The sequence below is a fragment of the Salvelinus namaycush genome, chromosome 23, assembly GCF_016432855.1.
Source record: "Salvelinus namaycush isolate Seneca chromosome 23, SaNama_1.0, whole genome shotgun sequence".
In the NCBI taxonomy this organism is placed as follows: Eukaryota; Metazoa; Chordata; class Actinopteri; order Salmoniformes; family Salmonidae; genus Salvelinus; species Salvelinus namaycush.
In genome coordinates, this window is record NC_052329.1 from 32,500,970 (window position 1) to 33,654,402 (window position 1,153,433).

The 1,153,433-nt window shown below is 42.0% G+C and overlaps 11 protein-coding genes and 2 pseudogenes across 15 annotated transcripts; 7 read left to right on the forward strand and 6 right to left on the reverse strand.

Annotated features, from left to right (window-relative positions):
• Positions 1–4,024: 4,024 nt before the first annotated feature.
• Positions 4,025–22,321, reverse strand: LOC120018647 (beta-secretase 1-like). The gene is made up of 9 exons (XM_038961846.1): positions 22,016–22,321; positions 17,397–17,485; positions 16,901–17,117; positions 16,485–16,622; positions 14,591–14,725; positions 14,163–14,264; positions 13,653–13,802; positions 12,990–13,161; positions 4,025–4,269 (listed from the first exon to the last, which is right to left on the reverse strand). The coding sequence occupies exons 1-9, from the start codon at positions 22,319–22,321 to the stop codon at positions 4,025–4,027; spliced, it is 1,554 nt and encodes a 517-aa protein (XP_038817774.1).
• An 826-nt stretch (positions 22,322–23,147) lies between these two features.
• On the reverse strand, positions 23,148–28,898 carry LOC120018797 (T-box transcription factor TBX1). The gene is made up of 8 exons (XM_038962009.1): positions 28,353–28,898; positions 28,078–28,252; positions 27,841–27,942; positions 27,331–27,502; positions 26,960–27,115; positions 24,349–24,416; positions 23,758–23,876; positions 23,148–23,573 (listed from the first exon to the last, which is right to left on the reverse strand). Exons 1-8 carry the CDS (start codon positions 28,357–28,359, stop codon positions 23,419–23,421), a joined length of 954 nt encoding a protein of 317 aa, XP_038817937.1. The 5' UTR covers positions 28,360–28,898; the 3' UTR covers positions 23,148–23,418.
• Positions 28,899–30,546: 1,648 nt separating this feature from the next.
• Positions 30,547–33,242, reverse strand: LOC120018335 (apolipoprotein A-I-1). The gene is made up of 4 exons (XM_038961473.1): positions 33,162–33,242; positions 32,280–32,331; positions 31,935–32,079; positions 30,547–31,483 (listed from the first exon to the last, which is right to left on the reverse strand). Exons 2-4 carry the CDS (start codon positions 32,320–32,322, stop codon positions 30,883–30,885), a joined length of 789 nt encoding a protein of 262 aa, XP_038817401.1. The 5' UTR covers positions 32,323–32,331; positions 33,162–33,242; the 3' UTR covers positions 30,547–30,882.
• A 17,709-nt stretch (positions 33,243–50,951) lies between these two features.
• On the forward strand, positions 50,952–72,498 carry LOC120018648 (centrosomal protein of 164 kDa-like). The gene is made up of 31 exons (XM_038961847.1): positions 50,952–51,112; positions 52,504–52,593; positions 52,873–52,984; positions 53,625–53,856; positions 54,290–55,183; positions 55,402–55,545; positions 55,679–55,795; positions 57,370–57,447; positions 57,728–57,832; positions 58,639–60,944; positions 61,156–61,346; positions 61,453–61,643; positions 62,141–62,197; positions 62,307–62,384; positions 62,652–62,725; positions 62,964–63,404; positions 63,609–63,740; positions 64,090–64,273; positions 64,486–64,569; positions 64,792–65,211; positions 65,301–65,384; positions 65,532–65,600; positions 65,674–65,933; positions 68,532–68,690; positions 68,816–69,008; positions 69,192–69,299; positions 70,202–70,316; positions 70,549–70,848; positions 70,999–71,071; positions 71,174–71,296; positions 71,394–72,498. Exons 2-31 carry the CDS (start codon positions 52,509–52,511, stop codon positions 71,488–71,490), a joined length of 7,506 nt encoding a protein of 2,501 aa, XP_038817775.1. The 5' UTR covers positions 50,952–51,112; positions 52,504–52,508; the 3' UTR covers positions 71,491–72,498.
• Positions 72,499–72,563: 65 nt separating this feature from the next.
• Positions 72,564–94,450, reverse strand: LOC120018336 (SID1 transmembrane family member 2-like). Of its 2 annotated transcripts, XM_038961474.1 has the most exons (25): positions 93,728–94,449; positions 93,224–93,348; positions 90,478–90,642; positions 90,078–90,123; positions 89,498–89,599; positions 86,870–86,953; positions 86,547–86,712; positions 86,267–86,360; positions 86,096–86,154; positions 85,089–85,136; positions 84,610–84,684; positions 83,808–83,926; positions 83,595–83,668; positions 82,843–82,909; positions 82,588–82,661; positions 82,364–82,487; positions 78,888–79,005; positions 78,499–78,635; positions 77,252–77,360; positions 76,910–76,986; positions 76,273–76,319; positions 75,575–75,680; positions 73,882–73,992; positions 73,379–73,492; positions 72,564–73,182 (listed from the first exon to the last, which is right to left on the reverse strand). In XM_038961474.1, exons 1-25 carry the CDS (start codon positions 93,947–93,949, stop codon positions 73,120–73,122), a joined length of 2,526 nt encoding a protein of 841 aa, XP_038817402.1. In that variant the 5' UTR covers positions 93,950–94,449; the 3' UTR covers positions 72,564–73,119. The 2 variants fall into 2 exon arrangements, with proteins under 2 accessions (XP_038817402.1, XP_038817403.1); XM_038961475.1 differs by lacking the exon at positions 86,096–86,154 and having other exon boundaries at positions 86,238–86,360; positions 93,728–94,450.
• A 15,728-nt stretch (positions 94,451–110,178) lies between these two features.
• On the forward strand, positions 110,179–163,366 carry LOC120018337 (serine/threonine-protein kinase SIK3 homolog). Of its 4 annotated transcripts, none has more exons than XM_038961476.1 (25): positions 110,179–110,474; positions 127,637–127,753; positions 127,973–128,036; positions 128,316–128,477; positions 128,608–128,732; positions 129,066–129,189; positions 129,314–129,432; positions 129,572–129,682; positions 129,942–130,076; positions 133,470–133,547; positions 134,232–134,341; positions 134,461–134,617; positions 134,701–134,850; positions 143,320–143,393; positions 143,883–144,017; positions 145,096–145,237; positions 155,677–155,805; positions 156,095–156,153; positions 156,382–156,485; positions 156,667–156,964; positions 158,328–159,028; positions 159,209–159,375; positions 159,664–159,793; positions 160,360–160,486; positions 161,055–163,366. In XM_038961476.1, exons 1-24 carry the CDS (start codon positions 110,190–110,192, stop codon positions 160,479–160,481), a joined length of 3,798 nt encoding a protein of 1,265 aa, XP_038817404.1. In that variant the 5' UTR covers positions 110,179–110,189; the 3' UTR covers positions 160,482–160,486; positions 161,055–163,366. The 4 variants fall into 4 exon arrangements, with proteins under 4 accessions (XP_038817404.1, XP_038817405.1, XP_038817406.1 ...); XM_038961477.1 differs by having other exon boundaries at positions 155,686–155,805; XM_038961478.1 differs by lacking the exon at positions 143,883–144,017.
• A 2,425-nt stretch (positions 163,367–165,791) lies between these two features.
• Positions 165,792–168,078, forward strand: LOC120018649 (annotated as a pseudogene).
• A 17,609-nt stretch (positions 168,079–185,687) lies between these two features.
• LOC120018650 lies at positions 185,688–189,350 on the forward strand (annotated as a pseudogene).
• A 680-nt stretch (positions 189,351–190,030) lies between these two features.
• LOC120018799 (T-cell surface glycoprotein CD3 epsilon chain-like) lies at positions 190,031–194,200 on the reverse strand. The gene is made up of 5 exons (XM_038962011.1): positions 193,868–194,200; positions 192,718–192,909; positions 192,345–192,482; positions 192,022–192,077; positions 190,031–191,453 (listed from the first exon to the last, which is right to left on the reverse strand). The coding sequence occupies exons 1-5, from the start codon at positions 193,935–193,937 to the stop codon at positions 191,397–191,399; spliced, it is 513 nt and encodes a 170-aa protein (XP_038817939.1). The 5' UTR covers positions 193,938–194,200; the 3' UTR covers positions 190,031–191,396.
• Positions 194,201–196,711: 2,511 nt separating this feature from the next.
• LOC120018339 (myelin protein zero-like protein 2) lies at positions 196,712–217,985 on the forward strand. The gene is made up of 4 exons (XM_038961480.1): positions 196,712–196,900; positions 215,161–215,330; positions 215,640–215,850; positions 216,217–217,985. The coding sequence occupies exons 1-4, from the start codon at positions 196,846–196,848 to the stop codon at positions 216,387–216,389; spliced, it is 609 nt and encodes a 202-aa protein (XP_038817408.1). The 5' UTR covers positions 196,712–196,845; the 3' UTR covers positions 216,390–217,985.
• Positions 217,986–225,745: 7,760 nt separating this feature from the next.
• LOC120018340 (myelin protein zero-like protein 3) lies at positions 225,746–237,962 on the forward strand. Its single transcript, XM_038961481.1, has 6 exons — positions 225,746–225,961; positions 229,542–229,708; positions 231,620–231,833; positions 232,469–232,625; positions 233,010–233,079; positions 237,216–237,962. Exons 1-6 carry the CDS (start codon positions 225,892–225,894, stop codon positions 237,294–237,296), a joined length of 759 nt encoding a protein of 252 aa, XP_038817409.1. The 5' UTR covers positions 225,746–225,891; the 3' UTR covers positions 237,297–237,962.
• Positions 237,963–241,634: 3,672 nt separating this feature from the next.
• Positions 241,635–249,616, forward strand: LOC120018651 (neuromodulin-like). The gene is made up of 3 exons (XM_038961848.1): positions 241,635–241,721; positions 245,473–246,091; positions 248,797–249,616. The coding sequence occupies exons 1-3, from the start codon at positions 241,635–241,637 to the stop codon at positions 248,877–248,879; spliced, it is 789 nt and encodes a 262-aa protein (XP_038817776.1). The 3' UTR covers positions 248,880–249,616.
• A 1,380-nt stretch (positions 249,617–250,996) lies between these two features.
• On the reverse strand, positions 250,997–727,577 carry LOC120018341 (limbic system-associated membrane protein-like). Its single transcript, XM_038961482.1, has 8 exons — positions 727,382–727,577; positions 403,377–403,455; positions 296,487–296,719; positions 274,743–274,868; positions 266,095–266,226; positions 265,801–265,921; positions 254,164–254,312; positions 250,997–253,796 (listed from the first exon to the last, which is right to left on the reverse strand). Exons 1-8 carry the CDS (start codon positions 727,443–727,445, stop codon positions 253,699–253,701), a joined length of 1,002 nt encoding a protein of 333 aa, XP_038817410.1. The 5' UTR covers positions 727,446–727,577; the 3' UTR covers positions 250,997–253,698.
• Between the last annotated feature and the right edge of the window lie 425,856 nt (positions 727,578–1,153,433).

A 1,153,433-nucleotide genomic window follows, 5' to 3' on the forward strand; every position in this document is an offset into this window, starting at 1 on the left:
CAGGATTAGAGGACTCAATGAAATCACCACAAAGTACCATTACCCTCTCCCGTTGGTGCCGGCAGCTATAGAACAGCTCCTCGGGGCCCGGTTCTTTACCAAACTGGACCTGCGGAGTGCATACAATCTCATCTGCATCCAGGAGAAGGATGAATGGAAGACTGCGTTCAGCACGATGTCTGGTCACTACGAGTACTTGGTGTTGCCATTTGGTTTAGCAATGCTCCGTCAGTGTTCTAGGCATTCGTTAACAAGGTGTTCAGGGACCTGCTCGGACGCCAGGTGGTCGTGTATATCGATGACATCCTGGTCTACTCGGCTACCCTGGAGGATCACATCACTCACGTCCGAGCAGTCCTGGAACGCCTCCTGGCTAACCACCTGTTCGTCAAGACTGAGAAGCGCCAATTTCATCAGAAGGTGGTCTCCTTAGGCTACCAAATCAGCCTGCAGGGATTGAGGATGGACGACATGAAGGTAGATGTGGTCAGATCACGGCCAGTCCCAACCACCATAAAGGGGTTACAACGGTTTTTGGGGTTTGCCAAGTTCTACCGCTGTTTCATCAGGAACTTCAGCTCCGTCGCCGCCCCTCACCTCAAGGGTGGTCCCCGTAGGTTGGTGTGGAGTCCAGCAGCCTACGGGGCCTTCCATCTACTCAAGGGACATTTCACATCCGCCCCATTGCTCAAACACCCAGATCCCACTATCTCCTTAGTGGTGGAGGTGGACGCTTCAGAGGTGAGCGTGGGGGCAGTTCTCTCAACGACAGGGTAATCCACATAAATTGTATCCTTGTGCATATTACTCTAAGAAACTGTCCCCTGCAGAGAGGAATTAGGATGTTGGTGATCGAGAGCTCCTGGCGGTGAAGTTGGCATTAGAGGAGTGGAGACACTGGCTGGAGGGCGCCAAGGAAACATTCGTCATCCTCACCAACCTATAATCCCATTCTCCCGAGTCGTAGCCCCTGTGGGCTGGGACGTAGATATGGACATTTGCCAGGCTCTGGAGAGGGAGCCCGCACCCACTAACTGTCCTCCCGAGCTCATCTATGTTCCCACAGGGATAAGGGATCGGCTGCTGACCTGGGCGCACACAGCTGTCGTTGGACATCCAGGTATTTCCCAGTGTGTGTTCTGGGTTTTCAGCTGACCCTGGCTCTGTGGACGCCGGGCCAGACTGACGCTCCTGCGGTTGATGAGTGGTTCAGGCTCGCAGAAGTGTGGAGCGACTCTCACGTGAGACTCCAGCGCTTCAAAAGGAGCAGGCAGACTGCCACTGCAGTGAGACTCCTGTGTACCACCCTGGGGATCGTGTCTGGCTTTCTACCAGGAACCTCCCATGCCGCCTGCCCTGCAAGAAGCTGATAGTGACATTATAGGTCCAGATGTCTGTATCCCACTCATCAGGGAAGGGGAATTCATGTCATGACACAGATTCAATTATATTTGTTACTTTATTTATTGGTGGTCAGTGCTGTGTCAGGTGTGTCTATTTATTTACAGCAGGTCTATGAAATAAGAATCTGTCTGTAATTGAGAAATTTTACAATTGTGTTAATTTACATAAAATCATCACAAAACGATTTATATTCAAGCACACCATGGGGATAGTGCAGTTGACTGGGGCACATGAATGTGTGTTACTGTCCGGGTCTGTGCCGGTGAGTTTTTGTATGTGAGCTGTTAAGGGGTTGGCTGAGATCAAGCTGTTTGGAGGTTTTGAAGACCTCTGTATGTGTGGGAGAATGATTGTGTGTGTCCGTGCGTCTCTTTCTGTGTGAATTGGTACATTCACTAGCAGTGAGGTACCAACTTACTCAAGAGCCATATAAAAGTGTCATATCTGATATTAACTGTATTAATTACATAATCTAAGCTTTTTAATGTACACCAAGTAACATGGCTTCACCATAAATTTCACTGCATCTGATATTTGAGTGCTAATTTTACACTCTTGAAAAGTTCACCCAATTAGCACTTATGATTAGCGTTGCTTAGCTGGTGCTGTTGATGTAAAATCAAATATATTCAATCAGGTCCATCCTTAAATTCTAGATCACCTCGTGTATATGTGATCGATAAACACACAGTACCAGTCAAGTTTGGACACACCTGATTCAAGAGTTTTTCAGAATTTTTAGTATTTTCTACATTCTATAATAGTGAAGACATCAAAACTATGAAATAACACATGGAATTATGTAGTAACAAAAAAAGTCTTAAATCAAAGTATATTTTATATTTGAGACTCTTAAAGTAGCCACCCTTTGCCTTGACAGCTTTGTACACTCTTGGCACGCTCCGGTAGTCACCTGGAATGCATTTCAATTAACAGGTGTGCCTTGTTAAAAGTTTGTGGAATTTATTTCCTTAATGTGTTTGAGCCAATCAGTTGTGTTGTAACAATGTAGGGTTGGTATACAGAAGATAGCCCTATTTGGTAAAAGACCAAGTCCATATAATGACAAGAACAGCTCAAATAAGCAAAGAGAAACGACAGTCCATCATTACTTTAAGACATGACGGTCAGTCAATCCGGAAAATTTCAAGAACTTTGAAAGTTTCTTCAAGTGCAGTCGCAAAAACCATCAAACGCTATGTTGAAACTGGCTCTCATGAGGACCGCCACAGGAAAGAAAGACCCAGAGTTACCTCTGCTGCAGAAGATAAGTTCATTAGAGTTACCAGCCTCAGAAATTGCAGCCCAAATAAATGCTTCACAGAGTTCAAGTAACAGACACATCTCAGAGGAGACTGCGTGAATCAGGCCTTCATGATCTAAATGCTGCAAAGAAACCACTACTAAAGGACATCAATAAGAGGAAGAGACTTGCTTGGGTCAAAAAACACGTGCAATGGACATTAGACCGGTGGAAATCTGTCCTTTGGTCTGATGAGTGCAAATTTCAGATTTTTGGTTCCAGCAGGCGTGTCTTTGTGAGACGCGGAGTAGGTGAACGGATGATCTCTGCATGTGTGGTTCCCACCATGAAGCATGGAGGAGGAGGTGTGATGGTGTGGGGGTGCTTTGCTGGTGACACTGTCTGTGATTTATTTAGAATTCAAGTCACACTTAACCAGCATGGCTACCACAGCATTCTGCAGCGATATGCCATCCCATCTGGTTTGCGCTTAGTGGGACTATCATTTGTTTTTCAACAGGACAATGACCCAACACACCTCCAGGCTGTGTAAGGGCTATTTGACCAAGAAGGAGAGCGATGGAGTGCTGCATCAGATGACCTGGCCTCCACAATCACCTGACCTCATCCCAATTGAGATGGTTTGGGATGAGTTGGACCGCAGAGTAAAGGAAAAGCAGCCAACAAGTGCTCAGCATATGTGGGAACTCCTTCAAGACTGTTGGAAAATCATTTCAGGTGAAGCTGGTTGAGAGAATGCCAAGAGTGTGCAAAGCTGTAATGAAGGCAAAGGTTGGCTAATTTGAAGAATTTAAAATATAAATTATATTTTGATTTGTTTAATACTTTTTTGGTTACTACATGATTCCATATGTGTTATTTCATTGTTTTGATGTCTTCACTATTATTCTACAATGTAGAAAATATAAAAAATAAAGAAAAACCCTTGAATGTGTAGGTGTGTCCAAACTTTTGACTGGTGCTATACATACATACATACATACATACATACATACATACATACATACATACATACATACACATACACCTCATACAATCAGGAACACTCACACACATCTATAAATACTGTATATTTATATCATGCCCTTCTATCAATAAAGTCATCCACTGAATCCAGGAAGCCATTTACCCCAGCTTGCTGGTATATCCACCTTTGATGAATCCAAAGTAAGTGGCCATTGGCTTGTTTGGTCATTGTGCTACCCTCCCAAGCCACAACCAACACCATCCTACATGTTAATCTGTTTCTGCATTACTCAATGAGGCTGATGCGTTCTCAACAACAATTAGAAAAGCCTCCATCTCCATTCCTGGTAGGCTTGCCTCTCCTGTGTACTGTATTTCCATGCCTTTCTATCATTTGAGGAGTGAGATATTATCAGCGAAGTCCCCAGCTCCAGGTGGGCGGAGGCAGCGGGAGAAGCGCCACTGGCACAGCATGAGGCACAGTGGCAGCATGAAGAGGGCACAGATGCCCGCCATGATGTAGGCAATGGTCATCAGGGTGGACTCGTCCGTCTGCGGGATGTTGTAGCCGCAGTCCTCCAGATCCACGCCGTGGAACGGCCCCTCGACGGAGGCCGTACGGAACTCATCGTGCACTGTGGCATAGAAATACACATAGATCAGCAACATACAGGCACACACACACATAAATCCATCTTTAATCTGTCTCCACTTCATCTACACTGATTGAAGTGGATTTAACAAGTGACATCAATAAGGGACCATAGCTTTCATCTGGATTCACCTGGTCAGTCTGTCATAGAAAGAGCAGGTGTTCATAATGTTTTGTTCACTCAGTGTATATGTACTGAACAAAAATACAAACGCAACATGTAAAGTGTTGGACCCATGTTTCATGCGCTGAAATAAAAGATCCCAGAAATTTTCCATACGCACAAAAGCTTATTTCTCTCCAATTTTGTGCACAAATTTGTTTACATCGCTGTTAGTGAGAATTTCTCCTTTTCCAAGATAGTCCATCCACCTGACAGGTGTGGGATATCAAGAAGCTGATTAAACAGCATGATCATTACACAGGTGCACTTGTGCTGGGGACAATAAAAGGCCACTAAAATGTGCGGTTTTGTCACACAACACAATGACATAGATGTCTCAAGTTTTGAGGGAGCATGTAATTGGCATGCTGACTGCAGGAATGTCCACCAGAGATGTTGCTAGATCATTTAATGTTCATTTCTCTACCATAAGCCGCCTCCAATGTCGTTTAAGAGAATTTGGCAGTATGTTCAACTGGCCTCACAACCAGCGGTGGAAAAAGTACCCAATTTTCATACTTAAGTAAAAGTAAAGATACCTTAAAAGAAAATTACTCAAGTAAAAGTGAAAGTCACCCAGTAAAATAATACTTGAGTAGCAGCCTAAAAGTATTTGGTTTTATATGTACTTAAGTATCAAAAGTAAAAGTATAAATAATTTAAAATGTCTTATATTCAGCAAACCAGACGACACAATTTATTATTAAAAAAATATATATATGGATAGCCAGGGGCACAGTTCAACACTCAGACGTAATTTACAAACAAAGCATTTATGTTTAGTGAGTCTGCCAGGTCAGAGGCAGAAGGGATGACCAGGGATGTTCTCTTGATAAGTGTGTGAATTAGACCATATTCCTGTCCTGCTAAACATTCAAAATGTAACGAGTACTTTTTGGTGTCTTTAGGAATATAGTAAAGTAAAAGTAAAAATTGTAAAAAATATAAATAGTAAAGTAAAGTACAGATACCCCAAAAAACAACTTAAGTAGTACTTAAAAGTATATTTACTTAAGTACTTTACACCACTGCTCACAACCGCAGACTAGGACAGCCCAAGACCTGTAACTAGGACAGCCCAGGACCTCCACCTCCGGCTTCTTCACCTGCGGGATCGTCTGAGACCAGCCACCTGGACAGCTGATGAAACTGAGGAGTATTTCTGTCTGTAATAAAGCCCTTTCGTGGGGAAAAACCCATTCTGATTGGCTGGTCCTGGCTCCCCAGTGGGTGGGCAGGGGTGCAGCCATGGGTGGGCCTGGGAGGGCATAATAAAGTCCATGGCTGCGCCCCTGCCCAGTCATGTGAAATCCATAGATTAGGGCCTAATGAATTTATTTAAATTGACTGATTTCCTCATATCAAATCAAATTTTATTTGTCACATGCGCTGAATACGGTGAAATGATTACTTATAAGCCCTAAACCAACAATGCAATTTTAAGAAAAATAAGAGTTAAGAAAATATTTACTAAATAAACTAAAGTAAAAAAATAAAAGAGCAACAATAAAGTAACTATAACGAGGCTACATACAGAGGCTATATAGGACTAGGATGGCTGGAGTCTTTGGCAATTTTTAGGGCCTTCCAATGACACCGCCTGGTATTGAAGTCCTGGATGGTTGGAAGCTTGGCCCCAGTGATGTACTGGGCCGTACGCACTACCCTTTGTAGCGCCTTGCGGTTGGAGGCCGAGCAGTTGCCATACCTGGCGTTGATGCAACCAGTCAGGATGCTCTCGATGGTGCAGCTGTAGAACTTGTTGAGGATCTGAGGACCCATGCAAATCTTGGGGTGGGCCTAAGATTTCTGGGACTACGGGACGGTAGTCATTTAGGCAGGTTACCTTCACATTCTTGGGCACAGGGACCATTGTGGTCTGCTTGAAACATGTAGGTATTACAGACTCGGTCAATGACAGGTGGAAAACGTCAGTGAAGACACTTGCCAGTTGGTCAGTGCATGCTCGGAGTACACATCCTGGTTATCCTTCTGGACCTGGGGCCTTGTGAAGGTTGACCTGTTTAAAGGTCTTACTCACATCGGCTATGGAGAGCGTGATCACACAGTCGTCCAGAACAGCTGGTGCTCTCATGCATGCTTCAGTGTTGCTTGCCTCGAAGCACGCATAGAAGTCATTTAGCTCATCTGGTAGGCTTGTGTCACTAGGCAGCTTGTGGCTGGGCTTCCCTTTGTAGTCTGTAATAGTTTGTAAGCCCTGCTACATACATCCGACGAACATCGGAGCCGGTGTAGTAGGATTCAATCTTAATCCTGTATTGACGCTTTTCCTGTTGAAAAGCAGGAAAAGCTTTTCAACAGGCTCTATCCTCCTGATTCCTGCTTACAAGCAAAAATTGAGGCAATGAAGCATCAGTGACTCGGTCTATAAAAAAGTGGTCAGATGAAGCAGAATCTAAACTACAGGACTGTTTTGCTATCACAGACTGGAACATGTTCCGGGATTCTTCCGGTGGCATTGAGGAGTACACCACATGAATTGAGGTAAAATGGATTTAAGTTCCCCTACATTAAAATCCCTGGCAACTAGGAGCTATAACAGTAAAATCATTGAAATTGTTGCATGTTGCGTTTATATTTTGTCAGTAAAAATCCAAATAACTTCACAGATCTTAATTGTGAAGGGTTTAAACACTGTTTCCCATGCTAAACAATTAATGAACATGCACCTGTGGAACAGTCATTAAAAATATATATATATATTTCACCTTTATTTAACCAGGTAAGCTAGTTGAGAACAAGTTCTCATTTACAACTGCGACCTGGCCAAGATAAAGCAAAGCAGTGCGACAGAAACAACAACACAGAGTTACATGGAATAAACAAGCGTCTATATACAGTGTGAAAGTCTATATACAGTGTGAAAGTCTATATACAGTGTGAAAGTCTATATACATTGTGTGCAAATGGCATGAGGAGGTATGGCAATAAATAGGCCATAGTAGCAAAGTAAATACAATTTAGCAGATTAACACTGGAGTGATAGATGAGCAGATGATGATGAGCAGATTATGGTGTGTAAGTAGTGATATTGGTGTGCAAAAGAGCAGTCAAGCAAATAAAAACAGGAATATGGGGATGAGGTAGGTATATTGGGTGGGCAATTTACAGATGGACTATGTACAGCTGCACCGATCGGTTAGCTGCTCAGATAGCTGATGTTTAAAGTTAGTAAGGGAAATGTAAGTCTCCAGCTTCAGCGATTTTTGCAATTCGTTCCAGTCACTGGCAGCAGAGAACTGGAAGGAAAGGCGGCTAAAGGAGGTGTTGGCTTTGGGGATAACCAGTGAGATATACCTGCTGGAGGGCGTGCTACGGGTGGGTGTTGTTATCATGACCAGTGAGCTGAGATAAGGCGGAGCTTTACCTAGCATAGACATGTAGATGACCTGGAGCCAGTGGGTCTGGCGACGAATATGGAGCGAGGGCCAGCCGACTAGAGCATACAGGTCGAGTGGTGGGTGGTATAAGGCGCTTTGGTAACAAAACGGATGGTACTGTGATAGACTGCATCCAATTTGCTGAGTAGAGTATTGGAAGCTATTTTGTAGATGACATCGCCGAAGTCGAGGATCGGTAGGTTAGTCAGTTTTACTTGGGTAAGTTTGGCGGCGTGAGTGAAGGAGGCTTTGTTGCGAAATAGAAAGACGATCCTAGATTTGATTTTGGATTGGAGATGTTTGATATGAGTCTGGAAGGAGAGTTTACAGTCTAGCCAGACACCTAGGTAATTGTAGTTGTCCACGTATTCTAGGTCAGAACCGTCCAGAGTAGTGATGCTAGTCGGGCGGGCAGGTGCGGGCAGCGAACGGTTGAAAAGCATGCATTTGGTTTTGCTAGCGTTTAAGAGCAGTTGGAGGCCACGGAAGGAGTGTTGTATGGCATTGATGCTCGTTTGGAGGTTTGTTAACACAGTGTCCAAAGAAGGACCAGATGTATACAGAATGGTGTCGTCTGCGTAGAGGTGGATCAGGGAATCACCCGCAGCAAGAGCGACAACGTTGATATATACAGAGAAGAGTTGGCCCGAGAATTTAACCCTGTGGTACCCCCCTAGAGACTGCCAGAGGTCCGGACAACAGGCCCTCCGATTTTACACACTGAACTCTATCTGCAAAGTAGTTGGTGAACCAGAAGAGGCAGTCATTTGAGAAACCAAGGCTATTGAGTCTGCCAATAAGAATACGGTGATTGACATAGTCGAAAGCCTTGGCAGGGTCGATGAAGACGGCTGCACAGTACTGTCTTTTATCGATGGCGGTTATGATATAATTTAGTACCTTGAGTGTGGCTGAGGTGCACCCGTGACCAGCTCGGAAACGGGATTGCACAGCGGAGAAGGTACGGTGGGATTCGAAATGGTCAGTGATCTGTTTATTAACTTTGCTCGTTAAGACACTAACAGCTTACAGACGGTAGGCAATTAAGGTCACAGTTATGAAAACTTGGGACACTAAAGAGGCCTTTCTACTGACTCTGAAAAACACCAAAAGAAAGATGCCCAGGGTCCCTGCTCATCTGCATGAGGACTGCAGATGTGGCCAGGGCAATAAATTGCAGCGTCTGTACTGTGAGACGCCTAAGACAGCGCTACAGGGAGACAGGGCGGACAGCTGATCGTCCTCGCAGTGGCAGACCACGTGTAACAACACCTGCACAGGATCAGTAGATCCGAACATCACACCTGCGGGACAGGTAAAGGATGGCAACAACAACTGCCCAAGTTACACCAAGAACGCACAATCCCTCCATCAGTGCTCAGACTGTCCGGCATAGGCTGAGAGAGGCTGGACTGAGGGCTTGTAGGCCTGTTGTAAGGCAGGTCCTCACCAGACATCACCGGCAACAACGTCGCCTATGGGCACAAACCCACCGTCGCTGGACCAGACAGGACGGGCAAAAAGTGCTCTTCACTGACGAGTCGCGGAATTTGTCTCACCAGGGGTGATGGTCGGATTCGCGTTTATCGTCAAAGGAATGAGCGTTACACTGAGGCCTGTACTCAGGAGCGGGATCGATTTGTAGGTGGAGGGCCCGTCATGGTTTGGGGCGGTGTGTCACAGCATCATCGGACTGAGTTTGTTGTCATTGCAGGCAATCTCAACGCTGTGCATTACAGGGAAGACATCCTCCTCCCTCATGTGGTACCCTTCCTGCAGGCTCATCCTGACATGACCATCCAGCATGACAATGCCACCAGCCATACTGCTCGTTCTGTGCGTGATTTCCTGCAAGACAGGAATGTCAGTGTTCTGCCATGGCCAGCGAAGAGCCCGGGAACTTGCAACTGCCTTGGTGGAAGAGTGGGGTAACATCTCACAACAAGAACTGGCAAATCTGGTGCAGTCCATGAGGAGGAGATACACTGCAGTACTTAATGCAGCTGGTGGCCACACTAGATACTGACTGTTACTTTTGATTTTGACCCCCCCTTTGTTCAGGGACACATTATTCCATTTCTGTTAGTCACATGTCTTCAGTTTATGTCTCAGTTGTTGAATCTTGTTATGTTCATATAAATATTTACACATGTTAAGTTTGCTGAAAATCAAAGCAGTTGACAGTGAGAGGACGTTTCTTTTTTTGCTGAGTTTATATATATATATATACATACTACCGTTCAAAAGTTTGATGTCACTTAGAAATGTCCTTGTTTTTGAAAGAAAAACAATTTTTTTGTCTATTAAAATGACATGAAATTGATCAGAAATACAGTGTAGACATTGTTAATGTTGTAAATGACTATTGTAGCTGGAAACTGATTATTTTTATGGAATATCAACATAGGCGTACAGAGGCCCATTATTATTAACCATTGTGCTAGCTAATCCATGTTTATCATTTTAAAAGGCTAATTGATCATTAGAAAACCCTTTGCAATAATGTTAGCACAGCTAAAAACTGTTGTTCTGATTAAAGAAGCAATAAAACGGGCCTTCTTTAGACTAGTTGAATATCTGGAGCATAAGCATTTGTGGGTTAGATTACAGGCTCAAAATGGCCAGAAACAAATAATATTTTTCTGAAACTCATCAGTCTATTCTTGTTCTCAGAAATGAAGGCTATTCCATGCGAGAAATTACCAAGAAAATGAAGATTTCGTACAACACTGTGTACTACTCCCTTCACAGATCAGTGCAAACTGGCTCTAACCATTATAGAAAGAGGAGTGGGAGGCCCCGGTGCACAACTGAGCAAGAGGACAAGTACATTAGTGTGTCTAGTTTGAGAAACAGACGCCTCACAAGTCCTCAACTGGCAGCTTCATTAAATAGTACAGCAAAACACCAGTCTCAACGTCAACAGTGAAGAGGCGACTCCGGGATGCTGGCCTTCTAAGCAGAGTTCCTCTGTCCAGTGTCTGTGTTATTTTGCCCATCTTAATCTTTTCTATATATTGGCCAGTCTGAGATATTGCTTTTTCTTTGCAACTCTGCCTAGAAGGCCAACATCTTGGAGTCACCTCTTCACAGTTGACGTTGAGACTGGTGTTTTGCAGGTACTATTTAATGAAGCTGCCAGTTGTGGACTTGTGAGGCGTCTGTTTCTCAAACTAGACACTCTAATGTGCTTGTCCTCTTGCTCAGTTGTGAATCGGGGTCTCCCACTCCTCTTTCTATTCTGGTTAGGGCCAGTTTGCGCTGTTCTGTGAAAGGAGTAGCACACAGCGTTGTACGAGATCTTCAGTTTCTTGATTGTTGCTGATAATGGGCCTCTGTACGCCTATGTGGATATTCCATAAAAAATCTGCCATTTCCAGCTACAATAGTCATTTACAACATTAACAATGTCTCCACTGTATTTCTGATCAATTTGATGTTATTTTAATGGACAAAAACAAGGACATTTTTAAGTGGCCCCAAACTTTTGAACGGTAGTGTATATACACTGCTCAAAAAAATAAAGGGAACACTTAAACAACACAATGTAACTCCAAGTCAATCACACCTCTGTGAAATCAAACTGTCCACTTAGGAAGCAACACTGATTGACAATACATTTCACATGCTGTTGTACAAATGGAATAGACAAAAGGTGGAAATTATAGGCAATTAGCAAGACACCCCCAATAAAGGAGTGATTCTGCAGGTGATGGCCACAGACCACTTCTCAGTTCCTATGCTTCCTGGCTGATGTTTTGGTCACTTTTGAATGCTGGCGGTGCTCTCACTCTAGTGGTAGCATGAGACGGAGTCTACAACCCACAAGTGGCTCAGGTAGTGCAGTTCATCCAGGATGGCACATCAATGCGAGCTGTGGCAAGAAGGTTTGCTGTGTCTGTCAGCGTAGTGTCCAGAGCATGGAGGCGCTACCAGGAGACAGGCCAGTACATCAGGAGACGTGGAGGAGGCCGTAGGAGGGCAACAACCCAGCAGCAGGACCGCTACCTCCGCCTTTGAGCAGGAGGAGCACTGCCAGAGCCCTGCAAAATGACCTCCAGCAGGCCACAAATGTGTATGTGTCTGCTCAAACCGTCAGAAACAGACTCCATGAGGGTGGTATGAGGGCCCGACGTCCACAGGTGGGGGTTGTGCTTACAGCCCAACACCGTGCAGGACGTTTGGCATTTGCCAGAGAACACCAAGATTGGCAAATTCGCCACTGGCGCCCTGTGCTCTTCACAGATGAAAGCAGGTTCACACTGAGCACATGAGCACATGTGACAGACGTGACAGAGTCTGGAGACGCCGTGGAGAACGTTCTGCTGCCTGCAACATCCTCCAGCATGACCGGTTTGGCGGTGGGTCAGTCATGGTGTGGGGTGGCATTTCTTTGTGGGGCCGCACAGCCCTCCATGTGCTCGCCAGAGGTAGCCTGACTGCCATTAGGTACCGAGATGAGATCCTCAGAGCCCTTGTGAGACCATATGCTGACACATGCAGATTTGTGGCCTGCTGGAGGTCATTTTGCAGGGCTCTGGCAGTGCTCCTCCTGCTCAAAGGCGTAGGTAGCGGTCCTGCTGCTGGGTTGTTGCCCTCCTACGGCCTCCTCCACGTCTCCTGATGTACTGGCCTGTCTCCTGGTAGCGCCTCCATGCTCTGGACACTACGCTGACAGACACAGCAAACCTTCTTGCCACAGCTCGCATTGATGTGCTATCCTGGATGAGCTGCACTACCTGAGCCACTTGTGTGGGTTGTAGACTCCGTCTCATGCTACCACTAGAGTGAGAGCACCGCCAGCATTCAAAAGTGACCAAAACATCAGCCAGGAAGCATAGGAACTGAGAAGTGGTCTGTGGTCACCACCTGCAGAATCACTCCTTTATTGGGGGTGTCTTGCTAATTGCCTATAATTTCCACCTTTTGTCTATTCCATTTGCACAACAGCATGTGAAATTTATTGTCAATCAGTGTTGCTTCCTAAGTGGACAGTTTGATTTCACAGAAGTGTGATTGACTTGGAGTTACATTGTGTTGTTTAAGTGTTCCCTTTATTTTTTGAGCAGTGTATATATGTATATATATATATCTCATCTCCCCCTCTCCCTCCTTCTCATACTCTCCATCCTCCCTCACCATGGCAGGTGCTGACTGCAAATCCGATGCGTTTCCTCTGGCGGTCGAACACCACATAGAAGCCCTCCATGATGACGGCGCCCATGACGGTGCCCGTGCTGGACTGGGACACGGCAAACTTATAGCAGTCCTCCTGGGCCGAGGCCACGTCCTCCACGGGTCGCAGGTACTGCTGCAGGGGGCACAAAGAAACAGCGGACATCAGTCAGTAGAGAACACCTACAATGTATGTTAAGTATAAACCAGGAGAAATACAGCAATAGGCTAATAAACTCACAGCACTGTTTTGTGCCCGTCTATGCAGTTTGGGTTTGGTGTAAGCATGAATTAACCAGTCCATGCATGAGTGAGGAATTTACCCATTACTTTCATATTATTATACAAGCATATTATCAATGTTAACTGTTGCTAGTCGAAGGTTCAAAGCCAGCGCTGGCTGCCTCTACTGTCCCAATACAAGCTGCTCTCCACTTCTATCTAATTTCCATTGAAACAGTGATTCTATTAATCCCCACTATCTCACAGGAATAACATACATCAAATACTCTCTGACGTTCTCAACACATCTAAATTGAATGAACAGTGAAAGGAGTTTAAGAGAGGATCATCACTAGCTCATTGAATTGATGAATTGAAGGTAAGTACACAGACAGACACTGTTACCTGTGGGAGAATGGAGATGCGGAAGGACTGGTTGCGGTTCTCACTCATTAGGTAGAGCGAGATGACAGGGAAAATGTGCCACGGGGTGGTGCCAGCCTGCCAGCACACCAGCTGCTCCCCCAACCAGAACCCAGAGGGAAACTGCTCTGTCTGACAGGGAGACATGGGGTTTGTGTATGTTTGTGCACGTGTGTGTGTGTGTGTGTGTGTGTGTGTGTGTGTGTGTGTGTGTGTGTGTGTGTGTGTGTGTGTGTGTGTGTGTGTGTGTGTGTGTGTGTGTGTGTGTGTGTGTGTGTTTGTGGGAGAGAGGGATAGAAAGAATATTTAGCAATTGCAGAAACTAGAAACTAGAGAAAGTTGATAGCCATGAAAGTATTACAGACATTAGACCTGAGAAAGGGGATATCACATGACACTAGCTGAAACTGGCAGCTAGAAAGATGAGAAAGAACAAAACAACAGAGAGGGGGAGTGAGAGAGAGAGGAGAAAAGGTATGAGGAGGGACTCACAGACGAGGCTGCCTCGATGGCCTTCACGGCTGCCTGGAACACTTTACGAGGGAGCCGGAGGTTAGTGGTGCCACTGTCCACAATGCTCTTATCATAGTTGTACTGATAGAACCACAAGCCAAGAGAGGAAACAAATTGTCATTCTTTATTCACTGTCACTTACCGCACCAGTATTAGTGATAAAAGGTAAACAGACAGATATTCATAGTTAACTAAAGAGAAAAAGAGAAGGGACCTCTCATACTTAAAATGTACGCACACTTGCCTATACGTCGTTTTGGATAAAAGCATCTACTAAATGGCATATATTATATTATTATATTAAAGAGAAAAATTGAATGAAATAGAGAGGAAAATGTTGATTAAAGGATCATCAGAAAAACACAGATTATAAAAAATGTTATCAGCAAAACCGTTAGCTCCAGTACCTCCTTGCAATCCATGTTGAGATCCTGACCATTGACCTCAATGCGCACAATGATAACCTCATAATACCACTCCCGGCGGATTGGGGTGTACCACAGGTCCCCAACATAGAGAGAAGAATCCACTCCACCAATGATCTAAGAAAACGGCAATCAGATAGTGTCATAGGATGGGTCCAAACTCTCAACACACTTTCCATCTCATATTGCCTTTGCAATACAGATTATAACTAAACAATACCGACATACCTACTTGGCACATACCATCTCTATATAAACTCAGCAAAAAAAAAGAAATGTCCTCTCACTGTCAACTGCGTTTATTTTCAGCAAACTTAACATGTGTAAATATTTGTATGAACATAACAAGATTCAACAACTGAGACATAAACTGAACAAGTTCCACAGACATGTGACTAACAGAAATGGAATAATGTGTCACTGAACAAAGGGGGGGTCAAAATCAAAAGTAACAGTCAGTATCTGGTGTGGTCACCAGCTGCATTAAGTACTGCAGTGCATTTCCTCCTCATGGACTGCACCAGATTTGCCAGTTCTTACTGTGAGATGTTACCCCACTCTTCCACCAAGGCACCTGCAAGTTCCCGGACATTTCTGGGGGGAATGCACTAGCCCTCACCCTCCGATCAAACAGGTTCCAGATGTGAATGGAATTGAGATCCGGGCTCTTCGCTGGCCATGTCAGAACACTGACATTCCTGTCTTGCAGGAAATCACGCACAGAACGAGCAGTATGGCTGGTGGCATTGTCATGCTGGAGGGTCATGTCAGGATGAGCCTGCAGGAAGGGTACCACATGAGGGAGGAGGATGTCTTCCCTGTAACGCACAGCTTTGAGATTGCCTGGAATGACAACAAACTCAGTCTGATGATGCTGTGACACACCACCCCAGACCTTGACGGACCCTCCACCTCCAAATCGATCCCGCTCCAGAGTACAGGCCTCGGTGTAACGCTCATTCCTTTGACGATAAACGCGAATCCGACCATCACCCCTGGTGAGACAAAACCGCGACTCACGTCAGTGAAGAGCACTTTTTACAGTCCTGTCTGGTCCAGCGAGGGTGGGTTTGTGCCCATAGGCGACGTTGTTGCCGGTGATGTCTGGTGAGGACTTGCCTTACAACAGGCCTGCAAGCTCTCAGTCCAGCCTCTCTCAGCCTATGCCAGACAGTCTGAGCACTGATGGAGGGATTGTGCGTTCCTGGTGTAACTCGGGCAGTTGTTGTTGCCATCCTGTACCTGTCACGCTGTTGTGATTTTCGATGTACCAATCCTGTGCAGATGCTGTTACACGTAGTCTACCACTGTGAGGACGATCAGCTGTCTGTCCTGTCTCCCTGTAGCGCTGTCTTAGGCATCTCACAGTACGGACATTGCAATTTATTGCCCTGGCCACATCTGCAGTCCTCATGCCTCCTTGCAGCATGCCTAAGGCACGTTCATACAGATGAGCAGGGACCCTGGGCATCTTTCTTTTGGTGTTTTTCAGAGTCAGTAGAAAGGCCTCTTTAGTGTCCTAAGTTTTCATAACTGTGACCACAGTTGCCTACCGTCTGTAAGCTGTTAGTGTCTTAACGACCGTTCCACAGGTGCATGTTCATTAATTGTTTACGGTTCATTGAACAAGCATGGGAAACAGTGTTTAAACCCTTTACAATGAAGATCTGTGAAGTTATTTGGATTTTTACGAAATATCTTTGAAAGACAGGGTCCTGAAAAAGGTGACGTTTCTTTTTTTGCTGAGTTTATAACCCTCTTGGTTACACTAACACAACACACCGCTTCTGTGTATTTCCCTAAAACAGAAAATGTGTCTGTGCCTTTTCCTATCTACTGTATGTCTATTTCTCTTGTTCTATCTCTCTCATCTCACCATGCTGCCACCCACGGTGGCACTGCCCAGGCTGTAGTTCTGGGTGAACCCTGCGCCACACATCTGCAGGGAGAACAGGTTGGGCACGGGGGTCTGGCGCACCAGCGAGTCAAAGAAAGGCTCCAGCGTCTCATCAGGCTAAACAGAAAGGGGGGGTGGGGGTTAAAGGATTTAAAGATGGGAAAAGGATAACTACATTTTAGCCATCTTGTTGACAACAAGCCTAAACTGATATTGTATCTCCACAAATCCATCCCTGTGCATTTCCACATTACTGAATAGTGCTGTCTCTCACCAGTGACCCTCTAGCTGATCACTCTCACCCTCCCTTTCCATCTCCCTCTTCCCCCCTCTCACCCATGTGTTTTCTACCCAGACCATTTCCCTTTCCCTCCTTCTCTCTCCCCTCCTCTCACCCGGGCAATTTCGGCGTAGGCCAAGCCCAGGATGCCCTCCCAGTTGGATCCGTTGATGAAGAAGCGGTCCGACTGGGTAATGGCAGCGATGTTGGCACGAAGCGAGGCGTTGGGGCCGTGCGGCACAGACACCAGGTCAGTGCCCAGCTCGCCCTCCCAGCGGCCCTGGGTGTAGGGTACGTAGACACTGCGCCCAAGGTCGCGGTAGGAGTTAGACCTATGAACAGCAGCGGAGAAAAGAGGCTTACTATACAAGCCCACCAAGGGAAGTATGTGCAGAGTCATTTAAAAGGGAGAGATCCCACTGAGGTTCACTCTTCAATGGGATTCATATTTAATATTATATTTAAAGGGATAGTTTACTCAAAGAACATATTTTAGTATTTTGCCCATCAGGCCACTGTTGATAGGGTCCCAAAGCATTGCGCATGTCAGCAGTAAAGTTTTCAAGAAAGAGCACTTTCAGTGTATTGTAATACTATCCCGCGGTACTCACAGTGAGCGATGGTAGTATCTGCAGAGGAAAGGGTGAGCAGCTGCCCCGACTGCAAAGTTACTGCTGCCTGTGTCCACCAGAATATTCAACTGATTCCCAAACACACAAACACAACATAGTTGTCATTATTATGAAACCATATTACATATTCACTGGACATTTTTCCAATGCTAGGCCTATATTTTGTGACAGGTATTCCGTAGGTATATGTGGTGTATGTAGGTGTGTGTGTGTGTGCGTTTTTGAGTCTTCCAGTGTTAAAGGACAGAATACATTGAAATACACTGATGATAAGGACATTATCTCGGTTACCTTGGAGACAACCATGCCTATTCATAAAATGATTCCCTGCACCTGCTGCTGAAAGCACTTCTTCATTTCAGCCATTTGGAGTCACTTTCTCTCTCCCTCACCTCCTGGCATTACGGTACTGGCAGTTGCTATGTATTTGTTTCTTTTGCTCCAAATGTCCTTCTCTTTTCCTTTCCCTCTGCATCCAACCCCTAGGCTGTTCTCGGATTGCCCTCTCTCTCTCTCTGTCTCCCACCTTCCCTCTCCTTTCAGTGTGAGTATCACATTTTGCGCAGTCAGTCAATCAGACTGGCAGTCATGTTGTCTCTCTGGTGACCAGCAGGAACCTGATCAATAATAGATCTGCTCCAGAAATATCCAGGGATGCATCCTCAACTGGCACCATATTCCCTATATAGTGCACTACTTTTGACCAGAGCCCAAGTAATGCACTATGTAGGGGATAGGGTGCCATTTGGGACATAGCCTAGGAAAGTTATTCTTCTCAGTGGCAGAGCCAAGAGCCTGAAGGACTGTGTGCATGGAAGAACCACCAGCCTGCCTTAGTCTCTCACCCGGTCTCACACACACTCTCCACACAAATGCCACATGCGCACACACACTCCCACTAACAGAAACATGTCACTTGAGATACACTCATCACATGCACCCTGCTGTTCCATAACATATCCATGTCATCTTCTAACCCTCTATCACAGAAGTGTTAATTGGGTATGGCAGTCGCCCTACCCTAAAACACAAACAATTTAAAATAGGCTATTAAAATAATTTTAATCCCGATTAGAAGGCAAATGCAGTTTTCCGGAACTAGCTGGCTAACTTTAGGACCATGCAGACACCTGGGAGCAGGAGGGAAGGCTGTTTGTATGGGTGGCTGGCTGGCTTTATGGAGAGAGCATCACGCAGCTGCAGGGAACAGCGCCACTTTTCTCAAAACAGTGCAGAGGTACAGATGGATGTAGTGGATGGCTTTGGCTAGTCAACTGCTGTTTGACTTGACATGAAACTAAACTAGAGTTTTAATCGCGGTGCTGAGCTAGTGAGTAGCAGCTAATTCTTGTATGACGTGTTTGTAGCACAGGAGGTTGGTGGCACCTTAATTGTGGAGAACGGGCTCGTGGTAATGGCTTCAGCGGAATTGGTGGAATGGCATCGAATACATCCAACACGTTTCCATGTGTTTGATGCCATTCCATTTGCTCCATTCCAGCCATTAAAATGAGCCGTCCTCCCCTCAGCAGCCTCCACTGGTTTCTAGAATGTTCAGTCCCCTATTGACTGAGGTGAATGAAGCTACAGCAACAAGGTGATAATGTCTGGAGTCATGTCAGCTTGTTTTTGCTGTGCTCCAAATGCATTTTAGAATTTGTACATTTTGTAGAAATACAACAAATGAGCTTCAGTTTTCTTAACATTGCTTGGAGGAGCATGTCCCTTTACCATCCATTCCCTAGGTTTACAGTAGCTGAAATTATGTTCTACAATGTACACACATCACATCAAAACACTAAGCCATTCAAACACAGATACATTGCAATGAATTGTGGGGGAAACCCAAATCAAATGTAAATTAAAGAGGGTTACTAGGGAGATTGTGCATAACAGTCTGTGTGGATCCATTTGCATGTTCTATGATATTGAAATAAATAAAGAATCACCTTAGCATTATGAGGTAGTACTGTAAAGAGTGATTTAACTTTAACCTGCATAAACTCTCCCTCAGTCAGCCTCTTGGCCCACTCTCTTCCCTTTCTCTCCATGATTGTAGTGTAGCGGGTGTATTTTGGTGAGGAATACGCTGACGGCTCACAATTGATTTGTCCTGCCCGCATCCTGCTTCCCTTCAGACACACCACCCGAGACGCCTGGCCCGCGACTGCATCCTGACACACACACACACACACACACTTCACTCTTGCTACGACCCTTCTACACTTCCTCTAGCTGGCAGAAGCCTAGAATCCCTGTTGCAAACCTCATCTATTACTTTAGGGGCTGTCTGTATGAAGCATCTCAGAGGAGTGCTGATTTCGGATCAGTTGAGCCTTTTAGATCATGAATAAGATTACTGGGGGGACCTGATCCTAGATCAGCACTTCTACTCTGTGATGATTGATACATACAGCCCCCGGTTTACATCTTGAAGTTGATTTAACAGTCACACATTTGAGTCTTATAAACTCAGCAAAAAAAGAAACGTCCTCTCACTGTCAACTGTATTTCTTTTCAGCAAACTTAACATGTGTAAATATTTGTATGAACATAACTAGATTCAACAACTGAGACATAAACTGAACAAGTTCCACAGACATGTGACTAACAGAAATTGAATAATGTGTTCCTGAACAAAGGGGGGGTCAAAATCAAAAGTAACAGTCAGTATCTGGTGTGGTCACCAGCTGCATTAAGTACTGCAGTGCATCTCCTCCTCATGGATTGTGAGATGTACCCCGCTCTTCCACCAAGGCACCTGCAAGTTCCCGGACAGGTCCCAGACCTCCGATCCAACAGGTCCCAGACGTGCTCAATGGGTTTGAGATCCGGGCTCTTCGCTGGCCATGGCAGAACACTGACATTCCTGTCTTGCAGGAAATCACGCGCAGAACGAGCAGTATGGCTGGTGGCATTGTCATGCTGGAGGGTCATGTCAGGATGAGCCTGCAGGAAGGGTACCATATGAGGGAGGAGGATGTCTTCCCTGTAATGCACAGCGTTGAGATTGCCTGCAATGACAATAAGCTCAGTCCGATGATGCTGTGACACACCGCCCCAGACCATGACGGACCCTCCACCTCCAAATCGATCCCGCTCCAGAGTACAGGCCTCGGTGTAACGCTCATTCCTTTGACGATAAACGCAAATCCGACCATCACCCCTGGTGAGACAAAACCGCGACTCACGTCAGTGAAGAGCACTTTTTACAGTCCTGTCTGGTCCAGCGAGGGTGGGTTTGTGCCCATAGGTGACGTTGTTGCCGGTGATGTCTGGTGAGGACCTGCCTTACAACAGGCCTACAAGCTCTCAGTCCAGCCTCTCTCAGCCTATTGCAGACAGTCTGAGCACTGATGGAGGGATTGTGCGTTCCTGGTGTAACTCATGCAGTTGTTGTTGCCATTCTGTCCCGCAGGTGTGATGTTCGGATGTACCGATCCTGTGCAGGTGTTGTTACACGTTGTCTGCCACTGCGAGGACGATCAGCTGTACATCCTGTCTCCCTGTAGCGCTGTCTTAGGCGTCTCACAGTACGGACATTGCAATTTATTGCCCTGGCCACAATTGCAGTCCTCATGCAGATGAGCAGGGACTCTGGGCATCTTTCTTTTGGTGTTTTTCAGAGTCAGTAGAAAGGCCTCTTTAGTGTCCCAAGTTTTCATAACTGTGACCTTAATTCCCTACCGTTTGTAAGCTGTTAGTGTCTTAATGACCGTTCCACAGGTGCATGTTCATTAATTGTTTATGGTTCGTTGAACAAGCATGGGAAACAGTGTTTAAACCCTTTACAATGAAGATCTGTGAAGTTATTTGGATTTTTACGAATTATCTTTGAAAGACAGGGTCCTGAAAAAGGGGACGTTTCTTTTCTTGCTGAGTTTAGTAGTCTATACAGTAGGCCTTTGTGGCAAATTGTTTGGTTTGTATTACTGTAACAAAGCAGTATGTTAATAGATTCCTTTTGAGTGTATTTTAGTGTGTCGTATAAATAGTTATTAATACTGGATTCATCTCTATGGCTGTATTTGTATCAATGTCTCTAAATGTTAGTGAGTGGATGGAGGCCAGTGATGGTTTATCCTCCTAGTGGCATAATGTCCTAGGCAGGGCATAACATTGGCTCTGTCACACAGTAATCCCTGTGGTGTGCCAGTCTGTACCCTGCAGCTGCTTAGCTGCTTAGCAGCTTACCCCTCCCCTCTCTCTCTCTCTGCAGAATTAAAGGCTTCATTCTCTCCTTCTCTCACATGCAAGCACACAGGCACAGACACACACATTTATTCTTGTTCTTCTCCTTTTTCACTGTCTGTCATTTTAAAGGCCAGGTTACCAAGGTTTACGAAGGCCAGTGTTTCTTCATTCTGGTCCTGGGGACCCAAAGAGGTGTACATGTTTTTTCCCTACTACTCATCACCTGATTCCACTAATCAAAAGTTTGATAGGGTAGGTTTGACGTGCCACAATGCAGAGGATATAGGGCACAGGTGCGCAAAACGTCATACAGGGTCAACGGAATGGGCGTCTCAATAAGAGAGAGAGAGAGACAGAGAGAGAGCGAGAGAGAGAGCGAGAGAGTCAGTCAGTCAGTCAGTCACCTTCTGTGGCGGTGAACCCACTGCCATCTCCACGTAGTAGCCCTGTCCAGATTTCCCACGGAGGTTGTCGATCATGTCCACGAAATTAATGCCCCTGACCCCTCTGCGCCTTCGCGCAGCCCTCCAGGAGCGCTGCGGGGCTACGGGCGGGGGTTGGGTTTCGGAGAGAGGGCCCTGCCGCAGTGGGAAGTGGATAGTCAGTGGGCCAGAGGTGTTCAGTGGGCCGGGGGTTGGTTCAACTTCAGCCTCGTTGGTGCCGAAGCTGACACCCACAAACAGGCCGAAAATCGTCCATAAAAATACCATCCAGCGAGGACAAAGTGCCTCCATTTTGAAATGTTATTTTAGGCTTTATATTTTAGGACACTTAATTTGCGAGCTCGACCGTCTCCTTTCGGTTTGGCATCATTAGAAATGCTGCAGAATTGTTGTTTATAGCACCAAGATCAAACGCTGATGCTGCAAAACAATTGACAGTTGCAGCCATAATGCAATAATGTTGACATCTTTATTGAAATACAGCGGAGATCTGTCCCTGTGCAGATGCTGTCGTATCGAGCGCTTTGCTGCCGCGACCATATACCTTGTCCACACCTTATAAGAAAAATAACAATAATTTACAAAATCTTAGATAAACGATAGAAATTTCCATGTGCCAATAATCTATAGTTGTCGACAAAACAATCCAATTCAGTATAATAAAATCAACAACTGCGCAAATAGGCCGATAATAAAAGAAAACAGAGAACGCCTGAATTAGAGATTGTCCAAAAAAGTCTGTAGTCCCAATATCAACAATCTAGAGGCTCGTTACCCGTCCGATCATCGTTCTGTCACACGACCAAAAGTCCCCGTCAAATAGACCAACATGATCCGCATCACTCTTCTGTGCATTCTCTCCGCTACCTTCCCGCATTCGCCCGCCTCCTCCATCAATCCTGCATCATCTTGTAACTGAGCGGAGCATCTCCTTGCAAGCGCAACCTCAGTTGGGAAATAGGAGCGCACAGGGCATTGTGGGTATAGTAGTTTTTCTACTTAATCATTGGCATAACAGAAAAAATTGCCTTTAATAAAAATAGCTTATAATAAATCATAAAGCAAAGGAGCAAATTATTTTAAATAGGTCTTTATTGACATCATTTGAATAACAATATTTTCCACTTTAAACAATTAATCCCCCTATATTGCCTTGTGTGTTTTGTGTAAAAAATAATATCTAAAATCACCAGCCCAAGATGAAACAATCAAAGAAAATAGGCTAAATGATTGAGCTCATAATAGAACATTTTCACTTGGTTCCTTTGAGAAATAATGAAGAGAGATATTCACATATTGAAGGAGAATGTGGGCTACTGTAGGAAGATCTTTAGTAATGGAACTATGTAAGAAATTCCCTCCTCTCATCCCAGGTTCAGTCTCTCTGAAATACCTGGACATTCCCAGAGAGTGGGAAGGGGGATGAAAGTCAAGGGTGGAAAAATATTATTCTCCACATCCTTTCTCTCACTGGTACAGCTGATGTCTTCCCTGCAGTGGTGGCCTAGTTCACAATGCGCTGTTGATAGAGAGACAATGTTTTAATCCTCTAATCCTACAAAGGAAGAAACCAAGAGCACCTATGTAAAATATAATTTCTCTGACCAAGATTAGTTCACATTGTGGAGTGACAGTGATGTATTAAGGGCTGTATATTGCCTTAAAAAAGCTCAGTATTTCATTCCTGGGTCTCAGTCGCTCACTTGATAGACTCTTTAGGTTCTGTGCTCGCTGCTCTCCCGACATACTGCCAGGCTCATGGCTGCCCTCCGGTGGCTGCCAGGTGGGCAGAGAGTGACGCAGGGGCCTGGCACTGCCCACCCTGAACACACAACAACACACAGTCACATTACAATCAAAGGACAGTTAGAATTACAACAGGTTAAAAACAGGTTACCACCATTAGTCACCTTTTATCCTATCATTGTACGCTTGGCTTTAATAACCAACGTCTTACTTTATCAAGCCTAATTGAGTGTCTGCTGTGTTGTCATATGTAGAGGCCAGAGTCAAAGTTCAGGTATCATATTGCGATTGATCCTTAACCCGAATATCAGGTGATAAGAGAGAGAGAAATAAGGATGTACAATGGTGCAGTTATTATTTAATTGAGCGTTTTCATGGAACAATCTAGATTTGATATTAATTGTAGGAGGGAAACCCCCTGAATCCAACAATCAGTCCTCAATGTCTGTATATGGTTGTTGTCCTTTGACTTTTATGTTCAATGTATCACCAAAACCATTCTGAAATTTTAGACACTAACGAACAAAGAACATGTTTATTTATTTTACCAGGCGTCAGGATCAGTAGTTCGGAAGCCCTTGGCAAACGGGTTACTGGCTATCTTCAACTGGGTGATCTGAGAGAGAGAGAGATTTGTGATTTGAACAGGATCCCTCGCCAATTGCGACAGCTAGTCTTACTGGAGTATGACACATAATGAAAAAGATATTATAGACAAAAGACTTTAAAATGTACATACATTTAAAAACATTAAAATGTAGTGTGCGTGTGTGTGTGTGTATCTATCAGTTACACAAACATTTCAGCACATACACACAAAAAGTAGGTCACATGGGAGGCAGTCGTTTTGCCGAGAGGTGTTTCTTTATTCGCTTTTTGAAACCAGGTTTGCTGTTCACTTGAGCAATATGAGATGGGAGGGAGTTCCATGCAATCATGGCTCTTTATAATACTGTACGTTTCCTTGAATTTGTTCTGGACCTGGGGACTGTGAAAAGACCCCTGGTGGCATGTCTGGTGGGGTAAGTTTGTGTGTCAGTGTTGTATATAAGTTGACTATGAAAACAGTTTGGAATTTCCAATACATTATTTCTTATAAAAACTTGAAGTGATGCAGTCAGTCTTTCCTCAACTCTTAGCCAAAAGAGACTGGCATGCATAGTATTGATATTAGCCCTCTGATTACAATGAAGAGCAAAACGTGCCGCTCTGTTCTGGACCAGCTGCAGCTTAACAAGATCCTTCTTTGCGGCACTTGACCATATGACTGGACAATAATCAAGATAAGATTAAACTAGAGTCTGCAGGAGTGTGGAGTGTGGTCTCCAAAAATCTGAGCATCTCTTTACCACGGACAGACACTCCCCATCTTTACAACCATTGAATCAATCTAAGGTAACAAACACTAAGTAATTTAGTCTACTCAATTTGCTAAACAGCCATGCCATTCAGATTCAGCTGAGGTTTAGAGCAGGGAATGATATACATGTACCAAATAGAATGCTCTTAGTTTTGGAGATGTTCAGGACCAGTTTATTACTGGCCACCCATTCTAAAACTGACTGTAACTCTTTGTTTAGGATTGCAGTGATTTCACTAGCTGGGGTTGCTGACACGTACAGGAGGAATCATCAGCATACATGGTAACACAGGCTTTGTTTAATGCCAGTGGCAGGTCATTTTACATTTTACAACACTGTTTAACATTAGAGAAGCTTCCATTAAAGAAAACCCACTGTGTTCTGTTAGATAGCTCTGAATCCATGATATGCTGAAAGTCTGTTGTTAATTTGTTTACAGAGAAATAGCATTGTATTTGGTCAAACACAGTTTTTTCCTACAGTTTGCTAAGAGCTGGCAGCAAGCTGATAGGTTGGCTGTTAGAACCAGTAAAGGTACATTCTTTGGTAGCGGAATGACTTTGGCTTCCCTCCAGGCCTGAGGACAAACACTTTCCGCTAGGCTCAGATTAAATATATGACAGATAGGAGGTTTGACATTATTGATTGATAGCAATCATTTTCCCACCTCTCCCTCACAAACTTTACCAAATACAAACGTATAATGCTTTTCATTCATTATTAATTTTTTATGCATGAATACAATGTCTTACTGTTTGTTGTTGGCATTTCCTGCCTACGTTTGCCCACTTCACCAATTAAGTAATCAGTAAAGTAATTGGCAACATCAAAATGGTTTTGTGATGAATAAGGCATCTGATTAGATGAAAGATGGAGTTGAATTTGTCTTTCTGCCCATAATTTCATTTTAAATAATGTGATCATCTTTACATCATTGATCTTGGCGTCATAATACAGTTTCTTCTTCTTTTTGTTAAGTTTAGTCATATCATTTCTCAATTTGCAGTAAGTTAGCCAGACTTATTAGCCACTCCTTTTGCCCCATCTCTTTCAACCTTACAGTTTTTAAATTCCTCGTCAATCCATGAAGCCTTAACAGTTCTAACAGTTTCTTAACAAGTGGATGTTTATCAATAATTGTAAGGAGCAATTTCAGAAATTCATCAAGTGCAGTGTCTGGATGCTCCTTATTTATCACATCAGACCAACAAATATTTTTAACATCATCCACATAAGAGTCAGCTAAATCTTTTGTATGATCTCTTACACAATATTTTAGGCCCAGTTTTTGGAACTGTGGCTTTCCTGGATATAGCCACTGTATTGTGATCACTGCATCCAATGGGTACAGATACAGCTTTAGAACAAAGTTCTACAGTATTAGTAAAAATGTGGATGATATAGTTCCTGTTGTGTTTGTAAACAACCTGGTAAATTGATTAATAACCTGAACCAGATTACAGGCACTGGTTACAGTGAGAATCTTCCCATTGAGTGGACAGACAGCTTGATGAAAGTCTGTCAATATTCAGGTCCCCATGAAAGTAGACCTCTCTGTTTACATCACATACTCTATCAAGCATTCACATTATTTCTAAGGCTACATATATTAATATGGGGTATTTTTTGCCCTTTCCTAGGTAGAGAGCAAGAGAGAGAGAGAGAGAACATTATCTGTCATCAATATCAAGGCAGTATGTAGGGTGAATCTCCAATAGACATAATTCATACAAGACTGGACTATTTTGTCTCTGCAACGTCATAGGAAGTGACAGTTATAACATAGTCATTACATTACCCTGTGGTTCTGGTAGGCAGTGACGGCTATGAAGCGTGTTTCAGGGAAGGAGAAAGTGCAGAAGTTGCGGTGGGCATGAAGCTGGCTATCCCGCCGTGGGTCCACATACACCACATGGAATCGAGGCTGGTAACGATGCATGGAGTTCAAGATCATCTGGGTGTTTGACAAACAATCACAATGCACATTACATCCACACACAGGTACAAAGACTCAGAAATACAAAGAATGTATAAAGAACACAAGCAAGTACTGATTGTAAAGATGTGTGTGTGTGCATGCATGTGTGTCTGTGTCTGGACTGGTCGGTGTGTGTGTCTGCGTCTGGACTGGTCGGTGTGTGTGTGTGTATGTGTGTGTGCTTGTCTTACATGTCCATTGTCATCCAGCAGGTTGTTGGTCAGTTTGAGTGCGTCGAAGGAGACCATCTGTTTCATCCACTGGGACCCTCTGGCGGGGGAGTCTGGGTGGAAGTGCATCCTCCCCGGGGCCGCCACGTCGGCCCGGCCTGCCACCAGCCACGAGGAGCTGTGGAACGCATATCTAAATACAGGAGAGCAAAGATATTATATTCATTGGTTGCAAGTTGTGTCACTCCACTATTGAAAGTTCTGTTACATCAGGCTGAAAGTTCTACTCAATACATTCTCAATTGGCGCTGATTAAGATTTTGTGGATTATCTGGTACATATTATGTAGTACAATCAAGAAGAGGCTGCCAGGGTATGTACTGTACATCATAACCACAATATACCGTATGATGATTCCACACAAACACTATTATGTGTAGATCTAGTGTATGTCTCTTATGCTGGCAGAGTGTGGGTAAAACCACAGAGCCTATAAATCACATTTTATGTAACTCTATGGAGAAAACTCACCTGTATCTCTTGTCATCCACAGGGATGAAGTCCATGAGCAGCACATACTCCACTGCAGGGTCCATCCCTGAGATACTCACCTGGAAGGTAGGGAACATCCTCCTACAAGGACCATGCATGACTCAGCAGCAACACAGTGATATGTGATTAGTTCAACCACAGTGAGTGTGTGTGTTTATGTGTGTGTGTGTGTGTTTACGTGTGTGTGTGTGTCCATTTGTGTTAGCATGCTCCTACCTCCCAGCCTTGGTGACGATCATCTCTGTGCCCAGCTGGTCAAACTGTTGCCACAGCGTGTGCATCTCCAGCTGAACTGTGACCCCCGTGACCTGGGGGGCTTTGGCACAGGTGGCCCCACCAGCTTCTGCACAGCAGGGCAGCGTGAGGGCACACCTGTGAGACAGCTGGGGAACTGGAGAGGAGAGGAGGAAAAAACACATGAAAAATGGGATTTCACAAGAAAAGTCAGGTAGGAACCATGAATTCAAACTAATGCAGTGAAGCTCCAGTACCATCCATACTGTTTGTGTTACAGTCAGAATCTCCAGTGGTGGGAAATGCTTCAGATTTCTCCACGTTCAATTTCCATCAATTGGTCTTCTGTTCCACTGTTCACTGACCAGTCTGATGTCCAGTTTAGAGTAGAACTTTGACCACATCAAATCCCCTGCTTTAGTCTCAGACCGTTAGCTGTCCTTGGAGAAGCAGAGTGTCTGTGTGGTTGAGGGTACCACTGACTGGGTCTGGGACACAGAGGACTGGAACACCAAGCAGGCTTTATACAGGCTGGGACACTCAAGGGACCCTCGATCCCACCTCATCCATTACACTGTAATAAAGCAACTGACATGCAATATTAACATACTCACACACACAAGGACACACACACACACACACACACTGAGAGGGGTAAAACACACACTCTGCACATATACATAGATACATGCACATGAGATGTGACAGAGGAGGAATGAAAACATTTACTACTGCTTTCAGACAATTCTTTACAGTTTTATACCATAATAGGATGCACAATGTGTTATTTTCAGTGAGATGCACTTCACTTTTTAGAAGTAGGTCATTAATTACACTAGATGTCCTCCGTTATTGAGTGAGGACAGACATCCGACAGAGAGCCGCTGCTGCTATTGATAAAAAAGAAATCTCTTCAACACCATGCTAATTGCAATCTTCAACTCTAATCTAAAGTTGCCTTGAGATGTTCACCAAAAGAGCTTCACCGTGTCTCGTCTGGGAAGAGTTCTTATACGTGCTGTATCCATAGGAATAATATAATAACAACATCTGCCATTTAAAAGATGCTTTTATCCAAAGCAACTTACAGTCATGCGCGTATATATTTTTCGTATGGGCGGCCTGGGGAATCGAACTCAGTCATTAACAACAACAAAAAGAACCGTTAAGACAAACCATGAAAACAATAAGAGAATCACGTTGCAAAACACATTTAAAAACAAACCAAAACCAAATAGCAGTGGATACAAGTTTATAGTCCAGTTAGTATAGGTTTATTATCAAAACTATTACAACTCAGCAGTAGATAGCAGCAGATATTATTTGATAATACTGTTGGTGCGGATAACAGCACCCACAATCCTGATGTTAGAAGCACCATACTCTACCCACTCAGCCGTTAAAGGCCCAGTCCTACCCTCTTGCTTATTATCAAGGATTGTTACATGTGAGGGCACAGAAGTTGGCATTGGTGGAAGAAGTCTACTCTATAAAGAACCAACTTATGTTTAGATGGCATGACTGATAAACAACCGTAGAATTCAAGTATCAACTCAAGAAGTTTTGTTTTTTTCTCCACAGTCATACCCCCTCCCAATGCTCCAGTGTGTGTGTGTGTGTGTGTGTGTGTGTGTGTGTGTGTGTGTGTGTGTGTGTGTGTGTGTGTGTGTGTGTGTGTGTGTGTGTGTGTGTGTGTGTGTGTGTGTGTGTGTCTGTGTGTGTGTGTGTGTGTCTGTGTGTGTGTGTGTGTGTGTGTGTGTGTGTGTGTGTGTGTGTGTGTGTGTGTGTGTGTGTGTGCGTGTGTGTGTGTGTGTGTGTGTGTGTGTGTGTGTGTGTGTGTGTGTGTGTGTGTGTGTGTGTGTGTGTGTACGTACTCTGTGATGGGAGGGTGTTGATGGGGCTCAGCCTGAGAGGTGCTGAGTAGCTCCCCATCCATCTAACACCGTCTCTAATGAAACTCTACGGGTCACAGCCTGCCAACACACTGACACCTCCTCCTTATTAACCCATTCATCAACCTTCTATGGCCATTAACACTACGACTCATATGAACTCCCATGATCTCCATAAATGGTCGCTGGTTTTCAGAGAAAATTATTAGAAAAGTCCATTTGTTAAAAAAATCTCATTTTCAGACGAACCATTCTTTTAAACCAATGTGAATACTGTTACAGTGACATGATACCCGTGTAAGAGACGTTCGTTCATTTCATTGCATGCTTAAGAAGTGATAATAGTAATCACTTCATTTTGATCATGTTGCGATCATAGAAAATTGAAAAATCATAGAACGCATATCGTTTTAGAACACAGAAGTGTGTGATACGAGACGTTCATACATAAACCCAACATGGCTATTTTGTCACAGAGCGCCATGTTAGTTGTGAGAGCCACATGTAAAAGCTTATTCTAAACAATACAATACAAAGAAGTCAAACTCAGAGAATGAAATAGTATGAAACAGTATGGTGTTTATTGAGCTGTTTTGAAGCACACAGCTATCTTGAACAAGCAGCAACACTAGAATATTCACACTTGATGTTCATAGTACAGTCAAAATTGTGCACAAAGGCCCTGAACACAACTCAAAACTGAATGTATGCAATAGTGCGTTAGTGTCTGCGCTTGCGTGTGCTTGAGCGCATATGGTGGTGCGTTAGAGAGAGCAAGAGTCCTGCCATGTCGCTGCAGAGGAAGTGCATCAGTTTGGCATTGGCGTGGTACGTATGGTGTGTGAGTCAGTGTGAGTGAGACGGGAAGGGAGAGAGGGTCCGGCTGAGAGTGTGTTTATGCCTTCATGGCCTGGCTGATGGTCTCGTAGAAAGCCAGGAACTTTTGCTTGGCCTGCTCGGCGGCGGGGCCCACCTGGCCCTTGAAGTCCTCAGACAGGGGAGCCAACTTCTCACGCACCTCTCCAACAGCCTTGAGCATCTGCTCCTTGTACTCCTCAGCGTAGGGGGCGGCCAGGGTCCTCAGCTCCTCCAGACGCTCGGTCAGCTTGGCACGGACAATCTCCACAATGGGCATGAGCTTGGTCTTGGTCTCCTCCACGTTGGCGGCCACCTTGACGCGCATCTCCTCCACAACGGGCTCAATCTTGGCCCTGAAAGCCTCCATCTCGGTGTGGTGCAGTTCGATGTGCTCCTTGATCAGGGGCTCCAGCCTCTTGCGGTACTCATCTATGTGCTTGTCCAGGACTTCCTTAAGCTCGGCGCGCTTGGGCTCCAGCTGAGAGCGCAGCTCCTCCACGTCCTTCATGACCTCAGCGCGCACGGCGGCGGTGGCGTCAGTCAACTGGGTGCCGAAGGCCTCGCTATAGGGGGCCAGGGACTGGGAGGTGGCATCAGCATACTGCTGGAGGTTCTCAAGGCTCTGGGTCAGCTGCATCCTGAGAGGAACACCAAGAAGAGGAGGGGGAGAGAGAGAGAGAGAGAGAGAGAGAGAGAGAGAGAGAGAGAGAGAGAGAGAGAGAGACAGAGAGAAAGAGAGGGAGGAAGGGAGGAAGGGGGGGAGGGAGGGAGGGAGGGAGGGAGGGAGGGAGGGAGGGAGGGAGGGAGGGAGGGAGGGAGGGAGGGAGGGAGGGAGGGAGGGAGGGAGGGAGGGAGGGAGGGAGGTATTGGTTTAGTTATCTGTGGAGGTTGGGCACCATTGAATTGAACCTTTTACATTTGAATGGAGTGAGTGAGTGAGTGAGTGAGTGAGTGAGTGAGTGAGTGAGTGAGTGAGTGAGTGAGTGAGTGAGTGAGTGAGTGAGTGAGTGAGTGAGTGAGTGAGTGAGTGAGTGAGTGAGTGAAGAGGGAGCGAGAAGATAGAGAAGACTAAATGAAACATGTCCTTACTTGTAATCTTTGTACTCTGTGTCATCCAGAAGGTCGATGGACCTCTGTGCGGTCAACTTCACCTGAGCTATGTACATGCTCAAGGCTGCCTTCACATGCTCCAGCTGAGAGGGAGCATCAGCCTGCATAGGAAAAGCCTGGGTACCTGGGAGAGGAGAGAGAGGGGGAGAGGGTCAGGCATTGGTTGGGAAACAGTGGTGAATGGCCCAGCACTTTAAAAGAATTGAGTAAGATTTCATTTTGAATTGTTCAATATACCAGAGCATGGTACACACACACGATGCATTAAAATGTCATTACTACATTATCCATTTGGCGGCACTATGACAAGGCTGGGATACTAACCTGCGGCCAGCAGGATGGTTAGTGCGAGAGCCAGGAATTTCATGATGGAGGTCTGAGAGGAAAAAAGAGAACGGATGGTGAGCAATGAGCCCGACAAGAATTCCAATATTCGCAATTGAAACGGTAAACCATGGGAAGTCAAGATTGAATGGTTAAAAAGAAATTTAGAGCTAACAATATTTGAACAGTGCAACAAATTACTAATTGCAAAACACTCTAAATCAAACTTTAAATGTCACCAAAACCAAACAAGCCAATAATTCAAAGTCATTCTCCAGTGATTTGGAGAATCACATGGAGCAAACCCACAAAGACACGCAACTTCAGGCTGCCCTCAATCAGTTCACCCCATGCCATATGTCAGCCTATTAAAAGGACCTCTGGTCAGATTACACAGAGCTGGATAGAGTTATACCGTTCCTACAAAGAGATTAACCCTCAACTCCTACCACCTAATCCCCAATCCCTGCACTAAGACAGACACATCGCTGGATCACTGTGGCCCGGACCGAGGTTACACTTCCACAGTTGCTGAGAGTAATTCCAGATGAATTTAAAGCTATTGGCATAGGAAGAAAATGAGCGACATCTTTTTTTCTAGGACATTTAATAACATTATTTCTCCATTGTTCCCCTCCATTTCTCTAGTAAATTATAGTAAACTGTCTGAAAGAAGTATTGCTAAAGTGATAACTGCTGCCTAATCTATTTGTAACAGTTCATATCAAAGTGGTAATAAGCATTCAAAATAAGAGACAAAAAAAGTTTCCTGAAAAATTCTAGTCTGCATTTCCCTCTCCTAGTTCCTCAGTCCTCTGCGTATGCAGACCAAGTCCTTGGCCTCTAGGCGCAGCTCTTAGCTCTCCCAGTCTGTTCTCTTACCTGGTGGGTGATTGGTCGTTATGAGACTGGGGAACAGGAGAGCCAGCTCTGTTTTTTTATAGGGCTGGAGCAGCAGGAGGGGGGAGAGGTGTGAGAGGTTGTGTGCCTCCGTGGAGGTGGACCTCACCCCCACACCGTCTCACAGGGAGGAGCCGGGTACAATGGTCACCTGCTGAGTGCATTCAAGGGGAGTCAGCAAAGTGAAATGCTGTGGACACACACTCCCACGCTAGTGTACGCGCACACGCACACACACACTCGTATACACACATACTTGTCTGTGTGTGCATTATCTTGGATAATCAAATGTTCTTGTGTCTTTCTAAATGGCTATCTATTCTAATTGGCATATGGTTTAATTTTCAGGTAAATAATTACAATCTCCACTCTGGCTGTGCTCCCAATTCCACATTCAACTCAATCACCTTGTGTGATGGTAAAACTTTCACACACAATACAACCACCATGTGCTCCATGATTGCTTGGGACATTTGGCCTCCAGGACAATGGCCATTCTTGCCTGGTCTTGCTGGTCTACCTGAGCTGCTATCTCCTGTGGCATTACTGTGAGACATGAAAGGGCCAGTCATACTGAGCAGGAGCCAGGGAGACGGGCCAGACAGCATGGGAGAGAGAGGTGACAGGAGCACCCTGAGGATGCGTTTGCATCTTGATGCTACCAAAGAACATTCACCATTCAAGGAGGAACATCTGTACCCTACGATGTAACTCTAATGATGAGATAGATGTTCTTCTTCTTTGTGTCATACCGTGTTCAACCGCGTTGGAACTTGCCTAGCCATCTTGTCTTTATTTGTATTTTATTGAACCTTTATTTAACTAGGCAAGCCAGTTAAGAACAAATTCTTATTTACAATAATGGTCTACCCCGGCCAAACTGTGTGCCACCCTGTGGGACTCCCAATCACGGCCGGATGTGATACAGCCTGGATGTCTCAAGAGGACCATAATGGAAATAAGTCCCAGACTTTATTGTGATATTGAGACTTTAATGGCTTTTTCAAGTTTTATGTGTGCTGTTTTTTTAACTAAACTTAACTAGTCTCAAGCTATCTTGCTCATTTGTTCACTGCATTGTTCACTAAAAAGAGAATGGATTATACATTATTGGAGGGATTAGGGTTACCAAATGAGGGACACATGAGATTTGTCCCTGATTCAACAATGAAATGGAGCAAAAAGAAACATACTTATATATAATACGATTTTAAAGAGATACGTGAGAATTGTCTAGTTTTAAATGCTTAAAGGTTTAAAATACTGCATTATCACTATTGGTTGCCTCCATGGTTTGATTTGTGGAGACCTACAGTACGTCAGAGTGTATATGTATCGCTTTCTTCCTTTCTTTTAGGTACCAGTTATTTAAATCTGGTAGAACTTTGGCAACCCTGTCAAAGAGAAGAGAGTTAGTTGAATGCAATCAACCTGATAACATTCTGCTATCAATTCTGACTCCTTCTCTTGTGTGGTGGCTGTTGCGTTGGAGCCTGTGTGGGGGTGGGACAGCGTTTGCTGGCTTGATTGAGATCACTGATAAGACACACAGAGAGGGCATCAGGTCCAGGGCCATAAACCCCAGTGTCATAGAGTATGTTGTAATTTCTATTGGAACACGGTGTTTCTGTATCACTCCATTAAAAGTGTTGCCAGTTGTGTGTGTGTGTGTGTGTGTGTGTGTGGGTGGGTGTGTGTGTGTGAGAGAGAGAGAGAGAGAGAGAGAGAGAGAGAGAGAGAGAGAGAGAGAGAGAGAGAGAGAGAGAGAGAGAGAGAGAGAGAGAGAGAGAGAGAGAAAGAGTGTGTGTGTGTGTGCTGCATGTTCCATGGTGATTAATAGGTTAAAGGTTCAGTGTTGAGCTGTAACTTGTTCCGTCATCTACGGACTTTGTCACTATGGCTTCATGTCAATCGGAGGAATTGGAATTTCCTTGGGATAGAGGATTGAGTGTGTCATCATAGTGTTTGTGTGTCATCAGATATCCATTCATATATTGTAAGCAAACTTGTATATGGCCTCGTTATTGTTTTTATTGTGTTACTATTTCCTTTTTACTTAGAAAACATTTGTCTTACTTTTTTAACTCTGTATTGTTGGGAATGGACTCATAAGTAAGCATTTCACTGTAAAGTCTACACCTGTTGTATTCTGCAAATGTAACCAATACATTTGGTGACAGGTAGCCTAGTGGTTAGAGCGTTGTGCCTGTAACCAAAAGGTTGCTGGATCGAATTCTCTAGCTGACAAGGTAAAAATCTGTTGTTCTGCCCCTGAACAAGGCAGTTAACCCACTGCTCCCCGGTTGGCTGTCATTGTAAATAAACATTTGTTCTTAACTGACTTGCCTAGTTAAATGAAGGTTAAATAAAATTAAAACATTTTCAGTTGATTTGAACTTCAAGTTTTCCACCCTGGATTAGTGAGCTCCATAGAACTTGTTCATTTATTAGTGGGACAACCATGCAGATCCCTGGGCTTGAGTTCTAGCTGAAATTTGAGCGTTCTGTGGTATGAAAACAGTTCATGAAGAATATGAATTCTAAAACATTTTGACTAGCGTTGTATACAGTGCATTCGGAAAGTATTCAAACCCCAAGACTTTTTCCACATTTTGTTACGTTACAGCCTAATTCTAAAATCTATTAAATAAATAAAAAACCTCATCATCAATCTACACACAATACCCCATAATGACAAAGTGAAAGCAGTTTTTTTTCATCGCTAATTTATAAAAATTTTAAAACAGAAATATCTTATTTACATAAGTATTCAGACACTTTGCTATGAGACTTGAAATTAAGCTCAGGTGCATCCTGTTTCCATTGATCATCCTTGAGATGTTTCTAAAACTTTTAATTTAATTGATTGGACATGATTTGGAAAGGCACACTCCTGTCTATATAAGGTCCCACAGTTGACAATGCATGTCAGAGCAAAAACCAAGCCATGAGGTTGAAGGATTTGTCCGTAGACCTCCGAGACAGGATTGTGTCGAGGCACAGATCTGGGGAAGGGTACCAAAAAATGTCTACAACTTTGAAGGTCCCCAAGAACACAGTGGACTCCATCATACTTAAATAGAAGAAATTTGGAACCAGCAAGACTCTTCCTAGAGCTGGCCGCCCGGCCAAACTGAGCAATCGGGGGAGAAGGGCCTTGGTCAGAGAGGTGACCATGAACCCGATGGTCACTCTGACAGAGCTCCAGAGTTCCTCTGTGGAGCTGGTTGTCTTTCTGGAAGGTTCTTCCATCTCTGCAGCACTCCACCAATCAGGCCTTTATGGTGGCCAGACGGAAGCCATTCCTCAGTAAAAGGCACGACAGTCCGCTTGGAGTTTGTCAAAAGGCCCCTAAAGGACCCTCAGACCATGAGAAACAAGATTCTCTGGTCTGATGAAACCAAGATTGAACTCTTTGGCCTGAATGCCAAGCGTCACGTCTGGAAGAAACCTGGCACAATCCCTACGGTGAAGCATGAAAACCTGCTCCAGGGCGCTCAGGACCTCAGACTGGGGTGAAGGTTCACCTTCCAACAGGACAATGACCCTAATCACACAGACAAGACAACGCAGGAGTGGCTTCGGGACAAGTCTCTGAATGTCTTTGAGTGGCCCAGCCAGAGCCCGGACTTGAACCCGATCGAACATCTCTGGAGAGACCTGAAAATAGCTGTGCAGCGACGAACTACATCTAACCTGACAGCTTGAGAGGATCTACAGAAAAGAATGGAAGAAACTCCCCAAACACAGATGTGCCAAGCTTGTAGCATCATACCCAAGAAGAATCGAGGCTGTAATCACTGCCAAAGGTGCTTCAACAAAGTAATGAGTAAAGGGTCTGAATACTTATGTAAATGTGATATTTCCGTTTTTTCTTTTTAATAAATGTGCAAACATTTCTACATCTGTTTTTTGCTTTGTCATTATGGGCTATTGTGTATAAATGATGAGGGAAAAAAACTATTTAATCAATTTTAGAATGAGGATGTAACGTAATGTGGAAAAAGTCAAGGGCTCTGAATACTTTCCGAATGCTCTGTATATACTTCTCAGATGAATACACCAAGATTGATAGTAATTTGTTGAATGCCAAATCAGTGTGCTAAGGAAAGATATTTAATCCATATCTCTCTTTTCTCAGAATGGTCAATTATGTAAAACAGGAGAAATGTGCTGGAATGCACTTTGTCTAGACTAGAGCAGTCAGCAACTGTATATTATAATGACACAACTGAGGGTTACATTGGGTAGCTAACATTACAGTTCCAATAGGTGGCTGCTATCTGGAAAGGTCCAGAGCAGTCTTGCACATGTGTGCAATGCACTGTAAATTAGTTCAGTGTTGCTATTTAGGAATTAAGTATAATTAATAATACAATACCACTGGGAAAAAACAGGTTGAATCGATGTGGAAAACTGATTAGATTTGTCAAAAGTCATCAACATAAGGGCATTTCTGCCTTATTTCACCCAACACTTAACCTAAATCCAATGAATATTGTTTTGTTGATTTCTCATTGAATACACGTTAGTTGACAACTCAACCAAATGTAAATCAAAACTAGACGTTGAACTGACTGACGTCTGTGCCCAGTGGGATGTCATCCCACTATCTCCCTCAAAACAATTCAAAGCTTGATAGAGAGATGGCGACTACAGCACAGCTTCTCATGCAACATGCAATGTATTTCAACCAGGGCTGTCAAATTATAAAAAGATTAATTGAGTTAATCGCTGGATTTGCTGTGATTCATCATGATTAATCGCAAATTCAGAATTTGCTCAAATTGAACTGTAATTTATGATTTTTTTATACAAAAAGCATTACAAGAATATTGACGTCTTGATTTTGTCCAAAGTAACGCTTATAAAAATGAGGTACATTTTACAAAGTATAATTTCTTTAACCTCAATGTCAACTTGTTTTGACATCACCTTGTTCTGATTGTTTTAGCTGTATAGATGTACTTTGGATATTTTCAGTGTATTTTGAACGCTTTCAGACAATCACAATAAAAAAATAGTTTTGCACTAAAATGAACTAGAGTTATTTGATTAACTCTGACAGCCCTAATTTCAACACATTGTAATTGTTGAGTTGCATGGAATTACACTTCCTTTGACAATCGTGGCTCTCAGCACCCATTGTGCCCCCCAAAATCAGTGAGATGACTTTCTTCTGCATGTAATGGCTCATATCACACTCTGTATCAGACAGCTCCTGTGGTGTATTTGAATGTGTTTCCTTCCCAACCTCTGTATTGTTATTCTACTGAACATCTATTCTTTCTCAGCCTATTCAGATGCCCTATTTCCTGTTCGCATTTCTTATTTTTTTATGCATATTTTCAAACTCACTCCCCCGTGTCCTCTTTTACCCCCACCTCTCCCTCGTTTAATTTATTCATACTGGATCACTCCCCCCTGTTGGTCACTGAAACCCCATTGAGCTTTATGAGTGGTTGAAGACAGAGTGGCTGATGGGGCCTGTCTCCTGTCTTGTCACTTGACACCTGCATGACGCCACCTAGGAAACTGGGCCTTGGACTGTTTAACCATTTGTTACCTGATATGAGATGAAATAAAATAGGAAATAACAATATTAGTATCAAAATCTTCCCACTGCCCAAAAACTGGTTGAATCAACGTTGTTTGCATATAATTTCAACCCAAAAAATCTATTGATGATGACATTGATTCAATGTGGGAAACTGATTGGATTTGCAGAGTCATCAATGTAAGGGAATTTCATCTTTTTTTCACCCAATGTTTAACCTAAATCAAATGTCATGGTGACATTTTTTGTTGATTTCACATTGAATTCAAATTAGCTGACAACATAACTAAATGTATATAAAAAATAGACATTGAGCTGACTTCTGTGCCCAGTGGGATCCTTAGTAGCATATACAAACCCAACCGTTTATAACCTCAGCCTATACAAACCTAACCGTTTAGAACCTCAGCCTATACAAACCTAACCGTTTAGAACATCAGCCTATACAAACCAAACCGTTTATAACCTCAGCCTATACAAACCTAACCGTTTATAACCTCAGCCTATACAAACCTAACCGTTTATAACCTCAGCCTATACAAACCTAACCGTTTAGAACCTCAGCCTATACAAACCCAACCGTTTATAACCTCAGCCTATACAAACCTAACCGTTTATAACCTCAGCCTATACAAACCTAACCGTTTAGAACCTCAGCCTATACAAACCTAACCGTTTAGAACCTCAGCCTATACAAACCTAAACGTTTAGAACCTCAGCCTATACAAACCTAACCGTTTATAACCTCAGCCTATACAAACCTAACCGTTTAGAACCTCAGCCTATACAAACCTAACCGTTTATAACCTCAGCCTATACAAACCTAACCCTTTAGAATCTCAGCATATACAAACCTAACCGTTTATAACCTCAGCCTATACAAACCTAACCCTTTAGAATCTCAGCATATACAAACCTAACCGTTTATAACCTCAGCCTATACAAACCTAACCGTTTATAACCTCAGCCTATACAAACCTAACCCCTAGAATCTCAGCCTATACAAACCTAACCGTTTAGAACCTCAGCCTATACAAACCTAAACGTTTATAACCTCAGCCTATACAAACCTAACCGTTTATAACCTCAGCCTATACAAACCTAACCGTTTATAACCTCAGCCTATACAAACCTAACTGTTTATAACCTCAGCCTATACAAACCTAACCGTTTATAACCTCAGCCTATACAAACCTAACCGTTTATAACCTCAGCCTATACAAACCTAACCGTTTATAACCTCAGCCTATACAAACCTAAACGTTTATAACCTCAGCCTATACAAACCTAACCCCTAGAATCTCAGCCTATACAAACCTAACCCTTTAGAATCTCTTGCAATAACTACGAATAGCTGAGACATTCCTTTCATCATCACTCCGTCAGAAGTACAAGTATTGCATGGTCATATGTCAGTGATGTATCTTTTTTATACATTTAGCTTTATAAGACTAACCCATCACACCTCTTTTTTAAATCCATTCACGTAACACACATCTTATGCTGCTTCATATGCCTATGGACAACAATGCAAACTAAACTGGCTTTGTATTAGATGTAAGATGGAGACGGTGGGTAGGGTGAACATCTTCCCACTCGACTTGACTTTTTTAATGTCTATTTTTGCATGAATTATTACTTTTGTTTGCTCCTGTATTTCTACTGAGCTCATTTAGTTTTTTATTGCGATTTTTTACTATTTCTTATTGTTGTCGCATTATCGAGCGGGAACCTGCAAGTAAGCGTTTCATTGGACTGTGTGTATGCTACAGTATGTGTATCCTGTGCGTACAACAAATCAACTTTGAACTTGTACTAGTGGTCTGCAGAAGCCCACAGTCAGTTCACTATCCTAGGGCACTGAGCTGGCTTTAGCTGAGCACAAGGACCAACCTTTTATTGGCATTGATGGTAGACTATCACAGCAAATGTTCTACTCTGTATAAGCTGTGCGGCCCAGATAAACAAGACATGGATGTTCATTGAATGAGCGTTATCTTAACAACCTTTGAAACTGCTATCATTGCACCACATTTATCCTGACAGAGGTTGCCGTCGAGATTACAGGGCCATAACGACTTTATCTAAGTAACCTCTGCATTTACTGCCACAATTATTCAGCTAGGTAATTTATGATAGCAGGCTTAGAACAAGATAGTAGAATATAATTATTACATTCTATTAGAAGTGACATCTGTAAGAGCAACTATAAGCACAGTGACAAATGACAGCGTAACACTGTCAGGGGTATTTCCACTGTCGTACTACAGCACATGGGGTAAAATTGCCATATGCTATAAATATTTAGTTAGCCAATCACCACTTCATCAGATGTTGGCCTGAGTTCGAAGGTCAAGTTGTTTGATCTGCTCCATCCAGCTGTCCCTGTGATTGAGCATTGCTCAGAACCAGCAGGGAAGGTTTTCCCACTAAACTGAACATATGGCTGAATGGTGACCCCCTCCCTCACTTTTTACTGATTGATCTTCACTGTGACAAGTAGCATTTCAACCACACATCTGTTGGAGACCAGGTGACGTCTTCGACTTCAGAAGAGATTTGAATTCCCCTTTTCCCTATAAGTTTATCAACATGTAGAGATAACAGAAGCAAAGCAACAGAAGTTGTATCCACCCTGCACTTGAATAACCTCTTGAATGGTAGGATCCCCACTGGGAACAGAAGTCAGTTCAACATCTAGTTTTGATTTACATTTAGTTGAGTTGTCAACTAATGTGAAGTTAACGTGAAATAAACAAAAAAAGTCACCATGTCATTGAATTTGGGTTAAAAGTTGGGTGAAAGAAAAGACAAAATTCCCATACGTTGGTGATCAATCAGTTTTCCACTTTGATTTAACGTCATCACATTGAATTTTTGGGTTGAAATGACGTGGAAATAACGTTGATTCAACCAGTTTTTGCCCAGATGGGCGTTGGCGATAAGGAGACTTTAGGATGAGATACGGTCACATACAGTGCCTTGCAAAAGTATTCATCCCCCTTGGTGTTTTTCCTATTTTGTTGCATTACAACCTGTAATTTAAATAGATTTTTATTTGGATTTCATGTAACGGACATACACAAAATAGTCCAAATTGGTGAAGTGAAATTATTATTTTTTTTTTTTAAATTAAAAACATAAAAGTGGTGCGTGCATATGTATTCCCCCCTTTGCTATGAAGCCCCTAAATAAGATCTGGTGCAACCAATTACCTTCAGAAGTCACATAATTAGCTAAATAAAGTCCACCTGTGTGCAATCTAAGTGTCACATGATCTCAGTATATATACACCTGTTCTGAAAGGCCTCAGAGTCTGCAACACCACCAAGGAAGCGGCACCATGAAGACCCAAGGAGCTCTCCAAACAGGTCAGGGACAAAGTTCTTGAGGAGTACAAATCAGGGTTGGGTTATAAAAAAATATCAGAAACATTGAACATCCCACGGAGCACCATTAAATCCATTATTAAAAAATGGAAAGAATATGGCACCACAACAAACCTGCCGAGAGGTAAATGTGACTTGTACAGACATGTAGTACCAGGATAGTTCCAATCACTAGGTTTCATCTGACGAAGGAATCTGATTAACTAAAACCTGTAACCGTTTAAAACTCAACTAAAACTCACAGACCAGGCAAGGAGGGTATTTATCAGAGAGGCAACAAAGAGACAAAAATAACCCTGAAGGAGCTGCAAAGCTCCATAGCGGAGAGTGGAGTATTTGTCCATAGGACCACTTTAAGCCGTACACTCCACAGAACTGGGCTTTATAGAAGAGTGGCAAGATATAAGCTATTGCTTAAAGAAAAAAATAAGCAAACACTTTTGGTGTTCGCCAAAACGCATGTGGGAGACTCCTCAAACATATGGAAGAAAGTACTCTGGTCAGATGAGACTAAAATTTAGCTTTTTGGCAATCAAGGAAAACGCTATGTCTGGCGCAAACCCAGCACCTCTCATCACCCCAAGAATACCATCCCCACAGTGAAGCATGGTGGTGGTAGCATCATGCTGTGGGGATGTTTTTCATCGGCAGGGACTGGGAAACTGGTCAGAATTTGAAGTGTAAATAATGTAAATAAGGACACGACCAGAGCAACCTCGGTTCCAACGACTCACAGTGGAGTTTTCTGTATCTTCAACTGATATCTTCTTTGTGTGGAAGTTATGGTTGTGAGTCAGTGGGTCCAACTATTGTCTCCTTCAGATGCCGTTCAACAACACAAAATCACCCTTCTTGCTATTTTTTTTAAACCTTTCTTTACAACCTTTCTCTTGCACTGGTTCTATGCACACTCACTAGACTCTACCCACACGTACTACACTGACACTCCAACATACACACGCAACACACACATACATCGAGACACTTTCACACTCTTCACATAAGCTGCTGCTGCTACCCTGATTTTTAAAATGTATTTTACCAGGCAAGTCAGTTAAGAACAAACTCTTATTTTCAATGACGGCCAAGGAACAGTGGGTTAACTGTCTGTTCAAGGGCAGATTGACAGATTGTACCTTGTCAGCTAGGAGATTCGAACTTGCAAACTTTCCGTTACTAGTCCAACGCTCCAACCACTAGGCTACCTGCCGCCCCGTGATTGCCTAATCACTTTTACCCATATCTACATATACATACTGTATTACCTCAATGACCTCAACTACCACATACCCCTCCACATTGACTCAGTACTGGTACTCCTTGTATATAGCCTCGTTCTTTTAATTTTGTGTTACTATTTCCTTTTTTGTGTGCAAATAATTGTCTTACTTTTTAACTCTGCATTGTTGGGAATGGGCTCGTAAGTAAGCATTTCACTGTAAAGTCTACACCTGTTATATTTGGCGCGTGACCCATACATTCACTGTAAAGTCTACACCTGTTATATTTGGCACGTGACCCATACATTCACTGTAAAGTCTACACCTGTTATATTTGGCACGTGACCCATACATTCACTGTAAAGTCTACACCTGTTATATTTGGCACGTGACCCATACATTCACTGTAAAGTCTACACCTGTTATATTTGGCACGTGACCCATACATTCACTGTAAAGTCTACACCTGTTATATTTGGCACGTGACCCATACATTCACTGTAAAGTCTACACCTGTTATATTTGGCACGTGACCCATACATTTGATTTGAATTTACGCATTACTTTTTTAAATCAATCTGATTTTTTAAATTCCTTGATGTCTGAGTACTCGAGATGCAAGAACTCAAATTTATAAGCAAGAGATGCTGTTTATTTAGCTGTGCAGATGTTGTTATTTAAGTTCCAAGGCCCGTGTTTGTGTACTAGTGCCTATCACTGCCGGGAATTAGGGGGCATTCACCTGGGACCTCGGCCAAACCACCTACACAATACTTAGTACAGAAAATAAAGATAAAGCATTGCCCAATTCAGGGGCCAAAATACAGCAATGCAAAATTCATATACTGTTAAAAACAATGTTGCTATCTAGAACCTTAGGAGAATCCTTTGAAGAACCCTTTTGGGTTCCATGTAGAACCCTTTTTTTACAGAGGGTTCTACAAGGAACCCAAAATGGTTCTACTATGGGGAATGCTGAAGAACCCTTTGGGGACCTTTTTTTTCTAAGAGTGTAGATGCCACCTCTCCATTTTGGAAACAATTCGGCAAACTTTGCCACAGATCTTACACAACCGTGACATTGACCATCAGTCATTGACTTTAAGATTTGGCCGATACTAGATCAGGGATATGCTGAAAATACCAGTGGAGGGTTAACATTAACGCAAATTTTTTCTTTCCAGGCATTAAACAAATAAACATCTACCACACAAACTGAACCAGTCATGCCAACTGGGTGTGAGGCTTTCATTCCACCAGAGTGATCTAGGCTATTTCAAGATCTTTATCTATTTCTCATAGCAACAGAGGACTGCAAAGTCAAGAATTCAATTACTGTGTAGATTAGGCTACTGTGTAGATAACATCTCACGTTCATGTTCATGGAGGACATGTTCAAAGACAGCTACATAATCATAATATTTCTGAAAATGTGATTGGCATTCATGCCTAAATTCTCTGCTGTCTTGACATACAATGTCACGCTGGTATAAAGGATTTGGAGACAGGCGCAGGAATACACAATGTTTTTTTTTAATCCACCCAAAACAAACACGTATACAAAAACACTGGGCTGTACCCAAACAAAAGAGGAGGGTAAACCTTGTTGAACGACACGGGACGATACCCGTAATACACAATATATAAAGCTTGCAGCATAACAGTTGCACCAACGCATAGGTGCTCACACCACCAACGGACATGGGAACAATAACCGACAGAGGGAACAGAGGGCACATATATAACATACTGATCAGGGGAAATGGGAAGCAGGTGTGTGTAATCAGACAAGACAGTCCGGGGTTGATGATAATGAATCCCGTTCAGTGAAGCCTAGAAAGCCGGTGACGTAGACCTCTGGAACTGGTGAACAGAATGAGCAGCGGTACTGGGGGGATCCGTGACAAACAAGGCCTATAAACGATTAGCTCATTGATTTGTCTTCTGTAATTTTAGGAGGGTCTCACGTCAGAAATGGCCGGTGGGTGTTTTTTTTTGCAGAGAAACTAGGCAATGACGGAAAGTGATGATGACACACTGGAGCATCTTTCAGATTTTCATTAGGAGCAAAGCCAATGAAAAGTCACTGCTCAGCGGCGAAAGCAGAGGATTTCTCTGATTGATTTGCTGCCACCTTATGGAAAATGCATGTGTTGCATTAGGGGCCAAACATACTGAATGTAGCAAAACCCTGCAAAATAAAAACTACACAGACCAACATACATTTCAAGCTTGTCCATGCTGGTCTATGGTGGTCAACGCTGGTCAGTGCTGGTCTGATGCTGGTCAAGTTGGTTGGAACAACATTGCCTAGTTTAGTTGATTTATTTTATTTTTACAGGTACAGTGCACATTAATCAACGTTTCAGTAAAAGTGGCAGTTTTAGCCAGCCGGCTAATTTTCAACCACAGTCCCTGGGCAGGTTATTAAAAACAATTACAATATAGACAATCATTGAGCAGTGAGCACACGCAGACAAGCAAGACATAGCATAAAGACAGAGCAACATAGGACAAGCAAGACATAGCATACAGACAGAGCAACATAGGACAAGCAAGACATAGCATACAGACAGAGCAACATAGGACAAGCAAGACATAGCATACAGACAGAGCAACATAGGACAAGCAAGACATAGCATACAGACAGAGCAACATAGGACAAGCAAGACATAGCATACAGACAGAGCAACATAGGACAAGCAAGACGTAGCATACAGACAGAGAAACATAGAACAAAAAGCAGCAAGACAAAATTCATAAAAGCAGCAAAGTGTTTCCACACCTCACAAGCTACAGACAACAGACAACATGGAAAGCGGCAATACACAGCTAGGGATTATGTTCACAAATCTGATTGACCTTTAGCCATGTCTTCATGCATTTTGTGAAAGTGTGATATGTGGTGCAGTTATGTGTGTCTGATGGCAGTGTATTCCAGACATGGGAAGCTCTCACAGAGAAAGGGGATTTACTAAAGGTGCTTTTCCTTAAGGGAACTATACAGTCACCTCTCATCGCAGACCTTGTGGATCTGCTGCCATATGTTTGGGTTTTCTGTTTAACAAAAATACTGAGTCGAGGGGGAGCCAGGCCATTTAGGATCTTGAATACAAGACATGCGTCGGTGTATTGCACAAGATTTTCCCAACTCAGGAGCTCATGCTTTCTGAGGATGTAACAGTGATGATGGCTATTGGGCTTCCCTATCAAGCACTTTGAGAGCCTGTTTGTAGACAGACTGAATAGGTTTTAATGTTGTACAGCAAGCTTGGGCCCAACTAGTCAAGCAGTATGTTAAGTGGGGGAGTATCATAGATTTGAAGTACAGTTTTGCTACCTCTGTAGTCAAACAGCCTAGCTGGTCAAGCTGGTCTTAACTGGTCAAGCATATGCTGGTCTACGCTGTTTTTTTCAGTAGATATTGTGACAATGTTTTTGAAATCAAAAGATACTTTAAAACTATAGTATTGTTATTATTGAAAAGGAAGCCCCAATTCATGGATTCAGAAAAGACAAACCAATCTATAGTGTTGCAATGCAGAATATACTGTAACTACAGTAAAAAAAAAAGGCGTAATTTTGGTGACAAATTAATGGAGGCTAAACTGAGTGCATATACTTTTTGGTTGCTGTCAATAACATCACTTTGCGCACTACAAAGCAGGATGCATTCGTCAAGGAACCACTTCATTGAGAAGACGTTTTATGACAACTGTTTGACACCTCCTCATACTGGAAGGCTCCTATTGTTGTTGCACTGTTGTTGATGTCATGTGGAAGTGGCACTGCAATAATGTATTAATTGCATGCAAATTAGAGTCTTCAATTATAACTAATTTGACCTGTGTTTAAGAGAGAAACACTGCCACTACCTCACTCTCTAACCAAGGTGCATGAATTGAACTAACACTTGGATAAAGGTTGGGTTTTACAGAAAGAAAAAATACATTTTCGAATGGCCTACTAGGGGCTCAGGGACCAATCACAGTGGTAATACAAAACCCCCTGATGTGATTGGTTACATTGCAGAAATCCGACCAATCATTTGTTACATGGACTGACCAATAGATTGTGGTTACATGTATTTATCTAAGTTTATTCATGTTTTATTACATTTTCTGCCAAATGCATTCATGTTTCCAATGAGAATGTGGAAATATGAAAGCACTAGCATATTACACTATGAGATTACCTGCTAATGGGATTATACTGTACTAGCTAATAAATTACAGTACTGTAAATAATTTGAGGGGCAGTGATTAGGTCCAATGAGAGGTGTCCTCTGCATCACTGTTGTCCAATCTACTTGTACTGCGATATTTCTGAGTGGTAGGCGGGTGCTACGTGGTTGAAATGGAGTGGAGTGATAGGTTTGTGGTGATTGTACGGAGATTGTAACAGCCGGTTAAATGGTGTCCCTTGACAAGGCAAGAACAAGATGTATGTCAGGAGAAGTGCAGTATTATCATAAGGAGAGTTATACTTGGAATACGGAGGAGGAATGGAGGGAAAAAAAGAGGTAGATGAGGTCTAAGAGAGAGAGAGGGAGGAAGAGGGTGAGCTTGAGTCGGTTAAAAATGGTGGAAAAAAGGGAGATGGTTTGTTAAAGAACAATGGTAGAAAGTGTAAGCAGAGTGAGTTGAAGACAGGTGGAGAAATGGAAGTGAATGAGGGCGAAGTATCGGAGGTGGTAGGTGTGGTGAAGTTCTCAAAGCCCAAGGCTTGCCCTGAGGGTCAGGATAAAGATGAGTCTGTGACAGTAGGAGTGAAGTTTTTGGAAAAAGTGGACCCTTGCCTTTTGGCTGATCCATTTGAGGTTTCAGGGTGCGTGAAAACAGAGTTGGGTGCTGTGGAATCGCTGAGGGTAACCAGAAGTGGTCTTGTGATAATTGTATGTGTTTCTGCTGGTCAGAAGGAGCAGGCACTCCGTGTTAAACGAACAGGGGCAAGACGTGAATTGTTTTGCTCTCAAGAAAAGGGCGCCGTTGAAAGGAGTGATTACTGGGGTAGCGGTAAATGTGAATGCTGACCAACTGAAGGGGAAGACTCCCGGTGTTTGTGATGCTCGTCGTTTGGTGCGACGCAGACAGGGTGACGTGACTGGAGAAACAGAAGAGTCATTGTCTGTTCTTTTGAGTTTTGATGTTGAGTCTGCCCGACAAAGTGATGTTAGGATATATAAGTTAACCTGTACAAGCTTTTGTGCCAACTACATTACATTGGTACAGGTGTCAAGCTTATGGGCATGTGGCAGCAGTGTGTAGGAGGGAGGTTCCTAGGTTAGAGAAGTGTGCAGAAGGGCATGAGACAAAGGAATGTGTAGCACTGGGGAAAGTAATGGTACAGTATGTGTTAATTCTAGGGGTGAAAAATTAAAGGAGAGCCGCACACTCTAGGAGCTCAGATGCAGTAATTTAATAACCTAATATTGGTTTAGTACAGCATGTCTGTCGAAATGTTGGATATTAAGTTATTAAATTACTGCATCTGAGCTCCTAGAGTGTGCGGCTCTCCTTTAATTTTTCAAGTGTTCAATTCCGCTAGCCAGCACCTCGCCTAAATAGGTGTGCGTTTCTTTCGCCTCTAGATTAATTGTAGGGGTGCCCATGGGGATGGGGATCAGAAATGCTCGGTGCGAGAGAGGCAGGTTGAGGTTTCCAGGGTTAGAGTAGTGCAGAAGTTGTCATATGTGAGGCAGGGAAGAAAGTAGAGGAAGATGGGTCAAGGGGGAGGGATCGTGAGAGAAGTGGTGTGAGTAGCAGATCTGTACCAGTACAGAGGGATAAACCATCAAGTGATATATGTTTCAGTAAGATTGGCTTTTTGGCATTTATAGTAATGGTTATCAACTGTACTGCAGGGATGGAATGTAAGTCGCAAAAAATAGATGTTATGGTGGCAGCTGCAGAGAGGTATTTGGGCATGTGAGACTTTAAAAAATGTTTTTTATTTAACTAGGCAAGTCAGTTAAGAACAAATTCTTATTTACAATGACGGCCTACTCCGGCCAAACCCAGACGCCCTACGGGACTCCCAATCACAGGCGGTTGTGATACAGCCTGGATTCGAACCAGAGTGTCTGTAGTGACACCTCAAACACTGAGATGCAGTGCCTTAGACTGCTGCTCCACTCGGGACATCAAAATAATTACAGGGTGTGTTAAGTGGTGGTGTTCCATCCTTTCAGGCTGTTGGCCTGAAGTAGGACTAAATATGGTATTTATTAATACTTTTTGTGAGTGTAGTGTTAGATGGTAAGGTATTTGTTGAATATATATATATATTTAGCAAAGTATAATGGAGTTGAACAAAAGGAACACCTATGTGAGAATACTATTCATTGACTACAGCTCAGCGTTCAACACCATAGTGCCCTCAAAGCTCATGACTAAGCTAAGGACTCATCACTAACCCTGGGACTAAACACCTCCCTCTGCAACTGGATCCTGTACTTCCTGACGGGCCACCCCCAGGTGGTAAGGGGAGGTAACAACACATCCACCACGCCGATCCTCAACAGGGGGGCCCCTCAGGGGTGCGTGCTCAGTGCCCTCCTGTACTCCCTGTTCACTCATGACTACCTACAAGGCCAGGCACGACTCCAACACCATCATTAAGTTTGCTGATGACACAACAGTGGTAGTAGGCCTGATCACCGACAACGATGAGACAGCCTATAGGGAGGAGGTCAGAGACCTGACTGTGTGGTGCAAGGACAACAACCTCTCCCTCAATGTGATCAAGACAAAGGAGATGATTGTTGACTACAGGAAAAGGATGACCGAGCACGCCCCCATTCTCATCGACAGGGCTGTCGTGGAGCAGGTTGAGAGCTTCAAGTTCCTTGGCGTCCACATCACCAACAAACTAACATGGTCCAAGCACACCAAGACAGTCGTGAAGAGGGCACGACAAAGCCTATTCCCCCTCAGGAGACTGAAATGATTTAGCATGGGTCCTCAGATCCTCATAAGGTTTTACGGCTGCATCATCGAGAGCATCCTGATGGGTTGCATCACTGCCTGGTATGGCAACTGTTTGGCCTCCGACCGCAAGCCACTACAGAGGGTAGTGCGTACGGCCCAGTACATCTCCGGAGCCAAGCTTCCTGCCATCCGGGACCTCTATACCAGGCGGTGTCAGAGGAAGGCCCTAAAATTTGTCAACGACCACCACCCTAGTCATAGACTGTTCTCTCTGCTACCACATGGCAAGTGGTACCGGAGCGCCATGTCTAGGTCCAAGAAGCTTCTAAACAGCTTCTATCCTCAAGCAATAAGACTCCTGAACAGCTAATCAAATGGATACCCAGACTATTTGCATTGCCCCCCCCCACCCCCCACCCCACTATGTTATTATCTACACATACTCACTTTAATAACTCTTGTAAGTTTGTAAGTAAACATTTCACTTTAAGGTTTACACCTGTTGTATATTCGGCGCATGTGACAAATACAATTTGATTTGATACTCCAGTGTAGTAGGTAGCGGTAATGCAACATATGTTGACTGCCAACCGCCGTTAATCCTAATTGAAGAAGAAGAAGAAGAAGTCTACGTGGTTGCTAGGGGTGTTAGAACCGGAAACTGAATAAAGCGTCCCTGGAAGCTCCATCAGCGGATTCTGTTTTGATATGTTGTGGTTGTTTATGTAGCAGACCCAGTGCAACTATTATACTAATTTGTAAGGGAAAATGTCGATTATAATCGCACTTGATTGATCTTACCCTTACTGGGACAGGGGAAGAACTTGTAGTTAGAAAGGTAAATCGTATACTTTTTTTGTCCAAGTTTAAGTTTCTAGCTAGCTAATATGCTAACGATAGCTAACTACAGTAACGTTAGCTAGCTAACGTTTTCCTCTGAGATGACACCATCCTGCCTTGATCTGTCAGGGAATTTAACGTTAGCCAGCTATCTAGCTAGTTATTCTAATTTAAACGGCCAAAGAGCTAATGTAGCTAACTAGCTCGTTAGGTAGCTAAACTGACGTTAGCCAACTACATTAACGTACTAGCTAGCTAAAAAGCAAAGTTAAAACTACTATACTGTAGTTTTAACTCGCTAAGTTAGCTAATTAATGTTAACTCCCGCTACCTCGTTTAGTTTTATATTGAAAAGGTTTCCCCTTTTAACTGTGGTAAAGGGTTCTTCATTCTGACTAGATACACTTAGCTAGCTAGCCAACTACTATAGCTAACGTTACGTGGATAGAGTTTGCAAAACCCAATAATAGCATAGACCTATATAGGCACTGGTGTAAAGTACTTACATTTTGTTTTAAATATATATATATTTATTGATATTTAAAAAAAAAAAACTTATTTTACCAAGTAAGTTGACTGAGAACACATTCTCATGTACAGCAACGACCTGGGGAATAGTTACAGTGGAGAGGGGGTGTGATTAGGTGGCCAGATTGGGAATTTAGCCAGGACACCGGTGTTAACACCCCTACGCTTACGATAAGTGCCATGGGATCTTTAGTGACCACATAGAGTCAGGACACCCGTTTCAACGTCCCATCCGAAAAACGGCACCCTACACAGGGCAATGTCCCCAATCACCTCCCTGGGGCATTGGGATATTTATTTTAGACCAGAGGAAATGGTGCCTCCTACTGGCCCTCCAACTACTTAAGTAGTTTTTTGGGTAATCTGTACTTTACTATTTATATTTTTGACAACTTTTACTTCACTACATTCCTAAAGAATGCTTAGCATGACTGGAAAATGGCCAAATTCACGCACTTATTAAGATCCCATGTCACCCATACTGCCTCTGATCTGGCGGACTCATTAAACACAAATGCTTCATTTGTAAATGAGCTACAGGTAGTTAGATTTGGGTATGTCATTTTAGGCGAAAATTGAAAAAAAGGCTCCAATCCTTAAGAGTATATTTAAAACCAAATACCTTTATACTTTTACTCAAGTAGTTTTTTACTGGGTGACTTTCACTTTTACTTGAGTCATTTTCTATTAAGGTATCTTTCTTTACTTTTACTCAAGTTCCACCACTGCCCATAGGACTGTACACACATAGAGGTCCCATATGGGATTTGGTTTGTAGTGATGCATGTGCTACTTGCAAATGCAATTCAACCTAGCTAAAATGTTCAAATGGCATCTACAACATGACTATTTCCCCCTTAGTAACCATGACAGCAGCTGCTGCTCTACAGATTGGAGACCAGCTGATCCTGGAAGAGGACTACGATGAGAACTATATCCCCTCTCAACAAGGTAGAGAGGAATGATACAGAAGGGGCAGTATGGCTCCCTTTATAGTTGACAGATCAGTAGACTGTACACTGCATTTCTGAAACAGAACTACACCAGCATGGTGCAAATTATTGTAGTGGGCATCAAACACATAGGCACGTCTCAAAACCAAGCAATGCTCTGTTTTACATAGACATCCTGTGCTTCATGACACATTCACTAACTTATTTTGGTTGTGTGAGAAGTCATGCAATGTTAGCTGGATATTTTCCTCACTGCTTTCTTTCCCTCCCCTGTCAGAGATCCACGAGTACGCACGAGAGATTGGCATTGATCCCAATCAGGAGCCGGAGCTCCTATGGCTGGCCAGGGAGGGCATTGTTGCCCCACTGCCTCCCGAATGGAAACCCTGGTAAGCAGGCAGGCGTCTGCCACTATACCAGAAATGGAGTCTGAACCTGGTGGCGTCGGTCGGTAACATCCACTCAAGTGAATTTTAAACCGAACACAAGTATTCTCACCTGTGTGGTGAATTTGTGTGTGGATGGTCAACATATTTGTAGAGGGGGGATGCTTTTTGTGCTACCCCAATTAATTGCAGTAAAACAGTACTTTTTATTTTATTTTTAACAGTACTTTTTTGATGGTGATTCATTAAGCAAAAATAACACAGATTTGGTCATACTGACTAGTCACAATCTCACCTTTCTCTTGCATGGATCAGTTGTGTCTTGGTCGGGGTCTCGATTCACAGTCTTTTTTTACTGTGATCTGAGTTTGAAGACACCTGACATTGACTCCATCTCTGGCCCCTAGCAGTGTATCAACAGTGGTAGACTGCCCAGTATTCCCAGACACCATATACACCTACAATCTACCTGTCAAAGGAAAACCTCTTACTCTCTAGATCTTTCCTAGCCGGCCTAGTTCAGGAAGTGGTTTCTCAAATCCCACCTATTAGTCCCACTGTTATTTTAACGTTCACTGGTCTCTTCTCCCTTCTCTGGGTTCTGAGGTGCTGAAGTGACCCCCTCCTCTCCCTCCTCTCGCAGTCAGGACGTGTCGGGGGATGTGTACTACTTCAACTTCTCCTCGGGCCAGTCCACCTGGGACCACCCGTGTGACGAGCAATACCGCAGCCTGGTAAAACAGGAGCGCGAACGAGCTGGCACCCAGCCCCACGGGCCCCCCACCACCGCCACTAAGAAGGAGAAGAAGAAGAAAAAAGACAAGAAGGAGCCAAAGAAGAAGGCGAAAGACCAAGAGCTCCTGAAGCCACCAGGAGTGAGTGGGTGTTGTTATGTTCTGAAATACACCAAGCGCATGAAGTGAGTCACAGATGTCTCAGAACTCTGCAGTGCTGTTGTGTGTAGATGTATTGGTCTGGAAATAACTTCAACTCTAAATAATGTCAAAGAAGCATGGCTATTCCACATAGTCAATGAGGCGTAGCAGAAAATACTGTAAATAGTAGAAAGGGAACAAAGTACAAAGATGAGGCCTTTAGAGTGGCTTGGCTGAACCAATACATTATTATATTATTGTCTTGGTCATCAACACGACAGTCACATACTCATGCTTGGTTGCTTCATGGCCCTGAGTTGCTAGGTGATAGAGTTATACCGATTTATATGGATTGTCATAGTGATAATAGAGTTGTAAACAAGTAATTGTCCTAAGTCATTCTCCATTTCCTATGTGTATCCTTTCTTAACAGTTTGTAAACAAAGGGGAAAGTTCTGTATTGAAGGAGAGCCAGACAGAAACATGGAAGGCCACTCTCGGATTACAGGGACCCTCTGCACCCACCCAGTCCCCTCTCTCCCCCCTGAACGCCCTCTCTAATACAGCACCCCCCAGCTTGGCTCCACTATCCCACCTGTCCACCCTCCCTCCTCTCACCTGGGCTGTATCTCCTCTCTCCCCACTGGGTGGGTCTGTCCGCTGCAGTAAGGCCCTAGCGGACGCCCAAGAGATCCTTGGCCTTTCTCCTGGCTTCTCCAGAGCTTTCTCTGACCCAGTCCCAGAGACTCAGCCTCCACCTACCTCCTCACACTCTCCCAACACCCCTGGGAGGGGGTTCGAACTGACTTGGGGGCTAGCGCCATACGATGAGGAATGGGACAGGGCAGTGGGGTTTGGCCTAGGGCCCACTGATGACACACAGAGCCAAGCTGATGCAGTTAGTCATGGTAGTATCGAGGGGGGAGCAGAGGGCTTTGTCACTGAGGAGGTGGTGGAATGGAGGGAGGCAGCAGAAGAGGGCAGGGAGAGCAGTAGTGATTTCAGTGACAAGGTGGTCTGTTTGGAAGTGGAGGTAGAGGAAGGAAAGGCTATTGAACCCCAATTGCCTTCATGTGGTCATTCTACACCTGTGGCAGTGATGACCGAAACATATGAGGGAAGAGAAAGCCAAGCCAAGCAGAAGGGAAAGTTCATCCCAGGAGTTCACTTACTTGATGCCAGGGACAGTGAGCAGGGCCTCATTACCTACCTGGCCCCTCTCTGTCTCTCCCCGGGGCCCATGTCCCCCTACCTCTCAGCCAAGAGACAGGGGATGGGAGAGAGCATGGCTGATCCCGCAGGGCAGGGCAGTGCAGGGAGTCGGCAGGTAGGACCACAGATTACAGACAGGTAATAGTAAAACAGGCTCAGAGCGTAAAGGAACTGTTGTAGTCATAGGAGAAGGATTGGTAGAAGCAGGTGAATGATGGGAGCAGTATACCAAATTTGACTCCGTGATCCTTGAATATCATGATGATTACTATGAACCTGACCACTCTCTATACAACAGATTTGTTCACGTGTGTCTCTCTCTGTCTCTCTCAGCCGTTGAGCTTGGCCCTTGGGCCTCTGCAGGCCCCATTGGGGAGCCTGGGGAGCCTTGCTCCTCTACGGGGTCTTGATGGCACAGCCTTAAGGGGGTCCCTGGGCAGCTCTGGAGGGCTGGAGTCCCTGAAGAGTCCGCTTGGGGTAAGAGCTTTCACCTTGACGAAAAATAATGATAGTTATGTACTGTATTACCTTTATGTTTATAGTGTGCTGTTCAGAGTCCTTAACCTTTTAGCTATCTCTCTCCACTTCCTCCCTCCCTCCCTCCCCCAAGGGTCCTCTCTCAAGCCTGGGGTCCAGCCTACTGGGAGGGCGACAGGAGGAGCGCGTGTCTTTCTCTCTGCCTGGGTTTGAGGATGATGAGGGTAACATCTCAGAGGATGAGCAGCTGGTACGTCTTTCAACTGGCAATGTGCATACCAGCCCGTTCAGGGCACTGTGAAGCAGAATGTTTGGAGAACAAAAGTGTTTCATTTGTGGAGTATACAGTGCCTTGCAAAAGTATTCATCCCCCTTGGCGTTTTTCCTATTTTGTTGCATTACAACCTGTAATTTAATTTCATGTAATGGACATACACAAAATAGTCCAAATTGGTGAAGTGAAATGAAAAATATTACTTGATAATTATTATTATTTTAAATAAATAAATATGGAAAAGTGGTGGGTGCATATGTATTCACCCCCTTTGCTATGAAGCCCCTAAATAAGATCTGGTGCAACCAATTACCTTTAGAAGTTACATAATCAGTTAAATAAAGTCCACATGTGTGTAATCTAAGTGTCACATGATCTCAGTATATATACACATGTTCTGAAAGGCCCCAGAGTCTGCAACACCACCAAGCAAGCGGCACCATGTAGACCAAGGAGCTCTCCAAACAGGTCAGGGACAAAGTTGTGGAGAAGTACAGATCAGGGTTGGGTTATAAAAAAATATCCAAAACATTGAACATCCCACGGAGCACCATTAAATCCATTATTCAAAAATGGAAAGAATATGGCAACACAACAAACCTGCCAAGAGAGGGCCGCCCACCAAAACTCACGGACCAGGCAATGAGGGCATTTGTCAGAGAGGCAACAAAGAGACCAAAGATAACCCTGAAGGAGCTGCAAAGCTCCACAGCGGAGATTGGAGTATCTGTCCACACTCCACAGAGCTGGGCTTTACGGAAGAGTGGCCAGAAATAAGCCATTGCTTAAAGAAAAAAATAAGCAAACACATTTGGTGTTCGCCAAAAGGTTTGTGGGAGACTCCCCAAACATATGGAAGAAGGTACTCTGGATGTTTTTCATCGTCAGGGATTGGGAAACTGGACAGAATTTAAGGAATGATGGATGGCGCTAATTAAAGGGAAATTCTTGAGGGAAACCTGTTTCAGTCTTCCAGAGATTTGATACTGGGACGGAGGTTCACCTTCCAGCAGGACAATGACCCTAAGGATACTGATAAAGCAACACTCGAGTGGTTTAAGGGGAAACATTTAAATGTCTTGGAATGGCCTAGTCAAAGCCCAGACCTCAGTCCAATTGAGAATCTGTGGTATGACTTAAAGATTGCAGGACACCAGCGGAACCCATCAAACTGGAGCAGTTTTACCTAGAAGAATGGGCAATAATCCCAGTGGCTAGATGTGCCAAGCCTATAGAGACATACCCCAAGAGACTTGCAGCTGTAATTGCTGCAAAAGGTGGCTCTTCAAAGTATTGACTTTGGGGGGGTGAATAGTTATGCACGCTGAAGTTTTCTGTTTTTTTGTATTATTTCTTGTTTGTTTCACAAGAAAAAATATTTTGCATCTTAAAAGTGGTAGGCATGTTGTATAAATCAAATGATACAACCCCCCCAAAAAATACATTTTAATTCCAGGTTGTAAGGCAACAAAATAGGAAAAATGCCAAGGGGGGTGAATACTTTTGCAAGTCACTGTAAGTTAGATGTATGACTGTGGTGCTGTTTGCAGAGTCCTCTTGGCTCGGCCAGACTGTTACAGAACTTGCACCTGGACTTGGATGCGTTGGGAGGAGGGCTGCAGTATGAGGTACACCACCTTCTTCACCATGCACAACAACACAGCACAAGAACATCAAATAGGGGTCATTCCACACTTATAACAGAACACACACCATGCTCAGAACGTTACATAGCGCACCTACCACTCACCTTCAACTGTGAACCATTTCACTGAAAATGTCTATTTTATAGCATAACCCCCTTAGGACTTTTCACCTACTTTCAACTCCATCAGTGATACCAGTGCAGACAAGCCCGTGTCATTATTACATTAGAAAACCTCTCTGTGTGTGTTGTGTGGCTAACAGGACAGCGAGGCCAGTGGAGTGGCCCCACCAGAGGAGAGGACAGAAGCAGAGCTACGGGACCTGGCCCTGTCTGGGGAGCACAGCCCTGAGCCCCCCCCTCAACAGGTAACACCAACACTACTGATGTGGCTCAATCTATTACGTCTCTCGCTGTCTCTTTCTCTCTTTTCGTCCCACTGTCAATCCTGTGGTGTATGTCCGTTGTAGGACTTTCTAGCAGTTTAAACTACACACTTAGATATATTGAACCGTCTCAAACTCATGACTATGCTATCAGATCACAAGATGCAGACCTAGACAGAACTGCTCTTGTGTACTAGATTGATTGCCTTGAACCAAAACCAACACTTGAGGGATGGAAAGTGTAAGCTATCATTGGGAAACGATGTAGGCCTGTTCATTCATTGAGACATAACATCTTTGTCATTTATCAACTCTCATAAGTGTGTGGGTGTGTGACTCTAAACACGTGTTTCGGTTCTTGTCTCGATCTCTTCCTGGTTGTGTAGCTGCTGTGTCAGTGGGAGCTGTGCTATGGTCACGGCTGCCACTGTTTCTTTCTGTTGGTCCTCTTGTCCTCATACTGTCACTGTTATTGCTTTGCCGTCTGAGTCGTTCATTTGATCACCCCTCCCCTTTGGTCTTAGGTCTTTCTGTGTATGTGTGTCTTTAACTGTGTACTTCCTCTGATTTTGTCACACTTCTCTGTGTTGTTTGTTGTTGTTGAGATGACTGTTCTCTTTCGATTACCTCTACCTACGGAATGCGTGAGTGGTTTGCATGCTGCTCAGGTCCCTGTGTCTTCTCCTTGTCACAATATTTTGTCCCCCCCTACTTTCTTTTTGTGTTTGTCTATGCACGCCTTCCCTCTCTTTCTCTCCGGGTGCCACCATCCTCCTCTTCCAACCAAGGACTCCCTTCGTGGACGCCACCTCCCCTCCTGCCCACCATGCGGAGGCAGCAGGGACTGCAGTAGTGCTGAGGTCTGCCCCCCTACCCCAGACCCCCAGCATGCTAAAACTAGAGACAGTGGAGAGGAGGAGGAGGAAGATTATGAGGAGGGGTGGGGAGAGGACGGAGATAGTGTGGTTGAGGAGGAAGGAGGTGAAGAGGAGAACCAGGGAGAAGAGGGACAAGCGAGTGAGAAGAAGAAAGGAGAGGAGGAGGAGGAGGGCAAGGACGTTGAGGCTGAGGTCAGTGAGGAGGTAGAGTGTGTAGAAAAGTTGGAGGAGGGAGAGGAGCAAAGTGATGAGGTCATAAAGAGGTGTGTAAAAAGTGAGGAAGGGAAGGAAGAGGGGACTGGTGACGTAGTTGAGAAAAGTGTGGAAAATGTCAATAAAAAGGAGGAAGAACAAGGAAGTGATGAAAAGATGGAGAGACATCTTGGAGAGCAAGAAGAGAGGGATGAGGTAGTAGAGAAATGTGTTAATGTGTTAAATGAAGAACTTGATAAACAGGTAGAGGAAAGAAATGAGCTGGTTGAGAGCTGTGTTAAAAGTGAGGGAGAACAAAAAGCAGAAGAGAGTGATGAGGGAGTTGACAGACGCAATACAAGTGAGGAAGAAGGAGAGGAAAAAGAGGGGGAACAGGAGGAAGAGAGTGATGAGGTAGTAGAGAGATATAAGGGGGAACAGGAGGAAGAGAGTGATGAGGTAGTAGAGAGATATATGAAAGAGATGGAAGGAGGCGATGAAGAGGAAAGTGAGATAGTGGGGGAGAGATATTTGAAAAGCAAGCATGTGGAAAGGAAGGAAGAGACTGTCAGAGACAGTGTAGAGGAGAAGAAAGAGAAGGGAGATGAGGATAGTGATGAAGTGTTTGAGAGGTGGTTGAAAGAGGAGGAAGGCAAAGAGGAGGCTGAGGAGGGTGAGAGGGAGGTGGTAGAGAGGTGTGTGAAAAGTGAAGAAGAGGTGGACGAGGAGGGTGAGAGTGAGGTGGTAGAGAGGTGTGTGAAAAGTGAGGAAGATGTGGAAGAGGAGGGTGAGAGTGAGGTGGTAGAGAGCTGTGTGAAAAGTGAGGAAGAGGGTAAAGAGGACAGTGAGAGTGAGGTGTTGGAGAGGTGTGTGAAAAGCGAGGAAGTGGAGGAGGGTAAAGATGAACCTGAGGAGCTGGAGAGTGAGGAGGCGGTAGAGAGGTGTGTGAAAAGCGAGGAAGTGGAGGAGGGTAAAGATGAACCTGAGGAGCTGGAGAGTGAGGAGGCGGTACAGAGGTGTGTGAAAAGAGAGGAAGTGGAGGAGGGTAAAGATGAACCTGAGGAGCTGGAGAGTGAGGAGGCGGTAGAGAGGTGTGTGAAAAGCGAGGAAGTGGAGGAGGGTAAAGATGAACCTGAGGAGCTGGAGAGTGAGGAGGCGGTAGAGAGGTGTGTGAAAAGCGAGGAAGTGGAGGAGGGTAAAGATGAACCTGAGGAGCTGGAGAGTGAGGAGGCGGTACAGAGGTGTGTGAAAAGAGAGGAAGTGGAGGAGGGTAAAGATGAACCTGAGGAGCTGGAGAGTGAGGAGGCGGTAGAGAGGTGTGTGAAAAGCGAGGAAGTGGAGGAGGGTAAAGATGAACCTGAGGAGCTGGAGAGTGAGGAGGCGGTAGAGAGGTGTGTGAAAAGCGAGGAAGTGGAGGAGGGTAAAGATGAACCTGAGGAGCTGGAGAGTGAGGAGGCGGTAGAGAGGTGTGTGAAAAGCGAGGAAGTGGAGGAGGGTAAAGATGCACCTGAGGAGCTGGAGAGTGAGGAGGCAGTAGAGAGGTGTGTGAAAAGCGAGGAAGTGGAGGAAAGTGACAAGGTCTTCGAGAGATGCTTGCTGAGTGAGAAACGAGCTAGTGAAGGAGTGGAGAGCAGTGAGGAGGAGGTGGAGGGGTGCGTCAAAAGCGAACGAAAGGAAAAGGAAGGAGATAAACTTGAAGAAGACAGCGATGAGGTGGTGGAAGAAGTGCAAGCCTCACCGAAACCTAAAACATCCACAAGCTCAGACGAAGTAATCGAGAGATTTGAACCACAAACGGTTCAAGTTCGGTCACTGGGGCTGAAAAAGAAGATAGCGGACCTTAAACGAAGTGACAACATGGAGGTGTATGTGGGGAAGAAGAAGAATGTGCCCAAACAAAGCCCTCTACCAGCAGAGGTAGGGGTTTGGTGTGCTTTGACCATGTCGTGGCCCCTGCCCTGTGTGCTCCCCCTCTGCATGCACCTCCGCCCCTCTCTCAGCCAAAGGAGACACCGATCCACTCCCTGAGGGGCTGTGTCTGTCCCAAGTCCCAACCCTGGTGAATCCAGCCCCCCATGGTCTCCCTCGCACATCACATTGGTGTCTTTGGTCTTTACACACATTTTTTCCAGTCCAGTCAACCTCCAGCCGTTGGGCTTCTAACACTTCAGCCCCTGAGGACTGGAATAGTCTGGCCCCCTGTTGCCAGTTTTGCCTCCATCCCTCTTCCTCCAGAGCTGAGCACTGCAGCCCCATCCTGTCAGCCAGCCCCAAAGGCAGGCCCATCCTCTTCTCCAGCCCCAAAGGCAGCCCTATCCTCTCAGACAAACCTCTAGGCAGCCCTGTCCTCTCAGACAAACCTCTAGGCAGCCCCATCCTCTCAGTCAGCCCCAAAGGCAGCCCTATCGTCTCAAACAGCCCCCTATGTAGCCCCATCCTCTAAGTCTACCACCAAGGCACTCATCCTTTCATCCAGCCCCCAAGGCACCCCCACCCTCTCAGATAGCCCCCAAGGCACCCCTACCCTCTCAGATAGCCCCCAAGGCACCACCACCCTTTCAGATGGCATCCCCACCCTCTCAGACAGCCCCCAAGGCACCCCCACCCTCTCAGACAGCCCCCAAGGCACCCCCACCCTCTCAGACAGCCCCCAAGGCACCCCCACCCTTTCAGACAGCCCCCAAGGCACCCCCACCCTTTCAGACAGCCCCCAAGGCAGCCCTGTCCTCTCATTCCAAACTTGCAGTACTGTAGCCTTTGTTTCTCTGTCTCTACTACCTGCTTGACCAGCCATGTGTTTGCGTGGTATGGGAATTTTGTCTAACTCTTTGCCTCTTGTCTGCCAAAGCTTTGCTCATCAAGCCATGGGATGTCTGCTCTGTGCTGTTGACTAGTGTTTTGTCCCTTTGCTGCTGTACTTGCTTTGCCCTACTACGAGAGCCTTCATAGTTGCTGTGTGTCCTCCTGTGTGACTGGGTGTGTATTGTTGAGAATGGCAGCATACATCCATGTTGTCTGTCTGTCTGTCTGTCTGTCTGTCTGTCTGTCTGTCTGTCTGTCTGTCTGTCTGTCTGTCTGTCTGTCTGTCTGTCTGTCTGTCTGTCTGTCTGTCTGTCTGTCTGTCTGTCTGTCTGTCTGTCTGTCTGTCTGTATGTACAGTGTTGAGGTGATACGGTGGCACTATGCTTCCTGTCAGTGACTGAGTGTGTGTTTACATCAGCAGTCCGAGGCCAGCGAGCACATGGAGGTGGCATCATCCTCCACCAAGGACCTCAGGGTACTTTTTATGGCTTGACAACATGCTTTATAATGTAACATTTAAACAGATATTATCAAGGGGTGTGTTTAGTAAAGACTAACAGTGTTGTGTTCCATTTTCCCTTTAGTCTGGTTTTGGCTCCAAGTTGTCAGAGAACGTCCTGGACCTGAAGGATCTCTCCCCTGCTCTTAGTCCACTCTTGCAGGTACCACACTCTCTCCTCCTCTCCTCCTCTTCCTCTCCTTTTTCTCCCTCGCTCGCCCCTCTTCACCCTGGCTCTCTTCACCTCCTTCCTCTTCAGCTACAGTCTCTCCTTCCTCACTCGGATGTTCTCAGTCACGGTGGTTCTCTGTAGAGTCTGTAGGCACAGTTTGTACCATTTTTTTATTTTGAGAGTAACACTCACATCATGCCACATAGAGTTAGATGTTAGCATTTGCTATTCATCTAAAAAAGTATATATTTTCCACAGGAAAAAGAGGGCAAAGTGAAAGTCTGTGCGGCAGAGGAGAAGGAACGGAGGAAGAGGGCAGAAGCTGCAGAGAGGTTGGCAGACAAGACTTTCTGATTCTGATAAATGCCCATACTTCAGTGGAATGTCCTCTCTGAATTTGAAACACATTGTGATACAAGCCTATTGTCACTGTCACTGGTGCAGTAGTATGTCTCTCGCAGATCTGCAGTCTAGACCTGAGCCAAATCATTTATCTGACTTCCCTCCCTCCCTCCCTCCCTCCCTCCCTCCCTCCCTCCCCTCTCTCTCTCCCGGCCCCCACTCCTGCAGGCGTCTTCAAGCTGCAGGCAGGGAGGATCCAGCAATGGAGGACAGGCACCCCAGCCAGTCCAGTGAATCCCAACAGGACACAGGGTCCTCCCATTCTGAGCCGGAGCCCCGGCCGCGGGCCGAGGGGGTCAGCACCAGCGCCAGCCTAGGGGTGCCGGGGGTTCAGGGGGTCAAGCGGCCTGACACCACCAGAGGCCGCCTGGTTAGGAGCCCCCACGCCCACTACAAGGAGGAAGCCCCCAGACAGGGGGAGGGCAGCAGAAGGGCCCAGGAGGAGGAGAGGGACAAGGAGAGGAGGGAGACTGAGAGGGAGATGGAGGAGGAGAAGGAGCGTGCGCTGCGGGAGAGGCAGGAGAAGGTGCGCCTACTTCAGGAGGAGCTGAGGCGGGAGGAGGAAGAGGAGGAACAGAGGCTGAAGGAGGAGAGCGAGGAGAGGGTCAGGTAGGCATCTAAGCAGCAGGCCACGGAGTGGTCAACCTCCCTCAATCTCCACTAATGTCCACTTTTATAGTAGTATTTGTGAGCTGTGATGCTCCCTGTGATTGTGAGAGGATATGACTCAGTGTTGACGCTTAGGGCTGTGTGACAGTGCTGGTTATCTCACCCGCTGCTGTGTGTGTGTTCTGGTCCTGACCGGTCTTCCAGGAGCCTGAGGGAGAGGCTCCAGAGTAAGGGGAGGGAAGAGGAGAGCAGGCTGAGTGTGGAGTCTGAAAGCAGGCTACTGGAGCTGAGGGAGATGGCCCGGAGGGAGAGAGAGAACCAGCAACGCAACGTCAGGTGACTCATCTCATCTCTCTCTACAATTCATCCATCTGCTTAAGCACACACACACACAAACACACACACACACACACACACACACACACACTTATTCGCATGACAGCAATCGCCCTGGAGTGCTCCAGTGACCCTTAGATCACATGCCCAGCGACCATAGCCGTATTAATATGACACTACTTCACATAACTTTTCTGTGCTAAGGCAATACTATTCTCACTACACATACAGTAGGTATACCATACCGCTTGGCCACTGGAGAAAAACAAGACAAAAAAAATATTTGAGCTAGAAATGATTGTGTGTGCGTGCTTGCTACGTTCGCGTGTGTGTGTGTTGTTTTTATCAGGGAGGAGGGCGAGGCGATGCTAAGGCAGCTGTGTGCCACCCTGGAGGCGGAGCGAGAGAGGATAGAGGCCCAGAGGAGGCGGGACCTAGAGCGACTGAGGGAGGAGTCAGAGGAGGAGCTACATGCGGAGAAGCGGAGACTGCTTGGGGAGCGGGAGGAGCAACTCGACTCCCTCAAACAGGAGGTGGGGGAAGGGGAGGGGGAGGTGGGAGAGTGGTGATGGGGATCGGAGAAGGGAGGGGTGGAGGTATAGGAGAGGGGCCTTCCAATACACATGTGTACTGTCTGGACTCATGTGTTTGGGTTTTTGTTTGGGGAATACGTGGAGGGAGTCTAGGATAGTGTGGTGTGTGTGTCACACAGATGATGGTTGAAGACAGTGTGTTGTTGTCTTAGGGGAGAAGCAGTGCCAGTGAGAGGCGGAGGGAGTCGAAGAGCCCTCGTAGCCCAGAGCAGCATCTAGCAGAGTACCAAAAAGAGGTGATAGAGCACACACACACACACACACACACACACACACACACACACACACACACACACACACACACACACACACACACTACTTCCCACCTTTGGTACACAAAACCTTAGCCCCTCTTCTCACTGACTGCATATACACATATTACCATAACAGTATGTCAGTCTAAACCCTATAGAGTGTTGTGGCATTATGTATCCCTCCCACTCACTGTCTTGGTCCAGTTGGGAGACGTGCTCCAGGAAGTGAGGGAGGAAGTGCAGCGTGACCACGGCAGGAAGCTGGAGCAGCTCAAAGACGACCACCGCAGAGAACTCAACTCAATCAGAGACAATCATCTGGACCAGGTGAGACACAGTTCAAAGGTCACAGCTTCTTGTAACAGGCCTGCTGCTAACTCATTATCTATTTGTGTGTGTGCGTGTGTCTGTGCGTCTGTGTGTGTGCGTCTGTGTCTGTGCGTCTGTGCGTCTGGATGTGTGTGTGTGTTTGTCCTCCAGGAGGCTGTCCAAAGGGAGCAGTTGCTGTGTGCCCTGCAGGAGGAGAGAGATCGCCTGCTGGCCACCCACAGCGCCCAGCTGGAGAGACTCCGTACACAGCTAGACTCCCAGCTCTCCAAGACCCGCCAGACACACACGCGCAAGGTGAGGACAGAGAGACACACACGTGCGGCACGAACACACACACACACACACACCGTGTATCATCTCCAAACACCTATGTCATCCCTTAGGAGGTAGAGATTCAGGAGCTGGGGGACAAGCTGGAGCTGAGGGCCAGAGAACTGAAGACCCAGGAGGCAATACTGAAGACCCAGGTAGCCAATCAATCACTGTTGCACTGATATGTGTATTCATGACTACCTGGGAGACGTAGGGATGGCCTAGGCTATGGAATGGAATGAACTGTATGTGTGTGGTTGGGCACTGTTGATTAAAGGACATACACGTTTGGCACTTTTCAGGCAGCGAATTTGAAGAAGAGGCGGCAGCAGCTTGGGGAGGAAGAGGATGAGATAGACAGAGGAATAGAGGTGAGGATTCATCATCATCGTCATCACCTCTGTCTTCGTCATGCTGTAGATTTTAAGCCTGTGATGTTTTCAGGCTCTGCCTGGAGTCATGCAGGAGAGAGATGGACTGCGAGAGGATCTGGAGAGGGTGGAAGGACAGAGGGACAGGGCGAGGCAGGAGGCGGAGAGAACGAGGGAGGAGAGGACCAAAGTGAGAGACGAGTTGGAGAGAATTAGGGAGGAGAGGGACAAAGCGAAGGAGGAGAGCAGGAGGATGAAGGAGGAGCGGGACCGGCTGGAGAGCAAGGTGGAGCTGCTGCAGGAGCGCTGTGATCGGCTGTGCCGCAGAGTCAGGTACACACACACACACACACCTGGCCTGTTAGTTGGGGTCAACCTCCGTTCACTCCTGTTTTATTGTCAACTTGCAGCTGACAGTAGCATGTCTTTCAGACTTATTGGGAGACTTCATGTCTAGCTTGCCAGACTACTGAGCTCTTTGTCAAGCGGTTGATCTAGTCATCAAATCAAACTGTGTTAGTCACATGCACCGAATACAACATGTGTAGACCTTTCAGTGAAATGCTTACTTCCAAGCCCCTAACCAACAATGTAGTTCAAAAAATATGAATAAGAATAAGAAATAAAAGGAACAAGTAATTACAGAGCAGCAGTAAAATAACAATAGAGAGACTATAAACAGGTGGTACCGGTACAGAGTCAATGTTTGGGGGCTCCGGGTAATTGAGGTAATATGTACATGTAGGTAGAGTTATTAAAGTGAGTATGCATAGATAATAACAGAGAGTAGCAGCGGTGTAAAAGAGGGGGTGGGGGGGGCAATGCAAATAGACTGGGTAGCCATTTGATTAGATGTTCAGGAGTCTTATGGCTTGGGGGTAGAAGCTGTTTAGAAGCCTCTTGGACCTAGACTTGGCGCTCCGGTACTGCTTGCTGTGTGGTAGCAGAGAGAACAGTCTATGACTAGGGTGGCTGGAGTCTCTGACACTTTTTAGGGCCTTCCTCTGACACCGCCTGGTATAAAGGTCCTGGATGGCAGGAAGCTTGGCCCCAGTGATGTACTGGTCTGTACGCACCACCCTCTGTAGTGCCTTGCGGTCGGAGGCCGAGCAGTTGCCATACCAGGCAGTGATGGAACCAGTCAGGATGCTCTCGATGGTGCAGCTGTTAAACCTTTTGAGGATCTGAGGACCCATGACAAATCTTTTCAGTCTCCTGGGGGGGAATAGGTTTTTGTTGTGCCCTCTTCACAAGTGTCTTAGTGTGTTTGGACCATGTTAGTTTGTTGTTGATGTGGACGGTGTTGGAGTCGTGCCTGGCCATGCAGTCATGAGTGAACAGGGAGTACAGGAGGGGACTGAGCTTGTCCTGCGTTGCATATAATCAATGTGGTGCCTGTTAATTTATCATCGAATCACAGCCTACTTCACCAAACAGGGGATGATTTAACAAAAGCACAATCGTTGCACGAATGTACCTAACCATCAACATCAATGCCTTTCATAAAATCAATACACAGAAGTATATATTTTTAAACCTGCATATTTAGTTAAAAGAAATTCATGTTAGCAGGCAATATTAGCTAGGGAAATTGTGTCATTTCTCTTGCGTTCATTGCACACAGAGTCAGGGTATATGCAACAGTTTGGGCCGACTGGCTCGTTGCGAACAAATTTGCCAGAATTTTGTGTCATTATGATATAACATTGAAGGTTGTGCAGTGTAACAGCAATATTTAGACTTAGGGATACCACCCGTTCGATAAAATACAGAGCGGTTCCGTATTTCACTGAAAGAATAAACGTTTTGTTTTCAAAATGATAGTTTCCGGATTTGACCATATTAATGACCAAAGGCTCGTATTTCTGTGTTTATTATAATTAAGTCTATGATTTGATATTTGATAGAGCAGTCTGACTGAGCGGTGGTAGGCAGCAGCAGGCTCGTAAGCATTCATTCACACTTTACTGTGTTTGCCAGCAGCTCTTAGCGATGCTTGACACACAGCTCTGTTTATCAAGCCTATCAACTCCTGAGATTAGGCTGGCAATACTATAGTGCCTATTAGAACATCCAATAGTCAAAGGTCTATGAAATACAAATGGTATAGAGAGAAATAGTCCTATAATAACTACAACCTAAAACTTCTTAACTGGGAATATTGAAGAACTGGGAATATTGAACCACCAGCTTTCATATGTTCTGAGCAAGGAACTTAAACGTTAGCTTTTTTACATGGCACATATTGCACTTTTACTTTCTTCTCCAACACTGTGTTTTTGCATTATTTAAACCAAATTGAGCATGTTTCATTATTTATTTGAGACAAAATAGATTTTATTAATGTATTATATTAACTTAAAATAAAAGTGTTCATTCAGTATTGTTGTAATTGTCATTATTACAAATATATATATATATATATATATATATATATATAAATATATATATATATATATATATATATATAAATATAAATTGTCCGATTAATTGGTATTGTCTTTTTTTGGTCCTCCAATAATCTGTATCGGCGTTGAAAAATCATAATCGGTTGACCTCTAGTCCCAGGGTCCTTAGCTTATTGATTAGCTTTGAGGGCACTATGGTGTTGAACGCTGAGCTGTAGTCAATGAATAGCATTCTTACAAAGGTGTTCCTTTTGTCCAGATGGGAAAGGGCAGTGTGGAGTGCAATAGAGATTGCATCATCTGTGGATCTGTTAGGGCAGTATGCAAATTGGAGTGGGTCTAGGGTTTCTGGGATAATGGTGTTGATGTGAGCCATGACCAGCCTTTCAAAGCACTTCATGGCTACAGACGTGATTGCTACGAGTCGGTAGTCATTTAGGCAGGTCACCTTAGTCATACTAATGGTTCAATGTTATTCCAATGCCAGTACTATTTCAGTTACTAACATATGATTTTATTGCAGTGATCTGGAGCAGAGTGAGATCAAGAGGCCTACTACTAGACTGGACAGAACAAAAGAGGAGAGGAAGGAGGAGAAGAATAGCGAGGCACCGCCCTCTACTGCTGGACGGGAGAAAGTGCTGCATGTGGAAGATCTGAAAGAACCTCCTGTCTTAGACGAGTATGTGTGTGTGTGTGTGTGTGTGCGTGTGTGTGTGTGAGAGCATGCATGTTGCACCCTTCTATCCTGACTAACTTCTATGTGTGTGTGTGTGTGCCTGTGTGTCTCTCTCTTCCCTCTCCCAGCTTGCGTCAGTATATCTCCTCTGAGGGGCTGTCCCTGCAGAAAGCCCGGCGCTTCCTGGAGAGGGAGAGTGGTCGTCTGAGTGAGAGACAGGCAGTGCTGCAGGCAGCTCAGGCCCAGTCCAGCTCCTCTCAGTACCCCAACACCACCAGCCACGCCCAGGCCACACAGGAGATGTACAGGAACCTGCAGCAGGTACGTGTAAGTGTGACTCCCTTCCTTATCCCTTATAGACTCCTACACTCGGCCCTAGTGCCCTTGTGTTGAACATTCATGAAGTGAGAGAGTATGCATGACCTCCGTATGTAACTGTCCCTGGATCATCTTTCTCTCTCTCTTTCCCCCACTCTGTCTCTCATTTCCTCTTCTCTTCCTCAGGAGGCCAGTGACGTGGAGGAGTTGAGGGTGACTGTGCAGAGGGGGAACTCGCTGCTACGCAGGAAGGAGGAGCGACTGCAACAGCTAGAGAGCTCCGTAGCTGAAGAGGTGCTGTTGTACTACACCATAACACGTTTATATACCACATATCCTGCCCCCTGTACACCACTTGTACTACATACCATGCCAATAATGTTAGACATACTGGAATAGCTAATAAACACACTATACACTGAGTGGACAAAACATTGAGAACACCTGCTCTTTCCATGACATAGACTGACCAAGTGAATCCAGGTGAAAGCTATGATCCCTTATTGATGTCACTTGTTAAATCCACTTCAATCAGTGTAGATGAAGGGGAGGAGACAGGTTAAAGAAGGATTTTTAAGCCTTTAGACAATTGAGACATGGATTGTGTATGTGTGCCATTCACGGGGTTGCTGGGCAAGACAAATATTTAGGTGCTTTTGAACAGGGTGTGGTAGTAGGGGCCGGGCGCACTGGTTTGAGTGTGCCAAGAACTGCAACGCTGCTGGATTTTTCACACTCAACAATTTCCTGTGTGTATCAAGAATGGTCCACCACCCAAAGGACATCCCGCCAACTTGACAGAACTGTGCGAAGCCCTGGAGTCAACATGGGCCAGCATCCCTGTGGAACGTTTTCAGCACCTTGTAGAATCCATGCCCTGACGAATTGAGGCTATTCTGAGGGCTATTAGGAAGGTGTTCCTAATGTTTTGTAACACTCACTGTATGTATGCTTTTACATTTTTTCGTAACATTTTGGTCATTTAGCAGACACTCCTATCCAGAGAAACTTAGTCAGTGCATTCAACTTAAGGTAGTTAGGTAAGACAATCGCAAACCACAGTCATTGTAAGTAAAACTTTCCTCAATTAAGCAATGATCAGTGAAATCAATGATAGTAAGAGAAAACAAGTGTTAGAGTTAGAGGCAAGTACAAAAGTATGGAATTCGTTTTTTCTCTTGCTTTATCTTGCCCAGGTCTCCCCTCATCACTACTATGATGACCAGGACAGACTGGCGACTGATAGGAAGGTGGCCTTCGATGTGACTGAATCAGATATGAGCAGCGTCAGCAATGGCCTGGATGGCCCCGGTGAGAGAGACAGACATACTGGAATATTCATAGCAGGCCTGTACTCCTCCTCTGCCAAATTATTATCATACTCTCTCTCCCTCTTTATCATTCCTCCTTTTTTCCCCCTTTCACCCACTCCTTCCTCTCTTTCACACCTCATCCCTTGTTCTTCATGTTTTCTGACATTGCCTCCCTTTCTCTCTTGCGCTGTCTCTCCCTCTGTCTTTCCTTCTCTATCTCTCCTCTCCAGGTGAGGAGCCCACAGTGCCAGCTAAGGTGCAGCACTTAGCCGAGTCGCTCCAGCACATCTCTGGCCAGCTCAGCACAGTCCTGGGGGCCCTGGGCTCCCTGACCCAACGCCAGACCCCTTACCAGCCTCTCCCCCTACCCCTGCCCCTCTCCCAGCCACGAACCCCCACCTCAATGCCTCTTTCACAGCTCTCCATGCCTCTGTCTGGGCCCTCCTGGGCGTGGGCTCCTCACAGCACCTCCATCCAGCCACGGGGTTCTGAGGACCTGCTCAACAGCCGCTGGGCCAAGCTCTTCCCTGGTACATCTCAGCCAAAGAGATTCAATATCATATATGTTATATTAAATATGTGTTCTATTTAATTATGTGGTCTGAAGAACTCTGTTCAGGGTGAGTTGTTAGTTTATTGGTTTAACAAGACTTCACTTCTCTTTGTCCCTTCTTCCATAGGGGCTCCTATTGAGTCCATAGCCACCAGTTCCTTGAGGACACATGCGCTTTATTCAGGGTACAGTCCTGCAAGGTAAATTTGAAAATTATTTGTTATAACCGTCACTCATCCCTTTCACAGTAGTCTGTCTTGTTGAAGGAAGGTACTAAAGAAATGTGTGTTTGTGTGTGTTAGTGAGCAGGCTCGTAATCTGTCCTCCATGCAGCCTAAGGCAGTGGAGATGGATGGCCAGAGGCTACAGGGTCTGATCGACGGCAACAAGAGATGGCTGGAGACACGCAGGAAAGATCCCAGTGTGTATCCTTCTGTAAAAATGCTCACACATTACCACATTGCACAACTTATAATGGAGCTTGGTTCAGTCTTGTAAATGTCCTTAACAGGTTTTCATCAGACCTCTGTTCACGCGTTATCGGACCCCCCCAACTATGAGTGGACTGGTCCAGCTGAGCCTGGATGACAACAACCAGATTAAAGTGTACCATTACTAAAGGGGGGTGGGTGAAGTTACATACGGCGCAAGGATCAACACAAGCAGATATAGATGTACTGTTACTGAAAAAGGGCTAAGGACAGGGGTGGGTTTTTAAAATGAACTTTGAGTAATGCAGGGATCCCTCTAGCTCTGGTCCAGGGAGTTATTAGAGGAACCCCCTTGACTATGTGTGAACCAAAGGAACACCCTGGACCAGAGCTAGGATTCCTCTACAACCAGATTTACATATCAGACTACTGTAAGAAATATTTTTAAGACGTCTGTCCTCTGGTGAACTCCGCTTTAGCTGTGATTGTGTTACAGAAGAGTGAGCGGACACGGGACTGTTTCAGTGGACTCTGTCATTTTATTCCATTGGCATGCAAGGGTGAATAGCTTGGGAGTATGGAGACAATAGTCCCGTAGTCAACAAATCAGTTTGTTTCCCAATTTTTTGGCCTCTAGCTATTTAAATGTTTCAAAAGCAGATTGCATAGTTGTTACATATACAGTAGGTGCTTCACTTTATTAGGAGAGACATCTTGAGGTTGGAGTGAGATACTGTTGATAGCTGACATAAGCCTCATAACTGATGTGATAAGTGACTAAAGATCATTGTCATGGTATCAGGTTGTATAAGAGACATATCACTCATTCCGCTGTATGAGAAGTTCAAGCCATACCATAACCACTACAAGAGCAAGACAATGACTTGAGGGATTCACAGTCTATGAAATTCTGGTAAGAGGGACTCTTCCAGTGTGTTTTACTGTGCAGCTAGACGTGTAATGTTTACCATATTTTTTTATAAGAAACATTTTAATAAAATGTAAAGTGGTGTATATTCATAATGCCAATGTCAAACATTCATTAAAAAGTAATCACCAGGGTTGTGTTCATTGGGACACCCAACAGAATGTGTTGTGACTTTTTGCAACTAAAATTTCTTGGACAAGTTCAGGTTGTCAGTTACCTTCCGTTTCGGTGCCTAATGAACACAACCCAGTTCTGGATTTCCTCTTCATCCTGCTTGTCAGTTATTTAAAATGTAAAACCTAGAGACAGATTGTACTAATGCTAAGACTACACCTTTATCATCGTGGACACAAACTTTATTCAGTAGTCACATAGTCCCAAGTTCTTATCCTACAGTGCAAATTTTCCTCACCAGCTAAGGACGTAGTTAGTAATTAAAATACAATCGTTGATATCTCTCTGGGACAGATCCATCCAGTATCAGACAGCCATAGAAATACAAACCACGCACATGATCAGAACATTAAAGGCCACAGACAGACTGGACATAGAGTGTTCTCACTCTCCCCCACACAATCATATATACACAGGCGCACACACACTATACACGTTTAAATGCAATAAGAAAACACAACGACCACAGTAATATTGGATGGCAGTAAGGAGAAATGTCAGCATGTACTGGTGAACAAGACTCATTGATTGGCACGCCAAGTGTCCATACAGATTCCAACTCTGGGGAGGGTGCACCGTCCTTTCCCAGCTCTTTGATTGGTTGAGATGCCCAGCCCGCCTGCAGTCAGGGAGACATGCCATTGGGTGTCTCAGTTGCCACTGTGTCACTACTGGCCAGCAAGAAACGTTAAGGCAGAGCCAGAGAGTTGCTTTTTCAGAAGACGAAAATCTTGTCTCTCTGGACGTCGTCCAAGTCATCATCCATGGTGAGGAGAACCTGGCAGAGAACGCAGAGGAATCAGTCACTCTGAGTATGTATGGGTCAGGAATGGGAGGTCTTCATCAAAGCTCAGCCACATATGATCTATTGCTGAATGACGTGGGCAGTAACCATGTCCACGGTGTGAAATCTGTGTATTCCCCTCCAATTTATAATACTATGAAATGAGTGTCGCGTGCACACACACACTCACCAGGAAGGAACCAAACATGGCAATGGAGGACAGGAAGTGCCAGATGTCGTGGTCGTCGAAGAAGGAGAGCACGATGCAATCACGGTTGTGTTCCCGGGACTCGGCAGGGGTTTTCTACGGCAGGGGGAGAGGGGACGTGAGAATGTTGGGGTTATGTGACCATGACATGTGGTGTGAGAGCATATGATGTTTTCAATGTGGTACTACAGATACCATGAATCCCATTGGGGCAGGAGTTCCCAAACCTCTCGTCGGAGACCCCTAGAACTTTCACTATTTTGTTGTAGACCTGAACTAGCATACCTGAATCAACTTACCTACACAGACAAGGGCTTGATGACTAGTTGAATCAGGTGTATTAGCTCTGGAACAGTTTGAATACATGTAATGGCTGAGGGTCCCCCGAGGAGAGGTCTGAAAACATCCTGCCATGGGGGTGTGTAAGGCTGACGTGTGGTGGAAGCCACTGATCTGTAAGGTCATTGTGTGTGTGTTGTGCTGACCTGCCAGGTACTGAGGCCCTGGAAGAAGAAGAAGAGAGCGAAGCCCCACACCACGGCCGTGAAGAGGATACACAACATGGCCATGCACTGGATCCTCTCACCACTGCGGAGCTACACACACACACATTCACAGAAACACAACATCATCTGTGATTGTATACGCGGAACATGTTCTACATCGTTTCACGTGTCCGATGTGCACTTTCTATATCCAAAACTGTTAAAATATGGCAACAATCAAACAAAGCACATTTGGTAGAATGTTTGAATTTAGAATGTCTGTTGCTAAGAGTTAAAGTCATTCATGATTTGAAATCCTTCTTTCATTCCCATGGTGATTCTAAATCATAAGAATACATTGACATTTTAATATGATGATATCACAATTGAATAGAGCAACTGTTGTGAATTTAGAATGTTCGGTTGTTAGGTGCCAATGTTGATTTGGAACTCAGTTTTGGTGGCAACAACCTCAATACTAGAAGTGTGACTTGCTCCTGCTTTCGAAAGACTGATCCATTTCTCAATAATGAGCGACTACATCCAGCGACTTGTCCAGGGTGGGGTGTACCATGGATGGCATCATGGACAGCACAGGTGGAGGCGGGCAGCCTGGGTCTGTGGGAGTACGAGCAGTACTGGACAAACCAGCTCAGACACATGGCCATGTTCCTTGAGAACAGCCAGCACCTGCCTGAGCAGGAGGAGAGCAGCCTGTTCGACTTGTACAGGGAGGTGAGGTTTTATCTTTTACAGAGTGACAGTGAGAGAGACCCTGAACATCATACACCATGAGAGGACTAAGGCTTTGGTGTGGGAGGAGTGACAAGCAGTGGCTCTTTGATGAGGAGATGGAGGAAATTGGAAGCTATTCTGAGAGTGTTGGAACTGCAGAGAAGGGCTTCTTGTCTGCCTCCGAATCACACGGATTGACAGATCTTTATTTTGTAGTGGGTTTAAAATACGATTTATTATCTATTTTTTAACCATTAGCCTACAATTTCCGCACCCCCACGAAAATAGAATTAACATAATCTGTTTAAGATAGAGATATCGGTTTTTTGCATGGGCTGCGTCTCAATCCACTGCATCTGCCAATATCACGCTTCCACATCTGCGGTGAAAGGTGGCAGAGCTAGAGCGGTGTTAGTCAGACCATTTGACATCCCAAAAATCGGTCTTCTCACAAAAAAGTATGTGGTGTCCGAACGTATTATGACTACTCTATAGACGAAACTCTCACAAACACAATGGTGTTCTCCGTTTTGCTCTAGGGTGCCCACAAGCCTCACAAGACGGCCTGAAGGTCCCTGGTACCAGTTAAAAAACAATAATGGAGGTACATACAGTATCGGGATAGTTTAGTGCCTAAAATATGGGGATAAATACATGCCTTTTAAAAAAAATAGTTTCCTGATCTTACTTATATCTCTCAGATATAGGGACAGACACTTCAGAACAAACTTCTATTTAGATTTTTTGGGGGACTATCCGTGGTCTTAAAGTTCAAAATGAAATAGCTAAATGATTCTTGGTATGACCATCTTAAAACAATTCCATATGTTAGCTTAGACTCCCTCCCCCAGCTTAGACAGGGTTTAGACTCTAGAGGGTTAATGACTTAAAATATATTGTTGCATGTCTTTTTTGAGTGAGAATTGTCTATGGAAAGTGAATAAACACACACACACACCTTCATGATGATGTAGAAGGCAAAGTAGAGTAGCAGGTTGCAGATGGCGATGGCCAGCAGGTAAGAGGCAAAGTCATTGGGTGTCTTTAATAGCCCATAGGCAGCCCTGGACAGACCAAACAACAACCACACAATGTTTGTCAGTGATGAGTTGTCTACTCTCCACCCATGGTTGTGGTTGAGTAATGACTATTCTACAGACTAAATGGATACCTTGCCTCATCAGGCTGAGTGGGTCGCAATAAATCCCATTGACAGAAAGGGACTTACATTAATCACTTAAAGTAGGTGTGAAAGACCTTTGGTAAAGAATATATATTTTTAAACACTGCATGATGATGTCAAACAAGGTACAGATCTGCCATCTTAATTTGACCCCGTTTCTCACAGCAGGAAAAAAATCCTGTAGCAACAGGAAATGTGAATTATTACGTGGATTATATTAAATGGACATTTTTGTAGGGGTTGATACATTTTTCGTTAGGGCAAATCAAGTCTGATATTTAAAAATGGAAATGACAAACTTTAAAGCCTTTTTAAACCCTAATACACTACAATTAGCATTTCATGCTGCGCAGGAAAATTCTCTGCGACAACAGAGTGATCAAATTAAGATATCAGATATCACATATATAGAACACTGCAGTAAGGGCAGTCCAGTCTGAATAAGATAGTGAGTGAATGAAGGAAATACTCACAGAGACCAGTTCACTATGTTTCCCATCACTAGCAGAACCATTCGGTCCTAACAGAGAGAGAGAAACATTTACTTGTGGATTTATGAATCTTTCGCGACATTAGAGTGAGTCTCCATACAGTATGTGTATGTATAGTCTACCAATGACTGTATATATGAATGGACATCGATCACGTGACACCATTCATTTCTGTGAAGACTCAATCGCGTATTGAAGCCAAATGAAGGCTGTTAAGATGGCGTCTCATGGAGACATAAAATACGCAATTTGAGCTTTATGAAGTGATATTGCAGCCTAGCTCAGTACTGCCACCTAAAAATTGAGTAAATCAAGTGGAAGGCCGACCGTGGTACTGCAGGCTGCCATTAGCAACTAAATTATCCTTATAACTTCTTATGTGTGCGATTAAATAATTGGTTCAAGGACATACTGTACATCGGGTGTATTAGAAGCAATTATTGGTACCGTGATTGCCTTCTAAACATTTATTTATTTTATTTACACAAAGATTGCTATTTTTCCATTCACTATAATGGGGGACCCTGTTTATGCAAACAATGCCTGCAGTACCGCGGTCAGCCTTGAACCTTTGTGGTTTCAATAAGTGGGCAGTAGTTCTCCCCTGATGTATACTCACAATATACATGGGGCCACTGCACTGGCGGATACAGTCAGTGTAGATCACATACACAATCCTGCGCAGGATGCCAGAATCTGAAACACAGACAAGTAGAATAGACTGACACCTGTCCATAGCCCCTGTAACATTACAAGGTAAAAGCTAACCCTGACCCCAGGCCTGTTCCTAGCCCTTACTCCTAGGTTTCTTCCTTCTAGGTTGTTTTTCCTAGCTACTGTGCTTCTGCATTGCTTGCTCTTGGGGTTTTGGGTTGGTATCTGTAAAGGACTTTGTGACAACTTTCAATGTAAAAAAAAAAGGGCTTTTAAAAATAACAAATGTGATTGATTGACTCCTTACCCAGTCTCCAGCGACCCATGTAGTAGAGCTGGGTGCTGAGCAGCATGGTGGCCAGGATGTGGAGGACAGAGAAGACGATCCAGAACACCATGTTGCCCTTCCCAAACACCTGGACACAACACGCACAGGTAGACACACACACACAGGTAGACACACAGACACACAGGTAGACACACACCCATCAGGATACATCAGGAATTTTACACTTGCTGAATGATGATTCTATGGGTAGGTTGCACCAACATGGTTTAAATTAATCTAGGATTAGAGCTAATCTAGGTTTTGTAAATCTAGGTTTATAATTAAATCAGAGATGTGTTGTACCACTTAATTTATCTGGATCAGTAAATCTATGATTAACAGTTTTAAACTATGATTAGTGACATGTTACACTAATATATGAGGTATTTCGTGAGTTGAAACGAAGTAGCTAGCCTACTTGTCAAATGAGACCACAAAGTTGCTGTTCCTTGATAAAATAATAACAATGTGACGTTAGAACTACTGCAACTCCATCGTGAAAGGTTCTCATGGTTTGGCTGATTTGAAATAAAATCTGTTATTTGCCAGTACTAGACAGAAAATGTATTAGTTAGCTAACGTTAGCTACTGTAACTAGCTAGTTTATAAACCAAGCTAGCTAGCATACAATATTATTTATTATTGCCATTACTTAACGTTATTTAGCCATTTATTATTTGTCCGCTAGCCAACTGATCATGGCACGTCAAAGATGATCTAATTTCTCCGCTTATGAAAAAAATAAAGTTGTCGGGGCTGATGGAGGAATTTAGTAACGTACTGGAGGATAAAAAGACATACAACACGAATGTCAAAAAGAAGGAAGACACCTGGGCCATTTCATGCGACAAATGCTACTTCACTACAACGTTACCGTTGCAGTTTAGAATTCATCTCCAATCGAAATGGGTTTTTTAATTAATTGAACAACAGACTTATAATTAATCTAGGTTTAAAGTGAAAACTAAACTTAGATTAGAGGAAGGATTTAATTTAACTAGGATTAATTTAAAACTAGGTTTAAAATTGGGTGCAACAAGATTAATAGATAAACCTTGATTTAGCCCAGTTTAAGAGTTAATCCATGTTGGTGCAACCCACCCTATAGGTTGTGTACGTCAGTCTACTGCTGGGTGTTTGTTGTGTTTCTGTCTTGGTCTCTGTGTGGTGAGTGGTGTGTGATGAGTGGTGTGTAGTGAGTGGTGAGTATGTCCCTAGTCACTCACCACTCCTAGCACAGAGAAGAAGATGACAGCAGCCAGACAGGCGTAGGCAGTGTAAGCGCTGGCATTGATATCTGGGTGTCTCTTCTGGTACAGTTTTAACACACACAGCCCAGCGATCATATACATGAAGGAGGTGTCTGACCGACAGGGAGATTGAGGAGGAAAGGGTGACATTAATGACATTTCTTACAGTACAGAATATCTTCCAGTACAGTTATTGGGAAGTAGCCAGAGTCCCAGATCTGTTTGTGCCGTCCTGCAGTCACAGCAATGCAGTTGGCATGACAATATGAACCGATCTGGGACTGATTGAGAAATCCATCTATTGAGGCTCTGTGTTACAGTATCTTCATTATCTCCCAATTAGCCAACCATGACATTAGTCTCACCGAACTGGAAGTTGGTGTAGTTGGGGCAAACGTGGTAGCAGGCACTCAGCAGCCCCTCCATCATCAGAGCTGTGCCCATGGCGTAGAACAGCCCAAAGTGCTTAGGGATGCCACACTCCTGGAGACCGGCAGAGAGGGAGAGACAGAGGCTCAAAATTCTATAAATAAATTGTCACTAGCTAGGTTCCCATCCAATTGGCGACAGATTTTCATGCAAATATTCAAAAATGTTCATGCAAATATTCAATATGCGCATTTTCCCACCAGAGATCAGTTTCCATCAAATTGACTTGTTGTGGATATAAAAGGCTTTTCTATGATAATGTAGTGAAAAGAGAAAAATATTCACATCCAATGTTCATGCCTCTAGAGGTTATTTAAGTAGGTGTGTTTCAACGTGGTGTATGACCTGACAAAGATCCAACTCGGATCGAAAGGTTGTCTTTATTGAGTGTCTGATTAACTCACCCTCGGAGCATACCAGAGATCTGGACATTCTTTATTGAGCGTCTGATTAACTCACCCTAGGAGCATACCAGAGATCTGGACATTCTTTATTGAGCGTCTGATTAACTCACCCTAGGAGCATACCAGAGTTCTGGACATTCTTTATTGAGCGTCTGATTAACTCACCCTAGGAGCATACCAGAGTTCTGGACATTCTTTATTGAGCGTCTGATTAACTCACCCTAGGAGCATACCAGAGATCTGGACATTCTTTATTGAGCGTCTGATTAACTCACCCTAGGAGCATACCAGAGTTCTGGACATTCTTTTTTTCTTTGATAATGTAGTACACATAAAAATAACTTTTGCGGTTAAATTCCCATGTTAGGAATAAAAAAATACAAGTTAAAATGACTTTCTATTGCATTTTCAACCCTACTGATGGTTTTGTCACAAAAAATGTTTGCATTATATAGCGAATGTGCCCACTCCGGTCTTGGCACGAGTGCTGTAGCCAACACCTTGCAGATACAGTGCGGGCATAACCTACATGAGATTTTGTGGACAAAAGAGTGATCATTTGTATTTGTCAAATGGCAGCCACGCATCGATCATCATGTCACCAGAATAAGATATTTATTGGAAAGGAGCCTCAAGCTCATCACCGTGCACTTTCACTACCCTGTGAAGTTCATAACTTATTTAACCCGTAGCCTAATAAACCACATGCTTTCCTTAATCATAGTGGGAGGAGCACACAAGATATCATTGCATGACTCCAAGTTTACTTCGATATGATGTGAACTTCTACCGCAATTTTTCCCGCATAATTAATTTTACCTACACAAAATTACCACAAAATTCACCTTATCTAGTGTATTTACAGTTGAAGTCGGAAGTTTACATACACCTTAGCCAAATACATTTAAGCTCAGTTTCACAATTCCTGACATTTAATCTGAGTAAAAATTCCCTGTCTTAGGTCAGTTAGGATCACCACTTTATTTTAAGAATGTGAAATGTCAGAATAATAGTAGAGAGAATGATTTATTTCAGCTTTTATTTCTTTCATCACATTCCCAGTTGGTCAGAAGTTTACATACACAATTATTATTTGGTAGCATTGCCTTTAAATAGTTTAACCTGGGTCAAACGTTTCGGGTAGCCTTTCACAAGCTTCCCACAATAAGTTGGGTGAATTTTGACCCATTCCTCCTGACAGAGCTGGTGTAACTGAGTCAGGTTTGTATAGGCCTCCTTGCTCGCACACGCTTTTTCAGTTCTGCCCACAGATTTTCTATAGGATTGAGGTCAGGGCTTTATGATGGCCACTCCAATACCTTGACTTTGTTGTCCTTAAGCCATTTTGCCACAACTTTGGAAGTATGCTTGGGGTCATTGTCCATTTGGAAGACCCATTTGCGACCAAGCTTTAACTTCCTGACTGATGTCTTGAGATGTTGCTTCCATATATCCACACAATTTTCCTACCTCATGATGCCATCTATTTTGTGAAGTGCACCTGTCCCTCCTGCAGCAAAGCACCCCCACAACATGATGCTTCCACCCTCGTACTTCACGGTTGGGATAGTGTTCTTCGGCTTGCAAGCCTCCCCCTTTCTCCTCCAAACATAATGATGGTCATTATGGCCAAACAGTTCTATTTTTGTTTCATCAGACCAGAGGACATTTCTCCATAAAGTACGATCTTTGTCCCCATGTGCAGTTGCAAACCGTAGTCTGGCTTTTTTTATGGCGTTTTTGGAGCACTGGCTTCTTCCTTGCTTAGCGGCCTTTCAGGTTATGTCGATATATGACTTGTTTAACTGTGGATATAGATACTTTGGTACCCGTTTCCTCCAGCATCTTCAATAGGTCCTTTGCTGTTGTTCTGGGATTGATTTGCACTTTTCGCACCAAAGTCCGTTCATCTCTAGGAGACAGAACGCGTCTCCTTCCTGAGCGGTATGACGGCTGCGTGGTCCCATGGTGTTTATACTTACGTACTATTTTTTGTACAGATGAACGTGGTACCTTCAGGCGTTTGGAAATTGCTCCCAAGGATGATCAGACTGAGGTCTTGGCTGATTTCTGTAGATTTTCCCATGATGTCAAGCAAAGAGGCACTGAGTTTGAAGGTAGGCCTTGAAATACATCCACAGGTACACCTCCAATTGACTCAAATTATGTCAATTAGACTATCAGAAGCTCCTAAAGCCATGCCATCATTTTAATGGAATTTTCCAAGCTGGTTGAAGGCACAGTCAACTTAGTGTATGTAAACTTCTGACCCACTGGAATTGTGATACAGTGAATTATAAATCAAGTAATCTGTCTGTAAACAATTGTTGGAAAAATTACTTGTGTCATGCACAAAGCAGATGTCCTAACCGACTTGCCAAAACTATAGTTTGTTAACAAGAAATTTGTGGAGTTGTTGAAAGACAATGTTTTAATAAATCCAACCTAAGTGTATGTAAACTTCCGATTTCAACTGTAGTTTTGTCGACGTTTGGAAAGTTTGACAAATTTTCAGTTTACATCAGGCATGTCATGAAATGTTTTCTACCACATGTACTTAAGTTTGGATGGAAACCTGCTTACTGGTACAGAACGTTCCTTAGTGTATAGTAAATATCATTTTGGACAAAACCCTCACGTCAACATCATGGGTGGTGATATGAATTCCATACATGGAAATACCAATATGAGCATTTCATGTTGTTTATCCCACTGATATAATACCCTATCTGTACCAGGGGTTGGTTTAGAGGTTGTGTTGCCACCCCTGGAACACATATTGCCCCTGGAGGTAGCGGTTCGATCCCCCAGTTCCGCCACTCACACTCTGCACTTCATCCCCGTCATCTTTCTACACATCACATACTCTAATCTACACCTGTCAATAAAAAAAACCTAGGATTATTGCCACCATAGGTGTGTTCTACGCCCTCCCTGTCATCCAAAAAAACTAAATATCCCCCCAAAATATGTAAAAACAAAAGCACCATCTCAGTTTGATCTCTCACCAGTGCGTTGAGGTCGTTGCGGTCCAACGCTCTGCTGTGGATGATGTCTCTCTGCAGCACGATGAGCAAGAAGAGGAGGCCCAGCATCACGTAACCAAGGTTACTCAGTATGTTGTTGAAGGCACTGCACACCAGAGGGTAGAGAATGGATGTCATGAATGATACAAGTCATACATTACATGCACAGCCATAGGTGTTTCCCCTTATCACACACACACACACACCTCAGATTCCCCAGGGGGTGTGCACACAGGAAGTTGTAGTAGCAGATGTCCTGATTTCCTGTCACGTTGACAACCTGGAGGAGAGAGGAACATGTCAACAACAGCACACTACCCACCCACCCACCACGTGTGGATTCTAGTCATATCTACTCACTCGAAGCCAATTCCTTTACACACTACAAATGCACTCGTTATAATTCTGTAATAATGTAGTAAATCCGCAGTTGGAGTGTGAGTGAGGGTAGCACACAGTACCGTTTGATAAGTGATGACCAGCTGGATGACAGGGAGGGCGTAGAACACACCTATGGTGGCAATATTCCTGAGGAGAGGAACACTGACATTAACTGCCATGACACTGACAGTTGTATGATTACTGTACAATCAGACTGATTTTTTTATTTTATTTATCCGTTATTTTACCAGGTAAGTTGACTGAGAACACGTTCTCATTTACAGCAACGACCTGGGGAATAGTTACAGGGGAGAGGAGGGGGATGACTTAGCCAATCGTAAACTGGGGATTATTAGGTGACCGTGATGGTTTGAGGGCCAGATTGGGAATTTAGCCAGGACACCGGGGTTAACACCCCTACTCTTACGATAAGTGCCATGGGATCTTTAATGACCTCAGAGAGTCAGGACACCCATTTAACGTCCCATCCGAAAGACGGCACCCTACACAGGGCAGTGTCAATCACTGCCCTGGGGCATTGGGATATTTTTTAGACCAGAGGAAAGAGTGCCTCCTACTGGCCCTCCAACACCACTTCCAGCAGCATCTGGTCTCCCATCCAGGGACTGACCAGGACCAACCCTGCTTAGCTTCAGAAGCAAGCCAGCAGTGGTATGCAGGGTGGTATGCTGCAAAACAAACCTACACCCTATCCAAAGAAGCAATTGTTATCATGCATTTGACTAAAGTACTGCTAGAGTGGAGGGTGCCATAGGGTTATAGCCCACAGCATTGGTGTACAGATTTTAAGGCAACTCTCCGTCCCACTCACCAGAAATAGATCTGGTACTTTTTACTCAGAACCCTCTTGTCCTTGCGAGCGAGGTCCGACACACACAGGTACTTCTGCAAAAGGACAAGCGACCACATGAGTTTCAAAGGGAGGCAAAAACTAAATAAAAACAACAGAGAATAAGGATAATATTGAGTGATGCACAGGGGAGGAGAGGTAGAGGGGGAGGGATGGAGGACGGATGGGCCAGACCTTGGTACGGACGATGTTCTTGTCCGAGTCGATGTCGGCCAACGTGTCATAGTCATCCTCCTCTATTGAGCTCAGAGACTCCTGTCGACTACGACCCGCTACGCTCTCCAACGAACGCTCTGAGAGGAGGAGACAGAGAGAACAGTAACTACCTTTACAGTATGTCAGTGACTGAGGGTTATATTTCTCGATTTGATCGTTTTTGTTGGTTTTACAGCTTGGATTTGTTTTTATATGATTTGGGACGTATTCAATAGATTGGTGGTTCTGGCCAATGACGCATTCCTGATAATCACAAAATGTATAATTGAAATTGTTCTCGACATTCCATCATTATCTCTGCGTACAGTCAAACATGATTGTTGACCACGTGATCGTTTTGGTCTCCGTCTGTGGTCACCAGAGCATTAAATTACATCAAAAGGCAGATAGATCTTGAACACATTCCGAATTGATTGACATGGTGCTGATTTATACAGTGAAGCGATGCGATTGGCTGGCTGATTAAGGCAGTGAGTGTCACCAATGCAGATGGCTACGTGGTGGATGGCAGTTAGGAATGGTCTGCGTTTCAAAGTCTCCTGTCCTGATAAACAAACACAGATAAACCAATAAGAAACAAGAGCACTCTGCAGCCCTCCAATCAAGAGCCAGTTTGGTGGTGAAATGCTGTGCAACATTACTTGAAGACAGATTTTGTGCCATGTGGACCCCATTGTGTGTATTTGCACATCTGTGTGTGTACAGTATTAGAGTGTATGTGTGTAATTATGCGTCTGTATTTGGTCATCTTGCTCCATACCCATGTATCCGTAGTTGGTATCTGATGCTATGCTGTCTGTGATGGCCTCTGAGCTCAACGTGCTGGCGTTGTCCGCTGTAGAAACAATAGCAGAGAGAAACAACATTAAAAAGAGTGCTTGAAGTGGTGTAAGTATTCACTTTGGCTGTGTCCCAATTCTCTCTCCTTCCTCCCAAAGTGTTCACTTCCCTTCACTGATTTAACGGAAATGACTGGTAAAAGAAATATGGTGAAAAGTGCAACTAGTCCATGACTCCCCCAATCCAATGCTTTTAGAATTGTGGGAAGTAGTGAAGGAGTGCACATTCACGAGGAGACTCATGTGCAGAAACAAGTCAATGAGACACACGACAGAACTGGAACATTGAAAACCCTGTCTTACCCAGTTAGCTACATTGGTTGTCAATATTTAACTCAAAACCTTTCAAACATCGTCACACTTGTAATGTAAATGAGCACACACACACACACACACTCACCAAAGGAGCCATATTCATAGGGGGAGACTGGAGTCACACCTGGCTTTCCTGTGGTAACAGGTAGAGATAATGTCACAAACACACACCAAACACATGCCACCATAGCAGTTAGTAGTCTACACACAACCACAGCATCTAGATGAATGGTTAGTCAGAGAGGACACACCATGCCCTGTGGGTTCAGAGACAATGTTGAAAGTGAGGCAAGGGTTAATGCACGGGTGCTAATCAGTACCCTAGGGTGTGAGTCCAATGGGAGAAAAATAAGTCCATTTCAGTCAAACTCCCATTGGAACCAAACCACAGTAACCATAATATCATCCAATGCATGGCCATGGGCATGGTTGAATCATATTAGTCATCCCCCACCATGACAAGTGTTTGTGACTGGACAATGCTGTGAAGTCAGCCAACTCAGGAAGTAAACTGAAATTCCAATTCAATAATTGAAAAAGTGGGTTCTATTTTCAATGACTCCTCAATAAAGCTGCGAAGGAGAAAACATTTATTTCAAATGTTTTCCCATATTTTCAATTGAAATCACTTCCTGATTTCAAATTGACACCCAACCGTGGTGAAGGTCATTCATTAGACATGCATGTTGATGATTCCTCATCCACCCAGATCATACTGGTGATAATGACTGTGAGATGGGTGTAACTATTTATATAGCGTGCACGAAGGGTAATAAGTAGTGTGACATTGTGAGAGAAGCTCAGACACAGGCAATATCTCACTACTCCAACTCCATTCTTACCCAGTAGAGAGGCTGAGCCAAAGAGTAGCATGGGGAGAAAGCATGAGGAGAAAGCGAGACAAATTCAACACACAAAGACATAGAAAACCTAGAGAAATAGATCAGTATTCCTTCATCCGATGCGGCAACTGTTAATGGTTCGCATCCATCTTAAACTCGTTTTAAATCTTAAATACACAGTTCTTCACTGTACACCTCTCTGGAAAAAAAATACAACGGAGTGTGCCGTTGTAGTGGGTTGCTGGGATACCTGTCTCCGCAGGCGACATGTCCGCTGGGTTCAGAAGCCCCTCCCTCCTCCTGTGCATCCTGACCAGAGAAAAGACCCAGAGAGAGAGAGACACTTGAGTTCCAAAGCTTCTATATGACAGTGTATGAAATAATGTACTTACTGTATACGACAGTGAAGCGATCGACAGACCTCTTGTTCTCCACACAGGCCACCAGGAAGGTGAGCAGGTAGAAGGAGAGGAAGATGCCCAGGCAGAACAGCATGCCCATCACGTACACATCCGCTGAGACGGAGAGAGGGGGTGTAGAGAGAGGGGAAAGAGGGAGAGGAGGGATAAAGGAAGGAGAGAGGAAGAGATGTTAGAGAGAAACAGAGAGAAATAGAAAGGGAAAGAGAGAGAGACATGAACACTTCTCTCTGCTACATTGGGAATGATGTACTGTTTGGCCCGCCTGGCTGAGTGACTCACAGCTGATGGCGGGCGAGACGACCACGTCCAGAGTTTTACTGCGGTTGCCGGCATCAATGAGTTCATCTGGACGGAGGGGGTAAAAGCGCAGGGGACCCCCACATGCCTCGTCCTCCGTCTTCACCACCACCACCACATAGAAACTGTTACTGGGGAAGTCCTTCCTCTGAGAGCCACGAGAGAAAAGGGGAGAGGGGGAACGAGAGAGAGAGAGAGTAGATTAAATGGTTGCCCATTGTGGCAAGTGAGTTGTAAACATGTATTTATTGATCAATTACCTGATCTCTCTAGTGTGCGTGTGTGTGTGTGTGTGTGTATTTTACCTGGACAGTGATGGCAGCTGTCTTGGTCATGGTTTGATACATTCCAATGAAGGCGACGTTGTTATCCAAGTCATACACTGGGCACTGATAAGGTAGAACACAGCATTTAGCAATCAGAGAGGAACGAGTGTCTGTCTGTCTGTATGTGTGTGTGTGTGTGTGTGTGTGTCTGCCTGTCTGTCTGAGCAAAGAACAGGTGCAACCACGGCTAATGTGGTTTCCACGGCAACAGGCACCTCTGCACTCCCCATCAAGTGTGTGGAATGGAGATTTCTATATTGGCCTACATTTCAGGGACACCCCCAATGTGAGCTATTACACACCAGACAGAGCTTTACATAGCGTTTTAGTAACACCTCTCTTTCACAGCTTTAAGCTGCTTTAGGGTAAATCCTGTGCATTTCCCAAGTTCATTCACAGCTGTCTAGTGGTTGCTGGGGTACTCAGAATGAACTCAACACTGCCCTTGTGTGGTGAATCGGACGCTAGCCATTGGAGACAGGCTGAGGGAACCACAGTTCAGTGATGTCATGTGAGGTCAGTGGATGCAGGTAGATGTAACGTCATGGCCGTATTCATTAGGGTACACCATAGCAAAACGTTTTGCAACAGAAAACGTACTGTTTATTTTAGCGTTTCTGAACAGTCCCTCCCCGTTTCAGTTTGCTTAATTCCGATTGGTGTCTAACAGAGTTGTGGACTCGAAGTCACATGACTTGAGACTATATAAAGTAAAATAACTTGAGACTTGACTTGGAGCCTCAAGACTCGGGACTCAACTTTGACTTGAGACTGACTTGTCTGTCACTCATTTTGTGGAAGAGAGTCTACGTCGATTATTCCACATGCAGGCAGAGACAGTACCCGCAGCATCGCCCTTGCAAAAAACCCTGCCTCAGATTGGCTAGTGAAACGCACACTCGGCACTCTGACTGGATCAGTAAACTGTCAATCAACACAGGTTGGGTGAGCTAGCAAACATATTGCTGATTTGCTGTACAAGCTATATGATCGGGTGCAGCGCAAACATCAAACTGTAAATAAATAAATCTGCAGCTCCAAAAATTGTTCGGTGATCAAGAATATGAACTGTTTATATTGCAAGCTAATCAGTAATGGGGCAACAATTACTAGCATAAGCCTACAGGTCTTTAGGTATGGAACAATTGCTTTAACTTATGAAGTTTGCATTTGGAATTTGTTGTTAAAATTAACTATTACTGTGGCGAAGACGCACCATAGGCGCGGCTCTTCACTTACGCTCTCCAAACTCACGCCAATGGAGAGTGCTTTTTTCCCCCATTATTGAAATGTTTCCTCTGGCTTTCACACGTCTAAATGCATCGGCCCAACAATAATTGCTAGCGTTTCATCATTAAATCCCCGTACCGTTTATTACAACACGTAGACATTTTTTCATGTTTATTTATTTTCATTTATAATTTAACCTTTATTTAACTAGGCAAGTCAGTTAAGAACAAATTCTTATTTACTTATAATGACGGCCTATGTTTGATAGGACTACGATACATTTTCATTTAGCCAACCATTTCTTACCCTCAGCGGAGTGATGTTAATTTAAGTCAATGTATGGTTTCCTTGGTTCATATTTTCCCGGTTATGTCGGAGTTCCGTATCTGTGTCCTATGGCCTCGTTCAAAACAACTGGGAACTCGGAACTCTCCGACTTCAGTGCGTTCAAGACAATTGGGAACTCGGGCCTCTTTCACTGACATCATGATTTGACCTCAGATTTTTTTGAGTTCCCAGTTGTCTTGAAAGCACCATTATTCTCTGTCATTCTGGTTGTGCCTAATAGGAGCGTGCAGGCCTCATAAAATAGGCTTTGGAGTCAGAACGTTGAATAAGATCAAATGACTGTTCCATGTATGCATGGTGTTGAAATATCATTAATTCTGAGTAAGAGGAATGTAGTAATGTGGAAATGGATGTGAAAATTGCCTTTTACATTGTAGAACCAGTTTATTGGTTGTAATTGCCAATTGGGTAATTGTATGGTCCTGGGGGCCAAGTGCTTATATTATTTATGCAGGCCTACCTGTGAGCTCCTGTTAGACAGAATTTACTTGGTTTCTCAAGGGGTACAGTCTTGCCCTCTACCTGTGTCCATTCAGATTGTATCAGGCTTAACCTGTCCTGAGGCTATTTCTTTTGGACTATTGCCCATGTATATTTGGTCAATCTACTTGTATATTTTGTATGATATGGCACTTTCACCACAGGATCACCAAGACCTGTAAATAAATGTACACTCTGAACACGTCAACCTGCCTTGCCTTCTGATGATGGCATGCCCTCACGACTGCTACAAGGTCTCTATTTTGCAATGACATGGGATAATTAAAACGTGTCGTAGACTAAATAATGAAAATGGCTGTCTGGTAGCCTCAATAAATATACACATATTTGTAGCTGAACAAGTCGTTGCATGTATAGATTTTTTTTTACTTGACTTGAAAATGTATGACTTGACTTGCTCTTAGAACGCACAACTTGGACTTGACCTGTTCTACTTGGGACTCGACTTGAGACTCGGACCTTGTGACTTGCTTGTGACTTGGTCCCACCTCTGGTGCCTAATGAACAGGTTTGGTCAAGTTAGTTTACCTGGATGTCCTGGATGGACATGACAGAGCACGGGAAGGTCATCTCAGAGTTGACCTTGACGATGGCCGTGTCCACTCCGTCAGGGAACACATATTTGAAGTACTGAGAGAGAAAAACAGAGTTAGAGTAAAAAAAGGATCACATATTTATTGGAACTAAGTCCTAAATCAGTGGAGTGAAAGAAATATTAAAAAAAAAAAAAAAATTCAAGCAATCTTCCTAACAATACTATTCTATTATGTTGATAGATCTACCGTTTTGAAAGGGCAAATCTTGCGTCGAATACAAATGCACAACATGTGCACACACAAAATGTATGACGTAACAATATACATTTTCTCCCGTCTCTTTCTCTCCATCTCTTTCACGCAACAGCTCAACAGATCAGGCACACACATTTGTTCTTTAATATCAATCCCCTTCTTGGCCCTGGCCTTTACACATAGGCACAGTAAAGAGGTAGTACCCAACCGTCTTCTCCACCCTCTCATGGTCACGTGCAGTATAAGGGTTTCACGGGAAATATGCTATGTGCGTATGTACGCACGTGTGCATCGGTGTGAGTGGCTATGTTTCTTACCTGGGGTTGGGATGGTGAGGCAGTGAAGCTGAACTTTTTGTCTGTACTGTAATGAAGAAGACAAGAAACACTCAACAAATACAACAGCCATATTAGCCAGTCAGGTCACATATAGAGTAGAGATGGCGTACTGTATGAGTGATGCTGCTACACAGGGTGTGTCTTGGCTTGCTGTAGAAATAGGCAGTCACGATTGTGTGTATGCAAAAAGGCCGCATTCAATGCAAATTAGACAAGCTCTACACAGTTGCATAATAGTGATATAAAATATGATGACTCAGAGTATTGAATACGTACTGCTGTGGGAGGCTGTGTAAGGCATGTAGCTCTACAACCAGATATCATGTATTCGCTCGGCTAACTAGCATGAAGGTAATGATCCCTGATGAAGATGACTCACTGCAGGGTGAAGCTGTCCACGCGGCTGATCCTCAGCTGGTAGTGGGTGCCCAAGCTGGACAGGGTGGACACGTCCACAAAGAAGTACTGGGTCTCGATGAGGGTGCGGGTGGGGGGCTGGCAAAGCGTTCGGCCCACATGGGCATAGGGGTACTTCCTCTGGTACCTGTGGCGGGGGGGGGGGGGGGAGAGAGATATCACTTCTCCACTCATTTTCATTGAGGTCTTTTATAAGGGAGACCTGGCCAAGAGGGTAGCTCAATATACAAATCATGATCACATACTTGGGCTCATAGAACAGAAAAGGCCTGTATTAGAACAGGATGATAAGAATAACCACTGCTAAAAAAGGGACTGAATTGGCCTGTTGAATTGTGTCAACTACAGTCCCACAAAAAACGGTGTTAATGACAGAAAAACCAACAACTTCCCAAAACACAACGACTTAGCTAGTACTGTAATTCTGGCTAGTGTCTATGGGAAATTAGGCCTATGCTTTATGTTTATGTGGAAGTGAAAGCTCAAGGTTCAATGATGACTCACTCTCAACTAGATGGCTTTACCACCTGACACAGGTGTTCTGGTATTGCGCAAGTCCGTGGATTATGTTACGCCATGAAAGACAGGCTACTGTGTTATTCCCCAAACACGGTCCTCGCGACCCCAAAGGGATACATTTTACGTTTAAAAACAAAAACAAAACGTGCACCACTTGAGGTCCAGAGGACCGAGTTTGGAAAAACCCTGGGCTACTGTATAATAGAACAAATGATACACTGATCCAACAGGTAGGTTCTGCATGCAGGCTAAACACTTAGACCCAGGCTATATCATATAATAATTAGGGAATGCTTATATAGTCCTGTTTGACTGTATGTACAAGTGGGTAACCTGTACAGGTGTGAAGTAGAAAAGTTTTTTTTTTTGCATATCCCACTGAGACACTCACGGAGAGTGGGGTCACGGCTAGGGATCAGCCATTATTGACGGCAACTCTGGAGCAATTAGGGCTAATTGCCTTGCTCAAGGGAAGAATGGCAGATTTTACCTTGTCGGCTCGGGGATTCAAACAGCAACGTTTCGGTTACTGGCCGAAACAGGATTTGCGGTTGTCTTTTCATGTCTTATTGCCCTGCCACCACTCCCTTCAGTTAACCCATTCAGTACTTCTACTGCACATCTCTCTGTACTGTTTATAATACAGTGAGCTCCAAAAGTTTAGGGACAGTGACACTTTTTTTGTTTTGGCTCAGTACTCCAGCAATGTGGAAATTATACATTGACTATGAGGTTAAAGTGCAGACTGTCAGCTTTAATTGTAGGGTATTTTCATCCATATTGGGTGAACAGTTTAGAAATTAAGGCACTTTTTGTACATAGTCTCCCCATTTGAGGGGACCAAAAGTATTGGTACAAATTCACTAATGTATTAAAGTAGTCAAAAGTTTAGTATTTGGTGCCATATTCCTAGCATACAATGATTACATCAAGCTTGTGACTCTACAAACTTGTTGGATGCATTTGCGGTTTGTGTTGGTTGTGTTTCAGATTATTTTCTGCCCAATAGAAATTAATGTTAATAATGTACTGTGTTATTTGAGTCACTTTTAAGAATATAATATGTTTTTAAACACTTCTACATTAATGTGAATGCGACTATGATTACAGATTAACCTGAATGAATCGTGAATACTGATGAGTGCGACACACAAATACCATACTCCCAAGACATGATAACCTCTCATCATTATAATAACAGGGGAGGTTAGCATTTTTTTGGGGGGGGGTGATATTTGTGCATCTGTAACTTTCTCACTCATCATTATTCACAATTCATTCAAGATTATCCGTAATCATGGTATCAGCCACACTAATGTAGTGTTTAGAAACATATTATATTCTTATTTACAATAAAACTGACTTGAAAATGACACAATACATTATTTACCATTCATTTCTATTGGCCACAAAATAATCTGAAACCAAAACAAACCGCAAATGCATTCAACAAGTTTATAGAGTCACAAGCTGGATGTGATCATTGCGTGCTAGGAAAATGGGAACAAATACTAAACTTTTGACTACTTTAATAGACATAAGTGAATTTATCTCAATACTTAAAAAGGGGGGATGTACAACAAGTGCTGTCATTTTTCTAAACGGTTCACCTGATATGGATGAAAATACACTCAAATGAAAGCTGACAGTCTGAACTTCATGTATCATTTCAAATCCAAAGTGCTGGAGTACAGAGCCAAAACAAACAAAAAATGTGTCACTGTCCCAATACTTTTGGAGCTCATTGTATCTTCACCCGTGACCAAGCCAATATCTAGCCTACATAATGAAGAGAAACACAGCAAAAACAGACCCAAGGAGAAACAAAACCTCTACAACATCTAGACTACACAACTTCAGTTGTTTTCTTTGACTGAACAATTTAATACCAAAGCATAACCACGTATCACGCTTCCCTTCCACTCTAGATGAATATGGCCAGCTGTATATTGACATAATAAAATGTGGTGACATAATACAGGGACAGGACCAGGATGTGCCAGGGTTGCGTTCAGTAGGGCACAACGTTGTAGATAGAAATGTCCTGTATAGAGCCGACTTGAGTCCTTATTCTGCATGTCAACGATGCATGTTTGTTCTACATAACACATGGCTTCTGTCTGAACGTTCCACGACATTGTGTCCTACTGAACGCGCCCCCAGGTGTGCCAGTAGGGTAGGCTACTCACAGTCCACGCAGTATGAGGGGGACCTGGAAGGACAGCACGGCCTGCTTCTGTCTAACCACAAACAGGATGGGACTGCTCTCTGCCCCCTCCGACAGTATGTCCACAGTCACACGGACCCCCTCCGTCTGCCAGGGCAGGGAGAGAGAGAGGGGGAGAGGGTTAGAGAAACTCACAGAATCTAAGTAAAACGACATACAGTACATACATACGCACACACCCATCACAAGCATAAACCTGCACACTCAGGTTTTGTATTGATCACTTTTTGCAATCCTATTTTACCATAAAACCAAATGAGGCTACTCATAGCAAGACAGTTGTTCGGTGTTCTTCAATCCTAGTACTGGGGACGGAATGCGCACGTTTAATTCCAGCCCAGTACGAACATGATTAGTTGAAACAGGTGTGTTAGCAATAGGCAGCAACAAACACCATAATTGGGGGTCTGTGCAAAAGCAGGTTCGAAGAACAAAGTGGGATTTGTGACCTGAACTATGTACTCACCTTGTTTCGGGAGACGGTGTGATTGAAGGCGTAGATGGTTTGGTTGTCACTCGTAACTGTATCGTTGTAGGTAACGTCAAACTCTGCATCCTTTTGGACCACCGTTTTAGTTTCTGCCCGTGCGCACCGCAAGTGGGTCACACATAACAACAACAGGGCCACATAACCAAGCTGGAACAAGACTAAAACGGGACCAAATTTACAACAGCTCCTCAAAACCATTTCCTTGCGATTTGTCAACAATAGCTGTGCTAGCGATCAAAACGACCTAAATGCACTTACTGACACGTTGGATGATAATAATAGCAATGAATGGCAAACCTACCTAGCTAACTAGACTAGAGAGCTCAGTTGTAATGTATCATTCACAACAACAGGACAGTTGATAGCGAACGACTAGCTAGTGAGATAATCTAGCCAGCTAGCTACATTTGCTTGCTAATGATTAATGTATTACATTCACACCGCTCCTCCTGTTTCACCATCACCAGCTGGCAAGCTAACCACTCCTCCGTACTGCGACGTAAACTAACGTTAGCTATACGACAACAACACAGCTACTACTCACTAGCTAGATCGCGAATGATGTAATATCCGCGGTTTTTACAGCTAGTGTCATCCGCATTTTATCATTTAGGTTGACATATGCCTGTATAGTGTTGATCATATCAAGTATCGTAAAGTGAACGTTGTTTGCATCTGTTGAATCCACTGACCACGTTCGAGGGGTTAAATCGGTGTCACCCACTCCCTCCCTTCGCACGCAGAAAACAAACCAAGAACGGCGTAATGAGGTCATTCTTTACGGCCCAAATATAGAAATATAATGCATATTTATTTATTTCTTATTTAACCTTTATTTAACCAGGTAGGCCAGTTGAGAACAAGTTCTCAATTACAACTGCGACCTGGCCAAGATAAAGCAAAGCAGTTCGACACATACTGTAGTATGATCTAAAATAAGGACGCGCGACAACGTGGTTCTAGCTCCAGCCTGTTTATTAACCTAACCCTCGCATGTCATACATAGGTACGGACACCCCCATGGGACATCATACTACACATACAACAACACATAGTTACACATGAAATAAACAAACATACAGTCAATAATACAGTAGGAAAAAAAGTATATATACAGTGTGTGCAAATGAGGTAAGGCAATAAAATAGGCCATAGTGGCTAGGTAATTACGATATAGCAATTAAACACTGGAGTGATTAGATGTGCAGAAGATGAATGTGCAAGTAGAGATACTGGGGTACAAAGGAGCAAAATAAATAAATACAGTATGGGGATGAGGTAGTTGGATGGGCTATTTACAGATGGGCTATGTACAGGTACAATGATCTGTGAGCTGCTCAGACAGCTGGTGCTTGAAGTTAGTGAGGGAGATAAGAGTCTCCAGCTTCAGCAATTTTTGCAGTTTGTTCCAGTCATTGGCAGCAGAGAACTGGAAGGAAAGGCGGCCAAAGGAGGAATTGTCTTTGGGAGTGACCGAAATTGGCTTTGGGGGTGACCAGTGACATATACCTGCTGGAGCGCGTGCTGCAGGTGGGTGCTGCTATGGTGACCAGTGAACTGAGATAAGGCAGGACTTTACCTAGCAAATATTTGTAGATGACCTGGAGCCAGTGGGTTTGGCGACAAGTATGAAGCGAGGGCCAGCCAACGAGAGTGTACAGATCGTAGTATATGGGGCTTTGGTGACAAAACGGATGGCACTGTGATAGACTGCATCCAATTTGTTGAGTAGAGTGTTGGAGGCGATTTTATAAATGACATCGCCGAAGTCGAGGATTGGTAGGATAGTCAGTTTTACGAGGGTATGTTTGGCAGCATGAGTGAAGGATGCTTTGTTGCGAAATAGGAAGCTGATTCTAGATTTAATTTTGGATTGGAGATGCTTAATGTGGGTCTGGAAGGAGAGTTTACAGTCTAACCAGACACCTAGGTATTTGTAGTTGTCCACATATTCTAGGTCAGAACCGTCCAGAGTAGTGATGCTGGACGGGCGGGCAGGTGCGGGCAGCGATCGGTTGAAGAGCATGCATTTAGTTTTACTTGCATTTAAGAGCAGTTGGAGGCCACGGAAGGAGAGTTGTATGGCATTGAAGCTCGTCTGGAGGTTAGTTAGCACAGTGTCCAAAGAAGGGCCAGAAGTATACAGAATGGTGTCGTCTGCGTAGAGGTGGATTAGAGAATCACCAGCAGCAAGAGCGACATCATTGATGTATACAGAGAAGAGAGTCGGCCCGAGAATTGAACCCTGTGGCACCTCCATAGAGACTGCCAGAGGTCCGGACAACAGGCCCTCCGATTTGACACACTGCACTCTATCAGAGAAGTAGTTGGTGAACCAGTCAGTAATTTGAGAAACCAAGGCTGTTGAGTCTGCCGATAAGAATGTGGTGATTGACAGAGTCGAAAGCCTTGGCCAGGTCGATGAATACGGCTGTACAGTATTGTTTCTTATCGATTGCAGTTATGATATCGTTTAGGACCTTGAGCATGGCTGAGGTGCACCCATGACCAGCTCGGAAGTCAGGAGAAGGTACGTGGGATTCGAAATGGTCGGTGATCTGTTTGTTAACTTGGCTTTCGAAGACCTTAGAAAGGCAGGGTAGGATAGATATTGGTCTGTAGCTGTTTGGGTCGAGAATGTCTCCCCCTTTGAAGAGGGGGATGACCGCGGCAGCTTTCCAATCTTTGGAGATCTCAGACGATACGAAAGAGAGGTTGGCTAGTAATAGGGGTTGCAACAATTTCGGCAGATAATTTTAGAAAGAGAGGATCCAGATTGTCTAGCCTGGCTGATTTGTAGGGGTCCAGATTTTGCAGCTCTTTAAGAACATCAGCTATCTGGATTTGGGTGAAGGCGAAATGGGGGAGGCTTGGGTGAGTTGCTGTGGGGGGTGTAGGGCAGTTGACCGGGGTAGGGGTAGCCAGGTGGAAAGCATGGCCACCCGTAGAGAAATGCTTATTGAAATTCTCAATTATCGTGGATTTATCGGCGGTGACAGTGTTTTCTAGTCTCAGTGCAGTGGGCAGCTGGGAGGAGGTGCTCTTATTCTCCATGGACTTTACAGTGTCCCAGAACTTTTTTGAGTTTGTGCTACAGGATGCAAATTTCTGTTTGAAAAAGCTAGGCTTAGCTTTCCTAACTGCCTGTTTATATTGGTTCCTAACTTCCCTGAAAAGTTGCATATCACAGGGGCTATTTGATGCTAATGCAGTACGCCACAGGATGTTTTTGTGCTGGTCAAGGGCAGTCAGGTCTGGAGTGAACCAAGGGCTATATCTGTTCCTGGTTCTACATTTTTTGAATGGGGTATGCTTATTTATGATGTTGAGGAAGGCACTTTTAAAGAATAACCAGGCATCCTCTACTGATGGGATGAGGTCAATATCCTTCCAGGATACCCGGGCCAGGTCGATTAGAAAGGCCTGCTCGCTGAAGTGTTTCAGGGTGTCACGCCCTGACCTTAGAGAGCCTGTTTATTTCTCTATTTGGTTAGGTCAGGGTGTGATTTGGGTGAGCATTCTAGTTTTCTATTTCTTTGTTGGCCGGGTATGGTTCCCAATCAGAGGCAGCTGTCTATCGTTGTCTCTAATTGGGAATCATACTTAGGCAGTCTGTTTTCCACCTGAGTTTGTGGGATCTTGTTTTTGCACAGTAGCTGTTTAGCCCTGCAGAACATTACGTTCGTTGATCTTTTGTTGTTTTTGGTGTTCATTCTAAAATAAATTAAGATGTATACTTTCCATGCTGCGCTTTGGTCTCATTTCAATGACGGACGTAACAGAAGATCCCACCACCAAGTGACCAAGCAGCGTGCCCAGGAGTGGAGGACAACCTGGACCTGGGAGGAGGTATTGGAGGGGAACAAGACCCTGCCATGGAAGCAGGCGGAGGCAGCGAGAGAGGAACTGCGACGAGACCAGGAATATAGGACTCGACGCAAGCACGAGAAGCAGACCCCACATTTTTTGGGGGGGCACACGGAGTGGTCGTCGGAGCCGAGGGGTGAACCAGAGCCAGTCAGGGAGTCGAGTGAGGAGCTCGACGCAAGATTCCGGAGAGAGGTGCTGGCGTTGAGAGCGCTGCAGAGCGGGCGTGCTGAAGAGCGTGACACCAGTCCGGTGCCATGTGCACCGGTTTCACACATCTGGCCTTCGGTGCGCCTCCCCAGTCTGGTGCGTCCTGTGTCTCCTCCGCACTCGCCCTGTGGTGTGTGTCACCGTTCAGGCACCATGTTATGCGCTTCTACGCGCCGTGTCTCCAGTGCGCCTTCACAGCCCAGTGCGTCCTGTGCCAGCGCCCCGCACTTGCCGGGCTAAAGTGAGCATCCAGCCAGGACGGGATGTGCCAGCTCTATGCTTCAGACCTCCAGTGCGCCTCCACAGTCCAGTACGTCCAATGCCTCCTCCACACACTCGCCCAGAGGTGCGTGTCATCAGTCCGGTGCCACCTGTACCGGTCCCACGCATCAGGCCTCCAGTGCACCTCCACAGTCCAGTACGTCCTGTGCCTCCTCCCCACACTTGCCCTGAGGTGCGTGTCATTAGCCCGGTGCCACCTGTACCGGTCCCACAAATCAGGCCTCCAGTGCGCCTCCACAGTCCAGAGCTTCCGGCGACAATACCCAGTACGGAGCTTCCGGCGACAGATCCCAGTCCGGAGCTTCCGGCGACAGATCCCAGTCCGGAGCTTCCGGCGACAGTTCCCAGTCCGGAGCTTCCGGCGACAGTTCCCAGTCCGGAGCTTCCGGCGACAGTTCCCAGTCCGGAGCTTCCGGCGACAGTTCCCAGTCCGGAGCTTCCGGCGACAGTTCCCAGTCCGGAGCTTCCGGCGACAGTTCCCAGTCCGGAGCTTCCGGCGACAGTTCCGAGTCCGGAGCCTCCGGCGACGTTTCACAGTCCGGAACCTCCGGAGGCGGTCCACAGTCCGGAACCTCCTGAGGCGATCCACGGCACGAAGCCTCCAGTGACGATCCACAGCCCGAAGCCTCCAGTAAAGATCCAAAGTCCAGAGCTTCCAGCGACGGTCTGCACTCCAGAGCCTCCAGCGACGGTCTACGGTCCAGAGCCTCCGGCGACGAGCTACGGCCCGGAGTACAGCTACTGTGTTTTTGCACAGTAGCTGTATAGCCCTGCAGAACTTTACATTTGTTGATCTTTTGTTGTTTTTGGTGTTCATTCTAAAATAAATTAAGATGTATACTTTCCACGCTGCGCTTTGGTCTTATTCTGACGACGGACGTAACACAGGGAGCGTTTGACAGGGATGAGGGGCGGTCATTTTACCGCAAACCCATTACAGATGCAGGCAATGAGGCATCGATCACTGTGATCTTTGTTGAAGACAGCAGGGGTGTATTTGGAGGTCAAGTTGGTTAGGATGATATCTATGAGGGTGCCCGTGTTTACAGATTTGGGGTTGTACCTGGTAGGTTCATTGATAATTTGTGTGAGATTTAGGGCATCAAGCTTAGATTGTAGGATGGCCGGGGTGTTAAGCATGTCCCAGTTTAGGTCACCTAGCAGCACGAGCTCTGAAGATAGATGGGGGGCTATCAATTCACATATGGTGTCCAGGGCACAGCTGGGGGCAGAGGGTGGTCTATAGCAAGCGGCAACGGTGAGAGACTTGTTTCTGGAAAGGTGGATTTTTAGAAGTAGAAGCTCGAATTGTTTAGGCACAGACCTGGATAGTATGACAGAACTCTGCAGGCTATCTCTGCAGTAGGTTGGCACTCCGCCCCCTTTGGCAGTTCTATCTTGTCGGAAAATGTTATAGTTAGGGATGGAAATTTCAGGGTTTTTGGTTGTCTTCCTAAATTAGGATTCAGACACGGCTAGGACATCCGGGTTGGCAGAGTGTGCTAAGGCAGTGAATAAAACAAACTTGGGGAGGAGGCTTCTAATGTTAACATGCATGAAACCAAGGCTTTTACGATTACAGAAGTCAAAAAATGAGAGCGCCTGGGGAATGGGAGTGGAGCTAGGCACTGCTGGGCCTGGATTAACCTCTACATCACCAGAGGAACAGAGGAGGAGTAGGATAAGGGTACGGCTAAAGGCTATAAGAACTGGTCGTCTAGTACGTTCGGTACAGAGAGTAAAAGGAGCAGGTTTCTGGGCGCGATACAATAGATTCAAGGCATAATGTACAGACAAAGGTATGGTAGGATGTGAATACAGTGGAGGTAAACCTAGGCATAGAGTGACGATGAGAGAGATATTGTCTCGAGAAACATAATTTAAGCCAGGTGATGTCACTGCATGTGTGGGAGGTGGAACTGAAGGGATAGCTAAGGCATATTGAGCAGGGCTAGAGGCTTCACAGTGAAATAAGACAATAATCACTAACCAGAACAGCAATGGACAAGGCATATTGACATTAGGGAGAGGCATGCGTAGCCGAGTGATCATAGGGGTCCAGTGAGTAGTTAAGCTGGCTGGAGACACGGCGATTTAGACAGCTAGCGGGCCGGGGCTAGCAAGCTAGCAGAAGGGCCTTAGAGTTACGTTGCGACAGAAGAAGTCTGTTGTAGCCTCCTCGTGCAGATCCGTCTGCAGACCAGCCGTGATGGATTAGTAGGGTTCCGTGTAGTAAAGGTGCCCAGTCCAATTGGCAAAATAGGTATAGCTAACAGTTAACAGTCCGATATGCTCTAGACAGCTAGCGGGCCGCGGCTAGCAAATGGGTATTCAGGGGATGTCGCGACGGAGGGGCCTGTTGCAAAAAGAACCCTTGGGCAGATTACATCGGTAGTCCAGTCGTGATGAATTAGCTGGGCTTCGTGTAGTAAAAGAGGTGAGGCCAATTGGCAAAATAGATATTGTAGCCCAAGGAGTGGCTGATGGACATATGTGGAGAATGAGGGCTGCAGTAGATATCTCAGATGGGGGGAGTGAGGCCTATGAGGTTTTTATAAATAAGCATCAACCAGTGGGTCTTGCGACGGGTATACAGAGATGACCAGTTTACAGAGGGGTATAGAGTGCAGTGATGTGTCCTATAAGGAGCATTGGTGGCAAATCTGATGGCCAAATGGTAAAGAACATCTAGCCGCTCGAGAGCACCCTTACCTGCCGATATATAAATGATGTCTCCGTAATCTAGCATGGTGATGGTCATCTGAATCAGGGTTAGTTTGGCAGCTGGGGTGAAAGAGGAGCGATTACGATAGAGGAAACCAAGTCTAGATTTAACTCTAGCCTGCAGCTTTGATATGTGCTGAGAGAAGGACAGTGCACTGTCTAGCAGTGAGGTGACTACCTCAAGCTCAAAACCCTCAGAGGTAGTAATAATACCTGTGGGAAGAGGGGCATTCTTCTTACCAAACCGCATGACCTTTATTTTGGAGGTGTTCAGAACAAGGTTAAGAGTAGAGAAAGCTTGTTTGACACTAAGAAAGCTTTGTTGTAGAGCATTTAGGCTTGGCGATGATAGGGGCAGCAACCTTAAAGAAGAAAGGGTCTAAACCATCTGACCCAGATGGTTTTTTGGGGTCAAGTTTAAGGAGCTCCTTTAGCACCTTGGACTCAGTGACTGCCCAAAGGGAGAAACTTTGTAGCGGGGCAGGGGAAAAAGAGGGAGAAGCATCAGGGATAGTCGCATTAGAATGGTAGGAGATGAGGAAATGTTGGACGGGCAAGGAGGCATGGCTGAGTCAAATAGGAATCCTGACTTAATGAAGTGGTGATTAAAGAGCTCAGCCATGTGCTTCTTGTCAGTAAAAAACACATCATCAACATTAAGGGACATGGGCAGCTGTGAGGAGGAGGTTTTATTCTTCAGGTCTTTAACCGTTTTCCAGAACTTCCTGGGGTTAGACACACAGAGAGAGAACTGCTCCTTAAAGTAACTATCTTTGGCCTTCCGGATAGCCTGAGTGTGCTTATTTCTCATTTGCCTGAACGATAACCAGTCAGCCTGAGTATGCGTGTGCCGAGCCTTTCGCCAAGTGCAATTCTTGAGGTGGAGTAACTCTGCAAGATCACGGTAATACCAGGGGCTGAACCTGTTTTTAATTCTCATTTTCTTTATGGGAGCGTGTTTGTTAACAATACCACTGAAAATATCAAAAACGAAGGTCCAAGCTTCTTCGACAGAGGGGATCAACCTGATTCTATACCATTTTACAGAGGCCAGTTCATGAAGGAAGGCTTGCTCATTCAAATTTTTTAGCAAGCGTCTATGACAAATCAGGACAGGTCGTTTCACTGAGCAGCCATTACGAACACAGGCTGTAAAACAGTGATCACTAAGGTCATTACAGAAAACATCGAGACTGATACCTATCAGGACTATTTGTGAGGATAACATCGAGGAGAGTAGCCTTTGGAGTCATACCTTGTGGGATTGGTGATAATCTGATAAAGATTTAGGGAGTCCCATTGCTTTAGGACTTGGTCAGGTGGTTTAAGCGTGTCCCAGTTTAGGTCACCTAGCAGGACAAATTCAGACTTAGTGTAAGGGGCCAGGAGAGAGCTTAGGGCAGGTAGGGTACAGGCCGGTGCTGATGGAGGACGATAGCACCCAGCAACAGTCAACAAAGAGCTATTTGAAAGTTTAAAACCAGCAAATCAAATTGTTTGGGGACAGACTTGGTAGAGACAACCGAGCACTGAAGGTGATCCTTGGTAAAGATTGCCACTCCCCCACCTTTGGAAGATCTGTCTTGCCAAAAAAGCTTATAACCATAAAGGATAACATCAGTATTCAAAACCCTCTTCCTTAACCATGTCTCAGTAATGACCAACACATCTGGATTGCTTTATGAACCCACATTTTCAATTTATCCATTTTAGTGAGGCAGATATCAGAGCACAAGACAGAATTGGGGCTAGCAACAGTAGATGTGCCAGGGAGTACATCCACATTTCCAGATATCATCAACAGTAATACAATCAAGGCACTGCGTAGTACAGGGAGAGCTCTGCAGTGCCGATGTATAACATCTGAATGTGCATCAGATGGCAACAAGATCATATTGTACAACAATTTCATCAGGTAACATGAATACAAAGCCGGCGAGAGGTGGTTAGAATAGGATGGGAGGCCAAAAGTCTGTGCAACCAATAGAGAGTCAGAGTCCTGAGTGTGGGAACAAACAGTCTATCCCACAGTGGGGTAAAGAAAGTTTGTAGTCAACAAAGTATACAGTAGTCATGAGGCAAATAGCAAAATAGCAAGATGCACAAGAAAAAATAAATATGTGGGGCTAGCCATTGTAAGTTCAGAGTCACTCGCCCCAACAGTGCATGTGTGCTGGAGGTGAGCGAAAGCTCAGGAGAGAGGGGTGAGTGTGGTGGAGGTACCTGTACCAGACAGGGGGAGACAGGCCAGGGCAGACGGTGAACAGATCGCCAGGTGGAATCCAAGCAGCAGTGCAGCAGGCAATGGGAGTAGGTGTGTGTCACACCCACTTGGAAGAAGCTTTTATTTCTGAAGGCAGATTTCTTGTTGAAAATGCCAGTGAATGGTCTTTGAACAGCAGGAGCGGGCTTCAGGGGACGCTTCAAAGACTCCTGACACTTGTTGGGCCAAAAGCCCTTTTACTTCACACCTTAGTGCTAATTGAATTTGTATCTGGTCTGGCCTTTCAAGCCTGGGAGCTCAGTTCCAGGTTGGAATGGTGTCCTTAGGTCTCTGCTATTTGTTTGCTAGAGCACCCTCTGTATAGCTTGGAAAAAGAAAACATTGGAAGCAGTAATCTCTCTGGTTAATTTTGGTCAAATTTAGGTTGTAGGTTTGGAGTTTTGATCTGGAGCATATAACCTAATGTACTCCAGTAAATTCTGACATAAGGAATAGATACAACATTCCTTTGAAATAAAGCACATATTAGATATAATATTGTTCTGAGGGCGTAAGGAGAAACACATTTTTCCTACTACTACTGGAGAGTCAACTGGACAAAGCGAAAGTATCTCAAGAAAGTGAGATTTGACTGGGTACACATGCGTGTTGCAGATGGAATACATCAAAGACTATAGCGAGCTCTAGGGGCGCGTTCGTAAATTCACTCTGGCTATCTACTCCGATTTCAGAGCGCTCTCGTCTGAGTGAATAACTGATGAATTTACAAACTCTCAACACCCGTTGAATTTGGCCGCTGTCTATTAACATCAGCAAAAAAGCTTAATTAAATCATTGCCAGCAGCACAGTTACAGTCACCTCTCTGGATAACAATGAAAACAGCCAAACCAGCTCTGCTAGGGCAAGTAAAATGGTGTTCTCTCATTTGTTTGGCAGTAGCTAGCAAGCTAGCTAACGTTAGCCAGTTACTTGAGCGTTCTCTGGCACTCCAGAGTGAATTTACGAACGCACCCATAGGTGTCACAAGAGATGAACAATTGTCATAATGAAAAACAACCCTTCTGCATTCGAACGTTGACTTTGTCAATTCTGTCTGTTGTGAAAAGGTATGGTTATTATCACACAAATACCTGCTTGCTAACAAGGTCAAAGAGGTCTCTTTCAGAATTATACATAAGTATTTTTCTGCGAATCATTACCTGAATTTATTTTTACATTAACTGCAGTTTTTTTGTGTTGAGCATCAAGAAACATTTTTGCATTTATTTTGGCATTGTCTACATGTTAAACAGATTATGGCAAGATATTTGTAGATTTATAATTGATAATATTCTTGATTAATTTGGTTAATTATGGGAGCATGTGCTGCTCAGTTTCCTTAACTATAATAAGGATAAAGAAAAACAATTTTACCTCTGACATTTAATTTTGCTAAAGGAAAATGTTTATATTCATAAATATAAATTCACTAATAAAAAAACTCTTCCTTGTTTTCTGTAAGGAGTTTGAGACCATTCTACATTCTTCGAATGAGAAAGCTGTAAAAACAGTCAATATGTGTGTGTCTTTAAAGGCCTTTGTATAATCTGTAGTTTGTTGTACCCCCTAGCATATAGCATATATGCTGTTCTTGTTTGTTTGTATATTTCCTGTAGGTATACTGGTGTTTTGTGCAAAAAATTATTATAAAAAAAATAGAATTCATAAAACCAGAAAGTTTATCAGAACACTGTCAGAGATTTCTTGGCATAAAAAATGCACCCATTTCCAGAATATTATGATTGCTAAATACTGCACAATTTAAACACTTCCCCCCCAAACATCTGTAAATATTGAACCATAAAGTGTTCCTTCCTGTGTACTTAAGCTAAAATGTTTATTCTATTCTACTGAGCCATTTACTTTATGTTCGTATTCGTATTCTTAACTTATTTTTTTTCTTATTGTTGTTGCATTGTCGAGAAGGAAAGTGTATCCTGTAGGCCTACATACGACTTGTAAAACTTAAAACTATAGGGATAATTTATATAATACATGATCCATAGCAAATGGGACAGGGGAGAGAAAATACATATATTTTATGGCTGCCTTGTTCTGTGGTTGCCATGGCACCGAGAGGCAGAGCGCTCTGCAAATATTGTAAATATAGGGTGCGTTTGTAAATTCACTCTGAAGTGACAGAGTGCACGCTGGGCGTTCGTAAATTCAGAGTGTTGTCAGATTGTCCGTTGGTAAATTCAGAGCGTTGCCAGATTGTCTATTGGTAAACTCAGAGTGTTTCACTCTCGGAGCGTTCAGAGCGCCCGCTGGACGCTCTGGCCGATGAGTAGGGTTGATCCGAACGTTCTGACCACACAATGGCAGTCAAGCACCCAAGCTAACTGGCTAATGTTGGCTAGCTTGCTAGCTACTGCCAGACACAAATGAGAGAACATCTCACTCTGACCATTTTACTCACCCTAGCAGAGCTGGTTAGGCTGTTTTCATGTTATCCAGAGCACTGGTGACTGTAACTGTGCTGTTGGCAACAATTTATATACTCTTTTTGCCGACACCGGCCATATATCCACTTGTGTTGAGTGTTTGTAAATTCATCAGTTATTCCGCGCTCTGGCACACAGATGAGAGTGCTCTGAAATCGGAGTAGATGGCCAGAGATAATTTACGAAGGCGCCCATAGTCAATATAGTAAATATTTTATTGTTTTTAAGTGTTTTTAAAGCATAAAAAAAATAATGCATTACTATTGATTTTTATTTTGTATTTTATTGCATTTGTATATTTGTATTTAAAAAATTTAATCAACATTTTGGGGTTTAATAACTTGTTAATAGACTAACTGAAATAACTGGTGGTGACCAATTGCAGGACTGATTATGGCAAGCAAGTCAGTTTATTTGGCTTGGCTAGCTAGGTTGCTATGATTTGAGTGATACCGCAACACCAGATCAACAGCATCGTCTTTTTGGCCCCCTGCCCCAGTTCCTAGAGGGAAGTGGACTGTTGTGTGATGGGATGCAGAAGCTTGCTTCGTAGGGGGCTTTTCTGAAACACTGCTGAGGTGTGGTGGTCTTATACTGGTGCTGCTACAGTCTCCGAAGCATCACCAAGGTGGGTGCTACATTTCAGTAGTGAACGATCCAGCCTACCTACAAAGGAGGAGCTGTGACTATCGAAGACGACAAGCTGCCCGATGAAGAGCTCTAGGACCTGTCTGTCAGATGTCTCTAACTCCCTGCCTTGCTGAACCATCTATGTTCCCTCCTCTCAAGATACTACCCTTCTGAACTTCCTATCATCTAAAGCTGTGGAAGACTGTCACCCAAGAACTGCCATATTTCTAAATCTGTTTTATGACATTTTTTATTTATTTATTGAACATAAATGTATTATTATTATTGATGAAAACATGACCTAGTGGCACAGATTACTGTTGTATTTGAGAAGGGCGTTCCCTCACCCTTTTTTGCCTATTCAAGTCAAAGGCCATAGACCGGTGCACCGCTGCTCAGGTTAATAGAACTCCCTCAATGGGAGTGGTAGAGAATACGTTCAGGGAAATGTGATGACGCGAAAGCGTAAGAATGATGCTGTTAATATCAGAGATTTGTATACAAATAGAGTATACACCTTCGTTTGAGGTGTACATACCTACATCTCCTGATTGCTAACCATGTAATCTTATTTATAGGTCTTCCTGCTCTCTTGAGAACCTTGATGATCTCGAAATGGAGTCAGTCGGTAGTGTTGAGCGCTCTGAAGTTGAGCCAGTCCAGGATGTAGTGGACCTACCTGCGGCGAGAGATATGGTAGAGTCTTCCAACATTTGCCCTGAGAGTCCTACCTGAGATGATTTTGAACTGGTAGGAGTGACATTTTTGGAAAGAGTGGATTCCTGCTTTTTGACCGACCCATATGCTGTGTCAATCTGGGTAAAGGACAAACTGGGAATGGTTACATCTGTGAATGCTTCGAGAATTATCTGCCTCCCTGAGGAAGTGGGTGCTTCGAGTCACATGGCTCGAGGGTTAACCTGTGGTGTGCTTTGCTTTCCGGAGCATGGCGCTGCTTAAAGGGGTGATCAGGTAGCGTTGAGTGTAGAAGTGGATCAAATGAAAAGGAATATTCCTAGTGTTTGTGACGCCCAGCGTTTGGCGAGACGTAGACCCAGTCTCAATGGCGAGACTGAGAATACCATCTCTGTTTTTTTAACACAGAGTTTCTACCTGATAAGGTCACGTTAAGCCCTCACAGAATAGCAAATATAACCTATGTTCCGAACCCGCTTCTGTGCTTTAGGTGCCAAAGATTCAGACATGATGCAGCAGTGTGTAGAAGGGAGATCCCACGATGTGAGAAATGTGCAGGAGGGCATAGTCAGAGGGAGTGTACAGTTGGGATAGAGAAAGCACTGTGTGTCAACTGTGGTGGTGCCCATGCAGCTGGGGTTCCGAAGTGCCCTGTGAGAGAGAGAAAGGTTGAGATTGACTGAGTTCGAGTGGGGCAGAAAGTTTCCTATGCTAAGGTAGTGAAGAGAGTAGAGGATAACCCAAGGGTCAGTGAGTCAACTGGGATGCCCCCAGTGAGTAGGCCTGAAGAGACAGAGCCAGAGAGGATGAGTTTTGGTAAGGTTGGATTTCTTGCTTTTATAGCCATGGTGATCAAATTCACTGCACTGATGGAGTGGAAATCACAGAAGCTAGATGTGGTAGTTGCAGCAGCAGAGAAATATTTGGGTGTGAGAGATTTTAGTGCAGAAGAGGTTCTGGGAGTTTTGAGAGAAGGAGTTCCATCCTCACAGGCAGACACCCTGGTGTAGGATCGTTTAGGGCCAAGTAGTGGGATGCGGTGGTGGGTTTTTATGAGTTAGATGTTGGTGCAATTTAAGTTTTTCCCATTCCCCTATTTTCTGTGTGACCAAAATACGCAACACAGCGTGTAGTCTGCCGGAAAGCCACACGAAGAAGAAGAGAGTACATTCAGTCAATGTCTTGTTTGCCTCTCCACTAACCATCCCAGGGGGACTATAGAAACTATTATTTCAACCATAATGCAACTCACATTCATTCAATTTAGATTTATAGACCTATTCTGTGTCCAGGGTAAATCATTCGAACTTACTCATTCACACTATCACAGGAACAAGAAAAGTCACAGGTCCTTCATATTATTCCCATAATCCTGGAACTAATCCTGTAATTATTGGAACTCTGTTCATGCAACACATGACTGAAGCCTGTTTACACAGGCCTTTCCTGAAAGAAATGAAGCCTTGCCTGGATGCAGGAGGGATGCATGTTCAAATCACATGCTTCGTAAAGAATTGATGTAGACTAACAGTGAAATGCTTACATAAGGGTCCTTTTCCAAAAATGCATAATTAAAGATGAAGATGAAAAAAATACAAATAAAAAATAGAAATAGTGATACGAGGAATAAATACACAGTGAATAACAAATAGCAATAACGAGTAAAATTAACATGGCTATATACAGGGAATATTTAGTATTTTATTAGGATCCCCATTAGCTGTTGCAAAAGCAGCAGTTACTATACTATAGCCTACATATCAATACATACCAACAAACTATCGAGATCAAATAGGGGAGAGGCGTTGTGCCATTTATCTGGTTTTTTAAAACCAGGTTTGCTGTTTATTTGAGCAATATGAGATGGAATGGAGTTCCATGCAATAATGGCTCTATATAATACTGGACACTTTCTTGAATTTGTTCTGGATTTGGAGACTGTAATAAGACCCCTGGTGGCTTGTCTAGTGGGGTAAGTGTGTGTGTCAAAAGTGTGTGTAAGTTGACTATGCAAACAATTTGGGATTTTCAATACATTAATGTTTCTTATAAAAAGAAGAAGTGATGCAGTCAGTCTCTCCTCAACTCTTAGCCAAGAGAGACTGGCATGCATAGTATTTATATCAGCCCTCTGATTACAGTGAAGAGCAAGACGTGAAACTGAGCCTAACCCTAACCTCCTTAACCCTTAGACATAACCCTAACCATAAATTAACCAATTCTGAAATTCAACATTGGATTTCTGGTCAGTCACATCCCCTTAGTTTTTCCAGAGAGAAATAGTTTAATTAATAGATAATAACAGTGAAGTAGTGCTGTGTATCTTTGGCAATTTCTCATCTGTTATAATTCATCAGAAAAAAATATGTTTGCATTCTTTCTTTCGTTCTTTTTCTTCTTCTTTCTCAACTCTTATAGTTGCTGCCTCTATAGTTTAACCATCAAAGTAGGAAGTAGCCTAGGTGTCCAATTGCCATCAAATTCTTATTCTTCTAATTCTTATTATACAACTTGATTTAGTCGTGTGCAAGGAAAAATTGTATAATATTGATAAAGGAAATGGATACATTTAGATTCAGAAAAGGGAATGGCCCTTGTGTGATCTACCATATAAGGTTATGCACAGTTGACAGTGCATGTCAGAGCAACAATCAGCCATGAGGTCGAAGGGATTGTCCATAGAGCTCCGAGACAGGATTCGGTCTTCAACGAGGTTGAAAGTATATTCAGTATATTGAGTTCGTTCCCGTGTTTATTTTCTCTCAAGCGGGATTGGACGCCTCGCCATATATTTGACACCCCTGCTGTAGACGATGGATGAGGCATGACATCAAATCAAGTTAAATTGTATTTTTCACATGCGCCGAATACTAAGGTGTAGACTTTACAGTGAAATGTTTGCTTACGAGCCCTTCCCAACAATGCAGAGTTATAGGCCGCCAGGTGTAAACTAATAGAACAGAGCATAATAACTGCAGGCAATAAAGTATAAAGTATTTTCAGTGTCCATTAGAATGAGTTGAAGTCGAGAGGTTGAATCCATCCAACCATGTGATGTTACACTCGACAGACGTGTGAAACTGCACCGCTGTCTTCCCGGTTAGAAACATACACAGATTTGTACTAGTGCATAATGCGCAGTTCTGTCGCCAAGACAACCGTTTCTGTGGATGAAGTCATTGTTACGCTGATAGTTGCTATAGTTACAACCTAGAGAGGGCGCTGCGGAGGGGCTATGTACGTAATATGACGCAGGGTGGGGGCGTGCTCGCGATGCGCGCTGCGCAAGGCTGGTTGTTGTTCCCGCAGAGAGGCGAGAAGATGGCGGCCGTGTCAAGCGGAGGTGCAGCTGGGTCCGCTGCGGCCGGGATTACGCACTCTACCCGACCGGCCCACGCAGGCATGGGCGCCCAGAACCGACCACAGCCATCCTCTGGGATCAGCCACTCCAATCGACCGGCCGCGGGGTGCATCACCAACCCTGGCCACCCCTCGTCCGGCAGGCCCCCCCTAGCCCGAGTGGGCTACTACGAAATCGAGCGGACCATCGGCAAGGGAAATTTCGCCGTTGTTAAATTAGCAACACACATCATCACCAAAGCAAAGGTAGGATGGTTAATACAAGGCTTTTGTAGGGGATCAATTCCAGGTTGTCAACGATTTGTACTAATTTGACTGTTATCGCTGTCACTCTCATCCAGGCTGAAGATTGGGCCTTCGGGCTGAGAGCGAGTAACGTTACAACGGCTAGACCGCTTTTGGTCGCAGTGCGGGGGTGTAAACATGGGGTATCATAAGCAATCATTCGCCTTGTAGTTTTTCACATGATAGAACCAGTTATCATGTAACAAGGGCAGCGGGGGTGACTTGTCTACGAAGATGAGGGTACCGCTGGGATGAAAGAGAGGAGAGGGGCGCTTCGAGCGTGGACTGCGTTCGTTAACTAACCAGCTATTTTGGGCATTATGTATTAACTAGGTAGAATCACAAGCATCATGTCATCAGTAGTTTACGCGTATCATTTGCAAGCAACTAGATATATATTTGTGATATTTTGAAGTGAATGCGCCTTTGGCAAGCTAGTTAAGTTGGCTTGGTAGTTAACTAAAATAACAAACCTGCTTGACAGGCAGTAAACATATAACTGGCTGGCCATATCTCATCCCTAAAAATGTGTTCACTAACAACGTAGTGAACGATCATGTTTTTCATTTTCTCATGGTGTATTTATTTGATTTAGTGGTTTATTCAAGGGGTGGTATTTTAGTTTTTGAGTATAGAGTATAGGCAGAGGCTATGGGAAAATTTGCAGCCTCAGATATGTCATAGCTTATTGATATCCCTTTGAGTGTGCTTATGCTGTTGCATAGTGTGGGCGTCTGTAGGCAGATGCATTGCTGGTGGATAGTCACTGTCCGCTTGACACTTGTTTTTCAATATTGCAACAAAAAAACAATCAAGGCTGTATCAACTTTTACCTACATATCATTTCTCATCCTTATAGTTGAGAGACCTTAGCATGAACAGTAAACTACATTTTTATCCACATTTTGCCTTTACACAAATTACCATTCCATTTTATTTTCCCAGGTATCTTATTGAGAAGCGGTTGCCTCTCTGATTCAGAGGGGTTGGGTTAAATGCGGAAGACACCTTTCAGTTGAATGCATTCAGTTGTACAACTGACTAGGTATCCCCCTTTCCCTTTCAATGTTTTTCTCTCAATAACGACTTGGGTGGGCAAGGAGTAGAGCAGGCCAATTGATAGCCTACCCACTCTGGCCATACTTTTAAGCCTGTGCCAGTGCCACTAAGCTGACATATCTCCTAGTAATAAGACTGTGGATCTGCAACACGCTCATGGAATCGAACTGAGGCCAGTCATCAGAGAGGGATAAACAGAAGGCTACCTGTAAGGACATCACGATTGTAATGTGTGTGTAGAAGACCGAGAACACTTGACTACTTCTATGTGTGTTGTGTGAGGGAGGCTGACTATTCTGATAGATTAACTCACATGGTGACATGGAACATATTCAAAAACACATTAGGCTGTAGCCTAAGCAGCTTAAACTAATCTACAGAACTTGTGAAAATGTATTTATAGGGAACCACATATTAGTGCTTCAAAGTTACTTAACGATTCATTGATAAAACACTGACCACTAAAAACTACAATCTCTCCATTATTAGGCCACGTTTTTTGTTGAGTGATACTTTTGCAAAGGGGGACTCCACACAGGCCCTGATATTTTGCGTTCTACTGGATTGGTAGAATGGATTGCATTAGTGCAATTTGAAAATGACCCTTTCTAGGCAGAGGTCATTGTGATAATTTACATTTGATTTCTCTCATTTTATAAATGTATAATTAAATAGGCCATGCTGAATCACAGGGGCAGGTCAACACATGAATGGATATTTTTCCTGGTTGATGTACATTGGGTTGTTATTTTACCTGACATGCATATGGTTGTCTTTTTAGCTGGTTCTTTGTAGAACTTTGACCCGGAGTTGTACAAAATTGGGTGTTACTCTACTCCAACGATTAAGGAAAACCTAGTTTGTTTTTACTTCGTTATCTTTAATTCATCTCTCCTCGTTTGTCTTTCAAGCTCCCACATGGGTTTGTATTTTCCTCATATCCAATAAGGAGGGGACTTTCAGCTTGTGGAGTGTCTCAAATAGAACCAAGTTCTATTTTAGCGCTTGGCTGCGCAGACGCTCATTCACGAGCGTGAATGATGTGGGTGAAATGATTGAATAACATGTATGTGTACATTTATTTTGTGGCCAGTGTGGTTTCTGTGTAATGTTTAGAGGAAGTAGCTGGTCCAAGTATGATTGTTTTGGGTTTGTCATTAAATGTACCACCACCCAAAACCTTTTTTTCCCCCCTATTTTTTTATCCCTCCAATTGCATCTTATGAAGCATGACATGCTTCAGGTTCACCTGGTTTGAATGTACAATTTAAATGGGACTAGGTAATGTAAAAAAAAAAAAAAAAATGCTTTAACATATGAAACCAGTGCCTTCTCACCAACTCAAAATTATAAACACTGATATTTTTGGTCATGTTTATGAAATTCAAAGTAAACAAAAAAAGTTGCCTCTTCTAGCTACATCAACAAAATGTCTTCTGAATTCAAACAGTAGCCTATCTATTAATATTGCTCACGTGTATTGACATGACACCCTCCCTAGCAATCAGTTAGCTGACGTAGAAGTGAGCAAATTCAGTATATTTGGACAGATCTTCGCACTGCACACCTTTTCCACCAGCATTAGTCATGCCTAATCACTGGTGTGAAAGACAGGAGCTATAGCTCAATGCTTCGGTCCGCAAAGCCAGTCCGGGAGAAGGGGTTTGTGGAGCCGTGGTGTTAGACTGAGCCAAGCGTCACAGCTATGGAAGAGGGACTGTCTTAGAGCCGTTAGGGCAGACCTGACAGGCTCGGGACTAGGATCAACAACAAAACACACACCTGAATAAAAAAGTGTTTCTAAACCGAAATGTGTCTGCCAGCTGACTAGCTCCCTCCTCCTTATCAGAAGACGGGGCACCTCCTCTTGGCTCCACTACAGTCAGACAGGTATGGCTAAAGAAGGCAGCCGGCGTGCTCTGGCTTGTCTGCGGTGCATCGCGCCGTCTCATGTTACACTGCATCTATCCAGACTACTTCTTCCCCTACCGCCGCCTCCTCAGCTTAGATTTGCATCGAGGAGGAGGAGGAGCAGCAGCCGCGATGGCCAGGCAATGTTAGATAACGTGCTTAATGCACGTGTCGTGCCGTGATTTCATTTGCATTAATAATTTGACAATTGTGGTGTTGCTGCTTGACCTACCTTCATGTCCCATAGTTATCGGGTTATGTACAGAGAGAATCTGATTCTGTACGCCCATCTTCTCATGTTCTAGTTGGTGCGTTCAGTACTAGCCCTAGTGGAATCTGTCCTAGGTCTAACTCATGTCATTTTTAAAATCCAAAACCAGTCGTTTTTGACAGGCAATTTCATACTACTTACAGTGCATTCGGAAAGTATTCAGACCCCTTGACTTTTTCTACATTTTGTTGCGTTACAGCCTTATTCTAAAATGGATCAACAACAACAACATCAATCTACAAACAATACCCCATAATGACAAAGGAAAAACAGGTTTTTAGAAATTTGGCATATCTATTAAAAATAAAAAACATATTTTAAATAAAGTATAATTATTCAGACCCTTTGCTATGAGACTCGAAATTGAGTTCATGTGCATCCTGTTTCTGTTGATCATCCTTGATGTTTCTACAACTTGATACCTGTGGTAAATTCAATTGATTGGACATGATTTGGAAAGGCACACACCTGACGATATAAGGTCAGACAGTTGACAGTGGATGTCAGAGCAAATACCAAGCCATGAGGTTGAAGAAATTGTCCGTAGAGCTCCGAGACAAGATTGTGTCGAGGCACAGATCTGGGGAAGGGTACCAAAAACTGTCTGCAGCATTGAAGATCCCCAAGAACACAGTGGCCTTCATCATTCTTAAATGGTTGAAGTTTGGAACCACCAAGACTCTTCCTAGAGCTGGCTGCCCGGCCAAACGGAGCATTTGGGGGAGAAGGGCCTTGGTCACTCTGACAGAGAGCCTTCCAGAAGGATAACCATCTCTGCAGCACTCTACCAATCACACCTTTATGGTAGCGTGGCCAGGCGGAAGCCACTCTTCAGTAAAAGGCACATGACAGCCCGCTTGGAGTTTGCCAAAAGGCACCTAAAGACTCAGACCATGAGAAACATTTTTCAGTGGCAGGGACTGGGAGACTAGCTGACTGGGGCAAAGGTTCACCTTCCAACAGGACACACAGCTAAGACAACATTTTGGCTTCGGGACAAGTCTCTGAATGTCCTTGAGTGGCCCAGCTAGAGCCCGGACTTGAACACGATCTCTGGAAAGACCTGAAAATAGCTGTGCAGCGATGCTCCCCTGACAGCTTGAGAGGATCTACAGAGAAGAATGGGGGAAACTTGCCAAATACAGGTGTTAATTTTTTAGAATTTAACCTTTTATTTAACTAGGCAAGTTAGTTAAGAACAAATTCTTATTTACAATGACGGCCTAGGAACAGTGTGTTAACTGCCTTCTTCAGGGACAGAACGACATATTTTTACCATGTCAGCTCGAGGATTCGATCTAGCAACCTTTAGGTTACTGGCACAATGCTCTAACCACTAGGCTACCTGCCGCCCCAACTTGTAGCGTCATACCCAAGAAGACTCGGCTATAATCGCTGCCATTGCAGCTTCAACAAATTACTGAGTAAAGGGTCTGAATTCTTATGTGATATTTCAGTTTCTTTATACAAACCCGTTTTTGCTTTGTCATAATGGGCTATTGTGTGTAGATTGATGAGGGAAAAAATCTATTTAATCCATTTTAGAATAAGGTGGTAACGTAACAAAGTTGAAAAAGTCAAGGGGTCTGAATCCTTTAGTGTATCTATAGTGTGTAGCTATATGACGTCATATCTGTTTAGGCTGTTTGGTAGTAGCTTAGCTAGATTATGGTGAATAAATATCCTCACTCATATACAGTAGACCAGCCATACTCAACTGGCGGTCCAGACCCAGAACGGGGTTAATACGTACCACTGGTCCAGAGTAAAACTAGGTCAGCTTTCGACCCCTGGTATCATATAAACACACATAAGACATGGATTTTTTTTTTTGAATTGCAGGAAATTTGTTTAAAACAGAAAAAATATTTTGCCCATGCAAAATGTGTAGAATTGTGGGAAATTAGCTTTAAAACCGCAACATTTTCTCTCCGCCAACAACAGAGCTGTAAACAGTTTGGGGTCACGTGTTACGAGGTGGGGGTTTGTTAGTACGCCAATAATTGACGATATCCATCCGAGGCTTTGCCACCTAGGTCTGATACCGTTGTCCAAATTCACCCCCTTTTACCACAGAAAGGATCCTCAGTAAGCATCCCCATAATGGAGACTTTCACCTACATTCAGGTCTTACTGACTGTATGGTCTGGGTCCATGCCTTACAACACTGTATCAGCTATATTTAGCCCCTTGACAAATAGCCCCACGGCATCGCCTGCCTGCGTGTGCCAGTCCGGCCAGTCCCCCCTCGAGAATCAGTTGGCAACGTCGACGACATGATGCGTCTTTCACAGAGACTTACACATTGGAGTCACTTAACTTTAGTGAGTTATCAACGTCAGGTGCCCCGGGAACAGTAATTTCATTGGAATCTTGTTGGTATCCATAGAGACGTTGGCCATGTGTTGGTGGGAGATGGAGGACTACGGAGACCTGACCCCTCCATGTATGGAGCTCAGCTGCTGCAAGGGGACCACAGTCATTGGTTGATATCAAGATCCAACGCAAACTCTGTCTACAGAAACACTGTTCTCATTGGTTTGCAAGTGGAGGTGGCCCATATTATCAGATGGAGGTTTTAGGTTATGTGGGTGGTTTAGTCAGATGGAGGTTTTAGTTTATGTGTGTGGTTTAGCCACATAACTGTGGACATTAAAGCAATAAGGCACTAGAGACTGTGGTATTGTGAATAGGCTATATCATGATGATACACACGACTGGATCACGAACTCAGCCAATCAGCATCCAGGACTGGAACGACCCATGTTTATTATCCTCTGTGTTGTATCTGTTGGTGTTTTATGCCTCTTTACTCATCCCGGTTTTGTTTGTTTGCTTTGGTTTTAGACAGACTGCGTCTTCTTGATTTTCCCCATTGTCCATTTAGGGTATTGGCTGCCTCATTGATGAATGAGACCTATTCACGGTTAAAATAGCACATGCACTCCTGATCAGCACGTACATGAATAGGCCAATAATTTGGTACACACACTCGCTCTACAGTACAGACACATACAGGAACATCTGAACGTAGACTTATGACTTAGCTGAGTCACCCACATACATGCGAGAGACACACACACACACACACAGAACACAGTCTTTCGCTCTCCCTGGAGGAGTGTGTAAAGCCTGTGGCTCCGCTGTGTGGTTGATGGGCAGGGAGACCGTTTTGTTGTTAGCTAGCACGGGGTGGCAGGTAGCCTAGTGGTTAGAGCAACCGAAAGGTTGCTGGATCGAATCCCCGAGCTGACAAGATAAAAATCTGTCGTTCTGCCCTGAACAAGGCAGTTTAACCCACTGTTCCCCTGTAGGCCGTCATTGTAAATAAGAATTTGGTCTCAACTGACTTGCCTAGTTAAATACAGGTTAAACAATTAATAATAATAATAACGATACCACAGCCACCACACTGCCACCCCCCCAGGTCATAGTCTGAGTCTCTTATTACTGGTAACCTTGCAGCGTTGAACTTTCACCCTGTGTGGTGACCGTCTCCAGATGATGAGAACGTTGAGCAGCAGGGGTGAAGACCTCCCAAATGCAGCGGTGCGTAGTGTTGCCGCTGAAAGGAACACGCAAAGAAAACCAACAACATGGGTTGAATAAAAAAGATGCAGACTTATTTGTGTGATCTTGGGATGCTCACTGCACACGTTAACCTCCACATAAGGGAGCTTGATTGGAGTAGAAGGTCAACCCTCTACAACAGGGAACCCAGCGGGCTAAGCTGATAGAGATGACGTTGTGGTTGTGATGATGATGATGTTATTTCGACCATCTTTAACTGGTGGAGATGTGAATGTTTTTGATGTCAGTGTTGGCAAGTGTTCACCCCCCCCCCCTCCCCATACTAGAACAATGTCACACTGATCATCTCTTGCTCATGCACAGCAGAATACAGGCATGTGCATGCTACACGGTCACTCACATGCACGTGCTTGTTAGCACTCTGTGCACCCAAACCAACCCTATCCACAATCCCACTCATGCTGACTCATACTGACTGTCATATGTTTAGATGCACTGTGTGTGTGTGTGTGTCTTGGGGGGGGGGGGGGTCTTGGTCTAGTCTCTTCTCAGATGAGGACACAGCCCTGGTCTCTGTTGGTTAGCATTGCTCCTGAGCCAAGTGGCTTTGGGCCGGACTGACTGAGGCAGTAAAGATTCAACTTTGACTATTCTCATTGCAGACGGCTGAGATGGTGTCTTTATGGCTGTGTCTTTTTAAAACGCTCTCACCTGTTAGACTACTTACTGGTATCCCACGTGATATTGTTAGAGGTTAGGCTAAATCCACACATGACACCATCACCAATGCGTTCCATTTGGTTTGTGTTAAACTCCTTGTTTTGTTCTTAACTTTTATTAGACATTTTGATCCATCATTTTTATTCCATCTTCGATCTCCAGATTGCGTTTTTGGTTTTTCATATTTGCCTCTCTTGAGCTCTCTGCAGTAATACGCTGTTATATAAAACATAAAAGGAATTTCATGACGGCAAAGTCATAAAACTTGAAAAGTCCTCTTGTCCGCATTCCTTTGATGTAATTGTCAGCAGCACAGTCGTGTTGTTTAGAGTGCCTTGCCCCAAATAATCTCAGTTTACTGGTCTGCTTGTGTTGGAGGCCTATCTATCTCTCCTGTTCATTTTGTAGGCCTCTTGCCACTTGTCTTTTCCTGGTTGCTAAGTCTCAGCAGTGGCGGGGTGCTATGGTTAGGTCAACAGTCGTGTGATCGCGGGGGCTATATGACACTTCAGCTTAACTGACTCTCTGTATCCATATCTTTCAATGGAAAATTCCAAAGTAATGCAGGCCAGACACGTCACCCCTCCAAGTAGATTACTGTAACTATAACTGTATATGTCAAGAACCAGCCAGTAGTTCCAACTACAACTGGCCATTTGAATTGCGTGTGTGAGGAAATGAGTTGTGCTAGTCATTCGGATAGCTTGTCCAAACTCCTCTGTGTGCTCAGCTTATCGGGCTTGCCAAATGATGTTCTATCAAACATGATGCTGGCACCAGCTTTTATAGGCCAGCATAGCACTCTCTCCCAGTTTTGATTTCGCACCCAATTTCCTTATTTTGAGACCATTTGCATGGAAAGGGACTTGATGTTCCCAAAGAATTTGAGTTTGTGGCGTGAAACCGGGAGTGTGAACTCACAATGCCTCATGACCTTACTCCCTCATTTGGGACTTTCTGTTTTTACTGTATAATACGTTGTGTGTTTTTCAAATGTGTCCTTGCTCCAGATGTTGGCCATCGTACCCACGATGCGGGGGGGGGGGGGGAGTTTACATCAACACAGCTGGATGACTGCCAGAGCAATAATAGCCCAATGAAGCTTAAAATACCACAGAGATGGACATGCACACAGCCCTACTGAGAAAGATGGACCCACCACACCACACACACACACACACACAGGGTTCAATGCTAGAACACCATGTGCCTGGCTCTTCCTTTTCCTGTCCGCTAGCCGGAAATGGGCCGCAGCTTGCTTTCATATGGCCCCATTCTATTATCTCGGCCAAGAACAGAGAGGGGGAAGAGTAGCTTCAGAAATAACTAGTATTCCCAGAAGGCGAAGCCAGCTAACAAGGATGTTTAGGCACGTGTAAGAGCAGGTTTTTGTCTCATTCTCAACAGATCACCCCATTACACTGTTAGGCTAATTTATTCATTAGCCTAAAACCTGACGTCGAGCTGACACGTCACAGTTGTTGGTAAAAGAAAGCACTGCCAGAATTGGTTAGATCAGCATGGTGTCAAACTCAATCCCTGGAGGGTCGCGAGTTTTCGCACCTCCCTTGTACTTGATTAATCAATTAAGGTAATTGATTAGTTAGGAACCCCTCACCTGGTTGTCTAGGTCTTAATTAGACACGAAAGGAAATAACAAAACCAAGCAAACACAGTGCCTTCAGAAAGTATTCACACCCCTTGACTTATTCCACATGTTGTGTTACAGCCTGAATTCAAAATGGATTAAAAAAAAATATTCTCAGCCATCTACTCATAATACCCTATAATGACAAAGTGAAAACATGTTTTTAGAATTTCTTACTAATTTATTGAAAATGAAATACAGAAATATCTAATTTACATAAGTATTCACACTAGAGGTCGACCGATTTTATGATTTTTCAACTCCGATACCGATTATTGGAGGACCAAATTTTTTAAATTTATTTGTAATGACAATTACAACAATAGTGAATGAACAATGAACACTTTTATTTTAAGTTAATATAATACATAAATAAAATCAATTTAGTCTCAAATAAATAATGAACATGTTCAGTTTGGTTTAAATAATGCAAAAACAAAGTGTTGGAGAAGAAAGTAAAAGTGCAATATGTGCCATGTAAAAAAAGCTAACGTTTAAGTTCCTTGCTCAGAACATGAGAACATATGAAAGCTGGTGGTTCCTTTTAACATGAGTCTTCAATATTCCCAGTTAAGAAGTTTTAGGTTGTTGTTATTATAGGACTATTTCTCTCTATACCATTTGTATTTCATATACCTTTGACTATTGGATGTTCTAATAGGTACTTTAGTATTGCCAGCCTAATCTCGGGAGTTGATAGGCTTGAAGTCATAAACAGCGCTGTGCTTCAAGCATTGCGAAAAGCTGCTGGCAAACGGAGGAGAGTGCGGTTTGAATGAATGCTTACGAGCCTGCTGCTGCCTACCACCGCTCAGTCAGACTGCTCTATCAAATCATAGACTTAATTATAATATAATAAACACAGAAATACGAGCCTTGGGACATTAATATGGTAAAATCCGGAAACGGTCATTTCAAAAACAAAACATTAATTCTTTCAGTGAAATACGGAACCGTTCCGTATTTTATCGAAACAGGTGGAAACCCTAAGTCTAACTATTGCTGTTACATTGCAGAACCTTCAATGTTATGTCATAATTATGTAAAATTCTGGCAAATTAATCACGGTCTTTGTTAGGAAGAAATGGTCTTCACACAGTTCGCAACGAGCCAGGCGACCCAAACTGCTACATATACCCTGACTCTGCTTACACTGAACGCAACGAGCCAGGCGGCCCAAACTGCTGCATATACCCAGACTCTGCTTACACTGAACGCAAGAGAAGTGACACAATTTCAGGCAACGCATTGATTATATGCAACGCAGGACAAGCTAGTTAAACTAGTAATATCATCAACCATGTGTAGTTAACTAGTGATTATGTTAAGATTGATTGTTTTTTTATAAGATAAGTTTAATGCTAGCTAGCAACTTACCATTGCTCCTTGCTGCCTGCACTCGCGTAACTAGGGGTGGGCAGCCTGCCACGCAGTCTCCTCGTGGATTGCAATATAATCGACTATAATCGGCGTCCAAAAATGCTGATTACCGATTGTTATGAGAACTTCAAATCGGCCCTAATTAATCGGTCGACATCTAATTCACACCCCGTTGGCATCAATTATAGCTGTGAGTCTTTCTGGGTAAGTCTAACAGCTTTGCACACCTGGAATGTACAATATTTGCCTGTTATTCTTTTCAAAATTCTTCAAGCTCTGTCAAGTTGATTGTTGATCATTCATAGACAACCGTTTTCAAGTCTTGTCATAGATTCCATGGCACCGGAGGAGATGGCTGCTGTTTTTCTATTGTGTGTTTTTTATTTTATTTTTTATTTTAACTTATTTTGTACATAATGTTTTTTTCGGTCATCTCTTATGACCGAAAAGTGCTTCTGAATATAAGGACAGCGATTACTCAGCTCGTACTGGACAAAGATTTTCTTTAACGAGTCGGACGCGAAGGATTTACTTCAGACACCCAACAAGGCCCAAATCCCAGTCATTCGCATGAAGAAGAGACCGAGATATCAGGGACGTAGGTCGGGGTGCCTTGTAAGTATCCGACGGCGTGTGTGTAATCCCTCTCTACCATCAGTCCTATTAGCCAACGTGAAATCATTGGATAACAAATTGGATGAGCTACGATCAAGATTTTTTTTAAATGGTACCCGCAAAACACCAGTCTCAACAAACAGTGAAGATGTGACTCCGGGATGCTGGCCTTCTAGGCAGGATTCCTCTGTCCAGTGTCTGTGTTCTTTTCCCCATCTTAATATTTTATTTTTATTGGCCAGTCTGAGAGATGGCTATTTTCTTCGCAACTCTGCCTAGAAGGCCAACATCTTGAAGTCACCTCTTCACTGTTGACGTTGAGACTCGTGTTTTGCGGGTACTATTTAATGAAGCTGCCAGTTGAGGTCTTGTGGGGCGTCTGTTTCTCAAACTAGACACTAATGTGCTTGTCCTCTTGCTCAGTTGTGCAAGGGGGCCTCCCACTCCTCTTTCTATTCTGGTTAGAGCCAGTTTGTGCTGTTCTGTGAAGGGAGTAGTACACAGCATTGTACGAGATCTTCAGTTTCTTATTAATTTCTCCCATGGAATAGCCTTCATTTCTGAGAACAAGAATAGACTGACGAGTTTCAGAGGAAAGTTATTTGTTTCTGGCCATTTTAAGCCTGTAATCGAACCCACAAATGCTGACGCAGATACTCAACTAGTCTAAAGAAGGCCAGTTTTATTGCTTCTTTAAACAGAACAACAGTTTTCAGCTGTGCTAACATACTTACAAAAGGGTTTTCTAATGATCAATTAGCCTTTTTAAAATGATAAACTTGGATTAGCTAACACAACGTGCCATTGGAACACAGGAGTGATGGTTGCTGATAATGGGCCTCTGTAAGCCTATGTAGATATTCCATAAAGAATCTGCCGTTTCCAGCTACAATAGTCATTTACAACATTAACAATGTCGACACTGTATTTCTGATTAATTTGATGTTATTTTAATGGACAAAAAAAAGAGCTTTTCTGTGTGTGTGTGTATTATATGTGTGTGTGTGTATGTATGTATGTGTGTAATATATATATATATATATATTACAGTTGAAGTCAGAAGTTTACATACACCTTAGCCAAATACATTTAAACTCAGTTTTTCACAATTCCTGACATTTAATCCAAGTAAAACTTCCCTGTCTTATGTCAGTTAGGATCACCACTTTATTTTAAGAATGTGAAATGTCAGAATAATATTAGAGAATGATTTATTTCAGCTTTTATTTCTTTCATCGCATTCCCAGTGGGTCAGAAGTTTACATACACTCAATTAGTATTTTTTAGTATTGCCTTGAAATTGTTTAACTTGGGTCAAATGTTTCGGGTAGCCTTCCACAAGCTTCCCACAATAAGTAAGGTGAATGTTGGCCCATTCCTCGTGACAGAGCTGGTGTAACTGAGTTAGGCTTGTAGGCCTCCTTGCTCACACACGCTTTTTCATTTCTGCCCACAAATTTTCTATAGGATTGAGGTCAGAGCTTTGTGATGGCCACTCCAATACCTTGACTTTGTTGTCCTTAAGCCATTTTGCCACAACTTTGGAAGTATGCTTGGGGTCATTGTCCATTTGGAAGACCCATTTGCGACCAAGATTTAACTTCCTGACTGATGTCTTGAGATGTTTCTTCAATATATCCACATAATTTTCCTGCCTCATGATGCCGTCTATTTTGTGAAGTGCGCCAATCCCTCCTGCAGCAAAGCACCCCCACAACATGATGCTGCCACCCCTGTGCTTCCCGGTTGGGATGGTGTTCTTCAGGTTGCAAGCCTCCCGCTTTTTCCATCCAAACATAACGATGGCCATTATGGCCAAACAGTTCTACTTTTGTTTCATCTGACCAGAGGGCATTTCTCCAAAAAGTATGATCTTTGTCCCCATGTGCAGCTGCAAACTGCAGTCTGGCTTTTTTATGGTGGTTTCGGCCTTTCAGGTTATGTCGATATAGGACTCGTTTTACTGTGGATATAGATACTTTTGTACCTGTTTCCTCCAACATCTTCACAAGGTCCTTTGCTGTTGTTCTGGGATTGATTTGCACTTTTAGCACCAAAGTATGTTCATCTCTAGGAGACAAAACGCGTCTCCTTCCTGAGCGGTATGACGGCTGCATGGTCCCATGGTGTTTATACGTGCATACTATTGTTTGAACAGATGAACGTGGTACCTTCAGGCATTTGGAAATTGCTCCCAAGGATGAACCAGACTTATGGAGGTCTACAATTGTTTTTCTGAATTCTTGGCTGATTTCTTTAGATTTTCCCATGATGTCAAGCAAAGAAGCACTGTTTTTGAAGGTAGACCTTGAAATACATCCACGGGTTCACCTCCAATTGACTCAAATGATGTCAATTAGCCTATCAGAAGCTTCTAAAGCCATGACATAATTTTCTGGATTTTTCCAAGCTGTTTAAAGGCATAGTCAACTTAGTGTATGTAAACTTCTGACCCACTGGAATTGTGATACAGTGAAATAATCTGTCTGTAAACAATTGTTGGAAAAATTACTTGTGTCATGCACAAAGTAGATCTCCTAACGGACTTGCCAAAACTATAGTTTGTGTAAACTTCCGACTTCAACTGTATGTATATATGTGTTCTTTTTTTACCTCCATTTATTTTAGTAAATACTTCATTTTTTCCCTTCTTAAATCTGCATTGTTGGTTAATGGCTTGCAAGTAAGTATTTCACTGTAAGGTCTACCTACACCTGTTGTATTCAGCGCATGTGACAAATTTTATTTGATTTTCATGCTGATTTAAGTCAAAACTGTAACTCGGCCACTCAGGAACATTCACTGTCTTCTTGGTAAGCAACTCCAGTGTAGATTTGTCCTTGTGTTTAAAGTTATTGTCCTGCTGAAAGGTGAATTAATCTACCAGTGTCTGGTTGAAAGCAGACTGAACCAGGGTTTCCTCTGATTTTGCCTGTGCTTAGCTCCATTCTGTTAATTTTTTTTATCCTGAAAAACTCCACAGTCCTTAATGATTACAAGCATATCCATAACATGGTGCAGCTACCACTACGCTTGTAAATAGGGAGTGGTACTCCGTAATGTGTTATATTGAATTTGCCCCAAACATTACACTTTATATTCAGGACAAAAAATGTATTGCTTTGCCACATTTTTTGCAGTATTACTTTTTTTGGTAAGATTATTATATATATTTTTGCAATACAAAGCATACACATACAAACAACAACCATACAGCACACAAACATCCACAACAACCCCTGCCCAGAACCACCTGCTCACACCACCATCTCCAGCGCCATTATCACTCTCTGCCACATGACCTCAAACTGCACCATTTTGTTTCTGTCTGTAGCCCATGCACCTTCAACATTTAGATAATAAAGCATTTGACCTTTTCATTGTGTTAATGATGGAGAATTTGTTGATTTCCATTTTTTTAAGTACACGTTTTTTCAAGATGATTGACGAGAAGTATTGTCCAACCCATAGGGTATCTCACTGCACCCTCATATGCCATGTCTTGAAATATGCAGAAAGACGGATTAGAAGTACTTTTACATTGTAATACTTCTGACAGACAATTTTGTTACGCCGCCCATAATTGTATGATTTTATAGCATTCCAAGAAGCTATGGGTTATCAGTGTTGCCATGTTCTCGGTTGTCAGTGTTGCCATGTTCTCGGTTTTCCAGACGACAAATTGGGATACTTTGAAAACGATGTGTTGGGTTTTTGGGCTACATCTAAATTGCACCATTGCCACCAATGTATTTCTCTTAGAAATATATATATTTCACCGTGACCTGCTGCTGCTGCAGACTATCAGGCTGTGAGTGAGTGAGTGGTGGAGAGGAGGGCCGGAGCGGTGTGTGTGTGCGTTGAGAGAGTGCTGCAGCTGAGTCACGTAGACAGAGCAGCAAGCGCACACGTCGTGACAACTTTTTTACCAGTTGCAGGTAGGCTATTTGGATTGGTCATAATGGAGACACCCTTTTTCCATAAAACATATTAACGCGGTAGAACTTATGTAACGGCTACAAAGCATTGGAAAACGATTTTATGCGCACAAGCTCTTTTAGATCAGTACGCTCACTGTTAGTTTGTTAGTTGTCATTGTTAGTTTTGACTCTGCCGTTGTGCTGTATAATTTGTGAATTTTGTCTCTTGTCTAAATCATTTCAATTCTGTCATGGAAATACATTTATTACCAATTAATTTACGGTTTCTATGTCTTTAGTTTTCCATGTAGCCCAATTTATCTGTGAATTCTGAAAAGCTATCCAAATATTGTTCCATAGGGTTGTTTTAGTTTTTTTAGGGACTGATATTGGTTCTTGTAGAATTCGTTACATTTTGTTCCATATTGTTATGTTTTTAACTATAAAGTTGTTCTTAGCTTTGTCCTTAAAATTAGACACTTAAAAGCGCATGCTCATCTTCAATATGTACCCATTGTTCTTCTTTAGTGTATTTAACTATATGTTGCAAGTAAAATCCCTGGGTGGCAAGTTGATACAATTCCAAGTCTGGAAGGTTAAAACCAGACTCAGGAACATGTAAAACTTGTGTTTTTATTCTATGACATTTATTTGTCCATATAAAGTCTGTTTTTACTGAGTATACTTTTTAAAAGAATGTCTTCGGTGGGGTAATTGGTAGTGCCTTGTTAAAAACAGGATGAATGTTTTGGAATATTTTTGTTCAGTACAGGGTTCCTTCTTTTCACACTGTCAGTTAGGTTCGTATTGTGGAGTAACTACAATGTTGATCCATCCTCAGTTTCCTCCTATCACAGCCATTAAACTCAAACCGTTTTGAAGTCACCATTGACCTCATGGTGAAATCCCTGAGCGGTTTCCTCTCCGGCAACAAAGTTGATATACCATCCATGTAATTAATTAACTTCACCATGCTCAAAGGGATATTCAATGTCTGAAGAAAAAAAACAATTTTACCCTTCTTTACAAGGCATTGGAAAACCTCCCTGGTCTTTGTGGTTGAATTTGTGTTTGAAATTCACTGCACGAATGAGGGCCTTACATATAATTGTGTGTGTGGGGTACAGAGATGAGGTAGTCATTTAAAAATCATGTTAAACACTATTATTGCACACACAGTGAGTTCATGCAACTTATTAAGTGACTTGTAAAGAAAATGTTTACTCCTGAACTTATTTAGGCTTGTCATAACAAAGGGGTTGAATACTTATCAACTCTATGCATTTCAGCTTTTCATTTATAATTAATTTAGAAAAATATAATTCCACTTTGATGTTATGGGCTATTTAGTTCAATTTAAATTCAGGCTGTAACACGACAAAATGTGGAAAAAGTCAAGGGGGGTGTGAATACTTTCTGAAGGCACTGTAGCGCTTAAGGAATTGAGTTTTGCACCCCTGGATTATATACATTGACTTGGTATTTTAGTGGCGTTATGTAAATTATCCCCCGCGCTAAGGTCACTGACATCTGAGGCATTGTCTCTCTATGCCTGGTTAGCTGCCGGTTTCAGCTTGGTTGTAGGAGCGTGTCCTCTTTGGGACTTTGACGAGCGCTAAGCTATTTATAAAACCCATGTATTATGTATTATATGATGAACCTATTAGGCTAATTCTTAGGATCCTGGCTTTTGCGGATGGTGTGAGTTGGGTAGGAATCTTGGCTTTCTATGTCCCAGTCTTGGTGTCCAAGTGGTTCTTTATCTAAGCCAAAGGAAGTAACTCAATGTTCATATCTGACAATCTGTCTGAGTTCCAAATGGCACCCTTTTACCAAGACAGTGCACTACCTTTGACTAGAGTCCCTTGAGCCCTGAACAAAATGAGTGGAGTAAATAGGGAATAGGGTGCCACTTTGTCCATGATCAGTGCTCTGACTTTGACCTCCTGTTGTCGAGTATGGTCACTCGTTGATGAATCATTTCGCTCAAATGGTTTTGGTTCGCTTGAAATGGTTCAATGAATATCTTGTCCTACCCCCACTCCATTGGCTTTCTGTCTCTGTTCAGGTGGCCATCAAAATAGTGGACAAGACCCAGCTGGACGATGAAAACCTGAAGAAGATCTTCAGGGAGGTGCAGATCATGAAGATGCTGAGGCACCCCCACATCATTCGTCTCTACCAGGTCAGTAGATCCACAGCTCCGGGGTGGAGTGTGCAGATCTAGGCTCAGCATCCCCTCACCCTCCCCCAACCACAACCTTTACCATTTGTATGGAGAAAGCAAATCTGACCCAAGATCAGTGTCTATCACCGGATCCACACCGCTGATGCCTTGTGTTTAGTAATGTTGACTGCAGCGGTTATATTGTCAATGCAAATGTCTGTCTGTCTCTGTCATCAGGTGATGGAGAATGAGAAGATGATCTACCTAGTAACAGAGTATGCCAGTGGCGGGGAGATTTTCGGTAAGTTTCTGTCTCTTTTGTAGTGAGCTAGTGTCTTTTTTGTATGCTCACTAGTCACATTTGACCTCTCGACCTGCGTCCAATTGTATGGCTTTGCTACCTATGTCAATGGCTCTGACTAGTGACTATCTGTTTCTCTGTGATCCTGGGTTTGACGTTGTCATTGGTTCAATGTTGATTTGTGAAGTGGTGGAGCTCAAGAAATGCAAAGCAAACCTCCTCCTGTGAAAGGAAAATGAACTGAATTTGAACTTTGACCTCTGACGTGTCTGTGTTCAGACCACCTGGTGGCGCACGGCAGGATGGCGGAGAAGGACGCGCGGCGGAAGTTCAAGCAGATCGTGGCGGCCGTCCACTTCTGTCACTGCCGCAACATCGTCCACCGAGACCTGAAGGCCGAAAACCTGCTCCTGGACCACAACCTCAACATCAAGATTGCAGGTATAGTACAGTGTGTTTGTGCGAGTGTGTGTAGTTTTTCCACTGGATTTTTACGAGTGACCAGGTTGATTTTCGCTGACTTTTTGCCCCCTTTTTCTGTACTTCCCTGCTCCTCCTCTGTCTGTATTAGACTTTGGCTTCAGTAACCTGTTCTCCCGAGGCCAGCTGCTAAAGACCTGGTGTGGGAGTCCTCCCTATGCTGCCCCAGAGCTCTTCGAAGGGAAGGAGTATGACGGACCCAAAGTGGATATCTGGGTCAGTGACCTAGTCTTATCAATCCTAGTTTCTATAAGAAACAACCACCGCTATTCCTCATAGCCTATAGTGGACCATGGCTACGTCCTAGCTCTCCACCCTTTTTTCAACGTGTGCATTTGTCTTGCATACTTCCCGGCATGGATTTAACAACGGTGGACATCCCCTCCAGCCAATACTTACACCCCAATCCAGTGCTTTCAAATCAATGACAGGGGAGTGTGCATGTGCCCACTTTTGAGAAAGGGTGGAGAATCTCACCTATGAGGATTACTTCTCATCCTTCTTTTCCCCCCTGTCTTTCACTCTCCCTCTCTCTCTCTCTCTCTGTAGAGTTTGGGTGTGGTGCTGTATGTTCTGGTGTGCGGTGCCTTGCCTTTTGACGGCAGCACCCTCCAGAACCTGAGGGCCCGGGTGCTGAGTGGGAAGTTCCGCATCCCCTTCTTCATGTCCACAGGTGAGACCTGATGCCAGTACTAATACCTTGCAAGTTGAAACAATGGCATCTTCTACGGGGTCTAACTGGCTGCTTTGAAGTGTGTCACTAGCATCAGTGTTGCTTTGACCTTGTGTTCTGACAGACTGTGAGTACCTGATCCGACACATGCTGGTGCTGGAGCCCAGTAGACGCCTCTCCATGGAGCAGATCTGTAAGAACAAGTGGATGAAGCAGGGAGACCCCGACCCAGAGTTTGAGAGGGTGAGTTCCCAAACTCTGGTTCCATCGAGCTGCTTTTGGATGATCTGACAAGACATCTCTGGACTCAATGAAGAATGGACCCAACGTTTTAATGGATTTTCTCTCCCTGTCTCTCTCACTCATTCTCTCTCTTTCTCAGTTGATCGTGGAATGTGAGCAGGTGAAGTCTGAGCGGGAGACAGAGCTCATTAACGAGCAGGTGCTGATGGCCATGTCTGAGATGGGACTGGACCGCGAGCGCACGCTCCAGGTGGGACCAACACACACACACACACACACACACACACACACACACACACACACACACACACACACACACACACACACACACACACACACACACACACACACACACACACACACACACACACACACACACACACACACACACACACACACACACATTAGACACATTGTTACAGTAGACAAACGCTGTAGTGCATATGAAATGCCATTGGCTTATGTCTGTCTTGGCTGACCGGCTCTCTTGTTTCACCCTGTCTCTCCAGTCTCTGCACACTGATGCGTACGATCACTACAGCGCCATCTACAGCCTGCTCTCTGACCGCCTGAAGAAACACAAGACCCTGCGCATGTCCCCGCCCACACCCCGCCCCATTGTCTACCCTCTCAACGCTGTACAGGTAACCTTTGCCCCTCAGATCTACAGATTCTAAGGAATCTGATTGGTTACTAAGATTATATGAAACAGACACCATATCATGGTTAAATTAGGTTTCTTTTTTGTGGGGGGGGGGGGTTAGAAATATATAGTGTGTGGAGCAAACTGGCCTAATATATAGTTTACTTAATAAAAATACAAAATAAATAAATGGTAATTTCCCTTCTCCACTTTGCATCGGCTCACTCTCGCGCCTTGCTCCAGTATCCTCTGCCAGTCACTACTTTCCCTCAGATGCCAACGTACGTCAGTGAATGATGAAGCCTTCAAGAGAGGAATTGCAATGTCTCGTTGCAGCCAAGGACCCATCACTGACATTATATAGCGATGTTTTAACTAAGTTGGATTGTTGTCTTTGACGACGAACGAACTGAGTAGACGGCTTGAAGAAACAAAATGCTGCGGTTTAATTAAATACTAACCCGGAGAGTGGGACAAGCGGCATAGCTGCTCTACTACCAACAGCGTTACCAGTCAAGCCCAATTGTTTATATATTTAACTAAAACCGTGCCGTCTGAGGTGAAGAGTAGGATTGCCGATAGGGTGGCAGATCTGTGCGCAAAAGACATCCGGCCATTTAATCTCGTTTGGGGCAAGGGTTTCAAAATCGTGGCCCAAAGTCCAGATCTATGAATTCATCCAACTCTGGGTAAGTAGAAGGGCTGCCTTCATTGCCAAAACCTCGTAATGTGGTTGTTTTTATCAGCTGTGTGTGCAGGCAACTGTCTCGTGAGTGCTGAGCAACAGCCAAAACGTAGCGGTTGCTATGGCTACTCACACACAGAGCGGCGGGGGGACAGACAAGCAGCTAACGGAGGAAGTTATTTCTTATTTCTGCACTTAAAAATGAGGACGGGACTGGAGTGATTTTTATCAGGACGGGACAGGAAAGTTCCGGGGTTATAGAACTGTTGTGGGATCAGAACAGTATAGGGAAAAAATTGACAAGACTGGACAGGAATTAATTTTCACTCCCTTGTCAACCTTTAAAAGACAGAAGCAAACTACTAAGTACACTGAATTCAGAGCTCACACTTGTTTAATCTATGTGAGAGATTAGTGCCTTTTAGTATTTTAGTGATTAGTACTTTACTGTCACTCCAAGATTTTGAGGGTATTTAAAAATATATATATTTGTAGTCAAAAATGTTTGATGTAGGCCATTCTGACATTTTGCATGGCAATATGCAATGATTTTGTCCAATTTAGAGCGAAAATGCACTGACAATGGGAAAAGTTTTGACACATGGCTTGATTGAACCATATTATGTGGTGATTGGTTGAAAATGCAAGGCCTCTTTTTGTACTAGTTTTATGCTAAAATACTGTGATGATTTGACTGTTTTATGTGGAAATAGTGCAGTGATTGGTCAAATTTGCAAGCCCTCTCATAATATGCGGGCAATTGATGAATAAAAAATTATATAAAAATGGAATCCTGGAGGGACTAACTTTAGTACTTTAGTGGTCCTCTGTAGATCAGTTGGTAGAGCATGACACTTGAAACACCAGGATAGTAGATTCAATTCCTGGGTCCACCCCTATATAAAATGTATGAAAGCATGCAAGTATTCACACCCCTTGACTTTTCCCACATTTTACTGTGTTACAAAGTGGGATTAAAATTGATTTAATTGACATAATTTTTTGTCAACAATTTACACAAAATACTCGGTCAAAGTGGAAGGAAATTATACAATGTGTAAAAAATAAATAAGAAAAACATAAATAATAAAATGCTAGTATATCTTGATTAGATATGTATTCAAAACCCTGAGTTAGAATCACCTTAAGCAGCGATGACAGCTGTGAGTCTTTCTGGGAAAGTCACTAAAAGCTTTCCACACCTGAATAGTGAATATTGCTGAATATTATATATATTTTTTTAATTCTTCAAGCTCTGTCAAATTGGTTGTTGATCATTACTAGACAACCATTTTCAGGTCTTGCCATAACCATTTGCCATAACTCGGCCACATTCACTGTCTTCTTGGTAAAAAACTCCAGTGTATATTTGGCCTTGTGTTTTAGGTTATTGTGCTGCTGAAAGGGGAATTCATCTCTCAGTGTCTGGTGGAAAGCAGACTGAACCAGTTTGTCCTCTAGGATTTTGCCTGTGCTTAGTTTCATTCGGTTTCTTTTTTATCCTGAAAAACTCCCCAGTCCTTATCGATTACAAGCAAATCCACAATATGAAGCGGCCACCACTATGCCTGAAAATATGTGGAGTGGTACTCACTAATATGTTTGGGACAAATCTAATACAACACTTTGTATTCAGGACAAAAAGTGAATTGCTTTGCCACATTTTTTGCAGTATTACTTTAGTGCCTTGTTGCAAACAGGATACATGTTTTGGAATATTTGTATTCTGTACAGGCTTCCTTCTTGTCACTCTTGTCAATTAGGTTAGTATTGTGGAATAACTACAATGTTGTTGATCCATATTCAGTTTCCTCCTATCACAGCCATTAAACTCAGTTACTGTTTTAAAGTCTTCATTGGCCTCATGGTAAAATCCCTGAGCGGTTTCCTACCTCTCCAACAACTGAGTTGGGAAGGATGTCTGTATCTTTAGTGACTGGGTGTATTGATACACCATTTTAAAGTGTAATTAATAGCTTTACCATGCTCACAGGGATATCCCATGTCTGCCAATAAGTGCCCTTTGCGTATCATTGGAAAACCACCATGGTCTTTGTGGTTGAATTTGTGTTTGAAATTCACTGCTGGACTGAGGGACCTTACAGATAATTATATATGTGGGGTACAGAGATGAGGTATTCATTCAAAGATAATGTTTAACACTATCATTGCACACAGAGTGAGTCCTTGCAACTTATTATGTGACTTGTTAAGCACATTTTTACTCCTGAACTTATTTAGGCTTGTCATAACAAAGGGGTTGAATACTTATTGACTCAATGCATTTTGTCTTTTCATTTTTTATTAATTTGTTCAAATGTCACTTTGACATTATAGGGTCGGCCAGTGGCAAGAAATCTCAATGTAATACATCTTTAATTCAGACTGTAACACAACAAAATTTGGAAAAAGTCAAGAGGTGCAAATACATTCTGAAGGCCCTGTGTGTGGCTTTGGATAAAAGCGTCTGCTAATTGGCATGTTATATATTATAGTAAAAAGGCAAGTTTTGAAGGAAGGATGCCTGTGAGTGACAATCATTTCCATCTGTTTTGTTGAGGTGAACTGAGTGACCCACATCCACTTAGCAGCAGGCCAGAGCAGATTGCGAGCCAATCAGTGTAATCCTTGAGTGACCTCACCTGTGTGTGTCTTTTTGTGTGTGTGTGTGTGTGTGTGCGTGCGTGCATGCATGTCTTTTTCCTGCAGACGGATCAGCAGGGTAATCCTGTTAGCATGAATGTCCCTCACGTCCAGCTGATCAACCCAGAGAACCAGATCGTTGAGGTTAGTGAGTCTAACCACATCCATTACACAATCCTGCAATGCAGCTGCTCTAGTGACACTGACATGGTGGCCTGTTTGCTATGATTGCTTTAAGCTTAGCCTCCTAGCACACTTCTTTTAGGTCCAATGCCATTCTGGGTAACAATTAAGTACCTCACTGTGATTGTTTTCAATTAAAATAGCTTAAAGCGATCATAGCTTTTTTAGCAAAGAGAAAATAGCTTTTTTAGCAAAGCAATTTCTCAAGCAAGAATTTTGCTTGGACTGTGGTCTGATTGGGGATTGGAAAACTAGCTATTGGCAGAGAAGTTTGGAGCTCTTTTTCTGATTGGTCTTTTAACCAATTTACCAGGCAGGCCAGGACTCTATCCCACCAAAACAATGAAATTTCACTTACACTTAAAGGGCATTATCATAATTTTCACAATTTCACAGTATTATTCCAATCTCATAGTGTGGAAATATATAAAACTGCACTGGGACTTTTTAAGTAGGAATTTGGGAACATTGTATCTAGGCTGCACAGCAATTGTTTTGTAAGATCCTACACTAATATATCCCTGTGATTCATATATATCCAACTCTGAATTACTCAGATACACAGGCATACACATACCACATACACAAATGTAGAAACAAATGCATTTTTACACATACAGATATTGTTTGTCGTTTGCTGTGTAGCCGGACGGAAACATGGCCCTGGACAGTGATGACGCAGAGGAGCCGTCTCCAGAGGCAATGGCTCGATACCTGTCCATGAGGCGTCACACTGTGGGCGTCCCAGACCCCAGGTACTGTATACACCTTGTCTGTCCGTCCGTTTGTCTTTCGTCTCTGTCTTGCCGTCTGTGTGTGTGCTTGCTTGCTTGCTTGCTTGCATCTCCTTACTGACTGTGTTCTTCTCTATCAGGACGGAGATGCAGGAGGATCTGCAGAAGCTGCCCCCTGGGTTCCCCCGTGTGGCCCCACAGCCCCCCTTCCCCATGCCCCCCACCATGGGCCACATGCACACACTGATGCCCACCCAGAACCCACACCTGCAGCCCACACAGCAGCTGGAATACAAGGTGAGGGATCGGAAGGGATGTGTGTTTGGTATGACAGAGTATAGTTATAGTCCTGACACCTCTCCCTCTCTCTGTCCCTCCAGGAGCAGTCCCTGCTGCAGCCCCCCACCCTGCAGCTGCTGAATGGCATGGGACCCCTGGGCCGTAGGGCCTCGGACGGCGGGGCCAACATCCAGCTGCACGCCCAGCTACTGAAGAGGCCACGTGGACAGTCCCCTCTGGTCGCCAACCCTGTGAGTCCCTTCCCCTCCCCCCACCCCCCAATGTGTGTTTGTGTTTAAGAGCCAGAACTGGATTCAAATATATGTGTATTTGATTATTTGTTATTTAATACTTATTTTCCATGTATAATGTAAATATAAATAAATAATATATCCGGAATCAACTATTTACAGTACCAGTCATAAGTTTGGACACACCTACTCATTCCAGGGTTTTTCTTTATTTTTGCTATTTTCTGTATTGTAGAATAATAGTGAAGACATCAAAACTATGAAATAACACATATGGAATCATGTACTAACCAAAGAAGTGTTATAACAATTCAAAATATATGTTATATTTTAGATTCTTCAAAGTAACCACCCTTTGCCTTGATGACAGCTTTGCACACTCTTGGCATTCTCTCATCCAGCCTCAATCTACCTCAATCATGAGGTAGTCACCTGGAATGCATTTCAATTAACTGTGTTAATTAATTTGTGGATTTTCTTTCCTTCTTAATGTGTTTGAGCCAATCAGTTGTGTTGTGACAAGGTAGGGGTGGTATATAGAAGAGAGACCTATTTGATAAAAGACCAAGTCCATATTATGGCAAGAACAGCTCAAATAAGCAAAGAGAAACGACAGTCCATCATTACTTTAAGACATGAAGGTCTGTCAATGCGGAACATTTCAAGAACTTTGAAAGTTTCTTCAAGTGCAGTCGCAATAACCATCAAGCGCTGTGATGAAACTGGCTCTCACCAGGACCGCCACCGAAAAGTAAGACCCAGAGTTACCTATGCTGCAGTGGATAAGTTCATTAGAGTTACCAGCCTCAGAAATTGCAGCCCAAGTAAATGCTTCACAGAGTTCAAGTAACAGACACATCTCAACATCAACTGTTCAAAGGAGACTGTGTGAATCAGGCCTTCATGGTCGAATTGCTGCGAAGAAACAACTACTAAAGGACTCCAATAAGAAGAGACTTCTGCCAAGAAACACGAGCAATGGACATTAGACCTGTGGAAATCTGTGCTTTGGTCTGATGAGTCCAAATGTGAGATTTTTGGTTACAACTGCAATGCCTTTGTGAGAAGGAGAGTAGGTGAATGGATGATCACCGCATTGTGTGGTTCCCACCGTGAAGCATCAAGGAGGTGGTGTGATGGTGTTGGGGTACTTGTTGGTGACACTGTCAGTGATTTTATTTAGAATTCAAGGCACACTTAACCAGCATAGCTACCACAGAATTCTGCAGCGATACGCCATCCCATCTGGTTTGCACTTAGTTGGACTATCATTTGTTTTTCACACAGGACAATGACCCAACACACCTCCAGGCTGTGTAAGGGCTATTTGACCAAGAAGGAGAGTGATGGAGTGCTGCATCAGATGACCTGGCCTCCACAATCAATGAAATGTATTTATAAAGCCCTTCTTGCGTCAGCTGATGTCACAAAGTGCTGTACAGAACCCATCCTAAAACCACAAACAGCAAGCAATGCAGGTGTAGAAGTACGGTGTCTAGGAAAAACTCCCTAGAGAGGCCAAGGCCAAGGAAGAAATCTAGAGAGGAACCAGGCTATGACGGGTGGCCAGTCCTCTTCTGGCTGTGCCGGGTGGAGATTATAACAGAACATGGCCAAGATGTTCAAATGTTCATAGATGACCAGCAGGGTCAAATAATAATAATCACAGTGGATGTCGAGGGTGCAACAGGTCAGCACCTCAGGAGTAAATGTCAGTTGTCAGCCGATCATTCAGAATATCTCTACCGCACCTGCTGTCTCTAGAGAGTTGAAAACAGCAGGTCTGGGACAAGGTAGCACGTCTGGTGAACAGGTCAGTGTTCCATAGCTGCAGGCAGAACAGTTCAAACTGGAGCAGCAGCACGACCAGGTGGACTGGGGACAGCAAGGAGTCATCAGACCAGGTAGTCCTGAGGCATGGTCGTAGGGCTCAGGTCCTCAGAGAGAGAGAGCATACTTAAATTCACACAGGACACCGGATAAGACAGGACAAATACTCCAGATATAACAGACTGACCCACAAACTATTGCAGCATAAATACTGGAGGCTGAGACAGGAGGGGTCGGGAGACACTGTGGCCCCGTCCGACGATCCCCCGGACAGGGCCTAACAGGCAGGATATAACCCCACCCACTTTGCCAAAGCACAGCCCCCATACCACTAGAGGGATATCTTCAACCACCAACTTACTATCCTGAGACAAGGCCGAGTATAGCCCACGAAGATCTCCCCACGGCACGAACTCGAGGGGGGGGCGCCAACCCGGACAGGAAGATCACGTCAGTGACTCAACCCACTCAAGTGACGCACCCCTCCTAGGGACGGCATGGAAGGGCACCAGTAAGCCAGTGACTCAGCCCCTGTAATAGGGTTTGAGGCAGAGAATCCCAGTGGAGAGAGGGAACCGGCCAGGCAGAGACAGCAAGGGCGGTTCGTTGCTCCAGTGCCTTTCCGTTCACCTTCACACTCCTGAGCCAGACTAGACTCAATAATCGGACCTACTGAAGAGATGAGTCTTCAATAAGGACTTTGAGGTCGAGACCGAGTCTGCGTCTCTCACATGGATAGGCAGACCATAAAAATGGAGCTCTATAGGAGAAAGCCCTGCCTCCAGCTGTTTGCTTAGAAATTGTAGGGACAGTAAGGAGGCCTGCGTCTTGTGACCGTAGCGTACGCGTAGGTATGTACGGCAGGACCAAATCGGAAAGGTTGGTAGGAGCAAGCCCATGTAATGCTTTGTAGGTTAGCAGTAAAACCTTAATCAGCCCTAGCCTTAACAGGAAGCCAGTGTAGAGAGGCTAGCACTGGAATAATATGATCAAATTCTTTGGTTCTAGTCAAGATTCTAGCAGCCGTGTTTATCACTAATTGAAGTTTTTTTAGTGCTTTATCCGGGTAGCCGGAAAGTAGAGCATTGCAGTAGTCTAACCTAGAAGTGACAAAAGCACAGATACGTTTTTCTGCATTTTTGGAAAAAGTTAATGATTTTTGCAATGTTACGTAGATGGAAAAAGAGTAACGCCGAGGTCCTTCACAGTTCTATTTGAGACAACTGTACAACCATCAAGATTAATTGTCAGATTCAACAGAAGATCACTTTGTTTCTTGGGACCTAGAACAAGCATCTCTGTTTTGTCCAAGTTTAAAAGTAGAACATTTGCCGCCATCCACTTCCTTATGTCTGAAACACAAGCTTCCAGGGAGGGAAATTTTGGTGCTTCACCATGTTTCATCAATCTACAGCTGTGTGTCGTTTGTATTAGAGGTCGACCGATTAATTGGAATGGCCGATTAATTAGGGCCGATTTTCAAGTTTTCATGACAATCGGAAATCGGTCATTTTGGACGCCTTTATTTAACTAGGCAAGTCAGTTAAGAACAAATTCTTATTTTCAATGACGGCCTAGGAACGGTGGGTTAACTGCCTTGTTCAGGGGCAGAACGACATATTTTTACCTTGTCAGCTCAGGGATTCAATCTTGCAACCTTACGGTTAAACTAGTCCAACGCTCTAACCACCTGCCTCACGAGGAGCCCGCCTTTTACGCGAATGCAGTAAGAAGCCAAGGTAAGTTGCTAGCTAGCATTAAACTTATCTTATAAAAAAACAATCAATCAATCATAATCACTAGTTATAACTACACATGGTTGATGATATTACTAGTTTATCTAGCGTGTCCTGCGTTGCATATAATCGATGCAGTGCGCATTCGCGAAAAAGGACTGTCGTTGCTCCAACATGTACCTAACCATAAACATCAATGCCTTTCTTAAAATCAATACACAGAAGTATATATTTTTAAACCTGCATATTTAGCTAAAAGAAATCCAGGTTAGCAGGCAATATTAACCAGGTGAAATTGTCACTTCTCTTGCGTTCATTGCACGCAGAGTCAGGGTATATGCAACAGTTTGGGCCGCCTGGCTCATTGCGAACTAATTTGCCAGAATTTTACGTAATTATGACATAACATTGAAGGTTGTGCAATGTAACAGAAATAGTTAGACTTATGGATGCCACCCGTTAGATAAAATACGGAACGGTTCCGTATTTCACTGAAAGAATAAATGTGTTGTTTTCGAGATGATAGTTTCCGGATTCGACCATATTAATGACCTAAGGCTCGTATTTCTGTGTTATTATGTTATAATTAAGTCTATGATTTGATAGAGCAGTCTGACTGAGCGATGGTAGGCACCAGCAGGCTCGTAAGCATTCATTCAAACAGCACTTTCGTGCATTTTGCCAGCAGCTCTTCGCAATGCTTCAAGCATTGCGCTGTTTATGACTTCAAGCCTATCAACTCCCGAGATTAGGCTGGTGTAACCGATGTGAAATGGCTAGCTAGTTAGCGGGGTGCGCGCTAATAGCGTTTCAAACATCACTCGCTCTGAGACTTGGAGTAGTTGTTCCCCTTGCTCTGCATGGGTAACGCTGCTTCGAGGGTGGCTGTTGTTGATGTGTTCCTGGTTCGAGCCCAGGTAGCGGCGAGGAGAGGGATGGAAGCTATACTGTTACACTGGCAATACTAAAGTGCCTATAAGAACATCCAATAGTCAAAGGTATATGAAATACAAATGGTATAGAGAGAAATAGTCCTATAATTTCTATAATAACTACAACCTAAAACTTCTTACCTGGGAATATTGAAGACTCATGTTAAAAGGAACCACCAGCTTTCATATGTTCTCATGTTCTGAGCAAGGAACTTAAACGTTAGCTTTCTTACATGGCACATATTGCACTTTTACTTTCTTCTCCAACACTTTGTTTTTGCATTATTCAAACCAAATTGAACATGTTTCATTATTTATTTGAGGCTAAATTTATTTAATGATGTATTATATTAAGTTAAAATAAGTGTTCATTCAGTATTGTTGTAATTGTCATTATTACAAATAAATAAATAAAATCGTCCGATTAATCGGTATCAGCTTTTTTGGTCCTCCAATAATCGGTATCGGCGTTGAAAAATCATAATCGGTCGACCTCTAGTTCGTATAGCAGTGAAAGTTAACATTATGTTTTCGAATGACATCCCCAAGAGGTAAAATATATAGTGAAAACAATAGTGGTCCTAAAACGGAGCCTTGAGGAACACCGAAATGTAAGTTGATTTGTCAGAGGACAAACCATCCACAGAGACAAACTGATATCTTTCCGACAGATAAGATCTGAACCAGGCCAGAACTTGTCCGTGCAGACCAATTTTGTGTTTCCAATCTCTCCAAAAGAATGTGGTGATCGATGGTATCAAAAGCAGCACTGAGGTCTAGGAGCACGAGGACAGATGCAGAGCCTCAGCAGAGCCTGAAGCCATTAAAAGGTCATTTACCACCTTCACAAGTATGGTCTCAGTGCTATGATGGGGTCTAAAACCAGACTGGACCGTTTTGTATACATTGTTTGTCTTCAGGAAGGCAGTGAGAATGCTGCACAACAGCTTTTTCTAACATTTTTGAGAGGAATGGGAGAAATAACTCAAATAACTTGAAATAACTCAATTAAATAGTAGCTTTGCTTAACCTAGCCATAGCTCAAAATGACAGTAACAGGGTAGTACTCCAACGGTTACTCTGTGCCAAGTCTGCCATTTTAACCCACTAGAGAGGAGGCAAGAGTGGGGTCTTCTGTTGGGTGTAAGCTTGCTTGAATAAAACAATTCGATTTTTAGTTTATTATATTTTCTGGGTCAAGGTTTGGCTTTTTCAAGAGAGGCTTTATTACTGCCACTTTTAGTGAGTTTGGTACACATCCGGTGGATAGGGAGCCGTTTATTATGTTCAACATAGGAGGGCCAAGCACAGGAAGCAGCTCTTTCAGTAGTTTAGTTGGAATAGGGTCCAGTATGCAGCTTGAAGGTTTAGAGGCCATGATTATTTTCATCAATGTGTCAAGAGATGTTTAGCATTAAAAAACTTGAGTGTCTCCCTTGAGAGACTCAGGACAACTGAGCTTTGGAGAAATACGCAGATTTAAAGAGGAGTCCGTAATTTGCTTTCAAATGATCATGATCTTTTCATCAAAGAAGTTCATGAATTTATCACTGCTGAAGTGAAAGCCATCCTCTCTTGGGGAATGCTGCTTTTTAGTTAGCTTTGCGACAGTATCAAAAATACATTTTGGATTGTTCTTATTTTCCTCAATTAAGTTGGAAAAATAGGTTGATTGAGCAGCAGTGAGGGCTCTTCGATTCTGCACGGTACTGTCTTTCCAAGCTAATCGGAAGACTTCCAGTTTGGTGTAGCGCCATTTCGTTCCAATTTTCTGGAAGCTTGCTTCAGGGCTCGGGTATTTTCTGTATACCAGGGAGCTAGATTCTTATGACAAATGTTTTTTGTTTTTAGGAGTGCGACTGCATCTAGGGTGTTACGCAAGGTTAAATTGAGTTCCTCAGTTAGGTGGTTAACTTAATGTTGGTCTCTGACGTCCTTGGGTTGGTGGAGGGAGTCTGGAAGGGCATCTAGGAATCTTTGGGTTGTCCGAGAATTTATAGCACGGCTTTTGATGATCTTTGGTTGAGGTCTGAGCAGATTATTTGTTGCGATTGCAAGCGTAATAAAATGGTCGTCCGGTAGTCCAGGATTATGAGAAAAAACATTAAGATCCACAACATTTATTCCACAGCACAAAACTTGGTCCAGAGTATGACTATGGCAGTGAGTAGGTCCGGAGACATGTTGGACAAAACCCACTGAGTCGATGATGGCTCCGAAAGCCATTTGGAGTGGGTCTGTGGACTTTTCCATGTGAATATTAAAGTCACCAAAAATTTGAATATTATCTGCCATGACTACAAGATCCGGTAGGAATTCAGGGAACTCAGTGAGGAACGCTGTATACGGGCCCAGGAGGCCTGTAAACAGTAGCTATAAAAAGTGATTGATTAGGCTGCGTAGATTTCATGACTAGAAGCTCAAAAGACGAAAACAGTCGTTTTTTAAATATAAATGGAAATTTGCTATCGTAAATGTTAGCAACACCTCCGCCTTTGCGGGATGTGCAGGCAATATGGTCACTAGTGTAACCAGGAGGAGAGGCCTCATTTAACACAGTAAATTCATCAGGCTTAAGCCATGTTTCAGTCAGGCCAATCACATCAAGATTGTGATCAGTGATTAGTTCATTGACTATAACTGACTTTGAAGTGAGGGATCTAACATTAAGTAGCCCTATTTTGAGATGTGAGATATCACAATCTCTTTCAATAATGACAGGAATGGAGGTCTTTATTCCAGTGAGATTGCTAAAACGAACACTGCCATGTTTAATTTTGCCCAACCTAGATTGAGGCACAGACACAGTCTCAATGGGGATAGCTGAGCTGACTCCACTAAGCTGGCAGGCTGCTGCCTGGTCTGCACCCTATATCATTGTGGAGCTAGTGGAGTTAGAGCCCTGTCTATGTTGGTAGATAAGATGAGAGCACCCCTCCAGCTAGGGTGAAGTCCGTCACTCCTCAGCAGGCCAGGCTTGGTCCTGTTTGTGGGTGAGTCCCAGAAAGCGGGCCAATTATCTACAATTTCTATCTTTTGGGAGGGGCAGAAAACTGTTTTCAACCAGCGATTGAGTTGTGAGACTCTGCTGTAGAGCTCATCACTCCCCCTAACTGGGAGGGGGTCAGAGACAATTACAATCACCTGACCTCACCCCAATATAGATGGTTTGGGATGAGTTGGACCGCAGAGTGAAGGAAAAGCAGCCAGTAGGTGTTCAGCATATGTGGGAACTCCTTCAAGACTGTTGGAAAATCATTCCAGGTGGAGCTGGTTGAGAGAATGCCATGAGTGTGCAAAGCTGTCATCAATGCAAAGGGTGGCTAATTTTAAGAATATAAAATATATTTTGATTTGTTTAACACTTTTTTGCTTACTACATGATTCTGTATGTGTTATTTCATAGTTTTGATGTCTTCACTATTATCCTACAATGTAGAAAATAGTAAAAATAAAGAAAAACTCTTGAATGACTAGGTGTGTCCAAATGTTTGACTGGTGCTGTACATTGGAAGTTTTTATGTATTTTCAAATTTCCTATTAAATAGTTATTTACAAATCCATTATTTCAAATACTTGGTTCAAATGCATGGGAGTATTTATTTGTTTTTACACTGTGTTTGAGTATTTTTAAATACATGCTAGTACTTTCCCAGTGTATTTCCAAATACATTCCAATATTCAACTACTTATTTTTTATTTGAAAAAACATCAAAATATGTTCTTCCAAATGTCTTTGAAGGTAATTGAAATACCCTAAATAGTATTTGAACGTTAAGAGCATAGTTTTTTTTTTTTTTTTTGTCTACTATGCTATGTTCTCTGTCAGTGCCAATGTACCTACTCTGTCTACTGAGTTGAGTGGTTTTATACATCTCCCACCTGTTTTCAGAGTTTCACTGTCCAACATTGTTTTTCCTCATCATGTTCTCTCCATCTCCTCCCGTTCACTCTGTCCCTCCCTCTCGCAGCACCCCATCCCGGCTGTGGCTCCGGTGGATGAGGAGGGTTCTGATGGGGAACCCGACCAGGAGGCGGTGCAGAGGTAAGCCTGGGAGGGGCACAGGGACCGGGGGGCTTTGAGGCGTGACTGTAGAAGCGCTAGTGTTCCTGGGTTACTGGGAGTCGAGGTGCAAGTAGGCTGCAGCACTGCTTTCTGCCACCGGGGGACCGGGCCACTTGTTCCGGTGTCTTCTTTCCCCCCTCTCCATCACGCAACTGGCTTTCATTAGGCAATCAATCAACTCTTCTCCAACTTCTACCAAATCTACCTCTCTAAATATCCTCTTAAAATATGTCTATCTCTCTCATTTCAAATTATGCCGCCAAATTATCTCGCCACGGCTTCGCTTACACTAAGCTTGCTCAAACAATCCAATCCTCAAATTGGAACGGGGGGTTGTGGGAATTATCTGATATGTGATTCGTCCTGCCTGAAGGAAGGGGAGGGTGGTTTTGCCCCTTCCCCACGCAAGGGCCAATGAGGACAGAGAGCTGACCAGTGCTGCTTCCTGTCTCCCTCCCCGCGGCCCAGGTACTTGGCGAACCGCTCCAAGCGGCACACGACGCACGCGCTCATGAGCACAGCGCACGGCGCTGAGCCACTGGCAGACTCGCAGAGGCCCCAGGGCTCCCGGCAGAGGGGGTGGGCCCCGGAGCAGCACTGCCGGTGAGGGGCCCCACACTGAGGCTGACAGACACCCCAGGCCAGGGGGGGCATGCATGGGCCCCAACACACAGGGACAGTAATAGAGATATGGACACAAGCACTAAGATGCACAGACACACATGCACCCCCTTCACTATGCATGGGCCCCAGCATTCAGGGAGGCAGGGATAGGGGCACGGGAATTTTTAGAGACATTCACCGAGACAAATATTCTCACTTTATAATGAGCTGAAAGTCCACACTGGGGGGGTATGCATGGTCCCCAGCCAGCACACAGGAGCAGGGACACCAGTGCACCGTGCAGGTTACACTATCACAGTCACCAGCTTGGAGCATACGACATCAGGACTTCTAGTGATCCAGGGGTAGGCTAGGTAACAGAACAGTTATCAGAGCCTTGCACCGGGCTCTGAGATCTCCTCCTGAGCTGCAGGTCAGCCATTGGACAGTCTGTGTTGTGGAGAAGCTGCCGTCTCATTGGATGAGGTCTGTCTGTATCAAGCGTCTCAGAGTAGGAGTGCTGATCAAGGATCAGCTCCCCATCTCATTCATTGTGATCTAAACGGCAAAACTGATCTTAAATCAGCACTCTTACTCTGGGACGCTTGATACATACGGCCGGCCGCTGGTCTTCTGATACTGATTGAACAGTATCAGAAGCTAGCTAGCTATTCTCGATATAGAAAAAAATAAGATGTTTTGGTTTTTTGACTGCAGCTGAAGGACGCTTAGATGTTACAGCCAGATATGGGTTTCTCCAAATGATCCTGTCGATCAGGTCTACGTTTGGATTGGGTATGATGACACAGTGGTGCATTCCTGCTGTGGATCCTGTGTTCACGGCTCTAGGATCAGCTCTGTGTTTACAGTGACATTCTGATGCAGAGAGACCAGAGTAGCTTATGTAAATGTTTTTTAAATTTTTCCATCTGTGTATGACTGTGTGTCTGTGTGCGACTTCACCTCTGTATCCATTTCTGCGACTTCACCTGTGTATTCATTTCTATCTATATCTGGCTCCTGTCTATGCGTCTGGATCTGTGTGTCTGTATGTGTGCGGCTCTGTGCACCTCCCCAGGTCCAGCTACAAGGACTGTAACACCCTGCACTTGCCCATGGAGCGTTTCTCCCCCGTGAGGCGCTTCTCCGATGGGGCCACCACCATCCAGGCCTTTAAGGCCCACCTGGAGAACAGCAGCCTCATCAGGCAGCTCAAACAGGTACTGTACATCCCCAGCTGGCTCTGTACACCCTCACCTGGTGTTGTAAACCTACACCTAGGGCTGTTACGGTGACCGTATGTATTACCGCAGTCAAATTCCACATGACCGTTTAGTTAAGGTAACTAGGCTTGTTGCACAACATTTCTATAGGCTATGCAACTGTATTTTGAAATATTGCGATATGCCTGGCTTGGCTTCTCTACTTTTCGCAACTCAACAATAATCTGCCCAAATTGCACGCGCTGCATTTCCTTCTGACTGTAGGCAAAACTGTTTTAAACAATCCACAACTTTTTTTTAAAGAAGCAAAATTTCCTCTGTTGCCAAATCACTGTTTAGTAGCCTATTTAGAATGATGTTATTTCTTTCTGTATAGACAGGAATAGGCTAATTTGGCAATATAATTGTGGCAATTTAATTAAATTTACTAGCTTTATGGAAGCACTGCCTATGCTAGCATATTAAAAATGTAACTGCATGTAACCTCCATTCGCTATTCGAGTGCAGGCTACGGATGACAAGTTTTCTTTTTGTGGGCTATTCTAAGTCAAAAATAATTCTACACACTCGCTGGCACGAAAATAGGCATGAATGATCAGTTCCCAAAGAAAATTGCAGCGTGGCGCAAAGTTCTATACCCACACTTCAAGGAGAATTGATTTAAAAGGGAAACGTGTAGCTCTTGTAGTCGATAAACTGTATTGATTACCAAATGTTCCAAGACACGAAGACGGTAATTCTAAATATTACAAAGTTCCCATAGAGGAGTCGAATAATGGAACACCCAATACTATCCATGGTAGGGATTGTAATCACAAAATATATCAAATATATCGGAAAACAATAAAATACAACAATTGATAAAGAAATAAACCACAACTACACTATACCATTCAAGATGGTAGGGAATGTTGTAAATAATTAGTATTCGACTTTCTATTTATAGTATTTTATAAATAGATAAGACAGCATTAGACAAAAGGATAATTAGCTAAATAATACATCTCCAAATAGAAGGAACTGGAACACAAAAGTACTCAAAACAGAGGACATAGAAGGCACAGTATGTGGGTATGTCCAGGTGTATTGTGATGGAAGGGGGGGTGTGTGTTTTTGTGTTTGGGAAAAGTGTGTTAAGTGAGTGAAAAAGGGAAATGGTTGCAAATCCCAGAGCCCATGTGTGTCTGCGAGCAGGGGTTGTGAGAGAGAGCTTTCAATCTTGTGCAGATATGGGATATACTTTTTAAAACAAATTATAAATCTAGGTTATTGATTTGTTGGCCTATCATGATGAGACGGTCCCCAACCCTATATTCTAGACACCCACCTGTGCGACCCATACACTAAGGAGAAGTCCTTATCTGTTGCTTGGGCCTACTGTAACTAGCCTATACGCATCCAAAAGAGGAAGATGAATGCGGTCGGAGACCCACTAAAGCAGCACCGCCCCTGGTCTCTGATGGGTGAGCATAATATACAAAGAATTTCTCCATCAGCTAGGACTTGACATTGGTTAATCAAATGTCCCCATTTTTGCATGCCTTCTCAAACAGCTACAACTGTATTTGCATTTGCACATCAAGTCCTTTCTTGAGTTGGGCTCGAGGATGGAGCAACTGGAACAACATCTGAGCTTGTGGTGGTGTTTGTGGAGGAAAGGGTGGAAAAGTGGAGAACAATTGGAGGTTAACTTAATAGCAATGCAAATATCATGGTACAGCTATATGGACACTCTCACTATGGTGCTTTTTAATGGTAAGTTTACAAACATATATTATGATACAAGTTGCAATTCAATTTATCTCATTATGGTAAATTGTGAAATAAGTATAGCCAATTATAATTGTAATGTCTTAGCAGATAATAAGAAAAGACTATCAGTATTTACCTGGATAAAAGAAAAGGAATATAATATCTATTAACAGGAAACTCATTCAACAATTTGGTCAGGGGGATATATTTCTTCCATGGGCAAAGAAACTCAAAAGGGTTGATGATCTTAATAAACATTCATTTTGATATGAATCTGCAAATTGTACAAACAGATCCTCAAGGTAGATGGGTGATTTTAAATATGTTATTGGACCATAAACAGATTTGTCTCATTAATATATACGGTCCAAATAATGGTGATCCATGCTTCTTTGAAAATATATATAATAATTTATCAAACCTACAAGCAATACAATGGTGGTAAATTATAAACTGGATCTTAAAGGAAATCGCACTACAAACTATCACCCTCATGCACTTAAGGAAATCACCAATGTCATTGATATATTGGAACTAGTGGAAATATGGAGGCTTAAATATCCTGACCTAGTGAGATATACATGGCGGAGGCTCAATCAAGCTAGTCATCTTGACTACTTTCTTATGTCATTCTCGCTGGCACCCAAAGTTTTTAAAAAGTGTTGAGAGGGGACAGAATGCAGTCGGACCATCAAATCATTTTCATATACATTACTCGTACAGAATTCCCACGTGGGCGAGAATATTGGAAATTGAATCAAAGCCTATTGAATGATAACTTGTTTTTTTAGCTAAGACAGAATAATTTAGAACTGACTTTTTCAGACATAACATAGGTATAGCAGGTCCCCTTATTGTATGGGACACTTTTAAATGTGCCTTTAGAGGCCATGCAATTCAGTACTCATCTCTAAAACAAAGCAATTTAGGTAAAAAGAGCCCATTATAACAAAGGAAGTATGACTAACAATACAGATAGATAGCAATAATAACTGTAACATAGAGGCACAGAATAAGTGAGAGGAAAAACAAAAAGAAATGGAAGAACTTATTCAAGAAAAATCGAGTGTAATATATTATAAAAATAAAGCGACCTGGATGTAATATTGGAAAAATGCACCAAATAATTTAAAATCTTCAACATAGAAATGCTACCAAAAATAATTTACTGAAACTTCACCTAACAATATTTTGAGAGGAAGCAAAGTTCTTTTAAAGTATGTTTTCTTTTGTCTCCTCCGTCTCCACTAACCTAAGTTAATTGTATGTATTTTTTTTCTATGAATAATGTAAAATTAACAGCTGTACCGAAAGGCTCATGTGAAGGCCAAATTACAGAGGAGGAACCTTTTGATGCAATTAAAGCCTTTAAGTCTGGGAAAACTCCAGGGCAGAATGGCACACCAGTGGAGGTGTACCAAACCTTTTTTGATATACTCAGAGGACCATTATTAGCATGTTTTTTAACCACTCCTATAAAAATAGTAGATTATCAGATACTCAACAAGAAAGTCTGATTTTCCTTATTACTGAAACAGAATCCAAGTGGTAAGTATAAAGATCCAGTCCGTTTAAAAAATGTGAGTTTCCTTACACTTCCGTGTTGTGATGCAAAAATTCTAGCATTGTGCATAGAAGTAAAATGTATTGTCGGACATTATTAATCCTAATCAGACAGGTGATTTACATGGACTTTACATGAACATTGGATATATAATTACTAGAAACAATAAAACACTATGAAAAATCTGGGAAACCAGGCCTGGTATTTATAGCTGCCTTTGAAAAGGCTTTTGATGAAGTACGATTGGAATTTACAGTGCATTTGGAAAGTATTCAGACCCCTTTATTTTTTCCACATTTTCTTACGTTAGTTTTTTTTTACTTTATCAACCTACACACAATACCCCATAATGACAAATCAAAAACAGGGTTTTAATATTTTTGTAATTTTATTGAAAACTGAAATATCATATTTACATAAGTATTCAGACACTTTACTCAGTACTTTGTTGAAGCACCTTTGGCAGCGATTACAGCCTCAAGTCTTCTTGTGTATGACGCTACAAGCTTGGCACACTTGTATTTGGGGTGTTTCGCCCTTTCTCTGCAGATCCTCTCAAGCTCTGTCAGGTTGGATTGGCTGCACAGCTATTTTCAGGTTTCTCCAAAGATGTTAGATCATGTTCAAGTCTGGGCTCTGGCTGGGCCACTCAAGGACATTGAGACTTGAGTGGCAAAACACCAGTCTCAATGTCAACTGTGAAGAGGCGACTCCGGGATGCTGGCCTTCTATGCAGAGTTCCTCTGTCCAGTGTCTGTGTTCTTTTGCCCATCTTAATCTTTTATTTTGATTGGCCTGTCTGAGATATGGCTTTTTCTTTGCAACTCTGCCTAGAAGGCCAGCATCCCGGAGTCGTATCTTCACTGTTGACGTTGGGACTGGTGTTTTGCGGGTACTATTTAATGAAGCTGCCAGTTGAGAACTTGTGAGGCGTCTGTTTCTCAAACTAGACACACTAATGTACTTGTCCTCTTGCTCAGTTGTGCACCGGGGCTATTCTGGTTAGGGCCAGTTTGTGCTGTTCTGTGAAGGGAGTAGTACACACCGTTGTACGAGATCTTCAGTTTCTTGTCAATTTCTCGCATAGAGTAGCCTTCATTTCTCAGAACAAGAATAGACTGACAAGTTTCCAAAGAAAATATTTGTTTCTAGCCATTTTGAGCCTGTAATCAAACCCACAAATGCTTATGCACCAGATACTCAACCAGTCTAAAGGACAGTTTTATTGCTTCTTTAAACAGACAACAGTTTTCAGCTGTGCTAACATACTTGCAAAATAGTTTTATAATGATCAATTAGCCTTGTAAAATGATAAACTTGGATTAACTAACACAAATGATAAACTTGGATTAGCTAACACGACGTGCCATTGGAACATAGGAGTGATGGTTGCTGATAATGGGCCTCTGTACGCCTATGTAGATATTCCTTTAAGAATCTGCCGTTTCCAGCTACAATAGTCATTTTCAACATTAACAATGTCTACACTGTATTTCAGATCTATGTTATTTTAATGGACAAGAAAATGTGGTTTATTTCAAAAACAAGGACATTTCTGAGTGGCCCCAAACTTTTGAACGATAGTGTGTTTAGGGGATACAACCATCCCAGCTCTGCAGATTTTGCAGTGAAGAGACAGGATCATTTGTTTTGGTACTGTCCATATGTAGCTTGTTTTTGGTCGCAGGTCCAGGAATGGCTGAAGAATTGCACATTTACCTGGAGCTAACTGTGCAGATAGCACTACTGGGTGATTTGAAAAGTCATAGTCAATATATAAATTATATAATAATACTTTTGGCAAAAATGTTTATCTTTAATTTACAGTTGGTCAAACTATGAGAATAGAAATGTTCAGGACTTTTGTGAAACAGCACAGTATAAAAATATATGGCAAACTGAAATCCAATATATTAGTAGGCTATATGTAAAGACCAGATTACATTGAGTAGTCTGATGGGTGAGAATATTGTCAAGTGCTTGTCAAATTGTGAATGAGCGACTGATGAAGTGTGTGCAGCCTGCACAAGAAACTGCGGAAACTGCGTTTCATGTGACTTAAAACAAAATGTGTCGCATTATGCAGCCCTAGAATGTGTTAAAAATCAGAACATATAGCCTAATGTTTGTATCACACCTAAAGTGGATTTATTGTGATGGTGTAGGCTATATTAAATGGATTTATTAGACTTGTAGATGTTCCAAAGGTGTGCATCAGTGGCTTATAGGCTATGCGTGGAAGCCAGGAGATGCTAAACATGTTTGTTAATTACGGTCAATTCCCTGAGACCGACAGTTTACTTACATGACAATCACTGGCTGACAAAATGTCATGAGCGCCACAACCCTACCCCCACCTGGTTTATACGCCCAAAGCTAGTACTATAAACCCCCACCTGGTTCTATACACCCCCATTTAATGTGTTTTTCTTTCACGATAGACTAGTCCTGATTTACCTCTACCTGCAGCTCCTAACCGTAGTCCTGCCTTACCTGCTCCAATGTATCTACCTGCTGCTCCTAAGCATGCATGCATCCTACATCGGTGCCCGTACTGCCCACAACCCCTGGGGCGCAAGTGTGAATGCCACACAAGCCTCCCTTGACGTCATCCACTCACTTTCCATGTACTTCCTCTTAGTTTGTTTTCCTACACAGTGAAAAGACAGACGTGCTGGGTTAGATTTAGATACTGAGCCTCTTTTAGACTACATACATTCAGTGTAGAGTCAGTGTGAACATCTCCACCTGGTATTGTACTGGTGTTTAATGCCTGGCCCCTGACGTCCTCTATCGTCATACCAAACAGTCTGGCCTCACTGGAAAGTCGTTTATTAATGCATTCAGGGAAAAGAGCGGGTCTTACCGTGATTCAATTAATGCCTTTGTCACAATACAACCACTTGCATACGCACACAGCTAGATAGCTTTCCAAGTGCTCTACTTGTACCCCTGGAAGTTTTAGGTGGTGTGAAACGCATGGACTGGCTCTTAATTGAGATCCCATCGATTTAAATGCCTCTTAATTCTCATTCTGTCACATCTGTGCTGGTCCTTATTTACCCTTCCCACCTGATCCTGCTGGTCTTGCCTTACAATGGAACAGGTAGGTACGGGGTATAACCAGTGTAGAGAGAGGGTGCAGACACTAAAACGCAAGTTGGTTCTTGTTTAGTCTGTATACTTAAAGATCCCTCTCTCCCATCCATCTTTTTGTCCAGGAACCATACCATTTTAGTTTTCCCAGAAACCAGACATTTTTAATTTTCTGCTTTTCATTCAATATTTTTCCATGTAAAGAACAAGTCATCGATGCACTTTTCCGGCTTCATTTTTCCATCTATTTTGTCAATTTTTTTTCTCCTACATTTTCTCACCTGCACAACTCCGGGGCTGGCTGAACTATATTGAAATATGTAAAGACAAACGTGTATTTTTTTGCATTGATCTGCGGTCTACAATACTTATTTGGGTAAGCACTGGAGTTCCTAAGCATTGTCCTGCCTTGCCCCGTACGCTTCTGTTTCATTTTATCTTCCTTCTGCACCTAAGTGTGCAGGCAGCAGCCTACAGAAATGTCCATGCTGTAGAAGTGTGAACATGTTTCCATTGATCTCATCCACTTACTCCCACTTAACCTTCAATTAGTTGGATTCCATACACATTTTAAGGACTGATTGTGCAGCGTTGGATTGGGACACTGAATTGCTTTAGCCATAGTCACTATGTCATACAGTACCAGTCAAAAGTTTAGACACACCTAGTCATTCAAGGGTTTTTCTTTATTTTTACTATTTTCTACATTGTGGAATAATAGTGAAGACATCACAACTATTAAATAACACATATTGAATCATGTAGTAACCAAAAAGTGTTAAAATCCAAATATATTTAAGATTCTTCAAAGTAGCCACCCTTGTCCTTGATGACAGCTTTGTACACTCTTGGCATTCTCTCAACCAACTTCACCTGGAATGCTTTTCCAACAGTCTTGAAGGAGTTCCCAGATATGCTGAGCACTTGTTGGCTGCTTTTCCTTCACTTTGCGGTCCAACTCATCCCAAACCATCTTAATTGGGTTGAGGTCATGTGATTGTGGAGGCCAGGTCATCTGATTAAGTACTCCATCACTCTCCTTCTTCGTCAAATAGCCCTTACACAGCCTGGAGGTGTATTGGATCATTGTCCTGTTGAAAAACAAATGATAGTCCCACTAAGCGCAAACCAGATGGGATGGCATATCGCTGCAGAATGCTGTGGTAGCCATGCTGGTTAAGTGTGACTTGAATTCTAAATAAATCACAGACAGTGTCACCAGCAAAGCACCCCCACACCATCACACCTCCATGCTTTACGGTGTGAACCACATATGCAGAGATCATACGTTCACCTACTCTGCGTCTCACAAAGACACGGCGTTTGGAACCAAAAATCTCTAATTTGGACTCATCAGACCAAAGGACAGATTTCCACCGGTCTAATGTCCATTGCTCGTTTCTTGGCCCAAGCAAGTCTCTTCTTATTGGTGTCCTTTTAGTAGTGTTTTTTGCAGCAATTCGACCATGAAGGCCTGATTCTCCTCTGAACAGTTGATGTTGAGATGTGTCTGTTACTTGAACTCTGTGAAGCATTTATTTGGGCTGCAAACTGAGATGATGCAGTTTTATATAATGAACTTATCCACTGCAGCAGAGGTAACTTTGGGTCTTCCTTTCTTGTGGCGGTCCTAATGAGAGCCAGTTTCATCATAGTGCTTGATGGTTTTTGCAACTGCACTTGAAGAAACTTTCGAAGTTCTTGAAATGTTCCGCATTGACTGACCTTCATGTCTTAAAGTAATGATGGACTGTCATTTCTCTTTGCTTATTTGAGCTGTTCTTTCCATAATATGGTCTTGGTATTTTACCAAATAGGGCTATTTTCTGTATACCACCCCTACCTTGTCACAACACAACTGATTGTCTCAAACGCATTAAGAAGGAAAGTAATTCCACAAATTAACTTTTAAGAAGGCACACCTGTTAATTGAAATGCATTCCAGTTGACTACCTCATGAAGCTAGTTGAGAGAATGCTAAGACAGTACAAAGCTGTCAAGGCAAAGGGTGGCTGCTTTGAAGAATCTCAATTATAAAATAGATTTTGATTTGTTTAACAGTTTTTGGGTTATTACATGATTCCATACATGTTATTTCAAAGTTGTAATGTCTTCACTATTATTCTACAATGTATAAAATAGTAAAAATAAAGAAAAACCCTGGAATGAGTATGTGTGTCCGAACTTTTGACTGGTACTGTAGATCCAAGTTGGTGCACCGTGGGGGGTATCAAGAGGTTAGAGGTCCCTGGCCAGGGTAGGATGGTTATAGAGGGTTTAAAGGCAGGTTGAAGGGGATATTGGGATTGGCCTAGGGTGCTGATGTAACTAGAGTGGTAATTAGGGGTAATCCCATAGACTCAAGTTTCAATGGTGACGTGGTCGGAGTAAACACGAGGCTGCTGGGTCACGGGGGTGAGTCAAACCAAAACAAGCTGCAGTTGATGTTGACGGCACCTCTGCCCTCGGTCAGAGCTAGAGTTATCTCAGCACCCAAAACCACATCAGCTATCTTTGTGCCAGATCTGTTTGTGCTATCATGTCAACTCTTTGTCATGCCAAAAGGATAGGCCAAGCAGATCTGGGACCAGGCTAGATATCAGCTAATCGATTTAACAGTTTAATATCAAGGCTGTGATGAGAGGTGGCGGAGGGATCTCCAAGGTCATTGTAACAGTGCACAACAAAGCAATAGCGAAAATGAAACATTTGACAATACAGGACCGGTCTGTATTATGGCGTCAACAGCGATTTTAGAAGTGTAAGGATGGACAACATGCCTTATATACAAACCTTATGGACTCTGAAATGTATTCAATTAAATTCAAAAAGCTTTATTGTCCATCAAATGTACATAAGAAGGAAATGGTCTTTTGACATCAAATCTTATTTGCCACATGCGACAAATACAACGGGTGTAGACCTTACCGTAAAATGCTTACTTACAGGCCCTTAACTCTTATTTTTCGTAATACTGCATTGTTGGTTAAGAAAATATTTACTAAATAAACTAAAGTAAAAGAGCAACAATAAAATAACAGTAACGAGGCTATATACAGGGGGTACCGGTACCAAGTCAATTGTGTGGGTGTACAGATTAGTCGAGGTAATATGTAAAGTTGAAGTCGGAAGTTTACATACACCTTAGCCAAATACGTTTAAACTCAGTTTTTCACAATCCCTGACATTTAATCCTAGTAAAAATTCCCTGTCTTAGGTCAGTTAGGATCACCACTTCATTTTAAGAATGTGAAATGTCAGAATAATAGTAGAGAGAATGATTTATTTCAGTTTTTATTTCTTTCATCACATTCACAGTGAGTCAGAAGTTTACATACACTCAATTAGTATTTGGTAGCATTGCCTTTTTAAATTGATTCACTTGGGTCAAACGTTTTGGGTAGCTTTCCACAAGCTTCCCACAATAAGTTGGGTGAATTTGGCCCATTCCTCCAGACAGAGCTGGTGTAACTGAGTCAGGTTTGTAGGCCTCTGCTCGCACACTCTTTTTCAGTTCTGCCCACAAATGTTCTATAGGATCGAGGTCAGGGCTTTGTGATGGCCACTCCAATACCTTGACTTTGTTGTCCTTAAGCCAAACTATAGTTTAATTAACAAGAAATTTGTGGAGGAGTTGAAAAACGAGTTTTAATGACTCCAACCTAAGTGCATGTAAACTTCCGACTTCAACTGTACATGTAGGTAGGGGTAAAGTGACTATGCATAGATAATAAACAGTGAGTACCAGCAGCATAAACAGGGGGGTTCAATGCAAGTAGTCCGGGTCGCCATTTGATTAGCTGGTCAGCTGTCCTATGGCTTGGGGGTAGAAGCTGTTGAGAAGCCTTTTGGATCTAGACTTGGACTGATTTGAGTCTCGTTTATCGTTGCATTCTATTATCATTGGATGGGGGTATTCTGAGTGAAAGTGACAGCAAATAATGCTATTCCTTATATTTCGGGTGCCACTGTCTTTCTTTGTGTGGTCTCTAACGACAATATGTTTGTGTGTTTGTGCGCGTATGTGTACCAGGAGTGTGAGCAGCTGCAGAAGATGTACGCTAACCCCCAGGACGAGAGGCTGCTTGAGCATACACAACAACAGCATTTCCTGTACCAGCAGGAGCAGCAGATTCTACACCAGCAGATACAGGTCAATGTGACACACACTGACAGACATGGACACACACACACACACACACACAGAGAGAACGACACGCACACTGCATGGTTTGTATCAGCGGGAGCAGCGTTTTCTACACTAGCAGATGCAAGTCACTATGACCCTAGCCTAGACATTTCTGTCCCCATCTCTTCTCTCTCTGAAAGACACTCGCATACCATGAAATGCAGGTCGATGTGACACAAATACAGTAAACACATGCCATGATGTGTTCCTAAATAGTTTTTCCATTATCTGTATCTTTCTCCACCTTCTGCAGGCCCTGTCTTTGGGACACGGAGAGTGCCAGCCCAGTCACCTTACCCACCAGCTCCAGAGGTGAGAACACCACACACACAACAACTCTGAGCGAGAGACTAATGATAATCATTGGTGACTAAAAACAAGCGTTTATTTTTAGACACATAGGTTCAAAATAACACACTCAATGGCAATAGTCTGCTAAACACATGTAATGTAGCTCAGAGAAGCCAGGCCAGGCTTTTGTGGCGCTCTATTCATTTGAAGTGTTATTTACATCCCTGTCTGTTCTCTCCCTTCCCTCAGGTTGCGTATCCAGCAATCCAGCCCACCGCCTACACATCCCAGCAACCACTTGTTCAGACAGCCCAATCAGAGTCCCCCTCCAACAGCGATGATGCAGGGCCATGGTAAGTTCTAACTCCACCCCTTAGCCTTACTTGTCTTTCTTTATTGGACTAAAGGACGGAATGATCTGTCAATATGACTAAATTGTTAATGATCCCTTATTAGGACAAAGTGATGGTTGAAATAACCCGTTTGTAGGTACAGTAGCTCTCTGACTGACTGATCTTTCCCTCCTTCCCACAGGTGTGCCATCAGCGGTTCAGTACCAGCACGGCCCCGCCCTCTATCAGCCCTCCAGCGGGAGTCCTCCCCCTTGCGGCCTGCGCCCCGTCACCCTGCCTCCCCAGCAGCAGCAGCCCTGCTCCTCCTCCCGTGGCGGGGGTGTACCCATGCCCCAGCAGCAGGTGACTATCCAGGTGCAGGAGGTAGAGCTGGGAGGGGGCGGGGCCCAACAGCGCCAGCAGCATGCCTTCCTTTCCACGCCGTGCGCCCACCGGGTCCTGGGGAAGCAGCTGAGTGCAGACAACGCCGAGACCCACAGGTGATCCTCACACCACTGCTCACTTTGCGCCTGACCCACCCGGCATGCCTTCTTCCCTTTGCACATCTTTTTCTGCCAGCACTTTTCTTCAACTTTCATGTTCTTCAATTCTGTGTCTTGGACTTTCTCGCATGTCCTCACTCTGTGAATTCTTCGATTTCATTTTCCCCCCACCTTTATATTTTTTGTTTTCATAATGTTCAGTTATTGTAGATTTCAGTCTCTCATACCTCAGTCAACCCTAGGAAGTCATGTTCCTGAAGCCAAAAACTCACTCATAGTATAGTTTTATAAACCGTGTTGCCCGTGGCACCCTATTCCCTATATGGTGAACTACTTTAGACCATGTGCCCTGATCAAAGTACTCTATATAACAGGGGTGTCAAACATATGGGCCCGTCAGCCCATTCAATCCGGCCCTTTTGAAAACAATCTAGACAGTCAGGGATCATAGAAAATCCCATAAGCGATGGATAGATGCTTATGTTATGTTTTGCACATTTTGACTGTGAGGAAATATAACCAACGTTAGGTGTGGCCCTCGGGACCTCGGAAGACTGAATGCGACCCGCGGGGTAAATTCTTTGGACACCCCTGCTATTCAGGGACACACAGTCTTACACCTGATAGTTAGTGGATTTCAGACAAATCCTTGTGGGTTTTTACATTGAGAAATACCGTTGTTACTAAAGTTTATTGATAACCCAAAACAACGTACTGAAGAAGAAGAAGACGACGTCACCACTGAATCCTCCACTGAGATTGGCTGACTAAAATGGACGTAGGTGGTGGGATGACTGCTAACGGTAGTAGTGTCACCATACTGTAGGAGCTAGCTCTTCACCATACTGTAGGAGCTAGCTCTGCACCTACCAGTCTGTGTTGTATTTAGCCAAGCTTGGCAGTTACCTCGTCCTTTGATTTTCTTGTCATTTCCTCTGGAAAAGCAACAACATTTGTGTGTATTTGACTGCTTGCACACCCCTCAGTGGACTTGTGACCTTTAAAACCGTAAAGGTTTCTGTGCTGATTTTGACCCATAATAGCGGGTCATAGTGCTGTAGTTAAGTGTAGAAGAACATGTAGAACTGTATTGTCATTGTATCACGTAGACATATTTGTGTTTTGTGACACTCCTCTCACACTGTTCATAAATAACTCCTTTCAGTTTTATACTACTAATAATAACTGTCATGTATTTCTTGTATACTTCCTTAATCCAGAATACTATCTCAATGGTGTATTCGTTTTTTTCCTCGAAGAACTCTCTCAGTATTTGTTAGAGTTTGTGTTGGATGGTACATTTGGTTGCAAGTGGCATTAGCTGACTTCTCCCTCTCTTCCCTGGTCCCTCACTCCCCAGTCGCAGCCTCGGACGGTTCAACACATACGACCAGGCCGCCTTCAACAACCCCCATCTGTTCAATGAGGGGTCTCGGGCCTCTGGGGTGGTGGGGGGCTACAACCCCTACCTCCAGGGGACCTCCCTTAAGGTGCCAGGGATGGAGGGCTACCAGGGTGGGGTGGTCGGTGGGGCCGGAGGCGGGGGCTATGGGAGCCCCTCTGCCCTGCAGCAGGCTCTCCTCTCCCCCACCCCCCTGGAGTACCGGCCCCAGCAGCATGTCACCCCCACCCTACAGGGTCTCCTCTCCCCCCGCCACTCTCTGACGGGCCACGCCGACCCCCGCCTGCCCCCCCAGGACCTGGCCTCCTTACTGAAGAGGCAGAGCCCTCGACCGGCACCCCCCACGCCCCCCAATGTGCCCCAGGACTACGGTGAGATGCTGCTGCGCCAGCTTGGCCAAGGGGAGTCTCTGGAGCCGGGGAGCCCCTACCAACACCTCCTCCAGATCAGGCCCCTAGACGTCCAGCCCCCCAGCCTACCCCACTCTGAGAGCATGGAGGAGGATGACCTGCCACCCGGCTACCATGAGGGCCTCCTGGCCAAGGCCCAAGGCTGTGGGGACGGCCATGACCTGCTGGGCCCCCCCCGGGGAGGGACGCCCCCCTACAACTCCCCCACACACAGACACGGCTACATCAGAAGCACCACCACAACCAGAGGTAATGGTCAAGCAGACTCAACCACAGACGTAGAACCTAGTCATTCTATTTCTGTAGCTTTCACGTCACTGTATGCTAATATTCACATGCATTTTACACGCTCTCCTGCTTCGGTCGCACAAACTACAGTCTACATTGTTAACTTCAGTAATCCCTCGCTCCTTCTCTCCCCCCTTCCAGACAATGAGCATGTGGACTGCAGGACCCAGGAGCAGCAGGTTATGGAGCAGGGCGTGCCTGACCATAACGGAGTGGGCTACTCCACCAGGGGCCCCCAGGGGGACGGCTATCGGCCCCGGGGCCAGCTACAGCGCCACCACACCATCCAGACCAGCGACGACGCCTATGTGAGTTTCTCACGGTGCCATAATGTGCTCTGTTTGGGACCATAGAAATAGAATGTACAGAATTTCTCAGCCTCTTATGTAGATCTCAAAGGATTAGATAGTTTCAATGGATAGGTCTTAGTTTACCTAGCCTATCAGAGTGCACGATGCACTGTGTTGCTCATACCTATCCTTTCAGATCTGTATGGCATGCCTAGGGGTAGGGACTATGGGTTGATTTGGAATAGAACATTGTGTGTCTGTGTGCGTGCGTTTATGTACTTAACGTGTCTTTCTGCACCGCTTCAGGACCAGGCCGAGCCCATGACTGGGATGAGCCTATTGGCTGGCAAGGCTCTGAGCTCCGCCCGCATGTCTGACATCCTCAGCCAATCACCTCTGACAGGAAGCCAGCAGCTCCACCAGCGGGAAGAGTCGGGTCAGTGTCATGTACACATACACACACCAAATGGTTTCAAGTGAGTGAAACATGGCAGACTCAGTCTGGTTTAAGTAAAATGTGAACTCTTGAAAATAATTTCTATCACATGACTAATGTATAATATATGCCATTTTAGCAGATGCTTTTATCCAAAACAACTTACAGTAGTGCGTGCATACATTTTCAATTGGTGGTCTCAAAGGGAATCAAACCCAGAATCCTAGCGTTTTAAATATATATTTTATTGTGAAATACACTGGAGAGGTGCAGTCAAATGTGTTGTTTTACAGGGTCAGCCATAGTAATACGCCGACCCTGGAGCAAATTAGGGTTAAGTGCCTTGCTTAAGGGCACACTGACAGATTTTCACCTTGACGGCTCGGGTATTCGAACCAGCAACCTTTTGGTTATTGACCCAGCGTCCTAACCGCTAGGCTACCTGCCGCCCAACTGAGCCTCGGAGGATCATGCACATGCCCTCACAATACCCACCAAATACCTGCCTTGAACATGGAGGAGTTCTTCATTCTGATAGGCTGTGTCTGTGTGTTTTCTCCTGGCAGTATGTGACGTGGAGGGAGAGCTCCACGCTGGAGCCTGCTACCCGTCGTCCTGCACCAGCAACATCCTTCATAGCTACAAACCCCCAGACCTGCAGTACAGCATGGAGCAGGCTGGGGTCTAGCACGGGTACGCACATGCACTTCGCTTACGTCCCAAATGGTGCCATTTTCCCTGTGTAGTGCACTACTTTTGACCAGGGCCTTTGACCAGCAGTGCACTATATAGGGAATAGGGAGCCATTTTGGACCAACCTTACAGTATGACTCTGTTGCGCTACACTCCGTCTACAGTGAGTGAATGTCTTTAGCCAGACTCATGTCAATGATTGTCCATACTGTTTCCACTGTTTGTTAATGCTGTTCTTAGATCAGCTGTCAGTTAGTTAAACCTTAATTTAGCCAGGCAGGTTATTTTTGGCATGATTCTCATTCACAGTACTGACTTTGTTGGTCAAGAGGTGAACATGATAAAGCACAGTACTTGAACTGTTAGTGGGTGAATCTCAATAGTATTACCTTGGTTCCTCACCTCCTCTTCCACCGCCTTCTCTAAGTGCACTGGAGGAGAAGGACCGTGGGGAGGAACCTCAGATCTGGTCTATCAATGTGTTTTGAGATGAGGGCAAGATGAGGGAAAGACAATTGGGATTCACCCCTAGTGTTAACTCTGTCACTCTGTGTTCTTTCTCTCCTAGGAGCGTGTCCTGTGTATAAAGGTCCACATCAGCCACCTGTGTTGAGCAGCATCACGCCAAACCGCCATTGTCTGTCTGGAGGGGGCACTCTCTGTCAGTCCTGGGGGAGGGCAGGCTGTCTGCAGGCTGCAGTCCGGGGTGGGTGGGAGGGGATTGGCTGGGTGAGGGGAGTGGGTCCAATGCCAGCATTCTGTTCTGCACAGCCATCTAGCAAGCATTGCCATCATTGGCTCTCTCCATTTCTGCTCTTCCATCCGATTGGATAGATTGGGCTCTGCCACCCCCATTCACTTCTTCCTTCCTACCCCCTTGTGGTCCCCCTCCCCCAACTGTTGCCATAGCAACGTACTCATGCGCCTCAATGTCCCAGGCAGTCATACAGGCAAAACATATAGATCACATAAACATACACGTGCAAACACTCAGCCACAAACCCAAAGTATTCACACCAAGTCTGTGCGTGGGGATTCCTGTGAGGTTCTGTCCGCTCCTCCCTCTCCCCTCCACTGTATTCCGGTGGACCATTCCGGAGCGGGCTGTGATCTCGGATCCTATGAGGCTCTCTGTCAGAATGACCCATTACGTTGGGCTTGCGGGGATAGGTTTGGTTCAGGCTCAGGGGTGCTAAAAAAACTAACAATGGAGCTCAGTGACATCGAGGATCGCACAGCACAACCAGCTCTCATTTCTTTATTTTATTTTCCTGTTCTATCGTTCTTTTTCTTAATTGTTTTTCAAATTAATTTTTACGGCTAATGTTCATCTAGAAGTTATGGTCATTATTGTTACTATTATTGTTATTACTGTTTACTGTAAAATAAGTTTTATTGTTATTATGATTATAATGACAATTGTTATTAAAGGAAAAAAAAATGTTCTGTGTTGCAAGGAGGACAACATTTTAGTTTTGATTACTTATGTAATTCTGCACTTTTAGTTCAATGCTATCTTTTATTCTTCTCCCTGTTTACCCTCTCATACTGCCTGTTCCTTTTCTCACTCCCTTGTTCTCTCGTTTTATGCCCTTCTCCTCCCCCCCGTTTTTCATTCCATCCTTCCTCCCTCTTTTTCCACTCCCCATCGCTCCGCTGCCCCCTCTTGTGACAGTGTGGCATTGTGGGTAGTTTTAACTGACATTCTTCCCCTTCCTCCTCTGTACATTGACACCATGTATAGATTGTAATTTCTGTATCACATTTTTGGGGGGAGGTGTCGGGGAGGCATTTTTATATTGTTAATGTTATTTGTATTTTTGGATGTCTTCAGATGTCATATTTCTTTTATTTTTTTATTTTGGGGGTAATATTGAGATTTTTAGCCAAAAGAGTACAGGGAGAAGTCTCCTTCATTGTCATAAAAAAAAAAATAATCGTATTGTTTTATTATTGAGACACTTGAAGAGGAAAGTGATTATTTGTGTTACTTTTTATCATTTCAATCATTGATGCCGTTGTCATTGTTATCGTTCTCTGCTTTTTAGGGGTAGATTTAGCAGGCAAGGGGTTGTAGGGTGGTTCGGTGCTGGGAGTGCAGTAATTGAAATGGAGGGGAACTGTAATATAGCTGACATATCATCCCCATCATCATCGTAAGACATTTAGAGGTGGACATAGAAAGACCCCTTCTCCCCTCGCTCCCCCAATCTGCAGTGGTACCCTCCGTCTCTGACCTCGTCGCCACCTTATTGGCTGACACACAATGGACATTGCCTCTCCCGACTCTGGCCCCGCTACGGCCACATCCAAGGAGGAGACTACTACTCTGCACATGTGCTGCCCCCCTTTTCTATCCCTTTCTCGCTCTCTCATTCCCTCCCTTCGTCACATGATCAGCAAGTGAGACCTTCTCCAGCCCCAATACTAGAATCAGTCCTCCACCTCTTCAGAAGGAGAGAAATGATGAACTGACCATAAACTGAGCGTTCTCGAGTTTTGACCCCAACGCAGTATGTACAGTTCAGATAGTGAGCGTAGGGGTTGGGAGAATGATCCGCCCCCCTATCCTCCCCCTTGTCCGCAAGGACTCCCAGTGCATCATGGTCCAGCGAGGGACTGTGTGTGTGTTGCTGATGAGTGACCACCTCCTCGTTTTCTTCTTCCTTATCTGTTTCTGTCTGACTTCCCTCTCATCGTCTGTAAACCAGCTCTCTGCTCGGCACCTGTATCCTATGTTCTCTTTTTCTATCCTTTCATTTTTAAAATTTTATTTTTAGTACAAAAATACTAAAGTGCAACAATGATGATTAAATAGAATTCCAACCAAACTGAGATGAATTAAATAAATATATATAAATAAATAATTTAAAAAGACAATGTGTTTGGGTGATGTTCGATACATTTAGGGAATATGTATACCACCTGTGTGGAAAGTTTGCTTGTGTTAATGCTTGTCTTTTGCCAGTCTGAATTTCATACTGATTGACTCGATACAAAAGATAGAAGTTATTGCAATGCAGTTGCTTGTAGTTGAGGAGCAGACTTAATGATGGTCAAACATGTACACCGACAGCAAACATCTTTATGCACTATAACAGGGTTGCGTTCTATTCCAGTTCAATAAAGTCAATTCAGAAAGTTAACAGGAATTCCCACTGGAATTGGAATTTCAGTTACCTTCCTCAATTGACTGAATTTACTAATGATCAACCCTGCCATATACTCCAGATTTGACAGTATGTGATACATGGGGCCTAAACCTGAAATCCTCCTGGGTAAGAAGAATAACTCCACTAGTTGTATTTGTCAGATTTAAGGAAAGGACCTCTTTGCCACTGACACAGGAGCACTGTAGGGATGAATGGGGATCATTGTGTAAGCTATTGATCTACATCCCTCTACCTCGGTGCTGCAGTGCTCTGTGATCATCTTCTTTGGTCTGTCTGTAGAGCTGCACTGCAGTTGCTTTTCAGGCAACGGTAGCTGAGCACAGATCTATGGGAGCCCTGTATGTAATAGGAGAGTGGCAGGCAGGGATGCTGCGATTGGAAGATGGACAAGAATGATGGATGAATTTAGTCCCTGTGCCTTAATAGACTGACACCTTGCCCCCTCATCACTCTCCTTCCAGCCATCTCTCCCTTTTTCTCTCTCCCACCTTGGAATACATGGTCAGTGGCTCATTAAATGACGGATGCATTGCGTAGCTTGTCCCGTTTTCCTCTCGCTCCCCCTCTCCTCTTTCCTCATCCCTTCTCGTTATGTGTGGCGACAGCATGACTGCCTGCGTCAGCCACTAAATGCTGCTTGCTGCAGTCGGAGGATCATGTGTGTGTGTGTAGTTGAGTGAGCCGGGGGTGGGGGGGGGGGGCTGCCTATCGTCTCCTCTGCTACCCTACCCAGCATGCATGGAGGACCGACAGGCTGAATCATCCCACCACCTTCTGCCGATTGTGCCAAGGTAACACTAACGTGTGTTTGTGTGTGAGAGAGAAAAATAAAGAATGGGGGAAGAAAGATTAGGACTGGTATGTGTTGTGTTTGTTGGTGTATCTGAGTTTGAAAGACAGTGCTGTGTGCATTGCTGTGTATGTGTTTGGGTGTGTGTGTCTTGAGACACTGCATGCATCCCTGCACTGCAGATTGAGTGTGTTGTGCAGAGTCTAGCCCACTCTTGTCCATTACTCCCTTCAATCCATCGTGCCTGTGCTTGTTACAAGCTTCCACTCCTCTATTTACTAGACTGATTGCACCAATGTTTATTTGGGAAATACTATCCTCATGCCGTCAGCTTTATATGTTGATGTCATGCTTAACTTCCTGTTTTAGTGGAAGGCACTGACACACTGATCATGTGACTATGATCATCTGTGATTAATGGTATCAGGCGTTTTGTCATTTCTGGTGCCTTTTCACACATTCATTTGCATATGTGTGGTGTGAAATGACTGACTTCTGTAAACAGGCCTGTGTTTTTAATCTACTGATAGAGACCTACTCAGATAGCATTTACACTGCAGCTCCTCACAAATCAAATTTAGACAGCCAGCAAATGATTGAATAATTTGGATTCAGGGTCTATTTGTGATGAGAATAATCAAACCTTACTCTACCTCTCCTCGTCACTGTTCATTGTGTCTTTATATGCCTATGGTCCTATGTGGCTCAGTTGGGAGAGCATGGCACTTGCAATGACAGTGTTGTGGGTTCGATTCCCACAGGTGACCAAAAACGAAAAAAGTATGGAAATGTATGATCTCACTACTGTACGTTGCTCTGGATAAGAGTGTCTGCTAAATTACTAAAATGTAAAAATAAATTGAAATGCACTTTGGCTATTTCTGTGTCTTTCATAGACTGTTGTATCCTCTCTGATCGGCTGTTCCTGTGTCTTTTTTAATGGATTGTCCAGGAAGCTACTGCTCCTCTGTTGACATTCTGTTCACATTAGTTATTTATCTGTCTCAACTTGTGTTCACCACATTCTCTTTGTCTCTCGTAGGGATCTATCCTCTTTATCCCTGTGTTTTTACTGTCTTTGTTTCAGTTTCTTTCCTCCTGTCAGTGTTTTCTTGTCTTTCTTTCTAGGGCTAATGTAATTCTTACATGTCAGTGTTCGCTCTCTCGCACTCTCTCTCCCTGTCTTGTTTCTGTCTGTTTGTCCACCTCTGTTTTCCTTGTCATTCTCTTGTCTGTGTAATCCCTCTATTCAGTCACTGGAGAGCAATCCCTCTCTGTCTGTCTGTCTGTCTTTGTCTCTGTCTGTCATAGTAGCTGGGTGTTGGTGGTCCTGTGGACGAGCATGGAGTGTCTGTATCTGATGCAGGGGCCAGGCACCACTGTCCTGCTGCTACACACTTTGGCCTGGGCATGGACAGGTCAGTAACAAGACTGGATCATGGAAAATATACCACCACACAGTACTCAGTACTTTATGAGTTACAATATATTGATAAAGGATAAAGATTCTCACGAGAAACAGATGAAAGTACATTTAAATGGACACTGGGTTTCAAGTGCACATATTTTGAACATATAAACTTCTCTATACATCCAGGTGCGATCGAACATGATCCCAAGATTGATGGACGGCATCAAGCTGCACTAACACTGAAAGAGAATGTTACCCACAAGTTCAACTGCCAGTCAGAGGGTTGGAATCCTAATGCCCCGCCCCTGCTGACGTGGTATCTCAACGGGTAGCGACAGAGACAGCCGATAGACAAACAGACACCTGGGCGCCTGGTGGTAACATCAGTGGAGGAGGCTGGGCTGCTGAAATCGGACTCCAAGCACAACAGCACCTTCTCTCGGAGAGCCAGGAAGTGGGATACAGAGCTGGTGTGTGCTGCATCCAGCCCTCACAGTGAAGAGAGCTACAATGCCACCGTCACCCTCAATGTGCAGTGTCAGGAGGCTTGTTGAATGATCTACTGATGTTTTGTGGTGTGGGGAATGTGTTTATATGGTTACATCTTGTGGCTGTTAAGGTTTCATAACCAAATACAGTATTAACCCCAGTCCTTCTGCCTACTCAGATCTTATCATTGGTCCCAGTGCTCATATCAATATCCAATATGATCCCACCACTGTAGGTTATTTAAAGCCAGTAGTATATTGAACTGATGTGATGCTCAGTTTCCCTCTATTTGTTATGTTCCCATGCTGGGCATCCTGGCAGGGGGCGCTGTGGGCTTCATTACCCTTCTCATCCTCAGCCTTCTGGTGCTCTGCCTTCTGCACAAGGGCAAGGGCAAGGCCATCATCGGTGAGACAGGGGAGCAAGGAGGGTGGGAGGAACTGTTGTATTTTGATGATACAATGAATGAGGTGCTTTCAGTCTCTGAAGAATGTCTGTGCCTGTTCTTTTTCAGATGAGCCAGTTGAGATTATAATGGCGAAAAAATGGTAACATACATTATTTGGCTAATTTATCTGTTTGTGTCAGCATAGGTGTGGGTCTAAATGTGTCTTTCTTTGAATATGAAAAAAAGGGTAAAGTGGGAGGGAGTATGAAAATGTATGCACTCACCACTACTGTAAGTTGCTCTGGATAAGAGCGTCTGGTAAAATTACTAAAATGTAATACCCACATATTGTATTCAATGGTATATATTTATGCATGAGCATGCTCCTCTGTTTGTATTTACAGTACAGTATATAAGGCAAGTGTCTGTATAATAATATACTTTACATGTATGTATATGTATTCACTAAGAAACAAACGGAAGCAAACAGGCCAAAACGGGGAGGGGCATACCTGAACTTATCCAATAAGTGACTGATTTTCATTGCTTTAGTTTGCGACGGTGTGCACTAATGAATACACCCCATGATTCTTGTTTCAGTATCGAATTACCTACTATGAAGGTAGACAAGATATACCTACCCAGAGAGAACATGTCTCTCTAACTTCCAACATGCAACTCAATGACCTCAGCACCCTGCGTAAAGGTAAGACACTACGGCTGAGAGACAGATACCTCATTAGAACCGAGGTAGAAGTCTCATCAATGGTGCAAAGCATATTACAGAACAGGAAACAGGAAACAGAGTGGCCATGGTGGTGCCCTGGGCACTGGCACCTGTCCCGGTGATCGTCTCCATGACTCCGTCCCATCTGTTATTCTACTTCCTCATCACGATGTCTCTCTGTAGCACGAGAGGCCGCCAAACACCACCTTGGGGAGAAGATGAGCGAGGAAGAGGAGGATCTGTCTGCTGCCTATGCTGCTTGGGGTAAGACAGGGTTCAGAGGTTTAGGGTTGGCTTACCTGTTGAATGGAAATTATTTGGCCCACTTCACACTAATGTAATGTTACATATTTTCAGGCTGTTACAAAGGGTGTTAATAAGTTTATATATTAGTGTGTGTGTGTGTGTGTGTGTGTGTGTGTGTGTGTGTGTGTGTGTGTGTGTGTGTGTGTGTGTGTGTAACTATTGTTTGTGTGTATATAACGTGCACCACATATGTCCGTACATTGTTATAAAGTTTGTTGTTGACACCCCCTCCAGGCTTTGCCCGGTACTCCATGTTGGGCTCCATCTATAAGGTGAACAGCAAGAGCAGTGATGAGATCTGGCTCTGACTACTATGCCACAGTCCCACCACTGGGTGGTCAAACCACAGTTCAACCGGCCAATAGAAACCTGTGAACGACTGCCTGTCAGCCAATCCCATCTTCGAAAAGGAGCAAGAGATGCTGAGATGATTACAGGCGTAGACCAGCAAGAGAAACCGATCAGGAAGATACGATAGGTAGCGATCTCACTCTGAGGTTATCCAGATGAACCTGTTACAGCAGGTAATCACATTCCAACTTGATTCAGTGAAAATCAGAAACTCAGAATATCATGTCCTATGTTAATTGGTTGGTGTATTTCAAGCTGACTGGTATAAATCTGTAGCCTGGTCCTATATCTGTTTGTGCTGTCTCTCTGTTTGGTGTGACAGTATGTCATGAACAGATCTGGGACCAGGATAATAACTCTGATTGCCATGAACTGAATCATCAAAAGATGCAGTTGTAGAATCAAGGTAATGCATTTAGATGGCTCTAAACACCTAAACTAATACTCAGTGTAGGAAGTATACTGTACCAGTGTGTTAGATGGCTCTAAACACCTAAACTAATACTCAGTGTAGGAAGTATACTGTACCAGTGTGTTAGATGGCTCTAAACACCTAAACTAATACTCAGTGTAGGAAGTATACTGTACCAGTGTTTTAAATGGCTCTAAACACCTAAACTAATGCTCAGTGTAGGAAGTATACTGTACCAGTGTTTTAAATGGCTCTAAACACCTAAACTGATGCTCAGTGTAGGAAGTATACTGTACCAGTGTTTTAAATGGCTCTAAACACCTAAACTAATACTCAGTGTAGGAAGTATACTGTACCAGTGTTTTAGATGGCTCTAAACACCTAAACTAATACTCAGTGTAGGAAGTATACTGTACCAGTGTTTTAAATGGCTCTAAACATCTAAACTGATGCTCAGTGTAGGAAGTATACTGTACCAGTGTGTTAGATGGCTCTAAACACCTAAACTAATACTCAGTGTAGGAAGTATACTGTACCAGTGTTTTAAATGGCTCTAAACACCTAAACTAATGCTCAGTGTAGGAAGTATACTGTACCAGTGTGTTAGATGGCTCTAAACACCTAAACTAATACTCAGTGTAGGAAGTATACTGTACCAGTGTTTTAAATGGCTCTAAACACCTAAACTAATGCTCAGTGTAGGAAGTATACTGTACCAGTGTGTTAGATGGCTCTAAACACCTAAACTAATACTCAGTGTAGGAAGTATACTGTACCAGTGTTTTAAATGGCTCTAAACACCTAAACTAATACTCAGTGTAGGAAGTATACTGTACCAGTGTTTTAAATGGCTCTAAACACCTAAACTGATGCTCAGTGTAGGAAGTATACTGTACCAGTGTTTTAAATGGCTCTAAACACCTAAACTAATACTCAGTGTAGGAAGTATACTGTACCAGTGTTTTAGATGGCTCTAAACACCTAAACTAATACTCAGTGTAGGAAGTATACTGTACCAGTGTTTTAAATGGCTCTAAACATCTAAACTGATGCTCAGTGTAGGAAGTATACTGTACCAGTGTGTTAGATGGCTCTAAACACCTAAACTAATACTCAGTGTAGGAAGTATACTCTACCAGTGTTTTAAATGGCTCTAAACACCTAAACTAATACTCAGTGTAGGAAGTATACTGTACCAGTGTTTTAAATGGCTCTAAACACCTAAACTAATACTCAGTGTAGGAAGTATACTGTACCAGTGTTTTAAATGGCTCTAAACACCTAAACTAATACTCAGTGTAGGAAGTATACTGTACCAGTGTTTTAGATGGCTCTAAACACCTAAACTAATGCTCAGTGTAGGAAGTATACTGTACCAGTGTTTTAGATGGCTCTAAACACCTACACTGATGCTCAGTGTAGGAAGTATACTGTACCAGTGTTTTAGATGGCTCTAAACACCTAAACTGATGTTCAGTGTGGGATGTATACTGTACCAGTGTTTTAGATGGCTCTAAACACCTAAACTGATGTTCAGTGTGGGAAGTATACTGTACCAGTGTTTTAAATGGCTCTAAACACCTAAACTAATGCTCAGTGTGGGATGTATACTGTACCAGTGTTTTAAATGGCTCTAAACACCTAAACTAATACTCAGTGTAGGAAGTATACTGTACCAGTGTTTTAGATGGCTCTAAACACCTAAACTAATACTCAGTGTAGGAAGTATACTGTACCAGTGTTTTAAATGGCTCTAAACACCTAAATTAATGCTCAGTGTAGGAAGTATACTGTACCAGTGTTTTAGATGGCTCTAAACACCTAAACTAATGCTCAGTGTGGGAAGTGTACTGTACCAGTGTTTTAGATGGTTTACACTGACTGACAATTACCACATCTCTGGTCCTGAATGTCTCTAAAACTAAGAGCTTTGTATTTGGTACAAATCCTTCCTTGCTATACCTCAGCTGAATCTGGTAATGAATGGTGTGGCTGTTGAACAAGTTGAGGAGAATAAATTACTTGGCGTTACCTTAGACTGTTAACTGTCATGGTCAAAACATATAGATTCAAATGGTTGTAAAGATGGGGAGAGGTCTGTCAGTAATAAAGATATGCTCTGTTTTTTTGACTCCACACTCCAAAAAGCAAGTTCTGCAGGCTCTAGTTTTGTCTTATCTTGATTATTGTCCAGTCGTGTGGTCGAGTGCTGCAAGGAAAGACCTCGTTAAGCTGCAGTTGGCCCAGAACAGAGCAGCACGTCTTGCTCTTCACTGTAATCAGAGGGCTGATATAAATACTACGCATGCCAGTCTCTCTTGGTTAAGAGTTGAGGAGAGACTGACTGCATCACTACTTCTTTTTTATAAGAAACAATGTGTTGTGTGTCAGAGCTCTGACACGTACACTTACCCACCAGACATGCCACCAGGGGTCTTTTCACAGTCCCCAAATCCAGAACAAATTCAAGAAAGCGTACAGTATTATACAGAGCCCTTGTTGCATGGAACTTCCTTCCATCTCATATTGCTCAAATAAACAGCAAACATGGTTTCAAAAAACAGATAAAGCAACACCTCACGGCACAACGTCTCTCCCCTATTTGACCTAGATAGTTTGTGTGTATGCATTGATATGTAGGCTATGTGTGCCTTTAAATTGTTTTGATGTCGTTCTGTCCTTGAGCTGTTCTTGTCTATTGATGTTTTTTCTGTATTATGTCATTCTGTACTATGTTTCATGTTTTGTGTGGATCCCAGGAAGAGTAGCTGCTGCTTTTGCAACAGCTAATGGGGATCCTAATAACATACCAAATACCAAATCTCCATATACTGCAGTCTGTTGATCACATACCATAACCATGAACTCCTGTTGGATTACGGAATGCTTCATGTTCTTTGTATATCATAAGAATGTCCAAGACAATTTATGTGAACTGATATTTTTCTATGGATATATACATAAACAATAGATATTTCTCTAAAAGTATATAACGTGTACCTGTATATTTGTATTTATATGTATATGTGTATAAAATACATCTAATAAAGATTAATATGACTATGGATTTGACTATGGACAGTCAATTCTGCTTTTGTTTTTATTTAACCAGCAGGGGGCACTTATCTTACCCTGTCAAATACCCTAGTTGGAGACTAAAGGAACCAACTGTCTATTGATTTACACATAACGGTCTGTCTTCTTGTCATATTAATGCTGTCATAGGTCAGCTGTGCTTTGCAGGTCAGGACTGGGCATCATCGGGGGACAGTTGGGACAGTGCAGGGCTGGCCTTCACTGGTTCTGCTGTAATGGAGCCCAGGCTAGTGTTCACCCATATCAGTGTGCTGAGCCAGTGGGAGGAAATGCAGCCTTAGTCTAATGGAAATTGTGATGACATTCGCATATGACAATTATATCTCAGATTGTGTTCATTTGACACTGATGGTAGGGAAGTGATGCTATCCTATCTTTTATGGTTCTGACACTGCTGTCTGGGTATATGTGATTGTGTGTAATAAGACTGGCCAAAATCAACATTTTGTAAACCGCAATTCTTATAAGAAAAGTGTTTTCTGTCTTACCTGTGGTTAGTGCATTGTTATTTGTGTCGAACATAGTGGTGGTAGTGTTTGAGGCATCGGGGTAGTAGTGTTTGAGGCATTGTGTCTTAGTGCCTGGGTGAGAGTGTAACTGTGTTCCAGGTGCCAGTTGTAGGTTATAGGGTGTTGTGGTCTACCGTTGCCAAGCAGGAAGCTGTTGTCTCTTTGTCTTCCTCACATGGCTCCTCTGCATTCTGCAGAGCAGTAGGGATTTTAGGTTTTCAACAGAATCATTGGGACATAACTTATCTGTGATCATGATCATGTTTTACTACATTGTAAAATCATACTACATACTAAAACCACTACTCTTAAATTATTTTTTGCAATTTACTGTAGGCCCATATGTAATTCTTCTTACCCTTAGTATTAAACATATGGTATTAAACATGTGGACATTGTTGTTTCAAAAGTGATAGTACTTGCCAAAGCAGCATGTTGAAGTTGATCTGTTGCCTCACCCATAACTCAACCCGGTCTCAAGTTACTGAGGTACTAAATGGGGACAGATACAGCTCTGATGTTAATGGAAGATAATAATACACACCTCCTCCTCATAGACATAGAGACAGACAGACCCCATGAGAAGGTGACATTTTGAAGACTTTTTGAAAACCGACAAGGAAAGGGTAAGTTTTAGGTTTTTGATCCCCTATTCTAAAGACCCTTTTATTTGTTTTACATTTTTTAAACAGTTTTGGTGGGGTAGATCGGGTTTAATATTGCAGATAGATTGTAGCTTCCATCAATGCAATTGTCTGCATCACTTCCAATCCCCCATATATTTTTTTGCAAATATATATACACACATGTGTATATGTATATATGTATGTATATGTATAGATATGTATATGTATATCTATATGTGTATGTATATATATGTGTGTGTGTTTGTATATATATATATATACACACACACACACATACATATATATATAAATATATACATATACAGTTGAAGTCGGAAGATTACATACACTTAGATTGGAGTCATTAACTCGTTTTTCAACTCCTCCACAAATTTCTTGTTAACAAACTATAGTTTTGGCAAGTCGGTTAGGACATCTACTGTGCATGACACAAGTCATTTTTCCAACAATTGTTCCAACAATTATTTCACTTATAATTCACTGTATCACAATTCCAGTGGGTCAGAAGTTTACATACACTAAGTTGACTGTGCCTTTAAACAGCTTGGACAATTCCAGAAAATGATTTCATGGCTTTAGAGGCTTCTGATAGGCTAATTGACATCATTTGAGTCAATTGGAGGTGTACCTGTGGATCTATTTCAAGGCCTACCTTCAAACTCAGTGCCTCTTTGCTTGACATCATGGGAAAATCAAAAGAAATCCGACAAGACCTCAGAAAAGAAAGTGGAGACCTCCACAAGTCTGGTTCATCCTTGGGAGCAATTTCCAAACGCCTGAAGGTACCACGTTCATCTGTACAAACAATAGTACGCAAGTATAAACACCATGGGACCACGCAGCCATCATACCTCTCATGAAGGAGATGATTTCTGTCTCCTAGAGATGAACGTACTTCGGTGGGAAAAGTGCAAATCAATCCCAGAACAACAGCAAAGGACCTTGTGAAGATGCTGGAGGAAATGGGTACAAAAGTATCTATATCCACAGTAAAACGAGTCCTATATCGACATAACCTGAAAGGCCACTCAGCAAGGAAGAAGCGACTGCTCCAAAACCGCCATAAAAAAGCCAGACTACGGTTTGCAACTGCACATGGGGACAAAGATCATACTTTTTGGAGAAATGTCCTCTGGTCTGATGAAACAAAAATAGAACTGTTTGGCCATAATGACCATCGTTATGTTTGGAGGAAAAAGGTTGAGGCTTGCAAGCCGAAGAACACCATCCCAACCGTGAAGCACGGGGGTAGCAGCATAATGTTGTGGGGGTGCTTTGCTGCAGGAGAGACTGGTGCACTTCACAAAATTGAAGCAACATCTCAAGACATCAGTCAGGATGTTAAAGCTTGGTCGCAAATGGGTCTTCCAAATGGACAATGACCCCAAGTATACTTCCAAAGTTGTGGCAAAATGGCTTAAGGACAACAAAGTCAAGGTATTGGAGTGGCCATCACAAAGCCCTGACCTCAATCCTATAGAACATTTGTGAGCAGAACTTAAAAAGTGTGTGCGAGCAAGGAGGCCTACAAACCTGACTCCAGGTCTGTCAGGAGGACTGGGCCAAAATTCACCGAACTTATTGTGGGAAGCTTGTGGAAGGCTACCCGAAACATTTGACCCAAGTTAAACAATTTAAAAGCAATGCTACCAAATACTAATTGAGTGTATGTCAACTTCTGACCCACTGGGAATGTGATGAAAGAAATAAAAGCTGAAATAGGTCATTCTCTCTACTACTATTCTGACATTTCACATTCTTAAAATAAAGTGGTGATCCTAACTGACCTAAAACAGGGAATTTTTACTCTGATTAAATTTCAGGAATTGTGAAAAATGTAGGCTTTTTATTTTGGCTAAGGTGTATGTAAACTTCCGACAACTGTACATATATTTTTTTACATATATTTTCCTTTATTACTTTCTAAGCCTACCATTCCTCTCCTAATTGGCGTAAACTAGTGAACAACAACGCTTAGGCCTCTACTTACAGATTATATATACTACAGTATATACATTTTATGGACACAGTTCATTTTACAATTGTTCTATTTTGTTTGTTTTTACTCTGTCCTTCCTCTACCTCTCCCATTATTTCTAATGTCCATCCGGTTTGAATTATATTTGCTGTATCTTTCAAACTGTGCTATTTCACAAAAGTTCTTAACCTATTTATGTTTTACGGACACAGTGTGTTTTACATGAGTTATCTTGTTATTAGTTGCTATTAGTCCCAAACTTCAGCTCCATTCAACCCTTCCCATCTATCTCTTAACACCATCCATATTGGATTTCTATTTGCCATATATTTATCATCTGTCCTGTGATGTTTCACAAAAGTTCTGAACATTTCTATTCTCATTGTTTCTACAGATTGTACATTTAATTTTTTGTTTTTGCTAAAAGTATTATTATATTATTGGTCGATTGACTATGACATTTCAGATCACCCAGTAGTGCTATCTGCAGGGTTAGCTCAAGGTAAATATAGCAATTCTTCAGCCATTGCTGGACCTGTGACCAAAAACAAGCTATATATGGGACAGTACCAAAACAAATTATCTAATGATTCTGTCTCTTCGCAGCAAAATCTGCAGAGCTGGGATGGCTGCTGTATCCCCCATATATATAACATTCTATTGGTTGCAAGAATTTTGTATAATAATTTAAATTGAACAATTCTAAGTTTTGAATCTGGCGTCGTTTTCCGTATCAGTTCATAAACCATGTGCCATGGAATCGGTACGTCAAAAATCTCTTCCCAACTATTTTGCGATCTATATGGCACAGGTGTCATAAAAAAAAAAATCTGGTATACTTTTTTTTATCTATCACAATTTTCTTTAACCAATTATGGTCTTTAATGCAGGGCCGACAGACAAGTTTTTGCGGTAATGCTGCAATTAGTTGGTTGCAATTTTGGGTAGTGTAGACATTTCCATATGTTTTTGTTAGCTGCATGTGTGACAACTCCACCTGTCCTATTTATGATATCATTTACGAAGATTATACCTTCTTTTTTTAAATAAAAAACTTTTTTTTTTTTTATCAATTAGTATATTTGAGTTTAACCACAATATTTGTTGTATTATTTGTTCTGTCTTTTCCGGTGGATTAAATTGAAATTGATAGAGACAGTTAACAAGTTTTCATCACTGACATGAGAAAGATTTATTTACAATTGAAAAGGTTTGTAGGAGACAATAAAATAACGATAAATCAATATATTTGTGTGAAGGTGTTATTTCTTGTAACATTTCAGGCCTCAATTCAGTAAAGATCTATGTATTTTTTTGTTTTACTATTATACAAAATTGAAGTTTGAGTCGAATGGCTGTCTAGGGACAGAAAATTGTGTCTTTCTAGTTTTTTTTTATGGACATAGGGGCTCTTTAGGTTGGACCACCTATAACGGCAGTGTATGAAATGATACATCCGTTTTATTTTCCCCAGAAGAATCAAGAGAATAGTAAATAGAATGAAGGGGACCATACTCTTGGCTCATCTGTTGTTGATTTGGACCATGACTGCTAAGTTTTGGGGTAGCTATGGAAAAAATAGACAGACTGCATAGAAAATTTCACAAAAATAATTCAACACCAGTTTTTTCTGATTATTTCTGACTAGATTAATCAGCTGGATGACATTAAAAACTACCATATCACCGATGTCAAGGTCAGAATTGCTTTCTGATCTATTTACTGTGACCTCAACTGATGCTGTCCCCCATTCTTTTAACAGTACCTGTAAATTCAGACTCAGGTAAGTTGCCAGACTAGTTCAATTCCTTATTTAATCTAACTATGAATTCTGGGGCATTATCTGGACATTCTGTAGATCAGGTTTTCTCCCAACTCTCCTAATTTAATTTAGTATTCAAAACTATCTCACTAAAACCCACCATAATTATTGGCACCCTTGATAGAGATGAGTAAAAAGACTATAACATAAATAATACTAAATCTGAGCTATAATGTATGCAAATAAAATGTGGAAGTATTTATACTGTAATGACCCGGCTGGGTCATTAAAGAGGAAAGAGACGGACTCTAGGTGTGCAGGTCAGAACACAGGTTTATTCCTAAACTGGGCTATTGTTCAGGCCACAGCCCACGCCGCTAAATGCCGAACGTACAAAATTATACCATGTCGAGTTAAGGGTCACTCTCATAGGAACAGATCAAGGCCCCGAACAGAAGAGAGAGAGATGAGACAGTAATCCCTATTTATGCATTTCCAAATCCCGCGGGATTACCCATCATACCCCCCCAACCTTTTCATCTGTCCTGACATATTTAACCCCTGCTAGTAGCCATGAGAACCATAACACACCCACAAACACAGAACACAATACCGGGTCGTTACATAGCCCCCCCCTTTCTAAACCCTAGCCCCTAGGGTTACACAACAAAATCCTTAAAACGACCCGGAGGTCGCATCAGTCTCTTGGGCCTCCCCGTGACTCTCACCGGTGAACCCCCAGAACACTCCTCTGCCCCAATGTCATTTCCAGCGCCCTCCGAAGAAGCAGCCCCCTCCCCAGGCTCAGGTTGCGCTAGAGTCTCCTCGTTAGACTGTTCCCGTGGGCTCACATCAGAGACCTCACTCCCATTCCCTACCGTTTTCCTCCCTCTGTAGGGTGCCAATCGATCCCGGTGGACCACCACCTTCCTGCTCCGTGGAGGGACCTCCACCCGGTACGTCACCTCCCCCACTCTCTCTATCACCAGACACGGCCCCACCCATGCACTGTCCAGCTTTGGGCACCGCCCCTTCTTGCACGTGGGGTTGTGAAGCCACACACATTCTCCCGCTCCAAAGTGCCTCCCCCTAGCGCGCGAGTCGTAGTGGCGCTTTTGGCGCACCCCTGCGTTCTCGAGTTGCTCTCTTGCGAAGGTGTGAGCCGCTTCTAACCGGTTCTGCAGACGACACACATAGTTCGGGCCAGGCAAAACCCTGTCGTCATTATCAGGAGGGTGGCCAAACGTCAGTTCGGCTGGGGTGCGCAACTCACGACCTAACATTAGTAGTGCTGGGGAGCACGCAGTCGATTCTTGAACAGCCGACCTACACGCCATAAGAATAAACGGTAAGTGGGTGTCCCAATCTCTCTGGTGTTTTGAGGTAACGATGGCCAGCTGCTGTGCTAATGTTCTGTTAAATCTTTCCACCAGCCCATCACTCTGGGGGTGAAGCGGAGTAGTGCGCGTCTTCTCCTTGCCTAACCGTCTACACAACTCTGAGAACACCCGTGACTCGAAGTTTCTCCCCTGGTCGCTGTGAATAGACTGTGGCACCCCAAATCGACTGATTATTCCCCCCACCAACGCATCAGCTACTGTCCCCGCCTCCTGGTCTGGGAGAGCGTAAGCCTCCGGCCACTTGGTGAAGTAGTCCATAGCGGTTAGAATCCACCTGTTACCGCTGTCTGTGGTTGGAAACGGCCCTACTATGTCTACCCCCAGTCTCTCCATGGGCTCCCCTACTGGGAATTGTTGTAGGAGGGCGTGTGACTGACCTGGAGGTCCTTTTTTAGCAGCACACTCGTCGCACTGCCTACAAAAGTCCTCAACATCCCTCCTGTGCCTGGCCCAATAGAAGCCTTTACGCACGCGCTTTAACGTTTTGGAGACCCCAAAATGCCCTGCGCCTACTCCCCCATGAAGCTGCTGTAACACGCTCCCCTGCAGCCTTTTGGGCACCACTACCTGCCACGTAATTTCTCCAGTCGCTGGCTTTTTCCACCCCCTCTGGAGCACTCCCTCAGCCACTCTAAGGACTGTGAATTTAGCCCACAGTCCTTTGGTGACTGGTGATAGAGGGGCTACTTCCCCCCACGGCGGTCGTCTTCTCTCTTCCACCCACCGCAGCACAGGACGCAGCTCTGCGTCCTCCTCCTGGCGACGCCTCCACTCCCCAACGTCCACAGCCTCAAGCTCCCGGCTCTCTGTCACACTCAGCTGACTCACCGTGGCGGTGACTCCTTCCTCCCTGCACAGTTCTCTCTCTCGCTCCACCCGTTTGGCGCAGTACCCACAGCCATCCTCAGCACACGGGCGGCGGGACAAGGCGTCTGCATTGCTGTGGCGAAGGCCGGCTCTGTGCTCCACCTGGAAGTCGTAGGGTTGCAGCTCCTCCAGCCAGCGGGCAATCTGACCCTCTGGCTCCTTGAAGGAGAGAAGCCACTGCAGGGCGGAGTGATCCGTCCGGACCACAAACGGCAGGCCCCCCAGGTAGTACTTGAAATGACGTACTGCTGCCACGACAGCCAACAGCTCTCTCCTTGTCACGCAGTAGCGTTTTTCAGCCTTATCAAAAGTTCTGCTGTAATAAGCTACTACGTGTTCCCCATCAGGACCACGCTGAGCCAGCACAGCCCCCAAACCCTCATTGCTTGCGTCGGTGTCCAGGATGAATGGACGGTTCGGGTCTGGTGAGGCCAGGACAGGGGCCTCCATCAGGGCACGTTTGAGGCCCTCAAACGCCCGCTGGTGCTCTTCGGTCCACTGAAAAACAGTGTCCTCCTTGAGAAGGTGGTTCAAAGGAGCCGCTACCCCCGCAAACCCCTTCACAAACCTACGATAGTAGGATGCCAGCCCCAGGAAGCTCTTAACCTCTTTTTTCCCCCCTGGAACTGGCCACCCCCTCACAGCCTCTACTTTGTCTGGCATCGTGCTGATGCCCTCACCACCCAGCTGATGCCCCAGGAACGGCACCTCCCTTTGCATGAAATGGCACTTTCCCGGATTTAATTTTAGCCCCGCCCCCGAGATCCTCTCCAACACTCGCCTAATTGCCCCCAGTGCCCCCTCAAACGATGTGCCGTGCACCAATATGTCGTCTAGGTACACAACACACTCGTCTCTCGGAACCCCCGCCAGCACTCTGTCCATGAGCCTCTCAAAGGTGGCAGGAGCATTACAGAGCCCGAAGCACAGCACCTTGAACTGCCAATGGCCCCTATCTGTGGAGAAGGCCGTTTTTTCACGTGCCCCTGGCGAGAGGGGCACCTGCCAGTAGCCACTGCGCAGATCAAGGGAGGAGAACCACGAGGACCCTCTCACGTTGTCTAGCGACTCATCAATCCTCGGTAGGGGATAAGAGTCTTTAGTGGTGACAGAATTTAGGCCCCTGTAGTCAACACAAAACCTAAGTTTACCCCCTTTCTTAGGCACCATGACGACCGGCGCGGACCATGGGCTATCTGATGGCTCAATGAAATCAGCCCGCAACATGTCAACAATAGCTGTGTCTGCTGCTTCCCTCCTGGCAAGGGGAATACGACGGGGCCGAATTTTAATGGGTCTGGCGTCCCCAGTGTCTATTTCGTGCTGAACTAGGTGCGTTTGTCCTACCTCATCTTCCCCCCAAGCGAAGCTATCTTTAAAGTCCAACAGCAGCTGCTTTAACTGTCTCTGTTGTCTCTCATCCAGACCCTGACAGTTCTTCAGCCACACAGCCTCGACGGCGTCGATAGCTTCCTCCTTCCCCCCGTCGGGCTGATGGGATGAAGGAGCCAGTGTGTTTTGGGCTACTGGGCTGCCTGTGCTTGCACCATGATGGGGAGTGAAGACCGTCGCCGCCGGAGACAGCTGCTGGGATGGCACAACGACCAAGGGAGCAGCCGGGATGACCGGTGGAGTTTCTGCAAGCTTGGAGGAAGACGGAGGGACAGCCCTGCCCCCTGCTGGCCCTCCCGAAGGCGACATTCCCACTGTGGGCCCCCCCGACAGCCTCAAAGTGCCCGACGCTAAGTCCAACTGAGCCCCACAGTTTTTCAAAAAGTCCATTCCCAGTATACAGGGGTCCTGCACCGCTGCTACCCACACCGGACACCCCACAGTTCTCCCCCCCACAGTCACAGATAGCTGACACTTCCCTAACATGGGGGCTAGCTCCCCCGTGACAGTCCGTAGCTGGACAAGGGTCGGCTCCACCCGCACCCCAACAGGTAGTATGTCTGGTCTCACCAGGGTTACTGTAGAGCCCGTGTCGACCAGGGCCAAACATTCCACCCCCTCTACCTTGACGATGACATTGCAGAAGTCCCCAACGGTGGTACGTCCCACCACAACTACCGGACTAGGAAACACGGCGGCAGCTACACCCTGGGGGAGCAGGTCCCCACCCTCTTGTCTGCGCTGCTGGGTACCTCTTTTGCTTACAGTGGGTTCGGGGGCGGGGGGGGTGGGCCCGCGCTGCCCCCTGCGCGAGAACCCGCTGTCGTTTCCCTGGTGACGGGAGAATCTGCCACACTCCCGCTGAATGTGGCCAGGCTGGCCACAACCCCAGCAGACAATAGGAGTTGAGCTGACACTGCGACGTTGCCTGGAGCCCCTCTCCATGACAAGCGAAGCAGTCTTGACTAGCCCGCCCAACTCGTCAACCCACTCTGGTTTCGTGACCCCTGGCACCCCAGCCACCGCTGCTCTCACCTCTGGTTGACTGGCGACTTCCACTCTCACTCCCTCACCCCAGATCAGCTCCCTCTTCCTGGCTATCTCCACTGCAGCCCGCAGAGATGGTGGGTCCGCCATCTGAACATGCTTACCCAGTTCGGTGGAAGAGAGCGCTCTAATAAAACTGTCCCGTGCCAGCTCGTCTTGCACCCCAATCGGCATAGTTGCATAAGCCCGCCTGGTCAGGCTCAGAATACCACTTGCCAACGCCTTTAATGATTCCCCCTGAAGTCTCTTTTTGTTACTCAGTTCAATCCGCAGCATGTTGGGCTGCGCGTCGCTGCCGAAACGGCCCCCCAATGCCTCCACTAGCGCACCGTAGTCGCCCCTCTCGTCCGGGGCTAGCGTTAACAGGCATTCCGACGCCTCCTCTGCCAGGCTCAGGGCAAGCTGTAACGCTTTCGTCTCGTCAGACCACCTCCCGGCTCTAGCCAACAACTCGAATTGAGTGAAAAAAACTTCCCATTTACCTTGTCCATTGAACTTTGGTAGTTTAGCCGCTACCGTGGCTAATGGCAATAGGCCGCTGCCATCTCTGTTTACACAAGCAGGCCCAGCCATTTCCGCACCCGGTGACGTCGATATCCCCGTCGCCGTGACGTCTGCTCTCGAGCGGTGTGAAGGAAAACCCGCCAGTTCTGCCATCTTGCTGACTGACAATTTAACTCCCGCCATGTGGCTCTCCAGCCCTTCTACGGCAGTCGCCGCCTGACCCTCCCGACCGGGTACCCCCGAGCCAACAACGGACACTTTGTCCGACTCTTCCTTAATTTTCCGCCTCGCCCCAAGCATCATGACCGTAGATGCGAGTCACGCTAAAGCCAACCCGGCCTATACTGAACAGCTAACTCGCCTAGTCTCGATCCCGTAGATCGAAAGCACTTCTGACACCAATGTAATGACCCGGCTGGGTCATTAAAGAGGAAAGAGACGGACTCTAGGTGTGCAGGTCAGAACACAGGTTTATTCCTAAACTGGGCTATTGTTCAGGCCACAGCCCACGCCGCTAAATGCCGAACGTACACAATTATACCATGTCGAGTTAAGGGTCACTCTCATAGGAACAGATCAAGGCCCCGAACAGAAGAGAGAGAGATGAGACAGTAATCCCTATTTATGCATTTCCAAATCCCGCGGGATTACCCATCATACCCCCCCAACCTTTCCATCTGTCCTGACATATTTAACCCCTGCTAGTAGCCATGAGAACCATAACACACCCACAAACACAGAACACAATACCGGGTCTTTACAATACTAATACATTTGCTCGGAATTTTTTTTCTTTTTTTCGTCATCTGACCATAGCAACGTCTGGACTTTGATAAATGGCATTGGCATTTGGATTGGAACCAGTGCAATGGTCAGATGACATGAAAACAAGCTCTTTGGCCACGCACACCAGTGGTGGGTTTGCTGTTGAAAAACAGAAGCATACTTGTAAATATGGTGGTGGATCTTTGATGTTATGAGGCTATTTTGCTTCCACTGGTCCTGGGGCCCTTGTTAAGGTCAACAGCATCATGAACTTTACCAAGTACCAGGACATTTGTGCCAAAAACCTGGTTGCCTCTGCCAGGATGCTGACACTTGGCCGCAAGTGGATCTTCCAGCAAGACAATAACACCAAGCACATATCAAAATCTACAAAGAAATGGTTAATTGATTACAAAATCAACATTTTGTAATCATCAGGCTCTGAACTTGAACCCTGTTGAAAACCTGTGGTTTGAATTGGAGAGGGCAGTCATAAGAGCAGATGAATGATATCAAGGATATGGAAAGAGTCTGTATGGAGGAATGGTCTAAGATAAAACATTTTAAAAAAGAGAAGAGAAAATAATATAAATAAAATAATAATAATATAAATAAAATAATATCATGAATAAATACACAATGAGTAATGATAACTTGGCTATATACATGGGGGTACGAGGTAATTGAGGTAGATAAGTACATATAGGTAAGGATTAAGTGACTAGGCAACAGGATGGATAATAAACAGTAACAGCAGCGCATGTGATGAGTCAAAAGACTTAGCGCAAAAAGGGTCAATGCAGATAGTCTAGGTAGCTATTGGTTAACTACAATACACTACATTATACTGAACAAAAATATAAATGCAACATGGAACAATTTCAAAGATTCAGAGTTACAATTCATATAAGGACATTCGTCGATTGAAATAAATTCATTAGGCCCTAATCTATGGATTTCATATGTTTGGGAATACAGATATGCATCTGTTGATCACAGGGGTGTGGATCAGAAAACCAGTCCGTATCTGGTGTGACCACCATTTGTCTCAAGCAGTGCGACACATCTCCTTCGCATAGAGTTGATCAGGCTGTTGATTGTGGTCTGTAGAATGTTGTCCCACTCCTCTTCAATGGCTGTGCGAAGTTGCTGGATATTGGTGGGAACTGGAACACGCTGTCGTACATGTCGATCCAGAGCATCCCAAACATGTTCAATGGGTGACATGTCTGGTGAGTATGCAGGCCACGGAACAATTGGGACATTTTCAGCTTCCAGGAATTGTCTACAGATCCTTGCGACGTGGGGCCGTGCATTATGATGCTGAAACATGAGGTGATGGCGGCAGATGAATACCATGACAATGGGCCTCAGGATCTCGTGATGGTATCTCTGTGCATTCAAATTGCCATTGACAAAATGCAATTGTGTTCGTTGACCAAGCTTACGCCTGCCCATACCATAATCCCCCCGCCACCATGGGGCACTCTGTTCACAACATTGACATCAGCAAAACGCTCACTCACACGACGCCATACACATGGTCTGCGGTTGTGAGGCCGGTTCGACGTACTGCCAAATTCTCTAAAACAACGTTGGAGGTGGCTTATGGTAGAGAACATCTGGCAACAGCTCTGGTGGACATTCCTGCAGTCAGTATGCCAATTGCTCGCTCCCTCAAAACTTGAGACATCTGTGGAATTGTGTTATGTGACAAACTGCACATTTTGGCTTTGCCTTTTATTGTCCTCAGCGCAAGGTGCACCTGGGTAATGATCATACTGTTGAATCAGCTTCTTGATATGCCACACCTGTTAGGTGGATGGGTTATATCGGCAAAGGAGAAATGCTCATTAACAGGGATGGAAACTAATTTGTACACAAAATTTTGAGAGAAATATGCTTTTTGTGTGAATGGAACATTTCATTTATCTTTTATTTCAGCTCATGAAACATGGGACCAACACTTTACATGTTTCTTTTATATTTTTGTTCAGTGTATTTAGAGGTCTTATGGCTTGGGGGTAAAAACTGTTCAGGATCCTGTTGCTTCCAGACTTGGTGCATCGGTACCGCTTGCAGTGCAGTAGCAGAGAGAACAGTCTATGACTTGGGTGGCTGGAGTCTTGGAGAATTTTTGGGGCCTTCCTCTGACACCACCTGCTATAGAGGTCCTTGAAGCCCCCTCCTGCTGTTCAGAGACTGGCATTTTCTACAAGAAATCTGCCTCCAGAAATAAAAGCTTCTCCCAAGTGGGTGTGACACCTACTCCCGTTGCCTGCTGCAGTGCTGCTTGGATTCCACCTGGCGATCTGTTCACCATCTGCCCTGGTTGTCTCCCCCTGTCTGGTACGGGCGCTAGATGTGTATCTAGTTAAATAGAAACTACAGTGGCAATGTCATTTATTGTAGCTGGGGATTTTCTCTCTATTTGTTACACAGACTTTTGGCCTCCCATCCTATTCTAACCACCTCTCGCCGGCTTTGTATTCATGTTACCTGATGAAATTGCTGTACAATATGATCTTGTTGCCATCTGATGCACATTCAGATGTCATAAATCAGCACTGCAGAGCTGTCCCTGTCCTCTGCCTTGATTGTATTACTGTTGATGATATCTGGAAATGTGCATGTACACCCTGGCCCATCTATTGTTGCAAGCCCCAATTCTGACTTGTGCTCTGATATCTGCTTCACTGATTTCTGCTCTCGAAAAAAAAGCCTGGGTTTTCTGCGTGTTAACACTAGAAGCTTATTACCTAAAATGGATCAATTGAAAGTGTGGGTTCACAGCTCCAATCCAGATGTGTTGGTCATTACTGAGACGTGGTTAAGGAAAAGTGTTTTGAATACTGATGTTAACCTTTATGGTTATAACCTTTTTCGGCAAGACAGATCTTCTTAAAAAGGTGAGGGAGACGCAATCTTTACCAAGGATCACCTTCAGTGCCTGGTTTATCTCCACCAAGTCTGTCCCTGAACAATTTGATTTGATGGTTTTAAGTATTAAACTTTCAAATAGCTCTTTGTTGACTGTTGCTGGATGCTATCGTCCTCCATCAGCACCGGTCTGTACCCTACCTGCCCTAAGCTCTCTCCTGGCCCCTTACACTAAGTCTGAATTTGTCCTGCTAGGTGACCTAAACTGGGACATGCTTATTAAACCGGATGACCAAGTCCTAAAGCAATGGGACTCCGTAAATCTTTATCAGATTATTACCAATCCCACAAGGTATGACTCCAAACACCCAGAAAAGGCTAATCTTCTTGATGTTATCCTCACAAATAATCATGATAGGTATCAGTCTGGTGTTTTCTGTAATGACCTTAGTGATCACTTTTTTACAGCCTGTGTTCGTAATGGCTGCTCAGTGAAATTACTTGTCCTGATTTGTTATAGACGCTTGCTAAACAACTTTAATGAGCAAGCCTTCCTTCATGAACTGGCCTCTGTAAAATGGTATAGAATCAGGTTGATCCCCTCTGTCGAAGACACTTGGACCTTCGTTTTTGATATTTTCAGTGGTGTGGTTAACAAACACGCCCCCATAAAGAAAATGAGAATTAAAAACAGGTTCAGCCCCTGGTTCGACATTGATCTTGCAGAGTTACTCCACCTCAAGAATTGCATTTGGTGATTGGCTCAGCACACGCATAGTCAGGCTGACTGGCTCTTGTTCAGGCAAATGAGAAATAAGTGCACTCAGGCTATCTGGAAGGCCAAAGTTAGTTACTTTAAGGAGAAGTTTTCTCTCTGTGGGTAAAACCCCAAGAAGTTCTGAAAAACGGTTAAAGACCTGGAGAATAAACCCTCCTCCTCACAGCTGCCCATGTCCCTTAAAGTTGATGATGTGGTTGTTACTGACAAGAAGCACATGGCTGAGCTCTTTAATCACCACTTTATTAAGTCAGGATTCCTATTTGACTCAGCCATGCCTCCTTGCCCGTCCAACATAAAACCCTCGTATGCCTCACTCCCAGTAATGTTTGTACCATATTGTATGCTGCTACCATGTTGTTGTCATGTTGTGTTGCTACCATGTTGTCTTAGGTCTCTCTTTATGTAGTGTTGTCTCTCTTGTCGGGATGTGTGTTTTGTTTTATATTTATATTTATATGTTTAAAAAAAAAATCCCAGCCCCGTCCCCGCAGGAGGCCTTTTGCCTTTTGGTAGACTGTCATTGTAAATAAGAATTTCTTCTTTAACTGACTTACCTAGTTAAATTAAGGTTAATTAAAATGAAGTCAATTCTTGCTGACTTTGAGGGAGAGGTTGTTGTCCTGGCACCACACTGCCAGGTCTCTGATCTCGCAACGTGTTCTCCAGTCTCATAAAGCATTTTAGAAAAAGGCTACTTGTTATTACTTGTTAAACAAAATCTCTTTCTCTGAGAAATTGTATTAGTATAACATAGTTTTAAAAAATTGAGCACACAATATAGCTCAGTATTTGTATTATTTATTTTATTCAGACTTTTTTGCTGATCTTTATCAAGGGTGCCAATAATTATGGACCATGGACTATGTCTGCCTAGAGTATGTGCATTTGCTTAAATAACAGAAACAGAGCATGAGGGGAAAGTTGATCGAGAGAAAAATTAATACCCTGAAAGTGTTTATCAATCTATTTTATCAAATGCTGTTTTTTCTATATCTTTAGTTCAGCTGAAAATAATCGTGGCAGTATTCTCGGACAAGATCACACTATCACGTGTTGATGGTTTCACTTTCAGCCCTAATAATGAAACTACTCATAGATTGGATTACAAGGATGAGAACACAGGGGAGTTTGTATGCAAGAAAGACGGAGGGGAAGATCGCAAAATCTATGTGAAATGCCGGAGTAAGTACAGTACTGCCGCTTCCCTCAATGTACAATGATATGGCACAAGAATATAAGAAGTCAATATTTGTTTGTGTGTATGCCATTATAATACACGTCATTATAATGTACATGTGTGTATGGGATTGTGCGTGCGACTGAGTGCGTGCTTGCGTGTATCGTGTGTATGTGTGGCGTGTTTGTGTGTGTTCCCAGCCTGTGATAAATCCATTAAGCTGGATACAGCTACGGCTGTAGGGATGGTTGTGGGAGCCCTGGTGTCCACTGCCTGATTGGAGTAGCTGTTTACTGCATCGCCTCACAGCCCAAAGCAACACTAACCGCCGGCAACAAAAAGTGAGTGCCCAGACAAAAGAGAAAAAACATAGGAGTATGTCACTTGAATTTGAATGGTACCTGACGAGCCCCTACCCACTTTGTTTTCTTTGTATATTGTGCATTGAATTTTGAATACTCAGAAGTGAACACTTCTGATTGAGCTATTCTTAAAAATGAAATGTTTTACAGTAAACACACAAAAATAATACACATGAAGACCATAATCAATAATGTAAAGCAATATTTAATTTCTCTCTTTCATCCCTAGCACCTAGCAAAATGGGTCTCATCCACAATGAGGCCAGTGTCAACAAAATAACTTGTAAACAAAACAACTTGTCCACAATGAGGTCAGTGTAAACAAAATAACTTGTCCACAATGAGGTCAGTGTAAACAAAACAACTTGTCCACAATGAGGTCAGTGTAAACAAAAGTTATAAGTTATAGCCATCGATTGATCCATTTGTGTCTGACGGTCTGTCTCTTTTCTTTCTTTTTTTCTTTCTTTCTTACGGACAGATCTGAATAAAGCACTCTGCCGGAAAGCAGATGAAGAGAATAATAAAATGTGCTCAGTGCTACATTACTTTTACCACCCCTCAGAATAATAGTTGTAAAGCATTGAGAAATCAGGTCCACAATGTCCATGACAAGTCTCTCAACTGTCAATTTGATGTACAGAACCATTGACTGTACAAGTTAACGCCATGCGGATGTTTGATGTACAGAACCATTGACTGTACAAGTTAACGCCATGCGGATGTTTGATGTACAGAACCATTGACTGTACAAGTTAACGCCATTCGGATGTTCGATGTACGTACATTGCCTGTTTGCTCAGTTGCTTTGTTAAGTTTGCGCTACTGTTTTGCATGAACTAAGATTTCCTTTTGGAACATACATTTTATTTGTCCAACTTCACACGTTTGTTGATTTCTATATATTTATTTATATTGTAGAGAAATTGTTTATGGACCTACATACATTTTCCACCTATTTAAAAAAACAAACATTTTAGGCTGTTTTGTTATTCCATGTAGTAACATCATTTTTGATTTGCTTTTATAATCCAAGCATGTACTTTTTTTCAACCTGTGTACAGATAATGTTTGAAGAATGAAGGTGTACGATGTTTTGTTATAAACTCCAAAGGTCTCGCTCATCACTGTACCCTCTATTTGAGAGGGAGCTGGCCTTTCTTAGGTCTTTGGAGACATAGTCATTGGTACGTCTTCATCGATAAGGCCATACTGAGACAGCTTCCCTTTTGCCTGTGTACCTACATTGTCCAGCAGACAAATGACAACTATCAGCTCCGCTCACAGGACGGTATCTTGTTGACTGTGCCCGTACAGAGCTGGGTAAAAAAGCATTCTATTTCTCTGGCCCTTCCACTTGCTACAAGCTACAGCAGGACAGGAAATTGCAGGAGCTCGTGTTTTTGAATTAGTTTAAAGTTAAGGTCAAATCTATGGTGGACAATAAAGTGGGTGGCTGTCAATGTTTTGACTCCTAGATGCAACACACCTCACCAATTAATTGAAATTGTAGTGCTTTGTGTTTTATGTTGTAATTATGTCTGAAAAAACTATTTTGGCCAGGTCTCTCTTGGAAAATCGTTTTTTTAATCTCAATGAGACTAACCTGGTGAAATAAAACCAAATAAAATAAATAAATAATGAAATGGAAAGTAGGTCACAAAATAACGACTGCAATTGTAACAATAAATAATTTACTTTTATATGTTCCCTGATTGTGTTCTGTTATTTCTGGTTTCATCCTACGTTTTAGCAGATCACCAAGTGAGTCAAAGTAATTTTGTTCTATCAGACTTTCCACATAGAGCAACTTTAGTGGAGGGTTTGCTCTACAGGAAGCCCGAATGTGTCAGATATTCTAATGGAACAGAGCGGATGATATATGCAATGCTTTTCGAGTGTAGTTATGGGGGTTTACTGCTGCTAGTCTACAAAGTGCGGTTTCCTAACGGTGCTTCGAGAGGAGATCAAACGGAAGAGCTCAAACAACACAGAGCTCACAGTGTACACAACCAACCCCCACACATACAAGCTCACATCACCCCCTCACATACACACACACACACACACACAAACCAATCAACCAAACTTGCAAACATACACATTTATCAAAATACACTCAAATTTCCAAAAAGAACCACTGTTGATCAGGTCTAACAGATACCATTCACTTCAGTGTTCCAGGTGTGCACGCTCCATGTTCATGGTCTTCACTCTGGACCATAATTAGATGAATCAGCTGTGTAAGTGCAGGGCCGGATTGATCTACAGTATCTAGTCACTCCTTGATACAAAACTGTGTGAAACAACTATAGACACCCACACCAGAATGTTGTAAGAAGGGCTTTACTCTTGTCAAAAGAGAGAAAAAAATACATCAAATAGACATGATTTCCACTTCATTCTAGCTATAGAAAGTTTGAGTAAGGCAAAAAAATACATTTTCTTTCCACTGATGCGGGTAAGTAAAGTCTGCCTACAGTCATATGTGAAATGTTTCCGGTGAGATCATCATGATTAGCAACAGAGAGACCTGGCCAATCATCCACCATCATTTACTGTAAGCGTAAGGGGTGCAGGCATCTGTGGCTTAGACCATGAGAGCTGACAACTGAAGATAGAGAACCACAAACTAGCTAGACTCTTTAGTCGCATGGCACTACACTTCATAAAACAAACATTTCCTTTGTGTCACAGTGAAGTAGATAGAATCAATGCAAAATATAACGTACATGTGCTAATACACTAGGTGCACAAAACATTAAGAACACCTGCTCTTTCCATGGCATAGACTGACCAGGTGAATCCAGGTGAAAGCTATGATCCCTTACTGAAGTCACTTGGGTGATCCACTTCAATCAGTGTAGAAGAAGGGAGACAGGTTAAAGAAGGATTTTTAAGCCTTGACATGGATTGAGTCATGAATTGTGTATCTGTGCCATTCAGAGGGTGAATGGGCAAGACAAAATATTGAAGGGCCTTTGAACGGGTAATGGTAACAGGTGCCAGGAGCACCGGTTTGAGTATGTCAAGAACTGTAACACTGCTGGGTTTTTCACGCTCAACAGTTTCCTGTGTGTATCAAGAATGGTCCACCACCCGAAGGACATCCCACCAACTTGACAGAACTGTGGCAAGCATTGGAGTCTACATGGGCCAGCATCCCTGTGGAACTTTTTCAACATCTTGAAGAGTCCAAGCCTCAATGAATTGAAGCTGTTATGAGGGCAAAAGGAGGTGCAGCTCAATTTTAGGAAGGCATTCCTAATGTTTTGTACACTCAGTGTATATACAGGCAGCTATAACATTGTGAAGAGGAACAACTTGGCTGGCATCTGCAAACATTAATACCATTTTACAACAGTTGATCAACACAGCTATGTACTTGTTGTTTTCAGTACAGCAAACATCTAAAAGTCTTTACAAAGATCTCCCTATCTTTATATCTCTATTTTCCAGAGCAACACTACATTGATCACTATTATCACCAGTTACAGTAATTCTAAACTACAGTTTTAACTGAATCATAATATCACACATTTTACACATAAAGCAAAAATAAAAAGCACATTTAAGTCTAAGTTAAGCACTACAGAGCCTTCTCCCCTCCTCTTTGATGGCAGGGTGAGCTGAGGCCTGCTGGTCCGGGCATCAGAGGGGTCCTAGAGAACAGGTGTGGTCTGGTGAGAGGACAGTCTACCCAGTCCTGTGGGTAGCGTAGATATCTCTGCTGCGGGTTGCCACACTAAGGGGCTGTCAGGGGGGAAAGAAAGGCTTTAGGTGACTGATGTAGCTGTTTGTTGTTGTTAATTAAGTCAGATTCACAGATCAGTTTGTCAGATTCACAGATCAGTTTAAGTCAGATTCACAGATCAGTTTAAGTCAGATTCACAGATCAGTTTAAGTCAGATTCACAGATCAGTTTAAGTCAGATTCACAGATCAGTTTGTCAGATTCACAGATCAGTTTGTCAGATTCACAGATCAGTTTGTCAGATTCACAGATCAGTTTGTCAGATTCACAGATCAGTTTGTCAGATTCACAGATCAGTTTAAGTCAGATTCACAGATCAGTTTAAGTCAGATTCACAGATCAGTTTAAGTCAGATTTACAGATCAAGATTCACAGATCAGTTTCTATTGCAACACCACTATTTTTCATGCATCTCCACCGGAAGTATTGTGAATAGCTAGGCTAGATCATCTCCTGACAGACATTAGCTAACCAGGAGATGTGGAATGAAGGATAGGTAGGAGATACGGATGAAATAAAAGCAAAAATACAGATGGAGAGGTAGACGAGGTAGTGGTACACAGCCTACCTCATAGTCAGGACTTGGCACCACTGGTGGGCCACGGCCTGCTGAGCGGGAAGTGGCTATGGGGAAAACCAAATATAAGTTAGTATCAATTAATAAATAAACAAAACAAATATTTTATAAATAACCAATTCACTATACTGAACGTTTATAACACATGGTCGATACCCTATGTGTACTATGTCACAGGGAATTTAGATTTTTATTATCTCTGAATAGTTTGTTGTTGAGTAGTCCTGGGTATGGTCAAATTAAATAGTCAAGAGCTTTCCTTAACATCAAGTGCCACTGTTGGCAGATGGATAATCAGATGGTAACAGCGTTACGTTTTTGGGGTGCAGCAGGTCCAGACTTCTTCCGAGCCCTGAGATACACAATGAGGATGACCCCTCCTGTCACCAGCAGGTCCCCAATGATGGCCCCGGCAACCAGAGTCGGATTCAGCTCATAGCAGTCCTTACACACTGCAACACCAACAACACACAGATAGGCATAGGGGTGGAAATAATGTGTTGAAACGACCGCTCAAATGGGATGGAGAAAAGAGGTTGGGGTGCATTCAGGGAGAGGGAATGATATGATTTGAAAGGTCCAGTAAGTAGTGTTTGCCAATAAACAGAGATACAGAGATGAGTGCTGAATCTGGGGCTCCGCACACGGTTATACTAAACATGATGTCATTAGGACACTTTTACTCACCCTTTCCTTTAATGTAAAACTGATAGTTTGTTTTTTCGTTCCCATATACACAGTAGTAAACTCTTTTGTTTTCATCATAATCCTTTGTGATTTTTTCACGTTCATCCTGCTCCATTTGGACAGTGCCTTCATACCATAGTCCTTTAGCAGGACAGGTCATTGTGACTGTAGTTCTCCAGAATGACACATCTCCTAAATAAAGAAAACACAACGGATGTTTTAACACAGAGGTGACAGACAAACGGCGAGGTAGTCCAATCCAGCCTATGGGTTGTTTGAGTATGAAACCTTTTTTTTTTATAAAGAGTGTTAATGTGTAGGCCTTTGTATAAGACCGCAAACCTGAAAAAAACTAATATTCAAATAACTAGCTTTTATATTATACACTGAGTGTACAAAACATTAAGAACACCTTCCTACTATTGAGTTGTGCCCCCCCCCCCCCCCCTTTGCCCTCAGAACAGCCTCAATTAATCAGGGCATGGACTCTACAAGGTGTTGAAAGCGTTCCACAGGGATGCTGGCCAATGTTTACTCCAATGCTTCCCACAGTTGGGTCAAGTTCTCGGGATATCCTTTGGGTGATGGGCCATTCTTTATACACACAGGAAACTGTTGAACATGAAAAACCCAGCAGCATTGCAGTTCTTGCCACAAACCGGTTCGCCTGGCACCTACTACCGTACCCCGTTCAACGGCACTTACATTTTTGGTCTAAATGGCACACATACACAATCCATGTCTCACTTGTATCAAGGCTTAAAAATCCTTATTTAACCTGTCTCCTCCCCTTCATCTACACTGATTGAAGTGGATTTAACAAGTGACATCAATAAGGGATCATAGCTTTCACCTGGATTCACTTGGTCAGTCTAAGTCTTTGGAAAGAACAGGTATTCATAATGTTTTGTACACTCTGTGTATTATATTTCAGAAAATACATGTAAATAAACAGTATTGTATTGTCAATTAAAAATTCAATGTCTGATTAAACACATAATGGTATATTCACCAACAGAATAAAAATAGTATGCAAAATTAACTTATCTTAGGGTACATTTTTATACAATTCAGCAATGTTTTGAGTCTGTAATTGATAAGAAAAGAGTCAATGTCATAGAGTAAAAGACAGGGAAATATTTTACATTACCTTCACCCTCCACAGTAGTCATGATGAGGAGGAGGAAGACAAGCCCGCCATAAACGCCAGCTCTCTTCATTTTCTCTACTTCTCAGACAGACCTTCGATTATCTTGATTTTCAGCAGTCAAAAACTTAAATTCTAGCTTACTAGGATTGTATCTGAAACAGAACAAAACTAGACTCAGGAAAATTAGAGAGGAGACAGAATCTTTTTAAGTTATGGCAAGTCAACAAAAGTCATCCAAAGAGCTCTCTCGCGCCCTCTCTCTCGTGCTCTCTCTCTCGCGCCCTCTCTCTCGTGCTCTCTCTCTCGCGCCCTCTCTCTCGTGCTCTCTCTCTCGCGCCCTCTCTCTCGCGCTCTCTCTCTCACGCTCTCTCTCTCTTCTCCCCTTTGCAACAGGAAGTGAATGCTTGTATGCAATTGTTATGTGCACTCGAGAAATTAGGGGTTAAAGAAGGGTTCTTCTAAGATCCTCAAAGTTCTTTGAAGAACCTTAGTGTTCTTGGCACTGAATATTGCCCAGAAAAGGTATGTCCAAGAACCCCATAGGAGGTGGGGTTCATCGAGGAACCTCCTTAGTTGGTGGGGGTTCTTGCAGGAACTGAAACTGAAACATTTGGATTCGAATTTGAAAGGACAGCAGGTGCAGGCAGGTGCAACTTAAAAATTTTAAGATCTCCTTAATTTAAGGTTTGTCCCTTGTATGATCTAAATTGATATTGTTTTATAATGATACCATCTATCTTTTCATATCTTTCTAAAACAGAAAATGAACACAATTCAATGGATATCAATCAACAAAGAGGTAAGAATATGTAAACTATAAGAATAGGTTGAATGCTAGATGTTTTGGGTGCATATGACTAAACTGCTCACTTTTGTGTCTGTGTCTGCAGGTATACAGATGAGGAGGCATACAAAGGTATGTCAATAGATATTGGTATGTTATGCAGATCATCCTCCTCCCTTACTTCTTCAATGAAAATATCATAGGCCTCTACGTTATGGACAAGGTATGTGCATGAATACCTTTATCAAAACAGTTTTTTTTCCATTCGTATTTACCACAAAAACCAAAGTAAAAATAGTGTCGTATGCATGTTTTGTTAATCATCTTTATAACTACAATTTTTGGGATTCACAGACTTCACCCTCCCTACACCTCTGATGAACATAACAGGGAACCTGTTCGATCACCATGCACTGCAAAATCATTCGGTCTCTGGATACGGAGAACATCAACATCAACAGGACAAAGGATATACACATTGGACTTGGGGCTCTGCTGGGAGTTTGCCTCATATTTAGATTTTTTTTATTCTGCTTTGCCACTAAAATCATAATAAACACTGACAACTAAAACATTGTGTTATTGTTATGCGCATTATAATTATTATTAATAATAATTGGGGAGGGGGGTAGTTCAAAAATGAACCCGAAAAGGTTCTTTAAAAGGTTATTTGAGGATCCATTAAAAGGGGTTCTTTGAAGAACTTAAGGGGTTCCCACCCAGTTTCAATTTGAAGAACCCCTAAAGGATACTCCAGAAACCTTTTATTTTTAGAGTGTGGTTATACTGTAAGCCTATCAAAGATGGTGGATGAATGAAGATGTCTTACTCAGGCAGTTTACCATTGGAAAAAATGGTCAAGTTTCCTGTCTGTGTAAGTAGGCGTTCCCATGTGAGACCAATGGCTCTGGTCTACTTATTGTCTCTCCCCGTTCTCCCCACCCGCAGGGGGAAATAAGTAGACCAGAGTGGCGCCGCCCCCAGAGTGGGGTGTCTTGCTTTCTCTACCGCCTCCGGGTCTATACTGAATTAGTTACCCCTACCTATTAGTGCTTTGTTTCCATCCCACATAATTGCTTTTTAAAGAAAATACATAGGCCAGTACCTAAATTATTTTTACAATACCACACACACAATGGTTTTGACTTGTAGATATGACTGAATGATTTTGTCACGTTGTTTCTTATTGTGTTGCTGTAAGCCTATGTGTAGGCCTGTGTTTTGTCTATTACAATAAATTGTTTGAACTAAAGTCTCTCATTTGAAATGAATCATTTGAAAAGCGATGTTTGTGTATATTTGACAGGTTTGGATGAGAGCATCAGTGGTACTTTGTGTGGAACCTTGATGATAAGGACCAGAGAATATAGCTCGTTTGTGCCCCCTGTTATCACAACTTTGAACTGACATAAAGCCAACGGCCACACCAACAAAATTGAGGGAAACTGGCCCCATTGGTTTACAAAGGCTCAATAATAACAAACGTTGGATCAATAGGTCTCACAACACATAATTATACATAAAGGTTTAAAAGCATATTATTCTTCATAAGCACTAGGCTTAAAAATGCTTTGCAAATTATGTTATAGGCATAAACATACTATAGGGGGATATAAACAGTCATTGGGCCTTTGGTGTTGTGCCAAATATGGCATAACTCTTTGCCTCAGGTATAGACTACAGCATCAACATGTCATTTTATGAAGCCTTAAAAAAGTTTTACGCTGATGTGTTTTAAGTTCACTGTTTACATTTATGTTGGAGGCACCATCTTAGTCTGGATATAAATTTGCCACTGACAAAAAAAAATATGTAAGTAATGGAATAGCAGTAAAATCTGAAAAGTTTGGTGGCTCAACAGGTTGGAAAATAATATAAAAATGTTTGTCTTCCCCAACTTCAGCAAGGGAAAATTAGCTAAGAATAGAGTGAAGGTTTGTTACTCCGCTCGAAAAAGGTGGGGGACCGTCAAAATGACGAGGGCAGGAACGAGTTGAGACGTGTCCCACATCGTCTGAGACCGCCAGTCAGTGCGGGTAGGATTGGGGTTTACAGACAGTCTTAACTACAGGTCCAGAAGAGTTCAGCGAGTTTATAGCATCGAAGTGTCAAGTCCATTTTGATTTTATTCAGTGGGTTGGTGGGGACACCACAAGGGTCTAGGCAATTTGGTCGACCCCGGACACCTTTTCCAATGAGCATAAAGCATTTTTATCTCCTCGTCCTCTTGTCCGGACTGGCAGCTTCAGGTGAGTGTGCGAAGTTGTTTTGATTTATGCTCTACTAATTTTGAATTAATCCAAACAATGGAAACTAGTCCAATATAATAGTAATTGTGTGTATTATTAATCTCTGGTTATAGTAGTTTAGATCATATGGTTAGGTTATTTCGTGTCAGTAATGTTTCTCCTCCATCCTTCACTCGACACATCATTACGATGCTATCGTGAGACGTTGAAGTAGCTGTTCTATGCATTAGAGCACTAAAGTGGTGAAAACATTATGAATACCGGAAGAGTCTCCAACCTGACCCGAGTGTCCGATGTGCGTCAAAGGGAAGTGGGAATTTGGCTCCATGCGTTTCTGCCGTATAGGGTTGGTCGCCTGAGCGTTCCTACGTGATTATAAAATGCAACTTGCCTATAGCCCCTTAATGACTCTACATTATTTTGTCGGTATTGAGGCAAAGACGCATTGTTTTGAAGCTTCATGCAACATAATTACTTTCCTGCTTTTGATCATGTGTATCCGTGCTTGCGTGCTAGCAAAGGGTTCCGAGATTCTGACCGCCGGATAGGAAGGTCCACCTGTTTCCCGTGAACAAGCCAAAGGATGTCGCTAGTGTATCATATGAGCTACTATCTTGGCACATACAAAGACCCTCAGTGGATATGTAATAAACAGATGACACTGAAAATAGTTCAAATTTTAGGCTATTAACAGTCCTCGCTGTTCCATAAGGTGTATTTTTATCTGTTTAAAAAAAAAAAAGATTCTACTGCTTGCGTGAGTTACTTGATGTGGAATATAGTTCCATTTAGTCATCGCTCTATGTAGTACTGTGCGCCTCCCATAGTCTGTTCTGGACTTGTGGACTGTGAAGAGACCTCTGGTGGTATTTTTTCATATATATTTTTTTATTTCACCTTTATTTAACCAGGTAGGCCAGTTGAGAACAAGTTCTCATTTACAGCTGCGATCTGGCCAATATAAAGCAAAGCAGTGGGACAAAAACAATGACACAGAGTTACACATGGGATAAACAAACGTACAGTCAATAACACAATAGAAAAATGTGTATACAGTGTGTGCAAATGAAGTAAGAAGGTAAGGCAATAAATAGGCCAATAGTGGCAAAGTAATTACAATTTAGCAATTTACACTGGAGGGATATATGTACAGATGAGGATGTGCAAGTAGAAATACTGGTATGCAAAAGAGCAGAAAAATAAATATGGGGATGAGGTAGGTAGTTGATTGGATGGGCTATTTACAGATAGGCTGTGTACAGCTGCAGCGATCGGTAAGCTGCTCTGACAGCTGACGCTTAAAGTTAGTGAGGGAGATATAAGTCTCCAACTTCAGTGATTTTTGCAATTCGTTCCCGTCATTGGTAGCAGAGAACTGAAACAAAGACGGCCAAAGGAGGTGTTGGCTTTGGGGATGACCAGTGAAATTTACCTGCTGGAGCGCATGCTACGGGTGGGTGTTGCTATGGTGACCAGTGAGCTGAGATAAGGCGGAGCTATACCTAGCAAAGACTTATAGATGACACTATAAGTCGCCAGTGGGTTTGGCGATTAATATGTAGCGAGGACCAGCCAACAAGAGCATACAGGTCGCAGTGGTGGGTAGTACAGTCGTGGCCAGAAGTTTTGAGAATGACACAAATACTAATTTTCACAAAGTTTGCTGCTTCAGTGTCTTTAGATATTTTTCTCAGATGTTACTATGGAATACTGAAGTATAATTACAAGCATTTCATAAGTGTCAACGGCTTTTATTGACAATTACATGAAGTTGATGCAAAGAGTCAATATTTGCAGTGTTGACCCTTCTTTTTCAAGACCTCTGCAATCCGCCCTGGCATGCCGTCAATTAACTTCTGGGCCACATCCTGACTGATGGCACCCCATTCTTGCATAGTCAATTCTTGGAGTTTGTCAGAATTTGTGGGTTTTTGTTTGTCCACCCGCCTCTTGAGGATTGACCACAAGTTCTTAATGGGATTAAGGTCTTGGGAGTTTCCTGGCCATGGACCCAAAATATTGATGTTTTGTTCCCCGAGCCACTTAGTTATCACTTTTGCCTTATGGCAAGGTGCTCCATCATGCTGGAAAAGGCATTGTTCGTCACCAAATTGTTCCTGGATGGTTGGGAGAAGTTGCTCTCGGAGGATGTGTTGGTAGCATTCTTTATTCATGGCTGTGTTCTTAGGCAAAATTGTGAGTGAGCCCACTCCCTTGGCTGAGAAGCAACCCCACACATGAATGGTCTCAGGATGCTTTACTGTTGGAATGACACAGGACTGATGGCAGCGCTCACCTTGTCTTCTCCGAACAAGCGTTTTTCCGGATGCCCCAAACAATCGGAAAGGGGATTCATCAGAGAAAATGACTTTACCTCAGTCCTCAGCAGTCCAATCCCTGTACCTTTTGCAGAATATCAGTCTGTCACTGATGTTTTTCCAGCAGAGAAGTGGCTTCTTTGCTGCCCTTCTTGACACCAGGCCATCCTCCAAAAGTCTTCGCCTCACTGTGCATGCAGATGCACTCACACCTGCCTGCTGCCATTCCTGAGCAAGCTCTGTACTGGTGGTGCCCCGATCCCGCAGCGGAATCAACCTTAGGAGACGGTCCTAGCACTTGCTGGACTTTCTTGGGCGCCCTGAAGCCTTCTTCACAACAATTGAACCGCTCTCCTTGAAGTTCTTGATGATCCGATAAATGGTTGATTTAGGTGCAATCTTACTGGCAGCAATATGCTTGCCTGTGAAGCCCTTTTTGTGCAAAGCAATGATGACCGCACGTGTTTCCTTGCAGGTAACCATGGTTGACAGAGGAAGAACAATGATTCCAAGCACCACCCTCCTTTTGAAGCTTCCAGTCTGTTATTCGAACTCAATCAGCATGACAGAGTGATCTCCAGCCTTGTCTTTGTCAACACTCACACCTGTGTTAATGAGAGAATCACTGACATGATGTCAGCTGTTCCTTTTGTGGCAGGGCTGAAATGCATTGGAAATGTTTTTGGGGGATTCAGTTCATTTGCATGGCAAAGAGGGACTTTGCAATTAATTGCAATTCATCGGATCACTCTTCATAACATTCTGGAGTATATGCAAATTGCCACCAATCAAACTGAGGCAGCAGACTTTGTGAAAATTAATATTTGTGTCATTCTCAAAACTTTTGGCCACGACTGTATATGGAGCTTTGGTGACAAAACGGATGGCACTGTGATAGACTGCATCCAATTTGCTGAGTAGAGTGTTGGAGGCTAATTTGTAAATGACATCCCCGAAGTCAAGGATCGGTAGGATAGTCCGTTTTACAAGGGTAAGGTTGGCAGCATGAGTGAAGGAGGCATTGTTGCGAAATAGGAATCCGATTCTAGATTTAACTTTGGATTGGAGATGTTTAATGTGAGTCTGGAAGGAGAGTTTACAGTCTAGCCAGACACCTAGGTATTTATAGTTGTCCACATATTGTCATGCCCTGACCTTAGAGAGCCTTTTTATGTCTCTAGATGGTTTGGTCAGGGTGTGATTTGGGGTGGGCATTCTATGTTTTGTTTTCTATGTTTCTTTATTTCTATGTTTTGGCCAGATATGGTTCTCAATCAGGGACAGCTGTCTATCGTTGTCTCTGATTGGGAATCATACTTAGGTAGCCCTTTTTCCCTCCTTTCAGTGTGGGTAGTTAACTTTGTTTGTGGCACTATAGCCCTGTAAGCTTAACGGTTGTTTGTTTCGGTTGTTGTTTTGTTGGCGACATTTTCGTAAATAAAAGGAATATGTACGCTCACCAAGCTGCACTTTGGTCTTCCTTCAACGACGGCCGTGACACATATTCTAAGTTAGAACCATCCAGAGTAGTGATGCTAGTCGGGCGGGAGGGTGCGGGCAGAGATCAGTTGATGCTTTTGAGCATCACTCACGCAACTGTATAAACTCTCACTCTTTCAAATGTTCACATTCATGTAGCATTTTTCAAATATATTGCATTTAGGCTAAGAATCAATCTCATGCCTGTCCTCTACACTATAGTAGCCTAGGCTGTAGCAGCACTATACACAACTGTCGATGCAAAATCTTATTTTAGACCAATAAAGAGGAGCTCGCAGGCAACCCTGTTCATGGAGTGCTGCAGATATAACAGGATTTTGTCCCAACTAGACACCATACCAGACCAACTGAGCTAATTGATCAGTTAAGTGATTGCCTAAATTCAACACACCTGGTCTTCCAGGTCAGTTAAATGAAAAACATCAAGTGCCTGCGGCCCTCCAGGACCAGGGACTCCTACCCCTTCTCTAGGCTCTTTTGGACTACTCTGGGCCAGAGAGAAACGTTGTTTCGATATTGTAAATATCACTGTTTCCCCTGTTTAGCTAAAACAGGAATTAGAAGCCATCACAATACCCTCTTAACCATTATGTGATATTCTGCCATTGGTGATAAATGTTCTTTCTTACCTTGACTGGGTTTCCTTTCATAAATATATACCTAGGTTTCCTTTCTATCCTTTCCTATCAACCAGTCTTGTGTGCCCATGACCATGAGAGCTCACAGGCACACAACCATGCATGTATCAGCTTGTTTTGATATTCAGGTTTACCATCTTGACACACACATGAGTTCAGAGCAATAGTGAATTGCCTGTGCTGGTTATCTAACCTCCAGATATTTGGTTGGCAGTTTGGCATAGTTGATAACATCTAATTAGCCATAATAGAGAAAGGTCACTTCTGTTCCACTACTAACCGCCTCTGGTATTAGTACGTGGTCAATAACACTAAGGAAAGCTGTGTGTTTTTGACATGCTAAACAGTCAACGCCGCTTTTATGCAGAAAGTGAATGGGCAGCCCAGGGGCACAGTTGATAGCCACTTGGTCTATCTCAAGTTCCACCCTATAAGCTAGCCTCATAAAGTCAAGGGATGGACCTGCTTTCCCGGGCTTTCAATGCAAAGCCACTCTTAAAACTCCTGATTATTATCATGAGAACGGTTTTGGCCCTAAGCTGCTGAAACAATGGTTTGATTTCATATGTACTTCCCTGTGCATGACAAAGTTGTTGTGGGGACTGTTCTGTTGTTCCCCAAACGATTTGTCAATAATGTAAACAAAAGGACTTCCAGTTAACTCTAGTGGGTTTCCTCAGGAAAAAGAAACCAGTTCCAGTAACTTCAGACTGCTCATCTGACGTCGTTAGAGCCAAAAGGAAATTAGTCAAGAACCAGGTAAATAGCCAAGTGACGAATGTTGATGAAAGGCTTACATGTCAGAGCATGAGAGAATTGTCGCTGTGAGAGACTGCATGTATTATGTCAAAAGTTTTATGGAGTCCCTGGGACAAACTTACATATTCAAATGAATTGATCCATTCAAATATCTGCTCCAAAGTCATCCTCCACCTCTAAGGCGCTATGCAACTAAACAAAATGGCTACCTGTAATTTAAATATGGTGTGTGGAAAAGTTTTCTTCCGAACATTAGAGCGTTATTGGTGTGGGCGGTAGTGATTTTGTTGGGTTGGACCTAGGCCCACTTAAAATAATGAATCCAAATCAACAATCTGTCGAGAACTTCCTGAGTCAGCGTTGATGCCTAGGAGGGAGAGGGGTTTGATGGATTAAACTTTTATCCTTTCTTATCGTAAACAGACTTCTCCTGGCCAATGCTACAAGATTAATTGTAGTCTGTCAGTTCACCCCTAAATTCATAAATTAAGGGGGAGAGGGTGAAGTTGAGAGAGAGAGAGAGAGAGAGAGAAGGGGGTGGAAAAAGAGTGGGACTCCCTCTAGGGCTGTTGTGGTGACCGTATTACCGCCACACCGGCAGTCATGAGTCATGACCACAATGAAATTCCATGTGACCGTTGAGTCACGGTAATCTTCTTTTATGCCCTCTGGACATGCTTTGGTAGTACCCAACTTGCTAACTACCATCAGGTCCTAATGGCCTGGTACTCAGGACTCTATTGTCCCTCTAACCACTCTGACATCAATGCAAATGCAATGGAAAATCACATCAAACAATTATCATCAAAACAGTAGGACTATCCTACTTTTAACACTCACCTCACTGTTTTTTTATTTTACCTTTAATTAACTAGGCAAACCAGTTAAGAACAAATTCTTATTTTCAATGACGGCCTAGGAACAGGTTACCTGCCTTGTTCAGGGGCAGAACAACAGATGTTTACCTTGTCAGCTTAGGGATTCGATCTTGCAACCTTTCGGTTACAAGTCCAACGCTCTAACCACTAGGCTACCTGCCACCCCTGTGATGATCAATTTGAAGAAAGAAGATCAACAGCAGGTTGAGACTAGAGGTCGACCTCTAGTTGAGACAGTGCAAAACATGGTGGTTGTGGATGTTGTTTCAAAGCCTAACAAAGAAACGGACAGCGCTTTTTAAGGTGGTGACTAATTCAAAACACCCATATGCATATTAGAGCGTATTCTTACGTAAACCCGGGGAAAAAACGGAATTAAAATGATGGTTATGTCGTTATACAATACATAGCCTACCGCATATTACGCATGTCAGTAAAACATAAAAGTGATTGAAGATGTCTTTGGTACATAATTAGTCTAGCCGTTGAGTGTGGACTGTATTATTATGCATACTGGATGGACTGGTTACCTTATGCTACAGTACGCTCCAAAATGTCTATCCATGAGTCTGGGAGAGAACGTATAGCCCTGGGTGATGTTGATGGTTCATTGATTGTGCATGGCGGTTTACATTAAGCCTACAATTATAGTGAATTGTATTGTATTTGATTTTGAATAGCCTAGTAATAGGGCATAATTCATTGAGTGACATATTACCTTTAGCTATATAGAATATCTCACCACCATGCATTTCCATCTCCTCTTTCTCCTTTATTCCTTTCTCGAGCACGCAGACGGGCTGTCAACAGTTTAGTGAAATATGTTTTGCTGCGAAAACATGTTACTATCGATGTTCCCGAACAGATTTGACTTGCTTTCCAAATTAAGCACTGGGTCGTTGCAGGAACAAGGTTGGAGAGTCCATGGCATACAGAGTTTGGGTGGAATATCACCTGTCGGGCAGTGAGAGCATGCTCCTCGAACAGGAACATCACCTGTCAGACAGTGAGAACATGCTCCTCAAACAGGAACATCACCTGTCAGACAGTGAGAACATGCTCCTCAAACAGGAACATCACCTGTCAGACAGTGAGAACATGCTCCTCAAACAGGAACATCACCTGTCAGACAGTGAGAGCATGCTCCTCAAACAGGAACATCACCTGTCAGACAGTGAGAACATGCTCCTCAAACAGGAACATCACCTGTCAGACAGTGAGAACATGCTCCTCAAACAGGAACATCACCTGTCAGACAGTGAGAACATGCTCCTCAAACAGGAACATCACCTGTCAGACAGTGAGAACATGCTCCTCAAACAGTGTTTGATGAATGGAATGAAATAAGTGTTGTTGTATTTATTTCTCAGTTACTCATATTAAACACATGATCCTCTATAAAACCCAAGTATCCTACAAAACGGACTGGAGGGAAAGCGTGCGGCCTCCATTCGCTATTCAAGTGCATACAGATGACATTTATTTTTGCCTGTGCCCCTTTTGCTGCACATTTCATAATGGGCCATTCTAAATCGAAAGACAAGATTCAATTGAGAATAGTCTGATGAAAATATGATCACTTGATGAGAGAACAGCTGTGCGGTCTGGAGCAAGGAACAGAGAGCATACTTATTTTTGCTACTTTCTCAAATCATCAATAGTCTATAGTCGCATCATGCATCCCATATATGTTTTGATTTCTAGGACATTCTAAGGTTTGTATCATTCACAACTAAAGTAGCCAAATAACTATAAATCTACCACTTAGGACCTGTTTCAAATGATCACTTTTACGCTCAACATAGACACTTCATATGCGCACTCGCTCTGTAATGGGGAAAATATCCTTTCTATTTTATTCAGCTAAGTTCATTTATATTGTTCTTATATAAAGTCATACAGAAATAAAATAATGGCACGGGACTTATAAGCATATCTTGTCTGCTAAATGAACAAGCCTACAGAGCCTATGGCATGGAGCATAGCCAGATAACTAACACACAGTCGGCCAACTCACATTCTGTTCTTCTGAAATACATTTTCTTCATATCATCATGTTTCTTTTTAGACCTGCCTAAAATAAACAATGGATTTATTGTGATGGTGTCTATTAAATTGATAGCTGGCAAACTGGCATGACCGCCACAGCCTTATGCGGGGGGGGGATTGAGGGAGAGAGAGAGCGACAGAGAGAGAGAGAGTGATAGTGATAGTATGTAGCCTACTGTGCATATTTGTCGATGTCCAAGGGGGAGCTATGCCACCATATATTTTGCATGGCACCACTGGAACACTCAACACCCCTGGCCCTGCCCCTCTCTGTAGCCCTGGCCTGTGAATACAGGTTGATACCTGAGCTCAGCTCTACTCTCCCAATATGAAAGAGCTCTTGTAAATGTAACCTGGGCTTGTGAAATCGCTGACCACAAAGGAGAGAAGAGTGTCTTTGTAATCTTTTTAGGCTTTGTGTTGTTGTGTGTAGGAGACCCGGCCCAAGTGTTTCTTCCTCCAAACCTGTAAGAGAATCAGGTTTCCTCCCGACGGACTAGGAGTCTGGACATGAAGGGGGAAGAAAAAGCAACTCAGACACGATCTTGGAAATAATGTAAAGAACGCAATTTCCTGAGTCCGAGGGGAGAGCCGTGCCGATTGGTTGATTTGCCTTACATTGTTCTTCCAGATCCAATGTAAATCCCACCGTTTATGAAAGAGGCAACCATTCCTTGTATTCACATTACGTAAAAACAACTCGTTAGATTTGCACAAGTGCAAGTCCTCAACTGGCAGCTTCATTCAATAGTACCCGCAAAACACCAGTCTCAATGTCAACAGTGAAGAGGCGACTCCGGGATGCTGGCCTTCTAGGCAGATTTAATGAAGCTGCCAGTTGAGGACTTGTAAGGCGTCTGTTTCTCAAACTAGACACTCTAATGTACTTGTCCTCTTGCTCAGTTGTGCACCGGGGACTAAACATCAGCGCGACAGGTAACTTCCACAAAGCTGTGAACGATCTGAGAGACAAGGCAGGAAGGGCCTATGCCATCAAAAGGAACATAAAATGCAATATACCAATTAGGATCTGGCTAAAAATACTTGAATCAGTTATAGAACCCATTGCCCTTTATGGTTGTGAGGTCTGGGATTCCGATCACCAACCAAGAATTCACAAAATGTGACAAACACCAAATTGAGACTCTGCATGCAGAATTCTGCAAAAACATCCTCCGTGTACAACGAAAAACACCTAATAATGCATGCAGAGCAGAATTAGGCCGATACCCGCTAATGATCAAAATCCAGAAAAGAGCCGTTAAATTCTACAACCACCTAAAAGGAAGCGATTCCCAAATCTTCCATAACAAAGCCATCACCTACAGAGAGATGAACCTGGAGAAGAGTCCCCTAAGCAAACTGGTCCTGGGGCTCTGTTCACAAACACAAACAGACCCCACAGAGCCTCAGGACAGCAACACATTAGACCCAACCAAATCATGAGAAAACAAAAAGATAATTACTTGACACATTGGAAAGAATTAACAAAAAAACTGAGCAAACTAGAATGCTATTTGGCAGAATTCCTGACCACTGTGACTGACCCTAACTTAAGGAAAGCTTTGACTATGTACAGACTCAGTGAGCATAGCCTTATATGACCCTATGTTTTCAATGGAAACGAGCACTTAAGATCAGGTGTGGCTAATTGTTCCGAGAACGTTAAGAAAACTTTCCAGGAAAACCACAAAACATGAGCAATGCTCAAAGAATGCTGTTTAAAAACATACACATTCTGTTCTCAGCGTCAACAAAACTCTATCCTCTATCTTAAGTATATTCAGGTGTGTTGGCCACACTAAATGGCCACACCTGATCTTAATGAGTCCACAACTTTGTAGAAAAAAATTGTAGAAAAAATATACAAAAAAATGTTTCTGTCATTTAGCAGACGCTCTTATCCAGATCAATTAGGGTTAAGTGCCTTGCTCAAGGGCACACCAACAGATTTTTCACTTAGTCAACCTTTGGCCCAACACTCTTAACCACTAGGCTACTTGCCGCACTTCATGGCATGCTAGCTCCATCCTGGTGGCGCAGTGGACTGTTTCATGGATACAGAACAGGTTTGAAACTCACGGATGCCGTGCCACCATAAAAAAAGAAATGTGTTTGCATGATTAATGCTTAAGGAAATTAATTTCCTTGTGTCCTATCTGTGCTTGGCGTTAAGCAGTTAACACAAACTAAGCTAGCAGTGTGTTCTCAGAACAGTATTTAATTACCTTCAACTAACCTATAATTTATTAAAACCTCATAGGAAAACTTTCAGGGAACCATAGTCAAATGTTGTCAGAACCTTCCTTCAACATAAAAAGGTTCCCTGAACAGGTGGAATTTTCACTTCCGTTCTCAGAACGTGGAAAAAACATTCAGTTTTACCAGTCAGGAAACGTATGGCTTCATTCCCAGAACCAATGAGAAACCAAAACCTTACGTTCCCACAATTTCCAAGGAACCGAATGTGCTAGAAGTGCAGCTTATAACATCAACAATTGCTTTAATTTGAGTAATGTGCCTTTTTGTAATTGTAACTGTCACAAATTCCTCATTAAATAGCATATAATAACATATATGATATGCTATTAAAGTAATTGGTACACACTTTACAAGCTTTTTTAAATCTCTAAAACCCACGTTAGATTCAGAAATCCTGAGAAGTAATTGTTCATCAGTAACACTGGCATCAAAAAGCTACTGCATTAGCAGAAGGCATCATCTCCGAGTTAAATCAGGGCCAATTATTTAAAGCCAGAGAAATAAGTGCTATTTATGCTTCTATTAAATGAAAGGAAAATGATTAAACATTTTTACACAAATTCAAATGATGTGCGGCTCATAGTGTGATCTTTAAGATGATTACCTAACATACTTGAGTTTGGATGAACCTTCTGTAAATAAGTACCATGTGAGAACCAATTTAGTCTACCTCCCCCTCCCCTTCCGCTCTCCAACCCCCCCCCCCCCCCGTCCTCTCTGCTCCAGTTTCCTGGTGGAAGATAAATGTATTGGGGAAGGAGGATGATGCCTGACTCACAACAAAGCCAGTGTGGAGTCTGTCTGCTGTGGACAGAAAGACTGATTGGCCCAGGTCTGAGCCTCCTCCTCGTCCTCCTTCTGCCAGCCACGGTCATTAACTGGGACTGATAGAGGCCTAGCTAGCCAGCTTAGATCTCCTAAATAGAGGCATTTTTCTCGTCCTTGAGAATTTTGCCCTGTTTATCAAGGCAGGCCCAATTTTTAAACATTTTTTTTTACATTTTACCTTTTTAACTAGGCAAGTCAGTTAAGAAAAACATCTTATTTTCAATGACAGCCTAGGAACAGTGGGTTAACTGCCTTGCTCAGGGACAGAACAACATATTTTTACCTTGTCAGCTCGGGGATTCAATCTTGCAACCTTTTGGTTAGAAGTCCAACGCTCTAACCACTAGGCTACCTGCCGCCCCAATCAGTCTGCCTCTACCAAACCCCCGCGCCCCCGCCCCCCACCCCAAAGACAAAACAGCCACGCCAACTACCCCCCCCCCCCCCCCCCCCCCCCCCAATGATTTTGGGCAATTTAAAACACATTAGGGCCAGGGGGAACTCCTCTGGTGGGGGTGAAGAGAAAGGGCCCTCTCTGTCTAATGTACAGTGGGGCTGGTTACTAGTAATGTGGCCTACAGGAAGCCCTCTGCGCTGCTGATAAGGATGAGATAGGTTCCTGGGGAGCCGAGCCCAGCAGCTGTTTTCCCAGCTACATGAGTGAACGCATTAGATAAACAAGCATCCAGTCTATATGGACCCATAGGCTTATATCCATTTCAAAAGCCCTCTCAGTGCGGGAGGGATGCATGCATTTTGAGGCGAGATCAGAGCGATTAGTATTATGACTGTATTTGGTTGCCAGCCATATACAGTAGTTATCCAGTTTAAGTGAAGATCACATGTAGCTGGTTCAAGTGCATGTGTTTGCCCCTAAAGGACCTTATAGACCCTGGGTCATATTCATTAGCACCAAACAGAAGAAAACAAATTGAAGCGGGAAGGTGACTGACTACCTGTACTTGTTCAATTTTGATTTCTGTTGCAAAACGTTTTGCTACAGTATGCCCTAATGAATACAACCATGTACTTCCGATCATATCTTCCCAGAGGTTTAAAGGACTAGGTCATGTTCTGCTTGGTCATTGGGTTGGACAACACCCCTGTTGCCTACCCTGTTAAAAGGGGTTATTGCACTTTCTATAAAATTAGATTTTTACGGTGGCTTGGGGGGGATCTTGAATGGTTGGTGGCCTGGCGGTTGGGAGCTTGGGCCGGTGGCCGATACGTCGCTTGTTCGGTTCCCCGTCTTGACTTGGTGGGAGATCTGTCGACATGCCCTTGGGCGGGGCGCTTGATCCTGGTTGCTACTGTGAGTCGCTCTGGACGGGAGACGGTTAGATGACTGAATGTAATGTAAATGTTGAGTGGCTTCACTGCAGGTAGATTGTGTTTTAATCAACAACAAAAAAATCTATATATAAAAAAAAGGTCATCCATCCACCTGAGAGGTTAGGCATATCAAGAAGCTGATTAAACAGCATGATCGTTACACAGCTGCACCGAATGTCTAAAGTTTTTAGGGAGCTTGCAATTCGCATGCTGACTGCAGGAATGTCTACCAGAGCTGTTGCCTAATAATTTAATGATCATTTCTCTACCATAAGTCGCCTTCAACGTCGTTTAAGAGAGTTTGGCAGTACATCCAACCGGCCTCAGAACCGCAGACCATGTGTATGGCGTTGTGTGGGCGAGTAGTTTGCTGATGTCAACGTTGTGAACAGAGTGCCACATGGTGGTTATGGAATGGGTAGTCATACTGTTAACTATGGACAACAAACACAATTGCATTTTATCGATGACAATTTGAATGCAGAAAACTACCGTTATGAGATCCTGAGGCCCATTGTGAGGTCCTTTTTTTTAAGGTATCTGTGACCAACATATGCATATCTCTATTCCCAGTCATGTGACATCCATAGATTAGGGCCTAATTCGTTTATTTAAATTCACTGATTTCCTCGTATGAACTGTAACTCAGTAAAATCTTTTAAATTGTTGCATGTTGCATTTATATTTTTGTTCAGTATAAATGGGTAAACATACACTCTTAGAAAAAAAGTTGCAATCTAGAATCTAAAAGGGTTCTTTGGCTGTCCCCATAAGAGAACCCTTTGAAGAACCCTTTTGGTTCCAGGTAGAACCCTTTATGGGTCCATGTAGAACACTTTCCACAGGGGGTTCTACATGGCTCCTAAAGGGTTCTACCTGGAACACACACACACTCACTCAGAACACAGAGCAAACAGGGCAATCGTAACTCGGACGACACCTGGACAGAATAAGCAGGGCTTCTGATTTAATTGGGGACAAGATCGTTTAGTACAGTTTTTTTTCATTCGCTTTGGTGCTATTTTCACAAGTATGTGGTGAATTTTCAAAACTCTTAGTACAAAACTCCAAACTGGTAACACTTGTAACGCAGCAAGTCTTATATTCAAAACCTTTTATTTTGCATTCATTTTGTTTGGAGACATCTTTCACCACACAACTATTGATCCAAAATATATATTTACCGATATAATTACAACATAGGTCTCCTGTAATAAAATTAAACAAATTAAATGACTGGAAAAAACATAACGTTTGTCAGGTACTAGTTTCCAGCAAGCCTGTCTTGAGCATTTGACCATAGGGTTCTCATCTACATTGTAGTAAATGTCCAGGGCCGTATTACCAAACAAGCCTGACATAGGTCTGGATTCGATGTTATTGCATGCCTCATCCATGGCCTGATGGAGGGTGGCACGCTCATGTCTTATTTGGCTCAGTTAGTAAGAGCATGGCACTAGCAAGAACAGAGTTGTGGGTGCGATTCACACTGGGGTCACATACAAAAGTGTGTGGACTGTTGTCACTTTGGATAAAAGCGAAAATGGCATAAACATGTAGTATTGTATTAGAGTACTGCGTTTTCCAATGCAATTTTAGTAAAGCAGTGTGAACCCCCCCCTCATCAAAAAGACCCCAGCAATGTCATTTTGGATAGATATTTACTGTAATGGGTATACCTTTTGTTACATACAGTTATAGCCCTTCATGGACTACGATTAATAGCGCTTCATGGACTACGATTGAACATATTCCTCTTTTAGGATGTGAACAGCTATGGTCAGATTGAATTAAATAGTTATTTTAACAATGCTGGTTATGCATCTTGCTAACATTCATCCAAGGACACCTTGACTTGCATTACACACCCTCATTGCAGAAACACATGAAATCATGTAACATTTACAGTGCATTCGGAAAGTATTCAGACCTCTTTACTTTTTCCACACTTTGTTACATTTCAACTGTATTCTAAAATGGATCATCAACTGTTTTTTTTCATCATCAATCTACACACAATACCACATAATGACAAAGCAAAAGCAGGTTTTTAGAAATGTTTGTAAATATATTTAAAACTAAAACATTTAAATATCACATTTACATAAGTATTCAGAGCCTGTACTCTGTACTTTGTTGAAGCACCTTTGGCAGTGATTACAGCCTTGAGTCTTCTTGTGTATGACGCTACAAGCTTGGCACACCTGTATTTGGGGGTTTTCTCCCGTTCTTCTCTGTCAATTTGAATGGGGAGCGGTGCTGCACAGCTATTTTCAGGTCTTTCCAGAGATGTTCGATCGGGTTCAAGTCCGGGCTCTGGCTGGGCCACTCAAGGACATTCAGAGACCCAAAGCCACTCCTGTGTTGTCTTGGCTGTGTGCTTAGGGTGGATGTCCTGTTGGAAGGTGTACCTTCGCTCCAGTCTGAGGTCCTGAGCCCTCTGGAGCAGGTTTCATCAAGGATATCTCTGTACCTGCTCCATTAATCTTTCCCTCGATCCTGACTAGTCTCCCAGTCCCTGCCACTGAAAAACATCCCCACAGCATGATGCTGCCAGCAGCATGCTTCACCGTAGGGATGATGCCAGGTTTCCTCCAGATGTGATGCTTGGCATTCAGGCCAAAGAGTTCAATCTTGGTTTCATCAGACCAGACCATGGCTTGGTTTTTTCTCTGACATGCACTGTTAACTATGGGACCTTATATAGACAGATGTGTGCCTTTCCAAATCATGTCCAATCAATTGCATTTACCACAGGTGGATTCCAATCCAGTTGTAGAAACATCTCAAGGATGGTCAATGGAAACAGGATGCACCTGAGCTCAATTTCGTGTCTCATAGCAAAGAGTCTGAATACTCATGTAAATAATAAGGTATTTGTGTTTTTTATTTGTAATACATTTGCAAAAAAAATTAAAACCCTGTTTTCGCTTTGTCATTATGTGTGTAGATTGATGAGGAACATTTTTTATTGAATCCATTTTAGAATAAGGCTGTAACGTAACAAAATGTGGAAAAAGTCTTGGTTTGAATACTTTCCGAATGCACTGTAAGTAAGAGAAAAGGATTACTTTAAACGTGCCCTGCTACAAGCAGGAAACAAGAAATGTGACATCTGTTTGATAGTTCACACATTCGTCATTCAGGGTTACTATCTTGTAATCTTTTTGGCAAACCACATGGGAACATTCTAGTCTTTAAGGACAACTAATCAAAAGGTCAACAACTAATCTTTAAGGCAGAACAGGTTTAAGCAAAGTATAGTGCCATTGTTTCAGGAAGGCGTGTAAAAAGAAAAGTCTCCATTACCTCATTTACATATTATGAGAGCTGTAACAGTTGTGAAATCACAAAACCATGGCGATAGGAGGGACAGGAGGCAGACTAAGGGCAAGGGCAGGACATTCACCTGAACTGCCCTACAAAGGCAAAGAGCAGTCTTATTTACCTTATTTAGGCTGCTGTAACAAAGGGGTTTAATCATTATTTACTCAAGAAATGTCAGCTTTTCATTTTTTTATTCATTTCGATAAATTTCTACAAACAAAATTCCACTTTGACATTATGGGATATTGTGTGTCACACCTTTCCTGCAGTCAAATGACCTAGTGGCATCATGGGTGGAATGTTACTAATATTTTTCATAATTTCATCATTAATAAACATATATTTTTTTTAAAACACTGAAAATCTCGTGTTTCTATGTCAAACAGTTTTGTTATAATTCAGTCCTCTGTGATGTATATAAAGTGTAATATTGTGATGCAAACTCAAAATTGAATACATTTCAACTCAATATCGGACATGGTACAGGTGTCTTATATTTTCTAAGCCCATAATATATACCTTTGTTTCGAAGTAGTTTTGTTTAAGACTACCAAGAAACACTCTGTGGGGACCCTGATTTAACCCATTCTCCCTCAACGTCAGTAAGACAAAGGAGCTGATAGTGGACTACAGGAAACGGAGGGCCGAGCACGCCCTCATTCACATCGACTGGGCTGTAGTGGAGCGGGTCGAGACCTTCACGTTCCTCTGTGTCCACATGACTAAGGATCTATCATGGTCCAAACAGACCAACACAGTCGTGAAGAAGGCACGACGATGCTTCTTCCCCCTCAGGAGGCTGAAAAGATTTGGCACGGGCCCTCAGTTCATCAAAAAGTTCTACAGCTGCACCATCGAGAGAATTTTGACTGGCTGCATTACCACTTGATATAGCAACTGCTTGGCATCTGACCGCAAGGCGCTACTGAGGGTCCAGTACATCACACAAAATTGTCAAAGACTCCATCCACCCAATCCACAGACTGTTCTCTCTTGTACCTCACGGCAAGCGGTACCAATGCACCAAGTCTGGAACCAACAGGACCCTAAACAGCTTCTACCCCCAAGCCATAAGACTTATATTTAAAACTGCTAAATAGCTAATCAAATGGCTACCCAGACTACCTGCATTGACCTTTTTTGCACTAACTCTCTTGCACTGACTCTATGCACACACTGGACACTATCCACACACTCACACACACACACATGCATACTGACACCCCAACACACACACACACACACGCCCACTCACACATACCATGCACACACATGCATACTGACGCCACACACACACACACACATTTTCACACTGCTACTGTCTATTATCTATCCTGTTAACTAGTCTCTTTACCCCTGGCTATATGTACAGTAAATTGCTACCTCAATTACCTCCTACCCCTGCGCATCGACGCGTTCTGCTACTCCCTGTATAGAGACATATTATTTTAGACACCCTAAAATGTATAGAGCCATGTTATTTTTACTCGTTATTTTTATTCGTTGTTCACTGTGTATTTATTCCTTGTGTTACTATTTCTATCTTTTATTTACTGTTTTATCTTGTCTTTAACTCTGCATTGTTGGAAAAGGCCCCGAAAGTAAGCATTTAACTGTTAGTCTACACCTGTTGTCTACAAAGCATGTGACAAATACAATTTGATTTGATTAAGTAATACTAAATCTATTTTAACAAATGAGAAGACATTTTGCATTGTGAAAAGTAATTGCTTCATATGAACACGTATTGCAATGTGAACTGTATTTCAAGATGATACACTGATTAAGTTTGGTGGAAAAGTATGATTGATTTTGTGTGTTGTACTTAGTCCATTAAAATGTGCTTATAGTTTTGAAACAACTGCCTTTTTGATGATCTTTTTTTTGTACTAAGAGTTGTGAAAATGTAACACATACTTGTGAAAATTGCACCAACGCGATTTAAAACCAATGTAATATCAGAGGAGAACAGAAATAATCAGTCGAGCACTGATGTAATGTTGTTTGTCGTGAAACAGGAACTGGGGAGCGATTAAGTGTGTGTGTGTGTGTGTGTGTGTGTGTGTGTGTGTGTGTGTGTGTGTGTGTGTGTGTGTGTGTGTGTGTGTGTGTGTGTGTGTGTGTGTGTGTGTGTGTGTGTGTGTTGACCACACTGCAGACTCCATTCTGTGGGTGTCTCTCAATCCATTATCTGGAGCAGGGAAAATGCAGCCAATTATTTCATTTTCCAGCATTTTCTCTGTAATGTGTTTCTGTGAGGGTCTGTTTGTACACAAACATGGATAACATACAGTATTGATGTTGTATGTATGTTTAGCAGAGTTGCTGTTGCATAACTACTGTGCTGTGCTGTGTTCCTGTGGCTTCAGGCTTGTTACCGGTCAGTGGGCTGAGGGTGGAAACGTCGGGGGAGGTGGAGGCAGTGAACGGTACAGATGTGTGGCTGAAATGTACCTTCCAGAGCAGCTCGCCCATCACCCCAGCAACGCTCACGGTCTCATGGAGCTTCCGACCCATCGGACCTGGCCGTGAGGAGTCAGTGAGTAACCCTGGCTAATTGTGGAACCCTCTGGGCATCCTCGAGATGTAGTTCAGAGACAGTGTGTGTGTGTGTGTGTTTATAGTCTGTATTCTGTTGTTTGTCAAGGACCTCTGAGTCAACCATCAACCTCCTTGTCAGCGTCATTTTGAAATCTGTCTGAACAGTTTAGAAAAATGACCTTGTTTCGGAAACGCTATTGTTGGAGAAACTCAATCAGAGGTGACAATTAAGTCAATTAGATGCAATTAACTACCCTCTAATGAGGTGCACTGTGATCTCATTAAGCATTGTGCCAATATATGTCAGGTGTTCTATTACCATGAGAGGCCTTACCCTCCCCCGGACGGGCGTTTCCATAAGCGGGCGATATGGGCAGGTGACATCATGGGGCGGGACGCCTCCATCGTGGTACGTAAGGTCAAGTTCACTTACAATGGGACATTCAGCTGTCAGGTGAAGAACCCTCCGGACGTCCATGGCAACGCAGGGGAGGTGAAACTAACCGTGGTCACCACAGGTTAGTGTCTGTCTACTGTGAAGCGTTCAAGGGTGCTGGGTTAAAATATACTGTAGACATGTCTGCTGTCCAATCTTTGGCCTCAGGCTGTGAAAACCTCCCAGCAATCTTTACAAAACCAATCTGACCCATTTGTCATTTATTCCATCCAGCAGATCCTTTCTCACAGCAACAAGAGGTACTAGCCGACATTGCTACTGTAGTGGGATACTATGTATACTGTTGATGCATTTTTTAAAATCCTAACACATCCCATAAAGTCATCATCATGTACCTCCCCTGGGAACCAGCCATCTAGTCTTGTTTGAATAGATAAAGTGACAGTTACCTCTTTGCCTATTTCATTTACCCCTCTTCTCTTTAAAGCCTCCTTCTCTGAGATTATCATGCTGGCTGCAGCCATCGGGGGCGCCATCGTGCTGATGGTCATCTCCCTCGTCATCATCATGTCAATAAGACGATGTCGCGAGAAGAGACAGGAGGAAGAGGGGGCGGAGGAACTACCTCGCAGACAGAGAAAGGACCCTACCGTGTGGTAAGACAGAGAGAGAGGAGCAAGAGAGAGTGGGATCTCTCCACCCTGTCTTCCCTCTGGCTGGGCTGTGCGGTGCTCACCTCTGGGACTGTGCTCAGTCAAATGCTCTGTCTGCGTGGACACTCTCCTCTGAACCTAGCTTTGGAACCGAAACCTGGACCTATAATTGGGCAGATGCTTTTACAAAGAGCAGACTTAAATGCTAAAAGTGCCTTAGAATACTACTGTAGATGATCCATCTGCTGGATCCTGTATCTTATTGCCATGCACCTTTCTGGAAAGACAGTATGCCTGCATTCATATTTTCCTATATTTCCTGTACAGTGTTTCTATTGTGATTTACTACTAACCATTTTCATACTCTAACATCTACCCAATCAATTTCCAATCGCGTAGCACTTAGTAAGCCAATGCCCATGGTTGTATAGGTACCAGCAGTCTCTCTCTCATCTGGTTCAATTCCTTTCAACCTCAAGTCCACGACAAGCTGTCTTTACATTTCCGTCTCAGTTTACTGCTGATCAATGATATTATTTTGTTTTGTTCTGAAGTGATTTTGTGTTTCTAAGCAGATGTTTTTTTTTATCAGTAAAAATGTTCAACTACTGCAGAAATACTCAAAATAATGTGAATATTCACTGCAAGACTCAAGACACTTGTTTAAAACAGACATTTATAAAATATTAGACTCAACATGAAGTTGGTTATACAAAATCATTATGTTCAAATGCTTAAAAATGTCAAAGAATTGACTATTTCACTATGACTGTCACTGTATTGCAGTTGTTTTAAACCTTTAGATGGTTGACACCCGATGTCTATGTTTTAGACAGTGCATTTATGGTCAGTTGAACACATTCTATTTGATTTGGTGTCTATGGCATACACAATATATCAGTAGGGTTCCAAATCTATGGTCTATGGGTGAAGGGACTACTTTGCCTCTCATTCTGTTGGGTTTTCTGATCTCTGTGCATTGGGTGCTTCTTTAGGTTTACATTTAAACAATGTCATGTGTAACCACATATGCAAAAGAAATTGCCCTTCGAATCTCACCAACAAAAGCCAACTCTACATGGAAGGATTTTTTTTTTCAAACAACAAAATCCAGACCAATTGATTAATCCTGAGCAAACATGGTGTTCCAAGATGGCTTTGCTTGAAAAGTTGTTATTTTCCCCTCATCTAAAAGGCCAATTCCTGCTCAACCTTTCCCGTCTTTGGCCTCTGACCTCTGCGGCTTTGTCTGCGTGTGTGTATGTTTGTGTTTGTTTGTGTGTGTGTGTGTGTGTGTGTGTGTGTGTGTGTGTGTGTGTGTGTGTGTGTGTGTGTGTGTGTGTGTGTGTGTGTGTCTTAGCCACCCTGCAAGGGCCATCCACCTGTATATGGACGATGACGTGCTAGAGGTTGACAGCTCGGACGGTATGATCTCTGAGGCCAGCACCAAGGACCCCAGTTCCTCTGAGGAAGACGACAAGAGCTCTGACTACGGCGGAGGCGATGACTCTGACTGAGATGGGGACAGTGAATGTTGGCTTTATTTTAGGCGTTACCTCTATGTGCTTGTGGTAAAACTTAATCCATAGTTATTTTTTTTAAACTATTGATCCTCCGTGGCTAAATTATGCTCTGTGGTGTATTTTGAAAATTGAGAGTGGGCTCCTGTGGTTGGATAAAATATATACAGTATATATACACTACCGTTCAAAAGTTTGGGGTCACTTAGAAATGTCCTTGTTTTTGAAAGAAAACATATATTTTTTTAAATAACATCAAATTGATCAGAAATACAATGTAGACATTGTTAATGTTGTAAAGGGCTATTGTAGCTGGAAACGGTAGATTTTTATTGAATATCTACATAGGCGTACAGAGGCCCATTACAAGGTAACTTGTGTAATAGACACCGGCTGGAATGCGGTTTTAACCAATCAGCATTCTGGATTAGACCCACCCGTTGTATAAATAAATATAATGCAGGGGGTTTACAGTGACTGAAGCCCCTGTGCCCAAGCCTATGGAGGGCCCAAGAGACAAAAAAATATATAGACATTTCATATTTTTTATCCAACCGCAGGTGCCCACTCTCAATGTTCAAAATACACCAGAGAGCATAATTTAGCCACAGAGGATCGATAGTTTAAAAAAAAATAGCTGTGGATTAAGTTTTATCACAAGCACATACAGATAACTCCTAAACTAAAGCCAACATAAAGTGTCTTAAAAGGCCTAGATTCTACAAGTGGACCTAAACCATGCCAGGAATATGCATCCCACACCATAACATATACTTTGTGTCCCTCATTACTCAAGTGTTTCCTTTATATTGTCAGTTACCGGTATGCCTCCAGCCTCCATGTGCGCCAAATATACAGCTTGTTGCGTTGTGGACATAGAAATACAATCCATAGAAGGGTTTTGGAACCTCACCCTGGCAATTTGACTGTTAAATTCATGGGTACACTAGCAATGGCTGCCAGTCCTGATTTGAATGGGAACTGCCATCTATGGATTATATTATATTTCAAAATGCAATCGAAGGGAAAAAAATTACAGTTTGTAAAGCAAATGCCTACTGCTGAAAAGAGAACACTAAACTGTCTATAGAACCAATGGAAACATTATTCTCAACAACTGCGAACATCAGCACTGTTTTTCAAAGGAGCTAATCTTGAGATAGACTATTGCCATGACGAACACATCGGCCATCAGCGGTGAGTAGCCTATGGCTAAGGGTGTGTCAGTGTGCCACTGGAAAGTTTATTTAGTAGCCTACTGTATGTATGTATATATATATATATATACTGAGTGTACAAAACATTAGGAACACTTGCTCTTTCCATGACAGACTGACCAGGTGAATCCAGGTGACCTGTGATTTCTTCAACCGCCCCTGCTGCTAAGCATGGCAGCCGGGATGACATAACAGGAGAGGAGAACATGAGGGGAATGCCTTTAAAGTATTTTATCTCAAGCAGTGTTTGAAGAAGAGTTTGAAGAGTCTAAAACAAGAATTCATCTGAGAATCCTATTGGATGAAGTTTGAGAGGGGAAATAGGAAGCACCAGGCAGCATAGCAGACTAGTATGTCCCAATGCAGGGCATAAGCACAGGGAAAGGAACAGAACACTGCTACCTGAATGAGTTGAGTGGAGCTGCGGAAAGAAAAAACTGGGATCTCACAATGCGCTGTACCAAAGAGAATGTATCACATCAAGAATGTTGGACTGATTTGAATAGTGTTACATTTATACGAAAAATAAGAAGTACCCACCTGATGGTGATTGTGTGTGTCTGTCAATTGGTGGATTAGGTAGATGCCGTGGACATTCATTGATCTGGCCAATAAGGACCAATCAGGTTGATTCTTATGCATGATTCACACTATAGGGCTGACCTGAAATGTACTGTACAGATGTTATCTTTTCACATTGTCCTTTTCAGCACAGTTCCCGCAACTATAGATGTGCAACCAGACCAGCCAGTACAGCTGGGCGGTTCGGTTCGGTTTGACTTAGTAATGTGAAAAGAGTATTAGAGCAAGGAGAGTAACTTTTTTTTAAACCTACCAGCATCTTAGGTATCTACTGTACTGCCTTCACAGTCAGTGAAACTGAGTGGCAAATACCCATGGTCCAATCGTCGACAGAAAGAATCTTCAAATGGTCTTATATTACAGTCTTAGAACTAAGATGAGATGTCATCAGTGCTCGCCGGGGTGCATGGGAGTTGAAAAGAGTCACATGCAGTCAGATCTGAAAACCCTTAGATTCCAAAAATGTCCTTGAGACTTTTTTATTTATTATCTTTTACTGTACCACTTTTTTATATATATTTGTTTTGTTTTGTAAAACTGAGAAATTGTTTTTTTATGTCTCTGAATTTTAAACATGCAAGAAGTATTTTATCCTGTTTAAAAAAAATCCAAGTTAATGTTACTGTTTCTATAATAAAATGACCTTTTACTGAATTATTGCTGGTCTTGAAGCGTGATGATGTGTCTCTGCTGAAATTTGAACTTTGGCAACTATAGCTGTTAAATTAATGATTGCTGACATCACATACATAGTAGATAGACAAATAGCATGTACATATTATCTCATCAGGAATGCATCGTTATCTATCACTTGTTGTCTCTAGTGGTCTATCAACTGATGTGTGTATGCTATGGATGTGTCCTTAGCTGTAACTGTTGCCCTAGTGCAATGCATTGTTTGAGCTGTAATCACGAAGTATGCTTGCCCATGCATCTGTGAATTGCGTTCGTGTGTGTGCTTGTAGGATGAGAGTGTTTGCATGTGAATGTCGGAGAGTGTGTGTGTGTATTGATCAAAGTCTATCCCCTCTGGTGCGGCTTTGGTTACTGACTGACAGAGCACGGAGAGAAGGGACAGAGGAGGGAGGGAGGGAGGGAGGGAGGGAGGGAGGGAGGGAGGGAGGGAGCGACAGACTCGGGGGATAATACCCTAGAAGGGATTCTAATGATCCAAGATAATTGGATCTGTTGTTGCATTCTGTAGTTAAGAATGGCAGCTCTGTTGAATGAAAGGCAACACTGGTGTAATCTGGGCTCTCCAGTATCACCAGGCTCCAGGTGATTATCCACTCAACGCTACGTTCACTCCTGATTTCATCACTTAATCATCTCTGGAGGTTGGGAATAAACAGGTTTTCTCCTCAAAAAGTCTTGGAGAAAAAATGTGATCTTGGGTCAAAAGACTATTCAATGATTATGAAGAATTGATTCAATGTCATGATATGATTCCTGCAATTTTCTGTTACGACGATTATTATTATCTCAACCAATACATTGGCATCTTAACCAATATATTGGTGATTTCAACCAATACATTGTTTGGGTAACAATTTAGTTGTCTTTAAGGCTTGTAGTAACTGAGTAACTACTTTGGTATCTCAAAAATGGTATTACTCAGATAAACATAGCAACTATACTGAACAAAAATATAAACGCAACATGCAACAATTTCAAAGATTTTACTGAGATACAGTACATATGAGGAAATCGAAATAAATTCATTAGGCCCTAATCTATGGATTTCACATGACTGGGAATACAGATACAGTTGAAGTCAGAAGTTTACATACACCTTAGCCAAATACATTTAAACTCAGGTTTTCACAATTCCTGACATTTAATCTTAGTAAAAATTCCCTGTCTTAGATCAGTTAGGATCACCACTTTATTTTAAGAATGTGAAATGTCAGAATAATAGTAGAGAGAATTATTTATTTCAGCTTTTATTTCTTTCATCACATTCCCAGTGGGACAGAAGTTTACATACACTTAATTAGTATTTGGTAGCATTGCCTTTAAATTGTTTAATTTGGGTCAAACGTTTCGAGTAGCCTTCCACAAGCTTCCCACAATTTCTATAATTTTGAGGTCAGGGATTTGTGATGGCCACTCCAATACCTTGACTTTGTTGTCCTTAAGCCATTTTGCCACAACTTTTGTTCATTTGGAAGACCCATTTGCGACCAAGCTATAACTTCCTGACTGATGTCTTGAGATGTTGCTTCAATATATCCACATACATTTCCTGCCTCATGATGTCATCTATTTTGTGAAGTGCACCAGGTACACCTCCAATTGACTCAAATGATGTCAACTAGCCTATCAGAAACTTCTAAAGCCATGACATCATTTTCTGGAATTTTCCAAGCTGTTTAAATGCACAGTGTCACGTTCTGACCTTAGTTTCTTTTTTATGTCTCTATTTTTGGTTTGGTCAGGGCGTGAGTTGGGGTGGGCATTCTATGTTTTTTGTTCTAGGTTTTGTATTTCTGTGTTTGGCCTGGTATGGTTCCCAATCAGAGGCAGCTGTCAATCGTTGTCTCTGATTGAGAACCATACTTAGGTATCCTGTTTTCCCACTTTGAGTTGTGGGTGATTGTTTTCTGTTTTGTGTGTATACCTTACAGAGCTGTTTCGTTTCGTTCTCTCTCTTTGTTGTTTTTGTCATTTCAGTGTTCAGTTTATTTTATAACATTAAAAATGAACACTTACCACGCTGCACCTTGGTCCTCTTCTCCTTCTCCCGACGACGTTCGTGACACACAGTCAACTGAGTGTATGTAAACTTCTGACCCACTGGAATTGTGATACAGTGAAATAATCTGTCTGTAAATAATTGTTGGAAAAATTTATTGTGTCATGCACAAAGTAGATGTCCTAACCGACTTGCCAAAACTATAGTTTGTTAACAAGAAATTTGTGGAGTGGTTGAAAAACTATTTTTAATGACTCCAACTGTAAACTTCCGACTTCAACTGTATGCATCTGTTGGTCACAGATACCTTAAAATAAATGGGCCTAAGGATCTCGTCACGGTATTTCTGTGCATTCACATTGCCATCGATAAAATGTAATTGTGTTCGTTGTCAGTAGCTTATGCCTGCCTATATCATAACCCCACCGCCACCATGGGGCACTCTGTTCACAACGTTGACGTCAGCAAACCCCTCGTCCACATGACATCATAAACATGGTCTGAGATTGTGGGGCCGGTTGGAAGTGCCAAATTCTCTAAAACGATGTTGGAAGCAGCTTATGGTCTCGAAATTGACATTAAATTGTCTGGCAACAGCTCTGGTGGATATTCCTGTAGTCAGTATGCCAATTGCAGGCTCCCTCAACACTTGAGACATCTGTGGCATTGTGTTGTGTGACAAAACTGCACATTAGAGGGGCCTTGTATTGTCCCCAGCACAAGGTGCACCTGTGTAATGATCATGCTGTTTAATCAGCTTCTTGATATGCCACACCTGTCATGTGGATGGATTATCTTGGAAAAGGAGAAATGCTCACTAACATGGACGTAAATAAATTTGTACACAAAATGTGAAAGAAATAAGCTTTTGTGTATGGAAAATTTCTGGGATCTTTTATTTCAGCTCATGAAACATGGGACCAATACTTCACATGTTGCCTTTATATTTTTGTTCAGTGTAGATAAGCTTAATGAAAGAATGATCGAATTGGAATGTTAGAAAACCATTCAAATTCTGGCTGTCATATCAGTTACTAGTTACTATGTAATTACACAAATACAAGATACATCTAACTGTATGGTATCTGTTAAACTTAATGACATTTTGGTCAATATTTGTGTTGAAGTATATAATAATGTAAACCTAGATTTGGGATTAAGACCTCTCTGTGTTGTGAGTCCTTTAATCCTCCCTCACACCTACTGAACTACTCAAGACATGATTAGTATAACACGGCTTGGTTAAAATGAATGAGGGGACAGCTAGACAGACAAACAAACAGACAGTAATATTCTCTTCCACAGATCATTCCACACCCAATGATGGATTGTACCAGGCACAGACAGTATTTTGTAAAAATATTATGTCACAGATCCCTCCGGAACGTTCATTACGCACACCTGGCCCCTATTGCCAGGGATTAGTCATTGTATAAGTGTGTCCTTGGTTTACCATTGTCCTGTCGATTATTGTTACTATGTCCGTTGGTGTGTGTGAGTACCTGTGCTGTGTGTTTTGGGCGTTCGTGCCCTTGTGGATTGCGCAGATGATTACGGGTCTCTTCCTGTGTGTTAACCATTGTGCGCGTGTGTTATTTATTCGAGGTACTCCTCGCTCTTTTGTTTTGGGTTTCTACCCTGTGTTTTGTTACATGTTTGGTCTTCGCCCCTGTGCCTTTACACGACACGCCATAATTTGGGCTTAATAAAAAAAACTATTACGCATTCCTTTGCCTGTCTCCCGATCCTTCATGCCAGCGTGACACATCACCTTATTGATGCCCTTTGCCACAAATGGGCTGGGCTGGGCTTGGCAGGTAGCAACAGCAGCAATAATACACACTTCACCATGGGAATGTAACAGCACAGCTGAACTGAAGACTTGACTGACGACTTACAGCGTCCCCTGGCGAGAGCGTGCACTCTAACTACATTATGCTGGGAAGAGACATGAGTAAAATAGGATTCCATCATTTTTCAAGAGGAGAGTCAACACTATGTTCCTGGGTGTGTTGTCCACAGTACGATTTCCGACAGATGTTGATTGAGTCTGCCATCCGTTGCTTTGACAATTTTGACAGCTCCAGTCATGTTTGTATGTATACCTCTCAGGTTTCTGTACACATGAAGAGATAATGTCCTCTACCAAAAGGTGAGAGGAGGGCCATGTACTTTTCATCAAAGCACTGCACATTCACGTACACCTGGATAATCAGATGCAGGGTCTGGATGTTGTAACTAAACTCCTTTTATTAGTTTCCCACATGTTGACATCTGAAGAATCAGCCCTCTGTTGCCCGTGCCACCATGGAGACAGTGAGAAGTGAGGGTCCATTCATTTTCACTGGGAAGGTAGAGCTGAAATGCACACTACTGTACCAAACAGAGGCCTCTCGATGCATACACTTCACAAAAATACAAAGTGGCACTGTTGGAAACACACTCAGGTAATACCCAGAGGCCAGAGTCCTTCACATTTGCAACTAAAAGTACATCCCTGAAACTCTGTCCATGGAGAAATCTGATTGTGATGTATTTCTCTTGTCGGTGTAGGAGGTGCATGCCCCCGGGATGGATAGTGGTTCACTACGGATGTAATGGTATCAGAGTTAAATTAAGACATAAATAACTTCAAAGGGCTCTCTAACGTAGGCGTGTACACAGGGGTAAACTGTGGAAGAGATAGACAAATATCTCACCCATTAAGGATAATTACAAAGTTAAAGACTGGGGCTCTGGGACAGGGGTATTGTACTCTAGGAATAGCTGGCCGCTCCCACAGGGTAGCCAGAAGTTTACAGAGAGGGATGTTTGGCTGATGAGAAAAGAGGATTAGACACACAATGTCACATAAGGTGATGAGTGGCATTGAAAGAGGTTTAATTTACATTCGGGAGTGAAAAAAATGCTTTCCAGTTGGGTGATGTTGCTACTACAAAGACATAACGACAAGCACATTGCCAACGTAAAAATCATGCAGGCCTACTCAGGTAAGTGCAAAAGATAACGTGACTCTTCTTTTGCTCTCTCAAGCTCCTCCTCCTCATTCTTGTCAGTGCTACAGAAGTTTTGTTGAACGTAAAAAACGCACTAAGAATCTGTGATGCCAGGCCGATGGTGGTTAATAAATTAAGATAGTTCACTCAGGCCGTTTACCATTGAAAAAAAGCAAGTTCCGGTGTACTTAACTGGGTGTGTCTCCCATAGACAGTAATGCAATAGCAGCTGGGTCTGGTCTACTTAGTTCATTGAAAAAACGGGTGAACAAACAGCGAGTGGGGTGTCTCGCTTCCTATTCCTTCTTTGGCCAGGCTGCGCAGTGTCTGTCTGCCACACTTCCTGAAACACCTGTTTGTCAGTTAGTGGGCACTGGACAGGCACAGCGGAGCAAATTAGTTACACAAAAACATGGACGACGAGTCCCTGGAATGCAACATTTGACTAGACTTTACAATTTATTCTAATTGTTCTAAACCCCCACCTCATTTTACTAAAATGCTTCGGCAACAACATATGAGTATACGTTTGAACATTGTATTGTTGCTGTATTTAGTGGTTTGTTTTGGTGAGTACAACCCTCTTATTTGTCGAGCTCGTTTTCAATGTCACAGATCGCCGAATTTGCGTTACAAACAAATTAAACACATTCGGGTTGTGGGTGTTTTATAGAATCCTGAATTTGTACCCCGTATAATTGTCTAGGCCTACTGTTTTTACCCTACAGACTCATTCATTGTGAATTATTGTTAGAATTATTATAATAAGCCACATGTTTCCCTTTACATTTAACATAATATATACAACATTTTGATTAGGCTACTATGTATCCATTTGTGAATAGTCACTACCAAGTAATTATACTGCATGTTCACAACAAACCAAATTGCTCCCGAGGCCTATGTTCCTTACAACAGGAATGCAGTACCCTGTCATGTGAAATTCATCAGACCCATGGCTTTGACCTTTTCCCTTGTTTTCAATTTCAGACACGTTTTGTTATTGAGCTTAAAGTAGCCTGCGTCCAATGCAAAGCATCCATGATCTATAACTGTGAATATGACTCTTGGGTGAGGTCTATTGACATTGATCAGATTTATATAACAATTCATATTTTGATATTTACTGGTTGGACAGTAGGAGTCATTTCCTGTATGTTAGAGACATATGTGGATAAATGCCAATGGGTTGCCAACTTTCCCATCAACAATTTAAATGTCAACAGCTATCAAGCATCTGCTACTCGAAAGGCTCTTCAGCTTGAAATATTATTATTTATTATATATATATATTTTTTTGCTACCTTGATTATGAGATTAGCTTGTTCACTTTCGGTCCACTTTACAATGAGGTCTTTTTAAATAGCGCAGGATTTCTGTATATTAACCCTATGTAGATCACAGTACTCAGACTGTCGCTGTGTCCATAGATTATTTTTTTTTTAAGTGTCTGCTTTGGACGTGACCTTCACTTGTCTCTGTGGGGACAGTGTACAAAAGCTTACAGTTTAGTCGGAAGTTACCCGACTACACCTTAGCCAAATACATTTAAACTCAGTTTTTCACAATTCATGACATTTAATCCTAGTAAAAATGCCCTGTCTTAGGTCAGTTAGGATCACCACTTTATTTAAGAATGTGAAATGTCAGAATAATAGAGAGAATGATTTATTTCAGCTTTTATTTATTTTCATCACATTCCCAGTGGGTCAGAAGTTTACATACACTCAATTAGTATTTGGTAGCATTGCCTTTAAATTGTTTAATTTGGGTCAAACGTTTCGAGTAGCCTTCCACAAGCTTCCCACAATAAGTTGGGTGAATTCTGTCCCATTCCTCCTGACAGAGCTGGTGTAACTGAGTCAGGTTTGTAGGCCTCCTTGCTCGCACACACTTTTTCAGTTTTGCCCACAAATGTTGTATAGGATTGAGGTCAGGGCTTTGTGATGGCCACTCCATACCTTGACTTTGTTGTCCTTAAGCCATTTTGCCACAACTTTGGAAGTATGCTTGGGCTCATTGTCCATTTGGAAGACCCATTTGCGACCAAGCTTTAACTTCCTGACTGATGTCTTGAGATGTTGCTTCAATATATCCACATAATTTTCCTGCCTCATGTTGCCATCTATTTTGTGAAGTGCACAAGTCCCTCCTGCAGCAAAGCACCTCCACAACATGATGCTGCCACCCCCATGTTTCACGGTTGAGATGGTGTTCTACGGCTTGCAAGCCTCCCCCTTTTTCCTCCAAACATAACTGTGGTCATTATGGCCAAACAGTTCTATTTTCAGACCAGAGGACATTTCTCCAAAAAGTACGATCTTTGTCCCCATGTGCAGTTGCAAACTGTAGTCTGGCTTTTTTATGGGGGTTTTGGAGCAGTGGCTTCTTCCTTGCTGAGCGGCCTTTCAGGTTATGTCGATATAGGACGTGTTTTACTGTGGATATAGATACTTTGGTACCTGTTTCCTCCAACATCTTCACAAGGTCCTTTGCTGTTGTTCTGGGATTGATTTGCACTTTTTGCACCAAAGTACATTCATCTCTAGGAGACAGAACGCGTCTCCTTCCTGAGCGGTATGATGGCTGCATGGTCCCATGTTGTTTATACTTGGATACTATTGTTTCTACAGATGAATGTGGTACCTTCAGGTGTTTGGATATTGCTCCAAAGGATGAACCAAACTTGTGGAGGTCTACAATCTTTTGGCTGATTTATTTAGATTTTCCCATGATGTCAAGCAAAGAGGCACTGAGTTTTAAGGTAGGCCTTGAAATACATCCACAGGTACACCTCCAATTGACTCAAATGATGATAATTATCCTATCAGAAGCTTCTAAAGCCATGACATCTTTTTCTGGAATTTTCCAAGCTGTTTAAAAGAGCAGTCAACTTAGTGTATGTTAACTTCTGACCCACTAGAATTGTGATACAGTGAATTAATCTGTCTGTAAAGAATTGATGGAAAATTACATGTGTCATGCACAAAGTAGATGTCCTAACCGACTTGCCAAAACTATAGTTTGTTAACAAGACATTTTTGGACTGGTTGAAAAACTAATTTTAATGACGCCAACTTAAGTGTATATAAACTTCTGACTTCAACTGTATCTACTTGCTCCAAGGCAGAAGAATTGTTATGTACTGTTGAAATCTGAATCTCTGAATCACATGCAGACCTACAGTGTGCTGTATGTTAAATGATACGTTTGCATTTCCCTGTGTGGGTTGGAATTCACATGGAAAATACAGTATTGAATCTTTGGGGGTGTGCCTGTTTTGAAATATATCACACATTATTTAAATCTTTTGTCTTTTAAAAAATATTTTTTACATTGCACAATGTCTGCATTGGCAACACTCGTCACAAGGAATACTACTACTGTAGGCTGTGTTGTTATTGCCATGTTTGCTGATAGTTGATGGAAAGATCAACAGCTTTTGTTGTTTGCTTGCCAATCCAGGAAGTGGTAGACTATTTTACATGTGCCACTTGTACATACACTTGTTATGGAAATCGTTAGAAAATCAGCTCCTCCTCAATTTCTACACATTATACAACTGGTGTGCAGTGCTTGTTTCGTAGGCATGTTCTAGGCAGAACAGCTATTAAATGGTTGAGATTTTGATTAATTGCTTGGAATGCTTGTGGTTGTTATGTCTGTATGTTGCCAATGCCAGACTCTCAATGTCAATGAAAAGATAACAAGGAAAGAGAGAGAACTAGGACACTGTTACTGCTATTCTTGAGTCGTCTGGTAGTCTTGTTGTCAGATGTTGCCAGGGAAACAATGTCTCCCATGGAAAATGCATTAGATTGTGTAATTCCAATTAATGGCAGGCAGTGTACAGACGTTTTAATGTTGCCATCTGGGTACTGGGTCAACAATGTGGGCCTTTAGGGGTACCTTTGACATTGTGATTTATATGCAATTGTAAAATGAGACCTTTAGATTTATTCTGTTTATTTTTGTTTTATTTATATGAACTACCTTTCTTCCAAATTATTAATCTTTTGACTATCACAATGTATTTTGTTCCCAACTGGATTTCACTCAAAATTCTGTACAATTGTCTGCCCTTCCTCCTCCTGAATCTGTCTTCCTCATCTGACCACCTCGCCCTTCCTGCCCTGCTGTCTCCCTCAGTGCTGTGCCCTGTGTCAGGCATAACAGTGAGCTCCCCTGCGGAGGTCCATTCTGTGAGGGGTGATGCCGTCACCCTGACTTGCACTTTCACCTCTACCAGCCGAGCCACCAGCCGTATGTCAGTGGACTGGTCCTACAGGCCCCAGACCGGAGGCCCTCCGCAGGCAGTAAGTACCCATGAATCAGTATATTGAGTTGATTGATAATAAAGCGCACATTGAATGAAGAATTACTGTGCTTTTACGCCCTGGCATGGGTACACTCAATATGGCTGCCGCCGGCCCTCCCATCCCAATACATTGACTTGAATTGTGATGCCCGTTAGAGTAATTCTATTTCTATGGTACACTTAACCCCTGGAAATATGACTCAGAGACCCCAGGCAGTTAGGGGCAGGAATCAGGATCACTCTTCTACATCTTGGTGATGTGGTAAATGTATGTTAAGTTGCGGTCAGGTCTCCGACACCAAAGCTCCCCTAGATCCAATTTCCTTGTCGATACTCTTAGCAGCTGACCGCGTACATTTTTAATTCCATTTGGAGGGCCGATAATGTATACACTATGTAGTTGTTGGCGTATCATATCCTATAGGAGCACTCAGCGCTAATGTGCTGCGGCTCCCTTGATGAGGTGATAGGAGCTGTTGGTTTAGTCATTAAGATGTAGTAGTCAGGCCTACTGCTGTGTCAGTGTCAGCAGATAGTGTGGGCTGTTATGTCACTAACACAAACTCTTCGTCCTAGGTGTGTGTCGGCTGTATAAGCATAGCAGGGTTTGGTTTAAATTCCTTATTTACTCGAACAAGTTTGTTCTGTGCAACTATAGATGGATAAGGAAACGTGTATAACTTTTTGCCGCATAGCCCAACAGAGCTAGCCAACACAACAGAGCTAGCCAACACAACAGAGCTAGCCAACACAACAGGGCTAGCCAACACAACAGAGCTAGAGAGTGAATCTGTCTCTCATAGTACATTTATTTCCATCCAATTTCATTATTGGATTCGGACACATTTATTGCCACAATCGTATATCAAAAGGCACTGTGAATAAGTATTTGAAAACTCAATCAGAAATATAATTTATCAGCCAATGCCTGAACTATGAATTGGTGGTGTGCTTCAGTCTCCCTGCATAATTATCAATATCTTGATGAGAATGAATTTCCAGGGTTGAAAAGGCAGCTCAAAATGTCCAACGATTAAATCACATATCCGTAGCAACGGATAGCAAGGAAGGACTTGGATGGCTTGTGATTAAATTCCTCTGAATGACTGAATGAACACCTCCAGTCAATCAATGTCCTGTATAAGTCATGAGCAAATCAATTCAATATCCATTTTGATGGCCATGATCCACCAGGTTTTTATTCGGTGAGTCACTACCGTTACGGTAACCACAAAGCTTTGAACCACAGACCCTAACATTTGCACCCCGAGAGACGGTTTCCCGGACCCAAATTAGTCCTGGATTGAAAATCATTCAATGATGATTCTACATTGAAAGTGAGTTTTAGTCCAGGTCTAGCTTTAATCTGGGTCTGGCTCTGAATGTTTCAGAGGTACTTGGCTAGTTGTAACCTGTCTGAGTTAGGCCTAAGTATCTGTCTGGGTTGACTGGGTGCAGTCTCAGCTCTATGGCTGTCTGAACTGAAGTGCCTCCTGGAGAGCCCAGCCCATACAGAGCTATAAAACAATATAACTGCTAAGCACCATTGATTGTTAACAGGCCTGCTGTGTGTTGGTTTTTCTGTATATTTTCTTGTGCCGCTTATTCACTATATGTAATTAGTTTTCTTCAATGTGGCTCTGACACTTCTTATTGTCTATTTGTCGGTGTGTTGCCGTCTGATGAGTAAAGCCCTATTTTAGCTTCAACTTTATTCAAACCCCTTTTTGAAACCATTCCCAGCCTTCTACCCCTGCTACTTTTCGAAACGCGGTCATGGTTAGTGTGATTGATGCAGTATTTCTGTTGTCTGTGTCTTGTAAAGTGGCTCTGTTGTTGCCACGGTCTGAGTAACACTGTCCTAACCCTATGCCCAGAGTCATCACAATCTCTCCTCTTTGTTCCCCAGTTCTTTCACTTCTCCTCTCTGGTGTTCCCTCCGCTGGACGGCCAGTTTAACGGGCGAGTGAAGTGGCTGGGTAGCCCGGCCCGGGGCGAGGCCTCCATCCAGCTCCTCAACGCCTCCCTCAGCGACAACGGCACCTACACCTGCTCCGTCAGGAACCCCCCCGACGTCCACGGATTCCCCACCTCACAGACCGTCCTCACCGTGACGCCCGAAGGTGAGGCAATTCCTCAGAGAAATGTATATTTAGGGCCAAATTCTAACTTGAGATGGGTGCATGTGAATCATGCACTGATGTCAATAGGACTATTGAGAAAATGTCCCAGTAAGAACATTTGTGTGCGTCTCAAGTCAGAATTTGTCCCGTAATTGAGAGGCAGGAGTTTAAGATTTGTTAGTAAAGATGATTGTGGGTTCACCCTGTTGACCTTAGGAATGATGACGTGTAGAACATGACTGTGTGGGAATTGTGGCACTGGGGAGATTTACGACTCATTGTGCAGTAAAACCTACCTCGTGTTCAATGCTGGTATGGTCGGTCACATTTATATGATGCCTTTTCGAATACTTATAGATTTCAGTACGTGTGCGCTACACATAGTCACATTTTTCACAAAGCTAAAACAATCCATCTTTTAGAAGCTTTTGAGGACAGGATGCAGATTTATTTTACGGGTTTATTAAAGCAATTGCACACGAAGGCATGCTAACTACCTTTTTAGTACGGCTGTGCTGCGATCATAGGTACAAGGCGGATCTCGTAACTAAAGAGATTAAGGAATCTTTACCGTCTCCACTTTGCGCTGACACTGAGTGTGTATGTGGTTATGATGAACCCTCTCCTCTCCACAGTGCTCGCGGTTCACTTCTCGGACGTGGCGGTGCTTTTAGCCTTCATCCTGCTTCCTTCCGCCATCATCACGCTGGCTCTGCTGGGTCGCATGTGCTGCCCTCTGAGGGACAAGAGCCAGGCCCAGGGCTACCACTCCCCTATTGAGGTCACACCTGGGTGAGTAGATTTACTCCTCAATCAGTGCACCAGTTCTTCAGGGCCTCCTGGACATATGGCTTTAAAGAAGTGATATGGTTTTGGTAAAGAGAGCCCCCATCGCTGACTTGCTGAGTGGACACTATGGCTTTTTCTCAATGAATCTTTCCTTGATTCCTGTCGTCCTCTCTCCTCGCCTCCTTCTCAAAATGCATTGGGGAAGAGGGTCCGAGGGGAGGGACAGTGGACCTTCTCCTCCAATACGATTGAAAAGAAGCCGAGCAGAGATGATGCGAGGAATCAAGGAAAGATCAATTGAGAAACGACCTTGAGCCCGTATAGCAAATTGCTACTGCTGACTGTTTTGTGATTTGACCAATTTGAACACTACCATCTTTTTGACAGAGAGGAGCCTGGCTTCAAGCAGATCCACAGCAAGGAGAAAAACACGACATGCTGCCACATATATTTTCTGGTATGGCATGTTTCTTTTTGCTTATGAATTAGTTAGGGGCACATGTCTCGCCCGATCAATTTCAAATCAAATTGTTTTGGTCACATGCGCCGAATTTAACAGGTGTAGAACTTACAGTGAAATGCTTACTTACAAGCCCTTAATTAACTAACAATGCAGTTTTAAGAAAAAATAAGTGTTAAGTAAAAAAGAACAGTAACAAATAATTAAAGAGCAGCAGTAAAATAACAATAGCGAGGCTATATACATGGGGTATATGTTCTTGTCCGTTGGTAAAATGGTTAGTCCAGTTACCATGTAAGTTGAACTACAGCACATTTTCAATAATGGTGGTCTTTAAACCTAATCTGACTTAAAAACGGGCACCCATGTTGTTTGAAATCCCCATCCATGTTGCTGGTGTGAACTACACTGAACAAAAATATAAACGCAACATGTAAAGTGTTGGTCCCATGTTTAATGAGCTGAAATAAACGATCCCAGAAGTGTTCCATATGCACAAAAAGCTTATTTCTCAAAAATATTGTGCCCGAATTCGTTTACATCCCTGTTAGTAAGCATTTCGGTACATAGTCAATGTGCGGGGGCACCAGTTAGTCAAGGTAATTGAGGTAATATGTGCATGTAGGTAGAGTTAAAGTGACTATGCATAGATAATAATCAGAGAGTAGCAGCAGTGTAAAAGAGGGGGGTAATGCAAATAGTCTGGGTAGCCATTTGATTAGCTGTTCAGGAGTCTTATTGCTAGGGGGAAGAAGCTGTTAAGAAGTCTTTTGGACCTTGACTTTGCGCTCCGGTACCGCTTGCCATGAGGTAGCAGAGATAACAGTCTATGATTAGGGTGGCTGGAGTCTTTGACAGACACCGCTTGGTATAGAGGTCCTGGATGGCAGGAAGCTTGGCCCCGGTGATGTACTGGGCCGTACGCACTACCCTCTGTAGTGCCTGGCGGTCGGTTTCCGAGCACTTGCCATACCAGGCAGTGAAGCAACCAGTCAGGATACTCTCGAAAGGTGCAGCAATATAATTTTTGAGGATCTGAGGACCCATGCCAAATCTTTTCAGTTTCCTGAGGGAGAATAGGCATTGTCGTGCCCTCTTCACGACTGTCTTGGTGTGCTTGGATGATGATAGTTTGTTGGTGATGTGGACACCAAGGAACTTGAAGCTCTCAACCTGCTCCACGACAGCCATGTCGATGAGAATGAGGGCGTGCTCAGTCCTCCTTTTCCTGTAGTCCACAATCATCTCCTTTGTCTTGATCATGTTGAAGGATAGGTTGTTGTCCTGGCACCACACGGCCAGGTCTCTGACCTCCTCCCTATAGGATGTCTTATCATTGTCGGTGATCAGGCAACTGATCAGGCCTGATCACCGACAACGATGAGACATCCTATTGGTGTCCACACTGTTGTGTCATCGGCAAACTGAATGATGGTGTTCGAGTCGTGCCTGGCCATGCAGTAATGAGTGAACAGGGAGTACAGGAGGGGACTGAGCATTCACCCTTGAGAGGCCCCCGTGTTGAGGATCAGTGTGGCGGCTGTGTTGTTACCTACCCTTACCACCTGGGGGCGGCCGGTCAGGAAGTCCAGGATCCAGTTGCAGAGGGAGGTGTTTAGTCCCAGGGTCCTTAGCGTAGTGATGAGCACTATGGTGTTGAATGCTGAACTGTAGTCAATGAATAGCATTCGCACATAGGTGTTCCTTTTGTCCAGGTGAGAAAGGGCAGTGTGGAGTGCAATAGAGATTGCATCATCTGTGGATCTATTGGGGCGGTATGCAAATTGAAGTGGGTCTAGGGTTTCTGGGATAATGGTGTTGATGTGAGCCATGACCAGCCTTTCAAAGCACTTCGTCTTACAGACATTAGTGCTACGGGTCAGTAGTCATTTAGGCAGGTTACCTTCGTGTTCTTGGGCACAGGGACTATGGTGGCCTGCTTGAAACATGTTGGTATTACAGACTCAGTCAGGGACAGGTTGAAAATGTCAGTGAAGGCACTTGCCAGTTGGTCAGCGTATGCTCAGAGTACACATCCTGGTAATCCGTCTGGTACTGCGGCCTTGTGAATGTTGACCTATTTAAAGGTCTTACTCATATCTGCTACGGAGAGCGTGATCACACAGTCGTCCGGAACAGATGATGATCTCATGCATGTTTCAGTGTTACTTGCCTCGAAGCAAGCATAGAAGTCATTTATCTCGTCGGGTAGGCTCGTGTCACTGGGCAGCTCGCGGCAGGGCTTCCCTTTGTAGTCTGTAATAGTTTGCAAGCCCTGCCACATCCGACGAGCATCGGAGCCAGTGTAGTACAATTCAATCTTAGTCCTGTATTGACACTTTGCCTGTTTTGATGGTTTGTCAGAGGGCATAGTGGGAGTTCTTATAAGCATCTGGGTTAGAGTCCCGCTCCTTGAAATCGGCAGCTCTACCCTTTAGCTCAGTGCGGATGTTGCCTGTAATCCATGGCTTCTGGTTGGGATATGCACGTACAGTCACTGCAGGGACGACGTGATCGATGCACTTATTGATGAAGCCAGTGACTGATGTGGTGTACTCCTCAAAGCCATCGGAAGAATACCGGAACATACTCCAGTCTGTGCTAGCAAAACAGTCCTGTAGCTTAGCATCTGCTTCATCTGACCGCTTTTTTTTACTGACCGAGTCACTGGTGCTTCCTGCTCCTGAATCAGGAGGAAAGGATTATGGAAAAACATCCCCACAGCATGATGCTGCCACCACCATGCTTCACTGTCGGGATGGTGTTTTTCGGGTGATGAGAGGTGTTGGGTTTGCGCCAGACATAGAGTTTTCCTTGATGGCCAAAAAGCTCAATTTTAGTCTCATCTGACCAGCGTACCTTCTTCCATATGTTTGGGGAGTCTTCCACATGCCTTTTGGCGAACACCAAACGTGTTTGATTATTTTTTTCTTTAAGCAGTGACTTTGTTCTGGCCACTCTTCTGTAAAGCCCAGTTCTGTGGAGTGTACGGCTTAAAGTGGTCCTATGGACAGATACTCCAATCTCCGCTGTGGAGCTTTGCAGCTCCTTCAGGGTTATCTTTGGTCTCTTTGTTGCCTCTCTGATAAATGCCCTCCTTGCCTGGTCTGAGTTTTGGTGGGCGGCCCTCTCTTGGCAGGTTTGTTGTGGTGCCATATTCTTTCCATTTTTTAATAATGGATTTAATTGTGCTCCGTGGGATGTTAAAAGTTTCAGATATTTTTTTAATAACCCAACCCTGATCTGTACTTCTCCACAACTTTGTCCCTGACCTGTTTGGCGAGCTCCTTGGTTTTCATGGTGCCGCTTAGTGGTGTTGCAGACTCTGTGGCCTTTCAGAACAGGTGTGTATATATACTGAGATCATGTGACACGTAGATTGCACACATGTGGACTTTATTTAACTAATTATGTGACTTCTGAAGGTAATTGGTTGCACCAGATCTTTTTTAGGGGCTTCATAGCAAAAGGGTGAATACATATGCACGCACCACTTTTCCATTCGTTTTTTTCCCCTTCATTTCACTTCACCAATTTGGACTATTTTGTGTAGTCCATTACATGAAATCCAAATAAAAATCAATTTAAATTACAGGTTGTAATGCAACAAAATAGGAAAAAACGTCAAGGGGGATGAATACTTTTGCAAGGCACAGTACGTGCTCGTAGTTCATCTATTTTATTATCCAGTGATTGTACGTTGGGTAATAGGTTCGATGGTAAAGGCAGATTACCCACTCGCTGTCGGATCCTTAGAAGGCACCCAGGCCTATGTCCCTGATATCTCAGTCTCTTTCTCCTGCGAATAATGGGGATGAGGGCCTTGTCTGGAGTAAATTATTTGCGTCCGACTCGTTACAGAAAAAAAAGTATTGTTCCAGTACGGGGTGAGTAATCGCTCTCCTGATATCTAGAATCTATTTTTGGTCATAGGAGACGGTGGCAGAAACATTATGTACAAAATAAGTTACAAATAACGCAAAAAAACCACACAATAGCACAATTGGTTAGGGGACCGTAAAACGGCAGCCATCTCCTCCTGCGCCATTATAGCATACTCTAAATGTAGTTTATGTCTGACAATTTGAGATGTCGATTAAATATTTATCTGTTACCCCACTTCCTGTCTCTAGGATTCCGACTATGAGGATTACTACGTCCACAAAGAGAGGCCTCCGGCTCAGGGAGAGACCATGGTCGAGTCTCAGTGCTAGAGATCCCTGGTGGCGGTGGTCTGTAAGAACAGCAGAACAGGAATTCTCACTCACACTGTTAAAAATGCCAAGATTCCTGGACTTGGCTCTGTGGAAGGGGCAGTCTCTCACCCTTTTCTCATGGCTTGTCCACAGCTGATTCCGCTGGTGGGATAAATGTGAATCCTGTGCCAGACACACACACACACACACACACACACACACACACACACACACACACATACGTTTAGCACTATACTCTAAACATTTCTGGATGGATTTTCTTATTATGAAGGAGATGCATATATTAAGTTATTGTCTGCTTTATAACTTTGGAAATGTTGAATCATTGTATTTGTACAGCTATTATGAATGTTTTTTTTAAGTATCGGTCTTCATGGAATCTATTGCTAGAATTGTAGTTCATCTTTACCTGTGGTTACATCTGCTTCATTGAGGTCCATTAAGATTATTTTAAACATGTCTTTAGAGTTAGTGTTACATTTGAACCCGTTGGTATTACTATATTCAGGAGTGGACATATTATGACCTCACATTCTGAGGTTGAATGAATTTACAGGATTTGATTTACATGTTAGAATTGGGATGTACAGTGTAGTGAATGTTGTTGAATGCATGCATGTGCAAAATGTATTATAATTCTGCTTAATAAAATACATAAATGTTCTTGTCCGTTGGTAACTGGACTAACCATTTTACCATGTAAATTGAACTACAGCACATTTTCAATAATGGTGGTCTTTAAACCTAATCTGATTTAAAAACGGGCACCCATGTTTGAAATCCCCATCCATGTTGCTGGTGTGAACTACACTGAACAAAAATATAAACGCAACATGTAAAGTGTTGGTCCCATGTTTAATGAGCTGAAATAAACGATCCCAGAAGTGTTCTATATGCACAAAAAGCTTATTTCTCAAAGATATTGTGCCCGAATTTGTTTACATCCCTGTTAGTAAGCATTTATCCTTTGCCAAGATAATCCATCCACCTGACAGGTGTGGCACATCAAGAAGCTGATTAAACAGCAAGTTTAACAGCTGCCAGGTTGGTGGGCCTATGCCCTCCAAGGCCCACCCATGGATGCCCCCCTGCCTAGTCATGTGAAATCCATAGATTAGGGCTTAGTGAATTTATTTAAATTGACTGATTTCCTTATATGAACTGTAACTTGGTAAAATCTTTGAAATTGTTTCACGTTGCGTTTTATATTTTTCAGTATAATAACCAATAGCATTTCAATAAATAGCTTGTCAGATAAATTTTCTCAGTCCAATTGATTTTGTCGTTTCCTCCTAAATTATACAATAAGGTGAAATAATTGTTATTTCTACCTCGTTTGAACTACCGTGGCAACACATTTGTGTTGGATTCAGTGATTTCATATACATCTAGAAGGACCACTGGGTTTATGATATTGAGTGTAACTGTAATATTACAGTTTGAACATCTTGAAGAACAATCTGGCCTTGATGGCCATGTACTCTTATAATCTCCACCCGGCACAGCCAGAAGAGGACTGGCCACCCCTCAGAGCCTGGTTCCTCTCTAGGTTTCTTCCTAGGTTCCTGACTTTCTATAAAGTTTTTCCTAGCCACCATGCTTCTACATCTGCATTGCTTGCTGTTTGGGGTTTTAGGCTGGGTTTCTGTACAGCACTTTGTGATATCTGCTGATGTAAAAAGGGCCTTATAAATACATTTGATTGATTGATTGATTCAGTCCAAATACTAATAATAGATTGGAGTGGCTGGCTGGCTGGCTGGCATGCAGGCCAAAGTGGTGGATGGACATTCAGTAGAATATTGTAATGATTTCCCTGTGAGGAGGGGATGTGGCATAATCCTGAAGCACATGTGAGGACAGAGCAGAGCCCCCTGGATCCTGTCTTCGTGTGTCTGGAATCTGCTCCCCCCTCTCTCTCTGGTCAAAGAGGGTGTGGGGGCTCTCACCACAGCGTGCATTGTGCCTGGTCATCACAACAGATTCTGCGCAAATTTGGGCAGAGAGGAGGGAATGGAGCCTGGCTCCTGCCACACCCGGCCTTCCTCCTCTCCTCCATGGCCACAGCACTGTGAGAGCTGGTACTGTTTCCATGTGAACAGAGCACTGAAGAGACATTGACGTGTGTAAGCATTAGCACTCTGTTTCACACATCCTCATTGGCAGCAACATGCAGGTGTCTCTGCCAGAACAGGGAATTGGCATAGGTAATTTAGACTGGAGCTTGGTTTATTTATTGATCTTTACTAACAGCACTGACTGAGTGGGATTTAAGCAGGAAAATCTCCTCTTTACTATAAAAGCTATTCAATAGCACCACCGTCCCAGTGTAAGGAGGGACTCAAAAAAGGGAGAAAAAGCAAAAGAATGGTAATTGTCTGTTGACAGATTGGATGTATTCAATCATTCATACTAGGAGCCGTGTATAGGGTGGGGTTGTAGCTCTCGCTAGTGCAAGGCTGCATGCCGGTCGCCTGTGGAGGAGAGAGGGGGAGGGAGAAAAGGGGGATAGGTTCATCACAGAGCGAGAAGGAGGGGGTGTCAGCATGAAGAGAGGGAGGGGAAGGAGGGTTTTTAAAGGGTGGGCTTGTAGTCATTGTTAGCCAGCAAGTCAGAGAGAGGCGCGAGCAGGCAGACAGTGAGTGTGTGTGCAAATTGTGATGAGTAAAAGCATTAGGCGACTCAGCTGTTGATACAGCCAGTGAGCGTGTGCAAGAGCGTGAGAGCGAGGGAGTGAGAGAGAAGTGTAAGGCAAAAAGGAAAGAAGGGAAAAGAGAGAAAGGATATTACAAGTATGCTGTGCTGCATAAGAAGAACAAAACCGGTAACGGCTTTCTTTACAGATTCTCTCATTCATATCTGGCAGTTTCAAAATGTGTCTAAATTGTTCAACGTTTGGACTAACTACTTCAGTAACTGAATTGAGGATACGCTTATCTCATTGTCTTGTCTTCTTGGCTCGCTGGGACTTCAGTGATGTCTCAGATGAAAAACGGACACGCCTTGTTAATGTAATTATGTCTGAATGAGTGTAGTAGCCACAATGCTTCCAGACCTCATACTGTAATAGCAGTAAGATAAGCCTGTAACATGATGCTGAGGACTTTTATACTATTATCGATCCACTACTTTAAACACTGAAAGATGTATTGATAGACACTTGATGCACCTGTTTGCTGCCTTCTGTGATTGCCTTGACTTCTTTGTACTGTATTCAGGGGACACATGAAGACTGGGCATACTTCCTCCAATGAGCACAATACTGTCTTAATTACCTTAAGGCTGCTCTTAATTGATGCACTACTAAAAAATCCTATTTGGGTGTTATCTCTAAGAAACAAGAGGATAGAGAGGCATGTTTGTAGAGGAAAAAGGGTGGGGTAAGGCTCCACTGACTAAGACTCAACTCCTCTGGCCACGGTGTCTCCAGGGATTTCAATAGGAAATTAGGACTTTAAAGGGATTAGCACGGTTCGGGGGTTAAAAGTGTATATTGTCAATTAGGTCTACACATGTTTATGGGTGCATAGTTGTGAGAAAACAGATGAATACATAGCGGAGAATACTTTCTCAGAAAAGGAAGGTGTTGTGAATCTACGGGTGGGTCTTGGAGTTGTACAGTATGAGATAGTACCTTGATGTAAGTAGCTAGCAGAAGGTATTTTTTGTTAGCACAGAGCTATCTATCTGCAGAAGCTACCTAGAGTGATCAGAATTGTATTGGCTTCATAAAGCACTGGATTCCATCAACACCTGATTCCTGCTTAAATGTCAGCATGTATGAGTCATTTTAGCTCAGCCAGGCTGCACATTGCACTGAAGTGGGTGAGGCATCCCTCTCTCTCTCACGCAGCTTTAATACTGCATTAAACCCTATCTCCACACAATGCTGTTATCTGAATCCTAACCTACTCTCACCACAGGGAAAACCGCCTCCCATGCAGCATCCAGCCCTTAGACTCTGCTTTCTGCTTTTGAGGACTGGCTAATGAATGAATGAAGTCTCTGGATTTAGACAGCATATAAATGGTGCAACAAGAGAGATTGCTCTCAGCTTGCTGTTAAAACCACAGAGAGCTACACACCCATACAGCAGTAGCAGCAACCAGGTTTTTCAACAGAGCCACTGTCAGACCAGCCGTGATTGTGGAGCCTTTGTTCAAACGAGAGAGAGCAGCCTATTTAATTAAATTAGGGTGGCTATTATGGCTGAATATTATCTGGTTGCGAACATCATTCTTGGGGCCATCGAAACATGTACAACACCGCTCATTAATTCACCGTCCTGGGAATAAGGCGTGTGTCGGAGAGGCATGGGGCTGTGCGGGTAGGTGAATGTATTCTCCTCCACCTGAACCCCCCCCTCTCCTGCAAGAGGAGGGAGAGGAGAGGAGACAGCTGGATGAAAGGGTGTGGTGCTGTGTGAGTGGGTAGTAGCAGCTCAGGGAGAATGGGGGAGATTCAGCTGCATTCCCATCCACTAGAAAACCAGACATATTTCTATCAAGATGAGATTTATTCAAGGGTATACATTTACTAGACATATTGCGACAGACACCATATATTTCTTGGCAGACTTCTTTTTTACCCTCTCCCTGTCTGGTTTCAGTGGTCGTGTGTAAGTTACACTGTGAGAGCCAAGCTATCGTTTTATTCAATTCAAACACACATACAGATCATTAGAGTTTGGTTTACTGAGATAAGGGCTGTGTTTGCGTCAGCACGCTGCATTCCCCTATGTAGAGGAGCTAGGGAGCGTCTGTTTGAGCGAGTAAGAATTAAAAGAGGATACAAATACCGGCTGTGTGCGTTTGTGCAAGCAGCAGTCTCATTTCCCTCCTGTGACAAAGTCCCTAATGGTTTCCAAACTGAGACAGCGGTCTGACGTGGGGGATGGTGGCTGGCTACCGTTGAAAGATCCATCCATAAAACCACTCTGTGGGGTGTGGTTCACACAGGGTTGCCCACCCAAGGACAGTGGCTGGGCCCCGAGATGTACAGTTGTCTTTCAGAGACTGTAGCCTGGCTTTTACTGGTGGTGTATCACCTACAGGCAATCAGCTATCTAAAAGGGCAAATGCAACTAGTGTTCCTGAGAGACCGTTTTGAGATATGCTCATTTGATGAGTGGAAAGATCCTGCACTGAGTGACATTAAGGAATCAGATTGTTGTTTGAATACAGTTGTCTGAAGCTGTCTCAGGAGTCTAGGTGTCAATTGACATGCCGATGCTTTTTAACATCGATTGATTATTTAATTATCTTTAGATCTTCAATGATTGAGGTTTAAAAGGGATATACTGTAGTTTTGTAGCAAAATACCGTTGGAACTGTCGATATAGAACTCTCCCCAGACATCTGATTGGAAGACATTTCCTAATGCCAGATCAAATCAGTTTGATATGGCTCTCAAAATGATGTTCTATATTGCTGTAGGTACATTGGTTAACGTCAGACATTAACATGCAAATATATTGCTTTGGACATTCTACCATTCATATGTCTGGGAAGCCACCTTATAACATGGCTAGTAGACTATACAAATTCATTGTTTGGTGGGTTGAATGGACAATATAAATAGGTTGATTGTGGTAAAATGGTTGTAAAATCAGTGTAAATATTCTATTCTCCTATTTGAAAAATGTTAGCTGGTCTCAATACATTTGTCTGAACGAACAAACAAAAAACCCACCTGTAATCCCCAAATGGACAATGAAATATTTTCCCTTAATGCAAAAAATGACGTAATTTCTCATATTCCCAAAACAGTTTACAATTGAAGTTTAGCAGATGCTCTTATCCAGAGCGACGTACATTAGTGAGTGCATACACTTTCCATACTGGTCCTCTGTGGGAATTGAACCCACGACCCTGGTGTTGCAAGCACCATGCTCTACCAAATGAGCCACATGGGACCCACATTTTTGGGGGGCATCTTAGATTGTCCTGCGAATTCAACATGTTCGCCATTTTTAGGAGATGCTCTTATCCAGAGCAACTAGGGTCAAGTGGCTTGTTCAAGGGCACATCGACAGATTGTTAACCGCCCTTCTCAATCGCCATAAGTCATTCTATTTGAGCAAGTGCTTAGACCAAAATTTGGCAATTGTGAGCACCTATGAGATCATGCATATTAAAGATACCATTACGGCTGTGAGGGTGTGCCAGACACGCTATATTCACCTCCTACTCTAACAGTCTATCAAATCTCACTGTTCCATTAGCACATCACTAAATTATTCCAAACTAATACATAGTCATGGCTTTAAAAACATTATATATTTATTGGCAGCAGGTGATTAAGACAACTTTCTCCTCCTAAAGGTGCCGCACGCACCTGCACGCACGCACGCACGCACGCACGCACGCACGCACGCACGCACGCACGCACGCACGCACGCACACACACACACACACACACACACACACACACACACTCTGACCCTGAACAAACGCCCTGACCGTTGGAACAGCCAGCTCCTTCTTGCTACCCTGATTTATGGTTTCCTATTGGCTGCTTCCCCAAGGGGTCAGGTGTAATGTCAATCATAGCCTAAACCAGTAGTTTCACCCTTTTTTGGTTACCATACCACCAACTGAATTTTGCTTTGCCCAGAGTACACCTGAAGTACCCACTCATGTGCATTTTAACAGTAGGCCTATTGTCTCATGAGTCTTCTCAAGTACCCTCTGTGGAAAGGCCAAGTACGACCACTGGTCCTACTTGGGAACCACTGGTCAAAAACAGCAGACAGGGCACTGAGTGATGAGTTACATGTAGCACTCTGGTTGTCAAGGTAACGTTTGATCGTTCGGGGGGAGGATGGCTGTGCATCTTGACGAGGTAGCAACCAAAGATGGACCCACAAAGCAGCTTTCAGGGATCTAGTAATTAAACAATGCTGTACACCATTTCTGATGTTATTATGACTATGTTATTGATGATAGTAATGATAGTAACCGATTACAGTATCTAAAAACAAAGCAAAACAAATACTCATTGGAAATGAGATTAATCATCAAGACGTAACTGCTCCACATGCATCACTCTTTGGCTTATTATGCAATGAGACCAAAAATGTAGCGTATTTGTAACAAGAAGCAAGAATCCCTCGTGAAAGACAAAGCATGTTACACTCTTAGCTACATCATAGATTTAGAATCACAGTCTCTTTGATTTGGTTTAGTCCACACTGCCTGTTACGTTTCCTTTACATTGGTTCACTCTATTCTTTTCAGATTAACATAGTTTGTCTGTGTGAGATACATGCATAATTCAAATCAGTACAATCTGTTTATTTATTTATTCATTTTTAATGCACTGATAATTTTTTGCTTTGTCAATTTCAACATCCTTGTTTATTTTTCCTTATTTTCACTTCATTTCTTTTTCATTAGATTTATAAGAATCATAACACAGCCCTCTATTTGATGGACCACTCCAACTATGGATCCAGATATCAAAGGTAACATCTTGGCGCTCTGTACAGGCTTCAACACCTATCCCACTCCTATTCCTCATCTGTTCCTCAATTCTACTCCAACCACGACCACCGACTTCTAACAACCCAAACCTGAACAACCGTGCTCAGATCCACATCCCACTCTCACCGCCTGCTCAGACTGTACCTTCTTCTGCCTTGAACAATCCACCTTTTAGGAATTTCCCTTGATTCCGCTTATAATCTAGTATCTATTGTGGGTGGTGGGTATGTTGGTGGGATGTGTTATTGGAGATGCCTTTTGGAAGTGTTCTTATTCAGAACCATTGGGATTGTATGTGAATGACATCCAATGGCGTTCACCAAGGTGGAATGCTATCTGTTCATCTGCCACAATAAGAGACGCTATTGGTTGGATGTTGATCCAAAAGGGCTTCATATAATAGTTACTGTCACTCACTATTTGGCAGGCCCGTTGAGTATGGGCCTCTGATACCACTTCATTGGAGACCTTTCACATTTAGCCATTTAGCTGGAACAGCTTTCTAAGAGCTTAGTAGGTCACCAGAAGGGTATTTGTTTCTTTGAAGCGGCAATTGAAATTCTTGTTGGTTAGATAACAATAATATTGCTTCATTTTAGGGCAGACACAAAATGTCAATAGTAAGCCCTTGGTGTTTTGTTGTCCTCTAATATGCTCATGACTTCTTGACATCCTTTCTCTTTCCCAAGGTTGAGAAGAATGAAGAGGCTGACCAGGAAATCAAGCAGGATGAGAAGAAACCAGAGGACAAAGCCCACAAGGCGGCCACCAAAATCCAGGCCAGCTTCCGTGGACACATACTCCGGAAAAAAATGAAAGATGGAGAGGAGGATGAGGAGGCCAGTCCAGCTGTCCCAGAGGAGGAGGCGAAGGAGGCGGCAGACGGAGAAGAGGAGAAGGAGGACGTCCCCACTGCGGCTGAGCAGGCTGCCGAGGAAAAAGCCACCCCTGGGATTAAAGAGGAGGAGACGAGCCAAGCCAAAAGCCCCATCTCAGAAAAGCCAGCAAACTCTCCTGCCCCGGTCGCCACCTCTCCCGTAGCCGCAGCAGCAGCTTCTCCCACCGCGGCGCCTTCAGAGCCTTCCAAAGAGGACGCCAAGGCGGAGCCCGGCGACACCAAGGAGAAGCCCAAAGAGGTGGACAGCAATGAGGTTCCGGTTTCTGCCCAAAACCCCTCCACTGATTGTGCTGAAAAGAGTGTGGAGGGTGGTGCTGCCCAGGAGGAGTCCAAACAAGCCGACGTGCCTGCTGCTACTGTCAGTGAGACGGCTGATCAGGAGGAGCCTCACCAAACACAAGACAAAAAAGGTAGGCCTTATTGTAACCCAGCCTCTGAGATGCCCATCCATGTAGATGAGCTTAGAAATAGGCTACAAACACAACACAAACCAAATAGGCTTCACAATAGCTCGTATAATACATTTATTATTAAGAATAAAATGATCTGTGAGCCAAATTTACAAAATGACATCATGTCAAGCTGTTACTCATAATCTCTTTACAGGATCTTTGATTGGTTCTAAGTATGAGAGAACAGGGCAAAGGCTCAGTAGGTTATCTTGTTCCAGTCCTCGAACTCCCAGACTGTATGATGTAGCCTACCTAATGGAATATGTGCAGAATCCTCTCCAGGAGGATCAGTGTCTTTGTCCTAAGTGGCACCCTATTCCCTACATAGTGCACTACCCTATGGGCCCTGGTTAAAAGTAGTGCATTTTACAGGGTACAAGGTGCCATTTGGGACAGAAGCTTAGACAGGACTGGGATAAACTAGGTCATAGGGGCTGCACTGTCTTGGCTACTGGTGTAGACCCGGGATACCTGGCCATGGTTTTCAGACTTACCGAATGATAAATTACTCAAAGTGGTCAATTAAGACGGAAACCAGCAGACCGTGAAGACATGCATGACCTGGAATGGCTAACCATCATATGAAGCACTAGTTTAGGTCATATATTTAGGTCATAAAGTCCAATGTAAAGGATATAGTACAAATGGAATTGAGTATTTTAGTGGAGTTCAGGCGGTCCTTCGAGCTTCAGCAAACAAAGAAAAGGAGGGGTGCTCAACAATAATGACAAAAACGACATATTTTAATATTCAATATGTAGCAGTGGAGGTGTTTATATTATCTGTCCGGTATATTCAGGGTCTATACACAATGAAACACAAGACAGTGTTGTTGGAAGACCTTTCGCAGAAATATTATTGATGGAGACTTTTATGAGTTAATGAATGACTGAAATCAACTTTATTGATCCCCAGAGAGAGAAATCGGGATAAATAATAAATTAGCTCATCTTCTAGGATGGGTTGAAATGTCAATAATTTCCACAGTGATTGCATGGTTACCACTCCCTTACCTGGAACCTGCCCATTGATTGCCCGTAGAATACCAAGTGCTGTGTGAGTCATCTATCATGAGTCACATTCACGCACGTCTAGCGCCATCTCTGATTCCCACTGGATGACTAGCGAAGATGATGTCATGCTGATGATTAAAGTCAATGCAGTCATGATGACATCATTACCTCCAGGAAATTAGGAAAATAGCTTTGATAGGAAAGAACATCTACATGTCATACTAACAACTCGTAGGGAAAATAAGCCTTAACCCTGTGAGACCCAATATTGTAAAAATAAATTTCCTAAATTACATCCTGTACAGGTCCTAAACAAAACAATTATGCCAAACACTACAAAGTGCATCTCCTTACACCCAGATGTACTGTATCTCTTAGAAGTATTTGTTGTGTGTTGGTATGATTATTGTGGCATCAGTAGCCTCTGAAACATTAGAAAACTGTCCACTCGTCTGAGACCACACTGGTCCCCTACACAAGCAAATGCTGTAAGCCATCCATGCAAGTACATGACTTGAAATATTTTTCCTGTCTTCTCTAAGATGTAGAGATTATGTAGAAAAAAACATATCAAGAAAAAAACGTTTTGAGCTAGAGGTAGTTTTGTAAGTGCTGCAAAAATGCAACATTAGGCTTGAAGGGTTGCCAAAGTGAGACATTGTTTCCCTTCCAAATTCTGCAAGTAATATGGAAAACTAAATATTTCAAGAGTAACTTTGATGTACCTTCGACACATCAAAAGAAGAAAAATGAATATACATTAAAAGAATACTGACATTTTATGGTAAAGAAGTAAGATAGATTATCTCTCTAAAATAACCCAAAAAGGACAACCAAATATCTTATCCATACATAGAAAAAAAAACACAAATTGTTTATTCTGTTTTTGATAGCAAAATACAAACATTTGAATTGGTCAAGTCGATCAATTTGCCTATTTCAGACAAAATATGACTTAATTTCAAATGTATGTACCATTAGACAATATTTCCATCACATGTAAATGTTTTTGATCCATTTTGATGTGATTTTCATGTCATTTCTATTTTCTTACCACACATTTTTGCTACCATTTGAAGCCCAATGTTGCATTTTTGCAACATTTTCTGAATTTCTTTCTACAAACTTGAAATTCCAAAAACGGATTATTTTCATTTTCATAAGTATTTAAGTATTTCTGAAGGGTAAAAAAATCTAATTTGGATCTATGCTTAGGTCTCACAGGGTAAAAAATCTGACTTTATAGTACAATTGCAATTAAATAGTACAATTGTAAAAAATCGTAGACATTGGTGTAAATGTAGGCTAGCTGTACCAAAAACAGAGTAGATTTCTTTAGATTTAGTCTTGGACTTGAGAATCCCATCTAGCAGGTTCTGAGAGGAATGAACTGTTGCTACTCTCTCTCTCTCTCCCTCCCCCCCCTCTTTCTTCCTTCCTTCCTTCCTTCCTTCCTTCCTTCCTTCCTTCCTTCCTTCCTTCCTTCCTTCCTTCCTTCCTTCCTTCCTTCCTTCCTTCCTTCCTTCCTTCCTTCCTTCCTTCCTTCCTTCCTTCCTTCCTTCCTTCCTTCCTTCCTTCCTTCCTTCCTTCCTTCCTTCCTTCCTTCCTTCCTTCCTTCCTCCCTCCCTCCCTCCTTATTTCTTCTTTCAGATGGTGCCGAAGAATCCCAACCAGCTGAGGCTCCAGCAGAGGCAGACCAGGAGGAGTCCAAGGAGGACCAAGCGAAAGTTTAACATAGAGAAAAAAATACTATGATTACAAATGAATTTAAAGGGTGACTCTTCTCCTTCTGAATGTGAAGACAGTCCATTTTTATTTGTTTGTCATTTTTTGTGTGGCAATGATTTTCTTATGTTGAGAGTTTCCAACATGCGTTTTTTGGTTCAAGCTATAAGTGGTATGATTTGGGTATGTTCTGTATCTTACATTATTGATTCGATGGTTGGACGTATCCACATTTTGAACTGAGTTTCAAAACCCTACAAAGCAGGACAGGACATTTTCATATTCTGCTTGAGTTGATCAAGCTTGGTTTACGTTCTTTGAGTAACAGGTCCTTCTCCTTCCGCACTTATAAAACTAACAAGTCTGACATGATTTTCACGACTTTACGGAGAACAATGAGTACTATGACATGTTGTTGGCCCCACAACTAAAATCCCCCTTCCAAATGACATGATTAGCATGAACCATCTTACAACTTGCATGGGAACTCTTCCACTAAGAGGAACTTTTTGCAGTCACAATACAAAAAAAAAATGTGGCTTCTTTTTGATGTCCTTGGTGTTGTTATGACAGTTTGATATGAATTGGAATTACTCTTGCACTGATGTTAAAAAGAAAATCAAACAAACAAAACTAAAAAACTTTTCCTATGTTCCAGTGAGTGCAATGTCCAGTTTGAATCTAAGGAGTTCAATTGTGAGAAAAAAAACAATGGTTTCAATGTCTGTTTTCAAAATAAAGCAATGTGCCAATTACCATCATAAGTTGTGGAATATATTTCACCTGCCAAACAAAATATTTGCTAATGAAGCCACTTTCACATAAAGACTGAATTGGAGTAAAATAGTAGTATTAGATCTAGAGACATCTAGTGGAGCGTAGTGGCACCTGCAGCTTAGGGCTTGGTGCTCGATTCAAATTCGTATTGCTCAGCACTATAGCGCGATTGAAATGTAAAGGTCATTTCTGATTGAGTCGACCAATGCAGCGTTTACTGTGAATGCAGTCCGCTAACTCTGGAACAATGGCTTTACATTTCTGTTGTGCTGTATGGCAGCTCTTCAGCACTACATATTGAATTGAATTCCTGCCATGAAATGATACACAGCTATTAGCTTATTAGTAACAAATGCTATACTCTTGGGTCTCAATTCAATCTGAGGTTCAGCGCTATAGCGCACTTGAAATGTAAAGGTTATTTCTGATTAGAGCCGACATATGGAGTGTTTAAAGTGAATGTAGTCTCCGCTAACGAGGGAAGATTGCCTTTAAATATCAATCGAACTACAACGCAGATCTTCAGCACTACGGATTGAATCGAGCCCAATTGACCTGACAGTAAAAACATACAGGTCACTTTTAATTTATTTTTTAATTTATTTTTTAAACATAGATAGGTTATAGATACACCCATTCTTCCATACTCCCAGTATTTGGCACAAACACTTCCAGTTGGTCAGGTCTGTGTTGGAGGATCAGCAAGTGTTTCATAATCACCAGAAAGATTTCTCATGAAGGTTTAACTGGTAACCTACAAGTGTTGTCCAAGGTTGGGGTCAATTCCACAAATTCAATTCTAATTCAATTCTCTCCCCCTGTAAATTCCCACTTAGTTTCATTCAAATTGAATTGGAATTGACCCCAACCTAGCACTACATTTTAAAAGCTACCGTAATTACCCCAACCCATTCCTGAGTCATCTGATGCCAAGAGCATGTCTTTTCCTTGAGTCTTTATCTCAATGGGGCCTACTGGTTTAAAGGTTAGATAAAAACGCTACAAGGCTCATAGCAAATTAATTGGAACCATTTCAGGAGTTCATCGGTGTCCATAACAATGGCCCTTTCCTTCTATAAAGCCTATCATTTCAGTCAGACAATGCAAATGACTGTACCTACTGGCAAGAGTTCTCCTTCCAGGGATCACACTGTTCAGATAGATTTGTCAGGGTCAATTTCCAATGTCCAGAGTTAACTGGCTAGAAAGTGTCATAGAAACCCATCTCCTTTTCCAAAACAGATTATAGTTTGTCAAGCACAACAGAAATATATAGTATAGGACACAAATCTCCCAATGAGAATAAACAATACATATATTATTTTATTTGCATGTTACATGGTGATAAACACAATTGTACCAGGAAGATACTGTGTTTCAAGCGTTCTCCAAAAAGATTACTCATTGACATCTCAATCCACATTCAAATACAGAACACTGAGTTCAAACAACTTTATTTTGCGTCAAAACATTTTCTTGTATACCTTTACATACCATTTTTAGAAATCAATCGCAATAACGTTACCATTAATCAAAGCAAATAGAAAAAACAGAGACATTGCTGTGTAATGATTGTATAATTGTCTAGGAATTCCATTCTTGTGACAAAGGGAAGTACAAATGTGACATTCCTCTGTGTCCTACAGTGGAGTCTTATCAACAAAGTGAACTTAGGGATAGCCAACTTAAATATATTCAAAAATAAATGTATATACAGGTGAGATAAACCATAAGATGGTGGGTTACACATGTAACCATAGCTTGGTGGGATGGATAAACATGTGACCAATGTAAATGACTGGTAATTCATGCCGCATGTATCTCTTTCAATGGCTTAAAACAAGCCAAAGTAACTCAACAGTGTGTGCAGACACACAAGCCAATTTTATACAGCGATGGGATGCAACGTTTATTATTAGAAAGAATCTAGGTAGACATGTCAGTCCCCTTCAGTTCCCCAGGTATCAGTCATAAGGGATCAGGGGCTGTATTCATAGGCAGGGTACAGCGCAGTCAGGTGAGACCCCTCCTCTTGGGAAAGACTTCAGCTAAACATCTGATGACTCACTGGCTGAGGAGACTGTCAATCACTGCAAGACCGCCCACTGCTTTCCCCCAGTGCTTTAGCTTTGACAGGTAGACATATACAGTACTGTACTATAGTCCACATGCCTTCCCATTCAGACATGTAAAAACACTTCTTATTAAATGATAATACATACCTCTTCATTGGAGTGTTAATAAACTATCGTCCAGAGGCAGGATGTACAGTAGGCCTAGCGTTCATTGTTTTATGGGTAATTGAAAATACAGAGATGACACACAGATAGATTCTCAGTATAGCACTAAGGCTAACATACAGCACGTCTGTTTTCTAACAAAGAACTCAGACTGCTTAGATGGACAACTACCTTCCAGTCATGGTTCCAAAGCAGTATGAATACAGTGGAGGTTTTTTAATGATGATGAGATTTCAGAGAGCATTACTTACATTACAGGTTGGTTTTGTGAACACACTGACTTGACAGATAGCGGTAGACAATGTTATCATGAGACCGGTCTGTTTTGTTGGCCTCAGTTGTTCATCAATTCATTTTGGCATTCAGCTCATGGTCACTCTCCATGAGCTTTCATTTTAGAAACCAAATACATCTATGTACCCAACTCAGAGAAAAACTAAAACAATGTTGTAATTGGAAAGGTACAATAAATGCACAAACTTGACCTTATTAAACCCTTTTAAAAACATTGTTCTCTAGTGGTTTTACTTGTATGGTGCAAAGCGCTGCTGCCATGGAATACTTCAAGTTAATTATCAACAAATGACTGACTTATTTAGAAATATCTTTATATATAAGGGCATTGGATTCAAGTATATACACCATTAACGGAAATTATTGAAAATAAATCCATAAATTGTGAATTTCCATATGTCATTATGAAAACACACATACAGAAAAGAAAAGCACATCATTCATGTCATACATTTCTATCCAAATTCCAGCAGTATAACTGTGGTAGCTCAAAATTTATTGGAGAAAGTCGACAACATAAAATCTAATATGGCAGGCCATTTCTGAAGCTAAATACAGTTTGCCATAGAGAAACTGAACAGCATATAATTGGTTTGTAATCATACAAGCAACATATACTGTAACAATAATTACTATTTTTCTTGTTACAGTGGTGAAACAAGTTATTTTTTATCATATAGAGACACTTAAAAAAAAATATATATACAGTAACGCATCAATATTACGCATGTTTTGTTTGATGAAGGTCATGAAAGTAGGTCTTCCTTTTCGACATAAAGATTATTACACATTTGCACTGATGCAAACCATGCTAGTCCACAGTTATTGTGCATCTCCTTTGATGCGTCCAAAAATCAGCCAGTTATGGGTTATGATCCCTTTACTATTGAAATTAAGTATACCAAATATAACATTGCATGTTCTACTGTTTTTCTGTAATGTTGACTGGAGTATGTTGGCTTTGACATAATGCGTATTATAAACACTTTCAAATCTATTGTTTTGTATTTTTTAAATGTCAATTTTTGGACATATATTGGCGTATTATTGTTTGATGATGCACTGGTTACAATGACCTTTTAGTCTAACAATACAGTAAAATTCCATTAGGAAAGTAACAGTAGCTTGAATGTCTCAGTGCTTCTCATAGATATCCATGATTGTTGTACTTGACCTGAAATCCCTGCCATTTGGGAGTTTAGACTTACGTATTCATGGGGACAAAATACAATGAACCACACCCAATCCCACCCAACTGAAACACGAGTAATGACAGCGGAAAAGCAAGACTTCAGCATCTTCAAATGGTAATAACTGTTTCTTTTTTTAAAAACACTGTTTGTTCCATTTTCTCCATTTCATATTTTTTTGTTACTAAAACTTATTAATAAGCCCATTCTATCTTCTTATTATCTAGTTTGGTGCGTCGAAGCACATCAGGATTTTTGTTACGTTATGCAAACAGTCTCAATGTAATAACCGGGTAGGTAATAACAATGGTAGGTTGGTGGTGTTATTAACACTTGAAGAGAAGGCAGGTGATGGAGGCCAGGAGGAGCCACAGTGACTGGGATAGGCAGGCGGAGCCGTTGATGTCTCGGCCCGTACCAGGTCCTGGAGGGAGAGGGAGAAGGAGAGAGAAAGATTCAGAGGAAGAGAAGTTCAAGACTAACATATTCGTTTTGTTGATGTTTCATTCAATATATGTCACTTCTATGTGATGTAATAATGTGTAAATGTATATATTGCTATGCCTGTCTGAGTCCCTGTCTGAGTAGCGGTACTGCTGCTATGACTCTACAATAATTAATTTGTGTGCAGTGAGTGACATCTGGTGGTCAGACCATGTATTACAGCCTTTTCTAGTCCCACATCTAAATGGAATGGGCCTAGAATTTGTAACATTGTCTAATGTGTCTAATTTCAGAGACATTTAATTAAGAGATTTTGGGGGACTGCATATTATTCCAAAGTCACTTACTATAGAGGAAGAGACTAGCATTTTGGATCCCGAGTTTGTTGGTTGCAACACAAGTGTAGTTTCCATAGTCCTCTTCTGTAACGTTGGAGATCATCAGGACAGTTGTGGTCCCTACGATCTGGATGCTGATTCCCTGGGCGTTGGATAGCCTGGACAAGACGCCACATCACGTTAGGCATTATAACACAATATGCATAAGACTCAGGACATCTGATTAGTCTGCCACGTTTGTCTTTAGAATACATACTGTACAGTACTAGTCAGCTCGTTTCAAAAGAAAAGTGAATGTGAAATTCAATATTCACACAGTTCCTCTCCTACATTTACATACAAATAATGAATTATGATAACATTGGTTTGCCTTATCATAGAGTATATTGACACTGAGAACACACAACATGACATAGACTGACCAGGTGAATCCAGGTGAAAGCTATGATCCCTTATTGATGTCACTTGTTAAATCCACTTCAATCAGTGTAGATGAAGGGGAGAAGACAGGTTTAAGAATGGGCAAGACAAAAGATTTAAGTGCCTTTGAACTGGATATGGTAGTAGGTGCCAGGCACACCGGTTTGTGTCCAGAACTGCAACGCTGCTGGGTTTTTCACGCTCAAGTTTCCCGTGTATATCAAGAATGGTCCACCACCGAAAGGACTTCCAGCCAACTTGACACAATTGTGGGAAACATTGGAGTCAACATGGGCCAGCATCCCTGTGGAATGCTTTTACACCTTGTAGTGTTCATGCCCCGACGAATTGAGGCTGTTCAGAGAACAAACTCAATATTAGGAAGATGTTCCTAATGTTTGAAATACTCCGTGTATAATACATTGTAGAGACACACTTAAGGTAACGTATGAAGGGCTTCAAACTAATCCAACATCTAATGTGCTAGGATAGCTGAGACTGACTTAAGGGGGCAGTGGGTTTGGTTTTGTGCTGACACACGGTAGTATAACACATTTGCATAAAAAGGAAAGTGAGTGCACATCATGAGACAGCATAATCTGGTGGCGGGGAAGCAGAAAGTTGAAAAAGTGCTGAGATCCTCCTAGTAGGACACATTGGGTGGAGTATGGAGGGACTACAGAACTTTAGTAGGACACATTGGGTGGAGTATGGAGGGACTACAGAACGTTAGTAGGACACATTGGGTGGAGTATGGAGGGACTACAGAACGTTAGTAGGACACATTGGGTGGAGTATGGAGGGACTACAGAACGTTAGGACACATTGGGTGGAGTATGGAGGGACTACAGAACTTTAGTAGGACACATTGGGTGGAGTATGGAGGGACCACAGAACGTTAGTAGGACACATTGGGTGGAGTATGGAGGGACTACAGAACGTTAGTAGGACACATTGGGTGGAGTATGGAGGGACTACAGAACGTTAGGACACATTGGGTGGAGTATGGAGGGACTACAGAACTTTAGTAGGACACATTGGGTGGAGTATGGAGGGACTACAGAACGTTAGTAGGACACATTGGGTGGAGTATGGAGGGACTACAGAACGTTAGTAGGACACATTGGGTGGAGTATGGAGGGACTACAGAACGTTAGTAGGACACATTGGGTGGAGTATGGAGGGACTACAGAACTTTAGTAGGACACATTGGGTGGAGTATGGAGGGACTACAGAACGTTAGTAGGACACATTGGGTGGAGTATGGAGGGACTACAGAACTTTAGTAGGACACATTGGGTGGAGTATGGAGGGACTACAGAACGTTAGTAGGACACATTGGGTGGAGTATGGAGGGACTACAGAACGTTAGTAGGACACATTCGGTGGAGTATGGAGGGACTACAGAACTTTAGAAGGACACATTGGGTGGAGTATGGAGGGACTACAGAACTTTAGGACACATTGGGTGGAGTATGGAGGGACTACAGAACGTTAGTAGGACACATTGGGTGGAGTATGGAGGGACTACAGAACTTTAGTAGGACACATTGGGTGGAGTATGGAGGGACTACAGAACTTTAGAAGGACACATTGGGTGGAGTATGGAGGGACTACAGAACTTTAGAAGGACACATTGGGTGGAGTATGGAGGGACTACAGAACTTTAGGACACATTGGGTGGAGTATGGAGGGACTACAGAACGTTAGTAGGACACATTCGGTGGAGTATGGAGGGACTACAGAACGTTAGGACACATTGGGTGGAGTATGGAGGGACTACAGAACTTTAGTAGGACACATTCGGTGGAGTATGGAGGGACTACAGAACTTTAGTAGGACACATTGGGTGGAGTATGGAGGGACTACAGAACGTTAGTAGGACACATTGGGTGGAGTATGGAGGGACTACAGAACGTTAGTAGGACACATTGGGTGGAGTATGGAGGGACTACAGAACTTTAGTAGGACACATTGGGTGGAGTATGGAGGGACTACAGAACGTTAGTAGGACACATTGGGTGGAGTATGGAGGGACTACAGAACTTTAGTAGGACACATTGGGTGGAGTATGGAGGGACTACAGAACTTTAGTAGGACACATTGGGTGGAGTATGGAGGGACTACAGAACGTTAGTAGGACACATTGGGTGGAGTATGGAGGGACTACAGAACGTTAGTAGGACACATTGGGTGGAGTATGGAGGGACTACAGAACTTTAGTAGGACACATTGGGTGGAGTATGGAGGGACTACAGAACTTTAGAAGGACACATTGGGTGGAGTATGGAGGGACTACAGAACTTTAGTAGGACACATTCGGTGGAGTATGGAGGGACTACAGAACTTTAGGACACATTGGGTGGAGTATGGAGGGACTACAGAACGTTAGTAGGACACATTGGGTGGAGTATGGAGGGACTACAGAACTTTAGAAGGACACATTGGGTGGAGTATGGAGGGACTACAGAACGTTAGTAGGACACATTGGGTGGAGTATGGAGGGACTACAGAACGTTAGTAGGACACATTGGGTGGAGTATGGAGGGACTACAGAACTTTAGTAGGACACATTGGGTGGAGTATGGAGGGACTACAGAACTTTAGTAGGATACATTGGGTGGAGTATGGAGGGACTACAGAACGTTAGTAGGACACATTGGGTGGAGTATGGAGGGACTACAGAACTTTAGTAGGACACATTGGGTGGAGTATGGAGGGACTACAGAACGTTAGGACACATTGGGTGGAGTATGGAGGGACTACAGAACTTTAGTAGGACACATTGGGTGGAGTATGGAGGGACTACAGAACGTTAGTAGGACACATTGGGTGGAGTATGGAGGGACTACAGAACGTTAGTAGGACACATTGGGTGGAGTATGGAGGGACTACAGAACGTTAGGACACATTGGGTGGAGTATGGAGGGACTACAGAACGTTAGGACACATTGGGTGGAGTATGGAGGGACTACAGAACTTTAGTAGGACACATTGGGTGGAGTATGGAGGGACTACAAAACTTTAGGACACATTGGGTGGAGTATGGAGGGACTACAGAACGTTAGTAGGACACATTGGGTGGAGTATGGAGGGACTACAGAACTTTAGTAGGACACATTGGGTGGAGTATGGAGGGACTACAGAACGTTAGTAGGACACATTGGGTGGAGTATGGAGGGACTACAGAACTTTAGTGGGATCATTGACACCACCAGTGATGATAAGGCCAATGAAGACATGTGGCTCATGTCATGGAAAATGGCATTAGACCAAAATATCAAACCTGGGCCAGGTGACTCCCTAGACACTAAAGGCACTATGGGATTTCAGAACACATGCATGCTGTTAGATGATTGGGTGTGGTTCTAGCAGCACAGCATGGTATGGTTCCCTAAGACAGAAAGTTAGTTGAGGCAAAAACAAAAGGAGGGAGGGTAGGTGGTTGTTTGGGGTGGATGGGTGGGCATATAATGCAAACGTCTAGCAATCCAAAGGTTGTGTGTTCGAAGCTCATCACGGACAACTTCAGCATCTTAGCAACTTAGCAATTACTTACTACTTTTTAGCTACTTTGCAAATACATAGCATGTTAACTAACCCTAACCCAACTCCTAACTTTAAACCCTAAGCCTAACACCTAGCTTAGCTAACGTTAGCCACCTAGCCAATGTTAGCCACAACAAATTGGAATTCGTAACATATCATACTAAATGGAGGAAGACAGAGTTACATGTACAAGGTTGAGCAGTAGGGAATACAACATTTCCTGGTCTGGTCATAAGCAATTGTGTGAAGTCTGAAGCATCCAGTGAATGGATCCAAATAATACCAAGTTCATTGCACCATCATCTTCCACTGGCAGATGGCAGCACATGTCTTTTAAATGACATATTAACTTTAAGAAGTCACAGCCATTCTTTAACAGAAGGACAGATTTGATTCCAGTATTGAAATGGGGCAAAGGGTACAGAGACGGGGACTGGTTTGAACGGGAATGTGTCAAACAATCAGGCAGACACATCTCACTCCTCGACTCTCCAGTTCGCATGTGGGTGCATCTAAAGTAGGCTATTACAGGAAACGGTGAGTGACAGAAGTAGGATGTCTACAGGCTGTTGATAAAGGAAATCAACAAGACATGTCGAGCTTTGTAGGTGGCAGGGAGAATAAAAAATGTTCTCAAGTGGTTGTGACAGCAACTCATGTCGATGGGGAGAAACAAAAACGTCCCATATTCAACACTGTTGGAATATCAGGCTCTGAACAGCACAGGAGCCTGAACAAGAACCAACCTACTGTAACTAGCCTGGTTAAACCTGACTGAACTCTACGCTTACCATCGTTTCAGTTCACAATGAGTGAGTGCAGTGTTCAGTCGGTGTTAACCAGGCTATACTGTACTACCCCCCTCTTCCCCTAAGACTTTCACGCAGCATAGTTCAGGGCAGGTGCCAAGACGCGGGATGTAATCAGAAACTAGAGACTAATAGAGGACCGGGAGGTTCCAGATCAAAGGACCAAGCCGCAGCAACAGTAACGAGCCTCAGAATCCCCAGTAGAAGATTAGGAGGAGCGGGTCAGTCTTGGGAAATGCTAATTGCTACACTATCAATAAGCACTACAGGATTCCTATACATCAGATGCCACTGGGAGATGGTGTGGAGATTTCAGTGGTAAAGTAGTTCAAATGTAACAGCAGTCGTGGGCAGTCATGACAAGGTCAGTGCTGGTAAGGTTAAAGGAAATTACAGGAAACAAGTTGGGGAACAAGCCTCTTGCAATGTGGAAGTAAATATGCTTGATAAGGTACATTAAGTTCATGGTTAAAGACAAGACATAAAATCAGCTGGCCGAGCATGATTTGATATGATGGTATTGTATTACATTAAGCAAGTTGTTGAAGGAGATAAAGTAATAACACTGTACATCATGCAGATGTAAGGAAGGGAACTTAAAGGGATATCAGAGTTTCAATTCAAACTGTAGCAGATGTTTTCTGACCTCAAAGGTAGTCTAATGTCGACACGAGTCCACATCCCATGCCATTGGCTGTGTAGATCCAGCTATATTACTCAACCCTAAATGAAAAGATAAGCACAGCAAATCTGGAATTTATATGGTGCTTATCTTTTCCATTCATTTTGGATTGTGGCATATCGCTGGATCCGCAAAAACAGATGGCATGAGATGTGGATTTATCTCAAGAAATAACCAAGCCAGGAGTTCAGGAGAACAAAACAACTACAGTAAGATTGTAACCCACAAGGTTCCATGGTTCCTTGAGATGTGTAGGTTGTTGGCGTTGTAATAATCGAATGTCAGCCAGACAGCCACTCACAGAGTAGACAACCGTTCGCTGTCCATGGTGCTGAAATTGCAACATGTCTATGCGGCTGCATGCCTATCGAATCGATGGCAGGCTTTCTATGGTGCCATGGCATGGCTTTGCTTTAGCTAATAGATAAATGTTTATTGGTAGCCCTATTTGGTCGTCATTTTCTCAGGTTAAGCCTAACATTTCACGAAGCTATACACGGTGTCGCAATGCTGCCATTTTTAGACTGCTGGCTGGTGGTAATAATGTAATTACTTGTTCAGTAATTAAAGTTGGAAATTCCAACAAAGCAGATTGTCAAATACATTTTTGATACAACAGAACACCAACTGATTAAAAAAAATACAGCTGTCCTGGACAGGCTACCTGAACCTGCCTGAACTAAGCCGTCATCGTGCTCTCTTCCAGCTTTTATAAAAAGTTGTCGTGCGTAAAACCAGTAATGCATTAAGTCCCCCTCAAAACAACTGTTTCATTATGCAGTCTACTATCTATAGCTGCGAGTTAGGTGCGATCTAGATGCTATTTATAAACTCTTAATCAAAATTTCACATCAAATAGCCTAACAATGGGGGAAAACATTGTCGGTTTGAGGATCATTTCAGCCACTATTTATTGTTGAACTCAGCGGGTTTTGTCTGGCAAATAGCCTACACAAATGGGCTGCAATATTCAAGGTAAATTAAATTAGGCCTAAATCAAATTAAATCCAACTTGAGAGACTCGCGTGTTTTCAGCATGGCCTGTAGGTCCAGGTTATGGCCCGACTGTGTTCTATACTGAGTATTGCCACCCCAGATAGTGTATAATGCACAATGTCTCAGGAAAGACTACGTGCACAAAACATTAAGAACACCTTCCTAATATTGAGTTACACCACTTTACTCCCTCAGTACAGCCTCAGTTTGTTGGGGCATTGACTCTACAATATGTCAAATGCTTTCCACAGGGATGCTGGCCCATGTAGACTCAAATCAAATCACATTTTATTGGTCACATACACATGGTTAGCAGATGTTAATGCGAGTGTAGCGAAATGCTTGTGCTTCTAGTTCCGACTATGCAGTAAAATCTAACAAGTAATCTAACAAATTCACAACAACTAACTTATACACACAAACACACACAAATGTAAAGGGATTAATAAGAATATGTACATATAAATATATATATATATTTTTTCACCTTTATTTAACCAGGTAGGCTAGTTGAGAACAAGTTCTCATTTGCAACTGCGACCTGGCCAAGATAAAGCATAGCAGTGTGAACAGACAACAACACAGAGTTACACATGGAGTAAACAATAAACAAGTCAATAACATGGTAGAAAAAAAGAGAATCTATATACAATGTGTGCAAAAGGCATGAGGAGGTAGGCAATAAATCGAATAATTACAATTTAGCAGATTAACACTGGAGTGATAAATCATCAGATGATCATGTGCAAGTAGAGATACTGGTGTGCAAAAGAGCAGAAAAGTAAATAAATAAAAGCAGTATGGGGGGTGAGGTAGGTAAATTGGGTGGGCTATATACCGATGGACTATGTACAGCTGCAGCGATCGGTTAGCTGCTCGGATAGCAGATGTTTAAAGTTGTTGAGGGAGATAAAAGTCTCCAACTTCAGAGATTTTTGCAATTCGTTCCAGTCGCAGGCAGCAGAGAACTGGATGGAAAGGTGTCCAAATTAGGTTTTGGCTTTAGGGATGATCAGTGAGATACACCTGCTGGAGCGCGTGCTACGGGTGGGTGTAGCCATCGTGACCAGTGAACTGAGATAAGGCGGCACTTTACCTAGCATAGCCTTGTAGATGACCTGGAGCCAGTGGGTCTGACGACGAACATGTAGCGAGGGCCAGCCGACTAGGGCATACAGGTCGCAGTGGTGGGTCGTATAAGGTGCTTTAGTAACAAAACGGATGGCACTGTGATAAACTGCATCCAGTTTGCTGAGTAGAGTATTGGAAGCTATTTTGTAGATGACATCGCCGAAGTCGAGGATCGGTAGGATAGTCAGTTTTACTAGGGTAAGTTTGGCGGCGTGAGTGAAGGAGGCTTTGTTGCAAAATAGAAAGCCGACTCTAGATTTGATTTTGGATTGGAGATGTTTGATATGAGTCTGGAAGGAGAGTTTGCAGTCTAGCCAGACACCTAGGTACTTATAGATGTCCACATATTCTAGGTCGGAACCGTCCAGGGTGGTGATGCTAGTCGGGCGTGCGGGTGCAGGCAGCGAACGGTTGAAAAGCATGCATTTGGTTTTACTAGCGTTTAAGAGCAGTTGGAGGCCACGGAAGGAGTGTTGTATGGCATTGAAGCTCGTTTGGAGGTTAGATAGCACAGTGTCCAAGGAAGGGCCAGAAGTATACAGAATGGTGTCGTCTGCGTAGAGGTGGATCAGGGAATCGCCCGCAGCAAGAGCAACATCATTGATATATACAGAGAAAAGAGTCGGCCCGAGAATTGAACCCTGTGGTACCCCCATAGAGACTGCCAGAGGACCGGACAACATGCCCTCCGATTTGACACACTGAACTCTGTCTGCAAAGTAGTTGGTGAACCAGGCAAGGCAGTCATTAGAAAAACCGAGGCTACTGAGTCTGCCGATAAGAATATGGTGATTGACAGAGTCGAAAGCCTTGGCCAGGTCGATGAAGACGGCTGCACAGTAATGTCTTTTATCGATGGCGGTTATGATATCGTTTAGTACCTTGAGCGTGGCTGAGGTGCACCCGTGACCGGCTCGGAAACCGGATTGCACAGCAGAGAAGGTACGGTGGGATTCGAGATGGTCAGTGATCTGTTTTTTGACTTGGCTTTCGAAGACCTTAGATAGGCAGGGCAGGATGGATATAGGTCTGTAACAGTTTGGGTCCAGGGTGTCTCCCCCTTTGAAGAGGGGGATGACCGCGGCAGCTTTCCAATCCTTGGGGATCTCAGATGATACGAAGGAGAGGTTGAACAGGCTGGTAATAGGGGGTGCGACAATGGCGGCGGACAGTTTCAGAAATAGGGGGTCCAGATTGTCAAGCCCAGCTGATTTGTATGGGTCCAGGTTTTCCAGCTGTTTCAGAACATCTGCTATCTGGATATGGGTAAAGGAGAAGCTGGGGAGGCTTGGGCGAGTAGTAGCGGGGGGGGCGGGGCTGTTGGCCAAGGTTGGAGTCGCCAGGAGGAAGGCATGGCCAGCCATTGAGAAATGCTTGTTGAAGTTTTCGATTATCACGGATTTATCGGTGGTGACCGTGTTACCTAGCCTCAGTGCAGTGGGCAGCTGGGAGGAGGTGCTCTTGTTCTCCATGGACTTTACAGTATCCCAGAACTTTTTGGAGTTAGAGCTACAGGATGCAAATTTCTGCTTGAAAAAGCTGGCCTTTGCTTTCCTGACTGACTGCGTGTATTGGTTCCTGACTTCCCTGAACAGTTGCATATCGCGGGGGCTCTTCGATGCTATTGCAGTTCGCCACAGGATGTTTTTGTGCTGGTCGAGGGCAGTCAGGTCTGGAGTGAACCAAGGGCTATATCTGTTCTTAGTTCTGCATTTTTTGAACGGAGCATGCTTGTCTAATATGGTGAGGAAGTAACTTTTAAAGAATGACCAGGCATCCTCAACTGACGGGATGAGGTCAATATCCTTCCAGGGTACCCGGGCCAGGTCGATTAGAAAGGCCTGCTCGCAGAAGTGTTTTAGGGAGCGTTTGACAGTGACAAGTTGTCAAAAGTGTGTTGATTTCAATGCTTCCCACAGTTGTGTCAAGTTGGCTGGATGTCCTTTGGGTGGTGTACCATTCTTGATACACATGGGAAACTGTTGAGCATGAAAAGCCCAGCAGCATTGCAAGTTTTGGACACGAACCAATGAGCCTGGCACCTACTACCACACCCCTTTCAAAGGCACTTAAATCTTTTGTCTTGAACATTCACCCACATGGACAATCCATGTATCAATTGACTCAAGGCTTAAAAATCATTCTTGAACCTGTCTCCCCTTCATCTACACTGATTGAAGTAGATTTAACAAGTGATATCAATAAGGTATCATAGCTTCCACCTGGTCAGTCTATGTCAATGAAAGAGCAGGTTCCATCGCACTGCACACAATTTAGTCTTGAATGATGAATGCCAATATACATATACAAGAGATAAGGGACTGTTGATATTGCAACCACACAACTCAAACGACAGTTCACCAGTATAAACCAAAAATTCAAGAACTGTTGTCTGCTAAATATGATAACCTGTTTGCATCTACCAATGTTTTAGCTGTCCAGCATCCAGACAACCTTCCCCCAGAGCTTCCTATCTCTTTCTGTAAGGTGTTGAGGCCGGGAATTAAGGCGAATGAGAGGCTGAATTAAAGATGTTGCTGAACTGATACATTTGAAGCACCACTCCCAGCTTCTGCCCAGTTTCCCTGATGTTGCTACGGCAATCAAGCTATTTTTAACCATCCCTGTAACTGTCGCTTCTGCGGAGAGATGGTTTTCTAAACTAAAAATCATAAAGAACTACCTAAGGCTCTCGGGTCTGATACGCGCTTTTGAACACCTGAGTAAGCTCCACACATTGCACTGGCGCTGTCGTAGCCTTGACGATATACTACCTAATACTTTCAATCAGTTTAATTTGTTAGTTTTCAAGACCTGGGCACTCTTTCAGTCACATTCCTGAAGCCCAAGAAACAAAACACTTAGTCTCCTAGTACATATGAAAATTAAAAAGGTTTATGAATGAATGACAATTTGGAGGGTTACGGTCAAAATTATTATTATATTTAAAAAAAATTGACATTGATAACAGGCGTAAGGCCCCCCAGAATTCGTAAGCCCCCCCCCCCCCCATCTTCGGGGGTGTTCGATAAACCAGTGCAGTAAATGTATGTTTTGCATTTGTAAAAAAAAATTGGGATGATAATTACGTTTTCTTTGACCTTTATTTAACTAGGCTAGTCAGTTAGGAACAAATTCTTATTAACAATGACAGCCTAGCAACAGTGATTATTACATTTGTTACATTTATTACATCTGCCCCTGAACAACTGCCTTGTTCAGGGGCAGAACGACAGATTCGGGGATTCAATCTTGCAACCTCTCGGTTACTAGTCCAATGCTCTAACCACTTGGCTACCTGCCGCCCCAATAGTTGAGTGTTAAAGGTTTCCAAAACCGTATCGTAATCAAGGATCAATTTCCAGATAAAGCGTTTCACACTTGACCAAATCCCCTCTGACCCGTTGTTATAAGATAATGGTACTGAAATATCTGAACAATCATCAATTCTAGTATCTAGACTACTTTTGCTCTTCAGTTTACAATTTTTTTTATCACAATCATCGACTTGACTTAGAGCTTACAAAGACTGTTTAGTGTGTGTTATTTTATTTTCATGAATATTACCATAAACACTCTCACTTTTCTGCTTTGCATAGCCACTGAATATGTTACAGTGAAGCAATCTCAGAGGTTATTACATGACCAGTGCTAAGAGAAAGGAACATGGTTGTCATTGCTTAGTTGGAATATGATCACATACAAATGTCCACCTACAGTTCTCCTCTATAAAAGTGTCCTCTGTCACAGGTGTGAAAATGGTTCCCTAGACAACTTTTACATTTTCATATGATAGGCAGAAGAGTCTGGTGGGAGGAGCTATAGAAGGACGGGTTCATTGTAATGGCTGGAATGGAATCAATGGAACGGAGTCAAACGTGGTTTCCATATGTTTGATACCATTCCATTTATTACATTCCAGCCATAACAATGTGCCCATCCTCCTATAGCTCCTCCCACCAGCCTCCTTTGATGATAGAGCAGGTTCTTCCCCCATTATGACGAAAGGATATGTACTAAATGGGCAATCTGGGACTCAAACAACATCATAATGCTTACCTCTTGTCATCTCTGTACCACTCAAACGCTGGTTTGGGCACTGCGGCCGCGTCACACTGAAGAACCCCCATTCGGCCCACCTGGGTTTCAGAGCTCTTGGCATTCTTGATGGCGGGAGGATCTGAGGATCCAATCACAATAGTTCATCTTGGTTATATTTTTTTCCTCTCTGCATAAAACCAATCATCAATTAATGAAAGACATATCATGGATCTCAATGTAGTAAAAACAACTGGGCGTTATAAAAAACGTAAGGCCAGGAGAAACAGGAGTCACCCCCCAAAATGAACCTACAGTTGACGACAACATTGACGTATTTGACATCCGGTGTGGCCACGTCATTGCTGGCTTTGCATTCGTAGCGGCCCGCCTGGTTCCTCATGATCCCTGATATATCCAGGTACTCCTCCCCATCTAGAGAATCGGCTGTGGGGAGACACAGAGAGAGCCAGAGAGGGTGAATGGAGGACAAAGGGAGAACAGAATAGCTTCCAGGAAAAGCAGAACACTGTTCAATGCAGCTCTGATACTTCCAATCAGCCTGAGTAATGTCGGACCAAATGTTTGTATCAAATGGAGAGTCAAATAGACGAACCTGAAACAGCAGCTCCCTTAATTAGTCACGTATGTCTCCCGAGTTTCTCTCATTTAGCCTATCTACTCAGAATATGGACATATTTCCCAGTCAGATCTAGGTGTGATCAGGATGAGGAGAATGCCAAGCATATGGATAAGACGCTGACTCCGCAGTACTGTCTTGGGTAGATTAGATACCGGTACAATTGCTACATACAGTGCCATGGGATAGCATTGACGAAGGTACCATGGGATAGCTTTGACGAAGGTACCATGGGATAGCATTGACGAAGGTACCATGGGGTAACATTGACGAAGGTACCATGGGATAGCATTGACGAAGGTACCATGGGATAGCATTGACGAAGGTACCATGGGATAGCATTGACGAAGGTACCATGGGGTAACATTGACTAAAGCTGTTCACAAATGTACTGTATCAACATTTCTCTTGGCATTGCTAAATGGATATTGATTGATAGGAACAATAGCCTGCAGTGAATGCATGAAGACTCCTGAGACATATTTAACCTTATAACCAACATGTTTTTCCCAACCCCCTCAAATGTGTAGAAGACAGAGACAGTGTCTGAAAAAAAAAAAACACACAAAAACAGCTAAACCTCCAAATGCCACCGAACCCGACTAAATAAAACAATGGGCACGCCTCAACTGAGCTGACACTCAGGGAGCAAGGTCTTCTACCCTGTGAAATTAAGTAACAACCCTGGAACTTGAATATGGAAGGCTGTTCCAAAACAATTTCTTTGCTTTGTGAACACTGATGGGTTCTGACTTCTAAACTTAAAATTATGAAATATTCTTGCCCATGTCACTGAGGGAGAGAGGGGAATGCAGAACGTTTACATTCTGCCAGAACACGTTATTGTTAGACATCAGGTATCCTATGGAGAGGAGAAGGGCCACAGTCTGGTACAAGTCAACAGGACAGCCGTGAGTTGGGGAGGAGTGAGTTGGGGAGGGCTGAGGTTAGGTCAGATGAAGTTAGAAGAACAGACATCACTAAAGTCCTGTCTAGCAACAGAGATGTATTGGCTGTGAAGATGTGTGAGGAGACTCAGCATAGGACAAAGGTTTAAATACCAGCGCTTGTGTAAATATGTCTTTGTCTTATGCAGCTGTGTGACCCACTTGGTGAATAAACCTGGTTTGAGCTTTACTAATCGTCTGTGAGTTTTAACTCTGTTTATTTTAGACTCTAACAACACACACCTACCTTGTCTTAAATAACAAAACAAAAATACAACATTTGACATATCACATTTTTCCAATTAGAGACTCTCAAGTTATTCTCATCGATTTGTTTGTGGCTAAATCCGAAATGTGGTCTCAGTAAACATACCTAACAACCTCAACGTCAAGTCTCAAACTGCAACGCAGCAGCACTCCCACCTGCATGCCCAATGTATCAAGCTCGTTCTCTGCTACACTCATAGAACTAGAATACTCATAATTTACTAGTCATTTAGCAGGATCTCTATGGCTACGCCTCTGTTTCTCTGGTTGGTATTATTGTCTGGTGTAGTTCAATGCTTATGAAAAGAGCAATCAGATCAAAGGGTCCTCCTAGCATGACCACTGCAGCCATGTCAAACACGCTCATCGTGGACAAAGGATGCCATGATTGGAAAAGTAGGATGGAAATCAGTTGCCATGGAAATGTATTGTGGCTGCTTGATCGTTTTATCATTAAGGCAGTTGGACTTCACCTGAATAGATATTTCTTGAGGGGCTAGAGAGAGAAGAAGATGGCTTGGCTACAATCTACAGTACTGTAGCTTACTTACAGAATATATCTAGGTAACACTTTATTTGGATAGTCCATCTGTAGTTGCTCTACAGACGATCAGTAAAATGTATACTATCTACTAACCCTTACCCAAGCTCTAACCTTAACCTAACCCTAACCTTAACCCTTACCCATATTCTAAACCTAACCCTGACTGTAACCTTAGCAAGCAGGTTTCCATCTACAGATCTCCAGACTATCCAAATAAAGTGTGACCAAAATGATTAGAATAATGAAACATATTTACTACAAGCGAACTGGAAATATTAAGTCAATAACTCAGCAACAAAAAACTTTTTTTGTTTAATTCATTACTCTATTAAATAAAAAATGTCGCCCAGGAGGCTTGAGCAGCCTCTTGATAAACATTTATCTCTTTACATACACTTCAAGTATTAACTCTCAGAAACAAAGTAACGATGAAAAATAGGCCTACCTTCACCAGGAAAGAACCTGTTTCAATAGCTATTCTATCTCTGTGTGGATTCAGCAGGTATACGTCACTGCTTTCCATGGGCCCCATGGGGAATGGAAAAGTGATTGATTTGGAGCACATTCAAAATCCCATAATGGCACAGCCATACAACTCTATGCTAATCCAGTGAGTGAGTGAGAAGCCCAATGAGGTGGGAGAGCATGGAGTGCACATTTCTTATTTCACATAATCATCTTAGAATGTCGGAGCAATAAATCAGCTTGAGTGGGAAAGAAAGAGAGGAATTCCAAATCACAGACTATGATAGTTTGTGTGGGTGTGTATGTTTTTGTTCGTGGCTGTGTGTGAACTGTAGAAAATGGAAGACTGAGGTGTGTGTGTGGGAGAGAGTGTGTCTATGCCTGTATCCTGTTCTGGCTGGGTATACAAGTTTAAGACATGAATAGGTGTTCTCTACCATTCTCCCCCGAAAGTCCTGGGCTCACTCAGTTAAAAACAAAGCCAATGATGTTCCCTTGACGCAGACAGACCCCTAGGAGAACTGTCCAAGACCATCCTGTTGAGCTGCTAGCTCTGCCTAGCGTTGCTAAACATCCCCCTTCACTTCAGCTTATTGTGAATACAGGCAAAAGTTTAAGGTCCAAGACATTCAGCACCACACCTCAGTAAATTGCTTTGAGCTCGGATGTACTTTAGATAGGCCCCGTATCTATCTTGCTAAGCTGCAAACGCATGACAAGCTATGACAATTAAATCAACTATTTGCACTTCATGACTCTCACCCATTTATGATGAACGGTGTTTATGAAAACGGAACTTAAAAACTTCTCTATGAAAATGGCACTTAAATTCAACTTTGATGAAAAGCTCAATTTTGCTTGTGCCATGCTTTAATTTATCATGTTGCCTGTGCGCCAGCAACAATGAAAGACAAGGCATATAATTATTTCCCAACAAATTCTAGTTCTGAATAAAAGGCGTACGACCCTAGGGCTATCTAGCACCAGGATTGGGGAGCAACATAAAAGTGCAGTGGTCCGTGAGCCTCACACTCATAAATGTGTGGTGAAAGGTTATTTGCATTGAGCCGTATTACTTTGGGATTGTCTCAACAATTGAATTGCCTTATATTCTTGGGAAAACAACTACATTATGGTGAAGGCACAACAGAGAAGGGGGCTACTGAGGGGAAGACAGCTCATAATAATGGCTGGAATGGCATGAATGGAATGGATTTAAACACATCCATGTGTTTGAGACCATTCCATTTATTCCGTTCAAGCCATTACTATGAGCCATCCTCCCCAATTAAGGTGCCACCAACTTCCTGTGTCCCCAACCCACTACCACCTCCCAACCACTCCCCCAGACACACACACAGAGTCCCCTGCCAGGAGGGAGCTGAGAGCCTGCAGCAGCATATAACTCATCTCAGAATGAATCAGATGGGACTGGGTAGGTCAACTCTAATCCTGGTCACATTAGCATGGAATCACAGAAATTCCACTCACGTTTGAGCCTCGTACTGCAGCACGGAATGCCCACCTAGCCAAAAGATCCCGTATATTTCTGATGACAAGTTTCCTTGAACAGGGTAGTTCAACTGTGTGTGTGTGTGTGTGTGTGTGTGTGTGTGTGTGTGTGTGTGTGTGTGTGTGTGTGTGTGTGTGTGTGTGTGTGCGTGCGTGTGTGTGTGCGTGCGTGCGGTGTTTTGGACAGACCTTTCGTAAGGGAACTAGAAGGCAGATTTGAGACACTATAGAGAGCAAAGCACAATCCATCAGTGAGGAGAGACTCAGCATCAGGTAGCAGCGCAACTGCAGTTGGCAACTAAATGCTAATTTGCATGACCATGCATTATTCATGAGCATCATTTACCACTATGCGAAATGTTAGATTTATTTTGTGAATACTAATTTATGTTAAGCAGTTGATTTGAGGAGAACTTGGGGAGAAGGGTCCAAAATGGCTCTGCAACATTTCTTTTCTTTTGTCTCCTCTACTTTCTAAGTGTTGTCAAATGGAAAACGCTCGGCTTTATCTTTCCCAAACACACGGAGTCAATCTTTTTGTCAGGCCATTGTCTGATTTAGATGATGAGCGGTCAATACATAATTACCCCAGCCTGTTCTTTAAGACTCTTAGTGGGAAGATAATGAACAAATGACTGAGCTGAAGCACCACCCATCTTTATCATTATTTTGGTCACATCAGCAGTTATAGGGCCAATCTAAATGAAAACACCCACATGCTGACATATACGAAGGTCTTCAGGGAAACATTTTCACCTCAGTGAAAGACCACTCTTAGATCAAAACCTAAAAGCTCAAAACCATTTTACAGATATCATTCCCATTAGTGCAGGCTTGCCGTATCACGCTGATCAGCGCATCAGATAAACACATCTATTTTATTGAATCATAGACTACACATTATTCCAGCATGGCTTCTAATTTCCTGAGTCTTTATGGATTGGTCAAATAGGGTTGCCTTGGGACACGCTCTTTGTGTTGACCAAGGACACTCAGGTCACATCACCCTTAGCACATCCCATGATGCACCACGTTGTGGTCACAAAGGCCTGGAGGGGGAGCTGAGAGTGATGATGGGAGAGAGTCACACAACAACAAGTGTGCCTCTTTTTACTCAGTGTGGCTGGGTGGTGCTAATGGTGTGTGTGGACGGGATAAACCTCCAGTGACAGTGGACAGGTCTGGGATCAGCTGCAGTGCCAGATGCGGAGCTCTCTCTCTGTCTGTGATCCCTGGGGGGAGCACTTAATCCCCTCCCACGAGCAGCCCTCTACATGTGTCATACCCGCTGCCAGGGCTGAACCTGAGCCACCCTGACAAGGGCCTGTCACATCTCACAGTTCACAGCCTTCTCAGGGACAGCCTGGAGAATGTCAGCAAGGCACTGCCTGTTTCCTGCACTGAGCACGGAGGAGCAGTGAGCCTTCCATGAACATGCAAGACAGGGACCTTGGGATTGTGTGACTAGTTCTGGGAAGTTCTCGACATCAATCTCAGGGCTGACAGAGGTGGGGACTCTGGAGTGTGTAGCATGCTGAGCTGTGGTGGACAGGGATGAGTTGTGTATTATTGAGACCAAGTCACTCATGGTATAGAGAATGGCAGGGACAGACTTTGACCAGAAATAGATCCGGGCATCTCTAACCTACCGGCCCATTGTTTCCCTCAAGGCCGCCACACCGGCCCGAGTCTCCCATGATTATCCAAATAATTATAATTTTGTTGAAAAACAGCAACTATTAATACAGGCCCACTGTGTTAAAGATGGTCAAGCCCATCTGGTATTTGCCAGAATTGCCCTATGGCTAGTCCACTCTGGAGCATGGCTGGTTTCAGAGTAGTATGGGGAGAACACTCTTATTTAACAGCTAGGATGTTGTTTTAGAATACATTTTAATCTAATCTGATTTTAACATCCCTGTCTGAGCATAATGGTTAATTGGTTTGACTAGATGTCTACTAATGTGCAGTTCATTTGACATTTTAGTCATTTAGCAGACACTCTTATCAAGAGTGACAAACAATTAGTGCATTCATCTTAAGATATCTAGGTGAGACAACAACACATCCCGATCGTATCAAGTACATTTTTCCTCAACAAAGTACACCACAAGATGTAAACCGATTTGCAAGAATAATTCATGTGCAAGAATAAGTCTGGATGTTGGGAGGGGCAAGCCCTGCTTGTCCAGGTGTGTGAGTTCTCATCAGTAGAGCGGAGGTTGATCCTGGCTATACCCCTGCAGCATTAAATGAGTGCCAAAAGGCATTATATCAGGGGCGGGAACATCAAATGCATACTTTAACATTAATTAACTGCGCTCAGCTCTTGAATTATCCAATGATGTGAGTGATCACACATTTAATGAGATCTCTTATTCGCATACTTCAATATACCCCTCAAAAACATCACTTTTTCCCTCAAAAAGCCATGTACCACTGATGTCTGTGAGTGGCTTCCCATAGCCCAAAGCGTGTAATATGAGGAGCACCAAAGGGCATGTATATTTCATACTTGTCTGACTTCCATTTTGGTGGCCCGGGAAGCGTGCACTGAAAGATTCCTTGCTTTACCAAGAGTTCCACTTTCTTCGCAGCATTTTCAGTGTGGTGCCCTCCGCCCCCGCCTGTGACCTTTACAGATACACTTCAGAAATAAACATTGGGCGGGGTGGAGACACACTGAGGCAGAGCACATGCCCAGAGAGAACGGACGCTGTGCGCCTTGCTCTATTGATCACATCCCCACACACAGTAAGCCCGGCAATGTTCTGCTTCCCAGTCAATATCAGGGACAACAACATCCCACGTCCTCAATGAATACAACTATTGGCATAAAATGCAATAGCTGACATTTTCTTACTTCCAATCCCAATGTGTGTACAACGTGGAAATCTCTAAAATATCTGAATAAATAGCACATACTATTGCTAAGCCTGCATTTTCCCTGTATCTGCATCTTTCCAGGAAGGACAATAGGTGAAGGGCTAGAATTTGGGAGGGAGACAACAGACTAATGTCATGGTTTCTGTCTGGAACTCTGGGAAGCGAATAGTGGCGATCCCAGACCATGCAGGGAGAGCTGAAATAGAAAATGACAGTTCTTTCATCCAATACATCATTTTAAGTCATGTTACGTTTCAATTGTGCTCTCTGTTATACTCTGCTAGAATAATGAAGAGGCACTCCTCTGACAATCTGACAGGTCTGAAAGAATAATATCAATCTGGACTCTGATGGAAAAGTGGGGACTGTGTGTTTTTCTACTTTTCCATTGCGTCTGCTTTTTATTAGAAGCAAACATTCCAATGATAAAAATAATTATCTGCTTGTAACCAATATCAAAATCATAGACAGAGCCATCGATGGGATCAAAATTATAGCTTTAACCATGTTTTGAAAGCTATAAAGTGTTTGCTTACAAAATACATTGTTGACAAACAATGGAGAAAAACAAGCTTATATTTTTGGGTTCTAAAAGGGTTCAACAGTTAAACTAAGCTCATTAGGCATTTATAAGTTATCTTCTTAAATAATCAATGGCTATACATCACTACACCAAAAGTTTAAAAAAAATGTAAGCACCACAAAGGTTTGAGCTGCAGTTTGATAGCAAAACATTAACATTTCAAAATGGAGTATTGGAAAATAAAATTCCTGGGATAATTGGCTGTAATGGTTCGATTTAGAGCAACCACAACAACATATTGGTTTCATTATTGCAATCCGTTAGAGGGCTTTCACTTGAAAGAAATTGCATTGTCAAATCATCCAGTTCTGTGTTTGAATGAAAGGGGAGTGTGAGAAGCTGCAGGTGTGTCTCAGTAATGTATAGGTGTTCTTCAGGCATGCACAACTCAATGAGATGATCACTACCTTTGGGGAACGAGGCAAACGAACCGCGTTGACCACATCCACAGGGAGACAACAACATTAAGCAACGGGACATCATTACTCTCCCTCTCTTCAAGTCTACTCTCTCTCTCTCTCTCTCTCTCTCTCTCCCCCTCTCCCCCTCTCCCTCTCTCCCTCTCTCCCTCTCTCCCTCTCTCCCTCTCTCCCTCTCTCCCTCTCTCCCTCTCTCCCTCTCTCCCTCTCTCCCTCTCTCCCTCCCTCCCTCCCTCCCTCCCTCCCTCCCTCTCTTCAAGTCTACTATCTTTCTCTTTCTTCCTTTCACACTCTCTCTCTCCCTCTCTTCAAGTCTACTCTCTCTCTCTCTCTCTCTCTCTCTCTCTCTCTCTCTCTCTCTCTCTCTCTCTCTCTCTCTCTCTCTCTCTCTCTCTCTCTCTCTCTCTCTCTCTCTCTCTATCTCTCTATCTATCTCTCTCTCTCTCAGAAATAATAAGCATCCTGTATACCTGAAATAAATGTAACCTAAAGAATTGACTGGAGGATTGCACATAAAATAATCCTAAAACATGGAGAAACAAGGACGAATACCCCATTTCATTTTAAACACAGGAACCCTCGCCCAACCCCATCCCTCCCCTTCATGTCTGAGAACACAGATATACAGTGATAAGCAACAATGACAAAATGCTGCCCTTTGATAAGAGTCAAATGCTGCTGGGTGCTTATTGGCTCTTACCTGATGGATTGAGCAGTCGCCAGGTGATTGATGGATCTGGCCTCCCATTGGCTAGACAACTCAATGTCACATTGCTGCCTTCGTTCACAGTGATGTCTTCCGAAACTTTGTAAATGTTTGCTGGAACTGCAAGAGAAAGTGCCATTGGTCATTGTTTATTAATGCAGTAGTAAAAACATGGAGAGTAACATTTCATCTAAAGCAGATATAGTGGCTGTAAAAACAGACACACATTTTTTAAATATACGTAAGTAGAAGCATTTTCTTTGGTAGGGCTCGAGTCTTCCTAAGAACTGTGTAATGGATCTTCGAAGGCAAGAATAGGAACCACAGTGTAGTACTATAGTGAATGAAGTGTACGGTTTATGAAATATTCAAATACTACTAAATTGTGTCTACATGTCAAATGTCAACATGAGCAATTATCAACAACATTACGCAAACGGCTGTGGCATGAACATAAGTCTTTACAATACGTTTGTCGCTGTGGAATAGGCTACATGTCCATTTTTCAGTATAGTTAAATGCAAAAGTTTGAATTCAAAAGTATTGCAATGTTAATTCAACAAGGAAAGGAAAAGAGTTTCAAATGGAAAAGAGTTTCTGTAGCTCAACCCAATCCATTACCCAACAAAAGATTAAATGAACTGAAACCCTAGGTGCATGACTTTGACTGATGTTCGAAGAAAGCCGAACGTTTGTCATCTGAATGTAATGTTTAATCGGCCTTCTACCTCTCAATTCTGATTTACTCTGCACCTAAACAAATAAAACAGGGAACGTATTACTCAGATGAAACTGCTCTGACAAATTAAGAAAGCGAGGTGCACTCCATTTTCTCATTGGTCAGCAGTTCAATTGTAATCAATCTGAGTGCACAGAGAGGGCATACAGACATCATTGTGAATTTCAAAACTATGGGTGGATGGAGGCGAGGTGTTGTATACGCATATCTTTGCTAGAAACTATTGATCAATGACTTGTAAATGATGAATGGGGCAAAATACATAGAGTAATACAGAAACATTGTATTGTAGAAGTTGAACAAGTAGCTCAATGCTTACAAATGCACATATACTGCATATGTCCATATACCACTCTCAGGTATAATAAACATGTTCTTTCGCATTCTCATGTCACCTAAAATAAGACGTGTTGCAGTCAAGGTGAGTCAAACTTGTAGTTGCCATGCAGTTTGATACTTGACAACATGGAAAACATGTTCTATTTGTTATCAAATATGACAGAGGATTAATCAATACATCAGTGTGCCTCTGGATTTCCCCCCAAAAGGTCTGTTTTTATACTGATAGTGACCATGTAACATCCCTCAGCTGATGCTTCATACTCTCCTCTAGATTCCCTCTCTTTGGCCAGTACAGCCTGTCCCTTTAATGACATCTGACAACGTAGCTATTTTATTGCCAAACCACATTAAATGAAGCCATACAGAGTTATTGCATGAGTCAAATGACCACAGAAAGTGAAGATGTGTTTTTCGATAAGGGAAGGATTGAAGTGACAGGGAATCCAATAGCTTTTTCTCAAAGAAGCGGGCTGGAAATACCAATGCTCTGATTGGCTGAATGAGGACCCGGGCATTAATCCAAACCAGGCCAGTCGCACAGATAAAAATTAGTTTGAGAGAAAACAACAGCTCCCAGACAGATAACCCTGTCACGTTCTAAACAGAAATAGTCTAGGCGGTTCATGAATCAAATGAATAAAGAGTCTAAACTCTAAACCATTTCAACATAGTGGCTATAGCTCCCAGCAAGGATTGCAATCTTAGTCATGGGTCAGCCTTCAAGGAACAATATTTGAAAGGGCAGTTCTTTGAAAAACTCTTTCTCTGGCTGCCCAGGATTCTAAAGCGACGTACAAGGGATTGTGTGAGGTCGATCTGACACACGAAGCCTAGAGAAATAATTTGCCGTTCCTGGTTAGATGGGATCAAATCGTAGCTTTAGCTTCTGCCAAAACATTTATTTTGCCTTTCAAGAAACACATCAGTGATTTAATCTACAGGCTGAGAAAAGTAGAATCACCTTTTAACATTTCTTTCCCACATTTTTTATTTGAGCATTTTCAAATTTCTTCAAGTGATTGTAAATATTTTTTCTTTCCAACCCCGTCAACATAGTCACATTTTGAGTCAGCTTATTATATCCCAAAGACCATGTGATCCTAGAAGAAAAGTGAAAAACAGACGCAAATATCACGCAAATACATTGACCTATGCTTCAACTTTGATAATACAACTTCAAAGCCTTGGAAGCATGAGAAACTATAACATAATTAGAAGAAGCTTGTTGTATCAAATCCATGTGATAATATAACCTGACAGTCAGTTTCAGGCTTTTCCTGGATTCCTGACGAGCCAAACCACCCAGGGAGGTAGCGATGATCAAAGTCCCAGAATGGTTAACCTCAGAGAAGTGTAAAGAAACCCAGCCGTACCTCCAGTGTCACAGATGTCCTGATCAATGTGTTTACTTTCAAGCCACAGCCTTTTAATCTAGCTATGACTCATCTTTAGCTGAAAATGGTGGACAGAGAGAGAGACACACACAGAAAATAGAACAGAATTAGCTTGGTAGCCGATTAAGATTCTCACTATCGCACTCTGCCTGGCACATGCACGCACGCACGTACAACCATTTCAAGGTACTATGCATGAAATGAGCCTTCCAGTTGAAAGAGAGAGGATGACAACAACAGGTATTCCCAGCCAAAAATGTCTCACACCTGCATTGTGTAATGTCTCAAACTACATTGAACAAAAATATAAACGCAACATGTAAAGTGTCGGTCCCATGTTTCATGAGCTGAAATAAAAGATTCAAGAAATGTTCCATACACACAAAAAGCTTATTTCTCAAAAAATTGGGGAACAAATTTGTTTACATCCCGGTTAGTTAGCATTTCTCCTTTGCTAAGATAATCCAGGTGTGGCATATCAAGAAGCTGATTAAACAGCATGATCATTACACCGGTGCACCTTGTGCTGGGAACAATAAAAGGCAACTCTAAAGTGTGCAGTTTTGCCACACAACCACAGATGTCTTAAGTTTTGAGGGAGCGTGCAATTGGCATGCTGACTGCAGAAATGTTCACCAGAGCTGTTGCCAGAAAATGTAATGTTTATTTCTCTACTATAAGCCGCCTCCAACGTCATTTTAGAGAATTTGGCAGTAGGTACAACCGGCCTCACAACTGCATGCCACGTGCATGGCATTGTGTGGGTGAGCGGTTTACTGATGGCAAAGTTGTGAACAGAGTGCCCCATGGTGGCGGTGGGGTTATGGTATGGGCAGGCATAAGCTATGGACAACGAACACAATTGGCCCATTATGAGGTCTATTTATTTTAACAGATGCATATCTGTATTCCCAGTCATGGGAAATCCATAGATTAGGGCCTAATGCATGTATTTCAATTGACTGATTTCCTTATATGAACTGTAACTCAGTAAAATCTTTGCATGTTGCGTTTATATTTGTGTTCAGTATACTTGCTATTCATGTAAAATACAGGCGCATCATGCCAGGAACGTTGACCTTCCTACAAAATAATATCCTTCTATCGGTTATTTTTCCTATGAGCAGTTTTTTTTGTGAAAGTCCTTTTCGTATCCGATCAGTCGAAACAGAAGTCTTTGGGTTAGCTTGCTATCAAGTAGAGCACCACACTTTGACGTACTCCATAGTCAAATCAATAACAAATCATAGTGAGGTATAAAGTTACAACCGGTTAAAACAGAGATGTTTATATTTCATTGAACACCAGTAATTCAGAGCTCTTTGAATGACTCTACTACCATACCAACTGACCTCTGCAGATCACTCCTTCTGTCTCTCCACCCACGGCATCCTGCCACGTTAAGACATGACATTTAGACCGCTGATGTTACAGGCCTAAATGTTGTCGAGGCAATTATGTTTCCGTAATTTGAATCATTAAAGCATAATCAGCGGAAAGCGCTCGCAGCACTGAGTTCTGCTTTTAGCACTAGCTGCCAATTACTTTCCTCGATGTGCAAAAAGGTCGTTAAACCAGGAACCTTTCAGATGACACAGAACAACCTCCTGAATGTTGTGACACCTCTGAAATGTAATAAAATCACCTCCAACAAGCTCATAACTGGCTGCTGGGTGCCTCCCCAAACCTTGACCCAAAAAGGCAATCTGTTACTGCGGAAACAGTGAGAATGACAGCCAGGCAATCTTGTCCATTCAAGGTCTTTAAAGGAGAGGCAACCATCAATTTAGTGGGCGTCTTCAGGATTGGGACTTTTGCGGTCAAAGTGTTTATGCATAAGCCTACACTCCTCTTTCAAAAGCCCAGAGGACATGACACATACGAACATGAGTACGCTCTTGAACACTGTCATTGTGAGTCTGCTTGAGTAAGGCAGCATTGAAAAGTAAAAAGAACAGACACAATTAACCAACCTGTTAATTTAAAACAATCCTCCTAACAGATTCTGTCATTAGAAAAATATTGTTACAGGGAAGTAGAGCCTTGTGATCTGATTCATCGTTAGTTTGCCTGTTTTTGTAAGCATACGCTTACATTTTCAATGCGCATAAACCTATGACTCATTGATCCTAGTCCCTTTGAATTCTTCATGGTGTCAATGTGAGTTACCACTATGACAAATCAGTATTTCACTAAATACGAACAAACTCTGGAGTTTGCCAGTTTCCTCATAATAACAAACAAGAAACCGATGCCAACATGTTTGATCAGAGACCTCGGGGTGCGTTTTTTTCTGCAGCGGTTGCCACTGTGTAGCTGAAAGAGATGGCACACTTTTAACAGGATACTGTGGTGCACAGAGCCACCGAGCAGTGGGTGCCTCGGCCCCTTTCATTGTGCACTTCTGGCAGAACTGCTGGAGCTGCTGCTCGTAGCTGCTCCACCAACATAATCATCGCCAGCAGCACTCCATGATCTAAACTAAAGCTCTCTCTGAACTTTCAAAGGGGAGAGAGGATATCAAATAGACTAATACCCATTGGAGGCACTTTTGAGCAAGGCTTTGTGTGGATGTGGAGAGACATTTGGAGGCAGTTCCTGCTGGCCAGATAAAGGTCTTCTTGAGGACAAATCCCTGATTAATTCAAATGTAGCTTTTTTTCTTTAGAGATGTTCCAGTGGAGGGCAGAGAGGTTTCCACAAGGGCAGAGACTCGTAAATCATACAAACAAATAATTGGTGTTTGTGTTGAAAGGAGAAAACAATAGGAAGGGAAAAGGTAGCGTCAGTATTTCTAACAAGCCAACCGAAGCCCCAGCAGAGAGAAATGCATTGGTGCCCAATGAGCAGGACTTCAACTCGTGAAAAATTGTTGCTCTTTATAAATTCTACAAGCTATAATTCTTATCTCAAGTAAACTTGAATAAATGTACTGCCAGTTCAAGGCAATGTGTACTTTTATCCTTGGCGATCATCCGCATCGTTCAGGACGGCGTGCCAAAACCCCCAGATTCAATTTGTATTCAACACATATCATGATTTAATACCTTATAAAACGGAATGAGATGATAAGAAAACAAAGAGAGGAGGTGACAACAGCTGGCTGGAGGAGAAACTCTTGGCGGTGACCTTTCCTTTTTAGAGGAACTTGGGTTTAACACTCCTTCCTGCTCTCTTGAGCTCTCAGTCCTCCAGCAAACTCATGGAACTTTCTGTAAAGCAGTGCTTTAGTTCACCCCTTATCTGTATGACTTAAAGTTACGATACATGACCAAAAGTATGTGGACACTTGCTCGTCGAATATCTTGTTCCAAAATCATGGGCATTAACATGGAGTTGGTCCCCACTTTCCTGCTAAAACAGCCTCCGTTCTTCTGGGAAGGCTTTCCATTAGATGTTGTAACATTGCTGCGGGGACTTGCTTCCATTCAGCCACATGAGCATTAGTGAGCTCGGACACTGATGTTGGGCGATTAGGCCTGGCTCGCAGTCGGAGTTTGAATCCATCCCAAAGGTGTTCAATGGGGTTGAGGGCAGAGCTCTGTGCAGGCCAGTCAAGTTCTTCCACACCGATCTCGACAAACCATTTCCGATCTCGACAAACCACTTTGTGCACGGGGGCATTGTCATGCTGAAACAGGAATGGGCCTTCCCCAAACGGTTGCCACAATGTTGGAAGCACAGAATCGTCTAGAATGTCATTGTATGCTTTAGCGTTAAGATTTCCCTTCCCTGGAACTAAGGGCCTAGCCCGAACTATGAAAAACAGCCCCAGACCATTATTCCTCCTCCACAAAACTTGACAGTTGGCACTATGCATTGGGGCAGGTAGCGTTCTCCTGGCATCCGCCAAACCTAGATTCATCCGTCGGACTGCCAGATGGTGAAGCGTGATTCTTGACTCCAAAGAACCTGTTTCCAGTGCTCCAGAGTCCAATGGTAGGGAGCTTTACACCACTCCAGCCGGCGCTTGACATTACCCCTGGTGATCTTAGGCTTGTGTGTGGCTGCTCAGCCATGGAAACCCATTTCATGAAGCTCCCAACAAACAGTTCTTGTTCTGATGTTCCTTCCAGAGGCAGTTTGGTACTCGATAGTGAGTGATGCAACCGAGGACAGACAATTTTTATGCGCTACGTGCTTCAGCACTCAGAGGTCACGTTCTGTGAGCTTGTGTGGCCTACCACTTCACGGCTGAGCCATTCTTGCTCCTAGACGTTTCCATTTCACAATAACAGCACTTACAGTTGCCCGGGACTAGCAGGGCAGAAATTTGACGAATTGACTTGTTGGAAAGGTGGCATCCTATGACGGTGCCACGTTGAAAGTCACTGAGCTCTTCAGTAAGGCCATTCTACTGCCAATGTTTGTCTATGGAGATTGCATGGCTCTGTGCTCGATTTTGTACACCTGTCAGCAACGGGTTTGGAAATAAATGAATCCAGTAATTTGAAGGGGTGTCCACATACCTTTGTATATGTAGTGTATTTCTGGAGAAGGACGGCTATTTCCCTAGACTAGCAAACAGCTACCGTTAGCATTGACCATTCGGATCAATTGTCTTAATTAATAACCTATGGAAAATATGCCAATAAGATCAGGAGGACACCTTACAAACTCAAGTGCAATCCAAGTTCAATTGAGGCTATAAATATAAGCTTATCATCATGTAATCTTATTGGTCAATGTGAACTGCCAAATTATCATAAATGGCCACGCTCACAAACAATCCTCCATCCAACCCCCCTCAAGTGAAAACTAGAGATAAACTGTGTTATAGATTCCTATTACAAACCATGGTCTAGATTCAATCAGTTCAGCACTAACCCGTTGGAGCTCTCACATCTGTGAGTGGACAACGCTTCGTTGGAGCTCTCACATCTGTGAGTGGACAACGCTTCGTTGGAGCTCTCACATCTGTGAGTGGATAACGCTTTGTTGGCGCTCTCACATCTGTGAGTGGACAACGCTTCGTTGGAGCTCTCACATCTGTGAGTGGACAACGCTTCGTTGGAGCTCTCACATCTGTGAGTGGACAACGCTTCGTTGGAGCTCTCACATCTGTGAGTGGACAACGCTTCGTTGGAGCTCTCACATCTGTGAGTGGTCAACGCTTTTTTGGCGCTCTCACATCTGTGAGTGGACAACGCTTCGTTGGAGCTCTCACATCTGTGAGTGGATACCGCTTTGTTGGCGCTCTCACATCTGTGAGTGGACAACGCTTCGTTGGAGCTCTCACATCTGTGAGTAAACACTCCTGTGGTCATTGTCACTAAGCCACAACCATCCCACTCGCGTTAGAAGTTAAGAACGAGAAAGTGTAGGCTATATATAAATAACGACCCTCAAACTGAAAATCATTAAACAAAATAATGAGGAATTCTATCAGCCTAATTGAGGTGTAGATTACATCACACATTCCAGTGTTCGATTTCTTACCAATGCAAATCTGTGCAGCCAATGAAATATCCACGATAGGTAAGCTATAATGCCTGGACCCGTTTGTGGATTTCACAGCTCTAACGCAGTTCCACCTATAAAACTGTCATAAAAACAGCTATGCAGTGTGTCGGCTAGCAGGAATCTGATTGAATCTAGCCCCATGTTGTGATTGAAGCCATGCTCACCTGCCCCTTTGGCAAAATATTTCTACAGCTAAAAGCACCAAGAACGCGGATTCTGGCAGTCAAACCAGCAATCAGAGCAGGTAATCAATTTCCCTTGATTGCTCTCCGTTCTGTGTAATAATGTTGGATTAGGTAAAGTGCAGGCTGGGATGGGAGGGAAAGACTATTAACTTGTCTCTCCAGAGACAAGCCCTTTGAAACCCTGTACTTTACAGTCATTTGGATTAAACAAGCAATGGGATTAAGGTACTTTATTCAATTTAGTCTGATTGATAGACAGGGTTGGGGAGTAACGGATTACATGTAAGGGATTACCAAAAAAAACTGTAACTGTAATCCGTCACGTTACCAGCAAAAATATTGTAATCAGATTACATATACTTTTGAAAAACTAGATGATTACTTTGAGGATTACTTTTAAATTCAGAAAGGATGTTTGCGTAAAAAAATATTTGACACTTCTCTGTTTTCTCAATGACATTCAAATCAGCATTGAAAAAAGGCGCAAGTTTAAGTTTGTTCCACCTGAACGAGTCTGACCACAAGTCAGAGACCACTATGACGACACACCAAATGTGTTTGATGGATCGTGGGAAAAGAGCAAGAATAGGCTTTTGTAGGCTAGTCCAAACTATGTCTTCCAGTGGTGCGACTGCTGTCGGCATCCAAAGATCATCCAATTTAAACGCTTGGAGGTAAGGATGACAGCAGTGGTGTAGTCTACGGTGATACGGATATCACTTATTATTGATATCTACATAGCGCATTGATGTGAATCACACTGCTGCTCTCTCATTTAGCTATTTGTGCCTTATGAATTGTGGTTGTTGTGGATGGCTGTTCACAAATCTAAATCTGTATTTGAACCCAATAATGGTTGAATTCAAGAAGTTTAAACGGTCTATCAATCATTGTTTTTGAAACCAGTGGACAGCCAGTGAAAAATGAGCTCTTGCAACAGCTGCATAGTGCGGATCCCAGCCTATGGAATAAAAGTTCAGGCTTTAATTGCTCAATCTAATTCATGCTGATAAAAAAAAAATCCATAGGTCTAATGGACACATGCTCAAACGTGAACACTTTAGATAGACTTAAAGAGGCAATCTGTAGTTGCTACATCCATTTTTGGATTTATAAATTATATATACAGTACCAGTCAAAAGTTTGGACATACCAATTCATTAAAGGGCTTTTCTTTATTTTTACTATTTTCTACATTGTAGAATAGTGAACACATTAAAACTATGATAACACATAAGGAATCATGTAGTAACCGAAAAAGTGTTAAACAAATAAAAATATATTTTAGATTTAAGATTATTCAAAGTAGCCACCCTTTGCCTTGATGATAGCTTTGCACACTCTTGGCAAAGCATGCCATTCCATGAGTGCAGCATTTATTTTTCAACTAGAATCAATGAGCCCAATCAGTTCTCCTTGACAACAAAATCATAAACAACAGAGTAAGGCTGGCTAATAAATCCTTCGTTTTGGGGTCATGCTCAGGTAAAACAATGTGGCTAATCTATACTTCCATATTTCCGAGTCCTATTCTTGAAGATCAAGGGGTATAACATTTATTGGAATGACTGGAATTCTGATAGACTTTGGTTTTTAATGTAAAGTTATAATTTAATCGTATTATTATATGTAGTAGAAAGCGATGGGTTAGAAGAAGCCTACATAACCAACCCATAAAGTAAAATGTAACATCCATATATGGCCAGCTATGTAAACTTTAACATTGATTTATCCTGCAATAGATGTCGTTAAATTGGTAACATACATTTTTGTCTTCTTCTAATGCCTCTTAAGGGGAAAGTAATCTAAAAATAATGGAATGTAATCAGATTGCGTTACTGAGTTTGGGTAACCCAAAAGTTACATTACTGATTACAATTTTGGACAGGTAACATGTAACTGTAACGGATTACATTTAGAAAGTAACCTACCCAACCCTGTTGATAGACTGTCTTGACACTATAAGGGTAATGAGAAGGCTTGGGATCAATGTAATGATGGAAGACCTCAGTTTCCACACCCTTTCTATTGGTACCACTTTGAAAGTCCTCTTTTACCGTCCCTTCATTTGGTGTAAGTTTCGTTCAACTGAATATTACATCTATCAAACGGTTTTGGGATTACAGTAAGGAACCCGTGCTACAATGTTACCGATGTAAGCATTCCTTTCCTTTGCCTTAGGCATGTGATATTCAATTGAACCTATCAAACAGTTTTGCTTGTTGTGTTTGGTTTGTGCTTACATCTGGTGAGAGACCACTGTCGAGTTATGATGTACGTTTTGTTATTTATTTAATGCCAACAAACGTACATTGTTATATTTACGTAACAGCAAAAACATGTATTTTTTTACTGTGTGGTCAAATAAAATAGCAAAATGGATGTACCAATTCTCTGAATAAGAAATGAGGAAGCTAGGGCAGCAATCTGTACAGAAAGACTGCATAAACACTGTTAAAGCAGGTTTGATTGGACCACCAGACTCCAAGTTGCACTTGATTATCAAACAAGAACAATGCAGTTCTTGGTTAGTATGCGGTTCTCTTCTATTTCCATTTCAACTTGATGTAACGAGAAGCAATCTGAACTAGAATCAACCAGACCCAATGGCATTGACTGAGTGACTGATGTTTCTATCCAGACTATTAGCCTGGCTTGAGCTTAATATACTCTGACTGCTAGTACTGAACAGCTGTGGTAGTGGGGAGACCAGGGAGATATCTGACTATATCTGAAAACCTTCCAGTGTCAAATCTAACTGCTGTATTGGTCGACTGCCTTCAGTAAGGATGATTAGCCTACTCCTCTCTGTAATGCCTTAGGCATACATACATGTACTTACCAAGTGGCAGTGGTGGAAAAAGTACTTAATTTTCATACTTGAGACAAAGTAAAGATACCTTAATAGAAAATGACTCAAGTGAAAGTCACCCGGTAAAATACTACTTGAGTATAAGTATAAAAGTATTTGGTTTTAAATATACTTAAGTATCAAAAGTAAATGGAATTGATGAAATGTCCTTAAGAATTAAAAGTAAAAGAAAAAGTATAAACCATTTCAAGTACCTTATTGTAAGCAAACCAGACGGCACAATTTTTTTTATTGACAGATAACCAGGGGGACACTCCAACACTCAGACATAATTTACAAACAAAGCATTTGTGTTAAGTGAGTCCACCAGATCAGAGGAACAAGGGATGACCAGGGATGTTCTCTTGATAAGTGTGTGAATTCGACCATTTTCTTGTCAACAAGTAACGAGTACTTTTGGGTGTCAGGGAAAATGTATGGAGTAAAAAGTACATCATTTTTTTTAGGAATGTAGTGAAGTAAAAGTAAAAGTTGGCAAAAATATAAATAGTAAAGTAAATATACCCCCAAAAACGACGTAAGTAGTACTTTAAAGTATTTTTTACTTAAGTACTTTACAAAAAGCTTGAAAAGCTTTTCAGCTCAAAGGAGAAATAACAAGCACGGACACAATATGTACCAGTACACTTAATAACTAACCAATACATTGAAAGCCTCTCCATGAAATGATTGTACATCATCTGTTGAGGTATAGTATTGTAATTATAGCTAGTTGTGAGTCGTTTACAACAGCACTTACACGTCTATGTATAAACCATAAAAGACTGTAATATCATAAATGCAGAGACAGTTTCCTAACATACTGCACCTAATGGCAGAATAACCAAGTACAATGATGATGGTCTGTATCTACAGAGAGCGAGGGAGGGAGAGAGAGATGGAGAAAGAGAGAGACCGAGGCCACTAATGACTCATAACCATTACTGAATTCTCAGTAACATTTCTCAGAAGACCTAAAGGAACAACAAATGTTTACAATATTGGCAGAACAACAACTCCTGGAAAACCTTTAACATGCATTTAACATGCCCCCCCCCCCCCCCCCCCCCCCCCCCCCCCTCTGTGCCCTCAGAACAGCCTCAATTCGTCGGGGCATGGACTCTACAAGGTGTTGAAAGCGTTCCACGGGGATGCTGGCCCATGTAGACTCCTTACTACAGTTGGTCACTACATGCTTACTACAGTTGGGTCATGTTGGCTGATGTCCTTTGGAGGGTGGACCATTCTTGATACACACAGGAAACTGTTGAGCGTGAAAAGCCAAGCAGCCTTGCAGTTCTTCACACACTCAAACCGGCGCGCCTGGCACCTACTACCACACCCCCCCTGTTCAAAGGCACTTACTGTAAATCTTTTGTCTTGCCCATTCACTCTCTGAATGGCACACATACTCAATCATAATCAGTCATAATTGTCTCGAGGCTTAAAAAGCCTTCTTTAACCTGTCTCCTGCCCTTCATCTACACTGATTGAAGTGGATTGAAGGTGGCATCAATAAGGGATAATAGCTTTCACCTGGATTCACCTGGCCAGTCTATGTCATGGAAAGACCATGTCCTAATGTTTTGTACACTCAATGTAAATTCCAGAAGGAGTTTGTAGATATACACTCGACAGATTGTGTCAATGTGTCAGACTCAGTGTTCAAAGAAGTGTACTGTAGCCTACAGGTTATAATAGGGGAATGTATAGTGAACACACGTCTTGAGGACTTAGTGTGGAAATGCTATATCAGCTTTTTGGCCAAACAAAATGGCCCTTTAGACAGCTGGAGAACGGAGAACTATTTGAGTCCGTGCAGTCAACTAACACATTTATAAGAAAATGCCTAACATGCCAATGAAACACTAACTAATAACAGATGCCATTGCTGAGTCTAAGCTCTCTAGTCTACTATATTTGGATATGCGTTGGATGCTAGTCAAAAGGCTTTTTTCTGATAATATTCTACAGATGTAGGATCTTAATTTGAGCCAGTTTGCTACAGCAGGAAAAAAACGTGCAGCAACAGGAAATGTGAATTATTATGTGGATTATAATTAAGGGGTTTTTGGGGGGGTTGATACATTTTCCGTTAGGGCAAATCAAGTCTGAAATTTCAAAGTTGAAATTACAAACTTTAGAAGCCTTTTAAAAACTCAAACACATTACAAGTTTGCACTGTACATGTGCATGAACATTCTCCGCAACAAAAGATAGATCAAATTAAGATCCTACATCCGTAGGTCATTGTCACGTTCCTGACCTGTTTTCTCTTGTTTTTGTATGTGTTTAGTTGGTCAGGGCGTGAGTTGGGGTGGGCATTCTATGTTTTGTGTTTCTATGTTTAGGTCATTTGTAATTAGCCTTATATGGTTCTCAATCAGGGACAGGTGTTTGACGTTTCCTCTGATTGAGAACCATATAAAGGTAGGCTGTTCACACTGTTTGTTTGTGGGTGATTGTCTTCCGTGTCTGTGTATGTTGCACCACACGGGACTGTTTCGGTTTGTTCGTTCGTTTGATGTAGTCTGTTCCTGTTCGTGAGTTCTTCGTGTATTTATGTAAGTTCCATGTTCAGGTCTGTCTACGTCGTTTTGTTATTTTGTAGTTTGTTGAAGTGTTTTCGGTTTTCGTCTTTACTTTAATAAACTTCATTATGTCAAACCATCACGCTGCGCTTTGGTCCAATCCCTACTCCTCCTCTTCGTCTGAAGAGGAGGAGGACAGCCGTTACAGTCATATTTCTGACCTTCAGCATTAATGCAATAAAAATGTTCAAACTATAAGCTTTCATAACTGATCATTAGTATTCGTCACTTAACCCCACTTTGTGTGTGTGGTTATGAGTGCAAAAGTGAATGTCAAAACAAAGTGAAGATCAAAACAAAGGGATCTATTCAACATCTTGTGCTGTCAACAAAACAAAATCCTTAATGACAGGTGCTAACCTATTTCGGAATGACAATTACGCTTGGCATGTAGATAACAATGGATGTTAAAGATCCAATGCAGCTGTTTTTATCTCAATATCAAATCATAACAATTAAGAACCTTTAGTGTGATTGTTTTCAATGAAAATTGTAAAAAAATAAAAAATAATAGCTTCGTAGCAAAGAGCAAATTCTCAAGCAATTTTGCTTGGACCTGGAGTGGTCGGAGTAGGTAGGGGGAAACTGAAAACTAGCTGTTATTGGCAGAGAGGTTTGGAACTCTCATGTTGGGTTAAATGCGAAAGACACATTTCAGTTGAAGGCATTCAACTGACTAGGTATCCCCCTTCCCCTCTCTTATTGGTCTATTAACCAATTAATCGCCTGGTGATGTCACCAGGCAGGCCAAAACTCCATCCTACCAAAACAGAAACTGAAATGTCAGGCAGTCTTTTTAAACAGCTCTTAAACTAAAAGGGCATTATCATAATTTTCACAAATTAACAGTATTATTCGAACCTCATAGTGCGGATATATATATATCTATATATATATATATCCAATATACACAGTTGAAGTCAGAAGTTTACATATACCTTAGCCAAATACATTTAAACTCAGTTTTCACAATTCCTGACATTTAATTCTAGTAAACATTCCATCTCTTAGGTCAGTTAGGATCACCACTTTATTTTAAGAATGTGAAATGTCAGAATAATAGTAGAGAGAATGATTTATTTCAGCTTTTATTTCTTTCATCACATTCCCAGTGGGTCAGACGTTTACATACACTCAATTAGTATTTGGTAGCATTGCCTTTAAATTGTTTAACTTGGGTCAAACGTTTCAAGTAGCCTTCCACAAGCTTCCCACAACAAGTTGGGTGAATGTTGGCCCATTCCTCCTGACAGAGCTGGTGTAACTGAGTCAGGTTTGTAGGCCTCCTTGCTCGCACACACTTTTTCAGTTCTGCCCACAAATGTTCTATAGGATTGAGGTCAGGGCTTTGTGATGGCCACTCCAATACCTTGACTTTGTTGTCCTTAAGCCATTTTGCCACAACTTCGGAAGTATGCTTGGGGTCATTGTCCATTTGGAAGACCCATTTGCGACCAAGATTTAACTTCCTGACTGATGTCCTGAGATGTTAGTTCAATATATCCACATCATTTTCCTACCTCATGATGCCATCTATTTTGTGAAGTGCACCAGTCCCTCCTGCAGAAATACACCCCCACAACATGATGCTGCCACCCCTGTGCTTCACGGTTGGGATGGTGTTCTTCGGCTTGCAAGCATCCCCCTTTTTCCTCCAAACATAAAAATGGTCATTATGGCCAACAGTTCTATTTTTGTTTCATCAGACCAGAGGACATTTCTCCAAAAAGTACTATCTTTGTCACCATGTGCAGTTGCAAACCGTAGTCTGGCTTTTTTATGGCGGTTTTGGAACAGTGGCTTCTTTCTTGCTGAGCGGCCTTTCAGGTTATGTCGATATAGGACTCATTTTACTGTGGATATAGATACTTTTGTACCTGTTTTCTCCAGCATCTTCACAAGGTCCTTTGCTGTTGTTCTGGGATTGATTTGCACTTCTCGCACCAAAGTACGTTCATCTCTAGGAGACAAAACTCGTCTCCTTCCTGAGCGGTATGACGGCTGCGTGGTCCCATGGTGTTTATACTTGCGTACTATTGTTTGTACAGATGAACGTGGTACCTTCAGACGTTTGGAAATTGCTCCCAAGAATGAACCAGACTTGTGGAGGTCTACAATGTTTTTTCTGAGGTCTTGGCCGAATTCTTTTGATTTTCCCATGATGTCAAGCAAAGAGGCACTGAGTTTGAAGGTAGGCCTTGAAATACCTTCACAGGTACACCTCCAATTGACTCAAATGATGTCAATTAGCCTATCAGAAGCTTCTAAAGCCATGACATAATTTTCTGGAATTTTCCAAGCTGTTTAAAGGCACAGTCAACTTAGTGTATGTAAACTTCTGACCCACTGGAATTGTGACACAGTGAATTATAAGTGAAATAGTCTGTCTGTAAACAATTGTTGGAATTACTTGTGTCATGCACAAAGTAGATGTCCTAACCGACTTGCCAAAACTATAGTTTGTTAACAAGACATTTGTGGAGTGGTTGAAAAACAGGTTTATGTAAACTTCCGACTTCAACTGTACATACAGTACCAGTCAAAAGTTTGGACACACCTACTCATTCAAGGGTTTTCTTTATATTTTTAAATTATTTTCTATATTGTAGAATAATAGTGAAGACATCAAAACTATGAAATAACACACATAGAATCATGTAGTAACCAAAAAAGTGTTAAACAAATCAGAATATATTTTATATTTTAAATTCTTCAAAGTAGCCAACCTTTGCCTTGATGACAGATTTGCACACTCTTGGCATTGTCTCAACCAGCTTTATGAGGAATGCTTTTCCAACAGTCTTGAAGGAGTTCCCACATGTGCTGAGCACTTGTTGGCTTCCTTTCCTTCACTCTGCGGTCCAACTCATCCCAAACCATCTCAATTGAGTTGAGGTAAGGTGATTGTGTCGGCCAGGTCACCTGATGCAGCACTCCATCACTCTCCTTCTTGGTCAAAAGCCCTTACACTGCCTGGAGGTGTGTTTAGGTCATTGTCCTGTTGGAAAACAAATGATAGCCCCACTAAGCGCCAACCAGATGGGATGGCGTATTAATGCAGAATGCTGTGGTAGCCATGCTGGTTAAGTGTGCCTTGAATTCTAAATAAATCACTGACAGTGTCACCAGCAAATCACCCCCACACCATCACACCTCCTCCACCATGCTTTATGGTGGGAACCACATATGCAGAGATTCCATATGTGTTATTTCATAGTTTTGATGTATTCACTATTATTCCACAATGTAAAAAACAGTAAAAGTAAAGAAAAACCCTTGAATGAGTAGGTGTGTCCAAACTTTTTACTGGTACTGTATATATACAGTGGCAAGAAAAAGTATGTGACCCCTTTGGAATTACCTGGATTGGTCATCAAACTTGATCTGATCTGAAGTCGCAGCAATAGACAAACATAGTGTGCTTAAACTAATAACACACAAATTATTGTGTATTTTACTTGTCTATATTGAATACATCATTTAAACATTCATAGTGTAGGTTGGAAAAACTATGTGAACTCCTAGGTTAATGACAATCAATGAGACAAGACTGGAGATGTTAGTTAGAGCTGCCTTCACTACAAAAAACACTAAGATCAGATCAAATCTTATGACCAATTTATGCAGAAATACAGGTATTTCCAAAGGGCTCACATATTCTTTCTTGCTACTGAATATGTGTGTGTGTGTGTGTGTGTGTGTGTGTGTGTGTGTGTGCGTGCGTGCGTGCGTGCGTGCGTGTGTGTGTGTGTGTGTGTGTGTGTGTGTGTGTGTGTGTGTTTGACTGCACTGGGCCTTTAAGCCCTCAGAGAATAATCATTATTTTGTTCATTTCAAATAAAGTTTATCGTCTGTAGTGATATTAATAATATAGCACTTTTGATTATACAAAAATAACCTCAAAGTGCATGTGATGTGTGTCTGAATGAGCAGAATCAGTCAACTAATCCAACAATAGCACAGATCCCTTCAACAAAAAGCTACTATTGGGTTCTAGGAGTGAATGATTGATAGGACAAGCTATTCACAGTTCGGAGGCCTAAGTCTTTTCAGTCCTGAAATTGGACCATTGGTCAGCTCTTTCACAGTTGACGATAAGAGTGAGAGCAAGGCCCTAACAATGTGAACGACCTGTGATGAGTGGCAGAGTGCAAAGAATGAGCATACTGCTGACCTGAGGACTGTTGTAGGGTCGAGACAGCCTGACATAAGTGACAGGACCCTATTAAAGCATAGCTGGGGAGAGGATATTTTCAGACCAGTTGCCAGGTGAGACAGAGAGCATGTGGCCAGGACAGCACTCCATTTTCCATACATAACATCTAAAGAGGTTGGCCATCTATATTACAGTCTTGAAAAGTGGAAAAAGGAGAGGCTCTCCAGGAATGATGGGATGGGCATCTACTTATCCTCTGAAACATGGCAGCCCTACACCTGAAGCCCTATTGATGTGTCTGAAGTCACGTGTGTCCGCGGGATGGCCCCATTTAAATGCATGAGGTGCCTCTTCTGCCGAGCATAAAAAAGATTAAAGGAGATGCCTTTTTTCCCTTGATTTCAGCCAAGTCAGCCAAAGAGAAAACGGAATACTGAATTGTTTCTTTCATTAAAACATCAAGGAGTCCGTTTCGTTAATAGGTTCAAAGGCGACAGACAATATCTGCAGTTGTGTAGTGTGTCGCGTTCTCTTCCTCCCACACAATCGCTAAAATAATGGGCAAGGAGAAGACAGCCATTCTTCTGCAGGGGCGTGGATTGGCGGCCGGGAGCAGCCACCGATCCACTTGGTAGCTGAAGTGTTAAAGCCGCCACCAAAAAGACAGACTAGTAACACAATATGTCTGACAATGGCCTTGGCAATAAGGAGCCTTTCAGCAAGGAAAGGTGGGTGGGGGAGATGGCTTCCTGAAGGACCACTAAAAGGTTCCGACTGTCCCATGATAATTGGTAAAGGTCAGTTCCTCCTCCTTGTGCAGACTTCAAAGTAGAACTGCTTACACCTCCCACCCGCTCTTTAGAGTGGCATACTGCCTTCACCATCTCCTTAGTAAGTGCCTCGGTTCACCCCATTAAATACCACCCCATTGTGATTCAGGGCTAAATGTGGACAAAGCCATTGTGTATCACCCCTGTATTGATCGGAGATAAAGGAATCACTATGGAGATCCTCTATGACGATGATTGAGATGAAACTAAACTGATATATCATTATGAACATGAAATTGGAATTAGCTCGAGAGCAATTTTTATGACCAAATAAATGTAATGTCAATCAATTCAGGTCGCAGTTGTAAATGAGAACTTGTTCTCAACTGGCCTACCTGGTTAAATAAAGGTGAAATAAAAAATAAATAAAAACGTCCTTTCATTAACTGCCACTTTGATTGACTCAAAATGTGGTATGTGGACTTCATCCTAATCATGAACTAAATAGCAAAACTAATGCGTTGAAAGATAGCTGAGGAAACCCAGATGGAGGTTGCTAATGGATATACATACGGTGATGCTAAAGCAAACACAAAGTAGTTCAAATCTTGGATCTGACTTATTTGGTAAACAAGTAGGAGTTTAAAGTAGTATCTCTTTTCACTGCATGCTAGATCTGTGTGCTTGTCTGCTAAGACCCCGCGTTGCTGCTTGGCACTCTAATTTAAATGATTTTGATTTCTTAACAAAGAATGAAAAATGCTGACGTTAATTTATAAGCGACCAAATCAATTCTGATAAAAATCCGCTGACAAAGCGGTGCTGTTTGCTGCACAAAAAAACAGATTACTGCTGCCTGCTGCAATAGGAAACCATCATGGGATCTATTTTAATGACAGATTTCAATGGTCTCAAACATTTGGCACATGACCAGCATACACTAATGCACAAATTGCTCTTGACACACTGTCATATGCTTAGCAAACACCAAAGTCAACCAATGGTGTCGGGGTATCCTAGTCACACAGATGATTTTCAATGGCTCCACGTCAACGGCTAGCTCGGGTACTTCAAAATCAAAAGCGAATGGGTTGGGAAAATCGGCATATTATGATTCAAATCATGTGCAATGACCCTGTCTTTAAGCACCGATGCCTAGAAGCGTGCTGCAAGTCCATGGCTTTATTATTCACAGAAAATGTACTTTGTCTGATCATTTGTTTTCCAATTACACTGGTGTCCCTGCTTGCAGAAATTGTGTCAGCTTCGGTTACATGAACATGTTCTCTGATAGCTAACTAGCAGGTAGAGGCAGTGTTTCTGCTGCGGTTGGAAAAATGTTCATACCATTTCATACCACTTTTTTTACTCATCTTTTGGATTTTCTTGTTTGTGTCGTTGAAAGGGAAACCAAACACACTTCATCCGGCAGACATTCCCCCTTAAGCTATGTGCAAAAAATGTTGGATTCAGCAGTAAATGGGTGTTGGATAATTGAATGATGTGATGACGGTGTGACTTTCTCCTCTAGCCAATCAGAATTCTACTATTACTAACACAGTGGGATGTGATATGCTTTCAATATGAAGCCATAGTTTCAGCATGGAGGGAGAGGAAATGAATGAAATGCTTCACATAGGAAGAAGTAAGCTGTCACATTTTTATAAAAATTACCATAGGAGTTGGCAAGACAGCACAAACAGATCTGGGACCAGGCTAATGTCAGCCCATATCCACATAACAGTTGAAGTCTACAGTAGGACTATTGGAGAAAAAAGTAAAGAAGGACGAAATACAATGTAGAATCAATGTTTAGCTCTAAATGTCAAAGTCATGAAATATGTGCAGATAAATGGAAACACAGGAAGACGATGAGAAATACCAACGATCAAGCAGTGTCTAATGGAACCCAATGGGATTCTGGTAACAGGGAAGAATTTGCTGGGACAGATCCACTTAGAACACGGCACAAGCATCAATTCATGTATTGAACTTTTAGTGCTATTAATAGACCAGCTCTTAAGTCCATCGTTATGTGTCGGCGTTTTCCTGTAGCTTTTGTGTGGTAAAATGCTATTTTAGGATCTCTTCCAACCCTAATCACTATTTGTCTGAGATGAATTTCCAATAGGGGGGTGGTGCTGATATCAATGGGGCTGTTAGACAAAATATAGACACAATTATTGCACAAACTATTATTGCACAAACTATTATTGCACAAACAAACACATTATAGCACAAACTAATCAACGTTAATGGGTTAACTTGAATTTCAGCTTCAGGTTTGATGTGCAGCACAAGCGTACCAAGATTAAGATAAAGAACTACTGGAAATTGCTTCAGGGGAAACGGCAAGAAACAAGACCTCACAGTGAGGGCCTCAGATCTACATTCTGCCGGGCAGACAGACATCTCCTTGTCTTTCATACTGTGTGGACAGTTGATAAGGAGTTCTTGACAGCTAAAGAGAACTCCCTGTCAGCTGTCCCGATAATATGGAAGACAATGAGATTACAGAGACCTATAGGTGGGCTGCTGGTTGACGGAGGACGATGGTGGGCTGTCAGTCTTGAGACAAGCAGCCATGTACATGGTTGAAATATACTTATCCATGTTACCATACTAGAACTTATTGATTACTTTACATGCATAAGGAATGCACATGTTAGGGGTCAAGAAAGGGTCAAGAGGAACTAGTTGGGTGGAAAGTTACTGAGTGAGAAAAGGGGAAGTGCAGAAAGTTCATTTCTGTTCAAATATGTTATTGTTGAATATGAACGTTCCTAGGGAGGGAGGCAAAGGGCAACAGTCTAATTTCAGTTCTTGATAAGGCAGACCAGTTTCTGTGGAACCAGGACCATGAGGGATGTGGAAGGGATGTGGAATGTGGAACTCAACTCGAGATAAGGTCAACAGATGAAAAGAGAAGACACTGCTGGGGGGGGGGCCCAGGGGCCGGAAGGTATAAAGATGTACTTGTGTGGCTTGTATGTTGTCTTTGCAGCTGTATGACACAGTGGGTGAGTAAACTTGGTTAAAGCTTTTTATAGTCGTCCGTTTCAGTTTTTACTCTGTTTATTCTGAACCTAACAATGGCCAGGTTACTGTAAACTTTTACTGTAAAAAGGACATTATAAATACACTTTTTGGATTGATTGATTGGTTGATTGATTGGTTGATTGATTGGTTGATTGATTGATTGGCTGATTGATTGGCTGATTGATTGGTTAATTGTGCTAGTGCCTACCTTGGACAATGAGATGGACATTAGAGGTCTTGGACTGCTGTTTGGTCTGGATGGAACATGTGTAGGAGCCCTCGTCGTACACATCCACTTTCTGGATGCGAAGGCTGTACTCCAGCTGGCCCTTGTTCACCAGGTCCACACGCGGGTCCAGCGACCACTTGTCCTCCCCAGCGAAGATGATGTTGGATCGGTTGAGCCAGGCAACTTTGGACACCTTATCATCCACGTAACACCTGGAAGGAGAAAAGAGAGGAAATTAACCAAGTTACGAATCAGGTCGATTTGAAAAGAATTATGCGCCAGAACCGCGTGAAATTATTATTCAAATCTATGTAGGTCTATTGTATATAGGGAGAGACCACTATATGTAGTGACCAAAGATAAACAAAAGATTAATTATTGGAATGAAAATTACTCCTCCTAATCTGAGGCATCTCTGAGGGATAGCTGAGAACATGCTAGCAGATACCCAGAGACTTCCAGTCATTGCTCTAACGCTAGTTAGCAACTGCGCAAGCGCTAGTTAGCAACTTTCTTCAAACTACACGCACAAGTTCATCTGACTCTGGGGAAGTAGATTTGACAATATCCTTTTAAGCTCTTTCCTATCTCTCTAGTTCTTCCTGCTTTGCTCTCTCTTCTGATAAATGTATAATATATGCCATTAAGCAAATGTTTTTATCCAAAGCGACTTACAGTCATGCGTGCATCCATTTTTTCATATGGGTGGTCCCATGAATCAAACCCACTATCCTGGTGTTGCAAGCACCATGCTCTACCAACAGAGCTACAGAGGACCACATATATATGTAGGTGAACAGTGATAGTTCTCCTCTTGATTAAACAGGACATCAGTATCCTCTTGTTTACCTCGGCTTGTTGCATGCTGTCAGAGCATTATGCAGTGTATAAGTATGACGCCTACGACTCTGTGTGTTAGAGCGCCTGCTTAATGAATAAATGTAAGGGGACGTCTGAATCGATGAGAATGGATATCATGCATAATATAACATGGCAGACATACGCCGGAAATGCAAATTGAAAACTCAGCCGCTCGACATAGTATATCGGGTGTATTCAAAACAGAAAGTGAATTAGTCGGGGAGCAGAAGTTGTTTCACGATGACCCTGAGGGGTTCTCACATGCAGTTGTGTCACTACTGTGGCCTTTCCTATTGAAGGAGAGGTGGCTTATCAGCAATCTGGGAGGGTCACCATCTTAATAATGGCCTGTATTTGTATAGTGTCTCAGAGTAAGAATGCTGATCTAGGATCAGTTTTGTCAGAAGGGACCTGATCCTAGACCAACACTGCTACTCTGAGACGCTTTTTGGGAATTTAACCCATTCCAAAAAAAACTCCACCCTTCACAGGCAAACCCCGAATAATACCCAATAGCCATGACATCACTTCATGACATCTGAGATACTGTACATGTCTCTTAAATAAAGCTTTTTCCAACACCTTTATCAGCCAATAGGAACCCGTTCTAACCCTCTGCCCTCCAATCAGAAACACCCTGGACTCCCCGTCAGGTGAGCAGAACTACAGCAGGAGCACAGTAGTTTCCTCATCGTGCTTCACAAACCCTCCGCAGGCCCCAACGCCCCCTGGCCACCGCATGCAGGGCGCCAGCCAAACCTTTTTCCTGTTCAAACTAATAAGCTACTGGCCTAGAAGGCAAGTGGCTCCTGCCTCCCTCCCTCCCTCCCTGTCTCTAAGCAACCCCTGTTTTGGCGAGCAGCAGGCAGGTGGTGAGGCAGGCAGGATGATAGGGGTCTGATGGGTTTGACGGATGCCTGTGCTGCTGAGCTGAGCTGGGCCACGGCCATGCTGCAGGGTTCGCTGTGGGGGAAGTCCACAGCTCCCAGTACAGACAGCAGATGCAGAGTGGGAGACTCTAATGAGAGGGGAGAGGTGCCACGCTCTGGCAGACAGCTACTCCCCATGTACTCCCTTCATACTTCCCCCAGCAGAACGGACTGAACTGAACCATGCTGAGGGGGTGTGAGGGGGTGCTGGGAGGCACAGCTGCTCTACAGGCAGGATACAAAAAACACTGAAAAAACAACCAGCTCACTTACATAATCACACCTGCTCTCTCTCGAGCGATCAATAAACCTGACCAAACCCCCCGTAACACTGTTTTGATTAAAAGAATGGAGAATTATGTCGGCAGGTCATGGGCTAACTACCTTTCTACTTTGGTTTGTGAGGGGGGCTGTTCCTTTAACAAGTCTTTCTGTTTGCACGTGGCACACAGAGGAAAAAGGCAAAACCAGGTCATATCTTTTCCCCTTACAGCATTTCCTCGCCCCATATACGTTCTCGGTAGCAGGTTAAGTGTATTTCCGGGAAGGTGGTCGGTATTCTCCAAGGACATGGCTTAGAGGGAACAGTGCATTCGCTTAAAAACTAGGAGGAATAGAAAAGCCCTTGGTAGGTAAAGTACAGAGCAGACGGCCCTCAACGGATGCCAGATAAAAATGTCTTCAGAGGACTAATGATTTCACACGTTCATAAACAACCAGGTGATTAATTAGCCATGTTTGTGTATAGTGAACATAATAATCAACCTACTAATTCATTTCACATGTCTGCCATTAAGAAAATTCTGGTAATATTACAGACCCTAGGAACTACTGGTATACTGTTGAATCGACGCAAAAGACGAAATTAAGCAAAGTGGGTTGAAACACAAATCATTATTATTCTTGTAAAATTGTGTTGACAGAGTTTATTGTGAGGGTCACATTAATTGCTTTGATTCAAAAGGGAAGTTTGATGTTTTTGAAGGTTGTTTATGAAATCCACTGAGGGTAATGATGCATTTAAAAGAAAAATGATGAGGGTGAGAAAAAGTCTCCTTTTATTTATAGACTTAAAAGGAATTGATATCATTAGGGGGGAAAAAACAATGCCCCCTGGATCCGAATCAAGCCCATAGGGTGAGACCTGAGGGAAATCAATCTATCCTAGATGCTGCAAATACAGCAAATATAACTAACTGTACAAGTAAACCCACAGTGGCAACAGAACACACAAGTTGTACAATGAAGAAAAGGGAGAAATGGGGAGAGAAAAAAACCCCCAAAAGATTGGAGGCTGCTGGTTACCTGAGGATGCTCCTTTCACCTTTTGGTGCCTCCTTTGAATTACTTTTTCCCAGAACACTTAGCACTTTCTGTTCAACATGATTCACTCAGAACAGCCCCCAGAGGAAGAAGCTGTGTGCTTGTGACATAAATGCATCTGGAAAGATTGAGACCCTCTCCTTTGTCTTTGGGCATTTTTCCACAACAAAGCCTTTAAATAGCCACAAAACATTGGAACATTTCCCCATCATGCACCTTTTCTTGCTCTCCTGGTTCACATACATCACTGTCTGAATAATCAGTCAACTAGGAGATGATTATTTTGAGATGCATCCTTATAGCACAGTGACTGCTGGTTTATCTGTCTTGCAAAACCAGTTGTGGAGGTGAGAAAAGATTGCTTGAGTATAACAACTGTGAGATAGATGATACCTCTGAGAATCCTAGTCAAGGGGATGTAAGGCAAGGGCATCCTGCTTCGATTAAACCTCCTGAGATGCGCTCTCTGCACATTGTGCCTCCACAACAGAGGATAAACCTGAGATGAGCAACCTCTTCCCTCATAGTAAATAACACATTATATACATTAGAAAATAATTTGCTGTAAAACGCCCTCGGTATGATCCATAGGGAAAAACAATTGAGGACATGTTAATACTGTACTCTGAGGAAGAGAATGTAACAGCAAAGGAGGTAAGGCTTCTGGACAGCAAGGGTACTGGAGTATGCTACTGTGAATGATTAGTATTCACTCTACATATCACTGGCTGTGGCTCTATTAGCACAGGTCCCTATGAGGCCTTTGCAATAGCGCTCTCTCTGCTGCTTGTGGCCTTGAGGGAGGGCTAAAGGTTAGATTGCCCTGGCACAGAGGCCTCTAATTACCAAGACTTGACAAGGCACCTGTCATCTTGAATAAGAAGACCACTCAAGTCTTGGTATGAGTGGTACTGTTGAAATTGCTTATTTACAGTATTACTTGTCTGGAAAGTTGAGAGCTTGGCAACTACCAATGGCCATCCGCTCCACATTCTGAGAGCTCTGAAGAGGTTGTGAGGTGCACCTGACGTTTTTATGAATACACTCCAAGATTAATTGATAGGCTTATACAAGATAAAAATGTATCTTAAAGCTGTATTATGTAACTTTTTGGGCGACCCAACCAAATTCCCAGACATGCTAGTTATAGATCTGTCATTCTCATTGAAAGCAAGTCTAAGAAGCAGTAGATCTGTTCTGTGTGAGCTATTTCTATGCTTCCCATTCTTGAGTTTCGTTCTGGCATCTTTTACTTTTGGTTTTGTACACCAGCTTCAAACAGCTGAAAATACAATATTTTTTGTTATGGAAAATACATTTCACAGCGGTTTAGATTGTACAATGATTCTCTACACTATACTTGGTTGTTTTGTCACGTAAACTGAAATTAGGAAATGGCAGAGCGATTCCAGCATAGTGCACCTTTAATATCTAAAGCGACCGTTTCCTTCAACCTTGGGATTGCTGTTTGGTCAGTCTGTGTCAGCTGTAAAAAAAATAACTAAAGTGGGTGTTTTATTCTGTCCATCATCTTGGTCCACAAGTGGAAATACCCCACATCGAGTGTAATCCAAATAAAAGGCTATTCTCCTCCCAGTCTGGACAATGGCTAAGGTTTCTCTCTACTCTCAGCCAGCCAGTCCTGGCTCTGCCAATCAAAGCCCAAGAGAAGTGTACAACAGTTCAAGTTTGAAGGTCCACTAAGTTCCATTTGTGATAAATGTCCTCACTGTACACCGTCTTGACACCAGCAGTAAAACATGCAGTACAAGGTTGGATTGTTTGTTACCTATGTAGACAATTGCAACAAGACACAGTAGTCTGTTCTGCCCGACAACAGGGTTGTGTTATTGATTTGTGTTAATGCACTGGTATTTAGGTCCAAGGCAGAGAGCTACCTTGATTAATAAGTAAAGAATTATTAATACATGAAATGTTATAGTGCTCCCAATATCTCCATAATTGTGTGTGCATGCATGAATTAATTTAGCATGCGTACATTAGCCTAATGGTTACATGGTTTATGCAGAGGTCTACATCCTGTGTTATTGAGGTTACTTTATGATTAAGTTATAAGTGCTATGATTATACACTTTCCATATTCAAAGCATTTCAGTTTTTTTACAGGCTATATCTTTAACTGAAAAACATGAAACAATATGTCAGGTACGTAGAAAACTAAACACTGTCAGTTAAAGTGATTATTTGTAAAGTACGACATTACTGCGAGTCACACATCGCAGCCCTGACAGAGTGAGATGAACAAAGAAAGATGGCTGGTATGAAAAAGTGGAGAAACCGGAGCTAAATTTGTACTAAACGAAAGCCTGGCTATGGTCTGGATAAAAGTGTGTTCGACAGTCGATCTTTAAAGGACACTTCTGGCATCCCTCAAAATGCCTCATCTCCATATCTGAAAGGTGGATAGATTGGGAGAAATAATGAGCGTTGTTGGAAAATGAATGATCCATCCAGCTGTACATTATATACCCACACTAGTTCAGCCACGGTATATACAAGCGTACAGATATTCCATTAATTGCTTTCTGTCTGAGGAGGGCAACGGAAGGGGTGGTGTGGCACTGTTCCATGAGATAACGCCAAGACGGTCCTGATGTGTGACTGCAAGAAAAAGTGGTTTTCCGTGCTTGAATTCATGCTTTCTCTCACTATGAAAGAGTGGAAAGCACAAGGAATATTAATAACGCTGTGAAATGCATGGCTGCCACAAAATAATACACACAACGGAATAAATGCAATTTTATCAGGCTGATAATTAATCACAAAGGTGTCGACGCTCGCAGTAAAATTTTCCTGGGTGTAAATCTGTCTTCCTGCAAATATTCCAAGTTAGACAAGGAGGAAGTGAGCTTTTCAGGACAGACTTGCCCCAAGTTGCCACCCAACACACTACAACAGATTGCCTCAAGACAAACCTACCAGTCACCCAGATGATTACTGAGAGAGCAACCACTTAAATTACTCTGAAGTTGCTGATTTTTATTTCAGTTGACAGCTGGCGTTGAAGCACTCGCTCATTTCAAGTGAAAACCCCATTTTGTGGGCCTCAGCGTTGCCAATTTCTTGCTGTCACAGGTAGCTGGGAATTGACTGTGGAACATGCGGCATATCACTTTAAAGTGACGGGGGAAACTGGTAATCGCTTTATGCTGGCCACATGCTCCTGTCGCCTCTTATAAGAACCTTGTTCACTCAGGAGAAATCCTTAAACCTAAACGCACTTGGAGGGTGAAGACACTGAGGATTCGCCCACTATTGTCTCGCTCGCTCTGGCTCTGGAGTGGAGTGGTGTAGACATGGACCATACATTACAGACACAACCAGGAGGTTTCTGGCAGACAACATTACACCATATGCATTAACAACAAGGTGAACCAGGACCGGAACAAACACAGTTATCAATTGAGACAGGCCGCTGGTGTTTTGGGTAACTGTTTTTACACCCAGAACAGGTTGAGATTGTTTCTACGGTAACGAATTGTATCAGACATGCGTCTAAACCATATCTGAAAGTTCATTTACAGCAACTTTTAAAACCAATGTATATTAATAATAGCATACACATGATCTCCCGCAAGAGTGGAATTTCACTGAATTTGACATTGGGGAATAATCATGTTAGCAGAAAATGCAGTTTGAGAATATGAAGAATTGACAACATCTGCAAGACATTACAGTGTTGGGTTGAAGAGTTGAAGTATTGTCTGTTATTATGTTAAAAGTAGGCTTCGTTTACACTCATGACCTATCGGCGCAAAGCACACTTCTGAAATATTGAGCATCAACGTTTTCCCATCCCAGATCTCAGAACTGTTTTGTAGTGAATTCTTCCTTCATAACTCATTAAGGTCCTCACCTTTTAAAGGTATCTAAAGTGCAGAGTGTGAAAACCCTGAGACATCTGTAAATCAGCAAGTTTGGACACACCTTTCTACATTGTTGAATAACAGTGAAGATATCAAAACTATGAAATAACACATATGGAATCATGTAGTAACCAAGAAAATGTTAAACATATATTATATTTGAGATTCTTCAAAGTAGCCACCCTTTGCCTTGATGACAGCTTTGCACATTCTTGGCATTCTCTCAACCGACTTCATGAGGTTGTCACCTGGAAGGCATTTCAATTAACAGGTGTGCCTTGTTAAAAGTACATTTTTGGAATTTCTTTCTTTCTTAATGCGTTTGAGTCAATCAGTTGTGTTGTAGGGGTGGTACACAGAAGATAGCCCTATTTGGTAAAAGACCAAGTCCATATTATGGCAAGAACAGCTCAAATAAGCAAAGAGAAATGACAGTCCATCATTACTTTAAGACACGAATGTCAGTCCATGCGGAAAGTGTCAAGAACTTTGGAAGTTTCTTCAAGTGCAGTCGCAAAACCCATCAAGCGCTATGATGAAACTGGCTCTCATGAAGATCGCCACAGGAAAGGAAGACCCAGTTACCTCTGCTGCAGAGGATAAGTTCACTAGAGTTAACTGCACCTTAGAAATTGCAGCCCAAATAAATGCTTCACAGAGTTCAAGTAACAGACACATCTCAACATCAACTGTTCATAGGAGACTGCATGAATCAGGCCTCTATTGGTTGAATTGCTGCAAAGAAACGACTACTAAAGGACACAAATAAGAAGAAGAGACTTGCTTGGGCTAAGCAATGCGAGCAATGGACATTAGACCGGTGAAAATCTGTCCTTTGGTCTGATGAGTCCAAATGAGAGATTTTTTGTTTCCAACCGCTGTGTCTTTGAGAGACGCAGAGTAGGTGAACGGATGATCTCTGCATGGAGGAGGAGGTGTGATGGTGTTGGGGTGCTTTGCTGGTGACACTGTCAGTGATTTATTTAGAATTCAAGGCACACTTAACCATCATAGCTACCACAGCATTCTGAAGCGATACACCATCCCATCTGGTTTGTGCTTAGTGGGACTATCATTTGTTTCTCAACAGGACAATGACCCAACACACCTCCAGGCTGTGTAAGGACTATTTGACCAAGAAGGAGAGTGATGGAGTGCTGCATCAGATGACCTGGCCTCCACAATCACCCAACCTCAACCCAATTGAGATGGTTTGGGATGAGTTGGACCGTAGAGTGAAGGAAAAGCAGCCAACAAGTGCTCAGCATATGTGGGAACTCCTTCAAGACTATTGGAAAAGCATTCCTCATAAAGCTGGTTGAGAGAATGCCAAGAGTGTGCAAAGCTGTCATCAAGGCAAAGGGTGGCTACTTTGAAGAATCTAAAATCTAAAATATATTTGGATTTGTTTAACACTTTTTTGGTAACTACATGATTCCATATGTGTTATTTCATAGTTTTGATGCCAATGGCACCAATCTATAATTTCCCTCCCCGTAGACAATGTGATATTTTATTTTATCTAGCTATTTTGGTTTGGAATACCCCTGAGGTTTGACCACAAAGATTCTGCTTAATTTAACTTTTTTCAATCATGAGTGGTAGACAGAAAAATATATGTCAGCACAAATACAATATAAAGTCCTGAAACACACGTGTCTGGTGAATCATGTAAGTGGCAGTTCTTTGTGTAGCCTGTGTAATTTGAGAGACATTGTATTAGAGAGCTGGTGTGGGGGTGTTTGTGTGTGTGTGTGTGTGTGTGTGTGTGTGTGTGTGTGTGTGTGTGTGTGTGTGTGTGTGTGTGTGTTTGTGTGTGTGTGTGTGTGGGAGGCGTGAGAGTGGGATCGAGATATTACTGTGTAATAGTCATGACATGGGTTGGTGATGAGAGGGACTGTGTGTGTAGGACCTGTGACCGTTCTGATGGTGTGTGTGTGTGTGTGTGCGTGCTTTCCTTTGTTCATGTGTGTGTGTATGTGAGAGCACGTGTGTGTGTGTGTGTGTGTGTGTTCGTGCGTTGGTGGTTTCAGTGTGTACAGGAGCAGCTGTGGGGGTGTGTTCTGAACCTCTGAGGGACAGTGTGGGAGGGTGATGTGAGGGACAGTAGTTTGAAGGTGAACTTGAGGTTCAGAGAACTCTCAAACAGCTCTATGATGGATTCGGGAGCGCAATTTAAAACACTTCTACCGCCGAGTCCAGTGCGAAGAGAGCCGTTAATCACCATGACAGTACCGTGCTTTATGTGTCAACAGGAGGGGAAACTGTGGCAGAGAGACAAGGACTTCACAGGGTAAAATATTGTTATTTTAGAAACTCCTAGAACCGGTGACTTCTAACTCTTTTGTTCACTCTACTTTTTCAGAGCAAGATAAGCAGCGTCAGGAGTCAGGAGCAGGGATCTCAGGCACTGGGCTGATCAGCCTAATCTTCTCCCTGAGAACAGTGGGAATTGGACTTATCATCAACGCGACACCTAATCCTCCAGGGTCGGCCTCGCCCCCCCCCCCCCTTTCCCCCCCCTTTAACTTTACTTGTTTCCAAAGTAATTACAAAGAGCAATGTTTTCTACCAGGAGAGAGGAGGAGAGGCTAGCAATTATCCCAGTGAGCCTTCTCTGAGGTGACTGACACCAGCACCTATTCCCCGTGTTGCCGGTGCTTGCGTTTGAACTAGTTTGAGAGGCTGCAAAGGTTTCTGTCAGCCATTCTCTCTTGCTACATTATTAATGGGAGACTGTTGTGTATGAGGCGCCAGGCAGCGAGTGGCTGCGTCCTCTAAGGCGAGGCAGAGCGTCCAGAGCTGATTACCAGCCTACTAGCCTGCATCGTGGTGGCAGCTGGACGGCTTCAGCATTCAGGCCACAGGCTAATGAAGCATCCAGCGGCATAGCCATGTTTGATAAAGCCATCGTGGAGCCCGTTTGCCAGGTGGAAAGCCTGAGAGAGATACACCCCAAAAATGTAAATAGATAAATACAGTATGTTGTATTGTCACATACACCGGATAGGTGCAGTGAATTGTGTTGTTTTACAGAGTCAGCCATAGTAGTACAGCACCTCCATAGTAGTACAGCACCTCCATAGTAGTACAGCACCTCCATAGTAGTACAGTACCTCCATAGTAGTACAGCACCTCCATAGTAGTACAGTACCTCCATAGTAGTACAGCACCTCCATAGTAGTACAGCACCTCCATAGTAGTACAGTACCTCCATAGTAGTACAGCACCTCCATAGTAGTACAGTACCTCCATAGTAGTACAGCACCTCCATAGTAGTACAGTACCTCCATAGTAGTACAGTACCTCCATAGTAGTACAGTACCCCCATAGTAGTACAGTACCTCCATAGTAGTACAGTACCTCCATAGTAGTACAGCACCTCCATAGTAGTACAGCACCTCCATAGTAGTACAGCACCTCCATAGTAGTACAGTACCTCCATAGTAGTACAGCACCTCCATAGTAGCACAGCACCTCCATAGTAGTACAGTGCCACCATAGTAGTACAGTACCTCCATAGTAGTACAGCACCTCCATAGTAGTACAGTACCTCCATAGTAGTACAGCACCTCCATAGTAGTACAGTACCTCCATAGTAGTACAGCACCTCCATAGTAGTACAGTACTTCCATAGTAGTACAGCACCTCCATAGTAGTACAGCACCTCCATAGTAGTACAGTACCTCCATAGTAGTACAGTACCTCCATACTAGTACAGTACCTCCATAATAGTACAGCACCTCCATAGTAGTACAGTACCTCCATAGTAGTACAGTACCTCCATAGTAGTACAGCACCTCCATAGTAGTACAGCACCTCCATAGTAGTACAGCACCTCCATAGTAGCACAGCACCTCCATAGTAGTACAGTGCCACCATAGTAGTACAGTACCTCCATAGTAGTACAGCACCTCCATAGTAGTACAGTACCTCCATAGTAGTACAGCACCTCCATAGTAGTACAGTACCTCCATAGTAGTACAGCACCTCCATAGTAGTACAGCACCTCCATAGTAGTACAGCACCTCCATAGTAGTACAGTACCTCCATAGTAGTACAGTACCTCCATAGTAGTACAGTACCTCCATAGTAGTACAGTACCTCCATACTAGTACAGTACCTCCATAATAGTACAGCACCTCCATAGTAGTACAGTACCTCCATAGTAGTACAGCACCTCCATAGTAGTACAGCACCTCCATAGTAGTACAGCACCTCCATAGTAGTACAGCACCTCCATAGTAGTACAGCACCTCCATAGTAGTACAGCACCTCCATAGTAGTACAGTACCTCCATAGTAGTACAGTACCTCCATAGTAGTACAGTACCTCCATAGTAGTACAGCACCTCCATAGTAGTACAGTACCTCCATAGTAGTACAGTACCTCCATAATAGTACAGCACCTCCATAGTAGTACAGTACCTCCATAGTAGTACAGCACCTGCATAGTAGTACAGTACCTCCATAGTAGTACAGCACCTCCATAGTAGTACAGCACCTCCATAGTAGTACAGTACCTCTAGTAGTACAGCACCTCCATAGTAGTACAGTACCTCCATAGTAGTACAGCACCTCCATAGTAGTACAGCACCCCCATAGTAGTACAGCACCTCCATAGTAGTACAGCGCCTCCATAGTAGTACAGCACCTGCATAGTAGTACAGTACCTCCATAGTAGTACAGCACCTCCATAGTAGTACAGTGCCACCATAGTAGTACAGTACCTCCATAGTAGTAGAGCACCTCCATAGTAGTACAGTACCTCCATAGTAGTACAGCACCTCCATAGTAGTACAGTACCTCCATAGTAGTACAGCACCTCCATAGTAGTACAGCACTTCCATAGTAGTACAGCACCTCCATAGTAGTACAGCACCTACATAGTAGTACAGTACCTCCATAGTAGTACAGTACCTCCATAGTAGTACAGTACCTCCGTAATAGTACAGCACCTCCATAGTAGTACAGTACCTCCATAGTAGTACAGTACCTCCATAGTAGTACAGCACCTCCATAGTAGTACAGCACCTCCATAGTAGTACAGTACCTCCATAGTAGTACAGCACCCCCATAGTAGTACAGCACCTCCATAGTAGTACAGCGCCTCCATAGTAGTACAGCACCTGCATAGTAGTACAGTACCTCCATAGTAGTACAGCACCTCCATAGTAGTACAGCACCTCCATAGTAGTACAGTACCTCCATAGTAGTACAGTACCTCCATAGTAGTACAGCACCTCCATAGTAGTACAGTACCTCCATAGTAGTACAGCACCTGCATAGTAGTACAGTACCTCCATAGTAGTACAGCACCTCCATAGTAGTACAGCACCTCCATAGTAGTACAGTACCTCCATAGTAGTACAGCACCTCCATAGTAGTACAGCACCTCCATAGTAGTACAGCACCTCCATAGTAGTACAGTACCTCCATAGTAGTACAGCACCTCCATAGTAGTACAGTGCCACCAGAGCAAATTAGGATTAAGTGCCTTGCTCAAGGGCACATCGGCAGATTTTTCACCTTGTCGGCTCAGGTATTCCAATCAGCGACCTTTCGGTTATTGGCCCAACAGTCTAACCACTAGGCTACCTGCCGCCCTTTATGTGGCCCTCATGCGGGAGTTGGATAAGGAATGGCTTGGAAAATGGTAATTCAGCAAGCGATGAGTTGGTGTACGTTTACAAAACAAGATATTTTAGTGAGGAAAGGAAATACAGGAAATAGGTGTGGCTTTGTCAATAACATTACATTTACAATCTAATTATCTTAGAACATTTTGTGAAAACTCCCAATTAAGGTAATAATATGAATGTTCTACAGTGCCAGGATTTTATTCACAAGGATTTGCATGCCATATTCCTTGGCCACAAATCAAATGGCAAAAAAACACAAAACTCATCAGGTTTTATCACGTTGAGGCTCATCTCAGCATCTCTGAGTTCAACAGGCAACCCTTTGCCTTGCAAGATGTGGGAGGAGAAGCAAGCATGTTTACACGGATGTCATTCAGCATGTACGAGGGGATTTAGGTAGTGTAGGTCTCCAGAATGAATGAAAGGGCCCCAGGCGTGCCCAAGGACACTTCCTAGAAGCTTCCCAGAGCTGTGGGGTCTATGGGATTGTCACTAATCTCGTGACGAAGACAGAGGGAGAATTATTTACATAACAATGTGATGGTTGCCTTATACTTGCTTATTTGGTGTTTTTCCAACAATTAGAACCAACATGTCTAACTGTAATTGTGTTATATTTAGCCGCTTAAGTTAGTGTGAGAAAGACTTCAGTGTACTTCTCTTTGCATTCTGGGTAAGGCTTTTGATGGACTTCACATCCTCACCCACTTCCCTAAAACCTCTTACAAGACTCCCTCATTCACACCTGGCAACCACAGTCTATAGAGCTGATATAAAACAGCTCATTCCTCTACTTCTCATACTACATGTATGAGCTATGACTAATATGAAATTATTACACTTCAAATGTAATTACAGACCAATATAGAAAAATTATTCTGGTCTATTCTGGTATGCGTGTCTCAATCTGGTAATATACTGTATTGCCACTACCACTACTATGTGGATAGCTAGGTGCTTCTGAGTCTGGCTGCTTAGGAACCTTCTAAAGGTTACAGTATTTTCATCACCACTGCCATCGAGTTTAGGCTAAAGTGTTGATTAATCAAGTTAAATGGTCTGAGCCAATCACAAAGTAGAAGTACAATCACCTACAGTACAGGCTGGAACGACTGACTGAATACATGACTGGCGAAGATGGGCACATCTAATATTCATTATCACTGAGAAGCTACCATCCAAACACTTGCTATAACTAGGATTGTTAACACATTTTTCATAGCTCAGACTGGCCTCAAAGTACATTTACTTAATGTATGTACATTACATTCTTTAACAGCCCCAGATGTCTCACGATAAAGCTTAATGTTCTCTGCTGGCTTGATAAAGCCATCTTGTCTTCTTGACTCATCCTTCCATTTACATTTGAGTAATTTGCCAGACGCTCTTATCCAGAGCGACTTACAGTAGTGAGTGAATCCCTTCCTCTCCCTCCTCACGGTTGTTATTATCTTACAGATGTACCCTCTGGACTCTGAAAACACAGCAGCGCTATCTATGTCTTCCTTCACCACGGGCCATCCAAAATCCCCATTAGATTTGACTTAAGGGGAAGCCACTGTTAAAATAGAATAATTCCACCCACTCAGACAACAACATGAATAACTCAGAAGCTTTTTCTGAATTGACAGCCTTTTTCCCCCCAACATCCTTCTGGCCAGACTGTACTTGAACTGCATCAGCGGTTGTTGTTTGCTGCCACTTTGAAAGCAAACAATGCAGGAAGACAGCGGGATTTTATTTTGTTCTTTTGCACAGATTAAAGCATTAACAGAGAAGGCGACCAGCTTCCAAGCATGAAATCCTGTTTGTTCAAAACACTGTCTCTCTTTGTGTATCCGACGCGGTAACTCCTACGTGGAGAAAGAAACCAATGGATTCGAGCAACCACAATCGCTGTGCATACTTTCAACGCATCTAAATGGGTTTGTTGCTGTCAGTCACGGGGCGTGAGAGATGTCTTTCATTTTTTCGCGGCCTGTGTATCATTTCTCTTCCACTGCCGAGAAGAAAACGACGCTGCAGGTAAAACAACTTAATGTTTGCCAGTGAAAAGAGGCTGGTGAGAAATGGGGCTGAAGTGTTATCACTCTACGCAGGGATGACAAGGGGAGACGCTTTTTCAGGGCCAATCTCTCACATGTCCTCGGGGCTGGTGCAAATGAGAACTGCAGATGACTCACAATTAGCATTAGCAACCTTTGCTTTGGGTATAGCAGCCCACCGCTCGCCAAATGCGAGGAGAAAGAACACGTCTTGATAATCTTTCGTGTTGGCAGTGAGCGGCCTCCTCCCAGTGATAGGGGGAAAACAGCAGTCAGTTAAATGTTGAATTAGCTCCATGGCACTGGGCGTTGTAAGGCCAGACAAGGCACCCCTGTGTGGAGAGCTGCTCAGCTTCACAATGAGAGAGACAGGCACATTCAAAACATGTTTGTACATCAATTCCCCTCCCGCAGACTGATGCGGCTGCGTAACGTACACTGGACGGCTTTCCTGTAGAACACTATTAAATATTATAATCACTGTGTGGTTCGGCTGTGTTCTGGTATGGCTCTCTGTTTACAGTGTAGTATCGTACTCTGGTCATGATCACATCGACAACCACAGAGGACGAGCAACAAAGTGCTTGCCTCTGTAGCTCATCCATATCAATCCAGCCCAGCTTCCTAGGGCTGGCATCTGCCCATTCAAATCTCATTAGGGATTTGAGTGTTCCTCTTCCTTTATTGACACTTGAGAGGATGGCAGGTGGTCACAGGCACCCTTTCATATGAGCTACAGAAGCAATAAGAGCTAGAAGAATATGACTTTGGTGTCTATTCACGAGGATTCAAATGAGTGAACTATCCTTAGCAGCCTGACAGTGAGTGACAAAACAAAGGTGTCTAAACCTCGCCTTTGAAAGCAGAGTTTCCCTGGAAGTCCTGAATAATAAACAAAAGCACACAGGTGACATGCTGGAGAGAAAAGCATTTGGGGTGGGATGAAAAAGAGCTGGAGAGCAAGAGGAAAATCACCTTTGATGATTTTCCAAACTGACATTAATGAAAACAAAAATGCAGTAGGACCGCAGCGCAGTAGCACTCTCCATAAAAAGTGGCACTCAAGATCAAAATGTGTTTCTTTCTTTCATCTAAATGAAATCCTACCTCATACCGCAGAGAAACTTTGGTTCTGTGGAACGCTCAACGCTTTGCTGGTTTAATTACACAAATAAATGAAGTCCAGAACACCAGGAGTGAGCCCCACAAGACTCCAACAGACTCCCATAACTTCCTGCCTGCAGTTGCTGGTCCATGAAACCACAGCAGTAGCTAAGCATTATGATATAATGGGAGGATGGGAGTGGATGTCAGCTGGTGGAGAGGAACATCTGTTCAATTTCACACCTCTTCCCCAACACACACATAACCCCTCACTACACACACACACGTCTGAATATGCGGCAATGTGTCTCAAAGCAGAGAGTCTGTGCTGAAAGCAACCTCTCCAGAACTTCAGACTAGCACCGGAATAGCACTGGCACAAACAGTGCCGTCAGTACAGCTACTGACAGGAAACACACCTCACCCTCAGCACAGCAACACTGACCCAAGCACATTTCTCATTCACCACAGCACTAAGACACTTCTATTATTCATCAAAACACTCACTGACAGACGGTATAAGTTAACTCTGTCATCCCCACTCGAGCAGAAATAGAACAGCAATAGAGTTTGGGCAGGTAGCCATTTAGCAATGGGCAGATCCGCAAACATGCACACACACATGCAATGAGGCAAACAAGAAAACGCTCATGCGCACGGACAGATGCATGCACGCGCATATACGCGCGCGCGCACGCACACACACACACAATAAACATCTTTCAATAACTCAGCAAGGCACACAAATAAAAAGCAGTGATTGAGCAAATATCAGCAGAGTCACACACACACGCAGCTTTTGGCAGAGGTGCGTGCAGGGGCAGGGTGTCCCCAGGAGACGAGCTGGAGGAAATGGCGGTAGCCCACAGAGAGCGGCGTGCCATCCAAGGCAAATCACTTGATAGTTTAGCAGGTTGCTATTTCTCTTTGAGCACATACAGCAACTTAAAGATCAGCTGGAGTTCCCAGGCCAGTGAGGGAGGGAGGGAGGGAGGGAGGGAGGGAGGGAGGGAGGGAGGGAGGGAGAGATGGGGGGGGGGTTGCTGACACTTAAAATGGATCTCCAATATCATCCAATCCACTCAACGCTGTGTGAAGCACATTTCCAAGGTAGGAAGCTCTTGTGGCATGTTTCATCTCCATTTGATCATTTACTAGGAAAACCAGAAGTTTTGAGAGGCTACAGATCTTGTCTCACCACGCCCCTCTCTACAAAATATATAGCTACCATATGAATGGACTGAAGCTTGTTATATTGTAAGTGTAGATGTAAGATACATACCGGACAATTTCCACAGGTCACCTTACTGTTAACATGCTACCAGCTAGATTCTTTTTTCTTCCTGTTTTGCTGCTCAGGGCAGAGGATGAAATGGCCAAGAACATGCTAGTCATTTATACTGTATGAGTTTAATACCACTTGCACATTGAACATAATTCCTGCTTCATAAGCTGCTCGGCTACTCCTTTTTCCTCTGTCTGAGAGATAGCAAATAGATGTTTTAAAAGCCCCCTGTTACAGATGGCTTGGAAGTGATGGGGATGACTTGTGGCACCAAAGCAGTAAAAGAGCAATCAAATGAGCTCATGTAGACCCTGCAGTGTTGCCTAATAATTATGTTAGCTAGACACTCAGCAAAACTTGGGACAACCCCTGAGGTAAAGGTTAAAGTAATAGCAGCTGTGGTAAAAGTATGTGGTCATGAAAAATGAGTGTTCTACTTGACATTGCTTGCAAATAACTGTGAAAGTATAGGACAAACTTGAAGTATTTGGTCAACAGATAAATGTTTATGGTCAATGTCATAAAGTGTTCCCCCAAAAACCTAATGGTCAATTTTTGTCTTTGGGTTGCAGACAGCTGCCTATTACCGAGTCTGATCTGAAGTAACCTCCTGCAATCAATGAGCTACATTATACCACAGCAGGGAAAATGCCTGACAAGATGTGAAATGCTCTCGTTATAAGCTGGAATTCATTATCACAAGCTGTATTCAGTACCCAGCAAAGATCCAGAATGCACAGAAAAACTCTATAAACATATGCCACACAGACAAACTGCAAGGGCCCTCGCATTCCTCCAACGCAAACAAATGTTTCAATTATCTGGGCCTGCTGGCATTGCAGCGTCTGTCAGGCGTGTGCCACCCACCCTCAAAACGACAAAACAATTCATTTTTCGCAGTCGAACAGCTTCCACATCATTCCTTTAGCCACAAAGCAAGTGTTGTGAACTTTCATAGGGGGCATATGGAAATCAAGCGCTGGAGTGAACTTCTACCCTCTCATACGCCTGTCAAGTGACCAAATGGCCATTACATGTCAGATAAAGGAGCTCAATTCCCAAAATGTGAAGAATTTATAATAGCACTCTGCCAGGGTCCTGACAGGCTTTGGCAGCCAGCCGTCCCTCCCACCAATAACAGGCCCCGCATTCACAAGACAGGAAATACGAAAATGAACAAAGCCACCAAACTACAGGATATTTGTCAGCTTGTTGTAAACGTCTCTTACCCACAATTTAAAAAAAAATTATGTTTTATTTAACCTTGGTGGCAATCTTTTCCTCACTTTTCTTTTGGTTACAAAATGATTTGTTGCCTCTGGCAACAGGCCAGTTGATGTGGTTTGCCGTCTTCACAAAGCAGACCGGTGGAGGGAGAGACTGATAAAAGTCACTGGCTGTCGCTGCCCATCCCCTTCAGATAAGACGGATCACTTTAGATCCACTGTTGAGGCTCTGATCCCTCTATGTTGACACTATCGTGGGTCTCCCCAGTGAAATGTTTCCAGACGGCATGCCAACTACAAGAGCGTCAACTCTCCACTGTGGCCTGTACCAAATGGAGGAATCATACCTTTCAAATTTTAGTGCCAAAAAAGGTTCTGGTACTCAAAAAATGTAACATTTGAGTTGCTGGTATTTTGTACCAGTGTTTACCGTCACAATTCAAGCACCGGGAGAAACAGCATATGAAACTATGATTTTTCAATATTATGTCCCTTTAATAACGAGCTCGCTCAGCCTCCAAACAACAGCCACCTGAGGACACAGTCACGGACACCCATTGATACACTCAAGCTAATGAGATTGCTGGCGGCTAAATGATGTTAGCAAGGAAGAGGAGCTGCTGCTACACAATGGGAAGCAGCTCTATCCAATAAAGTGATATAGCAATGCAAAGCCAGGCCGTGGCCCGCCAAGTACTTTAAAGTGAACTCTGGGGTAAAAAAAACAAAATCATTCAGCTGTCTTTGTATTCACACTGCGCTGGCCTTTGAATGAGGACTAAACTCTTTTGCCAGTTCACTTCCAACTATTTAGTGGTCCGAGTCCTCTTTGCGTTCAAATTGTTATGTTTAGAAAGGAACCAAGAGGGGCGGCAGGTAGCCTAGTGGTTAGAATGTTGGACTAGTAACTGAATGGTTGCAAGATCGAATCCCCCAGCTGACAAGGTAAAACATCTGTTGTTCTGCCCCTGAACAAGGCAGTTAAACCCACTGTTCACCAGGCTGTCATTGAAAATAAGAATTTGTTCTTAACTGACTTGCCTAGATAAAAACAAATATATATATATACATGAACTCTGGGTGTTTACAAAGTGTAGGACAAGCCATTAAATCAGAATGTGTTACCGGGCAGCTAGATATGCCTACTTACATTTTGGAAGCTAATAGATTGCATTTAGTTAAAATATGACACATAATAATTGCAATCAGAAGATACTATTAATATCTACGTTTGATTGGTAACAGAGAAATTGCAATAGAATAACTGCATAACAAATAATGCTGCAATTGAAAATGGTACACATAAGTTAGGCTACTGCCCCTTTAAGAGCTAGAATAGACATTGTACCCTATGTGATTCTTAACAAATATACACTACATGACCAAAAGTATGTGGACACCTGCTAGTCGAACATCTCATTCCAAAATCATGGGCATTAATATGGAGTTGGTCCCCCCTTTGCTGCTATAACAGCCTCCACTCTTCTGGGAAGGCTTTCCACTAGATGCTGGAACATTACTGCGGGGACATGCTTCCATTCAGCCACAAGAGCATTAGTGAGGTCGGGAACTGATGTTGGGCGATTAGGCCTGGCTTGCCGGTCGGCATTCAAATTCATCGAATAGGTGTTTGATGGAGTTGAGGTCAGTGCTCAGTGCAGGCCATTAAAGTTCTTCCACGCCGATCTCGACAAACCATTTCTGTATGGACCTTGCTTTGTGCATGGGGGCATTGTCATGCTGAAACAGGAAAGGGCCTACCCCAAACTGTTGCCACAAAGTTGGAAGCACAGAATTGTCTAGAATGTCATTGTATACTGTACTGTTAAGATTTCCCTTCACTGGAACTAAGGGGCCTACTGTACTATAGCCCAAACAATTAAAAACAGCCCCAGACCATTATTCCTATTCCACCAAACTTTACAGATGGCACTATGCATTGGGGCAGGTAGGATTCCAGATTCATCCATCGGACTGCCAGATGGTGAAGCGTGATTCATCACTCCTGTGCTCCAGAGTCCAATGGCGGCAAGCTTTACCCCACTCCAGGCGATGCTTGGCATTGCGCATGGTGATCTTAGGCTTGTGTTCGGCTGCTCGGCCATGGAAACCCATTTCATGAAGCTCCCGACTAACAGTTCTTGTACAGACATTGCTTCCAGAAGCAGTTTGGATCTTGGTAGTGAGTGTTGCAACCGAGGACAGCACTCGTGGTCCTGTCTGTGAGCTTGTATGGCCTACTACTTCGCAGCTGAGCCATTGTTGCTCCTAGACGTTTCCACTTCACAATAACAGCACTTACAGTTGACCGTGGCAGTTCTAGTATGGCAGAAATCTGACGAACTGACTTGTTGGAAAGGTGGCATCCTATGACAGCGCCACGTTGAAAGACACTGAGCTCTTCAGTAAGGCCATTCTACTGCCAATGTTAGTCTATGGAGAATGCATGGTTGTGTGCTCAATTTTATACACCTGTCAGCAATGGAATGAAATAGCCAAATCCACTAATTTGAAGGGGTGTCCACATACTTTGTATATATAGTGTATTTTCTCACACTATTCAAACCACACAATCAATAAACAGCTTATGAAGCACTCTTAGCCTATAGATCACATATTGCAAACAAATAATCTGAACTAAAAACTCCACACAACAGAATTTCTGTGTGTCCTTGACAATCGCTAATCAATATCCAAAAACGGCACAATTTTTTTCCCACAAACCTGCGCATCATTGTCTTCTCTCTTTTGTGGCACCAATGTGAGGGTTTATGGCAGGGGAAACAGTGTTTCAGTATTCTAGTGTGTGGTATGGGAATAATGACAAGCGAGCCTGAGGAACTTTGCATTGTCCTAAAAAAGGGAACCGGACCACAGAATTCAAGCGAACAGAACTCAGACCACCTCTCGATATGGAGTGTACACAAAAAATTCAGCGAACTGCACTGTTCACACAAATTGTCTGAAAGGGACCAAATGTGAAAACACCCTAAGTCATTAGCTGCCAGTTAAGGGGATGCAGAGGGTAGAATCTCGCATTGTGTGTTAGTTTTAATTAGTGGAGGTGCATCAGGTCCTCATGATCAACAACACAATGCAGCTGACTGGGTGGGAGCCTAATAGCTGGGGAAATGATTTCTGTGTGGGCACGCACAGCTGCTCGGTTGTCCTGGGTGGACCCAGCTCAGCAATTGTGTACCATTGTATTGTGCTGGTCATATGACTGAAGGACAAATGTATCGCAAAATATGCTAAATGCATGACATTCAGCAGGGATATTATTATTATTATTATTATTATTATTTGAGTCTTGGACTGTAATTGTCGCAAAGTTCTCAGGTCAGAATCCAGCTGTGAAATAAGTGGATTGTTTGTGCGTGTGTGTGTGTGTGTGCGTATGTTTGCGTGGAGGATTAACTACTTTTAGGTTTGCACTTATCCACCTACAACTGCAAATTACTAAAATGGCTTTAATTAACTCCAATTGAATAGCTTTCCATTTCTCTCCCAAGTTCCGGCACCATGGTCCATAATGAATGCTTTGCTGCCACCCTCTCACTACAATCTAATACAACTTGCAAAGTGCTCTGTGACAGACTGTGATATACATAATAAAACTGGACTGATTGATTGAGTTCTGCAATCAAATTGGCAAGCGTTGATATTAAAACCTCCCTCCCGCTAACATCAGCTATTTTCACTTTTTTTCTGATGGTACAAATTTGCTCTGCTTTCAGTCACAGCTAGCTAAGTAATTCTTGCTTTCGTGAATTTAACGTGAGAGAAAAGGATGACATGGGCTCATTTCAGCGGACTACAGACTAGCCTACTCACTGCATTACATTTACATTTACATTTAAGTCATTTAGCAGACGCTCTTATCCAGAGCGACTTACAAATTGGTGCATTCACCTTATGATATCCAGTGGAACAACCACTTTACAATATCCACTTTACACTTTTTACACTTTACACACTTTACACTTTACAATATCCACATATCCCTACCGGCCAAACCCTCCCTAACCCGGACGACGCTAAGCCAATTGTGCGTCGCCCCACGGACCTCCCGGTCGCGGCCGGCTGCGACAGAGCCTGGGCGCGAACCCAGAGACTCTGGTGGCGCAGCTAGCACTGCGATGCAGTGCTCTAGACCACTGCGCCACCCGGGAGACCGGGCATCAGGGTGTAAAATTACCCATTCTATTGAAATGCACCTCTCAGGAGGCAAAAATGCAGCGAGAATGTTAAACATGCCCAGCAGCAAACTCCCCATCCATATCCTTCCAATCTACAGAAACAACATCATGCCACTCCTCCCTTCACTAACAAATAGCACATTTCTATTTAAACTAATTTCATGGTTTGAGATGGTAAATGTAAATCATACAATGTCATTAGGTACAGTATTGTAAGATCTTAGCTGCATTGAAATGCTTCAACATCACACAGACTATAGTAAAGTAGATCATATACAAAGTTACAACTGAAATCAATTTGTGCAGAAATCCCAGCCAATGTTGAGTTATAGTCGCAACCAGGGGTGCAACTTTCACTGGGGACGGGGGGACATGTCCCCTCCACATTCTGAAATTGCATTTTTGTCCACCCTAGTTTTATTATTGGAATGTGATACAAAACTAGGCAACAGTGTGCTTTAGGACCATACGGACGCCTCCGAGCGATCGGGTAGGCTGTTCAGAGTGTTTATCCGACCAAATAAATGTTATTTTAAAAATTCAAAAAGTTATGCCCCCCCACTTCTAAAACCAAAGTTGCGCCCCTGATCCAAACTGCCCCTCTCTATTGGAGTTCTCTGTTATGTGTTTCTTTGCTACTCTGTACAGTCACGGACTGACCAGCCCTGTTCACGGGCGCCGCACATCAATCTGACAGTAACATTCAACACTGAGTGGAAGTGTGGACGTGGCGAGAGTATCAGTGGTGTGTGTGTGTACCTATGTGTGTGTGTGCGCGTGCGCGTGTGCGTGTGCGTGTGCGTGTGCGTGTGTGTGTGTGTGTGTGTGTGTGTGTGGAAACATTACCACAGAGTACTAGCAGTTCCCAGAGTGTGATTCCCTGCTACTCCGGGCAGAAAGACTGCAGATAATTACCCAGGGCTGGCTGGTTGTCTGGTGGCTCCCTGACAGACAGGAAAATGCCAGCAGGCACCAATTGCCCTGCTGCATTTACGAGGACATGCAGCACTCTAACAGTCAACCTCCTGACCATTTAAAACACACAAATGAAGTGACCGAAGTGTTAAGTCACTGGGTGTCCTGGAACTGGATCAGTTCTACGCAGTTCATATGTATCGAAGGTGACATCTATTGGAAAGGAAGTAGAAAGTCTCTAGGAAAAGACATGTGAGATCAGGACATATGTAGCCTGTTCACACACATCTGTTTGTGCTTTAGCCAAGTCCTGTCGGGTTTGTTGTCATGCCAAACATGTATGACATGAAGTTTGCTAAAGCACAAACAGCAGACGACCAGGCTAGGCCATATGAACATCTGTGATATGCCTGCTAGAAGAGTGTATGAAGCCAAGTATAAGGTTTACTGTCAATCAAGTTCAATATCTTCAAAACATTTTCAACCCTCATCCTTTAGTTAGGGATTCTCACATATGGTAAGATGACTGTTTGTAGAGAGACTAGCAGATCCATTTCATTTATTCATTTCTTGTCTTAATGGAGTACAGATTGAGTGCAGACTGGAAAGATTTGGCATGGGTCCCCAGATCCTCAAAAAGTTCTACAGCTGCACCATCGAGAGCATCCTGACCGGTTGCATCACCAACTGGTATGGCAACTGCTCGGCATCCGACCGTAAGGCGTAACAGAGGTTAGTGCATACGGACCAGTACATCACTGGGGCCAAGCTTCCTGCCATCCAGGACCTATATACTAGGCGGTGTCAGAGGAAGGCCCAAAAAATTGTCAAAGACTCCAGTCACCCAAGTCATAGACTGTTCTCTCTGCTACCGCACGGCAAGCGCTACCGGAGCGCCAAGTCTAGGTCCAAAAGGTTCCTTAACAGCTTCTACCCCCAAGCCATAAGACTGCTGAACAATTAATCAAATGGCCACCCGGACTATTTACATTGACCCCCCCTTTGTTTTTACACTGCTGCTACTCGCTGTTTATTATCTATGCATAGTCACTTTACCCCTACCTACATGTACATATTACCTTGACTAACCTGTATATAGCCTCGGTATTGTTATTTCCTTGTGTTACTTGATATAAAAAATGCTACTTTAGTTTATTTAGTAAATATTTTCTTACTCTATTTCTTGAACTGCATTGCTTGTAAGCATGTGACAAATAAAATTTGATTTGAGATGGAGTCATCCTCATTCTCAGCCTTCCAAGTCAGTTTACCAGCATTCTTTACTGACTGATGTCGAAACCTTTGCAGACGATAGGCCACCCATTTTGATCAAGGCACAATATTGATTAGGGGCTTCCCGAGTGGCACAGGGGTCTAAGGTGTCACTACAGACGTCACTGAGGCGGTCTGAGGTGTCACTACAGACCCTGGTTCGATTCCAGGCTGTATCACAACCGGCCGTGATTGGGAGTCCCATAGGGCGGCGCACAATTGGCCCAGCGTCGTCCGGGTTAGGGTTTGGCCGTGGTAGGCCGTCATTGTAAATAAGAATTTGTTCTTAACTGTCTTGCCTAGTCAAATAAAGTTTAAATATATATATTTTTTTAAATAATAGATTTTATTTCTGAGTGATACATTTTTTTTTATAAAGAGATGTCTTCATAAATTAACACCTCACATTAACATGAGTAAAATGTACCTGTGTGGCAAAGAGAAGTTTATTGTAACAATGTGTTCCTGCAAACTAGTACAGCCAGGAGGCTTTATTAAGAGGGGTAAAACAGTTCAGCATTTATGTTTTACTTGTTATTATGGTGACTTATTTTTTTTTACTATTCATCAGAATTCTGCTCGCTATGGGGATTTATGAAACTTGTATGAAAAGCCATTCAGAAAATATGATAAGACCTGACACTAACAACACATTCACGACATTATTCTTTGCTATGAATAGTGAAATTGGTTTGTTGCTATGGAAACACTGCATACTATGGCAATTTATATTGCTCTCTGACAATAAGGTATTTTTCCTCCCAACAATGGATTTGTAAGTACACACTCCGCTCTAAAAGCAAGGCGGATCCTGTTTAATTAGCTTGCTGTTCATTGCTAAATGCAGGTAAACAGACAAAGTAGGGATAAGCCTTTATTTTTTCCAGAATTTTAAAACCCATAATCATTTAACACCAGCAGGAACAAAAACCCCTGCTTCAGTCTGGAAAGCAGAGCGGCGCCCCCAAAAACCCTGAAGTTTGGGAGAAATCTGCAGCTAAGCTCCCCTATAGTACAACCTCATTATAAGCCACAGCAGAAAAACTGGAGTTCCATCTGTCACCAGTCTACTTCCTTAATGAACTTTTAGTTATTCAGAGCACTGAGCAGAGCCTACTGTTATTCATTGGAGGCACCTATCCCCAAGAGTTTGATTTTTGTTGCATTTAGTCCCATCACTGGAAAGCTTGAAACACCAAGCCAAGGACAAAAAAGCTTTCCCATTGGCTCGTGGAAACACCACACCTGATCTGGCTTCTTCGTGATCAAAGTTGTTGAGCCATGAAGAAATTTAAGTGGCAGGGAGAAATTATGAAATTTCAATGTTTATGACTCAGTGAAAAAGGCTCAATATTATTTCCTTCACGTCGCTTAGTGGAAATGCCGTGAAATACAGTCCATTTCACAGGCTGCTAGTTACAGCAGGGGCTAATGGCAATTTTAGCTATTTCACCACTCTCAATTAAACACTTCAACCAGTCTATGAAACACACAGTGTAGAATAGATTTTTGGAATTACTTTGCTAGATAACATGGTTTAAATGGATCATGTCCGATGAACACAACATTTTCAAATCTTACTGTGAGCATTGCTAACAAATGGGGCATAGGTAGGAAATATGAAGCATTACTTTGTCTGGAAAGTAAAACCTTGGTCTATGACCAACTGTTCGCCCCCTGCCATTAAAATCTAGCTCTAGACCTATTGCAGACCCAACACTTGATGTTGTGGCTATGTGTGGGAACAGCACAGCAGAGCCAGAGGCAGTAGCTGTACTGTAGGTCCCTTGGAGAACCAATAGTGAGGCATTGTTGACATCTATTAACTAGAAGCATGCTGGGCCAGCTTGTCCCCTGCAGGGCCGGACAATCTTTTCGAATTTCCAACCTGTCAAATAATAGTCACTCTGCCAGTCATGGAGGAGCAAAAAGTAAGTATCTATTTTCTAAAATGTATTTTAGGAGGGCTAAACGTATTCATGGACTTTGTGTATTTATTGGTTGCATCTAAATTACCCCCACCCCACATATAGCCACTCCTATACCATAATGGTTTTTTACCTACATTTTCCCCCTCTATTACCTACTGTGAAAAATGTGGATCATTACTTTGCGCTTGACCATCTTTTGTCAAGGTAATTGTCACCTCTCCTTGGAACAGAAACACATCCGTCAACGGGGATCAGATACGCCCGGCACGGAGCCTTGACACCTGAATGGTGACTGAAGTACTTAACCACTTTTACTGCATGGATACTTCAAACTCATAGCCTAAGTCCTTCACTGTACATTTCTCTTAGGAGCTGCTGGCGATAACATCATCCAGCACCTTGTGTCTGCCTCGAGGGTTTCGCCATTGTGTGTTCCTGAATGTAGTGGAATGACTGAGGGTATCTTAAGGGGGAAAACAGAGATGCATTCCGTTCACCACCATATCTGTACACAGGTTCAGACCCTTCTCACCTCTCCACCATACTTTTCACTTCTGCATTATTCATGTAGGCTTCCTCGGTACTTCAACTAGGAAAGGGAGATGTCAAATTCAGGCCTTACTGTGTGACTCATGTGGAATGTGGTTGTCTTATCCCTTGATATACATAATTCTTCTTCTTCCACAGGATATAGTAGGTCTAGATAATAATATTCAATCAATAATTAATGGTCTGAAGATCCAGGAATAACAACTACAATAAATCAGTCATGTTTGTACACTATAAATGTGTCCTCTAGGGGTTATTGCTTTTTACACTTAGATCCAGAGCAGCTATATGAAAAAAAAAACTGATTGTACTATGCACATCTGTACTCTGTCTTGTGCTTTACTAGCTTAACTCAAACACAGAGATTCAATCAGGTAGGCTATTTCAAACTTTTAAACAACTTTTTGGGGTCATTGAACATGAAATGAAAATGGGAACGCTATGAAGATGACAACAGGTTTCTAAGTGACCCACAGGGACTTCCGTTCCGCCGCCATTACCATGTCTCCCGGTCGTAAATAATTGGCATGAAGCGACTTTTATTTAGCCTCATCAGAAGAAAAGAATTCATTCCATCTGTCCTCCATGAAAGTAGTATACATATCATATTGATATGCAAGTTTAAGGCATAAGGAAAAGCAGAAAGAAACCCACGCGAGCTTAGGAGAAACGAGGCTGCGGTCCAGATGACTGGTGGTAATTAGGAGGAATGTTGAACTGGATGAAGCTTATGCTAACTGATTTCCCTCTTTAATCAGTTCTAATCTCCAGTCGTTTTCACAGCACAATACATTTTCTTTCATAAAGTCAAATGAATAAGTCAAAATATAGCTGCTCCTTCAAAAGCGTCTTTGGTTAAGTCTGTAAGTGCCTCCGATATGTTTCTTAATTATTAGATCTGTTCCTCAGGAGAGGCCAAGCATTCAGGACCACAATTGCAATGACAATCCCTTGATATATATTTTAATACGATTTGATCATTAATGGGAGTAATGAGTATGAATTGGTCATAATAAGAGAATGACCATCCCTTGTATCATGAAAATAATTTGCATTGGCGGGGTGGGGTGGGGAATGTGATGAGGTGCGAGAGTTGGGGTCAACCTGAGAAAAATATAGCGGAATATAAATGTCCAAATTAGATTCAATATTCAACCTTCACGACTTGATTTGATTACGGAAGATTCAGGGGAAAACAGTACCTGGGACTTTCTATGCCCCATGCTGTTTTGAAGCAACGTGAGATGCACCATTGTAACCAAACAGAGGGGAGCACGAATAGGGTTCACATGGTCAGTCAGGACACCTGATCCACTGAGAGAAAGAGAAAGTCCAGATGTGTGAGACAGAGAAAAGGAAGTAAGAGAGAGTGAGGGGGCGAGAGAGAGAGAGAGAGATAGAGAGAGAGAGAGAGAGTAAACGAGAACAAGAACAAGAGAGAGAGAACAAGCGAAAGAAAGAGGCAGAGAGAGAGTATTTATTGGTTGAGTGAACATAAGAAAACGAGAGAGAAAGAGGGAGCTTTTAGATGAGACATCAGGAGAAATACAAGTCGTCTACTCCCCCAGGGTATATGAGCCGACTTGGTGGAGGGTGGAGATAGAGAGACACAGAAAGAGTGAGAGAGAAAAAGAAAGAGAGAGACAGAAAGAGCGAGAGAAAGAAATAGAGAGAGAGAGAGACAGAAAGAGTGAGAGGGAGAGAAAGAGAGAGAGAGAAAGAGAGAGACATATGCAGAAAAGTAACTCATACCTGTAAAATATGGTGGTGGATCTTTGATGTAATGGGGCTATTTTGCTTCCACTGGTGCTGGGGCACTTGTTAAGGTCAACGGCATTTGCTGAGTGCAAATTCTGTGCAACTTCCGGCTCGCGTTTACTGTGAACACTGAGGCCCGCTTCAGGTTAGTCTTAACAGTAGTCAATTAGGATACTGTGGCTATTTGATCATAATGTAGGCCTACCAGTGGCCTACCATCATCAAAAACAATGGAGAAAATGCATCCCATAACATTTTAACATGGAAATAGCTGTTCTATAGTTCAGTCTTTAGGGCTAATAGCTCACTAACTAGCAAAGGATATGAACAAATGTACACACATCACTACATGTAGCTCTCACTTTGATCTCAAAACAAGTGCATCTACCCACAACCGCTGATGCTGTAAACACAGTCCAGTTCAAAGTGAATGGCACAGATCCATATATGGCAATGGTCTATTTGCATATACAGTAGGCCTACTGCAGCTCTGATTGGTTATGGTGCACCGGTCTGTGTAGAGTAAGGGTCCTGCCTGTCTAAACAATAAAATCCTACTCCGATGTGTTCTGCCTACAACAAATCTCTTGCATAGTTAGTTTTGCATACTAAGTCTTGCATAGTTCGTTTTGTTTCGGTATGTTGCATTGACAGTGGCTAATATTGCGTTGATTCGATCACAATTCCAACATAAAAGGGAAATGTTGATAGTGTTAACTAACGGGGAAAACTTGAGTGAAGTTCAATCTCGTGCTTCTCTGCGAGCACTGATACTTATTCTGCGTGGCAGTCTCAGGGAGCTGGGCGCCCGTGCACAGTTTAGAGGGAACATTGTTTGGAAAGATTTTATATAGAGAAATGGCATAATATCCTTCCCAATCTGTTCTCCGATCTCATAAAACATTTTAGAAAAAGGCCCAGTGCCAATATCCTCCCCAGGTGAGGTATTGAAAACTATTGAAAACAGGGGTGTCAATAATTTTGACCCCCACCAATATAGCTACGTTTTTAAATTATTTATTTCATACAGTCATTTTTTGCTCATCTTTATCAAGGGTGTCAATCATTTCCGACCCCACTGTAGCTTCCTCTGTCACTACAGGAGACGCATACAGATATCTCGTCTTTGTTAGTTTCATGACAGTTCATTCTAAGGTGTACAGTATGATACCACGCCATAGTAAATCCTAGCGACTCTTTTACGTTTCATTGGGCGTTTATATAGCAGATATGATTGTTGTTTTGTTACATGTATGTAGTATGATGGGTGGGAAAAATGTATCTACCCTATTAGAAAGTTAGAACAGTGCACTTTAGAAGGCAGATGGAATGTTTGCATTTGACTTAGGTTTAGGGATAGAGAGTCACGTATATTTTGTGTTGAAATCTTCCTGATTTTTCCAAGGTGCAGTTTGAATGAAGGAAATGTAAAGCAATATGGTTTCCACTCTGTCCAGGTGAGGCGATATCACAGAGATCCTGAGGGCTGTGTGTTCTTCACACATTCCCAAGACTTGTTCGCTTTGGCTGACTGGCTGTTCAAGCTTTGGCTGTTCAAGCTATATACCTGTGATGTTTACAAATAGGATTACTCCCAGTTTCCCACAGAAGTCTCCAGAAATACCACTAAATCCGTGGGCGAGTGTCCTAAAGCAGCCGGGGAGCTTGATACACTGGTCCCGCTGTATAACCTTGTTCATATCCCGCTTAAGCCGCTCCCTTATCTAAATGAGCAGAACACACTCATACACTGGGTCCGGAGCACACAGGGAGCATGCAAGGGTCAGAGAAATGAAATGCACTGTAAATATACCGTAGAGTTTTGGCATTGATAATAACAGCAAATAAAGCTGAAAGCACAGTGGTAGACGACTGGAAGAAGCAATGATGATTTATGAGCAACAAAAGTATTAAGGCAAAACATGCAGTAAACGTAAGGTGAAGTGCCACATTTAGAATTCATGAGCGAATGTTCAACATAACCAGCTGCATTTGAATAACTGAACAGAGATACATGCAAAGCGTTTAGAGTAGTGATGTGACAAATGGAAAGAAAAAAAACTGTTTAAATGGCAATTTTGGGGGGGGGGGGGGTTCCATTAAAAATAAGAAAGATTCATAAAATGCAGCAATGATTTGGGTCTCACAGTGCATCCCTTTCAGATGGTTAAGCATTGCACCTGTACTACCATTAATTTACCTAAATTCCATGACGCAGTGTGCATTTCCTTCTCATTTAACTTCTCAATGTTTTGAAAAACTAGACTTTGCTGCTGTCATTTTTCCAACTGTTAACAATGATGACGTAGTGGTGGAGAGTCGACATAATTGATTCCTCAGCTCAACTTGCACGTTGACTCCCGGTGTTGACTCCCGTTTCTAAGCGTCAAGATTCCTAAGATTCAGTATTTTTGGAACAGAGGAGACTGATTAGTTGCCGTACTTCCGAAAACACAAACACTAGCATCTTTCATAGTGAGCTAGCCAGGGACAGAGAGAGAGGGGAGGGGCACAGTATAGACAGAACCGTGCACTAGGCCTATTTGCAATCAAAATCTGTATCTCGCAATGGAATGCTGTATCTTGCAATTTATTGGCATGCAATGTCTGGCAACTTCAATAAAGCAGGGCCTATCATCAATTAATAGGCTAGGTTATTCTAAATGCAACAGACCGAAGACAGACCGAAGACATGAACACACATTTCTATCATTAGCAAAGAGAAAGAGCAGAGGTGTAATCATTAGTCCAAACAATTTCGAAACCGAACATTTTGCAACTAAAACAAGAGTTTCTATTGGACAAATGTCCCTCCCAGTTCCGTTCCGTTTGCTTCCGTTGAACAAATGTTTTGCAACAGAATCGGCGTAATGAATACGCACCAGGCAGGGGAGAGAGAGGAGGGGGCAGGAAAAAATAACCGTGATGCGCATGTCTCATTTCCCGTGCAAATTAACCAAGTAGCCTAAAGTTTGCCTCTTCCTCTCTCATTTTATTTAAATTACACAACTTTCCCCAGGCCTTTATAGGCTATCATCTAGTTAGGCTATAACATGGAAAATAATATGTTTTGTTATAACTGCACTGTGATTTATATTGTGGGGAGGAATAGGGGAATTTGAACAGTTCTGGGCAGGTTTCAATCAATATTTCTGTGTACAGCGCAACATCAATTACTTTACACTCCCTAAAACCACTGGTTGTTCTGAATCATATGCGCTATTGAAAGTGCAGCTGTGAGGTTTACAGACACAGGAAATCGTCTATTTGCATAGGGAGTGACATCACATCACAGTGACACCAGACAAAGGAACGATTTCCTGTGCCTTTGGACCTCGTAGCTGAGCTTGCAATTGCTTAAATGAAACGAGAGAGTCTAGCGGAGGCAACAATTCATCTCGCTGTGATGTTTTCAGATTGATGTATAGCTATCAAAAGGAAAAAATACACAATTATTGTGTAGCATTGAAACAAGACCACTTTCTCTTGGTCACAGCAAAACGAAATCACTTGGTGCGTAAAGCTGATGTTGTAATGAGTCAGCACACATTTGAATGGTGTCTCTGCATTGCTCAGTGGACATTTGGCAGAAAAGTCTCTGTCGTCAGTTACATGAAGTGGTGCCAATATTGTATTGTCATTAAGTATGATCATTTTTATTTATTTTTTTACGTTAAAGACTTTTTCTAAAATTGATGAAACAACATTTTTCCTCATCAATCTACACACAACACCCCATAATGTTTTTGTAAATGTATTAAAAATGAAAACATAAATACCTTATTTACATAAGAAATTGAGCTCAGGTGCATCCTGTTTACGTTGATTATCCTTGAGATGTTTCTACAACTTGATTGGGGTCCACCTGTGGTAAATTCAATTATCTGGACATTATTTGGAAAGGTACACACCTGTCTATATAATGTCCCACAGTTGACAGTGCATGTCAGAGCAAAAACCAAGCCATGAGGTCGAAGGAATTGTCCATAGAGCTCCAAGACAGGATTGTGTCGAGGCAATGATCTGGGGAAGGGTACCAACACATTTCTGCAGCATTGAAAGTCCCCAAGAACACAGTGGCCTTCATTATTATTAAATGGAAGAATTTTGTAACCACGAAGAGGGCCACGGAGGTGACCAAGAACCTGATGGTCCCTCTGACAGAGCTCCAGTTCCTCTGTGGAGATGGGAGAACCTTCCAGAAGGACAACCATCTCTTCAGCACTCCACCAATCAGGCCTTTATGGTAGAGTGGCCAGACGGAAGCAAAGCCTCAGTTAAAGGCACATCACAGCACGCTTGGAGTTTGCCAAAAGGCATCTAAAGGTATCTCAGACCATGAGAAACAAGATTCTCTGGTCTGATGAAACCAAGATTGAACACTTGGGCCTGAATGCCAAGTATCACGTCTGGAGGAAACCTGGCACCATCCCTACGGTGAAGCATGGTGGTGTCAGCATCATGCTGTGAGGATGTTTTTCAGCGGCAGGGACTGAAAGACTAGTCAGAATCGGAGGAAAGATGAACAGAGCAGTACAGACAGATCCTTTTTTTATATTTTTTATTTTATTTTGTACTTTTACCCCTTTTTCTGCCCAATTTCATGTTATCCAATTGGTAGTTACAGTCTTGTCACATCGCTGCAACTCCCCTACGGGCTCGGGAGAGGCGAAGGTCGAAAGCCATGCGTCCTCCGAAACATGACCCTGCCAAACCGCTCTGCTTCTTGACAGACCGCTTCTTGACACACCGCTCATTTAACCGGGAAGCCAGCCGCACCAACGTGTCGCCACAAGGAGTCGCTAGAGCGCAATAGGACAAGGAAATCCCGGCAGGCCAAACTAAGCCGGATGACGCTAGGCCAATTGTGCGCCACCTCATGGGTCTCCCAGTCACGGCCGGCTGTGACACATCCTGAGATCGAACCCAGGTCTGAAGTGGCGCCTCAAGCACTGCGCCACTTGAAAGGCCCATACAGACAGATCCTTGATGAAAACCTGCTCCAGAGCGCTCTGGACCTCAGACTGGGGTGAAGGTTCACCTTCCAACAGGACAACGACCCTAAGCACACAGCCAAGACAACGCAGGAGTGGCTTCGGAAACAAGTCTCTGAATGTCCATGAGTTGCCCAGCCAGAGCCTGAACTTGAACCCGATCGAACATCTCTGGAGAGACCTGAAAATAACTGTGCAGCGACGCTCCCCATCCAACCTGACAGAGCTTGAGAGGATCTGCAGAGAAGAATGTGAGACACTCCCCAAACACAGGTGTGCCAAGCTTGTAGCGTCCTACCTAAAAAGACTCAAAGGTGCTTCAACAAAGTACTGAGTAAAGGGTCTGAATACTTTCTGAATGGACTGTACTTTAGCTTGTGTCCTCAAAAGTGAGTACACCTCAGCAATTTATAACTATTATTACCAGAAAGGTGAGTTCCAGACTTTTCTAAAACTATGCAGCATTACCAGTTATTGTTTATGGCCAGCTCATGATTGGCTATGTCTATTTTGACAGAAATGTACATTTTGCCCTAACGTTCAAGTGAAGACTTTGGGAGTACATATTATATTATTGCGATTTTCAAAACCTAGGCATATCTCTTTGATAAGATATGTATCTTAATCATTAATTGAAGGGGGAGCTGCTACAGTAGTCCTATGGTAATTCACAAAAAGAATGGCTCCCTATTAAAATAGATACAGTTTGTCTGGCTGTTATCCTGCTGCAAATTAAAGTGCACTGATTTGGTAGAAACACAATCAATTGGCCATTGCTTCACAGCCATGTGAATGAGAGGTCCTATTCTCATCAGTTATCTGATGCAAATACCCACAAGGTTGACCTCAAGAGGGAAAAAAATGTCCAAATAATGTGCAAATCATGATGATAATCATGGTAAATTGTCACTGTGCAGACTAGTGTTAATGCAATCCTTGGAAAGGATGGCTAAGAGCCAGGGGCTATATCAAGTGTTTGGTTGCTAACCAGAATACTGTACCTTATGATTCAGTGAAGCTCCATCCTGCTTGCAAAGACAAGCAAGAGGAAAGCACAATAGCAAGGTTGTGCAAAAAGTTCCACAACTCTCAAACTATGTTTGGGTTAGCAAGGTCATTTCAATACGTATCAATCACTTGCAATTCAGAGGAGCACCTTGGAATTGTTTGACACAAACCGTAGGATAACTTTTCGCAGTGCTTTCAAATCTCCCCTGGTCTCAATTTAGATATACACCAAGTGGAATTTTGGACAGTTGGAAGCTACAATTATTTTTTCATCAGTGAAACGTCTGTAATCTGTCTCTTTGAGAACACATAAATCTCCCAATAGGAAATGTGATCTAAAGGTATGACGATAGATTTGGACACATTACTATTAAACTAAACTGCTGTGTATAAATACAGTGGAAATAAGCCTGGTGATGTATCTAGCTTGAATGTTCATTGACACATGCAACTCGACTATGTGATAGCTGAGTGGGGTTTCCTTACCTGTGATTGGTTTAATCAGAGGTGGGTGGAGTTACATGACCACGGATGGACACAAGGTGAAAGGTCAAGAACATAAACAGAGAAAAGACAGAAGAGACATTGTTAGTGTTATGCTGGTGAATGAGGACCCAAAAGCGACGTAATAGAAACAGAGTCTTTATTCCAGTATTAAACAAACAATGATTCTCCTGGATATTATCAAAGGTAAATCCAAAACAGGAAACTGAAATCCTCTCGTCAGTAGAGAGGAACGACTGGAGACGCGACCACAGACTGCAGGTCGCTTCAGGAAGGCACAGGCCGTAGCTGACATAGACACCTGCTCACACGCAGCATCTGAAGAAGGCAAAAACACGACAGGGCGGAACAAGGACACAGAACAGCAAACATCAAACAAGAATCCGACAAGGACAGAAGCGGAAAACAGAGGAAGAAATAGGGACTCTAATCAGAGGGCAAAATAGGGGACAGGTGTGAAAGAGTAAATGAGGTCGTTAGGAGAATGAGAAACAGCTGGGAGCAGGAACGGAACGATAGAGAGAGAGCGAGAGAGGGAGAGAGGGAGGGGGAGAGAGAGGGATAGAAAGAGGGAAAGAACCTAATAAGACCAGCAGAGGGAAGCACAGGGACAAGACATGATGATCAAAGACAAAACATGACAGTACCCCCCCACTCACCGAGCGCCTCCTGGCGCACTCGAGGAGGAACCCTGGCGGCAACGAAGGAAATCATCAATCAACGAACGGTCCAGCACGTCCCGAGATGGAACCCAACTCCTCTCCTCAGGACCGTAACCCTCCCAATCCACTAAGTACTGGTGACCACGTCCCCGAGAACGCATGTCCATGATCCTCCGTACCTTGTAAATAGGTGCGCCCTCGACAAGGACGGGGGGGGGGGAGGGAAGACGAACGGGGGCGCGAAGAAAAGGCTTGACACAGGAGACATGGAAGACAGGGTGGACGCGACGAAGATGTCGCGGAAGAAGCAGTCGCACAGCGACAGGATTGACGACCTGAGAGACACGGAACGGACCAATGAACCGCGGAGTCAACTTGCGAGAAGCTGTCGTAAGGGGAAGGTTACGAGTGGAAACCACACTCTCTGACCGCGACAATACCTAGGACTCTTAATCCTACGTTTATTGGCGGCTCTCACAGTCTGCGCCCTGTAACGGCAAAGTGCAGACCTGACCCTCCTCCAGGTGCGCTCACAACGTTGGACAAAAGCCTGAGCGGAGGGAACGCTGGACTCGGCGAGCTGGGACGAGAACAGAGGAGGCTGGTACCCAAGACTACTCTGAAACGGAGATAGCCCGGTAGCAGACGAAGGAAGCGAGTTGTGAGCGTACTCAGCCCAGGGGAGCTGTTCTGCCCAAGACGCAGGGTTTCGAAACGAAAGGCTGCGTAATATGCGACCAATCGACTGATTGGCCCTTTCTGCTTGACCGTTAGACTGGGGATGAAACCCGGAAGAGAGACTGACGGAAGCACCAATCAAACGACAGAACTCCCTCCAAAACTGTGACGTGAATTGCGGGCCTCTGTCTGAAACGGCGTCTAACGGGAGGCCATGAATTCTGAACACATTCTCAATGATGATTTGTGCCGTCTCCTTAGCGGAAGGAAGCTTAGCGAGGGGAATGAAATGTGCCGCCTTAGAGAACCTATCGATAACCGTAAGAATCACTGTCTTCCCCGCAGACGAAGGCAGACCGGTAATAAAGTCTAAGGCGATGTGAGACCATGGTCGAGAAGGAATGGGAAGCGGTCTGAGACGACCGGCAGGAGGAGAGTTACCTGACTTAGTCTGCGCGCAGTCCGAACAAGCAGCCACGAAACGGCGCGTGTCCCGCTCCTGAGTAGGCCACCAAAACCGCTGGCGAATAGAAGCAAGCGTACCCCGAACGCCGGGGTGGCCAGCTAACTTGGCAGAATGAGCCCACTGAAGAACAGCCAGACGAGTAGAGACAGGAACGAACAGAAGGTTACTAGGACAAGCGCGCGGCGACGCAGTGTGAGTGAGTGCTTGCTTTACCTGTCTCTCAATTCCCCAGACAGTCAACCCGACAACACGCCCTTCAGGGAGAATCCCCTCGGGGTCGGTAGAAGCCACAGAAGAACTAAAGAGACGAGATAAGGCATCAGGCTTGGTGTTCTTATTTCCCGGGCGATAGGAAATCACGAACTCGAAACGAGCGAAAAACAACGCCCAACGAGCTTGACGTGCATTAAGTCGTTTGGCAGAACGGATGTACTCAAGGTTCTTATGGTCAGTCCAAACGACAAAAGGGACGGTCGCCCCCTCCAACCACTGTCGCCATTCGCCTATGGCTAAGCGGATGGCGAGCAGTTCGCGGTTACCCACATCATAGTTGCGTTCCGATGGCGACAGGCGATGAGAAAAGTAAGCGCAAGGATGGACCTTATCGTCAGAATGGAAGCGCTGGGACAGAATGGCTCCCACGCCCACCTCTGAAGCGTCAACCTCTACAATGAATTGTTTAGTGACGTCAGGAGTAACAAGGATAGGGGCGGATGTAAAACGCTTCTTGAGGAGATCAAAAGCTCCCTGGGCGGAACCGGACCACTTAAAGCAAGTCTTGACAGAAGTCAGAGCTGTGAGAGGGGCAGCCACTTGACCGAAATTACGAATGAAACGCCGATAGAAATTAGCGAAACCGAGAAAGCGCTGCAACTCGACACGTGACTTAGGAACGGGCCAATCGCTGACAGCCTGGACCTTAGCGGGATCCATCTGAATGCCTTCAGCGGAAATAACAGAACCGAGAAATGTGACAGAGGAGACATGAAAGGCGCACTTCTCAGCCTTCACGTAGAGACAATTCTCTAAAAGGCGCTGGAGTACACGTCGAACGTGCTGAACATGAATCTCGAGTGACGGTGAAAAAATCAGGATATCGTCAAGGTAAACGAAAACAAAGATGTTCAGCATGTCTCTCAGTACATCATTAACTAATGCCTGAAAAACAGCTGGAGCATTAGCGAGACCGAACGGCAGAACCCGGTATTCAAAATGCCCTAACGGAGTGTTAAACGCCGTTTTCCACTCGTCCCCCTCTCTGATGCGTACGAGATGGTAAGCGTTACGAAGGTCCAACTTAGTAAAGCACCTGGCTCCCTGCAGAATCTCGAAGGCTGACGACATAAGGGGAAGCGGATAACGATTCTTAACCGTTATGTCATTCAGCCCTCGATAATCCACGCAGGGGCGCAGAGTACCGTCCTTCTTCTTAACAAAGAAAAACCCCGCTCCGGCGGGAGAGGAAGAAGGCACCACGGTACCGGCGTCGAGAGAAACAGACAGATAATCCTCGAGAGCCTTACGTTCGGGAGCCGACAGAGAGTATAGTCTACCCCGAGGGGGAGTGGTCCCCGGAAGGAGATCAATACAACAATCATACGACCGGTGAGGAGGAAGAGAGTTGGCTCTGGACCGACTGAAGACCGTGCGTAGATCATGATATTCCTCCGGCACTCCTGTCAAATCACCAGGTTCCTCCTGAGTAGAGGGGACAGAAGAAACAGGAGGGATAGCAGACATTAAACACTTCACATGACAAGAAACGTTCCAGGATAGGATAGAATTACTAGACCAATTAATAGAAGGATTATGACATACTAGCCAGGGATGACCCAAAACAACAGGTGTAAAAGGTGAACGAAAAATCAAAAAGGAAATGGTCTCACTGTGGTTACCAGATACTGTGAGGGTTAAAGGTAGTGTCTCACATCTGATACTGGGGAGAAGACTACCATCTAAGGCGAACATGGGCGTGGGCTTCCCTAACTGTCTGAGAGGAATGTCATGTTTCCGAGCCCATGCTTCGTCCATAAAACAACCCTCAGCCCCAGAGTCTATCAAAGCACTGCAGGAAGCAGCCGAACCGGTCCAGCGTAGATGGACCGACAAGGTAGTACAGGATCTTGATGGAGAGACTTGAGTAGTAGCGCTCACCAGTAGCCCTCCGCTTACTGATGAGCTCTGGCTTTTACTGGACATGACATGACAAAATGTCCAGCAGAACCGCAATAGAGGCAAAGGCGGTTGGTGATTCTCCGTTCCCTCTCCTTAGTCGAGATGCGAATACCTCCCAGCTGCATGGGCTCAGTCTCTGAGCCGGTGGGAGGAGATGGTTGAGATGCGGAGAGGGGAAGCACCGTTAACGCGAGCTCTCTTCCACGAGCTCGGTGACGAAGATCTATCCGTCGTTCTATGCGGATGGCGAGTGCAATCAAAGAGTCCACGCTGGAAGGAACCTCCCGGGAGAGAATCTCATCCTTAACCTCAGCGTGAAGTCCCTCCAGAAAACGAGCGAGCAACGCCGGCTCGTTCCAGTCACTGGAGGCAGCAAGAGTGCGAAACTCTATAGAGTAATCCGTTATGGATCGATCACCTTGACATAGAGAAGCCAGGGCCCTGGAAGCCTCCTTCCCAAAAACTGAACGATCAAAAACCCGTATCATCTCCTCTTTAAAGTTCTGATAATCGTTAGAACACTCAGCCCTTGCCTCCCAGATAGCTGTGCCCCACTCCCGAGCCCGACCAGTAAGGAGTGATATGACGTAAGCGATCCGAGCTCTCTCTCTTGAGTACGTGTTGGGCTGGAGAGAGAACACAATATCACACTGGGTGAGAAAGGAGCGACACTCAGTGGGCTGCCCAGAGTAACATGGTGGGTTATTAACCCTAGGTTCCGGAGACTCGGAAGACCAGGAAGTAGCTGGTGGCACGAGACGAAGACTCTGAAACTGTCCAGAGAGATCGGAGACCTGAGCGGCCAGGGTCTCAACGGCATGACGAGCAGCAAACAATTCCTGCTCGTGTCTGCCGAGCATTGCTCCCTGGAACTCGACGGCAGTGTTGAGAGAATCCATAGTCGCTGGGTCCATCTTGGTCGGATTCTTCTGTTATGCTGGTGAATGAGGACCCAAAAGCGACGTAATAGAAACAGAGTCTTTATTCCAGTATTAAACAAACAATGATTCTCCTGGATATTATCAAAGGTAAATCCAAAACAGGAAACTGAAATCCTCTCGTCAGTAGAGAGGAACGACTGGAGACGCGACCACAGACTGCAGGTCGCTTCAGGAAGGCACAGGCCGTAGCTGACATAGACACCTGCTCACACGCAGCATCTGAAGAAGGCAAAAACACGACAGGGCGGAACAAGGACACAGAACAGCAAACATCAAACAAGAATCCGACAAGGACAGAAGCGGAAAACAGAGGAAGAAATAGGGACTCTAATCAGAGGGCAAAATAGGGGACAGGTGTGAAAGAGTAAATGAGGTCGTTAGGAGAATGAGAAACAGCTGGGAGCAGGAACGGAACGATAGAGAGAGAGCGAGAGAGGGAGAGAGGGAGGGGGAGAGAGAGGGATAGAAAGAGGGAAAGAACCTAATAAGACCAGCAGAGGGAAGCACAGGGACAAGACATGATGATCAAAGACAAAACATGACAGTTAGACTAGACATTTCTGTATAATTTTAGAAAATTTAAATATCAGATAAGATGACTGTTTGGACAGTTTTCAGTGGGTCGATATGACATAGCTGTGGCTTATAGGGATAATGGACTGTATTCCTACGCCCTTAGACTTGAGTGTTGCTATGTTTTCCTGTATGACAGAGCGGAGTCAGTTAGCTATTACATTCAAACATATTACTTATGATTGTCTCACGGTACAAATGGGCTCAAAAGAGGGGTTGAATGGCCATTGTTCCTTATTTTTTGTATTGTGTAGGCATATTATGGAAACAACACGAAGAAGAGCCTCTCCACAATCAAAAACCAACGACAAGAATGCTGTCGGGCTACAATTTGAAATGCATTGAGAGGGCCACAGCGGTGGCCTGTGGCGTGTGGATAGAGCACCAGTTTATCCCAGTATTTGACACTTTTTCACAAAGGTGCATGAAAACACAGAAACCTCAAGCCAGCATGATTGAAGTCCTTGATGATTTCCCAGAGTTCATTTCGGGGTCACATGTGGCTGGATAAGTCTAATTCCTTCCAATGGTTTGGACTACAGCAGCCAGACTCAACAGGCAGACCACTGTCCGGGTCTGGACCCAGAGAAGTGTCAATACGGACCGGACAACATCGCATTTTGTTATATAAAAGTAAATAAATTATTTTTAGACAGCTTTCAAAAATCAACCTGACACAGCAACCTCTCTTTCTCTCTCGAAGCAACGCCCACCTATACTAGTGCCCAGTCTAATCCAATTGCATGGTTATATGCAAATACAAGAGGCCGTGTCTTAACCAATCACATCATTGCAAATATCTGCAAATACGGTGGGATAAGCAGGCAGAAAGAAACAGAAAGATTAAACCGTAGTTCAACTGTTAATATCACAGATATGAGCTTAGTTGCCAGTATCTTTTTTATTATGGCTTGAAAGGAAAAAAATGGACGCTGAAAACTGTATATTCATAGACGAGTGAACAGATAAGTATATATTAATTCTCATCGCAACTAGCACAAAATCAATGTGTCTGATATGCAGCGAGTCCGTAGCCCTCGTGAAAAGTGCTCCATTATGACACCAAGCATAGTAATTTCGATCAGACGTATCACCTGAACACGGAGGTGAGAACAAACAAGATGAACCAACTCAAATCCCAATATGAGAGGTCCACCAAAGTCATTGTCAATTCCCTGACAGTCCAACAACATTTTCTGATGCTAAGATGGTTAAAGAATGCATGTGTGAAGTTGTTGACACCTTGCGTGAAGGTAAATAAAAAGATGAGCTCAGGGAAAATATCAAACAGATCCCACTGTCAGATTCCACAGCAATGAGGAGAACTGAAATATTAGCTGAAGATTTAACTTCACAACTTGATGAGGTCATTCAGAACGCATTTCATTAGCTGTGGATGAATCAAGAGATAACACTGATAATGCCCAGCTTCCGGTGTTAGTCAGATTGTATAATGAAACAAAGAAGGAATTCTGTGAGGAGCTGTTGGGCTTAACAAATCTAGAAGCACACACATGAAGAGAGGATATCCATGAGACCATCAAAGGGATGCTAACAAAAAGGGGGATAGATCTGAAGATGGAGCTCCAGTCATGATAGTAAAAGGGTTTGCACGTTTGAAAGAGGACCACCCTGACCTGACATCATATCACTGCATCATCTATCAATCTGGGAAAATAATATTCTGAGGTCATGACAACGATGATGCAACTGATCTTTTTGAGAGCAGCATTATCCCTACAACACCGCCTGTTACAAGGCTTTCTGACAGAGGCCAATGCCGGTTTTGATGACTTACTACTGCACAACAATGTCAGATGGCTCAGCAAAGGCAGGGTTTTGGAACGCTTTTGGGCCATTCAGGAGGAAATAAAAGCTTTCTTAACAGAGCAAAAGAATGACAAGGCAACTCGGTTTTCTGAGTTTTTGGAAGATGAGGAGAAGATGGAAACAATTGCATTTTTGACAGACATTACATCACACCTTAACTTTTCTTGGGTAGGGGGCAGCATTCGGAATTTTGGATGAAAAGCATGCCCAAATTAAACTGCCAGCTACTCATCCCCAGAAGATAAGATATGCATATTATTAGTAGATTTGGATAGGAAACACTCTGAAGTTTCTAAAACTGTTTGAATCATGTCTGTGAGTATAACAGAACATATTTAGCAGGCGAAACCCCGAGGACAAACCATTCAGATTTTTTTTTTTGAGGTCACTCTCTTTTCAATGAGTTTTCATTGGGAAACCAGACTTCTAAGGGACATTCTTGCAGTTCCTACCGCTTCCACTGGATGTCAACAGTCTTTAGAAATTGGTTGAGGTTATTCCTTTGTGTAATAAAGAAGTACGGCCATCTTGAAGGAGGATCACTCGAAGTGTCCTGTTTGTTAGAAGCGCATGACCAGAAAGCTAGCTACCGCTGGTTTTAATCCTGTATTGAACACAGATCATCCCGTCTTCAATTTGATAGATTATTTACGTAAAAAAATACCTAAAGTTGTATTACAAAAGTAGTTAGACATTTTTTGGTAAAGTTTACAGGTAACCTTTGAGATATTTTGTAGTCACGTTTCACAATTTGGAACCGGTGTTTGTCTGGATCAAATGCGCTAAATAAATGGACATTTTGGATATATATCGACGGACTTAATCGAACAAAAGGACCATTTGTGATGTTTATGGGACATATTGGAGTGCCAACAACAGAAGCTCATCAAAGGTAAGGCATGAATTATATTTTTATTCCTGCGTTTTGTGTCGTGCCTGCAGGGTTGAAATATGCTTCTCTCTCTTTGTTTACAATGGTGCTATCCTCAGATAATAGCATCGTTTGCTTTCGCCGAAAAGCCTATTTGAATTCTGACATGTTGGCTGGATTCACAACCAGTGTGTCACGCTCGTCGTAAGAAGCGGACCAAAGCGCAGCGTGGTTTGAATACATTCTTCTATCTTTAATGAAGAATGCTTAAACAAACTTACAAAACAAAACGAATAAGACGAACGTGACCGCTATATAAACAAGGTGCTAACATGCAACATAACATAGACAATAACCCACAACCCACAATACAAAACAGGCTACCTAAATATGGTTCCCAATCAGAGACAACGCAAAACACCTGTCTCTGATTGAGAACCATATCAGGCCAAACACATAGAAATATACAAACCAGACATACAACATAGAATGCCCACACAGATCACACCCTGACCAACCAAAACATAAAACATACAAAGCAAACTATGGTCAGGGCGTGACACAGTGTAGCTTTAATTTGGTATATTTCATGTGTGATTTAATGAAAGTTAAATTTTTATAGTACTTTTTATAGTAATTAATTTGAATTTGGCGCTCTGCATTTTCTCTGTCTTTTTGCCAAGTGAGACAGTAGCGTACCGCCTAAACTCAGATTTTTGGATATAAATATGAACTTTACCGAACAAAACATACATGTATTGTGTAACATGAAGTCCTATGAGTGTCATCTGATGAAGATCATCAAAGGTTAGTGATTCATTTTATCTGTATTTCTGCTTTTTGTTACTCCTCTCTTTGGCTGGAAAAATGGCTGTCTTTTTCTGTGACTTGGCTCTAACCTAACATAATCGTTTGGTGTGCTTTCGTCGTAAAACCTTTTTGAACTCGGACACTTTGGCTGGATTTACAACAAGTGTATCTTTAAAATGGTGTAAAAGGGCCTCCCGGGTGGCGCAGTGGTCTAGGGCACTGCATCGCAGTGCTAACTGCGCCACCAGAGTCTCTGGGTTCGCGCCCAGGCTCTGTCGCAGCCGGCCGCGACCGGGAGGTCCGTGGGGCGACGCACAATTGGCATAGCGTCGTCCGGGTTAGGGAGGGTTTGGCCGGTAGGGATATCCTTGTCTCATCGCGCTCCAGCGACTCCTGTGGCGGGCCGGGCGCAGTGCGCGCTAACCAAGGGGGCCAGGTACACGGTGTTTCCTCCGACACATTGGTGCGGCTGGCTTCCGGGTTGGAGGCGCGCTGTGTTAAGAAGCAGTGCGGCTTGGTTGGGTTGTGCTTCGGAGGACGCATGGCTTTCGACCTTCGTCTCTCCCGAGCCCGTACGGGAGTTGTAGCGATGAGACAAGATAGTAATTACTAGCGATTGGATACCACGAAAATTGGGGAGAAAAAATGGGATAAAAAATAAAAATAAAATAAAAAATAAAATAAAATAAAAAATGGTGTAAAATACTTGTATGTTTGAGGAATTTAAATTATGGGATTTCTGTTGTTTTGAATTTGGCGCCCTGCAGTTTCACTGGCTGTTGACGAGGTGGGACGCTAACGTCCCACATACCCTAGTGAGGTTAATCAACTGAATGTTAAGTAGCAGGGATGGCACAACACAGTGTGTAATATGATAACAGCAGTCCAGGCTTCCCAGAAGAAATTGGTGCTTTTCATTGAACACCTGCACCAGTGTCTCAGAGTTGCTCTCACACCATTTGTGCCAAAGTTCAAATCATTGGCAGGAGACAAAAAGTGACAAAAAGTGTCAAAAAATGTATTTCATTGATGCAAGGGCAAGGACCAGAGTGACTTATACATTAATATTGTATGGCCCACAGTGACTTATACATTAATATTGTATGGCCCACAGTGACTTTCTGTGCATTCAGATTATTATTTTGGTTCAACTCTCCTTTGATCTCCAGAAAACATGCACTATTTTATATTTAAAAATGTAATTCCTGAGTTCCTACTGTAACGGTTCACACGTTTTGCATAGACAATTATGCAACCACTTTTGTTCTTCAGCAATGTTGATGCAATGATGCACATGTTTACATTCAAAATAAAGAAGTTGCAATTCATTCAAATTCTTATTGTCTCATTTCATGTATTCATGTAGATTTTATATAACAACATGTTTCCTAAGTCGTAGACGACTAGGTTTGTTACTACTCTGTCCCACAGCGCAAATAAACGATGATATCCATCCAGGCCTTCGCCACCAAGGACATTTAGACCTTCTCAAATAGTAGTTGAGTACCCCTGGACTACAGCATGCAATGTTTTGGAGCGCTACACAATATTAGTTTACACAGAGGTGGGTAAAAACACACACACACACAGACAAAAAGACAGACACACACACCTTTCGTTCATCAGCTGCTATATCAATTACCCTAGTGACATCATCAGGAGGACCCTGGTGAATTAAATGGTGTGAATGTACGCACCCCGAACAAAAAGATAAGGAACTTTAACCACGATAAGAGACTTATTTCCTGGGGCCACGACAACACAATATGATGAACAGCCCCAGCCGGCAGACAACTTCTCTGTGGTATAGCTCACATTTCCTGAATGCTTTCGTCAATAGCTTTAACCTTTCACTCATTCACATCTCATCTTCAGGGCCCAGCAGTGATTCTCTGTCACTGATTTCCTGGTATCTGCGAGGTGAAATCGGTTTCATTGGACATACTTGTCATGCTACTGTGCTACATGGAGCCTGTCTCAAGGTAAATGGCAGAGTATTGATTGGGAGGCTAAAAGCTTCAGGAGCGGTAGGTATCCTTGGGCAAGGTCAGAGACGACCGGCAGATCCGGGGTGCACTCTGCCTCAATGACCATTAGTCACTATTTGTGAGTTATAACGCCATCATAAACAGCCCTGAGTTCTTAAATTAATGACTAAAATGCTTACTCCCAATCGAACAACTACATCATATAGCTCTATTTGTGGTTAGTTACCTAAAAGAAGATGCCAGAGGCACGGCCCAATAGGTACAGTTGAAGTCAGAAATGTACATACACTTACGTTGGAGTCATTAAAACTCGTTTTTCAACCACTACACAAATTTCTTGTTAACAACTATAGTTTTGGCAAGTCGGTTAGGACATCTGCTTTGTGACAATGACACAAGTCATTTTTCCAACAATTGATTACAGACAGATTATTTCACTTATAATTCACTGTATCACAATTCCAGTGGGTCAGAAGTTTACATACACTAAGTTGACTGTGCCTTTAAACAGCTTGGAAAATTCCAGAAAATTATGTCATGGCTTTAGAAGCTTCTGATAGGCTAACTGACATCATTTGAGTCAATTGGAGGTGTATCTGTGGATCTATTTCAAGGCCTAAACTCAGTGCCTCTTTGCTTGACATCATGGGAAAATCAAAAGAAATCAGCCAAGACCTCAGAAAATGTTTTTGTAGACCACAAGTCTAGTTCTTTCTTTTGAAGCATCTTCCAAACGCCTGAAGGTACCACGTTCATCTGTACAAACAATAGTACGCAAGTATTAACACCATGGGACCACGCAGCCGTCATACCGCTCAGGAAGGAGACGCGTTCTGTCTCCTAGAGATGAACGTACTTTGGTGCGAAAAGTGTAAATCAATCACAGAACAACAGCAAAGGGCCTTGTGAAGATGCTGGAGAAAACAGGTACAAAAGTATCTATATTCACAGTAAAACGAGTCAATATCAACATAACTTGAAAGGCCGCTCAACAAGGAAGAAGCCACTGCTCCAAAACTGCCATAAAAAAGCCAGACTACGGTTTGCAACTGCACATGGGGACAAAGATCATACTTTTTGGAGAAATGTCCTCTGGTCTGATGAAACAAAAATAGAACTGTTTGGCCATAATGACCATCATTATGTTTGGAGGAAAAAGGGGGATGCTTGCAAGCCGAAGAACACCATCCCAACCGTGAAGCACGGGGTGGCAGCGTCATGTTGTGGGGATGCTTTACTGCAGGAGAGACTGGTGCACTTCACAAAATAGATGGCATCATGAGGCAGGAAAATTATGTGGATATATTGAAGCAACATCTCAAGACATCAGTCAGGAAGTTAAAGCTTGGTCGTAAATGGGTCTTCCAAATGGACAGTGACCCCAAGCATACTTCCAAAGTTGTGGCAAAATGGCTTAAGGACAACAAAGTCAAGGTATTGGAGTGGCCATCACAAAGCCCTGACCTCGATCCTATAGATCATTTGCGGGCAGAACTGAAAAAGCGTGTGCGAGCAAGGAGGCCTACAAACCTGACTCGGTTACACCAGCTCTATCAGAAGGAATGGGCCAAAATTCACCCATCTTATTGTGGGAAGCTTGTGGAAGGCTACTTGAAACGTTTGACCCAAGTTAAACAATTTAAAGGAAATGTTACCAAATACTAATTGAGTGTATGTAAACTTCTGACCCACTGGGAATGTGATGAAAGAAATAAAAGCTGAAATAAATCATTCTCTCTACTATTATTCTGACATTTCACATTCTTAAAATAAAGTGGTGATCCTAACTGACCTAAGACAGGGAATTTTTACTGGGATTAAATGTCAGGAATTGGGAAAAACTGAGTTTGAATGTAGTTGTCTGAGGTGTATGTAAACTTCCGACTTCAACTGTAGCTGTGACAGGTCTATGACCTGTTTACATTAAAAGCATCGTTTGTTAATTGATCGTTTTTTTATGATGAACAGTGAGTCGGAATTCATCTAAACACATTCAGGGTGTCTTTTTTATTGTTAGTGTAACGGCGGCCTTCCCTCTCTTCACTAGAAGAGGGGGTGAAACAGGGATCGGACCAACACGCAGCGTAGCCAGTGCTCAACATGTTTAATTAACAAAAACTACTGTGAACACTAAACAAATACAAAATAACAAAAGTGGCAAACCGATACAGACCTATCTGGTGCAGAATACAAACACAGAGACAGGAAACAACCACCCACAATCCCCAACACAAAACAAGCCACCTATATATGATTCTCAATCAGGGACAACGATTGACAGCTGTCTCTGATTGAGAACCATATTAGGCTGAACACAGAAACAGACGAACTAGACACAACATAGAATTCCCACCCAGCTCACGTCCTGACCAACACTAAACAAGCAAAACACATAAGAACTCTGGTCAGGACGTTACAGTACCCCCCCCCCTGAGGTGCGGACTCCGAACGCACCCCTAAAATTCAAGGGGAGGGTCTGGGTGGGCATCTGTCCGCGGTGGCGGCTCCGGCGGTGGACGAGGACACCACTCCACCACTGTCTTTGTCCCCCTCCTTAGCGTCCTTTGAGTGGCGACCCTCGCCCACGACCTTGGCCTAAGAATCCTCCCCAAGGCCCCCACATGATTTAGGAGGTAGCTCAGGACAGAGAGGTAGCTCAGGACAGAGAGGTAGGTCAGGACAGAGAGGTAGCTCCGGACAGAGAGGTAGCTCAGGACAGAGGGGCAACTCCGGACAGAGAGGCTGCTCAGGACGAATGGCAGCTCCGGACTGAATGGCAGCTCCGGACTGAATGGCAGCTCCGGACTGAGTGGCAGCTCCGGACTGAGTGGCAGCTCCGGACTGAGTGGCAGCTCCGGACTGAATGGCAGCTCCGGACTGAGTGGCAGCTCATGACTGGAGTGCAGCTCATGACTGGAAGGCAGCTCATGACTGGAGGGCAGCTCATGACTGAGTGGCAGCTCATGACTGAGTGGCAGCTCATGACTGTAGGGCGGATCTGGCAGCTCCTGACTGGCTGGCGGCTCTGGCAGCTCCTGACTGGCTGGCGGCTCTGGCAGCTCCTGACTGGCTGGCGGCTCTGGCGGCTCCTGACTGGCTGGCGGCTCTGGCGGCTCCTGACTGGCTGGCGGCTCTGGCGGCTCCTGACTGGCTGGCGGCTCTGGCGGCTCCTGACTGGCTGGCGGCTCCTGACTGGCTGGCGGCTCTGGCGGCTCCTGACTGGCTGGCGGCTCTGGCGGCTCCTGACTGGCTGGCGGCTCCTGACTGACGGACGGCTCTGGCGGCTCCTGACTGATGGACGGCTCTAATGGCTCGGGACAGACGGGCGGCTCTAATGGCTCGTGGCAGACGGGCGGCTCTGAAGGCTCGTGGCAGACGGATGGCTCAGATGGCGCTGGGCAGACGGATGGCTCAGATGGCGCTGGGCAGACGGATGGCTCAGATGGCGCTGGGCAGACGGATGGCTCAGATGGCGCTGGGCAGACGGATGGCTCAGATGGCGCTGGGCAGACGGATGGCTCAGATGGCGCTGGGCAGACGGATGGCTCAGATGGCGCTGGGCAGACGGATGGCTCAGATGGTGCTGGGCAGGCAGGCAGCTCAGACGGCGCTGGGCAGACGAGCAGTGCAGGCGGCGTTGGGCAGACGGCCGACTCTGACCTGCTGAGGCGCACAGTAGGCCTGGTGCGTGGTGCCGGAACTGGTGGTGCCGGACTGGAGACACGCACCTCAAGGCTAGTGCGGGGAACAGGAACAGGGCACACTGGACTCTCGAGGCGCACTATAGGCCTGGTGCGTGGTACCGGAACTGGAGGTACCGGGCTGAGGGCACACACCTCAGGGCGAGTGCGGGGGGAAGGAACAGTGCGTACAGGGCTCTGGAGACGCACAGGAGGCTTGGTGCGTGATGCCGGAACTGGAGGTACTGGGCTGGAGACACGCACCATAGGGAGAGTGCGTGGAGGAGGAACAGGCCTCTGGAGACGCACTGGAAGCCTGGTGCGTGGTGTAGGCACTGGTGGTACTGGGCTGGGGCCACACACCATAAGGCGAGTGCGGGGTGCTGGAACTGGAGGAAATGGGCTGGGGCGGGAAGGTGGCGCCGGATATACCGGACCGTGCAGGCGTACTGGCTCCCTTGAGCACCGAGCCTGCCCAACCTTACCTGGTTGAATGCTCCCCGTAGCCCGTCCAGTGCGGGGAGGTGGAATAACCCGCACTGGGCTGTGTTGGCGAACCGGGGACACCATGCGTAAGGTTGGTGCCATGTACACCGGCCCGAGGAGACGTACTGGAGGCCAGATATGTAGAGCCGGCTTCATGGCACTTGGCTCAATGCTCAATCTAGCCCGGCCAGTGCGGGGAGGTGGAATAACCCGCACCGGGCTATGCACACGTACAGGAGACACCGTGCGCTCTTCCGCATAACACGGTGTCTGCCCGTACTCCCGCTCTCCACGGTAAGCATGGGAAGTGGGCGCAGGTCTCCTACCTGACTTTGCCACACTATCCTTTAGCCCCCCCCCCCCCCCCAAGACATTTTTGGGGTTTCTTCACGGGCTTCTTACCGCGTCGTCGTGCTAACCTCATTCGCCGGTATCCCTCTGCACATTGCTCCATCGAATCCCAGGCGGGCTCCGGCACTCTCCCTGGGTCAACCGACCACCTGTCTATTTCCTCCCAAGTGGTGTAACCCAGATCCGGCTCCTGCTGCCGAGCTAGCTCCTCGAAACGCCGCCTCTCTGCTTTTGCTGCCTCCAGCTCTGCTTTGGGGCGGCGATACTCCTCTGGCTCTGCCCAGGGTCCTTTTCCGTCCAGCTCGTCCTCCCATGTCCATTTCTCCTGGTCCCGCTGCTGCTGCTGCTGCCACTGCTGCCCATTGCTACGCTGCTTGGTCCGAGATTGGTGGGTGGTTCTGTAACGGCGGCCTTCCCTCTCTTCACTAGAAGAGGGGGTGAAACAGGGATCGGACCAACACGCAGCGTAGCCAGTGCTCAACATGTTTAATTAACAAAAACTACTGTGAACACTAAACAAATACAAAATAACAAAAGTGGCAAACCGATACAGACCTATCTGGTGCAGAATACAAACACAGAGACAGGAAACAACCACCCACAATCCCCAACACAAAACAAGCCACCTATATATGATTCTCAATCAGGGACAACGATTGACAGCTGTCTCTGATTGAGAACCATATTAGGCTGAACACAGAAACAGACAAACTAGACACACAACATAGAATTCCCACCCAGCTCACGTCCTGACCAACACTAAACAAGCAAAACACATAAGAACTCTGGTCAGGACGTTACAGTTAGTTTGCCTTTTTATTAGTAGTAATTCCATTACATTAGTGAAGAATGAAAATAACATTGCGGTAATGAAAAAAATAAGTCATTGAATAGTCCAAGAACAGTTGCTGTGTATGCTTATACAGCGGTAATATTTCAAGTGTCATCCGTGACACTAATATTCTTTTCACTTCATATCAAGCAAACTCACATTGTCAGCTCAAACCACATTAGAATGCACAATGCAACATACAACCATAACACAGGGCTGACAACATGCATGCAGGCATAACTAAAGCTCACGGCCCAACGGGAGGTAATAGACCATGTTGTTTTCATAAGGTCATCCGTGTGAGCGGGCTCTGCATTTACAATAAATGACTCTCAACAGAACATGTTAAAACACCGTCCACCAAAAAACAGGTCTGTTGGTGCATAAATTATTACGCCAGGGCTGGTTGAGCTCTTTCAGTGTGAGTAAACATTTCCAGAAGACGGACGTAAGAAAAGGTTAGTTTGGCTGACATATTGAATGCCTAAGGTTAATGAGCATTGTGGGGAGAAGGAATAAGCACACCAGACATTTAATTATGTCTGATATTCCTGCAGGGTTAATTCCATTTAGAACACTGCATATTGCAGCCAGAATGAAAGGTCCCCAGCCATATCCTTTGTTTGTGAGTTATAGCTCGGAACACAATTCCCCAGAAATTACACATAAACTACTGGCACACTTCGAAAACAGTCCTGCTATGTAGCACAGCACAGTTCCAGTATGGATCCATGCCCACTGTTATGTTTGCCAATAAAATGGAGAGATTGTTTGAATAATGCTCTTTATTTGTGTGTTAAACTAGCTTCTAATAGTTTGGCTTCTGTATCTGCACTGTCAATTGCTATCTTCCTTGTCTTTCATTGAGTTGAACATCTACTTGGCACAAGCTTTAAATTGTAGATCGATTCAGGCATTAATACACATCATTTGTGGGTTTTTACTGGCTGGAGAGGACATGTGATTCTATTCCATATGATTTTATACGATCTTGTTCGAATGGTTATGTCTTCACAAGACACCCCACTAACATACCATTTGACCATCGTATTGTTTAAATTCTACCTCAGGATTGGAAAGCTGTTTAAATCTGCAGGCAATCTGACAGTGTTCATCTCGGAGACATCATTCTCCTCTCTCTCAGTGAATACAGGTGCAGTGGAAGATGAGGCGAGAACATTGACAACCCGCAAGAAGCCAGAGTTTCACTTTCTAGATGCCACTCAAAATCAGACTTGCAATGTGATATCCTGTAAGCTTATAACAATCAGGGCTCTGAACTGCCACATGTTCCACTTTTATGCTACATGGAATAATGATGCGCTGTTCTCAAACATCAACCACCCCACCGCTGCACCCCCCACATACTCCCCAACTCCCTCCAATCAATCAGTCTGACAACTTGACTCCACGTCATTGGAGAGAAAAATATGAAGAAATCAATACATTGACGATGAACCCTAAAATAGCTACCCTGCGCTTTACCATCATGGTTAAACCTTTCCAATGAAATCAAACCTCACACAGGGGGGAAAATACCAGGAAACAACATGTTTGGAAGTGCTCTGATGGGGAGAAGGGAATAGTACGGTGTGTTCGCAAATAATCGCCTGCAGGCCAGATGTTAGTATCAGGAGATTTTTCTCTCTTTGGGTAGCAAAGGAAGTAGTGGTTCAGGCATTGCAGTAGACCGCTAACCTCAGTGCTCAGGTCCTTCCTGCTGATACTCCCTACCCATCCCTCTGTGGACTCTCTAATCGACGGTCCCACGCACTGGTCCTATCAGCTACCCTGGGCTTATCTACAGGCTTACCCCATAGAGAAACAAGAGGAGGAAGCCGAGGGTGGGAGTGGGAAAGGGGGGGTGTGAAAAGTAGAAGAGAAGGAGGAGATGAAGAGAGGGGGAGTGTAGGATGGAGAGTGGAGTAAAAGGAGGGAGTAGTAGGAGACGAGAGGACAGAAGAGGACAGGAAAGGAGAGGAACTACACTGACAGCAGGATCACCCAACCCCTCTGACACTAATAATCCTCCCCTCTGTTTAATAAAACATAACCCCCTTCCAACAGTCAATAGAGCATCCAGAGTCCCTGAGATGCCACACACACACACACAAACACAGAGAAAGTGTTGGGGCCTGTTTTACATTCCACCCTATCCCTGGGTTAAGAGGAGAGGAAATGTGAGCAAAGGCATTCTGACATGCTTAATATCCTTTACTTTCTCTTTATTTTCTTACTGGGGTGGATTACCGTTATCCAGCCTCCCCTGTTTACAATTTCTCATTGTTTGATTTGGCGGCTGTTGAAGTCGGAAGAAAATTGGTATTGCTGTCACCGTACCTGAGAGCTCATCCATTAACACTGACCCTAGTGAATGCTATTCTTAGTCATTTCAGAGAACTCTATGCTTGAGCAGATTTTCAGCCCAAGTCATTTAAAATCTCCTGTAAATGACTTATGCTCCTCGCACAACCTGAGGCGCGGACAGTTCCACAAATAGACTGCTGTTGTGTGATGCTGTACTGTCAATGAGAGACGAGATCAATGCACGGGGCCTCTGCACTGTCTACTTTTGTCAAAGGGCAGTGCAGAGAAGACCAGGGTGTCACTGTGTGTCTTTATATGGGACATAGAGGGCTGAACTGAGCCTCTGATACCCACAACGCCTTGGGCAAACCTGTAAACAACCCGCCCCGCCTACTCGCTGTATCTGTCTGTCTATCTCTCTATCCCACTCTCTCTCTTGTATTACTCTCTCTATGTTCCTCCTCTCTCTCCATGTACACACACGCGCGCACCAACAAACAAAACAGGCGTGTGTCAGTGGAGGACGGAGCACAGGGGATTTAAGTAAACATGTGGCCTGACTAGACAAGATCAGATGAGGATAGTGTGTGTGTCCTCCATGTTAAAAGACAGGTCAACGCTGGATCCCCAGTACATTCTGTTCTACAATAAGCCCCTTTAAAAAAGTAGAATGGACTATTAGATTGTATAAAGAGAATGCCTTTTGATTATGTTATGGATTTATATGTAAAGTATATGTTGGGTTAAATGGAGACGCTCCATAATTCATGTATTATGGAGGCCGTTATGATAATTGTTACCTACAGTAACATGTTCTCGAAAGGTTAAGAGTTCGCGGATACAAATGTTCCTTCATACAGAAACAATTTAAATGGCATGGGTTTTCCAGTCAGGTGTGTCGACCTTTTAGCTGTGGATTAGATAAACTGTAGCGAACTACATTGAACCACTCAACCTGAAATGTAAAATCAAGTCAAAAGCCATGCTCACATAATCATTTTCACTGTTACAAAAAGCAGACTGACTGAATCCAAAATGATGAGTACTTCAGGGTTTGAATCAAGTAAACACTGAGGCTTTTACTCTGTGTCTCTCTATTTCGATGTTGGACCTTCAAGGACAAAAATAAATGATTAAATAAAAGGATTATGGATTTTGATGTATCAGCCCACCATCTTTGGTACGGTAATAGTGAAACCCATCCCCTGGGCATCCACCAAACCCAGAGGGTGCAAAGCTCCTTGACAAACAGGCCTGTCTTTATTGAAGACAGAGATTGATTACCGTCTCAAGGGAGCTATGAGCAATAAAGTTATTTCTAATTGAAATTTCACAGAGGAACACAAACCCCACCACAGGAGCTGTGCTCGCCGCTCACACAGACACACACCACACACACACACACACACCACCTCTGCATCACTCACACAGGAAGTGCTCCACTGACATAATCAATGACTACAGAAAAGCATATTGCATGCATAATGCACACCCTCGCCTGACCGACTCTCTGACATGTGTTACATACAAGGAAGTTAGTCTTCCTCCCTTTTCTCTATCTTCCTTCCTATCGCTCTATCCCACCTCTCCCTCTTTCCATTTTTTTCTCCCACTCAGGTGATCTCCTCCATGCTGAGTAGGAGGATGTTTGCCTGTCTTGACCAGGCTAAACACCTTAATCCCTGTGTGTGAGGACCCTTCATGATCATTAGTGAGAGGGAGGGCTGAGCGCTCGTCTCCCACCAACCATCAGGAGATCAAATGCCTCAAAAATCCCCCCCAGGAGCAAAAATGCACAGGCCGCTGAGCCCGGCTGACAGTTTTAATGTTTTAATTTAGAATTACCCACGAGGCACTTTACGTAATGTTATTGAATACGCACACACGCTTGATGGCATGTGCAATGTGCACAAGTAGTACATATATATTGAAATTCATAGGCCTATCCACTCTGTCTCACAAGCACACAGCGAATATATTATATTCACCTCAGGACCTCCTTGGCTATTAGCCGCTGTACATTTCTGGCTGTTTGACAATGATCAAACTCAGGGCACTGAGAACAGTTCATCAGCGATTGGTTTGGAGCCGAGAGCAAAGAGGCAGCGCAAATGGCTCCTTGGGGAATTAGCAAAGCAGAACAATCGATTTCAACGACAGGCTAAAAGTACAAAAATATCAGTGTGTCTTTCTCTATCCATAGTGTCATCTCAAACAATTAACTGCTGCCTTGACTGGGGAACAGGCGAGATATGACCTACAGTAACTTTAAGAAATGCACATAGTTTGCTTTCTGGTGTCTGTTATTGTCCAGGTCTTCAAGACATAAGCCACAAATTGGAACTCGTAACATATCGTACAATTAGCAAATGTATAGCATATTGTATATTTAGCAAATTCATTAGCCTAATATAGATTTACCGTTCTAAAGTCATGCTACAGTCTCTTTCCATTGTGAACTCACATTTCCCATCATATTATTAGATATGTTAAAGTTGTATACCGGAATCTCTGTTTGCCTTATCTTTTACAATGGCTATCATAACCATCAATACCCCACCATTTTCTGTTGTCCATGTAATCTGATACAAGAAATGTTTACAGAGACCACTGCAGATTATATTGATTGACAATCACAGCAGTGAGTTAGGAGTATATTCATAGTAAGGCGTGATAATCCTCCGATAAAAAGCACAAATAATAAACGAGACTCGACGGAATTACATCGTTCTCCTTTGTCATGCATATCATTACAAAGCACTTTGGAGGATTGTTAAACTACATCTGCTTAAGAAGAGAACAATTAGCATCAGGCTGTATTTCACCCTCCCTCCGCAATCTCACAAGAGCTATCAATTTAGCACTTAAGATAAACAAGGACAAATTTGAGACGGAAAACATTGTAACGCAAACAATAGCAAAATAACGAGGGGAGGAGATCCGTTTCTCCAGTGTAATTGATCTGCCTTTGTGTCGAGAATCGAGATAAGCAAAGCTGTTTTCTTTTTCTCATTGCCTACTGTTTGAAAAGGGAATTATACACACTTTGAACAATGGAGTGTGATGAGCAACTACAGTGCCTCCATCTTCTTAGGCCTTAGCATTGTTTTTCTAGCGCTCGGCATCAATGACTTGTGTGATGAAAGACGGAAACGGTGATTCATCCTTGAGATGGTTTGAATCTTTTCCACCTGAAGAATCCAGGGAAGAGCTGGAAAAACAAGACCTTATTAGAACCTGCTGCATAGAATGAAATATGAAGAGTCGACTACGAAAGTGTAAAAGGGAGACTGGAATATCTCTGAGGATAATTGTTTTTCACCTTGCCAATTGATACAATTTACTATACAGTGCCTTCAGAAAGTATTCCTACCCCTTGACTTATTCCACATTTTGTTGTGTTACAGCCTGAATTCAAAATGGATTACATGTATTTTTTTCTCACCCATCTACAAACAATACCCCATAATGACAATGCGAAAACATGTTTTTAGACATTTTAGCAATTAATTGAAAATTAAATACAGAACTATTTAATTTATATACAGTACCATTCAAATGTTTGGACACACCTACTCATTCAAACATTTTACGTGTAGAATAATAGTGAAGACATCAAAACTATGAAATAACACATATGAAATCATGTAATAACCAAAAAAGTGTTAAACAAATCAAAATAGATTTTATATTTGAGATTCTTCAAAGTAGCCACCCTTTGCCTTGATGACAGCTTTGTACACTCTTGGCATTCTCTTAACCAGCTTAATCTGGAATGCTTTTCCAACAGTCTTGAAGGAGTTTCCACATATGCTGAGCACTTGTTGGCTGCTTTTCCTTCACTCTGCGGTCCAACTTATCCCAAACCATCTCATTTGGGTTGAAGTCGGGTGATTGTGGAGGCCAGGTCATCTGATGCAGCACTCCATTTCTCTACTTCTTGGTCAAATAGCCCTTACACAGCCTGGAGGTGTGTTGGGCCATTGTCCTGTTGAGAAACAAATGATAGTCCCACTAAGCGCAAACCAGATGGGATGGTGTATCGCTGCAGAATGCTGTGGTAGTCATGCTGGTTAAGTGTGCCTTGAATTCTAAATAAATCCCAGATAGTGTCACCAGCAAAGCAACCCCACACCATCATACCTCCACCTCCATGCTTCACGGTGGGAACCACACGTGCGGAGATCATCCGTTCACCTAATCTGCGTCTCACAACGACACAGTGGTTGGAACCAATAATCTCAAATTTGGACTCATCAGACCAAGGACATTTTTCCACCGGTCTAATGTCCATTGCTTGTGTTTCTTGGCTCAAGCAAGTCTCTTCTTATTATTGGTGACCTTTAGTGGTAGTTTCTTTGTATAAAATCAACCATCAAGGTCTCCTCTGAACAGTTGATGTTGAGATGTGTCTGTTACTTGAACTCCGAAGCATTTACTTGGCCTGCAATTTCTGAGGCTGGTAACTCCAACGAACTTATCCTCTGTAGCAAAGGTAACTCTGGGTCTTCCTTTCCTGTGGCAGTCCTCAAGAGAGCCAGTTTGTCATAGTGCTTGATGGTTTTTGCGCCTGAACTTTTTTTGACTGACCTTCATGTCTTAAAGTAATGATGGACTGTCGTTTATCTTTGCTTATTTGAGCTGTTGTTGCCATAATATGGATTTGGTCTTTTATCAAATAGGGCTATATTCTGTATACCACCCTTGTCACAACACAATTGATTGGCTAAAATGGATTAAGAAGGAAAGCAATTCCACAAATGAACTTTTAACAAATCTTAATGGAAATTCATTCCAGGTGACTACCTCATGAAGCTGGTTGAGGGAATGTCAAGAGTGTGCAAAGTTGTCATCAAGGCAAAGGGTGGCTAAGAATCTCAAATATCAAATATATTTGATTTGTTTAACAATTTTCTGGTTACTATCATATGTGTTATTTCATAGTTTATGTCTTTTATCCTATTATTCTACAACACCCCTAAGTTAATACTTTGTAGAAGCACATTTGGCAGTGATTACAGTTTAGTTTTTTTAGGTCTCTAAGAACTTCTCACACCTGGATTGTGCAACATTTGCACTGTATTCTTTTCAAAATTCTTCAAGCTCTGTCTAATTGGTTGTTGATCATTGCAAGACAACAATTTTCCGGTCTTGCCATAGATTTTCAAGTAGATTTCGGTCAAAACTGTAACTCAGCCACTCAGGAACATTCACTGTCTTTTTAGTAAGCAACTCCAGTGTAGATTTGGCCTTTTGTTTCGGGTTATTGTCCTGCTGAAAGGTGAATTCATCTCCCAGTGTTTGGTGGAAAGCAGACTGAACCAGATTTTCAATTAGGTTAGTATTGTGGAGTAACTACAATGTTGTTGATCCATCCTCAGTTTTCTCCTATCACAGGCCTTAAAACTGTTTTAAAGTCACCATTGGCCTCATGGTGAAATCCCTGAGCGGTTTCCTTCTCTCCGGCAACTAGTTAGAAAGGATGCCTTTATCTTTGTAGTGACTGGGTGTATTGATACATCATCCAAAGTGTAATTAATAAGTTCACCATGCTCAAAGGGATATTCAATGTCTGCTTTTTGTTAACCCATCTTTCAATAGGTGCCCTTCTTTGCGAGGCATTGGAAAACATCCCTGGTCTTTGGTTGAATCGGTTTTTGAAATTCACTGCTCGACTAAAGGACCTTGAACATAATTGTATGTGTGGGCTACAGAGATGAGGTAGTCATTCAAAAATCATGTTAAACAATATTATTGCACACAGAATGAGTCCATGCAACTTATTATGTGACTTGTTAAGCACATTTTTACACCTGAATTTACTTAGGTTTGCCATAACAAAAGGATTGAATACTTATTGACTCAAGACAATTCAGCTTTTCATTTTTTATTCATTTGTAAACATTTCGACAAACATAATTCCATTGTGTTTAGGCCAGTGACACAAAATTTCTATTTAATCCATTTCAATGCAGGCTGTAACACAACAAAATGTGGAAAAAGTCAAGGGGTCTGAATACTTTCTGAATGCACTGTAGATTTGGAGGAGTAACTGAACAAGACCGCAACACATATAAAAGAACCTCAGATTCTGTGCTCCCAGATAAATTAAATCCTTTTTTTCATCAAATTATAAACATATATTTTACTCAAATATGACAAACATCTCAACATATGGCCTCCTTTATTTTCCAACGTGGTTTTAGAGCATTTCATATTAATCTATACATAAATCCGAGACACTCCATTTAGTATGATATTATATGTTTCATATGGTATGTATCAATTTGTGGATGTCCATCATACATTTCATTTGATATGTTACGATTTTCAATTCGTATTACATGTTACGAATTGCAATTCGTACAATATATTACGAATTGCAATTCGTACAATATCTTATGAATTTGCTAAATATACAATATGCTATGCATTTGCTAATTGTATGATATGTTACGAGTTCCAATTTGTTGTGGCTAACATTTTCTAAGTGGCTAACATTAGCTAGGCTAGGGGTTAGAATTAGGGGTTAGGGTTAAGGTTAGGGTTAGGAGTTAGGTTAAAGGGTTAGGGTTAGGAAAAGGGGTAGCTAACATGCTAAGTAGTTGCAATGTAGCTACAAAGTAGTAAGTAGTTGCAAAGTTGCTAATTCGCTAAAATGCTAAAGTTGTCCATGATGATATTCGAACATGCAACATTTGGGTTGCTAGACATTTGCGCTATATCTTATGTCACCATACCAGACGTAACATATCATACTAATTGGACTGTCCTGGATTTACGTTTAATATGTAACTTCTAGTCTATGAGACCAGTCTGTTATTTTCTTATAACAAAACCAAATCGTGCACTAACCCACAGCCTCTACATTTCAAATACATTATTTTGATTCTTTTGACATTTAAAATATTTTGAACTCTGCTTAGTAATCAATAACCACTGGTTCTAGTACAGTATGTCACTAAACACTACAAGAAGTTGAGTTGGTGCTGCGTTTTCATGGTTTGACCTGCTGCTATGCCTGCATAGCACCCAAGCTATTATCAAGGTAGCTGGAGTTGGGAAACAAACAGTCCTTTAAGGACATAGGTGTTTTATTTTTATTCTTCACATAAAAAGCCATTCTCAGGTGGAGGGTTTTCATGCTGAAATGGCTGTGATTATTGCAAAGCAGAATATTATTTTATCTGCCTGCGATGAGGTCCCAAAAAAATGTGCCAACTTGTTCCCTGATTTCAACATCACTTAACATCAATCTGTCTGTGCATATATCTACCTACTGTATATTCCCAGCGTGTTGGCCAATGCAGAACCATAACAAATGTATATTCTGTATACTGGGCCAATGTGTTGTTGAAAACGATATAGCTGCGTATTATATTTAGCGGTGAGCTGTCATGCTGAAGTTTGACAGCTACATTAACAGTAAAGCAGCATAGGGGTTTTTGAATGGCTGTTTTGATTGTGTTGTTGCCCTCTAACATTCTCCACCACCAACACATCAGCTACCTGTCTATCTCCTCTTCTACCCCCAGTATATAGCTGCCATGACTGAAATTCTCACATTCCCACCTTGGTTTTCCAACACAGAGGTGAGCAGCTGTGTTACTATTGCAATTACAGTTAAACCTCACACTTGCTAAGCTCACACAATTATTCATGGGAAGAACCACAAACTGCTTGAATGAATTTGCCCCCTGTGAGCTATGGATCAATAATGGCTAAATAATAAGGCAATAATATCCAATGTTCATCAACATGAGAGCACATAGGTATAGATACATTATAATCAAATGGCATTCGTCTGTAGGGGAACATTTGTGATTATCTGAGAAAATTGAAATACTCAACTAGATCTTGCATCTGAGTTTGGAATAGTGGAGTTATTGATGTAAACGTGTGTTTAAACAGTGTCATCAAAAGTCAGATTTAAAAACCATACAGGTAGAAGAACATAACGGTAAATGCATAGTACGCATAATAGTATCTGGCATTGAGGTCCTGAAGGAGAACATTTTCAAAAAAAAATCTCAATAGAAAGAGAACTTGCCGGAAACATTTCTGTAAGATTGACTGATAATACAGAAAAGATTGTTAGAGGCGCCTATACAACCATAAATAGAGAGGCCGACTCACATACACTGTGTGACTGACCGTGAATCCCTGTTGAACCTACAGTGCCTTCGGAAACTATTCAGGCCCCTTGACTTTTTCCACATTTTGTTACGTTACAGCCTTATTCTGACGTCTTAAATACATTTTATCCTTATCAATCTACACACAATACCACATAATGACAAAGTGAAAACAGGTTTTTAGAAATGTTTGCCAAAGTATTCAAAATAAAAAACAGAAATGAGACTCGGAATTGAGCTCAGGTGCATCCTGTTCCATTGATCATCCTTGAGATGTTTCTACAACTTGATTGGAGTCCATCTGTGGGGCAGATTCAATTGATTGGACATAATTTAGAAAGGCACACCCCTGTCTATATAATGTCCCACAGCAAAAACCAAGCCATGAGGTCGAAGGAATTTTCCATTGAGCTCTGAGACAGGATTGTGTCGAGGCACAGATCTGGGGAAGGGTATTGAAACATTATGCAGCAAGAACACAGTGGCCTCCATCATTCTTAAATGGAAGAAGTTTGGAACCAAGAAGACTCTTCCTAGAGCTGGCAGCCCGGCCAAACTGAGAATCGGGGGAGAAAGAGGTGACCAAGAACCCGATGGTCACCCTAACAGATCTCCAGAGTTCCTCTGTGGAGATGGGAGAACCTTCCAGAAGGACAACCATCTCTGCAGCACTCCATCCAGACGGAAGCCACTCCTCAGTAAAATACACATGACAGCCTGCTTGGAATATGCCAAAAGGCACCTAAGACTCTCAGACCATGAGAAACAAGATTCTCTGGTCTGATGAAACCAAGATTTAACTCTTTGGCCTGAATGCCAAGCATAGGGCTGTTGCAGTGACAGTAATACTGCCGATCACGAGTCATGAAGGCAGTCAAATTCCCAATGTGACCGTTTAGTCACGGTAATTAGGCTTCTCCAAACTCTAATGCTGCTCATGGTAATTTTTTTTTACTTTTTTTTATTTATTTTTTATTTTTTTTATTTTTTTGGGGGGTGGATCAGCTTAATATTGCGGAAAGAATGTTGCTTCCAATGTAATTGTCTGCATCATTTCCAATCCCCCATATTTTTTTGGGTAAATATATATATCCATTCACGTATGCATACATATACACATATATACATACACATACCTACATAGACATACATACTTTTTTTAAAGAGTATACCTTTATTATTATTCCCCGCAAACCCTACCACCGATCCCCCAATTGGAGTAAACTGATAAACATTTCTGTTTTTACCTTCAATTTATACATCTTATACACATTTTACAGACACAGTCTACTTTATAATAGTTCTCTCTTGTTTGTTCTTAGTCCTTCCTCTATTTCTGTTGTCCATCCAGTTTGATTTCCACTTGTAACTGTGCTATTTCACAATAGCTCCGCACCTATACACATTTCACAGATCCCGTATGCCCTACATTGTTTATCTTGTTATTAGTCCCACCCTTCAGCTCCACTCAACCTTTCCCATCTATCTTCCAACATCATCCATTTCGGATTTTTATTTGCCATATATTTTTCAACTGTGCTGTGATGCTTCACAAAAGATTTGAATCTTCCTATTCTCATAGCTTCCACGGATTGTAAATTAAAAATAAACATTTTTGCTAAAATAATTATTATATTATTGATTGATTGACTATGGCTTTTCAAATCCCCCAGTATTGCTATCTGTAGCGTTAGTTCTACGCAAATGTTGCAATTCTTCAACCATTCCTGGACCTGTGACCAAAAACGAGCTACATGCGGACAATACCAAAATAAATGGTCTAATGACTCTGCCTCCTCACAGCAGAATCTACAGAGCTGGGAAGATTGTATCCCCCATATATATAACATTCTATTAGTTGCAAGAATTTTGTACAATAATTTAAATTGAAAAATTCGAAGTTTTGAATCCGGCGTTGTTTTGCGTATCAATTCATAAACCATGTGCCATGGAATGGGTACATCGAAAATCTCTTCCCAACTATTTTGCAATTTATATGGCACAGCTGTAAGTTTTTTGGTCCTTAAATGAAATTGGTATATGTTTTTATTTATCACACTTTTCTTTAACCATTTATGTTCTTTAATATAAGGCCGACATACAAGTTCCTTACTTTTATCCCCTTCCACCTGCCTCTTCCATTTTTGTGGTAATGCTGCAATTAATTGGTTGTAATTTTGGGTAGAGCAGACATTTCCATATGTCTGTGTTAGCTGCATGTGTGACATTACTCCACCAGTCCTATTTATGATATCATTCACAAAAATTATACCTTTTTTAAACATTTCTTCGATAAATACAGTTTTTTTATCAATTACTATATTTGAATTTAACCACAAGATTTGTTGTACTATTTGTTCCGTCCTTTCAGGTGGATTAAACTGAAATTGCAACCAACTTTCTAAGGCTTGTTTAAAAAATAAAGATATTTTGGAGATTATTTCCTTTTCAAGCAACCGAAAGTGAGCAGGTGTAATCTGAATAAAGGGAAAAAGGCCCTTCTTGAACATAGGATGAGACATTCGTACCAATCTACTAGAGAACCAGTTTGGATTTAAGTATAACTTTTGTATGACTGATGCCTTTAGTGAGAGGTCTAATGCTTTAATATTTAATAATTTCTGCCCTCCGAATTCATATTCGTTATATAAATAGGCCCTTTTAATTTTATCTGGCTTGCCGTTCCAAATAAAATTGAATATTTTTTGTTCATATAATTTAAAAAGCAGGTCACTAGGTGTAGGCAAAACCATAAGCAAATAGGTAAACTGTGATATGATTAAAGAGTTAATCAGGGTGATTTTCCCACAAATAGACAGGTATTTTCCTTTCCATGGTAGCAAGATCTTATCTATTTTTGCTAACTTTCTATAAAAGTTTATTGGAGTGAGATCATTTCTTTCTTTTGGGATTTGTATACCGAGTATGTCCACATCACCGTCAGACCATTTAATTGGTAAACTACATGGCAATGTAAAATGTGTATTTTTTAGTGATCCAATACGTAATATGGTACATTTATCATAATTTGGTTTTAATCCAGAGAGGATAGCAAATGTATCTAGATCCTCTAAGAGGCCGTGGAGAGATTCTAGTTGTGGTTTTAAAAGAAAACATGAATCATCAGCGTACAATGACACCTTAGTTTTTAGGCCCTGGATTTCTAATCCCTTAATATTAATGTTTGATCTAATTTTAACAGCTAACATTTCGATGGCAATAATAAATAGATATGCCGATAGTGGACAACCTTGTTTTACTCCTCTAGATAGTTTAAAACTTTCTGAGATGTAGCCATTATTTACTATTTTACACCTAGGGTTACTATACATAATTTTTACCCATTTTATAAGAGATTCCCCAAAATTGAAATATTCTAGGCATTTATATATAAACTCCAGTCGTACTTTATCAAAAGCCTTTTCAAAATCAGCTATGAAAACCAGGCCTGGTGTCCCCGATATTTCATAGTGTTCTATTGTTTCCAGTACTTGCCTTATATTATCTCCAATGTATCGTCCATGTAAAAAACCTGTCTGATTAGGATGAATAATATCTGACAAAACTTTTTTTATTCTATGCGCCAAGCATTTTGCTAGGATTTTTGCATCACAACACTGAAGTGTAAGAGGTCTCCAATTTTTTAAATGGACTGGATCTTTATATATACCACTTGGGTCCTGTTTCAGTAATAATGATATCACACCTTCTTGTTGCGTGTCTGATAATCTATCATTTATATAGGAGTGGTTAAAACAAGCTAATAATGGTCCTTTGAGTATATCAAAAAAATGTTTGTATACTTCCACTGGTATGCCATCCAGTCCTGGAGTTTTCCCATCCTTAAAGGCCCCAATTGCATCAAGTAGTTCCTCCTCTGTAATTAGGCCTTCACATGAGTCTTTCTGTACAGATGTTAATTTTACATTATTATTAGGGAAAAAATCCATACAATTAGTTTCAGTTAGTGGAGATGGAGGAGCCTGAAACGAAAATATATTCTTAAAGTACTTTACTTCCTCTTTCAAAATATCATTTGGTGAATCATGCGTGACTCCATCATTTGTAACAAGTTTTAATACGTTTTTTTTGGTAGCATTTCTATATTGAAGATTGAAAAAGAATTTGGTGCATTTTTCCCCATATTCCATCCAGTTCGCTTTATTTTTGTAATATATTACACTGGATCTTTCTTGAATAAGTTCCTCCATTTCTTTTTGTTTTTCCTCTAACTTATTCTGTGCCTCTATGGTACCGTTTTTATTGTTATCTAACTGTACTGTTAGTCCTTCAATTTCCTTTGTTAATATGGACTCTTTTGATCGAAATTGCTTTTGTTTTATAGATGAGTACTGAATTGCATGGCCTCTAAAGGCACACTTAAAAGTGTCCCATACAATATGGGGATCTGCTGTACCTATGTTATGTCTAAAAAAGTCAGTTATAAATTCTTCTGTCCTAGTTCTAAACAATTTATCATCTAGTAGGCTTTGATTAAATTTCCAATATCCTCGCCCACGTGGAAATTCTGTAAGAGTAATATATATGCCAATTATGTGATGGTCCGACCGCATTCTGTCCCCTATCAAACACTTTTTAACTTTTGGTGCCAGAGAGAATGATATAAGAAAGTAGTCAAGGCGACTAGCTTGATTAAGCCTCCGCCATGTATATCTCACTAGGTCAGGGTATTTAAGTCTCCATATATCCACTAATTCCAATATATCCATGACATTCCTGATTTCCTTAAGTGCCTGAGGGTGATAGTTTGTAGTGTGATTTCCTTTCCGGTCCATAGAGGTATTTAAGACCGTATTAAAATCTCCCACTATAATAATAGAGTCTAGTGTTGCTTGTAGAGTTGATACATTCTTATATATATTGTCAAAGAAGCTTGGATCATCATTATTCGGACCGTATAGGTTAATAAGCCATATATGTTTATTGTCCAATAACATATTTAAAATAATCCATCTACCTTGAGGATCTGTTTGGACAAGTTGCACATTTGGATCAAAGTTATTATTAATTAAAACCATCACCCCTTTTGAATTTCTTTGCCCATGGGAGAAATATATTTCGCCCCCCCAGTTCTTTTTCCACAAAACTTCATCTAAAACTGTTGAATGGGTTTCCTGTAAACAGTAGATATTATAATCCTTCTCTTTTAGCCAGGTAAATACTGATCGTCTTTTCTTATTATCTGCTAAGCCATTACAATTGTAACTGGCTATACTTATTTCACCACTTACCATAATGAGACACACCTTTCAATTATTTTTATCAAAATATATGTTTGTAAACGTCCTATTAAAAAGTAACATAATGATTGAGTGTCTATATAGTTGTACCATGACATTTGCATCTCCACTAAGCAAACCTCCAATTGGTCCCCACTATTCCACCCGCCAAAAGCCCCCATCTCGAGTTGGGTTGTCATCCCAATGCCCGGCAGACCACCCCCGACCCCCCGCATTGCACAGCCCCGGACCGACTGGGATCCATCCTTCGAAAAGTGCACACAGCACCATCCACCGAACCGAAGCAGATCCATTGCCAAATGCATTTCCATCGCCCTCACCTCGATTTTTATTACATATTGCTGTGAATCATCCTCTATAGTCCCTAACATCTTTTACTTCTTCCTTCGCAACAGTTGTGGGATACACACATACACCCACACACATTCAGCCCTTACCCCCACACAACCATAAGCTCACCCTCTCAATAATTGCACCATCCCAGAGCCCAACTCAAGATGGGTCATGATTTACAAATGTACTTGCAGTTGCAGCTGCATGAGAAGGCCTGCAAGACCGCGCAAAAAATGAGCATAAATGTAGAGATTTATTTACCATTGTCACATCCTATATGATGGAGGTCAAATGTACACCTTCTTCCTGAAACACCCACAATACGGTCATCCATTTTGACCATGTTCCCAAGCATCTCCATGCAGTCCGATTGGTTTCGTGCCACCAGGGCCACAATAATATACCCCCTCTCTGAATGTCCGAGTGTGACCCCCTCCCCATGGGTTACTGCAGCTAGTGTTGCCAGCACTGCCACTGCCTGGGTGGGGGCACCCCACCGGAATCCCCACCGGCTAGGTACAAGGTCGTCAAGGTTCTCATTAGCAGCTTTGAGAATTTCCTTGTTTATTATGCTCTCCCTTTAGGGGGCTTTGGCTTTGCAGGACCAACCCTGCCAAGCAGGCTCAGAATCTTGAGGGGGCAGTGCTGCTCTTGGTCCCTGACCTCATTTTGGCTGCATACAGACCGCTTACAGCATGCACATAAAACAGTTAGGGACTTCTCCTTAGTATCTGGGCCATTCATGTGGGTGTCTAGGGTATAGGGCCATGGACCGTACCATTAAAATAGGATAATAAATAATTAGATATAATTTATTTTAAAAATGTAGTTCCCCATGATAGGACAATAAATAAATAAGACGTATAATTCATTATAAAAGTATATCCATCATCTGAACAACATTGAAAGCCCTCTCATACCCGGCCCACAGCAATACACTGGCTCTGGGATATGCAACTATTTCATTACTCACTCACTCAACTTTCCAAACATAACAAATAAAAATAAACACACACCACACCATCCACACATACTGTGCCTTCTGTTTACTTAGTTTTTATCTTCACTATGTAGAAATAGTGCTTGTGTTCAATTAGTTATATGTGAAGATTTATAGAAAAGCTATATTTTGTATTGTATTGTTACAATCAGTAACCGGGCTTGAATTGTGTTTATTTTCCTCATCTATGAGAACTTTGTAATTTTTAAAATAACCATGGAGTAATCTTTGTGTCTCTGAACAACTGGTTATCAATATATAGTTTATCAACGACGAGAGCTACTCGTTTCGCTTTTAATCTATTTTCTTTGAAAATTGGATACAGAACTTTGCGCCGTTCTGCAATTTCTTTCGGAAACTGATCATTCATGCCAATTTTGGTCCCAGCAAGTCTTTTACCCAGGCTTTTAACCATTATTTTATCTTTAAATGAAGCAAATTTGGCAACGATTGGGCGTTCGTACCTCTGCCCTCTCTGTCCGAGGCGGTGTACACGTTCAAGTTGGATCTTATCGATAACTTCGCGTGGAATCTGAAGCGCTGCAAAAAGGAACTCTCTAACTACAGATTCAGGAACCTCTCCTTCTTTCTCTTGGATACCTGTAAGTACCAAATTCTCTCTCATGGATCTAGTTTGTATGTCCAGTAAGCATTCCTTCAGAACGTTGTTCTCCTTTTTAAATTTATTCATTTCGGTTTCAATCTTATTGACTGTCCCTTTTAGCGCGTGTGTTTCCTTCTCCAAAGCCGCAGCTTTTTCATCACTCATCTCTAGGCTTGCCTTCAACTCTTTTATATCTTTACTAACTAATTCAAGTATACCCAGTTTGTCATTTATTGATTTTAGCAGATCGGTTTCGACCTTTACCATTGCCGGTGGTGAGAATATTAGATCATCAGTGTCGGTTGAGGAGTCACGTTTTCGTTTTTGAATCGGTTCCCCTGTCTTACTCTCCGTCATGTTTGGGTGTTGCTTGTTTTCGTAATATTTGTCGATAAATGTCTCTAGTCTTAGGATTTGTTTTGTGTTATTATCCAGATTGAAGGTTATCACCCACCAGATTATTTAGTGCTAATATTTTAGTCTAATTTAGCAGATATTTCGAATATTATGTTTTATCTTGAGGTGCTCTACATAACTTCGTTCAGTCCGCCATTACCTTTACGTTACCTTTACGTCCGCCGTCTACGTCCTCACACCCTCTACGTGTCTGCTCATGGTCATTAGTAGCCTACAAAACTTGCTAACTGCCTGGTACTCAGCAATCTATTGTCCCTCCAATCACTTAGACATCAATGCAAATGTAATCGAAAATCTAATCAAACACTTCATGAGAGCACATGAGCTCATGTTGAGCAACATTTCTATAGGCTATGCCATTGTGTGACATAACAGAGTGATGGCCTCTTTTAAAAACAGAAGGATCCCATCAGCTTTCTATAGGCTAGGCCTACTATATTAATACTACTATATTTATTTCTCAACTTTCCTAATATTAAGCACATTACTGTTCTTTACAACAGCTTACCTGGCTGGCATGAAAATGAATCACGGGAAAATTGTACTCCATTCGCTATTTAAGTGCATAGATGACATGCATTTTTTCCCGCGGCCCCTGTTTCGAGACAGGTGCATGATAATGGTCCATTCTAAATCAAAACAAATTTCACACATTTATTATTTAGTATATGTAAAGACAAGATTCAATTAAGAATAGTCTGTCTATCACTTGAATTATATATTATCACTTGTGAATGATGCCCAGCATATTTTTTTTTTTACAAATCATAGTTGCACACCCCATGTAGCCTAGCCCATAGGCCTATAAGGTTTGTATCACAACTAAAGTGGCTAAATAACTTCTTAAAATGAAGCACATTAATCTGCTTTACAAGGGGTTGGACCCTAACTGGCATACTTAAGCAGCGAGTAAGTTTCAAGTTTGGGGAAGATAATTTTCACCATAAAAATGCACCTTTATAATAAAAGCATTACATGCATAATTGCATTTGCGGTCACTTTTGATAATGGTGTTTTCCTACTAATGGAACATTACCGCTTATAGCCTACTGGCATGTGCGCATTGCTGCACTGATAATGTATAAGGATGTAACAGGGTTATATTGGTGATTCCCCTTGCCACTTTATTGTTAAGCCAATGGGTTTTTGGTTTTAGTTTTGTCTTGCCGTCACCTACTCAACATGGCATCTTATTGGCTGGTTTGCGTAGCTTGCTTACGAGGGAGGATGTTTCAGTTAGAATCGTCCCAGTGAACAAGCACCAAACCAGCGGTAAGTTGTTGGTTGCAAAGCACTGTACATCAAAAGTGATTTTTATACTCCCAAGTGATGATTTAAATGTACAATTTATATAAATTTGTTTGTAAATGTTATTCGAACATCACACATAAGATGCAGTGTTTTTTGGAGAATATTGGTTGTGCATTTTGGTTGTAAAGAATTCCCGCCAGTACTAGCTAGCAACTTACTGTGTCTGGTGGGGGGGGGGGGTTCATATATTTTGTACAGTGCGTGAGTGCAGAGTTGGATGGTGAGCCGTGCATTGCATGACGTGCAATTTTGTGCTGTTCCTATCAGGTACATTGTTAAAGATATTATATTGTATATTGTAATTGTATTATTTTGGTAACTACATGCCCCAGTGAACAAGCACCAAACCAGCGTGCGTGAGTGCAGAGTTGGATGGTGAGCCGTGCATTGCATGACGTGCAATTTTGTGCTGTTCCTATCAGAATAAATCTCCATGACTGGTGCTACACGTTGGAGTTCGTGTCGAGGATTGATTGTACACAACGCAAGAAGAGTACTGTTACAAGGGCAACTCAGATTATTTTATTAGCTTCTTTTGAAATAGACTAATTTTTCTCATATCATACTTCTTTAGACCTGTCTAAAATAAATAATGGATTTATTATGATGGTGTAGGATATATTACATTCATTTATTAGACTTTTTTAAATGTAGATGTTCCAAAAGTCTGCATCAGTGGCTTGTAGGCTATGTGTGGAAGATGATGCTAAATGTGTTAATTAACGGTCAATTACCATGAGACTGACTGTTGTTTGTTTGAAAATCACCGGCTGACAAAATTTTGTGAATGGCACAGCCCACCAACCTGGTGCCATCCCTACGGCGAAGCATGGTGGTGGCAGCATCATGCTGTGGGAATGTTTTTCAGCAGCAGGGACTGGGAGACTAGTCAGGATCGAGGGAAAGATGAAAGTACTGAGAGATCCTTGATGAAAACCTGCTCCAGAGCACTCAGGACCTCAGACTGGGGTGAAGATTCACCTTCCAACAGGACAACGACCCCAAGCACACAGCCAAGACAACGCAGGAGTGGCTTCGGGACAAGTCTTTGAATGTCCTTGAGTGGTCTAGCCAGAGCCCGATTGAACATCTCTGGAGAGACCTGAAAATAGCTGTGCAGCAACGCTCCCCATCCAACCTGACAGAGCTTGAGAGGATATGCAGAGAAAAATGGGAGAAACTCCCCAAATACAGGTGTACCAAGCTTGTAGCATCATACCCAAGAAGAATCGAGGCTGTAATCACTGCCAAAGGTGCTTCAACAAAGTATTGAGTAAAGGGTCTGAATACTTATGAAAATGTGATATCAGTTTTTAATACATTTGCAAACATTCTGAAAACCAGTTGTTCTTTGTCATTATGGGGTATTGTGTGTATATTGATGAGGAAAAAAACAATTTAATCAATTTTAGAATAAGGCTGTAACATAACAAAATGTGGAAAAAGTCAAGGTGGCTGAATACTTTCTGAATGCACTGTATATTAGGCATGTCTTTCTGACTGGAACATCTTTCAAAGGAAGCTATTGTTACTGAATACAAATAATTGTGATGTGTTGCAGCCATAAAATAAAATATCCTCTGTATAATCTTGAATTTAACTATACACATTCGTATTGAGTAAATCCCTCCATGGAGAGTGGTACAATCTTCTTGGGTGCCATATTCATGTCGGAGAAGCAACTGAAGGATCGGTCAACAATTCCTTTCCCTGGAACATCCATTAAATCATTAGCATGTTTTTTAAGAACTACTCTGAAAGCAGGTAATAGTAGAGCTACACTCCATGCACTCTTATGAAACATCTTCAGTGAATCTCAGCTAATCAGTCAGATACTGAAAGTGCCTCAAGGCTACTTAACCTTGCTGTGCACACCTAAGCTGAGCATGAGCACGCAGCTCTGTTACTTGGACCCAAGGTGTAAAACATGCATTAAAGAGTGGTGCAGATATTCAGATCTCTCACCTTCCCTCTTTAAATAAACTCTTGTGTCTATAAATGTGGAGTTGGTTACCACTTTCACTCCCTGTTCATTATGGAGCACTAGGCAAGTCTGAAAGGGTTAACCTTATGGCCATTGTAGTAACAGTCAATGTTTTTCTCCGATCTCACTGCTGTGGTAGTGGGCCACGTCGGTGGCACTGTGTTATCCTCAAAGAGGGCGAAGAAGGTGTTTAGCTTGTCCGGAAGCAAGACGTCGGTGTCCGCGACGTGGCTGGTTTTCTCTTTGCCACATACGTCTCGTGTCTGAGCCGTTTAATTGCAACTCCACTTTGTCTCTGTACTGACGTTCTGACTGTATGAGGGAATAACTACTCTGTTCTAGTCTTCTAGTCCTGAGTCGGACTATGTATATAGTAACAAAAAAAGTTCTGGGCTAATAATGTAAGAAATAATACACAAAAAACGAAATACTGCAAAGTTGCTTAGGAGCTAGAAGCACAGCTGCCATATCTGTCATTCCACAGCGAATTCCAGAACAGTGTGAGCTTTGTGCCTCTAGAGCCATTCACGTTCCTACCAATGAGCTGAAGCCATTCCCATTTGTGCAGACACATTCCCTTCATTCCTTGCAAATGAATAAGTTAATTCACCAACTCATCCGCAGTCAAGCCTTCCTAATAGCTACATCGCAGTGCTCCGCCTCTTCTCTGAGAATCTAACGTTGGGTCCTCCGTCCTATAATCAAGTCGGCACTGATTACACGACAGAAGATCAAACTTCACACTCTGTGAAATGAATCTTAAAAGGTTGTATATAATTGCATACCTCTTAAAGTACTCCAGTTCCACACACACATCAGTAGACATGTAGCTATTTTTAGAGGCGAGAATGATATGTTTTGCTTTATTTTACTCAGTGCTTTGAGCGGTGACTACAATCTGACTGCTGGGAATTGAGATCTAAACATACTAAAGAGGAAAAAGGAAGCCAGTAGTTGTATGGGATCTGCGATCTGCAGCTTGCTATGGACAGATATGAAAGAGGTCAACTTAGAATGACACAAAGTCCATATAGCTAAATTGTAGCAGTTATTCCCTTTAGAGCGAAAGCCAAATGTGACTAAATCCATGTTTAGATGCAATTGAATGTTTTTTTTATTAGACTTTTATTTAACTAGGCAAGTCAGTTCTTATTTACAATGACGGCCTACCCCGGCCAAACCCTAACCCGGACGACGCTAGGCCAAATGTGCACCACCCTATAGAACTCCCAATCAAGGCCGGTTGTGATACAGCCTGGAATCGAACCAGGGTCTGCCGTGACGCCTCTAGCACTGAGATGCAGCGCCTTAGACTGCTGCTGCGCCCAGAAAGACTGTTACTTACAATACTTTAACTGGTAAAGTATTTCAAAACCTCTGTTTGTGCAACATCCATGGGAAGGTGGTGAACACTTATTGAAGTTTAAAGTGTAGGTAAATGTGATGCATGTGCAATGTGGAAAATGTCCAAAGTCATCAACAGTTTCTCAGTATGATAATTTGATTGCAAATGTACAACATAGAAAGCTATCAGTTCTCCTCAGGCTGACGACGAGACAAAAAAAGCAGTGGGTATTTCTTATGTCAGACAGAGACAGCCAACCTAAATTTTCCCTCATCGATATGGCCTCTTATTTAATTGTTCTGACAACTGGGTTTAATGACTTGGTTCCTGCCCAGTCAGACAGCGTGGCTCCACTTAGCCTCGTCCTTAATGGGCCTAATAAGGCCATTTCTTTCCCTCTGTCATAGTGGCCGTGCAGCGCCATCCCTCATGGTCTGTCACACAGGGCCAGGCGAGCGAGGGAGGCAAAGCTCTCAGGAGGGGCCACAGAAGACACAGAGAGAGGGAAGAATGTTTATCCACATTAATTGAGATAGCTGTCTATTTCAGCGACAAGGCCAGGCCATTTCAGACCTGTGGGAAAGTTGGAAATGCACTGTAGGCTACACAACACCCTATCCTGCATAATCATCGCACTGGGGACGTCATTACTTGCGATACATGTGTAGTTGTGTAGCCAAAGCAGGAGACCATGTCAAGTTTGTCCTTGAGGAGTCTTTTCTCATGATGTTCCTCATTGTCCACCACTGCATTTCGAAAACAGTACAAAACTAAGGGTGTTCTTTTTAAGGAAGAATAATCTAAGAGTATTATGTGACACATTGTGTAGCTACAAGTAATTTCATCGGGCAGTATCCATTGTGCCACTTGTCTGTGAGAACTTCTTCGAGGTCACTGGATAAACGTTCCACTGTGGGGGACGAGCTGCGGTATCTGTCCGAATCTCAAGACTTCCTCTCAGAGCCAGCCACACTTCGTTCACTTTCTTTTATTCAGGGCTGCTTCCCTAGCTGTTAAAGACAGGCCGTCTGCCGATTCAACTTCTTTTCAAAGAAAGGAAAAGTTTGCAGAAAAGAGGATGACAGGAGGACTCCACTCCTCTTTTGGTCCCCAATGCTATCTCATTCAGGATGGAATAATGGCACCAGAGAAGGAAAGATATAAAATAGCACTTTGTGACCAAGATAGTAACACAACATCATTAAAAGTATGCAGAACAACGTGTGTAAAATGATTGTCCTCTCCCCTCCCATGTAGAGACACATAAAATGTGGGGTTGTTTTACCACAAGTGTGTAGGGGGCCAAAGAGAAAACTAATCGTTCATTTTTTCTCACTTATACATTTTACATTATGTGAGGATGGAACAATCTAGAAATAGGTCAAAATAAAACTATAACCATATGGAAGAATGACAAAAGTGAATCAACATTTTGCATGTATACAGTGTGAGCAAATGAGGTAAGATTAGGGAGGTAAGGTTATGGCGAAGTAATTACAATTTAGCAATTAAACACTGGAGTGATAGATGTGCAGAAGACTAATGTGCAAGTAGAGATACTGGGGTGCAAAGGAGCAAAAAAACAAAAACAATATGGGGATGAGGTAGTTGGATGGGCTATTTACAGATGAGCAATGATCTGTGAGCTGCTGTGACAGCTGATGTTTAAAGTTAGTGAGGGAGATATGAGTCTCCAGCTTCAGGGATTTTTGCAATTCGTTCCAGTCATTGGCAGCAGAGAACTGGAAGGAAAGGTGGCAAAAGGAGGAATAGGCTTTGGGGGTGACCAGTGAAATATACCTGCTGGAGCGCATGCTACGAGTGGGTGCTGCTATGGTGACCAGTGAGCTGAGATAAGGTGGGGCTTTACCTAGCAAAGACTTATAGATGACCTGGAGCCAGTGGGTTTGGTGATGGATATGAAGCGAGGGCCAGCCAACGAGAGCATACAGGTCGCAGTGGTGGGTAGTATATGGGGCTTTGGTGACAAAATGGATGGCACTGTGATAGACTGCATCCAATTTGCTGAGTAGAGTGTTGGAGGCTATTTTGTAAATGACATCGCCGAAGTCAAGGATCGGTAGGACGGTCAGTTTTACGAGGGTATGTTTGGCAGCATGAGTGAAGGATGCTTTGTTGCAAAATAGGAAGCCGATTCTAGATTTAATTTTGGATTAGAGATGCTTAATGTGAGTCTGGAAGGAGAGTTTACAGTCTAACCAGACACCTAGGTATTTGTAATTGTCCACATATTCTAAGTCAGAACCGTCCAGAGTAGTGATGCTATTTTTTATAAATGTTCAATAAAAAATTAACCTGTTTTTGCTTTCTCATTATCAGGTACTGTGTGTAGATTTATGAAGAAAATGTTTTATTGAAACAATTTTAATATAAGGCTGTAACGTAACAAGATGTGGAAAAAGTCAAGGGGTCTAAATACTTTCCGAATGCACTGTAATTAATGGACATTTTTGTTGGGGTTGACACATTTTTAGGGGAAATCATGTCTGAAATTTCAGAGTGGAAATGACTAACTTTAGAAGCCTTTTTAAAAATGCAAATTTTACATTTGCATTTCCTGCTTTTCTCTGGATAAGAGTGTCTGCTAAATGACAAAATGTAAATCAAATTAAGATCTTACATCTGTAATAAGGTCAGTCAATGTGTTGACCTAGTCCACCAGCTAGGCAGATGACCCCACCAGCTGAGCTATAGTGCATATTACAGACACCATTTGATCAATAATATCCTCATGATTGTGTTTCCAGGACTCTCTCTCTCTCTCTCGGAGGGGTGTCCTATTTTGCTAGAATGGTTTGCCTGCGGGTTAACGATCTGTACGTCTCTCAACATAAGGGTTTTGTCTTCAGAAATCCACCAGTTCGCTTGTTCTGTTCTACTCTACTGCTCTACTGAGTGCCATCAGCTTGTGTGTTCGACAGCAGATAAATGAATTTACATAATCGACACGAGAAATGTAGAAAAAAAACAACAACAGGTATATTTCTACTCTTTCACACACTTAAGAAGAGCATGGTTGTAATTAATTGTGCCTGAGATTGGAGGCTCCAGCGAATCCGAGAGTGTCAATACAGGCCCCAGCCTGTCGTGTAATAAGCTGACATAGTTACGTTTTGTAATTGGCTGGTGCAGTCAAGCGACAAGGGCAAGCTGGATGGAGGCGCTGACCGTGGCAAATTAAAGAGGGTGGTTAAGATTGATCACTGAAAACTCCCGTCAGTCCTGATAATGACCCAAAAGGATTACTGTATGTCAGGGATAATCTGCAGAAATGCATAATTGCTGCCTTCCATGATATCTGGCTGTATGGTATTAAGGATTTGAAATAGTAGACTGTAATCGTGTCTATTTATCCAATTGGGACAGAAAAATGAGACAAAACGTTTGTCTTCAATGAGTGCTACTTTCGCCTTCTATGCTCTCTCCAATACCAAGTGTCAACTAGCTGGATGCTGTGTCTCTCTATACTCGTCCACCAGCTCAACACCAGCAGAATATACTGTGTAGCATAACACGACGGTGTCTATTGGCAGGATGAAGACATAACTTGAGTCCGTCCCCTCAGGACTCCTGCTGGTATTGACAGCTTGCACAAGCACGCTACTTTCCTCTAATTGGAAAAGTGATTTACATATAAACAGGTAACAAATTGCTACAAATGACGTGTTAAGTGTGTGAGCATAATGCAAATTGGGCCCAAATAGCTCATGAGCACAGGTTGTGGGTATTCTCTTCGGACAAGATGTGAGAAGGAGTGGCCCAATTACAGACAAAGGGAGGGGAGGGATGATTATCCCCTCTTGGAGGGGAGGGATGATTATCCCCTCTTGGAGAGGGTAATCCAGTATAACGTGTGCATAATAATGATTACCCTTCCCCCTCTCATGAAGGTGTCCTTGTTCTCTTGCCTTTTGCACTTCAAGTGGTGCACGACACACATGTTCATTGGCCTCTCGACTCGGAAGAGCTGCCACAGCAAATCTCTCCCTTCTCTGACTCATGGCTCACTGCTGCGTGACAATGTAATGCATAGAGCATAGAGAGTGGTTTTTCTAAGCACAGCTAATTGGAAAACCTGTCTCCCAGTCTCTGAAGAATCTCTGGATTTACATCATCATTAGATCTGTTATGAAAGTATATGTGTAGTTAGTTTACAAGGATGTGGTGGACTTCGGTAGCAAACACTAGTTAATGAAGGGTAAGTGTTGGAGTTTTCAGTTGTGCGGGCTGTACTTTATTCTAGTGAGGGCTGTACTTTATTCTAGTGAGGGCTGTACTTTATTCTAGTGAGGGCTGTACTTTATTTTAGTAAGGGCTGTACTTTATTCTAGTGAGGGCTGTACTTTATTCTAGTGAGGGCTGTACTTTATTCTAGTGAGGGCTGTACTTTATTCTAGTGAGGGCTGTACTTTATTCTAGTGAGGGCTGTACTTTATTCTATTAAGGGCTGTACTTTATTCTGGTGAGGGCTGTACTTTATTCTAGTAAGGGCTGTACTTTGTGGTGGACTTCTAGTTTCTAGTTTATTCTTCTAATATTGTACTTTATTTTAGTAAGGGCTGTACTTTATTCTAGTGAGGGCTGTACTTTATTCTAGTGAGGGCTGTACTTTATTCTAGTGAGGGCTGTACTTTATTCTAGTGAGGGCTGTACTTTATTCTAGTGAGGGCTGTACTTTATTCTAGTGAGGGCTGTACTTTATTCTAGTGAGGGCTGTACTTTATTCTAGTGAGGGCTGTACTTTATTCTAGTGAGGGCTGTACTTTATTCTAATGCGGGCTGTACTTTATTCTAGTGAGGGCTGTACTTTATTCTAGTGAGGGCTGTACTTTATTCTAAAGCGGGCTGTACTTTATTCTAGTGAGGGCTGTACTTTATTCTAGTGAGGGCTGTACTTTATTCTAATGCGGGCTGTACTTTATTCTAGTGAGGGCTGTACTTTATTCTAGTGAGGGCTGTACTTTATTCTAGTGAGGGCTGTACTTTATTCTAGTGAGGGCTGTACTTGATTCTAGTGAGGGCTGTACTTTATTCTAACGTGGGCTGTACATTATTCCAGTACTTCTTTATTTCCTCAACACCCCATTACAAATGATCTGTGTTCGATTTCATATGCAGACCTTTGTCACAAGCTTTTTTGTCATTGATTATGACATATCTTTTTTTCATGGAATAGCATGAAATGCCGTGTGATATATAGTCATAATCCTATTCCCTTCAGTCCCTCTTATAAATCTAAATGAGGGGGCGGGTGGTGTCACCGGGGTTGAGGAGCAGTGTATATAAAGGAGTTATGATATCGGCATAAACATGGCCTATTTCTGACATGAATGTAGCTACAATGAATGCCATGACTATCATACATAATACATGACTATCATCCAGACTAACACTGATGAATCCCCCCCCCCCCATGACTATCATACATAATACATGACTATCATCCAGACTAACACTGATGAATCCCCCCCCCCCATGACTATCATACATAATACATGACTATCATCCAGACTAACACTGATGAATCCCCCCCCCCCCCCCCCCCCCCATGACTATCATACATAATACATGACTATCATCCAGACTAACACTGATGAATCCCCCCCCCCCCATGACTATCATACATAATACATGACTATCATCCAGACTAACACTGATGAATCCCCCCCCCCATGACTATCATACATAATACATGACTATCATCCAGACTAACACTGATGAATCCCCCCTCCCCATGACTATCATACATAATACATGACTATCATCCAGACTAACACTGATGAATCCCACTACATTTGACACTGTGGCTGAGGGTGTCCTAAAATGTGCACCGTACTTTAGATCAGACAACTATTTAAAACATCATGAATGGCCCTTAAACTAAAGGATTGTGCAAATTCAAAAATTTAATTGAATCACTTTATTTTTCCTGTGAGGGAACTTCTTGTCTGGGCCCCATTAGCACTATATAGATGTATGAAGAGGGCTCAGAACATCAGTATGGCATGTGCAAAGACACAGATTAACCTTTATATCCCACCTCTCCCTTCTGTGCATCTCTATGTTATTCTCTAGAGTTCGTTTAGAATTTATGAAAATTGGTTTATAGTTATTTCATTTAAAAAGCAGGTTATACTGGGCTTTTAATTCATTAGAGAAGGATTGAGAGAGAGAGAGAGAGAGAGATGTAAACAAACACAGCATCACTATGTAGATATTTTCTCTCTCGAACACCACTGAGATGGCTGGAATTGGAAACATGACCTGTCTCCCCACTATATATGACCTGTCTCCCCACTATATATGACCTGTCTACCCACTATATACGACCTGTCTCCCCACTATATACGACCTGTCTACTCACTATATACGACCTGTCTACCCACTATATATGACCTGTCTCCCCACTATATATGACCTGTCTCCCCACTATATATGACCTGTCTCCCCACTATATATGACCTGTCTACCCACTATATATGACCTGTCTCCCCACTATATATGACCTGTCTCCCCACTATATATGACCTGTCTCCCCTCTATATATGACCTGTCTCCCCACTATATATGACCTGTCTCCCCACTATATATGACATGTCTCCCCACTATATATGACCTGTCTCCCCACTATATATGACCTGTCTCCCCACTATATATGACCTGTCTACCCACTATATATGACCTGTCTCCCCACTATATATGACCTGTCTACCCACTATATATGACCTGTCTCCCCACTATATATGACCTGTCTCCCCACTATATATGACCTGTCTCCCCTCTATATATGACCTGTCTCCCCACTATATATGACCTGTCTCCCCACTTTAGGCTGCTTAGTGTATCAGCACCTATAGGGTTAATAGTAACACTGGCCACAGCTTGACTGAGCATTAGTGAAAAACAAATACACAACATTCTAGGAGCCTCTGTTATGAGGCAATAAAAGTGAAATCAATATATTCGCATTTCCCTTCTGCACATAAAAGCAATACTAGACCAAAGACAGGAAAACTGGGGAGAGGTCATAAGATTCAAAGTAATACAATGTACGTGGCTTATGTAGAGACAGTCTGTAACTGCGACAGTGATAACCAACATTGTCATCGTCTGAGAAGTCCCACTCTTCTAAGACCAGGAGGTAATCAGAGAATGGAGAGAATAGTAATCAGAAAAGGGAGAGAATATCAATTTATCCAGGAATATAGATCATATCAAGGAGAGGTCGTCATAATGAGAAGTTTAATTACAATGCTAGAATCATTCTAGCGCACGACTACCATAATAACGCTGTGAGTCAGAGCAGGTAATACTTAATCATCTCTCAACTAAATACATCCATTCAAAGGATTGAATGTGCTTATTAGGTTCCTCTAACACACCTTGTCCACCAAAGTAATTAATCTCATCCCTGATCGGAATATACAGTGCTGCCATATGCTAAAACAGCCTACTTATGAAAAGACTAAACTGAGATACAGCAGACGTATTTAACGGTTAACTTCTGTTACAACAGAATTGGAGAAATGATTAAGAATCCCTGAATATCTTTTTTTAATGCAGAAAATGTCCGGTCACTGAAAATATGAATTGGTAAAGTTCTTACAAAAGACATATACTCTTTTGGAGGTGGCAGAACTCTCTCCTGAGAGGAAGAACGAAGCCCCTAACCTCCAAACACATTTACAGTATGTATCCTTATCCTCTGCATGAGCACTATGAGCCCAGTGGCAAGGGGCTACAGAAGGTGAGGTCAAAATGGGTGTATCTGGGCCAATCCACTGTTTTGTGTTAGTTATCGTTGTGTTTTGAACTGATTACTCATATAGCAAACAGAGTTGGGTCCCAGGAAAGATAACTCAGGCTGTACAGTTTGTGCCTTTTTCAGTTTAGTAGAAGTAATGGATAGTACCAAGTCCAGTCAATTGATGTTGGACATGTTAATTGCCCCAAAGCTGCTTGCTTCAGTCTGAAAAGGAAGACTAATGGATGCCTGCACAATTTTAACACATACTCATCCAAATGCTACTGACGACATAAGATGTATCAATACAAGCATACAATTCTCATTCTTAACTAAAAGACAGTAGTGAGGGTTAGAGTTATAGAAGTCATTCATGAAGCAACGCATATAAAAGAGAAGGACAAACAGGGATCTAGAGAGACCTAGTTGGGAACAACGTCAGTTTTCTGACTATGATAAGGCTACGGTTTAAAAAATGTTTCTGTATTCTTATTTTTCTTCTGTAATACACAGCAACAACTCATTATTCTATGCTTTCTCAATGCTAAATGCATTGTGGGGCCATTCTTTAAAGTGTTTTTTTCTCTCTCCTGTAAACATTGCTTAAAAAAAATACCCCTTTGTGCCATACACATTTAAAATTGTGTTTCTGTTGGAGACGAGCCAGCGGGCCACCAAAGTCAATCAAAGGGATCATGTAAGACAGGCAGAGAATGAAAGGGAAAAGCTGTGTATTTACAATGGTAGGCGGATGCTAATTGGGCTGACACTCCATGGGGAATTATCGTTGTTATAAAGCGGAATAGGTGCCGTAAAAAAACTGGTCTCAGTTCAGCTAAGGACACAGTTAGCATTTTCACATTTTTGTCCTTGTTCTTCATTTCAATTGTTTAAGTACAAAAGGATGCAATATGATTTCAAGTAAATTCTAACAAGCCCACTGTGGTTCTGGAGATGTTGGCAGTATGGTGCTGCAATTACCGTAGGTGGGTGTTATTATAACAAGCTGGTTCAATATGAACATAATGGCCATACATTCTCCAACTCAGGAAAGTGCCCGAGATCTTATGTGGTTCTCACTCATTGTAATTACATGCAAATTGAAGTGGAAATGATATAACTGACAAACATGTTGCATTTTTGTCAAACAAATATGGGACAAACACATCTAAATATCTCTTTGTGTTAATTAGTCCTTTCTATCAGGGCCTTTTATAATTGATCAGTGGAATCAAAAGACTTAACACGCATACTTCACACAGGAAATGCAGTTATGTTATCTGTATCCTTCTTAGTGCATCTTTAACAGAATATCAAATAAATATGATCTCAGCGTAATCTTTCAACGCTACATATTTTAGACGTTTCTTAGCTGGTGGGCGCTGACAGCTCTTCTGCTGCAGCCTGCAAACCCCCGGAATCCTCATTAGCCTACGACGATGTCCTGATGAGAACAGACTGGATCCTTCTCACTGAAGTCTGTGTTGGGAAGACAAAGCTAATGTTTTTTAATCATACCGTACCTTGAGCACAGTTCTGCATCTTTGCAGCTACCCCAGCTCACACTCGCTTTTAATTTGTCTCCGCAGAGGCTAATCCGTTTATAATTCAAACTTTACCCTAGGCTTAGTTATAGTCGGGTTTGTAACGTAGGCAGAGGGATTCTGAGGGAGGATAAGCGAAGATGGCTGAACGTTCTCTCTCTTCTTTGGGGAAGGGATACCTGGCGGAGCAGAGGAGAGGGAGTCGGTGAGCTTCAGCTCTCATCCTGATAATAGTCACTAGTGGAGGTTTGACACAGCTTGCCTGCCTCTCCCCTCATCATAGCCCTGGAACTAGGAGGCAGTTACTGCATCTCACCATCTCCTGCTTCAGCACTTTCTCACTAGTAGTGTGTGTTTCAGCCGATATCTCCACAGCGTGCCAAGGCAATTATGTAGATAAACAACATATTTCACAACCCGAGGAACTACTGTACCACAGATAATTTTTACACCGCCCGTCCCATTACCGTTTCATTACGTACAATATAAAATGCAAAGGAAGTGCTCATTTATCGTGGCATTAACAGATGAAAAGATGGTACAGTGTGTAATTCGGGTGCTGTGTGTGGTACTTGGTGAAGGGGGAGGAGAGGGGTGAAAACGTGAATATCTAGGCCAGTCGTAATGACTTTTCACAGCAGCAGTAGCACCACGCTCTCTATGATCTATTTCCACAGCGCCACTGGTGTCTTTGTGGACTGGATTTAGTGGACCTAGATTAATGCCTGCTATCCACCCAAACTTTAGCGCTGAAGATCCATAGGGTAAACAAACCCATTGTTCCACTCAAACTGAACCGAGCACTGCATTCCTACAGTAATTGGGATAAATCAAAAAGGCAGTTGACAACATAATTCATTCCAAGTCTCGGGTTTCATGGTGCATACAGTGACAAGCACACTAAACAGAAATATCATGGGAACCATATACTATAGAACTATAGCCACACAACCACATGAATACAAAATGACACGCACGCACGCACGCACGCACGCACGCACGCACGCACGCACGCACGCACGCACGCACGCACGCACGCACGCACGCACGCACGCACGCACGCACGCACGCACGCACGCACGCACGCACGCACACACACACACACACACACACACACACACACACACACACACACACACACACACACACACACACACACACACACACACACACACACACACACACACACACACACACACACACACACACACACACAATATTAGAAACACAGTCCAATATGTTCTAACATGTAGGTCAGCAAAATGCCAGGCCAGGGTTGCTGCACCACTGGGTTACAGCAGAATCAGCACTTCTCTTCCTCCCTCTATTATACACAGCATAGGAGTCAAAACCTTTACCAACCTTAACCAAAGCACTGGGCACTTTTCACACTATTTTCTCCCCGCTCCCTCTCGTACTGTGGTGCGGTTGTTCCCATAGTGCAGGGGCCTGTTGTTCTCTTCTCCAACGCTGTTGAAGCTTTGGCTAAATTACAACTGTATATCACCACTAAACACACCGCCAAACTTATTAAGGTTGAAACCAGCAAGGAATAATGGGGATTTATTTTAAAGAACAATACCCTTCACATTTTTGCCCATTCTAGAGCCTGTAAGGGAAGTGTACTTCAAACACACACTGATACAACTCAGGGAAGGCATCATCCCAGAAAAACAGATTTATGTTCTGGCATCTTCTACAGGTTCATCTCTGGGTTGTGGTGTTATTATTGCAGCAGGAGGCATTTAGCTAATCAAATCTATGGTCAGCCCCATCATGTTTTTTTGTCACTTCATCATTGGAGTATGCCAATTTTCCAGCTGATTTGGATTGATCTGCTTTAATCTCCGGTTACTTTGGGCCTAATCAGCGGGTTATCTATACCCATTATGCATGATAGCCCAGATAACTGGACGCTCGTCTACGTGACCTAGATGTTTTAAAAACCACAGATAGATTTCCAGTCACGACGCCCTGGTTCAATTCCATCTTGGACACATTGGTTTTGCTGAACAAATCCCTCGGTTTAGGCCATCCGTGTGGAAATCTGAAGAGGCACACACTTCAAACCCATAGGTGGTCACATTGATAAATAAATGCATACAACATTATGTGTATAGCGCTTAACTAGATTAGGGAGATTGACATAGAGGCCACAGCTCCTCATAAGCTGCCTATGAGCAAGCCATGAATACACAGGGGAAACGGGCATTTAAATAGGTTTCTGAAACCTGGCAGTTATTTCCTGAGAGTGCATTTGGAGAACCAAGTGAGTAGTGCATCCTTGTAAAAGCATAAACGAAGGAGAGTACAGTATAAAAATAGATCCTACCTAAAAGCTTTGTTAAACTTAAGAAGGAATCTGGATATAGCTGCTTTTTCTTTTACTACTTCTTAAAATAATAGCTTTTTCCTAAGATAAGATGTACAGTACTGAGTAACCCTCTTAAACATGCAGCCAGAAGTTACCCATCCACCTGTTATCAGGATTTTATCAATTTTCTTCCACATCACTTCTTCATAACTATGGATGAAGGGAGTGACTATGAGTTCCAAAACAGCTGTTACAACCGAAAGACTCTTTGCAAACATTATCATCTCAGAAATGGAGGAAATTGCAGTATGATAATGCTAGAAAATTACTAGTAACACTAGCATATAATAACAGACCCAAAGAGCTGTCTTTCCATGTGTGTTGGTGCACAAGTCCATCCCCATAAATTACTGGTTAAGCGTTTGCCAGCCTGCCATTTTGTTTTGCAAGGCTGAAGTGGTTTAATTGGACAGCTCCCATGCTGTTCAGCAGTAGGGTGGCTGAGGCACATATCCTGCCTTAGATATGGCTGCTTGTGAGACTGATTACAATTATGGACTCTTGTACAGATTCCATTCATGGATGTACAATTGGAGCCATTTGAGAGCTTAAGGAGGGCCTTCCTCTCCCTGGTCTGCCCTTGAAGAGTTGGTTTGGGAGGCTGGCAATAACAGTCAATTAGGGAGAAGCAGGGGGCTCTCCGGAGAAAAGAGGAGGAGAGAAGAAGAGAATCTGACAGTGGGAAATGAGAGGAGAGAGTGTGAAGCAGAACACCAACGGCACATCTGCAGAATGCACGGCCAGGAGAACAGAGTGACATTTTCAGCGAGGCAATCAATATTTCTTCTCGTCAACATCATCCCAGCAATTTTTGGGGATTCAATATGATCTAGACGTGAGGCTGGATCTTTTCGCAAAGTGGTTTGTTTGTAGTCTAAAAGGGTGAATCGGCTATATTTCTTTCTTTTTAATCGTTACATTTATTATAGGATATAAAATCACTGTATATAAATACAATGTCATGAAATAATCATTTTGTATTAATAGTTCCACATATGTTCATGTTAAATATGTCCGCATTGCACCTGGAAGAGGCACTCTTCACATTTGGCAAAGGAAACTTTCTATTCACTGCGAGTTAGAGCTTAAGCTATTTTCAATTTCTGTGCAGCAAATGTTTCCCTCCATCATTTGTTCTTCACCATCCCCGATGGGATTTTCAATTGTAGTCAACGGTTGTTGAGACAGTGACTCAAAAACAGAGAACCCGGTGTTTAATGGTGTCCCATAACACACCCATGCACACACACAGCTACTACTACTACTACCACCACAAACACAACTACAAACTCGGCGTGGATTCTGTGAGATAGTTTTGTACACGCCTCTTAGTCAACCCTTGTGCGTTACTTTAGAAGCAGAAGCCACATCTCATCATGTCCCTCAGGTTTTCCCCTGTTTGTTCCGCTGTTGATTTGGTTTTGTTTTGCGTATCCTGTGATCTCTCCCTCCGTTTCCTTCCAAAGCATACAAGCAGAACGTTTATCACTCATTCAGCGAGCTCCATATGCTGGATTAGAAGACTGAAATTAGATAAGAGCAGCGACAGGAAATGTTGTTTTATGTTTGGCAGACTTGCAATGTCTTGTGCAAGTAAAAAACAAACACCTCTAAGACAAGTTGTTTTTATTTCAAAAGTAGGGCTTGATCCGGATAAACAACCCATAGGCTTTACTTAAATAAGATAAGTTAAATTCAGTTGGAAGAGCTCTCTCTCTGAATCAGGAGCTAAATCCATTAAGGATGAATTATGAATCAATCTAAGGCTAGACATGAAACATTAAAGCTGGCTACCTACTCGGGCTGTAGTATGATGCATACGTACTAGCTAACGTGGTTTATTATGTTCAGTGAGAATTACACAGCAGTATTATGTTATTCCCATGAAACAAAATGTTTGATTTTCTAAGGCTGTGAAGAGTCCCCACTAGAAGGTGTTATCTCCTGTATTGTATCAGTGATAGTAGACAACTGGAACCAACCAGAGAATTCCACCCAAAACATTCTGTGAAATAGCATCTGTCTCCTGGGGCCTTAGATGAAATCCTACCCTTCATCACATAGTCGGATATTAAGACATCATTACCAGCTGGAAATCAGTGAAGCTATACAGGTCCAAGAGACTATTTACTATCGACCTGCTAATCATGAGTTAATACATGCATTGTGAACGCACTCTGGCAACAAAACCCGTCTAAGCCTCTGTTTTACTTACAACCACAAAACAGCTCCTTTTCCTGACTCTTCTTAGTTCCGACCGATTGTGAGGATGTTCGCAGGCTAACCGCTAGCTACATTTGACCCTGGACTGAGGTCAAATGAAAGAAGATGAGATTAGTGATAATCTGGGTCCAGGACTGCAGCCATAAAAGGAAAGAGCTTGGCTTGACAGCTCCCCAACAACCTCCCCCCTTCACCTCCCCCGCACTGATGTCCCTGCAAGGCTAATCCCTCCAAAATGGTTTGTTGGAAATTAAAGTGCTGATCATTTTCATCATCATCATCAACATCATCATCTCAGATCAGACAGTGAGACTGTGTTGAGGCTGTCTGTGCATATGTTACCAACACCACTGAAATAGGTTTGATTGACCTGTGAGACTGTTCCCACATGGTTGCAGTATATGACTGTCACTGTATTTTAACATATTGTCACATTTTATTTGATAGCGACTATGAGATGGTGAGGTGAAATCCTTATAACTCTGCATTTTAAAAAGGGAGTGTTAAAATAGGAAAACAACTTGAAATGATACTTCCTAGACTTTATGTACACAAGCAATGCGTGGGAAAGAGCATCTTGTACTTTTCATCATTTTTATTTCACAATCTTCACCAATTGGGATGCGATTTGTCACACTGTGCAAACATTTTCTCAGCCTCACACAATCTCTGCAAACCCCGTTACATAAAATAGCACATAGGGCCGTAAATGCTTAGGCCATAACAAAAGAGCTATCAAAGGAGCTCTTCTCTACGGCCCTCTCACTATTTGATTGAAGTAGGGGACTTGTTCTGTCCTCTCCTTGGCCTTTGAAATACCCTAGTGTAAAGGAGTACGGGGGAGCTGGCCAAGCAAATACACTGAAGTGAGCTGAACTGAAGTGATTAATCCTCTAAAATGGAGGTGAAGAACAGTGTACACAGAAAGTGCAGACAAGGGACTAAATTAGACCACTGAGCTAAAGACAGAGGTCTCTGGACTCCCTGGGGCCTAGTGGCACCAACATCCACTCACTGCAGACATGATATAATGGAGATATTTGTTATAATGCACAATATTTAGCACAAGCTTCAGTCATTTCCATTTGCAGTCCGTGTCATCGAAGTAATGACAGAAGTAATAGGAAAACAAACATTGTGATCTGTGGTTAAGTCAGAGTAGAGACTGTCACTGTATAGGAACATATTGTATCCTTGGAAAAAACTACTGATTAGGTTCAATACTTCCATAGAATTTGTTGCAAAGAAAAACCCTACCGACAGAACACTTTTGGGGAAAGTTCTACTTGTATCTAGGGCCTGACTAATAGTGACTGCCAGAAGTGACTTTTCTAATTGAGGGGAAGGATCAGTTGTGTTTTGTTATCTATTTATGAAATGAAAAAGATGATTTGAGGCCCAGTCAATAAAGGGCATCATACAATCCTCTATGGAGTATTGCTGCTGCATACACATCGACTGACAGTCTACGTGAGACTAGGAAGTCATTAGTCTCCTTCGTTTGAGAGGAATGTTCGTGAGACAAAACCCATCTATCCCACGCAACAAAACAAACATTATTCCAGTGAAACTCACAATTGTGTTTGAAAACGCAAAGAAAAACTGTTATTGCCATTTTCTCCCAGTGCTTTGGCTTTTTATTTATTCACCTGTTCTGGTCTAAGGGACACAATCCCATGCCAGTGCAGGCACAGTTTGCCCCCCCCCCCCCAATAGCACAAAACGAAGCACCTGAACACATTGGAGCACATGAACATCCATATATTAATGGAACCAACTTATCATCTTTTAATCAGGTCTCGGGGAGCTTCTCAGCGTCGAGAACACTTGACCTAATGTGCTTTCAGATAGATACCTTGTATGAATTAAAGGGCCATGGTTATCAAACCTGCAATATTTCTTAGCTCCTGCGTTTTATGGGCGAATTGACAGAGACAAATGCTACCCAAAGTCCTTTGGGGCGAGAATCCATCAAATACAAGCAGCCTGTGAACCAAGAGAACTCCAGCGTTCTTTAGTCAATGAGGCTTAAGTGGCTTTGAACACAGGGTGATGTTAAATCAGTCATACCTCTTGTGCAAGTCAACATTCTGTGATGTCACCTGTGGTGTGGGGTACTGCCACCAGCAGGGTATTTTAGAGGGCTGAGGCATGGCAAGAAGGACACAGGGCATCTAGGAAAGACAGCATTGCTCTGAAGACATCTTTCAGGGCACAAAAAATAGCTTCTCAAGGAGGTCACTAGCAAATTGAGTCATATTTTGACGTGAATCAATGGTTAGACAGACATAGGCAGTCATTTTTATTTATAGGTTCACATCTCCCTCTTGGGAAGGCCCAGCAAACATGCTCTGCGACACTAACTTCTCCACCTTGACTGTATCCAGCAATCCTTCAGTCTTAATTAGGCTACTTGCTATGACTGCCAGTTTACAACAGTCTTACTTCTAGCAACGGTTAGATGTTAACTTTGTCATAAATGTGTATGAGCTTAGCCCTTGATGCTTATACTTTTAAAGAGATTCAAACACCTCCCTCTGCAACTGGATCCTGGACTTCCTGACGGGCCACCCCCAGGTGGTAAGGGTAGGTAACAACACATCCGCCACGCTGATCCTCAACACATGGGTCCCTCACGGGTGCGTGCTCAGTCCCCTCCTGTACTCCCTGTTCACTCATGACTGCATGGCCATGCATGACTCCAAAACCATCATTCAATTTGCCGATGACACATCAGTGGTAAGCCTGATCACCGACAACAACGAGACAGCTTATAGTGAGGAGGTCAGAGACCTGGCCATGTGGTGCACGGACAACAACCTCTCCCTCAATGTGATCAAGACAAAGGAGATGATTGTGCACGCCCCCATTCTCATCGACAGGGCTGTAGTGGAGCAGGTTGAGAGCTTCAAGTTCCTTGGTGTCCACATCACCAACAAACTAACATGGTCCAAGCACACCATGAAAGTCGTGAAGCGGGAACGACAAAACCAGGAGACTGAAAAGATTTGTCATGGGTCCTCAGATCCTCAAAAGGTTCTACAGCTGCACCATTGAGAGCATCCTGACTGGTCGCATCACTGCCTGGTGTAGAAACTGCTCGGCCACCTACCGCAAGGCACTATAGAGGGTAGTGCGAACGGCCCAGTACATCACTGGGGCCAAGCTTCCTGCCATCCAGGACCTCTATACCACGCGGTGTCAGAGGAAGGCCCTAAATATTGTACAAGACTCCAGCCACCCTAGTCATAGACTGTTCTCTCTACTACCACAAGGCAAGCGGTACCGGAGCGCCAAGTCTCGGTACAAGAGGCTTCTAAACAGCTACCCCCAAGCCATAAGACTCCTGAACATCTATCTAGTCAAATGGCTACCCAGATTATTTGCATTGCCACCCCACCCCTCACCACACCACTGCCACTCTCTGTTGTCATCTATGCATAGTCACTTTAATTAACTCTACCGACATGTACATACTACCTCAACTAACCGGTGTCCCCGCACATTGACTCTGTACCGGCACCCCCCTGTATATATTGTTATTTTGTACTGCTGCTCTTTAATTACATGTTACTTTTATCTCTTATTCTTATCCATATTTTTTGAAACTGCACTGTTCGTAATGTGCTCGTAAGTAAGCATTTCACTGTAAGGTCTAGACCTGTTGTATATGGCGCATGTGACTAAAATTTGATTTGAAAAATTGATTTGATGTGTATATTGGCTTTATCATCTGAGATGGACATGCTCTCCGCATCTCAAGCTCTTTCGAGAGTTCTTAAGAGTTACGAGTGATAAATGAACATAGGCTATACATCAACATAAAACATTTTAGTGATGTGCAAATAAATATACTTTGATGTGTAAAGATAGTATCGAAATCCAACTGGAATCCCGCTACATTGAACTAACGTAGGGTGATTCAGTTTGCATTTTGAGGCTAGTGAGGTGCTTTTGTCCTCATAAATTTATCCCCTGTGTTTATAATTCCTATGTAACAATTCACCCACTTTAACTGTCAGAATACAGTTACATTTCTTTGGCTAATTGAACTAGGAAGCATTGTCTGAGGCTGTCTGCATGCCATTCAAACAATGAGCAGCCACTATTTCAACTCAATAGAAATATTGTCACGTGATGACGCTGGAGAGACGAAGCAGGTACGGGGAGTAAAACATTTAATATATAACGGCCTTCGAACGAGACAGTAACAGACAAAACAATCAATACAGAAGTGGGGAACTGACAAATATTGGGGAGGTAATAACAGGTGAGTAAAATATTGCCAGGGGGGGGGGGGGGGGGGGGGAGTGGGAGCAGATGTGACAGTACCTCCCCCCTAGGGGCGCCACCTGGTGGGCGAACCGGCCAAGACATGGGCGCTGGGCAAGCCGGTTGAGGTGTGGAAGCCCAACGAACCGGCAGGAGCGTGAGAGCCTGGCGAGCCGGCTGAGGCATGGAAGCCCGACGATCCGGCTGCAGAGAGGGAGCCCAAAGATCTGGTGGAGTGTGACGTGGGATGGGAAGCCGCCGAGCCAACCGAGGCAAGGAAACCTCTCGAGCCAGCTAGGGCGTGGAAGCCTGACGAGCTGCCCCTCCCGGTTCCATCGGCGGCGTAATCCACCCCGACGTCACCAACAAAACAAAAAACAAACAAAAAACTCCTGGACCGGCTGGGCGAACAAGAACTGACGATCCGGCTGAGGCCCGACATGGGATGGGCGCCATCCGAGCCAACCGTGGCAAGGAAACCTCTCGAGCCAGCTAGGGTGTGGAAGCCTGACGAGCTGGCTAGGCACCCCCGGTTCCATCGGTGGCGACCCAGAGCCGATGCCACGATACTAACCGGAACGCCAGTACTCCCCGATGCTTCGTATGTTGGCTTCTGTATTCTGTCACGTGATGACGCTGGAGAGACGAAGCAGGTACGGGGAGTAAAACATTTAATATAGAACGGACATGGAACGAGACAGTAACAGCATCAGCAAACAGATAACACAGACAAAAAACAATCAATACAGAAGCAGGGAACAGAGCTGGGGGACTGACAAATATAGGGGAGGTAATAACAGGTGATGAGTGAGTCCAGGTGAGTCCAATATCGCTGATGCGCATGATGAATGAAGGCAGGTGTGCGTAATGGATGATAGGAGTGCGTGATGCAGGGCAGCCTGGCGCCCTCAAGCGCCGGGGAGGGGGGGAGCAGACGTGACAAATATGAAGTAAACAATAAGTCACTTATGAGAACATTCCCTCTATGTAACGCTTCACTCTGCTTTGAATCAAAATGGATGTATACTAAATACCCTGCTGTGGTAACCAATGGTAACCAAAAATAGTACCAAGGGTGCCATCAGATATGAATCTGATTATTTACTTTGATACTATCGGAACCTCTGTAAAGAACAAAACCCAAACTACAAATTCTCTACAGAAAGAAACTCCTCTTCAATAATTTTAGTTGCCTTCTGAATGGCTTTCAAAAAAAATTGTTTTTGTCTTCTCCCACAATTGAGTGGATTCCTGATCAGACTATAGCCTCTGTTGGTTAACATCGACTTCGAACGATTGTAAAATTGGGACAACTCACTTCTCGACCAAAATCCTTAGTAAAGTAAACTAAGTGAGTGACTAAGAGCGAAAGCCTGCTGCATGTGGGGAAGCGAAACAGCTCTTGACCAGAGGACATTTGTCACGCCCTGACCTTAGAGATCCCTGTTAATTCTCTATATTTTGGTTAGGTCAGGGTGTGACTAGGGTGGGTACTCTAGTTTTTGCATATCTATGTTTACTTTTTCTTTGTTGGCCTAGTATGGTTCCCAATCAGAGGCAGCTGTCTATCGTTGTCTCTGATTGGGGATCATACTGTACTTAGGCAGCCCTTTTTCCCACCTTCAGTTGTGGGATCTTGTCTTTGGTTGGTTGCATGTATTTTGCACGAAGAAGCTTTTCGTTCGTTGTGTTGTTTATTGTTTTTTTGATGGTTCACATTTAAATAAAGTATGATGAACCCAAATCACGCTGCACCTTGGTCTACCCATAACGACGAACGTTACAACTTTAATGTGACACTGACAGACAAAATACATGTACTGTACAAAGGATTAAATACATCTAATGTGAACTGATTCCTTAAGAAAATAATAAAATGACAAATCCCCTGTACCAACATGGGTAACCTAATTAAGACGATAAATTAATTGTAGGGATGTAATGATTCACCGATACGGATCAGTGCCTGGTTAAAATGATTAAGAAATGAGTGCATTGGTCTGTGGGAGACCAAACTGATCCAAATTTAGCATGCATGCATCGGTCAGAATACCAATTTAAACGTTAGGAATCGCTGATTCACTTAAGATTTTTACTCATATTGTTTTATTCTGAAAATAATTCTTATCTGTTGTGACTGAATTGACGTGTCCTCTCCTTCAGATCAGTAGCCTATCAAACTTTTATGCATGTAACCGAGTATGACTGCCTCATCATAAGCACTCTGTTACATTGCATCGGATGTCATTCATTTGAATTCGGACAATCCACAATGGAGTGGAATCTCAACACCACCTTACAGTAAGAAGGCTCTGGTGTGAGCTGGACGCCGGATACTTTGAATGTCTTCCAAACTCTCCAGCCAGAGTCCATCAAAGAATAAAAAGTTACCAAACCACAGAAGATGAAAATGTGGTTTTTGAAGATGAGTTTATGGGATAGCTAGCAACTTGCAAACAATTACCCATTAAGTAAGTGCTATTTTAATAGTACAAGTATGTTAAAAAAATACACATTGGTTGTTAAGCCAATTATACTTTGACTGTTGTCTCCTGTTTTAGCTTATTGTGATGGTAATGACGTTTGTTTTTGATAATAATTATTAGGTGGAGGTCGCTAGCTACAGTACAGCCATAGCAAAGCTTTTAGCTAGCTAGCTGCGCTGTAATACAGCTTGACTTGCTAGAAGGTTATAGAAACAAGTTGAGGAAAAAATAACTAAACATGTTTTATTATCAACAGAAACAACGAATGAAAAGGTAATATTTTGTAAATGCGATCTCTGACAAGAGACTATGCTCTCCTCCATTTTGTCTTACGTTGTGAAACGCTATTCTGTACTGTACATCCAGTAGCGGAACGAGCTTGCATGAAGTTGTCGTACGGCGTAATGAAATATGTCACAATGTAAATGGGTCATGCAGAGTGCACGAGACACAGCTGCTTGCGCCAACGAGAGGTAGGCGATCCCTGTTCAAATAGGCTATTTGTACATCTGGCACCTTCACCATTCAGATGCTTGTAAAATGGCTTTCGCAATGTCAAATCACAGGCTTTATTATACTGAACAAAAATATAAATGCATCATGCAAAAATGTGAAATATTTTACTGAGTTACAGGTCATATGAGGAAATCAGTTAATTAAAATAAATAAATTAGGCCCTGATCTATGGATTTCACATGACTGGGAATACAGATATGCATCGGTTGGTCACAGATACCTAAAAAAAAGGGCCTCACAATGGGCCTCTGGATCTCATCACAGTATTTTTGTGCATTCAAATTGCTATCGATAAAATGCAATTGTGTTTGTTGTCCGTAGCTTATGCCTGCCCTAACCATAACCCAAACGCCACCATGGAGCACTCTGTTCACAATGTCGACATCAGCAAACCACTCGCCCACACAACGCCATACACATGGTCTGCGGTTGTGAGGCCGGTTAGATGTACTGCCAAATTCTCTAAAACAACGTTTGAGGTGGCTTATGGTAGAGAAATTAACATTAAATTATCTGGCAACAGCTCTGGTGGACATTCCTGCAGTCAGCATGCCAATTGCACACTCCCTCAAAACTTAAGATATCTGTGGCATTGTGTTGTGTGACAAAACTGCACATTTTAGAGTGGCCATTTATTGTCCTCAGCACAGGGTGCATCTGTATAATGATCATGCTGTTTAATCAGCTTCTTGATATGCCACACCTGTCAGGTGGATGGATTATCTTGGCAATGTAGAAATGCTCACTAACAGGGATGTAAACAAATTTGTGCACAAAATCTGAGAGTTGTGTAGCCTACAAGAGTGGACGCAACTCACATCCAACTGCTGATTGCGGTTTTCAATCATTCAGATTTTATTTCGACTGTTCAAGTTCACCATAAGAAATAGTTTTGGTAGAGAACCTCTTCGTGAAATTCCAAACGGTCTAAACCATTCGCTTTCGAGAGGGGGATAAACATTTCTAAACGTAAATATTGACATTGTACTAGCTCAAAATATTTTCAATCTGGAAAGTTAACTAGTGGATGATAGAGATTTCACACACACACACACACACACACACACACACACACACACACACACACACACACACACACACACACACACACACACACACACACACACACACACACACACACACACACACACACACACACACACACACTAACAGAGAGCCACTCATCTCAGACAGATCCAGCTCAGAGAGGCTCAGCTCCTGAGCTCCTATCAGCTGCAGATATTAATTTAAAATGGAAAATGAATGTGTTCATGCAACAAAAAACTGGTCATCGCATCAATTCGTTCCACAATCAAACCAAATTGCACCGAATCGTTTCAAACTCAAAACATATCGTTCCTGCATCGGATCGGTGCCCATTTATCTAAATACGTATCGAATCATTCATGAAAGGAAAGATGCACATCCCTAATGAAATGATATTTGAACAAAGCTAACCATTTTGTATTGTGTACTGTTAGAGTAATTGGTGTGATCACAAACACTTGCAGGTTGCCTACTTTCTGGACTGTTCAGGAGGTTGGATGCTGGTGTAATGATAGAGATTAGGCTTGGCCGGTATACTGCATATACTGTATACCGGGGTATTTTGAAACAGCCAAGGAATGGTTTTTCAATACCGTTGAAACCATTTCTTTGAAGTTTTTCAATACATTGTAATACTTGTAGCTACTTCTTAAGTAAATACCTGTAGTCAACTTGTGCAATACCTTAGGAGATAAAGCAGATCACGTTCTTCATTTCACCTGTCACATTATTTTACATTATGAAGCTTACCATAGTTCCCCAGAACAGTTGAGTCAGTCACGTATTTGTTTGTAAATAGCACAATGGGAGAAAGCGGGAGCAGGTCCAGCTTTGTATTGACAGGGGTCGCGTTTTATATTGAGAGTCAATTGTGGGTTTTTTCTAAACTAAAATAGAAAGATCAGGGATGTGCAACTATTTTTTTCCTTTACAGAAAATACATGAGTGTAACACATTCGGCAGAAAATAGCTTCCTTTTCATCATCAGATGACAACAGAAGTGCATCCCTATTTGGCTGGCAGCCACACGAATAAATGAGCTTACAATGAAAAGCAAGGTCTATTTTTGCAAAAACAATGCATGGCCATCATATTTCTAATGTTTAGCATAGAAAGAATGTAGCCAGCTACATTTCCTAATGTTTTGCTTAAAGTTAATATTTCATTTTTACCTGAGAAAAGTAGCAACACATCAGTCAGAGCGCTGGAATGCCCGTTCATGAATTCTTATCCGAGTGGAGATTTGTCTGATGTTGAGCAGAAATTACAAGAAGCATTTTAGATCTGCTCTTACAAAATGCAGCAAGAGTTTTATGCATTCTCAAAAAAGAATCCTGTTTGAAAAACACAGAATTCTGCATTAACGTGACCCCTAAGTTTAACTTTCTAGTTATCTAAGCAAGTGGCTGAACTAATAAGGTGACCAGGCATCGTATAGTGTTTACTTTCTGCTGTGTTTGAGAAGTCAAAGCCCTTTGGATGAGTTATTTGTACAGCTGCCACTGCTTGATTTTGTTGCGTTTTTTCTCCTCAATGTTCTCGGCCCTTCTGCTCCTCCCCCATCTTCTCCAAGCAGAACAGGCAGGCCCGTTTTCCTAGCGACTCCAGACAGACACAGTCTGTACACATGCTGCTTCAGAGCCAGTACTGTTCTTCCTTCAGACAAGCATGTGTCAAAACTTTCTTCATTTGCACAATGTCCCTAGCTCACATTCGCTTGTAAATGTCCAAACTCACCAACAATTACATTGGTTAGCTCCTACCTATATATGCATAACTTTAGGAGCTGGATTTCCTGTCTTTGCAATTCATTTATTTTCATTTGCGCTTGTTAGCATATTTAGCTAGCAAACTCCATGGAAATTCGCTATTACATGTGCTAATTTTGATAGCTTTCTCATAATCGACACTCAATGGACTTTTTTCAGGCTTTTTTGGGCACCCCCTTGTGTACTAAGCCGGTAATACCGTAAATCCTGGGATGAGAGAAGGACGGTATGACGATATAAAAACCTGATAGATATGTTAATATGCACAGTGATTTTGACACATCACCAAGCTGAAGGGAGCTCAGGGAATTCTGGGAAGCTGAGAGAAAGTTTGAGGACAGAGAAAACAAACTAGGCCTAAGCCAAATACGCAACGTGCACAGCCTTCGACCGCTTAAACTCCAGTTCAGCATGTGACACAAACAGAAGGCTCTCAGATGGTTCAATCTCAATGACGCAGAAATGTCTCAACTGTCGACGGAACTTCAAATTGGGGAGATGTCCAACCAAACACCCCCATCCCCCCACGACGCTACCCCTCCCTCCCTTCGACCTCATTCTCCAAAACAAAATGGGACAGGGAGATAATGACGAAGCTGGCAGCCGCACATCTTTTCAAACTGTAACCGCATCATGGGTGAAAATGAAATTGATTTGAAAATCCTGGCTCTGCCAGGGCAGAAGCAGAGAGGATTATGTGGTGATTGTACTAATGCTGTCTGTCCCTGGTCTCCCCGGCTTTGAATCAGGTCACTACCCCATCAGAGCAGCACTGGACAGCACTGTGAGAGATGCTAAAAGCCCTTGGGAGGCTCTAAACTGTAAAAAACCTGCACTCAGTCGGATGACTTGTTGAGAGATAGCGGTCCTTTAGGGGGGGGGGGGGGACATGTGAAATTGTGTAGCACAGTTTCTCTCCTTATGGAGTTCCAGACAATGTTTTTTTCCTATTTAAAATGTGACAATGCTTGTGATATGGTTGCGGCATGTATAAGAATAGTAATAGTTGCAAAACATTACTAATAGTACAAAAAAAAGTTTAACTTGACCCTATTTGTTATTTAAGCTGAATATTTCTACAATAGGATCTTGAAATAACAGGTACACAAAAACCATTTGACCTATTCAAAGTAATTGAATTCACATTTTTCAAATCAGGACACGAGAGCCATGCATGTCTCATAACTGAATTATGTAAATGTGTTCAGATTTGGTTTAATTTCTATCATCTATGCCATCTATGGCACGCAGTGATGTCCTCTGTGGGTCACTTTTCAAGGATTCCTGGTAGAGTGTTAAGCCCCTATGAACATTACAGTACTGGAGATGAATACTTACAGTAAGTGCCCTCCTTCTGAGTATGCTAACGAACTACTTATCAATAACTGCTCTTCCAAATTGAAAATCCATGTTTGGAGTCAATGACTTGGCAATTGTTAGAGGTAATGGGGGATTTATACAGTCATAATAACACAACCACATTACTCTAATAGATTTAGTGGAACTTTTGGACTTGAAAAAATGTGTCTAAGAAAAGTGACCACACAGAGAACAGACAGGATAATCAGTCTGGTATTTACAGTAAATTATCAATGTGCAGTTCTTAAAGAGAACAATGAAAATGCATTTTCGGTAGTGGAATTATGCAAATGTTCATAATCTCTTAACTGTGAGGTTTGGATTTCGGATTGGGATCTGTGAGTCAACAGTTAGCTAAGCCATTCATTTTCTGCTGGGATCAATAGCAGCTAGTATTGTAATCAACACTTGAATAATTCTCTGTTGTAAATCCTTCAACACTCAGAGGCAATCTCTTTGTAAATCCCACCACAAACCAAAAAGTAGATAAACTTAAAATAAAACGGCCTGTACATTATAATGAGAATTGACGACATTCCAACACTTATACTGGAGAGGTTTGGGTGTGTTTCAGTAGCCTTGAAAACAAATAATATTAAATGAGCTGGAAAGTGTTCCTTCCTTCCATACACTTGAAACTATGCCCCGAATTACATGGAAACAGTATTGAGTAGTTATCATTTATCTGGTTTCATCCTCAAAAAATGGAATGTCTGACATACTGTAGATAGACAATATTCCTGGCACTGATACACTTACAGTTGAAGAAGTTGGAAGTTTACATACACCTTAGCCAAATACATTTAAACAAAAATGTTTCCAATTCCTGACATTTAATCCGAGTAAAAATTCCCTTCCTTAGCTCAGTTAGGATCACCACTTTATTTTAAGAATGTGAAATGTCAGAATAACAGAATAGAGAATGATTTATTTCCGCTTTAATTTCTTTCGTCACATTCCCAGTGGGTCAGCAGTTTACATACACTCAATTACTATTTGGTAACATTGCCTTTAAATTGTTTAACTTTGGTCAAACGTTTCGGGTAGCATTCCACAAGCTTCCCACAATAAGTTGGGTGAATTTTGGCCCATTCCTCCTAACAGAGCTGGTGTAACTGAGTCAGGTTTGTTAGCCTCCTTGCTCGCACATGCTTTTTCAGTTCTGCCCACATATTTTCTATAGAATTGAGGTCAGGGCTTTGTGATGGCCACTCCAATACCTTGACTTTGTTGTCCTTAAGCTATTTTGCCACAACTTTGGAAGTATGCTTGGGGTCAATGTCCATTTGGAAGACCCATTTGCGACCAAGCTTTAACTTCCTGACTGATGTCTTGAGATGTTGCTTCAATATATCCACATAATTTTCCTGCCTCATGGTGCCATCTATTTTGTGAAGTGCACCAGTCCCTCCTGCAGCAAAACACCCACAACATAATGCTGCCACCCCCGTGCTTCACGGTTGGGATGGTGTTCTTCGGCTTGCAAGCCTCCCCTTTTTTCCTCCAAACATAACGATGGTCACAATGGCCAAACAGTTCTATTTTTGTTTCATCAGACCAGAGGACATTTCTCCAAAAAGTACGATCTTTGTCCACATGTGCAGTTGCAAACCGTAGTCTGGCTTTTTTATGGCGGTTTTGGAGCAGTGGCTTCTTCCTTGCTGAGTGGCCTTTCAGGTTATGTCGATATAGGATTTTTTTTCTGAGGTCTTGGCTGATTTCTTTTGATTTTCCCATGATGTCAAGCAAAGAGGCACCAAGTTTGAAGGTAGGCCTTGAAATAGATCCACAGGTACACCTCCAATTGACTCAAATGATGTCAATTAGCCTATCAGAAGCTTCTAAAGCCATGACATAATTTTCTGGAATTTTCCAAGCTGTTTAAAGGCACACTCAACTTAGTGTATGTAAACTTCTGACCCACTGGAATTGTGATACAGTGAATTATAAGTAAAATAATCTGTCTGTAAACAATTGTTGGAAAAATGACTTGTGTCATGCACAAAGTAGATGTCCTAACTGATTGGCCAAAACTATAGTTTGTTAACAAGAAATTTGTGGAGTGGTTGAAAAACGATTTTTAATGACTCCAACCTAAGTGTATGTACACTTCCGACTTCAACTGTACAACTATACAGCAGAGAAGAAAAATCTTGTTTTGACAACAGATGTTACAGGAAAATGAGATTTCCTTCAAACGTGGGCTGAAGTATACTCAGCCATACTCAGCCTACTCTAAGGAGATAGTAATTCCCTAGATAACATTGCACCATCCTTTCAAGGCCACATTAGCCATCAAACCACAATGTATTTCAGTCTGATCCTGATCCGATGAATACGGGGCCATATTAAAGCTATTGTTTGGGATTATAAAAACAACAAAACAGCCAGACAGTATACAACTGAGGGATGAGGCTGGTGAAATGTAACCTTTTTTATATGTATATATAAATAATTGAAATTACCATTATAAGGATTCCCAGATCCCAAATTGTAGCTTGAAAAAGCTACACAAGGTCTGCTATGTCGGTACATCTCTATGAGAAACTGCTTCACAAGTCTGATATCTGAACCTAGCAGGTTTCAAACGCACTGAGCCTTTCATACTTTAATTGAAAAGGGATATTCGGGTGTCTGTGACATCCGGGCCTAAGGGCAAAACACAAGCCCACAATGATCTCCACCCAAATACCACGAAAGGGAGCGGATATTGTCAAATCAATGATAATTGACCCGGAGGAGAGCAATCCCGGTGTCTGTGTCATTAATGCTTTAATAAGCAATTGTCAATTTTCTGCGCTTCTCCCACATCAGAACGCACCCTGCAGGCCATGGACTGCCAACTAGTGAAAAAGCAATTAAAAAGTAAAGCATTGTGACACAGAAATGCTGCAAAGGGATACAAAATAACTTTGAGATCCAGCCGTGATTCACTTTGACTGAGAAGGATTCATTTGGATTGTTGTGGTGGTATCAATCTCAAAGTAGTTCAGAATGTGGGACACTTTCACTGCGATCTAAATGTTTGGGGATGTAACAAGACGTTTGGGATATGAATTTAGTTGAAGCACGCGGAGAAGAAAATGTTCAACTGGTACTAAGTCAAATGTCAGCCAAAGACGTCAATAAAACGTAATCAGCATGATTCTAAGCCACAGTGGACCTCTACAGTACTTAATCTAAAGAATGCGTCAACATAGACTGATGTACTAACGCATTCACGTCATGTGAATCTCATCTCATGTTACGAGACTGACTTAAACAATCTTAGGGTTTAACAGGTTAACTAGCCAAGCAAATGAGGTTAAAATAACCTTTACAAAACCTTTCTTTTAATCACTCTCAAAGTGTTGATGCTGAAAAAGGACAATTATTTTGGTAACTTTACTTGCATGTGTTATAAGGCCCTTTTTCTTCGTCATTTTAGGAACATTGTTACTAGTACACCACAGCTACTGTGTAACAAAATAGTTTCTTTAAGGGTTCAGCTCCAACTATGCCGGTAATGTCATAACTAAGCCGCAGGCATCGGTAATGGAGTCAAGGCTATATTATTTCTCTAGGCCACGGATATCCCAACAGCACAGCAAAACCAGCTTATGGAATCACATTGGCTACACTTTCTCATGCAACAAATGACTACCCTGGGGCCCCCCCTGAAAGTTCTCTCATAGTGGCCCTTGTTCTTCTATATATTTTTTTATCCGATTTGTCTGTTGAAACTGGGGAGTGAAAAATGCATGTTGTTCGGTTGGGCTACTGGGCACACAACTGCAGTTTGTTGTGTAGTCATTGATAATTGAGTTAACTGTTAAAAAGTAAACTTGAAGTCAACTTATGTTCATGAATGTAACTTCAGGAATCATGTTTTAATATTAGGCTCACTGAGTGACACTGTATGGGAGGAAACAACTAGGCACTGAGTATAATATATATTACTGTACAGGCCAGGTGACGGCTAAGCTCACTCTTAATTGAAGGAAATGAATGCACTGAGTAAACTGATTGGCTGGATTTTTAAATGGATATCAATTGGTGAGCCTTAGTAAGATTTAAAAGTAACTACGTTGGAATTTGATTGACTTGATGATCAAGTAATTGAATTGATGGAAGCGATTTAGTGAGAGGAAATCCAGTAAGTGGATTATAGGTCCTAAACCTGCTGGGCCTGGCTGTGACAACACCAGAGTGGTCAGCACACCTTTGACCTACAGGTTAACAATATAGGCTATAGGCTACCACAGGTTTTGAGATATTCCCACTGCTGCACTACTGCATCACCATGAGAGGATCAAGTATATAGTTCTCTAAACTGAAAGTTAAATGTTTGTCACTTTATTGTAACTTTCAATAGGTCTTATGTTGCATCAGATGATGATGTTACTCGGTACAATCCCTCACTCCTTACAGACGACAAGTGCGACAATGAATTAAATGGTAGTGTGATATAAATGTTCAGGTCTATAGACGCTAGATAATTATTGAATTAATGTCTTCAATATAATATCTGAATGTGATTTGCCATTAGAACATGATTGTGTGCTCCGATACAGTCTTATGTAGGAGAACATTTACAGTGAATTGATACAATATATTTACAAAAGTATGTGGACACGCCTTCAAATTAGTGGATTTGGCTTTCAGCCACAGCCGTTGCTGACAGGTGTATAAAATTGAGCACACAGCCATACAATAGACAAACACTGGCAGTAAAATGGCATTACAGAAGAGCTCAGTGACTTTCAACGTGGTACTATCATAGGATGCCACCTTTCCGTCAAATTTCTGCCCTGCGAGAGCTGCCCCGGTCAACTATAAATGATGTTATTGTGAAGTGGAAACGTCGAGGAGCAACACCGGCTCAGCCGCGAGGTGGTAGGCCATACAGGCTCACAGAACGGGACCACCGAGTGCTGAAGCAGGTAGCGCGTAAAAATTGTCTGTCCTCGTTTGCAACACTCACTAACGCGTTCCAAACTGGGCAACGTGAACTGTTCATCGGAAGCTTCATGAAATAGATTTCCAGGGCCGAGCAGCCGCATACAATTGTAAGATCACCATGCGCAATGCCAAGCGTTGGCTGGAGTGTTATAAAGCTTGCTGACATTGGACTCTGGAGCAGTGGAAACACGTTTTCTGGAGTGATGAATCACGCTTCACCATCTGGCAGTCCGATGGACGAATTTGGGTTTGGTAGATGCCAGGAGAACGCTTCCTGTCCCAATTCATAGTGCCAACTGTAAAGTTTGGTGGAGGAGGTTCGGGCTAGGCTCCTTAGTTCCAGTGAAGGGAAATCTTAACTCTACAGCATACAATGACATTCTAGACAATTCTGTGCATCCAACTTCAGTTTGGGAAAGGCCCTTTCCTGTTTCAGCATGACAATGCCCTTGTGCACAAAGCAAGGTCCGTACAGAAAGAGTCTGTTGAGTTTGGTGTGGAAGAACTCGACTGGCCTGCACAGAGCCCTGACCTCAACCCTGACTGCGAGACAGGCCTAATCGCCCAACATCAGTGCCCGACCTCACTAATTCTCTTGTGGCTGAATGGAAGCAAGTCCCCACAGGAATGTTCCACCATCTACTGGAAAGCCTTCCCAGAAGAGTGGAGGATGTTATAGCAGCAAAGGGGGGACCAACTCCATATTAATGCCCATGATTTTGGAATTAGATGTTTGACGAGCAGGTGTCCACATACCTTTGGTCATGTAGTGTATATATAGAGAAAATATTACAGCTTGGCATGCAGAGGCACTGTAAGGCAATACAGCCCAGTAGGGGCATGTCTGGGTCAATGATTCCCAAACTCCATTGACAACCCGTCTACTGCAGTCAGCGAATATAAAACAATACTCTCTTTGTCTCTCTCTGTCTGGTGCAATGCATGCACCTCACAATGGGTATAAAACCTAACAATGCTTTATAAAGATCAGATTGCTCTCATTTAACATTACAAAAAATAAAAATATCAAACATAACATCAATAATGCAAAATGTCCTCCTAGCTATTTTTCAGACATTTCAGTCATTTTGGTTAATTCTTAACCATGTAGGCTATGCCACAAATAAACTCTACATTAGCATACTTTTCAATTCAGTGATAAAAAAAATCAGCAGGGGTGTGTGAGAGGGAGAGTGAGTTAGAGAGAGAACTATTGTTGTTGTGTCTTGCATAATTCGGTTTTGGGAGGGGGAGGGGTAATCATAGCCCCTCACTGACCTGCCAGTCCAAAAACACATGGCTGTGACCACGTGACTAATGACATCTGTGTCCAACAATAACATAATAGCCTTAAATTGACAGCTTGCATTGTCTGGGAAGTGATTAACTTTAGGCTAAAACTACTCCCGACATAATTGGCACAAAGAAAATATGGATTTAATTCACAGTGAAGCTTTTATGGCGCTTTGGAATTATTTTTCATAACCGGGTAATATGGGCTGTTGTGCAATTCGGAAATCAAACTGCATCGTTATGTATTGTAGGCTACCCCACGCAGCACTTGCCTGTACTCTCCCCCATTGAAAAGAGTAGCCTCCTATAATCTGCCGCTTCCCGGACATCATTTTGTGGCAATTCTATGACACACTTAACGTTTTCAGTGATTTCCAATGAATACCAGGGCAATGTCGTTGAAATTAGGCTACATCATTATTTTGCAGTTTGGGGATGATAATGTGACTGTGGCATAGACTACATAATAAACTAGGCTACGGAGCAACATCAAATCGCATTTCAGATCAAAATGAAAATAAGTCTCTTGAAATCCACACTTTAAAAAAATATGCATATTTTTATCACTACATTTCTCATATCCTACTGATGAGTATTTAACTTAGTTGATGTCCTATTTAATGTAAAACACATCATGTGACATTTCAATATTTTAAATTAGATAACATTAGGCATCAGTAGCCTACACATTAGCGAACGTGTCAATAGAACCATTGATCATTTCATTCCATGCTGGTTCTATGCTTTGCATGCAAAACTCAGCATCACTTGGAGGCTGCGGATGAATGGAAAGTTGGACAGGGACCTACCTGATAACCGCTGTATCACCCTGACGGATAGTAATGTTGTCGGTCGCTCGCTGCATATCCACACTTCGGACGGGGAACCCTGTAGGAATAAGACACAGGAGTCTGAAAAAAGAAGCCTGCAATTGCCTCCAATACGGTCTCCTTCCGACCAGCATTTCCTAACCGGACGCGCAGAGATCCCAGAGAAAGTGTTTAGACTTATAAAAGGGAACTGAAGTGGCGCTCCGACCCTTGGCAATAACCTACTCCAGGACAAAGTGTGACCAAGGGTTTCTATGATGTTGAGGAAGATAAATACGCGTTGAAACAACGAAAGCAAAATGGCTTGGAGGAAAACATATATTCCGTAAACCCTCTCTGAAAGCCCTGTATTCCACTGTGCTTTCAGCTCCCGCGTAAAGACTGCGATAGACAGGCAGCAGAGTTGTTTAGAGGTGGGGAGGAAATTCAGTCCTCTCCATTCACCAGCGCCTCTCACTCTAGAGCTCTCTCTACCCGATTACCCCACCCCCGCTTATACATCGCACTGCTGCCCCCTTCACGAGAGTCTGATGCGCCTTTTTTGGTTGTCACGACAACAGCACCAGCTGAGGTCCCTTTCTACTAGACACAACTGCGGTCGGCAGCTGAGAGGAGAGGAAAGTCATTGGCTATGTGTCTAAGTAAATGCCTCGCTTGTTGTTCAAGGTCCACAGTTAAGACTACATGCCAACATGGTCATGACGTAACCCAAAGAAATTAGAAGGAACATTTAGTTAATTAAATCATATTCATGGGCTTACAGGTTCACATTTTAATTGGTTGATGTTTATTTATTTATTTATTTTTTATAAAATGTGTGGGGCAGGCTTTTCAGCCACAGTATTGAATGCATTGTGCTGGCTTTCCCTCATACATAGAAATAGAATGATAATTCTATAATAATTCTGTCATTCTATTTCTATGATCCCATATAGCCTATTTCAGGTATTTCAAGATGACTGTAGGGCCACCAGTATAGCCCAGCTATGGAGCTCAATTGCTCAACACTGAAGACCTTGTCGAGCGGTATGCAGTATAGCCAGGTAAGGTACGGTGACAAGGTGCACAACATCCTTGCTTGTCTATTGTCACCTCAATTCACCTCTGGAGGTTACCATCCTACTGCTGACACCAACAGAACTGAATGCCATATAGGGGTCTGAATGCCAAAAGGCTTCTTAACAGCTTCTACCCCCAAGCCATAAGACTCCTAAACAGCTAATCAAAGGGCTACCCAGACCCCTCCTTTACGCTGCTGCTACTCTCTGTTTATTATATATGCATTTATGCATAGTCACTTTAACTCTACCTACATGTACATATTACCTCAATTACCTCGACTAACCAGTGCCCCCGCACATTGACTCTATACCAGTCCCCCCTGTTTATACAGTAGCCTCACTGTTGCTTTTTACTGCTTCTGTTTAATTATTTGTTACTTTTCTTTTCTATTTTTTACTTATCTATTTTTACTTAACACTTTTTTTTCTTAATAATCTTTAAAGCATTTAAGGGCTTGTAAGTAACCATTTCACTGTAAGGACTTGATATAGCTTATGTTAGAATTTTTTTTTGTCTCAAAATATTATTTACGTGTTCTATTTTGTAAGCTAATATATTTCTTAAAAGGCTACAGGAACATATTCAACAGTGAAGATTTATTTTGGGGTTAGATTACTGTTCAGACATACATTTTCTCTTTAATACGCTCATCACATTTAGCTTGGATAAAGTCACTTAAGATGAAAGAGCTGATGGGTAGAGTTGTTTATTGTTTATAGGGTCATGCCCAATCTGTCATCATAAAACTGTGTCTAGACACATTGGCTTTGATTTTGACAAGGATGGTAATTATAATCACTTTGGCTGTCACTGGAGCAAGGGCAAGAGATGCAAGGGCATGCCTTCAACTTCATCAGAAATGTAAATGTGCCAACCAATAAGTTTTTTTTTCTTCTTGCTAACCAGGAAACAGATTTAATAGGCTATGTCCTTATGTTCAATCACCCCACAGTTTAATTAATTGTTAAGTGAAATCATACAGTATTGCACAATTGATCATAGAGGGAAAAATAGTCAAAAGCATCAGCATTCACTGCATGGCGTCTTCATCTGCGACATTGAACCTGGGTTTATATCCTGAATAAACACCACTATTTGTTATTATGATTAATGATCTAATGTAATCCTTTGTTGACTGCCAATGTAGCCTACAGCAGGGATCATCAACTAGATTCAGCCGTCTGACAATTCTTTCTTGAGCGGATGGTCAGGGAGCCGGAACGTAATTATAAATCATTTGTAGACTGCAAATTGACCACAAGAAGCCCAAACAGATTTCACAAATTAAAATCAATTGGAGCTGATTTGCTGGTGTTTTTACAGTATTTTATGTCCAACATAAAAAATATGCAATAAAAAAACTTGGGGGGCCAAATTAAATCACACGCGGGCCAAATTCAGCCTGCATGCCACCGATTGGGGAACCCTGGCCTATAGGAACCGTCTGTGGTTCAAATAAATTGTGAAGTATAGCACTAAAACACACTTGGCTTCTCGGTTTTATCATCAGCAGCATGGGGCAATGAGGCTTCAGTGTGAGATTAGTCCAGAATGGAACTGCATCTGTGAGAGATTGGAGGGAATTATGAGCATAATTAATATGGGGCAGTTCATGGAAGTGCTAATATTAGTACATTAGAGGGAGCACTAAAATGCTTTCCGCTGTGGATCATCCTCATGCTCCTTAGAACAAAATGTCAAACTCCATCTTCCATTTCGAAAAGCAACTGAGAAGTTTTAGCTATTTTAGAGACATAATAGTTTGCACACTGCCAAGCTCTATGCATACTAAGGCCCATTGATTTTAAGTATGGATAAACTCTTCTATTCAAATGCTGGGCCAGATTAATTAAGCATGTGAATAAGGCTACAACATTAAAGTAGATCAATAACACATTAATATTAAGATAATTCATGAAACATTAAAGTGACAATTATTTTTGTCATTCACTCACTGTTGACTTTCATGTTCTAGCTTTGCTCTTATTCTCCTCGGAAAATGATTGATACATATTTTTTACCAGTGCAAAAAATGTAACTTAACCTGGTCCTAAATATCCCATTTAAACATTATGCTCATTGTCATAGGCCTTCCACTGATACATGGCAAAGATCATTTAGAGCTACACCCCCTCTCTCTTCCTCCCTCACAGTCTGTACATTATCCTACTGCAGTACAGTTACGTGACTGAGCACCAAGAACACAGAGAAGACAGGGAGAGAACTCCCCTCCTCCCATCCTTTCCTCCTTCCTTTCCCACCATACCGTCACCATATGATATGGTTACTGTTCATCTATTGCCAAGCCTGAACAAATGGTCAGTGATACTCCACTGCTCCTGTCCGATCACCCTTCCCTCATCCACACACTAGACTAGAGAAACCCTCTCAGCCCTTCCTCACACAGACCACCCCACTCTTACCCCCCATTCTGTACACTGCTGAAGGAAAGAAGCCTGACAGACCTGGTACCATGCTATTGGGCAGCTCCAAGCTCAAGAGGGGTATTGAAACACTGGAAACCCCTGTTGCATGTTGGGAACTACATGCAAGTCACATGGTAATACAGTATTAATAGTACTAGCTAGTGAATTTCGATGTTAAAGGTACAGTATGAATAGTTATAAGTCCACATGTATGAAGGATAGCATTTTAGAGGCATTTTAGAGATTAGAAAAACAACCGTAATCCTACTCTCCTACTTAGCATATTTATGCTTACTCATAACATGCAGCATTGTGAAGATTTGTCATGACGATTGCTATTTGCTCCATGTTGTCACTCCACATGTCTGGAGAATGTTTTGTTCCTCTGTCTTTGACCAAACTGTTATTGTCTAAGAGCAGAATGTAGTGAGAGAACACTGAGTGAGTGAACTGTATTGCGAGAACATTGAATGAGATTCAAATGTAGAACCTGAAATGAAGTGCACCAATATGCCTGACCAAAGAGTGTCTGTTATCCCCTCATTAAACAATCCCCCTCTCCAAAATCACAAACTCATAAATATTGGAGAAGCAATTTCAGGTAAAAAGGGTTCATCATTATTGAACTCTGCCAGGCATGATTCTTCATGAAATGTGTAGGGTAACCTGGTTATGAAAACCAATGGTTCTATGACTATTACTCAAATTTGGGTGATCAATGAGGCATTCTCACCCATGAGATCACGCTATTACCTAACTTACTATGGCCCGTGTCAAAAGGGAAAAGGGAACATTAATGAACACGCCCACCTACAGTGTGTTCTGATTCATTCCATTCTCTTTGTGGGGAAAAAAAGAGTGGATGCATAATTTACCTTGACATTCCCGTCATACACGAGCTCCTGGCAGCGAAATGCATGATATGCAGGAAAAAAGGATACGGCACCCGCACTCAGCAATATATCACAGGAGGAACACATTGAATTACACCTTGGCCTGATGAGCCGTGTGTCAGCAAAACTCAAGCTGGCAGCAAAGACAAAAGAGAATGGCGGTGTTGTGCTCAAAGTGGTGATTGACCTCCTTTTAGGGTTTCTGATGAGGGAGACACCTTGTTAGGGCCTCAACTAGTACTGAATTCCAAATCAACTACCTCGGCACTACCGTAGGATATTGCTGAAAGTACCAGATTGATCAGGTTCAGGATCAGGTGTAAAATGATCGGTGGGATTTTTGTCACATTATTTACACCGATCCAATTGTTTCAGATTTACAGGAATGCGTAGGAAGTATGGGCCAGGAATACATTTGGAATTCAGCAAAAGTGTGGTTTGCTGTTAGTGTAAATCTCTGCCTATTTGGTGAAGTTTCCTCTGTCATCAAATGTTGTCCAGTGATTCATGAGATCTTTACGCTGACTTCAGTGCTGATAATGTCCAAACTGATATTCAAACGCATGGCGAGCAAGTTTGTTTTCATTCCCAGCAGTATAGATTGATTACATGCCAAGCCAAGCCAGATAAACAAAATAATCATATTGTGTGTGCAGTGTTTGGATCCAAAACATCAGTCACACCAATGTGTTCTCTGTTAACAGACTTTCCTTAAATATTTGGCTTGGCAAAAGCTATCATGGTTCCTCCACAAATAGATTGCTTCACACATGGAATAAACAACAAAAAAACTATTTGGTCGACATACAGTTGAAGTCGGAAGTTTACATACACATAGGTTGGAGTCATTAAAACTCGTTTTTCAACCACTCCACAAATTTCTTGTTAACAAACTATAGTTTTGGCAAGTCGGTTAGGACATCTGCTTTGTGCATGACACAAGTAATTTTTCCAACGAATGTTTACAGACAAAGTCACTTATAATTCACTGTATTACAATTCCAGAGGATCAGAAGTTTACATACACTAAGTTGACTGTGCCTTTAAACAGCTTGGAAAATTCCAGAAAATTATGTCATTGTCACGTTCCTGACCTGTTTTCTGTTAGTTTTGTATGTGTTAGTTGGTCAGGACGTGAGTTTGGGTGGGCAGTCTATGTTGTGTGTTTCTATGTTGGTTTAATGGGTACCTGATATGGTTCTCAATTAGAGGCAGGTGGTTTTCATCTCCTCTGATTGAGAATCATATTAAGGTAGGTGGTGTCACATTGTTTGTTTGTGGGTGGTTGTCTCCTGTGTCAGTGTCTGTATGTTACGCCACACGGGACTGTTTCGGTATCGTTCGTTCGTTCGTTTTGTATGTAGTCTGTTTCCTGTTCATGCGTTCTTCACGTTATATGTAAGTTCGTGTCCAGGTCTGTCTACATCGTTTATTTGTTTTGTAGTTTATCAAGTGTATTTAGTTTCGTCTTCGTCTTGTTTAATAAATCATTATGTCACATAACCACGCTGCATTTTGGTCGAATCACTACTCCTCCTCTTCGTATGAAAAGGAGGAGGAATATCGTTACAGTCATGGCTTTAGAAGCTTCTGATAGGCTAATTGACATCATTTGAGTCAATTGGAGGTGTATCTGTGGATCTATTTCAAGGCCTACCTTCAAACTCAGTGCCTCTTTGCTTGACATCATGGGAAAATCAAAAGAAATCACCTCAGAAAAAAATGTGTAGACCTCCACAAGTCTGGTTCATTCTTGGGAGCAATTTCCAAATGCCTGAAGGTACCACGTTCATCTGTACAAACAATAGTACGCAAGTATAAACACCATGGGACCACGCAGCCGTCATACCGCTCAGGAAGGAGACGTGTTCTGTCTCCTAGAGATGAACGTACTTTGGTGCGAAAGGTGCAAATCAATCCCAGAACAACAGCAAAGGACCTTGTGAAGAGTGGAGGAAACAGGTACAAAAGTATCTATATACACAGTAAAACAAGTCCTATATCGACATAACCTGAAAGGCCGCTCAACAAGGAAGAAGCCACTGCTCCAAAACCGCCATTAAAAAGCCAGACTACGGCTTTTTAATGGAGGAAAAATGTTTGACTGTTTGGCCATAATAACCATCGTTATGTTTGGAGGAAAAAGGCGGACGCTTGCAAGCTGAAGAACACTATCCCAAACGTGAAGCACAGGGGTGGCAGCATCATGTTGTGGCGGTACTTTGCTGCAGGAGAGACTGGTGCACTTCACAAAATAGATGGCACCATGAGGCAGGAAAATTATGTGGATATATTGAAGCAACATCTCAAGACATCAGTCAGGAAGTTAAAGCTTGATCGCAAATGGGTCTTCCAAATGGACAATGACCCCAAGCATACTTCCAAAGTTGTGGCAAAATGGCTTAAGGACAACAAAGTCAAGGTATTGGAGTGGCCATCACAAAGCCCTGACCTCGATCCTATAGATAATTTGCGGGCAGAACTGAAAAAGCATGTGCGAGCAAGGAGGCCTATAAACCTGACTCAGTTACACCAGCTCTGTCAGGAGGAATGGGCCAAAATTCACCCATCTTATTGTGGGAAGCTTGTGGAAGGCTACCCGAAACGTTTGACCCAAGTTAAACAATTTAAAGGCAATGCTACCAAATACTAATTGAGTGTATGTAAACTTCTGACCCACTGGGAATGTGATGAAAGAAATAAAAGCTGAAATAAATCATTCTCTCTACTATTATTCTGACATTTCACATTCTTAAAATGAAGTGGTGATCCTAGCTGACGTAAAACAGGGAATGTTTACTAGGATTAAATGTCAGGAATTGTGAAAAACTGAGTTTAAATGTATTTGGCTAAGTTGTATGTAATCTTCTGACTTCAACTGTAGCTAGGTTGCCAAAGATATTTACCTTCATAAAGATGATCACAATGCGAAAACACAACTCAGAATTGAATGCTACAGTAATAAGCATGTGCTTTCATTTTTGTTTTCACACAAGATGTTTTTCTCCAAGCCCTTTATTCCGTGCAGAAAATCCATGCTACAATCTTACACAAGGTTAAAATCCTCACAGACATTATGTACGGTTTGTGAGATGAACAGGGACTAAGGTGTGAAAACACTCTGCATTCTCCGATATATGAACATACAGATGACTAGATCGTGCATATGGTACAATTGCTGAAATGATAACTCACATGCAACCGAGAGCCAAATCCACAGTGCACAACATTCTCCAAGACAAGGCCAAAAGACTTGTGAATTCTTACATAACTGTTCCAACAATGTATTCTGTGATCAAAGGGAATCAAACACATCTGGTATGGGTCAATCTCTATGCAAATGGAGATCCTGACATTATGGTCGATGGTTAGAGAAGGTAATTCTGAAGGCGAGACGGTGGGAGTTTGACCTTTCTCAGAGTCTTAGCTCTATGTATGATCGCCGGAGATGATCGCCTCACGTACTGTAGCAGCAACATCATCTTCTCCAAAGAGTTAATCTCCAACCCTCAGGTCATTCTTTTGCTATTCATTTCACAAACAGGCTGTCCACATAGAAGCGTACCAAATAGATAGAGCCATAGAAAAATATTGTATTGAAGGCGAAAGCACAAGGAAAAAAGCGACGGAACACTGAGGTGTCGACGAAGATGTTGATATACTGTATAGTACACATACTATCATACAGGTTTCGCTGATTGTTTATGTTTTGTATAATGCAAATAGCTATTACTTGTTAGAGACTCAATGCCACAAACAGCCATTGCAGACACTATGTGCTAACACTAGACTCACCGAGTTTCAGTACAGACATTAAGACAAACATTGCAACCAAATCAAGCTATAAAAATCTGAGCATCCACTGTACCTTTCACTATCTACCTCATAGCATATCTTATACACCCTATTTTGGCAGCTTGGATTTCGGTTACAATCAACAACAATTGTTCATTTTACTGTTTCGACCACTTAATGTATCAGTTTGTTTCGTTTTTTGCCTCTATTTAATGTTCCGCTTCTTGAGTTGTTGTTGCTTTGAGTTCTAACTTTTCTATGTGGCCTCTTCAACTATAGAGGCATGGGAATAGTGGATGACTTGAAGGCAAATCTATGAAACCACAACAAAAACGTACCACCACATGAGACTTGAAGGTTTCACAGGAAAATGTGTTTATTGTGTTTTTGTTTTGATTGTTGATCTGCAAAAGGTCACTCTGGTGGAAAACAAATCCCTCCGGATGTACATTTGAATTTAGGCCGAGCACATGTCCTCCAAAAGGATACCTTCTTGTAGGGATCTGCTGACAAACATCCGGCTAGGTAGTATCATGTATCAATCCTTATGTAGCCCCAGGGAAACATTTTGAATGATTCTCTGATGCTTAACTCCCAGTCAACATTCCAGGTTACAGGCTGGTAGAGGATCTAGTCCTAGGGGTGATCTTTTAACACCTGATTAGAATTATAGATGAACATGTTCAGCATGCGTGACCAGACAGAAGTGCATTAAAATGCAGATTATGAATTGTTGTTGTATTTTAATGAGAGGGAAACATTGTAACATTATTCCGCTACTAAGTCACTTTAATGGATGTAAACATTAGTTTGATGGGCTAATGCATTGATTATTACATATGCATGGTGAAAATGGAACACTGGCTGAGTTAAACGCTCAAAGTCAAGCAAATAGCACTAAGGTTAGAGTGGCTGTTAGTAAGAGCCAAGGGGGATTTAATCCATGAGTAAACAGTAAAGATGGGTTAAACCACACATGAGAATTGGTTCTCAGCTCTATGACCACAAATATGGAGACCTTTAAAGCCACACTGTAACGTGCAAACCACCGAAATGTGGGCCACCAACACATTTAACAAAGGAGTAAATTAATAACAACAAACAACTGCACATTGCATATACACAGATCACACAGCAAAGCAAACAACACAGCTATGAGCACATGTGCACTCATTCTCATGAAAACACACACACCTCCATTTTTCCACTTCCATGCAGTCTACAGCCTTCATCCCTTCATGGCTGGCCAGTAGAAAGTGGAATCTTCCAGCCCCAGATGAATTATGCAATGCTTCTCCATATAAATGGATAGTCCCTTGATAAAGACAGAACTTCCTGGGATCTCTGGAGACAGAAGCCCCAAAGACCTATCTCCAGGACCCCAGCCAAAATCTGCATTATTAAAAATGTTCTAATTAGTATACCATATAAAAGTACAGAGCACTAATTGCAACAGCCACTGCCATCCCCACCCATTTCTTTAAACATGGAACGTTTGCTTTAACTTATTATATTTTTCATGTTCGAATCAAACCCATGAAACAAACGTTGTTGCAGTGCGAAGGAGAGATCAGCAGAATAATTTGAGGGGACCAGGGAGGAGAACTCCCTAATAGCCAATGAGTACACACAAAGTCTTAAGAAATGTACACCCCCTTTCACTGTGTCAGCTAATAAGAGGAAATTGAATTAATTTGAATTATCATAGCATTAAATTATCATACAGCCATGACGCCAAGAGTGGAATCTACCTTTGTTCCCTATGATAGATCAGGACATCTAAGCTTATGGTACAGCTAATGCTAGGAGGAGACAGTAGTATCTTCCACCCATTTGCTATATGTTAGACTCTAGATTGATCCATTTTCATCTACACCACCTCTATGCACAGACACCCGTAGTAACTACAATACTGTATGCTAATCCCATAGTTTGTTTACCGCTGGAGTAGCTGGATGGATTATGTGACTCTTGACCTAAGGAGAACCTGCCTGCCCTCCTGCAGGGCTAATTGCTCTGTCTGTCCTCAGCCAGAGCTGAGTTCTTCTGTTCTGCTCCCTGTTGGAAATGGACCGGTGCGTGATGGAAGGAGGGACAAAAAGGGAAGGTCAGAAGGGAGCGGAGGTGACCTATAATCCATCACCGTGTTATTACTCAGGCCTCATGCATAATGACCCAGAGCAAGGCGCGCTGACACCAGCCAGCGGTGAGTCCTGGGGTGCACAGCGCAGTCAGAGCAGCTCCTCCATCTGCTGTAGCTGCATCATGCGAGCTCAGCCAAGGGCAAGGACACCTCAGTTTGCACTGTGGTATCATTACTATTTCACAGGTCCTACAACTACCACTCAGCACTCTCATAGGGTTGCCACTGCTCCACCTTGTAGAATCACAGGGTTGTAGCCGTCTCATGGAACAACTACGTATGTCCCACAGAATATTTTCCTCACGGTTATGTAACGCTGAGTGTCTGAGACCTTCTACAACTTCAGTGGCTGGTTTTCAGACATCAACTCCGTCTTGAAGAACCACTATCCCTCATGAGCCTCATAGCATCTGTCTTACAGAGTCAGTCTCACTCTGTCCATTTTTTCCCCGATTTGCCTCGAACAATCACAGTCTCAGAGCAGTCTCAAATCAACTTGCAGAATCACTGTCTCGCTATCCTAAAATCACTGTCAGTCTTAGGGAGGAGGAGCTCTGTGGTCTGTCTTACATGATCACAATCTCCTAGAATGGTGGTCTGTAACAGCAGGGCCTAAACCCACTCTCACTTTATCACAATCTTATTGGAGTCATTGCAAGACTGTCGGGTTGAGACCACTTTGCTGTCTGAAAGCATCATACTACCACAAAATTCCTCTGTGTCACATATCACCACCTTGACGCATTATTTCTGGCTTTAAAATTGATTTCCATCAATATTGTATGACACCATCATGCTCAGTGTTACATTTTATGTGCTTTGGGCAGGGGAGAGAGGAGCTTGTGTTTCGTTTCCACTGGCAAACAAATTATGAATAAAAAACCTTTGTCACATGAAGGCAATTAAGTTATTTAAATGACAAAGCAATGCATTTTTGGCGACGGTAGCTATTTCATAAAACAAAGAAGATTTACTTAGAAATAACCAGGGTATAGCGGTGAATGTACAGCATGAATGAATAATGGAGATTGTGATGGCAAAATGTATAGAATCAGGACAAGAAGAGGGAAGGAAAAGGATAAGGGGAGTTTGTCTAAAAGCAATACAATTATTTGCAATTCCTAAAACGAACAGAAACAGGTATTTCTAGGAAACAAATAACCTAATAATAAAAGTAATAGGTACACGGCCACATTCAAATCAGGAAAAAGATGATGAATGAGCTGGACATCTCTCCTAAAATGATTTACAGTACCAGTCAAAAGTTTGGACACAACCTACTCATTTCCAGGGTTTTTCTTTATTTTTACTATTTTCTACATTGTAGAATAATAGTGAAGACATCAAAACTATGAAATAACACGTGGACTCATTCAGTAACCAAAAAAGTGTTAAACAAATCAAAATATATTTTATATTTGAGATTCTACAAAGTAGCCACCCTTTGCCTCGATGACAGCTTTGCACACTCTTGGCATTCTCTCAACCAGCTTCACCTGGAATGCTTTTCCTGCAGTCTTGAAGGAGTTCCCAAATGCCGAGCACTTGTTGGCTGCTTTTCCTTCACTCTGCGGTCCAACTCATTTTAAACCATCTCAATTGGGTTGAGGTCAGATGATTGTGGAGGCCAGGTCATCTGATGCAGCACTCCATCACTCTCCTTCTTGGTCAAATAGCCCTTACACAGCCATTCATTCCTATGGAGGACTGCTCCTACTGGGGAGTGCCAATATGGCCGACCGGTGGATTCAAAGCCTCTCAATGGCCAGTACATAGCATTAGCAATCCAGGGTTTATATACATCATTGCTCTCTTACGGGTATCTGTCTGGAACCAACAATCTTCAGAGAACTCTCCATGCACGCAAAGCAAAATATTTAAGAAGTCCAAGTAGAGTTCCGCAAGGTCCCCACGTGGGGCATCCATGGATTGTTTTGTAGTTCATAAAGCTTCCAGGGCTGGTCGCCAGTCTAAATACTAGGAGTGGTGTTCACACATTGTTTATAGTCCTGAAACCAGGAAGAGTTGAGGCCTCTCGGGTGAGGGAAAGGTTCCAGGGCTCATAACGTATTCCATCGTCTGTGTGAAGACTGTGTGGTCCTACAGATACCAAACAACATACATTTCCTTGGAGCGTAATACCTGTTAATTGTCAGGAAAATATACAGTATCATACCTAAATACAAGGTCTTATTATACACAAATCTCAACACTTTTAACCATGTCATTTTCAGTCCGTTTACATTGTTTCCTTGAGAAAATAAGAGTTTGAGGCACTTTGTGTGCAGTTAGTTGCTTTCCAATGAAGAAGCTCCTTGACTGAGCCACAGTCATCCTCAGTCTTTATCGGGACCCAGCTGAGTCTGTCTCAAGTCTGAGTGCCATTTGCTTCAAACCTGCCACCCTTGTTGCTGATAGGAGAAGCTTTGAAGTAGATGGGAGGCGTGAGAGAAGGCAAAGGCGGAAAGGAGCCTGCTTGTACCCTTCTGGCCCTCTCTCTCTGTGCTCTCTGGCCGGTAAAATGGGGTTTGGTGGGCTCCCAAGTTAAGTCATGGGCTCCCAAGTTAAGTCATGGGCTCCCGAGTTAAGTCATGGGCTCCCGAGTTGCGCAGCAGTCTGCGCAACTCAATGCTTGAGGCATCACTACAGTCACCCTGGTTCGAATCCAGGCTGTATCACAATCGACAGTGATTGGGAGTCCCATAGGGCAGCGCACAATTGGCCCAGCGTGGCCGGTGGAGGCATCATTGTAAATAAGAATTTGTTCTTAACTGACTTGCCTAGTTAAATAAAGGATAAATAAAAATAAAAATGGGATGGCCTTTGAACAAACAACGTTCTGTAGTCCTTGCATTCGTGGCTATTAGCCGTGTTCTGGGTCTATGAATACGATTTAAAATATGAACCATATCAGCCCCAGTTAAATACCAAAGAGCATTCCATTATTTCCATTGGGCTGAGCTATTTTCATGACCTTCTTTTTAATAAAGCATAATGTCATGTAATTTGGAATGTGTTCAAATGGGACCAGATAAAGCACAAGAACACAGTCAAAATGTTGTTTGAAACAGCATAGCAAATGTTTATCGGAGGATTCCCTTGTTAGTCAAGTCTAAAACATCAAAGCAATCTCAACTTTCTTTTATGTGTAAATTCTGCGTTTCTAATGTCCATCTTAAATCATAATACCACCATAGTCAGCCCTCAATTAAATCCGTTTTCAAATGTGAAAATATCCTCTGAGATAGTATTTAATGTTTCAGAGTTTTCACAGAGGACTAATTACAAAGTTAATGGGCTGAAAGGCAGGGGAGGATTGTTAGGTGTTCTCTATTCCCTTATTTCAGAGAGACAACCGTGCCTATCCAATTTCTGAACCTCTCATTTGAAGTAAAAAAAATGAAAGAACAAAAACAAAGGCTCAAAGAAAGTCAGTCACAGCACACAGGTCATTAGAAGAGCACCATCTCAAATCAAATGTGATACCAAACCATGTTGTAATGGAAACAGGCAGGGAGAGTGAGCTTGTCCGTAACTGGTCGGCGAACCCTTAATATTCTGGACCGTAGCCCTGCGTGCCATCAGCTGCATCAACGAAAGCATACTCAATTGGCGGAGTCAATATCTGCGCTTATCAACACATGGTCGCTAGAATATTGAAGTGTAATACTACAAATCTATCGCAAAAGTATGTTGATATTGAATCCACAAATGGCATAGTATAGACCCTTTCTTATAAATAAAAACTTTTAGGATTGCCGTTTAATGAAATACCTTGAAAAATAAAAGCAAAGGGATACAATACTAGTAGATCCTTGTAGAATAAAGGTGCTCTTTGGTTAAGAAAAAACCCAAGGAGGACCTATAAGCATTCTTCATTAAGTTAAAATGCCTTTTTTATGGTGGCATGTTCAGTAGAACAAAATCAAAAAATATCAGACGGGATAAGTTTTTGGCCTGGTCTTCGTCAGGGAGAATAACGATACAATGAGACAAAATGCAACATGTTCATGGTGATTGCATGCACCATAAATGGTAGTTCTATCTTTGAGGATGGTGCATTTTATTTTAGGTAATGAAAGGATCATATTATCCCAGAAGCAGTGCCATGTGACAATGACAGCCTGGTAAAACATGATCGTCATACAATGTAACCAAACACGTACGTATGTAGTACGTTCACCCAGAACGGACACTTTTGAATAACAAATCTCTTGTAAGTGTTTTAGAAACAAAACTTTTCATGAGCCCTCGTCTTGAGGTAAAGACACTTAAAAGCATTCAACCGCGAGTAGACTAATCCCAACACGGATTCATGACACCCCAAAACTAGGCCTATTTAAAAACTTCTCCCAGATGAGTCTTGCTTTCTCGTTCCCCAAAAATTACAACCAGCACTTTAATAATCACAAACGTCCCAAATTTCGATTTACATTTTTCTATTGTGTGAAACACTGCTTTGGCTTTTATGAAAATCTGTTACACTTTGTTCAAGAAAATATATTAACATGACGTGAAAATACCGGCTTTCATATTTTAAAGGGATAAGGATCAACGTATTATCAAATATAAATGACAAATTTGTCTATTTTTATATTAGGGACATTTTTTTACAACTCCCAGAGGTGTCTCATACTTCTTGAGGAGTGATATTGTGTATGCAAATACTGTATGTCTAAAAAGCACTGAAAAAGATCAAGACACTGAACTGTTCAGTGCAGATACAGTACTTTTTGTTTTCTTATGAGAAACAAGTCTTGTCACTCTATGCCTCTTTTTTACTGAAGCACATCTTCCTTTATTTGGTGAAGGGGAGCCATCAACAACTAGAATATCATTTTGTTATCCCATTGGAGATGGAATTTCTTATTTTTGCTCTACTACCAACCCCCAAATATGTGGGATATTCATGATTTTTTGAGTCGTATTCACAGTTCTCCCACCGTTGTCAGAAATGTCAAAAATAACTTACTTGTTGCCTCTGTCTTGGTGGAGGTGCATCATCAGATGTAGGGTGATGCCTGACACTAGTTGTCAGAGCTGTAAGTCCTCTCGCTATACTGATGAATACGACTGACATGGGGGTAGAATTTCATTACAAAGTAAGCCTTACATCTACCATAAATATACTGGACAATTTCAGAGTAATAATACACTGTCTGAATGCTTAAAACAAGTCATTTATATGAAAATGGCCTCACATGAAAAGTTTAGACCTCTCCATCACACATGACTAGGAACACTTATCAGCACCATCTCCAATTACCCAAGAGTCTGCCTACCTCAAAGCATGTTATTTACAATCACATCCACCCTTCGCTTTCCTTGCCATTATACAGACAAAATAAAAATAGCATGATACAACATACTAAGCAACCTCAATTGAATCCTACATTCTATTCTCAGCTCCACCCATGGCCAATGAAGGGGGTTTGTGTACTATCATACTGAATACATTTCCAAAAATAACTGATGCACCTGCCTAGAAACCTGTGTAGGGAAGGGAAAGAGGATACCTAGTCAGTTGCACAACTGAATGATTCCACCAAAATGTGTTTTCCTCATTGAACCCAACCCCTCTGAATCAGAGAGGTGCGTGGGCTGCCTTAATCAACATCCACGGCTCCCGAGGAGCAGTTGTTGTTGGGGGTTAACTGCCTTGCTCAAAGACAAAATGGCAGATTTTTCCAACTTGCCGGTTCAGTGATTCAAACCAGCGACCTTTCGGTTACTGGTCCAATGCTCTTAACCGCTAGGCGCCTAGGCGTCCTGGATCGGGTTTGGTTGTGAATAACAACTAGGATCGCAAAGGGACAGTATATTACTGGAAACTTTCAAAGTTTACCAGTAAACTACCAGAATGTTGGTATCTTGCAAGGATTTTATGTAATCTATCACAAGACATCTAGTGGCCCTTTTGGGTAATTCAGATTGTCACAGATGTTTGTAATAATCTCTGGCCATCTGTTGCCTTATCAAGTGTAAAATAAAAACAAAGCTGTAAAAAAAAATCCTAAATATAAACCATAGTGAATACCGTTTGTGTTTAATATGAGGGTTTCAGCATGAAATATCCTTTACAAACGTAATTTTTTTTATATGTATTTGTTGTGAAAAAAAGTCAATAGTTGGAAGAGTTGCAGAGTTAATTGAAAATAATGGCATTGTTCATTATATACTTTTTTCATTAATTAGGCTATCTTCTGTTGAACCATATGGTCTATTTCCTAGAAACTCATGGGCAATATGGACACATAATAAATTAATACTATACATTAAACAATTTTGTAAAAGTTTTTCAAGTATAAATTCCCAAAGTTAGAATAACATAGATTTTATGACAATTACCCAAATTACCAGTAGCTTTGCAACCTTAAACACCACACAAGAGGAGAGAGGGGACAAAATGAGAACAACAAGAGTGCAGTCCAGGTGAAAAAGGGGAATGAAATGACAAGGAACAGAAGGCACGGAAACCTGGGATAGAGATGGCAATCAGTGAGGATGAAGAGAGAAAAGAGAGAGAGAGCACAGAGGGTAGTGAGAGAGGAACATAAGAGGGAGGCGAACAAATGAGAGAGGGAGGAAAATGAGAACATGAGCGATGTGTGAAGAGGAGGAGAGAAAGATGAGACAAAAACAGATGAAGAGTCCAGATATTAGGTAAAGACAGGCTTTATAGAGACTGTGATGAAGCTGACCCTTATAAATTGTTTAGCGCGTTCACGTTTCCCTATATATGTAGTGATTAATTTCTCCTAAATGTACAGTGCCCTCGGAAAGTTTTCATACCCCTTGACTTTTTCGACATTTTGTTACCTTACAGCCTTATTATAAAATGGATTAAATAAAAAAATGTCCTCAATAATCTACACACAATACCCCATAATGACAAAGCAAAAACTTTTTTTTTTTTTTTTTTTTGCATATTTATTCCAAATAAAAGACAGAAATACCTAATTTACATAAGAATTCAGACCCTTTCCTATGAGACTAGAAACTGAGCTCAGGTGCATCCTGTTTCCATTGATCATCCTTGAGATGTTTCTACAACTTGATGGCACACACCTGTCTATGTAAAGTCCCACAGTTGACAGTGCACGTCAAAAAAAAAAACAAGCCATGAGGTGGAAGGAATTGTCCGTAGAGCTCCAAGACAGGATTGTGTCGAGGCACAGATCTGGGGAAGGGTACCAAAACATTTCTGCAGCATTGAAGGTCCCCAAGAACACAGTGGCCTCCATCATTCTTAAATTGAAGAAGTTTGGACCCACCAAGACTCTTCCTGGAGCTTGAAGTTGAAAAATTGAAGTTTTGAATTGATAAGATATCTCTCAAGAGGTTCTTGATAGTTTAATTGCTTGTAAAGTTGTTTTTCTTCTTCTAAGGTTTCGCTGGTACATCGCTCATATTTTATTAATTCCCCTCTATCATCAAATGATTTTGAAAAGTTATACAATTCATTGAAGTTGTTTTCAAGCAAAAATAATCATCAATGCCATGCAACAAGCAATTTCTTAGCAGTCTTAACCATGTCAACAAAAGTTGTATTTTTCAATTCATGTCAAATTGCAATGTTCAAAGATATATTCAGAATATAGCTTGATTTTCACAATATTATAGTGTTCTAAGAGTAGAGTTATAGGCTGACAATCAGAAAGTTGCAAAATCATTATTACTGGAATTTTTCTAATAAATATCCCATAACTGACCCAAGCATGTGAGTTTCATGTGCATCTGAAGTAAGAATTCTACCGAATTATAGTATGGCCACTCTCACTCTCTCGTTTGCCTCTCATCTGTAGATTACTATCATTCAAATCTTCTCATTCATTGCCTGTCACTCCCATTTCTAAATATCTATGTGATATCCCCCTCCAGTATGCTGCAAGCGTGGCTACCCATCCAGCTCTCACTGTAAACTCAGGACACTTACCCTCTGGAATGGACCAGATGGAGACAAACCACATCTGGCTACTACGCCCAGCCAGGGTGCGGATACCCAGGGGAGGAAGCAGGAGTCACAGCGGGCCTGGTGGAGCATGGGAACACAGATCACCCTAACGAGGACCAGGGGGGCTGTTTTCTCCTCCCCATCTCCCCTCCTAATACCTGTCTGTCAGACTCTGACATGGTAATCCATCCTTGGCAGTAACCTGAAGCTCTGGTTCGGCTCTGGTTATTCAGGAGACAAATCAAGAGGCAGTGGAGCGGGCATGTTGGAGGGCACAGGCCTGTCTCCCAGCTAGACTCTTCACAGCTGCTTCTGACGATTCCTCCACTTCACAATGTTAGTTTTAAGAGGCGAGGGAGTTTTTCTATATCGCCTGTGATTAGGCTATCGGAAGACTCAACTACACTGAGATGTGGTCAGTTGATTTCCTCCACATTTTGACCAATGTGAATTTCCCTCTGTGGTTTGACAACTTCAACTCTACCTCACGCTGACCAACCACAGTCTTGTGTTTAGTTCTGATATTTTCCTAACATACTTCACTATGGTATATGGCCTTACTATCCAAGGTACTCTAATAGCACGCCCTCTGAAGTAATAAGATCATGCTGACATTACAAAGATCATGAAAAGACTAGGATATCCTGGCACGGCATATATGTAAATGTGATCCATCCTCAAAATAATTACTTGTTTTTTTACACAATCCCAAAAATGTAAGTCATTGGAAGTGCTTTGTATGGAAAACAAATGCCACTTAGCAAACAAAGACTTTCCAATTAAATAGATTTTTAGATTTCTCCCCAAGGTGCTCTCAGACTAAGTTGAAAGGAAGGTATGAATGTATAGCATCAATATTTGGCTTAATATTATTATCGTTAGTCTGCTTCTTAAAATGTGTTTGTAAATACAGTACCAGTTAAAAGTTTGGACACATCTACTCATTCAAGGGTTTTTCTTTATTTGTACTATTTTCTACATTGTAGAGTAATAGTGAAGAGATCAAAACTATGAAATAACACATGTAACTTTTGACTGGTATTGTATATCCTACCCTGTCGAAATGTTGGTTATTAGGTTATTACATTATTGCATCTGAGCTCCTGTGTGCGGTTCTCCTTTTCTTTTTCAAGTGTACAGTGCCTTCGGAAAGTATTCAGACACCTTGACTTGTTACACATTTTGTTACGTTACAGCCTTATTCAAAAATGGATTTTAAGAATCTACACACAATACTCCATAATGACAAAGGGAAAACAGGTGATTTGGAAAGGCACACACCTGTCTATATAAGGTCCCACAGTTGACAGTGCATGTCAGAGAAAAACCAAGCCATCAGGTCGAATGAATTGTCTGTAGAGCTCCGAGACAAGATTGTGTCGAGGGACAGATCTGGGGAAGGGTACCAAAAAATGTCTACGAAATTGCAGGTCCCCAAGAAAACAGTAGCCTCTATCATTCTTAAATGGAAGAAGTTTGGAACCACCAAGAGTCTTCCTCGAGCTTGCCGCCCAGCCAAACTGGGCAATCGGGGGAGAAGGGTCTTGGTCATGGAGGTGACCAAGAACCCGATGATCACTCTGACAGAGCTCTAGAGTTCCGCTGTGGAGATGGGAGAACCTTCCAGAAGGACAACCATCTCTGCAGCACTCCACCAATCAGGCCTTTATGGTAGAGTGACCAGATGGAAGCCACTCCTCAGTAAACGGTACATGACAGCCCACTTGGAGTTTTCCGAAAGGCACCTAACGACTCTCAGACCATGAGAAACAAGATTCTCTGGTCTGATGAAGCCATGATTGAACTCTTTGGCCTGAATGCTAAGCGTCACATCTGGAGGAAACCTGGTACCATTCCTACGATGAAGTATGATGGTGGCAGCATCATGCTGTGGGGATGTTTTTCAGCAGCAGGGACTGGGAGACTAGTCAGGCAAAGATGACCGGAGCAAAGTACAGAGAGATCCTTGATGAAAACCTATTCCAGAGCGCTCAGGACCTCAGACTGGGGTCAAGGTTCACCTTCCAAAAGGACAACGACCCTAAGCACACAGCCAAGACAACGCAGGAGTGGCTTTGGGACAAGTCTCTAAATGTCCTAAATGTCCTCTAAGTGGCCCAGCCAGAGCCCGGACTTGAAACCGATCGAACATCTCTGGAGAGACCTGAAAATAGCTGTGCAGCAACACTCCCCATCCAACCTGACAAAGCTTGAGAGGATCTGCAGAGAGGAATGGGAGAAACTCCCCAAATACAGGTGTGCCAAGCATGTAGCGTCATACCCAAGAAGACTCGAGGCTGTAATCGCTGCCAAAGGTGCTTCAACAAAGTACTGAGTAAAGGGTCTGAATACTTATGTAAATGTGATATTTCCTTTTTTTTTTAAACCTGTTTTTGCTTTGTCATTATGGGGTATTGTGTATGTATATTGATGAGGAAAAAAACTATTTAATACATTTTAGAATAAGGCTGTAACCTAACAAAAGTCAAGGGGTCTGAATACTTTCCGAAGGCACTATACAGTATGTCCTTAATAAAAGTGTGTAACGGCAGTCTAAGTCGTCCTCCTCCTCAGACGAGGAGAGGCGAGAAGGATCTGAGGACCAATGTGCAGCGTGGTAATTTTCCATGATTTAATTCACACAAAACAAGACACTATACAAAATGACAAAACAAACTAACCGTCACAGTCCTATCTGGTGCAGAACACAAACACAGAGACAGGAAACAACCACCCACAATCCCCAACACAAAACAAGCCACCTATATATGATTCTCAATCAGGGACAACGATTGACAGCTGTCTCTGATTGAGAACCATATTAGGCTGGACACAGAAACAGACAAACTAGACACACAACATAGAATTCCCACCCAGCTCACGTCCTGACCGACACTAAACAAGCAAAACACATAAGAACTATGGTCAGGACGTGACAAAGTGGCTATAAATATGCAATACTACATTTTGTTTCTGATCAAATCCCTCATATTACCTCAGACTTTCCCCTCTCCCATTGGATGAGTCAAATCAAACATGATGATGTATCATTGGCCAGTCCATTTATCATGATATTCTCCAGTCACACCAGAACCCTCAGAGTTGGTTCACACCAAGGAGAATTACACAATCTGCAAAGGCTTCAATAGGTTCAGGGTCAAGAAGACTTAAGGCTGTAATCGCTGCCGAAGGTGCTTCAACAAAGTACTGAGTAAATGGTCTGAATACTTATGTAATTGTGATATTTCAGGTTTTTATATTTAGTAAATTAGCAAACATTTCTAAAAACCTATTTTTGCCTTTGTCATTTTGGGGTATAGTGTGTGGATTGATGAGGGGGAAAACCGATTTAATCTACTTTAGAATAAGGCTGTAACCTAACAAAATGTGGAAAAAGTCAAGGGGTCTGAATACTTTCCGTAGGCACTGTACAGTCGTGGCCAAAAGTTTTGAGAATGGCACAAATATTAATTTTCACAAAGTCTGCTGCCTCAGTTTGATTGGTGGCAATTTGCATATACTCCAGAATGTTATGAAAAGTGATCAGATGAATTGCAAAGTCCCTCTTTGCCATGCAAATGAACTGAATCACCAAAAAACATTTCCACTGCATTTCAGCCCTGCCACAAAAGGACCAGCTGACATCATGTCAGTGATTCTCTCGTTAACACAGGTGTGAGTGTTGACGAGGACAAGGCTGGAGATCACTCTGTCATACTGATTGAGTTTGAATAACAGACTGGAAGCTTCAAAAGGAGGGCGGTGCTTGGAATCATTGTTCTTCCTCTGTCAACCATGGTTACCTGCAAGGAAACATGTGCCGTCATCATTGCTTTGCACAAAAAGGGCTTCACAGCAAAGATATTGCTGCCAGTAAGATTGCACCTAAATCAACCATTTATCGGATCATCAAGAACTTCAAGGAGAGCGGTTCAATTGTTGTGAAGAAGGCTTCAGGACGCCCAAGAAAGTCCAGCAAGCGCCAGGACCGTCTCCTAAAGTTGATTCAGCTGCGGGATGGGGGCACCACCAGTACAGAGCTTGCTCAGGAATGGCAGCAGGCAGATGTGAGTGCATCTGCATGCACAGTGAGGCAAATACTTTTGGAGGATGGCCTGGTGTCAAGAAGAGCAGCAAATAAGCCACTTCTTTCCAGGAAACCATCAGGGACAGACTGATATTCTGCAAAAAGTACAGGGATTGGACTGCTGAGGACTGAGGTAAAGTCATTTTCTCTGATGAATCCCCTTTCCGATTGTTTGGGGCATCCGGAAAAAAGCTTGTCCGGAGAAGACAAGGTGAGCGCTGCCATCAGTCCTGTGTCATGCCAACAGTAAAGCATCCTAAGACCATTCATGTGTGGGGTTGCTTCTCAGCTAAGGGAGTGGGCTCACTCACAATTTTGCCTAAGAACACAGCCATGAATAAAGAATGGTACCAACACATCCTCCGAGAGCAACTTCTTCCAACCATCCAGGAAACAGTTTGGTGATGAACAATGCTTTTTCCAGCATGATGGAGCCCCTTGCCATAAGTCAAAAGTGATAACTAAGTGGCTCAGGGAACAAAACATCAATATTTTGGGTCCATGGCTAGGAAACACCCCAGACCGTAATCCCATTGAGACCTTGTGGTCAATCCTCAAGAGGCGGGTGGACAAACAAAAACCCACACATTCTGACAAACTCCAAGCATTGACTATGCAAGAATGGGCTGCCATCAGTCAGGATGTGGCCCAGAAGTTAATTGACAGCATGCCAGGGCGGATTGCAGAGGTCTTGAAAAAGAAGGGTCAACACTGCAAATATTGAATCTTTGCATCAACTTCATGTAATTGTCAATAAAAGCCGTTGACACTTATGAAATGATTGTAATTATTATTCAGTATTCCATAGTAACATCTGACAAAAATACCTAAAGACACTGAAGCAGCAAACTTTGTGGAAATTAATATTTGTGTCATTCTCAAAACTTTTGGCCACGACTGTACATATACCCTAACAAAGTATCTTATTTCCTCCAACAGAATCTCCAACATGGAAGCTGAGCTTATGATGTTGGTTATTTGATGCTTTGTCAATGAAACACTGAGCATAAACAAGCCAAGGAATTAGAATTACCTGAGAGAATGTAGTTTATGATCAAAGAGAGAGAGAGAGTCCCAATAAAAAGCCACCCAAAGTCACTCCAAACTTCTTCCTCATCGTAATACCAACTGAAAATGTTCCGACACACACCTTCCAACATCATATAATCTCGCCAATCGGACAAAAAGAGATCCCTAGTACAATAGTTACTATCTAGAGTTCAGGATGGATAATTTTACAATTTGGGTACAATTGCTTTAAATGTCTGCTAGGCATATTCCTGTAAATTAGTGGTATTATTCCAGGTCAGAGGATCAATATGGTATGCTCTGGTGCGAAAAAGCGCTAAATCATAATTCACTGTCATGAAGCATACTGTAAGTGATCCCATTTAAAAGCAGGTAATGAGGTTACAGCAGGACTACATCATAATGTTTTAATTGTCACAGCAGGGTCAGCGCTATGAGTATGGATGAGTAGATTGAAAAATAATGAGTATATTGCCCAAACTTCACTGAAGAGGCTCCAGGCTATTATATTCAAAGCTCCCCGCTAATCTTTGCAGAAATCTCATTAACTTAAGTGCAGTCTTGCACAACAAATACAGGCAAAGCATGCAAATCATTTCATGAATAATCACCACATGTGTTGCAGGGCCCAATACTGTACTTGACTGTATGAATTATGAATTTTTCTCCAAGTATATGTCCTACATCGGTTTATTAGGATTCCATCATACAAAATGGTGAACAAAGTGCTCCTAAATGAGACACGGTACGCAGAAATGGTAAGGCATGTGAAGTAACAAAACAACCCACTTGAACATTGCAAGCAGAATATATTTGTTTGTGTTGGGATCTGTGTTATGCAGGTAAAACACAGCTTAAGTGTTCTATGGGGCACTTTGGGAAGCTATTACATTGGACTTGTTCTTATAATAGACACTGTTCTATTGCTGTGTCTGTGGAACAACAGTGTAACAAGACTGATGTCTAATGTCATACAAGCAGCCACAATTCCATATTTCTCCATTCAACTACATACCATACATTTTGAAGACAGCTTTACATAGTTAAGGTTTGTCAGAGTGTCTTGGCAACACAATTCAGTACAGTACATACTTTTTGTCATTTTGTATTGCATTGACTTTTAAAGACTCAATACTGAATGTGGCATGTTAATACCTTAAGGCTCATCATAAGGTAGTAATGCACTCAATTTGCAATGTAACCAAATCATCCAATCGTGGTAAAAAAAATAAAAATACATACAAATCTGGATGAAACAGATGTTGTCCTTTTCTTCTTTAAAGTGAAAAATAAAGGGAAATAAAGCACAAAGAGCATTAGCAGCAAATGTTTCAGCTCATGCTATTGTATCATGGGGCTTCCTATGACGGCTTTTATCTGCAGCTGTACTGTTGCCTAGAGGTGAAATTCACTTGGGGAGTAATTAGCATGCATCCAGTTACCTTAATGGGGGCAGAGATTGTAATGTACTTAACCAGTCAGGCCAGATTTCCTCAACTACCTCCAACGCAGGCAGGGTGAAAGTGGAGTAAGAACACAGATAAGGCATACTTTCCAGGTCTATGCCCAAACAGTTCGAGATTCTAGTTTTAAAAATTAATCTCTCCAGAAATAAGTCTCTCGCCTGTTATAGACCCCCTTCAGCTCCCAGCTGTGCCCTGGACACCATATGTGAATTGATTGCCCCCCATCTATCTTCAGAGTTCGTTCTGTTAGGTGACCCAAACTGGGATATGCTTAACACCCCGGCCGTCCTACAATCTAAGATAGATGCCCTCAATCTCACACAAATCATCAAGGAACCCACCAGATACAACCCTAAATCCGTAAACATGGGCACCCTCATAGATATTATCCTGACCAACTTGCCCTCCAAATACACCTCTGCTGTTTTCAATCAGGATCTCAGCGATCACTGCCTCATCGCATGCATCCGTTATCGGTCCGCGGTCAAACGACCACCCCTCATCACTGTCAAATGCTCCCTAAAACACTTCTGCGAGCAGGCCTTTCTAATCGAACTTGCCCGGACTTCCTGGAAGGATATTGACCTCATCCCGTCAGTTGAGGATGCCTGGTTGTTCTTTAAAAGTAATTTCCTCACCACCTTAAATAAGCATGCCCCTTTCAACAAATGTAGAACTAAGAACAGATATAGCCCTTGGTTCACTCCAGACCTGACTGCCCTCGACCAGCAAAAAAACATCCTGTGGCGTACTGCACTAGCATCGAATAGTCTCCGCGATATGCAACTTTTCAGGGAAGTCAGCAACCAATACACACAGTCAGTTAGGAAAGCAAAGGCTATATTTTTCAAACATAAATATGCATCCTGTAGCTCTAACTCCAAAAAGTTCTGGGACACTGTAAAGTCCATGGAGAATAAGAGGACCTCCTTCCCAGCTGCCCACTGCACTGAGACTAGGAAACACTGTCACCACCGATAAATCCATGATAATCGAGAATTTCAATAAGCATTTCTCTATGGCTGGCCATGCTTTCCTCCTGGCTAACCCAACTCCGGCCAACAGCTCCGCACCCCCCACAGCTACTTGCCCAAGCCTCCCCAGCATCTCCTTCACCAAAATCCAGATAGCAGATGTTCTGAAAGAGTTGCAAAACCTGGACCCGTACAAATCAGCTGGGCTAGACAATCTGGACCTTCTCTTTCTAAAATGATCCGCCACCATTGTTGCAACCCCTATTACTAGTCTGTTCAACCTCTCTTTCGTATCGTCCGAGATTCCTAAATATTGGAAAGCTGCCGCGGTGATCCCCCTCTTCAAAGAGGGAGACACTCTAGACCCAAACTGTTACAGACCTATATCCATCCTGCTCTGCCTTTCTAAAGTCTTCGAAAGCCAAGTTAACAAACAGATCACTGAACATTTCGAATCCAACGTACCTTCTCCGCTGTGCAATCCAATTTCCGAGCTGGTCACGGGTGCACCTCAGCCACGCTCAAGGTACTAAACGATATCATAACCGCCATCGATAAAATACAGTACTGTGCAGTCGTCTTCATCGACCTGGCCAAGGCTTTTGACTATGTCAATCACCATATTCTTATCGGCAGACTCAACAGCCTTGGCTTCTCAAATGACTGCCTCGCCTGGTTCACCAACTACTTCTCAGATAGAGTTCAGTGTGTCAAATTGGAGGGCCTGTTGTCTGGACCTCTGGCAGTCTCTATGGGGGTACCACAGGGTTCAATTCTCGGGCCGACTCTTTTCTCTGTTTATATCAATGATGTCGCTCTTGCTGCGGGTGATTCCTTGATCCAGCTCTATGCAGACGACACAATTCTGTATATATCCGTCCCTTCTTTGGACACTGTGTTAACAAACCTCCAAACGAGCTTCAATGCCATACAACACTCCTTCCGTGGCCTCCAACTGCTCTTAAACGCTAGCAAAACAAAATGCATGCTCTTCAAACGATCGCTGCCCGCACCTGCCCGCCCGACTAGCATCACTACTCTGGACGTTTCTGACTTAGAATATGTGGACAACTACAAATACCTAGGTGTCTGGCTAGACTGTAAACTCTCCTTCCAGACTCATATTAGCATCTCCAATCCAAAATGAAATCTAGAATCGGCTTCCTATTTCGCAACAAAGCCTCCTTCACTCACGCTGCCAAACATACCCTCGTAAAACTGACTATCCTACCGATCCTCGACTATGTCATTTACAAAATAGCCTCCAACACTCTACTCAGCAAATTGGATGCAGTCTATCACAGTGCCATCCGTTTTGTCACCAATTTTTTGCTCTTTTGCACACCAGTATTTCTCCTTGCACATCATCATCTGCACATCTAGCACTTCAGTGTTAATTCGCTAAATTGTAATTACCTCGCTACTATGGCCTATTTATTGCATTACCTCCTTACTCCATTTGCACACACTGTATATAGATTTTTCTATTGTGTTATTGACTGTACTTTTGTTTATCCTATGTGTAACTCTGTGTTGTTTTTTTGTCGCACTGCTTTGCTTTATCTTGGCCAGGTCGCAGTTGTAAATGAGAACTTGTTCTCAACTGGCCTACCTGGTTAAATAAAGGTGAAATAAAATACAAAATAAAAATGGCATATATATTCCTCCTGTTCCAATGTGTCTAACTTTAAAATGTTATTTTACTAAATCCTTCTCCTGGTGTGTTTGTATGTCGGCTAAATAAAAATGCAATACATTTGTAATTGTCTCATTCTGAATTCATGGCCCTAATTTATGGGATAACAGTAGATTGAAATTGGTGTACTGTCCACGAAATTGTGCATAACATGGATATTAGTCAATGTCTAACATTACAATTTTATTTCACATAGTACACACAGAAACTAAAATAGCAAAAAAAGGTTAAATTCCCCATTAATCTTTAGGCCACATGCTCAACAATGGTAGTAGAGAATTGGAAGGGCAAATTTGAACAAATGTATGGTTATATTCAATATATTTAAATATACTTTACTCACTGCTTAGGTGCAAGTGGGCTATTAATTGATTGTAGTGATAGACAGAGTAGGCCTACTTGTGATTTTGCCTGGCTGGTTATAATCTCTCATATCATTATCCAGTGAAACTCTGTAACCAGCTTACAATAAGAGGAGATATTATGGTAGAAACTGCATTCATACCCCAAATACATGACTTGAAGCCTTTATATGATGAAGCTTAGCAGCCCCTGCTGTGTGAACTGTGTCAAAAGTTAAGATGCAATGAAACTAGGCTACCAATAAATTAATATGGAGCAACATCCCTGGCTATTGTTGATCAAAAACAACATTGCTTTTCTGACGATAACTCTTTGATTTCAGATTTGCATGTATTTCAGACTCTCTTCATGCTTCCAATTGGCCACCCTCCCATTTGATACACTCAATTTTGGTTTCACATGCAGACCTCTGAGTTCGAGAGCCGGATCTCATTTATTAATGTCCGCCCATGAGATCTAGGCTTGGCTGGCAGCTGGTCAGTGCACAGCCAGTTTGCCGAATGCCAGACTCTCTGGGCTTCTTTCTTCCCCCTTAAAAAGTTAGTATCTGAAAGGCTGCATCAGTGCTACAGACTACGCTTTTTGCATTTCAAAGTGGCGGAACTGTGCATTGGAAGGGCCTGGGGGCACGCAGCACTCTGCTCCCGTTCTTTAGGACACGACTTCGGAACCCCCTGGAGGACAGTATTTGAGGGGGGAAAGTCTCTCACGATGTTTTAAAAATGTCAAATGTATACAGGTAGGGGAAAGACCTTGTAATTTCCCTGACATGCTGGTTTGAGTGTGTGTGTGTGTGTGTGTGTGTGTGTGTGTGTGTGTGTGTGTGTGTGTGTGTGTGTGTGTGTGTGTGTGTGTGTGTGTGTGTGTATGTCTGTGTATGCGTGTGTGTGAGTGTGTCCAATAAACTGCCCCATAAACTGCAGATTTGTCAATTGTCCAACAGGTAATTTAGTCATATTAATTTGATCAGGTAATGATAGAAATTGTGTAAGCCATGCTGTCAATAAATGATTTACCAGAGTAGCACTCTCTTTGAAGGACTTGTATTCATGCATTTATGGTAAGGAGTCAGGTGCCTGCCTGTGTGTAAAGCATACATGTGTTTTACAAATGTATTTATGAATGCATATACATTATGAACACCTTACTAATATTGAGTTGCACCCCCTTTTGCCTTCAGAACAGCCTCAATTTGTCAGGGCATGGACTCTACAAGTTGTCAAAAGTGTGTTGATTTCAATGCTTCCCACAGTTGTGTCAAGTTCTCTGGATGTCCTTTGGGTGGTGGACCATTCTTGATACACATGGGAAACTGTTGAGCGTGAAATATCTAGCAGCGTTGCAGTTCTTGACACAAACCAGTGTGCCTGGCCCCTACTACCCCGTTCAAAGGCACTAACATTTTTTGTCTTGCCCATTCACCCCCTGAATAGCACACATACACAATCCATGTCTCAATTGTCTCAAGGCTTAAAAATCATTTTTTAACCTGTCTCCTCCCCTTCATCCACACTGACTGAAGTGCATATAACAAGTGACATCAATAAGGGATCATAGCTTTCACCTGGATTCACCTGTTCAGTCTATGTCATGGAAAGACAAGTGTTCTTAATGTTTTGTATACTCAGTGTACATCAGTCACAGCACTATGGGGTGAAATGCAGCATTATAAACACATTCATAATGGATTATAGAGAGATGATTCACAGAAAATGTTGCCTATGCATATAGAGAGATTATTCACAGAAAATGTTGCCTATGCATATAGAGAGATGATTCACAGAAAATGTTGCCTATGCATGAAACATTTAGTTTCTATGTATTGGTTTAGCAACATGCTCTGGGAGTCAATTTGATGCTGACAACATACTCCGAGCCATCAGCTAACTGATAGCTGGTTGCTCAGAGTTGACCCTTAGGTTTCAGGAAGGTGACGTCACAGTGCAAGATAAAGAGCGTTAACTAGTTTGCCTCCACTTGATCAGCGATGTCTTAAAGCAGGTATTCCCAAACTGGGGTACGCCAAATAATTTTAATTAATATTTTTTCACATTTTCAAACAGTCCATTTATATTTTCCAATGGGGCTATACATTTGGGTGAGTTTTTTTCTCTCGCATGAGTAGCCTCGTTTCACTGCCAAAAATAAAATTATACCATCTAGTGTTCAGCGAAATAACAACACAATGTCAAATACAGGTAGCGTAGTCAAATAATTAACATCCAATCACATGAACCGTTACTATCTCGTGGGAATTCCACTAATGGTCCGTCCATATGTAGCCAAAAGTAGCTGCTGCTCATGTTGGTATCTGTACTGATGGCGCAAAAGCCATGACAGGGAGACATAGTGGAGTGGTAACGCACGTGCAAGCAGTTGTTCCCGATGCCACTTGAGTACATTGCAGCATCCACCGAGAGGCTCTAGCTGCCAAGGGAATGCCTGACAGCTTGAAATACTTTTTGGACACTACAGTGAAAATGATTAACTTTGTTAAAGCAAGGCCCCTGAACTCTCGTGTATTTTCTGCACTATGCAATGATATGGGCAGCGACCATGTAACACTTTTACAGCATACAGAAGTGTGCTGGTTATCAAGGGGCAAAGTATTGACACATTTTTTTTTTAAATTGAGAGACGAGCTTAAAGTTTTCTTTACTGACCAATTTTCACTTTTCTGACCGCTTGCATGATGACGAGTTTCTCACACGACTGGCCTATCTGGGTGATGTTTTTTCTCGCCTGAATGATCTGAATCTAGGATTACAGGGACTCTCAGCAACTATATTAAATTGAGGCTATGACTAAGAAGTTGGAGCTCTTCTCTTTTTGTGTGCAAATGAACTCAAGCTTACGGACAACGTCAAATGTGATAGCGAAGCACCTGAGTGAGTTGGGTGCGCAATTACGCAGGTACTTTCCCGAAACGGATGACACAAACAACTGGATTCGTTATACCTTTCATGCCCTGCCTCCAGTCCATTTAGCGATATCTGAACAAGAGAGCCTCATCGAAATTGCAACAAGTGGTTCTGTGAAAATTTAATTTAATCAGAAGCCACTGACAGATTTCTGAATTGGGCTGCGCTCAGAGTATCCTGCCTTGGCAAAACGCGCTGTTAATACACTAATGCCCTTTGCAACCACGTACCTACTGTATGTGAGAGTGGATTCTCGGCCCTCTCTAGCATGAAAACTAAATACAGGCACAGACTGTGTGTGGAAAATTATTTAAGACCGAAACTCTCTATGTGCATCCTTTCAATCACACCCTTCTCATTAACCTGTGCTGAGATATTCACAATTTTAGATGAACAAATAAGGTTTTATATGTAAGATGGTTAAATAAAGAGCAAAATTATTGATTATTATTGTATTATTACTTGTACCCTGGTCCTATAAGAGCTCTTTGTCACTTCCCACAAGCCAGGTTGTGACATAAACTCACACTCATTCTTATGTTTAATACACGTATTGCATAGTGTGTGTGTGGGGCAGGGTTACAATGATGGCAAAAAACAACATTTGAGAGTGCGCTGACCCTGGTGCTAGCTGGAGGTTTAATGTTTGAAGGGGTACGGGACTATAAAAAGGACCTTATGGCAAAGCACTGGCTTCAATGTTGACAGATTTGTTTAGATCTTCCAGAAACAAATGTGTGGCTTGGTTGAATCTGAGTGACAGATCAGTTATCTCCTGAGACACACAGTATCTCTATATTTGACATCCCTAATGAACCGGTGTCCTATGATGACATCCCTAGGTTTCCAGCTTGTAGTGTTGTGATTGTACTGATTGACAGAGCCAGACTCAGCTACACAAGCCCACTCCTCACCGTCTCCATCTTTAACGAGTCTGCCTTGATTAGGGCTCCATGGGACATCAGTCTCTCAGTGGTCTAGATATGATGTATCAGACAGTGACACTTCAATGGGGAAACTAGATGAATAATAGTGGCTAATTATTTCCCATCCCTGGCTGTGTTGCTGTGTGGAGTCTTCCTCCTGGCTGTCGAGGAAGTTGAGAAGTGACTATCACTATCACAATATTCTCACGGTGTACAGATATTGCAAGAACAGTGTGCGAGTTTATGACTTGAAGCGCTCTCTGATGGATTCTGGGAAGCTATAGAGCCTACTGTACCCCAGTCATTAACAATCTCTTCAATAGCATCACAATCGTTTGACCGTGGGGGTCCATCCATAAGACTCGGTTATGTTGAAAGTCTTTGCCATCCCAAAAGTTAAGTTCTAATGACTATATAATAACAAATACAAAAAAGCTGACTCTGCCCGTCTAACCAACTTATGCACGGCACATGCCAGAGTCACTTCCTTGAATGTCATTTCAAGGGACTTTGTACCTCTGAGTGTTGCCTAAAGGGACCGTTTCACCGGGTTTGAAGTGAAATAGAGTTTATTGTTGGATGCATTAGAGGGGTCCCACCACTCCCATTGATTTACACTAAATAAAGCTAATTCTAAGTGTGGATAAGCCTAGCATATTTGGTGGCACACTATTGTTAGATTACTTACACAGTATCAATACAATACAATAAGAGCTATCCCTTTAAACCTGTAAAAATGGGGGTTTTGAAAAGTGCCATGAAAACCAAATGAAATCTAATTGAATTTTTAACTGCCCCATTGTGCTCTGTCTAACAAGGCCAACTAGGATGTAAAATATATAAGTATATCCTCAAGGACGTGGGCTCTTTTCAACGCATTCATCTAATAAGCCTTTGATTTATCATTTTTCATCAATTTGAAAATTAAGTTTTGAGCACAGGCAAAGCTGATTAGAATAGCCACCAGTGTGTGATTTTCTACCAGAGTTGTAGGCCAGAAGACTCCATAGAAATGAATCAGAGAGAAAAAAATGTGATCTGGTCTGACACAGTATAACCCCTGATCCAATCCCCCAGTCAGTCAAAAACAGTGCTCCCTTTGATCTTGAACACTTTGAACATTCTGTCAGCCTTACACTTTTATGTGAAAAAACCTCTAGGAGGAGGCCGCTGAGATTAAATGCTTATGCAACATGCCACCAGTGCGTTCGTTCAACTTTCCTTTCTTTTTTCTTATTTTTTTAAACATTTAGTCGAAAGGAAGGAAGTTGAGAAGGGGAGGTGTTGGGAATTGTGAAAGTGGAGCGAAGAGAAGGCAACATGCATATGCAGAGTATGCCCTAAAGCGTGCCCACTGGACTTGCTGTTCCTTGACTATGCATATGCTTTTACTGGGAACAATACAGTGCTGATGATAACACAGCCAGCCCATGTTCCAGTGCATAATCTCAGCCTTCCAGCTGATGCCAAGCCTGCCTGCAGAATGTCAAAAACAGACATGAGCGTTTGTACTCACAGCTAGATCATTAGTAGGCTGCTTTCATGGGGGCTGTTAAACAGTCAGAAGCGCCACAGTCAGAAGAAGCATGTATCCTTGTTTGTGCAAAATGTAAAATACAAATGCTCACATATTGTAGGAAGAGGGATTATATGGCGACTTTTATAGGACTAGTAAAAATACATTTTAGGTCGGCTCAAGTAATGACAATGAAACACAATTCATTTGGATTTTTTTCTCTCCAAGTCTTCAAAGAGACTCATGCATGTGAATGAATGAATGCATTGTTTTCAGTCTTTCAGGGTTTATTTAGAGTTTTCCTCCCATCCTTTCACCTCTCCATCTTTGTAGATCCATTGTTTAAGTAATATAAAGTACCAGTCAAAAGTTTGGACACACCTACTCATTTCTTTATTTTTACTATTTTCTACATTGTAGAATAATAGTGAAGACATCAAAACTATGAAATAACACATATGGAATCATAAACAAATCTAAATATATTTGAGATTCTTCAAAGTAGCCACCCTTTGCCTTGATGACAGCTTTGCACACTCACAATGCATTCCAGGTGACTACAGTACCTCATGAAGCTGGTTGAGAGAATGCCAAGTGTGTGCAAAGCTGTCATCAAGACAAAGGGTGGCTACTTTGAAGAATCTCAAATATATTTTGATTCGTTTAAACTTATTTCATAGTTTTGACGTCTTCACATAAAGAAAAAGCCTGGAATGAGTAGGTGTGTCCCCAAACTTTAAACTGGTACTGTATGTCAAATCCATCAACTCCGAATTGTCCTTATGCACCTGTCGGTTTTTTCCCCCTCTACACCTGTCTGTTTTTAGTTTCCATAATCAAATCAGCATTACAGCACTGTTCAGCCACATCAGGACTTTGGGTGGTACTCTATCAAACACCAGTCGATATACTGATTGAATGGATTGATGAGAGGCAAAAACACGTCAGGCCCCATTTGTGGTTACTGAGAGCAGCATAGTTAATGCTGTGTGGGAAAACTATAACCTGGCTAGATAAATAATAAGAACAGGAAAAAGTGTGCATACTCAATTAATATATGCGTGAATGGCCTACCAGACATTCACAACAACATAATTTTGTTTTTTTACGGCTAAAGGGCAAACATGATGCATTTGTCCACATGGAAATAATGTCGGGATCAATTGCTGTAAACACTTTATTCAAATATGTTTTCACCCATGTCAACAAATATTAATACTAAAATTAATTAGATGAATTAATCCCATACTTGTTCACAATGTATCATCAATTAGTGCAACACAATATCTGCAGTGTAAAGAACATTATACACTATCACTATCCGCCATGCCTTTATTTGTAATCAGAGTTGTACAGTAGCTTCCTTTTGGATTGCACAACGGTCTTTGGATTGCAATACAGTGAGCTCCCAGTGCTAAGCCCAACACCACAACACAAATGATTCAATTATTTTTTTCTATAACCAGTGCTGTCTCCCCGGGAGATACAACTGACAATAGCTGAATCATCAGGAAATGCCCGTAAAGGACCCCTCCTCATTAGGTCTAAAGACTATAATGTATCCATAGTGAACAGAGGGACAAAGCAACACTGTATGTACAATACATAGGGCATGCTCACTCCTCTGCTCTACAAACCCCTCGCTCAATGAGTTGTTGTTCTCTAACCTTGTAGCTAATGAATGGACATACATCTCTAACACTTGGGGCTTGAATTTAATAGCGCTACGTGTTATAGAAATTACAACAACAAGTATTTAGCGGCAATGTCACAGGTTGCTGAATAACATTAACAATTTTCATAAATTGATTTCATTACACTGCTCACCCTTTCTTGACCTGTGAAAACATAGCTACTCTGAAACATTACTGCCAATTCTGTTTTCAAGATGAACTGTTCAATAACATATCAAGTGCAGTATCAAAATTGCAGTGGTATCGTCCTACTGTAATATAATATAAGGCAATGGATGTTCAGTAATAGTCTCTTAGAGAGAGGGTGGTTCAAATGAAAGCTGGCTGGATAATTCTAATGTCATTGATAATGAAATTATCTCAGATTTGCTATTTGGCCATGGCAATCCTGTGAATTGAGATGCACAGATTGTTTTTTCCCATGCAGTGACATCAATCATTATTTTGCTCTAGTGGACAGCAGTGCCCTTGCCCTATCCATATGTCTGTGTGTTTGTTGGTCAGTATCTCCCCATGGTATTGCTTTCCAACTTCCCCAGATGTTTTTCAGCTTGTGCTTGCTTGTCCTGTTTATTGTGCTGCACGACACACCATCAGCATTAAAACCCCATCTGGCTTCTTGGGCGCCAGGAGGAGAGATAGCAGGGCTTTTTTAACATGTCTTTGAGATATAGGTCTCACTGTTATTGTAGATCGTCTTTTTGATATTTTTACATCCTCCTCTTGAGCTTTGTAAATTAACGAGGATGAGTGTGAATTTGAAACCAACCTGTGGATTCTGCAATGTGGATGTGTCTATGGATGTGCTTGTCTGCGTTATTTTTCATCCTATAGCTGTTCTCCATATTATTTTGAAATCGTGAACCAACATGTTTTCAGTACTTTTATTTCCCTGAATGATCAAAGCTTGTTTTCTAATGCCCTCATCTCTCTGCAGCAGAAATATAGTGAGCAATATTTTTGGAACATCAAATCACAATAAAATCGCAGTATCGAATCGCAACACATATAGAATAGTGAGAATCGCAATGCATATAGAATTGTGAGAATCGCAATGCTTATAGAATCGTGAGAATCGCAATGCTTATAGAATCGTGAGAATCGCAATACATATTGTGTCGGCATATCGTGATAATACTGTATCGTGAGGTCCCTGGCAATTCTCAGCCCTAATGGTCACGTGTGTGTTAGGCAATACATACAGCAAGCAGAACCTTTAATGCCACTGTTGAGCCCATACCAAGGTCACTGAGCCACACAACTGAACTAACCAGGCCTTTCTGAGAAAATTCAGTCTTTCCCATCATAGCAATGTCCTGGATGTAGCATCCAATCCCCCCAGTCATTGTACAGACACAAGCCCCAAAAGCATCATCTCTAGACAGACGCAGAAACTCTAGCTCTCTAGCACTGGATCCCAAATAATGATGTGAGGATGTTGTGTCAGAGAGAAAAGGCAGAGTGTGTAAAGGGAAGATGAAAGAGAAGAGAGGCTATATAGAACACACTGGAAGAGAGCTCAGAGAGAAGAAAGAAGAGGAGAGAGGTCTATCCTTGGGCGATAAGAAAAAGTGCAAGAGGAGGAAGAGAGTGAGTAAAAGTGGAGAAAAGAGAAGAAAGGCTGTTCGTGTTAAATGCCATAGAATATCCTTGGCGGAACCTGGCACTTCAAAATTTGAAACAGTAAAATTGCTTGGATAGAGGCACATAATTAAAGAAAAAAGCCATCCAAACGAGTCTTGTGCCTAATTTTCTCAAAACAGGTAGTGTGGTATAGTAGCTGGTTTTCTGCACATAATGGAAAACAACACACACCTTTGCCTTTCTAATGCCAATCATTCCCTACTACACAATTTATGTCCTTTGAGCAAGTGAGGTCATTCTGAAGTAAAAGGTTGGCAGACCATGGTGCCACTCTCCCCCGGCCCCAGCTGAGTCCTATTCCCAGATTTATGACTCAAAACCCTCCTATCCAATTCTGATGGCAGCGAATATATTTTGCCTAATGCCTGATGTTTCTCCTCGCTGATAGTGTTCTGCATTTGATGTCAGTGGGTGTAAATCTTTTTGCACAGGAGATAGCAGCAGACAAAGGAGACAGCTGCCAGTCTGAGCCCCTTCCTGCCGAGTGCTAGTCTCAAACAGAGAGCAGCCAGCTCTCTCCTACTCCAAACCTCCCTTTGTTCAAAGCAGGGAATGCAAGGAGAGAAGGATGCTATCATACTATTGCAGGCACACTCCCTTACTGGCTAATCACGTACCCAGAGAACAAGCGAGGAGGGGGCATGAGAGCCTCCCCCCAAGAAGACATAATTGTAAATATTTCACTCTTCATGGAAAGTTGGGAAATGTTGTCATATTGGCTCTGCAGCCTGCTGGGTTAGGAACAACGGCAGTGAGTGATGGGTGATACATGTGAAGACTAATCCATTTATCCGGTGTGGTGCATGTCATAGGATTCCATTAAGGTTTCATTGTGTCCCCATAATATCCTGTGGTAAAGAGTTCTACTGTAATGGAATGCATTGCATGCCAGGTGATAATGGTTCAGTAGCTTGAGAACAATTGACCCTTAGCTAAGCCCCTCCCCAGAATTTGGGGCAACTAAACTGTCGCTAACCAAGCTGCTTGTGTCCAATACATTCTGACAAGCTCTAGTTTCAAACGCATGAAAGCCAATGAGGGCAATGGCAAAAACAGAGTTTTTATTTAAACGCAAAATAAGTTAACAGTGCACCAGGGGTACTTGTGATTGTGATTCCTGAAATGCAGAGCCTATTGATGGAGTTTATTTTAGCAAATCAGCGGAAAGTGAATTGTTACTCAATGTACAGTATATGAACAACAGGAACCTCACGTTACTTACCTGTAATTACGGTACATTGTAATGATACATAATTACCCTCCTTTCAATTCAGTTACATGGTAATTGCATGGTTAAATGGTAGGACGGCTTTAACCCACTTATTTGTTTGCTAATTGCCTATGCTCTGCATACAAGCGTAAGTTGTGTTTTCCATGGCCAACATGTTTCAAAACACTTAGATAACATCATATGCTGTTAAATATATATTAGCAGAAAGTATCCCTTCAAACGCAAATCATGAATATTTTCCTCTGCTCCGGCACTGAGGGATTTAGTTAGTACTGACCTTGACCACCACTGTAAATTGAGAACATTTGCATTTAATTTCCAAGACACCTCAAACTTCTTTGCAAACGCATGAGGATTTCTGGATTATATTAAAGAGTTGGAAAGATTAAAAGCCTACTTTATCACAAATCCACGCTCCCAATTATCCCCCTCAAAGGTTTGACCTAACCCTGACACATTTGATTAACCTTGGGTATTTAAACTATGTTTTATGTTACCTTGGGTATCTAAGGTCACTTGTTATTGGGCCGTATTTCCGCTTCGACCGAATTGTTTTATAGGCAGCTTAAATTGATTGTTGTGGTCACATTTAAAGGGCAGTGCTTAATTCAGCAATTCCTCTCCAAACCTTGAAGGTTGAATTTGCCCTGTTTACATTACTAGGCTTTTATTAGAGTGACATTGTGTAATGAAATTAATCCTACCCAAGCTATGGGGCATATTACATGAAATTTAAATGTGGCCTCCAAAGTGAGTAAGCAATAGCAGACAGCCTTGGCTTAGCCAGCATGGGTCATAGGCCTAAAGCATAGTGAGTGAGGTATTGGCCCACTCATTTCCTTCTTGTTGCATTATTGATCTAACCAGGAGTGGGAGAGCCATGGACATACTACAGGCTGAGCCAGGTACATGCTACCCATATATTGACTGTTTCTTACATATTGCTTAAAGGGGCAGTGCAGTTAAAAACTATATACTGTATGTACCCTACCGTTCAAAAGTTTGGGGTCACATAGAAATGTCCTTGTTTTTGAAAGAAAAGCAAATTTTTTGTCCATTAAAATAACATCAAATTGATCAGAAATACAGTGTAGACATTGTTAATGTTATAAATGACTATGGTAGCTGGAAACAGCTGATTTTTAATGGAATATCTACATAGGCGTACAGAGGCTCACTATCAGCAACCATCACTCCTGTGTTCCAATGGCACGTTGTGTTAGCTAATCCAAGTTAATCAGTTTAAAAGACTAATTGATCATTAGAAAACCCTTTTGCAATTATGTTAGCACAGCTGAAAACTCTTGTTCTGATTAAAGAAGCAATACACCTGGCCTTCTTCAGACTAGTTGAGTATCTGGAGCATCAGCATTTGTGGGTTCGATTACAGGCTCAAAATGGTTAGAAACAAAGAACTTTCTTCTGAAACTTGTCAGTCTATTCTTGTTCTGAGAAATTAAGGCTTTCCATGTGCGAAATTGCCAAGAAACTGAATATCTCGTACAAAGCTGTGTACTACTCCCTTCACAGAACAGAGCAAACTGTCTCTAACCAGAATAGAAAGAGGAGTGGGAGGCCCCGGTGCACAACTGAGCAAGAGGACAAGCACATTAGAGTGTCTAGTTTGAGAAACAGGCGCCTCACAAGTCCTCAACTGGCAGCTTCATTAAATAGTACCCGCGAAACACCAGTCTCAATGTCAACAGTGAAGAGGCGACTCCAAAAAAAGCCATATCTCAGACTGGCCAATAAAAATAAAAGATTAAGATGGGCAAAAGAACACAGACACTGGACAGAGGAACTCTGCCTAGAATACCAGCAAATCTGCCATTTCCAGCTACAATAGTCATTTACAACATTAACAATGTCTACACTGCATTTCTGATCAATTTGATGTTATTTTAAATGGACAATTTTTAAAATGTTCTTTAAAAAACAAGGACATTTCTAATTGACCCCAAACTTTTGAACGGTAGTGCATATACAGTTGAAGTCGGAAGTTTACATACACTTAGGTTGGAGTCATTAAAACAAATGTTTCAACCACTCCACAATTTTATTGTTAACAAACTATAGTTTTGGCAAGTCGGTTAGGACATCTACATTGTGCATGACACAAGTAATTCTTCCCACAATTGTTTACAGACAGATTATTTCACTTATAATTCACTGTATCACAATTCAAGTGGGTCAGAAGTTTACATACACTAAGTTAACTGTGCCTTTAAACAGCTTGGAAAATTCCAGAAAATGATATCATGGCTTTAGAAGCATCTGATAGGCTAATTGACATCATTTGAGTAAATTTGAGGTGTACCTGTGGATGTATTTCAAGGCCTACCTTCAAACTTGGTGCCTCTTTGCTTGACATCATGAGAAAATCAAAAGAAATCAACCAAGACCTCAGAAAAAAAAATTGTAGATCACCACAAGTCAGGTTCATCTTTGAGAGCAATTTCCAAACGTCTGAAGGTACCACGTTCATCTGTACAAACAATAGTACGCAAGTATAAACACCATGGGACCACGCAGCCATCATACTGCTCAGGAAGGAGACGCGTTCTGTCTCCTAGAGATGAACGTACTTCGGTGCGAAATGTGCAAATCAATCTCAGAACAACAGCAAAGGACCTTGTGAAGATGCTGGAGGAAACACTTACAAAAGTACCAATATTCACAGTAAAAAAAAAATCTATATCGACATAACCTGAAAGGCCGCTCAGCAAGGAAGAAGCCACTGCTCCAAAACCGCCATAAAAAAGCCAGACTACGGTTTTCAACTGCAAATGGGGACAAAGATCGTACTATTTGGAGAAATGTCCTCTGGTCTGATGAAACAAAAATAGAACTGTTTGGCCATAATGACCATCGTTATGTTTGGAGGAAAAAGGTGGAGGCTTGCAAGCCGAAGAACACCATCCCAACCGTAAAGCACGGGGGTAGTAGCATCATGTTGTGGGGGTGCATATCTGCAGGAGGCACTGGAGCACTTCACAAAATAGATGGCATCATGAGGGAGGAAAATTATGTGGATATATTGAAGCAACATCTCAAGACGTCAGTCAGGAAGTTAAAGCTTGGTCGCAAATGGGTCTTCCAAATGGACAATGACCCCAAGCATACTTCCAAAGTTGTGGCAAAATGGCTTAACCTTTCTGAACCACCCATCCCGGTATCGGGATAATTGTCATCAGCAACGCTGAATAGCATAGCGCCACAGTCAAATAATATTACTAGAAAATATTCATATTCATGAAATCACAAGTGCAATATTGCAAAATACAGCTTAGCCTTTTGTTAATCCACCTGTCGTCTCAGATTTTTAAATTATGCTTTACAGCGAAAGCAATACAAGCGTTTGTGTAAGTTTATCGATCGCTCGACAAAACATTAAGTACACTTAGCATCAGGTAACTTGGTCACGAAAATCAGAAAAGCAATCAAATTAATCGTTTACCTTTGATGATCTTCGGATGCTTTCACTCACGAGACTCCCAGTTAGACAACAAATGTTCCTTTTGTTCCATAAAGATATTTTTATATCCAAATACCTCCGTTCGTTTGACGCGTTATGCTCAGAAATCCACAGGAAAAAGCGGTCACGACAACGCAGACAAAAATTCCAGATAATATCCATAATGTCCACAGAATCATGTCAAACGTTTTTTATAATCAATCCTCAGGTTGTTTTTCAAATATCTATTTGATAATATATCAACCGGGAGTGTTGGTTTTTCAATAGGACCGGGAGTAACAATGGCCGCCTTTCTCTGTTGCGCAAAACTCACTCTGAGCCCCCACCTATCCACTTACGCAATGTGATCGTTCTCGCTCATTTTTCAAAATAAAAGCCTGAAACTATGTCTAAAGGCTGTTGACACCTTAGGGAAGCCATAGAAAAAGGAATCTGGTTGATATCCCTTTAAATGGGTGATAGGGATGCATAAGAACAGAGAGGTTTCAAAAACAGAGGCACTTCCTGATTGGATTTTCCTCAGGTTTTAGCCTGCAATATCAGTTCTGTTAAACTCACAGACAAAATTTTGACAGTTTTGGAAACTTTAGAGTGTTTTCTATCCTAATCTGACAATTATATGCATATTCTAGTTTCGGGGGCTGAGAAATAGGCAGTTTCAAATGGGTACGTTTTTTAGCCAAAAACGAAAATACTGCCCCCTATACTTAAAAGGACAACAAAGTCAAGGTATTGGAGTGGCCATCACAAAGTCCTGACCTCAATCCTATAGCAAATTTGTGGGCAGAACTGAAAAAGCGTGTGCGAGCAAGGAGTCCTACAAACCTGACTCAGTTACACCAGCTCTGTCAGGAGGAATGGGCCAGAATTCACCCAACTTATTGTGGGAAGCTTGTGGAAGGCTACCCGAAACGTTTGACCCAAGTTATACAATTTAAAGGCAATGCTACCAAATACTAATTGAGTGTTTGTAAACTTCTGACCCACTGGGAATGTGATGAAAGAAATTAAAGCTGAAATAAATCATTCTCTCAACTATTATTCTGACATTTCACATTCTTAAAATAAAGTGGTGATCCTAACTGACCTAAGACCGGGAATTTTTACTAGTATTAAATGTCAGGAATTGTGAAAAACTGAGTTTAAATGTATTTGGCTAAGATGTATGTAAACTTCAACTGTATACATAGTTTTTCTTCAGATATTTCAGGTTGAAATAACACTCTGAAATTGTGAAAATTATGATAATGCCCTTTTTGTGTAAGAGCTTTTTGAAGAGAAAAAAACTGGAATTTCAGCCTGTTCGTTCGGCTGCAAATTTGGCCAGCCACATAACGTCACCCGGTGATCTGATTATAATAGACCAATTAACATTCATTTATTATCATATTCCCCTCCTAGTTTTGGTGTTGCCCAAATGCAGTTGTGAATAATCACTGTCTGATTTGGCTTTGATTTTTTTTGCATAAATCAACTGTCAGAGAAGTTCAGTCGAACCTTCAGCACCGCACTTTTTGCCTCGGACTACATTGCAAATAAGGTACACATGTAGAATTCCCAGCAGCTCCATCAAGCGTTGCATGGAACTTGAAATCGGCAGCAGCAGCATTCATGAAGTGAGTGTCTGTCTATAGTTATTTTTCTATTATAAGTAAAGGACATGCTATTCATGGGTTATATGCTTTATCACAATATTGCTTTGAACGTTGTATTGACTGATGCCCGAATGAACGCTCTACTTGCCGCTCAATGGCATTCAATAAGCCGCCATCTGCTGAGGAAGATTTAGTCAAAAGCGCATTATAGTGACTTGGAAAAACGATCACATTTCTAAAACCTTATGTCATCATTGTGATGTTTTAAGATCTACTTTAGATGGAGTATAACTTTGGCTAGCTAGCTAAGACTGAGGGACAGGACTGGATTTTAGCTAGCTACGTTTAGCATTGCTAGCTAGCTATTTTTGACTAACTTTTCGAGCTATGGCAATTGCCATCTCTCTAAAGTATATTTGACGACATGATAATGATAGCAAAATTGTTTCCTACTAATAACTTGCCTACTTAGCTGTAGCATCTCCTTAGATAATGTTAGCCAGATTACTAGCTATCAAAGTCTGTGAGGTAACTAATAGTAGTAGCCTGTTGACAGTATTTGTCATTAGTTATTAGAATTAAAACGAACTGGCTTGTGATTGGATTAGTAGCTACTAGCCTGCCAGCCAGAAGAGAGAGGGTTGCTATTATTATTAGTGATGCACCGTTATGACATTTTTGGCCGATACCGATATCCGATGTTGTCCATGCCAAATAAACGGATACCGATAACTGACATAAACATTTTTAGAGGCCTTTTAAGCATTCTAGTACAGTTAAATAGTTAACACACACACATGGACAAAGCGGTCTAAGGCACTGCATCTCAGTGAAAGAGGTGTCACTACAGTCCCTAGTTCGAATCCAGGCTGTATCACATCCGGCCGTGATTGGGAGTCCCATAGGGCGGCGCACAATTGGCCCAGCATCGTCTGGGTTTGGCCGGGGTAGGCCGTCATTGTAAATAAGAATTTGTTCTTAACTGACTTGCCTAGTTAAGGTCACATACGCACACCACACCACACTGACCCAAAAAAGTTATTTTGTTGGTATTTACGTATGTTCCCATTACCAGTAAAACATAATCAAAACCTATTTATTTCACTTACTTGCTGTGCTGTTTCGTTGTTCATTTGTTCAGTCGTTTCATTCTCAACCAGGATTTCTATGGAACACCGTTTGGGTCTTTGCATGTCAAAAAAGATACAAGTCAAATAACACTATTTGACGTGTCAAATAATATTGTTGACCAATCAGGACATGAATATGACTGCACAACACATAATAATTTAACGCATTCATTTATTTTTTACGTAGTTATTACACATTGATTACACTATCACTTGTATTTCATATGTCACAACGATTCATCGATACGTATGCTATGATGCTGGTAAAGTTGTCTCGCGTGCCTACAGTGCTGATCATAAAAAAAGTTAGCTAGCTCATGGATGAAAACAATGTTTTTCCCGAAAACATAGCAAAACGACATATGTTTAAGTAGCTATAGTTAGCTAGCTAACTCCATAGCTAGGTGTCATTATCTAAAATAACCCTAATTTATAAGACAGTTCTTATTTGATTAATGGTGGTCGGACCCATCTATGTGAAGCTAGCCACAATAAGGATTAGCCACAATAGTTTCAAAATAAAAGTATGGCATTGACAGTGATGCAAATGAATACAAATAAACTCAGCAAAAATGCTTGTTAAGACACTAACAGCTTACAGACGGTAGGCAATTAATGTCACAGTTATGAAAACTTAGGACCCTAAAGAGGCCTTTCTATTGACTCTGAAAAACACCAAAAGAAAGACGCCCAGGGTCCCTGCTCATCTGTGTGAACGTGCCTTAGGCATGCTGCAAGGAGGCATGAGGACTGCAGATGTGGCCAGGGCAATAAATTGCAATGTCTGTACTGTTAGACGCCTAAGACAGCGCTAAAAGGAGACAGGACGGACAGCTGATCATCCTCGCAGTGGTAGACCACGTGTAACAACACCTGCACAGGATTGGTACATCAGAACATCACACCAGGATGGCGTGATGTACAGGATGGCAACAACTGCCCGAGTTACACCAGTAACGCACAATCCCTCCATCAGTGCTCAGACTGTCCGCAATAGGCTGAGAGAGGCTGGACTGAGGGCTTGTAGGCCTGTTGTAAAGCAGGTCCTCACCAGACATTACCGGCCACAACGTCACCTATGGGCACAAAACCACCGTCGCTGGACCAGACAGGACTGGCAAAAAGTGCTCTTCACTGACGAGTTGCGGTTTGTCTCATCAGGGGTGATGGTCGGATTCGCGTTTATCATCGAAGGAATGAGCGTTACACCGAGGCCTGTACTCTGGAGCGGGATCGATTTGGAGGTGGAGGGTCCGTCATGGTCTGGGGTGGTGTGTCACAGCATCATCGGACTGAGCTTGATGTCATTGCAGGCAATCTCAACGCTCTGCGTTACAGGGAAGACATCCTCCTCCCTCTTGTGGTACCCTTCCTGCAGACTCATACTGACATGACCCTCCAGCATGACAATGCCACCAGCCATACTGCTCGTTCTGTGCATGATTTCCTGCAAGACAGGAATGTCAGTGTTCTGGCCAGCAAAGAGCCCGAATCTCAATCCCATTGAGCACGTCTGGAACCTGTTGGATCGGAGGGTGAGGACTAGGGCCATTCCCAGAAATGTCCGGGAACTTGCAGGTGCCTTGTTGGAAGAGTGGGGTAACATCTCACAGCAAGAACCGGCAAATCTGGTGCAGTCCATGAGGAGGAGATGCACTGTAGTACTTAATGCAGCTGGTGGCCACACCAGATACTGACTGTTACTTTTGATTTTGACTCCCCCTTTGTTCAGGGACACATTGTTCCATTTCTGTTAGTCACGTCTGTAGAATTTGTTCAGTTTGTCTCAGTTGTTGAATCTTGTTATGTTCATACAAATATTTACACATGTTAAGTTTGCTGAAAATAAACGCAGTTGACAGTGAGAGGACGTTTCTTTTTTTGCTGAGTTTAGTAGAATTATGCCATAATTTAATAGACCATGCTAAACGAGGTTGGAATGTTATATAAAATCAACAAAAGACAATTTGTTAATTTGACAAAAATCTGTTGAAATCATATTGGATGTATTATACTTTAGAATTGCATTGGGGGCATACTTATTTCACTGTACAGCCTTACCTATGGGTTGTTGATCAATGACATGGGTTATCAGTGACACCCAGAGAACATTAGCATCGTAGCTCTTATTGCGGGACTCTGAAACCACTATGAATTGAAACACATTTATTGTTAACCTATGTGTATTGAACACTATTCCCAAGGAAAAACAATACTGCATGGATGTTTTGGAGTCTGATAACTCTGAGGAGGACGTTGGGAAAAAATATCTTGGGTATTGAGTAGACTGTTACCCCATTTCATTAATCCCCAATCCTTAGGTAAAGCTGTACAGTGCAATATGAATGTCAATACACACAATTGGCTGACTGGGGAGGTGATTTCACACAGTCACAGTCCCGCAATAAGAGCTACAATGCTAATTTGTATAAACTCTTCACAGTCGTGTTCTGTGGGTGTACACCGTAGACTGATACCCCATTTCATTGCTTCACATTCCAACCTTGTTTAACATTATCTAGTCTAAATATGGCACCAATTGTAACCTTCTGCATCACTTTCAAAGAGGTACTTTTATTTTGAAGACAAACTGCAAATTCCACTATTGTGCCTAATACTTCTTGTGGCTAGCTTCACAACACATAACCCGGTCAGGTCAAACCTCACTAGCTAGATGAAGCTATCTTGCTGCTTATAACGTTAGCTTTGGGCAACAGGGCTAAGTAGCTGGCTAGCTATTTATTTTCATGAATTGGAGTTCAATTTCAATAGGCGAACAACAAGTGGCTACCTAGCAAATACTTACAAGGATTCCTAAATCATTGCTAGTTTCTACTGGTCATTGTTTTCAGGCTGGTTGTATTGGTGCTATCTAGGTACCAAGCTAAAGCTAGCTTGCTACCCCAGAAATTGTGGTCGAACATATAATGCTTTATTACCAACGCGGTGTTTGCTTGTTTGCAGACTTATTTGTACAGCTTTGACAGTGCTACTGATAGTAGTGGTGGTGCTTGGCTTGCACGTGGCTTGCACGTGCAAATACTCTTTCAAATGACTGCTCAACTTGTTGACTGTTTGATCCACACACCAGACATTGTGGGCTAGGTTAGGAATGCTGTGTTGCACGTGTAGCGCAACATTTTACGTGGCGTCATTATGTCATGTACCTACGTTACATAGGTGTGCACGTCAGCTATGACATCGGTTTTTCACATCGGCGTTAAACTAGACATCGGGTCGATAGCGATGTTGGCATTTTTAGCTAATATCGTCCGATTCCGGTATGTTCACCGATATACCGTGCATCCATAATTATTATTATTAGCTAACTAGTTATCTCATTAGGTGTATGCACAGACATAAGAGATAACCCAGACACGTCACAGGGGTTATAAAGCTGAAGCATCCATTTAGAACAGGGGTGTCAAACTCATTCCACGGAGGGCCTAGTGTCTGCAGGTTTTTGGTTTTTCCTTTCAATAAAGCCCTAGACAACCAGGTGTGGGGAGTTCCTAACTAATTAGTGATGTTAATTCATCAATCAAGTACAAGGGAGGAGCGAAAACCCGCAGACACTCGGCCCCCCGTGGAATGAGTTTGACACCTGTGATTTAGAACGTTTTCACCACCACCAAATATGGCAGTGAGAGGAAGTCCAGTCGAGGGTAGTGGGAGAAGATGGAACTAGATGAAACTGGGCCGCAAATTCTATCATTCATGAAACATCTGATCTCAATAAAAGTTTGTTCCCAAAACTACAATCTGTTATGAACACAGCGTACTAAGTTTTATAGAGTTGATGCTTTGCCAAAGTTTAAAAAAAATTGCAAGATCGAATTGAGTTAGTTCTCACATGCACTTCAGAGACGGCGTTCCCTGCTACAACGCTCCAATAGGATATCGCTAGCTCATGCTTCACTTTACCCACCTCCTTGCTTGTTCTGCCCACTATGTTTCATTTACTCCCACTTTAAATGACACAGATGAACTTTCTTGTGTTAGTTATAAATATCTTTGATGTATGTTTATCTGTGATATGATTCCTAAAAAATAGTAAGCCTTCTGGCTGGAATGCAAGAATGAATGATAAGCCTTATGATAGATCATATGATTTATGAAAGCTCAGGCTGGAGTTCTAGCTGGTTTGACTTGGCTACAGGCAGATATGATAATATTATTATAATATTATAATTATAATTTATTAATATTATATTATGATTATTATTTCAGTTATAGACTATCAGATATTACATTATGTTACATTTTCTCAAATGTGAGGGTGAAAACCTTAGGATTATATAAAATGTAACTTTATCACCTTGCCAACAGGCTGATAACTTGTAGCTACACAATTCCCTTCCATTCATGATCCCATTTCTGATGTGCTAAAGGGTCATCGCTGAGAAATGCCTGCAGGATGAGGAGGACCATGAGGTCATGGACTTCCTGGAGGAAGATGCTTTTGATGAGAAGCTACTTGAAGACCAGCATGAAGAGTATGAGACACACACACACACACACACACACACACACACACACACACACACACACACACACACACACACACACACACACACACACACACACACACACACACACACACACACACACACACACACACACACAGGACAGACAGATGAACATCAACTGGCAGAAAAGCAGCTGAACTGGTTCCCCCTTAACCCTTCTAGGTTTATGCTGGAGGTGGCTGCTGTACATACCAATCTGGTGGTGCAATAGTCTGGTCCCAGATCCCTCTAGCCTGGTCTTGCTAATGCCTAATGTATGATAGTTGTCATGATATGTTAAACATAGGAGTTGGCTATACATAAGAGTTGGCTATATAGCACAAACAGATCAAAGAACAAGCTAACATTTGGCTGATTGTCAGAACAGAAAGAGTGAAACTTCAATGTACTTGAGGACTACTCTAGAAATTGCTGGCTTTGTTACAGGAACAAAAGAAAGGAGAATATGACGTGGTTTGCTTGTGCGACACCTGAATACAAGGGCAAGCGATTGTGTATGATGTTATGCTTATGATAGTCAAATCAAATCACATTTTATTAGTCACATGTGCCGAATACAACAGGTGTAGTAGACCTTACAGTGAAATGCTTACTTACGAGCCCCTAACCAACAATGCAGTTGAAAAAAATACGGATAAGAAATAAAAGTAACAAGTAATTAAAGAGCAGCAGTAAAATAACAATAGCGAGACTATATACAGGGGGGTGCCGGTACAGAGTTAATATGAGGGGGCACCGGTTAGTTAAAGGTAATATGTACATGTAGGTAGAGTTACTAAAGTGACTAGGCATAGATGATAACAACAGAGAGTAGCAGCGGTGTAAAAGAGCAAATAGTCTGGGTAGCCATTTGATTAGGTGTTCAGGATTCTTATGGCTTGGGGGTAGAAGCTGTTTAGAAGCCTCTTGGACCTAGACTTGGCGCTCCGGTACCGCTTGCTGTGCGGTAGCAGAGAGAACAGTCTATGACTAGGGTGGCTGGATTCTTTGACAATTTTTATGGCCTTCCTTTGACACCGCCTGGTATGGAGGTCCTAGATGGCAGGAAGCTTGGCCCCAGTGATGTACTGGGCCGTTCGCACTACCCACAGCCTCTGACTGTGGTGGTATGTAAACAGCTACGAAAAATACAGATGAAAAGTCTCTAGGTAGATAGTGTGGTCTATAGCTTATCATGAGATACTTTACCTCAGGCGAGCAATAGCTCGAGACTTTCTTAGATATCGTGCACCAGCTGTTATTTACAAAAATACATAGTCTGCCGCCCCTTGTCTAGAACGCCACTGTTCTATCTTGCCGTACAGCCCATAACCAGCCAGCTGTATGTTGATAGTGTCGTCGTTCAGCCACGACTCCGTGAAGCATAAAATATTACAGTTTTGAATGTCTTGTTGGTAGTTTAATCTTGTGCATAGGTCATCGATTTAATTCTCCAAAGATTGCACATTTGCTAGCAGAATGGAAGAAAGTGGGGGTTTATTCGATCGCCTACGAATTCTCAGAAGGCCGCCCGCCCTTTGGCCCCTTTTTCTCCGCCTCCTCTTCACGCAAATCACGGGGCCTGTTCCTGAGAAAGCAGTATATCGTTCGCGTCGGGCTTGTCAGACTCGTTAAAGAAAAAAAAGGATTCTGCCAGTCCGTGGTGAGTAATCGCAGTCCTGATGTCCAGAAGTTATTTTCGGTCATAAGAGACGGTAGTGGCAACATTATGTACAAAATAAGTTTAAAAAATGTGTTACAAACAACGCAAATAAAAAAACAAAAAAAACACAATTGGTCGAGGACACGTAAAACGTCTGCCTTCTTCTCAGGCGCCATTTTAACATCAAGTGATGTAACTTGCTCTTTGTTTTCAGGTTTGAATGAGACAATGCATTCCCCTAAACCTATTCTTTCAATAAAGTTATTGTTTTATTAATATTATATTACTTGTATATGTCTGTCCTTATCACATGTAAAGACTCAATGCTTTCTGTCATTTGGTTTGGTGCAGATATATGTTTAATTTACTATCCGGGTAAGAAAATAATTTTAGAAAAGTACCATCAGTCACTAAAACTGGTGTTATTTTGTAAAGATCAGAATAAAAGCACCTTTTACTGTGAACATGTTATACCTTCCAGAAATTGAGTTGTAAAACAATAGCTTGAAAATATACTTACATGCCATGATTTTGACCTGAGATAGTTATTTTATTTACACAACTATATACGCCACAATGGAGCACTTTTGCAGTTTACAATAAAGAATTACAGTGCATCTGTTTATTCTGTTATGTAAATAAGTGCAAAGATAATTTTTTTGAAGAATGACAAATAAAATCAAATGTATTTATAAAGCCCTTTTTACATCAGCCGATGTCACAAAGTGCTATACAGAAACCCAGCCTAAAACCCCAAACGGCAAGCAATACAGATGTGGAAGCACGTTTCCAGATTTAATGTCACGTGCACAAGTACAGTGAAATGCCTTTCTTGCAAGCTCTAAATCCAACAATGCAGTAATCAATGTACTGTCGTACTAAAAATAACATACGGTAGAACAAAAACACACGAGAAACACGATGTGCAGGGATACTGGAGTGACAGGAGATATGTATAGGGGTAAGTTGACTAGGCATCAGGGTATTTGATAAACAGTTGCAGCAGCGTAAATTAAGATTGTGTGTACGTTTGTGTAGAGTCAGTATGAATGTGTTTGCATGTTATGTGTGTGTGAGCAAATGGTGCATGTTATGTGTGTGTGTGTGTGTGTGTGTGTGTGTGTGTGTGTGTGTGTGTGTGTGTGTGTGTGTGTGTGTGTGTGTGTGTGTGTGTGTGTGTGTGTGTGTGTGTGTGTGTGTGTGTGTGTGTGTGTGTGTGTGTCGACCATTTTAAGTCCTCAGTGATTTGGACCCCGAGGAACTTGAAGCTCTCGACTCACTCCACTGCACTTTTTGTTGTAACAACCTTTCATTGCAGTTTGGTTTCTTATTTACTTTCAACAAAAGAATGCAAGTGTTTACTCATTAGAAAAATGGAAGTAAGTTTTAATCTCGAGTATCATCACAAAGTCTATTTCGCTAAATGATGAAATAGACTTTGTGATGATACTGAAGATTATACCATGGGCAATTGCGTCTCAGAGGCCTAACACAGCAAGCAATACTAAGTCTACTTAAGTCTACTTAGTATTGCTTACTGTGTTTGGCCTCAGACGGAGAGGTCTATAGTCTGCTCTTTAGATAATCATGCCATTCTGCAATGAATAGTAGGCAGACAGGGTATAGGCCAGGATGGTCCACCACGCAAACCGGCCATTCTGGTTCTGCATCTTCTGGTGAGCAATCCAACAATGATATAACTAATGCAATTAATTGATGACAAAACAAAGTAGCCTACACACCTGTGTAGTGCGTTCAGGGTCCAGCTCCAACTGACAGGTTGAATACCATGTGCCTTTGTTGTTGTTGTTTTGAAGGGGTGGGCTCTAGACAATTCTATCAGCCAATCAGGCTGTATATGTAAATAACTAATTTCATATTCAATTTTGTTTCCTAATGCTCACTCGATCAGAGTGAGCATTTCAGAGCCCCAAGAAGGCTCAGGAAAATAAATGATTACACAGTGATTTATTAGACATAAAGTGATGATTTGAAAATTTAATTAAAAAGACTACTTGGGGGCTTTAAAATTACCAGCATTACACAAGTTCGGGCATAGCATATGCATAGTACTGGGTTCATTTAAGGCATATCCCAATCCCTCCCTTCTATTCCTCTCATATGTAGATTTTCTTCATGTTTTTTCTATATCAAATATCAGACTTTCTAAATATGTCCAGGTGAAGTAACATAAGTCCTGGTATTCTATTTCATGCTTCCCTGACTGAAACACCTTATCTCGATCTATAGATTTAGCGACATCAATAGAGGATACATTCAACACTGCCCTCTTATCTTGATTCGACTAACAAAATGACCTTCTATGCCAATACAATTGGGAAGGCGCACTTTTTGTTGTAACAGTAGTAGACTGACATTAAGAACAACACAGTAATGTAATCCAATTTTAGACAGCGATAAAACCTGACCACATTAAGCCTGTAGTAGTGAATGTAATAACACTGGCCGACTGCTCACACACTTAGCAGATGAAACAACAAAACCACGCCAAACTACATCTGGAAAAACAGTACATCACTATAGGTTTGTGACTTTGTAAAACTCTAGAAAATGCAACTCTTCAAAACCTACAGTAACCCAGTGACATGAGATAGTGTATCATTGAAAGGCAATTCAGTATGACTGTTCTCAATAATAATACAGGGATCCAGCATGTAACAAAAGTATAACTCTACACTGATTCATACAGGTCAAGACTCCACATCTCTAAAGCGCATGATTGTCATCTTCAAGGTTGTATAGGCTCTATTGCAGCATGTGAAAGCCTTTCACGCATGTGACAGAAGGTGTGAATGAGTGATACACTCTGACAGAAAGCGAGAGAGGGGCAGCTCAAAAACAAGCCACGGTACTTTGTCAATTCGTGGGACAATCAGGGTTCCATTTTCATGGGGTTGTGCTGTGGTGGTGCCGGAACCCAGTGGAGAGAGACATACAGCTTCATGAGCACAGCTGAACTTGGGATGCTAAAAGCAGGACTCAGCAGGAGCAGAGCTGAGCCCATATTCCTTCCTTCCTTCCTTCCTTCCTTCCTTCCTTCCTTCCTTCCTTCCTTCCTTCCTTCCTTCCTTCCTTCCTTCCTTCCTTCCTTCCTTCCTTCCTTCCTTCCTTCCTTCCGTCTGTCCCTCCCTCTGATCTGACTCACACCTCCTGACATCTCAAAGGAAATGCAGCAGAGAAATGCTGCGATGAGAAAGTGGTTTACACAATTACACTCAACAACTCCATAGTAATTACCCTTTGAGACCTCCCATTTCCCACACCTTAATCAAAATCCTAAAATGGGGGAAAAAAACTTTGTTGCCCATCTCTTCATGTCATTGGGATTCACATTAACTCTTAAACAGAAATAAATTGTAAGCGTTTGACTGTAATAATCATCTAAAATAGCAGGGTGAGGGGTTGAAATACTGGGCACCAGTAGACTATTCTAAGTCATGAAGATTGTTATTGTTGGCACACAACGTAGCGAGTTGACTAAATACATTTTTCTAAGCAAACGGAATTCACAAAATCATTAGTCATAAATGCAACATAATATTTTTATGCAGTTCGCATTTTTTCCTCATTATTTTCTAATGAATTGTTGGTTTAGGAGATTAGACAGCGAACCAGCTCTTCATATTACATTTTCTCTCTCTCAGGAGTCATTGATCCCCAGTAGATAAGCGTGATTTGGCTCTGACATAATGAAGAACCCCCACTGTCTCACCAAGTGATACAGCCGTGTAAATCAAAGCGGATTTAAATGGGTCTAACTATTGTAGAAAACTATGGTAAGAGACTTTCTCTAATGCCAAATGTGTATCAAATATGGGCCAAGATGACAATAACTCCAGCTACATAGGTTTACTGACGATAAAAAAATGGTGTGAAATGCACATAAACAATATGTAAACGTAGGTTCTTTTTGATGGGTGGCCATTACGTGATTTTAACCCACACGGGGGATGAGTCTGTGACGTTTCCATGGCTCTGATCACACACAGTCAATGTAGTATTGCACATTAATAGTACAACCAAATATGGTATGATGCATGCTGTTGGTGAGACTACTCATGGCTGCATGCTGGTTACTGCCCCACAATGTGTTACCTGTATCCTCCAGATACACGCTGCTCTCCAATATTCCAATGAATAAATCATGATACAATATAATACTCCTTACATGTGCAAGTTCTTTCTCCAAACTCTTGGCTGGTTGTCTGTCTGTCTGCCCATCTGTCTGTATGTCAAGAAAAGGCTCAAGGCCTCAGGAACAATCAGCATCCATGCAACCATATTGGTAACTCTGCCAGGGCTGCTCAACCTTCTGAGCGTGATGATGAAGATTAAGGCTTGATTTGCCTTACTGCCACATGGTTTAAACAAGCATTGCACATGCAATATACAGTATATCCCCGCTGAGCCAGTGAATTACGACATACTAAAAAGTCAAAACAATAAATAACACTTAGATTGTGGAAGATCATCTCCATACCAATAAAACCAGAGGCTTCTTCTCCAAATGAATGAGAGCTATGCTTTAATATGGAGCTTGTTCCCATAGTTACTAGTGATTGGAGACACATTTATGTCACTTACGTGTGCAAACTTAGGATAACAACCCTGCATGAATCTTCACTTGCTAGAATTAGCATAGAGATTGAAATCTGAGGCAGGCTAGGATCGTTCTGTTCTCAGTTCAACTTCCTCCTGACAGAGGTGTTTAATTTTCAGTTGTCCATCGTGTCTGCCTTCAAAAAGACATTGAAAATGTGGGCCTTCCTCGCTGAGGACATGCTCCTCCGTTTTACTCTTTGAGTGCCATGTGGCTACAAATGTCATAGAGATTAAATTGTATTTTCCCTGCAACTAATCCATGAAAAATCAAAATCAAGAGAAATCAGCTTTTTTTATTGTTCAATCTGCAGCGAGCATTTTTAACAAGGATCAAATCAAAGCATTTGTGCTTATGTTGTACCTCACAATCGGAGACAATTAATTCTAATTTAAGACCCATCTACCAAAACAATTTACAGTGGATCTGTATCGACTCTCCCTTCTCTGAAAACTCACTGAAGTCTCACTTTCCATTTTAAACACAAAAATATAATGAAAATAAATGATATTTTTTTTAAAAAGCGAGGATTCATATCACGTTGATCAAAACTGACAGCTCTGTATTGCGTTTGACTGCATTCGGTTGGGTCACTAGCTAGAAGACTGAAATAAGGAATATCACTCTTGAGTTTCAATCTTTCAATAAAGACAATAGCGACCAAAAACAGATGAGAGCAGACAGAGAGAAGGAGGTACGAGGTAGCATTAATCTCCCCCTCCAGCCACGTTTATGCCATTTCATTCAATAAACGGCTGCCATTCAGGGGACACTCACAGACTACTCTCCCATTTAGGAGAACTTGGGGGATTATCAAGGTGTTAAATACAGTCTTTTGGGAGATGCTCAGGGGATTTATCTGGCTGTTGGTGAGCTAGGCTGGTGATTTAAGGCCTGCTACTCCCCAAATGCTAATGGTGAAAGCATCAATTCCAGAGTGGAGGGACTGAGAGGGAGGCCGATGACAGCAGGAGAAATGCATTATTCTGACTCACAGACAGTACTGACACTTCCTCGGTAAAAGACTGGCTGACTGTTAGTCATCAAGCACCCATGATTGGAATATCAGTAATAGAGAGAGAGATCGAAAGAGAGAGAGAGAGAGGAGAGAAAAATATATATAATAATACCTTACTTATAGTACTTTTATGGTTACAGTAAACATTACAATACAGTATGCATTGCTATTTCAATCATATTTGAATTGAAAGTTGTGCAACGTCTCTGGTGACCAGTACTACTCAGAGAAAGTAATATGTATCCAGACCATATTTTTCTATTATTACAATGTTATTTTATCATTTTAATTGCTAAATAAACAAACCTTCTCCATAAAATGTGGTCACCTTGTGATTACATTTTCAGGCCCGATTTAAAAAGAATTGGTTGAATAATAAACATAGAACTCAAAATGGATGGTCTATTTCTAAAAACAAAACACCTTTGACAGCACAAATAAGGTATTAAGGTAGCTAGGAGAACAGAATGCGACAGAGCAGAATTATATCAGAGTTGGTAAACTATTGCGAGCTGTTCTTATCCCATGGCCCATTAACTTCAATAATATTAAAGCCAGATCTGCAGACATTAAATTGCCTTGGCAACATATTAAAGATGGCAGGAGTGGGCAATAGCTGTCCAGTCATCAATTACACTGAGGTGATTTGTCATTAAAATGGCTTTTTGGAATGGCTGGTATTGGTAATTCAATTAATGCAAAGTCCATGGGGTTAATAAGAGGCAGTTTATATTGAATTATTACATCCGTTGCATGTTGACCTTGTTAATAAATGAGGGACTTTGCATTTGCACACACGAATGCAGTGTCTGTGGTACTAGCACTGTATACAGTACCATAATCATCCATGCCACATAGTCTCATTAGACAATCTTTACATCGACAAGGATGACAAAATAAACATGTTGCTAATTTGAACAAATGATTGGAATAGCTAATCCAACATCGCTAATGGACTAATGGTTGTGAATGTTCATACTACACATGGCAGTGTGTGGACACAAGCTCTATATGAATCTTTTCAGAAGAGAGTGATTGGAATAACAAAAAGTAAAATGGAAAAATGGATGGATGTCCACTCCTCATTTACTAGCCTCTGACCCCAGGTGCCTCGCGCTTATTCCGCCTAATGAGTGAGGAGATGAAGGACGTGGAACTGATGCTAATCCACTCCTCACCTGAGAAACAGAAAGAGGGAACGGAGTCTGGCTGTGTGTGTCTCAGAGAGGCTGGTGGGCAGAGATAGAGGAGGACGGGCTCCTTGTAATGGGTGGAATGGAATGACTGGGACGGTATCAAACACATCCATGTGTTTAATACCGTTCCATTGATTCCATTCGAGCCATTGCAATGAGCCCGTCTGAAATGCCTGCCCACCAGCCACCACTGATCTAGCTGTACACTCAAATGCTGTGATATTACTGAAAGTTAGAAGGAGCTGATCTCTTTCGATAGCTGAGGAATGGATGAAAAGGGTAACAGGTAATAAATACCAGCAAGAAATACATGCAGTAAGTAAACATGTATTTCTGTATAGCCTCACGTCTGGCTTGATTAGCTATAGCTGAGTGAGTATCTTTTTTAGATATTAAAATGGTAAATATTATTTGATAGCTATTACAATAGATCAATAAAACAAATGATAAAATATAAATGTCATACCACCAGCCAAGTGTTCTGACACAGAGCTGCTAACCCTACTTAGCCCTATTTTCCCTTCATGTCTGAAAACTCCTCAGTTCTTAACCATATCAAGGCACTTGGTTAAGAAACCCATAAGGACGAGTCAGTTAGATGATGGACATCATTTGAGAAGTGGTGTCAGAGCTTGTTAAAAGCTTGGCCCTATCCTTGGTCTATGTACACCCAAAGGCATTTGCACTGCTATAATGAGGCCATGTGTCCAAAGCTCTTAGTTTGCAGGGAACAGGGGCTTATTCCCCAGCACCTGCAATCGGCAACATCTGCACAAATCCTAATTCACGTCTAAACACAGCTGCCATATTATATAAGTCAGTGTACCAGGTTATATAAAATAAATGTTTTATTATTAAGAGGGTTGACTCATAAGATTACCTGCAATTCAGACAATCGGTTCAATAATCTCTTACGGTTGGTAAATCCTTTAATTTGTTAGGATCTAACTTACAGTATCTTTGTGTTAATTTACTGACATTACGTTATTTTAATATAGTACATGTATAATTACTCATTATTGAGTAGTATTAATTATCTCAACATCATCTTTTGCACAGACGTTACGTCAGCAACACCAGAAAAGCAATAATATTCAGTTGTGCTTTGCCATGTAGCTACAGGGTTTTAAATTATATATTTTTTATTTAACTAGGCAAGTCAGTTAAGAACAAATTCTTATTTACAATGACGGCCTTCCCCGGCCAAACCCGGACGACGCTGGGCCAATTGTGCGCCGTCCTATGGGACTCCCAATCACGGCCAGAAGTGATGCAGCCTGGATTCGAACCAGGGACTGCAGTGCCTTAGACCGCTGCACCACTCGGGAGCACAAAAAAAAAAATATATATATAAATAAATAAATAAAATAAAGGAAACGCCAACTTAGTGTCTTAGTAGGGCGTTGGACCACCATGAGCCAGAACAGCTTCAACGCACCTTGGCATAGATTCTACAAGTGTCTGGAACTCTATTGGAAGGATGCGACACCAATCTTCCACAATATATTCCATAATTTGGTGTTTTGTTGATGGTGGTGGAAAACGCTGCCTCAGGCGCCGCTCCAGAATCTCCCATAAGTGTTCAAATGAGTTGAGATCTAGTGACTGAGACGTCCATGGTATATGGTTTACATGGTTTTCATGCTCATCAAACCATTCAGTGACCACTCGTGCCCTGTGGATGGTGACATTGTCATCCTATGGGGGTATACTGTAGTCATAATAGCCAAAATAATGGCCTGCCCAGCATTTATATACTTGACCCTAAGCATGATGGGATGTTAATTGCTTAATTAACTCAGGGACCCACATATGTGGAAGCACCTGCTTTCAATATCATTTGTATCCCTCATTTACTCAAGTGTTTCCATTATTTTGTCAGTTACCTGTAGAGCGCATCAAAGCAGCAGCCCCGTGTTTTTGTTGATGTGTGATGTGTGTGGCTCTAGTTTTTTATCCTTCCCTTCCTTTGTATAACTGTCAGAATGCATATCCTTGATATGTCTAACGGAACAACCATTCCATGTGATCTTATCCAGAGCTTGTTGCCCTCCCCTTCCTCTTGAGGGCCCTCTTGTACCCAGAGGCCATCTCATCCGACAGTCCAGATCAAAGTTCCAGCTACTTCTCCACGTCCAGCCAACATGGCCTGAATATTTCTCTCCCATCTGAGAGAGAAATTCAAAATGACGAAAAGGGAATTGAAAGGAAAAAGAAAAGAGAGATTGGCTCCAGATAGAAAAGAGAGATTGTTCTTCCTCTGAGAAATGAGCAGCTTTTTCGCCCGGGGAGGGTGAATGGCAGCTGACAGAAATTGGACGCTTGTAGCCCCGCGTGGAGGTTGCACCAGGTCAGTCTGCCTCTCCTATCAGGCCCCATAAAAGGCAGAGGCAGATGATGTGCCAGAACAGAGAGGGCATGTAGTGCGTCCTCGACAGCGGTTGTACCCCATCACCATCTTTCTCTTCTGTAGCCAATCTGTGTGTGTGCTGGCCGTTCTGGATACCAGTGAACACAGAGCCCAGGACTGAAAGGGAGTGAGAGTCTGCTCTCTGGTTTCAATCAGCTGCCAATGTTTGCCAACAGCTACAGCCCCTCCACCTCATAACAGACCAGAGGCTGAACGGGTCAATCCTATCAGGGCCTTAGCTTGTGCCTCTTTCAACAAAAAAATAAAAATAAGTCAACCTTGCGAATTATAGCTAGTATCTGAAACATATATATCGCAAACACTGCTGCTGAAACGGCCAACTCTAAGATGACTCCTGAGGATCACCCACCTGAGCCAGGCCTTAAGCCAAGGAATAACCAGTGGAAAACCTGAGCTCAACTGCTATAAAATACCACATTTCTGCCCTCTCCTGATCCTAGGAGATTGACCAGAGCTGTGAAGTAGAACCATAATGGTGTCCTAGTTCTCCAGCTTCACACAAAGTGTCTTCCAAAACATGAAATTAAATCGGTTTCCAAGTGTGACCAAACCTTTGAAATGCCACAGCCATGGTCACTAGCGGCTTCATCCAGCAGCTAGATTCTAGCCACAACTTTACACATCTCCTCGACTCCTCCTTATACTGTATATAGTACGTTCGGAAAGTATTCCGACCCCTTGACTTTTTCCACACGTTACAGCCTTATTCAAAAATGTATGAAATTGTTTGTTTTCCTCATCAATCTACACATAATACCCCATAATGACAAAACAAAATCAGTTTTTTACACATTTTTGCTAACAGAAATATCACATTTACATAAGTATTCAGACCCTTTACTCAGTACTTTGTAGAAGCACCTTTGGCAGTGATTACAGCATCGAGTCTTTTTGGGTATGACGCTACAAGCTTGGCACACCTGTATTTGGGGAGTTTCTCACATTCTCCTCTGCAGATCCTCTCAAGCTCTGTCAGGTTGGATGGGGAAGTGTTGCTGCACAGCTTTTTTCAGGTCTCTCCAGAGACGTTCGATCGGGTTCAAGTCTGGGTTCTGGCTGGGACATTCAGAGACTTGTCTAGAAGCCGCTCCTGCGTTGTCTTGGCTGTGTGCTTAGGGTACTTGTCCTGTTGGAAGGTGAACCTTTTCCCCAGCCTGAGGTCCTGAGCGCTCTGGAGCAGATTTTCATCAAGGATCTCTCTGTAGATATTTGCTCCCTTCATCTTTGCCTCGATCCTGACTAGTCTCCCAGTCCCTGCTGCTGAAAAACATACCCACAGCATGATGCTGCCACCACCATGCTTTACCGTAGGGATGGTGCCAGGTTTCCTCCCTTCCTTCCTTTCTTGGTTTAATCAGACCAGACAATCTTGTTCCTCATGGTCTGAGAGTCTTTAGGTGCATTTTGGCAAACTCCAAGCGGGCAGTCATGTGCCCTTTACTGAGGAGTGGCTTGCGTCTAGCCACTTTACCATAAATGCCTGATTGGCTGGAGTGCTGTAGAGATGGTTGTCCTTCTGGAAGGTTCTCCAATCTCCACAGAGGAACTCTAGAGCTCTGTCAGAGTGACCAGCAGGTTCTTGGTCACTTACCTGACCAAGACCCTTCTCCCACGATTACTCAGTTTGGCCGGGCGGCAAGTTTAGGAAGAGTCTTGGTGGTTCCAAACATCTTCCATCTAAGAATGTTGGAGGCCACTGCGTTCTTGGGGATCTTCAAAGGTGCCAACATTTTTTGGTACCCTTCCCCAGATCTGTGCCTCGACACAATCATGTCTCGGAGCTCTACGGACAATTCCTTCGACTTCATGGCTTGGATTTTGCTCTGACATGCACTGTCAACTGTGGGACTTTATATAGACAGTTGTGTGCCTTTCCAAATCATGTCCAATTAATAGAATTTACCACAGTTGGGCTCCAATCAAGTTGTAGAAACATCTCAAGAATGATAAATGGAAACAGGATGCACCTGAGCTCAATTTTGAGTTTCATAGCAAAGGGGCTGAATACTTATGTAAATAAGGTATTTATGTTTTTTAGATTGCTGAGGATTTTTTTCATTTAATCCATTTTAGAATAAGGCTGTAACGTAACAAAATGTGGAAAAAGTCAAGGGGTCTGAATATTTTCCGAAGGCACTGTACAGTTGTATGATATTATCCCTCATCCAATCTATTCTATACCGTATGCTTTTACCATTTAAAAAACCCTGAACACACAACACAACAAGTACACAGGTGGTACCCAGAGGCTAGCCTTGCCTTATTTCAACATAAGTCCACCCCTCTGCAAATTGTGCTTGTTCATGCTTGAGTCTTAAAGGCGAGAATATGCCAGGAGAGGAAAATATAAACAGTATGTAGCAGCACTGCCTGAAGCACCAGCACTGTTATTACTGACTGTCCAGAGAACAGCTTGTTAAGTCGACAGTCATCGACAGCGTCCATACCTGACACAGTGCCGTGAGGAGAACAATTTGCTCCCTGGTGTTAGATGCAGACACAGAGAGTGGCATGGCTGGTTTCTGTTGTTTGGTCTACTTGTAATAAACAGCTTCTTTGAGGCTACCTCTGGGTTCTATGATAGATACTGTAACATGAAACCTGGGATATGTTACCAGATATACGGATGTTAATTGTTGCAATGTACTGCTTAACTTGATGGCATATTTTCAGCGGAAAAAATACCATTCGTTTCTGGAAGTGGACAGTGTCTGCATCCGCCACCAAATAAAGAAGTTAGGTCTATTTTTATCAAGTAATTTTAATTATGCAGATTATTATGTAAATCTTCCCTTTAAGAAGGATGATGCAAATTAAATGCAATAACACCCCAAAAAGAATTGCTACTTCAGCAAAGATAGTTCACACACCAAAATACAGTTGTGGTGGTGTTATAATTAGCGAATATCAAAGTCATATTTTCTGAAAATACAGCAACCTTCAGTACGTGCAAATCAGGAAAAGAGAGAACACAGAGAAAAGACATAACATCGATATTCCGTGATGACTGAATCTGTGTGGATCTTGACTAATAATTTGAAAGGAACACACACAACTCCTCTAATTTGGCTTCTTTACATATTAATTGCATAATTAATTTGGTCTGCCACTGAGGGGAGCGAGAGTTTGAGCAAGCAGCTCACGTATCTGTCAATAGTGCAGGCAAATGATCCTCTCAGTCAATTTACCCAACAGCGGATTAAAACTCTGTGTGAAGAGGGAGAAGTCTACAGTTAGAGTCCCTGAGAACCGTACACCCTTAACGCCTACTGACTGCCGTGAATTACACTAACTTCTGTTACAGTGAAAAATACATGAAAAACCCAAAAGTTCCAAAAGAATCCTTATTCCTGGTAATTTGCCATTGTAACCACTCAAGGGATAAAATGAGGAGGTTAATTTGCTACTGTACGACAGTATTGTGCTCTTTTCAGACAAATGGAATAAGAATCCCAAAAGAATCTTTGCAGCAAAACATTTGTTGAGTGTGCTCAAGGGTTTCTTCAGGGTTCTTGTTGTTTCCTTGCCTTGTACTTCCTTATGTCACGATCGTCGTAGTGAGGAGACCAAGGCGCAGCGTGAGAGAAATACATTCTTCTTTTTAATAACGAAGAACACTTAACAAACAATACAAAAACAAACGTGACCGCTATAATACTGAGTGCAAACATGCAACATCACATAGACAATTACCCACAATAGCCTAATGCCTATGGCTGCCTTAAATATGGCTCCCAATCAGAGACAACAATAAACAGCTGTCTCTGATTGAGAACCAAACCAGGCAACCATAGACTTTCCTAAACATCTATACTGAACACAACCCCATACACTCAACAAAACCCCCTATACAATACAACCACCCAAGACGAGACAAATACACACAAACATCCCCCCTGTCACACCCTGACCTAACTAAAATAATACAGAAAACAAAGATAACTAAGGCCAGGGCGTGACACCTTAACCCTTCCTTGGCCTCCATTTTATCAAATGTCAAGTAATTGTTTTCCCCTCATGCTATCTAGGCATGAACTACTAATGTCCTCCAGTTTTTCTCATCATCACTTCAGTGTGTGACAAGGACGCTCATAAAATCATGAATTATTAGACTTAAGCTGGATTAAGCTCTTTGTCATGACATTGCTGAAGGATATTTCACAAATCCAAACATGGATTGTCCTTGTGTTAAGGTCAATCTAAAAACTGACCTAGGCTACTTTGCATATTTGTCAGAGTTTATGCGAGATGGATTGACACATTTGAAGAGGCTTCATAACAGATTAGAATGATGATATAAAGATTCTTTTTAGAATTACCCCTTAATGTCATTAACTAAGGATACGGTCTCTACTTCAAGCATTTGTGAAAATTAACAAAATAAACTGTAAACTTTGGTTTATCTACGAATGCCCACAGCCATACTATTAATATGATGGAACATTCTTTCTGTTCCAGTGCCAGAAAATACATTTGCATCCTTGCATCCTGAATATGATGGCTGAGGTCACACACGGTTTTTCACTGACATTAATTTCTCACAATCGAACAAATGCTGGAGGCTACAGAAACCTTCTAATTTGAAATGAAACAGAAGCTAAAATGGTTAAAGAACAACTGACTCCAAAGGAAAGCTCAACTACCATATCATACAGAGAACAGCTGGGTACTTTTCAGTTAACTCAGTGAGAGTTTGATTTCAATGGAGTGTCAGGTCTTTCATTCTTGACTTTCAGGGACTGTAACACCTGTTATCATAGTTTAAGGAAAAACCCTCTCGTGTTCTCTGATGTTTCAGCACCTCTCCAGTCCAGACATGATAGCTGACGCCAATGAGCATGCCTGTCAAGCTCAACTTAGTCACCCACTGAACCTAACATATGGTCAACTGACATCAAGATGAAGTCAGCCAACTTGATCGACAGTTCTCTTTATGTGTTGAGCCTTCAAACACAAACCTCTTCCTTTCAACTTTACTTGGTGCCAACAAGATGAGCAGTGAGTTGAAAAGTATCAAGTTATCTCTGTGGGTATATGGAAGTGGGTATGTTCACTGTTACTTTGACCTATTCTGTGCCTATGTTTTAATGACCACAACTATGATTTCAAGTGAGAGCAGCTCTGATATTCTGGCCAAAAATGTTGTGTATTCTACCCCCGCTAGGAGTCTCAAGCTTGGTCCAAAATAGATACAAAGCAATGGAAATTGGAACGCAAACATTCAGTATTTCTTTCTGGTCATCATGCTCCAGACCTAAGTCTCAACAGAGTAGTTCACAGAAAAACGACAAGACATATGTGGGAGCTTGAAGAATTCTCTACAGCTGAGTGATACTGTAACGTTAGTTTGTCTATTTGTCCCAATTTTGGAAATATGCCAGTGATAGTGCCACTTATCAAACTTTAACTCATTTACAGTCACTCCTTGACGTCTGCTCTCTAAAGTAGCAGATGCACCGAAACCAGAGAGACAGCCATTGTGTGGTATTCTTTCAACGGCAACTGGAAACCTGTGGTTTGCAAGGATGTCATGTAATAAGTAGCCACAAAATGTCACGTTAAACAGAGAAGCTGAGCATATGGAGGCGATAAGCCCAGTGTTTAATTCTGCTATCTGCTATTCATCAGATTTGCTTTGTCCCAATGAACAGCATACAGCTTAAGTTCTATTTTTGGAATGGCTTGCATTGCTGTTGTGTGGTGATAGTTTGCAGTCGGCAGTAAACGGAGCGCCTGACAGAGCAGGCAACGTGCTATGCATATGTGATAACCACAAGAGATTATTTAGCCTTATGAATTCAACATGATAGCATAATGCTAGCAACTAGCAAGGAATAGCTCAGTATGTTGTTCAGGCATTCATCTAGGTCTAACATGTGCAACAGCAATGCATGGACTTTATGTTGAAACAATGAAGGGTCTTCAATCATAACACCAGTGAATTGACCAGGTGCTTTCTTTATTGTTGTAGGGAGTGCACCTTGAAAGTAAACAAATTAGGTTGGCATCAGTTTAAGCTCATTTAATATTTCTCTATTAATGTCCAATCTCTCTGAACTAAAAGTAACAGCAATGTTTATGAATCATCCTTAGAACATCATAATAGAGAAAGGACTACACCATGCTAGAACATCAGAATAATATGAAGGACTACACCACGCTAGAACATCAGAATAGAGGAAGGACTACACCACGCTAGAACATCAGAATAGAGAAATGACTACACCATGCTAAACATCAGAATAGAGGAAGGACTACACCATGCTAGAACATCAGAATAGAAGGACTACACCACGCTAGAACATCAGAATAGAGAAAGGACTACACCATGCTAAAACATCAGAATAGAGGAAGGACTACACCATGCTAGAACATCAGAATAGAAGAAGGACTACACCATGCCAGAACATCAGAATAGAGAAAGGACTACACCATGCTAGAACATCAGAATAATATGAAGGACTACACCACGCTAGAACATCAGAATAGAGGAAGGACTACACCACGCTAGAACATCAGAATGGAGAAATGACTACACCATGCTAGAACATCAGAATAATATGAAGGACTACACCACGCTAGAACATCAGAATAGAGGAAGGACTACACCATGCTAGAACATCAGAATAGAAGAAGGACTACACCATGCTAAAACATCAGAATAGAGGAAGGACTACACCATGCTAGAACATCAGAATATAAGGACTACACCATGCTAGAACATCAGAATAGAGAAAGGACTACACCATGCTAAAACATCAGAATAGAGAAATGACTACACCATGCTAGAACATCAGAATAGAAGAAGGACTACACCATGCTAGAACATCAGAATAGAGAAAGGACTACACCATGCTAAAACATCAGAATAGAGGAAGGACTACACCATGCTAGAACATCAGAATAGAAGGACTACACCATGCTAGAACATCAGAATAGAAGAAGGACTACACCATGCTAGAACATCAGAATAGAGGAAGGACTACACCATGCTAGAACATCAGAATAGAGAGGACGGACTACACCATAAAATAATATCAGAATAGAGGAAGGACTACACCACGCTAAAACATCAGAATAGAGAAAGGACTACACCATGCTAGAACATCAGAATAGAGGAAGGACTACACCATGCTAGAACATCAGAATAGAGGAAAGACTACACCACGCTAGAACATCAGAATAGAGGAAAGACTACACCACGCTAAAAAGTACAATATATACATATGATCAGACATTCTCTGCCTTACTTGGTCAAGTTGTTGTTAGCTGTACACAGATGTATACTGGACTACAACAGTACATTCAGGTTATCATACCAAGTTTGTTATCATTCGATTACATGGCTTCATACAAGACTAGCAGCTCAGAAGGTGACTGTGTCCAGTGTAACAGGGACATCTGGTGGCAGCCAGGAGTCTTACAATTCAAATTTCTAAAGCTGCTGAAAGTTTCCCCTTCTCAATCAACATACAAGTCACTTTGGAAAAGGATACACTGTAGATGGATGCTTGATCTGAGTCCAATTACAAGTATAGCTCATTCTGAATGACAGTCTTATATATACTATTGTAGGGGCCAATACCTGAAGTCAGTCCAAATTAGTAGGTACCTGTCAAGTGTTACTGTCAAATAGGTAGAAAAAGACTATCCTCCAAAATGCAGGTAGGCCAAGGCTGCATAACATTCAAACGGAGAGAGTTGGCCGTTTTTCCCCACCTCATGTACGGTTTCAGTGTCCGTCAGTGTCAGGCACTCTCACTCTCCTTCCACACTCTGAACAGTGTGTTTTGATCACAGAACATTCACCAGGCAACCCCTTCGCTCATATGAAGACTTGATACCTGTGCTACTCACTGCTCTCTCAAAGACATCTCCAGAACGATCCAGTTACAGTGTTGCAACTTTCAACTACACAAACCCAAGAACTTACTCTAGTCTGTTTTCAAGCAGTCTTATGGTTGTTTAAATGTAACCATATAATATACCATAGCAGTAACAGACCAAATGACCTCCTTGAATGGATTCCTATTAGTGGCACATATAACGAGGTAGTATAATTATCTTTTTTCCTACCCCAAGTGGAAAACTGTCAAATAGGTAGCAATGTTGTTAACTTTCGCAAAAGAGACGGTGCATTATGCCGCTATAAGCTTCCAGGAGCATGTTTTGTGTTTGCAGCCAACAAGGAATCAAGCTTTGTGCAGATGGAGAAGAAATACAGTCATGGTTTAATATAATATGTTCTTACAGAGGTAGTTCTGACTGCTGCAACCTTTTTTCACGCTGTTTACTTACTCAAATAAGTGGCTCCCTCTCACAGATATTAATAGGGAAACGTTACAACATGAAACATACTCTAGAATAGGCCTAACTTGACAGTGGTGTTTCATGTTAGCAAAAGGCAGCCCCTAGGCTCCAATTTAAAAAACTACAGATAATGGGAAACCACACTAAAGGTTAACATGTTTATGATGTATTCTAAGGACAGGTGTGGTTTTGTGACGTGAGAAGAACAGCTTGGGGGGTGTGTTGGTACTACTTCGGTTAACACCTCTGTGTGTGTGTGTGTGTGTGTGTGTGTGTGTGTGTGTGTGTGCACATGTGTGTGCGCGTGTGTGTGTGTTCGCGTGTGTGTTTGTGCGAAATTACATTTAATTTAATTCGCTCAGTGTGTGCAGTAGTTGCGTCAATCCACAGATTCATCTGCAGATGCTCTATTGGTTTAATTATTTAATCACTTGGCCAATCACCGATGTCCAAATATCAAAACATATGTTGCCAACCTATTTCTTGAGAGATGACCATATTTGAAATGACTGTTTGCTGCCAGTGCCAGCACGGTCTGAGTGGAATTAATTAAAAAACACTATAACTTCCCCATCTGCTAAGCGAGCCGTGGCGCTCCTGTGGTACCATACAGTACCTGCATTTAGATTCACACATTGGGGCAATTTGAGAACGAGAGAGTCCAATTCAATGAATGAAGAGTTGTTAGTGCAGATGTAGTATTGAAGGGACGGACATCTGTTACTCGAATAGAGATAGTCAAATGGGTACAGAGTACATAGGCAAGCAGCTTGCGAGGAATGTCGAAATGAACCCCAAAATTGAATTGGTTTGTTCAAGAGCCATACAACTGTTGGAAACCCACATACAGTGACACGCACAAAACTAATCTGGTTTTATCAAAGGATAAATAAACCTCTTATTAGCTATCCAAGCGGTCACACATAATTCCTGCCAGTAATTCCAACAATAATACTGTATATTCTAACTGTATATTCTAAGGCATGTGACTCTTTTTTTCTCATCTACTGTCAATTTCCAACACAAAGGGACGTGTAATTGAAAAAAATCCTTTCTTTCCTATGCAAGCCTGTTTCTTTTCGACAACGTCAGGTCGCCTGTGTATCCTGAGAGGGCCGTTTCTTTCCTGTTACTGGATGAGGCGGTGGTTGCCACGGTAACGGCATGAGAGAGACACAGGCTGCCTTGGTCGTGTGCAATTTCACAGCAGACTGATGAACGGGGGCCTAATGAGGAGCGTGTGTGCGAACTCACAACTCAGGTGTGCCGCAGCAAGGTAAACCAACACAGTGGGGCCAGGTCTGTCTGTTGCCTACACACATGCCCACACACATTTATTTTTCTCCAAATTTCCTGCTGCCATAGCAATACAGTACGTGAGTTTAAATCATCCCACAAAGGTTCACATTGCAATGTGATAGGCTATGTATAACTCCATTGGGTGCTACATAAACACAAGCTATTTTCACTTGCTAATGACTAGTGTGGTCATGACATTTTTTGTCATTTGTAACTACCTGCTAGAGAACTAACTGTCTAATAACCATGATGAGTTGTGATGTTTTGGTTCCTGTAGAACATGAAGGCCAGGATTCAACCCAAGGCGTGTTATAGATCAGTGCACTAGACAGCCAACAATGCTCCTTTAAAAAAAATCTGGAATTAAGAAATATATAAATATTAGGACGAGCAATGTCGGAGTGACATTGACTAAAATGCAGTAGAATAGAATACAGTATATACATATGAGATGAGTAAAGCAGTATTTAAACATTATAAAAGTCACTAGTGTTCCATTATTAAAGTGGCCAGTGATTCCATGTCTATGTTTATAGGGCAGCAGCCTCTAGGTGCAGGGTTGAGTAACCGGGTGGCAGCCGGCTAGTGATGGCTATTTAACAATTAACAATGGCTTCCTGCCATCCAGGTCCTCTATACCAGGTGGTGTCAGAGGAAGGCCATAAAAATTGTCAAAGACTCCAGCCACCCTAGTCATAGACTGTTCTCTCTGCTACCGCATGGCAAGCAGTACTGGAGCACCAAGTCTAGGTCCAAGAGGCTTCTAAGCAGCTTCTACCCCCAAGCCATAAGACTCCTGAACAGCTAATCAAACGGCTACTCAGACTATTTGCATTGCCCCTCACCCCCTCTTCGACGCTGCTGCTACTCTCTGTTATAATGTATGCATAGTCACTTTAACTCTACCTACATGTACATATTACCTCAGTTACTTTAAAACTGGTGCCCCCGCACATTGACTCTGTACCGGTAACCCCTGCATATATTTATTTACTGCTGCTCCTTAATTTTTTCTTAATCTTAATCTTATCTCTTACCTTTTTGGGGGTATTTTCTTAAAACTGCATTGTTGGTTAAGGGCTTGTAAGTAAGCATTTCCCTGTAAGGTCTACCTGTTGAATTCGGCGTATGTGACAAATGCAATTTGATTTGATTTAAATAAACAGTGTGTTGACCTTGAGATAGAAGCTGTTTTTCAGTCTTTCGGTCCCAGCTTTGATGCACCTGTACTGACCTCGCCTTCTGGATGATAGCGGGGTGAACAGACCGTGGCTTGGGTGGGTGATGTACTTGATGATCTTTTTGGCCCTCCTGTGACATCAGGTTCTGTAGGTGTCCTGGAAGGCAGGCAGTGTGCCCCAGGTGATCCGTTGGTCAGACTGCACCACCCTCTGGAGAGCCCTGCGGTTGCGGGCGGTGCAGTTGCCGTACCAGGCGTTGATAAAGCTGACAGGATGCTCTCAATTGTGCATCTATAAGTTTGTGAGGGTCTTAGGGGCCAAGACAAATTTCTTCAGCCTCCTGAGGTTGAAGAGGCGCTGATGCGCCTTCTTCACCACACTGTCTGTGTGAGTGGACCATTTCAAATTGTCAGTGACGTGTGCACAGAGGAACTTGAAGCGTTCCACCTTCTGTGCTGTGGTCCCGTCGATGTGGATAGGGGCGTGCTCCCTCTGCTGTTTCCTGAAGTCCACGATCAGCTCCTTTGCTTTGTTGACGTTGAGGGAGAGGTTATTTTCCTAGCACCACTCCACCAGGGCCCTTATCGCCTCTCTGTAGGCTGACCCATCATTGTGTGTAATCAGGCCTACTACTGTTGTGAGGTCTGCAAACTTGATGATTGAGTTGGAGGCATAAGTGGCCATGCAGTCATGGGTGAACAGGGAGTACAGGAGGGGGGCTGAGCGAAGTGGAGGTGTTGTTTCCTAACTTCACCACCTGGGGGCGGCCTATCAGGAAGTCCAGGATGCAGTTGCACAGGGTGGGGTTCAGACCCATGGCCCCGAGCTTAATGATGAGCTTGGAGGGTACTACGGTGTTGAAGGCTGAGCTATAGTCAATGAACAGCATTCTGACATAGGTATTCCTCTTGTGCAGATGGGATAGGGCAGTGTGCAGTGCGATGGTGATTGCATCGTCTGTGGATCTATTGGGGCGGTAAGCAAATTGAAGTGGGTCTAGCGTGTCAGGTAAGGTAGAGGTGATATGATCCTTAACTAGCCTCTCAAAGCAATTCATGATGACAGAAGTGAGTGCTACGGGGCGATAGTCATTTAGTTGAGTTATCTTTTCTTTCTTGGGTACAGGAACAATGGTGGATATCTTGAAGCAAGTGGGGAGAGCAGACTGGGATTGGGATAGATTGAATATGTGGCTGGGGATTCCGTCTCTGGGCTGGCAGCCTTGCCATCTTAAATGTCTTACTCACGTCGGCCACGGAGAACGAGAGCCCACAGTCCTTGGGAGCGGGCTGCTTTGGTTGCACTGAGTTATCCTCAAAGTGGGCGAAGAAGGTGTTTAGCTTGTCTGGGAGCAAGATGTCAGTGTGTGTGACGTGGCTGGTTTTCCCTTTGTAATCCGTGATTGTCTGTAGACCCTGCCACATACGTCTCGTGTACTGACGTTTTTCCTGTTTGATTGCCCTACGAGGGAAAAACTACACTGTTTGTATTCAACCATATTCCCAGTCACCTTGCCATGGTTAAATGTGGTGGTTCGCACTTTCAGTTTTGGCGAATGCTGCTGTTTCTGGTTTGGGTAGGTTTTATTGTCACCATGGGAACAACCTCCCCTATATACTTCCTGATGAACTCAGTCACAGTGTCTGTGTATATGCCAATGTTATTCTTAGAGGCTACCCAGAACATAACCCAGTCTGCGTGATCAAAACAATCTTGAAGCATGGATTCCGATTGGTCAGACCAGCATTGAATAGACCTTAGCACAGGTACTTCCCGTTTGAGTTTCTGCCTATAGGAAGGGAGGAGCAAAATGGAGTCATGATCTGATTTGCAGAAGGGAGAGCGGCAGAAGGCCTTGTAGGCATCTCGAAAAGTTGAGTATTAGTGGTCTAGTGTTTTTCCTAAGCGAGTATTACAGTCAATGTGTTGATAGAACTATGGTAGTGTTTTCCTCAAATTTGCTTTGTTAAAATCCCCAGCTACAATAAATGCGGCCTCAGGATATGTGGTTTCCAGTTGGCATAAAGTCCAGTGTAGTTCCTTGAGGGCCGTCGTGGTATCGGCTTGAGGGGGAATATACACGGCTTTGACTATAACCGAAGATAATTATTTTGGGAGGTAATACGGTCGGCATTTGATTGTGAGGTATTCTAGGTTGGGTGGAAAAAAAGGGCAATCACATCATGAGTAGTTAATCATGAAACATACACCACCGCCTTTCTTCTTCCTGGAGAGTTCTTCATTCCTGTCCGCATGATGAACTGAGAACCCATCTGGCTGTATGTATGGGGACAGTATATCCCAAGAGAGCCATAATTCCGTGAAACAGAGTATGTTACAGTCATTGATGTCTCTCTGGAAGGAGATCCTCGCACTCAGCTTCTCTACTTTTTTATCCAGAGACTGAACATTAGCGAGTAATACACTCTGAAGCAGTGGATGGTGTGCACACCTCCTGAGTCGGAGTAGAAGTCCACTCCGAATACCTCTTCTCTGCCGGGGGCGTCTTGGAGCAGCCTCTGGGATAAGTTCAATTGCCCTGGGATCCAATTCGGGAAAGTCATATTCCTGGTCGTAATGCTGGTGAGTTAGCGCCACTCTGATATCCCAAAATTATTTCCGGCTGTATGCAATAACACAAAAAACGTTCTGGGCTAATACTGTAAGAAATCACACAGAAACTGCCATGTCTGTCAACTCCATCTACTTAAGTAAAACTTAAGTAGTTTTTTGGGGTAGCTGTACTTTACTTTACTATTTATATTTTTGTAAACTTTTACTCCACTACATTCCTAAAGAAAATAATATACTTTTTATTCCATACATTTTCCCTGACACCCAAAAGTATTTGTTACATTTCAAATGCTTAGCAGGAAAAGGAAAAATGTCCAATTCACAAAGAGAGAACATCCCTGGTCATCCTTACTGCCTCTGATCTGGCGGACTCACTAAATAAAAATGTTTCATTTGTAAATGACGTTGGAGTGTAAACCGGCTATTCGTAAATAAAAAAAAAACAAGAATGTCATGCCATCTGGTTTGCTTAATATAAGGAATGTGAAATTATTTAGACTTTTATTTTTGATACTTAAGTACAGTGCATTCGGAAAGTATTCAGACCCCTTCACTTATTCCACATTTTGTTACGTTACAGCTTTATTCTAAAATTGATATATTTTAGCAATTTAATGTACTTTTGATACTATTTGATAAACCAAATACTTTTACTCAAGTAGTATTTTACTGGGTGACTTTTACCCAAGTATGGCAATTGGGTACTTTTTCCACCACTGTAGATCGCACTGTGTATGTCAGCTCAAGCGTACGTATGTTATAGTGCACTGCTTAATAATGCACCTTGAATTGAATCCCGGCCTATATTTTCCAAGTAGTCCTATTACACAGTGAGTGAGTCTTGTATGAGCCATATTAGTAATTTGTTCAACATCATATTATGGTGTTTAGCTACTCTGCACTATTACAGAGACTGCTGGGGGGAGGCTTTGTGTTTGTTGATGCATACTAAATGTTTTGGCGCGTAGTTGAGCAGAGTTCTACTGTTTTGATTCTCCCAGATCCACCCAAACTTTACCATGTCACTTAGCAACTTCATAGTAACCCCGCCAGAGGAAAAATAACCTCATTAATCTTGAGTATGTGTCAACTGATAAAACGCTTTCAAAATTCATGTAAGGCAAATGCTCAAAGGGTTACGTTTCACCTCACTAAAGTTTTAAAGACAAGGACATACGGTACGTTGCAGATCTAAATTCAAACACTGTATCAAATGAATGATGAATAAAATCTAAATAGTTCTTGTCACACTAACATTTCCACTACAGTGTTTCACAGTGCTCCTTTACATGGTCAAGTATCAGCTGTATCACTCACTATCAATATGGTAACTGACTCAGAACACGCTCTAGACACATCCCTTGAGCGTACATACATCTATCTAGATTAAACATCTCCCCATGTCATACTAAAACTCGCATACTGTATAATTGAGGTACGTTCTGTGTAAATTCAAGTACAATGAATCATGGGATTTCTGCACAGCAAAGTCTGCTCCACTGGATGGCAGTGCTCTCTTACTTTTCAAAAAAGGAAATAGGAAAATACACTGTTTTCCCCTAATCAGTCTGAAATAACACTGAAATGTGTGTGTGTGTGTGTGTGCATACATACGTATATCTCCATGCTATAACATAAAAATATACCACATCCTAATGCATTTACAAAATAATTTCAAAATGTTATCCTGTCTATGCTCAGACATTATGCTTCCCGCCACTTTCCAATAAGCACTTTCATAAACCTATATCATAACGGCAGTAGCAATTACTCATCATTCATTACAATAATTAACATTTTTAACATTCAAAGTGGTACTCAGTCTCTGCTATGTAATGTTACAGTAGGGATATTACATGGTATGTGACTGACTGTGGACATATTGCTCTGAGAAATGGGTTCAGGCTGATGGCTCCGGTGATGGATAAAAAAAAGCACAGCGTATGTGTCATTTCAATGACTTCCTGTATCCATCCCGCTCACATCCCATTAACTAATGACATTTAATCCATACAGGCCCCTCCATAATGCAGTTGTGATCAGCGTGAATTAACCGACGCTGAAGTTGGAAATTGACGAGAAGGTGTCCTCCGCCTCCCATCTCAACCCATTGGAACACACTGGGAATGTGGAATGTTCAGCGAGGGAGCTAAAGTTCACCTTAAATCAGAGCATGGTTTATCAGCTCAATAATCAGGACCTCAACGATTTCCATTAGGGTAAAGTCACTGGTTTATCTAGGGCTTCGTCCCACATGGAATCTCATTCCCTATGTAGTGCACTGGTCAAAAGTAGTGCACTACATAGGAAATAGGGTTTTTCCTATGATGTGCAATACTTTTGACCAGTGCACTATATAGGAAATGGGATTCCATTTGGGACGAAGCCGAGATGTGGCATGAATTGTGCAGGCATGGAATATGACGTCTACAGAGGGATGGAATGTTTGGTAAACATTGTCACATTATGGTTAAGTACTGTACAGGGAGAAAAATGCTGGGTGGCGATTCACAAAGAACACCATTGATTTCTTCATATCTATCAGTATATCTAAGAAGAAATCACCCCACAATACATTACTGTTTTGTCAAATTCTCTCATGCAATGACTCTATTCTATTTTACTGACGTCCATATATTAGACAGAGTAGGATAGGCTGCATACTCATGAGAACTAATGCATTCTCCATACTCAGTCTCTAATAGTGACATGATGTGCTTGATATGAGATGAGATATATTCACAATCTACTAGTAACTCAGAATCGGAATGAACATTTGGGTGACAGATTTCAGTGTGTGTCCCTCAACAGCAGAGTTAAGTTCATTCCTGATCCGTACTAGAGTCTGAACACTCAGTAAAAGCTGGACAGCTGCAAGCAGCAGATGGACACCCCCTTTAATTGCACACAACATAATTTCTACTAAATATACAAATTCATGACAGTACATCATAGACTCTGGGTCCATGGGTATGTGGACGAACAGTGTGTATATACAGCAGCCAGGTTTTCATAGAGTTTGTTGGTCTCCATAGATCTCTCAAGTGAAAATATTAAGCTGTCAACAACAACCACAGAAACAGATCAATCACCCATCAACATGATGTTACCTTAAAAGTGCAACAACAAATTAGTTATCTACAAGAATGAGGAATACACAACTCCCTGACTCCAGTCCACATGCTCAAATAAAAGCCTTGCATCTGTCTGTCTGTCTGAAGGTATTCATGTGTCCTCCTAGACAGCTGATGAAACTGAGGAGTATTTCTGTCTGTAATAATATTCTGATTGGCTGGGCCTGGATCCCCAGTGGGTGGGCCTGGCTCTCAAGTGAGTGGGCCTATGCCCTCCCAGGCTGTGCCCCTGCCCAGTCATGTGAAATCCATAGATTAGGGCCTAATTCATTTATTTCATCTGATGTATTTCCTTATATGAACTGTAACTCAGTAAAATCTTTGAAATGGTTGCATTTATATTTTTGTTCAGTGTATATATGATTGGATGTATAGACATTATGGACTGTATATGGATAGAATATGTAGTATATCTGAAGGAATAGCATAAGTACAGCAATAGTTAAAAATGATAGGCCTTGACTAGAATACAGTACATACATATGAAGTGGGAAAAACAGTGTTCCATTATTAAAGTGACCAGTGTTCCATGTCTATGTCCATAGGCAGCAGCCTCGAGTAACCGAGTGGTAGCCGGCTAGTGACAATGACTAAAGTTCAGGGCAGGGTATTGGGTAGATGCCGGCTAGTGACTGTTGAACAGTCTGCCTAGAGATAGAAGCTGTTTTTCAGTCTCTCAGTCCCAGCTTTGATGCTCCTTTACTGATCTCGTCTTCTGGATGGTAGTGGGGTGAACAGGCCGTGGCTCAGGTGGCTGAGGTCCTTGATGATCTTTTTTGCCTTCTGTGACACCGGGTGCTGTAGATGTCCAGGAGGGCAGGCAGTGTACCCCAGTGATGCGTTGGGTAGACCCCACCACCCTCTGGAGAGCCCTGCGGTTACGGACTGTGCAGTTGCCGTACCAGGCGGTGATACAGCCAGACAGGATGCTCTCAATGGTGCATCTGTACAAGTTTAAGGGTCTTTCTTCAGCTTCCTGAGGTTGAAGAGGCGCTATTGCGCCTTCATCACACTGTCTGTGTGGGTGGACCATTTCAGATTGTCAGTGATGTGTACGCCGAGGAACTAGAAGCTTTTCACCTTCTCCACTGCGACCCCATCGATGTGGATGGGGGCATGCTCCCTCTGCTGTCTCCTGAAGTCCAAGATCAGCTCCTTCATTTTGTTGACATTGAGGGAGAGATTATTTCCTGGCACCCCTCCGCCAGGGCCCTCACCTCCTCCCTGGAGGCTTCCTCGTCTTTGCTGGTAATCAGGCCTACATCTGTTGTGTCATCTGCAAACTTGATGATTGAGTTGGGTGAACAGGGAGTACAAGACGCGGCTGAGCAAGCACCCTTGTGGGGCCCCTGTGTTGAGGATCAGCGTAGTGGAGGTGTTGTAGCCTACCTTCACCACCTGGCGGCGGCCTGTCAGGAAGTCCAGGACCCAGTTGCACAGGGCGAGGTTCAGACCCAGGGCCCCGAGCTTAATGATGAGCTTGGAGGGTACTGTTAAAAAACATATCTCAAACCCTCTCTCTGGCCCTGGGACACAGAGGTACAAACTTTAGAGAGAAACTCTCCAGACCAGCAGAGGCTACCATCCCCCAGTTTCATACCTATGGCGCTTGGAATCCATTGCTAGGGGCAACTATCTCCTAAACTGTGTAATGTGACCTGGTCAGCCAATCAGTGGCCTAGCCTGGGAGCAGCAGAACCCCACTCTGCATCTCAACTCTTCACGTGTTTCCAGGAGGAGGGAAGGTTGAGACAACCTCTGTAAAATCCTGTCGTCCACATCAACTCACGTTTGAACCTTTCCACATACAGTCATTATTCTGGTCTACCTGACTGGTGTTTAGTGTGTCTTTGACCCTAATATCCCTATCACTATCAATTTCACATCCACCTAGTCCACTTCCTGTTTGCTGTGTGTGTGTGTGCCTGTCTTGAGTGTGGCAATAAATGTGTCTCTTACTGGTAATTTCTGTCCTCTTACCGGTGGGAAAGTTGCACCTATATCTAAACCGGCATCTCTATCGGGGTCCACCACCAGTAGGTGGCACTCTTTTTCAGGTACTATGCTGTTGAAGGCTGAGCTGTAGTCAATGAACAGCATTCTTACATACGTTACCGTTCAAAAGTTTGGGGTCACTTAGAAATGTCCTTGTTTTTGAAAGAAAAACAGTACCCACAAAACAGTGAAGAAGCGACTCCGGGATGCTGGCCTTCTAGGCAGAGTTCCTCTGTCCTCTGTGTTCTTTTGCCCATCTTAATCTTTTCTTTTTATTGGCCAGTCTGAGATATTGCTTTTTCTTTGCAACTCTGCCTAGAAGGCCAGAATCCCGGAGTCGCCTCTTCACTGTTTTGCGGGTACTATTTAATGAGTCTATTTCATGAAGCCACCAGTTGAGGACTTGTGAGGCGTCTGTTTCTCAAACTAGACACTCTAATGTACTTGACCTCTTGCTCAGTTGTGCACCAAGGCCTCCCACTCCTCTTTCTATTCTGGTTAGAGCCAGTTTGCGCTGTTCTGTGAAAGGAGTAGTACACAGCGTTGTACCAGATCTTCAGTTTCTTGGCAATTTCCCACATGGAATAGCCTTCATTTCACAGAACAAAAATAGACTGATAGGGCCTCCCGGGTGGCGCAGTGGTCTAGGGCACTGCATCGCAGCGCTAGCTGTGCCACCAGAGACTCTGGGTTTGCGCCCAGGCTCTGTCGCAGCCGGCCGCGACCGGGAGGTCCGGCCTAGCGTAGTCCGGGTTAGGGAGGGTTTGGCCGGTAGGGATATCCTTGTCTCATCGCGCACCAGCGACTCCTGTGGCGGGCCGGGCGCAGTGCGCGCTAACCAAGGTAGCTAGGTGCACGGTGTTTCCTCCGACACATTGGTGCGGCTGGCTTCCGGGTTGGAGGCGCGCTGTGTTAAGAAGCAGTGCGGCTTGGTTGGGCTGTGTTTCGGAGGACGCATGGCTTTCGACCTTCGTCTCTCCCGAGCCCGTACGGGAGTTGAGACAAGATAGTAATTACTAACAATTGGATACCACAAAATTGGGGAGAAAAAGGGGTAAAATTTAAAAAAATAAATAAAAATAGACTGATGAGTTTCAGAAGAAAGTCTTTGTTTCTGGCAATTTTGAGCCTGTAATCGAACCCACAAATGCTGATGCCCCAGATATTCAACTAGTCTAAAGAAGGACAGTTTTATTGCTTCTTTAATCAGAACAACAGTTTTCAGCTGTGCTAACATAATTGCGAAAGGGTTTTCTAATGATCAATTATCCTTTTAAAATGATAAACTTGGATTAGCTAACACAACGTGCCATTGGAACACAGGAGTGATGGTTGCTGATAATGGGCCTCTGTACGCCTATGTAGATATTCCATTAAAAAATCTGCCGTTTCCAGCTACAATAGTAATTTACAACATTAACAATGTCGACACTGTATTTCTGATCAAATTGATGTCAGGACATTTCTAAGTGACCCCAAACTTTTGAATGGTAGTGTAGGCATTCAGCAAATGACTGATGTCTGAACACAACAAATCCGATTTGGTCACTGTTTGGACAGTCAGTATTCCAAAATGGATTTGAAAAACAAAACTGATTTGAGCATTAAGGCTATGTGAACAAGGCTATAGTGTCCCATTGATACAAATATCTAGCTTGACAAATAGACATTGGAAGACTGAGATCGTGACAGTAGTCTCATGACATGTCGTGACCCATCCAGGTTGAATTCTTTGGAGATATATGGAAAAAATATTGACCGCTTTTGTAAAAATATACAGGGAGATGTGGCATTTCCTATCATTGTGGCGCAGCACAGGAAATGGAAAGCAATAAACCATCCAGCCTGTACCTGGGATTTGGTGACTCAACAGCTGCTCTACACTGCTTGATGGACTTCTTTGATAAGACTATTTTACTGTTGCATAACCAACCCTGGGAATGAAAACATGAAAGTATTTTACATCCCAGAGGATCAACAGCATCCTGGGCTTCCCGTTAAGTTCTTAATATTCAATTCAATGTATCTTAAAGCTCATAATATATTGTCTGTTTCTCTTTATATAGGGCTAAAGATTTGCTTGTATCCAGAAAACTCCCTGTGAACAAGTCATGTTTGTGTCATCTGTTCTGTGTGTTTTTCTTCTACTTCATTCTTGATAGTTCTTAAGTGTCATGTCTGTTGTCCATGGCTGCTCGATCCATGTCCATTCTCCCTGTGTGATTGCACTATCCATGTCGTCTATGTATTGTCTGCGCTGTCAAGAGGCTCTATGATCCCGAGTGTGCTGCCAAGCCTACTGTACCGTCAATGAGTGTCATAGCCATGTCTGAACTGTCATGAACGGCTGGTCTCTCATCACAAGCTCAGCCTTTCTGTTCGAGATATTCCTCTATCCTCTATGGATCTATGTATGGTGGGTGCTTGCAAAGCGATCTACTTTGTGTAGTTTGAGCTACATAGCGAGCAGGAGCAGAACACGACAAAGCCAATCCATCAAAAAGACAAACCATATGCTATTCATTGCACGTACTGAAATTGTTGGCAAATGTACAGTCACATAAGCAACATTAAAGGTAATCCATTCCCAGCGCAGTACATCATGTGATGCTGTCTTGTGCCACTGAGGTAATTGGAAGTTGAAGTCGTGACTCCTGTCATTAACTTTGGCTTGACATTGGTGAGCTTCATTCGTAGGACTCCCATGAGATCTGGTTTATTGTAAAGATGTCTTTATCCATCCTATCTTTCCCAGGACTAACGTTTTACTGTTCAGACTCCAACCATGTCAATAATTCAATCATATTAAATGATTAGGAAAGATCAATATTTCATTATGAAAGTGCTCATGTGAGCACAGAGTCTGGTGTACTGTGTCTGAAATACAGTATACCGGGGTATTTGGAAATAGCCACGGTATGGTTTTTCAATACATTGTAATACTTGTAGCTACATTTTAAGTAAATACCTGCAGTCAACTTATATAATACCTTAGGAGATAAAGCAGGTCACGTTCTTCATTTCACCTGTCACATTATTTTACAGCATGAAGCTTACTATAGTTCCCCAGAACAGTTGAGCCAGTCACGTGTTTGTTTGTAAATAGCACAATGACTGAAAGCGGGGGCAGGTGATTCAGCTGTGTATTGACAGGGGTCTCGTTTTATATTGAAAGTCAACAGTGTTTTTTATGCTTCAATAGAGTGATCAGGGACGTGCAACTATAGTTTTCCTTTTTAGAAAATACATTAGTGCAATACATTCGGCTTCATTATCATCAGATGACAACAGATGTGCAACGCTATTTTGCTGGCAACCACACAAGTAAAATGAGCTCACAATGAAAAAACAAGGTATTTTCTGCTAAAACGATGCACGGCAATCATTTCTAATGATCATAGAAATAATATAGCCAGCTACATTTCCTAATGTTTTGCTTAAAGTTCATCTTGAATTTTACAGGAGAAAAGTAGAAAAAAGCTACACGTCAGTCAGAGCGCTGTCTGCTGATAGAATGATGGAGAACAGTAGCTACACATCAGTCAGAGCGCTGTCTGCTGATAGAATGATGGAGAACAGTAGCTACACGTCAGACAGAGCGCTGTCTGCTGATAGAATGATGGAGAACAGTAGCTACACCTCAGTCAGAGCGCTGTCTGCTGATAGAATGATGGAGAACAGTAGCTCCACGTCAGTCAGAGCGCTGTCTGCTGATAGAATGATGGAGAACAGTAGCTACACGTCAGTCAGAGCGCTGTCTGCTGATAGAATGATAGAGAACAGTAGCTACACGTCAGTCACAGCGCTGTCTGCTGATAGAATGATGGAGAACAGTAGCTACACGTCAGTCAGAGCGCTGTCAGCTGATAGAATGATGGAGAACAGTAGCTCCACGTCAGTCAGAGCGCTGTCTGCTGATAGAATGATGGAGAACAGTAGCTCCACGTCAGTCAGAGCGCTGTCTGCTGATAGAATGATGGAGAACAGTAGCTCCACGTCAGTCAGAGCGCTGTCTGCTGATAGAATGATGGAGAACAGTAGCTACACATCAGTCAGAGCGCTGTCTGCTGATAGAATGATGGAGAACAGTAGCTCCACGTCAGTCAGAGCGCTGTCTGCTGATAGAATGATGGAGAACAGTAGCTCCACGTCAGTCAGAGTGCTGTCTGCTGATAGAATGATGGAGAACAGTAGCTACACGTCAGTCAGAGCGCTGTCTGCTGATAGAATGATGGAGAACAGTAGCTACACGTCAGTCAGAGCGCTGTCTGCTGATAGAATGATGGAGAACAGTAGCTACACGTCAGTCAGAGCGCTGTCTGCTGATAGAATGATGGAGAACAGTAGCTACACGTCAGTCAGAGCGCTGTCTGCTGATAGAATGATGGAGAACAGTAGCTACACGTCAGTCAGAGCGCTGTCTGCTGATAGAATGATGGAGAACAGTAGCTACACGTCAGTCAGAGCGCTGTCTGCTGATAGAATGATGGAGAACAGTAGCTACACGTCAGTCAGAGCGCTGTCTGCTGATAGAATGATGGAGAACAGTAGCTACACGTCAGTCAGAGCGCTGTCTGCTGATAGAATGATGGAGAACAGTAGCTACACGTCAGTCAGAGAGCTGTCTGCTGATAGAATGATGGAGAACAGTAGCTACACGTCAGTCAGAGAGCTGTCTGCTGATAGAATGATGGAGAACAGTAGCTACACGTCAGTCAGAGCGCTGTCTGCTGATAGAATGATGGAGAACAGTAGCTACACGTCAGTCAGAGCGCTGTCTGCTGATAGAATGATGGAGAACAGTAGCTACATGTCAGTCAGAGCGCTGTCTGCTGATAGAATGATGGAGAACAGTAGCTACACGTCAGTCAGAGCGCTGTCTGCTGATAGAATGATGGAGAACAGTAGCTACACGTCAGTCAGAGCGCTGTCTGCTGATAGAATGATGGAGAACAGTAGCTCCACGTCAGTCAGAGCGCTGTCTGCTGATAGAATGATGGAGAACAGTAGCTCCACGTCAGTCAGAGCGCTGTCTGCTGATAGAATGATGGAGAACAGTAGCTACACGTTAGTCAGAGCGCTGTCTGCTGATAGAATGATGGAGAACAGTAGCTACACGTCAGTCAGAGCGCTGTCTTCTGATAGAATGATGGAGAACAGTAGCTACACGTCAGTCAGAGCGCTGTCTGCTGATAGAATGATGGAGAACAGTAGCTCCACGTCAGTCAGAGCGCTGTCTGCTGATAGAATGATGGAGAACAGTAGCTACACGTCAGTCAGAGCGCTGTCTGCTGATAGAATGATGGAGAACAGTAGCTACACGTCAGTCAGAGCGCTGTCTGCTGATAGAATGATGGAGAACAGTAGCTACACGTCAGTCAGAGCGCTGTCTGCTGATAGAATGATGGAGAACAGTAGCTACACGTCAGTCAGAGCGCTGTCTGCTGATAGAATGATGGAGAACAGTAGCTCCACGTCAGTCAGAGCGCTGTCTGCTGATAGAATGATGGAGAACAGTAGCTACACATCAGTCAGAGCGCTGTCTGCTGATAGAATGATGGAGAACAGTAGCTACACGTCAGTCAGAGCGCTGTCTGATGATAGAATGCCCGTGAATTCTCAGAGTGGAGAAGTGCACCTGAAGCCCAAAATTATTCTGATGCAGAGAAGAAATTATAATAAGAAGCATTTTAGATTTACATTTACAAAACGCAGCAAGAGATTTCATACTCGTTTGAACTTTTTTTCCTAAGTGAAAAATAAAGAATTCTGAGTTAACGCAATCTCTTAGTTTAACTTGCTAGTTATCAAAGTAAGTTACTGAATAAATAAGGTGATGAATCATCATATTGTAGAAGCTTTCTACAGGGTTTGAGAAGTCGAAGCCCATTGGATGAGTTATCTGTACAACCACTGCCCGTAGGCTCCTCCCCCATCTTCTCCAAGCAGAGGAGGCAGGCCCTTTGCCCTAGCGACTCCAGACAGATACAGCGTGCTCACATGCTGCTTCAGAGCAGACAAGCATGCATCAAAACTTTGTTCATTTGCATAATGTCTCTCTTTCACATTCGCTTGTAAATGACCAAACTCACCAAAAATGACATTCGGTAGCTCCTAGCTATACACTAACGGTCAAAGGTTTTAGAACATCTACTCATTCAAGGGTTTTTCTTTATTTTACTATTTTCTACATTGTAGAATAATAGTGAAGACATCAAAACTATGGAATCATGTAGTAACCAAAAAAGGTGTGAAACAAATCAAAATATATTTTATATTTGAGATTCTTCAAATAGCCACCCTTTGCCTTGATGACAGCTTTGCACACTCTTGGTATGCTCTCAACCAGCTTATTTTTTTATATTACCTTTATTTAACTAGGCAAGTCAGTTAAGAACAAACTCATCCCGGTCCGACTCATCCCAAACCCTCTCAATTTGGTTGAGGTCGGGGGATTGTGGAGGCCAGGTCATCTGATGCAGTACTCCATCACTCTCCTTATTGGTAAAATAGCCCTTACCTAGCCTGGAGGTGTGTTGGGTCATGTCCTGTTGAAAAACAAATTATAGTCCCACGAAGCCCAAACCAGATGGCATGGCGTATCGCTGCAGAATCACAGACAGGGTCACAGGCAAAGCACCCCCACACCATAAGACCTCCTCCTCCATGCTTTACGGTGGAAAATACACATGCGGAGATCATCCGCTCACCCACACCGTGTCTCACAAAGACACAAGGACAAATTTCCACCGGTCTAATGTCCTTTGCTCATGTTTCTTGGCCCAAGCAAGTCTCTTCTTCTTATTGGTGTCCTTTATTAGTGGTTTCTTTGCTCTGGGTCTTCCTCTCTTGTGGTGGTCCTCATGGGAGCCAGTATCATTATAGCGCTTGATGGTTTTTGCAACTGCACTTGAAGAAACTTTCAAAGTTCTTAAAATATTCCGTATTGACTGATCTTCATGTCTTAAAGTAATGATGGATTGTCATTTCTCTTTGCTTATTTGAGCTGTTCTTGCCATAATATGGACTTGGTCTTTTACCAAATAGGGCTATCTTCTGTATAAATTGTCACAACACAACTGATTGACTCGAATGCATTAAGAAGGAAAGAAATTCCACAAATTAACTTTTAAGAAGGCACACCTGTTAATTGAAATGCATTCCAGGTGATTACCTCATGAAGCTGGTTAAGAGAATGCCAAGATTGTGCAAAGCTGTCATCAAGGCAAAGGTGGCTATTTGAAATATACTTTGATTTGTTAAAAACTTTTGTGGTTACTACATGATTCCATATGTGTTATTTCATAGTTTTGATGTCTTCACTATTATTCTACAATGTAGAAAATAGTCAAAATAAAGAAAAACCCTTGAATGAGTAGGTGTTCTAAAAGTTTTGACCATTAGTGTATATGTATAACTTCATGAGCTGGATTGCCTGTCTTTGCAATTCACTAGTTTCATTTGCACTCGTTAACATATTTAGCTAGCAGCTTCCATGGACATTTGCTATTAAGTCACGGAATGAAAGAAGGACAGTATGACGATATGAAAATCTGGAAACTGCCCAACGCTAAATGAAAAGTAACCACAGGAATTGACAAAATAAGATGAATGGGGGAAAGCAGGAGGCAGATGGCATGACAGCTGTAATTACAGGACCATGTGGCTGTAATGGTGGCTTCATCACCCCTTAACATTTCCCTTTCGATTAGCTTGTCCTGTTCTGTCCCCATGCAACAACGGCGCAAGGGCAGTCTCTCAGTTAATGCCATCCCATCCGCTCGTTATTATCCATCAAACACATTGACATAAATTGCACAATCATATCACCACACACATACACACATAATCATCATCATCTTCGTCATGATCAAAACATTTTGTTACCTGTGTACCAAGATTCAATGGTCCAGAATGGAGCAGGCCAACGAACAGGATTCCCCCAAAAATGAAGAAAACACCAAATGAACGATTACATTACATCATTTTATCAAATTGACACTTGATGTGAATATTCTGGATAACTAATTCCGTATCACTGCTAAAACTGAGCAGTCCTGTGTACAAACTATTGAGTTGATTCCTCTCCTTGGAATGGAGGTTGATAGGAACTTTCCCATGCCAAGCGTAGCTTCTATGCCAGACCTGATTCATTTGGCATAGCAAGGCTTGTCCAATTGCCAAGCCTGAAAGGCCTCACAGGACCAATGCTGATTTGGTCCCAGTCTCAATATCCCCAATGCCACTAAACACATGACTAGAAAATATCCATGTTCACAGAGGTATCTCACAAATATCTCCTTTTCTATTTAGTCATGAGCCATGAGTCATGGTAGAGGGGGCGTAATCACAGTTTCTTCTTAGGATACAAGGAAAGTTATTCAAAAAATAGAAAAACTATTTCAATGCTCAAATATAAATAAAGCAATAGGTTAATAGTGCTTAACAAAAACCCTACGTTGGTCAGAGACAATTTATTAAAAGGCTTGAAGAAATAAACCCAGTCTCAGAGAATTAAAATATACAGCTCTAAAAAAACATGAATTCTGTACTTTTAGTTGAAAGAGACTTCTGCATATTGGTTGCAGGCATTACACATTTCACATCTATCTCACCTTAATGGAAAATGAATACGCCTGATTTAATTCTAAATATTGCAAAACTGCACGACTAGAGTATGCAATATTCCTCAGTCCCTGATATTAATGGCACCTGTTGTGACTGTCCAGATAAAAGACTATGCCACCTTTAGCCTATCTGTAATTTGGGCATCATTGGGCATCTGTCTGATGGCAGCAGTGGATTACTGGCCTGGAATACCTGGGAGGTGCTCCTCCAGCTCCACTCCAGTCCAGCCAGTGTTCCAGACCAAAGACTGCTGAAGCACTGGCTTCCTGGGAGGAGGAGAGCAGCATTGCTAAAATGTCCTCAGGGCAACACTGTGTGAGTAATGAACCCTTGTTCAGCAGCATGGAGGATGGAGGAGAAACTCAGCATAAAAACTCACTCTGTAGCATCCACTAAAGAAAGAGAAGAGAGAGAGGAGAGTGGGCAAGTTACAACTACCACTAAATAAATCCACCCAACAATGCCACAGAGAGAACGCAAAACCCACTAAAAACTGTCCTGAGACTTTAAAAAAAAGAGAGGAAAGGAAAGAAATAGAGGGAAGGAGGGAGAGAGAGGGGAGAGATGTGAGAGAGGGAAAGAGAGAGAGGAAAGGTATTCATAACAGACACTCTCTCCGACATCATGGGAGGAACGATTTGGTGTCTAAAATAAATAGTATGTTGCATTTGCACACTCACTGTTCTCTCGCCTCCTTCCATCCAGAACTTTCCACCAGACAAACAGTGAAAAGGAAGGGGGGCAATAAACCACTTATCACACCATGTCTCTCAAATTACAGTAAACCCATTGGTGAAGTGTCTCTCTCAAATGCCAAGGTAATTTATTTCATTAGAACATCCTAAAACACCAGACTGCACTTAGCACAAGCTGACATGGTCACATAATCATTTCATTTCACAGATCCACAACGGAATGCAATGACTGTATCAAGACACTAGTCAAATGAGTACTGAGCGATTAATGGTGAATTGTCAAGAGACATTCTCAGTGATGAAACTGACAGACTGAGGATTGTCTGATATTAATGATGAAATAAGACTGTGGCATCTCATTTGTTGCACACACACACACAATAATGCCACAGATGATAAGGTTTATGAACTGCGGTTCTAGCTGTGACTTCCCTTTAAGTGACCTCTGGAGTGCAGTCACCAAAGCGACAGCCGCCATTATGGCGTCCACATGAACAGAATAGCACCTGTCACGTCAAATAAAACACCACCATAAAGAGGGGGAAGTGCTGATTAAAATTCTCCAGCTATAGAGCCCCACAGTGGAGGTGTCATAATGCCCATAAAACCTAGCGGTCAAACAGGGAAATGGTTCCAATTGTTTTTCCACCATTCATTTTTCACATAGGGGATTTTGGAAACACTTAAAATTAGGGCTGTGTTAAGTGCAGTCTTACCCTGGTGTGACGTTTTGATAGCTGTGTAAATCACTCTAGGTCAAGGTGACTATCAATATATTCGTCTCTATCAATGGTGGAAAAACGATTGGAACCATTTCCCTGTTTGACCGCTAGATTTTATGGGAATTATGACTCATACTGTGGTACTCTATTGTTGGTGTTGATGGATCTTGGTCTGCCTGGTCCCTGTGACTGAACACTGTAGTCGTTGAACATAGTTTTCCACCTACAGTGGGGCAAAAAAGTATTTAGTCAGCCACCAATTGTGCAAGTTCTCCCACTTAAAAAGATGAGAGAGGCCTGTAATTTTCATCATAGGTACACTTCAACTATGACAGACAAAATGAGAAAAGAAAATCCAGAAAATCACATTGTAGGATTTCTAATGAATTTATTTGCAAATTATGGTGGAAAATAAGTATTTGGTCAATAACAAAAGTTTATCTCAATACTTTGTTATATACCCTTTGTTGGCAATGACAGAGGTCAAACGTTTTCTGTAAGTCTTCACAAGGTTTTCACACACTGTTGCTGGTATTTTGGCCCATTCCTCCATGCAGATCTCCTCTAGAGCAGTGATGTTTTGGGGCTGTTGCTGGGCAACACAGACTTTCAACTCCCTCCAAAGATTTTCTATGGGGTTGAGATCTGGAGACTGGCTAGGCCACTCTAGGACCTTGAAATGCTTCTTACGAAGCCAATCCTTCGTTGCCCGGGCGGTGTGTTTGGGATCATTGTCATGCTGAAAGACCCAGCCACGTTTCATCTTCAATGCCCTTGCTGATGGAAGGAGGTTTTCACTCAAAATCTCACAATACATGGCCCCATTCATTCTTTCCTTTACACTGATCAGTCGTCCTGGTCCCTTTGCAGAAAAACAGCCCCAAAGCATGATGTTTCCACCCCCATGCTTCACAGTAGGTATGGTGTTCTTTGGATGCAACTCAGCATTCTTTGTCCTCCAAACACGACGAGTTGAGTTTTTACCAAAAAGTTATATTTTGGTTTCATCTGACCATATGACATTCTCCCAATCTTCTTCTGGATCATCCAAATGCTCTCTAGCAAACTTCAGACGGGCCTGGACATGTACTGGCTTAAGCAGGGGGACACGTCTGGCACTGCAGGATTTGAGTCCCTGGCGGCGTAGTGTGTTACTGATGGTAGGCTTTGTTACTTTGGTCCCAGCTCTCTGCAGGTCATTCACTAGGTCCCCCCGTGTGGTTCTGGGATTTTTGCTCACCGTTCTTGTGATCATTTTGACCCTACGGGGTGAGATCTTGCGTGGAGCCCCAGATCGAGGGAGATTATCAGTGGTCTTGTATGTCTTCCATTTCCTAATAATAGCTCCCACAGTTTATTTCTTCAAACCAAGCTGCTTACCTATTGGAGATTCAGTCTTCCCAGCCTGGTGCAGGTCTACAATTTTGTTTCTGGTGTCCTTTGACAGCTCTTTGGTCTTGGCCATAGTGGAGTTAAGAGTGTGACTGTTTGAGGTTGTGGACAGGTGTCTTTTATACTGATAACAAGTTCAAACAGGTGCCATTAATACAGGTAACGAGTGGAGGACAGAGGAGCCTCTTAAAGGTCTGTGAGAGCCAGAAATCTTGCTTGTTTGTAGGTGACCAAATACTTATTTTCCACCATAATTTGCAAATAAATTCATTAAAAATCCTACAATGTGATTTTCTGGATTTGTTTTTCTCATTTTGTCTGTCATAGTTGAAGTGTACCTATGATGCAAATTACAGGCCTCTCTCATCTTTTTAAGTGGGAGAATTTGCACAATTGGTGGCTGACTAAATACTTTTTTGCCCCACTGTATATGAGCCTGTTTAATGCAACCCTGCCACTGTGATTTACTGCAAAATGAACTCACAGTTAAATCCAATGCAGCAGGAGTCAATATAACACAATACAGAACAGAACAGCGCAAACTGGCTCTAACCAGAATAGAAAGAGGAGTGGGAGGCCCCGGTACACAACTGAGAAAGAGGACAAGTACATTAGAGTGTCTAGTTTGAGAAACAGACGGCTCACAAGTCCTCAACTGGCAGCTTCATTAAATAGTACCCGCAAAACACCAGTATCAACGTCAACAGTAAAGAGGAGACTCCAGCATGCTTGTCATATCATTCTAGGATTGAGAGTACTTTCTCCTGTTTCAAAAATACTCAGAATCGGTCCCTTCTTTACCAGAAGTGAGATTAACGTTGACGGAGAGTGTTGTTTTGTTTCTGTGTTGTTCTGAAGGGTTATTATGGTCATCTATGGGTGAGTCCTTTGATTGTCCTGACCAAAGCTTGAGGAACACTGTGACTTGCTCTGTGAAATGGGACACGTGCAACAATCAAAGGACTATGCCATTCTCACTCTCCTCTTGGCCTCATAGCGTTGAAATAGCCTAATTTCACAAACACACACAAATGCCATCTATTGTCACGTCCTGACCATAGTTCTTATGTGTTTTGCTTGTTTAGTGTTGGTCAGGATGTGAGCTGGGTGGGAATTCTATGTTGTGTGTCTAGTTTGTCTGTTTCTGTGTCCAGCCTAATATGGTTCTCAATCAGAGACAGCTGTCAATCGTTGCCCCTGATTGAGAATCATATATAGGTGGCTTGTTTTGTGTTGGGGATTGTGGGTGGTTGTTTCCTGTCTCTGTGTTTGTGTTCTGCACCAGATAGGACTGTTTCGGTTTGCCACACTTTGTTATTTTTTGTTCGTTGTAAGTGTTCACTGTTTTTTGTTTAATTAAACATGTTGAGCACTGGCTACGCTGCGTGTTGGTCCGATCCCTGTTTCACCCCCTCTTTTAGTGAAGAGAGGGAAGGCTGCCGTGACATCTATACAGGATAGGCTCCATTGAAAACCTACTTACACATGTCTGATAATGTGTCTGAGGGGGTGGAAAACGTCTCAATATCCCTGTATAAATATCTGCTTTAGTTATTTTATTTTCCATGGAGGCTCTCACTAGAGTTGCCCTCTGTCTACAGACAGCTTTAATGAGCTGTTTGAAACTAGCTGATCCATATGAATGAGATGAAGACGCAGTTGTGTTTATCAGCCATTGTGATTTCAGGCCAGGATAAAAGGGTCACTAGAAACACACTGGGCTTACATATATTAATACATTTACATGGTACTTATGGCAGGTTGAAATGATGCTGCAACCACTATGTTTGAAATATGATGGTTGTATGGCCTTCTATTTTAAGCAGTTCTCAGGGAAAGACACCATTTGAATTCAATACACATAATCGGCTTTCATGTTTATGCAGCAGAATGCACAATACTGCTATCAGAAAGATTGTAGTATGTTCCAGTGTATATCTAATTCCACATCCCCGTATCACACTATGCTATGCATAATAGCTACACTAAAACTAGAAATACCTCTATGTTTTCATAGAAACCCTAAAAGAGCAAAAATATAAATCATAGCCCCTTTTCCTTTGTGTTCAAATGTGTTTAGATTGCAAATATTCTGTTAGATTCTGTTGTTTACCATTTCTTGTCAACAATCAGAGTATAGTTCCTTAGGCGTGAGGGAAGATGTATTGCCACTGAGCCCGAGAGACAAAAAATATCTAAGATTGGGATCTCTAGGGAGCAGAGAGGTCTCGTCTAAGCCTCGAAAAGATCTGATAAGGGGGTGCAGCTTGACCAGGTCAAAATGTTATCAATAATGGGATGGACCTCGAGATTGATTCAGTGCAACAGGAAGCTCTCTCAAGTGAGGCATAAGACGGATGTTCCAATTTACAGGAGATGTTAGAATTCATCAAAATTAAACTTTTTTTCTTCAGAAATTCCTTCTTGAACATGTAAACTTTCATGTGCCTTAACTTCTCTAGGGTAGGGGGCAGCATTTTCACGTTTGGATGAAAAACATACCCACATTCAACTACCAGTTACTCATCGCCAGGAGATAAGATATGCATATTATTAGTAGATTTGGATAGACAACACTCTGAAGTTTCTAAAACTGTTTGAATCATGTCTGTGAGTATAACATAACTTATTTAGCAACCCCGAGGACAAACCATTCAGATTTTTTATTTGTTGAGGTCACTGTCTTTTCAATGAGTTTTCATTGGGAAACCTGAAAAGCCTATTTGAATTCTGACATGTTGGCTGGATTCACAACCAGTGTAGCTTTAATTTGAACTCTTTCATGTGTGATTTAATGATAAAGTAGCGTCTTGCCTAAACTCAGATTTTTGGATATAAATATGAACTTTACCGAACAAAAAATACATGTATTGTGTAACATGAAGTCCTATGAGTGTCATCTGATGAAGATTATCAAAGGTTAGTGATTCATTTTATCTCTTTCTGCTTTTTGTCAATGCTCTCTTTAGCTGAAAAATGGCTGTCTTTTTATGTGACTTGGCTCATACCTTACATAATCGTTTGGTGTGCTTTCGTCGTAAAACCTTTTTGAAATCGGACACTTTGGCTGGATTTACAACAAGTGTAGCTTTAAAATGGTGTAAAATACTTGTATGTTTGAGGAATTTCAATTATGGGATTTCTGTTGTTTTGAATTTGGCGCCCTGCAGTATCACTGGCTGTCGATGAGGTGGGACGCTAACGTCCCACATACCCTAGAGAGGTTAACAAACTCGTAGGTGATCTGGAAAAATAAATTGTAAATGATCCTCTCATGGAGAAACAAATGATTCTTCAAAACAAATCAAAATGAATTTGTCACATGCGCCGAATACAACCTGCGTGCACTTTATTGTGAAATGCTTGCTTACGAGCCCCTCCCAATGATGCAGGGATTTGCTACTGCAAAATGTAGTTCAATTACTAGTTGAACTATATATAGTTCACTACTCCCAACACTGCTTTCTCATGTTCTTATGTCTTTTTCTCGTGTTTTTTTGTTCTACTTTACTTTATTTTATAGTATAATATTTTTACTACAGATATTGATTACTGTATTGTTGGTAAAGAGCATGCAAGAAAAGCGATGACAATAAATCTTGAAACTTGAGATGCACTGTAACCAAGTTTCAATCCAACTGCTTCCATATGCATTTATTCCTATTGGAGAACAGGTTCACAACAAAAGCATTGGAAACAGCAAAGGTGTTGCATTACATTTTGCCTGGAGTGTATCCTTGAAAGAGTAGCACAAAGACTCATGGATGTGTCATGTCTGTGACTATCATTAAATGTGAAGAATGTTATTTTATCAAATCAATTCTCTATGTGTAATTATTATTTGGTGATTAAACTAATCATGTAAACTTTAATTAACTAGGAAGTCGGGGCACCACGGGAAAATGTTTATAGAGTCTCTAGTTCCCAAATTGACTCTTCAGATATTTTTATATCTTATCGATTAGTCGTTCTCACCATTAATATATTATTACCTCATCAGTCTCATATCTGAATGTCGCAAACCCTTGGATATCGGCACGAACCCTAGTCTCCATAATGAATCAGCAATATACAAATTGACTTAATTATTTATTTACTATCTAACTTAACAAATCACAGAAATACATAAACAAACAATATAATTCTTGGTTACTAATACAATGCATTGATAAGTCCCTAGTCGGCTAAACCGGTATGACGGCTTGGTAGACAATGGAAAGGGGTGGGGACAGATAAAGAGCGGGGAAGACAAAATGGATTCACTACATGCAGTTGATCATTATATTCATTGAAATTCTAATCCTTTGCACATGAACAGCCGCTCGTTTGAAAATAATTGCAATGTATATACTGTATTTATGCGCAATTGTCGTTGTTGTCTTCTCTGTTGGAATCGCCAGTCCGTCTGCTGGAGAGTCAATTCAGAGAGTCTCTGGTAAACTTTCCCAGAAGTCACAATGTCTTTCGTGGTTGTAGCTTTCTCAGTGGCTCTGGATAGTGTCTGTTGTCATGGATACGTCAGGTGTACAGATGGTCGTTGCACAGAATAGATGCTTCTGCGGCTGTCGGTATTCTTGTACTAGACTTACGTAATTTCCAGCTGCAGACTAGTAAGTCTACGTCTAGGATTTGCTCTTATTCTGTAGTGATCGATAGTCTCAAAGTTTAACCATTTTCAGCCGTGTAGCCAACACTACACGCTGTCTAGTCTCCTGGGCCTATAGAGTGGTAGCCATTTCAATGTCGGGACGGTTGTTTGACTTCAGTTTGTAGATTCCTTAACCATTCCAACATGTAGCGACAGCTCCATTTTTTCTGGTCTAATGTAAATTTCATCAGGAGTGGGTTTTATACACTTCTGAGAAAAGGGCAGTCCATGACGCCGACATAATGTCTATGCTCACGTAGGTGTGGCCACTGATTTGGTTAACTTTATACGAAAACCCATATTTTCTCATTTAGAAGGTTAACATCACATCTCTTCACAAATAGTTTCATGTTTAATCACATACGTTTCACAATATTTAGATGTAAACCCCATAATTAATAAGTGTACACAACCAAAGACACAGTTATGATTGTTTCCTGTCCTTCATGAGATCACCAAATGAAACACACTCGTCATGACTGTCCCTTAAGTGTCCACGGACCACTCTCACATTCTCAAAAATAGAAATATTGTTTAACCTTTTCACACGTACCATCACAACACACAGGTGTGATTATTCTACAGTGGTCTCTGTAGAGTATGATCAATCCGGTGTGATTAGAACGCATATTTAGAACATCCAGGTTCGAATGACGCAACAATCAGCATTTGAGCTGGCCACACTGTTTTTTTCAGAAACATTTTGCACAAACACAGTTCTTACAAAGTTATGTCCAGAATGTGAGCAGGTGTTTTGGGGATGCAATGTTCAGACATTCACAGAAGTAGCTACAGCATAACACAATCATCCAAACTGGCTACATTTGTCCTTAGCGCTAACTGAGGCAAGATTGACATAACACAAGCGGTCATATTTTTATAACTCTCGGCTAACATAAAGTACAACATGAATTAGCTAACAGCAATTACTATTTATCATTAATCACGTAATAATTGAGTAAAACACTTTCTAGAAATCGAAAGTAATCTGACGATGGGTAGTTTGTGCGTGCCGCCATGCTTGTTTTTTTGGCATCAACCAAAGACAATAAGAGGAGACAAGATGAGTTTGGTGTGTCGTCTACGATCACCCACTTCCCTTCACTCACTTCCAGAAGTTTACCCGAAAGATGAGTGAACCATTCCTTCACCTCAATATAACATCTTTGGTCTGCAGATTACGTGACACCCAGAATGCATTGTATAATGTCAACAAACATGGCGCCACATATAGCTGGTAAATAGCTTAGGTCATTATAATCAGTACAACCTTCAAAAAAGTATTTTACACACATCATAGGTGTATATGATATACAGTATATGCAATAATCGGAATGCATTATTTGTCATCAGTAATTGAAAACATGTGAATAAAATTGTAAATACATTATGCTCCATACATACTGTATGTGCCTACAGTAGAAACAACAGCACGATATACAGAAAATAAGGAACTTACTTTGATAGGAACGCACACATGTCCAAAGTTATTATGTGTAAGGAAAACAACAAGGAAGGCAAAGCGAGCACCATCAATAAAATGTTCAAATTCTTGTAATTCTATGCAAATATAAGCATACTTGATCTGCGCAAACATGAGTGAAGTGCGGTGGGTTCTCCTGGAAGAGAGAAGTTTATCCGGCTCAGTAAAGCCTCAAACATAAATTGTTCGCAACGCTGAAATGGACTACTTCTATGTGAATTAATGAGGTGGAACACACCTCAATTAAAACTGTTATTGGAAAATACAACTTGTTAAAAAAATTATTGGAAATTGACAAGTTGAAACATAGCCTATAGATAATTAGCAGGCAGCGCGTGTTAACTGTCCTGTTGCGTAATAATCCCATTTTGGAACAGTGAGTGCATTCTGACATCACGTGCATAAAACAACTCACGCTGGGGGCGACCGTTAAAGATATTAGGAACTCACATGTGAAAAAACATTTTGATGTCCAAGGGTTCCACAGTGTTCCACAGTTTACATTCCAATCTCAAACACTATAGAGCATAGAGGAGCGGACCCACTGTAACCTGATCCTTCAGAGAATTCAAATGATTAATTATCTTTATCGGTTGATAGGGTTTACAAGTACACTGTCCCTTATGGAGTGCTACAATCAGTGTATACCTGTTGCACTGGATGGGGGACTGACCTGTGGAGACTTGACACCTGTTCAGTGACTCACAGATGAGTAACATTGCACGGGTCAACAAGGGGTCAGAATCCTTTTCGTGAAACAACAAGCTAAATAACATTTTCAGGGTTTGTACTTTTGCATAAAAATGTGCCATTTTGAAAAGAAACTGAAATTGCGCACAATTTAATGAAGAGACAATTGCTGTTGTATTTTTGTTGGATAACCATGGCTGTTTTCTCACTGTCTTTTACCAGACCGCTGTGCTGTGCAATGGGAAATAAAGTTTCCTGAACATTATAATTAAGATTGTTAGGTTTACTTTGGTACAGTTTCTTATGAAGAACATTATCAAAAGACAAGATGAATTATAATTATAGTACTACAATAGGTTTATAAACATTGTTGTAACAAGTAGGCCTAAGTATTTGGTTAAATAAATGTTTAAGAAATCTAAATGTGCTCAGCTTGATGCCTTTTGGAAAATACAAGAGGACAAGTTATATTCATTTGCACAGACTTGGTAAAGCAAACCAGTGTCCACCACTGGTAGATTCAAACAAACCAACATTGTACAAATGAGGGGAACCTATTTTCTTTGGACACACAGAAGCCATCCTATTTTCCTCTACTTCATAAATGTTGTATTGGGTCTTTGCTTTGAAGCCTTTGTGGTGGTACAAGATAAGAAGTGCCCACCTTAAAAATAAACGTAAGAGTGGTTGCCTCAGATCATACAGCGGTCAACACCAAACATGGCAAACATTGGAGAAGCACCTTGTACCTTGAAGTGAATACCAACTCTGCATGTTGTTATATCACTAAATATGGTCTCGAATCAACATCTTCACAGGGGTGTTGTGTAGAAATATTTGATCTCGCAAGATTTATGCAATTGTAGATTTTTATGGTGACCATAACAAGGATTTCAGACACATTTGGTAGTAAACATCGTGGAAAGGGGAAATGGAGATTGACTTGAACCTGGGGATATTTGTGGTTTCTAATGATATGGTTATGTACAAATACGATGTATGCCATGGATAATACCTTGCAAAGTTATAATGAACACAGCATATGGAGGAAAATAGTGTGCTGTTGATGGAAACTGATCATCGTTTGTCAGATAAATGCCTCGAAATTGAAAAGGAAACACTATAAATTTAATAACGTGAAAGAAATCAGTGACATTCAAAATTCGAAGCAAATTGCATTCGAGCAATCTCTGCCATCTTAATTTAACATTGCCAATTCCTTGAAATATCAACACTTCTTTTAAAATATCAGATGATGAGTCCTTGGAAAGGCAATATCTCTATTTTCTTATGCATATCAAGATGTAAAGCCTAGGTTATATTGGTTTATATTACCTGTCATCTCGATGTATTGAAATATATTTTAAAAAGCTGACACATCTGATAATAAACTGTAAAAGTAATCAACTTGTTTGTCACCTCAGACAGTTTCAACCAAGGTATTTTCTTCCATGCAACAGTGCTCCAATTTTTCATTTATAATTTCTCAGAAAGAATAATGTATATTTTCAGCCAACAACCCAAGTGAGTATTTTTCTTACAGTTTGTGAGTTTGTAGAGTACACATGTACATACAGTGCCTTCGGAAAGTATTCAGACCCCTTGACTTTTTACAAATGTTGTTACATTACATCCTTAATCTAAAATGGATTGAATGAAAACATTTCCTCAGCAACCTACACACAATACCCCATAATGACAGAGCGAAAACAGGTTTTTAGAAATGTTTAGAAAACAAAAACAAAACGAAATACCTTATTTACATAATTATTCAGACCCTTTGCTATGAGACTCGAAATCGAGCTCAGGTGCATCCTGTTTCCATTGATCATCCATGAGACGTTTCTACAACTTGATTGAAGTCCACCTGTCGAAAATTCAATTGATTGGACATTATTTGGAAAGGCACACACCTGTCTATATAAGGTCCCACAGTTGACAGTGCATGCCGTAGCAAAAACCAAGCCATGAGGATGAAGTAATTGTCCGTAGCGCTCCAAGACAGGATTCTGTTGAGGCAAAGATCTGGGGAAGGGTACCAAAACATTTCTTTAGCATTGAAAGTCCCCAAGAACATAGTGGCCTCCATCATTCTTAAATGTGACCTGTTTCGGGAAACTAGGCGTACTGTATGTCACAAGTCACAGGACTTCACAGGAGAGCCATTTTAATGTTTATTTTTTATCAAAATGCGTTTTTGTCAGAAATGCCTTCTGGAACATGTGAATTTTCATGTGCCTTAATAACAAACTTGTATGCCATCTGTAAATACAAATAAAATGGTTAAATTACGGTCTGGACATGCCGAGAGAGGAGTTCGGATTGGTCTGCCATGTAGAAGGCTTCTGTCTATTTGAGCTGGTCAGTCCGTGTTGGTAATCCTGTCGAACGCGGCTTTAAAAAAAAATGGATCGTGTATTGGCGCTGCATAAGTGTTGCTCTCAAAAATCAGTGGATGTAGAGTATGATAGCTAAAGAGATGGAGAAAACACCTGTCTCCGGATTACATCTTCAAACTAAGGGCAACCGTGGCATGGCATCCGTAACAGGGAGCTGCGTCCATCATGCATGATGATGTATACACAGGTAAGATAGTCTAGAGTTAGCTAGCTACATTTTCAGATATTAGACTAATATTGATAGATATTAGACTAATTTTGACAGAAAGTGGTTTCATTAGCTAAGTTAGATGGCTGGCTCCCTAGCTGACTTTATTATTTGTATCCCAGAGCTGTTTGCTTTGCTAGATAGAGCCTAATGTTAATTAGCTAACATTTAACCTTGTTGGTTAGCTCCTAGCATATTCATGCAGGGTAGTAACAAAATGATTTGGCACTATGTTCATTGTTGTTTAACTAGCTAACGTTAGCTGGCTGGCTCGTTAGCTAACGTTACGTGACGTGTGATCTTACACGTTGTTTACCTAGCTAGGTTCATTGTTTACCTAGCTAGTTAGCTACATATCTTAAGCTAAAGTGTACAACCGTTGAATATGGCCGGTGTCAGTAAACGTCTGAAAAAATCGTAATGAAATTGTTGCCAGTAGAGCTGGTTAGGCTGTTTCCATGTTATCCATAGCAAAACAAATTATCGGTCAGAGCATCAAGTGCGCGCTCTGAACGCTCCGAGAGCAAAAACGAGACGGGTGGGGCTAAAGCTTAAGAGGGTGTGAATGATGCTGAATGGGTGTAGACAGAAGAGTTCTTCAATAGATACCAAAACATTCAAAGGCCATTTTCTCAAAAGTCAGTTTACAAGTTTATCAACTTTCAAAGCTGAATTACTTTCCCATTGTTCCTCAAAAATACAGTTTATGACATACGATTTTGTAGCTCTGAGTCTCTACTTTTATCCAATGTAAAAAACACAATTTCAAATATTGCCCATAAGACTGAATCCAGTTTGTGAGACACAAATGGAAGAAGTTTGGAACCACCAAGACTCTTCCTAGATCAACTTATTTGCCGCCCGGTCAAACTGAGCAATTGGGGGAGAAGGGCCTTGGTCAGGGAGGTGATCAAGAACCTGAGATCCTCTGAGTTCCTCTGTGGAGAGGGGAGAACCTTCCAGAAGGACAACGATCTCTGCATCACTCCACCAATCAGGCCTTCATGGTAGAGTGGCAAGACACAAGCCAATCCTCAGTAAAAGGCACATGACAGCCTGCTTGGAGTTTGTCAAAAGGCACCTAAATACTCTCAGACCATGAGAAACAAGATTCTCTGGACTGATGAAACCAAGATTGAACTCTTTGGCATGAATGCCAAGCGTCACATCTAGAGGAAATTCCCCATGGGGAAGCACGGTGGTGGCACATCATGCTGTGGGGATGTTTTTCAGTGTCAGGGACTGGGAGACTAGTCAGGATTGAGGGAAGATGAACGGAGCAAAGTACAGATGAAAACCTGCTCCAGAGCGCTCAGAACCTCAGACTGGGGTCAAGGTTCACCTTCCAACAGAACAACAACCCTAAGCACACAGCCAAAACAACGCAGGAGTGGCTTTGGGACAAGTCTCTGAATGTTCTTGAGTGGCCCAGCCAGAGCCCGGACTTGAACCCATCGAAAATCTCTGGAGAGACCTGAAAATAGCTGTGCAGCAACGCTCCCCATCCAACCTGACATAGCTTAAGAGGATCTGTAGAGAAGAATGGGAGAAACTCCCCAAATACAGGTGTGCCAAGCTTGTAGCGTCATACCCAAGAAGAAGAAGACTCGAGGCTGTAATCGCTGCCAAAGGTGGTTCAACAAAGTACTGAGTAAAGGGTCTGAATACTTATGTAAATGTGATATTTCTTGTCATTATGGGGTATTGTGTGTGTATATTGATGAGGAAAAAACAATTTAATACATTTTAGAATAACGCTGTAACCTAACAAAAGTCAAGGGGTCTGAATACTTTCCGAAGGCACTATACAGTATGACCTTAACAAAAGTGGCTATAAATATACAATATTACATTTTGATTCTGGTCAAATCCCTCATATTACCTCAGACTTTCCCCTCTCCCATTGGATGAGTCAAATCAAACATGATGATGTATCATTGGCCAGTCCATTTATCATGATATTCTCCAGTCACACCAGAACCCTCAGAGTTGGTTCACATCAAGGATAATTACACAATCTGCAAATGCTTCAATAGGCTGTGTGTCTATGAAGAGTGGAGATGACCCTCAAAATGATTGGCTTTTCTCCATCGTTACTTGCGACTATGGGTGCCACGTCAACTCCACAGAATAATGTGTGTTAGAGGTTAAAGATCTATTTACTAAACCTGGTGGGTTTTGCATATGCAGATCATGACAAACAGTCTGAACTGTGATATAGCGCCGGGAAAATATTTTAGTCTAAATAAGCAGGAGTGAGTACATATCTGATTCTTGAACAACGCTCAGATGAATGGCTCCACTGAGTGCTGGCTTTCCACTTGAGAATATGTCCTTCAAATAGACTATTTCGGTTTGGGTTTAGAGTGATTGAAAATGCCAATTGAAGTTTGAAGGGTATGCACAAGCACTTCAGAGCCATTTTTGCTTCAAATCAGGGGACAAACACGTCATAACCTCTCCAACAAAACAGACACTACCCAAGTCAATCAGAGAAGAAAACAAACCGGTTCATCTTTTACTCGTCAGACAATGGAACACACAGCCTCCAACTTTCAGTGGGTTTGGAAAACATCACATGCTAAAACCTAGGCCTCAAACAAACACTTCTAATCAACTTGTACATCTTCAAATATTCAATATGATTCAGGGCTATAAATCATTGTCATTGTAATGCTCATCACAGCGTCATTTCTTTTAGTATGGCGTTTGCCATCCTCATAAAATATACACTCCAAAATGACATGGAATAAGTGGACACAGTCTGGGCTCACCAGACAGTACAAAAGATAAAAAGGTTTATGTCAGAAATATTTGTTTTTCTCAATTAAATCATTTTTATTTAACCACACAGTATTTTGAGGTGTGCTTTTTCTTTAAGAGACCTGGCTAGACAACCAGGATGCTTTACACAATGACAATACATAAACATTGCTTTGGCAGATTTTAATCCAGCCCACTGTGCTTGATATAGTTATGGATAGTAAAGATGTGATTTACATCAATACTGTGGTCAGACAGCCAAGGAAGTGGATGGGAAATATCACAGAGGGACCAAAACCAAAGCCAACCACACTTCCCCTGGCAGAGATCCAAGTGAGTTATGTAATAGCAAAGTTCAAATCACAGCACCCTGGATCAAACAGTTCCCACACACTCTGAACGGTCAAATGTTAACCCTGTGAAAATACTAGTGTACACTCTCATACAGTATGTGGTTAAATCAAATCAAATCAAATTTTATTGGTCACATACACATGGTTAGCAGATGTTATTGCGATTGTAGCAAAATGCTTGCGCTTCTAGTTACGACAGTGCAGCAATATCTAACATGTAATCTAACAATTTCTCAACAACTACCTAATACACACAAATCTAAGTAAGGAATGGAATAAGAATATATACATATAAATATATGGATGAGCAATGACAGAGCGTCATAGGCAAGATGCAATAGATGGTATAAAATACAGTATATATATTTGAGATGAGTAATGCAAGATATGTAACCATTATTAAAATGGCATTATTAGTGACTAGTGATCCATTTATTAAAGTGGCCAATGATTTCAAGTCTGTATGTAGGCAGCAGCCTCTCTGTGTTAGTGATTGCTGTTTAACAGTCTGATGGCCTTGAGATAGAAGATGTTTTTCAGTCTCTCGGTCCCAGTTTTGATGCACCTGACCTCGCCTTCTGAATGGTAGCGGGGTGAACAGGCAGTGGCTCGGGTGGTTGTTGTCCTTGATGATCTTTTTGACCTTCCTGTGACATCGGGATCTGTAGGTGTCCTGGAGGGCAGGTAGTTTGCCCCCGGTGATGTGTTGTGCAGACTGCACCACCCTTTGTAGAGCCTTGCTGTTGTGGGCGGTTGCCATACCAGGTGGTGATACAGCCCGACAGGATGCTCTCAATTGTGCATCTGTAAAGGTTTGTGAGGGTTTTAGGTGACAAGTCAAATTTCTTCAGCCTCCTGAGGTTGAAGAGGCTCTGTTGCGCCTTCTTCACCACACTGTCTGTGTGGGTGGACCATTTCAGTTTGTCCGTGATGTGTACGCCGAGGAACTTAAAACTTTCCACCTTCTCAACTGCTGTCCCGCCGATGTGGATAGGGGGGTGCTCCCTCTGCTGTTTCCTGAAGTCTACAATCATCTCCTTTGTTGACGTTGAGTTATAGCAGCAGCTCAGGTGTACTCTACCGTGTGTGTCATGTAACGTGTATCATGCTGTGAGAGCAGTTGTCCAGGGAACATTGTACTCATCATGGCAAATCTCTACACTCCAGTGCCTTCATAGGACACTGATCAGCGGGGAGCGAGAAGACCGCTATTGGGAGAAGTGAGGAGACCGCTATTGTGAAGCAATGGAGAAAATCACCTTTGAGGATTGATCTCTTTGCCTGCCAAGAACACATAGACGGAGCTACCCTACTGAGTTCCACACACACAGTTGGCCTCTTGATGGGTTAACCCTACCCATGCTGTGTTATGAATTACAGGACAATAGTGAATCCTGTCCTACATAATTCAACATGCACTCTGATGGGGATGCTAAACACATGGCAGGAATGAGGTTGAGCCAAGGTAGGATGGAGGTTATTCACTTTACCACCATCGGATTTACCATACTTATTTAAATCAATAAAGAAAAACATGCAAAGATCTGACTGGAATGAACAGCACCCATTTTCGTTTGCCACGTGGTAACACCCTGAGCATGTTGCATACATCAAACCCAATCTATATTGTGTGTGAAACCCCTTTTTTTAGCACAATTGCTTGAATTTAATGAATAAATATACTGGCTAACTTTACCCTGAAACTGTAGCCACTTCCAGAATGCAGAGAAACGGGCTCATCTTCGAACACAAGTTAGGTTAATCAGTCCCTCCAAGATTCTGCGATCGCATATTTCAATGCAAAATCAACCAATCAGCGCATATTATGCGAGAGCTCGCAATTTTAACCAATCCCCACACTTTTAGTGCATAAAAGGGTCCAATAAAAAGCGGGTTCGTAATTTTGACCAATTACTGCACTGTTACTGTGGAAAATGGCCCAATCCAACCATGCGTCAACAAAGTTTTTTCCCCCTGGCCTGTCAGCGTATTCACGTGCGAAAATGATGGGTGATTGTTGATGGCTGACAGGCAGTGCAATGAATAAAATTCAATCTCATTTGCCATCAAATATAACAGCTAAAGACCGTGCAAAACAATTTCCAAATGTTTTTGGAAACAAGAGAAAGTCGACATTCAACAGTCACTTCGAATCAGCAAAGCATATGAGAATGTCAGAACAGTTCCCCATGACTGAAGTGGTAGCAGGGAAGACTGTGGCAAGCGCTGAAAGAATCAACTTGAGTGGTGTTTTACTCAAACTTTTACTCCAGAACCTTGGCTTTAGTAGGGTGGTCGGCACTCTGCTCTCCCCAGTCTGTCTATGGAGAGCGCTGCTCAAAGCACCGAGTGCAATTTGTCAGTTTTGCCGTTTTAAACTCTGTAAAACGTAATACGAATCACGAAAACACAATCTCAGGATTTAAAAAAAATGGTAATACTGTTTTAAAAGTGCATATCAACCACAATACTATATTTTTACGTTTTCTGTTCTTTATCTCCCTTACGACCCATTGAGCAAAAAATAACAATCAAGTATTTTGAAGATAACTTGTGCAAAATAAACATCGATCCTCAAATTGAAAGTGATTGATCAGCTTTGAATCTATTTGTTGTTTTTTCTGAGAGAGAGAGTGTGAGTGTGAATGGGAGGTGCATCTCGTGTTGATAGCAAGCCCCAAGCCTGATGGAGAGGAGAGGTGTGTGTGAGTGAATGCGTGATTATGACAGAGCTGTTTGTTCAGGAAAACAAACAAAATTGAGCACTTTAGATGTTTCTAATCATTTTTGTATTATGTATTCTGCTTAAAATCATCCTAAAACTGAGCACATATGACTTTATATTGCTTTATATGAAAGTAACGTGAAAAAAACCATCGCAAAATAAATGTATCACATAATTTCAGAAAAGCTGCAGCAAAATGAAGCATTTTTGGCAGCAGAAATCACACAAAAAAATTGCGAGATCCTGGAGGGACTGGTTAATAATGTATGCCAAACAACCTGCAGAATATTCACACAAGTGGAACGATGTGATTACTCTGACACTGGCAGGGCCCTAGCTAGCATTTGTGCTCTGTGAGGTCTGCATCCCCTAGATAACTTTTGAGACCCGTTTCAAGAAGCTAGGCCAGGGGTGGGCATCTCCAGTCCTCGAGGGCCTGATTGGTGTCACACTTTTTCTCCATCTCTAGCAAACACAGCTGATTAATCAAATTGCATTCTAAACTGAAAATCATGATTAGGTGATTATTGGAGTCAGGTGTGTTAGCTGGGGCAAAACTGTGACACCAATCAGACCCTTGAGGACTGGAATTGCCCACCCCTGAGCTAGGCGTATGTCGCACGTCACTACTTCACAGGAGAGCTTTGTGAAAGTTCTTTTTTTTTAATCAAAATGCGTTTTTTTGCCTGAAATGCCTTCTGGAACATGTGAACTTTCATGTGCCTTAATAATAAACGTGTATGCCATCTGTAAATACGCATACACCTGCTAAATTACTAGTCTAGTTGGTTTAGCCACGGAAAAAGATAGGAAGTTTCCCGCTGGCCATGATTGCCTGAGATAATGGATGGGCTGAACATCCCGAGAGATGAGTTAGGATTGGTCTGCAGCACGCTTCTATCTATAATATGAGCTTCTCAGTATGTGTAGATAATCCTTGCTACCACGGCTTTTTTGAAAGATATAACGTTAGCCATGGATCTGAAAAAGTGTTGCTACTGCTCTCAACAAAATTTCTGCCTAGAATATAGCAGGCGCTATTGACAAAGATCAGTGGGGGAAAAAGTTGTGATGGACTACTTTTCCGCACAAGGTTAGTGTGAACCGGAGTAAACGGACACAACAATGAGCCAAACAAGCTGTAGCTAGCTACAAACCAAATGGAAAAGACACACTGCCGTGAAGTGTTCCTCCATGTATACGAGTAAGAGTCTAGCTACATTTTAAAATATTATTAAAATATTTGTCAAGAAGTCGTTTTCCTTGCAAGTTAAAACGTACTGTTAGCTAGCTAGCAAACGTTAGCTTTCTGGCTAACGTTATGTGTATGATCTGTGTAGAATATTATTTGTGTCTCAGAAAACCATTTGCATTGCTAGATATAGCCTAATGTTAGCTAGCAAAAGACTCGCAAGAGAATGATTGCATGACCCATCAAATAAGCTAGTTGTGTCTGGGGGTGGTTACAGCCATCTATTGTATTTCATGAATGTGTACATGTCTAGAAAATAATGACCCATCCACTTAGCTAGATGTGGCTGGGGGGGGGGGGGGTTATAGCATTTATTTGACATGACCCATCAATTTATACAAGTGTCTGGGTAAGCATCTTCTAGTAATTATAAAATATTAATACAATATTTTTATCTGGACACTTTCAAAGTCAGATTCGGATATAGGCGAAGAACTAGATAAAGTGTATTTTACCTGGAGTTGTTCCTTATTGTAAAGAGATGGGTGGGGCTAAGGCTTAAGAGGGTGTGAACGATGCTGAATAGGTGTAGACAAAGAGCTCTCCAGTAGCTGTACCAAAACATTCAAGGGCCAAGTGTTTATCAACTTTCAAAGCTGAATTACTTTTCCATTGTTCTTCAACTGCAGTGTATCATATAGCATTTTGTAGCTCTGATTCTCTACTCTCTTATCCGATGTAAAAAACACAATTTCAAATGTTGGTACATAAGACCAAATCGAGACGGTGGGTCACATTTGTGCTCTGTGAGGTTTATTTATTGGACTTCAAAAGTCATTATCTTCCAGCGTTAATGGGATTTCTGGGGGGAAACAGAGACAGGAGTAGAAAAACTCTCTTTTGGGGTTGTTTTTCAAGAAAAACATAGAACTCGTCTAGGTTGAAAGGTAGTGCCCAGATTCTTGGTGATATTTTAAATAGAAACATTTTCTAAAAAATGTTTCTTATAGACCACATACTTGAAATGACAACGGAGTGATAGAGCTCCTATCAAATAACAGACTCAGAAGAGATTAAACGATGCTTAATATTTCATGTTCTATCATACAAGTCCCCATAAACTCCCTCAAATGGCGGGATTAAACAAAGACATTCCTGTTACAAATGCAAGGTGCGCCAAGGCACTAATCAAAGGGCACTGTGTCACGCCTATGAAATTGACACTGTGTTGTGCTTATTACAGACCCGGAACAGGAGGGGATAGATGCTCTCCAACCGGCAGGGCTGATTTACACAGAAAACAGGCTGGTGGAGCTGTATGACTAATCTGGTTCAACAATCACGCTAGTTTCTGCTATATTATACATTCAACAGTTACTGGGGTTACTGTAGACTAGTCCTACCACTAGGACATAAAGGACTGTGTACTGTACAGTCATTTGGTAACTTACAAATAAAACAAATAAAAATGGTCACATGCGCCGAATACAACAGGTTTAGACCTTACTGTGTAATGCTAACTTACAAGCCCTAACCAACAATGCAGTTATAAGAAAAATAAGTGTTAAGTAAAAAATAGATAAATAAAATAAATAGTTAAAGCAGTAAAATAACAGTAGCGAAGCTATATGGATCTATTGAGCAAGGCAGTTAACCCACTGTTCCCCGTGCGCCGAAGACGTGGATGTCGATTAAGGCAGCCCCTCGCACCTCTCTGATTCAAAGGGGTTGGGTTAAATACGGAAGACACATTTCAGTTGAAGGCATTCAGTTGTACAACTGCCTAGGTATCTCCCTTTCCATTTCCCTATATACAGGTACAGAGTCAATGTGCGGGGGCATAGGTTAGTTGAGGTAATTGAGGTAATATGTACATGTAGGTAGAGTTAAAGTGACTACAATCATCTCCTTTGTCTTTATCACGTTGAGGGAGAGGTTGTTATCCTGGCACCACACGGCCAGGTCTCTGACCTCCTCCCTATAAGCTGTCTCATCGTTGTTGGTGATCAGGCCTACCACTGTTGTGTCGTCGGCAAACTTAATGATGGTGTTGGAGTCTTGCCTGGCCATGCAGTCATGGGTGAACAGGGAGCACAGGAGGGGACTGAGAACGCACCCCTGAGGGGCCCCTGTGTTGAAGACCAGCGTGGCAGATGTGTTGTTACCTAGGGTTTCTAGGATAATGGTGTTGATGTGCCATGACCAGCCTTTCAAAGCATTTAATGGCTACAGACATGAATGCTACGGGTCGGTAGTCATTTAGGCAGGTTACCTTAGTGTTCTTGGGCACAGGGACTATGGTGGCCTGCTTGAAACATGTTGGTATTACCGAATCAGCCAGGGACATGTTGAAAATGTCAGTGAAGACACTTGCCAGTTGGTCATCGGATGCTCGGAGCACACGTCCTGGTAATCCGTCTGGCCCTGCGGCCTTGTGAACGTTGACCTGTTTAAAGGTCTTACTCACATCGGCTACGGAGAGCGTGATCACACAGTCGTCCGGAACAGCTGATGCTCTTATGCATGCTTCAGTGTTGCTTGCCTCGAAGTGAGCATAGAAGTAATTTAGCTCATCTGGTAGGCTCGTGTCACTGGGCAGCTCAAGGCTGTGCTTCCCTTTGTAGTCTGTAAAAGTTTGCAAGCCCTACCACATCCGACGAGCGTCGGAGCCTGTGTAGTATGATTCAATCTGCTTTGCCTGTTTGATGGTTCGTCGGAGGGCATAGCGAGATATCTTATAAGCGTCTGGGTTAGAGTCCCGCTCCTTGAAAGCGGCAGCTCTACCCTTTAGCTCAGAGCGGATGTTGCCTGTAATCCATGGATTCTGGTTGGGGTATGTACATACGGTCACTGTGGGGATGACATCATCGATGCACTTATTGATGAAGCCAGGGACTGATGTGGTGTACTCCTCAAGCCATCGGAAGAATCCCGGAACATATTCCAGTCTGTGCTAGCAAAACAATCCTGTAGCTTAGCATCTGCGTCATCTGACCACTTCTTTATTTACCGAGTCACTGGTGCTTCCTGCTTTAGTTTTTGCTTGTAAGCAGGAGGATAGAATTATGGTCAGATTTGCGAAATGGAGGGTGAGGGAGAGCTTTGTACGCATCTCTGTGTGTAGAGTGAAGGTTGTCTAGAGTTATTTTCCTCTGGTTGCACATTTAACATGCTGGTAGAAATGAGGTAAAACGGATTTAAGTTTCCCTGCATTAAAGTCCCCGGCCACGAGGAGCGCCGCCTCTGGATGAGCGTTTTCTCTTTTTGCTTATGGCCTTATACATCTCATCAAGTGCCAGCATCGGTCTGTGGTGGGAAATAGACAGCTACGAAAAATATAGATGAAAACTCTCTTGGTAAATAGTGTGGTCTACAGCTTATCATGAGATACTCTACCTCAGGCGAGCAAAACCTTGAGACTTAATATTAGATTTTGTGCACCAGCTGTTGTTTACAAATATACACAGACCACCACCCATTGTCTTACCAGAGGCAGCTGTTCTATCATGCTGATGTAGCGTAAACCCCGCCAGCTTTATTTTATCTGTGTCGTCGTTCAGCCACGACTCGGTGAAACATAAGCTATTACAGTTTTTAATGTCCCGTTGGTAGGATATTCGTGATCGTAGCTAATCTATTTTGTTATCCAATGATTGTACGTTGGCTAATAGCACTGATGGTAGAGGCAGATTACCTGCCTGAAGTAAATATTTCGCGTCCGACTCGTTAAAGAAAAAATCTTCGTCCAGTACGAGGTGAGTAATCGCTGTCCTGATATCCAGAAGCTATTTTCGGTCATAATACACGGTGGCAGAAACATTATGTACAAAATAAGTTAAAAATAACGCGAAAAAACACACAATTGCACAATTGGTTAAGAGCCCGTAAAACGGCAGCCATCTCCTACTGTAGCCCCCTAATGGTATCTGATGCACTGGTTATTATGAAAAGTCCCTCTAAGGTTTTAACAAGGGTTTTCATTATTCCAAATGAAATAAACCTTCAAGATGATTGATTTCAAAGTAAAGAGAAGCTTTACAGTGCATTCGGAAAGTATTTAGACCCCTTTATTCTTTCCACATTTTGTTATGTTACAGGCTTATTCTAAAAGGTATTAAATAAAATATATTAACGGTATTACATTTTGTTAGTAGAGCTCCGAGATTCTAAAAGGGATTTAATTGTCCGTAGAGCTCCGAGACAGGATTGTGTTGAGGCACAGATCTGGGGAAGGGTACCAAAACATTTCTGCAGCATTGAAGGTGCCCAGAAACACAGTGGCCTCCACCATTCTTAAATGGAATACATTTGGAAACACCAAGATCTTCCTAGAGCTGGCCGCCCAGCCAAACTGAGCAATGGGGTGAGAAGGGCCACAGACAGTGAGATGGCAAGAACCCGATGGTCACTCTGACAGAGCTCCAGAGTTCCTCTGTTGAGATGGGACAACCTTCCAGAAGGACAACCATCTCTGCAGCACTCCACCAATCAGGCCTTTATGGTAAAGTGATCAGATGGAAGCCACTCCTCAGTAAAAGGTACATGACAGGCCGCTTGGAGTTAGCCAAAAGGCACGTAAAGGACTCTCATTCCATGAGAAACAAGATTCTCTGGTCTGATGAAACCAAGATTGAACTCTTTGGCCTGAATGTGAAGCGTCACGTCTGGAGGAAACCAGTCACCATCCCTACGGTGAAACATGGTGGTGGCAGCATCATGTTGTGGGGATGTTTTTCAGAGGCAGGGATTAGGAGACTAGTCAGGATATAGGGAAAGATGAACGGAGCAAAGTACAGAGAGATCCTTGATGAAAAACCTGCTCCAGAGTGCTCAGGACCTCAGACTGAGGCGAAGGTTCACCTTCCAACAGAGCTTGAGAGGATCTGCAGAGAAGTGTGGGAGAAACTCCCCAAATACAGATGTGCCAAGCGTGTAGCGTCATACCCAAGAAGACTCGAGGCTGTAATCGCTGCCGAAGGTGCTTCAACAAAGTAAAGGTTCTGAATAAGTATGTAAATGTACATTTTGCTAAATGATGAAAAAAAATCATAATAATTCTAAGGCTGTAACGTATTAAAATTTGGAAAAAGTGAAGGGGTCTTAATGGTTTCCGAATGCACTGTACATTAATAAAGGCATATCTCATATTGATTAATCGTACAGATTGTGAACACAAGTAGAAAAACCCTAGCCCAAGTGCCCTAGCTCAAGTGCCAACTGTTCAAAACATGTTCACTCATACGAGGGTACATTGTATTTGATAGAAGAAACAAACTGACAATCCTTTAATAAACCGTGGTTTCACTGTTCAACTGTTAGAGAAATGGTCCCTCTCGTCCAGCCATCCCAATCACATCCTATTGAGAGAGAAGAGACACACAAGTCATCTTATAGTGAGGCAGGTCACACACACACACGTCTCTATCTTGGAGCCCCACAATAGCCGACCAAAATCTTTGCAATGGTCTGACATCACTTAGTAGTGTTCATTACAGGAAACTATTTATCACCTCCACTTTTTGTACTTGGCTCCATTTTGGCTAGCTGAAATGTATGATTTACTGTGTGGCTATTCTGTATTACAGGTTCTAGAGGGCATTGTAGGAGTGTAGCAATCAAATCACAAGAAGAATGTCACCTGTGCTTCAGCAGTCATTATATCACAAGTTCTTCTATTTTGAGTACCAGCTCACTGTCATAGCCATTACCAGTGACTATTATGAAGGATACAGTGGCTTTGGAACTACCAACACACTCAATATAGCAGAGAGATTGTGAGTTTTCTGGATATGCAATATTCCACGTACCCTTGAATAAAAAAGCACATATTGATATCATAAACATCTTCCTTTGGAGGGTTTTAATAATAATTCTCATGGATGAACTCCTCTAACTATGAGATTTTATATCTACTGCTGGGCATGAGCCGTAAGACCTGTTAATAATGGAAGGGTGTTGATTGGTACTGTGAGGGAGTGTAACTGGTTTGGCATCAGCTATGTTTCCTGTTGGAGAAAGGCAATCATGGTGGATTTAGGGGAGTTTTCTGTCCTAACACTAATGTTCCTCTCTGGGTGGAAGGGAGCAGTGAAACATGACACTACATGATGACTCTGGGAGAACAGAGAGCGTGTCTAGTGTAACCAGCTATATTCTGCTTCTGGTGATGGCCAGATAACAAAGCATGACAGTAACCTTTTCCTGACACACAAGACTTGTTATCTCATAAGTTTTGTTCTGTATACCTTTACCCTTATCTCTCTCTTTTCAACTTCAAGTGTACCTTGGATTTGGAGGTGTCAGACGACATCTGCGTTTCCCTTAGATCTCCATAGATAAAAAAAAAGATGTGAGCGTCTCTTCTTTAGAAGCGCTCTTGATTGACAGATTGTTGACCCACTTTTCCCATGGGAAGCTCAGCATGCAAAGGTGGATGTGGCAGACATAACAAGCATAGCCTAATTTTCAAACCTGCTTCACAGATCTGAGATTAAGCCTTGGCTGTCTTTGGGCAAAGAGATAATGTGTACTTTCACACTTTAACTGATAATCTGATTCAACACTGCTTTAAATTCTACCCAAACATCAAACTTTATTTGCCTTTGTTAGCAAGATTAATGGATGTGTATCTCTTACCGATATATAGGGCCTTGGAAAGCTATTCTCTTCAATGGAGAAAAAAATCATGTTTGTATCAACCCATCTCCAAGGCTTTTTGATCTAATCCTCCTGCCAATTGCAAACAAAATATAATAGTTTTTCTCATAGTAAAAAAAAATGGGACACTCACACAGTAATAGTGTTGTTGTCATTCCCTGTCTGTCATGTCAAGAATTCCTCTACCCATTGAAGTCACTTACCAGAGGAGTTCAGTGTTCACCTCGCTGAATCTGTCTGGCTAATATTATGGAATATTTTATGACAAAGCCCCTGTAGAGGCTCTTCCTTACATCTGAAGACAACAATGGAAGTACTTTTGGAGGGCTGTCTAAACTGATGTAGTAGCTATTGAGGAAAAGCAGATAAGGTGCGTCCATCATCGGAGCCAGGCTGACCCGGAGTTGCCGTTTCTCTCTCTGCTCTCTGGGTCCAGCAGTTCTGGCTTTGTGACAGCTCTCCACTCCTTCTGCCATGATAAGCCAGAGTGCCATGAGATCCTCCTCAGACCTGTGTGATAAACAAGTCCTCAGAGAGCCCTAGACTGGGCCCGTCATTCTACATTCACTCTAATGTCTATGTGATGCCTCCATACTGCAACCCATACAGGCTGAGTATGGAGTGCAGCAGGGATGTCCACTGTGGCTAGATAAGAAAATATACCACGACCAGATTCATGAATGATAACTGTAGCTGTACGAGCATGAATGATATATCAGCAGACAGTAATGCTTCAAAAGGCCTACATCATTCCTTGATTCCTTGAACAGGGTGTAGGGTTGGATTCGCACAATCATACCCCTTAAAACATATAAATACTGTAAGGCAGTCATTGCTACACGTGACAGGAATGAATATTAATCCATCCCATATTAAATACTAACAAGCCTTAAGTGTCTGTACTTCCATGATGTCACATATTGTCGCATACGAAAGATAAATTGAAACCCCGGGTGGAACTCAGGGACTTCAGTTGGGTTTTAGCTGTAAATGCTTCAGATAGAACGTCTGGAAAGTGCAACTGAATGTAGCTGGTTGTCATAACAACAACTCTGTCCCTGCAGTGCCCTTAGATCTTAATCAATAAAACGTCACAATAAGGTGCTGAGTATTCGATTTGCCAGCTGGGGGGCAAGGAGACCCGCAGCTCCGCAAAAACCATTGACAACTGCATGCCCTTTTCAAGGGATTGTTAAATAAATGTAAACGATTTGGTTGAAATATCATTACCTCTCGAAGAGCATAGAGGGCTTGTAGTTGCATCACAAATCATCTAGCAATCGCATCAGGTGCCATGTTGGAAGACCAGTCACTCTGGTGAAAGTCCTCCAATCGTCCACACGGTTGGCTGCGTTATGCTACCACCGGAAACTTCAGGAAATTGCCCCTTATTTGATTTTTCTAAGGAATCAGAAAACTGAGGCAGTGGGAGAACCTATTCAAGTAAGTAAATATATTTAGAAAATTATCAAAATTAATATATTATTAGCTAGCTAGCTTGCTAAAGAAACTTAGTGTGCAAGCTAACGCAAATGAGCTGCTAATGTAATGTTCGCTAGTTAGCTAGCTAGTTAGTTATCTTGATGAATTTATCGTTGTAACTCTAAATTCATTTGTAGCTAACTAAGATCAATGGAACAGGGTGAAAGGATTAGCTAGCACTTCCAGCTGTCAGAGAAGGGAGAGCAGCCTACTCTGGATAGGGCAGGTACATTTGTCGGAGGACATTTTGAAAAGAGTCTCCAGTTCCAGTCCCTAGCAACAAAAACTGAGGACAGAGACATATAGTAATATAATATGCAGTGTTGTGGTAGCCTAGTGGTTAGCGCGTTAGGCCAGTAAATGAAAGGTTGCTAGATCAAATCACCGAGCTGACAAGGTAAACATCTGTCGTTCTGCCCCTGAACAAGGCAGTTAACCCACTGTTCCTAGGCAGTCATAGTAATTAAGAATTTGTTCTTAACTAACTTGCCTGGTTAAATAAAAATTGAGTGTAATGTGATGTTTTCTGTCCTCAGATACAGAGAGCTGTGAAACCCTGTCTGCCGATGAAGACGTCCCAATGAATCTCCCAAGAGAATAAGGGTACATCCTTGTATACCATGGATTATATGTGTACCAATGTTAGCAAATGTTGTAAACAAAAATACAGTTTAAAATTCACACAATGTATAAACCTATTACAACTGGAGCAGGCCAACCCTGCTGGGTGTGCACACTTTTGTTCCAACCCAGCACTAACACACCTCATTCAATGTATCACCTCATTCAATGTGCTGGGCTGGAACAGAAGTCTGCTCAGCCAGTAGATCAGGGATCAGTGGAATGAGGTCGGCCACCTCTGGGATTGACTTTTTTGTTCTCCTGAAATTCTGCTTTAGTAACTACAGCCTATTTGTTTCTAAAATGTCGAACCCTTTCCATGAGTTAGCTTACATGTACACTTTGAAATGATATGAAATAGTGTTGATTGTTAACTTAACTATTATTCCAGATGAACTAGTCATGATGTTGATTAATCACAGATCACCATCCTGCAATAAAAAGGAGAAGGGAATCTGTCTCTTATTTGTCTGTGTTTCTGTGTTGTATTCTCCAATGAACATTACCTTTTTGTTCAGTCATAAGTTCTACAATTTGTTTTATTTGATTGTCACACTTTTTTCAGGATATCAGCCATGTGAACCCATTTTGCAGCTGATCATGGCATGTAACGCCAATGCAGCCATAGGCCTACAGCAGTGGTTCCCAACTCCAGTCCTTGAATACCCCCAACAGCACACACTTCTGTTATAGCCCCGGACAAACACAACTGATTAGTTAACAAGTTGAATCAGGTGTGCTTGTCCAGGGCTATAATAAAACTGTACTGTTGGGGGTACTAGAGGGTTGGATTTGGGAACCACTGGCCTACAGTATGATGGCATTAGCCTTATGGGCATTTGCAATGCACCCCTTGATATTGTGCATCTGATGCAGAGAAAAGCTTAACTCGTACATTGTTTACATATTGTTCAGCTATTTGTTCTCCCCCCAAAAACGATACCAGTAGACAATGTATATGAGGCTAATCATTATACTCGATTTTTCACATGCCTTTTTTATCAGATGGGATTTAAGCAACTAAACCTGCATTTCTAATCGATGGTTCTTGTAATGAGGTTGTAATAGGCCTTGTACTTCTCAGAGGAATCAACAATATTCAGAACAGTTTGCTCAGCTCATAACCTGCCCATATTAGCTGGAGGGGTGGTGGCAGCACAACTGTCTTCCCAGGCATTAGCAATTCTATTAGCTATTCTATTCTGTGCTGAAAATCCAAGAAAATCAGACAGAAGTCTACTGAGGAGCATTGAAATATTCAACCTACTGCATGACCAATAATAACCAATGCATGGTGGGTTTGCCATGTTCTATTTATACAGATGTGGTTCTCTGTAGCTCAGTTGGTAGAGCATGGTGCTTGTAACACCAGGATGGTGGGTTAGATTCCCAGGACCACCAGTATGTAAAATGTATACACGCATGACTGTAAGTCACTATGGAAAAAAATGTCTGGTAAATGGCATATAATGTTATTATATTACAGACAAATGTACAGGCCCTCATTGACCATTGGTTAACACACTGAGTAACATTGAGAGTGATTAATTGAAAGGTAAAATCTCTTTTCTGCATTTGCTTAATAGGAGAGGAGATGGAGGGGGAAGATACTTCAACACGTTCAAATGAAAGAAGAAGAATAGCCGAAGTGTTTAAATCACAAGATGAACACGATCCTCAAAGGTACAGATAAGACTAGCGGCAGTCCGTTTCTAACTGCTTATCTATGTTAGTCAGCTGGAACGCTTCCCTGCTACACCCATAATGCATCACAGGGAGAGAACAACCCAACAGCAACTACAGCTCAGGGTTAACAGGGTGAGCTATGGGGCCATTGATCCTACTCTAGGGCCATAACACACGCACGCACGCACACACACACACACACATACACACAGGAGTCTCAAAGCACAGTGAGTGGGCTATAAGGCCATCAAACACCAGCACATGAAAACAGAAGTGCAGTTAACTTCATTCAAAGACTCAATCATGGACACTCTTACTGACAGTTGTGGCTGCTTTGTGTGATGTATTGTTGTCTCTACCTTCTTGCTGCTTGTGCTGTTGTCTGTGCCCAATAATGTTTGTACCATGTCTTGTGCTGCTACCATGCTGTGTTGTCATGCGCTGCTGCCTTGCTATTTTGTTGTCTTAGGTCTCTCTTTACGTATTGCTGTGTTGTCTCTCTTGTTGTGATGTGTGTTTTGTCCTATAGTTATATTGTATTTATTTAAATCCCAGGCCCTCTTCCCCGCAGGAGGCCTTTTGCCTTTTGGTAGGCCGCCATTGTAAATAAGAATTTGTTCTTAACTGACTTGCCTAGTTAAATAAAGGTTCAATATATGTTTTTATTTTACTTAATTCTACTAGAGGGTAATAAAAAGAGCATACAACCGATGAACAACTGGGTCATCATATACACAAAAACAATTGCAACTACACCTGACGTGGGCCTACATCCCTCACATCCTCCCTGCTGCTATCAGCATAAGCATACCTCTGTAGGCATACACAAATAAATGAGAAGAAACCTATTAAGGAAGGAATAATGCTAATCAAGTTGAGGTGTTTTGTGTTGGTGTGACAGCACAGAGGAGGAATAATGCTGTGATTACATCTGCTCTCCAACCCTATTGATGGCAGATACACAGGTACAACTGTAGCCACAGGCAACACACACAGGAAAGAGTGGCTCTTAACAGAGAGGAGCCTGGAAGTTCAAATCAGGAAGCGTGTCTCAGCAAGGGTGTTACTACCGACGGTAACTCACTATCAACGTTCACCTTTTGATGGATAGGAAGCCATTGAGAGTTTTACAGAGGCTTCCGCCCCTAAACGACAGCAAAGCCATTCCTCACTGTCTTCTCCTTAAAGGTTGTTAGCAGCACTGACTTACCTGAAAGAAAAGACAAAGAAAAGGAAGTGGCATTAGGTGGTGAAGATTACAGAGTCATTCATTATTAGTGTGATTTGAACCAAATTTTTCAACATCATGTTTTCCATTTATTTTAAATAAGAGAACAATACGAAATATGCATTAGCTCTGCACCTGTCCATAAACTTTCTAATGACTTTTGACAAATTCTCTCTCACTTCTCCCGATTTCACATTCCACAAGTTGGTAGTGAAAGGTGACACATACAGTACAGTATATCCTTGACAACAGCTCTCCATTTGTGGCATAATTAGTTTCAGATATCACTGTTGAACGTCTATAAAGCTGTATTCCCTCAGAGAACATCAATTATCTGTCAAATCACCTTCTGGCCTTGAGTGCAATAAAAATATATATTTGATTATTATTGCAAAAAGCAATAAGGATCTCAAAACTGAGTTGACATCCTATTTGAAGAGGAAATGTATCCAGGTTGGTGTGTGACAGTTAAAATACAGCTAAGAAGACAAGTCTGCTGTTTAGGACACTATAAAGGTATATTTGAGTAACTTTTATGTTTTTCCTAGGACACTTGAGGTGAAAAAGCGTTGGCATATTAAACTTGATTTGAATCTAGTCAGGTATTAAATAATGTCAGACACTTTCTATTATACCTGATAGAAAGAGCAGACCGAGCATTCATTTCATAGTTCATATTCCAAATAGCCTTTCTCTACAGGGTGAGGGATACTTTGTCAGTTTAGAGACAGACCCATTAGCTTCGGCCCATACATTCTCTTTTATATACTTATGTATCATGCAGGTGAAAGGACTGTATTTGTCATTTTGCCAAACCTGATAATAGAAGAACGATGCTAAGCGTCCAGTCCGACAACGTCAAAATATATGAAATTACTTAATAAACAATTGTTCTAATGAATCCTACGAGTTAAAAAGTCATCCTAACCTGAAACCTATTCATGTTTAGAATCTACAATTTTACTCAGTAATTGACCAGAAGCAGTTAAATGACAGTGTATTCAGGCAGAGATCAGTTTGCCAGACAGAACTAAAATGTAATGTAAATGTATGTAGAAATCTGTTTGAAAGTAGTAGTTTTCATCAGATTCATTTAACAAAGAGATCCATTGGGTGCTATGTTGAGCTTAAGAGCAAGTACGGACAGCTCGGTACCACATTTGATTGAAGCGGTACATGAAGATATTAGCCAGAGAAACTACAGTTTCAGCAGAACATTACTTCTGCCACTCATAAATGGTCAGTGCTGCCACATAAAAAGAGCCTAGTAGTCCAATTTGCATTTAGAGTGAAGCTCTGGCAACGTTTCATTGGCAAACAAAACTCCTGACTTCTTTGACTAAGGGGTCATGAATCAGTCCAGTTTTGGTGGAGTGACATGAGGTCAGCATTGTAAAACTAAATTGCTGTCAAGCACGTCAACAGAACTGCCATGGATGAAAGAATGTTCACCTCCTGCTCTCAAAGGTAATTACACATACTTAATGGCTACGTCTTAAAAAAGGTGAACATTTTTCAGCGAGAATGAGACAGGGTTAAGAGAGGTTGAGTGACATCTCTGACAACTATATGCATCAGTTTGAAAAAAGAAAAAACAAGGTATTTTTTTGTTGTGCGAGTTATTCAGTCCAGTTTTTATACGTAATGGTACTCAAATGGATAACTCCCCAAATAGCTGTAATTTGTGTAAATCTGTTCCTATAATGAATCGTATTGAACAGGGGTTGGAACCAGTTCAGGGAACAGAACCGAAAACCGGAAAATAACTCATCAAAGCCAGGACCGAATGTGATCTATACTACTCCGCAACAGAACTGTTATTTTAAAAGAGAAGCCCTCAATCTTATTCCAGTGTCTGCCTGCCAGGTGAAAATCTTTGCCACTGTGTGTGTGTGTAGGCTACCTGCCCCTCCCCTTCCGAAGCATAGTCTACTAGCCTACTACTGACGTTAATTAGGGAGAGAGATTTTTAATGAGTAAATGGATTAACCTTCTAAACGCTAGTTAATGATAATATAGTTGTCACGTTTCACATTGGCTATATTAACTACAAAAATGTAAGACATTTTTATTTTCATTCTGGTTCTGCTCTGCACACACAAGCTCGTTAGCTCGCAAGTTAGCTAGCTATTTTTGGTCCAACAATAAACCAACTCTCTGAAGTTCAAATACATTAAAAGTGCCTCCATTGAAGCCCGTCCTACATATGGAAAAATGTTGTGGGTCTAATTCAGATAATGCATGACATAACAAGATGGCCAGCTTGTCAAAGCAAGCCTCCTACACCACCCTCTGTCACTTTATCCCCACCCGCAAAATTTCAGTTGCATCTCGCACCCTATACTTGCATGTGAACAATTATAGCTTTTCCCCACTCCATAGCAAGCTGCTCCATAGCAAGCTTGGTGAAGTAATGTAATGTCGAGCTAAATGTAAAAACTAAAATCAATTTCAGAGGTTTAAAAAGGATTAGGAAGGAACGATATAAACTGTTACTTTTTTGGGGTTCGAACCGGTTCAGAACTTTATTTTGCTGGTCGGAACAGTGGAACGGAATGAAAAAAAGAATAGTTCTGTTCAGAATGAAATGATTGGAAAATAATTTAGGTTACAACCCAATATTGAATTACATCCTCATTCTTATTATAGCTGTGAAGTGAGTCAAAAACATCTTATGATAATCTCTGACACTGATTGACTCATGAACACAAACCCACAGTATGCTATAGTGAATAAACTGTTGCTATAGTTGTCGACATCAGCATTATAGCACCGTGATTCTCCTCTCAATTGTAGTTATAAGATGTATTACTTTTGCCGAACAATCCCCTACATTACATGGTGCCCCGTGTGAGGACAACCCCCTCCACTTATGACATTAAAGTTTAATTGAGGTCTTATCTGATACAATTCAAGACAAAATATAAAACACTGATAAAAAGCAGTGGATTATCTTAGAGAGATGCTGGAGAAAACTATTTTAATAACTCATTAGTGAAAGTGCTCCCACGCCTGCTATCAACTTTTCAAAGATGTCAATTTGCTGATCAGTATGCAATTTACAGCTCCTAAACTCCTAATTAATTGGTAATGTCGGAAGGGAATTAGTGGATCAGGCACAAGGGACAAGACCTTAAGAGACACTTTTCTGATAAATTATGTTTGGCGCAAACTCCAAAGAACAAGGGCTCGCCATTTTGAATACAAACAACAGACAGACAATGGGAATCAGAAAATGTGCACGCATATACAAAAGAGTTACAAAACAATGCTCTCTTTAACGTTTAGACAAGCCATGTCCAAAATTCCTTCCTTATTTTGACAAAATTATACAGAAAAAAAGCTAACTTTCAATTTACATTATTTTGGAACAAACATATGTTATGTCAGTAAGCTGGCACCCCTTCAGTATACTGTTGCTGAATTTAGACTATGACAGCATTTCAGTCTATGTGTAACGTCTTTGTTCATGACCATGAGGGTGCTGTACTAGAATGATACTCTTGTCAAACAGAGCTGGTCCCTCTCTATATTCATCTCTTTTCCAACTCAGTGAACACAGAGTTGCGGCAGGTAGCCTAGTGGTTAGAGTGTTGGGCCAGTAACCAAAAGGTTTCTGAATCGAATCCCTGAGCTGACAAGGTAAAAATCAGTCATTCTGCCCCTGAAAAAGGCAGTTAACCCACTGTCATTGTAAATAAGAATTTGTTCTTAACTGACTTGCCTAGTTAAATAAATATGAAATAAAACAATAAATAAAATGAAAAACACTTGGGCAAGAGGATGTTCACATTCCCACTGTGCAAACCCCTCGAAAGGCTGGTGGGTAGAAGACTTACACAACCACCGTAGCCCTAAACCTGCCTATTTAAAGCTAATCTTAGACCAGTGTTTAGGGCAGGGGTGGGCAATTCCAGTCCTTGAGGGCCTGATTGGTGTCACAGTTTTGCCCCAGCTAACACACCTGACTCCAATAATCACCTAATCATGATCTTCAGTTTAGAATGCAGTTTGATTAATCAGCTGTGTTTGCTAGAGATGGAGAAAACGTGTGACACCAATCAGGCCCTCGAGGAGATGCCCACCCCTGATTTAGGGAAACATTCCTTCAGAACTACTTGTGAATCTGGGCTTAAGTGTCCCACGTCTCTCTGACCAGCCATCAGTGTGCTTCAGCCTATCCTTTTGAAGCAGCCCAACACATTTGATGTTATCTGTTCTGTGTTATCCTCCTGTTTCATCTCTGTCACACCTTAGCAGACCTCACAGGGATTTTATGTTCCACGATGTATGGTGAAACATCAAACCTGAAGGGATGGAGTGAGACGTAACAAAATTTCTGGCTGCATTGATTCCAAAGTGGGACTAAGGCAATGCCTTTTGTTTGAGGGTATTGTGATATCTGATATAGACCACAATAATATGGCTCACTTTACCAATGTACGCCCAAGACCTAAAGAATGTTCAATGGACAAAGTTTTCCAAACTAGCAGTCAGCAGCTGGATTTCAATCGAACCCACTAATGATTGTTTACAAATGTCTGCACACTTATACAAAATGAATTGAGTAGTTGTTTGAGTATCTGTATAAAGTACACTAAGTCATTCTGTCTTTTTATGTGACCATGGTTAGAAAAAGCTACTGAATAAAAAGCAGGTTCGAATTAATTGAGCGGCAACTAATTTTGCAAGCACAACCATGAGTAATGAACTGACAATGTTTTTTGTCTAGAAATAGGTGCTGTTGTACTGGTCAGAGCAGATTGTGGCAGGATTTAGAAAAAAACCCATTAACAGTTGTTTTGAGTGTCTGCAATGGATGACTGCACCTGTGTATGATCGAGTGGTTTTAAATGTAAAAAAATTAAATCGTCATATGTGCTTTTTCCATGATAGGAGTATCAGCTGAACAAATCTCTTAGTAATGAAATACGCATATTTGATGACACGTTCAGAAATGTGCAAGCTAGGCTGTGCGCCAGCCTTTCATCAGACCGTGAATGAAAGTTTGCGTGAGGTCTCATGCAAAGAATCCTCATCCAGCACTAAGCACAGGGGCTTCTGTCTGTGCTGCAGTGCCAAGCAACAAGCTGGTTGATTATGGTATACTGACTAACAAGTGGATTGGATTTCCAGAACATAAAGACCATCAGCATCATCGCATAATTTCAGGATTCAATATCGTTGTTCTTGTTGAGGCTCACCAGATTTTCACTCACATATATTGGAATAAAGTAAATATTGTAGCAATAGAAGGTTGAGAAATGTGCAGTGCATCTCCTTCAATGTTTCAGGACCACATATTTGGCCCTAACTAGACGCAGTCAAATGCACTTTAAAATAGAAAGCTCCTCTGTGTTACTGGAAAGGGATAATTATAATAATAGTCACTGATAACAATAGGAGAGGGATAGCAGGACAGAAGCAATTTAATTGTGTTCTTATTTGGTGGTTTATCACTGGCAAATACATTTTTGTGAAACTGAGTGTGGAAAGTTGATTAAGAATGTGCAAATAAATATGGCTATACCCCATAAAATGAGTGTTAAAATAAGTATGATGTGTATTAAATGTATATTCCTTAGTGCAAGCCAAATCTTTAACTGTGGAAAGAGTCTAGTCAGCCATCCTCAAAGACAGTTTGTTGACAAGAAAGAAAGACCAAACAGAGACTAAATTCATTCCTCTTGATTCAGTTGAGCGATAGTGTAGGCCTGTATACTCTATAGGTTTTGTTTTTTCCCACAACCAAACAAGGAGAAAAATATGACAATCCAATTGCAAATGTACACATACCATGTGTTTTTTTGCCTGGTGAGGATTTTCCTTGTTCAATTTTCTGTCACTCGCAAGACAGAAGAAATCAATGTTAGTTCAAACTTATTAGTAACCATTGCTGACATCCCCTGTGTTCTTGAAAAATTGTTGCCGAATCCATTTGTGAGCCCCACAGTGTAGGTTTATCTCCAACTCACTGCTCAGAGGCAGTATCTGGGCTTTCCCCAGGGGACCCCTTGGAGCCTGGGAGGGTTTATACACTAACGCAACTGACAAGACAGTAGTCTAAAGTCTTCTGCCTCAACTTAACAACAATGCACCATTCCTGTAGCATTCACAACAGTAATTTGGTTACAACTATTGGTCACAATACTTTGATGTCTACATGAAGAGTTCTTCTATGTATATTTGGCAATTCACTTTGTGTTTGTTCATTAGACATGTAATTTTCTGATAACCCGTCATCAGGGATGTACAGTTTAACTTGTCGTTCTATTTGCTTCATGTATCACACTGTGCAAACGAGTGACGAGAGAGTGAACGAGAGGTGATTGGCACATTTCCACTGACAGCATCACCGGGTGGATCTGCATAAGATAAGGCATCAAGGACTCAATGTACTGTATCTATTATATAACTGTATCTATTAAATATAACTGTATCTATTATATAACTATCTTTTATATAACTGTATCTATTAAATACAACTATCTATTAAATACAACTGTATCTATTATATAACTGTATCTATTATATAACTGTATCTATTAAATATAACTATCTATTAAATATAACTGTATATATTATATAACTATCTATCATATATCTGTATATTTTAAATATAATTGAATCTATTGTATAACTGTATCTATGATATATAACTGTATCTATTAAATATAACTGTATCTATTATATAACTATCTTTTAAATATAACTATCTATTAAATATAACTGTATCTATTAAATATAACTGTATCTTATATATAACTGTATCTATTAAATATAACTATCTATTAAATATAACTATCTATTAAATATAACTATCTATTATATATAATTGTATCTATTAAATATAACTGAGGGGCTGTAATATCCTGTCTCCTCATGTGTTCTCCACAGAATGTCCCTTTGTGTCATGCGTTTTTGACTATTACAATCCCAACCCCAACTAGAAAACAGGGTGACGTATGAAAAGTGCTCGTGGCAGAATAATCTCACACTGTTTATTCAATGATCGCTTCCTACAAGTAAATATATTCGACAAACAACAACACTGAAGGTCAAAGCATTCACCTGAGTACACGCACGCACGCACGCACGCACACACACACACACACACACACACACAGTACGTATAATTAATAAATGATTCATAACTGCTAACGTAATTGTGGAAATAATGGGATAAATCATCCATTTGAACTACAGGAAAACACCCCAGCTGATTTCTCCAGATTAATTGATTTTAATGAGAGGAAATGGCTACCTCCTCCTCCTTTATATTCAAGAGCAGACCCTCAGAACACCAATTTAGCAACACTCTTCAGACTGAAAAAAAGACGCCAGGATTCCAATGATAAACATTCACCCACTTTCATCATCAAAATGTGAAATTAGTTGAATACAATTAATTGACAATATGTGTGTAACTACATGCTGCGGGCTGTGCCGTGTAGTGTCTGAAGATGAAATCTGATGAAGTCCAGAGAGTTATCCCCCGGTGGAATTGGACTGTAAATGCTCATTGAGTACGTCAAAATATATTTAATCCAACGGAGCTCTGGGGTAGCCATATTATTAGATTGAGAATAAATAAAGCTGCAGAATACACCAAGATGAGACCACATGTCATTCATAAAACAGTCTGAATAAGCCTTTTGTGTATTGAAGGTTATTAACAAGCAACTTTGAATTATCTTGAACTTGTTTTCACAATACGCTAGCAAGTATCAACCCAGACGTGACTATAAAGACGTGAATATAATAGTCCAAAATTAATAACAAAAACTTCTTAAACGTATCGCACTGAAAACTAATACTTAGAAAGTACATTACCCAAATAACCTACAACCCCTGTCGTAATTCCCCCGAGCTCATGGCAACAGCAAAGACAAACAAGTCGTCATAGCAATAATCTGCGCCAGATGCAGAAACAACAAAGATTCTCAGTGACTACAAAGATTCTCCCTGTGACTAAAATTGATAAAAGGTATCCTTTCTTTCCTCATGAATAAATGTTTCACCAAACTGTCAAGACATTTCTTCCCACAAAACCTGTATTTCTGTTTCTGAAATCCACTCTATAATTCGGAAACCTATTTCCATGAAGTCAAGAATGAACAATGTGTGGAGCTGAATGTGTCATTTCGGTGACACTGATGGTTTTTGGTCTACTTAGTGGCGTCACATGAAAAACCCCAGTAGAGAGAGTATGCCAACCATCTAAGAGGCCTTCTGCAGTGAGCCCCTACAACTGTACAAGTATGAATTGAATAGAGGTTAGTACATGCGACATGGATGGTTAATTACCCTAATTCTAATGATCACCCTATTTGAGTGATCAATCTGAATGAGTTACACCAATGGTTCCTAAAATGTTTTGCATTGTGACCCACAAAACCTCTATAATTTTCTGCTGACCCAGATAAAGCCATGTTTCTAACCACAACCCAGGATTCAGCTGTGGCCCAACAGAGACTGGCTGTGAGCCACTATTTGGAAACCACCCATGTTTACACACCAATGTAAAATCCTTCACTATTACTTTATTGAAACATAATACAGCCTACTGTAATTTACATTAGTGGACATGGTTAAATGGCTAGCTAATTACATGGGTATTATGGCTCATATCTCGAATGTTCTATTAGATATAGACAATATTGCTTTCCATTAGAGAATACAACCACTACCATTGTGACTGTGGCTTGAAGGTCGCTGAGCTACAGCAGCAAAGGCCAAACAACAGTGTTCCAGCCGTGCTCAAGCTGTTATGATTCAGTCTCCTCATGTCCAATTATGTTTGGCAAATCTACCAGCAGCCCACATAAACCAGTAGTCTGAAACACTGCATCTGAAGGGTAGTGTCATAAAAATAAAAATATTAGAACATGAATCCTCATTGAAATTAATCAGGCCTTATTGTTAGTGTTTAGAGAGGAAATGTTGCATGGGTTGAAGCTGGAATCCGTAGTGGTGAAACTGCCACATCTGTTTGGAACAAAGATTTTACCTCAAACAATGGACACCACTTTTGTCCCTCAAACATCTTTTACATCATTACACACGCGATAGAGTAGCAGAGTATGCACTACGATTTTTTACCCCCACGATGCAGGATGCTCCTCTGCCCCGTTTCGAAAACATGACAAAAACAATAACAAATGCGCCTGGGGAGACCTGTGGCACTGTTTCACCTTATGCGGATTTCAGCTTTAAGAATACCAATAAAAAAAAAAAAGTTTTTTTATTTAAGTAGGAAGTCGCCAATAACGTCTGCTTTTTGAAGAGTTCTTCTGGAAATTGATTTGGCTCCAAGCGGTCATAGATAGATTGTTTTCAGCCTGGGGTGATAAAGAGAAACAGATTGAGCTCCCTTTATATAGGAGGTAGAGAGAATGTTTCTCCAACACTGTAGATTAGACTGTGTTCATCCTAGTGGGGATCCAACTAGAACCATGTTCTCACCACACCTGGCCCTCATCTGACCAACACCAGAGAAGTTTGTGTCCTCAGAATAGAACATCCTTTAATCAGAACTCAAATCACCCTCCTAGCCCATGTCTTCCATTTAACAGAATCTAACTGACAGTAAAATGATGATCACAACATCCCATCCCCTAAACAAATGTGTATGATGCATCAACAGAACACAGTGCTCAAGTAGCATCTTTCACAAAGCAGTCAGACTCTGGTAATTTGGGAGCGACTTCCTCCCTATTACACTATTTCTTGTCTATTTCAGCCATAGTCTGAAACACCTACCGACTGAGAAATAGAAAAATATGCAGTGAGAAATCATGTATTTTATGGACACAATGTCCACCCCTCATGGTCATGATCTTTTTCATTGACGAGTGCATGGTAGCTTCCACACCGGGTAATTTATGTGGTAATTTGCAGTTAGGTAGTAATGACTGTGTTTTGTTGCATTCACAGTACAGAGAACTCATAGGGATGCCAGCTTGTTTGGAAAAAAACACCATTACTATCACTTCTTTACAAGCACCATTATATGGGCCATTGACTTCACCCTATGTAGGTCCAACTGAACAGTCCCAGTGGTTTCATTTTCACAAGCTAATGCTGATCAACCTAGAGAAAGAGAGGCTTTTAAACCACACCAATGTTAGTATTGATTACCGTTTACAATGCTACAGGAATACAAATTGGACTTTTTTCATAATGGCTACACACCATTCAACTAAACCAGCTCTGGAAGAAGATGAAATAAAACAGAGAGGAAACTTGCTTAAAGTAAATCCTAGGCAACATCTTTATGAGGGATAAATAAATGCAATGCAACATAATTTAAAAAATAAATAAATAAAAGCTAATTATGAAACTCATGATTTATTCGTGGTTATTATACACTGAGTATACACAACATTAAGAACACCTGCTCTTTCCATGGCATAGACTGACCTGGTGAATCCAGGTGAAAGATATGATCCCTTATTGATGTCACTTGTTAAATCCACTTCAAAATCAGTGTATATGAAGGGGAGGAGACAGGTTAACGAAGGATTTTTAAGCCTTGAAATAACTGAGACATGGATTGTGTATTTGTCCCATTCAGAGGGTAAATGGGCAAGACGAAAAATGTAAGTGCCTTTAAACGGGTATGGTAGTAGGTGCCAGGGGAACCCGTTTGTGTCAAGAACTGCAATGCTGCCGGGTTTTTCACCCTTAACAGTTTCCTGTGTGTATCAAGAATGGACATTCAGCCAACTTGACACAACTGTGGGAAGCATTTGAGCCAACATGGGCCATCATCCATCTGGAATGATTTCTAAACGTTGTAAAGTCCATTCCCCCTTTAATTGAGGCTGTTCTGAGGGCAAACAGGGGGGTGGTGTTCCTAATGCAGGGTACCCCAACTGGCAACATGCGAGCTGAATTTGGCCCACGGGTAGTTTTATTTGGCCCCTTAAGTTTTCCGAGCAATAAGAAAAATGTTTATTTAAAAAATATATATTATTGGACATAAAAGACCGTAAAAACACCAGGAAATCAGCTCTAAGTCATTTTAATTTTGGAAATTCCCACGCATTATAGAGAGACACGTGATCGTATTCAAATACAAGCAAGGTTTGAAATGATTATGTTTTAGTCAAATATTATATCTGTTTGGGATTCTTGCGGTCAAATTGCAATCTACAAATGATTTGTAATTATGTTCCGGCTCCCGACCATTCACTTCAGAAAAAAAATCGTACTGAATCTAGTTGATGATCCATGTCCGAATGTTTGGTATACTCAGAGTAGAACATCCACTCTAGTTATTGCAACACAGTTGTCTCTACTGTTCTCTGATAGAAGTAAACACATTTAATATGTTATGTGATGAATGACATAAATTGCATCTCCAATATAGAGTAGGTTTGCAAATTTTAACAAATACCATACAATCCCGCCAGGTCTCCTGTGAAGCTAAGTAAGGTTCAGCATGGTTAAGACTTGGATGGGAGACCTTCTAGAAAAAACTGTTTGGATTTTTCAATCTGCTGGAAGTGGTGTTTGATGGCCAATGAACTTCCTTAGTTCTTCCTCTGAGCAGAACCAATATCTTCGCTGACCGTGAATTCTCTCTCTTCCCCTCACCATCTTTTCACTTCTCAGAGAGCAGCAGATAAACCTTTAGCTGTACAGAACAGATAAACACCGCAATTTCACCTCTACCTTCCGGAATCGACATGGCACACAGCAGAAATTGAGGCTGTGCTTTTTTTCCACCTGTAAAACAACCTAAGGTCAATTCAAAATAATGACTTTTGTGACAGTGTTCTGAACTGTAGTTGTGTGGTATTAGGGTGAAACATGGATGGAAATGAAATCAAGTTAGAGAGGAAAATAACAAGATTTTATCAAAGTGACTCCACACAAGGCAAGGGTTGTTGGCAATGTTAAGTGTGTAGGGCATGACATGTTAATGACTACAAGCCTGCTGTATCTCAGGTTGTCATCCCTTTATTCTCAGTCTCTGTGTGATGGCTAAGGATCTATGAAAACGATGTGATGTCTAGTTACAGATCACACAAAGGAAAGGAAACTCAACCTTGTGCTAGCAGGGAGCACATTTAGTTCTTGCTCACCCAATGGTACACAGGGCATTTCCAATGTGGACGTGGACTTACTGTACAGTAGTGATCATGAGTGGATATTCATATTACAGTACCAATCAAAAGTTAGGACACAATGCTTCACAGATTTCAAGTAACAGACAGATCTCAAAATCAACAGTTCAAGGAGACTGCGTGAATCAGGCGTTCATGATCGAATTGCTGCAAAGAAACCACTACTAACGGACACCAATAATAAGAAGAGACTTGCTTGGGTCAAGAAACACGAGCAATGGACATTAGACCGGTGGAAATCTGTCCTTTGGTCTGTTGAGTCCAAATTCTTTGATTTTGTTGAGATGCATAGTAGGTGAAAGGATGATCTCGGCATGTGCAGTTCCCACCGGGAAGCATGGAGGAGGTAGTGTGATGGTGCTTTGCTGGTGACACTGTCAGTGATATATTTAGAATTCAAGGCACACTTAACCAGCATGGCTACCACAGAATTCTGCAGCGATATAATTTGTTTTTCAACAGGACAATGACCGAACACACCTCCAGGCGGTTTAAGTGCTATTTGACCAAGGAGAGTGATGGTGCTGCATCAGATGACCTGGTCTCCACAATCACCCGACCTCAACCCAATTGAGATGGTTTGGGATGAGTTGGACCGCAGAGTGAAGGAAAAGCAGCAAACAAGTGCTCAGCATATGTGGGAACTCCTTCAAGACTGTTGGAAAAGCATTCCTCGTGAAGCTGGTTGAGAGAATGTCAAGAGTGTGCAAAGCTGTCATCAAGGCAAAGGGTGGCTACTTTTGGTTAGTACATGATTCCATGTGTGTTATTTTATAGTTTTTATGTCTTCACTATTATTCTACAATGTAGAAAATAGTAAAAATAAGTAAAAACCCTGGAATGAGTAGGTGTGTCCAAACCTTTGACTAGTACTGTACATCAGAGTTATACTGCTCATGTTCAATGCACCTCCAGTGATGATCCATGGCACGAAGCCTCCAGTGGTGATCCATGGCACGAAGCCTCCAGTGGTGATCCATGGCAAGAAGCCTCCAGAGTCGCCCTCCTGTCCGGAGCTGCCAGAGTCGCCCTCCTGTCCGGAGCTGCCAGAGTCGCCCTCCTGTCCGGAGCTGCCAGAGTCGCCCTCCTGTCCGGAGCTGCCAGAGTCGCCCTCCTGTCCAGAGCTGCCAGAGTCGCCCTCCTGTCCGGGGCCCGCTGCGAGGGTCCCCGCTCTAGAGGCGCCACCTAAGTGGGCCAAGCCAGAGGTGGAGCGGGGTCTACGTTCCGCACCAGAGCCGCCACCACGGTGACTCACGCCACCCAGACCCTCCCCTATAGGTTCAGGTTTTGCGGCCGGAGTCCGCACCTTTGGGGGGGGTACTGTCACGCCCTGACCTTAGTTCCTTTGTTATGTCTCTATTTTGGTTTGGTCAGGGCGTGAGTTGGGGTGGGCATTCTATGTTTTTTTTCTATGTGTTTGGCCTGGTATGGTTCCCAATCAGAGGCAGCTGTCTATCGTTGTCTCTGATTGTGAACCATACTTAGGTAGCCTTTTCCCACCTGGTGTTTGTGGGTAGTTGTTTTCTGTTGTGTGTCTGCACCAGCCAGAACTGTTTCGGTCGTTCTCTTTGTTATTTTTGTTATTTCAGTGTTCATTAAATAAATATGGACACGTCCCACGCTGCACCTTGGTCCTCTCCTTTAAACGTCCGTGACACCTACATCGTCAGGGTCTGGCAAGACAATTGCACAGACGGATCAATCAGTTGACAAGTATACATTTTCCCAGACACCCAAAAGTACTTGTTACATTTTGAATGCTTAGCAGGACAGGAAAATGGTCCAATTTACGCACGTATCAAGAGAACATCCTTGGTCATCCCTACGGCCTCTGATCTGGTGGACTCACTAAACACACACATGTTTGGTTTGTAAATTATGTCTGAGTTTTGGAGTGTGCCTCTGGCTGTCCATAAATACAAAAAAAGAAAGAAAATGGTGCCGTCTGCTTAATATAAGGAATTTGAAATGAATTTTACTTTTGATACATAAGTATATTATAGCAATTACATTTACCTTCAATACTTAAGTATATTTAAAACCAAATACTTTTAGACTTTTACTCAAGTAGTATTTTACTGGGTGACTTTCACTTTTACTTTAATTTCTATTAAGGTGTCTTTACTTAAGTATGAAAATGCAGTACTTTTCCCACCACTGCATCTGAGTAATTAAAATAACGCTATCTATTTGTTGGCCCAGGAAAAGCCATGTCACTAGATAAGGCTGTGTAGCCCGCCACATTTCACAGTCCACTACATAAAAGACAGGCTCTCTTCTCCTGACAAGGAGTAAGTCTCTCCCAAATGTAGCTGTCTGTGGAAATTATTTCCGTTTCACAAAGCTGTATTTCTTAAGGATGCCATACTTCTTGGGCACAATTGTGTCAGCAGATCTGAAAGTGTGGCCATGGTTTACTGCGTTGAAACATTGGAAAGGGAACCAATGCGCTTGGTGCTACACCCATCCACTCAATGTATTACACTGACAATGCAAAGACCTCATTTTGGCAGCAAATGAATGCCCATAATTCCTTCTGACATAAAGCCGTTTGTAAATTATCTGTTTTCTCTGGTGATATAAAAATTTGTAAGAGACAGAAACCTAATACTTTGTGTCGCCTAAATGGACCCAATAGCCATTCAGACCAAGTGGTTTCAATGCTGGAGGAATCCTGTTGAATTAGTTTTTTCACACATTTTTCAATAATTCTTTCTTACGGGTCACAATTTGTTGGAAAAAACATGTTTATCTCTTCCAATGCTGTTACACACTTTTTAGGATTGAGAGTCAAACTGTGAGATGTACTTACATGGCTATGGCTGTTGTAATATAATGTATGATTATTTTTCTCTTGGAAGCGGACGAAATTGAATTGCGGGCAGTAGTAGCTGTACTAATTGTGGCTTATAAGAGGCTTATAGTGTGAATATTACATATTAATTTATGTGACCTGCTGGATTATCTCCTGGTTGCCCATGGATTGATCAACAATGTGTGGTATCCATTTGAGTTCACCCCTGAGCCATGTAAATACCATAGTTTCATTCAGATGTACTAATATTGCTCTCAGTCTCAAAATAAGTGCAGATGGTGTAGAATGCTCCTACTCTTAGATAAATATAGTTTTTATTATTATTTCAGCACTCCAAAATATTTTCTGTTTTAGGTATTCATACAGTTGAAGTTGGAAGTTTACATACACGTTAGCCAAGTACATTTAAAAACTCAGTTTTTCACAATTCCTGACATTTAATCCTAGTAAAAATTCCCTGTTTTAGGTCAGTAAAGATCACCACTTTATTTTAAGAATGTGAAATGTCAGAATAATAGTAGAGAGAATGATTTATTTCAGCTTTTATTTCTTTCATCACATTCCCAGTGGGTCAGAAGTTTACATACACTCAATTAGCATTTGGTAGCATTGCCTTTAAATTGTTTAACTTGGGTCAAACGTTTTGAGTAGACTTCCACAAGCTTCCCACAAAAAGTTGAGTGAATTTTGGCCCATTCCTCCTGACAGAGCTGGTGTAACTGAGTCAGGTTTGTAGGTCTCCTTGCTCGCACACGCTTTATCAGTTCTGTCCACAAATTTTCTATAGGATTGAGGTTAGGGCTTTGTGATGGCCACTCCAATACCTTGACATTGTTGTCCTTAGCCATTTTGCCACAACTTTGGAAGTATGCTTGGGGTCACTGTCAAATCATTTTTCTACCTCATGATGCCATCTATTTTGTGAAGTGCACCATTTCCTCCTGCAGCAAAGCACCGTTAACAACATGATACTGCCACCACCGTGCTTCATGGTTTGGATGGTGTTCTTCGGTTTGCAAGCATCCCCCTTTTTCCTCCAAACATAACGATGGTCATTATGGCGAGCAGTTCTATTTTTGTTTCATCAGACCAGAGGACATTTCCCCAAAAAGTACGATCTTTGTACCCATGTGCAGTTGCAAACCGCAGCCTGGCTTTTTTATGGCGTTTTTGGAGCAGTGGCTTCTTCCTTGCTGAGCGGCCTTTCAGGTTATGTCGATATAGGACTCGTTTTACTGTGGATATAGATACTTTTGTACCTGTTTCCTCCAGCATATTCACAAGGTCCTTTGCTGTTGTTCTGGGATTGATTTGCACGCGTCTCCTTCCTGAGCGGTATGACGGCTGGGTGTTGTTTAAGTGTTCCCTTTATTTTTTTGAGCAGTGTATTTTGTGAAGTGCACCAGACCCTCCTGCAGCAAAGCATCCCCACAACATGATGCTGCCACGTCATTATGGCCAAACAGTTCTATTTTTGTTTCATCAGACCAAAAAGTACGATCTTTGTCCCCATGTGCAGTTGCAAACCGTAGGTTTTGGAGCAGTGGCTTCTTCCTTGCTAAGCGGCCTTTCAGGTTACGTCGATATAGGACTCGTTTTACTGTGGATATAGATACTTTTGTACCTGTTTCATACAGCATCTTCACAAGGTCCTTTGCTGTTGTTTTGGGATTGATTTGTACTTTTTGCACCAAAGTGCGTTCATCTCTAGGAGACAGAACGCGTCTCCTTCCTGAGTGGTATGACGGCTACCTGGTCCCATGGTGTTTATACTTGCGTACTATTGTTTGTACAGGTGAACGTGGTACCTTCAGCCGTTTGGAAATTGCTCCCAAGGATGAACCAGACTTGTGGAGGTCTCCAATTGTTTTGTCTGAGGTCTTGGCTGATTTATTTTGAATTTCCCATGATGTCAAGCAAAGAGGCACTGAGTTTGAAGGTAGGCCTTGAAATACATCAACAGGTACACCTCCAATTGACTCAAATGATGTCATTAGCCTATATGAAGCTTCTAAAGCCATGAAATTTTCTGGAATATTCCAAACTGTTTAAATGCACAGTCAACTTCGTGTATGTAAACTTCTGACTCACTGGAATTGTGATACAGTGAAGTATAAGTGAAATAATCTGTCTGTAAACAATTGTTGGAAAAATTACTTTTCATGCACAAAGTAGATGTCCTAACCGACTTGCCAAAACTATAGTTTGTTAACAAGACATTTGTGGAGTGGTTGAAAAACAAGTTTTAATGACTCCAACCTAAGTGTATGTAAACTTCCGACTTCAACTGTAACTATACACAATGCATATTTTTGCTGTTGGGTGAAGCATGAAGCCCATATATAATGTATTTAAGAAGAGATGGTACATGTTTGCATGTGGATGGCAAAGTCCTACAAACTATAAATTATTGTTTTCCACACCATTTCCTAAATGCACAAAAATATGATAATTGTAATTAATGTTGAATTTAGTAAATTAAACTAGGGCTGACCCCATTTAGTCGACTGTCAATTGTTTGGTCGACCAAGATTTCTTTAGTCGAGCAGTTGCAATTTTATAATTTTTTTCATGGTGCACAAGACACCTGTTTGATTCGTGCCTGTCTGAATGGACTAATCCTTTGCGGAGGCTTTAAGACGTGATACTGAAATTGTATATGGATATCTTATGTAAAAATAATGGGGCAACACTAATAAATCAAATATTACTTTATAACAAATGCGCTTTCTCCCGCGTTGGATGCGGTTCTGTGACATAATCGTCAGTGCACTGTGGAATTGGCACCTTTCTCTATCTTGCTATGTGCATTATAGCAAAGTTAACCAGCACATTGGGATTGAGAACAATGCGGTGGAGGCAGCAGCAGCAGAGACGAGGAAACATCCCTTGCCTTAGACTAACTGTCTAAGAAATTGAGGAGGGCGGAAATCCCAATTTATTTAGGTCTATAATCAATAGCCTAACTGTAAAATGTGCCTGGCTTTATAAATTATCCATACATATCTACAGAAATAAGACCGATCTTGCTTCTGTGGCCTGTTTGAGTGTTTGTTTAAAAGACCACTGAATGCATAAGCATCAAGCCACATGCAATGGTAAAATGTTGAATAAGGCATCTTCACAGATTCGGCTGTTTTTAATATTTGCTATGCCGTAATAAAGTCTTTACAATTTTTTTTTTGTTGGAACAGACTGGTATTACTTAATTAATGTATTTAGTGTTGTTTACACTGTTCCAAACAGGCAGAACAATAATATTGTAATCTAACAGCATCTGTTTGTCACACATAATATGCATGCAGCTCTCGCCCCTATACCCTTATTTTTCTTCATCTCCCTCTTATTGTTATTATTACAATTATTATTATGGTCATCATTATAATAATAACTAATGTCGTTATCATTAGTGGTCTTTGTATAGCAGCCTTGTATAACCACCATCGAGCTGTAGGACTTACTTACTTTATTTCAATAGGCTACTGTATCAATCAATTATTCATTCATGCCATGACACAGCATAGGAGACATTCATGCTTTGAAATGCAATCAAAACACTTTTTTTTTTTTTTATAACAAAGCAAGCTTTGAATAATTAGCATTAACAATAAATAAACAGCAATTCACGAATGCATGCAACTGTTTTTAGTCTGCTGTAATAAAGGCTTTATGTATCTGGTACACCTATTTATTTAGTGTTTTTTACACTGTTCCAAATGGTCAGAAAAAAATTATATTGTAATATAGCAGCAATAGTTTGGCACACATAAGATTAACTTAAAATGACACAACGACTAGGTTCCAGTTCAACGTTCACTAAACCGTATTTCCACAATACATGGTTGCCATTGCACTCAGGCCAAGTCCATCAACAGTGAGACTCCTACGCAGGAGTACTAATAACAGAATGATAGCACTGAAATAACAGAAATATAGGGATACTTAAAACATGAACTTATCAATCTCCCACTCTTCTTTAAAGACAAAAAAACATCAACAAAAAATTACAAATGCGCTGTGTGACAAAGCTTTTATTTGTATGACTCAAACTGCCACTTTCCATTACTGAGAGCCTTTAGGAGCACAAGACCTGATCCTCCCTTTTCAGTCAGACAGTCAGCCAGCTGTTCCTTTGTGGCAGACCACAGAATCCGCTGGATTCCTTGTGCTTGAATAAGTTCCTTGATGCTGCTAATCTCAAGAAAGTATTTTCTCTGTGACAGACTTGGTTGACTTGACAGCATCAAGGAAGGAGTAGTTGTCAGTGACACAAACTAAAGGTAGAATGTGCCGTTTTGCCTCAGCAGTGGTAAGCTCTGAGAACAGAGTTGCCAGAAAGTTGTGGCAAAATGGCTTAAGGACAACAAAGTCAAGGTATTGGAGTGGCCATCACAAAGTCCTGACCTCAATCCTATAGAAAATTTGTGGGCAGAACTGAAAAAGCGTGTGCGAGCAAGGAGGCCTACAAACCTAACTCAGTTTCAACAGCTCTTGTCAGGAGGAATGGGCCAAAATTCACCCAACTTATTGTGAGAAGCTTGTGGAAGGCTACCTGAAACGTTTGACCCAAGTTAAACCATTTAAAGGCAATGCTACCACATGCAAATTCAGTGTATGTAAACTACTGACCCACTGGGAATGTGATGAAAGAAATAAACGCTGAAATAAATCATTCTCTCTACTCTTATTTTGACATTCCACATTCTTAAAATAAAGTGGTGATCCTAACTGACATAAGACAGGGAATTTTTTAAACGTCAGGAATTGTGAAAAACTGAGTTTAAATGTATTTGGCTAAGGTGTATGTAAACTTCCAACTTCAACTGTACAATCCCCAACCAGAAGCCATTGATTACTGGCAACATTCGCACTGAGCTAAAGGGTAGAGCTGCCGCTTCAAGGAGCGGGACTCCAACCCGGAAGCTTATAAGAAATCCCGCTATGCCCTCTGACAAACCATCAAACAGGCAAAGCATCAATACAGGACTAAGATCGAATCATACTACACCGGCTCTGACGTTCATCGGATGTGGCAGGGCCTGCAAAATATTACAGACTACAAACTCTACCTACATGTACATATTACCTCGACACCAGTGCCCCCGCTAATTGACTCTGTACCGGTACCCCTTGTATATAGCCCCGCTATTGTTATTTACTGCTGATCTTTAACCATCTGTTATTCTTATCTCTTACTTTTTTTTGTATTTTCTTGAAGAATCCATGTGGATGGGTTGAAGATTCTTGATATGGCATTCCTGTTGCATCAGTATTGTTCCGTCAACTGTAATAAACTTTATGCCAACATAACAAAAACTATCATGCTCCTTACGGCCGACTTGGAAAACTGCTTTGAGGTGTGGAATCACAGTTGTAGCAAAGGTCTGTGAGCCACCACAGATGAAGTCATCAACATGACAGGAAAGTACTCCAGTCACATTGCTATCTTGATCAAGCCAATAGAAGACTGCAAGATCCATGTGTGACATTTTTCCACCTGTACTCAGCATTGTTGCCTTGACTTTGTTGTACCAGTAGTGATTCATCTCCCAGGACAAACACACACTTTTTTAGTTTCCACAGTGTTCCTTCGCTCTCTGCTTCAGGCAGAGGTCATATGTGAATGTCCCTTGACAGCTCTGTTTCCTGCAGAAATGCAGATTTGATGTCAATGGAATGAAGTTTCATTTTTTTCTGGCAGTTCACTGTCAGCAGCAATCTAAGTGACTCTGAGGTGCATGTCATTGAGTCTTTTGGGAGTTCTTTAGCAGCCAGCTCCTCAAAACCTCTAGCCACTAGATGTGCTTTTGGCACTATTCCAGGTAAGGATTCTTTAAGGGTACACACCCACCTGGTTGAGACACATTTTTGGCCAATGTCTTTGACTTCCTCAAACACTACATTTTTCCTCCAATTACTGAGCTCATATAGTTTAGCTGAGTCAAACGACACGTCCTTTGTTTCAAGTACATCATCATTTTGAATGTCATTATTTTTTTCAATTGGTTCAATTCTGAGATTATCTACAAACTGACCCTGTTGTACCAGAAAGTGTAGCTGGTTCAGAGTACTTCAAGTTGTACCAGTTCTGGTGTTTTACTTTGGCTTTTCCTGCTCGTCCAATGACGGTTGCTGTGTGTGGAATACCACTCTCTCATGTATTTAACAGTTTGTCCCGTTTTCAGATTGGAACAACCATGTTGTCTTAACACATGTGGCTGTTGTTGAATGTTTTCCTCATTTGAACACTCAACAGTATTACCTGTGGCATGGTTGAAGGTCTCTGCTCCATTTCCTGTGTCAGTTTCAGTGTCCATATCATTTGATGCGACATCTGGTAGGTTTGTGTCTATTAATGTGTCCTTTTTGACATTTTGATTAGGAGGCTGACTCTCAGCAACAGTCCCTCCATCTTGTTGATTATTTACTTTCAGCAATCTTGAGTGATGTACCCTGACAATGGTGCCTCCGTGGCTCACAAATATCATCACACCATCTTGGCCAATGACTACTCCCGGTCCTTTCCACTCTTGACAGTCAACTCTTTTGTAGTACACTTTGTTTCCAGTCTCGTACTTCTCATTCGGTGGGTCGAAGCGGTTTACGCAGAGCCCTGTGAATTCTCTCTGAACACTCTGCTTCAGTGAACGCATGTACTCACTGCATGTAGTGCTGAAAGGTGCTGTCCCACCCATGCACTTACACTGGTCCCTTCTAGTGCTGGTGGCTTGTCAACCAGTACAGAGGGAAGATTAGGGTTCTGCCCGAACACTAGTTGGTATGGGCTGTAGCCATGAACATTGTGCAGTTTTTCGCCATCAAAGCCCAATCTAGGGCTGTTTTCCAGTCACATCCATTGTCTTGCTTCACTTTCAGCATAATCTCTGGAAGTGTTTGATTATGTCTCTCCAGAAGTCCATTGCTCCATGGACTGTATGCCGCAGTTGTCTTGACTTCCATGTTGAACTTCTCAGCCATTTCTCTTATTTCATTATTATTGAATTCTCCTCCATTGTCACTGTACAATTTCTGGGGCGGGCCATATCACTTATCCAGGAATGAATGAAGTGCTTGACGATTTCACTGGGGGTTTTTTGTATTCACAATGCTTCCAGCCCTCAAGTGTGTGAAGTGGTGATTATGTGAAGGTAGCTCATGTAGATCTACAGCCACTGTTCATTATAGTTGGAAGCCAGTGGCAAACCAACAGCTGGTCTGGGCTTAGGTTTGCTCTATTTCTGGCATGTCTCACAACTGTTATCTATCTGCCGTAGAATGGAAATACTCTCATCATCATTATTATTATTCCCAGAACTGTAGCATGTTCAAACTGTTTGTGAAGTTTTAACAATACTTTGTGTTTCCTCTGTGGTTATGTTCTCTGGGACTGTCAGAATTTCCATGTGTTCCGTGTCCGTCAGAATCTAATTTTTACATGGACTCTGTGTGATGTCTTTGTCTAAAATGTTTACACAATAGTGGCCTGAGGTAGTAAGTTCAAGGGTCACTGGTTGTTTAAACATCACTGCCCTGTCACTTTTTGTCTAGTACAGCCCTGCCTTCTTGAGGGACGCTTTGCTTAATAGTAAGGGGATATCTGCAGGGACCACCTCTGTTTCAATGTGACACTTAGTCTGACCTATGTTTGCTGGTATCTTGACTCTCTTGGTAGAATAGATGACTCTCCCATCTCCAAATGTGAAAGATCTGTTGCTTGGTGTGTCAATCATATTTTGTATTTCATATTTAGTTTACTGGCACAGCTGTCAAGACATTTTGCACCACACACTGTGTGTGTACATGCAGTATAAATCACAGCAGATCCTAAGGACTATAAAGAGCTCAGTATCAGAAGCAGATTTGTTTGAAACAGTGTAATGTTACACTGTTCTCTGTGTTTACATTTTCCTCTGTTAGTTTAACTTGTTCATTTTATGAAGAGAGTCTAACCCAATGGTAACTGCTTTGACCAGCAGCACATTTTGATCTTCTTCCATACCTGTCCAGTGGATTTGGATTTGTGCTGAGAAATGGCACCCTTGTCTGCTTGTCTTGACAACGTGACTTGTCAGGCGCATTTTCTCAGCTGCTCAGTGTAATATGCTGCATCACTCAGACGTCTTTTCACCCAAAATTATTTTTAGTACCAACTTTATTGAAGCAAAAGTCAGCACAGTACAAGCAGTCAAAGCCAACTGTTTCTCCATACCATCCAGACAGGCAGTATCTAGCAACTTGAAAGCTAACACTGCATCCGGGAGAATCATCTCGTAAGTTGCGCATCCTATTGTACCTCTGTCCGAAATCAATTATGTAGTCCGTCATTACAACTGAAATGTCTCTAGTAACACTGTCAAAGTTTGAATATGCCTCGTAAGTACGGCCTTTCTCTTTAAGAAACACAGAATCCAGTGCTCTGATCAAAGTTCCCATACCGTCATACTTGTTCAAATCCTCAACGGATATTTCCAGTGCTGTATCTCTCGCTTTTCCCTTGAGCGATAATACCACAGAAAATGCTTGCTTTTTCTTGTCCAGATTAGTAACCCATGTCCAGATTCCAAGTAAATTTTCCCAACTTTCATATGACCTCTTTTCGTTGAAGCGAGGTGGCATAATTGTAGTTATTAGCCATCCTTTGCTGTCAATGTTAACTTAAAATAACACAACCACTAGGTTTCAGTTTAACAACGTTTACTAAACCGTATTTCCACAATACATGGTTGCCATGACACTCAGGACTGGTCCATCAACAGTGAGACTCCCACGCAGGTGTACTAATAACAGAGTGATAGCACCGTAATAACAGAAATATAGGAATACTCAAAACATCAACCTAACACATATTACTCATGCAACGATTGCTCCTTTTCCCTCCTTTTTCTTGATCTCCAGTAGTTTCCACAAGTACGTCAAATGTCTTCCACAGATCTGACTTTCCCTTTCCCTCCTGAGCAACCAGTAAACCGTCGGCGGTTCGAGTTTCTTTTCACGTCCTCCGCATCCATTTTGCTGTCGACATTACTGTGTTTGGAGTTTGTTATAAACAATTTATTGATGTGATTATGTTAGGCTATAGGTCAGGCACTATTGGTCACATGCATGCGATGCTTACATGTTTCACATAAAGAGAGCAAGGGTTGAGGGAATAGGGGATGTTTTCCGTAAGCAAATTAGGGTTTTCGGTAACAGCTTCAGCATGGACAGAGTGATTAACACTTGCTGTGTTGTGGTGCCTTTTCGCTGCAGTAGGGAGGAGAGAGACAACGTGCGCCAGTCACACAGGCACTCTCTGTAAAAATGTTTTTACACAGTGTGACCTTCGGGCTATTTGAGTCATTTGTGTGTCTTAATTATTTCATCAAACAGTGTGCTGAAAGTATCAGACAAGCTCAGTGCAATTTTTTATTTATTTTTATTTAACCTTTATTTAATTAGGCAAGCTCAGTGCATATGTAGTTGATTTTCTTCAAACACATAGGGTGTCTGTCTATATGTGGAAAAATACGTTTAAACATTTGGACCAATTGATTGGTCGAAAGAACAGGATGACTCTGGGTCAACCGATATGTTGTTTTAGTCGGTGACAGCCCTAAATTAAACATAATATGCAATATACTTAATTCTTCCTCCTCTCATATGGTAAATTGTCAGAAACACAAATTAAATGTGAATTGATTGTAATTAGACTCTGGCTCATAGACTCTGGCTCATAATGATAAACAAAATTATAAACAAAAATGTTTTAATTCAGCACATTTTGTTAAAGCCACCTCTGTTAACCTGGTCCCAGATCTGTAGGTATGTGCTTTAGCCAAATCCTATGACTATTGTTGTAATGCCATGATATCATAAGTTTGTTGTTGTTTATAGTTAATGACCACTGATGCGATTGTACCGAGGCCAAACTGAATGGCATAACAACAATAGTTAGAGAGGGCCTCCCGGGTGGCACAGTGGTCTAGGGCACTGCATCGCAGCGGTAGCTGCATGGCTTTCGACCTTCGTCTCTCCCGAGCCCGTACGGGAGTTGTAGCAATGAGACAAGATAGTAATTACTAGCAATTGGATACCATGAAAAATTGTGGAGAAAAGGGGGTAAAAAAAAAAAAATATATATATATATATATATAGTTTTTAGAGGTCTTCTCGACTCCTTTCGTTACTTGGTATCAGCCCTCAAGTCTCTACAGTATATGGTCTTCTACAGTATATGGTTGCTAGTCTGCTAGTCTTCTTTTACCCCATAATAATGAGCTCTCCTGTGAACCTTTTTAACTGTGTACGGTTTCTCTGGTTCTCCTCAGCAGCACTGCAAAGCAACCCCTTGACCTTCATATAGTTCACACCAGGGGAAACTATCTTAATCAAACAGTCATCCAACCTGTTGTTTTTCTCCTGATTTACTGCCTATTTCCTCTGGGCAGCTCAAGGAGGGGTTTTCAGACTAGTGATTATGTGATAGCAAAGTTAACTTCACATCAAAGAGGGATTTTAATGTGGATCTATGTTTCTTGCCCTGAAAAACAAAGGGTTAAGTCGACTCAACACAGGTCTGAGTTTATAGTGTTGGCTGACGACCATAGGTCTTGTTCAGTAATGATAGTCTGACTGCAAGTTCATGAGTAATGACATCTATGGACCTCATTGACCCTCTAAACTCTCCACAAAATCAGAGCATGTAACATCTAACCAGTTTATTGACATAGCCTGAAGCATTTTTTTCTACTTTTGACCGAACGTGTTTATAGTATATTGAGATGTAGTTGGTTGCTGTTATGGAGTAAAATACTTCACTAATGATCAGGTGTCAGGCTATACATATACTAAAGTCTATACAGAGAGTATATAAGGTTACTAAAGATAAGAATCATTGTAAGCATTGACAAATTGGTTAAATTATAGACAGTCTTTTCCTAGTCAAAGGAGAAATAGCAGAATTTAAATATGTCTATCCTATGAAACTCTGTGTTAAAAGTTAAACAGCCATCAAATAATTTTTTAGGCTGAATATCAGACGTTAAAGCTGAAATCCTTAATGGTGAAACAGCCATCAGTTTGCGATATTACAACAAGGGGAGGCTATTCCATAGATGAATGCCTGTATAGAAAAACGTGCTCCTCGCAGTACTGATTACTCTTACGCAGTACTGATTACTCTTACGCAGTACTGATTTTACAAGACATAACACTAGCTCTGGTATTGTAACTGTGTTGGTTATAGACCATATCAACGTGGTTTTTCATATAACCTGGGGCACGATCATTTAAGATGTCAAACATATGATTGAGTTTAAGTTGGTCCACTCTGGACTCCAAAGGCAACAAGCCCACCTCCCAGAACTCCTGTACCCCTATGTGGTCCTGGGGGGGACATTCAGCAGATACCTGATAACATTATTTTGCATGACCTGCATTCTCCTTTTCCGCTTTTTTGATAGCCCACTATACCAAGCAGAGCAGACATAATCAAAATGACATGGATTCAAGGTTGAGACAAGCAGTTTCCTAACTTTGATGTTAAAATATCTATTGTTACGAAATACTAATTTGGGTTTGTTTGCCATTTTAGAAAGGATTTTAGCAGGAATTAGATCTCCAGAAAGGGATTGATCTAGGGACATGCCAACATAAATTACACTTGTCTTAGATTAGATTTCTTTGTCTGCACAGTTTACCTTGTCAGCCCTAAGCAATCTACGTTTTGTTCTAAACAAAATCTATTCAGTTTTCCCCAAATGCAGTGACAATGTGGTCAGTCAACCATTCTCTAAAAGAATGCAAATCTTTTTTTTCTACCCCCTTTCTTCTCCCCAATTTTGTCTCATTGCTGCAACTTGCCAACAGGCTCGGGAGAGGCGAAGGTCGAGTCATGCATCCACCGAAACATGACCCGCAAAACCATGCTTCTTAACCTCCGCTCGCTTTACCCGGAAGCCAGCCGCACCAATGTGTCGGAAGAAACACTGTTCAACTGACAACCGAAGTCAGCCTGCAGGCGCCCGGCCCACCGCAAGGAGTCGCTAGAGCGTGATGAGCCAAGTAAACCTCCCCGGTCAAACCCTCCCCTAACCTGGACGACGCTGGGCCAACTTTGTGCAGCTCTATGGGACTCCCGGTCACGGTAATGACACAGCCTGGCTGGAGTGACGCCGCAACACTGCAATTCAGTGCCTTAGACTGCCACTCGGGAGGCCAGAATGCAATTCTTTACTCAGGGTCTCCTCCATGTAAGCTGTATCCTTCCCTGATACCAGCATGGCAGAGTCATCAGCATAAAGCAGGAGTTCGCACTTTACTGTATCTGGCATATCATTGACTTATATAAGAAATAAGAGAGGCCCTAAAATGTATCGCTGCGGTACTCCACAGGATATTTTTTGGGGGCCTCTGACAGAACATCACCAACATTACATACTTGTGTTCTGTTGGTCAGATAAGATCTAAACCAATTCACTGCTACATCATTTAGACCCATGCATTTCAGTTTCATCAGGACAATATCATGGTCCACAGTGTCAACAGCTTCCTGCAAGTCTAACATGACCATACCTGTATAGTTCCCCTTCTCACTTTCCAGCTTGATGTGGTCAAAAAGGTGGATACGGCAAGTATCAGTGGAATGATCTGTTCTAAAGCCAGATTGGAGTTCATTAAAAAGAAGTTACTGTATCCCTCAAGTTGATTAATAATGAATCTCTCAACAACTTTGATAAGGTGCTGAGGATCGACACAAGCCTGTACTTTCCAACATCTGTTTTACTGCTCTTATTGTGGAGCGAAACCACCCTGGCTGTTTTGAGATCATTGGGGAATTTACCACTACTAATAGAAAGGTTTACAATATGCATTATCATTTTAGCAGTGACACAGGCATTACCTTTTATGAATCTTTCAGGAATGTTATCCAACCCAGCTCAAAAAAGTCGTTTGTGATACATTTGCTATGGTAAAAGTTGTTAATGAAAGACAGGCCATAGTGTCCAGAGCAGGTCGGTAACCTCATAGCCAGAGATGAGGCTATAGTGGTAAACAAATGTGTTGAAGTAATGTGCAACCTTTGCCTGTTCAAAACATCAACAATATCCAGGCCAATACTACAGGATTTTACCTTATGGGCAGTTATTGAGCCAATGTCTTAAAATGTTCCACAGTTTACGAGGCTAATGTAAGCTGTCATTAACAGCGTCTATGTAATGTTGGGATTTTGGCCTTATCCATTATTTATCTTTCCTGTTATCTACAGTTAATATAACCATCAAAATCTTGTTGTAGATTTGTCCTTTTGAAGGAGGCCAGGTAGCGATCCATTTTCCTTCTCGGAAGAGATCTATTTCCCTGACATCTGTTTGATTAGAATCTGTTTCATCGGAGACAAAGAATCGAGTGCAGATAGAAATATGTCTTTAAAAAGATACCAAGCTTGATCAACATCATCACAGTTTAGTACATCAGACCAATCGAAAATTCCAAGGACTTTTACAAAATGTTCCTTCGAGTATTGTTTCAGAGACCTTACCTTTATGTAGTTATTACCTGGCTGAAGTAGAATTTTGGATTGATCTGTGTAGTAATATTATTCGTATCTCAGAAACTATTTGCATTGGTAGATATAGCCTAATTTTAGCTAGCTAGCTAACATTGAACCAGGTTGGTTAGCTTTAGCTACCTGCAGATTCATACATACTATTTCATGCATGGTGGATAGCTATGACAATCAGTTTGCACTGTAGCTATGGGTTGGGATTATGGTTCATTGTTTAGCCAGGTAGCTACGTACATGTCTAAATAAAATAATCCACTTCGCCAGATGATTATATGACCCATCAAGTTAGCCAGCCTTTTATTGTATTTAATGAACATGTGTACATGTCTAGACAATAGTGACCCATCCACTAAGCTAGATTTGGCTGGGGGGTGGTTATTGCATTTCTTTCACATGACACATACATTAATACAAGTGTGACAGGGTAAGCATCATCTAATACATATTTGTATCTGGACACGAGATATGACAGCTCTGGAGGAAGTATGAGAGCAGGGTTGATAATTGCATTGACAGAATGAAAGCACATGCTATTTGCATTTGATAGACATTGACATTAAGAGTGGCAAGGGCTGAAATCTAGGTGCGCTTGTGGTTTATACAAGACTTGCAGTGCATTCGGAAAGTATTCAGACCCCTTCACTTTTTCCACATTTTGATACGTTACAGCTTTATTCTAACATTTATTAAATAACATTTTTTCCTCATCAATCTACACACAATACCCCATAATGACAAAGCGAAAAACAGTTTTAGACATTTTTGCAAATGCATAAATAAAAAATAAAAAACACATAAATACCTTATTTACACAAGTATTCAGACCCTTTGCTATGAGACTCGAAATTGAGCTCAGGTGCATCCTGTTTCCATTGATCATCTTTGAGATGTTTCTAAAACTTGTCCACCTGTGGTAAATTTAATTAATTGGACAAGATTTGGAAAGGCACACTCCTGTCTATACAATCTTTCTAGCCCAGGGGTTCCGCTAGCGGAACACCGACAGCATTCCGCTGAAAAGGCAGCGCGCGAAATTCAAAAATATTTTTCCGAAATATGTAACTTTCACACATTAACAAGTCCAATACATCAAATGAAAGATAAACATCTTGTTAATCTACCCATGGTGTCCGATTTCAAAAATGATTTACAGCGAAAGCACAACATATGATTATGTTAGGTCAGAGCCAAGTCACAAACACACACAGCCATTTTTTCAGCCAAGGATAGGAGTCACAAAAAGCAGAAATATAGATAAAATGAATCACTAACCTTAGATGATCTTCATCAGATGACACTCATAGGACATCATGTTACCCAATACATGTATGTTTTGTTCGATAATGTGCATATTTATATAAAAAAATATCAGTTTACATTGGCGCGTTACGTGCAGTAATGTTTTGTATCCAAAACATCCGGTGATTTTGCAGAAATACTCATAATAAACATTGATAAAAGATGCAAGTGTTATTCACAGAATTAAAGATAAACTTATCCTCTATGCAACCGCTGTGTCAGATTTCAAAAAACTTTACGGAAAAAGAGTAATCTGAGAACGGCGCTCAGAACCCAAAATAGCCAAAGAAATAGCCGCCATTTTGGCGTCAACAGAAGCTACAAAAAACGCTATAAATATTCACTTACCTTTGATGATCTTCATCAGAAGGCAGTCCCAGGAATCCCAGTTCGACAATAAATGACTGATTTGTTCCATAAAGCCCATCATTTAGCCACTTGTTGTTAGCATGTTCAGCCCAGTAATCCATCTTCATGAAGCACGAGAACTTCCTCCAGACAAAAACTCAAAAGGTTCCGTTACAGGTCGTAGAAACAAGTCAAATGATGTATGCAATCCATATTTAGGATGTTTTTAACATTAATCATCAATAAGGTTCCAACCGGAGAATTTCATTGTCTGAAGAAAAGCATTGGAACGAGAGCATACTCTCTCGTGACCGCGCATAATGAGCCCGAGGTTCTCTGCCAGACCACTCAGTAAAAGAGCTCCTATGAGCCCCTCCTTTATAGTAGAATCCTAAAACCAGTATCTAAAGACGGTGACATCTAGTGGAAGCCCTAGGAAGTGCATGCACATCCATAACTAACAGGGATTTCAATTGGCACTGTTTTGAAAATCGATTTCTCACTTCCTGTTTGGATTTCTTCTCAGGTTTTTGTCTGCCATATGAGTTATGTTATACTCACAGACATCATTCAAACAGTTTTAGAAACTTCAGAGTGTTTTCTATCCAATACTACTAATAATATGCATATATTAGCATCTGGGACAGAGTAGGAGGCAGTTCAGTTTGGGCACGCAATTCATCCAAAAGTGAAAATGCTGCCCCCTATCCCTAAAAAGATAAGGTCCCACAGTTGACAATGCATGTCAGAGCAAAATCCAAGCCATGAGGTCGAAGGAATTGTCCATAGAGCTCCGAGACAGGATTGTCCATAGAGCTCCGAGACAGGATTGTGTTGAGGCACAGATCTGGGGAAGGGTACCAAAACAGCAGAGACAAGGAGACTAGTCAGGTTTGAGGGAAAGATGAACGGAGCAAAGTACAGAGAGATGCTTGATGAAAACCTGCTCCAGAGCGCTCAGGACCTCAGACTGGAGCGAAGGTTCATCTTCCAACAGGACAATGACCCTATGTACACAGCCAAGACAATGCAGGAGGGGCTTCGGGACAAGTCTCTGAATGTCCTTGAGTGGCCAAGCCAGAGCCCGGATTTGAACCCGATCGAACATCTCAGGAGAGACCTGAAAATAGCTGTGCAGTGACGCTCCCCATTCAACCTGACAGAGCTTGAGAGGATCTGCAGAGAAGAATGGGAGAAAATCCCCAAATACAGGTGTGCCAAGCTTGTAGCGTCATATCCAAGAAGACTCAAGGTTGTAATCACTGCCAAAGGTGCTTCAACAAAATACTGAATAAGGAAGGGTCTGAATAGTTATGTAAATGTAACATATTTCATTTTTTATTTTATGATTTTGCAACAACAAAAAAACTGTTTTTGTTTGGTCATTATGTGGTATTGTGTGTAGATTGATGAGGGAAAAACTATTTAATACAAATACAAAAACAATTTAGAATAAGGCTGTAATGTAACAAATGTGGAAAAAGGGGTCTGAATACTTTCCAAATGAATCTGTGTTGATAAATTGGTTGAATTTCTGCAGCTGGACCAGATTGAAATGTGTTAGCCTATAACCAGGGAACGTTCCATCTTGGTTCTATTCACATTTCACTAGTTTTAAACATTAGTTTATTTTTGTTGTCAGAGAAAGTTTCTCAGCAAAACAAAAATCTAAGGAGCATTTCCGTTGTTCCCCATGTCTTCTGTCAGATAGGCTCTCAGAGCTGAAGAATGACAGAGTGACCCATATGCACTCACGTGGGTGAAATGCACTGTGCACTCTCTGGTATATTAAACTTTAGTTGGACACTCAGAGTCAACACACACACACACACACACACACAAAATATTGTACATGAATAAGTCATTGGACTGTGTTTGCTCTATGTATTGTTAATGTAAGTCAAAAGCTCTGGGAGTCTGTGGGGAGATTGGAAAGGCGCATTGGAAAGGCTGCTGCTAAGACTGGGCCTTCTAAACAAGTTTCTCCTGATCTCACTAAGATCCTACTCACACACAAGCATGTGGTGGCTCACCCCCATTTTTGTGCTTCAATGATGAAGGCAACCATCCGTAATTGTAAGGACGTCCATCTTTTAAAAAGATTCACTCCTCAAGTGGAATAGTATTTCCCAGTGTCTTGTGTAGCCTGAGAGAACCATGCTGCCTCATTCAAAACCACCCTCATGAATAACCATATTAGTGCATGAGTGATGAAGAGGCCGATATTTAATGCAGTCCTATTCGTCCACAAAAAGCTTTTTCATTCCACTGATCAATCCTTTTCACCACATGATGGCAGATTAGGACCTTTTTCCCCCCCATTGACATTTGTACGGTTGGACTTGGAGATCTGGGGAACCAGTTCTGTGTGGAAGCGGCAGATTCATTAGTATGCCACGAAGGCCTAGTGTTGCAGGTGTTCTTGATGTGTGCCGCTTATTAGATACACTTACAGGCCATTCCATCGGCAGCGTTCGTCCAGGAGTTGTGTACCAATTTGGAGCACATTTGTCACCATGCTGTTCTCAACATTAGAGAATAATTGATTCTCTGTTCAGGCTTTACGTAAGTGAAAATTGGATGAGATCAGCCTGTGTTAAATCCACTCTCTTGGTAATTGTTGGGAAGGCATGGCAAAGGACTTTGGCATTTTATTGGAAACACTCTACTAAGGGTTTAAAATGTACAATACATTTAATCAATTTAGATTACCACACAGAGTGGGTTGCACCAGGCTTTTACACTTAATTAGTTACATAATGATCTAAACATTTCATTGCAATTGAACTCCTCCAGTGGTGGATAAGTACCCAATTGGACCATTTTCCTGTCCTGTTAAGCATTAAAAATGTGCAAGTACTTTTGGGTGTCAGGGACAATGTATGGAATTAAAAGTACATTATTTTCTTTAGGAATGTAGTCAAGTAAAAGTAAAAGTTGTGCAAAATATAAAAAGTAAAGTACAGATACAAAAAGAAAATACTTAAGTAGTACTTTAAAGTATTTTTACTTAAGTACTTTACACCACTGGAAGCCTTCCATAAATGTGATATGAGTTTAAAAGAAGAGAGAGAAACGATGGTGGAGTAGACTGTGGATTCAGTATGGATGCATACCATGTAATGAGAAAGGTGCTGTGTGCAGTACATGTGGACTGGATAGCTTTCAAAGCCATTCAAGGAGGTGCAATGGTTCATGTTTGAATGCCTTTTCATAACACCTGGAAAGATAAGTAAAAAACTTTATCCAGTGAAGGAGTTTCTTAGCCTTGGTGCCAGCCTTTAGGGTCAGACTTTATTTTCTTTCCTCTCACTTCCTCTTATTCAATTGAATTGCAATTTTCCAGGACAAAGAATGTCTTATAAAGACAAAATCTGATTCATATATATACAGAAAAACAAAATTGCATCAGCATTGCTGATGTGCAAACTACTACAGTAGCCAAGTAATTCCTATTTACATTTTTTGGGGGGGAAATCAGTTCATTGCTAATGCATTTGCCTAGATGGACGCACCTCTTATGTCAACAGGGATAGCAAACAATGTTGATGCTTCAATATAGTCTGTTTTGTCTGAGATAGCCCAGATGACATATTTATGTGTGAAAATAACAGTTTGCAGCATTGACTGAGGGTATTCATCAGGAAACGGTTATCAAATCATTAAAAACCTGCCCTGTATTGAATGTATAATGCCTGTAATGAATGAATGTTTAGGCCTTTACCAGTGTCCAGCAAGTGACGTAACATTCTAAGAATAGTTTTTTTCCCCGATATCCCCTGCATCTCTATGATCAGTGACACTGAAGGAGTCATTTTAGTCCAATCAGCATCTTTTGAATCTACACTTGACAGCTAACAGGACAATGTCTGTTTTCAGCTGCTATGAGGTAAACATCTGCATCACCATCATGTGATTGATCACTACCCTTTTGTGTCCTTCTGCTCATAGCTGGGTTAATGTGACAGCCTTTCTGAGGTCTTCAGGGAAAACAGTGCCATCAAAACATTCGCTGCAATGACATACTTAATTAATCCAACTGGCACTTTTCTCTTTCTACATTTTTTTGCAGACACTGTTATCCAGAAGGACTTACAGTAGTGAGTGGATACATGACTTATTTCAATACTGGTCCCCCATGGGAATCGAAACCCACGACCCACACGGCACGGGCTTTGAAAGGGACACCTTCCCCTGTTATTCCATTAGTGACATATCACTTAATACGCTGCCTTATCTATCACAGTTGGTCATAATCCACCTCTCTCATGTAATACTTTGACAGCTCCATCTCCTCACATTTAGGCAATCAGTGAGAGGAACTTTTTATGGATTGAAGAGGAGGACGTTCCCACTGAGAACACATCTGGTGTACTTAAATGTTGGCACCCTTTCAGTAAAGAGAAGGTCATACTTGTGGATAAGCAAACAGGGGAAATGGGAGTTTGACACAGAAAAGCATGATAAATGATTCATTAGATGCAGATTTCTGTGTGGGTGCACATGCACATCTGTGTGAAGGAGTGCAGTGTGTGATACAGTTGAAGTCGGAAGTTTACATACACCTTAGCCAAATGCATTTAAATTCCGTTTTTCACAATTCCTGTAATCCGAGTAAAAATTCCCTGTCTTAGGTCAGTTAGGATCACCACTTTATTTTAAGAATGTGAAATGTCAGAATAATAGTAGAGAGAATGATTTATTTCAGCTTTTATTTCTTTCATCACATTCCCAGTGGGTCAGAAGTTTACATACACTCAATTAGGGTATGGTAGCATTGCCTTTAAATTGTTTAATTTGGGTAAAACGTTTCAGGTAGCCTTCCACAAGCTTCCCACAATAAGTTGGGTGAATTTTGGCCCAGTCCTCCTGACAGACCTGGTGTAACTGAGTCAGGTTTGTAGGCCTCCTTGCTCGCACACGCTTTTTCATTTCTGCCCACAAATTTTCTATAGGATTGAGGTCAGGGCTTTGTGATGATGGACACTCCAATACCTTGACTTTGTTGTCCTAAGCCATTTTGCCACAACTTTGGAAGTATGCTTGGGGTCATTGTCCATTTGGAAGACCCATTTGCGACCAAGTTTTAACTTCCTGCCTGCGTCTTGAGATGTTGCTTCATCATATGCACATAATTTTTCTTCCTCATGATGCCATCTATTTTGTGAAGTGCACCAGACCCTCCTGCAGCAAAGCATCCCCACAACATGATGCTGCCACGTCATTATGGCCAAACAGTTCTATTTTTGTTTCATCAGACCAGAGGACATTTCTCCAAAAAGTACGATCTTTGTCCCCATGTGCAGTTGCAAACCGTAGGTTTTGGAGCAGTGGCTTCTTCCTTGCTAAGCGGCCTTTCAGGTTACGTCGATATAGGACTCGTTTTACTGTGGATATAGATACTTTTGTACCTGTTTCATACAGCATCTTCACAAGGTCCTTTGCTGTTGTTTTGGGATTGATTTGTACTTTTTGCACCAAAGTGCGTTCATCTCTAGGAGACAGAACGCGTCTCCTTCCTGAGTGGTATGACGGCTACCTGGTCCCATGGTGTTTATACTTGCGTACTATTGTTTGTACAGGTGAACGTGGTATCTTCAGCCATTTGGAAATTGCTCCCAAGGATGAACCAGACTTGTGGAGGTCTCCAATTGTTTTGTCTGAGGTCTTGGCTGATTTCTTTTGAATTTCCGATGATGTCAAGCAAAGAGGCACTGTTTTTGAAGGTAGGCCCTGAATTACATCCACAGGTACACCTCCAATTGACACAAATGATGTCATTAGCCTATATGAAGCTTCTAAAGCCATGAAATTTTCTGGAATATTCCAAACTGTTTAAATGCACAGTCAACTTCGTGTATGTAAACTTCTGACTCACTGGAATTGTGATACAGGGAAGTATAAGTGAAATAATCTGTCTGTAAACAATTGTTGGAAAAATGACTTGTGTCAAGCACAAAGTAGATGTCCTAACCGACTTACCAAAACTATAGTTTGTTAACAAGAAATCTTTGGAGTTATTGAAAAACGAGTTTTAATGACTCCACCCTAAGTGTATGTAAACGTCCGATTTCAACTGTATAGGGTAGGCCAGTCCTATATTATGCACCGTAGATAGATTCAGTACTCAACACTTTCAGCACCACTGTCCAGAAGATTCTATAGGTAATGGAAGTTACATAACTACTGCTAAAACAGTATGGTTCATAGGGATATTCTTGTCACAAATGTTATCCAAAGCATTTACCAAAGTTGGATGTTTCAGGTGGCTTGAATATAGTGGTACTAAACATACTTTGCTCTTGCTGTCCTTAAAGAACCACTACAGTTTTCCACGTAGTGCTCTTAGTTCACAGTTGAATAGGAGACATGGATTCCTAAAGGATCCAGTGTTCTGTAGAAGACAGTGGGAGGTAGAGAAGGAAATTCAAAGCTCAGCATCCGATGAAGCATCCTGGTGCTTTTCACTCCATGTGGGACTTGCAGGTTATGACATGTATTGATGATTTATTCCTTGGGCGTATTGTACACTCTTAACAATGCTGCATTCGGCGAGAGAATGTCTGAACAGTTTGCATTTCCAGGTTGGTAAAAAACAAAATGGTTGGATGCAGTCTTTTGGGATATAGGGAGGGTTAAAATATAAAATGGTTCTCAGTATAATGGCGTGGATAAAGGAGTGTTTTTCTTTCCTGAATCTTGATGCAAGAGGTTAGTCGGCTTCTGTTACTAGTTACTCGTTGATGCATCTATGAAGAATAAACAGGGTGTCTGGATAAAGCAGGGCCAGCAATGCTGAATAGGAATTCGCGTGGCTTTTATTCAAAGAATCAATAAAACACTGTATACAATCAGTATTTTGCATTCAGCTGATGATTAAACCTAACCCTTATTCAATATGGTTGATTTGTGAACATTCCCTCAAGTATTAATCTCAGGAAGTATAGTGGACAATCTCCTATGGTCAGATGGTGCGTTATTCAGCCCAGATAACTTCCACCAAGACATGTATTAATGTCAAAGACATTTAATCATATATAAAGCTTAGCTACATTGTTTGATATGCCAATAAACCAGATATTTTGTTACAGGTTATGTATTGGTTGGCTTGAGTTCCCCATATCCCTCACCCACACTCACACATACAATATGCTGTGTAATGCAGTCTTTTCCATGCAGCTCCATAACGTCATGTTAACCATAAAGACCTCTGACTGCTTCAATTGGCCATAATTGATTCCAATATGAATAACAGTCTTTGAAATACAGAAGTGCAGCCCTACATTTCCACTATAATTCAATGTTGGCAACTCTGGCCGGGAGAAATAGAACTGACAGTAGCTCCCAGTGAGTTAACATCTTTAAGATTTATTTAAAAAAAATGTGAGAGCAGACTTGCTTCCAGGAATCAAAATGACTGGCCACTAGACTCACTTGGAAGAAGCAGACAAATAGCTTCCCAAAGACTGGAAACAGGACCGATGATGCACTTTAAAGAACAGCTGTTGAATTCAATTCAGCGAATTCACTCTCCCAATAGTTTTTTAAATGTATTTTCCCATGCAGTTGGGCAATGAGATTTCAGAGATTCTTTGTTGAAGGGGAAAATTTCTGAGCAAAAGATGTAGGCCTATTTCATGCAATGAAAAAGTAGCCTTTTTCTCAAGGTTTGTAGCAGCACAGCTGAGCACACCCTTGTAGTAAGGACAATTGGGTTTTGGATAGATTTTAGATCCAGCACTTTGCACCTCAAACGACAACACTTTCTTTCATCTAGAGGTCACATAGCACATATAATGTGAAGCCTATATACACCTCAAAGAAGTGTGGAAGAAGTCTATATTTGTATGGTAATTATGGGAAAGAAATGCACTGTGAGTTTGCCACTTTCACTTTGAGAAATTGCCTCTTTATTTATTCTTATTAAGTTAAGGCAGGATTCATCTCGTCACCATAACTCTTATTAGGTGGATTTTCCAGCCCGTATTTAGTCATAACCTTCAAAGGATTATTTCTCAGCCTGCTATTTGTGGTTCTGATGCTAGTCAGTAGCACTATGCAAGGGAACATGTAGCTGATAAATATTGTTTTATATCTCTGTGACTAACATATCTCCACACCAGGTTGGAATAAGTCCATGCCTAAACTGCCCATTATGATCATCAGTAGAACGACTTAAACTAGAAACCAGCATGGCCAATGACTGTTTTGACTCCAGATGAACTTGTTGGATAAAAATGGGGCCCAATATTACCACAAAAGCACTCTGTTCTTGTAAAGGCTTTCTTCCAGGGGTGAAGGAGAGGACCAAAATGCAGCGCGGCTAGTGTTAAACATGTTTAATACAAACACAAGTGAAACACTACAAACAACATACAAAATAACAAACGTGCAAAACCGATACAGACCTATCTGGTGCAGAACACAAACACAGAGACAGGTAACAAACACCCACCAAAATCCCAACACAAAACAAGCCTCCTATATATGAGTCTCAATCAGAGACAACGACTACCATCTGTCTCTGATTGAGAACCCACACTAGGCTGACATAGAAACAGACAAACTAGACACACAACATAGAATTCCCACCCAGCTCACGTCCTGACCAACTAAACACATACAAAACAACAGAAAACAGGTCAGGAACGTGACAGTTCTATTCGACTGTGGAGCCATTGATGAACCCATGTCCCCAGGGGATCAGTCTGTCACAGAGTGTTACAAAAGGGTTAGTCAGGGGACAGAAACAACATTTTACAGACTGCTAGTATCAGCCAGACATCCAAACTGTCCGTCAATATGATCAATACTCCTCATTTACGAGCCCCACTTTGGCACCACTCTACAATAAATTAAATGTTTTATTCTGGCATGTGGAATGAGGCCAGCCCAAGGAGAGTTCAGTAAAATGTTAGAGGTAGGGTAGTTAACCAACGTCACTTTTCTTTTGAAAAGTGTACATGACATATTTCAAGGTTTTGTTTCATATGTGTTTCATATGTGAACCTTTTGAAGGTGAAATGAAATTAATTGAAGGATGCAATCATTAAAACAGAAATTAGTATGGCTCTTTTGAAAAATGTTAAGAAAAAATAGCAAAACAGAAATATTGGAGAACTTTGAAAGGACAGACGTGGCCTCAAGTCATGTTCTCTAACTTAGTAAATACAATGGAATCTCCTATAGTGAGCCCAATGCCAGATAATACTATTTTATGTGTAGGTGAAACCATTGCATAAAGACAATCTAGTTGGTGTTGATGTTTTCATGGGGTTCTGTTCAGTCATAACAAACAGGATATTTTCCATTAACACAAAAAACCCTGGGAATATGGGCAGGGACAAACAATTCAAATGGTGGAAACAGCTGTTTTCTGCAGGCCAGCCAACTGAACAGAGGTGTTCATTCGGTCACAGCTTTTGCTGCAAAATAGAATAACCCTGAATCATGGTTGGCTGCAATCAGAGGTAGGACCGAAGGTGCTGTAGCTGTTGATTAGTCATCATCTGAGGGCTGCCAGGTCTGAGAGGCCATGGAGGATTATTTGTACTATCTTCCATTAAATCAGAAACGGTGAGAGAGGGCACCCTTGTCTAACACCACACTGTCCTCACAGATGAGAGAGAACGTCTGCAGATTTGAGATGTGATTTCCAACATGATTTGATGGAGAGCATGTTCATCATGATCAGCATTCAGAACCGGGTCTTCTTTCCCTTCTCTTTTTCTGTCTGACTTCTACTGAGGAGGTGCAGAAGGCATCAGGGTTATTGAGTCACTGTACACATCTAGGAAATGATTAGGGGAATTCAGTGTGACCGAGAGAATTCTGGTGAAGGCTTTAAAAGACTTAAGATTTGAATGTCAGAGTGCATGCATAGAAACATATTACGACAATGCAGTGTTTTCAGGAGGGACAAGAAAACGATTCACCCTCCCAAGGTTATGATGCAATTATAATGCCTCTCTATAATTCAGATAGACCTGTTTTTCTTATACAAATGAATAGCAGTTGTGAACTGTAGGCGTATCTTTATAACAGGAACCTCCAGCATTCAAATTACAAACGTGCTTGAAAAGAAAAACTGCATTAGCTATTTGAGATATAACAGCGACATAACTCAATTAGCCCAGTGAAAAGTTTTCCTAATAGCATATTAAGTAACTCTACCTTGACACACCGCATTTACAGATCCATCTGTAAATGCTTAATTAAGGTAATTGTGCTCCTCATAAAAGCATAGGAAAGAGGAGAGCCAGAGGTGACTTTGGATGGGATGAACTGCTGCCTGAATAATAAGTCATATTATATCCATCTACATGAGCCCCTTTATCAGTTAGTCTATGAGGAAACCATTGAGAAGCTTTTGATCTTTCTTTCTCATCTCTCTATGCTTGGCTGTTGTATGCATATCAATGCCCTGGCAAGCCCTGTGAGTTTCACGGAGGACCTCGGTGAGTCCGTGGAAGCGATCGTTCACTGGGATGTCGTTTATACACTCGACTATTGATTGGATGGGAGCTTTAATGCTGAAAGCAACTTAACATGTCCACCACTGGCTTGTTGTCCCACATAATTATCAAGCAAGGTACATTTGTTCACCCTCTCCGTTTTGGAAACGTAAATAACATTGTCCCGGGTCATTTTGATGGGGGTGGACTGTGTGAACTGGGGCAAATGGGAGTTAAAGACCCGGTGATTGGCACTCGGCCTCTCCCCTTACCTTTGTAGAGCTCTGTTAATCTAGTTGCATTTAGGAGTGTGGGGGTTGAGTGCATTAAATTGCATGATCTGGCCCTGCCCAGTTCAATGGCAAGAGATTCCATCAACACCTGTCGCCAACACAACATTCCTCAAAAGATCAGGCCCCACAAGGACCCAGATGGTAAGGGAATGAAGGAAATCCATCACATCAAAATAAAGCCAACTCTTTTCTCTGTGCTGTGGTCTTTTTAAAGAGGCTTGATAAGCACTGCAGTGATTTATATGCTAATTCTTAAGGCAACACGTCATGCATTACCTGCTGTTCAATAAAATGGAAATGAGATTTAGGAAAATATCTCTGTGCATTGCTTTAGTGTTACATTGTATATAGCGGATATCATTTGGACCTCCAGGAGGTTGCTATAATTCCGTTCCCTTTGCTACAGCCACTTCTTCAAGCGGTATTAGCGGTGCTGCTGGATTAACATGGATTGTGAATTCTATGCCTATCTAGCATTGTGAAATGAGATTACCCAAATTATTTTGGCAGCAATTTGTATGGCTTTTTGTTGAACAAAACAACGTGAATAACAGCACAGAGAAAGCCATATTATCCTGCCCATGCAGGACCTGGCCAGTGCTGGGATTTTTGTTAATTCCATTTTGAGACATTTAGCATTTATGCTTAGTAACAAAACGAATGTAATCGAAATGGTTTATGTTTGCTGCACACTGGGTGGATATAGAGGAATTTGTGTAATAAAACTGAGCTGTGTCTTGAATTGCTCGTGTAAAAAATGATTTCAGTTATGTACAGACAAAAAAAAGTATTGGATGGATTTTCACTAATTGATAGAATGTAAGACTATGAGGGAGCAGGTCAACACCTACTTCCTTTCTGACTGTGCCAGCTACAGGAGTCACTGCTTCATGTTTAAGCTTTGCAGAGGAATAGTTATTTCTTTATTGCACATTAGGATGTGTTTAATTTCCACAGAATTTGTCACATTCACTATTTCAGTTCAACTAAGTGCATCCATCTCAAGTATAAATGTGAAATCGCCTGCCAATCTCAAGTATTTGTGTGGTTGTCCCCCACCGCCCCTTGTTAAGACAGTGACTATCCACACCGTTGGGAGCCTGTAGACTTACCTTCCTCTTAAACAAGGGACACTCAGCCTCTCTCGTTCTTTGGCAGAAGAACGTGAAGAAACAGCATGTGCCTTAGTGTCTAACTGAACTAGAGAATCAGCTTCCCTTGGTCCCCTCAGAGACATTCTAACTCTCCCTCTCTCAGTCTGAGGAAGAGGAAGTGTTATCTAGTTAATTTTCTGTCTGTCTGTCTCAGCGGTGACAGGAAACATCAGAGCGGGAGAACGCCTCCTCCCAAATGAGACCCAGTGTGAGATGTGGGCCCTATAATCTTCTGGTGCTCGGGTTGCTGTCAATACAGGCAGCGGGACTGCAGCGCTGCCAAGTCCTTAGAGGGAGCTTAGATACAATCAAAGGCACGTCAACAGTTGACACATCAGACACACCCTAAATCGAACCCCCAAAAACACATGTTTCTTCCTCCTAAAGAGGAACAACAGGAACTTAACCTCTCGGTGCACCACGATGGGTGTGTGCATTGTGTTAGCTATTCATTAGAGGGAACGTCCCCCAAACAAAGACGTGCAATCGCTTTCAAAATGAGTGTAATGTTGGATAGCTTGATGGATTTGTTATTCATTAGATGGCTTGATGACTCTGTAGTGTAATCCATTGTCATTGGATGTTCAGTCGAACAAAGGATAAAAGGGACATTCATTAACATGGTTAGGGACAGTGGCACACACCCAGATTTTACGCCTATTATGACTGGACTAGAAAGAGAGATGTTCTGACCTAAAAAGGCCTGACAATGTACAGGAAAATTATTACTCTTTCTGTGGGTGAAACTATACTGCAATTCATAATGGTCTGTAGGCGATGTGAATGCACAGAGCATATCAACTAATATACATCATAGGTTTTTCCAGTAATCTAATTAGTGTAATATCTGCAGATACATCCTCTTCTGGGGGGCAAGGTGTGTTGTTCAGTAGAGAATTACATTTGACAATGTCTGAAGATACATTAACATCAATCTTATTGAGGATTGACCTTGTGGAATTACAGAATTACCTGTATTATATTTGCAGGGAAAGGTAAATTAATTATCCAAGCTAATTCCTCTAGCATTTATCCACTTAGGGGTGTAAACACTAATCTATCGCCCCATAAGTCTGCAGACGTAATTGCATAGTGTGGTTTAGTAACTTATTTTAGAGACATCCCTACGATTAGTCTAGATACAAAGTGCTGGAGAAACATGCCATTGTGAACTTAACAGGCTATGTTAAACTACTGTGCAGTTGTGCTCTCTCTCTCTCTCTCTTTCTTCCTCCCACAACAAAAGCCTATCCCACAAATAAATAGCATTAAACCACTTGACAGAAAACCCCTTTAAGCGTATTTTAAGAAAAGTCGGACGGAAAACGAGTTCCATTTGGGCACAACAATTTAAACCTATTTAAATAATCATTACTGGTTCACTGATGTACTGTATGTGTTGGTTGGAGAGAGAAACACAGTCCCATTTTCAGATCAAAGGATAAAACTGAAATATCCTGAAGGATGATTTTGTCTAAGACTGGAGTGCCAAGCTCTGTGCACAGTACACAATCCCTTAGATCAACAACAACGCGATACACCCCTCAAAGAGCGACCAATAAAATAACCATCTGTGAGTGCTAAAAAAAAATGGTTGATGGCTGCTCAACTCCAAATCTGGTGAAAGCTAAAAAACACAGAGGAAGCAGTGCACTGTGAGAGAGGCGTCTAAGTGACTGTCATTGACTGGCTCACTGATCTTTTTACTGCCATAATATGGACTTGGTCTTTTAACAAATAGGGCTATCTTCTGTATACCACTCCTACCTTGTCACAACACAACTGATTGGATTAAACGCATTAAGAAGGAAAGAAATCCCCAAAATTAACTTTTAACAAGGCATAAAAAATATATATATTTGGATTTGTTTAACACTTTTTTGGTTACTACATGTTTCCATATGTGTTATGTCATAGTTCTGATGTCCTCGCTATTATTCTACAATGTAGAAAATAGTAAGAATAAAGAAAAACCTTGGAATGAGTTTGTGTGTCTGGTACTGACTGGTACTGTATTTGTACCACTGTAGATGCTGTGTACAGGAAGTACCGTATTCCTGTTCTAATGTCCTCAAAAGCACATTTCGGCAGATTTTTGAATTGTAAGAATGGATTTCCTTTGCCCCTCTAAATGCTATATTGACCTCTTTTTTCTTTTATAAATGAAAATACAACATGATTATTGGCCATATGACTAACACTAGTGAACAATGCCCAGTCCACTGTTTTTCCATTATCGAAGTCTGAGTCTCTGTGAAATTATTAGTCCTGAACACCAGAACAACTCCAGAGCAACGCAACTGACTCAGAACACAGTTTCCCCAACTTAATCAGGATTAAGACTCAATGGCTACTATTGATGCCAATATTACTCATTCAACGCTGTCTACCTTTTTAATTGTGTTTCAAATAGCTTTATTTCTGCCAAGACAGGCTTGGAACCCCTCCATTAATTACTACCACTAGCTTTTCTTTCTCTTTTCCTCAGAGCCACAATACTAGGCAGATTAGTATGCTCATATAGTCAATTATAGCCCTGTCACAGCTGATGCAATGCTAGAAGGACACTGAGCTGTATAATAAACTAGCTGAAATGCTTTACTTTGCTGTTAGTTTTGGATCTCTGAGAGCAGTGAGTGTGATCAGCTTTTAGACTAAATTGGTCTTTTTTTTTGTCATAAGAGTCAGATCTGATATTTTGCTTTAGATCATTTTCTATAATTTCCCATGAAACCCAAATACATACTAAATGCTATGCACCCCCGGGGATGTTCAGTGAAAATGTCAGGAAACCACTGTTCAAATCAGGGTATTCTAGAGATCAGATTATCAGAGGCATCAGGATAGGACCTAAAGCCAGCGCACTCTCGCCCTTACCCCAGAGTCCTGCTAAACCCATTACTTTCCAGGGTTGCCATTTGATTAACCTTTTGTCAATAGGGGGCTATTTTCACTTTGTAAAAAATCGTTCCCAAATAAACTGCCTCGTACTCAATTTTTGCTCGTACAATATGCATATTATTATTACTATTGGATAGAAAACACTCTCTAGTTTCTAAAACCGTTTGAATTATATCTGTGAGTAAAACAGAACTCATTTTGCAGCAAACTTCCTGTCAGGAAGTGAAAAATCTGAAATCGAGGCTCTGCTCCAGGGCCATCCTATTAATTTGCCTGAAATCTATGGATCTACATGCACTGCATACGCCTTCCACTAGATGTCACGGGGCAGTGAGAGGTGGAATGGGGTGTCTAGCTTGATCTGAGGCCGAACAAGAGCTTTTGGAATGACGTGACCACTATTTCCTTTGTTCAGCAAGGCGCGGGAAGGAACCCTGGATTGCGTTCTGAAAAGCTTTCGTTATAGACGTTAGATATCTCCGGCTCTGATTTTATTTGATATATGTGTTAAAAACATCATAAAGTAGTTATTTTAAACCGATTTATATCAGTTGTTTGAACGTTTATTGCGATTTCGGCATTTTCTTTTCTTTGCGTTATGTGATGTTGGACACGTCTGCGCCACATGGCTATTGAGTGGTTATTGATTCCCAGAGGAAATGTGTTAATTTCACCTGATCAAAGCTGTTCTCTTTCTGAGAAATTGGGTGGGATATCTGACGTCATCAGAGCGTGCAGCTGAACACTGTATACTGGAAACGGTTTATTATTTTAACTAAAACATAACCAATCTTTGTTAAACATAAATACCAAACTCGTTATTTGCATGGATTTTGCGTTGCGGTTAGCTTTTAACAGCTAGGACCGTTATTTCTTGTCCCGGAATCCTGCTTAACTGACAGGTTAAAGTCTGCTTGAAAGAGCCGCTAACCTAGCTAAGCTGCTAACGTTAGCCATCAAGCTAACGAAGTTAGTACCAGATGAGTTTTCCAATGGCGCCCAGATGAGTTTTCCAATGGCGCCCTCTTTGTCTGGAGAGGTAAATGAACGGTTCCAGCGCTGTATCTACTACGCTTTGTTTTCGGGACAAACTGGACCACTCAGAGTTCCAATGCCGAGGATTATAGGCTTGAGGTGGCTTCCTTGATCAAGCAGGTAGCCAGCCTACGTAAGAAACTGGGGAAAACGCAGAGGTGAATGTTTACCTTTTCTACGCCGGTGGCTGGACGGCGTTCGCGCATGTTGGATGCATCTCCGTCTTGTCATTTGTCATTATCCGACTGGCCGGTGTTGCCCAGAGTTCATTTGCCATTTTCATTTCCATGCCTCTCCTCCATCTGAGTCGAAGGAGCAAAGCAAGAGGAGCATGGCAATCAATGATGGTCGCATGTCACGTACCGTGGAAGCCAAAGACAGCGGCCTGCCGCAAAGCAGCCTACACCTCCAACGAGAGGCCCGGAGCAGATACAAACAACGAATAGTTTCACCGCTCTGGAGCCTGATCTTCCTGTACCTTCGTCGCTGAGGGTCCCTGTGTCTGCGGCCGCTGAGCCTGCTCCTTCTCCTACGATTTCGAAGTCGACGTTGGCAACCTTCCATCCCTGCTCTGGATCGAGCGGGGTTTCTCCATCTGTCGGAGGCCTGCACCATCCTGTGAAGCGTGGGAGTGGGCGGATTTCCTCATCCTTCTCGCCATCCGTGATATTGGGCAGCTCCTTGGCAAGAAGTGTGACTGTTCCTGGTGCAAAAACAATGTCCTACCCCGGAGCTCGAGTAAATTACTTTACTAAGCTGCTCCCGAATGTACTACGCAAGGATATGGACATCGATTCTATCATAGTCCATGTGGGTTTTAATCACATTATGAAGGGCAGCTCTGAACAAGCATTTTACTACATCTGCAATAGCATCTGCTAAACACGCGTATGTGACCAATACAATTTTATTTGAACAGTTGAAAATGGATTTCAAAGAGCTGATTGACTCTCTGCTAGAAACTAATAAAATACCCATCATATCTGCCCTGTGCCCTCTCTGAATCGTGGCATTGCATGCTTTAGCAGGATTCTTTCTCTTCACAACTGGCTATGTGATTATTGCAGCTTAATGGGTTTAACTTTTGTTGACAATTTCGACACGTTTTGGAACCAAAACACGTTTTATAAGGAAGATTGGATCCACCCAAATCATTTGGGTTCCTGGATCCTTTCACAGCATTATAAGGCTGCGTTGAGACAATGACTTATCAATGACCCAAGCCCAGTTTAGATAATCCCTACCATTGTGTCGGTGAGTCATCATAATGCTTTAGTAAATGTACATTATACCAAGGGCATTGGTAGAAACACTGTAAGTAACCTAATTTATGTCCCTCTAATAGCCCTGAATGTCTCTGCTGATCCTACAGCTATTGTATGCAGCAATCATGCATCTATGAACCAAATTTATGCTGTTAGCATTGAGGAGGTGTGCCCTAGTAGTAAGTCCACTGTGTGCAGCTCACTCTGCACTAACATAAATAACTTGAATATCTACTTCTGCTAAGCTTCCCAGTAAAGCAATGAAAACAAGCAAGCATCCCAGAAAAGTTTTCAAAATAGCCCACGTTAACATATGTAGCTTAAGAAACAAAAACCATGAAATTAATAACTTTGATACAGTGGTAGCAATACCAAGGTTATAACATCTACAGAAAAGACAGAAATGCCATTGGAGGTGTTGCTGTTTATATTCAGAACCACATCCCTGTAAAGATTAAATACTATTGAAGTAATATGGCTACAGGTTCATCTGCCTCACCTAAAGCCCATTCTGGTGGGAAGCTGCTATAGACCACCAAGTGATAACAATCCGTATCTGGGTAACATGTGTGAAAGGGAGGTATATTTTTGGGTGATTTAAATATTGACCTGCTTTCATCAAGCTGCCCACTCAAGAAAATCTTAAAACTGTGACTAGTGCCTGCAACCTGGTTCAGGTTATCAGTCAACCTACCAGGGTAGTCACATCTTTACTAATGCTGCAGAAATGTGCTTGAAATCAGTATCCAGATCCATCGGATGTAGTGATCACAATATAGTAGCCATATCTAGGAAAACCAAAGTTCCCAAGGCTGGGCCTAATATAGTTTATAAGAGGTCATACAATAAGTTTTGTAGTGATTCATATGTTGTTGATGTAAAGAATATTTGTTGATCCATGGTGTAATGAGGAGCAAACAGACACTGCACTTGACACATTTATGAAATTGCCTATCCCAGTTAGTAATAAGCACGCACCCATTCAGAAAATGACTGTAAAAACTGTTAAATCCCTGTGGATTGATGAGGAATTTTAAAAATTGTATGGTTGAGAGGGATGAGGAAAAAGGAATGGCAAATAAGTCTGGCTACACAACCGATTGGCAAATGTACTGCAAATTGAGAAATCATGTGACTAAAGTGAATTAAAAAAAGAAGAAAGTACACAATGAAAGAAAGATAAATGACATACATAATGAAAGATAAATGACATAAATAATGATAGTAAAAAGCATTGGAGCACCTTCAATTACATTTTGGGAAAAAAGCTAACTCAGCTCCATCATTCATTGAATCAGATGGCTCATTCATTACAAAACCGACTGATATTGCCTACTACTTTAATAATTTTTTTCATTGGCAAGATTAGCAAACTTAATGACATGCCAGCAACAAACACTGACAATACACATCCAAGTATATCTGACCAAATTATGAAAGACAAGAATTGACAACAGACTTTCAGCAAGCTTATAGGGTAGAACATTCAACAAGGACAGCACTCGGGGCTCCCGGTTCTAAGACACTGTTCTAAGGCACTGTCACTACAGACTCTGGTTCGATTCCAGGCTGAATCACAACCGGCCATGATTGGGAGTCCCATAGGGCGGCGCACAATTGGCCCAGCATCCCAGCGTCGTCTGGGTTTGGCCGGGATAGGCCGCCATTGTAAATAAGAATTTGTTCTGAACGGACTTGCCCAGTTAAATAAAGGTTAAATAAATAAAATAAATACACAAATGACTGATGATTGGCTGAGAGAATTTGATGATAAAAAGATGTGGGGCTGTTTTGTTAGACTTCACTGCGGCTTTTGACATTATCTGCTGCTGGAAAAACTTGTGTTACGGCTTTACACCCCCGGCTATATTGTGGAAAAAGAGTTACCTGTCTAATAGAACACAGAGGGTGTTCTTTAATGGAAGCCTCTCCAACATAATCCAGGTAGAATCAGGAATTTCACAGGGCAGTTGTCCAGGCCCCTTACTTATTTAAATCTTTACTAATGACATGCCACTGGCTTTGAGTAAAGACAGTGTGTCCATGTTTTCGGATGACTCAACACTATACAAGTTATCTACTACAGCAACTGAAATGACTGCAAAACTTGACAAAGAGCTGCAGTTAGTTTCAGAATGGGTGGCAAGGAATATTTTAGTCCTAAATATTTCACGAACTAAAAGCATTGTATTTAGGACAAATCCTTCACTAAACCCTAAACCTCAATTAAATATTGTAATATTATTTTTTTAGAAATGTAGAAAGTTGAGGTGACTAAACTGCTTGGAGTAACCCTGGATTGAAAACAGTCATGGTCAAAATATATTGATACAACAGTAGCTAAGATGGGGAGAAGTCTGTCCATAATAAAGATTTGCTCTACCTTCTTAAAGGGATATCAACCAGATTCATTTTCCAATGGCTTCCTCAGGGTGTGAACAGTCTTTAGACATAGTTTCAAGCTTTTATTCTGAAAAATGAGCGAGATTTATCAAAATGCGTCAGTGGATAGACGGATGTAATTCCATTAGTTCATGCGTGCGACACTGGTCGACAACTTTCTCTCCAGTTGTGAATAGTTTACAGTCCGGTTTAAATATTATCGATTATTGATGTTAAAAACAACCTGAGGATTGATTATTAAAAACGTTTGACATGTTTCTACGAACTTTACGGATACTATTTGAAATTTGTCGTCAAGCCTTGATGACCTGCCTAAGGCTGTGGAATACTGAACATAACGCGCCAAACAAATGGAGGTTTTTTGATATAAAAAGAATCTTTATCGAACAAAAGGAACATTTATTGTGTAACTGGGAGTCTCGTGAGTGCAAACATCCGAAGATCATCAAAGGTAAGCGATTAATTTTATTGCTTTTCTGGCTTTCGTGACCAATCTACATTGCTGCTAGGTGTTCTTAATGTTTTGTCTAGTGATCGATAAACTCACACAAACGCTTGGATTGCTTTCGCTGTAAAGCATATTTCATTTTTCCCAAAAAAAGCTTGAAACTATGTTTAAAGCCTGGTCACAGCCTGAGGAAGCCATTGGAAAAGGAATCTGGTTGATACCCCTTTAAATGGAGGAGGGGCAGGCAATGGAACAGGGATTTTTCCAAATAAAAGGCACTTCCGGGTTGGATTTCCTCAGGTTTTCGCCTGCAAAATCAGTTCTGTTATACTCACAGACAATATTTTGACAGTTTTGGAAACTTTAGAGTGTTTTCTATCCTAATCCGTCAATTATATGCATATTCTAGCATCTGGACCTGAGAAATAGTCCGTTTACCTTGGGAATGATATTTTTCTGAAAGAAGTTAAACTGTTTAATGAAGGAAACTCCAATTCCCTTTGGAGTTTAACGAAATCATAGGCCCGCCCCATGAGCACAGACATTGAACTGGCGTCGTGGGACAGCCCCTTTCTGCTCTTCCGAATATAACCTCCACCGTGGGAATTTATCTTCAGACCATGCTTCTCTCAATTACAAGAGGGCTAAGGTTTGAGTAGAGACCATGCTTCTCTCAATTACAAGAGGACTAAGGTTTGAGCCCATTGCTGAATTCTTAACCATACCACATGGTTAACTTCTTATGGCTGAAGGGGCAGTATTGAGTAACTTGGATGAAAGGTGCACAGAGGTGCCCAGAGTAAACGGCCTGCTCCTATGTCATAGTTGCTAATATATGCATAGTGTTATTAGTATTGGATATAAAACACTCTGATGTTTCTAAAACTGTTTGAATTATGTCTGTGAGTATAACAGAACTCATATGGCAGGCAAAAACCTGAGAAGTTCCACTTCCTGTTTGGATATTTTCTGGGGGTGCCAGATTTTCAACCAAGCTCTCATTGAAAATACAGAGAGATATGGATGGGTTTTCACTTCCTACGGCTTTCACTAGATGTCAACAGTCAATAGAACTTTGTCTGATGACTCTAATGTGAAGGGGGGGCCGAAGGAGACAGGAATGAGTAATCACTTCTATGAGGTGCCCACGCATTGAACTGGCGCGTTCATGTGAGAGGGAGCTCCGTTCCATCGGTCAATTGAAGTCGATGTAATTCTCCGGTTGGAACGTTATTCAAGATGTATGTTAACAACATTCTAAAGATTGATTCAGTACATCGTTTGACTGTAACGGAACTTTTGGACATTTCGTCACGTTATAGTGGACGCGCTTTGAGACTTTGGTTAGGGCGTTTGGTAAACAATTCGAAAGTAGCTAATTGGACATAAATAACGGACATTATCGAACAAATCAAGCATTTATTGTGGACCTGGGATTCCTAGGACTGCATTCTGATGAAGTTCATCAAAGGTAAGGAAACATTTATCATGTATTTTCTGGTTTCTGTTGAGTCCAACATGGCGGCTCATTTGGCTATTGTTCTGAGCTCCGTCTCAGATTACTGCATGGTTTATATTTCCGTAAAGTTTTTTTGAAATCTGACACAGCAGTTGCATTAAGGAGAGGTATATCTATAATTCCATGTGTATAACTTGTATTATCATCTACATTTATGATGAGTATTTCTGTTGAAACGATGTGGCTATGCAAAATCACTTGATGTTTTTGCAACTAGTGAATCTAACGCGTCAATGTAAACTCAGATTTTTTTATATAAATATGAACTTTATCAAACAAAACATGCATGAATTGTGTAACATGAAGTCCTATGAGTGTCATCTGATGAAGATAATCAAAGGTTAGTGATTAATTTTATCTCTATTTCTGGTTTTTGTGAAAGCTATCTTTCGCTGGAAAAATGGCTGTGCTTATTGTGGTTTTGTGGTGACCTAACATAATCGTTTGTAGTGCCTTCGCTGAAAAGCATATTTGAAATCGGACACTTTGGTGGGATTAACAACAAGATTACCTTTAAAATGATATAAGACACATGAATGTCTGAGGAATTTTAATTATGAGATTTCTGTTGTTTGAATTTGGCGCCCTGCACTATCACTGGCTGTTGTCATATTGATCCCGGTAGCGGGATTGCACCCATAAGAAGTTAAACTCTGAGACTATCGAACCGACAGAATAAGAACACATCTTTGATACTAATTACTAGTCTGCAGCTAGAAATTATGTACTCGTGAACGCGAGGACCGACAACCGCCGAAACATCTATTCTATAACAACATTGCTGAATGTTACTCTGAACTATCCATTCTAACCACGGCAGAGAGAGAGAGGGCGGACAAACTCTCCAACAGAAACAAACTTTCCAACAGAGATCACAACGACACACTGAGCGTAAATATACATATTGATTGCAATTATTCCTGAATGAGTGAGCGTTCATGTGCAAAGGATTAGCATTTCAATTGTTATAATTATCAACTTTGTAGTGTCTTTTATCTCAGTCGACCCCCACTTCCCTTTTTGTCCACCAAGCCGCGATACCGTTTTATCCCACTAGGGAAACTCCACTATCATTTCCTTGTAACTATATCTACTGTCTGTTAGTTTGTGCATTTCTGTGATTATTTAGTTAGTAAATAAATGATTGAGACAATTGATTTATGGATGACTCATTGTGAAGACTGGGTTCGTGCAGATAACCGACAATTTACGACATTTGGAATGAGACTAACGTGAGGTAAAGAATAATTCATTAATTAGAAGACTAATTGATCAGATATTAAAATATCTGAAAGTTATTAGGAAAATTATAACTTTGTAATCTGAATATTTTCCTTGGTGCCCTGACTTCCTAGTTAATTACATCTACCTGATTAGTTAATCACGTAATAATAATTACAGAAAATTGATTTGATAAACTAAAAATAAGTCTTCAGTTTAATGATGCCAAAGACACAACAATACACACACATGATAACATATGCACTATACTGTACACAAACATACACATGTATTTTGTGTTTTAGATATGTGGTAGTGGAGTATGGGCCTGAGGGCACACACTTAGTGTGTTTTGAATTATTGTGAATTATTGAAATGTTTTTAAAATTGTATTACTGCCTTAATTTTACCGGACCCCAGGAAGAGTATCTGCTGCCTTGGATAAATACAAATACAAACTCCCTAATGGGGGAGTGCTGCTGAAAATTATTGTGGGAGGGAAGCCACACCAGGGAGGTGGGAGGTGACATTTTCTTAATGTAAAGCCCAAACACACTTTCCTATGTGTTGTGTTTGGTTCAATTATAGCTCATATTAGCCCCAGGGCTTATATGTTATGCCTAAGCAAAATATAGCGGAATCAACGTTTCAAACTACAGTATTTTGTAGGGCTGGGATTACCTACTTACTCTAGGTGGCGATACGATTTGTATTGCGATTCGATACTGTGATTTTATTGCAATTTGATGTTGAATTTTTTTTGCTCACCATATGTCTGCTATAGAGGAACAAGAGAGAGCCATGAGAACAAGTTTTGATCAGTCATGGAAATAAAAGTGATGAAAACAAATTGGAAGATGAAGAACAAGTTTTGGAGCAGGGATAGCCAACAAACATTTTTTCCCCATAACTAGCATTTTGTGGACAGTAGGGGATTTATACATCGCCTATTTTTTAGAAATAGGCCTATGTGATCACTCTTGGATTTAGGGATGATTGGATTTAAAAAAAAATGCTGTATTGTAATTAAGCAATAAGGCCCGAGGGTGTGTGGTATTTGGCCAATATACTACAGCTAAGGGCTGTTCTTATGCACGACGCAATGCAGAGTGTCTGGATACAGCCCTTAGTCGTGGTATATTGGCCATATACCACAATCCCAAGGTGCCTTATTGCTACTATAAACTGGTTACCAACGTAATTAGAGCAGTAAAAATAAATATTGTCATACCCGTTGTATACCAGTCTGATATACCACGGCTGTCAGCCAATCAGCATTCAGGGCTCAAACCACCCAGATAATAATAATTATCTGTTAAGCATTTTTGTGTATTTCTTTGTTCCCATGTGACTGGGAGCAAGGCCGAAACACACCAGGCACAATGACAGTGGTAGAACTAGGAAATGTTCTATTCTAGTAATCATAAGAGTGCCAATGGCTCTGTTGTTGGGTAGGCGCCTGCCGGAGGGTCACAGGTGGTTCTGGGGGATGGATATGAGACTGTGGTGAAGAGAGTGGAGAGTTAATTGGCACACAGCAGAGACGCTGACGTCCAGCAGCAGGACAATTGACAGTGCCAGATGCGAGCTATCAGCAGCACAGAACACTGTCAGAGGGGACGAACAACACAACTGGCATACAAGAGCAGGCTGGGCTGCCCAAGGAAAAAGAACCAGGCTGGCGCTGCCACACAAGCCCTAAAGGGAGGTGCCAGGGTAGCATAACACGTGCAACAACAATTTGTCCCATAAGATGAATAACAAGCTGGCATAGAGAGAATGTTAGGCAGTAGTAGCCAACCTGGCACAAAGGACTCTGCCCCCATAGGTGAATAGCTTGATGGCGCATGTGTTGTAGCTGAATCAGAATTAGTTAGGTAACATAGATAAATAAGATGTTTTATTGTTACATCATAATATGCTTATGTTAGATACATGTCATTAGAATGTCTTCTTTTGGACTATACTGTTGGCAGTTGCATTTTTCCTTTCTTCTCTAGGGACAAGTCACTTGGGGCCCAGAGAGGGGAGAGGTCAGGCTTGTCTTTTACATGTCTGGTAATATGCAGAATATCAGAATGGAACATTGTCTTCATATGTGAACAGGTTTGAACATTGTCTTCATATGTGAATGTGTCTGTTAAACCATGTGAAGGGCTCCACAATGTCTGTACTCCAGTCACTCCCTCCTTTTCCCATTGGGGGGAGGAGTATGGCAGTGTTTGGAACCATTGTATTACCCCTCTGATGTTGCACTAATCTTGAGATAGTATATGACCTAGAAGTCACTCCCCTCAGTGAGCTTGCCCACGGGTGGGGTGTATTTGAGATGGGAGTATCTAAAGTTGACAATTGATATATGCCATTGGATGAGGTAATGTTTTGGTACTTCTTCTTTAATTATTTTGTAAGCACTCTCAGAATTCCTTTATAGACACTGAATTGATCTGAGAGTCAAAGGGCTATGGTGAAGCTCATATAAGTAAAGATGAAGTTTAAAATATAACTCTGACTTGTGTGTGGTTTGTAAACTCTCCTCATTTAGTAATACAGGAAATTACCACCACACATGTTGCACTGCTCAGTGAGTTGAGCCAGAGATAGAGCTGTGAACTCTGAGGTGGAAAACACAGAGGTGTTGGGAATATTATGGTTCCCTCCTGTTTTCTGTGTCAGTGCATCAGCTTCCCTGTCACTATTGAGTTATGAACAAAATAGCAAAGCCCCTCACTGGGTTCAGCCCCTCATGATTTTGTTTCATACTTTTTTAGTTTGCTTCACAAGGTGTCTATGCTATGAAACCTATTCCCAAACACGAATGGTACACAGAAAAATATCAAATATTTTATCATGTTAAACGTGTCAAACTCATAGGCAAAAGGAGAAAACTGAAATACGGATTGATAATGAGTCTTAAGGACACCAATCAATATTATATATTTTAAATCACTACTGTTTCTCAGAATGCACACAAATTATGTACTGGTAAAGTGAAATGGCATTTAATTTTAAAACTGGTTCGTCTTGGAACAGCAAATGCAACAGCACTATGTGAACATTTATGGTAAATAGTCATAGCACTTTTTAAAAGGGCTGCTAGGATACTGAAATGGGAGCCCAAACAGTACGCTGCTTCCATATCCAAACACCCACAGTATGTTCGTCACATTAACACAGTGACAGCTGTGCCTGAAATCAGTGTGGCAACAGTAGTAAGGATTTGATGGAATAGAACCATTATCTCTAAAGATATTATGATCATTATTCAATTTGCCATCATAGTATTGTGAAATAATGGTAAATTAATCAAAGACTATTTGATTCAGATTGTAATGTTTTTTACAGTCACCAAATGTGACCGATCAGCTCGATTCGGTCTTATGTATCAAAATTTGAAATGGTGTTTTTCACATTGGATAAAATTAGAGACTCAGAGCTAAAAAAAAATGGTATATCATACAGTACAGTTGAGGAACAATGGGAAAGTAATTCTGGTTTGAAAGTTGACAAACTTGTAACCTCACTTTTGAGAAAATGGCCCTTGAATTTTTGGTACACCTACTGGAGAGCTCTTCGCTCTTCTTTGTCTACACCCATTCAGCATTGATCACACCATCTTAAGCCTTAGCCCCACCCATCTCTTTAAAGATTGACATGTGAGGCCATATATTAAACAACCAAAGGCTGGTTTATACTACAGGTGTGTTCGTAAATTCAATCTGGAGTGCCAGAGTGTGCTCAGAGTGTGGTCTGGGCGTTCGTAAACTCACAGCGCTGTCAGATTGTCCGTTCATCAATTCAAAGCGTTTCGATCTCGGAGCGTTCAGAGCGCACATTGGACGCGCTGGCCGAGGAGTAGGGTTGATCAGAGCGTTCTGATCTAACAGCAGTCAAGCACCCAAGCTAACTGGCTAACGTTGGCTAGCTTGCTAGCTACTTCCAGACACAAATGAGGGAACAGCTCACTCTGACCATTTTACTCACCTTAGCAGAGCTGGTTAGGCTGTTTTTATGTTGTCCAGAGCTTTGGTGACTGTAACTGTGCTGATGGCAACAATTTAATTACACTTTTTTTGCCAATGTTTACTGACACCAGCCAAATTCAACGGGTTTTGAGCATTTGTAAATTTGTCAGTTATTCTGCGCTCTGGCACACTCAGACGAGAGTGCTCTGAAATCGGAGTAGATAGCCAGAGCGAATTTACCACCTACGTCTATCGACTGTTGTCGCAGTGAAATTATGAACATTCTATTGAAATGGTTACTTGCATAGTGGAGTCTTTTGTTTAGAAATGTAGCTTGCTAGCTAAACAATGAACCATAATCCCAACTCATAACGTTACTACCCTGTATGAATCTGCAGGAAGCTAACCGACCAGGTTCAATGTTAGCTAGCATTAGGCTATAACTAGCAAAGCAAATGGCTCTGAGATACAAATAATATTACTACACAGATCATACAAGTAACATTAGCTAGTGAGCCAGCCAGCTAACGTTAGCTAGCTAGTTAACAGTACACTTTAACTTGAAATGAAAACAACTTTCTGACAAAATTAGAAAGCGTGTAATATCTGAAAATGAAGTGAGCTCGACTATCTTACCTGTATACATGGATGGACGCTTCTCCCTTTCTGTCATAGATGCCATGGTTGCCTTAGTTTGAAGATATAATCCGGAGACAGGTGTTTCATACAACAGCCTTCTTTCTGTGTGTTCTCTTATCGACTCAGTCATATTTGCAATCAAACGCCAGAATTTTCTCTATCTCCTTAGCTATCATACTCTGCTTCCACCGAGCATTACACTGATTTTAAAACTCAGTCCTCCCGAAAGTGGAGAGCATTAGCAACACTTTTGCAGTTCTTTGTGATATCTTAAAAAAAAAAACAGCATTAGAAAAGATTAGCTACACATACTGAGCAACTCATGTTAAAGACAGAAGCATTCTACATGGCAGACCAATCCGAACTCAGCATGTCCAGCCCATCCATTAGCTCAGCCAATCATGGCTAGCGGGAAGGTTCCTGGCTTTTTCTGTGGCTAAACCAACTAGGCTTGTAATTTCATAATTTTATTCGATTTACAGATGGCATACAAGTTTGTTATTAATGCACATGTTCCAGAAGGTTCTGCCAAAAAAACGCATGTTGATTAAAAATAATGTACATTCAAATGACTCTCCTGTGAAGTAGTGAAGCGCAACATACGCATAGTTTCCTGAAACGAGTCACAAATGGGATGTATGATCTAAAAACCTATTTATTATCATGTGACTGTACAAATACATCCAATCAGACACTATTGTTTGAGCCACACCTCCAAACATCAGTGTATAGGATGAAAATTCATATGATTATATAATATAAAATGGCCCTTAGTGTCCAAGACAATAGAAACATACACAAACTGTTTCTAACCACTGGAGGAAGTGGTAATTCACTCTCTTACAGGGAGTACAAAAAATACCATGTGGTGAAGCTGACCTGTGACTCCACCCAGACTGGGCACTGCCAGCCTGGAACAGAGACTGGCAAATGTACTGGACCTGACGACTGCCAAACGAGAGCCTTTATCACAGGCATCAGGCAGAGCAGAGTGGGAGAGAGAGAGGGCATGGACTCCAACCCAGGACCCAGGCAGCCATGAGTTGAGCAGGCTAGTGAACCAGCCCACTTGTGACTTAGGCCAGCAGTGCTTCAAGCACAACCAACCCCTGGCCTCTGCCACCTCTCCATTTCTGACCAGTTTTCAGCTCAACTCCCTGACTCTCTGCAAAATAGTTGCTATTCAGATTTTGTATTGCATCATTTCTATGACCGGGGGGGCAGGAGTGCAGTAGAATACCGCTCCCTCACTCGCATCTCACAATAAATATTTATGAACACATTTGAATAATGTGCTTTTATAATTACAAAATGTTATTTGGATCTGTGCAACAACAAAAAAAGACACCAAGGAGGAGAATGGCATCCTACACAGGAAAGGGAAATCTTCAGACGTGAGTTAGATTAATTCTGGGTCATGCATGGTTAAGTGGCCCAGAAACTAGGTGGATGCCCATGAGCAAAGCCCAGCACACCTGGGTTACTTTTTGTGAAAAGAGAATATATACACAACCTATCAATGAGCACCAGCCTCGTTAAATAATAATGCCTGCATGGCAACAGCCAAGGCTACCATATTTCCTGCTCAGTATGCATGGCCTGGGTTTATGCTTCAGTGTCACATGCCTTTGTATCTTGTGTCATATCCAGTGGCGACCCGTCATTCAGGGCAAGTGGGGCACCACCTGTTTTGAGTCTCACCTGTTTAGCATGATATTTTGGCATTAATACATGTCACATATCAGTTTGCAAACAATGTAAAAAAAACATTGAGCTAATAAAGCACCATTCACATTTGGTCTCTTTTTTGCTTTCTTGAGTAAGGCAGATCCAAAATGCAGGTGTTTCAGCCTACTGTAGCTCAGTGCTTTCTATGGTGGTAGGGCAGCCAGTGGAAAATGCGGAGAGTGCTCAACACTCGGAACTGGGAAATCTGACTACAGTGCGTTCAAGACAACTGGGAACTGGGAAAATACGTTTTGAACGGTCATCCAACTCAGAATTGCAAGTCGGGAACTCTGGCCTCTTTCTAGAGCTCAGACCTGAAGATCACTGACTTCATTATGATTCAACCTTGTTTTTTCAGAGTTCCCAGTTGTCTTGAAAGCACCATAAATCGAGTGATTGCCAGACTTTGATTACAAAGTTTGATGAGAAAATTTGCCCACGAAGGACCGCCGCGCCACCTTCCTATTCAAGTGAGCACAGCACAACAAGATGAGTCCAAAAATGTCTTGTATGAGGCTGCATAAATGATGTAATATGCCAGGGAGATATGTATACTGTAGCTAAGAAAGTAATACTAAGTATGTTGTGTTGTAAGCTGTTAGTTGTTGGTGGTGCACATGTAGCCTATAGCCTGTTTTAGAGAAACGTCATCATCGAATATTGTAAGAGCTTTCATTGTATGCCCCCTTTATTTATCCTATGGTTCTGACTTGGTGTACAGGGAGAATACTGTAAGAATGGCCCATGTTCTGAATTATGTTGCTGTACATTTCAAAAGTGCTGAACAAATAGTTATATTGACTACCTCCATCCTAGCTCGCTCATTGTCTTAATCAAAATTATGGATTGCCTCTTATCTGCTCGTCGTCCCCTTATGCCATAGTTTGTGCATCTCAATTGTCAGTAGAAACCACATTTTAAGCAAGTCAGCCAAATTACCAGGAGTAAAGGGAGTAAATAAAGGGAAGGGAGTAAATGAGGCTGAATTACCTGTTTTGCTGCCAGACAAGGCTCCGCTGATAACCAGGTGTAGCAGTGGTAAGATGTTGGGACTCTGCTGTTGAGACAACTTTATGTAGACCCTAACAGTTTGTGGGCACAGTTTGTCACCGTTATAGTGCAATTAATGTATTGTTTAGTGTTGTGGCTTTCCACCCCCACACCAATATTTACATGTTAAAATCGCTACTGGTCATAGCTAACGTATAGAACCAGATGTGACCTAGTTTGGGTTCACCAGATATCCACCTTTGATTTCCTTTTAAGGGAGAATGTGTATTTTTGGGACAGCCTGAATCATAGCAAATATCAACTCCGTGGCATAAGTCACGTCGGGACATATGGTAGATTTTGGAGTTGTGCATGCTGCATCTCCCAGGGTGTAACACATTGCATTGTGTGAAAAGTGGCACATTGCAATGTGCATCACATGGTCCACTCTGGAGAGACAGTGAGAGGGGGATGACTGGACTGGAGTGGAGGAGAGGGAGAAGATCAGATCAGGAGGTGTTTTAGGGGAAACTTGATAAAGATGTAAAATGTGAAGAGGTGCTCCAGCCTTAACTAATCTCAGTCCACAGAGCTCTATTTGCTAGGTCTGGATGACAGGTGCTCCACTAGCTAATGGCTGAAGGTCTTATGTTTCCTGGGAAAAAAAGAAAGCCAGACCCTTAGTTAAGAATAATAGCAAGACGGGCTTGTAGTGCTTTCTACTGAATCGTGATTGTCTAATACCGTTCAGAAATATGGCTATTCAGAGTATGAGAAACAATGGATAATATCCATATTCAGTATACAGTATAACACCCCACAAGCCACACCAGTGATTTATAATTGCTAGGCTGTTTCATTTCAGGTTTTCGCTCCTTTTAGCTCCCGTCACTCACCTCGGATCTGCCAAAGACCTGCCCTTTCTCATGCAAAGCTGATGCAAGTCAAACTGACGGCAACCTTTTGGCACTCACAAGATTGAACCCTGTTTAATCTCAGAGAACATTCATGGTTAGGTATTTTTCTTAAAATGGTATTGTTGGTTAAGGGCTTGTAAGTAAGCATTTCACTGTAAGGTCTACCTACATCTGTTGTATTTGGCGCATTTCCGGGTTGGAGTTCCTCAGGTTTTCGCCTGCAAAATCAGTTCTGTTATACTCACAGACAATATTTTGACAGTTTTGGAAACTTTAGAGTGTTTTCTATCCTAATCTGTTAATTATATGCATATTCTAATATCTGGGCCTGAGAAATAGTCCGTTTACCTTGGGAACGTTATTTTTCCAAACATAAAAATTCTGCCCACTAGCTGAAAGAGGTTAAGGGCTTGTAAGTAAGCATTTCACTAAGGTCTACCTACACCTGTTGTATTTGGCGCATGTGACAAATACAATTTGATTACATAAATATTGCCATGCAAAGCAGTGTTGGGTCGTGATTTACTTCAAGCGCTGAGCTAATGTCTTCAAGTAATCCAATGTACGGGTTTAAAGGTAAAACAGTTTATGGCCAGGATTAGATTTTATAAAGCCAAATAAATAATAATAAACCAGTCATGATTGGAAAGTTAATTAATTGCGTGCTAAGAGAGTAATCAAAGTCCGATGAAATAACTTTGCCTCTGATTTGAATTGTTCAACATCTTTATGCTGGGTGGACATCTTTCAGATACAGGCGTCCAACCGAGGTCCCTTGTAGCTCATGGCTCTCCCTCTTGGTTGGTCACTGAAATGTGACTATATTGTGTAGCCCTGGTGATTACTCTCTTTTACAGAACAACAGAGCGCTGCAGTTGACATCTTTTAATGGCCCTTATCTACCTTACCCCCTTGCAGCTTGTGTCAAATCCAATCTTCTGGATCTGGTACAGCTTGTCTGCATAAATTCAAGACATTTTAACGTGCACTGTAAGATTAGTAGCCGGCTCGGGTGTTAACGGTTGAAATGCATTGATTTCTTTTAGATTTCCTTTGAATATGGAGACATTAATTCTCCATGGCCATTAGGGTAACCTTATAGCCACAGCAGCACAGTTCCCATACTGACTGAAGCAATAAGTTGTGTATCTGGATGTGACATGGTATCACATAGCCTGGGATTCTGCAATATTCATATCAATAAGACTGTTTTAGTGGCTGTGGGCTGCTAAAGCCACAGAGCGCACACAATGCATTCATATTTCATTGGAATACTACAGTCTGTAAGTAAATATGATTTTGAGGGTCAATATCAAAACACCAGTGGCTACCATTGTTGAATATCTACCTATATTGCTTGAATCAAGCAATGAAGCAAGTTTTATGTGAACGACTTTAAAGCAGCTTTAAAAAAACAAAAAATACTAAAGGAAAGGAACACCGTCTTACTGCCACACACACCCTCTTACTGCCACACACACCCTCTTACTGCCACACACACCGTCTTACTGCCACACACACCCTCTTACTGCCCGCTATGGGAGCCTGTAGCCAAATGCAAACTTGGCAGCAAAAGAGCCAAAACCCAACCATATTTAAGTATTCTCGTGACCATATGACAACAGACTAATTAGAAACGGATCTACGTCATTGAACCCCATAATGAGTACTGAGATATTAATGCAATGTTGTTGAGCGATTACAAGGTAAGGACAACATTATGAATTGTACATTTTCGTTAAATAAAATGGCCTTTAAGGGGGGGATTGGAGGGACGCCATGTGCGACTGACGTGTTTTCCGTTTGCTCCCGTGGTATTTTTAAAGTTTATGTGAATTTTGCAGCAGAACCGTATTTATTTTCATATATTATTTTGGTGATCCCTTCCCGTAAAAACCAAGACTACTTTACTTCCAAATGTCAGCATGTCGACGAAACATAAGGCCAAAAGCATGACTTTGAGAAAACCCGGCCTACAAGACACACTCTCATCACCGCCCTCCCCTGAGCCTGACGGCCCGGGGACTGATACTTTACCCGGGGGGGCGGCTTGGCCTGGCGGCGCTGAAGTGAACATTCTCGAGGCCATCAAACTACTACGCTCTGAGATAGTTGAAATGAAAACGGAGGTGGTTGCTACGATTGAGGCCCGAATAAAGGAGGTTTCTGATACTTTAAAAGCAGATCTAACCATCCTGCGGAACGAGAAGGTGCCAGCAATCACATCACTCAAAACAACAATGGCGTCGCACACTACAACGATTGCAGCACTGGAGACCTTCGCTACAAATGTCTCCGACTTAACTACATCCCTGGAGGCTGACGTGAAACGCCTAGCTGCGGATTTGAAAAAGGTGAAGGAGAGCTGTGTAAGTTTAGAGGGATTCTCTCGCCGCAATAACCTTGTATCAGTCCCAGAGTCAGCGGAAATGCCTCGCGCCACGGATTTCGTTTCTGGGCTGCTGAAGGATGTTCTTGCCTTAGATGAAAAGCCCCTGATTGATCGTGCCCACCGGTCGCTGCGCCCAAAGCCCCGGGATGGGGAGAGGCCCTGTGACATAATTCTTCGAGTGCACTTTTTCCATGAGAAGATGGAGATTCTCCGACGAGCCCGCAATACCACTCTGAGCTTTCAAGGACAGAGTTTCTCCATCTACCAGGACTACTCCCCCACTGTTTCCAGGCAGCGCGCAGCTTTCGGACAGGCCAAACGACTACTTCGGGACCATCCAGGTGTGAAGTACGGACTGCGATTCCCGGCCCGTTTATGGCTATCTCATGATGGTAAAGACTACACATTTGAATCTCCGGATGAGGCTCTCTCTCACATTCAACGTCACATCAAGAAGTCTTGAACTTGCTCATAGTTCAGCAACTGTTGCTTGCGAACTGTGGATAGTAAGTAACCCACCTGTGGTACAATTATGTTTAGCTACAACATGCTAATTTTGTATAGTTGGGGAGTTGGCGAACCCATTCAGGCTTATTTGATGTGATCTAATGTTTTGATCATCTAGTGTGCTTGCCTTACAAGCATTCAGTCATTTTAATTTCATTGTATTGAGGTTTTACTATACTCCTGTGTTTTCTAGGCTGTCTTGCTCACCTATTCAGTTTGTTTACATAGTGTCTCAGTGACTCAAAATATTATTGGTTATTTGCTTACTGCATCCGTTTGCATTGACCCAGTAAACAGTAAATGCTTCCCGAGGCGACACGTTTTTTGGGGTCTTCACTTAAATTTTAAAAGTTCTGAGCGTCATTTATGCCCAGCAAGCGTTCAACGTTGCGCACACGTAGTTTTTTGGTCTTGGTTGTAAGCTGTCTTACTACGATTTCCTTACTTCAAATTAGGTTTTCGGCTGAGAGCCTTTATACATTTTCTTTATTTTCTTTATTTTCTCTCTCAAATGCCTGTTATAAGACTGGGAATATAAATATATACATCTGCAAGTGGTGCTTTTGTAATTTCGTCTGCACAAGGGATTCACTTTTATTTTTTTTTATTTAAAAAATGATTATCTCTTTTTGCTGTTTGATCCACTAACAAAACGCGACTTTAAAGAGCGGGACTGTGGGTTTAGGTTTAAGACCGCACTCTCACAGACATACTGTGCGAAGAGAACATGTTCTATTTAGGCTTGTACCTCGTTTGGGGAGGTATTGTCTGGGATGGGGGGAGGGGGTGGGGGGAGGGGTTGAATTGTTCAGTTCTAATGTTGTCATTCTGTCTTTTTTTTTTTTTTTTCTGTACTTTTTCCAAACATCTACCACCGTACATTATTACTCTGAGACAAGTTATTCTGGGGTTTTTGGGCACTCATTGCTTGTCCATTCTATGCTCTAATGACAGGGTTGTATAATGGGAATGCCCAGAGGGGCCGAAACAATGCGATCAAGTACATTTCGTGGAACACCAAAGGGGTTAATAACCCAGTGAAGCGTAAGAGGGTGTTGACACACTTAAAGGGTTTGAATGCAAATGTTGCATTTCTACAAGAGACTCACTTGAGGACTGGTGAGCACTTTAGGATGCGTAGGGACTGGGTTGGTCAAGTGTTCCACTCTAACTTTCATAGTAAATCAAGAGGGGCTGCCATTTTGGTTGATAAAGCCACTCCCTTTGTAGCTTCTGAGGTTATCGCTGATCCTAAGGGACGATACGTCATAGTAACCGGTAAAATGTTTTCTACCCCTCTTGTTTTGGCTAGTGTTTATGCTCCCAATTGGGATGACACAAGTTTCATTTCTTCCTTTTTGTCTGCTATACCCAATTTAGATTCTCATTTGTTGATTTTAGGGGGGGATTTCAACTGCAAAATGTCCCCAGTTCTTGACAAGTCCTCACGAACAACTACAGGCCCATCTAAATGTGCCCTACTTATTCAAGCCTTTCTTCAGAAATATGCCATGTTTGAGGCCTGGCGTTTCCTACATCCTACAGATAGACAGTATTCCTTTTATTCTCATGTTCATCAAACATACTCCCGTATTGATTACTTCTTTTTGGACAAAAAACTTCTGCCTAACCTTCGGCAGTGTACTTACAAGAGTATTGTTATTTCTGACCATTCACCATTAGTGCTTGAACTAGAGTTTCCCCAGCGACCTCCTATGTGTTATCAATGGCGTCTTAACCCCATTTTACTCTCAGATAAGGAGTTTGTCAATTTCATTTCTTCTGAAATCACCTTATTCCTAGAAACTAATTCAACACCAGGTATGTCCTGCTCTACCATATGGGAGTCTCTCAAAGCATACCTACGTGGCCAAATTATTTCTTATACAGCCAACCAAAACAGAGTTCGCTCTCAGCGACTTCGGGACCTGAGCGAATCCATAGCCACATTGGATGAGAAGTATGCTACGGTTCCTTCCTCTGATCTGCATAAAGAGCGCCAACTACTCCAATCTGAATTTGATGAGCTTTCTACCAGGCAAGCTGAACAGTTACTCTTGCGAGCTCGGTACAGAGTGTATGAACAAGGCGACAAGGCCAGTAAACTCCTTGCACATCAGATCCGTAAATCTGAGGCCTCACGTTTAATCCCACAAATAAGGACCCCGTCTGGTGCCACCACAGTTATACATAAAGAGATCAATGATCAATTCAAACAATTTTACTCTGCGCTATACACCTCTGAATCCCCTCAAGACCCTTTGCTGATTGATTCCTTCTTTAATGGCCTGAATATGCCTTCAATTGATACAGACACCCATGACTGTCTAGAAGAAGAATTTACACCTGAGGAGATTGCAACAGCAGTGTCCGCAATGAAAAGTGGTAAATCACCGGGTCCGGATGGTTTTCCAACCGAATTTTACAGGACGTTTTCTGGTCTGCTTTGCCCATTCTTGTCTCGACTATTTGCAGAGTGCCTTAATACCTCAAAGCTACCGCCTAGTCTTTATCAGGCTTCAATTTCATTACTATTAAAGAAAAACAAAGACCCCCTGGAATGTGGATCCTATCGCCCAATCTCGCTTTTAAACTGTGATTACAAAATCCTAGCCAAGCTTTTAGCCATCCGTATGGAAGGCTCGCTGCATCAAGTAATACACTCTGACCAGACTGGCTTTGTGAGAAATAGGCATTTGTTTTTCAATATTAGGCGCCTTATGAATATACTGTACTCCCCAGCGTCGGAGGACCCAGAGGTGGTGGTCTCACTTGATGCAGAAAAAGCGTTTGACCGCGTTGAGTGGGATTACCTAACAGCTACCCTTTATAGATTTGGCTTTGGCCCCAAATTCATTGCGTGGATAAAGATTCTTTATTTTTCCCCCATGGCTCACTCTAACAACTTGTCCTCTGACTATTTTCCCTACGGACTAACAACTTGTCCTCTGACTATTTTCCCTTGCACCGCGGATCCAGACAGGGCTGTCCACTCTCCCCCTTGTTGTTTGCTTTGGCAATCGAACCTCTCGCCATTGCAGTACGCTCTAATGATGCCATTCAAGGAATAAGCAGGACGGGCTCAGAGCAGAAAGTCTCGCTATATGCGGATGACCTCCTTTTGTTTATCTCTAACCCTGATACCTCATTGCCACGCGCCTTATCTGTTCTTAAAAGGTTTGGATCAATCTCAGGGTACAAGCTGAATCTAGGCAAGAGTGAGCTTTTTCCTGTAAACAAGGCTGCTTTAAAGTGCTCTTTTACAAGTTCTCAGTTTAGGATTGTCCGGGATCAATTCACCTACTTGGGAGTTAAAGTGACAAGGAAATATTCAAATCTGTTTCAGGAAAACTTGGTTGCTCTAGCAGACAGTTTGAAACAATCTTTTACTTTTTGGAATGCGCTACCTCTTTCTCTTATCGGAAGGATTAATGTCATTAAAATGAGTGTGTTGCCCAAATTTCTATATTTATTTCAATGTTTACCCATTTTTATTCCAAAATCTTTTTTTATTTCACTGGATCAAACATTCATGCATTTTATTTGGGATGGCAAGGTACCACGGATTGGTAGAAAACATTTACAGAAGCCTAAGCCATTGGGGGGTTTAGCTGTACCAAATTTTCAGACATACTATTGGGCTGCAAATTTCAGAGCCCTTCTGTACTGGCTGCAGACTGATCCTACTGGCCCTAGACCAATCTGGGTCCAGATGGAGTCTGAATCGTGTAAACCTGCTGCACTTTCTTCTGTGTTGTGCTCGTCTCTCCCAGTGTCCCTAGGCAAAAGGTGTGTCAACCCAATTGTAAAGCAGTCTCTTAAAATTTGGAATCAGTTCCGTTTAGCCTTTGGCCTCCGAGGCTTTTCTCTATCAGGCCCAATCAATCAGAACATTTTATTTCCTCCATCTTTGAATGATGGGGCTTTTGGCATCTGGCACTCACTAGGCCTCTCCTCACTAGCCCAATTATTCTTTGATGATACATTTGCCTCTTTTGCTCAGCTACAGGAAAGGTTCAACCTCCCCCAATCCCACTTTTTCCGCTATCTCCAGACTAGGAACTTTGTCAGAGCTAACACACCTGAATTTCCCCATAGGCCTGCGAATACAGCTATAGAGAGCATCCTGGAGCTGAACAAGCTTCCTAGGGGCGCAATTTCAGATGTATATGCAATCATTCATGACTTACAGAACCCTTCTTTGGTGCCTTTAAAGACTCGATGGGAAAAGGATTTGGGGGAGGAACTTGGGGAAGACACCTGGGAATCTGTGCTGCGCAGGGTGCATTCGTCCTCTTTTAGCACTAGACACAGCCTCATTCAATTCAAGGTGGTTCATCGTATCCACTGGTCTGGGGCCAGACTTGGAAGAATATTCTCTGATTTTGATCCTACCTGTGTCAGATGTAAAATTGAACCAGCCACACTGTTGCATATGTTCTGGGGCTGTCATAAACTGTCAGGTTTCTGGGAATTAATATTTAAATGTTTCTCTGATATATATAACACTGTTATAGATCCCTCTCCCCTTACAGCCCTTTTTGGAGTACTGCCCATAGGTACCCCCCTGTCAAGAATCCAGTCGGACACTGTTGCTTATACAACTCTTTTAGCTAGACGGCTAATACTACAGAACTGGAAGATGGCAGCTCCCCCATCTTATAAATATTGGGTGAGAGATGTGTTGTGCTCTCTGAAACTAGAAAAAATTCAATTCAATTCACGTGGGAACCCCAAACTGTTTAATGAGGCTTGGGCTCCATTCCGGTCTTACTTTAAACAGTCCATCCTCTGATGGCATTCCTATTAAAACCAAAATAAGTCTGTATTTGACCCCCCTGTGACTTAGAGGTTGGATGAGCATTTCTCTGTGTTTTTTTCTGGGGTGGGGCTGGGGGGCATTAAGGTTGACGTGCTTATTGATTGTGACCTGTGGATGCCTTGTTCATCTTGCCCGGGCAGAGACTAAGGTGTGAGCTTGTTTCTCCCAGTTATTTTTATTTTTTAATTCTGTTCACGCCTACATAAAATTATTATTATTCATTTTTTATTTTAAAGCATTGTAAACTTTTTATTTTTGGTCCAGTGGATGGTTGGTCTGTGGCCTTGACTGTCTGTGAGTGGTTGCATTTCTCCACCCCACCCCTTGACTGTTTACAGGAACAATGGTGAGGTGTTTGCTCTGTCCCTATACTATAGATTGCCCTTTAACCTTTTGTAGCCTTCTGCCTGGTGTGTTTAACTTGTCTAAAGTATGGTATCTTTAAAGTTATTTTTTTTATATGTATTATTTGTATTTTTTCTAGTTGAGTATATTATTTATATTGCTTTGTCTTGTCTGTGTGTGTAAAACTTAATAAACAGAGTTTTCAAAAAAAAATAAAAAAAATAAAAAATAAATGGCCTTTAAGACCTTGCAAGGCAGCATGTTGAATGACCTTTACATTGGCATGCACCTATCAAACTGTAACCTCATTCATGTTCCAAACGAAGACCATATGAATGTACTCCTGTCCTACTGCTAGATTCTTGCACTGATGCAGTCCTGTACACAAAGCCCCTTCCACCTTGGAGGTACTTATTAACGAGAGAGGGCTCCATGCAGTGAAGGATTATTGGCTACAGGGGAGGGAGTAGTTAAAAGTGATCTATAGGACGCTCCTTAAGGATATTTGCTAGGCGGAAAGCGGCCAGTGACTTTGGAAATAATGATCCATCAAAGACCAAAGACAAGTAATTTGTCACAAAAGCAATGTTCTATTTTTGTAAGCACACAACAGCAACATGGCTACATACACAACAACAAAATACCGTTTATCTCCGGACGTGATAGGCTTGAAATTAATCGTTACCCTGTTGACAATAGTGGATAATCTAAAGCTTATAGATATTTTTTACAAATTAAAATATTTAAAAAAGGGGCAATCCGGGATTGGCACATCAACTTTTGGACTTTTAAAATTAATGATATATCCCCATTGAATATTGAAGAATATAACTGTTGTATTCAATCAAAACCCATAAGCTTGTTTTACTACAATGTTAGTAAACAATACAATTTCCAAACACCTACATTTTTGATCTGATGGATGGTCAGTCCATGCATCACTGTAGCATCAGATGTATCATGCCATATCTTCACTTATTAGGAACATAAAAGTGTAATAATATTTTTGATTGACAGCATGGAACATGGAAAGTAATTGTAAAAAAAGAATTAAATGGAGAACTCGACGCAATTGACCATGAAACTGTATGTAATCCTATGAGGCCCATTCTGTAGAAGGTCAGAAAAATAGACTAACTGGATTCATTCAATCATTTGTTATGGACCATGTCCAATTTCAAAATAAATGTAAGCACCTGATCCATTGCAACATATTCAATGCTAGCTCACTCCACTCTACAGTGCTTGATGCTGGGCAACCAATAAAAGTAATTAATGAAAGTGCCAAATCTCTCTAAAAAGAGCAGAACTAGATTTTCTAATACAGCTGCCCACTGGTTCCCCGTTTAATTCCTTATTAGAGCACATACTCACCACTAGTTTTCAATGGAAAAACGCCATGAAGTGACAACGATTGGCCTTACTCCCGTAGGCTTATGATGTAGCCTATTTCTCAGAGTCTCTCTCTCACTCCTCCACTACTGACTGCTAACCTTTACCAAGTTGGCAGAGAGAGAGCATAATCAAACAGTCAGGGATGATACAGATGTACACTGCTGCTTTGAGGATGTATTAAATATTGATTTACCAAGAGGCTAACATAGAGTCCTGGTGATTTCTCTCTACATTTACTTCCCTATTTGAAATATGAGACACAATGCAATGAACAATATAGTTTAAGGGACTATCAACCATATCATTATCAAGACTTTGTTGACAAAATCCTTATAATTACTTGTGCAGACAACTGGAAAACACTATTCATGATCAACAATTAGCCACAGTACCACTCTCTGACATGTAGCTCGGGGGATATTTTTATCTCATCTGAGACATAAAGATTCCAACTGTGAATCTAAATCACATGACGCTAAATCACTCCACCAGATAAACCAGCTCTAGATTACAGAGCAATTCATGAGCAGGGCTACGTACAGAAGCAGTGGTTCTGCTACAAACACTTTCAGGTGGAAGGCCAATGTTCCACAATGATAGGGAGTTAAAGCTGTCACTGCCATTAATCTTGAGTTCAGTGTACCTTCCTTTGACACCAAAAATTGATCATTCTGGTGGCAGGGTCGCTATCGTGCCGTATCTTATTCCACTACTAGCGCGGATGATTTATGGGAAAACTGCATTTAATGAGATGAGCACTTCACACTTCTCTTTTTGTTAAATATGACTTGGATGTAATCCTCACAGTTGACACAAGCTAAGGCTCCAGCTCCAACCACTGTTCACGGTCACCCTAGAGATTAATATCCCTACAAAGAGTTTAGGAGGCTGAGAAATATGTGACTAATTTGAGGAAACTAGGCGCATGTCGTACGTCACTACTTCACAGGAGAGGCATTTGAACGTAAACATGTATTTTTTATCACAATGCATTTTTGGGCAGAAATGCCTTCTGGAACATGTGAACTTTCATGTGCCTTAATAACAAACTTGTACTCCATCCGTAAAAACGAATACAATTGTTAAATTAAAAGCCTAGTTGGTTTAGCCACAGAAAAAGCCAGGAACCTTCCCGCTAACCATGATTGTCTGAGATAATGGATGGGCTGGACATGCCATATCTGTGGATATGTTGGAACGGTATGCAAATTGGAGTGGGTCTTGGGTTTCTGGGATAATGGTGTTGATGTTAGCCATGACCAGCCTTTCAAAGCACTTCATGGCTACAGATGTGAGGGCTAGTCATTTAGGCAGGTTACCTTAGTGTTCTTGGGCACAGGCACTATGGTGGTCTGCTAAACCATGTTGGTATTAGAGCCTCGGACAAGAAGCGGTTGAAAATATCAGTGAAGACACTTGCCAGTTGGTCAGCGCATGCTCGAGGTACACGTCCTGGTAATCCGTCTGGCCCTGCGGCCTTGTGTTGACCTGTTTAAAGCTGCGCAGAGCGTGATCACACAGTCTTCCGGAACAGCTGGTGCTCTCATGCATGTTTCAGTGTTATTTGCCTCGAAGCGAGCATAGAAGTAGTTTAGCTCATCTTGTAGGCGTGTGTCACTGGGCAGCTCGAGGCTGTGCTTCCCTTTGTAGTCTGTAATGGTTTGCAAGCCCTGCCACATCCAACGACCGTCAGAGCCGGTGTAGTATGATTCGATCTTTGTCCTGTATTAACGCTTTGCCTGTTTGATGGTCCATCGGAGGGCATAGCGGGACTTCTTATAAGCTTCCGGGTTAGAAGTGGCAGCTTGTGCCTTTAGCTCAGTGCGGATGTTGCCTGTAATCCATGGCTTCTGGTTGGGGTATGTACGTACAGTCATTGTGGGGACAATGTCATCAATGCACTTACTTATGAACCCATTAACTGATGTGGTGTACTCCTCAATGCCACCGGAGGAATCCCGGAACATATTCCAGTCTGTGCTTGCAAAACAGTCCTTTAGCTTAGGGCCTAATTCATTTATTTCAATTGACTGATTTCCTTCTATGTAGTGTAACTCAGTAAAATCGTTGAAATCATTGCATGTTGCGTTTGTATTTTTGTTCAGTATAGATGTGGCTGGGGGGTGGTTATAGCATTTCCTTCACATGACGCATCAATTTAGACAAGTGTGGACAAGTGGATATAAGCCAAGGACTAGATAAAGTGCATTTATACCTGGAGTTTTTCTTTATTATAGGCTACTACTTTTACCACTTTTAGTCTTGAAACCTTTGGTTATTACTAAACTACTGTTTAGCACATGGCTTCACATGTCAATCCTTAAAGAGATGGGTGGGGCCAAGTCTTAAGAGGGTGTGAACAATGCTGAACGGGTGTAGACAAAGAAGACCTCTCAGTAGCATCTCAGTAGTAGCGGCGTCACTTCCGATCTGGGTTCGATCCCGGGCTGTGTCGCAGCGACCGTGAGACCCATGAGGTGGCGCACAATTGGCCCAGCGTCTTCCGGGTTAGGGGAGGGTTTGGCCGGCTTGGATGTCCATTGGCTCAAGCAAGTCTCTTCTTCTTATTGAGGTCCATTAGTAACTAGGCAAGTCAGTTAAGAACAAATTATTATTTACTATGATGGCCTACCCCGGCGAAAGCCGGACGACGCTGGGCCAATTGTGCGCCCCCTTATAGTGCTTGATGGTTTATGTGACTGCACTTGAAGAAACTTTCAAAGTTCTTGACATTTTCCACATTGACTGACCTTCATGTTGCTTCTCTTTGCTTATTTCAGCTGTTCTTGCCATAATATGGACTTTTACCCTGTAGCCCGGCAAGTGCGGGGAGCTGGAACAGGCTGCACTGGCGAACCGGGGACACCGTGCGTAGAGCTGGCGCAGGATAACCTGGGCCGAAGAGACACACCGGAGACCAGGAATGCTGAGCCGGCACAATCCGTCCTGGCTAAATGCCCACTCTAGCACGGCCACTGCGGGGAGCTTGCACAAAGCGCACCGGGCTGTGGATGCGCACTGAAGGCATGGGGCGCAGAACCGGATAGCATGGTGCTTGACCGGTCACTCGCTCCCCACGGTAAGCACGAGGAGTTGGCTCAGGTCTGAACCCTGACTATCGCCCCATGTGCCCCCCCCCCCCCCCCCCCCCCAAAATGTGGACGCTGCCTCTCGTTCCTGCCTCGCTGCTCCAACTCCTCGTAATGTCGCCGTTCCGCCTTTGCTGCTTCAATCTCCTCCTTCGGACGGCGATACTCCCCGACCTGCGTCCAGGGTCCTTTTCCGTCCAAGATCTCCTCATATGTCAACTCGTCCCTTTTTTCCACGCTGCTTGGTCCTTTGGTGGTGGGTAGTTCTGTCACGGCTCTTGTCAGAATGCATGGACCAAAACGCAACTTGGTAAGTGTTCATGATAAATATATTATTCAAAACACTTTTTGAAAACCGAAACAGTCCTGTCAGGTGCAGACACTAAACAGAAAACAACTACCCACAAAACCCAAACGAAAAAGGACAACTTATATATGATCCCCAATCAGAGACAACGATAGACAGCTGCCTCTGATTGGGAACCACACCAACATAGAAATAAAGAAACTAGAATGCCCACCCTAGTCACACCCTGGCCTAACCAAAATAGAGAATAATAACCTCTCTATGGCCAGGGCGTGACAGACTAGTACTGTATATATTATTTCAAGTTGGCTTTTTAAGTTCAAGTTGAATTGAAGTCACAGTCACCATTTGATGATGTATAGGCCAGTGTGGTCACAGTAAGTGCAACACCTTGTAGAAGTGGGTTCAACAAGCAGTCAAGTGCAATAGTGAATAAAAAGAATTGTGAGCTTGTAAGACTTGTGAGATTGTAAGATGTAAAAGTATCAAGGTGGATTTGGATCCAATCACGGATTTACATATTCAGGACTTTTTTCAGGGACCCAGATAACCTATGGTATGTACTTACAGTTGAAGTTGAAAGTTTACATACACCTTAGCCAAATACATTTAAACTCAGTTTTTCACAATTCCTGACATTTAATCCTAGTAAAAATTCCCTGTCATACGTCAGTTAGGATCACCACTTTATTTTAAGAATGTGAAATGCCAGAATAATAGTAGAGAGAATTATTTATTTCAGCTTTTATTTCTTTCCTCACATTCCCAGTGGGTCAGAAGTTTACATACACTCAATTAGCATTTGGTAGCATTGCCTTTAAATTGTTTAACTTGGGTCAAACGTTTTGGGTAGCCTTCCACACAAGCTTCCCACAATAAGGGTGAATTTTGGCCCATTCCTCCTGACGAGCTCGTGTAACTGAGTCAGGTTTGTAGGCCTCCTTGCTCGCACAAGCTTTTTCAGTCCTGCCCACAAATTTTCTATATGATTGAGGTCAGGGCTTTGTGATCGCCACTCCAATACATTGACTTTGTTGTCCTAAGCTATTTTGCCACAACTTTGGAAGAATGCTTGGGGTCATTGTCCATTTGGAAGACCCATTTGCAACCAAGCTTAACTTCCTGACTGATGTCTTGAGATGTTGCTTCAATATATCCACATAATTTTCCTCCCTCATAATGCCATCTGTTTTCTGAAGTGCACCAGTCCCTCCTGCAGCAAAGCACCCCCCACAACATAATGCTGCCACCGCCGTGCTTCACTGTTGGGATTGTGTTCTTCGGTTTGCAAGCGTCCCCCTTCTTCTTCCAAACATAACAATGGTCATTATGGCTAAACAGCTCTATTTTTGTTTCATCAGACCAGAGGACATTTCTCCAAAAAGTACGATCTTTGTCCCCATGTGTAGTTGCAAACCGTAGTCTGGCTTTTTTATGGCGGTTTTGGAGCAGTGGCTTCTTCCTTGCTGAGCGGCCTTTCAGGTTATGTCGATATAGGACTCGTTTTACTGTGGATATAGATACCTTTGTACCTGTTTCCTCCAGCAACTTCACAAGGTCCTTTGCTGTTGTTCTGGGATTGATTTGCATACTTTGCAGCAAAGTACGTTCATCTCTAGGAGACAGAACGCGTCTCCTTCCTGAGCGGTATGACGGCTGCGTGGTCCATGGTTTTTATACTTGCGTACTATTGTTTGTACAGATGAACGTGGTACCTTCAGCCGCTTGGAAATTACTCCCAAGGATGAACCAGACTTGTGGAGATCTAGAAAAAATGTCTGAGGTCTTGGCTGATTTCTTTTAATTTTCCCATGATGTCAAGCAAAGAGGCACAGAGTTTGAAGGTAGGCCTTGAAATACATCCACAGGGACACCTCCAATTGACTATGTCAATTAGCCTATCAGAAGCTTCTAAAGCCATGACATCATTTTCTGGAATTTTCCAAGCTGTTTAAAGGCACAGTCAATTTAGTGTATGTAATCTTCTGACCCACTGGAATTGTGATACAGTGAATTATAAGTGAAATAATCTGTCTGTAAGCTATTGTTGGAAAAATGACTTGTGTCATTCACAAAGTAGATGTCCTAACCGACTTGCCAAAACTATAGTTTGTTAACAAGACATTTGTGGAGTGGTTGAAAAATGAGTTTTAATGAATCCAACCTAAGTGTATGTAAACCTCCGTCTTCAACTGTATATGATGCTTCTAAGACGGTATAGTCTAGTCGGCTAACGGTAGACTACTCAGACTACTCATGTGGTACATGACAACATAATCAAATAAACTCATATGCCAAAGGCCTTAGCATTCAGAACAACTCATCTTTCTGTTACATGCCACAGACGTGGCCAAAAGTTTTGAGAATGACACAAATATTAATTTCCACAAAGATTGCTGCTTCAGTGTCTTTAGATATTTTTGTCAGATGTTACTATGGAATACTGAATAATAATTACAAGCATTTCATAAGTGTCAAAGGCTTTTATTGACATTTACATGAAGTTGATGCAAAGAGTCAATATTTGCAGTGTTGACCCTTCTTTTTCAAGACCTCTGCAATCCGCCCTGGCATGCTGTCAATTAACTTCTAGGCCATATCCTGACTGATGGCAGCCCATTCTTGCATAATCAATGCTTGGAGTTTGTCAGAATTTGTGGGTTTTTGTTTGTCCACCCGCCTCTTGAGGATGGACCACAAGTTCGCAATGGGTTTAAGGTCTGGGGAGTTTCCTGGCCATGGACCCAAAATATCAATGTTTTAATCCCCGAGCCACTTAGTTATCACTTTTGCCTTATGGCAAGGTGCTCCATCATGCTGGAAAAGGCATTGTTCGTCACCAAACTGTTCCTGAATGGTTGGGAGAAGTTGCTCTCGGAGGATGTGTTGGTATCATTCTTTATTCATGGCTGTGTTCTTAGGCAAAATAGTTACTGAGCCCACTCCCTTGGCTGAGAAGCAACCCCACACATGAATGGTTTACTGTTGGCATGACACAGGACTTATGGTAGCGCTCACCTTGTCTTCTCCGGACAAGCTTTTTTCCGGATGCCCCAATCCAAAAGGGGATTCATCAGAGAAAATGACTTTACCTCAGTCCTCAGCAGTCCAATCCCTGTACCTGTTGCAGAATATCAGTCTGTCCCTGATGTTTTTCCTGGAGAGAAGTGGCTTCTTTGCTGCCCTTCTTGACACCAGGCCATCCTCCAAAGGTCTTCGCCTCACTGTGCGTGCAGATGCACTCACACCTGCCTGCTGACATTCCTGAGCAAGCTCTGTACTGGTGGTTCCCCGATCCCGCAGCTGAATCAACTTTAGGAGACGGTCCTGGCGCTTGCTGGACTTTCTTGGGCACCCTGAAGCCTTCTTCACAACAATTCAACCGCTCTCCTTGAAGTTCTTGATGATCCAATAAATGGTTGATTTAGGTGCAATCTTACTGGCAGCAATATGCTTGCCTGTGAAGCCCTTTTTGTGCAAAGCAATGACGACGGCACGTGTTTCCTTGCAGGTAACCATGATTGACAGAGGAAAAACAATGATTCCAAGCACCACCCTCCTTTTGAAGCTTCCAGTCTGTTATTCGAACTCAATCAGCATGACAGAGTGATCTCCAGCCTTGTCCTCGTCAACACTCACACCTGTGTTAACGAGAGAATCACTGACATGATGTCAGCTGGTCCTTTTGTGGCAGGGCTGAAATGCAGTGGAAATGTATTTTGGGGATTCAGTTCATTTGTATGGCAAAGAGGAACTTCGCAATTAATTGCGATTCATCTGATCACTCTTCATAACATTCTGGAGTATATGCAAATTTCCATCATACAAACTGAGGCAGCAGACTTTGTGAAAATTAATATTTGTGTCATTCTCAAAACTTTTGGCCATGACTGCATAAACTGACAAGGACAATAAACACAGCAATTGAAATATATAAAACAGTCTGGTTTATTGATGTCACATGAGAAGGATGGTAACATGTCACATAATCATGTCAAATATATCTCCTCAGTCTAACAGTATATAAATGTCACCCAGTAATTAGACTGTATCGCTCAGACACAATATGAAAAGTGTTTTTATTATTTTTCTGCACTTATCCTCCACTGAGTCCTCTTGGGAGCTGTGGTAATGACCCACCTTTATTCATTTTTCAAAGCAACACTGTGCCCTTTGACATTGTGTGCTTCCTTCCTGCCTAACTCCCTGGTTCCGCACAACACACAGCTCCAGTTGGAGGCCCTAATTAAGTGTTTATGTGGCCCACAGTTCTGTATGCAGGGGTCAACGGGCCCAAAACACACTCCAGGTAGCATTCTTTCTGAGTAAGCCTGTGTCCTCAGTTTGTTACAAATCACAAGTCACAAGTTACAGTACCAGTCAAAAGTTTGGACACACCTACTCATTCAAAGGGTTTTTCTTTATTTTTTTACTATTTTCTACATTGTAGGATAATAGTGGAGACATCAAAACTATGAAATAACACATGGAATCATGCAGTAACCAAAAAAGTGTTAACTTCTTCGGGCTAGGGGGCAGTATTCGGAAGTTTGGATGAATGAGGTGCCCAAAGTAAACTACCTGTTACTCAGGCCCAGAAGCTAGGATATGCATGTAATGGTAGTATTGGATAGGAAACACTCTAAAGTATCCAAAACTGTTAAAATAATGTCTGTGAGTATAACAGAACTGATATGGCAGGTGAAAACCTGAGGACAATCCATACAGATTTTTTTTCCCAGTTCACCACTGATTACAATGGCTGGGAATGGGAATATAAAACGAAGACCTCCCATATTGCAGTTCCTAGGGCTTCCACTAGAAAGTGTTTCAAGCTTGTTTTTAGAAAAATGAGCTAGAATTTGTAGTTTTTCTAAGTGGCTCCCATTTTGGCTGTAGTGTATGTTGCGCGTTCCGGTGAGGGCGTGCACTTCGTTATTTATCCCTGGTAATGGTCTCCGGTATTCTCCGTCTTAAATGTGATTGTTTATTTACATATTAGGGTACCTGAGGATTGATTTGGAACGTTGTTTGATATGTTTGGAAGAAGTTTATTGGTAACTTACGGGATTCATTTGTATGCATTTTTGAACGAGGGAAACCGGTGGATTACTGAGTCAAGCACGCCAATGAAACAGACTTTTTTGGGATATAAAGAAGGACTTATCGAACAAAAGGACCATTTGTTATGTAGCTGGGACCCTTGTGATTGCAACCAGATGAAGATCTTCAAAGGTAAGTGATTTATTCTATCGCTATTTCTGACTTTCGTGAACCTCTGGTTGGAAATGTATGTAATGCTATTGTGTGCAGGGCGCTGTCCACAGATAATCGCATGGTGTGCTTTCGCCGTAAAGCCTTTTGGAAATCTAACAAAGCGGCTGGATTAACAAGAAGATAAGCTTTTAACTGATGTATAACACTTGTATTTTCATGAATGTTTAATATTACGATTTATGTCATTTGAATTTCGCGCTCTGCAATTTCACCGGATGTTGTTGATGTGGGACGCTATGGTCCCAATGATCCGTAAGAAGTTAAACAAAATCAAAATATATTTCATATTTGAGATTCTTCAAAGTAGCCACAATTTGCCTTGATGACAGCTTTGCAAACTCTTGGCATTCTCTCAACCAGCTCCATGAGGTAGTCACCTGGAATGCATTTCAATTAACAGGTGTGCCTTGTTAAAAGTTCATTTGTGGAATTTCTTTCCTTCTTAATGTGTTTCAGCCAATCAGTTGTGCTGTGACAAGGTAGGGGTGGTATACAGAAGATAGCCCTATTTGGTAAAAGACCAAGTCCATATTATGGCAAGAACAGCTCAAATAAGCAAAGAGAAACGACAGTCCATCATTACTTTAAGACATGAAGGTCAGTCAATCCCGAAAATGTCAAGAGCTTTGAAAGTTTCTTCAAGTGCAGTCGCAAAAAGCATCAAGCGCTATGATGAAACTGGCTCTCATTAGGACCGCCACAGGAAAACAAGACCCAGAGTTACCTCTGATGCAGAGGATAAGTTCCTTAGAGTTACCAGCCTCAGAAATTGCAGCCCAAATAAATACTTCACAGAGCTCAACATCAACTGTTCAGAGGTGACTGCGTGAATCAGGCCTTCATGGTCAAATTGTTGCAAATAAACCAATACATAAGGACACCAATATGAAGAAGAGACTTGATTGGGCCAAGAAACAGGAGCAATGGTGCGGGGGTGTTTTGCTGATGAAACTGTAGGTGATATATTAGGAATTCAAGGCACACTAAATCAGCATGGCTAACACAACATTCTGCAGCGATACGCCATCCCATCTGGTTTGCGCTTAGTGGAACTATCATTTGTTTTTAAACAGGACAATGACCCAACATACCTCCAGGCTGTGTAAGGGCTATTTGACGAAGAAGGAGAGTGATGGAGTGTTGCATCAGATGACATGGCCTCCACAATCACCCAACTTCAACCCAATTGAGATGGTTTGGGATGAGTTGGACCGCAGAGTAAAGGAAAAGCAGCCAATAAGTGCTCAACATATGTGGGAACTCCTTCAAGACTGTTGGAAAAGCATTCCAAGTGAAGCTGGTTGAGAGAATGCCAAGAGTGTGCAAAGCTGTCATCAAGGCAAAGGGTGGCTACTTTGAAGAATCTAAAATCTAAAATATGTATCTTTGTTAAACACTTTTTTGGTTACTACATGATTACATGTGTGTTTTTTCATAGTTTTAATGTCTTCACTATTATTCTACAATGTAGAAAATAGTAAAAATAAAGAAAAACCCTTGAATGAGTAGGTGTGTCCAAACTTTTGACTGGTACTGTAAATGGAAAATAGATTACATATACGTTTTCTACAGACTTAGGTAGCAACATGAAAATGAATTGAGGCCCCTCCAAGCTGTTTTCATTGTTGTATTATTCTCTTTTTGTGGGCTATTGCCACCTAACATTGGGGTGTTGTGGTATTCAAATGACACAAACCACGGATAAAATACTAAATAATGGGCCAAAAATAATAAAATCAGCAATCAGAAAATAGGATAAGAAAAGATAAGTCACTCATCAACCTTTAAATCTTTACTAAAGACTCATCTCTTCAGTAGGTCTTACGATTGAGTGTAGTCTGACCCAGGAGCGCGAAGGTAAACGGCAAGGCACTGGAGTGACGAACCACATTTTCTGTCTCTGCCGGGTCGGCTCCCCTCTCTCCACTGGGATTCTCTGCCTCTGACCCTGTCACGGAGGCTGAGTCACTAGCTTGCTAGTGATCTCCCATGCCGTCCCAAGGAGTGCATCACGTCTTGCCAGGCTTTTTTCACTTACCTCGACTTGAGTGGGTTGAGTCACTGACGTGATCTCCCTGTCTGGGTTTGTATGCCTTCGGGCTTGTGTGGTGGGGGAGATCTTCATGGGCTATACTTTGCCTTGTCTCAGGGTAGTTAGTTGGTGGTCTGTTGATATCCATCTGGGCGTGTGGGGGATGTATCGTCAGACGGGACCACAGTGTCCCCCCATCCCCCATATCTCAGTCTCCAGTTCCTATGCTGCAATAGTCTATGTGCCGGGGGGCTAAGGTCAGTCTGTCTTATCTGGTGGAATTATCCTGTCTTATCTGGTGTTCTGTGTGATCTTTCGTATGTTCCCTCTAATTCTCCCATCTTTCTCTCTCTCCCCTCCAGGATAGGGTGACCAGACGTCCCCGTTTTCCGGGGACAGTCCCCGTTTTTGGTGGCCTGTCCCTGGCTGGAGCTGTCCGTGCGTTAAAAACAGACCGCAAAGTGAAATATTTTACTTGGCAAGAAAGATCGGGCAGCAGAGCCTACCGGTTGACGTCTCAATCGCGTTGTGCTTGTTTTGTCCAGCAGAGGGGGCTGCTCGCTATAGCAGCTTCATTCACTCTTCTTCTAACTACTTGCTCGCGCTAGTTTTAGAGAAAACTGCTGTGGAAAACTCGGCCAGAAGCTAGCAAGTATCAAGTCAATCCACAACATTAACACAAACGTCTTTTCAAGCCAGGTAAGTTACAATCGTTTGAGATACTAGCTAGTGATGTTATGTCACAATTTATTATATAGATAGATGATCTGCTCTATAAGGTTTTAAATAGGTTATGCTAGCTAACGTTAGCTATGTAGACTAAGTTAGCTAGCTACTGTTATGGTAGCTAGGTCAAAAAACTTTCACATGTAAACATGCAGTGGACGGGCTATTTTGAAAATATGATTATATTAAATGAATGCACAATTAATTCTGAGAATATTTTTGTAGATTACAATTTTAATGGTTTGGCATTATAATAAGTAGTGTGAAAATACACTGCTCAAAAAAATAAAGGGAACACTTAAACAACACAATGTAACTCCAAGTCAATCACACTTCTGTGAAATCAAACTGTCCACTTAGGAAGCAACACTGATTGACAATAAATTTCACATGCTGTTGTGCAAATGGAATAGACAAAAGGTGGAAATTATAGGCAATTAGCAAGACACCCCCAATAAAGGAGTGGTTCTGCAGGTGGTGACCACAGACCACTTCTCAGTTCCTATGCTTCCTGGCTGATGTTTTGGTCACTTTTGAATGCTGGCGGTGCTTTCACTCTAGTGGTAGCATGAGACGGAGTCTACAACCCACACAAGTGGCTCAGGTAGTGCAGCTCATCCAGGATGGCACATCAATGCGAGCTGTGGCACGAAGGTTTGCTGTGTCTGTCAGCGTAGTGTCCAGAGCATGGAGGCGCTACCAGGAGACAGGCCAGTACATCAGGAGACGTGGAGGAGGCCGTAGGAGGGCAACAACCCAGCAGCAGGACCGCTACCTCCGCCTTTGTGCAAGGAGGAGCACTGCCAGAATGACATCCCACACACTAACCTGGCTAGATTAGCGTCTGTTGTCATGTGCTTACCTGGAAGTAATGCACCAGTCGAGAGAGTGTTCTCCCAAATTAATGATCTATGGACAGCAGCAAGAAATAGGTCCACTGTTCCTACCATCAAGACCATGCTTATTGTGAAGATAAACTTCAACCTCCCCTGCCAGGAGTTCATGGATAAGCTGGCCAAAGACAGAGCAATCCTGAAGAAGATACATTCTTCTGAGAAATATACAGATTAGGTTGGTATAAGTATATTATGTAGTTACCAATCTCATCAGCATCTTATTTCTTTATTATGTTAAGTATTTCACATATACTATTGTCTGTTTTTTCAATTTTGCTCATGTTCTCTTCTGCTCTTATTCTACCAGGACCACTGAATGGCTGTTCAGATCAGACAGTTCTGTCTTGTCTGTAGTGTTTCTGTAATATAGTTGTTTTCTCTATCACAGTGTGCCTGTTAGACTAAATACATGAAACCGGAATTGTCCCCATTTTTTATTTCATAGATAATATAACATTGGCTATTTTAATTATATATGTCCCCGGTTTTCATTTCAGAAATCTGGTCACCTTACTCCAGGAGGACCTGAGCCCTAGGACCATGCTTGAGGACTACCTGGTCTGACGACTCCAACTGTCCAACTGTTGTTAGCAACAGCGCACACATTGTCTGTTTAATAGCAAACATTCACTGCTCAAGATTTTCTTAAAAATGAAGCATAAAGACATATTCTGCTTAAAATCGTACTAGAACTGAGCACATATGGCTTTGTAATGCTTTATGTAAGTTATAATCAATGAGGGGCTATGCGTTATATGGAAAATAATAAACAACGTCGAAGGTGTGTTCAACGACGCGCTAGCGGAAGGCAACTGACATTCCACAGAGTTGTACTATTTTCAAGAGAACGCATATAGCCCCGAGTTGATTATCCCTTTTATACCATGGTATAATTTAACACATTTGCCGGTAGAAATGTGTTCAACATCCACTGAAGTAGCTAGCAAGTTTACTTGAGAGCTACAGTGGTTGCCGTGGTAACATACTTGCTAGTTTAGCTAGCCAAACCATCAGTCACTCCTAGCTAGTGGGTGCACACTCCAGGATTGTTAGAGTCGACTCTGACTCCTGTGGTTTGGAGTTGACTCTTGCTCGACTCCCGAAACAAGCTGAAACGGATGCGCACACATGTCCACACCACATTTTTTCATAGTCCTACTAGGAAGACAACATTTGCATTCTAGAGGAGTGAAATGAGCATGATGCTGCCCATTTGCTCATAAACTAATCCAATAAAAAGCCTGTTTCGTTTGAATATAGAAGGTGATGTGTAGGAACTACCAACACAGTGAATGGAACATTTGATTTGAAAGGGAACTCCCTCTGCAGGTGAGGGCTCTGGTTGGTTAATATGTCAATTTCTATGTATAAAATGGGCCATATCATTCAAAGTACCAGAGAGCCACTCTGGCAATGTGATGTGTTTAAAGAGTATATTGTTTCAACCAATGTCGAAAAATAAGCTAAATCAAAAAGGATCGTTTTGAGATATTCATATAAATATTTCTAATGTTGAATAAACTAATGTGAACATTTGTATTTCCGAATCCAGACATACTCCATATGTTAGAGCACAATATAATGAGTATAATGGCACCAAGATGTTGTCTGTATCATGTACGGTTCACGGATCATAAGGTCTTACAGGAGGCATATAGGTCTCAAAAGGGCCTAAAATGGCCACTTTCATCATGATTTAAAAACAAAATACATTTGTGATACCAATTAAGAATGTTGAACATCAAGCATGTCAAATGTGTATATGTGAGAATTGCCAGAACAATCTGAGATATCAAAAATATTTTCATTTCCCTTTCCTTGCTGGCGTGGAATCGGCCTTATGCTCATTAGCGCGATGGTGAACGTGTTGCAGTCGCTTTGACCTGCAGCAAGTACAGAAGAGTACATTAGTTTACATTGTGAAGTGTTTGCCCACATTGACACTGAAAACCCATCGGTCTGCCAAGGCCCTTACCGGTGCAAAGATTATTCATACATCACCAAATATATGACCTCAGTAGGTAGGTGAGAAGAATGGGACAACTACTCTGCTGGAAACCTTAACCTCTTTACTGTGTAGGGAGAGGGATTTGTTATTTTCTTCGACTATAACTGCAATATTTGTTGAATTCACATTCATGGCACCATGCAATTTCAGTAGTAACACTGACCTTTCAACAGTATGGATAACTATGAATGCTGAATATCAAACACACTGGTAATGTACTGTGGCACATAGTTAAGTAGTCAGGCTACAGTAGTTTGGAAAACATGAGTTGATTTCATGTTAGCATCATGTGTGATTTTCAATGTTGTGATGTTTAAAATCCATAAAATGCTCTCAAAACCAAAAGTACAGCCATAAAAAGCTAAACCAAAGCGCATTCATTTACATAAAGAATTGGCATCGGTTGCCAAATATGATACATGGGGACCTGAGTTCTACTTTACAAAATGCATTTGTTACCCATTTTCAAAGATGTAATTGTTTCATTTTAAACAGTGGAAAATGCCCCTCGTGAATATTCATACTAGTGCTCAGTGAGGATGACTGCCTCACCCTCATGAATATTCAACAAGGTCCAGACAACAGTAAAAGGCCCACTGATTTCTGCACCCGATTGCAATACAGCATCAGTGATCTATCCTGAGGTAGCCATCCAACGGATACCTCTCATAAGTAAGTTAGTGTATAGTGCATATATCATTTGCTGAGTTGGTAATTTATTGAAAAAGCTTTTAAATAAAGCAAGGCCAAGTATCAATCGAAGTAGATTTTCAGCAGTACAGTTTTGTCCAGTTTATAACATTTTGACCAAAATCTCAACATATTTGAGGTGAATATAATAAGGAGTAATCTAAACAAAATAATCAATTACATGATAGATGTATTCCCATGGCTTTGTCCCTGAACCCCTGGTTTGATTTGAACATCATGTAGCATGTCCCTTCCTGTTGATATTTTTAATGAGGACTACTGCCCAAAGCTCTCTCTCTGTGTCTCTGTAGACCTGACAGGGAATAACATTTTAAAATATTGAATTACCCAGTGTTGCTTGGGATCCATTTAATTAGCGATAAGGACACGCACAAAGCAACGTGTCTTTAGAGAAAGTAAAACAATCAACCTTGGAATAGCAATCGCTATAGACATAGCAGTTCACCTTGAAACAACATTTCTTTGGCTTTGGGGCATGGATTGTTCTCTGGTCTAATCAAATCAAATCAAATTTGTAACATGCGTCGCATACAACATTCTTACTTACAAGCCCTTAACCAACAATGCAGTTCAAGAAATAGGGTTAAGAAAGTATTTACTAAATAAACTAAATTAAAAAATGTAATAAAAATTAACACAATAAAATAACAATAAGGATATCCAGGGAGTACTGGTAACGAGTCAATGCACCAAGGTACAGGTTAGTCGACGTAATTTGTACATGTAGTTATGGGTATAGTGACTATGCATAGATCATAAACAGTGAGTGTTTATGCAAATAGTCCGGGTAGCCATTTGATTAGCTGTTCAGGAGTCTTATGGTTTGGGGGTAGAAGCTGTTAAGAAGCCTTTTGGACCAAGACTTAGTGGCGCTCCGGTACCGCTTACCATGCGGTAGCAGAGAGAACAGTCTATGACTAGGGTGGCTGGAGTCTTTGGCAAATGTTAGGGCCTTCCTCTGAAACCGCCTGGTATAGAGGTCCTGGATGGCAGGAAGGTTGGCCCCAGTGATGTACAGGGCTGTACACACTACCCTCAGTAGTGCCTTGCAGTCAAAGGCCGAGCATCCGTCTGCTTGTGAATGTTGACCTGTTTAAAAGTTTTACTCACATTGGCTACGGAGTGTGTGATCACACAGTTGTCCAGAACATCTGGTGCTCTCCTGCATGCTTCAATGTTGCTCTGCCACATCCAACGAGCGTCGGAGCCGGTGTAGTACGATTCAATCTTAGTCCTGTATTGACGCTTTGCCTGTTTGATGGTTCATCAGAGTGCATAGCGGGATTTCGTAAAGCGTCCGGGTTAGAGTCCCTCTCCTTGAAAGCGGCAACTCATGCCTTTATCTCAGTGCGGATGTTGCCTGTAATCCATGGCTTCTGGTTGGGGTATGTACGTACGGTCACTACAGGGACGACGTCATCGATGCACTTATTGATGAAGCCAGTAACTGATGTGGTGTACTCCTCAATGCCATCGGAAGAATCCTGGAACATATTCCAGTGTGTGCTTGCAAAACAGTCCTGTAGCTTAGCATCTGCATCATTTGACCACTTCCGTACTGAGCAAGCCACTAGTACTTCCTGCTTTAGTTTTAGCTTGTAAGCATGAATCAGAAGGATAGAATTATGGTCAGATTTGCCAAATGCAGGGCGTGTGAGAACTTGGTACGCGTCTCTGTGTGTGAAGTAAAGGTGGTCTAGAGTTTTTTTTCCCCTCTGGTTACACGTGACATGCTGGTAGAAAATTAGGTAAAAGATTTAAGTTTCCCTGCATAAAGTCCCCAGCCACTAGGAGGGCCACCTCTGGATGCGCATTTTCTTGTTTGCTTACGGCCTTTTACAGCTCATTGAGTACGGTCTTATTGCCAGCATTGGTTATTGGTGGTAAATAGACAGCTACAAAAAATATAGATGCAAACTCTCTTGGTAAACAGTATGGTCTACAGCTTATCATGAGATACTCTACTTCAGGCGAGCAAAACCTCGAGACGTCCTTAATATTAGATTTCGTGCACCAGCTGTTATTTACAAATAGACACAGACCGCCACCCCTTGTCTTACTGAAGGCAGCTGTTCTATATTGCCGATGCACTGAAAACCCAGCCAGCTGACCGAAAAGAGCTTCTGGATATCAGGACAGCGATTACTCACCTCATACTGGACAAAGATTTTCTTTAACAAGTTGGACTTTAAGGATTTGCTTCAGACACCGGACAAGGCCCAAATCCCTGTCATTCCCATGAAGAAGAGACAGAAATATCAGGGACGTAGGTCGGGGTGCCTTGTAAGGATCCGACAGTGAGTGGGTAATCCGCCTCTACCGTCAGTCCTGTTAGCCAACGTGCAATCATTGGATAATAAACTGGATGAGCTCCGATCAAGTCTATCCTACCAACGGGACATTAAAAACTGTAATATCTTTCACAGAGTCGTGGCTGAACGACGACATGGATAACATACATAAAAGACGGTGGCAGAAACATTCTGTACAAAATAAGTTACAGATAACACGAAAAAAATAGCAGGAGTCGGTATTCCAGTATTAATCAAACATAAAAACACATCAGCAAAACCAGCTTAAACAAGGTTATAGTGGCCACCTTGCTCAGAAAACTGTTTACTCACACCAAAAGGGTTGTATTTTCTCTTTCAGAGGGGTTATCAAAGTCTGGCCCAAACACACATTTACTGTTGTGGAGCTTGTTTTACAGCCACTGAGTCCACCATCCACCTGGTCACCTTCTCCATAGCTGATAACAGAGGAGAGACATGCTCTGATTGCCCTGACATGGCTGACAGAGGACCACGAAAGTCTTCGTAAAATACTTGCTCCATTGTCCAGCATGGGATTATAGCTAACTACGGCCCGGGGAGGATTGCTGCCGGGCTGCCTCTCAGACCCATGATATGATTGGGTGAGCCAGGTCATAGAGTGCTGCAGATAGAGCCTGAGTGGGGCAACCCTCCAGAGAACAAAGGACCCTGTCTAGTCTTCTCAATCCCCCAGGTGGTGTAGGGGAGGGCTGGGGCTGCTAGTGACAGATGGGTATGGCTGGTTCATATCTGATTCAGGTGGTACACTACAGCTGTCTCAGTCCCAGTCAGGGAGCCTAGAGTGGGGGAGACTAGCACCAGCAGCACATAACCCACTGTCATACCAGGCACAGGGAGAGAGGATGATTAGTAGGACCAGCTCTGCAGTAAGCCAAGATTGATGTGCACCTGCAAGGCTTACAGTCACACTGTGTGATGAGATGGCTAGCTCCCACACAGCAGACTGCAACACACAGACTTAGTCAGGGAGGAAACCAGGGGCATGTTGACATTACCTAATCAACACACTGCATATACTGAACAAAAATATAAACGCAACATGTAAAAGATCACAGAAATATTCCATATGCACAAAAAGTGTATTTCTCTCAAAATTGGTGCACACATTGGTTGCTCCTTTGCCACAAGATAATCTATCCACTTGACAGTTGTGGCATACCAAGAAGCTGATTAAACAGCATGATCATTACACAGGTGCACCTTGTGCTGGTGACAATAAAAGGCCACTCTAACATGCACAGTTTTGAAAGAATGAAAGAAAGAAAAGGAGTAGGCTCAGAGACTCTAGCCACAGGGAACCATGGAGCCATAACACACCAGCCAGGAAAACCTTAGAGGAATAAGTATCTAGTCCTTCATCCATGCCACTGCGCTGACGTGGACAAAATAGGCATAGTGTAATACTTGCAGCATGGACTTTTTAGCAATAAAGTCCATGAGATGGTAGCAATTATTTACTTTAGATCTGCATACAACTATGTGAAATTGGTACATTGGATCATTGGATGAATGTAATGCACATAATGCAACTGCAAACTGCTGTATTCCTCCAAAATTGTTTCATATAAATTACCCTGACGTCTATGTGAAATTGCATTGGTTTTGGAGAAAAAAACATTTTGTAAACAGAAGATGTCACCTCAAGGGAACGATAACTTGACCATCCCACCACAGTTGACCTGACAAAACCACTTTAAGTTAACTTTGATCAAAGTGATAAATATAGTCATCATCCTTATGAATATGAAACAAATCAATAATGTATTATTTTTGATAGATGGTCACATGGTACCAGTTTGTTTATTAATGCTTTATGCTTAAGTCATTTCTAAAGGATTTAATGAGGTATAGTAATTGGTCCAGCTTCATGGGAGCGGGTTAAACAAAATACATGGATTGTTTCAACAGACAACACCACATCACAACACCACATCACAACAGGCCATACAGAGGCATCATTGCATTACAGTTTTAGTGTAATCTTTACGTGGTGCAACATGGTGTCATTAGAATATGTCAAAAGTGACATTTAACCATTGCATTTATACAGGGCCATCAGAAATTATTCACACCCATTAACTTTGTCCACAGTTTGTTGTGTTACAAAGTGAGATTAAAATGGATATATTTGCACATTATTCATTTAAAAAATGTTCAAGCTCTGTCCAGTTGGTTTTTGATCATTGCTAGACAGCCATTTTCGAGTCTTGTCATAGATATTCAAACCAATTTAAGTCAATATTGTAATTAGGCCACTCAGGAACATTCAAATTCGTTTTGGTAAGCAACACCAGTGTATATTTGGCCTTGTGTTTTAGGTTATTGAACTGCTGAAAGGTGAATCCATCTTCTAGTGTGTTGGAAAGCAGACTGAACCAGGTTTTCCTCTAGGATTTTGCCGGTACTTTTTTATCCTAGTCCTTGCCAATGACAAGCATACCAAAAACATGAAGTAGCCTGCACCATGCTTGGAAATATGAAGAATGGTAACCAGTGATGTGTTGTGTTGGATTTGCCCCAAACATAATGCTTTGTATTTAGGACATAAAAGATCATTTCTTTGCCACATTTTTTGCAGCTTTACTTTATTGCAAACAGGATGCATGTTTTGGAATATTTATATTCTGTACAGGCTTCCTTATTTTCACTCGTTCATTTAGGTTAGTATTGTGGAGTAACTATAATGTTGTTGATCCATCCTCAGTTTTCTCCTATCACAGCCATTAAACTCTGTAACTGTTTTATTGGCCTCATGGTGAAATCCCTGACGGGTTTCCTTACTCTCCGGCAACTGAGTTAGGAAGGATGCCTGTATCTTTGCAGTGACTGGGTGTATTGATACACCATCTGAGGTGTAATTAATAGTGCTCAAAGAGATATTCAATGTCTGCTTTTTCTTTTTTTTACCCATTTACCAATAGGTGCCCTTCTTTGCGAGGCATTGGAAAACCTCCCTGATCTTTGTGGTTGAATCTGTGTTTGAAATTGACTGCTCGACTGAGGGACCTTACAGATAATTGTATGTGTGGGGTACAGAGACGAGGTAGTCATTCAAAAATCATGTTATACACTATTATTGCAAACAAAGTGAGTCCATGCAACTTATTATGACTCGTTAAACACATTTTTACTCCTATACTTATTTATGCTTGCCATAACAAAGTGTTGAATACTTACTGACTAAGGACACTTCAGCTTTTCATCTTTAATTAATTTGTAAAAAATGCAATAAAATAACAATTCCACTTTGAGATGATGGGTTATTGTGTTGAGGCCAGTGACATAAAATCTAAATTTAATCCATTTTAAATTCAGGGTGTAACACAACAAAATGTGGAAAAATCCAAGGGGTGTGAATACTTTCTGCAGGCGCTGTATGGTACTTTGGCTGACTTACGGTATTAGTTATAGCCTATGTCAGCTTTACGACTGTTGTTGGCTATATATTGGTGAAGCCTAAATTACAATGAATACATACAGGCACCATTTCACAACTGTTTCCTTTCTCGGTCACAAGAGGCATGTCTTCATCTCAGAACTGACATTTCAGTCACATCCTCTACCTTCAATCTGTCACTGTTGTGCCTCAGAGGCTAGCACACGTCCATGTGTCACCTGCCTTTAGCAAATATTCCTGGGGAAAAGTGGCCAGCCTCATCGTCCTGAGCCACACATCCTACATCTTTGTACGGGTGACATAATAGAAGCGGACACCTGAGTCAAAGACAAGGCCTAGAACCATTTTATTTAACACAAACCCCTGACGTCTGACGCCCATGGCAATCCCGCTAAAGAAGGTCTACTTACAAAAAGTGAGCAATCCTCTGGGCTCCAGTGCATACTATCACCACCACAGAGGCTAGAATAACCTGTTTGGGCTGCAAGGGGCAGTATTGAGTAGCCAGATAAAAGGTGTCCATTTCAAACGGCCTCGTACTCAATTCTTGCTCGTACAATATGCATATTATTATTACTATTGGATAGAAAACACTATCTAGTTTCTAAAACCGTTTGAATTATTTATCTGAGTGAAACAGAACTCATTCTGCAGCACATTTCCTGACCAGGAAGTGGAAAGTCTGAAATCGATGCTCTGTTCTTCTTCCTGCCTATAAATGGGCACAAGACCTATTAGTATACATGCACGTCATACACCTTCCTCTGGGTGTCAAGAGGCTGTGAGAGAAGAAATGAGGTGATTATCTTGGTCTGAGATGGAACACATCATCTTGGAATGACGTGTCCCCCATTTTCGGTACTCTGAAGAGCGCGAGCTGGACAGTGGGGTTGCCTTTTGTTTAGCTGCCGTTATAGGCGACTACAATCTCCGGCTTTGATTTTATTTGATACATGTCACCATATCATCGTAAAGTATGTTTTTTCAATATAGTTTCATCAGATTATTGAAATTTTTTCGGGAGTTTTGCCGTGTTCCGTTCTCTTCCGTTTGTTGACATGGAGAGTGTCGTGCCACCCGGCTAGCGCGCTTGCTAAATGAAGAGGGAAAGTTGCCGTTCTGAATCCAAACAACGACTGTTCTGGACAAAGGACACCTTGTCCAACATTCCGATGAAAGATCAGCAAAAGTAAGACCCATTTTATGATGTTATTTCATATATCTGTCGTAGTCGCCGGCACCCAAGTGTTTCTGGCTATTGTGCTAAGCTAATATAACGCTACATTTTTTTTTCGCTGTAAAACACTTAATAAATCGGAAATATTGGCTGGAATCACAAGATGCCTGTCTTTCATTTGCTGTACACTATGTATTTTTCAGAAATGTTTTATGATGAGTAATTAGGTATTTGACGTTGGTGCCTGTAATTATTATGGCTGCTTTCGGTGCAATTTCTGACTGTAGCTGCAATGTAAACTATGATTTATACCTGAAATATGCACATTTTTCTAACAAAACATATGCTATACAATAAATATGTTATCAGACTGTCATCTGATGAAGTTGTTTCTTGGTTAGTGGCTATTTATATCTTTATTTGGTCGAATTTGTGATAGCTACTGATGGAGTAAAAAACTGATGGAGTAAAAAAAATGGTGTCTTTTGCTAACGTGGTTAGCTAATAGATTTACATATTGTGTCTTCCCTGTAAAACATTTAAAAAATCGGACATGTTGGCTGGATTCACAAGATGTGTACCTTTCATATGCTGTATTGGACTTGTTAATGTGTGAAAGTTAAATATTTAAAAAAAATATATTTTGAATTTCGCGCCCTGCACTTGAGCTGGCTGTTGTCATAAGTGTACCGACGTCGGGCTTGCAGCCAGAAGAAGATAAGGAAAGGTGCCCCTCTGCACAAAATCATCTTGAGTATTACTTGGACATTGACCAAAATAAAAGTTCCTAGTTTAAAGTAAAAGTTTCTGGTTCAAGTTAATTACAAGTTCAGAGTGATAATATGCATACTATGCACGAGTAACTATAGTACTGTATATGCACTTTAGGTAATGTTATCCCTATCTATCATCAAAGGTATAATATCATCAATCTCCAAATAATAGGATCTCAAACTAGGTGTCTGCCCCTAGTACCCCCATCAAACATGACTATGAATAGCATGTTAGATTTTCCCTAATCATTCCAATGTGACTCAAAGTCCTAATTAAACAGCTTGAAATGCAAAAATGTAAAGAACATGTTCCTCTTTGTGTGAGGTACACATTACAGAGAAGCAGAAATCAAAGAGCAGGAATGTCATGGAGTGCTGAGTGCTGAGTACAGCAAGGAGCTGTTGTCTTACTGTGTCTCTTCTGAAGACCCTGAACACCCAGGAGGATCACGTGCCTCCATTCCCCTCTGGCATACACACAGGTTTAAAGAGCTCTCCCACTTACCTAGAACAAGAAAAAGGTAGACAAACATAAATTATGCTGCACTGAAACAAGTAAATCTTTCAGCTTGTCACTCTATAGATACACTGGAGGCGATGCATTAATTTACAATGTGAAACACTAGGAACTGTAAATGTACATAAGTACTAAAACCTTTAAACAAGGATTTACAGTGCATTCAGAAAGTGTTCTGACCCCTTGATTTTTTCCACATTGTTACGTTACAGCCTTATTCAAAAATGTATTAAATAAAATCATTTCCTCCTCAATCTACACACAATACCCCATAATGAATAAGTGAAAACAGGTTTTCAGAATTGTTTTTGAGATTCTTCTACAACTTGGAGTCCACCTGTGGTAAATTCAATTGATTGAACATGAGGTCCCACAGTTGACAGTGCATGTCAGAGCAAAAACCAGGCCGTGAGGTCGAAGGAACTGTCTGTAGAGCGCTGAGACAGGATTGTGTTGAGGCAACGATCTGGGGAAGGGTACCAAAATATGTCTGCAGCATTGAAGGTCCCTAAGAATACAGTGGCCTCCATCATTATTAAAATTTGTTTGGAACCACTAAGACTCAACCTAGAGCTTGAAGTCCGGCCAAACTGAGCAATCGGGGGAGAAAGGCCTTGGTCAGGGAGGTTACCAAGAACCCGATGGTCACTCTGACAGAACTCCAGAGTTCCTCTGTGGAGATGGTAGACCCTTCCGGAAGGACAACCATCTCTACAGCACTCCACCAATCAGGCCTTTATAGTAGAGTGGCCAGATGGAAGGCACTTCTCAGTAAAAGGTACATGACAGCCCGCTTGGAGTTTGCCAAAAGGCACCTAAAGATTCTCTGGTCTGATGAAACCAAGATTGAACTCGTTGGCTGAATGCCAAGCGTCACATCCAGAGGAAACTGGCACCATCCCTACGGTGAAGCATGGTGGTGGCAGCATCATGCTGTGGGGAAATTTCAGGGGCAGGGACTGGGAGGCTAGTCAGGATCGAGGGAAAGATGAACGGCGCAAAGTACAGAGAAATTATTGATGAAAACCTGCTCCAGAGCACTCAGGACCTGAGACTGGGGTGAAGGTCCACCTTCCAACAGGACAACGACCCTAAGCACACAGCCAAGTCAATGCAGGAGTGGCTTCGGGACAAGTCTCTGAATGTCCTTGAGTGGCCCAGCCAGAGCCAGGACTTGATCAATCATCTCTGGAGAGACCTGAACATTTCTGTGCAGCGACGCTCCCCATCCAACCTGACAGAGCTTGAGAGGATCTGCAGAGAAGAATGGGAGAAACTCCCCAAATACAGATGTGCCAAGCTTGTAGCGTCATACCCAAAAAGACTTGAGGCTGTAATCGCTGCCAAAGGTGCTTCAACAAAGTACTGAGTAAAAGGTTCTGAATACTTATGTAAATGTGATATTTATGTTTTTAAACACATGTTTTTGCTTTGTCATTATGGGATATTGTGTGTAGACTGATGAGGGAAGAAAAACTATTTAAACAATTTTAGAATAAGGCTGTAACGTAACAAATGTGGAAAAAGTGCACTGTAATCTGAACATCAACCTGAAATCTGTGTTTCAGTTGAACATGTTAAAATACATCATAATGCTACAAACAGTTTTTATTAAAGTAGAATATACAAGAAAATAACATGGTACATTTAGTAGTTATGTGCCCTTAAAAGGCAATTCACTGAGTAAATATTAAAAAGATTATTAAAAGAAAAACATATCTACACATTTTGTTTCTCCAAAAAGATATATTTACTTGCATACACATTTCGTAAATAAAGTATGTATATTCAGCGACCAACAAAACCTATATTTCAAGTTCAAACACTTACAAAACAGTGTGACATTGAGGCATTGAATTCAACTTTAACATTCATTGCTTCAGTGAAAGTTAAAGAATACATGTCACAGTGGTTCTCAATAGCTGTTTGTCAAGCACGTTGAGAAAACACAGAAAAAAAAAAAATCATATTTCATCGATATTGCCAACACTCCAAAAAATCTCAACCTTACAACCTGAAATCAGTCAGCCCAATATAAAGTCAGCCCAATACACCCGATACACACAATGGTGCCACTGCAGAGCAAAGGTATCAGTCAATTACAAAATGCTTTTGTCAATGTAGTGAGCCCATATGAATTTATAGTCCCCAATTTAGCGTTGCATGTAAGCAGCAGCATGGAGGGGCTTAATAATTCCTGAGAGCCCAAGAGGAGTTGAGGCCGTAAACCTTTCCACAAATTGATTCAGGAATAAACGCTGTTATTCTAATTTAGATTAGATGTGCCTGTATTGAACAGCTTTATCTCAAGAATAATGCTAAAAGCCCAGAATGTAATCCATTAAAAGCAATACGTTTCTGGGAACCTTGGCCTCAAGCAGCTCTTACAGAGGACAACGTCCAAAGTGTTTAACAACATGCAAATTATACATACGCACATGTATAACATGACCATGTAGGTTTGAAGAACACATACTGTTCAAAATTCTACCCAACATCTAATAGAAATGTGGAGGGATGATACACCAGACAGAGGGAGATGAAAAATACAAACCAAACAACCACAATATAACAGGAAGGGAAGCATAAAATAATTGCCTCTTTCAAACCCAAATAATGTATGTTCAGATATACACAAGGCTCTAAACCCAAGCAATTGACCAAGCTCTCCTCCAAAATGTATGCAGAGTCCTTTGAGGAGAGAGTGCCTCTATATGTGAGCGACATAATCTAGGTACATTTGTAAGAGAGCTGGAGCGCCTCCTATCCATTTCAAGCCATTCCATTATTCAAACCCAGCATTGATTATTTTACAATCTTAGGCAGAAATCAATGGTTTCCAGAAGGCATCTTTATTTTGGACCTTCATTTGGATTTCAAATTACTTTGGCTGGCAGGTATCCTGGACATTTTTTCTCCCCCATCCCTTCCATATTCCATTATCCATTGTCAGAAAGAGGGTTGACGTACTGATTGCTAATAGTAACAGACACAGTGACCTGGGATGTCTGAAACACCTCCGAAACCTGAACTAATGTAAAAGAGAATCAACACAGAGAGACTGATCCGCCGCCAAAATGCCAGCTCCACCTCAAAGTGTGTGCTGATTAATATATTTGTTTTGTGGCAACGTCTTCCTCTTCATGTTCAAGCTCCTGTTTTTTTAGCCTGTCAGTGAAATGCATTAAAACCCGGCTCTCTACTCAAATCATGGGGAGCCAAATGTAAATGAGGTAGCCGGGAACAAATTGAGTGGAGTGACTATATCCCAACGGCATTATTTTCACAACATGGCTACAGATCTCTTTCTCCTGACAGGAATATATAACTAAGTCTCGGTAAATCAAATGCAAATTGAGAGGCAGAACAAACCCTTCTATTTGAAATGTTCGATTTGTGTTTCACACTTTATTATTCCATTAAGATCTGTGATTTTCTATAAGACCACCAAACTGACAACCTGGAAACGATGCATTTGGTGGATTATTATCCAGCTACCACACCAGGAAAACAGTTCCACAGCAATTTAAAGTTTGATATCAGAAAACACAATAAATGTACTCAAACAAAAGCAGAGTCGTTTATTATGTATCTCCGGGACCATGCTACAAATGATAATGCCTGATTGAAAAATATTTATGAGAGAGTGATGTAGCACGGTGTCGTATTCAGTATACCCAAGAGAACAAACAGCCGACGGACCAGGTGAATTCAGGTGAAATCTATAATCTCTTGTTGATTTCACTTGTTTAGTCAGTTTAGATGAAGGGGAGGAGATATATGTTAAAGAAGAATTTTTAAGCCTTTAGTGAATTGAGACGTGGATCGTGTATATTTGTGTCATTCAGAAGGTGAATGGGCAAGACAAAATATTTACAGTTGAAGTCGGAAGTTTATATACACTTAGGTTGGAGTCATTAAAACTCGTTTTTCAACCACTCCACAAATGTCTTGTTAACAAACTATAGTTTTGGCAAGTCAGTTAGGACATTTACTTTGTGCATGACACAAATAATTTTTACAACAATTGTTTCCAGACAGATTATTTCACTGTATCACAATTCCAGTGGGTCAGAAGTTTACATACACTGTGCCTTTGACTGTGCCTTTAAACAGCTTGGAAAATTCCAGAAAATTATGTCATGGCTTTAGAAGCTTCTGATAGGCTAATTGCCATCATTTGAGTCAATTGGAGGTGTACCTGTGGATGTATTTCAAGGCCTACCTTCAAACTCAGTGCCTCTTTGATTGACATCATGGGAAAATCTAAAGAAACCAGCCAAGATCTCAGATTTTTTTCTAGATCTCCACAAGTCTTGTTCATCCTTGGGAGCAATTTACAAACGGCTGAAGGTACCACGTTCATCTGTACAAACAATAGTACGCAAGTATAAACACCATGGGACCACGCAGCCGTCATACCGCTCAGGAAGGAGACACGTTCTGTCTCCTAGAGATGAACGCACTTTGGTGCGAAAAGTGCAAATCAATCCCATAACAACAGCAAAGGACCTTGTGAAGATGCTGGAGGAAATAGGTACAAAAGTATCTATATCCACAGTAAAACGAGTCCTATATTGACATAACCTGAAAGGCCGCTCAGCAAGGAAGAAGCCACTGCTCCAAAACCGCCATAAAAAAGCCAGACTACGGTTTGCAACTGCACATGGGACAAAGATCGTACTTTTTGGAGAAATGTCCTCTGGTCTGATGAAACAAAAATAGAACTGTTTGGCCATAATGACCATCGTTATGTTTGGAGGAAAAGGGGAATGCTTGCAAGCCGAAGAACACCATCCCAGCCGTGAAGCACGGCGGTGGCAGCATCAATTTGTGGGGGTGCTTTGCTGCAGGAGGGACTGGTGCACTTCACAAAATATATGGCATCATGAGGGAGGAAAATGATGTGGATATATTGAAGCAACATCTCAAGACATCAGTCAGGAAGTTAAAGCTTGGTCGCAAATGGGTCTTCCAAATGGACAATGACCCCAAGTATACTTCCAAAGTTGTGGCAAAATGGCTTAAGGACAACAAAGTCAAGGTATTGGAGTGCCATCACAAAGCCCTGACCTCAATCCTATAGAAAATGTGTGGGCAGAACTGAAAAAGCGTGTGCGAGCAAAGAGGTCTGTAAACCTGACTCAGTTACACCAGCTCGTCAGGAGGAATGGGCCAAAATTCACCCAACTTATTGTGGGAAGCTTGTGGAAAGCTACCCGGAACGTTTGAACCAAGTTAATTAAACAATTTAAAGGCAATGCTACCACATCATAATATAGTGTATGTAAACTTCTGACCCACTGGGAATGTGATGAAAGAAATAAAAGCTGAAATAAATCATTCTCTCTACTATTATTCTGACATTTCACATTCTTAAAATGAAGTGGTGATCCTAACTGACCTAAAACAGGGAATTTTTACTTGGATTAAATGTCAGGAATTGTGAAAAACTGAGTTTAAATGTATTTGGCTAAGGTGTATGTAAACTTCTGATTTCAACTGTAAGTGCCTTTGAATGGCATATGGTAGTTGATGCCAGGCGCACTGGTTTGTGTCAAGAACGGAAAAGCTGCTGGATTTTTCACACTCAACAGTTTCCCATGAGTATCTAGAATGGTCCACCACACAAAGGACATCCAGCCAACTTGACACAACTGTGGGAAGCATTGGAGTCAACATGGGCCAGCATCCCTGTGGAATTCATTCGACATCTTGTATAGTCCATTCCCCAACAAATTGAGGCTGTGCTGAAAAAAGGTTATGCATCTCAATATTAGGAAGGTGTTCATAATGGTTTGTACACTCACACCATATACACTCAACGGGTCGGACCCCCCTTTGCTCCAGAACAGCCTGAATGCTTTAGGACATTCTACAAAGTGTCGGAAACTTAATACATTCATACATACCTTCTTGATACACATGGCAAACTGTTGCCTGTGGAAGTTCTTGACACACTCAAACCGGTGCGACTGGCACCTACTACCATACACTGTTCAGAGGCACTTAAATATTTTGTCTTGCCCATTTTCCCTCTGAATGGCACACATACACAATCCATGTTTCAATTGTCTCAAGGCTTAAAAAACCTTATTTAACCTGTCTCCTACCCTTCATCAACATTTATTGAAGAGGATTTAACAGGCGACATCAATAAGGGATCATAGCTTTCACCTGGATTCACCTGGTCAGTCTATGTCATGGAAATAGCAGGTGTTCTTAATGTTTTGTACAATCAGTGGATATACCAATTTGAGACTATCTGAAACATTTCGGACATTATAAATCGATAGGAAGGAATATATATTTTCCTGTTTTGAAATGGTGATACTGAATGTAACGTTTTCCTTTGATCTGATGGAAGTAAGTCAGTAAATAAGTGGTTTGGCATGGTGCACTTTTGCTTGAAATTTGTATTTAATTTCATTGGGCAGGCGATTTTGAGTGAGCATACTGTATGCCAACAACTAGATTATAACAGCATAGAATCGGAGGTCAAACTGGCTGATCATTATGCTTGAGTGTTCACAGAAACAGTTCAATCTATCTTAGAACAAATTCAAGACATTACAAAATAAGAGGAGATTACTGCAGTGCTGAATACCTGATGTTGGTGAAAATAGAGGCAAGTTTATGGAGGAAAACAATGCATACGTGTTGCTGAGTGTTTCAGGCAGATAGTCATCATAACAATTATCATCAGTTAAAATATTCCAGTTTCTGATGTAGCCCTCTCTACATGTACAGTACCAGTCAAAAGTTTGGACACACCTACTCATTCCTTATTCTTACTATTTTCTACATTGTAGAATAATACTGAAGACATCAGAACTATGAAATAACACATATGGAATCATGTAGTAAGCAAAAAAAAGGATTCAACAAATCAAAATATATTTATTATTTGAGATTCTTCAAAGTAGCAACTCTTTGCTTTGATGACAGCTTTGCACACTGTTGGCATTCTCTAAACCAGCTTCATGAGGTAGTCACCTGGAATGCATTTCAATTAACATGTGTGCCTTGTTATAAGTTAATTTGTGGAATTTCTTTCCTTCTTAATGTGTTTGAGCCAATCAGTAGTGTTGTGACAAGGTAGTATACAGAAGATAGCCCTATTTGTCCTTTGATCCGATGAGTGCAAATTTGAGATTTTTGGTTCCAACCGCTGTGTATTTGTGAGACGCAGAGTAGCTGAACGGATGATCTCCAAATGTGTGGTTCCCACTATGAAGCATGGAGGAGGTGGTGATGGTGTGGGGTTGCTTTGCTGGTGACACTGTCAGTGTGATATTTAGAGTTCAAGGCACACTTAACCAGCATGGCTAACACAGCATTCTGCAGTGATACGACATCTCATCTGGTTTGCGCTTAGTGGGATTATGATTTGTTTTTCAACAAGTCAATGACCAAAAACACTCCTCCAGGTTGTGTAAGGGCTATTTGACCAAGGAGAGAAATGGAGTGCTGCATCAGATAACCTGGCCTCCACAATCACCCAACCTCAACCCAATTGAGATGGTTTGGGATGAGTTGGACCGCAGTGTAAAGGAAAAGCAGCAAACAAGTGCTCAGCATATGTGGGAACTCCTTCAAGACTGTTGGAAAAGCATTCCAGGTGAAGCTGATCGAGAGACTGCCAAGAGTATGCAAAGCTGTAATGAAGGCAAAAGGTGGCTACTTTGAAGAATCTCAAATATTATATATATTTTGATTTGTTTAAAAAAAATTGGTTACTACATAATTCCATATGTGTTATTTAATAGTTTTGATGTCTTCACTATTATTCTACAATGTAGAAAATAGCAAAAATTAAGAAAAACCCTTGAATGAGTAGGTGTGTCCAAACTTTTGACTGGTACTGTATATTGAGATTGATGTATTGATTGGGTAGAGTCAAGGTGGCTGAATCAATGTGTACATCCATAGAGTGAGCCTATTCATGGACATAATCTAATACTAAAAATACGGTTTATCACAGACGGTGATGCAGAGCTTTTAAATGGAAATTCTCTACTGAGAAGAGAGTATTTCAAAAGGACTAACGATTATCAGAGGAGAACTGTTCAAAACAATGACATTCAATTACTGTGAAATTACGAGGCAGACAGCTAGGTTATTTGACAGACAGATCTCAGACGTTCACTTCCCTGCATTCGCTCTAACTTGTTTTTACATTTCTAGTTAACTATTGGTGTAAATAGGGCGAGCTGACTGGTCTGATTGATTGTCATAGGGAAATGGGTCTGCAGATGGAGCAAGCAATTTACAAAAGTGCAGCAGGCTAGTGATTTCTTGTCTTTGGAAGGCTAGGACAGATGGAGGAAACAATATTTGTTTACCGGGCCCAAAACACTATTCATTTTCCTTCAGGTTAATGCACACTATTTACCAGCAAATAGAAATACTCCCATGAGATGGAAGACATGAAACAACCTGCATGGCATTGCATACGCCTTTGCTGATCAAATACATTCAATGAGAAACATGACTCATGAGAAATGCATTTCAGATATACAGTATTCATCTCTTAAATGCTAGAACAGTTGAAGCTATGCATACGATCCCTTCTTTTATGCTACATTCAAAAGTTTGAAGTGTTACTTTTGATTGCTGCAACTGCGATAACTGCCGTAGTAGAACATGCTGGAACCACAATTCACAGAGGCATTAACATGCAACTCTTATTAATAAATGGACTATTAAAGGACATAGACAGTATAAGGACTTGTGATGTACAGGTACTGTAAGTTTGAGCAGGGGCTGCTACAATGTGTCAAAAGAAGTCCCCATGGTCCTCCAAAGTATGACATAAGATGACCCCACACTATCCAGTGGAGGCAGTGGATTTAAAACCAGACAGTGTCTACAGATGTTTCTCTCACGTATCAGTTCGTTCCTGTTACACAAAACTAGTCAAAATCAAATGATCATATCTAGTAAAATTTGTTGATTAGTCAACTTGTGCTAAATAATCCATCTGATTATCGAAATCCTAATAATTAACAGGTGTGAAATTCTGTCAATTCCGTTTCCCAGAGTCAGATGAACCATGGATCCCATTTTTATGTCTCGGCGTGCAGTATGAAGGAAGTCAGAGGTATGCTAGCGGCACCTGTAGACTTCCAGACATTGCGCTAACGCTAGTTAGCATTGGCTTGCAAAACTACCTATAACATCGTTCATATTGCATGCAGATACAGAATCTCACACAATCCATTTAATTATCGAAACAGGATTAGAATGTATTAATTGTGAAGTGGTATCCTAGAGCAGGGATTCCGAAACTCGGTCATGGTGCCCCCCCTCTCGAGGTATTGCCTTAAGGTAGAGTACATCATGATAAATTGTAGACCACACTATCTACCAAGAGAGTTTTCATATATATTTTTCGTAGCCGTCTATTTACAATCACAAACCGATGCTGGCACTAAGACCGCACTCAACGAGCTGTATAAGGCCATAAACAAACAAGAAAATACTCATCCAGAAGTGGCGCTCCTAGTGGCAGGGGACTTTAATGCAGGCAAACTTAAACTCACATGTGCAACCAGAGGAAAATAAACTCTAGACCACATTTACTCCACACACAGACATGCATACAAAGCTCTCCCTTGCCCTCCATTGGCAAATCTCACCATATTCTATCCTCCTAATTCCTTCAAGCTAAAACTAAAGCAGGAAGTACCAGTGACTAGCTCAATACGGAAGTGGTCAGATGGTCGAATGCTACACACAGGACTGTTTTGCTAGCACAGATTGGAATATGTTCCAGGATTCTTCCAATGGCATTGAGGAGTATACCATCTCAGTCACTGGCTTCATCAATAAGAGCATTGACCAAGTCGTCCCCACAGTGACCGTACGTCCATATCCCAAGCAGAAGCCATGTATTACAGGCAACATCCGCACTGAGCTAAAGGCATGAGCTGCCACTTTCAAGGAGCGGGACACTAATCCGGGTGCTTATAAAAAATCCTGCTATGCCTTCAGACGAACCATCAAACAGGCAAAGCCTCAATACAGGACTAAGATTGAATCCTAATACACCATCTCTGATACTCGTCGGATGAAGCAGTGCTTGCAAACTATTACAGACTACAAAGGGAAACACAGCCGCGAGCTGCCCAGTGACACGAGGCTACCAGATGAGTTAAATGCATTTTATGTTCGATTTGAGGCAAGCAACACTGAAGCATGCATGAGAGCACCAGCTGTTCCTGACAACTGTGTGATCACGCTCTCCGTGGCAGATGTGAGCAAGACATTTAAACAGGTCAACTTTCACAAGGCCACGGGGCCAGACGGATTACCAGGACGTGTACTCAGAGCATGTGCGGACAATTGGCAAGTGTCTTCACCGAGTCTGTAATACCAACATGTTTCAAGCAGACCACCATAGTCCCTGTGCCCAAGAAAGCGAATGTAACTTGTCTAAATGACTACCGACCTCATGTCGGTAGCCATGCACTGAAAGGCTGCTCATGGCTCACATCAACACCATAATCCGAGAAACCCTAGACTCACTCTAATTTGCATACCTCCCCAACAGATCCACAGATGACACAATATCAATCGCACTCCATACTTTCCTTTCCCACCTGAACAAAAGGAACACCTATGTGAGAATGCTGTTGATTGACTACAGCTCAGCGTTCAACACCATAGTGCCCACAAAGCTCATCACTAAGCTAAGGACCCTGCAACTAAACACCTTCCTCTGCCACTGGATCCTGGACTTCCTGATGGGCCGCCCCCCAGGTGGTAAGGGTAAGCAACAACACGCTGATCCTCAACACGGGGGTTCCTCAAGAGTGCGTGCTTAGTCCCCTCGTGTACTCACTGTTCACCCACGACTGCGTGGCCAAACAAGACTCAAATAAAATTGTATTTGACACATGTGTCGAATACAACAGTGAAATGCTTACTTACAAGCCCTTACTTACAAATAATTAAAGAGCAACAGTAAATAACAATAGCGGGGCTATATACAGGTACAGAGTCAATGTGCAGGGTCCAGGTTAGTTGAGGTAAATTAGGTAATATGTACATGTAGGTACAATTATTAAAGTGACTATGCATAGATAATAACAGAGAGTAGCAGCAGTGTAGAAGGGGGGGGGGGGGGCAATGTAAATAGTCTGGGTAGCCATTTGATTAGCTGTTCAGGAGTCGTATGGCTTGGGGGTAGAAGCTGTTTAGAAGCCTCTTGGACCTAGACTTGGCACTCTGGTACAGCTTGCCATGCGGTAGCAGAGAGAACAGTCTGACAATTTTTAAGGCCTTCCTCTGACAACGCCTGGTATAGAGGTCCTGGATGGTAGGAAGCTTGGTCCTGGTGCTGTACTGGGCCGTTAAGTTTGCTGACGACAACAGTGGTAGGCCTGATCACCGACAATGATGAGACAGCGTATAGGCAGGTCACAGACCTGGCAGTTTGGTGGCAGGACAACAACTTCTCCCTCAACATGGAGCTGATTGTGGACTACAGGAAAAGGAGGTCCAAACACAACAAGACGGTCGTGAAGAGGGCTTGACAACACCTTTTCCCCCTAAGGAGACTGAAAAGATTTGACATGGGTCCCTAGATCCTCAAAAATGTCTACAGCTGCACCCTTGAGAGCATCCTGACCGGTTCCATCACGGCCTGGTAAGGCAACTGCTTGGCATCCAACCGTAAGGCACTACAGAGAATAGTGCGTATGACCCAGTGCGTCACTGGGGCCAAGCTTCCTGCCTGTCAGAGGATGGCCCAAAGAATTGTCAGACTCGTCACCCAAGTCATACATTGTTCTCTCTGCTACCCACGGCAAGTCTAGGTCCCAAAGGCTCCTTAACAGCTTCTCTCCCCAAGCCATAAGACTGCTGAACAATTACCCGGGCTATTTACATTGACCCCCCCCCCCCTTTGTTTTTACACTGCTGCTACTCACTGTTTATTATCTATGCATAGAAATTACCTCGACTAACCTGTACCCTCGAACATTGACTCGGTACCAGTACCACCTGTATATAGCCTCGTTATTGTTATTTTATTGTGCTACTTTTTATAAAAAATGCTACTTCAGTTTATTTAGTAAATATTTTTTAAACTCTATTTCTTGAACAGCATTGTAAGTAAGGTCTACACCTGTTGTATTCGGCGCATGTGAGAAATACAACTTGATCTGACCCTGGTGAGGACGACCAGCATGCAGATGAGCTTCCCTGAGACGGTTTCTGACAGTTTGTGCAGAAATTCTTTGGTTGTGCAACCCCACAGTTTCATCAGCTGTCCATGTGGTTGGTCTCAGATGATGCTGCAGGTGAAGAAGCCGGATTCTGAGGTTCTGGGCTGGCGTGAATGTGTCGGCCTGACTAACTATTTGAATAATCCAGTTAAATTCAAATGATTTATGACTGAACCATTTAATGTCCAACAAAGTTCAAAATGGAATCAGTCTTAACGCCAACGTGACCTAAGTATGCTTCAGAATCCCAGCATCCCTTGTCAAAGCCAAAAGAGCTGACTTGACAAGTGTGTGGGGTCAAGTCTAAACCAACATCCCTACCCTGTCTGCTGGCTATGGTAAGACTCTGGCAGAAGAAGACCCTGTTGAACGTTTCGCCAAACATGACAGAGCAATGCAGCCAATCTCAGAGATATCTCCAGTTCCTGAGCTAAAGTAGCCCAGGCAGCCACAGAGAAGAGAGAACGGTCCATCTCCATTCCCTTTTCATCATTATACATTTCTATTTATTGTTCTAAGAGGGCCTCCTCAGTGCGTCGGTCCAGGGATCAGTGACAAAGCTGGGAATCCATGGACACAGGCTTCCTTTCTCTCTGTAAATGCCAGATCACCGCAGCTGAGCCGGAGAGACTATTGTGTATTGAGTGGGCAGGCACTATTTACAGTCAGATTGAGAAAAATACGAAATGTGGAGATGGGGAAAGCTCTTACGAGGCCTGCTGGGGGACAATTATTCCATGGCTCGTCAAAACGACTAAACGCTCCATGCAACAAATGTGTTTCTCATATGCCATATGATTGACCAGGGAAACCAATAAAGTTTTCACACTCCTGCATTTCTCCCTCTCCTTTGTTTTCCAAACCATTGATCCCCACTGTGAAAGATATCCAAAGACACATTCCACTTCAAGGTAAGATACCATCATGGCTTTTGTTATTTGAAAACTTGACTGTTTTGAACACCGACTTATCTCTGGTGGCTCTAATGATTTCTGCATGCTCTTTGTTTACATATGGATGCACTTGGATAAACTCCTGCGGCTCAAAAAGTAAGCCAATCTACTGCTTCAAGTCGTGTGAATTGTTTGGTTCCGTCTACATTAGATGAACAACCTTATCCATCAGTAAAAGCCATTCTGCATATCTGTCTACAAAGAACTCACACCTAAAAAACAATCTATTGTTTGCAAGACGATAAGAGAAGTGAAGCAACACAGAGAGTTTAGAAAACAACTCGCCCGGAGGTTATATTGGGAAAACAGGACATGCCATGTGTTAGAAAAAGATCAACACAAAAGCAGAGGAGCATTTCAAAAGGCTTAGAATTTGTCAACCTTGAGAGGCTTAAAGGGATACTTCAGGATGTCTATGCGTGCAGTTTAAAGAAAGTTGCTAACTAGCGTTAGCACAATGATTGGAAGTCTATGGTAACTGCTAGTATGCTAGTAGATACCATAGACTTCCAGTCATTGCGCGAACACTAGTTACCATTGGCTCGCAAAACTACCTCTAACTTCCTTCATACTGGATGCAGAGACATAAAAATGGTATCCATGAGTTCATCTGACTCTAGGGAAGTAGATAAAGGGCCTCATTGCCAAAATCCAAAGTATCCCTTTAATGAAAAATGTACCTGAATCACCTTACATTCCCCTGGAGAGTAGCTGTAAAGCACGTGTCAAACTCATTCCATGGAGGGCCGAGTGTCGGCGGGTTTGATTGATGAATTAAGATCACTAATTAGTAAGGCACTCCCCTCATCTGGTTGTCTAGGTCTTAATTGAAAGGAAAAAACTAAAAACCCGCAGACACTCAGCCCTCCGTGAAATGAGTTTGACACCCCTGTTGTAAACCCACACCATTACACCTCCACCACCAGCGTGTACAATTGACACCAGGCAGGATGGAGCCCTGGACTAATGTTGCTTACGCCAAATCCTGACTCTGCCATCAACATGACGCAACAGGAACCGGGATTCGTCGGACAAGGCAATGTTTTTCCACTCAATTATCCAGTGTCGGTGATCGAGTGCCCACTGGAGTCGCTTCTTCTTGTTTTTAGCTGATAGGAGAGAAACCTGGTGTAGTCGTCTGCTGCAATAGCCCATCTGTCACGTTCGTCATAAAGATCGGACCAAAATCCCAAGTATCCCTTTAATGAAAAATGTATATGCGTGGTATGCGTACATTCTTCTTTTATTAAAGAAAGAACACTGAACAAACTAACAAAACAACAAAACCAACGAAACGTCAAGCTATATGAATAGTGCAGACAGGCAACTAAACATAGAATAAGAACCCACAAACACCAAAGGGAAATGGCTACCTAAATATGATCCCCAATCAGAGACAACGATAAACAGCTGCCTCTGATTGGGAACCATATCAGGCCACCATAGACCTACAAAACCCTAGACATACAAAAACCCTAGACAATACAAAACCCCTAGACAATACAAAACTAGCGTATCCACCCTAGTCACACCCTGACCTAACCAAAATATAAAGAAAACAGAGATATCTCAGGTCAGGGCGTGACACCATCTGTGACAAGGACCGACGAGTTGTGCGTTCTGAGATGCAGTTCTTCACACCCCTGTTGTACTGAACAGTCGTTTGTGGCCAGTCTGTTAGCTTGCACGATTCTTGCCATTCTCCTTCGATCTCTCTCATTAACGAGCTGTTTTCTCCCACAGGACTGCTTCTCGGTAAACCCTAGACAGTGTCGTGCTTGAAAAGCCCAGGGGGGCGGCCGTTTCTAAAATACCGGAACCGGTGTGCCTGGCCCCGACAATCTTACCACGCCCAAAGTCACTTAGGTTACTCGTTTTGCCCATTCTAACATCTGCCTGCTTTTTACAGCAAGCCAAGTCCACGCATCTCACTGTCTGTAGGAGCAAACCAGATACAACATCAAGGTACATCTATAAGTTCATGATGCCTAGTAGTTTGCATAAATAAGAAAACTTAATTTAAAAAAATAGAGTTAGACTGTAACTGTAGATTACCCTAGTTCCATTATCCAAACCACAGAACCAGTCTCATTAAATCAGAACTGCCTTCACAGAGAGGTGGGAGTACTTAGCAGGCCAGGATTTGTGTACTGTATACAAAGGAAGACGTAGAGCAGCATGGTTACCTCTTATTAATGCAGATGTGAAAACACACTGACTTGGATATTCTAGATTGACTCTGCCAGCCCTCCCGAGGAACCTTCCCTGGTATATGCTACTAATGCTCTGAGATAAATAATCACTTCTCTGCAGTATGTCAAGCATAATTCAATGATACACAACACAAGCTATGATTATTGCTTACTGCACTACAGCATGTCTTAACTATTTGTCTGGAAAAATGAGAAAAAGGATAAGAGCGTCTGCTAAATGACTAAAATGTAAACCAGAAAACAATGTACAGGGATGCCATTAATGCAACACTTGTACAATATTGTAGACCTGCTGTTTTCAGGGTTCATTAGTATTCTGGTTATGCTCGGTGGTAGTCCAGATATGTTTTACTGGTATGGCCACTGACACACGCAGGATGTCCAAGCAGCAGGAAGGACAGGGCCATGCTGAAGTCTTAAGACACTACAGTGCTGATTGACAGACACTAATGGTTTGGCTTGTTATACAGGTCAACAAACACTTCAGATTGTTGTATATTTGAAAATGCAGGGCTAGTTAATAAGGTTGGGAGGTATGCTGTTCAGTCTGAGTCTACAGATATCATATAGAATGGTAAAAACTCCCCAAATGCATACCAGTACTGAGTAGATTTTAAAGATGAAATCATAAATGTATGATATGATTTATATGATCTGTCTGCCTGTGATCAGGGTTGCCCTGACATTTCTATCTGTGTTACATTGATGCCCTCAGAGTATTGGGAGATTAATGATCACATTAGCGGCATTGATTTTGACACTATTCTTTATAAACCATTTTGACATTTAGTGGCGCACAAAACCCTGTGAATCCCTATATTTCTGAGACATTCATTTCTGCAATAACAATAAAGGACACACAGCAAAAATTAAGGAATAGGGTAATCTGGGACAAGATCTGCAATTGTGGAGACAAATACATCCATCCGCCAGCTTGATAGGATGTCAAAAGGAATCAACACCTGCATTGGTAAAGATGTTCATCTGCGTGTTTCCTGGCTGAATGGGGTCATGGGACCAAAGACAACATGGCTTACATGACTGCACAACTAGAATGGTGCCCGCTCAGTCACCCATGCGACCGAGTTTGGCAGCTGACACATTTGTACTTCTCAGTGAGTTGCTGAGCAAAACAGCGTTCACCCAGGATGTGTTCATTCGGGAGTCTGGGTAGTGTGTAGTTCATGATTTGGAGAAAAGGCAAGGGGACAGAGCCCATACATAAAGCTTTGTGGCCCAGAGAGAACACAGAGAGAGCAGGAGAATTTAATAATGTTGTACACTTTTCTGGTGTAATAGCCTTATTGATTACACTCCCATAGCCAGGAGGGCTGTCTAAAAGGGTTGACTTGTATTTCACAAGAGTAAATAACCTCAAGGCTCACACAAAAGGAAGCCGCCTCATCCAGAACCCGAGGAAATGAGGCAGTCAAGGAAACATGGAGCCAAACAAATCTGTTATGTTAATGTGTCGTCACTGATGTCCCAACAGTGAAAGGATTTTGCAGATGTGTTGACAGCACAATCAGTTGGACAAATGGAAACTAAATAATTGCTGATTCACGCATGCCTGTTTGGGGACTCTAATAAATGTGTTGGTGAATAAATTATTTGCAACTTCACCAATGCTATTAAAAGCAGGCTCATTGACTGCAGGCAGGAGAGGTTGGTAATTTGGTAACAGTCCTGGATGTTGTGTTGACTAACAGCATTTTTTAAATTCTTGATTTAAAAAAATATATTTTCCATGCTACTCTGCATTGCCCGTGGACTAATGATACACATTTTTACGGAATGCTCGAATAAACCTTATTTTCTTGCCATCAGCCCCATTGCCTTGAAATATGTCTACCAAAGTATTGCATATGCTAGATGAAATGTGTGCTGCCAACAGGCAAATGCCCTATTTTTACTGGCTTTATTAAATCAAAAATCAAATCAAATGTTATTAGTCACATGCGCCGAATACAGTGAAACGTTTAGTTATGAGCCCCTAACCAACAGTGCAGTTTCAAAAAATACAACCATTCATTCCACCACTATCGATCCTTCTATAATTACTGCACTTTATGAATCATTTTGTATGTGTGGTCGTCTTCTGCACAAATGTTCTTTTGTCATGGTTTTTCCATGCAGGCCTGATGCTGGAACTACAACTCATCTACCCCCTAGAGATTAGCACAGGCCCATTATAGGACTATTGTAATCTGTTTACCATACAGGCTCTTCATCATGCCATAGGAGAGTATCCACAACTGTAGTCTGGGCCTCAGCCCCTGTGTCCGCCCAACTCCACTCTAATCCACAATTCATGTGGGGAAAACTAATGAAGAGGGAGAAAAAGCCCTGTGGAGGTTGCACACAACTACAGATGCAGGATTTTAATTTGAGCCAGTTTGCAACAGCAGGAAAATTATTCTGCAGCAACAGGAAATGTGAATTAGTATGTGGATTATAATTAATGGACATTTTTGTAGGGGTTCATACAATTTTTGTTACGGCAAATCAAAGTGTTAAGAGGAAATTACTGTCACACCAGCTTTCGCTTTGGCTCCCCCTCCTGTCCAGTTCAGGCGTGGGGTGTCGCCGGCCTTGTAGCTGCTGTCGAACCTACTGCTGGCACACGCCCTTCACTCATCATCCCCGGACTTGTCTCGTCATCATTACACACACCTGGTTCCAATCCCCACTCTATCACTGTATATTTACTCCCTCTGCCATTTGTCTTTGTCGGTCATTGTAAATGTTGCTTGTTTCTATCCTACTATTTCCTGAGAGGAATCTATCCTACTATTTCCTGAGTGCTTTATATTTTGCACTTCGGCGTCGCCGTGTGCCTTTATGTTTATGAAGATATATTTTGAGCACAACAGTGTTTGGGTTTTGTCCCGCTTTGATCTATGGTACTTTAAAAAATTCTGTAGTTCTTAACCTGTGACTGCCTACTCCTCTCTACACCAGTGACAATTACAAACTTTAGAAGCCTTTTTAAGTCCCATAGGCATCCCAAAAGACAGCGCACAATTGGCCCAAAGTTGTCTGGGTTAGGGGAGGGTTTGGCCGGAGGGGCTTTACTTGGCTCATTGCTCTCTAGCGATTCCTTGTGGCGTGCCGGGTGCCTGCAGGCTGACCCCAGTCGCCAGTTGAACAGTGTTTCCTCCGACATGGCAGCTGGCTTCTGGGTTAAGCTGGCGGGTGTTAGATTTGGGTATGTCATTTTAGGCAAAAATTGAAAAAAAGGGTCCGAACCTTAGATTAGGTGCGCGGCTAGGTGGGTCATGTTTCGATGGACGCATGACTTCCCCTTTGCCTCTCCCGAGCCCATTCAGGAGTTGCAGGCAATGAGATCGAAATTGGAGGAAAAATACAAACAAAAAAAACATCAAGTGTGACATATCCAACCATTACAATGCACACCAAAAGTAGGCTACCTGAGTTGCATCTTGGTGGAAATTAACCACATCAAGCTGCAATTTGCTTTGCCTGTGTGTAAATCGTATAAGTGACACAAATAAGAGAAAACACTAGGAGATAAAGAAACACCATAAGAGATTGCAGATGTATTTCCCCCAAAATGAACTCAGAGACTCAATTAAAGCATTCACCAACATGAATCCCAGTAACATATCAGCAGATACGACAGCTGTCACTGAAAATGTTGCAATTCAGTTGACATGCTGATGACTGTGAAGTTTATTGGACACTGATAAAAATGTGTCAATCAAGTATAGATAAGGCCATGACCCTGATGCCTGGTGCCCTATTTACCAGATGTCTGAATATTTACATTTACATTTTACATTTAAGTCATTTAGCAGACGCTCTTATCCAGAGCGACTTACAAATCGGAAAGTTCATACATATTCATCCTGGTCCCCCCGTGGGAATTGAACCCTGGTCCCCCCGTGGGAATTGAACCCACAACCCTGGCGTTGCAAGCGCCATGCTCTACCAACTGAGCCACACGGGACCATATTTACATACTGTCCTGTCTCAACGCTATGGAAAAGTCATCATTACACTGGTTCCTGAAAAACTTGTAGACCTGTTGCACTGACTTCAATAGTTATGACCTGCCTTGAGCGATCTCTGTTCAGATGTAAACAACTTGCTGGACCCTTTCCAATGTACTTGCAGAGACGGTAAACATGATGCAATGTTTGGTTTGGCTTGGCATCTTCAGTTGAGTTAAGATCTCAAATTGCCCATCTGATACAAACTGCCAGGAAATGTTAGATGTGAAACAGCTTTGATACGGGCAACTTTTCAGGCTATTCCCCCAAAATGTATATATACAGTTGCATACCCCTCCAATTCTGAGCACTTGACTCTGAAAACTAGCTTCTGCCCTTAGGCAACTACGGCTTCCAAATAGCAGCTTGTTGAACAGATACACACATTATTCTGTGCCTCTATCGATCAAACATATTAATGTGAAAATGAAAAAATATATCAACAAGCTCCTGATTCACAGACTGTACTGAAGTGTCTATGCAGTACACATGTAGTGAGTCAAATGTAAATTGAAGGTATTTATCATTTTTGATATACTGTAGCAGCCTTGTATGTAGGCCTACAGGACAATTTTGTCCACAGGGCCAATCATGTTTATTTCATCTTATCCTATACGGCATTACAGGTAGCAGTATTAGCAATAGTCTGAATAAATCCAGGGCTCCTACTGCTTTCATTTTAAAAACCCACACCAGTGGAAAGTGTATTGGGATCGTCAATATGCTGCCGCGCTGGACTCAAAGCAGACCATGTGAGGTATTAGCATAACTCTTGTTTCCAAAGTGAAAGTCCCCTGCCTGGTAATTTATGTGCCTACGAAATTAGACAACTCCATCACCAGGTTCGGAGTTAAATTTGTTATTGTGTCTCTCTGCAGCTTATCTCAGATGATAGATGAATGCACACCTTCATTACTTCCTTCAGCCTCACAATCATGTTGTCCCTCATTTGTCAAGGCTTTTCTCCTTCATTCTGATTGACATTCATAAGCCAACTTGTTTAAATGAGAAAAGAAAGATGAGAAACCCTTGTGGTAATTAGTTAGGTTCGAAATGGATCGAGACGGATAGGGGAGAGATAGCATTTGTGGAGGTCCTTTGGATGTGTGGTGTTAAAAAAATAACTTTGAGGTCCTCCATGCATAGGACAAAACCCCATTGCCAGTTGCCATACAAAGACTATCTGGAGACAAAACAGAGAAATTAACCCAGCGCTTTTCCTTTTCCTACTACTTTTCATTTCACTTCCTCTTTGTAATGAGATCAAGTTTGAAAAAAGCTTAATTTCGTTTTAGGATTACACAAATTAATATCTCAAAGTGCACCCAGTGACATGTGTTGATAATCCATCAGTGACATAAATATAATTGGATTATAATGGTGGAATTTATTTGCATATCTTAAACATTGAAAACAATAATTGAGTAAGTGGGATGACATGAAGTTCATCTTGGCAACAGAGGAGAGGTAAGAGAACTTGGCATGAGAAATTCCATAGACAGCAGTGTCATGTTCACTCCCATCCTACAAGACGTTCACTCTTGCACAACAAATCAATTCAATCGGTTCATGACCTTACCTTCAATGGCAGCAAGACACAGACAAGAAAATACCCTGGAAGCGTATGACCTCATGTACAGTGGTTCTTCCTTTAAAAGATGTGGCGTACTGCAGCACGGATTGCGGGGTGCCGCAGAATTCTATGGCATGTTATTTAACTGTCAGCCATTGTTGCCATTAATGTTAGTTAGTGCTAGTTTAACCACCAGAGGGCAGAGAAGCTAAGTTATCGAAATGACATGGAGCTGTAGGCCTAAGAGTCCTGTGTACTGTAGCTGTTTTAGCGTAACTTACCTATTGGCAAAGCATACAAGTCATCCATGTCTTTAAATACAGTCAAGCATTTCAGTTATAAAACGAAATAACAAAGGGAGCATTGAATAATTAAACAATGAATAAACCGCAACATGTCGGCTAAAGCGATTGAATTCAAGAATGGATTTGACTGTTTTTATTATTGGCTGTACTAGAGACTTTAAAACCTTTTTTTGTTTGAACAGACTATATGGGGTTTATTTTTAGAAATGTAGCTTAATTCATTTTTAATACTATGGAGTTTCTATTCCAAGAAAAACAAAAAGGCATTTTTTACTGTAGCTGTTTTAGCATAACTTACTTTTTGGCATAAAGGCCTACTTCAATATACAGTATATCAATCAATCATTCATTCATTTGTGCATGTCATTGTAACAGTTTAGCTTCCGTCCCTCTCCTCTCCCCTACCTGGGCTCGAACCAGGGACCCTCTGCACACATCGACAACAGCCACCCTCGAAGCATCGTTACCCATCGCTCCACAGAAGCCGCGGCCCTTGCAGAGCAAGGGGAACAACTACTTCAATGTCTCAGAGCGAGTGACGTCACCGATTGAAACACTATTAGCGCGCACCCCGCTAACTAGCTAGCCATTTCACATCGGTTACATCATCACACAGCATACAAATCATCCATGTCTTTAAATACAGTCAAGCATTTTAGTTATAAAACTAAATAACAAAGGGAGCCTTGAATAATTAAACAATGAATAGAACACAACATGTCAGCTAATGCGCTACTGGCTGTACTAGAGACCTTCAGACGCTTTTTTGTTAGAACAGACTATATGGGATAGATTTTTAGAAATGTTGCTTAATTAATTAGATTAATATTATGGTGTTTCTATTTCAAGAAAAACAAAAATGCGTTTTACAGTAGTCTATGTAGGCCTTAGGGTTTCCGTTCGGAAAATATGACACTGTAGAACGTGACCAGTCGGGAGTAGGCTGTAGGTGTTAGGTATGCGTAACTGGCTGTAAGGGAGTCAGGCGCAGGAGAACAGAAGTTGGGTAGCCAAAGGGGACTTTTATTTCGGCGAACAAAAAACACGGCACTAAGAACACCAAACACAATATGGGTTGACGCAAACCAGTCTAGCGTGCACATACACAAAACAACAAACAATTCCACACACAGACATGGGGGGAACAGAGGGTTATATACACGTCTAATACTGAGGGAATTGAAACCAGGTGTGTAGAAAAACAAGACAAGACAAATGGAAAAATGAAAGGTGGATCGGCGATGGCTAGAAAACCGGTGACGTCGACCGCCGAACGCCGCCCGAACAAGGAGAGGAACCGACTTCTGCGGAAGTCGTGACAGTAGGCTACTAAGTGACTGCGAGTGAAGAGCAAAATATTCCTAAAATTTCCACACCCTAATTGTAGGCTAACCAATACATCAAGGGTGGAAGGCTTTTTTTGTAGTCCAATGTATTGAATTAATGTATTAATTACAGACATTTACCATTCACATTCTCGGAGTGGAAACGTTGTTTGCTCAGTTCACAGCCTGCTACACTTGCGGAAAACAAGTGTTTGAAAACATGTTTTCAAAATGCCTCTAGCTATCCATCACTACTGTAAACCGAGAACTGTATTCTAAAAATAAATACACAGTCAAAAGTTTGGACACCAACTCATTCCAGGGTTTTTCTTTATTTTTTACAATTTTCTACATTGTAGAATAATAGTGAAGACATCAACTATGAAATAACACATGTAGTAATTAAAAAAGTGTTAAACAAATCAAAATATATTTTATATTTGAGATTTTTCAAAGTACCCACCCTTTGCCTTGATGACAGCTTTGCACACTCTTGGCATTTCATTCAGTTTCTTCTTCACATCAGCAAAGAAAGACTCCGTGTTTCAGAAACTCACTTTATATAGAGGAGCTATCACACTTTCACACTGTGGTAAATAAAGACAGTTTGTTATTTAGAATGATTCCTTTCTGTTTTTAGAGGAAGATAAACCAAAAGCCCACCGTGCCTAATTTCTTAAAATCGTCAGTTCACATGTCAAGTGTAATTGCCATTGTATTTACCCAAGTTCTCTCTCAAACTCCAGGACCACTGACAGCTATTTTTTGCTTTTGCCTGATGCAGGACTCTCGGACTGAAACATTCACACCTCCATTAATTTCTGTAAAGATAGTTAATTTATGCCACAGTTTAGACTACCGATAGATCAGCGTTCTAACTCCCCCTTGTGATAGTGTGGTGCAATGACAGAATGACGCAATTTACCACCATCTACCACAAACGGTCGAGGCATAAGCTCAAAACTTTTAAAGAAAGAACCATTGTACTGTATCTTATGAACAAAAAAAGCTAAGCAAGACAAGCTGGCATGCGACAAACAGTGAACTGTCCTGGTAAAAAATGTATCTATGGATGAGGTCACAGACCTCAAGAGAATGTGAGACATCTGACCAACATTAACCCTTTGGCTAATTTGCCTTGAGTTCCCGTAAACAAAACACACAGCTAATATCGTCTGATGACAAGTATACCAATAACATGATGTTGCCACCACAATACATGAAAATACAGAGGGTTTAACTCTGTGTTGTGCTGTATTGGATTCGACCCAACCCTGTGGTCTTTAATTTAGGCCAAAAAGTTAATTTATTTGTGGTGTTGTCTTGCAGTATTACTTACCAGCGTTGTTGCAAACAGAATTAATGATTTGGAGTGTTTTTTTTAAACACAGGCTCATTTCTTTTCACTTTCATACAGGCCAGTAGCACGAAGTGAATGCAATGCATTGTGGTGGCAGCATCATGTTATGGGTATGCTTGTCACCGACAGGGACTGGGGAGTTTGTTAGGATCAAAATAAATATGAAAGGAGAAAATCCCAGGCAAATCCCACAGTCATCTGAAAACCTAACCCTGGGTTTTCTTTTTGGCAGGACAATTACACACATTTTGTTTGCAAAAGACACACCAGCATGGCTTTCCAAGAGGTCTTCAGTGTTCCTGAGTGGTCTAGTCTCAGTCCTAAATATCGCTGTCCATTAATGATCCCCAACCAAATGTACTGAGCCTGAGCAATTTTGACAAAAACTATGGATATGTTGTGCAAAGTTGGTAGAATCTTAATGAAAATGATTCACAGCTGTAATGGCTGCCAAAGGTGCTTCTACTAAGTATTTAGTCAGGGGGTGGAGACTTTTATGATATTTCAGTTTCAATAATTGTTCTTCATTTTAACAATTTTCTATGGGGTGTACACTTTCTATAGGCACTGTACCTATCAGCAGTGAGATTCTCAGTGTGTTTAATGCTTTATAGAGATAGAACAGGTAGTAACTGTATATAGTTTCAAGAAAAGCTCTGTTTTGAAGCAGACAATGCGTTCTGTTACAGTTTGGCTCTGGCAAACGTTCTTGTTAGGGGCAATTTTCTAATTAATTTGAGTATGTGGAAGGTTGGGCTGAACAATGATAGGGGTTGCCATCCACCCACTGTTTTATGCAAATCAACCTTTTCCAAAGGAATGCTAATAACAAAGTAACAGTAATTAAGAAGAAAGGGGGAGAAATAAACACAAATAATCAAAATAAAGACAATATTGTGTTACAAACACGTATTTGATAAAAAACGAAGAACATTGTGATCATCCGCATTGCAAAGTGCTCATTATCAGTTTCACATCAAAAACAACATATTTCAAAATGAAACGCTAATGTTCTTCTTAGGATTCAAATTCTACAGTGGATGAAATAAAATACTGCAGTGGTGCTGCAAGATGAACAAACACACAGTATATCATAGCAGGTACAGAAATGTCATTGCCAAAATCCAAATGGGCAAAAAGTACATGTTAATTATATAATTGCACTAGTGGGGGGAGACAGTGTTCTGATTACTATACCTGTGAGAGAGAGTTACAGAAGCTAATCAAGTCTCCACGGTCTGATGTTTTTTTTATTTAACTAGGCAAGTTAGTTAAGAACACTTTCTTATTTACAATGACGGCCTACAGGGGACCAGTGGGTTAACTGCCTTGTTCAGGGGCAGGACGACAGATTTTTACCTCGTCAGCTCAGGGATTTGATCCAGCAACCTTTCGGTTACTGGCCCAACGCTCTAGGCTACCTGCCGCCCCTCATAATCTCATTGGACGCCCTTTCATTTGGTGCTAAACTCAAACAGTACATTCTAAACAACATACAAAAACACTGACTCACTCCTATACTGCATGCCGATACCTAAATAGCAGACACACACATTTGAATAATGGATAACTAAAAGGAGATTAAGACTTCTTACTGGTCATTCCTTACCAGTAATACTAATACTAGCATTACAAACACATAATGTGGTATCCATGAGGTATTAGGCTAAGGTATAGTATAGTCGATATACAGTATGTACCTCACATTATACACACTGCAATTAACTTCTGTTTACCTTGGAGGTTATTCAAGCATATGGATATGCACAAAACTGCTTAAATATATAGCTAAGGTATACCTAAATGAAAGAATCAGGGTGAAAACAATGCCATGATTAATCATCATCCTGTAAGGATTTGTGGTCCATGCTAATTTAGTAATCAGGTGATTTATTAAAGAAAGAAAGTTGGAGGTTTGGAGTGAGGAGACGGGCTAAAGCTGTATTTTAAATTAATTCACTATGCTAATTTCAGCCCGCTATTCCCAGAGACGAAGCCCCAGTGTAGGTGTTCTGTGTCAGGCAAGCTTAATGGCTTTGTCATTGCAGCTCAAATCGGGACATTATTTCCAGCAACACAAACTCCTGTGAAGTGCATCACCTGACCAAAGAAGACACAGCAGCCAGTGGAAGACACTATGTCAAACACTATTATTCTTGCCCTACAAAGCAGAGCAAACCCCTTCTACAAGGTGGTTCGTTAGTGAGAAGAGGAACTTTGATCGCCCGTGTGTGGCATTCCTTTCTGGAGACAATACACACTATCAAAACACAAAACTACCTTCTGTTAGCCAGCTTAGTGTGTATAGAACATCCATATTAGGAAGTCTTAGCCAGCTTGGTGGGTATACAGCATCCAGATTAGGAAGTTTTAGCCAGCTTGGTGGGTTTACAACATCCATATTAGGAAGTCTTAGCCAGCTTGGTGGGTATACAACATCCATATTAGGAAGTCTTAGCCAGCTTGGTGTGTATAGAACATCCATATTAGGAAGTCTTAGCCAGCTTGGTGTGTATAGAACATCCATATTAGGAAGTCTTAGCCAGCTTGGTGGGTATACAACATCCATATTAGGAAGTCTTAGCTAGCTTGGTGGGTTTACAACATCCATATTAGGAAGTCTTAGCCAGCTTGGTGTGTATAGAACATCCATATTAGGAAGTCTTAGCCAGCTTGGTGGGTATACAACATCCATATTAGGAAGTCTTAGCCAGCTTGGTGTGTATAGAACATCCATATTAGGAAGTCATAGCCAGCTTGGTGTGTATAGAACATCCATATTAGGAAGTCTTAGCCAGCTTGGTGGGTATACACCATCCATATTAGGATGTCTTAGCCAGCTTGGTGGGTATACAACATCCATATTAGGAAGTCTTAGCCAGCTTGGTGGGTATACACCATCCATATTAGGAAGTCTTAGCCAGCTTGGTGGGTATACAACATCCATATTAGGAAGTCTTAGCCAGCTTGGTGGGTATACTACATCCATATTAGGATGTCTTAGCCAGCTTGGTGGGTATACGACATCCATATTAGGAAGTCTTAGCCAGCTTGGTGGGTATACATCATCCATATTAGGAAGTCTTAGCCAGCTTGGTGGGTATACATCATCCATATTAGGAAGTCCCTTGCCATATGGGTGGACTTGGTCATGTGATCAAGAAGTGTGTTCCAGAAATAAATTAGCACACAAGGACACATTTGAATTTCAGGACAGGACATACAGTCCTTCTCATGTACTTGGAAGGACAAGGAAAGCAAGTTTTGAAGCAGTCTTATCAATCCTTGATATCAATACGACTGATGGAGTGAACCACTGAGGAAGAGAGGGGCACCTCAACACATCCTGCCTCTCCATTCACCACCATGGATGAGTATGATGCAAACTCCTTTCCTGTTCAAAGATAGTTCAAAGGTCAAATGTAATTACATGGTCATGATGATGTGATGGAAGTGTGTTTCAGACATACAGTAATTAGTGAATACTGTGTGTGCTATTTCTATAAACTCAGCACAGTAAGGCAGAGCTCAGAGCACAAACAGGTTATGTAAGGAAACAGGCCAGGTCACAAACACCCAACGTCGTGGCCTCGAAAAAACTAAAACAAAAAGAGATCTAGCAAGCTGCTGCAAGCCAACAAGCAATGTGTGGGATTCATCATGTTTAATGAATCCAAACAATGGCCAAGTCCTAACTTGAGAACTGCATGTGTAATTAGAACTTTGCATAAATCAGACGTTGATCTCGTGTTAGGATTGTGCTCAGTGTGCTGTGGATTTAGAGGGTGATAAAGTGGAGGGAAATTTAACAAGACAAGACCACCATCTGGATATCAACATGAGGGAACTGGCGTTACAAAAGAAAACAACTAAGGGAGAAGAACTACTGGAATAGAAGAAACAGTGAAATCAGATCCTGCCTATGCAAAAAGACTTTTCAGTACACCTGTCATTTTAAATCTCCAAACATATAGAAGAGCCCCCCACCACACTCGCACAAACTCCACTGGAAGATCTCCTTCAATTCCAAGGAGAGATAGGGAGCTGTGAGTCAGCAGTCAGTAAAATGGACAGGTGAGTGGCAGGTCGTGGACCGACAGGTAATATGTGAATCTATGAAGCGTCCGGGAGCGCTGTGATGGAGTATCCATCATTAGGAGGAGGACTATTGATTAGAAGCACAGAGTCAGTTCCAGGCAGTGTAGAGATGAAGCTACTGCGTATGGCAGTGATGGATAAGGCACTCTCCTGTACCAGAGCTAATAGTTCCCTCATGTTGATATCCAGATGGTGGTCTTGTTAAATTTCTCTCCACTTTATCTCCCTCTAAATCCACAGCAAACTGAGCACAATCCTAACACGAGATCAACGCCTGATTTATGCAAAAACTATTTTATTCTTATTACACATGCAGTTCTCAAGTTAGGACTTGCTCATTTGTTTGGATTCATTAAACATGATAAATCCCACACAGTGCTTGTTGGCTTGCAGCAGCTTGCTGGCTTGCAGCAGCTTGCTAGATCACTTTTTGTTTTTTCGAGGCTACGACGTTGTGTGTTTGTGACCTGGCCTGTCTTCATTTTGACCAGACCCTTATGGCCCCTGATAAAAAGCAGGACTAGGGTGCCATTTCAGACTAACCTTCTCTCTCCACACTGATTCAGGGGCTTCTCCAAGCACACCAAGACAGTCGTGAAGAGGGCACGACAAAACCTATTTCCCCTCAGGAGACATGGCATGGGTCCTCAGATCCTCAAAAAGTGTTACAGCTGCACCATCGAGAGCATCCTGACGGGTTGCATCACTGCCTGTTATGGCAACTGCTCGGCCTCCGACCGCAAGGCACTAGAGGGGGTGGTGCTTACGGCCCAATACATCACCGGAGCCAAGCTTCCAGCCACCCTAGTCATAGACTGTTCTCTCTGCTACCGCACAGCAAGTGGTATCGGAGCGCCAAGTCTAGGTCCAAGAGGCTTCTAAACAGCTTCTACCCCAAGCAATAAGCCTCCTGAACAGCTAATAAAATGGTTACCTCCCCCCTTCTACGCTGCTGCTACTCTGTTATTATCAATGCATAGTCACTTTAATAACTCTACCTATATGTACATATTACCTCAATTACCTCGACACCGGTGCTCCCGCACATTGACTCTGTACCGGTACCCCCTGTATATAGCCCCGCTATTGTTATTTACTGCTGCTCTTTAAATATTTGTAATTCTTATCTTTTCCTTTTTTGGGGGGTATTTTCTTAAAACTGCATTGTTGGTTCAGGGCTTGTAAGTAAGCATTTCACTATAACTACCTGTTGTATTCAGCGCATGTGACAAATAAATCTGATTTGATTCTCCCCACAAACTTACCATCAGCAATCCCAAATACCAACTCCGGCTTTTATTCCATTGGGCGGAATGATCAATCACAAACGCTGTGAAGCGCTTCCTGCAGTAGCCCCACCGAGTGGCTTTTCATCAAACAGCAATTATAATACCGATAATTAAACAACTCTAACACAACAAAGTATGACAATTATTCCCCTGCAATTGAATATTGTCCATTAGCATTATGTAGCATCCCAACCTGTTATTATAAACATTCATAGAAATGGATATTGGCATGTTTGGTGTGTGAGAGAGCAGTATGAAACCAATGCACCATCATGAAAGTTCAGTGAACCCGCCTAGATGAATCCTTACGTAACCTATTGAGATGAAAAAACACCCCTCTGCGTTATTCATTGAACTTCAGCTAATTGATATTCAGATGGAACTGGGTGGAATAGAGCATTCCATCATTTAACTATAACAGCCCTAAAACATCACTCTTAACTTCAGGAAGCAGCAGTGGCCGTCCCAAGTTTACTTAGAGCAGTGGTTCACAACCTTTTTTGGTTACTGTACCACCAACTGAATTTTTCTCTGCCCGGAGTACACCTGAAGTACCCCCTCATGTGCATTTTACCAGTAACCCTGTGGACTCCTGAGTCTTTTCAAGTACCGGCTGTGGATAGGCCAAGTACCTCTGGATGGGAACCACTGACTTAGAGCATGACTGCCCTTGTAGAGGAGAGGAGGACTAGATCTGGGGTAACATACTGTATGTCCACCCATGTCTTATTGAAATAAACCAAATTGCTTTTCTTATGCAAGATTAGTCAGATACTGGATACTTTCATTATGGACAGACTATAGGCCCTACCATACTATACTAGGAGAGGTTGGGTAACATGTATTATAAATCTGGATGCCCTACTGTTTCTGGAGTGAACACCGTTGCCTTGCCTGACAGACTGGAACTAGTCCTCATGTCAACAGTCTCAACGGAATATTAGACTTATTATGAGACAAAGTTCCATCAGTTATTGAGACAATGGTTCATCCACAAAGCAGGAATAAACTGGCACCAAAGCTATGAAAATAGCACCACTGCCGTTAGGAAAACTATTTCAAGTCGTATTTGTCATGGGGGAATTCCTTAATTAAAACACACATCACTTCAGGGACAATGTGTTGTTGTTTTCATTATTAAGAAAACTAGTCCAGTCGTCCATACACACATTCTTTACTTCTACATCGGAAAAACAATCAGCTGGCAGAATCTGACAAAGATGAGAGTTGTATGTTGCTGTAGTAAATATGAGGTTGTCTGTTACGGCTCCCCTGCTATACAGACCTGACAGAGAACACAGAAACACAAAGTCCGTCTGGCATCTCCCCTGCTGTACAGACCTGACAGAGAACACAGAAACACAAAGTCCGTCTGGCATCTCCCCTGCTGGTCCTGCCATCGTGACATTTTCCCTCCTGAGCAGATGGTCAAGTGCAGGAAGTGAGGAGAAACAGAGGCTTTCAAAAGGTATCTTCTGAAGTAAAGTAAAGTGGACTAAAATAACAATATTGACCCCTCTGTGTTTCTGTATTCCTGAAGTATGGTGCATAATAATGATAACATTGACAATACTCTACAGGCTATACCCTAATTGCACTAGGTCTCTTTCAGGCAACTGTGGCAACAAGCATTTGTGACAAGCCACTCCACACAACTATAAGCCTTAATGGTCAGTGGTCTACTTTAGTACAGAGCAGTAGTGCAGTCAAGGTGCAGAGATATTGATCACAACACCATTATGTGTAATTTCACATGAACAATAACATCTCAAAGGTGATTGAAAATGCTCTAATATCCAGTTCAACGGATCTGAAAGAAACATTTTTCTTAACACTAGAGCTGTTTGAAAGCCGAGAACAGCAGATCCTCCTTCTGCTCGTAATTAGGAAAAAGTTGCCATAGATCGGCTCCAAACTACACAGCTGCTGCCATAGAGACCGGTGCACTATAAAGAAGAAAGTGCACTCCAGTATGCCACTATTTTGTATGGCAAGTGTGGAGGGGTTTTGACTGTAGTTCTATTCCTGATCAGCTTGGTCTGTGTCCTCACAGCCTAGATTTCCATTTTAAACATAGTATTGTAACAAATACAATATAATACACAGTAGAATAAATCATATATTGAGGAGTGATGTCATGGGCTGGTTCCAAGAACTGATTATGGATACTGACAAGTCCTCTCTGTAAAAGTCTTACAGAGGAATAAGGTACATTAGGAAAGGCAATGGGTTGTTTGTTGACGTCATGTCCGTACTATAGACACCTCTGGAGTGCAAATGCCAAGCTACAAACGACTGTTCATTTTGCTCTTCTGTTTGCATCTCTAGTCGGTAGGTGTTTGTCTCAGTACAGCACATGGCTAGAGAATGACAAGTCCCTTTCAAAAAAGCATTTCATAACACTGTGTCTAAGCTACATCACTCCTCTTCAACTTAGCTTCAGGCTACTGAGGTCCCATTTGATCTAAGAAATGCAAAAAATCAAAACAGAAACAAACATTTATTTAAAAAAAAATGTTTCCCTGTAAAATATGAAAATCAATATAGACTGCAGAACACAGACCACAATTATTTAGAAACATTCTCATCTAAAAAAAACATTTAATGCGCAATATGTTTTCCAGACTGATCCTGTGGGTTTTCTGAGCTGAGCACAATAAGATGATCTCTGAGCTCTCATACAGGTTTTCAAAGAGAAAGCTATACAGACTCCCTGCCTGAGAGGGCCTACACTATTCTCACCACCGCTGCTAATTGCTCTGTGTCGCAAACATAATGAGGCAAATGTCGTCCTTTCATACATGCATTCTTCTAAACACAGAGTGTATTCTCACCCACTACTTCAGTTATTAATACAGTAGGGCTGTATCTCTTTAAAACCTCAACAATGGGATTGCTTTAAGCACTTGTTTCTCTAACTTAATCACCTTCTGTTCTTTGAAGTACTGATCACGTAGAAAAAGTCATGTTGACATCAGAGTGATCTCGTTGCAAGTATATTTTTGCAGAAGTTAACCAATTTGAATCTTAGAAGCCAGGCTGAGTACTTTAGCTCCAATTCATGTGTATTAGAAAGAACCCAATTATTTTAGCAGGCCCTGAATGCACAAATGTAAGCAAACGCCTTGTGTAATTCCTGCTTTAATCCAGATCAATTTGGCAACAATCATTTTCCATGAGTGAGGGAACAACTCCCATCTGGGCTCGAGTGGCTATCTGTTTTTTTATGAATCACCCTTTGCTTACTCAACTGACTGTGACAGGGAAAAGAAGACAAGAGTTTAACGAAATAACGTGTCCTCTGGGATGACAAATCCGACAGCTATGAGACAGGACATGTTGCCAGGAGGTCAACTGGTGGGAAGGGAAGAAACATTCAGTGCCAAGGCGTGAGGGGCAGGGGCCGTCCACTGTGTGTGTGTGTGTGTGAGGGGAGAGAGACACTGTTTGTCAGAACTAGACGTGTGGGTTGAAAGAAGTTTGACCTCAACAGAAAAGTCTGAGACAGAAATGATGGACTGAAATGCACTTCAGAATGGGTACATAGTAGAGCAGGGAAAATGTTGTCCATATCGTCCAGCTCTAGTACATAGAAACGGGTTTAATTGAATTACTACTTGCTTGGATATAAAATAGACTGCCTTACAGTAGCAACTGTGTTTTTTATCAAATGTCAGAAACAAATTATTTATTTATTTATTACGCTTTAAAATTCTAATTGAATGTACAACAACAAACTGACCTTGAGTGAGCATGAATGTGATTGGAATAGTGGGCTACTGTTTTACAGTGCATTCGAAAAGTATTCAGAACCCTCAACTTTTTCCACATTTTGTTACATTGCAGCCTTATTCTAAAATGTATTAAAAAAACAAATACCTGTGGTAAATTCAATTGATTGGACATGATTTGTAAAGGCACACACCTGTCTATATAAGGTCCCACAGTTGACAGTGCGTGTCAGAGGAAAAACCAAGCCACGAGGTCGAAGGAATTGTTCGTAGAGCTCCGAGACAGGATTGTGTCGAAGCACAGATCTGGGGAAGGGTACAAAAACATTTCTGCAGCATTGAAGGTCCCCAAGAATACAGTGGCCTCCATCAATCTTAATTGGAAGAGGTTTGGAACCACCAAGACTCTTCCTAGAGCTGGCCGCCCGGCCAAACTGAGCAATAGGATGAGAAGGGCTTTGGTCAGGGAGGTGACCAATAAACCAATGGTCACTCTGACAGAGCTCCAGAGTTCTTCTTTGGAGATGGGAGAACCTTCCAGAAGGACAACCATCTCTGCAGAACTTCACCAATCAGGCATTTATGGTAGAGTGGCCAGACGGAAGCCACTCCTCAGTAAAAAGCCAATGATAGCCCGCTTGGAGTTGCCGAAAGGCAAATAATATACTCTCAGACGAAGATTCCCTGGTCTGATGAAACATAGATTGAGCTGTTCAGCCTGAATGCCAAGCGTCACGTCTGGAGGAAACCTGGCACCATCCCCACGGCGAAGCATGGTGGTGGCAGCATCATGTTGTGGGGATGTTTTTTAGTGGCAGGGACTTGGAGACTAGTCAGGATCGAGGGAAAGATGAACATAGCAAAGTACATCGAGATCTTTGATGAAGCACTCAGGACCTCAGACTGGGGCGAAGGTTCACCTACCAACAGGACAATGATGCTTAGCACACAGCCAAGACAATGCAGTAGTGGCTTTGGGACATGTCTTTGAATGGCCAGAGCCCAGACTTGAACCCGATCGAACATCTCTGGAGAGACCTGAAAATAGCTGTGCAGCAAAGCTCCCCATCCAACTTTACAGAGCTTGAGAGGATCTGCAGAGAAGAATGGGAGAAACTCCCAAAATAAAGGTGTGCCAAGCTTGTAGCGTCCTACCCAAGAAAACTCAAGGCTGTAATCGCTGCCAAAGGTGCTTCAACAAAGTACTGAGTAAAGGGTCTGAATACTTGTAATATTTCCGTTTTTTTATTTTTAATACATTTGCAAAAAAATCTAAAAACCAGTTTTTGCTTTTTCATTATGGGGTATTGAAATCTATTTAATCAATTTTTGAATAAGGCTGTAACGTAACAAAATTTGGAAAAAGTCAAGGGGTCTGAATACTTTCCGAATGCACTGTATATTTGAGAACGCTGGGTGTGTCATAAACAAATACATTACATGAATATGTTTTTGTAGGAACCATTATGTGAATGCATTTGAACAGAACATGCACAGAGGAGGCATAATGACTGAATATATTCTTCCATCATGTCTCTTTATGGTAGAGTAGCTTTCTGGCACATCTACACAGAAATATTTCCCTGAGGCAATTTCAACCATATCCCCATCTGAAGAGCCAAAGAGCTATCCTCGCTAGTCAGATGGCCATTTACCATACCTCGACTGACTCACAATACGAATACATTTGCATGAGTTGATGTTATAAAAGGACTAGAAACTATACAACTAATGTATTTTCTGTGTTACCAGACAGTTTGATTTTCTTTTTCCTTTCATAGTTTGCTCACTAGAGCCAGAGGCCATCTTCGTTTCTCAGGCCTTTTTCAATGGACCATGGACAGCCTATACTGTATAAGATCTTTGTGTTTATTGAAACTGAAGGACATATGTGTCTTTCTCATCTACAAATAGAGTTTTGGTTTTGGTTTATGATACTATACGGAAAAAGGTTTCATTGTATTAAATCATTAAACTGCAAATGTACTGTAAACCAAAATGCACTCTGGCCTTTTAAGTGAAGAGTGCAACTCTTCATTCAGTTCAGCATGTGTTTGAACATGTAAAGGATTACTAATGACAAGTGTTTCTGAAACCTTGTTCAAGAGTAGCAGAGCTGTAGTTTGAAATCAGTGGTGCAAAAATATCTGTCCCTAGTGTTACAATGATTGCACTTTAAATACAAATGACCTCTATCGAGCGTATTGATTGGGAACGTCTACAAGATGTTTGCATGAGGCGCTTATAATTGTTGCAAACAGTGTTTCATTTCTTTATTCCCCACATTGGCAAATGCTATCCCAACAGTAATGACGCAGTGCATGTAAACTAAAATAGTGATTTAATTAGGGTCAATTACTTTAGTCTAACAAAAGTTAGAAACCCATGAAAACAAGCATAGAAATAAGTGTTGCTTTAGCCATACATGGTAAAGTAGGTAATAATGCTCTTCTAGGGTTTCCAATTATAAAAGACATCTTTGGTCAATCTAAACTGTTCTGTTAGAAAAGGGCTAACAAGCACTGCAATGAGAGATTACGTCTCCACCTTTCTTTATGAAACTAATTAAGAGCATGCTGGTGTGATGATAATGTAAAACTGAGCAATTGTCATATGAGAAAATGCATGGTTTAAGTTCCGCACCAATAATCGGTGTGGGAACAATTTAGCCTTAAATTCAAAACCACCTGGCTCTGGAGCTGGTGAATAACACGACTTCTTTACAAGCCAGACAACTTTAATCACATCAACTCATTTCTTTTTAATAAGGGCAATCATTTCAAGAGAAAATAAAACGCTACAATTACATTTGAGAGGCCGTGGAAGTACATTAAAATACAGATTCTTCCCTTATCAATGCAAATGAAGATACATATAGCGCCTTCGGAAACTATTCAGACCCTTAGACTTTTTCCAAATTTTGTTACGTTACGCCTTATTCTAAAATAGATTTTTTTTTTTTATGTCATCAATCTATACACAATAACCAATGACACATGTTTGCAAATGTATTCAAAATAAAAACAGAAATACCTTATTTACATACAGTACCAGTCAAAAGTTTGGACACGCCTACTCATTCCAGAGTTTTTCTTAATTTTTTCTTTTCTGCATTGCAGGATAATGGTGAAGACATCAAAACTATTAAAAACACATATGGAATCATGTAGTAACCAAAAAAAGTGTGAAACAAATCTAGATTCTTCAAAGTAGCCACCATTACTCAGGTGCGCCTTGTTAAGAGTTAATTTGTGGAATTTCTTTCCTTCCTAATGCATTTGAGCCAATCAGGTGTGTTGTGACAAGGTAGGGGTGAAATACAGAAGATAGCCCTCTTTGATAAAATACCAAGTCCATACTATGGCAAGAACAGCTCAAATAAGCAAAGAGAAATGACAGTCCATCATTACTTAAAGATATGAAGGTCAGTCAATATGGAACTTTTCAAGAAATTTCAAGCGCAGTCGCAAAAACCATCAAACGCTATGATGAAACTGGCTCTCATGGGGACCACCACAGGAAAGGAATACCCCTCTGAGGCAAAGGATAGGTTCATTGGAGTTACCAACCTCAGAAATTGCAGCCCAAATAAATGAAAGTAACAGACATCTCAACAGCAACTGTTCAGAGGAGACTGTGTGAAATCAGGCCTTCGCGGTTGAATTGCTGCAAAGAGACCACTACTAAAGGACACCGATAATAAGAAGAGACTTGCTGGGTCCAAGAAACATGAGCAATGGACATTAGACCGGTGGAGATCTGTCTTTCAGTCTGATGAGTCCAAATTTTTGGTTCCAACCACCGTGTCTTTGTGAGACGCAGAGTAGATGAACGGATGATCTCCGCATGTGTGGTTCCCATCGTGAAGCATGGAGGAGGAGGTGTGATAGTGCTTTGCTGGTGACACTGTCAGTAATATATTTAGAATTCAAGGCACACGTAACCAACATGGCTACAACAGCATTTTGCAGCGATACGCCATCCCATCTGGTTTGCGCTTAGTGAGGCTATCATCTGTTTTTCAATAGGACAAAGACCCAACACACCTCGAGGCTGTGTAAGGGCTATTGGACCAAGAAGGAGAGGGATGCAGTGCTGCATCAGATGACCTGGCCTCCACAATCACCCAACCTCAACCCAATTGAGATGGTTTGGGATGAGTTGGACCGCAGAGTGAAGGAAAAGCAGCCAACAAGTGCTCAGCATAACTCATTCAAGACTGTTGGAAAAGCATTCCAGGTGAAGCTGGTTGAGAGAATGCCAAGAGTGTCCAAAGCTATCATCAAGACGAAGGGTGGCTACTTTGAAGAATCTAAAATATTAAATATATTTTGATTTGTTTAACACTTTTTTGGTTACTACATAATTCCATATGTGTAATTTCATAGTTTTGATGTCTTCACTATTATTATACAATGTAGAAAATAGTAAGAATAAAGAAAAACCCTTGAATGAGTAGGTGTGTATACATAAGTATTCAGACCTTTTAATCAGTACTTTATTGAAACACCTTTGGCAGCAATTACAGCCTCGAGTCTTCTTGGGTATGACGCTACAAGCTTCTTCTCTGCAGATCCTCTCAAACTCTGTCAGGTTGGATGGAGAGCGTCACTGCACAGCTATTTTCAGGTCTCTCCAGAGATGTTCGATCGGGTTCAAGTCTGGGCTCTGGCTTGGCCACTCAAGGACATTCAGAGACTTGTCCTGAAGCCACTCCTGCATTGTCTCGGCTGTGTACTTAGGGGTTTTGTCCTGTTGGTAGGTGAACCTTCGTCCCAGATTGAGGTCCTAAGTGCTCTGGAGCAGGTTTCCATCAAAGATCTCTCTGTGCCTTGCTCTGTTCATCTTTCCATGAAGACTGACTAGTCTCCCAGTCCCTGCCACTGAAAAACATCCCAACAGCATGATACTGCCAGCACCATGCTTAACCATAGGGATGGTGCCAGGTTTCCTCCAGACATGATACTTGGCATTCAGGCCAAAGAGTTTAATCTTGGTTTCATCAGACCAGAGAATCTTGTTTCACATGGTCCGAGTCATTTAGGCGCCTGTTGGCAAACTCCAAGCAGGCTGTCATGTGCATTTTTTGAGGAGTGGCTTCCGTCTGGCCACTCTACCATAAAGGCCTGATTGGTGGAGTGCTGCAAAGCAGTGGTGGAAAAAGTACTCAATTGTCATACTTGAGTAAAAGTAAAGATTCACTTAAGTCATTTTCTATTAAGGTAAGTCACCCTGTAATATACTACTTGATTAAAAGTCTAAAAGTATTTGGTTTTAAATATACTTAAGTATCAAAAGTAAATGTAATAGCTAAAATATACTTAAGTATCACAAGTAAAATATAAGTCATTTCAAATTCCTTATATTAAGCAAACCAGACGGAACCATTTTCTTGTTTTTTTATTTTATTTACGGATAACCAGGGGCACAGTCCAGCACAATCTGACCAAGGCCCTTCTCCCCCGATTGCTCAGTTTAGCTGGGTGGCCAGCTCTAGGAAGAGTCTTGGTGGTTCAAAACTTCTTCCATTTAAGAATGATGAGGCCACTGTGTTCTTGGTGACCTTAAATGCTGCAGAAATGTTTTGGTACCCCTCCCCAGATCTGTGTCTCTACATAATCCTGTCTCGGAGCTTTACAGACAATACCTTCGACCTCATGGCTTGGTTTTTGCTCTGACATGCACTGTCAACTGTGGGACCTTATATAGACAGGTGTGTGCCGTTCCAAATCATGTCCAATCAACTGAATTTACCACAGGTGGACTCCAATCAAGTTGTAGAAACATTTCAAGGATGATCAATGGAAACAAGATGCGCCTGAGCTCAGTTTCGAGTCTCTCATAGCAAAGGGTCTGAATACTTATGTAAATAAGGTATTTCTGTTTAAAAAAAAATATGCATTTGCAAAAATGTCTAAACCTGTTAACGCTTTGTCATTATGGGGTATTGTATGTAGACTGATGAGGGAAATTGTTTATCCATTTTTTAATAAGGCTGTAATGTAACAATGTGGAACAAGTCAATGGGTCTGAATACTTTCAGAATGCACTGTAGATTGAGATTTCTCGGGTTACGATTAATTTGGCAATCCCAAAATATACACACTAAATATAGGCTACACATTAGTACCATCCTAGAGTTAACCTTACACAACACTCATGAATGCAGTTTGAGATTTATGTCTTTCAAAAGTTGTATTGCAACACCTAATACATTAGCAGTCAACGCTAGACACTTTTGAAAGACAAACACTGTTAGCGTCTTTAAATCAAATCAAATGTTAGTCACATGCGCCGAATACAACAGGTGTAGACCTTACAGTGAAATGCTTACTTACAAGCCCCTAACCAACAATGCAGTTAAAAGAATAAGAATAAGAACAAGAAATAAAAGCAACAAGTAGTTAAAGAGCAGCAGTAAAATAACAATAGCAAGACTATATACAGGGGGTACCGGTACAGAGTCAATGTGTGGGGGCACAGGTTAGTCGAGGTAATTGAGGTAATATGTACATGTAGATAGAGTTATTAAAGTGACTATGCATCCATAATAACAGAGAGTAGTAGCGGAGTAAAAGAGGGGGGGCAATGCAAATAGTTTGGATAGCCATTTGATTAGCTGTTCAGGAGTCTTATGGCTTGGGGGTAGAAGCTGTTTAGAAGCTTCTTGGACCTAGACTTGGCGCTCCGGTACTGCTTGCCGTGCGGTAGCAGAGAGACCAGTCTATGACTAGAGTGGCTGGAGTCATTGACAATTTTTGGGGCCTTCCTCTGACACCGCCTGTTATAGAAATTCTGGTTGGCAAGAGGCTTGGCCCCGGTGATGTACTGGGCCGTACGCACTACCCTCTGTAGTGCCTTGCGGTCGGAGGTCGAGCAGTTTCCATACCAGGCAGTGATGCAACCAGTTAGGATGCTCTCGAAGGTGCAGCTGTAAAACCTTTTTGAGGATCTGAGGACCCATGCCAAATATTTTCAGTCTTCTGAGGGGGAATAGGTTTTGTCGTGCCTTCTTCATGACTGTCTTGGTGTGCTTGGACCATGTTAGTTTGTTGGTGATGTGGACACCAAGGAACTTGAAGTTCTCAACCTGCTCCACAACAGCCCCATCGAGGAGAATGGGGGCGTGCTCGATCCTCCTTTTCCTGTAGTCCACAATCATCTCCTTTGTCTTGATCACGTTGAGGGAGAGGTTCTTGTCCTGGCACCACACGGCCAGGTCTCTGATCTCTGATGTCTCATTGTTGTCGGTGATCAGGCCTTCCACTGTTGTGTCATCGGCAAACTTAATGATGGTGCTGGAGACGTTCCTGGTCGTGCAGTCATGAGTGAACAGGGAGTTATGGAGGAGACTGAGCACGCACCCCTGAGGGGCCCCTGTGTTGAGGATCAGGGTGGCAAATGTGATGTTACCTACCCTTACCACCTGGGGGGCGGCCCGTCAGGAATTCAAGGATCCAGTTGCAGAGGGAGGTGTTTAGTCCCAGGGTCCTTAGCTTATTGAAGAGCTTTGAGGGCACTATGGTGTTGAACTGAGCTGTAGTCTATGAATATCATTCTCACATAGGTGTTTATTTTGTCCAGGTGGGAAAGGGCAGTGTGGAGTGCAATAGAGATTGCATCATCTGTGGATCTGTTAGGGCAGTGTGCAAATTGGAGTGGGTCTTGAGTTTCTGGGATAATGGTGTTGTGAGCCAAGACCAGCCTGAATGTTGACCTTTAAAGGTCTTACTCACATCGGCTATGAAGCGCGTCATCACACAGTCGTCCGGAACAGCTGGTGCTCTCATGCATGTTTCAGTGTTATTTGCCTCGAAATGAGCATAGAAGTAATTTAGCTCGTCGGGTCGGCTTGTGTCACTGGGAAGCTCTCGGCTGTGCTTCCCTTTGTAGTCTGTAATGGTTTGCAAGCCCTGCCACATCCGACAAGCGTCGGAGCCGGTGTAGTATGATTCTATCTTAGTCTTGTATTGACACTTTGCCTGTTTGCTAGTTCGTCGGAGGGCATAGCGGGATTTCTTATAAGCTTCCGGGTTAGAAAGCGGCAGCTCTTGCCTTTAACTCAGTGCGAATGTTGCCTGTAATCCATTACTTCTGGTTGGGGTATGTACGTACGGTCACTGTGGGGTCGACTTCATCGATGCACTTATTGACGAAGCCAATGACTGATGTTGTGTACTCCTCAATGCCATAGGAAGAATCCCGGAACTTTAAGCAGCCCTAGCTCCGACATCTCCAAGTTGGTGAATTAACCATCTAACTTCAGGAGCGTCAAGCAGATGTACATGTGTAGATTCAACCCACGTTTTCCTGAAAAAACAGTTGCAAGCCAAAGACAGCTTGTCACAAACGATTGTCTTCTGCCTCCCAGCCCCAGCCAGCAGATTGCGAGACTATGGGAGCAGTTGTGTTTCTCAAGTCTTGTAAATTAGCTATGGGTCTCAGGCAGGCACCGTTCTCTCCCTGCACATCAGCACTGCCTGCAACAATTAATCACTCAGATTTGACTTCCTCCAACAAGAGCACAACTTCTAATTTGGCCTCCCGATGCAGCGAGAGGTAGAAGGGGGTTATTAATATTCTCTCAATTAAAACCATTACAATCAAATTAAAGCGCTGCTCTTATGAGCTGCTCTCCTTTTCCATGTGGAGGATTTAGCCGTGTTGTGTAATTTGATGGGACATTAATGAGCTCACGATTACATATATCCAATGGTAATGAGTAACAATAATAAATCGGGACTTTATTAACACAAGCTGATCTTCCTTTTTTCACAAATAACAAATTGCACCATTTTATGCGGTGAAAAGAATCGCCTTTTTTTGTTTAATCGTTTATGGCGCCTAATCAGAATGTGTCATTACTCGTTGAAGAGGGGAACGGAAAAGACAGAGGGGCAGACATGTTCAGTTATTAGTTATCTAACAGTGATAGCATTCCGGTCAGTCTGAGTGGCCAATCAGCCATCTCATTTCCATTGGGATTGGGTTTTGTGTTTTATGCACTTTGTGAACATTTGTAGACTCTATTGAATCGTTTGCCTGTGGAAGGCAGCACAAAAGACTGATCAATGCAGAGCTGTCAGTGCATTATGTTATCCAAATTGGGAAATAATCTTATTACCTCACAATTCAATGGAAAAAGATCAGGCAAATCCAAAATCTGCTCTCATTCAAACCACTGCGGCCAATATCGAATCAAAGCACTGCCTTGGGCGAATACAGACTGAATGCATGGTAATAACGATGCGTCTTAGACACATTCCCTAATCCCTACCCGTGGCAATGACACGTGGTGCACAGCACAACATGTCCTTGAATTGCTATGACTGTGTTCCCCGGCAGAATGAGGTTGTGTGGAGGATGGAGGAGAGGAGCCCATTAGGCTTCTAGCCGTCACCTGTGAGCTGCTGAGAGACATCTGTCACTCCATCTGTCACATAGACCTGGGGCCAGATGGTGGCATTGGGGACATTTGGGGACAGGCCCAGTGGTCCCTTATATCACCATTCAAAAGAAGCCTGCCTGTCACTCTGTAATGACATCACAGTCTCCACAGGCACTTCCTGGTCCTTTTGCAGCTTCCTCGTGGAAAAAACAACAACTTTATTATGCCCCAAGCCCTGGCAATAGATGAAGAAGCCTATATGGCTCCAGCAGCCATTATGCTCCAAAATTATTTAATGGTCAATAAAATGTATTTATAAAGACCTTCTTACATCAGCTGATGTCACAAAGTGCTGTACAGAAACCCAGCCTAAAACCCCAAAGAGCAAGCAATGCAGGCGTAGAAGCACGGTGGCTAGGAAAAACTCCCTAGAAAGGCCAGAACCTAGGAACCTAGAGAGGAACCTGGCTATGAGGGGTAGCCAGTCCTCTTCTGGCTGTGCCGGGTGGAGATTATAACAGAACATGGCCAAGATGTTCACTGATGACATTTGTAGACTGTATTGAATCGTTTGCCTGTGAAAGGCAGCACAAAAGACTGATCTATGCAGAGCTGTCAGTGCATTATGTTATCCAAATTGGGTTAATTCATTATAGATGACAATAATAAAATAAATAGAGAACTAGTGGATTGATGAACATATTCTACTTGATGCTTTCCCTAATCCATCTAATTATTGTGCCATCACAATAATATGGTGCTTTGAACGGACTTTTCTAGTCGTCAAAACAGTATCAACAATAGCAATTTCAACACTAGCCATGTATAACACAAGACCTATAGGTTACCCAGTTAGTTACATTGGTGCCATGACTCAGTCGATGTCTATCTTCTGCTGAGGTTACTGTGTAGGAGGAATAAAAGGCTTCACAGCCTAGACTTGTTGAAAAAGCTCAGGTCTGACACCTGATTGGCTATAGGTCCAGAGAATACTGCAGGCTGTCATGTAAAAATCCAGTGTGAAATAGTTCCCAATCGTTCTGATTGTGACATCATGCTGTAAAATTTCTCCCAGCGTGAAAATGTTCCCAGTTCAATACTTGCACACGCATCTCTTTTTGTTAATCTGTTCGTCAAGGAGACAACAGACATTCTGTGGCAGCAGACACATTCTCTCTGAGCCATTTAGTTTTAATACCTCAAGTCTCCTCTGCTACACAAATGTACCGGCTGTAGATCTAGGGAATGACAAGCAGTCTGTTTGTGTGCCTGTCTCCAACCCAGCAGGGACATACTGTGAGGAACAAAGGCAGTTTTGGACGACCAACTTGTTCAGTGTCTCACATTCAGCTTAATCACCCCACTCTCTTAATGCCAAGTTCCCAGCATCCAAGTATGTCCTTGCTTACCACTAGAACACAGCTAGTGGTTGGGCCAAGATGGTTAGAAGACAGGTTCTACTTTCCAGGAACTGGGCCACAGCTACTGCTGTTCATGACTCATCGTTACTCACAACGTGTTGTGGAGCTAGGAGAACACATCAATGTAGAAATGTGACACGTTTCAAGAAACTCGGCCAGGAGAACCATGAGGCACAGCCTGGGATCTGGGATTAGCCATGGAAAAAGACAGGAAACTTCCTGCTAGCCATGATTGGCTGAGATAAGGGATTGGCTGGACATGCCGGGAGTTTGGATTGGTCTGCCATGTAGTATGCTTCTGTCTATAACGTGAGCTGTTCAGTATGTGTTGACAGTCCTTTCTACGGTGCCATTTTTGAAGATATAATGTTAGTTTTGCTACTTTTCTCAACAACATTGATGCCCTGACTTTAGCAGGCGCAATCGACAGATCGATTAGAAAAAGTGATGGGCTACTTTCTGCACACGCCACGGTCAGTGTGAACTGGAGAGACGTAAAACAAAGCTGGCCAAACATGATGTAGCTACAAACAAAACAGAGTTAAATGGTTCCAGTCTGCCGTGAAGCGTTCATCCATGTATACAGGCTATTTACATTCTAGCTACATTTTCAGATATAAGTTTCACATTTGGTCAGAAAACTGTTTTTATTGCAAGTTAATGCTTAATGTTAGTTAGCAAATGTTGGTTTATGAATTGACACGCAAAATGATGCCGGATTCAAAACTATTATACAAAACTAATGCAGCCAATAGAATGTTATATATATGGGGGATACAACCTTCCCAGCTCTGCAGATTTTGCTGCGAGGAGGCAGTCATTAGATCAACTATTTTGGCACTGTCCATATGTAGCTCGTTTTTGGTCACAGTTCCAGGAATGGCTGAAGATTTGAAACATTTACCTGCAGCTTACGCTGCAGATAGCACTACTGGGTGATTTGACAAGTCATAGTCAATCGATCAATAAGATAATAATACTTGTAGCAAAAAAATGTATCTTTAATTTACGATCTGTAGAATAGAAAGATTCAGAACTTGTGTGAAGCATCACAGCACAGTTGAAAAATGTATGGAAAATAGAAATCCAATATGGATGGTGTTAAGAGATAGATGGAAGGGGTTGAATGGAGCTGAAGGGCGGGACTAATAACAACAATATACTATGTCTGTAAAATGTATATAGGTTCAGAACTTTTGTGAAATAGCTAAGTTAAAAATATGTCAAATAGAACTGGATCAAACTGGATGGACATCAGAAATAGAGGAAGACCAGGACTAAAAACAAACAAAATATAATGATTGTAAAATTGATTGTGTCCGTAAAATGTATATAGTATGTATAAGCTGGAAGTAGAAGCCTAAATGTTGTAATTTTTTCGTTTACTCCAATTAGGGGAGGGGTGGTAGGGTTTGCGAGAAATAATAAAGAGCAATATATATATTTATATATAAAACATAATAGTAATTATATAAATACAGTTGAAGTCGGAAGTTTACATAGATCTTAGCCAAATGCATTTAAACTCAGTTTTTCACAATTCCTGACATGTAATCCTAGTAAATATTCCCTGTTTAACCTGTCTGGCACCAGGGTTCCGCTAGCGGAACTCCTCCCACATTCCACTGAAAAGGCAGAGCGCGAAATTCAAAAAATATTTTTGAGAAATATTTAACTTTCACACATTAACAAGTCCAATACAGCAAATGAAAGATACACATCTTGTGAATCCAGTCAACATGTCCGATTTTTAAAATATTTATGTTAGCTCACCACCAAATACAAAAAAGGACAGACATTTTTCACAGCACAGGTAGCATGCACAAAGCCAACCTAACTAACCAAGAACCAACCAAACTAACCAAGAAACAACTTCATCAGATGACAGTCTTATAACATGTTATACAATAAATCTATGTTTTGTTCGAAAAATGTGCATATTTGAGGTATAAATCAGTTTTACATTGCAGCTACCATCACAGCTACCGTCAGAAATAGCACTGAAGCAGCCAGAGTAATTACAGACACCAACGTCAAATACCTAAATACTCATCATAAAACATTTCTGAAAAATCGATGGTGTACAGCAAATTAAAGACAAACATCTTGTGAATCCAGCCAATATTTCCGATTTTTTAAGTGTTTTACAGCGAAAACACAATATAGCATTATATTAGCTTACTACAATAGCCTACCACACTACCGCATTCATTCATCAAGGTACGTTAGCGATAGCAATAGGCACGTTAGCGATAGGGAATAAACCAGCAAAATATATTAATTTTCACTAACCATCATAAACCCTCATCAGATGACAGTCCTATAACATCAGGTTATACATACACTTATGTTTTGTTCGAAAATGTGCATATTTAGAGCTGAAATCAGTGGTTATCCATTATGCTAACGTAGCATCTTTTTCCCAGAATGTGCGGATATTTTTATGACACTCAACTATTCTGACCAAATAACTATTCATAAACGTTACTAGAAAATACATGTTGTATAGGAAATGATAGATACACTAGTTCTTAATGCAATCGCCGTGTTAGAATTCTAAAAATAACTTCATTACGACATCCAGCTTAGTTATAGCGAGAGCGTGCCCAAAATCTGGGCGCAAACTACTAGTACAACATGTTCGACAGATATATGAAATAGCATCATAAAATGGGTCCTACTTTTGATGATCTTCCATCAGAATGTTGTACAAGGGGTCCTTTGTCCAGAACAATCGTTGTTTGGTTTTAGTCCTCTTCTCCAGTCAATTAGCACGGAAAGCTAGCAAAGTAGCGCGAAGCTCTCCTTCCTGAACAAAGGCACACAACGCAACACGCCTAACGTCCCGAATAAATTTCAATAATCTAATAAAACTATATTGAAAAAACATACTTTACGATGATATTGTCACATTTATCAAATAAAATCAAAGCCGGAGATATTAGTCGTCTATAACGACAGCCTTTCAGAAGGCAATACCAGGTCCCTTCGCGCACGCTCCAGAAAACAGGAAACTGGTGACACGTCATACAAAGAGCTTTTATTCGACCCCAGATCAAGTTATACACTCCATTTCTTCTCTCACTGCCTGTCGACATCTAGTGGAAGACGTATGAAGTGCATGTATACTGATATATATGAAGGACATTTATATACAGGCCCTAGAACAGAGCATCGATTTCAGATTTTCCACTTCCTGTCAGGAAGTTTGCTGCAAAATGAGTTCTGTTTTACTCACAGATATAATTCAAACGGTTTTAGAAACTAGAGAGTGTTTTCTATCCAATAGTAATAATAATATGCATATTGTACGAGCAAGAATTGAGTACGAGGCCGTTTAAATTGGGCACGATTTTCCCCCAAAGTGAAAACAGCGCCCTCTGTCCTCAACAGGTTAAGTTCAGTTAGGATCACCACTTTATTTTAAGAGTGTGAAATGTCAGAATAACAGAAGAAATAATGATTTATTTCAGCTTTGGGTCAGAAGTTTACATACACTCAATTAATATTTAATAACATTGACTTTAAATTGTTTAACTTGGGTCAAACGTTTCGGGTAGCCTTCCACAAGGTTCCCACAATCAGTTGGGTGAATTTTGGCCCATTCCTCCTGACAGAGCTGGTGTAACTGAGTCAGGTTTGTAGGCCTCCTTGCTCGCACACGCTTTTTCAGTTCTGCCCACAAATTTTCTATAGGATCGAGGTCAGGGCTTTGTGATGGCCACTCCAATACCTTGACTTTGTTGTCCTTAAGCCATTTTGCAACAACTTTGGAAGTATGCTTGGGGTCATTGTCCATTTGGAAGACCCATTTGCGACCAAGCTTTGACTTCCTGACTGATGTCTTGAGATGTTGCTTCAATATATCCACCACATTTTCCTCCCACATGATGCCATCTGTTTTGTGAAGTGCACCAGTCCCTCCTGCAGCAAAGCACCCCCACAACATGATGCTGCCACCCCTCGTGCTTCACGGTTGAGAGCGAAGAGGAATATTGGGATAGACTGAGCGAGGAGTATTGTGAGATAGTTGAGGGGAGTGATGAGGTAGGGTGGATGGTTTGGTGTCTGGAGCAAGACAGTCGCCGTGAGGAGCGTGGGACCAGTCAGGCACCATGTTTTGCGGAGATACGCAATGTGTCTCCAGTGCGCATCCACATCCCGGTGCGTTCTGTGCCAGCTCCTCGCACTTTCCGTGCGAAAGTGAGCATCCAGCCAGGACGGGTTGTGCCCGGCTCAGCGCTCCTGGTCTCCAGTACGCCTCCTCGGTCCAGGATATCCTGCGCCGGCTCTACGCACTGTGTCGCCAGTGCGCCTTCACAGCCCAGTGCGTCCTGTGCCAGCGCCCCGCACTTGCCGGGCTAAAGTGAGCATCCAGCCAGGACGGGTTGTGCCCGGCTCAGCGCTCCTGGTCTCCAGTACGCATCCTCGGTCCAGGATATCCTGCGCCGGCTCTACGCACTGTGTCGCCAGTGCGCCTTCACAGCCCAGTGCGTCCTGTGCCAGTGCCCCGCACTTGCCGGGCTAAAGTGAGCATCCAGCCAGGACGGGTTGTGCCAGCTCTACGCTCTAGGCCTCCAGTGCACCTCCACAGTCCAGTACGTCCTGTGCCTCCTCCCCGCACTCGCCCTGAGGTGCGTGTCATCAGCCCAGTGCCACCTGTACCAGTCCCACGCATCAGGCCTCCAGTGTGCCTCCACAGTCCAGAGCTTCTGGCGACAGTTCCCAGTCCAGAGCTTCCGGCGACAGTTCCCAGTCCAGAGCTTCCGGCGACAGTTCCCAGTCCAGAGCTTCCGGCGACAGGTCCCAGTCCAGAGCTTCCGGCGACAGGTCCCAGTCCATAGCTTCCGGCGACAGGTCCCAGTCCGGAGCTTCCAGCGACGGTCCACGGTCCGGGAATCTCCTACGACGGTATGCGGTCCGGAGCCTCCTGCGACGGTATGCGGTCCGGAGCCTCCTGCGACGGTATGCGTTCCGGAGGCTCCTGCGACGGTATGCGGTCCGGAGCCTCCTGCGACGGTATGCGGTCCGGAGCCTCCTGCGACGGTATGCGGTCCGGAGCCTCCTGCGACGGTATGCGGTCCGGAGCCTCCTGCGACAGTATGCGGTCCGGAGCCTCCTGCGACAGTATGCGGTCCGGAGCCTCCTGCGACAGTATGCGGTCTGGAGCCTCCGGCGGGGGTTCCCAGTCCGGAGCCTCCGGCGAGGGTACTCAGTCCAGAGCCTCCGGCGACGATCTACGGTCCGGTTCCTCCGGCGACGATCTACGGTCCGGTTCCTCCGGCGACGACCCACGGTCCGGTTCCTCTGGCGACGACCCACGGTCCGGTTCTTCCGGCGACGAGCCACGTTCTGGTTCCTCCGATGACGTGTCCACGAGCGGAGTGGGTACTTCGCCCTGCACCGGAGCCGCCCCCGACGGTAGATGCCCACCCGGACCCTCTCCTATTGAGTCAGGTTTTGCGGTCGGAGTCCGGACCTTTGGGGGGGGTGGGGGGTACTGTCACGCCCTGACCATAGAGAGCTGTTTATTCTCTATGTTGGTTAGGTCGGGTTGTGATTTAAGGGTGGGTTATCTAGGGGAATTGTATGTCTATGTTGTCCTGGTGTGGTTCACAATCAGAGGCAGCTATTTATCGTTGTCTCTGATTGGGGATCATATTTAGGTAGCCATTTCCCCATTGTGCTTTGTGGGATCTTGTCTATGTATAGTTGCGTGTGAGCATTATTATAGCTTCACATTTTGTTTGTTAGTTTTGTTGTTTTGTGCTTTGAAGTTTTCTATTCCAAAATAAAGGATGGAAACATACCACGCTGCATCTTGGTCTACTCCTTATGACGAACGTGACAGCAGATAAACTTTACAATGAAAACAGTTCAAACCCACACTGCTATTTTAATAACAGTATGTATTTTCCTGCCAAGATTTCTTCAGTGTTGAAATGACATGGACAATCAGGAATGCGTACTGTGCTTTATAAACAGTACATTTTGTTTCCTGCCAGGATTTCTTCATAATATGCATTTCCGATTGTTCATTTCATTTCAACATACTGTATAATGGTTTAAACTCACACTGACAGAATACAAATTCAGCTAAAGAGTTTGTTTTTGGTCATGTGGAGATTTGGCACTTTTCTGGAATATGGTCACCTTCAGAGTGTCACTAGAGATTGACATCCTGCTGTACCGTCTCAGTGGCCTCGGAAACAAAAGCTGCTGTAACAGCTGCCAAAAAGAAAAAATAAGTTGTGTACCCAAATTATTATTCATAAAAGGCTCTTGTATTTCACCTGGTACAATGAATGGAGAGTAATTCAGAGATATGAAAAATTATTATTATTTTAATTTGTTGTATGCCCAGTCATTCATTAGCAGCTAATTTAATCAATTATAAATAAACATATAGCGAACTAATTAATAACCAGATCATTATATCCTCTGCAAAAGACTATTGGAAGCTAATTAAAAACGGTGGATCAAATTTTGTCATATGAAATATTAACACTCAGCGACAAACAGCTGCAGGTAGGTTAAAATGCTGGGAAAGTATACCCACTGCTTAATAAAGTGTAATGAGAAAAGTAATTATGGTTAGGCACCTTTAAAAACATCTGTATGCATGCTGGATGTACCAAGAGTAAACAGGCATATGTCAGAGTGAGTAACATCGTACGCTGTCCCCCAATCAACATTGTAAGATTGGAATCAGATTCGTCATTTCAAAACAAATATTAAACTATTCTGCTCCAAAATATATTTTTCGTTGCCAAGTAGCCATGATTGCTAACATTAGCTAGCGCTAGTCGGACAATGGCTTGTTCTCTCTTTGTTCTCTCTTTGATCTCTCTTCTTAAAATGGTGAGCCAACAACTTAGCATGATATGATTTCAAAAAATCTACATTTTGACTGATCAAAACTAGTTCTTACAGTATGGCTTTGTCTTTTCCCTCTGCAACAGACATGTTTTGCGCTTCCTTGGCACTCTCTGGAATGTTGATAGAGATGTTCTCCATGCGAAAATATTATGTGAAGACATGAGTCAGCAAAAAGGGATTTGAATCAGAGTAAAACTAATCGAATTATAACATGTTGAGGTCATCCCTAATATACACTGTATAAGGAAGCGCAACACATGGCTGTTGCAGAGGGAAAAGACAAAGCTATACATCACTGGAGAGGAAGGGGAGGACCATCCTCCTCAGTGAATTTCATTAACAAAAAAATAGTGAAACATTAAAACAGCTATATTTTTTATAAAACGAAACTAAATATATTATTGTCACAAAAGAAATGATCAAAACACACTGTTTTGCAAATAAGGTCTAGCTGTCCTTTGGCTCCATTGTGGAGCCAGAGGACAGCTAGTTTCCATCATCCTCTGGGTACATTGACTTCAATACAAAACCTAGGAGGCTCATGGTTCTCATCCCCTTCCATAGACTTACACAGTAATTATGACAACTTCCCGAGGATGTTCTCCAACCTATCAGAACTCTTGCATCGTGAGCTGACATTTTGTCCAACCCAATCAAAGGATCAGAGAATAAATCTAGTACTGAAAGCATAAGCTACATCTAGCTAAATTGTGGTGAGTAGTTGACACGAATAGAAAGACAATAGTTGAACAGTTTTGAACAAATACATTTCATTAAAAATGAAGGAGAAGCAAGAGAGAGAGGGAGAGAGAGAGCTAGCTATATTTGGTAAAACGTTCACTTACTTAGCTAGCTAGTTAAGCCAACTGAAACACCTGGCTAAAACAGAGAGCGATGGTATGTTAGCTAGCTGGCTATGGCTATCCAACACTGGAACTCTTCCAAGTGTTGACTATGACGTTAGATAATATGTTGACAACAATGTAGGCTGTGTGTAGCGGTTTGTGATTATGATATGAAGGTTTGGCTTGGAAAGGTTTTTACCCTGGTCACAGACAGCTGATGTGTTGTGCACTGAAGTCCACAAGCGAAGGGAAAAGGTGAGCGAGGAAGAGAGTGTGTTGATGCGAAAATGAATTACAACTAGCAAAGTGATCATGCTGTTTGTACATGGCTGCTATGAAAGTGAACTGTGTTTGCGTGTGATCAGGTGTCTATTCATTCCACTGACTCTGTTGAAAGACGTTTTTTAAAAGAAAGCAAACGGAACGAAAAGGGAATAAACATACCTGAATTTGTCCTATAGAAACTCTAGTTTGCAACTGTTGGACTAATGATTACACCCTATATCAGCTAGATGCAGGCAAGAGTGTGCAAGGCAGTACTGAATGTGTCACTGTCTGTCACCTCAAATTTCTCTCTCGACCGGTGTGCACCTACATTGTAAACGTTCATTCATAGGCTAGCTTGTAGCCCCCTCATGATGGGTATATGAATGGAATATGAATGACAATAATGTAATAGAAACAAGGGCACGCTCAACAACAAAAAAATATCATCCTCCCTCATCTTAAATGGCATTGACCGCCACGGCTGTAATCCTCTCCACACACGTGTGTGAAAGCTTTTTCCAAGCATCCAGTCATCACATCTTTCCTATATTTTGAAAAGTGTTCAACACTTCTAAAACAAAACACACACAAAGATTCAGATAAAGATTTCACACATTGTAGGTTGATAAGTGGAACGAACCAAACGACGGAGTTCCCTGCCAAAATAAATTAGGAAGCCTGCACTATAGCACTGAAAGGTGCCATAGAAGCTAGCAAAATCTTTGTTTGACAGCTTTTTAGGGAAAATGTCTGCTCTGGTATCACATTTGGCATGGCCAATTTCTGGAGTAATTACATGGCGACTTATTTTCACTTTTCATAACAGTAGTAAAAATATAGCTCCTGTAAATGAAATAGCAGGCTAATATGTATGCGAAATTGAAGCCCATGAAGCCACAACTGATGAATGTCTCTATTAAAGTGACACCTACAGTATATTTGTGACACCTACAGTATGTACAATTCAATACAAAAATATTGTGTCAATGACATAAAAACCTCACATGTGAATCGATGATAACTCTGTTAATTCCTGAACACACCAAGTCAAAGATATCATTTCAAAACCTATACAAACTGGACGAGGCCTTCCAGGAAGAAGCACTGGAGATGCACTTACAGGAGAAAAGAGGCCGAAAACACTTCAGCCTTACTAACCATGTCACCAGTAATCATGTTAACTTCAGAGTTTGCTTGACTCCTCTGACGTTACTGACTTCCCCTGTCAATGCGAGGAGCACTGGGCCAGCAGCTACTGATGAAGCCTTTTGTACAGAAGCTCACAGGTCTGTATCACCGCAATACAGGACTGAATAGAAAGGGAAACCATCTGACCCCGTCTACACCAGTAAAATGACAAATATCAAATCGCTTCCTGTGATCGGATGAAGGTCAGTCTGTTCAAGTGTCTGATCGTGATTGGCTGCGGATGACCACCTCCGGAGGCAGTTGAGGAACCGTTAGAAATATCAGTTGTTAAATGCAATGAGAAATTTGTTTTAATGTTTTGAATACATATACTGGAATTAGTTATGGCATGTTGTGATGCGAGCCCTATACTGAACACTATTGAACCAATTCTCATTGAACTTACATAGTTCATAGCATTACATACTGTAACTTCAGTAGAAACAAGTAGAACCCCATGGGCACATCAGTCCTGCTGGGGTAAGAGAGTGTGATCAACCTATCAAAAACTTGACGCCTGTCTATGTGCGTGCACACAAGCATGAGGACTTACGAACGGTGAGTGAGTGACTGAGAGCGAGTCAATTACTGTACAAATGGATAGCTGTAGCGTAACAAGACACAGTACAGACCCAGAAATGGAAAGTTTCACTGTATTATCCATCGACGAAGGAGCAGAACCTTTCCCCTGGCTAACAACAATATGCTCTGCAATGGAGGCTAACACATATTCTAATTTTGACTGTATTTTCTCCTAAAGAAAAGCAATATTCAGACAATAGGCCTACAATGCCAATTTGAGAAGGAATGAGAGTGGAATGCAACCCAGGGTTCTGCCTTGAGGTCACACTAGTAATTAGCCAGCATTGAACAACAATGTTTATCTGCTTTCCCATTCACAAGTGTTCCCCAATTATTCTAGATAGCAGAAACAAGAGGAGGAGAGGGAGGGGGCAGATGTGTGTGTGTGGAGTAGGGATGGGGATGAGTGTGTGTGTTCTGTGTGAAGCAGCTTGAGTGCAAGTCTACTCCTCCCCAACATGTTGGATCATATACAAAACCTAGGTAAGTGGCAGATTTTCACTATAGTATAGGTAAATGTAGGCCTGACATGCAGGCCTTCTTCCTCATTGTCACCAGCTCCCCCAGGCTCCAATGACAGTGGGGAAAATACAAGGATATTTCAAGATAATACCCTATCCTATCGAGACTCTGCAAAAATGAACTTTTTTCTCTTTTCCAGTTTCATTTTTAAATGTTTATGCAATTCAAGCCAAGGCAAATCTCGGTATTGAGATTATGTTAATCTTTGACAGTTATACATAGTTCAAAAGCAGAAATGTGATCTGAAAATGACAATGGACCATCAAATATTATACTTCAAGTATACAGACAAGTTATTCTAACAACAAATTCACCAAATGACTTATGGGCACCAGACTCCGTAAGCAAAATATTCCAGCACTCGCCTTGGCTTTAATAATACCAGGCATGTGTCAGCACTGTAGCTATGAGGCCACCCATACCTATTGTCACACCAGCACTATTCAATGAGCCTAGTATACAGTGGCGTGCCGTGGGCCTGGGGCCTGGGCCTTCAGTGAGGTACTACACAGTCCCACCCGAATTAATCCACCTCTTATTACCATAATTATGATGCCATGGCTCTAGACACTATACATTTAGACAGAAACGCAGTATAACCAGGGGTTGCGTCACCTTGAAATTGACAAATTGACATTTTTGGGTAAACAGTGTTTACCCAAAAACATGACACAATCAATGAGTCTTTTCAATATTTCCCTTCACCTTTTCATTGTGCAGCTCCGTTGCCCTGCGCGTTTGTTCGTTGAGCTGTAGATCCACTCCGGTGTCCCCAAAAGTTTTCAAAAGCACCATTGCTTGTAAGTGCCCAGCCGTACTTTGGTGTCTCGTTGCTGCCTTGGTTAGACAACTCAAGTTTGCAAAGCCAGTGTGGCTCCAAACACCAAACCGATCACTTGCAAATAATAGGCATTCTCAGCAGTACAGTTTGCAGTGCTTCTCGGAGCCTGTGAGCCATTGATAGCGCTGTTGGTCGGCGTCGGGCAACCTCTCCTTACAATGTCTAACTTTTCTTGAAAAGTTCGTCTTGAGAATGGCGTTATAATTATATCCTCGACCAAATCGATATCTTCTCCTCCTTCCGCCATTGTGGGTTGAAAAAACAGCTTAGTAGTACGCAAATTAATTTGTTTATCAAATTCAGTTTCCTAGATCTGCATAGACCTGCCCATAGGACCTGCCTCTCAATATTGGTAATCCAATCAAAAGACGTGCACGCACTACGCCTGCTAGCTGGCTCCTGTGTAACACTGGAGCCAGTCAGCAGGCGTACAATAGCCAACTCTAAAGCTGATTGGTTGACACTAAATTTTCATTTCCATTCACTATAAGCTACAAGCGCCCGCACTGTTGATTCTGAAGGCCTGAGGGCAGATTTTAGACCCCTGGCAACACATGATGGCTGAATATGATTGGATAAAAGATCTAACATAAAGACCAGCCCTCCAAATCTCAACCTGGGGCTGGAAGCAGTGCAACCAAGAGGAAAGCTATGAAATGAAGAGTATAACTTACTCTGGGGAATAATTTAATACATATTTGTGGGAAAATATATTTTAATTTTTATTTTTTTATTATGATGATGTTTAGGCCAGCAGAGAAGGCCTTGCTGGCCCTGACGGCCCACCACTGCTAGTATAAGCCTGTCTCTTTGTTTAGCTTTAAAAACGCCAGGCCACAGCTCTATCAGCCATTATGAGCCATTAGGATGATTTGAAATGTGAAGCTTACTCACATCCTCTATTATATTCTCTACAGAGGAAACTGAGAGAGAGAGGGAACAACACAACATCTGAAAACCGCATGAAACTGCGAAAATGTAATCTATCACTGCCTTAAACACTGCTTACTGCACTTCAAAAGTAAATGCAGTTAAAGAGGGACTCCACACAATTACATCAGCCTCCATCACCAACTGATGAGATAGGAATCAATGGGTGAGTTATCAGGTTTACTGCATTAGCTGCTTGCTGCACAGGCCACGAACAAAGGACTGGGCTGAACAATGAATCTACCCATGTGCTGAGTAAAATATGTCCGGGGGCGACAGTCGTTGCTATGAAAACATGTGTTGTTATATTTAGGTGGTATACAAGGATTCAAAGGGGTATCTATGGCTCCAGGTAGGCATACGATATTGTTAGAAATTAGAATTCTGTAACACACGCTGGTCCAAACGCCTTTGACAACAACAAGCAAGAGATTTAATCTTCAGATGTAATTTACAGAGTGTCACCAAAATTACCAGACAAGCAACCTTTCCAGATTTACTACGAGATCCTGACAGATCAAAGAAACCAGAGAGGAGGCTGTTGGGTGCCGTTGATGTGAATCACGAGAGTGACATTCTCTGAAATATCTATCACAGACAGAGAAAAAAATAACTAACATGTAAATGAGCCTACTACTACAAACTGTGTGTGTGTGTGTGTGCCCATGTGTGTCATCAATGTAGGGGAGTAGCAATGGTTGTCCTCACTCCTCACCTCTTCAAGATCAGTGCCCATCAGAAGGAGCCTGGCTTGTGTGGGCCGACCAGGCCCCATACTGCACCGCTGCAGCCCCCCTCATCATCTCTCCTAACAGAGTCATTATGCGCCTTTAAAAGCAGCTCGTAGGCGCAGGCAGCCAACTGCAGCACATCTAAATACTGACGCAAATTAGACTTTTTCCACAACAAATCATCATTTAGGCAGAGTTCCCCGCTTTTAGTCAGGCCGGCCTCCACAACGCTAATTATTACCCACATCCTTTAATGGGTGTTTATCCCCCACGATGCTGTACCTGCCACGCATCCCATTAGTCCTGTGTGCTACAGATGTCAGGGCTTCCTGAAAAAACACGACATGTCTATTGATCATTTATGCATGTATTTATAAATGTTTACATAACTATGCATTAAGTGACTGCTGCCATTTACAGAACAGCAGCTATAACATATGTCTAGAATTGATCTGTCTGTTTTTTAGGGTTGCGTTTCACTAGCGATGCCTAATTACATCTAAAAGCTCTTACTATACAAATGGATAAGTGAATGGTTTTTGAAAACGGCAATGAACTCTGAAGGAGCAGTAAAGAGTAGCCTTTTATGAGTCAATAAAGACCTTTTCCTCACATTTACAGTAATTTGTATAGGTTTCAGCTCTGTGCTGACCTTGCAAGTATTAATGGAATTACCATAAGGTGTCCATTTTAGGACTTGCTTCCTAAATGGACTCCATTAGTTAACATCGTCAGGTTACATCGTCAGACCAACAAATACAGTAAAAGGTATATGCCTCAGAGATACTAAAGGCTGAAAACACAGGCGTCAAATCTTTGCAGAATTGTTTGTGGAAGAATACTAATGTGAATCTACTAAGAAAATAGTATATTTGTTCCTGTGCAATCATCTTAAAACAGCATGGGCATGCTGAAAGGGCTTACTTGGATAACTAATTTTCACAGTAACATTTTCCTCTGGTCATGGAAATGTGTGTTCTAATAAAGTTAGGCCTCGGATGCATCACAGTTCCTGTTTAGGCTTACAATACCGGTGGACCCTGATCCACCACTCATGCATTTATATTTCCCTTCAATATGCATTTCAGTAAGTCATTCTATTTCAATTATTTTATTTGTTTTGACAGGAATCTGCTTCCATGCAAGGGGAGTAAAACAAATCAATATCTTTAATACATTTTATTTATATTTTCTATGTGTAATTTAGACCATTTAGCAGCCTACATTTGACACGATCATATCTGTGCAATATTTAAATACTTAAATGTTCATTATTTTACTGTTTCTTATTTTAGATTAAAATCTTAATTGAAAAGTTAAAATGATTTGCTCTTATTTTAATAAAGTAATCAACGTCCCTTTCAGCAAATAAAAATACAGAATAGAATGAATTATTGACACTGGAAATTGTTCTCAAAATATATTTGATGTATATAAATGATTTAAAATGAGAATAAAATACAGATCTCAAAAGTTGGTTCATATCATTAAAACGTCCTGAAAAGCATTAACAGTTCACCATGGTACCAAAACCCTTGTAATCCATCCATTTAAGGCAAAGTACTGCACTCTAAGTTGGGAGAGTAACCATCATGAAAACAAAGGATGGGGACTAAAGCACAATTTGGTGTTTGACTTATGCTGTTTTTTTTGGTCAAAAATATAATGGTTTCCTCTTATAATTTGGTTATGATGTGTTCCTCAAAATATCACACATATCAAGAGATACATATTGCACGTATTACTCAATTCGGCCTGGAGTCGCTCTCGTAAAGGTCATTGAACAGTGAGTAAAAATACTGGGGCCTTTTGGCTTAAAAATGCAGTTGTTTTGTGAGTGTGTGACTCAGGGTCTCTCAGTTTATGTCTACCTGGAGCTGTTTAAATGTCTTCTCTGTTGTTCAGCCATGCATTATGCATCACAATCTGTTGAAGGTCAAATTCCTTAGGATTCAAATGTTTCAACATATTACGGGCAGAGGAAGCATGGGCGCGGCATATGGGGACTAAACTGAAATCTACATAATAAATGTTGGAGACGTTATGGACGTTGAGCAGAAAGTAAGAACCGAGCAAATGACTTTGGACTCAAGAAACACCTGGAGCATACGCATGGTGCGCGGTATGGACAACAAGTTCTGCCAATATGCAAATGTGGGTTAATCATGTCAGTGCACATGGATACCAATTCAACTGACAAATTATGGACATTACTTTAAGAGAGGGCTAATTACATGTGGTGACATTAAATGATGCCGACAATGCAAATTACATAAACGGATTGAACTCTAAAGCAAATACCTACTTTTCTTTCCCATGCAGCTGACAATAACCATCAATCTCCCACCAGGCATTGTTTTAGTCTGTTAGTAAGATGCAGTGGAGTTCCTAGGTGACCTTATAAGAGAAATGGAGTGATGACACAGAGCTGTGCTTTCTGAACCTGACACCAGCCTGCAGTCATGTTGCCTCTTGGCTATTCTCAAACAGCCCTCTGTACTAGGCCTTGTGGGAACATCTCCCCTCAGACTGTTTGTGGTGGAAACTTCACTCTGGAATGTGTTGCTCTTAAACTCAGCCAACAAGCAAAGTCCCAGGAAGGTTACACTACAGCTTTTCAAAACTCTAAAATAGTTGAAAACAAACCGGCTGCCATTACGAAAGAGTGATTGATTCATTTACCCCTAACATGTAGTTTTATCACAGCAATACATAGACATTTGTATTTTCACCTAAAGCCTATAAATGTGGTTTCACTTTTTAACCTGAGGCTTTTATTTTATAGACGATAACATTGGAGTGACCTAAGCTTGTATTTATATGTGACTCGTTTCAGGAAACTAGTCGTATGTTGTGCATCACTACTTCACAGGAGGTTGTTGCTAACATGCGCTAATGTGACTAGAATGGCGTTGTATACAACAGCCAACTTCCCGGGACATAGACATGGGCAGAAAGCTTAAATTCCTGTTAATCTAACTGCAGTGTCCAATTAACAGTAGCTATTACAGTGAAAAAATACTGTGCTATTGTTTCAGTAGAGTGCACAACAACAAAACACTTATCACGGCAACTGGTTTGATACATTCATCTCTGAAGGTAAATAATGTACTTACATTCAGTAATCTTGCTCTGATTCGTCTTCCTGAGGGTCCCAGAGATAAAATGTAGCATAGTTTTGTTTGATAAAATCAATTTTTATGTTCAAATGTAGGAACTGGGGTCTACAGTTTGACCCCACTGCTGTCTCTGGCTCCACACACACCCCAACCGGCCATCTAGATGTGTGAAAGTTAGTGTATAGGCTAATGATCCATCATGTATGACATTCCTGGGAGTGTATAAACTTAAATGTGTTATTACCATAGGATTTGTGTATGTTCTCTATAGTTATGTACTTGAAAATTTATCAACTGACCAATTCAGCACATTTGGGCAAACTCCTGGCAGACTTGATACAACATATTGTGCAGTAATGTAATTATTCAATGGATCAGTCTGAAACGTTGCACACAAACTGCTGCCATCTGGTGGCAAATCTAAATTACAACTAGACTCCTATCTGAAAGTATGGCCTTTATCTTGCATTTCAAATATGTTATATTTTTTTATAAACTCAAGTTTTTTTGTTTGTATTATCTTTTACCAGATCTAATGTGTTATATTCTCTTACAATAATTTCACATTTCCACAAACTTCAAAGTGTTTCCTTTCAAATGGTATCAAGAACATGCATATCCTTGCTTCAGGTCCTGAGCTACAGGCAGTTAGATTTGGTTATGCCATTTTAGGCGAAAATTGAAAAAAAGGGTACGATCCTTAAGAGGTTATTAATAACAAACGTGTATGCCATCTGTAAATACGAATAAAAGTGTTAAATTACGAGGCTAATTGGTTTAGCCACGGAAAAAGCCAGCAACTTTCCTGCGAGCCATGATTGGGTGGACCGGACATGTCCAGAGATGTGTTCGGATTGGTCTCCCATGTAGCGGGCTTATAATATGAGCTGGTCAGTAGGTGTAGGTAATCCTGTCTAACACAGATTTTTCTTTTATAGATCACGTACTGTAGTAGAACTGCAAAAGTGTTGCTCTCCACATTTTGGAGGACTGAGGTTTGAAATCAGTGGAATTAGAGTACGATACCTAAGGAGAGATGGAGAAAATTCTGCCGTTTGATTGCAAATATGCAGAGGGAGTCGAAAAGAGAACACAGAAGACTGCTGTATAAAACACCTGTCTCCGGATTACATCTTCAAACTAAGGGCAACCATGGCATCCGTGACACAGAGGGAGAAACGTCCATGTATACGGGTAAGATAGTCTAGCTAGCTACATTTTCAGATATGAAATGTTTCTAATTTTGTCAGAAAGTCATTTTCATTTCAAGTTACAGTGTACTGCTAGCTAGCTAGCTAACGTTACTTGTATGATCTGTGTCGTAATATTATTCATCAGAGCCATTTGCATTCCTAATTATAGCCTAATTTATGGTTTATTGTTTAGCTAGCTAGCTACATGTTTAAACAAAAGACTCCACTATGAAAATAACCATTTCAATAGAATGTTTATGATGTCACTGCGACAACTGTCGATAGATGTAACAGATGTATAGTGTACTCTCCATGCGTTGTGTTTTCTCATAATAAATCACTTCGGCCAGTGGTCCCAGTTGAGCATCATTTATTTCTGCTGCTGTTGTTAAATGGGAAACAGCACGTTAGTTGTGCAGGGCTTAACAGTGTTGATGGCTGTCGATGACAAAATCTGTAGCATGAAGACAACTGTGTTAGCCGTGGCTTATGTGACCATGACATCGGTGTATGCTAGCTAACATAATTATTTACAGCAATCATATGCCAAAGCACATCCCAGAAAGCCCCTCAATCCCTAACAGGTACCATATACCCACACATGTATAAAATCAGTAACGTACAGCAAACTTGTACACATTGTAAAATAGAAAATAGAAAACAGTATTCAGAACGTGACCTACCCCTTGCATCACATTTTCATACTGGGAAGACCTGACGTTCGCGATCTCCCCCTATCTGCAAGTGGGGCCAATCACAACACCCCTTATTGTCATCAGAGTTGAACTAACCAATAAGAATGCTTGAACATCAAATACACATTCTTTAGAGGCAAGTGGAAACATAACCAACCCTGTTACATTCTCCCCTGCTGAATTACACTTGCATACTACAAAGAAACTAAATGAGGTATGCAATACCTTGCAATACATATGTCACCAAATATTCCAGTGCAAAGACTATTCTCTAAAGAGAATTAGGGGAATTCAAAGACCCCGTAGGAAAACATGCCTGTTACATGTTCAGTACACTCAGTGACAATAAGAACCTCAGACAGAAAAACCTTGGCCTACATGACCCCTGACCCATTACCTCTATAGGGTCTCTTGAACGTTAAAAGTAAAAAAAAAAATTGTGGCTACAGACTTGGATTCTAATCCTACACCCACACAGGTACTCTAATGAATTCTGTATGAAAAACCCTCTGTGTCTGCATAGTCTCAATGAGTCTCACTGGGCGTTTCCTAACTCGACCAGCCCCTGACCTGACAGTCCTAACAGAGTTATCATTACGTTTAACCTGTTCAACTACAACCACCATTGGTGGGTCACTGTCCACAGTCGATGGGTAGTCAAGGTCAAGGGTTCTGTGACTGTTGCTGGAACTTGTGCCACCAGTGGCATCTTCAGAATGTCTTTCTTCCTCAGAGGGTTCGGACATTTCTTCTCCAAAGGTTAGCGCTGACATGCTTGTGCCACCAGTGGCACCCTCAGAATGTGGTGAGTTCTGAGGGTCCCTCGCCAGTGGCCCATCTTCCAGCACATCTGGGGTCTCTTTTTCAGAGGGCTCCGACTGTGTTTCCTCCGAGGTCTGTTCTGATACCCACACACTAGTCCTCTCACCGATGTCCATTTCTGGTATATCATTCATGGATGAGTCCTCCATCTCCTCACTCGGATCCTCACGGTCTCCCGTATTAGGTGTCTCTAAGGCAGTGTCAGGGAGAGGCAAGAAGTTTACAGGCATTATCAGATTACGGTGGACCGTTTTCTCCTGGCCAGTCGACATGTTCTGTATCTTGAAGATGTGGATGTCACTATTCTTCTCCGTAACAATATAGAGGTTGTTCTCCCAGCGATCCGCCAGCTTCCTCTTTCCACGTTCACCCTTATTCGCCAGCAGCACCCGATCACCGACCTCCACTGGAGCTCCTCTGATCTTCCTGTTGTAGAGGCCCGCATGCCTCTTCAGCTGTTTGGTTGCCGACAACTGTACAGTCTCCATGGCCTCCCTCAGGTCTCTCGTCAGGGACTTGACGTACTCATCATAGTCTACAACATTTGAGTCTTGTAGCACCGTACCAAACATCATGTCGACAGGCAGACGTGGGGTTCTCCCAAACATCAACTGGAAAGGGGCGTGGCCCGTGGTTTCATGGACTGTACAGTTGTAGGCGAAGGTCAACGACTTCAGCTTCTGGGGCCACCTGTGCTTCGCTCTCGTAGGTAAAGCCCTGATCATGTTTCCCAGCGTTCTATTGAACCTTTCGACTCCCCCGTTCCCCATCGGATGGTAGGGAGTTGTGTGCGACTTCTGGACTCCTGCAGCACTCAACAACTCAGCAATCAATTTACTTTCAAAGTTGGCCCCTTGGTCGGAATGGATACGACGAGGAAAACCATACACACAGAAGATGTTGTTCCACAGCTGAAGGGCCACTGCTTTAGCTGATTGGTTCGGACACAAGAAGGCATGGGCCATCTTAGTAAAATGATCAGTGACGACCAGAACATCCAAGGACTTGTTGTTGGAGTCTTCAGCAGACCAGAAGTCCACACACACCAACTCGAGGGGCTCAGTTGTGATGATGTTCTCCAGTGGAGCTCTGGCCTCTGGCTCGGGGGCCTTACTGAACACACACCTCTTGCAGGTCTTGACATACTCTCTCACATCCGACTCCAGACCATGCCAGAAGAACCTCTGTCTCGTCAAGTACAACGTCCGCTGTTGCCCCTGATGACCGGCTTCATCGTGGACACCCTTCAAAACTGTCGCCCTCATTGAGGTGGGTACTACATACTGGTACGTCTTCCTCTTTGACAGCAAACTTTTGGTAACGCGATATAGTACACCCATTTTCAGAGTGAGCTTCTCCCAGGTCTTCAGAATCCGCAGAGCCTCGATTGGTTCATGGCCACGTTCCCTCCTAGAAGGTCTACGGCCCCTGTCCACGTAGAAGACAACTCTGGCGAGTGCATCATCCTGGCGCTGCTTTGATATCAGGTCGTCACGGGACAGCACTCTCACATCTGACATCTCAGATGGCACCAGTGACTGAGTGAGCTGAGGCAGTAGCAGCGCACAGTTCTGTAGACCAGCCTCCTCTTGCGACCTCAGGATTGCTGACACCGCTTCCTTTGACAGAGAACCAGGAGAAGGATAGGAGGTAGTTTGGCAGTCCATGACAATTTCACAGGCATCTGCCTCAATTGACGGTGAGCAGCTTTCGAGGTCGAATGGGTGGTTCGACCAGCGGAACACATCTTGCACCTTCTCAGCATGTACTCCCGCAGCTTCTTCCAGCAAGGCCTTGTATGGAACCCTTGTGATGCGGTGGAGAGCGCTCGGCTGCACAAATGGCTGTCTACTGAGTGCATCAGCAATGACATTTTTGGGACCGGGGATGTACTTTATGTCAAACTCGAATGGAGCGAGTTTAGCAACCCATCTCTGTTCACAGGCGTCCAATTTGGGCTTGGACAGGATGTATGTTAATGGGTTGTTGTCTGTCCATACAGTAAAAGGCTTGCCCCTTAGCCAATGACTAAACTTCTCACAGACTGCCCAGCGTAAAGCAAAAAACTCTAACCTATGGGCAGGATACTTTGACTGTGCATAAGTAAGAGATTTGCTAGCGAATGCTACGGGCCTGGCTGCAGACCCATCCTCTGGCACTTGGGAGAGGACAGCACCTAATCCATTACTAGATGCGTCTACAGACAGCAAGAAAGGTCTACTAAAATCAGGGTGGGCTAGCATGACCTGATCGAGGAGAGCTTGTTTCAACTGACTAAAGGCCTGTTTGCACTCACCAGTCCAGTCTGCTGCTGTGAGTTTCCTATTTATTCTTCTTTTCCTCTTTCCTTTCCCATGGCGTGGTGCCTTCGTCCCAGTTGTCAGCCCATGCAGCGGCTTAGCGATGGTGGAGCACCCCTCAATGAACTGCTGGTAATAGACTATCATTCCGAGAAAGGACCGAATCTTCCCCTGGGAGGGCACGTCCGTGTTATCCTCCATGAAATCCTTCTCTGTCATCCCTGCAATAGCCTTCACTTTTTCCGGGTCTGTGGCCACACCTCCTTCACTGATGACATGCCCCAAGAACCGCACTGACCTCTTCATGAAATGGCATTTCTTTGGAGCCAATTTCAGATTATGGGCCTTGAGACGCTCAAAAACTGACTCCAAGCGTTGCAATCCAAGTTCTTCAGTCGGGGCAAAAACCAGCACATCGTCCAGGTAGCATAGAAGGCTAGAAAAATTTTGATCCCCAAAAATGCTCAACATCATCCCCATGAATGTAGCTGGGCTGTTGCACAGTCCTTGTGGAAGACGGTTATATTCATATAACCCAAAAGGAGAAGTGAAGGCTGTAAACTTCTTGTCGTCTTCATGCACCTCCACATTGTAGTAGCCTGAGGTCAAATCCATTGTAGAGAAGAAGGCATTGCCACCCAGGGCCGCCAGAGCATCAGCTTGGTGAGGTAGAGGGTGAGCATCCTTTACGGTGCGAGCATTGAGCCATCGGAAGTCTGTACACAGTCTCAGATCGCCAGACTTCTTCCAGACCAGCACGAGCGGGGAGGCATACTCACTGCTGGATTTCCTGATTATCTCTCGCTCTTCCATCTCATCCAAGGCCTGCCTGAGCTTGTCATAATGGTTAGGGGAGAGCCTACGGTAAGGTAGCCTAAAAGGCTTAGTGTCACTGAGTCTGATGCGATGGACATATCCAGTAGCCTTCCCGCAATCTAGTTTGTTCCGGGAGAAGATACACTCGTAGCGGGCTATTAGCTGAACTAGCCGGGCCTTACACTGTTGCGACAACTGAGTGGACTCAATGTCAATGTCACCTAGACCTAACTCGTGCAACACCTCACTTGTCACTCTGTGCGGTTTTACGGCACTGTCAACAGTCAAGCTATCTCCACTACCATTGTCAAAGTCTTGATTGGCATCCATTTTGTGTACCTGCTGCACCAGGGGGACCGGTTCAACAGTGGGCCCATCTATGTAGTCAGTGTCAAAGTCCTCTAATGCCATGCAAGGAAAAACATCCGCTATCTTGGCATTGCGTCTCACTGTTACTGGCTTTGGTGAGGGATTGATAACTTTGACAGGGACCCAGCCATCGCTCCACAATGTCGCTACTGTTCTCCCCACTAGAATGTTTTTCGGTCTTGAGCGTGCCCTCGTAGGCTCAATAACGACAGCACTGCCCGCAGATACATTTTGAGGCGTACACAACCGGCCCCAGACTAAATGTTCCTGCATGGGCTCCAATGTGACCGCCCGCTTCAGCCTTACTGTGCCCACTCTTTCCGGCACTTCTGTCCCTTTCCATCTCTCTACATTAGCCAGCAGACGGAACAGTTTGTCATCTCCATTGTGTTCAGATGATGACATCTTCTCCCAGAAGTCACCGGTCGTCTTCAGCTCCCTGATGAGGTGTTTTATCACGTTGCTGCCTAGGATGAGCTCATCACGTTGGCCATCCACTACTAGAACAGGGACAGAGACACTGCTGCCATACACAGACAGATTCAATTCACACACACCTACAGGCTTGGTCTTCAACCCCCCGCAGCCAACCAACACCACTTCAGTCGGACTGAGGGAGCCACTCTTGAGCACACCTGCTTTCTCAAGGCGTGGCACCACTGTAGAGCTCAATGTGCATGCCATAGAACCGCTGTCAATCATAGCGCTCACCTCTATAGCATCCCCCAGTAACACACTAGTATAGAAGAGTTCATCGTTGTGGAGCACTCTCTGTGTATTTTGCATAATGACTTTTTCGTTCGACTTGACTTCATCACAAACACTTGAATATATTGACTCTAAATCTACAACACTATCGAATTGGGGCACCTCACAAGGCCCAGCACTTCCCCCCACCCAGTGCGGGCCAGCTAGTTTTCCTGCCGCTGTGTCGTGTTGCTGTTTGATGGAGCGACGGGAGTTACCGATGAAGTGCGAGGACATTCCCGACGTGTGTGCCCAGCTGCATAACAGAGGAAGCATAGGTGGTTAGAATAACAATGATCCATTGTGCTGTGATTCGCATCCCCACACACTTTGCATTGCAAAGGCGGGTTCTCCCTTCTGGGCCTCCTCTGGAAACGGTTATTATAGCCGCCTACAGGTTGCTGAGGCCTCTGCTCCAAGACCCGTTCAAGCATGGCCATCACTCGATCCAATGCCTCGGATGAGCCATTTGTGGGCTGCTGCAAGGGGTCCGGACAGTTTGCAACAGCCGACACTGGCCTACTTACTTCCTGCGTCAGTGTGGTGACCAGTGGGGCCGGCCGCAAGGGACTTGGAGCCTTACACTTCCTCTGGTACTCCTCCAGCCTGCCATGGACCTCCGCAGCCGTCCACTCATGCAATGGTTTGCACATGAATATCAATGACAGCTCTGGGTTCGGACAGTGCTTGATGAACATGACAGTCAGAACACGTGATGGATTGTCTAGCTCCTTGTTCTGCCTCTTCAAACAGTCCTCTGCCACCTCTATGGCTCTGTTCAGTCTGATCCAGTAATCAAACGGAGTCTCACCTTCCATTGGCAACGTAGAATAAACATCAGCTAGGGCCATGTCAGAGTTGATTGTGTCGCTAAAGTGATGCTTCAGAATGTCAAAAACCGGTCTAGGGCCCTGGCTTAAGTCAACTGGGTTACTGCGTAGGCTTACTCTTACCACGTCACGTGCCCGCCCTTTCAGCTTACCCAAAACTTAATCTGACCTCTCCTGCCCACCATAGCCCTTCTTCTGCATGTACACTAACATGGTCTCCTCCCACTCATGCACTGTGCATTCCTCTGAACCATCCCCCCTGAAACACACTGGTTCCCTGACATCATTTTTCACCACTACATTTAGACTAGAGCTGGCCCCAACCTTGGTACCACCAACATAATCAACCTTCTGTCCCACCCCATCTCCCATAGCCTTTGATTCCAAACAAGAGGCAATATTTTCACCTATGGAGTAACCTATCTGCTTAACAATATCCGCCAGGAAATCCATAGACACATCCTCCTTCCTAGGATTAGGTGAAACTGGCTCGAATGCACTGAGTTGAGGTAGCTCTAAATCATGTGGAAGGTGCACACTTGCCTGCGTAGTTGGCCTGGCCAGAGGTGTGGAAGTAACTGGAGAAATAGCTGCCCCCCTACCCACTGGCAGTGAAGGGTTAAACATGAAAACTCCCCTACCTCTCCCAAAACTTTCCATTTTTAAAATAAATTTAAGATTTTTTTTTTGTTTTTTTTTTTGTTGTTGTTGTAAATATTAAGTCCCCCCCAAAAAATATGAAAATTATCACAATCAATATGAACACTTCTATAAAATCAGCTTGAACATAATGCACTCAAAATAAAAGTTCAGTAGTAGTTGTCTAACAAGACCAAGAATCAACACAGAAAAGTAACAAGAAACGCCTTAATAGTTGTCGCCACCGTGTGGTAGAAAATGGCATCACCCTCACGTTAATTGGCTTACGAAGGTCACTAGCGTAACAGCACAATTACATCACTAAATAATCATAACATCAACACATACAACTAATAAACAGTATATTATATTCCCCACTCACTCATGCTACCAGGAGCTCCCTGAGAACTCCACTTGCGCAGAATGCAAAACCTAGGCCTTAGGCGTGTATCAGCAACCACAGTACTTCTTGAAGCCGGGTCTCCGATCCCTCCACGTGACGTCCGGCGAAGACAAGAAGACGAGTCACGGCACCAGTGTAACAGATGTATAGTGTACTCTCCATGCGTTGTGTTTTCTCATAATAAATCACTTCGGCCAGTGGTCCCAGTTGAGCATCATTTATTTCTGCTGCTGTTGTTAAATGGGAAACAGCACGTTAGTTGTGCAGGGCTTAACAGTGTTGATGGCTGTCGATGACAAAATCCCTTGCATCACATTTTCATACTGGGCGAACAAAATACAAAAATACAATACAAAATATAACATGTGTAAATACCTGTTGTTAAATGGGAAACAGCACGTTAGTTGTGCAGGGCTTAACAGTGTTGATGGCTGTCGATGACAAAATCTGTAGCATGAAGACAACTGTGTTAGCCGTGGCTTATGTGACCATGACATCGGTGTATGCTAGCTAACATAATTATTTACAGCAATCATATGCCAAAGCACATCCCAGAAAGCCCCTCAATCCCTAACAGGTACCATATACCCACACATGTATAAAATCAGTAACGTACAGCAAACTTGTACACATTGTAAAATAGAAAATAGAAAACAGTATTCAGAACGTGACCTACCCCTTGCATCACATTTTCATACTGGGAAGACCTGACGTTCGCGATCTCCCCCTATCTGCAAGTGGGGCCAATCACAACACCCCTTATTGTCATCAGAGTTGAACTAACCAATAAGAATGCTTGAACATCAAATACACATTTCTTTAGAGGCAAGTGGAAACATAACCAACCCTGTTACATAGACATAGCTGTTAAATTCCCTCTGGCTATCTACTCTGATTTCAGGGCACTCTCGTCTGAGAGTACCAGAGCGCAGAATAATTTACAAATTTACGAACCCTCAACACCCGTTGAATATGGCCGGTGTCAGTAAACGTTGCCAGCGGCACAGTTGCAGCTACCAACACTCTGGATAACTTAAAAATAGCCTAACCAGCTCTGCTAGGACAAGTAAAATGTTCAGAGTGAGCTGTTCTCTCATTTGTGTCTGGAAGTAGCTAGCCAATGTTAGCCAGTTAGCTTGGGTGGTTGTTAGGTCACAACACTTGGATCAACCCTACTCCTCAGCCAGAGCGTCCAGTGTGCGCTCTGAACGCTCCGAGATCGAAAGGCTCTGAAATTACAAAAGGGCAATCTGACAACGCTCTGACCGCACTCTATCACTCCAGATTGAATTTATGAACACACCCGTTGTATAAACCAGCGTTTAGTCTTGAAATCTTTGGTTGTTAAGTACATGGCCTCACATGTGAATCCTTAAAGAGCTGGGTGGGGCTAAGGCTTAAGAGTGTGTGAACAATGCTGAATGAGTGTAGACAAAGAAGAGCTCTCTAGTAGGTTTACCAAAACATTCCATTTTCTCAAAGGTGAGGTTACAAGTTTATCAACTTTCAAAGCAGAATTACTTTCCCATTGTTCCTCGACTGTAGTGTATTATATGTATTAGGCATTAACAATGCTGTTGTGAGAGAAAGAATCAAGAACAGACTGGAATATGTTCCGAGATTCTTCCGATGGCATTGAGGAGTACACCGTACAGTCACTGGCTTTATCAATAAGTGCATTGAGGACATCGTCCCCACAGTGACTGTACGTACATACCCCAACCAGAAGCCATGGATTACAGGCAACATTCGCACTGAGTTAAAGGGTAGAGCTGCTGCATTCAAGGAGCGGGACTCTAACCCGAAAGCTTATAATAAATCCCTCTACGCCCTCCGACGAACCATCAAACAGGCAAAGCATCAATACAGGACTAAGATGGACTCATACTACAACGGCTCTGATGCTCCTCGGATATGGCAGGGCTTGCAAACTATTACAGACTACAAAGGGAAGCACAGCTGCGAGCTGCCCAGTGACACGAGCCTACCAGACGAGCTAAATAACTTCAATGCACGCTTCGATGCAAGTAACACTGAAACATGCATGAGAGCATCAGTTGTTCCAGATAACTGTGTGATCACGCTCTACGCAGCCGATGTGAGCAAGACCTTTAAACAGGTCAACATTCACAAGGCCGCAGGGCCAGACGGCATACGCTGGCAAGTGTCTTCACTGACATTTCCAACCTCTCCCTGTCTGAGTCTGTAATACAAACATGTTTCAAGCAGACCACCATAGTCCCTGTGCCCAAGAACACTAAGGTAACCTGCCTAAATGACTACCAACCCGTAGCACTCACGTCTGTAGCCATGAAATGCTTTGAAAGGCTGGTCATGGCTCACATCAACACCATTATCCCAGAAACCCACTCCAATTTGCATACAGCACCAACAGATGATGCACTTCCTATTGCACTCCACACTGCCCTTTCCCACCTGGACAAAAGGAACACCTATGTGAGAATGCTATTCATTGACTACAGTTCAGCGCTCATCACTAAGCTAAGGACCCTGGGACTAAATACCTCCCTCTGCAACTGGATCTTGGACTTCCTGATGGGCCGCCCCTAGGTGGTGAGGGTAGGTAACAACACATCCACCACGCTGATCCTCAACACGGGGGCCCCTCAGGGGTGCGTGCTCAGTCCCCTCCTGTACTCCCTGTTCACTCATGACTGCATGGCCAGGCACGACTCCAACATCATCATTAAGTTTGTTGATGACACAACAGTGGTAGGCCTGCTCACCAACAACGATGAGACAGCCTATAGTAAGAAGGTCAAAGACTTGACCGTGTGGTGCAACGACAACAACCTCTCCCTCAACGTGATCAAGACAAAGGACATGATTGTGGACTACAGGAAAAGGAGGACAAAGCACGCCCCCATTCTCATTGATGGGGCTGTAGTGGAGCAAATTGAGAGCTTCAAGTTCCTTGGCGTCCACATCACCAAGAATCTAATATGTTCCAAGCACACCAAGACAGTCGTAAAGAGGGCACGACAAAACCTATTCCACCTCAGGAGACTGAAATGATTTAGCATGGGTCCTCAGATCCTTAAAAGGTTTTACAGCTGCAACATTAAGAGCATCCTGATGGGTTGCATCACTGCCTGGTATGGCAACTGCTCGACCTCCGACTGCAAGGCACTACAAAGGGTAGTGCGTACGGCTCAGTACATCACCGGGGCCAAGCTTCCTGCCATCCAGGACCTCTATACCAGGCGTTGTCAGAGGAAGGCCCAAAAAGTTGTCAAAGACTCCAGCCACCCTAGTCATAGACTGTTCTCTCTGCTACTGCACAGCAAGCAGTACCGGAGCTCCAAGAGGCTTCTAAACAGCTTCTACCCCCAAGCCATAAGACTCGTGAACAGCTAATCAAATGGCTACCCAGACTATTTGCATTGCCCCCCCCCCCCCCCCTCGTCTATGCTGCTGCTACTCTCTGTTACTATCTATGCATAGTCACTTTAATAACTCTACCTACATGTATATATTACCTCAATTACCTCGACACCAGTACCCCCTGTATATAGCCCCGCTGTTGTTATTTATTGCTGCTCTTTAACAATTAGTTTTTCTTATATCTTACTTTTTGTTGTTGTTGATATTTTCTAAAAACTGCATTGTTGGTTAAGGGCTTGTAAGTAAGCATTTCACTGTAAGGTCTACACCTGTTGTATTCAGTGCATGTGACAAATACGATTTGATTTGATGTATATACCATTTCTAGCTCCGAGTCTCTACTTTTATCCAATGTAAAAAACACCATTCCAACCACACAGCGTTCACAAGGCCTAGCCCACACTTCAATCTCCACAAATAGATGAGTGAGATTTATCTTTATAGATGGAGGAGGGGGTATGACAGTGGTTCAATCGGCTGGTTTAATGTCAGCCTTGACTGGGAGAACTTATTTTCATGTCTGGATTATAAAATGGCTATAACTTTCTCATGTGCTCCCGAGTGCAGCAGCGGTCTAAGGCTCGGCATCTCAGTGCTAGAGGCGTCACTACAGACACCCTGGTTCAAATTGGCCCAGCGCCGTCCCGGTTTGGCCGGTGTAGGCCGTCATTGTAAATAAGAACTCGTTCTTAACCTACTTGCCTAGTTAAATAAAGGTTCAATAAAATAAATCTATATAACAGAAATGCTTTCCCAAGTTGTTATGATATGAACTAATTTGTTTCATATCTGAGGCAGCACCTCTGGTAGAAAAACTGAGATGGGAAATGAACAAAGAAAATCATTCTGCTTTTTCATCTGAACTTTCCCCTGATAGGCATTAACAATGCTGTTGTGAGAGAAAGAATCAAGTACTGCAGACGATTTCAACCAGTTACAGTATGATAAATGCTTTATAAATAGGTGTTCATAGTGATTGATAGACTAGACTGTAGATGCATTTAGCTCCAGGCACACAGGTATTACTGTAATCCTGATCAGTCATTTGCTCAGGCTTGGGCCTAATGTTTTTCTGTGGTTCAGACTAAACAGAGATCCAGGCCACCCAACTCACCCATGGAATATTCACATCCAGCAGTCCATTTAGAAAATCCTTCATTCAAAATGCATCCACAGCTGAACTGTGGGTTACACTACAGAATAGGCTGGGGTGGTTCAGTAGAGCTCCATAACATTTAGTTATTAGCAGTGAGAGGCTGGGCGGTTGGTGAGTGTGACTGACTGACTGATTAAAATGGCATTTAATGTGGCAGATGTGTGCTGTAGGAGGATTTCACCTCTCACACAGCCACTGCATAAAATATCTACAAAAATAATGTAGATCTACAAATAGAGGTCGACCGATTATGATTTTTCAATGCCGATACCGATTTATTGGAGGACCAAAACGCCGATACCAATTAATCGGCCGATTTTTTTATTTATTTATTTATTTGTAATAATGACAATTACAACAATACTGAATGAACACTTATTTTAACTTAATATAATACATCGATAAAATAAATTTAGCCTCAAATAAATAATGAAACATGTTCAATTTGGTTTAAATAATGCAAAAACAAAGTGTTGGAGAAGAAAGTAAAAGTGCAATATGTGTCATGTAAGAAAGCTAACGTTTAAGTTCCTTGCTCAGAACATGAGAACATATGAAAGCTGGTGGTTCCTTTTAACATGAGTCTTCAATATTCCCAGGTAAGAAGTTTTAGGTTGTAGTTATTATAGGAATTATAGGACTATTTCTCTCTATACCATTTGTATTTCATTAACCTTTGACTATTGGATGTTCTTATAGGCACTTTAGTATTGCCAGTGTAACAGTATAGCTTCTGTCCCTCTCCTCGCTCCTACCTGGGCTCAAACCAGGAACACATCGACAACAGCCACCCTCGAAGCATGCAGAGCAAGGGGAACAACCACTCCAAGTCTCAGAGCGAGTGACGTTTGAAACGCTATTAGCGCGCACCCCGCTAACTAGCTAGCCATTTCACATCGGTTACACCAGCCTAATCTCGGGAGTTGATAGGCTTGAAGTACAACAAAGAGCTGCTGACAAAACGCACGAAAGTGCTGTTTGAATGAATGCTTACGAGCGTGCTGCTGCCTACCACCGCTCAGTCAGACTGCTCTATCAAATCATAGACTTAGGTCATTAATATGGTCGAATCCGGAAACTATCATCTCGAAAACAAAACGTTTATTCTTTGAGTGAAATATGGAACCGTTCCGTATTTTATCTAACGGGTGGCATCCATAAGTCTAAATATTCCTGTTACATTGCACAACCTTCAATGTTATGTCATAATTACGTAAAATTCTGGCAAATTAGGCGGCCCAAACTGTTGCATATACACTGACTCTGCGTGCAATGAACGCAAGAGAAGTGACACAATTTCACCTGGTTAATATTGCCTGCTAACCTGGATTTCTTTTAGTTAAATATGCAGGTTTAAAAATATATACTTCTGTGTATTGATTTTAAGAAACGCATTGATGTTTATGGTTAGGTACACATTGGACCAACGATACGCACCCCATCGATTATATGCAACACAGGACACGCTAGATAAACTAGTAATATCATCAACCATGTGTAGTTAACTAGTGGTTATGATTGATTGATTGATTGTTTTTTATAAGATAAGTTTAATGCTAGCTAGCAACTTACCTCGGCTTACTGCATTCGCGTAACAGGCATAATCCTCGTGGAGTGCAATGTAATCAGGTGGTTAGAGCATTGGACTAGTTAACTGTAAGGTTGCAAGATTGAATCTCCCGAGCTGACAAGGTAAAAATCTGTCGTTCTGCCCCTGAACGAGGCAGTTAACCCACCGTTCCTAGACCGTCATTGAAAATAAGAATGTGTTCTTAACTGACTTGCCTAGTTAAATAAAGATTAAATAAAGGTGTAAAAAAATAAATAAAAAATAGGCCAAATCGGTGTCCAAAAATATTGATTTCCGATTGTTATGAAAACTTGAAATTGGCCCTAATTAAATCGGCCATTCCGATAAATCGGTCGACCTCTATCTACAAACCTAATGTAGTGCATTAGACCTGTTGCTCTGGAATATCATTTTGGCAATGGATCAGCTATATGTCTCGTCTAGTGTCAGAAGTGATCGGCGTGAGGTATTACTTTACATTATACACAGTCAGAGAACGACTACCCATATGGGAGTGGAGAAGCCAAAATACTTGCTCATTCTCACACTACTAAGATTCTCAGCTGTACTGAATCCATATTAGGAACACTCATTGATCCTGAACAGGTGAAGGGTGAACATTTCCTAATATGAATTCTGTACACCTCCTAGTCTACATTAGTAAAGCTAATACCCTGACAATCGATAGACATAACCACAGTCAGGAGTGTGGCCATCCAGCCAGATGACCTTGGTTCATTGGTAGAGTGAGTGAGTTTATGTGTAAGCAGGCAGTAACACAACCCTGTAGAATGCCTGACCACCCTTATGAACCTGGACTGACATGACTGTGGAACATAGACAATGTTAACACCATGAATGAGAGGAAAGGTGTTAAACATGTCCACACACAGGACTATGGAACATTCACATGTGTTCACATGGTGTAAATGAAAGGAAATGTGACAGGATTAGACATTGTCATAGGGCTATTGTAAAACATGTCCACACACAGAAACATGGTCTGCCATGAGGCTGGTGTGAATCAGTAGGGGCTAGCTAGCTTTAGTATCGTGGACAGTGGTCGCTAAGTCGCCGACTCATCTCCCTGCCATAGAACATATAGCCAGGCCACCTGCGGAACACACGTTAATCCATAGCTGTCTGTCACAAAGCATTTCCTATTCTGAGAGGACATCTTCTGTGACAAGTCTTTAGAGCATGGCTTGCAATCTAAATGAGAGGAGCAACATTTTCACAAGGTTATAGTTTTTGTTTGTGGTCAAGGAGTGTTGTTGACACCCTGCCCTGCTTTATGTGTTTTGCAAAAAAGCAGGTTAAACTAGTTTGATAAAATAATTAAATGATTACATTAGCGGGTCTTATGGTTGTGGAAGGCTTATATTTGGAGACTCATATCTCCCTCACTAACTAAGCATCAGCTGTCAGAGCAGCTTACAGATCATAGCACCTGTACATAGCCCATCTGTAATTAGCCCTCCAACTACCTCATCCCCATATTGTTTTTCTTTTATTTTTCTCCTTTGCACCCCAGTATCTCTACTTGCACATTTATTGCCTTACCTCCCTAATCTTACTTAATTTGCACACACTGTATATAGACTTTTCTATTGTGTTATTGACTGTACGTTTGTTTACTCCATGTGTAACTCTGTGTTGTTTGTGTCGCACTGCTTTGCTTTATCTTGGCCAGGTCGCAGTTGTAAATGAGAACTGGTTCTCATCTGGCCTACCTGGTTAAATAAAGGTGAAATCAAAAAATATTTATCCTAGGTAAAACTTCACAAGCCCTGAATTCATTAGATTGTTGCTGACTGTTTGAAATACCGTGTATTTTACCTTTAAATTGTACAACAAAGCTTATTTAGAGAAAACATTTAAAAAAAATGAGATGTTGTGAATCGCCCATAAGTTCGGGGGAAAAAAACGAGATAGGATTTTTAGGTTATATCACCTAGCTCTAACATGACCAGAATGACGAGATCTCAGTGACTTTAAACGAAGGGTCTCAAAGGAGCATAGCGGCTTTAAAGTGTGTGTGTGTGTGTGTGTGTGTGTGTGTGTGTGTGTGTGTGTGTGTGTGTGTGTGTGTGTGTGTGTGTGTGTGTGTGTGTGTGTGTGTGTGTGTGTGTGTGTGTCTGTCACCAGATCTCAACCCAATTGAACACTTACGGGAGATTCTAGAGTGGCGCATCATACAGCGTTTTGCTACACCAACAAAACACCAAATGATGGAATTTCCCATGGAGTTCAGGACACTTGTAGAATCTATGGCAAGACACATTAAGGCTGTTAAGCCAACTTGTGTTGGCCCAACGCTCTACTAAGACACTTTATGTTGGGGTTTCCATTAATTATGGCAGTTACCTGAATTTTTGTCAACCCGATCTGAGAGTATTCCAATGCAGAGGCAATTTACCTTTTTAGAAATTGGGAAATTAAAACTTTCCTCATGTTCTCAGTGGACTGTGAAGGATTAAATCCTAAAATGTAAAATATAAGAAAAGTACCAATGTGACTAATATTACCCAAAACAAATTATCTGGAAATGTAGACGATCAGCTCCAATGGATATGCTGCTTTTCCCAGGTGGGTGTTAACTGTCTCGACTGCTGTTAGCACCATTTCCCTGCTAAATCATTAGCATGAGTCCTGTGAAATTCATTAGCATCCTTTTGGAAACAAAGAAATTACTGTTGTCATAACAGCAGTATATCCCCTTGAGCCTTGATTACATTTAACAGTGGTTCAAGATATCCTTTGTCCGGTTCATTGAGTATTGGTAACACCAGAAAACAAGGATAGAGACAATTGAATTGTCATAAAAAAAAGCAATTACAGTGGGTTGTGTGAGTCACTCACCCTCAAAGGTGAGTATGAGGTGAACTGAAAATGTGCAACATTACTGGAGTTGCATAGCTGTTTTGGAGAAGCTTTCATTTTCCAGTTGATTTGCTTGTGAGTGTGTGTGAGTGTGTCATGCCAGCAGTGGTGTGAAGATGTGTGATCAGACGGCTGCTGATCTCAGGCTCAGGTGGGACCCTGCTGTTGTGCATAGGAGCAAGGTACTCACCCTAATTGCTATATTAAATATCCAGCTGAAAAAAAATCATAATTTATTCAAACGTAAGCCCGAGGTAAGGGCATATGCTCTGCCAATACAAAATCCAAAAAACTATTTAAATCACTTTAACCCGGAAACACAACAAACGATCAAGTTTATCAGTAGCTTAACTAAGTGGCGTGTTGCACCCTCGAACACGCCTCAGTGAAAGATTCCTATCCCTTTTAATCAGAGCCTTACTCCAGAAATCACCAGGACATAGGAATGACCCTGTGAAACGCAGCCAAACACACGTCAGAACCGATACCAAACATACGTCAGAACCGATACCACTGAATCGGAAACATTAGTGAAGTCAAGTGACGCTCAGGCTTCTTGCTGAGCTGTACATAAATCCTTTATCCTCTGAACATAATAACATAATAAGGGGGTAAAATTGTACATTTCCTTTATGAACTTTCAAGTGAAATAATGACATTCTAAATGGATATCAATGAATCAATTCCAATTCAAGTCAATACATAAGTAAATAAACAGCAAGTAAATAAACACAACCTCTTTGACAAATGAAAAAATATACAGTCACTTCAATTTGAGAACCTTTCAATGTGGTCCATGACACACTGTCTTTGTTATTAAAAAATAAACCTTAAGTTGTCAGCTATCAGGTTAATTGACTCTTCTCTCAAGAGACCATACGCTGCCACAGCCACAAATATGAAAACCTAGCTGAAGCATACTGGCAATGAGGACAAGATGTTTTCTAGCCTGGTAATATGATCTAAGAACATTTCTTCTATTAGCCTCTTGAGGACGAACCAAGGTTGAGTTCCACCTCCACAGCAGAAAAACTATGACTGATTCACACTATAGGGCCGACCCGAACCATACTGTGCTGGCTTGGATATTTTCTTCTAATAGTATCCTTCCAGCAAGTATGGTGGAAGCGTAACCACTAGGCCAGCCCAGTACAGCTCAGCTCATATTGGCTCGGTTTGATCATCAGTTTGGCAAACAGTCTGGAAAACATAATCTTTCCAATCTAATAAATGTCTTCAAATTCAATTCAATATCACTGAGTCACAGTAGCATGGTAATACTAGTTGACAAGCCTGGCATTAGGGCATGACAGAAAGGTCATTGTGAGGTCACAGTAGTACTGTGTCACCACGGGTACAACCTCTGACCCTGCAGCTCTGTTGCGTCACACACTCAGGTGCAACACCAAGTCACAGTGTGATCAGACAGACAGACTGGCGGTGGGATGAAAGTGTTTGTGAACTGAGTCTGCTGATACGTAACATAACAACAGGATCCTCAGGAAGTCATTTGTCACGGTGCAGGACTTACAGCCACACTTTGGGGCTCTAACCAAACAGTATCATAGTGGCCGATTAATTCCCCCAGCACCATGTAGTAGGAGATGGCGAGAGAGGAGAAATAGAGGATCGATGGGGTAGAAAGGCAATCAGGCCTGCCATGTCAGGAGTCCTGCCTTCCAGCACTGTACAGTTTGAGACTCAGCACAGGTGTTAGTGGAGCAGAAATATAGTCTGGCCCGAGGAAACACATACACAAGCATGTACACAGCCACAAACACACATACACGTACAGACACACACATACTATACTGCAAGTCGAGGAGAATATTGTCACCTCGTCTTTAAGTGTGTGAGTTCCACATGCACACTCACTATTTCTGATGGTAGTGCAGAGAAAAGTAGGCCCTTGCTCCTGTATCATTAAAGGTCCTTTATGACCCTAATGTGACTGGTTTAATGTGAGAGGTAGAATCTACAAGCACCCAGTGGTGAGGTAAAACAATTTGCAATAAAAACAATGTGATGGGTGGTCTAAACCTACAATTTGTAACTGCACAATCACAATCTGGGGCTAATTCTTGCCTACGGTCTGGAGGACCCAGGCTAAAGACCCACAAGGGGCATTGCACTGGTGTCAGAAGTGGGATGGCACTTCCTTAGGCTGAGTGCTAAAAAAAACATTTTAAAAGTGGTTTAATCTATACTGTAATGTTCTACTCTTATGATCTTCCATTACATGCAGCTCGTATTTTGAATCTATCCAAGACAAAAGGCAATTTTCTGAGTAAAATAATCAGGCCCTCATATTGCTCTGCTAAATTACTCTGACTAAACAACAAATTAACTTGAAAGATCTCATCTTTTCATAATTTAGTCATAGGAAAGTATGAAGTGAGCACACAGTGCAAACTTATTCCACAGAGGAGCTGACACAGAGCTTAGTCAAGTTTAAAAGGTTGAGACACGGACAATTAAACAAATCTTTTGTGATATCTTACCGACAGACCAAGCTACACCCAAGCCTGATTCCACAGGGCACATCAGGTCATCTCACTCCTACACATACAGATTCCTACAAAGCTCCTTTTATCCCTCAGCATCCTACATTAAACCAGTGATGGAAATCCAGCACTAAACATGACTAATGACTAAACAGACCTTTGCTGGCTACAATATTAGGATAGTCAGTATCAATGGTGTTGATGCCAGTGTTACTATAGATACCTGAGCAACAATGGCACGGATTCCAATTTGTAGGACTGCCACAGAGTCAGAAGGGTACAACGCTACGTATCTCCACTCGTAATTCAACATCTTGATATTACAAATAGTTTGGGCCAAAGGTTTTTCCCGAGTAAGTGGTCAGACCAGGAAAAACTCTAGACCCCAAGTATCAAATGTTCCTAGTCAGGTCCTACATTCAGTAAGCTCCTGGTCTTATCAAGTCTTGCATGAAACTAAACTCCTGGACCTATCTATTTGTGGGTAGTACTGTTTAATAAAACTAAAATGTTTTACAATCTCTATAGTCATATAAGAGCTCTATTTGGATTTGTCTAAATGAATTTGTGACCGACCGGCTCGATCTTAAGTAGCAAAAATTTAAATGGTGTTTTTTACATTGGATAAAAGTAGACTCAGAGCTAGAAAATGGTATATCATACACTACAGTTGAGCAACAATGGGAAAGTAATTCTGCTTTGAAAGTTGATAAAATCACTTTTGAGAAAATGGCCCTTGAATGTTTTGATACCTACTGGAGAGCTCTTCTTTGTCTACACCCATTCAGCATCGTTCACACCCTCTTAAGCTTAAGCCCCACCCATTTCTTTAAGGATACACATGTGAGGCTATGTATTAACTTCTTATGGCTGCAGGGGCAGTATTGAGTAGCTTGGATGAAAAGGGCCCAGAGGTGCCCAGAGGCATCAATAGATCGTAGCAACATGTCCCAGTTGCTAATATATGCATATTATTATTAGTATTGGATAGAAAACACTCTAACGTTTCTAAAACTGTTTGAATGATGTCTGTGAGTATAACAGAACTCATATGGCAGGCAAAAACCTGAGAAAAAAATCCAACCAGGAAGTGGGAAATCTGAGGTTTTTAGGTTTTCAACTCATCGCCTATCGAATACACAGTGGGATATGGGTCAGTGTGCACTTTCTACGGCTTCCAATAGATGTCAACAGTCTTTAGAACCTTGTCTGATGCTTCTACTGTGAAGTGGGGCCGAAGGAGAGGGGAATGATTAAGGTCTGCCATGAGCTGACCATGCTCTGACCATGCGCGTTCACATGAGAGGGAGCTCTGTTCCATCGCACTTCTGAAGACAATGGAATTCTCCGGTTGGAACATTATTGAAGATATATGTTAAAAACATCCTAAAGATTGATTCAATACATCGTTTGACATGTTTCTACTGACTGTTACGGAACTTTTTGTTATTTCGTCTGCTTTTAGTGAATGCGCTTCGTGACTTTGGATTTGTTTACCAAACGCGCTAACAAAAGTAGCTATTTGGACATAAATTATGAACATTACCGAACAAAACAAACATTTCTTGTGGAAGTGGGAGTCCTGCGAGTGCATTCCGACGAAGATTAGCAAAGGTAAGTGAAGATTTATAATGCTATTTATGACTTTTGTTGAATCCACAATTTGCAATTTGGCGGGTAACTGTATGGCTTCCTTTTGTGGCTGAACGCTGTTCTCAGATTTTTGAATATTGTGCTTTTGCCGTAAAGCTTTTTTGAAATCTGACACAGCAGTTGCATTAAGAACAAGTTTATCTTTAATTCTATGTAAAACATGTATCTTTCATCAAGTTTATGATGTGTATTTATGTTATTTGATGTGGCTCTCTGCAATTTCTCCGGATATTTTGGAGGCATTTCTGAACATGGCGCCAATGTAAACTGAGGTTTTTGGATATAAATATGAACTTAATCAAACAAAACATATATGCATTGTGTAACATGAAGCCCTATGAGTGTCATCTGATGAAGATCATCAAAGGTTAGTGATTAACCTGTCTGACTCTGGCGTTCCGCCAGCGGAACTCCTCCCACATTCCACTGAAAAGGCAGAGCGCGAAATTCAAAATATATTTTTTAGAAATATTTAACTTTCACACATTAACAAGTTCAATACAGCAAATGAAAGGTACACATCTTGTGAATCCAGCCAACATGTCCGATTTTTAAAATGTTTTACAGCGAAAACAGCACGTATATTTATGTTAGCTCACCACCAAATACAAAGAAGGACAGACATTTTTCACAGCACAGGTAGCATGCACAAAGCCAACCTAACTAACCAAGAACCAACCAAACTAACCAAGAAACAACTTCATCAGATGACAGTCTTATAACATGTTATACAATAAATCTATGTTTTGTTCGAAAAATGTGCATATTTGAGGTATAAATCAGTTTTACATTGCAGCTACCATCACAGCTACCGTCAAAAATAGCACCGAAGCAGCCAGAGTAATTATAGAGACCAACGTGGAATACCTAAATACTCATCATAAAACATTTCTGAAAAATGCATCGTGTACAGCAAATGAAAGACAAGCATCTTGTGAATCCAGCCAATATTTCAGATTTTTTAAGTGTTTTACAGCGAAAACACAATATAGCATTATATTAGCTTACTACAATAGCCTACCACACAACCGCATTCATTCATCAAGGCACGTTAGCGATAGCAATAGGCACGTTAGCGTTAGCGAATAAACCAGCAAAATATATTAATTTTCACTAACCTTCATAAACCTTCCTCAGATGACAGTCTTATAACATCAGGTTATACATACACTTGTGTTTTGTTCGAAAATGTGCATATTTAGAGCTGAAATCAGTGGTTATCCATTATGCTAACGTAGCTTCCTTTTCCCAGAATGTGCGGATATTTCTATTAGACTCTCACCTATTCTGACCAAATAGCTATTCATAAACATTACAAAAAAATACATGTTGTATAGGAAATGATAGATCCATTAGTTCTTAATGCAATCGCAGTGTTAGAATTCTAAAAATATCTTCATTACGACATAAGGCTTATGTTATAGCGAGAGAGTGGCCAAAACCTGGGCGCAAAACTACTAGTATACAGTTCGACAGATAGATGAAATAGCATCAAAAAATGTTTCTTACTTTTGGTGATCTTCCATCAGAATGTTGGAGAAGGGGTCCTTTGTCCAGAACAGTCGTTGTTTGGATTTAGAACATCGTTTTTCCCTCTTGAATTAGCAAGCACACTGGCCAAGTGGCGCGAAGCTCTCCTTTCTGAACAAAGGCACACAACGCAACACGCCTAACGTCCCGAATAAATTTCAAAAATCTAATAAAACTATATTGAAAAAACATACTTTACGATGATATTGTGACATGTATCAAATAAAATCAAAGCCGGAGATAGTAGTCGCCTATAACGACGGCTTTTCAGAAGGCAATTCCAGGTCCACCTGCGCGCTTTCCAGAAAACAGGAAATGGATGACTCGTCGTGCCAAGAGGATATATTCCACCTCAGACCAAGATAAACACTTCATTTCTTCTCTCACTTCCTCTTGACATCTAGGGGAAGGTGTATGATGTGCATGTATACTCATACGTGTCATGCCCATTTATAGGCAGGCCCTTGAACAGAGCATAATTTTCAGATTTTCCACTTCCTGGTCAGAAAGTGTGCTGCCAAATGAGTTCTGTTTTACTCACAGACAAAATTCAAACGGTTTTAGAAACTAGAGAGTGTTTTCTATCCAATAGTAATAATAATATGCATATTGTACGAGCAAGAATTGAGTACGAGGCCGTTTAAATTGGGCATGTTTTTCCCCCAAAGTGACAACAGCGCCCTCTGTCCTCATCAGGTTAAACGTATCTCCATTTCTGCTTTTTGTGACTCCTGTCTTTGGCTGGAAAAATGGCAGTGTTTTTCTGTGATTTTGCGGTGACCTAACATAATCATTTGTGGTGCTTTCCCTGTAAAGCCTTTTTGAAATCGGACACTGTGGTGGGATTAACAAGAAGTGTATCTTTAAAATGGTGTGAAATACTTGTATGCTTGAGGAATTTTAATTATGAGATTTCTGTTTGAATTTGGCGCCCTGCACTTTCACTGGCTGTTGTCATATCGATCCCGTTAACGGGATTGCAGCCCTAAGAAGTTTTAAACAACCAAATATTTCAAGACTAAAGGCTGTCTTATACTATGGTTGTGTGATCGTAAATTAAATCTGGAGTGCCAGAGTGTGCGTTGTCAGATTGTCCGTTCATAAATTCAGAGCCTTTCGCTCTCAGAGCACACTGGATGCTCTGGCTGAGGAGTATGGTTGATCAGAGCATTCTGACCTTGCAGTCAAGCACCCAAGCTAACTGGCTAAAGTTGGCTAGCTTGCTAGCTACTTCCAGACACAAATGAGAGAACAGCTCACTCTGACCATTTTACTTGCCCTCGCAGAGCTAGTTAGGCTGTTTTAATGTTATCTAGAGCGTTAGTGACGGCAACTGTGCTGCTGCCTTAAATTTAATTCGCTTTTTTTGCTAACGTTTACTGACACCGGCTATATTCAACGCGTGTTGAGGGTTCGTAACTTCTTCAGTTATTCGAATTGACCAGCTACTGTACATCTACCGACAGTTGTTGCAGTGACATCATAAACATTCTATTGAAATAGTCACTTGCATAGTGGTGTCTTTTGTTTAGACTTGCAGCTAGCTAGCTAGCTAGCTAAACAATGACCCATAATCCCAACTCATAACGTTACTGCATGAATCTGCTGGTAGCTAACAGGCTAAAACTAGCAATGCAAATGGCTCTGAGATACGAATAATATTACTACACAGATCATACACATAATGTTAGCTACCTAGCCAGCCAGCTAACAGTACACTTTAACTTGAAATGAAAATGACTTTCTGACAGAATTAGAAACGTGTAATATCTTCTCCCTCTCTGTCACGGATGCCATGGTTGCCCTTAGTTTGAAGATGTAATCCGTAGACAGGTGTTTTATACACAACCTTCTGTGTGTTCTCTTTTCGACTCTGTCTACATATTTGCAATCAAACGGCAGAATTTTCTCCATCTCCTCAGCTGTCACACTCTAATTCCACTGATATCAAAACTCAGTCCTCCAGAAAGTGGAGAGCAACACTTATGCACTTCTACTATGTGATATCTTTCAAAAAAGCTGTGTTAGAAAGGATTACTTACACATTCTGACCAGCTCATATTATAGACAAAAGCGCACTACATGTCAGACCAATCCGAACTCAACTCTCAGCATGTCAAGCACACTAATTATCTCAGCCAATCATGGCTTGCGGGAAGGTTTCTGGCTTTTTCCGTGGCTAGAACAACTAGGCTCGTAATTTAACAATTTTATTCATATTTACAGATGGAATACAAGTTGTTTATTAAGGCACATGAAAGTTTACATGTTCCAGAAGGCATTTCTCGCCCAAAACATTAAAAAAAATCAAAATGTAAAGTTTACATTCAAATGCCGCTTCTGTGAAGTAGTTTCCTGAAACAAGTCACATTTGGGGTTCTCTCTGTGGACAATGTTGTGTTTACAGGACGTTACATTTGAAATTGAGGAAATGGCCGCCTCAGGAAGCATCCAGACAGCATCCAAATTTACTGTCATGAATTTCTTATACTAATGGTGACAGTGGCTGCAATCTCACAGACACACACACACACACACTTAAAGGAAGAAAGGAAGTGCTCACTCTCACTTACGAAGACAAGAATATAGACAAACAACTGATACCATTTGCAGCTGAGGAAACACTTTATTACAGTCAATATATCTATAGCAAATCATACTATTTTATGATGTGGACTATACTATGTGTATTTGTATACTGTATTAGTACTATAGAGTGTTTTCTATGTCTCACAAAACTCCAACAAGTTTTGATATAACAAACCCACTTGATATGTCCTCCACACAATATCAGTTAATTGACAGCAACAGAGAGCTCTGACACAGTATGCCACTGTGTGGCGGGCTCTTTCAGCCAGTTGATTGGAGCTATTGGATCTCCCTGCAATTTAGCACTTCCTGAAATGCAATCAGCTGTTACAGGTTGTGCGCTAAGCTAGTTAGCTGGGGATAGAGAATGAGGATCTGTATGAAGAGGCATACGCCCACCCACACCTCAACTACTCCACCATATTGATTTACCATACTCCATTTCAACAGCAAAACACTTCCATTCCCTAACATCTTCATTTCACCATGGGCATATTATTCAAATGAACCACTCTCCCGGAGACAAAGACATTTAACAGGAGTGGCCCACCGTTCAACTTGACAATGTGATGTTACATAATGCTATTGAGAACCAATGATACCTGTCAGCCAAGAAGTAGGGGATTAGATAAATATAACATGAATATGTCAAATGTATTGATATTGTAATAATTACCAGTCATTATTTAAGCCATATCGACAACAGTATTCTTCTCCGAAAACCGCAGTTCAGCAGTATTCAGTACTGTCACTGTGTATTATTTACAGAGCAGGATGTTTTTGTAATTTCAAGTTCTTCACCTCTGCTCAGTGCTGCATTTTTTACAGAGGCATATCTTTGTTTGCGTCTGTATACAGTATATCGACATCATCCCCCTGTTTTAATATCCAAGGGAGTTTACCAATGGAGGCTCCTCAGAGGAGGAAGGGGAGGAGCATCCTCCGCAGTAAATTTCATAAAAACATTTTTTTTAAACATTTAAAAAGTTATCCTTTTTAGATAAAACTAAATATAATCACATCACCAAATAATTGATTAAAACACCCTATTTTGCAATAGTAGCCTCAACAGCACTCTATAGGGTAGCACCATGGTGTAGCCAGAAGACAGCTAACTTCTGTCCTCCTCTGGGTACATTGACTTCAATACAAACAAATTAATTTCTTCCAAAATGGAGAAGCAAGAGAGAGATTGTTATTTTTTTTCAGTTTCACTTAGCTAGCAAATGCAGCTAGCTAGTTTAGCCTACTCAAACACCCTGCCCAAATATAGGGATGTTAGCTAGCGGGTTATGACTTTCAAGTCAAGGTAAGCTTTTGGTTTAACTCATTTATCACCACCGGGGCATGTGCTAAACTGCTTACTGACTGTACACTAACATTACTGCATGAGTGTTGCAGGTTTACTAAGGCGTTATCTTAGCTATGTTGACTCTGACGTTACTTTAGCTAATATGGTGACAACGATGTAGGCTGTGCGTAGTGGTTATGATGTGGTTTGGCTTGGAAAGTTTTTTTTTGCCTGGTCGTATACAGATGTGATGTGCATTGAAGTCCACAAGCGAAGGGAAATGGTGAGAGGAGAGCGCATTGATGCGAGAAGGAATACACACGTGGCTGCTATGAAAGTGAACTGTGTTTACGTGTGATCTGAGGTGTAATCATTCCGCCCATTCTGTGGAAAAACGTTTTTTAAACGGATGCAAATAGAACAAAATTTTCCAATAGAAACTCTCATTTGCAACTATTGGACTAATGATTACACCCTATATCAGCTAGATGCAGGCAAGTGTGTGCAAGGCGATATTGAATATGTCACTGTCACGTCAAATTTTTCTCTCGACCTGCATGCACCTACGTTGTAAACTTTCCTTCATAGGCTAGGTTGATGGGTATAGCAATAATTTTGTAGCCTAAACCTATTGCTGTTACATTGAACTGGGTGAATGGAATATGAGTGGCAGTCATCCATTATGGTGAAATTAAAAAAAAGGCCATGCTCATGATTTTTTTTTTTTGTCCTCCCTCATCTTAAACGGCACTGACAGCCACTGGAGTTTACACAGCTTAACTCAAGGTTACAGGGCTGTGATAATGAACAAACAGCAGCAATATCAGGCAGTTTGTCTGCTCCTCTGTGCCTGTGTGTATCTGAGACTACATTCTGATAAACCAGGGGGAATATCTGAACAGATCTCACACAAAAAGCACTGTACTGTAGATAGAAGACACTTGCATTTTACTATAAGATGAAGCAGTGCCACTTTTTAATCTAGGAATGCATGTAGGTCTACCAACTTTACCTTGTCTCCTCTGAGCATGGTTTAATGGTTTCAAACATCTCCAATCTGTATATTTAACAACAAAAAAAGGATTCAAACAACATTGTCACTTTCTCATCTAGAGTGCTCATATCAGAAGAAGAAATCTGAGGGCTTTTGAAAAGCTAATGAAGGTGTAATTTAAGTGTTATTAAATGCTTTTGTTATCACCCCTTCACATCATCCCCACAGTTTGGCATCTGCCACAGTCCCATGATGAAAATCCCCAATTCAATAGCACTGTGAGTCAGTTAAGAGCATCACTTTAATGTCTGTTTATCTGTTGTCATTACCGTCTGTTTGTGTGTAGTCATTACCTCTGAAGAGCACCACTAACCCTGTGAAACTTTTAGGAACAAACAACTAGTTTTTCATCTAAAAAGGAACTTTGTCTGCCTTAAAATAGTGTCTTGATTATCTTGATGTTTATTTGCAGACATCCATTGCCGTTCACTTTTGATCTCAGACCGTGTTCATCTCATTGAGAGAAAAAAAACAGAACATGTAGAGATCAGTGATGTGTGGTGAAAATTAAGTGGGAAAACGCTGGTTCTCTGTTCGCGGTGAATAAAGGTGTTTACCCTCCAATATACCAGTGGCGGTGATACAGTAATTACACAGCAACATTTAATGTAGGTAAAATGTCACTAAGTGTCTTATATAATAATATATGCCATTTAGCAGACGCTTTCATCCAAAGCGATTTACAGTCATGCATGCATATTTTTACATATGGGTGGTCCTGGGAATCGAACCCACTATCCTTGGGTTGCAAGCACCATCCTCTACCACAGTGTTTTCCAAGCTCGGTCCTCGGGACCCCAAGGGGTGAACGTTTTGGTTTTTGCCCTAGCACTACACAGCTGATTCACATAACCAACTCATCATCAAGCTTTGATTATTTGAATCAGCTGTGTAGTGCTAGGGCAAAAACCAAAACGTTCACCCCTTGGGGTCCCGAGGACCGAGTTTGAGAAATGCTGCTCTACCAACTGAGCTACAGAGGACCATTTCTATAGGACATTTTACCGTGAGTAAACATCATTAATATGTCAGCTAAGGTGACTATATTAGTGGTTAATGATATAACCAACTGCCTGCTAAGCTTGAGACAATCATGTGTTTTCCCTAAAGCCTTTTAAAAAGACCAGTGACCAGAATTGTGTGTCTCATTGAAATATAATCCTTACTATATTTGGAGCCACATGAAGAATGTGACATTGAAAGTGCCAGAGAGCCACCCAGCCAACAACTTCAATGAAATGTAATGCCACTTGAAATGTCTGAGATTTTCTCTCTGCAGTTCCCGTAAGCTTTTAACATTGCAAAGAAATATGGCCTCCCGAGTGGCGCAGTGGTCTAAGGCACTGCATCACAGTGCTAGCTGTACCACTAGAGATTCTGGGTTCGAGTCTAGGCTCTGTCGCAGCCGGCCGCGACCGGGCGACCCATTGGGCGGCGCACAATTGGCCCAGCATCGTCTGGGTTAGGGGAGGGTTTTCACGGCAGGGATGGCCTTGTCCCATCATGCATTAGCGACTCTGTGGCGGGCACAGTGCATGCTGACACGGTTGCACGGTGTTTCCTCTGACATATTGGTTTAAGTGGGCATTGCGGCTTGGCTGGGTTGTGTTTCGGAGGATGCACAGCTCTTGACCTCCCGAGTCTGTATGGGAGTTGCAACGATGATACAAGACTAACTACCAATTGGGAAGAAAAAGGGGTAAAAATATACACTGCTCAAAAAAATAAAGGGAACACTTAAACAACACAATGTAACTCCAAGTCAATCACACTTCTGTGAAATCAAACTGTCCACTTAGGAAGCAACACTGATTGACAATACATTTCACATGCTGTTGTGCAAATGGAATAGACAACAGGTGGAAATTATAGGCAATTAGCAAGACACCCCCAATAAAGGAGTGGTTCTGCAGGTGGTGACCACAGACCACTTCTCAGTTCCTATGCTTCCTGGCTGATGTTTTGGTCACTTTTGAATGCTGGCGGTGCTTTCACTCTAGTGGTAGCATGAGACGGAGTCTACAATCCACACAAGTGGCTCAGGTAGTGCAGCTCATCCAGGATGGCACATCAATGCGAGCTGTGACAAGAAGGTTTGCTGTGTCTGTCAGCGTAGTGTCCAGAGCATGGAGGCGCTACCAGGAGACAGGCCAGTACATCAGGAGACATGGAGGAGGCCGTAGGAGGGCAACAACCCAGCAGCAGGACCGCTACCTCCGCCTTTGTGCAAGGAGGAGCAGGAGAAGCACTGCCAGAGCCCTGCAAAATGACCTCCAGCAGGCCACAAATGTGCATGTGTCTGCTCAAACGGTCAGAAACAGACTCCATGAGGGTGGTATGAGGGCCCGACGTCCACAGATGGGGGTTGTGCTTACAGCCCAACACCGTGCAGGACGTTTGGCATTTGCCAGAGAACACCAAGATTGGCAAATTCGCCACTGGCTCCCTGTGCTCTTCACAGATGAAAGCAGGTTCACACTGAGCACGTGACAGACGTGACAGAGTCTGGAGACGCCGTGGAGAACGTTCTGCTGCCTGCAACATCCTCCAGCATGACCGGTTTGGCGGTGGGTCAGTCATGGTGTGGGGTGGCATTTCTTTGGGGGGCCGCACAGCCCTCCATGTGCTCGCCAGAGCTAGCCTGACTGCCATTAGGTACCGAGATGAGATCCTCAGACCCCTTGTGAGACCATATGCTGGTGCGGTTGGCCCTGGGTTCCTCCTAATGCAAGACAATGCTAGACCTCATTTGGCTGGAGTGTGTCAGCAGTTCCTGCAAGAGGAAGGCATTGATGCTATGGACTGGCCCGCCCGTTCCCCAGACCTGAATCCAATTGAGCACATCTGGGACATCATGTCTCGCTCCATCCACCAACGCCACGTTGCACCACAGACTGTCCAGGAGTTGGCGGATGCTTTAGTCCAGGTCTGGGAGGAGATCCCTCAGGAGACCATCCGCCACCTCATCAGGAGCATGCCCAGGCGTTGTAGGGAGGTCATACAGGCACGTGGAGGCCACACACACTACTGAGCCTCATTTTGACTTGTTTTAAGGACATTACATCAAAGTTGGATCAGCCTGTAGTGTGGTTTTTCACTTTAATTTTGAGTGTGACTCCAAATCCAGACCTCCATGGGTTGATAAATTTGATTTCCATTGATAATTTTTGTGTGATTTTGTTGTCAGCACATTCAACTATGTAAAGAAAAAAGTATTTAATAAGAATATTTCATTCATTCAGATCTAGGATGTGTTATTTTAGTGTTCCCTTTATTTTTTTGAGCAGTGTATAATAAACATTGCAAGAAATGATCAGTATCAATGCAGCCAGTTTGTTGACCAAGTGTTTTCTAGCTACTGTCAAATGGAATTCATGAGCAAACAGCAAAGATCTGAAAACAAGCTTTTGTTTATGTGTATTGATTAAGCTTTGGGAAAGTGATAAAAAAAAATAACTATATAGTAGCCTATATTCTAATCCTTTTCAATATTAGATTAAATACTACACTTTTGCTTGATATTATTGGCACAAGGGTAAATCCATAATTACTTAAATGTACATAGTTTGCTGTGAAGGAAGTCATTGTGTCAGGGGGGGTTTGTGACAACTAACCCCCAGATCCAAATCAACAGAGTTTGGCAGTTTGTTGTCAGGTGCATTTACAGCACATTAAGACCGCGGCGTGATGCAACGACATGGGAAAAGCAGGCATCATTAAGCACTTTGACAGCGTGCATCTGTTATGATGTGACACGCAGTCTTGCAGGAGGCTGGCTAACACACCCGTATATTATCTGACAGCACATCATTGCCTCGCTCTCATCGATCGGACCCTCGTCTCTACTGACAGAAGGCCTAACAATTAAGCTGTGTGTGTACGCGTGTGTGTGCAGCCTCAATGGATGGGAGGGAGACAGGGGGTTAATGCCTGAGCCCCAATCCCAGCGGAGGCCCATACCCCACTGTCTGTCACAGTGAAAAGTCTCCTCTCTGTGTCTCTTTTCAAAGTCTCCTCCTTGGCATCAACAGATGCTCCTGTCTACCTCAAACATGCCTGGGACTGAAGCACATATTATACACTATCCTCTGCATAGGTAATTGGAAAATCCCAATTACTGATTTTTCCTTAGTACAATGACACTCAAAGACAGTGTGACATTTAGGCACTTGATACAGGAACATTCACTATAGAGTAGCAGTTTACAAATCAACAATACAGAACCCCACAATACCCACCCCAGGGAAGCAACACCGGCTCTAGCATGTATTCAGATGCAAAGTACAGCTGGATGGGCCAAAATGTATTTCATACCCTGCTATCAGCCCGTCCAGACATTCTAGAGAGCTGCCTAGCAGCACAAATCGTCTGTGCTCCGCAACTTTTACAGATTCATCGCGCCAGGACAGCAATGTGACAACGGTCAAGTGAACAATAGAACAATTATTAAAGACATCCACTTCGGAAGCTAAAAGGCCATTGGCCCCACAATATGTGCTTTGGACTGTAAATACAAATCATATACAAGCCAACACGACAAAGATACGAAGCAGGTGCGGCCAGCGAGGCCCTCCTAAAAGCATTGGAATACTATTAAGTCTGTAACAAACCACTGTCGCTGTTGTAGAAGCCAAAAACATGTGAATCATTATAACCCTGTGGTTGTTCTCGTTAGTTATAGCAATAGGCACCGTGTTCTTACTGCTGGATATTATCTAGGTCTTCAGTGCGAGACACTGACAAGTGATTATGAAAGAGGAAATTCGCCCTTGACCCCCCCCCCCCCCTCGCTCCCACAGGAGAGGAGAGGTGGGAGTTGGGCCGGTTTTATGACTTAACCTGTTTGGGCTGCAGGGGCAGTATTGAGTAGCCGGATAAAAGGTGCCCATTTCAAACGGCCTCGTACTCAATTCTTGCTCGTACAATATGCATATTATTATTACTATTGGATAGAAAACACTCTCTAGTTTCTAAAACCGTTTGAATTATATCTGTGAGTAAAACAGAACTCATTTTGCAGCAAACTTCCTGACAGGAAGTAGAAAATCTGAAATCGATGCTCTCTTCTAGGGGCTGCCTATTAAAGTCCTTGATATTTATTAGTTTAGATGCACTTCATACGTCTTCCACTAGATGTCGACAAGGAGTGAGAGAAGAAATGGAGTGTGTAACTTGATCTGGCGTCGCATAATAGCTCTTGGCATGACGTGTCACCAGTTTCCTGTTTTCTGGAGAGCGCGCGAAGGGACCTGGATTTGCCTTCTGTACAGCTGTCGTTATAGACGACTAATATCTCCGGCTTTGATTTTATTTGATACATGTGACAATATCATCGTAAAGTATGTTTTTTCAATATAGTTTCATTAGATTATTGAAATTTTTTCGGGACGTTAGGCGTGTTGCGTTGTGTGCCTTTGTTCAGGAAGGAGAGCTTAGCGCCACTTTGCTAGCTTTCCGTGCTAATTGACTGGAGAAGAGGACATTCTAAATCCAAACAACGATTGTTCCCGACAAAGGACCCCTTGTACAACATTCTGATGAAAGATCATCAAAAGTAGGACCCATTTTATGATGTTATTTCATATATCTGTCGTACATGTGAACTAGTCGTTTGCGGCCAGGTTTTGGGTACTCTCTCGCCATAACGTAAACTGCATATCGTAATGAAGTTATTTTTAGATTTCTAACACGGCGATTGCATTAAGAACTAGTGTATCTATCATTTCCTATACAACATGTCTTTTTTAGTTATGTTTATGAATAGTAATTTGGTCAGAATATGTGTGTCAGAAAAAGTGTCAGAAAAATATCCAGACGTTGTGGGAAAAAGATGCTACGTTAGCACAACGTTAGCACAATGTATAACCACTGATTTCAGCTCTAAATATGCACATTTTCGAACAAAACATAAGTGTATGTATAACCTGATGTTATAGGACTGTCATCTGATGAAGCTTATCAAGGTTAGTCAAAAATTATATATCTTGCTGGTTTATTCGCTATCGCTAACGTGCCTATTGCTATCGCTAACGTGCCTTGATGAATGAATGCGGTAGTGTGGTAGGCTATTGTAGTAAGCTAATATAATGCTATATTGTGTTTTCGCTGTAAAACACTTAAACAATTGGAAATATTGGCTGGATTCACAAGATGTTTGTCTTTAATTTGCTGTACACCATCGATTTTTCAGAAATGTTTTATGATGAGTATTTAGGTATTTGACGTTGGTGTCTGTAATTATTCTGGCAGCTTTCGGTGCAATTTCTGATTGTAGCTGCAATGTAAACTATGATTTATACCTGAAATATGCACATTTTTCGAACAAAACATAGATTTATTGAATAACATGTTATAAGACTGTCATCTGATGAAGTTGTTTGTTGGTTAGTTTGGTTGGTTCTTGGTTAGTTAGGTTGGCTTTGTGCATGCTACCTGTGCTGTGAAAAATGTTAGTGCTTTTTTGTATTTGGTGGTGAGCTAACATAAATATACGTGCTGTTTTCGCTGTAAAACATTTTAAAAATCGGACATGTTGGCTGGATTCACAAGATGTGTACCTTTCATTTGCTGTATTGGACTTGTTAATGTGTGAAAGTTAAATATTTCAAAAAAATATATTTTGAATTTCGCGCCCTGCACTTGAAGTGGCTGTTGTCATATTGATCCCGACTTAGGGCTTGCAGCCAGAAGAAGTTAACAGCCGGTCATAAATAGTTTGCAGAAACTCTCCCTCTGGCTCTCTAGTATGGGAAGACTGAAACCTCTTTGTTCCACAGACTCTTTACCACAAAACTTCGGAACATTATTATTGACATCCAAATGTTAAGAATGGTCGGTGGGGATCTAAAGAATAATCATGTCATATTGTTTATTATTTTGTGATGTCATTAAGAATGCTATAACAAAGTAACTCTGAAAGTGTATGCATTCAATGTATCAACTTTACATCTAAATGTTGTATAAAATATATGATTAAACATGAAAATACTTTTATGAAGATACCAATGTGATTTTAGCCTTCTAAATGAGATAATTGTTTTCATATAAACTTGTGCCCAGTCAGTAACCATGCCAAAGTGAGCACAGAGATTGTGTCGGCGTGATGGAATGCCCCCTTTTTACCCTAGGATAAAAGCCTTGGTAACGAAATTAGACCAAGTAGACATACGGTGAGCCGGACATTACGAATGGTTGAAACTACCAGACCAGAAAGCAAGGAGCGGTGGCTACACGTTGAAATGGTTAGAAACTCAAGATGAGTGAAGAAGATAAAGACTAGACCAGAACATTCAGAGTCTGCAGCTAAAAGGGGTCCTACAACTTTGACTAAAGACACGAGGGGGGAAGGAGGACATCCCATCTCAGACAACCATTGGTACATCTGAAGTACCTATTCTAAGAAATAGTTCACTGCCAGAGAAGCTCTACAACTAAGCACATTGGTTGTCCACCAGAGGTCACAGAGCCTTACATCAAGTTTTAACATTGTATTACATCTAATCAATAACCTATACCGTGTGTGTGTTTATGTATTCTGTTTTATTATTTAGTTAGTAAATCAATAATTAAGCCAATTTGCGTATTGCTGATTCATCAATAAGGTTAGGGTTCTTGCAGATATCAGGGAATATGCGACGTTCAGAATGAGACTGATGAGGTAATGATTAACCTGTTATGGCTGCAAGGGGCAGTATTGAGTAGCCAGTTAAATCGTGCCCATTTCAAACGGCCTCGTACTCAATTCTTGCTCGTACAATATGCATATTATTATTACTATTGGATAGAAAACACTCTCTAGTTTCTAAAACCGTTTGTATTATTTCTCTGAGTGAAACAGAAGTCATTCTGCAGCACACTTCCTGACCAGGAAGTGGAATGTCAGAAATCGATGCTCTGTTCAACTTCATGCCTATACATGGGCGTGATACGTAAGAGTCTACATACACTTCATACACCTTCCCCTGGTTGTCAAGAGGCGGTGAGAGAAAAAAAATCGTGTTTATCTTGGTCTGAGGTGGAATTAAAGCTCTTTGTTTGACGTGACCGTCCATTTCCTGTTTCTGGAGCGCGCGAAAGAGGACATGAATTTGCCTTCTGTTTAGCTGTCGTTATGGACGACTAACATCTCCGTCTTAGATTTTATTTGATACATGTGACCATATCATCGTAACGTATGTTTTTTCAATATAGTTTAATCAGATTATTGAAATTTTTTCGGGAGTTTTGCCGTGTTCCGTTCTCTGACTTTGTTGACGTTGGAGTGATCCGTGCCACTTGGCAAGTGCCCATGCTAAATGAAGAGGGATATTTGCCGTTCCAGATCAAAACAACGACTGTTCTGGACAAAGGACACCTTGTCCAACATTCTGACGGAAGATCACCAAAAGTAAGAAACATTTTATGATGCTATTTCTAATATCTGTCGTGCATGTGAACTGGTCGTGGGCGCCCAAGTGTTTCTGGCTATTGTGGCTACGCTAATATAACGCTACATTTTGTTTTCGCTGTAAAACATTTAATAAATCGGAAATATTGTCTGGAATCACAAGATGCCTGTCTTTCAATTGCTGTACACTATGTATTTTTCAGAAATGTTTTATGATGAGTAATTAGGTATTTGACGTTGGTGTCTGTAAATATTATGGCTGCTTTCGGTGCAATTTCTGATTGTAGCTGAAATGTAAACTATGATTTATACCTGAAATATGCAAATTTTTCGAACAAAACATATGCTATACAATAAATATGTTATCAGACTGTCATCTGATGAAGTTGTTTCTTGGTTAGTGGCTATTTATATCTTTATTTGGTCGAATTTGTGATAGCTACTGATGGAGTAAAAAACTGATGGAGTAAGAATAGTGGTGTCTTTTGCTAACGTGGTTAGCTAATAGATTTACATATTGTGTCTTCCCTGTAAAACATTTTAAAAATCGGACATGTTGGCTTGATTCACAAGATGTGTACCTTTCATCTGGTGTCTTGGACTTGTTAATGTGTGAAAGTTAAATATTTAAAAAAAATATCTTTTGAATTTCGCGCCCTGCACTTGAGCTGGATGTTGTCATAAGTGTACCGGTGTCGGGCTGCACCCCAAACAGGTTAATAAGTGACTTATTGATGGAAGAAATATATATATATCTTTAGAGTCAGGACATAGTAACTCGTTAATCAACTTTTCCTGTGATGCCTCAAATTCCTAATTAGTTAATTGTTACATGATTAATCGAGTAACAATTAAAACGTAGTTAATTAATTTGATAAATAACAGTCATCAGATTAATGATAGTCACGTCACGACACCTGTCTATGTAAAGGTCCTACAGTTGACAGTTGACAACCATCTCTGCCTTTATGGTAGAGTGGCCAGACAGAAGCCACACCTCAGTAAAAGGCACAAGACAGCCATGAGAAACAAGATTCTCTGGTCTGATGAAACCAAAATTGAAGTCTTTGGCCTCAATGCCAAGCATTACGTCTAGAGGAAACCTGGAGGAAACCTGGCACCATCCCTATTGTGAAGCATAGTGGTGGCAGCATCATGCTGTGGGATGTTTTTCAGCGGCAGGGACTGGGAGACTAGTCAGGATCGAGGGAAATATGAACGGTGCAAAGTACAGAGAAATCCTTGATGAAAACCTGCTCCAGAACACTCAGGACCTCAGACTGGGGCTGGGGCAAGACAATACTGGGGCAAGACAAGGCAGGAGTGGCTTCAGGACAAGTCTCTGAATGTCCTTGAGTGGCCCAGTCAGAGCCCGGACTTGATCAAACATCTCTGGCGAGACCTGAAAATTGTTGTGCAGTGACGCTCCCCATCCAACCTGACAGAGCTTGAGAGGATCTGCAGAGAAGAATGGGAGAAACTCACCAAGTACAGGTGTGCCAAGCTTGCAGCTTCATACCCAATAAGACTCGAGGCTGTAATCGTTGCCAAAGGTGCTTCAACAAAGTACTGAGTAAAGGGTTTGAATACTTATCACATTAACATTTCATTTTTTTTACTTTTAATAACTTTGCAAATATTCTAAAAACCTGTTTTTGCTTTGTCATTATGGGGTATTGTGTGTAGATTGATGAGACAAAAAACCGATTTAATCAATTTTAGAATAAGGCTGTAAAGTAACAAAATGTGAAAAAAGTCAAGGGGTCTGAATACTTTAAGAATCCACCATGTGTCGTTGATTTAGCTTGTACAAGCCACTGCAAAGAGTTTATTTGTGGTCCCACTTTTTTTTATACATAGACCCAAACATAAACAAAGCTCCATCCATAGGTCCGCCCTCTCCCTAGTCGGACCGACCCGAGCCAACGTGTCAAGAGTTACTCCAGGAGTTCAAGGACAAAGCAGTGCAGCTTTGCCACAGTGTTTTGTGTCTCCTGGTGAAAGGGACTCTGCTCTCTACTGCTTTGCTTTCACACAATAGAATGCCAGCACTACAGGGGACCCCGAGCACCGGAATGAGCCAAGGACATTTGCGCAATAAAAGTAAACAAACACACCATCCCACAGATTGAGATGCCTTCTGTTTCTGGGGTCTCACTTGGCTGTGTGTGTGATCGATGCCTGGTAAAGTCCCCTCACTTCCTTCCCCCAATCCGCCCTCCCAGAGCGTGGTCGGCCACTTTACCCACCAAGAATGTAGTCTTTCCCGTTTTGCATAAAGCCAGTGTGGCTCTCGTCAATGCGATGGACACACGCTACGGAACACCTTTCGTCATTGATATCCTCTCCAAGATTTTGATTTGATTTTGGATGCACCAGGATGCCACACTAGGAGGAGTTCATAAACACTCACTCCAAATCAACAAATGTGTGTGAGAGAGAGAGCAAGTCTAAACCAAATAGCCCTGCAATAGGCCCCTTTCTGTGTTTGCAAACATTGATGCACGAGGGCGATGCTCACAAGTTGGTGGGGGGCTTTTTACATGTTGCTTATTAGAATGAGATTTTAAGACTCCTATGAATGTGCTTAATATAATGTTTGTGTCATGATCGCAAATCAAATGCAAAACCCTTCAACTTCAACCAGTAAAATGTCTCTTTATCTAGCTTTTGCTACAGCCTATATCAATGAGCGTTAGCAAACAAGCTAACAAATGCTTCATCTACAATAGTTATTTTGCAAAGATCACGACCAAATATACACTACCGTTCAAAAGTTTGGGGTCACTTAGAAATGTCCTTGTTTTTGATTTAGAAAACCCTTCTGCAGTTATGTTAGCACAGCTGAAAACTGTTGTGCTGATTAACGAAGCAATAAAACTGGCCTTCTTTAGACTAGTTGAGTATCTGGAGCATCAGCATTTGTGGGTTCGATTACAGGCTCAAAATGGCCAGAAACAAAGACCTTTCTTCTGAAACGCATCAATCTATTCTTGTTCTGAGAAATTAAGGCTATGCTGTGTACTACTCCCTTCACAGAACAGAGCAAACTGGCTCTAACCAGAAGAGAAAGAGGAGTGGGAGGCCCCTGGTGCACAACTGAGCAAGAGGACAGGTACATTAGAGTGTCTAGTTTGAGAAACAGACGCCTCACAAGTCCTCAACTGGCAGCTTCATTAAATAGTACCCGCAAAACACCAGTCTCAACGTCAACAGTGAAGAGGCGACTCCGGGATGCTGGCCTTCATATTAAAGCAGATCGACTGGTTCACTGTCATCGCTGCTTGCGGCATATTCATCATCTGATAATCTACCAATTTCAAATCTCTACAGTCAAATGAATGCTTCCCGGGAAAACATGATGCTAATTTGGCTGCTAAAAGTGACAAAATCCTAATTAAAGATCATGATGGAGTCGCATTAGTCTCCGATTCTCATGTTGATTAACAATTCAAAGCCCAGGGTTGCTATTGAGAGTTTCCAATAAACAAGTCAGTAAATTATTCAAGACTGAATTCGTGCTGGCTCATGGTGACACATTTGTTTATTATTTCTGGAAATGTAAGGGGTGTCTGCGAAAATGCAAATCTCATTTAAAACAATATCAACAAGACATGTTTGATCACCAAAGCAAGCTTGACCAGCGAGAGGACAGTGGTAGATGTGGGAAAGATAGATTGTCTTTTTTATCACATTTAATCATGCTATTTCTCTGGACATACAGTATACATAACAAAGACAAGACAAGACGAGTCTTTAGAAAATGCTTTGTGTTATGTGGTATGAATTTACCCTTTTAATAATGGTAGATACATGCTTTGACTGACAAACAAAAAACAATGTCAAGGCTGGTGCTCAAATGAATGACCGCTAATGCACAATGCTTGTCTTTTACCCAAACATAAGGGCTCATGGTAAAAGCCAAGCACATCATAGGAGAAACTATGGTTGTCTGAAAACGTTACTAGCTGTCAAATCCTTGCTTCCAATGCTTCCGATCTTGTTCCTCAATTCCTTTCAAAATTGAGAAAACAAAAGGAGGAGGCAAGGACTTGAAGGCTAATAATGCTTTTAGAAGCAAGCATATTTAAAATCTTAATGCTTATTTCATACTGTCAACACAAGTACTAGGCTTCAATTGATTTTCAAAGTCAGTGCCTCTAGTAATAAACCCCCACCAACCACTCTGGGGTAAGATGCTTGTATATTTTGAGAACGGGAGCTTGGAGTATTCAAGCCGCCAAAGGTGTTCTCTCTTAGTAGATGCACATAGCTCATTGAGGCACTGCAAAGCAGTGGCAAAAATACAGGATGAAAGGGAAAGCGAATGTAACAGCTGACCCTACATGGGGTGGAAGCCTAATTAAGATTGCTGTGATAACTGGGGGAGGAAGAAGAAAAACTGGGCTACTTCTTTATTTCGCATGTGGTTCCAAATGCCTTTTTCAAGTCTCTCTTTTCCTTTCTCAGGCTCATTTCAGCTCCTGAAGGAGGAATGCTGGGCACGATGTCATCCAAGCTCACCCAGAATTTCCTCACAAACCAATTAAGGATTCCTCCCGTGTTGCTGCTGCCAGCTCTCTGCTCCCACTCCAAGCTCCCTGTAGGAATGAGCAGGAGCAGGCCAGTAGCAGTCATGCCTGGGAAATATAATACATCTTGAATGTGTTACTAGTGGCTGTCATAATGAAGAAATTAAGAACAGACTGCCAAACGCAATGACACAGACTGGCGTTGCAGTTCTTATTAAAAGGGTCACCGTGTCAGCATACTGAATAAGAAAGAGAGATGAACACCCCATAATTCTTGTCAGAAGAAGAATATCTGTCCTTCAGCGCTCCAATAATAGTACTCTACAAGATGTGTTTATGCACTTGTTATACAGTTAAAAATCTCACAGATTCTTGATCCTTCTCAGACATACTGCTCTGTTGTCAGGTTACCTCATATTGTGCTACTTTGATAAACTACCTTGTTTGGAAGACTGAAGACATCTAAAGTCATACCTTCTAGATATATATAGATATTCCTGTTGATGTATGATTGGTAAACACAAACACGTACTGTACATCTAAAACAGCTATTCTTTTCACTCCTTAACATATTCAATGATTTATTTTCAGTTAATTAGCGGACATCACAAAGGGATCACGGGATGATAAATTACCATGAAAAATAACGTCATTACATTACATTAATTGATACAGTATCAATCATCACCTGAGCAAAATAAATGTATGATCGGAATGAAATGCCATTACAGGTGCTGTGTAGTACCTAGAGGTATTTTGGCAAACATAATTATCTTCCTCTGTGTGTTACTGTACATTTCTTATAGTCCAGGTAGGCCTCTGAGCTTCAACAAACAAGGGAAATAGAAGGGGTGCTCAACAACAATGAAAATCATCCAGTGATAGAGCTTACCCAAGAAAAACGTCACAAAAAGGACTACTTCCTGGTAAACAAGTTGGCACACTCAAAAAGCAGGCAGAGATAAATATCTTCTTAACTCAGACTTTATTCTGTGATTGGATGTATACAGGTACTGACGTTTAGCCGTCACATGACTTCTTTATCAGTGATCCATTTTTAATGTCTCACTTCAATGTGTGGAGCAGCTTACCACAGCCCAGGTACCTTTACAATGGCAGTCATTGTGTGTCCCACTTTTCTCTGCGCAATAGTCATCGCATTCCATTAGTGCATTGGGATTTGTTGATTCATTATCGGACTGGAAACAAGATCATGTTCGAGGAAAACAGAGTTTACAACCAGTTTTCCTACGACTGAACTCAAAAGCAAAAAATGTACTAATTAAAATTACAAAGTGAAATTTCCTCATATTAAATCTCAAATCTCTGGAGGATAGGTTCGGCATCCAGATAAACAATAAAATAGAAAACCCTCCATGTTGCACGCATGTCAAACCAATCAAGTAGTTGTCTGGCTGGTGGAAAGACTGGAAATAGAACTAAAACTAAAAGCTGTAGGTTTATAACAACTCTCCAAAGCTCAGAGTCTAAATATTGTGAAACAGAACCCTCACCAAGACAGCACTATCTGTCAGTCAATGGTTGTTTCTTATAGTCTATTACGAGGGAAATCGTGGTCTGAAACAGATCCATTCACAATTATAAAGTCAATCTTAATTACGGAGCTTTGGGAAAACAGGGAAGGGTCTGGATTCCAGAGGAGAAGGATGGAGGTGGATATTAAAGGGAACATGAGACAAATTGCTTTCCTTCAAGGTTCACCACATCCTAACATTTCTTGAGACATTTTGTATAATCGAGAGAGAATAATAATAATAATAATAACAATATTATAATGTTTCCGAGCCTATTCTGGAGTCACTCAAGCACATAATTACGTATAGAGGACTGGGAAAACAACGGCTAGGTACGTATTAGTCCAGGTACCAAACAGAAACATACTGTATGTCCCTAAATATGTGACTGACCGCCTTGATTCGGTCTTATGTAGCAAAATTTGAAATTGTGTTTTTTTACATTGGATAAAAGCAGACACAGGGCAAGGGAATCTATATTCGGAGAGCCTGTTCCTGTCCTGCCATTGACTTTGGTGCAGGGCATGTGATGTCCATAGCCTCTTTGTCGCAATATTCCCTGATCTTCTCAAAAAGATATGTTTGTCTAGCTGTGTCCAGTCCAGGTGGTGCTTGTACAGGCAGACCATCTATGGGAGGAAGGATTTCAGTGTTGCGCAGCAGCTGAGTCCGAACGCTCCTTGGAGACAACAACAACAGGCTCCAGAGCATCGAAGCTCTAAAACAGGAAATAACCAAAAAAAATGAGAATACATTACAACCTTGCATAACATCAATTCACCTCCCAAGTTTAGATAAGAAGAATAACTTCATACAATGCAATGGAAATTATATTCACCTGAAGTGCTGGTACTGCTTGACCTGTGGCAGCAGCCTGAAGTACAGAGTCAGGTGTTGTTGCCAGCCATAGCTTTCCACCAGCACCGTACCATCCTCCAGTCCAACCAGCTGTGGGATGTTGACCCCTGTCACAGTGCTGTCCTTCACAAACCCTGCAATCTCAGACAAAGTGTTCACTCTGGTCTTTCTGAAGCGAGGCTTGATGAGGTCGAAGCACCAGTCGGGGGCAAACTTGGTGTGGCCTGTGATCAGGAAATGAAGGTCCAGATTGTGGTGGAGCTTGTGCATGGTCCATCAGGCACAATACCAGAGCACAAACATGTTCTTGTTTTGGCCACTGCAGTTATCACAACTCAGGTCCACACATGTTTCCCCAACTCCGTAGTTGGTGAAGAAATGGTGCATGTAGTTGAGGAATGCGCTCCTGCCTTTGCTGGATGACATGCCTTCATCAATCAAGTAGTTGACTTGTTGTGGTATTCCTTCACAGCAGACACCAAACAAGCCCGACTTGCGACGAGTTAAAAAGTAGATGGGACCTGGCTGCATAGGGTCGGAAGGATAGTGCACCTAGAAGGCCAGCATATCGGAGTCGCCTCTTCACTGTTGACGTTGAGACTGATGTTTTGTGGGTACTATTTAATGAAGCTGCCAGTTGAGGACTTTTGAGGCGTCTGTTTCTCAAACTAGACACTCTAATATCCTATTCCTCTTGCTCAGTTGTGCACCGGGGCCTCCTACTCCTCTTTCTCTTCTGGTTAGAACCAGTTTGCACTGTTCTGTGAAGGGAGTAGTACACAGCGTTGTACGAGATATTCAGTTTCTTGGCAATTTCTCACATGGAATAGCCTTAATTTCTCAGAACAAGCATAGACTGATGAGTTTCAGAAGAAATGTCTTTGTTTCTGGCCATTTTGAGCCTGTAATCGAACGCACAAGTGCTGATGCTCCAGATACTCAACTAGTCTAAAGAAGGCCAGTTTTATTGCTTCTTTAATTGACCAACAGTTTTCAGCTGTGCTAACATAATTGCAAAAGGGTATTCTAATGATCAATTAGCCTTTTAAAATGATAAACTTGGATTAGCTAACACAACGTGCCATTGGAACACAGGAGTGATGGTTGCTGATAATGGGCCTCTGTATGCCTACGTAGATATACCATAACAAACCAGCTGTTTCAAGCAACAATAGTCATTTACAACATTAACAATGTCTACACTGTATTTCTGATCAATTTGATGTTATTTTAATGGACCAAAAAATTGCTTTTCTTTCAAAAACAAGGACATTTCTAAGTGACCCCAAACTTTTGAACGGTAGTGTATGTCCTTAATCAGTATAAAGGAGCTGTAATGCATGGCGTGTTCTACTGATGCTGAAACGCAAATTCCAGATACAAATATTTTAGCATTATTATACAATAGATAGCCGTAATCACCGTCAGACACACCTGGTTAACTTGATGGGTCATGTAATCATCTGGAGAAGTGGAGTCTTTTGTTTAGACATATAGCTAGCTAGCTAAACAATGAACCATAATCCCAATCCATAGAGTACTAGCAATACAACCCGATTGCAATAGCTAGCTAAAGTTAACCAAATAGGTTCAATGGTAGCTAGTTAGCTAGCTAACATTAGGCTACAACTAGCAATGCAAATGGGTTTCTGAGACAATGTTACTCCACAGATCATACAAGTAATGTCAGCTAGCGAGCCAGCCATCTGACGCCAGCTAGCTAACAGTACACTTTAACTTGCAATGAAAACAACTTTCTGACAAAATTAGAAACGTATAATATCTGAAACAGTAGCTAGACTCTTACCCGTATACATGGATGAACGCTTCACGGCAGACTGCAACCCCTTTCATTAAACAAGACGTCCTGTGTCGTTTCCGTTTTGTTTGTGCAGCTTGCTTGGCCGTTGTCTCAAGTCACTCTGGTTCACATCGTCTCATTCATTTTTCAGAGTCAGAGAGAGTCAGCATGGTACGATCGTCCCCCTGAAAGAAGTCCTTCACAACTTTTTCCCACTGACCTTTGTTGATCACGCCTAATAAATTCAGGACAGCAATATTATTGAGAGCAGTAGCAACACATTTTCAGTTCTCCATGGCTAACGTTATTTATATAGAAAAAACTGCAGTAGAAAGGATTATCTACTCATAACGAGCAACTAATTTTATAGACAGAAGCTCCACGGCAGACCAATCTGAAACTCATCTCGGCATGTCCAGCCCATTCATTATCTCAGCCAATCATGGCTAGCGGAAAAGTTCCTGTTCTTTTCTGTGGCTAAACCAACCAGGCTCATAATTTAACAACTTTATTCGTAAGGCACATGAAAGTTCAAATGTTCAAGGCATTTCTGCCCCCAAAAAAACTGTTGATAAAAACATTTAAATAAACCTTCAAACGCCTCTCCTGTGAAGTCGTGACTTGTGACATACGCCTAGTTTCCTGAAACAAGTCACATACAGTGGGGCAAAAAAGTATTTAGTCAGCCACCAATTGTGCAAGTTCTCCCACTTAAAAAGATGAGAGGCCTGTAATTTTCATCATAGGTACACTTCAACTATGACAGACAAAATGAGGGGAAAAAATCCAGAAAATCACATTGTAGGATTTTTAATGAATTTATTTGCAAATTATGGTGGAAAATAAGTATTTGGTCACCTACAAACAAGCAAGATTTCTGGCTCTCACAGACCTGTAACTTCTTCTTTAAGAGGCTCCTCTGTCCTCCACTCGTTACCTGTATTAATGGCACCTGTTTGAACTTGTTATCAGTATAAAAGACACCTGTCCACAACCTCAAACAGTCACACTCTTAACTCCACTATGGCCAAGACCAAAGAGCTGTCAAAGGACACCAGAAACAAAATTGTAGACCTGCACCAGGCTGGGAAGACTGAATCTGCAATAGGTAAGCAGCTTGGTTTGAAGAAATAAACTGTGGGAGCTATTATTAGGAAATGGAAGACATACAAGACCACTGATAATCTCCCTCGATCTGGGGTTCCACGCAAGATCTCACCCCGTGGGGTCAAAATGATCACAAGAACGGTGAGCAAAAATCCCAGAACCACACGGGGGGACCTAGTGAATGACCTGCAGAGAGCTTGGACCAAAGTAACAAAGCCTACCATCAGTAACACACTACGCCGCCAGGGACTCAAATCCTGCAGTGCCAGACGTGTCCCCCTGCTTAAGCCAGTACATGTCCAGGCCCGTCTGAAGTTTGCTAGAGAGCATTTGGATGATCCAGAAGAAGATTGGGAAAATGTCATATGGTCAGATGAAACCAAAATATAACTTTTTGGTAAAAACTCAACTCGTCGTGTTTGGAGGAAAAGAATGCTGAGTTGCATCCAAAGAACACCATACCTACTGTGAAGCATGAGGGTGGAAACATCATGCTTTGGGGCTGTTTTTCTGCAAAGGGACCAGGACGACTGATCCGTGTAAAGGAAAGAATGAATGGGGCCATGTATCGTGAGATTTTGAGTGAAAACCTCCTTCCATCAGCAAGGGCATTGAAGATGAAACGTGGCTGGGTCTTTCAGCATGACAATGATCCCAAACACACCGCACGGGCAACGAAGGAGTGGCTTCGTAAGAAGCATTTCAAGTTCCTGGAGTGGCCTAGCCAGTCTCCAGATCTCAACCCCATAGAAAATCTTTGGAGGGAGTTGAAAGTCCATGTTGCCCAGCAACAGCCCCAAAACATCACTGCTCTAGAGGAGCTCTGCATGGAGGAATGGGCCAAAATACCAGCAACAGTGTGTGAAAACCTTGTGAAGACTTACAGAAAACGTTTGACCTCTGTCATTGCCAACAAAGGGTATATAACAAAGTATTGAGAAACTTTTGTTATTGACCAAATACTTATTTTCCACCATAATTTGCAAATAAATTCATAAAAAATCCTACAATGTGATTTTCTGGATTTATTTTCCTCATTTTGTCTGTCATAGTTGAAGTGTACCTATGATGAAAATTACAGGCCTCTCATCTTTTTAAGTGGGAGAACTTGCACAATTGGTGGCTGACTAAATACTTTTTTGCCCCACTGTATGTCCTTTCCCCTGATAAAACCTAAAGTGCCTGTGTGCATGTAACACACACCAACAACATCCTAATCCAGACAGACAGCAAACAGCTGGGAAACAACTGCACTTAGCATTGGGTTGATGAAAAATGCAGACGGGTGGCTGAGTAGGCCGGTTATAGAGGTTAAGCAATCATGATCAGACGGGCTTGTTCAAGACTGGCACAGAAGGAGTACAGCTTGCTTCATTACAACAGTGGTACACTACTTCTATACAAGCAAGAAGACGACCCTGGATTTGCATCACTATGAAAGGAAGTAAAACCTCTGAAGTTGGACTTCAAGATGAGATTCAGAAACAGAGATAACATAATGTCAGGGTCTGGAAGGCAGAGGAATACTAATAAGAGTCTCCTCATTTTATCTTCATATAGTTATTAGAAGACTTTCTATAAACATGAGCAGTACAGTATAGATCTGCTGAATTATGAAGATAAATTGATTTGATTTTTGCATAGGGGTTTACAGTATTTTGTCTTCCCTCTACACATTCGTACAGCTTCTCTATTCTCCAACTTCAGCCGTGATACATACGTCAGTTTGCCTGGTAAGAGAATAAAGTATGTGGATTCCAACCTGCCTGATAGTTATAGTGATTCTGATTGGAGTAGGAGTACTCCGTAGAGTAGAGATACAGCTGGTCTTCCTGAAAGATTATTGGTTATGATGATACTGAAATTAAATTAAAAGAGTTTACACTTAGAAAGGGATTTTGTATGGATGTTGATTAGAAATGCATCACTTGAATCAACAACAAAGAAATGGGCGAACTGCCAGAAGATGGACTCGTGGAGTTTATAAAAGCCCTCTGCTAAATCATGTCGCCACTGCGTCCGCCACGCATGCTTTTGCCTTGTGAAAGAAATGTCAGATAAATGCAAAGTGCTAACAATAAAATGTGTTAGTAACAGTACTAAATGCAGTCAACCCTGTCATATATTACAAAGGTCTGGGGGCATATATCCTAAGACAGTATACAGCAGTTTTCATTTCCAAAGTGCTCAATGGAGGTGTTAGCAGTTGATGTTATTCTTCAATAACACAAACCCAAAAGCAAATCAGGGAGAGAAAAATAGATTTATTTGAAAATGACAAATCATAGATGTTATGCTGGGAGGTAGATGGTTGATGTTCATTCTCCCTGCCCTCAGATTTTCTCCACAGAACAAAGAAACAGGATGCAGTTTTATAACCCCCCACCCTAGCCTGGGGTTAACCAATCAGATGTCCTTGCAGAACAACTGGGCCAATGGCCAAATAACAAGTATCCTGCTCCAGACTCAATATAAACGTGGCACACGTAGCTCTGAGTTCAGGAGTGACATTCCACAGAATCTAAACAGCTGTTGAACTGAAGACCAACTATTTACATTGACAATTCCCTATTGACCATTAGTACTCTATTTAGTTTTTAGTACTCTCGTCCTCTGCGTTGTGTATTTATCTTCAAAATATTCTTATAGAGGCAAGCATGTGCTCTGGAAAACCAACAACAACCACACTGAGCACATTGACCTGAAGGGATGAGGAGAGAAGCCTTACCAACAGACACCACGTTTACGGTTAGCGATCCGTGTTTCACCCCAAAGTACCAGAGGATCACAGGCACCAGAAGACTTGTACAGGGAACACAGAGATAATTGCAATTTTCCTGGGATGGGGCTCTGAGAAGTGGAGTGTTGCGGACATTAAAGAAGTCGTAAGCGAGGTGGCGCAGGGGGAGTATAAAGTATAACAGTTTATTACTGCGATTCCGCTCTATTGTGTTTTATTCCAGACCCAACTCAGCCCTGTCTCTGCTTCCCTCTCTCCCTCCCTCCCTCTCTCTCTCCCTGTGGCCACAGTACAGTATTTACATCCTTCCCCAGCCCATATCACCTCAGATGAACCCCACCACTTCCTGCCTACAACCAACCACAGAGAGACATGGTTGGAATTTAGGAAGACCTCCAAAAAACACACAGGTCAATTCAGTTGGATCTGTTTCAATAGGGGGAGTCTGTGGTCTCTCGTGAGGAGGAAAATCCCAAGTCCCCAAAGAGAGCTCAACACAGACTCCAGTGAAAGGCCAGGCGAGAGAGAGCATCAACACAAATCTTCTGATTTCATTAATTATTCGGACTGTTTAACTCTCTCTTTCCAATTCATTTCTGAATGTGTGTGTATTCCCTGTGCGCCTGACATTCTGAAGGTTTATTTAATGGGTATGGGGTAATGTTTCTGAGTTCTCCATCCAACGCTGTGTTGGGGTTAATCCCAGAAGCCATTCCAGATTACAGAATCTAGCATACTCTGACTTTATTTAAGGAGTGTTCTCTTGTTTCGAGGCGATGTCACTATTTTCCTTAGAATAAGCATATTTCACAATCGTTTTCCTCCCAGGAACCTAGTGTGAATTGATCACCACATGAAAGGCAATTATTTGTATTACTGGAAAAATAAGAAATAAATTAAATTATATCCACAGCTATCCAACACCATTTCTGCTATGCCATCTTGGAATAATTGACAAAAGCAATTTTTCCTCAGAAAAGATGAACAGCATCAACACCATTAAACAAATCTGTACCTCAAGGTTCCTAATACTTCCCATCAGAAAAGGACGAACCAAAAAACAAAGAAAGAAAATGCATGGCACAAGGCCAAACTGCTGTTTTCTTCCTCTTTTTTTCAACTGCAAAGTCATGTCTTTTTTTCAACATACAGTATGTAAGGGAACAATCCACTACTGGATAGTATGTGCTATGAAAGCCCCAAACAGTACATGTGATCTATAAGGAGCAAATACAGTACATGTGATCTATGAAGAGAAAATACAGTGCATGTGCTCTATGAAGAGAAAATACAGTACATGTGCTCTATGAAGAACAACTACAGTACATGTGCTCTATGAAGAGAAAATACAGTACATGTGCTCTATAAGGAGAAAATACAGTACATGTGCTCTATAAGGAAAACATACAGTACATGTCCTCTATGAAGATACTATACAGTACATGTGCAATATGAAGAGAAAATACAGTACATGTGCAATATGAAGAGAAAATAGAGTACATGTGCTCTATAAGGAGAAAATACAGTACATGTGCTCTATAAGGAGCAAATACAGTACATGTGCTCTATAAGGAAAACATACAGTACATGTGCTCTATGAAGATACTATACAGTACATGTGCAATATGAAGCAGCCATACTAAAAACTTTACTTTCTCCTGACTTCAATAGTGATCTATGGTGCAGTTTCATTACCAGTTAACCGTGTTGGCTGTACTGCACTCAGAAGAGGCTCCATCTCCACAGAGAAATTAACAGTGGGCATTTAGAGCAGCATGTTGACTTGCCTACACCAATTCATTTAACAGATGAGCATTATGTTAATACAACATGAAGGGTAATTTAAAGATAGATGAAGAGGAAAAGTGGGCCAGCGAGGAGGACCAGACATGGTCGAGGCCACCAACCTGTGACACCGCCCCTAGGCGTGAGACATGGCCAGACTGGTTAAGCATACAGGGTTCTGTTGGAGATCAAAGTGAAAATGCTGCTGTGTCTCTCCTGCTGTGGTTCCATGTAAACAGACCTAGGAGGGGCTCTCCTGACTTTTACAAGTTGAAAAATGGAGCCGCACACAAATGTAGGAGCACAATGAAACATATTTGAGATATTAAAGCTAGAATCTTACATTTTTCTAGGTGTACTGTGGCTCCTAAATAAAAAGCCCTGCTAGTGTATATTAGGAAGACCCCATACGACATCCCCTGGCAGTTGTCTATAACATACATGCTGCTGTCATGATAAGGCTGAATCATGCATTGCATTTCATAGAATATTTGAGACATTTCATAAGTTAGAGCTGGAAGCCCCTAGTGTTGTTGACCCGGAGGTTGGGGTTTCATTCAAAGCCATTTCCTAATTAAGCCACATTGAGTTGTTTATTGACTACTGTGCTGGATTTCACAGCTCACCGTAACTGCACACACAACTCCTTTAGAATCAGACAATTAACAAACTACTTCAATAGTCATGTCACAATGGAAATCATTTACCAAATTAGAACTAGTCTGCACACAGGGGTCTTTGGATACATGGTCATCATCAGGAACACCCAAAAGAACACTGAACCTCTTGGCAAAAGCATACAAAAGGAGTTGGACTGAGAGACAAAAGGCAGTGGGTTCAAATCCTGTGCAGGCCAACCCTCAAATTTGCTACATTAGTGTTAGTAGTGGGATGCTGCCATGAGGGCATCAGGCATAAGGAACTTCAGCCAAGCATGTTACCTGTCTGATCCTACAGTGAGCTCTCCCCACAAAGTAGAAAGTTCAGTAGGCTACAGTGACAGATGAAGCCATCATCTTCAAAATCTACTAAAATCAGCCAGACATGATGAGTGTCATCAGTTCTATAACCACAAAGGGGGGCACAGAAAAATATAGCAACATGATTCAAACTCGGCAGGGACATCACAGACAAGTCACTTCAGAAATAATTTAATAACTGGTGGCTTTAGCAATTTCCTATGAACTCTCGCCACTGAATGTATCCCCCCCCCCCCCTCACTTTGAATCGTGTTGGTGTCATCTTCAAGTACTTTGCAATATATTCTCATCTGCGTGTGTGTAAGTGAAGCCTACTTCTCTACGTGTGCGTAAATAGAGTAGTTGTGTCAATCGAAGAGCAATGGATAGGCAAGGATGGACGTCATAAATATAGGGGATAAATAAGTCGTAGAAGACACCAGAGGTAGCCAGCCGATCAAAGATGCAAAACCATCGGTACACTAATCTAAGAGCAATAAATAGGCAAGGAATAACGTAATAAATACAGGGGATAAATAATAAGTCGTAGAAGACACCGGAGGTAGCCAGCCGATCAAAGCTGCAAAAGCAGCGGCTCAGCAGGCGTAGGTACATACAAAGAATTCTTCTGTAACTCCAAACTGAGAAGAGGATTGTGACTGGTAATCTAAAGCAACACAAAAGCAACACAATTATATTAAAAATGAACTAGAATACAACCCGTACCTTGAAATCCAAAGAAGAAAAAGAACCCTGGTATCCAAATTGTGTATATCCAGAAGGAATTCATGTTGTCCTAGTCAGCTCCAAACCTTTCCTCTCTTGCAATAATTTCGTGAGCAGGCAGTATCGTTTTTTGGTAGATATTATGCTCAAAGGGCGTATAGCACAAACGCTATGTCCTAATGCTGCAGAGCACTAAAACTACAACTCAAGTGCTCGAGCGCTAAACGCATCCTTTTTGTAATCATGAATAGCTGTGCGCTTCAGCACCTGCCTCTCCTGGTCGTCACTGCCACCTAGTGGATAAGCAAGTACCTAGAAAAACACCAGTTGGACATCTGATTATTGATGACGATACGGACCCATGCTGCACGGGGGAGTAACCGGCCGGCCTATTTTCCAACTGTGTTTATTGTGCAATTAAATTGGTATTTCAGCAACGCTTTATGGATCAACACATGCATGCCTGTCATATAGAATAGCATTCTGAACCATTTATTTCACATCTGACATATTCTAATGACTGTGTGTCTCACTGTCTATATCCATGTACATGCTTCCATTATCTATATTCCCTCCGAACACCCCTGTAGCTACTCCAGCCATAACCTTCAGATCTCTCTGATGCATAGGTTACTATAAAACCAATAGAAAAATCAGGACAAATGCACACAATTACAGTTATTTCAGCAACTTAATCCAGATTGATTCTCTCATTTCATGTTATATGCAATCTGTGATAACAATATAATTATTTCCTAAATTAAGTCCCAGAACCCATGCTAGTTGAAAGAGATATCTAGCTACCTACTGTGAACCCTTCAACAACTCCACAGCCACACAGCAGTCCTCAAGAGTGGTGCAACCTTTGGCTACCCTCTGTAAACCAATGACAAAGGTCCTCTGTACCGCATGAGGTGTGTCCCTACCAGAGGTGAGGCTTGGCAGGAAAGGACAGGAAAGGAAGATAGCAGCACGGAAATCTATGGTGTATACTAATGAATACTAATAGTGACATTTGGTAAGAGAGCTACATTCAGCCTGCAGGCAAGGTGAGGGCGGGCTGTTTGTAAAGACACTCTGTTCCTCTCTCTCTCTACTGCCAACACTGTCCTCTCATCTACCGTTTTACATGTCCACGACTGATACCAAGGCTAATACAGACAAATCCTGCAAATTCATTCAGTGTGGCTACCCTGTCTTTTTTGTGATAAAGCATTGTTTTTTCTTACTGAATCTTACTAGATTTGATTGTGATAGCAATGAAAGCAGATGCTGCCTGAACATGCCATTGTATTCCTGCTTCTAAAGCTCAGTCTCCTCTTGTAAGCCCTGGTGAGCTACATGACTGGTGTTGCTGAATTGAATTATGCTCAGATCTTAGTAATTTGTTAAGTATGAATGCCAAAGACATTACAGCTTCAATAATTGAAAAGAAAAACAAAAGTGGCTCATGAGGATGTCTGGGTGTGATGTATAACACAACTTATTGAATATTGAATTACCCTTGTTCTCCACCTATTATACACCACCACGTGAACCACACGCTTCATGATGAAATGTTCTGCTAGAGAACCATTGTGTGTACACAATTCCCATTCAAGGCTGAATAGGATTTCAGTTACTGTCTGATATAGTAATCAATGAGATCCCTGCAGTTTAGACACCATTCCATTAGAATGTATATACGAGCAGCATGTACTGTAAGAGCAACTGGCCAGGGACTGCAGTCAGTTGTCATAATGTTCTCAGTTGTCAGTACAAATTATTTATTTCAACAAAACCTCTCATGTGTAGGCTATCTCGATGACTTTGTCCTTTCATTGGGATATTTAATTGAAGACGTGCAGATCGCAGTGAACAACCATGAGGTCACCACAGCTTGCTTGTGACAAAATGTGAAATGTGTGAAATAGTGTGTTAGTTTCTCATGCGAATGAGTGTTATCTGTGTGCAGATAAACGTCTAAGCTGTTTAGGGCTACTATAGCCCATAGAAACGCATAGATTTTTTTTTTAAATAAATGGCAAAAAAAGAAAGTGAAAAAATAAATCAGAAGGGATAAGGTGTCTATGCTATAACTAGGAAATATAAGAAAGCTCAGGAAATACAGTACATATCTCGTTTGGGACACTTATTTTTGTTGGCACAAAACTACCTCCATACTTCCATTTGTTTGTATGGGTTACCTTCAGACGAGTACCATGACATTTGTGAGGGTCGTAGAGCAAAATGCAGAACACCATCCTGTTCGTGAGAGTCTCTCCTTTCCACAGTGCAGACATTTTTGTTTGTTCGGACGCTACAGACAAAAGTTGGCACATCAGCGTTACCGACTTCAGGCCAAACCGTTCGGACGCTACAGACCTTTTCATGAGAAGAACAATTTTCAGGATGTCTCATAGTCTGACAAACACCACTGTAGCTCAGCACCTTCCACCACAGATGCAGAAGGCTGACATAGGTGGATAAGCTGGATTGAGACGCAGCCCATGCAAAAACCCAGATATCTCTAGTTAAACATTTTGATGGGGATTTTTATATTATGTTACTTAGAGTCACACACAGGTGCGTCAATAGACTCTTAAGGATTCAGAAGTAACGGTAAGGTCCTTAAGAGTACATCTTGGGCTAATATAGTGCCTGTTTTAAAAAGCGACTGTCACATTTTTTTAAATATCGGATGTATTGTTGTTTGGAAGAAAGCTGATTTTGAAAACTGTCATCGAAATACCCAAACCTTGAGAACTAAAAATAATCTGCCATGATGGGGACAATCTCAAAAATGCAGGACAATATTTGCCATCCCCTACCACAATTACCCCTAAGGCCGTGGACACACCTAGCTTTATAAACACAGATGGACAAGTGTAGCTGCATCCGTCAAAAGACAACCCATTTGTGTTTTTTTGTTGGAAATCATCCCATTGTCATTCATCCGGCAATGGATGACTGCCATTGAAAAAGCATTTGCTCCATCTGAAATTGTCGGACACAAAATCCTAAAGAGTCTACGGATATTCCTATCATGGTTTGCAATTTTCATGGCTGAAGCCCAATTCAATTATGAACTTTTTTGTCCCTCCATATTTCTTTCATTCACAACAGTACAGGCAGACTCAGTGTGACTAACACGTGAATGCAATTTGAGTGGCAACTATTTGAGGGTGTGTGAACAAAGTGCTTGGAATTGTGGGAGACCACTCATAGTGCAGGGGTACTCAAATCTTACCCTGCAGGTTCAGAGTACTGCTTGTTTTCTGTTCTACCTAATAATTAATTGTACACACCTGGTGTCCCAGGTCTAAATCCCTGATTTAGAGGGGAAGAATTTAAAAAAGCAGTGGAACTGGCTTCAAAGGTACAGATTAGAATTTGATGGCCATAGTGAGTCTACTCAAAGGAACACTCAAAAGAGGATTAAGGGCTTTTTTCTTAAAGACCATTTATTTGAAGACTTTTTCACTGACTATGCTTCTCTGAGATCTTTCAGGTTGGCCGCCCCACACATTAATCTTCGAGTAATGTGTGTGTGTGTGTGTGTGTGTGTTGAAGCTATTTCTGGACAACACTTATGTTTTGAGCCTACAGCTACATTTTTATGAACTCTAAATTAATGAAAAGCATCAATTAATTAATTCAATTGGCCAACAAATGATTCTATCCAGTTATTCTGTCCAAATCTACATTACTAAATGTTCCCCCCAATTACCATCATGTCAGAACACTCTTTCTGACAGGTTATGGATCACAATTAGAATATTAACAACATTTAGCCATGACACATACAGCACAATACTTACCCCTGAAAGCCTCTGAACGCTGTTTTCAATCAAAAGACTAAGGTGACCACAAAGAAATGAGACAGACTCACAGGAGCATCTAATCCCAATTCAGTTTGGTGAATATCTGACGGTATTTCCAATTCTAATGTGTATGTTTTATTAAAAAACCCTTTGGCCTGGAGCTAAATTCATTCCTAATTTAGATTGTCCTCTGCCAATCTCTATATAGTGTCTCAACTCCCACTTTACCTTATACAGTATTATATTTGTCGATGCTAGTGGGCCGTCTCCAATTCACTTTCAATATTGTTGTCACAAATGTGTCATATTCATAATGAATTGGGATGCTTTGATTGACAAACTACACAGCTTGCTATGAAATTATACTGAAGGAAACAACGATTTAGGTTAGAATTGACATGAAATGGCACCCGAGCCTGGGTACCTGTTTGTTTGTGACACCATGCCACTCATTGCCACTCCTTGTCATACTAAGTTTGGATGCTGTACACAGCAACACCAAATGTATCACACTAATGTTAGGTACTACTGAACAATATAGATACTGTGGGTGCCATTAGCCCGGTCCCATATCTGTTTGTGCTATCAGACTGGTACCCATGTTTGGCATGACAAAGAGTTGATATAATAGCACAAACAGATCTGGGATCAGGCTAGTGGCACCCAGGGACCAGGGCATCCATATTGTTCTGTAGTACCCAATAGTAGTGTGATACATTAGTGTGTTGTTACATACAGTACCCGTAGGAAATTACAATCCATCCAGTTATCCAATTGAAACAAATACAGAGGGAATCATTTTACCCCAACCTACATGTACAAACTACCTCGACTAAGCTGTACCCCGACACATTGACTCAGTACCGGTACCCCATGTATATAGCCTCGTTATTGTTATGTAGTTTTATTGTGCTACTTTACATTTTTTTACTTTAGCTTATTTAGTAAATATATTTCTTGAACTGCATTGTTGGTTAAGGGCTTGTAAATAAGCGTTTCACTGTAAGGTCTACACCTGTTGTATTCGGCGCATGTGATTTGAATGATCAATGCTCAAATGTTGCAAAGTTTTCCTCTCATGAGGTCTTAGGGAGGAATAGTAGTCCTAGAGGATCTCGGCTTCATTTTCAACATTTCACAAAAGTTCACTTATAAATTCTCTGACATCTGGTCAATAATCCATATCTCAAACCATCAAACTGGCCCTCCCCAGTAGCGCAGCAGCCTTGTGGTTAAGAGCGTTGGGCCAGTGACCGAAAAGTCTCTGGTTTGAATCTCAGAGCCGACTAAGGGAAAAATCTGACGATGCGCCATTAAGCAAGGCATTTAACCTTAATTTCTCCTATAAGTCGCTCTGGATAAAAGCGTCTGCTAAATGACAAAAATTGAATTCTTACTCTTGAATCCCTCAGGGGTTGCTTTGAGATGAGCGAAGTCAAAAACAGTTCAGTTCTGACATACAGTAAATACTTCAAAGTTTAGAAATACACTCTCAAGGACGTACATTCTAAATACACACAATATTTAGAGTTTGCTTGTAAATTCAGTTGGAGCCAGGAAGATGTGGGACATTTAGACAGTGACAGTTATTCTGCTGTGACTGAACATACACAAATGTAACCAATTCACTGTGGTTCCAAGACACAGAGGGTGTTTGCTGTGGAAATAAGACAGTATGGAGAAGCACAATGTACCTTATCTAAATAAATCATCTGCTCTTTTCCACTGAGCTACAGTGGCGGTCTGAGTTGATGTGGAAAGCCGGTCATTAGAGAGAAAGTAATTTAACCAAAGTACTGCTAAACTCACTGCTTACGGTTGGAGGACAGGGGAGTTGTTACCACATTTATGGAAAAACTCTGTCTGTTAGTGCTGAGAGGTACAGGAACATTTGGTAGGAACGTACAGGAAGGTTTTGTGATTCATAAGAACTCCAGTTTACCATGACAAGGTGATAAGACAGTACAGTTTTAACCACATATCAAACAAGGATCTAAGAATATGTCATGTATTATGAATTCTGTATATTGCCAAGAAGATGCAAGATACATGACCAAAGAAATGCCACGTTTCTCTTTGAGGTAGAATATAGATTCAAAGAACACGTCTTGTAAATGATGCCTGGCCTGGCATATATACCTTCATTAACAATTCATTAGTCGACTTTGTATCTGATTGAGAGAGCATATGCACACTGCTCAAAGAGGTGTGCATGCAGTGTAAGAGGAAAGAGGAACATAAACATAAGATTCATGGGTGTGACTTTTAACACTAAACCTCTTGTCAAAAGCAACAGTAGGTCCTCAGTGTAAAACCATAGAAATGCCATGTGTAGCATGTTTTTCTCTAGGCATTTCTCTGTAGTCAAGGTTCTTCAAGTCTAAATTCCTACATTCTAGCGTAAAGGCAGCCATATATTTTACCATAGCAATGTCATGTGCAATGTGCAGCATGTTTTTCTCTAGTCATTTCACAGTAGCTAGCACTGTGTCTGTAGCCTATAGCCAAGCTTTGTCAAAACCCTCCTTCCCCTGCTTTTCAAACCCTTTTGAGCTAATTACGTTTAACATCGCCATTAGACAAAGCTTTTGAAACAGAAAACATTTATATTTATGTGAAGCCATGATCCTAGGGTTGGTTGTAGAGTTGGAGATGCATTTGACTGTGAGAGTGGGATGCATTAGGACAGGTAATTCATCATTGCCAGGATGCATTGAGACTAGCGCTGTCCTCAGGGGTTGGACACTGGACTGGAACACTTTAGGTTCCTCCAGATTGGGCTTCAGCACCTCATCGGAAAGAGAAAGAGAGAGTGAAAGTGTTAACCTGAACCTGTCTTGATCTAGAGAGGATGATAGATAATAATTGTATCAGAAGTACTGCTTGAATCAGGTTAAAATAGGGACAGAAGAATAAGTCCTGTCCAGTTGTGAGTTTAGCCAGCTATCCATTGTAAAGCCCATAGGTTTCTTCCCTGTTGGCTAATACACGCAAAGAATAGCATCGACAGTTCAGATTTAAAAAAAAATCTTATTGCTGCTGGGATCACGTGACCCTTGAACGAGATGGCCGCATGAACTGAGAGCTCCGCACAAGTAATTTCCAATTCTTAATCTTTCCTCCACTTCAAGTTAAACCCCATTAGCTTTAGTCAGAAATGCCATGGCGGTTACAAAAGGCGACATTACATGTGACATTTTTACCCAGACTCAAGCGATAGCTGCGGAAAAAGCCTCCAAAGAAACATGTAGCTTCAGAAAAAACTAGCGCCATTAGCCATGAGCAAGAGGACCCGTCCCTTCCCGAGGCCCAACAACTGCCAACCTCGTCCTCTGTCGAAGACATCTTTTCTGAGCTGAGATCCAAACGTGCAAAACTCAACATCAAACTAGATGTCATTACCTCTCAGCTCAGTGCGATAGAGGGCAAGGTGACAACCCTGGAATATACCTTGACTGACATCAACAACAAGATAACCATTAATGTGGGGTGTAACTATTATCCACCTAGAGATGACTTGCACTAGAGTTCGATGACTAGTACCTTAAATCTACTGACATGGAACTGCCATGGGCTTGGTCATGCAATAAAATGGGGAAAGATACGATGTTCTCTCAAAAAGGAAAAAGCAGACATTGCGCTGTTACAAGAGAGACACCTCTGTGATGCCGAACATGCCAAACTCTGCAGAGCTTGGGTGGGACAGGTGTATTTCTCATCTTTCAAATCAAACAATAGATGCACAGCCATACTTATCCATAAGCATGTTCCATTCATAATTGACAAAAACATATCTGATCCAGAGTGGAGACTTATTCTGATAACTGGGTCCGTATATGGGTCCCCAATTACTATCTTAAATATATATGACCCTATCACTGATACTCCTGCTTTCATGTTGAAAATGATAACCCTGTTCAATGAGCATTGTGTTTCCTTTGGAGTGCTGGCTGGAGATCTTAATTGTACCCTTAACCCGACCCTAGACAAATCATCTCAAGTCCCCACCACAAACCCTAGATCGGCAAAGATTTTGAACTCTCTTACTAAGGGACTGACAGATATCTGGAGAGAGGCTAATAGCTCATCTATGGACTATGCATACTACTACAATGTCCATAAAACTTATTCTAGTATAGATTACATTTTTCACAAAGATTTTCATAAATTCTGCCACTTGTACAATCGGACCCATAGCACTTTCAGATCACGCCTTTGTCAACCTCTACTTCGACCTCTACTTCGAACTTTCCAAGGTCAAAGAACTGTAAATTCAACACCTCCAAGTTATCAAACAAAGCATTCCATACAATGGTTACTACATGGATAGACAACTACATACAAGACACCAAAGACTCTCCTGTTTCTCCGGCCACAATGTGGGACGCTGCCAAAGCCACACCAAGAGGTCATCTATAATTGCATATGCTTTCTCAAAGAAAAAAGCTATGGAAGCACAGGTTAAATCTTGAGGGAGCTGGAACGATGCAAAAAAAAGTACATAAACAATCCCCAGAGAGCGCCTCATGGTGTCAACTTAAAGCAGCCAAACTAAACGTGGACTATACTCAGCAAATAAAATAACGTTTTCTTTACTTAAACCTCTTATGGCTGCAAGCCCGATATCGGTACACCTATGACAACATCCAGCTCAAAGTGCAGGGCGCGAAATTCAAAAAAATATTTTTTTTTTATATTTAACTTCCACACATTAACAAGTCCAAGACACCAAATGAAAGATACAGATCTTGTGAATAAAGCCACCATTTCAGATTTTTAAAATGTTTTACAGGGAAGACAAAATATGTAAATCTATTAGCTAACCACGTTAGCAAAAGACACCACTTTTCTAACTCTTACTCCATCAGGTGCTATCACCAATTCGGCCAAATAAAGATATTGATAGCCACTAACCAAGAAAAAACCTCATCAGATGACAGTCTGATAACATATTTATTGTATAGGATAGGTTTTGTTAGAAAAATGTGCATATTTCAGGTATAAATCATAGTTTACAATTGCACCCACCATCACAACTCGACTAGAATAAATACAGAGAGCAACGTGTATTACCTAATTACTAATCATAAAACATTTCTTAAAAATACACAGCTCACAGCAATGGAAAGACACAGATCTTGTGAATTCAGACAATATTTCAGATTTTCTAAGTGTTTTACAGCGAAAACACAATAAATCGTTATATTAGCAAACCACATATGCAAACGTTACCCGAGCATTGATTCAAGCCAAAGAGAGCGATATCGTTATCATCGCCAAAATATATTAATTTTTTCACTAACCTTCTCAGAATTCTTCCGATGACACTCCTGTAACATCATATTACAACATACATAGAGTTTGTTCGAAAATGTGCATATTTAGCCACAAAAAAACGTGGTTATACAATGACAATACTAGCAAAACTAGCCTGAAAATGTCAGGCGCCATCTTTCACAGTGATCTTATCTCATGGATAACTATTCATAAACTTGACAAAAAAAATATAAGTTGGACAGCTATCGAAAGACAAATTAGTTCTTAATGCAATCGCTGAATTACATTTCTAAAATTATCCTTACTGTGCAATACAGGGTTCGCCAAGCGAAGCTATACCAAACAAAATGGCGGAATATGCGTTTAACATTTTGACAGAACGATTTATCATCTTAAATATTTCTTACTATGAGGTGATCTTCCATCAGAATCTTGGGCAATGTATCCTTTCTTGGGTCTAATCTTCTTTTGGTCGAAAGATGTCCTCTTGTCCGTCGAAATGCCCACTAACGTTCGACCGGGACCCCGAAACGTGCCCGGCGCTTCAAAGTGCATCACATAGAAATGCCTCAAAATCGCACTAAACCGATATAAATTGCTATAAAACGGTTTAAATTAACTACCCTATGATGTTTTTAACACCTATAACGAGTAAAACATGACCGGCGATATATTACTGGCTAAACAGCTTGGAAAGAAGCAGGTCCAACGTCCATCGTGCGTCAGGCACAGGGAGCAAAAGAACGGTACATCCGGTCTTTGGTGTTTTATACAGGCCCTGATTGCGCAATCGACTCCATTCAAATTGTCACCACTTACTGACATCTAGAGGAAGGCGTGGGCAGTGTTTGTATCCTCATAGGATTTACAGGGACTTTAAAACTGACCTGGGACCAGAGGCCAACATTTCTGAAATCTCACTCCCTATCAGGAAAAGTGCTGTAGAATGAGTTCTGTTCCACTCAGAGACATAATTCAAACGGCTATAGAAGAGTGTTTTCTATCCAATAATAACAATAATATGCATATTGTACGAGCAAGAATTGAGTACGAGGCCGTTTGAAATGGGCACCCTTAATCAGAGCTACTCAATACTGCCCCTGCAGCCATAAAAAGTTAACAGAAATACCATGCGTATAGCAATCGGCCTAGCAGATTTTTTAAAAGCAGTCAGTGTACAATCATGGCCATCCGAACAGCAGATGATGAGGTCACATATGTAAATATAAATGTAACTTTTCATGATTTTTACTGCAAATTATATACTTCTGAGAGAAAACAAACAGCTGCAGAACTCCATTCCTTCCTAGAGGGATCTCGCTACCAAAACCGTTAGAGACCAACCAAGAAGATCTCAACTCCCCCTTCACTCCCGAGGCAGTCCAAGAGGCAATTATCACCATGCCACCTAACAAGTCCACAAGCCCAGATGAATTTCCCCGAGAGTTCTACAAAGCTTTTTGGCCCCAGTTTAGCCTTATTTTCATGACAATGCTGGATAATTTTTGCAAAAACTGAGGTTTCCCAGATTGTACGTATGTAACAGTATAGCTTCCGTCCCTCTCCTCGCCCCAGGGACCCTCTGCACACATCAACAACAGCCACCCTCAAAGCATCGTTACCCATCGCGCCACAAAAGCCGCGGCTCTTGCAGAGCAAGGGGAACAACTACTTCAAGGTCTCAGAGCGAGTGACGTCACCGATTGAAATGCTATTAGCGCGCACCACCGCTAACTAGCTAGCCATTTCACATCGGTTACACGTACACAGCTCGCATTACAGTGTTGCTCAAAAAAGACAAGGACCCTCTATCCTGCTCGTCATTCCGGCCCATAAGCTTGTTGGATTTCGACTACAAAATAATGACCAAATTGCTCGCCAAAAGACTAAACACTCCTCTTCCCAAAATAATAAAAGCGGACCAAACTGGATTTATTTGAGACAGGTACTCTTCTGATAACATTCACCAACTTTTAAAAATATTTTTGATCAAGTAAACGCACAGAAGACCCCTGTCCTGTTGGCTTCACTGGATGCGGAGAAGGCGTTCGACAGGATGGAGTGGAACTTTCTGTTCTCAGTCTTAGAAAAGTTCAATATAGGCCAAAACTTTATTAAATGGATTAAGTCCCTATATTCTCATCCAAATGCCATGGTGACTACAAATGGTCTGAATACTGACAGATTCCCTTTGGGACGTGGCACAAGACAAGGATGCTCGCAGTCCCCCCTGCTCTACTTGTTGGGGGCGGAGCCTTTTGCAGAGTTTATAAGGAGCAATCCAAGTATTATTTCTGCAGGCGGCCTTCCGCACAAGATGCACAAGATGTCTCACTACAGGCAAGCCCCATACTATTGTGGAGGACTTCCTGCTGCCGCGGATATGGCTTGGACAATGCTGGGGGAAAAGGCCAAAAAAAACTATACAGACAATGCCTTCATCAAACACTGTTGCATGACGCATCAGTGACATGGCAGGAGATGTTTTGAAACAATTACTGATTTGCATACAAGCCAGTGAATTCTATGCATTACAGCTGGATGAGTCAACAGACGTGGCGGGCCTGACACAGCTCCTGGTATATGTCCGTTATGTTTATGTGGGGTCAATTAAGGAAGACATCCTCTTCTGCAAACCACTGGAAACCAGGACAACAGGACAGGATATTTTTAAAGTACTGGACAGCTTTGTGACATCAAATGGACTTTGGTGGTCAATATGTGTTGGTATCTGTACTTATGGCGCAAAAGCCATGACAGGGAGACATAGTGGAGTGGTAACGCACGTGCAAGCAGTTGCTCCCAACGCCACTTGGGTACACTGCAGCATCCATCTTAGAGGCTGTTGCTGCCAAGAGAATGCCTGACAGCTTGAAAGACGTTTTGGACACTACAGTGAAAATGGTTAACTTTGTTAAAGCAAGGCCCCTGAACTCTTGTGTATTTTCTGTACTATGCAATGTTATGGGCAGCGACCATGTAACGCTTTTACAACATACAGAAGTATCAAGGGGCAACGTATTGACACATTTTTTTGAATTGGGAGACGAACTTAACGTTTTCTTTACTGACCATAATTTTCACGTCTGACCGCTTGCATGATGACGAGTTTCTCACACTAATGGCCTATCTGGGTGATGTTTTTTCTCGCCTGAGTGATCTGAATCTAGGATTACTGGGACTCTCTGCAACTATATTCAATGTGCGGGACAAAATTGAGGCTATGATTAAGAAGTTGGAGCTCTTCTCTGTCTGCAATAACAAGGACAACACAGGTTTTTCCATCATTGTATGATTTTTTGTGTGCAAATGAACTCAAGCTTACGGACAATGCAATATAATATATGTGATATAGCGAAGCACTTGAGTGAGTTGGGTACGCAATTACACAGGTACTTTCCCGAAATGGATGACAAACTGGATTCGTTATCCCTTTCATGCCCTGCCTCCAGTCCACTTTCCAATATCTGAACAAGAGAGCCTCATTGAAATTGCAACAAGGGATTCAGTGAAAATATAATTTAATCAGAAGCCACTGACAGATTTCTGGATTGGGCTGCGCTCAGAGTATCCTGCCTTGGAAAATCGGGCTGCTAAGACACTAATGCCCTTTGCAACCACGTACCTATGTGAGAGTGGATTCTCGGCCCTCACTAGCATGAACACTAAATACAGACACAGACTATGTGTGGAAAAAGACTGAGACTCTCTCCAATACAACCCAACATTGCAGAGTTACGTGCATCCTTTCAAGCACACCCTTCTCATTAACCTGTGGTGAGTTATTCACAACTTTTGATGAACAAATAAGGTTTTATATGTAAGATGGCTAAATATAGAGCAAAACTATTAATTATTATATTATTATTTGTGCCCTGGTGTTACGAATCCCTTTGGCCCGACAGTCTAGGGGGGATGGTAATGGGACCCGTAACACAACTCATGCAAATTATAGTAGTGAAAACGTAACAGTGAGAACAAATAACACAGACAACTTAATTACCGTCAAACACTAAATGTTTATTTATAAACACACGGTAAATGGGGGGGAGCAGGAAAAGGGGCTGAGCGGGACCCAAGGAATGAAAGAATAATAATTCAAAAACACCCCTGAGCTAGACTAGCCTACTTCACAAACAGCTAACTAACCAAAAATACAGGGGGTGGTCCGCCCAGTTCTAACTAGTGTTTTTAACAATGTTTAACTACGGGTAGTGTAGCCCAAGGGCGACTTGTCTGGTTACCCCCTTTTCCCACCATCAAACAAACACTCAAACACCATAACCAAAACAATACTCACAGGTGGGGACAAAGTGACATGTAGCTGCAAAACACACAAGCGATCTACAGACAGAAGGCATGTTACAAAGAGATTGCGCTCAGCAACTGAGAAAACAACTGACAGGGGTTTTAAACCAAGGGAAAGGGACTGTGATTGGGTAAGGGAAAAGGAGCAGGTGTCTTCCGATTAGCGACTGATTGATGACTGATTGGGGAATGATTATTGTCACCTGTGAGTAGGGGAGAAGGAGAGAAAAGAAATACACACAGGATACACACAGAACACTTGTATCCGTAACACCTGGTCATATAAAAGCTCTTTATCACTTCCCACGAGCCGAGTTGTGAGAAAAACCCACGCTCATTCTTATGTTTAATAAATGTATCGTATAGTGTGTGTGTGGCAGGCTTACAATGATGGCAAAAAAACAACCTTTGAGAGTGCGCTGACCCTGGTGCTAGAGGGGGTACGCAGCTGTAGGTTGAATGTTTGAAGGGGTACGGGACCAGAAAAAGTTTGTGAACCACTGCTCTACAGGAACCGTCCCCCGCGGGACGGTTGTGCTAATGTAGGCTAATGTGATTAGCATGAGGTTGTAAGTAACAAGAACATTTCCCAGGACATATCTGATATTGGTAGAAAGCTTAAATTATTGTTAATCTAACTGCACTGTCCAATTTACAGTAGCTATTACAATGAAAGAATGCCATGCTATTGTTTGAGGAGAGTGCACAGTTATGAACTTGAAAACGTATTAATAAACCAATTAGGCACATTTGGGCAGTCTTGAAACAACATTTTGAGCAGCAATTCAATGGTTCATTGGATCAGTCAAAAATGTTGCACATGCAAATGTAGCTGTTCCTGAAAGATATACTGTGGAATAAGAATGGTTACCATTTAAAAACTATGTCATATCACTTTACTTTGTTGACATTGCATAGCTAACATGATGTTATAACTTTTATTGTCAATACAATCGCTCTCTATCAGTGGAACATCACAAACCTAATACTAAAAGGTTTTGAAATGGATTCTGGGATTGTGGAAATGACTCCATCTCAGGAATTGGCAGCTGAGAACTGAAACTCTCTACCTCATCTTATTTCATTTGTGCAGATGTGCGAATGAGACCAAAGAAGGGAAATGCATGGCTGGCCAACAGGAGAAGCATACGAATAAAGAAAACAAGAAATGGAAACTAGGGAGCCCAGCCTGAAGAGGAACACTCAGCCCTGGCAGAGGAACAAGAGAGACAGAGACTGAGAAGGCAGACTTACATCTTTAGATCCAACTTATTTTTGAACAGACAAAAAAAAGAAACAAAAATGAAGAAAATAATGTCTGTTGGCTACAGCAGTGAACAACATACCAAAGAAAGCATTGGTATTTGAAGAACAAAATGCATAGAGGGAGACTCATTTCAATCATAATGGTTTTTAAGGTTCGTATTTCGTACTCTATACTTTGGTCATCAAAAGATATTACTTCTGGTATTTGTCAGTACACAATGCATTGCAGCACCAATATAGAGTAATACAATTACACTGACTGTGCCACAGTATATTGTTCAATGGTAGGTTTCAATCAGAAACCAGACCCCCTGGAACTGGTCATCTTGATCCACAAAAAGTGTCATTGTATGTTTTTGTGAGCAGTGATTCATTGTATGTTAATGACTTGTGTCTGTATCAGTCAATAACAATGCTTATAATTCCAGCTTTTTAAAGTCTTAACATAAAAGCCATGTCTCAAAGACCTTCCATTATTTACTGTCAGTCAGATGAAGACTCAGTATTTAACCATCATAGACATACAGAGCATCCGGGAAAGTATTAGATTACAGCCTTATTCTAAAATTGATTCAATAGTTTTTTCCCCTCATCAATCTACAGACAATACCCCATAATGACAAAGCAAATCAGGTTTTAGAAGTTTTTGCAAATTGATTAAACACAAAAAAAATCACATTTTTATAAGTATTCAGACCCATTACTCAGGAACTTTGTTGAAGCACCTTTGGCAGCGATTACAGCCTCGAGCCTTCTTGGGTATGACGCTACAAGCTTGACACACCTGTATTTGGGGAGTTTCACCCATTCTTCTCTTCAAGCTCTGTCAGGATAGATGGGGGGCTGCACAGCTATTTTCAGGTCTCTCCAGAGATGTTCGATCAGGATCAAGTCCGGGCTCTGGCTGGGCCACTCAAGGATTTTCAGAGACTTGTCCCAAAGCCACTCCTGCATTGTCTTGGCTGTGTGCTTAGGTCGTTGTCCTGTTGGAAGGTGAACCTTCGCCCCAGTCTGAGGTCCTGAGCGCTCTGAAGCAGGTTTTCATCAAGGATCTCTTTGTACTTTGCTCCGTTCATCTGTCCCTCGAGCCTGACTAGTCTCCCAGCCCTTGCCACTGAAAAAGATCCCCACAGCATGATTCTGCCACCACCATGCTTCACAGTGGGGAGGGTGCCACGTTTCTTCCAGACCTGACGCTTGGTATTCAGGCCAACAAGTTCAATCTTGGTTTCATCAGGCCAGAGAATCTTGTTTCTCATGGTCTGAGAGTCCTTTAGGTGCCTTTTGGCAAACTCCAAGCGGGCTGTCATATACCTTTTACTGAGGAATGGCTTCCGTCGGGCCACTCTACCCTAAAGGCTTGAATGGTGGAGTGCTGCAGAGATGGTTGTCCTTCTGGAGAGGTTCTCCCATCTCCACAGAGGAACTCTGGAGCTCTGCCAGAGTGACCATCGGGTTCTTGGTCACCTCCCTGACCAAGGCCCTTCTCCCTGATTGCTCAGTCTCTTTTATCTGGTAACATCTCATCATGACCTACAGCTGGATGTGAAAGCAAGCCAATCTTTTCAATTTCTGTTTCCTGATATAGAGATATATTGTATGTTGGATGTGGTTTGGAATAAAATGTTACCTACACGAGGATTCATGTAATGTAAGGATATCACAAATATATCCTCTACACAATCCTGTCTTCAAGTGGTACAAGGATGTAGTAGTGTATATAGGAATTACCATCGAACGAAAGAAACAAGGTGAACACAAACAGGAAATGAATTGCACTGGAGTGGCTCCCAAACAACCAAGAGATAGGATTGTCCCACACAGCTGTTTTACTGATTGGAAGTGCCGGGCACAATGGGCCTGTAAAGAAGTCAGCCCAACGAATGAAGACATGGGTCACCGGCCTGGCCCAAATCACCTCTCTAAAGCTGAGATTAAGCTCTCTGTAATGTGGTGGACTTGACAGACAAGATAGAGATAGATAGATGTACCTGTACTGGTTGTGTCTGTGACTGAGAACTTCCCCTCGGAGTTGGATTCTAGCTCTATCAAAGACATGATTTCTCCCAGGTCAGTCAGGGGTTGAAGGTAATCAAGTAGACTTTAGGAAGTTAATATAAGTTAGAATTATTTTCCTCAGGGAGGAAATCTTCTCAACTTCAATTGTGTACCCTCTGTATAGCTGTCATTTCCACTGGGCTGAATGTGAAGTCTAATAAAAAGAAGAATGTGAAGTAAATAGGTGTTTACAAGTATAGTAGTTGTCTATTTCTGATGAAAATGTGGTGGTAAAAAAGACTCCATGTGGTCTGTGTTGTTTTTACAGTGAAAAGTAACGACCTTGATGCGCCCGGATTCTAGACAAACCGTTCTCAAAACATGCTGTTTGATGTCTGGTGCATTTAAATGCAAAAGCTGTTAAATTCTTCCATTTACAGTAGCTATGTGCCTGCCCCTCAGTGAAAAAAAACACTGGACCTCAGACAGGATCTGTACGATTGTACTTGATAAGATTTTGTACAGGGAGTCTTATCTAAAACAGTATAATCTTGTTTTGCAGACATAATTTAACGAGCATAACTCCAACACCATGATATAAACACAAAGCGTCACTAATATAGCCTCACATTTGGAGAGTTAATTTTACAGATTGCATGTTCTATCTAAATTATGATACGTTCCATATTCATGAAAAAATGTATAGATGGCGATATTTAATGTAGTGCCTGTGTTTTAATTGGAAAACTTCTAAAAAGAAATGCAGTCTCCTCTCGTAAATTTGGAGGGAAAGATGAATTCAAAGCAAGACAGTGAATCATAGCATATACTGGGCTAAACATGTGAACGGCACATTTGTCTTGTATCATACAAGTGGAATATCTCTCCGACTGACGAATAGCTATATTCCTTTCCTCTCGCTAGGAAGGACAAGGACACTGAGGATGTTTTTATTCATTTACTTAGAGGATTTGATTAGACAAATATGAAAGGATAATGAATTAAACATTAAAATATAGAAACGCAAAGGGAGACAAACATGAAATAACTATTGGGCTGATTTGAATATGATTTGCATTGCATAAGTCTTCATCAGAATACGAGTGTGGGCTTCTGTGACATAGACATTGAGCTTGAACAGCCCTCTCCAATCGCCACCCTGTTTATCTGAAGAGAGCTCAGTTGGGCAGCTTGGCAGGATGATTATAATGAGCAAAAAGTGTTGTTTGGAGATGGTGGAGAGATAATGTTTCACACACACGCACTGCACGCGCACACACACACAAACATACACAGGAGTGTGCCTGCACACACCCGCACACACTATATCACAGGCTACCGTAATTAGCTCCCCTCTCTAAGAGTTGGCTGGCCTCAGGATGTGTAATTTCATCCACCAACACACGCTATGAGTAATAGAAATGAAAAGAAACGTAGTAAATTGACATACAGTACATTGATACATTACTTGAGTTATTTTGAATAGATGTGATAAAGAACATTGAAGTATAAAACATACTAGTAACGTGGGTGAAGGAAATTAGCTAAGGGAGAGTGAAGGCAAAATAAATTAGCTAACAGTTCAAATCAAATTTTATTAGTCACATGCGCCGAATACAACAGGTGTAGTAGACCTTACAGTGAAATGCCCACTTACGAGCCCCTAACCGACAGTGCAGTCTCAAAAAATACAGATAAGAATAAGAGCTAAAAGTAACAAGTAATTAAAGAGGTGTAAAAAATAACAATATATACATGGAGGTGCCGGTACAGAGTCAATGTGCGGGGACACCGGTTAGTTGAGATAGTATGTACATGTAGGTAGAGTTAATTAAAGTGACTATGCATAGATGACAACAGAGAGTGGCAGTGGTGTGGAGAGGGGGGGGGGGGGGGGGGGAGGGCAATGTGAATAGTCTGGGTAGCCATTTGACTAGATGTTGTTACCACTACATTAAAGAGTACACCCACATACTGCATGCTAAACCACTGGAGTTGATAAGATTTCATATTCTCTTCTCATATCTCGTAAAAAGATTAATGAGAGAAACATGTTCGGGAGAAAAGCAATGGGTATGGGGTGGATTGTATTTAATGACACAATGAAAGAAAATGGATGCTGAGGATCGCTATGTGGGAGATGAAGTGACCAATCTGTATGAGCCAGCAGCTGTGATTTAGTTTTTGACTGAATGAAGTTTCACTTCAGATTCCTCTGTGGGAAGTTGGGAATGGATTACAGGGGCATTGATAAGGTGGGACCCAGGGCAGATTGACTATAGCTATAGGTCACGTCCAGAGGCGAAGAGGTGAGCAGAGTAAAAGTCTATGGGCAGACATAGTCAACTGTGTTTTTTTCCATAGCTGTTATGATTTAACCCTTTCACAATGTTAACTGTCAAGATAGAATCCTATGAACTGTCTCCCTTCGAACTGTCTCCCTTTGAACAGTCTATCGCAATTTTATTCTGACAAAAGTAGTATCTCACCATAAGTGATGTCAATCCAGGTGACATAACTACAATGGTTAAATATCACTATTTGACATTAACGATACCATGTTGGCTAAGAGCTACTTGTAGTTATTTTAGTGATATCTAAATATGCAATATGATTGCATGTCACTTTTAATTATTTTGTTTCTCTTAGACAGATAAAAGTCAACTTAACCGCCTCATTACTGATCTTGTAAAATATAATAAACCATATCAACCAATTTATCTGTTTCAGGAATTTGATCTGACTACAGTATATAGGGAGAGCTGCCAATTCAGATGCAGCTATTGTTTCTTAAGTCATTCTGCAGCGGTAGATATATGATGAATTATTGAGTAACTAGTCTTCCATGTAATGGTCATCTGCATTTCAAATCTGTGAACAGCAACAATATAATTATTCCAAAGATCCTTGTTTCACAGTTTGGAATAGTTCTAGTGACACCTCATAGAGGCAATCTCACCAAAACTATTGTCTTGTTCATTCTTGTGCTGAATTTGCTCAACCCATCTAATTTGACTCCATTCCATTTCATCTCAGACAGACTTCAGATGGACTTTTTCGACCTCTGCTCTCAGGTTAACAACCTGCTCAACCCTCTCCGCCTGAGTTCCTTTGAACACAAGGGGAACCTGGGGACAACAACAGTGACATTGTCTGGTAGACAAAAAACTGTCGAAAAAAATACATTAAAATTCTAGTCTCAATGCATCCAGGGTAGTGCTATGACTGATACCTAAAGGACTTCAGCTCATTCTGATAGGCACAAAGGTCGTTTTGACACAGAGTACTGTACTACTGTAAGCACCATTATTGTAATGCCGCAGGATACCAGAGGGTCTCAGATGATGATAAATGAGCAACTTTAGTGAATTGTTGTCTTTCATTTTAAAACTATAATATTGTAATCAATATCATTATTCCTTACTAGTTTTAACATTTATGTAAAATGAAACAACCACTGTGTGACAACGGGTACCCTTTTCTGGTCAAATTATGGGGTGGCAGGTAGCCTAGTGGTTAGAGCATTGGACTTGTAACCGAAAGGTTGCAAGATCAAATCCCTGAGCTGACAAGGTCAAAATTTGTCATCTGAACAAGGCAGTTAACCCACTGTTCCTAGGCTGTCATTGAAAGTAAGAATTTGTTCGTAACTTACTTGCCTAGTTAAATAAAAATATAGTGATAAAAGTGTGTCTGCCTGGTCCAATGGAGAGAGCTTATAAATGCATTGATGAAGCTGTTGGTTCAACTGCCTCGAGAGTTATTTAAGTACAGTCCTTCGTGTACCTTTCAGTGGAATCCAATCCTGCATGACAAAGCAAGCGCTAGAAGTCTGCAATCCAATTTCAAACAGCTCCATTGTGTCTCAGGGTGTCACACTCACCAACAGTCAAGATTTTCAATTAGATATTTTATGGCAAGAGCAACGAGCCATCTGTGTAATCTATGCAGTCAGCTGGTCTGCGAGCTCCTTACTTCTTATTTCAGCTTCCCCTTTCCCAAAGAAATCTGATCCCTCAAGTCAAACGGGACTAATTAAACGGGGTAAAGGTAGATTACCATAACACACTACTGAAAAATTTCACAAAATTCCACCGCCAGAGATAAAGATTATCAATCAATTTAATTCGTTTTTGCTGGAAGACAATAGAGCTGTCGTTTAATCACTTATGCCTCATACATTGACTGAATCGTATATAACAAAGTTACCCAGAACTATTGGTGTTTAATATCTCATTGGCTATTTATAATTCAACCATGATTGACACATCAAGACTGCCCAATCACTGTGCCATTATACATATCAACCCACACTATTCAGACACTCCCTGAATAAACTCCCAAACACAGTCCACCTCACATTTCAAACAGGGACTTGTGCAACCAGTCAGTGCGTCTAGCCTGGACCAGCTCCATCATCGCCATTCGCCAGAGAAGCAGTATATTATGGACTGTATGATACAGCTTAACTCTGCAACATGCCACAGCAAGCAGGTTGAATTTACGACTATTGTGTGGGGCTAAAATAGCCTGAGCAACATTCCTGCCCATGTTGATTTGTGCATGAGGCTACACTGGCAGCCAGAATATGCCCATGATCGGACTAGTTACCCTCTGCATGGCTGTTGAGACCCTGGGATGTCTTCATGCCATTCGGCCCCAGATCTTAGTAGCTGAAAATGACCAAAATACTGACCCAGTCTGCCTCTTGTCACACCTCATAAACCATGGGCCGCTCAGAGAGAGGGGAGAGAGAGAGGAGATTGTCACCTCTCCACCGTCACAAGACTGTCTCTCCAGTCTCCCCACACTGCCGCGGTGACATTAGCCATGGTTCTTTTTGCCACACACAAGCCTAAGATCACAGTGCTTAATGCCAAGCGTTGGCTGGAGTGGTGTAAAGCTTGCCGCCATGGGACTCTAGAGCAGTGGAAACGTGTTCTCTTGAGTGATCAATCACGCTTCACCATCTGGCAGTCCGACAGACAAATCTGGGTTTGGTGGATGACAGGAGAATGCTACCTGCCCCAGTGTATAGTGCCAACTGTAAAGTTTGGTGGAGGAGGAATAATGGGATGCGGCTGTTTTTCATGGTTCTGGGTAGGCCCCTTAGTTCCAGTGAAGGGAAATCTTAACGCTACAGCATACAATGACATTCTAGACGATCCTGTGTTTCCAAATCTGTGGCAACAGTTTAGAGAAAGCCCTTTCCTGTTTCAGCATGACAATTTCCCCATGCACAAAACGAGGTCCATACAGAGATGGTTTATTGAGATCGGTGTGGAAGAACTTGACTGGCCTGCACAGAGCTCTGACCTCAACCCCATCGAACAGTTTTGGGATGAATTGGAAAAACAACTGCAGGCCAGGCCTAATCGCCCAACGTCAGTGCCCGACCTCACTAATGCTCTTGTGGCTGAATGGAAGCAAGTCCCTGCAGCAATGTTCCAACATCTAGTGGAAAGCCTTCCCAGAAGAGTGGAGGCTGTTATAGCAGCAAAGGGGGGACCAACTCCATTTTAATGCCCATGATTTTAGAATGAGATGTTTGATGGGAAGGTGTCCACATTCTTTTGGTCATGTAGTTTTTGAGTTTGAGTTTGTAAGGATGTAAACACAAGCCCCGGGGCTTGGTCCTCCTGTCAATGACAAGGTTGATTCGTTGTGTTGATGTTAGCTGTGTGTTTATCACAGACACACAATGATGCTCAAAGAGACAGGCCAGACGTCATTCTCCCTCTGTATGGGGGAGAAGGTGCCACCAGAGTCAAGTCACTAATGATAACAGACAAGCACATCACCAGGCCCTTCCTCAAGTCACCCATATTTGATGCAGGCTGGCCGTGTCACTGCCTACATCAAGCGCTCAATGTGACTTTCTGAAACGTGCCCGCTTTAACCACACACAGAGGGAACGCCACCCGCCACCACTGAGCATCTCTCTTCTGACAGTGTCAACAGTCATGCCTGGGCACCGTCTGACGTGCTAATCGCCTGTGTCCCTCTTCTGGAAGACTTCTGGTTTTAATGGATGGCTGTTAAAATCCTCCCTGGGATCCTGGCAGGTTTGTTTCAGGTCTCCTCTCAGTAAACAAAAGTGTCAAGGCTGACCGATGGTGATAGATCCCAGAGTGACAGATGTGTGAGGCTTTTGTGTGTTTGTCAGTGAGTGCAGGGGAGATTGTGTGAGCATACATGTGTTTGGGTCATGGCAGTGTACATGAGAGAAGGTATAGATCTGAAAGGATATTTGTGGATGTATAGGCTGTTAGATTACGAACAAACACACACACACACACGAGCTAGCGTTAATTAGCAGGCTGTCTATGGGGACTAACTGGGGATGGCGCTTGTCACCAGGTTTACTCTGGAGCCTGTCGTGTTCCTCAGATGCTCTGCCATGATTACCAGCCCCTGCACCAGCACATTTGTTCACCTTCAACATCTCCTGGCTGAACTTATTCTCCGCTCTCCTGCAGTTCATTCTCAGGCTGTCTGATATGTCGGACGGGTATGGACCTTCCTTCACTCAGTATGCTGACTAACACCAGCCTGTTAATATGGAAGCTTATGTAAATTATGTTATTCTCTTGATGAATGGAATACTTTTGGTTGTTGTCGGTAATCTATTGGCAGAGCGCTCCATAAATCATCATTCCAGAATAAGTATGGCAATTATTCTGAAGTTAATTAGCTTTGGTTCACCACACAATGGGAAACCAATATTTTCCAGTCAGGTTTGTAACATAATGTGTGTGGCCTCTCAGAGGCACTTTGAGGTTCACCGATTCTGCAACATGTGAGAACTCCTAAGTCAATACTAACCATGTGTCTATACTATTTCATTTTTAGATGCTGGGAGGTGGGGATAACGATCACTGGCTGCTCCTAACAGGTTAAGAGCATTTTGAATTAGATAAGGAATAGTTCATTCATCAAAACATTTCAGGTTGTGGATGGTGTGTTCAGACACACTTGACTGTGTGGCTTGTTTTTACTGAAATCCCTTTCAAGTCCATCCTAACCCTGACTCGAATTTTTCTGAACAGTCACTACAAACCGTTATCTAAACATCAATTGGAGTGATTGGGGCATGTGTGCAATTGTCAATTTTATGGGCAAATCAACTGAAATCAACTCCCTATTAGGTTTGATGTTATTTGGAAAATCATACACACATACTCCTATCACTTCCAGTGGTTGTTATCTAGTGGTGGCTAAAGTTAACTAACGTTTGTAGTAGCCGTTTAAAGACAGCCAAGCCATGTATTACAGTATTGTGCTGGCCCATAGACTTCTTTCAGGGTGAGGAACCATCTAAAACTTCCTCTTTAAAGAGCTTCATGCTTAGACATGTAAGCTTAGCCTTCTAAGGTCTCGCATACTGTACATGGTACGTACACATTTCAAAGAACTTGCATGTCTGATGGTGTGTACAATTGCAATTTGACACTTATTGAAAAAAGAATCCAAGTCTGCCTTTAGGAGGAGCAGGAAGGGGAAAAGCAGAAGGATGGGAGGAGAGGAGGTAAGGAGGACAGGAGGAGAGGAGGAGGGGGAAAAGGACAGGAGGAAGAGGAGAGAGGAGGAGGACAGGAGGAGGAATGACTTTGATAGCAGCAGTTAATCTATTTAGTTATTAAGTGGAAAACTCTCAACAATCATTCCATTGATCTCTTTCACGTATTTATTGAAAGTTCCACAATGTTCTACAGCTCTACACTGCAAGTACTTTTCTGTTTAAGGCGAGGCACCACAGGCTGAAATGACATTTTTGCATCTACTTATCAATTTTGAGATTTGTAGGTATTTTGGTCCCGTAATATTCAGTATATCAAAAAGAAAACATAAGAATGTAAAAAACTTGATGTACATTTGTATTTTATTATGTTTATCATAGCCTACTAACACCATAAAATTGTCATGAATTTGAACCAGATTCAAATGGTCATAAATCCACATTTAATCATACATCATTAAAAAAAAAACATTTCATAGAGAGTGTTACAAACTGAACTGTATTCAGTAACTTACTTTGAAGAGATGGTGATTGGGTTTAAATAGGCGTTTGGCGTTTGGTGGTCTATATTCAGTAACTTACTTTGAAGAGATGGTGATTGGGTTTAAATAGGCGTTTGGCGTTTGGTGGTCTATATTCAGTAACTTACTTTGAAGAGATGGTGATTGGGTTTAAATAGGCGTTTGGCGTTTGGTGGTCTATATTCAGTAACTTACTTTGAAGAGATGGTGATTGGGTTTAAATAGGCGTTTGGTGGTCTATATTCAGTAACTTACTTTGAAGAGATGGTGATTGGGTTTAAATAGGCGTTTGGCGTTTGGTGGTCTATATTCAGTAACTTACTTTGAAGAGATGGTGATTGGGTTTAAATAGGCGTTTGGCATTTGGTGGTCTATATTCAGTAACTTACTTTGAAGAGATGGTGATTGGGTTTAAATAGGCGTTTGGCGTTTGGTGGTCTATATTCAGTAACTTACTTTGAAGAGATGGTGATTGGGTTTAAATAGGCGTTTGGCGTTTGGTGGTCTATATTCAGTAACTTACTTTGAAGAGATGGTGATTGGGTTTAAATAGGCGTTTGGTGGTCTATATTCAGTAACTTACTTTGAAGAGATGGTGATTGGGTTTAAATAGGCGTTTGGCGTTTGGTGGTGTATATTCAGTAACTTACTTTGAAGAGATGGTGATTGGGTTTAAATAGGCGTTTGGCGTTTGGTGGTCTATATTCAGTAACTTACTTTGAAGAGATGGTGATTGGGTTTAAATAGGCGTTTGGCGTTTGGTGGTCTATATTCAGTAACTTACTTTGAAGAGATGGTGATTGGGTTTAAATAGGCGTTTGGTGGTCTATATTCAGTAACTTACTTTGAAGAGATGGTGATTGGGTTTAAATAGGCGTTTGGTGGTCTATATTCAGTAACTTACTTTGAAGAGATGGTGATTGGGTTTAAATAGGAGTTTGGTGGTCTATATTCAGTGTACTTTAACTTTAACTGCCATTTCCCGCATGTCACTCTTCCCACACGCCAAATTATATTTCTCCGCTTCAGAAGCATCTGCATTCACAAAATGTTGTGTGGTTTTCCTTATATATACTGTATTCTCCAGACTTGGCCAGAGGGAATTGTAGATTGTACATTTTTTATTCTAGATAACATTTTATTTGGAAAAATCTGTCAAAAATGCATTTTCTGTAAGTGTCTTTAGTATTTTACAGATAGAAAGATTAAATAAGTATTTATCCACACTCTGCTCTGAACAAGTCTGGTGAATGAGGGTCTTAACAAAATGAAACCAAATATTTAGACATCCAGTTTAAAGAAAATGCTATTTGGGTGACGTGCAAATATGCAAATATTAACTTAGATATTGCCTAATTTGCATATTCTCATAAAATCTTTCACAACAAAAAGTATTATATTTGTGTCCTTAAATTTCATTTGCAACTCATCTGGTGTGAGAAAGGACAGATATTTCACCTTTTGTTCCACCATTATAATTTCTACAGCCAGAAGAGCTTGTTAATAACTCTTTTGTCTGTGTATTGGCTTGTTATTAGTCCTCATTATGGAACACTGACTCGTAGGAATATGAAACAATACTGACTCAACAGGTCAGCCGCTGCTTTTCAAATAAGTTATTTATTTATTATTAGGCTTTAAAGCTCATGGAGCAGACTGTGTATAATGAAGCACCTCTCAATGGCACTCGTGTTCCAGTAGCTAGCTGAGATCAAGCCAGAGCAGACCACTTGTGAGTTTTGATGTATTCAAATGTCACAGATGAGCAGAAACTGATAAAAAACCCACAGACAACTTGAATAGCTATTAGAATATATTTTAGTCATACAAGTAGGCCTTCAATACAATGCTGGGATGAACTGCTGTCCATTTATGAATCTACTTCCCATTTATGCACATGTATCAAGGAAACAGGACTTTATACATAATAAAATGGCACTGAAAGGAGTTCTACACTGTGCCACCGTACACACCCAGGTTGTTCAACTGATGTGCAATGCATCTGACACAATGGTTGTGCTACAACTGATATTTTGTAATGGAGAGTTTGGAGAGTTAGTCTGAACAAAAATGTTGATAACTATTGTGCGGTGTCTCAAATGTTTGTATAGTAATTTTTCTGCAGAAAAACTCTGTTGGATCACAACCGCTGTGCCAGATGCGTTGTACATCAGTTGTAAACTTGAATGTGTACGGGCCTTATGATGATGTAACATTCATTTGTGCAGAGTGTATAAAACTTTAGGAACACTTTCCTATTGAGATGCACCCCCTTTTGCCCTCAGAACAGCCTCAATTCATCGAGGCATGGACTCTACAAGGTGTCGAAAGCGTTCCACAAGGATGCTGGCCAATGTTGACTCCAATGCTTCCCACAGTTGTGTCAAGTTGGCTGGATGTCCTTTGGGTGGTGGACCATTCATGATACACACACACAGGAATATGTTGAGTGTGAAAAACCCAGCAGCGTTGCAGTTCTTGACAGACTCAAACCGGTACACCTGGTACCTACTACCATACCCCGTTCAAAGGCACTTAAATATTTTGTCTTGCCCATTCACCCTCTGAATGGTTCACATACACAATCCATGTCTGGTTAGACTGTAAACTCTCCTTCCAGACTCACATCAAACATCTCCAATCCAAAGTTAAATCTAGAATTGGCTTCCTATTCCGCAACAAAGCATCCTTCACTCATGCTGCCAAACATACCCTTGTAAAACTGACCATCCTACCAATCCTCGACTTCGGTGATGTCATTTACAAAATAGCCTCCAAAACCCTACTCAATAAATTGGATGCAGTCTATCACAGTGCCATCCGTTTTGTCACCAAAGCCCCATATACTACCCACCACTGCGACCTGTACACTCTCGTTGGCTGGCCCTCGCTTCATACTCGTCGCCAAACCCACTGGCTCCAGGTCATCTACAAAACCCTGCTAGGTAAAGTCCCCCCTTATCTCAGCTCGCTGGTCACCATAGCAGCACCTACCTGTAGCACGCGCTCCAGCAGGTATATCTCTCTGGTCACCCCCAAAACCAATTCTTCCTTTGGCCGCCTCTCCTTCCAGTTCTCTGCTGCCAATGACTGGAACGAACTACAAAAATCTCTGAAACTGGAAACACTTATCTCCCTCACTAGCTTTAAGCACCAGCTGTCAGAGCAGCTCATAGATTACTGCACCTGTACATAGCCCATCTATAATTTAGCCCAAACAACTACCTCTTTACCTACTGTATTTATTTATTTATTTTGCTCCTTTGCACCCCATTATTTCTATCTCTACTTTGCACTTTCTTCCACTGCAAACCAACCATTCCAGTGTTTTTTTACTTGCTATATTGTATTTACTTCACCACCATGGCCTTTTTTATATTTTTATTTATTTATATATATATTTTGTTTGCCTTCACCTCCCTTATCTCACCTCACTTGCTCACATTGTATATAGACTTATTTTTCACTGTATTATTGACTGTATGTTTGTTTTACTCCATGTGTAACTATGTGTTGTTGTATGTGTCGAACTGCTTTGCTTTATCTTGGCCCGGTCGCAATTGTAAATGAGAACGTGTTCTCAATTTGCCTACCTGGTTAAATAAAGGTGAAAAAAATAAAAAAATAAAAATGTCTCAATTGTCAAGACTAAAATATCCTTCTTTAATTAACTGATTGAAGTGGATTTAACAAGTGACATCAATAAGGGATCATAGCTTTCACCTGGATTCACCTGGTCAGTCTGTCATGTTCCTAATGTTTTGTACACTCAGTGTATGTCTGCATTACAGGAACGTTGTTTGGCTGCCTAACTCTGAGTATAAACCTAGAAACCCCACTGGGCATTGCAATCAATCACAAGTTTCCAAATCAAAAACATATAAAACACCTTCACTTTTCCACCGCCTTGAAATAGACATGTAGCTGACACTCAACCGTCTCCTGCTCGTTAACGTACAATCAAGGTTTTGTTTGTTGTCAAGTAAGTCCATGTCATTGTGCATGTTTTGTACCCAGTCTTTTTCGAGAGACAAGGCTTTCATGGGCCTGCCATTTTAAAAACAGCCAGGAGACAGCTTCTCTTTTATCTCACTGACTTCTGTTGCTCCAGATGTAATGATTATTTTTCTCTCTCAACACATCATCCACCTCAAGTGGGAGCTCACTTTCTTTTGAAACCCACTCTTTCTTTCATTTCATAATCTTTCACCCACTATCAAAGGAGCGTTCAATCATTGTGTAAAATCCAACAAATATATTTAATCATTTCAAGATGGCAGTCTTCCACTTCCTGTTTACAATTAAAGATTCAGATTGGAGGTGCATGACCTCATTTAAACAGCTTGTGAATTAATATTAAATCACTTTATTAATTGTCAGTCTGAGACTTTAAAGGCAACAAAATGCTTTATCTCGATGCCCTAAAAGTAAGTTTCAGCTGCCTTTGGGTTGACAGTGGCTGTAAGTCTCCTGTCTAACTAATGGAGCTCTAGATCCTCCTCTTCGTCATTGTACCATGTCTGTGAAATGTATTGCTAATATAGCAACCTTAACAATAAACACAAAAGTCATGGTTAAATTGTATCACAAAGGTTAAACAAATGTACTTTAGAATAACTAGGAACTAGGAACTTTTACAGCCTGAGAAACACGACCTAGAATCATACTTATACATTCAGCATATGTGCTGACCCTGAAAAGGTGTAATTTACGACAAAAGTGGATTCTTTGCATCTTCCTCTCAGAGACACACAGCAGTTGGAGCATAACACTAAAGCTGTGTCTACACTTGACACTTACATGCAACTTCTGCTATCAGAATACGAAGATCGTATTGAAAAGACCGGTCTAGACGCATAAAAGTCGGATTGTGATCGGATTCTGTTCAAATCTGGCTGACCACCTCAGAAGGGTAGGGATGCATTGTGCGGATTTCTCCTCAATCTGGATGCAATCAGGCTACTGAAAGCACATAGAGTCCGCCCACAAGTGTCCAGAAAATGTGTGTTTTGGGAGTGAGAGGCATCTTTTCATTATAATGTTGGAGAAAATACATTCCTAGTGTGTGAGGAACATGTTTTCTGGCCTCATAAATGCTAGCCAGCTAACTAATATTTAGACAAATATTTTTTGTTTGGCTAGAGTTACGTCATGGTAACCTGTTTGCAATCCCTTTAGCTTTGCTTGGTAGCTTGCTGGCTTGCTACAGAGGTTAGCTGGCTAGTTAGCTACATTAGTTAGCTACTGCCATCAAGTTGTTGTTGTGTTATCATGTTTTGCTTATTCCACCGTTGCAGAATGCATACTGGCATTTGAATATAGCGTGGGAAAAGGGAATCCGGGCACAATGCGGACATGGCGGACACATTTAAATGTAAGTGTAGACGCATGAAGTGTTCGGAATTTCATGATCAGAACTGCATGATCATAATACAAAAGCTCATGAACTCTCAAGTCTAGACAGCGCCTAATGAATGTTGGAGCTCCAGTTTCAGTTGCAACTCTTATTCTATGTCCTCCATAAAGCATTCCTTTGTCTATTTTCAGTGGCGCTACCCCGTGGGCTCGGTCACATGGCCCCCACTGTTGATTATTTCTGACTCTGTGGAGAGCATTTTGACTAATGAGTGTTTTTCTCCTATTATACATGGACACTATGCATCACATCGCCTCTGGTCTCAGCAACGGTCGCATGCAGCAGTTCCTACAGTTAGACAGTTTCATACGGCTCTCCAGAGGGATGAGGCTCATTCAATGCCCCAATACACAGAGAACGCTACAAGGCGGTCATTTTGGCTCCCTGTTTCAATTGAAGTCACAGAAACGTGTTTCCTGTCACCGTGCTCTTAGACTATAAGGGTTTGTTGTCTCTTCTCCCGCCTGGACTGAGAAGCAACCAGGCTAAGGGGAAGAAACAAGACAGAGAGGGAGAGAGAATTACAAGAGTTAGTTCAAGAAGAGTAATTCCAAAGTGCTCTTTCTGCTCCACTGGTTTTTCAATACAGAATAGTGTTCCACTTCAGTGAATGAATGCAGCTAGAACCCATATTCATAGAGCAGGCACAAGGTAATGAACTGTTAATCAAATTGACTTAAAGATGAGTAGGAGGCTCAGGGCCGTTTCTAGCTTTTTGGGGGCACTAAGCAAGATTTGGTTGGGAGGCCCCCCACCAATCGGACAAACATTTTTCTTGGCAGTGGAGAGAAAAATGTGCAGCTCTGAAAGTTCATTGTCCGGCATTTCTACAGAGATAATATCTTGCCGTTTTAAAACTACAGTGATCAAAAATATAAACAAGGAATTCAGAGAGTGCATTCTTACAGTATATGACCATTTAATTTAGAGGTCAATTCTTTTTCCCCTGCATCACCAATCACTTCCACAGTCAGCCTTCCCAAGTCATGAATAAGAAAGGCATAAATGAGTCCATAGTAGACACCCAGCCAGCCAGACAGGAAAATAAAAATGAAACCGTAGCGCTGGGCGGGCTATTATGTGCTGGGTGTTCTGTAGTCACACCACTGCTGCTAGCAGAAATCAATTCGGATTTGGGCATGTAATGGATGTTCAAGTGCTTTCCTGAGAGAACCACTGGCATTCAAATTGAAACCAGATGCCCTCTGATTGGCTCACCTTGTCCCTGGTTACCCATTTGTCTTTGAGATCATGTGATGTATGAAAATTGGGTGTGTCGCTTTTGGGTAGTGGTTTGGGAATATTGCAATGTTCCACTGTCAACATAGCACCAATTACATTACTGTAACAAGGCATTAGGAGTTGGGCATATTTTGACTTCCCACATGGTAATGCACAGTATTATAATACAACATATGCCCATTGAAGGAAAAGTTATTCTAATGTTTTTCAAGAAATGTTTAATGTTATACTGCAATTAACATTTAGGAGAACAGATGAAAAAGAGTTTGCCATTTGTTTGAATTCAGACATTGCTCTCCAATCTCCTCAGGATGCACGAAATGTATATTTTACCCAAAAGTAACTTTTCTACAGAAAAAATGAATACATGGACATGCTATTCAAAAGGGCCTTTAGAGTTTTAGAGAATGTAACAAAGTTGTTATGGATCAACATTGATAAGCAAACATATTTTGTGCCTTTTGAAAATATCAAGAATGTCTGTCTGTCATTCACTTGTAAATCCTGAGCTATATATTTAAAAGATGCTACGATACACTATGACACCTACAGAAAATGGGTCTTCTCCAGCCAATGTAGAAAAGCCCCATATGCAGTGTCCCATCAGCATCTCATTTATAGCAGCGGTATAAGGCCAAATTTATGGCATCTCATGTAAAATGCTGTATGTCCATGGCCAGGCATAAAGCATGGCCGTACTCTGACAGTTTAATAAAGTTAAAAGGTTTCTGCAGTGATCAACAGTGGCAGGAGCATAACATATATACTAAAGATGGTCATTCCTGGCTGTAAAGACATCTGTCAGGGTTAAGAAGAGAGAGCAGGGAGCCCAAGGATAAAAACACAGCTATAACCAACCCTTTTAGAGACAGGACCCAATGTGGAGGTTGACAATATGTAGTGTTTAACATTTATTTGATTCATGCTATCCAAGTTCGTGGAGGGTTGTTAAACCCCAATATTTATTTTTACCACATATCCCCCCCACAAAAGCTCACACCGCTTGTCTCAAGTGCAAATTCACTAATACCAATCTCAATTTCTCTTAACACAGCAGAGCTAGCGCCTCTGTTACAAACCATTCCTCATAGGATTACTTTGGAGGAGGGAAGTAAAAAAACACAAAGGACGTAGTATATAGTATATGGCGAGCAACACCTTGAGGATTATTGTGATTAAAATATGCTAATTGAACATAGTTCATTACTCAAACTAACTGCAGAGTACTGAACTGATCTAAATCCATCAGCAACAACCATTCAAACCAAGAAATCCATTAACATCCAAAAAGCATATTGGTCCATTTGAATTAACAATTTCACTGTTTAAGTGTATTAACTTACTTATTCAGAATTATTGCAGGTAGATATTAATTTGTAATTATTCAATGTGTATGACTTAGTAGTTTTTTTGTCCAACCGGCTCATATTGGATAGTGACAATATTTTCTTATTTTGGAAGAGCAGCTTTAAAGAGGAGGAAATAGTTTACCTCTTCAAGGAGTTTGGATGGGGCATGGATCAGTAAGTATGCTCTACCTTCCAATGGGTTGTTGAAGTATTGCATTTAGAATCAAATCAACTCAAATATTATTTGTCACATGCTTCGTAAACAACAGGTGTAGACCAAACGTGAAATGCTTACTTACGGGTCCTTCACCAACAATGCAGCGTCAAAGATACAAAATTAAATATAAAATAGAAATAGTGATGAGGAAACAATTGCACAGTGAATAACAACAAAAAATAACATGATATATATACTACTGAGTCGATGTGAAGTCGGAAGTTGAAGTTGAAGTCGGAAGTTTACATACACCTGAGCCAAATACACTCCGTTATTCACAAAACTCCGTTATTCACAATTCCTGACATTTAGTCCTAGTAAAAATTCCATGTCTTAGGTCAGTTAGGATCACCACTTTATTTTAAGAATGTGAAATGTCAGAATAATAGTAGAGAAAATGATATATTTCAGTTTTTATTTCTTTCATTACATTCCCAGTGGGTCAGAAGTTTACATACACTCAATTCGTATTTGGTAGCATTGCCTATAAATTGTTTAACTTGGTTCAAACGTTTCGGCTAGCCTTCCACAAGCTTCCCACAATCAGTTGGGTGAATTTTGGCCCATTCCTCCTGACAGAGCTGGTGTAACTGAGTCAGGTTTGTATGCCTCCTTGCTTGCACACACTTTTTCAGTTCTGCCCACACATTTTCTATAGGCTGGAGGGCAGGGCTTTGGGATGGCCACTCCAATACCTAGACTTTGTTGTCCTTAAGCCATTTTGCCACAACTTTGGAAGTATGCTTGGGGTCATTGTCCATTTGGAAGACCCATTTGCGACCAAGCTTTAACTTCCTGACTGATGTCTTGAGATGTTGCTTCAATATATCCACATAATTTCCTACCTCATGATGCCATCTATTTTGTGAAGTGCACCAGGCCCTCCTGCAGCAAAGCACCTCCACAACATGATGCTGCCATCTCTGTCCTTCACGGTTGGGATGGTGTTCTTCGGCTTGCAAGCTTCCCCCTTTTTCCTCCAAACATAACGATGGTCATTAACAGTTCTATTTTTGTTTCATCAGACCAGAGGACATTTCTCCAAAAAGTACGGTCTTTGTCTCCATGTGCAGTTGCAAACCGTAGTCTGGCTTTTTTATGGCAGTTTTGGAGCAGTGGCTTCTTCCTTGCTGAGCGGCCTTTCAGGTTATGTCGATATAGGACTCGTTTTACTGAGGATATAGATACTTTTGTACCGGTTTCCCCGAGCATCTTCACAAGGTCCTTTGCTGTTGTTCTGGGATTGATTGTCACTTTTTGCACCAAAGTATGTTCATCTCTAGGAGACAGAACACGTCTCCTTCCTGCATGGTCCGGTATATCCGGCGCCACCTCCCCGCCCCAGCCCAGTACCACCAGTGCCAACACCATGCACCAGGCTTCCAGTGTGTCTCCAGAGCCCTGTTCCTCCTCCACGCACTCGCCCTATGGTGCGTGTCTCCAGCCCGGTACCACCAGTTCCGGCACCACGCACCAAGCCTCCTGTGCGTCTCCAGAGTCCTTTGCGTCCTGTTGCTGTTCCCCGCACTAGCCTTGAGGTGCGTGTCCTTAGCCCGGTACCTCCAGTTCCGGTACCACGCACCAGGCCTACTGTGCGCCTCAGCCGGCCAGAGTCTGCCGTCTGCCCAGTGGCGCCTGCACTGTCCGTCTGCCCAGAGCCGCCTGCGCTATCCGTCTGCCCAGAGCCGCCTGCGCTGCCCGTCTGTCCAGAGCCGTCAGAGCTGCCCGTCTGTCCCGAGCCGTCAGAGCTGCCCGTCTGTCCCGAGCCGTCAGAGCCGCCCGTCTGTCCCGAGCCGTCAGAGCCGCCCGTCTGTCCCGAGCCGCCAGAGCCGCCCGTCTGTCCCGAGCCGCCCGTCTGTCCCGAGCCGTCAGAGCCGCCCGTCTGTCCCGAGCCGTCAGAGCCGCCCGTCTGTCCCGAGCCGTCAGAGCCGCCCGTCTGTCCCGAGCCGCTAGAGCCGTCCGCCAGTCAGGAGCAGCCAGAGCCATCCGCCAGACAGGAGCAGCCAGAGCCGTCCGCCAGACATGAGCACCCAGAGCCGTCCGCCAGACAGGAGCAGCCAGAGCCGTCCGCCAGACAGGAGCAGCCAGAGCCGTCCGCCAGACAGGAGCAGCCAGAGCCGTCCGCTAGACAGGAGCAGCCAGAGCCGTCCGCCAGACAGGATCAGCCAGAGCCGCCAGTCAGCCAGGATCTACCAGAGCCACCAAAGCGGGTATTAACTATGGTGGAGTGGGGGTCACGTCCCGCACCCGAGCCGCCGCCGTAGGAAGGCCCACCCGGACCCTCCCCTTCTGTGTCTGGTTTTGCGGCCGGAGTCCGCACCTTTGGGGGGGGGGGTACTGTCACGCCCTGGCCTTAGTTATCTTTGTTTTCTGTAATATTTTGGTTAGGTCAGGGTGTGACAGGAGGGATGTTTTGTGTATAGTTGTCTCGTCTGGGGTGGTTGTATGGTATAGGGGGTTTTGGGAGAGTGTATGGGTTTGTGTTGAGTTTAGGTGTCTAGGTAAGTCTATGGGTGCCTGAATGGTTCTCAATCAGAGACAGCTGTCATTCATTGTCTCTGATTGGGAGCCATATTTAAGGCAGCCATAGACAGTAGGCTTTTGTGGGTAATTGTCTATGTGTAGTGTTTAGTGTCAGCACTATTTGTTTGAATAGCTTCACGGTCGTCTGTTTGTTGTTTTTGTTCGTTTGTTCGTCTTCATAAATAAAAGAAGATGTCGTTCTATCACGCTGCGCCTTGGTCCACTCTGCCTCATTACGACGATCGTGACAGGTATGATGATGCGTGGTCCCATGGTGTTTATACTTGCGTACTATTGTTTGTACACATGAACGTGGTACCTTCAGGCGTTTGGAAATTGCTCCCAAGGATGAACCAGACAATTTCTTTTCTGAGGTCTTGGCTGATTTCTTTAGATTTTCCCATGATGTCAAGCAAAGAGGCACTGAGTTTGAAAGTAGGCCTTGAAATACATCCACAGGTACACCTCCAATTGACTCAAATTATGTCAATTAGCCTATAAGAAGCTTCTAAAGCCATGACATAATTTTCTGGAATTTTCCAAGCTGTTTAAAGGCACAGTCAACTTAGTGTATGTAAACGTCTGACCCACTGGAATTGTGATACAGTGAAAAAATCTGTCTGTAAACAATTGTTGAAAAAATGACTTGTGTCATGCACAAAGGAGATGTCCCAACCGACTTGCCAAAACTATAGTTTGTTAACAAGAAATTTGTGGAATGGTTGAAAAACGAGTTTTAATGACTCCAACCTAAGTGTATGTAAACTTCCGACTTCAATTGTACATACTCTATAGGGAGGGTTAAAGTGTCCAGTCAAAAGGATGGATAATAGACAGTAGCAGTAGCGTATGTGAAAGTATGTGTGTGGCGTCAGTATGCATGTGTGCACATGTTGTGTGTGTATCTGTGTCAGTGTAAGTATGGGTGAGTGTGTGGGTAGAGTCCAGTGTGTGTGCACAGAGTCAGAGCAAGAGAGTTAGCGCAAAAAAAGGTAATTGCAGGTAGTCCAGGTAGCCATTTGATTAGCTATTTAGCAGTCTTGATTAGAACTCATATTATTTGTGGGTAGAAGCTGTTCAGGGTCCAGTTGGTTATAGACTGGTATCGCTTGCCATGTGGTAGCAGAGAGAGCAGTCTATGGTAGCTGAAGTCTTTGACAATTTCTGGGGCCTTCCTCTGACACCGCCTGGTATAGATGGCCTGGATGGCAGGGAGCTCAGCCTCAGTGATATACTCAGCTGTACTCATCACCGTCTGTAGCGCCTTACGGTCGAGTACCTTGCAGTTGCCGTACCAAGCGGTGAGGCATCCAGTCAAGAGGCTCTCAATGGTGCAGCTGTAGAACTTTTTGAGGATCTGAGGGCCCATGACAAATCTTTTCAGCCTCCTGAAGGGGAAAAGGGACTGTCCTGCCCTCTTCACAACTGTGCGGGTGTGTGTGGACTATGTTAATTCCTTAGTGATGCGGACACCGAGGACCTTGAAGCTCTCGAGCCACTCCACTACCCGTGCTCACCCCTCCGTTTCCTGTAGTCCATGACTCCATAAGCTCATTTGTCTTGCTGACGTTGAGGGAGAGGTTGTTGACCTGGCATCACACCGCCAGGTCTCTGACCTCCTCCCTATAGGCTGCCTCATATCTGGCAGGGTCTACAGTCAATCACGGATTACAAAAAGAAAACCAGCCCCGTCGCGGACATCGACGTCTTTCTCCCAGACAATCTAAACAACTATTTGCTTGCTTTGAGGACAATACAGTGCCACTGACATGGCCCGCTACCAAAACCTGTGTGCTCTCGTTCACCGCAGAAAACGTGTGTAAGAAATTGAAACGTGTTAACCCTCGCAAGGCTGTCGGCCCACAGGGGTGCATTCTCAGCCCTCACCTGTACTCCCTGTTCACCCATGACTGCGTGGCCATGCACGCCTCCAACTCAATCATCAAGTTTGCAGATGACACTACAGTGGTAGGCTTGATTACCAACAATGACGAGATGGCCTACAAGGAGGAGGTGAGGGCCCTCGCAGTGTGGTGTCAGGAAAATAACCTCACACTCAACGTCAACAAAATAAAGGAGATGATTGTGGACTTCAGGAAACAGCAGAGGGAGCACCCCCCTTTCCACATCGACAGGACAGTAGTGGAGAAGGTGGAAAGTTTTAAGTTCCTCGGCGTACACATCACGGATAAACTGAAATGTTCCACCCACACAGACAGCGTGATGAAGAAGGTGCAACAGCGTCTCTTCAACCTCAGGAGGCTGAAGAAATTTGGCTTGTCACCGAAAACACTCGCAGACTTTTACAGCACTCACAGACTTTTACAGATGCACAATCGAGAGCATCCTGTCGGGCTGTATCACTGCCTGGTACGGCAACTGCTCCGCCCACAACCATAAGGCTCTCCAGAGGGTAGTGAGGTCTGCACAACGCATCACCGGGAGCAAACTACCTGTCCTCCAGGACACCTACACCACCCGATGTCACAGGAAGGCCAAAAAGATCATCAAGGACAACAACCACCCGAGCCACTGCCTGTTCACCCCGCTATCATCCAGAAGGCGAGGTCAGTACAGGTGCATCATAGCTGTGACCAAAAGACTGAAAACAGCTTCTATCTTAAGGCCATCAGACTGTTAAACAGCCATCACTAACATTGAGTGGCTGCTGCCAACATACTGACTTAAATCTCTAGCCACTTTATTAATTAACAATAATTTAACAATACCATTTTATATCATGTTTACATACCCTACATTACTCATGTCATATGTATATTCTGTACTCTATACCATCTACTGCATCTTGCCTATGCTGCACGGCCATCGCTCATCCATATATTTATATGTACATATTCTTATTCATTCCTTTACACTTGTGTGTATAAGGTAGTTGTTGTGAAATTGTTAGATTACTTGTTAGATATTACTGCACGGTCGGAACTAGAAGCACAAGCATTTCGCTACGCTCACATTAACATCTGCTAACCATGTGTATGTGACCAATAGAATTTGATTTGATAGTTGTCGTTGATCAATCCTACCACCGTCGTGTTGTCAGCAAATTTGATGATGGTGTTGGAGTCGTGTGCGACCACGCAGTCGTGGGTGAACAAAGAGTACAGGAGGGGACTAAGCACACACCCCTGAGGGGCCCCCGTGTTGATGGTCAGCAAGGCGGATGTGTTCTTGCCTACCCTCACCGCCTGGGGGGATCCAGTTGCAGAGGGAAGTGTTCAGTCCCAAAGTCCTGAGCTTGGTTATAAGCTTGGAGGGGACAACGGTGTTGAATGCTGAGTTGTAGTAAATGAACAGCATTCTTACAAAGGTGTTCCTTTTGTCCAGGTGGATGAGGGCAGTGTGGTGTGCAATAGAGATTGCGTCATCATTGGATCTGTTGAGGTGGTTTTGCGAATTGGAGTGGGTCCAGGATGTCTGGGTTGAGGGTGTGAGCCATGATGAGCCTTTTCATGGCTATAGATGTGAGTGCTAAATGTGAGTGATAGTGATATAGGCAGGTTACCTTGGCGTTCTTGGGTACCGTGACTATGGTGGTCTGCTCAAAGCAAGTTGGTATTACAGACCGGGTCAGAGATAGGTTGAAAATGTCAGTTAGGACACATGCCAGCTAGTTACCGCATGCTCCAAGTACGCTTCCTGGTATTCCGTCTGGCCCTGTGGCCTTGCGAATGTTAACCTGTTTAAAGGTCTTACATTCCCTAAGTATACAGAAGTGATGCACCATTATTGAAGTTAGGAGATCCTTTGAGAATTAAATTTATCACCAAGTGTAATGTAATTGTGGTAATACTGAAGTATAACGGGGGGATGCTGTGGGATTATTTGAGATTATCTTTGAAGAGGTAGGTTTTCAGATGTTTTCGGAAGATCGGCAGGGACTCTGCTGTCCTAGCTTCAGGGGGAAGCTGGTTCCATCATTGGGGTGCCAGGACAGAGAAGAGCTGGGGTGTTAGGGCCAAGAGACCAGAGGTGGCAGAACGGAGTGGTCGGGTTGGGGTGTAGGGTTTGAGCATAGCCTGAAAGTAGGGAGGTTCAGTTCCCTTGCTGCTTCGTAGGCAAGTACCATGGTCTTGCAGTGAATGTAAGCTTTGACTGGAAGTGAGTGGAGCAGTGGAGGCTCCTCAGAGGAGGAAGAGGAGACCATCCTCCTCAGTGGTTTTAAAAAGTTATCCTATTTAGATAAAAATATACTAAATATAATTACAATTATCCAAATAATTGATTAAAACATACTATTTTGCGATGGTCTACAGTAGCCTCAACAGCACTCTGTAAGGTAGCACCATGGTGTAGCCGGAGGACAGCTAGCTTCCGTTCTCCTCTGGGTACATTGACTTCAAGACAAAACCTAAGAGGCTCATGGTTCTCATACCCTTCCATAGACTTTCACAATAATAATGACAACTTCCGGAGGACGTCCTCCAACCTATCAGAGCTCTTGCAGCATGAAATGACATGTTGTCCACCCAATCAAAGGATCAGAGAAGGAATCTAGTACTGAAAGCATAAGATACAGTTAGCTAGCACTGCAGTGCATTAAATGTGGTGAGTAGTCGACTCAAAGAGAGAGAAAAACAACAGTGAACAGTTTTGAACAAATTCATTTCTTACATAATTAAGAAGTAAGAGAGAGAGTGTTATTTATTTTCAGTTTCACTTACTTAGTTAGCAAATGCAGATAGCTAGTTTAGCATAGTCAAACACACTGCTCAAACAGAGGGATCCTATGTTAGCTAGCTGACTACGACTATCCAACACAACACTGGAATTCTTCCAAGTCAAAATAAGCTTTTGGATTAACTAATTTATTGCAACTGGGGCCCGTCGGTATAAGTGCTAAACTGCTTACCGACTGTACACTGTAATGTTACTTCATGATTGTAGCAGGTTTACTAACGTGTTAGTTATATTAGCTATGTTGACTATGATGTTACTTTATCTAATATGGTGACAACGATGTAGGCTGTGTGCAGCAGTTATGATATGGTTTGACTTGGAAAGGTTTTTTCGCCTGGCTACATTCAGCTGATGTGTTGTGCATTGACGTCCACAAGCAACGAAGGGAAAAGATGAGAAGAGGAAAGCGCATAGATGCGAAAAGGAATACAACGTGGCTGTTATGAAAGGACACTGTATTTACGTGCGATAAGAGGTGTTTTCATTACGCCAATTCTGTTGATAAACGTTTCTTAGACAGAACAAAACGGAGATAAACATACCCAAATTTGTCCAATAGAAACTCTCGTAGGACTAATGATTACACCCTATATCAGCTAGATGCAGGCAAGAGTGTGCAAGGCAGTACTGAATGTGTCACTGTCTGTCACCTCAACATTTTCTCTCGACCTGTGTGCACCTACTGTACGTTGTAAACGTTAATTCACAGGCTAGGTTGTAGCAAGCACATGATGTGTGTAGGGAAAATTCAAGTATCATGTAGTAGTCTAAACCTATCGCTGCTACATTGAGGTGGGTGAATGGAATATGAATGACAGTCATCCAATATGCTGTAATAGAAATAAGGCCATGCTCATGAAAAAAAGTGTCATCATCACCTCCCTCATCTTAAACGACACTGACCGCCACTGCAGTGGAGTGTGCAGAGGAGAGGAGTGACATGGGAGAACTTGGGAAGGTTGAACACCAGGCGGGCTGCAGTGTTCTGTATACTTTGCAGGGGTTTGATGGCACAAGCGGGGAGCCCAGCCAACAGCGAGTTGCAATAGTCCAGACAGGGGATGACAAGTGCCTGGATAAGGACCTGCGCCACTTCCTGTGTAAGTGTCATACTCTACAATACAATTTGTCTTTCAAGTTGAATATTATATAATAAGACGTAATGCAAATATAGGATTTACAGTATATAAAATATTGTAAAAATCATATAAAAAAATATATCAGCAGTTAGTTTCAACACTGCTGGAACAAACCTAGATATTTCATTACAAGCGTTATTCCCTTTTTTCCAACTATAATTATTATTATTTAACCTTTATTTAACTAGGCAAGCATGTTAAGAACAAATTCTTATTTTACAATGATGGCCTACCCCAGCCAAACCCTCCCCTAACCCGGATGACGCTGGACCAATTGTGCGCCGCCCTATGGGACTCCCAAATCACAGCCGGTAGTGATACAGCCCGGGATCAAACCAGGGTATGTAATGGCGCCTCTAGCACTGAGATGCAGTGCCTTAGACCGCTGCGCCACTCGGAAGCCCCCAAATCATTGATGATACGTAACTTATTTTAATACTGGAATTTGGAGCTGTGAAAAAAATCCAAGTGCCCTGGAAAACAATTGGTAGAGTATATATTTGTTAACACTAGGGTTAAATCATTATTACAATCAACAGATGCAGACAGTCATTTTAGTATACGGGTTTCTGTGATACTTTGTCATTTTGTATGAATTGCACTGCCCAAACTTACAGCTGCACCCACAGAGGACACCTACAGTAGTTGTAAAAAATTGACATCCCTTCTTTACAAACTCAACAGTCTACAAATCAAGTTTAGTGTCTAGTAACATAAATTAATAAACTACTTAAATTAAGACGAATGAGTTGTAAAATATGCATCATTGCACATAAAATATTTGTTCTTTAATTTGCAACCTAGCCTTGTTACAATATTTATAGTAGGTACAAAACAGTAATTGTTAGCATTCTCAAGGGAAATCCCCTTTAAATATACATTTTCTTAGAAAGGATGTATGAAATAAGATGTCCCCCATGTTTTCTTGTCCAACAGCACTGATGTGAGATTGGATTTTGTTAAAACAAATCAGCAGCATGTTTACAATAGCACGTACTTCCATAAACACTGTCACTATGTCTCAATAGCATGTTTACAATAGCACGTACTTCCATAAACACTGTCAGTACGTCTCAATAGCATGTTTACAATAGCACATACTTCCATAAACACTGTCAGTACGTCTCAATAGCAAGTTTACAATAGCACGTACTTCCATAAACACTGTCACTATGTCTCAATAGCATGTTTACAATAGCACGTACTTCCATAAACACTGTCACTATGTCTCAATAGCATGTTTACAATAGCACGTACTTCCATAAACACTGTCAGTACGTCTCAAACTGCAAATTCAGTTTGTGCTGGAGAGGCTCCATCTCTCCCATTTGTAACACTGTAGAGGTAAGGGGGTGCATAAGTAAGACCGTTCTATAATAAAGACATATAAATATATTGACTGTACTGTTTGTAATGGCATTACTTCAGAGGAGTTTTTGATGAAAGTGTGTTACCGTGCAAAAACGAATGAACATGTTGAAGTCGGAGCTAATGGACAGAATCAGAAACCCCCTGTCCAGTCACAGGACCAGCCTACTGTGTTGTGCCATTCTGTTGTCTTTGCCATTTGGTACTTCACCAGAAATCCCTTCCGTAACTTTCTGCTCTTCTAAGGCCATTTCCACCACTATGGTTCTGTTCATGTAAGACCACTGCAGTGAATCAAAGAACATCTCTGTAATTTTTTATGAAAGAAAACAAGTATTATCACCGCAATAGCTGAGTGGTAAGCGTGTTGTTAGTTTTCAATGGAATAAACATGCGAGAGGACTTTGCTCTTGCAGGGTTCGGGGTGTCAAAATGTAGTTAAGACACTAAGAGCAGAAACAGTTAATGCTCACTGTCGTGATGAGTCCACACACTCACAATCACCTGGAACGTCATAGGATTCATACTAAACAAAAATATAAACACAACATGCAACAATTTCAAAGATTTTACAGTTCATATAAGGAAATCGATCAACTGAAATCAATTCATTAGGCCCTAATCTATGGATTTCGCATGACTGGAATACGTATATGCATATGTTGGCCACAGATACCTTTCAAAAAAAGGAAGGGGTGTGGATCAGAAAACCAGTCAGTATCTGGTGTGACCACCATTTGCCTCATGCAGCGCGACACATCTCCTTCGCATAGAGTTGATCAGGCTGTTGATTGTGGCCTGTGGAATGTTGTTCCACTCCTCTTCAATGGCTGTGAGAAGTTGCTGGATATTGGTGGGAACTGGAACACGCTGTCGTACACGTCGATCCAGAGCATCCCAAACATGCTCAATGGGTGACATGTCTGGTGAGTATGCAGGCCATGAAAGAACTGGAAAATGTTCAGCTTCCAGGAATTGTGTACAGATCCTTGAGACATGGGGCCGTGCTTTATCATGCTGAAACATGAGGTGATGGCGGCGGATGAATGGCATGAGAATGGGCCTCAGAATTTCATCATGGTATCTCTGTGCATTCAAATTGCCATCAATAAAATGCAATTGTGTTCGTTCTCCGTAGCTTATGCTTCCCCATACCATAACAACGCCGCCACCAAGGGGCACTCTGTTCCCAACGTTGACATCAGCAAACCTCTGCCCGGTACAGTTGAAACTGTGATTTTTCCAAAGAGCACACTTCTCCAGCGTGCTAGTGGCCATCGAAGGTGTGCATTTGCCCACTGTTAGTTTCGACGCCGAACTACAGTCAGGTCAAGAACCTGGTGAGGACGATGAGCACGCAGTTGAGGTTCCCTGAGAGGGTTTCTTACAGTTTGTGCAGAAATTCAGTTGTGCAAACCCATAGTTTCATCAGCTATCCGGGTGGCTGGTCCTAGATGAACCTGCAGGTGAAGAAGCCGGATGTGGAGGTCCTGGGCTGGCGTGGTTACATGTGGTCTGCGGTTCTAAAGTCGGTTGGACAAATTCTCTAAAACGACGCAGAAGAGAAATGAAATTAACATTAAATGATTTGGCAACAGCTCTGGTGGACAATCCTGCAGTCAGCATGCCAATTGCACGCACCCTCAAAACTTGAGATATCTGTGGCATTATGTTTTGTGACTGAACTGCACATTTCAGTGGCCTTTTATTGTCCCAGCACAAGGTGCACCTGTGAAATGGTGTGTATGGATGCCAAGGGAAGCCAGGCTTTCCCAGAAAATCAACTGAATGATCCTGATGCATCCCCCCAAAAAATGTCAAGGTAAGCCAGTTTGGATTTGGCTTAACTCAAATCACATCGCATCGAGAGCATACAACGTTGTGCATCTCGTGTTGTTGTCCTCCCGTGGCTAGCTAGCTATCTAAAATTGGTCCTTTCCTTGAATTAACCATGGATAGAGGTAGCGATTTGGACTTGTTTTTTAAACTTAATTCTCCGTACTTGCCAATGATAATAATGCCGGATTTATCCAATCATAAATTCATACATTGTGCCCCTGGCCTGACAGGATGGAATTCAATATGTAGCTAGATGTAGAAGGCTAATGTTAACTAGCTAACGTTACCCATGAAAGGTAGTTAGGCTAGCAAGCAAGCATTTTAGCCAGGTAGCCTAGAACAACAAAACATAAAAGCTGTACTGTATAACAGACTGATAGTTCATTTCGTCAACATGAAAGAGAGGAGGATGGCATTGGAGTTTCTCTACAAGTAGGATGAGTCAACATGTTTTTTTTCTTCTATTTAGCTTACACCGATTGGACTAAATTGTTTTTGGAATCTTTTAGCTGTCACTATTATTCTAAGCATAGGTGATTTGATGATGTTGAAATGTTGAAGTTGAAATGGTGCTTTCTTTGCGATTTGCAGTAACTCCCTGTGGTTCTAAATCAATAGATGTTTAGTGGTCCAAAAATGGCGCAAACATTAACTTGCTTGGCCATGCTATAGGTCATGTAACTGTTTGTTAAATGCAATATGCTTTGTGGACTTCACTGGACAGAGGTTGATCTTTGGTTTTGTGATGAAACAAAGGTGTGGTTCAAGTTATTCTGCCACTGTGTCTTCTTATTGTCTCAGCCTTAGACCTATAGATCCCATTCGTAAGGCATACAGTATGAACTAACAGGTTATAGAGCAAGCAATGCAATTATCACAACACATATTCTCTCCCTGGGAACAGGACCTACAAAGTGCAGGGTTTGAATGGGATTGGACGACGATATGGGCAATATTTGTACCTCTTCTAAGAGGCTCACCCATCACTGTATTCATTTCAAATTTGCTCAAAGGTTTTATTTGACCCTAGAGCGAAGGTTCAAGATGAAGCTTGTGGATAGTGACTCATGTAATAAATGCACCCAATCTGAGGTGGGCAATTATATGCATATGTTTTGGAGCTGTGTACTGGTGAAGCCTCTATGGGTTTATGTTGTTAATATTTGAAATGTGACTCTTGGCAGGAGCCTACTTGTTATCCCATTCCTCCTCCTGCTAGGTTGCAGACCTAGCATTTTGTTATCTTATCAAGAGAGGCAGATTGCTATGGCAGCAATAACAGTAGGCAAAACAAAACACTATTCTAAGTAGTTAGTTTGAACCCTTTGGAGATTCTGTTTACTTGGACATTGCTCAGCTGGAAAGATCCACTGCCAGACTGCGTGGGGCCAAGCCCGAAACTCTGGTCAATTGGTCACATGCCATCTCCCACTTGTAAGAGCTAATTTAACAACAATGCTTGGTCTTGCGGATGGGAGATAGGAAAACGACAGAGCATGCTAATGCTATGTGGCTCTGGGTTGGTAGCCTTTGAGAATGACATTTGAAAAGACGGATTGAATTTGGAAACACTGAAACATATGTCTTTAATCAGTTTTGTTCATTTTTATTGATTATGGTGTTGTTTTTTAAAGTTTTTATATTTTTGGTTTGTTTCCCCCGTATTGAATTGTATATGTTTGTATCTTGAAACTGTCTAAGACATGCAAAAAAAACGAATAAATAATTGTAATTTAAAAAAAAGTTAACGTAAACATTCTGGATAACTAATTCCCCATCACTGCTAAAACTGAGCAGTCCTCTGTACAAATAATGAGTTGATTTCTCCCCTTAGAATGGAGGTTGATAGGAACTTTGCCATGCCAAGAGTGGCTTCTATGCCAGGCCTGATTCATTTGGCATGGCAAGGCTTGTCCAATTGCCAAGCCTGAAAGGCCACATAGGACCAATGCAGATTTGGTCCCAGTCTCACTATCACAAGTGCCACTAAACACATGACTAGAACATATCCCAGTTCACATTGACAGCTCTCAAATATCTCCTTTTCTATGTATCAGACAGGGAGTCATTTCAATGCTCAAATAAAAGTACATCAATAGAGGTTAACAGTGCTTAACAAAAGTTCTATGTCGGTCAGAGTTATATTCTGCAGTAAATCCAGACAATTCATGAAAAGACTGGAAGAAATAAACCCAGTCTCAGAATTAAAATAGAGCACAAACAGTCAAATATACAGCTCTAAAAACATGAATTCTGTACTTTTAGTTGAAAGAGACTTCTGCATATTAATTACACATTTAACATCTGTCTCACATTAGTATGACTACTTAAAAATGAATAAGCCTGATTTAATGTTAAACACTGCACAACTAAAGTATCAATATTCCTCACAGTCCCTGATATTAATGGCCCCTGTTGTGAATGTCCAGAGAAAAGTCCAGGCCACCTTTAGCCTATCTGTAATTTGGGCATCTGTCTGACAACAGCAGTGGATTATTGGCCTGGAATACCTGGGAGGTGCTCCTCCAGCTCCAGTCCAGCCAGTGTTCCAGAACAAAGACTGCTGAAGCACTGGCTTCCTGGGAGGAGGAGAGCAGCATTGCTGAAATGTCCTCAGGGCAACACTGTGTGAGTAATGAACCCTAACTCAGCAGCATGGAGGATGGAGGAGAAACTCAGCATAAAAACTCACTCTGTAGCATCCACTAAAGAAAGAGGAGAGTGGGCAACTACCACTAAATCAATCCAACCATCACTGCTACAGAGAGAAAGCAAAACCCTTACTAAAAGCTGTCATGAGACTGTTAAAAAAAGAGAGGGAAGAAAAGAGAGCGAGAAGGGGGGATAGAGAGGGGAGGGAGGGGGAGAGAGGTGAGAGGGAAAGAGAGAGAGGAAAGGTATTCATAACAGACACTCTCTCCGACATCATGGGAGGAACGAGTTGGTGTCTAAAATAAATAGTATGTTGCAGTTGCACAATCACCGTTCTCTCGCCTCCTTCCTTCCAGAACTTTCCACTAGACAACCAGTGAAAGGAAGGGGGGCAGTAAACTACTTATCACACCATGTCTCTCAAATTACTGTAAGCCCATTGATGAAGTCTCTCACAAATGCCAAGGTAATTTATTTCATTAGAACATCCTGAGACACCAGACTGCACTTAGCACAAGCTGACATGGTCACATAATCATTTCATGGCACAGATCCACAACGGAATGCAATGACTGTATCAAGACACTAGTCAAATGAGTACTGAGCGATTAATGGTGAATTGTCAAGAGACATTCTCAGTGATGAAACTGACAGACTGAGGATTGTCTGATATTAATGATGAAATAAAGACAGTGGCATCTCATTTGTTGAACCATTTTTGTTTATATGTCCCTCACTTGAATAATAAAAATATATATTTTTATTTTGGGGGGAATTTTATGAGGATCCCCGCTACTCTTTTTTTTAAAACAATGTTTGAAGGAGACAGATTTTGGGGTGTATAGTGGTACCTTTAGTAGCCCCTGTGGAAGAGGCGTGCATGGTGTCTGTGTGATTGTATTCCTTCCAGCGCCAGCCAGCCAGGGCCTTGCGTACGTGCGCACACACACACACACACACACAGACACACAGACAGACAGACACACTAATACCACAGATGATGAGTTTTATGAACTGCGGTTCTATCTCCGACTTCCCTTTAAGTGCCCTCTGGAGTGCAGTAAGCCCGGCGACATCCGCCATAATGGCGTCCACGTTAACTGAATAGCACCTGTCACCTCAAATAAACTGCCGCCATAAAGAGCGGGAAGTGCTGATTAAAAATCTCCAGCTATTGTTGGTGTTGATGGTTACTGCTCTGTTCTGCCTGGTCCCTGTGACTGGACACTGTAGTAGTCTGCCACTGGCAGCCACAGCTCTGGTTAGATCTGTCTTTCATCTCGTTAACAGTTTGCCACCCATTTGAGCCGGTTTAATGCAACCCTGGCACTGTGATTTACTGCAAAGTCAAGTCACAGTTAAATCTAATGCAGCGGGAGTCAATATAACACAATACACTGATCAAACGCCTCTCGAACTCAAATTGATGTGACAAAATGGTCAATACTGTGAGTAATTATGAAACATCTCGATATGTAATTGTGGTAAAGAAAAGAGAAAAGTGGGCAGAAGACAGTTCTGCTGTGATTTATAAGTGACGAGTTTCTATTTATCTGCTGATAACCTGGTCTCAGGTCATAATGCGTTTCTGTTGGAAATATTAAACAGATGGTATGGAAACACACTACGAGTTGTTTCAAGTCCACCTTTTCCTTTGATGGATGTGTGTTAAAATCTAAATATTACGGTATGCACAATTAAACAGATTTGTGTAAACCTGACCTACCGGGAGGAGGAATGAACATCAACTGTATTCATGTTTACAATGATAGCAATAAGGAAAAAAATCAATTTTTACTGACTATGTAGCAAAACAAAAGGATGATACAAAGGCAACTAATTTAGGTGTTATATGACTTAACTGTTTTCCTGTCAAATCAAATTAAATGTTATTTGTCTAATGTGCTGAATATTACGGGTGTAGACTTTACCTTGAAATGCTTGCTTATGAGCCCTTCCCAAGACTTAAAGATAAAATGAGAAAAATACAAATAGTAACTCAAGAGGAATAAAATACACAAGATTGAAGCTATATTACTGGGAGTACATGTACCATATCACTGTTAATGGGTACGTACGAGGTATTTCAGGTACATACAGTGCCTCAGAAAGTTTTCAGACCCCTTGACTTTTCCCACATTTTGTTACGTTACAATTTTATCCATTTTAGAATAAGGCTTTATTTTTTCCCCTCATCAATCTACACACAATACCCCATAATGACAAAGAAAAAACTGTTTTTTAGATTTTTTGCAAATGTATGAAATAAAAGATTGAGATGAAACATTTACATAAGTATTCAGACCATTTATTCAGCACTTTGTCGAAGCACCTTTGGCAGCAATTACAGCATTGAGTCTTCTTGGGTATGACGCTACAAGCTCGGCACACCTGTATTTGGGGAGTTTCTCCCATTCTTCTCTGCAGATCTTATCAAGCTCTATCAGGATGGATGTGGCACGTACAGTGGGGCAAAAAAGTATTTAGTCAGCCACCAATTGTGCAAGTTCTCCCACTTAAAAAGATGAGAGAGGCCTGTAATTTTCATTATAGGTACACTTCAACTATGACAGACAAAATGAGAAAAAAAATCCAGAAAATCACATTGTAGGATTTTTTATGAATTTATTTGCAAATTATGGTGGAAAATAAGTATTTGGTCAACAACAAAAGTTTATCTCAATACTTTGTTATATACCCTTTGTTGGCAATGACAGAGGTCAAACGTTTTCTGTAAGTCTTCACAAGGTTTTCACACACTGTTGCTGGTATTTTGGCCCATTCCTCCATGCAGATCTCCTCTAGAGCAGTGATGTTTTGGGGCTGTTGGTGGGCAACACGGACTTTCAACTCCCTCCAAAGATTTTCTATGGGGTTGAGATCTGGAGACTGGCTAGGCCACTCCAGGACCTTGAAATGCTTCTTACGAAGCCACTCCTTCGTTGCCCGGGCGGTGTGTTTGGGATCATTGTCATGCTGAAAGACCCAGCCACGTTTCATCTTCAATGCCCTTGCTGATGGAAGGAGGTTTTCACTCAAAATCTCATGATACATGGCCCCATTCATTCTTTCCTTTACACGGATCAGTCGTCCTGGTCCCTTTGCAGAAACACAGCCCCAAAGCATGATGTTTCCACCCCCATGCTTCACAGTAGGTATGGTGTTCTTTGGATGCAACTCAGCATTCTTTGTCCTCCAAACACGACGAGTTGAGTTTTTACCAAAAAGTTCTATTTTGGTTTCATCTGACCATATGACATTCTCCCAATCTTCTTCTGGATCATCCAAATGCTCTCTAGCAAACTTCAGACGGGCCTGGACATGTACTGGCTTAAGCAGGGGGACACGTCTGGCACTGTAGGATTTGAGTCCCTGGCGGCGTAGTGTGTTACTGATGGTAGGCTTTGTTACTTTGGTCCCAGCTCTCTGCAGGTCATTCACTAGGCCCCCCCGTGTGGTTCTGGCATTTTTGCTCACCGGTCTTGTGATCATTTTGACCCCACGGGGTGAGATCTTGCGTGGAGCCCCAGATCGAGGGAGATAATCAGTGGTCTTGTATGTCTTCCATTTCCTAATAATTGCTCCCACAGTTGATTTCTTCAAACCAAGCTGCTTACCTATTGCAGATTCAGTCTTCCCAGCCTGGTGCAGGTCTACAATTTTGTTTCTGGTGTCCTTTGACAGCTCTTTGGTCTTGGCCATAGTGGAGTTTGGAGTGTGACTGTTTTGAGGTTGTGGACAGGTGTCTTTTATACTGATAACAAGTTCAAACAGGTGCCATTAATACAGGTAACGAGTGGAGGACAGAGGAGCCTCTTAAAGAAGAAGTTACAGGTCTGTGAGAGCCAGAAATCTTGCTTGTTTGTAGGTGACCAAATACTTATTTTCCACCATAATTTGCAAATAAATTCATAAAAAATCCTACAATGTGATTTTCTGGATTTTTTTTCTCATTTTGTCTGTCATAGTTAAGGTGTACCTATGATGACAATTACAGGCCTCTCTCATCTTTTTAAGTGGGAGAACTTGCACAATTGGTGGCTGACTAAATACTTTTTTGCCCCACTGTAGCTGCACAGCTATTTTCAGGTCTCTCCAGAGATGTTTGATCGGGTTCAAGTCCGGGCTCTGGCTGGGCTACTCAAGGACATTCAGAGACTTGTCCCAAAGCCACTCCTGCGTTGTCTTGGCTGTGTGCTTAGGGTCGTTGTCCTGTTGGAAGGCAAACCTTCGCCCCAGTCTGAGGTTCTGAGTGCTCTTGAGCAGGTTTTTATCAAGGACCTCTCTGTACTTTGCTCCGTTCATCTTTGCCTCGATCCTGACTAGTTTCCCTGTCTCTGCCACTGAAAAACATCCCCACAGCATAATTCTGCCACCACCATTCTTCACCTTAGGGATGGTGCCATGTTGCCTCCAGACGTGACGCTTGGCATTCAGGCCAAAGAGTTCAATCTTGGTTTCATCATCAGAGAATCTTGTTTCTCATGGTTTTAGAGTCTTTAGATGCCTTTTGGCAAACTTCAAGCGGGCTGTCATTTGCCTTTTACTAGGGAGTGGTTTCCATCTGGTCACTCTACCATAAATGCCTGATTGCTGGAGTGCTGCAGAGATGGTTGTCCTTCTGGAAGGTTCGCCCATCTCCAAAAACGAACTCTGGAGCTCTGTCAGAGTGACCATCAGGTTCTTGGTCATCTCCCTGACCAATGCCCTTCTAACCTGATTGCTCAGTTTTTGCCCTAGGAAGAGTCTTGGTGGTTCTAAAATTCTTCCATTTAAGAATGATGGAGGCCACTGTGTTCTTGGGGACCTTCAGTGCTGCATAATGTTTTTGGTACCCTTCCCCAGATCTGTGCCTCAACACAATCCTGTCTCAGAGCTCTACTGACAATTCCTTTGACCTCGTGGCTTGGTTTTTGCTCTGACATGCAGTCAACTGTGGGACCTTATATAGACAGGTGTGTGCCTTTACAAATCATGTCCAATCAATTGAATTTTCTACAGGGGGACTCCAATCAAGTTGTCGAAACATCTCAAGGATGAACAATGGAAACAGGATGTACCCGAGTTCAATTTTGAGTCTCATAGTAAAGGGTCTTAATTCTTATGTAAATACAGTATTTCTGTTTTTATTTTTTATAAATTTGCATAAAAATCCCAAAACTGGTTTTCCTTTGTCATTATGGGGTATTGTGTGTAGAGTGATGAGGTAAGCCATTAATTTAAACCATTTTAGAATAAGGCTGTAAGGTAACAAAATGTGGAAAAAGTCAAGGGATCTGAATACTTTACGAATGCACTGTATATTAATACATGTTTATGGTACTTACGGCGGGCTGAAATGATGCTGCAACCACTAAATTTGAAATATGATGGTTGTATGGTCTTCTATGTTAAGCAGTTCTCAGGAAAGACGCCATTTAAACTCAATACCCATAATCTGCTTTCATGTTTTTGCAGCAGAATGCATAATACTGCTATCACAAAGATTGTCGTATGTTCCACTTTATATCAACAAATATGAATCATAAACCCTTTTCCTTCTGTTCAAATGTGTTTAGATTGCAAATATTCTGTCAGATTCTGTTGTTTACCATTTATTGTCTACAATCTGCCACTGAGCCCTCAAGACACTAAGAATATCTAAGATCAGGGTCTCTGGGGAGCAGCGAGGTCTTGCCCAAGTCTCGGAAAGATCTGATAACGGGGTGCAGCTTGACCAGGTCAAAATGTTATCAATAAGGGGATGGACCTCGAGATCGATTCAGTGCAACAGGAAGCCGAAGCGGCAATGTAAGATGAGGTGAAGTTGTTTTAGGATTAACTAGCCTAGCATGCTGACAAAAACGGCAGTTTAATTAAAACTAGCAGTATCATTCTGCTCGTTGTATCATTTTGAATAATGGGATAGTTAGGAGTACAGTGCTCTTTCTCATCCATTGATTGAGGTACGTTTTCTGAGCCATATCTAGCGGCGGCTCCACGGTGTGCTGATCAAGGCAGTCTGCCGTTCAGACCTTACAGGGAAGAGGGAATTACAGCGACCGTAACGTCCGAAGCTTTAGGCTAGCCAAGGACTGAGCCCTGGAGGACAGGGATTTTCCCTCTAGTTGGATTTAAAAGAGATTGAAGTGTCACAAAGTAAAGGGAGACGTGAGACACCTCACATCACCTGCATCATAGGTCTATTCAGATATGCCTCCAAAATATCACAACGTGAGTAACTACAAAGGATTCTGTGAAGTTTCACTGACAACAAATCAATCCCAATTCAGTGGTAGGTACAGTAGGAGTTGTAGGTCTGTGGTGGTGGACCATGCTTTTATTGTAAATGTACATACTCAGTAAATGTCAACATAACTAACATCTTGTACATATTTCTCATATTTATAAATAAACTCAGTCACAATAGATATGATTTTATAATATTGGACCATCATTAAAGGGTGAGGAGTGTTGCAGTTGTAACAATACCTTCACTGTAATGACAATGTAGCTGCCTATATAATAACCATGTAAACACATGATGTATGCTTTACATAATTTAAAGTGGGACTGCAAAGTTACAATACCAAAGTATTTTCTATTCTGGAGAGTAAAACAGAATGCCAGGGGTTTTGCACTGTTTAACATGATGCCCACATATACACTCCAGTTCATGTTCCTACTAACATTTATTTCACTGAGTAAAATAAGCATTAACAATGTCTCTCTCTTCTCTGAATACATACCTGTAGGTGGTAGTTTCAGTCCTTAATTTATGAGAACATTTCCAATGTCCTGAATAACTAAGTGTGTAATTAACACAAACATGAACGCTTGGTTAAAAACTAAAGGCTATATCATTTCCTGATATCAGGTGATTTAACGTTCATTTCCTCCATTATAAACGGTCATCTGGCTCCATCTGCTCCACTCCAGTGTTTATCAATGGTGGAGACGTGAAGCAGTATAATGGGATCAGACAGGCATGGAGAGAGACAGCCGAAGAAGGGTACATTACTACACCCAAGTTACTGCCAACAATTCTGTTTAGCTACACAGCCATGTATGTCGAAGTAAACATCCCACCCAACCATCCATATAGACACAAACATAATGTACACCAGGAGAAAATACAAAATAAGTCATTCAATTACTCAGCATGTTTTAGGAGACCTTAATATTTCCTGTGAATCCCTGAGATCTAGATGTAATCTGGTCCAGTCATTAGACTGCTCACCAGGAAGTTAGATAGGTATAGGATATCAGTCTAAATAATTACACTAAAACAGAATTCTTCATGACCTTAATCATACTGAACTCAATAGAAATCCCGTGTATTGAATACTCCCAACAAAACCACAAGAATACATACATCATTTTATGTAACAGTTTTCCATATACTTTTTGGACCAACAAGTTCATATTTAACCCTGTGAATTCTAAGCAGTGCTGTTAGAAGATTGTCATAACACTTCAAAATGTTGTTTGAATGTAAGCGCTCTGAGAGACTGATTCACAGGGGTGATATCGCAAACTTTTTTAAATGTAGTTTTCCCCTGTAAACTTCAAGGAAAGATCGGCTATGCTGCTTTGATGTCTGGAGCTAATCTCATTTTAGCTGTCATGGCCAAAAGCATTCAGTACTCAGCTTAGGTGGAGAAATCTTAGTCATACTCTGGATACCCCGTGCATACACACTGGCTCTACTAAAGTATTTGAACTAAGAGTACAGTGTAAATTACAAACAGGGTAACCAGTACATAGCCAGTACTCTGATTCATAGAAAAATCTTTGTCTATTAAATTAATAGTCATTTGTTTATTTTCATAACATGAATACTTTAAATCCCTGTGCAGTGAAAATGCTGTTTTTCTTGTGTTTTTGTATGGCTTTGTATGAAACTAACAGTGTAAAAGTGTGATCAGTGTTAGTTTCCAGATAGCTGCTGGTTGAAAATACAATATACACAGGACCTTCTATTTAACAGGCTTTGCATGGGTGGAGTTTCGGCTTGCCTCGTGGCAGGCGGCATAAGATCCAAATCCCTTTGACAATAACAGCTAGTTTTTAGGTTACATATCCCTCCCATTAGACCCCTCTGTTCTTGTCCCTTCCCCGCTACTCAGACAACTTCCAGACAGTACTAGCAAAACGCTTGCTTGAAAATGTATATTGTGCTAAAAAGCTATTTCATTTTCTTTTTTACTATTTTCACGGAAAACTATTACAGGAAGTAACTTAATTGTTATCCAGAAATGATTTGATATTGGGCTGCACTAGGCTTTTAAGCCTTTCCACTTATGAGTTATAATTAGCTAACAAAACGGCTACAATATCTGCATTGACCCTTTTAATTTATATTTTTGCACTGACTCTATGCACACTCTATGCACAGGACGCTACACAATCACTCTCACACACACACACACACACACACACACACACACACACACACACACACACACACACACACACACACACACACACACACACACACACACACACACACACACACACACACACACACACACACACACACACACACACACTTAATTTGCTCACACACACATATCACGCATACACATTCATATGGACTCTACACATACACACTCGCATACAATCATCATATACGCTGCTGCTACTGAGTTTATCATATATCCTGATGCCTGGTCACCTTAATCCTATACTGTAAATATCGACCCCTGCCACTACAGTATCCCTGCACATTGTAAATATGGTATTAGGACTGAACCTGGAACTGACCCTGTATATAGCTTACCTACTTCCTTGTGTTCTTCTTACTTCTATTTCTCATGTGCTTTTTTCCTCTACTTTATTTTACCTTACAGTATAATATTTTCACTACTGATATTGATTAGTGTATTGTTGGGACAGAGATTGCAAGAGAGGCATTTCACTGTACTTGTGCACGTGACAATAACACTTGAAACTTGAGATGCATCCTGTAAACAAGTTTCAATCCAGCTGCTTCCATGTGGAGACAATCCTATTGGGGAAAAAGTTCACAACAGAAGCATTAGAACAGCGAAGGTGTTGCATTACATTTTTGGCTAGAGTGTATCCTTGAAAGAGTAGCACAAAGACTGTCATAGATGATAATTCATATTATTAATTGAGGATCCCTCCTGACAAGAAAGGTTGATAGGGTTTACAAGTATACTGTCCCTTATGGAGTGCTACAATCAGTGTATACCTGTTGCACTGGATGGGGGCCTGACCTGTGGCGACTTGACACCTGTTCAGTGACTCACGGATGAGTAACATTGAACAGGGTCAACAAGAGGTCAACGTCCTTTTCACAAAACACCAGATTAAATTCAATTTTCAGGGTTTGCACTTTTGCATGAACATTCCTATCAATTTGAAAGGAAAATAAAATTGAGCATGAGGAACGCTTTAATGAAGAGTTGTATAGTTGTTGGATAACCACGCCTGTTTTCTCACTGTCTTTTACCAGACTGCTGTGCTGTGCAATGGGAAATTTGAGAGCCATCTAATGCTAGAGTTTCATGAACATTCTAATTAAGATTATAAGAAACTGCACCAATGTAAACCTAACAAAGAGAATTCTTAAAAGACAATATGCATTTTAATTATAGTACAACAATGTTATACAAGTTTTTTAAATACTTTTTGAAGCAGTCTAATGTGCTCAGCTTGTTGCCCTTTGGAAAATGTAAGATAACAAATATTACTTTGCAAAGACTTAGTTATTACCTTGAGAAAGCAAAGCAGTGTCCTCCACTGGTAGATTCAAACAAACCAACATTGTTTGTTGAGGGGAACCTATTTTCTTTAGACACACAGAAGCCATCCTATTTTCCTCTACTTCATAAATGTTGTATTGGATCTTTGCTTTGAAGCCTTTGTGGTGGTACAAGATAGGAAGTGCCCACCTTAAAAATAAACATAAGAGTGGTTGCCTCAGATCATACAGCGGTCAACACCAAACATGGCAAACATTGGAGAAGCACCTTGTACCTTGAAGTGAATACCAACTCTGTATGTTGTTAAATCACTGAATATGTCTGGAATTAACATTTTCACATGGGTCTTGTATTTGATTTGAAAAATATTAGATTTTTATGGTGAACAACATAACAAGGATTTCAGACAAATTGGGTAGTAAACATAGTGGTTGTTGTGGAAATATCAGGTGGAAAGTGGAAATGGAGACTGACTAGAACCTGGGGATATTTGTAATGGTGGTTTCTAATGATATGAGTATGTACAAATACAATGTATGAGTGACATGGATATTAACTTGCAAAGTTATCATGAACACAGCTTATGGAGCATTATAGTGTGCTGTTGATGGAATCTGATCATCATTTGTCAGATAAATACCTCGAAAATTGAAAAGGAAACACTGTCAATTTAATAACGTGAAAGAAATCAGAGTCAAATTGGATTTGCAATATCGCTGCCATCTTAATTTAATGTTGCCAATTCCTCAATGCTTCTTTTAAAATATCAAATGATGAGTCCTTGGGAAGGTAATATCTCTAATTATTTCTCTATTTTCATATGCATATCAAGATGTAAAGCCTATACTGGTTTATATTACCTGTCATCCGATGTATTAAAATTATTTTTAAAAGCTGGCGTCTCATATTAAACTGAAGTAATCAACTTGTTTGTCACCTCAGACAGTTTCAACCAAGATATTTTCTTCCATGCAACAGTGTCCAAATGTTTCATTCATCACTTCTCAGTAAGAATAATGGATATTTTCAGCCAAACTCCAAATTGAGTACTTTTTACAGTATGTGAGTTTGTAGAATATACAGTACATGTACATACAGTATGTCCTTAAAAGCAGCTATACATATGCAATATTATATTTTGGTTCTGGTCAAATCCCTCATATTACCTCCGACGGTCCCCACTCCCAATGGATGGGTCAAATCAAAGATGATGATGTATCATTGTCCTTGGGGAATGTGAGGCAAGTCCATTTACCATGACATTCTCCAGTCACATCGGAACCCTCAGAGTTGATTCACATCAAGGAGAATTACACAATCTGCAAATGCTTCAATAGGCTGTGTGTCTATGAAGAGTGGAGATGACCCTCAAAATGATTGGCTTTTCTCCATCGTTACTTGCGACTATGGGTGCCACGTCAACTCCACAGAATAATGTGTGTTAGAGGTTAAAGATCTATTTACTAAACCTGGTGGGTTTTGCATATGCAGATCATGGCAAACAGTCTGAACTGTGATATAGCGCCGGGAAAATATTTTAGTCTAAATAAGCAGGAGTGAGTACATATCTGATTCTTGAACAACGCTCAGATGAATGGCTCCACTGAGTGCTGGCTTTCCACTTGAGAATATGTCCTTCAAATAGACTATTTCGGTTTGGGTTTAGAGTGATTGAAAATGCCAATTGAAGTTTGAAGGGTATGCACAAGCACTTCAGAGCCATTTTTGCTTCAAATCAGGGGACAAACACGTCATAACCTCTCCAACAAAACAGACACTACCCAAGTCAATCAGAGAGGAAAACAAACCGGTTCATCTTTTACTCGTCAGACAATGGAACACACAGCCTCCAACTTTCAGTGGGTTTGGAAAACATCACATCCTAAAACTTAGGTCTCAAACAAACACTTCTAATCAACTTGTACATCTTCAAATATTCAATATGATTCAGGGCTATAAATCATTGTCATTGTAATGCTCATCACAGTGTCATTTATTTTAGTATTGTGTTTGCCATCTTCATAAAATATACACTCCAAAATGACATGGAATAACAGTTGACAGTCTGGGCTCACCAAACAGTTTAAAAAGAGCATCATTTTAAAGTAAAAAATAATTGTGGTTTTCATTCATTTTTATTTAACCACATGGTATCTTGAGGTGTGAGCCTTTTCCTCAAGAGACCTGGCTAGACAACCAGGATGCTTTACACAATGACAATACATAAATATTGCTTTGGCAGATTTTCATCCAGCCCACTGTGCTTGATATAGTTACGGACAGTAGAGATGTGGTTTACATTAATACTGTGGTCAGACAGCCAAGGAAGTGGATGGGAAATATCACAGAAGGACCAAAACCAAAGCCAACCACACTTCCCCTGGCAGAGATGCAAGTGAAGGATGTAATACCAAAGTTCAAATCACAGCACCCTGGATCAAACAGTTCCCACACACTCTGAACGGTCAAATGTGAACCCTGTGAAAATACTAGTGTACACTCTCATACTGTACGTGGTCATAGCAGCAGCGCAGGTTTTCTGTACCGGGCATGTCATTTAACTGCTGTGAGAACAGTTGTCCAGGACACATTGTACTCATCATGGCAAATCTCTGCACTCCAGTGCCTTCATAGGACACTGATCAGCGGGGAGCGAGAAAACAGCTATTGGGGGGAGTGAGAAGACCGCTATTGTGAAGCAATGGAGAAAATCAACTGTGAGGACTGATCTCTTTGCCTGCCAAGAACACATAGACGGAGCTACCCTACTGAGTTCCACACACACAGTTGGCCTCTTGATGGGTTAACCCTACCCATGCTGTGTGATGAATTACAGGACAATAGTGAATCCTGTCCTACATAATTCAACATGCACTCTGATGGGGATGCTAAACACATGGGAGGAATGAGGTTGAGCCAAGGTAGGATGGAGGTTATTCACTTTACCACCATCGGATTGACCATACTTACTTAAATCAATACAGAAAAACATGCAAAGATCTGACTGGAATTCATAATGAAGAGCATCCATTTTCTTTTGCCAGGTGGTCTCGTTAACGCCCTGAGCATGTTGCATACATCAAACACAATCTATATTGTGTTTTATGCTGCATTCATAACCAAGTGGGAGGTGGGAATTTAGCCAGTTGTGAAGTCGTAAATACCAGTTGGATGTATTCACGCGCTTTGAACTCTTTGAGAAACACTGATTGGATATTGGCAAACAAGCTGTGTAAAGCATAAACTAAAAGTACAAATATCATGCTTGTAAACAAATTATAGTGATCAAAAGCCATATTAATAGATGGCTTTTTATGAATAATATTTTGTTGTATTTAACTGCCGAAAATGCTGTTATCGAAGTTGTTTCCTTAGTAGGTGACGTCAGAGGTCAGTATGTGGGACAAGTTTCCCACTAGTAATTACCAGTTGGAGGGCATTCAAGTTGATTTTTCCCAGTCATATGTGGTAAATTTCCACTTCCCACTTGGAGGCGAACACAGAACCCAGAAGTAAAATCTTGTGTAATTTGGTCAGCTGTGGATTAATTTCTAGGTCTATACGTGATAGAAATTGACAGTTCGGACAAAAACAAAGTCTCCACCCTCGCAAAAGGAAACTCTCAACCAAATATGTCAATAAAAGAAAGGTCTGTCAAAGAAAACACCTGATGAAAATGTTTTATGTGAATGCAATAACTACAAACATGTTTTGCTCACTGGAAAATGATTATCCAACTTGTCAGGGACAACTGTGTGGAGTTTGAAGTTTGTGACAGCAACTGTGAGCTTATTACCGTATTACAGACATTATGTCCTGGGATTTCCTATGATCTATTTAGAACAGCCCCTTACCTTCTAACGAAACATGTTACATGTGGGTGTTTGTCTCAGCCTTTCATAGACAGATTTTAGTAGTTTGTAGCTCAAACCTACAGATGTTTTTAACCCTTGTTTTACTAGGCAAGTCAGTTAAGAACATATTCGTATTTACAATGACGGCCTAGGACGGCCTTGTTCAGGGACAGAACGACATATGTTTACCTTTTACCTTTGTAAAAGGGCCCGGCCCCGGACCCTTTCGGGTTTGGCCCTTGTCTCACAAACACCGCTCTAGCTCAGCCCCCATTAATCACAGACTAATGGTAGGTATCTACGGAAGCAGAAGAAATAGACGAATCCAATGGTACAACCAATACAATGTTTAACTCACCTATTTAGTTATGAATAGATCTCTTGATAGTCATTTTCACGATAAAAAAAAATAAAACCATTTATTTAACCAGGCAAGTCAGTGAAGAACAAATTATTTTTTACAATGACGTTCTACCCCGGGCAAACCCAGACGACGCTTGGCCAATTGTGCACCGCAAACCAGGTACTGCAGTGACACATCTTGCACTGAGATGCAGTGCCTTAGACCACTGCGCCACTCAGGAGCCCAATGCAGAGAAACAGGGGCTCATCTTCCAACACAAGATAGGTTAACAATGTCTGTCAGAGAACCTGCAGAATATTCACACAAGTGGAATGAGGTGATTACTCTGACACTGGCAGGGCCCTAGCTAGCATTCATGCTCTGCAAGCTTTTATTGGAGTCTCTTAGCCAGGTCTGCATCCAGGCAGGCTAAATTACCCATGATACTGTGCCTAGTAAATTTGAGGCCTTGTGTATTTTTTGTGAGATGGATAATTATGAGTTTATTTATTTTATTTGACATTGCATAGTAATAGTTGCATAAAACTAGGGTTCTGCATGACTTCACAAGTCATTATCTTCCAGGGCTAATATGATTTCTAGGGGGAAACACAGACACAGAAGAGAAACTTTCTAATTTTGGACTGTTTTGTATGAGAAATGGAGAACGCATCTAGATTGAAAGGTAGTGCCCAGATTCTTGGTGATGTTTTGAGTAGAAAAATGGTATACAATTTTTTATTTATTTATGGACCACACACTTTAAATGACAACTGAGTGATATAACTCCTATGACATAATAGACTGAGAAGAGATGATCAATAATAATTGAGTCCCCCCATAAACTCCTTCAAAAATATCACAGGTGGATAGGTGTCTATTGACACAAATCTCTCCACAGCATGTATAGCACACGTTTTTACACATGACGAGGTTGGAGGGTTTGAGATGTAATGAAAAGCCAAGAGTGACCCTGAACCCATAATACTACACCCTCATGGTCCAATTATTGTTTATGTTCCATCAAATCAGGTTATGACTGGTATTCACAGAGCCCTTATCTCCAGATTCCACTGCCATACTAATCTAAATGTCAAAAATCCACTTATAACGACCCCTTTCTGAGTGAGGGTTGTAGAAAGAGGTTTGATGAAGAAGAACAATGCACCATTAAATGCCTAAGAGGGTGCTTATTATTTATTGTGGGGGAAAACACATGACATAATTGATATGTCAGAGAAACGCAGCGGTGACATAATCAGGTCTTAGTCGATATAAATAAAACAGGGAGACAAACTGATTAAATGCGGCAGGGATATTGTCCCTCGTTTGTCTGGAGGACAAACTCCATCTTCCCCTCGCTGACGGAGTGATCAAAGAGCTTGTGGGGAGCAGGTGCCAAACTCGGAGGAATCGCGTCGATGAGTGTGGCGCAAGGATTAAACAAAGCCATTCCTGTTTTAAACACAAGGTAAGCCCAGGCACTAATCAAAGACCTCCTGTGAAATTGACATTGTGTTATGCCTATTACCGACCCAGAACAGCAGGGGATAAATGCTCTCCAACCGGCAGGGCTGACTTATACAGAACACAGTCTGGTGGAGCTGACCTCATACTCTGTATGACTAATGTGGTTCAACAATCAAGCAAGTTTCTGCTTTATTATACATTTAACAGTTAAAATGGCTGACTGCAATGGGGTTACTGTAGTCTTGTGCACTCTACAGTAACTTACTGTAGCCCCCTAAAGATAGCTGATGCAATGATTTTTATGAAAAGTCCCTCTATGGTTTTAATAACAGTTTTCATTACTGGAAATGAAATTAACCTTGATGAAGATTGATCTCATAGTAAAGACAATATTTCATGAATAAAGGCATAACTCATATTGTTAATCGTAAAGATTCTGAAAAGCAAGTGGAAAAACGTCAATGCCCAAGCCAATATGCTGTTCAAAGCCTGTTCAGTCGTAAGAGGGTACGTTGTATTAGATAGAAGAGACAGACTGACAGTCCTTTAATAAACTGTTGTTTCTCTGTTCAGCTGTCAGAGAAATGGTCCCTCTCATCCAGCCACCCCACCAATCACATCCTATTGAGAGAGAAGAGACACACAGGTCATCTTATAGTGAGGCAGGTCACACACACACACCTCTATCTTGGAGCCTCAAAACAGCCCAGAATACAGCAGTCTGACCAAAATCTTTGCAAGGGTCTGACAATACTTAGTAGAGTCCATTACAGGAAACTATCACCACTTTTTGGACTTGGCTCCATTTTGGCTAGCTGAAATGTATGATTTACTGTGAGGCTATTCTGTATTACAGGTTCTAGAGGGCATTGTAGGAGTGTAGCAATCAAGTCACAAGAAGAATGTCACCTGTGCTTCAGCAGTCATTATATCACAAGTTCTTCTATTTTGAGTACCAGCTCACTGTCATAGCCATTACCAGTGACTATTATGAAGGATACAGTGGCTTTGGAACTACCAACACACTCAATATAGCAGAGAGATTGTGAGTTTTCTGGATATGCAATATTCCACGTACCCTTGAGGAAAAGACGACATATTGATATCATAAACTCCATCATGTGCATCTTCCTTTGGAGCGTTTTATTAATAATTCTCATGGATGAACTCCTCTAACTATGAGATTTTATATCTACTGCTGGGCATGAGCCATAAGACCTGTTAATGGAAGGGAATTGTTTGGTACTGTGAGGGAGTGTAACTGGTTTGGCATCAGCTATGTTTCCTGTTGGAGAAAGGCAATTATGGTGGATTTAGGGAAGTTTTCTGTCCTAACACTAATGTTCCTCTCTGGGTGGAAGGGAGCAGTGACACATGACACTACATGATGACTCTGGGAGAACAGAGAGTGTGTCTAGTGTGACCAGCTATATTCTGCTTCTGGTGATGGCCAGATAACAAAGCATGACAGTAACCTTTTACAGACACACAATACTTTTTATCTCATAAGTTTTGTTCTTTATACCTTTACCCTCTACCCTTATCTCTCTCTTTTCAACTTCAAGTGTACCTTGGATTTGGAGGTGTCAGACGACATCTGTGTTTCATGACCCTTAGATCTTCATAGATACAAAAAAGCTGTGAGCGTCTCATCTTTAGAAACACTTTTGATTGACAGATTTTTTATCCACTTTTCCCATGGAAAGCTCAGCATACAAAGGTGTATGTGACAGACATAACAGGCCTAGCCTAATTTTAAAACCTGCTTCACAGATCTGAGATTAAGCCTTGACTGCCTATGGGCATTGAGATTATGTGTACGTTCACACTAACTGAAAATCTTATTCATCACTGCTCTAATTTCTACCCAAACATTGCACAAGGTTTCACACTCCACTTTATTTGCACCCTTGGGCACGCGCACGCACGCACGCACACACACACACAGTAAGCCCCTTTACCTTAAGAGCCAAGACATGGAGAGCAATATTGAGCAGCAATAATGGATTTTTATCTCTTGCCAATATATAAGGCCTTGGACAGCTATTCTCTTCAATGGAGAAAAAAATAATGTTTGTATCATCCCATCTCCAAGGCTTTTTGTCATGATTGTCGTCGGGAGAAGGAGAGGAGGACCAAGGTGCAGCGTGGTAAGTGTTCATATTTTTAATAAAACAACTGAACACTGAACAAAACAACAAAAACGACAAATGAACAGTCCTGTAAGGTGACGAAAAAACACTAAACAGAAAATAATCACCCACCACTCAAAATGGGAAAACAGGCTACCTAAGCATGGCTCTCAATCAGAGACAACGATAGACAGCTGCCTCTGATTGAGAACCATACCAGGCCAAACACATAGAAATAGAAACCTAGACCTACAACATAGAATACCCACCCACATCACACCCTGACCAAACTAAAAAAAGAAACATACAAAGCAATCTACGGTCAGGGCGTGACACTTTTTGATCTAATCCTCCTGTCAATTACAATCAAAATATAATAGTTTTTCTCATAGTGACACTCACACAGTAATAATGTTGCTGTCATTCCATATCTGTCATTTCAAGAATTCCTCTACCCATTGAAGTCACTTACCAGAGGAGTTCAGTGTTCACCTCGCTGAATCTGTCTGGCTAATATTATAGAATATTTTATGACAAAGCCCCTGTAGAGGCTCTTCCTTACATCTGAAGACAACAATGGAAGTACTTTTGGAGGGCTGTCTAAACTGATGTAGTAGCTATTGAGGAAAAGCAGATAAGGTGCGTCCATCATCGGAGCCAGGCTGACCCGGAGCTGTTGCTTCTCTCTCTGCTCTCTGGGCCCAGCAGTTCTGGCTTTGTGACAGCTCTCCTCTCCTTCTGCCATGATAAACCAGAGTGCCAGGAGATCCTCCTCAGATGTGTGTGATAAACAAGTCCTCAGAGAGCCCTAGACTGTGCCCCAGTCATTCTACATTCACTCTAATGTCTATTTGATGTGATGCCTCCATACTGCAACCCATACAGGCTGAGTATGGAGTGCAGCAGGGATGTCTACTGTGGCTAGATAAGATAATATACCACGACCAGATTCATGAATGATAACTATAGCTGTACAAGCATGAATGATATCATGTCAGCAGACAGCAATGTTTCAAAAGGCCTACATCATTACTTGATTGTAGGGTTTGATTCTCACAATCATAGGCTACCCCTTAAAACACATACAAATACTGTAAGCCAATGCTGTAAACCAATCGGGCGGCTGGTAGCCTTGTGGTTAGGGCGTTGGGCCAGTAACCGTCACATATTGTCGATAAACTGAAACCCTAAGTGGCACTCAGGAACTTCAGTTGGGTTTTAGCTGTAAATGTTCCAGACAGAACATCTGGAAAGTGCAGCTGAATGTAGCTGGTTGTCATAACAACACCTCTGTCCCTGCAGTGACTATAGGTTGTTATCAATAAAATGTCATAATAAGGTGCTGAGTGTTCGATTTGCCTGCTGGGGGGAAAGAGACTCGTAGCTCCACAAAAACCATTGACAACTGAGTGCCGTTGGGATTGTTAAATAAATGTAAACTATTTGGTTGTATTATCACCTCATATTTTTCCACGCAAAACACTTGTGCACATTTAGCTCTATCATCAGAGTTATACAGTAAGTAACTGCATGCATTCAGTGATCAGTAAATATCAATTGATCATGACATTTCAGATATGTGAGGGTGGGTAACCTCACGATATCTCTACATATTGGCCACTATTAATTGGATATTTGATGATTTAAAATAAAAGTGAACTATACCTGACAAGTATGAGGGGTTTATGTTAATTTCCATTCGCAGTCTGCTTGTCAAGCAACAGAAGGGAAAGGGGGATACCAAGTCAGTTGTACAACTGAAATGTGTCAAAGGGCGCATTTGTCGATGTAATGTTACCGTTAGCTGATCATGTTTACTTCGCAAGCTACCGGTATAAACTTTGTACAGTTGGCTAAACATAGTGGTAAGTAGACCTAATGTACTTTTTTCTCTCCAACCAACGTAGGCCTATCTAGCTAACATTATCCCACATTGTTTTTAAATAGTGTTTAGTCCAAATTGCTACTGACAGACATGATAGGCTACAGTACATTGATTGATGATCCATGTCAAATTGGCTAGCTAGATAATCCTACTCCTCCTCTGGAGATGTAGAGGTTAAACCAGGCCCTGTAGCCCCCAGCACCACACCTATTCCCAAGGTGCTCTCATTTGTTGACTTCTGTAACCGTAAAAGCCTTGGTTTCATGCATGTTAACATCAGAAGCCTCCTCCCTAAGTTTGTTTTATTTACTGCTTTAGCACACTCCGCCAACCCTGATGTCCTAGCCGTGTCTGAATCCTGACTTAGGAAGGCCACCAAAAATTCCCCAACTACAACATTTTCTGACAAGATAGAACTGCCAAAGGGGACGGAGTTGCAATATACTGCAGAGATAGCCTGCAGAGTTCTGTCATACTATCCAGGTCTGTGCCCAAACAATTCAAGCTTCTACTTTTAAAAATCCACCTTTCCAGAAATAAGTCTCTCACCGTTGCCGCTTGTTATAGACCCCTCTCAGCCCCCAGCTGTGCCCTGATTGCCCCCCCCATCTATCTTTGGAGTTTGTACTGTTTGGTGACCTCAACTGGGATATGCTTAAACCTCGGCCGTCCTACAATCTAAGCTAGATGCCCTCAATCTCACAAAAATGATCAAGGAACCTACCAGTTACAACCCTAAATCCGTAACTTCCAGGTATCCTGGAAGGATATTGATCTCATCCCGTCAGTAGAGGATGCCTGGATATTTTTTTTTAAATGCCTTCCTCACCATCTTGAATAAGCATGCCCCATTCAAGAAATTTAGAACCAGGAACAGATATAGCCCTTGGTTCTCTCCTGACCTGACTGCCCTTAACCAACAGAAAAACATCCTATGGCGTTCTGCATTAGCATCGAACAGCCCCCGTGATATGCAACTTTTCAGGGAAGCTAGAAACCAATATACACAGGCAGTTAGAAAAGCCAAGGCTAGCTTTTTCAAGCAGAAATTTGCTTCCTGCAACACAAACTCAAAAAAGTTCTGGGACACTGTAAAGTCCATGGAGAATAAGAACACCTCCTCCCAGCTTCCAACTGCACTGAGGCTATGAAACACTGTCACCACTGATAAATCTACGATAATCAATAAGCATTTTTTTTACGGTTGGCCATGCTTTCCAACTGGCTACCCCTACCCCGGCCAACAGCTCTGCACCCCCCGTAGAAACTTGCCCAAGCCCCCCCCGATCTCCTTCACCCAAATCCAGACAACTGATGTTCTGAAAGTGCTGCAAAATCTGGATCCCTACAAATCAGCTGGGCTAGACAATCTGGACCCTATCTTTCTAAAATTATCCGCCGAAATTGTTGCAACCCCTATTACTAGCCTGTTCAACCTCTCTTTCATACTGTCTCAGATCCCCAAAGTTTGGAAAGCTTCCACAGTCATCCCCCTCTTCAAAGGGGGAGACACTCTAGACCCAAACTGTTACAGACCTATATCCATCCTGCCCTGCCTTTCTAAAATCTTCGAAAGCCAAGTGAACAAATAGACCATTTCGAATCCCACCGTACCTTCTCCACTATGCAATCTGGTTTCCGAGCTGGTCATGGGTGCACCTCAGCCACGCTCAGGGTCCTAAACGATATCATAACCGCCATTGATAAAAGACAGTACTGTGCAGCCGTATTCATCGACCTGGCCAAGGCTTTCGACTATGTCAATCACAGCATTCTTATTGGCAGACTCAATAGCCTTGGTTTCTCAAATGACTGCCTCGCCTGGTTCACCAACTACTTCTCAGATAGAGTTCAGTGTGTCAAATCGGAGGGCCTGTTGTCTAGCAGTCTCTATGGGGGTGCCACAGGGTTCAATTCATCAACGATGTTAATCTTGCTGCTGGTGATTCTCTGATCCACCTCTACGCAGACGACACCATTCTGTGTACATCTGGCCCTTCTTTGAACACTGTGTTAACAAACCTACAAACGAGCTTCAATGCCATACAACACTCCTTCCGTGGCCTCCAACTGCTTTTAAATGCTTGTAAAACTAAATGTATGCTCTTCAACCGATTGCTGCCCGCACCCGTCCGCCCGACTAGCATCACTACTCTGGACGGTTATGACTTAGAATATGTGGACAACTACAAATACCTAGGTGTCTGGCTAGACTGTAAACTTTCCTTCCAAACTCACATTAAGCATCTCCAGTCCAAAATGAAATCTAGAATTGGCTTCCTATTTCGCAACAAAGCCTCCTTCACTCATGCTGCCAAACATACCCTCGTAAAACTGACTATCTTACCGATCCTTGACTTCGTTGATGTCATTTACAAAATAGCCTCCAACACTCTACTTAGCAAACTGGATGTAGTCTATCACAGTGCCATCCATTTTGTCACCAAAGCCCCATATATTACCCACCACTGCGACCTGTATGCTCTCGTTGGCTGGCCCTCGCTACATATTCGTCGCCAAACCCACTGGCTCCAGGTCATCTTTGCTAGGTAAAGCACCGCCTTATCTCAGCTCACTGGTCACCATAGCAACACCCACCTGTAGCACGCGTTCCAGCAGGTATATTTCACTGGTAATCCCCCAAAGCCAGCACCTACTTTGGCCGCCTTTCCTTCCAGTTCTCTGCTGCCAATGACTGGAACGAATTGCAAAAATCACTGAAGCTGGAGACTTATATCTCCCTCTCTAACTTTAAGCATCAGCTGTCAGAGAAGACCTTACTGATCACTGTACCTGTACACAGCCCATCTGTAAATAGCACACCCAACTACCTCATCCCCATATTGTTATTTATATTTTTTATATTTTGCACATCATCATCTGCACATCTATCACTCCAGTGTTAATGCTAAATTGTAATTATTTTGCCTCTATGGCCTACTTATTGCCTTACCTCCCTAATCTTACTACATTTGCACACACTGTATATAGACTTTTTCTATTGTGTTATTGACTGTACATTTGTTTAGAAATACTTTGCTTTATCTTGGCCAGGTCGCAGTTGTAAATGAGAACTTGTTCTCAACTGGCCTACCTGGTTAAATAAAGGTGAAATAAATAAAACAAAAATAAAAATAACAGATCACATCAATATGGCTAGTTAACAAGCTAACTTTAAAGGGATACTCAAAATACAGAACACAGCCCCGGGAAGCAGCAGGACCTGCCAGTTAGCCACCACTTATCAAAGGGCTAACTGCTATCAAGGGTGATCTAGCTATCTAGGCTATAAGCCTGCTTTCATTTTGGTCTGAGACAGATCCACTGGAAAATGTCTGGATATTCAACAGATCTCAGATGGTCAGTATTCATTAGAATGTACGTTATTTCAAAAGGTAATCGTCATCATTCAAGATCCATAATTTCAGTTTAAAATATGACCAAACATTATTTGTCAGAATGTGATTAAACTCTACATGGATAGACTATTCAAACAGTTTAGCCTTTTCTTTGTCACTGAGGCTATAGGACATCAGTAGAGTCATGTAGAGCAGTCATTTTCAATGCTTGTTGATGCACGTAACTCTGAGACACTCACAGCTGAACTTAATCAATTGTGCAGCGCTGAGCAAGGGGCTGCTCCGAGCATCCATTGAGGGGAATTATTTCCATTATTTCCACAGAAGGACAAGTTTAAATCATCACTTGCAGACCCATCACATATTTCCAAACGTACACATGGACCTTCAGCTCTAACACTAACTACCTCCAGTTGAAGTGAATTCATTAAAAGTATTCAGACCCCTTGACTTTTCCCCCATTTTGTTACGTTACAGCCTTATTCTAAAATGGATTACATAAAATTTTCCTCATCAATCTACACATAATACCCCATAATGACAAAGTGAAAACAGGTCTTTAGAATCTTCAGAAATACCTTACTTACATAAATAATCAGACCCTTTGCTGTGAGACTCGAAATGGAGTTCAGGTGCATCCTGTTTCGAGACGTTTCTACAACTTCATTGGAGTCCACCTGTGGTAAATTCAATTGATTGTACATGATTTGGAAATGCACACCTGTCTATATAAGGTCCCACAGTTGACAGTGCGTGTCAGAGAAAAAACCAAGCCATGAGGTCGAAGGAATTGTCCGTAGAGCTCCAAGACAGAATTGTGTCGAGTCACAGATCTGGGGAAGGGTACCAAAAACTTTCTGCAGCATTTAAGGTCCCCAAGAACACAGTGGCCTCATCATTCTTAAAAGGAAGAAGTTTGGAACCACCAAGACTCTTCCTAGAGCTTGTGGCCTCTGTGGAGATGGGAGAACCTTCTAGAAGGACAACCATCTCTGCAGCACACCAACAATCAGGCCTTTATGGTCGAGAGGCCAGACAGACGCCACGCCTCAGTAAAAGGCACATGACTGCCTGCTTGGAGTTTGCCAAAAGGCACCTAAAGGACTCTCAGACCATGAGAAACAAGATGCTCTGTTCTGATGGAACCAAGATTGAACTCTTTGGACTGAATGCCAAGCGTCACGTCTGGAGGAAACATGGCACCATACCTAAGGTGTAGCATGGTGGTGGCAGCATCATGCTATGGGGATGTTTTTCAGTGGCAGGGACTGGGAGACTAGTCAGGATCGAGGCAAAGATGAACAGAGCAAGGCACAGACAGATCCTTGATGAAAACCTGCTCCAGAGCACTCAGACTGGGGTGAAGGTTCACCTTCCAACAGGACAACAACCCTAAGCACACAGCCAAGACAAAACAGGAGTGGCTTCTGGACAAGTCTCTGAATGTCCTTGAGTTGTCCAGCCAGAGCCCGGACTTGAACCCGATCGAACATCTCTGGAGAGCCCTGAAAATAGCTGTGCTGCGACACTCCCCATCCAACCTGGCAGAGCTTGAGAGGATCTACAGAGAAACCTCCTAAATACAAGTGTGTCAAGCTTGTAGCGTTATACACAAGACGCAAGGCTGTAATCACTGCCACAGGTGCTTCAACAAAGTACTGAGTGAAGGGTCTGAATACTTATATAAATATGATAGTTAAGTTTTTTTCAATACATTTGCAAAAATGTCAAAAAAACTGTTTTTGCTTTGTCGTTATGAGGTATTGTGTGTAGATTGTTGAGAGGGGGAAAAAACGATTTGATCAATTTTAGAATAAGGCTGTAACGAATCAAAATGTGGAAAAAGTCAAGGGGTCTGAATACTTCCCGAATGTGCTGTAAATCAAACAGATCAGCCTAAATGTACGACTCTGACCTGTTTGATTTAGCTGGGGGTAGTTGACCTGTTTGATTTAGCTGGGGGTAGTTGACCTGTTTGATTTAGCTGGGGGTAGTCTTGCTGAAATTATGGTATGACTGGACTATTTCTTATCAGATAGGATTTCAGCAACAAAACCTGCATTTCTAATCAATGTTTCTTGCAAGGAGGTTTTAATACGCCTTATACTTCTCAGAGGAATCAACAATATTCAGAACAGTTTGCTCAGCTCATAACCTGCGCATCTTAACTAGAGGGGTGGTGGTAGCATAACTGCATTCCAAGGTATTAGCAATTCTATTAGCTATTCTATTTTATGGATTTATTATTTGAAATATTAAACCCACTGCATTACCAATGTATGGTGGGTTTGACATGTTCTATTTATACAGACAAATCTACAGGCCCTCATTGACCGTTGGTAGTAACATTGAGATTGTTTAATTGAACGGTGAAGTCTCTTTTCTGCATGGGAGAAAAGATTGAGGGGGAAGATACTTCAACACGTTCAAAAGAAATAAGAAGAATAGCAGAAGTGTTTAAAACACAAGATGAATACGATCCTCAAGGGTACAAATAAGACTAGCAGCAGTCCATCTCTAACTGCTTATCTACGTTAGTCAGCCAGGAACGCTTGCCTGCTACAGCCACAACGCATCACAGGGACTACAACCCAACAGCATCTACAGCTCAGTGTTAACAGGGAAAGATATGGGGCCAGTGATCCTACTCTAGGGCTGTAACGCACACACACACACACATCCTTGCTCACATCCTCCCTGCTGCTATTGGCATAAGCATACCTCCTGTAGGCATACACAGATAATTGAGAAGAAACCTGTTGACGAGTGAATAATGCTAATCAAGTTGAGGTGTTTTGTGTTGGTGTGTGACAGCACAGAGGGGGAATAATGCTGTGATTACATCTGCTCTCCAACTCTATTGATGGCAGATACACAGGTACAACTGTAGCCACAGGCAACACACACAGGAAAGAATGGCTCTTAACAGAGAGGAGCCTGGAAGTTCAAATCAGGAAGCGTGTCTCAGCAAGGGTGTTACGACCGACGGTAACTCACTATCAACGTTCACCTTTTGATGGATAGGAAGCCATTGAGAGTTTTACAGAGGCTTCCTCCCCTAAACGACAGCAAAGCCATTCCTCACTGTCTTCTCCTTAAAGGTTGTTAGCAGCACTGACTTACCTGAAAGAAAAGTCAAAGAAAAGGAAGTGGCATTAGGTGGTGAAGATTACAGAGTCATTCATTATTAGTGTGATTTGAACCAACATTTTCAACATCATGTTTTCCATTTATTTTAAACAGGAGAATACGAAATATGCATTAACTCTGCACCTGTCCATAAACTGTCTAATTACTTTTGACAAATACTCTCTCACTTCTCCAGATATCACATTCCACAAAGGTAGTGAAATGTGACACATAAACGTCCTTGACAATAGGTCTCCATTTGGGGCATATTTAGTTTCAGATATTGCAGATGAAGGTCTATAAAAGCTGTAGTCTCTCAGAGAACGTCAATGATCTGTCAAATCCCCTTGTAGTCTGGTGTGCAATTAAAAATCTACTTGATTATCAATTGTAAAATGCAAGTGACATTCTATTTGAAAAGTATCGGTTGGTGTATGACAGTTATCCCGGTTGGTGTATGACAGTTATCCCGGTTGGTGTATGACAGTTAGCCCGGTTGGTGTATGACAGTTAGCCCGGTTGGTGTATGACAGTTAACCCGGTTGGTGTATGACAGTTAGCCCGGTTGGTGTATGACAGTTAACCCGGTTGGTGTATGACAGTTATCCCGGTTGGTGTATGACAGTTATCCCGGTTGGTGTATGACAGTTATCCCGGTTGGTGTATGACAGTTATCCCGGTTGGTGTATGGCAGTTATCCCGGTTGGTATATGACAGTTATCCCGGTTGGTGTATGACAGTTATCCCGGTTGGTGTATGACAGTTATCCCGGTTGGTGTATGACAGTTAACCCGGTTGGTGTATGACAGTTATCCCGGTTGGTGAAAAAGCATTTGCGCATCAAACTGATTTGAATCTAGTCAGATATGAAATAATTCCAGTCACTTCCTATTATACCTCATTGAAATAGCAGACAGAGCATTCATTTCATAGTTCATATTCCAAATAGCTTTTCTTTACAGGGTGAGGCATACTTCATCATCATCAGCTTAGAGACAGACACATTACCTTCCGTGAGAGGCCACATGCACTGTTAATCAAAATGCAATGGGCCCATACATTCTCTTTTATATACCTATGTATCATGCAGGTGAAAGTACTGTATTTGTAATTTTGCCAAAAGCTGACAACTGGCGCTAGTTCCACAACATTAAAATACATTTAATTACATAATAAAAAGTATTCTAATGAATATTACAAGTTAAAAAGTCTACCTAACTTGAAACTTATTCATTTTTTTGCATAAAGAGTCAAATTACATTGAATTCTGGCAGTTACTCTTACTGAAAGAGCTCAGTCTGCAGACATGTACAAATCTGTCTGAAAGTGATATTTTCCATCATATTCCTTTTTAACAAAGAGATCCAATGGGTGCTATGTAGAGATTAAGAGCAAGTAGGGACGACTCAGTGCCAAATTTGATTGAAGAGGCACATGAATATATTCACCACAGAAACTACAGTTTCAGCAGAAGATGACTATTTCCCCTCATAAACGGTCAGAGCTGCCACATAAAAATAACCTGGTAGTACAATTTGCATGTAGAGTACAGCTCTGGCCATGCTTCTTTGGTGAAAAATGTGACATAAAGTCATTTACTCCTGACCCCTTTGACTAAGGGGTCCTGAATCGGTCCAGAGGGTTTTAGTGGAGTGACATCAGGTCAGCCTTGTACAACTAAATTACTGTCAAGCATGTCATCGGAAATGGCATGGTTGAAACATTTTTCAACTCCCACTCTCAAAGGTAATTAATTACACACTAGAACCGCTAAAGCAGTCATTTTGACTGCTCATTAACTGTTTTGTTTTATTACTCTGCCATTTTTTAAAATCATGCCCCCCTCCGTTCTTGACTTTTCCTAAAAACGTATATTTAACACACTGTCAGTGTTATAATATCATAAACATAACTGGAGTTACAACCAGTTTTAGGAGGGCATGTCATTTAAAAAAAATGGTTTTCCCCAGTTGACCATCCTTCTCCCAACAGTAGGGCCTGCTCCACTCCTTCTTCCCACAATTGAAAGTGCAGTGCCTATGTCACGCCCTGACCTTAGAGAGCCTTTTTATGTCTCTATTTGGTTTGGTCAGAGTGTGATTTGGGTGGGCATTCTTTTGTTTTCTATGTTTCTTTAGTTCTATGTTTTGGCCGGGTGTGGTTCTCAATCAGGGACAGCTGTCTATCGTTGTCTCTGATTGGGAACCATACTTAGGTAGCCCTTTTCCCTCCTTTAAGTGTGGGAAGTTGTATTTGTTAGGGGCACTATAGCCCTTGTAGCTTCACGGTCGTTTTTGTTATTTCTTGTTTTGTTGGCGACATTTTACTAATAAAATAAAATGTACGGTTACCACGCTGCACCTTGGTCTTCCTTGAACGACGGCCATGACAGCCACCCCAATAATTGCCTCGAAACTAAATCTAAACTATACCGAAAGAATGTCACACATATAAGAATAGATTAAATAAATGAAGTAAAGTATGATGGGGAGAAAGGGGGAAAATGGGTGAGTTAATGAGCGAGAGGAAGCGAAAGATGCATAATTATGTAATCACCAATTGTGAATGAAGAACAGTGCAGCATTCTATTGTATTGATCCATTCTAATTCTAATCTTAAAATGGTATGTACCCCATATCAGTCCAGCGAATCAAAGCAGTTGTATCAGTCTACTCTGGCCTACTTGAAGTAGGCTACACAGTGAGTGTCTGCATAGTTGTACATGCTGAACGGCTTTGAATATCTGGGAAAATATACACATCGGGCAGCAGGTGAGCGAGTGTCAGAGAATGTGGGGATGAGGCTTGTGGAACCTTACGTTGGCAAGGGGAGAAATGTCACCATGGACAATTTTCACTGTCATTTGCGAACAAGTTGCATGCAAAGAAAACAAGTCTGGCCAGCACCATGAGCAAAGTGAGTCGGGAGCTCCCTCCCACTGTGCGAAATAAGGCACCTGCACAGCCGTACAACAGTGCTGAAGAATGACAAGACGAGGGGGCACAATAAATAGATAACCGGAGACTATTAAGCACTACAACCAAACAAAGGTATGACAAATAATATTTGATTTGACAATGAGTGTCAAAGCAAGTGAAAGTTGTGAAAATTGTGTCAACTGTTAGGACAAGGGATAACGGCTAAATGAAATCCAACTGGTGCCATTACGTGAAGACACACACAAGCACGAGCTGACAATAATTTACTGTTTTTGACGGCTGTCAAATCTACACTTATATTTATCATAATGGCATTATTGCTTTTGTGCTGAGTTGCACTATTTATCACGGCCGCTTGGCACATTAAATGATGTTTAGGCTACTGACGTTTCCCCCATTTGACCGCGTGTCTTGGTGGTTGGGTATTTTTATTTTGTCCTCATAAAAATAAGCTGTAACTGTGTTCTAACACATATGTTTTCTGTTTCATAGTTGTAACAAAGTCACTCCACAAATAAAAACGATTTAACAATTGAATGTTGGTGTTTATTTGTTTGTGTTTTTACATATAGCCTACAGTAACATAAATTAATCAAAATGCTATTGTGTTATTTGAAAAAAAAATGTATTCCAATGTTAAACACAACCAAATGATTATTTTTGTGAAAGCATATATGAAATATATGAATTACACTGTTAGAAAGTTGCAGTTAGAATGCTCATTAGCTTGAAGGGGGATCTGTCGAGACCCAGCCGCTCTAGTGTTAATGGCTAGAGTGCATAAATCTTGAAAATATGAATGTTTTTCAGCGAGAATGAGACAGGGTTAAGAGAGGTTGAGGGACACATCTTTGACAAATATATGCATCAGTTTGAAAAAACAAAAAACTAAAAGGTGTTTTTTGTTCTGTGAGTTATTCAGTCCAGTCTATATACGTCATGGTATTCAAATGGATAACTCCCAAAATAGATGTCATTTGTGTAAATCTCTTGTTAGAATGAATAATCTTGAATCACATACACATTATTTTTAACAGCTGTGAAGTCAAAAACATCAGTCTTATGATCATCTCTGACAGTGATTGATTCATGAACACAAACCCACAGTATGCTATAGTGAATAAACTGTTGCTATAGTTGTCTACACCAGATCTCTAACACTGAGATACTCGTCTCAATTGTAGTTGTAAGACTTATCTCTTTTGTTGAACTACATTACATGGTGCCCCCTACACTCTTGAAAAAAATGGTACCTTCTAGAACCTAAAAGGGTTCTTCAGCTTTCCCCATAGGAGAAACCTTTGAAGATCTCTTTTTGGTTCCAGGTAGATCCCTTTTGAGTTCTATTTAGAACCCTTTACACAGAGGGTTCTACATGAAACCCAAAATAGTTCTACCTGGAACCAAAAAGCGTTCTCCTATGGGGACAGCCGAAGAACCCTTTTTTCAAAGAGTGTACACTTATAACATTCAAGTTTAATATAGGTTTAATCTGATACAATTCAAGACAAAATATAAAAAATTATGATAAACAAAACACTGGATTATCTGAGAGAGATGCTGGAGAAAACGTTGGTGTTAACTCATTAGTGAAAGTGCTCCGACTCCAAACTGCTGTCAACTGTTTAGAGATGTCAACTTGCTGATCAGTATGCAATTAACAGCTCATAGAGGCCTGATTAATGTGGGAGGGGGAACTAGTGGACCAGTCCCCAGGGACAAGACATTAAGAGACACTTTTCTGATAAATTATGTTTGGCTCAAACTCCAAAGAACAAAGGCTCGCCATTTTGAATAGAAGTAACAATCAGGCAATAGGAATCAAAAAAGGTGATAGCATTTACAAAAGACTTCTAGAACAATGCTCTCTTCTACGTTTAGACAAGCCAAGTCCAAAATCCCTTTCTTATTTTGACAAAACCATACAGAAAAAAGGCAAACTTTCACCTGACAGTATTTTGGAACAAACATCTGTTTTGTCAGTAAGCTGGCACCCCTTCAGTATACTATTGTTAAATTTAGACTATGACAGCATTTCAGTCTATGTGTAACGTCTTTGTTCATGACCATGAGGGTGCTGTACTAGAATGATACTCTTGTCAAACAGAGCCAGTCCGTCTCTCTATTCATTTCTTTTCAAATCAAATCAAATTCTATTGGTCACATACACATGGTTAGCAGATGTTAATGCGAGTGTAGCGAAATGCTTATGCTTCTAGGTCCGACCGTGCAGTAATACCTAACAAGTAATCTAACAATTTCACAACAACTACCTTTTACACACAAGTGTAAAGGAATGAATAAGAATATGTACATATAAATAAATGGATGAGCAATGGCCGTGTGGCATAGGTAAGATGCAGTAGATGGTATAGAGTATAGTATATACATATGAGATGAGTAATGTAGGGTATGTAAACATTATATAAAGTGGCATTGTTTAAAGTGACTAGAGATACATTTATTATATCCAATTTTAATTATTAAAGTGGCTAGAGATTTGAGTCAGTATGTTGGCAGCAGCCACTCAATGTTAGTGATGGCCTTGAGATAGAAGCTGTTTTTCAGTCTCTCGGTCCCAGCTTTGATGCACCTGTAGTGACCTCGCCTTCTGGATGATAGCAGGGTGAACAGGCAGTGGCTCGGGTGGTTGTTGTCCTTGATGATCTTTTTGGCCTTCCTGTGACATCGGGTGGTGTAGGTGTCCTGGAGGGCAGGTAGTTTGCCCCCGGTGATGCATTGTGCAGACCTCACTATCCTCTGGAGAGCCTTACGGTTGTGGGTGGAGCAGTTGCTGTACCAGGCTGTGATACAGCCCGACAGGATGCTCTCGATTGTGCATCTGTAAAAGTTTGTGAGTGTTTTTGGTGACAAGCCAAATATATTCAGCCTCCTGAGGTTGAAGAGGCAATGTTGCGCCTTCTTCACCACGCTGTCTGTGTAGGTGGACCATTTCAGTTTGTCCGTGATGTGTACGCCGAGGAACTTAAATCTTTCCACCTTCTCCACTACTGTCCCGTCGATGTGGATAGGAGGGTGCTCCCTCTGCTGTTTCCTGAAGTCCACGATCATCTCCTTTGTTTTGTTGATGTTGAGTGTGAGGTTATTTTCCTGACACCACACTCCGAGGGCCCTCACCTCCTTCCTGTAGGCCGTCTCGTCGTTGTTGGTAATCAAGCCTAACACTGTCTGCAATCTTGATGATTGAGTTGGAGGCGTGCATGGCCACGCAGTCATGGGTAAACAGGGAGTACAGGAGAGGGTTGAGAATGTACCCTTGTGGGGCCCCAGTGTTGAGGATCAGCGGGGTGGAGATGTTTCCTACCCTCACCACCTGGGGGCGTCCCGTCAGAAAGTCCAGGACCCAGTTACACAGGGCGGGGTCGAGACCTAGGGTCTCGAACTTAATGACTAGTTTGGAGGGTACTATGGTGTTAAATGCTGAGCTGTAGTCAATGAACAGCATTCTTACATAGGTATTCCTTTTGTCCAGATGGGTTAGGGCAGTGTGATTGCGATTTAGTTTTTTTAAACAATTTTAAAGGGGTGGATCAGCTTAATATTGCAGAAAGAATGTTGCTTCCATCAATGTAATTGTCTGCATAATTTCCAATCCCCCATATCTTTTTGGGGTAAATATATATATCCAAATACATACACACATGCATACATATGAACATACCTATATAGACATACAAACTTTTTTTAGAATATACCTATTGGGGCGGTAAGCAAATTGGATTGGGTCTAGGGTGTCAGGCAGGGTGGAGGTGATATGATCCTTGACTAGTCTCTCAAAGCACTTCATGATGACGGAAGTGAGTGCTACGGTGTGATAGTCGTTTAGCTCAGTTACCTTATTTTTCTTGGGAAAAGGAACAACAGCAGACCGGGATAGGGATTGATTGAATATGTCTGTAAACACACGAGCCAGCTGGTCTGCACATGTTCTGAGGACGCGGCTGGGGATGCCGTCTGGGCCGGCAGCCTTGCGAGGGTTTTACTCACGTTGGCTGCGGTGAAGGAGAGCCCACAGGTTTTAATAGTGGGCCGTGTCGGTGGCACTGTATTGTCCTCAAAGCGAGCAAAGAAGTTGTTTAGTTTGTCTGGGAGCAAGACATCTGGGTCCGCGACAGGGCTGGTTTTCTTTTTGTAGTCCGTGATTGACTGTAGACCCTGCCACATACCTCTCATGTCTGAGCCGTTGAATTGCGACTCTACTTTGTCTCTATACTGACGCTTAGCTTGTTTGATTGCCTTGCGGAGGAAATAGCCACACTGTTTGTATTCGGTCATGTTTCCGGTCGCCTTGCCCTGATTAAAAGCAGTGGTTCGCGCTTTCAGTTTTGCGCGAATGCTGCCATCAATCCACGGTTTCTGGTTGGGGAAGGTTTTAATAGTCGCCGTGGGTACAACATCCCCGATGCACTTGCTAATAAACTCGCTCACCGAATCAGCGTATACATCAATGTTGTTGTTCGACGCTATCCGGAACATATCCCAGTCCACGTGATCGAAGCAATCTTGAAGCGTGGAATCCGATTGGTCAGGCCAGCGTTGAAAAGACCTGAGCACGGGCGTTTCCTGTTTTAGTTTCCGTCTATAGGCTGGGAGCAACAAAATGGAGTCGTGGTCAGATTTGCCAAAAGGAGGGCGAGGGTGGGCTTTGTATGCGTCGCGGAAGTTAGAATAACAATGATGCAGAATTTTGCCAGCCCGAGTTGTGCATTCGATATGCTGATAAAATTTAGGGAGCCTTGTTTTCAGATTAGCCTTGTTAAAATCCCCAGCTACAATAAATGCAGCCTCAGGATATGTGGTTTCCAGTTTACATAGAGTCCAATGGAATTCTTTCAGGGCCATCGAGGTGTCTGCTTGGGGGGGGGGGATATACACGACTGTTATTATGATTGAAGAGAATTCTCTTGGTAGATAATGCGGTCGGCATTTGATTGTAAGGAATTCTAGGTCAGGTGAACAAAAGAACTTGAGTATGTATGTTGTATGTTGTTATGATCACACCACAACTCGTTAATCATAAGGCATACATCCCCGCCCTTCTTCTTACCAGAGAGATGTTTGTTTTTGTCGGCGCGATGCGTGAAGAAACCAGGTGGCTATACCGACTTTGATAACGCATCCCGAGTGAGCCATGTTTCCATGAAACAGAGAATGTTACCATCTCTGATGTCTCTCTGGAAGGCAGCCCTTGCTCAGATTTCGTCTACCTTGTTGTCAAGAGACTGGACATTGGTGAGTAGTATACTCGGGAGCGGTGGGTGATGTGCCCGTCTACGGAGCCTGACCAGAAGACCGCTCCGTCTGCCCCTTCTGCGGCGCCGTTGTTTTAGGTCGCCTGCTGAGATCCGATCCATTGTCCTGGGTGGTGGACCAAACAGAGGATCCGCTTCGGGAAAGTCGTATTCCTGGTCATAATGTTGGTAAATTGACGTTGCTCTTATATCCAATAGTTCCTCCCGGCTGTATGTAATAAGACTTAAGATTTCCTGGGGTAACAATGTAAGAAATAATACATAAAAAAAACAAAATACTGCATAGTTTCCTAAGAATGCGAAGCGAGCCGGCCATCTCTGTCGGCGCCGGAATGGTGCCAACTCAGTGAACACGTGGGCAAGAGGATGTTCACATTCCCTCTGTGCAAACCCCTTGATGGGCTGGTTGGTAGAAGACTTACATAAATATGTCATGTTCAGGGCTACGGTGGTTAAAGCTAATCTTAGACCAGTGTTAAGGGAAATGTTCTCTCAGAACTACTTGTGAATCTGGGCTTAAGTGTCCCACGTCTCTCTGACCAGCCATCAGTGTGCTTCAGCCCATCCTTTTGAAGCAGCCCAACATATTTGCTGTTATCTGTTCTGTGTTATCATCCTATCCTCCTGTTTCATCTCTGTCACACCTTAGCAGACATCACAGGGATGTTATGTTCCATGATGTATGGTGAAACATCAAACCTGAAGGGATCGAGTGAGCTGTAACCGTATTTCATGGTGCATTGATTCCAAAAGATGGGAGAAAGGCAATGCCTTTGGTTTGAAGGAATTGTAATCTCTGGTGTAGACCACAATAATATGGCTCACTTCACCAACGTACACCCAAGACCTAAAGAAATGTTACATGTAAGAATTATTCAAAACTAGCAGACAACAGCTGGATTTCAATCAAACCCGCCATTGAATGTTTACAAACTACTGTCTGCAGATGCATACAAAATGAAAGCATCTACATGTACAGTGCATTCGTAAAGTATTCAGACCCCTTGACTTCTTCCACATTTTGTTACATTTCAGCCATATTATAAAATGGATTAAATAGCTTTTTCCCCCCATCAATCTACACACAATACCCCACAATGACAAATCAAAAACTGGTTTTTACAAACTTTTGCTAATGTATATATATTAAAAAATTACTGAAAAATCTCATTTACATAAGTATTCAGACACTTTACTCAGTACTTTGTTGAAACACCTTTGGCAGCGTTTACAGCCTGAAGTCTTCTTTTGGTTTGACAGCAGGTAGCCTAGGTGTTAGATTGTTGGGCCAGTAACCGAAAGGTTGCTCGATCAAGTCCCCGAGCTGACAATGTAAAAATCTGTTGTTCTGCCCCTGAACAAGGCAGCTAATCCACTGTTCCTAGGCCGTCATTGTAAATAAGAAATTGTTCTTAACTGACTTGCCTAGTTAAATAAAGGTCAAATAAAAATTCAAAATGACTCTACAAGCTTGGCACATCTGTATTTGGGGAGTTTTACCCATACTTCTCTGCAGATCCTCTCAAGATCTGCCAGGTCAGATGGTGAGCGTTGCGGCACAACTATTTTCAGGTCTCTCCAGAGATATTTGATTGGGTTCAAGTCTGGGCTCTGGCTTGGCCACTCAAGGACATTCAGAGACTTGCCCCGAAGCCACTCCTATGTTGTCTTGGCTGTGGGCTTAGTGTTGTTGTCCTGTTGGAAGGTGAACCTTTGCCAAAGTCTGAGGTCCTGAGCGCTCTGGAGCAGGTTTTCATCAAGGATCTCTCTGTACTTTGCTCCGTTCACCTTTCCCTCAATCCTGACTAGTCTCCCAGTCCCTAACGCTGAAAAACATCCCACAGCATAATGCAGCCACCACCATGCTTCACATTAGGGATGGTGCCAGGTTTCCTCCAGACGTGACGCTTGGCATTCAGTCCAAAGAGTTCAATCTTGGTTTCATCAGACCAGAGAATCTTGTTTCTCATGGTCTGAGGGTCCTTTAGGTACCTTTTGGCAAACTCCAAGCAGACTGTCATGTGCCTTTTACTGAGGAGTGGCTTCCGTCTGGCTACTCTACCATAAAGGCCTGATTGGTGGAGTGCTGCAGAGATGGTTGTCCTTCTGGAAGGTTCTCCCATCTCCACTCCGGAGCTCTGTCAGAGTGACCATTGGGTTCTTGGTCACCTCCCTGACCAAGGCCCTTGTCCCCCGATTGCTCAGTTTGGCAGGGCGGCAAGCTCTAGGAAGAGTCTTGGTGGTTCCGAACTTCTTCCATTTATGAATGATGAGGCCACTGTGGTCTTGGGGACCTTCAATGCTGCAGAAAGTTTTTGGTACATTCCCCAGATCTGTGCCTCGACACAAGTCTGTCTCGGAGCTCTACGGACAATTGCTTCGACCTCATGGCTTGTTTTTTTCTCTGACTTGCACTGTCAACTGTGGGACCTTATATAGACAGGTGTGTACCTTTCCAAATCATGTCCAATCAATTGAATTTACCCGCAGTTGTACTCCAATCAAGTTGTAGAAACATCTCAAGGATGATTCATTGAAACAGGATGCACCTGAGCTCAATTTCGAGTCTCATAGCAAAGGGTCTGAATACTTATGTAAATAAGGTATCTGTTTTATTTTTAATACATTTGCTTAGATTTCCAAAAACACGTTTTTGCTTTGTCATTATGGGGTATTGTGTGTAGATTGATGAGGAAAAAACATTTAATCAATTTTAGAATAAGCCTGTAATGTAAAGAAATGTGGAAAAAGACAAGGGGTCTGAATACTTTCCGAATGCACTGTATCCGTGAGGGAAATCTATGATTATCTGATAGTTTGAGTAGGTGTTTACAGTACCTAAAACCATTCGGTCCTTTTATGTGACCATGGTTTAAAAAAACTACTGCAGGTTTGAATTAATTGAGCACCAACTAATTTTACAAGGACAACCATGAGTAATGAACTGACAATGTTTTTTGTCTAGAAATATGTGCTGTTGTACTGGTCAGAGCAGATTGTGGCAGGATTTAGAAAAAAAACATTAACAGTTGTTTTGAGTGTCTGCAATGGATGACTGCACCTGTGGTTTTTAATTTAAATTATTTAAATGATCATATGTGCTTTTCCCATGATAGGAATAGGAGCTGAACAAATCTCTTATCGCTGAAATATGCATATTCAATGACACGTTCTGAAATGTGCCAGCTAGGTCTGTGCCAGCCTTTCATCAAACCGTGAATTAAAGTTTGCGTGACGTCTCATGGATTCAAGGAATCCTCATCCAGGACTAAGCACACGGGCTCCAAAGCACATCCTTTCAAGATTCCATATCATTGTTTTTGTTGAGGCCCACGAGATCTTCACTCATGTATATTGGAATAAAGGAGTAATTGTTACAGAATGGTTACTAATACTTCAAATGTATTAGTAACCATTGATGACAGACTGTGTTCTTGATGCACAATAGTTGGCTTAAACCATTTGTGAGCCTGACAGTTTAGGTTTATCTCCAACTCACTGCTCAGAGGCAGTATCTGTGCTTTCCCCAGGGGACCCCTTGGAGCCTGGGAGGGTTTATACACTAACGCAACTGACAGACAGTAGTCTAAAGTCTTCTGCCTCAATTTAACAACAATGCACCATTCCTGTAGCATTCACAACAGTAATTTGGTTACAAACTTTTGGTCACAACACGTTGATGTCTTCATGGAAGGGTACTTCTCAATTCACTTTGTATTTGTTCTTTTTACATGTCATTTTCTGATATCCCGCCATCATGGATATAGACACAGCGTTTCAGTTTAACGCTTCTATTTGCTTCATGTATCACTCTGTGCAAACGAGCGACCAGAGATCCACATAAGATGAGGCCTCAATGACTCAATGTTCCGTATCTATTATATAACTGAGGTGCTGCAATATCCTGTCTCCTCATGTGTTCTCCACAGAACGTGCCTTTGTGTGATGTGATTTGGATTATTAAAATCCCAACCCCATCTAGAATACAGGGAGACGTATGAAAAGTACTCGTGGCAGAATAATCTCACAGTGTTTATCCAATGATCATTTCCAACGAGCAAATATATTTGACAAACAGCAACACTGAAGGTCAAAGCATTCACCTGAGTACGCACACACACACACACACACACACACACACACACACACACACACACACACACACACACACACACACACACACACACACACACACACACACACACACACACACACACAAAGTACGTATAATTAATAAATGATTCATAACTGCTAATGTAATTGTGGAAATAATGGAATAAATCCATTTAAACAACAGGAAAACACCCCAGCTGATTTCTCCAGATTAATTGATTTTAATGAGAGGAAATGGCTACCTCCTTCAGAAAAAGATAGAAAGAGGGAGAATAAAAGGACCCTAAGAATTTATATTCAAGAGCAGACCACCAGAACACCAATTTAGAAGAAACACTCTTCAGACTGAAAAAAAGACGTCAGGCTTACAAGGTGAAAGCCAAATGGAAAATGACAACTAATGCAGAAGAGAAATACGGCTTTTATGTTCCCTGACTGCTGAGAATCTCCCCTTGGCTTTTGAAAGACAATGATAACCTAAACCATGTCCCGGTTCATCCTCTAAACCTGCATTTAATATACATTCACAATGGCAGGGTCCCTAAACTGCAGCCTCCGACACAGACACTGATTGATATGAGATTTTGTTGGGCACACACCGATTTTAAATCTAAAGAGGTGGCACACACGGGTTCACAAACATAATAAAAAAGACATTACATCAAAGATGATGTAATGATCTTTGATGTCAGCTTGAGTGTCAAATCAACATAAGTGGATTCCACAAAGGCACTCGGCTATAAAATAGGAAAACTATGTCAAACATAGATAACACGGATAATTTTGCAAAACAGATGGTGTGTGGCATTTTATTCCAAATTCAAAAAAGAACAAGACAAAAGAAGAACATATAAATTCCTTTTGGCTACACATCTTGAGACCATCCACCCCTTCGACAGAACAAACCTCTCCCTAAGCCTCACTTTTTATACTGGGTTAATGAGCGATTTGTACGTGTAAATGGCCCATTATACTATTACCCTGACAACACGTCAGGATCAGAGAATAACCACAAGGTTTGTTTAAGACCTCATTACACTAGGCTTGGGGCTTTACAATGAAGAAAGCATACTGTGTCATACCGCTGGTAATCCTTGCCTATTTACAATGCCCTCTTCTCTAATTACCCATCTCCTCCCCTGGGTGTGCTGTATCGTGTCTAAAGATGAAATCTGATGAAGACCAGAGAGTTATCCCCCTGTGGAACAGAGCCTTGGGGTAGCCATATTATTATAGTGATATGAAATAAAGCTGGAGTGTACACCAAAATGAGACCACATGTCATTAATGAAACAGTCTGAATAAGCCTTTTGTGTGTATTGAAGGATAACAAGCAACTTGAACAGCTTTCACAATCCACTAGCAAGTATGAACCCAGACGTGACTGAATATAATAGTCCAAAAGGAATAACAAAGACTTCTTAAACTTATCGCATTGAAAACTAAAATGTAGAAAGTACATAACCCAAATAACCTACAACCCCTGTCGTAATTCACCCGAGCCCATGGTAAAAGCAAAGACAAACAAGTCGTCATAGCAATAATCTGCGCCAGATGCAGAAACAACAAAGATTCTCAGTGACTACAAAGATTCTCCCTTCACCCGAGCCCATGGTTAAAGCAAAGACAAACAAGTTGTCATAGCAATAATCTGCGCCAGATGCAGAAACAACAAAGATTCTCAGTGACTACAAAGATTCTCCCTTCACCCGAGCCCATGGTTAAAGCAAAGACAAACAAGTCGTCATAGCAATAATCTGTGCCAGATGCAGAAACAACAAAGCTTCTCAGTGACTACAAAGATTCTCCCTTCACCCGAGCCCATGGTTAAAGCAAAGACAAACAAGTCGTCATAGCAATAATCTGTGCCAGATGCAGAAACAACAAAGATTCTCAGTGACTACAAAGATTCTCCCTGTGACTAAAATTGATAAAAGGTATCCTTTCTTTCCTCATGAATAAATGTTTCACCAAACTGTCAAGACATTTCTTCCCACAAAACTTGTATTTCAGTTTCTGAAATCCACTCTATAATTCGGAAACCTATTTCCATGAAGTCAAGAATGAACAATGTGTGTGTCACGCCCTGGCTATAGAGAGGCTTTTTATTCTCTATTTTGGTTAGGCCAGGGTGCGACTAGGGTGGGCAGTCTATGTTCTTTTTTCTATGTTGTTGTGTTTCTATGTGTTTGGCCTGGTGTGGTTCCCAATCAGAGGCAGCTGTCAATCGTTGTCTCTGATTGGGAGCTATACTTAGGTAGCCTGTTCCAACCAGTGTTTGTGGGTAGTTGTTTTTTGTTTCGTATCTGTACCAGACAGAACTGTTTTGGTTATTCTTTTTGTCATTTTTGTGTTTCGTGTTCGGTTGTTATTAAATTAAATATGAACATGCACCACGCTGCACCTTGGTCCTCATCTTCTTCTCTTGAATGCCGTGACAGTGTGGAGCTGAATGTGTCATTTCGGTGACACTGATAGTTTTTGGTCTACTTAGTGGCGTCACATGAAAAACCCCAGTAGAGAGAGTATGCCAACCATCTAAGAGGCCTTCTGCAGTGAGCCCCTACAACTGTACAAGTATGAATTGAATAGAGGTTAGTACATGCGACATGGATGGTTAATTACCCTAATTCTAATGATCACCCTATTTGAGTGATCAATCTGAATGAGTTACACCAATGGTTCCTAAAATCTTTTGCATTGTGACCCACAAAACCTCTATAGTTTCTGCTGACCCAGATAAAGCCATGTTTCTAACCACAACCCAGGATTCAGCTGTGGCCCAACAGAGACTGGCTGTGAGCCACTATTTGGAAACTACCCATGTTTACACACAAACGTAAAATAATTCACTCACGCTATTTATTTATTTGTACAGTACAGTCGGTTCTTAATACAGCCTACTGTAGTTTACATTATTGCTTGTTCTAGTAGATATAGGCTATATTGCTTCCTATTAGAGAATACAACCACTACCATTGTGACTGTACTGTAGCTTGAAGGTCGCTGAGCTACAGCAGCAAAGGCCAAACAACAACAGTGTTCCAGCCGTGCTCAACCTGCTATGATTCCGTCTTATGATGTCCAATTATGTTTGGCAAATCTACCAGCAGCCCACATAAACCAGTAGTCTGAAACACTGCATCTGAAGGGTAGTGTCATAAAAATTTAATTATTAGGACATGAATCCTCATTGAAATTAATCAGGCCTTATTGTTAGTGTTTAGAGAGGAAATGTTGCATGGGTTGAAGCTGGAATCCGTAGTGGTGAAACTGCCACATCCGTTTGTGATATTACTTCAAACAAAAAACACTTGTCCCACAGACGTCATTGAACACGCAATAGAGCAGCAGAGCATGCACTATAAAAATAGAGTCGCACACTCTATATATAAACTCCCAATAATTTATTGGGTAAATCACCAACGTTTCAGCTTCACTGTGCCTTCTTGAAGAAATGGCGAAACGTTGATTTACCCAATAAATTACTAGGAGTTTATATATAGAGTGCGCGACTATTTTTATAGCTTATTCGCCGTTAGTCAACACTTTTACGTAAAATTATTTTCTCTGGGTGTGCGCCAGCTCATGTTTTTTAATAGCCCAGTTAAAAAAATAATAATAACAACAAATGTGCTTGGGGCGACCAATGGCACTGTTTCACCTTATGTGGATTTCAGCTTTAAGAATATCAATAACGCCTGTTTTTGAAGAGTTCCTCTGGAAATTGATTTGTCTCCAGGTGGTGATAGATGTTTTTCAGAATTAAAATTGAATGTCTGGTTGAGGCCTGTGTCCTGAATCATCTATCACTTGTAGTAAGACAAACCACCACACTATCTCTGTGTTACGGCTATCGTCATATTCTTCCTCCTCCTCGGACGAGGAGAGGCGAGACGGATCGGACCAATACGCAGAGTGGTTAGTGTTCATAATGATTTTTTAAAACGAAACTGAATACTGAATTACAAAAACAAATAAACGAAGTGCATAAACCGATACAGTACCGTGTGGTGCAACAAACACAGACACGGAAACAAACACCCACAAAACACACGTGAAACCCAGGCTGCCTAAGTATGATTCTCAATCAGGGACAACGATTGACAGCTGTCTCTGATTGAGAATCATACCCGGCCGAACACAAACATCCCAACATAGAAAATCAAACATAGACAAACCCACCCAACTCACGCCCTGACCAACTAAATAAATACAAGAAAAAGGAAAACAGGTCAGGAACGTGACACTCTGCTTGTGTTTGCTTAGCTCTTGTTTTATTAACTTTATAAGGCTAAAACCACATTTACAGGTTATGCATTAGCATGTACATATTAATTAGCACAATTTTTCACTTGAGACGAAAGGATTATGTATTAGAAAAACACCTCTTCAAAGTCCATTCCCACTTTTTCCTTCAGTTATTATTCGAATTATTGTTTTCAGCCTGGGGTGATAAAGAGAAACAGATTGAGCTCCCTTTATATAGGAGGTAGAGAGAATGTTTCTCCAACACTGTAGATTAGACTGTGTTCATCCTAGTGGGGATCCAACTAGAACCATGTTCTCACCACACCTGGCCCTCATCTGACCAACACCAGAGCAGTTTGTGTCCTCAGAATAGAACATCCTTTAATCAGAACTCAAATCACCCTCCTAACCCATGTCTTCCATTTAACAGAATCTAACTGACAGTAAAATGATGATCACAACATCCCATCCCCTAAACAAATGTGTATGATGCATCAACAGAACAAAGAGGTAAAGTAGCCTCTTTCACAAAGCAGTCAGACTCTGGTAATTTGGGAGCGACTTCCTCCGTATTATAATATTTATTCTCAATTTCAGCCATAGTCTGAAACATCTACCGACTGAGAAATAGAAGAATATGCAATGAGAAATCATGTATTTTATGGACACAATGTCCACCCCTCATGGTCATGATCTTTTTCATTGACGAGTGCATGGTAGCTTCCACACAGGGTAATTTGCAGTTGGGTAGTAATGATTGTGTTTGTTGCATTCACAGTACAGAGTACTCATAGGGACGCCAGCTAGTTTGGAAAAAACGCCATTACTGTCAGTTTTTTACAAGCACCATTATATGGGCCATTGACTTCACCCTATGTAGGTCCAACTGAACAGTCCCGGTGGTTTCATTTTCACAAGCTAATGCTAATCAGCCAAGAGAAAGAGAGGCCTTTGAACCCCACCAATGTTAGCATTGATCATTTTTGAATCTGAGTTACCGTTTACAACGCTAGAGGATTAAAAATGGGACTTGTTTCAGAACGGCTACAGACCATTAAACTAAACCAGATATCAGCTCTGGAAGAAGAAGAAATAAAACAGCGAGGAAACTTGGTAAATGGTAAGATGTCTGTTGAAGATAGATGCGTGGTGAAGGATGCTCAAAGAGAATATATCAGATGAGACACAACCACACGTCTTAAAGATATCCTGTACTGTGAATGCAGCAAACTCAAATGCAATGAAAAACTGGATTTCTTTTAACAAGAATTTGTGAAACTCCTGATTTATTTAATTGCAGAAAGCCTGTAATCAGAGAAAAAGTCAAATGTGTTTTTTTTGTGTGATTGTTATACACTGAATATACAAGACATTAAGAATACCTGCTATTTCCATGACATAGAGACAGGTTAAGAAGGATTTTTAAGCCTTGAGATAACTGAGACATGGATTGTGTATGTGTGCCCTACAGAGGGTGAATGGGCAAGACACAAAATGTACCGTACCTTTGAACGGGGTATGGTAGTAGGTGCCAGGCGCACCAGTTTGTATCAAGAACTGCAAAACTGCTGGGTTTTTCACCTTTAACTTTAACAGTTTCCCCTGTGTATCAAGAATGGTTCACCACCCAAAGGACATCCAGCCAACTTAACAACAGTGGGAAGCATTAGAGCCAACATGGGCCAGCATACCTCTGGAATGCTTTCAAAACCTTGTAGAGTCCTTTCCCGAGGGCTAAAGGGGAGGGGGGGTGTTCCTAATGCAAGGTTCCCCAACTGGTGGTCCGCGAGCCGAATTTGCCCGTGGGTACTTTTATTTGCCCCCCCCCCAAGTTTTCGAAGCAAAAAAATATATAACAGAAAACATTTTAATTTTTGAAATCTGTTCCCAAGTATTCCCATGCATAATAGAGAGATCATACACAAATACAAGCAAGATTTGAAATGCTCATGTCTTAGTCAAATATTACATATGTTTGGGATTCTTGCAGTCAAATTGCAGTCTACAAATGAATTGAAATTATGTTCCAGCCCCAGACCATCCGCTCAAGAAAAAAATCGTCCCACAGCTGAATCTAGTTGATGATCCATGTCCGAATGTTTGGTATACTCAGAGTAGAACATCCACTCTAGTTATTGCAACACAGTTGTCTCTACTGTTCTCTGATAGAAGTAAACACATTTAATCCTTTATGTGATTAATGACATAAATAGCATCTCCAATATATGTATGGATATTATGCACTGTTTTATTACTCTGAATGGTATTAGACAATCACGATTCAGTCGAAAGCACTACAAGCCCATCTTGCTATTTTAACTAAGGGTCTGGCTTTCTTTATTTTCCAGGAAACATAAGACCTTCAGCCATGAGCTAGTGGAGGTCATCCAGACCTAGAAAATAGAGCTCTGTAGACTGAGATTGGTATAGGGTGGAGCACCTCTTCAAATTTTACATCTTTATCAAGTTTACCCTAAAACACCTCCTGATCTGATCTTCTCCCTCTCCTCCACTCCAGTCCAGTCATCCCCCTCTCACTGTATCTCCAGATTGGGCCATGTGTCGCACATTGCAATGTCACTTTTCACACAATGCAATGTGTTACACCCTGGGAGATGCAGCATGCACAATTCCAAAATCTACCATATGTCCCGGAGTTGATGTTGATATTTGCTATATATCAGGCTGTCCCAAAAATACACATTCTCGCTTAAAGGGGAAACAAAGGTGATATCTGGTGGAGAACCCAAACTAGGCCACATCTGGTTCTATAAGTTAGATATGACAAGATACAAAGGCATGTGACACTGAACCAAAAACCCAAGCCTTGCATACTGAGCAGGAGGTATGGTAGCTTTGGCTGTCCCCACACAGGCATTATTATTTGGTGAGGCTGGTGAATCATTGATAGGCTGGATATATTCTCTTTTCACAAATAGTAGCCCAGGTGTGCTGGGCTTTGCCTGCTTTGCTTATGGGCATCCGCCTAATTTCCGGGCCACTTAACCATGCATGCCCCCGAATGAATGTAACTCACGTCTAAAGAGTTCCCTTTGCTGAATAGGATGCCATTCTCCTCCTTAGCGCTTTTTTTGTTGCACAGATCCAAATTACATTTTATAATTATGAAAGCACATTATTCAAATGTTTTCATGAATATTTATTGTGAGATGCGAGTGAGGGAGCGGTATTTTCCTCCACTCCCGCCGCCCTGGTCATGGAAATTATGCAATACAGGATCTGATAAGAAACTATTTGCGAGAGCCAGAGGGTTGAGCTGAAAACGGGTCAGAAACGGAGAGGGGCCAGAGGCCAGGATTTGGTTGTGCTTGAAGCACTGCTGCCTGGGTCGGAGTCAAGGCCTCCTCTCTCTCTCCCACTCTGTTCCGCTTAATCCATGTGATAAAGCCTCTTGTTTGGCCGTCGTCAGGTCCAGCACATCTGCCAGTCTCTCTTCCAGGCTGGCAGTGTCCAGTTAGGAGAGTATGGGTGGAGTCAAAGGGCAGATTCACCACATGGTATTTTTTGTACTTGACAGATGTGAAAGTGATAAAATGTTCCCTGTAAGAGGGTGAATTACCACTACCTCCAGTGGTTAGAAACAGTTTGTGTTTGTTTCATAAACGATAATGCCAATTTATGTAAACGATAATACATCGTTTTTTAGACTATACAGCCCATTTGGTGACTGCATAAAATATTAGAATCTGAATCAAAGAGTCTCTAATTAATTGACCGTTCTTTCATTATTTCTTAATGAAGTTATGGCGAATTTAATAATGATTATCTCTTCAGAGAAAATGTTTCTATTCCATCAAATCCTTATTGATGTTGCCTCAGTGATTTCAGGCACAGCTGTTACTGTGTTAATGTGAGGAACATACTGTGGGTGTTTGGGTATGGAAGCAGCGTACTGTTTGGGCTCCCATTTCAGTCTCCCAACAGCCGTTTAAAAAATGCTACACTACATGACCAGAATTGTGGACACCGGCTCGTCGAACATCTCATTCCAAAATCATGGCCATTAATATGGAGTTGGTCCCCCTACACTCTTCTGGGAAGGCTTTCCACGAGATGCTGGAACAGTCTTGCAGGGACTTGCTTCCATTCAGCCACAAGAGCATTAGTGAGGTCGGGCACTGATGTTTGGCGATTAGGCCTGGCTCGCATTCGCCATTCCAGTTCATTGCAAAGGTGTTCGATGGGGTTGAGGTCAGGGCTCAGTGCAGGCCAGTCAAGTTCTTCCACACCTATCTCGACAAACCATTTCTGTATAGATCTTGCTTTGTGCACTAGGGCATTGTCTGAAACAGGAAAGGCCCTTCACCACATTGTTGACACAAAGTTGGACGCACAGAATCGTCTAGAATGTCATTGTATGCTGTAGCGTTAATATTTCCCTTCACTGGAACTAAGGGGCCTAGCCCGAACCATGAAAAACAGCCCCAGAGCATTATTCCTCCTCCCACAAACTTTAAAGTTGGCACTACTGTATGCATTCGGGCAGGTAGTCTTCTCCTGGCATCCGCCAAACCAGATTAGTCCGTCGGACTGCCAGATGGTGAAGCGTTATTCATCACTCCAAAGAAAGTGTTTCCACTGCTTCAGAGTCCAATGGCGGCAAGCTTTACACCACTCTAACCAATGCTTGTCATTGTGCATGGTGTTCTTAGGCTTGTGTGCGGCTGCTCGGCCATGAAAACCCATTTCATGAAGCTCCCGATGAACAGTTCTTGTGCTGACGTTTACGTGCTACAGTACTCAGCTGTTCCATTCTGTGAGCTTGCGTGACCTACCCCTTCGCGGCTGAGCGGTTGTTCCTCAAAGTTTCCACTTCACAATAATAGCACTTACAGTTGAACAGGGCAGCTTTAGCAGAGAAGAAATTTGAAGAACTGACTTGTTGGAAAGGTGGCATCCTATATCGGTGCAACTTTGAAAGTCACTGAGCTCTTCAGTGAGGCCATTCTACTGCCAATGTTTGTCTATGGAGATTGCATGGCTGTGTGCTCGTGTGGCCGAAATAGCCAAATCTAATAATTTGAAGGGGTGTCCACATAAGTTTGTACATATAGTGTATGACTATTTTACCATACAGTAGAAAGTGCTGTTGCATTTGCTGTTCTGAGAAGGACCAGTTTTAAATGAAATGCCATTCGTGTGCACTGATTTAAAAGATAATATTGATTGGCGTCCTTAAGGCTGGTTGTCAATCTATTTTTCAGTTTTCTTCCTCTACCTATGAGTTTGACACGTTTAACATTCAAAAAAGTTTCATATTTATCTGTGCATGTACCATACGTGTTCTGGAATAAGTTTTATAGCGTGGGCAGCCGGGCGAATCAGACTAAAAAATGTATGAAAAAAAATCATGAGAGTCTGAGCCCAGTGAGAGGCTTTGCTATTTTGTTCACTTGTCAAGTTATTCATTATTTATATCTCAACTGTGACCGGGAAGCCTGAAGCGTCTCCTGAGGCACTGACAGGAAACCGCAGGGATCCATAATATTCCCAACACCTCTGTGTTTTCCACCTCAGAGCTCACAGCTCTATCTCTGGCTCCACTCACAGAGCAGTGCAACACGCGTCAGCCAAGCTATTCACCTATGGGGGCAGAGTCCTTGGTGCCAGGATGGCTTCCACCGCCTAACATCCTCTCTATGCCAGGCTGTTATCCATTTTATGGGACAGATTGTTGTTGCATGTGTCGTGCCACCCTGGCCACTGCCTTTTAGGGCTTGTGTGGCAGTGCCAGCCTGGTTATTTTTCCATGGGCAGCCCAGCTTGCTCCAGTTGTGTGGTTCGTCCCCTCTGACAGCATGCTATTTCACCTCTAGCAGGGAGCAGTGTTCTGTGCTGCTGATGGCTCACCTGTCAATTGTCCTGGTGCTGGAAGTAAGATTGTTGGGGGGGATGGTGACAGTAACCAGTTCACTGTCACACCCTGATCTGTTTCACCTGTCTTGTGATTGTCTCCACCCCCTCCAGGTGTCACTTATTATGTGTATATATCCCTGTGTTTCCTGTCTCTCTGTGCCAGTTCGTCTTGTATGCTTTTCAAGTCAACCAGCGTTTTTGCCGTACTCCTGCTTCTATTCTCTTTTGCTCGTCCTCCCGGTTTTTGACCCTTGTTTGACCCTTGTTTTTGACCCTGTTTTCTGGACTCCATACCCGCATGCCTGACCATTCTGCCTGCCCTGACCTCAAGCCTGCCTGCCACTCTGTACCTCCTGGACTCTGAACTCGTTTTGAACTTTTGCCTGTCCACGACCATTCTCTTGCCTTCCCCTATTGGATTGTTTAATAAATATCAAGACTCAAACCATCTGCCTCCCGTGTCTGCATCTGTGTCTCGCCTTGTGCCCTTATAGTTCACACTCGGTTAAAAATTAAGCAGGAGGGTACTCTCTTTACCCTTTAGTATCAACTAAAGTGGTTCCCAAACTTTTTATAGTCCCGTACCGCTTCAAACGTTCAACCTCCAGCTGCGTAACCCCTGTGTGCTGACACTGGTGCTACAGTCAAATGTTGTTTTTTGCCATCAGTGTAAGCCTGCCACACACACTATACGATACATTTATTAAACATAGGAATGAGTGAGGTTTTTGTCACAACCCGGCTCGTGGGAAGTGACAGAGCTCTTATAGGACCAGGGCACAAATAATATAATAATCAATCATTTTGCTCTTTATTTAGCCATCTTACATATAAAACTGTATTTGTTCATCAAAAATTGTGAATAACTCACCACAGGTTAATGAGAAGGGTGTGCTTGAAGGATGCACATAGCTCTGCAATGTTGTATTGGAAAGAGTCACAGTCTTAAATCATTTTCCACACAAAGTCTGTGCCTGTATTTAGTTCATGCTAGTGAGGGCAGAGAATCCACTCTCACATAGGTGCGTGTTTGCAAAGGGCATCAATGTCTGACCAACACGATTTGCCAAGGCAAGAAACTCTGAGTGCAGCCCTATCCAGAAATCTGGCAGTGGCTTTGATTAAATAATATTTTCACAGAACCGTTTGTTGCAATTTCGATGAGGCACTCTTGTTCAGATATCGGTAAGTGGACTGGAGGCAGGGCATGAAAGGGATAACAAATCCAGTTGTTTGTGTTGTCCGTTTCGGGAAAGTACCTGCGTAATTGCGCACCCATCTCACTCAGGTGCTTCGCTATATCACATTTGACATTATCCGTTATCTTTTTCATTTGCACACAAATCATACAATGATGGAAAGACCTGTGTTGTCCTTGTTAATGCAGACAGAGAAGAGCTCCAACTTCTTAATCACAGCCTCATTGAATATAGTTGCGGAGAGTCCCTGTAATCCTAGATTCAGATCACATCACCCAGATAGGTCAGTCGTGAGAAACTCGTCATCATGCAAGCGGTCAGACAAGTGAAAATGATGGTCAGTAAAGAGAACTTTATGCTTGTCTCTCAATTTAAAAAAACGTGTCAAAACCTTTCCCCTTGATAACTAGCACATGTATGTTGTAAAAGCGTTACATGGTCACTGCCCATATCATTGCATAGTGCAGACAATACACAAGAGTTCAGGGGCCTTGCTGTAATAAAGTGAACCATTTTCCATTTTTCTCCTGTCTTATCCGGTGTCCTGTGTGAATTTAAGAATGCTCTCTAATTCTCTCTTTCTCTCTTTCTATCTCTCTCTGAGGACCTGAGCCCTTGGACCATGCCTCAGGACTACCTGGCCTGATGACTCCTTGCTGTCCCCAGTCTACCTGGCTGTGCTGCTGCTCCAGTTTCAACTGTTTTGCCTGCGGCTATGGAACGCTGACCTGTTCACCGGACGTGCTACCTGTCCTAGACCTGCTGTTTTCAACTCTCTAGAGACCGCAGGAGCAGTAGAGATACTCTTAATGATCGGTTATGAAAAGCCAACTGACATTTACTCCTGAGGTGCTGACCTGTTGCACCCTCGACAACCACTGTGATTATTATTATTTGACCCTGCTGGTCATCTATGAACATTTTAACATCTTGGCCATGTTCTGTTATAATCTCCACCCGGCACAGCCAGAAGAGGACTGGCCAACCCTCATAGCCTGGTTCCTCTCTAGGTTTCTTCCTGGGTTCTGGCCTTTCTACTGAGTTTTTTCTAGCCACCGTGCTTCTACACTTGCATTGCTTGCTGTTTGGGGTTTTAGGCTGGGTTTCTGTACAGCACTTTGAGATATCAGCTGATGTAAGAAGGGCTTTATAAATACATTTGATTTGGGATATCGAGAAAAGCGAATCTAAGTGAGACTATCCTATTATGCTCATTACCAATGGGAACTGTTGACATGGCTGGTTATCTTCTAGAGTGAACAACAGTAGAAGACGAGAAAGGGGAGGCCCCTTTCGGACAGCCATACAGCTGGAAGGCCAACAACTTAAGGAGAAGGCTTGGTTACGACAAATGCCATTCAACACGTAAATACATTCATTATTTCTTATTCTAAATGGGAATTATTCCAAATTCCCCCCTCTCCATATATGTTGTAACAAGCCATCATATCTTGTCAGTCCACTAGGGACAATTGTCTCATGGAGTGTATTTGTGTATTTGTATTCTGAGTTATTATTTAGTTAGCTAGTAAATAATTAATTAAACCAATTTGTGTAGTGCTGAATAAAGAGCAAGACATGGGATTTTGCAGATCCAAGAAGGTTTCGATCATTCAGAATGAGTATTTGATAAGAGGTAATGACTAATAAGATGACCGTTTATCGATGAAATAGGTAAAGACCTCATAGAGATTAATTCGGAGATGGTAACTCTCTCAACAACTTCTTCCGGGGTGCCCCAAATCCTAATGAGTTAATTGTTACATGATTAACTTAATTGGGTAACAATTAAACATAGTTAATGAATTAAATAAATAACTGTCATCAGATTAATGAAAGTAAAGTCACGACACTGGTATGGCCTCCCTCCCACAATCGTTTCCAGCAGCACTCCCCCATTAGGGATTTGACAGCTTGATCAGGTGATTTTCTACTTGATTAATTTCTGAAGGGAATCAATGACCACTGTTAATCAAATGGCAACCCTGGAAAGTAATGGGTTTAGCAGGACTCCGATAATCTAACCTCTGGAAACCCCTGATTTGAACAGTGTTTTCATGACAATTTCCCTGAAATAAGCCAATCCCTGGTATTGCATAGCATTTAGCATAAGGTTGAGTTTCGTGTGAAAATTATAGAATATTCAAATGATCTAAAGCTACAGTGCATTCAGAAAGTATTCAGACCCCTTGACTTTTTCCACATTTTGTTAAGTTACCGCCTTATTCTAAAATTGATGAAATTGTTTTTCTGCCTCATCAATCCACACACAATATTCCATAATGGCGAATCAAAAACAGGTTTTTGGAAATTTAGCAAATTTATAAAAAATCACATTCACATAAGTATTTAGACCCTTTACTCAGTACCTTGTTGAAGCACCTTTGGCAGCGATTACAGCCTTGAGTCATTTTGGGTATGACGCTACAATCTTGGCACACCTGTATTCTTCTCTACAGATCCTCTCAAGATCTATCAGGTTGGATGGGGAGCGTCACTGCACAGCTATTTTCAGGTCTCTCCAGAGATATTCAATCGGGTTCAAGTCCAAGCTCTGGCTGGGCCACTCAGGAACAGTCAGAGACTTGTCCCGAAGCCACTCCTGCGTTGTCTTGACTGTGTGCTTAGGGTTGTTGTCCTGTTGGAAGGTGAACCTTCGCCCCAGTCTGAGGTCCTGAGCGCTCTGAAACAGGTTTTCATTAAGGATCTGTACTTTGCTCTGTTTATCTTTCCATCAATCCTGACTAGTCTCCCAGTCCCTGCCGCAGAAAAACATCCTCACAGCATAATGTTTCCACCGCCATGCTTCACCTTAGGGATGGTGCCAGGTTTCCAGATGTGACGCTTGGCATTCAGGCCAAAGAGTTCAATCTTGGTTTCATCAGACAAGAGAATCTTGTTTCTCATGGTCTGAGAGTCTTTAGGTGCCTTTTGGCAAACCCCAAATGGGCTTTCTTGTGCCTTTTACTGAGAATGATGGAGGCCACTGTGTTCTTGGGGACCTTCAATGCTACAGACGTTTTTTTACCCTTCCCCTGATCTGTGCCTGGACACAATTCTGTCTCAGAGTTGTACAGACAATTCCTTCAACCGCATGGCTTAGTTCTTTCTCTGACACGCACTGTCAACTGTGGGACCTTATATAGACAGGCCTTTCCAAAAAATATATATATATTACATTTTTTATTTCACCTTTATTTAACCAGGTAAGCTAGTTGAGAATAACTTCTCATTTACAACTGCAACCTGGCCAAGATAAAGCAAAGCAGTGCGACACAAACAACAACACAGAGTTACACATGGAATAAACAAACGTACAGTCAATAACACAATAGAAAAAAAGAAAGTCTATATACAGTGCGTGCAAATGGCGTGAGGAAGTAAGGCAATAAATAGGCCATAGTAGCGAAGTAATTACAATTTAGCAGATTAACACTGGAGTGATAGATGAGCACAAGATGGTGTGCAAAAGAGCAGAAAAGTAAATAAAAACAATATGGGGATGAGGTAAGTAGATTGGGTGGGCTATTTACAGATGGACTATGTACAGCTGCAGCGATCAGTTAGCTGCTCAGATAGCTGATGTTTAAAGTTAGTGAGGGAAATGTAAGTCTCCAGCTTCAGCGATTTTTGCAATTTGTTCCAGTCACTGGCAGCAGAGAACTGGAAGGAAAGGCGGTGAGATATACCTGCTGGAGCGCGTACTACGGGTGGGTGTTGTTATCGTGACCAGTGAGCTGAGGTAAGGCGGAGCTTTACCTAGCATAGACTTATAGATGACCTGGAGCCAGTGGGTCTGGCGACGAATATGTAGCGAGGCCCAGCCGACTAGAGCATACAGGTCGCAGTTGTGGGTGGTATAAGGGGCTTTGGTGACATAACGGATGACACTGTGATAGACTGCATCCAGTTTGCTGAGTAGAGTATTGGAAGCTATTTTGTAGATAACATCAACAAAGTCGAGGATTGGTAGGATAGTCAGTTTTACTAGGGTAAGTTTGGCGGCGTGAGTGAAAGAGGCTTTGATGCGAAATAGAAAGCCGATTCTAGATTTGATTTTGGATTGGAGATGTTTGATATGAGTCTGGAAGGAGAGTTTACAGTCTAGCCAGACACCTAGGTATTTGTAGTTGCCCACATATTCTAGGTCAGAACCGTCCAGAGTAGTGATGCTACTCGGGCGGATGCGGGCAGTGAACAGTTGAAAAGCATGCATTTGGTTTTACTAGCGTTTAAGAGCAGTTGGAGGCCACGGAAGGAGTGTTGTATGGCATTGAAGCTCGTTTGGAGGTTAGTTAACACAGTGTCCAAAGAAGTGGTGGTGGATCAGTGAATCACCCGCAGCAAAAGCGACATCGTTGATATATACAGAGAAAAGAGTCGGCCCAAGAATTGAACCCTGTGGTACCCCCATAGAGACTGCCAGAGGTCCGGACAACAGGCCCTCCGATTTGACACACTGAACTCTGTCTGCGAAGTGGTGAACCAGGCGAGGCAGTCATTTGAGAAACCAAGGCTATCGAGTCTGCCGATAAGAATACGGTAATTGACAGAGTCGAAAGCCTTGGCCAGGTTGATGAAGACGGCTGCACAGTACTGTCTTTTATCGATGGCGGTTATGATATCGTTTAGTACCTTGAGCGTGGCTGAGGTGCACCCATGACCAGCTCGGAAACCAGGGTGGGATTTCGAAATGGTCAGTGATCTGTTTATTAACTTGGCTTTCGAAGAATGTAGAAAGGCAGGGCAGTATGGATATAGGTCTATAACAGTTTGGGTCTAGAGTGTCACCCCCTTTGAAGATGGGGATGACCACAGCAGCTTTCCAATCTTTAGGAATCTCGGATGATACGAAAGAGAGGTTGAACAGACTGGTAATAGGGGTTGCAACAATGGCGGCGGATAGTTTTAGAAAGAGGGTCCAGATTGTCTAGCCCAGCTGTTTTGTCCAGGTTTTGCAGCTCTTTCAGAACATCTGCTATCTGTATTTGGGTGAAGGAGAAGCTGGGGAGGCGCGGGCAAGTTGCTGCGGGGGTGCGGAGCTGTTGGCTGGGGTTGGGGTAGCCAGGAGGAAAGGATTGCCAGCCGTAGAGAAATGCTTATTGAAATTTTTGGTGGTGACCGTGTTATCTAAATCATGTCCAATTGAATTTACTACAGGTGGACTCCAATCAAGTTATAGAAACATATCAAGGATGATCAATGGAAACAGGAAATACCTGAGCTTAATTTTGAGTCTCATAGAAAAGGGTCTGAATACTTATGTAAATAAGGTATCTGTTTTTATTTATAATGCATTTGCAAAGACTTCTAAAAACATGTTTTCGCCTCTTTATTATGGCGTATTATGTGTAGATTGATGAGGAAAAACATTTATTTAATCAATTTTAGAATAAGATTGTAACGTACAGAAATGTGGAAAAAAGGCAAGGGGTCTGAATACTTTCCCGAATGCACTGTTAATGCTGTATCAGAACTGACTCTTATGACCCAAAAAACTACTACTTTAGTCTAAAAGCTGATCACACTCACTGCTCTCAGAGATCCCAAATTTACAACAAAGCATTTCAGCTAGTTTATTATATAGCTCAGTGTCCTTCTAGCATTGCTTCAGCTGTGACAGGGTTGTAATTGACTATATGAGCAGACTAATCTGCCTAGTATTGTGGCTCTGAGGAAAAGAGGAAGAAAAGCTAGTGGTAGTAATTAATGGAGGGGTTCCAAGCCTGTCTTGGCAGAAATAAAGCTATTTGTAACACAATGAAAAAGGTAGACAGTGCTGGATGAGTAATAATGGAATCAATAGTAGCCATTGAGTCTTAATCCTGATTAAGATGGGGGAATTCTCTGAGACGTTTTATCATCATTTGAAGGTAACAGTTGTCTTGTGATTAAAAGTGATGAGTGTTCTGAATCTGTTGCATTGCTCTGGAGTACAGGACTAATGATTTCACAGAGACCCAGACTTCGATAATGGAAAAACAGTGGACTGGGCATAGTCCACTACCGTTAGTCATATGGCCAAGAATCATGTTGTGTTTTCATTAATAAAAGAAAGAGGTGTCAATATAGCATTCAGAGGGGCAAAGGAAATCCATTCTTACGATTCAAAAATCAGCTGAAATGTGCTTTTGAGGACATTAGAACAGGAATACAGTACTTCCTGTAGCTTGTTCTCCAGAACATTCACAGCTGAAGTCCGGAGATAAAACATGTATGTAATAGACTATGTACCTCATACATATTCATAGATCTTTAAGAATGAAACCTGTTATTACAGCACCAACTTATAGGGCTGACAAGAGGCTTACTGCCTTTGATGAGATCTGCAATGTACAAAATGACATTATCTGTTTTGTGATGAGCTATTACTAATGCATGACCTATGGAAATTAACTACACCATCCTTTTCCAGATGTCACACAGCTCTGTTTGACATCAGTATTCAGTAAGCCAGTCAATGACAGTCTCTTAGACGCCTCTCTCACAGTAGAACGCTTCCTCAGTCTTTTTTGGTATCAGCAGTTTTAGAGGGTTTTAAAGTGAGCAGCCATCAACCATTTTACCACCCACTGATGGTTATTTTATTGGTGTTTGAAGGGGAGTATCACGTTGTTGTTGATCTAAGGGATTGGGTACTGTGCACAGAGCATGGCACTCCAGTCAAAATCATTGTTTAAGATATTTCGTTGTTTTATCCTTTGATCTGAAAATGGGTCTACAATACATCAGTGAACCAGTAATGAATATTTAAATAGGTTTAAATTGTTGAGCAGAAATGTAAGTAGTTTTCCACCTGACTTTTCTTAAAAGATGCTGAAAGGGGTTTTCTTTATCACTCTGCGATGTAGTTTATTTGTGGGATAGGCATTTATTGTGGGTGTAGAGGGAGATAGAGCGCAACTGCACAGTAGCTGAACATAGACTGTTAATAATTAAGGATTGGCATCCCGTCAACGGGACAGTTGTAAATCATGCAGCGTTCCGTGTCACTATCGCAGATTTTAGAGAAACAACAAATGTCGGTACATATAAGTGTCTTATATCGGATGAAAGCTTAAGTTCTTGTTAATATAACTGCACTTTCCAATTTACAGTAGCTATTACTGCCAAAAAATGCCATGCTATTGTTTGAGGAGAGCTCCTAACAACAAAACACTTTTTTCACCACGATAGGTTTGATAAATTCACCTCTGAAGATGAAGTGTGTACTTACATTCTGAAATCTTACTCTGATTTATCATCCAAAGGGTCCCAGAGATAACATGAAGTGTCGTTTTGTTAGATAACATCCTTTTTCATATCCTAAAAAGGTCCATATAGCATGCACGATCGATTTTGTATTTCCACCCGTCCAATTTAAAAAGAAAGGAATCTGTGAAAATATCACCCTAAATGTTGTTTCAACGAGTCAAATCACGTTCGTATATATTCTTCAGAGATCCTAGAACGTAACAAGACTTCACTCTATCATTAGGGGTGTAGTATATCCTATAGGACACCATATTTGGTTAGAGAGCGACGCGTTCATGGCACGCTGATGACACGGGCGGTCTTCACTTGAACGACTCTGTCTTTGTCAAATAAGCACCAATCAGGTTCAAACAAACTTAGCTAAATAGCCAATGAGCTGGGCTTTACGGGAGTATCCGGAAACCATATGTTGTAAAATGTAGCTACTAACCTTGTACGATAGAATGCCTTTTCATTTTGGACAAAAATTATAAGAATATTCAGAGTTAAGAAGTTATGAAAACTGGTTGTTTTGCAAATGTTGAACTTATAATATGGCTACTAATACTGGAAAAGCTAAATAAAAGTCCAAGTATACAGATTTGATGATATTCTTGCAGAAAAATGTAATATGAATGCAAGTATCTCCTTCAAGATTTGCCCAAATGTATTTGGGTGACTTCACACTAAATGTCCTGTAGCTCGCACATACTACAAGTTATCCGTCTGAAACTTTGCAAATACACTGCAGCCATCTTGTGGACACTATCAGAATTACAACCAGAGTGATGGCTGAAACTGGGACCTTTCTCTTGCCTTTCAAAGATTGTGGTAGAATAAAACGGTTGTTTTTTTCTTTGTATTTTCTTCTACATTCAATTCACATTTCCACAAACTTTAAATTGTTTCCTTTCAAATGGTACCAATAATATGCATATCCTTGCTTCAGGGCCTGAGCTACAGGCAGTTAGATTTGGGTATGTCATTTAGGCTAAAATTGGAAATGGGGGCTATCCCCTATGTTCACAATGGCATGTTTCTCCAGCACATTGTATACTTGCTAATCTAAGGGATGTCTCTAAAATAGGTTACTAAACTGCACAATGCAATTATGTGTGCAGACTTAAGGGGAGATCTATCAGTGTTTACACCCTTTAGTAGATAAATGCTAGAGGAATTAGCTTGGATAATTAATTTACCTTTCCCTGCAAACATAATACAGGTAATTCTGTAATTCCACAAGGTCAATCCTTAATAAGATTGATGTTAATGTATCTTCAGATATTGCCAAACATAATCCTCTACTGAACAACACACCTCCCCCACAGAAGAGGCTGTCTCTTCACAGTTAATACACTAATTAGATAACTTAAAGATCTATGATGTGCAGTAATTGATATGCTCTGTGCATTCACGTCACCTACAGACCATTAAGAATTGCAGTGGAATTTCTCTCAGAGAAAGCTTAATAACTTTCCTGTACATTGTCAGGCCTTTTAAAAGGTCAGAAAATCTCTCTTTCTAGTCCAGTCATAATAGGCATAAAATCTGGGTGTGTGCCACTGTCCCTCACCATGTTAATGAATGTCCCTTTTATCCTCTGTTGTACTGGACATCCAATGACAATGGATAACACTACAGAGTCATCAAGCCATCTAATGAATAACAAATCCATCAAGCTATCCAACATTACACTCATTTTGAAAGCGATTGCACGTCTTTGTTTGGGGGACGTTCCCTCTAATGAATAGCTAACACAATGCACACACCCATCGTGGTGCACCGAGAGGTTGAGTTCCTGTTATTCCTCTTTAGGAGAAAGAAGCGTGTGTGTTTGGGGGTTAGATTTAGGGTGTGTCTGATGTGCCAGCTGTTGATGTACCTTTGATTGTATCTAAGCTCCCTCTGAGGACTTGGCAGCGCTGCAGTCCCGCTGCCTGTATTGACAGCAACCCGAGCACCAGAAGATTATAGGGCCCACATCTCACATTGGGGCTCACTAGGGACGAGACGTTCTCCCGCTCTGATGTTTCCTGTCACCGCCGAGCCTGTGTCTGTCAGCAGGCAGAGAGGAAAGGAACTAGAACACTTCCTCCTCCTCAGACAGAGAGGGAGAGTTAGAATGTCTCTGAGGGGACCGTGGGAAGCTGATTCTCTAGTTCAGTTAGACACTTCGGCACATGCTGTTTCATAACGTTCTTCTGCCAAAGAACGAGAGAGGCTGAGTGTCCCTTGTTTAAGAGGAAGGTAAGTCTACAGGCTCCCAACGGTGTGGATAGTCACTGTCTTAACAAGGGGGGGGGGGGGCAACCACACAAATACTTGAGATTGGCGGGCGATTTCACATTTATACTTGAGATGGATGCACTTAGTTGAACTGAAATAGTGAATGTGACAAATTTTGTGGATATTAAACACATCCTGATGTACAACAAAGAAATAACTATTCCTCTGCAAAGCTTAAACATGAAGCAGTGACTCCTGTAGCTGGCACAGTCAGAAAGGAAGTAGGTGTTGACCTGCTCCCTCATAGTCTTTCATTCTATCAGTCCGTGAAAATCAACCAATACTTTTTCTCTGTACATTATTGAAATCATAATTTACACGAGAAATTCAAGACACAGCTCAGTTTTATTACAGAAACTCTATGGCTACACTTCCTCTCAGATCAACCCAGTGTGCAGCAAAAATAAACCATTTAGATTGTTACTAAGCATAAATGTTGATCGTCTCAACATGGATTGAACAACAATCCCAGCACTTGCCAGGTCCTCTAAGGCATGGTAATACTACCTTCTCTCTGCTGGTATTCACATTGTTTTGTTGAACAAAAAGCAATAAAAATTGCTGCCAAAATAATTTGGGTAATCTCATTTCACAACGCTAGATAGGCATAGAATTCACAATCCATGTAAATCCACCAACAACACTGCTAATACCGCTTGAAGAAGTGGCTGTAGCAAAGGGAACGAAATTATAGCAACCTCCTGGAGGTCCAAATGATATCTGTTATATACAACGTGACACTAAAGCAATGCACAGAGATCTTTTCATCAGACTCATTTCCATTTTATTGAACAGCAGGTAATGCATGACGTGTTGCCTTAAGAATTAGCATATAAATCACTGAAATGCTTATCAAGCCTCTTTAAAAAGACCACAGCACAGAGAAAAGAGTTGGCTTTATATTGATGTAATGGATTTCCTTCATTCCCTTACCATCTGGGTCCTTGTGGGGCCTGATCTTTTGAGGGGTGGGTTAGTGCTGGCGACAGGTGTTGATAGAATCTCTTATCATTGAACTGGGTGTCCTGATCATGCATTAGTGCACTTAAATAAAGGTTTCAACACCCTTCTAAATTAATCTACATTAACAGAGCTCTACAAAGGTAAAGTGAGAGGAAGAGTGTAAACCGCTTGTTCTTTCAACTCCCATTTCCCACGTGTGCCCACCGTCCATCCTAACCAAAGGTACCGGGCGCAATGTTATTGACGCCTCCAAAACAAAGAGGCTGAACAAAATTAACTTGCTTGATTATTATGTGGGACAACAAGCCAGTGGTGGACATGTTTCGCTGCTCTCAGCATTAAAGCTCCCATCCAATCAATAGTCGAGTGTATAAACGACATCCCAGTGAACGATCGCTTCCACGGACTCACCGAGGTCCTCAGTGAAACTCACAGGGCTTGCCAGGGCTATGATATGCATACAACAGCCAAGCATAGAGAGATGAGAAAGATTGAAGGCTTCTCATTGGTTTCCTCATAGACTAACTGATAAAGGGGCTCATGTAGATGGATATAATATGACTTATTATTCAGGCAGCAGTTCATCCCATCCAAAGTCACCTCTGGCTCTCCTCTTTCCTATGCTTTTATGAGGAGCACAATTACCCTAATTAAGCGCCTTACAAATAAAACAGACGGATCTGTAAATGCGGTGTGACAAGGTAGAGTTACTTAACTTCACTAGGGTAGGGGGCAGCATTCGGAATTTTGGATGAAATGCATGCCCAAATTAAACTGCCTGCTTCTCAGGCCCAGAAGATATGATATGCATACAACTGGTAGATTTGGATAGAAAACACTCTAAAGTTTGCAAAACTGTTAAAATAGTGTCTGTGAGTATAACTGATTTGGCAGGCGAAAACCTGAGAAAAATCCATTCAGGAAGTAGTTTATTTTGGTTTTGTAGTTTTCTATTCAACGCCATTACAGTATCCATTGACTTAGGACTCAAATTGCATTTTCTATGTCTTCCACTAGATGTCAACAGTCTTTAGAAATTGTTTCAGGCTTGTATTCTGAAAAATGAAGAAGTAAGAGCAGTCGGAATGAGAGGACCCTAAAGTGTCACAGAGCTTTTTCATGCGCACGACCGAGAGAGTGCTTTTCTTGTTTACCTTTTAAATTGACGATGTTATTGTCCAGTTGAAATATTATCGTTTATTTAGGCTAAAAACAACCTGAGGTTTGAATATAAACATCGTTTGTCATGTTTCTATGAACTTTACGGATACAATTTTGATTTTTTTGGAGGTTTTTGGATATAAAGAGACTTTATCGAACAAAAGGAACATTTATTGAGTAAATGAATGTCTGCTGAGTGCAACCATATGAAGATCATCGAAGGTAAGGGATTAATTTTATCTCTATTTCTGACATGTGTAACTGTTCTACTTGGCTGGCTACTGTTTGTAATGATTTGTCTAGTGGACTATGTTCTCAAATAATCGTAAGGTATGCTTTCGCCGTAAAGCATTTTTTAAATCTGACACCGTGGTTGGGTTCACAAGAACTTCATCTTTAAATCTATGTAAAATATGTTTTGTTTTCTGAATTTTTATAATGAGTATTTCTGTACTTGAATTTGGCGCCCAGCAGTTTCACTGGCTGTTGAAGAGGTGGGACGCTACCGCCTCACGTGCCCAAGAGAGGTTAATAAGCTACTAGGACAACTTTTCACTGGGCTAATTGAGTTATGTCACTGTTATTTCTCAAAAAGCTAAGGCAGTTAATATTTTTTTTCAAGCACGTTGGTAATTTGAATGCTGGTGGTTCCTGTTATAAGCGCTGAACGATTAATAAATAACTAATTGACAGACATGGATTCCATTTCTTTGAATATCATTTAATTCAGGTTTTTCTGTGAGCTCATTGCGCAGTTTCTCTTGATAAACTGTAATTCAGATCAAGCCCGAACTGTGCGATGTAGTAGGGAATTGTAGTTTCCAACAGGCCAATATTCAAAAAAGAGACAGAAAAAGAGGTAAAGAAGACCTCGTTCTGAATGCTGATCATGATGACCATGCTCTTCATCAAATCATGTTGGAAATCATATCTCAAACCTGCAGGTGTTCTCTCTCATCTGTGAGGACAGTGTGGTGTTAGACAAGGGTGCCCTCTCACTGTTTCTGATTTAATGGAAGATAATACAAATAATCCTCCATGGCCTCTCAGCCCTGGCAGCCCTCAGATGATGACTAATCAACAGCTGCAGCACCTTCGGTCCTACCTCTGATTGTAGCCAACCAAGATTCAGGGTTATTCTATTTTGCAGCTAAAGATGTGAGACCGAATGATCACCTCTGTTCAGTTGGTTGGCCTGCACAAAAACATTTATTTTTACAATTTTAAGTGTTTGTCCCTGCACACATTCCCAGGGTTATTTATGTTGATGGAAAATATCCTGTTTGTTGTGACTAAACAGAACCCCATGAAAACATCTACACTAACTAGATTTTACCTCATGAAGCTGGTTGAGAGAATGCCAAGAGTGTGCAAAGCTGTCATCAAGTCAAAGGGTGGCTACTTTGAAGAATCTCAAATCTCAAATATATTTTGATTTGTTTAACACTTTTTTAGTTACTACATGATTCCATATGTGTTATTTCATAGTTTTGATGTCTTCACTATTATTCTACAATGTAGAAAATAGTAAAAATAAAGAAAAACCCTTGAATGAGTAGGTGTATCCAAACTTTTGACAGGTACTGTACATCGGAAACAAACTGTGTAATAAATATAATTCAATTACAATTAATGAACTACCCTACCTCGGACATAATACTGAACTCTCCCTGGGCTGGCCTAATTCCACATGCCAAGGAAAAAACATGTATATATTGTAGTGGTGCCAAAGTGGGGCTAGTAAATGAGGAGTATTGATCATATTGACAGTCGGTTTGGATGTCTGGCTGATACTAGTAGTCTGGAAAATGTTGTTTCTGTCCCATGCCTAACCCTTTTATAACACTGTGAGAGACTGATCCCCTGGAGACTTGGGCTTATCAATGGCTCCACAGTTGAATAGAACACATTGCTTTTGAGGTACTATTATAGTCAACACAGTTATTGGCCATGCTGGTTTCTAGTTTAAGTCATTCCACTGATGATCACACCGGGCAGTTTATTTTATTTGGTACTTTTACCCCTTTTTCTCCCGAGTGGCGCAGTGGTCTAAGGCACTGCATCTCAGTGCAAGAGGCGTCACTACAGTCCCTGGTTCGAATCCAGGCTGTATCACATCCGGCCATGATTGGGAGTCCCATAGAGTGGCGCACAATTGGCCCAGCGTCGTCCAGGTTTGGCCGGGGTAAGCCGTCATTGTAAATAAAAATGTGACTTGCCTAGTTAAATAATGGTTATACAAAATATATATTTTTAAATTCTACCCAATTGTGTGAAGTCCAATTGGTAGTTACAATCTTGTCCCATCGCTGCAACTCCCCAACATACTCGGGATTGGCGAAGGTCGAGAGCCATGTGTACTCTGAAACACGACCCTGCCAAGCCGCACTGCTTCTTGACACACTGCTCGCTTAAGGAAATGGTGTGGAAAACATGAATTCATAGATTGTAGGACTTTGCCATCCACATGCAAACATGTGCCATCTCTTAAAACCTGTTGAGGATAGAGGGCGCTATTTTCACTTTGGGGGAAAATCGTGCCCAATTTAAACGGCCTCGTACTCAATTCTTGCTCGTACAATATGCATATTATTATTACTATTGGATAGAAAACACTCTCAAGTTTCTAAAACCGTTTGAATTATATCTGTGAGTAAAACAGAACTCATTTTGCAGCAAACTTCCTGTCAGAAAGTGAAAAATCTCAAATTGAGGCTCTGTTCCAGGCCCTCCCTATCATTTTGCTTGAGATTTATGACTATACATGTACTTCATACGCCTTCCACTAGATGTCAATAGGCTGTGAGAGGTGAAATGAGGTCTCTAGCTCTTTCTATGGTGAAAAGAGGCCTCTTGGAATGACAGGACCCCAATTTCCTCTGTTCAGGATGACGCGGGATGGACATCAGCTTTGGTTTCTGAAAAGCTTTCCCTATAGACGTGTAATATCTCCGGCTTTGATTTTATTTGATAAATGTGACAATATCATCGTAAAGTATGTTTTTTCAATATAGTTTAATCAGATTATTGCATTTTTTTCGGGAGTTTTTGCGTGTTCCGTTCACTGCGTTTGTTCACGAAGGAGAGCTTAGCGGCACTTGGCTAGTTTTGCTTGCTAATTCGCGAGGGAAAAAGGCCATTCTAAAACCAAACAACGATTGTTCCCGACAAAGGACCCCTTGTACAACATTCTGATGGAAGATCATCAAAAGTGGGACCCATTTTATGATGCTATTTCATATATCTGTCGAACATGTGTACTATTAGTTTGCGCCCAGATTTTGGACACGCTCTCGCTATAACGTAAGCTGGATGTCGTAATGAAGTTATTTTTAGAATTCTAACACGGCGATTGCATTAAGAACTAGTGTATCTATCATTTCCTATACAACATGTATTTTTTAGTCATGTTTATGAATAGTTATTTGGTCAGAATAGGTGAGTTTTAGAAAAATATCCGGACATTCTGGGGAAAAGATGCTACGTTAGCACAATGTATAACCACTGATTTCAGCTCTAAATATGCACATTTTCGAACAAAACATAAGTGTATGTATAACCTGATGTTATAGGACTGTCATCTGATGAAGCTTATCAAGGTTAGTCAAAAATTATATATCTTTTGCTGGTTTGTTACGATCGCTAACTTTTGCTGCTGGTAAATGGCTTGTGTTTCTGGCTATTGTGGTAAGCTAATATAATGCTATATTGTATCGCTGTAAAACACTTAAAAAATCTGAAAAATTGGCTGGATTCACAAGATGCTTGTCTTTCATTTGCTGTACACCATGCATTTTTCAGAAATGTTTTATGATGAGTATTTAGGTATTTCACGTTGGTCTCTATAATTACTCTGGCTGCTTCGGTGCTATTTGTGACGGTAGATGTGATGGTAGCTGCAATGTAAAACTGATTTATAGCTCAAATATGCACATTTTTCGAACAAAACATAGATTTATTGTGTAACATGTTATAAGACTGTCATCTGATGAAGTTGTTTCTAGGTTAGTTTGGTTGGTTCTTGGTTAGTTTGGTTGGTTTTCTGCAAGCTACCTGTGCTGTGAAAGAAATGTCTGTGCTTTTTTGTATTTGGTGGTGAGCTAACATAAATATACGTGGTGTTTTCGCTGTAAAACATTTTAAAAATCGGACATGTTGACTGGATTCACAAGATGTTTATCTTTCATTTGCTGTATTGGACTTGTTAATGTGTGAAAGTTAAATATTTCTCAAAAATATTTTTGGAATTTCGCGCTCTGCCTTTTCAGTGGAATGTGGGAGGAGTTCCGCTAGCGGAACCCCAGTCCTAGACAGGTTAAATGGAGTAGGAACATTCTACACTATCTGCACTTATTTTGGGGCTGAGAGTAATATTAGTACATGGGAATGAATCTCTGCTGTTTACATGGCTTTGGGGTGAACTCAAAAGGATACCACAAATTGTTTATCAATCCATGTGCAACCATGAGATAATCCAGCAAGTCACGGAAATGAATATGCAATATTCACACTATGAGCCTCTTATAAGCCACAATGATTACAGCTACCACTGCCCGCAATTTTATTTTGTCCGCTTCCAAAAGAAAAACAATCATACATTACATTACAACAGCCATAGCCATGTACGTACATCTCACAGTTTGACTCGCTGGTCTCAAAAGTATGTAACAGTATGGGAAGAGATTAAGAAAAAAAAATCAGCAAGCAAGTAAGCGTCATTTAAATAGTGACCTGTAGGAAACAATTATTGAACATTTTGTGAAAATACAAGTTATACAGGATTTCTCCAGCAATAAAACAGCTTGGTCTGAATGGCTATTGAGTCCATTTAGGAGGCACAAAATATTAGGTTTCTGTCTCTTACTAATTATTATATCACCAGAGAGAATAGATTACTTACAAACGGCTTTACGTCAGGAATTATGGGCATTCATTTGCTGCCAAAATGAGGTCTTTGCATTGTCAGTATAATTGTTGAGTGGATGCGGGTAGCACCAAGCCCAGTGGTTCCCTTTGCAACGTTCCAACACAATAAACCACGGCCACACTGTCAGATCTGCTGACACAATTGTGCCCAAGAATTATGGCATCCTCAAGAAATACAGCTTTGTGAAATGAAAATAATTTCCATAGACAACTCCATTTGGGAGAGACTTATGCCTTGTCAGGAGAAGAGAGACTGTCTTTTATGCAGTGGACTGTGAAATGTGGCGGGCTACACAGCCTTATCTAGTGACATGACTTTTCCTGGGCCAACAAATATAAAGCGTTCTTTATGCTGTGGATATGTGATAGCTGGAAGGGAATTCATTGTGCATGGTGCTGGCACAAAGAAACGCCTCAAGACGGCATTACCTGACGCTCCTTGCATCAAAACAGTTCCATTTCAAGGATTGAACCCTCGTCATGGTCACCTATTTGATGTTGTCCTGAGGAATTACACTTGTCATACAAGTATGTCTTCATGCATGTTGTTCTGGCTTTTATCCCTCTTCATAGGCATGATTTAGTGAATGAGAAAACATTCCTACATGTATGGTTGACAACAAAATGTGTTGAATGAACGGTCATAACAGGTGAACTACAGAATCATCTGAAGTGGTAGTAGTCAGTAGTAGTTTCCCCAACCATCTATTATATATCTATTATATTCAAGTGATTGTTCCTGGCAAAGTAAATTGCATACGATTCCACAGGAGTCCAGTGAATTAAATATAAGTTGAATCAATGCACTTGCATGGTTGTTTTGTGTACATAAATACTTACGTATTGTGTCCCCCCAAAATAAATTGGTACCAAAGTGCTAAAGTGCTAAAATATTTCTTCGAAGCTATCAAGTAGCTTTGGCCACAACCTATCATTTCCTTTTCCCAGACATATTTAATTCTCCATTCATATCACAGTAAGGACCATGGTTAGCAGGTGTGTCTAAGACCCTCTTTACAAAAGTCTGATACAAACATGCCAGTCAAGAACATATATGCACATTGACACCCAGCTGAGCTGTTACATTTGGAGACATCTGGAGTACCATTAAATGTATAATGGTATACATAAACATTTTCTGCCTTGTGCTTGATGATGACATGAATCTGCTATAGCATGGTGGTGTTATGCAGACTCTATGAAAGGAGAAAATCAGTGGGTGTACTCTCCCCATCAACTCTCCCCCTCAACTGTAAGTTGCTCTGGATAAGAGACTAAAATGTAAATGTAAATAAAGAGTTCATCATAGAGGCTGCACCTAGCCCTGCACACAAGTCATGCTCTTGTTTTCACTGCAAGTACTCATTAAAAAAGCTTATAGGGAAAGTCAACTAGTATTACGTTTCGACTTACCGAAGGTGTTGTCGTTTCATCCACACCTTAGCTTGAAAAGTGAACTATGCCTTTAAAACGTAAAAAGAAACAAGGTTGAGTTTCCTTTCCTTTGTGTGATCTGTGTCAAGCCGTCACATCCTTTTCATGATTCCTCAGCCGTCACACAGAGACTGAGAATAAAGGGATGACAACCTGAGATACAGCAGGCTTGTAGTCATCAACCTGTCACAATGTCACCCTCCAACACACTTAACATTGCCAACAACCATTGCCTTGTGTGGAGTCACTTTGATAAAATCTTGTTATTTTCCTCTCTTACTTGGCTTCCTTTCCTCCATGTTTCACCTTAATACCACACAACTACAGTTCAGAACACTCCGTCACAAAATACATTCTTTTGAATTCAATCTTAGCTTGTTTTACAGGTGGACTCGGCTGTGTGCCAAGTCGATTCCGGAAAGTAGAGGTGAAATTGTGGTGTTGACAGTATCTGTTCCATAAAGCTCAAGGTTTATCTGCTGTTCTCTGATGGAAGACTATAGAAGACAAATTGTCTGGTCAAAACACATTTCACTAAACAGCACGTCACTCAAAAAGGAAGCTTCATTGCAATTATCTGTTGAGAAGATGGTGAGGGGAAGAGCAAAGGGAGAGATAAGAAAAAGAGAGAGACTTCACGGTCAGTCAAGATATTGGTTCTGCTCAGAGGAAGAACTAAGGAAGTCCAAAGATGTGTGTCCCTCCATCACTGCATCTGTCCTTTTATACCGTGATCCACATTGTATTGTGATATGGATCATTACATCACTGTATTGTGATTATTGTGTGTACCAATGTCAATATATCCAAATACTGAAGAAAGGTATAAATGTCATTATATTTTCATAAAACTAGAGATGAATCAGAAAAGCAATGCCTTCAAATGTGAATATCCATGTCAGGAAAATAGCTGCTTGCGACAATGAGACCAAAGAACCTGTGTGAACTTATTTAAGACATTCATAGCAACACTTTTATTCACTTCATGTAGTTCAGCAAATATGAATCAACTCTAGCTATGAAACATATTCTCTGAAATGTTGAATAAAGAAACAGTTTTGTTTTAGTCAGTGGAACCCCTGTAGTCAGTCCAGCAGTCCTCTTTGAATTCAATGTACTGCCTGTGGTGGCATTAGCTTAAATATTAAAGGCTCACCACTGGAGTGTTTGTTCTTGTTTCTACCCGTTCTCCATACACAGCAATGGAGATATGCCCATCACAAATGTATGACACTTTCAGAGACACTGTCAGGGTCAGTGATATGTGAATCTCCGCCAGAAACGTGCTGTGTGACTATGTGACAAAGGCAATTCAGTTGAAGCATGGGAAGCATCAATTTTATATGGAACATGTTATATTGTAACCCAAAGCCAAATTCACTCCTCTTGAAGTGAACATTCCACCCTCTCAAAATAACAGCTAATTATGCAGTGTGATTTATAACAGCAATACAACAGAAAGTACACATACAGGGTTTTGAGGCTTCATTGCAAATGGAAGTCTCTTTCTATGACAAAGAGCTATAATCTACATGATAGATATCATTGAATACAGACCTGGGTTCAAATAATATTTGAAATCATCTAAAATACTTCAGCTGTCTTTGATTGAGCTTGCCTGGCGCAATGGAACAAATAAAACAGAAACACGCTTATCTGACACTCCATGCAGTCTAAAGCAAACGCTCTATCACGAATCAAGGTAAGACCCAAGTGCAGACTGTGTGAAGTAACAATGTTTATTGTAACCACAGGAGCAGGCAAACAACAGGTCAAGGCAGGAAGGGGTTGACAATCCAGAGTAGAGGTCAAGGTACAGGACGGCAGGCAGACTCAGGGTCAGGTCAGGCAGAGGTCGGTAATCCAGAGGTGGAGCAAAGGTACAGGGCGGCAAGACAGGCTAAGGGTCAGGCAGAGTGGTCAGGTGGGCGGGTACAGGGTCAGGACAGTCAGGGGTCAAAAACCAGGAGGACTAGAAAAGGAGAGACTGGGGAAAACCAGGGGCTGATGCAATTTTTATTTTGTAAAATGTTTTTATTTCACCTTTATTTAACCAGGTAGGCCAGTTTACAACTGCGACTTGGCCAAGATAAAGCAAAGCAGTGCTACACAAACAACACAGAGTTACACATGGAATAAACAAACGTACAGTCAATAACACAATAGAAAAGTCTATATACAGTGTGTGCAAATGAAGTAAGATTAGGGAGGTAAGGCAATAAATGTGCAAGTAGAGATACTGGGGTGCAAAGGAGAAAAAGAAAAGAAAAACAATATGGGGATGAGGTAGTTGGGTGGGCTAATTACAGATGGGCTATGTATAGCTGCAATGATCTGTAAGCTGCTCTGACAACTGATTTTAAAGTTAGTGAGGGAGAAATGAGTCTCCAGCTTCAGAGATTTTTGCAATTCGTTCCAGTCATTGGCAACAGAGAACTGGAAGGAAAGGCGGCCAAAGGAGGAGTTGGCTTTGGGGGTGATCAGTGAAAAATACCTGCTGGAGCTTGTGCTACAGGTGGGTGCTGCTATGGTGACCAGTGAGCTGAGATAAGGCGGGGCTTTACCTAGCAAAGACTTATAGATGACCTGGAGCCAGTGGGTTTGGCGACAAATATGAAGCGAGGGCCAGCCAACGAGAGCATTCAGGTTGCAGTGGTGGGTAGTATACGGGGCTTCGGTTACAAAACGGATGGCACTGTGATAGACTACATTCAATTTGCTGATTAGAGTGTTGGAGGCTATTTTGTAAATGACATCGCCGAAGTCAAGGTTGACAATACGCTGGTTGACTTGAACAAACAAGACAAACTGGCCCAGACAGACAGAAAACACAGGTATAAATACCCAGGGGATACGTGGGGAAGATGGGAGACACCTAAAGGGGGGTGGAGACAAGCACAAGGACAGGTGAAACAGATCAGGGCGTGACATGCTCAAAGTAATTGAAAGGTTTCAAAAAGTATTTGAACCCATGTCTGACTGAAAAATAATTTTGGACTACACTATAATAACCATGTGAGGATTCCGAACACCTCATATCTGTTTATCAATGTATTGCATTTATACACTGCTATTCAGCGGTTCTCAAACCCCTTTACTCCATTATAAACTCATCCCTTCCACCATCAATGTGTAGCACCCACTTCTGTGATGCATGACTCCCATTCTGTGTCAGAAAGCTCACCGCCCATTAGCTATGACAGTGGAGAGTTGAGAATGGCTTCTGCCAATTTGAAGCTAGGGATGATTAGGTGACCATGGCAGTGTGAGGGACCAGGTTGGTAATTTAGACAGGAAAGAGATGTAACATTCCCATTTAATCTATGGTATAAGTTTCAGGGGGTTCCTTTAGAGAGGATTTTGGTTAACCGTTTCATTCGAAGGACAGCACCTTTTTCAGGCCAGCGTCTCAAACCCTGACCCTTACTGGCCATCAAACACTACTTCCAACTGATAAAAAAATCCCACCTGGTTTTTCTAAGGTGTCTCCCATCCAAGTCCTAACCAAGCTGAATCTTACTTAGCTTCACAGGAGACCCGGCAGGATTGTACGGTATTTGTTAAAATGTGCAAATCTACAGTATATAGTCAAACTGACAGCTGCTTATTGGCACTCACAAGATTGAACCCTGTAATCTAAGAGAGACTTCATGATTAAATAAATATTGAGGTTATCGAAGCACAGTTCTTCTGGAAGGGCTCAGAAGCAAGCTTCGTGACTTATTTCACACATGCTCTTCAAGTGCCGAGCTAATGTATTTGGTATTTTATTAGGATCCCCATTAGCTGTTGCAAAAGTCCAAGTAATCCAATGTACAGATGTATTACTAAAACGGTTTTTGGCCAGGATTAGATTGTACAATACATTTTTTAAAGCCAAATAAATAATAATAAACCAGTCATGAATGGAGAGTTAATTACTTGCGTGCTAAGAGAGTAATCAAAGGCCGATGAAATAACTTTGCCTCTGATTTGAATTGTTCAACATCTTTATTCTGGGTGGACATCTTTCAGATACAGGCGTCCGGCAGAGGTCCCTTGTAGCTCATGGCTCTCCCTCTTGGCTGGTCACTGAAATGGTACTATGCTGTATAGCCCTGGTGATTACTCTCTTTTACAGAACAACAGAGAGCTGCAGTTTACGCCTTTTAATGGCCCTTATCTACCTTACCCCCTTGCAGCTTGTGTCAAATCCAATCTTCTGGATCTGGTACAGCTTGTCTGCATAAATTCAAGACATTTTAATGTGCACAGTAAGATTAATAGCCGGCTCCATGGCTCGGATTTAAGAAAAAAAATCTGACAATTACATTAAACAATAATAGTGTGACAAATGTAAATGTGTTGTGTTAATGTTTGAAACTCATGGTTGCTTTTAGATCTCCTTTGAATATGGGACATTATTTCGCCATGGACAACAGGTTTACCCTATAGCTACAACAGCACATGTCCCATACTGACTGAAGCCCTGTATCTGGATGTGACATGGTATCACATAGCTTGGGATTCTATAATATTCATATCAATAATAGAATGTTTGTCACGAGCTTTGAAATGAGAGGACCAAGGCGCAGCGTGCGTAGAGTTCCACATATTTTAATAAATCGAAACTCACCAAACAAAACAAACAAGCACAAACGAAACGTGACATTCTGGGCTGCTCACAGGCAGCTACACAAAAACAAGATCCCACAATCTAAGGTGGGAAAAAGGGCTGCCTAAGTATGATCCCCAATCAGAGACAGCGACAAACAGCTGCCTCTGATTGGGAACCATACTAGGCCAACAAAGAAATAGAAATATAGATTTGCCCACCCAAGTCACACCCTGACCTAACCAAATAGAGAATATAAAAGGCTCTCTAAGGTCAGGGCGTGACACTGTTTTAGTGGCAGTGGGCTGCTATGGCCAAAATGAGACTCAGAGCGCACGCAAGGCATTCATATTTCATTGGACTACTAAAGTCTGAAACTAAATATGATTGAGGGTCAATATCAAAACACCAGTGGATACCATTGTTGAATTGCTTTAATCATTTGCAAAATGTTTAAACATTGATTTGTATATCCGGTGAGTTTCATGCGAACGACTTTAAAGGAACATTTTGACGCAATGTTGTTGAGAGACTACAAGGTAAGGATGACATTATGAATTGTAGATTTTCGTTAAATAAAATGGCCTTTAAGACCTTGCAAAGCAGCATGTTGAATGACCTTTACATTGGCATGCACCTATCAAACTGTAACCTCAGTCATGTTCCAAACCAAGCCCATATGAATGTACTCCTGTCCTACTGCTAGATTCTTGCACTGATGCAGTCCTGTACACAAAGCCCCTTCCACCTTGGAGGTACTTATTAACGAGAGAGGGCTCCATGCAGTGAAGGATTATTGGCTACAGGGGAGGGAGTAGTTAAAAGTGATCTATAGGACGCTCCTTAAGGATATTTGCTAGGCGGAAAGCGGTCAGTTACTTTGGAAATAATGATCCATCAAAGACCAAAGACAAGTAATTTGTCACAAAAGCAATGTTCTACAGCAACATAGCTACATACACAACAACAAAATATATGGACATTGTTTATCTCCGGACGTGATAGGCTTGATATTTATCATTACCCTGTTGACAATGATGGATAATCTAAAGCTAATAGATATTTTCGCAAATTAAAATATTTAAAAGGTAAATCCGGAGTTGGCACATCAACTTTTGGACTTTTAAATGAGTTATATATACACTGATTGAACATGGTAGAATATAACTGTTGTATCCCATCAAAACCCTTAAGCTTGTTTAACAACATTGTTTGTAAACAATCCAACTGTAAACAAACACTGGTTAGCTTCAACACTTCAACACTTGCTTCAATACACGGTTAGTTTTTACATCAGCAGTCGTCACAAAGTGGTTATACAGAAACCCAACCTAAAACCCCATAGAGCAAGCAATACAGATGTATAAGCACGGTGGCTAGGAAAAACTCCCTAGGTAGACTGGAACCAAGGAAGAAACCTAGAGAGAAACCAGACCCCTTCTGGCTGTGCCGGGGAGATTATAAGAATACATGCCCATTAAGGCCAGATCGTTCTTCAAGATGTTAAAACGTTCATAGATGACCAGCAAGGTCAAATAATACTCCCAATTATTATAGAGGGTTCAACAGATCCGCAACTCAGGAGTAAATGTCAGTTTGCTTTGAGAGAGAGAGAGAGAGAGAGAGAGAGAGAGAGAGAGAGAGAGAGAGAGAGAGAGATTTTAAATACAGCTGGCCAGTTGTGCCCCTTTGACTTCCTTATTAGAAAACATAATCACCACTATTTTTCAGTGGAAATGATGGGTCTTACTCTCATAGGCTAAAGATTTAGCCTATTTCTCAGAGTCTCTCTCTCACTCCTCCACTACTGACTGCTAGCCTATTCCAAGTTGGCAGAGAGAGGGCATAATCAAACAGTCAGGGATGATACAGATGTACACTGCTGCTTTGAGGATGTATTAAATATTGATTTAGCAAGAGGCTAAAATAAAGTCCTGGTGATTTCTCTCTACATTTACTTCCCTATTTGAAATATGAGACACAATGCAATGAACAATATAGTTTAAGGGACTAGCAACCATATCATTATCAAGACTTTGTTGAGAAAATCCTTATAATTACTAGTGCAGACAAGTGGAAAACACTATTCAAGATCAACAATTATCCACAGTGCCACTCTCTGACATGTAGCTCGGGGGATATTTTTATCTCAATTCAGACATAAAGATTCCAACTGTGAATCTAAATCACATGATGCTAAATCACTCCACCAGATAAACCAGCTCACTCTAGATTACAGAGAAATTCATGAGCAGGGCTACGTACAGAAGCAGTGGTTCTGCTACAAACACTTTCAGGTGGAAGGCCAATGTTCCCCAATGAGGGGGAGTTAAAGCTGATGTCACTGCCATTAATCTGGAGTTCAGTGTACCTTCTGTTGACACCACAAATAGATCATTCTGATGGCCAGGTCGCTATCGTGCCGTATCTTATTCCACCACTAGTGAGGATGATTTATGGAAAAACTGCATTTGGTGAGATTAGCATTTCACACTTCTCTTTTTGTGAAATATGACCTGGATGTAATCCTCAGAGTTGACACAATCCAAGGCTTCAGCTCCAACCACTGTTCATAGTCACCCTAGAGACTAATATTACTACAAAGAGTTTAGGATGCTGACAGATATAATATACTACTTGCTACAGGTTCAACACATCTGCTCGTGCTCCTTAGGGGATCAAATTATAAAAATACAAATAAATTGCTCCACTTTTGAAATTCTAAGCATGTAATGGCATTGCATAATATTTGTGTGTTGTTGTCTGATAAGCTTTTAGACTATATTATGTTTGTATCAAATATACAGTGCATGGTGTATTTAAATGTCCTGTTTTGTATTCTTTTGTTAATTAATGCAATGTACAAATTGCATATTGTTTTTAATGTAGTTGAGCTAACTAACTTTTCTTTAAAAAGTTATTTCAAGTTGACTTTTCTTTTTGAGGCTGTAAGGGCCAGTGGGGCCACAGTAAGTGAAACCCCTAGTAGAGGTGGGTTCAACAAGCAGTCAGGTGTCATACTGATTAATTAACCTTTTACTGCAGTAGGCTAAATCAGGGTCACACTGTTTCTTGGTAGTCTTAAACCAATCTACTTTGAAATAAAAGTACACACCTCATATACAGTGGGGCAAAAAAGTATTTAGTCAGCCACCAATTGTGCAAGTTCTCCCACTTAAAAAGATGAGAGAGGCCTGTAATTTTCATCATAGGTACACTTCAACTATGACAGACAAAATGAGGGAAAAAAATCCAGAAAATCACATTGTAGGATTTTTAATGAATTTATTTGCAAATTATGGTGGAAAATAAGTATTTGGTCACCTACAAACAAGCAAGATTTCTGGCTCTCACAGACCTGTAACTTCTTCTTTAAGAGGCTCCTCTGTCCTCCACTCGTTACCTGTATTAATGGCACCTGTTTGAACTTGTTATCAGTATAAAAGACACCTGAGGTGTTGAGGTTGTGGACAGGTCTGTGAGAGCCAGAAATCTTGCTTGTTTGTAGGTGACCAAATACTTATTTTCCACCATAATTTGCAAATAAATTCATTAAAAATCCTACAATGTGATTTTCTGGATTTATTTTCCTCATTTTGTCTGTTATAGTTGAAGTGTACCTATGATGAAAATTACAGGCCTCTCTCATCTTTTTAAGTGGGAGAACTTGCACAATTGGTGGCTGACTAAATACTTTTTTGCCCCACTGTACATGGTTATGGGATTACAAAAAATAAGTTGAAATGTATTCAATTTAGAGTTTGCATCCCAATATTACACTGTATATAAGTCAGACGACTGACGACTGAAATATAACAAAACTGTTTGACATAGAAACACCAGATTTTTGGCATTTAAAAAATATATATGTTTATTAATTATGAAATTACGAAAACTATTAATAACATTCCACCCATGAGGCCACTGGGTCATTTTACTGCACGAAAGGGCTGCGTAGAAGAGTGAGCTTGTAAGACTTGTGAGATTTAAAATGGAAAAGTATCAAGGTGGATTTGCATCCAATCACACACTTACATTTTCAGGACTTTTTTTCAGGGACACAGCTAACCTACAGTACGTGCTTATATGATGCTTCTAAGCGGGTATAGTCTAATAGGCTAACGTTAGGCTACTCAGACTACTCATGTGGGGTATATGAAAACACCATCAAATAATCTCATATGCCATAGGCCTAAGCATTCAGAACAATCTCATATCATATCTCTGTTACACGCTACATAAACTGGCATGGCAATTTACATATATAAACAGTTTGGTTTATTGATGTCACATGACAAGGATCAACGTTAACATGCCACATAATCATGTCATATTTATCTCCTCAAGCTAACAGTATATAAATGTCACTCAGTAATTAGACTGTATCACTCAGACACAATATGAAAAGTGTTTTTATTATTTTTCTGCACTTATCCTCCACTGAGTCCTCTTGGGAGCCGTGGCAGTGACCCACCTTTATTCATTTTTCATAGCAACACTGTGCCGTGCGACATTGTGTGCTTCCTGCCTGCCTAACTCCCTGGTCCCGCACAACACACAGCTCCAGTTGGAGGCCCTAATTAAGTGTTTATGCAGCCCACAGTTCTGTATGCAGTGGCCTGTGTCCTCAGTTTGTTACAAATCACAAGTTATAAAAGTGAAAACCTACAGTATATATATGGGAAAGAACAGAACATTTGTTTTCTACGGACTTAGGTAGCAACAAGAAGATGGAAATGAATTGAGGTCCCTCCAAGCTGTTGTCATTGTTGCATTACTGTTGTATTATTCTCTTTTTGTGAACCATTGCCACCTAACATTGGAGTGTTGTAGTATTCAAATGACACAAACTACGGACAAGACACTAAATAATGGGCCGGAAATATAATAAAATCAGCAATCAGAAATAGGATAAGAAAAGACAAGAAGTCACTCATCAACCGTTAAATCTTTACTGATTACTCATCTCTTCAGTAGGTCCTACGATTGAGTGTAATCTAGCCTAGGAGTGCGAAGGTGAACGGCAAGGCACTGGAGTGACGAGCAACCTTTGCCGGTTCCCCTCTCTCCACTGGGGTTCACTGCCTCTGAGCCGATTACGGGGGCTGAGATACTGGCTTGCTAGTGCTCTCCCATGCCGTCTCTAGGAGGAGTGCATCACGTCGTGCCAGACTTTTTAAAACTTTACTCAACTTGAGTGAGTTGAGTCACTGACGTGATCTCCCTGTCTGGTTTTGTGCGCTCTCGGGCTTGTGAGGAGAGGAAGATCTTCGTGGGCTACACTTTGCCTTGTCTCAGGGTAGTAAGTTGGTGGTCTGTTGATATCCCACTGGGCGTGTGAGGGCTGTATCGGCAGACGGGACCACAGTGTCCAGTATCTACGCTGCAATAGTCTATGTGCCGGGGGGCTAGGGTCAGTCTGTCCTATCTGATGTAATGTTTGAATTTCAGTATGCTCCCTCTAATTCTCTCTGTCTCCCGCTCTCCCTCCCCTGGTGTCCTGTGTGATACAAATTTTAAAAGCATGTCAAACATCAAGCATGTCAAAAGTTTATATGTGAGAATTGCCAGAACAATCTGAGATACCAAAAATATTTTAATTTTCCTTTCTGCTGGTGTAGAATCGCCCTTAGATCTAAGTGGTCCATTAGGACATGAGTGCTCAAGAATGTAATTTTAGCATTAGTGCGATGGTGACCATGTTGTAGTTGTTTTGACCTGCAGCAAGCACAGAAGTTTACATTAGTTTACACTGTGAAGTGTTTGCTAACATTTAGGCTGTGAAAACCCATCGTAGTCTGCCCTTACCGCCGCAAAAATACTTAAAACAAGACTATTCATACCACTACATATACGACCTCAGTAGGTAGGTGAGAAGAATGGAAAAAGCACTCTACTAGAAACCTTAACCTCTTCATTGTGTAGGGAGAGGGTTTTGTTGTTTTCTTAGACTATACCTACATTATTTCATTCATGGCACCATACAATTTCAGTAGTACCACTGACCTTTCAACAATATGGATAACTATGAATACTGAATATCAAACACAACTGTAATGTACTGAGGCATATAGTGAAGTAGGAGGGGTACATCACAGAGTGCCAGGCTTTTTTTCGCTATACTCGACTTGAGCACAGACTGGAATATATTCCGGGATTCATCCAATGGCATTGAGGATCGATGAGGTCGTCCCCACAGTGACCGTATGATCATATCCCAACCAGAAGCCATGGATTACAGGCAACATCCGCACCGAGCTAAAGGCTAGAGCTGCAGCTTTCAAGGAGTGGGACACTAATCCGGACACTTATAAGAAATCCTGTTATGCCCTCGGAAAACCCATCAAACAGGCAAAGCATCACTACAGGACTAAGATTGAATCCTACTACACCGGCTGTGTCGCTCGTCAGATGTGGCAGGGCTGGCAAACTAATACGGACTACAAAAGGGAAACCAAGCTGCAAGCTGCCCAGTGACGCGAGCCTACCAGATGGGCTAAATGCCTTTTATGCTCGTTTCGAGGCAAGCAACACTGAAGCATGCAAAAGTGCACCAGCTGTTCCGGACGACTGTGTGATCAGGTCAACATTCACAAGGCCGCGGGGCGAAACGGATTACCAGGATGTGTACTCTGCGCATGCGCGGACCAATTGGCAAGTGTCTTCACAGTCATTTTCAACCTCTCCCTGACCAAGTCTATAATACCTACATGTTTCAAGCAGACCACCATAGTCCATGTGCACAAGAACGTGAAAGTAACCTGCCTAAATGACTACCGCCCTGTAGCACTCACATCATTAGCCATGAAGTGCTTTGAAAGGCTGGTCATGGCTCACATCAACACCATCATCCCGGAAACCCTAGACTCACTCCAATTCATATACCGCCCAAACAGATCAATAGATGACGCAATCTCAATTTCACTCCACACTGCTCTTTCCCACCTGGACAAAAATAACACCTATGTGAGAATGCTGTTCATTGACTACAGCTCAGTGTTCAACACCATATTGCCCACAAACCTCATCACTAAGCTAAGGTCCCTGGGATTTAACACCTCCCTCTGCAACTGGATCCTGGTCTTCCTGATGGGCCACCCCCAGGTGGTAAGGGTAGGCGACAAAACATCTGCCACGCTGATCCTCAACATGGGGGCCCCTCAGGGGTGCGTACTTAGTCCCCTCCTGTACTCCCTGTTCACCCACGACTGTTTGGCCAAGCACAACTCCAACACCATTACTCCGTTTTCTGACAACACAACGGTTGTTGGCCTGATCACCGACAACGATGAGACAGCCTGTAGGGAGGAGGTCAGAGACCTGGCACTGTGGTGCCAGGACAACAACCTCCCTCCTAACGTGAGCAAGACAAAGGAGCTGATTGTAGACTGCAGGAAAAGGAGGGCCGAACACGCCCCCATTAACATCGATAGGGCTGTAGTGAAGTGGGTTGAGAGTTTCCAGAACCTTGGTGTCCACATCAACAACAAACTAGCATGGTTCAAACACACCAAGACAGCCGTGAAGAGGGCACAACAATGCCTATTCCCCCTCAGGAGATTTGATTTGGCATGGGTACCCAGATCCTAAAAATGTTCTACAGCTGCACCATCGAGAACATCCTGACCGTTTGCATCACCGCCTGGTATGGCAACTGTTCGGCATCCGACCGTAAGGCGCTACAGAGGGCAGTGCGTATGGTCCAGTACATCACTGGTGCCAAGCTTCCTGTCACCCAGGACCTCTATACTAGGCGGTGTCAGATGAAGGCCCAAAAAATTGTCAAAGACTCCAGTCACCCAAGTCATAGACTGTTCTCTCTGCTACCGCAAAGTAAGCTCTACCGGAGTGCCAAGTCTAGGTCCAAAAGGCTCCTTAAAGATATACTTCTCCTTAATGGAACCACTGTGTCAGATTTCAAAAAAGCTTTACGGAAAAAGCACACCATGCAATAATCTGAGTACAGCGCTCAGACACTAAAACAAGCCATACAGATACCCGCCATGTTGTGGAGTCAACAGAAGTCAGAAATAGCATTATAAATATTGACTTACCTTTGATGATCTTCATCGGAATGCACTCCCCGGAATCCCAGTTCCACAATAAATGTTTGTTTTGTTCGATCAAGTCCATAATTTATGTCCAAATACCTCCTTTTTGTTCGCACGTTTAGTTCACAAATCCAAATTCAAGAGGCGCAGGCACTTAGTCCAGATGAAAAATCAATAAAGTTATATTACAGTTCGTAGAAACATGTCAAACGATGTATAGAATTAATCTTTAGGATGTTTTTAACATAAATCTTCAATAATATTCCAACCGGACAATTCCTTTGTCTTTAGAAAGGAAAAGGAACGCAGCTAACTGACGGGCGCACGCCTGACTGAGCTCATGGCATTCTGCCAGATGCCTGACTCAAATAGCTCTTATTCTCTCCCCCTTCACAGTAGAAGCCTGAAACAAGGTTCTAAAGACTGTTGACATCTAGTGGAAGCCTTAGGAAGTGCAATCGGACCAAATTTTACACTGTATATTGGATAGGCAAAGACATGAAAACCTACGAACCTCAGATTTCCCACTTCCTGGTTGGATTTTTTCTCAGGTTTTTGCCTGCCATATGAGTTCTGTCATACTCACAGACATCATTCAAACAGTTTTAGAAACTTCAGAGTGTTTCTATCCAAATCTACTAATAGTATGCATATCTTAGCTTCTGGGCATGAGTAGCAGGCAGTTTTCTCTGGGCACCTTATTTATCCAAGCTACTCAATACTGCCCCCCAGCCATAAGAAGTTAACAGCTTTTTCCCCCAAGCCATAAGACTGCTGAACAATTAATCAAATTGCCACCCGGACTATTTGCATTGACACACCCCCCCCAACCCCCCGCCGCCTTCTATTGTGTTCGTTTTTTTTACATTAGTTTATTTAGTAAATAGTTTCTGAACTCTATATATTTTTTTTAACTGCTTTGTTGGTTAAGAGCTTGTAAGTAAGCATTTCACGGTAAGGTCTACTACGCCTGTTGTATTCGGCGCATGTGACAAATACATTTGATTTGATGTAGTAAGGCTACAGTAATCGTTTTGAAAACATGATTATATTTCACGTTAGTATTATGTTTTATTTTCAATGTTGTGATACTTAAAAGTCATAAAATGCTCTGGAAAACAACAGCCATAAAATGCAATCAAACCGAAAAGTGCAGTCTATTTAGATAAAGAATCCACGTCGGTTGCCAACTGCAACACATGGGGACCTGAGTTCTAGTTACCAAACGCATTCGTTACCCACTTTCAAATACATACTTGTTTCATCTGAAACAGCCAATAATTTCCCTCATGAATTTTCATGCTAGTGCTCAGCGAGGATGACTGCCTCACCCTCATGAATATTCAATATGCCCGGCCAACAGTGGAGAGCCCACTGCTTTCTGCACCCTATTGCAATACAGCATGTCTCACCAACAGGTCGATAGCGAGCTCCCAGTAACTCGCAACCCACCTATTAGTAGGTTGCCAAACAATTCTGAAAGTACATGCAATTTTCACAAGTATCAGACACCACAAGCTCCCTGCTACTATCTAATCAACGCAACATTGACATTATCCCACCCCTGGTGAGCAACTATTGGCTTAAAAATCAAAACCTAACACAATATCTGCCAAATAATTTCCAGCAATATTGCCTGTCTGTCTGTGTGGTGCGCACGTTTGTCTATCACTCTGTGTGTCGTCAGTGTGATAACCGTCTTGTGGGTTGAGCGAAATACTTTCCTGAACACCTTCTCAATTAAATGTTAACTGCAAAGTAGGCTTACCTGGCAAAAGTATACAGTATCATGAGTAACTATATCATTTGAATCTATTGTTTGTTATTTGCTAACTTTGCCATGAAATGAGCAGTACAGCAGTACAGAACCATCGCTAGACCGGCACATTAGATGGCACAATCCACACTCGATAGATGCGCAATTAAAGGGGAATTACACTCAAAAATCTAAATGAGTTACGTTTTCTTCCAGGCCTAAAAAAAAAGTGTCTTCTGATGTGATTTAAGCATTAACATGGACTCAGAACATCACATTTTGTTGTTTCTCTATGAACAACTGTAATTTTGAGAGTATAAAAGTTATATATTTAAAACCAGGAAAAATTCAACAGAGAAAACATAATTTGTGAAAATAGGCCCTCCCTTAAAGTTGTTAAAAGTTGTTTATTAACCATTATTTGACCATTATTATTTGACCATTATTTGACCAGGTATATTGACAGAAAATAGAGTGCACTAATTGCTCTTGTACAATAAGGACCCAGGAGGAGTTGCAGGGGAGAGGAAAAGAGTAGAATGTGCCTATTTGAATGCTAGAACAAAATGTGTAGCTCGCGACTTGTTACACTTTCCAGAGTAGCTCTTAAGCTAGAAAAATGTGGAGACCCCTGCAATACAGCATCAGTGATAAATCCTGAGGTATCCATCCAACAGACACCTCTCCCTGCCTTCCTGAAGACAAATAATGTATACGAAATGCTAAAGTCTGGTTTTAGACACCATCATTGCACTGAGACTGCACCAGTGAATGTGGTAAATTACCTTTTAATGGAGTCAGACCAAGGCTCTGCATCTGTCCTCGTGCTCCTTTTGGCACCATCAATCACCACATTCATTTCGAGAGATTAGAAACCCTAATTGGTCTAAACGGACAAGTTCTTACATGTTTTAGATATTGTCTGTCGGAAAGATATCAGTTCATCTCTGTGGATGGTAAGTCCTCTGACAAATCAATTGTAAGTTTTGGCATGGTAGGATTCCGTTTTAGGACCACTATTGTTTTAAATATATATTCCACCACTTGGTGATGTAATTCAGAAACAAAATGTCAACGTTCATGTCTATGCAGACAACACACAGCTGTACATTACGATGAAACATGGTGAAGCCCCAAAATTGTCTACCCTGGAAGCCTGTGTTTCAAACATAAGGAAGTGGATGGGGGCAAATGTTTTACTTTTAAGCTCGGACAAAACAGAGATGCTAGTTCTAGGTCTCAAGAAACAAATAGTTCTACTGTTTGATCAAAAAATTAATCTTGATGGTTGTACAGTAATCGTAAATAAAGTGAAGGACCTCAGCGTTACTCTGGACCCTGATCTCTCTTTTGACGAACATATCAAGAATATTTCAAGGACAGCTTTTTTCCACCACCGTAACATTGCAAAAATCGGACACCTTTTGTCCAAAAATTATGCAGAAAAGCTAATCCATGCTTTTGTCACTTCTTCATTAGACTACTGCAATGCTATACTCTCCGGCTACCTGGATAAAGCACTAAATAAACTTCAATTAGTGCTTAACACGGCTGCTAGAATCCTGACTAGAAGCAAAACATTTCATCATATTACTCCAGTGCTATCATCTCTACATTGGCTTCCGGTTAAGGCTAGTGCTGATTTCAAGGTTTTACTGCTAACCTACAAAGCATTACATGGGCTTGCTCCTACCCATCTCTCCGATTTGGTCATGCCGTACATACCTACACGTACGCTACGGTCACAAGACACAGGCCAACTTATTGTCCCTAAAATTTCTAAGCAAACAAATTTCTAAGCAAATGGCTGGAGGCAGGGCTTTCTCCTATAGAGCTACACACACATATATATATATATATATATATATATAGAGAGAGAGAGAGAGCTACATTTTTATGGTATGATCTGCCTATCCATGTGAGAGACGTAGACTCGGTCTCAACCTTTAAATCTTTACTGAAGACTCATCTCTTCAGTAGGTTCTATGATTGAGTGTAGTCTGGCCCAGGGGTGCGAAGGTGAACGGCAAGGCACTGGAGCGACAAAATGCCCTTGCTGTCTCTGCCTGGCTCCCCTCTCTCCACTGGGATTCTCTGCCTCTGACCCTATTACGGGGGCTAAGTCACTGGCTTACTAGTGCTCTTTCATGCCGTCCCTAGGAGGGGTGCATCACTTGAGTGGGTTGAGTCACAGATGATCTTCCTGGCCGGTTTTGCACCCCCTCGGGCTTGTGCGGTGGAGGAGAACTTTGTGGGCTATACTCAGCCTTGCCTCAGGGTTGTACGTTGGTGGTCTGCTGATATCCCTCTAGTGGTGTGGTGGTGTGCTTTTGGCAAATTGGGTGGGGTTATATCCTCCCTGGTTGGCCCTGTCCGGTTGCATCGTCGGACGGGGCCACAGTTACCCCGATCCCACCCCTTTCTCAGTCTCCAGTATCTATGCTGCAATAGTGCCGCTGTGCTAGGGTGTCTGTTATATCTGGTGTAATTCTCCTGTCTTATCTGGTGTCCTGTGTGAATTTAAGAATGCTCCCTCTAATTCTCTCTCTCTCCCTCTATCCCTCCCCTCCTGGAGGACCTGAGCCCTAGGATCATACCTCAGGACTACCTGGCCTGATGACTCCTGGCTGTCCCCAGTCTACCTGGTCGTGCTGCTGCTCCAGTTTCAACTGTTCTGCCTGCGGCTAGGGAACACTGACCTGTTCCAGCGACTCTCTCTCTCTACTGCACCTGCTGTCTTGACCTCTGAATGCTCGGTTATGAAAAGCCAACTGACCTTTACTCCTGAGGTACTGACCTGTTGCACCCTCTATAACCACTGTGATTATTATTTGACCCTGCTGGTCATCTAGGAATGTTTGAACATCTTGAAGAACAATCTGGCTTTAAATGGCCATGTACTCTTATAATCTCCACCCGGCACAGCCAGAAGAGGACTGGCCACTCCTCAGAGCCTGGTTCCTCTCTAGGTTTCTTGCTATGTTCCTTCCTTTCTAGGGAGTTTTTCCGAGCCACCGTGCTTCTACATCTGCATTGCTTGCTGTTTGGGGTTTTAGGCTGGGTTTCTGTATAGCACTTTGTGATAACTGCTGATGTAAAAATGGCTTTATAAATACATTTGATTAATTGATCATAAGTAAGTTAGTGTATAGTGCATATATAATATGCTGAGTTGGTAAATTATTCAAAGAGCTTTTAAATAATGCAAGGGCAAAGTATCAATCAAAGCAGATTTTCAGCAGCACCGTTTTTCCCCAGTTGATCAGCAGTGAAATAGATGTATTCCCATGGCTTTGTTCCTGAACCCCTGGTTTGATTTGAATATCATGAAACATGTCCTTTCCTGTTGATATTTTAATGAGGACTACTGCCCAAAGCTCTCTCTCTGTGTCTCTGTAGACCTGACAGGGACTAACATTTGAAATATTGAATTGTGTGGCTTGGGATCTATTTAATTAGCGATAAGGACAAAAGCAACGTGTCTTTGGAGGAAGTAAAAGAATCCACCTTGGAAAAGCAATCGCTTTTGACATAGCAGTTCACCTTGAAACAAAGTTTCTCTGGCTTTGGTGTATGGATTGTTCTCTGGTCAGGAGTCGGTATTCCAGTATTAATGAAACAACATAAAAACATTTCAGCAAAACCAGCTTAAAACAAAGTTATATAGTGGCCACCTTGCTCAGAGAACTGTTGAACTGAGTCAACAGGGTTGTATTTTCTCTTTCAGGTCAGGGGGATTATCAGAGTCTGGCCCAAACACACATTTACTGTTGAAGAGCTTTTTTTACAGGCACTGAATCCACTGCCCACCTGGTCACCTTCTCCACAGCTAATAACAGAGGAGACACTCTCTGATTGCCCTAAAATGGCTGAGATAGGACCACAACAGTCTTCGTAATATGCTTGCTTCATTGTCCAGCATGGGATTATAGCTAACTAGGGCCCGGGAGGACAGGTGTCAGACCCATGATATGATTGTGTGAGCCAGGTCGTTGAGCGCTGCAGATGGAGCCTGAGTGGGGCAACCCTCCGGAAAACCAGGGACCCTGTGTAGTCTTCTCAATCCCCCAGGTGGTGTAGGGGAGGGCTGGGGCTGCTAGCGACAGATTAGTATGGCTGGTTCATATCTAATTCAGGTGGTGCACCACAGCTGTATCAGGCCCAACCAAGGAGTCTAGAGTGGGGAGACTAGCACCGGCAGCACATAACCCACTGTTATACCAGGCACAGGGAGGGAGAATGATTAGGAGTACAAGCTCTGCAGTCAGCGGAGATTGACGGGCACCGCCAAAGTTTACAGTCACTCTGCATGATGAGACCCAAACAGCAGACGGCAACACACATAAACTACCTTGAATACTGTTCTGAGAGTACTAGAGGTGTGATACTGATATGGTAGTGATCTCACAGTAGTTTCCAGCCATTTCTTTTACCTACCTATCCACACTTTTCAGAGGCAGTACTTAATTGAAGGAAGGTAGGATTGAAGGAGCAAAGAAAAATAAGGAAGGAAGGAAGGGAGGGAGGTTGAGGGGGAGAAAGCTAGAAAGGAAGGAAGGAAGGAAAGTAGGAAGAAAGAAAGAAAGAAAGAAAGAAAGAAAGGAAGGAAGAAGAAAAGACAGAAGGAAAGAAAGGAAAAACCAAAGAAAGAAGGAAGGAGGGCAGTTAGAGTATGAAGAGTACTTGGACCAGAGAGGGCCAGAGAGACAGCTACACCATGTATGCCACGGTGAGTACAGTAAGCTCAGAGACTCTAGCCACAGGGAACCATAGAGCCATAATACACCATAGAGGAAAACCTTAGAGAAGTAAGTGTCCAATCCTTCATCCATGCTTACTGTGAATTAAACAGCTGGGGTGACATCTTCCGTCCACTACACTGCGCTGACATGGACAAAATAGGGATTATATAATACTTGCAGCAGGAGACTTGTCTTTTTAGCAATAAGGTGAGATGGCAGCAATTGTTTACTTTAGATCTGCATACAACTATGTGAAATTGGTGCATTGGATCATTGGATGAATGTAATGCACGTAATGCAACTGCAAACTGCTGTATTCCTCCAAAATGGTTTCATATAAATTACCCTGACGTCTATGTGAAATTGCATTGGTTTTGGAAAAAAAAGTGTAAACAGAAGACGTCACCCCAAGGGAACGATAACTTGACCATCCCACCACAGTTGACCTGACAAAACCACTTTAAGTTAACTTTGATCAAAGTGATAAATATAGTCATCATCCTTATGAATATGAAACAAATCAATAATGTATTATTTTTGATAGATGGTCACATGGTACCAGTTTGTTTATTAATGCTTTATGCTTAAGTCATTTCTAAAGGATTTAATGAGATATTGTAATTAGTCCAGTTTTACGGGAGTGGGTTAAACAAAATTAATGGATTGTTTCAACAGACAACACCACATCACAACAGGCCATACAGAGGCATCATTGCATTGCAGTTTTAGTGTAATCTTTACGTGGTGCAAAATGGTGTCATTAGAGTATGTCAAAAGTGACATTTAACCATTGCATTTATACAGTAACTTTAGAAAGCATTCACACCCCTAAACTTTTCCACATTCTATTGTTACAAAGTGGGATTTAAATGGATTTTAATTGTGATTTTGTCACGTTCCTGACCTGTTTTCTCTTGTTTTGTATGTGTTTATTGGTCAGGGCGTGAGCTGGGTGGGCATTTCTATGTGTTGTGTTTCTATGTTGGGTTAAAGGGTTAATTGACCTTGTATGGCTCTCAATCAGAGACAGGTGTTTTCGTTCTCCTCTGATTGAGAGACATACATAGGGAGGTTGTTTCTCACTGTTTGTTTGTGGGTGATTGTCTCCTGTGTCGTCCATGTCTGTACCATACGGGACTGTTTGGCTGTTCGTTCGTTTGATGTAGTCTGTTCCTGTCCGTGAGTTCTACGTGTAGTTATGTAAGTTCATGTTCAGGTTTCGTCTACGTCGTTTTCTTATTTTGTAATTTTTCCAAGTGTTTTCGTATTCGTCTTTGTGTTTCAATAAATTACATTATGTCCTCATACCTTGCTGCGTATTGGTCCACCGATCCTTCTCTCCTCTCCTCGTCCGAGGAAGAGGAGGACAACAGCCGTTACAGATTTTCTGTCAACAATCTATACAAAATACTCTATAATGTCCAAAGTGGAAGAAAAATTTGAACATTTGTAAAAAAACAAACATACAAAATAAAACACTAATATATATTGTTTAGATAAGTATTCAACCCCCTACATAAAAACATGTTAGGATCACCTTTGGCAGCCTCCCGAGTGGCGCAGCGGGCTATGGCACTAAGGTTTGATCCCAGTCACAGCCGGCCGTGACCGGGAGACCCATGAGGCGGCGCACAATTGGCCCAACATCGTCCGGTCTAGGGGAGGGTTTGGCCGGCCGGGATTTTCTTGTCCCATCGCGCTCTAGCGACTCCTTGTGGCAGGCCAGGCGCCTGCAAGCTGACTTCGGTCACCAGTTGTACGGTGTTTCCTCCGACACATTGGTGTGACTGGCTTCAGGGTTAAGTGAGCAGTGTATCAAGAAGCAGTACGGCTTGGCAGGGTCGTGTTTCAGAGGACGCATGGCTCTCGACCTTCACCTCCCCCGAGTTCGTACGGGAGTTTCAGCGATGGAACAAGATTGTAACTACCAATGGATATCACAAAATTGGGGAGAGAAAGGGGTAAAAGTACCAAAAAATTTAGATAAATAAATATCACCTTTGGCAGCGATTACAGCTGTGAGTCTTTCTGGGCAATCTCTAAGAGCTTTTCACATCTGGATTGTACAGTATTGTACAATAAAATTCTTCAAGCTCTGTCAAGTTGGTTGTTGATCATTGCTAGACAGCTATTTTCAAGTCTTGGCATAGATATTCAAGACAATTTATGTGAAATCTGTAGTTAGACCAGGAACATTCAATGTTGTCAAGTTTGCGGACGACACTACAGTGGTAGGCTTGATTACCAACAATGACAAGACGGCCTACAGGGAGGAGGTGAGGGCCCTCGGAGTGTGGTGTCAGGAAAATAACCTCACACTCAACGTCAACAAAACAAAGGATATGATTGTGGACTTCAGGAAACAGCAGAGGGAGCACCCCCCATCCACATCGATGGGACAGTAGTGGAGAAGGTGGAAAGTTCCTCGGTGTACACATCACGGACAAACTGAATTGGTCACACAGACAGCGTTGTGAAGAAGGCGCAGCAGCGCCTCTTCAACCTCAGGAGGCTGAAGAAATTCGGCTTGTCACCAAAAGCACTCACAAACTTCTACAGATGCAAAATCGAGAGCATCCTGTCGGGCTGTATCACCGCCTGGTCAGGCAACTGCTCCGCCCACAACCGTAAGGCTCTCCAGAGGGTAGTGAGATCTGCACAACGCATCACCGGGGGCAAACTACCTGCCCTCCAGGACACCTACACCACCCGATGTCACAGGAAGGCCATAAAGATCATCAAGGACAACAACCACCCGAGCCACTGCCTGTTCACTCCGCTATCTCCCAGAAGGCGAGGTCAGTACAGGTGCATCAAAGCAGGGACCGAGAGACTGAAAAACAGCTTCTATCTCAAGGCCATCAGACTGTTAAACAGCCACCACTAACATTTAGTGGCCGCTGCCAACATACTGACTCAACTCCAGCCACTGTAATAATGGGAATTGATGGAAATTATGTAAAAATGTATCACTAGCCACTTTAAACAATGCCACTTAATATAATGTTTACATACCCTACATTACTCATCTCATATGTATATGTATATACTGTTCTCTATATCATCTACTGCATCTTGCCATCTTTATGTAATACATGTATCACTAGCCACTTTAAACTATGCCACTTTATGTTTATATACCCTACATTACTCATCTCATATGTATATACTGTACTCTATACCATCTACTGCATCTTGCCTATGCCGTTCTGTACCATCACTCATTCATATATCTTTATGTACATTTTCTCTATCCCTTTACACTTGTGTGTATAAGGTAGTAGTTGTGGAATTGTTAGGTTAGATTACTCATTGGTTATTACTGCATTGTCGGAACTAGAAGCACAAGCATTTCGCTACACTCGCATTAACATCTGCTAACCATGTGTATGTGACAAATAAAATTTGATTTGATTTGTCTTGGCAAGCAACTCCGGTGTATATTTGGCCTTGTGTGTTTTAGTTTATTGTCCTGCTGAAAGGTGAATTGTCCTCCCAGTGTCTGGTGGAAAGCAGACTGAACCACGTTTTCCTCTAGGATTTTGCCTGTGCTTAGCTCTATTACATTTATTTGTATCCCCCCAAAAAACTCTTGTCATGGCCGATGACAAGCATACCCATAACATGAAGCAGCCACCACCATGCTTGAAAATCTGAAGAGTGGTACTCAGTGATGTGTTGTGTTGGATTTGTCCCAAACATAACGCTTTGTATTCGGGACATAAAATACATTTCTTTACCAACCAGTTTTACTTTAGTGCATTATTACAATCAGGATGCATGTTTTGGAATATTTGTATTCTGTACAGACTTCCTTCTTTTCACTCTGTCATTTAGGTTAGTATTGTGGAGTAACTACAATGTTGTTGATCCATCCTTAGTGTTTAATGGCTGTAATAGGAGAAAACTAAGTGTTTTAAAGTCACCATTGGCCTCATGGTGAAATCCCTGAGCGGTTTCCTTACTCTCTGGCAACTGAGTTAGGAAGGACGCCTGTTTCTTTGCAGTGACTGTGTGTATTGATACACCATCCAAAGTGTAATTAATAATGCTCAAAGGGATATTCAATGTCTGCAATTTTTTTTACCCATCTACTCTTTGCGAGGCATTGGAAAACCTCCCTGGTCTTTCTGGTTGAATATGTGTTTGAAATTGACTGCTCGACGGAAAGCCCTTACAGATAATTGTATATGTGGGGTACAGAGATGAGGTAGTCATTAAAAAATTATGTTAGACACAATTATTGGACACAAAGTGAGTCCATTCAACTTATTATGTGACTTGTTAAGCACATGTTTGGGTATTGTGTGTCGGCCAGTGACACAAAATCTTAATTAATCATTTTTAAATTCAGGCAGCAACACAACAAAATGTGGAAAAGGGGTGTGAATACTTTCTCAAGGCACCTTGGCTGACACAGTGCATTTGGAAAGTATTCATACCTCTTCCCTTTTTCGACATTTTGTTAAATTACATCCCTATTCTAAAATGGATGAAATAAAAACACAATACCCCATAACGACAAAGCAAAAACAGGTTTTTAGACATTTTTGCAAATGTATAAAACATTTAAAACAGAAATACCTTATTTACATAAATATTGAGATGTTTCTACAACTTGGAGTCCACCTGTGGCAAATTCTATTGATTGGACATGATTTGGAAAGGCACACACCTGTCTATAAAGGATCCCACAGTTGACAGTGCATGTCAGCGCAAAAACCAAGCTATGAGGTTGAAGGAATTGTCCGTAGAGCTCCGAGAAGGGATTATGTCTAGACACAGATCTTGGGAAGGGAATCAAAGGTCCCCAAGAGCACAGTGGCCTCCATCATTCTTAAATGGGAGAAGTTTGAAACCACCAAGATTCTTCCAAGAACTGGCCGCCCGGCCAAACTGAGTAATCGGGGGAGAAGGGCCTTGGTCTGGGAGGCGACCAAGAACCTGATGGTCACTCTGACAGAGCTCCAGAGATCCTCTGTGGAGATGGGAAAACCTTCCAGAAAGACAACCATCTCTGCAGCACTGAGTGGCCAGACAGAAGCCACTTCTCAGTAAAAGGCACATGACAGCTCGCTTGGTGTTTGCCAAAATCCTTCTAAAGGACTCTCAGACCATGGAAAAAAACTCTGATCTGAAGAAACCAAAATGTAACTCTTTGGCCTTAATGCCAGGCGTCACGTCTGGAGGAAACTTGGCACCATCCTTACGTTGAAGCATGGTGGTGGCAGCATCATGTTGTTGGGATGTTTTTCAGCGGCAGGGACTGGGAGACTAGTCAGGATCGAGGGAAAGATGTAGGAAAAAAGTATAGAAAGATCCTTGATGAAAACCTTCTCCAGAGCGCTCAGGACCTCAGACTGGGGCGAAGGTTCACCTTCCAACAGGACAATGACCCTAAGCACACAGCCAAGACAACGCAGGAGTGGCTTCGGGACAAGTCTCTGAATGTCCTTGAGTGGCCTAGCCAGAGCCCGGACTTGAACCCAATCGAACATCTCTGGAGAGACCTGAAAAAAGCTGTGTAGTGACGCTCCCCATCCAACCTGACAGAGCTTGAGAGGATATGTACAGAAGAATGGGAGACACTACCCAAATACAGGTGAGCCAAGCTTGTAGAGTGATACCCAAGAGGACTCGAGGCTGTAATCACTACCAAAGGTGCTTCAACAAAGTATTGAGTAAAGGGTCTGAATACTTATGAAATTTGATATTTCATTAAAAAAATGTTGTTTTTTTTACATTTGCAAAAATGTTTTTCTTTGTCATTATGGGATATTGTGTGTAGATTGATGAGGGGAAAAAACTATGTAAACCATTTTAGAATATGGCTGTAAAGTAACAACATGTGGAAAAGGTCAAGGGGTCTGAATACTTTCCAAATCCACTGTACTGTATTAGTTATAGCCTTTGTCAGCTTTACGACTGTTGTTGGCTACATATTGGTGATGCCTTAGCTACAATGAAAACATACAGGCACCATTTCACAACTGTTTCCTTACTCGGTCATCTCAGAATTGACATTTCAGTCACATCATCTAGCTTCAACCTGTCATTGCTGTGCCTCGGAGGCTAGTGCACGTCCATTTGTCACCTGCTTTTAGCAAATATTCCTGGGGAAAAGAGGCCAGCCTCATCATCCTGGGCCACACGCCCTACATCCTTGTACGGGTGACGTAAAAGACGAGGCTTAGAGACATTTTATTTATCACAACCCCCTGACGTCTGACGCCCAGGCAATCCCGCTAGAGAAGGAGCAATCCTCTGGGCTCCAGTGCATACTATGACCACCACAGAGCCTGGAATAAGGAAAGGTGCCCCTCTGAACAAAATCGCCTTGAGCACTACTTGGACATTGACCAAAACAAAAGTTCCTGGTTTAAACTAAACGTTTCTGGTTCAAGTTAATTACAAGTTTAGAGTGATATAATATGCATGAGTAACTATAGTACCGTAGTACTGTATATGTACCTTAGGTCATGTTAATCCTGTCATCAAATGTAACATATCATCAATCTCCTAATAATAGGATCTCAAACTAGGTCTCCACCCCTAAATCCCCATCAAACATGAATAACAGATTTGATTTTCCCAAATACTTCCGATGTGACTCAGTGCCAATTAAAAAGCTTGAAATGCAACATTAAAAGAAAATGTTCCTCTGTGTGTGGTATACTGGAGAGAAAAGCAGAAGAGCAGGAACATCATGTAATGCTGAGTGTTGAGTACAGTGAGGAGCTGTTGTCTTACTGTGTCTCTTCTGAAGTCCCTGAACACCAAGGAGGATCACGTGCCTCCATTTCCCCTCTGGCACACACACAGGTTTAAAGAACTCTCCCACTTACCTAGAACAAGAAAAAGGTAGAAAAACACAAGACTTGAGGCTGTAATCACTGCCAAAGGTGCTTCAACAAAGTATTAAGTAAAGGGTCTGTTAATATGTTAATAAGTTAATATGATATTTCCGGTTTTAATAATCGTGCAAAAATGTATATAAACCTGTTTTTTCTTTATCATTATGGGGTATTGTGGGTAGATTGATGAGGGGGGGAAATGATTAAATCAATTTTAGAATAAGGCTGTAACATAACAAAATGTGGAAAAAGTCAAGAGGTCTGAATACTTCCCGAATACACCTTACATGTCACTGTGGATCTCAATAGCTGTTTGGCATGCACGTTGACAAAAGAGAGAAAAAATACTTTATATTTCATCATCGATTGCCAAACCTCCTTAAAATCTCTTAAACTTACAACCTGAAATCAGTCAGCCCAATATAAAAGTCAGCCCAATACGCACAACAGCAGTAGCACCACTGAAGGTGTAACCTTTACACAGATAAAGTAGGAGAGCAAAGGCATCAGTCATTTACAAAAAGCTTTAGTCAATGGCTTGAGCCCATGTGAATTTACAGTCCCCAATTTAGCTTTGCATTTAAAGCAGAAGTGTGGAGGGGCTTAATAATTCCAGAGAGCCCCAGAGGAGGATGTAAACCTTTTCAAAAATTGATTCAGGCACAAACGCTGTTATTCTAATTGAGATTAGATGTGCTTGTATTGAACAGCTTTATCTCAAGAATAAAGCTAAAACCCCAGAATGTAATCCACTAAAAGCAGCACATTTCTGGGGACTTTGGCATCAAGCCAGTTGGACCTGCTCCCATAAAAACTCTTGGTCGACCGAGAGTCATCTGTTCTTTTGACCAATCGATTTTTCCATATATAGACACAACCTATGTTTGGATAAAATCAACTATCTGTAGGCTACTGAGCTTGTCTGATGCTTTAAGCACTGCGATTAAAAATGAAGATACACAAATTACTAAAGAGGGAGCCAGAGATCAATATAGCCTAACCAGAAGAAAAAAACCTGTTCCCGACCTTCCTCCCCCCGTTGCCTGCTGCTGCTGACCTTCACAGATTCTGCCACTATGATCCTGAAGTTGCCGGTATAGGCTACACCAGCGGTTGCTAACCTTTTCCATTTGGAGTGCTAAGTTATCGTACCATTTCTACTGATCGCGTGCCAGTTATGATTTTAATATCCACATTTCCGTAGAACAGTTTCATTTCATTCTTAATAAAGTCTTCATATCTCCAAATCCTTGTCATGTGATTAATCAAAACTCTATCTAAATTAAAATGATACTAATCTAAAAGTAACTTATATTGCCACTGCCAATACGTAAAAGTAATGGTGCAGCGGTCTAAGGCACTGCATCTCAGTGCTAGAGGCATCACTATAGACCCTGGTTCGATTCCAGGCTGAATCACAACTGGTCGTGACTGGGATACCCATAGGACAGCGTACAATTGGCCCAGCGTCGTCCAGGTTAGGGTGTGGCCGGGGTAGGCCGTCATTGTAAACATTGTATGAACTATTAACTTGGTCCAAAGCTGGTGTTAGCAAACTTGCAACATTGTATAAAATATTCTGGGCTCTCAGAGTTTCCTGCTCTAGTGAGCTACAGACAGACACAGCTGTAGACTATTTGTGCAAGGGATAAGAAGTTATCGGGTAGGCATATTTTATGACAGATCAGAGCATGTCATTTGTTTCGCTTTCGTGCTGAGTGGTTATCAAAAGGGAGAGAGTTGTAAAGATTTTTCAAATAAGCTGCGTTGAGGAACTATTTTCATTCTCAATGGATGTAAAAACAGACTTTGTTTACATGCTGTTTGAGGCAAACAAAAAATTACTTTGAGAAGCTCCACAGTGATGGTGAGTTAAGACAATCATAAATTGTATCAGATCCCCAAATGGGCAGATTTGTAGGCCTACATTTGCACGCAGGCCAGGTAGCCTAGCCCTACTTCTGTGTGTAATCATGTGTGTGTTCCTACTCAAGATTGACAGGAGCGCTCCAAACAAAATACGTTTAATAAATTGACAACTCATAAATGGGATTAAATAAACCAAAACTGTTTTGCGCTCTGCAAACAACATGTCCACTCCTACAAGGACAACGGTAAGACTGTAATAATAATATATTAAATGCATTAACAGAAATTACCGTAACAAAACAAATATTGTATATTAGAAATGATGGGAATTAACAGTTGTCTAAATGCAGTTGTGTGAAGTACTTAAGTAATTTTTTGGGGTATCTGTACTTTACTATTAATATTTTTGATTACTTTTACTTCACTACATTCCTAAAGAAAATGATGTACTTTTTACTCCATTCATTTTCCCTGACAAACAAAAGTACTTGTTACATTTTGAATGCTTAGCAGGACAGGGAAATGGTCTAATGTACACACTTATCAAGAGAACATCCCTGGTCATCAATACTGCGTCTGTTCTGGTGGATTCACTAAACACATTCTGCATTTGTGAATTATGTTGGAGAGTGCCCCTGGCTATCCGTAAATAAAGAAAAAACTGGAAAATGTGGCTGTCTGCTTTGCTTAATATAAGGAATTTGAAATGACGTATACTTGTTCTTTTACTTTTGATATTAAGTACATTTTAGCAATTACATTTAGACTCTTACGCAAGTATTTTTTTCCTGGTTGACTTTCACTTTCACTCGAGTCAGTTTCTATTAAGGTGTCTTTACTTTTACTCAAGTATGACAATTGGGTACTTTTTCCACCACTGGCTAAATGTACTACTGATGATACTAGTATGCCATCCCTGGCTTCCGCAATGGGTTAGTCAACTCAGAAAGGCGTAAATCAGACGTGTCAGGTGTCTCGTATGCCATACATAGTTTTTATATATCTGCTACTGCTTGACTAAAGAAATCTTAGTCGACCAACAGCCTATTGACCAAACAATCGACCAGTCGACTAAATGTGACTCATTACAGGAAACTAGGCGTATGTCGAGTTTCACTACTTAACAGGAGAGCCATTTGAACATAAACATTATTTTTTTAAATCAAAATGCGTTTTTTTTGTTGCAGAAATGCCTTCTGGAACATGCAAACTTTCATGTGCCTTAATAACAAACTTGTATGTGTCACGTTCTGACCATAGTTCTTGTGTGTTTTGCTTGTTTTAGTGTTGGTCAGGACGTGAGCTGGGTGGGCATTCTATGTTGTGTGTCTAGTTTGTTTGTTTCTGTGTTCGGCCTAATATGGTTCTCAATCAGAGGCAGCTGTCAATCGTTGTCCCTGATTGGGAATCATATATAGGTGGCTTGTTTTGTGTTGGGGATTTGTGGGTGGTTGTTTCCTGTCTCTGTGTTTTCTCTGCACCAGCTAGGACTGTATCGGTTAGCCACATTTGTTATTTTGTAGTTGTTTAGTGTTCAGTATTTTCGTAATTAAAATCATGTTGAACACGAGCTACGCTGCGTCTTGGTCCGATCCCTGCTACACCTCCTCTTCTCATGAAGAGAGGGAACGCTGCCGTTACAGTATGCCATCTGTAAATATGAATACAATTTTAAAATGTAGAGCCTAGTTGGTTTAGCCACGGAAAAAAACAGGATCCTTCCCGCTAGCCATGATTGGCTGAGATAATGGATTGGCTGGACATGCCGAGAGATTTGTTTGGTTGCTCTGTCATGTACTGTAGCACGCTTCTGTCTATAACATGAGCTTGTCAGTATGTGTAGTCCTTGTAATCCTTTCTAACGCTGCTTTTTGTAAAATATATCACGTAGTAGAACTCCACTTTCTGGAGGACAGAGATTTGAAATCGGATGAATGCCCAGTGGAATTAGAGTATGATAGCTAAGGAGATGGAGAAAATTCTGGCATTTGATTGCAAATATGCAGAGGGAGTCAAAGAGAACCAACAGAAGGCTGTTGTATAAAACACCTGTCTCCGGATTACATCTTCGAACTAAGAGCAACCATGTTCATGGCATCCGTGACAGAGAGGGAGAAGCGTCCATCAATGTATATGGGTAAGATAGTCTAGCGAGATACATTTTCAGGTAGTACACGTTTCTAATTTTGTCAAAGTCATTTTCATTTTAAGTTAAAGCATACTGTTAGGTAGCTAGGTAACGTTAGCTGGCTAGCTCGCTAACTGTGTGGTAATATTATTCGTATCTCAGAGCCATTTGTTAGATAACATAGTTGGTTAGCTATCTGTAGATTGGTGCACAGTAGTAACTTTATGAGTTGGGATTATGGTTAATTGTTTAGCTAGCTAGCTACATGTCTAAACAAAAGATTCCACTATGCAAATATTTCAATAGAATGTTCATGATGTCACTGCGACAACTGTCGATAGACGTAGCTGGTAAATTCCCTCTGGTTATCTACTCCAACTTCAGAGCCAGAGTGTGCCAGAGCGCAGAAAAATGGGTAAATAGAGTAAAATGGTCAGAGTGAGCGGTTCTCTCATTTGTGTCTGGAAGTATCTAGGAAGTTAGCCTGTTCGCTTAGGTGCTTGACTTCTGTTGTTAGGTCAGATCGCTCAGATCAACCCCACAACTCGGCCAGAGCGTCCAGTGTGCGCTCTGAACACTTTGAGATTGAAACGCTCTGAGTTTACGAACGCCCAGACCACACTCTGAGCGAACTCTGGCACTCCAGATTGAATTTACGAACACACCCGTGGTATAAACCAGCCTTTACTCTTCAAATCTTTGGTTGTTTTGTACATGGCCTCACATGTGAGTCCTTGACGAGATGGTTGGGGCTAAGGCTTAAGAGGGTGTGAACAATGCTGAATGGATGCAGACAAAGAAGAGCTCTCCAGTAGGTTTACCAAAACATTCAAGGGCCATTTCCTCAAAAGTGAGGTTACTAGTTACAAGGTTATCAACTTTCAAAGCAGAATTATTTTGCCATTGTTCCTCAACTGTAGTGTATGATATACCATTTTCTAGCTCAGAGGCTCTACTTTTATCCAATGTAAAAAACACAATTTCAAATTTTGCTACATAAGACTGAATTGAGCCGGTCACAAGTGGGGTCAGCCCTAATTTCAAGCCATTCCATTATTCAAACTCAGCCTTGATACTTTTTCAATCTTAAGCAGAAATCAATTGTTGTTTCCAGAAGGCATCTTTATTTTGGACCTTGGCTGGCAGGTATCATGGCTTCCATTTTCATCTACGCGTCAGAAAGAGGGTTGACGTACTGACTACTAAATAGGAACAGACACAGGAGTCAAATGTAAACGAGCTCACCGGAAACAAATTGAGTGGAGTGACTATATCCCAACCACATTATTTTCACATGACTACAGATCCCTTTCTCCTGACAGGAATAGATAACTAAGCCTCTGTAAATGAAATGCAAATTGAGTGGCAGAACAAACTATTTGAAATGTTCTATTTGTGTTTCGCACTTTAATTTTCCATTAAGATCTGTTATTTTCTATGAGACCACCACACTTACAACCTGGAAGCGATGCGTTTGGCGGCTTATTATCCACCTACTAAGAAAGCAAAAGACTTCCATAGAAATTTAAAGTTTGATATCAGAAAATGGCATAAATGTCACGCCCTGACCATAGAGAGCCTTTTATTCTCTATGTTGGTTATGTCGGGGTGTGACTAGGGTGAGCATTATACACTGCTCAAAAAAATAAAGGGAACACTTAAACAACACAATGTAACTCCAAGTCAATCACACTTCTGTGAAATCAAACTGTCCACTTAGGAAGCAACACTGATTGACAATACATTTCACATGCTGTTGTGCAAATGGAATAGACAAAAGGTGGAAATTATAGGCAATTAGCAAGACACCCCCAATAAAGGAGTGATTCTGCAGGTGGTGACCACAGACCACTTCTCAGTTCCTATGCTTCCTGGCTGATGTGTTGGTCACTTTTGAATGCTGGCGGTGCTTTCACTCTAGTGGTAGCATGAGACGGAGTCTACAACCCACACAAGTGGCTCAGGTAGTGCAGCTCATCCAGGATGGCACATCAATGCGAGCTGTGGCAAGAAGGTTTGCTGTGTCTGTCAGCATAGTGTCCAGAGCATGGAGGCGCTACCAGGAGACAGGCCAGTACATCAGGAGACGTGGAGGAGGCCGTAGGAGGGCAACAACCCAGCAGCAGGACCGCTACCTCCGCCTTTGTGCAAGGAGGAGCACTGCCAGAGCCCTGCAAAATGACCTCCAGCATGCCACAAATGTGCATGTGTCAGCATATGGTCTCACAAGGGCTCTGAGGATCTCATCTCGGTACCTAATGGCAGTCAGGCTACCTCTGGCGAGCACATGGAGGGCTGTGCGGCCCCACAAAGAAATGCCACCCCACACCATGACTGACCCACCGCCAAACCGGTCATACTGGAGGATGTTGCAGGCAGCAGAACGTTCTCCACGGCGTCTCCAGACTCTGTCACGTCTGTCACGTGCTCATGTGCTCAGTGTGAACCTGCTTTCATCTGTGAAGAGCACAGGGCGCCAGTGGCGAATTTGCCAATCTTGGTGTTCTCTGGCAAATGCCAAACGTCCTGCACGGTGTTGGGCTGTAAGCACAACCCCCACCTGTGGACGTTGGGCCCTCATACCACCCTCATGGAGTCTGTTTCTGACCGTTTGAGCAGACACTTGCACATTTGTGGCCTGCTGGAGGTCAATTTGCAGGGCTCTGGCAGTGCTCCTCCTTGCACAAAGGCGGAGGTAGCGGTCCTGCTGCTGGGTTGTTGCCCTCCTACGGCCTCCTCCACGTCTCCTGATGTACTGGCCTGTCTCCTGGTAGCGCCTCCATGCTCTGGACACTATGCTGACAGACACAGCAAACCTTCTTGCCACAGCTCGCATTGATGTGCCACCACCACTCTACTGGAGCACCAATAGTGCTCCAGTAGAGCTCACTTCACGAGCTCATGCCATGCCCGGCCCAGCATGCATTTGTAGTCTACTTGTGTGCTGCTATAGCCCCTTACTTTAGCTACTGTCATCTACAATGCAACACATTTTCAGAAAGAATGATAAAACACAAAAGGTGACAAATCAAGTCGAGTAGGACCAAGAGCAAGAGAGGGAGTGTGGTTATGTAGTGTCTGAAAAGGAATCTGAAAAAACAGGTATCCCAAAAGTATGATGGTGTCCTTACTACATGCACGTGCTAACAGAAAGGAACGAAGTGGGTATCTAGCTAAGTGTGCCATTGTAGCAAAGTATTTATAAACAAAAAAATCAAATGTCTTAAAAGTTGTGTTCATTTTCATTCCACTAGCTTATCTATACAATAGGCCATCATTGATTTTGGACAAATAGGCATGGCATATTACCTCTTTCAAGGAGCCATTTTGATAGCTTTATTTTAACAAAAATCCTTTATGCATACATACAGAAAAGTTTTTATAAAAACTACACATCCCTGCCCAGCCTGGCAAGAGTGGCCCGAAGGGTGTTTAGCATCCCCTGTGGCTCTGCAAATGCTGAGAGGGTATTTTCCGCTGCCTGCCTGCTCTCCAGGCACCATCACATGAGCCTGAAGCCACAGACTCTGGCCAAACTCGTGTTTCTAAAAAGGAAGTCAAAGGCTCTGTAGATGGAGCCTATAAAGGCATTTTTCATTTAATTTGTATTTAATTCTAAGTCACAGCCTATATTATGTGCAATTTACAGACTATGATTTATTACAACAAACTGTTGTTTAAATGCTGAGCACTTAATGTCCCTGACAGCTTAATGTGTCACACTCACAAATGTTTCACAATTTAGTTCTTTGTAGTCTATAGCCTTGACATAATTGAAATAATATAATCTACATAAAATAAATCATTCTTAGGCTACCTGTCTGGCTCCTGACCTATCTAGAGTGTTTATTTGCTATTTAATATGACATGCAGCCTTGAAGGATTCTGGGTTCTAACTCCAGAACTTGAAATAGGGTTAATTATCAGGTATTCTATTGAAATATTGAGTGCTATGGTTTAGAGGGTCTACACCAAAAGTGAATGGTTTGCTGTAGGAGGAAGGTATATGGTGGGTGCAATTAAGCTTGGAATGTACTGAGTGTAGGGAAAACGATCACGTGGCAGGCATTGTTAAGGGGAGAGAGCCATGGATTAGTGATGAAGGGGGTCGAGGTCAGGTCAAGTCACGTTAAGGGAGAAGGAAAAGTGTATTGCCCGTATCACTTAGTTTCCTGCCTAGCAATAAAGATAGTGTTTAGCGAGAAGGAGGAGACTCCACCCAAAGTGGGGTACATATACCACCACTATTGTAAACATGTTTTGGTCGATTCAGCTGTTCGGTCCTTTGGGAAGTTCTTACTCTGATAATTAGAACCTAACAGTTGGCACTGCGAGCAGGGTTCTCCACGGTTTATAGTCAAATCAGAGAGCCCAGATCAGTGGAGCAGGAGCTGGCAACAAACAAGGTAGGCACAGTTCCTACACCTGTTTCCACTCATTTTTACATCTTGGGGAGATGTAGGCTGAACAATTATATGAAACGGACCTAGAAAGCCAGAGTTTATTCAGTAGGCCCATTGTGTAACGACCGGTCATAAATATATGGTGTAGGGTAGGTTCCATAAGGATAGGTCCCGAGTAGAGTTTTTCATCTGCGAGATCCAGGCTGATATAAGGTGTAGGGTGAGTTCCTTTAAGGATAGGTCCCAAGTGGAGGTTTTTCTCTGCGAGATCCAGGCTGATATAAGGTGTAGGGTGAGTTCCTTTAAGGATAGGTCCCAAGTGGAGGTTTTTCTCTGCGAGATCCAGGCTGATATAAGGTGTAGGGTGAGTTCCTTTAAGGATAGGTCCCAAGTGGAGGTTTTTCTCTGCGAGATCCAGGCTGATATAAGGTGTAGGGTGGGTTCCTTTATGGATTGGTCCCAAGTGGAGGTTTTTCTCTGCGAGATCCATGAGTGATAATACAGTGTAGGGTAGGTTCCGTATAGAATAGGTCCCTAGGGGGGGTATGCCCCTGCGAGACCTGTAAAATGGATGAAAGTCCCAGCTGCAGTGACAGTGAGGCAGTAGAGTGTATGTGGATAATGATAAGAAGGTTGCCTATAAATTCTGAAGGTATTGCATGGTTAAAAGAAAAGCAACAAGATATTCAAACACTATCTGAGTTACGTGTATTAGCAGTAGCAATAAGGAGAGAGGTTGGTTTATGCCCTATGGGGAGGGGGAACCATGACAGATTATGTGGAAATAGGAAGACAAGTGTGAATAATTTTGGTAATGTGTGTTATCGACAACAGTAATATGAGGCGCCATACTGGAATAAGACATTAAGTCATCCGTATTCTCCAGTAATACATTTGCAGACACTATAGTATTGGTTCTAATACAAGGTATTAAGTGCTGTGACCAATTAATAGGCACAAATACCCTAACTATTCTTCAGGGAAGTGGGTAGCGCTACCTTGGAAAATAGTTCATAGATGGTGTGTATTATAGACCGGAGTGAAGAAATCTAAACACCCTGGACACCGTCGGGAGAAGTTTGGGAATAATAACTATTGATATGGCGACAGACGGCCCTGATTCTCCCTGTAAAGCGACACTAAAGGATTTCAATAAAGCCATGGGGGCGCTGAAAGAAGCACACAAGCATTCTACGAATTCGGCTACAATATGGGAAAAGTTTGCAAACTGGATAAAATTGTTTTATTCTGAAAAATATTTACATTTTTTGTAGTCTTATTCTAGAATGGGCAAAAGAGTCATGAGGAATTAGCATAGGGGTTACCAAACCTAAAATGAACTTTTAATTTTTTTAGTTCATGAACATGATTAGTTCATGAACATGAGAATCATGGGGAAAAGAGACCAGTGAATCGTTAGACTCAGTAAATAGAAAGAGGAGTGGGAGGCCCCGGTGCACAACTGAGCAAGAGGACAGGTACATTAGAGTGTCTAGTTTGAGAAACAGACGCCTCACAAGTCCTCAACTGGCAGCTTCATTAAATAGTACCCGCAAAACACCACTCTCAATGTCAACAGTGAAGAGGTGACTCCGGGATGCTGGCCTTCTAGGCAGAGTTGCAAAGAAAAGGCCATATCTCAGACTGGCCAATAAAAATAAAAGATTAAGATGGGAAAAAGAACACAGACACTGGACAGAGGAACTCTGCCTAGAAGGCCAGCATCCCGGAGTCACCTCTTCACTGTTGACATTGAGAGTGGTGTTTTGCGGGTACTATTTAATGAAGCTGCCAGTTGAGGACTTGTGAGGCGTCTGTTTCTCAAACAGCGCTTCTTAGAGCCACCTTTTCCTGTTGTTTATTCAAAGACTTTTCATTCAAATCATATGGTTTGGTTTCAATACTTCAAAACCAAATTGTAGTTACAGGTAGTCACAGAAATAGCTGTGTGTTGGTTAAATTGTGATTTTAATGACTGGAGCGAATTTGGAGCGCATAGCGGTTTTCAGCAGAGAGATGGAAAAGGATGTGGCACATGGAAGTGGTGTGTAAGCACCGCTCCATGAGTGATGAGCGGGTTTTCCAACCAGTCCACTCTGCTCACATACTCTGGTTCCCAGGCACAGTTCAATCCCAGACACAGTTCATGACATTACAAAATGAGGGCAGATTACTGAAGTGCTGAATACCTGATGTTGGGGAAAATCGAGGCAATTTTATGGAGGAAAACAACGCATATGTGTTGCTGAGTGTTTTAGGCAGACAGTCATCATAACAATTATCATCAGTGAAAATATTCCAGTTTCTGATGTAGCCCTCTATGTATGGAAACAACACAAGCTTTCACATGACAATAATTCTAGGGCTAGTGCCACCATGCTAATGTATTTCACCTACATATGAATGACAGCTATATGATGTTGAATAAGTGCAACATAGCAGACCCTGTAGTAGTGGGAAGGACCCTTCTTCGCATTCTAATGGATCTATATGAAATGTTTACTATACAGTAAGAACACTGCATGGTTGATCTGACCCCCCTGATGTAATGTATTGATTCCTGCTTGTGTATAATAATGTTCATAAATGACAGATTGTGTGATGCTAGCTGTGTGATGCTAGCTATGTCAACAAGGTTAAAAGCAGCCAATCGTAATAGGGAATTAGCCTCTGAATATCTCTTTGGAGACGGGATTACTTCAAGAACTGATTGATTCAATGTAATCAATTTATCATTATGGTCTCTACTTCTACAGTATAGCCTGCATTGCTTATCTCAATATACCTTATATATTGAGATTGATGTATTGATCGGGTAGAGTCAAGGTGGCTGATTCAATGTGTACACCCATACAGTAAGCCTATTCATGGACATAATCTAATACTAAACATACGGTTTATCAGTGATGGTGATGCAGAGCTATTAAATGGAAATTCTCTGCTGAGAAGAGAGTATTTCAAAAGGAAATTCAAAAGGAATTTCTAAACAATGACATTCAATTACTGTGAAATTACAAGGCAGGCAGCTAGGTTATTTGACAGACAGATCTCAGATGTTCACTTCCCTGCATTCACTCTAACTTTAAACATTTCTAGTTAACTATTGGTGTAAATAGGGCGAGATGACTGGTCTGATTGATACACTCTTAGCAGAAAGTGTTCCAAAATGGTTCTTTGGCTGTCTCCATAGGAGAGCCCTTTTTGGTTCCAGGTAGAACCCTTTTGGGTTCCATGCAGAACGCTCTATGGAAAGCGTTCTACATGAAACCCAAAAGGGTTTATACCTGGAACCAAAGGGGTTCTATCTAGAACCAAAAATGGTTATTCAAAGTGTTCTCCTATGGGGACAGCCAAATAACCTTTTAAGTTCTAGATAGCACCTTTTTTTCTGAGAGTGTAGTCATAGGAAAATGAGTCTGCAGATGGAGGAAGCAATTTACAAAGGTGCAGCAGGTAAGTAATTCCTTGTCTTTGTGAGACTATGACAGATAGAGGAAGCAACATTTGTTTACCGGGCCCAAAACATTATTCATTTTCATTCAGGTTAATGAACACTATTTAACAGCAATGAGACTATGTCGTGGGAGTCTGTAAAAGGCCAAGGGGACTGACCGTAGGAAAAATAAATACTCCTATGGGGTGGAAGACATGAAACCTGCATTGCATACGCCTTTGCTGATCTCTGTAAACGCCAGATCATTGCGGCTGAGCCGGAAAGGCTATTGTGTATTGAGTGGACGGGCACTATTTACAGTCAGATTGAGAAAAAACTAAATGTGGAGATGGATACTGGAGAAGGCTCTTACGAGGCCGGTTGGGGTACAATTATTCCAAGTCTCATCAAAATGACTAAACGCGACATGCAACAAATGTGTTTACTCATGTGCCATATGATTGCATTGTGGTCTATTACTGGTTGCCCATGGAAACCCATCAAGTTATCAAACCCCTGCATTTCTCCCTCTCCTCTATTCCCAAACCATTGATCCCCACTGTGAAAGATATCCAAAGACACACAGCCAATTCCACTGCAAGGTAAGATACCATCATGGGTAATGTTATTCAAAACCTTGACTGTTTTGAACACAGACTCATCTCTAGTGGCTCTAATGATTTCTGCATGCTCTTTCTTTGTTTACATATGGATGCACTTGGATAAACTCCGGAGGCTGAAAAAGTAAGCAACCTTATCTATCACTAAGAGGTCAATGTAAAAGCTATTCTGCATATCTGTCTACAAAGAACTCACGCTTAACAAACAACCTATTGTTTCCAAGACAATGAGAGAAGTGAAGCAATTCAAGGATAGTAGAAAACAACTTGAACAGAGGTTAACCTGTTTTGGAGACTGGTTAGTGTTTGGAATTTCGGATGACTGACGCGCCCAAAGTAAACTGCCTGTTACTCAGGACCAGAAGCTAGGATATGCATATACTTGGTAGCATTGGATGGAAAACACTCTGAAGTTTTAAAATAATGTATGTGAGTATAACAGAACTAATATGGCAGGCAAAACCCAGAGGAAAATCCACCTGGAATTGTTTTGTTTTTTAGGTCACAGGCCATTTCAGTGCTAGCCTATGGGAAATACAAATAGATAGGACCCAGATTGCAGTACCTATGGCTTCCACTAGATGTCAACAGTCTTTAGAAAGGGCTTCAGGCTTGTTTTTTGAAAAAATGAGCAAGTAGTTGTAGTTTTTCCAAGGTGTCTCTCATTAGGAAAGTAGTCTTGTTGACGCGTGAATGAGGTGCGTGCTCTTTGTTATTTATCTTCCCTATTGAACTTACTATTCTCCGTCTTAAATATTATCGTTTATTTAGATATTAGAGTACCTGAGGATTAATTAGAAACATCGTTTGACTTGTTTGGACGAACTTTACCAGTAACTTTCTGGATTTGTTTGTATGCATGTTGAACGAGTGGATTACTGAGATCATTGGCTCCAACTAAACTGACTTTTTTGGATATATAGAAGGACTTTATCAAACAAAACAACCATTAATTGTGTAGCTGGGACCCTTGGGATTGCAAACAGAGGAAGATCTTCAAAGGTAAGTGATTTATTTAATCGCTATTTGTGATGCCTGTGCTGGTTGAAAAAGTATTTTGATGTGAGGCGCTGTCCTCAGATAATCGCATGGTATGCTTTCGCCGTAAAGCCTTTTGGAAATCTGACAACGCGGTTGGATTAACAAGAAGTTAAGCTTTTAAATGATGTATGACACTTGTATTTTCATGAATGTTTAATATTGCGATTTTTGTATTTTCAATTTCGCGCTCTGCAATTTCACCGGATGTTGTCGTAGGTGTCCTGCTAGCGGTTCATGTGCCAAAACAGGTTATATTGACCAAAGAAAGAACAAGGAAATGCTTAGCTTTTGTCATCCTTGAGATGCTTAATGGGATACCTCAGGATTTTGGCAATGAACTCGTGGATACCATCTTTATGTCTCTGCGTGCAGTTTGAAGGAAGTTGCTAACTAGCATTAGCACAATTGCTAACTAGCGTGAAGTCATTGTGCTAACGCTAGTTACCATTGGCTCGCGAAACTGCCTTTAACTTGTCAGAACAGAAATTACAAGATTATGTTATAATACTATTATTGCATCAAATGGTTGTTTTACGCAACAGAATAGACGGTTTTTAGAACACTCTCATATGTGTGTTTGGACTGAAAGTGGGCCTCTGGTAGATTTAACACTGACAGTGGATTTACGATGGATTGTTGATAAGTGAACATTCCATTCCGTGATAAGTGTCTGTCGGTAACAGGGAGAACCAATCTCCAGTTTCTTTAAAGAAAGGATTTAGTATTCTAGGTTGCATTAGTATTTGTGTACAAGTGTAACAGTATAACTTTAAACCGTCCCCTCGCCCCGACATGGGTGCGAACCAGGGACCCTCTGCACACATCAACAACTGACACCCACGAAGCGTCGTTACCCATCGCTCCACAAAAGCCGCGGCCCTTGCAGAGCAAGGGGCAACACTACTTGTAGGTTTCAGAGCAAGTGACGTAACTGATTGAAACGCTAGTAGCGCGTACCCGCTAACTAGCTATCCATTTCACATCCGTTACACTCACCCCCCTTTCAACCTCCTCCTTTTCCGCAGCAACCAGTGATCCGGGTCACGGCACCAATGTAACAGTATAACTTTAAACCGTCCCCTCGCCCCGACACGGGCGCGAACCAGGGACCCTCTGCACACATCAACAACTGACACCCACGAAGCGTCGTTACCCATCTCTCCACAAAAGCCGCGGCCCTTGCAGAGCAAGGGGCAACACTACTTGTAGGTTTCAGAGCAAGTGACGTAACTGATTGAAACGCTAGTAGCGCGTACCCGCTAACTAGCTAGCCATTTCACATCCGTTACACTAGCAAGCAGTAAATGAACTAGAGACAGATATTTGGCGCCATGTAAATGTTGATGTCTGTTGCATGAGAGCAAAATGTGCCTTTGTAGAAATTCTCTCATCTGTGATTTGTCATGAACATCCAGGAGGATGGACTTTGCTATAAAATGATGTGGCTTAGTCCTGCTGGTTGGGCTCTCAATGAATCACCTATGGGGGGGGGGCTTGTTGACAAGCTCCATTACTGCAGTAATTAAATAATAAGTTGACTTGTTTTGAAGAAATGTAAAAGTCTCTCCTTTTAATTACAATAATTCCGCAACAAACTTCCTTTATACTGGATGCAGAGACATAAAAAATATATCCATGAGTTCATCTGACTAGGGAAGTAGATAAAGGGCTTCATTGCAAAAATCCCGAAGTATCCCTTAAATGAAACAATAGACCTGAACCACCTTACATTCCCCAGGAGAGTAGTGGTAAAGCACTGATTCCATGGAGGGCCGAGTATCGGCGGGTTTGATTGATGAATTAAGATCACTAATTAGTAAGGAACTCCCCTCATCTGGTTGTCTAGGTCTTAATTGAAAGGAAAAACATAAAAAGCTGCAGACACTCGGCCCTCCGTGGAATGAGTTTGACACCCCTGATGTAAAGAATTTATAGATTTATCAAAGATTAAGCAATATCTTTGAGAATGCAATAATAGCTACTAAAGACTAATAATAGCTCTGAATTGAGACATTCATACGGACACAGATACTAGCCAGCATACACTACCGTACAAAAGTTTAGAACAGCTATTCATTCAAGGGTTATTCTTTATTTTGACTATTTTCACATTACAGAATAATAGTGAAGACATCAACCTATGAAATAACACATATGGAATCATGTAGTAACCAAAAAAGTGTTACACAAATCAAAATATATATTTGATATTTGAGATTCTTCAAAGTAGCCAAAGTTCAAAGTTTGCCTTGATGACAGCTTTGCACACTCTTGGCATTCTCTCAACCAGCTTCATGAGGTAGTCATCCGGAATGCATTTCAATTAAAAGGTTTACCTTGTTAAAAGTTAATTTGTGGATTTTCTTGTTTCTTGATGCGTTTGAGCCAGTTGTGTTGTGACAAGGTCAGATGAAACTGGCTAGTAGTGGTTTCTTTGCAGCAATTCGACCATGAAGGCCTGATTCCCACGTTCTCCTCTGAACAGTTGATGTTGAGATGTGTCTGTTACTTGAACTCTGTGAAGCATTCATTTGGGCTGCAATTTCTGAGGCTGGTAACTCGAATGAACTTATCCTCTGCAGCAGAGGTAACTCTGGGTCTTCCATTCCTGTGGCGGTCCTCATGAGAGCCAGTTTCATCATAGCGCATGATGGTCTTTTACCAAATAGGGCTATCTTCTGTATACCCCCTCACCCCCCACCTTGTCACAACACAACTGATTGGCTCAAAAGAAGGAAACTGATTGGCACATTAAGAAGGAATTAAATTTCCACAAATTCCACAAGGCACACTTGTTAAATGAAATCCATTCCAGGTAACTACCTCATGAAGCTGGTTGAGAGAATGCCAAGAGTGTGCAAAGCTGTCATCAAGGCAAAGGTTGGCTACTTTGAAGAATCTCAAATATCAAATATACATTTTGATTTGTTTAACACTTTTTTGGTTACTACATGATTCCATATGTGTTATTTCATAGTTTTGATGTCTTCACTATTATTCTACAATGTAGAAAATTGTAAAAATAAAGAATAACCCTTGAATGAATAGCTGTTCTAAAACTTTTGACCGGTAGTGTATCTACACACAGTTTATTAGGGAGCCCCAACTCGTGCCGGGTCATCATCTCTCATCAACAAGCTGTTTTTGCCCAAAGGACTGCCGCCGACTTGATGTTTTTTGATTGTCTCACCATTCTCGGAAATCCCTAGACACAGTCATATACGTGAAAAGCCCAGGAGGCCGGCCCTTTCTAAAATACTGGCACCGTTGCGCCTGGCACTGACGATCATACCATGCTCAAAGTTGCTTAGGTCACTCGTTTTGCACATTCTAACATCTGCCTGCTTTTTACAGCAAGCCAAGGCCACGCGACTCACTGTCTGTAGGAGCAAACCAGATACAACATCAAGGTACATAAGTTCATGATGCCTAGTAGTTTGGACAAATAACAAAAATGAATTTAAAAAATGAGGGTTAGACCGTAACTGTAGATTACCCTAGTTCCATTATCCAAACCACAGAACCAGTCTCATTAAATCAGAACTGCCTTCACAGAGAGGTGGGAGTACTTAGCAAGCCAGGATTTGTGTACTGTATACAAAGGAAGACATAGAACAGCATGGTTACCTCTTATTAAAGCAGATATGAAAACATACTGACTTGGATATTCTAGATTGACTCTGCCAGCCCTCCCGAGGAACCTTCCCTGGTATTTGCTACTAATGCTCTGAGATAAATAATCACTTCTCTGCAGTATGTCAAGCATAATTCAATGATACACAACACAAGCTATGATTATTGCTACAGCATGTCTTAACCATTTGTCTGGAAAAATGAGAAAAAGGATAAGAGTGTCTGCTAAATGACTAAAATGTCAAATGTAAACTAGAAAACGGTGTACAGGGATGCCATTAATGCAACACTTGTACAATATTGTAGACCTGCTGTTTTCAGGGTTCATTAGTATTCTGGTTATGCTTGGTGGCAGTCCAGATATGTTTTACTGGTATGGCCACTGACACATGAAGAATGTCCAAGCAGCTGGAAGACCGGGTCATGCTAAATTCTTAAGACACCACAGTGCTGATTGACAGACACTAATGGTTTGGCTTGTTATACAGGTCAACAAACACTTCAGAATCCCACTGTATCTTTCTGACATTATTTGATTGTTCTATATTTGAAATGCAGGCCTAGTTTATAAGGTTGGGAGGTATGCTGCTCAGTCTGAGTCTACAGATATCATCTACAACCTGGAGATTAGCACAGGCCAATTCTAGGACAATTGTAATCTGTTTACCATACAGGCTCTTTATCATGCTGTAGGAGAGTAGTGTAGTCTGGGCCTCAGCCCCTGTGCCAGCCCAGCTCCACTCTAATCCACGCTTCATGGGGGGAAAACTAATGAAGAGGGAGAAAAAGCCCTGTGGAGGTTGCGGATGAATTCATCAACCAACCACTATACAGTACACAGAACTGCCAGTGCAGAGTGGTGAAGTGCTGATTTCAACTCTGCACATGCACTTTGTAATTATCTTAGTAGGAAGTCTTGACAGCAGGTTGGGTTGGGAATAAATTAATGTTTCCTGCATCATTATAATGACAGTTATTAAAAGTGTAGTAACAGCCTCAATTCCTCGGACTATGGACTCTACAAGGTGTCGAAAGCATTCCAAAGGGATGCTGGCCCACGTTGACTCCAATGCGTCCAACAGTTGTGTCAAGTTGGCTTGATGTCCATTGGGTGGTGAAGCATTCTTGACACACACAGGAAACTGTTGAGGGTGAAAAACCCAGCAGTGATGCAGTTCTTGACACAAACCAATGCACCTGGCACCTACTACCATAACCCGTTCAAAAGGCACTTAAATCGCCATGCCCGTTCACCCTCTGAATGGTACACATACACAATCCATGTCTCAACTGTCTCAAGGACTTTCCTTCTTTAACATGTCTCCTCCCCTTCATCTACACAGATTGAAGTGGATTTAACAAGTGACATCAATAAGGGATCATAGCTTTCACCTGGATTCACCTGGTGAGTCTATGTCATGGAAAGAGCAGGTGTCCTTGATATGTTGTACACTCAGTGCAACTCTATGGTTGGAACATTTCACTTGGTGATACTGCAAGTGTGACGTATCCAACCTTTACAATGGACACCAAAAGTAGGCTATCTGAGTTGCATCTTGGGTGAAATTAACCACAGCAAGCTGAAATTTGCATTGCCTGTGTGTAAATCGTACACAAAGAAGAGAAAACACTAGGAGATAAAGAAACGTCATAAGAGAATGCAGATGTATTTCCCAACAATGAACTCAGAGACTCTGAGACTCAATGAAAGCATTCACCAACATGAATACCACCAACATGAATACCACCAACATACCAGAAGATACGACAGCTGGTCACTGAGACCGTTGCAATTCAGTTGACATGCAGATGACTGTCAAGTTAAACTGGAAACTGATCCGAAAGATTTCATCAAAGTTGTTAAGCATAGAGGACAGAGCACAGAACTAGAATGAGGAGAATGTATTTTTATGGGCCAGCAGCACTGATGACCTGTGGTGCCTTATTTTTCAGATGAAGCTTTACATATTGTCCTGTCTCATACCTATGGAAAAGGTCATCATTACAGTGGTTCTGAAAAAATTTGCCCAAAAGGCAATTAGCTATTGTAGAGCTGTTGCATTGACTTCTATAGTTATGACCTGCCTTGTCTTGGATTGATCTCTGTTCAGATGTTAACAACTAGCTGGACCCTTAACCAATGTACTTACAGACGTAGACATGGTAAACAGGATGCAATGTTTGGTTTGGCAACTTCAGTTGAGTTAAGACCTAAAATTGCCCATCTGATACAAACGACCATGAAAATGATGGGTGTGAGACAGCTTTTGCTACAGGCAACTTTTCAGGCTATTCCAAAAATATATATTGCATACACCCCTCCAATTCTGAGCACTTTATTTTGAATAATAGCTTCTGCCCTTAAGCAATTACGGCCCCAAAGAGCAGATTGTTGAACACATACACACATTATTCTGTGCCTTTATTGATCAAACATATTCATGTTAATACAAAAAAATATATCAACAAGCTCCTGATTCACAAATGCAGTGAGTACATACAGTTTGTAGTGAGTAAAATGTCAATTGAAGGTATTAATCATTTTGATATAGCAGCCTTGTATGTACGTCTACAAGACAATTTTGCCCGCAGAGACAATCATGTTATACTCATCTGATCTTATCTCACTATGGCAGTACAGGTAGCAGTATTAGCAATATTGTGAGAATATATCCAGGACTCCATTAATATGCTGTCGAGCTGGACACAAAGCAGACCATGTGATGTATTAGTATAACTCTTGTCTCTCGTTTCCAAAGTGAAAGTCCCCTGCCTGGTTATTTATGTGCCTATGACATTAGACAACTTCAGCACCAAGTTCAGAGTTAAATGTGTTATTGTGTCTCTCTGCAGCTTATCTCAGATGATAGATGAATGCACATCTTCATTACTTCCTTCAGCCTCACAATCATGTTGTCCCTCATTTGTCAAGGCTTTTCTCCATTATTCTGATTGTCTTTTGTAAGCCAACTTGTTTATAGAAGAGATGAAAGATGAGAAACCCTTGTGGTAATTAGTTAGCGTAGAAATGGGTTGAGACGGATGGGGGAGAGATAGCGTATGGGGAGGACTACTTTGGATGTGTGCCATTAAAAAAAAGGTTGAGCTCCTCCATGCATAGAACAAAACCCTATTGTCAGTTGCCATACAAAGATTACCTGGGGATAAAACAGAGATATTAACCCAGCGCTCTTTAAAGACTTTTCCTTTCACTTCCTCTTTGTAATGAGATCATGCTTGAAAAAAGCTTTATTTCATCCACAATCGTTTAGGATTACACAAATTAGGATTACACAAATCAATTTCTCAAAGTGCACCCAGAGACATTTGTTAATAATCCATCAGTGATTCAAATATATTTGGATTATAATGGTGGAATTTATTTGCATATCTTACTCAATTATGTTTTTCAATGTTTATGTGGGAGGACATGAAGTTCATCCTGGCAACAAAGGAGAGGGAGGACAACTTGGCTTGAGACAGTCCATAGACTGCAGTGTCATGATCACTCTCATCCTTCAAGATGTTCACTCTTGCACAACAAATCAATTAAATCTGTCCATGACCATACCTTCTGTGACATGTTTCAGGAAACTAGGCATATGTCGCGCATCACTACTTCACAGGAGAGGCATTTGAACGTAAACGTAAAAAAATAATCTAAATCCGTTTTTTGGCAGAAGTACCTTCTGGAACATGTGAACTTTCATGTGCCTTAATAACAAACTTCTATGCCATCTGTAAATTTGAATACAATTGTTAAATTACGAGCATAGTTGGTTTAGCCAGGCAAAAAGACAGGAACCTTTCTGCTAGCCATGATTGGCTGAGATAATGGAAGGGCTGGAAACGCCAAGAGATGAGTTCGGATTGGTCTGCCATGTAGCGGCTTCTGTCTATAACATGAGCTGGTCAGTATGTGTAGGTAATCCTTTCTAATGCGGCTTTTTTGAAAGAGATCAAGTTGTAGAATTGCGAACGTGTTGCTCTCCACTTTCTGGGGGACCAAGTTTTGAAATCAGTGGAATGCCCGGTGGAATTAGAATATGATAGCTAAAGAGATGGAGAAAATGTTGCCGGTTGATTGAAAATATGCAGAGGGAGTCGAAAAGAGAACACACAGAAGGCTGTTCTGTTCTGTAAAAAACACCTGTCTCCGGATTATATCTTCAAACTAAGGGCAACCATGGCATCCATGACAGAGAGGGAGAAGCGTCCATCAATGTATATGGGAAAGATAGTCTAGCTAACTACATTTTCAGATATTATACATTTCTAATTTTGTCAGAAAGTCATTTTAATTTCAAGTTAAAGCATACTGTTAGTTAGCTAGCTAACCTTAGCTGGATGGCTCGCTAGCTAGCTAACGTTATGTGTATGATCAGTGTAGTAATATTATTCATATCTCAGAACCACTTGCATTGCTAGTTATTGCCTAATGCTAGCTAGCTAAAATTGAACCTAGCTAGTTGGTTAGCTTTAGCTACAAGCAGATTCATGCAGGGTAGTAACGTTATGAGTTGGGATTATAGTTCATTGTTTAGGTAGCTAGCTACATGTCTAAACAAAAACTCCACTATGCAAGTAACCATTTCACTACACCTTCTGTATCCTATGCATGTTTATTTATTATTTTATTTCACCTTATTTTATTTAACACTGGAGTGATAGATGTGCAGATGATGATGTGAAAGTAGAAATACTGGTGTGCAAAAGAGCAAAAAAAGTAAATAAAAACAATATGGGGATGAGGTAGGTAGTTGGATGAGCTATTTATAGATGGGCTGTGTGCAGCTGCAGCGATCAGTAAGCATGTGACAAATAAACTTAGATTTTACTTGATATAGTATGTGTTTACTAGAGACGGTAATGTGAAGAACATGACCTGCACCAAAGTCAAATTAGGATATAATGTTAGGCCGACGAGACAGTGTCCAAGTTCTAAAATTCTCCGGTAGAATGCCATGCTTTTATTTCGGCACACTCACAAACGTAAGCTCTTTTCTGCAATTGGCTCGCCATTGACTTGATGTGGTTGTGAGTTTATTTTCCTGTAATAATGAAGATAAATTAGCTAAAGTGAATTTGATGTCAGCTATATGATATGGTCATTTTTTGAACTGGCTAGCCAGATATCTTAACATTAGCTAGCTAGCTAACAAGCTAGAAACTAACCAAAACATTGTTGATAACGTTTCTTTAGTTGCCTGGTTTGCTAGATTGACTTATACTAAATTCATTTTTAAATGGGTGGGTTTATTGGTGTTAAAATACACTAGCTAATTTGGATCACCGGGCTTCTAATGTCATGCAGCCTGTAGTTTTAGTGTTTTTCATAACGACAAGGACAAGTTTGATGTCGGACGACAATAGAATGTTCATGAAGTCACTGCATCAACTGTCGATAGACGTAGTATTTACCAGCCTTTAGTCATGAAATCTTTGGTTGTTTAGTACATGGCTTCACATGTGAATCCTTAAAGAGATGGGTGGGGCTAAGGCTTAAGAGGGTGTGAACGATGCTGAATGGGTGTAGAAGAGCTCTCCAGTAGGTTTACAAAAACATTCAAGGGACATTTTCTCAATAGTGAGGTTAGAAGTTTACCAACTTTCAAAGCAGAATTACTTTCCCATTGTTCCTCAACTGTAGTGTATAATATACAATTTTCTAGCTCTGAGTCTTTACTTTTATCCAATGTAAAAAACTAAATGTCAAATGTTACATAAGACTGGTCGATCACCGATGGCAGCAAGACACAGACAAGCAAATACCCTGGAAGTGTATCTATCCTCTCAAATGAACAAAACAAGCTAAGCAAGACATGCTGTCGTGTGACAAACAGTTAACTGTCCTGGTAAAAACAAATATCTATGGATGAGGTCAGCAACCTCAAGAACATGAGATATCGGACCAACATGAACCCTTTGGCTAATTTGCCTTGAGTGCTTGTAAAAAAACACACAGCTACTGTAATATCTTCCAATGACAAGCATACCCATAATACGATGCTACCACCACAACACTTGAAAAAAACAGAGCGGATCAATTCTACAGTGGATGAAATAAAATACTGCAGTGGTGCTGCAAGATGAACAAACACACAGTATATCATAGCAGGTACAGAAATGTCATTGCCAAAATCCCAATAGGCAAAAAGTACATGTTAATTATATAATTGCACTAGTGGAGGGAGACAGTGTTCTGACTACTATACCTGTGAGAGAGAGTTACAGAAGCTAATCAAATCTCCAAGGTCTCATAATCTCCTTGGATGCCCTTTCAATTGGTGCTAATCTCAAACAGTACATTCTAAACACCATACAAAAACACTGACTCTGCATGCCGATACCTAAACACATTTGAATGGATAACTAAAAGGAGATGAAGACGTCTTACTGGTAATTTCTTACCAGTAATACTAGTAATAACATCACAAACACATAATATGGTATGCATGAGGTATTAGGCTAAGGTATAGTAGTCGATATACAGTATGTAACTAACAAGTCTGTATTACCATGAGGGTGCATCAAATACATCTTATACACACTGCAATTCACTTATGTTTACCTTGAGGTTATTCAAGCATTTGGATATAGTATGTGCAAAATTGCTTGAATATATACACTGCAACTAAGTTTAGGGCGATTTGGACAAAATATCATATCACGGTATAAAAGGGTGACCCTAGGGTGGCAACGCATACATTCTAAGGGATTTCAATGCGTCTTTCTCCATTCCAATTGTTTTCTACTGTTCAATTCAACTTCAAGTCCCCAACTTTTCTGTATTTGTTGCACTCATTTGAGATCATTTCCACACTGCCACATAGGGCTGCACGATATGGGCAAACAGTCTATGCTTTACTTTTAAACAAGTATTGCAATTGCGATTTGACTTGTAATTTAGACAAAACACTTGGGTGAACTGTTGGAATCCTGAAAATAGAATGATTATTTTAACCTGTTATGGCTGCAAGGGGCAGTATTGAGTAGCCAGTTAAATAGTGCCCATTTCAAACGGCCTCGTACTCAATTCTTGCTCGTACAATATGCATATTATTATTACTATTGGATAGAAAACACTCTCTAGTTTCTAAAACCGTTTGAATTATTTCTCTGAGTGAAACAGAACTCATTCTGCAGCACTTTTCCTGACCAGGAAGTGGAATGTCAGAAATATATGCTCTGTTCAACTTCCTGCCTATACATGGTCATGATACGTAAGAGTCTACGTACACTTCATACGCCTTCCTCTGGGTGTCAAGAGGCTGTGAGAGAAGAAATGTTGTGTTTATCTTGGTCTGAGGTGGAATAAAAGCTATTTCTTTGACGTGACCGTCCACTTCCTGTTTCTGGAGCGCGCGAAAGAGGACATGGATTTGGCTTCTGTTTTGCTCCCGTTATGGACGACTAACATCTCCGTCTTAGATTTTATTTGATACATGTGACCATATCATCGTAACGTATGTTTTTTCAATATAGTTTAATCAGATTATTGAATTTTTTTCGGGAGTTTTGCCGTGTTCCGTTCTCTGACTTTGTTGACGTTGGAGTGATCCGTGCCACTTGGCAAGTGCCCATGCTAAATGAAGAGGGATATTTGCCGTTCCAGATCAAAACAACGACTGTTCTGGACAAAGGACACCTTGTCCAACATTCTGACGGAAGATCACCAAAAGTAAGAAACATTTTATGATGCTATTTCTAATATCTGTCGTGCATGTGAACTGGTCGTGGGCGCCCAAGTGTTTCTGGCTATTGTGGCTACGCTAATATAGCGCTACATTTTGTTTTCGCTGTAAAACATTTAAGAAATCGGAAATATTGTCTGGAATCACAAGATGCCTGTCTTTCAATTGCTGTACACTATGCATTTTTCAGAAATGTTTTATGATGAGTAATTAGGTATTTGACGTTGGTGTCTGTAAATATTATGGCTGCTTTCGGTGCAATTTCTGATTGTAGCTGAAATGTAAACTATGATTTATACCTGAAATATGCAAATTTTTCGAACAAAACATATGCTATACAATAAATATGTTATCAGACTGTCATCTGATGAAGTTGTTTCTTGGTTAGTGGCTATTTATATCTTTATTTGGTCGAATTTGTGATAGCTACTGATGGAGTAAAAACTGATGGAGTAAGAATAGTGGTGTCTTTTGCTAACGTGGTTAGCTAATAGATTTACATATTGTGTCTTCCCTGTAAAACATTTTAAAAATCGAACATGTTGGCTTGATTCACAAGATGTGTACCTTTCATCTGGTGTCTTGGACTTGTTAATGTGTGAAAGTTAAATATTTGAAAAAAATATCTTTTGAATTTCGCGCCCTGCACTTGAGCTGGATGTTGTCATAAGTGTACCGGTGTCGGGCTGCAGCCATAAGAAGTTAATTCTATAGTTAGAAAATAACAGTGGGCACTTTGAAAACAGTTTGTTTGACAAGACAATGAATGAAAATGCCAGGGAGAAGTTATTGTGACAGGGTAGGAACAAGGAAGTTAAGTGTTGATAAGTGTTTCCTAGGGAACCCTATATTCTTTACATACATTTCAGGTTTTCTCTTAGCTACTTCATTTAGCTATTATATTCCTCTTTGATTTAGAAGATACTGTTGCACAAACAACATGCTGATTTATTTCTACACCATCACTGCTATTATCAGGCTGTATAGCTAATTACGTTTGCTCTGACTCAGAATATTTATTAGTTAGCTAGCGATTAGCATTAGCGATTAGTGATTAACGACTAACAATTAGCAGCTAACAGGATTTATGCCCAACTTGATAAGAAAAGTCTAACTAGCTGATAGAAGATGTAAGAAACACAAGCTAAGGGTAGGTAACAAAACACATCCGCCATGCTGATCCTCAACACAGGGGCCCCTCAGGGGTGCGTGCTCAGCCCCCTCCTGTATTCCCTGTTCACTCATGACTGCACTGCCAGGCACGACTCCAACACCATCATGAAGTTTGCTGATGACACAACAGTGGTAGGCCTGATCACCAACAACGATGAGACAGCCTATAGGGAGGTCAGAGATCTGACCGTGTGGTGCCAAGATAACAACCTCTCATTCGACATGATCAAGAAAAAGGAGATGATTGTGGACTACAGGAAAAGGAGGATCGAGCACGCCCCCATTCTCATCGAGGTGGCTGTAGTGGAGCAGGTTGAGAGCTTCAAGTTCCTTGGCGTCCACATCACCAACAAACTAACATGGTCCAAGCACACCAAGACAGTCATGAAGAGGGCATGACAAAACCTATTCAGGAGACTGAAAAGATTTGGCATGTTTTAAATTAATTCACTATGCTAATTTCAGCCCGCTATTCCCAGAGACGAAGCCCCTGTGTAGGTGTTCTGTGTCAGGCAGGCTTAATGGCTTTGTCATTGCAGCTCAAATCGGGACATTATTTCCAGCAACACAAACTCCTGTGAAGTGCATCACCTGACCAAAGAAGACACAGCAGCCACAGGAAGACACTATGTCAAACTCCATTATCCTTGCCTAACAATGCGGAGCAGACCCATCCAACAAGGCTTGTCTCAGGGTAGTAAGTTGGTGGTCTGTTGATATCCCTCTAGTGGTGTGGGGGCTGTGCTTTGGCAAAGTGGGTGGGGTTTTAACCTGCCTGGCTGGCCCTGTCCGAGGTTATCGTCGGACAGGCCCACAGTGTCCCCCAACCCCCCTCCCTCAGCCTCCAGTATCTATGCTGCAATAGTCTATGTGCCGGGGGGCTAGGGTCAGTCTGTTACATCTGGTGTAATGTGTGAATTTAAGAATGCTCCCTCTAATTCTCTCTCTCCCGCTCTCCCTCCCCTCCCGGAGGATCTGAGCCCTAGGACCATGCCTCAGGACTACCTGTCCTGATGACACCTGGCTATTCCTAGTCCACCTGGTCGTGTTGCTGCTCCAGTTTCAACTGTTTTGCCTGCGGCTTTGGAACCCTGACTTGTTCATTGGACATGCCTGGACCTGCTGTTTTTCACTCTCTCTCGCTATCGCACCTGCTGTCTCGACCTCTGAATGACATTGCTGGTCATCTATGAACGTTTGAACATCTTGAAGAACAATCTGGCCTTAATGACCATGTACTATCTCCACCCGGCACCCATCAGAGCCTGGTTCATCTCTAGGTTTATTCCTAGGTTCCTGCCTTTCTGGGGACTTTTTCCTAGCCACCATGCTTCTACATCTGCATTGCTTGCTGTTTGGGGTTTTAGGCTGGGTTTCTGTATAGCACTTTGTGACGTCTGCTGATGTAAAAAGGGCTTTATAAATGTTGACTGATTGATTGAGGTGGCCTGTTAGTGAGAAGAGGGACTTTAATTGCCAGTGTGTGGCATTCCTTTCTGGAGATAATACACACAATCAAAATCCAGAACTACCTTCTGTTAGCCAGCTTGGTGGGTATACAACATCCATATTAGGAAGTCTTAGCCAGCTTGGTGGGTATACAACATCCATATTAGGATGTCTTAGCCAGCTTGGTGGGTTTACAACATCCATATTAGGAAGTTTTAGCCAGCTTGGTGGGTTTACAACATCCATATTAGGAAGTCTTAGCCAGCTTGGTGGGTTTACAACATCCATATTAGGAAGTTTTAGCCAGCTTGGTGGGTTTACAACATCCATATTAGGAAGTCTTAGCCAGCTTGGTGGGTTTACAACATCCATATTAGGAAGTCTTAGCCAGCTTGGTGGGTTTACAACATCCATATTAGGAAGTTTTAGCCAGCTTGGTGGGTATACAACATCCATATTAGGAAGTCTTAGCCAGCTTGGTGGGTTTACAGCATCCATATTAGGAAGTCTTAGCCAGCTTGGTGGGTTTACAACATCCATATTAGGAAGTCTTAGCTAGCTTGGTGTGTATACAACATCCATATTAGGAAGTTTTAGCCAGCTTGGTGGGTATACAACATCCATATTAGGAAGTTTTAGCCAGCTTGGTGGGTATACAACATCCATATTAGGAAGTCTTAGCCAGCTTGGTGGGTATACAACATCCATATTAGGACGTTTTAGCCAGCTTGGTGGGTATACAACATCCATATTAGGAAGTTTTAGCCAGCTTGGTGGGTATACAACATCCATATTAGGAAGTCTTAGCCAGCTTGGTGGGTATACAACATCCATATTAGGAAGTTTTAGCCAGCTTGGTGGGTATACAACATCCATATTAGGAAGTTTTAGCCAGCTTGGTGGGTATACAACATCCATATTAGGATGTCTTAGCCAGCTTGGTGGGTATACAACATCCATATTAGGAAGTCTTAGCCAGCTTGGTGGGTATACAACATCCATATTAGGATGTCTTAGCCAGCTTGGTGGGTATACAACATCCATATTAGGAAGTCCCTTGCCATATGGGTGGTCTTGGTCATGTGATCAACAAGTGTGTTCCAGAAATAAATTAGCACACAAGGACACATTTGAATTTCAGAACAGAACATACAATCCTTCTCCTGTACTTGGAAGGACATGGAAAGCAAGTGTTTAAGCAGTCTTATCGATCCCTGATATCAATACGATTGAATAAGTTTTACCACTGAGGAAAAGACAGGCTCCTCTTTACATCCTGCCTCTCCAACCACCACCATGGATGAGTATGATGCAAACTCATATCCTATTCAAAGGTAGTTCAAAGGTCAAATGTAATTACATGGTCATGATGATGTGATGGAAGTGTGTTTCAGACATACAGTAATTAGCGAATACTGTGTGTGCTATTTCTATAAACTCAGCAAATTAAGGCAGAGCTCAGAGCACAAACAGGTTATGTAAGGAAACAGGCCAGGTCACAAACACACAACGTCATGGACTCGAAAAAACTAAAACTAAAATAAATCTAGAAAGCTGCTTCAAGCCAACAAGCACTGTGGGATTTATTATGTTTAATGAATCCAAACAATGGCCAAATCCTAACTTGAGAACTGCATGTGTAATAAGAACTTTGCATAAATCAGGCGTTGATCTCAGATAATGAGCGGTAATCTGTGGATTTAGAGCGTGATAATGTGGAAGGAAATTTAACAAGACAAGACCACCATCTGGATATCAACATGAGGGAACTGTGGTTACAAAAGAAAACAGTTAAATCAGATCCTGCCCATGCAAAAATACTTTTCAGTACACGTCTGTCATTTTCACTCTCCAAACATCTGTCATTTTCACCCCCCATCACACACACACACACACACACACACACACACACACACACACACACACACACACACACAGACACAGAGAGGAGAGCTATTGATTGGAAGCAAAGAGTCAGTTCCAGGCAGTGCAAAGATGAAGCTACCCGTCTGGCAGTGATGGATAAGGCACTCTCCTGTACCCTATTCCCATATATGACCAGACCTTTATGGCACTAGTGCACTATGTAGGGAATAGGGTGCCATTTCAGACACTTTTTCTCTCCACGCTGATTCAGGGGCTTCTCCCCACACATTTACCATCGGCAATCTCAAATACCAACTCCCACTTTCATTCAATTGGCCGGAATGATCAATCACCAATTCTGTGAAGCGCTTTCTGCAGTAGCCCCACCGAGTGGCTTTTCAACAAACGGCAATTATAATACGATAATTAAACAACTAACTCAACAAAGCATGACAATTATTCTCTTGCAATTGAATACTGTCTATTGGCATTAGATAGTATTCCTAACCTGTTATTATAAACATTCATAGAAATGGATATTGGCATGTTTGGTGTGTGAGAGAGCAGTATGGAACCAATGCACCATCATGAAAGTTCAGTGAACCCGCCCTAAATTAATCCTTATGTAACCTATTGAGAAAATAGAAACACTGCTCTGTGTTATTCATTGAATTTCAGCTAATTGATATTCAGATGGAACTGGGTGGAATAGAGCGTTCCATAATTTAATTGGGCCTATAATACAGCCCTAATACATCACTTAACTTCAGGAAGCAGTAGTGGCCCTCCCAAGTTTACTTACCGCATGACTGATGGCACCGACAGACAAGGCAGCTCTGCTTCTAGCTCCTAAGGAACTTTTCAGTATTTTTTTGAGTGTGTGTTATTTCTTACATTATTAGCCCATACGTTTTTTTGTGTTATTAAATACAGCCGGAAATAACTTTGGGATATCAGAACGGCGGTAACTCACCAGCATTACTAACAGGAATGTGACTTTCCCGAATTGTTTTAAGATTGTCTTGATCACGGGGACTGGGATATGTTCCGGGTTGCCTCTGAGATTAACATTGACGGATACACTGACACAGTGACTGAGTTCATCAGGAAGTGTATAGCGGATGTTGTTCCCACTATGACTATTACAACCTACCCAAACCAAAAACAGTGGATAAATTGCAGCATTCTCACCGAACCACTGCATTTAGCCACGGCAAGGTGACTAGGAATATGGACGAATACAAACAATGTAGTTATGCCCTCCGTAAGGCAATAAAACAGGCAAAACGTCAGTACAGAGACGGAGACGGTCAGACACGAGAGACGGTCAGACACGAGATGTATGTGGCAGGGTCTACAGACAATCACGGATTATAAAGGGAAAAGAGCCACGTCGCGGACACCGACGTCTTACTCCCGGACAAGCTAAACAACTTTGCGCACTTTGTGGATAACACAGTGCCACCGACACGGTCCACTCTCTAGGACTGTGGGCTCTTGTTCTCCGTGGCCGACGTGAGTAAGACACACTTGGGGAGTGGTGGTAGGAAAATAACCTCTCCCTCAACATCGACAAATAAGGAGCTGATCGTGGACAGCAGAGTTAGCACGCCCCTATCCACATCGACAGGACCGCAGTGGAGAAAGTGAAAAGCTTAAAGGTCTTCAGTGTACACATCACTGATAATCTGAAATGGTCCAGCCACACAGACAGTGTGGTGAAGAAGGCACAACAGCGCCTCTTCAACCTAACCTGCCCAGGGACTGCGGTTGAAAATTAGCCGGCTGGCTAAAACCGGCACTTTTACTGAAACGTTGATTAATGTGCACTGTCCCTGTAAAAATAAACTCAAACTCAACTCAACCTGGAGAAATTTGTCTTGGCCCCTAAGACTTTTACAGATGCACCATTGAGGGCATCTTGTCATGCTGTATCACTGCCTGGTACGTCAACTGCACCGCCCGCAACCAGGGGTGGATGCGGTCTGCCCAACGTATCACCAGGGGCACACTGCCTGCCCTCCAGGACACCTACAGCACCCGATGTCACAGGAAGGTCAAAAAGATAATTCACGACATCAACCACCCGAGCCACGGCCTGTTCACCCTGCTATCATCCAGAAGGCGAGGTCAGTACAGGTGCATCAAAGCTGGGACAGAGAGATTGAAAAACAGCTTCTATCTCAAGGCCATCAGATTGTGAAGTAGCCAACCCTACCGGCCTCCACCCAGTAACCTGCCCTGAACTTAGTCACTGTCACTAGCCAGCTAACACCCGGTGACTCAACCCCACCTTAGAGGCTGCTGCCCTACGTACATAGACATGGAATCACTGGTCCCTTTAACAATGGAACACTGGTCCCTTTAATAATGGAACACTGGTCACTTTAATAATGTTTACATACTGTTTTACTCATTTCATATGTCTATACTGTATTCTACTGTATTTTAAATCAATGCCACTCCAACATTGCTCGTCCCAATATTTATATATTTCTTTATTCCATTCTTTTACTTTGAGATGTGTGTGTATTGTTTTGAATTGTTAGATATTACTGCACTGTTGGAGCTAGGAACTTGAGCATTTCGCTACACCCACAGTAACATTTGCTAAATATGTGACCAATAAAAGTTGATTTTATTTGATTGCCCTGGTAGAGGAGGACTAGATGTGGGGTAACATGTCCACCCATTTCCTATTGAACTGAACACAATTGCTTTTCTTACGCAAGATGAGTCTTACAATTTAAAGATACTGGATGCTTTCATTACGCAGAGACTATTGGCCCTACCATACTATACTAGGAGAGGTTGGGTAACAGATATTATAAAATCTGGATGCCCTACTGTTTCTGGAGTGAACACCGTTGCCTTGCCTGACAGTCTGGAACTAGTCCTCATGTCAACAGTCTGTCAACGCAGGAATAAACTGGCACCAAAGCTATGAAAATAGCACAACTGCCTTTAGGAAAACTATTTAAAGTCGTATTTGTCATGGGGGAATTCCTTAATTAAAACACACATTACTTCAGGGACAATGTGTAGTTTTTTCATTATTAAGAATACTAGTCCAGTCGTCCATACACAACATATCCCTGTCCAACAGTTTTCCCTCCCCCAAAAAATTATTTACATCTACAAAGTAAGCCGGCACTATCTGACAAAGATGAGAGTTGTACGTTGTTATTGTAAATATGAGGTTGTCTGTTAGGGCTCCCCTGCTGTACAGAACTGTCAGAGAACACAGAAACACAAAGGCCATCTGGCATCTCCCCTGCTGGTCCTGCCATCATGACATTTTCCCTCCTGAGAAGATGTTCAAGAGCAAGGAAGTGAGGAGAAACAGAGGCTTTCAAAAGGTATCTTCTGAAGTAAAGGAAAGTGGACTAAAATAACAATATTGACCCCTCTGTGTTTCTGTATTCCTGAAGTATGGTGCACTAATAATGATAACATTGACAATACCATACCCTAATTGCACTAGTCTCTTTCAGGCAATGGTCTACTTTAGTACAGAGCAGTATTGCAGTCAAGGTGCAGAGATATTGATCACAACACCATTATGTGTAATTTCACATGAACAATAACATCTCAAAGGTGATTGAAAGTGCTCTAAAAGCCAGATCAACGGATGTGGAATAAAACGTTTATTAACACTAGTCCAAATCAAAAGTGAGTCAAATCAAACAAGACATATTTCTTCAGAGAAATATAGGAAACCGTTCTATGTCACTATACAGTAAGATCCAGTTCTAACCAGTCAGCCCTTCTCTCAGCACTGACTGTCCAACATTACTTATCCAGATGGTCTATCCAAAACTCCACACCTAACAATATGTCTAGATACCCAGGACTAGAGTAGAGCTGTTTGAGAGCCGAGAACAGCAGATCCTCCTTCTGCTCGTAATTAGGCGAGTTGGACCTCGGTCTAAAAAAGTTGCCATAGATCGGCTCCAAACTACACAGCTGCTGCCATAGAGACCGGTGCACTATAAAGAAGAAAGTGCACTTCAGTATGCCACTATTTTGTATGGCAAGTGTGGAGGGGTTTTGACTGTAGTTCTATTCCTGATCAACTTGGTCTGTGTCCTCACAGCCTAGATTCCATTTTAAACATAGTATTGTAACAAATACAATATAATACACAGTATAATAAATCATATATTGAGGAGTGATGTCATGGGCTGGTTCCAAGAACTGATTATGGATACTGACAAGTCCTCTCTGTAAAAAGTCGTACAGAGGAATAAGGTACATTAGGAAAGTCAATGGGTTGTTTGTTGACGTAATGTCCTTACTACAGACACCTCTGAAGTGCAAATGCCAAGCTATAATTTAGTGTTCATTTTGCTGTTCTGTTTTGCATATCTCTAGACGGTAGGTCTTTGTCTCAATACAGCACATGGCATTCCATAATACTGTGTCTAAGCTACACCACTCCTCTTCAACTTAGGTTACTGAGGTTCCATTTGATCTAAGAAGTGGTAAAAAACTACAGAAACAAACATTTGTATTTATTATGGATCCCCATTAGCTGCTGCCAAATTAATGCAGTTTATACCATTTTAAAAACATTACAATACATTCACAGATATCACAACACACTGTGTGTCCACAGGCCAATGCTCTACCACTACCGCACATCTACAGTACAAAATCCATGTGTATGTGTGTTTATAGTGCGTATGTTATCGTGTGTATGCATGTGTCTGGGCCTATGTTTGAAACAAGCGGTCTAAGGCACTGCATCGCAGTGCTTGAGGTGTCACTACAGACCCGGGTTCAATCCCAGGCTGTGTCACAGCTGGCTGTGACTGGGAGACACATGAGGCGGTGCACAATTGGCCCAGTGTCGTCTGGGTTAGGAGAGGGTTTGGCAGGCCGAGATTTCCTTCTCCCATCGCGCTCTAGCGACTCCTGTGGCGGGCCGGGGGCATGCACGCTGACACAGTTTCCAGGTGTACGGTGCGGCTGGCTTCCGGGTTAAGCGGGCATTGTGTCAAGAAGCAGTGCGGCTTTGCGGAGAAGTGTTTTGGAGGACACGCGGCTCTCGACCTTCGCCTCTCCCAAGTCCGTACAGTTGTTGGAGCGATGTGACAAGACTGTAACTACCAATTAGATACCATGGAATTGGGGAGAAAAAAGGGGTAATTGAAGTGCCTGGTGGCCTGGATACGGCCCGGCGGGCCCCCTTGCTCTGTGTAGTGCTGTGCACCTCTCATAGTCTGTTCTGGACTTGGGGACTGTGAAGAGATCTCTTGTGGCATGTCTTGTGGGGTATCCGGGCTGTGCGCCATTAGTTCAAACAGACAGCTTGGTGCATTCAACATGTTAATACCTCTCATAAAAACAAGTCGTGAGGAAGTCAATCTCTTCTCCACTTTGAGCCAGGAGAGTGACATGCATATTATTAATATTAGCTCTCTCTGTACATCCAAAGGCCAGCTGTGCTGCCCTGTTCTGAGCCTATGTTGTGGCACCTGACCAAAGACTATACAGTACTCCAGGTGCCTCAAAACTAGGACCTGTAGGACCTGCCTTGTTGACAGTGATGTTAAGAAGGTAGAGCAGCGCTTTATTATGGACATATTTCTCCCCATTTTAGCTACTGTTGTATCAATATGTTTTGACCATGACAGTTGACTTGCTCATTTTGCTAATTTTCCACATTATTTATTACAAGATTAAATTGAGGTTTCGGGTTTAGTGAATGATTTGTCCCAAATACAATGCTTTTAGTTTTAGAAATATTTAGGAATAACTTATTCTTTGCCACCCACTCTGGAACTAACTGCAAGTCTTTGTTAAGTGTTGCAGTCAATTCAGTCGCTGTAGTAGCTGACATGTAGAGTGTTGAGTCATCTGGAAACATAGACACACTGGAGAGGCTTCCATTAAAGAACTGTTAGACAGGTAACTCTTTATCCACATTATAGCAGGGGGTGTAAAGCTATAACACATACATTTTTCCAGCAGCAGATTATGATCGATAATGTCAAAAGCTGCACTGAAGTCGTACAAAACAGTTACATTTACATTTACATTTTAGTCATTTAGCAGACGCTCTTATCCAGAGCGACTTACAGTAGAGTGCATACATTTTATTACATTTTTTACATTTCATTACCTTTTCATTACCATTTCATTTCATTACCTTTTCATTACCTTTTTTACATACTGATATCCCTACCGGCCAAACCCTTCCCTAACCCTCCCTAACCCGGACGACGCTATGCCAATTGTGCGTCGCCCCACGGACCTCCCGGTTGCGGCCGGCTGCGACAGAGCCTGGGCGCGAACCCAGCCCAGCCTGGGCGGGAACCCAGAGACTCTGGTGGCGCAGCTAGCACTGCGATGCAGTGCCCTAGACCACTGCGCCACCCGGGAGGACTCGCCAGTTCCCACAATTTTGCATCAATTTCTCTCAGCCAATTATCAGTCATTTGTGTAAGTGCTGTGCTTGTTGAATGTCCTTCCCTATAAGCATGCTGAAAGTTTGTTATCAATTTGTTTACTGTAAAATAGCATTGTATCCGGTCAAACACTATTTTTTCCAAAACTTTACTAAGGTTTGTTAACGGGCTGATTGGTTGGCTATTTGAGTCTGTAAAGGGGGCTTTACTATTCTTACGTAGCAGAGTGACTTGTGCTTCACTCCAAGCCTGGGGGCACACACTTTCTAGTAGGCTTAATTTGAAAATATATCGCACACTATTATCCTCAGTAATATTCCATCCAAGTTGTCAGACTCCGTTGGCTTGTCATTGTTGATAGACAACAAGATTTTTTTCACCTCTTCCACACTCACTTTACGGAATTCAAAATGACAATGCTTGTCTTTCATAATTTGGTCAGATATTACTTGGATGTGTAGTGTCAGCGTTGAAGTAGTTGGCAATATCAGTTGTTTTTGTCATGAATGATCCATCTGATTCAAAAAATGATGGAGCTGAGTTTGCCTTTTGACCCAAAATTTTATGTACAGTTTTTCTCAATTGCAAAAACACTCAAACCCATTGGCTGAACAAAGTTCTCAGTTGCCTGGACTCATTTAGCTAATTATTCAGTCTGTTGTCAATACCTTAAACCATTGCACATGGTAAAACACAATTTGCAGATCTCACTTAGACTTTTCAGCAAAACGCTAAACACATTCTCATTCTCAAAACACATTCTGCACTCTAATGCACATGTCATCCATACTGGTAAACACAAGTGGCAACAATCAAATACAAATAGAGAACACATGTCATTGATTGAACACAACCACTCAAAATTGATTTAACCTGTTTCAAATGATGCGACACAACCAATATAAGCCAGTTCACAGAGCAAACAGGTTGTTGAAGGTGGGAAGGAGAAAGTCTGAGAATGGATAGAAGAAACAATGTGAGAGGACGAGGACGTATGCGAGGTGGGCGACGAGGAGGAAGAGGAAGGCAAGAAAGAGGAAGAGGAGGACGAAGAGGAAGACAGAGTGGAAATATCTGATGAAAATCGAGCAACAGTTATAGACCATGTTCTTGTCCATGGACTAACAATGAGGGAAGCAGGACTTAGAGTGCAACCCAATTTGAGCCGATTTTCTGTTTCCACCATAGTAAGGACATTCAGAGAAGAGAACAGGTACAGTATACTGCTGTATTTTGTAATTGCAAATTTACTGTACTACACTATATGCAGCTGTTTCAATAGACATTTGTAAAGTTAATCACTGTATGTATTGTACTGCATGAATATGTTTTGTAACTGCACAACTACTTTTTGTAGAATTGCAAGGCTGCCACATGCAGGTGAAAGGACAGCTATATTCACTCGGGAGCAAGAGGCCGTTATAGTTGGCATGGTCCTTCAAGATTATACAATACGACTCAAAGAAATCCAGGAACGAGTGATACAAGACAACACACACTTCCAGGGAATCGACAGTGTGAGCATTTCCACAATTGACCGTGTCCTCCATCGTAACAGGATGCGAATGAAACAAGTATACAGAGTACCTTTTGAGCGTAACTCACCAAGGGTGAAAGAACTGCGAGCTCAGTATGTGCAAGTAAGTGTACATTCAGAAACATTTACTGTAATCCAGATTGTCTACAGTATTAATACATACTATGTGAATGACATTACTCTTCAGTACATACAATGTATGTGAATCAGAAGCCTAATTGTACTCGACAGGACTTACAGAATCCTACATACAGTATATTGTATTTCTACACAGACAATATTTGACTTGGAATCCTTGGACAGACCCCATGAGTTCATCTTTGTCGATGAAGCAGGCTTCAATCTAACAAAGAGGAGAAGGAGAGGCCAAAACATGATTGGACAGCGGGCCATTGTTGAAGTCTCTGGTCAACGAAGGTGGCAATGTCACAATCTGTGCTGCTTTCAGCAACCATGGTGTTCTACATCACCATGTTACACTTGGGCCATATAACACCCAGCACCTTCTAAGATTTATTGCCAATCTGAGAGATATTTTATTTGAGCAGCAGGTTCAAGAGCAGCAGGGTCAAGAGCTAAATGAGAATCCCATTCCCACCTCTGTGATAGTGTGGGACAATGTCAGTTTCCACCGAGCTGCTCAGGTAAGGGAATGGTTTAACATCAATGGGCAGTTTATGAACTTGTACCTCCCTCCATACTCGCCTTTCCTGAATCCGATTGAGGAGTTTTTCTCCTCTTGGAGATGGAAAGTGTATGATAGACAACCCTACACCAGAGTAAATCTGCTGCAAGCCATGGATTTAGCCTGTGGTGATATAGGTGAGGAATCATGTCAGGGCTGGATATGGCACACAAGAGGCTTCTTCCCCCGTTGCCTCAGGAGGGACAATATTTCCTGTGATGTTGACGAAGTGCTCTGGCCTGACCCAGCCCAAAGACAAGAAGAAGCACATTGATCACATGTTTACTCCTTTGATTTTTGTCCCTTTTAGTATTGTATACTGTAGTACAGTGCATTGTAGGCTGTATACTGTACAATGGACAAATTGTATGGGCCTGAACGTTGTGCTTTCCATTTATTAACAGTACTGACTGCTCAATAGATTTTGACTGGTTGCAGGTTCATATCAACAAAGAACAAGAATTACAGTATCACAGAGACAAAGGACACGTTTGTGAGATGCAGGGTACAGTACTGTAAAAATAGGGGTACAAGGAGGAGGAAGAACAAAAAACAAAATTGCAAAGAATAGTAGTAATTTCTGATCAATTTTGAGCTACTATGATAGAACATGTTTTCGTTCATCAAAAGACAATGACGGAAAAATATGAATATTTTTTTAGATTAAAAATGTACTTCTCCCTGAAAATTGTATGTTTTGAACAATGTGTTTTCTATTTTTCGGTGTATTGTTTACTGACTGCTTGAGAGTGTATATCATTTTGATCACTTTGTTTATGATTTGAGAGCAGTGTTTGATTTTGAACACAGGTAAAACTGTTTTGAGGCGAATGTTTCATTTTGCGAGAGGAGTCAGAGGTTATGTAAATAGTGCTTGAAGATGAGGTTTTGTGTTTAATGTTCTCAGGAAATGGAGCAAGGTTTCAGAAATTGTGTTTTAGCAATTGAGAAACTGTAATATGCTCCAAAGCTTTTTACTAAAATGTATGTAATTTATCTTTGTTTCATATTGTAGTTTCTTCTTATTTTCATTCAGTTGTCACATGATTTCTCAATTTGCAATAAGTTTGACAATCGGTTGTGCAGCCAGACTTATTTGCCATTCGAATGGAATTTTATTTGTCACATGCCCCGAATATAACACATGTAGACCTTACTTTAAAATGCTTACTTACAAGCCCTTAACACTTATTTTTCTTAAAACTGCATTGTTGGTTAAAACTTCTTAAGGCTAGGGGGCACTATTTTCACGTCCGGATGAAAAGTGTGCTCAAAGTAAACAGCCTGCTACTCAGGCCCAGAAGCTAGGATATGCATATAATTGGTAGATTTGAATAGAAAACATTAAATTAATTATGTCTGTGAGTATAACAGAACTTATTTGGCTGGTGAAACCCCAAGGACAAACAATCCTGGAATCTTTTTTTTTGAGGTCACTCTCTTTTCAATGAATTTTCGATGGGAATCTAGAATTCTAAGGCAGTTGCTTGCAGTTCCTATCGCTTCCACTAGATGTCAACAGTCTTTAGAAATTGGTTGATGTTTTTCCTTTGAGAAATTAAGAAGTAGCCCTGTTCAGAACGAGGGTCGAGTGAAGTGTACTGTTGTGGTTGGGGCGCGTGACCTGAAAGCTCGCTCCACTTTGTTTTCCTCCGGTATTGAACACAGTTTATTCCGTCTTATATTTGATTATTTACGTTTAAAAATACCTAAAGTTGGATTAGGAAAGTTGTTTGAAATGTTTGGATCAAGTTTACAGGTAACTAATTAGATAATGTGTAGTCAAGTTGCGTGAGTTGGAACCGGTGTATTTTCTGAATCATACGCGCCAAATAAATTGACATTTTGGATATATAACGACAGAATTTATCGAACAAAAGGACCATTTGTGATTAACTTCTCTAGGGTAGGGGGCAGCATTCGGAATTTTGGATGAAATGCATGCCCAAATTAAACGGCCTGTTTCTTGGGCCCAGAAGATATGATATGCATATAACTGGTAGATTTGGATAGAAAACACTCTAAAGTTTCCAAAACTGTTAAAATAGTGTCTGTGAGTTTAACAGAACTGATTTGGCAGATGAAATCCTGAGAAAAATCCATTCAGGAAGTAGTTTTTTCAAGTATCCCTTGACTTAGGACTCAACTTGCAGTTTATATGCCTTCCACTAGATGTCAACAGTCTTTAGAATGTGTTTCAGTCTTGTATTCCGAAAAATGAGGAAGTAAGAGCAGTCTGAATGAGTGGACCCTAAAGTTTCACGGAGCTTTTTCCTGCGCAAGACCGAGAGAGTGCGTTTCTTGTTTACATTTTATATTGACGACGTTATGGTCCGGTTGAAATAGTATCGATTATTTAGGCTAAAAACAACCTGAGGTTTGAATATAAACATCGTTTGACATGTTTCTATGAACTTTACGGATACAATTTGGATTTTTTTGTCTTCCTGTTTTGACTGCGTTTCAGCCTGTGTATTACTGAAGAAAATGCGCAAACAAAACGGAGGTTTTTGGGTATAAAGAGACTTTATCGAACAAGAGGAACATTTATTGAGTAAATTAATGTCTGCTGAGTGCAAATATATGAATATCATCAAAGGTAAGGGATTCATTTTATCTCTATTTCTAAATTGTGTAACTGTTCTATCTGGCTGGCTACTGTTTGTAATGATTTGTCTTGTGGGCTATGTTCTCATAATCGTAATGTATGCTTTCGCCTAAAGCATTTTTTAAATCTGACACCGTGGTTGGATTCACAAGAAGTTCATCTTTAAACCTATGTAAAATATGTTTTGTTTTCTGAATTTTTATAATGAGTATTTCTGTATTTGAATTTGGCGCCCAGCAGTTTCACTGGCTGTTGAAGTGGTGGGACGCTACCGTCTCACGTGCCCAAGAGAGGTTAATGGACATATTGGAGTGCAAACAGAAGAAGATCTTCAAAGGCAAGACATGAATTATATGTTATTTCTGACTTTTGTGTTGTGCCTGGCGGGTTGAATTATGATTATGATTATGATTTTCATGTGTATGTTTGATGGGGTGCTGTCCTCAGATAATAGCATGATTTGCTTTCGCCGTAAAGCCTTTTTGAAATCTGACACTGTGGCTGGATTACTGTGGCTAGATTAACAAGAAGTTCATCTTTAAACCCATGTATAACACTTGTATGATTTATGAATTATTATTATGGGTATTTCTGTTTTTGAATTTGGCGTGCTGCTATTTCACTGGGTGTTGTGGCGTGCGAAGGGATCACTAAGAAGTTAAGTAACAAAAAAAAAATAAGTAAAAAATAAAAAATTAAAGTAACAAATAACTAAAGAGCAGCAGTAAAATAACAATAGCGAGGCTATATTCAGGGGGTACCGGTACAGAGTCAATGTGCGGTGTCACCGGTTAGTCGAGGTAATTGAGGTAATATGTACATGTAGGTAGAGTTAAAGTGACTATGCATAGATAATAACAGAGAGTAGCAGCAGCGTAAAAGGGGGGGATGCAAATAGTCGGTTGGCATTTGATTAGCTGTTCAAGAGTCTTATTGCTTGGGGGTAGAAGCTGTTAAGTCTTTTGGACCTAGACTTGGTGCTCCGGTACCTATCCCCGTGCGGCAGCAGAGAGAACAGTCTATGACTAGGGTGGCTGGAGTCTTTGACAATTTTTAGGGCCTTCCTCTGACACTGCCTGGTATAGAGGTCCTGGATGGCAGGAGTCTTGACCCCAGTGATGTACTGGGCCGTGCGCACTACCCTCTGTAGTGCCTTGCGGTCGGAGTCCGAGCAGTTGCCATACCGGGCAGTGATGCAACCAGTCTGGATGCTCTCGATGGTGCCGCTGTATTACTTTTTGACGATCTGAGGACCCATGCTAAATCTTTTCAGTTTCCTGAGGGAGAATAGGTACAGTTTGAAGCTTTTTCTTGAGTGGGCAGCTTGATGAAAGCCAGTCAATATTCAAATCACCCAGAAAACATACCTCTCTGTTGATATTACATACATTATCAAGCATTTCACACATGTTATCCAGATACTGACTGTTATCACTTGGTGGTATATAGCAGCTTCCCACTAGAATGGACTTTAGTTGAGGCAGATTAACCTGTTGGCATATAACTTCAATAGTATTTAACATGAGATCCTCTCTAATCTTTACAGGAATGTGGTTCTGAATATAAACTGCAACACCTCCACCGTTGGCATTTCTATATTTTCTGTAAATGTTAAAACCTTGTATTGCTAAAACTGTATCATCAAAGGTATTGTCTAAATTAGTTTCAGATGGTCAGAATATGAATGTCATCTGTTACTAGCAAATTATTGATTTCATGAATTTTGTTTCTTAAGCTACATATGTTAACGTGGGCTATTTTGAGCACTTTTCTTCCAGAATGCTTACTTGTTTTTATTGCTTTACTGTGAAGCTCATGTAACGGATGTGAAATGGCTAGCTAGTTAGCGGGTACGCGCTAGTAGCATTTCAATCAGTTACGTCACTTGCTCGGAAACCTAGAAGTAGGGTTGCACCTTGCTCTGCAAGGGCCGTGGCCTTTGTGGAGCGATGGGTAACGACGCTTCGTGGGCGACCGTTGTTGATGTGTGCAGAGGGTCCCTGGTTCGAGCCCGGGTATGGGCGAGGGGACGGACTAAAGTCATACTGTTACATTGATGCTGTTGACCCGGATCACTGGTTGCTGCGGAAAAGGAGGAGGTTGAAAGGGGGGTGAGTGTAACGGATGTGAAATGGCTAGCTAGTTAGCGGGTACGCACTAGTAGCATTTCAATCAGTTACGTCACTTTCTCGGAAACCTAGAAGTAGGGTTGCACCTTGCTCTGCAAGGGCCGCGGCTTTTGTGGAGCGATGGGTAACGACGCTTCGTGGGTGTCAGTTGTTGATGTGTGCAGAGGGTCCCTGGTTCGCGCCCGTGTCGGGGCGAGGGGACGGCTTAAAGTTATACTGTTACACTCAGCAGAAGTAGACATGCTCATTTTATTTATGTTATTGCAGGGTGAGCTACACACAGTGGACTTCCTCCTAGGGCACACCGGCTCAATGCTAACAGTAAATCTGGTTCATAGGCACATGATTTCTGCATACATTAGCTGTAGGATCAGCAGAGGAATTCAGGGCAGTTAGAGGGACATAAATTAGGTTACTTACACTTCTGTTCAAAAGTTTGGGGTCACTTAGGAATGTCCTTGTTTTTGAAAGAAAAGCAGATTTTTTTGTCCATTAAAATAACATCATATTGATCTGAAATACAGTGTAGACATTGTTAAAGTTGTAAATGACTATTGTAGCTGGAAACGGCAGATTTGTTTTTAATGGAATATCTATAAAGGCGTACAGAGGCACATTTTCAGCAACCATCACTACTGTGTTCCAATGGCATATTGTGTTAGCTAATCCAAGTTTATCATTTTAAAAAGCTAATTGATCATTAGAAAACCCTTTTGCATATATGTTAGCACAGCTGAAAACTGTTGTTCTAATTAAAGAAGCAATAAAACTGGCATTCTTTAGTCTAGTTGATTATCTGGAGCATCAGCATTTGTGGGTTCGATTACAGGCTCAAAATGGCCAGAAACAAAGACCTTTCTTCTGAAACTCGTAAGGCTATTTCATGCGAGAAATTGCCAAGAAACTGAAGATCTCGTACAACGCTGTGTACTACTCCTTTCACAGAACAGCGCAAAATGGCTCTAACCAGAATAGAAAGAGGAGTGGGTGGCCCCGGTGCACAACTGAGTGAGAGGACAAGTACATTAGTGTTTAGTTTGAGAAACAGATGCCTCACAAATCCTCAATTGGCAGCTTCATTAAATAGTGCCCGCAAAACACGCAAAACGTCAACAGTGAAGAGGCAACTCCGGGATGCCGACTCTTTGGGCAGCATGGAGCTGCCACACTTAACAGGATTCGGAGAGCCCTTTATGGATGGATGAGAGGCTGGATAACTTGAGGCCGTTGCTCCTGGCACCTGGTGCAGGCCTCCGACAAATGGAGAAGCCCCGCTCGATCCAGAGGAGGGACGGAAGGTTGCCGACGTCAACATTGAAATCGTAGTAGTAGGCACTGTGGCCGCATACAAAGGCACCCCCAGCAACGAAGTTGCAGGAAGATCAAGTTACAGGACGGCTAAACTATTTGTTTTTTTGTATCCGCCCCGGGACTCTCGTTGGGAGTGTAGACTTGCAACCATCTTTGATTGCCTTGCTTCTCTTGCTGTGCTCCTTCGACTCAGCTATCAGATGGGGGAGCTCCGGGCAAAACCTGCCAGTTGGATAGGGCAAACAAAAAAGCATCCAACAAGAGCAAATGCCGTCCAGCCAACGCCATAGAAAATGTAAACATTCCACTGTGTTTTCTCCAGTTTCTAAGTAGGCTGGCAATCTGCGTGTTCATGGAAGCCACCTAAAGCCTTTCATCCTCTGCAAGTAAACAATTGATACAGAGCTGGAACCATTAATTTATTTCTCTAGACCAAAGATGGCTCCATTGCAAAACTCATCTGGTACCAACTTCGTTAGCTTGATGGCTAGCAGCTTAGCGTCTCTGTCAAGCAGGCTTTAACTTGTCTGTTAAGCGGGATTCTGTGACAAATAGTGGTCCTAGCTGTTAAAAGATAACCGCATTTTGCAATCCACGCAAAAACAAGTTTGGTTTTCGTATTTAATGAATAGCGGTTACGTTTAATTAAAAAATAACAAACTGAGTGTTTTCCAGCATACAATGTTCAGCTGCGCACACATTTTTTCAAAAATGTTTCCCGTAAAATATGACAGTTATTAGAAGGGGGTGTTGACCCCCTCAACATAGACTGCAGAACACAGAGTACAATTATTTAGAGACGTTGTCATCTCAAACATTTAATGTGCAATGTGTCTTTCAGACTGATCCTGTGGGTTTCCTGAACAGAGCCATTAAGACAATCTCTGAGCTCTCTGTAGGCTTTAAACAGGTTTTCAAAGAGAAAGATATACAGACTCCCTGCCAGAGGGCCTAAAGTACTATCACTGCTGTTAATTGTTCTGTGTAGCCAATTTAATGAGGTAAATGTTGTCATTTCATACATGTATTCTTCTAAACACAGTGTATTCTCATACACCACTTAAGTTATTAAAACAGTAGGGCTGTATCTCTTTAAAACCTCAACAACGGGATTGCTTTAAGCACTTGTTTCTCTATCTTAATCACCTTTTGTTCTTTGATGTTCTGATCCCACAGAAAAAGTCATGTTGACATCAGGCGTGACCACATTGCAGGTGTATTTTCACAGAATTCAACCAATTGTAATCTTAGCCAGGCTGAGTACTTTGGCTCAAATTCATGTGTATTAGAAAGGACGCTATTATTTTAGCAGGCCCCGAGTGCACAGATGTAAGCAAACGTCTTGTGTAATCCCTGCTTTAATCCAGCTCATGCTGGCAACAATTGTTTCCATGAGGGAGACAGCCAATTAGGCTTGACTGGCTATCAGTTTTTATAAATCACCCCTTGCCCACTAAACTGAGGAAATGACAATGTGTCCTCTGGGATGGAAAGTCAGACAGCTATGAGACAGGTCATGTTTTTTAGGTCAACTCCTGTGAAGAAACATTCAGTATCAAGGTGCGAGGGGGTGTATTTGTACTGTTTGTGTGTGTGAGAGGAGAGGGGCACTCTGTGTTTGTCAGAACTGGACGTGTGGGTTGAAGGAAGCTTGACCTCAACAGATAAGTCTAAGAGACCGAAGCTATGGACTGAAATGCACTAAAGAATAGGTACATAGAAACGGGTTTAATTGAATTTCTTCTTGATTGGATATAAAATAGACTGTCTTACAGTAGCAACTGTGTTTGTTTAGATATTCAAATTTGAGTATACAATAAAAAAGTCACCTTGAGTGAGCAGAAATGTGATTGGAATAGTGGGCTACTGTATTATGTGAGAACGCTGGGTGTGTCATAAAAAAACCAAATACATAACATGAATATGTTTTTGTAGGAACCATTATGTGAATGCATTTGAACAGAACATGCACAGAGGCATAATGACTGAATAGATTCTTCCATTTTGTCTCTTTATGGTAGAATAGCTTTCTGGTACATCTACACAGAAATATGTATTTGAGGCAATTTCGACCATATACCCATCTGAAGAGCCAAAGAGCTATCCTCGCTAGTCAGATGGCCATTTACCATACCTCGACTGACTCACAATACAAAGTTACATTTGCTTGAGTTGATGCTATAAAAGGACTACAAACTATACAGCTAATGTATTTTCTGTGTTACCAGACAGTTTGATTTTAATTATCTTTTCATGTTTTTCTCACTAGAGCCAAGGGCATTTTAGTTTCTCAGGCCTTTTTCAATGGACCATGGCTAGCCTATACTGTATAAGATCTATGTGTTTATTGAAACTGAAGGAGATCTCTGTCTTTCTCATCTACAAATATAGTTTTTGGTTTTGGTTTATGAAACTATTAAATGGTGAAAGGTTTCATTGTATTAAATCATTAAACTGCAAATGTACTGTATGCCAAAATGCAGCCTGGCCTTTAACGAGAACAGTGCAACTCTTCATTCAGCATGTTCTTTTGTCACATCTTCTCCTGCTCCTCCCCCCTGGCGTAAAACGTCACCAGAATACTAACCACCGGTCCTGGGATTCATCATTACGCACACCTGGCACTCATCATTACCTTCATCATTTCCTCCCCTTTATACATCACTCCCTTATATTTTCTCACCAGTTAGTACTATTTTTGTTTACCAGTGTGCAGCCTTTTGGAATTGGCTCATTACTGGTTTTACTAAACGTTTCACCTGCTTCCTGACTCACAGCTCCGTTATTACATCTTTGAACATTTAAAGGATTACCACTGACAAGGGTTTCTGAAACCTTGTTCGAGAGAAGCAGAGCTGTAGTTCGAAATCAATTGTGTAAAAATATATGTCCCTATTGCACTTTCTACACCAGAGCTTCTGTTGAATATCACATTGTGGAGAGAAAGTGAAATATTTTTTTTCTCTAAATACTTTCTAACAAAAGTTAGAGACCCATGAAAACAAGCATAGAAATGAATGTGTTGCTTTAGCCATACATGTACATGGTAAAGTAAGGAATAATACTGTTCTAGTGTTTCCAATTATAAAGAGTGATTGTTGGTAAATCTTTCTGTTTAGAAAATGGCTATTACGTCTTCACCTTTTTATGAAACTGAAAAATGTTAATATGAGCAGATGCACGGTTTGCTTTCTGCAACAATCAATGTTAAAACAATTTAGGCTTGAACCAAGAGACACAAACACCCGTGTCTGGAGCTGGAATAACACGATTTCTTTACAAAGCCAAAGGTGACACCTATCCTTACCAAACCACTTTAATCACATAAACTCGTTTCTTTACAATGGAAATCATTTTAAGAGAGAATAATACGCTATAATTACATTTGAGAGGTGCTTCAGATGCTTCACTTATAAATGCAAATTAATATACATAATTCCGCTTGAGTTTATATACATTTCTTTCATCCCTTTGTGATTAATAGAATGAGAGCCAGGGCAATGGTCGGGGATATTGGAGAGGCACTATCTGTGTAATGAAGAGATGCATGGTAGTGATTCATCAGGATCACTCACTAACACCGAGTGTATTGATGGAAATGAGACAGCCAACACGATTAAATTGGCACTAAAGGACTCCAAATAAATCATGAACGCTAGGCTGGAGGGCCAAAAGGCCACATGTTTCAGGGATTAATATAACCATGACAGTGCAGAGTAATCTAACTGCATTAATTATAGATTGAGCTTTCTCAGGTTACTATTCATTTGGCAATCCTGAAATACACACTAAATATAGGCTACATATTAGTACCCTCCTAGAGTTTACCTTACACAACACTCATCAATGCAGTTTGAGTTTTATGTCTTTCAAAAGTTGTATTACAACACCTAATACATTAGCAGTCAATGCTGGACAGTTGAAAGACAAACAGTGCCAACACAGTCAGCATCTTTAAGCAGCCCTAGCTCCACCATCTCCAAGTTGGGGAATTAACCGTCTAACTTCAGGAGCATCAAGGGGATGTACATGTATAGGTTCCACCCACGTTCGCCTGAAAAAACAGTTGCAAGCCAAAGACAGCTTGTCACAAATGATTGTCTTCTTCCTACCAGCCCCAGCCAGCAGATTTGGAGAGACTCTGGGAGCTGTAGAGTTACTAAAATCTTGTAAATTAGCTGTGGGTCTCAGGCAGGTACCACTCTCTCCCTGCTCATCAGCACTGCCTGCAACAATGAATCACTCAGATTTGACTTCCTCCAACAAGAGCACAACTTCTAATTTGGCCTCCCGATGCAGCGAGAGGTAGAAGGGGGTTATTAATATTCTCTCAATTAAAAACATTACAATCAAATTAAAGCGCTGCTCGTCTGAGACCCCTTTCCTTTTTCATGTGGGGGATTTAGTCGTGCTGTGTAATTTGATGGGCCATTAATAAGCTTGCCGATGACATATATCTAATGGTAATGAGTAACAATCTGGACTTTATTAACACAAGCTGATCTTCCTTTTTTTCACAAATAACTAATTGCACCATTTTATGCAGCGAAAAGAATAGGATTGTTTTTGTTTTAATTGTTCATTGAGCCTAATCAGAATGTGGCATTACGCTTTGAAGAGGGGAACTGAAAAGACAGAGGGGCAGACATGTTCAGTTATTAGTTATCTAACAGTGATAGCATTCAGGTCAGTCTGAGTGGCCAATCAGCCTTCTCATTTCCATTGGGACTTGGTTATGTTTTGTTTTATGCACTTTGTGAATATTATGGCCTCAGAATTGTAGATTGTGGACTGCAGCATAAAAGACTGATCAATGCAGAGTTGTCAGTGCATTATGTTATCCAAATCGGGAAATAATCTTATCTCACAATTCAATGGGTAAATATCAGTCAAAAGGCAAGTACAAAATATGCTCTCATTCAAACCACCGAGGGCAATATCAAATGAAAGCACTGCCTTGGGTGAATACAGACAAAATGCATGGTAATAATGATGCATCTTAGACACATTTCCATTCCCTAACCCTTACACATGGCAGTTACAGCGCTGCACAGCACAACATGTCTTTGAGTTGCTGTGTCTGTGTTTCCCAGCAGGATGAGGCTGTGTGGAGGAGGATGGAGGAGAGGAGCCCATTAGGCCTCTAGCCATAGCCTTCGAGCTGCTGAGAGATGCCTGTCACTCCATCTGTCACACAGGCCTGGGCCAAGGTGGTGGCGTTGAGGACAGTTAGGGACAGGCCCAGTTGCCCCTTTACCTCCCCGTTTAAAAGAAGCTTGCCTGTCACTCTACGATGACATCACAGCCTCCACAGGGACTTCCTGGTCCTGTTGCAGCTTCCTTGTAGAAACAACCAACTTTATTATCCTCAAAGTTCTGGCACTAGATGAAGAACCTTATATGGTTCCAGCAACGATTATGCTCCAACATTATTTAATGTTCATTTATTATAGACTAAAAGAAGGAAATAAATAGAGAACTTGTGGATTGATGAATGTATTCTACTTGATAATTTTCCCTAATCCACCTAATTATTGTTCCTTCAAAATAATGGGGTGCTTCGAATGGACTTTTCAGTGCTTTTCATATGTTACCCGGTTCAAGAAACTAGGCGTATGTCGCAAGTCAAGACTTCACAGGAGAGCCATTTTAACACATTTTTTTTGTTGTTGTTGTATGCCATCTGTAAATACGAATAAAATTGTTAAATTACGAGCGTAGATGGTATAGCCACAGAAAAAGGCAGCAACCTTCCCGCTAGCCATGATTGGCTGAGATAATGAGTGGGCTGGACTGCGGTGTAGCATCTTGTGTCTATAAAATGAGCTGCTCGTAATCCTTTCTACTGCAACTTTTTCGAAAGATATAACGTTTGCCACAGAGAACTGCAATTATGTTGCTACTGCTCTCAATAACATCGCTGACCTGAATTTATTAGGCGTGATCAACAAAGGTCAGTGGGAAAAAGTTGTGATGGACTTCTTTCTGGAGGACGATCGAGCCATGTTGACTCTCTCTGACTCTGAAAATGAATGAGACGATGAGGAAATCCCTGATTTAGGTAAAAACATTTTAATTGAAGAAGACATTGTAGAGTCTTCTGATGACAGTGATGGAGAAGAAACAGTGACAATCAACAGTGTTGTTGTCACGGAAGAAGTTGACCGAGTTTTGAAATCAGTGGAATATCTGGTAGAATCAGAGTATGATAAGGAGATCAATAGAATTCTGGCGTTTGATTGCAAATGCATAGGGAGTCGAAAAGAGAACACAGAAGGCTGTTGTATGAAACACATGTCAACGGATTACATCTTCAAACTAAGGGCAACCATGGCATCGGTGACAGAGGGAGAGAAAGATCTGATGATTCTTTTTGCATTGCACATGATCAGTGTGAACCAGAGTAACCAAACAAGGCCAAACAAGCTGTTCAAACTAAACGGAAACGACACAGGACATCTTATTTAATCAAATGGGTTGCAGTCTGCTGTGAAGCTTTCATCCATGTATACAGGTAAGAATCTAACATTGAACCTATTTGGTTAACTTTAGCTAGCTATGACAATCGGTTTGTATTGCTAGTTAAAGCTTGCTGTTAGCTAGCCAGCTGGAGTTTGATGGCTGGCTTGCTAACGTTACTCTAGGATTGGGATTTTAGTTCATTTTTAAGCTAGTTTACGTTAACGTTACATGTCTAAACAAAAGACCCCAAATTGAAGTTTGCTGTTAGCTAGCTAACATTAGCGGAGGTTAGATGGCTGGCTTGCTAGCTAACATTAACTTACATGTATGAAGTGTGTGTAACGTTAGTATCTGGAATTTGTCTTTCATCAGTAGAACACACCTGACAATCCTCCACCAGTCATACAAGGAGAATGGTCTAATGCCTCCCATCAAAAAGAAAGCTGGCCCAAGCAAGCACAGGTTACACCTGAAGCATGAGGACTTGCATCGAGTGGTGAACTTCATCAACAACTACGCAGAGGATAATGCAATAGTATTACCAGGACCACCCAGGACACAAACACTTTGATGGAAAGCTGCTGCCATCCCATGTGACAAAAGCAGGAGTGTGGCGTCTCCACAAGGAATCGATAACATCACTTGGTATGTAAAGCATAAACACATTTTGATTATTTAATTGACCTCCAACATGACTGGCACTACTTTTGTTGATCTCACATTTTTTTCTGTATTGTAGCTCGTGTATTCGAGCTGTCTTCCTTCAGGAATCTGTGGAGAAAATTGCCGCCCCACATCTCAAGCACTAAGCCGAGGACAGACCTGTGCTAGCAGTGCAAGAGGAACAGCTATCAGGTCTTCAGATTTGCCAATCTGCCAGAAGCTGTTAAGTCAGCAGCATCTCCTGCTTGTTCAGAGTGAGCAGTCTGTCTACCAGAAGATGGTTGCTGACTGCTAGGCCACCTGTCAAGACCTGTAGTTGTCTCTGGGGGCCCCTTCTGAACTAGCAAGCAAAGATTTTGCTCAGCAAGTAAGCAACATGTCCTCCTTTATACTGATTAAGGACATAGATCAACACAAAAAAGAATATATAAAAATTAAAAATATATAAATCAAATAGACATGGTTAGCAGATGTTAATTTGAGTGTAGCGAAATGCTTGTGCTTCTAGTTCCAACAGTGCAGTAATATCTAACAAATAATCTTAAATGTGGTGGATCGCGCTTTCAGTTTTTCTCGAATGCCGCCATCCATCCACTGTTTCTGTTTAGGGTAGGTTTTAATAGTCACAGTGGGTACGACATCTCCAATGTACTTATTTATAAACACACTTACAGAGTCAGCGTAATAGATCAATGTAATTCTCTGAGGCTGACTGGAACATATTCCAGTTCGCGTGATCTAAACAATCTTGGAGCGTGGCTTCCGATTGGCCAGACCAGCGTTGAATGGTTCTATTACATCCTGTTTGAGTTTCTGCCTATAAGCCGGGACGAGCAAAATGGCATCGTGGTCGAATTTGCCGAAGGGAGGGCGGGGGAGGGCTTTCTGTGCATCGCGGAAGTTAGAGTAGCAGTGGTCGAGAGTAGTACCCCTACGTGTCGTGCAATCACTATGCTGTTAAGATTTAGGTAACATTGATCTCAAATTTGCTTTGTTAAAATCCCCAGCTACAATAAATGCGGCCTCCAGGTATATAGTTTTCAGTTAACATAGATTCGAGTTCAAGTTCCTTGAGGGCCATCATGGTGTTTGCTTGAGGGGGATGTACACAGCTGTGACTATAACTGACAAGAATTCTCTTGGTAGATGGAATGGCCGGCATTTGATTGTAAGGACTTCTAGGTCGGATGAGCAGAAGGACTTGAGTTCCTGTGTGTTGTTATGATCACACCATGAGTTGTTAATCATAAAGCATACACCCCCACCCTCCCTCTTCCCAGAGAGGTGTTTATCTCTGTTGGCCCGATGCATGGAGATGTCCGGTGGCTGGACCTATTCTGACAACATATCCCGAGAGAGTCATGTTTCTGTGAAAGACCAGAGTGAACACTTTGTCTGAGATTGCTGGTGTTGTGAAGGACAGCACTGTGACAGGGGTCAACATCCCACAGCTGGTTGGACTGGAGGATGGTACAGTGCTGTTGGAAAGCTATGGCTGGCAACAACACCTGACTCCATACTTTAGGCCGCTACCACAGATCAAGCACTACCAGCACTTCAGGCGAATATCATTTTCATTGCATTATATGAGGTTATTCTTATCTAAACTTTGGAGGTGAATTGATGTTGTAATGTCTTCACATTTTGGGGGGGTTATTTCCTGAAGCCTGCTGTTGTTGTCGCCAAGGAGCGTTCGGACTCAGTCGGGAACAGGTTTGAGCTGCAGCACAACACTGACATCCTTCCTCCCATAGATGGACTGGACACATCTATTTGAGAAGATCAGGGAGTTTTGCAACGAGGAGGCTATGTACATCACATGCCCTCCACCAAAGTACTTTATTATTATACTTTTTTACCCCTATTTCTCCCCAATTTCGTGGTATCCAATTGGTAGTTAGTCTTGTCTCATCGCAAATAAACAGAAAGGCAGAGATTTGGCTATTTTCTGTTGATAATCTTTACAATGAAAACAGATAAAACCCACACTGCTTTTTTAACAGTATGTATTTTCATGCCAAGATTTCTTCATAGTATGCATTCCTGATTGTCCATTTAATTTCAACATACTGTTTAATGGCTTTAAACTCACACAAAGATAATACACAATCAGCGAAAGAGTTTGATATTTGTCATGTGGATATTTGGGGATTTTTCAGGAATATGGTCACCTTCAGAGTGCATGTGAGATGTCACTAGAGATTGGCATCCTGCTGTAGTGTCTCAGTGACCTAGAAAACAAAAGTTGCTGTAACAGCTGCCAAGAGGCCAAAAATAAAATGTTCCTTCAAAAAAAGGAGAAGTCAAGTTGTATCCTCAAGTTATCATTCATAAAAGGCTCTTGTATTTCACCTGGTACAATGAATGAAGAGTAATTCAGAGAAATTAAATATTATTGTTGTTTGCCCAGTCATTCATTAGCAGCTAATTTAATCAATTATAAATAAATATATAGCGAACTAATTAATAACCAGATCATTATATCCTCTGCAAAAGACTATTGGAAGCTAATTAAAAACGGTGGATCAAATTTAGTCATATGAAATATTAACACTCAGCGACAAACAGCTGCAGGTAGGTTAAAATGCTGGGAAAGTATAGCCACTGCTTAAAGTGTAATGAGAAAAGTAATTATCGTTATGCACCTTTAAAAACATCAGTATGCATGCTGGATGTACCAAGAGTAAACAGGCATATGTCAGAGTGAGTAACACCGTACGCTGTCCCCCAATCAACATTGTAAGATTGGAATCAGATTTGTCATTTCAAAACGAATATAGAACAATTAGGCAAATATGTAAAAAATTTATATTTTTTGTAGCTAAGTTGCCATGATTGCTAAAATTAGCTAGCGCTTGTCGGATAATCAAGTTCTCTATTTGTTAACTCCTTAAAATAAACATAATGACTGATCAAAACTCGTTCTTACAGTATGGCTTTGTCTTTTCCCTCTGCAACAGACACGTTTTGGGCTTCCTTGACCCTCTCTGGAATGTTAGAGATGTGCTCCATGCCAAAACATTCATGGAATCCGAATTGTTCAAATTTTTGGGGTCATCCCTAATATACACTGTACATCAGTGGAGGCTCCTCAGAGGAGGAAGGGGAGGACTGAAAGCATAAGCTACAGCTAGCTATCACTGCAGTGCATAAATTATGGTGAGTAGCTGACACAAAGCGAGACAAAGAAAATAGTTTAACAGTTTTGAACAAATACATTACTTAAAAAATTAAGGAGAGGTGAGAGAGAGAGCTAGCTGTATTTTGTAGTATTTTTTTTCACTTCCACTTACATAGCTAGTTTAGCCAACTCATACACCCAGCTCAAACAGAGAGGGATGCTATGTTAGCTAGCTGGCTATCGCTATCCAACACTGGTACTCTTCCAACTGAAGGTTAGCTTTTGTTTTTACACATTTATTGCCACCGGGGCCCGCCGGTGTAACTGCTAAACTGCTTGCTGACTGTACACTGTACTGCATGATTGTAGCGGGTTTGCTAATGCGTTATTTCTATTGACTATGACGTCAGATAATATGTTACCGACCGGCTCGATTCGGTCTCATGAAAATGTATTTTTTACATTGGATAAAAGTAGAGATGGTATATAATACACTGCAGTTGAGCAACAATGGGAAAGTAATTCTGCTTTGAAAGTTGATAACCTCACTTTTGAGAAAATGGCCCTTGAATGTTTTGGTACACCTACTGGAGAGCTCGTCTTTATCTACACCCATTCAGCATGGTTCACACCTTCTTAAGGCCATGTACTAAACAACCAAAGATTTCAAGACTAAAGGCTGGTTTATTCTACGGGTGTGTTTATAAATTCAATCTGGAGTGTCAAAGTGCACTCAGAGTGCGCTGTGGGCATTCATAAACTCAGAGCGTTGTCAGATTGTCCGTTCGTAAATTCAGTGTTTCGCCTACAGAGCGCACACTGGACGCTCTGGCCTGACAGCACAAAAGCTAACTGGCTAACGTTGGTTAACTTGCTAGCTACTTCCAGACACAAATGAGAGAACAGCTCACTGACCATTTTGCTCACCCTAGCAGAGCCGGTTAGGCTGTTTTTATGTTATCCAGAGCGTTGGTGACCATAACTGTGCTGCTGGCAACTATTTAATTAAAATATATATTCTAATGAAATGGTTACTTGCATAGTGGAGTCTTTTGTTTAGACATGTAGCAAGCTAAACCATAATCCCAACTCATAACATTACTACCCTGCATGAATCTGCATGTAGATAAACAACCATATTCACTGTTAGCTAACATTAGCCTATAACTAGCAATGTAAATGGCTCTGAGATACAAATAATATTACTGCACAGATCATACACGTAATCCAGAGCCAGCCAGCTAAAGTTAGCAAGCTAACAGTACGCTTTAACTTTAAATAAATTACTTTCTGACAAAATTAGAAATGTGTAAAATCTCTGTCACGGATGCCATGGTTGCCCTTAGTTTGAAGATGTAATCCGGAGACCTGTGTTTTATACAACAGCCTTCTGGGAGTTCTCTTTTTGACTCCCTCTGCATATTTGCAATTAAACGGCAGAAATTTCTCCATCTCATTAGCTATCATACTCTTAATTCCACCTGAGAGGATCCTGTCTTTTTCATTGGCTAAACCAACTAGGCTCGTAATTTAACATTTTTATTTGTATTTACAGATGGCATACAAGTTTGTTATTAAGGCACATAAGAGAAGGCATTTTGGCCCAAAAAAAGCATATGTTCATATGTTCAAAAAAAAACAAGTAGTTATGCACAACATACGCCTAGTTTCCTGAAACGAGTCACATATGTTGACAACGATGTAGGCCCTGTGTAGCGGTTAGAGGTTGTGATACTGTATTAAGGTTTGGCTAGGAAATATTTTTTTGCCTGGTCACAGACAGCTGATGTGTTGTGCACAAGCAAAGGGAAAAGATGAGAGAGTAGGAGAGCGCATACACGCGAGATGAAATTACAACAAGCAAAGTGATCATGCTGTTTGTATGTGGCTGCTATGAAAGTGAACTGTGTTTGCATGTGATCAATGGTGTATTCATTCTGCTGACTCTGTTGAAAAACGTTTCTTAAACGGAAGCAAACGGAACGAAACAGGAAAAAAATAACTGAATTTGTCAAATAAAAACTCTCGTTTGCAACTGTTGGACTAATGATTACACCCTCGATAAGCTAGATGCAGGAAAGAGTGTGCAAGGCGGTATTGAATGTGTTACTGTCTGTCAACTTGACTACAAATGATCGACCTGTGCACCTACATTGTAAACGTTCATTCATAGGCTAGGTTGTAGCCACCTCATGATGGGTATAGGGAAAATCGAGTATCATGTAGTAGCCTAAACTGGGTGAATGGAATATGAATGACAGTCATCCAATATACTGTAATAGAAATAAGGCCATGCTCATAAAAAAATATATGGCACCGACCGCCACTGCTGTACATCCTCTCCACACACGTGTGTGAAAGCTTTTTCCAAGCATCCAATCATCACATCTTTCCTATATTTTGAAAGGTGTTCAACACTTCTAAAACAAAACACACACACAAAGATTCAGATAAATATTTCACAAAATCTAGTTTGATAAGTGGAAAGAACCAGACGACGGAGTTCCCTGCCAAAATAAATTAGGAAGCCTGCAGTATAGCGCTGAAAGGTGTCGTAGAAGCTGACAATCTTTGTTTGCCAGCTTTTTGAGGAAAATGTCTGCTCTGGTATCACATTTGGCATGGCCAATTTCTGGAGTAATTACATGGCTACTTATTTTCATTACAGTAGTAAAAATATAGCTCCTGTAAATGAAATAGCAGGCTAATATGTATGCGAAATTGAAGCCCATGAAGCCAAAACTGATGAATGTCTCTATTAAAGTGACACCTACTGTCACGTTCCTGACCTGTTTTCCTTTGTCATGTATTTGTTTTAGTTGGTCAGGGCGTGAGTTGGGTGGGTTGGTCTAGGTTTGATTTTCTATGTTGGGATTTTGTGTTCGGCCTGGTATGATTCTCAATCAGAGACAGCTGTGAATCGTTGTCCCTGATTGAGAGTCATACTAAGGCAGCCAGGGTTTCACTTGTGTTTTGTGGGTGTTTGTTCCTGTGTCAGTGTTTGGGCCACACAGGACTGTTTCAGGTTAGTCACGTTTGTTGGGTTTTGTAATTTGTAGTGTTTGTTGTTTTTCCATTAAAACATGTATACTTACCACTCCGCATCTTGGTCCGATCCATGCTCCTCCTCGTCTGAGGAGGAGAACGACTACGACAGCCGTTACAGAAACACCCACCAAAACAGGACCAAGCGGATTGGCGAAAGCAAGGCAGAGCGGCTGGAAGCCCGAGAGGCTCACCCAAAAATTTCTTGGGGGGGGGGGGCTAAGAGGTGGTGGGCCGAGGGCAGGTAGGAGACCTGCGCCCACTTCCCAGGCTAACCGTGGAGTGAGAGGGCGTCGTACTGGTCAGACACCGTGTTATGCGGTGGAGCGCACGGTGTCCCCAGTACGCGTGCTTAGCCCAGTGCGGGCTATTCCACCTTGCCGCACTGGGAGGGCTAGGTTGGGCATCGAGCCGGGTGCCATGAAGCCGGCCCAACGTATCTGGCCTCCAGTACGTCTCCTCGGGCCGGCGTACATGGCACCAGCCTTACAGGTGGTGTCCCCGGTTCGCCTGCATAGCCCAGTGCGGGCTATTCCACCTCGCCGCACTGGCAGGGCTACGGGGACCATTCAACCTGGTAAGGTTGGGGAGGCTCGGTGCTCAAGAGCGCGTGTCCTCCTTCACGGTCCGGTATATCCGGCGCCACCTTCCCACCCCAGCCCAGTACCATCAGTGCCAACACCACGCACCAGGCTTCCAGTGCGTTTCCAGAGCCCTGTTCCTCCTCCACGCACTCTCCCTGTGGTGCGTGTCTCCAGCCCAGTGCCTCCAGTTCCGGCACCACGCACCAGGCCTACTGTGCGCCTCAGCAGGTCAGAGTCGGCCGTCTGCCCAACGCCGCCTGTGCTGCTTGCCTGCTCAGCGCTGCCTGAACTGTCTGCCTGCCCAGCGTGGTCTGAACTGTCTGCCTGCCCAGCGCTGCCCGTCTGTCCCGAGCCGTCCAGCCAGGACCAGCCAGAGCCGTCCAGCCAGGACCAGCCAGAGCCATCCAGCCAGGACCAGCCAGAGCCGTCCAGCCAGGACCAGCCAGAGCCGTCCAGCCAGGACCAGCCAGAGCCGTCCAGCCAGGATCAGCCAGAGCCGTCCAGCCAGACAGGATCAGCCAGAGCCTTCCGCCAGCCATGAGCAGCCAGATCCGTCAGCCAGCCATGAGCAGCCAGATCCGTCAGCCAGCCATGAGCAGCCAGATCCGTCAGCCAGCCATGAGCAGCCAGATCCGTCAGCCAGCCAGGAGCAGCCAGATCCGTCAGCCAGCCATGAGCAGCCAGATCCGTCAGCCAGCCATGAGCAGCCAGATCCGTCAGCCAGCCATGAGCAGCCAGATCCGTCAGCCAGCCATGAGCCGTCCAGCCAGGATCCGCCAGAGCCGTCATCCAGCCAGGATCCGCCAGAGCCGTCATCCAGCCAGGATCCGCCAGAGCCAGCCAGCCAGGATCCGCCAGAGCCAGCCAGCCAGGATCCGCCATCCAGCCAGGATCCGTCCCTCAGTCCGGAGCTGCCCCTTATCCTGGTGCTGCCCCTTATCCTGGTGCTGCCCCTTATCCTGGTGCTGCCCCTTATCCTGGTGCTGCCCCTCAGTCAGCTGCTACCCCTCAGTCTGTTACTGCCCTTTGGAATAGTGGGATTGACATGGAGGGTGAAGATTGGGAGGAGACCACGGAAGCGGGGGTTGACTATGGTGGGGTGGGGACCACGACCAGCGCCAGAGCCGCCACCGTGGACAGACGCCCACCCAGACCCTCCCCTAGACTTTGTGCTGGTGCGCCCGGAGTTCGCACCTTAAGGGGGGGGGTTCTGTCACGTTCCTGACCTGTTTTCCTTTGTCATGTATTTGTTTTAGTTGGTCAGGGCGTGAGTTGGGTGGGTTGGTCTAGGTTTGATTTTCTATGTTGGGATTTTGTGTTCGGCCTGGTATGATTCTCAATCAGAGACAGCTGTGAATCGTTGTCCCTGATTGAGAGTCATACTAAGGCAGCCAGGGTTTCACTTGTGTTTTGTGGGTGTTTGTTCCTGTGTCAGTGTTTGGGCCACACAGGACTGTTTCAGGTTAGTCACGTTTGTTGGGTTTTGTAATTTGTAGTGTTTGTTGTTTTTCCATTAAAACATGTATACTTACCACTCCGCATCTTGGTCCGATCCATGCTCCTCCTCGTCTGAGGAGGAGAACGACTACGACAGCCGTTACACCTACAGTATATTTGTGACACCTACAGTATGTACAATTCAATACAAAAATATTGTGTCAATGACATAAAAACCTCACATGTGAATCGATGATAACTCTGTTAATTCCTGAACACACCAAGTCAAAGATATCATTTCAAAACCTATACAAACTGGACGAGGCCTTCCAGGAAGAAGCACTGGAGATGCACTTACAGGAGAAAAGAGGCCGAAAACATTTCAGCCTTACTAACCATGTCACCAGTAATCATGTTAACTTCAGAGTTTGCTTGATTCCTCTGACGTTACTGACTTCCCCTGTCAATGCGAGGAGCACTGGGCCAGGAGCTACTGATAAAGCCTTTTGTACAGAAGCTCACAGGTCTGTATCACCGCAATACAGGACTGAATAGAAAGGGAAACCATCTGACCCCGTCTACACCAGTAAAATGACAAATCGCTTCCTGTGATTGGATGAAGGTCAGACAGTGAGGTCGGAGGTTTCTGGTTGAGTGTCTGATCGTGATTGGCTGCAGATGACCACCTCCGGAGGCGGTTGAGGAACCGTTAGAAATATCAGTTGTTAAATGCAATGAGAAATTTGCATAGAACTGAATCAACATGTATGGAAAAAGTAAGAAAAAACATAGCAACAATTGTTAAAAATGGGAACTATGACAAAGCCAAATAAACAAATTGAGACATCTGTTTACATCTTGTGTGAAATGACGTATAGAGGTTGTTGGTGGTCCTGAGTAAGTAGAATTAAACTATGGGGTTTTTGGGTAACCTAGTTCTAAGAGCTTATTATGAATATCCACCTCATATTCAAGCAATAAATGTTTTCCCTTAACCCTCCTGTTGTGTTCGTTTCATGTTAATTCATTCTGTGTTCCCGGTCCAAAATAACCGCCCCATTATAGCTGATTTATAAATCCATAATAATACATATATTATCACCTAATGTTGTGTTGGATCTTTTTATCAACATTGAACTTATTTGCTATTTATGGCCTGTAGGCCTCATTGACCTGAGCTCATACAACTTATTTTTGAGTAAAAAAAGCATAATGTATGGATTATTTTGACTATAACAAATACTCAGATGAAACATTGTGCTATTTATCACAGACTACTTTGTGTCAAAGTTTAACAAGGACTCTCTCCTCACCAGTGTCAAGATCAAAGATATGATCAAGAGCCTCACATACAGTATATAGTTTGGTCGTTGTGCTGCCACAGAATGAATTGTGAGCAAGGCCTCAACAAAGCTTCATATACCAGAGCTGACAAAAGTTCCATATACTATTTAAACAATGTTGCGATTGTTTGTGAGAATGCCAACAGGTGTGGTTCCCATGGGGGAAAGATTCTATTAGGGAAAGGTTTCCATGGGGGCTGCCATGGAATGTGTGTGTGTGTGTGTGTGTGTGCTCTCAAACACACATGCATGTGGGGGTCTGGGAGAGGAAGTGTGGGCATGTGCCTGAATTCAGATTTATACACTAATTGAAGTCTCACCCATTCATTTCTAATGACCGGTAATTTTTGACCGAGAACACCACAGCTGTACAAAAGTTAAATAAAACACCCAAAATGTAATGAAAATCATCAAAATGTGTTTTGTGTGTTCAGATGCCCTGAGTGGACAAAGTCATGGAACCTTATGACAATCGGATTAAATTAAGTACATTTTTCAGAGAGAGAACTTGTAAATCGGTCCAATTCGACCGGAACACAGCAGGAGGGTTAAGGAGCCACAGCACTTATATATTTACCACAGATTTTTGACTTTGAGGAAACAGCTCTGAAAAGTATAAAATGCCCTTGGCTATTAAGGAGCCACAGCACTTATATATTTACCACAGATTTTTGACTTTGAGGAAACAGCTCTGAAAAGTATAAAATGCCCTTGCCTATAGCCAAAGTGATAAGTATAAATTCAGAGGTTGAATACATATACTGGAATTAGTTATGGCATGTTGTGATGCGAGCCCTGTACTGAACACCATCGAGCCAATTCTCATTGAACTTACATAGTTCATAGCATTACATACTGTAACTTCAGTCAAGAAACAAGTAGAACCCCATGGGCACATCAGTTCTGCTGGGGTAAGACAGTGTGATCAACATATCACACATACATGAGGGCTTATGAATGGTGAGTGAGTGACTGAGAGCGAGTCAACTACTGTACAAATGGATAGCTGTAGTGTAACCATTTAAAAAATGTATTTTATTTTTATGAACCTTTATTTAACTAGGCAAGAAGGTTAAGAACAAATTCTTATGTACAATGATGGCCTACCCCGGCCAAACCCGGACGATGCTGGGCCAATTTTGTGCCGCTCTATGGGACTCCCAATCATTGCCAGAGTTGATACAGCCTGGATTCGAACGAGACACAGTAGAGACCCAGAAACTGAAAATGTCACTCTATTCTCCATCGAGGAAAGATAATTACTTTTCCCCTGGCTAACAACAATATGCTCCGTGATGGAGGCTAGCATATATCCTAGTTTTGACTGTTTTATCCTAAAACTGCTAAAGAAAAGCAATATTCAGACAATAGGCCTACAATACCAATTTGAGATGGAATGAGAGTGGAATGCAGCCCGGGGCTCTGCCTTCAGGCCACACTAGTAATTAACCAGCACTGAACAACATGCTTATTTACTTCCCTGTTATTCTAGACAGCAGAAACAACAGAAGGAGAGGCTGATATGTGTGTGTGTGGAGTAGGGATGGGGATGAGTGTGTGTGTTCCCGTTGAAGCAGCTTGAGTGCAAGTGTACTCCTCCACAACATGTTGGATCACATACAAAACCTAGGTAAGTGGCAGATTTTCACTCAAGAAAATAGTATAGGTAAATGTAGGCCTAATAAAGTTTGAGCTGTCTCAAAACAGTGGATTATCAAAATCCATAGGCTTACATTTTCCTCATTGTCACCAGCTCCCCCAGGCTCCAATGTCACAGTGAGGATGTCAGTAGGGAAAATACTTTAATATAATAACCTTTCAAAATGGAAACGTTGCTATGAGACTCGGAATTGAGCTCAGGTGCATCCTGTTTCCATTGATCATCCTTGAGATGTTTCTACAACTTTATTGGAGTCGACCTATGGTAAATTCAATTAATTGGACATGATTTGGAAAGCCACACACTTGTCTATATCAGGTCCCACAGTTGATAGTGCGTGTCAGATTCGAAAACCAAGCCATGAGGTCAAAGGAATTGTCCAGAGCGCTCTGAGACAGGATTGTGTCGAGGCACAGATTTGGGGAAGGGCGCCAAAACATTTCTGCAGCATGGAAGGTCCCCAAGGACACAGCGCTCTCCATCATTCTTAAATGGAAGAAGTTTAAAACCACCAAGACCTTCCTAGAGCTGGCCGCCTGGCCAAACTGAGGAATCAGGAAAGAAGGGCCTTGGTCAGGTAGGTAACCAGAACCCAATGGTCACTCTGACAGAGCTCCTCTGTGGCGATGGGAGAACCTTCCAGAAGGACAACAATCTCTGCAGCACTCAACCAATTAGGCCTTTAGGGTAGAGTGGCCAGACGGAAGCCACTCCTCAGTAAAAGGCACATGACAAACCGCTTGGAGTTTGCCAAAAGGCACCTAAAGACTCTCAGACCATGAGAAACCAGATTCTCTGGTCTGATGAAACCAAGATTCAACTCTTTGGCTTGAATGCCAAGTGTCACATCTGGAGGAAACCTCAAATCAAATCAAATTTGATTTGTCACATACACATGGTTAGCAGATGTTAATGTGAGTGTAGCGAAATGCTTGTGCTTCTTGATTTCGACCATGCAGTAATATCTAACAAGTAATCTAACTTAACAATTTCACAACAACTACCTTATACACACAAGTGTAAAGGAATTAATAAGAATATGTACATAAAAATATATGAATGAGCGATGACCGAACGGCATAGTCAAATTGTAGTAGATGGTATAGAATACAGTATATACATATGAGATGAGTAATGTAGTGTATGAAACATTATATCAAGTGGCATTGTTTAAAGTGGCTAGTGATACATTAATAAGGAAAACATTTATGTAATAAAAGTGGCTAGAGATGAGTCAGTATGTTGGCAGCAGCCACTCAATGTTAGTGATGGCTGTTTAACAGTCTGATGGCCTTGAGATAGAAGCTGTTTCTTGGTCCCTGCTTTGATGCACCTGTACTGACCTCGCCTTCTGGATGATAGCGGGGTGAACAGGCAGTGGCTCGGGTGGTTGTTGGCCTTCCTGTGACATCGGGTGGTGTAGGTGTCCTGGAGGGCAGGTAGTTTGCCCCCATGATGCGTTGTGCAGACCACACTACCCTCTGGAGAGCCTCTGTATCACCAGGCGGTGATACAGCCCGACAGGATGCTCTCGATTGTGCATCTGTAAAAGTTTGTGAGTGTTTTTGGTGACAAGCCAAATATCTTCAGCCTCCTGAGGTTGAAGAGGCACTGTTGCGCCTTCTTCACCACGCTGTCTGTGTAGGTGGACCATTTTAGTTCTTCCGTGATGTGTACGCCGAGGAACTTAAATCTTTCCACCTTCTCCACTACTGTCCCGTCGATGTGGATAGGAGGGTGCTCCCTCTGCTGTTTCCTGAAGTCCACGATCATCTCCTTTGTTTTGTTGACATTGAGTGTGAGGTTATTTTCCTGACACCACACTCCAAGGGCCCTCACCTCCTCCCTGTAGGCCGTCTCATCGTTGTTGGTAATCAAGCCTACCACTGTAGTGTCGTCTGCAACCTTGATGATTGAGTTGGAGGCGTGCATGGCCACGCAGTCATGGGTGAACAGGGAGTACAGGGGAGGGCTGAGAACGCACCCTTGTGGGGCCCCAGTGTTGAGGATCAGCGGGGTGGAGATGTTGTTACCTACCCTCACCACCTGGGGCGGCCCGTCAGGAAGTCCAGGACCCAGTTGCACAGGGTGGGGTCGAGACCCAGGGTCTCGAGCTTAATGACGAGTTTGGAGGGTATTAAGGTGTTAAATGCTGAGCTGTAGTCGATGAACAGCATTCTTACATAGGTATTCCTCTTGTCCAGATGGGTTAGGGCAGTGTGCAGTGTGATTGCGATTACGTCGTCTGTGGACCTATTGGGGTGGTAAGCAAATTGGAGTGGGTCTAGGGTGTCAGGTGGGGTGGAGGTGGTATGGTCCTTGACTAGTCTCTCAAAGCACTTCATGATGACGGAAGTGAGTGCTACGGGGCGATAGTCATTTAGCTCAGTTACCGTGGCTTTCTTGGGAACAGGAACAATGGTGGCCCTCTTGAAGCATGTGGGAACAGCAGACCGGGATAAGGATTGATTGAATATGTCCGTAATGCTCTGAGGACGCGGCTGGGGATGCCGTCTGGGCCGGTAGCCTTGTGAGGGTTAACACATTTAAATGTTTTACTCACGTTGGCTGCAGTGAAGGAGACCCCGCAGGTTTTGGTAGCGGGCCATGTCAGTGGCACTGTATTGTCCTCAAAGCGAGCAAAGAAGTTGTTTAGTTTGTCTGGGAGCAAGACATTGTCTTCCGCGACGGGGCTGGTTTTCCTTTTGTAGTCCGTGATTGACTGTAGACCCTGCCACATACCTCTCGTGTCTGAGCCGTTGAATTGCAACTCTACTTTGTCTCTATACTGACGCTTAGCTTGTTTGATTGGCTTGCGGAGGGAATAGCTACACTGTTTGTATTCGGTCATGTTTCCGGTCACCTTGCCCTGATTAAAAGCATTGGTTCGCACTTTCAATTTCGCGCGAATGCTGCCATCAATCCACAGTTTCTGGTTGGGGAATGTTTTATTAGATGCTATGGGTACAACATCACCGATACACTTGCTAATAAACTCGCTCACCGAATCAGCGTATTTATCAATGTTATTGTCCAACGCTATGCGGAACATACCCCAGTCCACGTGATCGAAGCAATCTTGAAGCGTGGAATCCGATTTGTCTGACCAGCGTTGAACAGACCTGAGCACGGGCGCTTCCTGTTTTAGTTTCTGTCTATAGGCTGGGAGCAACAAAATGGAGTCGTGGTCAGATTTTCCGAAAGGAGGGCGCGGGGGGGGGGGGGGGGCTTTATTATCGTCGCGGAAGTTAGAATAACAATCACGCATTCGATATGCTGATAAAATTTAGGGAGCCTTGTTTTCAGATTAGCCTTGTTAAAATCCCCAGCTACAATAAATGCAGCCTCAGGATATGCGGTTTCCAGTTTACATACAGTCAAATTAAGTTATTTCAGGGTCGTCGATGTGTCTGCTTGGGGGGGATAAACATGACTGTGATTATGATTGAAGAGAATTCTCTTGGTAGATAATGCGGTCGGCTAACCTGGTACAATCCCTACGGTGAAGCATGGTGGTGGCAGCATCATACTGTGGGGTGTTTTTAAGCGACAGGGACTGGGAGACTATTCAGGATGGAGGCATGAACGGAGCAGAGTACAGAGAGATCCTTGATGAAAACCTGCTCCAGAGCGCTCAGGACCTCAGACTGGGGCGAAGGTTCACCTTCCAACAGGACCATGACCCTAAGCACACAGTCAAGACAACGCAGGAGTGGCTTTGGGACAGGTCTCTGGATGTCCTTGAGAGGGCCAGCCAGAGCCTAGACTTGAACCCCATCGAACATCTCTGGAGAGACCTGAAAACAGCTGTGCAGCAACGCTCCCCATCCAACCTGACAGAGCTTGAGAGGGTCTACAGAGAAAAATGGGAGAAACTCCCCAAACACAGGTGTGCCAAGCTTGAAGCGTCATACCAAAGAAGACTCAAGGCTGTAACTGCTGCCAAAAGTGCTTCAACAAAGTACTAAGTAAAGAGTCTGAATACTTATGTAAATGTGATATTTCAGTTTTTTTATATACAGTATATATAAATTAGCAAAAATGTACAAAAAAATTACTTTGTTGTTATGGGGTTTTGTGTGTAGATTAATGAGAACATAAAAAAAAAACATTTTAGAATAATGCTGTAACCTAACAAAATGTGGAAAGAGTGAAGGGGTCTGAATACTTTCCGAAGGCACCGTATACATAATGTGATCTAAAAATGACAACGGATCATGAAGTATTCTTCTTCAAGTATATTACAGTCCAGACAAGTTATCTGACTACAAAAAAAAACATCATATCTCTAAATGCCTTGTCGGCACCAGACACTGTAGACTAAATATTCCAGAACTCGCCTTTGCTTCAATAATACAAGGCATGTGTCAGCATTGTAGCTATGAGGCCACCCATACCTATTGTCACGCCAGCACTATTCAATGAGCCTAGTATAAGCCTGTTTCTTTGTTTAGCTTTAAAGCAATGCTGTGCGCTGTGGCCTGGATAGGTGAAAAACGTCAGGCCACAGCTCTCTCAGCTATTATGAGCCATTAGGATGATCTTAAATGTGAAGCTCACTCACATCCTCTACTATATTCTCTACAGAGGAAGCTGAGAGAGAGAGGGAACAACACAACATCTGAAAACTGCATGAAACTGCAAAGATTAAATCTTTCACTGCCTTAAACACTGCTTACTGTATATCAAATGTAAATGCAGATAAAGAGGAGGAGAGGGACTCCACAATTACATCAGCCTCCATCACCAACTGATGAGATAGGAATCAATGGGTGAGTTCTCAGGTTTACTGCATTAGAGGCTTGCTGCACAGGCCACGAGAAAAGGACTGGGCTGAACAATGAACCTACCCATGTGCTGAGTAAAATATGTCCGGGGGCGACAGTCGTTGCTATGAAAACATTTGTTGTTATATTTAGTTGGTATACGAGGAGTCAAAGGGGTATCTATGGCTCCAGGTACTCATACGATATTGTTAGAAATTAGAATGCTGTAACACACGCTGGTCCAAACGCCTTTGACAACAACAAGCAAGAGATTTTATCTTCAGATGCAATTTACAGAGCGTCACCCAAATTACCAGACGAGCAACCTTTCCCGCTTTACTAGGACATCCTGACAGATCAAAGTAAGCACTGAGGAGGCTGCCGGGTGCCGTTGATGTAAATCACGAGAGTGACATTCTCTGAAATATATTTCACAGAGAAAAAAGAAACTAACATGTAAATGAGCCTACTACTGCAAACTGTGTGTGTGTGCACATGTGTGTCATCAATGAAGGGAAGTAGCCATGGTTGTCCTCACTATGAGATTACAGTGTCTCCATCTCTTCAGGATCAGTGACCATTAGAAGGAGCCTGGCTTGTGTGGGCCGACCAGGCCCCATACTGCACCGCTGCAGCCCCCCTGATCATTATGTGCCTTTAAAGCGGCTCGTAGGCGCAGGCAGCCAACCACAGCACATCTAAATACTGATGCAAATTAGACTTTTGCCACGACTAATCATCATTTAGGCAGAGTTCCCCGCTTTTAGTTTGGCCGGCCTCCACCACGCTAATTATTACCCACATCCTTTAATGGGTCTTTATCCCCCACGATGCTGTACCTGCCACGCATGCCATTAGTCCTGTGTGCTACAGATGTCAGGGCTGCCTGGATAAAAACACTACACGTCTATTGGTCAGTTATGCATGTATTTATAAATGTTTGCATAACTATGCATCAAGTTACTGCTGCCATTTAAAGAACAGCAGCTGTTGCATACACTGGGAAAATAACATATGCCTAGTATTGATCTGTTGGGTTTTTAGGGTTGCGTTTCACCAGCGAAGCCTAATTACATCTAAAAGCTCTTATAATACAAATGGATAAGTGAATGGTTTTTGAAAACGGCAATGAACTCTGAAGGAGTAGTAAAGAGTAGCCTTGTATGAGTCAATAAAGACCTTTTCCTCACATTTACAGTAATTTGTATAGGTTTCAGCGCTGTGCTGACCTTGCAAGTATTAATGGAATTACCATAACTAAATGGACTCCATTAGTTCACATCGTCAGGTTACATCGTCAGACCAACAAATACAGTTAAAGGTATATGCCTCAGAGATACTAAAGGCTGAAAACACAGGTGTCAAATCTTTGCAGAATTTTTGGTGTAAGAACATGAATATAGTACTAACAAAATAGTATATTTGTTTGTGTGCAATTATCTTAAAACAGCATGGGCATGCTGAAAGGGATTTGTGAATTCATATACAAACACTGATTGTTGCTTCTGGGATTTACCCAACTTGGTGTAGAATATCAGAACACATCCATATATTATCTAACTTATTTTGGCAGTAACATTTTCCTCTGGTCATGGAATTGTGTGTTCTAATAAAGTTAAGCCTCGGAGGCATCACAGTTCCTCTGTCGGTTTAGGCTTACAATACCGGTGGACCCTGATCCATCACTCATGCATTTACATTTCCCTTCAATATGCATTTCAGTAAGTCATTCTATTTCAATTATTTTAGCATGAATCTAATTCCATGCAAAGGGAGTTGTCACACCCTGGCCTCTGTTATATTGATTTTCTTTATTTAGTTTAGTTAGGTCAGGGTGTGACATGGGGGATGTTTGTGTGTTTTGTCTAGTTTAGGGTGTGTGTATTGTTTAAGGGGTTTTTAGTATGTATGGGGTTGTGTTCAGTGTAGGTGTTTAGGAAAGTCTATGGTTGCCTGATTTGGTTCTCAATCAGAGACAGCTGTTTATTGTTGTCTCTGATTGGGAGCCATATTTAAGGCAGCCATAGGCTTTAGGTGTTTGTGGGTAATTGTCTATGTTGAACGTTTGTAGCGTGTGTATGCACTTACGTTTGTAGCTTCACGGTCGTTTGTTGTTTTGTTTTGTAAAAGTGTTCGTTTCGTGTTTCGTCATTCTTTAATAAAAGAAGATGTCGTCATATCCCGCTGCGCCTTGGTCCGCTTGTTATGACGATCGTGACAGGAGTAAAACAAACCAATATCTTTAATGCATTTTATTTATATTTTCTCTGTGTAATTTAGACCATTTAGCAGCTTACATTAGACACGATCATATCTGTGCAATATTTTAATACATCAATGCTCATTATTTATACCGTTTCTTTTTTTAGATGAAAATCTATTATCCTGTTATGAACAAGTTAAAATGAATTGTTCTTATTTTAATAAAGTAATCAACGTCCCTTTTAGCAAAGAAAAATACAGAATATAATTAAATTATTGACACTGGAATAACCATTTCAAATCGAGGAAATTGTTCTCCAAACACAATTGATGTATATAAATACAGATCTCAAAAGTTAGTTTATATCATTAAAACGTCCTGAAAAGCATTAACAGTTCACCATGGTACCAAAACCCTTGTAATCCATCCATTTAAGGCAAAGTACTGCACTCTAAGTTGGGAGAGTAACCATCATGAAAACAAAGGATGGGGACTAAAGCACAATTTGTTGTTTGACATATGCTGTTTTTTTGAAGGCCCAAAGGTCAACAAGATAATGATTTCCTCTTATAATTTGGTTTTGATGCTTCCTCAAAATATCACACGTATCAAGAGATAAATATTGCACGTATTACTCAATTCGTCCTGGAGTCATTCTCGTAAAGGTCATTGGACAGTGGGTAAAAATACTGGGGCCTATTAAATCGTCGGCTTAAAAATGCATTCGTTTTGTGAGTGTGTGACTCAGGGTCTCTCAGTTTATGTCTACCTGGAGCTGTTTAAATGTCTTCTCTGTTGTTCAGCCATGCATTATGCATCACAATCTGTTGAAGGTCAAATTCCTTAGGATTCAAATGTTTCAACATATTACGGGCAGAGGAAGCATGGGCGCGGCATATGGGGACTAAACTGAAATCTACATAATAAATGTTGGAGACGTTATGGACGTTGAGCAGAAAGTAAGAACCGAGCAAATGACTTTGGACTCAAGAAACACCTGGAGCGTGGTATGGACAACAAGTTCTGCCAATATGCAAATGTGTGTTAATCAAGTAAGCACACATGGATACCAATTCAACTGACAAATGTTGGACATTACTTTAAGAGAGCCTGATTAGGTATGGCAACATTACATTATGCAGACAATGCAAATTACATTAAAAACTGATTGAAGTCTAAAGTAAAGACATACTTTGCTTTCCCATGCAGCAGAAAATCCCCATCTATATCCACTCAGGCAGTCTGTTAGTAAGATTCAGTGGAGTTCCTAGTAATAGGTAGGTGGCCTTATAAGAGAAATGGAGTGATGATACAGAGCTGTGCTTTCTGAACCTGACACCAGCATACAGTCACGTTGCCGCTTGGCTATTCTCAAACAGCCCTCTGTACTAGGCCTTGTGGGAACATCTCCCCTCAGACTGTTTGTGGTGGAAACTTCACTCTGGAATGTGTTGCTCTTAAACTCAGCCAACAAGCAAAGTCCCAGGAAGGTTACACTACAGCTTTTCAAAACTCTAAAATAGTTGGAAACAAAGCGGCTGCCATTACGAAAGAGTGATTGATTCATTTACCCCTAACATGTAGTTTTATCACAGCAATACATAGACATTTGTATTTTCACCTAGGGCCAATAAATGTGGTTTCACTTTTTAACCTGAGGCTTTTATTTTATAGACGATAACATTGCGGTAACCTAAGCATGTATTCATATGACACAGCAACCAACCACACAGCGTTCACAAGGCCTAGCCCACACTTCAATCTCCACAAATGGATGAGTGAGATGTATCTGTATAGATGGAGGGGGTATAACAGTGGTACAATCGGCTGGTTTAATGTCAGCCTTGACTGGGATAACTAATTTTCATGTTTGGATTATAAAATGGCTGTAATTTGCTCATGGTGTCATAAATCTATATAAGAGAAATGCTTTCCAATTTGTTGTAACTCATTTAGTTTCATGACTGAGGCAGCAGCTCTGGTAGAAAAACTGAGATAGGAAATTTACAAAAATAGTTTTTGTGTTATTCCACCTGTTAGGCATTAACAATGTTGTGTGAGAGAAAGAATCAAGTACTGCAGATAATTTCAACCAGTTACAGTATGAGTAATGCTTTATAAATAGGTGTTCGATAGACTAGACTGTAGATGCATTTAGCTCCAGGCACACAGGTATTACTGTAATCCTGATCAGTCATTTGCTCAGGCTTGGGCCTAATGTTTTTCTGTGGTTCAGACTAAATCAAATCAAATCAAATTGTATTTGTCACATACACATGGTTAGCAGATGTTAATGCGAGTGTAGCGAAATGCTTGTGCTTCTAGTTCCGACAATGCAGTAATAACCAACAAGTAATCTAACCTAACAATTCCACAACTACTACCTTATACACACAAGTGTAAAGGGATAAAGAATATGTACATAAAGATATATGAATGAGTGATGGTACAGAACGGCATAGGCAAGATGCAGTAGATGGTATAGAGTACAGTATATACATATGAGATGAGTAATGTAGGGTATGTAAACATAAAGTGGCATAGTTTAAAGTGGCTAGTGATACATGTATTACATAGAGATGGCAAGATGCAGTAGATGAAATAGAGTACAGTATATACATATACATATGAGATGAGTAATGTAGGGTATGTAAACATTATATTAAGTGGCATTGTTTAAAGTGGCTAGTGGTACATTTTTACATAATTTCCATCAATTCCCATTATTAAAGTGGCTGGAGTTGAGTCAGTATGTTGGCAGCGGCCGCTAAATGTTAGTGGTGGCTGTTTAACAGTCTGATGGCCTTGAGATAGAAGCTGTTTTTCAGTCTCTCGGTCCCTGCTTTGATGCACCTGTACTGACCTCACCTTCTGGATGATAGCGGGGTGAACAGGCAGTGGCTTGGGTGATTGTTGTCCTTGATGATCTTTATGGCCTTCCTGTGACATCGGGTGGTGTAGGTGTCCTGGAGGGCAGGTAGTTTGCCCCCGGTGATGCGTTGTGCAGACCTCACTACCCTCTGGAGAGCCTTACGGCTGTGGGCGGAGCAGTTGCCGTACCAGGCGGTGATACAGCCCGACAGGATGCTCTCGATTGTGCATCTGTAGAAGTTTGTGAGTGCTTTTGGTGACAAGCCGAATTTCTTCAGCCTCCTGAGGTTGAAGAGGCACTGCTGCGCCTTCTTCACAACGCTGTCTGTGTGGGTGGACCAATTCAGTTTGTCCGTGATGTGTACACCGAGGAACTTAAAACGTTCCACCTTCTCCACTACTGACCCGTCGATGTGGATAGGGGGGTGCTCCCTCTGCTGTTTCCTGAAGTCCACAATCATCTCCTTTGTTTTGTTGACGTTGAGTGTGAGGTTATTTTCCTGACACCACACTCCGAGGGCCCTCACCTCCTCCCTGTAGGCCATCTCGTCGTTGTTGGTAATCAAGCCTACCACTGTAGTGTCATCCGCAAACTTGATGATTGAGTTGGAGGCGTGCATGGCCACGCAGTCGTGGGTGAACAGGGAGTACAGGAGAGGGCTCAGAACGCACCCTTGTGGGGCCCCAGTGTTGAGGATCAGCGGGGTGGAGATGTTGTTACCTACCCTCACCACCTGGGGGCGGCCCGTCAGGAAGTCCAGGACCCAGTTGCACAGGGCGGGGTCGAGACCCAGGGTCTCGAGCTTGATGACGAGTTTGGAGGGTACTATGGTGTTAAATGCTGAGCTGTAGTCGATGAACAGCATTCTCACATAGGTATTCCTCTTGTCCAGATGGGTTAGGGCAGTGTGCAGTGTGGTTGCGATTGCGTCGTCTGTGGACCTATTGGGTCGGTAAGCAAATTGGAGTGGGTCTAGGGTGTCCGGTAGGGTGGAGGTGATATGGTCCTTGACTAGTCTCTCAAAGCACTTCATGATGACGGAAGTGAGTGCTACGGGGCGGTAGTCGTTTAGCTCAGTTACCTTAGCTTTCTTGGGAACAGGAACAATGGTTGCCCTCTTGAAGCATGTGGGAACAGCAGACTGGGATAAGGATTGATTGAATATGTCCGTAAACACACCAGCCAGCTGGTCTGCGCATGCTCTGAGGACGCGGCTGGGAATGCCGTCTGGGCCTTCAGCCTTGCGAGGGTTAACACGTTTAAATGTTTTACCTCGGCTGCAGTGAAGGAGAGCGCGCAGGTTTTGGTAGCGGGCCGTGTCAGTGGCACTGTATTGTCCTCAAAGCGAGCAAAAAAGTTATTAAGCCTGTCTGGGAGCAAGACATCCTGGTCCGCGACGGGGCTGGTTTTCTTTTTGTAATCCGTGATTGACTGTAGACCCTGCCACATACCTCTTGTGTCTGAGCTGTTGAATTGCGACTCTATTTTGTCTCTGTACTGGGACTTAGCTAGTTTGATTGCCTTGTGGAGAGAATAGCTACACTGTTTGTATTCGGTCATGTTTCCGGTCACCTTGCTCTGGTTAAAAGCAGTGGTTCGCGCTTTCAGTTTCACGCGAATGCTGCCGTCAATCCACGGTTTCTGGTTTGGGAATGTTTTAATCGTTGCTGTGGGTACGACATCGTCAATGCACTTTCTAATGAACTCGCTCACCGAATCAGCATATTCGTCAATGTTGTTGTTGGACGCAATGCAGAACATATTCCAATCCGCGTGATCGAAGCAGTCTTGAAGCGTGGAATCAGATTGGTCGGACCAGCGTTGAACAGACCTGAGCGAGGGAGCTTGTTGTTTTAGTTTCTGTTTGTAGGCTGGAAGCAACAAAATGGAGTCGTGGTCAGCTTTTCCGAAAGGAGGGCGGGGGAGGGCCTTATATGCGTCGCGGAAGTTAGTATAACAATGATCCAAGGTTTTACCAGCCCTGGTAGCACAATCGATATGCTGATAGAATTTAGGGAGTTTTGTTTTCAGATTGGCCTTGTTAAAATCCCCAGCTACGATGAATGCAGCCTCAGGGTGTGTGGTTTCCAGTTTACAAAGAGTCAGATAAAGTTAGTTCAGGGCCATCGTTGTGTCTGCTTGGGGGGGAATATATACGGCTGTGATTATAATCGAAGAGAATTCCCTTGGTAGATAATGCGGTCGACATTTGATTGTGAGGAGTTCTAGATCAGGTGAACAGAATGACTTGAGTTCCTGTATGTTGTTATGATCACACCACGTCTCGTTAATCATAAGGCATACCCCCCCCCCGCCCCTCTTCTTACCAGAAAGATGTATGTTTCTGTCGGCGCGATGCGTGAAGAAACCAGCTGGCTGCACCGACTCCGTTAGCGTCTCTTGAGTTAGCCATGTTTCCGTGAAGCAGAGAACGTTACAATCTCTGATGTCCCTCCGGAATGTTACCCGTGCTCGGATTTCATCAACCTTATTGTCAAGAGACTGGACATTGGCGAGTAGTATGCTAGGGAGTGGAGCGCGATGTGCCCGTCTCCGAAGCCTGACCAGGAGACCGCTACGTTTGCCCCTTTTACGGCGTCGCATAGGGTCGCCGGCTGGGATCAGATCCATTGTATTGGGTGGAAGGCAAAACACTGGATCCGTTTCGGGAACGATGGTGAGTTGACGTTGCTCTTATATTCAGTAGTTCCTCCCGACTGTATGTAATGAAACCTAAGATTACCTGGTGTACCTATGTAAGGAATAACACATAAAAAAACAAAATACTGCATATTTTCCAAGGAACGCGAAGCGAGGCGGCCATCTTGGTCGGCGCCAGAAGTCTCGCAAAGGTTTTCTGACTACACAGAGATCCAGGCCACCCAACTCACCCATGGAATATTCACACCCAGCAGCCCATTTAGAAAATCCTTCATTCAAAATGCATCCACAGCTGAACTGTGGGTTACACTACAGAATAGGCTGGGGTGGTTCAGTAGAGCTCCATAACATTTCGCTATTAGCAGTGAGAGGCAGTGGGGCTGGTGGGTGTGACTGACTGATTAAAATGGCATTTAAATGTGGCAGATGTACACTGTAGAGGGATTTCAACTCTCACACATCCACTGCATAAAATATCTACAAACCTAATGTAGTGCATTAGACCTGTTGCTCTGGAATATCATTTTGGCAATGGATCAGCTATATGTCTCGTCTAGTGTCAGAAGTGATCGACATGAGGCATTACATTATACACAGTCAGAGAACGACTACTCTTAGGGGATTGGAAAACCAAAAATACTTTCTCGCCGCACATGCTCATTCTCACACTACTGAGATTCTCAGCTGTACGGAATCCATATTATGAAAACTGTCATTCCTCCCGAACAGGTGAAGGGACAAGATGGAAACGGACACAGTGCGCACCGAGGAAGAGAGGCCACGGACAGACAGAGCTGAAACTTTGAAACATGTATGATGAAATCCTGGTTGAGTCTGAACAAATGAACAACGAAACAGCACAGCGAGTAAGTGAAAGAAATGTTTTGATTACGTTTTACTGGTAATGGGGACATACGTAAATGCCAACAAAATAAATTTGAATTGACAACTCTTTTTTTAAATTCTGAGAAATAAGGTAGACCACTTGATTTCAACATCTGAACAAAATGGACCGGCTAACATGCTGTTCAAACAGTTGGAGACAGACAGAAGGGTGTGTTCATAACAATTCAACTGTTCTGCCTTGTTAGCTAGCAAATAGATCCGAGTTGCCTAAACTTTAAATATAAAGATTAGCTGGCTCCTCTATGGGCTTGTGCTCGAGTGATTGTTTATGAGACCTGCGTTCATTTCCTATAGCCCAATGCCTGCTACAAGAAGATAGTCATTATTAGTGAATGTGCCAGTACGAGCATGTGGTTTTCTGAACATAACGGGCAAACGAAATGGCGGATTTTGGTTATAAAACTAATATTTATCGAACAAAAAGAACATTCATTGTGTAACTGGGAGTCTCGTGAGTGCAAACATCCGAAGATTATCAAAGGTAAGCGATTAATTTTTATGCTTTTCTGACTTTCGTGACCATGCTACTTTGGGGCTAGCTGTTCTTGCTGTTTTGTCTAGTGATTGATAAACTCACAAACACTTGGATTGCTTTCGCTGTAAAGCATATTTTCACAATCTGACACGATAGGTGGATTAACAGCAAGCTAAGCTGTGTTTTGGTATATTTCACTTGTGATTCCATGATTCTAAATATTTTTAATATTATTTTTGAGTTTGGCGCGCTGCCAATTCAGCGGTTGTTTACGAAAATTATCCCTTAATCGGGATCTGTGCGCCAAGAAGTTAATGCTAGTTTGCATCTTTGAGAAGCTAAATTATCGAAATGACTTGAAGTTGTAGGCCTAAGAGTTTTGTTTACAGTAGTTGTTTTAGTGTAACTTACCTATTGGCATAAAGGTGTACTTTATAGGCCTACATAAAGCATTCAAGTCATCCATGTCTTTAAATACAGTCAAGCATTTTAGTTATAATGAAATAACAAAGGGAGCCTTGAACAATTAAACAAACCGCAACATGTCGGCTAATGCGCTTGATATCATGAATGCATAGGACTGTTTTTAATATTGGCTGTACTAGAGACATTCAAACTTGTAATGATTTAGTGATTAATTTTATCTCTATTTCTGGTTTTTGTTACTACTATCTTTTGCTGGGAAAATGGCTGTGTTTTTCTGTGGCTATGTACTGAGCTAACATAATTGTTTGGTGTGCTTTCCCCGTAAATCCTTTTTGAAATCAGACATGTTGGCTGGATTCACAACATGTGTAACTTTAATTTGGTGTCTTTCATGTGTGATTTCATGAAAGATTGGTTTTTATAGTAATATATTTGAATTTGGCGCGCTACATTTTTTCTGGATTTTGGCCAAGTGGGACGCTACCATCCCACCTATCCTAGAGAGGTTAACTTAAAATGAAAATGACTTTCTGATATAATTAGAAATGTGTAATATCTGAAAATGTGGATGTCCCCTTAGTTTGAAGATGTAATCCAAAGACAGGTGTTTTAAACATCAGATTTCTGTGTGTTCTCTTTTCAACTCTGTCTGCATATTTGCAATCAAAGGCCAGAATCTCCTTAGCTATCATACTCTAATTCCACTGATATCAAAACTCGGTCCTCCAGAAAGTAGAGAGCAACACTTATGTAGTTCTACTATATGATATCTTTTTTTAAATAGCCACATTAGAAAGGATTACCTACACATACTGACCAGCTCATGATATAGACAGAAGCGGCTATATGGAAGACCAATCCAAACTAATCTCTTGGCATGTCCAGCCCACTCATAATCTCAGCCAATCATGGCTAGCGGGAAGGTTCCTCACTTTTTCCGTGGCTAAACCAGCTAGGCTTGTAATTTAACAATTTTATTCATATTTACAGATGGCATACAAGTTTGTTATTAAGGCACATGAAAGTTCACATGTACCATAAGGCATTTCTGCACGAGAAAACGCATTTCATTTAAAAAAAGTTTGTTCAAATGGCTCTCCTAGTTTCCTGAAACGAGTCACATTTGGGCTACCTTTATCCCCCTCCCTATCCTCGCTGGACTCTTTCATTCAGTTTCTTCTTCACATCAGCAAAGAAGCACTCCGTGTCTCAGAAACTGTGCAAAAAATGTTTTGGCCTGATGCAGTGCCAGAGAAGAGCGACTCGGACTGAAACATTCACACCTCCATTAATTTCCGAAAAGATAGTCAATTTATGCCACATTTTAGACTACCGATAGATCAACGTTCTAACTCCCCCTTTTGATAGTGTAGTGCAATGACAGAATGACGCAATTTACCACCATCTACCACAAACGATCATGACATAAGCTCAAAACTTTTAATGGAAGAACCACTGTTGAAGCTGTTATGGTGGCTTGTGTTGGCACAACGCTCTATTAAGACACTTTATGTTGGGGTTTCCTATATTTTGGCAGTTACCTGTCTTTTAGTCAACCTGATCTTAGAGTATTCCAATGCATTTTTTGATAGAGAGAACGGGGTGTCTGATCAGAAGGATGCTGATTGCAAGCCCAGGTGAGACCCTGCTGTTGTGCCCAGGAGCAAGGTACTCACCCTAATTGCTTTGGTAAATATCCAGCTGAGTAAATTACAATTTATTAAAATTTAAGCCATAGAATGAAGGCGCCCTAGCTAAGGACATCTGCTCTGCCAATACGGAATCAGCGATTTAAATCACTATAACCCAAAAACACATTAACAAACTATCAAGGACATCAGTAGCTTAACTAAGTTGCGTGTTGCACCCTTAAACACGACTCAGTGAAAGATTCCTATCCCTTTTAATCAGTGCCTTACTCCAGAAATCACCAGGACATAGGAATGACCCTGTTAAATACAGCCAAACACACGTCAGAACCGATACCACTGGATCGGAAACATTAGTGAAGTCAAGTGACGCTCAGGCTTCTTGCTGAGCTGAACACAAGAGTCCTTTAAATTGTGCACTGAATGGTGATAAGGGGTAAAAAACGTCCTTTCAGAGCTTTCAAGAGAAATAATGACATTTTAAATGGACATTCATTCATTCCAATTCAACTCAAAACGTTTCATTACCAATAAAGTAAATAAACACAGCTAGACAACCTCTTTGATAAATTAAGAAATATGGGGAAAGGAGCAATCATTCCACTGCAGTCCTTGACTGTGGTCCATGACAAAATGTCATTGTTATTTAAAAAAATCGGTATCATTATTATTACTGCCTTAATTGCTGCCGTTAAGTTTTCAGGTTAATTGACTCTTCTCTCAAGAGGCCATACGCTGCCACAGCCACCAACATGAAAACCTAGCTGACGAACACTGGCAATAACGACAAGCTGTTTTCTAGCCTGGCAATATGATTTAAGAATGTTTTTTTCCATTAGCCTCTTGAGGACAAGCCAAGGTTGAGTTCCACCACCACAGCAGAAAAACTACGGCTGATTCACACTATAGGGCCGACACGATCCTGGCTTGGATATTTTCTTCTTATATTATCCTTTCCAGCAAGTATGGTGGAAGCGTATCAACTCGGCTAGCCCAGTACACCATCCACTTGGCAAACAGTCTGGAAAACATAATCTTTACAATGTAATACATTTGTTCAAATTCAATATCACTGTATGAGTCACAGTAGCATGTCAATACTAGTTTACCAGCCTGGCATTAGGGTATGAAAGGTCATAGTGAGGTCATAGTAGTTCTGTCCTGCCACGGCTACATCCTCTGCAGCTGTGTTTCTTCACACACTCAGGTGCTACACCACAGTGTGATCAGACAGAGTCAGACAGACACACAGACAGGCGGTGGGATGAAAGCGTATTTGTGAGCTGTGTCTGCTGTTACATAACATAACAACAGTGTGACCATTCATGAGGAAGTCATTTGTCACGGTGCAGGGCTTACAGCCACACTTTGGGGCTTGAACCGAACAATGTCATAGTGGCCGTTTGATTCCCCCAGAACCGTGTAGTAGGGGATGGACAGAGAGGAGGGATAGAGGGTCGATGGGGCTAGTTCCGCAGACAAAAGGGCAATCACAGGCCTGCCATGTCAGGAGTCCTTCCCTCCTGCACAGTACGGTTTCAGACGATCAGTACAGGCATTAGTGGAAGCCGAGAAGAATACTGTTACCTTGTGTGATTCTTCCCCATCTTTAAGTGTGTGAGTTCCACATGATGGTAGTACAGAGAAAAAGTAGGTCCTTGCTCCTGTATCATTAAAGGTCCTTTATGACTGGTTTAATGTGAGAGGTAGAATCTACAGGCACCCAGTGGTGAGGTATAACCATTTGCAACAAAAACAATGTGAGGTCTAAACCTGCAATTTGTAACTGCACAATCACAATCTGGGGCTAATTCTTGCCTACGGGCTGGAAGGCTAAAGACCCCAAGGGCATTTCACTGTCGCAATATTGATGTCAGAAGTGAGATGACACTTCCTATATAGGAGCAAAGTAAGGCTGGCACTCCCCAAAAAATATTTGGAAAAGTGGTTTAAGCTAAATTGTAATCTTATGATCTTCCATTACATGCAGCTCATATTTTGAATCTATCCAAGACAAAAAGCTATTTTCTGAGTAAAATAATCAGGTCCTCATATTGCTCTGCTAAATTACTCTGAATGAACAACAAATGAACTTGAAAGACCTCATCTTTTCATAATTTAGTGATAGGAAAGTATGAAGCGAGCAGACAGTGCCAACATTTTACAGAGGAGCTGATACAGAACTTAGTCAAGATTAACTTCTCTAGAATAGGGGGCAGCATTCAGAATTTTGGATGAAAAGCGTGCCCAAATTAAACTGCCTGCTACTCAGGCCCAGAAGCTAAGATATGCATATTATTAGTAGATTTGGATAGAAAACACTCTGAAGTTTCTAAAACTGTTTGAATCATGTCTGTGAGTATAACAGAACTTATTTGGCAGGCGAAACCCCGAGGACAAACCATTCAGAATTTGTTTTTTTGAGGTCACTCTCTTTTCAATGAGTTTTCATTGGGAATCCAGATTTCTAATCGACTTTCTTGCAGTTCCTATCGCTTCCACTGGATGTCAACAGTCTTTAGAAATTGGTTGAGGTGTTTCCTTTGAGAAATGAAGAAGTAGCACTGTTCAGAATGAGGCTAGAGGGAAGTGTAATCTTTGTTAGAGGCGCGTTACACAGAGGCTCGCTACACATTGTTTTCCTCCGGTATTGAACACAGTATATCCCGTCTTAAATTTTATCGATTATTTACATTAAAAAATACCTAAAGTTGTATTAGGAAGTAGTTTGAAATGTTTGGACAAAGCTTACAGGTAACTTTTGTAGTCATGTTGTGTGAGTTGGAACCAGTGTTTTTCTGGATAAACGCGCCAAATTGACATTTTGGATATATATCGACGGAATTAATCGAACAAAAGGACCATTTATGATGTTTATGGGACATATTGGAGTGCCAACAGAAAGGCATGAATTATATCTTTATTTCTGTGTTTTGTGCCGCACCTGGAGGGTTGAAATATGATGGTCTGTGTTTGTTTGCTGGGGTGCTGTCCTCAGATAATAGCATCGTTTGCTTTCGCCGTAAAGCCTTTTTGATATCTGACACGTTGGCTGGATTAAAGTGTAGCTTTAATTTGGTGTATTGCATGTGTGATTTCATGAAAGTTTAATTTTTATAGTAATTTATTTGAATTTGGCGCTCTGCATTTTCCAGTCTTCCCGTTCTCATTGTCGGACTGGACACATTGTTTGCAGAGTGCACAACCTATGCTACACTTGTGAGAAACAAGTTTTGGTCTATATCATTCCATTCATCCTCACTATGAGTATGCGTCCCACATATCCCAGAGAGGTTAAAAGGTTGAGGCACAGACAATTAAACAAATATTTTCTGATATCATGCTATCTTACCGACAGCGCAAGCTACACCCAAGCCCGAATCCACAGGGCACATCAGGTCATCTCACACCCACACATACAGATTCCTACAAAGTTCCTTTTATCCCTCAGCATCCTACGTTATACCAGTGATGGAAATCCAGCACTAACCATGACTAATGACTGAACAGGCCTTTGCTGGCTACAATATTAGGATAGTCATTATAAATGATGTTGATACCAGTGTTACTATAGATACCTGAGCAACAATGGCACGCATTCCAATTTGTAGGACTGCATAGAGTCAGAACGCTACATCTCTCCACTCGCAATGAAACATATTGATATTACAAATAGTTTGGACTGACTAAGTGGCCAGACTGGAAAAAACTTTGGGCCTCAAGTATAGGCTACAACTAAGGGCCCAGAAATGTTCCTGGTCAGGTCATACGTTCAGTAAGCTCCTGGTCTTATCAAGTCTTGGATAAAACTAAACTCCTGGCCCTATCTATTTGTGGGTAATACTGTTAAATAAAATGACATGTTTTACATAGTCTACAGTCATATAAGAGCTCTATTTTGGAGTTCTCTCTTAGTGAACGCTGTTGTGTTTACAGGATGTTACATTTGAAATTGAGGAAATGGCCTCCTAAGTAAGCATCCAGACAGGCTTAAAACAGTTGCCCTCGTCCATGTCCAATTTTACTGTCATGCAATTTTTATGATAATGGTGACAGTGGATGCAATCCCAGAGATTGACACACCCAGACACACACACTTAAAGGGAGTTCTCACTAACAAAGAGATACGACTGAAAGCATGTGCAACTTAGGCTTCATTATAGTAAATCAAACACACATGTATTTTTTTGTAATTTTACCCCCTTTTTCTCTCAAATTTTGTGATATCCAATTGGTAGTTACGATCTTGTTTCATCGCTGCAACTCCCCAACGCGCTCGGGAGAGGTGAAGGTCGAGTCATGAAACATGACCTGCCAAGCCGGGCTGCTTCGTAACACCTGCCCACTTTAGCCAGCCGCACCAATGTGTCGGAGGAAACACCGTTCAACTGGCGACAGCTTGCAGGCGCGCGGCCCGCCACAAGGAGTCGCTAGAACGAGCGATGAGCCAAGGAAAGCCCTCCAGCCAAACCCTCCCCTAACCCGGACGACGCTGGGCCAATTGTGCACCGCCCTATGAGACTCCCGGTCACAGCCGGCTGTCACACAGCCTGGGATTAAACCCCAGTCTGTAGTGACGCCTCAACACTGCAATGCAGTGCCTTAGACCACTGCGCTTCTTAGGAGGCACATACTATAGAGTGTTTTCTATGTCTCACATATCAACCAGTCTTTATATAACACACCCACTTGATGTGGAGTTAATTGACCGCAACAGAGAACCTCTGAAATAGTATCCATTGTGTAGCGGGCCCTTTTAGACAGTTAATTGGAGCTATCGGATCTGCATGTATTTCCTTTGTTTTCCCACGAAGGCAATTTAGCACCTCCTGAAATGCAATCAGCTGTTCCATGTTGTGTGCTAAGCTAGCTAGCTGGAGATGGCTAATGAGGATCTGTATGCAGAAGCATACGCCCACCCACACTTGCTATATCTCTCACATGCCACAACTACTCCACCATATTGATTTACCATACTCCATTTCAACAGCAAAACACGTCCATTCCCTAACATCTTCATTTCACCATGGGCATATTATTCAAATGAACCACTCTCCCGGAGACAAAGACATTTAACAGGAGGGGCCCACCGTTCAACTTGACAATGTGCTTTTTAGGGCTATCACCGACAACAACAAAACAATTGACCGAAAGTAATCTGTAAAACATTTTTACGTGTATTTTTCCATATATAGACACACCCTATGTGTTTTAATAAAACCAACTATATGCATTGAGCTTGTCTGATTCTTAAAGCTAACGGTTTGGTGAAATAAGACAAATGCCTCAAGAGAGCGTCATCTAGATAACCACAAGAAAAAAACGTAACCTGACCCAACTATTCTCCTCCCGCTCCTGCTGGCTTTCGCAGATTCTTTCATTACTCTCCTGAAGTTGTCGGTAATAGAACACATGAGGAGTTGGCAACCTTTTCAATGTGGAATGCCAAATGATCTTACCATTTTTACCAATCTGCATGGCAGTTATGGTTTTCATATGCACATTTTCATTAAACAGTTTAATTTAATTTATAATAACATCTTCATATCTCAAAATTCTATCAAAATCTAAATGAAAATGATACAAACCCCTTCTATGTAAAAATAGCCTACATAATAAAAACATTGCAGCCTTCAGGTAGAAAATATCCTTATAAAAATAAACATCCTATTAATCACATTGGCTGCACATGGCCTGTCTGCATGAACTTGACACATTGTATCAACTATTAACTTGGGTCTGGCCTGAAGCTTTGACTAGCAAACTTGCAACATTGTATAAAATATTCCGGGCCCTCAAGCAGTGCTTGACTTGGGTAGGAGCTCATCGGAGCTGAGTACCGGCACCTCAAATGTTCTACTGTTTGCGCTCCTGTTCCTCTTATAGAATATTAGCTCAAAAGTATTATGGAGCTCCTGCGTCTAAATATAAACAGTAGCAGCACACAAAATGAGTACCAGCACCTAATTTTGTCCAAGCTAAGCACTGATAAGAGGTAATCGGGTGGGCCTACTTTATGAAGTTTCCATTGGATCAGAACATGTCATTTTTCTCTTTCACGCTGAGTGGTTATGGAAAGTGAGAGAGCTGGAAAGATTTTTTCAAATACAGTACATCGAGGAACTATTGTAATTATTGTAATTAATAAAACAGGTGAAGAAAACATTACTTTGAGAAGCTCCACAGGTCATTAGTGGTGGTGCATTAAACCTATCAAAAATACTATCAGATCCCCAAATGGGCATATTTATATGCCTAAATTTGAGCGCAGGCCAGGTAGCCTATAGGCCTACTTCGTCCTTACCAAACACTGACAGGAACGCTCCAAACAAAAGACAATGACTAAATTGACAAAACTCATAGTGAGGATGAATGGAATGATATAGACCAAAACTTGTTTCTCACAAGTGTAGCATAGGTTGTGCACTCTGCAAACAATGTGTCCAGTCCGACAATGAGAACGGGAAGACTGGAATAATAACATTGAATAAATACCATAACCAAAGTAACAAACCTTGTAGATTAGAAATTATAGTAATAAATGTACTACTGGTGATATACAGTGTGTAATGAGGAATTGATATACACTAATAATCAAATGCAAACAATTCACACAATGAAGTTAAGAAACAACAAATGTGCACAAATTGGCAGGAGAGAGCGCATTCTGGAGCGAGAAGTGCATTGGGTGCATGGTCAAACCGACATCTGCATTGGCCATGCAGCATTTAAGGTGATATGGCCTCAGCAGAAGTCAGGGCATTCATACTTCTTGCGCTTCGCGGAGCAGTGCAAAGCTACTGTCAAGGAAGTGAGTTTGTGTTTATACAGGGTGTACCACCCCCACCTACCATCAACCAATCAACCAATAATGGCCTCCATGTCACGCCCTGATCTGTTTCACCTGTCCTTGTGCTTGTCTCCACCCCCCTCCAGGTGTCGCCCATCTTCCCCATTATCCCCTGGGTACTTATACCTGTGTTTTCTGTGCCAGTTCATTTTGTTCATCAAATCTACCAGCTTTTTCCTCTTGCTCTTGTCTTTGCTATAGTACCTGTTTTCTAGTTTCCTGATTTTTTACCATTACTGCCTGCCGTCCTGTACCTTTGCCTCTACTCTGGATTACCGACCTCTGCCTGACCTGACCCTGAGCCCGCCTGCTGTTCCGGTGCCTTACAACCTCTCTGGATTACTGACCCCTGCCTGCCTTGACCTGTCATTTGCCTGCCCCTGTGTAAAGAATACACTTTTGTTTCTTCAACACTGCACCTGGGTCATACCTTAAAACGTGATATCCGCAATGTTAAAACATTTGGGAGGCGCATGGTGATGGGTACGGAGCTCGATTTGGCCTCTGGAGGCTCAGCAATTGCGTTACACCCTCCATTGGGAACCTCCCACCACATTTTCAGATAAACCAATTGATGCTTTATCTGAAAATGTGATTCCACAATGGTTCATTGAGATGGGAGCAAATAAATATACAAATATATACAGTACCAGTCAAAAGTTGACACACCTACTCATTCAAGTGTTTTTCTTTATTTTTACAATGTTTTTCATTGTCATGACATATTGAATCATAACCAACAAAGCATATTTTAAATATGAGATTTTTCAAAGTAGCCACGCTGTGCACACTCTTGGCATTCTCTCAACCAGCTTCATGAGGTGGTCACCTGGAATGCATTTCAATTAACCAGGTGTGCCTTGTTAAAAGTTAATTTGTGGAATTTCTTTCCTTAATGAGTTTGAGAGCATCAGTTGTTTTGTGACTAGGTAGGGGTGGTAAACAGAAGATGGCTGTATTTGGTAAAAGACCAAGTCCATATTATGGCAAGAACAGCTCAAATAAGCAAAGAGAAACGACAATCCATAATTACTTTAAGACATGAAGGTCAGTCAATCTGGAAAATTTTAAGAACTTTGAAAGTTTCTTCAAGTACAGTCGCAAAAACCGAGTGCTATGATGAAACTGGCTCTCATGAGGACCGCCACAGGAAAGGAAGACCCAGAGTTACCTCTGCTGCAGAGGATAAGTTCATTAGATTTACCAACCTCAGAAATTGCGGCCGAAATAAATGCTTCACAGAGTTCAAGTAACAGACACATCTCAACATCAACTGTTCAGAGGAGACTGTGTGGTCAATTTTTGGTTCCAAACACTTTGTCTTTTTGAGACGCAGAGTTGGTGAACGGATGATCTCCACATGTGTGGTTCCCACCGTGGAGGAGGTGTGATGGTGCTTTGCTGGTGACACGGTCAGTGATTTATTTAGAATTCAAGGCACACTTAACCGGCATTGCTACCAGAGCATTCTGCAGCGATACACCATCCCATCTGGTTTACCCTTAGGACTATCATTTGTGTTTCAACAGGACATTGACCCAACACACCTCCAGGATGTGTACGGAATATTTTTCCAAGCAGGAGAGTGATGGAGTGCTACATCAGATGACCTGTTCTCCACAGTCACCTGACCTCAACCCAATTGTGATGGTTTGGGATGAGTTGGACCACAGAGTGAAGAAGAAGCAGCCAAAAAGTGCTCAGCATATGTGGGAACTCCTTCAAGACTGTTGGAAAAGCATTCCAGGTGAAGCTGGTTGAGAGAATGCCAAGAGTGTTCAAAGCTGTCATCAAGGCAAAGGGTGGCTGCTTTGAAGAATCTAAAATATATTTAGATTCTTTTAACACTTTTTTGTTTACTACATGATTCCATATGCTATTTCATGGTTTTGTGTCACGCCCCTCCCCTCCAGGTATCGCCCATCTTCCCCCATTGTATATAGACTTATTTTTCTACTGTATTATTGACTGTATGTTTGTTTTACTCCATGTGTAACTCTGTGTTGTTGTATGTGTCGAACTGCTTTGCTTTATCTTGGCTAGGTCGCAATTGTAAATGAGAACGTGTTCTCAACTTGCCTACCTGGTTAAATAAAGGTGAAATAATTTTTTTTTATCCCCTGTGTATTTATATCTGTGTGTTCTGTCTGTCTGTTGCCAGTTCGTCTTGTTTGTTCAAGCCTACCAGCGGTTTGTCTCAGTGCCTGTTTTTCCCTAGTCTCTCTTTTTCCTCATCCTCCTGGTTTTTGACATTTGCCTGTCCTGACCCTGTACCCACCTGCCTGACTACATTTACGTTACATTTAAGTCATTTAGCAGACGCTCTTATCCAGAGCGACTTACAAATTGGTGCATTCACCTTATGATATCCAGTGGACCAACCACTTTACAATAGTGCATCTAAATCTTTTAGGGGGGGGGGGTTAGAAGGATTACTTTATCCTATCCTAGGTATTCCTTAAAGAGGTGGGGTTTCAGGTGTCTCCGGAAGGTGGTGATTGACTCCGCTGACCTGGCGTCGTGAGGGAGTTTGTTCCACCATTGGGGTGCCAGAGCAGCGAACAGTTTTGACTGGGCTGAGCGGGAACTGTACTTCCTCAGAGGTAGGGAGGCGAGCAGGCCAGAGGTGGATGAACGCAGTGCCCTTGTTTGGGTGTAGGGCCTGATCAGAGCCTGAAGGTACGGAGGTGCCGTTCCCCTCACAGCTCCGTAGGCAAGCACCATGGTCTTGTAGCGGATGCGAGCTTCAACTGGAAGCCAGTGGAGAGAGCGGAGGAGCGGGGTGACGTGAGAGAACTTGGGAAGGTTGAACACCAGACGGGCTGCGGCGTTCTGGATGAGTTGTAGGGGTTTAATGGCACAGGCAGGGAGCCCAGCCAACAGGGCTGACTACTGCCTGTCTCTGACCCTGAGCCTGCCTGCCATCCTGTACTTTTGCTCCACCTCTAGATTACCGACCTCTGCCTGACCTGACCCTGAGCCTGCCTGCCTCTGCTCTGGATTATCGACCCCTGCCTGCCTGCCCCGTTTGCCTGCCCAGGTGGTTACAATAAACATTGTTACTTCACACAGTCTGCACTTGGGTCTTACCTAGATTCCTGATAGGTTTGATGTCTCCACTATTATTCTACATTGTAGAAAATAGTTAAAAAAAGAAAAACCTTGAATGAGTAGGTTTGTCCAAACTTTTGACTGTGTGTGTGTGTATATATATATATATATATATATATATATGTGTGTATGTTACTGCTCAACTAAGACAATATCGGTCAACCAACAGCCTAAAGACCAAACAATCGACTAGTCGACTAATTGGGGTCAGCCTTAGTGCTTTTACATAATGCTATTGAGAACGGAGGATTTCCTGTCAGCCAAGAATCAGGGGATTAGATAAATATGACATGAATATCTCATAAGTATTGATATTGTAAAAATTACCAGTTATTATTCAAGCCATATCGACAACAGTATTCTTCTCTGAAAACCGCAGTTCAGCAGTATTCAGTACTGTCACTGTGTATTATTTACAGAGCAGGATGTGTTTGTCATTTCAAGTTCTTCACCTCTGCTCAGTGCTGCATTTTTTTACAGAGGCATTTCTTTGTATACCTCTGTATACAGTATATCGACATCATCCGCCCTTGTTTTAATATTCAAGGGTGTTTACACAGCCTTGCTCAAGGTTACAGTGCTGTGATAATGAACAAACGGCAGCAATATCAGGCAGTGTTCCTGCTTCTCTGTGCATGTGAGTATCTGAGACTACATTCTGATAAACCAGGGGGCCAGATCTCACACTAAAAGCAGTGTACTTGCATTTTACTATAAAATGAGGCAGTGCCACTTTTTAATCTAGGAATGCTTGTAGGCTTAACCCCTTTCCAGCGTCTCCTCTGAGCATGGTTAAATGGTTTCAAACATCTCCAATCCGTATTTTTAAAGACAACAAAAGGATTCAAACAATGTCACTTTTTCATCTAGTGCTCATATCAGCAGGGGAAATCTGAGGGCTTTTGAAAAGCTAATGAAGGTGTAATTGAAGTATTATTACTTGCTTTTGTTATCATCCCTTCACTTTAACTCCAAGATGTGGCGTCTGCCACAGTCCCACATTGCAAATCCCCAATATAACGACAAATGTGAGTCAGATAACAGCATCACTTTAATGTGGGTTTATAGGTTGTCATTATCACTCTGTTTGTTTGTGTGTAGTCATTACCTCCAGAAGAGCACCACTAATCCTGGGAAACTTTTAGGAACAAACACAAATAGTTTTCATCTAAAAGGAACTTTGTCCACCTTAAATTAGTGTCTTGGTTTACTTGATGTTTATTTGCAGTCATCAACTGCCGCTCACTTTTGATCTCCAATTGTGCTGATCTCATTTAGAGGATGAAAACAGAACATCAACACAACGAAACAAAAAACTACACAGACGGTCAATCTCAGATATCTGCAAAGAATAAGCCATGTCTAGACATTTTATGGGTAGTGATCAATGATGTAGTGGTAAAAAATAGGTGGGAAAACGCTGGTGTCCGTTCATGGTAAATATAGTTTACATGTGTTTACCCACTGGTAGTGATACAGTAATTACATTGAGACTGGTAATATGTGATTATAGTAACATACTGTAGGTAAAATGTCACTGTAAGTGACTTATATATTCATTTATGCCATTTAGCAGACGCTTTTATCCAAAGCAACTTACAGTAATGCATGCATACATTTTACATATGGGAGATCCCAGGAATCAAACCCACTATTCTGGCATTGTAAGCACCATACTCTACCAACTGAGCTATAAAGGGCCATTTATATAGAACATTTTACTGTAAGTCATCATAACTAATATGACAGCTTAGGTAACTATTTTATTGGTAAATAAACAGAACAAAGTTGGCAAGTAATAATAATATAACCAACTGCCTGCAAAGCTTGAGACATGATCATTTGTTTTCCCTAAGGCCTTTTTTAAATCAGAATCAATAAAGAGCTATATCCAATGAACAGTGACCAGAGTTGTGTTCCTCATTGAAATATAATCTTCACTAAATTTGGAGCCACATGAAGAACGAGACATTGAAAGTGCCAGAGAGACCCAGTCAACAACTTCAGTGAAATCTAATGCCACTTGAAATGTTGGGAGATTCTCTCTGCAGTTCCCATAAGCTCTTAAAAGTCCACCATTTCCCGGTTGATAAAACTCTAATAGTTCGCCTAATTTCAGTTTCTGTGACAAAATAAGCTAAGAATCGTACCATCTAAACCGCTGTGAGGTACAGTACCTGTCAAAAGTTTGGACACACCTACTTATTCAAGGGTTTTTCTTTATTTTTACTATTTTCTACACTGTAGAATAATAGTGAAGACATCAAAAATATGTAGTAACCAAAAAAGTGTTAAAAGAATCAAAATATATTTTAGATTCATCAAAGTAGCCACCCTTTGCCTTGATGACAGCTTAGCACGCTCTTGGCATTCTCTCAACCAGCTTCACCTGGACTACTTTTCTAACAGTCTTGAAAGAGTTCCCACATATGCTGAGCACTTGTTGGCTGCTTTTCCTTCACTCTGCGGTCCAACTTATCCCAAACCATCTCAATTGGGTTGAATTCGGGTGATTATGGAGGCCAGGTCATCTGATGCAGCACTCAATTTCTCTCCTTCTTAGACGAATAGCCCTTAGCCAGCCTGGAGGTGTGTTGGGTCATTGTCCTGTTGAAAAACAAATGATAGTCCCACTAAGCGCAACCAGATGGGATGGCGTATCGCTGCAGAATGCTGTGGTAGCCATGCTGGTTAAGTGTGCCTTGAATTCTAAATAAATCACAGACAGTGTCACTAGCAAAGCACCCCCACACCATCACACCTCCTCCTGCATGCTTCACGGTGGGAACCACACATGTGGAGATCATCCGTTCACCTACTCCGTGTCTCACAAAGACACACCATTTGGAACCAAAAATCTCACATTTGGGCTCATCAGACCAAAATACAGATTTCCACCGGTCTAAATGTCAGGCTGTATCACAACCAGCCATGATTGGGAGTCCCATAGGGCGGCGCACAATTGGCCCAGCGTCATCTGGGTTTGCCTGGTGTAGGACCTTCATTGTAAATCAGAATTAGTTCTTAACTGACTTGCCTAGTTAAATAAAGGTTAAATAAAAAATATATATATTTAAATGTCCATTGCTCGTGCTACTTGGACCAAGCAAGTCTCTTCATATTGGTGTCCTTCAGTAGTGGTTTCTTGGCAGGAATTCGACCATACAGTCTCCTCAGAACAGTTGATATTGAGATGAGTCTGTTACTTGAACTCTGTGAAGAATTTATTTGGGCTGCAATTTCTGAGGTTGGTAACTCTAATGAACTTATACTCTGCAGCAGAGGTAACTAGGTCTTCCTTTCCTGTGGCAGTCCTCATGAGAGCGAATTTCAACTTAAAGTAATGATCGTCTGCCGTTTCTCTTTGCTTATTTGGCCTGTTCTTGCCATCATATTGACTTGGTCTCTTACCAAATAGAGCCATCTTCTGTTTACCACCCCTACCTTGTCAAAACACATGAAGAAGAAAATAAATTCCACAAATGAACTTTTTAACAAGTCACACCTCTTAATTGAAATGCATTCCAGGTGACTACCTCATGAAGCTGTTTGAGATTGTGCAAAGCTGTCATGAAGGCAAAGGGTGGCTAGTTACAGAGGGAAAACTGGTTACATACATTTCCTTATTACAATGACACTCAAAGACAGTGTGTGCACTTGATACAGGAACATTCACTATAGAGTATTCAACAATACTGAATCCCACAATACCCAACCCAGGCAAGCAACAATGGCTTTAGCATGTATTCAGATGCAAAGTACAGCTGGATGGGCCAAAACATATTTTATACCCTGCTATCAGCCCGTCCAGATATTCTAGAGAGCTGCCTAGCAGCACAAATCGTCTGTGCTCCGCAACTTTTACAGCTTCATCGCGCCAGGACAGCAGTGGCAATGGGCTAAGTGAACAATAGAACAATTAAATACATCCATTTCAGAGGCTAACAAGCCATATGCCGTACAACATGGACTGTGAATATAAATCAGATACAAGCCAACATGACAGAGATACAAAGTAGGTGTGGCCAGTGAGGCCCTCCTAAAAGCACTGGAAAATTATTAAGTCTGGAACAAACCACTTTCGCTGTTGTAGAAGCCAAAAACATTATAACACTGATTGTTCTGGTTAGTTATAGCAATAGGCACCGTACTCTTACCGCTGGATATTACCCAGGTCTTCAGTCCGAGACATTACGTGATGACAAGAGGAAATTAGCCATGACATCTCAAGGGCCTTAAAACCTCTCTGGGATAGGCGGGACGCTTGCGTCCCACTTGGCCAATAGCCAGGGAAAATGTAGAGCGCCAAATTCAAAATAATTATGTAAAATCAAACTTTCATTAAATCACACATATAATATACCAAATTAAAGCTACACTCGTTGTGAATCCAGCCAACATGTCAGATTTCAAAAAGGCTTTTCGGCGAAAGCATAAGATGCTATTATCTGATGTGAGCACAACAGTAAACAAAGAGAGTGTAGCATATTTCAACCCTGCAGGCGCAACACAAAACGCAGAAATAAAATATAAATCAAAGGTTAGTCCTCTGGGTTTTGCCTGCTACATAAGTTCTGTGATACTCAGACATGATTCAAACAGTTTTAGAAACTTCAGAGTTTTTTCTATCCAAATCTACTAATAATATACATATCTTATATTCTGGGGATGAGTAGAAGGAAGTTGAAATTGGGCACGCTATTTATCCAAAAGTGAAAATGCTGCCCCCTATCCTAGAGAAGTAACTCTTGAAGGATATTTTTAAGGAACATTTACCAAACGTCATCTATTTGTTGTTGATTGTGAGCTGGGCTTGTACAAGCCACTGCAAAGAGTTTATTTGTGGTTCCACTTTTTTTTATACATAGTCGGTATGGTGACTGTAAAAAAAAGGGGGGTTGCTTTATCATCCATGACAACCCTACTATGAGTTTGTAATCTATTCTCACCTATACAAATCACTTTACAATAGACCTCCTCTCTAACAGCAAACCAATACTGTCCCTGCAGGGGCTCCTGCTCTTCCATTCCAGCTATAAACAGACCCAAACGTAAACAAAGCTCCATCCATAGGTCCGTCTGTCATGCCAAATAGTATGTACAACCATTTTTCAACAACCATTTTCCATCTAATGTTAGCTAGTTGCTAGATATACATATAGTTCAGTGGAGGATGGCTCATAGTAATGTCTGGTATGGAGTAAATGGAGTGGTTTCCATGTGGTTGATACCATTCAATTGACTCCATTCCAGACATTATTATGAGCCATCCTCTCCTCAGCAGCCTCCACTGATATAGTTATATGTCTGTCACATTGAGGTGTCTAGCAATAAGTGAAACCTGATCAATCAAATGGATAGGTGTGAGCAATTATGGTAATTCCACCTGCCCTTAACTAGAGCTGTGTTCGATACTCATACTAACCGCACTATTTGTGACGTGAATTGAGTATATATAGTATGCTTATTGGTCATAGTATGGATATAATTAGTTAGCATGCCAAAAGGTTCCCAGATGTTGTACTAAATTCGCCATAATATGAAGTATACACGCAGATGACACAATTTCTGTATTTTTGGGCCCATAATGCAATTCTTCAGGAGATGGGCTTGTCTTCACATCATTTCCAGATTTGAAGACAATGGCGAAAATACGCAGGCGAAGTACAATGAGTGGATACAAATTCATTGCTTTAACCAATTATGACAAATGTTAAGAAAATGTTGAACAATGTAATAAAGAAAGGACTTTTCAATAAGTTACCTTACATGTTATATTGGCTGACAATTTGTTAGCTATGCTGTTCTTACGAACCACATAGTGTATCATTACAGCAGTATGTACCGGTATGTTGTTAGCCAGCTACCTAACGTTACTTGCTAGTAGATTAACCTTAGGCTAACTAACTAACTACCCAACGTTTATTGACTTGATTATTCTTGTCATTCTTAGCCTAGCTAATTGGTATAGTGGTTGTGCGTTCTCAATGGACATTCGGGTGCTTTCGTAAATTCACTCTGGCTATCTACTCCGATTTCAGAGCACTCTCGTCTGAGTCTACTAGTGCAGAATAATGAATTTACGAGCGCCCAACACCCGTTGAATATGGCCGGTGTCAGTAAACGTCGGAAAAAAGCATAATTCAATTGTTGCCAGCAGCACAGTTACAGCCACCAATGCTCTGGACAACATAAAAACTGCCTAAAACTCCCATTTTACTCTGCTAGGGCGAGTAAAATGGTCAGAGTGGTCTCATTTGTGTCTGGAAGTAGCTAGCAAGCTAGCCAATGTTAGCCAGTTAGCTTGGGCGCTTGACTTCAGAACGCTCAAAATCAACCCTACTCCTCGGCCCGAGTGTCCAGTGTGCGCTCAAAGCGAAACGCTCTGAATTTACGAGCACACTCTGACACTCCAGATTGAATTGAAGAACACACCCGAAGTCGTAAAAAGTCTAACTAGTAATTTGTTATGCTAACTAGCTAGCAAGAGGTTGCAAAGCAACAGCATCAACTTCCGGTAGACATGTGCAGAGCTAGTATGCTCAACTGAAAGCATACTGTTCGTTTACAGTATACTAAAATGAACTAATAGTATGTAGTATATACTCATGAAGTATGTAGTATACAGTATGTTAGTATGGGTATTCAAACACAGCTTAGGTGTCTTTGCTAGACCGGGGGGAAGAAACTGAGAAAGAAAGGATGAAAGTGAGAGAGAGGTGGGAAGAGAGTGGAAGACAGACATAGAGAGAGAAACAGAGAGAGAAAGACAGCAGTGCAAATGTACTTAGACGTGAGTATATCAACAACTCTTCTCTTCCAACTTGTTAGGCAATCACATCTACCTAAGGGGGAAGGATGTCCAGCCACACAGGAGTGTGATATTTACTAAGGAGGCTGTGCTGACAGAGATGAATGCTTGCCATTTAGGATTGAAGAATCTGCCAGAAGTTTAAGAGAGCGAAGACTGAAGCCCATTAAAGTTGTTTCACCATGGCACATGATCAGTAAGTGTTCCATTTCAAATTTTGCCCTGATAAGTTGTTTTGTAACGGTTTATTTATTTGACCACAGCAGAGTTCAACATTATAGTGTGTGTGTGTGTGTGTGTCAGTATGCTTACAAATATGAAAATCTGCATACTGTATGACACAGATACTGGTAAGAATATAAGTAATCTTCTCTCTAACACTTTAAATGTTAGGGGTGGACCTCATCGAATGGCAACAGCTGGCGTCTGACTGCGACCGATCACTTTACCAAGTGGGTGGAGGAAAGGTCAGTAAAGGAAGAGTATGTGCTTAACTCTAAATTCCCTTCTGTAACCCATTAAAAAGGGTGCTTGAAACCAAAAATAGATTTCCGTTTTGTATGATACCCATAAAGGACGAGACTTGCAAGGCCACCTCCAAGGCGATGGACATCTTCAACACCCACATTTCTCCTGAGGTCATCTTGAGTGACCGAGGTCATGAACACTGGAACAAGGTGCAGATGTTATAGGTTATATTCTGTCACCAATGGTTTGTTTAATTTATTTTTTACAATTTGTTTTTGACATACATATTTCAATATCGTACATTGTCAATAGATATCGCTTTCCTACCCCCTCCTCCAGGTTTGGTGAATGGACCAACCAGATCCTCAAGACTGCCATGGGCAAGTCCCTTGAATGGTACCAGGAAGGGTGGGAGAACAACCTGAAGGTAATTCTCTCTGAACACAACAGCAGCTTCCAGGCCGGGTACGGACGGGAAGTGCAGCTGTTGACTAAAGTAAACAATGCAATTGTATATACAATTATTGCATATACTGTAGTCTTTAACATGTGTGATTGACTTAGTGTTGTTGTTTGTCTATTGCTATATTTGTATAATGTACATTCAGATCACTGAAACCCCACCTGATGTGGTGGAATTTGTCAAACCAGATCAGGACGCCTTCGAGTACTAGACACGGACTGAGAAGGATGTGGAGGTTTTTGATCAGGTAAAAATGATTGTCCACTGTTCATTTATTTTCTGTCCCTCCAAGAGATATGTAAGAAATGTATTTGTAATATGAAATATAATTGCATGTATTCCTGTCATCAATCAAGGTGAGACAGAACATGGACAAGGCGCAGGAGAAACAGAAGAGCAGAATCAAGAAGGGGACCAAGTGATACGACATCCGGGCGAATTACTTGGTTTGGAAGAAGGATGAAAGGAAAGCGAGACCTGGGAAACTTTGCTGCTCTTTCTCTCCTAGCTGGGGTCACCATCTGTTAAAGCGAATATACAGTTGAAGTCAGAAGTTTACATACACCTTAGCAAAATACATTTATACTCAGTTTTTCACAATTCCTGACATTTAATCCTAGTAAAAATTCCCTGTCTGAGGTCAGTTAGGATCACCACTTTATTTTAAGAATGTGAAATGTCAGAATAATAGTAGAGAGGATTATTTATTTCAGCTTTTATTTCTTTCATCACATTCCCAGTGGGTCAGAAGATTACATACACTCAATTAGTATTCGGCAACATTGCCTTTAAATTGTTTAACTTGGGTCAAACGTTTCAGGTAGCCTTCTACAAGCTTCCCACAACAAGTTGGGTGAATTTTGGCCCATTCCTCCTGACAGAGCTGGTGTAACTGAATCAGGTTTCTAGGCCTCCTTGCTCACACATGCTTTTTCAGTTCTGCCCACACATTTTCTATGTGATTGAGGTCAGGGCTTTGTGATGGCCACTCCAATACCTTGACTTTGTTGTCCTTAAGCCATTTCGCCACAACTTTGGAAGTATGCTTGGGGTCATTGTCCATTTGGAAGACCCATTTGCGACCAAGCTTTAACTTCCTGACTGATGTCTTGAGATGTTGCTTCAATATATTCACATAATTTTCCTTCCTCCTGATGCCACCTGTTTTGTGCAGTGCACCAGTCCCTCCTGCAGTAAAGCAGCCCCACAACATGATGCTGCCACCCCCTACACTGGTTGGGATGATGGTCTTCGGCTTGCAAGCCTTCCCCTTTTTCCTCCAAACATAACGATGGTCATTATGGCCAAACAGTTCTATTTTTGTTTCATCAGACCAGAGGACATTTCTCCAAAAAGTACGATCTTTGTCCCCATGTGCAGTTACAAACCATAGTCTGGCTTTTTTTATGGCGGTTTTGGAGCAGTGGCCTCTTCCTTGCTGAGCGGCCTTTCAGGTTATGTCGATATAGGACTCATTTTACTGTGGATATAGATATTTTTGTACCTGTTTCCTCCAGCATCTTCACAAGGTCCTTTGCTGTTGTTCTGGGATTGATTTGTACTTTTCGCACCAAAGTACGTTCATCTCTAGGAGACAGAACGCGTCTCCTTCCTGAGCGGTATGATGGCTGCGTGGTCCCATGGTGTTTATACTTGCGTACTATTGTTTGTACAGATGAACGTGGTACCTTCAGGCGTTTGGAAATTGCTCCCAAAGAGCAAAATTGCTCCCAAAATTGCTCCCATTTTTTTCTGAGGTCTTGATTTATTTTCAAATCAAATCAAATTTTATTTGTCACATACACATGGTTAGCAGATGTTAATGCGAGTGTAGCGAAATGCTTGTGCTTCTGGTTCCGACAATGCAGTAATAACCAACAAGTAACCTAACAATTTCACAACAGCGTAAAGGGATGAAGAATATGTAGATAAAGATATATGAATGAGTGATGGTACAGAACGGCATAGGCAAGATGCAGTAGATGGTATCGAGTATAGTATATACATATGAGATGAGTAATGTAGGGTATGTAAACATTATATTAAGTGGCATTGTTTAAAGTGGATAGTGATACATGTACAGTATTACATAAAGATGGCAAGATGCAGTAGGTGGTATAGAGTACAGTATATACATATGAGATGCGTAATGTAGGGCATGTAAACATTATATTAAGTGGCATTGTTTAAAGTGGCTAGTGATACATTTTTTACATGTATGGCAGCAGCCACTCAATGTTAGTGGTGGCTGTTTAACAGTCTGCTGGCCTTGAGATAGAAGCTGTTTTTCAGTCTCTCGGTCCCTGCTTTGATGCACCTGTACTGACCTCGCCTTCTGGATGATAGAGGGGTGAACAGGCAGTGGCTCGGGTGGTTGTTGGCCTTGATGATCTTTATGGCCTTCCTGTGACATCGGGTGGTGTAGGTGTCCTGGAGGGCAGGTAGTTTGCCCCCGGTGATGCGTTGTGCAGACCTCACTACCCTCTGGAGAGCCTTTCGGTTGTGGGCGGAGCAGTTGCCGTACCAGGCGGTGATACAGCCTGACAGGATGCTCTCGATTGTGCATCCGTAAAAGTTTGTGAGTGCTTTTGGTGACAAGCCGAATTTCTTCAGCCTCCTGAGGTTGAAGAGGCGATGCTGCGCCTTCTTCACCACGCTGTCTGTGTGGGTGGACCATTTCAGTTAATCCTTGATGTGTACGCCGAGGAACTTAAAACTTTATACCCTCTCCACTACTGTCCCGTCGATGTGGATAGGGGGCTGCTCCCTCTGCTGTTTCCTGAAGTCCACGATCATCTCCTTTGTTTTGTTGACGTTGAGTGTGAGGTTATTTGATGATTTTCATGATTTTCCCATGATGTCAAGCAAAGTGCACTGAGTTTGAAGGTAGGCCTTGAAATACATCCACAGGTACACCTCCAATTGACTCAAATGATATCAATTAGACTATCAGAAGCTTCTAAAGCCATGACATCATTTTCTGGAATTTTCCAAGCTGATTAAAGGCACAGTCAATTTAGTGTATGTAATCTTCTGACCCACTGGAATTGTGATACAATGATAAGTGAAATAATCTGTCTGTAAACAATTGTTGGAAAAATTACTTGTGTCATGCACAAAGTAGATGTCCTAACCGACTTGCCAAAACTATAGTTAGTTAACAATACATTTATGGAGTGGTTGAAAAACAAGTTTTAATGACTGCAATCTAAGTGTATGTAAACTTCCGACTTCAACTGTATAAAAACTCAGATAATAACTATTTGCATTTGCACACAAAATAACCTGAAGCTAGTTTTAGTTTCCCTAACACTGATATTTTTCTCTTTGTCTTCCTAGGGTTACCTTGGTGGAAGCCAACAATCTTCCACAGTTGGAGAAGTTGGACGGTCGACCACTGGAAGAACTGACGCCCTACACTTCAGTGAAGCCCAATAGACAAACTATGTTTAACCTGTTTGGGCTGCAGGGGCAGTATTGAGTAGCCGGATAAAAGGTGCCCATTTCAAACGGCCTCGTACTCAATTCTTGCTCGTACAATATGCATATTATTATTACTATTGGATAGAAAACACTCTCTAGTTTCTAAAACCGTTTGAATTATATCTGTGAGTAAAACAGAACTCATTTTGCAGCAAACTTCCTGACAGGAAGTGGAAAATCTGAAATCGATGCTCTCTTCTAGGGGCTGCCTATTAAAGTCCTTGATATTTATTAGTTTAGATGCACTTCATACGTCTTCCACTAGATGTCGACAAGCAGTGAGAGAAGAAATTGAGTGTGTAACTTGATCTGGGCTCGCATAATAGCTCTTGGCATGACGTGTCACCAGTTTCCTGTTTTCTGGAGAGCGCGCGAAGGGACCTGGTTTTGCCTTCTGTACAGCTGTCGTTATAGACGACTAATATCTCCGGCTTTGATTTTATTTGATACATGTGACAATATCATCGTAAAGTATGTTTTTTCAATATAGTTTCATTAGATTATTGAAATTTTTCCGGGACGTTAGGCGTGTTGCGTTGTGTGCCTTTGTTCAGGAAGGAGAGCTTAGTGCCACTTTGCTAGCTTTCCGTGCTAATTGACTGGAGAAGAGGACATTCTAAATCCAAACAACGATTGTTCCCGACAAAGGACCCCTTGTACAACATTCTGATGAAAGATCATCAAAAGTAGGACCCATTTTATGATGTTATTTCATATATCTGTCGTACATGTGAACTCGTCGTTTGCGGCCAGGTTTTGGGTACTCTCTCGCCATAACGTAAACTGCATATCGTAATGAAGTTATTTTTAGAATTCTAACACGGCGATTGCATTAAGAACTAGTGTATCTATCATTTCCTATACAACATGTATTTTTTAGTTATGTTTATGAATAGTTATTTGGTCAGAATATGTGTGTCAGAAAAAGTGTCAGAAAAATATCCGGACGTTGTGGGAAAAAGATGCTACGTTAGCACAATGTATAACCACTGATTTCAGCTCTAAATATGCACATTTTCGAACAAAATGTATGTATAACCTGATGTTATAGGACTGTCATCTGATGAAGCTTATCAAGGTTAGTCAAAAATTATATATCTTGCTGGTTTATTCGCTATCGCTAACGTGCCTATTGCTATCGCTAACGTGCCTTGATGAATGAATGCGGTAGTGTGGTAGGCTATTGTAGTAAGCTAATATAATGCTATATTGTGTTTTCGCTGTAAAACACTTAAAAAATCGGAAATATTGGCTGGATTCACAAGATGTTTGTCTTTAATTTGCTGTACACCATCGATTTTTCAGAAATGTTTTATGATGAGTATTTAGGTATTTGACGTTGGTGTCTGTAATTATTCTGGCTGCTTTCGGTGCAATTTCTGATTGTAGCTGCAATGTAAACTATGATTTTATACCTGAAATATGCACATTTTTCGAACAAAACATAGATTTATTGAATAACATGTTATAAGACTGTCATCTGATGAAGTTGTTTGTATGTTAGTTTGGTTGGTTCTTGGTTAGTTAGGTTGGCTTTGTGCATGCTACCTGTGCTGTGAAAAATGTCTGTCCTTTTTTGTATTTGGTGGTGAGCTAACATAAATATACGTGCTGTTTTCGCTGTAAAACATTTTAAAAATCGGACATGTTGGCTGGATTCACAAGATGTGTATCTTTCATTAGCTGTATTGGACTTGTTAATGTGTGAAAGTTAAATGTTTCTAAAAAATATATTTTGAATTTCGCGCCCTGCACTTGAAGTGGCTGTTGTCATATTGTGGCCGGCCTCGGGCTTGCAGCCAGAAGAAGTTAAGCTTTGGTTGACATTTGAGACAGCAAGAAATGGTAGTTAAGCTAAGCTTATAAAAATGTACCTCTTCAATTTACCTCTCCAAATTACTTTACGACCATCGACTGTCCGAGTTCCACAGTAGGTATCCGTCCACCAGAACCAGTGAGTTCGGATCATTCTGATTCTCTGTGCCCTGAGTCGGAGGGGGACCAGCTTGAGGTAGGCTATACCTTCCAAAAGTGTTGAAAAGTACATATCTCCCATTTATAACACGGCACTAATTCATTACATTTTCTCACAGTAAAGTGTAAACTGTATGTTTGCTTGTTTACGTCTCTGTCTCCTACCCTGTTCCCTTTAACTCTGTTCCTGTTCTCCAGGACCTAGGGGTTCTGTTCAACACCCAGACGTGGATCCACCTGATGTCCTCCACTACCTGTTCTCCAGGACCTAGGGGTTCTGCCCAACACCCAGACATGGATCCACCTGATGTTCTCCAGGACCTAGGGGTTCTGCCCAACACCCAGACATGGATCCACCTGATGTCCTCCACTACCTGTTCTCCAGGACCTAGGGGTTCTGCCCAACACCCAGACATGGATCCACCTGATGTCCTCCACTACCTGTTCTCCAGGACCTAGGGGTTCTGCCCAACACCCAGACGTGGATCCACCTGATGTCCTCCACTACCTGTTCTCCAGGACCTAGGGGTTCTGCCCAACACCCAGACGTGGATCCACCTGATGTCCTCCACTACCTGTTCTCCAGGACCTAGGGGTTCTGCCCAACACCCAGACGTGGGTCCACCTGATGTCCTCCATTACATAATCTACAGCTACTGTTATTGTCATTATCTGCTAAGAAAGTTTTCTTGCTGTATCATACTCGGCACAAAATGTGAGATACACAGATGAACTAAAAACACTAGCAGTGCAAACCTGGACTTTGCAGTCTCCCTCCCTTCAAATCCCCCTTGAGACTGGCTGCCTGTTGAAAACAAGTGACAGGCAGAGGCTCCCACCCACACAGCAACCATCTCCTCTATATTCCACACACCAGAATTCAGTATTTTAGATTATTGCCATTTGAGTGCACAAAACATCTGTGAAAATAAATGAATGACAACTGTACCAAAAACTTTCACAGATTATGTATTAAAATCTTAAATATTGTCAGGTTGGTTTTCACAGCTGTTTCACATGGTGTTCATTATTATAAGTTGTAAGGTGTCCTTTGATGGTATTTATTTGTTCCATATTATTCATTGTTGTATCCTAGGACCTACAGTAGATACATACACTACCGTTCAAAAATTTGGAGTCACTTAGAAATGTCCTTGTTTTTGAAAGAAAAGCAAATTCTTTGGCCATTCAAATAACGTAAAATTGATCAGAAATACAGTGTAGACATTGTTAATGTTGTAAATGACTATTGTAGCCGGAAACGACAGATTTTTTAAAATGGAATATCTACATAGGCGTCCATAGGCCCATTATCAGCAACCATCACTCCTTTGTTACAATGGCACGTTGTGTTAGCTAATCCAAGTTTATAATTTTAAAAGGCTAATTATCCTTAGAAAACCCTTTTGCAATTATGTTAGCACAGTTGAAAACTGTGGTTCTGATTAAAGACGCAATAAACTGGCCTTCTTTAGACTAGTTGAGTATCTGGAGCATCAGCATGTAATGCGATGTGTGCTGGTGGCAGGGAAGTCAGGCGCAGGAGAATGAACTAGGTAAAAACGGAGCTGTTTAATAAACATTCAAAAAACCTCCGAAAACCAAAGTATACAAAAATAACATAATAGGGTGAAAAACCCGTCGCACACCAGAACAAATAACACACCTACATACAACAAACAATCTCTGACAAGGACAAGAGGGGAAACAGAGGGTTAAATACATAACATGTAATGAATGGGATTGGAACCAGGTGTGTAGGAAGACAAAACCAATGGAAAATGGATCAATGATGGCTAGAAGGTTGGTGATGTCGACCGCCGAACACCACCCGAACAAGGAGAGGGACCGACTTCGGTGGAAGTCGTGACACAACATTTGTGGGTTCGATTACAGGCTCAAAATGGCTAGAAACAAAGACCTTTCTTCTGAAAATTGTCAGTCTATTCTTGTTATGAGAAATGAAGGCTATTTCATGCGAGAAATTGCCAAGAAACTGAAGATCTCATACAACGCTGTGTACTACTCCCTTCACAGAACAGCGCAAACTGGCTCTAACCAGAATATAAAGAGGAGTGGGAGGCCCCGGTGCACAACTGAGCAAGAGGACAAGTACATTAGAGTGTCTAGTTTGAGAAACAGACGCCTCACAAGTCCTCAACTGGCAGCTTCATTAAATAGTACCCACAAAACACCAGTCTCAACGTCAACAGTGAAGAGGCGACTCCGGGATGCTGGCCTTCTAGGCAGAGTTTCTCTGTCCAATGTCTGTGTTCTTTTGCCCATCTTAATCTTTTCTTTTTATTGGCCAGTCTGAGATTTGGCTTTTTCTTTGCAACTCTGCCTAGAAAGCCAGCATCCCGGTGTCGCCTCTTCACTGTTGACGTTGAGACTGGTGTTTAGCATTGTTAAGTATCTTGCTAGCTGGATTGAATTCTCCGTTAGCTAGCCAGAGAAATGTTGAGCAACATGAGACAACTTAACTGATCAAATAATTGAGTTGATGGTGTAAAAAGTAGCTGGCTAATAAAGTCAGACATCTAACGTTACAACATCAGATGAGTTAACGTTAGTAACCTAACCAATTCGCTATAGTATTAACTGGTATACGATCTGTGTGAAATGTTATCTAGTTAACGAACTAACTACTATCTGTGAACTAATGTTTTCCCACTACAGTATGTGGTTCATTTTCAGAATGAGAGAATTAGATGAAAATGAGGCGTTGCTTGTTAAACAAGTGATTCAGGGATCAAGTGTAGCTGGAGCTGGGCCTGGCTTATACTGGATGCTACTATAGAGGTGAAAGGAACACCACACACTTTCCCTCTTTCTTACTTTTTCAATGCAGTGGATAAAAGGGGTAAGCCAGGTGTACTCTATACCTGAAAGAGATCAATTATGCCAACAAAGGGTATCATGCTCTGCTGGCACATTGTAGAACAGATGTCCACAGGCAGAAAGTGTGCAATGTAATAATGTGCAGTGTAACCCAAATATATTGCTTTTGTTGTGTTGAACTTGACAGTAACACTTGTGTGTGAGTGAGGGGGGATTATTACATTTTTTACTCAGTGAACGTTATTTTTGCACACATGTAGCCTTGTGCACTTAAACAATGTCTACTATAGTGGCCACTATAATAGAGCAAAAATAGAATGCCTGTTTGTTTCATTCTATTTCTACTTTAAGATGTTTTTTCCCCCAAGTGCAATATTCCTGTGTGTGGTCACAAGTGTTCTGTTATAAAGGCTGTCATGGTAACAAGCGTTCTGTTATAAAGGCTGTCATGGCTAACTGCAATATCAGTGTATTGTTTTTTCTCAAGACTTGAATGTCAGTTGCAGTAAAGTCTAATCAACAAATAACATTGGATTGCTTTCTTTACATTTTTTTAGCTGTGAGTTAGGTTCACATTAACCACTTTTTATTTTACACACAGAGACTGATCATGTAGATCATATTCTTTGTTGTTTAATTAGTTAAAACCTGCATTTCCCCCTTGCAGGGATTTTTTGCATGTTTCAGTGCAACAAAGAAAAGTGTCACCTGTTTGGGCCCTCACCAGTTTGCATCCGTGAGGACTACTGCAATTATACTATTTCAGTGTAGATAAGGGAAGGGCAGGTTAAAATAAAAACATGCCAGCCAGACAAGCCAGGGTATGAATCAAACATATTTGCATATGAATGGAGTGGAAATTAGCTGACTTCGTGATCTGTAAGGTAAGTAACTTTAATGTGTCAAGCAGATTACACGTTTTCCTTGCCATTTCCCGAAATGTAGCAAAGTTTAAGACATGGCTTTAATGTTGTAATATTAATAAGGTACCCAAAAGTAGTTAGAATTCATATTTTCATTTTATTAGCTAAACAAAACTTTAAAACAGCGAAACTGTTGGCGAAATCCGATGATGAAAAGAATGTCATTTAGGCTGTAATGATCTCCAAAATTCGAATCATTAGGTCATCACACCGTTGATATAGCAACAGACGGTAATAGTTTATCAAATCCCATTATGACGTAGAGGGGGACACTATTTGGCCGGGGGACATTATTTGGCATGACACACCCTCTCCCTAGTTGGACTGACCCAAGCCAACGTGTCAGAGTTACCGTAGCAGCTCAAGGACAGAGCGATGCAGCTTTGCCAAAGTGTTGTGTTGTGTGTCTCCCGGTGAAAGGGATTCTACTCTCCACTGCTTTGCTTTCACACAATAGAATGCCAGCACTACAGGGGACCCCGAGCACCGGAATGAGCCAAGGACATTTTCCCAGTAAACGTAAACAACTGCACCATCCCACAGATTGAGATGCCTTCTGTTTCTGGAGTCTCACGTGGCTGTGTGTGTGATCGATGCCTGGCAAAGTCCCCCGACTTCCTTCCCCTGATCCCACCCTTCCAGAGCATGGTCGGCCACTTTACCTGCCAAGAATGTAATCTTTCAAGTTTTGCATAATGCCAATATGGCTCTCATCAATGTGATGGACACACGCTGTGGAACACCTCTCATCATTGATCAGAGATATCTCTCCAAGATTTCGATTCGATTCTGGATGCACCGGGATGCCACACTGGGAGGAGTTCCTAAACACTCACTCCAAATCAACAATCAGCCACAAATGTGTGTGTAAGAGTAGGTCTAAACCAAATAGCACTGCAATAGGCCCCTTTCTGTGTTTGCAAACATTGCCGCACGAGGGCGATGCGCACAAGTTGGTGCCAGAACTCGGGGGAGTTCTTATAGAACACCAGCGAAAAAAGCCTCTATTTACATGTTGCTTATTATAATTGGATTTTAAGGGTCATATGAATGTCCTGCATAATATAATTTTGTGTCATCATTGCAAATCAACTTCAACCAGTAAAATGGCTCTTTGGCTAGCTTTTGCTACAGCCTATATCAATGAGCGTTAGCATTCTAGCTAACAACTGCTGCATCCACAATAGTTATTTTCCAAAGATAACAACAAAATACATCCTTAGTGACTGTTCAGGCAAGAATCAAAACATAATTGTAAGCATATAAGAACCAAAAATAGTTATTTTGTTTAGAACTAATTAGAACTAATAAAAACATAAATCTAGGCTGTTGAATGTCACAGCTGGCTTTCTTACTGCAACCAAGAGTTGCGCGCATCTGTGTTTGACGTCAGTGTGTCATGTACTGGAAAGGGGTCTAAAGCGATGAAAGTCCAACCCAATACGACACTGTATATCAGTCAGACCTTTGTGACCACACAGAGCAGTAGATAAACATATTTTGGGCTATGATGCCACTAATAGGGGATACTGTAGGTTAGACTGGGTAACTAATGCCTCTGACAACAGGATCCAGTACTGCAGTATGTTTGAATCATGGATCATCATGATTGAATGTAATATGATACAGAATTCTCATGTTAAAGCAGATCGACTGGTGACTTATCGCTGCTTGCCGCATATTCATACTCTGATAATGTACCATTTGAAATCATGATGCTAATTTGGCTGCTAAAAGTGACAAAATCCTGATTAAAGACCATGATGGAGTCGCATTAGTCTCAGATTCTCATGTTGATTAACAATTCAAAGCCCAGGGTTGCTATTGAGAGTTTCCCATAAACAAGTCAGTAAATTATTCAAGACTAAAATCATTCTGGCTCATGGTGACAATAAATAAATGATTTCTGGAAATGTAAGCGGTGTCTGCGAAAACGCAAAACTTATATTAATATGATGAAAATAATATGAGCAGATGTGTTTGATCACCAAAGCAAGCTAGACCAGGCAGTGTTAGGTGTTGGAAAGATAGCATGAATAAATGTGATAGATCGTCTTTTATATTTCTCTGGACACATACAGTACAAGGACAAGACAAATTACCACCAAGAGAGTCTGTAGAAAATGCTTTGTGTTATGTGGTAAATGTACCACTTTAATAATGGAATTTAAATGCTTTGACAGACAAACAAACAAAAAATTAATGGCTGGTGCTCAAATTAATCACTGCTAATGTGCAATGCTTGTTTTTGATCCAAACATAGGGGTTCATGGAAAAAAACAAGCACATCATGGGAGAAACTATGGCTGTCTGAAAACTTTACTAGCTGTCAAATCCTTGCTTCCTCTGTCCTTGTTTCTCAATTCCTTTCAACATTCATTTGAAATTGAGTAAACAAAAAGGAGGAGGCAAGGATTTGACGGATAATAACGCTTTCAGACAAAGACTATGTAGTCTATTGTTACATGTAGTGTCTGCTTTGTTGCACTCTACCTGTCTGGAAAAAAACAAGACTCATAAAACTTCTTCAACCAGTCTGTTAAAATGTTCAAATACAACTTTCATAATGTGAAGCAAGCATATTTAAAATCTTAATGCTTGTTTCATACCGTCATCATAAGTGCTACGGTTCATTTGCTTTTCAAAGTCAGTGCCTCTAGTAATAAAACCCCACCAACCACTCTGGGGTAAGATGCTTGTATATTTTGAGAACGGGAGCTTGGAGTATTCAAGCCGCCAAAGGTGTTCTCTCTTAGTAGATGCACATCGCTCATTGAGGCACTGCAAAGCAGTGGCAAAAATACAGGATGAAAGGGAAAGCGAATGTAACAGCTGACCCTACATGGGGTGGAAGCCTCGTTAAGATTGCTGTGATAACTGGGGGAGGAAGAAGAAAAACTGGGCTACTTCTTTATTTCGCATGTGGTTCCAAATGCCTTTTTCAAGTCTCTCTTTTCCTTTCTCAGGCTCATTTCAGCTCCTGAAGGAGGAATGCTGGGCACGATGTCATCCAAGCTCACCCAGAATTTCCTCACAAACCAATTAAGGATTCCTCCCGTGTTGCTGCTGCCAGCTCTCTGCTCCCACTCCAAGCTCCATGTAGGAATGAGCAGGAGCAGGCCTGAAGCAGTCATGCCTGGGAAATATAATTAACCTCAAATGTGTTATTAGTGGCTGTCATAATGAAGAAATTAAGAACAGACTGCCAAACGCAAATGACACAACAGACTGGCGTTGCAGTTCTTAAAAGGATCACCGTGTCAGCATACTGAATTAGAAAGAAAAAAGATGAACACCCCATAATTCTTGCCAGAAGAATGTCTGTCCTGTGCTCTAACAGCAGTACTCTACAAAATGTGTTTATACAGTAATAAAGCTCACAGATTCGTGATCCTTCTCAGATGTACTGCTCTGTTGTCAGGTTAACTGGATATTCCTGTTGATGTATGATTGGCAAACACAAACACACACACGTACTGTACATCTAAACCAGCTATTCTCTTCACTCCTTAACATTGTCAATGATTTATCTTCAGTCAATTAGCCGACCTCACAAAAAGATCACGGGAAGAAATTACTATGACAAATAACGTCATTACATTCATTGATACCGTATCAATCATCACCTGAGCAAAATATTGTTAAGATCGGAATGAAATGCCATTACAGGTGCTGTGTAGTACCTAGAGGTATTTTGATGGTCCAGTTAGGCCTCTGAGCTTCAACAAACAAACAAGGGAAATAGGAGTGGTGGTCAACAACAATGACAATCATCCAGTGATAGAGCTTACCCAAGAAAAACGTCCCAAAAAGGACTAATTCCTGGTAAACAAGTTGGAGCATTCAAAAAATAGGCAGAGATAAATATCTTCTTAACTCAGACTTAATTCTATGATCGGATGTAAACAGGTACTGACATTTCTGAGAGATCCATTTTTAATGTCTCACACACATTCCAATGTGTGGACCAGCTTACCACAGCCCAGGTACCTTTACAATGGCAGTCAGTGTGGGTCCCACGTTTCTCTATGTAATAGTAATCTAATTCCATTAGTGCATTGGGATTTGGTGATTCATTATCGGACTCACTACCAGAACGGTAACAAGATTAAGTTTGAGGAAAACAGAGCAAATTTTTTTTTTCTTCCTACGACTGAACTCAAAGCGAAAAATATACTAATTAAAATTACGTGTAATTTCCTCATATTAAATCTCAAATCTCCGGAGAATAGGTTCGGCACCCCGATAAACAAGAAAATAGAAAACCCTCCCTGTTGCACATGTCAAACCAACATGCTGTCTGGCTGGTGGAAAGACTAGAAACAGAACTAAAACTAAAAGCCTCAGGTTCATAATAACTCTCTAAAGCTCAGAGTCTAAATATTGTAAACAGAACCCTCACCAAGACATAACTGTCGGGCTGTCAGTGGTTGTTTCTTATAGTGCATAACGAGGGAGAAGATGAGACAAATTGCTTTCCTGCAAGGTTCACCAAACATGAACATTTCTTGAGACATTTTGTATCATTTATAATCTAGAGCGATTCATTATTAGTATTAGCTGACATTTCCCAGCCACATGTGGATAAAATCACTTTAGTGTGTCAATCAATTCCAGTTTGAATGATCACCCCTTGTCGCTGGATAAAAATAGATCACCGTCTTCCGGGAATGCTGAAGATGTGCATCTGCCAGTAAAGCCAAGATGAAACCAGAAGGCTTGAAACTCAAGAAATGGAGTCAAGGAAGTGTTTGTCAAACACTATAAGAGACAAAATGGACTATGTGGTCCGGGAAACAAGCTGTGTTTTAAGTCCTCCATTCAAAGAGTGTTTTGATATCTCAACGTTGTAAAGACTACAATCTGGTAGTGAGCTGGAACTTGACAGATGAAAGATGTTTCTGAGCCTATTCTGGAGTCACTGAAGCACACTATTATGTATACTAGGTGTTGTAGAGAGGACAGGGAAAAAGGCAAGGTACGTATTCGCCCAGGTACAAAACATAAACACACCGCATGTCCCTAAATATGTATTTTCTCCTGATTAAACCTAAGTGCCTGTGTGCATGTAAAACACACCAATGACATCCTAATCCAGACAGACAGCAAACAGCAGGGAAACAACTGCAATTAGCATTGGGTTGATAAGCAATGCAGATGAGGGGCTGAGTAGGCCGGTTATAGAGGTCAGTAATCAGGATCAGAAGGGCTTGTTCAAGACATACACAGAAGAAGTACTGCGGTCTTCATTACAACAGTGGTACACTACTTCTATACAAGCAAGAAGATGATCCTGGATTTGCATCCCTATGAAAGGAAGTAACACCTCTGAAGTTGGACTTCAAGATGAGATTCAGAAGCAGACAGAATGTAATGCCAGGGACTGGAAGGCAGAGGAATAATACTAATACGAGTCTCCTCATTTCATTTTTCTATTAGAGTGTCTATCGGCTGAATTCCAACATTGTTTATGAAGATAAATTGATTTGATTTTTGCATTGGGGTATACATTGCATTTGGAAAGTATTCAGACCCCTTGACTTTTTAAACATGTGTTATGTTACAGCCTTATTCTAAAATGGATTAAATTGTTTTTCCCCCCTCATTTTTCCTCCATTTTGACTGACTTGCCAAGCTAAATAAAGGTTAAATAAAATCTTCACACAATACTGTATAATGACAAAGCAAAAACAGGTTTTTAGATAAAAAAAAATTTAAACAGAAATATCACATTTACATAAGTATTCAGAGCCTTTACTTAGTACTTTGTTGAAGAACCTTTGGCAGCGATTACAGTCTCGAGTCTTCTTGGGTATGACGATACAAGCTTGGCACACCTGTATTTGGGGAGTTTCTCCCATTCTTCTCTGTCAGGTTGGATGGGGAGCGTCGCTGCACAGATATTTTCAGGTCTCTCCAGAGATGTTCGATCTGGTTTTAAGTCCAGTCTCTGGCTGGGCCACTCAAGGACAATCTGAGACTCTTCCTGAAGCCACTCCTGCGTTTTCTTGGCTGTGTGCTTAGGGTTGTTGTCCTGTTGGAAGGTGAACCTTCACCCCAGTCTGAGGTCCTGAGCATTGTGGAGCAGATTTTCATCAAGGATCTCCATGTACTTTGCTCTAGTCTCCCAGTCCTTGCTGCTGAAAAACATCCCCACAGTATAATGCTGCCACCACCATGCGTCACCAAAGGGATGGTGCCAGGTTTCCTCCAGATGTGATGCTTGGCATTCAGGCCAAAGAGTTCAATCTTGCTGTCATGTGCCTTTTACTGAGGTGTGGCTTCCGTCTGGCCACTCTACCATAAAGGCCTGATTTGTGGAGTGCTGCACAGATGGTTGTCCTTCTGGAAGGTTCTGCCTTCTCCACAGAGGAACTCTGGAGCTCTGTCAGAGTGACCATCGGGTTCTTGGTCACCTCCCTGACCAGAGCCCTTCCCCCCCAGATTGCTCAGTTTAGCCGGGTGGCCAGCGTTAGGAAGAGTCTTGGTGGTTCCAAACTTCTTCCATTTAATAATGATGGAGGCCACTGCGTTCTTGGGGAAATTCAATGTCGCAAACATTTTTTGATACCCTTCCCCATATCTGTGCCTCAACACAATCCTGTCTCTGAGCTTTATTCCTTCGACCTCATGCTTTGGTTTTTGCTCTGACATGCACTGTCAACTGTGGGACCTTATATAGACAGGTGTGTGCCTTTCCAAATCATGTCCAATTAATTGAATTTACCACAGGTGAAACCAATTTAGTTTTAAAAACATCTCAAGGATGATTAATGGAAACAGGATGCACCTGAGCTCAATTTCAAGTCTCATACGTAGCAATGGGTCTGAATACTTATGTAAATAAGTTTTTTAAATTTTTAATACATTTGCAAAAATGTCTAAACTTGTTCTCGCTTTGTCATTATGGGGTATTGTGTGTAGATTGATGAGGGGGGGGGGGGGTTATTTAATCCATTTTAGAATAAGGCTGTAACGTAACAAAATGTGGAAAAGGGAAGCGGTCTGAATACTTATCCGAATGCACTGTATTTTGTCTTCCCTCTACACATTCGTACAGCTTCTCTATTCTCCAACTTCAGCCGTGATACATACGTCAGTTTGCCTGGTAAGAGAATAAAGTATGTGGATTCCAACCTGCCTGATAGTTATAGTGATTCTGATTGGAGTAGGAGTACTCCGTAGAGTAGAGAGATACAGCTGGTCTTCCTGAAAGATTATTGGTTATGATGATACTGAAATTAAATTAAAAGAGTTTACGCTTAGAAAGGGATTTTGTATGGATGTTGATTAGAAATGCATCACTTGAATCAACAACAAAGAGTCGCGTGAACTGCCAAAAGATGGACTCGTGGAGAAAATAAATAATTTCATTAAACATTTTTATAATATCGATGTATGCTCCGCCCATCCACCCTCCCCCCATACGATGCACATGCTTTCACTTTGTGAAGGAAATGTCAGATAAATGCAAAGTGATAACAATAAAATGTGTTAGGAACAGAACTAAATGTAGTCAACCCTGTCATATATTACAAAAGTCTGGGGACATTGTTTAACTTAAGACAGTATACATCAGTTTTAATTTCCAAAGTGCACAGATCCTTCTCCTTTGCCTACTGGAGGTATTGAAGAGAGTTTAACATAAGCTGCTCAAAGGAGGCAAGTCTGCGCTCTGGAAAACATACAACCACAGTGGGTACATTGACCTGGAGGGATGAGGAGAGAAGCCCCACCAACAGACACCACGTTTACGGTTAGCAAAACGTGTTTCACTTCAAAGTACCAGAGGATCACAGGCACCATAAGGCTTGTACAGGGAACACAGAGCTAATTGCAATTTTCCTGGGATGGGGCTCTGAGAAGTGGAGCGTTGTGGACATTAAAGAAGCTGAAAGCGAAGTGGTGCGGGGGTATAAAGGTATGAAGTATAACGGTGTATTGCTGCAATTTCGCTCTTTTGTGTTTTATTCCAGGCCCTGTCTCTGCTCCCCTCTCTCCCTCTCTCCCTCTCTCCCTGTGGCTACAGCACAGTATTTACATCATTCCCCAGCCCAGAACACCTCAGAGGAACCCAGACCACATCCTGCCTACAACCAACCACAGAGACATTATTGGAATATATGAAGACCCAAAAAAACACGAGTCAATTAAGTCAGATCGTTTTTCAATAGGGGGAGTCTGTGGTCTCTGGTGAGGAGGAAAATCACGAGTCCCCAAAGAGAGATCAACGTGGACTCCAGTGAAAGGCCCGGCGAGAGATATTCTGATTGTATTAATTATTCTGACTGTTTAACCTTCTCTTTCCAATTCATTTCTGAATGTGTGTGTATTCCCTGTGCGCCTGACATTCTGAAGGTTTATTTAATGGTTATGTGGTAGTTTCTGAGTTCTCCATCCAGCTCTGTTTTGGGGTTAATCCCAGACGCCATTCCAAACAGATTACAGAATCTAGCATACTCTGACTTTATTTAAAGAGTGTTCTCTTGTTTCCGAGGCGATGGCACGATTTTCATTCGAATAATCATTTGAATAAACCCCTCCCAGGGGACTAGTGTGAATTGATCACCACATTAAAGGCAATTATTTGTATTACCGGAAAAAGAAGAAGAAATCAATTATATCCACAGCTATATTATGCCATCTCTGAATAATTGACAAAAGCAATTTTTCCTCAGAAAAGATGAACAGCATCAACACAATTAAACAAATCTGTACCTCAAGGTTCCTAATACTTCCTATCAGAAAAGGACAAAACAAAAAACAAAGAAAGAAAATGCATGGCACAAGGCCAAAATGTTATTTTCTTCCTCTTTTTTCAACTGCAAAGTCATGTCTTTTTTCAACATACAGTATGTAAGGGAACAATCCATTACTGGATATGATGTGCTAATAAAGCCCCCAACAGTACATGTGATCTATAAGGAGCAAATACAGGACATGTGCTCTATAGTACATGTGCTCTATGAAGAGAAAATACAGTACATGTGATCTATAAGGAGCAAATACAGTACATGTGCTCTATGAAGAGAAAATACAGTACATGTGCTCTATGAACAGAAAATACAGGACATGTGCTCTATGAAGAGAAAATACAGTACATGTGCTCTATGAAGAGAAAATACAGTACATGTGCTCTATGAAGAGAAAATACAGTACATGTGCTCTATGAAGAGAAAATACAGTACATCTACTCTATGAAGAGAAAATACAGTACATGTGCAATATGAAGCAGCCATACTAAAAACTGACTTCAATAGTGATCTATGGTGCAGTTTCATTACCAGTTAACCGTGTTGGCTGTACTGCACTCAGAAGAGGCTCCATCTCCACAGAGAAATTAACAGTGGGCATTTAGAGCAGCATGCTGACTTGCCTACACCAATTCATTTAACAGATGAACATTATGTTAGTACAACAAGAAGGGTAATTTAAAGTTAGATGAAGAGGAAAAGTGGGCCAGCGAGGAGGACCAGACATGGTCGAGGCCACCAACCTGTGACACTTCCCCAAGGCGTGAGACATGGCCAGACTGGTTAAGCATACAGGGTTCTGTTGGAGATCAAAGTGAAAACACTTTTCTGTCTCTCCTGCTGTGGTTCAATGTAAACAGACCTAGTCAGGGCTCTATGCTGACCATTTTTATAAGGTGCACTGTGGCTCCTAAATAAAAAGCCCTGCTAGTGTATATTAGGAAGACCTCATACGACATCCCCTGGCAGTTGTCTATAACATACATGTTGCTGTCATGATAAGGCTGAATCATGCATTGCATTTCATAGAATATTTGAGACATTTCATAAGTTAGAGCTGGAAGCCCCTAGTGTTGTTGACCCAGAGGTTGTGGTTTCATTCAAAGCCATTTCCTAATTAAGCCACATTGAGTTGTTTATTGACTACTGGGCTGGATTTCACAGCTCTCCATAACTGCACACACAACTCCTTTAGTATCAGACAATTAACCAAATTACTTCAATAGTCATGTCACAATGGAAATAATTTACCAAATTAGAACTAGTCTGCACACAGGGGTCTTTGGGTACATGGTCATCATCAGGAACACCCAAAAGACAGAACCACAAGGTAGCGGGTTTGAATCCTGTGCAGGCCACCCCTTGAATTTCCTATATTAGTGTTAGTAGTGGGATGCTGCCATGAGGGCATCAGAGATGTACCCAGGCATAAGGAACTGTGGAATGAGGGATTACATACTAGTGGACATTACCTTAGTACAACACCAGCATCCTGTTCAATGCAGGTCTATTGGTGTTATGTGTAGATGTTGTACTGCACATACCGTCACAAGAAGCTGTCTGAAGCTAGGCAGCTTTGAACTCTTCCCTCTGGTCTAAAGGAGACCCAAATGCCCCCAAGGCAGTGATTGGGGTGAGGTCACCGCCCTGCAAATGGTTCCATCCCTCCAATGAGACATAGCACCCAAGATCTGACTCTGTTTAAAATAGGATAGTCCTGGCTTAATTCCCAATACCATCATACTATCTGGAGATGAATGAACCAGCTCCAACTTGGTTAATTCCGAAACTCTTCTCCAGGTTTGTTGCTATAGCCTAAATGTATTCTCAGTCAACTCACCTTGTCAAATAAGGCTTGAATAAATTCATATTAGAGACACTTATGTATCATTATTTAGGTTACTGTATCAATTAGTCACTTGACAATGCACCACCTTGCAACTTCAGCCAAGCTATCAGTTCTATAACCACAAAGGGGGGCACAAAAAAATATAGCAACATGATTCAAACTCGGCAGGGACATCACAGACAAGTCACTTCAGAAATAATGTAATAACTGGTGGCTTTAGCAATTTCCTATAAACTCTCGCCACGGAATGTCTCCTACACCGCCCCTCCCCTCCCCACCCCCACTCACTTTGAATCGTAAATACACTAGTTTTGTCAATCTGAGTGCAATAAATAGGAAAGGATGAACGTCATAAATACCGGGGATAAATAAGTCCTAGAAGACACCAGAGGTAGCCAGCCGATCAAAGCTGCATAAGCAGAGTCTCAGCAGGCGTAGGTACACAACATGAATTCCTCTGTAACTCCAAACTGAAAAGAGGAACGTGACTGGTAATCTAAAGCAATATAATTATATTAAAAATGAACTAGAATGCGACCCGTACCTTGAAATCCAAATAAGAAAAAGAACCCCGGTATCCAAATTGTGTGTATCCAGAAGGAATTCATGTTGTCCTCGTCAGCTCCAAAACCTCTCCTGAATGTCAACGTACTTCTTGTGCAGGTCTCTTGCAATAATTTTGTGAGCAGGCAGTATTGTCTTTTGGTAGAAATGATGCTCAGAGGGCGTATAGCTCCAAGGATATGTCCTAATGCTGCAGAGCACTATAACTACAACTCAAGTGCTTGAGCACTAAATGCATCCTTTTTGCAATCATGAATAGCTGTGCACTTCAATGCTTGCCTCATCTGGTCATCACTCCCACCTAGTGGTTAAGCAAGTACCTAGAAAAACACAAGTTTGACATCATCTTCTGATTATTGATATTGATGAGGATACGGACCCATGCTGCACGGGGGAGTCACCGGTCAGCTTATGTTCCAACTGTGTTTATTATGCAACTGAATTGGTATTTCAGCAGGGCTTTATGGATCGACAGTCACACGCATTTCTGTCATGTAGAATAGCATTCTGAAGTGTTGCATAACATCTGGTATGACCTGTTGAATTTGCAAAATGATTTCACATCTGACATATTCTAATGAATGTGTGTCTCACTGTCTATATGCATGTACATGCTTCCATGATCTATATTCCCTCCGAACACCCCTGTAGCTACTCCAGCCATAACCTTCAGATCTCTCTGATGCATAGGTTACTATAAAACCAAGAAAAAAAATCTGGACAAGTGCAAACAATTAGAGTTATTTCATCAACTTAATCCAGATTGATTCTCTCATTGCATGTGTGTGATATGCAATCTGTGATAACAATACCATTATTTCCTAAGTAATGTCCCACAACATACTACAACTGATGCTAGTTGAAAGAGATATCTAGCTACCTACTGTGAACCCTTCAACACCTCAACAGCCAAACAGCAGTCCTCAAGAGAGGGGCAACCTTTTGCTACCCTCTGTAAACCAATGACAAAGGTCCTCTGTAGCGCATGAGGTGTGTCCCTACCAGAGGTGAGGCTTGGCAGGGGACAGGAGAGTAGGATAGCAGCACGGAAATCTGTGGAATACTAATAGTGACATTTGGTAAGAAACTTCTTCATTCAGCCTGCAGGCAAGGTGGGGGCGGGCTGTTTGTAAAGACACTTGAGACTAATCAAAGTCTAGGGATCCTTACTCACTAGAAAATGGCTTGTGAGAGAGGACAGTGAGGGAGTGGCATAGAGGGAGAGGGAGGGAGGGAGGGAAAGTGTTTCCCTAGTAATGTGCTCTACTCCTATCTCTCTACTGCCAGCCAAACACTGTCCTCTCATCTACTGTTTTACATGTCCACGACTGATACCAAGGCTAATACAGACAAATCCTGCAATTGCAACCCTGTCTTTTTTTGTGATCAAGCAATGTATTTTCTTACTGAATCTTACTAGATTTGATTGTGATAGCAATGAAAGCAGATGCTGCCTGAAAATGCCGTTGTATTCCTGCTTCTAAAGCTCAGTCTCCTCTTGTAAGCCCTGGTGAGCTACATGACTGGTGTTGCTGAATTGAATTATGCTCAGATCTTAGTAATTTGTTAAGTATGAATGCCAAAGACATTACAGCTTCAATAATTGAAAAGAAAAACAAAAGTGGCTCATGAGGATGTCTGGATGTGATGTATAACACAACTTATTGAATATTGAATTACCCTTGTTCTCCACCTGTTATACACCACCACGTGAACCACAAGCTTCATGATGAAATGTTCTGCTAGAGAACCATTGTGTGTACACAATTCCCATTCAAGGCTGAATAGGATTTCAGTTACTGTCTGATATAGTAATCAATGAGATCCCTGCAGTTTAGACACCATCCCATTAGCATGTATATACGAGCAGCATGTACTGTAAGAGCAACTGGCCAGGGACTGCAGTCAGTTGTCATAATGTTCTCAGTTGTCAGTACAAATTATTTATTTCAACAAAACCTCTCATGTGTAGGCTATCTCTATGACTTTGTCATTTCTTTGGGATATTTAATTGAAGACATGCAGATCGCAGTGAACAACCATGAGGTCACCACAGCTTGCTTGCTCAACCCACACATGCCATGTGACAAAATGTGAAAAACTGTATGTTAGTTTCTCATGCGAATGCCTGTTATATGTGTGCTACACCAGCCCATAGAAACGCATTGAATTAAAATATTCATAAATGGCTAAAAAAAAGACAGTGAAAAAAATTATCATAAGGAATAAGGTTTTGAAGTGTCTGTCCTATATCTAAAGAAAGCTCGGGAAATAAAGTATATATTTTTTGGGGGGGACGTATTTAGCCGCTTATTTTTAATGGCACAAAATGACCTCCATACTTCCATTCATTGTATGGGTTACCTGCAGACGGGTCGTAGAGCAGTCTCCCCTTTCCACAGTGGGGTCATATTAGTTTGTAGCCCAAAAGGTTTGGACGATACAGACAGAAGTTGGCACATCAGCGTTATCACCTTCAGGCCCAACGCTAGACAATTTCATGAGAAGACCGATTTTCAGGCTGTCTCATAGTCTGACAAACACCACTGTAGCTCAGCACCTTCCACCACAGATGCAGAAGGCTGACATAGGTGGATAAGCTGGATTGAGACGCAGCCCATGCAAAAACCCAGATATCTCTAGTTAAACATTTTGATGGGGATTTTTATATTATGTAATGACCCGGCTGGGTCATAAAGAGAAAAGAGACGGACTCTAGGTGTGCAGGTCAGAACACAGGTTTATTCCTAAACTGGGCTATTGTTCAGGCCACAGCCCACGCCGCTAAATGCCGAACGTACACAATTATACCATGTCGAGTTAAGGGTCACTCTCATAGGAACAGATCAAGGCCCGAACAGAAGAGAGAGAGATGAGACAGTAATCCCTATTTATGCATTTCCAAACCCCGCGGGATTACCCATCATACCCCCCCAACCTTTCCATCTGTCCTGACATATTTAACCCCTGCTAGTAGCCATGAGAAACATAACACACCCACAAACACAGAACACAATACCGGGTCGTTACATTATGTTACTTAGATTGACGCACAGGTGGATGACTGCCAATGGACGACTGCCATTGAAAAAGCATTAGCTCCATCTGAAATTGTCGAACACAAAGTCCTAAAGAGTCTACGGCTATTCCTACCGTGGTTTGCATTTTTCATGGCTGGAGCCCAATTCAATTATATATTTTTTTGTCCATCCACATTTCTTCCATTCACAACAATACAGGCAGGCTCAGTGTGACAAGCACGTGAATGCAATTGGAGTAGCAACTTTTTAAGGGTGTGTGAACAAAGTGCTTGGAATAGTGGGAGATGGCCCGTAGCGCATGTGTACTCAAATCTTACCCTGGAGGTCCAGAGTACTGCTTGTTTTCTGTTCTACCTGATAATGAATTGTTCACACCTGGTGTCCCAGGTCTAAATCCGTCCCCGATTAGAGGGGAAGAATTTTAAAAAGCAGTGGAACTGGCATCGAAGATACAGATTAGAATTTATTTTTATTTGAACCTTTATTTAACCTGTTATGGCTGCAAGGGGCAGTATTGAGTAGCCAGTTAAATCGTGCCCATTTCAAACGGCCTCGTACTCAATTCTTGCTCGTACAATATGCATATTATTATTACTATTGGATAGAAAACACTCTCTAGTTTCTAAAACCGTTTGAATTATTTCTCTGAGTGAAACAGAAGTCATTCTGCAGCACACTTCCTGACCAGGAAGTGGAATGTCAGAAATCGATGCTCTGTTCAACTTCATGCCTATACATGGACGTGATACGTAAGAGTCTACATACACTTCATACACCTTCCCCTGGTTGTCAAGAGGCGGTGAGAGAAAAAAATTCGTGTTTATCTTGGTCTGAGGTGGAATTAAAGCTCTTTGTTTGACGTGACCGTCCATTTCCTGTTTCTGGAGCGCGCGAAAGAGGACATGAATTTGCCTTCTGTTTTGCTCTCGTTATGGACGACTAACATCTCCGTCTTAGATTTTATTTGATACATGTGACCATATCATCGTAACGTATGTTTTTTCAATATAGTTTAATCAGATTATTGAAATTTTTTCGGGAGTTTTGCCGTGTTCCGTTCTCTGACTTTGTTGACGTTGGAGTGATCCGTGCCACTTGGCAAGTGCCCATGCTAAATGAAGAGGGATATTTGCCGTTCCAGATCAAAACAACGACTGTTCTGGACAAAGGACACCTTGTCCAACATTCTGACGGAAGATCACCAAAAGTAAGAAACATTTTATGATGCTATTTCTAATATCTGTCGTGCATGTGAACTGGTCGTGGGCGCCCAAGTGTTTCTGGCTATTGTGGCTACGCTAATATAACGCTACATTTTGTTTTCGCTGTAAAACATTTAATAAATCGGAAATATTGTCTGGAATCACAAGATGCCTGTCTTTCAATTGCTGTACACTATGTATTTTTCAGAAATGTTTTATGATGAGTAATTAGGTATTTGACGTTGGTGTCTGTAAATATTATGGCTGCTTTCGGTGCAATTTCTGATTGTAGCTGCAATGTAAACTATGATTTATACCTGAAATATGCAAATTTTTCGAACAAAACATATGCTATACAATAAATATGTTATCAGACTGTCATCTGATGAAGTTGTTTCTTGGTTAGTGGCTATTTATATCTTTATTTGGTCGAATTTGTGATAGCTACTGATGGAGTAAAAACTGATGGAGTAAGAATAGTGGTGTCTTTTGCTAACGTGGTTAGCTAATAGATTTACATATTGTGTCTTCCCTGTAAAACATTTTAAAAATCGGACATGTTGGCTTGATTCACAAGATGTGTACCTTTCATCTGGTGTCTTGGACTTGTTAATGTGTGAAAGTTAAATATTTAAAAAAAATATCTTTTGAATTTCGCGCCCTGCACTTGAGCTGGATGTTGTCATAAGTGTACCGGTGTCGGGCTGCACCCCAAACAGGTTAACTAGGCAAGTGGGTTAACTGCCTTGTTCAGGGGCAGAACGACATATTTTAGCTTGTCAGCTCTGGGATTTGATCGAGCAACCTTTCGGTCACTAGTCCAATGCTCTAAACACTAGGCTACCTGCCGCCCCAATTTGATGGCCATAGTGAGTTTACCCAAAGGAACAGTCAAAAGACGATAAAGGGATTACTTCAATCATCGGGATAAGGATAGCCTGAAACTGCATGAAGAAAATTCCATCAAGTTAGCCATTAAGGAAAAACACATTAACGTGGAGTCAGTCGAGCACTACATGTTAGTCTAGAATAAATCAATAGTCGTGATGAACTATGTTTGAGTTGAGTATTCAGTACTTTTTGAAAGATATATGGAAAAACAAGCCATTGGATTTCTGCACATTGAAAGCACATTGCTTCTGTCAGGACTAGTGGCACTGAACATACAAGTCTACTGTGATCAGGCTAAATCTTTCCCACAGACACCCCTTCAGAGAGCAACGAGGAAGAGACTAATGTAAGTCATCTTAGTCTCTTTCAAAGACACTGTTCTTCCGAGGACTGGGATAGTGGCTCTGACAGGCCTGTAATCCTCATATCATTAATATTTGGAAAGGGCCAAGTACATTTAAATGTCAGTTACTGTAAAGAAGTAACATCCAGGCTGTTTGTAGCTTGTTTGAGTTTAGCTACTTTTGCTACTGAATGAGTTTGCTCTGTAGATCTGCTGTGTGTGTGTGTGTGTGTGTGTGTGTGTGTGTGTGTGTGTGTGTGTGTGTGTGTGTGTGTGTGTGTGTGTGTGTGTGTGTGTGTGTGTGTGTGTGTGTAAGGTATTTCTGAACCAACACTTAAGTTTTGAGTCTAAAGCAAAAATCTTATGAACTCTAAATGAAAGGACCCAATGAATGAATTAAATTGGCCAACAAATGATTATATCCAGTTATTCTATCCAAATCTACGTTATTAAATGTTCCCCCCAATTACCATCATGTCAGAACACTCTTTCTGACAGGTTATGGATCACAATTAGAATATTAACAACATTTAGCCATGACACATACCCATGACAGCGTTCAGAAGTTAAGGTGACCACAGATAAATAAATGAGACAGGAGCATCCAATCGCAATTCAGTCTGGTGAATATCTGACGTTAATTCCAATTCTAATGTGTATGTTTTATTGAAAGGCCCTTTAGGCTGGAGCTTAATTCATGTCATTACTGTATGAGACCTGGTAGAGTGGGATTGCTACAGTCATTGACTGAATGACTGATTCAGTCTTAATTTAGATTGTCCTCTGCCAATCTCTATATACAGTAGTGGCCAAAAGTTTTGAGAATGACACAAATATACATTTTCACAAAGTCTGCTGCCTCAGTTTGTATGATGGCAATTTGCATATACTCTAGAATGTTATGAAGAGTGATCAGATTAATTGCAATTAAATGCAAAGTCCATCTTTGCCATGCAAATGAACTGAATCCCCCCAAAACATTTCCACTGCATTTCAGCCCTGCCACAAAAGGACCAGCTGACATCATGTCAGTGATTCTCTCGTTAACACAGGTGTGAGTGCTGACGAGGACAAGGCTGGAGATCACTCTGTCATGCTGATTGAGTTCGAATAACAGACTGGAAGCTTCAAATGGAGGATGGTGCTTGGAATCATTGTTCTTCCTCTGTCAACCATGGTTACCTGCAAGGAAACACGTGCCTTCATCATTGCTTTGCACAAAAAGGGCTTCACAGGCAAGGATATTGCTGCCAGTACAATTGCACCTAAATCAACCATTTATCGGGTCATCAAGAACTTCAAGGAGAGCGGTTCAATTGTTGTGAAGAAGGCTTCAGGGCGCCCAAGAAAGTCCAGCAAGCGACAGGACCATCTCCTAAAGTTGATTCAGCTGCGGGATCGGGGCACCACCAGTACAGAGCTTGCTCAGGAATGGCAGCAGGAAGGTGTGAGTGCGGCAAAGATTTTTGGAGGATGGCCTGGTGTCAAGAATGTCAGCAAAGAAGCAACTTCTCTCCAGAAAAAACATCAGGGATTGGACTGCTGAGGACTGGAGTAAAGTCATATTCTCGGATGAATCCCCTTTCCGATTGTTTGGGGTTTCCGGAAAAAAGCTTGTCCGGAGAAGACAAGGTGAGCGCTACCATCAGTCCTTTGTCATGCCAACAGTAAAGCATCCTGAGACCATTCATGTGTGGGATTGCTTCTCAGCCAAGGGAGTGGGCTCACTCACAATTTTGCCTAAGAACACAGCAATGAATAAAGAATGGTACCAACACATCCTCCGAGAGCAACTTCTCTCAACCATCCAGTAACAGTTTGGTGATGAACAATGCCTTTTCCAGCATGATGGAGCACCTTGCCATAAGGCAAAAGTGATAACTAAGTGGCTCGAGTAACAAAACATAAATATTTTGGGTCCATGGCCAGGAAACTCCCCAGACCTTAAGCCCATTGAGAACTTGTGGTCAATCCTCAAGAGGCAGGTGGACAAACAAAAACCCACAAATTCTGACAAACTCCAAGCATTGATTATGCAAGAATGGGCTGCCATCAGTCAGGATGTGGCCCAGAAGTTAATTGACAGCATGCCAGGGCGGATTGCAGAAGTCTTGAAAAAGAAGGGTCAACACTGCAAATATTGACTCTTTGCATCAACTTCATGTAATTGTCAATACAAGCCTTTGACACGTATGAAATGCTTGTAATTATACTTCAGTATTCCATAGCAGCACACTTTGTGGAAATTAATATTTGTGTCATTCTCAAAACTTTTGGCCACGACTGTAGCGTCTTAACTCCCACTTTACCATATAGTATATTGGTTAATGCTAGTGGGGGGATGCAAATAGTCTGGGTAACCATTTGATTAGCTGTTAAGGAGTCTTATGGCTTGGGGGTAGAAGCTATTTAGGAGCCTCTTGGACCTAGACTTGGCGCTCCGGTACCGCTTGCCGTGCGGTAGTAGAGAGAACAGTCTATGACTAGGGTGGCTGGAGTCTTTTTATTTTACCCCCTTTTTCTCCCCAATTGTGTGGTATCCAATTAGTAGTAGTTACTGTCTCGTCTCATCGCTGCAACTCCAGTACGGACTCGGGAGAGGCGAAGGTCGAGAGCCATGCGTCCTCCAAAACACAACCAAACCAAGCCGCACTGCTTCTTGACACAACATACATCCAACCCGGAAGCCAGCCGCACTCTTCCATGCCGTCCCTAGGAGGGGTGCGTCACTTGAGTGGGTTGAGTCACTGACGTGGTCTTCCTGTCTGGGTTGGCGCCCCCCCTTGGGTTGTGCCGTGGTGGAGATCTTTGTGGGCTATACTCAGCCTTGTCTCAGGATGGTAAGTTGGTGGTTGAAGATATCCCTCTAGTGGTGTGGGGGCTGTGCTTTGGCAAAGTGGGTGTGGTTATATCCTGCCTGTTTGGCCCTGTCCGGGGGTATCATCGGATGGGGCCACAGTGTCTCCTGACCCGTCCTGTCTCAGCCTCCAGTATTTATGCTGCAGTAGTTTGTGTCGGGGGGCTAGGGTCAGTCTGTTATATCTGGAGTATTTCTCCAGTGTCCTGTGTGAATTTAAGTACGCTCTCTCTAATTCTCTCTCTCTTTCTTTCTCTTGGGGGACCTGAGCCCTAGGACCATGCCTCAGGACTACCTGGTATGATGACTCCTTGCTGTCCCCAGTCCACCTGGCCGTGCTGCTGCTCCAGTTTCAACTGTTCTGTCTGCGGCTATGGAACCCTGACCTGTTCATCGGACGTGCTACCTGTCCCAGACCTGCTGTTTTCAACTCTCTGGAGACAGCAGGATCTAGATTTTGTCGGGCCATCTTCACGACTGTCTTGGTGTGCTTGGACCATGTTAATTTGTTGATGATGTGGAAACCAAGGAATTTGAAGCTCTCAACCTGCTCCACTACAGCCCCCTCGATGAGAATGGGGGCGTGCTCGGTCCTCCTTTTCCTGTAGTCCACAATCATCTCCTTTGTCTTGATTACGTTGAGGGAGAGGTTGTTGTCCTTACATACACGGACAGGTCTCTGACCTCCTCCCTATAGGCTGTCTCATCGTTTTTGGTGATCAGGCCCACCATTGTTGTGTCATCAGCAAACTTAATGATGGTGTTGGAGTCATGCCTGGCCATGCAGTCATGAGTGAACAGGGAGTACAGGAGGGGACTGAGCACGCACCACTGAGGGGCCCCCGTGTTGAGGATCAGCGTGGCGGATGTGTTGTTACATTTCCTTACCACCTGGGGGTGGCCCGTCAAGAAGTCCAGGGTCCAGTTGCAGAGGGAGGTGTTTAGTCCCAGGGTCCTTAGCTTAGTGATGAGCTTTGAGGGCACTATTGTGTTGAACGCCTAGCTTTTCAATGAATAACATTCTCACATAGGTGTTTCTTTTGTCCAGGTGGGAAAGGGCAGTGTGGAGTGGAATAGAAATTGCATCATCTGTGGATCTGTTGGTGTGGTATGCAAATTGGAGTGGGTCTAGGGTTTCTGGGATAATGATGTTGATATGAGCCATGACCAGCCTTTCAAAGCATTTCATGGCTACAGACATGAGTGCTACGGGTCGGTAGTTATTTAGGCAGGTTAGTGTTCTTGGGCACAGGGACTATGGTGGTCTGCTTGAAACATGTTTGTATTACAGCTGTATGTTTTTAATGTCGTCGTTGAAACACAAGATATTACAGTTTTTAATGTCTCGTTGGTAGGATAAACGTGCTTTCAGTTCATCCCATTTATTTTCCATCGATTGAATGTTAGCTTGCAGGACAGAAGGCAAGGGCAAATTAGCAACTCGTTGCCTGATCCTTACAAGGCACCCTGATCTCTTTCCGCGAAACCTCCGGTTCCTTCTCCAGCGAATAACGTGGATCTGGGCCTGGTCGGGTGTCTGTATTATATCCCTCCCGTATGACTCATTGAAGAAGAACTCTTTGTCCAGTTTGAGGTGAACAATCACAGTTCTGATGTCCAGAAGCTCTTTTCGGTCATAAGAGACGGTAGCAGCAACATTATGTACAAAACAAGTTACCTACAACGCAAAAAGAAAATAACAAAATAGCATGGTTGGTTAAGAGCCGATAAGACGGCAGCCTTCCCCTCCGGCGCCATCATGGATCTTCCATTCCTGTGGCGGTTCTCATGAAAGCCAGTTTCATCATAGCGCTTGATGGGTTTTGCGACTGCACTTGAATAAATGTTCAAAGTCCTTGACATTTTCCGCATTGACTGACCTTCATGTCTTAAAATAATGATGGACTGTCGTTCCTCTTTGCTTATTTTAGCTGTTCTTGCCATAATATGGACTTGATCTTTTACCAAATAGGGCTATCTTCTATATACCACCCCTACCTTGTCACAACACAACTGATTGGCTCAAACGCATAAGGAAGGAAATAAATTCCACAACTTTAACTTTTAAGAAGGCACACCTGTTAATTGACATGCATTCCAGGTGACTAGCTCATGAAGCTGGTTGAGAGAATGCTAAGAGTGTGCAAAGCTGTCATCAAGGCAAAGGGTGGCAACTTTGTTTAACACTTTTTTGGTTACAAAATGATTCCATATGTGTTATTTCATAGTTTTGATGTCTTCACTTTTATTCTGCAATGTAGGAAATAGTTAAATAAAGAAAAACCCTTGAATGAGCAGGTGTGTCCAAACTTTTGACTGGTACTGTACATGACCAAAGAAATGCCACATTTCTCTGAGGCAGAATATAGATTCAAAGAACACGTCTTGTGAATTCAATGTAAATGATGCCTGGCCTAGCATATATGCTTTCGTGAAAAATTCATGAGTCGACTTGGTATCTGATTGAGAGAGCATATGCAGTCTGCTCAACGGGGTGTGCATGCAGTGTAAGATAATGTTCAGGTTATCTTGACGTACACAGTGACGGGATACTCCACAGAGGGCTGGAATGGGAGCGGTATCACATTCTCTGAGCCACCTGTGTACAGTCCAATAATAGTGCTTGAATCACATTACAAGACCTGCTGTTAGACCTCCATAACATGTCATTGCTCCCTGTACAAACATTTATGATCCACCAAGGGTCAAAATGCACCTACATGTATAATACATTACAAGGCGTGTTATATACGCTTTTGTAATGGCTCCTTATAACAGTCTTTTTAAATAACGAATGTCTTAAACACACATTAGAAGTGTTACCGTAAAGATATTGGAATCTAGATCTGAAAGAGGAATATAAACACAAGATTCAGGAGTGTGACTTTTAACACTAAACCAAAAGCAACACTATGTCCTCAGTGTAAAACCCATCAATCATAACAGACACGTGGATGGGCTTGCTACTAGCAAAAAGGCAGCTGTAGCAATGACATGTGAGATGTGTAAGGTTCTTCGAGTCTGAATTCCTACATTCTAGCAGCCATCCATTTTACCATAGAAATATCATGTGTGATGTGGAGCATGTTTTTCTCTAATAATTTCACAATAGCTAGCATTGTGTCTGTAGCCTATAGCCAAGCTTTGTCAAAACCCTCATTCCCCTGCTTTTGAAATCCTTTTGATTTAATTATGTTTAAACCCGCCATTAGACAAAGCTTTTGTGAGAGAAAACATTTGTATTTCTGTGAAACCATAATCCCAGGGTTGGTTGAAGAGTTGGAGATGCATTTGACTGTGAGAGTGGGATGTATTAGGACAGGTAATTCATCATTGCCAGGATGCATTGATACACCGCTGTCCTCAGGGGTTGGACACTGGACTGGAACACTTTAGGTTCCTCCAGATTGGGCCTCAGCCCCTCATCAGAGAGAGAGAGAGTAACCGAGAGTGAAAGATAGTTAGAGAGTGATTGAGAGAGAGAGCGAGAGATGCATGCAAGCCCACATTCTGAACTGCTGTGTCTCCAGATCAGTCATGCTCGTATTGTAGACACACTGCTCTGATTCTGTCATGTCTTATGGAGGATGTTTCCTGTGTGACCTCAAATGGAGTGTCCTGAGACCAGGGTGTTTTTCCTTAGTGTTCCTCGTCAATATGTGCCTATTGGGATACAGTTGTCAACAGACACTATGGCTATTAAAATATATCTGGTCTGTTCAGTCAGATGGAACAGAGTAAATAGGCGTTTTAACATCATTTAGCCGGTGGTAACTTGTGGAATAGACACCGGCTGGAATGCGGTTTTAACCAATCAGCATTCAGGATTAGACCAACACGATGTATAACAGTCAATAGACACTGTGGCTATTAAAGTATATCAGTTGCCAATGGCTACCAGGGAAACCTGTCTTGATCTGCAGAGGATGATACAGTACATTCAGAAAGTATTCAGACCCCTTGACTTCACAACCTTATTCTAAAATTGATTAAATAGTTTTTTTTCCCCCACTCATCAATTTACACAGATACCCCATAATGACAAAGAAAAAATTGCAAATAACAGCTGAAATATCACATTTACCTAAGTATTCAAATCTAATTTTATTTGTCACATGCGCCGAATACAACAGGTTCCTTACAGTGAAATGCTTACTTACAACTTAACCAAAAAAGTAACAAATACAAGTAACAAATAATTAAAGAGCAGCAGTAAAATAACAATAGCGAGGCGATATACAGGGGGTACCGGTAAAGAGTCAATGTGTGGGGGCACCGGTTAGTCAAGGTAATTGAGGAAATATGTACATGTAGGTAGAGTTATTCAAGTGACTATGCATAGATAATAACAGAGAGTAGCAGAAGCGTAGAAGAGCGGGGGGGGGGGGGGGGGGGGCAACGCAAATAGTCTGGGTAGCCATTTGAGTCTTATGGCTTGGGGATAGAAGCCTCTTGGACCTAGACTTGGTGAGAGAACAGTCTATGACTAGGGTGGCTGGAGTCCTTGACAATTTTTATTTTCAACTCAAGGACATTCATTGACTTGTCCCGAAGCCACTCCTGCGTTGTCTTGGCTGTGTGCTTAGGGTCGCTGTCCTGTTGGAAGGTGAACCTTTGATCGGGTCTGAGGTCCTGAGTGCTCTGGAGCAGATTTTCATCAAGAATCTCTCTGTTCATCTTTCTCTCGATCTAGAATAGTTTCCCTGTCCCTGCTGTTGAAAAACATCCCCATAGCATGATGCTGCCACCACCACGCTACACCATAGAGATGGTGACAGGTTTCCTCCAGACGTGACGCTTGGCATTCAGGCTAAAGAGTTCAATCTTGGTTTTTGTCAGACCAGAGAATCTTGTTTCTCATGGTCTGAGAGTCCCTTAGGTGGCTTTTGGCAAACTCGAAGAGGGCTGTCATGTGCCTGATTGGTGGAGTGCTGCACAGATGGTTGTCCTTCTGGAAGGTTTTGCCATCTCCACAGAGGAACTCTGGAGCTCTTTCAGAGTGACCATCGGGCTCTTGGTCACCTCCCTGACCAAGGCGTTTCTCCCCTGATTGCTCAGTTTGGCCGGGCGGCCAGATCTAGGAAGTCTTGGTTGTTCCATTTAAGATTGATGGAGGTCACTGTGTTCTTGTGGACCTTCAATGCCGCAGACATTTTTTGGTACCCTTCCCCAGATCTGTGCTTCGACACAATCCTGTATCTGAGCTCTACGGACAATTCCTTCGACCTCATGGCTTGGTTTTTGCTCTGATACGCACTGTGGGACCTTATATAGAAAGGTGTGTGCCTTTCCAAATTATGTCCAATCAATTGAATTTACCACAGTGTAATATTTGTGTTGTGGAGAAATGACCAGGCAGGAGACAGGAGTACAGTTAGTTGTCGTTTAGTCAAAACCTCTCGTGCTCTACAGTCCCCCGGCACAATAGTGCGCATGTGCATTTCCTATTAGGTGTAGTAACGTAACACTGTCAAATACATCACCACTTAGTAATAGGATAGTAACTAATATAAACAGATGTAGATCCCAGATACTACACACAGGTGGACACCAATCGAGTTGTAGAAACATCTCAAGGATGATCAATGGAAACAGGATGCACCTGAGCTCAATTTCGAGTCTCATAGCAAAGGGTCTGAATACTTAAGTAAATAAGTTATTTCATTTTTTTTTATACATTTATAAAATCTTGCTCTCGCTTTGTCATTATGGGGTATTGTGTGTAGATTGATGAGGGGGGGGTATTTTATATTTTTCAGAATAAGGCTGTAATTTAACAAAATGTGGAAAAGGGAAGGGATCTGAATACTTTCCAAGTGCACTGTATTACAGCTTCTCCATTTTCCAAATTCAGCCGTGATACATATGTCAGTTTGCCTGGTAAGAGAATAAAGTATGTGGATTCCAAACTGAATGATAGTTATTGTGATTCTGATTGGAATAGGAGTAGAGTAGAGAGATACAGCTGGTCTTCCTAAAAGATTATTGGTTATGATGATACTGAAATCAAATTAAAGAGTTTACACTTAGAACGGGATTTTGTATGGATGTTGATTAGAAATAGATCACGTGAATCAACAACAAAGAGACGCACGAACTGCCAGAAGATGGACTCGTGGAGAAAATAAATAATTTCATTAAACATTTTGATAATATCGATGTATTGATGTATGCTCCGACCCCCCATACGCTGCACATGCTTTCACTTTGTGAAGGAAATGTCAAATAAATGCAAAGTGCTAACAATAAAATGTGTTAGTAACAGTACTAAATGGAATCAACCATGTCATATATTACAAAGGTCTGGGGACATAAAGCCTAAGACAGTATACATCAGTTTTCATTTCCAAAGTGCACAGATCCTTCTCCTTTGCCCACTGGAGGTATTGAAGAGAGTTTAACGTAAGCTGCTCAAAGGAGGCAAGTCTGCGCTCTGGAAAACAAACAACCACAGTGGGTACATTGACCTGGAGGGATGAGGAGAGAAGCCCCACCAACAGACACCACGTTTACGGTTAGCAAAACGTGTTTCACTTCAAAGTACCAGAGGATCACAGGCACCATAAGGCTTGTACAGGGAACACAGAGCTAATTGCAATTTTCCTGGGATGGGGCTCTGAGAAGTGGAGCGTTGTGGACATTAAAGAAGCTGAAAGCGAAGTGGTGCGGGGGTATAAAGGTATGAAGTATAACGGTGTATTTCTGCAATTTCACTCTTTTGTGTTTTATTCCAGACCCAACTCAGCCCTGTCTCTGCTCCCCTCTCTCCCTCTCCCTGTGGCTACAGCACAGTATTTACATCATTCCCCAGCCCAGAACACCTCAGAGGAACCCAGACCACATCCTGCCTACAACCAAACACAGAGACATTATTGGAATATAGAAAGACCCCAAAAAACACAAGTGGCAATTAAGTCGGATCATTTTCAGGTGGATTTTCAAGTTGTAGAAATATCTCAAGGATGGTCAATGGAAACAGGATGCACCTGAGCGCAATTTTTAGTCACATAGCAAAGGGTCTGAACAATTATGTAAATAATGTATCTATTATAATTTTTTTGCTTTATCATTATGGGGTATTGTGTGTGTGTAGATTGATGAGATTTTTTTTTTTAATACATTTTAGAATAAGGCTGTAACGTAACAAAATGTGGAAAAAGTCAAAGGGTCTGAATACTTTCCGAATGCACTAGATAATAGTAGATACTAATTTTATCAGAAGTAGCATACTGCTTGAATCAGGTGAAAATAGGGAACAGAAGAAGAAGTCCCATCTGGGTGTGAGCTTAGCCAACTATCAATTCTAAAGCCAATAGATCTTTTGCCTCCTGGCTAATACATGCAAAGAATAGCATCGACAGTACAAATAAAATAAAAATCTTATTGCCGTAGTAATTAGCAATGAAATAAGACTATTTGTGTTGTTTAGTAATTTTTTTATTTTTTATGTTTCGACAATGGACGATAGAATGACTCATCTATTTGACAGATAATCGTACATTTTATTACAAAATGTCAAAATCAAGACTCTCCTAACTATGAATTCCTTAAATAAGCCAACTGCAAAACATTGATAGGGTGTAGAATGGATATCTGGCTAAGCTAAACCAGGGCGAGACTTCCTCTTCTGCTCCCTATGCTATTGACCCTTTATGATAGTGGTAAAATACAGCAGACTAAACTATGAACAGTCTCTGCTTGACCCACGTCTAGACACCACCTTAGTCCGGATTCTGTATATGTAGAGATAGTCGATCAACATACAGAGAAGTCAAGCTGTATGTTCAGCACCACGAGAAGTCAGGACCCTGGACAGCTCTCAATATGTTCACCATATTCCCCAGTCGAGTGGAATTAGGCAATCATTCTAGTGGAATAGACGTTTCGAGTTCTAACAAGCAAACCTTAGAGAATACCCCAAACATAAGTTCAAAGTCCCATTGTTAGAAACATGGTTCCTCCTATTAAAATGGTTGTCCTGGCTGTCTATACCCCTTGCCCCATCCAGTTTAATGTTTGGTAGTCTTGTTGATTTAGTCTACAGTATGGGCCGCTGTATGATGCAATTTATATGGAATTAGAGGACATCACGTCCCTCAATCCGTTGTGTTATGCATTGAGGTAAATGATAGAGTGAACATTATTTGAAGTCTCTCTCTGTAATATCACCACTTACACCTTTTTCCTCACCGACAAATAAAGTGCTGTTGTCTGTAAATTGATAAGGTATTAGAAAGGATCAGACCTTAGCCATTTTATTAAATCATTCCATTGTCCTTGTTCTCTGACAGGAAGGAAGTCAATGGCTTCTGAAATTGACTTCTAAAAGGAAGAGTGCACCCTGTGATTTGCAAGATTGAGACTTCTCACGTATCACAGTATACTGAATATCAACCCAAAGGAAAAGAAGATGGTGGGTGTAGTATTAAATCTAATCCAATAATGTGCCTAACCATATTTCATAAGGAAGGTAGCTACTTTATAGCATTTTCTTGGCTCAATTTCCACACTCACTATGAGGCAAATTAGGGCTATCTTCAAATGTAGCTGTTCCTGAAAGTTACACTGTGGAATAAGAATGGTTACCATTTAAAAACAATGTCATATCACTTTACTTTATTGACATTGCATAGCATTATTAAAAAAATAAATCAATACAATCGCTCTCTATCAGTGGAAGATCATACACATACTACTAAAAGGTCTTGAAATGGATTCTGGAACGGATTGTGTACATGAATGAAACTCCATCTCGGGAATTGGCAACTGAGAACTGAAACTCTACACCTCATGTTATTTCATTTTTGCACGACTGCTCAACAGGAGAAGTATACGAAGAAAAAAACAAGCTATGGAATTATATGGAAACTAGGGAGCCCAGCCTGAAGCTGAACACTCAGCCCTGGCAGAGGAACAAGAGAGACAGAGACTGAGAAGGCAGACTTACATCTTTAGATCCAACCTGTTTTTTTAACAGACAAAAAAAAGAATAATAAAATGAAGAAAATAATGTCTGTGTGGCTACAGTAGTGAACAAGATACTAAAGAAAACATTACTATTTGAAGAACAAAATGTCACGGATCCCTCCGGAACTTTCATTACGCACACCTGGCCCCTATTCCCAGTGATTAGTAATTGTATAAGTGTGTCCTTGGTTTACCATTGTCCTGTCGATTATTGTTCCAATGTCCGTTGGTCGTGTGAGTACCTGTGCTGTGTGTTTTGGGCTTTCGTGCCCTTGTGGATTGCGCAGATGATTACGGGTCTCGTCTCGTGTGTTAATCATTGTGCGAGTGTGTTATTTATTAGAGGAACTCCTCGCTCTTTTGTTTGGGTTTCAACCCTGTGTTTTTGTTACGTGTTTGTTTGGTCTTCGTCCCCGTGCCTTTACACGGCACGCCGCAATTTGGGGCTTAATAAAAAAAACTATTACGCATTCCTGCGCCTGTCTCCCGAATCATTCATACCGATGTGACACAAAATGCGCAGAGGGAGACTCATTTCAATCATAATGTTTTTTAATGTCATACTCTATACTTTGGTCATAAAAATATATTACTTCTGGTATTTGTCAGTACACAATGAATTGCAGCATCAATATAGAGGAACACAATACACTGACTGTGCCACAGTATATGTTTCATTCACAAACCATTTACCTCCTCGAACTGGTAATATTGATTTACAAAAAATGTATTCAAAATCCTTGAGTGTCATTGTATATTTCTGTGAGCAGTGATTCATTGTATGTTTGTGAGCAGTGTCTGTGTCAGTCAATAACAAGGCTTCTAAATCCAGCTGTTTGAAGCCTTAACAACATAACAGCCACATGTCAGAGACCTTCCATGATCTACTGTCAGTCAGATGAAGACTCCTAAGTGCTTTACTCTGTATCTGCAATCAGTGTTTAAACATCATAGACATGAGTGTCTAAAGAGTCACAAATTGAAATCACGTCATCAAGAGATGTGAAAAACATCTGAATTTAGAAACAAATGGAAAAAAATCTGATTGTGTGTTTACTGTGAGGAACTAATTACTTTGGAGAACGCTGAGAACACCTGCTTGCATTAGCACAGGACCCCCCTCAGATAAGTGCAGCAAAAGTTGAATATTGGGGAACATTTCTAGGATTTGAGGTCTGTACGATGTGGAGGCTTATGTTTTATTAATGCCTCAATCTAAACCTTATTTCTTTGGGACCAATTATTCTCAGTGTGGACAGTTATGTATACTTACAGGTAAGGCACATGGTGCCTTAGTAGCTGTGGCTTTGTGGAATCCAGGCCAGTCTCAGTCTCTCACCCAGGAGAGGAACCCCTAGATCCCATCTGAAATTAGCCACAATAAGGAGGTTCCCCTTGCTGAGTACGATGCATATGGATTTTCTCCTCTTGTTATGCATAATACACACTAGGCAAGGAAGAGCACACTTATTCCTATTCACTTTAGATATATGGTACGGTAAATGAATGCAGAAGTACTAGGCCTTGGAGAATTGGATTGTGTGTAAGTGCTGTGTCCTGGGGTTTGGGTAGAATCCATACCCTGGTGCATCTACTTCTCAGACCATTTCCAAACTCTCAGATATTCACAGAATAAGGTTCTGCTACTAAGAGATGGTTGGTTGCTACAGTACTACTGTACATTGCCAATTCAAACAGACTCACGTGGGGAGACTACTGCCACTGACAGTGCAGTGAGTGTACAAGGTTGTGACTAGATCTGTGTGTTGCTCAGAAGCACATAGGCAGCAGACCAGTATATCACAATGCTTTGAAACATATTCTCCATAGACCAACTGTATTGGTAATTAGATAGTTACTGAAGCATTTTTAATTTCATTAACAAGCCGCCAGCTGCCATATCCTGTCTTATAATTAATTACCCATTGTTAGACCAGTGTACGTGTTCACATTCTAAATAGCGATGCTATAGAAAATGAATAAATAAACTGGAAAAGATGCCAAACTTAATTTGATGAATTGAAATTTGGTTGGTTTTCAGATGGGGGAATTATTTCCAATAATACCTTTGTGAAGCAGTAGTGCTCAGAATTACAGTATACTCTCACAAGGAGCAAGAATGGAACAAGGAGATTGGAGAGGTACGTCCAATAATGCAGTACCTTCACTTGGCATTCCTTCAGTAACAGAAAGACTACCTTTAGAGATGAACAAAAATAACACAGAAGCATTATCTTTAAACATGTAAGGAAAAGTAACGTGACACGTACAGTAGAGAGTTTTTTTTCTCCGTTTAGTCTTTCAAGGAGGCTCCCCTGAAATCTCAGACAACCCAGAAAGTGGTTGTGGGGGATCATGGGAGGATGTAAATGATCCGCCCACGCATTCTCAAATGGAACCAAGATTTAATTTGTGTTAATCTAAACCCAGGTGTTCTGTTTACCAATCCTTTAAAATAGACTAGTATGTAAATGCAACAACCTCTCTCTGCACTACTCCCTGGGAAAACAGATGACTGTCCATAACCAACAAAAACAACAACCCATATGTGGTTCTACCTATTCTTTGCTCTGGTAACAGCTCATCATGACCTCCAGCTGGCTGTGAAAGCAAGCCAATGTTAAACTGTTTCATATTATATATAAATTCTGTATGTTGGATGTGGATAGGAATATAATGTTACCTACATGAAGATGAATGTAATATAAAGATATCATAAAGAGATCCTATACACAAACCTGTCTTCAAGTTGTACAAGGATGTAGTGTGTATATAGGGCTTACCATCAAAGGAAAGAAACTAAGTGAACACAAACAGGAAATTAACTGCACTGGAGTGGCTCACATACAACCGAGCGACGGCATTGTCCCACACCGCTGTTTGACTGATTGGAAGTGCCGGGCACAATGGGCCTGTAAAGAAGTCAGCCCAATGAATGAAGACATGGGTCATTGGCCTGGCCCAAATGACCTCTCGAAAACTGAGATTAAGCTTTATATATATATATATATATAAGGAAAGGAAATATATATATATATATATAGAGAGAGAGAGAGACGAACGGACGTGTACTGGTTGTGACTGTGACCTTCCCCTCTGAGTTGAATTCTAGTTCTATCAAAGACATGATTTCCCCCCAGGTCAGTCAGGGGTTGAAGGTCTTTAGGAAGTTAATGCAAGTTATAATTATTTTCCTCGGGGGAAAGCTTCTCAACAGCAATTGTGTACCCTCTGTATAGCTGTCATTTCCACTGGGCTGAATGTGAATGTGCCGCCATATTGTTACGAATCCCGCCGAGGATGGTGCCTCTTCCCGTTCGGGCGGCGCTCGGCGGTCGTCGTCTCCGGTCTACTAGCTGCCACCGATCCCCTTTTCTGTTTTCTTTTGAGTTTGTCTAATTTGTATCACCTGTTTTGTGTTTAGGGTAGGGGGTTATTTAAACCCAGTTGGCCCGCTGACTTTTGTGCGGGCTTGTTTTTCTGTTTGTGTTGGTGGTGTTTCGTATAGTGGATTTCAGTCCTACTTTTATTGGACAGTATTTTGACGCGCCCGTTGTTTGTGTGGCGTCGCCGTTTATGTGATTATTTCTGGGTGAAATAATAAATCCACTCGATTGAGATTACCCTGCTCTCTGCACCTGACTCTTTCATGTCCACCATTGGAATTGTTACACATATACTGTCACAATGCGGACAAATCAAATGATTAAGTAGGTTTTACAAGTATAGTAGTTGACTATTTCTGATGAAAATGTGGTGGTAAAAAGACTCCATGTGGTCTGTGTTGTTTTTACAGTGAAAAGTAAAGACCTTGGTGTATCTGGATTCTAAACAAACCATTCTGAAAACATGCTGTTTGTGGCCAAACTGAGTAATCGGGGGAGAAGGGCCTTGGTCAGGGAGGTGACCAAGAACCCGATGTTCACACTGTCAGAGCTCCAGAGATCCTCTGTGGAGATGAGAGAACATTCCAGAAGGACAACCATCTCTGCAGCACTCCACCAATCAGGCCTTTATGGTAGAGTGTACAGACGGAAGCCACTCCTCAGTAAAAGGCACATGACAGCCCGCTTTGATTTTGCCAAAAGGTACCTAAAGAACTATTAGACAATGAGAAACAAGATTCTCTGGTCTGATGAAACCAAGATTGAACTCTTTGGCCTGAATTCCAAGCATCACGTCTGGAGGAAACCTGGCACCATCCCTATGGTGAAGCATGGAGGTGGCAGCATCATGCTGTGGGGATATTTTTCAGAGGCAGGGACTGGGAGACTAGTCAAGACTGAGGGAAAGATGAACGGAGCAAAGTACAGAGATATTCTTGACTAAAAACCTGCTCCAGAGCACCCAGGACCTCAGACTGGGGCGAAGGTTCACCTTCCAACACGACAACAACCCTAAGAACATAGCCAAGACAACGCAGGAGTGGCTTTGGGACAGGTCTCTGAATGTCCTTGAGTGAACCAGCCAGAGCCCGAAATTGAACCCAATCAAACATCGCTGGAGAGACTTGAAAATAGCTGTTCAGCGACGCTCCGCATCCAACCTGACAGAGCTCGATAGGATCTGCAAAGAAGAATGGGAGAAACTCCCTAAATACAGGCGTGCCAAGCTTGCAGAGTCATACCCAAGAAGACGCGAGGCTGTAATCGCTCCCAAACAAAGGTGCTTCAACAAAGTACTGAGTAAAGGGTCTGAATACTTATGTAAATGTAATATATTTCCACTTTTTAAATTTTTTTCAATGTGCAAAAAGAATCCCAAAACCAGTTTTTGCTTTGTCATTATGGGGTAGTGTGTGTAGATTGATGAGGGGGAAAAAATGCATCAATTTTAGAACAAGGCTGTCCTTTCCTCTCGCTAGGAAGGACAAGGACACTTAGGATGTTTTTATTCACTTAATTGGAGGACTTGACTTTGACAAATATGAAAGGCTAATTAATCATTCAAATAAAATAAAAAAACATGAAATATCTCACTATTGGGCTGATTTGAATCGGATTTGCATAGCATGTGTTTATTAGAATACGAGTGTGCACTTCTATGACATAGGCTTTGAGCTTGAATAGGCCTATTCAGTCGCCGCCTTGTTAATCTGAAGAGAGCTCAGTTGGGCAGCTTGGCAGGATGATTATAATAAGCAACAAAGTTTGTTTGGAGATGGTGGAGAGATAATGTTCCATACACACACACAGGAGCGTGCCTGCACACACACACTACAATACAGGCTACCATAATTAACTTTAAAAGTTGGCTGGTCTTAGGCTGTGTTTTACTTTTATCCACCAACACACACTACGAATGATAAAAATGAAAATGAACTTAATAAATGGACATACATTGATACTTTACTTGAGTTATGATGAATAGCTGTGAAAAGGAACCTTGAAGTATAAAACATACTGGTAACGTAGGCAAAGGAAATTAGCTAAGGAATATTGAAGGCAAAGGAAATTAGCTAAGAGTTACCACAATGTTAAAATAGTATACCCATGTACCGTATACTATATCACTGGAGATGAGAAGATTGAATATTTTCTCCTCATTCTCATATCTCGTCACACAATTGATGAGAGAAACACGTTAGAGAGAAAAGCAATGGGATGTGGATTGTATTTAATGATACAATGAAAGAAAATGGAAGCTGAGGATCGCTATGTGGATGATGATCTGTATGAGCCAGCAGCTGTGATTTAGTTTTTGACTGAATGAAGTTTCACTTCAGATTCCTCTGTGGGAAGTTGAGAATGGATTACAGGGGCATTGATAGGGTGGGACCCAGGGCAGATTGACTATAGCTATAGGTCACGTCCAGAGGCGAAGAGGTGAGCAGAGTAAAAGTCTACGGGCAGACATAATCAACTGGGTTGTCCTCCATAACTGTAATGATTTAACCCTTTCACAATGTTAACTTTCAAGATATAAACCTATAGACGGTCTCCCTTTGCACGGTCTCTCACAATTTTATTGCGACATAAGTAATATTTCACCATAAGTAATGTAATTATTGCATTCTTTTGTTTCTCTTAGACAGATAAAAGCCAACTAAGCCTCCTCATTACTGATCTTGTAAAATGTAATAAACCATATCAACCAATTTATCTGTTCCAGAAATTTGATCTGATTCTGATTCAGACTATATAGGGAGATGCAGCTAGTGTTTCTTTAGTCATTCTGCAGCGGTAGATATATGATGAATTGTTGAGTAACTAGTCTTCCACGTAACGGTCATCTGCAATTCAAATCTGTGAACAGCATGATATAATTATTTCAAAGATTCTTGTTTCACAGTTTGGAATAGTTCTAGTGACATCTCATAGAGGCAATCTCACCAAAACTATTGTCTTGTTCATTCTTGTGCTGAATTTGCTCAACCCATCTAATTTTACTCCATTCCATTTCATCTCAGACAGACTTCAGATGGACTTTTTCGACCTCTGCTCTCAGGTTAACAACCTGCTCAACCCTCTCCGCCTGAGTTCCTTTGAACACAAGGGGAACCTGGGGACAACAACAGTGACATCGTCTGGTGGCCAATAAACTGTCGTAAATATTCCAAATGTTTCTAGTCTCAATGCATCCAGGGCAGTGCTATGGCTGATGCCTGTTTCAAGGACTTCAGCTCATTCTGATATGCACAACGGTACTTTAGACACAGAGTTTAACCTTTGCGGGATCAGTGTCCTTAAACCGGGACAGTTGTTGCTCAATATGTGATAATGTGACTAGAATGACGTTGTAAACGACAGCCAATTCCGGGACATAGACATGTCTCATGTGGGAAGAAAGCTTAAATTCTTGTTAATCTAACTGCAGTAGCTATTAGAGCAAAAAAAATACCATGCTATTGTTTGAGGATAGTGCACAACAACAAAACACTTTTATCATGGCAACTGGTTTGATATATTGACCTCTGAAGGTAAAAAATGTACTTACGTTCAGTAATCTTACTCTATTTTGGTCCCAGAGATAAAATGTAGCATAGTTTTGTTTGATAATATCTATTTTTATATTCAAATGTAGGAACTGGGTTCTACAGTTTGACCCCACTGCTGTCTCTGGCTCCACAATATTGTAATCAATATCACTATTCCTTATTTTTTACATTTATGCTAAATTATTGCAATCACTGTGCGACAACAGGTACCCTTGTCGGGTCATAAAAGTGTGGCAGCCTGCTCCAGTGGAGAGAGCTTATAAATGCAGTGGTGAAGCTGTTGTTCAACCGCCTCGAGAATTTTTTAAGTACAGTCCTCCGTGTACATTTCAGTGTATTTTCCCCCACAGCTTAAAGTGGAATCCAATCCTGCATGACAAAGCAATCACTAGAATTCTGCAATCCAATTTCAAAGGGCTCCATTGTGTCTCATGGTGTCGCACTCCCCAACAGTCAAGATTTTCAATTCGATATTTTAATTAGATATGTGTAATCCGTGCAGTCAGCTGGTCTGCGAGCTCCTTACTCATTTCAGCTTGCATTATGCAGAGCTTGCCTTAAATCCCCCTTTCCAACGAAATCTGATCCCTCAAGTCAAACGGGACTACTTAAACGAGGTAAAGAAGGTATATTACGATAACACGATACTTAAAAATGTCACTAAATTCCACAGCCAGAGATAAAGACAAAAGTTTGGCCTTTTCAAGTTTTCATCAATCAATTTAATTGTTTTTTGCTGGAAGACGATAGAGCTAAAATTTTGACTGAATCGTAGATAAAAAATGTACACAGAACTATTGCTATCCAATATCTCATTGAACCAATTCAACCATGGTTGAATTATAAATAGCTAATGAGATATCGGATAGCAATAGTTCTGTGTACACATCAAGACTGCCCAGTCATTGTGCCCATTATACATATCAACCCGCACTATTCAGACATTCCCTGATTATACTCTCAAACACAGTCCTACTCACATTTCAAACAGGGTCTTGTGCGTCTGGCCTGGACCAGCTCCATCGTCGCCATTCTCCAGAGAAGCAGTATATCGACTGGAGAATACAGCTTAACTCTGCAACATGCCACAGCAAGCAGGTGGATTTTACGAATATTGTATGGGGCTGAAATAGCCTGAGCAACATTCCTGCCCATGTTGATTTGTGCATGAGGCTACTCTGGCAGACAGCATATGCCCATGAATGAACTAGTTACCCTCTGCATGGCTGTTGAGGGGCCATTAGGCCGCTGCTATGACAGACCCTGGGATGTCTTCATGGCATTCGGGCCCAGATCTTAGTAGCTGACAATGGCCCTAATACTGACCTAGTCTGCCTCTTGTCACACCTCATAAACCATGGGCCACTCAGAGAGAGAGAGGAGATTGGAACCTCTCCACCGTCACAAGACTGTTTCTCCAGTCTGTCCACACTGCCGCGGTGACATTAGCCATGGTCGTTTTTAGCTGCACGCAATTAGAAAAAGGGGCAGTATTAGCGAGGTGTAAAATACTGTAAATCCTTCTACAATAAGCACCGTGTGACTAAAGGCATGGCTTACACTTCGAACAAAAATATATTTTCATAGGTTGCCGATGGTCTTCTGCTGCTAGGCTGATGTTTACTATTTATGCTTTTCATTCCACCTTGTTGAAGAGACAAACTGAATCATCACGAGCAGGATAACGAGGTGAAAGTAAAGAGCATTCTAGAGGGCAGACACCTAACCTGTGTGTGTGTGTGTGTGTGTGTGTGTGTGTGTGTGTGTGTGTGTGTGTGTGTGTGGCTGCGTGTGTGTGCATCCACATACACTGATTGACCAAAAGTATGTGGACACCACTTCAAATTAGTGGATTCAGCTATTTCGGCCACACCCGTTGCTGACAGGTGTATAAAATCGAGCACACAGCCTTGCAATAACCATAAACACACATTGGCAGTAGAATGGATTTACTGACGAGCTCCATGACTTTCAACGTGGCATCGTCATAGGATACCACCTTTCCAACAAGTCAGTTCATCAAATTTCTGCCCTGCTAGAGCTGCCCCATCAACTGTAAGTGCTGTTATTGTGAAGTGGAAATGTCTAGGATCAACAATGGCTCAGCCGCAAAGTGGTAGGCCACACAATGAGCAGCTGAGCGAAAATGGTGGAAAGCTTAAAACCTCTTGGCAATAGGGGGTGCTATTTGCACTATGTAATAATTTCGTTCCCAAATTAAACTGCCTCGTACTCAATTCTTGCTCGTACAATATGCATATTATTATTACTATTGGATAGAAAACACTCTCTAGTTTCTAAAACCGTTTGAATTATTTCTCTGAGTGAAACAGAACTCATTCTGCAGCACATTTCCTGTCAGGGAGTGAGATTTCAGAAATCGAGGTCCCTGTTCTGAGGCCAGTTTATAAGTCCCCATGTAAGCCATCGGGCTACATGCACTGCATACGTCTTCCTCTAGATGTCAGTAAGCGGGGAGAATTTGAATGGAGTGGATTGCGCAATCTGGGACCCTATATAAGACCGTGGCACGGAAGTACCGTCCTTTTCAACGGTGCGCCTGGCGCAAGAAGACATCACAATGGCGTCCTGCAAACGCTTTCGTTTTAGTAGTTCTATATCTCCGGTCATGTTTTTATTCGTTATAGGTGTTAAAGACATCATAAGGTAGTTAATTTAAACCGACTTATAGCAGTTTATAGCAGTTTATTGCGATTTTCCTGGATTTCTTTCTGATGCGCTTTCACGAGTTGGACACCTCTCCAGTGGGTGGCTAACGTTAGCGGCTATTTCGACAGGACAAGAGGACATCTTTCAACCCAAAGACGATTGTTCTGGAGAAAGGACACCTTGCCCAAGATTCTGATGGAAGCTCAGCTAATAGTAAGCAGTCTTTATGCTGTTAATTCGTACTTATGTTGACAAATGTCAAATGATAATTCCGCCATGAATTTCGGTGCGTCTCGCTTTAGCGCACGCTGTATGCTTGAAGTAACGTTAATTTAAAAAATGTAACCCAGCGATTGCATTAAGAACTAATTTATCTTTCATTTGCTGTCCAACTTGTATTTTTTAGTCAAGTTTATGAATAGTTTTCGATTAGAATAGGTGCCTCTCCAAGATGGCGCCGGACAGATTGCTTGAATTTTTGGCCACTAATCACATTGTATAACCACGATTTGTGCCGCTAAATATGCACATTTTCGAACAAACTCTATATGCATTGTGTAATATGATGTTATAGGACTGTCATCTGAAGAATTCTGAGAAGGTTAGTGAAAAAATTAATATCTTTTGGTGGTTTATACGTTATCGCTATGTTTGGCTTGAATCAATGCTGTTGTGATGTTTGCTATTGTGGTAAGCTAATATAACGCTATATTGTGTTTTCGCTGTAAAACACTTAGAAAATCTGAAATATTGTCTGGATTCACAAGATCTGTGTCTTTCAATTACTGTACGCTGTGTATTTTTAAGAAATGTTTTATGATGAGTAATTAGGTAATACACGTTGCTCTCTGTAGTTATTCTAGTCGCTTTGGTGAGAGTTGTGATGGTGGCTGCAATGGTAAACTATGATTTATACCTGAAATATGCACATTTTTCTAACAAAACATATGCTATACAATAAATATGTTATCAGACTGTCATCTGATGAAGTTCTTTCTTGGTTAGTGGCTATTTATATCTTTATTTGGTCGAATTTGTGATAGCTACTGATGGAGTAAAAAACTGGTGGAGTAAAAAAAGTGGTGTCTTTTGCTAACGTGGTTAGCTAATAGATTTACATATTGTGTCTTCCCTGTAAAACATTTTAAAAATCAGAAATGATGGCTGGATTCACAAGATGTGTATCTTTCATCTGGTGTCTTGGACTTGTGATTTAATGATATTTAGATGCTAGTATTTACTTGTGACGCTATGCTAGGCTATGCTAGTCAGCTTTTTTACTGATGGGGGTGCTCCCGGATCCGGGTTTGGGAGGAATTAGAGGTTAACTTCCGGAGGACCTATCATCCTTTCACTACCTCATCTCTACCTTCTCTTCCTCTGTATCAGCTGCTAAAGCGACTTTCTAACACTCTAAATATGGTAGAAAGTCTAAGCTTCTGCCTCTAACCCTTGGAACCTCTTTTCCAACTTCTCCTCCCTCCTTAATCCTCCACCCCTCCCCTTCCCCCTCAGCGGACGGCTTTGTCAACCACTTTGAAAAAGCCTATTGAGTCCACTGGTCTCACTCACACAGAAATATCCTACACCTTTACCTTTTTCTCCCCTCTCTCTCCTGCACACATCCTGCAACTAGTGAGGTCTGGCTGCCCGACAACCTGCCCGCTCAACCCCATCCCCTCCTCCCTTCTCCAGACCATCACTGGAGATCTTCTCCCATTCCTCACTTCCTTCATCAACTCATCCCTGACCACTGGCTGCGTACTCTCTGACTTCAAAATGGCCCGAGTTGCTCCCCTCCTCAAGAAACCAACACTCAACTCATCTGACGTCAAAAACTATAGACTTGTATCCCTTTCTTTTATTTCCAAAACTCTTGCTGTCTCTGATCAACTTTCTAGTTAACTCTCTCAGAACTATCTTCTTGACCCTAACCAGTAAGGCTTCAAGATGGGTCACTCAACCGAGACTGCTCTTCTCTGTGTCACGGAGGCTGACTCTCTCGCCTCTGTTCTCATCCTCCTAGATATTTATGCTGCCTTCGACACAGTGAACCATCAGATCCTCCTCTCCACCCTCTAAGGGCTGGGTGTCTCAGGCTATGCACACTCTTGGATTGCATCCTATCTAGCAGGCCGCTCCTACCAGGTGACGTGGAGAGGATCTGTGTCTGCATCACGTACTCTCACTACTGGTGTCCCCCAGGGCTCGGTTCTTGGCCCTCTCCTCTCTGTACCTCAAGTCACATCCTCACATGCTCTATGCGGATGACACTCAAACTACTTTTCTCCTTCCCCCATCTGACACCCAGATGGCGACCGCATCTCTGCGTGCCTGGCAGATATCTCAACTTGGATGTCGGCCCACCACCTCAAGCTCAACCTCGACAAGACGGCCTGCCCGCTCAAAGACCTCTCCATCACGGTTGAAAACTCCACAGTGTCACCCTCCCAGAGTGCAAAGAACCTTGGCGTGACCCTGGACAACACCCTGTTGTTCTCTGCAAACATCAAAGCAGTGACCCGCTTCTGCAGGTTCATGCTCTACAACATCTGTAGAGCACGACCCAGCTGACATAGAAAGCAGCACAGGTCCTAATCCAGGCACTTGTCCTCTCCCGTCTGGACTACTGCAACTTGCTTTTGGCTGGGCTCCCTGCTTGTGCCATCAAACCCCTGCAACTTATCCAGAACTTTGCAGCCCACCTGGTTATCAACCTTCCCAAGTTCTCTCATGTCACCCCACTCCTCCACACACTCCTCTGGCTTCCAGTCGAAGCTTGCATCCACTACATGACCATGGTGCTTACCTACGGAACAGCAAGAGGAACTGCCCTTCCCTACCTTCAGGCTATGCTCAAACACTACACTCATAACCTGAGCACTCCGTTCTCCCACTTCGGGTCTCTTGGCCCTCCCACTCAGCCAAGTCCAAGCTCTTCTCTGTCCTGGCACCCCAATTGTGGAACCAGCTTCCCCCTAAAACTAGGACAGCAGAGTCCCTGACCATCTTCTGACAACGTCTGAATCCCTACCTCTTTAAACAGTATCTAAAATAATCCTCCTCCTCACCTTGACCACCCCACACAAAAAAACCTGCCCACCCCCCCTTCTAGCTCTGACCCTACTGGTAGCTACGTTATTGAGGAAAAATGTACTTACTATGCCTGTGATATGTGGTTGTCCCACCTAGCTATCTTAAGATGTATGCACTAACTGTAGGTCGCTCTGGATAAGAGCATCTGCTAAATGACAAAAATGTAAATGTAAATGTTGAATGGCACCGCCAAGTGCTGAAGGGCAACACTCACTAAAGAGTTCCAAACTGTCTCTGGAAGCAATGTCTGCACAAAAACTGTTAATCCGGAGCTTCATGAAATGGGTTTCCATGGCTGAGCAGCAGCACACAAGCTTAAGATAACCATGCGCAATGCCAAGCGTTGACTGGAGTGGTGTAAAGCTCGCCGCCATTGGACTCGTTCTCTGGAGTGATGAATCACTTTTCACCATCTGGCAGTCCGACGGACGAATCTGGGTTTGGTGGATGCCAGGAGAACGCTACCTGCCCCAATGCATAGTGCCAACTGTAAAGTTTGGTGTAGGAGGAATAATTTTCTGGGTCTGTTTTTCATGGTTCTGGCTCGGCCCCTTAGTTCCAGTGAAGGGAAATCTTAACACTACAGCATACAATGACCTTCTTGGTGATTCTGTGCTTCCAAATTTGTTGAAACAGTTTGGGGAAGACCCTTTCCTGTTTCAAGGTAACAATGCCCCCATGCACAAAATGAGGTCCATTCAGAAATGGTTTGTCACGATCGGTGTGGAAGAACTTGACTGGCCTGCACAGAGCCCTGACCTCAACCCCATCGAACAGCTTTGGGATGAATTGGAATACCGACTGCGAGCCAGGCCTAATCGCCCAACATCAGTGCCCGACCTCACTAATTATCTTGTGGCTGAATGGAAGTAAGTCCCCGCAGCAATGTTCCAACATCTAGTGGAAAGCCTTCCCAGAAGAGTGGAGCCTGTTATAGCAGCAAATTGTGGACCAACTCCATATGAATGCTCAGGGACATCACTATAGATGCATGGATAGGGGGACAAAGCCTCTTTTATGGTGGTCTGGGCATACTCCCCCAGGATTTTTTGAGTAACAACTGGTGTAAAATCTATCAAATAAGGTTATTTTTGGTCAAGGTTGTCACGTCCTGACCTTAGTTCCTTTTTTATGTCTCTATTTTGGTTTGGTCAGGGCGTGAGTTGGGGTGGGCATTCTATGTTTTGTTCTATGTTTTCTATTTCTGTGTTTGGCCTGGTATGGTTCCCAATCAGAGGCAGCTGTCTATCGTTGTCTCTGATTGAGAACCATACATAGGTAGCCTGTTCGCACCTGTGTTTGTGGATAGTTGTGTCCTGTTTTGTGTTGTGTCACCTGATAGGACTGTTTCGATTTTTGTCGTTTTCACTTTTGTTATTTTGTATTCAGTGTTCAGTTGTAATAAATTTAACATGGACACGTACCACGCTGCAGTTGGGTCCGATCTTTCCTATTCCTCGTCAGAAGAAGACGACGATCGTTACAAAGGTTTGCTAAAAAAAACCTGTCTCATAGTTTGTTAGACACTAATCTAATATGACTTATTTAATTCTGTCCAAATTAATTAATTAAAGTCCACTCTGTCCCCTTCCAACACCAACAAAAGGCACAACAATGGATATACTATGTAGCCAAAATAGTTTGGGGATTTTATTTTGAGAGAGATAGACAATCAAAAATAGCAGTTCAAGTGTCTAGGACTGCATTCATGGATCGCATCTGGCATGCTCAGTCAGTGTTTGAGAGCTGTACAAGTAACTAACCGGTGACCCCGCACATTGGCTACCCGGACGATTTGCATTGTGTCCCCCCACCCGCCAACCCCCTCTTTTACGCTGCTGCTACTCTGTTTAGCATCTATGCATAATCCCTTTAACTATACCCACATGTACATATTACCTCAATTAGCCCGACTAACCGGTGCCCCCGCACATTAACTTTGTACTGGTACCACCTGTATACAGCCTCGCTACTGTTATTTTCACTGTCATTTTACTGTTTTATTTTTATTTCTATACTCATCTAATGTTAACCTAATACCTATTTTTTTACTTAAAAATGTCACTGTTGGTTAGGGCTTGTAAGTAAGCCTTTCACCTGTTGTATTCGGCGCACGTGACAAATAAACTTTGATTTGATTTAACTAGGGATGTACTGAAAAATGAATACACGTTCTCCAAGAAACTGAAAAACTCAGCAGCTTCCGGAATAGCCCTGCAAGTATGACACAACAGCAAATTAAGCTCAATAGCCTCCAGATGCAGCACTCTGAAATGTGCTGCACACCTCCTTTGAACCCACTCATGACAGCCGCACCATCATAGGTCTGTGCAACGCACTTTAGGCCTGCTACCCCTCTCATTTGGAGCTGCTGTTGCAACTCATTTGCTATCAATTAGGCATCAAATGACTTGATTTCTGTTAAACGCTCCTTAACTGTCCCCTCTGTCACATACCTATCACAGAGCCAACTGTTCAGACTGCCCATCCCTGGCCTCATCCGCCATTATGGCATACATTCCATACTTTGACATCTCAGAGACTATGGTGTCCGTAATCTCTTGAGCACAGCATTCGATCGTGTCATTCTGAGATTCTGGAGAGCGATACGTCGCATTTGATACGTCGCCTTTGCAGGAAAGGGTCAAACTCCTTCAAAAGCTCCATACATTCAAGAAAGTTCCCTCTATTTGTGCTTTCGCTAGATTCATCATTGGCACGGAGAGTCCCTGTCTTCCTAACATTGAGGTGACCGCAACAATTCTCCTCAGATACTCCCTTCTCTCTGCAATATCACTAGCATGGGCAGATGTTAAAATCTGAGCAATGTTCCCATGACTGCTAGTTGCCTGGTAGCTTTGCCATGCCAAAACACTGTCTCTGTGTTTTCACGCCATTTCATGTTTACCGACGATAAACAAAGCTTTTTTCTATTTTTTTGTAGCCATTCCTGACAAAATAATCAAATGTAATGTTTTTGCCAAAAACTCTACATGGGAAGCAGAAAGCTGTGTTTTTGTGGACAGAGTACTCTACCCAATTGTATTTCTCAAACCAGCAGTGTTGAAATGGCCTTTTCTGTGTACCAAAACTTTAGTGTCGATAGCAATTTAATTTTACTTGTCTGGGCCCAGTGTCTTTGTTACCTAAATCGCTCTCATTTCTGGAAGGAGTTGCTGCAGTGGCTTGATTCTTTCTTTCTCTGGATCTGTTTGTTCTCCCTCCCTGTCTGGATCTGTTGTCCCTCTCTCTCTGGATCTGTTTGTTGTCCCTCCCTCTCTGGATCTGTTTGTTCTCCCTCCCTGTCTGGATCTGTTGTCCCTCTCTCTCTGGATCTGTTTGTTGTCCCTCCCTGTCTGGATCTGTTTTTTGTCCCTCTCTCTCTGGGCATGTTTGCTCTCTCTCACTTATACAGCTTGCATGTTGATCTCTGCCTTGCATAGAAATCTCTCTCTCTGCATGACCCTTTAAGATATCATGAGCATAATTTATTTATGCCTAACAAAAGTAAGACATATGCTGTCATATGCTGTTCAAATTTAACTGAAAGCTTAAACATCTACTTGCTTTTTTTATTCACTAACCTTCATCAGACATGCTTCCTCAGCCCTGTCAGCCTCCAGCTTCTTCCCCTCATTCTTGTCTGCTGTGTTTTGACATGTGGTGTTATTAAACTCATATTTACAATAACTCAAGGCTTAATAGGTGATTAATCAGTTTGAGTTTTAATTTGTTTGTTTGAACTGGTAAAATCTTAATTTCTCACCGGATTGGCCTTCGGCAGAGCTGCTGGCAATGCCTCTTTTGAAGAATTTTCGTATAGCCATCTAACGTTAGTCGTTAGCTAGCCTACAGTTGAGAAATTGAGGATAATACAATGACATTAGGATCAACACTATGCAACCTTTTCTACACATGACCAACTGATAATTGTTTTGCAATGGCCTACTGAATGAAAGCAATTGAGTAGGAAATGATACGTGCATGATGTTAAGTCATCTGTCTCATTTATAGCCTGGCACAAATAGCAAAACTACGTTAAATACAATGTTAATTAGATATCATCGCCACATAACTTATGTCGAATTTAAAAGACACCGTCAACGTTACCTAGCTCGCAACGTCTGTTACACTGTAACTTACAGGCAGCCTCACATAAAAATGTATTGCTTAACAAAGCTTTGATTATGACCAAAGTCTATAGTAGTGAACACTCTCTCTCTGTTCTAACTTACCACAAATTCACATCGTAGCCTATCTACATGAATCCGTCCTGTCAGAGCCTTTTCCTCTCCGTTTACTGTTAGCTACGTCTGTGGCTTGAGACTGCTAGCTAACATTAACCAAAATGTTAGCTACAAGTAAAAGCCCCCCTACAATAGGCCTAGCGACATCCCTGTAATGCCCAAGATTTTGGAATGAGATGTTCGACGAGAATACTTTACTTTTGGTCATGTCGTGTATGTGTTTGAGATTGTAAGGAGTTTGTCCTCCTGTCAAGGTTAATTCTTTGTGTTGATGCTAGCTGTGTGTTTATCACAGACACACAGTGAGACTCAAAGAGACAGGCCAGAAGTCAGTCTCCCTCTGTATGGGAGAGGAGCCAACAGAGTCAAGTGACTAATGATAACGCACAAGCACATCACCAGGGCCTTCCTCAAGTCACCCATATTGATGCAGGCCGGCCGTGTCACTACCTACAGCAAGCGCTCAATGTGACTTTCTGAAAGTACTCCTAAGTCAATACTAACCATGTGTCTATAGTATTCAATCTTGAGAGGCTGGGAGGGGGGGATAACGATCACTGGCTGCTCCTAACAGGTTAAGAGCATTTTGAATTAGATAAGGAATAGTTCATTCATCAAAACATTTCAGGTTGTGGATGGCGTGTTCAGACACACTTGACTGTGTGGCTTGTTTTTTAACTCAGATCCCTTTTCAAGTCCATCCTAACCCTGACTCGAATTTCTCGAAACAGTCACTACAAACTTCAGCTAACTTTAGCCACCATTAGCTAAACATCAATGGGAGCGATAGGGGCATGTGTGCAATTGCCAATTTTATGGGGAAATCAACTGAAATCAACTCATTATTTGGTTTGATGTTATTTGGAAAATCATACACATGCTCCTATCACTTCCAGCGGTTGTAATCTAGTGATGGCTAAAGTTAGCTAACGTTTGTAGTAGCTGTTTAAAGACAGCCATAATATGTATTACAGTTTTGTCCTGGCCCATAGACTTCTTTCAGGGTGAGGAACCATCTAAAACTTTCCCTTTAAAGAGCTTCATGCGGAGACATGTAAGCATAGCCTTCTGAGGTCTCACTTACGTAGTATACGGGACGTACATATTTCAAAGAACTTGCATGCCAATGTCTGATGGCATGGAAGCATGCAATTTGACACTTATTGAAAAAAATAAGCAAAGTCTGCTTTGAGGAGGAGCAGGAAGGGGAAAAGTAGAAAGAGGGGGAGGAGAGGAGGAACAGGAGGGGGGCAGGAGTAGGAAGAGGACGGGGGGAGGGGGCAGGAGGAGGAGGAGGACCGGAGGAGGGTGGAGGAGGAGGAGGGCAAGGAGGGAGAAGGAGGAGATGAGGAGGAGGGAGAGAAGGAGGAGGAGGTACGACTTTGATAGCAGCAGTGAATCTATTTAGTTATTAAGTGGAAAACTCTCAACAATCTTTCTCACGCTAGCACATTGGCAGTAGTCAAGGACAAATATCAGTTGGGCTTGGTTAAAACCCTAGATGGGAGACCAAAGGCATAGCTGTAGATACATCAACTGTCCAGTAGGAGGTGCTGCCTTAACCTTGGAAACTCATGCATGTAAATGAACATTTATATACAAATATCGTCTTTTTCTTCTAGGATTTTTAAATGTTTTTTTTATATGTTAACTTATAAAGAAACTATGTGAAACATAAAGAAAGCATTTATTTTGTAGAGGTTACATTTTCAGAACATATACTTTTCTTATAATATTCATAGATGACTCAGAATTCATAAACAGTGCCTTCGGAAAGTATTCAGAACCCTTGACGTTTCCACATTGTTAGGCTACGCCTTTATTCAATTGCTTTTTTCCCTCATCAGTCTACACAAAATACCCCATAATGACAAAACAAAAACAGGTTTTACAAATTTTCGCTTTTAAATAAGTATTCAGACCTTTTACTCAGTACTTTGTGCGGTTATAGTCTCGAGTCCTCTTGGGTATGACGCTACAAGCTTGGCACACCTGTATTTTGGGAGTTTCTCCCATTCTTCTCTGCAGATCCTCTCAAGCTCTGTCAGGTTGAATGGGGAGCGTTGCTGCACAGATATTTTCAGGTCTCTCCAAAGATGTTCGATCTGGTTCAAGTCCGGGTTCTGGCTGGGCCATTCAAGGACATTCAGAGACTTGTCCCGAAGCCACTCCTGCGTTGTCTTGGCAGTGTGCTTAGGGTCGTTGTCCTGTTGGAAGGTGAACCTTCGCCCCAGTCTGAGGTCCTGGGTGCTCTGAAACAGGTTTTCATCAAAGATCTCTCTGTACTTTTCTCCGTTCATCTTTGCCTTAATCCCGACTAGTCTCCACCATACCGGTGCCAGGTTTCCTCCAGACGTGACGCTTGGCATTCAGGCTAAAGAGTTCAATCTTTGTTTTCGTCAGACCAGAGAATATTGTTTCTCATGGTCTAAGAGTCCCTTAGGTGGCTTTTGGCAAACTCCAAGAGGGCTGTCATGTGCCTTTTACTGAGGAGTGGCTTCCGTCTGGCCACTCTACTATAAATGCCTGATTGGTGAAGTGCTACAGAGATGGTTGTCCTTCTCGAAGTTTCTCCCATCTCCAAAGAGGAACTCTAGAGTTCTGTCCAAGTGACCATCAGGTTCTTGGTCACCTTCCTGACCAAGGCCCCTTCTCTCCTGATTACTCAGTTTGGCCGGGCGGACAGCTCTAGGAAGAATCTTGGTGGTTCAAAACTTCTTCCATTTAAGAATGATAGTCTTCGATGCTGCAGACTTTTTTTGGTACCCTTCCCCAGATCTGTGCCTCGACACAATCCTGTCTCGGAGCTCTCCGGACAATTCCTTCAACCTCATGGCTTGGTGTTTGCTCGGACATGCACTGTCAACTGTGGGACCTTATATAGACAGGTGTGTGCCTTTCCAAATCATATGCAAACAATTGAATGTACTACAGGTGGACTCCAATCAATTGTAGAAACATCTCAAGGATGATCAATGGAAAGAGGATGCACCTGAGCTCAATTTTGAGTCTCATAACAAAGGTTCTGAATACTTGTTCTAAAATGGATTAAATTAATGTTTTACCCCATCAATCTACACCCAATAATGACAAAGCAAAAACAGGTTTTTAAAATTTGGAAAAAGTCAAGGGGTCTGAATACCTTACAAATGGTACTTATGGCGGGTCGAAATAATGCTGCAACCACTATGATTGAAATATGATGGTTGTATAGTCTTCTATGTTTAGCAGTTCCTAGGAAAGACACCATTTGAACCCAATACCCATAATCTGCTTTCATGTTTATGCAGCAGAATGCAAAATTCTAAATCATAGCCCATGTTCCTTTGTGTTCAAATATGTTTAGACTGAAAATATTCTGTCAGATTCTGTTGTTTAGCATTTCTTGTCTACAATCAGAGTATAGTTCCTTAGGAGTGAGAAGATTTATTGCCACTGAGCCCCCGAGACACTAAGAATATCTAAGATCAGGGTCTCTGGAGATTAGAGAGGTCTTGTCCAAGTCTCGGAGAGATTTAATGAGGGGGTGCAGCTTGACCTGGTCAAAATGTTGTCAATAAGGGGAGGGACCTGGAGATCAATTCAGAGCGCAGAAGGAAGCCGAAGCGACAAATGTAAGATGAGGTGGTGGAGAAAACTCTATTTATTGTATTGATAACAATGGCATGACGCGACAGAATGACGGAGGTACAACCTACAGTATGAATAGCAGCCCATTGGATTCCATGAAAATGGGATGTCTAGCATTGGGTTGAGTAGCTACCGGAAGTGTTGTCGAATTCAATGGGTTGCTTTAGCATTAGCTAGCCTAGCATGTTGACGAAAACGGCAGTTTAATTAAAAAACTATCATTCTGCTCGATGTTTCATTTTCAGTTAAAGGATCAATAGGATAATTAGGAGTACAGTGCCCTCTCCCATCCATGGATTGAGGTACGTTTTCCTTCTAGCTGGATTTGAAAGAGTGAGTTTAAAGTGTCACAAAGTAAAGGGAGGAGTGAGAAGCCTCACATGCATCATAGGTCTATTAAGATATGCCTCCAAAATATCACAATGTGAGTAACTACAAAGGATTCTGGGAAGTTTCACTGACAACAAATCAATCTGATTTCGCTGGTAGGTAGTATTCTGGTTTTTGTAGGTCTGTGGTGGTTAATGGATTTTCTTCCTTAACTTTTATCTAACTAGGCAAGTCAGTTAAGAACAAATCCTTATTTACAATGACGGCCTACCCTGGCCAAACCCTAACCCGGACGACATTGGGCCAATTGTGCGCCGCCCTATGGGACTCCCAATCACAACCGGTTATGATACAGACCGTAATCGAACAAGGGTCTGTAGTGACGCCTCTAGCACTGAGATGCAGTGCCTTAGACCGCTGCGCCACTCTGGAGACCATGTAGTTTTAGTAAATGTATGTACTAGCCAACGTATAGTAAATGTTGCTACTCAGTAAATGTCAACATAACTAACATATTGTGCATATTTCTCATATTTAAAAAATAAACTCAAAGTCACAATGGATATGACTTTATAATATTGGACAATCATTAAAGGGTGAGGAGTGTTGCAGTTGTAACAATACCTTCACTGTAATGACAATGTAGCTGCCTATATAATAACCATGTAAACACATGATGTATGCTTCACTTAATTTAAAGTGGGACTGCAAAGTTACAACACAAGTATTTTCTATTCTGGAGAGTAAAACAGAATGCCAGGGGTTTTGCACTGTTTAACATGATGCCCACATGCACACTCCAGTTCATGTTCCTACTAACATTTATTTCACTGAGTAAAATAAGCATTAACAATGTCTCTCTCTTCTCTGAATACATACCTGTAGGTGGTAGTTTCAGTCCTTAATTTATGAGAACATTTCCAATGTCCTGAATAACTAAGTGTGTAATTAACACAAACATGAACGCTTGGTTAAAAACTAAAGGCTATATCATTTCCTGATATCAGGTGATTTAACGTTCATTTCCTCCATTATAAACGGTCATCTGGCTCCATCTGCTCCACTCCAGTGTTTTTTCCAGATAGCTGCTGGTTGAAAATTCTATCTACACAGGACCTTCTATTTAGCAGGCTTTGCATGGGTGGAGTTTCGGCATGCCTTGTGACATCACCAGGCGGTATAAATGAATAGAACAATAACAAAGTGAGTTCCAAACCCCTTTGTCAACAACAGCTAGTTTTCAGGTCACACATCCCTCCCATTAGGCTCCTCAGCTCTGGTCTCCCGCTACTCAGATAACTCCCAGACAGTACTAGCAAAATGCTTGCTTGACTATTTTTGTTAATTTTTTACAATTTTCATGGAAAACTATTACTATTACTAACACTATTACTATTAATCGTCTGCATTGAGCCTTTTATTTAATTAACATTTGTATGCACACTCACAGGACTCTACACAATCACTCACACACACACACACAATTAATTTGCTCACAATCATTCATACTGACTTGACACACACTTGCATACAATCATCATATACGCTTCTGCTACTCTGTTTATCATATATCCTGATGCCTAGTCACCTTATCCCTATACTGTAAATATCGACCCCTGCCACTACAGTATCCCTGCACATTGTAAATATGGTATTAGGACTGAACCTGGAACTGACCCTGTATATAGCTTACCTACTTCCTTGTGTTCTTCTTACTTCTATTTCTCATGTGCTTTTTTCCTCTACTTTATTTTACCTTATAGTATAATATTTTCACTACTGATATTGATTAGTGTATTGTATGGACAGAGATTGCAAGAGAGGCATTTCACTGTACTTGTGCACGTGACAATAACACTTGAAACTTGAGATGCACCCTGTAACCAAGTATCAATCCAGCTGCTTCCATGTGAACGCAATCCTATTGGGGAAAAAGTTCACAACAGAAGCATTAGAACAGCGAAGGTGTTGCATTACATTTTTGGCTAGAGTGTATCCTTGAAAGAGTAGCACAAAGACTGTCATAGATGATAATTCATATTATTAATTGAGGATCCCTCCTGACAAGAAAGGTTGATAGGGTTTACAAGTATACTGTCCCTTATGGAGTGCTACAATCAGTGTTTACCTGTTGCACTGGATGGGGGACTGACCTGTGGAGACTTGACACCTGTTCAGTGACTCACGGATGAGTAATATTGAACGGGGTCAACAAGTCCTTTTCACAAAACACCAGATTAAATTCAATTTTCAGGGTTTGCACTTTTGTATGAAAATCATTTTGAAAGGAAAATGAAATTGAGCATGAGGAACGCTTTAATGAAGAGTTGTATAGTTGTTGGATAACCACGCCTGTTTTCTCACTGTCTTTTACCAGACTGCTGTGCTGTGCAATGGGAAATTTGAGAGCCATTTAATAATACAGTTTCATGAACATTCTAATTAAGATTGTTAGGTTTACTTTGGTGCAGTTTCTTATGAAGAACATTATCAAAAGACAAGATGCATTGTAATGATACTACTACAATATAGGTATATAAAAGTTGTTGTAATAAGTAGTCCTAAGTATTGGGTAAAATAATTGTTTAATTTCTCAATAGGGGGGGCGCTGTTTTCACTTTGTAAAAAATCGTTCCCAAATTAAACTGCCTCGTACTCAATTCTTGCTCGTACAATATGCATATTATTATTACTATTGGATAGAAAACACTCTCTAGTTTCTAAAACCGTTTGAATTATATCTGTGAGTAAAACAGAACTCATTTTGCAGCAAACTTCCTGTCAGGAAGTGAGAAATCTGAAATCGAGGGCTCTGTTCCAGGGTCAGTTTATTAATTTGCATGGAATCTATGGGTCTACATGCACTGCATACGCCTTCCACTAGATGTCAGTAGGCAGTGAGAGTTGGAATGGGGCTTCTAGCTAGATCTGAGGCCGAACAAGACGTCTTGGAACGGAGGGTCTGGTCTTTTCACCGTTTGGCTTGACGCGAGAGGGAGCTCAGGATTGCGTTCTGAAAAGCTTTCGTTTTAGAAGTTAGATATCTCCGGCTCTGATTTAATTTGATATATGTGTTAAAAACATCATAAGGTAGTTATTCTAAACCGAGTTATATCAGTTTATATCAGTATATTGCGATTTTCGGTATTTCCTTTGTTATGCGTTATTGTCAGTTGGACACTTCCGTGCCGCATGGCCATCTTTGTTAGCTAAATCGACAGATGAAGACGACATTCTACAACCAAACAACGATTATTCTGGAAAAAGGACACCTTGTACAAGATTCTGATGGAAGCTCATCAAATAGTTGGAACCATTTATGATATTATTTCATATTTCTGTCAAATGTTTAGACTATATTCCGCCCAGATTTCGGGCGCTGTCTCGCTATAACGTAAGCTGTATGTCGTAATAAGGTTATTTAAAAAAAATCTAACACAGCGGTTGCATTAAGAACTAGTGTATCTTTCATTTGCTGTCCAACCTGTATTTTTTAGTAAAGTATATGATTAGTTATTTGATTAGATGATGTGAGTGTCAGAAATATATCCGGATTATTTTGTGCTGTTTGGCTAGTATTCACATTGTTCAACCACGAATTGTACTGTTAAATATGCACATTTTCGAACAAACCATATATGTATTGTGTAATATGTAAGTAAGGTTAGTGAAAAAATTAATATCTTTTGCTGGTTTATTCGCTATCGCTAACGTGCCTTGAACGAATGCGGTTGTGTAGTAGGCTATTGTAGTAAGCTAATATAATGCTATATTGTGTTTTCGCTGTAAAACACTTAAAAAATCTGAAATATTGGCTGGATTCACAAGATGTTTGTCATTTGCTGTACACCATGTATTTTTCATAAATGTTTTATGATGAGTATTTAGGTATTTCACGTTGGTCTCTGTAGTTATTCTAGTTGCTTTGGTGAGAGTTGTGATGGTGGCTTCAATGTAAAACTATGATTTATACCTGAAATATGCACATTTTTCGAACAAAACATATGCTATACAATAAATATGTTATCAGACTGTCATCTGATGAAGTTGTTTCTTGGTTAGTGACTATTTATATCTTTATTTGGTCGAATTTGTGATAGCTACCTATGCAGTAAAAAAATGGTGAAAATATGCGGTTGGGTCTTTTGCTATCGTGGTTAGCTAATAGAAATACATAGTGTTTTCCCTGTAAAACATTTTAAAAATCGGAAATGATGGCTGGATTCACAAGATGATGGCTGATTTCATCTGGTGTCTTGGACTTGTGATTTCATGATATTTAGATGCTAGTATTTACTTGTGGCGCTATGCTAGGCTATGCTAGTCAGCTTTTTTACTGATGAGGGTGCTCCCGGATCCGGGATGGTGACTCGTGAGAAGTTAACTTCTTGCGACTACAGGGGGTGCTGTTCCGAATTAGCATTTTGTCGTCTCCAAATTAAACTGCCTAGTACTCAATTCTTGCTCGTACAATATGCATATTATTAATTCTATTGGAAAGAAAACACTTTCTAGTTTCATACAAAGTTGGAATGATGTCTGTGGGTGACCCAGAACTCTTTCTACAGCGAAATCCATGACAGACAGTGAAAGGTCTGAGAGCGAAGCTCTGGTTTCAGATCAGTTTTTAAGGTCTCTGTCTATCCTATGGAACGACACGAACTGCACCCGCCTTCCCCTGGATGTCAGTAACCAATGAGAAGTGGAATGGGCCTTCTCCGTAGCTCTCAGAGGTTATAAAAGACCAAGGAGTGAGAGTAGCCCCCCTTTCGACGCTCGCCCTTACGCAGGAAGGGACCTCCGGACGCCATTTTCACAGGCTCGGTTATCAACTTGAAATGTATCCGTCTGTAATTTAATTCGATATAGGACTTAGAAACATCATAAGGTAGTTAATTTAAACCGTTTTATAGGAAATTATATCCGTTTAGTGCGATTTTGAGGAATTTCTTTGTTGTGCACTCTGAAACTTTGGACACGTTTTGGGGTCCCGTTCGATCGTTAGTGGATATTTCGAAGGACAGAGGACATCTATCGACCAAAAGACGTTTATAACATAGAAAGGATACATTGCCCAAGAATATGATGGAAGAACAGCTCATAGTAAGCAATATTTAATATGATAAATTGTTGTTCTGTCGAAATATTTTAAACGCATATTTCGCCATTTTGTTTGGTGTAGCTTCACTTGGCGAACCCTGTATTGAAAAGTAAGGATAATTTTACAAATGTAAATCAGCGGTTGCATTAAGAACTAATTTGTCTTTCGATTCCTGTCAACCCTGTATTTTTTATTCAAGTATATGATTAGCTTTCAATTAAACTAGATCACTCTGATAGATGACGTCAGACATATTGAGGCTTGATTTCCTAGTATTTTTATTGTGTAACCACGGTTTTGTATGGCTAAATATGCACCTTTTCGAACAAACTGTATATGTATGTTGTAAAATGATGTTACAGGAGTGTCATCGGAAGAATTCTGAGAAGGTTAGTGAAAAAATTAATATCTTTTGGCGATGTTGACGTTATAGCGCTCTTTGGCTGGAATCGATGCTCTGGTAACGTTTGCACATGTAGTATGCTAACTTATCGATTTATTGTGTTTTCGCTGAAAAACGCTTAGAAAATCTGAAATATGGTCTGAAATCACAAGAACTGGGTCTTTCCATTGCTATGCTTTGTCTATTTTTATGAAATGTTTTATGATGAGTAAATTGGTCATACACGTTGCTCTATCTAGTAATTCTAGTCGATTTGTGATGGTCGGTGCAATTGTAAACTGTGATTTCTACCTGAAATATGCACTTTTTTCTAACAAAAACTATCCTATACCATGAATATGTTATCAGACTGTCATCTGATGGTTTTTTTTATAGGTTATTGGCTATCAATATCTTAGTTGAGCCGAATTGGTGATAGCACCTGAAGGAGTAAGAAACTGATGGAGTTAGAATAGTGGTGTATTTTGCTAACGTGTTTAGCTAATAGATTTACATATTTTGTCTTCCCTGTAAAACATTTTAAAAATCTGAAATGGTGGCTTTATTCACAAGATCTGTATCTTTCATCTGGTGTCTTGGACTTGTGATTTAATGATATTTAGATGCTACTATCTACTTGTGAAGCTATGCTAGCTATGCTAATCAGTGTGTGGGGGGTGGGGGGTGATCCCGGATACGGGGTTGAGGTTCGGTAAAAGTTAAGCAATCTAATGTGCTCAGCTTGATGCCTTTTGGAAAATGTAAGAGGACAAATCATATTAATTTGCACCGACTCAGTAGTTATTACCTTGATAAAGCAAAGCAATGTCACCACTTGTAGATTCAAACAAACCAACATTGCAAAAGTGAGGGGAACCTATTTTCTTTAAACACTCAGAAGCAATCTGTCACGGATCCCCCGGGTCTGCTGCTCATTCCGTTCACCAGCTCCGGAGGACTAAGTCACCGGCCTTCTAGACGTCACTGAACTGGACTCATTACCACCAACCCCGGACTGTCTTGTCTCATTACACACACCTGGTTCCCATTCCTCGTGATTAGTATGTGTATATACTGTATGTGCCCTCTGTTCCCCATTGTCCTTGTCGGTTATTGTTACCATGTCTGTTGGTCTTGTGAGCTGTTGTTTCGGCTTCCATGCTACGTGTTATTGTGCACTTGTTTTACGGGTCTCGTCCCGTGTATTATTTAGAGGTTTTACACCTCTCTCTTTTGTTTGGGTGGAGAAAATAAAAAACCCTCTTACTTATTCCTGCGCTTGTCTCCGATCATTATATAGTGTGACACTATCCTATTTTCCTCTATTTCATAAATGTTGTATTGGGTCTTTGCTTTGAAGCCTTTGTGGTGGTACAAGATAGGAAGTGCCCACCTTAAACATAAGAGTGGTTGCCTCAGATCATACAGCGGTCTACACCAAACATGGCAAACATTGGAGAAGCACCTTGTACCTTGAAGTGAATACCAACTCTGCATGTTGTTATATCACTAAATATGGTCTCGAATCAACATCTTCACAGGGGTGTTGTGTTTGATTTGAAAAATATTAGATTTTTATGGTGAACAACATAAGAAGGATTTCAAACACATTGGGTAGTAAACATAGTGGTTGTTGTGGAAAGGGGAAATAGACTGACTAGAACCTGGGGATATTTGTAATGGTGGTTTCTAATGATATGAGTATGTACAAATACAATGTATGAGTGACATGGATATTAACTTGCAAAGTTATCATGAACACAGCTTATGGAGCATTATAGTGTGCTGTTGATGGAATCTGATCATCATTTGTCAGATAAATACCTCGAAAATTGAAAAGGAAACACTGTCAATTTAATAATGTGAAAGAAATCAGAGTCAAATTGGATTTGCAATATCGCTGCCATCCTAATTTAATGTTGCCAATTCCTCAATGCTTCTTTTAAAATATCAAATGATGAGTCCTTGGAAAGGTAATATCTCTAATTATTTCTCTATTTTCATATGCATATCAAGATGTAAAGCCTATACTGGTTTATATTACCTGTCATCCGATGTATTAAAATTATGTTAAAAAGCTGACATCTCATATTAAACTGAAGTAATCAACTTGTTTGTCACCTCAGACAGTTTCAACAAAGATATTTTCTACCATGCAACAGTGTCCAAATGTTTCATTCATCACTTCTCAGAATGAAGAATGATGGATATTTTGAGCCAACCACCCAGGTGAGTACTTTTTACAGTATGTGAGTTTGTAAAATATACAGTACATGTACATACAGTATGTCCTTAAAAGCAGCTATACATATGCAATATTATTTTTTGGTTCTGGTCAAATCCCTCATATTACCTCCGATGGTCCCCACTCCCAATGGATGGGTCAAATCAAAGATGATGATGTATCATTGTCCTTGGGGAATGTGAGGCAAGTCCATTTACCATGACATTCTCCAGTCACATCGGAACCCTCAGAGTTGATTCACATCAAGGAGAATTACACAATCTGCAAATGCTTCAATAGGCTGTGTGTCTATGAAGAGTGGAGATGACCCCCAAAATGATAGGCTTTTCTCCATCGTTACTTGCGACTATGGGTGCCATGTCAACTCTACAGAATAATGTGTGTTAGAGGTTAAAGATCTATTTACTAAACCTGGTGGGTTTTGCATATGTAGATCATGGCAAACAGTCTGGACTGTGAAATAGTGACGGGAAAAAGTGTTAACAGTCTAAATAAGCAGCAATGAGTACATATCTAATTCTTGAACAACGTGCTGGCTTTTCACTTGAGTATGTCCTTCAAATAGACTATTCCGGTTTGGGTTTAGCGTGATTGAGAATACCAATTGAAGTTTGAAGGGCATGCACAAGCACTTCAGAGCCATTTTTGCTTCAAATCAGGGGACAAACACGTCATAACCTCTCCAACAAAACAGACACTACCCAAGTCAATCAGAGAGGAAAACAAACCGGTTAATCTTTTACTCGTCAGACAATGGAACACACAGCCTCCAACTTTCAGTGGGTTTGGAAAACATCACATCCTAAAACTTAGGTCTCAAACAAACACTTCTAATCAACTTGTACATCTTCAAATATTTAATATGATTCAGGGCTATAAGTCATTGTAATGCTCATCAGTGTCATTTATTTTAGTATGGCGTTTGCCATCTTCATAAAATACACGCTCTAAAATGACATGGAATAACAGTTGACAGTCTGGGCTCACCAAACAGTTTTAAAAGAGCTTCATTTTTATTTAACCACACTGTATCTTGAGGTGTGAGCCTTTTCCTCAAGAGACCTGGATAGACAACCAGGATGCTTTACACAATGACAATATATAAACTTTGCTTTAGCAGATTTTAATCCAGCCCACTGTGCTTGAAATAGTTATGCACAGTAGAGATGTGGTTTATATTAATACTGTGGTCAGACAGCCAAGGAAGTGGATGGGAAATAACAGAAGGACCAAAACCAAAGCAAACCATACTTCTCCTGGCAGAGATCCAAGTGAGTTATGTAATAGCAAAGTTCAAATCACAGCACCCTGGATCAAACAGTTCCCACACACTCTGAACGGTCAAATGTGAACCCTGTGAAAATACTAGTGTACACTCTCATACTGTACGTGGTCATAGCAGCAGCGCAGGTTTACTGTACCGGGCATGTAATTTAACTGTTGTGAGAACAGTTGTCCAGGACACATTGTACTCATCATGGCAAATCTCTGCACTCCAGTGCCTTCATAGGACACTGATCAGCGGGGAGCGAGAAAACAGCTATTGGGGGGAGTGAGGAGACCGCTATTGTGAAGCAATGGAGAAAATCAACTGTGAGGACTGATCTCTTTGCCTGCCAAGAACACATAGACGGAGCTACCCTACTGAGTTCCACACACACAGTTGGCCTCTTGATGGGTTAACCCTACCCATGCTGTGTGATGAATTACAGGACAATAGTGAATCCTGTCCTACATAATTCAACATGCACTCTGATGGGGATGCTAAACACATGGGAGGAATGAGGTTGAGCCAAGGTAGGATGGAGGTTATTCACTTTACCACCATCGGATTGACCATACTTATTTAAATCAATACAGAAAAACATGCAAAGATCTGACTGGAATTCATAATGAAGAGCATCCAATTTTTTTTGCCAGGTGGTCTCGTTAACGTTCTGAGCATGTTGCATACATCAAACCCACAATCTATATTGTGTTTTATGCTGCATTCATAACCAAGTGGGAGGTGGGAATTTAGCCAGTTGTGAAGTCGTAAATACCAGTTGGATGTATTCACGTGCTTTGAACTCTTTGAGAAACACTGATTGGATATTGGCAAACAAGCTGTGTAAAGCATAAACTAAAAGTACAAATGTCATGTTTGTAAACAAATTATAGTGATCAAAAGCCATATTAATAGATGGCTTTTTATGAATAATATTTTGTTGTATTTAACTGCCGAAAATGCTGTTATCGAAGTTGTTTCCTTAGTAGGTGACGTCAGAGGTCAGCATGTGGGACAAGTTTCCCACTAGTAATTACCAGTTGGAGGGCATTCAAGTCGATTTTTCCCAGTCATATGTGGTAAATTCCCACTTCCCACTTGGAAGCGAACGCAGCACTAATCTTGATTAACCCAGAAGTAAAATCTTGTGTAATTTGGTCAGCTGTGGATTAATTTCTAGGTCTATACGTGATAGAAATTGACAGTTCGGACAAAAACAAAGTCTCCACCCTCGCAAAAGGAAACTCTCAACCAAATATGTCAATAAAAGAAAGGTCTGTCAAAGAAAACACCTGATGAAAATGTTTTATGTGAATGCAATAACTACAAACATGTTTTGCTCACTGGAAAATGATTATCCAACTTGTCAGGGACAACTGTGTGGAGTTTGAAGTTTGTGACAGCAACTGTGAGCTTATTACCGTATTACAGACACTATGTCCTGGGATTTCCTATGATCTATTTAGAACAACCCCTTACCTTCTAACGACTCTCGTGCAGCAAAACATGTTACATGTGGGTGTTTGTCTCAGCCTTTCATAGACAGATTTTAGTAGTTTGTAGCTCAAACCATACAGACTCTAGAGATGTTTTTGTTTCTTTAATATATATTTTTTATTTAACCTTTGTTTTACTAGGCAAGTCAGTTAAGAACATATTCGTATTTACAATGACGGCCTAGGAACAGTGGGTTAACTGCCTTGTTCAGGGACAGAACGACATATGTTTACCTTTTACCTTTGTAAAAGGACCCGGCCCCGGACCCTTTCGGGTTTGGCCCTTGTCTCACAAACACCGCTCTAGCTCAGCCCCCATTAATCACAGACTAATGGTAGGTATCTACAGAAGCAGAAGAAATAGACGAATCCAATGGTACAACCAATACAATGTTTAACTCACCTATTTAGTTATGAATAGATCTCTCGATTAGTCATTTTCACGATAAAAAAAGTTAAACCATTTATTTAACCAGGCAAGTCAGTGAAGAACAAATTCTTATTTACAATGACGGTCTACCCCGGGCAAACCCGGACGACGCTTGGCCAATTGTGCACCGTAAACCAGGTACTGCAGTGACACCTCTTGCACTGAGATGCAGTGCCTTAGACCACTGCACCACTCAGGAGCCCAATGCAGAGAAACAGGGGCTCATCTTCCAACACAAGATAGGTTAACAATGTCTGTCAGAGAACCTGCAGAATATTCACACAAGTGGAATGAGGTGATTACTCTGACACTGGCAGGGCCCTAGCTAGCATTCATGCTCTGCAAGCTTTTATTGGAGTCTCTTAGCCAGGTCTGCATCCAGGCAGGCTAAATTACCCGATACTGTGCCTAGTAAATTTGAGGGCTTGTGTATTTTTTGTGAGACGGATAATTAGGAGTTTATTTCATTTATTTGACATTGCATAGTAATAGTTGCATAAAACTAGGGTTCTGCATGACTTCACAAGTCATTATCTTCCAGGGCTAATATGATTTCTAGGGGGAAACACAGACACAGGAGAGAAACTTTCTAATTTTGGACTGTTTTGTATGAGAAATGGAGAACGCATCTAGATTGAAAGGTAGTGCCCAGATTCTTGGTGATGTTTTGAGTAGAAAAATGGTATACAAAAATGTTTTTTTATGGACCACACACTTGAAATGACAACTGAGTGATATAACTCCTATGAGATAATAGACTGAGAAGAGATGAACAATAATAATTGAGTCCCCCCCATAAACTCCTTCAAAAATATCACAGGTGGATGGGTGTCTATTGACACATCTCTCCACAGCATGTATAGCACACGTTTTTACACATGACGAGGTTGGAGGGTTTGAGATGTAATGAAAAGCCAAGAGTGACCCTGACCCCATAATACTACACCCTCATGGTCCAATTATTGTTTATGTTCCATCAAATCAGGTTATGACTGCTATTTACAGAGCTCTTATCTCCAGATTCCACTGCCATACTAATCTAAATGTTAAAAATCCACTTATAACGACCCCTTTCTGAGTGAGGGTTGTAGAAAGAGGTTTGATGAAGAAGAACAATGCACCATTAAATGCCTAAGAGGGTGCTTATTATTTATTGTGGGGGAAAACACAAGACATAATTGATATGTCAGAGAAACGCAGCGGTGACATAATCAGGTCTTAGTCGATATAAATAAAACAGGGAGACAAACTGATTAAATGCGGCAGGAATATTGTCCCTCGTTTGTCTGGAGGACAAACTCCATCTTCCCCTCGCTGACGGAGTGATCAAAGAGCTTGTGGGGAGCAGGTGCCAAACTCGGAGGAATCGCGTCGATGAGTGTGGCGCAAGGATTAAACAAAGCCATTCCTGTTTTAAACACAAGGTAAGCCCAGGCACTAATCAAAGAGCTCCTGTGAAATTGACATTGTGTTATGCCTATTACCGACCCAGAACAGCAGGGGATAAATGCTCTCCAACCGGCAGGGCTGACTTATACAGAACACAGTCTGGTGGAGCTGACCTCATACTCTGTATGACTAATGTGGTTCAACAATCAAGCTAGTTTCTGCTTTATTATACATTTAACAGTTAAAATGGCCGACACTCATGGAGTTACTGTAGTCTACTCCTACCACTAGGACTAAAAGGACTGTGCACTCTACAGTCATTTGGTAACTTACTATAGCCCCCTAAAGATATCTGTTGCAGTGATTATTATGAAAAGTCCCTCTATGATTTTAACAGTTTTCATTATTGGAAATGAAATAAACCTTGAAGATGATTGATCTGATCGTAAAGAAAATCTTTATGATTAAAGGCATAACTCATTGTTAATCGGAAAGATTCTGAATAGCTGTAACGAGTGCGCTGAGAGTCGGTAAGCAAGTTCAGGGAGTGAGTGTTTTAATAAATAAAAGAAACAATGAACACGAAACACAAACAACGCACCGAAATGAAAACAGTCAATAACACCTGAGGAAAGTACCAAGGGGAGTGACAGATATAGGGAAGATAATCAAGGAAATGATGGAGTCCAGGTAAGTGTCATGAGGCGCAGGTGCGCGAGACGATGGTGACAGGTGTGCGGGATAATCAGCAGCCTGATGACCTAGAGGTTGGAGAGGGAGTATACGTGACAACAGCTAGTGGAAAAACGTCAATGCCCAAGCCAACGTGCTAACTGTTCAAAGCCTGTTCACTCGTAAGAGGGTATGTTGTATTAGATAGAAGAGACAAACTGTCAGTCCTTTAATAAACCCTGGTTTCTCTGTTCAGCTGTCAGAGAAATGGTCCCTCCCGTCCAGCCATCCCACCAATCACATCCTATTGAGAGAGAAGAGACACACAGGTGTCGTGTCTTTGCTATGGATTAAGTGATATGACATGCTATTTTATAAAATAATTTCTCTGTAGTTAATATTACCTGATTAAACTAATCATGTGAATGTAATTAACTAGGAAGTTGGGGCACCACGGAAGAATGTTTATAGAGCTGTTGTCTTCCGAATAAACTCTTAAAGAACTGGTAATATTTTATATCAATAGCAGTCAATTATTCATCGTCAACTTATTCAGTCTCATCTAAACGTCGTAAAATTCTTGGTTATCTTCACGAACCCTGGCTAACAAGTTGAATCATCAATAAAAAATTGGGTTTAATTATTTATTTACTAAATAATCAAACAGAATTACATATACACAGGATTAATCATACATTGATTACTAATTATGTCATATAAGAAAACGTCCCTAGTGGACGGAACCGATGTGACGGCTGGTTACCCAAAGAAAGGGGGTTGGGTTTGAATGAAAGAGTGGGAAGATTGTGTCTCTATCGGACCTTAAGAAGTGATGCAATCGAAATACAGAATCTTATGCATTCTAATTAACAGCCCATTTGGAAAAGGAAAATGCAAGTAATATTTACTCTGAGCTGTGCTTCGATAGATTAGTCGAAGTTGGAAGGCTGGGTTGCCCAGCAGAGATCTCCCTTGTACTTTGAAGAATACATCTTGTGGTAGAACGGATACGTTGTAGTACCGTCGCCGTGTGGAAGAACAGATACGTTGTAGTACCGTCTTTCAGAAGAGATTGTCCGTCCTTTCCTAGCCCACATTTACAGCTGCTGCTGCTAACTCGACGTCTAGGATGTATCACTTCTTTAGTGAATAAGAGTTCAAAGTTCATACCAAGTTTCCATACTATAAGCTCATGCTATATTCTGGCTGGTATAGTCAAAATTCATTCTTCCAGCGTGTCGATCGTCACCTCCAAGGTGAAATTTGCTCTTTTAAACGTATGGACATCAGTCTTCACGTCACCAGGAACACAATATTAATTTTGTTAGGTTGTTGTCGTTCAACCATTCGCAACCAGAGCTCACACTGAGGTTGGCTTTGTTCTGTAGTTGATATTAGCCCTTTTAAACGTATGGAAAGCAGTCCTCACGTCATCGGGAACATCAGGTTGACTTTCGTCAATGTGCTTTTGTAGTGGTGGAGAGAAGGGCGTGTTCATTGTTCACATGGGCAGGGCCACTGAGTGAGCATAGTTCACTTATGAAAACAATTCTCTCATTTAGAAGCTAAAATTACATTTCATTTTTTCACAAATAGTTTCATATTTAAACATTTAAATTGCACAACAATTCCATGTGAGTCTGATAACTAGAATGTGTAGACTTTCAAAGAAACAGTTTATGTCATCGTATCATCAGTAATAATGTCTCAGACGACAACTGATCTGACATCATATTCTTTAAGTACCAACGGATATTTCAACTGGTTGGATTACTGAAATATGATTCCGTTCCCCACCCTTTTGATGTTACCAGACTCTCTCTATGTTAACTTGTCAATAGGGGGGCGCTGTTTCCACTTTGGAAAAAATTGTGCCCAATTTAAACGGCCTCGTACTCTGTTCTAGATCATACAATATGCATATTATTATTACTATTGGATAGAAAACACTCGGAAGTTTCTAAAACTGTTTGAATTATATCTGAGCGTAAAACAGAACTCATTTGGCAGCAAACTTCCATACAGGAAGTGAAAAATCTGAAAACGAGGCTCTGTTTCAGGGCCTGCCTATTCAACTGGCTTTTATTTATCGATATGTATGCACTTCATACGTCTTCCACTAGATGTCAACAGGCAGTGGAAGGTTGAATGGGGTGTCTAGCTTGATCTGAGGCCGAATAAGAGCTTTTGGAGTGACAGGTCCGGTATTTTCTTTGTCTTCGACGGCGCGCGGGGGAGCTCGACATTGTCTTCTGAAGAATAGCCTCGTATTACAGGTTCTAGAGGGTCTTTGTAGGAGTGTAGCAATCACGTCTCTAGAAGAATCTCACCTGTGCTTCAGCAGTCATTAAATCACAAGCTCTTCTCTTTTGAGAACCAGCTCACTGTCATAGCCATTACCAGTGACTATTATGAAGGATACAGTGGCTTTGTAACTACCATCAAACTCAAAACAGCAGAGAGATTATGAGTTTCCTGGATCCGCAATATTCCACGTACCCTTGAGCAAAAGACCACATATGTGACCCGTTTCAGGAAACTAGGCGTATGTTGCTGGTCACTACTTCACAGGAGAGCAGTTTTAACGTAACCTTTTTTTTATATCAAAATGTGTTTTTTGGCAGAAATGCTTTCTTGAACATGTGCACTTTCATGTGCCTTAGTAACAAACGTGTATGCCATCTGTAAATACCAATACAATTGTTAAATTACGAGTCTAGTTGTTTTAGCCAGAGAAAAGGAAACAACCTTCCTGCTAGCCATGGTTGGCTGAGATAATGAGTGGGCTGGACATGCAGAGAGAGGAGTTTGGTTTGGTCCACCATATAGCACGATTCTGTCTATTTGAGCTGATCAGTATGTCTATGTAATCCTGTCTATTGCAGCTTTTTTTTAACATATTGTGTAGTAAAACTGCCTAAGTGTTGCTCTCCACTTTCTGGAAGACTGACTTTTGAAATCAGTGGAATTCGTGTATGATAGCTAAGGAGATGGAGAAAACACCTGTCTCCGGATTTCATTTTCAAACTAAGGGCAACAATGGCATCTGACAGGAGACACGTCCATCCATGAATGATCTATATGGGTAAGATAGTCTAGCTAGCTACATTTTCAGATATTACAGATTTCAAATTGTGACAGAAAGAGCCATTTACTTGGCTAGCTATAGCCTAATGTTAGCTAGCTAATATTGAACCTGGTTGGTTAGCTACCTACAGATTCATGCAGGGTAGTAACGAGTAATGAGTTGGTATTGTGGTTCATTGTTTACCTAGCTAGCTAGCTACATGTCTTAACAAAAGACTCCACTATGCAAGTAACCATTTCGGGTGCGTTCGTAAATTCAGCCTGGCCATTTACTCTGATTTCAGAGCAGTCTCGGCAGAATAACGCTCAACACCCATTGAATATGACCAGTGTCAGTAAAGGTCGGCAAATAAGTGTAATTAAATTGTTGCAAGCAGCACAGTTACAGTCACCACCGCTCTGGATAACATGAAAACAGCCTAACCAGCTCTGCTAGGGTGAGTAAAATGGGTGAGGTATTCTCTCATGTGTGTCTGGAAGTAGCTAGCAAGCTAGCCAATGTTAGCCAGTTAGATTGGGTGCTTGACTGCCGTTGTGAGGTCAGAACGTTCGGATCAACCGTACTTATCGGCCAGAGGGTCCAGTGTTTGTTTTTATGAACAGACAATCTGACAGCACAGTTGCAGTCACCAACGCTCTCATTTGTGTCTGGGTGCTTGACTGCTGTTGTTAGTACAGAATGCTCAGGTCAACCCTTAAAGAGATGGGTGGGGCTAAGGCTTAAGAGGGTGTGAACGATGCTGAATGGGTGTAGACAAAGAAGGGCTATCCAGTAGTAGTAGCAAAACAGTGGTTCCCAACTCCAGTCCTTGAGTACCCCTACCAGCACACATTTTTGTTGCAGCCCCGGACAAATATGCCTGATTCAACTCATTGAGGGCCTGATGATTAGTTGAATCAGGTGTGTTTGAGGGTTGGAGTTGGGAACCACTGTACCAAAACATTCAAAGGCCATTTTCTCAAAAGTGAGTATACAAGTTCATCAACTTTCAAAGCAAAATTACTTTCACATTGTTCCTCAACTGTAGTGTATGATATACCCATTTGTAGCTCTGAGTCTCTACTTTTATCCAATGTAAAAAACACAATTAAAAATTTTGCTACATAAGACCGATTTCAGCTGGTCGATCACATATTCATATCCTAAACTCCATCATGTGTCTTCCTTTGGAGCGTTTTAATAATTCTCATGGATGAACTCCTCTAACTATGAGATTTTATATCTACTGCTGGGCATGAGCCGTAAAAGACCTGTTAATAATGTAAGAGTATTGATTGGTAATGTGAGGGAGTGTAACATGTTTGGCATCAACCATGTTTCCTGTTGGAGAAAGGCAATCATGGTGAATTTAGGGGAGTTTTCTGTCCTAACACTAATGTTCCTCTCTGGGTGGAAGGGAGCAGTGAAACATGACACTACATGATGAATCTGGGAGAACAGAGAGCGTGTCTAGTGTAACCAGCTATATTCTGCTTCTGGTGATGGCCAGATAACAAAGCATGACAGTAACCTTTTCCTGACACACTAGACTTGTTATCTCATAAGTTTTGTTCTGTATACCTTTACCCTTATCTCTCTCTTTTCAACTTCAAGTGTACCTTGGATTTGGAGGTGTCAGACGACATCTGTGTTTCATGCCCCTTAGATCTTCATAGATACAAAAAGCTGTGAGTATCTCTTCTTTTTTTTGTATATTTTTTATTTTTTTTATTGAATATTTATAACATACAATATACTTGTAGTGAAGCCGCTCAACAACTACATCACATTAGTCATCTAACATATTCCCATCCAGTGCGACACACAGAAGCAACCAGGGTCAACGCCCTGCTCAAGGGAACTTCGAGAGATCTCCCACAAGGTCAAAAACAGGGACCCGAACCAGCAATCCATCAGCAACCGGTCCAAGCTCCCAAAGTTCCCCAAGAGCTGCTCCTCAACCATCCAAACACCTGCACGGCATCAGCCTCAGGCAAACCGGCGTTAGCTGTAACAACAATGCCCCTCAGTGTCATTCAAACATACTTTTTGTTATGTTTTTTTTAAACTTTTATCTTTGACCGTCATTCTATCCCCCGCCCAGCAACTCCACTCCCACTTGTCTTCAATTCCACATCCCAACCCTCAGCTTCCCTCAGCCCATTCCACCTATCTCTGCTGGCCACCCTCTTCGGATTTCTACGCAACATATATCTTTCAACTATGCTGTGATGTTTAACATACAATTTCAATCTGTCTAATCAAATAGAATCCACAGATTGCGAGTTGAAGATAAAAACTTTTACTAAGAGTATTAGTATATTAGTAATTGACTGACCCGGTCTCTCCAGATCTCCCGACAGGACAGTACTATTTCTCGGGTCAATTTTAGATTAATGTTATGCATTTTCAGCCATTCCTGAACCTGAGACCAGAAACAGGCTACCTGAGGGCAATACCAAAATAAATGGTCTATTGATTCTGTATCCTCACAACAAAATCTGCAGAGCTTTGATAATTGTATGCTCCAAATATTCAACATTTTCTTCGTGGCAAGAATTCTATATAATAATTTTAGCTGAAATCTTGAAGTCTTGAATCTTGCGTCATTTTATATACACTGCTCAAAAAAATAAAGGGAACACTTAAACAACACAATGTAACTCCAAGTCAATCACACTTCTGTGAAATCAAACTGTCCACTTAGGAAGCAACACTGATTGACAATACATTTCACATGCTGTTGTGCAAATGGAATAGACAACAGGTGGAAATTATAGGCAATTAACAAGACACCCCCAATAAAGGAGTGGTTCTGCAGGTGGTGACCACAGACCACTTCTCAGTTCCTATGCTTCCTGGCTGATGTTTTGGTCACTTTTGAATGCTGGCGGTGCTCTCACTCTAGTGGTAGCATGAGACGGAGTCTACAACCCACACAAGTGAATCAGGTAGTGCAGCTCATCCAGGATGGCACATCAATGCGAGCTGTGGCAAGAAGGTTTGCTGTGTCTGTCAGCGTAGTGTCCAGAGCATGGAGGCGCTACCAGGAGACAGGTCAGTACATCAGGAGACGTGGAGGAGGCCGTAGGAGGGCAACAACCCAGCAGCAGGACCGCTACCTCCATCTTTGTGCAAGGAGGAGCAGGAGGAGCACTGCCAGAGCCCTGCAAAATGACCTCCAGCAGGCCACAAATGTGCATGTGTCTGCTCAAACGGTCAGAAACAGACTCCATGAGGGTGGTATGAGGGCCCGACGTCCACAGGTGGGGGTTGTGCTTACAGCCCAACACCGTGCAGGACGTTTGGCATTTGCCAGAGAACACCAAGATTGGCAAATTCGCCACTGGCGCCCTGTGCTCTTCACAGATGAAAGCAGGTTCACACTGAGCACGTGACAGACGTGACAGAGTCTGGAGATGCCGTGGAGAACGTTCTGCTGCCTGCAACATCCTCCAGCATGACCGGTTTGGAGGTGGGTCAGTCATGGTGTGGGGTGGCATTTCTTTGGGGGGCCGCATAGCCCTCCATGTGCTCGCCAGACGTAGCCTGACTGCCATTAGGTACCGATATGAGATCCTCAGACCCCTTGTGAGACCATATGCTGGTGTGGTTGGCCCTGGGTTCCTCCTAATGCAAGACAATGCTAGACCTCATGTGGCTGGAGTGTGTCAGCAGTTCCTGCAAGAGGAAGGCATTGATGCTATGGACTGGCCCGCCCGTTCCCCAGACCTGAATCCAATTGAGCACATCTGGGACATCATGTCTCGCTCCATCCACCAACGCCACGTTGCACCACAGACTGTCCAGGAGTTGGCGGATGCTTTAGTCCAGGTCTGGGAGGAGATCCCTCAGGAGACCATCCGCCACCTCATCAGGAGCATGCCCAGGTATTGTAGGGAGGTCATACAAGCACGTGGAGGCCACACACACTACTGAGCCTCATTTTGACTTGTTTTAAGGACATTACATCAAAGTTGGATCAGCCTGTAGTGTGGTTTTCCACTTTAATTTTGAGTGTGACTCCAAATCCAGACCTCCATGGGTTGATAAATTTGATTTACATTGATCATTTTTGTGTGATTTTGTTGTCAGCACATTCAACTATGTAAAGAAAAAAGTATTTAATAAGAATATTTCATCCATTCAGATCTAGGATGTGTTATTTTAGTGTTCCCTTTATTTTTTTGAGCAGTGTATAAACTCGTACCATGGAATCTGAACATCAAAAATCTCTTCCCAACTATTTAGCAATCTGTATGGCACAACTGTCAACATCCTGGTCCTCAAATGAAACTGGTATAGTTTCCTATTTATGCTATTTTTATTCCTCCGCCAGTTTTGATCCTTCATATTGGGCAGATTGACCAGTTCCCTACCTCCTCCCGCTGCCACCTGCCGCCTCCATTTTTGGGGTAATGCTGTAATCAATTGGTCGTAATCTTGGATTGAGCAGACCTTCCCTTACAATTCTGATAACTCCATGAAAGACATAACTCTACCATTCCATTTAAAAACAAATTACCCTTTTCAAACATGTTTCCCATACAGGTATTTTATAAACCAGTAGATTTGAGTTCAGCCATAATACTTGTTGTTATATTTGTTCTATCTTTTCAGGGGGACGAAATTGAAATTGTAGCCAGCTCTGCAATGCTTGTTTGAAAAAGAGAGATAATTTGAAAAAAGTATCATTTTCAATTAATCAAAAATGAGACATGGCAATCTGCACAAAGGCAAAAAGGCAATTTTTAAACAATAGATGACCTTTTCTCTTGTCTAGAAACGCTTTCGATTTTCAGATTTTTTACCCACTTTTCCCATGGAAAGCTCAGCATGCAAAGGTGTATGTGACAGACATAACAGGCATAGCCTAATTTTAAAACCTGCTTCACAGATCTGAGATTAAGCCTTGACGGTCTTTGGGAAAAGAGATGTGTATTTTCACACTTTAACTGAAAATCTGACTCAACACTGCTCTAACTTCTACCCAAACATCGCTCAAGGCTTCATAATCCACTTTATTTCCCCCTTGCGCACACACACACACACACACACACACACACACACACACACACACACACACACACACACACACAGTAAGCCCCTTTTTCCTTAATTTTAAGAGCCAAGACATGGAGAGCAATATTGAGCATCGATAATGGATTTTTATCTCTTGCCAATATATAGGGCCTTGGACAGCTATTCTCTTCAATGGAGAAAAAAATAATGTTTATCATCCCATCGCCAAGGCTTTTTTATCTAATCCTCCTGTCAATTGCAATCAAAATATAATAGTTTTTCTCATAGTGAAAAAATGGGACACTCACACAGTAATAATGTTGCTGTCATTGAATGTCTGTCATGTCAAGAATTCCTCTTGCCATTGAAGTCACTTACCAGAGGAGTTCAGTGTTCCCTTCGCTGAATCTGTCTGGCTAATATTATAGAATATTTTATGACAAAGCCCCTGTAGAGGCTCTTCCTTACATCTGAAGACAACAATGGAAGTAATTTCGGAGGGCTGTCTAAACTGATGTAGTAGCTATTGAGGAAAAGCAGATAAGGTGCATCCATCATCGGAGACAGGCTGACCCTTGAGCTGCCGCTTCTCTCTCTGCTCTCTGGGCCCGGCAGCTGTGGCTTTGTGACATCGTTCCCACTCTTTCTCCATCGGTGCCATGATAAGCCAGTGTCATGAGATCCCCTTCAGACCTGTCTGATAAAGAAGTCCACAGAGAGCCCTAGACTGGGCCCCAGTCATTCTACATTCACTCTAATGTCTAATTGATGTGATGTCTCTATACTGCAACCCATACAGGCTGAGTATGGAGTGCAGCAGGGATGTCCACTGTGGCTAGATAAGATAATATACCACGACCAGATTCATGAATGATAACTGTAGCTGTACGAGCATGAATGATATCATGTCAGCAGACAGCAATGTTTCAAAACGCCTACATCATCCCTTGATTGTAGGGTTTGATTCTCACAATCATAGGCTATCCCTTAAAACACAAATACTGTGTGTCAATCATTGCTACACGTGATAATAATAATAATAATAAATAATTAATTAATATTTAACCATCTCATATCAAATACTAATGAGCCTTAGGTGTCTGTACTTCCATGATGTCACATATTGTCGCATACGAAAGATAAACTGAAATCCCAAGTGGCACTCAGGGACTTGAGGTGGGTTTTAGCTGTAAATGTTTCAGACAGAACATCTGGAATGTGCAGCTGAATGTAGCTGGTTGTCATAACAACACCTCTGTCCCTGCACCACCTATAAGTTGCTATCAATAAAATGTCATAATAAGGTGTTGAGTGTTCAATTTGCCTGCTGGGGGGAAAGAGACTCGTAGCTCCACAAAAACCATTGACAACTGCGTGCCATTTTCAAGGGATTGTTAAATAAATGTAAACTATTTGGTTGTATTATCACCTCATATTTTTCCATGCAAAACACTCATGCACATTTAGCTCTATCATCAGAGTTATACAGTAAGTAACTGCATGCATTCAGTGATCAGTAAATATCAATTGATCATGACATTTCAGATATGTGAGGGTGGGTAACCTCACGATATCTCTCCATATTGGCCACTATTAATTGGATATTTGAGTGTTAAAAAATAAAAGTGAACTATACCTGACAAGTATGAGGGGTTTATGTTAATTTCCATTCGCAGTCTGCTTGTCAAGCAACAGAAGGGAAAGGGGGATACCAAGTCAGTTGTACAACTGAATGGATTCAACTGAAATGTGTCAAAGGGCGCATTTGCCGATTTAACGTTACCGTTAGCTGATCATGTTTACTTCGCAAGCTACCGGTGGAAACTTTGTACAGTTGGCTAAACATAGGGGTAAGTAGACCTAATGTACTTTTTTCTCCAACCAACATAGGCCTATCTAGCTAACATTATCCCACATTGTTTTTAAATAGTTTATTCCAGATTGCTACTGACAGACATGATAAGCTACAGTACATTGATTGATGGACCATGTCAAATTGGCTAGCTAGCTAATACCAGATCACATCAATATGGCTAGTTAACAAGCTAATTTTAAAGGGATAAACTAGAGGACTATATCCAAATATGGTTTGATTTGCATGTCATCTATAGAGGTGATGCCAGTAGTCCGACGGACAACTTAACCAGGACGATGTCAAGCTCTTTCCGAAAGCCTTATCTCATATGAAGCAAGCTAAATGAGACATGTTGCTAGCTAAATGCCAAACAGATAAGGCTACACAAACGTAACTGAAAATACATGATCAATTGATGTTTACTGATTGCTGTATAACCCTGATAGAGCTAAATGTTGAATATTTGGAATTGTGTAGTTCTAACTATGCTCTTCAAGAGGTGATGATATTAAATCCAAATAGTTATAAAATGTATTTAACAATCCCTTGAAAATGGCACATAGTTGTCAATGGTGTAAGTGGAGCTAGTGGTCTCATTACCCCCAGCAGCCAAATCAAACACTATTATGATGTTTTATTGATAACTACCAATAGAAAGAGTTTATCCTTCAACACAGGAGGTCCTCATATAGCTGGTCACATTCAAAATACAGAACACAGCCCTGGGAAGCAGCAGAACCTGCCAGTTAGCCACCACTTCCCAAAGGGCTAACTGCTATCAACGGTGATCTAGCTATCTAGGCTATAAGCCGGCTTTCATTTTGGTCTGAGACAGATCCACTGGAAAATGTCTGGATATTCAACAGATCTCAGATGGTCAGAATTCATTAGAATGTACGTTATTTCAAAAGGTAATCGTCATTCTTCAAGATAAATAATTTCAGTGTAAAACCTGCCTAAATATTATTTGTCAAAATGTGATTAAATTCTACATGGATAGACTATTCAAACAGTTTTGCCTTTACTTTGTCACTGAGGCTATAGGTCAAAAGTAGAGTCGTGTAGCATACACTTATCATTTCCTGGCAGCAATGATCTCAGTTGCTGGAGCAGTCATTTTCAATGCTTGGTTTTGTCGGGTCCTCTTCACGACTGTCTTGGTGTGCTTGGACCATGTTAGTTTGTTGGTGATGTGGACACCAAGGACCTTGAAGCTCTCAACCTGCTCCACTACAGCCTCGTCGATTAAAATGGGGGGGTGTTCGTGTCCTCCTTTTCCTGTAGTCCACAATCATCTCCTTTGTCTTGATAACGTTGAGGGAGAGGTTGTTGTCCTTGCACCACATGGTCAGGTCTCTGACCTCCTCCCTATAGGCTCTCGTCGTTGTCGGTGATCAGGCTTACCACTGTTGTGTCGTCGGCAAACTTAATGATGGTGTTGGAGTCATGCCTGGCCGTGCAGTCATGAGTGAACAGGAAGTACAGGAGGGGACTGAGCACATCACGCCTGAGGGGCCCCCGTATTGAGGATCAGCGTGGCGGATGTGTCGTTACCTACCCTTTCCACCTGGGGGCGGCCCGTCAGGAAGTCCAGGATCCAGTTGCAGAGGGAGGTGTTTAGTCCGAGGGTCCTTAGCTTACTGATTAGCTTTGAGGGCACTACGGTGTTGAACTCTGAGCTGTATTTAAAGAATAGCATTCTCACACAGCTGTTCCTTTTGTTCAGGTGTGAAAGGGCAGTGTGGAGTGGAATAGAGATTGCATCATCTGTGGATCTGTTTGGGTGGTATGCAAATTGGAGTGGGTCTAGGATTTCTGGGATAATGGTGTTGATGTGAGCCATGACCAGCCTTTCAAAGCACTTCATTTCTAAAGACATGAGTGCTACGGGTCGGTAGTCATTTAGGCAGGTTACCTTAGTGTTCTTGGGCACAGGGACCATTGTGGTCTGCTTGAAACATATTGGTATTACAGACTCAGACAGGGAGAGGTTGAAAATGTCAGTGAAGACACTTGCCAGTTGGTCCGCGCATGCTCGGAGTACCCGTCCTGGTAATTCGTCTAGCCCTGCGGCCTTGTGAATGTTGGCCTGTTTAAAGGTCTTACTCACATCGGCTCTGGAGAGCGTGATCACACAGTCTTCCGGGAACAGCTGATGCTCTCGTGCATTTTTCAGTGTTACTTGCCTCGAAGCGAGCATAGAAGTGTTTTAGCTCGTCTGGTAGGCTTGTGTCACTGGTCAGCTCTCGGCTGTGCTTCCCTTTGTAGTCTGCAATAGTTTGCACCCCTGCCACATCTGACGAGCGTCGGAGCCAGTGTAGTACGATTCTATCTTAGTCCTGTATTAACGCTTTACCTGTTTGATGGTTCGTCAGAGGGCATAGCGAGATTTATTATAAGCTTCCGGCTTCCCACTCCTTGAAAGCGGCAGCTCTACCCATTAGCTCAGTGCGGATGTTGCCTGTAATCCATGGCTTCTGGTTGGGGTATGTACGTAGAGTCACTGTGGGGACGAAGTCATTGATGCACTTATTGATGAAGCCAGTGACTGATGTGGTGTACTCCTCAATGCCATTGGAAGAATCCCGGAACATATTCCAGTCTGTGCTAGCAAAACAGTCCTGTAGCTTAGCATCTGCTTCATCTGACCACTTTTTTATTGACCGAGTCACTGGTGCTTCCTGCTTTAATTTTTGCTTGTAAGCAGGAATCAGGAGGATAGAGTTATGGTCAAGTTTACCAAATGGCGGGCGAGGGAGAGCTTTGTACGCTTCTCTGTGTGTGGAGTAAAGGTGGTCTCAAATTTTTTTCCCTCTGGTTGCACATTTAACATAGAGGTAAATGAGGTAGAACGGATTTAAGTTTGCCTGCATTAACCTCTTGAGAATATAGGGGGTGCTGTTTCGACTTAGCGAAAATTGGTCTCCAAATTAAACTGCCTAGTACTCAATTCTTGCTCGTACAATATGCATATTATTATTATTATTGGATAGAAAACTCTCTCTAGTTTCTATAACCGTTGGAATTATGTCTCTGAGTGAAACAGAACTCATTCTACAGCACTTTTCCTGACAGGGAGTGAGATTTCAGAAATCTTGGCCCCTGTTCCCAGGTCAGTTTTAAGGTCCCTGTGAATGCTATGGGGATACAAACACTGCCTACGCCTTCCTCTAGATGTCAGTAAGTGGTGACAATTTGAATGGAGTCGATTGCGCAATCTGGGACTGTATAAAAGACCAAAGGGCGGAAGTACATTTCTTTTCCTCCCTGCGCCTGACGCACGATGGACGTCGGACTGGCCTCCTTCCAAGCTTTGGTTTAGCCAGTAATATATCTCCGGTCATGTTTTTACTCGTTATAGGTGTTAAAAACATCATAAGGTAGTTAATTTAAACCGTTTTATAGCAATTTATATCCGTTTAGTGCGATTTTCTGGCATTTCTTTGTGACGCACTTCCAAGAGCTGGGCACTTTTCCAGTACATGCCGAACGTTAGTGGCCATTTCGACAGGACAAGAGGACATCTTTCGACCAAAAGACGATTAGACCGGAGAAAGGATACATTGCCCAAGATTCTGATGGAAGCTCAGCTCATAGTAAGAACTATTTATGATGATAAATCGTTGTTCTGTTGAAAAATGTTAAACGCATATATCGCCATTTTTTTTTGTGTAGCTTCGCTTTGGCGCACCCTGTATTGCACAGTAAGGATAATTTTAGAAATGTAATTCAGCGATTGCATTAAGAACTAATTTGTCTTTCAATTGTTGTCCAACTTGTATTTTTTTAGTCAAGTTTATGAATAGTTTTCGATAAAAATAGATGTCTTTCCAAGATGGCGCCGGGCAGATTGCTTGAGTAGTTGGACAGTATTTCCATTGTGTAAGCACGATTTGTGCCGCTAAATATGCACATTTTCGATCAAACTCTATATGGATTGTGTAATATGATGTTACAGGAGTGTCATCGGAAGAATTCTGAGAAGGTTAGTGAAAAAATTAATATATTTTGGTGATGATAACGCTATCGCTCTTTTTGCCTTGAATCAATGCTCGGGTAACGTTTGCACATGTGGTATGGTAATATAACGATTTATTGTGTTTTCGCTGTAAAACACTTAGAAAATCTGAAATATTGTCTGAATTCACAAGATGTGTCTTTCCATTGCTGTGCACTGTGTATTTTTAAGAAATGTTTTATGATGAGTAAATTGGTAATACACGTTGCTCTCTGTAGTAATTCTAGTCGCTTTGGGGAGATTTGTGATGGTGGCTGCAATGGCAAACTATGATTTATACCTGAAATATGCACATTTTTCTAACAAAACCTATGCTATACAATAAATATGTTATCAGACTGTCATCTGATGAAGTTTTTTCTTGGTTAGTGGCTATTTATATCTTTATTTGGTCGAATTGGTGATAGCTGGTGATGGAGTGAAAAAATTGTGGAGTAAGAAAAATGGTGTCTTTTGCTAACGTGGTTAGCTAATAGATTTACATATTGTGTCTTCCCTGTAAAACATTTTAAAAATCAGAAATGATTGCTGGATTCACAAGAAGTGTATCTTTCATCTGGTGTTTTGGACTTGTGATTTAATGATATTTAGATGCTAGTATTTACTTGTGACGCTATGCTAGCTATGCTAGTCAGCTTCTTTACTGGTGGGGGTGGTGGGGGGTGCTCCCGGACCCGGGTTTCTGAGGCGGTAGAAGTTAAAGTCCCCGGCCACTAGGAGCGCCGCCTCTGGATGAACGTTTTCCTGTTTGCTTTTGGCGGTATACAGCTGATTGAGTACGGTCTTATTGCCAGCATCGGTCTGTGGTGGTATGTAGACAACTACAAAAAATACAGATGAAAACTCTATAGGTAGACAGTGTGGTCTACAGCTTATCATGAGATACTCTACCTCATGTGAGCAGAACCTGCTGTTCTATCCTGCCGATACAGTGTATAACACAATGACACAATGATGAAAATAATCATGGCCTCTAAACATTTCAAGCTGCATATTGGACCCTATTCCAACTAAACTACTGAAAGAGCTGCTTCCTGTGCTTGGCCCTCCTATGTTGAACATAATAAATGGCTCTCTATCCACCGAATGTGTACCTAACTCACTAAAAGTGGCAGTAATAAAGCCTCTCTTGAAAAAGCCAAACCTTGACCCAGAAAATATAAAAAACTATTGGCCTATATCGAATCTTCCATTCCTCTCAAAAATTTTAGAAAAAGCTGTTGCGCAGCAACTCACTGTCTTCCTGAAGACAAACAATGCATACGAAATGCTTCAGTCTGGTTTTAGACCCCATCATAGCACTGAGACTGCACTTGTGAAGGTGGTAAATTACCTTTTAACCTGTTTGGGCTGCAGGGGCAGTATTGAGTAGCCAGATAAAAGGTGCCCATTTCAAACGGCCTCGTACTCAATTCTTGCTCGTACAATATGCATATTATTATTACTATTGGATAGAAAACACTCTCTAGTTTCTAAAACCGTTTGAATTATATCTGTGAGTCAAACAGAACTCATTTGGCACAAACTTCCTGACCAGGAAGTGGAAAGTCTGAAATCGATGCTCTGTTCTACTTCCTGCCTATAAATGGGCATGATACGTATGAGTATACATGCACGTCATACACCTTCCCCTGGATGTCAAGAGGCGGTGAGAGAAGAAATGTAGTGTTTATCTTGGTCTGAAGTGGAATACAAGCTCTTTGTATGACGTGTCCCCCATTTCCGGTTTTCTGGAGAGCGCGAGGTGGTTCATGGATTTGCCTTCTGTTTAGCTGCCGTTATAGGCGACTACTATCTCCGGCTTTGATTTTATTTGATACATGTGACCATATCATCGTAAAGTATGTTTTTTCAATATAGTTTAATCAGATTATTGAAATTTTTTGGGGAGTTTTGCCGTGTTCCGTTCTCTGACTTTGTTGACGATGGAGCGATTCGTGCCACTTGGCTAGTGCGCTTGCTAAATCGAGAGGGAAAGTGGCCGTTCTAAATCCAAACAACGACTGTTCTGGACAAAGGACCCCTTGTCCAACATTCTGATGAAAGATCAGCAAAAGTAAGAAACATTTTATGATGCTATTTCATATATCTGTCGTGCATGTGAACTAGTCGTCGGCGCCCAACGTTTGGGTACTCTAGCTATACCGAAGCTGTATGTCGTAATGAAGTTATTTTTAGAATTCTAACACTGCGATTTCATTAAGAACTAATGGATCTATCATTTCCTATACAACATGTATTTTTTAGTTATGTTTATGAATAGCTATTTGGTCAGAATATGTGTGTCATAAAAAGTGTCAGAAAAATATCCGAACGTTGTGGGAAATAGTAGCTACGTTAGCAGAATGTATAACCACTGATTTCAGCTCTAAATATGCACATTTTCGAACAAAACATAAGTGTATGTATAACCTGATGTTATAGGACTGTCATCTGATGAAGAATATCAAGGTTAGTCAAAAATTATATATCTTTTGCTTGTTTGTTACGATCGCTAACCTTTTGCTACTGGGAAATGGCATGTGTTTCTGGCTATTGTGGTAAGCTAATATAACGCTATATTGTGTTTTCGCTGTAAAACACTTAATAAATCGGAAATATTGGCTGGAATCACAAGATGCCTGTCTTTCATTTGCTGTACACTATGTATTTTTCGTAAATGTTTTATGATGAGTAATTAGGTATTTGACGTTGGTGTCTGTAATTATTATGGCTGCTTTCGGTGCAATTTCTGATTGTAGCTGCAATGTAAACTATGATTTATACCTGAAATATGCACATTTTTCGAACAAAACATAGATTTATTGAATAACATGTTATAAGACTGTCATCTGATGAAGTTGTTTGTTGGTTAGTTAGGTTGGCTTTGTGCATGCTACCTGTGCTGTGAAAAATGTCTGTCCTTTTTTGTATTTGGTGGTGAGCTAACATAAATATACGTGCTGTTTTCGCTGTAAAACATTTAAAAAATCGGACATGTTGGCTGGATTCACAAGATGTGTACCTTTCATTTGCTGTATTGGACTTGTTAATGTGTGAAAGTTAAATATTTTAAAAATATATATTTTGAATTTCGCGCCCTGCACTTGAAGTGGCTGTTGTCATAAGTGTACCGACGCCGGGCTGCAGCCATAAGAAGTTAATGGCGTCAGACCGAGGCTCTGCATCTGTCCTCGTGCTCCTAGACCTTAGTGCTGCCTTTGATACCATCGATCACCACATTCTTTTGGAGAGATTGGAAACCCAAATTGGCCTACACGGACAAGTTCTGGCCTGGTTTAGATCTTATCTGTCGGAAAGATATCAGTTTGTCTCTGTGAATGGTTTGTCCTCTGACAAATCAACTGTACATTTCAGTGTTCCTCAAAGTTCCGTTTTAGGACCACTATTGTTTTCACTATATATTTTACCTCTTGGGGATGTCATTCGAAAACATAATGTTAACCTTCACTGCTATGCAGATGACACACAGCTGTACATTTCAATCAAACATGGTGAAGCCCCAAAATTGCCCTCGCTAGAAGCCTGTGTTTCAGACATAAGGAAGTGGATGGCTGAAAACGTTCTACTTTTAAACTCGGACAAAACAGAGATGCTTGTTCTAGGTCGCAAGAAACAAAGAGATATTCTGTTGAATCTGACAATTAATCTTGATGGTTGTAAAGTTGTCAAAAATAAAACTGTGAAGGACTTCGGCGTTACTCTGGAACCTGATCTCTCTTTTGACGAACATATCAAGACTGTTTCATGGACAGATTTTTTCCATCTACGTAACATTGCAAAAATCAGAAACTTTCTGTCCAAAAATGATGCAGAAAAATGTATCCATGCTTTTGTTACTTCTAGGTTAGACTACTGCAATGCTCTACTTTCCGCTACCCGGATAAAGCACTAAATAAACTTCAGTTATTGCTAAATACGGCTGCTAGAATCCTGACTAGAACCCAAAAATGTGATCATATTACTCCAGTGCTAGCCTCCCTACACTGGCTTCCTGTTAAGGCAAGGGCTGATTTCAAGGTTTTACTGCTAACCTACAAAGCATTACATGGGCTTGCTCCTACCTATCTTTCCGATTTGGTCCTGCCGTACATACCTACACGTACGCTACGGTCACAAGACACAGGCCTCCTAATTGTCCCTTGAATTTCTAAGCAAACAGCTGGAGGCAGGGCTTTCTCCTATAGATCTCCATTTTTATGGAATGGTCTGCCTACCCATGTGAGAGACGCAGACTCGGTCTCAACTTTGAAGTCTTTACTGAAGACTCATCTCTTCAGTGGGTGATATGATTGAGGGTAGTCTGGTCCAGAAGTGTGAAGGTGAACGGAAAGGCTCTGGAGCAACGAACCGCCCTTGCTGTCTCTGCCTGGCCGGTTCCCCTCTCTCCACTGGGATTCTCTGCCTCTAACCCTATTACAGGGGCTGAGTCACTGGCTTACTGGTGCTCTTTCATGCCGTCCCTAGGAGGGGTGCGTCACTTGAGTGGGTTGAGTCACTGACGTGATCATCCTGTCTGGGTTGGCGCCCCCCCTTGGGTTGTGCCGTGGCGGAGATCTTTGTGGGCTATACTCGGCCTTGTCTCAGGATGGTAATTTGGTGGTTGAAGATATCCCTCTAGTGGTGTGGGGGCTGTGCTTTGGCAAAGTGGGTGGGGTTATATCCTTCCTGTTTGGCCCTGTCCGGGGGTATCATCGGATGGGGCCACAGTGTCTCCTGACCCCTCCTGTTTCAGCCTCCAGTATTTATGCTGCATTAGTTTGTGTCGGGGGGCTAGGGTCAATTTGTTATATCTGGAGTACTTCTCCTGTCTTATCCGGTGTCCTGTGTGAATTTAAGTATGCTCTCTCTAATTCTCTCTTTCGGAGGACCTGTGCCCTAGGACCATGCCTCAGGACTACCTGGCATGATGACTCCTTGCTGTCCCCAGTCCACCTGGCCGTGCTGCTGCTCCAGTTTCAACTGTTCTGCCTGCGGCTATGGAACCCTGACCTGTTCACCGGACGTGCTACCTGTCCCAGACCTGCTGTTTTCAACTCTCTAGAGACCGCAGGAGCGGTAGAGATACTCCTAATGATCGGCTATGAAAAGCCAATTGACATTTACTCCTGAGGTGCTGACTTGCTGCACCCTCGACAACTACTGTGATTATTATTATTTGAATATGCTAGTCATTTATGAACATTTGAACATCTTGGCCATGTTCTGTTATAATCTCCACCCAGCACAGCCAGAAGCGGACTGGCCACCCCTCATAGCCTGGTTCCTCTCTATGTTTCTTCCTAGGTTTTGGCCTTTCTAGGGAGTTTTTCCTATCCACCGTGCTTCTACACCTGCATTGCTTGCTGTTTGGGGTTTTAGGCTGGGTTTCTGTACAGCACTTTCAGATATCAGCTGATGTAAGAAGGGCTATATAAATAAATTTGATTTGATATAACCTGCCAGATGTATGTTTTTCATGTCGTTGTTCAGCCATGACTTGGTGAAAGATAAGATATTACCATTTTTAATGTCCCGTTGGTAGGGTATATGTGCTTTTAGTTCGTCCAATTTATCCTGTTTGGGCTGCAAGCCCGACACCGGTACACTTATGACAACAGCCAGCTCAAAGTGCAGGGCGCGAAATTCAAAAGATATTTTTTTTAAATATTTAACTTTCACACATTAACAAGTCCAATACAGCATATGAAAGGTACACATCTTGTGAATCAAGCCAACATGTCCGATTTTTAAAATGTTTTACAGGGAAGACAAAATATGTAAATCTATTAGCTAACCACGTTAGCAAAAGACACCACTATTCTTACTCCATCAGTTTCTTACTCCATCAGTAGCTATCACACATTCGACCAAATAAAGAAATAAATAGCCACTAACCAAGAAAAAACTTCATCAGATGACAGTCTGATAACATATTTATTGTATAGCATATGTTTTGTTCGAAAAATTTGCATATTTCAGGTATAAATCATAGTTTACATTTCAGCTACAATCAGAAATTGCACCGAAAGCAGCCATAATATTTACAGACACCAACGTCAAATAACTAATTACTCATCATAAAACATTTCTGAAAAATACATAGTGTACAGCAATTGAAAGACAGGCATCTTGTGATTCCAGACAATATTTCCGATTTATTAAATGTTTTACAGCGAAAACAAAATGTAGCGCTATATTAGCGTAGCTACAATAGCCAGAAACACTTGGGCGCCCACGACCAGTTCACATGCACGACAGATATTAGAAATAGCATCATAAAATGTTTCTTACTTTTGGTGATCTTCCGTCAGAATGTTGGACAAGGTGTCCTTTGTCCAGAACAGTCGTTGTTTTGATCTGGAACGGCAAATATCCCTCTTCATTTAGCATGGGCACTTGCCAAGTGGTACGGATCTCTCCAACGTAAACAAAGTCAGAGAACGGAACACGGCAAAACTCCCGAAAAAATTTCAATAATCTGATTAAACTATATTGAAAAAACATACGTTAAGATGATATGGTCACATGTATCAAATAAAATCTAAGACGGAGATGTTAGTCGTTCATAACGACAGCTAAACAGAAGGCATATCCATGTCCTCTTTCGCGCGCTCCAGAAACAGGAAGTGGACGGTCACGTCAAAGAAAGAGCTTTTATTCCACCTTAGACCAAGATAAACACAAAAAAAATTATCTCACAACCTCTTGACCAACCAGGGGAAGGTGTATGAAGTGTACGTAGCCTCTTACGTCTTATGCCCATGTATAGGCAAGAAGTTGAACAGAGCATAGATTTCTGACATTCCACTTCCTGGTCAAGAAAAGTGCTGCAGAATGACTTCTGTTTCACTCAGAGAAATAATTCAAACGGTTTTAGAAACTAGAGAGTGTTTTCTATCCAATAGTAATAATAATATGCATATTGTACGAGCAAGAATTGAGTACGAGGCCGTTTGAAATGGGCATCTTTTATCTGGCTACTCAATACTTTCCCTTGCAGCCATAACAGGTTATTATCCAGCGATAGGCCAACGTACAATAGTACCGATGGCAAAGGCAGATTAGCCACTCGTCGGCGGAGCCTCACAAGGCACCCCGATCTCCTCCTGTGAATGACGGGGATGAGGGCCTGTTCGGGTGTCCCTCTCAACCGGAATCATTAAAGAAACATTCTTCATCCAATTCAAGATGAGAAATCGCTGTTCTGATGTCCAGAAGATCTTTTCGGTCATAAGAGATGGTAGCAGCAACATTATACACAAAAAGAAGTTACAAACAATGCGAAAATACGAACAAAATAGCACGGTTGGTTAAGTGCCTAAGAGCCAATAAAACGGTAACCATCCTCTCCGGCACCATAACCTAGCCAAGGCATTAGCAATTCTATAAGCTATTCTATTTTGTGGAATTTCTTTGTGCTGAAAATCCAAGGAAATTAGACAGAAGCATTGAAATATTAAACCCACTGCATGACTAATAATAACCTATGTATGGTGGGTTTGCCATGTTCTATTTATACAGACACATCTACAGGCCCTCATTGACCGTTGGTTAACACGCATGGTAACATTGAGAGTGATTAATTGAAAGGTGAAGTCTCTATTCTGCTTTTGCTTAATAGGAGAGGAGATGGAGGGGGAAGATACTTCAACACGTTCAAAAGAAAGAAGAATAGCCAAAGTGTTTAAAACAAGATGAACACGATCCTCAAGGGTACAAATAAGACTAGCGGCAGTCCATCTCTAAGAGCTTATCTACGTTAGTCAGCTGGGGCTAATGGGGCTAATGATCCTACTCTAGGGCTGTAATGCACACACACACACGCACGCACGCACACACACACACACACACACACACACACACACACACACACACACACACACACACACACACACACACACACACACACACACACACACACACACACACACACACACACACACACACACACACGAGTCTCAAAGCACAGTGAGTGGGCTATAATGAAATCAAACACCAGCACATGAAAACAGAAGATCAGTTAATTGAATTCTACTAGTGGTTAATAAAAAGAGCACACCTCCATACAACTGACGAACAACTGGGGCATCATATACACAAACACAAGTGAAACTACACCTGATGTGGGCCTACATCCCTCACATCCTCCCTGCTGCTATCGGCATAAGCATACCTCTGTAGGCAAACACAAATAAATGAGAAGAAACCTATTGAGGAAGGAATAATGCTAATCAAGTCGAGGTGTTTTGTGTTGGTGTGACAGCACAGAGGGGAAATAATGCTGTGATTACATCTGCTCTCCAACCCTGCTGATGGCAGATACACAGGTAATACTGTAGCCACAGGCAACACACACAGAGAGGAGCCTGGAAGTTCAATCAGGAAGCGTGTCTCAGAAAGGGTGTTATGATTGACGTTAACTCACTCACTCCCAACATCCACCTTTTGATGGATAGGAAGCCATTGAAAGTTTTACAGATGCCTCCACCCCTAAACGACAGCAAAGCCATTCCTCACTGTCTTCTCCTTAAAGGTCGTTAGCAGCACTGACTTACCTGAAAGAAAAGACAAAGAAAAGGAAGTGGCATTAGCTGGGGAAGATCACACAGTCATAAAAATTCTTCAACATCATGATTTCCATTCATTTTAAACAGGAGAACAATACAAGAGATGCATTAACTCTGCACCTGTCCATAAACAGGTGCTCAAAATAGCTCAGGAAGAAATGGCAGCAATTTTACGGGCACCTAACCAATTGTGCTATTATGTGTTTTTTTGGGTCATTTGTAACTTATTTTGTACATAATGTTTCTGCCACCGTATCTTACGGCAAAAAAAGAGCTTCTGGATATCAGGACAGCGATCACTCACCTCGGATTAAACAAAGATTTTTTCTTCTGTGCATTTCTGTGCATATTTGTAAACATCAGCTGGTGCACGAAATTTAAGGAAGCAAATAGATTTTGCTCGCCTGAAGTAGGGTAAACTGATAAACTGTAGACCACACAATTTGCCAAGATAGTTTTCATATATACTTTTCGTGGCTGTTTATTTACCACCACAGACGGATGCTGGCACTAAGACTGCACTCAGTCAGCTGTATAAGGAAATAAGCAAACAGGCGGCGGTCCTAGGAGCCGGGGACTTTAATGCAGGCAAACTTAAATCAGTTTTACGTAATCTCTATCAACATGTTAAATGTGCAACCAGAGGGAAAAAAATTCTAGATCACCTTTACTCCAAACACAGACACGAGTACAAAGCTCTCCCTCGCCCTCCATTTGGTAAATCTGACCACAATTCTATCCTCCTGATTCCTGCTTACAAGCAAAAATTAAAGCAGGAAGCACCAGTGACTCGGTCTATAAAAAAGTAGTCAGATGAAGCAGATGTTAAACTACAGGACTGTTTTGCTATCACAGACTGGAACATGTTCCGGGATTCTTCCGATTGCATTGAGGAGTACACCACATCAGTCACTGGCTTTATCAATAAGTGCATCGAGGACGTCGTCCTCACAGTGACTGTACGTACATACACAACCAGAAGCCATGGACATTCGCACTGAGCTAAAAGGGTAGAACTGCCGCATTCAAGGTGCGGGACGCTAACCCGGAAGCTTATAAGAAATCCAGCTGTGCCCTCCAAACGAACCATCAAACAGGCAAAGCGCCAATACAGGGCTAAGATTGAATCGTACTACACCGGCTCTGACGCTTATCTTATGTGGCAGGGCTTGCAAACTATTACACACTACAAAGGGAAGCACAGCCGCGAGCTACCCAGTGACACGAGCCTACCAGACGAGCTAAAACACTTATATGCTCGCTTCGAGGCAAGCAACACTGAGGCATGCATGAGAGCATCAGCTGTTCCGGACGACTGTGTGATCACGCTCTCCGTAGCCGACATGAGAAAGACCTTTAAACAGGTCAACATGCACAAGGCCGCGGGGCCAGACGGATTAGACTAATTAACTTGTGTGCTCCGGGCATGTGCTGACCAACTGGCAGGTGTCTTCACTGACATTTTCAACATGTCCCTGATTAAGTCTGTAATATCAACATGTTTCAAGCAGACCACCATAGTACCTGTGCCCAAGAACACTAATGCAACCTGCCTAAATGACTACAGACCAGTAGCACTCACGTCCGTAGCCATGAAGTGCTTTGAAAGACTGGTAATGGCTCACATTAGCACCATTTTCCTAGAAACCCTAGACCCACTCCAATTTGCATACCCCCCAAACAGATCCACAGATGATGCAATGTCTATTGCACTCAACACTGCCCTTTCCTACCTGGACAAAAGGAAGTCCTACGTGAGAATGCTATTCATTGACTACAGCTCAGCGTTCAACACCATAGTACCCTCAAAGCTCATCACTAAGCTAAGGATCCTGGGATTAAACACTTCCCTCTGCAACTGGATCCTGGACTTCCTGACGGGCCACCCCCAGGTGGTGAGGGTAGGTAGCAACACATCTGCCACGCTGATCCTCAACACAGGAGCCCCTCAGGGGTGCGTGCTCAGTCCCCTCCTGTACTCCCTGTTCACCTACGATTCCGTGGCAGGCACGACTCCAACACCATCATTAAGTTTGGAGACAACACAACAGTGGTAGGCCTGATCACCGACAATGACCTGGCCGGGTGGTGCCAGAATAACAACCTATCCCTCAACGTAACCAAGACTAAGGAGATGATTGTGGGCTACAGGAAAAGGAGGACCGAGCACGCCCCCATTCTCATCGACAGGGCTGTAGTGGAGCAGGTTGAGAGCTTCAAGTTCCTTGGTGTACACATCACCAACAAACTAGAATGTTCCAAACACTCCAAGACAGTTGTGAAGAGGGCACGACAAAGCCTATTCCCCCTCAGGAAACTAAAAAGAGTCCTCAGATCCTCAAAAGGTTCTACAGCTGCAACATCGAGAGCATCCTGACTGGTTGCATCAACGCCTAATACGGCAACTGCTCGGCCTCTGACCGGAAGGCACTACAGAGGGTAGTGCGTAAGGCCCAGTACATCACTGAGGCTAAGCTGCCTGCCATCCAGGACCTCTACACAAGGCGGTGTCAGAGGAAGGCCCTAAAAATTGTCAAATACCCCAGCCACCCCAGTCACAGACTGTTCTCTCTACTACTGCATAGCAACGGTACCGGAGCACCAAGTCTAGGATCAAAAGGCTTCTCAACAGCTTTTACCCCCAAGCCATAAGACTAATGAACAGGTAATCAAATGGCTACCCGGACTATTTGCATTGTCCCCCCAACCCCTCTTTTAAACTGCTACTACTCTCTGTTTATCATATATGCATTGTCACTTTAACCATACCTACATGTACATACTACCTCAATTAGCCCGACTAACCGGTGCCTGTATATAGCCTCGCTACTGTATATAGCCTTGCTACTGTTATTTTTCACTGTCTTTTTACAGTTGTTTTTTATTTCTTTACTTATTTAGGGTGTTTTTTACTCACTTTTTGTCTCTCCCACGACATTATTCCTCTCTCCTACAGCGTCCATCACAATTACATGCACATGGCAATTATGCAAATTAGGCGATGACGTCATTTAGCAACTTCTAGCGACTTTTACGACCACCGATAGCTACTTTCCTTACTGAGGAGTTGGCAACACTAGGGCCTGCTCCACTCCTTCTTGCGACAGTTGAAATTGCAGTGACCAGTTGATAATTGCCTCGAAACTAAATCTAAACTATACCGAAAGAATGTCACACATATAAGAATAGATTAAATAAATAAATAAAAGTATGATGGCGAGAAAGAGGGAAAATGGGTGAGTTAATGAGCGAGGGGAAGCGAAAGATGCATAATTATGTAATCACCAATTGTGAATGAAGAACAGTGCGGCATTCTATTGTATTGATCCATTCTAATTCTAATCTTAAAATGTTATGTACCCTATATCAGTCCAGCGAATCAAAGCAGTTGTATCAGTCTACTCTGGCCTACTTGAAGTAGGCTACACAGTGAGTGTCTGCATAGTTGTACATGCTGAACGGCTTTGAATATCTGGGAAAATATACACATCGGGCAGCAGGTGAGCGAGTGTCGGAGAATGTGGGGATGAGGCTTGTGGAACCTTACGTTGGCAAGGGGAGAAATGTCACCATGGACAATTTTTACTGTCATTTGCGAACAAGTTGCATGCAAAGAAAACAAGGCTGGCCGGCACCATGAGCAAAGTGAGTCGGGAGCTCCCTCCCACTGTGCGAAATAAGGCACCTGCACAGCCGTACAACAGTGCTGAAGAATGACAAGAGGGGGCACAATAAAGAGACAACCGAAGACTATTACGCACTACAACCAAACAAAGGTATGACAAAGTGTGACAAGCAAGTGAAAATTACGAAAATTGTGTCAACTGTTAGGACAAGGGATAACGGCTAAATGAAATCCTACTGGTGGCATTGCTTGAAGACACACACAAGCACGAGTTGACAATAATTTACTATTTTTGACGGCTGTCATATCTACACTTGTATTTATCATAATGGCATTATTGCTTTTGTGCTGAGTTGCACTATTTATCACGGCCACTTGGCACATTAAATGATGTTTAGGCTACTGACGTTTTCACCATTTGACCGCGTGTCTTGACTGTGTGTCTTGGTGGTTGGGTATTTTTATTTTGTCCTTATGAAAAGAAGCTGTTACAGTGTTCCAACACATATGTTTTCTGTTTCATAGTTGTAACAAAGTCACTCCAGAAATAAAAACTATTTAACACTTGAATGTTGGTGTTTTTAGTTTGTTTTTAGTTTTTACATATTGCCTACAGTAACATAAACGAATCAAAATGCTATTGTGTTGTAAAATATATATATATATATTTGAATGTTCCCCAAGGCCTTCATAAACATAACTAAATGATTATTTTTGTGAAAGCATATATGAAATATATGAATTACACTGTTATAAAGTTGCAGTCAGAATGCTCATTAGCTTGAAGGGGGATCTGTCGAGACCCAGACGCTCTAGTGTTAATGGCTAGAGTGCATAAATCTTGAAAATATGAATGTTTTTCAGCGAGAATGAGAAGGGTTAAGAGAGGTTGAGGGACACATCTTTGACAAATATATGCATCAGTTTAAAAAAAAAGAAAAAAAAAAGGTATTTTTGTTCTGTGAGTTATTCAGTCGTCTTTATGCGTCATGGTATTCAAATGGATAACTCCTAAAATAGATGTCATTTGTGTAAATCTCTTGTTATAATGAATAATCTTGAATCACATCCTCATTATTTTTAACAGCTGCGAAGTCAAAAACATCAGTCTTATGATCATCTCTGACAGTGATTGATTCATGAACACAAACCCACAGTATGCTATAGTGAATAAACTGTTGCTATAGTTGTCTACACCAGATCTCTAACACTGAGATACTCGTCTCAATTGTAGTTGTAAGAGGTATCACTTATGTTGAACGATCCCCTACATTACATGGTGCCCCCTTACACTAAATAAGGAAAAAATCTATAACCTAAAAGGGTTCTTCGGCTGTCCCCATAGGAGAACCCTTTGAAGAACCATTTATGGTTCCATGTAGAACCCTTTATACAGAGGGTTCTACATGGAACCCAAAATAGTTCGACCTGGAACTAAAAGGGGTTCTACCTGGAACTAATGGAGACAACCGAAGAACCCTTTTGGAACCCTTTTTTCAAAGAGTGTACACATAACAGTTAAGTTTAATTGAGGTCTTATCTGATACAATTCAAGACAAAATATAAAAGCACTGATCAAAGAACACTGGATTATCTGAGAGAGCTGAGAGATATGCTGAAAACTATTTTGTTAACTCATTTGTGAAAGAGCTCCAACTCCAAACTGCTTTCAACTGTTCAGAGATGTCAATTTGCTGATCAGTTTGCAATTAACAGCTCATAGAGGCCTGATTAATTGGGAATGTGGGAGGGGGAACTAGTGGACCAGTCCCCAGGGACAAGACATTAAGAGACACTTTTCTGATAAATTATGTTTGGTTCAAACTCCAAAGAACAAAGGCTCGCCATTTTGAATAGAAGTAACAAACAGGCAATAGGAATCAAAAAAGGTGATAGCATTTACAAAGGACTTCCAGAACAATGCTCTCTTCTACGTTTAGACAAGCCAAGTCCAAAATCCCTTTCTTATTTTGACAAAACCATACAGAAAAAAAGCTAACTTTCAACTGACAGTATTTTGGAACAAACATCTGTTTTGTCGGTAATCTGGCACCCCTTCAGTATACTATTGTTAAATTTAGACTATGACAGCATTTCAGTCTATGTGTAACGTCTTTGTTCATGACCATGAGGGTGCTGTACTAGAATGATACTCTTGTCAAACAGAGCTGCTCCCTCTCTCTCTTCATCTCTTTTCCAACTCAGTGAACACTTGGGCAAGAGGATGTTCACATTCCCTCTGTGCAACCCCCTCAAAAGACTGGTTGGTAGAATACTTACATAAATAGTCAGGTACAAGGCTATGGTGGTTAAAGCTAATCTTAGACCAGTGTTTAGGGAAACATTCTCTCAGAACTAGTGAATGAATGAATGAAATGTTATTTTCGTGTCAAATCGGCAATTGGCAACCCATCCTGTACGGGATTAATTGACACATAAACAAACATTACAATAATTCACTATGGTAATGTCACGTTCTGACCCTAGTTATTGTGTTAATCCTTTGTTTTTTGGTCAGGACGTGAGCTGGGTGGGCATTCTATGTGTTGTGTTTCTATGTTGGGTTTAATGTGTTGCCTGATATGGTTCTCAATTAGAGGCAGGTGTTTGACGTTTCCTCTGATTGAGAACCATATTTAGGTAGGCTGTTCTCACTGTTTGTTTGTGGGTGATTGTCTTCCGTGTCTGTATGTATGTTCGTACCACACGGGACTGTAGCGTTGGTTTGTAGTCTGTACCTGTTCGTGCGTTCTTCGTGTATTTGTATGTTCTCATGCTTTAGGTCAGTCTACGTCGTTTTGTTGTTTTGTAATTTTCCAAGTGTTTTTCGTGTTCGTCTTCGTCTTTAAATAAATTCATTATGTATTCACAACCCGCTGCATTTTGGTCTGATCCCTACTCCTCCTCTTCAGACGAAGAGGAGGAGAGAAACCGTTACAGGTAATTAAATGATCATTCTTCTTCCCGGTGTTCTCTGCATTGCGTATCACATAAAGAGTAAAAAAAAGAATAATTAAAGAAAAAGTAAGGCAAAAATCAATACATAATATTAAATAAATGACATCCCTAGAGGAGTAAAATAATATGTGAGCATGGTTAAAAAAGGTTACTGCATAAAATGCAGGTTTGAATTAATTGAGCACCAACTAATTTTGCAAGCACAACCATGACTAATGAACTGACAATGTTTTTTGTCTAGAAATAGGTGCTGTTGTACTGGTCAGAGCAGATTATGGTAGGATTTAGAAAAAAACAGTAACAGTTGTTTTGAGTTTCCGCAATGGATGACTGCACCTGTGGTTTTTAATTAAAGTTATTCAAATGATCATATGTGCTTTTCCCATGATAGGAATAGGAGCTGAACAAATCTCTTATCGCTGAAATATGCATATTCAATGACACATTCTGAAATGTGCCAGCTAGGCCTGTGCTCAGCCTTTCATCAAACCGTGAATTAAAGTTTGCGTGACGTCTCATGGATTCAAGGAATCCTCATCCAGCACTAAGCACAAGGGCTCCAAAGCACATCCTTTCAAGATTTCATATCATTGTTTTTGTTGAGGCCCACGAGATCATCACTCATGTATATTGGAATGAAGGAATAATTGTAACAGAAGGTTGAGAGATGTGCAGTGCATATCCTTGTTTCAACTAGACGCAGTCAAATGCACTTTAAAATAGAAAGCTCCTCTGTGTTACTGGAAAGGGATAATTATAATAATAGTCACTGATAACAATAGGAGAGGGATAGCAGGACAGAAGCAATTTAATTGTATTGTTATTTGGTGGTTTATCACTGGCAAATACATTTGTATTTCAAATTGAGTGTGGAAAGTTTATTAAGAATGTGCAAATAAATATGGCTATACCCCATAAAATGAGTGGTAAAGTAAGTATGATGTGATTGTGTAATACATGTATATTCCTTAGAGCAAGCCACATCTTTAACTGTGGAAAGAGGCAAGTCAGCCATCCTCCAAGACAGTTTGTTGACAAGAAAGAAAGATCAAACAGAGACTAAATTCATTCCTCTTGATTCAGTTGAGCGATAGTGTAGGACTGTATAGGTTTTTGTTTTTTCCCACAACCAAACAAGGAGAAAAATATGACAATCCAATTGCAAATGTACACATACCATGTGTTTGTTTGCCTGGTGAGGGTTTTCCGCAGCAAATAGGTTTTCATTAATAAATTTTCTGTCACTCGCAAGACCGAAGCAATCAAAGTTAGTTCAAACTTATTAGTAACCATTGCTGACAGCCTGTGTTGAAAAATAGTTGCCGCACAATAGTTGGGCCTAAACGATTTGTGAGCCTGACAGTGTAGGTTTATCTCCAACTCACTGCTCAGAGGCAGTATCTGTGCTTTCCCCAGGGGACCCCTTAGAGCCCGGGAGGGTTTATACACTAACGCAACTGACAAGACAGTAGTCAAAAACCTCTGCCTCAACTTAACAACAATGCACCATTCCTGTAGCATTCACAACAGTAATTTGGTTACAAAGTTTTGGTCACAATACTTTGATGTCTACATGGAAGGGTACTTCTAGGTATATTTGGCAATTCACTTTTTGTTCGTTCTTTAGACATGTCATTTGCTGATAACTCGCAATCAGGGATATAGACACAGCGTTTCAGTTTAACTTGACATTCTATTTGCTTCATGTATCACTCTGTGCAAACGAGTGACGAGAGCGTGAACGAGAGGTGATTGGCACATTTCCACTGACAGCATCACCGAGTGGATCTGCATAAGATAAGGCATCAAGGACTCAATGTACTGTATCTATTAAATATAACTGAGGGGCTGTAATATCCTGTCTCCTCATGTGTTCTCCACAGAATGTCCCTTTGTGTCATGCGTTTTTGACTATTACAATCCCAACCCCAACTAGAAAACAGGGTGACGTATGAAAAGTGCTCGTGGCAGAATAATCTCACACTGTTTATTCAATGATCGCTTCCTACAAGTAAATATATTCGACAAACAACAACAATGAAGGTCAAAGCATTCACCTGAGTACACGCACGCACACACACGCACGCAGTGTGTATGATTAGTAAATTATTTATAACTGCTAACGTAATTGTGGAAATAATGGGATAAATCATCCATTTGAACTACAGGAAAACACCCCAGCTTATTTCTCCAGATTAATTGATTTTAATGAGAGGAAATGGCTACCTCCTTCAGAAAAAGAGAGAAAGAGGGAGAATAAAAGGACCCTAAGAATTTATATTCAAGAGCAGACCCTCAGAACACCAATTTAGAAACACTCTTCAGACTGAAAAAAAGACGTCAGGCTTACAAGGTGAAAGCCAAATGGAAAATGACAACTAATGCAGAAGAGAAATAAGGCTTTTATGTGCCCTGACTGCTGAGAATCTCCCCTCAACTTGTGAAAGACAATAACCTAAACTAAGTCCCGTTTCATTCTCTAAACCTGCATTTAATATACATTCACAATGCCAGGGTCCATAAGCTGTAGACCCCCACACAGACACTGATTGATATGAGATTTTGTTGGGCACACACCGATTTAAATCTACAGGGGTGGCACACACGGGTTCACAAACAGTAAAAAACAGACATTACATCAAATATGACTTGAAATATGTCAGCTCAAGTGTCAAACCAACATAAGCGGATTCGACAAAGGCACTTGGCTATATATCGTGAACAGTTGCTGTCAGAAAACCATGTCATACAGTACATACATTACTAGTCAAAAGTTTCGACACACCAACTCATTCAAGGGATTGTCTTTGTTTTTACTATTTTCTACATTGTAGAATAATAGTGAAGACATCAACACTTTGAAATAACACATATGGAATCATGTAGTAACCAAAAAAGTGTTAAACAAATCAAAATATATTTTGAAGTAACCACCTTTTGCCTTGAGGACAGCTTTGCACTCTCTTGACATTCTCTCAACCAGCTTCACCTGGAATGCTTTTCCAACAGTCTTGAAGGAGTTCCCACATATGCTGAGCACTTGTTGGCTGCTTTTCCTTCACTCTGCAGTCCAACTCATCCCAAACCATCTCAACTGGGTTGAGGTCGGGTAATTGCGGAGGCCAGATCATCTGATTCAGCACTCCATCACTCTCCTTCTTGGTCAAATAGCCCTTACACAGCATGGAAGTGTGTTGGGTCATTGTCCTGTTGAAAAACAAATGATAGTCCCACTAAGCGCAACCAGATGGGATGACGTATTGCTGCAGAATGCTGTGGTAGCCATGCTGATTAAGTGTGCCTTGAATTCTAAATAAATCACTGACAGTGTCACCAGCAAAGCACCCCCACGCCATCACACCTCCTCCATGCTTCCCGGTGGGAACCACACATGCGGATATCATCCTTTCACCTACTCCACGTCTCACAGAAACACGGAGGTTGGAACCAAAAATCGCAAATTTGGACTCATCAGACCAAAGGACAGATTTCCACCAGTCTAATGTCCATTGCTCGTGTTTCTTGGCCCAAGCAAGTCTCTTCTTATCATTGGTGTCCTTTAGTAGTGGTTTCTTTGCAGCAATTAGACCATGAAGGCCTGATTCATGCAGTCTCCTCTGAACAGTTGATGTTGAGATGTGTCTGTTACTTGAACTCTGTGAAGAATTTATTTGGGCTGCAATCTGAGGTGCAGTTAACTTTAATGGAACTTATTCTCTGCAGCAGAGATACCTCTGGGTCTTCCTTTCCTGTGGTGGTCCTCATGAGAGCCAGTTTCATCATAGCGCTTGATGGCTTTTGCAACTGCACTTGAAGAAACTTTCAAAGTTCTGGAAATTTTCCGGATTAACTGACCTTCGTTTCTTAAAGTAATGCTGGACTGTCATTTATCTTTGCTTAATTGAGATGTTCTTGCCATAATATGGACTTGGTATTTTAACAAATAGGGCTATATTCTGTATACCACCCCTACCTTGTCACAAAACAACTGATTTGCTGAAATGCATTAAGAAGGAAAGAAATTCCACAAATTAACTTTTAACAAGGTACACCTGTTAACCCTTGTGTAGTCTTAACATTCTGTATACTCCCCTTGTCCTAAGGGTAAAAAATGACCCGCCTTCACTAAACCCCTAAAATAAAGCAGCTTCATTGAATTTTAAACCCCAAATCTATTTTTTCTTGAAGAAACAACCTGTCATTCATCACAAACTTTGTGAATATCTGGGTTTTCCCTCTTCACAATGCAGAAAGACTGCATTTAATCAGTGGACACTACTCGTTTTTATTACATCATACCTGTCATAATTGTTTTCTTTACTAAAGTAGAGGTTTATTATTATTATCGCTAAAGGTACTGCATAGCTATAAAAATGATTTTTTTTTTAGCAAGAGATAGCACTTGTACAGCATAAGAAAGTAGCAGAAATGTGCAGAAAGTAGTTTTGAATGCATTTTATTGAAGGGAAACAATAACAGTCAACTACAAAATACTAGTCTTCTCCCAATTTTTTAAACCATTGTCCCCACCCACAAGGTGTATAAACAACATCAATAAATAAATAAGAATAAAATAAGATAGATACAAAACAAAAACGTGAAGAACATAAATCAATCAACTCTAATTAGCAGATTTAGGACTGTACGCAAGTGTGTGTGCATGGACTTTGCAGATATATTTCTCATGTGTGCAGCACATAGTATTTGTTTTACAGTCCTTCTTTGGGGGTCAGAATTGGCATCTCCTCCTCTTGCTAGCTCCAGCTGCAGCCTCAGGTGGATCAGGACAAGATTCAGCCCCCTGAACAGCTTTCACAAGCGCTGCAGAGGCTCCTGTGTGGGGGAGGCGCTCTCTTCTTTGAATGTATGGGGTTACAAGTGCCTATCCCAGCAGCTCCAGGATATGTCCTGGGCATGGGCGACTGCATGTCTTGTGGGCCCTGGCGTCATCCTTATGACATTTTGTGTTGCCATCCTGCCGTGGTTGTTAAATCATGTCTGTCTTTCAACTTGGGTATTTCTTCTTAACCTGAAGATGATGCATCGTGCTCTGGGTTGTATTCTTCCCCATCTTCTTCTTCAGATACCTCCTCCTCTTCTAAATCATTGTTCTCTTGTTCCTTCTGGACATCTGAAAAAAATCTGATAAATGACCTGTTGCACACTGAAATGTGCACTCATGGCTTCAGCAAAGAGAGAACTGGGGGGACTATCATCTGCAACACCTTTATAGCCTCTGACTGCATTCCCCATTAGTAAACAATGCTTTCAAGAAAAATGTATTTTGTCTGAAATTTTGTTTATTTTGTCAGAATTTTTTAACATTTTGTCTGTGAACTTGAGTCGTGTGGGGTCGTGGAGGGGAGATGCTGCTCACGCACAAGAAAGTTTTAGTTTTGTCTGAGTTCAATCAATAGCACACAATCTAAATTTCTCATTGTGTGTGTGTGTGTGTGTGTGTGTGTGTGTGTGTGTGTGTGTGTGTGTGTGTGTGTGTGTGTGTGTGTGTGTGTGTGTGTGTGTGTGTGTGTCTTAGTGGTTTTTGTGGTGTGTAAATGATTTTATAACTGCCGGGTCAAAAATGACCATAAGACAATATTTGTACCCTGTTCGTGTACAGCTTTCATGGAAATATGAACAAAGGCAATTTTTCACTCTTTCTAATGTTGTTCATGAGGTAGTCACTCCAGGAAAAGTCATGAAATTTCAAGTTGAAAAAATATAATTTAGGGGGTTTTCTCTACTGTTAAACATAGTGGCGGGTCATTTTTGATGCTTAAGGGTGCTGTTGGGACTTTGTAATAATTACGTTCCCAAATTAAACTGCCTCGTACTCAATTCTTGCTCGTACAATATGCATATTATTATTACTATTGGATAGAAAACACTCTCTAGTTTCTAAAACCGTTTGAATTATTTCTCTGAGTGAAACAGAACTCATTCTGCAGCACATTTCCTGTCAGGAAGTGAGATTTCTGAAATCGAGGTCCCTGTTCTGAGGTCAGTTTATAAGTCCCCATGTAAGCTACGGGGCTACATGCACTGCATACGCCTTCCTCTAGATGTCAGTAAGCGGTGAGAATTTGAATGGAGTGGATTGCACAATCTGGGACACTATAAAGGCTCATGGAACGGAAGTACCGTTCTTTTCAACGGTGCGCCTGGCGCAAGAGGGACATCACAATGGCGTCCTGCAAAAGCTTTCGTTTTAGCAGTTCGATATCTCCGGTCATGTTTTTATTCGTTATAGGTGTTAAAGACATCATAAGGTAGTTAATTTAAACCGACTTATAGCAGTTTATATCAGTTTATTGCGATTTTCTGGAATTTCTTTGTGACGCGCTTTCACGAGTTGGACACCTCTCCAGTGGGTGGCTATCGTTAGCTGCTATTTCTACAGGAGAAGAGGACATCTTTCAACCAAAAGACGATTGTTCTGGACAAAGGACACCTTGCCCAAGATTCTGATGGAAGCTCAGCTAATAGTAAGCAGTCTTTATGCTGTTAATTCGTATTTATGTTGACAAATGTCAAATAATAATTCCGCCATGAATTTCGGTGCGGTCTCGCTTTAGCGCACGCTGTATTGCGCAGTAACGTTAATTTAAAAAATCTAACACAGAGGTTGCATTAAGAACTAATGTATCTTTCAAATGCTGTCCAACCTGTATTTTTTAGTCAAGTTTATGATTACTTATTGATTAGAATAGGTGCCTCTCCAAGATGGCGCCGGACAGATTGCTTGAAGTTTTGGCCACTAATCACATTGTATAACCACGATTTGTGCCGCTAAATATGCACATTTTCGAACAAACCCTATATGCATTGTGTAATATGATGTTACAGGACTGTCATCTGATGAAGAATATCAAGGTTAGTCAAAAATTATATATCTTTTGCCTGTTTGTTACGATCGCTAACCTTTGCTGCTGGTAAATGGTGTTGTGTTTCTGGCTATTGTGGTAAGCTAATATAATGCTATATTGTGTTTTCGCTGTAAAACACTTAGAAAATCTGAAATATTGGCTGGATTCACAAGATCTGTGTCTTTCATTTGCTGTACGCTGTGTATTTTTAAGAAATGTTTTATGATGAGTAATTAGGTAATACACGATGGTCTCTGTAGTTATTCTAGTTGCTTTGGTGAGAGTTGTGATGGTGGCTGCAATGGTAAACTATGATTTATACCTGAAATATGCACATTTTTCTAACAAAACATATGCTATACAATAAATATGTTATCAGACTGTCATCTGAGGAAGTTGTTTCTTGGTTAGTGGCTATTTATATCTTTATTTGGTCGAAATTGTGATAGCTACCTATGCAGGAAAAAAATGGTGGACAAAAAAAGTTGTGTCTTTTGCTATCGTGGTTAGCTAATAGATTTACATATTGTGTCTTCCCTGTAAAACATTTTAAAAATCAGAAATGATGGCTGGATTCACAAGATGTGTATCTTTCATCTGGTGTCTTGGACTTGTGATTTAATGATATTTAGATGCTACTATTTACTTGTGACGCTATGCTAGGCTATGCTAGTCAGCTTTTTTACTGACGGGGGTGCTCCCGGATCCGGGTTTGGGAGGAACTAGAAGTTAACCTGTTGAGGACAGAGGGCGCTGTTTTCACTTTGGGGGAAAATCGTGCCCAATTTAAACGGCCTCGTACTCAATTCTTGCTCGTACAATATGCATATTATTATTACTATTGGATAGAAAACACTCTCTAGTTTCTAAAACCGTTTGAATTTTATCTGTGAGTAAAACAGAACTCATTTTGCAGCAAACTTCCTGACAGGAAGTGGAAAATCTGAAATCAATGCTCTGTTCTAGGGCCTGCCTATAAATGTCCTTGATATTTATTAGTATAGATGCACTTCAAACGTCTTCCACTAGATGTCGACAGGCAGTGAGAGAAGAAATGGAGTGTATAACTTGATCTGGGGTCGAATAAAAGCTCTCGGCATGACGTGTCAACAGTTTCCTGTTTTCTGGAGAGCGCGTGAAGGGACCTGGTTTGCCTTCTGAAAGCTGCCGTTATAGACGACTAATATCTCCGGCTTTGATTTTATTTGATACATGTGACAATATCATCGTAAAGTATGTTTTTTCAATATAGTTTTATTAGATTATTGAAATTTATTCGGGACGTTAGGCGTGTTGCGTTGTGTGCCTTTGTTCAGGAAGGAGAGCTTCGCGCCACTTTGCTAGCTTTCCGTGCTAATTGACTGGAGAAGAGGACATTCTAAAACCAAACAACGATTGTTCCCGACAAAGGACCCCTTGTACAACATTCTGATGAAAGATCATCAAAAGTAGGACCCATTTTATGATGCTATTTCATATATCTGTCGAACATGTGAAATAGTCGTTTGCGCCCAGATTTTGGGTACTCTCTCGCTATAACTAAGCTGGATGTCGTAAAGTTATTTTTAGAATTCTAACACGGCGATTGCATTAAGAACTAGTGTATCTATCATTTCCTATACAACATGTATTTTCTAGTAACGTTTATGAATAGTTATTTGGTCAGAATAGTTGAGTGTCATAAAAATATCCGCACATTCTGGGAAAAATAAGCTACGTTAGCACAATGTATAACCACTGATTTCAGCTCTAAATATGCACATTTTCGAACAAAACATAAGTGTATGTATAACCTGATGTTATAGGACTGTCATCTGATGAAGGTTTATGAAGGTTAGTGAAAATTAATATCTTTTGCTGGTTTATTCCCTATCGCTAACGTGCCTATTGCTATCGCTAACGTGCCTTGATGAATGAATGCGGTCGTGTGGTAGGCTATTGTAGTAAGCTAATATAATGCTATATTGTGTTTTCGCTGTAAAACACTTAAAAAATCGGAAATATTGGCTGGATTCACAAGATGTTTGTCTTTCATTTGCTGTACACCATCGATTTTTCAGAAATGTTTTATGATGAGTATTTAGGTATTTGACGTTGGTGTCTGTAATTATTCTGGCTGCTTCGGTTCTATTTCTGACGGTAGCTGTGATGGTAGCTGCAATGTAAAACTGATTTATACCTCAAATATGCACATTTTTCGAACAAAACATAGATTTATTGTATAACATGTTATAAGACTGTCATCTGATGAAGTTGTTTCTTGGTTAGTTTGGTTGGTTCTTGGTTAGTTAGGTTGGCTTTGTGCATGCTACCTGTGCTGGGAAAAATGTCTGTCCTTTTTTGTATTTGGTGGTGAGCTAACATAAATATATGTGGTGTTTTCGCTGTAAAACATTTTAAAAATCGGACATGTTGACTGGATTCACAAGATGTGTATGAATTTCGCGCTCTAACTTTTCAGTGGAATGTGGGAGGAGTTCCGCTAGCGGAACGCCGGTGCCAGACAGGTTAAGACAACACAAGGATTAATTGAAATGCATTCCAGGTGACTACCTCATGAAGCTGGTTGAGAGAATGTCAAGAGTGTGCAAAGCTGTCATCAAGGCAAAGGGTGGCTACTTTGAAGAATCTCAAATATATTTTGTTTTGTTTAACACTGTTTTAGTTAATACTTGATTCCATATGTGTTATTTCATAGTTTTGATGTCTTCACTATTATTCTACAATGTAGAAAACAGTAAAAAGAAAATAAGAAAAACTCTTGAATGAGTAGGTGTGTCCAAACATTTGACTGGTACTGTATATTTGACATGGTTTTCTGACAGCAACCGTTCATGATATATAGCCAAGTGCCTTTGTCGAATCCTCTTATGTTGGTTTGACACTTGAGCTGACATATTTCAAGTCATATTTGATGTAATGTCTGTTTTATACTGTTTGTGAACCCGTGTATGTCACCTCTTTAGATTTAAATCGGTGTGTGCCCAACAAAATCTCATATCAATCAGTGTCTGTGTGGGGGTCTACAGCTTAGGGACCCTGCCATTGTGAATGTATATTAAATGCAGGTTTGGAGAATGAACCGGAACTTGGTTTAGGTTATCATTGTCTTTCAAAAGCAGAGGGGAGATTCTCAGCAGTCAGGGCACATAAAAGCCTTATTTCTCTTCTGCATTAGTTGTCATTTTCCATTTGGCTTTCACCTTGTAAGCCTGACGTCTTTTTTTCAGTCTGAAGAGTGTTTCTAAATTGGTGTTCTGAGGACCTGCTCTTGAATATAAATTGGTGTGTCAAAACTTTTGACTGGTACTGCAGATTAAAAGCATCATTTTGCAAAACAGATGGTAAGCTTGCCATTATATTCAAAACTCTAAAAAGAACAATACAAAAGAAGAAAAAATAATTTTGCTCCACATCTTGATAGACCCCACCCCTTTGACAGAACAAACCTCTCCCTAAGCCTCACTTTTTATACTGGGTTAATGAGCGATTTGTACGTGTAAATGGCCCATTATACTATTACCCTGACAACACGTCAGGAAAAGAGAATAACCACAAGGTTTGTTTAAGACCTCTTTACACTAGGCTTGGGGTTTTACAATGAAGAGAGGATACTGTGTCATACAGCTGGTAATCTTTGCTTATTTACAGTTGCCAGGGAGATACAGTTGAAATCAGAAGTTTACATACACTTAGGTTGGAGTCATTAAACTCGTTTCTCAACCACTCCACAAATTTCTTGTTAACAAACTATAGTTTTGGCAAGTCGGTTAGGACATCTACTTGGTGCATGATGCAAGTATCTTTTCCAACAATTGTTTACAGGCAGATTATTTCACTTATAATTCACTATCACAATTCCAGTGGGTCAGAAGTTTACTTACACTAAATTGACTCTGCCTTTAAACAGCTTGGAAAATTCCAGAAAATGATGTCATGGCTTTAGAAGCTTCTGATAGGCTAATTGACATCATTTGAGTCAATTGGAGGTGTACCTGTGGATGTATTTCAAGGCCTATCTTCAAACGCAGTGCCTCTTTGCTTGACATCATGGGAAAATCTAAAGAAATCAGCCAAGACCTTAGAAAAAGAATTGTAGACCTCCATAAGTCTGGTTCATCCTTGGGAGAAATTTCCAAATGCCTGAAGGTACCACGTTCATCTGTACAAACAATAGTCCAATTGTGGCAAGCTTACACCACTCCAGTCGACGCTTGGCATTGCACCTGCGCGGCTGCTCGGCCATGGAAACCCATTTCATGAAGCTCCCGACAAACAGTTATTGTGCCAACTTTGCTTCCAGAGGCAGTTTGAAACTCGGTAGTGAGTGTTGCAAACAAGGACAGATGTCTATTTTACGCGGAATGCGAGTCAGCATTCAATGGTCTCGTTCTGTGAGCTTGTGTGGCCTACCACTTAGCGGCTGAGCGGTTGTTGCTCCTCGACGTTTCCACTTCACAATAACAGCACTTACAGTTGACCGGAGCAGCTCCAGCAGGGCAGAAATTTGACTGACTTGTTGGAAAGGTGGCATCCTATGTCACTGAGCTCTTCAGTAAGGCCATTCTATTGCCAATGTTTTTTATGGAGATTGCATGGCTGTGTGCTCGATTGTATACACCTGTCAACAAAGGGGGTGGCTGAAATAGCCGAATCCACTCATTTGAAGGGGTATCCACATACTTTTGTAATATAGTGTATGTAATCCAACAGAGCCCTGGGGTAGCCATATTATTATAGTGAGATGAAATAATGCTGGAGTGTACACCAAAATGAGACAAGTCATTAATGAAGCAGTCTGAATAAGCCTTTTGTGTGTATTGCCTTTTGTGTGTATCTAGAGCAGGGGTCCCTAACAAGCAACCAATTATCAACCCAGACCTGACTGAATATAATAGTAAAAATGAATAACAAAGACTTCTTAAACTTATCGCATGTAGAAAGTACATAACCCAAATAACCTACAACCCCTGCCGTCATTCACCCGAGCCCATGGCAACAGCAAAGACAAACAAGTCGTCATAGCAATAATCTGCGCCAGATGCAGAAACAACAAAGATTCTCAGCGACTACAAAGATTCTTCCTGTGTCAAAAATTGATAAAAGGTGTCCTTTCTTTCCCCAAACTGTCAGACATTTCTTCGCACAGAATTTGTATTTCTGTTTCAGAAATCCACTATAATTCTGAAATCTATATCCATGAAGTCAAGAATGAACTGTGTGGAGCTGAATGTGTGTCATTTGAGTGACACTTGTGTTTTTTGGTCTACTCAGTTGCATCACATGAAAGACAACAGTAGAGATGGAGATAGTGTGCCAACCATCTAAGAGGTCATCTACGAGGGGCACCTACTACCGTATAAGGGGAAATTGGTGCATGCGATATGGATGAATGACTAATAATCCTGATTCTAATGATCACCGTATTTGAGTGATCGCACATTTTCCCAAACTATTACTTTTTTAATTTATTTTTTATCTACCCAGGATTCAGCTGTGGCCCAGCAGGCACTGGCTGTGAGCCACCATTTCACAACCACCCATGTTTACATACCAACGTGTAATCCTTCACTAGTACTTTATTTATCCAATACAGTCTGTTCTCGAAACATAATACAGCCTACTGTAATTTACATTAGTGGACATGGTTAAATGGCTAGCTAATTACATGTGTATTATGGCTCATATCTCGAATGTTCTATTAGATATAGACAATATTGCTTCCTATTAGAGAATACAACCACTACCATTGTGACTGTACTGTAGCTTGAAGGTCGCTGAGCTACAGCAGCAAAGGCCAAACAACAACAACAGTGTTCCAACCGTGCTCAACCTGTTATGATTTAGTCTCCTCATGTCCAATTATGTTTGGCAAATCTACCAGCAGCCCACATAAACCAGTAGTCTGAAACACTGCATCTAGAGCATGGGTCCCCAACTGGTGGAATGTGGGCCAACGTTTTATTTGGCACCCCAAGTTTTCTGAGCAATATTCACTGTTGTACATAAAAGACTGAAAAAAACAGGAAATCAGCTCAGAGAGATTTTAATTTTGGAAATCTATTACCAAGTATTGCCACGCAGAATAGAGAGACACAAGTGATCATAACCAAATGTAAGTAAGGTTTGAAATGATGTTTTAGTCAAATATTATATCTGTTTGGGATTCTTGCGGTCAATTTGCAGTCTACAAATTGTATGTAATTATGTTCCGGCACCCCGACCATCCACTCAAGAAAAAAAGCGTCCAGCTTTTTTCCAGCTGAATCTAGTTGCTGATCCCTGAGCTAGAGGGTAGTGTTTTAAAAATATAATTATTAGAACATGCATCCTCATTCAAATCAATGAAACTTATTCTTTGATTTTAGAGAATAAATGCTGCATGGGTTAAAGCTGGAACCTATGATGTTACAACAACAAATTTGTTGCTTCAAATAAGGAATACTATTTTTGTCACTTAGACATAATTGCACACGTGATAGAGCAGCAGAGTACGCACTATTTTCCCCAGGATGCTCCTCCACCCTGTTTTTAAAAAATTATAACAAATGCACTTGGGGGTGACCAGTGTCGCTGTTTTACCTTATGTGGATTTAAGCTTTAACATGCCCAATTATGCCTGCTTTTGAAGAGTTCCTCTGGTTGAGTCCTGTGCCCTGAATCATCTATCACTTGTAGTAAGGCAAACCACCACACTATCTCTGCCTCTGTTTGCTTAGCTCTTGTTTTATTAACTTTATCAGGACCAAACCACATTTACAGGTTATGCATTAGCATTTATTAATTAACAAAAAATTTCACTTGAGACGTAAGCCTTTTGTCTTAGAAAAACACCTGTTCAACATCCATATCTCACTTTTTTTTTGAGTTTTGTTTTCAGCCCGGAGTGATGAGTAGAAACAGATTGCGCTCCCTTTATATAGGAGGTAGAGAGAATATTTCTCCAACACTGTAGATTAGACTGTGTTCATCCTAGTGGGGATCCAACTAGAACCATGTTCTCACCACACCTGGCCCTCATCTGACCAACACCAGAGCAGTTTGTGTCCTCAGAATAGAACATCCTTTAATCAGAACTCAAATCACCCTCCTAGCCCATGTCTTCCATTTAACAGAATCTAACTGTCACGCCTGCTCCCGCTCTCCCCCCCTGGCACTCGAGGGCGCCAGGCTGCCCAGCATTACACACTCCTGCCACCATCATTACACACACATTACACATACCTTCCCCCATCCTACCCCCTTCTGCAATCACCTCTGTCATTACCTCTCCTATATTTGTCAGTTCCCCATCTCTGTTCCCCACTGCTGCATTGTTTATCGTCTGTCCTTATGTTACAAGGGTGCTGACACTGTTGCCTGTCTGTTCCAATTAAATGTTGACTCCCCGTATATGCTTCTCATCTCCAGCATCGGTTCTTACACTAACGGAAAGTGAAATGATGATCACAACATCCCATCCCCTAAACAAATGTGTATGATGCATCAACAGAACACAGTGCTCAAGTAGTCTCTTTCACAAAGCAGTCAGACTCTGGTAATTTGGGTGCTGCTTCCTCCCTGTTACACTATTTCTTGTCTATTTCAGCCATAGTCTGAAACACCTACCCACTGACAAAAATAAAAAAAACATGCATTGAGAAATCATGTATTTTATGGACACAATGTTCACCCCTCGTGGTCATTATCTTTTTCATTGACAAATGCATGGTAGCTTCCACACAGGGTGATTTCTGTGGTAATTTGCAGTTAGGTAGAAACGGTTGAGTTTGTTGCATTCACAGTACAGAGAATGCATAGGGACGCCAGCTAGTAAGGAAAAAACATTGCTATCACTTCATTAGAAGCACCATTATATGGGCCATTGACTTCACCCTATGTAGGTCCAACTGAACAGTCCCAGTGGTTTCATTTTCACAAGCTATTGCTAATCAGCCAAGAGAAAGAGAGGCCTTGGAAACCCACCAATGTTAGTATTGACTATTTTCAAATAGCTCCCTGTAGGACTATAAGAGATACCGTGTTTACAACGCTTGAGAAATACAAATGGGACTTGTTTCATAATGGCTAAGCACCATACAACTAAACCAGAAATCAGCTCTGGAAGTAGAAGGAAAAAAACAGAGAAAACTTGCTCGAAGTACACTGAACAAGAATATAAATGCAACATGTAAAGTGTTGGTCCTATGTTTCATGAGCTGAAATAAAAGATTCCAAAATTTTCCATATGCACAAAAAGCTTAGTTCTCTCAAATGTTGTGTTTACATCCCTGTTAGTGAGCATTTCTCCTCTGCCTGACAGGCATGGCATATCAAGAAGCTGATTAAACAGCATGATCATTACACATGGTGCAGCTTGGGGACAATAAAAGACCACTCTAAAATGTGCAGTTTGTCACACAACCCAATATCACAGATGTCTCAAGTTGAGGGAGTGTGCAACTGGCATGCTGACTGCAGGAATGTCCACCAGTGCTGTTGCCAGACACCCCTACATTTTTTAAAGGTACCTGTGACCAACAGATGCATATCTGTATTCCCAATCATGTGATCATGTGAAATCCATAGATTAGAGCGTAATGAATTCATTTAAATTGACTGATTTCCATATATGAACTGTGACTCAGTAAAATCTTCGAAATGGTTGAAGGTTACGTGCATATTTCTGTTCAGTGTAAATGGTGAGATGTCTGTTCAAGATAACTGCATGGTGGAGGATGCTCAAAGAGACAGGAGATTGACCTACAATAGTAAATCAGATGAGACACAACCACAGGTCTTAAAGATATCCTGATCAGTCAAGAGGAATCGATGAAAGTAAATAATCCACTTCCCAAATTAAATTGACAATGATTGCCATCACTAGATGATGCCTGGTGGATCGGCCCCCCAAAATTTCAACAACTTGCATTATCTGTTTTTATGCATTATCTCCCATCAAACAGGATGGCACTTCTTGGTAAAAGTATTATACTATGGTTGTTCTCCTAGGAAGCATCTTCATGAGGGATAAATAAATGCAATGCAGCACAGGATAAAAAAAAGAAAAAATTGTGAATGATAATTTCATTGCAGAAAGCCTGTAATTAGAGAAAAGTAAAATGTGATTTTTTTCTGTCGTGGTTGTTATGAACTGAGTTTACAAAACATTAAATACACCCACTCTTTCCATGACATAGACTGTTTAAAAAAAACTGAAATACCTTATTTACATAAGTATTCAGACCCTTTGCTATGAGACTCGAAATTGAGCTCAGGAACACAGTGGCCTCCATCATTCTTAAATGGAAGAAGTTTGGAACCACCAAGACTCTTCCTAGATCTGGCCGCCCAGCCAAATTGAAAAATCGGGGGAGAAGGGCCTTGGTCAGGGAGATGACCAAGAACCCGATGGTCACTCTGACAGAACTCTAGAGTTCCTTTATGGAGATGGGAGAACCTTCCAGAAGGACAATCATCTCTGCAGAACTCCACCAATCAGGCCTTTATGATAGAGTGGCCAGACTCCTCAGTAAAAGGCACATGACAGCCCTCTTGGAGTTTGCCAAAAGGCACCTAAAGAATTTCAGACCATGAAAAACAAGATTCTCTTGTCTGATGAAACCAAGATTGAACTCTTTGGCCTGAACGCCAAGAGTCACTTCTGGAGGAAACCTTGCACCATCCCTACAGTGACGCATGGTGATGGCAGAATTATGCTGTGGGGATGGTTTTCAGCGGCAGGGACTGGGAGACTAGTCAGGATCGAGGCAAAGATGAACAGAGAAAAGTACAGATGAAAACCTGCTCCAGAGCGCTCAGGACCTCAGACTGGGGCCAAGGTTCATCTTCCAACAGGACAACGACCCTAAGCACACAGCCAAGACAACGCAGGAGTGGCTTCGGGACAAGTCTCTGAATATTCTTGAGTGGTCCAGTCAGAACCCGGACTTGAACCCGATCGACCATCTCTGGAGAGACCTGAAAAGTTGCGCAGCAACGCTCCCCATCCAACCTGACAGAGCATCTGCAGAGAAGAATGGGAGAAACTCCCCAAATACAGGTCTGCCAAGCTTGTAGCATCATACCCAGGGCTGTAATCACTGCCAAAGGTGCTTCAATAAAGTACTGAGTAAAGGGTCTGAATACTTATGTAAATGCATATTTCATGTTTTTATTTTTTTATAAATTAGCAAACATTTTTAAAAACTTGTTTTTGCTTTGTCATTATGGGGTATTGTGCTTAAGATTGACGAGGGAAAAAACAATTTAATACATTTTAGAATAAGGCTGTAACGTAACAAAATGTGGAAAAAGTCAATGGGTCTGAATACACAAGACAGAAAATGTAAGTGCCTTTGAACGGAGTATGGTAGTAGGTGCCAGGTGCACCAGTTTGTGTCAAGAACGGCAATGCTGCTTGGTTCACATTTTGACATCTTTATCAAGTATTCCCTAAAACACCTCCTGATCTGATCTTCTCCCTCTCCTCCACTCCAGTCCAGTCATCCCCCTCTCACTGTCTCTCCAGAGTGGGCCATGTGTTGCACATTGCAATGTGCCACTTTCACACAATGCAATGTGTTACACCCTGGGAGATGCAGCATGCACAACTCCAAAATCTACCATATGTCCCGACGTGACTTATGCCACGGAGTTGATATTTGCTATGTATCAGAGACTCCGAAAAATACACATTCTCCCTTAAAGGGAAAATAAAGGTGATATCTGGTGGAGAACCCAAACTAGGCCACATCTGGTTCTATAAGTTAGATATGAAAGGCATGTGACACTGAAGCATAAACCCAAGCCTTGCATACTGAGCAGGGTGTATGGTAGCTTTGGCTGTTGCCACACAGGCATTATTATTTGGTGAGGCTGGTGAATCATTGATAGGTTGGATATTATTATCTATTCACAAATAGTAGCCCAGGTGTGCTGGGCTTTGCCTGCTTTGCTCATGGGCATCCACCTAATTTCTGGGCCACTTAACCATGCATGACCCAGAATGAATTTAACGTATGAAATGTTCCCTTTCCTGAGCAGGATGCCATTCCCCTCCTTGGCGTCTTTTTTTTGTTGTTGCACAGATCCAAATAACATTTTGTCATTACAAAAGCACATTATTCAAATGTGTTCATAAATATTTATTGTGAGATGCGAGTGAGGGAGCGGTATTCTACTCCACTCCCAATCCCCGGTCATGGAAATGATGCAATACAAAATCTGAATAGCAACTATTTTGCCAAGAGCCAGAGAGTTGAGGTGAAAACAGGTCAGAAATGGAGAGGGGGCAGAGGCCAGGGGTTGGTTGTGCTTGAAGCACTGCTGGCCTAAGTCACATATGAGCTGGTTCACTAGCCTGCTCAACTCATGGCTGCCTGGGTCCTGGGTTGGAGTCCATGCCCTCTCTCTCTCCCACTCTGCTCTGCCTGATGCCTGTGATAAAGGCTCTCGTTTGGCAGTCGTCAGGTCCAGTACATTTGCCAGTCTCTGTTCCAGGCTGGCAGTGCCCAGTCTGGGTGGAGTCACAGGTCAGCTTCATCACATGGTATTTTTTATACTCCCTGTAAGAGAGTGAATTACCACTTCCTCCAGTGGTTAGAAACAGTTTTCTGTATGTTTCTATTGTCTTGGACACCTAAAGGACATTTTTGTATTATATAATACTATGCATTTCCATCCTATACACTGATGTTTGGAGGTGTGGCTCAAACAATAAAGCAGTGTGTGATTGGAAGTATTTGTACAGTCACATGATAATACACATGTTTTTAGATCATACAGACCATTTGGTGACTGCATAAAGCAGTAGAATCTCAATCAAAGAGTCTGATTGACCGTTCTTTCATTATTTCTTAATACAATGATGGCGAATTGAATAATGACAATAATCTCTTCAGAGAAAATTGTTCTATTCCCTCAAATCCCTATTGATGTTGCCACAGTGATTCCAGGCACATCTGTCACTGTGCTAATGTGAGAAACATACTGTGGGTGTTTGGGTACGGAAGCAGCGTACTGTTTGGGCTCCCATTTCAGTCCCCCAAGGGCCCTTTAAAAAGTGCTATGACTACTTTACCATTAATGTTCACATACAGTAGAAAGTGCTGTTGCATTTGCTGTTCCGAGACAGACCAGTTATAAAATGAAATGCCATTTCACTTTACCACGACATTATTTGCATGCATTCTGAGAAACATCATTGATTTAAAAGCTAATATTGATTGGTGTCTTGAAGACTCATTGCCAATCCATTTTTCAGTTATCTCCTTCTGCCTACAAGTTTGACACGTTTAACATTTAAAAAAAGTTCAATATTTTTATGGGTATGTACCATACGTGTTCTGGAATAAGTTTTATAGCGTGGGCAGCTGGGAGAAGCAGACAACAAAAAGTTTGAAAAAAAAAGCACTGACAGGAAACCGCAGGGATCCATAATATTCCCAACACCTCTGTGTTTTCCACCTCAGAGCTCACAGCTCTATCTCTGGCTCCACTCACAGAGCAGTGCAACACGCGTCAGCCAAGCTATTCACCTATGGGGGCAGATTCCTTGGTGCCAGGATGGCTTCCACTGCCTAACATCCTCTCTATGCCAGCCTGTTATCCATCTTATGGGACAGATTGATGTTGCACGTGTTATGCCACCCTGGAAAGGTCCTTTTAAGGCTTGTGTGGCAGCACCAGCCTGGTTCTTTTACCTTGCCAGCTTGCCCTTGTATACCAGCTGTGTGGTTCATCCCCTCTGACAGCATGCTATTTCACCTCTGGCAGGGAGCAGTGTTCTGAGTGGCTGATGGCTCACCTCTGGCACTGTTCACTGTCCTGGTGCTGGATGTCAGTGTCTCTGCCTGCTATGTGCCACTTAACTCTCCACTCTCCTAACCACAGTCTCATATCCATCCCCCAGAACCACCTGTGACCCTCCGGCAGGCGCCTACCCAACAACAGAGCCACTGGCACTCTTATGATTACTAGAATAGAACATTTCCTAGTTCTACCACTGTCATTATGCCTGGTGTGTTTCGGCCTTGCTCACAGTCACATGTAGCTCCGTATCATAGCACCTTGCAAGCTGGGGGAAGACAGTCCACAAAAGCCTTACAAACATAGAAATACCCCCAAAATGCTAAACAGATCATTATTATTATTAAATGGCATTTAAACATGTTTTATCATCCCTAAATCCAAGAGTGATGATGTAGGCCTATTTCTTTAAAGAGGCAATGTATAAACCCCCTACTGTCCACACAATACTGTACAAATATGTGGAAGTTTCTTCTTTCCATGTACTATACATGTGCTTAATATTCCTGCACGGTTTTAATTCCTCTCTCTATTGCTTAGGCATAACATATAAGCCCTGGGGCTAATATGAGCTATAAACGAACCAAACACAACACGTAGGAAAGTGTGTTCAGGTTTTACATTAAGAAAATGTCACCTCCCACCTCCCTGGTGTTGTCTCCCACAATCGTTTCCAGCAGCTCTCCCCCATTAGGGAGTTGACAGCTTTGATCAGGTGATGTTCTGCTTGACTATTTCCTCTGATAATCAATAACCACTGTTAATCAAATGGCAACCCTGGAAAGTAATGGGTTTAGTAGGACTCTGGGGTAAAGGCGAGAGTGCACTGGCTTTAGGTCCTATTCTGATGCCTATGATAATCTAATCTCTGGAAATGCCTGATTTGAACCGTGGTTTCCTGAAATGTTCACTGAAATAAGCCCATCCCTGGTGATGTGTAGCATTTAGTATGTATTTGGGTTTCATGGGAAATTATAAAAAATGAAAATGATCTAAAGCAAAATATCAGATCTAACTCTTACGGACCAAAAAAATAACAAATGTAGTCTAGAAGCTGATCACACTCACTGCCCTCAGATCCAAAACCTACAGTAGAGTAAAGCATTTCGGCTAGTTTATTATCCAGCTCAGTGTCCTTTTAGCATCAGCTGTGACAGGGCTATAATTGACTATATGAGCATACTAATCTGCCTAGTATTGTGGCTCTGAGGAAAAGAGGAAGAAAAGCTAGTGGTAGTAATTAATGGAGGGGTTCCAAGCCTGTCTAAGCAGAATTAAAGCTATTTGTAACACAATGAAAAAGGTAGACAGTGCTGGATGAGTAATAATGGAATCAATAGTAGCCATTGAGTCTTAATCCTGATTAAGACGGGGGAATTCTCTGAGACGTTTTATCATCATTTGAAGGTAACAGTTGTCTTGTGATTAAAATTGCTGAGTGTTCTGAAGTTCAGGACTAATGATTTCACAGAGACCAAGACTTCGATAATGGAAAAACAGTGGACTGGGCATCGTCCAATAGCGTTAGTCATATGGCCAAGAATCATGATGCATTTTCATTTATAAAAGAAAAAAGGGCCAATATAGCATTCAGAGGGGCAAAATAAATCAATTCTTACGATTAAAAAATCAGCTGAAATGTGCTTTTGAGGACATTAGAACAGGAATACAGTACTTCCTGTAGCTTGTTCTCCAGAACATTCCCAGCTGAAGTCCGGAGATAAAACATGTATGTAATAGACTATGTACCTCATACATATTCATAGATCTTTAAGAATGAAACCTGTTATTACAGCACCAACTTATAGGGCTGACAAGAGGCTTACTGCCTTTGATGAGATCTGCTATGTACAAAATGACATTATCTGTTTTGTGATGAGCTATTACTAATGCATGACATATGGAAACTAACTACACCATCCTTTTCCAGATGTCACACAGCTCTTTGACATCAGTATTCAGTAAGCCAGTCACTTAGACGCCTCTCTCAAAGTAGACTGCTTCCTCAGTCTTTTTTGGTATCAGCAGTTTTAGAGGGTTTTAAAGTGAGCAGCCATCAACCATTTTTTACCACCCACTGATGGTTATTTTATTGGTGTTTGAAGGGGAGTATCACGTTGTTGTTGATCTCAGGGAGTGGGTATTGTGCACAGAGTTAGGCACTCCAGTCTAAGTCAAAATCATCCTTTAAGATATTTCATTGTTTTATCCTGATCTGAAAGTGGGACTGTTTTTTTTCTGTCCAGCCCACACATACAGTACATCAGTGAACCAGTAACGATTATTTAAATACACTACATGACCAAAAGTCATGACCAAAAGTCACCTGCTCGTCGAACATCTCATTCCAAATCATGGCCATTAATATGGAGTTTGTCCCCCCTTTGCTGATATAACAGCCTCCACTCTTCTTGGAAGTCTTTCCACTACATGTTGGAACATTGCTGTGGGGACTTGCTTCCATTCAGCCACATGAGCATTAGTGAGGTCGAGCACTGATGTTGGGGGATTAGGCCTGGCTTGCAGTCAGCATTCCAATTTGTTCCAAAGGTGTTCCATGGTGTTGAGGTCAGGGCTCTGTGTAGGCCAGTCAAGTTCTTCCACACAGATCTCGACAAACCATTTCTGTATGGACCACACTTTGTGCAAGTTGGGGTATTGTCATGCTGAAACAGGAAAGGGGCCTTCCCCAAACTGTTGCCACAAAGTTGGAAGCACAGAATCATCTAGAATGCCATTGTTTGCTGTAGCATTAAGATCTCCCTTCACTGGAACTACGGGGGCTAGCCTGAACCATGAAACACAGCCCCAGACCATTATTCCTCCTCAACCAAACTTTACAGTTGGCCCTATGCATTCGGGCAGGTAGCGTTCTCCTGGAATCTGCCAAACCCAGATTCATCCGTTGGACTGCCAGATGGATAAGCGTGATTCATCACTCCAGAGAACGCGTTTACACTGCTCCAGAGTCCAATGGCGGCGACCTTCTTCAACCTTCTTCCAATGGCGGCGTCCAATGGCGGCGACCCCTCCAATTGGTGCGTGTTCTTAGGCTTGTGTGCGGCTGCTCAGCCATGGAAACCCATTTCATGAAGCTCCCGATTAACAGTTCTTGTGCTGACGTTGCTTCCAGAGTCAGTTTGGAACTTGGCAGTGAGTGTTGCAACCGAGGACAGATGATGTTAACGCGCTACACGCTTCAGCACTCGGCGGTCCTGTTCTGTGAGCTCAGAGTTCCACACAGAACACAGACACTGGACAGAGGAGCTCTGCCTAGAAGGCCAGCATCCCGGAGTCGCCTCTTCACTGTTGACGTTGAGACTGGTGTTCTGTGGGTACTATTTAATGAAGCTGCCAGTTGAGGACTTGAGGCATCTTCTCAAACTAGACACTGTAATATACTTGTCCTCCTGCTCAGTTGTGCACCGGGGCCTCCCACTCTTTCTATTCTGATTAGAGCCAGTTTGCACTGTTCTGTGAAGGGAGTAGTACACAGCGTTGTACGAGATCTTCAGTCTCTTGGCAATTTCTCGCATGGAATAGCCTTCATTTCTCAGAACAAGACTAGACTGACGATTTTTTAAAGAAAGTTATTTTTTTCTCGACATTTTGAGCCTGTAATCGGTCCCACAAATGCAGATACTCAACTAGTCTGAAGGACAGTTTTATTGCTTCTTTAACACTTTTCAGCTGTGCTAACATAATTGCAAAAGGGTTTTCTAATGATCAATTAGCCTTTTAAAATGATAAACTTGGATTAGTTTACACAACGTGCCATTGAAACACATGAGTGATGGTTGCTAATAATGGGCCTCTGTACGCCGACGTAGATATTCCATAAAAAATCTGCCGTTTCCAGCTACAATAGTCATTTACAACATTAACAATGTCTACACTGTATTTCTGATCAATTTTATGTCATTTTAATGGACATAAACAAGGACATTTCTAAGTGACCCCAAACTTTTGAACAATAATGTATATTAGTTGATATGCTCTGTGCATTCACGTCGCCTACAGAGCATTGTGAAATGCAGTAGAGTTTCTACTAGTGAAGGAGTAAGAGCTTTCCTATCAGAGCATCTCTATTTCTAGTTCAGGGATACAGGCGTAAAATCTCGGTGTGTGCCACTGTCCCTCATTGTTTTAATGAATATCCCTTTTATCCTTTGTTGTACTGGGACATCCAATGACAATGAATAACACTACAGATTCATGGAGCCATCTAATAAATAAAAATCAATCAAGCTATCCAACATGGGGCCTCCCGAGTGGTGCAGCGGTCTAAGGCACTGCAGCACTTGAGGTGTCACTACAGATCCGGGTTCGATTCCTGTGCTGTGTCGCAGCCGGCCACGACCGGGAGACCCATGAGGCGACTTACAATTGGCACAGCGTCGTCCGGGTTGATGAAGGGTTTGGCCGGCCGGGATGTCCTTGTCCCATCACTCTCTAGCGACTCCTGTGGTGGGCAGGGCGCATGCACGCTGAGACGGTTGCCAGTTGTACGTTGTTTCCTCTGACACATTGGTGCGGCTGGCTTCCAGGTTAAGAGAGCAGTGTGTCAAAAAGCAGTGCGGCTTGGCAATGTCGTGTTTCGGAGGATGCATGGCTTTCGACCTTCGCCTCTCCCGAGTCCGTACGGGAGATGCAGCGATGGGACAAGACTAACTATCACGCAATTGGTGAGAATAGGTCAAAAAATATATATATTAAATTACAGAAAAGCTATCTAACATTACACTAATTTTGAAAGCGATTGCAGTCTTTGCCTCCACGACATCCATCGTGGTGCACCGAGAGGTTGAGTTCCTGTTATTCCTCTTTAGGAGAAAGAAGCGTGTGTGTTTGGGGGTTAGATTTAGGGTGTCTGATGTGCCAGCTGTTGATGTACCTTTGATTGTATCTAAGCTCCCTCTAAGGTCTTGGCAGGGCTACAGTCCCGCAGCTTGAATTGACAGCGGCCTGAGCACCAGATGATTATAGGGCCTGTCATGCCTAATAATGTCCCCAGGACAAAAAGTGTCCCCCTTAGCATCACAATGTGATTCAATAAACTATTAGCATCTGTTGCTGTATCAAAGGTGTGATGACACAATGATGATAATTTTTTAGATCATTACAGCATTAATTCGAATCTTTTCATGATTGCTATGCAAACAAGGCTGATTTCCGCATCAATTCACTGTTTAAATAAGTTTTATTTAGCTAATAAAATGAAAACCTTACTTCAAACTACTTTTGGGTGCCTTGTTAACATTACAACATGAAATTCATGAGTTAAATGTTTCTACATTTCGTAAATGGCAAAGAAAACGTGTACATTGAATTGACTTACCTTACAGATCGCAAAGTTTGCTAATTTCCACTCCATTCATACGCAAATCCATTTAAATCCATGGCATGTCTGGCCTATCATGTTTCTATTTTAACCTGCTCTTCCCTTATCTACACTAAAATAATTTCAGTAGTCCTCCATTATGATTCCTTTCTTCTAGCTCGCATAACTCATTAGTACACTCTTGTGGTTGAATATATATATATATATATATATATATATATATATATATATATATATATATATATATATATATATATATATATATATATTGTAGGTCCTAGGATACAAAAATGAATAATGTGGAACAAATACATACCATCAAAGGATACCTTACAACTTACAAAGAACACCTTGTGAAACAGCGGTGAAAACCAACCTGGCAATATTTAAGATTGTAATACATAAACATTGATATTTTTTGGTACAGTGACACCTCTAGCACTGAGATGTAGTGCCTTAGACTGCTGCGCCACTTGGGAGGTATATATTATTGCCTAACAAGTTGGAAGAGAAGAGTTGTTGAAATAGTCACGTCTAAGTACATGTGCACTGCTGTCTTAATAATGACTGGGATGGAGTCAATGGAATGGTATCAACCACATGGCATCACGTGTACTATTGTAAAGTGGCTGTTCCACTGGATGTCATAAGGTGAATGCACCAATTTGTAAGTCGCTCTGGATAAGAGCGTCTGCTAAATGACTTAAATGTAAATGTAAAATGATACCATGCCATTCACTCCATTCCAGACATTATTATTAGCCATCCTCCCCTCAGCAGCCTCCACTGAACTATATGTATAGCTAGCAACATGTAGATGACCAACTAGCTAGATGGAAAATGGTTGTACATAGCTAAATGCATCCAGTTATCTAATAGAAGGGAACTGCTTAACATTAGTTATTGTGAATTTCTCTGAATGTTGCGCCTCTTGTCAAGATCAGTGGTGCCTTCATAGCACTTCGCCTGGTTGGAAATATAAAATAAAATCTCAGAGGGATGCCATGGAAGTGCTAGCTAAATACATACATACAGAAACCTACAATAATTTGAGGTAATTTGTGACATCGGCTGACGTAAAAAGGGCTTTATAAATACATTTGAATAACAGTTACAGTAGCTAGATAGCTAACGTTAGCTAAATAAAACTGTCTGGCTAGCTAGCCAGCTACTGTGTCTGGCTAGCTGACTAGGCAGGCTGAGGTAAATAAGTATGGTAGCTAGCAACGTCAATCTAAAAACAGCTTAAATTATTTCTTCCTATTTAACAATATTTTCTTATATAAAGAGAAATATATGGTAAAGAAGAATGTTCTCGTTTCAGTCTTTTCAGTAATCTGAAGCAGCAGGTAGTCAGCAGGTTGTCACCGTCAAAAACACTGTCCTTGGAGAGCAATTATGAGGTAATCATTTTGCGCGGGATGAGTGAGCGCTCATGAGGTGAAATAGAACTAGAAATGCCCGCGTTCTCCTTCCTTCGCGACCACTATGAGGTAAAATAGATCCAAGCAACCATCATAGCAATGGACGCTTTGGTTCATTACTGTACGCAATCCGGTTGTAGCAACAGAAGCTAGAACTCATCGAATCCCATTGTGACGCGGGGGGGGACGACACTTTTTGGCAGGGGGAAACTATTTGGCATGACAGGCCCCCATCTCACACTGGGGCTCATTAAGGAGGAGGTGTACTCGCGTTCTGATGTTTCCTGTCACAGCCGAACCTGTGTGTCTGTCTGTCTGTCGGCAGGCAGAGAGGAACGAAGGAACACTTCCTCAGACAGAGATGGAGAGTTAGAATGTCTCTGAGGGGACCAAGGGAAGCTGACTCTCTAGTTAAGTTAGACACTAAGGCACATGCTGTTTCTTCACGTTCTTCTGCCAAAGAACGAGAGGCTAAGTGTCCCTCGATTAAGAGGAAAGTAAGTCTACAGGCTCCCAACGGTGTGGATAGTCACTGTCTTAACAGAGGGGGCGTCTTCACATTCATACTTGAGATGGATGCACTTAGTTAAACTGAAATAGTGAATGTGACAAATTCTGTGTACAATAAAGAAATAACTATTCCTCTGCTAAGCCTGAACATGAAGCAGTGACTCTTGTAGCTGGCAGTCAGAAAGGAAACAGGTGTTGACCTGCTCCCTCATAGTCTTACATTCTATCAATTAGTGAAAATCCATCTAATACTTTTTTTGCCTGACATTATTGAAATAATTTTTTACATGAGCAATTCAAGACACAGCTCAGTTTTATTGCACAAATGCCATGGCTACACTTCCTCCCAGTATGCAGCAAACACTGCAATAACCATTTAGATTACATTCATTTTGTTAACTAAGCATAAATGTTGAATGTCTCAAAATGGATTTAACAAAAATCACAGCACTGGCCAGGTCCTGCATGGGCAGGATAATATGGCTTTCTCTGTGCTGGTATTCACGTTGTTTTGTTCAACAAAAAGCCATACAAATTGCTGCCAAAATAATTTGGGGAGTCTCATTTCACCATGCTAGATAGACGTATAAATCACAGTCCATGTTAATCCACCACCAGCACTGCTAATACCACTTGAAGAAGTGGCTGTAGCATGGGAAACAGAACTGTTGCAACCTCCTAGAGGAGCACTGAGAAAATATTTATTTTAATATAGTGGATTTCCTTCATTCCCTTACCATCTGGGTCCTTATGGGGCGTGATCTTTTGAGGGGTGGGTTATTATTGGCGACAGGTGTTGATGGAATCTCTTACCATTGAACTGGGCATCCTGATCATGCATTAGTGTACTTAAATAAAGGTATCAACCCTCACCTAAATGCAACTAGATTAACAGAGTTCTACAAAGTTAAAGTGAGAGGCAGAGTGTAAAACCAACCGTCTTTCAACTCCCATTCCCCCCCTGTGCCCACAGCCCATCCCCACCAAAGGTACCCGGCGCAATGTTATTGACGCATCCAAAACAAAGAGGCTGAACAAAATTAACTTGCTTGGTAATTATGTGGAACAACAAGCCAGTAGTGGACATGTGTCGCAGCTCTCAGCATTAAAGCCTTTATCCAATCAATAGTCGAATAGTCCATGGACTCATCGAGGTCCTCAGTGAAACTAACAGGGCTTTCCAGGGCTTTGATATGCATACAACAGCCAAGTATCAAGAGATGAGAAAGTAAGTTCAAAGGCTTCTCAATGGTATCCTCATAGACTAACTGATAAAGGGGCTTATGTAGATGGATATAATATGACTTATTATTCAGGCAGCAGTTCCTCCCATCCAAAGTCACCTCTGGCTCTCCTCTTTCCTATGCTTTTATGAGGAGCACAATTATACTCTGACTACACCGCTCGCGTCGCGTGCGCGAGCATTTGCGAAATACATTTAGAAATCTATATTATTCAATTATTGCACCCACACTGCTCACGCACGCCAACGAGCGTCTGCATTGCCAAGGGCTAAAATAGAAGTCAGTTCTATTTGTGATGCAGATCGTGCTGCAAGTCCTGCCTCTCCCATCTCCTCATTGGTTTATAGAAGCAGGTACCCACGTGCCATCTCCTCATTGGTTTTACCCACGTGGGTGACTGAAAGACGAACAAGGTCAGTGGCGGTAATGCACCTAATTTATGAAAGTTGCCAATCGCAATATAAAGTCCAGAGAAGAAAAAGCCTGGAAGGATGAGAGATGACTAGAAACGATTCGGTTAACCGTTTTATGTGTGGATTAATTGCCGGAGTAGAGGACCTTGTGCATTTCAGGTAAAACAACAACTCCATGTTTATATCCCAGGACAAATTAGCTAGCAACAGCAAGCTAGCTAAATAAGACAAATTAGCTAGCAAGTGCAAGCTAGCTGGCTATATTGCCATAAATGTTTAATGCTTTTTGACCTGTCCCCAAATTAATGTAATTGGTTCAGAGTTTGTTTTAATATTTTAACCTGCGTGTCGTGATCACGTTTGGTGTGGGGGGACAAAATAAATGTATGCATGATGACGCATGCCAATTTGGGTTCCATGTAATTAGGCATTTACAGATGGATCTGTAAATACGGTGTGTCAAGGTAGAGTTACTTAGTATGCTATTAGGACAACTTTTCACTAGGCTATTTGTGTTATGTCGCTGTTATATCTCAAATACCTAAGGTAGTTATTTTTTTTGTCAAGCACATTGGTAATTTGAATGCTAGTGGTTACTGTTGTAAAAATACACCTACAGTTCACAACTGATACTAATTTGTATAAGAAAGGCAGACTTATCTGAATTATAGAGAGGCATTACATTGGCATCATAACCTTGGAAGAGTGAATTGTTTTCTTGTCTCTTCCTGAAAAGACTGCACTGTCCTAATATGTTATTATGTATGCACTCTGACATTTTCAAAGCCTGCACTGGAATTATTTCTCGGTCACACTCTGAATTCCCCTACAGTCCCAATTTGATCAAACCACCTCTGAAATAATTTAAAGAATGTCACTGGTTAATAATTTCCTAGATGTGTACAGTGACTCAATAACCTTGATGCTTTCTGCACCTCCTCAATAGAAGTCAGCCAGAAAAAGAGAAGGGAAAGAAGACCCGGTTCTGAATGCTGATCATGATGAACATGCTCTCCATCAAATCATGTTGGAAATCACATCTCAAATCTGCAGGCGTTCTCTCTCATCTGTGAGGACAGTGTGGTGTTAGACAAGGGTGCCCTCTCTCACCGTTTCTGATTTAATGGAAGATAGTACAAATAATCCTCCATGGCCTCTCAGACCTGGCAGCCCTCAGATGATGACTAATCAACAGCTGCAGCACCTTCGGTCCTACCTCTGATTGCAGCCAACCATGATTCAGGGTTATTCTATTTTGCAGCAAAAGCTGTGACCGAATGATCACCTCTGTTCAGTTGGCTGGCCTGCACAAAACATATGTTTCCACCATTTGAAGTGTTTGTCCCTGCACACATTCCCAGGGCTGTTTGTGTTAATGGAAAATATCCTGTATACTATAGGTGATTCCATTGTATTTACTAAGTTAGAGAATATGACTTGAGGCCACGTCTGTCCTTTCAAAGTTCTACAACATTTCTGTTTTGCTATATTTTCTTTACAGTTTTTAAAAGATCCATACTAACTTCCATTTGAATGACCGCATCCTTATAACATATACTCTGATTTGTTTAACACTTTTTAGGTTACTACATGATTCCATATGTTATTTCATAGTTTTGATGTCTTCACTATAATTCTACAATGTAGAAAATAGTAAAAATAAAGAAAAACCCTTGAATGAGTAGGTGTGTCCAAACTTTTGACTGGTACTGTAAATCAATTACTATTCATTAACTACCCTACATCGGACATAATACTTAACTCTCCTTGGGCTGGCCTCATTCCACATGCCAGAATAAAACATTATTTATTGTAGAGTGGTGCCAAAGTGGGGCTCGTAAATTAGGAGTATTGATCATATTGACAGACAGTTTGGATGTCTGGCTGATACTAGCAGTCTGTAAAATGTTGTTTCGGTCCCCTGACTAACCCTTTTGTAACACTCTGTGACAGACTGATCCCCTGGGGACATGGGTTCATCAATGGCTCCACAGTCGAATAGAACAGAGTGCTTTTGTGGTAATATTGGGCCCCATTATTATCCAACAAGTTCATCTGGAGTCAAAACAGTTATTGGCGATACTGGTTTCTAGTTTAAGTCGTTCTACTGACGATCATAATGGGCAGTTTAGGCATGGACTTATTCCAACCTGGTGTGGAGATATGTTAGTCACAGAGATATAAAACATTTGAATGATTATGTGGGAATATTTAACAGCTACATGTTCCCTTGCATAGTGCTACTGACATGTTGCCTAGCATCAGTACCACAAATAGCAGGCTGAGAAATAATCATTTGAAGGTTATGACTAAATACGGGCAGGAAAATCCACCTAATAAGAGTTATGGTGACGAGATGAATCCTGCCTTACACCGTACCCAAACCGGCCGCACGCGCGCGCCATCGTGCGCAAACTGATTTTGTCCCCCCTATACCAAACGCGATCACGACATGCAGGTTAAAATATCAAAACAAACTCTGAACCAATTATATTCATTTGGGGACAGGTCGAAAAGCATTAAACATTTATGACAATTTCGCTAGCTAGCTAGCTTGCAGTTGCCAGCTAATTTGTCCTATTTAGCTAGCTTACCGTTGCTACCTAATTTGTCCTGGGATATAAACGTTGAGTTGTTATTTTACCTGAAATGTACAAGGTCCTCTACTCCGACAATTAATCCACACATAAAACGGTCAACCGAATCGTTTCTAGTCATCTCTCGTCCTTCCAGGCTTTTTCGTCTTTGGACTTTATATGGCAATTGGCATCTAAACTTTCATAGTATTACCACAATGACCAACGAACTCAGTTCACTTTCAATCGCCCACGTGGGTATTTGCTTCTATAAACCAATGAGGAAATGAGAGAGGCAGGACTTGCACCGCGATCAGCGTCACAAATAGAACTGACTTCTATTTTAGTGATTGACAACGCAGACACTCATTGGCGGGCGCGAGCAGTGTGGGTGCAATAATTGAATAACACATATGTTTAAATTTATTTTGCAACGCGCACGCGGCGCGAGTGGTGTAATCAGCATGTTATGTTTATAAGGATAAAGAAAGAGGCAATTTCTTAAAGTGATAGTGGCAAAGTCACAATGCATTTCCTTCCCATAATTACCATAGAAATATAGACTTTTTCATCACTTCTTTGAGGTGTATATAAGATTCACATGCTATGTGCTATGTGACCTTCAGACAAAATAAAGTGTTGTCGTTTGAGGTGCAAAGTGCTGGACCAAAAATCGATCCAAAGCCCAACTTTCCTTACTACAAGGGTGTGCTCAGCTGTGCTGATACGAACTTTGGGAAATAGGCTACTTTTCATTGCATGAAATAGACCTTCATCTTTCGCTCAGAAACATTCCCCTTGTGTGTTCCTTCAACAACAAAAATTCTCTGAAATGTCATTGCCCAACTGCATGAGAGAAAAAAACTACTCAAAGAGTGAATTCGCTGAATTGAATTCAACAGCTGTTCTTTGAAGTGCATCATCCGTCCTGTTTCCAGAGTCTTTGGGAAGCTATTTGTCTGCTTCTTCCAAGTGAGTCTAGTGGCCAGTCATTTTGATCTTGTATAGACAGGATCTGTGCCATTCTAAATCATGTCCAATCAATTGAATTTACCACAGGTGGACTCCAATCAAGTTGTGGAAACATCTCAAGGATGATCAATGGAAACAGGATGCACCTGAGCTCAGTTTCAAGTTTCATAGCAAAGGAACTGAATACTATATTTCTGTTTTCGCTTGTCATTATGGGGTATCGTGTGTATATTCATGAGGATTTGTTTTATTTAATCTATTTTAGAAAGAGGCTGTAATGTAACAAAATGTGGAAAAAGGGAAGGGGTCTGAATAGTTTCCAAATGTACTGTAGACAGAAGCTTGCTACATGACAGACCAATCAAACTCATCTCTCGCATGTCCAGCCCATCCATTATCTGAGCCAATCATTGCTAACGGGAAGGTTCCTGTTTTTTTCCTTGGCCAAAACAACTAGGCTCGTAATTTAAATTAATATTTACAGATGGCATACAAGTTTGTTATTAAGGCACATGAAAGTTCACATTCCTGACAAAAAATGCATTTTGATCAAAAAAATCAAATGCCTCTCCTGTGAAGTAGTGACGTGCGGCATACGCCTAGCTTCTTGAAACTGGACACTTTTCATACCGTTGTTCCATTACAAGCCATGAAAGTCAATGCTGTTCTCATGTGTGAAACTACAGTACTTCAGAACCTTGAGTATGTTCATGCAAGACAAGTAGTTAAGGATGGAATCTGCAGTAGGCGGAAACTCCGCCCCACCATTGTTGTTTTTTGCTGCTGAGCTGAGGAGACGTCGCAAAGCATGGTAGAAATAATTGCAGTACATATTGTCCTCTTCTATCACGCTGGTAATGATGTCCAAGGGGAAAGAGCTGTTTGTTGTTTGCGGCAACTTTTTTGAAGTTGTAACATCGCAAACTGAGGTCGTGTCTACACTTGACACTAACATGCGACTTCTGCTATCAGAATACGAAGATCGCGTTGACAAGATGGGTCTAGAAGCACAAAAGTCGCTTTGTGGCCTGATTGTGTTCAGATCTGGCTGACCAATTCAGGAGGTGGTCAGGAATGCATTGTGTGCGGATTTCTCCTTAGTCTGTACACTATCAGTGCATACAGTGGGCGACGTCATCAGCCTCTGGAACCATTTCAATTGTCCTGGGGGGTACAAACAAAGGATCCGATTCAGGAAAGTCATATTCCTGGTCGTAATGCTGGTAATGCTGGTGAGTTACCGCCGATCTGATATCCAAAAGTTCTTCCTGGCTGTATGTAATAACACCCAAAAATTCTGGGCTAATAATGTAAGAAATAACACCAAAAAAAAACTAAATACTGCAAAGTTGCCTAGGACCTAAAACACGGCTGCCATATCTGTCGGCAACATTTTCTTTGCATTGTCAGAGTAATAAATTGAGTGTAAATGCTGAGTGCACGTAGCAAAGCATTGGTTCCCTTCGCAATGTTTCGCCACAATAAACTACACTGTCAGATCTGCTGACACAATTGTGCCCAAAAATTATGGCATAGTCAAGAAATACAGCTTTGTGAAACGGAACTAATTTCCACAGACAACTGGAGAGACTCATGCAAAATGTGGTGGGCCACTCTCCTCTCTACACAGCCTTATCGAGTGACATTGCTTTTCCTGGGCCGACAAATAGAAAGCGTTCTTTAACCAGTGGATATGTGATAGCTGAGAGGCAATGTATGCACAAAGAAAAGCCTCAAGACGGCATTACCTGACCCTCCTTGCATCCAAACAGTTTCATTTCAAGTACTGAACCTCTCGTCATGGTCACCTATTTGATGTTGTCCTGTGGAATTACACTTGCCATACACGTATCTCTTCATGCATGTTGTTCAGGGTTTTATCCCTCTTCATAGGCATGATTTAGTGAATGAGAAAACATTTCTACATGTATGGTTGACAACAAAATGTGTTGAATGAACGGTCATAACAGGTGAACTACAGAAGGATCTGAAGTGGTAGAACTCAAAGTAGTTTCCCCAACCATCTATTATATTGAAGTGATTGTTCCTGGCAATGCATTTCTCCCTACAAAGTGTTTGTTGGTGTATAATAGAGAGATCTGGTTGAGAAAAGAAAATACATGTTCTTTTCACGTGATCATTTTGAAATAAGACAATTGCATGCGATTCCCCTGGAGTGCAGTGAATGAAATACAGTGCTGTGAAAAAGTATTTGCCCTTTTCACATTTTCTATAATTTAGCATATTTTTGATAGTGAATGTTATCAGATCTTCAGCAAACATCTAATATTAGATAAAAGGAACCTGAGTGAACAAATAACAACAATTACATACTTATTTCATTTATTTAATAAACAAAGTTATGCAACACCCAATGCCCTTGTGTGAAAAATGAATTGCCCCCTTACACTCCTTAACTGGTTGTGCCAGATTTAGCTGCAATGACTCCAACCAAACTCTTACTATAGTTGTTGTTCAGCCTGCACTGCTTTAACTCGGCAACATTTGTGAGTTTTCAAGCATGAACTGCTCGTTTCAAGTCCTGCCACAACATCTCAATTGGGATTAGGTCTGGACTTTGACTAGGCCACTCTAAAACTTCAAATATGGTGCTTTTTAGCCATTTTCATGTAGACTTGATTGTGTGTTTTGGATAATTGTCTTGCTGCATGACCCAGCTGTGCTTCAGCTTCAGCTCACAGATGGACTGCCAGACATTCTCCTGTAGAATTCTCTGATACAGAGCAGAATGCGTGGTTCCTTCAATTAAGGCAAGCCGTGCAGGTCCAAAAGCAGCAAAGCATCCCCAAACCATCACACTACCACCCACATGCTTGACCATTGGTATACGGTTCTTACTGTTGAAGGCAGTGTTTTGTTTTCACCAGGCATAATGGGACCCATGTCTTCACTGTATAACTTGAACCAATGCTCTTGTATGGTTGTTTTGTGTACATAAATACTTATGTACTGTATCCCCGCAAATAAAGTGGTACCAAAGTGCTAAATATTTCTACGAAGCTATCAAGTAGCTTTGGCCACTGTCAGGACCCGGTGCGAGAAACAGTCACTAATAATCAGCAGAACCCAGAAGATGAGGCAGACACAGTAGTTCTAGAGATGGTGGTTTAATACAAGAACAAAAACTTCAGGCAAAGAATCTAAATCCACAATGTCCAAAAATAAAGCCAAGAGGCACAAAATGGAAATCCTCAAAAATGCAAAAGAAACTCCACAAAGTGGTAAAAACAGCAGAGAAAAACAAACCTCCAAAAACTACTCAAAAATACACACAAGAACTAAACCAGAGAACCTCTGGAAAATCCAATAAGAGAAATATATATACAGAACAAGGCTTGGGCTGGGGCTGGGTGCTAACTTACAAACACTGAGCAAAGAACTGAGGAACACACAGGGTTTAAATACAAACAAGGGAACGACCTACAGGTGCAAACAATAAAAGAGCAAGGAAAAAACAAAAGGTTCAAAAAAGGTGCAATGGGGACATCTAGTGACAAAAACCAGAACAGTCCTGGCCAAAACCTGACAGAATCCCCCTCCTAGGAACGGCTCCTGACGTTCCTACCAGCCTTCTCAGGGTGGAGGGCCCTGAACTGACGAATGAGGTCAGGGTCCAGTATGTCCTTGGCAGGAACCCAGGAGCGCTCCTCGGGACCGTAGCCTTCCCAGTCCACCAGATACTGCCAGGACCGCTGCACCCGGCGGGAATCCAGTATCCGGTGGACGGTATAAGCCGACTGGCCTCCGATGACACGGGGCGGAGGGGGAGGTCTGCCTGCCGGGATAAGGGGAGAAAAAACAACAGGTTTTAATAAAGAAATGTGAAATGTTGGATTGATCTTAAGGGATCTGGGTAAGTGCAGGCGAAAAGTAACGGGATTGACTCTCCTGGCAATCTTAAAGGGACCGATGAATCTCTGGGACAGCTTGCGAGACTCCACCCGTAGCGGTAAGTCCTTTGTTGAGAGCCATACTCTCTGGCCGGGGTACAGGGTAGGACCGGGACGGCGACGTCTGTTGGCTTGTCGCTGGTACTGCTGTGAGGCACGCAGAAGATTAAGACGGGCCTTCTTCCACGTAAGCCGACAGCGTCTGATGAACCTCAAGGCTGAAGGCACTCTGACTTCTGCCTCCTGGTCCGGGAACAATAGCGGAGCATAGCCAAACTGACACTCGTGCGGAGACATACCAGTGGAGGAGGAGCACAAGGTGTTGTGCGCGTACTCGGCCCAAACAATGAAGGATGACCATGTGGATGGGTTGTTGGAGACCATACATCTGAGGGTGGTTTCCAGCTCTTGATTCATCCTCTCAGTTTGGCCGTTGGACTCCGGATGGTACCCTGAAGAAAGACTGGCCGTGGCCCCTATGAGTTGGCAGAAGGCCTTCCAAAACCTAGAGGCGAACTGTGGACCTCTGTCGGAAACCACATCTTGCGGAATGCCAAAGACTCGGAACACATGGTTAATCACCAACTCAGCCGTTTCCTTGGCAGAAGGTAATTTGGTCAAGGGAACAAACCTGGCCGCCTTAGAAAACCTGTCGATGATGACTAGGATCGTAGTATTACCATGGGACGGAGGAAGGCCAGTAATAAAGTCCAACGAGATATGGGACCAGGGTCGGTGGGGAATAGATAAAGGGTGAAGGAGTCCTTGAGGACGGAGGTGAGAAGATTTGCCCTGGCAGCACACGGAACAGGCCTTGACGAAAGTGGCAACGTCTTCTTTTATGGTGGGCCACCAGAACTTACGCTGGATGAACTCCAAGGTGCGACCTACGCCCGGGTGACAGGTGAGGCGAGAGGAGTGCCCCCACAGAAGGACTTGGGACCTTGCTGCCTTGGGAACAAACAACCGATTGGCAGGACCTCCTCCAGGACCCGGTTCGATGGCTTGAGCTTGTTTCACGGTATCCTCCACTTGCCACGAGATCGGAGCCACGATCTTAGCGGCAGGAAGGACAGTCATGTCAGTATCTTCTCGAATGGCAGGAGAGTAGATACGTGACAAGGCGTCCGGTTTGAGATTCTTCGACCCGGGTCTATAGGTGAGGATAAACTGGAATCGGCTGAAGAAAAGAGACCATCGAGCTTGTCTGGAGTTCAACCGCTTCGCCTGCTGGATAGACTCCAGATTTTTGTGGTCCGTAAGCACTTGAAATGGTTGAGAAGCCCCCTCGAGCCAGTGTCTCCATTCCTTCAATGCCATCTTAACCGCTAGGAGTTCACGATCCCCCACATCGTAATTCCTCTCGGCCGGGGTAAGCCGGTGAGAGAAGAAGGCGCAAGGATGAAGCCTCTTGTCTTCACCCCTCTGAGACAGGACAGCTCCAACACCAACCTCTGATGCGTCTACCTCCACCACAAAAGGTTCATCCGCCGTCGGTAGTGTCAGGATGGGAGCAGAGAGGATGCGCTGCTTGAGTCCTTGGAAGGCCGTCTCAGCTTCTCTTCCCCACAGAAACCTTGTGTTGCCACCCTTGGTTACAGCTGAGAGAGGGGCTGCCACCGAGCTGAAGTTCTTGATGAACTTGCGGTAAAAGTTGGTGAAGCCCAGGAAACGCTGAACTTCCTTAACGGACTTGGGGGTGGGCCAATCCGCTACCGCCCCTACCTTCTTGGGGTCCATCTGGACTCGACCGGGTTCCACTACAAATCCCAGGAATTGTACTCGAGAGGAATGGAATTCACACTTCTCCGGCTTAACGTACAAATGGCTGTCTAGGAGGCGTTTGAGCACTTGTCTGACATGCTTAGTGTGTTCTTGAAGGGAGCTCGAAAAGATGAGGATGTCATCCAAGTAAACAAACACGAAAATGTTAAGCATATCCCTAAGCACATCGTTTATGAGCGCTTGGAACACAGCCGGGGCGTTGGTCAGGCCGAAGGGCATCACCAAGTATTCGTAGTGACCAGTAGGCGTGTTGAAAGCGGTCTTCCACTCGTCACCGGGTTTGATCCGCACAAGATGGTATGCGTTCCGTAGGTCCAGCTTAGTGAAGACCACTGCTTCCTGGAGCAGCTCAAAGGCTGTGGCCATAAGGGGTAGCGGGTAGCGGTTACGGACGGTTATGGCATTAAGTCCCCGGTAGTCGATGCAAGGACGTAATCCACCGTCTTTTTTGGCCACAAAGAAAAACCCTGCTCCTGCCGGCGAGGTGGATGGCCGCATGAGGCCTGCTGCCAGAGCGTCCTTGATGTAGGTATCCATAGCAGCTCGTTCGGGAGGAGATAGGGAAAAGATCCGACCCCTGGGGGGGCAGGTGCCCGGAAACAGGTCGATGGGGCAATCGTAAGGTCTATGGGGTGGTAGTTTGGTGGCCCTCTGTTTGCTAAATACCGGTTTGAGGTCATGGTAACACTCAGGAACTCGGGACAGGTCGATGGATTCTAGAGACTCGGGAGGGGAACTCGGGGAACTTGGGAAGATACAAGTGGCTTGGCACGTAGGACCCCACTGCTTGATAGTGCCCACAGACCAGTCGATGTGAGGGTTATGGCTGTGAAGCCAGGGGTATCCAAGGACGAGAGGGAATTCGGAACACGAGGTCAGATGAAAGTTCATCACTTCCTGGTGTTGGGAAACTGACAGTCGCAAGGGGGTAGTGACACGAGTGACAAGTCCAGATCCCAAAGGGCTTCCATCCAACGTAGTAACCCTTATGGGGTCACTTAGAGGTTCAGAGGGAACGCCATTCTCCTTCGCCCAGACACCATCCATGAAGTTACCTGCGGCTCCAGAGTCTACCAAGGCTTGAAGAGGAAGCTCGTGGTTGTCCCAGGAAAGGGTAACTGGAATGAGCAGGCGGGAGTTCGATGGATGGGAGGAGGTTATGTTTCCCGTTACAGTCCTCCCAGGCCTGCACGGGAGAGTGCGTTTTCCCTGGAGCCCGGGACACGTGGAGAGGAAATGGCCCGGTTTGCCGCAATATAGACAGCATCGCTCCCTTATCCGGCGGTCTCTCTCAGCCTGGGAGATGCGTCCAGCCTGCATGGGTTCCGGTGGAGTCAGCGAGGATAAAGGTGGAGACTCGGAGCTGGGACCGATAGGAGCTAGGGTGAGAGATCTACGGTTGAGCTCTCTCTCTCTCAGACGCTGGTCTATGCGTGAAGCCAACTTGATCAGGGACTCGAGGTTGTCCGGTGGTTCCCGAGTGGCCAGTTCATCTTGGATGGTATCGGAAAGACCCTTCAAAAAGCACACTGTGAGCGCCTCGTCGTTCCAGCCACTCGCTGCTGCCACCGTGCGGAACTGGATGGCATAGTCCGTCACGCTGCGCCGACCTTGGCTGAGAGTCAGGAGCCGTTTGACTGAGTCAGGACCGCTGGTGGGATCTTGAAACACTCGCTTGAATTCTTCAGCAAAGGTAGAGTAGCTGGCACAGCAGGGACTTTGGGCATCCCACACAGCAGTAGCCCAGGCTAGGGCTTTTTCCGACAGCAGGGTGATGATATATGCTATCTTGGACCGGTCGGTGGGAAACGACGAGGGTTGCAGCTCGAAGGAGAGAGAACATTGGGTGAAAAACCCCTTACAAACACTCGGATCACCTGAGAACCGTTGGGGAGGCGGCAGACGAGGTTCAGCCAGGGGGTTAACTGCCACGGGCACTTGAATCTGATAAACTGGAGCAGAAGCGGTTGCAGGAGAAAGTTGATCAGAAATCTGTTTTATGGAAGTCATCATCTCCGACAGAATTTGAGAATGTCCAGCCAGTAAGGCCTCTTGCTGAACCAGAGCAGCTTCGTGACGTTGGACAGTCCCCTCGTGGTGGGACAGCATGGGAAAAAAGTCCTGGGTACTGGCTGCCTCTGGGTTCATATTAATGGCTCAGTGTTTCTGTCATGACCCGGTGCGAGAAACAGTCACTAATAATCAGCAGAACCCAGAAGATGAGGCAGACACAGTAGTTCTAGAGATGGTGGTTTAATACAAGAACAAAAACTTCAGGCAAAGAATCTAAATCCACAATGTCCAAAAATAAAGCCAAGAGGCACAAAATGGAAATCCTCAAAAATGCAAAAGAAACTCCACAAAGTGGTAAAAACAGCAGAGAAAAACAAACCTCCAAAAACTACTCAAAAATACACACAAGAACTAAACCAGAGAACCTCTGGAAAATCCAATAAGAGAAATATATATACAGAACAAGGCTTGGGCTGGGTGCTAACTTACAAACACTGAGCAAAGAACTGAGGAACACACAGGGTTTAAATACAAACAAGGGAACGACCTACAGGTGCAAACAATAAAAGAGCAAGGAAAAAACAAAAGGTTCAAAAAAGGTGCAATGGGGACATCTAGTGACAAAAACCAGAACAGTCCTGGCCAAAACCTGACAGCCACAACCTATAATTTCCTTTTCCCAGACATATTTTATTCTTCATTCATATGACAGTAAGGACCATGGTTAGCAGGTGTGTCTAAGACCCTCTTTACAAAAGTCTGATACAAACACGCCAGTCAAGAACATGGATGCAGGTTGACAGCCAGCTGAGCTGTTACATTTGAAGACATCTGGAGGACCATTAAGTTAATCATTTTAGAGGAAACATTTTCTGCCTTGTGCTTGATGATGACATGAATCTGCTATAGCATGGTGGTGTTATGCAGACTCTATGAAAGGAGAAAATCAGTGGGTGCACTCTCCTCCTCAACTCTCCCCCTCAACTGTAAGTTGCTCTGGATAAGAGACTAAAATGTAAATGTAAATAAAGAGTTCATCATAGAGGCTGCACCTAGCTCTGCACACTAGTCCTGCTCTTGTTTTCACTGCTGATACATTTTATCAAAAAACATTTTAGGCAAAGTTCACTTGTAATAAGTTGGAGCTTATTTTTGGCATACCTAGGGTGTTGTGGTTTAAGCTTATTTTCAATTTACCTATGGTGTTGTCGTTTCATCCACACCTGAGCTTGAAACTTGAACCATGCCTTTAAAAGGTCAAATAAATCTAATGCTTTTAATTACTCAGCTGATCCTCCTACTTGTAATCTGTTTGATCCATCTGCTCAATCATCTTGCCATCCTCGCCGATGTCGGCTCATTACGCTATCACCCTAACCTTAACGTAACCTATTCCAGATCCACACCACCCACAGAGCCTGCTGGGCTCCAAAACCCTTTAATGAAACTTTAACTGGAGTGTAATGTCATAAATAGTGAAATAGTCCTAATTAGTATCAACATCAATGGGGGTTTCTGTTGATTGACAAAATTATGTACATGGACGATAACCAGCAACAAGGTCAACATTAAGATAACAGTTGAAATTAGTATATCCGATATTGGACACAGCATTGTCTAATGCTTATGCTTACATTAACAGACCACCCATCTGGTATGCTGATCAAGGTGAGGAATAAAGGACAAACACTTTGAAAGAACATGTTCTGCATTGAACATGGGGAGGATAACTCTGATGGCACGTGGGTACCTGCTTCTATAAACCAATGAGGAGATGGGAGAGGCAGAACTTGCAGCGCGATCTGCATCAGAAATAGAAAGGACTTCTATTTTAGCCCTTGGCAACGGAGACGCTCGTCGACGGACGCGAGCAGTGTGGGTGCAATAAATTAATAACAGATTTCTAAATTTATTTTGCAACGCGAGCGGTGTAGTCAGGGTATCAGCCGTCACACAAAGACTGAGAATAAAGGGATGACAACCTGAGCTACAGTAGGCTTGTAGTCATTAACTTGTCACATGTCACCCCCTACACACTTAACATTGCCAACAACCATTGCCTTGTGTGGAGTCACTTTGATAAAATCTTGTTATTTTCCTCTCTTACTTGGCTTCCTTTCCTCCATGTTTCACCTTAATACCACACAACTACAGTACATACAAATGTCATTATTTTGAATTGAATCTTAGGTTGTTTTACAGGTGGAAAAAAGCACAGCCTCAATTTCTGCTGTGTGCAGAAGGTAGACGTGCAATTGCAGTGTTTGTCTGTTCTGTACAGCTCAAGGTTTATCTGCTACTCTCTGATGGAAGACTACAGGAGACAAAGGAGACGAAGGATGAGCTCCCTGGTCTAGTCAAAACCCATTTCACCAAACAACATGTGTCTTCACTCAAAAAGGAAGAACATTGCAATTATCTTGTGAGAAGATGGTGAGGGGAAGAGCAAAGGGAGATAGAAGAGAGAGACTTCACGGGTCAGCCAAGATATTGGTTCTGCTCAGAGGAAGAACTAAGGAAGTTAATTGTTTCATTCTCAGGACAAAGGATTTGTGTCACCAAGGAAGCCCAAAGATGGGAGTCCCTCCATCACACATCCTTTGATACCGTGATCCACATTGTATTGTGATATGGATCATTACATCACTGTATTGTGATTATTGTGTGTACCAATGTCAATATATCCAAATACTGAAGAAAGGTATAAATGTCATTATATTTTCATAAAACTAGAGATGAATCAGAAAAGCAATGCCTTCAAATGTGAATATCCATGTCAGGAAAATAGCTGCTTGCGACAATGAGACCAAAGAACCTGTGTGAATTTAAGACATTCATAGCAACACTTTTATTCACTTCATGTAGTTCAGCAAATATGAATCAACTCTAGCTATGAAACATATTCTCTGAAATGTTGAATAAAGAAACAGTTTTGTTTTAGTCAGTGGAACCCCTGTAGTCAGTCCAGCAGTCCTCTTTGAATTCAATGTACTGCCTGTGGTGGCATTAGCTTAAATATTAAAGGCTCACCACTGGAGTGTTTGTTCCTGTTTCTACCCGTTCTCCATACACAGCAATGGAGATATGCCCATCACAAATGTATGACACTTTCAGAGACACTGTCAGGGTCAGTGATATGTGAATCACTGCCAGCAACGTGCTGTGTGTGTCACGCCCTGACCTTAGAGAGCTTTTTATGTCTCTATTTTGGTTTGGTCAGGGTGTGATTTGGGTGGGCATTCTATGTTCTTTTTTCTATGTTTTGTATTTCTTTGTATTGGCTGGGTATGGTTCTCAATCAGGGACAGCTGACTATCGTTGTCTCTGATTGGGAACCATACCTAGGTAGCTTTACCCCACCGATGCTTTGAGGTTAGTTATTGTCTGTTTTGTGTTTCTGCACCTGCCAGGACTGTTTAGGTTTTGTTCATTCTCTTAGTTATTTTGTTATAGTGTTCAGTTTAAATAAATGGTCCGATTATTCCTCATCCGACGACGACACCCGTTACAGTGTGACTATGTGACAAAGGCAATTCAGTTGAAGCATGGGAAGCATCGATTTTATATGCAACATGTTATATTGTAACCCAAAGCCAAATTCACTCCTCTTGAAGTGAACATTCCACCCTCTCAAAATAATAGCTAAATATGCAGTGTGATTTACAACAGAAATATAACAGAAAGCACACATACAGGGTTTTGAGGCTTCATTGCAAACGTAAGTCCCTTTCTATGACAAAGAACTATAATCTACATTCTAGATATCATTGAATGCAGACCTGGGTTCAAATAATATTTTAAATCATCGACAATACTTCAGCTTTCTTTGATTGAGCTTGCCTGGCGCAATGGAACCAATAGAACAGAAACCCGCCTATTTGACTCCACCAAGACTCTTCCTAGAGTTGGCCGCCCAGCCAAACTGAACAATCGGGGGCGAAGGGACATGGTCAGGGAGGTGACCAAGAACCCGATGGTCACTCTGACAGAGCTCCAGAGTTCCTCTGTGGAGATGGGAGAACCTTCCAGAAGGACAACCATCTCTGCAACACTCCACCAATCAGGCCTTTATGGTAGAGTGGCCAGACGGAAGCCACTCCTCAGTAAAAGGCACATGACAGCCCACTTGGAGTTTGCCAAAAGGCACCTAAAGGACTCTCAGACCATGAGAAACAAGATTCTCTGGTCTGATGAAACCAAGATTGAACTTTTTGGCCTTAATGCCAAGCGTCACATCTGGAGGAAACGTGGCACCATCCCTATGGTGAAGCATGGTGGTGGCAGCATTATACTGAGGGGATGATTTTCAGCGGTAGGGCCTGGGAGACTAGTCAGGATCAAGGAAAAGATGAACACAGCAACGTACAGAGAGATCCTTGATGAAAACCTGCTCCAGAGAACTCAGGACCTCAGACTGGGGTGAAGGTTCACCTTCCAACAGAAAAACGAGCCTAAGCACACAGCAAATACGACGCAGGAGTGGCTTCGGGACAAGTCTTTGAATGATTGAACATCTCTGGAGAGACCTGAAAATAGCCAAGCAGCGACGCTCCCCATTAGCTTCAACACACGGTTAAAAAAAAATTCACTTAGGAACATAAAAGTATAATAATATTGTTATTTTATTTATAAATGTACTTAAAGCCCTTTTTATTGTACATCAGCAGTTGTCACAAAGTGGTTATACAGAAACCCAACCTAAAACCCCATAGAGCAAGCAATACAGATGTATAAGCACGGTGGCTAGGAAAAACTCCCTAGGCAGGCTGGAACCAAGGAAGAAACCTAGAGAGAAACCAGAACCCTTCTGGCTGTGCCGGGGAGATTATAAGAATACATGCCCATTAAGGCCAGATCGTTCTTCAAGATTTTAAAACGTTCATAGATGACCAGCAAGGTCAAATAATACTCCCAATTATTATAGAGGGTTCAACAGATCCGCACCTCAGGAGTAAATGTCAGTTTGCTTTGAGAGAGAGAGAGATTTTAAATACAGCTGGCCAGTTGTGACCCTTTGACTTCCTTATTAGAAAACATAATCACCACTGTTTTTCAGTGGAAATGATGGGTCTTACTCTCATAGCCTATTTCTCAGAGTCTCTCTCTCACTCCTCCACTACTGACTGCTAGCCTATTCCAAGTTGGCAGAGAGAGAGAGCATACTCAAACAGTCAGGGATGATACAGATGTACACTGCTGCTTTGAGGATGTATTAAATATTGATTTACCAAGAGGCTAACAAAGTCCTAGTGATTTCTCTCTACATTTACTTCCCTATTTGAAATATGAGACACAATGCAATGAACAGTATAGTACCACTCTCTGATATGTAGCTCGGGGGATATTTTTATCTCATTTCAGACATAAAGATTCCAACTGTAAATCTAAATCACATGATGCTAAATCACTCCACCAGATAAACCAGCTCACTCTAGATTACAGAGAAATTCATGAGCAGGGCTATGTACAGAAGCATTGGTTCTGCTACAAACACTTTCAGGTGGAAGGCCAATGTTCCCCAATGAGGGGGAGTTAAAGCTGATGTCACTGCCATTAATCTGGAGTTCAGTGTACCTTCCTTTGACACCACAAATGGATCATTCTGACGACCAGGTCGCTATCGTGCCGTATCTTATTCCACCACTAGTGAGGATGATTTATGGAAAAACTGCATTTTGTGAGATAGGCATTTCACACTTCTCTTTTTGTGAAATATGACTTGGATGTAATCCTCAGAGTTGACACAAGCTAAGGCTCCAGCTCCAACCACTGTTCACGGTCACCCTAGAGATTAATATTACTACAAAGAGTTTAGGTTGCTGACAGATATAATATACTACTTGCTACAGGTTCAAGCACATTGGGACATGCTCCTTAGGGGATCAAATTATAAAAATACAAACAAATTGCTCCACTTTGAAATTCTAAGCATGCAATGAGATTGCATAATATTTTTGTTGTTGTTGTCTGGTAAGCTTTTAGGCTATATTATGTTTGTATCAAATATACAGTGCATGGTGTATTTAAATGTCCTGTTTCGTATTATTTCGTTAATGAATGCAATGTACAAATTGCATATTGTTTTTAATGTAGTTAAGCTAACTAACTTTTCTTTAAAAAAGTTATTTCAAGTTGAACATAAGTCACACTCACCATTTGAGGCTGTAAGGGCCAGTGGGGCCACAGTAAGTGAAACCCCTAGTAGAGATGGGTTCAACAAGCAGTCAGGTGTCATACTGATTAATTAACCTTTCACTGCAGTGGGCTAAATCAGAGTCACACAGAGTGATTCTTGGCAGTCTTAAACCAATCTACTTTGATACAAAAGTATACACCTCATACACATGGTTATGGGCTTACAAAAAAGACACCTGTACCATGTCAGATATAACGTTAAAATGTATTCAATTTTGAATTTGCATCCCATTATTACACATTATATAAAGGAAAGGAAAGGAGGAGACCTAGTCAGTTGTACAACTGAATGCATTCAACTGAAATGTGTCTTCCGCATTTCACCCAACCAAGTCACAGAAGGCTGAAATATAACAAAACAGTTTGACATTAAACAATATGAATTATTCAATTATAAAAACGATTAATTACATTCCACCCATGAGGCCACTGGGTCATTTGGCTGCAGGAAAGGGCTTCGTAGAAGAGTGAGCTTGTAAGACTTGTGAGATTTAAAATGGAAAAGTATCAAGGTGGATTTGCATCCAATCACACACTTACATACTCAGAACTTTTTTTCAGGGACACGGCTAACCTACAGTAAATACTTATATCTAAGGGGGTATAGTTTAGTAGGCTAACGTTTGACTACTAAAACTATTCATATGAGGTACATGAAAACATAATCAAATAATCTCATATGCCATAGGCCTAAGCATTCAGAACAACTCTGTTAAACGCTACATAAACTGACAAGGACAATAAACACAGCAATTTAAATATATAAACGGTTTGGTTTATTGATGTCACATGACAACGATGGATGTTAACATGTCACAATCATGTCATATTTATCTCCTCAATCTAACAGTACAATGTCACCCAGTAATTAGACGAACTATATCACTCTTTATTATTTTTCTGCACTTATCCTCCACTGAGTCCTCTTGGGAGCTGTGGTAATGACCCACCTTTATTTATTTTTCAAAGCAAAACTGTGCCCTGTGACATTGTGTGCTTCATTGCTGCCTCACTCCCTGGTCCCGCACAACACACAGCTCCAGTTGGAGGCCCTAATTAAGTGTTAATGTGGTCCACTGTTCTGTATCCAAAACATACTCCAGGTTGTAAGGTTCTGCTTTTCTTTTCTTAGTCAACCTTGTGTTCTTTTTCTTTGTGTTCTTGAACGTAGCCCTGTTTCTTTGTGTTCTGGAACGTAGCCCTGTCTTTCATTTTTGTTCATTGAGTTCACCTGTGTTCGTTTCTCACCTGGTCTCATCAGCCCCCTATTTAGTTCAGTTTTCTCTGTTGTGAGGTATTGTTTGTTTTTGACTGCCTACCTGTGTTTGACCATTGCCTGCCTGTGACCACGATTCCTGCCTTCTGCAAAGGCTTAATAAACATCTGCCGCTCTCTGTGTGTAAATCTACACCTTTTTCTCCCTGAGTATTCATTACACAGGTAGTTTTCTCTCTGAGTAAGCCTGTGTCCTCAGTTTGTTATATTTCACAAGTTATAAAGGTGAAAACCTACAGTATAAATATGGGAAAGAACAGAACATTTGTTTTCTACGGACTTAGGTAGCAACAAGAAGATGGAAATGAATTGAGGCCCCTCCAAGCTGTTGTCATTGTTGCATTACTGTTGTATTATTCTCTTTTTGTGAACCATTGCCACCTAACATTGGAGTGTTGTAGTATTCAAATGACACAAACTACGGACAAGACACTAAACAATGGTCCGGAAATATAATAAAATCAGCAATCAGAAATAGGATAAGAAAAGATAAGTCACTCATCAACCGTTAAATCTTTACTGAAGACTCATCTTTTCAGTAGGTCCTACGATTGAGTGTAGTCTGACCCAGGAGTGCTAAGGTGAACGGCAAGGCACCCTTGCTGTCTGGTTATTCTCTGCCTCTGACCCTGTCACGGAGGCTGAGTCACTAGCTTGCTAGTGCTCTTCCATGCCGTCCCTAGGAGTGCATCACGTCGTGCCAGGCTTTTTTCACTTTACACGACTTGAGTGGGTTGAGTCACTGACGTGATCTACCTGTCCGATTTTGCGCTCGAGCGGTGGGGGAGATCATAGTGGTCTATACTTTGCCTTGTCTCAGGGTGGTAAGTTGGTGGTCTGTTGATATCCCTCTGGGCGTGTGGGGGCTGTATCGTCAGACGGGACCACAGTGTTCCCCCACCCCCCCTATCTCAGTCTCCAGTTCCCATGCTTCAATAGTGTATGTGCAAGTGGGGTTAGGGTCAGTCTGTCCTATCTGGTGTAATTCTCCTGTCTTATTTGGTGTCCTGTGTGATCTTAAGTATGCTCCCTCTAATTCTCCCATCTCTCTCTCTCCTCTCCAGGAGGACCTGAGCCCTAGGACCATGCTTCACCGGACGTGCTACCTTGTCACGGACTGACGGACGGTCTGTGTTGTTTACTCTGGCTTGCGTTGTGTACACCTCATCATACATGTCTTTGAGGGTTAGAAGCTGCATTGGCATGTGTGAGTCAGATATTGGCAAAGATACACTAGCTATGATTCCTCTGTAAGGGGCAGAAAGTCATGACAAGAAAGCCTGCTTAACTACTGTAGGTCAGCCACAAAGCTCCCCAATTCTCATGTTACCCAACAAAACCATATTTAGTCCAGTCCTAGTGGCGCACAAGTCAACTCTGACTCCTGTGGTTGGAGTCGACTCGTGCTCAACTCCCAAAATCCGCTGAAACGGAATGCGCACACACGTACACGCCACATTATTTCAGTGTGTATCCTGACGGGTTGCATCACTGCCTGGTATGGCAATTGCTCGGCCTCCGACCGCAAGGCACTACAGAGGGTAGTGCGATCGGCCCAGTACATCACTGGGGCCAAGCTCCCTGCCACCCAGGACCTCTATACCAGGCGGTGTCAGAGGAAGGCCCTAAAAATTGTCAAAGACTCCAGCCACCCTAATCATAAACTGTTCTCTCTGCTACCGCACGGCAAATGGTACCGGAGCGCCAAGTCTAGGTCCAAGAGGCTTCTAAACAGCTTCTACCCCCAAGCCATAAGACTCCTGAACACCTATTCAAATGGCTACCCAGACTATTTGCATTGCCCCCTCTTTTAAACCGCTGCTACTCTCTGTTGTTATCATCTATGCATACTCACTTTTATAACTACCCACATGTACATATTACCTCAACTAACCAGGGCCTCCGGACATTAACTCTGTACCGGTACCCCCCTGTATATAGTCTCGCAATTGTTATTTTACTGCTGCTCTTTAATTACTTGTTACTTTTAATTCTTATCCGTATTTGTATTTTTTATTATATATATATTTTTTTACTGCATTGTTGGTTAGGGGCTCGTAAGTAAGCATTTCACTGTTGTATTTGTCGCATCTGACTAATAAAATGTGATTTGATTTGCCAATGTCTGACTAGGAAGACTACATTTGCATCCTAGAGGGCTGAAAGGAGCATGATGCTGGCCATTTGCTCATAAACTTATCCAATAAAAGGCCTATTTTGTTTGAATATAGAAGGTGATGTGTTGGAACTACCAACACAGTGAATGTACAGTGAATGGGAAAATGGATGTAAAGGGAACTCACTCTGCAGGTGATTTGCTGAATGTGCAATCTTAAATCAGAGCAGTGATTGGTTAATGACTTAATATTTCAATTTCTATGTATAAAATGTGTCATATCATTAAAAGAACCAGAGAGCCGCTCTGGAAATGTGATGTCTAAAAATAAGCAAAATCAAAAAGGGTAGTTTTGAGATATTCATATCAATATTTTTAATGTTGAATAAATTAATGTGAACATTTGTATTTCAGAATCTAGACATACTCCATATGTTAGAGCACAATATAATGAGTATAATGGCACCAAGATGTTGTCTGTATCATGTACGGTTCACAGATCATAAGGTCTTACAGGAGGCATGTATAGGTCTCAAAAGGGACTAAAATGGCCACCTTCATCATGATAAAAAAATTGTTTGTGATACAAATTTAAAAAGCATGTCAAACATCAAGCATGGCAAAAGTTTATATGTGAGAATTGCCAGAACAATCTGAGATACCAAAAATATTTTCCTTTACCGCTGGCGTGGAATCGCCCTTAGGTCTAAGTAGTCCATTAGGACATGAGTGCTCATGAATGGCATTTTAGCATTAGTGCGATGGTGAACGTGTTGCAGTCGCTTTGACCTGCAGCAAGTACAGAAGTGTACATTAGTTTACACTGTGAAGTGTTTGCTAGTTTACACTGTGAAGTGTTTGCCCACAATGAGGCTGTGTAAACCCATCGTAGTCTGCCGAGGCCCTTACCGGCGCGAAAATACTTCAAACAAGATTATTCATACATCACCGCATGGGAAAAGCACTCAATGGGAAAAGCACTCTGCTGGAAACCTTAACCTCTTTACTGTGTAGGGAGAGGGATTTGTTATTTTCTTAGACGTTAACTGCATTATTTGTTGAATGCACATTCATGGCACTATTCATGGCACTGTGAAACAACATAAAACCACATCAGCAAAGCTACAGGGGCAAGAAAAAGTATGTGAACCCTTTGGAATTACATGGATTTCTGCATAAATGTGACATAACATTTGATCTGATCTTCATCTTCATTCGTCACAACGATAGACAAACACAGTGTGCTTCATCTAATAACACACACATTATTGTATTTTTCTCGTCAATATTGAATACATCATTTAAACATTCACAGTGTAGGTTGGAAAAAGTATGTGAAACCCTAGGCTAATGACTTCTCCAAAAGCTAATTGGAGTCAGGAGTCAACCAACCTGGAGTCGAATCAATGAGACGAGATTGGAGATGTTGGTTAGAGCTGCCCTGCCCCATAAAAAAACACTCACAAAATTTGAGTTTGCTATTCACAAGAAGCATTGCCTGATGTGAACCATGCCTCGAACAAAAGAGATCTCAGAAGACCTAAGATTACGAATTGTTGCCTTGTATAAAGCTGGAAAGGGTTACAAAAGTATCTCTGGAAGTCAGTCCACGGTAAGACAAATGATCTATTAATGGAGATAATAACAGCACTGTTGCTACTCTCCCTAGGAGTGGCCGTCCTGCAAAGATGACTGCAAGAGCACAGCACAGAATGCTCAATGAGGTTATTAAGAAGAATCCTAGAGTGTCAGCTAAAGACTTACAGAAATCTCTGGAAGATGCTAACATCTCTGTTGACGAGCAAACAATACGTAAAACACTAAAACAAGAATAATGTTCATGGGAGGACAAAATTAAAAAGCCACTGCTGTCCAACAAAAAACATTGCTGCATGTCTGAAGTTCACAAAGAGCATCTGGATGTTCCACAGCGCTACTGTCAAAATATTCTGTGGACAGATGAAACTAAAGTTGAGATGTTTGGGAAGAACATACAACACTATGTGTGGAGAAAAAAAAGCACAGCACACCAACATCAAAACCTCATCCCAACTATAAAGTATGGTGGAGCATCATGGTTTGGAACTGCTTTGCTGCCCAGGGCCTGGACAGCTTGCTATCATCGACAGATAAATGAATTCCCAAGTTTATGAAGACATTTTGCAGGACATTGTAAGGCTACCTGTCCGCCAATTGAAGCTCAGCATAAGTTAGGTGATGCAACAGGACAACAACGCAAAAGACAGAAGTAAATCAACAACAGAATGGCTTGAACAGAAGAAAATACGCCTTCTGGAGTGGCCCAGTCAGTCCTGACCTCAACCCGACTGAGATGCTGTGGCATGACCTCAAGAGAGCGGTTCACACCAGACATCCCAAGAATATTGTGGAACTGAAACAGTTTTGTAAAGAGGAATGGTCCAAAAAATGTCCTGACCGTTGTGCAGGTCTGATCCGGAACTACAGAAAATGTTTGGTTGAGGTTATTGCTGCCAATGGAGGGTCAACCTGTTATTAAATACAAGGGTTCATATACTTTTTCCAACCTGCACTGTGAATGTTTACATGGTGTGTTCAATAAAGATATGAAAAAATATAATTGCTTGTGTGTTATTAGTTTAAGAAGACTGTGCTGGTCTATTGTTGTGACTTAGATGAAGAAATCCAAGTAATTCTGAAGGGTTCACATACTTTTTCTTCCCACTATAGCTTAAACAAGGTTATAGTGGCCACCTTGCTCAGAGAACTGTTGACTCACACCACTAGGGTTGTATTTTCTCTTTCAGGTCAGGGGGATTATCAGAGTCTGGCCCAAAAACACATTTACTGTTGAAGAGCTTTTTTGACAGGCACTGAATCCACCGCCACCCTGGTCACCTTCTCCATGGCTGATAACAGAGGAGAGACATGCTCTGATTGCCCTGACATGGCTGAGAGAGGACCACAACAGTCTTCGTAATATGTTCGCTCCATTGTCCAGCATGGGATTATAGCTAGCTAGGGCCCGGAGAGGACGGATGCCGGGCAGCCTCTCAGAACCATGACATGATTGTGTAAGCCAGATCGTAGAGCGCTGCAGATGGAGCCTGAGTGGGGCAACCCTCCGGAAAACCAGGGACCCTGTGTAGTCTTCTCAATCCCCCAGGTGGTGTAGGGGAGGGCTGGGGCTGCTAGTGACAGATGGGTATGGCTGGATCATCTCTGATTCAGGTGGTACACTACAGCTGTCTCAGTCCCAGTCAGGGAGCCTAGAGTGGGGGAGACTAGCACCAGCAGCACATAACCCACTGTCATACCAGGCACAGGGAGGGAAGATGATTAGTACAGTAGGACAAGCTCTGCCATCAGCCAAGATTGATGGGCACCTGCAAGGCTTAGAGTCACACTGTGTGATGAGATGGCTAGCTCCCACACAGCAGACTGCAACACACAGACTTAGTCAGAGAGGAAACCAGGGTGAAGTTTAGTTACCTAATCAACATACTGTATTTACTGAACAAAAATATAAACGCAACATGTAAAGTGTTGGTCCCATGTTTCATGAGCTGAAATAAAAGATCACAGAAATCATGCACAAAAAGCTTGTTTCTCTCAAATGTTGTGCACAAATGTGTTTACATCCCTGTTTGTGAGCATTTTTTCTTTGCCAATATAATCCATCCACCTGTCAGGTGTTGCATATCAAGAAGCTGATTAAACAGCATGATCATTACACAGGTGCAACTTGTGCTGGGGACAAAAAAGGCCACTAAAATGTGCAGTTTTGAAAGAAAGAAAGATTAGGCTCAGAGACTCTAGCCACAGGGATCCATGGAGCCATAATACACCTGCCAGGAAAACCTTAGAGGAATCCTTCATCCTAACTACATGATTACTGTGAATTAAACAGCTGGGGTGACATCTTCCGTCCACTAAACTGCGCTGACGTGGGATTATATAATACTTGCAGCAGGAATCCTGTCTTTTTAGCAATGAAGTCCATGAGATGGTAGCAATTATTTCCTTTAGATCTGCATACAACTATGTGAAATTGGTGCATTGGATCATTGGATGAATGTAATGCACGTAATGCAACTGCCAACTGCTATATTCCTCCATAATTGTTTCATATAAATTACCCTGACGTCTATGTTAAATTGCGTTGTTTTGGGAAACATATTTTTTGCAAACAGAAGATGTCACCCCAAGGGAACGATAACTTGACCATCCCACCACAGTTGACCTGACAAAACCACTTTAAGTTAACTTTGATCAAAGTGATAAATATAGTCATCATCCTTATGAATATGAAGCAAATCAATAATGTATTATGTTTGATAGATGGTCACATGGTACCAGTTTGTTTATTAATGCTTTATGCTTAAGTCATTTCTAAAGGATTTAATGAGGTATAGTAATTGGTCCAGCTTCATGGGAGCGGGTTAAACAAAATACATGGATTGTTTCAACAGACAACACCACATCACAACACCACATCACAACAGGCCATACAGAGGCATCATTGCATTGCAGTTTTAGCATAATCTTTACGTGGTGAAACATGGTGTCATTAGAAAATGTCAAAAGTTACATTTAACCATTGCATTTATACAGGGCCTTCAGAAATTATTCACACCCATTGACGTTGTGTTACAAAGTGGGATTAAAACGGATATTTGCACATTATTCTTTTTTAAATTCTTCAAGCTCTGTCAAGTTGGTTGTTCATCATTGCTTGACAGCCATTTTCAAGTCTTGCCATAGATATTCAAGCTAACACTGTAATTAGGCCACTCAGGAACATTCAATGTCATCTTGGTAAGCAGCTCGAGCGTATATTTGGCCTTGTGTTTTAGGTTATTGTTCTGCTGAAAGGTGAATTTGTCTCCTAATGTGTTTGAAAGCAGACTGAACCAGGTTTTCATCTAGGATTTTGCCTGTGCTTATCTCTATTCCGTTTCTTTTTATACAAAAAAAACTCCCTAGTCCTTGCCGATGACAAGCATACCCATAACATGAAGCAGCCACCACCATGCTTGAAAATATGAAGAGTGACATTGTGTTGGATTTGCCACAAACATAATGCTTCGTATTAACTTCTTTGGCACATTTTTTTGCAGTTTTACTTTAGTGCCTTACTGCAAACAGGATGGAAGATTTGGAATATTTGAAATTCTGTACAGGCTTCCTTCTTTTCACTCGTTCATTTAGGTTAATATTGTGGAGGAAATACATTGTTGTTGATCCATCCTCAGTTTTCTCCTATCACAGCCATTCAATTCTGTAACTGTTTTAAAGTCACCATTGGCCTCATTGTGAAATCCCTGAGCGGTTTCCTTACTGGCCGGCAACTGAGTTAGGAAGGACACCGTGACTGGTTGTATTGATACACCATCCAAAGTGTAATTAATAGTGCTCAAAGAGATATTCAATGTCTGCTTTTTCTTTTTTACCCATCTACCAATAGGTGCCCTTCTTTGCGAGGCATTGGAAAACCCCCCTTGTGTTTGTGGTTGAATCTGTGTTTGAAATTGACTGCTCGACTGAGGGACCTTACAGATAATTGTATGTGTGGGGTACAGATATGAGGTAGTCATTCAAAAAATCATGATATACACTGTTATTGTACACAAAGTGAGTTCATGCAACTTATTATGTGACATTATATGTCACATTTTTACTCCTGAACTTATTTTTGCTTGCCATAACAAGGGTTGAATACTTATTGACTCAAGACATTTCAGATTTTCATCTTTAATTATTTTGTAAAAATGTCCCAAAAAATAATTCCACTGAAATTATGGGGTATTGTTTGTAGGCCAGTGACATGAAATCTCAATTTAATCAATTTTAAATTCAGGCTGTAACACAACAAAATGTGGGGGGAAAAGTCAAGGGGTGTGAATACTTTCTGAAGGTACTGTATGTCACCTTGGCTGACACTGTATTCGTTATAGCCTATGTCAGCTTTATGACTGTTGTTGGCTATATATTGGTGAAGCCTAAGTTACAATGAAAACTAACAGGCACCATTTCACAACTGTTTCCTTACTCGGTCACTAGAGGTATGTCTTCATCTCAGAACTGACATTTCAGTCACATCCTCTACCTTCAATCTGTCACTGTTGTGCCTCAGAGGCTAGCACACGTCCATGTGTCACCTGCTTTTAGCAAATATTCCTGGGGAAAAAGAGGCCAGCCACATCATCCTGATCCACACGTCCTACATCCTTGTACGGGTGACATAATAGAAGCAGAAACTGGTGTCAAAGAAGAGGCCTAGAGCCATTTTATTTAACATAACCCTCTGACGCCCAGGCAATCCCGCTAAAGAAGGTCTACTTAGCAAAATAGAGCAATCCTCTGGGCTCCAGTGCACACTATGACCACAACAGAGCCTGGAATAAGGAAAGGTGCCCCCCTGCACAAAATCGCCTTGAGCACTACTTGGACATTGACCAAAATAAAAGTTCCTGGTTTAAACTAAACTTTTCTGGTTCAAGTTAACTACAAGTTCAGAGTGATATAATATGCACGAGGAGCTATAATACTGTATATGTACTTTAGGTCATGTTAAGCCTATCATCAAAGGTAATATATGTGACCCGTTTCAGGAAACTAGGTGTATGTCGCAAGTCACGACTTCACAGTAGAGCCATTATAAGTTTAATATTAAATGTGTTTTTTGGAACATGTGAACTTTCATGTGCCTTAATAACAAATTTATGTCATCTGTAAATACGAATACAATTGTTAAATTACGAGCCTGGTTGGTTAAGCCACAGAAAGTCAGCAACCTTCCCACTAGCCATGATTGGCTGAGATAATGAGTGGGCTGGACATGCCGAGAGAGGAGTTCGGATTGGTCTGCCATATAGAGGGCTTCTGTCTATTTGAGCCGGTCAATCTGTGTCGGTAATCCTGTCGAATGTGGCTTTAAAAAAAATGTTTTGTGTACTGGAGCTGCATAATTATTGCTCTCCAATTTCTGGAGCATCTAGTTTTGAAATCAGTGGAATTAGAGTATGATAGCAAAAGAGATGGATAAAACACCTGTCTCCGGATTACATCTTCAAACTAAGGGCAACTGTGGCATGGCATCCGTGACAGGGAGCTGTGTCCATCATGCATGATGATGTATACACAGGTGAGATAGTCTAGAGTTAGCTAGCTACATTTTCAGATATTACACGTTTCTAATTTTGACAGAAAGTGGTTTCATTTCAATCTAAAGTGTACTGTTAGCTAGCTAGCTGGCTGGCTCCCTAGCTAACGTTACGTGTATGACATTATTATTCGTATCCCAGAACTGTTTGCTTTGCTAGTTAGAGCCTAATGTTAGCTAGCTGACATTGAACCTGGTTGATTAGCTCCCAGCAGATTCATGCAGGGTAGTAATGACATGATTTTGCACTATGTTCATTGTTGTTTAACTAGCTAACGTTATCTGGCTGGCTTCTTAGCTAACGTTACGTGGTGTGTGTGATCTTACACGCTGTTAACCTAGCTAGGTTAATTGTTTACCTAGCTACATGTCTTAAGCTAAAGTGTACTGTTAGCTAGCTAATGTTAGCTGGCTGGCTCCCTAGCTGATGTTATTATTCATATCCCAGAGCCGTTTGCTTTGCTAGTTAGAGCCTAATTGTAGCTAGCTAACATTGAACCTGGTTGGTTAGCTCCCAGCAGATTCATGCAGGGTAGTAACAATGTGATTTGGCACTATGTTCATTGTTGTTTAACTAGCTAACGTTAGCTGGCTGGCTCATTAGCTAACATTACGTGACGTGTGTGATCTTACACATTGTTTACCTAGCTAGGTTCATTGTTTAGCTAGCTAGCCACATGTCTTAAGCTAAAGTGTACAACACTCGTTGAATATGGCCGGTGGCAGTAAACGTCGGAAAAAAGTGTAATGAAATTGTTGGTTAGGCTGTTTTCATGTTATCCAGAGGTAAACAAATCATTGGCCAGAGCGTCAAGTGTGCTCTCTGAACGCTCCAAGAGCGAAACGAGATGGGTGGGGCTAAAGCTTAAGAGGGTGTAAACGATGCTGAATGGGTTTAGACAAAGAAGAGCTCTTCACTAGATACCAAAACATTCAAAGGCTGTTTTCTCAAAAGTGAATTTACAAGTTAATCAACTTTCAAAGCAGAATTACTCCCCATTGTTCCTCAAAAATGCAGTGCATGATTTACCATTTTGTAGCTTTAAGTCTTTACCAATGTAAAAAAAAACACAATTTCAAATTTTGCTACATAAGACCGAATCCAGGTGATGAGTCACATATCATCAATCTCCCAATAATAGGATCTCAAAGTAAGTCTCTACCCCTAGTACTCCATCAAACATGACTATGAATAGCATGTTTGATTTTCCCAAGTCATTCCGATGTGACTCAAAGTCCCAATAAAACAGTTTGAAAAGCAACCTTCAAATAACTTGTTCCTCTTTGTGTGAGGTACACAGGAGAGAGAAGCAGAAATCAAAGAGCAGGAATGTCATGGAATGCTGAGTGCTGAGTACAGCAAGGAGCTGTTGTCTTACTGTGTCTCTTCTGAAGTCCCTGAACACCCAGGAGGATCACGTGCCTCCATTCCCCTCTGGCACACACACAGGTTTAAAGAGCTCTCCCACTTACCTAGAACAAGAAAAAGGTAGACAAACATAAATGATGCTGCACTGAAACAGTGAAGCAAGTAAATCGTTCAGCTTGTCACTCTATAGATACACTGGAGGCGATGCATTAATTTACAATGTGAAACACTAGGAACTGTAAATGTTGTCACTGTACTACATAAGGACTAAAACCTTAAAACAAGGATGTAATCTGAACATCAACCTGAATTCTGTATTTCGGTTGTAAATGTTAAAATACATCAGAATGCTACGAACAGTTTATATTACAGTAGAATATACAAGAAAATAACATGGTACATGTAGGAGTTATGTGCCCTTAAAAGATAATTGAACAACGGGAGATCTCACAGAGTAAATATTAGAAATATAATTAAAATTAAAAAATATATCTGCACATTTCGTTTCTCCAAAAATATACATTTACTTGGATACACATTTCGTAAAAAACAGTATGTATATTCAACGACTAACAAAACCTGTAAATTTAAAGTTCAATGACTTACAAAACATTGAACATTGAATTCAACTTTAACTTTCATTGGTTCAGTGAAAGCTAAAGAATACGTGTCACTGTGGTTCTCAATTGCTATTTGGCAAGCACGTTGACAAAAAAGAGAAAAAATACTTCATATTTCATCCGATATTACCAACCCCCCTCAAACTTCAACCTTATAACCTGAAATCAGTCAGCCCAATATAAAGTCAGCCAAATACACCGTACAGCAGTAGTAGTAACCTTTACACAGATAAAGTAGGAGAGCAAAGGTATCAGGCATTTACAAAATGCTTTTGTCAATGTAATGTGCCCATATGCATTTATAGTCCCCAATTTAGCTTTGCATTTAAGCAGCAGCATGGAGGGGCTTAATAATTCCTGAGAGCCCCAGAGGCATCCGTAAACGTATTCTTTTTTTGATTCAGGCCCAAATGCTGCTATTCTAATTAAGATTATATGTGCCTGTATTGAACAGCTTTATCTCAAGAATAATACTAAAAGCCCAGAATGTAATCCATTAAAAGCAATACGTTTCTGGGAACCTTGGCCTCAAGCAGCTCTTACAGAGGACAACGTCCAAAGTGTTTAACAACATGCAAATTATACATACGCACATGTATAACATGACCATGTAGGTTTGAAGAACACATACTGTTCAAAATTCTACCCAACATCTAATAGAAATGTGGAGGGATGATACACCAGACAGAGGGAGATGAAAAATACAAACCGAACAACCACAATATAACAGGAAGGGAAGCATAGAATAATTGCCTCTTTCAAACCCAAATTATGTATACTACCGTTCAAAAGTTTGGGGTCATTTAGAAATGTCCTTGTTTTTGAAAGAAAAGCACATTTTTTATCCATTAAAATTGATCAGAAATACAGTGTAGACATTGTTATTGTTGTAAATGACTATAGTAGCTGGAAACGGCTAACTCCCTTCACAGAACAGCGCAAACTGTCTCTAACCAGAATAGAAAGAGTGAGAGGCCCCGGTGCAAAACTGAGGAAGAGGACAAGTACATTAGAGTGTCTAGTTTGATAAACAGATGCCTCACAAGTCCTCAACTGGCAGCTATATTAAATAGTACCCGCAAAACACCAGTCTCAACGTCAACAGTGAAGAGCCTTCTAGGCAGAGTTCCTCTGTCCAGTGTCTCTGTTCTTTTGCCCATCTTAATCTTTTCTTTTTATTGGCCAGTCTGAGATTTTTCTTTTTTCTTTGCAACTCTGCCTAGAAAGCCAGCATCTCGGAGTCGCCTCTTCGCTGTTGACGTTGAGACTGGTGTTTTGCAGGTACTATTAATGAAGCTGCCAGTTGAGAACTTGAGACGCATCTGTTTCTCAAACTAGACAGTCTAATGTACTTGTCCGCTTGCTCAATTGTGGTGCACCGGGGCCTCCCACTCCTCTTTCTATTCTGGTTAGAGCCAGTTAGCGCTGTTCTGTGAAGGGAGTAGTGCACAGCGTTGTACGAGATCTTCAGTTTCTTGACAATTTCTGGCATGGAATAGCCTTCATTTCTCAGAAGAAGAATAGATTGACGAGTTTCAGAAAGAAGTTCTTTGTTTCTGGACATTTTGAGCCTGTAATCGAACCCACAACTGCTGATGCTCCAGATACTCAACTAGTCTAAAGAAGCCCAGTTTTATTGTTTCTTTAATCAGTACAACAGTTTTCAGCTGTGCTAACATAATTTCAAAAGGGTTTTCTAATGATCAATTAGCCTTTTAAAATTATAAACTTGGATTAGCTAACACAACGTTCCATTGGAACACAGGAGTGATGGTTGTTGATAATGGGCCTCTGTATGCCTATGTAGATATTCCATAAAAAATCTGCCGTTTCCAGTTACAATAGTCATTTACAACACTAACAATGTCTACACTGTATTTCGGATCAATTTGATGTTATTTTAATGGACAAAAAATGTGCTTTTCTAAGTGACCCCAAACCTTTGAATGGTAGTGTAAATTCAGATATTCACAAGGCTCTGAACCCAAGCTATTGACAAAGCTCTCCTCCAAAATGTTTGTGGAGTCCAATGAGAGAGGGCCTCTATATGTGAGTGACATAATCTACGTACATTAGTAAAAGAGCTGGAGTGTCCCCTATCTATTTCAAGCCATTCCATTATTCAAGCTCAGCATTGATTATTTTTCAATCTCAGGCATAAATCAATGGTTTCCAGAAGGCATCTTTATTTTGGACCGTAATTTGGATTTCAAATGACTTTGGCTGGCAGGTATCCTGGAAATGTTTTCTCCCTCCCTTCCATTTTCATCTATCAATTGTCAGAAAGAGAGTTGACGTACTGACTGCTAATAGTAACAGACACAGGCGACAGTGACCTGGGATGTTTGAAACACCTCCGAAACCTGAACGAATGTAAAAGGGCAACAACACACAGAGACTGACCCGCCGCCAAAATGCCAGCTCCTCAAAGTTTGTGCTGATTAATATATTTGTTTTGAGTTACCGTCTTCTTCTTGATGCTCAAGCCCCTGTTGTATTTTAAGCCTGTCAAGGAAATGCCTTAAAACTCAGCTCTCTACTCAAAGCATGGGGAGCCAAATGAACAAATTGAGTGCAGTGACTATATCCTCACTGCATTCTTTTCACAATGTGACTACAGATCCCCTTCTCCTGACATAAATATATAACTAAGCCTCGGTAAATCAAATGCAAATTGAGTGGCAGAACAAACCCTTCTATTTGAAAGTTCGATTTGTGTTTCACACTTTAATATTCCATTAAGATCTGTGATTTTCTATAAGACCACCACTCTGACAACCTGGAAACGATGCATTTGGTGGATTATTATCCAGCTACCACACCAGGAAAACAGTTCCACAGCAATTTAAAGTTTTATATCTGAAAATAGAATAAATTTACTCAAACAAAAACAGAGTCATTTATTATGTATCTTAGGAACCATTCTACAAATGTTAATGCCGGACTGAAAAATAATTCAACTTAGTTCTGCATCACTCTCTCATTTCTATGTCATATTCAGTACACTTTAGAGAGCAAACAGACCTTTCAAATAAGTTGTTAAGCCTATAAGCAGGAAGTATGGGTGCTGAGTGTGCTGCAGCACCCCCTGAGAAATACAAAACATAGTAAAAAAAAGAAAAATCATGACAAATGACCAAATTAGAGCACTAGGCTTTTATTACTCCTATATGAGCAGAGAGAAATACTTGTCAGCAGAGCGGAGAAAATGTACTACTCAGCAACCTGAATACAAAATACAAAATAAGATAAATATATTCGCTCTCCCAAAGGTTCTAGTGATGATGATCACTGAGGATTTGAGGGCCCAGCTTGCCTGTGCTTTCCCCTTCTCTCCCCATGAGCATGGACTGCATCACTAGGAAAACTCAACTATACAATATGCCATCCACTTCAATGAGCATTCCCATTTGCTGACACACACTTCCTTTAGCTCATGCACCGCCAAAGTCAAACTCCTAATCAGTTTCCAAATAAGACAGTAAATGCAATTTTTCTTCCCCTTCACTGCAGAACTTTCAATTACATGGAAAGCGGTCCCTGTAAGGCAGAAGGTCTGCTTGGATTCTAGAGGAGTCCATTGCTACTGAGCTGTATGTTGCATGAGCAGAGGAGTTTTAATGAGGAATTCTTGAAAAAAATACACCTCTCCGTTCACAAAAATGGATCGCTCCTACAAACAATTGAGTCATGTGGCCGGGGCTTGCTATATAAAGCAGGCAGATAGGCATTGAGGCATTCCGTTACTGTTTGATTGAACGTAAGAATGGGCAAAACGAGTGACCTAAGTGGCTTTGAACGTGGTATGATCGTCGGTGTCAGGCATGCCGGATCCAGTATCTCAGAAATGGCTGCCCTACTAGGCTGTTCAAAAATTGCCTTTTTGCCTCCATACTGATTACAACTTCTCATTTCCGACGAATTGAAAATTACATTTTGTTTAAAGTATCGCCCTTAATTAAACAAGGCCTACAAAAATGGTTAGAATTTCAGTATTATCCTAAAGAAAAGATAGAACAAATATTACAACAAATGTTGTGGTTAAACTCAAATATATTGACGAACAAAAAACATTATTTATGGATTTTTTTGTTGTTGTTGAAATTGTATTATATTTATGATTGATATTATGAATAGAAATGGAGGAGTTATGTCACATATGCAGCAATCGGAAATATATGGGAATGTCTGCTCAGTCCCAATTTACAACCAACTGATTGCAGCTTTACCACAAAAATGGAGGAGGCAAGTGGAAAAAGGAGAAGGTAGGGAACTTGTTTGCCTGCTATATATTCAAGATACACATTGGCAGAAAGGAATTGGCATAAATAGAAAAATATAGCAGTTTCATTTGTGAACGAAAATGTTGACAGCCCCGCCATACAGGTTGCAAAATAAATGGGAAGAGATTTTCGATGTACCGATTCCGTGGCACATGGTTTATGAAATGGTACAAAAGATAACACTTAATTCAGCACTTTGAGTTTTTCAATTTAAATTATTATATATATGGGGCATACAACAATCTCAGCTCTGTAGATTTTGCTGCGAAGAAACAGAATCACTAGATCATTTATTCTGGTATTACCCCGATATACTGTAGCTTGTTTCTGGTCACAGATTCAGGAATGGTTCAAAAAAAATCACAACATTCACTTAAAATTAACCGATTTGGAAAGCTAAAGTCAGTCAATAAATTACGGATTACAAAAAGAAAACCAGCCCCGTCGCGGACCAGGATGTCTTGCTCCCAGACAGACTAAACAACTTCTTTGCTCGCTTTGAGGACAATACAGTGCCACTGACACGGCCTGCTACCAAAACCTGCGGACTCTCCTTCACTGCAGCCGACGTGAGTAAAACATTTACATGTGTTAACCCTCGCAAGGCTGCAGGCCCAGACGGCATCCCCAGCCACGTCCTCAGAGCATGCGCAGACCAGCTTGCTGGTGTGTTTACGGACATATTCAATCAATCCTTATCCCAGTCTGCTGTTCCCACATGCTTCAAGAGGGCCCCCATTGTTCCTGTTCCCAAGAAAGCTAAGGTAACTGAACTAAACGACTACCGCCCCGTAGCACTCACTTCCGTCATCATGAAGTGCTTTCAGAGACTAGTCAAGGACCATATCACCTCCACCCTACCTGACACCCTAGACCCACTCCACTTTGCTTACCGCCCCAATAGGTCCACAGACGACACAATCGCAACCACACTGCACACTACCCTAACCCATCTGGACAAGATGAATACCTATGTGAGAATGCTGTTCATCGACTACAGCTCAGCATTTAACACCATAGTACCCTCCAAACTCGTCATCAAGCTCGAGACCCTCTGTGACTTCCTGACGGGCCGCCCCAGGTGGTGAGGGTAGGTAACAACATCTCCACCCCGCTGATCCTCAACACTGGGGCCCCACAAGGGTGCGTTCTGAGCCCTCTCCTGTACTCCCTTTTCACCCACGACTGCGTGGCCATGCACGCCTCCAACTCAATCATCAAGTTTGCAGACGACACTACAGTGGTAGGCTTGATTACCAAAAACGACGAGACGGCCTACAGGGAGGAGGTGAGGGCCCTCGGAATGTGGTGTCAGGAAAATAACCTCACACTCAACGTCAACAAAACAAAGGAGATGATCGTGGACTTCAGGAAACAGCAGAGGGAGCACCCCCTTATCCACATCGACGGGACAGTAGTGGAGAGGGTAGAAAGTTAAGTTCCTCGGCGTACACATCACAGACAAACTGAATTGGTCCACCCACACAGACAGCGCTGAAGAAATTCGGCTTGTCACCAATAGCACTCACAAACTTTTACAGATGCACAATCGAGAGCATCCTGTCGGGCTGTACCACCGCCTGGTACGGCAACTGCTCCGCCCACAACCGTAAGGCTCTCCAGAGGGTAGTGAGGTCTGCGCAACACATCACCGGGGGCAAACTACCTGCCCTCCAGGACACCTACACCACCCGATGTCACAGGAAGGCCATAAAGATCATCAAGGACAACAACCACCTGAGCCACTGCCTGTTCACCCCGCTATCATCCAGAAGGAGAGGTCAGTACAGGTGCATCAAAGCAGGGACCGAGAGACTGAAAAACAGCTTCTATCTCAAGGCCATCAGACTGTTAAACAGCCACCACTAACATTGAGTGGCTGCTGCCATACATGTAAAAAATGTATCACTAGCCACTTTAAACAATGCCACTTAATATAATGTTTACATACCCTACATTACGCATCTCATATGTATATACGGTACTCTATACCACCTACTGCATCTTGCCATCTTTATGTAATACATGTATCACTAGCCACTTTAAACAATGCCACTTAATATAATGTTTACATACCCTACATTACTCATCTCATATGTATATACTGTACTCGATACCATCTACTGCATCTTGCCTATGCCGTTCTGTACCATCACTGATTCATATATCTTTATGCACATATTCTTCATCCCTTTACACTTGTGTGTATAAGGTAGCTGTTGTGAAATTGTTAGGCTAGATTACTCGTTGGTTATTACTGCATTGTCGGAACTAGAAGCACAAGCATTTCGCTACACTCGCATTAACATCTGCTAACCATGTGTATGTGACAAATAAAATTCGATTTGATTTAAATAATTGAATATAATAATACTTGCCACAACCAAATGTTTGTAAACTCACCATTTAAAAGCACCATGATGACTATGTGTCCATATAGCTGTACCATAATATTTGCATTGTTAAGCATACTGTAGCTGCAACTTTGTAAACCTCCAATTGTCCTAATATTCCACCCACTAAAACATCCCCCCATATATATCTAGGTCTGTTGTCACAAAGACCATCAGACCATCTCTCTGACTCATGACGCACATTTGCTTCCTAAGGCAAACCCTTGGCCGCCAATTGGCATAGGCCAGAGAGAAATATGGCCAGTCCCAATTTAACATAATTCAATACTGCCACCCTTCACTAACACATTGTCATGGCCGTCAAAGGAAGTGGACCAAGGTGCAGCGTGGTGAGCGTACATTTTACTTCTAGAAAACACTCTCTAGTTTCTAAAACCGTTTGAATTATATCTGTGAGTAAAACAAAACTCAAGTTGGAGCAATTTTCCTGTGAGGAAGTGAGAAATCTGAAATCAGGCAGGCTGTTCTGGGGTCAGTTTATTAATTTGCATGTCTTCTATTGGTCGAGATGCACTGCATACGCCTTCCCCTAGATGTCAGCAAATAGTGAGAATTGGAATGGAGTTGCTAGGCAGATCTGAGGCCATATAAATGGTCTTGGAACGTGGGGTGCAGTCTTTTCAACATTCGCCATGACGCAAGACAGACCTCAGGATTGCGTTCTGGAAAGCTCCCGTTATAGGCCTTAGATATATCCGGCTCTGATTTTATTCGATATAGGTGTTAAAGACATCATAATGTTGTTATTTTAAACCGAGTTATATCAGTTTATATCAGTATATTGCGATTTTCGGATATTTCTTAGTGCTGCGTTATAGTGAGTTGGACACGTCTTCGCCACATGGCTAATGTTTACTGCTAATTCCAAAGTTGAAGGCGACAATCTACAACCGAGCAACGATTCCTCTGGACAAAGGACAACTTGCCCAAGATTCTGATGGGAGCTCATCAAAAAGTAAGAAGTATTTATGATGTTAATTCGTTGTTCTGTTGAAAAATGTAAAACTACTATTCCGCCATTAATTTCGGTGCGGTCTCGCTTTAACGCACGCTGTATGTCGTAGTAACGTTAATTTAAAAAATCTAACACAGCGGTTGCATTAAGAACTAATGTATCTTTCATTTGCTGTCCAACCTGTATTTTTTAGTCAAGTTTATGATTAGTTACTGATTAGATTAGGTGCCTCTCCCAAGATTTCTCCCGACATTTTGTTGGCAGCTTGGCTACTATTCTCATTGTATAACCACGATTTGTGCCGCTAAATATGCACATTTTCGAACAAACTCTATATGTATTGTGTAATATGATGTTATAGGACTGTCATCTGAAGAAGTTTGAGAAGGTTAGTGAAAAAATTTATATCTTTTGCTGGTTTATTCGTTATCGCTATTGTTGGCTTGAATCAATGCTGTTGTGTGGTTGGCTATTGTAGTAAGCTAATATAATGCTATATTGTGTTTTCGCTGTAAAACACTTAAAAAATCTGAAATATTGGCTGGATTCACAAGATCTTTGTCTTTCATTTGCTGTACGCTGCGTATTTTTCATAAATGTTTTATGATGAGTATTTAGGTAATTCACGTTGGTCTCTGTAGTTATTCTAGTTGCTTTGGTGAGAGTTGTGATGGTGGCTGCAATGTAAAACTATGATTTATACCTGAAATATGCACATTTTTCAAACAAAACATATGCTATACAATAAATATGTTATCAGACTGTCATCTGATGAAGTTGTTTCTTGGTTAGTGACTATTTATATCTTTATTTGGTCGAAATTGTGATAGCTACCTATGCAGGAAAAAAATGGTGGAGAAAAAAAAGTTGTGTCTTTTGCTATCGTGGTTAGCTAATAGAAATACATATTGTGTCTTCCCTGTAAAACATTTTAAAAATCAGAAATGATGGCTGGATTCACAAGATGTGTATCTTTCATCTGGTGTCTTGGACTTGTGATTGAATGATATTTAGATGCTAGTATTTACTTGTGGCGCTATGCTAGGCTATGCTAGTCAGCTTTTTTACTGATGAGGGTGCTCCCGGATCCGGGATTGTGTGCAAGTAGAAGTTAATATTGAAATGTATTTTTTAAATACAAAAGGATAATGACACCAGTTATTTTAGGATTGTATAGGCCTACTACAATATAGAACATAGGCAGGTTTTTAAACCTTTATCCTAGCCCTACATTACATCTATTCATATTTATTAAGTTTATCTTAAAAGCTAATTGTTCCGATTCACATCCCCGAACAAGGGCCGCACTATAAAACAGCTTTTAAGTCATAATATACCCGACCTCTACAGTTAGGCCATTTCATATCAAAGAACAAAAAAACAACCTTGGTATTTCTAATGTACAATCTTCAAATTAAATAAATAAACACCGAAACGGTGAGCCCTTTGAAAATCAATTGTATCCACCTGTTTGTCCGTCATCTTGAGATTACGTTTCATGAACACCTTGACCTTTTCCTCCGTTTACTGATAGTTTTCATCCTCCTTTATAACACTATTATTCTTCATACTTCTGCACTTTAGATCAAGTAATTCGGCTTACATTGTTTTATTATCGTACCGTATGATAAGGGAGTCCACAATAGTTTTCAATATCCTATTTTCTGCTCGTATTTGTTCAATCATTCTATTGCTGTAATCATTCCTGTTTTTAAGTCCTCAACCTCCCCCAGTAGCCCAGGCAAAAGATCCAGCTTTTTTAACTGCTCGGTTGTACTTGTAAGCAATGCTCTATCTTCTGAAAACATAGTTATAAAGATGTCCCCCTCCAATGTTACATTTTGAATTTTAGACGGCGGCTTCCCTTCACTTTAGGTTGCAGAGTTTTAGGAAAGGTCTTCTCTTGTTAGCTTCGACGTATAGGATAATTTTTTCGAGCATATCAACATGCTGATCAATTAATATTTCAAGGTTCTCTATATTATCCAGAACGTTTGTTTCGCAGTTATCAACTAATCCTCAATTTTTTTATTCATGGAACAAGCTGTGCCTACCACACTGCCACCTGCCACGTCATCAACCACCACCAAGTGGTTTTGAATTGTGTACTTTTGCTTGAAAGTTGCATTTCATTTCAGTGGGCAGGCGATTTTGAGTGAGCATATGCCAACAACTAGATTATTATAGCATATAATTGGAGTTCAAACTGGCTAATCATTATGCTTTAGTGTTCCCAGACACAGTTCAATCTATCTTAGAACAAATTAAAGACATTACAAAATGAGGGCAGATTACTGCAGTGCTGAATACCTGATGTTGGTGAAAATAGAGGCAAGTTTATGGAGGAAAACAATGCATATGTGTTGCTGAGTGTTTCAGGCAGACAGTCATCATAACAATTATCATCAGTGGAAATTCTTCTGTTTCTGATGTAACCCTCTCTGTACGGAAACAACACCACCAATAAGCTTTCACATGACAATGTATGCAAATAATTCTAGGGCTAGTGCCACCATGCTAATGTATTTCACCTTCATATGAATGACAGCTATATGATGTTGAATAAGTGCAACATAGCAGACCCTGTAGTAGTGGGAAGGACCCTTCTTCGCATTCTAATGGATCTATATGAAATGTTTACTATACAGTAAGAACACTGCATGGTTGATCTGACCCCCCTGATGTAATGTATTGATTCCTGCTTGTGTATAATAATGTTCATAAATGACAGATTGTGTGATGCTAGCTGTGTGATGCTAGCTATGTCAACAAGGTTAAAAGCAGCCAATCGTAATAAGGAATTAGCCTCTGAATATCTCTTTGGAGAAGGGATTTCTTCAAGAACTGATTGATTCAATGTAATCAATTTATCATTATGGTCTCCACTTCTACAGTATAGCCTGCATTGCTTATCTCAATATACATTATGTATTGATCGGGTAGAGTCAAAGTGGCTGATTCAATGTGTACACCCATACAGTAAGCCTATTCATGGACATAATCTAACACTAAAAATACGGTTTATCACAGACGGTAATGCAGAGCTATTTAAATGGAAATTCTCTGCTGAGAAGAGAGCATTTCAAAAGGAAATGCCACTTCCATTTGACAAACAAAAATCATAGGAGAACTCTACGAAACAATGACATTCAATTACTGTGAAATTACAAGGTAGGCAGCTAGGTTATTTGACAGACAGATCTCAGATATTCACTTCCCTGCATTCGCTCTAACTTGTTTTTACATTTCTAGTTAACTATTGGTGTGAATAGGGCGAGCTGACTGTTCTGATTGATGGCCATAGGGAAATGGGTCTGCAGATTGAGAAAGCAATTTGCAAAAGTGCAGCAGGTTAGTGATTCCTTATCTTTGGAAGGCTCAGACAGATGGAGGAAACAGCATTTGTTTACAGGGCCCAAAACACTATTCATTTTCATTCTGATTAATGAACACTACTTACCAACGATGAGACTATGTAGTGGGTTCTGTAAAAGACTAAGGGGACTGACCATAGGAGATATAAATACTCCCATGAGATGGAAGACATGAAACAACCTGCATGGCATTGCATACGCCTTTGCTGATCAAATACATTCAATGAGAAACATGACTCATGAGAAATGTATTTCAGATAAACAATGTTCCTCTCCTAAATGCTAGAACAGTTGAAGCTATGCATACGCTCCCTTCTTTTATGCTACATTCAGAAGTTTGAAGTGTTACTTTTGATTGGTGCAACTGTGATAACTGCCGTAGTAGAACACGCTGGAACCACAATTCACAGAGGCATTAACATGCAACTCGTATTAATAAATGCAATATATTAAAAGCATGAAAGGATGGACTTTCCATTGGTAGGAGTATAAGGACAAAGACAGAAAACTATAAGCACTTGAGATGTATAGGTACTGTAAGGTTGAGCAGGGGCTGCTACAATGTGTCAAAAGAAGTCCCCATGGTCCTCCAAAGTATGACATAAGATGACCCCACACTATCCAGTGGAGGCAGTGGATTTAAAACCAGACGGAGTCTACAGATGTTTCTTTAACGTATCAGTTCGCTGCTGTTACACAAAATTATAGTCAAAATCAAATGATCATTTCTAGTAAGATTGGTTCAACCTGTGCTAAATCTGATGACTGAAATCCTATTCATTAAAGGCATAGTGTGAGATTCTGACAATTCCGTTTCCCAGAGTCAGATGAACCATGGATCCCATTGTTATGTCTCTGCGTGCTGTATGAAGGAAGTAAGAGGTATGCTAGTGGTACTTGTAGACTTACAGTCATTGTGCTAATGCTAGTTAGCATTGGCTCCTGAAACTACCTCTTACATCGTTCATATTGCATGCAGAGGCATAAAAATGGTATCCACAAGTTCACCTGACTCTGGGTAAGTAGAACAATGTAATCTCGCACTCTCTCTTTAATACCCAAAACAGTTTTAGAATGTATTAATTGTGAAGTGGTATCTATGCTGGTATCATAGAGTTCAGTACTTCTGAAGATGATCACCATTGGAGTGAACTCCCTGAGGGAAAATTTACTCTAAGGTTCACACACTTTGTTCAAGGAATCTATCTTTTTAGAGTTGCCAGGTTTACTTCCTCTTTCTCTGTCTTCAGAGGTCTGACTCCTTGTATTAATATATCTGCGCAAAATAAATACTGAATCTCCCTCTTTGCCTCTATGGATGTGACCTTGAGTAAAGCCATACCAAATACCCATGGATATTTAGCTAAATACGTGAAACACCCCTGGTGTTAGCTGCCCTCAGCAATGGAAGCAAAAGCATCTTCTGTGAGTATACATACAGTATTCACAGTGGTCCATATAATCCAGAGCAGAAGACAGGTCCCTCAACACAAATCTGGCATTTCTCAGGATATAAAGCGCATATATTTTATTCTAGGCCTGCTTATGGGGGTTGAGGCCTTTTTCTTATGCTCTGAGTCAAAGAGATGTTGAAATGTGATGGAAAAAAAAGCTGCACAATGAAAGAAAATAATCGGTTTTAATGAGACAAGCATGCGATTTAAACAAATCGAATAGAATTTGAATAAATATTCTTCAAATATGTTTTAAAATTCATTGTGTACCTCGGAATTATTGTGTCTCCGATACTGAAAATGGGGGAGGTGGATTTCTAATCACTCTGTCACACTTAATATAGCCTATTAATTAAAAACTAATGTCTATACTGGACTGGAAACCAAATGAAGCATTTAGGTTGGTTCACGGGTTTGTGCCTGTCATTTACAGCCCTCAGTCATGCGAAGGAAGAAAACTCCTCAATAGCAATTTATATTACTTCTCCCAACCAAATAAAGAATTCTGTCAATCATCCATTCAATGACGAAGAAAACCCTAAATACCCATTTAGATTAATCATAGTATGTGGCAACACGTCATTCAGGGCAGGTTTTGAGCCCCACCTGTTCAGCTTTTTTGGATGTTATTTTGGTATTAAAACCGTGCCTTATATCAGTTTACAAACAATGTAAAAAAATATATAATTTAGTTAATAAAGCCGCTTACAAACATGGTCTCTTTTTTGCTTTCTTGAGTAAGGCAGCTCCAAAATGCAGGTTTTTCAGCCTAGCTCAGTCCTTTCTGTGGTGGTGGGGCAGCCAGCAGAAAATACGGAGCGTAGGGGTTGGTAATGTTATCTAGTTGCGCCGTGATTGGCTCAAGGTTCTGTCACTCATGGTGACCCTACATCACCTCAAATTCTACGGGTAGAGCTCGAAAATTCAAGCCCCTTGGGTGCTGCCATAGAGTTACAGTCAAAGTCTGAAGTTTACATACACCTTAGCCAAATACATTTAAACTCAGTTTTTCACCATTTCTGACATTTAATACTAAAAAATTCCCTGTCTTAGGTCAGTTAGGATCATCACTTTATTTTAAGAATGTGAAATGTCAGAATAATAGTAGAGAAAATGATTTATTTCAGCTTTTATTTCTTTCATCACATTCCCAGTGGGTCAGATGTTTACATACACTCAATTAGTATTTGGTAGCATTGCCTTTAAATTGTTTAACTTGGGTCAAAATTTTTGGGTAGCCTTCCACAACCTTCCCACAATAAATTGGGTGAATTATGGCCCACTCCTCCTGACAGAGCTGGTGTAACTGAGTCAGGTTTGTAAGCCTCCTTGCTCGCACACGCTTTTTCAGTTCTGCCCACAAATTTTCTATAGGATTGAGGTCAAGGCTTTGTGATGGCCACTCCAACACCTTGACTTTGTTGTCCTTAAGCCATTTTGCCACAACTTTTGAAGTACGCTTGGGGTCATTGTCCATTTGTAAGACCAATTTGCGACCAAGCTTTAACTTCCTGACTGATGTTTTGAGATGTTGCTTCAATATCCACATAATTGTCCTGCCTCATGATGCCATCTATTTTGTGAAGTGCACAAGTCCCTCCTGCAGCAAAGCACCCCCACAACATGATGCTGCCACTCCCGTGCTTCACGGTTGAGATGGTGTTCTTTGGCTTGCAAGCCTCCCCCTTTTTCCTCCAAACATAACGATGGTCATTACGGCCAAACAGTTAGATTTTCTTTTCCATCAGACCAGAGGACATTTCTCCAAAAAGTACGATCTTTGTCCCCATGTGCAGTTACAAACTGTAGTTTGGCTTTTTTAAGGCGGTTTTGGAGCAGTGCCATCTTCTTTGCTGAGCGGCCTTTCAGGTTATGTCGATATAGGACTCGTTTTACTGTGGATATAGATACTTTTGTACCTGTTTCCTCCAGCATCTTCACAAGGTCCGTTGCTGTTGTTCTGGGCTTGATTTGCACTTGCATTGATTCACACCAAAGTACGTTCATCTCTAGGAGACAGAACACATCTCCTTCCTGAGCGGTATGATGGCTGCGTGGTCCCATGGTGTTTATACTTGTGTACTATTGTTTGTACAGATGAGCGTGGTACCTTCAGGCGTTTGGAAATTGCTCCCATGGATAAACCAGACTTGTGGAGGTCTGCAATTTTTTTCTGAGGTCTTGGCTGATTTCTTTAGATTTTCCCATGATGTCACGCAAAGAGGCACTGAGTTTGAAGGGAAGCCAAGAAATACATTCAGAGGTACAACTCCAATTGACCCAAATTATGTCTATTAGCCTATCAGAAGCTTCTAAAGCCATGACATCATTTTCTGGAATTTTCCAAGCTGTTTAAAGGCACAGTCAACTTAGTGTATGTAAACTTCTGACCCACTGGAATTGTGATACAGTGAATTATAAGTGAAATAATCTGTCTGTAAACAATTGTTGGAAAAATTACTTGTGCCATGCACAAAGTAGATGTCCTAACCGACTTGCCAAAACTATAGTTTGTTAACAAGACATTTGTGGAGTGGTTGTAAAACGAGTTTTAACTTTTTGAGGATCTGGGGACCCATGCTAAATCTCTTCAGTCTCCTGAGGTAGAAAAAGCGTTGTCGTGCCCTCTTCACAACTTTCTTGGTGTGTTTGGACCATGATAGTTTGTTGGTGATGTGGACACCAAGGAACTTGAAACTCTCGATCCGCTCCACTACAACCCCGTCAATGTGAATGGGGGCGTGTTCGGTCCTCCTTTTCCTGTAGTTCACGATCATCTCCTTTGTCTTGCGAACGTTGAGGGAGAGGTTGTTGTCCTGGCACCACACTACCAGGTCTCTGACCTCCTCCGTAAAGGCTGTCTCATCGTTGTCGGTGATCAGGTCTACCACCGTTGTGTTGTCAGCAAACTTAATGATGGTGTTGGAGTCGTGCTTGGGCACGCAGTCGTGGGTGAACAGGGAGTACAGGATGGCTTCTGACATCTTCTGAAATAGGCATTTTGTGTTTCAATACACATATTGATATAGTATTGATGTGTACATTGATGTGTATAGTGTATATTGATGAGTATTGATATGTATAAAGGGCTCATCTGTAAAAGAGACCTTGGTATCAGCATGACTCCCTGTCAAAATAAAGGTTAAATAAATCAAATATATTTACCTGACCATTGTTGTGGAAAAACAGTTGAAGACTGAGTTGTGAAAAACTCATACTTCACTACCATCAGCATGTAAATCACCATGGAGAAAACATCTAGGTGTGCAGACCTACGTACGTGTCTGCAATTTACAAGACAATCGCTCACCATGCATTTTCAAAAGAATATTGCTCTACATCCAAAGGCTTTAGGGTACTTGAAGGAACGTGGAAAAATGTCACATTTAGAAACGGTCTAATGTGTTAGCCTGACTAACTACTTGAATAATCTAGTTAAGTTCAAGTTATTTACAATTGAACCATTTCATGACCAACAAAGTTCAAAATGGAGTCTTGTCTTTCTTCTTTGGCCAACGGAACACCACCCTAAGGGACATAATTTATTTCCTATGTGTAATGAGCCATCATGTAGCAGTGTTTGTGCTGATACGCTCTAGCTGTGCTACAGAATCCCAGCGTCCCTTGTGAAAGCCAAAAGAGCTAATGTGACAAGTGTGTATGGTTAGGTCTAAGCCAAAATCCATACAGTGGTTGCTCCACTAAAAGTTTTGCGATTATACTGCGGGACTTAGAGGTCATTTGTGGTTTAGTACGGATACCCTGCGTCACTATTTCATTGCTCCAGACCAGCGCAAGTGGGAGGTAGAGCACTGATTATGCTTTTGGGTCCCAAGGAGCTACTTTGTCTCTGTAGTACTGTAGCCTACTGACGAGCGGTCACGTTGTACAGTGCCTGAGTGGTGCAGCAGTCTAAGACACTGAATCGCAGTGCAAGCTGTGTTGCTACAGATGCTGGTTCAATACCTGTTCCTACCTCGACTGGGAGACCCATGAGATGATGACTGTAGGTTTTTGGTTTCTCTCCCTCTAAAAACAGAAATAAATAATTCAAAATAACAAACTGGCTGTGTCTCACCCCATGTTCAAGAATGGCCTTTTTCTCGCTCATTTTATGTTATTTGAAATCGTATCCAAAATATAGTTTTTTTTAAAAATCAAAGCGGTTATAATTATTATTATTAATTTAGAATGATATAAAAGCCCCTAGCATATTCTCACAGATATATTATTAACCCTGTTATTATCAGGACAATGGCTCCCGAGTGGCGCACAAAGGGATTGCCTTGCAGTTCTCCAGCTGTATCCACTGAAATAGCGGTGGGCGCGCAAGGCACAAGGGCAGGGGGCACGGGATGGGCCGCAGAGCCGTGCACAGAAGATGGACCTAGCCCATGGGGAAGGGAGGAAGGGGGAGGGGTAGCACAGAGTAACACTTTAAGGGCCATTGCACTAATAATGGCGCTCACTGTCACAATCGTCAAAGGGAGAGAGAGAGGACCAAGGCGCAGCGCGTGGAAAGTACATCTTCTTTTTATTTAAAGAAGGAAAAAAACAAAACAAACCAACAAAACAGACGACCGTGAAGCTATACAAACATAAGTGCTGACACAAAACACTTCGACATAGACAATTCCCCACAAACAGCTAAAGCCTATGGTTGCCTTAAATATGGCTCCCAATCAGAGACAACAATAACCAGCTGTCTCTAATTGAGACCCAATTCAGGCAACCATAGACTTTCCTAGATACCTACACTCAACCATAGACACAGCTAGACTTCTATACTAAACAAACCCAACTACTCTAATAAACCCCCTAAACCTTACAACCACCCTAGACACTACAAAAAACACATACATTCCCCATGTCACACCCTGACCTAACTAAAATAATTAAGAAAACAAAGAATACTAAGGCCAGGGCGTGACACTCACTAGGGAAACGTTCCCGCTGTTCTTAGTGCAAGTCTGCACGTTCAATTTTTTTTTTTTTTTTACTAATAATGGCGTGAAAAATGCCCCTTAGATATGAATTCAGGGGGCAGATATTATTAACTATTAAAGCATTAGACCCCTCACTAAAGGCATCACTCAAAAGTTATACTTAAATCCGAACTGGATTTAACGAAAAATTACGTGAAAAGCACACATTTATAAATCACAAACTCTAAAAGCAATTGGAAAGGTAGATACAAATGATTTGTGACATTGTGGTTACAATAAAGAATGTAAACAAGATGGATGATGGACATCTGGTGGCATTTTGAAAACAGGATTACTAACACTTGTAGCCCGATTAGCAGGACAATAGCCTCTTTATAGCCCGGCTACTGTAGGTGTGAAAGTCACACCTTTCCAGGACTCCTCACCCCTCCCCAAACATAACCCTTATTAACACAGTTACCATTCAAAAAAGAGCTATTTATCTAAAAAAAAAAAGAGAACCAAAGAGAACAGACGAAATGGACATAGTTTTCATCAAGCCAGCTTCTTTCTATGGTGCTACCCGTTCCAGCGTTAGGACCGTAATCACAACTTGAAAAAAAGATGATAAATTGATAAATCAATGAGATTTGTATTTTCACTGAATCTCCATTTGGGTATTGGTTAGACTACAATTAGGGTGTAGAAATGTTATGCTCTTAGCATAACCTTTATTTAACTAGGCAAGTCAGTTAACTTCTTATGGCTGCAGGGGCAGTATTGAGTAGCTTGGATGAAAGGTGCACAGAGGTGCCTAGAGTAAACGGCCTGCTCCTCAGTCATAGTTGCTAATATATGCATATTATTATTAGTATTGGATAGAAAACACTCTGAAGTTTCTAAAACTGTTTGAATTATGTCTGTGTAGAACAGAACTCATATGGCAGGCAAAAACCTGAGAAAACAGGAAGTGGAAAATCTGAGGTTGGTCGATTTTCAACTCATCGCCTATTGAAAACACAGTAGGATATGGATCTGTTTGCATTTCCTACGGCTTCCACTAGATGTCATCCGTTTTTAGAACGTGGTTTCAGGCTTCTCATGTGAAAGGGGGGCCGAATGGGAGATGTTTGAGTAAGGGGTCTGCCTACAGCCTCGTTCTCAGTCACGTGCTTTCACTTGAGAGGTTTCTCTCGTTCCAGTGCTTTTCTACAGACAATAGAATTCTCCGGTTGGAACAATATTGAACATTTATGATAAAAACATTCTAAAGATTAATTTACCAGATGGCGCTTTTGGACTGTTTACCAAACGCCCTAACAAAAGAAGCTATTGGACATAAATGGACATAAATGATGGACATTATCGAACAAAACAAGCATTTATTGTGGAACTGCGATTCCTGGGAGTGCATTCTGATGAAGATCATCAAAGGTAAGTGAATATTTATTATACTATTAATGAATAATGTTCACTACCCAACATGGCGGTTATTTCTCTGGCTGGTTTTGGGCTCTGAGCGCCGTTCTCAGATTATGCTTTTTCCATAAAGTTTTTTTAAAATCTGACACAGCGGTTGCATTAAGGAGAAGTGTATCTAAAGTTTCATGTATAATAGCTGTATATATATATATATATAATAGCTGTGAATTCATGTGGCTCTCTGCAATATCACTGCATGTTTTGGAACTACTGAATCTAACACGCCAATGTAAAATACGATTTTTGGATATAAATATCAACTTTACCGAACAAAACATACATGTATTTTGTAACATGAAGTCCTATGAGTGTCATCTGATGAAGATCATCAAAGGTTAGTGATTCATTTTATCTCTATTTGTGCTTTTTGTGACTCCTCTCTTTGGTGGGAAAAATGGCTGGGTTATCTGTGACTTGGTGGTGACCTAACATAATCGTTTGTGGAGCTTTCGCTGTAAAGCATTTTTAAAATCTGGTGGTCTAAATAGCACTAACTAGCTTTAATGTTTACAATGGCTGACAATGTGCCATAGAATTCTGCAGCACCATGCAAGCTGTGCTGCAGTACGCTGCAACTTTTAAAGGACGAACCACTGTACCGTGCGCCTGCCGGCTATGGTAAGACTGGCAGAAGACCCCGTTGAACATTTCACCAAACATGACAGAGCAATGCAGCCATTCGCAGAGATATTCCCAGTTCCTGAGCTACAGTAGCCCAGCCAGCAGCAGAGAAGAGAGACCGCTCCATCTCCATTCCCTTTTCATCATTAGACATTTCTATTTTCTATTCCAGGAGGGCCTCAGTGCGTCGGGCCAGGAATCGGTGACAAAGCTGGGAATCCATGGACACAGGCTTCCTTTCTCTCTGTAAATGCCAGATCACCGCAGCTGAGCCGGAGAGGCTATTGTGTATTGAGTGGGCAGGCACTATTTACAGTCAGATTGAGAAAAATATGAAATATGGAGAAAGCTCTTACGAGGCCGGTTGGGGGACAATTATTCTAAGGCTCGTCAAAATTACTAAACGTTACATGCAACAAATGTGTTTACTCATGTGCCGTATAATTGCATTGTGGTCTATTACTGATTGCCCAGGGAAATCCATCTAGTTATCACACCCCTGCATTTCTCCCTCTCCTCTATTCCCAAACCATTGATCCCCACTGTGAAAGATATCCAAAGACACACAGCCAATTCCACTGCAAGGTAAAATACCATCATGGGTTATGTTATTCAAAACCTTGACTGTTTTGACCACAGACTCATCTCTGGTGGCTCTAATGATTTCTGCATGCTCTTTCTTTTGTTTACATATGGATGCACTTGGATAAACTCCTGAGGCTCAAAAACTATTGTTTCAAGACATATGAATTGTTTGGTTCAATCTATGTTAGATAAACAACCTTATCCATTCGTAAGAGGTCAATGTAAAAGCTATTTTGCATGTATGTCTACAAAGAACTCACGCTGAACAAACATTATATTGTTTCCAAGACAATGAGAGAAGTAAAGCAACACATAAATAGTAAACACCTCGACCAGAGGTTATATTGACCAAAGAAAAGGCTTAGCATTTGTCAACCTTGAGAGGCTTAAAGGGATACTTCAGTACTTTGACAATGAACTCGTCGATACCATTTTTATGTCTCTGCGTGCAGTTTGAAGGAAATTGCTAACTAGCATTAGTATAATGAATGGAAGTCTATGGTAACTCCTAGCAGTGGTGGAAAAATTACCCAATTGTCATACTTTATTAAAAGTAAAGATACCTTAATAGAAATTGACTCGTGAAAGTCACCTAGGAAAATAATACTTGAGTAAAAGTATTTGATTTTAGATATAGCTAAGTACCAAAAGTAAATGTAATTGCTCAAATATTCTTATGTAACAAAGTAAAGGTATGAATATTTAAAAATTGCTTATATTAAGCAAACCATTTTTTTATTTATTATTTACAGATAGCTAGGGCCACACTCTAACAATCAGACATAATTTACAAACGAAGCATTTGTGTTTAGTGAGTCCGCCAGATCAGAGGCAGTAGGGATGACCAGGGATGTTCTCTTAATAAGTGTGTGAATTGGACAATTTTCTGTCCTGCTAAGTACTCAAAATGTAACGAGTACTTTTGGGTGTCAGGGAAAATGTATTGATTAAAAAGTACTTTAATTTCTTAAGGAATGTAGTGAAGTAAAAGTTGTCAAAAATATGAATAGTAAAGTACAGATACCCAGAAGAACTACTTAAGTACTACTTTAAAGTATTTTTGAACCACCTTACATACCCGTGGTGAGTAGTTGTAAAGCACATGTCAAACTCATTCCTTTGAGGGCCGAGTGTCTCCGGCCAGCCTGTGAGCTTGCACGATTCTTGCCATTCTCCTTTGATCGCTCTCATTAACGAGCTGTTTTCACCCACAGGACTGCCACTGACTGGATGTTTTTTGTTTCTCCACCATTCTCTGTAAACAGTAGACACTGCCGTGTGTGAAAAGCCCAGGAGGCTGGCTGTTTCTAAAATACTGGAACCGATACGCCTGGAACCAACTCTCAAAGTCGCTTAGGTCAATTGTTTTGCCCATTCTAACATTCAATCGAACAGTAACAATGCCTTGATGTCTGCCTGCTTTATATAGCAAGCCATGGCCGTGTGACTCACTGTCTGTAGGAGCAAACCAGATACAACATCAGGGTAAATCTAGTTTGGATAAATAACAAAAATGTATTAAAAAAGTGAGGGTTATACTGTTCTCCAAACCAAAGAACGAGTCTCATTAAATCAGAACTGCCTTCACAGAGAGGTGGGAATACATAGCAGGCCAAGATTTGTGTACTGAATACAAAGTAAGATGTAGAGCAGCATGGTTACCTCTTATTAATCAGATGTGAAAACACACTCCCATGTAGCAAACATATTCTTGCTTCAGTGTATTCCTCTTTGATTCAGAAGATACTGTTGCACAAACAACATGCTGATTTAGGTCTACACCAATACTGGTATTATCAGGGTCATTAGCTTATTACGTTTGCTCTGACTTAGTACATTTATTAGCTAGCTAGCAATTAGCGGCTATTGGGATTTATGCTCAACTTGCTAAGATAACACAAACTAGCTGTTTGCAGAAGTAAGAAACACAAACTAATAGTGTAATTATAGAACACTAGTAGATGTATATTTAGAAGAAAAACAGCATCGTTGTCATCAACATTGCTGCATTGACGATGCAGACTGAACGCAAGCGTCTCGTGGTCGAGGAACAACAAATCCGCTCCTTGAGTGACAGGGTGCGTGAGCAAGTCTGTGTGGAAAGCTGCATGGAGAGAGAGAGAGCGGATAGAGATGACTGAAGTAGCGAAGTAAACTATAAAAACGGACGTTACACACGGAGCATCATATTTAACAAACCAAACACCATTATCGAAGGTATAGTAAAAACCCAAACCGGTCCGTGCATCAATACCGGTATATCGTAAAATAGGTTTTACCGCCCAGCCCTACCTAAAATACAGTATACCTAAATGAAAACGATGCAATGATGAATTATCACCCTATAAGGGTTTGTGGTCCATGCTAATTTTGTAATCAGGCGATATATTAAAGAAAGAAAGTTGGAGCTTTGGAGTGAGAAGACGGGCTAAAGCTGTGCTTTAACTTCACTAGGAATTTTGGATGAAATGCGTGCCCAAATTAACCTGCCTGCTACTCAGCCATAAAAGCTAGAATATGCATATAATTAGTAGATTTGTATAGAAAACACTCTGAAGTTTCTAAAACTGTTTGAATGATGTCTGTGAGTATAACAGAACTCATATGGCAGGCAAAAACCTGAGAAAAAATCCAACCAGGAAGTGGGAATTCTGATGTTTGTAGTTTTTCAACTCATTGCCTATCGAATATACAGTGTCTAAGGGGTCATATTGCACTTCCTAAGGCTTCCACTAGATGTCAACAGTCTTTAGAACCTTGTTTGAGGCTTCTACTGTGAAGTGGGGGCGAATGAGAAAGGTCTCTCCCAGAGTGCCATGAGCTGATCATGCGCGTTCACGTGAGAGTTAGCTTGCGTTCCATTGCATTTCTGAAGACAAAGGAATTCTCCGGTTGGAACATTATTGAAGATTTATGTTAAAAACATCCTAAAGATTGATTCTAAACATCGTTTGACATGTTTCTACGGACTGTAACGGAACTTTTTGATTTTCGTCTGCACCTAGTGATCGCGCCTCATGAATTTTGATTACTGGGCTAAACGCGCAAACAAAAAGGATGTTTTTGGACATAAATTATGGACTTTATCGAACAAATCAAACATTTATTGTGGAACTGGGATTCCTGGGAGTGCATTCTGATGAAGATCATCAAAGGTAAGTGAATATTTATAATGCTATTTCTGACTTCTGTTGACTACACAACATGGCGGATATCTGTATAGCTTGGTTTTGTGTCTGAGCGCTGTACTCAGATTATTGCATGGTGTGCTTTTTCCGTAAAGTTTTTTTGAAATCTGACATAACGGTTGCATTAAGGAAAGGTGGATCTAAAAATCCATGCATAACAGTTGTATCTTTTAGCAATGTTTATTATGAGTATTTCTGTAAGTTGATGTGGCTCTCTGCAAAATCACTGGATGTTTTGGAACTACTGAACATAACGCGCCAATGTAAACTGAGATTTTTGGATATAAATATGACCTTTACCGAACAAAACATACATGTATTGTGTAACATGAAGTCCTATGAGTGTCATCTGATGAATATCATCAAAGGTTAGTGATTCATTTTATCTCTATTTCTGCGTTTTGTGACTCCTCTTTGGCTGGAAAAATGGCTGTGTTTTTTCTGTGACTTGGCTCTGACCTAACATAATCGTTTGGTGTGCTTTCGTTGTAAAGCCTTTTTGAAATCGGACACTGTGGCTGGATTTACAACAAGTGTATCTTTAAAATGGTGTGAAATACTTGTATGTTTGAGGAATTTTAATTATGCGATTTCTGTTTTGAATTTGGCGCCCTGCAGTTTCACTGGCTGTTGACGAGGTAGCATCCCACATACCCTAGTGAGGTTAAATTAATTCACTATGCTAATTTCAGCCCACCATTCCCAGAGACGAAGCCCCAGTGTAGGTGTTCTGTGTCAGGCAGGCTTAATGGCTTTGTCATTGCAGCTCAAATCGGGACATTATTTCCAGCATCCTAAACTCCTGTGAAGTGCATCACCTGACCAAAGAAGCCACAGGAAGACACTATGTCAAACACCATTATCCTTGCCCAACAAAGCAGAGCAGACCCCTTCTACAAGGTGGTCTATTAGTGAGAAGAGGAACTTTGATCACCAGTGTGTGGCATTCCTTTCCAGAGACAATGCACACTATTAAAACTCAGAATTACCTTGTGTTAGCCAGCTTGGTGTGTATACAGAATCCATATTAGGAAGTCTTAGCCAGTTTGATGGGTATACAGAATCCATATTAGGAAGTCTTAGCCAGTTTGATGGGTATACAGAATCCATATTAGGAAGTCTTAGCCAGCTTGGTGGGTTTACAACATTCATACTAGGAAGTATTAGCCAGCTTGGTGTGTATACAGCATTCATACTAGGAAGTCCATTGCCATATGGGTGGTCTTGGTCATGTGATCAAGAACTGTGTTCCAGACATAAATTAGGACACAAGGACACATTTGAATTTCAGGACAGGTCCTTCTCCTGTACTTGGAAGGACAGGGAAAGCAAGTGTTGAAGCAGTCTTATCGATCCCAGATATCAATACAATTGAAGAAGTCTTACCACTGAGGAAGAGACGGTAACCTCTGCACATCCTGCCTCTCCATTCACCACCAAGGATGAGGATGTATGCAAACTCATTTCCTGTTCAAAGATAGTTACAAGGTCATGATGATGTGATGGAAGTGTGTTTCAGACATACAGTAATTAGCTAACACTGTGTGTGCTATTGTTCTATTGTTAGGTTCTTATTTTTGAGAGTAAATAACTCAGACATTAGAGAAGCTTAAATATGTTCAATTCTACCCAAGGGTCTTTTACAGCTGTAATTCAGACAGCCAAACATTTCTCACCATCACAGGTATATATATCCCATTTAAGACACTCCTCCTTCTCTCCAATCCTTATTACTCCCTTCAGGGGATCTGACCTCCCCTCCTGACCTCAACCCCTCCTTCGCCTAATCTACAGATGTGCATCTGCCGCCCCTATAGCAATCCTTTGATCTCCTCCCGTTCACCCAGCACATTCCACAGCCACTCTGTCTTTCTACAGATCTCACTCCTTTATATACTATGTCTGATCTATCATGTCTTTAATATCTCAATGTTCAAATATTTGAATCCAACACTATGAGCTCAGAGCACAAATAGGATATGTAAGGAAACAGGCCATGTCACAAACACACAACGTCGTGGTCTCGAAAAAACGAAACCAAAAAGTGATCTAGCAAGCCAACAAGCAATGTGTGGGATTCATCATGTTTAATGAATCCAAACAATGGGCAAGTCCTAACTTGAGAACTGCATGTGTAATTAGAACTTTGCATAAATCAGGCGTTGATCTCGTGTTAGGATTGTGCTCCGTGTGCTGTGGATTTAGAGGGTGATAAAGTGGAGGGAAATTTAACAAGATAAGACCACCATCTGGATATCAACATGAGGGAACTGTCGTTACAAAAGAAAACAACTAAGGGAGAAGAACTACTGGAATAGAAGAAACAGTGAAATCAGATCCTGCCTATGCAAAAATACTTTTCAGTACACCTGTCATTTTAAATCTCCAAACATATAGAAGAGCCCCCCACCACACTAGCACAAACTCCACTGGAAGATCTCCTTCAATTCCAAGGAGAGATAGAGAGCTGTGAGTCAGCAGTCAGTAAAACGGACAGGTGAGTGGCAGGTCGTGGACCGACAGGTAATATGTGAATCTATGAAGCGTCCGGGAGCACTGTGATGGAGTATCCATCATTAGGAGGAGGACTATTGATTAGAAGCACAGAGTCAGTTCCAGGCAGTGTAGAGATGAAGCTACTGCGTATGGCAGTGATGGATAAGGCACTCTCCTGTACCGGGCCTCACTCTCTACTGCTGTGTCTGAAATGCCACCCTATTCCCTATATAGTGCACTAATTTTGGCCAAACCCCTATGGCCCCTGGTAAAAAGTAGTGCACTATGTAAGGAATAGGGTGCCATTTCAGACTATCCTTCTCTCTCCACGCTGATTCAGGAGCTTCACCCCACACATTTACCATCGGCAATCCCAAATACCAACTCCCACATTCATTCCATCATTCCATTCCATTCCTCCCGGGTGGCGCAGTGGTCTAGGGCACTGCATCGCAGTGCTAGCTGCGCCACCAGAGTCTCTGGGTTTGCGCCCAGGCTGGGCTGGGTTCGCGCCCAGGCTCTGTCGCAGCCGGCCGCAACCGGGAGGTCCGTGGGGCGACGCACAATTGGCATAGCGTCGTCCGGGTTAGGGAGGGTTTGGCCGGTAGGGATATCCTTGTCTCAGTATGTAAAAATGTAATGAAATGTAAAAAAAAAAAAATATGTAATAAAAATGTATGCACTCTACTGTAAGTCGCTCTGGATAAGAGCGTCTGCTAAATGACTAAAATGTAAATGTAAATGTAAATTGGCCGGAATGATCAATCACTGAAGCTCTGAAGTGTTTCCTGTCGTAGCCCCACCGAGTGGCTTTTCATTAAACAGCCATTATCAGGTCCGTACCAATAATTAAACAACTCAAAATTAACAAAGGCTGACAATTATTTAGTTGCGATTGAATACTGCCCATTAGCATTTGATTGCGTTCCCAACCTGTTATTATAAACATTAATAGAAATAAGCCTTAATGGTCAGTGGTCTACTTTTAGTACAGAGCTGTAGTGCAGTCAAGGTGCAGAGATATTGATCACAACACCATTATGTGTAGTTGCACATGAGGTGTGGAAGATCAACGGATGTAGAAAACTTTTTTTTAACACTAGTCCATCTTGCTGGAGGCAAATCAAACAAGACATATTTCTTCAGAGAAATATAGGAAACCTTTCTATGTCACTATACAGTAAGATCCAGTTCTAACCAGTCAGCCCTTCTCTCAGCACTGACTGTCCAACATTACTTATCCAGATGGTCTATCCAAAACTCCACACCTAACAATATGTCTAGATACCCAGGACTAGAGTAGAGCTGTTTGAGAGCCGAGAACAGCAGATCCTCCTTCTGCTCGTAATTAGGCGAGTTGGACCTCGGTCTAAAAAAGTTGCCATAGATCGGCTCCAAACTACACAGCTGCTGCCATAGAGACCGGTGCACTATAAAGAAGAAAGTGCACTTCAGTATGCCACTATTTGGTATGGCAAGTGTGGAGGGGTTTTGACTGTAGTTCTATTCCTGATCAGCTTGGTCTGTGTCCTCACAGCCTAGATTCCATTTTAAACATAGTATTGTAACAAATACAATATAATACACAGTATAATAAATCATGTATTGAGGAGTGATGTCATGGGCTGGTTTCAATAACTTATCATGGATACTAGGAAAGTCAAATGGGTGATTTGTTGACTTAATATTGTTACTATAGACACCTCTGAAGTACAAATGCCAAGCTACAAACGACTGTTCATTTTGCTGTTCTGTTTTGCATATCTGTAGTCGGTTGGTCTTTGTCTCAGTACAGCACAAGTCCCTTTCAAAGTTCATTTCAAAATACTGTGTCTAAGCTACAACTTAGCTTCAGGCTACTGAGGCCCCATTTGATCTAACAAATAATAAAAATTAAGACATTTTTTTTATCCAAAAATGTTTTCCATAAAATATGACAGTCATTATACCCCCTCAACATAGACTTCAGAAACATTGTCATCTCAAACATGTCGTGTCATATGTCTTCCAGACTGATCCTGTGTTTTCTGAGCAGAGCCAATAAGACAATCTCTGAGATCTCTAAGCTTCATACAGGTTTTCAAAGAGAAAGACTCCTTGCCTGAGAGGGCCTACAGTATTCTCACCACTGCTGCTAATTGCTCTGTGTAGCAAACTTAACGAGGCAATTGTCATCCTTTCATACATGCATTCTTCTAAACACAGTGTATTCTCATCCACTACAGTTATTAATACAGTAGGGCTATATCTCTTTAAAATCTCAACAATGTGATTGCTTTAAGCACTTGTTTCTCTAACTTAATCACCTTCTGTTCTTTGATGTACTGATCACGTAGAAAAAGTCATGTTGACATCAGGCGTGACTAGGGCTGTTACGGTGACCGTGTTACCGCCACACCTACGGTCACGAGTCATGATGGCAGTCAAATTCCATGTGACCGTTTAGTCACAGTAATTAGGCTTCTCCAAGCTCTGATGGTCATTAGTAGCCTATCAAAATTGCTAACTGCCTGGTAGTCAGCACTCTATTGTCCCTCTATCCCTCTAACACTCTGACATCAATGCAAATATAATCGAAAGATCTAATCAAACACTTCATGAGAGCCTATGAGCTCTTGTTGCGCAACATTTCTATAGGCTATGCAATTGCGTGACAAAACAAAGTGGCCAACATCTTAAAATGAAGCACATTAATCAGTTTTATAACGGGTGTAGAGCCTAACCGGCATACGCAGCGTGTGAGTCAAGTTTGGGGAAGAGAATTTTCACTATAAAAATGCACCTTTATAATAAAAGCATTACATGCATAATCGCATTTGTGGTCACTTTTGAGAATGGTGTTTTCGTGCTAAAAGAACATTCACGCTACTGGCATGTGCGCATTGCTGAGCTTATAATGTGAAGAAATAGCCTAATAGTTTATCAACATTTTAAGCTAAATGTTCTCATCTGTTGCGTAAGGCTCATTGCTTTAAACAGTTTTTTTATGCTAGTGGTTGTATTAATTTGGGATCTATTTCATTCCACAACTGTCCCAGACTGTTTGGAATATTTATTTTTCACACAGAATAGAATATGTTGACTTTTGTACTATGAGGGATAGTAGATTGACATAGGCTGGTGCTTTTGTCGTTCGTTAGGCCTACTCATCTTGTTGGCTGACGAAAAGGAAATATGTACAGTTCTTCCAATATTTTCAATATGCGCCTCGGAACTGGATAAGGACCCACGCAGTAGCGTCCCCTGTGTCTGTCTTCACTTGTAGCCTATGAGAAAGGCCCGATCATGTGACAGAAAGCCATGTGAGTGAGAGATGCCTCGGCATGCAACCGAGAGAAGGGAATTATTATTATTATTATATTCAGCCCAAGCGCACAACGGCCACTGTCCGCAAAGGGCATGAATTTTTTGATGGAGAATTATGGCCACACAAAGGGGATGCAGCCGAGAAATTTGAGGCATTATTAAGTGCTTGACAAAATGAGAATGAGAGACTGATGAAGTGTGTACAGGCTGCGCAAAAAAAACAAAGCAGAGCTCATGCCTTTTACGCAACTTTTTTCAAATCATCATTAGAGTTGCATCATGCAGCCTTAGAATTAATAAAACATCTAAACATATAGCCCAACATTTGTATCACAACTAAAGTTACATAACTCTAAATTTCAGAAAATAGGAGTACCTGTTTCTTTGTTAACTGCTCAACACAGAATAGCCACATGTGCACACTCCCTCATAGCTTGTAGAAAATATATTTTCTATTGTATTCAGCTATGTTCAATTGTATTCATACTATAAAATAATATAAAATAATGGCACGGATTTGTAAGCACACCTTGGCTGCTAAATGAACTAGTGTAGCCCACAGCCATATGGTATAGCCAGATCAGGGCCTAACATAATTACAACTCAGAGTATGCTATTCTGTTCTTCTGAAAGAAGACTACATTTTCTTCATATCATGTTTCTTTAGACCTGCCTATGATCAATAATGGATCTATTATGATGGTGTATATTACATGAATTTATGATACTTTTTAAAATGTTCCAAAGGTCTGAATCAGTGGCTTGTATGTTATGCGTGGAAGCCAGGAGATGCTAAATGTGTTTGTTAGACAATCACCGGCTGACAATTGTCATGACCGCCACAGCCCTAGGCGTGACCTCGTTGCAGGTATATTTGCACAGAATTCAACTAATTTCAATCTTAGAAGAAAGCTGATAACTTTGGTTCCAATTCATGTGTATTAGAAAGGACCATATTATTTTAGCAGACCCCGAGTGCACATACAGTGGCAAGAAAAAGTATGTGAACCCTTTGGAATTACCTGGACTTCTGCATAAATTGGTCATAAAATGTGATCTGATCTTCATCTAAGTCACAACAATAGACAAACAGTC

Excerpts from the sequence above, each read along its gene's own strand:
- LOC120018647 (XM_038961846.1), bottom strand. The coding sequence starts at position 22,321 with ATGGTATTTTTATGGACGATTTTCGGCCTGTTTGTGGGTGTCAGCTTC. Across the intron at positions 16,623-16,900 it reads CCTACGCCGAAATTGCCCGG|CCTGATGAGACGCTGGAGCC; the intron begins GTGAGAGGAGGG and ends CTTTCTGTTTAG. Across the intron at positions 13,162-13,652 it reads GCATCTCCATTCTCCCACAG|CAGTACCTGCGACCCGTGGA; the intron begins GTAACAGTGTCT and ends TGCCCCCTGCAG.
- LOC120018336 (XM_038961474.1), bottom strand. The coding sequence starts at position 93,949 with ATGGTTTTGAGGAGCTGTTGTAAATTTGGTCCCGTTTTAGTCTTGTTC. Across the intron at positions 86,155-86,266 it reads GCCTGTGTGGAGAACAAGAG|GATGCACAGGAGGAGGGAGG; the intron begins GTCTGTCGATCG and ends TTCTCTGGTCAG. Across the intron at positions 85,137-86,095 it reads CATGTCGCCTGCGGAGACAG|GAAAGCCAGGTGTGACTCCA; the intron begins GTATCCCAGCAA and ends CTGTTACCACAG.
- LOC120018335 (XM_038961473.1), bottom strand. The coding sequence starts at position 32,322 with ATGAAATTCCTGGCTCTCGCACTAACCATCCTGCTGGCCGCAG. Across the intron at positions 32,080-32,279 it reads AACCATCCTGCTGGCCGCAG|GTACCCAGGCTTTTCCTATG; the intron begins GTTAGTATCCCA and ends CTCCTCTCCCAG. Across the intron at positions 31,484-31,934 it reads ACAGAGTACAAAGATTACAA|GATGCAGCTGACCCAGAGCC; the intron begins GTAAGGACATGT and ends TGTTCCTCTCAG.
- LOC120018341 (XM_038961482.1), bottom strand. The coding sequence starts at position 727,445 with ATGAATTCCTTCTGGATATACACAATTTGGATACCAGGGTTCTTTTTC. Across the intron at positions 274,869-296,486 it reads TGTCCATCTCATTGTCCAAG|TTCCAGCAAACATTTACAAA; the intron begins GTAGGCACTAGC and ends TTTCTCTTGCAG. Across the intron at positions 265,922-266,094 it reads CGTCAATGTTGTCGTCAACT|ATCCTCCCGCCATCAAGAAT; the intron begins GTAGGTTCATTT and ends TTGGATCCTCAG.
- LOC120018799 (XM_038962011.1), bottom strand. The coding sequence starts at position 193,937 with ATGAAGAGAGCTGGCGTTTATGGCGGGCTTGTCTTCCTCCTCCTCATC. Across the intron at positions 192,078-192,344 it reads ACCTGCTGCACCCCAAAAAC|CCACTTCCCGCTCAGCAGGC; the intron begins GTAACGCTGTTA and ends TTTTCCCCATAG. Across the intron at positions 191,454-192,021 it reads TGCCAAGTCCTGACTATGAG|CCCCTTAGTGTGGCAACCCG; the intron begins GTAGGCTGTGTA and ends CCCCCCTGACAG.
- LOC120018648 (XM_038961847.1), top strand. The coding sequence starts at position 52,509 with ATGACAGCAGCTGCTGCTCTACAGATTGGAGACCAGCTGATCCTGGAA. Across the intron at positions 57,448-57,727 it reads GAGGAGGGCTGCAGTATGAG|GACAGCGAGGCCAGTGGAGT; the intron begins GTACACCACCTT and ends TGTGGCTAACAG. Across the intron at positions 69,300-70,201 it reads AGAGCTCCGTAGCTGAAGAG|GTCTCCCCTCATCACTACTA; the intron begins GTGCTGTTGTAC and ends TATCTTGCCCAG.
- LOC120018340 (XM_038961481.1), top strand. The coding sequence starts at position 225,892 with ATGCTTCGGCAACAACATATGAGTATACGTTTGAACATTGTATTGTTG. Across the intron at positions 229,709-231,619 it reads CCGGAGGCCCTCCGCAGGCA|TTCTTTCACTTCTCCTCTCT; the intron begins GTAAGTACCCAT and ends TTTGTTCCCCAG. Across the intron at positions 233,080-237,215 it reads GCTGCCACATATATTTTCTG|GATTCCGACTATGAGGATTA; the intron begins GTATGGCATGTT and ends TCCTGTCTCTAG.
- LOC120018339 (XM_038961480.1), top strand. The coding sequence starts at position 196,846 with ATGAGCATAAAGCATTTTTATCTCCTCGTCCTCTTGTCCGGACTGGCA. Across the intron at positions 215,331-215,639 it reads GACCTGGCCGTGAGGAGTCA|GTGTTCTATTACCATGAGAG; the intron begins GTGAGTAACCCT and ends AATATATGTCAG. Across the intron at positions 215,851-216,216 it reads ACTAACCGTGGTCACCACAG|CCTCCTTCTCTGAGATTATC; the intron begins GTTAGTGTCTGT and ends TTCTCTTTAAAG.
- LOC120018337 (XM_038961476.1), top strand. The coding sequence starts at position 110,190 with ATGGCGGCCGTGTCAAGCGGAGGTGCAGCTGGGTCCGCTGCGGCCGGG. Across the intron at positions 129,683-129,941 it reads ACCGCGAGCGCACGCTCCAG|TCTCTGCACACTGATGCGTA; the intron begins GTGGGACCAACA and ends CTGTCTCTCCAG. Across the intron at positions 156,154-156,381 it reads CTTACCCACCAGCTCCAGAG|GTTGCGTATCCAGCAATCCA; the intron begins GTGAGAACACCA and ends CCCTTCCCTCAG.
- LOC120018797 (XM_038962009.1), bottom strand. Across the intron at positions 23,877-24,348 it reads ACTACTGATCCTGACGCCTG|GGTGGGCAGTGCCAGGCCCC; the intron begins GTAAAATAAATA and ends TTGTGTGTTCAG. Across the intron at positions 23,574-23,757 it reads GAACCTAAAGAGTCTATCAA|CGCATTGTGAACTAGGCCAC; the intron begins GTGAGCGACTGA and ends CTCTATCAACAG.
- LOC120018651 (XM_038961848.1), top strand. The coding sequence starts at position 241,635 with ATGTATTCTCCTCCACCTGAACCCCCCCCTCTCCTGCAAGAGGAGGGA. Across the intron at positions 241,722-245,472 it reads ATGAAAGGGTGTGGTGCTGT|GTTGAGAAGAATGAAGAGGC; the intron begins GTGAGTGGGTAG and ends CTCTTTCCCAAG. Across the intron at positions 246,092-248,796 it reads CCAAACACAAGACAAAAAAG|ATGGTGCCGAAGAATCCCAA; the intron begins GTAGGCCTTATT and ends TTCTTCTTTCAG.